At 44.8% G+C, this 1153433-nt stretch overlaps 2 protein-coding genes and 1 long non-coding RNA gene across 5 annotated transcripts; 1 reads left to right on the plus strand and 2 right to left on the minus strand.

Moving 5' to 3' along the window:
• Nucleotides 1-7719: 7719 nt before the first annotated feature.
• On the plus strand, nucleotides 7720-929715 carry LOC308577871. The gene is made up of 2 exons (XR_014003738.1): nucleotides 7720-7804; nucleotides 929010-929715. It is a non-coding gene; the product is annotated as an uncharacterized lncRNA (long non-coding RNA).
• LOC308577847 (high mobility group protein B3) lies at nucleotides 909595-934937 on the minus strand. 3 transcript variants are annotated; one of them, XM_081178246.1, is made up of 5 exons: nucleotides 934831-934937; nucleotides 930491-930649; nucleotides 926767-926906; nucleotides 925141-925315; nucleotides 909595-910667 (listed from the first exon to the last, which is right to left on the minus strand). In XM_081178246.1, the coding sequence occupies exons 2-5, from the start codon at nucleotides 930638-930640 to the stop codon at nucleotides 910641-910643; spliced, it is 492 nt and encodes a 163-aa protein (XP_081034372.1). In that variant the 5' UTR covers nucleotides 930641-930649; nucleotides 934831-934937; the 3' UTR covers nucleotides 909595-910640. The 3 variants fall into 3 exon arrangements, with proteins under 3 accessions (XP_081034372.1, XP_081034370.1, XP_081034371.1); XM_081178244.1 differs by lacking the exon at nucleotides 909595-910667 and adding an exon at nucleotides 914167-915306; XM_081178245.1 differs by lacking the exon at nucleotides 909595-910667 and adding an exon at nucleotides 914167-915306 and having other exon boundaries at nucleotides 930491-930645; nucleotides 934827-934928.
• Nucleotides 934938-1016323: 81386 nt separating this feature from the next.
• On the minus strand, nucleotides 1016324-1024855 carry LOC308578236 (zinc finger BED domain-containing protein 5-like). Its single transcript, XM_081178480.1, has 2 exons — nucleotides 1024748-1024855; nucleotides 1016324-1018450 (listed from the first exon to the last, which is right to left on the minus strand). Exon 2 carries the CDS (start codon nucleotides 1018201-1018203, stop codon nucleotides 1016392-1016394), a length of 1812 nt encoding a protein of 603 aa, XP_081034606.1. The 5' UTR covers nucleotides 1018204-1018450; nucleotides 1024748-1024855; the 3' UTR covers nucleotides 1016324-1016391.
• Nucleotides 1024856-1153433: the final 128578 nt, after the last annotated feature.

Raw genomic sequence — 1153433 nt, forward strand, 5'->3', positions numbered from 1 at the left:
AGTAACTTTTAAGTGCGCTTTTGGAATAAAACAGCTGCAGCAGTGACGCAGCAAGATTTAAAGCAGCATATATGACGCTGAAGGCTAATGCCAGAGTCATGATGGCCCTTCAGGATGCTTGTGGGATTCCTAAGCTCAACAAGAAAAACTATGCCGACTGGGTTCTGTATGCAGAGGCAATTCTGCGGAAAGAGGGTTTGTTTGAGGTGATTACAGACACCCCCCCAGTTCCAGTTACAGATGCATGGGAAGCTAAAGATTCCAAAGCAAGGGGAACTCTTACATTGATAGTATCCCCAGAAGAGCTCTGTCTATTGCGTGATAAGACCTCAGCCAGAGAAATTTGGGACGCTTTGAGAGAGGCTCACTTAAGGACAGAAGCTGGATCCACTATGTTTTACTTTAACAAGCTGCATAATATGGCTCTTGCTGAAGGTGGAGATGTGCGTTTACATCTGATGGAGATGCAAAATCTGAGACATGAGCTGCAACAGAGAGGACTCAACTTTCCAGAGGCTGTGTATTCTTTCATGATACTACAATCTTTGGGTTCAGGTTGGGAGTCTGTTGCAACCCAGATTGCTGTGCAGCCAACCGCTCAGCTGACAGTGGACTATGTTACTGCCGTGACTTTGAATGAAGCAGATCGCCGGGGTGCTAGCTGCATGGGCAAGGGGGAGTCTTCACAGACGTCGTCCCATAGTGCAGTGGAACCACCAGATGGCGCCAAAGCTTTGAGGGCAGTGAAATGCTACTCGTGTGGACGTCTAGGCCATATGAAGAGGGAATGCAGATATCCCAGGGCCAAGACAGAGCAGCGCAGCGAAAGCTCATCGCGTGGAAAAGGCCGAGGCAAAGGCAAAGGTCCGGTGTCTAGGACAACGCAGCACAAGGCTATGGTTTCACGCTTCACTCCAAAGGTTGCAGAGGTCCAGAAGACGTCTAGATCTTTCTTCGTTGTTGATTCAGCGGCAACCCACCACATGTGCAACGATAAGAGACTGTTTGTGTCTTTTACACCGCAGGAAGGTGCGATTCACCAGGCGGATGACCACACTATTCCGAGTAAAGGCTACGGAACTGTTGTTCTTCACAGTTTGGACTTATCGATACAGAATGTGCTTTACGTGCCAGACGCCAAACATAATCTGCTCAGCGTTGGACAGCTGAATGAGCGGAACATTGACGTGTCCTTCAAGAACAAGAAGTGCATCATCACAAAGAAAAATAATTATGTATTGCATGCTGAATATGTTGATCGTTTGTTTGTTTTGTATTATGATGATGTTGAAAAGGATGACACTTGTTGCATTGCAGGTTCTAACAAAAGTTTGCATGCAGAATGTATTCATGATTTTCACCGAAAATTTGGTCATTTGCATTTTGAGGCAGTATCTAAAATGCCTGCCTTGGTTGAAGGTATGACTATTAAACCCTGCAGGTACCACATGAAGTGCAAAGCATGCGCAGCAAACAAGGTGAAAATGGCTGCGAAAGGTAAGGTGTCTAGTAGGCAAGCTACAGAACCATACCAGGTTGTTCATGCTGATTTGGTTGGTCCACTAGCGCCCTCTTTGGGTGGCAATAGGTACTTCATGGTTCTCATTGATGCATTTTCTAGATATATTTTTGTGTATAATCTCAAGCAGAAATCAGAGGCTTTTCCTAGGTTCAAGGAATTCTGTGCTTGGTTGGAAAATGTGCATGGTAAGAAGATAAAGACTCTTTTCAGTGATCGCGGGGGAGAATTCACTTCTCAGCAATTTGAAGCTTTTCTGACTGAGAAAGGAATTCAACACGATTTGTCTAGTCCTCGCTCGCCATGGCAGAATGGACTTGCGGAACGGGCAAATCAGACATTGCTTCAAGGGTTAAAAACCTTGCTGCATGATGCCAATCTTCCAGAGAGTTATTGGGCCGAAGCTCTCTCGTGTTTTGTTTACAGTTACAATCGCAGGTTATCTTCAGCGATTGGTTGTACCCCCTATGAGAAGATGTTTGGCAAGAAGCCATACATCAAACACATGAGAATTTTTGGTTCTGACATGTGGGTTCACTCACCACAAAACTCCAAGTTAGACAAGCGTGGATTGCATGGTATCTTTCTAGGTTATCAGAAAGGGTCTTACAGAATAATGATGACTGACTCTAAGACAATTAAGCTCACAAGAAGTGTTGAGTACAATGCAAAGTGGGGGGAGAATGTGGGAATTTTCCAATGTTATCCTGATGACGGTGATGAGACTGAGGATAGTCAAAAGCAACCCACTGATGAAGGTTCTGAGTCTGAATCTGAAACTGAATCGGGTGATTCAGAGGATTTCAAGAGTGCAAAAGCCTCTATGCGACCCTCTGAAAGCTCTGATCAAGAATTGGAGGAAGCATTGTTCACAATAGGTCGTTTTTCTCCTAAGAAGGAAGAGGAGAGTGTTGAAGACCTAAGGCTAATTCGTAGGTCACAGAGAGCCACAAAAGGCAAACCTCCAAAGAGATTTGCTGATGAGTTTGCCACGATAGCAGTAACAGCTGTTAAAAGCTCCAAGAAGGTATTTGAACCTTCAAGTTTCCAAGAAATCCAGGGTTTGGATTCAAAGGAAGCTGAGCCATGGTTAAATGCCATGAAGGCTGAGCTTGATTCCTTAGAAAGGAACAAAACATGGGAGCTAGTTCCAGTAGTTCCAGGAATGAAACTGCTTGGAAGCAAATGGGTCTTCAAAGCGAAGACAGATCAAAATGGCAAGATAGTCAGACACAAAGCCAGATTGGTAGCCAGAGGTTTTGCACAGGTACCAGGTGAAGACTATCACGAGACCTACTCACCCACAGTGAGATATGAGAGCATTAGGCTTATGCTCAAGCTAGCTGCAGAGGAAAATCTACACATTAGTCACCATGATATTAATACAGCTTTTCTGTACGGATCTCTAGATGAATCACTTTATATGCTTCCACCTGATGGCGTACAGGTAAAACAGGGATTTGTTTGTGCTCTGAAGAAATCCCTTTATGGTCTCAAACAAAGTGCACGGTGTTGGCACACAAAACTCACTGAAGTATTGTTTTCTCTAGGTTTTCAGCAAGGGAAAGCTGATCCATGTGTATTTGTCAAAGAGGAGGGGCAAAAGAAACTGTACTGTTTGTTTTATGTTGATGATTTATTATTCTTTTGGAAAGATGTTGCAATGTACAATAACGCCCTAGCTCAACTGAAAGAGCACTTTGACATGAAAGATCTTGGTGAGGTAAACAACTACCTATCTCTGGAAATAGAGAAAGATCAAGATGGTAACATTCTTGTACACCAGTCACGGAAAATTGCTGATGTGTTAAGCAAACTAAACCTGATGGATGCATGCAGCACGTACTCCTCATCCTTCCGCTGGGCACGGGGCTCTGCTTTAAACCAACAGTTTATTGGCCCCAGCATTGTTTAACTTTTACATTAACTCACTGGTGACTCACATGGCCAATGATGCTTTCCACCCCCCCCCCCAAATTAGCAGGCCGATCCCTGAATGTTCTTCTGTATGCGGATGACGCCGCACTTCTTGCTAGATCCTCTATTGGACTGAGGAGAATGTTGCAAGCTCTACATGAATACTGTGATCAGCATGAGCTCCAACCCAACTATGCTAAGACCAAGATGACGGTCTTCTCTGCCCGACCGAGACTCCATCGATGGTCTATGAACGGGATCCCCTTAGAGCAGGTTAACTGCTTTAAATATCTGGGACAAGTAATACGGTCAAATAGGTCTTTTCTGGCCCATAGAGACTATATAACAACTAACGCATCTAAAGCAGCCATCCAGATTAGATCCTTATATGCCAAGAATCAGGCTCAATCAGTGAAGATAGCTTTGAGACTATTTCAAATTATGCTGTGTTTGAGCAACTCTCAGTTATTGCATGTAGCAAATGCCAGCACAGCGTTTGAGTGCTGGAATTTATTAAGGGCAATGCATGTCAGAGAAACTGCTGGAACTATAATTTCTCTGACCAGAAGGCTGTTCAGGACTGTTATGAAAGAAGGTGAGAGTTTGGCAACTCATCTTCAAACGCTGAAATCTCTGTTTCTTCAACTACAGCAGAGAGGTAAGCGTTATGATGAGACTGACCAAACCTACATTATCCTTTCAAGTTTTCCTGAAAGCTGGTTGCCTGTGATTAACAGCATGGAGAGTATGCGTCCCCGAGATCTGACCCTTGAGTATGTGGTTGGCAGATTGACCGAAGAAGCAGAAAGAAGGTCAGATAGACAGGCTGAACTCCAAGAAAGGAGGAGTTACAGCCGAGGGGGCCAGCAGCAGAATCTGCCAATGGAGCAACGCCAAGGTTTGGACTTGGCCATGGCGGTGAGGAGATGCTATAGATGCAACCAACCCGGGCATCTCCAACGTCAATGCAGGGCAACACTTCCAGGAGACGACATGGAGCAGAGACAGCAATCGACACAGAAACGTAAGCAGAAGGGGTTCTCTTCAGGGAAGAAGAACATGCGTTCTGCTCAGTTTGTGTCTGCATTTTCTCGAGAGGAGAGAAAGATACCTCGAGGAACATGGTTGCTGGACTCTGGCAGCAGCAGGATTATCTGCAATAGTCGGGAGGACTTTAGGACCCTGGAGAAGCCAGCTGATGGAAAAGACTCAATTTATCTTGCTGATGGTCGTAGAAGCAAGATTGATGGCCAGGGAACATGTTTCCTGCAGTGCTTGAACACTACTCTACCAGAGACTCTGTTTGTCAGCAGTTTGGACTATTGTTTACTGTCTGTAAGCTGTTTGATTAATGCAGGGTCTAGTGTTAAGTTCACACAGGATGGCTATCTGATAAATAATGGAACTCAGGTATGTGGCCATGCAAAGATGGAAAATGGGTTATATGTAATGCAGGACAAGCCTGTTAAAGCAGCCCAGGTGGTTCAGGATAATTTGCCAGTTCATAAGGGGTGTGTACATGAACTGCACAGAAAACTGGGTCACGCCAATTTCCGTGTGCTTTCAGAGATGCAAAAGGTGTGCAAGAACCTAAAAGTAAATAGCTGTAACTGTTTCCTAGATTGCAATGTATGTAAAATGGCCAAATCTAAGAGGAAGCCTGTGGCTTCTAAAAGCGACAGAGTATCTAAAGAGGTTTTAGAACTTGTCCATTGTGACGTAATAGGCCCTTTTCCACAGAAGACTGAAGGGGGCGCCAGATATGCTTTTCTGGTAATAGATGACAAATCACGTTTTAGTTGGTTGTTTTTGTTAAAGCAGAAATCTGAGTGTTTCCCCACATTCAGAGAATGGGTTGCCCAAGCTGAAAAGCTCTTTGCTCGCCCTGTTGTGCAGTTGCAAACAGATAGGGGCGGAGAATTTCTGAACAAACAATTTGGGATATGGTTGCAACGTAAGGGGATCACTCGCCGTTTGACTAACCCTTATAGCCCTGCTGAAAATGGTCTGTGTGAAAGACGTGGGGCTGTGATACAGTCAGTAAAGGACTGCCTGCTAGTGGATGCAGGATTGGGCCACAACCATAGGCTGTGGGGCGAGGCTTTTCTGACCGCAAACTTTTTGATTAATAGAACCTGGTCTAGCTCTATAAAAGATATACCATATCGTATGTTGTTTGGGAAAGAACCAGAGTGGACAATGCTCCATAATTGGGGTTCTTGGGCACATGTAAACATTCCCAAAGCTCAGCGCCAGAAAGGGGGTGCTAGAGCGCAGAAACTGCAGTTTGTGGGATATCAGTCCTATGGCAAAGGGTGGCGTTTCAATTTATGCCCAGGACGCGTGGTTCTGTCACGAAGCGCAGACTTCGCTGACCAGGACAGATGGACTGCGATCCATGCCAACCCTGACTGCCTACTGCCCCTGCAAGTAAGAGAAGAGGCTTCTTCTCAGCCATTGGCAACACAGGAGCAGGATGAGGAAGAGGCACAGATTTCCCCAAAAGATGTGGCAATAGATAATACTTCTCTAGAGGAAGAGGAAGAAGAGCCAGAGATAAGGGGGGAAGAAGAAGTAGTTGTGCCTAGACGCTCCCAGCGTTCAAACAAGGGTGTACCTCCTCAGCGTTTGACCCTAGGAGGAGTGAGAGTATGCAATGTGAGTTGTGTGGAACCACAAAGTTATAATGAAGTCTTAGACTTACCCCCTGGGGAACGTGCTTTGTGGGAACAAGCTATGAAAGAAGAAATGGACTCTTTTAAACGTAACAAAGTGTTTGAGGTCATAATGCCGCCACCTGGTGGCAGAGTGGTGTCATGCAAGTGGGTTTACAAAAGGAAAACCCTTGCATCTGGGGAACCACGTTTTCGAGCCAGATTTTCGAGCCAGCATCATTAGTAGCCAGAGGGTTCACTCAGATTAAAGGGGAGAGTTATGATGAAGTGTTTTCTCCCACGGTAAAGAGTGAAACTTTTCGTTTAATGCTTTCCATTGCTGCTGTAAGACAACTAGCAGTGCACCATTTTGATGTTGATGCTGCATATCTGCATGCAAATTTAGACCATGAAGTGTTAATGAGACAACCCCCTGGGTTTGAAGAGGGGAATGGTGCAGTCTGGCGTTTGAGAAAGGCTGTTTATGGTCTCAAACAAAGTGGAAGGTGTTGGAACCAGTGTTTAAATGAAGCCCTTGTAAAAATTGGTTTTAAAAGGAGTGTGGCTGATCCATGTCTGTACACCAAGGGGACAGGCAACAAATATCTAATGCTCTTAGTCTTTGTTGATGACTTGCTTGTGGTAGGGAGTTCCACAGCTGAGATCCAGAAGCTCACAAGTCAATTGGAAAAGAGGTTTAAGCTTAAAGCCTTAGGGCCTGTAAGCAATTACTTGGGAGTAGAAGTAAGGCAGGAAGCTGGTGGAAGCTTCCTATTGAGCCAGAAAGAGAAAATTCTTCATTTGATAGAGCAGTTTGGCATGAAAAACTGAAAGCCAGTTCAGACTCCCATGACACCAGATTTCCCAAAGACACTGTGTGATGATGAATTTGATCAGCCTGAGCTGTATCACTCAAAAAATAGGATCACTGTTGTATTTAAGCCAGTGGTCAAGGCCAGACATTGCATGTGCTACAAATGTTCTGAGCCAACGTGTATCTAAACCCAGTACTGCCGATTGGTGTGCTTTGAAAAGGCTTATCAGATATCTAAAGGGGACATTAAATGTATGTTTAAAGATATCTAGTACACAAGATGAAAAACTAGAAGTATTTGTTGATGCGGACTGGGGAAGCTGTGTAGCTACTAGAAAATCTACAAGTGGAATGGTTATGATGCTTGCCAATTCCATAATTGGATGGAGGTCAAAGAAACAAGGATTTGTTGCGACCTCATCCTGTGAGGCAGAATATGGGAGCCTGTCGCTAGCATGCAATGAAATCATGTGGTTTATACAGATACTGAAAGATCTAGATTGTAAAGTAGATTTGCCTATCCAAGTGTATGAAGATAGCCAATCGTGCATTGCATTAGCGGGCTCAGAAATAATGAAATCCGCATCAATACATATTGCTATCCGTCATGTGAATGTGAGAGATTGTGTACAGAATGGGGTAATCAAACTGGAGTATTGTCAATCACAAGATAATATTGCTGATTTGTTTACCAAGCCTTTGCCAGCAACATGTCATAATGAATTGATGACAAAACTGGGTTTGTGTATATAACGTATTGTATGTATGTATTGTTTCTGTTGGGGTTTTTCGCATTTAAGAAACAGAAGGGGTGTCACGGCTAAAATGGCCGCTGTTTCTTTAATGCGAATAAAGCTGGGTCAGCATGACTCAGCGGTCTGCACCAAGTTGTATATATAAGTGAGAAATGTTAGTTTGGGCTGTGGCTGGTGTTTGGGTTGGTTGGTGCTGGTGTGTATAGTTATTCAGTCGTGTTTTGCACAAGGACTTTTAAGAATAAAACTCTGCAAGGATATTCTCGTGGACTCTTTTGTGCCGACAAGGGTCCGAGGACCAGGCTGAGGAGACAAAGGGAGGTCAGAACCCTTTCCATCTTTTTTTGCTTTTTACAAACACTGACAAGTCCTCCCCCTTCTTTTGGTGGGCATCTCTTTAGGCTCCCGTAGGGATTTTTTGAAATTGGATTCTATCCAAACGCGATTCCTTAGAGCCATCCTTAGGATTCCCCCCTCGGTAGCGGGCGCGGTTATGAGATTATGGCTACAGGTTCACGTTGCCTAAAAATTCAGCATCCTTTACGCACGAGCAACCCCAATTCCCATTACAGCAATCCGTCAGTCCCTGACGTTGCTCGCACACCACGACAGGACAGGCAGCATCATGAGTCAAACCGGAGGAGCAGGCGCCGGAGAGGGAGCAGCGGCAGCGCCAAATCTGGAGGAGAGAAACCGAGATTTGGAAAAGCAGCTTGCTGTGTTAGAGGCGCGGCTAGATGAACGGAGGACTCAGGATGCCCGGGGAAGGCCCACCCCCATCGCAAAGAAGGTACCGGGACTGGTGCACAAGTTTGGGGGAACCCAAGAGACTATAATGCATTCAGGACGGAGGTACAGTACGCGCTGGAACTGCAGTATGATGACTTTGCTGATGATGAGGGGAGAGTTGCTTACGTTATCGGGCATCTTCAGGACGCTGCTAGGGAATGGATCCGGCCATTAATGGCGACGCAGAATGCTGCCCTAAAGGATCTTTGAAAAATTTTTGGCGCCATGGACGCCATGTTCGCAAGTGGAGTGGAGCAGAGTGTGACACGCAGGGAACTAATGGCGTGCAAACAAGGGGGGCAGACACTTAGAGAGTACTGGTCGCGTTTTGCGATGCTTATCCATAAACTCGGGTGGGAACTGAGCTCGGAACCAGTGCAAATGCTGTTTGAGGAAGGCTTATCCCCCTCAGTGAAAGACAAACTTTCCCGCACGCCCGCCCTCAGTCGATGGATCAGCTGACTAAGGCTGTGCTTGCGATTGGAGTACGGCAAGAAGCGCGCGCGCAAGAGAGACGGGAGTGGAGAGGAGCGTTGGCATGACAACCGCATTCCTGAAATACCGGAGGATGAGGAGATTTCACCCCTCCCATACCCAAGAATCTCCTGATGATCTCCTGATGGTCTCTGCTGACTCTCCAGAGAGGAGGAGGCGTGTCCTGCCTATCTACTTATTCTGCCCAGCAACATATTTGTATGTGTGAGTGAGAGACAGTCAGTCAGTGTATCGGAGAAAGTGAGAGTGTTAGAGATTCTAGAGATAAGATTGCTGCTAAGTGTAGCTGCAGACTCTCAGTGTAGCATTGATTTATGCTTAGAATATTCAGCTCTGTATATAGTTTTGTATTATAGTTGTAGTTACAGAATAAAAGGAAGATATTCTACAGAGCTGCTCTCCGAGTGGTTTATACTCTGCAAGACTCTGCAAAACTCTGCTGCGCAACGACTGTATTATTGAGACAGTGAATCTGGTGCTCTCAGCTCTGAGCTGTGAGTCCACAGCATTGCGACCTGTTCCTGTGGGAAGGAGGTCTCTGGCGGTGCTTCCCAGCTCGCCTAGCCCAGTCGGGGTTGAGGTACATGAGTCCAGTTGGCGCACTGGCTCTAGGGCGATGCTGACAAGAGCCACTTTCCCAGCCTGAGGAACCAATGGAGATTGGGGGCACGAGCGTGCGGGGTTTCAAACTCCAACGAAGGATGAAAGAAGGAGGGGAAAGAGGAAAAAACAGCCAAGAAGTGTTTCCTCTGCCTACAGCCAGGGCATTTTGCCAGGGTCTGCCCTCAAAGGAAGGCATGGCAAAGTATGGTGGGGGCTGCTGACTGTGAGGAGGAGGGCGCTAAGGAGCAGGGAAACCCCAACGCTTGGCTGCCGATCAGCGGGCACAGCAGCCAGGCAAGCAACCAGTAAAAGTGCCCAAGCCAGACCCACCCCCAAGCAGCCATAGCCATAGAGGTGGTGCTAGAACTCCCTAATGGGCACCCAATCAAGGTTAAGGCACTGCTGGACTCAGGTAGTTCCTGTATTTTTTTCAGCAAGGATTTCGCGCTGGAGCACCAGTTACCCCTCCTGCCGCTAGAGTGCCCCTTACAAGTAACGACCATTGATGGCAGGGAACTCCTGGGAGGGGAAGTGACGCACCAGACTCCCCCCATGAGAATGAGGGTCTCCAGACACACAGAAACCCTTGCCTTTCATGTAGCCAGACTGGCAGGACCACCAGTCATCCTGGGAATGAGCTGGTTGAAGAAGAAGAGGAGGAGTTTGGATTTCATATCCCGCCTTTCACTCCCCTTCAGGAGTCTCAAAGCGGCTAACATTCTCCTTTCCCTTCCTCCCCCACAACAAACACTCTGTGAGGTGAGTGGGGCTGAGAGACTTCACAGAAGTGTGACTGGCCCAAGGTCACCCAGCAGCTGCATGTGGAGGAGCGGAGACACGAACCCGGTTTCCCAGATTACGTGACTACCGCTCTTAACCACTACACCACACTGGCTCTACATGATCCAGTGGTGGCATGGCACCAGCGGACAGTGACCTTTGGGTCAGCTCACTGTTTGGAACACTGTCACGGTGGGGAAGTCCTGAGGGTAGCCATGGCCCAGGTAGCAGGAATGGCAGTGGGAGAAAAGGGAAAGGTACCGCCACAATACGCTGACCTGCAGGATGTTTTCAGCGAGAAGGAAGCGGATAAACTACCCCCCACCCCATAGGCCCTTCGACTGTCAAATCAACCTACTACCAGGAGCTCAGCTGCCAGTGGGTAAATTGTACGCCATGTCGGACAAGGAGATGCAGGAGTTGTGGGAGTTTATTGACAAGAACCTGAAAAGAGGCTTCATAAGGGAATCAAGGGCGGTGGGAGGCAGTCCGGTGTTCTTTGTGGACAAAAAGGACACTAAACAGCCCAGATTGGTCGTAGAATTCAGGTCCTTGAACCTTGTATCGGAACCCGTGACCTTCCCAATGCCCAGGATTGACGATATTTAAACCCGGGTGGGGAAGGGAAAGATCTTTACCAAGCTGGACCTTCAGGGGGCGTACAATTTGATTAGGATGAGGGAAGGGGCTGAATGGAAAACCACCATGTTCACCCCTCTGGGAGCCTTTGAGTACCTCGTTATGCCCTTTGGATTCCAATCAGGCTCCGCCTGTTTTCAATCTTTCATGCACCATGTGTTGGGATCCTTGCTATACAAGAATTCTGTGGCCTTTCTAGATGACGTGTTAATCTATTCGGACCACGAGGAGCAACACGTTCGGGACGTTCGGGAAGTGCTAAAGAGGCTACAGGAACACCAGTTGTGGGTCAAATTGGAGAAGTGCCAATTCCACGCACGAGAGGTCGAGTTCCTGGGATACAGGTTGTCGGACAAGGGCCTAGCTATGTACCCAAGCAAGGTGCAGGCGGTGCTGGAATGGAAGGCCCCCAAGACCCGGAAGGATGTGCAGAGGTTCCTGGGGTTTGCGAACTTCTATCGGAAGTTCATCAAGAACTTCGCCCACTTAACCGCACCCATCACCGATTGTCTCAGTAGCAAAAGGAAGTCCGTCTGGACAGAAGAGGCACAGCAATCTTTTGAAAGGCTAAAAAAGGCGTTTGCTTCGGAAGAGCAGCTCTTGCACGTGGATCTGCAAAAGCCAATGAGGTTGGAGACAGACGCGTCAGACAGAGCGGTAGGGGCGGTGCTTCTCCAGCCGGGAGACAAGTCCAGCTGGAGGCCGTGTGCATTCTTTTCGAGGAAGCTGAGCAAGTCTGAGCAAAACTACACGGTGTATGATCGAGAACTGCTGGCTATTTATGAAGCCTTTAGGCGCTGGAGACATTTGTTAATAGGGGCGCAGCACAAGATCCAGGTGTGCACGGACCATAAGAACCTAGAGTACTGGAGGACTGCACGAGTACTCAACCAACGACAGGTGCGGTGGGCTCAAGAATTCTCCAAGTTTTTCTTCGAGATTCGATAGGTGCCGGGAGAGGAAAACGTCAGAGCAGACGCCCTCTCCCGGAAGCCGGAGTATTTGGAAGGAGAAGGACCACCAGAAGCACGACATGTGATTCCCGAGAACCGATGGGTGTGGGGGGGAGTGTTAGTTGAGACACGAGAACTAGTAGGACTGACGAGGGACGACGAGTTCGCCCAAACGAAAATCCGGGAACTCAGAGGCACGGGGGAAAACCTCTTGGCAAATTGCCCTGCCGTCCAGCCAGCGCTTCCCCTGCGCAGCTCTGGTCGGAAGCTTGACGCTGACCCAGGCAGGGGGGCAGAGTGCACACAACGTGAAACTGTTGCAGTGCGTGTGTGTAAACATAAATCAGGCTGCACGCACGGTGTCTTCCTTATCTTCTAAAAGTCTTTATTCGTGTAGTAAAACAGCTCTTAAATCTCTCCGGGCTACAACGCACACATCTTGCGTCCTCTCTCCGCAAAAGCGAAACCAGAACTGAACTCGGGAAACATTCCCCTCAGTAAACTCAACCACGCCTCAGAATGTAAGACGTCACACAGAACCTCTTAAACCCTGTAGTTTCTGATTCTCTCCACACCCCCTCTCGCCTTACAATCTGAGAGGAGTTGTGGACACACATATTTACAGACCCTTGAGAGTTCAACACCTTCCCCATTGCCTTTCGCCCCTTCCTGGCGTCTTTGTCAGGCACCTGTTGAACCTCCTCACAAATCTCAGATTCGCACCCAGCCACACCAACCCAAACACTAGTGGCTTCATACCTTTCAGGTGGAATTCCCTTTGTTGCCCGAGATGAACGCCTGGGCACAAACTCAGGTGCTTCTTCTGACCCACTGGGATCAGCAAGTGCGTCTTCTTCATCAGACGACTCCCCCTCTGACTTGACCCATCTGTGAGCTTTCTCCATTATGCTAACAGGAGATGAAGGCTCACTTTTGGACATTCCTTTAACAACCCGTGGAGATGCCCAAACCTGTTCCGGACCTTGATCCTGGACCTGGTCCTCATTTTCAGGTTCAGCTTCTGGCTCTTCCTCGCTTTCCTCCCCCTCAGAATCGGACAGACATTCTGAGAGAATATCAGAACCAACCCTGGGCCGTGACCAACCTCCCTGCTCATAGAATTCAGCATGCTTGCTGACCAGCAGCTTGGTCTGATCACCCTCTGGGTATGCAAACTTCCACCCATTTGTTACAGGATCATACCCACAGAAGATCATTTCCTGGACCTTTGGACCACCCTGCTCTTGCAGAAACTTTGGTACCGACACCATAGCTTTCGAACCGAATGCACGGAGGAAATGCAGGTTCGGCTTCTCTCCGTAAAGCATAAAATGCGGTGTGTCACCTACCACTGAATTGTAGGACCTGTTCTTCGTGAAATTTACAAATTTAATTCCTTCCCCCCAAAAGCTTTGAGGCAAACCAGAGTCATTCAGTAGAATCTCTGTTGTTTGAACCAGAGCTTTGCTCCTAAGCTCTGCCACTCCCTTCTCCTGAGGAGAAATCAGCTTGTGACGTATCCCTTTCTGGCGAAAGAATTTCTGCAGAGCAGACCCAGTGACCTCTGACCCTCGGTCACTCTGGAACCCCTGCACCTTGGTGGAGAACCTTAGTTCCACCTCCGCAATCCAATCTTTGGTCAGTTGCGTTGCATCCTCTTTCCGTTTCAGAGGATAAAACCAGCCAACCTGGCTGAAATCATCCTGCAGCGTAAGCCCAAACCTGGCCCTGCCCAGACTCTGCTTTTGCATGGGACCAAAAAGATCTGTGTGCACAAGCTCAAAAGGCTTTGTGGCCACCCTCTCCACCCTGGGAAGACCACACCCTTTTACATTGGCTTTTCTGCAAGCCCTGCACTTTAGGGGTCTACCACATTCCCTTATTTCGCACCCTTTAGTGCACTCCGATAGCATCTGGATATCCTCACAGGAACCATGTGACATTTTCTTGTGCCACACGCAAGCACATGAAACATGAGCATGAACATTTGCAGACTTTACCTGTACTTTCTCAGCACACCCTTCACCCTCCAGAGGTGTTTCAAGAACAAAAAAGCCGTTGTGCCCTTTTGGAACACTGATCAAGACTTTCCCCCCTCTGGAAATTGTGCAGACATCCTTCTCAAAGCAAACCTTATACCCCTCCTGTAAGAGACAAGGTACAGATAAAATACAATGTTGTATTCCCGGCGCCACGTAGACTCGCAGCTGCGCCTGCAAAACAGAAACAGAAACATGTCCAACTTTAGACAATGGCTTTTGTAAATTGTCTGCAAAACACACTGTCTTCCCAGCCAGAACAGGTTTGCAGTTCCACATCTCAACACCAGGTGTCTCAGTTATCAGATGTCTGTTGACAGTACTGTCAATAATCCAACGCATCACGTTGCTCTCACTGCAGCTGTCCTTCAAAGCTGCCATCGCAACAAACGTCCCGCTGCCCCCGTCCTTGGGGCCTTTGCAGGTGTCCTCTACAACCGCCATGGATGCAGTTAGCTGATAAGCGCCGTCTTCCTCCTCTGAGCCACGTCCTCTCTGCGACTTCCCACGCCTGCCCCCTCTGCTGGACGGGTTGCCATGGAAACCCGGCTGATTCCCATGGGAAACGACCTTGGAGACATCCTGCCCTGTCTCCCTTGCTCTCTGTGGGCAGTTGCGACGCAGATGGTCAGGAGAATTGCAAACGTAGCAGCGACGAGTGGAAAAACACTGGGGTGAGCTCTCAGCTAGCAAAGCTTCCGGACCAGCTCTGCCCCCTCTGAAACGGCACTTCCCCTCGGAATACACAGTGGAAACTTTTCCAAACTGGCTTTTGGGCTTCTCTGCCCCCCCCGACACCTCCAACAGCACTCCGTGAGGCTGTAAAATCAGGGCTTCTGGCTGAGCACTCGGCGTCATCCCGCTCCTGGCCTCCTGCTGAGCTTTGACACAAACCCCTCAGCACTTTCCAGGCTTCACAGGTCGACTCAATGCCTTCCAAATGCGGCAATAGCTTAGCATGTACGCTTGATCTCAACATGCAGATCTCAGCTTTCATAGCTTTCTCTCTCTGCATTTTCTCCTCCAGAAAAGCAGACTGCAGCTTTTCTGCATCTCTGTCCACCAGTTGTGCAATTTCAGCAACAGCCGGTTTGGCTGGGGAAGGCTCTTTCTTGCTTATTTCCCACAGGCCAGTTGCCCAAAACCAGGCTCTCACACACCGGCACGTCTGGCAACAGCTTCAAAGCGTTTGCTGACCATCCATAACCTCTTGGCAAATTGCCCTGCCGTCCAGCCAGCGCTTCCCCTGCGCAGCTCTGCTCGGAAGCTTGACGCTGACCCAGGCAGGGGGGCAGAGTGCACACAGCGTGAAACTGTTGCAGTGCGTGTGTGTAAACATAAATCAGGCTGCACGCACGGTGTCTTCCTTATCTTCTAAAAGTCTTTATTCGTGTAGTAAAACAGCTCTTAAATCTCTCTGGGCTACAACGCACACATCTTGCGTCCTCTCTCCGCAAAAGCGAAACCAGAACTGAACTCGGGAAACATTCCCCTCAGTAAACTCAACCACGCCTCAGAATGTAAGACGTCACACAGAACCTCTTAACCCTGTAGGTTCTGATTCTCTCCACAAAACCATGGGGGGTTTGAGGAGAAAGATGGGGTACTATATTACAGGGGAGCACTATATGTACCAGGGGATGACTTGAGGAGAAGGGTACTCAAACAACTCCATGATAACCCGACGGCGGGGCATTTCGGTCAACACAAGACCATGTTGCTGGTCACCTGGCAGTTCTGGTGGCCAAGGGTGAGGGAAGATGTACGGGAGTACGTACGAGGGTGTGACTGCTGCCAGCGAGCAAAGGTGGAGAGGGCGGCGCCCACAGGAATACTGGAACCTTTACCCACACCAGGAAAACCATGGGAGGTGATGTCCATAGATTTTATGACAGATTTGCCCAAATCGAGAGGGAAAACAGCTGTCATGGTGGTTGTTGACCTGTTAACAAAAATGTGCCATTTTATCGCTTGCCGCATGCGGTGACGACAGAGGAAACTGCCAGGCTGTTTGTGGATCACATCTTCAGACTGCATGGCACCCCCTTGAGGGTTTTGTCCGACCAAGGGAAGCAATTTACTTCCCGGTTCTGGAGGAAGCTCATGAGCTTGTTGGAAGTCGAGGTGAGCTTCTCGACGGCCAGACACCCAGAGACCAACGGACAAGCGGAAAGAGCGAACAGTATACTCCAACAATATCTACGCTGCTATGTCAGCGAGAGGCAGAACGGCTGGGTGGATAAACTGGGGCTGGCAGAATTTGCGTACAATAACGCGGAACACGTGTCCACGGGGATGAGCCCGTTTGTCAGAGCTGCCCGAGGTCCCAGCTCACAAAGGACCAACGCCAGTACGTTGTTATATACAAAAGTCTTTATTGAAGTTCAGTTTGTCTTTCACATCAGCAGCGTGCAGCTCTACGTCTGAAACTCTAGACCGCCGAAGCTCCGTCTGAGTCTCCTCCCCCCAGACACCAGTTTAAGACCCTAGCCTTGCTCCACCTTTTCCTTTGCTCTTTCCTCCTCTGGGTCCGCCTGTCAGCTGGGGTTTCGCCCTTCCTAGACTCTTCTGACGCTGAGTCCCCTGAGTCTTCCCCCTGCCTCCGGCGGGCTTTAGGACCTGGTTCCCCATCCGGGTTTTCTGCTGTCCCGCACGCCTGTACATTCGAACTTGGCGCGCGCGCCCAGCTGGCAACCTTCCTCCTGACCGTTACACTGCTCCTGTCACTGCTTCCCCCTTCTGGGAGGCTAGCTGGACCTGACCTCCCCTCCGTTCCCCCACTCTCCGACAGAGGCGTGGTCAGTCCCGACTCATATTCTCTCCCTGCTGGAGGAGACGCTGCCCCTGACACCTGGGACTCTTCCCCCCCCACTACGCTCTGGTGGGGAAGCTGGTCCTGATCTCCAGCTGCTGCTTTGGGAGTCCCCGCTGGCCCCTTGTTTCTGGTGTGTCTCCCCTGGGACCCCCCTTGCCCTGACCATCGGCGCCTCCTTCTGGGAATCTTCTGATTCGCTGGAGAAGCTCATGGAATCTCTCGGGTCACTGTCGTACTGTCAGTGTTTGTAAAAAGCAAAAAAAAGAAGGAAAGGGTTCTGACCTCCCTTTTCTCTTCAGCCTGGTCCTCGGACCCTTGTCTGCATAAAAGAGTCCACGAGAATATCCTTGCAGAGTTTTATTCTTAAAAGTCTTTGTGCAAAACACGACTGAATAACTATACACACCAGCACCAACCAACCCAAAACACCAGCCACAGCCCAAACTAACATTTCTCACTTATATATACAACCTGCTGCAGGCTGCTGAGTCTTGCTGAACCAGCTTTATTCGCATTAAAGAAACAGCGGCCATTTTAGCCGTGACACCCCTTCTGTTTCTTAAATGCGAAAAACCCCAACAGAAACAATACATTACAACAATACATTATATACATAAACCCAGTTTTGTCATCAATTCATTATGACATGTTGCTGGCAAAGGCTTGGTAAACAAATCAGCAATATTATCTTGTGACTGACAATACTCCAGTTTGATTACCCCATTCTGTACACAATCTCTCACATTCGCATGACGGATAGCAATATGTTTTGATGCGGATTTCATTATTTCCGAGCCCGCTAATGCAATGCACGATTGGCTATCTTCATACACTTGGATAGGCAAATCTACTTTACAATCTAGATCTTTTAGTATCTGTATAAACCACATGATTTCATTGCATGCTAGCGACAGGCTCCCACATTCTGCCTCACAGGATGAGGTCGCAACAAATCCTTGTTTCTTTGACCTCCATCCAATTATGGAATTGGCAAACATCATAACCATTCCACTTGTAGATTTTCTGGTAGCTACACAGCTTCCCCAGTCCGCATCAACAAATACTTCTAGTTTTTCATCTTGTGTACTAGATATCTTTAAACATACATGTAATGTCCCCTTTAGATATCTGATAAGCCTTTTCAAAGCACACCAATCGGCAGTACTGGGTTTAGATACACGTTGGCTCAGAACATTTGTAGCACATGCAATGTCTGGCCTTGACCACTGGCTTAAATACAACAGGGATCCTATTTTTGAGAGATACAACTCAGGCTGATCAAATTCATCATCACACAGTGTCTTTGGGAAATCTGGTGTCATGGGAGTCTGAACTGGCTTGCAGTTTTCCATGCCAAACTGCTCTATTAAATGAAGAATTTTCTCTTTCTGGCTCAATAGGAAGCTTCCATCTGCTTCCTGCCTTACTTCTACTCCCAAGTAATTGCTCACAGGCCCTAAGGCTTTAAGCTTAAACCTCTTTTCTAGTTGACTTGTGAGCTTCTGGATCTCATCTGTGGAACTCCCTGCCACAAGCAAATCATCAACAAAGACTAAGAGCATTAGATATTTGTTGCCTGTCCCCTTGGTGTACAGACATGGATCAGCCACACTCCTTTTAAAACCAATTTTTACAAGGGCTTCATTTAAACACTGGTTCCAACACCTTCCACTTTGTTTGAGACCATAAACAGCCTTTCTCAAACGCCAGACTGCACCATTCCCCTCTTCAAACCCAGGGGGTTGTCTCATTAACACTTCATGGTCTAAATTTGCATGCAGATATGCAGCATCAACATCAAAATGGTGCACTGCTAGTTGTCTTACAGCAGCAATGGAAAGCATTAAACGAAAAGTTTCACTCTTTACTGTGGGAGAAAACACTTCATCATAACTCTCCCCTTTAATCTGAGTGAACCCTCTGGCTACTAATCTGGCTCGAAAACGTGGTTCCCCAGATGCAAGGGTTTTCCTTTTGTAAATCCACTTGCATGACACCACTCTGCCACCAGGTGGCGGCATTATGAATTCAAACACTTTGTTACGTTTAAAAGAGTCAATTTCTTCTTTCATAGCTTGTTCCCACAAAGCACGTTCCCCAGGGGGTAAGTCTAAGACTTCATTATAACTTTGTGGTTCCACACAACTCACATTGCATACTCTCACTCCTCCTAGGGTCAAACGCTGAGGAGGTACACCCTTGTTTGAACGCTGGGAGCGTCTAGGCACAACTACTTCTTCTTCCCCCCTTATCTCTGGCTCTTCTTCCTCTTCCTCTAGAGAAGTATTATCTATTGCCACATCTTTTGGGGAAATCTGTGCCTCCTCCTCATTCTGCTCCTGTGTTGCCAATGGCTGAGAAGGAGCCTCTTCTCTTACTTGCAGGGGCAGTAGGCAATCTGGGTTGGCATGGATCGCAGTCCATCTTTCCTGGTCAGCGAAGTCTGCACTTTGTGACAGAACCACGTGTCCTGGGCGTAAATTGAAACGCCACCCTTTGCCATAGGACTGGTATCCCACAAACCGCAGTTTCTGCGCTCTAGCATCCCCTTTCTGACGCTGAGCTTTGGGAATGTTTACATGTGCCCAAGAACCCCAATTATGGAGCATTGTCCACTCTGGTTCTTTCCCAAACAATACACGATATGGAATATCTTTTATAGAGCTAGACCAGGTTCTATTAATCAAAAAGTTCGCAGTCAGAAAAGCCTCGCCCCACAGCCTATGGTTGTGGCCCAATCCTGCATCCACTAGCAGGCAGTCCTTTACTGACTGTATCACAGCCCCACGTCTTTCACACAGACCATTTTCAGCAGGGCTATAAGGGTTAGTCAAACGGTGAGTGATCCCCTTACGTTGCAACCATATCCCAAATTGTTTGTTCAGAAATTCTCCGCCCCTATCTGTTTGCAACTGCACAACAGGGCGAGCAAAGAGCTTTTCAGCTTGGGCAACCCATTCTCTGAATGTGGGGAAACACTCAGATTTCTGCTTTAACAAAAACAACCAACTAAAACGTGATTTGTCATCTATTACCAGAAAAGCATATCTGGCGCCCCCTTCAGTCTTCTGTGGAAAAGGGCCTATCACGTCACAATGGACAAGTTCTAAAACCTCTTTAGATACTCTGTCGCTTTTAGAAGCCACAGGCTTCCTCTTAGATTTGGCCATTTTACATACATTGCAATCTAGGAAACAGTTACAGCTATTTACTTTTAGGTTCTTGCACACCTTTTGCATTTCTGAAAGCACACGGAAATTGGCGTGACCCAGTTTTCTATGCAGTTCATGTACACACCCCTTATGAACTGGCAAATTATCCTGAACCACCTGGGCTGCTTTAACAGGCTTGTCCTGCATTACATATAACCCATTTTCCATCTTTGCATGGCCACATACCTGAGTTCCATTCTTTATCAGACAGCCATCCTGCGTGAACTTAACACTAGACCCTGCATTAATCAAACAGCTTACAGACAGTAAACAATAGTCCAAACTGCTGACAAACAGAGTCTCTGGTAGAGTAGTGTTCAAGCACTGCAGGAAACATGTTCCCTGGCCATCAATCTTGCTTCTACGACCATCAGCAAGATAAATTGAGTCTTTTCCATCAGCTGGCTTCTCCAGGGTCCTAAAGTCCTCCCGACTATTGCAGATAATCCTGCTGCTGCCAGAGTCCAGCAACCATGTTCCCCGAGGTATCTTTCTCTCCTCCCGAGAAAATGCAGAAACAAACTGAGCAGAACACGTGTTCTTCTTCCCTGAAGAGAACCCCTTCTGCTTACGTTTCTGTGTCGATTGCTGTCTCTGCTCCATGTCGTCTCCTGGAAGTCTTGCCCTGCATTGACGTTGGAGATGCCCGGGTTGGTTGCATCTATAGCACCTCCTCACCGCCATGGCCAAGTCCAAACCTTGGCGTTGCTCCATTGGCAGATTCTGCTGCTGGCCCCCTCGGCTGTAACTCCTCTGTTCTTGGAGTTCAGCCTGTCTATCTGACCTTCTTTCTGCTTCTTCGGTCAATCTGCCAACCACATACTCAAGGGTCAGATCTCGGGGACGCATACTCTCCATGCTGTTAATCACAGGCAACCAGCTTTCAGGCAAACTTGAAAGGATAATGTAGGTTTGGTCAGTCTCATCATAACGCTTACCTCTCTGTTGTAGTTGAAGAAACAGAGATTTCAGCGTTTGAAGATGAGTTGCCAAACTCTCACCTTCCTTCATAACAGTCCTGAACAGCCTTCTGGTCAGAGAAATGATAGTTCCGGCAGTTTCTCTGACATGCATTGCCCTTAATAAATTCCAGCACTCAAACGCTGTGCTGGCATTTGCTACATGCAATAACCGAGAGTTGCTCAAACACAGCATAATTTGGGCACGGGCCCTTTCATCCAGCCGTTTTTTCTCAGCAGAGTCCTGTCTCAAAACCTCAGTTTCAACACAGTCCCATAGTCCATCTCTCCTTAACAACTGCTGCATTTTAATTGACCAACTCAGCCAGTTGCTTTTTGAGAGAAGTTCAAAAGGGATGCCTCCCCCAATATTTACAACTTGGGAAGACTGGAAATCTGCCATCTCTGCTGGTGCTTGCTGAGTCCCTTCTGTGGGGTCTCCAGCAATCTCTCCTGACTCTCTCTTTTGAGTCGAACTGGATGGTCCTGGCTGGCACTCACCAGCTTCTAGCTGCTGCCTCTGTTGACTCTCAGGTCCCGCCTGGCTCTGCAACTGGTGTAGCCGCTCTGTGAGTCACCTACTGTGGTCCTCTAGCAGTTCAAACTGTTCCAGTAGCCAACGCTGAGTGCTTTCCTGATCCTCAGATCCTAGCCGCTCCAGCGTCGCTGCAGACAGTTACAACTTACCACCAACTTCTCCAACGCACAGCCACTGTCTCCGTACACCACCAGGACTCACCAGCTCCTTGCTGAAATGTTGTTAGTCGTTTTGCACTCTGCACATGCTCAGAAACACTGGGCCCATAACCTGTCAGTGTTTGTAAAAAGCAAAAAAAAGAAGGAAAGGGTTCTGACCTCCCTTTTCTCTTCAGCCTGGTCCTCGGACCCTTGTCTGCATAAAAGAGTCCACGAGAATATCCTTGCAGAGTTTTATTCTTAAAAGTCTTTGTGCAAAACACGACTGAATAACTATACACACCAGCACCAACCAACCCAAAACACCAGCCACAGCCCAAAGTAACATTTCGCACTTATATATACAACCTGCTGCAGGCTGCTGAGTCATGCTGACCCAGCTTTATTTGCATTAAAGAAACAGCGGCCATTTTAGCCGTGACACATACTCCCCTACGCTGCCCTCAGATCCTTCCCCTTCGCTCTCCATCTCCTCTCTCCCCTGTACCTCTGCTCCTAAGCCCCTGACACCGTTCATGGCCAATTACGGGTGTCATCCCAGGGCTTTCCCAGGGGGTGGGGAGGAGAGGTGGAGTGTGCCAGCAGCGGAGCAGTTTGTGGAAGAAATGGAAGCCTTACACCAACAACTTAAAATGAACTTGGAAAGGGCCAAGGAAGTGTATAAGAGGCATGCAGACAAGCACCGCAGGGAAGGAGAAACCATACGGGTGGGGGACCGGGTGTGGTTGTCAACCCAGGGGTTACCTTTCAAGGGAGGGTGCAAGAAATTGCGGCCCAGGCGGCTGGGACCTTTTGAGGTAACGCAGCAGGTCAATCCAGTGGCCTTTCGGCTCAAGTTGCCGACCAGTATGAAACTACACCCGGTGTTCCATAGGTCCCTACTCTCTCTGTACAGGGAGGGGCTGGAATTTCCAGGGCGAGAGAGAGAGGTCCCCACTCACCCACGCATAGAGGAGAGGGAACTCAGCAGTCAAGCCACGGAAATACTTGATTCAAGATTGAGAGGAGGGGAAGTGGAGTATTTGGTGGCTTGGGAGGGGGAACCTGAGTCGGAAAACACGTGGGTTCCTGCGGAGACCATCAGGGATGAGGATCTCAGGGGGGAGTTTTACAGCAGGTTCCCAAGGAAGCCCAAACCGGTAGCGAGGTTCTGGGAGGAGCAATTTGGCACTACAGATGAGGAAGAAGAGTTTGTGGGGTTTCCGGCCTCCGACAAGGAGGAAGGAGAGGAATCTGAGGGTGAGGAATCGGACTGGGAGGGTGATCCGGTACGAAGAGATAGCAGCAGGTGGAGAGCTATGTTTGAATCTTCAGAGGATGGGGGTAGCTCCTTCAGGGGATTTCCCGCATCGCCGTCAGAGGGAAGGGAGGAATTTAGGCCAAAGGAACAGGACGGAGGTGAGGGGGGTTCTGGGGGGAGGTGGATGTCAGGGAACTGCCATCGGAGCCAAGAGTGGAGGTAAGGCTCCCCGACCATGCAGGAGAAGGGACCAGCAGAGGGAGAGAGAACACTCCCTTTGGGGAAGGTTATCAGCGTGACACCGGGTAGGAAGGGGACCAGGGAAGGACTTCGGAGAGAGGACTCCAAGACTCTTCCACAGAGACCAGCGGGGAAAGTCCAGGACCTCAGCTGGCTACGCCTACTCCGCGCAGGGAGGCTAGGCGGAGACTGGGCGTCAAGGAATTTTTATGTTTGAAGAAATTCAGGAAACGCCCACTGACGGATTCTTCCATCGACTGACACAGCCACGGAGGAAGGGCTGTCAAGCCAGGGAAAGGTTTAGCCAGGCAACGTTGCTTAGAACTTCAGCATCCTTTACGCACGAGGAACCCCAATTCCCATTACAATATCAATCTGTACTTACCCCTCCTTGTACATTCCTTTTCGTACCACTCTGGTACGGGCAGTCCGAAACCATGCCTGTGTAAACTCCGCGTTCCTTTTCCCAACCTTTAACCTGTCTATGATTAATGTCTTATATGCAATAATTAATGTCTTATATGGAACCCTTGCTTTATACTTATGTTAAACAATCAGCATCAAGCACACACGTGGCAAACGCTGTATAATATCCAATAAAAGGGAGTCTCCGAGGCTTGCTCGAGAGACGCCTCCCGTATGACACCTACCTACTCGTCTGTCGTTCATTTCAACCCAACAGGGTGTCATGACCTTCTAGATCTAAAATATCCCAATTTTTTAATAAATCCCAATCTTTCAACCAGAGAAGACATGAGGCTTCGTAATATAGCTTCAAATCCGGTAACCCGTAGCCACCTCTTTCTACAGTATCTATTAATATCTTGTGCTTTACTCTTGGTCTTTTACCCTTCCACAAAAATTTAGAAATTTCTTTTTGCCACTTGTTGATACTGCTGGTCTTTCCTGTAATTGGAATCGTTTGGAATAGAAAGAGTAGCTTCGGTAAAACTATCATTTTAATTACCGAAATGCGGCCCAGGAATGATAAATTTTACCTTGTCCATGTCTCCAACTGTCTTTTGATATCTTTCCAACAATTGGTATAATTATCTTCATATAAGTTAATATTCTTTGGTGTTATCCATAATCCTAAATACTTGATTTTGGAGTAGATTTTAATGTGTATGATTTGTTCTAATTCTGCTTTTTCATCTGGCGACATATTTTTAACTAATAGTTTTGTCTTGTTTAAATTCATTTTGAACCCCGCAACTTTACCGTAGCCATATATTATTTCCAACGCCTTTCTTAAACTCTGTTTTGGTTGCTCCGTAGTTATAATTAAATCGTCAGCAAATGCCCTCATTTTGTAACTTCTATTTCCCAGCATAATCGCTTTTATTTCTTTTTCTTCCCTAATTTGTTGACATAAAACTTCCAATGTTAATATGAAAATTAAGGGGGATAGTGGGCGACCTTGTCTGACCCCTTTACTGATTTCACACTCCTGTGATAAATTTCCATTGATTATGATTTTAGCTTTTTGTTTTGATTATATTGCTTCAATCCCTTTTATATACTGTATACCAAAATCCATATGGTGTAATAGAAATTTTATAAATTTCCAGGATACCCTGTCGAAAGCTTTTTCTGCATCTATAGCCATTAAGACTGCCTTCTTTTCTATTCTTAAGTCTAAATACGCTAATAAGTTTATAATGTTTCTAGTGTTGCTATAAATGTGCGTCCCGGGCAAAAAGCCAGCTTGGTCATTGTGTATCATCATCTGGAAGCCTTTTTTTGATCTTTCGGCTAAAATATTTGCATATAATTTATAATCGTTCTTTAGAAGTGCGATAGGCCTATAGTTGTTAATAAGTAGATTGTCCGTTCCCTGTTTTGGAATTAATGCAATAAGGCTGTCTTTCCAAGAATCCGGCATGGTTCCGTCTTATAAGATGTTGTTCATGATACTTCTTTTTTTTAAAAAAAATACATTTTTATTAAAGTTTTAAACAAACACAAAAGCACAAACAAACACAACACAAATAACAAGTATAGTTTCAAATCCTTATTTTCTTAACATCTTCCCCTGACTTCCCCACACCTCCCCTTCTTGTATTCCAATTCCAATAATTAGCTCAGCAAGTTCTTGTCCCCAACTTTTACCTTATTATTATTATACTTAATTCATCTTAATTAACCAATTTTAACTTATAAACCTCAATTTAAACATCAATACTCATTCTTTACACCCTTTTCTAAGGTCGACCCAAATTCCCTTCCACGAATTTCCCAATTTTTATATTAAGTGCAAAACAAAATAACAGAAAAACAGCATATAATTATACACCCTGAAATATCCTTGGGACATGAGTGGCCCAGCAGAGGAGATAACTACTAGAGCTAAAGCAAAACAGCAGCAACAGCAACAAAAGAAAAGAGGCTCAATATCAAGTTTAACACCGACAGGTGCAGCTGGGCAGGAAAAAGTGACGGCTGTCTCCATGGAGTCAATGACACAGGCGTTACTCAAGATAAATCAATCCCTGGAAGCTTTGACACAGCAGAGTACAGAAAATTCACAAAAATTAACAGAATTAACAGCAAGGCTGGATTTGAATACGAAAAGTGTGACATCCAATACAGAATCTATAAATAAACTGATTGAAGAAAACTCTGCAACACGTAAAATCGCAGAGGATGCCAGAAAGATTGCTGAGGAGACACAGGAAAAATCAGAACCGATCTCTAAAAAAGTGTATGAACATGATGCGGCCTTGTCTTTGATGGAATTACAGAGAAAGGAGAGAAATTTGAAATTAAGATTGATTCCTGAAAGTGAAGGAAACAGCCTTGTGGAGTTCCTTACACAAGAGTTTTCTGACTTTTGGCAGGAGGAATTGGAGGAAGAAGAATTCAAGATAACAACAGCATTTAGACTGGGCAGGAGACAGAACAGAAAGACTCCGAGGGATTGCCTGATTACTTTCAGAACCAAGGAAGAAAGAGACAAAATACTGAAATTACATTACCAAAAGGCCTTGGAAATTGGAAATTCTCATATACAGATTTTTAAGGACATCCCTAAATATATTTTGGAGGTGAGAACCTTCTACAAAGATCTGGTCTACCTGCTGAAAAGGAACAACATACTCTTCAGGTGGGAGTTTCCACAAGGACTGTCCTTTAACTACAAGGGAAAGAAGGTGAAAAAAAACCAATTCAAGACAAAGAGAAATTCTTGGAGAGAAACCACGAGGATCTGCAGAAGGGAACGATAGACCCAATCTCAGAGCAAAAAAGAGCAGTGGACATTCTGAATCTATCATTTGGACTTAAACCACCACCATCAGAGGAAGAGCAACAACTTGGAGCGGTAGGAGGAGTAAGTGACAAATAACAAGATGGCCCTGCAATTCCTTAGTTGGAATTGTAATGGGCTGAACATGCCCATGAAAAGACGCCAAGTTTTTCACATTTTGAAAAGAGAACAATTGGATTTGATCTGTTTACAAGAAACCCATGTGACCAGGGTACACAGAAAACTACTTATAAATAAAAGATTAGGACAAGAATTCATTTCATCGGACAAGGTTAAGAAAAGAGGAGTGGTGATTTATGTAAAAGAGAAATGGGCCCCAAAAATGATGTTTAAAGATGAACAAGGAAGATACCTGGCAGTTGAAATACAAGTGCAAGGAGAAAAATTGTTAATAGTTGGAATCTATGCACCAAATGAAGGGAAGGCGGAATTCTTCAAGAAGCTGCATGAAACTCTGATGGACTATTTGGACTATAATGTTGTAATTATGGGAGATATGAATGGTGTGGTTTCTACAAATATGGACAAGGCACAAAGACTGACAATCTCCAAGGAAGGGAGACTTCCGAAGACCTTCTTTGAAATGACTGAAAATATGGACTTAATAGATATTTGGAGAACAAGGAACCCTCTCTCGAGAGAGGGAACTTTTTTCTCTCAAGCAATGATGACCTGGACCAGAATCGACCAAATTTGGATTACTAGTGGGATGGCTCCAAAGATTAAGAAAATAGAAATCTGCCCAAAGACTTGCTCCGACCATAACGCCGTGAAGATGGAGATGAAACTTACAACAACTGGTCAATTCAGATGGAGGATGAATGTGTTGGAGGGGAATTTCAGCCGGTGGCAGAGGACAGATGGACTCCAGGAGACATAGGTGTAAAAACCCAAACAAAAATGAAAGCTTTATTACTAAGCAAATAAACACAAACTCTGGTGGATGTTATTCCTGCAGGCAAGTAACAAAACTCAGCTTCTTTTCCTTTATAGCAACGGTCACCTGCAGCCAATTAATCCCAGAAACTTCTTAAAGGTATACACACATGTTTCTGTGCCGAATGTCCTCTAACACCCCCTCTCGTTCAAACAGAAACAGAAACAAATAGTACAGTGTTTCCCAACCTTTTTTGGGCAAAGGCACACTTGTTTCATGAAAAAAATCTCGAGGCACACCACCATTACAGCCCCGTGACGTCAGCGCGCAGCGTCACGCTGGGAGGGACATGAATTGCTAGCAAATTACATAATCACCTCCTTGAGGGCTGGCTCATCTTCTCCGAAGGCAGAACCCCATTAATTAACAGCACAGACTCACACCATAGCCAAGACGAGGGGGAAAAACCTCAGTCATGCACAGTCATGCACATGTGGGGGCTAAATGAGGACGAAGACCGGGCAGAGAGCAGGGTTCAAATCACCCCACCTGACCAGGACAATCCCTGGGTGCTCCCTTGGGCCACTCGCCTGACCCACCTCGCAGGGCTGTTGTTGCGAGGATAACACGGGGAGAACCACGCGCGCCCCCGGGAGCTCCTTGGAGGAGAAAGCGGGCGATGAATGCAATGCACGAAATATATGAGAGGCGACCAGGTTTTGCAGGTGAGGGGCCCCCGCCAGCCTCCGCTTCCAACACCCGGCGCAACGACGCCGAAGTTTCTCCCCGGGCTCGGCTCGGGGAGCAGCGCTGCTCCCCCCGGCTCCCCTTCGCCCTCCCGGCTCTCTCTGCCGCCCACTGGGGACCCCCCTCACCTGCCAAGTCCGGAGCGCCGGTGGAAGTTGCATGCATGCATGCAGGGCGCCGCGTTGCCATTGCATTGTACTGCACTCCATGCAACGCCTGCACACATGCATTGCCTTGCACGCACGCCAAGGGGTCTCCCCGCGGTCCGATGCGTAACCTCCGGCACGGATGCAGCATTGCAAAAATAACCCCCCCCCCGACGCAGCCCTACCTGGGGGGCAGCCTCCGCCTCCGCCGCTCCGCCTCCGCGGGGATCCCCGGGCTCCATCCTGCCGCCCGATCTCCGCGGGGGCGCAGGCAGGCTGCGCGGGGTCCGCGCGGAAGAGCCCCTACCCGCCCGGCCGCCACCGCCGCGCTCATTCCATGGCCGGGAGAAGAGCGCTTCAAACAAAACGCCCGGCCCGCCAGGCCACGCTGGGAAACGTAGTTTGCGCACCCCGCGCGGGCGCGGAGCCCAAGGGCGAGGGGACTACGGATCCCGGCAGCCCCCGCGCTGGGGACGGAGGGGGAGAGGCCGGGTGCAGGGATGGAGGGACGGGTGGGCGAGCGAGTGAGTGAGTGGCAGCCGCCAAGCCTTGGCCGAGAGCCAGGAAGGGCCTCCCCGGAGGAGGAGGAGGGAGGCGCAGAGCGGGAGGGAGGGAGGGAACCCCAGGGGTCATCTAGTGAGGGCGGCCCAATCGAAAATTTGACTTAAAAAAAAAATCTTTCGAATTTTTTAATTTTTCCCACGGCACACCAGGCAACATCTCGCGGCACACTAGTGTGCCGCGGAACAGTGGTTGGGAAACACTGAAATAGTATTTTAAACAGAACAGAACAGAACATATTTACATATCACACACAGCAACTCCCAACTTTGCTACCAGTCGTGTATGTTTTTCAAAGGTTAACGCTTTTGTGAATACATCCGCCACATTTTGTGCACTTTCACAATACTTCAGCATTATCTGGTTCTGTTTTACATTTTCAGCTACATTTTGATATTTAATTTCCAAATGCTTTGATTTGTTTCTAAACTGGTCAGATCCAGACAAGGTTATTACGGCTTGATTATCTTCCATAACTTGAATAGGATAATTACACTGTACGTTTATATCCTTGAGGATCTGAACATAAAATTTAACTTCATTACATAATTCCGACAATGCACAGTATTCGGCCTCAGTTGATGATGTGGCCACTATACTTTGTTTTTTGGATTTCCAACCTATTAAAGAATCTCCAAATTGAAAAACCATTCCAGAAATTGATTTTTTATCAGGCAGGTTGGCCCAATCGCTGTCAACGTAACACTGCAGTTTTGTAGAACCTGAAGATGGTAATCTTAAACAATAATCAAGTGTTTGCTTTAGATACCGGAAAATGCGTTTTAAACCTTTCCAGGCATTTTCTGTAGGACAGCTTACTAGTCTGCTTAGTATTCCAACTGCATAACTCAAATCTGGTCTGCTCCACAATGAAATGTATAATAAACTTCCAATTATTGAATGGTACATTTCAGGATTTACAGGTTCTGTGCATTCTCCTTCATTTTTGAAAAAACCTATTTCCATTGGGGTTTTTACTCCCTTGCAGTTTTGCATATTGTTTCTTTCAAGTAACTCCATTATTTTGTCTTTTTGACTCAACAAAAAACTTCCATCGTTTGTTCTTTGAATTTCTAAACCGAGATAATTTTTTACTGGCCCCAAATCTCTTACTTTAAATACCTTTCTTAGTTGTTCTGCAAATTTTTCCACTTGCTTGTCACCTTTTGTAGAGTAAAGCAAATCATCAACATAACACAAACACAATTCTTGTTTATCACCCTTTCCTTTAGTGTACAAGCAGTTATCAGCTAAGCTTCTTTTAAAACCAAGATTTTTTAAAGCATTATCAAGACACTCGTTCCAATTTCTAGCTGACTGTTTGAGCCCATAAATTGCTTTGTTCAGCCTATATATAGAATTCTGTTCTCCTGCCTCAAAACCTGGCGCTTGATTCATAAAAATCTCTTCTTGCAGATTTGCGTTAAGATAAGCTGTTTCAATATCAAAATGGTTTACCTTAAACTCACGTTGTGCTGCAAGAGCTAGCAATAAACGTACACTTTCACTCCTTGCAGTAGGAGAAAAGGTTTCATCAAAGCTTTCACCTTTTCTTTGAGTAAAGCCTTGTGCTACCAGTCTGGCTTTGTACTTAACATCACCATCTGCCAAGTGTTTTATTTTATACACCCATCTACAGCCCACTGCCTTTTTTCCTTCTGGCAATGGCTCAATGGTAAAGACATTGTGTTCTGCTAAAGATTTCATTTCTGCTTTCATTGCATTTTTCCACCTTACTATTTCCTGGTGTGGTAACTTTAAAACTTCCTCATAATCACGAGGTTCCTTTTTCACATCAACAGTTTTAACCTTTTGTATAGTAAACCTTTCTGGAGGTACCCCCTTATTGCTTCTTTGTGACCTTCTAACTTGAACACTCTCCCCCTCTGAACTACCTTCCCCTTCTGATTCATCCTGCTCAGGAGAAATTGGTTCAGCTTTAGGAGATTGTGTACTGGGATCCTCATCCCCTGAATCCTCATCACTGTCACTTTCAGAACTTTCTTTAATTTGTGGCTTTTCTTCCTCAGATTTCACAAATTTATCTGTATCATCAGAAGATAACACAACTTCTGAATTTCCATGTAAACGAACCCAACCATCTTGCTCACAAAACTCTGCATGTCTTGATATTACAATTCTGCCACGCCCTAGTGCAAAACGATACCCCTTTGACCAAGTTTGATAGCCAACAAACCTAAGTTTCTTTGCCTTGGGCTCTCCTTTCCTTCTCTGTCCTTTTGGGATGTGAACCCAAGCCCAGCAACCAAAAGTTTTAACATGGTCCAAAAAGGGTTTTTTTCCATAAAGTAAAAAATGAGGGGTGTTGTTAATGGTAGAATGAAACAATCTGTTCTGTATGTAGTTAGCACACAGAATTCCTTCCCCCCAATACTTCCTGGATAGGCCAGAATCACATAGCATTGAATCTAGCATTGTTTGTAAAGATCTTATCTTGCGTTCTGCAACTGAATTTTCTTCAGGCGAAAAAGGACACGATTTACGGTGACTAATACCACGCTTTTTCAACCAAACTTGGAGGGCTTCAGACATGAACTCGCCTCCACGGTCACTTTGCAGCTGGGTAATTTTGTAGGGAAACTGCCTTTCTATATAGTTGACCCAATTCTTAATCAGTTGACCAGTTTCACTTTTATATTTTAACAGATATACCCAAGTATATCGGCTATAATCATCCACAAGAATCAAAAAAAACTTTGCTCCTCCTTCAGACTCTGCAAATGGCCCACAAAGGTCTGAATGTACTAAAGCAAATGGCCTCTTGCTTAATCTAGTACTTTCAGGATAAGACCCTCGCTTACTTTTAGACTCCTTGCAGGTATTGCAGTCTAGAAAAACTGAACATTTTTTTCATTTTAATTCCCTTGCTTAATTCTGGCATTTTCGCAATACTGCGGAAATTGGCATGCCCCAAACGACGATGCCACAGATGCTGACACTCATCATGCAAGGCTCTATTATAGGCTTTAACACATGCCCCAGACTCACTTACTAGCTGGTCTTTCAAAACAAACAAACCATTTTGTAGCGACGCTGTAACCACTTTTCCAGCTTTCTCTATTCTACAGCCTGAACCAGAAAAGGTTACTTTAAATCCCTGCTTAACAAGACTTGTAACTGAAAGCAAATTATTTTCTAAACTTGGTACACATAAAACATTGGTAAACTTGGTACTTAAACAGTTGATATTCACACTACCCTTTCCAGCTGACTCATGCACTGTTCCATCAGCTAGTACTACATTTACAGATTTACAAGGCTGCTTCTGCTTTTCTGCAAGGGTTTGTGCAGACTTGACAAAAATGTTTGTCGCTGCTGAGTCTAAAATCCAGTCTTGTCCAACGTCGTGACTGGTGCCTCGAACTGCTGCAGAAACATACTGGATTCGATTCTTCCTGTCTCCTCGCTTTCCAGCAAACGCAGGCCGCCTTTGTCTTGTATTTTCTCCCACAGACACAGTGCACTGTCGTACTAAATGCTTAGTTGACCCACAACGATAGCATCTTCTAACTGTGAACGCTGCTTCCTCTCTGCGGTCTACAACCTCTTTAGGATGCCGCTCCTCATCAGTTGCATATCTTTTACTGGACTGCCTCCCATTTCTGGAGTTACGGTGAGGGGTTGTGGCCTTCCTCTCATGGCGTCTTTCCTCCTCATCAAGCAAACGGCCAGTTAAGAAATGCATTGTTAATTGGCTTTCTGGGATTGCTTCCAGAGTCATCACTAAATTGTCCCATGACTCAGGAAGTGAAGACAGCACAATATAAACTTTTCTCTGTTCAGAAAAATGTTCCCCAAGTTCATTTAACTGTGAAAACAAATCACGCATTCTTTGAAGGTGTGTTGAAACACATTCACCCTCACTTAGTCTGGCTCGGTACAGAGCTCTCATTAGAGTAATTTTGCTGCCAGCAGTGTCTCTAATATGTATCGCTCTCAGTGCTTGCCAAATCTCACTTGCTGTTTCAAGGTCTCGCACATGAGATAACTGAGACTTCTCTAAACTCAAAATTAAATTGGCATAGGCTTTGTCCTCCAGCCTTTGGTCTGCTTCATCTACTTCTTCATCCTCCTCTTTTACAGGAGGGTTAACAATAACAGTCCAACATTGTTCTTTCTTTAAAAACGCCTGCATCTGTAAACTCCATGACATATAATTGGACTCTCCCAGTTTCTCTACTGGAAAATAGGAAGCTCCCCCTTGAGCTCCAGCTCCAAGTCCAGCCATGGCACCACCCAGCTTTCAGCTTTCCACTCAGTTCTTACTCACACGTGGCTTGAAGAAAAACATTCGGCTCCTGGTCCCAAACAGACACTCCCTGCCGATGCCTTCACACAGCCAGCTGCTTGAGAAACGCTGAGTTGCTTCCAGTCTCTGGGTTCTTTTCACGCTCTGTCTCTGCCCACTCAGGACTGGGGACTGGGCCCATAACCTGTTGGAGGGGAATTTCAGCCGGTGGCAGAGGACAGATGGACTCCTGGAGACATAGGTGTAAAAACCCAAACAAAAACGAAAGCTTTATTACTAAGCAAATAAACACAAACTCTGGTGGATGTTATTCCTGCAGGCAAGTAACAAAACTCAGCTTTTTTTCCTTTATAGCAACGGTCACCTGCAGCCAATTAATCCCAGAAACTTCTTAAAGGTATACACACATGTTTCTGTGCCGAATGTCCTCTAACAGAATGACACCTTGTTTCGAGATGAGGAGATCCACAGAAAGGCCCAAAAAACTTTAAAGGACTATTTTGAAATAAATTTAAAGGCCGATGTAGAAAAAAGAGTGACCTGGGACGCAAGCAAAGCTGTGATGCGAGGATTTCTGATTCAACAAAATTCAATAAAAAAGAGAAAGCAAAATGAGAAGAAGGAAAAGATCTTGGAAAAGATAAAAGAAGGAGAGAAAAAAATTAAGCTCAAAACCAAAGTCCCAGGAGATTTTGAGAGAGATTAAGTTATACCAAACACAATATATGGAATTGATGAATCAAGAGATTGAGTGGAAGATAAAGCAAATGAGACAAAAGACATTTGAATCGGCAGATAAATGTGGTAAACTTCTGGCTTGGCAATTGAAGAAAAGACAGAAACTAAATACAGTTACAAATCTAGAAGTGGATGGAAAGAATATATCCAAACCCAATGAGATTAGAAATTGTTTCCTGAGTTATTTTAAAAAGTTATATTCACAAGGATCACAGAATGAAGAGGACATAGATGAATTCCTTAAAAAATATGGATTACAAAAAATCTCTCATCAAAGTAAGGTGGATCTAAATCAGAGAATAACAGAACAAGAGATAGAGGGTGCCATTCAGAACATGCAATTGGGCAAATCTCCAGGACCAGATGGACTGACTTCCAGATACTATAAAGCTTTGAAGGAGTGGTTGGTTCAACCCTTAAAGGAAGTCTGTAATGAGATTTTAGAGGGGGAAAGGGCGCCAGAATTGTGGACAGAAGCTTATATTACACTCATACCAAAGACAGAGACTGAAAAGACTCAACTTAAGAACTACCGCCCAATATCATTACTTAATGTGGATTACAAAATTTTTGCAGACATTTTGGCAAAAAGATTGAAAAGAGTATTGATGGAGAAGATTCATAAGGACCAAGCAGGCTTTCTCCCTAAAAGGCATTTATCAGACAATGTGAGGAACATAATAGACATTTTGGAACTACTAGAGGTGAATATAAACACTAAAGCAGTTCTGATTTTTGTGGACGCGGAGAAAGCCTTTGACAATATCTCTTGGAGTTTTATGAAAAAGAATCTTCATGGGATGGGGGTAGGCCAAGGATTTGAGAATGGTATGGGTGCGATATACTCTGAACAAAAAGCTAAGTTGATTGTAAATAATGTGATAACTGAAGAATTTAAGATAGAAAAAGGGACACGACAGGGGTGCCCAATTTCCCCATTGCTTTTTATTTCAGTTCTGGAGGTGTTGCTAAATATGATTAGAGACGACCAGCAGGTTAAAGGTGTACAGGTCGGAGCCAAACATTACAAGTTAAGGGCCTTTGCAGATGACCTAGTTTTGACCTTACAAGAGCCAGACACTAGTACGAAAAGGGTGTTGGAGATAATTCAACAATTTGGCCAGGTAGCCGGATTTAAACTGAACAAACAAAAGACTAAAGTATTAGAAAAAAAATTAACAGTCATGGAGAAGGAGAAATTCCAGGACGAGACAGGTTTGACAGTGGTTAAGAAGGTGAAATACCTAGGGGTTCATTTGACATCTAAAAATTTGAACTTGTATAAAGATAATTATGTAAAATGTATGGGACTTGGAACTTAACGAGTTAAGTTGTTCCCATGATGCCACACCATTCTGACGTCAGTTTTCGAAGCTGGGAGGAGCTTGGGAGGAGTTTGTCAGTCTCACTCTATGCTGTGAGGGGAAAAGAGCAGCTTTGTAATGGCTGCCAGCAGTCCCGGTTTTTCCGGAGTTTTGTTTGAATAAACAGCTGTAAATAGACAAACCGGTGCTGTGTGTGTTTGTCTGGATGCTAAGCCAAACTACGTGACAATTTACACCGCTGTGTGAAACTCTGCTGAGACGTGACTGAGAGCTGTGCAAGAGGAAGTGTGCCGGGCGGCCATAAATCGCTAATTGGAGTCGCAAATCAATTAGCGGGGACCGCGGCTGACCAACAAAGTTCAAGAGGTTATGGGTAACCTTAATCATCGATCGTAAACCTGTCACGAGAGGCTGCCGGGAGCTTTGAAATCTGCGGTGTCGAGCAGAGAAGCACGGCAGGAGGCGGGAAGCAAGCAAGCAAGCAAGCAAGCTGAAAGACGCAGAATGTGCCTGTGTTGCTGAGAGCTGAAAGCAGCTAGTCATCGTTTCTCCAGGGACAGAAGCCAGAGGAGCTGGTGCTTTTGTAAGTACAGCTTGGGGCCCCTTTGGGAGAACGGGAGAACATGGCAGATGGCCAGGAGGTGATTCAAGCTCCGTTTGAACAGCTTGAGGAACTCACCGCCCAAGCGTGGAATACCTGGGCAAGATGGGTGAGAGCGTGGTTCATAGCCACGGAAGTTTGGGACATTTCCCAGAGGGAACCAGTGCAACTGGTGGACAGAGATGCAGGAAAGCTGAAGTCTGTTTCTCTGGAGGAGAAAATGCAGAGGGAGAAAGCTATGAGAGCTGAGGTCTGCATGTTGCGGGCAGGTGTGCATGCAAAGTTGCAACAGCACCTGGAAGGCGTTGAATCTGCGTGTGAGGCTTGGCGTGTGCTGAAACGTCTGTGTGAAGACTCAGCAGGGGGCCAAGGGCAGATGGAAGCTGGAAGCCTAGAGATGGCTGGAGCCCCTGTTCCTGATGATTTAGCCTCAAGGAGTGCTAGTGAGCAAGTCGGGGGGGCGGAAAGTTCCAAAGGCAAGTTTGAAAAGTTTTCCACTGTGCCTGCTGGAGTGACGTTCAAGGGGGGCGGATCTGGCAAGAAGTGCTTTTCCGGAAGAAGGAGGGCCAGGCCAGCTGAAAAAGGCCCCAGGCAGTGTTTTTCCACTGGAGTTCGTCAGTGCTATGTGTGTAATTCTACTGAACATCTGCGACGAAATTGCCCCCACCGGAGCAGAGAGGCAAGGCAGGATGTTTTCAAGGACACTTCTCATGGGAATCAGGCGGGTTTCCATGGCAACCGGTCTGGAAAAACAACCAGGCGTGGGACTGAGGCTGGTGGACGTGCCAGGTGCCAGGAAGAGACTTATCAGATCACGGCTAGTCTGGCGTTGGCTGAAGACAGCTGTGGGTCAGGCTCAGAGCTAAGTTTCGTTATTGACTCTGCAGCTAATTGCAATTTGATTCCAGAGACACCTGCTGTCCAGAGGTGGAATTGCACGGCAATTCCGGCTGGGAAGACTGTTCTGTTTGCAAATGGACAGAAAAAATATGTGACTAACGTTACAAATCTCTTTGTGTCTATTTTACAGGAAACGTTGGAGTGTTGTACCGTTCCTGGGATGCACCACTCTCTTTTATCTGTGCCTTATTTGTTAAAAAAGGGATTTAAGGTTTCTTTTCAGGATGATGTCTGCACAATCTCCAAAGGAGGGAGGATGCTTGCCAAGGTCAAAAAGGGGCAGAATGATCTTTTCATTCTTAAAACGTCTCTGGAGGGTGATGGGAAGGGTGAGAAAGCACAAGCACTGCGTGCTACAATTCCCAATCATGATTCATGTGTCCATGCTTGGCATGCTAGGACGGCTCATGGTTCTCTAGAAGAACTACAGGTGCTGCCAGAAGTTTCTAAAGGGTGTAAGATCTCAGAATGTGGACATGCTGTAAGTTGTGAAACTTGCAAACTGGCAAAGGTAAAAGGATGCAGTTATCCAAAAGTAGAGAGGATAACAACAAAACCTTTTGAACTGATTCACATAGATCTGTTGGGTCCTGTAAAGGAACCAAGTCTGGGAGGGTCAAGGTTTCTACTTACGATGCAGGAAGATTTTACGCAGAATACCTGGACTCACGGTCTCAAATCCAGGGATGATGCAGCACAGCTGATCAAACGTTGGATTGAGGAGGTGGAACAAAGGTTTTCCACCAGAGTGCAAGCTGTCACAAGTGACAGAGGAGCTCAGTTTACAGGTTCTGCTTTGCAGAAGTTCTTTCGCAAGAAAGGGATACGTCACACAGTGACTTCACCCAATCAGAGGGGAGTGTCAGAGCTCAAGTGTCAGGCTTTGGTTAAAACTGCACAGGTGTTGCTGTAGTGGTTAAGAGCGGTAGTCACGTAATCTGGGAAACCGGGTTCGCGTCTCCGCTCCTCCACATGCAGCTGCTGGGTGACCTTGGGCTAGTCACACTTCTGTGAAGTCTCTCAGCCCCACTCACCTCACAGAGTGTTTGTTGTGGGGGAGGAAGGGAAAGGAGAATGTTAGCCGCTTTGAGACTCCTGAAGGGGAGTGAAAGGCGGGATATCAAATCCAAACTCTTCTTCTTCTTCTTCTGAAAGATTCTGGGTTACCTCCAAGGTTTTGGCTGGAGGCAATCAAGTATGTAAGCTTCACCTGGAATCGTACCTACAATTCAATGGTAGGTGACACACCGTTTGGGTTGTTGCATGGCAGGAAACCCCAGATTCATTTTTTGCGTATGTTTGGGTCAGCTGCGTCTGTGCCAGTACCTGCTGCTTTGCAGGGGCCAGATGGATCCAGGTTCCGGAAAATGATCTTCTGCGGGTATGAGCCAGAAGCACGTGCATGGAGGTTCGCATTTCCATCAGGTGATCAGAGTAAGTTGCTGATCAGTAAACACGCTGAGTTCCATGAGCAGGATAACAAGTCTCAAACTGCTGTCATGCGTGATGTGCTCTCAGAATGTCTATCTGATTCTGAGGAGGAAAGGGAGGCAGAGGCTGATCCCGGTGATGAGGACCAGGTCCAAGATCAGGATTTAGAATCTGATGATGACGATCAGGTAACTGACCAAAGTCAGGAACAGGAGGAGGTATCGGTAGTTTCTCCACAAGATGTTAGGAGAACACCCAAAAGCGAGCCCAGTTCTCCTGTGAGTGTAATGGAGAGGATTCGAAAACGCTTTAAATCAGAGGGGGAATCCCGTGATGCTGAGGACACAGTTCCTGGTGGCAGTGAGTCAGAGGTAACATCTGAGTTTGTGCCCAGAAGGTCTAGTCGCACAACAAAGGGCATTCCACCTGAAAGATTCCAGGCAACAGGTGCGTGGGCAAAATTCGCACAGTGTGATTCTGGGAGTGTTGAAGGGGTTCAACAGGTGCCTGGGAAAGATGCCGGGAAGGGGCACAAGGCAAAGGGAAAGGTGTTGAGCTCAAAAAAGGTCTTGTCAGAATGTGTGGCAGAGGGGGTATGGGACTTGGAACTTAACGCGTTAAGTTGTTCCCATGATGCCACACCATTCTGACATCAGTTTTCGAAGCTGGGAGGAGCTTGGGAGGAGTTTGTCAGTCTCACTCTATGCTGTGAGGGGAAAAGAGCAGCTTTGTAATGGCTGCCAGCAGTCCCGGTTTTTCCGGAGTTTTGTTTGAATAAACAGCTGTAAATAGACAAACCGGTGCTGTGTGTGTTTGTCTGGATGCTAAGCCAAACTACGTGACAGTTTACACCGCTGTGTGAAACTCTGCTGAGACGTGACTGAGAGCTGCGCAAGAGGAAGTGTGCCGGGCGGCCATAAATCGCTAATTGGAGTCGCAAATCAATTAGCGGGGACCGCGGCTGACCAACAAAGTTCAAGAAATTCCAGGACGAGACAGGTTTGACAGTGGTTAAGAAGGTGAAATACCTAGGGGTTCATTTGACATCTAAAAATTTGAACTTGTATAAAGATAATTATGTAAAATGTTGGTCAGAAATCAAAAAAGATCTAGAAATATGGTCAAATTTGAAATTGTCAATGTTAGGCCGAATTGCAGTTATCAAGATGAATGTATTGCCTAGAATGTTATTTTTGTTTCAGACTTTGCAGATTTTGGACAAGATGGACTGTTTCAAGAGGTGGCAGAAAGACATTTCGAAATTTGTCTGGCAGGGCAAAAAGCCCAGAATAAAATTTAAAGTACTGACAGATGCAAAAGAAAGAGGGGGATTTGCCCTGCCGGACTTAAAATTGTACTACGAAGCAGAAGCGTTTTGCTGGCTGAAAGAGTGGATGCTCCTCGAAAATACAGATATCTTGGATTTAGAAGGTTTCAATAATTCATTTGGTTGGCATGCATATCTATGTGTCAGGGAACTGCCATCGGAGGAACAGGTGGGGAAGAGGCTCACGGAGGCTGGGAGGGACTCAACAGCTGAAGAAGGGACCAGCAGGGGGAGAGATGGGTCTCTGGAGGAAAGTCTCACGGAGGCTGAGAGAGACGCAGCAGCTAAAGCAGGAACTAGCAGGGAGAGAGGAGGATCTCTGAGGGAAAGCGAGCAAGAGGGAGGGCTCAGGGACACGTCCAGCGAGAACAGTGGGAAGGTGTCAGAAGCTCCCATAGGGAGACCCATTCCTCGCCGGAAGCTGTCACGCCGCAAGTCCCGAAGACGTGTTTCCGTTAAGGAGCTTTTATGCTGGAAGCGCTTCCGAAAACAACCACTGTCAGAATCTGCAAGTGACTAGAGCAGACATGTCTGAGGAGCTCTGTCACACACAGAGGTTTGTGGAGTTGCACAAACTCTGAGGGACTACGATTTTACGCACAAGCAGCTCATCATCCCATCACAGCATTCCGACAGTCTCTGTAAGCTGCCTGTGCAGGAGAAGGCATCATGAGCGACCCAGCCGGAACCGGAGAAGCAGGAGTTGGAGCGGGTCCAAGCTTGGAAGAAAGGTACCGAGCGTTGGAAATCCAACTGGTGCTGCAGACGGCGAGGCTTGAGGAGAGAAGGGCTCAGGATGCAGACAAGAAGGGGAGAGCCACCCAGTTCACCAGAAAGGTACCAGGATTGGTGCAGAAGTTTGGGGGGGACCCCAAGGACTACCATGCCTTTAGAACAGAGATGCAATATGCCCTCAATGTGCAGTTTGATGAATTCCCTGACGAGGAATCGCGAGTGGCTTTTGTGATTGGGCATCTTGAAAGGGGGGCGAGGGACTGGGTTAGACCCCTGATGGCAACGCATAATGACGTCCTAAAGGACACCATGAAGTTCTTTCGTGCAATGGATCTCATGTTTTCCAGCGATATTGAGGAGGGAGTGGTGCGCAGACAGCTAATGGCTTGCAAGCAGGGAAGCCGATCTGTCCGTGAGTACTGGACTGAGTTCACCATGCTGGTTCACAGATTGGGGTGGGACTTATCGGCGGCACCCATTCAAATACTATTTGAAGAAGGCCTTGCTTCGGCTGTGAAAGACGAACTTTCCCGGGGTCCTAGGGCGGATTCCATGGATCAGCTGACTAAATCTGCGCTGACCATAGGAGCGCGCCAGGAGGCGAGAGCTTTGGAGAGGCGGGAAGGGAAGGGGGAACGTTGGAAGGAGTTCCGCATTCCAGACATTCCAGAGACAACTTTCCCGCCGGCGGAGCCGATGGAAATCGGAACAGCGCGCGCGCGCAGTTTCAAAGCCCAGTGAGGGGGGAAAGAAGGAGGGAAAAGGCGCCCAGAAATGCTATCTCTGCCAACAGCCAGGTCACTTTGCCAGAGTCTGCCCCCAGAGGAAGGAATGGCAAGGGATGGTGGGAGCTGTTGAGGGAAGAGAGGAGGAAAAACCGGAGCAGGTAAAAGCCAACGCCTGGTTGCCAGCGTCGGGGCACAGCAGCCAGGCCAAAGAGCAGTGAAAGTGCCCATGCCAGAAGCTCCTCTACCTGCCCTAGTGATAGAAGTGTCGCTAGAGCTGCAAAATGGACACCCCCTAAAGATAAAGGCGCTGTTGGACTCAGGCAGCTCCTGCAATTTCATGAGCAAAGAGTTTGCAGCTGAACACCAGATACAGACTATCCCTTTAAGCAACCCCCTGCAGGTGACCACGATCGATGGCAGGGAGTTGTTGGGAGGAGAAGTCAGCTTGCAGACCGTCCCAATGATCATGAAGGTGGCAAGGCACACAGAACTGATAGCGTTTAATGTGGCCACCTTGGGAGGAGTTCCTATTATTTTGGGGATGAGCTGGCTAGCGTTACATGATCCGCTGGTGGGCTGGCATCAGAGAGTGGTTTCCTTTGGTTCAGCACATTGCTTAGAACACTGCAAAGGGGGAAAGGGTTCAGCAGGGGCCCAAGCCACCCTAGCAGGGACGGAAGTAATGGAGAAAGTGAAGGTACCACCACAATACGCAGATCTCAGCGACGTGTTCAGCGAGAAGGAAGCTGACCAACTACCCCCGCATAGACCCTTTGACTGTCAAATCAATTTACTCCCTGGGGCACAGCTTCCTGTAGGCAAGTTGTATGCCATGTCAGACAGAGAAATGCAGGAGCTAAGAGAGTTCATTGACAAGAACCTGAAGAGAGGCTTCATCAGAGAGTCCAGAGCAGTGGGAGGTAGCCCAGTGTTTTTTGTGGATAAAAAAAACACGGACAAGCCGAGACTTGTGTGTGACTTTAGGGGGTTAAACGCAGTGTCAGAACCCTTGGCTTTCCCTATGCCCAGGATTGACGACATTTTGACCAGGGTGCGGAAGGGAAAGATTTTTACAAAGCTGGACCTAAGGGGGGTGTACAACCTGATACGTATAAGAAAAGGGGATGAATGGAAAACCACCATGTTCACCCCTTTGGGGGCATTTGAATATCTCGTTATGCCATTTGGCTTACAAGCAGGCTCGGCGTGCTTCCAATCGTTTATGAACCACGTACTGGGGCCTTTGCTTTACAAGAATTGTGTGGCCTTCCTAGATGACGTGTTGGTGTATTCTGAGAATGAGGAGTAGCATGTGAGAGACGTCAGAGAAGTGTTGAGCAGGCTGCAAGCCAACCGGCTGTGGGTGAAACTGGAGAAGTGTCAGTTTCATACCAAGGAGGTGGAGTTCCTGGGGTACCGCCTGTCAGACAAGGGATTGGCCATGGATCCCGGCAAGGTCCAGGCAGTGCTGGAATGGAAAACACCCAAAACCAAGAAGGATGTGCAGAGGTTCCTAGGGTTTGGGAACTTTTATCGTAAGTTCATCCGAAACTTTGCACACCTGACGGCGCCCATTACGGACTGTCTCAGCAGTAAGAAGAAATTTGTTTGGACTGAGGAGGCGGAGCGAGCTTTTGAGGAACTGAAGAGGGCCTTCGCCTCTGAGGAACAACTTCTGCATGTGGATTTACAAAAAAAGATGAGAGTCGAAACAGACGCCTCAGACAGAGCCATAGGGGCGGTGCTTCTTCTGCAGCCAGGGAAGGAGGAGTCAGAGTGGAGACCATGTGCCTTTTTTTCGCGAAAGCTGAACAAATCCGAGAGGAACTACACGGTGTACGACCGAGAACTTCTTGCTATTCATGAGGCTTTCCGGAGATGGAGGCACCTGCTAATTGGCGCACAACATAAGGTGCAAGTGTGCACTGACCACAAGAACCTAGAGTATTGGAGAACGGCACGAGTGCTCAACCAACGGCAGTTGAGATGGGCCCAGGAGTTCTCCAAATTTAACTTTGAGATTTGTTACGTGCCAGGCCCAGAGAACATTAGGGCGGACGCTCTCTCACGCAAACCTGAATGTTTGGAGGGGGAGGGAGCACCCGAAGAAAGACATGTCATTCCAGAGGACCGCTGGGTGTGTGGGGCGGCATTGGTGGGGCAAAGGGAACTGGTAGAGGGAACGGTGAATGATGAATACGCCCAGGAGAAACTCAGGGGTCTCAGGAGGGAGGGAGATAAACCCGGGGGTTTTGAGGAGAGAAACGGGGCGTTGTATTACAAGGGAGCGTTATATATACCTGAAGGTGATTTGAGGGAGAAGGTACTCAAGCAGCTGCACGATAGCCCCACAGCAGGGCATTTTGGGCAACACAAAACCATGTGGCTGGTTACCAGGGAATTTTGGTGGCCCAAGGTCAGGGAAGATGTGCGGGAGTATGTAAGAGGGTGTGACCAATGCCAGCGAGCCAAGGGGGAGAGGCGGGCACCGGCAGGGTTATTAGAACCGCTACCCACACCTGAAAGACCATGGGAAGCAGTGGCAATAGATTTCATGACTGATCTGCCAAAGTCCAGAGGGAAAACAGCCATCATGGTTCTGGTAGACCTGTTAACCAAAATGGCCCACTTTATAGCCTGCTCACATGCTGTCACGGCAGAAGAAACCGCTAAATTGTTTGTAGAAAATGTGTTTAGGTTGCATGGCGCACCCTTGAGGGTGGTTTCAGACCGAGGGAAACAATTTACTTCCAGGTTCTGGAGGAAGCTCATGAGCTTACTGCATGTAGAGGTCAATTTTTCGACTGCCCGGCATCCTGAAACCAACGGGCAGGCGGAAAGAGCCAATGGCATCCTCCAGCAATATTTGAGGTGTTATGTCAATGACAGAGAGAATGATTGGGTGGAGAAGCTGGCGTTGGCGGAATTTGCCTACAACAATGCGGAGAACGTGTCCGCGGGGATGAGCCCCTTTTTGGCTAATTACGGGTGCCATCCCCGGGCTTTCCCAGGGGGGGAAGGGGAGAACTGGAGCGTTCCAGCTGCCGAACAGTTCGTAGAAGAAATGGAAGCAATCCATCGCCAGCTCCAACTTAACTTAGACAGGGCCAAGGAGGAATATAAGAGGCAGGCAGACAAAAACAGAAGAGAAGGTGAAACCATTAGGGTGGGGGACCAGGTGTGGCTGTCAACCCAAGGGTTACCATTCAAAGGGGGTTGTAAGAAGTTAAGACCCAAAAGATTGGGCCCATTTGAAGTCACGCAACAGGTCAACCCAGTGGCTTTCAGACTCCGGTTACCGAACCACATGAAGCTGCACCCAGTTTTCCACAGGTCGTTGCTGTCACCGTATAAAGGGGACAGAGAAGGGAGGGTCACTCGGGGACCAGCAATGGAGGAAAGGGAACACAGCTACCATGTAGCGGAGATCCTCGATTCCAGGTGGAAGGGAGATCAAGTAGAGTATTTGGTAATGTGGGAAGGGGAACCGGAGTCGGAAAACACCTGGGTCATGGCAGAGGATGTCAATGACGAGGTTTTAATAGAAACTTTTCATCAGAGGTTCCCACGTAAACCTCAGCCTGTGGCGAGGTTCCGGAGGGAATACTTTGCCACCACCGACGAAGAAGAAGAGTTGGAGGGGTTCACAGATACCGAGGAGGAGGAGGATTCAGCGAGCCGGAACGGCGACCGATGGAGGGAAGTGTTCGAGACGTCTGAAGATGAAGAGGATTCTTTTCGGGGTTTTACCTCCTCACCGCCCAGAGGAGAGGGAACGGGCGGGGGTGAAGGGGGTCCTGGAGGGGAGGTGGATGTCAGGGAACTGCCATCGGAGGAACAGGTGGGGAAGAGGCTCACGGAGGCTGGGAGGGACTCAACAGCTGAAGAAGGGACCAGCAGGGGGAGAGATGGGTCTCTGGAGGAAAGTCTCACGGAGGCTGAGAGAGACGCAGCAGCTAAAGCAGGAACTAGCAGGGAGAGAGGAGGATCTCTGAGGGAAAGCGAGCAAGAGGGAGGGCTCAGGGACACGTCCAGCGAGAACAGTGGGGAGGTGTCAGAAGCTCCCATAGGGAGACCCATTCCTCGCCGGAAGCTGTCACGCCGCGAGTCCCGAAGACGTGTTTCCGTTAAGGAGCTTTTATGCTGGAAGCGCTTCCGAAAACAACCACTGTCGGAATCTGCAAGTGACTAGAGCAGACATGTCTGAGGAGCTCTGTCACACACAGAGGTTTGTGGAGTTGCACAAACTCTGAGGGACTACGATTTTACGCACAAGCAGCTCATCATCCCATCACACTATGGTATGATAAAATCAAAGTGCATAGGGCCTTCAAAAATCATATTGTCAGAAAAGCATTATATAATGTCTGGATAAGATATAAAGACTTGTTGGAAAACAAAACCCCTAGATGGTTGTCACCCTTGGAGGCTAAGGCATTGAAAAAGCTCAATATGGAGGCCGAATGGCCAAAGTATTGGGAAATCTTGGAACAAGATGGAGATAAATTGAAGTTACAGAGTCATGAGAAATTGAAACCTAAAGTACGAGATTGGCTCCATTATTATCAAATAATGGAGGTCTACAAACAAGACAGGAAAATTGGCTTCCAGGTGGAGAAATCAAAATTAGAAACTGAATTGTTAGAACCCAATACTAAGAATTTGTCAAGAATGTATAATTTGCTGCTGAAATGGAATACACAAGATGAAACAGTTAAATCGGCTATGATTAAGTGGGCACAGGACATTGGTCATAACATTATGTTTGCTGACTGGGAATGGTTGTGGAACACCGGTATAAAATTTACGGCATGTAATGCCTTAAAGGAAAATATTATGAAAATGATCTACAGGTGGTACATGACCCCAGTCAAGCTAGCAAAAATCTACCATTTGCCTGACAATAAGTGTTGGAAGTGTAAAGAAACTGAAGGTACTTTTTATCACCTTTGGTGGACGTGCCTGAAGATTAAGGCTTTCTGGGAAATGATATATAATGAAATGAAAAAGGTACTTAAATGTACTTTCCCTAAGAAACCAGAGGCCTTTCTCTTGGGCATTGTCGGCCAATTGGTGTCAAAGAAAGATAGAATTTTCTTTATGTATGCTACGACAGCAGCAAGAATACTCATCGCAAAGTATTGGAAGACACAAGATCTACCCACTGTGGAAGAGTGGCAGATGAAAGTGATGGACTATATGACACTGGCTGAGATGACTGGCAGAATCCATGATCAGAGGAAAGAGACGGCGGAAGAGGACTGGAAGAAATTTAAAACTTACCTTAAGAACTATTATAAAATTGATGAATGCTAAAATGCCGAGGTGTTGAGAGAAAAAGGGATACAGTGACATAAGATTAAGTTAAAGAAAGGACTAAGAGGACACATATTTGATAAAAATTGCTTAGAAGCTGCTGAAATAATTTAGTAAATTGGGATGCAGAAAGGGGAGGTATGGGGGAGTCCGAGAAATGAGGGTTATGAAAAAAAGGTTATGAAATTATACATGTTTGTTTGTCTTTTTATTTGTTTGTATTGTTTAAAAAATGTTGTAAAACCAATAAAAAAATTATTAAAAAAAATGAAATATACTCAGAGTCGCAAAGTGATTTCATGCTCTTTATTCAGCTCATAGTGGTGAGGAGGAATGAATGAAAGTCCCCTCAAAGTATCTGCTTTATATACATTATTTACACAATGGGCTGCACATGATTGGTTAATTCTGGAATTCTACTGTAAGCCAATCAGGTTGTGGATTCACTTATATCTGGAGCATGATTGGGTGGTTCCTGCCAACCAATCATACTGCTGCATTGTTCTTCGACCAATCAGACTGCTGCATTCTGAATCCTATTGTTCTCGGACCAATCAGACTGCTGCAATTTGGATCCTATTGTTCTAGGACCAATCAGACTGCTGCAGTTTGGATCCTATTCAACTCAGTACATAACACCCCTCCCCTCTAAGTTCCAGTCCTGCCCGGGAGGTCGCATTCATAGTCCTCGAGTTACGCCGGCAGCCTACGTGTGCGTTGCGGCCTGTGGTGTTCCCTGGTCTGGGGTTCAGGTTCTGGCTCGTGTTCCAAGGATGCTGGCTGTGATGGGCCTGTTTGGTCTGGCGCAACCGGCTCGCTCAGTCGTGGTTCTGGTTCCGGTGTCCTTTCGGCCTTGCGGGTCCTCTCTGTATTTACTGATTCTGCCTCTCCTGCTGGCCCCTCCTGGTCTATGGGCCTCACTGCCCCTCTGTTCCCTTGGGACTCCTCTGACCTTTCCTCCTCCTGGTTTTCTCCTGGGAATCGTCGCCGTATCTGGTCGCAGTGGCGGCGCCAGCATTGCCCCCCATCCGTTAGCACCTCGTACGACACGGGGCCAGTGACCCTGGTGACTGTGGCGGGTACCCATGCTGGGCCTGCCCCAAAATTCTTTGCGTACACTGGGTCCTGGGCCTCGAAGGTCCGGGGGTTCCTGCCTTCCCCCACCACTACCTCATCCTGAGCTCTATCGGGGTGAAGGCGGTCCAATCTGATTGCAAGGCGCCGACCCATTAGTAGTTCAGCAGGGCTCCGGCCAGTCGTTGAGCTGGGGGTGCTGTGCTGTGCTAGGAGGAATGTGGCAAGCCGGTACTCCCAATCCCCTTGCGTCATGCGGCGAAGGGTGTCCTTGGTGGTCCGCACCATGCGTTCTGCTTGGCCATTGGTGGCAGGGTGGAAAGGCGCCGAACGGATGTGGCGGATGGCGTTCTGCGCTGTGAAGGTTTGGAACTCTCCTGACGTAAATGCAGTCCCGTTGTCTGAGATGAGAGTGTCAGGGAGCCCGTGGGTTGCAAACAGCCTGCGTAGTACCCGGATGGCTGCGGACGTGGAAGTGGACGGTACCAGTGCGACTTCCAGCCATTTGGTGTAGGAGTCCACCACTATGAAGAATGTTTTCCCCTGAAAGGGGCCAGCGAAGTTCACATGCAGGCGTGACCATGGTGCTCGGGCGGACTCCCAGGACTGGACTGGGGCCCTTGGGGGATCTGGGCGGGATTCTTGGCAGGCCTGGCAGTGTTTGACCCAGGCCTCTATCTCTCCGTCGATCCCTGGCCACCACACATAACTCCTGGCAAGGGCCTTCATTCTTACTGCCCCTGGGTGTGTCTCGTGTAGGGCTGTGAAGACCCTTTTGCGGAGGGGCTGGGGAACAACAACCCTGCTTCCCCATAACAGGCACCCCTTGTGGGCCGACAGTTCATGTTTGCGGGTTGTGTAGCCAGCGAATTCTGGCCCAGGGCTGCTGCTGGGCCATCCCCTCCACACCCAGTCCAGGACCCAGGAGATGACCCTATCTTTCTTGGAATGGTGTGCAACTTCTTGTGCCTGAATGGGGCGGTCAGGAAGCAGCTCCAGGCTCATAACCTCTTGTGCAGGTGCTGGGTCAGGGCCTGTTTCCGGTAGTGGTAGCCTGCTGAGGGCGTCCGCATGGCCCATTGCCTTCCCCGGGCGGTGAATCAGTGCATACTGGTAGCTGGCAAAGAAAATTGACCACCTGAGGACGCGAGGAGACAGCACTTGGGGGGTCTGCTTTTCAGGGGCAAACAAGCCAAGCAAAGGCTTGTGGTCAGTCACCACGGTGAAGGGCCGCCCGTACAAGAAATCATGGAATTTTTTTACTCCCTTCACGATTGCCAGACCCTCCTTGTCTATTTGCGAGTAGTTCTGCTCGGTTGCGTTGAGTGTCTGGGAAAAGTATGCCACCGGTACCTCTCTTCCATCCGGGAGTTGGTGTCCCAGGACAGCGCCAATGCCATAGGGTGAGGCGTCACATGCTAGCACCACCGGCAGCCTCTCGTCGAAGTGTGCCAAGACCGAGTTTGAGACAAGCAAGTCCTTGACTGCCTGGAATGCAGCCTCCTGGCGCTGGCCCCACACCCAAGGGGCCCGCTTGTCCAGGAGTCTGTGTAGGGGCTCTGCTACCGCCGCCTTGTGGGGAAGGAAGGAATGGTAAAAGTTCAATAGTCCCAAGGTGGCCTGAAGTTCAGTCTTGCTCTTGGGTGCTGGGGCATCACAGATGGCCCGTACCTTGTCCCCAGTCGGGTGGACCCCTTCTGCGTCCACCATAAATCCCAGAAAGTCCACCTGAGGCACTCCTAGTAGACATTTTTCCTGCTTCACCTTGAGACTCGCCGTCTGGAAACGGTGCAGAACGGTGCGAAGGCGGTCCTCAAACTCCTCTGGTGTGGGCCCGGCAATCAACACATCATCAAAGAAGGGTGTGACGCCAGGAATCCCTTTAAGGAGCGAGTCCATTAGATTCTGGAATATGCCTGGTGCCACACTGACACCGAATTGCATCCGCTTTACCCTGAACGCTCCTCTGTGCGTCACAACCGTCTGTGCCTCTGCTGTGGCCTCATCTACTGGCAGCTGTTGATATGCTTGGGCCAAGTCCAGCTTGCCAAAAATTTTCGACCCAGCCAGGGTGGCAAGGACATGGCTGACCACTGGCACTGAGTATGCATGGGCCGTGAGGGCCTTGTTTATGGTACATTTGTAGTCTGCGCAGATGTGGACCGAACCATTAGGCTTGACGGGTGTGACGATTGGGGTTTCCCAGGGGGCATTAGGCACCGGCTCCAGCACTCCTTGCTCCACGAGCCGGTCCAATTCCTCGTCTATACGGGGTTTCAGGGAGAACGGGACCCGGCGGGCCTTGAGCCTGACCGGTCGTACTGCGGGGTCAAGCTGTAGCGCAATGGGGGGGCTCCGTATACTGTCCCAATTTCCCATCGAAAACCCCTGGAAATTCCTTGCAGATGGAGTCCACGTCCACTTGTAAGGTAGTGTGGTTCACCCCGGTGATGGCTAGCCCCAGTGGTCCAAACCATGCCAATCCCAGTAAGCTAATGTAGGGGCCCTTGACCACGAGCAAGTCCAGTTGCCGTGTCCGCCCTCGGTATTGCACCCTGAAGGTCCCCACCCCCATTGTGGGGACCTTACATTTCTGGAAGTCCCGGAGGGTGAATGGGGCCTGTCGGAGCCCGCCGTTACAAATGGTGCTTTTTAAGCATAAAATAAAGACACAGAGGCCAGCAATATTTCCAAGGACGGAGGGCAGCTCAATTCAGACTTCTCCTCTCCCTCCAGTCCGTTTATTACTCTTTGTTCCTCTCCAGCCGCATGGCTGCATTCCAATGTCTCACGTTACCTACATCCGGTCCTGGCTTTAACCCACCCACAAACGATATAGGGTTACACTGCCCAGAGGGGGGGGGGAACATAACTCCTTATAAGGTCAATGCATTCCAATACATTGTAAAGCTCAGAGTGCTGGTCAGCCGAGGTCAGGGGGCACCCTGCAATATTACAAGCCTTTACCATGGCTATGACTCCCACATGCCCTCTTTCTTTATTTAATTAATCAGTACCAATACGGTTATATCGAGAGCGATAGACGACTCATGTGAGACCGGAAGCGGGCCGCGGACTGGAGAACCATGCAGTACATACAGAAATTAAAGAAGGAATACATTGTATACAGCAACACAAAATAATGCAAATACATTCATTTCATTCATTCATTTATTTATTTACGGCTATTAGCCCATAAAATATGTACAAACATAAAAAAAGCACAAAGGCTTAAAAACCGAAATATCTGACAACAGAAGGTGAACACTGTGATGCAAGGGTGGGTCATTGGGCAAAGCCAAATAACAGGATGTGGCCTGGAGAGCTCCAAGGGACGGTTCACAGAAAAAGGAAAACTGAAGACGAGATCCGACATGCACTCTCATCATAACTGTCCGATTAGATTTTGATGTTGTTGTTTTTTGGTGGTTTTTGCGTGTGAGATAACCGCATTCAGGAATCTCGCCACCTGCAGAGTAACAGAAGGATCTGTATCCTGCAAAAGCAGTGCGGCGTGTGACTCAACAGGCCTGCTAACCAAGCGCAGTAAAGCAGGGCCCAGGAATTTAGTCCTGGCTATGCTATGTAGGGGACAGTTGAACATTATATGTGGAAGAGATTCAACAGTTTTCCCATCACACACGCATAGCGGAGACACCAAACCCTTGGAAAATCTGTGGCTCAGCAGGTTCGATGGAAGGACATTGAACCTTGCACGAATAAATGCAAGTCGGTGTGGTACTGATGAAAGAGATGACATGTATGATGGAAGGTCAAGTGGTGGGGTTATTCCGTGATACCTGGGGGAGCAGACACCCCCACCTCTGGCAAGGTTGTGTTGATTTTCAATGTCTGCTAATCTTTGCTCAATGAGGCTTTTAGCTGAGCGTAAGTTCATCTTTAGGGAGTCCGCTGGGGAAATTCCGATGCTCAGAAGTTTGGCATGGATTTTTCCTACCCACGGATTAACAAATTCGTCCCGCCAGAGGCACTGAAAAAGGTAATGGTCGGGAAGCCTATGCCAGCTGGACAGCCAATAGCCAAAGACTCGCTTCCAGATGACAGTCTCCAATGTTGCAATCCTTAACTCCAGACGTATGGCTGCGTTGCTCACACACATGGGGAGTTTCAGGAGGCGACGGAGAAACTGATTCTGCAATGTCTCCAGCGATGTTAAATTGGACCCTGGGGCCCAGAGCGGGGCAGCATAACAGAGGGTGGAAACCACTTTTGCGTGGTATACCTTCAATGCAGAGGGGATGTGGGAGGCTCCGTCAGCCGCAAAAAATTGGAGTAGAGCATAAAGTATTGTTTTCCCTTTGTTTAGTAAATACTGTATCTGTGGCTTCCAGCTTAGGTTGTAGTGAAAAAAGACTCCCAGGTATTTAAATTTGAAAACCTGTTCTAATTGGACTCCATCTAACTTCCAGCTGTAAGTTTTCCGAGACCTGGTAAAGACCAGGACTTTAGATTTCCCATGATTAATTGTCAGATGGTTGAGTTTGCAATAAGCCGCAAAAATCTTTAGAGCTCTGCATAAACCGACTCTAGAGTAGGAAAAGATCGCTGCATCATCGGCGTATAGGAGCAAAGGGCAGCGAAAATCGGCTAGGCGGGGGGCATGAATGTTGGCTTGAGACTCATTCAGAAAGAGCTTCATATCGCTAATAAACAGGTTGAAGAGGAGTGGGGCCAAAATGCAGCCTTGGCGCACACCTCTATTTATTGGGACCTCGTTGGATAGGTTTCCCGCAGGTGTGAGTCTCACTCTAGCCGACGACCCGTGGTGTAATTGGGTTATAAGCCATAACAGTCTTCTATCTATGCCCCATCTCTCTAGTTTCTTCCATAGACAGTTTCTTGGGATACTGTCGAAGGCGGCCTTTAGGTCTATGAACGCGACACATAGGCGCCCCCGCCTCGGGGCAGAATATTTTCTGGCAAGATGATACATAATTACCATATGGTCAGAGGTCGAGTAATTGTTCCTAAAGCCCGCTTGCTCATGGCCAATCAGATTTGAGTCGTTTGCCCAATGAGACAGCTTAGACAGCAAAAATTTTGCATAGATTTTCCCGATGATAGACAAAAGGCTGATGTTCCGATAGTTCTCCGGGTCAGCAGGGGGACCCTTTTTATGGACTGGCACGATCACGGCCTCCTTCCATGACCTAGGGATAAGCCCCGTAGAATTAATTGCGTCAAAGACTTTGGCCAGAATTTCAGCCCACCACCTCGGTTGCGCAACAATAGCCTCAGCAGGGACTAGATCCGGCCCGGGGGCTTTGCCCGTTTTCAAATCTAATATCAAGTCCATTATCAGGTCTGGGTCGGTAGAGGGCCACAAAGGTAGGTGGTTGGCTCGGAATTCCGTGGATGAGTTGGATTCCTCTGCCAAGGAGAAATATTTACTCAAGAATTTTTCCCATGTGGGCGCAGGGATAATCGTCAGTGGGTACTTCCTTCCTCTTATGTTTATCAGAGCCCAAAATTCCTGTGGTCTGCGGGATCTAGAGGCCGCTATCAAGGCTCGCCAACGCTTTTGATGCCACTCGCGTTTGGCCAGCTTTAAAGTCTGTTTGTATGCTCTTTTGGCTTGTAAATAGGAGGATGGTAGAGCTTGGGCATTAGAGTTTTTGTATTCATTATAGATGGAACGAAGAAGGGATCTTGCTTGTTTGCAAGAGGTGTTAAACCAAGGGGCCCCAGCACTGCAATGCGCCACTTTCGCCTTTTGAGGAGGTGATGTAAAAAAAGTTGTAAGGTTTGTTGTAAGAAGGTTAAAAAGTTTCAAAACCGAATTGGAGTCTTGTAAATCAGTAGTTATTTGAGGTAGATAGGCAGTGATTTCCCTATGGAAAAAATCCTGGTATTTTTGGGCCACAGCCTCCGACCATTTGATCCCTCTTATTTGGACCGATGATGAGGTTTCCAGAAGGACTGAGTGTTTATAGTCCTTCTGGCGCCGGAACAATGACAAAGTGGTCACTACTGGGAGGTGATCACTGAAATGTTGATTTTCAACTTGGAAGGAAAGTACATTAATGGCCAAATTTGCGGAGATCAAGAAGTAATCGATAACACTGTTAGATGTTGGTCCCAGGTGAGTGAACTCCCCCGGTATATCGGGGGGGAAGGTGCCGTTCAAGAATACTAGATTCAAGCGAATGGCCATTTGGTAAAGGGTCACTCCTGCTTTGTTTACTCTGTTGTCCTTTGAAGTTCTAATTCTGGTGTGTTCCAAGTCAAAGTTGTCCAAACATGGGGGAGTCCACCATTTGGACTTGGTTAGTAGGTCCCAATTAGTGGCAATACGAGCATTGAAATCTCCCCCAATTAAGGAATACGAGTTAGGGCATTTGGTATGACATGACAATAGGTGATTTTCAAATGATTCCCATCTCCAATCAAGATCAGGTGCTGAGCCTTCGGGGGGGAGATAAACATTAGTAATTAGTAATGAGGACTTCCCTTCTGTGATCAGTCCAGATAGAGCAAAAGGCGGGGAAGCCCGTACCAGAGTGAATTTGGCACGAAGTTGGAGTGAGATCCCAATCAAAAGACCCCCTTTGGGGCGACCTCCTTTCAAGGAAGGGGAGGCCGGGAGTGTTAGAAGATCGAAGCCATCTATGATAATCTCTTCCTCATCCCACGTTTCTTGGAATAGAATGATATTAAATGAGTTTATGTACTTCCTGAATTCGGGGTCTGATTTTTTGGTTCTCCAACCAGCGATGTTCCAGCTAAGTATTGATAATGTCGGGTCCTTGTGCTGTCCCGGTAATTGTCACTTTGAGTTGTTTAATGGGTTCTTGGAGGTAGAACGAGGACCTATAAGAAAATCGGTAATTTTAGTTTGTGTGGATAAGGTCTTCTTCTGTGTCGATTGAATCCATGATTTGGTAACTTTAACAGGCAGGAAGGGTTTTGCCGGGGAGGAAGAATTAGGCAAAGTTGGTGAGGTTGGATGCTGTTCATTGAGGTGAGTAGTAGCAAGTCTTTGATGGGCTCTACTAATAGATCCGTCGGAGTTGTCAGTCTTAACCAGGGTAGCGCTAAGAGGTGTTCCAGCCTTCACTTGTAGTTGCTGCGCAGATGGGGAAGAATTATCACGCAGATGTATAGAAGGACGTGAACGTGGGGATGGTGCATGTGTAGTCATTTCCTGGTGATCTTCAGGCAGGGATGATTCTAGCTCAGGCATTGAGGCAAAGGAATCATCAACCTCCATATTTTGATTGGACATAAGGTCTGAAACGGGAGTATTGAGTTTATCAACTTCCTCCACGGTAGAATGGTGCTGTCGGTCAACAGGTGACTGCTGATTCAGATCAGTAGGGGGTAACAAGGTAACAGGTTGAGAGATTATCAAGGTATTTGATGGAGACGCCTTGTGGGACGTGGAGCACCTGCTCTCCTCTCTCATCGGCATAGAGGGGTCCCCTTGCGATAGGAGTCTTTGTTTGAGTAGATCCAATCTATCGAGAATAGCCTGCTGTTCTTCCGAAGGGAGTTTTCCATAAGAGGAGATAAGATTTCTCTCTTCAGGGATATTCCAATCTCCGCTTGCAATTGGATCACTCCTCAGCTTAGCTAGATGGTCACTTGCGGTCGCAGGTGGAACAGGGGGTACCCGGCTAGGTGTTTTTCCCTTTATTATAGGGACAGAGGAAGGAAACGGGCGTTCATTGCCGGTTAAAATGTTGGGAAAAAGAGGTTTAACACTCGTGTCCTTAAAGACTCTTGTTGTTACAATCTCCCAGGGTGCCAGCCGATCTTTTTGTCTTGCAAGAAGATGTGGGATCCTTGCAGACTGGAAGGAGAGCATAAATTTCCTTGGCCAGGGAGTGGCATTTAGGGGTACTACAGATAGAAGATCTATCCGGGAAAAAGGAATATTTAACAAATCACGTAGGTACCCTTTAGCCATCATCAGGTTATTCCACCTAAGCCTGGGGGCGTCACGGGAAAAAATGGATAAACATATTTTATTAGGTTGAAAAATCAAGGATTGCTTATTCCTTTGGGGCAGTGGTAGCCTGCATCTTGAGCCCTTAAGGAGAGATTTCTGGTCAAGTTGTCTCTTTAAGGTACTCACAAGCTGCACAGGAGATTGATGCAAATTAGATAGCTCAGTTGAGGAAGGTAGATGAGCTAGAAAGGCCCGTGTAAGTTTATTCAATGACGAAGAAATCCCCTCCAATTCCTTGAAGATGAAGCTTAAAGTCCTGATTACCAGTTGTATTTGATCAGGTACTAATTCATGGGCAGTTTGCCCTAATGCTTCCCGTTTCAGTGACGGAGGTGTAATTAAGGTATCAGGGAGGAGGGTTTCCCTATGGCTTCCACCCCCCGCTGGATCAGCTAGCTTTTCCAACTCTCCTTGATCATGCAGAGGCCAAAAGCGGTTGTATGTTTCAACCGCAGAAACAATTACTTGCTCTGTTTTGCTGTTATTGTTAGTAGATGGTGGGGGAGATTCAAGCTTTGACTGCTTTACTCTTGGAGATGAACAACTTTTCTCAGCAGATCTTGGTCGCTTGCCATGACCCATTTGTTACTGTCTCACTAACTACGAAGGTTCAAGGTAGAGGTAAACGGAGATAAAAGAGATAAAAGAGAACTTATCTTTATGGACGCAACTCCTCTGCTACTCCTCGTCCACTGCTCAACATAACCCAGTCTTCAAGGTGGCGTTACTAATCAGCAGCAGGCTTTCTCAGCAGGGGGTTTGAATATCCTTGTTGATACGTATATGGCCCCGACAGGCCAACCATAGAAGTAAAACGATTAAAAACTTCCAACAGAGGTAAAATAATTTAAAAGTCAAATAAAAACAGCTATAAAGACGGCTGTAAAAGGCTATAAAAGGCAATAAAAGATTTGTAATCCGGAGGGTTCACGAAGGAGAGGTTGTTACAGCCGCCATCTTCTTTGGCTCCTCCCACCCCCATTATAACTACTATAATGATCACTAAAATCAATAAATGTCGAAGCCAACTTCCATCCGGAAGCCAAGAATATAAGAATTCTGATTCCAAGCTGCATGGTAGGCTTCCTTTCTAGTTTATTAGCCATGCACTGGTGTCACTTCTATAGCACTGAGATTGGTCATTGTATGTTCCTGTAAGAGAACAAGAGCTATTAAAAGTGAAATTCAATGTATATTGACAGTTTGGATATATGCCCCATGATTCTTTCCCCTCCTTAATTTGAAAATAAATGGGGGGCAGGCTTATGGAGGGTCAAGTGTACTGGGGGCCAAAAAGATTGCTTAGGGGATATAATATTTGTAAATTGAAAAGATCCATTGACAGGCACGCCATGAAGCATTATGCCTGAATGACTCGCAAAAGGCGGTATGTGCATACATAACCAACATTTAGAAGCATGCAATAAACTGGTAAACTTAATCATATCTTGTACAAAAATATTATTCCTCCATATCTTATGATAATTTTCTCCCCTAAAAGTCTTATTCAATAATGCTGTTCTTATAATTCGAAAGTGGCTGAGCCGTGGATGCTGCCAGCCAGAGTAGGATTCAGACGACAGCTGCTTGCCAGTCGATAAGGTGGTTTCAACTGTATTGGGTCGTCTGCTTCTCTTCCTTGTATAACGGTGCAGCAAAGGATGGCAAGGCAAATGGTTAGGAAGGCGCATCCGCGGTTAAAGAGGCTCGCCATGGCCGCACACATCGAGCTGGAAACCACAAAGGCTTGTCCTCGATGTCCACTGCCGCGTACCCTCGTCCCCACGTGATCAGCGGGACAGGTCCATGCCACGCAGGATCAGGCAAGCGTCGGTACACCACCAAGGGGCGGGGGAGTGCCTCCTCCTTCCTAAAATGCAATTAAGTGGGGGTAATGGGTCCTAAGATGTGGATATAAAAGGATGGTTAAGTACAAAAAGAACTTGGTGAACAGCCAAAGGGATATCTGCTGTTGGTATGCTTCGGCCGCCAAGCTGTTTAAGCAATAGTGTTTTGAACGTCAGGTGTGCTCTTTCCACCTGCGGAGTTAAAGGGTATGCCATGAGTTAATTTCACATTCCACAACATACAAAATTCCGAAAATGTTTTAGAAATATATGCTGGACCATTATCAGTTTTGATACGCGCAGGTTTACCCATGACTGAGAAACAGCGGATAGTGTGCTGAATGACATGCCAAGCTGTTTCCCCCCTCATGGGCGTAGCCCATATGAGTCCAGAGTGGGTGTCCACCGTGAGGTGAACCTTGGAGAGTGGAGCCAACACAGGTGTGTGTGTGACATCCATCTGCCAAAAAGTCAATGCAGACGTGCCCCTAGGATTGACAGCATCAAAAGTAATGGCCAGCTGAGATTTAGGACAAGAAGCACATAGGGAAACTATATCCCTTGCTTGGGCCAAGGGAATAGAAATATGCTTTGCCAATGCTTTCGCAGGAAGGCGAAAGGTGTTATGACATAGTATAGGATCAGAAAAGAGAGAAAAGGCAGAAATGTTCTTCAATGCTGCAGAAAAATGTTGGTCAGAAATTAAAAAAGATCTAGAAATATGGTCAAATTTGAAATTGTCAATGTTAGGCCGAATTGCAGTGATTAAAATGAATGTATTGCCTAGAATGCTATTTCTCTTTCAGACCTTGCAGATTCTTGACAAAATGGAATGTTTCAAGAGGTGGCAGAAAGACATATCGAAATTTGTCTGGCAGGGCAAAAAGCCCAGAATTAAATTTAAAATACTGACGGATGCTAAGGAAAGAGGGGGTTTTGCCCTGCCGGACTTAAAATTGTACTATGAGGCAGCAGCTTTTTGCTGGCTGAAAGAATGGATGCTCCTCGAGAATACGGACATTTTGGATCTGGAAGGTTTTAACAACGTTTTTGGTTGGCATGCATACCTATGGTATGATAAAGTTAATAGTGCCTTTAAAAATCACATTGTTAGAAAAGCATTATTTAATGTTTGGATAAGATATAAAGATCTGTTGGAAAATAAAACCCCTAGATGGCTGTCACCAGTGGAGGCTAAAGCAGTGAAGAAACTCAATATGGAGGTCGGATGGCCGAAGTATTGGGAAATTTTAGAACAGGATGGAGATAAGTTTAAACTACAAAGTCATGAGAAATTGAAACATAAAGTACAAAATTGGTTTCAATATCGTCAAAGAATGGAGTTTTACAAACAGGACAGGAAAATTGGTTTCCAGGTGGAAAAATCAAAACTAGAAACCGAATTGCTAGAACCCAATACTAAGAACTTATCTAGAATGTATAACTTGTTGTTGAAATGGAGTACACAGGATGAAACAGTTAAATCGGCTATGATTAAGTGGGCACAGGATGTTGGACATAACATTATGTCAGCTGACTGGGAATGGTTATGGAACACCGGTATTAAATTTACGGCATGTAATGCCTTAAAGGAAAACATTATGAAAATGGTTTATAGGTGGTACATGACCCCAGTCAAGCTGGCAAAAATCTATCATTTGCCCGATAACAAATGTTGGAAATGTAAAGAGACTGAAGGTACCTTCTACCACCTTTGGTGGACATGCCCGAAGATTAAGGCCTTCTGGGAAATGATCTATAATGAAATGAAAAAGGTACTCAAATGTACTTTTCCTAAAAAACCAGAGGCCTTCCTCTTGGGCATGGTCGGCCAATTGGTGTCAAAGAAGGATAGAATTTTTTTTATGTACGCTACAACAGCAGCAAGAATACTCATTGCAAAGTATTGGAAGACACAAGATCTACCCACTCTGGAAGAATGGCAGATGAAAGTGATGGACTATATGACATTGGCCGAGATGACAGGCAGAATCCGTGACCAACGAAAAGAGACGGTGGAAGAAGAATGGAGGAAATTTAAAAATTATCTTAAGGACTACTATAAACTTAATGAATCCTAAAATGATTTGGTTTTTAGAAACAAAGGGGTACAGTGATATAAGGCCAGAATATAAAGAGGACTAAGATGACAGAGGTTGGAAAGTAACAATTGGGAGTTGCTATGAAATTTTGGACATTGGGATGCAGAAAGGGGGGGTATGGGGAAGTCCAAGAAAAGAGGTTTATGAGAATATGTTATGAAATTATACGTGTATGTTTGTCTTTTTAAGTGTTTGTTTGTTCTTTAAAATTTTTTTGTAAAACTAATAAAAATTTTATAAAAAAAAAAAAATGTTCTTCAATGCTGCATCTGCTCTTGCATTGCCCTCTGCTAAATACCCTGGACCTAAGGTTATATTATGAAGCTGCAGCTATCTGCTGGATGAAGGATTGGTTACTTTTAGATAACACTGATGTCCTAGATCTGGAAGGGTTCAATAATGCTTTTGGTTGGCATGCATATTTGTGGTACGACAAAGTAAAAGTTCATAAAGTGTTCAAAAACCATATTGTCAGGAAAGCAATATTTATTGTCTGGACAAAGTATAAAGACTTATTAGAAAATAAGACCCCAAGATGGTTATCACCAATGGAGGCTAAGGCCCGGAAAAGACTCAATATGGAGGCCGGTTGGCCGAAATATTGGGAAATAATAGAAAAAATCGGAGACAACTGGAGGTTGCAGAGTTTGGAGAAACTGAAGAATAAGGTGCGAGATTGGTTACATTACGCTCAAATTAAAGAGGTCTTTAATTTGGACAAAAAAATAGGATTCCAGGTGGAAAAATCGAAATTAGAAACAGAATTGTTAGAACCAAAGACCAAGGTACTTTCAAGAATGTATAACTTGCTGCTTAAATGGAACACTCAGGATGAGACAGTTAAATCAGCCATGATAAAATGGGCTCAGGATATTGGGTACAACATTATGTTTGAAGACTGGGAAAGGTTATGGACCACCGGTATGAAATTCACGGCATGTAATGCCCTGAAGGAAAATATTATGAAAATGATATATAGGTGGTACATGACCCCAGTCAAACTTGCAAAAATATATCACCTAGCTGATAACAAATGTTGGAAATGTAAGGTGGCTGAAGGGACATTCTTTCACCTCTGGTGGACCTGTCCAAGAGTGAAGGCCTTCTGGGAAATGATTTACAATGAGCTAAAAAAGGTATTTAAATATACCTTCACTAAGAAACCAGAGGCCTTCCTCTTGGGCATTGTCGGCCAGAAAGTGTTAAAGAAGGACAGAACTTTTTTTATGTATGCAACCACAGCAGCAAGAATACTTATTGCAAAATATTGGAAGACACAAGATTTGCCCACACTGGAAGAGTGGCAGACGCAACTGATGGACTATATGGAACTGGCCGAAATGACTGGCAGAATTCGAGATTTGGGAGAAGAAACAATGGAAGAGGATTGGAAAAAGTTTAAAGACTATTTACAAAAACAATATAAATTGTATGAATGTTAAGAAATTGCACGATTCAGAAAAGCATGGTTCCAGCAACTCGTCTGAAAGATTTAGAAAATTAAGTGATATGCAAGAAAAGGTCGAAACTTAAAATAATATTATGTTCAACTTAAGTTTCAACTAATTCAAAAAAAACTAATTCAAAAATTACTTTAAGATTAGAAGTATAATATTTGAGAGGTATAAAATAAGAATTGAAACAAGGTAATAATTTGCTGGTATTTTTATTATAGAGAATGCAGGGTAGGGAGATGCGAGGAAGTCCAGTTAGTTATATAAAAATATTATGAACAGTTGTGTTTTTCTTTTTTTTCCTTTCTTTTTTTTCTTTCTCTTTTCTATATTGTTTGTTGGTATGTTTGCTATGTGATTCTCCATTCTATGTTTGAAAATTGAATAAAATATTTTATAAAAAAAAAGAAAAGAAAAGAAAAGAAAAGAGAGAAAAGGTAGAAATGTCCTTCAATGCTGCATCTGCTCTTGCATTGCCCTCTGCTAAATACCCTGGGTGCGATGTGTGGGAGCGAAGATGTGCAACATAATAAGGGAACTCTCTATGCTGAAGTAAGGCCTGCAGGGTAAGAAACAAGGAAAACAAGTCAGAATCCAAGGAAGGAGTTATACAAGATATTGGTAAAATAACAAAAAGGCGATATACATACTGAGTATCCACAATAAGATTGAAAGGTTGAGTAGGAAAGGATTGAAAGGTAAGAATCACAGCTGCTAGCTCAGCTCACTGGGCAGAAGACTGTGAAGGGGTAAATAACATTTCCATTGTCCTCCCTCCTCCCACGTCACTACTCCCCTACTTCTTGTTCCATCCGTGAAAAGGGTCAATGCAGAGGGAGAGGTGTGAGAGACAAGGGGGTAGCCAAAACATAGGTGACCTGTGTCAGAAATGTCAAACGGTCATCCTTTGGAGGGTTAAAAATGATGACACCTATAAAATCTGCCAAAAGCAATTTGCACGGCAGCATTTGTGATCAATAAATGCTGCTGTTCAGTCTGTGAGAAAGGTAAATAAATTGAGTTAACATCATAACCGCTTAAAGTTATCGCTTGTGAACGTCCTTTGATAACAATGTCTGATGTGGATTCAAGTATGGAATAAATGTTTTTGGGTGGGGTGTGCGGTAGATGTAGCCATTCTATAATGCAGATAGTCTTCTTCTTGTTCCGCCTGAGCATATAAAATTCCTGTTGGCAACAATGGTGTAGCAAACACCGGCAGATGCAGCTCGTGTGCAGCACCTCTAGGTGGTGCATGCAGAAAGGTTTCGATGTTTCATCCACAAAATGTTGACAAAGTGTAGGGGAGTTCCGCATGCCTTGAGGCAGGACAATCCACTGATATCGCTTGTTGGGCTGCGAATTGTGATATACTGGCAATGTAAAACAAACCGTTCCCTGCCTGCTGGAGCCAGTGGGATGAAGATGGTTCAATGTGGCCGAAGGTCAATTGTTCAGAAATAAGCTGTTCAGAAACAAGATGGTGCCATTGCTGCGGATTTTCCTTTTGGTGGAGGCCACCGTTCTACCCACACTGAGGTATCTGTGATCCTGGTTTGCCACGCTGGAAACGTCGTATCGGTGGCTACAGGCTGGTTTTCACCGGAGGGTGAATGGGGCCTGTCGGAGCCCGCCGTTACAAATGGTGCTTTTTAAGCATAAAATAAAGACACAGAGGCCAGCAATATTTCCAAGGACGGAGGGCAGCTCAATTCAGACTTCTCCTCTCCCTCCAGTCCGTTTATTACTCTTTGTTCCTCTCCAGCCGCATGGCTGCATTCCAATGTCTCACGTTACCTACATCCGGTCCTGGCTTTAACCCACTCACAAACGATATAGGGTTACACTGCCCAGAGGGGGGGGGGGGGACATAACTCCTTATAAGGTCAATGCATTCCAATACATTGTAAAGCTCAGAGTGCTGTGTGTGGCAGTCAGCTCAGCGGGATCCCACCTTAGTCGCCAGTGAAATATACTCAGAGTCGCAAAGTGATTTCATGCTCTTTATTCAGCTCATAGTGCTGAGAAGGAATGAATAAAAGTCCCCTCAAAGTATCTGCTTTATATACATTATTTACACAATGGGCTGGACATGATTGGTTAATTCTGGAATTCTACTGTAAGCCAATCAGGTTGTGGATTCACTTATATCTGGAGCATGATTGGGTGGTTCCTGCCAACCAATCATACTGCTGCATTGTTCTTGGACCAATCAGACTGCTGCATTCTGAATCCTATTGTTCTAGGACCAATCAGACTGCTGCAATTTGGATCCTATTGTTCTAGGACCAATCAGACTGCTGCAGTTTGGATCCTATTCAACTCAGTACATAACACACCCTTTGGATTCTAAATCTCTCACCCCCCCCCTTTCCTGGTTTCGATCCCCCAAAAATGTCCATCAGTCCATCAACTATCAGCCTGGAAATCTCACGTCCGAGGCCCTCAAATCTCTCTCAGTCCCTCTCTGCCGGGTTTTTTGGTAGTCCTTTATATTAGACATCAGGTCTCGGAGAAGCTCTGTCCCTATAGGGTCTATGTTTCTTCCAACCAGACCTCCATGTTCAAAAGTGGAGCCCAAATCTTGTTTCTTGTTGCTTTTAAGTCCAAATGTCCCAAATGTCCCCAAAGCTCCAACTTTCGCCTTGATCAGATTTGTAATCCATAGGTCTTCAGATCTCCCCATAGGGAGATCCCTCCATTCTTCATTCTCTAATTCAAACCAAGCTCTCATAACCCAAATCTTGTTTTTCTTAGCATCTATCTTAGCAGGCCTCTGGCTCTCCTTTGTCGTCTGCAGCATTTCAGCTCCTCCTTCCCACTCCTCTGAAACAGCACATATCTCTTCTTGTTCAGCTGCATAGGTTTCTTGAGTCAAGTCCTTGACACATTCAACAAGTTTGTTTACTTTTAAATTCAAAGTTGTAGCATTTGTAGCCAAAGCTTCACTCTGACCTTGTAACTTTCCCAAGAGAAAAAACATTCTATCCAGCTCAGCCTGTATTTTTCAACCTGCAGCCATTGTAATGTCTCAGAACCCCCTCTAGAGGGATTCTAGTTACTTAATATTCCTTCCACCTCCAATCCAACATTCAAGTTAATTTGTTTCTATTCTTCTTTATTTTCAACAGTTTAAAGTCAAATTGTAACAAAAATAACCAGCAAAGATAGCAGAAACCAATATTTTTTTCGTTTTCCAACTTTGACAGCTAATTTGACAGCTGTCAAACTCTTTATGTCTCCTCAGCAGGCTCTCTCGCGGATCACTCCCGGGTCCCGGGGGGTTGCACTTCAGCTCTTAAAATCAGTTCTTATCCTCCAGCAAAGTTACTTATATTGCCAAGTCGTGGAATTAATAGCTTTTATCCCGTAAAGAGAAGGATGTTCCCTCAACCTTAGTTATCAATTCTTGCTTTAATTTATCTACAGGAAGGGGAGACGGACTTCCTTTTAGCACCTCCCCCGATCGTGCCAAATTCAGAAAAAACGATTTTTAGTTCCAATTTCTGTACTACTCACGGGTTGTTACTTTTAAAGTCCAAATGTTCAAAGAAAGAAGTCAGCGCTCTCCGGCCATGGCATGCGGCTTCGCTCCGTAGAAGAAGCGTTCTACTCTCAGCACCGCGCCACTCTCCGTCCCCCGCGCCGAAGCCTTTAAAAAGGCTTCTTCGCGGGTCAGGGGGGCGCAAATGATGCCCGACGAGTCCCCAAGTCCACAGGCTTCAGCGCCTGTGGTTTCTGAGGGTCCCCGCGTCGCCGCAGCGGCAAGACCCGTCTTCTACAGAGCAGATTCCCTCCGGAGCTCAGAGGGAATCCGCCATTAGCCTATCGCGCTAACCCGGAAGTCTCTGTTCATGAAACTTCTTAATGGGTCAGACAGTAAGTCCTCCATTTTTTTATAATATATTGCCGGTAGGCCGTCTGGCCCTGCTGGCTTTCCTATCTTTGCTTCCTTAATTGCTCTTTGAATTTCGTACGATGTAATAGGGGCATTCAACAGTTCTTTTTGTTCTTTAGTAAGTTTTGGAAGACAGTTCTGTTCTAAATGTTCTTTAACTTCTTCTGTTGTTTCATTTCCTTCCTTATAGATTTCTCTAAAGAATTCGAGAAATCGTTTCTCTATTTCTTTAGGGTTGTTTATTATTTTGCCTTTGCACTTAACTCTATTTATAAGCCTTTCTGCCTCTCTCTTCTTTAATTGCCATGCTAATAACCAGGCTCAGGTTCTGTTTCAGGCTGTGTCTCTGTTTCAGGCTCCGGCGCTGCATCAAACACTGTTGCAGACTCAGGCTCAGGCTTCTGCTCTTTATTAGGCTTTGTCTCAGTCTTTGGCTCTAGCACTTATTCTAGCTCTATTTCAGGCTCGGCCTGTGTCTCAGCCTTTGTCTCTGTTTCACGCTGTTTCTCTGTTTCAGGCTCCGACGCTGTTTCAAGCCCTGTATCTGCCTCGCCTCTGTTTCAGGCTCTGGCACTCTATCAAACACTGTTTCTGGCTCTGGCTCTGGCTCTCTTTCAGGCTCTGGTTCTGAATTAGGGTTTTGTTCTGGCTCTGGCTGTGTCTCTGGATCTGGCTGTGTCTCTGCTTCAGGCTCCTATGCTGTATCAAGCACTGTATCAGGCTCTGCCTCTCCCTCTGCCCCTGGCTACGTTTAAGCATCAGGCTCAGTTTCAGACACTGTCTCTGTTTCAGGATCCAGCACTCTATCAAGCACTATTTCAGACTCAGGCTGTGGATCTCGGCTGTGGCTCTAGGCTCCGTCTGTGGCTCTGTCTGTGGCTCTGGCTCTTTTTCAGGGTCTGGTTCTGAATGAAGATCAGGTTCTGACTCTGATTCAGGGTCTCATGATGGCTCTTCCTCTGCCTCTGACCCAGCTATGTTTCAGGGTCTGGCTCTCTTTCAGGCTCTGGTTCTGAATTAGGGTTTTGTTCTGGCTGTGGCTGTGGATCTGGCTCTGGCTCTGGCTCTGACTCCAGCTCCAGCTCCGGAAATGTATCAAGCACTGTTGCAGACTCAGGCTGTGGCTCTATGCTGTAGCTGCAGCTATGTTTTGTGCTCCGGCCCTGTATCAAGCCCTATTTCTGGCTCTGGCTCTGGCTCTGGCTTTCATTCAGCTCTGGCTCTGGCTCTGATTCATGTTCTCCCTCTGACTCTGATTCAGGGTTTCGCTCTGGCTCTGGCTCTGGCACTCTATCAAGGACTGTTTCAGACTCAGGCTGTGGCTGTGGCTCTGCCTCTGTTTCAGGCTCAGGCTCTGTTTGAGGCTGTGTCTCTGTTTCAGGCTCCGGCACTGTATCAAGTACTGTTGCAGACTCAGGCTGTGGCTCTAGGCTGTGGCTGTGGCTGTTGCTGTTGCTCTGGTTTGGGCGGTGGCTCTTTTTCAGGCTCTGGTTCTGAATGAGGGCTTGGTTATGGCACTGGTTCAGGGTCTCGCTCTGTCTCTGGCTGTGTCTCTGTTGCACCTCAAACGGTGGTTTGTTGTTGTTGTTGTTATTTTCTTTCTGGGGTGGGACAAATGTTTAGTTGGGGTGGGGATTATGCCTCTGTTCTCCATCATCTTTTTTAATTCATCGTATTTTCTCCCCCCGAAAAAAATATCTTAATCTTTTCACACGTCCACCACATGTGGCTCATGTCACCATTATTTCCTCCACATCTCCAACAAGCATTCGCCAATTTTTTATACATTCTTGATCATCTGGAAGGAGTGACGTACCACCTATGAGCCATTTTCATCATGTTCTCTCTTATATTATAGCTGACTGTAAATTTCAAATTTACATCCCATCAGTTTTTCCCATTTTTTGCATAATTGGTTGGCCCACATCTTGGGCCCACTTTATCATTGAAGCCTTAACCTCCTCATCCATTACTTCGTAGTCTAAATGAAGTCTATACATTTTTGTGATTATTTTAGTTTTACTATTCAGTAGTTCTCTTTCAAATCTTGAAGGGTCCTTTTCAAAACGTATCTGCTTATCCTGTCTGAACACTTCATTCACCTGGAAGTAATCTAGCCAAGTAGAAAAGTGATCTTTTATTTTCTCATAACTTATCAATATTAGTTGACCCTCCTCCCCCCCCTTAATATTGTGTTATACGTTATCCAGTTCTCTTTGATGTTGTTGCTTTTTTTTAACAGCGATTGCTTCTAGTGGAGAGTTCCATCTTGGGGTTTTCTGTTCTAAATATCTTTTGTATTTTCCCCATGCCTTATATATAGCATTTCTTATTATATGATTTGAAAAACTCCTATGCGTCTTTATTTTCCCATAATTAAGATAGCCATGTCACCCAAAATGGGTGTTGAAGGAAAGCATTGCTTCTGCACATAACTGTGGCATGATGGGAAGTCTTGCTTCTAAGCTTTGTTCTGCTCATGCTGCACAAACCGTGCTGATGCTAAGACATTCCCTCATCACCCTGGTACGTTCTGTTCACCTTGAGTTCACACCATATCAATCTGTACTTACCCCTCCTTGTACATTCCTTTTCGTACCAATCTGGTACGGGCAGTCCGAAACCATGCCTGTGTAAACTCCGCGTTCCTTTTCCCAACCTTTAACCTGTCTATGATTAATTTCTTATATGCAATAATTAATGCCTTATATGGAACCCTTGCTTTGTACTTATGTTAACCAATCAGCAACAAGCACACACGTGGCAAACGCTGTATAATATCCAATAAAAGGGAGTCTCCGAGGCTTGCTCGAGAGACGCCTCCCGTATGACACCTACCTACTCGTCTGTCGTTCATTTCAACCCAACATCTGGTGACCCTCGACGTGCCAGATCCCTTTACGCAGCCTCATACTTCACTTGACTGGAAAAGTCTCAGTGCGCTACACCGTGAGTATGGAGGGGAGCTTACAAAGTCCCAAAAAGAGCATGCTAAAGAACTGTTTCATTTAGTCAGACAGAGAGTAGAAGGTGTGCATATTTCCTTGAAAGAAATTGAACGATTGTCATGTCATATTGCTTGTGAGTGCCCCTGGTACCCAGAAATAGGGTCCTTGGGGATGGAGACTTGGCATTCATTGTCTGCTCACTTGGCAGAAGTGTGCGGATGCCGTCGCTAGATTAGGTACCCAGGCGTCTCCGTCGGCACCCGCACCAGACAATTCCCCACCAACTCCCCTGCCACCTGCCCTTTTAGCCGCAACAGACAATCTACCTCCTTACCCAAAGCTTTTGCCTCCATCGCAACTTTCTCTAACCCCCCTTCGCCTCAGCCCACATCCCCCCCATCCCCCCTACCCTCCCTCCTTTGCCTGCTCCTACAGGAGCTGTGCGTGCTGCACTTCTTCAAGCTAGACAGGAAGGAATTCTTTCCTTGGAGGAGGAGGCGGGGTGGGCCGGGGAACTGCCGTCTGCTTTCCCTATTTCTTATACTAACCCTGGCACTGCGCAACAACAAATTATGTATGAGACGCTTCCTTATTCTATTCTGAGAGAATTAAGGAAAGCCATTACATATTCCGGCCTAAAATCCACTTATGTGACAGGAATGCTGGAGGGAATAGCAACTGGTTATACAATGCTACCTCAAGATTGGAAAGATCTGATGCGCATGCTGTTATCCCCGGCTCGGTATGTAGTTTTTGAAAGTGAATTTAAGCATTGCGCAGTAGCCCTGGCTGATCCACAGCATTCAGCCAACCAACTCTTTGGTGCTGGTCCGTATGATAATATAACAGCCCAAGCGCAATTAACACCTTTACATTTTAGTCGCACCGCGACCTGTGTGCAACGCGCCTTTCGCAAAGTCCCTGTCTCAGGACAACCACTTAGCTCCTTTGTTAATATTAAGCAACAACATTTGGAGCCCTACCATCAATTTATAGATAAATTGAAAGAATCAGTCACTAGGCAGATTGATGATGCTACAGCTCAAAATGAATTGATGAAAAAATTGGCTTTCGAAAATGCAAGTACTGACTGCAAAAAGGCTTTGCAGTCGATCATACATCGCCCTAAATATGACCTGGCCGATATGATTCAAGCCCGTGCAGATGTTGGAAGCCAGAGTCATGCAATGTCCTTGCTTGCCGGTGCCATCCAGGCTGGCAACAAGCCCACTGGGAACTGCTTCAACTGCAAGCGCCCAGGTCATTTTGCTAAACAATGCAGAGCCCCTGGCGGGGGTGCAAACAGGAATGGTGATGCCAATAAGGCTCAGCCTTCCAAGAAATGCCCGAAGTGCGGTAAAGGCTATCATTGGGCAAATCAGTGCAGGAGTTCGGGAAACTCCTTAGGGGCCCCACTCCCGGGCCAGGACAAATAGGGAGCCCTCCGCCGTTAGTCTCCACTATTAAAACCATCTCAAAGGATACACGCTCTGATTTTACCATCGACTTAATTAATCAAGAAACCAAAGACACTGTTTTACCTGGTGAAATTGTGCTTATGCCCACCCAATTGGTGGGCCCACTACCTCCTAAAGTCGCAGGTTTAATTTTACCCAAATTTTCTGCAGTAAAAGAAGGAATCCAGGTTATTCCAGGAGTTCTGGATCCTGACTATGTGGGCACAATAATGGTTCAACTTTGGAGCCACATGCCCATGCAGTTAAAGAAGGGTGAGTCCTGGGCGCATTTGGTGGTGCTCCCTTCTCACCCTACTGTTTCTATTATTGATAGTAATTTGCACGAGCTCTCTCCTTTTTCTCCACAGCTGTTAGCTGTAATCCAGCGGATTGGTCATCAGAAACTTCTTCGTAAGTACAAGATAAATGGCAAGGTTCTGGAAGGCTTGATTGACACAGGCGCGGACATTTCTGTAATTTCCAGTAGTTGCTGGGACCCCACGTGGCCCCTTGAGTCTGCCTCTGCAGTTTGGGGTGTAGGTGGACTTCCCAAAGCGTACAGTGGCTGCCTGTTTCTCTGCCTGATAGCTCTGAAACCATTGCATATATCCAGCCCTGTGTGTTAAAAATCCATCTCAATATGTGGGGCAGAGACTTACTACAACAATTACAAGCTACCATTCAATTAAATGAGTAAGCTTGCACTCCCCCTCCACTGGAAATCAACCACCCCGGTATGGGTAGAACAATGGCCCATAACGGGGGGAAAGCTACTTGCTTTATTGCTCCTTTTCAGCGTTTTGTTTTTGCCTCTTTCTGCTTCCGCTCTTAATAGCGGTAACTCCACACCAACAAATGTGTGGGAATCTTTTGCAAAGACCCTCAATATTTCTTCCTTTTGCCTAACCCAACAGGTATCAATAGGTGAAATCCTTGGCTCCTGCCTTATCCCTGTTTGCCATGACCCTTTTGACATACAAAATGATACCTGGTTTTTCTCATCCCTACCCCAAAATGATTCTCTCCTCACCCTTGGTTATTCCGGTTACCACAACTGGGGTAACCGGAAGAACTAACTTAGTTGGTCTTTAAGGTGCTACTGGAAGGAATTTTTTTATTTTGACTATGGCAGACAAACACGGCTACCTATCTACTACTGGGGTAACCAAGTGCGCCGACGCCCACCTTTGGCCATTGATTTGTTGACCCCATACGTGGCTTCTTTTAATGTCACCTGTGCCCGTATGGTCAATTGCACAAAATCCAACTGTGTGGAAATGGGCAAGGATAATTTCCACTGCTTTAATTATGTCAATATTTCTTATGTATATAAATACAAAGACCTACCTGCTGGCTGGTTCTGGACGTGTCCTGGCTATACATTTAATTACATTCCAGCAAACATCAGCCATGGCACACCCTGCTGCTTAAGCCGTTTGTCCATCGTATTACCCAAAAAGCATCATTTGACCTGCTCTCGATATCGCCGCTCTATTGCATTGACTAACGATTGTGACGATTCAATTTCTCTTCCCAGTAGGTCTGAATATATCTCTTTAGCTGTTTCTCTCCTAGGAGTCCCTGGATTGGCTGTACGCAATAGTAGAAACATTAACTCTTTAGCTTGTTCTGCAGCAAAAGCCCTGAATTTTACTTCTCAAGCGCTTCATCTTCTAAATAAAGAGCAGAGTGAACTTCAGCATGGTCTTCTGCAGAACCGCACTGCTATCAATTATCTATTGATGCTTCATCATTATGGCTGTGAACAAGTGGACGACATGTGTTGTTTTAATATTACTGATAATTCCAAAGCCATCCAAAAGCAAATCTCTCATTTGCAAAATCTTACACACCACATTAAACAGGACGTTGGACTTTCTGGCCTGTGGGACTCATTCACCCAGTGGCTCACTGGCTGGTTGCCAAACCTGAATTGGCTTCGTAATCTCTTTCAATATGCCATTATTATAATATGTATATTGATTTTGCTATGTTGCTTCCTCCAATGCATTCCTGGACTCATAAGTCTTTTGTCTCGGTTTCTCTCTCCCCCTGAGCCACCCAATAAAATCATTGCTGCCTACTTTGCGAAATTGCAGCACCAGCAGTAAACATTAGGGGAGATGTGGCGAACTTATTTCGGGTATGCTCTGGCATACCACGTATCCCGAAGTATTTTTGTCTTATTCACCCAGAACACCTCACAAATAAGAAAAGAAAGGGGGAGATGAAGGAAAGCATTGCTTTTGCACATGACCATGGCATGATGGGAAGCATTGCTTCTGCACATAACTGTGGCATAATGTTGGAAGAAATTCAGGAAACGCCCACTGACGGATTCTGCCAGCGACTGACACAGCCACGGAGGAAGGGCTGTCCAGCCAGGGAAAGGTTTAGCCAGGCAATGTTGCCTAGAAATTCAGCATCCTTTACGCACGAGCAACCCCAATTCCCATTACAATATCAATCTGTACTTACCCCTCCTTGTACTGAGGCAAGGAAGAAAGGGCTACCCCTATGCTATACATATAACCAGTTATCAATAATCAATATATTCAATATATATTCATATATGCTTACACGAATCAAGGATTACAGTACTTATAATCCATTTTGAATCAAAGGGAAGCTGTGCTTTAGCTAACTGCAAACTGCTTGGAACAGCAAAGTTAGGAACCGACCTTTCCCCTACAAACATCCTTGTACCCTTACAGGGGAAGACGTGAATCAGAGATTCTGGTACAAATTCCCCTCAGACACAGGCTAAATTAATCTACAGAACAGGAAGAGCAAAACCACAAAAACTCCAAAACTCCCTGTCCTGTCATAACTGGGGGAAAGGTTAGACTGAGCTTCACTGGGAGCATCGGAAAGCAGAACTGGAACCCTGTGCTTGACCAGTGCTTGACCAGGAGCTGGAAGCGTGACAACAGCTTGCTGATTGGCTGATTTTTGCTGACAATATTGTGAGTCTCTCATGGTTGTCTCATGATCTATGATTTGCTGTGATTTGCTCAGGTATAAAGACCTCTGGATTTCTGTCAATCGGGGTCCCAGTTTCTTTTGGAAACAATTCCAAACTGGGTCCTTATTGCCTGGCAATAAACTTCACCTTCTTATTCTCCATTGCTGAGTCTGTTTGATCCTTATTTTTGCACCTAGCCAAAACCACTAACTTCACGTGCTACATTTGGTGCCGTGCTCGGATCATACAGGCCAGTAGGGTTTTTTTACCCAAAAAGAGCCGGCCCGGTTCTTGGCGGGAGAACGCTTCGACCTTTTGTTTCGCTCCAGGCGCCAATCGGACATCATTTCTGAAGGAGGGAGGCAATCGCCTTCGGCGCGGACTCCCAACAAGACGGAGGCAGCAAGGACCAATGGAGAATCTGAATGTGAGCCAACAGGAAAGGCGCACCACGAAATGAACTCACGGTGAGTTGAGATAAAAAATGAGTGCTTGATCACCACTCTGAGCGACCCACTAGTAACTTCCCGTTAAAGGGAAAAGAGATTCCGAAAAGGAAGGGGGGGGAGCTGGGTCTGCTAAAAGGGGAGGCTAAGGTTCTGCAGGAAAAGGTTGGGGAAAAGAAAAAGGGGGAAACGCTGTGTGTGACTCTGCCAAGTTGTTCGCCGCAGGCAAAGGGGGGTGAAAGGGCTGTGTTTGTGTGTGTGTGCTGGAATGAAAAAAGGTGTCCCGGGACTGTGGTTGAATGAGTAAGGTCTGTGGTTGAGAAAAAAAAAGGGAGTTGTGAATGAGCGCCGAAAGGCAAGGAAAGTGAAGGGGAAGTGTGTTGTGGTTTTTTCCTTGTCCTATTTTTGAAGCTGCCTAGCTGAAAGTGTTTTGCTTGGTGAAGAGGGAAAGCTTTGCAAAGAACTATGGGGGGGGGGAATGTTCAAAACCAGATCAAGCCTGTACACCCCTAGAATGTATGATAGAGAATTTCAAAAGAGTTTTTCCAGAAGAACCAGGAGAGGTCAGACCGAGTAAGGAGGTTTTAAAGAAATATTGCCAACAAATTTGGCCTTCACAAGTCAAAATTTGGCCACGGGAGGGCACCTTCAGTATTGAGTCATGTCAAGCAGTTATGGACTCAATAATGCAAAAACCGGATTTACTTAAGGAGCAGTATTATTATATTTCAAAATGGACTGCTATTTGTTTGAAAAATCCGGACTGGCTCAGGATAAAAAGAGGAAATGGTAACAGCTGTGAGATTTTCGCTGTAAGGCAGGAAGCCAGAAAACCCTTAACTTCTTCTGCAGCTGACAGGAAAATTTATGTTGGTCCTTCAGAGGAGGAGGGAATCCCTCCACCGCCATACAATTATAGCAGCAGAAATCAAGCGATACAGCCGCCTTCAGGGCCAGTATTGCCAAGTCAAAATGTAATGGCAGGACAAACCCAACAGATCCCTAAGCCCAGCCAATCTCAGCCAGCAATAGATAATTTCCCGCAAGCCACAAACGGTGCTTCACGGGCTGCCCCACCTTCTCAAGCGTCGCTGGATGTGCCTAGCCTTCCAGATTTGCCTTCCCAGCCAAAACAAACAGCAGCTTTAGATCAAAGCACGTTACCCTCCCCTCCCGAGGAAAAATACAACCAGGACATGTCAGCCTGGCAGACACAGACAGAGGGAGCGGAAGGAGGAACCAGCGCATTTCAAATGTCTGGAGCATGGGGAGAACAAATTAATTCATTGAAAACCCCAGAAAGCCATGACAGTTCAAAATTATGGAAACTGATGGAGGCTATTACAGATTCTGGACAGAAGTTGGTCCTAAAAATGAGAGAAACTGAATTGCCTAGTACATCTCAAAGCCCAGCCTCGCCTAGGTTTTCTAAAGGAGGCTATTACTTACGAAATAACAAAGGGGCACCAGCGCCTATGCTTCCCCTAAGGGCTGTCTTAGGGCCCCAAGAGCCACGGCCAGTGGATGCAAATGGTAGACCGACTGGTCCTTGGCCTGCCAGGGCAGTCACACTCCAATATGTCCCTTTTACAACAACAGATTTATTAAATTGGAAAACGCATACGGTACCCTTTTCAGAAAAACCTCAGGCCATGCTGGATTTAGTTGCTTCCATTATGGTAACCCATCTGCCTACATGGCAAGATTGCAGGCATCTTTTGATGACCCTTTTCACCTCTGAGGAAAGGAGAAGGATAGATACAACAGCAGACAACAATCTTAAGGCCCAGGTGCCAAATTCTGAAAACAATCCAGATGCTTGGGTCCATGCCAGATATCCACTTACAGATCCAGGGTGGGACCCAGAAAGGGATAAGGACGCCTTGGACAATTATCGGCAGGAAGTTATAAAGGCTATAAAGGGTGCTGCCAGGAAGCCTACAAATATTTCTAAGGTGGCTGAAGTTGTTCAACTTGGGGATGAATCTCCCTCTCATTATTTGGAACGCTTGATGGAGGCATATAGAATTTATACCCCCTTTGATCCAGAAGCCCCAGAAAGTAAGCAAATGGTAAATGCGGCATTTGTGGCTCAGAGTGCTACGGACATAAAGAGGAAATTACAAAAGTTAGACGCTTTTGAAACATTGCAAATGGATCAGCTCCTAGCAATCGCTCAAAAGGTTTTCTTGAACAGAGAAAGTGAGGTTAAGAAGGACAGAGTTCGGGAAATTAAGCAAAAGGCAGTGTTTTTGGCTGCAGCCATCAGCCAAGGCTCAGCATTTGATACAGGTGCCCAAGGGAGAGGCTCCAACAGGGCACGTGGAAGAGGAAGAGGAAGGGGACTGCCATTGGGAAGGAATCAGTGTGCAATTTGCAGAAAGGAAGGTCATTGGAAACAGGAATGCCCTGATGCAAGGGAAACAGAGGGAGAAGGTGGATTCAGGAAACGTGGATGTGGATGGGGATCGCAGCAGGGAAGGATGCAAGCAGGAAGATATGTGAGGAACAGAGGAAGTAGCAGAGATTTTGTTGGATTAGCGCAATTGGAGGAATATGAGAATGAAAATGCATAGGACAGACCGGGCTCAACTCTTTCTTTAGGCTTCCAAGAGCCCATGGTCTCGGTTAAACTGGGGAGCCGCTTAGTGAATTTTATGATTGACACTGGAACGCAATTTTCGGTGCTCACGAAGCCGTTAAAAGCAAAAAGCAACCAAGCAGTGACTATTGTGGGGGCCACAGGCAACAGGGTCCTTAAACCGTTTTTGCAACCTCAAGAATGCCAGATTGGGGGAAAAACCCTTACACATCAATTTCTGTATGTGCCTGAATGCCCAATCCCCTTGCTGGGACGTGATTTTCTATCAAAGGTTCAAGCCCAAATTACCTTCACACCAAAAGGGGCAGAAATGAAATTACCACAGGCTGCAGCAGGGATTGTCACAGTAGAGGTGCCAAGGGAACATGCATGGAAAATGATGGGGGCTTTATCAAGAACAGACTCCCAAAAGGACATTTCACAGATTCCTAAAAATCTGAGAGCCCCACCTGGAGTATGGGCAGAGGACAACCCACCAGGCATGGCAAAGAACATAGCCCCATTCATAATAAACCTAAAGCCAGGGGCAAAGCCAATAGCAACTCGACAATACCCTATCCCAAGACAAGCAGCAGAGGGAATGCAGATGCATATAGACAAGTTTTTGAAATATGGAGTTTTGGTAAAGTGCCAGTCCAGCTGGAATTCTCCTCTTTTTCCAGTGCGCAAGCCAAATTCAGATCAGTTTCGGCCAGTCCAAGATCTGAAAAGGATTAATAATTTAATTCAGACTCTGCATCCATGTTTGCCCAACCCTTACAATCTCCTAGGATTGATTCCATCAGAGGCAACTGTGTTTACTGTGTTGGACTTAAAAGATGCATTTTTCTGTTGCCGGATTGCCTCCCAGAGTCAGCCAATATTTGCATTTCAATGGGAGGATCCTTACAAGGGGACAAAAACTCAATTAACGTGGACAAGGTTGCCCCAGGGCTTCAAGAATTCGCCGACACTTTTTGGAACAGCCCTTGCCCAGGATTTGTCTAAATTCCCTTCAGTACCTGGGAAAACAATTCTTCTACAATTTCTGGATGACTTATTGATTGGGTGTGATACCTATGAGACTTGTAAAAAGGCCACAGCGGATTTGCTTTATCTCCTTTGGGAGGCAGGATACAAGGTGTCTCGGGAAAAGGCTCAAATTTGCCAAGAGACAGTGAAATATTTGGGTTTTCACATTTCTCACCAGCAAAGGGTGTTGGGATCCGAAAGGAAGGAAGCCATATGTGTTATTAGAGAACCCACAAGCCACAGGCAATTGCGAGGGTTTTGGGGGGCCGCAAGTTTTTGCCGAATTTGGATCCCTGATTTTAGCACTCTAGCAAAGCCTCTTTATGAAAGCACAAAAGGCAGAGAGAATGCTCATTTTGAATGGCATGCAGAGCAAAGGAAAGCTTTCAATATGTTAAAGTCTAAACTGATGCAGGCACCAGCCTTGGCCTTGCCAAACGCAAATAAGGCTTTTTATCTTTTCGTTCATGAGAAATCTGGAGTGGCAGCAGGGGTCTTGACTCAAGTATTGGGAAGTTGGAAAAGACCTGTAGCTTATTTGTCGGAACAACTGGACGCAGTAGCAAAAGGATGGCCACCTTGTATGAGATCAGTAGCTGCAACAGCCCTATTGCTCAAAAAGGCATTTAAATTCACCTTTGGACAGGAGATTTATGTGAATGTGCCTCATGCTGTGTTAACATTAATGGAATACAAAGGAAGTTATTGGCTTTCCAACGAGCGCATGGCAAAATACCAAGGGCTTTTGTGTGGTAACCCACAAGTACATTTGCAAGTTGTAAACACCTTGAACCCCACTTCTTTGTTACCTCTTCCTGAGTCAGTGGATCATGAACCTCATGATTGCATTCAAGTAATGGACTCAATTTACTCTAGCCGCCCAGATTTGCGGGACGAGCCTTTAAAAGACCCAGATGTAGAATATTTCACAGACGGAAGCAGCTTTGTAAAGGAGGGGCAAAGGAGAGCTGGATATTCTGTGGTTACTCTAACTGATGTCATTGAAGCACAGCCTCTGCCAATTTCATCCTCAGCGCAAAAGGCAGAACTTGTGGCTTTAACCAGAGCTCTTCAGCTAGCAGCTGGCTGTAGCGTAAACATCTACATAGACTCAAAGTTTGCTTTTTTAACTTTACATGCCCACGGAGCCTTGTGGAGAGAGAGGGGGCTCATTGGGGCAGAAGGGAAAGCGCTGAAATATGGGCCGGAACTGGAAGCGCTTTTGGAAGCTGTATGGGCTCCAAGGAAGGTTGCGGTCATACATTGCCGAGGCCACAGCAAGGGAACCACAAAAACAGCAAAGGGAAATCAATTTGCAGATCTGGCTGCAAAACGGGCTGCTTTATTGCCGCCGCCACCTGCCTCTATAACAGCATCTCTTCTTCCTACAGCAGTTGATATAGAGCAAATAAAGCCCATCTACATGGAGGCAGAACAGGAATGGGCCCAACAGGAAGGGGGATACAGAATGCCACCACAGGATGGATGGTTTATCCTTCCAGACCAGCGAGTATTTGTTCCAGAAGCCTTAGGCAGGGACATAGTGAAACAATATCATGAGTCCACTCACTATGGGGCCACAGCGTTGCGGGAAAGCCTGAATAGGCAATTTTACATAACCAGGATTTCCCAGCTGGCGGAAGCAGTATCACGTGCATGCCTTCTGTGTGCAAAAAACAACCCCAAGCAAGGCCCAGTACCTCCACCAGGAATACAGCAAACAGGCTTAATGCCAATGGAGAATTTAATAGTGGATTTTACAGAAATGCCAAAGGCAAAAGGGTTTAAGGCGCTTTTGGTTTTCACATGCACTCTCACAGGATGGCCTGAAGTTTATCCTGCTAGAACAGAAAAAGCCCAGGAGGTTGTAAAACGCCTCTTAACGGAAATCATTCCAAGGTTTGGTCTACCAAGGTGTATAGGCAGTGACAATGGTCCAGCGTTCATTGCATCAATAGTGGATGGTGTCTGCAAAGCCTTGCAAATACAATGGAAACTACATGCAGCCTACAGACCTCAAAGCTCAGGAAAAACAGAAAGGATGAATCGGACTCTAAAAACACAATTATCGAAATTGTGCCAGGAAACTCATTGTAAATGGGTAGACATGTTGCCTATAGCTTTGTTTAGGATCAGATGTTCACCAACAAAGAGACTGAAACTTTCTCCGTTTGAACTTTTGTATGGGAGACCACCTCCAATAGCCAGGGGAAAAACAGCAGACTTGACTCAGGTGGGGGGGCAAATAACAGCAGAACAAATCCAGGCTCTTTCTCGTATTTTTCTTGATTTAAACAGGTGGTGTCTCCAACGCATTCCCATCTGCCTATCCGATCCAGTTCATCCTTTTCGGCCAGGAGACCGAGTGTGGGTTCGAGACTGGAAAGGCGAACCGCTGACGGCTCGGTGGAGAGGTCCCTACACGGTTCTGCTGGCCACACCTACAGCGGTAAAAGTAGCGGAAGTAACGCCGTGGATTCATCATTCTCGTCTGAAGCGGTCTGAGGGTCATTGGAACTGTGAGCTGAACCCGTCTGACCCTCTGAAGTTGAAGCTCACCAGGAACCCCTGCACCTAGCCCCACCGGAAGCGGGCAGGAGCACGGGCAACGGGACTACAGGTCTGCTCTCACTGCACACCGGAAGCCAGTGAGTCTACGCACACCGGAAGAATTGGGAGCTGCACCAGCGTATGGGAGGACCCCTACCAGTTAAAATTTCAGTCAATCCCAGATTCCAGCCAGAATTTGCATATAAACCCTTAGTACAAATAACAATAACAAGGGTGAACATAAGGGGGGACATTCATGACAAGTGAGTGGATTGGGTAACTGCATACGGTTGTTACATCCCTTTCTTTCTTTGGGAATTCTACATACCAGATTGGGCACAAGCGGGTCCACAACAATAGTTCACATACAAGGGAGAGTACATGCCAGGGGAGCCAAGGAGAGCCATACGTAGCTTCTGCTACCCACCTCCCCAAGGAGCATTTCCCGGTGCTATACTGGTCACTGTAGCTGTTTTTCCTCCACCACCCACAGGTCCCTTCAAGGTAGCAGTTGCAGAGTGTATACAGTGTGAGTTGACCTCACCAGTTCGACCAGAACCTGGGGACCACTAATAAGTCCACTGGGTGCGGCCGAGCGGGAGGCTATATCTCACTAAAGGGTATGTTCTGGTACCTGCTACCTTATATAATCGTTGCAATTTCACTCCTTCTGGTCCTGATTATTGTGTTTTGTGTATATAAGAAGGATCACAGTGTTAACATCAACATAGAGCCGGAACTGATAAGGTTTAACCTTGAAGGCATACATGGGGAAAATGAAAATGAAGCTTCTGTTGATTTTGATGTGCTTGTGGCTCCAGAGAGGCCCAATGGTAGTAGGTAATGTCTTTATAAACCATGCTGAACACATGTTCCAGATATATGGGGAGAATGCTACCCTATATTATGAACACCCAAGGAAGGTAGCAGATATGTCCCTTATACCAGGATTAATCAAGGATCCTGATGTTGTTTTGGCAGGCCTGCTTTACAATCAGAGTGGTCTCTTTGCAGCCCCACCTACTGAAATGAATGACATCCCCTACAGATATATCAGATATACCAGAACCACAAAAGGTCTATGTTTTTGTTGTCATGCCACTGGAGTATGGAATTACAAATGGAAGTATTGGCCCCAAGTTAAGTACCACATTGACAAAGGATGGCTGGGAAATTATACCCAATGCTTGGATAAATTTTGGCTTTGGGGTTCCCACAATGCCTCCTACCAGGGCAATACTACCTCTTCGGATTTGTACCCATACTTTCCTCAATACTCGGTTAATTTCACTGGACAAGGGTCCATTTGTTCTGGTTGGATGATTAAAGATCCTAACCTCTGGTTTCTATATGATGGATTGGCGACAAATTTCCACCCAGGAAATTTCCAGTGTGTCGGTGTGGGGGCATTTACCTTTCCGGTTGCAGTGGAGATCAATCACAAGGTACCTCATCTTGCAAGCAGACAGAAAAGGGCGGCCCTGGGCGACCACTGTGAAGATGAAATTTATCTGACAAATTCTGTAGGGAGCGTTGGGGGTGGATTTATAGGATTCCTCTCAATGGGAATTTACCCAGGAATAGTTTCTGAGCAAAATAGAAAGGCACTGTTTGCTCTTACATGCAGGCTGGAGAAAACTATCAATGCCACCATTGATAGGGGAGGGACCGATTCAGAGGGGACTTCTACCGTCTAAGGTTAACAGACGTGGGGGCTGCACGCCTCGGTTGTGGAACTTACTATGAACTGCAATAAACATCCTTGTATATAAGAAGAACTTGGCGTTGGTCTTTTGTGAGCTGAGACCTGAGGCAGCCCTGACAGTAAGTCCCCTCCCAAAAGAACGCAATTATTTTTTTTTTTTGCGAAGCTCACGAAGTTTGGCGGCCATGAATATGGAGGAGCAAATAACAGCCCTGATCAACGCAGTCTCCGAGCTTTCCACTGCGGTAGTGGTCTCCCAGCAGAAGGGGGAAGAAGCAGAAAAGCGATGCCAGGATCTGCAAGCCAGGTGGGATCATGCATGCAAAGTGGGGTTCCCGGGGTCCAGATCAGAAGGAATAGGACTGGGCCGAAGGGGGGGCAGTTTAGTAGCCCACTTCGATGGGAACCTGAAGCAGTACCCCAGTTTTCGAGCGGACGTCCGTCGTATATGCGCTGCATTTGCTTCGCAAGGACTTTAAAGATGAGGAGGAAAAAGTGGGTTTCATTGTGTCCCACTTGCATGGGGAAGCGAGAGCTTGGTTGCGCAATTTGTGGCGCGAAGATGGTACTGCTCGCAGGGACTCTGATGAATTTATCAAAGCCATGGACGCTTGCTTCCAATCTACCGTGGATGTGGATGTGGCACGCAGGGAGATGCATGGATTACGGCAGGGCAAGGCTACAGTGCGTCAGTACCATTCTCGCTTTTTCGCATTGCTGAATGTGCTGGGGTGGGAGAAAGACTCCCTGGCAATAAGAGATTTGTTCTGGGAGGGGCTCTCTGGCTCTGTAAAAGATGAATTGGCTAGGGGGGACAGACCTCAAACCCTAGCAGGCGTCGTGCAGCGCGCACTCACAATAGGAGTGCGCCACGAAGAACGCCCTTGGCACAGTGAGGAGGGTCGCCAGGTACGCTCACCAGCTAGAGTGCCTCCTTTTACTCCCCGGGACCTGGGACGTACGCATCCCTCACCTCAGCTGAAAGAGGGGGAGGAACCGATGGAACTTGGTGGTGCAAAGGCTCAGGCAGCTGCCGGAGCCCCAGCGTCCGGAGCAGTCAAGGCGAAGCCTCCTAGATGGAGCAGGAAGTGTTACATTTGCGACAGTGCAAAGCACATGGCCAGAAAGTGTCCCCAGAGGCTCCAGAAGCACACTGCAGCCTTAGCAACAGTAACAGGAACAGCGCTCCACGAAGACCAGTTTCAGGGAAACGACAATGCCTGGCTGGAAGCAGAGATGCTGGGGTTCCACCAGGCGAATCAGTAGAGCAGTCCCCAGCGCTTTTGCATCCTACAGATCCTTTACCACCCAAGCCAGTGGTGCAGCTTACTGCAACACTCCGGCTACCCAATGGACGCACCCTGGAAGTCCCCATTACAATTGACTCTGGGAGCAACGCAGACTTTGTGGGGGTGCAGTTTGTCAAGCAGCATCGCATACAGCTTCTACCAGCCACGCTGCCCCTGAACGTCGTCACGGTAGAAGGCAGGAAGTTGCTGGGCGGGCAAGTGGTACAGCAGACGCCGCCCATGATGATGCAGATTGCGAGTCATCGCGAAGTCATCAGTTTTAACGTCACCCGCCTGTCAGACACGCCTATAGTGTTAGGCATGAGTTGGCTGGATAGGCACAGCCCGGCCATGGCGTGGTACCAGCGGCAGCTCACCTTTTGCTCGTCCTACTGCGCGCAGCATTGCATCCAGACCGGTCAGGAGGAGGAGGGCCAAGAGGAGGGGCAGCAGCTACATCTCAGCATGGCGCAAGCAGTACCCCTCAAGTACAAGGGGTTTTTGGAGGTCTTTTGCGAAAAGGAGGCTGACCAGTTGCCACCCCACCGGCCCTACGACTGCGCAATTGACCTCTTGCCAGGGACAACGCTGCCGACTGCGAAGCTGTATTCCATGTCCGAGGATGAGATGCAGGAGCTCAGGGAGTTCATTGATAACAACCTGCAGCGGGGATTCATCCGGGAATCCAAGGCAGTAGGGGGCAGTCCTGTGTTTTTCGTGAAGAAGAAAGACACGCCCCAAAAAAGGCTGATCGTAGACTATAGGTTCATAAACTCGAAGACAAAGCCCATGGCCTTTCCCATGCCCAGGATTGACGACCTGCTCGCGACGGTGAGGAAGGGGAGGATCTTCACCAAGTTGGATCTGCGCGGCGCATACAATCTCATATGCATGCGAGAGGGTGATGAGTGGAAGACAGCCATGTTCATGCCGTTGGGCACCTATGAATACAGAGTTATGCCGTTTGGTCTCCAAAATGGCTCCCACTGTTTCCAAGCATTCATGCACCACGTGCTAGCGGGACTCCTCTACAAGAAGTGCGTATGCTTCCTCGACGACATCCTGATCTTCTCGGAATCGCAGGAGGCTCACGAGAGTGACGTTAAGGAAGTCCTGCAGAGGCTACGGGAGCACAGGCTCTACGCCAAGCTGGAGAAGTGCCAATTCGACGTGACGGAGGTGGATTTCCTGGGCTATAGGCTGTCCGACAAGGGACTAGCCATGGACAGCGCCAAGGTCCGCGCGGTGTTGGACTGGAAGAGCCCGCGAAATCGGAAGGAGGTCCAGAGGTTCGTCGGCTTCGCCAACTTTTACCGCAAGTTCATCAGGGGTTTCGCCAAGGAGACGGCAGCCATCACGGACACCCTCAGCTCCAAGAAGAAGAAGTTCACCTGGACAGACCAGGCGGAGCAGTCCTTCAGGAGGCTCAAGAGCCTCTTCGCGTCCGAAGAACAGCTGCTTCACGTGAATCCCGGCAGGCCCATGAGGGTTGAGACTGACGCATCTGACAGAGCGGTGGGGGCCGTCCTCTTACAGAAAGACCCGCAGGGGAACTGGAGGCCCTGCGCTTTCTACTCCCGGAAGCTCAGCAAGTCGGAACAGAACTACACCATCTGGGACAGGGAGTTGTTGGCCATCCACGCAGCTTTCAAGGCATGGAGGCACTTCCTCATCGGAGCCAAGCACACCGTGCAGGTCCGCACGGACCACAAGAACCTAGAGTATTGGTGCACGGCGAAGCTCCAGAGCCAGAGGCACATACGCTGGGCGGAGTTCTTTGCGGATTTCGATTTCAGGATAGAGTACATCCCAGGCGACAACAATGTCATAGCAGATGCGCTCTCCAGGAAACCGCAGTATCTCGAGGAAGCGGCACCTGTGGCAGCCAATCACATTTTCGCACCGCAGGCGTGGGCGTGCGCTTCAGCCGCTGTGGACCTGGAGGCGGTGTGTCGCGCGCTGCAGACGGATCCGTTCGCACAGTCCAAGATGGAAGAGGTGCAAAGAGGCACGGCGAAGGACGACGAGTTCCAGATACGCGACGGCCTGCTAACCCGTAAAGGTGCTCTCTACGTTCCGGGGGACGATCTCTGCGCGAAGGTTCTGCAGCAGTTGCACGACGCACCCAGCGCGGGTCACTTCGGCAAGGAAAAGACGGTGGAATTAGTAGCCAGAGACTTTTGGTGGCCCCAGATGCGAGGAGAGGTCGCGGATTACGTCGCCAGGTGTGACACTTGCCAGAGGTCCAAGCCAGTGCACCAGAAGCCAGCGGGACTGCTGGAACCGTTGGAGACGTCACTACAACCGTGGGAGAGGGTGGCGCTGGACTTTGTTACTGATCTACCCAGTTCGCGAGGCAAGACGGCGGTGCTTGTGGTTGTAGACCTGTTCACCAAGATGGCGCATTTCATTCCTTGCGCGAAGGTGGCGACAGCGGAGCAGACCGCCAAGCTGTTCATAGACCACGTGTTCAGAGTGCACGGCTTGCCACGGTCCATCCTGTCCAACCGTGGTCGCCAGTTCATTTCCAGTTTCTGGCAGAAGCTCCTAGGTATCCTGAACGTCAAGATCAACTTAGCGTCGGCGAGACACCGGCAGACCAACGGCCAAGCGGAGAGGGTCAACGCCATCATGCAGCAGTACCTGCGATGTTATGCCAATCAGCAGCCTGCAACTTGGGTGGACTACTTACCGATGGCCGAGTTTGCCTAGAACAACACGAGGCACGCGTCCACGGGGGTGACACCGTTCTTCGCCAACAATGGGCGGCATCCCAGAACCTTTCTGGGATTGGAGACGACGGCGCAGGGAGAGACGCAGGGAGCTGAGCATTTGGCGGCAGAATTGCAGGAGGTCCACGAGGAACTCCGACGGCACTTAGAGCTAGCTAAACACGCCTACAAAGTGCAGGCAGACAGGCACAGGAGGGCAGGAGAAGACATACAGGTGGGGGACTGGGTATGGTTAGCAGCCCAGGCGGTGCCAGCTAAGTCATTAGCTAAGAAGAAGCTAGGACACAAACAGCTGGGGCCATACCAAGTTGAGGCCAAAATCAATCCCGTAGCTTATTGGTTGACCCTCCCAGAAGGTTCCAGAATGCACCCGGTCTTTCATAGGTCGGTGCTTACGCCCTACAAAGCCCCACACAGGTTTCAGGAGCCATGGACGGCACCAGACCCACGCAGGGAGTCACCGGGGGGGAGTCACCGAGGGCCGAGACACTCAACGAGGTCACAGAAATTCTGGACTCGAGATGGGGGGAGGAGGGAGTGGAATACCTCCTCGCCAGAGAAGGTACCCCGGCCAGTGCCAATAGTTGGGTGCCGGACTATGCTCTGGAGGAACCTCTTCTTAAGGACGAGTTCCATGCACTCTTCCCACACAGGCCCATGCCAGCGGAGTATTTCGACGACTGGCTTTTTACACCCACACTTTCAGGCAGCACTTTCCGGGGGTTCTCCTCCGCAGAGGAGACCACGCCAGAATCGAGCTCTCCAAGGGGATCGTGCTCGGGGGTGGACACGGATCGCTCTTACTGGTGGGACGACCAACCAGAGTGGCGCAGGAGATGGCTGAGAGGGCCTTGGCAAACAGCGTCGTCTGAAGTAACAGGGGGGGGGAGGACATGGATGTGTTGGGAGAGGACCTCGGTTTTGAGCACACATACACTGAACTGGAAGCAGAGGAGATCGACGTCGACGAACTGTATCCAAAATCTACCCCGGCAACTGCGGAGCTCCCGGAACCTGCACCCGAGCAGCGGGAGGGGGAAGGGGGGGCTTCGAGGGGGGGGATGGATGTCAGGGGTACAGGGACAGAGGCACAGGGAAGGCAGGAAATGGAGAGCGATGGAGAGGAATCCCAGGACAGCGAGGAAGAGGATAGCAATGACGCAAGGGATTCCATGAGTCTCTCCAGCGAATCAGAGGATTCCCAGAAGGGGGCCTCTGTGGTCAGGGCAAGGGGAGCCCCAGGGGGAAAGTGTCAGGAGCGGGGGGCCAGCAGGGGACCCCAAAGCGGCAGCTGGGAATCAGGGCCAGCCTCCCCACCAGAGCGCAGCGAAGGGGGGGAGGTTCCAGTGTGTCAGGGGAAACAGCTCCGGCAGCAGAGAAGGAGGAGGGGTCAGAGCAAGCCATTCTCCTGGAAGGGGAGGAGGGCAGTGATGGGAGTAGCATAACTGTCAAAACGAAGGTTAGAGGTTGGGCGCGCGCGCCAAGTTCAAATGAGGAGGCGCGCGGAAGAACAGGGAGCCCGGAGGAGGAGCCAGGTCCCAAAGCCCGCAGGAGGGGGGAAGAGCAGTCTGGAGATTCCGCGTCAGGAGAATCCAGGAGGGGCGGAACCCCGGCGGGCAGAAAGACCCTGCGGAAAAGGAAAGAGAGAAAAAGGTGGAGCAGCGTAAGCCTATTAAACTGGTGTAGGGGAGGGACCGATTCAGAGGGGACTTCTACCGTCTAAGGTTAACAGACGTGGGGGCTGCACACCTCGGTTGTGGAACTTACTATGAACTGCAATAAACATCCTTGTATATAAGAAGAACTTGGCGTTGGTCTTTTGTGAGCTGAGACCTGAGGCAGCCCTGACAAATATATTCAATATATATTCATATATGCTTACACGAATCAAGGATTACAGTACTTATAATCCATTTTGAATCAAAGGGAAGCTGTGCTTTAGCTAACTGCAAACTGCTTGGAACAGCAAAGTTAGGAACCGACCTTTCCCCTACAAAAATCCTTGTACCCTTACAGGGGAAGACGTGAATCAGAGATTCTGGTACAAATTCCCCTCAGACACAGGCTAAATTAATCTACAGAACAGGAAGAGCAAAACCACAAAAACTCCAAAACTCCCTGTCCTGTCATAACTGGGGGAAAGGTTAGACTGAGCGTCACTGGGAGCATCGGAAAGCAGAACTGGAACCCTGTGCTTGACCAGTGCTTGACCAGGAGCTGGAAGCGTGACAACAGCTTGCTGATGGGCTGATTTTTGCTGACAATATTGTGAGTCTCTCATGGTTGTCTCATGATCTATGATTTGCTGTGATTTGCTCAGGTATAAAGACCTCTGGATTTCTGTCAATCGGGGTCCCAGTTTCTTTTGGAAACAATTCCAAACTGGGTCCTTATTGCCTGGCAATAAACTTCACCTTCTTATTCTCCATTGCTGAGTCTGTTTGATCCTTATTTTTGCACCTAGCCAAAACCACTAACTTCACGTGCTACAGTACATTCCTTTTCGTACCACTCTGGTACGGGCAGTCCGAAACCATGCCTGTGTAAACTCCGCGTTCCTTTTCCCAACCTTTAACCTGACTATGATTAATGTCTTATATGTAATAATTAATGTCTTATATACAACCCTTGCTTTGTACTTATGTTAACCAATCAGCAACAAGCACACACATGGCAAACGCTGTATAATATCCAATAAAAGGGAGTCTCCGAGGCTTGCTCGAGAGACGCCTCCCGTATGACACCTACCTACTCGTCTGTCGTTCATTTCAACCCAACAGGGTGTCATGACCTTCTAGATCTAAAATATCCCAATTTTTTAATAAATCCCAATCTTTCAACCAGAGAAGACATGAGGCTTCGTAATATAGCTTCAAATCCGGTAACCCGTAGCCACCTCTTTCTACAGTATCTATTAATATCTTGTGCTTTACTCTTGGTCTTTTACCCTTCCACAAAAATTTATAAATTTCTTTTTGCCACTTGTTGATATTGCTGGTCTTTCCTGTAATTGGAATCGTTTGGAATAGAAAGAGTAGCTTCGGTAAAACTATCATTTTAATTACCGAAATGCGGCCCAGGAATGATAAATTTAACCTTGTCCATGTCTCCAACTGTCTTTTGATATCTTTCCAACAATGGGTATAATTATCTTCATATAAGTTAATATTCTTTGGTGTTATCCATAATCCTAAATACTTGATTTTGGGGTAGATTTTAATGTGTATTATTTGTTCTAATTCTGCTTTTTCATCTGGCGACATATTTTTAACTAATAGTTTTGTCTTGTTTAAATTCATTTTGAACCCCGCAACTTTACCGTAGCCATATATTATTTCCAACGCCTTTCTTAAACTCTGTTTTGGTTGCTCCGTAGTTATTATTAAATCGTCAGCAAATGCCCTCATTTTGTAACTTCTATTTCCCAGCATAATCCCTTTTATTTCTTTTTCTTCCCTAATTTGTTGACATAAAACTTCCAATGTTAATATGAAAATTAAGGGGGATAGTGGGCGACCTTGTCTGACCCCTTTACTGATTTCACACTCCTGTGATAAATTTCCATTGATTATGATTTTAGCTTTTTGTTTTGATTATATTGCTTCATTCCCTTTTATATACTGTATACCAAAATCCATATGGTGTAATAGACCTTTCATAAATTTCCAGGATACCCTGTCGAAAGCTTTTTCTGCATCTATAGCCATTAAGACTGCCTTCTTTTCTATTCTTAAGTCTAAATACGCTAATAAGTTTATAATGTTTCTAGTGTTGCTATAAATGTGCCTCCCGGGCAAAAAGCCAGCTTGGTCATTGTGTATCATCATCATCTGGAAGCCTTTTTTTGAACTTTCGGCTAAAATATTTGCATATAATTTATAATCGTTCTTTAGAAGTGTGATAGGCCTATAGTTGTTAATAAGTAGATTGTCCGTTCCCTGTTTTGGAATTAATGCAATAAGGTTGTCTTTCCAAGAATCCGGCATGGTTCCGTCTTTTAAGATGTTGTTCATGATACTTCTTAATGGGTCAGACAGTAAGTCCTCCATTTTTTTATAATATATTGCCGGTAGGCCGTCTGGCCCTGGTGCCTTTCCTATCTTTGCTTCCTTAATTGCTCTTTGAATTTCGTACGATGTAATAGGGGCATTCAACAGTTCTTTTTGTTCTTTAGTAAGTTTCGGAAGACAGTTCTGTTCTAAATGTTCTTTAACTTCTTCTGTTGTTTCATTTCCTTCCTTATAGATTTCTCTAAAGAATTCGAGAAATCGTTTCTCTATTTCTTTAGGGTTGTTTATTATTTTGCCTTTGCACTTAACTCTGTTTATATGCCTTTCTGCCTCTCTCTTCTTTAATCATCAGCATCAACCTTTTATTCGACCGTCAGTCAGAAAAAAAGTACATTTGTCAATACGCAGTTAAAAACTCCAGGAAATTTTTAGAACTTAGCCAACACTAAAATGGGCTAAACAGATAGCCCCATATCAATACAGTCAATTATAATCTTGCGACGCTTAAAAGCTAAAAAAAGAAATTTGGCCACCAAGGAAGGTATAGCTCTAGTGACGTTATTCAGCAAGTGTAAAACCTGGTTTTCTCCGGATAGGAAGCTAGATTGACATAGGAGTGGGTCTATAAAATTATGTCTAAGCTCTGTATAAGAAGGGCAAGTCAAGAGAATGTGTTCGGTGGACTCAACCACACCCATGGCGCAATGACAGGTTCTCTGGGCGTATGGTACTCCCCTGTACCTTCCCCACAATATCGCAGAGTCAAGGACATTTAATCTAGCCGCTGTAAGAAGTCTACGGTATTCCACATAGTGAATTTCTGCAAGGTATGGGGCTGGTATGGTCCGATAAATCTGGTCCCCTAGGAACATCCCTGGTTTTACCTGGCCTATGTCCTCTTGTCTGGCAATGTCACTCAGTCTCCGGGAGATCACAGCTCTAGCTTGATTGTACGTCATAGACTCAAAGTAAAGGTGAGACAATCCGCAGGATTGAACCTCGTTAGTGACCTCCCTTTCCCACGATGATTGGAAATCGTCCCTCAATATCAAGGGGGCAATACCCACTGGTTTAAAACAAAGCTTGAGCCATGGCCAGAGCTTCGTCTTCAAGGCCACATGCCGTAGAGCTTGCCAGCCGACTTCTAATCTCATAACCGCATCCGCTACCGAGGGGGGAATCCTAAGGATGGCTCTAAGGAATCGCGTTTGGATAGAATCCAATTTCAAAAAATCCCTACGGGAGCCTAAAGAGATGCCCACCAAAAGAAGGGGGAGGACTTGTCAGTGTTTGTAAAAAGCAAAAAAAGTTAGAAAGGGTTCTGACCTCCCTTTGTCTCCTCAGCCTGGTCCTCGGACCCTTGTTGGCACAAAAGAGTCCACGAGAATATCCTTGCAGAGTTTTATTCTTAAAAGTCCTTGTGCAAAACACGACTGAATAACTATACACACCAGCACCAACCAATCCAAACACCAGCCACAGCCCAAACTAACATTTCTCACTTATATATACAACTCGGTGCAGACCGCTGAGTCATGCTGACCCAGCTTTATTCGCATTAAAGAAACAGCGGCCATTTTAGCCGTGACACCCCTTCTGTTTCTTAAATGTGAAAAACCCCAACAGGAACAATACATACATACAATATGTTATATCCACAAACCCAGTTTTGTCATCAATTCATTATGACATGTTGCTGGCAAAGGCTTGGTAAACAAATCAGCAATATTATCTTGTGATTGACAATACTCCAGTTTGATTACCCCATTCTGTACACAATCTCTCACATTCACATGACGGATAGCAATATGTTTTGATGCGGATTTCATTCTTTCTGAGCCCGCTAATGCAATGCACGATTGGCTATCTTCATACACTTGGATAGGCAAATCTACTTTACAATCTAGATCTTTCAGTATCTGTATAAACCACATGATTTCATTGCATGCTAGCGACAGGCTCCCATATTCTGCCTCACAGGATGAGGTCGCAACAAATCCTTGTTTCTTTGACCTCCATCCAATTATGGAATTGGCAAACATCATAACCATTCCACTTGTAGATTTTCTAGTAGCTACACAGCTTCCCCAGTCCGCATCAACAAATACTTCTAGTTTTTCATCTTGTGTACTAGATATCTTTAAACATACTGTCAGCGCTGCCTCAGGTCCTAGCTCACAGAGGACCAACGCCAGTTGCTCTTTTTAAACAAAAGTCTTTATTGTGGTTCATTGTTGGTTTGACATCCGTGGCGCTCAGCGCTACGTCTGAGTCCTTAGACCGGCGAAGCTCCGTCTGACTCCTCCCCGCCCATACACCAGTTCAAGAGCCGAGCTTTGCTCCACCTTTCCCTCTCCTCCTTTTGCTCCTTTCTCCTCTGGGTCCTCCTGCCCTCTGGGGTTACCTCCTTCCTACTCTCTTCGGAGGCGGATTCTTCTGACTCCGCCCCACCCTTCCGGAGGGCTTTAGGACCTGGCTCCCAATCCGGGTTTTCTGCTGGCCCGCGCGCCTCCACATTTGAACTTGGCGCGCGCGCCCAGCCGCCTACTTTCCTCCTAACGGCTACACTGCTCCCCCCACTGCTTTCTCCTTCAGGGAGGCTGGCCGGACCTGCTCTTCCCTCCGCCCCTCCACCCTCTGACGGAGGCGTGGTCAGTCCAGCCTCACTCTCTCCTTCTGCAGGAGGCTCTTGTTTTAACCCTTGGTATTCTTCCCCCCCGCTACGCTCTGGTGGGGAAGCTACCCCTGATTTCCAGCTGCCGCTTGGAGACTCCCCACTGCCCCCCCTTGCCCTGCCTTTGGGGGCCCCTTTCTGGGAATCCTCTGATTCGCTGGAGTGACTCATGGAATCTCTCTGATCACTGGCATACCCTCCTGAACTCCCCTCAGATTGTTCCCCTTCACTCTCCATCTCCTCCTTCCCCTGTGGCTCAGTCCCTGAGCCCATGACACATACATTTAATGTCCCCTTTAGATATCTGATAAGCCTTTTCAAAGCACACCAATCGGCAGTACTGGGTTTAGATACACGTTGGCTCAGAACATTTGTAGCACATGCAATGTCTGGCCTTGACCACTGGCTTAAATACAACAGTGATCCTATTTTTTGAGTGATACAACTCAGGCTGATCAAATTCATCATCACACACTGTCTTTGGGAAATCTGGTGTCATGGGAGTCTGAACTGGCTTTCAGTTTTTCATGCCAAACTGCTCTATCAAATGAAGAATTTTCTCTTTCTGGCTCAATAGGAAGCTTCCACCAGCTTCCTGCCTTACTTCTACTCCCAAGTAATTGCTTACAGGCCCTAACGCTTTAAGCTTAAACCTCTTTTCCAATTGACTTGTGAGCTTCTGGATCTCATCTGTGGAACTCCCTACCACAAGCAAGTCATCAACAAAGACTAAGAGCATTAGATATTTGTTGCCTGTCCCCTTGGTGTACAGACATGGATCAGCCACACTCCTTTTAAAACCAATTTTTACAAGGGCTTCATTTAAACACTGGTTCCAACACCTTCCACATTGTTTGAGACCATAAACAGCCTTTCTCAAACGCCAGACTGCACCATTCCCCTCTTCAAACCCAGGGGGTTGTCTCATTAACACTTCATGGTCTAAATTTGCATGCAGATATGCAGCATCAACATCAAAATGGTGCACTGCTAGTTGTCTTACAGCAGCAATGGAAAGCATTAAACGAAAAGTTTCACTCTTTACCGTGGGAGAAAACACTTCATCATAACTCTCCCCTTTAATCTGAGTGAACCCTCTGGCTACTAATCTGGCTCGAAAACGTGGTTCCCCAGATGCAAGGGTTTTCCTTTTGTAAACCCACTTGCATGACACCACTCTGCCACCAGGTGGCGGCATTATGACCTCAAACACTTCGTTACGTTTAAAAGAGTCCATTTCTTCTTTCACAGCTTGTTCCCACAAAGCACGTTCCCCAGGGGGTAAGTCTAAGACTTCATGATAACTTTGTGGTTCCACACAACTCACATTGCATACTCTCACTCCTCCTAGGGTCAAACGCTGAGGAGGTACACCCTTGTTTGAACGCTGGGAGCGTCTAGGCACAACTACTTCTTCTTCCCCCCTTATCTCTGGCTCTTCTTCCTCTTCCTCTAGAGAAGTATTATCTATTGCCACATCTTTTGGGGAAATCTGTACCTCTTCCTCATCCTGCTCCTGTGTTGCCAATGGCTGAGAAGAAGCCTCTTCTCTTACTTGCAGGGGCAGTAGGCAGTCAGGGTTGGAATGGATCGCAGTCCATCTGTCCTGGTCAGCGAAGTCTGCACTTCGTGACAGAACCACGCGTCCTGGGCATAAATTGAAACGCCACCCTTTGCCATAGGACTGATATCCCACAAACCGCAGTTTCTGCGCTCTAGCGCCCCCTTTCTGGCGCTGAGCTTTGGGAATGTTTACATGTGCCCAAGAACCCCAATTATGGAGCATTGTCCACTCTGGTTCTTTCCCAAACAACATACGATATGGTATATCTGTTAGGATATTTCCGTTCCACCTTAAAAGGGAGCAGGCTTTGGGAGTCACAGAGTCTGCGCATGTCCTGTTCACAGGATGTTTATGTTCTGCTGTTGTTCCTTTCGATTTTGCCAGTTGGTCAGAGATGCTGACACAGAACGGTCATGTTTTCTTTTGTTCTGTTCAACGCTAAATAAAGTCTGTAAATTATGCTCTTCTGCGGTGCAAGCTTTCTGCTGTGTTTCTGCTGATAAACAGTGTACACAAGCCTGGAATGTGGGAATCTATTTCTAAGGCTTCGTGCCGCTAACTGCTGGATCTGCCTGTCTACGGGAGATCGATGGACGTCCGACAGCTGGCTTGGGCCATGATGGACTATATCTCCCTGGCAGTTTCCCAACAATATCTTTTATAGAGCTAGACCAGGTTCTATTAATCAAAAAGTTTGCGGTCAGAAAAGCCTCGCCCCACAGCCTATGGTTGTGGCCCAATCCTGCATCCACTAGCAGGCAGTCCTTTACTGACTGTATCACAGCCCCACGTCTTTCACACAGACCATTTTCAGCAGGGCTATAAGGGTTAGTCAAACGGTGAGTGATCCCCTTACGTCGCAACCATGTCCCAAATTGTTTGTTCAGAAATTCTCCGCCCCTATCTGTTTGCAACTGCACAACAGGGCGAGTAAAGAGCTTTTCAGCTTGGGTAACCCATTCTCTGAATGTGGGAAAACACTCAGATTTCTGCTTTAACAAAAACAACCAACTAAAACGTGATTTGTCATCTATTACCAGAAAAGCATATCTGGCGCCCCCTTCAGTCTTCTGTGGAAAAGGGCCTATCACGCCACAATGGACAAGTTCTAAAACCTCTTTAGATACTCTGTCGCTTTTAGAAGCCACAGGCTTCCTCTTAGATTTGGCCATTTTACATACATTGCAATCTAGGAAACAGTTACAGCTATTTACTTTTAGGTTCTTGCACACCTTTTGCATCTCTGAAAGCACACGGAAATTGGCGTGACCCAGTTTTCTGTGCAGTTCATGTACACACCCCTTATGAACTGGCAAATTATCCTGATCCACCTGGGCTGCTTTAACAGGCTTGTCCTGCATTACATATAACCCATTTTCCATCTTTGCATGGCCACATACCTGAGTTCCATTATTTATCAGACAGCCATCCTGCGTGAACTTAACACTAGACCCTGCATTAATCAAACAGCTTACAGACAGTAAACAAAAGTCCAAACTGCTGACAAACAGAGTCTCTGGTAGAGTAGTGTTCAAGCACTGCAGGAAACATGTTCCCTGGCCATCAATCTTGCTTCTACGACCATCAGCAAGATAAATTGAGTCTTTTCCATCAGCTGGCTTCTCCAGGGTCCTAAAGCCCTCCCGACTATTGCAGATAATCCTGCTGCTGCCAGAGTCCAGCAACCATGTTCCTCGAGGCATCTTTCTCTCCTCTCGAGAAAATGCAGACACAAACTGAGCAGAACACATGTTCTTCTTCCCTGAAGAGAACCCCTTCTGCTTACGTTTCTGTGTCGATTGCTGTCTCTGCTCCATGTCGTCTCCTGGAAGTCTTGCCCTGCATTGACGTTGGAGATGCCCGGGTTGGTTGCATCTATAGCATCTCCTCACCGCCATGGCCAAGTCCAAACCTTGGCGTTGCTCCATTGGCAGATTCTGCTGCTGGCCCCCTCGGCTGTAACTCCTCCGTTCTTGGAGTTCAGCCTGTCTATCTGACCTTCTTTCTGCTTCTTCGGTCAATCTGCCAACCACATACTCAAGGGTCAGATCTCGGGGACGCATACTCTCCATGCTGTTAATCACAGGCAACCAGCTTTCAGGAAAACTTGAAAGGATAATGTAGGTTTGGTCAGTCTCATCATAACGCTTACCTCTCTGTTGTAGTTGAAGAAACAGAGATTTCAGCGTTTGAAGATGAGTTGCCAAACTCTCACCTTCCTTCATAACAGTCCTGAACAGCCTTCTGGTCAGAGAAATGATAGTTCCAGCAGTGTCTCTGACATGCATTGCCCTTAATAAATTCCAGCACTCAAACGCTGTGCTGGCATTTGCTACATGCAATAACCGAGAGTTGCTCAAACACAGCATAATTTGGGCACGGGCCCTTTCATCTAGCCGTTTTTTCTCAGCAGAGTCAGTTCTCAAAACCTCAGTTTCAACACAGTCCCATAGTCCATCTCTCCTTAACAACTGCTGCATTTTAATTGACCAACTCAGCCAGTTGCTCTCTGAGAGAAGTTCAAAAGGGATGCCTCCCCCAATATTTACAACTTGGGAAGACTGGAAATCTGCCATCTCTGCTGGTGCTTGCTGAGCCCCTTTTGTGGGGTCTCCAGCAATCTCTCCTGACTCTCTCTTTAGAGTCCCACTGGATGGTCCTGGCTGGCACTCACCGGCTTCTAGCTGCTGCCTCTGTTGACCCTCAGGTCCCGCCTGGCTCTGCAACTGGTGTAGCCGCTCTGTGAGTCGCCTACTGTGGTCCTCTAGCAGTTCAAACTGTTCCAGTAGCCGACGCTGAGTGCTTTCCTGATCCTCAGATCCTAGCCGCTCCAGCGTCGCTGCAGACAGTTACAGCTTGCCACCAACTGCTCCAACGCACAGCCACTGTCTCCGTACACCACCAGGACTCACCAGCTCCTTGCTGAAATGCTGTTAGTCGTTTTGCACTCTGCACATGCTCAGAAACACTGGGCCCATAACCTGTCAGTGTTTGTAAAAAGCAAAAAAAAGATGGAAAGGGTTCTGACCTCCCTTTGTCTCCTCAGCCTGGTCCTCAGACCCTTGTCGGCACAAAAGAGTCCACGAGAATATCCTTGCAGAGTTTTATTCTTAAAAGTCCTTGTGCAAAACACGACTGAATACACACCAGCACCAACCAACCCAAACACCGGCCACAGCCCAAACTAACATTTCTAACTTATATATACAACTTGGTGCAGACCGCTGAGTCATGCTGACCCAGCTTTATTCGCATTAAAGAAACAGCGGCCATTTTAGCCGTGACAGGACTTTCATTTGAAAGAGTCTCAAAGCTATCTTCACTGATTGAGCCTGATTCTTGGCATATAAGGATCTAATCTGGATGGCTGCTTTAGATGCATTAGTTGTTATATAGTCTCTATGGGCCAGAAAAGACCTATTTGACCGTATTACTTGTCCCAGATATTTAAAGCAGTTAACCTGCTCTAAGGGGATCCCGTTCATCGACCATCGATGGAGTCTCGGTCGGGCAGAGAAGACCGTCATCTTGGTCTTAGCATAGTTGGGTTGGAGCTCATGCTGATCACAGTATTCATGTAGAGCTTGCAACATTCTCCTCAGTCCAATAGGGGATCTGGCAAGAAGTGCGGCGTCATCCGCATACAGAAGAACATTCAGAGATCGGCCTGCTAATTTGGGGGGGTGGAAAGCATCATTGGCCATGTGAGTCACCAGTGAGTTAATGTAAAAATTAAACAATGCTGGGGCCAATAGACAACCATGTCTTACCCCTCTATTGGTGGTAACAGGGTTGGAGACTAGGCCTTTATTGTCTAGCCTGATTCTCAGGAAGGTGTTTGTATGGAGGCTGATAATCAGATGAAGGAGACGATGATCGATCTTTGTAGCAGCCAGTTTTGTCCATAGCTGCTTTCTAGAGATTCGATCAAATGCCTGCTTAAGGTCACTAAAAGCCACATGAAGAACCTTTGGGGCTTTGCCGGCATACTTTTCCGCCAGGTGATTCAAGGTTAATATTTGGTCTGTAGTAGATCTTCCAGGGCGAAAACCCGCCTGTTCATCGGCAATGATATTGTCGTCCTCCATCCATTTCGATAGTTTGTTTAGCAGGTACCCCGAGTAAATCTTCCCAATGACATTTAGCAAGCTGATTGGCCTAAAGTTGCTCGAATCTGTACGTGGGCCTTTCTTATGTATTAATACAATCAACGCCGAGCTCCAGCTTGAGGGAAATTTTGCAGTTTTGTTTATATACGTGTAAAGTGCTGCTAAAAGTGGGATCCACCAATCTTTATTTGCTTTGATGGCATCAATGGATATAAGGTCATCACCGGGGGCTCTCTTCTTTAATTGCCATGCTAATAACCAGGCTCAGGTTATGTTTCAGGCTGTGTCTCTGTTTCAGGCTCCTGCACTTTATCAAACACTGTTGCAGACTCAGGCTCGGCCTGTGTCTCAGCCTTTGTCTCTGTTTCACGCTGTTTCTCTGTTTTAGGCTCCGGCGCTGTTTCAAGCCCTGTATCTGCCTCTGCCTCTGTTTCAGGCTTTGACACTCCATCAAGCACTGTTTCTGGCTGTGGCTCTCTTTCAGGCTCTGGTTCTGAATTAGGGTTTTGTTCTGGCTCTGGCTGTGTCTCTGGATCTGGCTGTGTCTCTGCTTCAGGCTCCTATGCTGTATCAAGCACTGTATCAGGCTCTGCCTCTCCCTCTGCCCCTGGCTACGTTTAAGCGTCAGGCTCAGTTTCAGACAGTGTCTCTGTTTCAGGATCCAGCACTCTATCAAGCACTATTTCAGAGGCTGAGGCTGAGGCTGAGGCTGAGGCTGAGGCTCTGACTCTGACTCTGACTCTGACTCTGACTCTGACTCTGACTCTGACTCAGGGTTTCGCTCTGGCTCTGGCTCTGGCACTCTATCAAGGACTGTTTCAGACTCAGGCTGTGGCTGTGGCTGTGGCTCTGCCTCTGTTTCAGGCTCAGGCTCTGTTTGAGCCTGTGTCTGTTTCAGGCTCCGGCACTGTATCAAGTACTGTTGCAGACTCAGGCTGTGGCTCTAGGCTGTGGCTGTGGCTGTTGCTCTGGTTTGGGCTGTGGCTCTTTTTAAGGCTCTGGTTCTGAATGAGGGCTTGGTTATGGCACTGCTTCAGGGTCTCGCTCTGTCTCTGGCTGTGTCTCTGTTGCACCTCAAACGGTGGTTTGTTGTTGTTGTTGTTGTTGTTGTTGTTGTTGTTGTTGTTGTTTTCTTTCTGGGGTGGGACAAATGTTTAGTTGGGGCGGGGATTATTTTAAGTTTAGCATAATTGTTTCTTGCTTTGTTTTTCTTTTACTATTTTTCTAGGTTATTGTATAGTTTGTATTTTGCATTTTAATTGGAAAGGGTCAGGGCTGCCTGGGAGGGGGCCTCAGCCAACAGAATGGCTGGGGCAAGTTCCCTACGGGGGGTGTTGATTGGAACACCCTATCTCTGTTATCGCGGGTGGGAGGAGCAGTTGCGCTAAGGCCAGACCACGTCTTTACCGAAGATCTGGTTCTGACTCTGATTCTGATTCTCTGATTCTGGCTCTCTATCAAGGGCTGTTTCAGACTCAGGCTGTGGCTGTGGCTGTTGCTCTGGTTCTGCCTCTGGCTCTTTCTCAGGCTCTGGTTCTGAATGAGGGCTTGGTTCTGGCACTGATTCAGGGTCTCGCTCTGGCTCTGGCACTCTATCAAGGACTGTTTCAGACTTAGGCTGTGGCTGTGGCTCTGTTTCCATTCTTAAAATGGAATGTACACAAAACAATAATCCTTTCTATATAAATTTTCCAATACATTCTGAAAACATAATAAATCCTTAATTGTTGTCCACCTCCATTTAGTTCCTTTATCACTCGAATGCTAGCACGGAGTCAAAACTATTATTGTATTTTTGAACATATCTTGTATAACCATCCCATTTTTCTGCAAATTTTTGCTTTGAGATTCCTCTGAGTTTGCTAGTCAATTGAGCCATCTCTACCAATTCCTGTAATTTGATTTGCCAATCTGTTATTTTTGGAGTCTCGTGATCTTTCCATCCCTTGGCCACAAGTATACGAGCTGCTGCGGTTGCATACAAGAATACCTCTCTTAGATTTTTTGGGATCTCTTTATCTAAAATACTTCATAGAAATGCCTCTGTTTTTTTCGTAAAAGTTATCTCCATCATCTTTTTTAATTCATCGTATATTCTCCCCCCCCAAAAAAAAAAATCCTAATCTTTTAACACGTCCACCACATGTGGCTCATGTCACCGTTATTTCCTCCACATCTCCAACAAGCATTCGCCAATTTTTTATACATTCTTGATCATCTGGAAGGAGTGAGGTACCACCTATGAGCCATTTTCATCATGTTCTCTCTTATATTATAGCTGGCTGTAAATTTCAAATTTACATTCCATCAGTTCCCCCCATCTTTTAGCATAATTGGACGGCCCACATCTTGGGCCCACTTTATCATTGAAGCCTTAACCTCCTCATCCATTACTTCGTAGTCTAAAAGAAGTCTATACATTTTTGCGATTATTTTGGTTTTACTATTCAGTAGTTCTCTTTCAAATCTTGAAGGCTCCTTTTCAAAACCTATCTGCTTATCCTGTCTGAACACTTTATTCACCTGGAAGTAATCTAGCCAAGTAGAAAAGTGATCTTTTAATTTCTCATCAATATTAGTTGACCCTCCTCCCCCCCCCTTTAATATTGTGTTATACGTTATCCAGTTCTCTTTGATGTTGTTGCTTTTTTTTTAACAGCGATTGCTTCTAGTGGAGAGTTCCATCTTGGGGTTTTCTGTTCCAAATATCTTTTGTATTTTCCCCATACCTTATATATAGCATTTCTTATTATATGATTTGAAAAACTCCTATGCGTCTTTATTTTCCCATAATTAAGATAGCCATGCCACCCAAAACGGGTGTCATGACCTTCTAGATCTAAAATATCCCAATTTTTTAATAAATACCAATCTTTCAACCAGAGAAGACATGAGGCTTCGTAATATAGCTTCAAATCCGGTAACCCGTAGCCACCTCTTTCTACAGTATCTATTAATATCTTGTGTTTTACTCTTGGTCTTTTACCCTTCCACAAAAATTTAGAAATTTCTTTTTGCAGCTTGTTCATACTGCTGGTCTTTCCTGTAATTGGAATCGTTTGGAATAGAAAGAGTAGCTTCGGTAAAACTATCATTTTAATTACCGAAATGCGGCCCAGGAATGATAAATTTAACCTTGTCCATGTCTCCAACTGTCTTTTGATATCTTTCCAACAATGGGTATAATTATCTTCATATAAGTTAATATTCTTTGGTGTTATCCATAATCCTAAATACTTGATTTTGGGGTAGATTTTAATGTGTATTATTTGTTCTTTTTTAAAAATATTTTATTCAGTTTTCAAACATAAAATAGAAAATCACATATCAATATAGAAGTAAAAGAAAGGAAAAAGAAAAAGAAAGAGAAAAACACAACTGTTCATAATATTGTATTGTATACCTAACTGCACTTCCTCACATCTCCCTATCCTGCATTCTCCATAATAAAAGTGCCAGCAAATTATTACCTTGTTTCGGCTCTTATTTTATACCTCTCAGATGTTATACTTCTAATCTTAAAGTAATTTTTAACAATTACTTATAACTTAAATTGAACATAACATTATTTTAAGTTTCGACCTTTTCTTACATATCACCTAACTTTCTAAATCTTTCAGACGAGTTGCTGGAACCATGTCTTCCTGAATCGTACAATTTCTTAACACTCATACAATTTGTATTGTTTTTGTAAATAGTCTTTAAACTTTTTCCAATCCTCTTCCATTGTTTCTTCTCCCAGATCTCGGATTCTGCCAGTCATTTCGGCCAGTTCCATATAGTCCATCAATTGCGCCTGCCACTCTTCCAGTGTGGGCAAGTCTTGTGTCTTCCAGTATTTTGCGAGAAGTATTCTTGCTGCTGTTGTTGCATACATTAAAAAAGTTCTATCCTTCTTTAACACTTTCTGGCCGACAATGCCCAAGAGGAAGGCCTCTGGTTTCTTAGTGAAGGTATATTTAAATACCTTTTTTAGCTCATTGTAGATCATTTCCCAGAAGGCCTTCACTCTTGGACAGGTCCACCAGAGGTGAAAGAATGTCCCTTCAGCCACCTTACATTTTCAACATTTGTTATCAGCTAGGTGATATATTTTTGCAAGTTTGACTGGAGTCATGTACCACCTATATATCATTTTCATAATATTTTCCTTCAAGGCATTACATGCCGTGAATTTCATACCGGTGGTCCATAACCTTTCCCAGTCTTCGAACATAATGTTGTACCCAATATCCTGAGCCCATTTTATCATGGCTGATTTGGTCAAGATTGAAACTTTCCTTGTTGGGACGAATTGCAGCTATAAAAATGAATGTATTGCCAAAGATGTTATTTTTGTTTCAAACCCTACAGATTGTGGACAGAGTGGAATGTTTTGGAAAGTGGCAGAAAGATATCTCGAAGTTTGTCTGGCAGGGCAAAAAGCCCAGAATAAAATTTAAAATTCTAACTGATGCAAAGGAAAGAGGGGGATTTGCCCTGCCAGATTTAAGGTTATATTATGAAGCTGCAACTTTCTGCTGGATGAAGGATTGGTTTCTCTTAGAAAACACTGATGTCCTAGATCTGGAAGGGTTCAATAATGCTTTTGGATGGCATGCATATTTGTGGTACGACAAGGTAAAAGTTCATAAAGTGTTCAAAAACCATATTGTCAAGAAAGCAATATTTATTGTCTGGACAAAGTATAAAGACTTATTAGAAAATAAGACCCCAAGATGGTTATCACCAATGGAGGCTAAGGCCCGGAAAAGACTCAATATGGAGGCCAGTTGGCCGAAATATTGGGAAATAATAGAAAAAATTGGAGACAATTGGAGGTTGCAGAGTTTGGAGAAATTGAAGAATAAGGTGCGAGATTGGTTACATTACGCTCAAGTCAAAGAGGTCTTTAATTTGGACAAAAAAATAGGATTCCAGGTGGAAAAATCGAAATTAGAAACAGAATTGTTAGAACCAAAGACAAAGGTACTTTCTAGAATGTATAATTTGCTGCTTAAATGGAACACCAACATTTTTCATAGTTATCTTCAAATAAGTTCAGATTTTTCGCAGTCAAGTTGACCCCTAGGTATTTCACTTTTTTAACCACATTTAAGTCTGTCTCTTTCTGAAACCTTTCTGATTCCAAAGGTGTCAAATTTTTCTCCAAAACCTTAGTTTTTTGCTTATTCAATTTGAATCCCGCCACCCGACCAAACTCCTCAATCAATTCCAAAACTCTTTTCGGGCTAGATTCCGGCTCCTGTAATTTTAAGACCAGGTCATCTGCAAAAGCTTTAAGTTTATACTGTTTCACTCCGACCTGTATTCCTTCCACCAACCGGTCCTCCCTGATCATGTTCAAGAGCACCTCCAGGACTGAAATAAATAACAAAGGGGATATAGGGCAACCTTGTCGTGTTCCTTTTTCAATTTTAAACTCTTCTGACACCACATTATTAACTATCAATTTAGCTTTTTGTTCTGAATAAATTGCCTCTATCCCATTTTCGAACCCCTGTCCCACTCCCATCCCTTCAAGATTTTTCTTCATAAACTTCCAAGATATATTGTCAAAGGCCTTCTCCGCATCTATAAAAATTAACACTGCTTTAGTGTTCATGTTTGTTTGCAAAAGCTCCAAAATGTCAATAATGTTCCTAGTATTGTCAGATAAATGTCTACCTGGGAGAAAGCCTGCCTGGTCCTTATGAATTACTTCATTCAAGACTTTTTTAAGTCTACCTGCCAAAATGTCTGCAAAAATTTTGTAATCCACATTTAGGAGTGAGATGGGACGGTAGTTCTTGAGTTGAGTCTTTTCAGTTTCCAATTTGGGAATCAATGTGATGAATGCTTCTTTCCACGATTCCGGTGCCTTCTTCCCCTCCATAATCTGATTGCAAACCTCCATTAATGGTTGTATCAAGAGGTCTTTCAATATCTTATAGTACTTGGAGGTAAGTCCATCCGGCCCTGGAGATTTGCCTAATTGCATATTCTGAATGGCACCTTCAATTTCTTGTTGTGTTATTTTATAATTCAGGATTGTTCTCTTTTCCTGGGATAACTTTGGTAGTCCATTAATTTTTAAGAATCGATCTATCTCAGTCTCTTTTTGCTGCCCTTGCGTGTAAAGTTGTTTGAAATATCTCTGGAAACATTTTCTAATTTCCTCGGGGTTCTGGATGTTTCTTCCATCAATCTCTAAATTTGTAACCGTATTCAGTTTTTGTCTCTTTTTCAACTGCCATGCTAGCAGTTTCCCACATTTGTTTGCTGATTCAAATGACCTTTGTTTCATTAATTTAATTTTCCACTCGACTTCTTGGTTTATCAATTTGGCATATTGTGCTTGGTGAAATTTAATTTCTCTCAGGATCTCCTGTGATTTTGGTTTTACTCTTAGTTTTTTCTCACCATCTCTTATCCTCTCCAAGATCTTATCCTTTTTCTCATTCCAAAGTCTTTTCTTTATCGTATTCTGTTGTATCAGAAACCCCCTCATAACAGCTTTGCTTGCATCCCAGATTACTCTTTTTTCCACTGTAGTATTCAAATTTATTTCAAAATAATCTTTTAAAGTCTTTTGGGCCTTCTTCACAATCTCCTGATCTCTTAACAAGGTGCCATTCATTTTCCATCTGAAGGAACCGATTGGAATTAATCTCATTTCCATTTTCATAGCGTTATGGTCGGAGCAGGTTTTAGGGCAGATTTCCACTTTTCTAGTCTTAGGTGCCAGTCCTCTAGTTGTCCATATTTGGTCGATTCTTGTCCATGTCAGATGGGCTTCAGAAAAGAATGTTCCTTCTTTTCCTAGGGGGTTCTTTGTCCTCCAAATGTCAATCAAATCCAAATTGTCAGTTAACTCAAAAAAAGTTTTAGGTAGTCTGCCGTCTTTCGTCAAATTTTGATTTTGTGACTTATCCATGTTTGTAGAGACCACCCCATTCATATCTCCCATCATAATGATGTTGGTATAATCCAGATAGTCCAGCATTGTCTCATGCAGCTTCTTATAAAATTCTGATTTCCCCTCATTCGGTGCATAAATTCCTAATATTAAAAACTTTTCTCCTTGAGTCTGTATCTCGATTGTCAAAATTCTTCCTTGCTCATCTTTGAATAAAATTTTTGGTGACAGGCTCTCCTTTGCATAAATCACCACTCCTCTTTTCTTGACTCTGTCCGATGAAATAAATTCTTGGCCTAGTCTTTTATTAATTAGCACTTTTCTATGGAGCCTAGTCACATGCGTTTCCTGCAAGCAGATAATGTCCAATTGTTCTTTTCTCAATACATGAAATATTCTTCTTCTTTTTTCCGGGGAATTCCCACCATTAATATTCCAACTGAGGAGCTGCAGAGACATCCTGGATCAGTCTGCTATTCCTTTGGTGGTGGCGTCTCTTTCTTTTGATCCTCTGGTCCCAACGGTGCAGGTACCGGTGCGGGTGCTGGTGCTGGAGGAGGTGGTGGCCAAGACCCAGGTCCTACTGCTCCTTTCTGAAGGTCCTCTCCGTGGTCGTTCAAAAACTTGCCTTGATCTTCTGCTGTTTTAATTTTAATTTTCTTTCCTTTAAAACTGAAAGATAGTCCTTGGGGAAATTCCCACCTGAAGGGAATTGAATTACTTTTCAGTAGTCTTGTTAATTCTGTATATGTAGATCTGAGGTCCAAAAGTTGCTTAGGAATATCCTTGTAAATTTCTGCTCTGGTACCTTGAATAACCAATGATTTTTCAAAATGAAGGCTTAATATTTTGTCTCTCTCTTGCTTGGATCTCAGAATAATCAAACAATCTCTGGATCTATCTTTCTTCACCAATCTTCCCAGTCTGAAAGCACTTACGATTTTAAAGTCCTTGTCTTCAATAGCCCAAAACATTAAAAATTCTGATGTCAGATAGCCTATTAAGTCCCCCTGTTCAAGTTCTGGGATAGCTCTCAATCTGAGATTGTTCTCCCTATTTCTCAGTTCAATCATAGACAGGTAGGCCTGCTGTTCACTTATCTGTTTGTGCAAAGGCTTTACCTCCACCTGTACTGCTTCAACCTTTCGGTTGGCTTCCGCGGCTTTTTGGTTCGCTTCCTCAGCTAATTTACAGTTTTCTGCAGTTATTTCCTGAAGATTCTCAATTACTTGTGTATGTTGAGCAACTTGTTCAGTCAGTTTACTGATACTGGCTGTAGCTTGGTCAATTTTAGCCGAATGCTCATCTGCTTTCTTATTTAAACTTTCCAATTGTCCCAAATTTTGTTCTAAAACAGCTGCAGATCCTCCTGTAGCCATATCTTCTAATGATGTCTGCTCAGTTTCCCCTTCATGTATCTCTAAAACAGCTGGGACAGATGATCTGCGTGGCTGAGAAGTTAAAGTTGTTTGCACTAGTTGTTTAGCTTTCGCTTTAGCCAATCTTGTTTTGCCCGTACCACTCATTCCAGTCCTGTCTACGTGCCAAGGTCAAACTGTGTAAAGTCCCATGGGAATCACAATTCCAGAGAGTAAACAACAAAGCAGTAGAGAATAAAAACAAAAAGTGGGTCTCAGACAGCTATAAGTCCAAAATCCTCTAGGGGGAGTGTAGCGATGCCTCAGAAAAGAAAATAAAGTTGTTCCGCCATTAAAGTCCAAACAGTTTTAAACCACAATGGAAGGATCCTTCAGCTCCCTTTTAGCATGCAGAGCTTTCCCAGAGTTGAAACAAAGTCTCTAAAGAGGTGCGAGAAACAGTTTTCCCATTTGTATCCAGTCTATAACGCTTCACTGTATCACTTTCAGTAGTTAAACAGTCTCAGCAATTTGACAGTTCTTTTTTAATCTGGCAGCCCGTGAATTTGGGCTTCTCCGTCATTTGTAATCCACAAAAAGAGGATGGAGAATCCAGTCCGTAACCAACAAAAATTAGAACAAAAGTTAACCCTCTTAATGTCTTAAAAACAAGTTCAGATGTTGCACAAAAACCCCAACTTCTAAAAGTCACTTTGAAAAGATTCCAGCTTGTCAAGTTCTTTGCTTTAATTCTTTAAGCACTGCAAGGAGACGGACTTCCTGGTTGCGTCCCCCGCTTTCACCAAATTTAATCACTTTAGGTCCCGAAATTCTTAAATTCCCCTTACTCACGGGTTTGTAGTTTTGAATCAAATGTTCCAGGAAAAAAGGTCGGTGCTCATCGGCAGCAGCTGCGCGGCTTCACTTCCGCAGAAAGAGCGATGAACTCACAGCACCGCGCCAGCCCTTCCACGTTCCGGAGCCCCTTACGGGGTTCCTTCTTCGTTTTGGGGGGGCGCTTTTGGTGCCCGCCGAGTCCCACGGCCACAGGCTCACTCTACCTGTGGTTTTTCTTTATGGGTCTCCGCTTCGCCGTAGCGGACGACCCTTTTCTGCGCAGCTCCCCTTCACAGCGCAAAGGGGACCGCCATTGCCGTTTCGCGCCACCTCCGGAAGTCTATTTGTTCTAATTCTGCTTTTTCATCTGGCGACATATTTTTAACTAATAGTTTTGTCTTGTTTAAATTCATTTTGAACCCCGCAACTTTACCGTAGCCATATATTATTTCCAACGCCTTTCTTAAACTCTGTTTTGGTTGCTCTGTAGTTATAATTAAATCGTCAGCAAATGCCCTCATTTTGTAACTTCTATTTCCCAGCATAATCCCTTTTTCCACCTTGGGCCTGGGGGTGGGCCCCATACTCCACCTCAGCATATAAGGCTCCAAGGAGGCCTCAGGACATTGCTGCTGTTGCTTTGCTGGTGAGTCTTGGGGAGGACCGCTCCCCCCTGATGCCCTTTTCCACCTTGGGCCTGGGGGCGGGCCCCATACTCCACCTCAGCATATAAGGCCCCAAGGAGGCCCGGGACATTGCTGCTGTTGCTTTGCCAGTGAGTCTCTGGGAGGACCGCCCCCCCTGAAGCCCATTCTTCACCTTGGGCCTGGGGGCGGGCCCCATACTCCACCACAGCATATAAGGCTCCAAGGAGGCCTTGGGACATTGCTGCTGCTGCTTTGCCGTGAGCTTGTGGGGAGGACCGCTCCCCCCTGAAGCCCTTTTCCACCTTGGGCCTGGGGGCGGGCCCCATACTCACCTCAGCAGCTTATGGGGCTCCAGGGAGGCCTCGAGTGTGTGGGGTGGGTGTTTAGTTGAGTGGGGGAATTTGTTTAATTTAATTATGTTGTGTTTGTAACTTTGTTTTTTGTTTTTATAGTTTTATTGTTCTGTTAGTTTGTTTTTTGTATAGGCTTTAATTTGATTTTAAGGGGAGGGGTCAGGGCTGCCTGGGAGTGGGTCCCAGCAAACAAAATGGCTGGGGCAGTTTCCACAGGGGGGGATGCACTCGGACAACCGATGTCAGTGATCATGGGTAGGAGGAGGAGTTACGCTAAGACCAGACCATGTCATTACCGAGGAAGCAGGCTTAGTTGTTGTCTGAGGACTATCCCTGCCTCCAGGTCTGGTCCTGACCGGAAGGATACTGGAATCAACAAGGGAAACCCACATGACCTGAAAGTGTTACTGTGCAATGCCAGGTCAATGATGAATAAAACCACTGCCATCCACGACCTGATTGAGGATGGAGGCTTTGACCTGGCATGTGTGACAGAGACCTGGTTGGATGAAGCAGATGGGCCTGTCCTTGCCGCTGCATGTCCACCAGGTTTTTCTTATGCACAGCAACCCAGGCCTTGTGGGCGGGGAGGGGGGGGTTGCAGTGATTTTTAGGAAGTCATTAGTTTGCACCGGGTGTCCTATTGGAAAGACCCAGTTCTCTGAGTGCATGTTCTGGAAGTTGGGCAATAGGGGCAGTACAGGATTCCTATTGGTGTACCGACCTCCTCGCTGCACCAAGGATTCCCTGCCCGAGCTGCTTCAGGTCGTGGCAGATGTCCTCGTGGAGACACCTAGTTTGGTTGTCCTAGGGGATTTTAACATCCATGCCAACACGACCTTACAAGGGGCCGCTCGGGACTTCGTGGAAAGCATGGCCTCCATGGGGCTGTCCCTGAATAAGTCTGGCCCAACTCATAGCCACGGGCATGCCTTAGACCTGGTGTTCACCTCTATGGATGTTGGTGATCTGATATTAAGTAAAAGCGAAACCAAAGAAGTGCCATGGTCAGATCACTTCCTGGTGCAACTGGACTTCTCCACGACCCTTCCCCTCTGCAGGGAGGTGGGACCGATTCGGATGGTCCGCCCCCACCACTTAATGGATCCAAATGGTTTCCAGAGAGCGGTAGTGGATGTTTTATCCCATGTTGATGGCCTTTCAGCTGATTCCCTGGTGGCCCGCTGGAATGTGGAGTTAACCAGGGCTATTGACTGTTTGGCTCCAAAGCGCCCTCTCCGATTGCATGGAGCCCGGACAGCCCCATGGTTTTCCACGGATCTGAGGGCAATGAAACTATCGTTGAGACGGCTAGAGCGCTGGTGGCGGATAACCCATTCTGAATCTGACCGGACACGGGTTGGAGCTCAATGTCGAAGCCTACCTAGTGGCGATAGCGACGGCGAAGAAGACTTTCTTCACCGCCTCTATTGCATCTGCGGAAAACAGCAGCAGGAGACTCTTTCAGGTGGTTCGCGATTTAGCGGAACCACCTGCTCCATCAGTGCCCAGTAGGGGCAACATGATCTCCTGCAATGACTTTGCAAAGTTTTTTGCAGATAAAGTCGCTCAGATTCGATAAGAGGTAGACTCCACCGTGGGAGCAGGGCCGGGGCGGGAGAGTGCTAGAGTCCTGTCTAGTCAAGTTGTGTGGGATCAATTCCAATCTGTTACCCCCGAGGATGTGGACAGGCTGCTTGGACGAGTGAAACCAACCACTTGTCTCCTTGATCCTTGCCCATCCTGGCTTATAAAAGCTAGCCGGGAAGGACTGGGTGATGGGCTTCGTGGGGTGGTGAATGCTTCCCTCCGTGAGGGAGCCTTCCCAGACTCGCTGAAAGAGGCGGTTATTAAACCGCTTCTTAAAAAACCATCTTTAGATGCGGCCACGATAGCCAACTATCGCCCAGTCTCAAATCTTCCATTCTTGGGCAAGGTGATTGAGCGAGTGGTTGCTGAACAACTCCAGGCACGCCTGGAAGAAGCGGACCATTTGGATCCCTTCCAGTCGGGATTCAGGCCTCATCATGGGACTGAAACTGCCTTGGTCGCACTGGTTGATGATCTCCGGCGGGCTAGGGACAAAGGTGACAGCTGTTTCCTAGTTCTGCTGGATCTCTCAGCGGTGTTTGATACCATCGACCATAACATCCTACTGGACCGTCTTGAGGGGCTGGGAGCTGGGGGCACTGTTATACAGTGGTTCCGCTCCTTCCTCCTGGGCCGTGTTCAGAAAGTGGTGATGGGGGATGAGTGTTCAGACCCCTGGGCCCTCACTTGTGGGGTGCCTCAGGGTTCTGTCCTCTCCCCCTTGCTTTTCAACATCTACATGAAGCCGCTGGGAGAGATCATCAGGGGATTTGGGCTGGGTGTTCATCAATATGCGGATGATACCCAGCTCTACCTCTCTTTCAAATCAGAACCAGTGAAGGCAGTGAAGGTCCTGTGTGAGTGCCTGGAGGCGGTTGGAGGTTGGATGGCGGCTAACAGATTGAGGTTGAATCCTGACAAGACAGAAGTATTGTTTTGGGGGGACAGGAGGCGGGCAGGTGTGGAGGATTCCCTGGTCCTGAATGGGGTAACTGTGCCCCTGAAGGACCAGGTGCGCAGCCTGGGAGTCATTTTGGACTCACAGCTGTCCATGGAGGCACAGGTCAAATCTGTATCCAGGGCAGCTGTTTACCAGCTCCATCTGGTATGCAGGCTGAGACCCTATCTCCCTTGCGGACTGCCTTGCCAGAGTGGTGCATGCTCTGGTTATCTCCTGCTTGGATTACTGCAATGCGCTCTACGTGGGGCTACCTTTGAAGGTGACCCGGAAACTACAACTCATCCAGAACGCGGCAGCTAGACTGGTGACTGGGAGCGGCCGCAGAGACCACATAACACCGGTCTTGAAAGACCTACATTGGCTCCCAGTATGTTTCCGAGCACAATTCAAAGTGTTGGTGCTGACCTTTAAAGCCCTAAACGGCCTTGGTCCAGTATATCTGAAGGAGCGTCTCCACCCCCATCGTTCTACCCGGACACTGAGGTCCAGCACCGAGGGCCTTCTGGCGGTTCCCTCACTGCGAGAAGCCAAGTTACAGGGAACCAGGCAGAGGGCCTTCTCGGTAGTGGCGCCCGCCCTGTGGAACTCCCTCCCACCAGATGTCAAAGAGAACAACAACTACCAGGCTTTTAGAAGACATCTGAAGGCAGCCCTGTTTCGGGAAGCTTTTAATGTTTGATGTATTATAGTATTTTAATATTCTTTTGGAAGCCGCCCAGAGTGGCTGGGGAAGCCCAGCCAGATGGGCGGGGTATAAATAATAAATTATTCTTATTCTTATTCTTATTCTTATTCTTATTCTTATTCTTATTCTTATTCTTATTCCCTAACTTGTTTACATAAAACTTCCAATGTTAATATGAAAATTAAGGGGGATAGTGGGCGACCTTGTCTGACCCCTTTACTGATTTCACACTCCTGTGATAAATTTCCATTGATTATGATTTTAGCTTTTTGTTTTGATTATATTGCTTCAATCCCTTTTATATACTTTATACCAAAATCCGTTATGGTGTAACAGACCTTTCATAAATTTCCAGGATACCCTGTCGAAAGCTTTTTCTGCATCTATAGCCATTAAGACTGCCTTCTTTTCTATTCTTAAGTCTAAATACGCTAATAAGTTTATAATGTTTCTAGTGTTGCTATAAATGTGCCTCCCGGGCAAAAAGCCAGCTTGGTCATTGTGTATCATCATCTGGAAGCCTTTTTTTGATCTTTCGGCTAAAATATTTGCATATAATTTATAATCGTTCTTTAGAAGTGCAATAGGCCTATAGTTGTTAATAAGTAGATTGTGCGTTCCCTGTTTTGGAATTAATGCAATAAGGCTGTCTTTCCAAGAATCCGGCATGGTTCCGTCTTTTAAGATGTTGTTCATGATACTTCTTAATGGGTCAGACAGTAAGTCCTCCATTTTTTTATAATATATTGCCGGTAGGCCGTCTGGCCCTGCTGGCTTTCCTATCTTTGCTTCCTTAATTGCTCTTTGAATTTCGTACGATGTAATAGGGACATTCAACAGTTCTTTTTGTTCTTTAGTAAGTTTCGGAAGACAGTTCTGTTCTTTAACTTCTTCTGTTGTTTCATTTCCTTCCTTATAGATTTCTCTAAAGAATTCGAGAAATCGTTTCTCTATTTCTTTAGGGTTGTTTATTATTTTCCCTTTGCACTTAACTCTATTTATAAGCCTTTCTGCCTCTCTCTTCTTTAATTGCCATGCTAATAACCAGGCTCAGGTTCTGTTTCAGGCTGTGTCTCTGTTTCAGGCTCCGGCGCTGTATCAAACACTGTTGCAGACTCAGGCTGTGGCACTATGGCTGTTGCTGTGGCTCTGGTTCTATTTCAGGCTCTGGCACTGTATCAAGTACTGTTTCAGGCTCAGGCTCAGGCTTCTGCTCTTTATTACGCTTTGTGTCAGTCTTTGGCTCTAGCACTTATTCTAGCTCTATTTCAGGCTCGGCCTGTGTCTCAGCCTTTGTCTCTGTTTCACGCTGTTTCTCTGTTTCAGGCTCCGACGCTGTTTCAAGCCCTGTATCTGCCTCTGCCTCTGTTTCATTCTCTGGCACTCTATCAAGCACTGTTTCTGGCTCTGGCTCTCTTTCAGGCTCTGGTTCTGAATTAGGGTTTTGTTCTGGCTCTGGCTGTGTCTCTGGATCTGGCTGTGACTCTGCTTCAGGCTCCTATGCTGTATCAAGCACTGTATCAGGCTCTGCCTCTCCCTCTGCCCCTGGCTACGTTTAAGCGTCAGGCTCAGTTTCAGACAGTGTCTCTGTTTCAGGATCCAGCACTCTATCAAGCACTATTTCAGACTCAGGCTGTGGATCTCGGCTGTGGCTCTAGGCTCCGTCTGTGGCTCTGTCTGTGGCTCTGGCTCTCTTTCAGGGTCTGGTTCTGAATGAAGATCTGGTTCTGACTCTGATTCAGGGTCTCATGATGGCTCTTCCTCTGCCTCTGACCCAGCTATGTTTCAGGGTCTGGCTCTCTTTCAGGCTCTGGTTCTGAATTAGGGTTTTGTTCTGGCTCTGGCTCTGGCTCTGGCTCTGGCTCTGGCTCTGGCTCTGGCTCTGGCTCTGGCTCTGGCTTTCTTTCAGCTCTGGCTCTGATTCATGGTCTCACTCTGACTCTGATTCAGGGTCTCGCTCTGGCTCTGGTTCTGGCACTCTATCAAAGACTGTTGCAGACTCAGGCTATGGCTGTGGCTGTTGCTCTGGTTTGGGCTGTGGCTCTTTTTCAGGCTCTGGTTCTGAATGAGGGCTTGGTTATGGCACTGCTTCAGGGTCTCGCTCTGTCTCTGGCTGTGTCTCTGTTGCACCTCAAACGGTGGTTTGTTGTTGTTGTTGTTGTTGTTGTTGTTGTTGTTGTTTTCTTTCTGGTGTGGGACAAATGTTTAGTTGGGGAGGGGATTATTTTAAGTTTAGCATAATTGTTTCTTGCTTTGTTTTTCTTTTACTATTTTTTTAGGTTATTGTATAGTTTGTATTTTGCATTTTAATTGGAAAGGGTCAGGGCTGCCTGGGAGGGGGCCTCAGCCAACAGAATGGCTGGGGCAAGTTCCCTACGGGGGTGTGTGTATTGGAACACCCAATCTCTGTTATCGCGGGTGGGAGGAGCAGTTGCGCTAAGACCAGACCATGACTTTACTGAAGATCTGGTTCTGACTCTGATTCTGATTCTCTGATTCTGGCTCTCTATCAAGGGCTGTTTCAGACTCAGGCTGTGGCTGTGCCTGTGGCTCTGGTTCTGGCTCTGGCTCTTTCTCAGGCTCTGGTTCTGAATGAGGGCTTGGTTCTGGCACTGATTTAGGGTATCGCTCTGGCTCTGGCACTCTATCAAGGACTGTTTCAGACTTAGGCTGTGGCTGTGGCTCTGGCTCTGTTTCCATTCTTACAATGGAATGTACACAAAACAATAATCCTTTCTATATAAATTTTCCAATACATTCTGAAAACATAATAAATCCTTAATTGTTGTCCACCTCCTTTTAGTTCCTTTATCACTCGAATGCTAGCATGGAGTCAAAACTATTATTGTATTTTTGAACATATCTTGTATAACCATCCCATTTTTCTGCAAATTTTTGCTTTGAGATTCCTCTGAGTTTGCTAGTCAATTGAGCCGTCTCCACCAATTCCTGTAATTTGATTTGCCAATCTGTTATTTTTGGAGCCTCGTGATCTTTCCATCCCTTGGCCACAAGTATACAAGCTGCTGTGGTTGCATACAAGAATACCTCTCTTAGATTTTTTTGGGATCTCTTTATCTAAAATACTTCACAGAAATGCCTCCGTTTTTTTCATAAAAGTTATCCCCATCATCTTTTTTAATTCATCGTATATTCCCCCCCCCAAAAAAAAATCTTAATCTTTTCATACGTCCACCACATGTGGCTCATGTCACTGTTATTTCCTCCACATCTCCAACAAGCATTCGCCAATTTTTTATCCATTCTTGATCATCTGGAAGGAGTGAGGTACCACCTATGAGCCATTTTCATCATGTTCTCTCTTATATTATAGCTGGCTGTAAATTTCAAATTTACATTCCACCAGTTTCCCCCATCTTTTAGCATAATTGGACGGCCCACATCTTGGGCCCACTTTATCATTGAATCCTTAACCTCCCCATCCATTACTTCGTAGTCTAAAAGAAGTCTATACATTTTTGCGATTATTTTGGTTTTACTATTCAGTAGTTCTCTTTCAAATCTTGAAGGCTCCTTTTCAAAACCTATCTGCTTATCCTGTCTGAACACTTCATTCAACTGGAAGTAATCTAGGCAAGTAGAAAAGTGATCTTTTATTTTTTCATAACTTATCAATATTAGTTGACCCTCCTCCTTCCCCCTTAATATTGTGTTATACGTTATCCAGTTCTCTTTGATGTTGTTGCTATTTTTAACAGCGATTGCTTCTAGTGGAGAGTTCCATCTTGGGGTTTTCTGTTCCAAATATCTTTTGTATTTTCCCCATACCTTATATATAGCATTTCTTATTATATGATTTGAAAAACTCCTATGCGTCTTTATTTTCCCATAATTAAGATAGCCATGCCACCCAAAACGGGTGTCATGACCTTCTAGATCTAAAATATCCCAATTTTTTAATAAATACCAATCTTTCAACCAGAGAAGACATGAGGCTTCGTAATATATCTTCAATTCCGGTAACCCGTAGCCACCTCTTTCTACAGTATCTATTAATATCTTATGCTTTACTCTTGGTCTTTTACCCTTCCACAAAAATTTAGAAATTTCTTTTTGCCACTTGTTGATACTGCTGGTCTTTCCTGTAATTGGAATCGTTTGGAATAGAAAGAGTAGCTTCGGTAAAACTATCATTTTAATTACCGAAATGCGGCCCAGGAATAATAAATTTAACCTTGTCCATGTCTCCAACTGTCTTTTGATATCTTTCCAACAATGGGTATAATTATCTTCATATAAGTTAATATTCTTTGGTGTTATCCATAATCCTAAATACTTGATTTTGGAGTAGATTTTAATGTGTATTATTTGTTCTAATTCTGCTTTTTCATCTGGCGACATATTTTTAACTAATAGTTTTGTCTTGTTTAAATTCATTTTGAACCCCGCAACTTTACCGTAGCCATATATTATTTCCAACGCCTTTCTTAAACTCTGTTTTGGTTGCTCCGTAGTTATAATTAAATCGTCAGCAAATGCCCTCATTTTGTAACTTCTATTTCCCAGCATAATCCCTTTTATTTCTTTTTCTTCCCTAATTTGTTGACATAAAACTTCCAATGTTAATATGAAAATTAAGGGGGATAGTGGGCGACCTTGTCTGACCCCTTTACTGATTTCACACTCCTGTGATAAATTTCCATTGATTATGATTTTAGCTTTTTGTTTTGATTATATTGCTTCAATCCCTTTTATATACTGTATACCAAAATCCATATGGTGTAATAGACCTTTCATAAATTTTCAGGATAACCTGTCAAAAGCTTTTTCTGCATCTATAGCCATTAAGACTGCCTTCTTTTCAGTCGGATTCTCAGTCGAAGTGAGAGGTAACTGGCCATTCTCCAGGCATCCGGCTTGAGATCCTGGTTGACCTTCGGACTTCCGGAGCCGGCGCGAACGGCAATGGCGGTCTCCTTCGTGCGGTGAAGGAGAAGCTCCCCAGAAACGGGTCGTCCGCTACGGCGAAGCGGAGACCCACACCGGAAAACCACAGGTAGAGTGAGCCTGTGGCTGTGGGACTCGGCGGGCACCAGAAGCGCCCCCCGAAACGAAGAAGGAACCCCGTAAGGGGCTCCGGAACGTGGAGGAGTGGCGCGGTGCTATGAGTCGATCGCTCTTTCTGAGGAAGTGAAGCCGCATAGCTGCTGCCGATGAGCACTGACCTTTTTTCCTGGAACATCCGATCTGAAAAGCTTTAACCCGTGAGTAAGAGGGATTGAAGGAATTTGAGACCAAATTAAATGTAAAATTCGGCCAAAGCGGGAGACGCAACCAGGAAGTCCGTCTCCCGGTTCTGCTTAAAGTTCCGAAGCAAAAGACTTTGATTTGCCTGAAGCCTTTGAAGTGGCGGAAAAAGTTTTCAATTCGTGCCTTGCTTGAGTTGCTTTAATAGAGACTAAGGGATTTAATTTCTTATGGTTCTGGACCTGCTCTACCTTCTCCCCGTGAGCTTAGAAATTTTACTGAGAAGCCAGGTGCTCGGACTGCCGGATTAATAGAACTGTCAGATTGTGTATTTTGTTGCTGCTATTTAGAACTGCTACATTTGAGCACTATTGGCTTGGATATATCGAAACATTGTTTCTGGCACTTTTTAGAGACATTGTTCCACTTTAAGGATTATCTCTGCTAGCTGCAAGAGAGCCGAGGGTCTTCTGGAAATATATGGCTGTTTGGACATTGCTAAAAAGTTTTGAAGTTTTTGTTATAACTTGCTTTAGGAGTAACAAATTTACCGCTTCCCTTGAGACACGACTGAACTCCCCCTAGAGGATTTGGGATTTACAACTATTTGGGACTTGTTTTTCTCCTTTTTTCTACTTTATTGTTTATTCTCTGGACTTGTGGATTCCCATGGGACTGTACACAGTTTGACCTTGGCACGTAGACAGGAGTGGAATGAGTGGCTTTGGGAAAACAAGATCGGCTAAAGCTAAAGCTAAACAATTAACGCAAACAACTTTGACTACACAGCTACGCAGATCATCTGCCCCTGCTATCTTGGGGGCACAAGAGGAAGAAACTGAGCAGACTTTGCTAGAAGGTATGGCTGCAGGAGGATCTGCCTCAGTATTAGAACAAATTTTGGGAAAATTGGAAAGTTTGGATAAAAAGGCAGATGAGCATTCGGCTAAAATTGAACAATTGGTCAGACCTCACCTAGAGTACTGTGTCCAGTTCTGGGCACCACAATTCAAGAAGGACACTGACAAACTGGAACGTGTCCAGAGGAGGGCAACCAAAATGGTCAAAGGCCTGGAAACGATGCCTTATGAGGAACGGCTAAGGGAGCTGGGCATGTTTAGCCTGGAGAAGAGGAGGTTAAGGGGTGATATGATAGCCATGTTCAAATATATAAAAGGATGTCACATAGAGGAGGGAGAAAGGTTGTTTTCTGCTGCTCCAGAGAAGCGGACACGGAGCAATGGTTCCAAACTACAAGAAAGAAGATTCCACCTAAGCATTGGGAAGAACTTCCTGACAGTAAGAGCTGTTCGACAGTGGAATTTGCTGCCAAGGAGTGTGGTGGAGTCTCCTTCTTTGGAGGTCTTTAAGCAGAGGCTTGACAACCATATGTCAGGAGTGCTCTGATGGTGTTTCCTGCTTGGCAGGGGGTTGGACTCGATGGTCCTTGTGGTCTCTTCCAACTCTATGATTCTATTCTATTCTATTCTAAGCTACAGCCAGTGTTAACAAATTGACTGAACAAGTTGCTCAGCATGCACAAGCAATTGGGAACCTTCAGGAAGCCACCACAGAAAATCGTAAATTAGCTGTGGATGCCAATCAAAAAGCTGAAGCAGTAAAAGAGGAGGTAAAACCACTATACAAACAGGTTGGCGAACGGCAGGCCTACCTGTCTATGATAGAATTACGTAGTAGGGAAAACAACCTGAGACTGAGGTCAATTCCTGAATTTGAACAAGGGGATTTAATTGACTTTCTAACAAAAGAATTTGCTAAGTTTTGGCCCTTGGAAGAAGATAAGTTTAAAATTGTGACTGCTTTTAGACTTGGAAGAGTAGCAAGGAAAGACAAACCTAGAGACTGTCTGATTACCTTGAGATCCAAGGAAGAAAGAGGTAAAATATTAAGCCTACATTACGAAAAGTCACTTGTAATCCAAGGCAGGAGGGCAGAAATTTACAAAGATATCCCAAAACAACTTTTGGATCTCAGATCTATATACACAGAGCTTGCTAAACTGCTGAGGAGCAACTCGATTCCTTTTAGGTGGGAATTTCCCCATTTCTTTTACATTTAAAGGGAAGAAAGTGAAAATAAAAACAGCCGAGGACAAAGAAAAGTTTCTGAACGACTACGGAGAAGACCTTCAGAAAGGGATTTTTGGAATTCCAGGGCCTGGGCCTTTGCCTGCACCTACACCCTTGCCTATACCCACACCTTTGGGGCCTGAAGACCAGAAGAAAGAAACGCCACCACCAAGCGAATAGCAGATTTGTCCAGGATGTCTCTGCAACTTCTCAGTTGGAACATTAATGGCGGTAATTCCCCGGAAAAAAGGAGAAGAATATTCCATGTATTAAAGAAAGAACAGTTGGACATTATTTGCTTGCAGGAAACGCATGTGACTAGGCTCCACAGAACAGTGTTAATTAACAAGAGATTAGGCCAAGAATTTATTTCATCGGACAGAGTTAAGAAAAGAGGAGTGGTGATTTATGCAAAGGAGAGCCTATCACCAAAATTTCTATTTAAAGATGAGCAAGGAAGAATTCTGGCAATAGAGATACAAACCCAAGGTGAAAAGTTTTTGATATTGGGAATTTACGCACCGAACGAGGGGAAATCAGAATTCTACAAGAAGCTGCATGAGACAATGCTGGACTATCTGGACTATAGCAACATCATTATGATGGGAGATATGAATGGGGTGGTTTCTACAAACATGGATAAGTCACAAAACCAAAGTTTGACAAAAAACGGCTGTCAGGGGTACAGGGACAGAGGCACAGGGAAGGCAGGAGATGGAGAGCGATGGGGAGGAATCCCAGGACAGCGAGGAAGAAGATGACGATGACGCAAGGGATTCCATGAGTTTCTCCAGCGAATCAGAGGATTCCCAGAAGGGGGCGCCAGTGGTCAGGGCAAGGGGAGCCCCAGGGGGAGAGTGTCAGGAGCGGGGGGTCAGCAGGGGACCCCAAAGCGGCAGCTGGGAATCAGGGCCGGCTTCCCCACCAGAGCGCAGCGAAGGGGGGGGGGAGGTTCCAGTGTGTCAGGGGAAACAGCTCCGGCAGCAGCGAAGGAGGAGGGCTCAGAGGAAACCATTCTCCCGGAAGGGGAGGAGGGCAGTGAGGGGAGTAGCATAACTGTCAAAAGGAAGGTTAGAGGTTGGGCGCGCGCGCCAAGTTCAAATGTAGAGGCGCGCGGAAGTACAGGAAGCCCGGGGGAGGAGCCAGGGCCCAAAGCACGCAGGAGGGGGGGAGAGCAGTCTGAGGATTCGGCGTCAGGAGAATCCCGAAGAAGCGGAACCCCAGCGGGCAGAAGGACCCTGCGGAAAAGGAAAGAGAGAAAGAGGTGGAGTAGCGTAAGCCTCTTAAACTGGTGTAGGGGAGGGACGGATTCAGAGGGGACTTCTACCGTCTAAGGTTAACAGACGTGGGGGCTGCACGCCTCGGTTGTGGAACTTACTATGAACTGCAATAAACATCCTTGTATATAAGAAGAACTTGGCGTTGGTCTTTTGTGAGCTGAGACCTGAGGCAGCTCTGACAACGGCAGACTACCAAAAACCTTTTTTGAGCTAACTGACAACATGGACTTGATTGATATTTGGAGGACAAAGAACCCCCTAGGAAGAGAAGGAACATTCTTTTCTGAAGCCCATCTGACATGGACAAGAATCGACCAAATATGGATAACTAGAGGACTGGCACCTAAGACTAGAAAAGTGGAAATCTGCCCAAAAACCTGCTCCGACCATAATGCAATGAAAATGGAAATGAGACTAATTCCAACCGGCTCCTTCAGATGGAAGATGAATGACACCTTGTTAAGAGACCAGGAGATTATTAAGAAGGCCCAAAAGACTTTAAGAGACTATTTTGAGATAAACTTGAAGACCACAGTGGAAAAAAGAGTAATCTGGGATGCAAGTAAAGCTATTATGAGGGGGTTTCTGATACAACAGAATACGATAAAGAAAAGAGCACAGAATGAGAAAAAGGATAAGATCTTGGAGAAAATAAGAGAAGGAGAGAAAAAGTTAAGATTGAAACCAAAGTCTCAGGAGATCCTGAGAGAAATTAAATTTCACCAAGCACAATACGCCAAACTGATAAATCAAGAGTGGAAAATTAAGTTAATGAAACAAAGGACATTTGAATCAGCAAATAAATGTGGGAAACTGCTAGCATGGCAGTTGAAAAAGAGGCAAAAATTGAACACGGTCACAAACCTAGAGATTGAAGGGAGAAATGTTCAGAACCCGGAGGAAATTAGAAAGTGCTTCCAGAGATACTTTAAACAACTTTATACGCAAGGGCCGGAAAAAGAGACTGAGATAGACCAATTTTTTTAAAAAAAATGGACTACCAAAACTATCTCAGGAAAAGAGAACAATTCTGAACTATAAAATAACACAACAAGAAATTGAAGGTGCCATCCAGAATATGCAACTAGGCAAATCTCCAGGGCCAGATGGACTTACCTCCAAGTATTATAAGACATTGAAAGACTATTTGACACAACCATTAATGGAGGTTTGCAATGAGATTTTGGAGGGGAAGAAGGCACCGGAATCGTGGAAAGAAGCTTTCATCACATTGATACCTAAAGTGGAAACTGAAAAGACTCAACTTAAGAACTACCGTCCCATCTCGCTCCTGAATGTGGATTACAAAATTTTTGCAGACATTTTGGCAAGTAGACTTAAAAAAGTGTTAAATGAAGTAATTCATAAAGACCAGGCAGGTTTTCTCCCAGGTAGACACCTGTTTGATAACACTAGGAATATTATTGACATTTTGGAACTTTTGCAAACGAACATTAATACAAAAGCAGTGTTAATCTTTATAGATGCGGCCTTTGACAACATCTCATGGAAGTTCATGAAGAAAAACCTTGAAGGGATGGGAGTGGGACGGGGGTTTGAAAATGGGATAGAGGCAATCTACTCAGAACAAAAAGCTAAATTGATAGTTAACAATGTGGTGACAGAAGTGTTTAAGATTGAAAAAGGAACACGACAAGGTTGCCCTATTTCCCCTCTGTTATTTATCTCGGTTCTGGAGGTGCTTTTGAATATGATTAGAGGGGACCGGTTGGTTGAAGGGATTCAGGTCGGAGCCAAACAGTACAAACTTAAAGCTTTTGCAGATGACCTGGTTTTAACACTAGAGGAGCCAGAATCTAGTACGAAAAGAGTTTTAGAATTGATTCATGAGTTTGGTCGGGTGGCGGGATTTAAACTAAACAAGCAAAAAACCAAGGTTTTGGGGAAAAAATTGACATCTTTGGAATCAGAAAGGTTTCAGAAAGAGACAGATTTAAATGTGGTTAAAAAGGTGAAATACCTAGGGGTTAATTTGACTGCCAAAAATTTGAATTTATTTAAAGACAATTATGAAAAATGTTGGTCAGAAATTAAAAAGGATTTAGAAATTTGGTCAAGATTGAAACTTTCCTTGTTGGGCTGAATTGCTGCTATAAAGATGAATGTGTTGCCAAAAATGTTATTTTTGTTTCAGACCCTACAGATTGTGGACAGAGTGGAATGTTTTGGAAAGTGGCAGAGAGACATCTCTAAGTTTGTCTGGCAGGGCAAAAAGCCCAGAATAAAATTTAAAATATTAACTGACGCAAAGGAAAGAGGGGGGTTTGCCCTGCCGGACTTAAGGTTATATTATGAAGCTGCAGCTTTCTGCTGGATGAAAGATTGGTTACTTATTGAGAACACTGATGTCCTGGATCTGGAAGGGTTCAATAATGCTTTTGGATAGCATGCTTATTTGTGGTACGACAAGGTAAAGGTTCATAAAGCTTTCAAGAACCATATTGTCAGGAAAGCGATATTTAATGTCTGGACAAAATACAAAGACTTATTAGAAAACAAGACCCCAAGGTGGTTGTCACCAATGGAAGCTAAGGCTCGGAAAAGACTCAATATGGAGGCCAGTTGGCCGAAATATTGGGAAATAATAGAAAAAGTTGGAGATACTTGGAGGCTGCAGAGTTTGGAGAAATTAAAGGATAAAGTGCGAGATTGGTTACACTATGCTCAGATTAAGGAGGTTTTTAATTTGGACAAAAAGATAGGATTCCAGGTGGAAAAATCGAAATTAGAAACAGAATTGCTAGAACCTAAGACTAAGGTACTTTCAAAAATGTATAACTTGCTGTTAAAATGGAATACTCAGGATGAAACAGTTAAATCAGCCATGATAAAATGGGCGCAGGACATTTGGTACAACATCATGTTTGCTGACTGGGAAAGGTTATGGACCACCGGTGTGAAGTTTACAGCTTGTAATGCCTTGAAAGAAAATATCATGAAAATGATATATAGGTGGTACATGACCCCAGTCAAGCTGGCAAAAATATACCATCTGCATGATAATAAATGTTGGAAATGTAAGGAGACTGATGGAACATTCTTTCACCTCTGGTGGACTTGTCCGAGAGTGAAGGCCTTCTGGGAAATGATCTATAATGAGTTAAAAAAGGTATTTAAGTATACCTTCCCTAAGAAACCAGAGGCCTTCCTTTTAGGCATTGTTGGCCAGAAGGTGTTAAAGAAGGACAGAACCTTTTTTTATGTACGCAACAACAGCAGCAAGAATACTCATCGCAAAATATTGGAAGACACAAGATTTGCCCACACTGGAAGAATGGCAGACGCAACTGATAGACTATATGGAGCTGGCCGAAATGACTGGCAGAATCCGAGACCTGGGAGAAGAGGCAGTGGAAGAGGACTGGAAAAAGTTCAAAGACTATTTACAAAAACATTACAAGCTATATGAATGTTAAGAAAATGCACGAAAGGAAATAACATGGCATCAGCAACTTAGTTGAAAGATATATGAGAATAAGTGGAAGTTAATGATAAAGATGAAACTTGAAGTAATGTTATGTCTAAACCAAGTAGTTAAGCACTTGATAAAAAAAATACTTAAAGTTTGAGGCATAATGTATGAGAACTAGAAAATAAGAATTGAAATAAGGTAATAAATTGCTGTCTATAACTTTATTACGGAGAACGCAGGAAAGGGAGATGTGAGGAAGTCCAGATAGTCATGAAAAAACAATGTATGAACGGTTATGCTCTTTTTTGTTCTATGTTTATGTTTCTGTTCACTTATGTTTTCTTTCCTTGTTACTTTTTGGTGAAGGTATTGTATATGTCTGGTGATTTTCTTTTGTTCAAAACTTGCAATAAAATATTTTATAAAAAAAAGAGATCCTAGTTGACCTTCCCGTCTGCGTCTCCCGGCAGGATACAGGCAAGGTCACTCTCGGCGATCCCACTCAGCGTGAGAGGGACACACCAACTCCTCCCTCCTCCCTCAGGGAGGGGAAAAGAGACAGACAGAAATCTATTTACATTGCTTTATTTCTGTCATTACAGCAGTACAGAGAAACAGGTCTGCACTCTCCAGTCTCCAACAGTAGAGTAATAAACTCCACCCCTGTACTTCCAGTACAGGTCAGATGACACTCTGAGCTAACACCCGGTGCTCAGTACAGTGAATAGACTGCCCCTTTGTTCCAATAGTAGAGTCCCAAACATCAACATCCTGTTTTGCATTCCAGACACTTGCAGCTCGCTGTCGCATTGCTGCTTTTTCCTGACATCCTCCCCCAAAAGTATCAATGTGCGTTGCGAGCAAAGCATTCTCCAGAGAAGAAAACAAACAGTTGTTATCAGAGCTAGCAGGGAAGAAGTTGAAGAAGGAGCAAAAAGGGTTTTCTCTTGTGTGTTTGTGTTTCTCTGTGGCTGATTAGCTGTTCTCCCTGTGCAAAGGTCAGAGGGGGCAGGGTTTCTGTTGAGGAAGGTGATTAGCTGTGGGAGGAGCTTATCAGAGCTAGCAGGGAAGCGGTTCAATCCATCTTTTAGATTTAGAGGAGCTAGTCTCAAACGTTTGTTGGGGGAGACCTAGGTTTTTTTGTGGGGGGAGTTATTTGTCCTTTCTTCACGCTTTTTATGATGGAGGACCGCTGTAGCCACCCCCAACGACACATTCTCAAGATGGAGGGGGAGGGAACAGCTGCAGTCCCCTGCGATTCCTGCGCAATGTTTGCCATCTTGCCAAAGGTTGCAGGCAGCTTTACCTGCAGCAATTGCATGTTGATTGCCCTCTTAAAAGACAAAGTCCAGCAACTGGAGGAACGTGTAGCTACGCTCCAAAGAATTAGAGAGCTGGAGCTCTTCTTGGAAGCAACAGACCACACCGTCTCCATCAAGGAGGAGACAGGGGACTCCCCTGAGAAGGAGGCTAGTTCACCAACACAGGAGCCAGATATATGGAGAAACGTGACTCAAAGAAGTAGGAGGCCCAGGGTTCGTTCTGATTGTTTAGAAATACACAATCGCTTTGAGGTCCTCTCCCCTAGCATGGAAGATGAAGAGCAGACTCCATTTGAGGATCTCTCCCTCATTTCAGTCGATCAGGTAAATGAAGACGAGCAGCAAAGTCAGTCCTCAGGGAATGTGCAGGCGACCTTGGAACAGACAGCTCATGGAAGAACCCCAACCAAACCTAAGAGGAGGCGTGTAGTGGTGATAGGGGATTCCCTACTGAGGGGAACAGAAGCAGTGATTTGTGGGCCTGACAAGATGTCTCGGGAAGTGTGCTGTCTCCCCGGGGCTAAGATCCAAGATGTAACTGAACGACTGCAAGGAATCATAAAACCCACTGACAAATACCCCTTCCTCTTGGTTCATGTGGGAACCAATGACACTGCAAGCAATAGCCTCCAGAAGATCAAGAGAGACTACGAGGCTCTCGGCAGGAAGTTGAAGCAACTAAATGCACAAATTGTCATCTCATCTCTCCTCCCAGTTGAACGACGTGGCCCAGGGAGAGAGGGAAAAATAGTGGAAGTGAACAGCTGGCTTCGCAGGTGGTGTAAGCAGGAACGGTTTGGATTCTTAGATCACGGACTGCAGTTTCTTGAAGATGGACTTCTGGCAAGTGATGGGCTGCACCTCACAACGGTTGGGAGAAATGTTTTTGCCAAAAATCTCAGAAACCTCATCAGGAGGGCTTTAAACTGACTAATGTGGGGGAGGGAGACAGTGCTCCTGAAGGTAGGAGCCTATCAATTGATGAAGATGATCATCCAAATGTCATATACCAAATGGAGCAAACAGCACGCAGACCTAGTGGTGGGAGGAAAAAATCCTTAAATAAGGGACACGGGGGAATGATTAATGGACTTCAATGTCTGTACACTAATGCGCAAAGCATGGGAAATAAACAAGATGAGCTTGAGCTCTTGGTACAGCAAACTAAATATGACATAATAGGCATCACTGAAACCTGGTGGGATAAGTCCCACGATTGGAATGTAACAATGGGGGGATACAATCTATTTCAGAGAAACAGACCAGACAAGAAAGGAGGAGGAGTGGCGTTATATGTCAGGGATGTGTATACCTGTGAAGAGATCCAAGATTTAGAACCTCAAAGCCAAAGTGAGAGCATTTGGGTCAAAATTAAGGGAGAGAAGAATAACAGGGACCTCATTGTGGGAGTTTACTATAGATCCCCAAGCCAAACGGAGGACATAGATGATGCCTTCCTGGAACAGATGGCCAAGCACGCAAAAGGAAGGGAGATAGTAGTAATGGGGGACTTCAATTACCCGGATATTTGTTGGATGTCAAGCTCAGCCAAGAGCATAAGGTCAAACAGATTCCTCACTGGCCTTGCAGACAACTTCATTGTCCAGAAAGTGGGAGAAGCAACAAGAGGAACAGCCATTTTAGATCTGGTCCTAACCAATGTTGATGATCTGGTTAGTGGGGTAGAAGTGGAAGGATCATTAGGCGCGAGTGATCATGCTCTTCTGAAGTTTACTATACAGCGGAAAGGAGCAGCCAAGCATACTAGGACTCAATTTCTTGACTTTAAGAAAGCCGACTTCATAAAACTTAGGGAAGTGCTGGGTGAGATCCCATGGACAGTAATACTAAAAGGAAAGGGAGTTCATGATGGCTGGGAGTTTGTTAAGAGGGAGATACTAAAAGCACAATGTCAGGCAATACCAATGAGACGGAAACATGGAAGGTGCCTAAAGAAGCCAGGGTGGCTATCTAAAGAACTTTTAACTGAGTTACGATTAAAAAAGGATGTGTACAAAAAATGGAAAAGGGGGGAAACCACCAAAGAGGAATTCAAACAAATAGCCAGCACGTGTAGACACAAAGTCAGAAAAGCTAAAGCACAGAATGAACTCAGGCTTGCTAGAGAGGTTAAAAGCAACAAAAAAGGCTTCTATGGGTATGTTCGTAGCAAAAGGAAGAACAAAGAAACAGTGGGGTCACTCAGAGGAGAAGATGGTGAAATGCAAACAGGGGACACAGAAAGGGCTGAACTCCTCAATGCCTTCTTTGCCTCAGTCTTCTCCGATAAGGAAAACAATGCCCGACCTGAAGAATTTGGAGCAAATGATTCAACAAAGGAAACACAGCCCAGAATAACTAAGGAGATAGTACAAGAATACTTGGCCAGTTTAGATGTCTTCAAGTCTCCAGGGCCAGATGAACTGCATCCAAGAGTATTAAAAGAACTGGCAGATGTGATCTCAGAACCACTGGCAGTCATCTTCGAGAAATCCTGGAGAACAGGCGAAGTCCCGGCAGACTGGAGGAGGGCAAATGTTGTCCCTATTTTCAAAAAGGGGAAAAGAGAGGACCCAAATAATTACCGCCCAGTCAGTCTGACATCAATACCAGGGAAGATTCTGGAGCAGATCATTAAGCAAACAGTCTGTGCGCACCTAGAAAGGAATGCTGTGATCACCAATAGTCAGCATGGATTTCTGAAAAATAAGTCATGTCAGACTAACCTGATCTCGTTTTTTGACAGAATTACAAGCCTGGTAGATGAAGGGAACGCAGTGGATGTAGCCTACCTTGATTTCAGCAAGGCATTTGACAAGGTGCCCCATGATATTCTTGTAAAGAAGCTGGTAAAATGCGGTCTTGACTATGCTACCACTCAGTGGATTTGTAACTGGCTGACTGACCGAACCCAAAGAGTGCTCATCAATGGTTCCTCTTCATCCTGGAGAAGAGTGACTAGTGGGGTGCCACAGGGTTCTGTCTTGGGCCCGGTCTTATTCAACATCTTTATCAACGACTTGGATGATGGACTCAAAGGCATCCTGATCAAATTTGCAGATGACACCAAACTGGGAGGGGTGGCTAACACCCCAGAGGACAGGATCACACTTCAAAACGACCTTGACAGATTAGAGAACTGGGCCAAAACAAACAAGATGAATTTTAACAGGGAGAAATGTAAAGTATTGCACTTGGGCAAAAAAAATGAGAGGCACAAATACAAGATGGGGGACACCTGGCTTGAGAGCAGTACATGTGAAAAGGATCTAGGAGTCTTGGTTGACCACAAACTTGACATGAGCCAACAGTGTGACGCGGCAGCTAAAAAAGCCAATGCAATTCTGGGCTGCATCAATAGGAGTATAGCATCTAGATCAAGGGAAGTAATAGTGCCACTGTATTCTGCTCTGGTCAGACCTCACCTGGAGTACTGTGTCCAGTTCTGGGCACCACAATTCAAGAAGGACACTGACAAACTGGAACGTGTCCAGAGGAGGGCAACCAAAATGGTCAAAGGCCTGGAAACGATGCCTTATGAGGAACGGCTAAGGGAGCTGGGCATGTTTAGCCTGGAGAAGAGGAGGTTAAGGGGTGATATGATAGCCATGTTCAAATATATAAAAGGATGTCACATAGAGGAGGGAGAAAGGTTGTTTTCTGCTGCTCCAGAGAAGCGGACACGGAGCAATGGATCCAAACTACAAGAAAGAAGATTCCACCTAAACATTAGGAAGAACTTCCTGACAGTAAGAGCTGTTCGACAGTGGAATTTGCTGCCAAGGAGTGTGGTGGAGTCTCCTACTTTGGAGGTCTTTAAGCAGAGGCTTGACAACCATATGTCAGGAGTGCTCTGATGGTGTTTCCTGCTTGGCAGGGGGTTGAACTCGATGGCCCTTGTGGTCTCTTCCAACTCTATGATTCTATGTTATACACATAACAATCCCCTGTTGTTCCAGTTCCACCCTTGGAACTCCCCGCCACTGGTTTCCCCAGTGTACCTCTCTGGTTGTCTGGTTTCCAAGGAATGAGTGAATCTGCATTACCTTGGCTAGCAACTCTCTGTTGTGTCTTTGTCTCTGACTTTGACACAGCTTCAACCTGTCTTGAGTTGTTAACAACAGCAACACATGCAACAGCTAAGTTAGCAAACTCTTTGGAATACCTCTTGGGTGGTACACCCTTTGTAGCTCTCTCAGACCTTCGTATGAGGTGCTGATCCTCTCTGCTCGCTGGTTCAGCCTCTGGACTCTTTGGAGAACCAGATCCAATAGTAAACAGTGGTTCTTCCTCCATCTGTGAAGGCCTATCCATTGTGTAAGACTTTCTCTCAATGACTGTGTCAACTGAGCTCTGTGAGCTATCACTGTCATCATCACCACTGTAATCAGTAAATTCATCATCATCATCTGAATTGTCCTCTGTGGGAAATGTGTGAACAATTACTCTCTCCTCTTCAGGAGCACTCTCTAGAAACTTTGTGAGAATCACCTGACCAGATTCAGACAAAATTACTCTGTAGAGACCCTTTTCATATCCCACAAAAATGCCTCTGGAATTCTTTACTCCACCTGGAGTTTCTGTTCTCACTTGAGACCCAAAAACCTTAAAATAGGCAACAGAAGGTTTTCTATGGAACAGCTTCTCAAAAGGAGAATTTCCCAACTCTTTTGAGACCTTTCTCAACCACGTGTGAACATAAGACATTAACGACTCTGCCCAATATTCATGTGGCAAATGTGAACTAAGCAATTGCGCATTCATCTCCTTTTGCAATTCTTTGTTCACCCGTACACAGACACCCCTGTTCCACACTTCCGCTGAAACAGCAACCTGGTGGTTAATCTCTTTCTCATCCAGGAACGTCTGAAAATCCTGTAAAAGAAAAATTGGCTTCTCATCTGTGAAGAGACAATCAATGTTAGCATCATGCACATTCTTAACCTTGTCGCAAAACTCCTTAAACCTTTCTAAGGCTTGTTTTGGATTCTCTAATGTATATACAGGATGCAGGCAAGGTCACTCTCGGCGATCCCACTCAGCGTGAGAGGGACACACCAACTCCTCCCTCAGGGAGGGGAAAAGAGACAGACAGAAATCTATTTACATTGCTTTATTTCAGTCGTTACAGCAGTACAGAGAAACAGGTCTGCACTCTCCAGTCTCCAACAGTAGAGTAATAAACTCCACCCCTGTACTTCCAGTACAGGTCAGATGACACTCTGAGCTAACATCCGGTGCTCAGTACAGTGAATAGACTGCCCCTTTGTTCCAATAGTACAGTCCCAAACATCAACATCCTGTTTTGCATTCCAGACACTTGCAGCTCGCTGTCGCATTGCTGCTTTTTCCTGACATTTTCTATTCTTAAGTCTAAATACGCTAATAAGTTTATAATGTTTCTAGTGTTGCTATAAATGTGCCTCCCGGGCAAAAAGCCAGCTTGGTCATTGTGTATCATCATCTGGAAGCCTTTTTTTGATCTTTCGGCTAAAATATTTGCATATAATTTATAATGGTTCTTTAGAAGTGCGATAACCTATAGTTGTTAATAAGTAGATTGTCCGTTCCCTGTTTTGGAATTAATGCAATAAGGCTGTCTTTCCAAGAATCCGGCATGGTTCCGTCTTTTAAGATGTTGTTCATGATACTTCTTCATGGGTTCTGAATTAGGGTTTTGTTCTGGCTCTGGCTGTGTCTCTGGCTCTGGCTCCGGCTCCGGTTCCGGCTCCAGCTCCAGCTCCGGCACTGTATCAAGTACTGTTGCAGACTCAGGCTGTGGCTCTAGGTTGTGGCTGCAGCTATGTTTTGCGCTCCGGCCCTGTATCAAGCCCTATTTCTGGCTCTGGCTCTGGCTCTGGCTCTGGCTCTGGCTCTGGCTCTGGCTCTGGCTCTGGCTTTCTTTCAGCTCTGGCTCTGGCTCTGCCTCTGCCTCTGATTCATGGTCTCACTCTGACTCTGATTCAGGGTCTCGCTCTGGCTCTGGTTCTGGCACTCTATCAAGGACTGTTTCAGACTCAGGCTGTGGCTGTGGGTCTGCCTCTGTTTCAGGCTCAGGCTCTGTTTGAGGCTGTGTCTCTGTTTCAGGCTCCGGCACTGTATCAAGTACTGTTGCAGACTCAGGCTGTGGCTCTAGGCTGTGGCTGTGGCTGTTGCTCTGGTTTGGGCTGTGGCTCTTTTTCAGGCTCTGGTTCTGAATGAGGGCTTGGTTATGGCACTGGTTCAGGGTCTCGCTCTGTCTCTGGCTGTGTCTCTGTTGCACCTCAAACGGTGGTTTGTTTTTGTTGTTGTTGTTGTTGTTGTTGTTGTTGTTGTTGTTGTTGTTGTTGTTATTTTCTTTCTGGGGTAGGACAAATGTTTAGTTGGGGCGGGGATTATTTTAAGTTTAGCATAATTGTTTCTTGCTTTGTATTTTGCTTTTTAAGGGGAAAGGGTCAGGGCTGCCTGGGGGGGGAGGCTCAGCCAACAGAATGGCTGGCGCAGGTTCCCTACGGGGGGATGTATTGGAACACCCAATCTCTGTTAGCGCGGGTGGGAGGAGCAGTTGCGCTAAGACCAGACCACGTCTTTACCGAAGATCTGGTTCTGACTCTGATTCTGATTCTCTGATTCTGGCTCTCTATCAAGGGCTGTTTCAGACTCAGGCTGTGGCTGTGGCTGTTGCTCTGGTTCTGGCTCTGGCTCTTTCTCAGGCTCTGGTTCTGAATGAGGGCTTGGTTCTGCAACTGATTCAGGGTCTCGCTCTGGCTCTGGCACTCTATCAAGGACTGTTTCATACGGCTCACATCTTGGGCCCACTTTATCATTGAAGCCTTAACCTCCTCATCCATTACTTCGTAGTCTAAAAGAAGTCTATACATTTTTGCGATTATTTTGGTTTTACTATTCAGTAGTTCTCTTTCAAATCTTGAAGGCTCCTTTTCAAAACCTATCTGCTTATCCTGTCTGAACACTTCATTCACCTGGAAGTAATCTAGCCAAGTAGAAAAGTGATCTTTTATTTTTTCATAACTTATCAATATTAGTTGAACCTCCTCCTCCCCCCTTAATATTGTGTTATACGTTATCCAGTTCTCTTTGATGTTGTTGCTTTTTTTAACAGCGATTGCTTCTAGTGGAGAGTTCCATCTTGGGGTTTTCTATTCCAAATATCTTTTGTATTTTCCCCATACCTTATATATAGCATTTCTTATTATATGATTTGAAAAACTCCTATGCGTCTTTATTTTCCCATAATTAAGATAGCCATGCCACCCAAAACGGGTGTTGAAGGAAAGCATTGCTTTTGCACATGACCATGGCATGATGGGAAGCATTGCTTCTGCACATAACTGTGGCATGATGGGAAGACTTGCTTCTAAGCTTTGTTCTGCTCATGCTGCACAAACCGTGCTGATGCTAAGACATTCCCTCATCACCCTGGTACGTTCTGTTCACCTTGAGTTCACACCATATCAATCTGTACTTACCCCTCCTTGTACATTCCTTTTCGTACCACTCTGGTACGGGCAGTCCGAAACCATGCCTGTGTAAACTCCGCGTTCCTTTTCCCAACCTTTAACCTGTCTATGATTAATGTCTTATATGCAAAAATTAATGTCTTATATGGAACCCTTGCTTTGTACTTATGTTAACCAATCAGCAACAAGCACACACGTGGCAAACGCTGTATAATATCCAATAAAAGGGAGTCTCCGAGGCTTGCTCGAGAGACACCTCCTGTATGACACCTACCTACTCGTCTGTCGTTCATTTCAACCCAACATCTGGTGACCCTCGACGTGCCAGATCCCTTTACGCAGCCTCATACTTCACTCGACTGGAAAAGTCTCAGCACGCTACACCGTGAGTATGTGGGGGGGAAGCTCCCAAAAAGAGCATGCTAAAGAACTGTTTCATTTAGTCAGACAGAGAGTAGCAGGTGTGCATATTTCCTTAAGAGAAATTGAACGATTGTTATGTCATATTGCTTGTGAGTGCCCCTGGTACCCAGAATTAGGGTCCTTGGGGATGGAGACTTGGCATTCATTGTCTGCTCACTTGGTAGAAGTGTGCGGATGCCGTCGCTAGATTAGGTCCTCAGGTGTCTCCGTCAGCACCCGCACCAGACAATTCCCCACCAACTGTCCTGTCACCTGCCCTTTTAGCCGCAACAGACATTCTACCTCCTTACCCAAAGCTTTTGCCTCCATCGCAACTTTCTCTAACCCCCCCTTCGCCTCAGCCCACATCCCCCCCACCTCCCTACCCTCCCTCCTTCGCCTGCTCCTACAGGAGCTGTGCGTGCTGCACTTTTTCAAGCTAGACAGGAAGGAATTCTTTCCTTGGAGGAGGAGGCGGGGTGGGCCGGGGAACTGCCGTCTGCTTTCCCTATTTCTTATACTAACCCTGGCACTGCGTAACAACAAATTATGTATGAGACGCTTCCTTATTCTATTCTGAGAGAATTAAGGAAAGCCATTACTGATTCCGCCTTAAAATCCACTTATGTGACAGGAATGCTGGAGGGAATAGCAACTGGTTATACAATGCTACCTCAAGATTGGAAAGATCTGATGTGCATGCTGTTATCCCCGGCTCAGTATGTAGTTTTTGAAAGTGAATTTAAGCATTGTGCAGTAGTCCTGGCTGATCCACAGCATTCAGCCAACCAACTCTTTGGTGCTGGTCCGTATGATGATATACCAGCCCAAGCGCAATTAACACCTTTACATTTTAGTCGCACCGCGACCTGTGTGCAACGTGCCTTTCGCAAAGTCCCTGTCTCAGGACAACCACTTAGCTCCTTTGTTAAGCAACAACATTCGGAGCCCTACCATCAATTTATAGATAGATTGAAAGAATCCGTCACTAGGCAGAGTGATGATGCTACAGCTCAAAATGAATTGATGAAAAAAATGGCTTTCGGAAATGCAAGTACTGACTGCAAAAAGGCTTTGCAGTCGATCATACATCGCCCTAAATATGACCTGGCCGATATGATTCAAGCCCGTGCAGATGTTGGAAGCCAGAGTCATGCAATGTCCTTGCTTGCCGGTGCCATCCAGGCTGGCAACAAGCCCACTGGGAACTGCTTCAACTGCAAGCGCCCAGGTCATTTTGCTAAACAATGCAGAGCCCCTGGCGGGGGTGCAAACAGGAATGGTGATGCCAATAAGGCTAAGCCTTCCAAGAAATGCCTGAAGTGCGGTAAATGCTATCATTGGGCAGGTTATTCCAGGAGTTCTGGATCCTGACTACGTGGGCACAATAATGGTTCAACTTTGGAGCCACATGCCCATGCAGTTAAAGAAGGGTGAGTCATGGGATCATTTGGTGGTGCTCCCTTCTCACCCTACTGTTTCTATTATTGATAGTAATTTGCATGAGCTCTCTCCTTTTTCTCCACAGCTGTTAGCTGTAATCCAGCGGATTGGTCATCAGAAACTTCTTCGTAAATACAAGATAAATGGCAAGGTTCTGGAAGGCTTGATTGACACAGGCGCAGACATTTCTGCAATTTCCAGTAGTTGCTGGGACCCCACGTGGCCCCTTGAGTCTGCCTCTGCAGTTTGGGGTGTAGGTGGACCTCAAACCTCTTCCCAAAGCGTACAGTGGCTGCCTGTTTCTCTGCCTGATAGCTCTGAAACCCTTGCATATATCCAGACCTGTGTGTTAAAAATCCATCTCAATCTGTGGGGCAGAGACTTACTACAACAATTACAAGCTACCATTCAATTAAATGAGTAAGCTTGCACTCCCCCTCCACTGGAAATCAACCACCCCGGTATGGGTGGAACAATGGCCCATAACGGGGGAAAAGCTACTTGCTTTAGTGCTCATTTTCAGCGTTTTGTTTTTGCCTCTTTCTGCTTCCGCTCTTAATAGTGGTAACTCCACACCAACAAATGTGTGGGAATCTTTTGCAAAGACCCTCAATATTTCTTCCTTTTGCCTAACCCAACTGGTATCAATACGTGAAATTCTTGGCTCCTGCCTTATCCCTGTTTGCCATGACCCTTTTGACATACAAAATGATACCTGGTTTTTCTCATCCCTACCCCAAAACGAGTCTCTCCGCACCCTTGGTTATTCCGGTTACCACAACTGGGGTAACCAAGTGCGCCGACGCCCACCTTTGGCCATTGATTTGTTGACCCCATACGTGGCTTCTTTTAATGTCACCTGTGCCCGTATGGTCAATTGCACAAAATCCAACTGTGTGGAAATGGGCAAGGATAATTTCCAGTGCTCTAATTATGTCAATATTTCTTATGTATATAAATGCAAAGAACTACCTGCTGGCTGGTTCTGGACGTGTCCTGGCTATACATTTAATTACATTCCAGCAAACATCAGCCATGGCACACCCTGCTGCTTAAGCCGTTTGTCCATTGTATTACCCAAAAAGCATCATTTGACCCGCTCTCGATATCGCCGCTCTATTGCATTGACTAACGATTGTGACGATTCAATTTCTCTTCCCAGTAGGTCTGAATATATCTCTTTAGCTGTTTCTCTCCTAGGAGTCCCTGGATTGGCTGTACGCAATAGTAGGAACATTAACTCTTTAGCTTGTTCTGCAGCAAAAGCCCTGAATTTTACTTCTCAGAGTGAACTCCAGCATGGTCTTCTGCAGAACTGTGCTGCTATCGATTATCTATTGCTGCTTCATCATTACGGCTGTGAACAAGTGGATGACATGTGTTGTTTTAATATTACTGATAATTCCAAAGCCATCCAAAAGCAAATCTCTCATTTGCAAAATCTTTTTTTTTAAAAAAATCTCTTTTTATTAAGTTTCATGTAGATATCCAGAAAAAAAGAAAACTAATCAACCATTACAAAAAATAAAAGAAAATAACCAACATCTAAACATAACATAAAAGTGTTACCCGTTACCATTACAGTTAAATCTTTTCACATTTATCTCATTATATCTTTAAAAGCTTAGATCATTCTTCTATGCCCTAGCGACTTCCATCCCTCCCGTTTTCAGGCTTCTTAATATACATAGTTTGTTTTCCCTGCAGCTAGTAAATGTTAATGATTTGCACATCGTTGGATTTATATCAAACCTGCTATAGTTTTTATGTTCCCATAATTCCCTTCAATATATATCATAAATTTGTTCCAATCGTCAATAAACTTTGTATTTTTTTGGTTTCTGATTTTTTGTGTCAATTTCGCAAGTTCAACAAATTCAAATAATTTTGTTTGCCAGTCTCTAATTGAAGGGGCATTTCGGTTTTTCCAATTTTGGGCGATTAATAATCTGGCGGCGGTTGTAGCGTACTGAAATAGTGTCTTATCTTCTTTTTTTAATTTCGTCCCCGATTATTCCTAGTAGGAATGCTTCTGGTCTTTTAGGGAATGTGTATTTAAATATTTTTTTAAACTCATTATAGATATCTTCCCAATATTTCTTCATTTCGTCGCATGCCCACCACATGTGGAAAAAATTACCCTCTTTAGTTTTACACTTCCAGCAGTTCTTATTTCCTGTTTTATACATTTTCCTTAGCTTTGCTGGTGTGATGTACCACCTATACATCATCTTTTCTAAATTTTCCCTGAGTGTTACACATGCCATAAATTTCATTCCACAAGTCCATATTTTCAGCCATTTATCATACTCTATATTATATCCCAGATCCATTGCCCACCTTGTCATTACCCCCTTTATTTCTTCATCTTTGGTATCCCACTCTAATAATATGTTATACATTTTGGATAATAATTTGGATTTTCCTTCACTTATCTCTATCTGGAACTTGGATTTCTTTTCGTTCATCCCTATTTTTTTATCCTCCATCCATACTGCATTTATTTGATGGAATTGCATCCAGCTAGTTAATTTATCTTTCAACTCCTCATAAGTTCTCAACTTCCAACCGCTTTCTGATCTTATTAGTAGGTCTTCATAAGTTAACCTTTCTCCCTCCATATTTTTTTTTTTTATTAATAGAATGTCCATTGTCGATAACCACCAGGGTGTTTTCCATTCTAGGAGTTTTTTATTCCTCTCCCACACCTCGTAAAGGGGCCCTCTTATAATATGATTTGAGAAACCTTTATGTACCTTTCCTTTATTTTGCCATAAATAGGCATGCCAGCCGAACCTGTTGTCGAAACCCTCTAGGTCCAACAAATCGGTATTTTTTAGATTAATCCAATCTTTAATCCAGCAAAGGCTAGCAGCCTCATAATATAGTTTTAAATCAGGTACCGAGAAGCCCCCTCTTTCTTTCCGGTCCGTAAGGATTTTAAAACTAATTCTTGGTCTTTTGCCCTGCCATATAAATTTCGAGAGGGTTCTTTGCCATTCCGTAAATATTTTAGAACCTCTAATCACTGTGATGTTTTGAAACAGGAACAGCATTTTTGGAAGTAAGTTCATTTTTATCGCCGCCATTCTTCCCCTCCACAAGAGCTTCACTCTGTTCCACATTTCTAGGTCTTTCTTAATCTCCTTCCATGTTGCAAAGTAATTATCCTGGATTAGGTTTATATTTTTTGTGGTTAACCAGATTCCCAGATATCTTATTTTTTTGCCACCTTAATTCCATGCTGCATCTCCAATCTTTCACTTTCCTCTTTTCTCATATTTTTGGTCAACATTTTTGTCTTTAATTTGTTCAGTTTAAATCCAGATAGTTTTCCGAATTCTTCTAACATCTCTAAAGCTACGCCAACGCTTTTCTGCGGGTTTTCCAGAGATAACATTAAATCATCCGCATACGCTTTGAGTTTAAATTCTTTTGTTCCTATTTTGATCCCTCGGATCTCTGATGTTACTCTTATTTTATTCGTGATTATCTCTAATGCCATGATAAATAACAGCGGGGATAAAGGACATCCCTGTCTTGTTCCTTTTTCAATTTTAAAGGAATTTGTTAGGTTATTATTTATAATCAATTTTGCAGATTGATTCGAATATATTGCTTTTATTCCGTCCATAAACTCGCCCCTTAGCCCTGCTTTCTCCATACTCTTCAGAAGGAACTTCCAAGAAACGTTGTCAAATGCCTTTTCAGCGTCTATAAAAATTAGCGCTGCGGGTATCTCACTCTTGCACTCCAAGTACTCAATGATGTTTATGGTATGCCTTACGTTATCTTTAAGAAATCTATTTGGAAGAAATCCTGCTTGATCCTTATGTATTATGTTTACCAAACATTTTTTGAGTCTACTTGCCATCACCTCCGCAAAGATTTTGTAGTCGTTATTTAAAAGTGATATTGGTCTATAATTTTTAATGTTCAACTTATCCGTATCAGGTTTAGGGATCATCGTGATGTAAGCCTCTTTCCATGTCTCTGGTATCCTTCCTCCTCTTAAGATGTTATTCATAATGTCGCATAGCACTGGCGTTAGTTGGCTTTCTAGTACTTTCTAGTATTTAGTTGACAGTCCATCTGGTCCTGGGGCTTTCCCTATTCTCATCTTCTTTATCGCATTTTGGATCTCTTCTACTTTTATGGGGTTATTTAATTGAGTTCTTTCTTCCTCTGTTATGGTCCTCCCGCTGTATTCTTCTAAATATTTTTCTATTTGGGTTATTTCTTCTTTTTCTTTTTTATACAGCCTCTCATAGAATTTGAGGAAATTCTCCTTAATTTTTTTTGGATCTTCTATCAAATGCTCATCTACTTTTATTTTATTTATCACGTTCTGTTTCTGTCTTTTTCGCAGTTGCCAGGCTAATAATTTACCCGTTTTATTAGCTGACTCAAAATATTTTTGTCTCATTATTTTTATTTTCCACTCAATTTCTTGGCTTGTTAACATTGAATATTGAGATTGCAGCATTTTTATTATTTGAATGTTTTGTTCATCTTTTGGATTTATTGTTAATTTTTTCTCACACTCTCTTAGCTGTGTTAGAATTTCCTCCTTCTTCTGTTCTCTTACCTTCCTCCTGTAACTGTTTTGTTGGATAAAAAACCCTCTTAGGACCGCCTTACTGGCGTCCCAGACTATGTCCATACCTGTTTCTGTATTAAGGTTCAGGTCAAAATAATCTTTTAAAGTAGTTTTAGCTTTTTCAATCACTTCATCATTTTCCAGTAAATATTCGTTTAATCTCCATCTGAACCCGCCTTGTGGTTTGCCTTTTAGTTCCAGAACTACCGAATTATGATCCGAGAGAGTTCTAGGTTGAATTTCACACTTTATGGTTCTCAATGAAAGCTCCCTCAAGACCCAAATTTGATCAATTCTACCCCAACTCTTATGTGGTTCTGAGAAAAAGGTGAATTGTTTCTCTAAAGCATGTTTGTATCTCCAAACGTCTATTATATCTAGGCATTCTTTCAAATTATTAAAGGATCCTGGCAGTTTCCCTTGAGTATTTTTTCCCCTTTCTGATTGCCTATCTAATTCTGGATTCAGTACTCCATTAAAGTCTCCTAGTAGTATCGTCTTGTTACATTCTAACCCTAATAAAATTTGTTCTAGTTTTTTAAAGAATTCCGATTTGTTCAGATTTGGGGCGTATATATTTATCACATTATATTTTTCCCCCTGGAAATTGATTTGTACTCCCAAAATCCTTCCTTCATCATCTTTACAAATCATTGGGGGGGGGTTCCCATTTTTCTTTCACATATATCACTACCCCTCTTTTCTTTTCCGCTATACAATTTGTAAATCCAGCCCCCAATTTTTTGTGTATCAAAATATGTTTGTGCTTTTTAGTTACGTGTGTCTCCTGTAGACAGATTAGATCTAAGTTCTTTCTTTTCAACACATTTACTATTTTATTCCTTTTAGTTTTTTCATTCAGACCATTCACATTCCACGACAAAACTTTCAAGTTCATTATACTGACTGTTTTCCCGTTTATCAACAGCTAATAATTTAAATTTGAGTGGTTTTGTTTTCTCCGTTCACTTCCTCTTCTTCTTCTCTTCCTCTTCCTCTTCATCTACTTCTCCTTCTCTAGCTATATCTTCTTTATTTTTTGTTAATTTATTTCTCTTTCTTTTCTCCTCCAAGTCTTCACTTTTCCCTTCTTGTCTCTCCTCTACTCTTCCTAAGTCTCTCTCATATCTACGCAGAAATTTCTTCACCTTTTGAATCTCTGCAATCCTGAATCTTTTATCTTTATAAAAAAAGGAGATCCCTTCCGGGAACTCCCACCTATATTGTATATTATTCTTTTTTAGGACACTTGCCAACTGTTTGTAACCTTCCCTTCTGCGCAGAAATCTAGTTGGTATCTCTTTAAAGATGATGATTGGTCTGCCATCAATAATTAATCTCTTTTGGTAGCTTGTTTTTAATATCATATTTTTCATCTCTATTGAATTAAAAATGACTAAACAATCTCCTAACACTTTTTTTGGTTTTGATTGTTTGTTCTTTGTTTTTATTCTAAACGCGTTTTCCATCGTATATGCCACCTCTTCTTCTTTCAGTTCTAACCACTTCGCTAATTCTTTGATCATTTTTTCTTTAATGTTTTCATTTATTTCTTCTCCTACTCCTCTAAATTTCAAATTTAACTGTTTTTGTTTCATTTCAATCAATGCCAAATTATCCAAAGTCTGATCTTGGGTTCTGTTAAGTTCTCCTATCTCTTTTTTTTTATTATTTGCATTGAATTTTTATTCATATTTAATAAAGGACAAACAAATATGTAAACAAGCAAGTTAACATAACAAACAAATTAACAATAACATAAATTATTATTCCCATTTCCCATTCTATGCAAACAAAAATTAAACATACAGAATCATACAAATAAAAAATGTTTTATACTCTGTCGGTTCTTTGACTTCCCTCCACCCTTTTGGTAAGTTTCTAATAAATTCCATGGTTACGTATTTATTTTTAATCTTAAGATTGTCGCTGATAGAGTTTTTCTCTCCCCGCCAGATCATCTTATAAATCTGTTCCAATATAATTCCAAAATTTACTCCAATTTTTCTTGAATTTCTGTTCATCTTGGTCTCGTAACCTGCCTGTTAGTCTATCCAGCTCGGCGTAATTTACCATTTTAATCTGCCAATCACTTATGCCAGGTACAACCTCCGACTTCCAATTTTGTGCCAGCAGAATTCTTGCAGCTGTGGTGGCGTAGAGGAATATTATTTTGTCCTCACTTTTTATTTCTTTGCCCATTATACCCAACAGAAAGGCCTCCGGTCTCTTGGGAAAGGTATATTTTAATATTTTTTTAAGCTCATTATAAATTAATTCCCAAAAGGCCTTCACCTTACTGCATAACCACCACATATGATAAAGGTCTCCCCCCACTTCACCACATTTCCAGCATGTCTTATTCTTTAATCTATACATTTTGGCCAATTTCGCCGGCGTAAGGTACCATCTGTATATCATCTTCCAGACATTCTCTCTCAATGCTGTACAAGCCGTAAACTTAATATTACTGTTCCACAATTCCAGCCACCTCTCAAAATCAATGTTATAGCCAAAATCAATTGCCCATTTAATCGTTGCTTCTTTCACCTCCTCATCTTTTGTGTACCATTCCAACAGCATATCATATATTTTAGATAATGTTTTGTTCTTTCCTTCTACTATCTCTATGTTAAATCTTGATTTTTTGTCATCAAAACCTATTTTCCTCTTATCCTCTTTTAACAGGTCATTCACCTGATGATATTGTATCCAACCAGTAAATAAATGTTTTGTCTCTTCATAAGGTTTAAGTTTGGGCCCTTGTTCTGTTTTTCTTACCAGATCTTCGTATGTGGCATTTTCCCCTTCCATATTAGTTTTCTTAATTGTTAATACCTCTATTGGTGAGATCCACCAGGGGGTCTTTCTTTCAAGGAGGTTTTTATTTCTCTCCCAAACCTGGTATAACGGTCCCCTAAAGATATGGTTTAGGAAGCCCCTATGGGCCTTCACCTTCTCATACCAGAGGTATGCATGCCACCCGTACCGGTTGTTGAAACCTTCCAGGTCCAGCAAATCTCTGTTCTCCAGTTTTATCCAATCCTTTAACCAAAGTAGACACGCTGCTTCATAGTAAATGCTCAGATCTGGGAGTGAAAAACCCCCTCTTTCCTTTTTGTCAATCAATATTTTCATTTTTATCCGTGGTCTTTTTCCCTGCCAGATGTATCTCGCCAGGGCTTTCTGCCATTCTTTACATTGTTTTAAACCTTTAAGTACTGGGATAGTTTGGAATAAGAACAGCATTCTAGGCAAGATGTTCATTTTAACCACAGCTATCCTCCCCAAAAAGGAAAGTTTCATCCTCCCCCAAATTTCCATATCTTTCTTTATATTCCTCCAGGTGACCTCATAGTTGTCCTTATATAAATTTAAGTTTTTGGCCGTAATCCACACTCCAAGATATTTCACTTTTTTAACTGCCATAATTTCCACCTTTCGTTCTAATTCTGTCGTCTCTTCCTTATTTAAATTTTTGACCAACATTTTAGTTTTAGTCTTATTTACTTTGAGTCCTGCCACACCCCCGAATTCCTCTATTTTTTGTAAGGCTTCTTTAACACTCTCCTTTGGATCTCCTAGAGTCAGTACGATGTCGTCCGCAAATGCTTTAATTTTAAATTCCCTTTTTCCCACCTTGATTCCTTTCACTTCTGTTGCCTCCCTCAGTCTCTCGTTGAGTATTTCCAATACTATTATAAATAATAGAGGGGATAGGGGGCAACCTTGTCTAGTTCCTTTATAGATGTTCAAATATTCTGTAGTGGTGTTATTTATTACCAATTTTGCTTTCTGCTCCTTATATATTGTTTCTATTCCTCTTCTAAAATTTTCCCCTATTCCCATCGTTTCTAGACTTTTCCTTAGGAAATCCCACGAGATATTGTCAAATGCCTTTTCGGCATCTATGAAAACCAGAGCGGCCTGTCTGTCTATTTTCATATCCAAATATTCAATAATATCTATCAGATTTCTTACATTATCCCGTAGTTGTCTCCCTGGAAGGAAGCCTGTTTGATCTTTATGTATTTTATTAATCAAGACCTTTTTTAATCTTTCCGCCATTATATCTGCGAATAATTTATAATCATTATTTAATAATGAAATTGGCCTGTAATTCTTCACTTCCAGATTGTCTACATCTTTTTTAGGAATCAATGTAATATATGCTTCCTTCCAGGTGTTTGGAAACTTTCCTTCCCTCAGTATGTTATTCATCACCTCACCCAGCACTGGGGATATTTTATAATATTTGGCCGAAAGGCCATCCAGCCCCGGCGCTTTCCCCGCTTTCATCTTTTTAATTGCCTTCTTTATCTCTTCTTGACTGATTTTCTGGTCTAATATCTCTTTTTCCTCTTTTGGGATTTGCTTTAGATGGTATTTTTGCAAGTATTGGTCTATTTCTTGTTCTGTTTCGTTTCCTCTTTTATATAAATCCTTGTAGAATTTTTGAAATATCCTTTTTATTTCCTTTGGTTCTTCCACAATTCTTTCTCCTTCTCTTATTTTACTAATCGTATTTTGTTTCTTCCTTTCTCTTATTTGCCAGGCCAAGTACTTCCCTATCTTATTTGCGGATTCAAAGCTCTTTTGAGTCAATAATTTAATTTTCCACTCTATCTCTTGGTTTATTATTGTGGAGAATTTGGCTTGTAAAATTTTTAAATTCTGTTTAGTAGTCTCATCGCTAGGGTTAATAGTTAATTTTCTTTCATTTTCCATAATCTGTAGTAAAGTGTCTTCTTTCTTTGTCTCTTTTTCTTTTCTTAATTGACTGTTTTTCTGAATCAAGAATCCCCTCATAACTGCCTTTCCTGCATCCCACACAGTCTCTATAGGGGTTTCTCCATTTAAATTCCACTTAAAATATTCTTCAATTGTTTCTATGGCCTTATTTACGATGTTCTGATCATTAAATAAGAATTCATTCATTCTCCATCTGCCTACTTTAACATCTTTGCCTTTTAATTCAATAGTAACCGCGTTGTGATCGGATATAACTCGTGGTTGAATTTCAGATTTAGTTAAATTCCGTACCAGTTCGTTCGAAATCCAAATACTGTCTATTCTCCCCCAGCTTTGATTTGGGTTTGAGAAAAAAGTGAATTGTTTCGTAGTGGGGTTCTTAAATCTCCATGCATCAAATAATCCCAAATTATTTACCATATCGAAAAAAGATCGGGGCAGTTTGCCATCTTTCATCTCCTGTCTTTTTGTTAGTTTATCTAAGTTTGGGGACACCACCCCATTAAAATCACCCATCAATATCATTTTTTGATCCATCCATTCCATCAGTATATTACCTAGTTCAAAAAAGAAAGCGGATTTTTTATCATTTGGTGCATATATTCCAGCCACAATTATTTTTTCCCCATGAAACACCATCTGAACTACAACCACTCTCCCTTGTTCGTCTTTGTACAGTAATTGTGGATTGAGTTTTTCCTTAATGTATAGTACTACCCCTCTTTTCTTGACCTTATCCGAGGTCACAAAATCCAATCCTAATCTCTTGTTACTTAATACCCTTTTATGTTTGTTTATTACATGCGTCTCTTGTAAGCAGATTAGATCCCAATTCTTTTTCAGTAATACATGCGTAATCTGATTCCTTTTATTTTTGTTGTTCAACCCATTCACATTCCAACTTAGTGCTTTTAGAGCCATCTGTTATGTTGTATTAACTGATTTCTCTAATCTAGATAGGAACTACTGTTCCTTGTCTTCCCTTTGTTCTTCCTCACTTTCTTCTACTAAACTCTCCTCTCTTTCCTCTTCCTCGCACCCTCCTCCCTCTTCGTCTCTCAACTGTTCCCCCCTTTCCTCCTCTCCCTCCAACTTTCCAAAATCCTTCTCATATCTCCTTACAAATTTCTGGAGTTCTGTAGTGGAAGACAATTTAAACCTTTTTTCCTTAAAGTAAAACGAAATGCCTTCCGGGAACTCCCATCTGTACAAGATCCCGTTTTTCTTCAATTGATTTGTCAGTTTTTTATATGGGTCTCTCCTTCGAAGAAATCTTGAAGGGATTTCTTTAAAGATAATGATTGGGTTTCCTTCAATAAATAGCCTTTTAATATGGTTCTGTTTCAATATTTCATTTCTTATCTCTAGCGAATTGAACATAACAATTACATCTCCTGGCAGTTTTTTCTTTTTAACTTTGATCGATTTTGACCTTATTCGAAAAATATTTACTAAATGGTAGCTTATCTCGACCTCTTTCTTGTCTAACCAGATTGCCAGTTCTTTTATCACTTTGGTTCTAATATTCTCATTTAGATTCTCTGGTATACCTCTGAGTTTCAGATTAAATTGATTTTGTCTCATCTGCGTCATAGCCATGTTATCCAACAACTCTTCCTGCACCTTTTCTATCTCTTTGACTTCCCCTCTAATCCTATCCACCTCTTTCTTATTGTCTTTCATATCTTTTTGCGCCCTTTTCACTGAATCCTCAAGAACCTTAGCTCTCACCGATAGGTCTTTAACCTTCCCTGTCAGTTCCCCCACCACTCCCTCCAGTTTCTTATCCAAAGTATTTTGCATTTCAAATAATTTCCTTTCAATATATTGTTCATTGTTTTTAAATTCTTTTCTTATTTCAGCCATCAAGCTGCTATAGTCTTTAATTTCTTTTGCCTCCTTGCCTTCTTCTTGTCTCGATGGTCTCCTTTCCGCTGGCGTTGCCACCCCTTTCTTTGAACCGTTTGTCATTTTAAAGTCTTGGTGTTATTTCCTCCTTTAGTCTCTGTCAGGTTGATGAGTTACCAAAGGTGTCGCAGGGGTAGGGAACCAAATATTAACACAGTCTCAAAGCACCTAAGTTTATACACACTTTTATGTCCTTGTATTCTTGGGGGTATATATATTGAGCGTCTGAAGCCACAAAATTTTTCCTATACAGAGGCGTGGAAGAACAGTCAAAAAATATTCTTTATATTCAAGCTGATTACTAACGTCTCTTATTCCCACTTTATCATATGTCCCTTTAAATCCAAATGAGTATGCAAATGAGTAGACACAGCCAGGTGTTGAATATCAGGAACCGAAACCAAATCACCTGTAATGACTTCCTCCAACACGACACAGAGTTGCCCAAACTTTATCCCAGCCACCTAGTCCACACTGCGAATTGGCAGGGCACACAGAGTTTCTTCTAAACAGAGGCGTGGAAGAGCAGCCGGGAAGTATTCTTTATATTCAGGGCTGGTTGCTGCCGTCTCTTGTTGCCACTTTGTCATATATCCCTTTAAGTCCATATGAATACACAGGCAAAGCAAAACCAGGTGTTGGATGTCAGAAACCAAGTCTCCTTTAATGACTTCCTCCAACACGACACAGAGTTGCCCAAACTTTATCCCAGCCGCCTAGTCCACACTGCGAATTAGCAGGGCATACAGTTCCGTCCTCCACTTCCCTCCTTCCCCTCTTCAGGCACCACACTCAAGGGGTCTGGAGGTGGAAAAACCCGTTTGCTCAAAACCCGTCAATTATAGCGTCTTCCAGATGAGCCAGAAACTCTTCTTTTCCTTCCTCTCTGATTCCTTAAAGAGCCCCACTGTAAAGGACTTTCGTTATACCTTGCCTCCAACTCTTTATACTTTGCACTTCTGTTTTGTACTTTGTAACCGAGGTTATTCTTTTCTCTCACTTAGCGGCTAGTTTTTAACTCTTACTTCCTCTCTCCCAGCCTTTCGTTATACTCCGTTTTCTATCTTACCGCCAGTGGTGGATTCCTCCTCCTTTCGCCATAATTTTCGTCTCCGCTGGGTTCTTATATCAAAGTTCCTTTTATTTTAGTTAAATTCTTCTTCAATATTTTCCTCTTATCTCCTCTGCATCCTCTGCAGGGTTTTTAAACTGTTTCCCAGCTTTTCCGCTGCTGTTGGAGATCCGCCGCTTTCCCTCGGAGCTTGAGGCTTCACAGCATGGAGTCTGGTGCTTCCCCTCACGCTGCGGCTCCAGCCCTGTTAAACGCCGGCAACAGGGCGAGCACAAGCAGCGTCGCTGGGTGCATTGTCCCCCAGGACAATCCTCCTGGGGTTTTGGGGTTCACGGAGCCTTCGTGACCCCTATTTAGACCCGTGCTGTTCGAGACTCCCCCGGAGGGTTGCCTCGCGCTCCTTTCCGTGGCCGCGGCGTCCCGGAAGTTCTCCTATCTCATCCTTTATCCTATCTGTCTCCCTTCTCTGTTCTTTCATTTCTTTTTGAATTTTTTTATTTGTTTCTTCTAAAGTCTTTGACCGGGCTGTCAAGTCTTTGATTTTGCTTGACAATTCTCCTACTGCTCCCTCTATTTTCTTATCTATCATCTCATGCATCTCTCCTAGTTTTTTCTCCATATGTATTTCACTCTGTTTGAACTCCTCTTTTATTTTTAGCCACAAAATGTCTAAATCCTTAATCTCTTCTTGTCGAGATGTTTTCCTTTCCGATGGTGTTCCTCCTATCTTTTTTCCATTTCCCCCCGACATTTTCTCCTCCTCTAATTGTTTAATTAAACCCCTTGTAATATTTGTTCTCTCCCCTAGAGGGTGCACAATCTAATCCCAGTCTAATTAATTATCAAACAATATATTCCCAGATAACAGTTAATTTCCAAAATTAAAGACCCAGTTGATAAACTTACAATCTATCGATTCCAAATCTAAATAGAGTCTAACATAACTTCACAGCTAATGCCAGTTATTCCAAATTATTGCATTAATAGACTTATTAAAGGCTTATTAGTTGTGTAACGATAAGGGCCCTATAGGAAGATCCATAATAATCTATCAGTTTTACAAGGATACCTTTGTAATGAGAAAAAAATTGAAAAAAAGAGGAAGAGGAAAAAATATAACAACAAACAGAGCACCAAACTGACATTAAAGGCAGCAGCTTCAATTTAACATATATCTAAATTTTGTTTTATCTAAAGGCTCCCTTTCCTTCTTTCTGTTTAACCTTCGGCCACTTATTCAACTTAGACCGACTCCACCATTTCACCAGGAGGATGCATCCATGTTTAAGGGTTGGTCTCAGTAACCAAATCTTTGTGGTCAAGGAAAGGAGCGGGGAACCTCGAGGCAGTTCGTAGAGGAAGAAAATATGAATAAACAGGAAAATAAGAAGTAAGCCCAATCCCTAATGTACAGTACGATATGCTCCACACAGTCAGGTCTCCCCAGGTAGTGAAAAAAGGGGGAGATAAATTATTTACTTGACTTCTAGCTTCTTTTTTCTTCAGCCACTTGCTGGCTTAATCCAATATTGGGCTATACTTATAAAAGAATCAGAGGTCTGAAAAACCAAGCATCAAATCCAATCCAACAAATAGGTAGAAATGAGTAGAGATGTGTCCTTCAATAGTCCATTCCAAATTTCCAAACCTTTAAGAGTCTGAGACATTCAAATTTAAGTCCAGTCATGCAAAAGGCAGAAGTAGGTATTCAAATAAAAATTAGTCTGTATCCCTGTATGTTCAGTTCATGAAGAGTTCCAAACAATTCAAGGATAAGGAGAAAGACAAAAAATCTAAGGTTTTTTTAAGAGGAGGAGGGAGTGGGTTAATGTCCAAGTTTATTTTGTTTTAAAGCCATTATTCTGTTTTCGTCCTTTCTTCCCTCTCCCTCTTTCCCCCTAATGTTTCAATATTGGCGTTTAAAAAGAATATTTGTTTCTTTGTAACCACTCTGTTCTCTTATTTTTAATGTCTTCCCCCAAAAGGAATACAAAGTTTCTAGAGGTCTGTTCAGTTATTAATTATTTTAGTTCCCTTTGCCTCGCTTAAAAAATAGCTGAGGACTTTCACTTTTCTGTTTTCTACAGCAGGTGAATAGCCGCTTCCTTTCTTCACTTCTACAACTAATTATCCTGCGCCATTTTCACTCTGAAAAACAGGTCGGGCTCCTCAATCAAATCTTTTCTCATCCAGAGCTCCCTTAGTGTTTAATCCAAAACTTTTTACACAGAATTACTCCAAAAACACAAAGAGTTCTGTTCTTAAAGTTACGGAGGTCTGTCGCTTTTCCAGTAGGAGCTAGAGGCATCGCTACACGGGGTCCGCAGAGCTTACCATTCGCGTTTCTCAGTCCTGTCGTTCTCGAGACTTAAAAAAAAAAACCCCGAAAAAACTTCGGAGCCATTCCAACGGTGCTGGATAGCTTATCCCTCAAGGGTACCCCCCTTGAGATTTTGGTGGTCGCAGTGCCTTTGCGACGCCCCCAAGCCCCCGTAAAGCTCGGAGAAGCTCTCAGCGGCTTCTCCACGCTCCCTGCTGCTTGCGATCCCAAACCGGAAGTCTCAAAAAACGAACATTCTTCATTTGCAAAATCTTACACACCACATTAAACAGGACGTTGGACTTTCTGGCCTGTGGGACTCATTCACCCAGTGGCTCACTGGCTGGTTGCCAAACCTGAATTGGCTTCGTAATCTCTTTCAATATGCCATTATTATAATATGTATATTGATTTTGCTATGTTGCTTCCTCCAATGCATTCCTGGACTCATAAGTCTTTTGTCTCGGTTTCTCTCTCCCCCTCAGCCACCCAATAAAATCATTGCTGCCTACTTTGCGAAATTGCAGCACCAGCAGTAAACATTAGGGGAGATGTGGCGAACTTATTTCGGGCATGCGCTGGCATACCACGTATCCCGAAGTATTTTTGTCTTATTCACCCAGAACACCTCACAAATAAGAAAAGAAAGGGGGAGATGAAGGAAAGCATTGCTTTTGCACATGATCATGGCATGATGGGAAGCATTGCTTCTGCACATAACTGTGGCATGATGGGAAGTCTTGCTTCTAAGCTTTGTTCTGCTCATGCTGCTCAAACCGTGCTGATGCTAAGACATTCCCTCATCACCCTGGTACGTTCTGTTCACCTTGAGTTCACACCATATCTGTCAGGGAACTGCCATCGGAGCCAAGAGTGGAGGTAAGGCTCCCCGACCATGCAGGAGAAGGGACCAGCAGAGGGAGAGAGAACACTCCCTTTGGGGAAGGTTATCAGCGTGACACCGGGGAGGAAGGGGACCAGGGAAGGACTTTGGAGAGAGGGCTCCAAGACTCTTCCACAGAGACCAGCGGGGAGAGTCCAGGACCTCCGCTGGCTACGCCTACTCTGCGCAGAAAGCTTCCGCGCAGGGAGGCTAGGCGGAGACTGGGCGTCAAGGAATTTTTATGTTGGAAGAAATTCAGGAAACGGCCACTGACGGATTCTGCCAGCGACTGACACAGCCACGGAGGAAGGGCTGTCCAGCCAGGGAAAGGTTTAGCCAGGCAACGTTGCCTAGAACTTCAGCATCCTTTACGCACGAGCAACCCCAATTCCCATTACAGCAATCAGTCAGTCCCTGACGTTGCTCGCGCACCACGACAGGACAGGCAGCATCATGAGTCAAAGCGGAGGAGCAGGCGCCGGAGAGGGAGCAGCGGCAGCGCCAAATCTGGAGGAGAGAAACCGAGATTTGGAAAAGCAGCTTGCTGTGTTAGAGGCGCGGCTAGATGAACAGAGGACTCAGGATGCCCGGGGAAGGCCCACCCCCATCGCAAAGAAGTTACCGGGACTAGTGCACAAGTTTGGGGGGAACCCAAGAGAGGGTTTTCTTGTGCGTGTGTGTTTCTTGTGGCTGATTAGCTGTTTTCCCTGTGTAAAGGTCAGAGGGGGCAGGGTTTCTGTTGAGGCAGGGGATTAGCTGTGGGAGGAGCTTATCAGAGTTTGTAGGGCAGCAGTTGAAGAAGGAGCAAAAAGGGTTTTCTTGTGCGTGTGTGTTTCTTGTGGCTGATTAGCTGTTTTCCCTGTGTAAAGGTCAGAGGGGGCAGGGTTTCTGTTGAGGCAGGGGATTAGCTGTGGGAGGAGCTTATCAGAGTTTGTAGGGCAGCAGTTGAAGAAGGAGCAAAAAGGGTTTTCTTGTGCGTGTGTGTTTCTTGTGGCTGATTAGCTGTTTTCCCTGTGTAAAGGTCAGAGGGGGCAGGGTTTCTGTTGAGGCAGGGGATTAGCTGTGGGAGGAGCTTATCAGAGTTTGTAGGGCAGCAGTTGAAGAAGGAGCAAAAAGGGTTTTCTTGTGCGTGTGTGTTTCTTGTGGCTGATTAGCTGTTTTCCCTGTGTAAAGGTCAGAGGGGGCAGGGTTTCTGTTGAGGCAGGGGATTAGCTGTGGGAGGAGCTTATCAGAGTTTGTAGGGCAGCGGCGCGCGCCTAGCGGCGCGCGCAGTTATATCCATCTTTTAGATTTAGGGGAGCTAGTCTCAAACGTTTGTTGGGGGAGACCTAGGGTTTTTTTTTTGTGGGCGAAGTTATTTGTCCTGTCTTCAAGCTTTTTATGATGGAGGACCTCTGTAGCCACCCCCAACAACACGATCTCAAGATGGAAGGGGAGGGAACAGCTGCAGTCGCCTGCGATTCCTGCGCAATGTTTGCCATCTTGCCAAAGGTTGCAGGCAGCTTCACCTGCAGCAATTGCATGCTGATTGCCCTTTTAAAAGACAAAGTCCAGCAACTGGAGGAACGTGTAGCTACGCTCCAAAGAATTAGAGAGCTGGAGCTCTTCTTGGAAGCAACAGAGCACACCGTCCCCACCAAGGAGGAGACAGGGGACTCCCCTGAGAAGGCGGCTAGTTCATCAACACAGGAGCCAGATATATGGAGAAACGTGACTCAAAGAAGTAGGAGGCCCAGGGTTCGTTCTGATTGTTTAGAAATACACAATCGCTTTGAGGTCCTCTCCCCTAGCATGGAAGATGAAGAGCAGACTCCATTTGAGGATCTCTCCCTCATTACAGTCGATCAGGTATATGAAGACGAGCAGCAAAGTTAGTCCTCAGGGAATGTGCAGGCGACCTTGGAACGGACAGCTCACGGAAGAACCCCGACCAAACCCAAGAGGAGGCGTGTAGTGGTGATAGGGGATTCCCTACTGAGGGGAACAGAAGCAGTGATCTGTGGGCCTGACAAGATGTCTCGGGAAGTGTGCTGTCTCCCCGGGGCTAAGATCCAAGATGTAACTGAACGACTGCAAGGAATCATAAAACCCACTGACAAATACCCCTTCCTCTTGGTTCATGTGGGAACCAATGACACTGCAAGCAATAGCCTCCAGAAGATCAAAAGAGACTACGAGGCTCTCGGCAGGAAATTGAAGCAACTAAATGCACAAATTGTCATCTCGTCTGTCCTCCCAGTTGAACGACGTGGCCCAGGGAGAGAGGGGAAAATAGTGGAAGTGAACAGCTGGCTTCGCAAATGGTGTAAACAGGAACGGTTTGGATTCTTAGATCACGGACTGCAGTTTCTTGAAGATGGACTTCTGGCAAGTGATGGGCTGCACCTCACAACGGTTGGGAGGAATGTTTTTGCCAAAAATCTCAGAAACCTCATCAGGAGGGCTTTAAACTGACTAATGTGGGGGAGGGAGACAGTGCTCCTGAAGGTAGGAGTCTATCAATTAATGAAGATGATCATCCAAATGTCATAGACCAAATGGAGCAAACAGCACGCGGACCTAGTGGTGGGAGGAAAAAATCCTTAAATAAGAGACACGGGGGAATGATTAATGGACTTCAATGTCTGTACACTAATGCGCAAAGCATGGGAAATAAACAAGATGAGCTTGAGCTCTTGGTACAGCAAACTAAATATGACATAATAGGCATCACTGAAACCTGGTGGGATAAGTCCCACGATTGGAATGTAATAATGGGGGGATACAATCTATTTCAGAGAAACAGACCAGACAAGAAAGGAGGAGGAGTGGCGTTATATGTCAGGGATGTGTATACCTGTGAAGAGATCCAAGTTTTAGAACCTCAAAGCCAATGTGAGAGCATTTGGGTCAAAATTAAGGGAGAGAAGAATAACAGAGACCTCATTGTGGGAGTTTACTATAGATCCCCAAGCCAAACGGAGGACATAGATGATGCCTTCCTGGAACAGATGGCCAAGCATGCAAAAGGAAGGGAGATAGTAGTAATGGGGGACTTCAATTACGCGGATATTTGTTGGACGTCAAACTCAGCCAAGAGCATAAGGTCAAACAGATTCCTCACTGGCCTTGCAGACAACTTCATTGTCCAGAAAGTGGGAGAAGCAACAAGAGGAACAGCCATTTTAGATCTGGTCCTAACCAATGTTGATGACCTGGTTAGTGGGGTAGAAGTGGAAGGATCATTAGGCGCGAGTGATCATGCTCTTCTGAAGTTTACTATACAGCGGAAAGGAGCAGCCAAGCATACTAGGACTCAATTTCTTGACTTTAAGAAAGCCGACTTCATAAAACTTAGGGAAGTGCTGGGTGAGATCCCATGGACAGTAATACTAAAAGAAAAGGGAGTTCATGATGGCTGGGAGTTTGTTAAGAGGGAGATAGTAAAAGCACAACGTCAGGCAATACCAATGAGACGGAAACATGGAAGGTGCCTAAAGAAGCCAGGGTGGCTATCTAAAGAACTTTTAACTGAATTAAGATTAAAAAAGGATGTGTACAAAAAATGGAAAAGGGGGGAAACCACCAAAGAGGAATTCAAACAAATAGCCAGCACGTGTAGACACAAAGTCAGAAAAGCTAAAGCACAGAATGAACTCAGGCTCGCTAGAGAGGTTAAAAGCAACAAAAAAGGCTTTTATGGGTATGTTCGTAGCAAAAGGAAGAACAAAGAAACAGTGGGGTCACTCAGAGGAGAAGATGGTGAAATGCAAACAGGGGACACAGAAAGGGCTGAACTCCTCAATGCCTTCTTTGCCTCAGTCTTCTCCGATAAAGAAAACAATGCCCGACCTGAAGAATTTGGAGCAAATGATTCAGCAAAGGAAACACAGCCCAGAATAACTAAGGAGACAGTACAAGAATATTTGGCTAGTTTAGATGTATTCAAGTCTCCAGGGCCAGATGAACTGCATCCAAGAGTATTAAAAGAACTGGCAGATGTGATCTCAGAACCACTGGCAGTCATCTTCGAGAAATCCTGGAGAACAGGCGAAGTCCCGGCAGACTGGAGGAGGGCAAATGTTGTCCCTATTTTCAAAAAGGGGAAAAGAGAGGACCCAAATAATTACCGCCCAGTCAGTCTGACATCAATAGCAGGGAAGATTCTGGAGCAGATCATTAAGCAAACAGTCTGTGAGCACCTAGAAAGGAATGCTGTGATCACCAATAGTCAGCATGGATTTCTGAAAAATAAGTCATGTCAGACTAACCTGATCTCGTTTTTTGACAGAATTACAAGCCTGGTAGATGAAGGGAACGCAGTGGATGTAGCCTACCTTGATTTCAGCAAGGCATTTGACAAGGTGCCCCATGATATTCTTGTAAAGAAGCTGGTAAAATGCGGTCTTGACTCTGCTACCACTCAGTGGATTTGTAACTGGCTGACTGACCGAACCCAAAGGGTGCTCATCAATGGTTCCTCTTCATCCTGGAGAAGAGTGACTAGTGGGGTGCCACAGGGTTCTGTCTTGGGCCCGGTCTTATTTAACATCTTTATCAACGACTTGGATGATGGACTCAAGGGCATCCTGATCAAATTTGCAGATGACACCAAACTGGGAGGGGTGGCTAACACACCAGAGGACAGGATCACACTTCAAAACGACCTTGACAGATTAGAGAACTGGGCAAAAACAAACAAAATGAATTTTAACAGGGAGAAATGTAAAGTATTGCACTTGGGCAAAAAAAATGAGAGGCACAAATACAAGATGGGGGACACCTGGCTTGAGAGCAGTACATGTGAAAAGGATCTAGGAGTCTTGGTTGACCACAAACTTGACATGAGCCAACAGTGTGACGCGGCAGCTAAAAAAGCCAATGCAATTCTGGGCTGCATCAATAGGAGTATAGCATCTAGATCAAGGGAAGTAATAGTGCCACTGTATTCTGCTCTGGTCAGACCACACCTGGAGTACTGTGTCCAGTTCTGGGCACCACAATTCAAGAAGGACACTGACAAACTGGAACGTGTCCAGAGGAGGGCAACCAAAATGGTCAAAGGCCTGGAAACGATGCCTTATGAGGAACGGCTAAGGGAGCTGGGCATGTTTAGCCTGGAGAAGAGGAGGTTAAGGGGTGATATGATAGCCATGTTCAAATATATAAAAGGATGTCACATAGAGGAGGGAGAAAGGTTGTTTTCTGCTGCTCCAGAGAAGCGGACACGGAGCAATGGATCCAAACTACAAGAAAGAAGATTCCACCTAAACATTAGGAAGAACTTCCTGACAGTAAGAGCTGTTCGACAGTGGAATTTGCTGCCAAGGAGTGTGGTGGAGTCTCCTACTTTGGAGGTCTTTAAGCAGAGGCTTGACAACCATATGTCAGGAGTGCTCTGATGGTGTTTCCTGCTTGGCAGGGGGTTGGACTCGATGGCCCTTGTGGTCTCTTCCAACTCTATGATTCTATGATTCTATGATTCTATGATTCATTCAGGACGGAGGTACAGTACACGCTGGAACTGCAGTATGATGACTTTGCTGATGATGAGGGGAGAGTTGCTTACGTTATCGGGCATCTTCAGGACGCTGCTAGGGAATGGATCCGGCCATTAATGGCGATGCAGAATGCTGCCCTAAAGGATCTTTGAAAAAATTTTGGCGCCATGGACGCCATGTTCGCAAGTGGAGTGGAGCAGAGTGTGACACGCAGGGACCTAATGGCGTGCAAACAAGGGGGCCAGACACTTAGAGAGTACTGGTCGCGTTTTGCGATGCTTATCCATAAACTGGGGTGGGAACTGAGCTCGGAACAAGTGCAAATGCTGTTTGAGGAAGGCTTATCCCCCTCAGTGAAAGACGAACTTTCCCGCGCGCCCCACCCTCAGTCGATGGATCAGCTGACTAAGGCTGTGCTTGCGATTGGAGTACGGCAAGAAGCGCGTGCGCAAGAGAGACGGGAGTGGAGAGGAGAGCGTTGGCATGACAACCGCATTCCTGAAATACCAGAGCCACTTTCCCAGGCTGAGGAACCAATGGAGATTGGGGGGGCACGAGCGCGGGGGGTTTCAAACTCCAACGAAGGACGAAAGAAGGAGGGGAAAGAGGGAAAAACAGCAGTGTTTCCTCTGCCTACAGCCAGGGCATTTTGCCAGGGTCTGCCCTCAAAGGAAGGCATGGCAAGGAATGGTGGGGGCTGCTGACTGTGAGGAGGAGGGCGCTAAGGAGCAGGGAAACGCCAACGCTTGGCTGCCGATCAGCGGGCACAGCAGCCAGGCAAGCAACCAGTAAAAGTGCCCAAGCCAGACCCCCCCAAGCAGCCATAGCCATAGAGGTGGTGCTAGAACTCCCTAATGGACACCCAATCAAGGGTAAGGCACTGCTGGACTCAGGCAGTTCCTGTAATTTTTTCAGCAAGGATTTCGCGCTGGAGCACCAGTTACACCTCCTGCCGCTAGAGTGCCCCTTACAAGTAACGACCATTGATGGCAGGGAACTCCTGGGAGGGGAAGTGACGCACCAGACTCCCCCCATGAGAATGAGGGTCTCCAGACACACAGAAACCCTTGCCTTTCATGTAGCCAGACTGGCAGGACCATCAGTCATCCTGGGAATGAGCTGGTTGGTGCTACATGATCCAGTGGTGGCATGGCACCAGCGGACAGTGACCTTTGGGTCAGCTCACTATTTGGAACACTGTCACGGTGGGGAAGTCCCGAGGGTAGCTGTGGCTCAGGAAGCAGGAATGGCAGTGGGAGAAAAGGGGAAGGTACCACCACAATACGCTGACCTGCAGGATGTTTTCAGCGAGAAGGAAGCGGATAAACTACCCCCCCCATAGGCCCTTCGACTGTCAAATCAACCTACTACCAGGAGCTCAGCTGCCAGTGGGTAAATTGTACGCCATGTCGGACAAGGAGATGCAGGAGTTGTGGGAGATTATTGACAAGAACCTGAAAAGAGGCTTCATAAGGGAATCAAGGGCGGTGAGAGGCAGTCCGGTGTTCTTTGTGGACAAAAAGGACACTAAACAGCCCAGATTGGTCGTAGATTTCAGGTCCTTGAACCTTGTATCGGAACCCGTGACCTTCCCAATGCCCAGGATTGACGATATTTTAACCCGGGTGAGGAAGGGAAAGATCTTTACCAAGCTGGACCTTCAGGGGGCGTACAATTTGATTAGGATGAGGGAAGGGGATGAATGGAAAACCACCATGTTCACCCCTCTGGGAGCCTTTGAGTACCTTGTTATGCCCTTTGGATTACAATCAGGCTCCGCCTGTTTTCAATCTTTCATGCACCATGTGTTGGGATCCTTGCTATACAAGAATTGTGTGGCCTTTCTAGATGACGTGTTAATCTATTCGAACAACGAGGAGCAACACGTTCGGGACGTTCAGGAAGTGCTAAAGAGGCTACAGGAACACCAGTTGTGGGTCAAATTGGAGAAGTGCCAATTCCACACGCGAGAGGTCGAGTTCCTGGGATACAGGTTGTCGGACAAGGGCCTAGCTATGGACCCAAGCAAGGTGCAGGCGGTGCTGGAATGGAAGGCCCCCAAGACCCGGAAGGACGTGCAGAGGTTCTGGGGTTTGCGAACTTCTATCGGAAGTTCATCAAGAAATTCACCCACTTAACCGAACCCATCACCGATTGTCTCAGTAGCAAAAGGAAGTTCGTCTGGACAGAAGAGGCACAGCAATCTTTCGAAAGGCTAAAAAAGGCGTTTGCTTCGGAAGAGCAGCTCTTGCACGTGGATCTGCAAAAGCCAATGAGGTTGGAGACAGACGCGTCAGACAGAGCGGTAGGGGCGGTGCTCTTCCAGCTGGAGGCCGTGCACATTCTTCTCGAGGAAGCTGAGCAAGTCTGAGCAAAACTACACGGTGTATGATCGAGAACTGCTGGCTATTTATGAAGCCTTTAGGCGCTGGAGACATTTGTTAATAGGGGCTCAGCACAAGATCCAGGTGTGCACGGACCATAAGAACCTAGAGTACTGGAGGACTGCACGAGTACTCAACCAACGACAGGTGCAGTAGGCTCAAGAATTCTCCAAGTTTTTCTTCGAGATTCGATACGTGCCGGGAGAGGAAAACGTCAGAGCAGACGCCCTCTCCCGGAAGCCGGAGTATCTGGAAGGAGAAGGACCACCAGAAGCACGACATGTGATTCCCGAGAACCGATGGGTGTGGGGGGGGGAGTGTTAGTTGACATACGAGAACTAGTAGGACTGACGAGGGACGACGAGTTCGCCCAGACGAAAATCCGGGAACTCAGTGGCACGGGGGGAAACCATGGGGGGTTTGAGGAGAAAGATGGGGTACTATATTACAGGGGAGCACTATATGTACCAGGGGATGACTTGAGGAGAAGGGTACTCAAACAACTCCATGATAACCCGACGGCGGCGCATTTCGGTCAACACAAGACCATGTTGCTGGTCACCAGGCAGTTCTGGTGGCCAAGGGTGAGGGAAGATGTACGGGAGTACGTACGAGGGTGTGACTGCTGCCAGCGAGCAAAGGGGGAGAGGGCGGCGCCCGCGGGACTACTGGAACCTTTACCCACACCGGGAAAACCATGGGAGGTGGTGTCCATAGATTTTATGACAGATATGCCCAAATCGAGAGGGGAAACAGCTGTCATGGTGGTTGTTGACCTGTTAACAAAAATGTGCCATTTTATCGCTTGCTCGCATGCGGTGACGGCAGAGGAAACTGCCAGGCTGTTTGTGGATCACATCTTCAGACTGCATGGCGCCCCCTTGAGGGTTTTGTCCGACCGAGGGAAGCAATTTACTTCCCGGTTCTGGAGGAAGCTCATGAGCTTACTGGAAGTCGAGGTGAGCTTCTCGACGGCCAGACAGCCAGAGACCAACGGACAAGTGGAAAGAGCGAACAGTATACTCCAACAATATCTACGCTGCTATGTCAGCGAGAGGCAGAACGACTGGGTGGATAAACTGGGGCTGGCAGAATTTGCGTACAATAACGCGGAACACGTGTCCACGGGGATGAGCCCGTTCATGGCCAATTACGGGTGTCATCCCAGGGCTTTCCCAGGGGGTGGGGAGGAGAGGTGGAGTGTGCCAGCAGCGGAGCAGTTTGTGGAAGAAATGGAAGCCTTACACCAACAACTTAAAATGAACTTGGAAAGGGCCAAGGAAGTGTATAAGAGGCATGCAGACAAGCACCGCAGGGAAGGAGAAACCATACGGGTGGGGGACCGGGTGTGGTTGTCAACCCAGGGGTTACCTTTCAAGGGAGGGTGCAAGAAATTGCGGCCCAGGCGGCTGGGACCTTTCGAGGTAACAAAGCAGGTCAATCCAGTGGCCTTTCGGCTCAAGTTGCCGACCAGTATGAAACTACACCCGGTGTTCCATAGGTCCCTACTCTCTCTGTACAGGGAGGGGCTGGAATTTCCGGGGCGAGAGAGAGAGGTCCCCACTCACCCACGCATAGAGGAGAGGGAACTCAGCAGTCAAGCCACGGAAATACTTGATTCAAGATTGAGAGGAGGGGTAGTGGAGTATTTGGTGGCTTGGGAGGGGGAACCTGAGTCGGAAAACACGTGGGTTCCTGCGGAGATCATCAGGGATGAGGATCTCAGGGGGGAGTTTCACAGCAGGTTCCCAAGGAAGCCCAAACCGGTAGCGAGGTTCTGGGAGGAGCAATTTGGCACTACAGATGAGGAAGAAGAGTTTGTGGGGTTTCCGGCCTCCGACAAGGAGGAAGGAGAGGAATCTGAGGGTGAGGAATCGGACTGGGAGGGTGATCCGGTACGAAGAGATAGCAGCAGGTGGAGAGCTATGTTTGAATCTTCAGAGGATGGGGGTAGCTCCTTCAGGGGATTTCCCGCATCGCCGTCAGAGGGAAGGGAGGAATTTAGGCCAAAGGAACGGGACGGAGGTGAGGGGGGTTCTGGGGGGAGGTGGAGGTGTCCAGCCAGGGAAAGGTTTAGCCAGGCAACATTGCCTAGAACTTCAGCATCCTTTACGCACGAGCAACCCCAATTCCCATTACAATATCAATCTGTACTTACCCCTCCTTGTACATTCCTTTTCGTACCACTCTGGTACAGGCAGTCCAAAACCATACCTGTGTAAACTCTGCGTTCCTTTTCCCAACCTTTAACCTGTCTATGATTAATGTCTTATATGCAATAATTAATGTCTTATATACAACCCTTGCTTTGTACTTATGTTAACGAAACAGCAAGAAGCACACACGTGGCAAACGCTGTATAATATCCAATAAAAGGGAGTCTCCGAGGCTTGCTCGAGAGACGCCTCCCGTATGACACCTCCCTACTCGTCTGTCGTTCATTTCACCCCAACAGGGTGTCATGACCTTCTAGATCTAAAATATCCCAATTTTTTAATAAATACCAATCTTTCAACCAGAGAAGACATGAGGCTTCATAATATAGCTTCAAATCCGGTAACCCGTATCCACCTCTTTCTACAATATCTATTAATATCTTGTGCTTTACTCTTGGTCTTTTACCCTTCCACAAAAATTTATAAATTTCTTTTTGCCACTTGTTGATACTGCTGGTCTTTCCTGTAATTGGAATCGTTTGGAATAGAAAGAGTAGCTTCGGTAAAACTATCATTTTAATTACCGAAATGCGGCCCAGGAATGATAAATTTAACCTTGTCCATGTCTCTAACTGTCTTTTGATATCTTTCCACCAATGGGTATAATTATCTTCATATAAGTTAATATTCTTTGGTGTTATCCATAATCCTAAATACTTGATTTTGGGGTAGATTTTAATGTGTATTATTTGTTCTAATTCTGCTTTTTCATCTGGCGACATATTTTTAACTAATAGTTTTGTCTTGTTTAAATTCATTTTGAACCCCGCAACTTTACCGTAGCCATATATTATTTCCAACGCCTTTCTTAAACTCTGTTTTGGTTACTCCGTAGTTATAATTAAATCATCAGCAAATGCCCTCATTTTGTAACTTCTATTTCCCAGCATAATCCCTTTTATTTCTTTTTCTTCCCTAATTTGTTTACATAAAACTTCCAATGTTAATATGAAAATTAAGGGGGATAGCGGGCGACCTTGTCTGACCCCTTTACTGATTTCACACTCCTGTGATAAATTTCCATTGATTATGATTTTAGCTTTTTGTTTTGATTATATTGCTTCAATCCCTTTTATATACTGTATACCAAAATCCGTTATGGTGTAATAGACCTTTCATAAATTTCCAGGATACCCTGTCGAAAGCTTTTTCTGCATCTATAGCCATTAAGACTGCCTTCTTTTCTATTCTTAAGTCTAAATACGCTAATAAGTTTATAATGTTTCTAGTGTTGCTATAAATGTGCCTCCCGGGCAAAAAGCCAGCTTGGTCATTGTGTATCATCATCATCTGGAAGCCTTTTTTTGATCTTTCGGCTAAAATATTTGTATATAATTTATAATCGTTCTTTAGAAGTGTGATAGGCCTATAGTTGTTAATAAGTAGATTGTCTGTTCCCTGTTTTGGAATTCATGCAATAAGGCTGTATTTCCCAGAATCCGGCATGGTTCCGTCTTTTAAGATGTTGTTCGTGATACTTCTTCTTTTTTTAAAAAAAATACATTTTTATTAAAGTTTTAAACAAACACAAAAACACAAACAAACACAACACAAATAACAAGTATAGTTTCAAATCCTTATTTTCTTAACATCTTTCCGTGACTTCCCCACACCTCACCTTCTTGTATTCCAATTCCAATAATTAGCTCAGTAAGTTCTTGTCCCCAACTTTTACCTTATTATTATTATACTTAATTCATCTTAATTAACCAATTTTAAGTTATAGACCTCAATTTAAACAACAATACTCATTCTTTACACCCTTTTCTAAGGTCGATCCAAATTCCCTTCCACGAATTTCCCAATTTTTATATTAATTGCAAAACAAAATAACAGAAAAACAACATATAATTATTCACCCTTTGGATTCTAAATCTCTCACCCCCCCCCTTTCCCGGTTTCAATCCCCAAAAAATGTCCATCAGTCCATGAACTATCAGCCTAGAGATCTCACGTCCGAGGCCCTCAAATCTCTCTCAGTCCCTCTCTGTCGGTTTTTTTGGTAGTCCTTTATATTAGACATCAGGTCTCGGAGAAGCTCTGTCCCTATAGGGTCTATGTTTCTTCCAACCAGACCTCCATGTTCAAAAGTGGAGCCCAAATCTTGTTTCTTGTTGCTTTTAAGTCCAAATGTCCCAAATGTCCCCAAAGCTCCAACTTTCGCCTTGATCAGATTTGTAATCCATAGGTCTTCAGATCTCCCCATAGGGAGATCCCTCCATTCTTCATTCTCTAATTCAAACCAAGCTCTCATAATCCAAATCTTGTTTTTCTTAGCATCTATCTTAGCAGGCCTCTGGCTCTCCTTTGTCGTCTGCGGCATTTCAGCTCCTCCTTCCCACTCCTCTGAAACAGCACATATCTCTTCTTGTTCAGCTGCATAGGTTTCTTGAGTCAAGTCCTTGACACATTCAACAAGTTTCTTTACTTTTAAATTCAAAGTTGTAGCATTTGTAGCCAAAGCTTCAATCTGACCTTGTAACTTTCCCAAGAGAAAAAACATTCTGTCCAGCTCAGCCTGTATTTTTCCACCTGCAGCCATTGTAATGTCTCAGAACCCCCTCTAGAGGGATTCTAGTTACTTAATATTCCTTCCACCTCCAATCCAACATTCAAGTTAATTTGTTTCTATTCTTCTTTATTTTCAACAGTTTAAAGTCAAATTGTAACAAAAATAACCAGCAAAGATAGCAGAAACCTTTTTTTTTCCTTTTCCAACTTTGACAGCTAATTTGACAGCTGTCAAACTCTTTATGTCTCCTCAGCAGGCTCTCTTGCGGATCACTCCCGGGTCCCGGGGGGTTGCACTTCAGCTCTTAAAATCAGTTCTTATCCTCCAGCAAAGTTACTTATATTGCCAAGTCGTGGAAATAATAGCTTTTATCCCGTAAAGAGAAGGATGTTCTCTCAACCTTAGTTATCAATTCTTGCTTTAATTTATCTACAGGAAGGGGAGACGGACTTCCTTTTAGCACCTCCCCCGATCGTACCAAATTCAGAAAAAACGATTTTTAGTTCCAATTTCTGTACTACTCACGGGTTGTTACTTTTAAAGTCCAAATGTTCAAAGAAAGAAGTCAGCGCTCTCCGGCCATGACATGCGGCTTCGCTCCGTATTGGAACACCCACTCTCTGTTATCGCAGGTGGGAGGAGCAGTTGCGCTAAGACCAGACCACGTCTTTACCGAAGATCTGGTTCTGACTCTGATTCCGATTCTGATTCTCTGGTTCTGGCTCTCTATCAAAGGCTGTTTCAGACTCAGGCTGTGGCTGTTGCTCTGGTTCCGGTTCTGGCTCTTTATCAGGCTCTGGTTCTGAATGAGGGCTTGGTTCTGGCACTGATTCAGGGTCTCGCTCTGGCTCTGGCACTCTATCAAGGACTGTTTCAGACTCAGGCTGTGGCTGTGGCTCTGGCTCTGTTTCCATTCTTACAATGGAATGTACACAAAACAATAATCCTTTCTATATAAACTTTCCAATACACTCTGAAAGCATAATAAATCCTTAATTGTTGTCCACCTCCTTTTAGTTCCTTTATCACTCGAATGCTAGCACGGAGTCAAAACTATTATTGTATTTTTGAACATATCTTGTATAACCATCGCATTTTTCTGCAAATTTTTGCTTTGAGATTCCTCTGAGTTTGTTAGTCAATTGAGCCGTCTCCACCAATTCCTGTAATTTGATTTGCCAATCTTTTATTTTTGTTTGTTTTTTTTAAAAAAAAATTATTGTATTTTCACAATGTACACAAACACAGACAATACACAACACAGACATACAAACACAAAGACAAACACATGTAATTTCAATTCCCTAATTTCTTAATCACTTTCCCTGACTTCCCCACACCTCCCCCTCCTGCATCCCAACTTCAATAGTTAACTCAGCAAGTTCTTATCTCTAACTTTTACCTTATTAATATTTTACTTAATTCTTCCTAATTAACCAAATTTGACTTGCAAACCTCAATTAAACCAAAATACACATCCTTTACATACTTTTCTAAGGTCGACCCAATTTCCCTTCCACAAATTTCCCAATTTTTATATTATTTACAAACCAAAATAACAGAAAACAACATATAATTATGCACCCTTTGGGTTCCAAAACTCTCCCCCCCCCCTTTCCTGGTTTCGATCCCCAAAGAATATCCATCAATGTATCAACTCTCAGCCCGGATCCCTCACGTCCGAGGCCCTCAAATCTCTTTCAGCCCCTCTCTGCCGGTTTTGTTGGTAGTCCTTTATCGTGAACATCGAATCTCGGAGAAGCTCTGTCCCGAAGGGGTCTACTTTTCTTCCAACCAGACCTCCGTATTCAAAAGTGGAGCCCAAATCATGTTTCTTGTTCCTTTTAAGTCCAAATGACCCAAATGTCCCAAAAGCTGCAACTTTCACCTTGATCAAATTTGTAATCCATAGGTCTTCCGATCTCCCCATAGGGAGATCTCTCCAATCCTCATTCTCAAGTTCAAACCACATTTTCATCATCCAGGTTTTGTTATCTTTGTAATCCATTTTTACAGGACTCTGGTTGTCCTTTTTCACCTGCAACATTTCAGCTCCTCCTTCCAACTCCTCTGAGTCTGCAAACATCTCTTCTTGTTCAGCTGCAAAATTTTCTTGAGTCAAGTCCTTGGCACCATCAACAAGATCGTTTACTTTAGAATTCAAGGTCATAACATCTGTAGCCAGAGCTTCACTCTGTTCTTGTAATTTTCCCACGAGAAGAACATTCTATCTAGCTCAGCCTGTATTTTTCCATCTGCAGCCATTGTAATGTCTCAGGACCCCCTCTAGAGGGGTTCTGGTTACTTAGTATTCTTTCTCCAACAGTCTAGTTACTTTGTTTTTATTTTTTCTTTATTTTCAACGACTTAAAGTCAAATGTATCAGAAATAACCAGCAGAAATAACAGAAGGCAAATTTTTCTAATTTTGACAGCTCGTTTGACAGCTGACAAACTCTTTATCTCTCCTCAACAGGCTCTCTCGCGGATCGCTCCCGGATCCCGGGGTGTTGCGCATTAGCTCCTTAAAATCAGTTCTTGTCCTCCAGCAAAATACTTATAATGCCAAATCATGGAATTAATAACTTTTTTTCTCGCAAAGAGAAAAGTGGTCTCTCGACCTTAGTTGTCCAATTCTTGCTTTAAGTTGCCTACAAGACGGGGGGGGGGACTTCCTTTTAACGCTCCCCCCGGTCGTGCCGAATATAAAAGAAAACTTTTTAAGTCCAATTTCCGTACTACTCACGGGTTGTTACTTTTGCAGTCCAATTGTTCAAAGGAAGAAGTCAGCGCTCTCCGGCCATGGCTCTGTAGAAGAAGCGGTCTACTCACAGCACCACGCCACTCTCCGTCACCCGCTCCGAAGCCTTTAAAAAGGCTTCTTCGTGGGTCGGGGAGGGCGCGAATGGTGCCCACCGAGTCACCAAGTCCACAGGCTTCCGCGCCTGTGGTTTCTGAGAGTCCCCGCGTCGCCGCCGTGGCATGACCCGTCTTCCACAAAGCCGATTCCCTCCGGAGCTCGGAGGCAATCCGCCATTAGCCAAGCGCACTAACCCGAAAGTCCACGAATCTGTTATTTTTGGAGCCTCGTGATCTTTCCATCCCTTGGCCACAAGTATACGAGCTGCTGCGGTTGCATACAAGAATACCTCTCTTAGATTTTTTGGGATCACTTTATCTAAAATACTTCATAGAAATGCCTCCGTTTTTTTCGTAAAAGTTATCCCCATCATTTTTTTTAATTCATCGTATATCCCCCCCAAAAAAAATCTTAATCTTTTCACACGTCCACCACATGTGTTTCATGTCACCGTTATTTCCTCCACATCTCCAACAAGCATTCGCCAAATTTTTATCCATTCTTGATCATCTGGAAGGAGTGAGGTACCACCTATGAGCCATTTTCATCATGTTCTCTCTTATATTATAGCTGGCTGCAAATTTCAAATTTACATTCCATCAGTTTCTCCCATCTTTTAGCATAATTGGACGGCCCACATCTTGGGCCCACTTTATTATTGAAGCCTTAACCTCCTCATCCATTACTTCGTAGTCTAAAAGAAGTCTATACATTTTTGTGATTATTTTGGTTTTACTATTCAGTAGTTCTCTTTCAAATCTTGAAGGCTCCTTTTCAAAACCTATCTGCTTATCCTGTCTGAACACTTTATTCACCTGGAAGTAATCTAGCCAAGTAGAAAAGTGATCTTTTATTTTCTCATAACTTATCAATATTAGTTGACCCTCCTCCTCCCCCCCTTAATATTGTGTTATACGTTATCCAGTTCTCTTTGATGTTGTTGCTTTTTTTAACAGCGATTGCTTCTAGTGGAGAGTTCCATCTTGGGGTTTTCTGTTCCAAATATCTTTTGTATTTTCCCCATACCTTATATATAGCATTTCTTATTATATGATTTGAAAAACTCCTATGCGTCTTTATTTTCCCATAATTAAGATAGCCATGCCACCCAAAACGGGTGTTGAAGGAAAGCATTGCTTTTGCCCATGACCATGGCATGATGGGAAGCATTGCTTCTGCACATAACTGTGGCATGATGGGAAGTCTTGCTTCTAAGCTTTGTTCTGCTCATGCTGCACAAACCGTGCTGATGCTAAGACATTCCCTCATCACCCTGGTACGTTCTGTTCACCTTGAGTTCACACCATATCAATCTGTACTTACCCCTCCTTGTACATTCCTTTTCGTACCACTCTGGTACGGGCAGTCCGAAACCATGCCTGTGTAAACTCCGCGTTCCTTTTCCCAACCTTTAACCTGTCTATGATTAATGTCCTAGGCAGAGATTATGGTCCAAACTTGCCCATCTGGGAATTGATCCGCACCTCCTCTCCCTAATTATTTCCCTTTATTCAAACACCACAGCCCGCGTCCGAAGCGGTCCCAACGGCTCCCTCACTACTCCATTTCCAACGGCCAAGGGCGTCCGACAAGGTTGTCTCTTGGCCCCTTTATTGTTTAATCTCTATCTTCACGATGCAATTTCCACTTTGAAGCTAGCATCTAAGTATCCTCCTCACTTAGCAGGCCACCCCGTTGCTTCCCTTTTCTATGCTGATGATGCCGTCATCTTATCCAGAACAGCTGCGGACCTAGCAAATGCAGTTAATGCATTTATCGCCTATTGTAAGGCGGAAGCTCTTAACATTAATTATAAAAAACCGAAAGTCCTCCACTTCACTCGTTCCCGCAAACTCAAGTTGGAGCCGCTTAAGATCACAGGTGGCTACTTAGAAAAGGTAAAAGCCTTTAAATATCTAGGCATAATATTCACTTATAATCTGTCCTGGACCACCCATCTACAATCTGCCTTTCTCGCTGCAACTACGACCTCTAACGCCATAGTCCGATTTTACCACCAGAAGGGCGGCAAACATCTTCCAGCAGCAATTCAAATATTTAATGCCAAAGTTGTCCCTAAATTATTATATGGATGCGAAGTATGGACTACAGCAATATCAGGTAACTTGGATCGCCCTCTTCATGTTTCTGAGATCTCTTTCCAGCGTCCCAAGATGTGTCTCAGGTGCAGCCCTATGACTCGAGTTCGCCCAGCCCTCAATTGTTAAAAGAGCATGGAGTCGAGCCATTTCCTACAGCTTCCACCTATTAGCATCGGATGCTCGAATTAGAGGTGGTTTTTCCAATCTGATCCTAAGAGACATTCATAATTCCCCTTGGAAAACTACAATTAACCTCAAATTCCGCTCTCTTCTCAATTTGAATTGTAAAACTATTCTTAACTTAGAGTGTATCAGCCCGGCGGCCCTACCTCTAATCAAAAAGAAACTACAGCAACTTGACTTCTCTAACACAGCCTCCTATGCAAGAGGACCGTGTTCAGGCCTAGCCCTAGCTATTCCACCCCCTGAAGGGATCCCTCTATACTGCTTCACAATTTCCTCGGAGGCTAAGCGTAGGGCCTTTACCTGTGCCCGTCTCAACTGTTTTCCTACAGCAGTTCTGTCGGGTCATTATTCCAGAGTTCCCAATCGCAAATAGAACATGCACCTGTAATGACACGACCCTGGAGACAATGGAACATGTAATGCTCTTCTGTCCCAACTGGACAGTTGAAAGATCTCGGTTTTTAACTCCCCTCGTGAATAAGCTTCATCTCCCAATCCAGCCTTGGATAGTGTCCCTCCTTTTGCAGGATTCTGATTGTTGGATTACCGAGATGACAGCTAACTTCCTGCTTAGTGTGATGAAGAGGAAAGCGGCACTAACTTCTTCCTTAACATCACAGCTGCAGTCGATACGCCGCACAACCGAACGAAGTTCCAAGTAGCCTTATTGCACAAGGACAATCGAGTTAGGACATATCTGAGGAGCTGAAGGACCCTTTAACGGTCCTCCTCCAGCCTCAGCAGTTTTTTTTCCCTTTCTTTAAGTAATCGCCCAGGATGATATCTACCTTTACCTCCCCACCCCCATTTTATGTTGTTATTTCAATGTATATCATGCTATGGCCACACGGCTAATGCAATAAAATGAAATGAAGAATGAATAATTAATGTCTTATATGGAACCCTTGCTTTGTACTTATGTTAACCAATCAGCAACAAGCACACACGTGGCAAACGCTGTATAATATCCAATAAAAGGGAGTCTCCGAGGCTTGCTCGAGAGACGCCTCCCGTATGACACCTACCTACTCATCTGTCGTTCATTTCAACCCAACATCTGGTGACCCTCGACGTGCCAGATCCCTTTACGCAGCCTCATACTTCACTCGACTGGAAAAGTCTCAGCGCGCTACACCGTGAGTATGTGGGGGGAGCTTACAAAGTCCCAAAAAGAGCATGCTAAAGAGCAGTTTCATTTAGTCAGACAGAGAGTAGCAGGTGTGCATATTTCCTTGAAAGAAATTGAACGATTGTTATGTCATATTGCTTGCGAGTGCCCCTGGTACCCAGAAATAGGGTCCTTGGGGATGGAGACTTGGCATTCATTGTCTGCTCACTTGGCAGAAGTGTGCGGATGCCGTCGCTAGATTAGGTCCCCAGGCGTCTCCGTCGGCACCCGCACCAGACAATTCCCCACCAACTGCCCTGCCACCTGCCCTTTTAGCCGCAACAGACAATCTACCTCCTTACCCAAAGCTTTTGCCTCCATCGCAACTTTCTGTGTGGTGTAGTGGTTAAGAGCGGTGGACTCGTAACCTGGGGAACCGGGTTCGTGTCTCCGCTCCTCCACATGCAGCTGCTGGGTGACCTTGGGCTAGTCACACTTTTCGGAAGTCTCTCAGCCTCACTCACCTCACAGAGTGTTTGTTGTGGAGGGGAAGGGAAAGGAGAATGTTAGCCGCTTTGAGACTCCTTCGGGTAGTGATAAAGCGGGATATCAAATCCAAACTCTTCTTCTCTAACCCCCCCTTCGCCTCAGCCCACATCCCCACGTCCCCCCTACCCTCCCTCCTTCGCCTGCTCCTACAGGAGCCGTGCGTGCTGCACTTTTTCAAGCTAGACAGGAAGGAATTCTTTCCTTGGAGGAGGAGGCGGGGTGGGCCGGGGAACTGCCGTCTGCTTTCCCTATTTCTTATACTAACCCTGGCACTGCACAACAACAAATTATGTATGAGACGCTTCCTTATTCTATTCTGAGAGAATTAAGGAAAGCCATTACTGATTCCGGCCTAAAATCCACTTATGTGACAGGAATGCTGGAGGGAATAGCAACTGGTTATACAATCCTACCTCAAGATTGGAAAGATCTGATGCGCATTGTCAGGGAACTGCCATCAGAGCATCAGGTGGTGGAGGGACTCAGGCAGGATGAAAGAGACTCAACTGCTGAAGCAGGGACCAGCAGGGGGAGGAGTGGGTCTCTGAGGGAATGCGAGCAGGAGGGAGGGCTCAGGGAGGCTTCCAGCGAGAACAGTGGAGAGGTATCGGAGTCTCCCATAGGGAGACCCATACCTCGCAGGAAACTGTCACGCCGTGAGTCCAGGAGACGCGTTTCCGTTAAGGAACTTCTTTGCTGGAAACGCTTCCGCAGACAGCCACTGTCGGACTCTACTAGTGACTAGAGCAGACATGTCTGAGGAGCTCCGTCACACACGGAGGTTTGTGGGGGCGCACAAACTCTGAGGGAGCACGTTTTCACGCACAAGCAGCTAATCAAACCCTCACAGCAGTCCGACAGTCTTTGTACGCTGCCTGTGCAAGAGAAGGCATCATGAGCGAACCAACCGGAACCGGAGGAGCAGGGGCTGGAGCTGGTCCAAGCTTGGAAGATAGATACCGAGCGTTGGAGGTTCAACTGGCCCTGCAGACGGCGAGGCTGGAGGAGAGAAGGGCTCAGGATGCAGACAAGAAGGGGAGAGCCACTCAATTCCCCAGAAAGGTACCAGGATTGGTGCAGAAATTTGGGGGGGACCCCAAGGACTACCATGCTTTTAGGACAGAGATGCAATATGCCCTTAATGTGCAGTTCGATGAGTTCCCTGATGAGGAATCGCGAGTTGCTTTTGTAATTGGGCATCTTGAGAAAGGGGCTAGAGACTGGGTGCGACCCCTAATGGCAACGCACAATGACATACTAAAGGACACAATGAAGTTCTTTCGTGCAATGGATATCATGTTTTCCAGCGATATTGAGGAAGGGGTGGTGCGCAGACAGCTAATGGCTTGTAAGCAGGGGAGTCGATCTGTCCGTGAATATTGGACTGAGTTTACCATGCTGATTCACAGACTGAGTTGGGATTTATCGGCGGCACCCGTTCAAATGCTATTTGAAGAAGGTCTTTCTTCGGGGGTGAAAGACGAGCTGGCACGGAGCCCCAGGGCGGAGTCTATGGATCAGCTGACCAAATCTGCGCTGACCATAGGAGCGCGGCAGGAGGCAAGAGCCTTGGAGAGGCGGGAAGGGAGAGGGGAACGTTGGAAGGAGTTCCGCATTCCAGACATTCCTGAGCCAGCTTTCCCGCCGGCAGAGCCGATGGAAATCGGAACAGCGCGCGCGCGCGCATTTTCAAAAACCAGCGAGGGAGCTAAGAAGGAGGGAAAGGGCCCCCGGAAATGCTATCTCTGCCAACAGCCAGGCCACTTTGCCAGAGTCTGCCCCCAGAGGAAGGAATGGCAAGGGATGGTGGGAGCTGTTGAGGGGGGAGAAGAAGGGGGAGCGGAGCAGGTAAAAGCCAACGCCTGGTTGCCACAATTGGGGCACTGCAACCAGGCCAAAGAGCAGTGAAAGTGCCCGTGCCAGAAGCTCCTCGACCTGCTCTAGTGATTGAAGTGTCGCTAGAGCTGCAGAATGGGCACCCCCTAAAAATAAAGGCGCTATTGGACTCAGGCAGCTCCTGCAATTTTATGAGCAAGGAGTTTGCTGCTGAACACCAGATACAGACCATCCCTTTAAGCAACCCCCTGCAGGTGACCACGATTGATGGCAGGGAGTTGTTGGGAGGAGGAGTCCGCTTGCAGACTGTCCCAATGATAATGAGGGTGGCAAGGCACACAGAACTGATAGCGTTTAATGTGGCCACCCTGGGAGGCGCTCCCATTATTTTGGGAATGAGCTGGCTAGCTCTACATGATCCGCTGGTTGGCTGGCATCAAAGAGTGGTGTCCTTTGGTTCAGCACATTGCCTAGAACACTGCAAAGGGGAGAAGGGTTCAGTAGGGGCCCAAGCCACCCTAGCAGGGACTGAAGTAATGGGGAAGGTGAAGGTACCACCACAGTATGCAGATCTCAGCGACGTGTTCAGCGAGAAGGAAGCTGACCAACTACCACCTCATAGACCCTTTGATTGTCAGATCAATTTACTCCCTGGAGCACAGCTTCCCGTGGGCAAGTTGTATGCCATGTCAGACAGGGAAATGCAGGAGTTGCGAGGGTTCATTGACAAGAACCTGAAGAGAGGCTTCATCAGAGAGTCCAAAGCAGCAGGGGGGAGCCCAGTGTTCTTTGTGGACAAAAAAAATGCAGACAAGCCGAGACTTGTATGTGATTTTAGGCGGCTGAATGCAGTGACTGAACCGGTGGCGTTCCCTATGCCCAGAATTGATGATATTTTGACCATGGTGAGGAAGGGAAAGATTTTCACAAAGCTGGATCTAAGGGGGGCGTACAACCTGATACGCATAAGGAAAGGGGATGAATGGAAAACCACCATGTTTACCCCTTTGGGGGCGTTTGAATACCTCGTTATGCCATTTGGATTACAAGCAGGCTCCGCGTGTTTTCAATCTTTTATGAACCACGTGCTGGGCCCTTTGCTCTACAAGAATTGCGTTGCCTTTCTAGATGATGTGTTGGTGTATTCTGAGAATGAGGAGCAACATGTGAGAGACGTCAGAGAAGTGTTGAGCAGACTGCAAGCCAACAGGCTGTGGGTCAAACTGGAGAAGTGTCGGTTCCATACCAAGGAGGTGGAATTCCTGGGGTACCGCCTGTCAGACAAGGGATTGGCCATGGATCCCGGCAAGGTACAGGCAGTGCTGGAATGGAAAACACCCAAAACCAAGAAGGATGTGCAGAGGTTCCTAGGGTTTGGAAACTTTTATCGTAAGTTCATCCGCAACTTCGCCCATCTGACGGCGCCCATCACTGACTGTCTCAGCAGTAAGAAGAAGTTTGTATGGACGGCGGAGGCGGGGCGAGCGTTTGAGGAACTGAAAAGGGCCTTCGCCTCTGAAGAACAACTTCTGCATGTGGATTTACGAAAGAAGCTAAGGGTTGAAACAGACGCATCTGACAGAGCCATAGGGGCGGTGCTTCTTCTGCAGCCGGGGAAGGAGGAGTCGGAGTGGCGTCCGTGTGCCTTCTTCTCGCGGAAGCTGAACAAATCCGAGAGGAACTACACGGTGTACGACCGAGAACTGCTTGCTATTCATGAGGCGTTCCGGAGATGGAGGCATCTGCTAGTTGGTGCACAACATAAAGTGCAAGTGTGCACGGACCATAAAAATCTAGAGTACTGGAGAACGGCGCGAGTGCTCAACCAAAGGCAGTTGAGATGGGCCCAAGAGTTCTCCAAATTTAACTTTGAGATTTGTTATGTGCCAGGCCCAGAGAATGTTAGGGCGGACGCTCTCTCACGCAAGCCTGAATATTTGGAGGGGGAGGGAGCACCCGAAGAAACCCATATCATTCCAGAGGACCGCTGGGTGTGTGGGGCGACTTTGGTGGGGCAAAGGGAATTGGTAGAGGGTACGGTGCAGGATGCATACGCCCAGGGGAAACTCAGGGATCTCAGAGGGGAGGAAGACAAACCCGGTGGTTTTGAGGAGAGAAATGGGGCATTGTATTATAAGGGAGCGTTATATATACCTGAAGGGGAATTGAGGGAGAAAGTACTCAAGCAGCTGCACGATAGCCCCACAGCAGGGCACTTTGGGCAACACAAAACCATGTGGCTGGTTACCAGGGAATTTTGGTGGCCCAAGGTCAGGGAAGATGTGCGGGAGTATGTGAGAGGGTGTGAACAATGCCAAAGAGCCAAGGGGGAGAGGCAGGCGCCGGCTGGTTTATTAGAACCACTGCCCACACCTGAGAGACCGTGGGAAGCAGTGGCAATAGATTTCATGACTGATCTGCCAAGGTCTAGAGGGAAAACAGCCATCATGGTTGTAGTAGACCTGTTAACTAAAATGGCCCACTTCATAGCCTGCTCACATGCGGTTACAGCAGAAGAAACCGCCAAATTGTTTGTAGAGAATGTGTTTAGGTTGCATGGCGCCCCCTTGAGGGTGGTTTCAGACCGAGGGAAACAATTTACTTCCAGGTTCTGGAGGAAGCTCATGAGCTTACTGCATGTAGAGGTTAATTTCTCGACGGCCCGTCATCCTGAAACCAACGGGCAGGCGGAAAGAGCAAATGGGGTTCTCCAACAATATTTGAGGTGTTATGTTAATGACAGAGAGAATGATTGGGTGGAGAAGCTGGCGTTGGCAGAATTTGCCTACAACAATGCAGAGAACGTGTCCACGGGGATGAGCCCCTTTTTGGCTAATCACGGGTGCCATCCCAGAGCCTTCCCAGGGGGGGAGGGGGAGAACTGGAGCGTTCCAGCTGCAGAACAGTTCGTGGAAGAAATGGAAGCGATCCATCGCCAGCTCCAACTCAACTTAAACAGGGCTAAGGAGGAATATAAGAGGCAAGCAGACAAAAACAGAAGGGAAGGTGAAAGCATCAGGGTGGGGGACCAGGTGTGGCTGTCAACCCAAGGGTTGCCATTCAAAGGAGGTTGTAAGAAATTAAGACCCAAAAGGCTGGGTCCGTTTGAAGTCATACAGCAGGTCAATCCAGTGGCTTTCAGGCTCCGGTTACCGAACCACATGAAGCTGCACCCAGTTTTTCACAGGTCGTTGCTGTCACCGTATAGAGGAGACAGTGAGGGGAGGGTCACTAGGGGACCAGCAATGGAGGAGAAGGAACACAGCTACCATGTAGCGGAGATCCTCGATTCCAGGTGGAAGGGAGATCAAGTAGAGTATTTGGTAATGTGGGAAGGGGAACCGGAGTCGGAAAACACCTGGGTTAGGGCAGAGGATGTCAATGACGAGGTTTTAATAGAGACTTTTCATCAGAGGTTCCCACGTAAACCTCAGCCTGTAGCGAGGTTCCGAAGGGAATACTTTGCCACCACCGACGAGGAAGAGGAGTTGGAGGGGTTCCCAGATTCTGAAGAGGAGGAGGATTCAGCTGGCCAGGACGACGATCGATGGAGAGAATTGTTCGAGACGTCAGAAGATGAGGAAGATTCGTTTCGGGGTTTTAGCCCTTCACCTCCCAGGGGGGAGGAATTGGGAGGGGGTGAGGGGGGCCCTGGAGGGGAGGTGGATGTCAGGGAACTGCCATCAGAGCATCAGGTGGTGGAGGGACTCAGGCAGGATGAAAGAGACTCAACTGCTGAAGCAGGGACCAGCAGGGGGAGGAGTGGGTCTCTGAGGGAATGCGAGCAGGAGGGAGGGCTCAGGGAGGCTTCCAGCGAGAACAGTGGAGAGGTATCGGAGTCTCCCATAGGGAGACCCATACCTCGCAGGAAACTGTCACGCCGTGAGTCCAGGAGACGCGTTTCCGTTAAGGAACTTCTTTGCTGGAAACGCTTCCGCAGACAGCCACTGTCGGACTCTACTAGTGACTAGAGCAGACATGTCTGAGGAGCTCCGTCACACACGGAGGTTTGTGGGGGCGCACAAACTCTGAGGGAGCACGTTTTCACGCACAAGCAGCTAATCAAACCCTCACACGCATGCTGTTATCCCCGGCTTGGTATGTAGTTTTTGAAAGTGAATTTAAGCATTGCACAGTAGCCCTGGCTGATCCACAGCATTCAGCCAACCAACTCTTTGGTGCTGGTCTGTATGGTAATATACCAGCCGAAGCGCAATTAACACCTTTACATTTTAGTCGCACCGCGACCTGTGTGCAACGTGCCTTTCACAAAGTCCCTGTCTCAGGACAACCACTTAGCTCCTTTGTTAAGCAACAACATTCGGAGCCCTACCATCAATTTATAGATAGATTGAAAGAATCAGTCACTAGGCAGATTGATGACACTACAGCTCAAAATGAATTGATGAAAAAAATGGCTTTCGAAATTGCAAGTACTGACTGCAAAAGGGCTTTGCAGTCGATCATACATCGCCCTAAATATGACCTGGCCGATATGATTCAAGCCCGTGCAGATGTTGGAAACCAGAGTCATGCGATGTCCTTGCTTGCTGGTGCCATCCAGGCTGGCAACAAGCCCACTGGGAACTGCTTGAACTGCAAGCGCCCAGGTCATTTTGCTAAACAATGCAGAGCCCCTGGCGGGGGTGCAAACAGGAATGGTGATGCCAATAAGGCTAAGCCTTCCAAGAAATGCCCGAAGTGCGGTAAAGGCTATCATTGCGCAAATCAGTGCAGGAGTTCGGGAAACTCCTTAGGGGCCCGGACAAATAGGGAGCACTCCGCCGTTAGGCTCCACTATTAAAACCATCTCAAAGGATACACGCTCTGATTTTACCATCAACTTAATTAATCAAGAAACCAAAGACACTGTTTTACCTGGTGAAATTGTGCTTATGCCCACCCAATTGGTGGGCCCACTACCTCCTAAAGTCGCAGGTTTAATTTTACCCAAAATTTCTGTGGCAAAAGAAGGAATCCAGGTTATTCCAGGAGTTCTGGATCCTGACTATGTGGGCACAATAATGGTTCAACTTTGGAGCCACATGCCCATGCAGTTAAAGAAGGGTGAGTCCTGGGCGCATTTGGTGGTGCTCCCTTCTCACCCTACTGTTTCTATTATTGATAGTAATTTGCACGAGCTCTCTCCTTTTTCCCCACAGCTGTTAGCTGTAATCCAGAGGATTGGTCATCAGAAACTTCTTCGTAAGTACAAGATAAATGGCAAGGTTCTGGAAGGCTTGACTGACACAGGCGCGAACATTTCTGTAATTTCCAGTAGTTGCTGGGACCTCACGTGGCCCCTTGAATCTGCCTCTGCAGTTTGGGGTGTAGGTGGACCTCAAACCTCTTCCCAAAGCGTACAGTGGCTGCCTATTTCTCTGCCTGATAGCTCTGAAACCATTGCATATATCCAGCCCTGTGTGTTAAAAATCCATCTCAATCTGTGGGGCAGAGACTTACTACAACAGTTACAAGCTACCATTCAATTAAATGAGTAAGCTTGCACTCCCCCTCCACTGGAAATCAACCACCCGGGTATGGATAGAACAATGGCCCATAACGGGGGGGAAGCTACTTGCTTTAGTGCTCATTTTCAGCGTTTTGTTTTTGCCTCTTTCTGCTTCCGCTCTTAATAGCGGTAACTCCACACCAACAAATGTGTGGGAATCTTTTGCAAAGACCCTCAATATTTCTTCCTTTTGCCTAACCCAACAGGTATCAATAGGTGAAATCCTTGGCTCCTGCCTTATCCCTGTTTGCCATGACCCTTTTGATATACAAAATGATACCTGGTTTTTCTCATCCCTACCCCAAAACGATTCTCTCCGCACCCTTGGTTATTCCGGTTACCACAACTGGGGTAACCAAGTGCGCCGACGCCCACCTTTGGCCATTGATTTGTTGACCCCATACGTGGCTTCTTTTAATGTCACCTGTGCCCGTATGGTCAATTGCACAAAATCCAACTGTGTGGAAATGGGCAAGGATAATTTCCACTGCTCTAATTATGTCAATATTTCTTATGTATATAAATACAAAGAACTACCTGCTATCTGGTTCTGGACGTGTCCTGGCTATACATTTAATTACATTCCAGCAAACATCAGCCATGGCACACCCTGCTGCTTAAGCCGTTTGTCCATAATATTATTGGCCTCTTGGCAAATAGCCCTGCTGTCCAGCCAGCGCTTCCCTTGCGCAGCTCTGCTCGGAAGCTGCAAGCTGACCCAGGCAGGGGGAGCAGAGTGCACACAGCGTGAAACTGTTGCTGTGCGTGTGTGTAAACATAAATCAGGCAGCACACACGGTGTCTTCCTTACCTTCTAAAAGTCTTTATTCATGTAGAAAAACATCTCTCCGGGCGACAACTCACCCATCTTGCGTCCACCCTCCGCAAAAGCGAAACCAGAACTGAACTCAGGAAACACTCCCCTCAGTAAACTCAACCACGCCTCAGAATGTAAGACGTCACACAGAACCTCTTAACACTTTAGGTTCTGATTCTCTCCACACGTATTACCCAAAAAGCATCATTTGACCCGTTCTCGATATCGCCGCTCTATTGCATTGACTAACGATTGTGACGATTCAATTTCTCTTCCCAGTAGGTCTGAATATATCTCTTTAGCTGTTTCTCTCCTAGGAGTCCCTGGATTGGCTGTACACAATAGTAGGAACATTAACTCTTTAGCTTGTTCTGCAGCAAAAGCCCTGAATTTTACTTCTCAAGTGCTTCATCTTCTAAATAAAGAGCAGAGTGAACTCCAGCATGGTCTTCTGCAGAACCGCGCTGCTATCGATTATCTATTGCTGCTTCATCATTACGGCTGTGAACAAGTGGACGACATGTGTTGCTTTAATATTACTGATAATTCCAAAGCCATCCAAAAGCAAATCTCTCATTTGCAAAATCTTACACACCACATTAAACAGGACGTTGGACTTTCTGGCCTGTGGGACTCATTCACCCAGTGGCTCACTGGCTGGTTGCCAAACCTGAATTGGCTTCGTAATCTCTTTCAATATGCCATTATTATAATATGTATATTGATTTTGCTATGTTGCTTCCTCCAATGCATTCCTGGACTCATAAGTCTTTTGTCTCGGTTTCTCTCTCCCCCTCAGCCACCCAATAAAATCATTGCTGCCTACTTTGCGAAATTGCAGCACCAGCAGTAAACATTAGGGGAGATGTGGCGAACTTATTTCGGGCATGCGCTGGCATACCACGTATCCCGAAGTATTTTTGTCTTATTCACCCAGAACACCTCACAAATAAGAAAAGAAAGGGGGAGATGAAGGAAAGCATTGCTTTTGCACATGATCATGGCATGATGGGAAGCATTGCTTCTGCACATAACTGTGGCATGATGGGAAGTCTTGTATCGGAACCCGTGACCTTCCCAATGCCCAGGATTGACGATATTTTAACCCGGGTGAGGAAGGGAAAGATCTTTACCAAGCTGGACCTTCAGGGGGCGTACAATTTGATTAGGATGAGGGAAGGGGATGAATGGAAAACCACCATGTTCACCCCTCTGGGAGCCTTTGAGTACCTCATTATGCCCTTTGGATTACAATCAGACTCTGCCTGTTTTCAATCTATCTTGCACCATGTGTTGGGATCCTTGCTATACAAGAATTGCGTGGCCTTTCTAGATGACGTGTTAATCTATTCGGACAATGAGGAGCAACACGTTTGGGACGTTCGGGAAGTGCTAAAGAGGCTACAGGAACACCAGTTGTGGGTCAAATTGGAGAAGTGCCAATTCCACGCACGAGAGGTCGAGTTCCTGGGATACAGGTTGTCGGACAAGGGCCTAGCTATGGACCCAAGCAAGGTGCAGGCGGTGCTGGAATGGAAGGCCCCCAAGACCCGGAAGAACGTGCAGAGGTTCCTGGGGTTTGCGAACTTCTATCGGAAGTTCATCAAGAACTTCGCCCACTTAACCGCACCCATCACCGATTGTCTCAGTAGCAAAAGGAAGTTCGTCTGGACAGAAGAGGCACAGCAATCTTTCGAAAGGCTAAAAAGGGCGTTTGCTTTGGAAGAGCAGCACAAGATCCAGGGGCGCAGCACAAGATCCAGGTGTGCACGGACCATAAGAACCTAGAGTACTGGAGGACTGCACGAGTACTCAACCAACGACAGGTGCGGTGGGCTCAAGAATTCTCCAAGTTTTTCTTCGAGATTCGATACGTGCCGGGAGAGGAAAAAGTCAGAGCAGACGCCCTCTCCCGGAAGCCGGAGTATCTGGAAGGAGAAGGACCTCCAGAAGCACGACATGTGATTCCCGAGAACCGATGGGTGTGGGGGGGGAGTGTTAGTTGAGACACGAGAACTAGTAGGACTGGCGAGGGGCGACGAGTTCGCCCAAACGAAAATCCGGGAACTCAGTGGCACGGGGGGAAACCATGAGGGGTTTGAGGAGAAAGATGGGGTACTATATTACAGGGGAGCACTATATGTACCAGGGGATGATTTGAGGAGAAGGGTACTCAAACAACTCCATGATAACCCGACGGCGGGGCATTTCGGTCAACACAAGACCATGTTGCTGGTCACCAGGCAGTTCTGGTGGCCAAGGGTGAGGGAAGATGTACGGGAGTACGTATGAGGGTGTGACTGCTGCCAGCGAGCAAAGGGGGAGAGGGCGGCGCCCGCGGGACTACTGGAACCTTTACCCACACCGGGAAAACCATGGGAGGTGGTGTCCATAGATTTTATGACAGATTTGCCCAAATCGAGAGGGAAAACAGCTGTCATGGTGGTTGTTGACCTGTTAACAAAAATGTGCCATTTTATCGCTTGCTCGCATGCGGTGACGGCAGAGGAAACTGCCAGGCTGTTTGTGGATCACATCTTCAGACTGCATGGCGCCCCCTTGAGGGTTTTGTCCGACCGAGGGAAGCAATTTACTTCCCGGTTCTGGAGGAAGTCGAGGTGAACATCCCGGTTCTTGCTGGAAGTCGAGGTGAGCTTCTCGACGGCCAGACACCCAGAGACCAACGGACAAGCGGAAAGAGCGAACAGTATACTCCAACAATATCTACGCTGCTATGTCAGCGAGAGGCAGAACGACTGGGTGGATAAACTGGGGCTGGCAGAATTTGCGTACAATAACGCGGAACACGTGTCCACGGGGATGAGCCCGTTCATGGCCAATTATGGGTGTCATCCCAGGGCTTTCCCAGGGGGTGGGGAGGAGAGGTGGAGTGTGCCAGCAGCGGAGCAGTTTGTGGAAGAAATGGAAGCCTTACACCAACAACTTAAAATGAACTTGGAAAGGGCCAAGGAAGTGTATAAGAGGCATGCAGACAAGCACCGCAGGGAAGGAGAAACCATACGGGTGGGGGACCGGGTGTGGTTGTCAACCCAGGGGTTACCTTTCAAGGGAGGGTGCAAGAAACTGCTGCCCAGGCGGCTGGGACCTTTCGAGGTAACCCAGCAGGTCAGTCCAGTGGCCTTTCGGCTCAAGTTGCCGACCAGTATGAAACTACACCCGGTGTTCCATAGGTCCCTACTCTCTCTGTACAGGGAGGGGCTGGAATTTCCGGGGCGAGAGAGAGAGGTCCCCACTCACCCACGCATAGAGGAGAGGGAACTCAGCAGTCAAGCCACGGAAATACTTGATTCAAGATTGAGAGGAGGGGTAGTGGAGTATTTGGTAGCTTGGGAGGGGGAACCTGAGTCGGAAAACACGTGGGTTCCAGCGGAGACCATCAGGGATGAGGATCTCAGGGGGGAGGCCAGACACTAGTACGAAAAGGGTTTTAGAACTAATTCAAGAATTTGGTCAAGTTGCAGGATTCAAGTTGAATAAACAAAAAACTAAAGTTTTGGAGAAAAATTTAACAGCTATGGAAAGGGAGAGGTTCCAGAATGAAACAGGGTTGACAGTGGTCAAGAAGGTGAAATACTTGGGGATTAATATGACATCTAAGAATGTGAATTTGTTTAAAGATAATTATGAGAAATGCTGGACAGAAGTTAAAAAGGATCTAGAAATATGGTCAAATTTGAAGCTTTCCTTGTTAGGCCGAATTACAGTTATTAAGATGAATGTATTGCCTAGAATGTTATTTTTATTTCAAGCATTGCAAATTCTTGACAAGATGGACTGTTTCAAGAGGTGGCAGAAAGACATTTCGAAATTTGTCTGGCAGGGCAAAAAACCCAGAATAAAGTTTAAAATTTTAACGGATGCAAAGGAAAGAGGGGGATTTGCCCCGCCGGACTTAAAACTGTACTATGAATCAGCAGCTTTTTGCTGGATGAAAGAGTGGCTGCTCCTCGAGAATACAGATACTTTGGACTTGGAAGGTTTTAATAATGTATTTGGATGGCATGCATATCTATGGTATGATAAGGTTAAAGCGCATAAAGCTTTTAAAAATCACATTGTTAGGAAAGCATTATATAATGTCTGGATCAGATACAAAGATTTGTTGGAAAATAAAACCCCAAGGTGGCTATCGCCAATGGAAGCTAAAGCCGTGAAAAAACTTAACATGGAGGCCAAATGGCCAAAATATTGGGAAATTTTGGAACAAGAGGGAGATAAACGGAAATTACAGAGTTATGAGAGATTGAAGTCTAAAGTACGAGACTGGCTCCATTACTATCAAATAATGGAGGTGTATAAACAGGACAGGAAAATTGGCTTCCAGGTGGAGAAATCAAAACTAGAAACAGAACTGTTAGAACCCAATGCTAAGAATCTGTCAAGAATGTATAATTTGTTGCTGAAATGGAATACACAAGATGAAACAGTTAAATCTGCTATGATTAAGTGGGCACAGGACATTGGTCATAACATTAAGTTTGCTGACTGGGAACAGTTGTGGACCACCGGTATTAAATTCACGGCATGTAATGCCTTAAAGGGAAATATTATGAAAATGATCTATAGGTGGTACATGACCCCAGTCAAGCTAGCAAAAATTTACCATTTGCCTGATAATAAGTGTTGGAAATGTAAAGAAACTGAAGGTACTTTTTATCACCTTTGGTGGACGTGCCCGAAGATTAAGGCTTTCTGGGAAATCATATATAATGAAATGAAAAAGGTACTTAAATGTACTTTCCCTAAGAAACCAGAGGCCTTTCTCTTGGGCATTGTCGGCCAATTGGTGCCAAAGAAAGACAGAACTTTTTTTATGTATGCTACAACAGTAGCAAGAATACTCATCGCAAAGTATTGGAAGACACAAGATCTACCCACTCTGGAAGAATGGCAGATGAAGGTGATAGACTACATGGGACTGGCTGAAATGACCGGCAGAATCCGTGACCAGGGGAAAGAGACGGCGGATGAAGACTGGAAGAAATTTAAAATTTATCTTAAGAAACATTGCAAAATTAATGAATGCTAAAATGTTGAGGTTTTAGAAAAAAGGGGATTACAGCTGTAAAAGATTAAGTATAAGAAAAGAATAAGGGAAAATTCGATAAAACCAAGGGGCAGGATTTGCTGAAACAAATTTGGAAATTGGGATGCAGAAAGGGGAGGTATGGGGAAGTCGGTGAAGTAAGGTTTAAGAAAAAAGGACTTGACTTCCGGAGGCGGCGCGAAACGGTAATGGCGGTCCTCTTTGCTCTGTGAAGGGGAGCTCCGCAGAAACGGGTCGTCCGCTCCGGCACAGCGGAGACCCATAAAGATAAACCACAGGCAGAGTGAGCCTGTGACCGTGGGACTCGGCGGGCACCAGAAGCGCCCCCCGAAACGAAGAAGGAACCCCGTAAGGGGCTCCGGAACGTGGAAGGGTGGCGCGGTGCTGTGAGTTGATCGCTCTTTCTGCGGAAGTGAAGCCGCGCGGCTGCTACCGATGAGCGCTGACCTTTTTTCCTGGAACAATTGATTTAAAACTACAAACCCGTAAGTAAGGGGAAATTAAGAAATCTTGGGACTAAAGAGACTGAATTTGGCTGAAAGCGGGAGATGCAACCAGGAAGTCCGTCTCCCGACCGTGTTTAAAGAACTAAAGTAAAGATTTTGACAAGCTGGAATCGCTTTTTTAAAAAAAGGTTTTAAAAGTGTGGCTTATTGTGCAACAACTGAATTTGCTTTCAAGAGACTTTTAAGAGATTAAGAGACAATTTCGTTTTACTTTTCTTGGTTACCCTCCCTTTTCTTTCTGGATTGTTTAAAAGAAGCCCAATTCACGGGCTGTCAGGCTAAAGGCAAAAAGAACTGTCAAACTGCTGAATCTGGCTAACTGTCGAAAGTGTTACATTGGAGCGTTACAATTTGGATACAAATGGGGAAGTTATTTCTCGCACCTCTTTGAGACTTTGTTTTAACTTTGGGAAGTTCTGCATCGCAAAAGGGAGCTGCAGGATCCTTTCAACGTGTTTTAAACTGCTGGGATTTTAATGGCGGAACAACTCTATTCTTTCCTTTGAGACATTGTTGCACTCCCCCTAGAGGACTGTGGATTTACAATTGTCTGGGATTTGCCTTCTGTTTTGATTTTCTGCTGCCTTGCTGTTTACTCTCTGGAACTGACTTTCCCATGGGACTGCACATAGCTTGACCTTGGCACGTAGACAGGATTGGAATGAGTGGCACGGGGAAAGCAAGATTGGCTAAAACGAAAGCTAAACAATTAGTACAAACAACTCTGACTTCTCAGCCACGCAGATCATCTGTCCCAGCTGTTTTAGGGATACAAGAAGGAGAAGCTGAGCAGACATCATTAGAGGATATGGCTACAGGAGGATCTTCTGCACTTTTAGAACAATTTTTGGGACAATTGGAAAGTTTAAATAAAAAGGCAGACGAGCATTTGACAAAAATTGACCAAGCCACAGCCAGCATTAATAAATTGACTGAACAAGTTGCTCAACATACACAAGCAATCGGGAATCTACAGGAAGCAACTCTAGAAAATCGCAAACTGGCTGAGGAAGCTAATCAAAAAGCTGTGGAAGCCAATCAGAAAGTTGAAGCAATACAGGTGGAAGTAAAACCTTTGCACAAACAAATTAACGAACAGCAGGCCTACCTGTCTATGATTGAATTAAGAAATAGGGAAAATAATCTCAGATTGAGAGCCATCCCGGAACTTGAACAGGGGGATTTGATTGGTTATTTGTCATCAGAATTTTCAAAGTTCTGGGCCATTGAAGAAGATAAGGACTTCAAAATCGTAAGTGCTTTTAGACTGGGAAGAGTGGTGAGGAAGGACAGATCCAGAGACTGTTTGATCATTTTGAGATCCAAGCAAGAGAGAGACAAAATATTAGGCCTTCATTTCGAAAAATCACTTGATATTCAAGGCAACAAGGCAGAAATCTACAAAGATATCCCGAAACAACTTTTGGACCTTAGATCTACATACACAGATTTAACAAGATTGTTGAGAAGCAACTCAATTCCCTTTAGGTGGGAATTTCCTCAAGGATTATCCTTTAACTTCAAAGGAAAGAAATTCAAAATTAAATCAGCAGAAGACCAACAAAAATTTCTAGACGACCACGGAGAGGACCTTCAGAAAGGAGCAGTAGGACCTGGGTCTTGGCCACCACCTCCGCCAGTACCAGCACCTGTACCCGCACCCTTGGGACCAGAGGATCAAAAGGAAAAGACACCACCACCAAAGGAATAGCGGATTGATCCAGGATGTCTCTGCAGCTTCTTAGTTGGAATATTAATGGCGGGAATTCCCCGGAAAAAAGGACAAGAATATTTCATATATTGAAGAAAGAACAATTGGACATTATTTGTTTGCAGGAAACCCATGTGACTAGGCTCCACAGAAAAGTGCTAATTAACAAAAGACTAGGCCAAGAATTTATATCATCGGACAGAGTCAAAAAAAGAGGAGTGGTGATTTATGCAAAGGAGAGCCTATCACCAAAGTTTTTATTTAAAGATGAACAAGGAAGAATTTTGGCAATTGAGATTCAGACTCAAGGAGAAAAGTTTTTGATACTAGGAATATATGCACCAAATGAGGGGAAATCAGAATTTTACAAGAAACTGCATGAGACTATGCTGGATTATCTGGACTATAGCAACATCATTATGATGGGAGATATGAATGGGGTGGTCTCTATAAATATGGATAAGTCACAAAATCAAAATTTGACAAAAGACGGCAGACTACCTAAAACTTTCTTTGAGCTAACTGACAACATGGACCTGATTGACATCTGGAGGACAAAGAACCCCCTAGGAAAAGAAGGAACATTCTTTTCTGAAGCCCATCTGACATGGACAAGAATCGACCAAATATGGATAACTAGAGGACTGGCACCTAAGACTAGAAAAGTGGAAATCTGCCCAAAAACCTGCTCCGACCATAACGCCATGAAAATGGAAATTAGACTAACCCCAATCGGTTCCTTCAGATGGAAAATGAATGACACCTTGTTAAGAGATCAGGAGGTTGTGAAGAAGGCCCAGAAGACATTACAAGACTATTTTGAAATAAATCTGAATACCACAGTGGAAAAAAGAGTAATCTGGGATGCAAGTAAAGCTGTTATGAGAGGGTTTTTTATACAACAGAACACGATAAAGAAAAGACTCTGGAATGAAAAAAAGGACAAGATTTTAGAGAAGATAAGAGATGGTGAGAAAAAATTAAGATCAAAACCCAAATCTCAGGAGATTCTGAGAGAAATCAAATTCCATCAAGCACAATATGCCAAATTGATAAATCAAGAAGTAGAGTGGAAAATTAAATTAATGAAACAAAGATCATTTGAATCAGCAAATAAGTGTGGGAAACTGCTAGCATGGCAGTTGAAAAAGAGACAAAAATTGAACACGGTTACAAACCTAGAGATTGAAGGGATAAATATTCAGAAACCTGAGGAAATTAGAAAGTGCTTCCAGAGATATTCAAACAACTTTACACGCAAGGGCCGCAGAAAGAGACTGAGATAGACCAATTTTAAAAAATAAATGGACTACCAAAATTATCCCAGGAAAAGAGAACAGCTCTGAACTATAAAATAACACAACAAGATATTGAAGGTGCCATTCAGAATATGCAACTAGGCAAATCTCCAGGACCAGATGGACTCACCTTATTATAAGACATTGAAAGATCTCTTGATTCAACCACTAATGGAGGTGTGTAATCAGATCATGGAGGGGAAGAAGGCACCGGAATCGTGGAAAGAAGCTTTCATCACATTGATACCTAAATTGGAAACTGAAAAGACTCAACTTAAGAACTACCGTCCCATCTCACTCCTAAATGTGGATCACAAAATTTTTGCAGACATTCTGGCAAGTAGACTTAAAAAAGTGTTAAATGAAGTAATTCATAAAGATCAGGCAGGCTTTCTCCCAGGCAGACATTTGTCTGATAATACTAGAAATATTATTGACATTTTGGAACTTCTGCAAAGTAATATCAATACAAAAGCAGTGTTAATTTTTATTGATGCGGAGAAGGCATTTGACAACATCTCTTGGAAGTTTATGAAGAAAAACCTTGAAGGGATGGGAGTGGGACGGGGGTTTGAAAATGGAATAGAGGCAATTTATTCAGAACAAAAAGCTAAATTGATAGTTAACAATGTGGTGACAGAAGAGTTCAAAATTGAAAAAGGAACACGACAAGGGTGCCCCATATCCCCTTTGTTATTTATATCAGTCCTGGAGGTGCTTTTGAATATGATTAGGGAGGACCGGTTGGTGCAAGGAATACAGGTCGGAGTGAAACAGTACAAACTTAAAGCTTTTGCAGATGACTTGGTTTTAACATTACAGGAGCCAGAATCTAGTACGAAAAGAGTTTTAGAATTGATTCATGAGTTTGGTCGGGTGGCGGGATTTAAACTGAACAAGCAAAAAACTAAGGTTTTGGAGAAAAATTTGACACCTTTGGAGTCAGAAAGGTTTCAGAAAGAGACTGAATTAAATGTGGTTAAAAAGGTGAAATACCTAGGGGTTAACTTGACTGCTAAAAACTTGAACTTATTTAAAGATAACTATGAAAAATGTTGGTCAGAAATCAAGAAGGATCTAGAAACTTGGTCAAGATTGAAACTTTCCTTGTTGGGTCGAATTGCAGCTATAAAGATGAATGTATTGCCAAAGATGTTGTTTTTATTTCAAACCCTACAGATTGTGGACAGAGTGGAATGTTTTGGAAAGTGGCAGAGAGATATTTCTAAGTTTGTCTGGCAGGGCAAAAAACCCAGAATAAAATTTAAAATTCTAACTGATGCAAAGGAAAGAGGGGGATTTGCCCTGCCGGACTTAAGGTTATATTACGAAGCTGCAGCTTTCTGCTGGATGAAAGATTGGTTACTCTTAGAAAACACTGATGTGATCTGGAAGGGTTTAATAATGCTTTTGGTTGGCATGCATATCTGTGGTACGACAAGGTAAAAGTTCATAAAGTTGCACTATTTTAGTGTTGTTAGCCGCCCTGAGCCCGGCTTCGGCTGGGGAGGGCGGGATATAAATAAAATTTATTATTATTATTATTATTATTATTATTATTATTATTATTATTATTATTATTAAGGGTTTAAAAACCATATTGTCAGGAAAGCAATATTTATTGTCTGGACAAAGTATAAAGACTTATTAGAAAATAAGACCCCAAGGTGGTTATCACCAATTGAGGCTAAGGCCCAGAAAAGACTCAATATGGAGGCCGGCTGGCCGAAATATTGGGAAATAATAGAAAAAATTGGAGACAATTGGAGGTTGCAGAGCTTGGAGAAATTAAAGAATAAGGTGCGAGATTGGTTACATTACGCTCAAATTAAAAAGGTTTTTAATCTAGACAGAAAGAAAGGATTCCAGGTGGAAAAATCGAAATTAGAAACAGAATTGTTAGAACCAAAGACCAAGGTACTTTCTAGAATGTATAACTTGCTGCTTGAATGGAATACTCAGGATGAGACAGTTAAATCAGCTATGATAAAATGGGCTCAGGACATTGGATATAACATCATGTTTGAGGACTGGGAAAGGTTATGGACCAGCGGAATGAAATTCACGGCATGTAATGCCCTGAAGGAAAATATTATGAAAATGATATATAGGTGGTACATGACCCCAATCAAGCTGGCCAAAATATATCACCTGTCTGATAATAAATGTTGGAAATGTAAGGAGGCTGAAGGGTCATTCTTTCACCTCTGGTGGACTTGTCCAAGAGTGAAGGTCTTCTGGGAAATGATCTACAATGAGTTAAAAAAGGTATTTAAATATACCTTTACTAAGAAACCAGAAGCCGTCCTCTTGGGCATTGTCGGCCAGAAAGTGTTAAAGAAGGACAGAACCTTTTTTATGTATGCGACTACAGCAGCAAGAATACTTATTGCAAAATATTGGAAGACACAAGATTTGCCCACACTGGAAGAGTGGCAGACGCAATTGATGGATTACATGGAACTGGCTGAAATGACTGGCAGAATCCGAGATTTGGGAGAAGAAACAACGGAAGAGGATTGGAAAAAGTTCAAGGACTATTTACAAAAACAGTATAAATTGTATGAATGCTAAGAAACTGCATGATTTAGAAAAATATGGTTCCAGTAACTTGATTGTGAGATATTGAAAATTAAGTGAGATGCAAGAAAGAATTGAAACTTAAAGTAATATTATGTTTATTTTAAGTTATAAGTAATTGACAAAATTTGCTTTAAGCTTAGAAAGATAACATTTGAGAAGTACAAAATAAGAAATCAAAGATGGTAACAATTTGCTGATACTTTTATTATAGAGAATGCAGGGTAAGGGAGATGTGAGGAAGTCCAGTTAGTTATATAAAAAAGGTTATGAATAGTTGTGTTTTTTCTTTTTTCTTTACTTTTCTTTTTCTATATTGTTTGTGGGTGTAATTGTATCTGTTTTCTTTTTTGGTTTGTTATTTTTTTGGGGAAGGGAATTTGTGTGTTTATTGTGTGCTTTTTATTTTATGTTTGAAAATTGAATAAAATATTTATTAAAAGAAAAAAGAAAAAAGGACTCGAAATTATACATGTTTGTTTATGTGTTTGTTTGTTTCTATTGTGTAATGTTTGTGTTTATAAAAATTGTGAAAAACCAATAAAAAATTTATTTAAAAAAAAAAGAGGATCTGAGGGGGGAGTTTCACAGCAGGTTCCCAAGGAAGCCCAAACCGGTAGCGAGGTTCTGGGAGGAGCAATTTGGCACTACAGATGAGGAAGAAGAGTTTGTGGGGTTTCCGGCGTCCGACGAGGAGGAAGGAGAGGAATCTGAGGGTGAGGAATCGGACTGGGAGGGTGATCCGGTACAAAGAGATAGCAGCAGGTGGAGAGCTATGTTTGAATCTTCAGAGGATGGGGGTAGCTCCTTCAGGGGATTACCCGCATCGCCGTCAGACGGAAGGGAGGAATTTAGGCCAAAGGAATGGGACGGAGGTGAGGGGGGTTCTGGGGGGAGGTGGATGTCAGGGAACTGCCATCGGAGCCAAGAGTGGAGGTAAGGCTCCCGACCATGCAGGAGAAGGGACCAGCAGAGGGAGAGAGAACACTCCCTTTGGGGAAGGTTATCAGCTTGACACCGGGGAGGAAGGGGACCAGGGAAGGACTTCGGAGAGAGGGCTCCAAGACTCTTCCACAGAGACCAGCGGGGAGAGTCCAGGACCTCCGCTGGCTACGCCTACTCTGCGCAGAAAGCTTCCGCGCAGGGAGGCTAGGCGGAGACTGGGCGTCAAGGAATTTTTATGTTGGAAGAAATTCAGGAAACGCCCACTGACGGATTCTGCCAGCGACTGACACAGCCACGGAGGAAGGGCTGTCCAGCCAGGGAAAGGTTTAGCCAGGCAACGTTGCCTAGAACTTCAGCATCCTCTACGCACGAGCAACCCCAATTCCCATTACAATATCAATCTGTACTTACCCCTCTTTGTACATTCCTTTTCGTACCACTCTGGTACGGGCAGTCCGAAACCATGCCTGTGTAAACTCCACGTTCCTTTTCCCAACCTTTAACCTGTCTATGATTAATGTCTTATATGCAATAATTAATGTCTTATATACAACCCTTGCTTTGTACTTATGTTAACCAATCAGCAACAAGCACACACGTGGCAAACGCTGTATAATATCCAATAAAAGGGAGTCTCCGAGGCTTGCTCGAGAGACGCCTCCCGTATGACACCTACCTACTCGTCTGTCGTTCATTTCAACCCAACAGGGTGTCATGACCTTCTAGATCTAAAATATCCCAATTTTTTAATAAATACCAATCTTTCAACCAGAGAAGACATGAGGCTTCGTAATATAGCTTCAATTGCGGTAACCCGTAGCCACCTCTTTCTTCTGTATCTATTAATATCTTGTGCTTTACTCTTGGTCTTTTACCCTTCCACAAAAATTTATAAATTTCTTTTTGCCACTTGTTGATATTGCTGGTCTTTCCTGTAATTGGAATCGTTTGGAATAGAAAGAGTAGCTTCGGTAAAACTATCATTTTAATTACCGAAATGCGGCCCAGGAATGATAAATTTAACCTTGTCCATGTCTCCAACTGTCTTTTGATATCTTTCCAACAATGGGTATAATTATCTTCATATAAGTTAATATTCTTTGGTGTTATCCATAATCCTAAATACTTGATTTTGGGGTAGATTTTAATGTGTATTATTTGTTCTAATTCTGCTTTTTCATCTGGCGACATATTTTTAACTAATAGTTTTGTCTTGTTTAAATTCATTTTGAACCCCGCAACTTTACCGTAGCCATATATTATTTCCAAAGCCTTTCTTAAACTCTGTTTTGGTTGCTCCGTAGTTATAATTAAATCGTCAGCAAATGTCCTCATTTTGTTACTTCTATTTCCCAGCATAATCCCTTTTATTTCTTTTTCTTCCCTAATTTGTTTACATAAAACTTCCAATGTTAATATGAACATTAAGGGGGATAGTGGGCGACCTTGTCTGACCCCTTTACTGATTTCACACTCCTGTGATTAATTTCCATTGATTATGATTTTAGCTTTTTGTTTTGATTATATTGCTTCAATCCCTTTTATATACTGTATACCAAAATCCATATGGTGTAATAGACCTTTCATAAATTTCCAGGATACCCTGTCAAAAGCTTTTTCTGCATCTATAGCCATTAAGACTGCCTTCTTTTCTATTCTTAAGTCTAATTACGCTAATAAGTTTATAATGTTTCTAGTGTTGCTATAAATGTGCCTCCCGGGCAAAAAGCCAGCTTGGTCATTGTGTATCATCATCTGGAAGCCTTTTTTTGATCTTTCGGCTAAAATATTTGCATATAATTTATAATCGTTCTTTAGAAGTGCGATAGGCCTATAGTTGTTAATAAGTAGATTTTCCGTTCCCTGTTTTGGAATTAATGCAATAAGGCTCTCTTTCCAAGAATCTGGCATGGTTCCGTCTTTTAAGATGTTGTTCATGATACTTCTTAATGGGTCAGACAGCAAGTCCTCCATTTTTTAATAATATATTGCCGGTAGGCCGTCTGGCCCTGGTGGCTTTCCTATCTTTGCTTCCTTAATTGCTCTTTGAATTTCGTACGATGTAATAGGGGCATTCAACAGTTCTTTTTGTTCTTTAGTAAGTTTCGGAAGACAGTTCTGTTCTAAATGTTTTTTAACTTCTTCTGTTGTTTCATTTCCTTCCTTATAGATTTCTCTAAAGAATGCGAGAAATCGTTTCTCTATTTCTTTAGGGTTGTTTATTATTTTGCCTTTGCACTTAACTCTATTTATAAGCCTTTCTGCCTCTCTCTTCTTTAATTGCCATGCTAATAACCAGGCTCAGGTTCTGTTTCAGGCTGTGTCTCTGTTTCTGGCTCCGGCGCTGTATCAAACACTGTTGCAGACTTAGGCTGTGGCACTATGGCTGTAGCTGTGGCTCTGGTTCTGTTTCAGGCTCCGGCACTGTTTCAAGCCCTGTATCTGCCTCTGCCTCTGTTTCAGGCTCTGGCACTCTATCAAGCACTGTTTCTGGCTCTGGCTCTGGCTCTCTTTCAGGCTCTGTTTCTGAATTAAGGTTTTGTTCTGGCTCTGGCTGTGTCTCTGGATCTGGCTGTGTCTCTGCTTCAGGCTCCTATGCTGTATCAAGCACTGTATCAGGCTCTGCCTCTCCCTCTGCCCCTGGCTACGTTTAAGCGTCATTCTCAGTTTCAGACAGTGTCTCTGTTTCAGGATCCAGCACTCTATCAAGCACTATTTCAGACTCAGGCTGTGGATCTCGGCTGTGGCTCTAGGCTCCGTCTGTGGCTCTGTCTGTGGCTCTGGCTCTCTTTCAGGGTCTGGTTCTGAATGAAGATCTGGTTCTGACTCTGATTCAGGGTCTCATGATGGCTCTTCCTCTGCCTCTGAGCCAGCCATGTTTCAGGGTCTGGCTTTCTTTCAGGCTCTGGTTCTGAATTAGGGTTTTGTTCTGGCTCTGGCTGTGCCTCTGGCTCTGGCTCTGACTCCAGCTCCAGCTCCGGCACTGTATCAAGTACTGTTGCAGACTCAGGCTGTGGCTCTAGGCTGTGGCTGCAGCTATGTTTTGCGCTCCGACCCTGTATCAAGCCCTATTTCTGGCTCTGGCTCTGGCTTTCATTCAGCTCTTGCTCTGGCTCTGGCTCTGATTCATGGTCTCACTCTGACTCTGATTCAGGGTCTCGCTCTGGCTCTGGCAATCTATCAAGGACTGTTTCAGACTCAGGCTGTGGCTCTGCCTCTTCTTCAGGCTCAGGCTCTGTTTGAGGCTGTGTCTCTGTTTCAGGCTCCGGCACTGTATCAAGTACTGTTGCAGACTCAGGCTGTGGCTCTAGGCTATGGCTGTGGCTGTTGCTCTGGTTTGGGCTGTGGCTCTTTTTCAGGCTCTGGTTCTGAATGAGGGCTTGGTTATGGCACTGATTCAGGGTCTCACTCTGTCTCTGGCTGTTTCTCTTTTGCACCTCAAACGGTGGTTTGTTGTTGTTATTGTTGTTGTTGTTGTTGTTGTTGTTGTTGTTGTTGTTGTTGCTTTCTGGGGTAGGACAAATGTTTAGTTGGGGCGGGGAATTTTAAGTTTAGCATAATTGTTTCTTGCTTTGTTTTTCTTTTACTATTTTTTTAGGTTATTGTATAGTTTGTATTTTGATTTTTAAGGGGAAAGGGTCAGGGCTGCCTGGGAGGGGGCCTCAGCCAACAGAATGGCTGGGGCAGTTTCCCTACGGGGGGATGTATTGGAACACCCAGTCTCTGTTATCGGGGGTGGGAGGAGCAGTTGCGCTAAGACCAGACCACGTCCTTACCGAAGATCTGGTTCTGGTTCTGACTCTGATTCTGATTTCTTTAGGGTTGTTTATTATTTTGCCTTTGCACTTAACTCTATTTATATGCCTTTCTGCCTCTCTCTTCTTTAATCATCATCATCAACCTTTTATTCGACCGTCAGTCAGAAAAAAAAGTACATTTGTCAATGTGCAGTTAAAAGCTCCAGGAAAATTTTAGAACTTAGCCAACACTAAAATGGGCTAAACAGATAGCCCCATATCAATACAGTCAATTATAATCTTGCGACGCTTAAAAGCTAAAAAAAGAAATTTGGCCGACTTCCAGTGGAGCGCGGAACCCGTTGCAGGCGAGGGTTTTTTCCGGTGGGAAAGCCCTAGATTTTTTGGCCGAAAAAGGAGGTTTTTAGGGCGAAAAAAACCTCTTGTTGAACCTCTGGAGGGTGTCTAGAGGTCCAGGTTCCCGGCGGTGCCTGAAAGCTGTCCGTCCGGCCACCAGGTAGCCTCCGAAAAAGAGGTGAAGAGTGCTGCGGAACGAGCAGCGGGCAATCGGGCAGCCATTGCAGAGGCTAACTAGCGAAGCCCCGAGCCTGCAGGGAATAGCGCTCCGCTCTCGAAATATAGAAATTCGGATTCATAACATCTAAACTTGTAAGAACTGGTGAGTAATAACAACAAGGAAGTCTCCGATTAAAAAAAGAGAAGAGCTCGAGTTCAGCGGTCGTCTGACATCATTAAAAAGGCGCAGGGCTGTATGCAGAGCCTAAAGCGAAAGTAATTTCCACTAGCGGTTACTGTTTCTATCTCCCCTGTAACTGTTACTGTTTGGAACTACGGTGAACTACGTTAAGAAGAAAGTAACCTTTTTTTCTTCACAAGAAAGAAGAGAGGGAGGATGTCAAGGGGGAGCAGAGGAGCTCCGTGATAAAAGAGAGATCTCAGCTGTAATTGAGGCAACAGAAAGATAGAGAGAACTATTTGGCAATATTCCTGTGAACATACTGTCACGTTAAGAAGAACCTCCGACGCCATATTAACCCTAGGTTAAGAAGGACCTCTGACGCCATATTAAGTGACTTTAAAAGACTTTAAAAGACATTTTGACAGAGAAGATAAAAATACTTTAGCGTCTTTTTGGGTGGTTTTTGGGGGTTCTCGTTTACTATTTTTTTCTGTTCTCTACCTTTGTTTCGAAAAGTGAACAGCTGAAGGTGGGCAGCTGGAAAAATCATTTAAGAATTTTTCTCCCAAACTCGGTAGGGTTTGAGTCCCCCCAGTGGTCTAAACTAGACATTACAATTCGATGCTGAAAACCTCTTTTGAGGTACCTTAGGACTTGTGAAATAACAGAGAAATAATTGTTTTTGAGAGACCTCTCCCTCTCCTAATGGACTGACTTTATCCGAACCGCTTAGCACCAATTTTTTTTGCAAGGGATAAATAAAATAAGCATAGACTATTACAGACTTATTGGAACTTGAAATTTGGAATATATCTGAAACCTTAATTTGATTTTTTCTATTATCTTTTGGACTACATTTGGAACTTCAAATTAGAGTGCAGCTTAATTATCGCCCTGGTAGGACTAGCCCGAATGGGGGCAAGAAGAATACGGACAGAGTCGACAGACAACTAACTCCCCTCAAATTTTAGTGGGGGACGTGACAATAGTCAACTATACGACTTGGAGGGCGAAGTGCTAAAAAAGTTGTAATTTGTAATTTTTTTTTCTTAGTCTGTATTTCCTGTTTCTGGTGGTTATTCCAAGAATATCTAAGTGTATTTGCAATTGTAATTGGTAAGGAACTACACAGTATTAATATTTGATACTTCGAAATCTAAGAAAATGTCGCACACACAGAAAAAAGGGGCAGAGGGGGGGGACTCCAACAGATAGGAGAGCCTCAAAGCAGGAAACAGACTTTAGAACAGAAATATTGAAGATGTTTGCAGAAATAAAACAAAGCGAAAAAAACTTGGAGACAAAATTAGAACAGGTAGATAAAAAAATTGGGAATATGGACAAAAAGATTGAGGAGACAGTCAGTGAATTAAAAGGACAGATTAAAGAGGTTTCAAAGAGAGTGGATGAGGGATTTAAGTAGACAAAACAGGAAATGAAAGAGATGAAGCGGGAAGAAGAGAAGATGAAAAATGAGATTGCAGATTTAAATAAAATACAGGAAGAAATAAAAGATTCTATTGCGATGAACGAACTGAAACAGAGAGAAGTGAATTTGAGACTGAGGCAAGTACCGGAAATACAAAATGAAAATATAAAAGGAAGATTGATAAAGGAAATGGCGCAGTGGATGGAGCTATCGGAGGAAGAAGTGGCAAAGACAATACAAAATGCATTCAGAATGAAAATTAAGTCAAGTAAGATAAAGAAATTCCCGGGGGATTGTTTAATTACTTTCAAAGATAGAGAGATGAGAAATTTGATTTTGCAAAGGAACAGAGAGAAGAGATTATATATTGATGGGAATTACATAATTATATTTAAAGACATCCCAATAAGGTTGCTGAAACGAAGAGAAGCATACAAACCACTGGTGCAATTGCTTAAGAAAAACAAGATTGATTTCAGATGGGAATTTCCGGAAGGAGTCTCGTTCTTTTACAAAGGGGTAAAAAGAAGATTGACAAGTCCTGAGGAAATAGGAAAATTTACAAGAAGATACAAAGAATTACAACTGGGAGAGGAAGAGACCAAAGGGGCAGAAGGAGGAATAAGATTAAGGGAGGAATTTGAATCAGGAGAAGAAGAAGAACAGACCGGGAAGGAAACAGAAGAAGAGGAAGAAGAAGAAGAAGAAGAAGAGACAGAAAGACTATAAGGTTAAAATTCAAATTTAAATAGTGGTAAGAAGAATGACGCTAAAATTATGGAATTGGAATATTAATGGGATGAACGATAAGAAAAAACGGAACAGAATTGAACATATCCTAAAAAAGAAGAATTTGGACATCATTTGCCTACAAGAAACGCACGTGGCCAAAAAAATAGGAAAATTCTGATTAACAAAAGGTTAGGGAATGAATTTATTTCCTCGGATAAGGAGAAAAAAAGAGGTGTTGCATTATATATCAAAAACAAAATTGAATCTCACCAATTATTTAAGGATGAAGAAGGGAGAATTATAGCGGCTCAAATTAGCTGGCAAGGTGAAAAACTGATAATTGTCGGGATTTACGCACCAAATGGGAATAAGACAGAATTTTTTAGACTATTGGAGGGGAAACTATTTGAATACATGGATCAAAAAATCATAATAATGGGAGACATGAACGGTGTGGTCTCAACAGAAATGGACAGATTAAGAAAAGTGAAGAATAAAGAAGGGAAGCTACCTAAGACATTTTTCACGATGACTAAGAATTGTAATTTAATCGATATTTGGAGACTCAGGCACCCATTGGAAAAGCAATTCACATACCACTCAGAACCGAATCAATCAATGTCAAGAATAGATCAAATATGGGTATCGAATGAGTTAACCCCAAGAATTCAAAAAATCGAAATACAGGCCAAAGTGATCTCAGACCACAATCCAATAGAAATGGAGTTAAAAGGCTTTGAAGAGCGAACTTTTAGGTGGAGGTTGAATGATAACTTATGGGATGATCAAAAGTTCGTCGAAAAAACACAAAAAAACCTATCTGAATACTTTATGGACAACATGGACAAAGGGACAAAAATGAGTGTGGTGTGGGACGCAAGTAAGGCAGTAATGAGGGGCCTTTTTATCCAGCAGAACGTGTTGAAAAAAAATAACAAAGAAAAAAAGACAAAAGAGATTTTAAGACAGATTATGAACAATGAACAAAAACTGATTAAAAAACCCAACAACAAGAAGATAAAGCAGGAAATAAAGACTCTCCAAACCCAATTTGCAATGTTGATAAACAAAGAGGTTGAATGGAATATTAAAAGGTTAAGACAGAAAAGTTTTGAGTTTGCTAATAAATCAGGAAAATGGCTCGCTTGGCAGGTTAAGAGGAGAAAAGAACAAAACACAATCAGTAAAATTGAGGTAAATGGAGAAGAAACAACAGATCCGAAAGAAATCAGGAAAGGATTCGTGGATTTTTATAAGCAATTATATAGGAATAAAGAAAGGAATAACAAGAAGAAAATAGAAAGATATTTAAAAGAAAAGATGGTGAGGAAGATCCCGACAGACCAAAAAGAACAGTTGAATGCCCCAATACATAAAGAAGAAGTAGAAGAAGCGATAAAAGAATTAAAAAGAGGAAAGGCACCGGGCCCGGATGGGTTTACATCTAGTTATTACAAAGAAATGAAAGACACATTGGCGACCCCGTTGATCGAAGTAATGAACAACATCTTAAAAGAAAGGGACATTCCAGAAACATGGAAAGAGGCATTTATTACAATAATTCCAAAACAAGATTCGGACCTAACCCAAATTAAGAACTACAGGCCTATCTCGCTACTAAACACAGACTATAAGATCTTTGCAGGAATTCTAGCTAAGAGATTAAAAAAGATATTAATAAAAATTATACATAATGACCAAGCGGGTTTCCTACCGGGCAGACAAATAAGAAACAACACAAGAAATATAGTAAATGTCATTGAATATCTGCCCGATAGATGTGATAAACCAGCAAGCTTAATATTCGTGGACGCGGAGAAAGCTTTCGATAATGTAATCTGGGAATTTATGATGAAAAATTTGGAGGTAATGGAGGTGGGCCAAGAATTCCTTAATGGTATAAAGGCAATTTATACAGAACAGAAGGCAAGACTGATAGTTAATAATGTCATTACTGAAGATATAAAAATATCTAAAGGAACAAGGCAGGGATGCCCGCTTTTGCCATTGTTATTTATAGTGGTCCTGGAAGTCCTATTAAATGCAATCAGACAAAATAAGCAAATTAAAGGGGTAACATTAGGTTTAAATGAGTATAAAGTCAAAGCCTTCGCAGATGATGTGGTTTTGACTGTGGAAGAACCTATAGAAAGTACAAAGGAGATTTTGAATGAGATGGAACAATTTGGAAAGATAGCAGGATTCAGATTGAATAAGAGAAAGACCAAAATGATTGTTAAAAACATGGACCAAGATAAGATTGAACTATTACAGCAACGAACGGAGATTGAGGTGGTAAAAAAGGTTAAATATTTGGGAATTTGGCTTTCTAGCAAGAATATTGACTTATACCAAAACAACTACATCCCAGTTTGGAAAGGAATAAAGAAAGATCTGGAGGTCTGGGCCAGAATGAAATTATCATTCTGGGGAAGAATATCTATGGTAAAAATGATGGTGCTTCCTAAGTTGTTATTTTTATTTCAAACTATACCCATAATAAAAGGTACAAAAATTTTCAAAGAATGGCAAAAGGCGATCTCAAGATATGTCTGGGAAGGGAAGAAGCCTAGAATTAAATTTAAGTTACTAACAGACACAAAAGAAAGAGGTGGCTTCGCCCTACCAGACATGAGACTGTATTACGAGGCAGCATGTTTGTGCTGGTTAAAAGAATGGGTAAAGTTGGAAAACAAGGAACTATTAGATCTGGAAGGGTTCAATAATAAATTCGGGTGGCACGCGTACCTATGGTGCGACAAAAAGAGGGTGCACAAGGGATTTGGTAATCACATTTTCAGAGGTTCACTAATAGAGGTTTGGGATAGATACAAAAACATACTGGAACCAAAAGTCCCGCACTGGTTATCCCCGCTAGAGATAATGTGTGTCAAGAAAATTAATATGAGAGGAAAGTGGGGAAAATATGGAGAAATGGTTACCAACGAAGGAGGGAAGTGGAAAGTAAAACCATATGACCAAGTTAAAGTGTTTACATATGATTGGCTGCACTATTTTCAGATAAATGAAATGTTTAAAAAAGAGTTGAAGGAAAGGGGTTATGAGGAAAAAGAATCAACTTTCCAAAAAGATGTAATAAATAATGAATACAAAAATCTGTCAAAAATGTATAAAATACTGTTGGAGTGGTATACGAAGGACGAGGAAGTGAAATCGGTGATGGTTCAGTGGGCAAGGGATTTTGGATACAATGTCCAACTTGAGGATTGGGAAAGGTTGTGGAGAGAGAATATAAAGTTTACGGCATGTACGTTATTGAAGGAAAATATGATGAAAATGCTCTACAGATGGTACATGACTCCCGTAAAATTGGCAAAGATATATAAGGTTGATAACAAATGCTGGAAGTGTAAACATAAAGAAGGGACATTCTTTCATCAGTGGTGGGAGTGTAAGAAAGTTAAAAGTTTTGGGGAAGAGATTTACAACGAAATGAAAAAGATGCTAAGATATACCTTTGTGAAAAAACCTGAAGCTTTTTTATTAGGTATTGTAGGAAAGGACATCAGAAGAAAGGACTGCAAACTTTTCCAGTATGCTGTAACGGCAGCCAGAATCGTATTGGCTCAGAAGTGGAAGCAGGAGGAAATTCCAACGGTAGAAGAGTGGAGAGTAAAACTGATAGAATATGCAGAACTGGATAAATTAACAGGGAAAATCAGATAAAGATCAAAAATTTATTGAGGACTGGGGGAAATTTGTGGGTTATCTGGAAAATAACTGTGGTGTAAATACAACGCTAGTGGGGTTTAAAGAGGCACTGTAAAGAATTACTAAGTATTGTTTATTAGAAATAATGGAGGAAGGGAGGAACAAATGGCAATATGAAAGAAGGAAATGTGTACCAAAGTTATTGCTACGAATGATTGTCAGTGACGTTGTAGGAAGTCTAAAATGGATATGATTTGTTGTATTATGGATAAAATGTATGACTAGTTGGATTAATCTTATAATAATAATAATAAAAAGAAATTTGGCCACCAAGGAAGGTATAGCTCTAGTGACGTTATTCAGCAAGTGTAAAACCTGGTTTTCTCCGGATAGGAAGCTAGATTGACATAGGAGTGGGTCTATAAATTTATGTCTAACCTCTGTATAAGAAGGGCAAGTCAAGAGAATGTTTTCGGTGGACTCAACCACACCCATGGCACAATGACAGGTTCTCTGGGCGTATGGTACTCCCCTGTACCTTCCCCACAATATTGCAGAGTCAAGGACATTTAATCTAGCCGCTGTAAGAAGTCTACGGTATTCCACATAGTGAATTTCTGCAAGGTAGGGGGCTGGTATGGTCCGATAAATCTGGTCCCCTAGGAACATCCCTGGTTTTACCTGGCCTATGTCCTCTTGTCTGGCAATGTCACTCAGTCTCCGGGAGATCACAGCTCTAGCTTGATTGTACGTCATAGACTCAAAGTAAAGGTGAGACAATCCGCAGGATTGAACCTCGTTAGTGACCGCCCTTTCCCACGATGATTGGAAATTGTCCCTCAATATCAAGGGGGCAATACCCACTGGTTTAAAACAAAGCTTGAGCCATAGCCAGAGCTTCGTCTTCAAGGCCACATGCCGTAGAGCTTGCCAGCCGACTTCTAATCTCATAACCGCGCCCGCTACCGAGGGGAGAATCCTAAGGATGGCTCTAAGGAATCGCGTTTGGATAGAATCCAATTTCAAAAAAATCCCTACGGGAGCCTAAAGAGATGCCCACCAAAAGGAGGGGGAGGACTTTCATTTGAAAGAGTCTCAAAGCTATCTTCACTGATTGAGCCTGATTCTTGGCATATAAGGATCTAATCTGGATGGCTGCTTTAGATGCGATAGTTGTTATATAGTCTCTATGGGCCAGAAAAGACCTATTTGACCGTATTACTTGTCCCAGATATTTAAAGCAGTTAACCTGCTCTAAGGGGATCCCGTTCATCGACCATCGATGGAGTCTCGGTCGGGCAGAGAAGACCATCATCTTGGTCTTAGCATAGTTGGGTTGGAGCTCATGCTGATCACAGTATTCATGTAGAGCTTGCAACATTCTCCTCAGTCCAATAGGGGATCTGGCAAGAACTGCGGCGTCATCCTCATACAGAAGAACATTCAAAGATCGGCCTGCTAATTTGGGGGGGTGGGTGGAAAGCATCATTGGCCATGTGAGTCACCAGTGAGTTAATGTAAAAATTAAACAATGCTGGGGCCAATAGACAACCCTGTCTTACCCCTCTATTGGTGGTAACAGGGTTGGAGACTAGGCCTTTATTGTCTAGCCTGATTCTCAGGAAGGTGTTTGTATGGAGGCTGATAATCAGATGAAGGAGACGACGATCGATCTTTGTAGCAGCCAGTTTTGTCCATAGCTGCTTTCTAGAGATTCGATCAAATGCCTGCTTAAGGTCAATAAAAGCCACATGAAGAACCTTTGGGGCTTTGCTGGCATACTTTTCCGCCAGGTGATTCAAGGTTAATATTTGGTCTGTAGTAGATCTTCCAGGGCGAAAACCCGCCTGTTCATCGGCAATGATATTGTCGTCCTCCATCCATTTCGATAGTTTGTTTAGCAGGTACCCCGAGTAAATCTTCCCAATGACATTTAGCAAGCTGATTGGACTAAAGTTGCTCGGCTCTGTACGTGCTCGGCTCTGTAAAGTGCTGCTAAAAGTGGGATCCACCAATCTTTATTTGCTTTGATGGCATCAATGGATATAAGGTCATCACCGGGGGCTCTCTTCTTTAATTGCCATGCTAATAACCAGGCTCAGGTTATGTTTCAGGCTGTGTCTCTGTTTCAGGCTCCTGCACTGTATCAAACACTGTTGCAGACTCAGGCTGTGGCACTATGGCTGTAGCTGTGGCTCTGGTTCTGTTTCAGGCTCTGGCACTGTATCAAGCACTGTTTCAGGCTCAGGCTCAGGCTTCTGCTCTTTATTAGGCTTTGTCTCAGTCTTTGGCTCTAGCACTTATTCTAGCTCTATTTCAGGCTCGGCCTGTGTCTCAGCCTTTGTCTCTGTTTCACGCTGTTTCTCTGTTTCAGGCTCCGACGCTGTTTCAAGCCCTGTATCTGCCTCTGCCTCTGTTTCAGGCTTTGACACTCTATCAAGCACTGTTTCTGGCTGTGGCTCTCTTTCAGGCTCTGGTTCTGAATTAGGGTTTTGTTCTGGCTCTGGCTGTGTCTCTGGATCTGGCTGTGTCTCTGCTTCAGGCTCCTATGCTGTATCAAGCACTGTATCAGGCTCTGCCTCTCCCTCTGCCCCTGGCTACGTTTAAGCGTCAGGCTCAGTTTCAGACAGTGTCTCTGTTTCAGGATCCAGCACTCTATGAAGCACTATTTCAGACTCAGGCTGTGGATCTCGGCTGTGGCTCTAGGCTCCGTCTGTGGCTCTGTCTGTGGCTCTGGCTCTCTTTCAGGGTCTGGTTCTGAATGAAGATCTGGTTCTGACTCTGATTCAGGGTCTCATGATGGCTCTTCCTCTGCCTCTGACCCAGCTATGTTTCAGGGTCTGGCTCTCTTTCAGGCTCTGGTTCTGAATTAGGGTTTTGTTCTGGCTCTGGCTGTGTCTCTGGCTCCAGCTCCAGCTCCGGCACTGTATCAAGTATTGTTGCAGACTCAGGCTGTGGCTCTAGGCTGTGGCTGCAGCTATTTTTTGCGCTCCGGCCCTGTATCAAGCCAAATTTCTGGCTCTGGCTCTGGCTTTCTTTCACCTCTGGCTCTGAATGAGGCCCTGGCTCTGGCTCTGATTCATGGTCTCACTCTGACTCTGATTCAGGGTCTCGCTCTGGCTCTGGCTCTGGCACTCTATCAAGGACTGTTTCAGTCTCAGGCTGTTGCTCTGCCTCTGTTTCAGGCTCAGGCTCTGTTTGAGGCTGTGTCTCTGTTTCAGGCTCCGGCACTGTATCAAGTACTGTTGCAGACTCAGGCTGTGGCTCTAGGCTGTGGCTGTTGCTCTGGTTTGGGCTGTGGCTCTTTTTCAGGCTCTGGTTCTGAATGAGGGCTTGGTTATGGCACTGATTCAGGGTCTCGCTCTGTCTCTGCCTGTGTCTCTGTTGCACCTCAAACGGTGGTTTGTTGTTGTTGTTGTTGTTTTCTTTCTGGGGTGGGACAAATGTTTAGTTGGGGCGGGATTATTTTAAGTTTAGCATAATTGTTTCTTGCTTTGTTTTTCTTTTACTATTTTTTTAGGTTATTGTATAGTTTGTATTTTGCTTTTTAAGTGGAAAGGGTCAGGGCTGCCTGGGAGGGGGCCTCAGCCAACAGAATGGCTGTGGCAAGTTCCCTACGGGGTGTGTGTGTATTGGAACACCCAATCTCTGTTATCGCGGGTGGGAGGAGCAGTTGCGCTAAGACCAGACCACGTCTTTACCGAAGATCTGGTTCTGACTTTGATTCTGATTCTCTGATTCTGGCTCTCTATCAAGGGCTGTTTCAGACTTAGGCTGTGGCTGTGGCTCTGGCTCTGTTTCCATTCTTACAATGGAATGTACACAAAACAATAATCCTTTCAATATAAATTTTCCAATACATTTTGAAAACATAATAAATCCTTAATTGTTGTCCACCTCCTTTTAGTTCCTTTATCACTCGAATGCTAGCACGGAGTCAAAACTATTATTGAATTTTTGAACATATCTTGTATAACCATCGCATTTTTCTGCAAATTTTTGCTTTGAGATTCCTCTGAGTTTGCTAGTCAATTGAGCCGTCTCCACCAATTCCTGTAATTTGATTTGCCAATCTGTTATTTTTGGAGCCTCGTGATCTTTCCATCCCTTGGCCACAAGTATACAAGCTGCTGCGGTTGCATACAAGAATACCTCTCTTAGATTTTTTGGGATCTCTTTATCTAAAATACTTCATAGAAATGCCTCTTTTTTTCATAAAAGTTATCTCCATCATCTTTTTTAATTCATCGTATATTCTCCCCCCCCAAAAAAAAAATCTTAATCTTTTCACACGTCCACCAGCGGAGGTCCTGGACTCTCACCGCTGGTCTCTGTGGAAGAGTCGCTCCGAAGTCCTTCCCTGGTCCCCTTCCTCCCCGGTGTCACGCTGATAACCTTCCCCAAAGGGAGTGTTCTCTCTCCCTCTGCTGGTCCCTTCTCCTGCATGGTCGGGGAGCCTTACCTCCACTCTTGGCTCCGATGGCAGTTCCCTGACAGATATGGTGTGAACTCAAGGTGAACAGAACGTACCAGGGTGATGAGGGAATGTCTTAGCATCAGCACGGTTTGAGCAGCATGAGCAGAACAAAGCTTAGAAGCAAGACTTCCCATCATGCCACAGTTATGTGCAGAAGCAATGCTTCCCATCATGCCATGGTCATGTGCAAAAGCAATGCTTTCCTTCATCTCCCCCTTTCTTTTCTTATTTGCGAGGTGTTCTGGGTGAATAAGACAAAAATACTTCGGGATACGTGGTATGCCAGCGCATGCCCGAAATAAGTTCGCCACATCTCCCCTAATGTTTACTGCTGGTGCTGCAATTTCGCAAAGTAGGCAGCAATGATTTTATTGGGTGGCTGAGGGGGAGAGAGAAACCGAGACAAAAGACTTATGAGTTCAGGAATGCATTGGAGGAAGCAACATAGCAAAATCAATATACATATTATAATAATGGCATATTGAAAGAGATTACGAAGCCAATTCAGGTTTGGCAACCAGCCAGTGAGCCACTGGGTGAATGAGTCCCACAGGCCAGAAAGTCCAACGTCCTGTTTAATGTGGTGTGTAAGATTTTGCAAATGAGAGATTTGCTTTTGGATGGCTTTGGAATTATCAGTAATATTAAAACAACACATGTCGTCCACTTGTTCACAGCCGTAATGATGAAGCATCAATAGATAATCAATAGCAGCGCGGTTCTGCAGAAGACCATGCTGGAGTTCACTCTGCTCTTTATTTAGAAGATGAAGCGCTTGAGAAGTAAAATTCAGGGCTTTTGCTGCAGAACAAGCTAAAGAGTTAATGTTCCTACTATTGTGTACAGCCAATCCAGGGACTCCTAGGAGAGAAACAGCTAAAGAGATATATTCAGACCTACTGGGAAGAGAAATTGAATCGTCACAATCGTTAGTCAATGCAATAGAGCGGCGATATCGAGAGCGGGTCAAATGATGCTTTTTGGGTAATACGATGGACAAACGGCTTAAGCAGCAGGGTGTGCCATGGCTGATGTTTGCTGGAATGCAATTAAATGTATAGCCATTCCATGTCCAGAACCAGCCAGCAGGTAGTTCTTTGTATTTATATACATAAGAAATATTGACATAATTAGAACAGTGGAAATTATCCTTGCCCATTTCCACACAGTTGGATTTTGTGCAATTGACCATACGGGCACAGGTGACATTAAAAGAAGCCACGTATGGGGTCAACAAATCAATGGCCAAAGGTGGGCGTCGGCACACTTGGTTACCCCAGTTGTGGTAACCGGAATAACCAAGGGTGCGGAGAGAATCGTTTTGGGGTAGGGATGGGAAAAACCAGGTATCATTTTGTATGTCAAAAGGGTCATGGCAAACAGGGATAAGGCAGGAGCCAAGGATTTCACCTATTGATACCTGTTGGGTTAGGCAAAAGGAAGAAATATTGAGGGTCTTTGCAAAAGAGATAAGATGGCGGTGCGTGTAGATGCTCCTCAACTCAGAATTTGGCTTTTTTGTCCTGCCAAAATAGACTTGTTTATAGTCGGCAGGACATGTTATCTATTCGGCTAAGGAGTGAGTGCTGCACAAATTGTGAGTGTCTCCACGTCTGCAAGGAAGATTTTTTGACTTCAAAGAACTGGGGAGTAAAGAGACACAGGAGAGACCGTAAACAGAAGAGAGGCTGCAGAGGAGGAAGGCGATTAAGGCAATTAAGGTTGAAGACACAACATTATAACTTACCGCTTCCCAGCATTTTCTATGTGAATGTGAGATCTTTGGTGAATAAGCTGGAGGAGTGGAAATTGTGGATAGCAACGGAGAAAACTGTGAGTGAATGCTGTCTTCTGCTGCTTACAGAAACTTGGCTGACACCAATTATTCCTGACTCAGCCATAGAACTAACAGGCTATACAGTTTTCCGCCATGATAGAACAGAGGACTCTGGTAAAAGAAGGGAGGGAGGTTTGTGTGCATACGTGAATAACAGCTGGTGCACAAACCACGCTGTGATAGCCAGTCATTGCTCCCCAACTGTGGAATTTATGACGCTTAAATGCAGACCTATATATCTCCCCCGAGAATTTACAGCAGTACTGATAACTATAGTATACATTGCACCTGATGCGAACATCAATGAGGCAATGGGTCTTCTGCATGATGCCATCAGCAGACAACAAGGCATGCGGGGATTTCAGCCAGGCAGATTTGAAAGTGGTCCTACCTAAATTCTATCAACACATAAAGTGTGCAACCAGGGGAGAAAGGACTCTGGACAGGCTGTATACAAATGTCAAACAGGCCTATAAGGCCGAACCACTGGCACATCTAGGCCAATCTGATCATGTGTCCCTGCTCCTGAGGTACTGCTCCAGCACCGGAGGTACTGCTCCAGCACCGCGTTCGCCCGTTCCGTCTGGCCATCAGTCTGTGGGTGGTAAGCAGATGAGAGACAGACCTCTGTTCCGAGGGCCTGGTGCAAAGCACGCCAAACCCGGGACGTGAACTGAACGCCACGGTCGGACACCACACGCTCAGGTAGGCCATGCAGGCGGAAGACATGCTGAAGGTACAGCTGAGCGGTTTCCTTAGCTGAGGGTACGGATGGGCAGGGGGCACAGTGCACCATCTTCGTGAAATGGTCGGAGAAAACTAGGAGGCAGGTACAGCCCCGAGACGGGGGTAGCTCCACTACAAAGTCCAGAGAAACTGTGTGCCAAGGACATGGTGGAACCGGCAACGGCTAAAGAAGGCCGGGGGGTCGCCCGGTAGGCCCCTTGGCCCGCCGGCAGACATCACATCCAGCGACGTAGCGAGCCACGTCAGCCTTCAGACGGGCCCACCAAAACTCACGGCTTAGCAGATGGGTGGTCCGATACCGCCCAAGTGCCCCGCTGCTGGAGCATCATGGGTCATCCGGAGAACCTCAGCCCGCAGCGGCCCTGGTGGGATGTACAGACGCCCGTGGTGCAGCAGAAGACCCTGATGCAAGACCAGCCCTGGATACTGAGGGCATGACCCTTCGGCCAGTTCTCGGAGTCGTTCCTGGGCCCAAGCGTCGACCCGCTGCTGTTCCCACACCCGAGCCTGCAGTGGCTCAACCTCCTGGGTGGCCAGGAATGCAGCTGGTGATAGGATCGTGGTGGGTACTGCGTGCTGTACCGTGTCTGCGTTGTCTTCAGGTTTCCGGGACAGGGCATCCGCCTTCTGGTTATGAGAGCTAGGGATGTAGTGGATCCGGAACTGGAACCGGGAAAAGAACAACGCCCACCGGAGCTGCCTTTGGTTAAGCTTGCGGGTGGTCTGGAGGTATTCCAGGTTCCGGTGGTCGGTTCTCACCTCCACCGGGTGTCGAGCCCCCTCAAGATGGTGGCGCCAAACCTCAAAGGCCACCTTGATGGCCAGTAGTTCCCGCTCCCACACGGTATAGTTACGCTCCGCTGGGAGGAGCTGGCGGGAATAGTAGGCGCAGGGTAAGAGTGGCACTTCCGGTCCGCACTGCTGAGACAAGACGGCACTGAGAGCCGTACTGGAGGCGTCAGTCTCTACCACAAAGGGTCGAGAAGGATCCGGATGTTGCAAGATTGGCGCTCTCTGGAAACAGGCCTTCAACCCTTGAAATGCCTCCTCTGCCTCTTTGTCCCAGGAAAACCGCGTCTTGGGGCGCAGTAGCCGGGTCAACGGGGTGGTGCGATGAGCATAATCCGCAATGAAGGTCCGGTAATAGTTGGCGAAGCCCAGGAAACGCTGTAGGTCCTTGCGGTTCCGAGGTGCCGCCCATTCTCGAACCGCTGCCACCTTCCCAGGATCCATCTGCACCCCACCTGGTGAGAGTCGGTGACCCAGGAAGTCCACTGACCGCTGATGGAACTCGCACTTGCTGAGCTTCGCATACAGACGGTGTTCGCGCAGGCGCTGCAGCACGGTCCGGACATGACCCTCGTGGCGCGCCGGGTCACGGGAGTAAACCAGAATGTCATCCAAGTACACCACCACGTACTTGTCTAGCAAGTCCTGGAACACGTGGTTGATGTACCGTTGGAACACAGCAGGCGCGTTGCACAAACCGAAGGGCATAAGTAGGTATTCGAACTGCCCGTACCGGGTCCCGAATGCTGTCTTCCACTCATCCCCGGCTCGGATCCGGATCAAATTGTAGGCACCCCGGAGGTCTAGCTTGGTGAACACCTGCGCCCCTTGCACCCGCTCCAGTAACTCCGAAATAAGGGGCAAGGGGTACCGGTCTGGGATGGTAATTTTATTCAGGGCCTGGTAATCATGGCAAAGGCGGAGCTCCCCACATTTCTTTTTAACAAAGAGCACTGGCGCAGCAGTGGGCGAGGTAGAAGGCCTAATGAACCCACGCTCCAGGTTCTTGCGCAAGAAGTCCTGCAAAGCCTCGCGCTCTGGCTCTGTTAAAGAGTATAAGCGACTCACCGGTAGGGGCGCTCCGGGTGGAGGTCTATGCCGCAGTCAAAGGACCGATGCGGCGGCAGCTGGTCTGCCCCCCGTTCCTCGAACACGTCGTGATAGTCCCGGTACTCAGCGGGGAGCGTTGCAACAGCCTCCTCAGTGGGCGCAGCTGCTAGCATCTCAGTCTCAGCAGAAGAACTTGGGTCTGGGAAGTGTACAGTCCGTTTGACCCAGTCAATCTGCACATTGTGAGCCTCCAGCCAGTCCATCCCAAGCACCAGGGGGAACCGGGGCATGGAGGCAATATCCAAAGTTCGCATCTCACGGTGCTGCTGGAGGCACACGACTAGGGGCTGGGTCTCCTGAGTAACGGCACCCAAACGCAGGAGCCGTCCGTCGATTGCCTCCACCTGTACCGGTTCTGGCTTGTTCCGAAGTGGCACCCGATGCTGGGCAGCAAAAGCAGCGTCCATATAGGAGCGGGTTGCCCCCGAATCCACTAGAGCATGGGTAAGAATCCAGGGTCCACCTGGAGGGTATAGACGTACCGGAACCATAAGGTGTTGTAGTTCAATTGGTGCGGCCCCATTCTGTGCTGTTTGGGACCCCAGGTAGTCAGGGCCATCAGCTACTGGGGTTGGCGGTTTCCCCTGTGGCTGGCGATTCTCAGGACAGGACCGGGCATAGTGTCCGCTTCCGCCACAATAGAGACATAGATTCCCCTCCCGACGCCGCGACTTCTCTGCGGGGGAGAGGCGTGGCCGCACTGCCCCAAGCTGCATAGGTTCCTCCAATGACTCAGCTGTGCCTGTGGGGCTGCTGGTAGAAACTGGTGCCGAGAACTGGAAGTGCCGGCGGCACCGAGCCTGACGACGGTCCTCTAACCGATCGTCTATCTGTAGACTCCGTTGAATGAGGGTGTCTAGCATGGTGGGGCGTTCCATAGTGGCCAGCTGGTCCAGTATCTCGTCTGAAAGCCCCTCGAGATACTGGTCCCGAAGAGCAGAGTCATTCCAGGTCAAGTCCTGTGCCAGCAGCCGGAATTCCGTGGTGTATGCGGCCACCGTGGACTTGCCCTGTTTCAACCGCCGAATCGCCCGGTTGGCTTGACTCCCCTTCTGGGGGTTGCCGAATGCGGCCTCCAACAGATTGCAAAACCCCACATAGTCCGCCAGCAAAGGGGAGTCCTGCCTGAGCAGCAGCAACGCCCACTTGGCCGTCTGGTCTTTTAACAAACTAATCAAAAAGTGCAACTTGGTGCGGTCGTCAGGGAAGTTCTGGGTGCGCCCCTGAATGTACAGCTTGGCCTGGGCAAGAAACATGGGAAAGCTGGCCGGGGCCCCATCAAATTTCTCAGGCAAAGCCACGGGGTACTTGCCAGGAGCCGGGGCGTCGGCCCCAGGAGCCGGGAGGGCGTCCAACCGCTGCTGAAGTGCCGGAACCGCGTTACTGAGCTGCTGCACGGTGTGCGTCAAGGCCTGGTTCTCCTGGGCTATTGCCAACAGTCTAGCCGCTTGGTCGGCCATGGCCTCTGACTCTTCCCGAACGCACCCCAACAAAGAGGGAGTGCGGGTGTGGCGGGAGCAAACTGTGCTGGTCCCGGGGGGGGGGGAAGGTTCTAATACCGTATCCGAAGTTCAGTCCAGAGTCACTAGCAGGGTAGACGATCACTAGATGAGACGCGAGGTCCGAAACACGGAGCCGGGCGGGGGAGCAGGAGCGCTGGTAGGGCAGCAGCAGGAAGCCAGGCGGGTAACAGGAACACTGGTAGAGCAGAAGCAGGGAGCCAGGCGGGGAACAGGAACACTGGTGGGTCAGCAGCAGGCAGCCGGGCGAGGAACAGGAATACCGGAGAGTCAGTAGCAGGAAGCCGGGCGAGGAACAGGCACACCGGGAGTGCAGATCTAGGTCTGGGTCAAGCAGGTACTCCACAACGACGCTGCTCCCGCAACCTGGGACCGGGCTGCCTGACCTTTATCTTCTTCTAAGGCCGGGGGCGGTCCCGGCCCCCAGGAGCCCTGCCTCTCCTGGCCTTAAGGCGAGCACTCCTCCTGGGAGAGACCAGTTCCCTTCGCCTCTCTGCCCTAAGCCTCTGCAGTTCAGGAGAGGCCGAAGGGTTACTGGGCCCCGGGGGAGGCTCACCTGTAGCCACTGAGTCCTCCAGCACCTCTGGGGCCAGAATGGTCTCACCTGGTGCCTGCCCCTGAGGATCCGGCACAGGTGCAGGCTCCTCAGCATCTAGGCCTTGCCCCAGTTCAGCCGGCCCTGGAGGCGGGGACTCCTGTGCCGGCTGGGATTCCTCCGGTTCACTCTCAGACTCGGAATCCCCGGCCATCACACACTGACAGGTTATGGGCCCAGTGTTTCTGAGCATGTGCAGAGTGCAAAACGACTAACAGCATTTCAGCAAGGAACTGGTGAGTCCTGGTGGTGTACGGAGACAGTGGCTGTGCGTTGGAGCAGTTGGTGGCAAGCTGTAACTGTCTGCAGCGGCGCTGGAGCGGCTAGGATCTGAGGATCAGGAAAGCACTCAGCGTCGGCTACTGGAACAGTTTGAACTGCTAGAGGACCACAGTAGGCGACTCACAGAGCGGCTACACCAGTTGCAGAGCCAGGCGGGACCTGAGGGTCAACAGAGGCAGCAGCTAGAAGCCGGTGAGTGCCAGCCAAGACCATCCAGTGGGACTCTAAAGAGAGAGTCAGGAGAGATTGCTGGAGACCCCACAAAAGGGGCTCAGCAAGCACCAGCAGAGATGGCAGATTTCCAGTCTTCCCAAGTTGTAAATATTGGGGGAGGCATCCCTTTTGAACTTCTCTCAGAGAGCAACTGGCTGAGTTGGTCAATTAAAATGCAGCAGTTGTTAAGGAGAGATGGACTATGGGACTGTGTTGAAACTGAGGTTTTGAGAACTGACTCTGCTGAGAAAAAACGGCTAGATGAAAGGGCCCGTGCCCAAATTATGCTGTGTTTGAGCAACTCTCAGTTATTGCATGTAGCAAATGCCAGCACAGCGTTTGAGTGCTGGAATTTATTAAGGGCAATGCATGTCAGAGAAACTGCTGGAACTATAATTTCTCTGACCAGAAGGCTGTTCAGGACTGTTATGAAAGAAGGTGAGAGTTTGGCAACTCATCTTCAAACGCTGAAATCTCTGTTTCTTCAACTACAGCAGAGAGGTAAGCATTATGATGAGACTGACCAAACCTACATTATCCTTTCAAGTTTTCCTGAAAGCTGGTTGCCTGTGATTAACAGCATGGAGAGTATGCGTCCCCGATATCTGACCCTTGAGTATGTGGTTGGCAGATTGACCGAAGAAGCAGAAAGAAGGTCAGATAGACAGGCTGAACTCCAAGAACGGAGGAGTTACAGCCGAGGGGGCCAGCAGCAGAATCTGCCAATGGAGCAACGCCAAGGTTTGGACTTGGCCATGGCGGTGAGGAGATGCTATAGATGCAACCAACCCGGGCATCTCCAACGTCAATGCAGGGCAAGACTTCCAGGAGACGACATGGAGCAGAGACAGCAATCGACACAGAAACGTAAGCAGAAGGGGTTCTCTTCAGGGAAGAAGAACATGCGTTCTGCTCAGTTTGTGTCTGCATTTTCTCGAGAGGAGAGAAAGATACCTCGAGGAACATGGTTGCTGGACTCTGGCAGCAGCAGGATTATCTGCAATAGTCGGGAGGGCTTTAGGACCCTGGAGAAGCCAGCTGATGGAAAAGACTCAATTTATCTTGCTGATGGTCGTAGAAGCAAGATTGATGGCCAGGGAACATGTTTCCTGCAGTGCTTGAACACTACTCTACCAGAGACTCTGTTTGTCAGCAGTTTGGACTTTTGTTTACTGTCTGTAAGCTGTTTGATTAATGCAGGGTCTAGTGTTAAGTTCACGCAGGATGGCTGTCTGATAAATAATGGAACTCAGGTATGTGGCCATGCAAAGATGGTTATATGTAATGCAGGACAAGCCTGTTAAAGCAGCCCAGGTGGTTCAGGATAATTTGCCAGTTCATAAGGGGTGTGTACATGAACTGCACAGAAAACTGGGTCACGCCAATTTCCGTGTGCTTTCAGAAATGCAAAAGGTGTGCAAGAACCTAAAAGTAAATAGCTGTAACTGTTTCCTAGATTGCAATGTATGTAAAATGGCCAAATCTAAGAGGAAGCCTGTGGCTTCTAAAAGCGACAGAGTATCTAAAGAGGTTTTAGAACTTGTCCATTGTGACGTGATAGGCCCTTTTCCACAGAAGACTGAAGGGGGCGCCAGATATGCTTTTCTGGTAATAGATGACAAATCAAGTTTTAGTTGGTTGTTTTTGTTAAAGCAGAAATCTGAGTGTTTCCCCACATTCAGAGAATGGGTTGCCCAAGCTGAAAAGCTCTTTGCTCGCCCTGTTGTGCAGTTGCAAACAGATAGGGGCGGAGAATTTCTGAACAAACAATTTGGGATATGGTTGCGACGTAAGGGGATCACTCACCGTTTGACTAACCCTTATAGCCCTGCTGAAAATGGTCTGTGTGAAAGACGTGGGGCTGTGATACAGTCAGTAAAGGACTGCCTGCTAGTGGATGCAGGATTGGGCCACAACCATAGGCTGTGGGGCGAGGCTTTTCTGACCGCAAACTTTTTGATTAATAGAACCTGGTCTAGCTCTATAAAAGATATACCATATCGTATGTTGTTTGGGAAAGAACCAGAGTGGACAATGCTCCATAATTGGGGTTCTTGGGCACATGTAAACATTCCCAAAGCTCAGCGCCAGAAAGGGGGCGCTAGAGCGCAGAAACTGCGGTTTGTGGGATTTCAGTCCTATGGCAAAGGGTGGCGTTTCAATTTATGCCCAGGACGCGTGGTTCTGTCGCGAAGCGCAGACTTCGCTGATCAGGACAGATGGACTGCGATCCATGCCAACCCTGACTGCCTACTGCCCCTGCAAGTAAGAGAAGAGGCTTCTTCTCAGCCATTGGCAACACAGGAGCAGGATGAGGAAGAGGTACAGATTTCCCCAAAAGATGTGGCAATAGATAATACTTCTCTAGAGGAAGAGGAAGAAGAGCCAGAGATAAGGGGGGAAGAAGAAGTAGTTGTGCCTAGACGCTCCCAGCGTTCAAACAAGGGTGTACCTCCTCAACGTTTGACCCTAGGAGGAGTGAGAGTATGCAATGTGAGTTGTGTGGAACCACAAAGTTATCATGAAGTCTTAGACTTACCCCCTGGGGAACGTGCTTTGTGGGAACAAGCTATGAAAGAAGAAATGGACTCTTTTAAATGTAACGAAGTGTTTGAGGTCATAATGCCGCCACCTGGTGGCAGAGTGGTGTCATGCAAGTGGGTGTACAAAAGGAAAACCCTTGCATCTGGGGAACCACGTTTTCGAGCCAGATTAGTAGCCAGAGGGTTCACTCAGATTAAAGGGGAGAGTTATGATGAAGTGTTTTCTCCCACGGTAAAGAGTGAAACTTTTCGTTTAATGCTTTCCATTGCTGCTGTAAGACAACTAGCAGTGCACCATTTTGATGTTGATACTGCATATCTGCATGCAAATTTAGACCATGAAGTGTTAATGAGACAACTCCCTGGGTTTGAAGAGGGGAATGGTGCAGTCTGGCGTTTGAGAAAGGCTGTTTATGGTCTCAAACAATGTGGAAGGTGTTGGAACCAGTGTTTAAATGAAGCCCTTGTAAAAATTGGTTTTAAAAGGAGTGTGGCTGATCCATGTCTGTACACCAAGGGGACAGGCAACAAATATCTAATGCTCTTAGTCTTTGTTGATGACTTGCTTGTGGCAGGGAGTTCCACAAATGAGATCCAGAAGCTCACAAGTCAATTGGAAAAGAGGTTTAAGCTTAAAGCCTTAGGGCCTGTAAGCAATTACTTGGGAGTAGAAGTAAGGCAGGAAGCTGGTGGAAGCTTCCTATTGAGCCAGAAAGAGAAAATTCTTCATTTGATAGAGCAGTTTGGCATGAAAACCTGAAAGCCAGTTCAGACTCCCATGACACCAGATTTCCCAAAGACAGTGTGTGATGATGAATTTGATCAGCCTGAGTTGTATCACTCAAAAAATAGGATCACTGTTGTATTTAAGCCAGTGGTCAAGGCCAGACATTGCATGTGCTACAAATGTTCTGAGCCAACGTGTATCTAAACCCAGTACTGCCGATTGGTGTGCTTTGAAAAGGCTTATCAGATATCTAAAGGGGACATTAAATGTATGTTTAAAGATATCTAGTACACAAGATGAAAAACTAGAAGTATTTGTTGATGCGGACTGGGGAAGCTGTGTAGCTACTAGAAAATCTACAAGTGGAATGGTTATGATGTTTGCCAATTCCATAATTGGATGGAGGTCAAAGAAACAAGGATTTGTTGCGACCTCATCCTGTGAGGCAGAATATGGGAGCCTGTCGCTAGCATGCAATGAAATCATGTGGTTTATACAGATACTGAAAGATCTAGATTGTAAAGTAGATTTGCCTATCCAAGTGTATGAAGATAGCCAATCGTGCATTGCATTAGCGGGCTCAGAAAGAATGAAATCCGCATCAAAACATATTGCTATCCGTCATGTGAATGTGAGAGATTGTGTACAGAATGGGGTAATCAAACTGGAGTATTGTCAATCACAAGATAATATTGCTGATTTGTTTACCAAGCCTTTGCCAGCAACATGTCATAATGAATTGATGACAAAACTGGGTTTGTGTATATAACGTATTGTATGTATGTATTGTTTCTGTTGGGGTTTTTCGCATTTAAGAAACAGAAGGGGTGTCACGGCTAAAATGGCCGCTGTTTCTTTAATGCAAATAAAGCTGGGTCAGCATGACTCAGCGGTCTGCACCAAGTTGTATATATAAGTGAGAAATGTTAGTTTGGGCTGTGGCTGGTGTTTGGGTTGGTTGGTGCTGGTGTGTATAGTTATTCAGTCGTGTTTTGCACAAGGACTTTTAAGAATAAAACTCTGCAAGGATATTCTCGTGGACTCTTTTGTGCCGACAAGGGTCCGAGGACCAGGCTGAGGAGACAAAGGGAGGTCAGAACCCTTTCTAATTTTTTTTGCTTTTTACAAACACTGACAAGTCCTCCCCCTTCTTTTGGTGGGCATCTCTTTAGGCTCCCGTAGGGATTTTTTGAAATTGGATTCTATCCAAACGCGATTCCTTAGAGCCATCCTTAGGACTCCCCCCTCGGTAGCGGGCGCGGTTATGAGATTAGAAGTCGGCTGGCAAGCTCTACGGCATGTGGCCTTGAAGACGAAGCTCTGGCTATGGCTCAAGCTTTGTTTTAAACCAGTGGGTATTGCCCCCTTGATATTGAGGGACGATTTCCAATCATCGTGGGAAAGGGAGGTCACTAACGAGGTTCAGTCCTGCGGATTGTCTCACCTTTACTTTGAGTCTATGACGTACAATCAAGCTAGAGCTGTGATCTCCCGGAGACTGAGTGACATTGCCAGACAAGAGGACATAGGCCAGGTAAAACCAGGGATGTTCCTAGGGGACCAGATTTATCGGACCATACCAGCCCCCTACCTTGCAGAAATTCACTATGTGGAATACCGTAGACTTCTTACAGCAGCTAGATTAAATGTCCTTGACTCTGCGATATTGTGGGGAAGGTACAGGGGAGTACCATACGCCCAGAGAACCTGTCATTGTGCCATGGGTGTGGTTGAGTCCACCGAACACATTCTCTTGACTTGCCCTTCTTATACAGAGTTTAGACATAATTTTATAGACCCACTTCTATGTAAATCTAGCTTCCTATCCGGAGAAAACCAGGTTTTACACTTGCTGAATAACGTCACTAGAGCTATACCTTCCTTGGTGGCCAAATTTCTTTTTTTAGCTTTTAAGCGTCGCAAGATTATAATTGACTGTATTGATATGGGGCTATCTGTTTAGCCCATTTTAGTGTTGGCTAAGTTCTAAAATTTTCCTGGAGCTTTTAACTGCGTATTGACAAATGTACTTTTTTTTCTGACTGACGGTCGAATAAAAGGTTGATGATGATGATTAAAGAAGAGAGAGGCAGAAAGGCATATAAATAGAGTTAAGTGCAAAGGCAAAATAATAAACAACCCTAAAGAAATAGAGAAACGATTTCTCGAATTCTTTAGAGAAATCTATAAGGAAGGAAATGAAACAACAGAAGAAGTTAAAGAACATTTAGAACAGAACTGTCTTCCGAAACTTACTAAAGAACAAAAAGAACTGTTGAATGCCCCTATTACATCGTACGAAATTCAAAGAGCAATTAAGGAAGCAAAGATAGGAAAGGCACCAGGGCCAGACGGCCTACCGGCAATATATTATAAAAAAATGGAGGACTTACTGTCTGACCCATTAAGAAGTATCATGAACAACATCTTAAAAGACGGAACCATGCCGGATTCTTGGAAAGACAGCCTTATTGCATTAATTCCAAAACAGGGAACGGACAATCTACTTATTAACAACTATAGGCCTATCGCACTTCTAAAGAACGATTATAAATTATATGCAAATATTTTAGCCGAAAGATCAAAAAAAGGCTTCCAGATGATGATACACAATGACCAAGCTGGCTTTTTGCCCGGGAGGCACATTTATAGCAACACTAGAAACATTATAAACTTATTAGCGTATTTAGACTTAAGAATAGAAAAGAAGGCAGTCTTAATGGCTATAGATGCAGAAAAAGCTTTCGACAGGGTATCCTGGAAATTTATGAAAGGTCTGTTACACCATAACGGATTTTGGTATAAAGTATATAAAAGGGATTGAAGCAATATAATCAAAACAAAAAGCTAAAATCATAATCAATGGAAATTTATCACAGGAGTGTGAAATCAGTAAAGGGGTCAGACAAGGTCGCCCACTATCCCCCTTAATTTTCATATTAACATTGGAAGCTTTATGTCAACAAATTAGGGAAGAAAAAGAAATAAAAGGGATTATGCTGGGAAATAGAAGTTACAAAATGAGGGCATTTCCTGACGATTTAATTATAACTACGGAGGAACCAAAACAGAGTTTAAGAAAGGCGTTGGAAATAATATATGGCTACGGTAAAGTTGGAAAATAATATATGGCTACGGTAAAGTTGCGGGGTTCAAAATGAATTTAAGCAAGACAAAACTATTAGTTAAAAATATGTCGCCAGATGAGAAAGCAGAATTAGAACAAATAATTCACATTAAAATCTACCCCAAAATCAAGTATTTAGAATTATGGATAACACCAAAGAATATTAACTTATATGAAGATAATTATACCAATTGTTGGAAAGATATCAAAAGACAGTTGGAGACATGGACAAGGTTAAATTTATCATTCCTGGGCCGCATTTCGGTAATTAAAATGATAGTTTTACCGAAGCTACTCTTTCTATTCCAAACGATTCCAATTACAGGAAAGACCAGCAGTATCAACAAGTGGCAAAAAGAAATTTCTAAATTTTTGTGGAAGGGTAAAAGACCAAGAGTAAAGCATAAGATATTAATAGATACTGTAGAAAGAGGTGGCTACGGGTTACCGGATTTGAAGCTATATTACGAAGCCTCATGTCTTTTCTGGTTGAAAGATTGGTATTTATTAAAAAATTGGGATATTTTAGATCTAGAAGGTCATGACACCCTGTTGGGTTGAAATGAACGACAGACGAGTAGGTAGGTGTCATACGGGAGGCGTCTCTCGAGCAAGCCTTGGAGACTCCCTTTTATTGGATATTATACAGCGTTTGCCACGTGTGTGCTTGTTGCTGATTGGTTAACATAAGTACAAAGCAAGGGTTGTATATAAGACATTAATTATTGCATATAAGACATTAATCATAGACAGGTTAAAGGTTGGGAAAAGGAACGCGGAGTTTACACAGGCATGGTTTCGGGCTGCCCGTACCAGAGTGGTACGAAAAGGAATGCACAAGGAGGGGTAAGTACAGATTGATATTGTAATGGGAATTGGGGTTGCTCGTGCGTAAAGGTTGCTGAAGTTCTAGGCAACGTTGCCTGGCTAAACCTTTCCCTTGCTGGACAGCCCTTCCTCCGTGGCTGTGTCAATCGCTGGCAGAATCCGTCAGTGGGCGTTTCCTGAATTTCTTCCAAGATAAAAATTCCCTGACGCCCAGACTCCGCCTAGCCTCCCTGCGCGGAAGCTTTCTGCGCAGAGTAGGCGTAGCCAGCGGAGGTCCTGGACTCTCCCCGCTGGTCTCTGTGGAAGAGTCTTGGAGCCCTCTCTCCGAAGTCCTTCCCTGGTCCCCTTCCTCCCCGGTGTCACACTGATAACCTTCCCCAAAGGGAGTGTTCTCTCTCCCTCTGCTGGTCCCTTCTCCTGCATGGTCGGGGAGCTTTACCTCCACTCTTGGCTCTGATGGCAGTTCCCTGACAGATATGGTGTGAACTCAAGGTGAACAGAACGTACCAGGGTGATGAGGGAATGTCTTAGCATCAGCACGGTTTGAGCAGCATGAGCAGAACAAAGCTTAGAAGCAAGACTTCCCATCATGCCACAGTTATGTGCAGAAGCAATGCTTCCCATCATGCCATGGTCATGTGCAAAAGCAATGCTTTCCTTCATCTCCCCCTTTCTTTTCTTATTTGCGAGGTGTTCTGGGTGAATAAGACAAAAATACTTCGGGATACGTGGTATGCCAGCGCATGCCCGAAATAAGTTCGCCACATCTCCCCTAATGTTTACTGCTGGTGCTGCAATTTCGCAAAGTAGGCAGCAATGTTTTTATTGGGTGGCTGAGGGGGAGAGAGAAACCGAGACAAAAGACTTATGAGTCCAGGAATGCATTGGAGGAAGCAACATAGCAAAATCAATATACATATTATAATAATGGCATATTGAAAGAGATTACGAAGCCAATTCAGGTTTGGCAACCAGCCAGTGAGTCCCACAGGCCAGAAAGTCCAAAATCCTGTTTAATGTGGTGTGTAAGATTTTGCAAATGAGAGATTTGCTTTTGGATGGCTTTGGAATTATCAGTAATATTAAAACAACACATGTCGTCCACTTGTTCACAGCCGTAATGATGAAGCGTCAATAGATAATCGATAGCAGCGCCGTTCTGCAGAAGACCATGCTGGAGTTCACTCTGCTCTTTATTTAGAAGATGAAGCGCTTGAGAAGTAAAATTCAGGGCTTTTGCTGCAGAACAAGCTAAAGAGTTAATGTTCCTACTATTGCGTACAGCCAATCCAGGGACTCCTAGGAGAGAAACAGCTAAAGAGATATATTCAGACCTACTGGGAAGAGAAATTGAATCGTCACAATCGTTAGTCAATGCAATAGAGCGGCGATATCGAGAGCGGGTCAAATGATGCTTTTTGGGTAATACGATGGACAAACGGCTTAAGCAGCAGGGTGTGCCATGGCTGATGTTTGCTGGAATGTAATTAAATGTATAGCCAGGAGACTTCCAGAACCAGCCAGCAGGTAGTTTTTTGTATTTATATACATAAGAAATATTGACATAATTAGAGCACTGGAAATTATCCTTGCCCATTTCCACACAGTTGGATTTTGTGCAATTGACCATACGGGCACAGGTGACATTAAAAGAAGCCACGTATGGGGTCAACAAATCAATGGCCAAAGGTGGGCGTCGGCGCACTTGGTTACCCCAGTTGTGGTAACCGGAATAACCAAGGGTGCGGAGAGAATCGTTTTGGGGTAGGGATGGGAAAAACCAGGTATCATTTTGTATATCAAAAGGGTCATGGCAAACAGGGATAAGGCAGGAGCCAAGGATTTCACCTATTGATACCTGTTGGGTTAGGCAAAAGGAAGAAATATTGAGGGTCTTTGCAAAAGATTCCCACACATTTGTTGGTGTGGAGTTACCGCTATTAAGAGCGGAAGCAGAAAGAGGCAAAAACAAAATGCTGAAAATGAGCACTAAAGCAAGTAGCTTTCCCCCCGTTATGGGCCATTGTTCTACCCATACCGGGGTGGTTGATTTCCAGTGGAGGGGGAGTGCAAGCTTACTCATTTAATTGAATGGTAGCTTGTAATTGTTGTAGTAAGTCTCTGCCCCACAGATTGAGATGGATTTTTAACACACAGGGCTGGATATATGCAATGGTTTCAGAGCTATCAGGCAGAGAAACAGGCAGCCACTGTACGCTTTGGGAAGAGGTTTGAGGTCCACCTACACCCCAAACTGCAGAGGCAGACTCAAGGGGCCACGTGGGGTCCCAGCAACTACTGGAAATTACAGAAATGTCCGTGCCTGTGTCAATCAAGCCTTCCAGAACCTTGCCATTTATCTTGTACTTACGAAGAAGTTTCTGGTGACCAATCTGCTGGATTACAGCTAACAGCTGTGGAGAAAAAGGAGAGAGCTCGTGCAAATTACTATCAATAATAGAAACAGTAGGGTGAGAAGGGAGCACCACCAAATGAGCCCAGGACTCACCCTTCTTTAACTGCATGGGCATGTGGCTCCAAAGTTGAACCATTATTGTGCCCACATAGTCAGGATCCAGAACTCCTGGAATAACCTGGATTCCTTCTTTTGCCACAGAAAATTTGGGTAAAATTAAACCTCCGAATTTAGGAGGTAGTGGGCCCGCCAATTGGGTGGGCATAAGCACAATTTCATCAGGTAAAAGAGTGTCTTTGGTTTCTTGATTAATTAAGTCGATGGTAAAATCAGAGCGTGTATCCTTTGAGATGGTTTTAATAGTGGAGCCTAACGGCGGAGGGCTCCCTATTTGTCCTGGCCCGGGAGTGGGGCCTTTAAGGAGTTTCCCGAACTCCTGCACTGATTTGCCCAATGATAGCATTTACCGCACTTCGGGCATTTCTTCAAAGGTTTAGCCTTATTGGCATCACCATTCCTGTTTGCACCCCCGCCAGGGGCTCTGCATTGTTTACCAAAATGACCTGGGCGCTTGCAGTTCAAGCAGTTCCCAGTGGGCTTGTTGCCAGCCTGGATGGCACCGGCAAGCAAGGACATCGCATGACTGGCTTCCAACATCTGCACGGGCTTGAATCATATCGGCCAGGTCATATTTAGGGCGATGTATGATCGACTGCAAAGCCTTTTTGCAGTCAGTACTTGCATTTTCGAAAGCCATTTTTTTCATCAATTCATTTTGAGCTGTAGCGTCATCAATCTGCCTAGTGACTGATTCTTTCAATCTATCTATAAATTGATGGTAGGGCTCCGAATGTTGTTGCTTAATATTAACAAAGGAGCTAAGTGGTTGTCCTGAGACAGGGACTTTGCGAAAGGCGCGTTGCACACTGGTCACGGTGCGACTAAAATGTAAAGGTATTAATTGAGCTTGGGCTGGTATATTACCATACGGACCAGCACCAAAGAGTTGGTTGGCTGAATGCTGTGGATCAGCCAGGGCTACTGCGCAATGCTTAAATTCACTTTCAAAAACTACATACCGAGCCGGGGATAACAGCATGCGCATCAGATCTTTCCAATCTTGAGGTAGCATTGTATAACCAGTTGCTATTCCCTCCAGCATTCCTGTCACATAAGTGGATTTTAAGGCGGAATCAGTAATGGCTTTCCTTAATTCTCTCAGAATAGAATAAGGAAGCGTCTCATACATAATTTGTTGTTGCGCAGTGCCAGGGTTAGTATAAGAAATAGGGAAAGCAGACGGCAGTTCCCCGGCCTACCCGCCTCCTCCTCCAAGGAAAGATTTCCTTCCTGTCTAGCTTGAAAAAGTGCAGCACGCACGGCTCCTGCAGGAGCAGGCGAAGGAGGGAGGGTAAGGGGGGATGGGGGGATGTGGGCTGAGGTGAAGGGGGGTTAGAGAAAGTTGTGATGGAGGCAAAAGCTTTGGGTAAGGAGGTAGATTGTCTGTTGCGGCTAAAAAGGGCAGGTGGCAGGGAAGTTGGTGGGGAATTGTCTGGTGCGGGTGCCGACGGAGACGCCTGGGGACCTAATCTAGCGACGGCATCCGCACACTTCTGCCAAGTGAGCAGACAATGAATGCCAAGTCTCCATCCCCAAGGACCCTATTTCTGGGTACCAGGGGCACTCGCAAGCAATATGACATAACAATCATTCAATTTCTTTCAAGGAAATATGCACACCTGCTACTCTCTGTCTGACTAAATCAGGGGTCTGCAACCTTTAAGACAAAAAGAGCCACCTGGACCCATTTCCGAAGGAAAAAAAACTGGGAGCCGCAAACATGCGCGCTGCTGCCCTCCGATCTGACAGTGGGCGGGAAGATGATGTCGGGAGGGTGCGTGACTAACGCACGCACTGCCCCCATGTGACGTCACAGCCAGTACGGTGCCCGCCACAGTGGGGAGTGTCGGGGCGCACAATGCGCCTCCTTCCCTCGCTAGTATCCGCCCCGGAGCCGCGGCAAAGGTGTAAAAGAGTCACATGCGGCTCCGGAGCCGCGGGTTGCAGACCCCTGGACTAAATGAAACTGCTCTTTAGCATGCTCTTTTTGGGACTTTGTAAGCTCCCCCCCCCCCCACATACTCACGGTGTAGCGCGCTGAGACTTTTCCAGTCGAGTGAAGTATGAGGCTGCGTAAAGGGATCTGGCACGTCGAGGGTCACCAGATGGTGGGTTGAAATGAACGACAGACGAGTAGGTAGGTGTCATACAGGAGGTGTCTCTCGAGCAAGCCTCGGAGACTCCCTTTTATTGGATATTATACAGCGTTTGCCACGTGTGTGCTTGTTGCTGATTGGTTAACATAAGTACAAAGCAAGGGTTCCATATAAGACATTAATTTTTGCATATAAGACATTAATCATAGACAGGTTAAAGGTTGGGAAAAGGAACGCGGAGTTTACACAGGCATGGTTTCGGACTGCCCGAACCAGATTGGTACGAAAAGGAATGTACAAGGAGGGGTAAGTACAGATTGATATGGTGTGAACTCAAGGTGAACAGAACGTACCAGGGTGATGAGGGAATGTCTTAGCATCAGCACGGTTTGTGCAGCATGAGCAGAACAAAGCTTAGAAGCAAGACTTCCCATCATGCCACAGTTATGTGCAGAAGCAATGCTTCCCATCATGCCATGGTCATGTGCAAAAGCAATGCTTTCCTTCAACACCCGTTTTGGGTGGCATGGCTATCTTAATTATGGGAAAATAAAGACGCATAGGAGTTTTTCAAATCATATAATAAGAAATGCTATATATAAGGTATGGGGAAAATACAAAAGATATTTGGAACAGAAAACCCCAAGATGGAACTCTCCACTAGAAGCAATCGCTGTTAAAAAAAGCAACAACATCAAAGAGAACTGGATAACGTATAACACAATATTAAGGGGGGAGGAGGAGGGTCAACTAATATTGATAAGTTATGAGAAAATAAAAGATCACTTTTCTACTTGGCTAGATTACTTCCAGGTGAATGAAGTGTTCAGACAGGATAAGCAGATAGGTTTTGAAAATGACCCTTCAAGATTTGAAAGAGAACTACTGAATAGTAAAACCAACATAATCGCAAAAATGTATAGACTTCTTTTAGACTATGAAGTAATGGATGAGGAGGTTAAGGCTTCAATGATAAAGTGGGCCCAAGATGTGGGCCGTCCAATTATGCTAAAAGATGGGGGAAACTGATGGAATGTATATTTGAAATTTACAGCCAGCTATAATATAAGAGAGAACATGATGAAAATGGCTCATAGGTGGTACCTCACTCCTTCCAGATGATCAAGAATGGATAAAAATTTGGCGAATGCTTGTTGGAGATGTGGAGGAAATAACGGTGACATTTAGATTTAGATTTAGATAAATTTATTGTCATTGTCCGTATATACACAGTATACACAACAACGAAAATCAAACACCCACCCAAAGACCGGGTTCACATTTACATTTGCACGTATCTCCGAACTCTCATCCTATTTAGACATAATCTATAAAACATAACATAATCCAGAATATAGCATGACCTATTAAAAACATAACATAACCTAAAACCTATCTCATTCCTTCCACTCCCTACTTACTAAACCTTGCAACTGGCCCTGAGATCATTATTTAGTGCAATCAGAGCTCTTGGATAGAAACTATTCAGAAGGCGTGTGGTTCGTGTTTTCATTGTCCTATATCTTCTGCCCGAAGGCAATAGTTCAAAGAAGTTGTGAGCAGGGTGCGTGGGATCTCTCAGAATATTATGTGACTTCTTCAAGATGCGAGACGTGAAGATCTCATCCAGGGTTGGTAGTCGGAGCCCAATAACGTTCTGGGCAATTTTAATTGTTCGCTGTAAAGCTTTTTTATCCGTTTCAGAGCTGCTCCCATACCACGATAATATACTATAGGTTAGGACACTCTCGATGGTACTATGATAATAGGACAGGAGTAGGTGCTGGGATAGATTCAGTCCCCTGAGCATTCTCAGGAAATACAACCTCCCCTGCACCTTCCTCACAACCATATTAACATTTGCAGTCCATGAGAGGTCCTCCGAGATATAATTTAAAACAGGTATTTAAAACTACCAACCCTCTCCACTTCCTCGCCATTTATGTGCAATGGTAACAATACACTTTTCTTTCTCCTAAAGTCAATTATGAGTTCTTTGGTTTTTTTGGTGTTAAGCATAAGATTATTTTCTTTACACCATTGAATTAACCCCTGTACTTCTTTCCTATAAGCAGTCTCATCGTTCTCACTGATGAGCCCCACCACTGTTGTATCATCCGCAAATTTGATGATTGTGTTGGACTTATACAGTGGGGTGCAATCAAATGTGTACAGAGAATAGAGAAATGGACTTAGCACGCATCCCTGAGGGGCTCCTGTGCTTAATACTAGAGTAGAAGAATAGTAAGGTCCCATTCTCACTGTCTGCGGCCTATCAGTCAGGAAATTCCTTACCCACAGACAGATCTTCTGATGTATACCCAAGTTGGTCATTTTAAGAAATAACCTGTCTGGCAGAATTGTATTGAAGGCAGAACTGTAGTCCACAAACAACAGCCTTGCGTAGGTTCCCTGTCGTTCTAGATGACTCAATACAGTATGGACGGCGATGGAAATAGCATCATCAGTAGATCTGATGATGTGGTGGACGTGTGAAAAAATTAAGATTTTTTTTTGGGGGGGATATACGATGAATTTAAAAAGATGATGGGGATAACTTTTACGAAAAAAACGGAGGCATTTCTATGAAGTATTTTAGATAAAGAGATCCCAAAAAATCTAAGAGAGGTATTCTTGTATGCAACCGCAGCAGCTCGTATACTTGTGGCCAAGGGATGGAAAGATCACGAGGCTCCAAAAATAACAGATTCGCGGACTTTCGGGTTAGTGCGCTTGGCTAATGGCGGATTGCCTCCGAGCTCCGGAGGGAATCGGCTTTGTGGAAGACGGGTCATGCCGCGGCGACGACGCGGGGACTCTCAGAAACCACAGGCGCGGAAGCCTGTGGACTTGGTGACTCGGTGGGCATCATTCGCGCCCTCCCCGACCCACGAAGAAGCCTTTTTAAAGGCTTCCGAGCGGGTGACGGAGAGTGGCGTGGTGCTGTGAGTAGACCGCTTCTTCTACGGAGTGAAGCCGCGAGCCATGGCCGGAGAGCGCTGACTTCTTCCTTTGAACAATTGGACTGCAAAAGTAACAACCCGTGAGTAGTACGGAAATTGGACTTAAAAAGTTTTCTTTTATATTCGGCACGACCGGGGGAAGCGTTAAAAGGAAGTCCCCCCCCCCCGTCTTGTAGGCAACTTAAAGCAAGAATTGGACAACTAAGGTCGAGAGACCACTTTTCTCTTTGCGAGAAAAAAAGTTATTAATTCCATGATTTGGCATTATAAGTATTTTGCTGGAGGACAAGAACTGATTTTTAGGAGCTAATGCGCAACACCCCGGGATCCGGGAGAGATACGCGAGAGAGCCTGTTGAGGAGAGATAAAGAGTTTGACAGCTGTCAAACGAGCTGTCAAAATTAGAAAAATTTGCCTTCTGTTATTTCTGCTGGTTATTTCTGATACATTTGACTTTAAGTCATTGAAAATAAAGAAAAAAATAAAAACAAAGTAACTAGACTGTTGGAGAAAGAATACTAAGTAACCAGAACCCCTCTAGAGGGGGTCCTGAGACATTACAATGGCTGCAGATGGAAAAATACAGGCTGAGCTAGATAGAATGTTCTTCTCGTGGGAAAATTACAAGAACAGAGTGAAGCTCTGGCTACAGATGTTATGACCTTGAATTCTAAAGTAAACAATCTTGTTGATGGTGCCAAGGACTTGACTCAAGAAAATTTTGCAGCTGAACAAGAAGAGATGTTTGCAGACTCAGAGGAGTTGGAAGGAGGAGCTGAAATGTTGCAGGTGAAAAAGGACAACCAGAGGCCTGTAAAAATGGATTACAAAGATAACAAAACCTGGATGATGAAAATTTGGTTTGAACTTGAGAATGAGGATTGGAGAGATCTCCCTATGGGGAGATCAGAAGACCTATGGATTACAAATTTGATCAAGGTGAAAGTTGCAGCTTTTGGGACATTTGGGTCATTTGGACTTTTTTTTTTTTGAATTCTTTTTATTATGTTTCCTTCATCATACACATACGAAAGAAAAAAAACCAAATACGATTAAAAAGAAAAAAGAAGACGAAAATATAACTACTCAGTTCACACAATAGTTGAGTGAATTAACAAAAAAAGGCACTAAAAAAGAAAAAAGAAAAGTGAAAAAGAAAAAGAAAAGTACAAAAAAATAAGACATATAACAGTTAACATACATCCACTTCCTTCCCTCCTGATTTCGGGTTTCTACTTTTAGTAATTTCATTTTTACTGCTGGTATTGGTTTTTAGTTTAAACATCGAAAGTTTTATATCAGACCTGCTATAGTTGGTAGGTTACTAAAATTACCTTCAATATAGGCCATGAACTTATTCCAATCTTCATTTAACTTTGTATTTTTTTGATTTCTGATTCTTTGCGTCATTCTTGCCAATTCAATAAAATTATATAATTTCAGTTGCCAGTCCCTCACCGTTGGTAGGTTTGTACTTTTCCAATTTTGAGCGATTAACATTCTGGCCGCTGCTGTTGAATATTGAAAAAAGGTTTTATCTTTTTCCGGTATTTCTTTTCCAACAATCCCTAATAAAAAGGCCTCTGGTTTTCTGGGGAATGTGTATCTGAATATTTTTTTTAACTCATTGTATATCTGATTCCAAAAATTTTTCGTTTCCTCACATGTCCACCACATATGTATAAAGTTACCTTCTTTTGTTTTGCATTTCCAGCAGGCCTTGTTTCCAGTCTTATACATCCTATTTAATTTTTCTGGTGTTAAATACCATCTGTATATCATCTTTTCTAAGTTTTCTCTAATTGCAGCGCTTGCTGTGAATTTTATTCCCTCATTCCATAATTTTGACCATTTCTCATATTCTATGTTATACCCCAAATCTATCGCCCACTTGACCATAACTTCTTTAATTTCTTCATCTTTTGTATCCCATTCCAATAAGATGTTGTACATTTTAGATAATAACTTAGATTTACTTTCTATTATTTCAATTTGAAATTTGGATTTCTTTTCGTTCATTCCTACTTTTTTATCTTCTGTCCATATTGCATTGATCTGATGGTACTGTAACCAACCCTTCAGCTTCTCCTTCAACTCCTCATACGGTCTTAATTTCCAGCTATCTTGAGATCTTACCAATAAGTCTTCATATGTCAATCTTTGCTCTTCCAGATTTATTTTTTTGATTGATAGGATATCTGTTGGGGACAGCCACCAGGGTGTTTTCCATTCTAGCATTTTTTTGTTTTTTTCCCAAACTTCGTACAGAGGACCTCTAATGATGTGGCTCGAAAATCCTTTATGTGCCTTTTCTTTATTTAACCAAAGGTAGGCGTGCCAGCCAAACCTGTTATCTGTTCCTTCGAGGTCCAATAAATCGGTGTTCTCCAAGGTTATCCAGTCTTTAACCCAACATAGACAGGCAGCTTCATAATACAATTTCAAGTTGGGTACTGCGAGCCCTCCTCTCTCCTTTCGGTCTGTAAGTAATTTAAATCTGATCCTTGGCCTTCTTCCCTGCCATATGAATCTTGAAAGAATTTTCTGCCAATCTTTAAATATTTTGGGCCCTCTAATAACAGGAATATTTTGAAAAAGGAACAGCATCTTGGGGAGTATGTTCATTTTTATTGCCTCCATCCTGCCCAACCACGAGAGGTTAGCTCTATTCCAAACATCCAGATCTTTTTTAACTTTGTTCCACGTCGCCGAATAGTTATCTTCAATTAAGTTTATATTTTTGGGTGTAAGCCAAATTCCTAAATATTTTATTTTTTTAGCCACTTTAATTCCGTATTGTCTCTCTAATTTTTCCTTCACATCGTTTCTCAGATTCTTTGTCAACATTTATGTTTTGGATTTATTTAGTTTGAAGCCAGATAATCTGCCGTATTCCTCTAGTGTTTCCAGCGCTTTGTCAATACTTCCTTGCGGCTCTTCTAAGGATAACATCAGGTCATCCGCGTAGGCTTTTAATTTGAACTCCTTTGATCCTATTTTAATCCCTTGTATCTCTGGCGTTGATCTTATTTTGTTCGCCAGGACTTCTAAGACCATGATAAATAAAAGCGGGGAGAGAGGGCATCCCTGCCTTGTTCCTTTCTCAATTTGGAATGTGTTTGTAAGATTATTGTTTATTACCAATTTGGCGAATTGGTTTGAATATATTGCCTGTATTCCTTTCAAAAATTCGCCCTCTATCCCTGCCTTTTCTATAGATTTTAATAGAAACAACCAAGAGACATTATCAAACGCCTTTTCCGCGTCTATAAAAATCAAGGCTGCTGGTATGTCATTATTGATCTCCAAATATTCAATTAGATTTATAATATGCCTCACATTGTCTTTCAGGAACCTATTTGGGAGGAAACCTGCTTGATCTTTGTGGATTAGGTTTGATAGGCACTTTTTCAATCTGTTTGCCATGATGTCAGCATATATTTTGTAGTCGTTATTTAATAAAGATATTGGCCTATAGTTCTTGATGCACATTTTGTCTGTATCTGGTTTTGGGACTACTGTTATGAAAGCTTCCCTCCAAGACTCAGGTATTTTCCCTCCTCCTAAAATGTTATTCATAGTATCACAAAGCACTGGTGACAGTTGGCTTCCCAAAACTTTGTAATATTTAGCCGAGAGGCCGTCCGGTCCTGGTGCTTTGCCCACTTTCATTTTTTTCATCGCGTTCTGAATCTCTTCTATGTTAATGGGTCTATTTAGTCGAAGTCTTTCTTCTTCTGTAATGATCTTCCCTTTACAGCTCTTTAGATATCTTTCTGTTTGGGCTGGATCTTCTTCTCCTTTCTTATATAATTCCTCATAGAATTTAAGAAAAAAATTTTGTATTCTTTTTGGGTCTACTATCAATTCTTCCTCTACCTTTATTTTGTTTATCACATTCTGTTTTTGTCTTTTTCTCAGTTGCCAAGCTAATAATTTTCCCGTTTTATTCGCTGATTCAAAATATCTTTGCCTCATTGACTTAATTTTCCATTCAATTTCTTGGCTCGTTAGCATTGAGTATTGTGTTTGTAATATTTTTATTGTTTGTATGCTTTGTTCATCTTTCGGGTGCTCTATTAATTTTTTCTCGTACTCCCTTAGCTGTCTGAGAATTTCTTCCTTCTTTTGCTGTCTTATTTTCTTCTTATGGTTATTTTGCTGAATAAAAAGGCCTCTTAAAACCGCCTTACTGTCATCCCATACCACTTCTATATTTGTTCCTGTGTTCAGATTCAGATCGAAATACTCTTTTAGAGTGGCTTTAGCTTTTTCGATAACCTCATCATTGTCTAATAGATATTCATTCAGCCTCCATCTAAAGCCTCCCTGCGTTGCGCCTTTTATTTCCAGTGTTATTGAATTATGGTCGGAGAGGGTTCTTGGTTGGATTTCACATTTTGTGGCTCTTAAAGTAAGTGCCCTCGAAGTCCAAATTTGATCTATTCTGCCCCAACTTTTATGTACCTCTGAGAAGAAGGTGAACTGCTTTTCTGTTGGGTGCTTATGTCTCCATATATCTATTAAGTCCATATTTTCTTCCAAATCTTGAAATGATTTCGGTAACTTTCCTTGGTTTCGTTTTCTCTTTTCCGTTTGTCTATCAATTTCTAATGTCGGCACTGCATTGAAGTCTCCCAATAATATCGTCTTGCTGCCTCCTAATTCTAATAACACTTGTTCTAATTTCTTGAAGAACTCTGACCTATTTGAATTTGGGGCATAAATATTTACCACGTTGATCTTTTCTCCCTGAAGCTGATTTGGACCCCCAGTATCCTTCCCTCTTCATCCTTGTAAATCATTTTCGGTTCCCATTTTTCATTGACATATACTACCACTCCTTTTTTTTTCTCTACCGTGGAGTTTATAAATTCCATTCCTAAGTTCTTATTTACTAAAACATGTTTGTGCTTTTTAGCTACATGAGTCTCTTGTATACAAATTACATCCAATTTTTTCTTTTTCAACACATTTACGATTTTATTCCTTTTAGTTTTTTTGTTCAAACCGTTTACATTCCATGTTAAAATTTTAAGGTTCATTATCACTTTTATCTACTGATAAGTCAGTGATTTACCGATTTAAGTTTTAACCGATTTAGATTCGGGTGGTTTTGTCCTCTGTTTCCTCTTCTTCCTCACCCGCCTCTTCCTCCTCCGCCTCTTCGCCCTCATCCCCCTCCCCCCTCCCTCCGCCCTCCCCCCACTCTCCAATCTCCCCCCCAAACCCGCCCCCCTCTTTCCTCCCTCTCTCCACCTCTCCCTCCATGTCTCTCCTCCATCCCCCCGAGGTCTTTTTCATATCTGCGTAAGAATTTACTGACTTCTTGATTTTCGGTTATCTTGAATCTTTTTCCTTTGCAAAAAAAGGAAATCCCTTCTGGGAATTCCCATCTATGTTGTATGCCATTCTTTTTTAAAGTGTTGACTATTTGTTTGTAGCCCTCTCTCTTGCGAAGGAGTCTGATTGGTATTTCTTTAAAAATGATGATTGGTTTTCCATCAATTACCAATTTCTTCTGATAGCTTTCTCTCAAGATCGTATTTCTCATTTCTATCGATTTAAAAATCACTAAGCAGTCTCCTGGGACCTTTATCAGTCTATTTTGTTTGGGTCTTATTTTTATTCTGAAAGCATTTTCTATCGTTTGCGCAACTTCTTCTTCTTTCAATGCTAACCACGTCGCCAGTTCTTTGATCATTTTTCCTTTAATATCTTCATCCCTTTCTTCCCCTATTCCTCTAAATTTTAAATTTAGCTGTTTTTGTTTCATCTCCATCAAGGCTAAGTTGTCTAAAACCTGGTCTTGGCTTTTGCTCAGTTCTCCAAAGTTCTCTTTAGTTTTTTCAGCTTCTTTTCTCTGGTCTTTCATCTCTCTTTGTATTTTTTTATTTGAGTCTTCTAAAGACTTTGTTTGGACCGTTAGTTCTTTTATCTTGTTTGACAGTTCCCCTACCACAACTTCAATCTTTTTATCGAAAGATTCCTGCATCTCTCCTAACTTTTTTTCCATGTGAGTTTCGTTCTGTCTAAATTCCTCTTTTATTTTCAACCATAATGCGACAAAGTCTCCAAGGTTTTCTTTTCAATTAGTTACTTTTCTACTGGTTAATTTTGCCCCGCGAAACTCCCGACAGGGACTTCCCCTTCTGCATTTCTACAGCGGGTGAATAAGAGTTACTTTGTTTCACTCTTCCGATTAAAGTCCCAGCGCCATCTTAGTTCCGAAATACAGGTCGGGCTCCTAAACTTAATCTATTAACATCCGTTGCACCTTGGGTTCTATTTTTCCAATTTTTCGATTCCAACATTTGTCAGTCGACACCAAGGGCGGCAGTTCTAAAAAATTATGGAGATTTGTCGCCACTTTTCAGCGGGAGCTCGAGGCATAGCCGCACGGGGTCCGCAGAGCTTACCGGAATGCGTCTCTCGGTCCCATCGCTCCTGAGTCTTCCCCAAAAATAGAAAAAACTCAAAAGAACTTCGGGCCTCTCCGACGCTGCTGGTAGCGCTTCCCTCAAGGGGGCCCCCCTTGAGATTTGGGGGTCGCAGTGCCTTTGCGTTGCCCCTCAAAAACCCTGTACAGTTCGGAGAAGCCGTTCATGTTGGACCATCGGCTGGGTGAGGACTGCAGGGCCTGCTCCCTTCTAGGGCCTTTTCCAACTGGCCCAGGGGGCGTGGCCCAGGCCCTTTCTCCCAGCTATAAAGGGACTCCTGCTGCAGGGAAGCCTCGGACCATCGGCTGGGTGAGGACTGCAGGGCCTGCTCCCTTCCAGGGCCTTCTCCAACTGGCCCAGGGGGCGTGGCCCAGGCCCTTTCTCCCGGCTATAAAGGGACTCCTGCTGCAGGGAAGCCTCGGACCATCGGCTGGGTGAGGACTGCAGGGCCTGCTCCCTTCCAGGGCCTTTTCCAACTGGCCCAGGGGGCGTGGCCCAGGCCCTTTCTCCCAGCTATAAAGGGACTCCTGCTGCAGGGAAGCCTCGGACCATCGGCTGGGTGAGGACTGCAGGGCCTGCTCCCTTCCAGGGCCTTCTCCAACTGGCCCAGGGGGCGTGGCCCAGGCCCTTTCTCCCGGCTATAAAGGGACTCCTGCTGCAGGGAAGCCTCGGACCATCGGCTGGGTGAGGACTGCAGGGCCTGCTCCCTTCCAGGGCCTTCTCCAACTGGCCCAGGGGGCGTGGCCCAGGCCCTTTCTCCCAGCTATAAAGGGACTCCTGCTGCAGGGAAGCCTCGGACCATCGGCTGGGTGAGGACTGCAGGGCCTGCTCCCTTCCAGGGCCTTCTCCAACTGGCCCAGGGGGCGTGGCCCAGGCTCTTTCTCCCGGCTATAAAGGGACTCCTGCTGCAGGGAAGCCTCGGACCATCGGCTGGGTGAGGACTGCAGGGCCTGCTCCCTTCCAGGGCCTTCTCCAACTGGCCCAGGGGGCGGGGCCCAGGCCCTTATTTGGAACAAACTTTTGGGGAAGCTGGGAAGTGCTCTGCAATTGCTTCCCTGTTCCAATGTGTTTTAAAATGTCCTCAAGCAGTCGGTGGCAATTTAAATTTGTATTTCTTTTTTTCCTTTTTTCTCTTGCTGGGGGTGGGTGGGTGTAATGGATATTTGGTTGGGGATTAATTTTAGTGTAATTGTTCTGTTTTTATTTTCTGTTGTTTTATTGGTTCTGTATAGTTTGTGTTTTGTTTTTAAGGGGCGGGATCAGGGCTGCCTGGGAGTGAGGCCCCAGCCAACACGATGGCTGGGACAAGTTCCACAGGGGGGGAAGCACTGGGACATCCGATCTCAGTGATCATGGGCAGGAGGCGGAGTTACGCTAAGACCAGACCATGTCATTACCGAGGAGGCAGGTTTAGTCGTTGTTTGAAGACTATCCCTGCCTCCGGGTCTGGCCTTGACCAGATGGATACTGGAATCAACAGGGGAAACCCACATAACCTGAAGGTGTTGCTGTGTAATGCCAGGTCAATGGTGAATAAAACCACTGCCATCCACGACCTGATTGTGGATGGAGGATTTGACCTGGCTTGTGTGACAGAGACCTGGTTGAATGAGACAGATGGGCCCGTCCTTGCTGCCGCTTGCCCACCAGGTTTCTCTTACGCACAGCAACCCAGGTCATGTGGGCGGGGAGGGGGGGTTGCAGTGATTTTTAGGAAGTCATTAGTCTGCACCAGGCGTCCTATTGGGAAGACCCAGTTCTCTGAGTGCATGTTCTGGAAGTTGGGCAATAGGGGCAGTACAGGATTCCTTTTGGTGTACCGACCTCCCCGCTGCACCAAGGATTCCCTGCCCGAGCTGCTTCAGGTCGTGGCGGATGTTCTCCTGGAGACACCTAGCCTGGTCGTCCTAGGGGATTTTAACATCCACGCCGACACGACCTTACAAGGGGCCGCTCGGGACTTCGTGGAAAGCATGGCCTCCATGGGGCTGTCCCTGAATAAGTTGGGCCCAACTCATAGTCATGGACATGCCTTAGACCTGGTATTCACCTCTAGCGACGTGGGTGATCTGACACTAAGTAAAAATGAAACCAAAGAAGTGCCATGGTCAGATCACTTCCTGGTGCAACTGGACTTCTCCGCGACCCTTCCCCTCTGCAGGGAGGTGGGACCAATTCGGATGGTCCGCCCCCGCCACTTAATGGATCCAAATGGTTTCCAGAGAGTGGTAGGGGATGCTTTATCCCATGTTGATGGCCTTTCAGCTGATTCCCTGGTGGCCCGCTGGAATGCGGAGTTAACCAGGGCTATCGACTGTCTGGCTCCGAAGCGCCCTCTCCGATTGCATGGAGCCCGGACAGCCCCGTGGTTTTCTTCGGAGCTGAGGGCGATGAAACAATCGCTGAGACGGCTAGAGCGTCGGTGGCAGAAAACTCACTCCGAATCTGACCGGACACAGGTTAGAGCTCAACGTCGAGCCTACCAAGTGGCGATAGCGACGGCGAAGAAGACTTTCTTCACCGCCTCTATTGCATCTGCAGAAAATAGTAGCAGGAGACTCTTTCAGGTGGTCCGCAATTTAACGGAACCACCTTTACCATCGGGGCCTTGTAAAGACCCCAGGATCTCCTGCAACGATTTTGCAAAGTTTTTTGCAGATAAAATCACTCATATTCGGAAGGAGCTAGACACCACCGTGGGAGCAGGGCTGGGGCGGGAGAGTGCTGGAGCCCTGTCTGGTCAAGTTGCATGGAATCAATTTCAATCCGTTACCCCCGAGGATGTGGACAGGCTGCTTGGACGAGTGAAACCAACCACCTGTCTCCTTGATCCTTGCCCATCCTGGCTTATAAAAGCTAGCCGGGAAGGGCTGGGCGATGGGCTCTGCGGGGTGGTGAATGCTTCCCTCTGTGAGGGAACATTCCCAGATCCGCTGAAAGAGGCGGTCATTAAACCGCTTCTTAAAAAACCATCTTTAGACCCGGCCAGTGTGGCCAACTATCGCCCAGTCTCAAATCTTCCATTCCTGGGCAAGGTGATTGAGCGAGTGGTTGCTGAACAACTCCAGGCACGCCTGGAGGATGCGGACCATTTGGATCCCTTCCAATCAGGGTTCAGGCCTCATCATGGGACTGAAACTGCCTTGGTCGCACTGGTTGATGATCTCCGGCGAGCTAGGGACAAAGGTGAGAGTTGTTTCCTAGTTCTGCTGGACCTCTCAGCGGCCTTTGATACAATCGACCATAACATCCTTCTGGACCGTCTAGAGGGGTTGGGAGCTGGGGGCACTGTTATACAGTGGTTTCGCTCCTTTCTCCTGGGCCGTGTTCAGAAAGTGGTGGTGGGGGATGAGTGTTCAGACCCTTGGGCCCTCACTTGTGGGGTGCCTCAGGGTTCCGTCCTCTCCCCCATGCTTTTTAACATCTATATGAAGCCGCTGGGAGAGATCATCAGGGGGTTTGGACTGGGTGTCCATCAATATGCAGATGATACCCAGCTCTACCTTTCTTTCAAATCAGAACCAGTGAAGGCGGTGAAGGTCCTGTGTGAGTGCCTGGAGGCGGTTGGAGGATGGATGGCGGCTAATGGATTGAAGTTGAATCCTGACAAGACAGAAGTACTGTTTTTGGGGGACAGGAGGCGGGCAGGTGTGGAGGACTCCCTGGTCCTGAATGGGGCAATTGTGCCCCTGAAGGACCAGGTGCGTAGCCTGGGAGTCATTTTGGACTCACAGCTGTCCATGGAGGCACAGGTCAATTCTGTATCCAGGGCAGCTGTCTACCAACTCCACCTGGTACGCAGGCTGAGACCCTACCTGCCCGCTGACTGTCTGGCCAGAGTGGTGCATGCTCTAGTTATCTCCCGCTTGGACTACTGCAATGCGCTCTACGTGGGGCTACCTTTGAAGGTGACTCGGAAACTACAGCTAATCCAGAATGCGGCAGCTAGACTGGTGACTGGGGGCGGCCGCCGAGACCACATAACACCGGTCTTGAAAGACCTACATTGGCTCCCAGTACGTTTCCGAGCACAATTCAAAGTGTTGGTGTTGACCTTTAAAGCCCTAAACGGCTTCGGCCCAGTATACCTGAAGGAGCGTCTCCACCCCCATCATTCTGCCCGGACACTGAGGTCCAGCGCCGAGGGCCTTCTGGCGGTTCCCTCATTGCGAGAAGCGAAGCTACAGGGAACCAGGCAGAGGGCCTTTTCGGTGGTGGCGCCCGCCCTGTGGAATGCCCTCCCATCGGATGTCAAGGTGATGGACAACTACCTGACATTCAGAAAACATCTTAAGGCGGCCCTATTCAGGGAAGCTTTTAATGTATGATATTTTAGTGTTTTTTGGTTTCTGTGGAAGCCGCCCAGAGTGGCTGGGGAGGCCCAGCCAGATGGGCGGGGTACAAATAATAAATTATTATTATTATTATTATTATTCAGCAACTTCTCCGCGCTCCCATACTGCTGGCGATCCAAACCGGAAGTCTCCAGAGTGAAGCTCTGGCTACAGATGTTATGACCTTGAATTCTAAAGTAAACGATCTTGTTGATGGTGCCAAGGACTTGACTCAAGAAAATTTTGCAGCTGAACAAGAAGAGATGTTTGCAGACTCAGAGGAGTTGGAAGGAGGAGCTAAAATGTTGCAGGTGAAAAAGGACAACCAGAGGCCTGTAAAAATGGATTACAAAGATAACAAAACCTGGATGATGAAAATTTGGTTTGAACTTGAGAATGAGGATTGGAGAGATCTCCCTATGGGGAGATCAGAAGACCTATGGATTACAAATTTGATCAAGGTGAAAGTTGCAGCTTTTGGGACATTTGGGTCATTTGGACTTAAAAGGAACAAGAAACATGATTTGGGCTCCACTTTTGAATACGGAGGTCTGGTTGGAAGAAAAGTAGACCCCTTCGGGACAGAGCTTCTCCGAGATTCGATGTTCACGATAAAGGACTACCAACAAAAGCGGCAGAGAGGGACTGAAAGAGTTTTGAGGGCCTCGGACATGAGGGATCCGGGCTGAGAGTTGATACATTGATGGATATTCTTTGGGGATCGAAACCAGGAAAGGGGGGGGGGAGAGTTTTGGAACCCAAAGGGTGCATAATTATATGTTGTTTTCTGCTATTTTGGTTTGTAAATAATATAAAAATTGGGAAATTTGTGGAAGGGAAATTGGGTCGACCTTAGAAAAGTATGTAAAGGATGTGTATTTTGGTTTAATTGAGGTTTACAAGTCAAATTTGGTTAATTAAGAAGAATTAAGTAAAATAATAAGGTAAAAGTTAGAGATAAGAACTTGCTGAGTTAACTATTGAAGTTGGGATGCAGGAGGGGGAGGTGTGGGGAAGTCAGGGAAAGTGGTTAAGAAATTAGGGAATTGAAATTACATGTGTTTGTCTTTGTGTTTGTATGTCTGTGTTGTGTATTGTCTGTGTTTGTGTACATTGTGAAAATACAATAATTTTTTTTTTAAAAAAAAACAAACAAAAATAACAGATTGGCAAATCAAATTACAGGAATTGGTGGAGACGGCTCAATTGACTAGCAAACTCAGAGGAATCTCAAAGCAAAAATTTGCAGAAAAATGGGATGGTTATACAAGATATGTTCAAAAATACAATAATAGTTTTGACTCCGTGCTAGCATTCGAGTGATAAAGGAACTAAAAGGAGGTGGACAACAATTAAGGATTTATTATGCTTTCAGAGTGTATTGGAAATTTTATATAGAAAGGATTATTGTTTTGTGTACATTCCATTGTAAGAATGGAAACAGGGCCAGAGCCACAGCCTAAGTCTGAAACAGTCCTTGATAGAGTGCCAGAGCCAGAGCGAGACCCTGAATCAGTGCCAGAACAAAGCCCTCATTCAGAGCCTGAGAAAGAGCCAGGACCAGAACCAGAGCAACAGCCACAGCCTGAGTCTGAAACAGCCCTTGATAGAGAGTCAGAACCAGATTTTCGGTAAAGACGTGGTCTGGTCTTAGCGCAACTGCTCCTCCCACCTGCGATAACAGAGACTGGGTGTTCCAATACATCCCCCCGTAGGGAACCTGCCCCAGCCATTCTGTTGGCTGAGGCCCCCTCCCAGGCAGCCCTGACCCTTTCCCCTTAAAAAGCAAAATGCAAACTATACAATGACCTAAAAAAATAGTAAAAGAAAAACAAAGCAGGAAACAATTATGCTAAACTTAAAATAATCCCCGCCCCAACTAAACATTTGTCCCACCCCAGAAAGAAAATAACAACAACAACAACAACAACAACAACAACAACAACAACAACAACAACAAACCACCGTTTGAGGTGCAACAGAGACACAGCCAGAGACAGAGCGAGACCCTGAAGCAGTGCCATAACCAAGCCCTCATTCATAACCAGAGCCTGAAAAAGAGCCACAGCCCTAACCAGAGCAACAGCCACAGCCTAGAGCCACAGCCTGAGTCTGAAACAGTCCTTGATAGAGTGCCAGAGCCAGAGCCAGAGTGAAACCCTGAATCAGAGTCAGAGGGAGAACATGAATCAGAGCCAGAGCCAGAGCTGAATTAAAGCCAGAGCCAGAGCCAGAGCCAGAAATAGGGCTTGATACAGCGCCGGAGCGCAAAACATAGCTGCAGCCACAGCCTAGAGCCACAGCCTGAGTCTGCAACAGTACTTGATACAGTGCCGGAGCTGGAGCCAGAGCCAGAGACACAGCCAGAGCCAGAACAAAACCCTAATTCAGAGCCAGAGCCTGAAACATAGCTGGGTCAGAGGCAGAGGAAGAGCCATCATGAGACCCTGAATCAGAGTCAGAACCAGATCTTCATTCAGAACCAGACCCTGAAAGAGAGCCAGAGCCACAAACAGAGCCACAGACGGAGCCTAGAGCCACAGCCGAGATCCACAGCCTGAGTCTGAAATAGTGCTTGATAGAGTGCTGGATCCTGAAACAGAGACACTGTCTGAAACTGAGCCTGACGCTTAAACGTAGCCAGGGGGAGAGGGAGAGGCAGAGCCTGATACAGTGCTTGATACAGCATAGGAGTTGAAGCAGAGACACAGCCAGATCCAGAGACACAGCCAGAGCCATGAACAAAACCCTAATTCAGAACCAGAGCCTGAAAGAGAGCCAGGGCCAGAAACAGTGCTTGATAGAGTGCCAGAGCCTGAAACAGAGGCAGAGGCAGATACACGGCTTGAAACAGTGCCAGAGCCTGAAACAGAAGCAGAGGCAGATACAGGGCTTGAAACAGCGCCGGAGCCTGAAACAGAGAAACAGCGTGAAACAGAGACAAAGGCTGAGACACAGGCCGAGCCTGACATAGAGCTAGAATAAGTGCTAGAGCCAAAGACTGAGACAAAGCCTAATAAAGAGCAGAAGCCTGAGCCTGAGCCTGAAACAGTGCTTGATACAGTGCCAGAGCCTGAAAAAGAACCAGAGCCACAGCTACAGCCATAGTGCCACAGCCTGAGTCTGCAACAGTGTTTGATACAGCGCCGGAGCCTGAAACAGAGACACAGCCTAAAACAGAACCTGAGCCTGGTTATTAGCATGGCAATTAAAGAAGAGAGAGGCAGAAAGGCTTATAAATAGAGTTAAGTGCAAAGGCAAAATAATAAACAACCCTAAAGAAATAGAGAAACGATTTCTCGAATTCTTTAGAGAAATCTATAAGGAAGGAAATGAAACAACAGAAGAAGTTAAAGAACATTTAGAGTAGAACTGTCTTCCGAAACTTACTAAAGAACAAAAAGAACTGTTGAATGCCCCTATTACATCGTACGAAATTCAAAGAGTGATTAAGGAAGCAAAGATAGGAAAGCCAGCAGGGCCAGACGGCCTACCGGCAATATATTATAAAAAAATGGAGGACTTACCGTATTTTTTGCCCCATAAGACGCACCGGCCCATAAGACGCACCTAGATTTTAGGGGGGGAAATGAAGGAAAAAATTTTTATTTCCCCCCCAGGTGCGCTGCGCTACACCAGGAGCTTGGGGCGTGCGGAGCTCAGCGCGCCCCAAGCTTCTGCGTGCCGGCAAGGTCTCCGCTAGCGTGGGAGAGCCGGCGCCTCTCCCAGGGCTAGCGGACCCCTGCGCTAATCCAGAAGCTTGGGGCGTGCTGAGGTCAGCGCGCCCCAAGCTTCTGCATGCCGGCAAGCAGTCCGCTGCCGCCCCAAGCCTTGCGCACCCGGCGGGACCTCCTGCCGGGTGCGGGAGGCTTGGGGCGGCAGCGGACTGCTTGCCGGCATGCAGAAGCTTGGGGCGCGCTGACCTCAGCACGCCCCAAGCTTCTAGGTGCGCGCAAGCAGTCCGCTGCCGCCCCAAGCCTCCCGCACCCGGCGGGACCTCCTGCCGGGTGCGGGAGGCTTGGGGCGGCAGCGGACTGCTTGCCGGCATGCAGAAGCTTGGGGCGCGCTGACCTCAGCACGCCCCAAGCTTCTAGGTGCGCGCAAGCAGTCCGCTGCCGCCCCAAGCCTTGCGCACCCGGCGGGACCTCCTGCCGGGTGCGGGAGGCTTGGGGCGGCAGCGGACTGCTTGCCGGCATGCAGAAGCTTGGGGCGCGCTGACCTCAGCACGCCCCAAGCTTCTAGGTGCGCGCAAGCAGTCCGCTGCCGCCCCAAGCCTTGCGCACCCTGCCTTCAGGGCGCCCGACGCTCCGAGAAGCAGGCTGCTATCCGCAGCCTAGACATCCCTGCGGGTCCTCCCACAGGGCTGCCTGGGCGGCGGAATTGTTCCCGAAGCGTCGGGCACTCTGCCTTCAGGGCGCCCGACGCTCCGAGAAGCAGGCTGCTATCCGCAGCCTAGGCAACCCTGCGGGACCTCCCACAGGGCTGCCTGGGCTGCGGAATGGTTCCCGAAGCGTCGGGCGCTCTGCCTTCAGGGCGCTCGACGCTGCGAGAAGCAGGCTGCTATCCGCAGCCTAGGCAGCCCTGTGGGACCTCCCACAGGGCTGCCTGGGCTGCGGAATGGTTCCCAAAGCGTCGGGCGCTCTGCCTTCAGGGCGCTCGACGCTGCGAGAAGCAGGCTGCTATCCGCAGCCTAGGCAGCCCTGTGGGACCTCCCACAGGGCTGCCTGGGCTGCGGAATGGTTCCCGAAGCGTCGGGCGCTCTGCCTTCAGGGCGCTCGACGCTGCGAGAAGCAGGCTGCTATCCGCAGCCTAGGCAGCCCTGTGGGACCTCCCACAGGGCTGCCTGGGCTGCGGAATGGTTCCCAAAGCGTCGGGCGCTCTGCCTTCAGGGCGCTCGACGCTGCGAGAAGCAGGCTGCTATCCGCAGCCTAGGCAGCCCTGTGGGACCTCCCACAGGGCTGCCTGGGCTGCGGAATGGTTCCCAAAGCGTCGGGCGCTCTGCCTTCAGGGCGCTCGACGCTGCGAGAAGCAGGCTGCTATCCGCAGCCTAGGCAGCCCTGTGGGACCTCCCACAGGGCTGCCTGGGCTGCGGAATGGTTCCCGAAGCGTCGGGCGCTCTGCCTTCAGGGCGCTCGACGCTGCGAGAAGCAGGCTGCTATCCGCAGCCTAGGCAGCCCTGTGGGACCTCCCACAGGGCTGCCTGGGCTGCGGAATGGTTCCCGAAGCGTCGGGCGCTCTGCCTTCAGGGCGCTCGACGCTGCGAGAAGCAGGCTGCTATCCGCAGCCTAGGCAGCCCTGTGGGACCTCCCACAGGGCTGCCTGGGCGGCGGAATGGTTCCCAAAGCGTCGGGCGCTCTGCCTTCAGGGCGCTCGACGCTGCGAGAAGCAGGCTGCTATCCGCAGCCTAGGCAACCCTGCGGGACCTCCCACAGGGCTGCCTGGGCGGCGGAATTGTTCCCGAAGCGTCGGGCGCTCTGCCTTAAGGGCGCCCGACGCTCCGAGAAGCAGGCTGCTATCCGCAGCCTAGGCAACCCTGTGGGACCTCCCACAGGGCTGCCTGGGCGGCGGATATCTTCCTGAAGCCTGGAGAGCGAGAGGGGTCGGTGCGCACCGACCCCTCTCGCTCTTCAAGCTTCAGCGAAAGCCTGCATTCGCCCCATAAGACGCACCCAGATTTTCCCTTCATTTTTGGAGGGGAAAAAGTGCGTCTTATGGGGCGAAAAATACGGTACTGTCTGACCCATTAAGAAGTATCATGAACAGAGACTTCTGTGTTAGCGCGAAAGGCTAATGGCGGATTCCCTCTGAGCTCCGGAGGGAATCTGCTCTGTAGAAGACGGGTCTTGCCGCCGCGGCGACTCAGGGACCTTCAGAGACCACAGGCGCTGAAGCCTGTGGACTTGGTGACTCGTCAGGCACCATTTGCGCCCCCCCCCGACCTGCAAAGAAGCCTTTTTAAAGGCTTTGGAGCGGGGGACGGAGAGTGGCGCGGTGCTGAGTAGACCGCTTCTTCTACGGAGCGAAGCCGCATGCCATGGCCGGAGAGCGCTGACTTCTTTCTTTGAACATTTGGACTTTAAAAGTAACAACCCGTGAGTAGTACAGAAATTGGAACTAAAAATCGTTTTTTCTGAATTTGGCACGATCGGGGGAGGTGCTAAAAGGAAGTCCATCTCCCCTTCCTGTAGATAAATTAAAGCAAGAATTGATAACTAAGGTTGAGAGAACATCCTTCTCTTTACGGGATAAAAGCTATTAATTCCACGACTTGGCAATATAAGTAACTTTGCTGGAGGATAAGAACTGATTTTAAGAGCTGAAGTGCAACCCCCCGGGACCCGGGAGTGATCCGCGAGAGAGCCTGCTGAGGAGACATAAAGAGTTTGACAGCTGTCAAATTAGCTGTCAAAGTTGGAAAACGAAAAAAAATATTGGTTTCTGCTATCTTTGCTGGTTATTTTTGTTACAATTTGACTTTAAACTGTTGAAAATAAAGAAGAATAGAAACAAATTAACTTGAATGTTGGATTGGAGGTGGAAGGAATATTAAGTAACTAGAATCCCTCTAGAGGGGGTTCTGAGACATTACAATGGCTGCAGGTGGAAAAATACAGGCTGAGCTGGATAGAATGTTTTTTCTCTTGGGAAAGTTACAAGGTCAGAGTGAAGCTTTGGCTACAAATGCTACAACTTTGAATTTAAAAGTAAACAAACTTGTTGAATGTGTCAAGGACTTGACTCAAGAAACCTATGCAGCTGAACAAGAAGAGATATGTGCTGTTTCAGAGGAGTGGGAAGGAGGAGCTGAAATGCCACAGACGACAAAGGAGAGCCAGAGGCCTGCTAAGATAGATGCTAAGAAAAACAAGATTTGGGTTATGAGAGCTTGGTTTGAATTAGAGAATGAAGAATGGAGGGATCTCCCTATGGGGAGATCTGAAGACCTATGGATTACAAATCTGATCAAGGCGAAAGTTGGAGCTTTGGGGACATTTGGGACATTTGGACTTAAAAGCAACAAGAAACAAGATTTGGGCTCCACTTTTGAACATGGAGGTCTGGTTGGAAGAAACATAGACCCTATAGGGACAGAGCTTCTCCGAGACCTGATGTGTAATATAAAGGACTACCAAAAAAACCGACAGAGAGGGACTGAGAGAGATTTGCGGGCCTCGGACGTGAGATCTCCAGGCTGATAGTTGATGGACTGATGGACATTTTTTGGGGATAGAAACCGGGAAAGGGGGGTGAGAGATTTAGAATCCAAAGGGTGTGTTATGTACTGAGTTGAATAGGATCCAAACTGCAGCAGCCTGATTGGTCCTAGAACAATACGATTCAGAATGCAGCAGTCTGATTGGTCCAAGAACAATGCAGCAGTATGATTGGTTGGCAGGAACCACCCAATCATGCTCCAGATATAAGTGAATCCACAACCTGATTGGCTTACAGTAGAATTCCAGAATTAACCAATCATGTGCAGCCCATTGTGTAAATAATGTATATAAAGCAGATACTTTGAGGGGACTTTCATTCATTCCTCCTCACCACTATGAGCTGAATAAAGAGCATGAAATCACTTTGCGACTCTGAGTATATTTCACTGGCGACGAAGGTGGGATCCCGCTGAGCTGACTGCCACACACAGCACCGCAGCACCGCCACCTGCCGCACCGCTGACTCGCACCGTGTATCCAGGCTTCAGCTCTGGGACACAAGGAACTCAGAATGGCAACCGACAGCAGCTTCTCGCCGTTCAAACCAGCATCTGGAGACTGGGAAGCGTATGCCTCCCGTTTCACCTTCCTTCTAGAAGCCAAAGGGGTCACCGATGAAGAAGACGCCAAGAAGAGGGCGATATTCTTCAGCATCTGCAGAGAGGAGACAATTGAAATCGCCCAGGCTCTCCTGGCACCTGAAGACGTCGCTACTGTTCCATACAAAACAATAATGGAACAGCTGAAGGGGCACTTTTTGCCACAGCCCTCAGTGGTGGCTCGTCGAAATGCCTTCTACGCAAAGCGGCAAGCCCCTGGGGAAACCATAACTGGGTTTGTGACCTCTCTCCGCCAAGCTGCCCGGTTTTGCAACTTCTCAGAGCTGGAGAACATGCTTCGTGACCGCCTCGTCGGTGGCCTGAAGGATGAGAAGCTGCAACGACGCCTCTACGCCAAGAAGGACCTAACGTTCCAGGTCGCTCTGGAGGAGGCCCTGGCAACGGAAGCTGCCAAGAGGTCGACGCAAGAGGCACTTCCGAGCCTGCCACCCCAACCGAGGGTCCACCATGAAGACCTCACCGACGACTCAGGATCTGACAGGGAGGAGGTGCACCGAGTACAGCAGCGCACTCAAGCAGCCCACATACCACAGCTGCCTCGACGAGAAGGAGGGAACTGCGCAAGCTGCGGGGAGTCATGAGAGGAGGACCTGCCGTTTCCGCAACGCAGAGTGCAGGCAGTGCAGAAAATTGGGACACATCGCCCGGGTGTGTCGAGCTCGGCCCACCCGACGCCAGGCATCAAATGACCAATCCAAGAGCCCCAGGTCCCGGGGCCCAACGCACCAAGGCAACTCTACGGAGCTCACGGACTTCCAGGTATACCAGTTGCCCCACCCCAACGTAGAGAAAATTAATGTAGAGGTACAGATAGAGCTTGACACGGGTTCAACTCTATCCATAATCTCGGCAAGGACCTTAAGGAAACTGTGTCCTACTGGGGGTCCCAAACTCAGGCCGCCCCATTCACCCTCCGGGACTTCCAGAAATGTAAGGTCCCCACAATGGGGGTGGGGACCTTCAGGGTGCAATACCGAGGGCGGACACGGCAACTGGACTTGCTCGTGGTCAAGGGCCCCTACATTAGCTTACTGGGATTGGCATGGTTTGGACCACTGGGGCTAGCTGTCACCAGGGTGAACCACACTAGCTTACAAGTGGACGTGGACGCCATATGCAAGGAATTTCCAGGGGTTTTCGATGGGAAATTGGGACAGTATATGGGCCCCCCCCATTGCTCTACAGCTTGACCCCGCAGTACGACCGGTCAGGCTCAAGGCCCGCCGGGTCCCGTTCTCCCTGAAACCCCGTATAGACGAGGAATTGGACCGGCTCGTGGAGCAAGGAGTGCTGGAGCCGGTGCCTAATGCCCCCTGGGAAACGCCAATCGTCACACCCGACAAGCCTAATGGTTCGGTCCGCATCTGCGCAGACTACAAATGTACCATAAACAAGGCCCTCACGGCCCACGCATACCCAGTGCCAGTGGTCAGCCATGTCCTTGCCACCCTGGCTGGGTCGAAAATTTTTGGCAAGCTGGACTTGGCCCAAGCATATCAACAGCTGCCAGTAGATGAGGCCACAGCAGAGGCACAGACGATTGTGACGCACAGAGGAGCGTTCAGGGTAAAGCGACTGCAATTCGGTGTCAGTGTGGCACCAGGCATATTCCAGAATCTAATGGACTCGCTCCTTAAAGGGATTCCTGGCGTCACCCCCTTCTTTGATGATGTGTTGATTGCCGGGCCCACACCAGAGGAGTTTGAGGACCGCCTCCGCACCGTTCTGCACCGTTTCCAGACGGCGGGTCTCAAGGTGAAGCAGGAAAAATGTCTACTAGGAGTGCCTCAGGTGGACTTTCTGGGATTTATGGTGGACGCAGAAGGGGTCCACCCGACTGGGGACAAGGTACGGGCCATCTGTGATGCCCCAGCGCCCAAGAGCAAGACTGAACTTCAGGCCTCCTTGGGACTATTGAACTTTTACCATTCCTTCCTTCCCCACAAGGCGGCGGTAGCAGAGCCCCTACACAGACTCCTGGACAAGCGGGCCCCTTGGGTGTGGGGCCAGCGCCAGGAGGCTGCATTCCAGGCAGTCAAGGACTTGCTTGTCTCAAACTCGGTCTTGGCACACTTCGACAAGAGGCTGCCGGTGGTGCCCTATGGCATTGGCGCTGTCCTGGGACACCAACTCCCGGATGGAAAAGAGGTACCAGTGGCATACTTTTCCCAGACACTCAACGCAACCGAGCGGAACTACTCGCAAATAGACAAGGAGGGTCTGGCAATCGTGAAGGGAGTAAAAAAATTCCATGATTTCTTGTACGGGCGGCCCTTCACCGTGGTGATTGACCACAAGCCGTTGCTTGGCTTGTTTGCCCCCGAAAAGCAGACCCCCCAAGTGCTGTCTCCTCGCGTCCTCAGGTGGTCAATTTTCCTTGCCAGCTACCAGTATGCACTGATTCACCGCCCGGGGAAGGCAATGGGCCATGCGGACACCCTCAGCAGGCTACCACTACCGGAAACAGGCCCTGACCCAGCACCTGCACAAGAGGTTATGAGCCTGGAGCTGCTTCCTGACCGCCCCATTCAGGCACAAGAAGTTGCACACCATTCCAAGAAAGATAGGGTCATCTCCCGGGTCCTGGACTGGGTGTGGAGGGGATGGCCCAGCAGTAGCCCTGGGCCAGAATTCGCTGGCTACACAACCCGCAAACATGAACTGTCGGCCCACAAGGGGTGCCTGTTATGGGGAAGCAGGGTCGTTGTTCCCCAGCCCCTCCGCAAAAGGGTCTTCACAGCCCTATACGAGACACACCCAGGGGTAGTAAGAAAGAAGGCCCTTGCCAGGAGTTATGTGTGGTGGCCAGGGATCGACGGAGAGATAGAGGCCTGGGTCAAACACTGCCAGGCCTGCCAAGAATCCCGCCCAGATCCCCCAAGGGCCCCAGTCCAGTCCTGGGAGTCCGCCCGAGCACCATGGTCACGCCTGCATGTGAACTTCGCTGGCCCCTTTCAGGGGAAAACATTCTTCATAGTGGTGGACTCCTACACCAAATGGCTGGAAGTCGCACTGGTACCGTCCACTTCCACGTCCGCAGCCATCCGGGTACTACGCAGGCTGTTTGCAACCCACGGGCTCCCTGACACTCTCATCTCAGACAACGGGACTGCATTTACGTCAGGAGAGTTCCAAACCTTCATAGCGCAGAACGCCATCCGCCACATCCGTTCGGCGCCTTTCCACCCTGCCACCAATGGCCAAGCAGAACGCATGGTGCGGACCACCAAGGACACCCTTTGCCGCATGACGCAAGGGGATTGGGAGTACCGCCTTGCCACATTCCTCCTAGCACAGCACAGCACCCCCAGCTCAACGACTGGCTGGAGCCCTGCTGAACTACTAATGGGTCGGCGCCTTGCAATCAGATTGGACCGTCTTCACCCCGATAGAGCTCAGGATGAGGTAGTGGTGGGGGAAGGCAGGAACCCCCGGACCTTCGAGGCCCAGGACCCAGTGTACGCAAAGAATTTTGGGGCAGGCCCAGCATGGGTACCCGCCACAGTCACCAGGGTCACTGGCCCCGTGTCGTATGAGGTGCTAACGGATGGGGGGCAATGCTGGCGCCACCACTGCGACCAGATACGGCGACGATTCCCAGGAGAAAACCAGGAGGAGGAAAGGTCAGAGGAGTCCCAAGGGAACAGAGGGGCAGTGAGGCCCATAGACCAGGAGGGGCCAGCAGGAGAGGCAGAATCAGTAAATACAGAGAGGACCCGCAAGGCCAAAAGGACACCGGAACCAGAACCACAACTGAGCGAGCCGGTTGCGCCAGACCAAACAGGCCCATCACAGCCAGCATCCTTGGAACACGAGCCAGAACCTGAACCCCAGACCAGGGAACACCACAGGCCGCAATGCACACGTAGGCTGCCGGCATACCTCGAGGACTATGAATGCGACCTCCCGGGCAGGACTGGAACTTAGAGGGGAGGGGTGTTATGTACTGAATTGAATAGGATCCAAACTGCAGCAGTCTGATTGAGGAGATTTCACCCCTCCCATACCCAAGAATCTCCTGACCATCTCCTGATGATTTCTGCTGACTCTTGGAAAGACAGCCTTATTGCATTAATTCCAAAACAGGGAACGGACAATCTACTTATTAACAACTATAGGCCTATCACACTTTTAAAGAACGATTATACATTATATGCAAATATTTTAGCCGAAAGATCAAAAAAAGGCTTCCAGATGATGATACACAATGACCAAGCTGGCTTTTTGCCCGGGAGGCACATTTATAGCAACACTAGAAACATTATAAACTTATTAGCGTATTTAGACTTAAGAATAGAAAAGAAGGCAGTCTTAATGGCTATAGATGCAGAAAAAGCTTTCGACAGGGTATCCTGGAAATTTATGAAAGGTCTGTTACACCATAACGGATTTTGGTATAAAGTATATAAAAGGGATTGAAGCAATATAATCAAAACAAAAAGCTAAAATCATAATCAATGGAAATTTATCACAGGAGTGTGAAATCAGTAAAGGGGTCAGACAAGGTCGCCCACTATCCCCCTTAATTTTCATATTAACATTGGAAGTTTTATGTAAACAAATTAGGGAAGAATAATAATAACAATTATTATTATTATTATTATTATTATTATTATTATTATTTATTATTATTTTTATTTATTTATTTATTTATTTATACCCCGCCCATCTGGCTGGGCTTCCCCAGCCACTCTGGGCGGCTTCCAAAAGAATATTAAAATACTATAATACATCAAACATTAAAAGCTTCCCGAAACAGGGCTGCCTTCAGATGTCTTCTAAAAGCCTGGTAGTTGCTGTTCTCTTTGACATCTGGTGGGAGGGCGTTCCACAGGGCGGGCGCCACTACCAAGAAAGCCCTCTGCCTGGTTCCCTGTAACTTGGCTTCTCGCAGTGAGGGAACCGCCAGAAGGCCCTCGGTGCTGGACCTCAGTGTCCGGGTAGAACGATGGGGGTGGAGACGCTCCTTCAGATATACTGGACCAAGGCCGTTTAGGGCTTTAAAGGTCAGCACCAACACTTTGAATTGTGCTCGGAAACGTACTGGGAGCCAATGTAGGTCTTTCAAGACCGGTGTTATGTGGTCTCTGCGGCCGCTCCCAGTCACCAGTCTAGCTGCCGCGTTCTGGATTAGTTGTAGTTTCCGGGTCACCTTCAAAGGTAGCCCCACGTAGAGCGCATTGCAGTAATCCAAGCGGGAGATAACCAGAGCATGCACCACTCTGGCAAGGCAGTCCGCAGGCAGATAGGGTCTCAGCCTGCGTACCAGATGGAGCTGGTAAACAGCTGCCCTGGATACAGATTTGACCTGTGCCTCCATGGACAGCTGTGAGTCCAAAATGACTCCCAGGCTGCGCACCTGGTCCTTCAGGGGCACAGTTACCCCATTCAGGACCAGGGAATCCTCCACACCTGCCCGCCTCCTGTCCCCCCAAAACAGTACTTCTGTCTTGTCAGGATTCAACCTCAATCTGTTAGCCGCCATCCAACCTCCAACCGCCTCCAGGCACTCACACAGGACGGACCTTCACTGCCTTCACTGGTTCTGATTTGAAAGAGAGGTAGAGCTGGGTATCATCCGCATACTGATGAACACCCAGCCCAAATCCCCTGATGATCTCTCCCAGCGGCTTCATGTAGATGTTGAAAACATGGGAGAGAGGACAGAACCCTGAGGCACCCCACAAGTGAGGGCCCAGGGGTCTGAACACTCATCCCCCACCACCACTTTCTGAACAAGGCCCAGGAGGAAGGAGCGGAACCACTGTATAACAGTGCCCCCAGCTCCCAGCCCCTCAAGACGGTCCAGTAGGATGTTATGGTCGATGGTATCAAATGCCGCTGAGAGATCCAGCAGAACTAGGAAACAGCTCTCACCTTTGTCCCTAGTCCGCCGGAGATCATCAACCAGTGCGACCAAGGCAGTTTCAGTCCCATGATGAGGCCTGAATCCCGACTGGAAGGGATCCAAATGGTCCGCTTCTTCCAGGCGTGCCTGGAGTTGTTCAGCAACCACTCGCTCAATCACCTTGCCCAAGAATGGAAGATTTGAGACTGGGCGATAGTTCGCTATCGTGGCCGCATCTAAAGATGGTTTTTTAAGAAGCGGTTTAATAACCGCCTCTTTCAGCGAGTCTGGGAAGGCTCCCTCACGGAGGGAAGCATTCACCACCCCACGAAGCCCATCGCCCAGTCCTTCCCGGCTAGCTTTTATAAGCCAGGATGGGCAAGGATCAAGGATACAAGTGGTTGGTTTCACTCGTCCAAGCAGCCTGTCCACATCCTCGGGGGTAACAGATTGGAATTGATCCCACACAACTTGACTAGACAGGACTCTAGCACTCTCCCGCCCCGGCCCTGCTCCCACGGTGGAGTCTTATCGAATCTGAGCGACTTTATCTGCAAAAAACTTTGCAAAGTCATTGCAGGAGATCATGTTGCCCCTACTGGGCCCTGATGGAGCAGGTGGTTCCGCTAAATTGCGAACCACCTGAAAGAGTCTCCTGCTGCTGTTTTCCTTAGATGCAATAGAGGCGGTGAAGAAAGTCTTCTTCGCCGTCGCTATCGCCACTTGGTAGGCTCGACATTGAGCTCTAACCCGTGTCCGGTCAGATTCAGAATGGGTTATCCGCCACCGGCGCTCTAGCCGTCTCAACGATTGTTTCATTGCCCTCAGATCCGTGGAAAACCACGGGGCTGTCCGGGCTCCATGCAATCGGAGAGGGCGCTTTGGAGCCAAACAGTCAATAGCCCTGGTTAACTCCACATTCCAGCGGGCCACCAGGGAATCAGCTGAAAGGCCATCAACATGGGATAAAACATCCCCTACTGCTCTCTGGAAACCATTTGGATCCATTAAGTGGCGGGGGCGGACCATCCGAATCGGTCCCACCTCCCTGCAGAGGGGAAGGGTCGCGGAGAAGTCCAGTTGCACCAGGAAGTGATCTGACCATGGCACTTCTTTGGTTTCGCTTTTACTTAATGTCAGATCACCAACATCCATAGAGGTGAACACCAGGTCTAAGGCATGCCCGTGGCTATGAGTTGGGCCAGACCTATTCAGGGACAGCCCCATGGAGGCCATGCTTTCCACGAAGTCCCGAGCGGCCCCTTGTAAGGTCGTGTCGGCATGGATGTTAAAATCCCCTAGGACAACCAAACTAGGTGTCTCCACGAGGACATCTGCCACGACCTGAAGCAGCTCGGGCAGGGAATCCTTGGTGCAGCGGGGAGGTCGGTACACCAATAGGAATCCTGTACTGCCCTTATTGCCCAACTTCCAGAACATGCACTCAGAGAACTGGGTCTTTCCAATAGGACACCCGGTGCAAACTAATGACTTCCTAAAAATCACTGCAATCCCCCCTCCCCGCCCACAAGGCCTGGGTTGCTGTGCATAAGAGAAACCTGGTGGACATGCAGCGGCAAGGACAGGCCCATCTGCTTCATCCAACCAGGTCTCTGTCACACATGCCAGGTCAAAGCCTCCATCCACAATCAGGTCGTGGATGGCAGTGGTTTTATTCATCATTGACCTGGCATTGCACAGCAACACTTTCAGGTCATGTGGGTTTCCCTTGTTGATTCCAGTATCCTTCCGGTCAGGACCAGACCTGGAGGCAGGGATAGTCCTCAGACAACGACTAAGCCTGCTTCCTCGGTAATGACATGGTCTGGTCTTAGCGTAACTCCTCCTCCTACCCATGATCACTGAGATCGGTTGTCCGAGTGCATCCCCCCCTGTGGAACCTGCCCCAGCCATTTTGTTTGCTGGGACCCACTCCCAGGCAGCCCTGACCCCTCCCCTTAAAATCAAATTAAAGCCTATACAAAAAACAAACTAACAGAACAATAAAACTATAAAAACAAAAAACAAAGTTACAAACACAACATAATTAAATTAAAAAAATTCCCCCACCCCACCGCACACACCCGAGGCCTCCCTGGAGCCCCATAAGCTGCGGAGGTGAGTATGGGGCCCGCCCCCAGGCCCAAGGTGGAAAAGGGCTTCAGGGGGGAGCGGTCCTCCCCATAAGCTCACGGCAAAGCGGCAGCAGCAATGTCCCGAGGCCTCCTTGGAGCCTTATATGCTGTGGTGGAGTATGGGGCCCGCCCCCAGGCCCAAGGTGGAGAATGGGCTTCCAGGGGGAGCGGTCCTCCTCAGAAAGTCACGGCAGAGCGGCAGCAGCAATTTCCCGGGCCACCTTGGAGCCTTATATGCTGTGGTGGAGTATGGGGCCCGCCCCCAGGCCCAAGGTGGAGAATGGGCTTCCAGGGGGAGCGGTCATCCTCACAAACTCACGGCAGAGCGGCAACAGCAATGTTCCGGGCCTCCTTGGAGCCTTATATGCTGAGGTGGAGTATGGGGCCCGCCCCCAGGCCCAAGGTGGAAAAAGGGCTTCAGGGGGGAGCGGTCCTCCCCAAGACTCACCAGCAAAGCAACAGCCGCAATGTCCCCGGGCCTCCTTGGAGCCTTATATGCTGAGGTGGAGTATGGGGCCCTCCCCCAGGTTCAAGGTGGAAAAAGGGATTATGCTGGGAAATAGAAGTTACAACATGAGGGCATTTGCTGACGATTTAATTATAACTACGGAGCAACCAAAACAGAGTTTAAGAAAGGCGTTGGAAATAATATATGACTACGGTAAAGTTGCGGGGTTCAAAAGGAATTTAAACAAGACAAAACTATTAGTTAAAAATATGTCGCCAGATGAAAAAGCAGAATTAGAACAATTAATACACATTAAAATCTACCCCAAAATCAAGTATTTAGGATTATGGATAACACCAAAGAATATTAACTTATATGAAGATAATTATACCCATTGTTGGAAAGATATCAAAAGACAGTTGGAGACATGGACAACGTTAAATTTATCATTCCTGGGCCGCATTTCGGTAATTAAAATGATAGTTTTACCGAAGCTACTCTTTCTATTCCAAATGATTCTAATTACAGGAAAGACCAGCAGTATCAACAAGTGGCAAAAAGAAATTTCTAAATTTTTGTGGAAGGGTAAAAGACCAAGAGTAAAGCATATATTACGAAGCCTCATGTCTTCTCTGGTTGAAAGATTGGTATTTATTTAAAAAATTGGGATATTTTAGATCTAGAAGGTCATGACACCCGTTTTGGGTGGCATGGCTATCTTAATTATGGGAAAATAAAGACGCATAGGAGTTTTTCAAATCATATAATAAGAAATGCCATATATAAGGTATGGGGAAAATACAAAAGATATTTGGAACAGAAAACCCCAAGATGGAACTCTCCACTAGAAGCAATCGCTGTTAAAAAAAGCAACAACATCAAAGAGAACTGGATAACGTATAACACAATATTAAGGGGGGGAGGGTCAACTAATATTGATAAGTTATGAGAAAATAAAAGATCACTTTTCTACTTGGCTAGATTACTTCCAGGTGAATGAAGTGTTTAGACAGGATAAGCAGATACGTTTTGAAAAGGAGCCTTCAAGATTTGAAAGAGAACTACTGAATAGTAAAACCAAAATAATCGCAAAAAGGTATAGACTTCTTTTAGACTACGAAGTAATGGATGAGGAGGTTAAGGCTTCAATGATAAAGTGGGCCCAAGATGTGGGCCGTCCAATTATGCTAAAAGATGGTGGAAACTGGTGGAATGTAAATTTGAAATTTACAGCCAGCTATAATATAAGAGAGAACATGATGAAAATGGCTCATAGGTGGTACCTCACTCCTTCCAGATGATCAAGAATGGATAAAAATTTGGCGAATGCTTGTTGGAGATGTGGAGGAAATAACGGTGACATGGGCCACATGTGGTGGACGTGTGAAAAGATTAAGTTTTTTGGGGGGGGGAGGGGAGAATATATGATGAATTATAAAAGATGATGGAGATAACTTTTACGAAAAAAACAGAGGCATTTCTATGAAGTATTTTAGATAAAGAGATCCCAAAAAATCTAAGAGAGGTATTCTTGTATGCAACCGCAGCAGCTCGTATACTTGTGGCCAAGGGATGGAAAGATCACGAGGCTACAAAAATAACAGATTGGCAAATCAAATTACAGGAATTGGTGGAGACGGCTCAATTGACTAGCAAACTCAGAGGAATCTCAAAGCAAAAATTTGCAGAAAAATGGGATGGTTATACAAGATATGTTCAAAAATACAATAATAGTTTTGACTCCATGCTAGCATTCGAGTGATAAAGGAACTAAAAGGAGCTGGACAACAATTAAGGATTTATTATGTTTTCAGAATGTACTGGAAAATTTATATAGAAAGGATTATTGTTTTGTGTACATTCCATTGTAAGAATGGAAACAGAGCCAGAGCCACAGCCACAGCCTAAGTCTGAAACAGTCCTTGATAGAGTGCCAGAGCCAGAGTCAGAGCGATACCCTGAATCAGTGACAGAACCAAGCCTTCATTCAGAACCAGAGCCTGAGAAACAGCCAGAACCAGAGCAACAGCCACAGCCTGAGTCTGAAACAGCCCTTGATAGAGAGCCAGAATCAGAGAATCAGAATCAGAGTCAGAACCAGATCTTCGGTAAAGACGTGGTCTGGTCTTAGCGCAACTGCTCCTCCCACCCGCGATAACAGAGATTGGGTGTTCCAATACACACACCCCCGTAGGGAACCTGCCCCAGCCATTCTGTTGGCTGAGGCCCCCTCCCAGGCAGCCCTGACCCTTTCCAATTAAAATGCAAAATACAAACTATACAATAACCTAGAAAAATAGTAAAAGAAAAACAAAGCAAGAAACAATTATGCTAAACTTAAAATAATCCCCGCCCCAACTAAACATTTGTCCCACCCCAGAAAGAAAACAACAACAACAACAACAACAACAACAACAACAACAACAAACAACCGTTTGAGGTGCAACAGAGACACAGCCAGAGACAGAGCGAGACCCTGAATCAGTGATGTTATTCAGCAAGTGTAAAACCTGGTTTTCTCCGGATAGGAAGCTAGATTGACATAGAAGTGGGTCTAAATTATGTCTAAGCGCTGTATAAGAAGGGCAAGTCAAGAGAATGTGTTCGGCGGACTCAACCACACCCATGGCACAATGACAGGTTCTCTGGGCATATGGTACTCCCCTGTACCTTCCCCACAATATTGCAGAGTCAAGGACATTTAATCTAGCCGCTGTAAGAAGTCTACGGTATTCCACATAGTGAATTTCTGCAAGGTAGGGGGCTGGTATGGTCCGATAAATCTGGTCCCCTAGGAACATCCCTGGTTTTACCTGGCCTATGTCCTCTTGTCTGGCAATGTCACTCAGTCTCCGGGAGATCACAGCTCTAGCTTGATTGTACGTCATAGACTCAAAGTAAAGGTGAGACAATCCGCAGGATTGAACCTCGTTAGTGACCTCCCTTTCCCACGATGATTGGAAATCGTCCCTCAATATCAAGGGGGCAATACCCACTGGTTTAAAACAAAGCTTGAGCCATAGCCAGAGCTTCGTCTTCAAGGCCACATGCCGTAGAGCTTGCCAGCCGACTTCTAATCTCATAACCGCACCCGCTACCGAGGGGGGAATCCTAAGGATGGCTCTAAGGAATCGCGTTTGGATAGAATCCAATTTCAAAAAATCCCTACGGGAGCCTAAAGAGATGCCCACCAAAAGAAGGGGGAGGACTTTCATTTGAAAGAGTCTCAAAGCTATCTTCACTGATTGAGCCTGATTCTTGGCATATAAGGATCTAATCTGGATGGCTGCTTTAGATGCGTTAGTTGTTATATAGTCTCTATGGGCCAGAAAAGACCTATTTGACCGTATTACTCGTCCCAGATATTTAAAGCAGTTAACCTGCTCTAAGGGGATCCCGTTCATCGACCATCGATGGAGTCTCGGTCGGGCAGAGAAGACCATCATCTTGGTCTTAGCATAGTTGGGTTGGAGCTCATGCTGATCACAGTATTCATGTAGAGCTTGCAACATTCTCCTCAGTCCAATAGGGGATCTGGCAAGAAGTGCGGCGTCATCCGCATACAGAAGAACATTCAGAGATCGGCCTGCTAATTTGGGGGGTGGGGGTGGAAAGCATCATTGGCCATGTGAGTCACCAGTGAGTTAATGTAAAAATTAAACAATGCTGGGGCCAATAGACAACCCTGTCTTACCCCTCTATTGGTGGTAACAGGGTTGGAGACTAGGCCTTTATTGTCTAGCCTGATTCTCAGGAAGGTGTTTGTATGGAGGCTGATAATCAGATGAAGGAGACGATGATTGATCTTTGTAGCAGCCAGTTTTGTCCATAGCTGCTTTCTAGAGATTCGATCAAATGCCTGCTTATGGTCACTAAAAGCCACATGAAGAACCTTTGGGGCTTTGCCGGCATACTTTTCCGCCAGGTGATTCAAGGTTAATATTTGGTCTGTAGTAGATCTTCCAGGGTGAAAACCCGCCTGTTCATCGGCAATGATATTGTCGTCCTCCATCCATTTCGATAGTTTGTTTAGCAGGTACCCCGAGTAAATCTTCCCAATGACATTTAGCAAGATGATTGGCCTAAAGTTGCTCGAATCTGTACGTGGGCCTTTCTTATGTATTAATACAATCAACGCCGAGCTCCAGCTTGAGGGAAAATTTGCTGTTTTGTTTATATACGTGTAAAGTGCTGCTAAAAGTGGGATCCACCAATCTTTATTTGCTTTGATGGCATCAATGGATATAAGGTCATCACCGGGGGCTCTCTTCTTTAATTGCCATGCTAATAACCAGGCTCAGGTTCTGTTTCAGGCTGTGTCTCTGTTTCAGGGTCCGGCGCTGTATCAAACATTGTTGCAGACTCAGGCTGTGGCACTATGGCTGTAGCTGTGGCTCTGGTTCTGTTTCAGGCTCTGGCACTGTATCAAGCACTGTTTCAGGCTCAGGCTCAGGCTTCTGCTCTTTATTAGGCTTTGTCTCAGTCTTTGGCTCTAGCACTTATTCTAGCTCTATTTCAGGCTCGGCCTGTGTCTCAGCCTTTGTCTCTGTTTCACGCTGTTTCTCTGTTTCAGGCTCCGACGCTGTTTCAAGCCCTGTATCTGCCTCTGCCTCTGTTTCAGGCTCTGGCATTCTATCAAGCACTGTTTCTGGCTCTGGCTCTCTTTCAGGCTCTGGTTCTGAATTAGGGTTTTGTTCTGGCTCTGGCTGTGTCTCTGGATCTGGCTGTGTCTCTGCTTCAGGCTCCTATGCTGTATCAAGCACTGTATCAGGCTCTGCCTCTCCCTCTGCCCCTGGCTACGTTTAAGCGTCAGGCTCAGTTTCAGACAGTGTCTCTGTTTCAGGATCCAGTACTCTATGAAGCACTATTTCAGACTCAGGCTGTGGATCTCGGCTGTGGCTCTAGGCTCCGTCTGTGGCTCTGTCTGTGGCTCTGGCTCTCTTTCAGGGTCTGGTTCTGAATGAAGATCTGGTTCTGACTCTGATTCAGGGTCTCATGATGGCTCTTCCTCTGCCTCTGACCCAGCTATGTTTCAGGGTCTGGCTCTCTTTCAGGCTCTGGTTCTGAATTAGGGTTTTGTTCTGGCTCTGGCTGTGTCTCTGGCTCTGGCTCCAGCTCCGGCACTGTATCAAGTACTGTTGCAGACTCAGGCTGTGTCTCTAGGCTGTGGCTGCAGCTATGTTTTGCGCTCCGGCCCTGTATCAAGCCCTATTTCTGGCTCTGTCTCTGGCTTTCATTCAGCTCTGGCTCTGGCTCTGGCTCTGGCTCTGGCTCTGGCTCTGGCTCTGATTCATGTTCTCCCTCTGACTCTGATTCAGGGTTTCGCTCTGGCTCTGGCACTCTATCAAGGACTGTTTCAGACTCAGGCTGTGGCTGTGGCTCTGCCTCTGTTTCAGGCTCAGGCTCTGTTTGAGGCTGTGTCTCTGTTTCAGGCTCAGGCACTGTATCAAGTACTGTTGCAGACTCAGGCTGTGGCTCTAGGCTGTGGCTGTGGCTGTTGTTCTGGTTTGGGCTGTGGCTCTTTTTCAGGCTCTGGTTCTGAATGAGGGCTTGGTTATTGCACTGATTCAGGGTCTCACTCTGTCTCTGGCTGTGTCTCTGTTGCACCTCAAACGGTGGTTTGTTGTTGTTGTTGTTGTTGTTTTTATTTTCTTTCTGGGGTGGGACAAATGTTTAGTTGGGGCGGGGATTATTTTAAGTTTAGCATAATTGTTTCTTGCTTTGTTTTTCTTTTACTATTTTTTTTAGGTTATTGTATAGTTTGTATTTTGCATTTTAAGTGGAAAGGGTCAGGGCTGCCTGGGAGGGGGCCTCAGCCAACAAAATTGCTGGGGCAAGTTCCCTACGGGGGTGTGTGTGTGTATTGGAACACCCAATCTCTGTTATCGTGGGTGGGAGGAGCAGTTGCGCTAAGACCAGACCACGTCTTTACCGAAGATCTGGTTCTGACTCTGATTCTGATTCTCTGATTCTGGCACTCTATCAAGGGCTGTTTCAGACTCAGGCTGTGGCTGTGGCTGTTGCTCTGGTTCTGGCTCTGGCTCTTTCTCAGGCTCTGGTTCTGAATGAGGGCTTGGTTCTGGCACTGATTCAGGGTCTCGCTCTGGCTCTGGCACTCTATCAAGGACTGTTTCAGACATAGGCTGTGGCTGTGGCTCTGGCTCTGTTTCCATTCTTACAATGGAATGTACACAAAAAAGGATACACGCTCTGATTTTACCATTGACTTAATTAATCAAGAAACCAAAGACACTGTTTTACCTGGTGAAATTGTGCTTATGCCCACCCAACTACCTCCTAAAGTCGCAGGTTTAATTTTACCCAAATTTTCTGCGGCAAAAGAAGGAATCCAGTTTATACCAGGAGTTCTGGATCCTGACTATGTGAGCACAATAATGGTTCAACTTTGGAGCCACATGGCCATGCAGTTAAAGAAGGGTCACCTGTGCCCGTATGGTCAATTGCACAAAATCCAACTGTGTGGAAATGGGCAAGGATAATTTCCACTGCTCTAATTATGTCAATATTTCTTATGTATATAAATACAAAGAACTACCTGCTGGCTGGTTCTGGACGTGTCCTGGCTATACATTTAATTACATTCCAGCAAACATCAGCCATGGCACACCCTGCTGCTTAAGCCGCTTGTCCATCGTATTACCCAAAAAGCATCATTTGACCCGCTCTCGATATCGCCGCTCTATTGCATTGACTAACGATTGTGACGATTCAATTTCTCTTCCCAGTAGGTCTGAATATATCTCTTTAGCTGTTTCTCTCCTAGGAGTCCCTGGATTGGCTGTACGCAATAGTAGGAACATTAACTCTTTAGCTTGTTCTGCAGCAAAAGCCCTGAATTTTACTTCTCAAGCGCTTCATCTTCTAAATAAAGAGCAGAGTGAACTCCAGCATGGTCTTCTGCAGAACCGCGCTGCTATCGATTATCTATTGACGCTTCATCATTACGGCTGTGAACAAGTGGATGACATGTGTTGTTTTAATATTACTGATAATTCCAAAGCCATCCAAAAGCAAATCTCTCATTTGCAAAATCTTACACACCACATTAAACAGGACGTTGGACTTTCTGGCCTGTGGGACTCATTCACCCAGTGGCTCACTGGCTGGTTGCCAAACCTGAATTGGCTTCGTAATCTCTTTCAATTTGCCATTATTATAATATGTATATTGATTTTGCTATGTTGCTTCCTCCAATGCATTCCTGGACTCATAAGTCTTTTGTCTCGGTTTCTCTCTCCCCCTCAGCCACCCAATAAAATCATTGCTGCCTACTTTGCGAAATTGCAGCACCAGCAGTAAACATTAGGGGAGATGTGGCGAACTTATTTCGGGCATGCGCTGGCATACCACGTATCCCGAAGTATTTTTGTCTTATTCACCCAGAACACCTCGCAAATAAGAAAAGAAAGGGGGAGATGAAGGAAAGCATTGCTTTTGCACATGACCATGGCATGATGGGAAGCATTGCTTCTGCACATAACTGTGGCATGATGGGAAGTCTTGCTTCTAAGCTTTGTTCTGCTCATGCTGCTCAAACCGTGCTGATGCTAAGACATTCCCTCATCACCCTGGTACGTTCTGTTCACCTTGAGTTCACACCATATCTGTCAGGGAACTGCCATCGGAGCCAAGAGTGGAGGTAAGGCTCCCCGACCATGCAGGAGAAGGGACCAGCAGAGGGAGAGAGAACACTCCCTTTGGGGAAGGTTATCAGAGTGACACCGGGGAGGAAGGGGACCAGGGAAGGACTTCAGAGAGAGGGCTCCAAGACTCTTCCACAGAGACCAGCGGGGAGAGTCCAGGACCTCCGCTGGCTATGCCTACGCTGCGCAGAAAGCTTCCGCACAGGGAGGCTAGGCGGAGACTGGGCGTCAAGGAATTTTTATGTTGGAAGAAATTCAGGAAACGGCCACTGACGGATTCTGCCAGCGACTGACACAGCCACGGAGGAAGGGCTGTCCAGCCAGGGAAAGGTTTAGCCAGGCAACGTTGCCTAGAACTTCAGCATCCTTTATGCACGAGCAACCCCAATTCCCATTACAGCAATCAGTCAGTCCCTGACATTGCTCGCGCACCACGACAGGACAGGCAGCATCATGAGTCAATCCGGAGGAGCAGGCGCCGGAGAGGGAGCAGTGGCAGCGCCAAATCTGGAGGAGAGAAACCGAGGTTTGGAAAAGCAGCTTGCTGTGTTAGAGGCGCGGCTAGATGAACGGAGGACTCAGGATGCCCGGGGAAGGCCCACCCCCATCACAAAGAAGGTACCGGGACTGGTGCACAAGTTTGGGGGGAACCCAAGAGACTATAATGCATTCAGGACGGAGGTACAGTACGCGCTGGAACTGCAGTATGATGACTTTGCTGATGATGAGGGGAGAGTTGCTTACGTTATCGGGCATCTTCAGGACGCTGCTAGGGAATGGATCCGGCCATTAATGGCGACGCAGAATGCTGCCCTAAAGGATCTTCGAGAAAAAAATTGGCGCCATGGACGCCATGTTCGCAAGTGGAGTGGAGCAGAGTGTGACACGCAGGGACCTAATGGCGTGCAAACAAGGGGGGCAGACACTTAGAGAGTACTGGTCGCGTTTTGCGATGCTTATCCATAAACTCGGGTGGGAACTGAGCTCGGAACCAGTGCAAATGCTGTTTGAGGAAGGCTTATCCCCCTCAGTGAAAGACGAACTTTCCCGCGCGCCCCGCCCTCAGTCGATGGATCAGCTGACTAAGGCTGTGCTTGCGATTGGAGTGCGGCAAGAAGCGCACACACAAGAGAGACGGGAGTGGAGAGGAGAGCGTTGGCATGACAACCGCATTCCTGAAATACCGGAGGATGAGGAGATTTCACCCCTCCCATGCCCAAGAATCTCCTGATGATCTCCTGATGGTCTCTGCTGACTCTCCAGAGAGGAGGAGGCATGTCCTGCCTATCTACTTATTCTGCCCAGCAACATATTTGTGTGTGTGAGTGAGAGACAGTCAGTCAGTGTATCGGAGAAAGTGAGAGTGTTAGAGATTCTAGAGATAAGATTGCTGCTAAGTGCAGCTGCAGACTCTCAGTGTAGCATTGATTTATGCTTAGAATATTCAGCTCTGTATATAGTTTTGTATCATAGTTGTAGTTACAGAATAAAAGGAAGATATTCTACAGAGCTGCTCTCCGAGTGGTTTATACTCTGCAAGACTCTGCAAAACTCTGCTGCGCAACGACTGTATTATTGAGACAGTGAATCCGGTGCTCTCAGCTCTGAGCTGTGAGTCCACAGCACTGCGACCTGTTCCTGTGAGAAGGAGGTCTCTGGCGGTGCTTCCCAGCTCGCCTAGCCCAGTCGGGGTTGAGGTACATGAGTCCAGTTGGCGCACTGGCTCTAGGGCGATGCTGACAAGAGCCACTTTCCCAGCCCGAGGAACCAATGGAGATTGGGGGGCACGAGCGTGCCGGGTTTCAAACTCCAACGAAGGACGAAAGAAGGAGGGGAAAGAGGAAAAAACAGCCAAGAAGTGTTTCCTCTGCCTACAGCCAGGGCATTTTGCCAGGGTCTGCCCTCAAAGGAAGGCATGGCAAAGAATGGTGGGGGCTGCTGACTGTGAGGAGGAGGGCGCTAAGGAGCAGGGAAACGCCAACGCTTGGCTGCCGATCAGCGGGCACAGCAGCCAGGCAAGCAACCAGTAAAAGTGCCCAAGCCAGACCCCCCCCCAAGCAGCCATAGCCATAGAGGTGGTGCTAGAACTCCCTAATGGGCACCCAATCAAGGTTAAGGCACTGCTGGACTCAGGCAGTTCCTGTAATTTTTTCAGCAAGGATTTCGCGCTGGAGCACCAGTTACACCTCCTGCCGCTAGAGTGCCCCTTACAAGTAACGACCATTGATGGCAGGGAACTCCTGGGAGGGGAAGTGACGCACCAGACTCCCCCCATGAGAATGAGGGTCTCCAGACACACAGAAACCCTTGCCTTTCATGTAGCCAGACTGGCAGGACCATCAGTCATCCTGGGAATGAGCTGGTTGGCGCTACATGATCCAGTGGTGGCATGGCACCAGCGGACAGTGACCTTTGGGTCAGCTCACTGTTTGGAACACTGTCACGGTGGGGAAGTCCCGAGGGTAGCCGTGGCCCAGGTAGCAGGAAGGGCAGTGGGAGAAAAGGGGAAGGTACCACCATACGCTGACCTGCAGGATGTTTTCAGCGAGAAGGAAGCGGATAAACTACCCCCCCCCCATAGGCCCTTCGACTGTCAAATCAACCTACTACCAGGAGCTCAGCTGCCAGTGGGTAAATTGTACGCCATGTCGGACAAGGAGATGCAGGAGTTGTGGGAGTTTATTGACAAGAACCTGAAAAGAGGCTTCATAAGGGAATCAAGGGCGGTGGGAGGCAGTCCGGTGTTCTTTGTGGACAAAAAGGACACTAAACAGCCCAGATTGGTCGTAGAATTCAGGTCCTTGAACCTTGTATCGGAACCCGTGACCTTCCCAATGCCCAGGATTGACGATATTTTAACCCGGGTGGGGAAGGGAAAGATCTTTACCAAGCTGGACCTTCAGGGGGCGTACAATTTGATTAGGATGAGGGAAGGGGCTGAATGGAAAACCACCATGTTCACCCCTCTGGGAGCCTTTGAGTACCTCGTTATGCCCTTCAGATTACAATCAGGCTCCGCCTGTTTTCAATCTTTCATGCACCATGTGTTGGGATCCTTGCTATACAAGAATTGCGTGGCCTTTCTAGATGACGTGTTAATCTATTCGGACAACGAGGAGTGTAGGAATGAAAAATCACGGGAGACGAGAGAGGCAGTTGTAACATGAGGTGTCTGTCAGGGCGGGCCCTGGGAGCCTATTTTATTGAATATTGCAAGCATTGCCACAGGTGTGCCTGTGGCTGATTGGTTGATACATACACACAGAAACTTGTGATTGGTTAACATAAGTACAAGGTGGTGATTACATGTGAGAGGTGGGATTTACATATGATCATTTATCACTGAAACATTAAAGGCTGCGAATCGGAGCTCGAACTAGACAGGCATGAAGCCTCCTAATTAAATTGTAACTAGAGATTAATATGGCACAAACAATTACTAATAACATGAAACAATATAACAATCAAGTTCTGTAGATGTGGTCAGCTAGGCATGAAGAGCAGGTACAGTTTGTTTTCCATGAGCTTAGGATGTCTGTTACTAATGATTGATCATAGCATGAAACAATGTAACAATCAAGTTCTGTAGATGTGGTCAGCTAGGCATGAAGAGCAGGTTCGTACAGTGTGTGCAAAAGCAGGGAAAAGCCTACAAGCAAGATTTCTAAAGCAAGAGAAAAGAGGAGCAAGGCTTCCCCATAATGGAGCAGTTTTGTGCAGAAAGAGACTAACAGTTATGTGCAGAAAGAAGACTTCCCTTTATCTCCCCCTTTCTTTTCTTGTTAGCAAGGCGTTTTGGGTAAATAAGGCAAAAATATTTCGGGATTAGTGGTGTGCCAGCGAATGCCCAAAATAAGTTCGCCAGGGTCGATGGGACAAGAATATTTCGGGATACGTGGTCTGCCAGCGCATGCCCAAAATAAATCCGTCCAGGATCGATGGGACAAGAATATTTTGGCATACGTGGTCTGCCAGCGTATGCCCAAAATAAATCCGTCCACATCTCACCATAGGTTTACTGTTGGTGTTGCCATTTCGCAAAGTAGGCAGCAAGGAGTTTATTAGGTGGTTGAGGGGGAGAGAGAAGCCGGGAGAAAAGACTTATGAGGCCAGGAATGCATTGGAGGAAGCAACATAACAAAATTAAGATGCATATAATGACAAGGGCATATTGAAAGAGATTACAAAGCCAAGTAAGATTAGGTAGCCAAGCAGTAAGCCACTGGGTGAAAGAATCCCAGAGGCCAGAAAAACCAACGTCCTGTTTAATGTGATGTGTAAGATTTTGCAAATGAGAGATCTGCTTTTGGATGGCTTTGGAATTATCAGTAATATTAAAACAGCACATGTTGTCCACTTGTTCACAGCCATAATGATGGAGCATCAGCAAATAATCTATAGCGGCCCTATTCTGTAAAAGCCCATGCTGGAGCTCACTTTGCTCTTTATTCAGAAGGTGTAGGGCTTGAGAAGTGTAATTCAGTGCTTTTGCTGCAGAACAAGCTAAAGAATTAATGTTTCTACTGTTGCGTACAGCCAATCCAGGGACTCCTAGGAGAGAAACAGCTAAAGAGATATATTCAGACCTACTGGGAAGAGAAATTGAATCGTCACAATCGTTAGTTAATTCAACAGAGCAGCGATTTCTAGTGCGAGACAAATGATGTTTTTTGGTTAATATGATAGACAAGCGGCTTATACAGCAAGGTGTGCCATGGCTAATGTTCGCAGGAATGTAATTAAATGTATAGCCTGGACACGACCAGAACCAGCCGTCAGGCAGCTCTGTGTATTTATATACATAGGAAATGTTTACATAATCAGAGCAATTAAAAGTATCTTTGCCCATGTTCACACAATTGGGTTTTGTGCAATTTACCATACGGGCACAAGTAACATTAAAGGAAGCCACGTATGGGGTCAATAAATCAATGGCCAAAGGTGGGCGTCGGCGTACTTGGTTACCCCAGTTATGGTAGCCGGAATAACCAAGGGTGTGGAGAGAATCATTTTCGGGTAGAGATGAATAAAACCAGGTATCCTTTTGCAGTTCTAAGGGGCATGGCAAACAGGGATAAGGCAGGAGCCAAGGATTTCCCCTATAGATACCTGTTGGGTTAGACAAAAGGAAGAAACATTGAGGGTCTTTGCAAAAGACTCCCACACATTCATCGGTGTGGAACCACCGTTCTTAGGAGCGGCAGCGGAAAGGGGCAATAACAAAATGCTGAGAACGATCACTACCATTGAATTAATGTTAAGGCAAGAAATAATGCACATAAGCAAATTCTCAGGTGTGGCTTCAAGCTGCTTTTCCTTTCTAAGCTGTTCAGCCTGAAATGAGAGCGACTTTATTTGGCCCCATGTCACAGGTCCATTACGATTTCCCCGCTTGCGAATCCTGGGGGGGCTGGACGTCACATCCTGGGCGATCTGTAGTTTGCGATCGAACTGTGGTATTGGATCCGGAAGGGTCTGTCGCCACGCCATGGTGCAGACGAATGCAGCGTGCAGGAACCCAGCGAGCACCCTGTGGAGTAGAAACTGCAGCGTAACCCTTTCCCCAGGTGATCAGTTTTACAGGTTCACTCCATTCGTTGGAGGGCAATATCTTATAGCGGACCAGTGGGTCTGGGAGTATCTCTGTTTGTTGAAAATGCTTCTGCAGGCGAGTATAAGATTGGTGATCCTGTATGGAGAGATTCAAATGGTTGAGAGTCCGGGGTCACCAGATGTAGGAATGAAAAATCACGGGAGACGAGAGAGGCAGGTGTAACATGAGGCGTCTGTCAGGGCGGGCCCTGGGAGCCTATTTTATTGAATATTGCAAGCATTGCCACAGGTGGGCCTGTGGCTGATTGGTTGATACATACACAGAGAAACTTGTGATTGGTTAACATAAGTACAAGGTGGGGATTACATGTGAGAGGTGGGATTTACATATGATCATTTATCACTGATACATTAAAGGCTGAGAATCGGAGCTAGAACTAGACAGGCACGAAGCCTCCTAATTAAATTGTAACTAGAGATTAATATGGCACAAACAATTACTAATAACATGAAACAATATAACAATCAAGTTCTGTAGATGTGGTCAGCTAGGCATGAAGAGCAGGTTCGTACAGTGTGTGCAAAAGCAGGGAAAAGCCTACAAGCAAGATTTCTAAAGCAAGAGAAAAGAGGAGCAAGGCTTCCCCATAATGGAGCAGTTTTGTGCAGAAAGAGACTAACAGTTATGTGCAGAAAGAAGACTTCCCTTTAGAGGAGCAACACGTTCGGGACGTTCGGGAAGTGCTAAAGAGGCTACAGGAACACCAGTTGTGGGTCAAATTGGAGAAGTGCCAATTCCACGCACGAGAGGTCGAGTTCCTGGGATACAGGTTGTCGGACAAGGGCCTAGCTATGGAACCAAGCAAGGTGCAGGCGGTGCTGGAATGGAAGGCCCCCAAGACCCGGAAGGATGTGCAGAGGTTCCTGGGGTTTGCGAACTTCTATCGGAAGTTCATCAAGAACTTCGCCCACTTAACCGAACCCATCACCGATTGTCTCAGTAGCAAAAGGAAGTTCGTCTGGACAGAAGAGGCACAGCAATCTTTCGAAAGGCTAAAAAAGGCGTTTGCTTCGGAAGAGCAGCTCTTGCACGTGGATCTGCAAAAGCCAATGAGGTTGGAGACAGACGCGTCAGACAGAGCGGTAGGGGCGGTGCTTCTCCAGCCGGGAGACAAGTCCAGCTGGAGGCCGTGCGCATTCTTTTCGAGGAAGCTGAGCAAGTCTGAGCAAAACTACACGGTGTATGATCGAGAACTGCTGGCTATTTATGAAGCCTTTAGGCGCTGGAGACATTTGTTAATAGGGGCGCAGCACAAGATCCAGGTGTGCACGGACCATAAGAACCTAGAGTACTGGAGGACTGCACGATTACTCAACCAACGACAGGTGCGGTGGGCTCAAGAATTCTCCAAGTTTTTCTTCGAGATTCGATACGTGCCGGGAGAGGAAAACGTCAGAGCAGACGCCCTCTCCTGGAAGCCGGAGTATCTGGAAGAAGAAGGACCACCAGAAGCACGACATGTGATTCCCGAGAACCGATGGGTGTGGGGGGGAGTGTTAGTTGAGACACGAGAACTAGTAGGACTGACGAGGGACGACGAGTTCGCCCAAACGAAAATCCGGGAACTCAGAGGCACGGGGGAAAACCATGGGGGGTTTGAGGAGAAAGATGGGGTACTATATTACAGGGGAGCACTATATGTACCAGGGGATGACTTGAGGAGAAGGGTACTCAAACAACTCCATGATAACCCGACGGCGGGGCATTTCGGTCAACACAAGACCATGTTGCTGGTCACCTGGCAGTTCTGGTGGCCAAGGGTGAGGGAAGATGTACGGGAGTACGTACGAGGGTGTGACTGCTGCCAGCGAGCAAAGGGGGAGAGGGCGGCGCCCACAGGAATACTGGAACCTTTACCCACACCGGGAAAACCATGGGAGGTGATGTCCATAGATTTTATGACAGATATGCCCAAATCGAGAGGGAAAACAGCTGTCATGGTGGTTGTTGACCTGTTAACAAAAATGTGCCATTTTACCGCTTGCTCACATGCGGTGACGGCAGAGGAAACTGCCAGGCTGTTTGTGGATCACATCTTCAGACTGCATGGCGCCCCCTTGAGGGTTTTGTCCGACCGAGGGAAGCAATTTACTTCCCGGTTCTGGAGGAAGCTCATGAGCTTGCTGGAAGTCGAGGTGAGCTTCTCGACGGCCAGACACCCAGAGACCAACGGACAAGCGGAAAGAGCGAACAGTATACTCCAACAATATCTACGCGGCTATGTCAGCGAGAGGCAGAACGACTGGGTGGATAAACTGGGGCTGGCAGAATTTGCGTACAATAACGCGGAACACGTGTCCACGGGGATGAGCCCGTTTGTCAGAGCTGCCCGAGGTCCCAGCTCACAAAGGACCAACGCCAGTACGTTGTTATATACAAAAGTCTTTATTGAAGTTCAGTTTGTCTTTCACATCAGCAGCGTGCAGCTCTACGTCTGAAACTCTAGACCGCCGAAGCTCCGTCTGAGTCTCCTCCCCCCAGACACCAGTTTAACACCCTAGCCTTGCTCCACCTCTTCCTTTGCTCTTTCCTCCTCTGGGTCCGCCTGTCAGCTGGGGTTTCGCCCTTCCTAGACTCTTCTGACGCTGAGTCCCCTGAGTCTTCCCCCTGCCTCCGGCAGGCTTTAGGACCTGGTTCCCCATCCGGGTTTTCTGCTGTCCCGCGCGCCTGTACATTCGAACTTGGCGCGCGCGCCCAGCCGGCAACCTTCCTCCTGACCGTTACACTGCTCCTGTCACTGCTTCCCCCTTCTGGGAGGCTAGCTGGACCTGACCTCCCCTCCGTTCCCCCACTCTCCGACAGAGGCGTGGTCAGTCCCGACTCATAGTCTCTCCCTGCTGGAGAAGACGCTGCCCCTGACACCTGGGACTCTTCCCCCCCACTACGCTCTGGTGGGGAAGCTGGTCCTGATCTCCAGCTGCTGCTTTGGGAGTCCCCGCTGGCCCCTTGTTTCTGGTGTGTCTCCCCTGGGACCCCCCTTGCCCTGACCATCGGCGCCTCCTTCTGGGAATCTTCTGATTCGCTGGAGAAGCTCATGGAATCTCTCGGGTCACTGTCGTACTCCCCTACGCTGCCCTCAGATCCTTCCCCTTCGCTCTCCATCTCCTCTCTCCCCTGTACCTCTGCTCCTGAGCCCCTGACACCGTTCATGGCCAATTACGGGTGTCATCCCAGGGCTTTCCCAGGGGGTGGGGAGGAGAGGTGGAGTGTGCCAGCAGCGGAGCAGTTTGTGGAAGAAATGGAAGCCTTACACCAACAACTTAAAATGAACTTGGAAAGGGCCAAGGAAGTGTATAAGAGGCATGCAGACAAGCACCACAGGGAAGGAGAAACCATACGGGTGGGGGACCGGGTGTGGTTGTCAACCCAGGGGTTACCTTTCAAGGGAGGGTGCAAGAAATTGCGGCCCAGGCGGCTGGGACCTTTCGAGGTAACCCAGCAGGTCAATCCAGTGGCCTTTCGGCTCAAGTTGCCGACCAGTAGGAAACTACACCCGGTGTTCCATAGGTCCCTACTCTCTCTGTACAGGGAGGGGCTGGAATTTCCGGGGCGAGAGAGAGAGGTCCCCACTCACCCACGCATAGAGGAGAGGGAACTCAGCAGTCAAGCCACGGAAATACTTGATTCAAGATTGAGAGGAGGGGAAGTGGAGTATTTGGTGGCTTGGGAGGGGGAACCTGAGTCGGAAAACACGTGGGTTCCTGCGGAGACCATCAGGGAGAGGATCTCAGGGGGGAGTTTTACAGCAGGTTCCCAAGGAAGCCCAAACCGGTAGCGAGCTTCTTGGAGGAGCAATTTGGCACTACAGATGAGGAAGAAGAGTTTGTGGGGTTTCCGGCCTCCGACAAGGAGGAAGGAGAGGAATCTGAGGGTGAGGAATCGGACTGGGAGGGTGATCCGGTACGAAGAGATAGCAGCTTGTGGACAGCTATGTTTGAATCTTCAGAGGATGGGGGTAGCTCCTTCAGGGGATTACCCGCATCGCCGTCAGACGGAAGGGAGGAATTTAGGCCAAAGGAATGGGACGGAGGTGAGGGGGGTTCTGGGGGGAGGTGGATGTCAGGGAACTGCCATCGGAGCCAAGAGTGGAGGTAAGGCTCCCCGACCATGCAGGAGAAGGGACCAGCAGAGGGAGAGAGAACACTCCCTTTGGGGAAGGTTATCAGCGTGACACCGGGGAGGAAGGGGACCAGGGAAGGACTTCGGAGAGAGGGCTCCAAGAGTCTTCCACAGAGACCAGCGGGGAAAGTCCAGGACCTCAGCTGGCTACGCCTACTCTGCGCAGAAAGCTTCCGCGCAGGGAGGCTAGGCGGAGACTGGGCGTCAAGGAATTTTTATGTTTGAAGAAATTCAGGAAACGCCCACTGACGGATTCTGCCATCGACTGACACAGCCACGGAGGAAGGGCTGTCCAGCCAGGGAAAGGTTTAGCCAGGCAACGTTGCCTAGAACTTCAGCATCCTTTACGCACGAGCAACCCCAATTCCCATTACAATATCAATCTGTACTTACCCCTCCTTGTACATTCCTTTTCATACCACTCTGGTACGGGCAGTCCGAAACCATGCCTGTGTAAACTCCGCGTTCCTTTTCCCAACCTTTAACCTGTCTATGATTAATGTCTTATATGCAATAATTAATGTCTTATATACAACCCTTGCTTTGTACTTATGTTAACCAATCAGCAACAAGCACACACGTGGCAAACGCTGTATAATATCCAATAAAAGGGAGTCTCCGAGGCTTGCTCGAGAGACGCCTCCCGTATGACACCTACCTACTCGTCTGTCGTTCATTTCAACCCAACAGGGTGTCATGACCTTCTAGATCTAAAATATCCCAATTTTTTAAATAAATACCAATCTTTCAACCAGAGAAGACATGAGGCTTCGTAATATAGCTTCAAATCCGGTAACCCGTAGCCACCTCTTTCTACAGTATCTATTAATATCTTGTGCTTTACTCTTGGTCTTTTACCCTTCCACAAAAATTTAGAAATTTCTTTTTGCCACTTGTTGATACTGCTGGTCTTAAACTCTGTTTTGGTTGCTCCGTAGTTATAATTAAATCGTCAGCAAATGCCCTCATTTTGTAACTTCTATTTCCCAGCAAAATCCCTTTTATTTCTTTTTCTTCCCTAATTTGTTTACATAAAACTTCCAATGTTAATATGAAAATTAAGGGGGATAGTGGGCGACCTTGTCTGACCCCTTTACTGATTTCACACTCCTGTGATAAATTTCCATTGATTATGATTTTAGCTTTTTGTTTTGATTATATTGCTTCAATCCCTTTTATATACTGTATACCAAAATCCATATGGTGTAATAGAAATTTCATAAATTTCCAGGATACCCTGTCGAAAGCTTTTTCTGCATCTATAGCCATTAAGACTGCCTTCTTTTCTATTCTTAAGTCTAAATACGCTAATAAGTTTATAATGTTTCTAGTGTTGCTATAAATGTGCCTCCCGGGCAAAAAGCCAGCTTGGTCATTGTGTATCATCATCTGGAAGCCATTTTTTGATCTTTCGGCTAAAATATTTGCATATAATTTATAATCGTTCTTTAGAAGTGCGATAGGCCTATAGTTGTTAATAAGTAGATTGTCCGTTCCCTGTTTTGGAATTAATGCAATAAGGCTGTCTTTCCAAGAATCCGGCATGGTTCCGTCTTTTAAGATGTTGTTCATGATACTTCTTCTTTTTTTTAAAAAAATACATTTTTATTAAAGTTTTAAACAAACACAAAAGCACATCTTCCCCTGACTTCCCCACACCTCCCCTTCTTGTATTCCAATTCCAATAATTAGCTCAGCAAGTTCTTGTCCCCAACTTTTACCTTATTATTATTATACTTAATTCATCTTAATTAACCAATTTTAACTTATAAACCTCAATTTAAACAACAATACTCATTCTTTACACCCTTTTCTAAGGTCGACCCAAATTCCCTTCCACGAATTTCCCAATTTTTATATTAAGTGCAAAACAAAATAACAGAAAAACAACATATAATTATACACCCTGAAATATACTCAGAGTCGCAAAGTGATTTCATGCTCTTTATTCAGCTCATAGTGGTGAGGAGGAATGAATGAAAGTCCCCTCAAAGTATCTGCTTTATATACATTATTTACACAATGGGCTGCACATGATTGGTTAATTCTGGAATTCTACTGTAAGCCAATCAGGTTGTGGATTCACTTATATCTGGAGCATGATTGGGTGGTTCCTGCCAACCAATCATACTGCTGCATTGTTCTTCGACCAATCAGACTGCTGCATTCTGAATCCTATTGTTCTAGGACCAATCAGACTGCTGCAATTTGGATCCTATTGTTCTAGGACCAATCAGACTGCTGCAGTTTGGATCCTATTCAACTCAGTACATAACACCCCTCCCCTCTAAGTTCCAGTCCTGCCCGGGAGGTCGCATTCCTAGTCCTCGAGTTACGGCAGCAGCCTACGTGTGCGTTGCGGCCTGTGGTGTTCCCTGGTCTGGGGTTCAGGTTCTGGCTCGTGTTCCAATGATGCTGGCTGTGATGGGCCTGTTTGGTCTGGCGCAACCGGCTCGCTCAGTTGTGGTTCTGGTTCCGGTGTCCTTTCGGCCTTGCGGGTCCTCTCTGTATTTACTGATTCTGCCTCTCCTGCTGGCCCCTCCTGGTCTATGGACCTCACTGCCCCTCTGTTCCCTTGGGACTCCTCTGACCTTTCCTCCTCCTGGTTTTCTCCTGGGAATCGTCGCCGTATCTGGTCACAGTGGCGGCGCCAGCATTGCCCCCCATCCGTTAGCACCTCCTATGGCAACGGAGAGGCCAAAGTTGCCATGAGTGCCAAGAAAAACAAACATGGAGTCCAGCACGCTTCCTGTTGCGCAGCTTGCAGACTGTTCGTGCCGATCCAAAAATCCTTCCTGCCTCTGCCTCTTGCCGATAGCAGAGCATACACAGCGGTGAGAAGCAATTGCAGCCAGTGTGGGTAATAAATTCAGAGCAGACACAAAGGCGTTCCTTATCTTGTTAGCCTTTAATCATGAAGTAAAACATCTCTTAAATCTCTCCGGGCGACAACGCACACATCTTGCGTCCTCTCTCCGCAAAAGCGAAACCAGACTGAAAAACTTAGCATCGAGCCACTCCCGTATGTGTTTCTAACCACGCCTCAGGAAAGAGACGTCACCAGAACTCCTTAACCCTGTGAGTTCTGAAACCAATAACACCCCCTCTCGTCACGAATCCTGAGGGAAACTGTGAACCCCTATTTACAGACCTCTTTGAGTTCAACTCACCTCCCATTGCCTTTTGCCTCCCACTGGCATCTATCCCAGGCAATTGTTGAATCCCTTCCACACTCCCAGAATCACACTGTGCGAAACCAACCCACGCACTGGTGACCTGAAACCTCTCAGGTGGAATCCCCTTTGTGGTCCGAGTTGACCGCCGGAGCACAACCTCGGGCGCTCCTCCTGACCCACTGGGGTCAGCAAGAGTGTCTCCCAGCACAGAAGACTCCCCCTCTGACTTGCTGCGTCTTCGGGCCTCCTGCACTTGGCTAACAGGAGATGAAGGCTCGCTCTTGGGTTCTCTCTTAACCTGTGGAGAAACCCACCCCTGTGCTTGACCATTATCAGTAACCTGGTCTTCAGCAACAGGCTCCGCCTCTGTTTCTCCTTCCTCCCTTTCCTCCCCCTCAGAATCAGACAGACATTCCGAGAGAACATCAGGACCACCCCTAGGCCGTGACCAACCACCCTGCTCAAAGAACTCAGCATGCTTGCTGACCAGCAGCTTGGTCTGATCACCCTCTGGGTATGCAAACTTCCACCCATTTGTTGCAGGATCATATCCACAGAAGATCATGTCCTGGCACCTAGGACCACCCTCCTTCCGTTGCGCTGTTGGTATCGGCACTGAAGCCCTGGAACCAAACGAACGGAAGAAATGCACCTGTGGCTTCCTCTTGTGCAACAGAAAATACGGTGTGTCACCTACAGTGTGATTGTAGGACCTGTTAAAAACAAAGCTGGCAAATTTCCAAGCCTCACTCCAAAAGCTCTGAGGCAGCCCAGAGTCACACAGTAAAACCCTGACAGCTTCAGCCAGTGCTTCACTCCTGTGCTCTGCCACGCCTCTCTCTTGAGGAGACTTTGCACCCGTCACCTGGTGACGAATTCCCTTTTCCTTGAAGAATTCCTTCAGAGCAGACCCAGTGAACTGTGACCCACGGTCGCTCCTGAACTCTTGCACCTTGGTGGAGAACCTTAGTTCCACCTCCGCAACCCAATCCTGGATGAGTTGCGCCGCCTCCCTCTGCGTCCTGAGAGAGAAACACCATAAATTCTGAGAAAAATCATCTGCCATCGTTAGCAGAAACCTGGCCCCACCCAGACTCTCACACTTCATTGGTCCTGTAAGGTCTGTGTGAACCAACTCAAAAGGTTTTGTGGTTACCCTCTTTACCCCGGGAAACCTGCACCTTTGAACCTTGCTGCATGCCCTGCACACTAGGGATCCCTCACATGGTGTGATTTTACAACCTTTGGTGCATCCGGGCAATCTCTTAACATCTTCCAAACAAGCATGAGACATTCTCTTGTGCCATATATGAACACATGAATCATGGCTGGGAACACTAGCACACTGCGCCTTTGCTTTTCCTGCATTCCCACCACCCTCCAGAGGAGTTTCCAGAACAAAGAGATTGTTCTTGCATGCCACGTTGACAAGTTGTCTCCCCCCTCTGAAAATGGAACAGGTATCATTTTCAAAACAAATTTTGTACCCCTGCTTCGCCAGAGCAGGTATCGATAACAGGCAACACTTCATCCCTGGTACAATGAAGCACTCCAGCTCCGCCTGCAAAACAGAAACATATACATTTGCAGCATTAGAAACTGTCATTTTTGTGCCATCAGCTAATGTAACAGTAGTTCCAGTTGAAACAGCCCTGCAATTCCGCAGCTCCCCAGCAGATGGCGTTATAAGGTGATGACTCGCTCCCGAATCAACAATCCACTTCACAGCTGTGTCCCTGCTGGTATTGTTTTTCAAAGTTGCCAGAGAAGCCGTGAGATGATATCAGTCTCCCTTCTCTGAGTCACGTCCTTCCTTCGCGTTCCCACGCTGGCCTCCTCTCCGAGACTGGTTCCCATGGGAAACGACCTTGGAGACATCCTGCCCGGCCTCTCTGCTCCTCTGCGGACAAGCCCGTTTCAGGTGGCTGTTAGATCCACAGACATAACATTGACGAGTGGAAAAAGCCTGAACACAGCTCTCATCTGGCTTGCCCCCCCCACCTCTGCAACCGGTGGAGCTGCCTGCGCCAGACCTGCCCTCTCGGACACGCCTCTCCTGTTCGTCCGAAAGACGCCCTGTCACGTACGATAGAGTCAAATCCTGTGGACTCATGGATTCCATAGACAGACACAAATTGTCATAGCTTTTGTCCAGAGAGCTGAGCAAAATATAAACCTTCAGCTCCTCTGAAAAGTTGACTTGCAACAGCCGCAACTCATTGAAAACAGAAAGCATCTCAGTAACATGCTGTCTGATGTTCCCACCGGGACGCAGCTTCATCTCAAACAAGCGTCTGGTGGTATGGATCTTTGCACCAGCCGTGGTTCTGTGGTGCACCCTCTCAAGGGCTTGGTAGGCCTCCTGGGCAGTATCAAGCCCTTCAACCAGAGGAAGTTGGGAACCCTCCAAACTGAGCACTATTGCCCCCAGGGCTTTCTGGTTCTTCCTCTGCGACGCGTGAGCAGCTGCTATGTCCGCCGCTGCTGCTCCTGCTGCAGGTGGTGGTAGAGGCGGCCCCTGGGTCGCCTCCCACAACCCCTTGGCTACCAGCCAGGCCTTTAGCTTCCGGCTCCATTCGGCCCAATTTTGTCCGTTTAATTTTTCGAAGGGAACTGAGAATGATTCACGATCGTCTGCCATCTCCTCCCCCGGGGGCTAAGCTTACTCACGTCTCGGCAGTAGCTTCCTCCGCCTCCCGGCTCAGGCAGACTGGTCCTCCTCCCAGCGAGCTCCTTCCAGTTTCAAAGAAACAGCTCCAGAGCTCCAGCTGGACCCAGCAACTTTTCAGCTAGCTTGCTGGCTTCCCCCACACGTGGGACGTTCCTGCAATGCTTCAAAGCGTTGGCAAGCACCCATAACCTATGGCAACGGAGAGGCCAAAGTTGCCATGAGTGCCAAGAAAAACAAACATGGAGTCCAGCACGCTTCCTGTTGCGCAGCTTGCAGACTGTTCGTGCCGATCCAAAAATCCTTCCTGCCTCTGCCTCTTGCCGATAGCAGAGCATACACAGCGGTGAGAAGCAATTGCAGCCAGTGTGGGTAATAAATTCAGAGCAGACACAAAGGCGTTCCTTATCTTGTTAGCCTTTAATCATGAAGTAAAACATCTCTTAAATCTCTCCGGGCGACAACGCACACATCTTGCGTCCTCTCTCCGCAAAAGCGAAACCAGACTGAAAAACTTAGCATCGAGCCACTCCCGTATGTGTTTCTAACCACGCCTCAGGAAAGAGACGTCACCAGAACTCCTTAACCCTGTGAGTTCTGAAACCAATAACACCTCGTACGACACAGGGCCAGTGACCCTGGTGACTGTGGCGGGTACCCATGCTGGGCCTGCCCCAAAATTCTTTGCGTACACTGGGTCCTGGGCCTCGAAGGTCCGGGGGTTCCTGCCTTTCCCCACCACTACCTCAACCTGAGCTCTATCGGGGTGAAGGCGGTCCAATCTGATTGCAAGGCGCCGACCCATTAGTAGTTCAGCAGGGCTCCGGCCAGTCATTGAGCTGGGGGTGCTGTGCTGTGCTAGGAGGAATGTGGCAAGGCGGTACTCCCAATCCCCTTGCGTCATGCGGCGAAGGGTGTCCTTGGTGGTCCGCACCATGCGTTCTGCTTGGCCATTGGTGGCAGGGTGGAAAGGCGCCGAACGGATGTGGCGGATGGCGTGGGGTTTCCCAGTGGGCATTAGGCACCGGCTCCAGCACTCCTTGCTCCACGAGCCGGTCCAATTTCTCGTCTATACGGGGTTTCAGGGAGAACGGGACCCGGCGGGCCTTGAGCCTGACCGGTCGTACTGCGGGGTCAAGCTGTAGAGCAATGGGGGGGCCCGTATACTGTCCCAATTTCCCATCGAAAACACCTGGAAATTCCTTGCAGATGGCATCCACGTCCACTTGTAAGGTAGTGTGGCTCACCCCGGTGATGGCTAGCCCCAGTGGTCCAAACCATGCCAATCCCAGTAAGCTAATGTAGGGGCCCTTGACCACGAGCAAGTCCAGTTGCCGTGTCCGCCCTCGGTATTGCACCCTGAAGGTCCCCACCCCCATTGTGGGGACCTTACGTTTCTGGAAGTCCCGGAGGGTGAATGGGGCCTGTCGGAGCCCGCCGTTACAAATGGTGCTTTTTAAGCATAAAATAAAGACACAGAGGCCAGCAATATTTCCAAGGACGGAGGGCAGCTCAATTCAGACTTCTCCTCTCCCTCTAGTCCGTTTATTACCCTTTTGTCCTCTCCAGCCGCATGGCTGCATTCCAATGTCTCACGTTACCTACATCCGGTCCTGGCTTTAACCCACTCACAAACGATATAGGGTTACACTGCCCAGAGGGGGGGGGGGAACATAACTCCTTATAAGGTCAATGCATTCCAATACATTGTAAAGCTCAGAGTGCTGGTCAGCCGAGGTCAGGGGGCACCCTGCAATATTACAAGCCTTTACCATGGCTATGACTCCCACATGCCCTCTTTCTTTATTTAATTAATCAGTACTAATACGGTTATATCGAGAGCGATAGACGACTCATGTGAGACCGGAAGCGGGCTGCGGACTGGAGAACCATGCAGTACATACAGAAATTAAAGAAGGAATACATTGTATACAGCAACACAAAATAATGCAAATAACTACTATAATGATCACTAAAATCAATAAATGTCGAAGCCAACTTCCATCCGGAAGCCAAGAATATAAGAATTCTGATTCCAAGCTGCATGGTAGGCTTCCTTTCTAGTTTATTAGCCATGCACTGGTGTCATTTCTATAGCACTGAGATTGGTCATTGTATGTTCCTGTAAGAGAACAAGAGCTATTAAAAGTGAAATTCAATGTATATTGACAGTTTGGATATATGCCCCATGATTCTTTCCCCTCCTTAATTTGAAAATAAATGGGGGGCAGGCTTATGGAGGGTCAAGTGTACTGGGGGCCAAAAAGATTGCTTAGGGGATATAATATTTGTAAATTGAAAAGATCCATTGACAGGCACGCCATGAAGCATTATGCCTGAATGACTCGCAAAAGGCGGTATGTGCATACATAACCAACATTTAGAAGCATGCAATAAACTGGTAAACTTAATCATATCTTGTACAAAAATATTATTCCTCCATATCTTATGATAATTTTCTCCCCTAAAAGTCTTATTCAATAATGCTGTTCTTATAGTTCGAAAGTGGCTGAGCCGTGGATGCTGCCAGCCAGAGTAGGATTCAGACGACAGCTGCTTGCCAGCCGATAAGGTGGTTTCAACTGTATTGGGTCGTCTGCTTCTCTTCCTTGTATAACGGTGCAGCAAAGGATGGCAAGGCAAATGGTTAGGAAGGCGCATCCGCGGTTAAAGAGGCTCGCCACGGAAACACATTGAGCTGGAAACCACAAAGGCTTGTCCTCGATGTCCACTGCCGCATACCCTCGTCCCCACGTGATCAGCGGGACAGGTCCATGCCACGCAGGATCAGGCAAGCGTCGGTACACCACCAAGGGGCGGGGGAGTGCCTCCTCCTTCCTAAAATGCAATTAAGCGGGGGTAATGGGTCCTAAGATGTGGATATAAAAGGATGGTTAAGTACAAAAAGAACTTGGTGAACAGCCGAAGGGATATCTGCTGTTGGTATGCTTCGGCCGCCAAGCTGTTTAAGCAATAGTGTTTTGAACGTCAGGTGTGCTCTTTCCACCTGCGGAGTTAAAGGGTATGCCATGAGTGAATTTCACATTCCACAACATACAAAATTCCGAAAATGTTTTAGAAATATATGCTGGACCATTATCAGTTTTGATACGCGCAGGTTTACCCATGACTGAGAAACAGCAGATAGTGTGCTGAATGACATGCCAAGCTGTTTCCCCCCTCATGGGCGTAGCCCATATGAGTCCAGAGTGGGTGTCCACCGTGAGGTGAACCTAGGAGAGTGGAGCCAACACAGGTGTGTGTGACATCCATCTGCCAACATGCCAATGCAGACGTGCCCCTAGGATTGACAGCATCAAAAGTAATGGCCAGCTGAGATTTAGGACAAGAAGCACATAGGGAAACTATATCCCTTGCTTGGGCCAAGGGAATAGAAAAATGCTTTGCCAATGCTTTCGCAGGAAGGCGAAAGGTGTTATGACATAGTATAGGATCAGAAAAGAGAAAAGGCAGAAATGTTCTTCAATGCTGCATCTGCTCTTGCATTGCTCTCTGCTAAATACCCTGGACCTAAGGTTATATTATGAAGCTGCAGCTTTCTGCTGGATGAAGGATTGGTTACTTTTAGATAACACTGATGTCCTAGATCTGGAAGGGTTCAATAATGCTTTTGGTTGGCATGCATATTTGTGGTACGACAAGGTAAAAGTTCATAAAGTGTTCAAAAACCATATTGTCAGGAAAGCAATATTTATTGTCTGGACAAAGTATAAAGACTTATTAGAAAATAAGACCCCAAGATGGTTATCACCAATGGAGGCTAAGGCCCGGAAAAGACTCAATATGGAGGCCGGTTGGCTGAAATATTGGGAAATAATAGAAAAAATCGGAGACAACTGGAGGTTGCAGAGTTTGGAGAAACTGAAGAATAAGGTGCGAGATTGGTTACATTACGCTCAAATTAAAGAGGTCTTTAATTTGGACAAAAAAATAGGATTCCAGGTGGAAAAATCGAAATTAGAAACAGAATTGTTAGAACCAAAGACCAAGGTACTTTCAAGAATGTATAACTTGCTGCTTAAATGGAACACTCAGGATGAGACAGTTAAATCAGCCATGATAAAATGGGCTCAGGATATTGGGTACAACATTATGTTTGAAGACTGGGAAAGGTTATGGACCACCGGTATGAAATTCACGGCATGTAATGCCCTGAAGGAAAATATTATGAAAATGATATATAGGTGGTACATGACCCCAGTCAAACTTGCAAAAATATATCACCTAGCTGATAACAAATGTTGGAAATGTAAGGTGGCTGAAGGGACATTCTTTCACCTCTGGTGGACCTGTCCAAGAGTGAAGGCCTTCTGGGAAATGATTTACAATGAGCTAAAAAAGGTATTTAAATATACCTTCACTAAGAAACCAGAGGCCTTCCTCTTGGGCATTGTCGGCCAGAAAGTGTTAAAGAAGGACAGAACTTTTTTTATGTATGCAACCACAGCAGCAAGAATACTTATCGCAAAGCACTGGAAGACACAAGATTTGCCCACACTGGAAGAGTGGCAGACGCAACTGATGGACTATATGGAACTGGCCGAAATGAGTGGCAGAATTCGAGATTTGGGAGAAGAAACAATGGAAGAGGATTGGAAAAAGTTTAAAGACTATTTACAAAAACAATATAAATTGTATGAATGTTAAGAAATTGCACGATTCAGAAAAGCATGGTTCCAGCAACTCGTCTGAAAGATTTAGAAAATTAAGTGATATGCAAGAAAAGGTCGAAACTTAAAATAATATTATGTTCAACTTAAGTTTCAACTAATTGTCAAAAATTACTTTAAGATTAGAAGTATAATATTTGAGAGGTATAAAATAAGAATTGAAACAAGGTAATAATTTGCTGGTATTTTTATTATAGAGAATGCAGGGTAGGGAGATGTGAGGAAGTCCAGTTAGTTATATAAAAATATTATGAACAGTTGTGTTTTTCTTTTTCCCCCTTTCTTTTTTTTCTTTCTCTTTTCTATATTGTTTGTTGGTATGTTTGCTATGTGATTCTCCATTCTATTTTTGAAAATTGAATAAAATATTTTATAAAAAAAAGAAAAGAAAAGAAAAGAGAGAAAAGGTAGAAATGTCCTTCAATGCTGCATCTGCTCTTGCATTGCCCTCTGCTAAATACCCTGGGTGCGATGTGTGGGAGCGAAGATGTGCAACATAATAAGGGAACTCTCTATGCTGAAGTAAGGCCTGCAGGGTAAGAAACAAGGAAAACAAGTCAGAATCCAAGGAAGGAGTTATACAAGATATTGGTAAAATAACAAAAAGGCGATATACATACTGAGTATCCACAATAAGATTGAAAGGTTGAGTAGGAAAGGATTGATAGGTAAGAATCACAGCTGCTAGCTCAGCTCACTGGGCAGAAGACTGTGAAGGGGTAAATAACATTTCCATTGTCCTCCCTCCTCCCACGTCACTACTCCCCTACTTCTTGTTCCATCCGTGAAAAGGGTCAATGCAGAGGGGAGAGGTGTGAGAGACAAGGGGGTAGCCAAAACATAGGTGACCTGTGTCAGAAATGTCAAACAGTCATCCTTTGGAGGGTTAAAAATGATGACACCTATAAAATCTGCCAAAGCAATTTGCACGGCAGCATTTGTGATCAATAAATGCTGCTGTTCAGTCTGTGAGAAAGGTATATAAATTGAGGTAACATCATAACCGCTTAAAGTTATCGCTTGTGAACGTCCTTTGATAACAATGTCTGATGTGGATTCAAGTATGGAATAAATGTTTTTTGGTGGGGTGTGCGGTAGATGTAGCCATTCTATAATGCAGATAGTCTTCTTCTTGTTCCGCCTGAGCATATAAAATTCCTGTTGGCAACAATGGTGTAGCAAACACCGGCAGATGCAGCTCGTGTGCAGCACCTCTAGGTGGCTCATGCGGAAAGGTTTCGATGTTTCATCCACAAAATGTTGACAAAGTGTAGGGGAGTTCCGCATGCCTTGAGGCAGGACAATTCACTGATATCGCTTGTTGGGCTGCGAATTGTGATATACTGGCAATGTAAAGCAAACTGTTCCCTGCCTGCTGGAGCCAGTGGGATGAAGATGGTTCAATGTGGCCGAAAGTCAATTGTTCAGAAATAAGCTGTTCAGAAACAAGATGGTGCCATTGCTGCGGATTTTTCTTTTGGTGGAGGCCACCGTTCTACCCACACTGAGTTATCGGTGATCCTGGTTTGCCATGCTGGAAACGTTGTATCGGTGGCTACAGGCTGGTTTTCAATTAGACGACTCACTGCTGTAATCCATAAGGGAAGAATATGATTCTCTTGCCTCTTGCCTGATTGAACTCCACCTTGATTGAATACTGGGTTCTGGGATTTTTCTCATTGCTTGTTTAGCAGCAAGAGCAGTATCCCTCAATAAGATCTGCAGCAGTGTGGCTTGTACTGAAGCCTGAGCGAAAAGGCCACGCCCCATCATGGCATCTATGACATCTGCGAGGGTAATATTTGGATTATTTCCCCTGATTTGTTGTAACAAGGCTGGAGCATGGCAGGCAGTTTCCCATTCGTGGGCAAACAAAACACCTGCTGATGGGGGTAACACTGTACGTGGCAAAAGCTTGATGTCATCTGGAACCAAAGGCTGGGCTAATGTGGCTTCCAAAAGAGCCTGTGTAAATGGGCCTTGAAATCCATTTGTCCTTACTGACAATTGAAGCTCTTTCAAGATTTTAAAGTCAAAAGGTTGGTGCTGGGCTTGAGTTCCTGCTGGAGCACCAGCAGGGGGCACAATAACAGAGAATGCCATAGTATCCTGAATTAAGGAACAGGCAAGGACTGCACATTGAAAAGAGGTAGCTGGGTCTGCCTCTGAAAGATTAGGACTATTGCCAGCCAGACCACGGTATTTTTGCAGGATTGGGTCCTCTGGTGAGGAACTGTAGTCTGGAGGTTTGGGGTCTGGAGCTGCTGGCAAAGCAAGTGCTGGTAAGGCAAGTATCGGAACAGAGGCTAACACAGCAGACTCTAACACAGCAGTCTGGATTAAGGAAGCTGGAGGTTGTGTTGGCAATGCAGCCAGGGAGATACTTTTTGGTGATAAAGAACCCATAGCATATTGAACCTTGCACCAAGCATTTAAAATCCGAGTACTGATGCTGGGGAGCTCATGAAAATGTTCACCAATCTTGTCCCAAAGTTTCAATTCCCAAGTTCCATTTGCAATTACACTCAAGTCCCAGGGAGAATGTTCATCAATGGCCAGAATGAGCTGTATCAAATCACCCTCCTGAACTTCCAATTTGTTGGAGGAGAGGAGAAATTTTAAGTCTTTTAAAAATTTCTGTTGGGGATTAGACAAAGAGCTGCCCATTTTTCAAAAATCAATATAATATAAGAGAAGGGATCGGACTCACCAGGGATCCTAAGATGCTTCAGCGCTGTGCAACCCTTGCCAGGCGTGGTAAGTCGATGATATCCACTGCTTGGATAGAAAAACCTCTCACGGTTTCTTTTAAAATCCTCTTAGTCTGCCTCAGACTGTTTGCTTCAAGTTTTGCCTCTTTTCTTTAAGTTACCTCTTCTTTTAAGTTAGCCTCACACGGGGCACCACTTGTCAGAGCCCGCCGTTACAAATGGTGCTTTTTAAGCATAAAATAAAGACACAGAGGCCAGCAATATTTCCAAGGACGGAGGGCAGCTCAATTCAGACTTCTCCTCTCCCTCCAGTCCGTTTATTACTCTTTGTTCCTCTCCAGCCGCATGGCTGCATTCCAATGTCTCACGTTACCTACATCCGGTCCTGGCTTTAACCCACCCACAAACGATATAGGGTTACACTGCCCAGAGGGGGGGGGGGGACATAACTCCTTATAAGGTCAATGCATTCCAATACATTGTAAAGCTCAGAGTGCTGTGTGTGGCAGTCAGCTCAGCGGGATCCCACCTTCGTCGCCAGTGAAATATACTCAGAGTCGCAAAGTGATTTCATGCTCTTTATTCAGCTCATAGTGGTGAGGAGGAATGAATGAAAGTCCCCTCAAAGTATCTGCTTTATATACATTATTTACACAATGGGCTGCACATGATTGGTTAATTCTGGAATTCTACTGTAAGCCAATCAGGTTGTGGATTCACTTATATCTGGAGCATGATTGGGTGGTTCCTGCCAACCAATCATACTGCTGCATTGTTCTTGGACCAATCAGACTGCTGCATTCTGAATCCTATTGTTCTAGGACCAATCAGACTGCTGCAATTTGGATCCTATTGTTCTAGGACCAATCAGACTGCTGCAGTTTGGATCCTATTCAACTCAGTACATAACACACCCTTTGGATTCTAAATCTCTCACCCCCCCTTTCCCGGTTTCGATCCCCAAAAAATGTCCATCAGTCCATCAACTATCAGCCTGGAGATCTCACGTCTGAGGCCCTCAAATCTCTCTCAGTCCCTCTCTGCCGGTTTTTTTGGTAGTCCTTGTTGGGAAACTGCCAGGGAGATAACGTCCATCATGGCCCCCAAGCCGGAGTTCGGACGTCCATCAATCTCCCGTAGTCACGCAGATCCAACAGTTAGGGGCACAAAGCCTTTGGAAATAGACAGGCTGCATTCCTAGGCTGGTGCACCCTCTTTCAGCAGAAAGCACAGTCAAAAGCTTGCACCGCAGAAGAGCAGAAGAGCATATTTACAGACTTTATTTAGAACATGAACAGAACAAAAGAAAACACGTCCATTCTCAGTCAGCGTCTCTGACCGTCTGAGAAAACGAAAGGAATCAGCAAACATAAACATCCTGTGAATAGGACATGCGCAGACTCTGTAACTTACAAAGCCTGCTCCCTCTTAAGGTGGAACGGAAAAATCCTAACATCCTCCCCCTTTCTGTGTAACCTGTTGTACCTGTGGTTCACTCAATTGCAACCTTTGTACATAAACCTTAAGTTGTTCTCTGTTAACAACCTTAGACAACAGATCAGCAGGAATTTCATTTCCTGCCATGTAGGACACTTGAATCAGTCCTTTCTGAATACACTCTCTTGCATGATGTAGCTTAATCTGCAAGTACTTGGTTCTCTGCTTGCAACTCTCCGAGTTCAGCAAAGCCAAACACGATCTATTGTCTTGATACACTTGTATAGGACATTTCACAGACACTCTGATGTCCTTAAACAGTTGCATCAACCATTCACAATCCATGAGTGAAAATGACAGAGCATTGAGTTCTGCTTCACAGGAACTTAGGCTCACTGTTGTTTGCTTCTTGCACAACCAGTCAAACAGGCAGTGGTTGTACATGTAGCATACTCCAGAAGTGCTTGTACCATCCGTGGTGTCATTTCCAAAACTTGCATCAGCAAAGATTTCAAGACCTCCAGTCTTCTGACTGGTGAACCTTAGCCTGTAGTGCATAGTCCCTTTCAAATAGCGGGCTATGCGCTTCAGAGCTTTCCAATCCTGAACCGTAGGATTGTTGGCATGTCTGCTAAGCAAATTACAGCTTACAGCTATGTCAGGTCTTGAACATCTGGCAATGAAATTCAGCTTGCCTAGAATGCATCTGTACAGCGTTGTGTCAGAAAACGCTTCAGCAGTACTGTCTACCTGGTAACCTGTCACCATCGGTGTGTCTGCTGGGTTTGCATCAACCAAATTCAACCTGGTTAACACATCAGCAATTTTCTGTGTTTGGTGTACCAGAAAATTACCTGCTTGGTCTCTCTCCACCTGCAGAGAAAGATAGTTGGATACCTCACCAAGATCCTTCATGTCAAAGTGCTCCTTCAGCTGAGCTAGGGTGCTTTGATAAAAAGCCTGATTCTTCCAAAACATCAGAAGATCATCAACAAAACATAAACAATACAGTTTGTTTTGTCCCTCCTCCTTGACAAACACACATGGATCAGCTTTGCCCTGGTGAAAACCTAGAGAAAGCAATGTCTCAGTGAGTTTTGTGTTCCAACACCTGGCACTCTGCTTGAGACCATATAAGGATTTCCGCAGTTTACAGACCATTCCCTTCTGTATCTCCATCCCATCAGGTGGAAGCATGAACAGCTCCTCCCCCAAAACCCCGTACAAAAAAGCTGTATTAATGTCGTGGTGGGAAACATGCAGTTTCTCCTCCGCAGCGACCTTGAGCATCAGCCGAATGCTCTCATATTTGACTGTGGGTGAGTAGGTCTCGTGGTAATCCTGTCCTGGTACCTGTGAAAAACCTCTGGCAACCAATCTGGCTTTGTGTCTGACTACCTTGCCATTCTGGTCTGTCTTGGCCTTGAAGACCCATTTGCTGCTAACCAGTCTCATTCCTGGGGCTATCGGTACCAGTTCCCAAGTTTGGTTCCTGTTCAAGGAATCAACTTCAGCCTTCATGGCATTAAGCCAAGGCTCAGCATCTTTAGAGGTTAACTCCTGAACCTCTTTGAAGCTTGAAGGTTCCCATACCTTCTCTGAGCTACTAAGAACAGCAGTTGCTGTCTTAGCAAACTCATCAGCATACCTCTTTGGAGGTCTGCCTTTGGTCGCCCTTTCAGATCTGCGTACTAGACGCAAGTCTTCTGGACTCATCTCCTCTTTCTTAGGAGAAAAATGACCAATGGTGAACAGTGGTTCTTCCAGTTCATTGTCAGACGCATCACATGGTCTGACCGAGGCCTTTGCGCTCTCGTAGTCTGCTGTGTCATCACTGTCACTGACATCAGCAGCAGCAGCAGCAGCGCCGCCCACTGAACTGGAATCTGAACTCTGATCATCATCATCATCATCATCATCATCATCCTCATCCTCATCCTCATCCTCATCAGCATCATCCTCAGCAGCTTCATCAGCTTTAGCTGCTTGCTTGACATCACTTTCATCCTCCTCTGGGTAACTCTGGAAAATTCCCACATTTTCCCCCCACTTAGGATTGTACTCAACACTCCTTGTGAACTTAATGGACTTAGAGTTAGTCATCCATACCCTGTATGGACCTTTTTCGTACCCCATGAACAAACCATGTGCCCCACGCTTCCCAAGCTTGTTGGTTTGTTGTGTGCGTATCCACATGTCAGAACCAAAGATTCTCATGTGCTTGATGTTGGGCTTCTTGCCAAACATCTTCTCATAGGGGGTACAACCAATGGGTGATGACAATCTGCGATTAAAAGAATAAACAAAATTCCCCAGAGCCTCCCCCCAAAACTTATCAGGGAGATTGGCATCATGCAACAAGGTTTTGATTCCTTGCAGCAATGTTTGATTTGCTCTCTCCGCAAGCCCATTCATCCATGGCGATCTGGGCGTTGACATGTCATGCTGGATTCCCTTCTCAGTCAGGAAAGCTTCAAACTGCTGAGAAGTAAACTCCCCGCCCCGATCGGTAAACAAAGAAGAATTACGTTTACCGTGCGCATTCTCCAACCAAGCACAGAATGACTTAAACTTCGGAAACGCTTGCGATTTCTGTTCAAGCAAATACACATGAATGTACCTGGAAAAAGAATCAATCAGAATCATGAAGTACCTTGCTCCTCCTAAAGAAGGCGCAAGTGGCCCAACCAGGTCCGCATGCACTAGCTGGTAGGGTTTGGAAGCCTGCCTGCTAGACTCCTTGCCTTTTGGAGCAACCTTCACCTTGTTCTCTGCACAAGATACACATTTCATGTGAAATTTACAGGGTTTGATGTTCAAACCCTCAACCACCTCTGGCATCTTGGCCAGTGCCTTCCAAGAGAGGTGACCAAACCTTCGATGCGCATCATGAATGCAACGTACATGAAGAACTTTGTTAGTTTGTGCAACACAACAAGAATCAACATTAGATACAACAGCAGTGTCATCATAAGTTATATGGAACAAACCATCCATAAACTTAGCATGCAAATAGTCCTCTTTGCCTTTACTGATGACACAGACGCTCCTCTTGAAGGAAATCTGAAAACCACGCCCAGTAAGCTGTGGGACACTCAACAAGTTGCTCGCCGCTCCTGGAACAAAAAGTACATTACTGATGGTAGTGTGCAGACTTGCAAGTTTCACAGTCCCTTCTCCAGCAATTTGCAACGTCCTTCCATCAGCCAGGTGGATCTCACCTTCCTGAGGCTTGAAGGAGATAAAGAGATGGCGGTCCTTCGAAATATGGCGGCTGGCACCTGAATCCACAATAAACCTGCCTTTGGCTGTTGGAGCAGTCTTTATCGCAAGCAAACCCTTGTTTTCCAGCGGTGTGGGCTTTTGCAGCTTGCCCCCCTGCTGCTCCTGGCCAGCAGACTTGCCTTTAGCCTTTGGTGAAGCTGTGCCAGCAAGCCAAACCTTGCTTTCCACTGGCGTGGGCTTTTGCAGCTTGCCCCCCTGCTTCTGGTCAGCAGACGCGCCTTTAGCCTTTGGTGAAGCTGTGCCAGCAAACAACGCTTTGTTTTTCCCTGGCGCGGGCTCTTCACCCTCCCTCTGCTCCTGGCCATCTGCAGACGCCTGCGTGTGTTTACCTTTGCCTTTCCGGCCTCTGCAAAGGCGATGGCCTTGGTTCTCACGAGAACCAGAGCTCTCAGCTGCCGACTCCTTGGCTCCCCATGGAGGCTGGAATGCTGCCTGGGACGACGTAACGGTCAGCTCCCCCTGCAGCTTGCAACCGGTGCCCTCAGCATCCCTGCATTCACTCGCATTCTGGGAAACAGCTAGGACCTCCAATGCAGTCAAACTCTGGGCTGGGATTATTGGCTTGTGAGCTTTCAACAAAGCATTCCACATTCCACGTGCAGTGGTGTTGCCAGCCAGCGTCTTAATTTCCTCAAGAGAGACGGATAAGACTATTACGTCAATGGCCTTCGAATTCTGGCCTTTCCATCTCTCTGTCAGAGGAACTGGGGGGGGGGGCTCAAATACGGTATGCCAGACCCCAAACTGACGCAGCAAACTCTCACACCATTTTGCCCAGGTTTCATAATTCTGCCCATCCAACTTAGGGCACACAGGGGCCTCAGAAGCTTCAAAAGCGTGGAAAAACTCCATTCCAGCTTTTTACTTTAGCCGTGAGTCTTTTTTTAACTTCAGAGACTCGTTATCTTGGCAGCCATTAATCACGAAGCCTCTTTGGCGCAGCTCCCAGGCCAATTAAGCCTTGCCGGAGATCAAAGGCTCCTTGCCGAGGTAAAACAGAAAAGCATCCCTTCCTTTCGCTTTTCCCCCAACATACCTCAAACGCAGTCTGTTGCAGCTTTTACTCTCCTGTAGGTGCTGTGAATCTGGGCCCGAAACCTTGTTGTTGGGAAACTGCCAGGGAGATAACGTCCATCATGGCCCCCAAGCCGGAGTTCGGACGTCCATCAATCTCCCGTAGTCACGCAGATCCAACAGTTAGGGGCACAAAGCCTTTGGAAATAGACAGGCTGCATTCCTAGGCTGGTGCACCCTCTTTCAGCAGAAAGCACAGTCAAAAGCTTGCACCGCAGAAGAGCAGAAGAGCATATTTACAGACTTTATTTAGAACATGAACAGAACAAAAGAAAACACGTCCATTCTCAGTCAGCGTCTCTGACCGTCTGAGAAAACGAAAGGAATCAGCAAACATAAACATCCTGTGAATAGGACATGCGCAGACTCTGTAACTTACAAAGCCTGCTCCCTCTTAAGGTGGAACGGAAAAATCCTAACAGTCCTTTATATTAGACATCAGGTCTCGGAGAAGCTCTGTCCCTATAGGGTCTATGTTTCTTCCAACCAGACCTCCATGTTCAAAAGTGGAGCCCAAATCTTGTTTCTTGTTGCTTTTAAGTCCAAATGTCCCAAATGTCCCCAAAGCTCCAACTTTCGCCTTGATCAGATTTGTAATCCATAGGTCTTCAGATCTCCCCATAGGGAGATCCCTCCATTCTTCATTCTCTAATTCAAACCAAGCTCTCATGATCCAAATCTTGTTTTTCTTAGCATCTATCTTAGCAGGCCTCTGGCTCTCCTTTGTCGTCTGCGGCATTTCAGCTCCTCCTTCCCACTCCTCTGAAACAGCACATATCTCTTCTTGTTCAGCTGCATAGGTTTCTTGAGTCAAGTCCTTGACACATTCAACAAGTTTGTTTACTTTTAAATTCAAAGTTGTAGCATTTGTAGCCAAAGCTTCACTCTGACCTTGTAACTTTCCCAAGAGAAAAAACATTCTATCCAGCTCAGCCTGTATTTTTCGACCTGCAGCCATTGTAATGTCTCAGAACCCCCTCTAGAGGGATTCTAGTTACTTAATATTCCTTCCACCTCCAATCCAACATTCAAGTTAATTTGTTTCTATTCTTCTTTATTTTCAACAGTTTAAAGTCAAATTGTAACAAAAATAACCAGCAAAGATAGCAGAAACCAATATTTTTTTCGTTTTCCAACTTTGACAGCTAATTTGACAGCTGTCAAACTCTTTATGTCTCCTCAGCAGGCTCTCTCGTGGATCACTCCCGGGTCCCTGGGGGTTGCACTTCAGCTCTTAAAATCAGTTCTTATCCTCCAGCAAAGTTACTTATATTGCCAAGTCGTGGAATTAATAGCTTTTATCCCGTAAAGAGAAGGATGTTCTCTCAACCTTAGTTATCAATTCTTGCTTTAATTTATCTACGGGAAGGGGAGACGGACTTCCTTTTAGCACCTCCCCCGATCGTGCCAAATTCAGAAAAAACGATTTTTAGTTCCAATTTCTGTACTACTCACGGGTTGTTACTTTTAAAGTCCAAATGTTCAAAGAAAGAAGTCAGCGCTCTCCGGCCATGGCATGCGGCTTCGCTCCGTAGAAGAAGCGGTCTACTCTCAGCACCGCGCCACTCTCTGTCCCCCGCTCCGAAGCCTTTAAAAAGGCTTCTTCGCGGGTCGGGGGGCGCAAATGATGCCCGACGAGTCCCCAAGTCCACAGGCTTCAGCGCCTGTGGTTTCTGAGGGTCCCCGCGTCGCCGCAGCGGCAAGACCCGTCTTCTACAGAGCAGATTCCCTCCGGAGCTCAGAGGGAATCCGCCATTAGCCTTTCACGCTAACCCGGAAGTCTCTGTTCATGATACTTCTTAATGGGTCAGACAGTAAGTCCTCCATTATTTTATAATATATTGCCGGTAGGCCGTCTGGCCCTGGTGCCTTTCCTATCTTTGCTTCCTTAATTGCTCTTTGAATTTCGTACGATGTAATAGGGGCATTCAACAGTTCTTTTTGTGTACTTTAGTAAGTTTTGGAAGACAGTTCTGTTCTAAATGTTCTTTAACTTCTTCTGTTGTTTCATTTCCTTCCTTATAGATTTCTCTAAAGAATTCGAGAAATCGTTTCTCTATTTCTTTAGGGTTGTTTATTATTTTGCCTTTGCACTTAACTCTATTTATAAGCCTTTCTGCCTCTCTCTTCTTTAATTGCCATGGTAATAACCAGGCTCAGGTTCTGTTTCAGGCTGTGTCTCTGTTTCAGGCTCCGGCGCTGTATCAAACACTGTTGCAGACTCAGGCTGTGGCACTATGGCTGTAGCTGTGGCTCTGGTTCTGTTTCAGGCTCTGACACTGTGTCAAGCACTGTTTCAGGCTCAGGCTTCTGCTCTTTATTAGGCTTTGTCTCAGTCTTTGGCTCTAGCACTTATTCTAGCTCTATTTCAGGCTCGGCCTGTGTCTCAGCCTTTGTCTCTGTTTCACGCTGTTTCTCTGTTTCAGGCTCCGACACTGTTTCAAGCCCTGTATCTGCCTCTGCCTCTGTTTCAGGCTCTGGCACTCTATCAAACACTGTTTCTGGCTCTGGCTCTCTTTCAGGCTCTGGTTCTGAATTAGGGTTTTGTTCTGGCTCTGGCTGTGTCTCTGGATTTGGCTGTGTCTCTGCTTCAGGCTCCTATGCTGTATCAAGCACTGTATCAGGCTCTGCCTCTCCGTCTGCCCCTGGCTACGTTTAAGCATCAGGCTCAGTTTCAGACACTGTCTCTGTTTCAGGATCCAGCACTCTATCAAGCACTATTTCAGACTCAGGCTGTGGATCTCGGCTGTGGCTCTAGGCTCCGTCTGTGGCTCTGTCTGTGGCTCTGGCTCTCTTTCAGGGTCTGGTTCTGAATGAAGATCTGGTTCTGACTCTGATTCAGGGTCTCATGATGGCTCTTCCTCTGCCTCTGACCCAGCTATGTTTCAGGGTCTGGCTCTCTTTCAGGCTCTGGTTGTGAATTAGGGTTTGTTCTGGCTCTGGCTGTGGCTCTGGCTCTGGCTCCAGCTATGTTTTGCGCTCCGGCCCTGTATCAAGCCCTATTTCTGGCTCTGGCTCTGGCTCTGGCTTTCATTCAGCTCTGGCTCTGGCTCTGGCTCTGATTCATGGTCTCCCTCTGACTCTGATTCAGGGTTTCGCTCTGGCTCTGGCTCTGGCACTCTATCAAGGACTGTTTCAGACTCAGGCTGTGGCTGTGGCTCTGCCTCTGTTTCAGGCTCAGGCTCTGTTTGAGGCTGTGTCTCTGTTTCAGGCTCCGGCACTGTATCAAGTACTGTTGCAGACTCAGGCTGTGGCTCTAGGCTGTGGCTGTGGCTGTGGCTGTTGCTCTGGTTTGGGCTGTGGCTCTTTTTCAGGCTCTGGTTCTGAATGAGGGCTTGGTTATGGCACTGCTTCAGGGTCTCGCTCTGTCTCTGGCTGTAGAATCATAGAATCATAGAATCATAGAATCATAGAATCATAGAGTTGGAAGAGACCACAAGGGCCATCGAGTCCAACCCCCTGCCAAGCAGGAAACACCATCAGAGCACTCCTGACATATGGTTGTCAAGCCTCTGCTTAAAGACCTCCAAAGTAGGAGACTCCACCACACTCCTTGGCAGCAAATTCCACTGTCGAACAGCTCTTACTGTCAGGAAGTTCTTCCGAATGTTTAGGTGGAATCTTCTTTCTTGTAGTTTGAATCCATTGCTCCGTGTCCGCTTCTCTTGAGCAGCAGAAAACAACCTTTCTCCATCCTCTATGTGACATCCTTTTATATATTTGAACATGGCTATCATATCACCCCTTAACCTCCTCTTCTCCAGGCTAAACATGCCCAGCTCCCTTAGCCGTTCCTCATAAGGCATCGTTTCCAGGCCTTTGACCATTTTGGTTGCCCTCCTCTGGACACGTTCCAGTTTGTCAGTGTCCTTCTTGAATTGTGGTGCCCAGAACTGGACACAGTACTCCAGGTGAGGTCTGACCAGAGCGGAATACAGTGGCACTATTACTTCCCTTGATCTAGATGCTATACTCCTATTGATGCAGCCCAGAATTGCATTGGCTTTTTTAGCTGCCGCGTCACACTGTTGGCTCATGTCAAGTTTGTGGTCAACCAAGACTCCTAGATCCTTTTCACATGTACTGCTCTCAAGCCAGGTGTCCCCCATCTTGTATTTGTGCCTCTCATTTTTTTTGCCCAAGTGCAATACTTTACATTTCTCCCTGTTAAAATTCATCTTGTTTGTTTTGGCCCAGTTCTCTAATCTGTCAAGGTCATTTTGAAGTGTGATCCTGTCCTCTGGGGTGTTAGCCACCCCTCCCAGTTTGGTGTCATCTGCAAATTTGATCAGGATGCCCTTGAGTCCATCATCCAAGTCGTTGATAAAGATGTTGAATAAGACCGGGCCCAAGACAGAACCCTGTGGCACCCCACTAGTCACTCTTCTCCAGGATGAAGAGGAACCATTGATGAGCACTCTTTGGGATCGGTCCTGGAGACTTGAATACATCTAAACTGGCCAAGTATTCTTGTACTATCTCCTTAGTTATTCTGGGCTGTGTTTCCTTTGCTGAATCATTTGCTCCAAATTCTTCAGGTCGGGCATTGTTTTCCTTATCGGAGAAGACTGAGGCAAAGAAGGCATTGAGAAGTTCAGCCCTTTCTGTGTCCCCTGTTTGCATTTCACCATCTTCTCCTCTGAGTGACCCCACTGTTTCTTTGTTCTTCCTTTTGCTACGAACATACCCATAGAATCCTTTTTTGTTGCATTTAGCCTCTCTAGCAAGCCTGAGTTCATTCTGTGCTTTAGCTTTTCTGACTTTGTGTCTACACGTGCTGGCTATTTGTTTGAATTCCTCTTTGGTGGTTTCCCCCCTTTTCCATTTTTTGTACACATCCTTTGTCTCTGTTGTCTCTGTTTTGTACACATCCTGTGTCTCTGTTGCACCTCAAACGGTGGTTTGTTGTTGTTGTTGTTGTTGTTGTTGTTGTTGTTGTTGTTGTTGTTATTGTTATTTTCTTTCTGGGGTGGGACAAATGTTTAGTTGGGGCGGGGATTATGCCTCTGTTCTCCATCATCTTTTTTAATTCATCGTATTTTCTCCCCCCGAAAAAAAAATCTTAATCTTTTCACACGTCCACCACATGTGGCTCATGTCACCGTTATTTCCTCCACATCTCCAACAAGCATTCGCCAATTTTTTATACATTCTTGATCATCTGGAAGGAGTGACGTACCACCTATGAGCCATTTTCATCATGTTCTCTCTTATATTATAGCTGACTGTAAATTTCAAATTTACATCCCATCAGTTTTTCCCATCTTTTAGCATAATTGGATGGCCCACATCTTGGGCCCACTTTATCATTGAAGCCTTAACCTCCTCATCCATTACTTTGTAGTCTAAAAGAAGTCTATACATTTTTGTGATTATTTTGGTTTTACTATTCAGTAGTTCTCTTCCAAATCTTGAAGGCTCCTTTTCAAAACATATCTGCTTATCCTGTCTGAACACTTCATTCACCTGGAAGTAATCTAGCCAAGTAGAAAAGTGATCTTTTATTTTTTCATAACTTATCAATATTAGTTGACCCTCCTCCTTCCCCCTTAATATTGTGTTATACGTTATCCAGTTCTCTTTGATGTTGTTGCTTTTTTTAACAGCGATTGCTTCTAGTGGAGAGTTCCATCTTGGGGTTTTCTGTTCTAAATATCTTTTGTATTTTCCCCATACCTTATATATAGCATTTCTTATTATATGATTTGAAAAACTCCTATGCGTCTTTATTTTCCCATAATTAAGATAGCCATGCCACCCAAAACGGGGGTTGAAGGAAAGCATTGCTTTTGCCCATGACCATGGCATGATGGGAAGCATTGCTTCTGCACATAACTGTGGCATGATGGGAAGTCTTGCTTCTAAGCTTTGTTCTGCTCATGCTGCACAAACCGTGCTGAGGCTAAGACATTCCATCATCACACTGGTATGTTCTGTTCACCTTGAGTTCACACCATATCAATCTGTACTTACCCCTCCTTGTACATTCCTTTTCGTACCAATCTGGTACGGGTAGTCCGAAACCATGCCTGTGTAAACTCCGCGTTCCTTTTCCCAACCTTTAACCTGTCTATGATTACTGTCTTATATGCAATAATTAATGTCTTATATGGAACCCTTGCTTTGTACTTATGTTAACCAATCAGCAACAAGCACACACGTGGCAAACGCTGTATAATATCCAATAAAAGGGAGTCTCCGAGGCTTGCTCGAGAGACGCCTCCCGTATGACACCTACCTACTCGTCTGTCGTTCATTTCAACCCAACAGGGTGTCATGACCTTCTAGATCTAAAATATCCCAATTTTTTAATAAATACCAATCTTTCAACCAGAGAAGACATGAGGCTTCGTAATATAGCTTCAAATCCGGTAACCCGTAGCCACCTCTTTCTACAGTATTGATTAATATCTTGTGCTTTACTCTTGGTCTTTTACCCTTCCACAAAAATTTAGAAATTTCTTTTTGCTACTTGTTGATACTGCTGGTCTTTCCTGTAATTGGAATCGTTTGGAATAGAAAGAGTAGCTTCGGTAAAACTATCATTTTAATTACCGAAATGCGGCCCAGGAATGATAAATTTAACCTTGTCCATGTCTCTAACTGTCTTTTGATATCTTTCCAACAATTGGTATAATTATCTTCATATAAGTTAATATTCTTTGGTGTTATCCATAATCCTAAATACTTGATTTTGGGGTAGATTTTAATGTGTATTATTTGTTCTAATTCTGCTTTTTCATCTGGCGACATATTTTTAACTAATAGTTTTGTCTTGTTTAAATTCATTTTGAACCCTGCAACTTTACCGTAGCCATATATTATTTCCAACGCCTTTCTTAAACTCTGTTTTGGTTGCTCCGTAGTTATAATTAAATCGTCAGCAAATGCCCTCATTTTGTAACTTCTATTTCCCAGCATAATCCCTTTTATTTCTTTTTCTTCCCTAATTTGTTTACATAAAACTTCCAATGTTAATATGAAAATTAAGGGGGATAGTGGGCGACCTTGTCTGACCCCTTTACTGATTTCACACTCCTGTGATAAATTTCCATTGATTATGATTTTAGCTTTTTGTTTTGATTATATTGCTTCAATCCCTTTTATATACTTTATACCAAAATCCGTTATGGTGTAACAGACCTTTCATAAATTTCCAGGATACCCTGTCGAAAGCTTTTTCTGAATCTATAGCCATTAAGACTGCCTTCTTTTCTATTCTTAAGTCTAAATACGCTAATAAGTTTATAATGTTTCTAGTGTTGCTATAAATGTGCCTCCCGGGCAAAAAGCCAGCTTGGTCATTGTGTATCATCATCTGGAAGCCTTTTTTTGATCTTTCAGCTAAAATATTTGCATATAATTTATAATCGTTCTTTAGAAGTGCGATAGGCCCATAGTTGTTAATAAGTAGATTGTCCGTTCCCTGTTTTGGAATTAATGCAATAAGGCTGTCTTTCCAAGAATGCGGAATGGTTCCGTCTTTTAAGATGTTGTTCATGATACTTCTTAATGGGTCAGACAGTAAGTCCTCCATTTTTTTATAATATATTGCCGGTAGGCCATCTGGCCCTGGTGCCTTTCCTATCTTTGCTTCCTTAATTGCTCTTTGAATTTCGTACGATGTAATAGGGGCATTCAACAGTTCTTTTTGTTCTTTAGTAAGTTTCGGAAGACAGTTCTGTTCTAAATGTTCTTTAACTTCTTCTGTTGTTTCATTTCCTTCCTTATAGATTTCTCTAAAGAATTCGAGAAATCGTTTCTCTATTTCTTTAGGGTTGTTTATTATTTTGCCTTTGCACTTAACTCTATTTATATGCCTTTCTGCCTCTCTCTTCTTTAATCATCATCATCAACCTTTTATTCGACCGTCAGTCAGAAAAAAAGTACATTTGTCAATACGCGAGACATCTCTAACACCCAATCTGATACTCTCTTAAGTCACTTGCCCATATGGCCAGATACTGACCCGGAGGAAATAGTAGATTTAATTGCTAAACTGAAAACTGATAAAGCGCCAGGGCCCGATCTGATCCCGGCGGAAGCTATTAAACAACACCCAATATGGTGGGCTAAAATTCTTGCAAAAATCTTTGATGCAATCAATGCCACGGGCCAGATACCTACATCATGGAAGGAGTCCATCATAATTCCTATATATAAAAAAGGACCACCAGAGGACCCAGGAAACTATCGTAATATCAGTTTATTATCAATCATCGGAAAAATCTACACTCGCTTCTTGCTAACCAGACTAACCCAATGGGCCGAAGATTCCAATCTGATAGGCCACGAACAGGCCGGGTTTAGACCAAATCGCGCTTCTATTGACCATGCTATAATTCTATATCATCTGGCGCGGAAGTATTCTTCCCCTACTCATGGTCTTCTATGTGCCGCTTTTATAGACCTGAAGGCGGCTTTTGACAGTATCTCTAGAGAGCTGTTATGGGAAAAACTGGCAAAGTGGGGCATAGAAAAAAGGCTGTTGTGGCTATTGATTAAATTACATGAAGGGACGGCCGCGAGGGTGAGGTTAACACCTGAGGGCGATCTCACAAACTCAGTTCTAATAAACAAGGTGGTACGACAAGGGTGTATCCTTGCCCCCTATCTTTTTAACCTTTATATTAGTGACATGAGGACGCCCCTAGCTGAGGCCCAAACCTCCATTCATGCACCCAGGCTTGCAGACTATCGCTGCCCCTTATTATACGCTGACGATGCGGTGATCCTCTCTTATTCTCGAATCGGTTTGAGGAGGGCCCTTAAGATTTTTGCATCATATTGCCAAACAAATTTACTTACTATTAACCATTCCAAATCTAAAGTCCTAATTTTTTCCAGGAGTCGGAAACTGTATAGATGGGAACTTGAGGGGAAGCCAATTGAACAAGTTTACAAATTTCAATATCTAGGAATTTATTTTCAGTATAATATGGGATGGAAAGCGCATATCACATATTTACAAAACAAGGTGAAAGCCCTTATCTACGCTCTACTACGCTTCTTCTTTACTGAGGGGGCTCTGCATGTTCCATCCGCCTTAAAAGTTTATAGTGCAAAAGTGGTTGCAACTATGGCCTATGCGGTCCCTTTATGGGGCGCCTTTGTAAACCTCTTGCCTCTGGTGACATTGCAAAATCTTTTTCTAAGACGCCTTTTGAAACTACCCTCCTGTGTAAGCAACTCTGCCATTCGCTTAGAACTTAAGACCCCCTCCCTTGAGATTCTGATGTGGAGACATGCCTTTAATTATTGGCTGTCCCTTTGGCATAAATTGCCAAACTACCATCTTATTCAGTGCCTTTGGAGAGATGAATTCACCAGCCCATGGGCAACAAAAATCCATTCCAAACTGTTGTCTTATGGAATCTCTCCTTCCGATATACTTAATTTAGATCTAATTACAGCTAAAAAGGTCATCAAACAAAGACTGGAGGAGGTAGATTTGCAACAAAATCTTACCACAGGTGGAGGTACATGTTCCCCGATATATCAGGGCATTACATCTATGTCCCAGATACCGCGATATCTGTCTACTTTATCGGTTGCGTCGCATAGATTCGCATTTGTTAGAGCCAGATTTAATGTGTTCCCCTCAAATGTGCTGAGCAATAGATTTTCTAACGGTAAAATCTCTGTTTTGTGCGCATGTGACAACAAATCGATAGAATCCCTTTATCATATCTTGTTTAATTGCCCATTATACAATGTTCCCCGATCAAGGATCCTGAGTTCAATCATTCTGGAAATGGCTGCTAAACCACCTGAATTACATCTAGCTTATCTACTCCAGGACATTGACTCTTATAGAACTTTACAGGTTGCTAGATTCCTGATCTCAGTTCTGTCATATAAAAGACTTCATGGAATGCTGCATGACTATTAAAAATTGAGTAAACTCTATGCACCATCTTTATCTTCAAGGCCATAACACGGTATATCTAGAGAGTATGCGTTGAAATATTTTAGTTGATATTTTAGATTGTAAAATGCTATTGATTTTATCTATTGATTTTTATCTATTGATTTGTTTTACCTTGTGGGCTTATAGCCGAATAAAGTATTATCTATCTATCTTGCGACGGTTAAAAGCTAAAAAAAGAAATTTGGCCACCAAGGAAGGTATAGCTCTAGTGACGTTATTCAGCAAGTGTAAAACCTGGTTTTCTCCGGATAGGAAGCTAGATTTACATAGAAGTGGGTCTATAAAATTATGTCTAAACTCTGTATAAGAAGGGCAAGTCAAGAGAATGTGTTCGGTGGACTCAACCACACCCATGGCACAATGACAGGTTCTCTGGGCGTATGGTACTCCCCTGTACCTTCCCCACAATATCGCAGAGTCAAGGACATTTAATCTAGCTGCTGTAAGAAGTCTACGGTATTCCACATAGTGAATTTCTGCAAGGTAGGGGGCTGGTATGGTCCGATAAATCTGGTCCCCTAGGAACATCCCTGGTTTTACCTGGCCTATGTCCTCTTGTCTGGCAATGTCACTCAGTCTCCGGGAGATCACAGCTCTAGCTTGATTGTACGTCATAGACTCAAAGTAAAGGTGAGACAATCCGCAGGATTGAACCTCGTTAGTGACCTCCCTTTCCCACGATGATTGGAAATCGTCCCTCAATATCAAGGGGGCAATACCCACTGGTTTAAAACAAAGCTTGAGCCATAGCCAGAGCTTCGTCTTCAAGGCCACATGCCGTAGAGCTTGCCAGCCGACTTCTAATCTCATAACCGCACCCGCTACCGAGGGGGGAATCCTAAGGATGGCTCTAAGGAATCGCGTTTGGATAGAATCCAATTTCAAAAAATCCCTACGGGAGCCTAAAGAGATGCCCACCAAAAGAAGGGGGAGGACTTGTCAGTGTTTGTAAAAAGCAAAAAAAGATGGAAAGGGTTCTGACCTCCCTTTGTCTCCTCAGCTTGGTCCTCGGACCCTTGTCGGCACAAAAGAGTCCATGAGAATATCCTTGCAGAGTTTTATTCTTAAAAGTCCTTGTGCAAAACACGACTGAATAACTATACACACCAGCACCAACCAACCCAAACACCAGCCACAGCCCAAACTAACATTTCTCACTTATATATACAACTTGGTGCAGACCGCTGAGTCATGCTGACCCAGCTTTATTCGCATTAAAGAAACAGCGGCCATTTTAGCCGTGACACCCCTTCTGTTTCTTAAATGCGAAAAACCCCAACAGAAACAATACATACATACAATACGTTATATACACAAACCCAGTTTTGTCATCAATTCATTATGACATGTTGCTGGCAAAGGCTTGGTAAACAAATCAGCAATATTATCTTGTGATTGACAATACTCCAGTTTGATTACCCCATTCTGTACACAATCTCTCACATTCACATGACGGATAGCAATATGTTTTGATGCGGATTTCATTCTTTCTGAGCCCGCTAATGCAATGCACGATTGGCTATCTTCATACACTTGGATAGGCAAATCTACTTTACAATCTAGATCTTTCAGTATCTGTATAAACCACATGATTTCATTGCATGCTAGCGACAGGCTCCCATATTCTGCCTCACAGGATGAGGTCGCAACAAATCCTTGTTTCTTTGACCTCCATCCAATTATGGAATTGGCAAACATCATAACCATTCCACTTGTAGATTTTCTAGTAGCTACACAGCTTCCCCAGTCCGCATCAACAAATACTTCTAGTTTTTCATCTTGTGTACTAGATATCTTTAAACATACATTTAATGTCCCCTTTAGATATCTGATAAGCCTTTTCAAAGCACACCAATCGAAGCGGAGACCCGTTAAGTAAAACCCCAGGTAGAGTGAGCCTGGGGTCGTGGGACTCGGCGGGCACCAACAGCGACCTCGGAAACGAAGAAGGGACCCTGTAAGGGGCTCCGGAACGTGGAGGGGGTAGCGGTGCTGTGAGTTCATCGCTCTTTCCGTGGAAGCGAAGCCGCGCGGCTGCTGCTGATGAGCGCTGACCTTTCTTCTCTTGATCATCCGGTTTGAAACAACATACTCGTGAGTAAGAAACCTGGGATTTTTGAGTCTAAATTTTTGAAATTCGGCTGAAAGCGGGAGACGTTAAAAGGAAGTCCGTCTTCCGACTCTGCTTAAAATAGCAAGCAAAGAGACTTCAGAGCTGAAGCGCTGAGAGGGGTTTTAAAAGAATTTGGAGTACACCCCGCAAATTTGGACTTGACTATTGAAAATTAAAGAAACAGTACTGTTATAAGTGGATATAGACAGTGATTTCTCTCTCTTCTCTCTGTGGATTACAAAACTTTGAAACCCAGCTCTAGGGCTGCCTGGATACAAAAGAATCTTCAGATTGCGGTTACTGTGTATAAAGCTTTAAAGTTACATTGGGGCTTGTGTGGAAGTTACAAATAAGAAACTGTTGCATGCACCATTGTTAAGAACTTCTACTTTCTGCATTTTAAAGTGAATTCTGAAGTTCTCTCCCGTGCTTTGGCTTTTATTTGGACTTTACAAAACTTTTTTTACTTGGGAACTTAATGGTGGAAACTTTTTACTTTTTTTTCCCTTACCTTCTGGGGAGCTCCCCCTACTGGATTGTGGAATTTCTAGTCTCTGAGAACTGCTGGTTTTTTTTGCAAATTTTATGTTTGGATTTTCACATCCTGGACTGCCTTTCCCATGGGATTTACAATTTGACCTTGAGACTTGGACAGCTGTGGAATGAGTGGTGCACCAAAAACAAGGGCTGCTAAAAAAGCAAAACAAACTGAACTGTTGCAATCAACTTTGCCTGTGCAGCCACGCAGATCTTCGGTCCCAATTGTGACAGGCCTGCAAGAGGGACAATCTAAACAGTCAGCTGCTGGGGATATGGCTGCAGGAGGGCTAGACCCAGTTTCTAAAGAAATATTGGACCAGCTATCAGCATTAAATAAGAAATTTGACCAAGTGACAGCCACAATAAATAAATTGACTGATCAAGTCTCTCAAAACACACAGGCAATTGGAAATATCCAATCAACAACAACAGAAAATCGAAAATTAGCTGAAGAAGCAAATTTCAAATCAGCGGAAAATAAAAAGAAAATAGAGGAATTAAGCGGGGAAGTAAGACCACTGAGCAGACAGATTAATGAACAGCAAGCCTATCTGTCCATGGCGGAATTGAAGAGCCGGGAAAGCAATCTCAGGTTCAGAAATATCCCAGAAATTGAGAAAGAAGATTTGATTAGCTTTTTGACGGCAGAAATATCAAAATTCTGGGGTTTGGCAGAAGAGAAGGATTTTAAAATTGTCACCGCTTTTAGACTGGGAAGAGTGGTTAAAAAGGACAAACCAAGAGATTGCTTGATCATCCTGAGATCTAAGCAAGAAAGGGATAACATACTCGGCCTACACTTCAAAAATTCATTGGTGATTCAAGGAAAGACAGCAGAAATCTTCAGAGATATACCGAAACAATTGTTGGACCTGAGAACTACATACAAAGACCTTGCAAGCTTACTGAGAAACAACACAATTCCTTATAGGTGGGAATTTCCTCAAGGACTATCTTTCAACTTGAAAGGGAAAAAAGTAAGAATCAGAACTGCAGAGGAGCAAGAAAAGTTCCTGAACGACCACGGGGAGGACCTTCGGAAAGGAGTAGCAGGAGCTTGGCCACCCCCTTCGTTTGGTTTGAATCCGGCTCCACCTCCAGACAAAGACGACAAGGGAGACACTCCCATTGGCTGACAAACTGATCCAGGATGTCTCTGCAGCTTCTTAGTTGGAACATTCATGGCGCAAATTCCCCTGAGAAAAGGAAAAGGATCTTCCATATATTGAGGAAAGAACAATTGGACATTATTTGCCTGCAAGAAACACATGTGACTAGGCTCCATAGGAGAGTGTTAATCAATAAAAGATTAGGCCAAGAATTTATCTCATCAGACAAGGTCAAGAAAAGAGGAGTAGTGATTTATGCAAAGGAGAACCTAGCACCGAAGTTTGTGTTTAAAGACGAACAAGGGAGAATTTTGGCGATTGAAATTCAACTACAAGGAGAAAAATTTTTGATAGTAGGAATATACGCACCAAATGAGGGGAAATCGGAATTTTACAAAAAGCTGCATGAGATAATGCTGGATCATATTGACTACACTAACATCATTTTGATGGGAGATATGAATGGGGTGGTCTCCACTTATATGGATAAGTCACAAAATCAAAATTTAACTAAAGATGGCAGACTACCTAAGACTTTCTTTGAATTAACAGACAGTATGGACTTAATTGACATTTGGAGGACAAAAAACCCATTAGGTAAAGAAGGGACATTCTTTTCTGAGGCCCATCTATCATGGACAAGAATCGACCAAATTTGGACATCTAGAGGACTGGCACCTAAGACTAAGAAAATAGAGATCTGCCCAAAAACTTGCTCCGACCATAATGCCCTGAAAATGGATTTGAGACTTACACCAGCTGGATCCTTCAGATGGAGAATGAATGACACTTTGTTTAGAGATCAGGAGATTGTGAAGAAGGCCCAAAAAACAGTGAAGGATTACTTTGAAATAAATTTGAACACTTCTGTGGAAAAGAAAACAATCTGGGACGCGAGTAAAGCAGTTATGAGAGGGTTCCTGATACAACAGAATACGATTAAGAAAAAACTCTGGAATGGTAAAAAGGACAAGATATTAGAGAAGATAAGAGATGGAGCGAAAAGATTGAGATTGAATCCAAAATCAAAAGAAGTCTTAAGAGAAATCAAATTCCATCAAGCACAATATGTGAAATTGATAAACCAAGAAGTTGAATGGAAAATTAAACAAATGAAACAAAGATCATTTGAATCGGCGAATAAATGTGGGAAGCTGCTGGCATGGCAGCTGAAAAAGAGACAAAAATTGAACTTTGTTACCAATCTGGAGGTTGAAGGAGAATGTATTCAGAAACCAGAAGAAATTAGAAAGTGTTTCCAGAGATATTTTAAAAAGTTGTTTACCCAAGGGCCCCAGGCAGAGATAGAGATAAATCAATTTATAAAGAAAAATGGATTGCAAAAATTATCTCAAGACAAACAAACAACCCTGAATTACAGAATAACACAGCAGGAAATTGAAAGTGCCATTCAGAACATGCAATTAGGCAAGTCCCCAGGCCCAGATGGACTCACCTCCAAGTACTATAAGACATTAAAAGACTATTTGATTCAGCCGTTATTGGAGGTGTGCAATCAAATTATGGAGGGGAAGGGGGCGCCAGAATCGTGGAAAGAAGCTTTCATCACTTTGATACCAAAAGTAGAATCTGAAAAGACCCAACTAAAGAACTACCGTCCCATCTCACTCCTGAATGTGGATTATAAAATCTTTGCTGACATTTTGGCAAGTAGATGTAAAAGAGTATTAAATGAAGTTATTCATAAAGACCAAGCAGGCTTTCTCCCTGGTAGACATTTGTCTGATAATACGAGGAACATTATTGATGTTTTGGAGTTGTTGCAGACAAATATGAATACGAAAGCAGTGCTGATTTTCATAGATGCAGAGAAGGCCTTTGACAATATATCTTGGAAATTTATGAAGAGAAATTTGGAAGAGATGGGAGTGGGAAGGGCGTTCCAAAATGGTATAGAAGCAATATATTCAGAGCAAAAGGCCAAATTGATTGTGAACAATGTGGTGACAGAAGAGTTCAAAATTGAAAAAGGGACACGACAGGGGTGCCCCCTATCACCTCTGTTATTTATCTCTGTCCTGGAGGTGTTGCTGAACTTGGTTAGGAAGGACCAGCAGGTAGAAGGAATACAGGTCGGAGAAAAACAATATAGACTGAAAGCTTTTGCAGATGATTTAGTTTTAACATTACAGGAGCCAGAGTCTAGTACAAAAAGAGTTTTAGAACTAATTCATGAGTTTGGTCGGGTGGCGGGATTTAAGTTGAATAAACAAAAAACTAAAGTTTTGGCAAAAAATTTGACACTTTCAGAAATAGAAGGGTTTCAGAAGGAGACTGAGTTGAATGTGGTCAAAAAAGTGAAATACCTAGGGGTTAATTTGTCTGGTAAAAACTTGGATTTATTTAAAGATAATTACATAAAATGTTGGTCAGAAATTAAAAAGGATTTAGAAATTTGGTCAAGACTAAAACTCTCCTTGTTGGGAAGGATATCAGCCGTAAAGATGAATGTATTGCCAAAGATGCTGTTCCTGTTTCAAACCCTGCAGATCGTGGACAGAGTGGAATGTTTTGGAAAATGGCAGAGGGATATCTCGAAGTTTGTCTGGCAGGGCAAAAAGCCCCGTATAAAATTTAAAATACTAACAGATGCAAAAGAAAGAGGGGGATTTGCCCTGCCGGACTTAAGGTTATACTATGAGGCTGCATCCTTCTGCTGGATGAAAGATTGGTTTTTACTAGAAAACACCGATGTCCTAGATCTGGAAGGGTTCAATAATGCTTTTGGTTGGCATGCATACTTGTGGTACGACAAGGTGAAGAGTCACAAATTGTTTTAAAACTATATTGTCAGGAAAGCTTTATTTATTGTCTGGACTAAATATAAAGACTTACTTGAAAACAAGACCCCGAGGTGGCTTTCACCAATGGAGGCAAAGGCCCCCAAAAGACTGAATATGGTGGTTGGCTGGGCAAAATACTGCGAGATAATAGAAAAATGCGGAGATAACTGGAGATTGTTGAGCTTAGAAAAAATAAAAAACAAGGTGCGAGATTGGTTACATTATGCCCAAATTCAAGAGGTTTTCAAAAAGGATAAAAAAAAATGGTTTCCAGGTGGAAAAATCAAAATTAGAAACAGAATTGCTTGAACCAAAGACGAGAGTGCTCTCGAGAATGTATAACTTACTGCTTAAATGGAACACACAAGATGAGGTAGTTAAATCAGCCACGATAAAATGGGCACAAGACATTGGGTACAACATTATGTTTGAAGACTGGGAAAGGTTATGGACCACCGGTATGAAATTCACGGCATGTAATGCCTTGAAAGAAAACATTATGAAAATGGTATACAGGTGGTACATGACCCCAGTCAAGTTAGCAAAGATGTATCATTTGTCTGATAATAAATGTTGGAAATGTAAAGAGGCTGAAGGAACGTTCTTTCACCTCTGGTGGACATGCCCGAGGGTGAAGGCCTTCTGGGAATTGGTATATAATTAGTTGAAAAAGGTATTTAGGTATACCTTTCACAAGAAACCAGAGGCCTTCCTCTTGGGCATTGTGGGCCAGAGAGTGCCAAAGAAGGACAGAACCTTTTTTTTATATGCAACAACAGCAGCAAGAATCCTTATAGCTAAACATTGGAAGACACAAGAATTACCCACGCTGGAAGAGTGGCATACGCAACTGATTGACTACATGGAATTAGCTGAAATGACTGGCAGAATCCGAGATCTGGGAGAAGAAACAATAGAAGAGGACTGGAAAAAAATTAAGGACTACTTACAAAAACATTATAAGTTATATGAATGTTGAAAATTTGCTAAGTTTTGGCGAAATTAGCTTCAGTGATCAAATTTGAGAATGGTGGAAATTAGGGTATAATTATGAAAGAATCAAAGTTTAGAGTAATGTCTTTACTTTAGGACCAATGATGGGGAAAAGTGAATTAACAACAAGTAATCTAAACTTAAATATAATTAGATGGAAAAAAAGAAAAACGCATGAAACAAGGTAACAATTTGCTGTCATTTTTATTGTAAAGAATGCAGGGGGTGGAGGATGTGGGGAAGTCCAGTGGATTATGAAAAAGTGTATGGAAAACATGAATATATTTCTTCTTTTTTATTTTCTTCCTTTTTCTTTCTGTAAAGCCGCTTTTGTTGAGACACTGACTATGTTATCGACCCTGGAAAAAAGCAATAAAATTTTTTTTTTTTAAAAAAAGCACACCAATCAGCAGTACTGGGTTTAGATACACGTTGGCTCAGAACATTTGTAGCACATGCAATGTCTGGCCTTGACCACTGGCTTAAATACAACAGTGATCCTATTTTTTGAGTGATACAACTCAGGCTGATCAAATTCATCATCACACACTGTCTTTGGGAAATCTGGTGTCATGGGAGTCTGAACTGGCTTTCAGTTTTTCATGCCAAACTGCTCTATCAAATGAAGAATTTTCTCTTTCTGGCTCAATAGGAAGCTTCCACCAGCTTCCTGCCTTACTTCTACTCCCAAGTAATTGCTTACAGGCCCTAAGGCTTTAAGCTTAAACCTCTTTTCCAATTGACTTGTGAGCTTCTGGATCTCATCTGTGGAACTCCCTGCCACAAGCAAGTCATCAACAAAGACTAAGAGCATTAGATATTTGTTGCCTGTCCCCTTGGTGTACAGACATGGATCAGCCACACTCCTTTTAGAACCAATTTTTACAAGGGCTTCATTTAAACACTGGTTCCAACACCTTCCACTTTGTTTGAGACCATAAACAGCCTTTCTCAAATGCCAGACTGCACCATTCCCCTCTTCAAACCCAGGGGGTTGTCTCATTAACACTTCATGGTCTAAATTTGCATGCAGATATGCAGCATCAACATCAAAATGGTGCACTGCTAGTTGTCTTACAGCAGCAATGGAAAGCATTAAACGAAAAGTTTCACTCTTTACCGTGGGAGAAAACACTTCATCATAACTCTCCCCTTTAATCTGAGTGAACCCTCTGGCTACTAATCTGGCTCGAAAACGTGGTTCCCCAGATGCAAGGGTTTTCCTTTTGTAAACCCACTTGCATGACACCACTCTGCCACCAGGTGGCGGCATTATGACCTCAAACACTTTGTTACGTTTAAAAGAGTCCATTTCTTCTTTCATAGCTTGTTCCCACAAAGCACGTTCCCCAGGGGGTAAGTCTAAGACTTCATTATAACTTTGTGGTTCCACACAACTCACATTGCATACTCTCACTCCTCCTAGGGTCAAACTTTGAGGAGGTACACCCTTGTTTGAACGCTGGGAGCGTCTAGGCACAACTACTTCTTCTTCCCCCCTTATCTCTGGCTCTTCTTCCTCTTCCTCTAGAGAAGTATTATCTATTGCCACATCTTTTGGGGAAATCTGTGCCTCTTCCTCATCCTGCTCCTGTGTTGCCAATGGCTGAGAAGAAGCCTCTTCTCTTACTTGCAGGGGCAGTAGGCAGTCAGGGTTGGCATGGATCGCAGTCCATCTGTCCTGGTCAGCGAAGTCTGCGCTTCGTGACAGAACCACGCGTCCTGGGCATAAATTGAAACGCCACCCTTTGCCATAGGACTGATATCCCACAAACCGCAGTTTCTGCGCTCTAGCGCCCCCTTTCTGGCGCTGAGCTTTGGGAATGTTTACATGTGCCCAAGAACCCCAATTATGGAGCACTATCCACTCTGGTTCTTTCCCAAACAACATACGATATGGTATATCTTTTATAGAGCTAGACCAGGTTCTATTAATCAAAAAGTTTGCGGTCAGAAAAGCCTCGCCCCACAGCCTATGGTTGTGGCCCAATCCTGCATCCACTAGCAGGCAGTCCTTTACTGACTGTATCACAGCCCCACGTCTTTCACACAGACCATTTTCAGCAGGGCTATAAGGGTTAGTCAAACGGTGAGTGATCCCCTTACGTCGCAACCATGTCCCAAATTGTTTGTTCAGAAATTCTCCGCCCCTATCTGTTTGCAACTGCACAACAGGGCGAGCAAAGAGCTTTTCAGCTTGGGCAACCCATTCTCTGAATGTGGGGAAACACTCAGATTTCTGCTTTAACAAAAACAACCAACTAAAACGTGATTTGTCATCTATTACCAGAAAAGCATATCTGGCGCCCCCTTCAGTCTTCTGTGGAAAAGGGCCTATCACGTCACAATGGACAAGTTCTAAAACCTCTTTAGATACTCTGTCGCTTTTAGAAGCCACAGGCTTCCTCTTAGATTTGGCCATTTTACATACATTGCAATCTAGGAAACAGTTACAGCTATTTACTTTTAGGTTCTTGCACACCTTTTGCATCTCTGAAAGCACACGGAAATTGGCGTGACCCAGTTTTCTGTGCAGTTCATGTACACACCCCTTATGAACTGGCAAATTATCCTGAACCACCTGGGCTGCTTTAACAGGCTTGTCCTGCATTACATATAACCCATTTTCCATCTTTGCATGGCCACATACCTGAGTTCCATTATTTATCAGGCAGCCATCCTGCGTGAACTTAACACTAGACCCTGCATTAATCAAACAGCTTACAGACAGTAAACAATAGTCCAAACTGCTGACAAACAGAGTCTCTGGTAGAGTAGTGTTCAAGCACTGCAGGAAACATGTTCCCTGGCCATCAATCTTGCTTCTACGACCATCAGCAAGATAAATTGAGTCTTTTCCATCAGCTGGCTTCTCCAGGGTCCTAAAGCCCTCCCGACTATTGCAGATAATCCTGCTGCTGCCAGAGTCCAGCAACCATGTTCCTCGAGGTATCTTTCTCTCCTCTCGAGAAAATGCAGACACAAACTGAGCAGAACGCATGTTCTTCTTCCCTGAAGAGAACCCCTTCTGCTTACGTTTCTGTGTCGATTGCTGTCTCTGCTCCATGTCGTCTCCTGGAAGTCTTGCCCTGCATTGACGTTGGAGATGCCCGGGTTGGTTGCATCTATAGCATCTCCTCACCGCCATGGCCAAGTCCAAACCTTGGCGTTGCTGAATGCTTTCCTGATCCTCAGATCCTAGCCGCTCCAGCGCCGCTGCAGACAGTTACAGCTTGCCACCAACTGCTCCAACGCACAGCCACTGTCTCCGTACACCACCAGGACTCACCAGTTCCTTGCTGAAATGCTGTTAGTCGTTTTGCACTCTGCACATGCTCAGAAACACTGGGCCCATAACCTGTCAGTGTGTGATGGCCGGGGATTCCTAGTCTGAGAGTGAACCGGAGGAATCCCAGCCGGCACAGGAGTCCCTGCCTCCCGGGCCGGCTGAACTGGGGCAAGGCCTAGATGCTGAGAAGCCTGCACCTGTGCCGGGTCCTCAGGGGCAGGCACCAGGTGAGACCATTCTGGCCCCAGAGGTGCTGGAGGACTCAGTGGCTACAGGTGAGCCTCCCCTGGGGCCCAGTAACCCTTCGGCCTCTCCTGAACTGCAGAGGCTTAGGGCAGAGAGGCGAAGGGAACTGGTCTCTCCCAGGAGGAGTGCTCGCCTTAAGGCCAGGAGAGGTGGGGCTCCTGGGGGCCGGGACTGCCCCCGGCCTTAGAAGAAGATAAAGGTCAGGCAGCCCGGTCCCAGGTTGCGGGAGCAACGTCATTGTGGAGTACCTGCTTGACCCAGACCTAGATCTGCACTCCCGGTGTGCCTGTTCCTCGCCCGGCTTCCTGCTCCTGACTCTCCGGTATTCCTGTTCCTCGCCCGGCTGCCCGCTGCTGACCCACCAGTGTTCCTGTTCCCCGCCTGGCTCCCTGCTTCTGCTCTACCAGTGTTCCTGTTACCCGCCTGGCTTCCTGCTGCTGCCCTACCAGCGTTCCTGCTCCCCCGCCCGGCTCCCTGTTTCGGACCTCGCGTCTCATCTAGTGATTGTCTACCTTGCTAGTGACTCTGGACTGAACTTCGGATACGGTATTAGAACCTTCCCCCCCCCCGGGACCAGCACAGTTTGCTCCCGCCACACTCGCACTCCCTCTTTGTTGGGGTGCGTTCGGGAAGAGTCAGAGGCCATGGCCGACCAAGCGGCTAGACTGTTGGCAATAGCCCAGGAGAACCAGGCCTTGACACACACCGTGCAGCAGCTCAGTAACGCGGTTCCGGCACTTCAGCAGCGGTTGGACGCCCTCCCGGCTCCTGGGGCCGACGCCCCGGCTCCTGGCAAGTACCCAGTGGCTTTGCCTGAGAAATTTGATGGGGCCCCGGCCAGCTTTCCCATGTTTCTTGCCCAGGCCAAGCTGTACATTCAGGGGCGCACCCGGAACTTCCCTGACGACCGCACCAAGGTGCACTTTTTGATTAGTTTGTTAAAAGACCAGGCGGCCAAGTGGGCGTTGCTGCTGCTCAGGCAGGACTCCCCTTTGCTGGCAGACTATGTGGGGTTTTGCAATCTGTTGGAGGCCGCGTTCGGCAACCCCCAGAAGGGGAGTCAAGCCAACCGGGCGATTCGGCGGTTGAAACAGGGCAAGTCCACGGTGGCCGCATACACCACGGAATTCCGGCTGCTGGCACAGGACTTGACCTGGAATGACTCTGCTCTTCGGGACCAGTATCTCAAGGGGCTTTCAGACTAGATACTGGACCAGCTGGCCACTATGGAACGCCCCACCACGCTAGACACCCTCATTCAACGGAGTCTACAGATAGACGATCGGTTAGAGGACCGTCGTCAGGATCGGGGCCGCCGGCACTTCCAGGTCTCGACACCAGTTTCTACCAGCAGCCCCACAGGCACAGCTGAGTCATTGGAGGAACCTATGCAGCTTGGGGCAGTGCGGCCACGCCTCTCCCCCGCAGAGAAGTCGCGGCGTCGGGAGGGGAATCTATGTCTCTATTGTGGCGGAAGCGGACACTATGCCCGGTCCTGTCCTGAGAATCGCCAGCCACAGGGGAAACCGCCAACCCCAGTAGCTGATGGCCCTGGCTACCTGGGGTCCCAAACAGCACAGAATGGGGCCGCACCAATTGAACTACAACACCTTATGGTTCCGGTACGTCTATACCCTCCAGGTGGACCCTGGATTCTTACCCATGCTCTAGTGGATTCGGGGGCAACCCGCTCCTATATGGACGCTGCTTTTGCTGCCCAGCATCGGGTGCCACTTCGGAACAAGCCAGAACCGGTACAGGTGGAGGCAATCGACGGACGGCTCCTGCGTTCGGGTGCCGTTACTCAGGAGACCCAGCCCCTGGTCGTGTGCCTCCAGCAGCACCGTGAGATGCGAACTTTGGATATTGCCTTCATGCCCCAGTTCCCCCTGGTGCTTGGGATGGACTGGCTGGAGGCTCACAATGTGCAGATTGACTGGGTCAAACGGACTGTACACTTCCCAGACCCAAGTTCTTCTGCTGAGACTGAGATGCTAGCAGCTGCGCCCACTGAGGAGGCTGCTGCAACGCTCCCCGCTGAGTACCGGGACTATCACAACGTGTTCGAGGAACGGGGGGCAGACCAGCTGCCGCCGCATCGGTCCTTTGACTGCGGCATAGACCTCCAGCCCGGAGCGCCCCTACCGGTGAGTCGCTTATACTCTTTAACAGAGCCAGAGCGCGATGCTTTGCAGGACTTCTTGCGCAAGAACCTGGAGCGTGGGTTCATTAGGCCTTCTACCTCGCCCACTGCTGCGCCAGTGCTCTTTGTTAAAAAGAAATGTGGGGAGCTCCGCCTTTGCCATGATTACCGGGCCCTGAATAAAATTACCATCCCAGACCGGTACCCCTTGCCCCTTATTTCGGAGTTACTGGAGCGGGTGCAAGGGGCGCAGGTGTTCACCAAGCTAGACCTCCGGGGTGCCTACAATTTGATTCGGATCCGAGCCGGGGATGAGTGGAAGACAGCATTCGGGACCCGGTACGGGCAGTTCGAATACCTACTTATGCCCTTCGGTTTGTGCAACGCGCCTGCTGTGTTCCAACGGTACATCAACCACGTGTTCTAGGACTTGCTAGACAAGTACGTGGTGGTGTACTTGGATGACATTCTGGTTTACTCCCGTGACCCGGCGCGCCACGAGGGTCATGTCCGGACCGTGCTGCAGCGCCTGCGCGAGCACCGTCTGTATGCGAAGCTCAGCAAGTGCGAGTTCCATCAGCGGTCAGTGGACTTCCTGGGTCACCGACTCTCACCAGGTGGGGTGCAGATGGATCCTGGGAAGGTGGCAGCGGTTCGAGAATGGGCGGCACCTCGGAACCGCAAGGACCTACAGCGTTTCCTGGGGTTCGCCAACTATTACCGGACCTTCATTGCAGATTATGCTCATCGCACCACCCCGTTGACCCGGCTACTGCGCCCCAAGACGCCGTTTTCCTGGGACAAAGAGGCAGAGGAGGCATTTCAAGGGTTGAAGGCCTGTTTCCAGAGAGCGCCAATCTTGCAACATCCGGATCCTTCTCGACCCTTTGTGGTAGAGACTGACGCCTCCAGTACGGCTCTCGGTGCCGTCTTGTCTCAGCAGTGCGGACCGGAAGCGCCACTCTTACCCTGCGCCTACTATTCGCTCCTCCCAGCGGAGCGTAACTATACCATGTGGGAGCGGGAACTACTGGCCATCAAGGTGGCCTTTGAGGTTTGGCGCCACCATCTTGAGGGGGCTCGACACCCGGTGGAGGTGAGAACCGACCACCGGAACCTGGAATACCTCCAGACCACCCACAAGCTGAACCAAAGGCAGCTCCGGTGGGCGTTGTTCTTTTCCCGGTTCCAGTTCCGGATCCGCTACATCCCTAGCTCCCAAAACCAGAAGGCGGATGCCCTGTCCCGGAAACCTGAAGACAATGCAGACACGGTACAGCACGCAGTACCCACCACGATCCTACCACCAGCTGCATTCCTGGCCACCCAGGAGGTTGAGCCACTGCAGGCTCGGGTGCGGGAACAGCAGCGGGTCGACGCTTGGGCCCAGGAACGACTCTGGGAACTGGCCGAAGGGTCATGCCCTCAGTATCCAGGGCTGGTCTTGCATCAGGGTCTTCTGCTGCACCACGGGCGTCTGTACATCCCACCAGGGCCGCTGCGGGCTGAGGTTCTCCGGATGACCCATGATGCTCCAGCAGCGGGGCACTTTGGGCGGTATCGGACCACCCATCTGGTAAGCCGTGAGTTTTGGTGGCCCCGTCTGAAGGCTGACGTGGCTCGCTACCTCGCTGGTTGTGATGTCTGCAGGCGGGCCAAGGGGCCTACCGGGCGACCCCCCGGCCTTCTTCAGCCGTTGCCGGTTCCACCACGTCCTTGGCACACAGTTTCTCTGGACTTTGTAGTGGAGCTACCCCCGTCTCGGGGCTGTACCTGCCTCCTAGTTTTCTCCGACCATTTCACGAAGATGGTGCACTGTGCCCCCTGCCCATCCGTACCCTCAGCTAAGGAAACCGCTCAGCTGTACCTTCAGCATGTCTTCCGCCTGCATGGCCTACCTGAGCGTGTGGTGTCCGACCGTGGCGTTCAGTTCACGTCCCGGGTTTGGCGTGCTTTGCACCAGGCCATCGGAACAGAAGGCTGTCTCTCATCTGCTTACCACCCACAGACTGATGGCCAGACGGAACGGGCGAACGCGGTGCTGGAGCAGTACCTCCGGTGCTGGAGCAGTACCTCAGGAGCAGGGACACATGATCAGATTGGCCTAGATGTGCCAGTGGTTCGGCCTTATAGGCCTGTTTGACATTTGTATACAGCCTGTCCAGAGTCCTTTCTCCCCTGGTTGCACACTTTATGTGTTGATAGAATTTAGGTAGGACCACTTTCAAATCTGCCTGGTTGAAATCCCCGCATACAAGAAATGCAGCCTCGGGATACTTGCCTTGTTGTCTGCTGATGGCATCATGCAGAAGACCCATTGCCTCATTGATGTTCGCATCAGGTGCAATGTATACTATAGTTATCAGTACTGCTGTAAATTCTCAGGGGAGATATATAGGTCTGCATTTAAGCATCATAAATTCCACAGTTGGGGAGCAATGACTGGCTATCACAGCGTGGTTTGTGCACCAGCTGTTATTCACGTATGCACACAAACCTCCCCCCCCTTCTTTTACCAGAGTCCTCTGTTCTATCATGGCGGAAAACTGTATAGCCTGTTAGTTCTATGGCTGAGTCAGGAATAATTGGTGTCAGCCAAGTTTCTGTAAGCAGCAGAAGACAGCATTCACTCACAGTTTTCTCCATTGCTATCCACAATTTCCACTCCTCCAGCTTATTCACCAAAGATCTCACATTCGCATAGAAAATGCTGGGAAGCGGTAAGTTATAATGTTGTGTCTTCAACCTTAATTGCGTTAATCGCCTTCCTCCTCTGCAGCCTCTCTTCTGTTTACGGTCTCTCCTGTGTCGCTTTACTCCCCAGTTCTTTGAAGTGAAAAAATCTTCCTTGCAGACGCGGAGACACTCACAATTTGTGCAGCACTCACTCCTTAGCCGAATAGATAACATGTCCTGCTGACTATAAAGAAGTCTATTTTGGCAGGACAAAAAAGCCAAATTCTGAGTTGAGGAGCAACCAGCCGCTGCATCTACACGCGCCGCCATCTTATCTCTTTTGCAAAGACCCTCAATATTTCTTCCTTTTGCCTAACCCAACAGGTATCAATAGGTGAAATCCTTGGCTCCTGCCTTATCCCTGTTTGCCATGACCCTTTTGACATACAAAATGATACCTGTTTTTTCCCATCCCTACCCCAAAACGATTCTCTCCGCACCCTTGGTTATTCCGGTTACCGCAACTGGGGTAACCAAGTGCGCCGACGCCCACCTTTGGCCATTGATTTGTTGACCCCATACGTGGCTTCTTTTAATGTCACCTGTGCCCGTATGGTCAATTGCACAAAATCCAACTGTGTGGAAATGGGCAAGGATAATTTCCACTGTTCTAATTATGTCAATATTTCTTATGTATATAAATACAAAGAACTACCTGCTGGCTGGTTCTGGATGGGTCCTGGCTATACATTTAATTACATTCCAGCAAACATCAGCCATGGCACACCCTGCTGCTTAAGCCGTTTGTCCATCGTATTACCCAAAAAGCATCATTTGACCCGCTCTCGATATCGTCGCTCTATTGCATTGACTAACGATTGTGACGATTCAATTTCTCTTCCCAGTAGGTCTGAATATATCTCTTTAGCTGTTTCTCTCCTAGGAGTCCCTGGATTGGCTGTACGCAATAGTAGGAACATTAACTCTTTAGCTTGTTCTGCAGCAAAAGCCCTGAATTTTACCTCTCAAGCGCTTCATCTTCTAAAAAAAGAGCAGAGTGAACTCCAGCATGGTCTTCTGCAGAACGGCGCTGCTATCGATTATCTATTGATGCTTCATCATTACGGCTGTGAACAAGTGGATGACATGTGTTGTTTTAATATTGCTGATAATTCCAAAGCCATCCAAAAGCAAATCTCTCATTTGCAAAATCTTACACACCACATTAAACAGGACGTTGGACTTTCTGGCCTGTGGGACTCATTCACCCAGTGGCTCACTGGCTGGTTGCCAAACCTGAATTGGCTTCGTAATCTCTTTCAATATGCCATTATTATAATATGTATATTGATTTTGCTGTGTTGCTTCCTCCAATGCATTCCTGGACTCATAAGTCTTTTGTCTCGGTTTCTCTCTCCCCCTCAGCCACCCAATAAAATCATTGCTGCCTACTTTGCGAAATTGCAGCACCAGCAGTAAACATTAGGGGAGATGTGGCGAACTTATTTCGGGCATGCGCTGGCATACCACGTATCCCGAAGTATTTTTGTCTTATTCACCCAGAACACCTCGCAAATAAGAAAAGAAAGGGGGAGATGAAGGAAAGCATTGCTTTTGCACATGACCATGGCATGATGGGAAGCATTGCTTCTGCACATAACTGTGGCATGATGGGAAGTCTGTTGGTTTCTGCTTCATTCACTGTGCAGCGAAGTGCTTGTCACAAGACAATGTTTACATTCCACAGTCAGAGTACTGTTGGGTTTTCCCACAGGAATGGGAAGCTGGATGTGACGTACACTGGTTTCCTGTTTTTCACCAGTTTCTCTCGGTGTTCTTCGTTCCGAGGAGAAGCACGGTTGCTTCTCTGCTCCCGCAGAGGCAAGATGCATGTTTGTAATTTCTCTACATTGAACTGAAAATAAAGCAACTTTAAGCATGTGGCATGTACTGCTCATCATTCCGTTGTGCACAGGACTCTGCAATTACAACATTTTTGGTTCCGGGCCCAGATAGACGTAAATCAAACTGAAGAATGGAGACTCCATCAGCCGAGTCGGAATGCCGGCAGAGGAACAGAGAAACGGATCGCGTTATCTGCTCTGCGCGTCAAGTTTGATTGATGAAGGTATGTGCTCATGCTCCGGGCAGCCTGCCAGTTTCTAGTTTATGGCTTTATGGCTGGACTTTGAACTTTTAAAGCCATTTTGCCGCGATACAGGCAAAGGCTGTAAGGCACAGGCTCACAGGCTTGGTGGCTGGGAAAGCGAAAGTACTTTTTACAAGTGCTTTTGGATGCAGCTGCTGTACTGTGACGCAGCTTGTTTAAAGCAGCAATGATGGCTAATGCAAAGCTGGTTGACGCTTTTGGGATTCCTAAGCTCAATAAGAAAAATTATACGGACTGGGTACTTTATGCAGAGGCTGTTCTGCGGAAAGAGGGTCTGTTTAATGTTATTACAGACAACCCCCCAGCTCCAATTACAGATCAATGGGCTGCTAAGGATTCCAAAGCAAGGGGAACGCTTACGTTGATAGTATCCCCAGAAGAGCTCTGTCTGTTGCGTGGAAAGACCACAGCCAGAGAAATTTGGGACACTTTAAGAGAGGCTCACTTGAGGACAGAAGCTGGTTCCTCAATGTACTATTATGCCAAGCTGCATGGCATGGCTCTTGCTGAAGGTGGAGATGTGCGTACACATCTGATGGAGATGCAAAATCTGAGACATGAGCTGCAACAGAGAGGACTCACCTTTCCAGAGGCTGTGTATTCCTTTATGATACTACATTCTTTGGGTCCAAGTTGGGAGTCCGTTGCCACTCAGATTGCTGTTCAGCCAACTGCTCAGCTCACAGTAGCCTGCCTATGTTACTGCCGTGATCCAGAATGAAGCAGATCGCCGGGGTGCTAGCTGCATGGATATGGGGGAGTCTTCACAGACGTCATCCCAGAGTGCAGTGGAACCACCAGAGGGCGCCAAAGCTTTGAAGGCAGTGAAATGCTACTCGTGTGGACGTCTAGGCCATATGAAGAGGGAATGCAGATATCCCAGGGCCAAGACAGAGCAGCGCAGCGGAAGCTCATCGCGTGGAAAAGGCCAAAGCAAAGGCAAAGGTCCGGTCTCCAGGACAACGCAGCACAAGGCAATGGTCTCACGCTTCACTCCAAAGATTGCAAAGGTCCAGAAGACGTCTAGATCTTTCTTCGTTGTTGATTCAGCAGCTACCCACCACATGTGCAACGATAAGCGACTGTTCGTGTCTTTTACACCGCAGGAAGGTGCGATTCACCAGGCGGATGACCACACGATCCCCAGTCAAGGCTACGGAACTGTTGTTCTTCACAGTTTGGACTTAGAGATACAGGATGTACTGTACGTTCCAGATGCCACACACAATCTTCTAAGTGTGATGCAGCTGAATGAACGGAACATTGACGTTTCCTTCAAGAACAAGAAATGCACCATCACAAAGAAAGACGATTATGTATTGCATGCTGAGAATGTTGATCGTTTGTTTGTTTTGTATTATGATGATGTTGTGCAGAATGAGACTTGTTGCATTGCAGGTTCTAACAAAAGTTTGCATGCAGGATGTATTCATGATTTTCACCGAAAATTTGGTCATTTGCATTTTGAGGCAGTATCTAAGATGCCTGCCTTAGTTGAAGGTATGACTATTAAACCCTGCAGGTACCACATGAAGTGCAAGGCATGCGCAGCAAACAAGGTGAAAATGGCTGCGAAAGGTAAGGTGTCTAGTAGGCAAGCTACAGAACCATACCAGATTGTTCATGCTGATTTAGTTGGTCCACTATCGCCCTCTTTGGGTGGCAATAGGTTCTTCATGGTTCTCATTGATGCATTTTCCAGGTATATTTATGTGTACAATCTCAAGCAGAAATCAGAGGCTTTTCCAAGGTTTAAGGAATTCTGTGCTTGGTTAGAAAATGTGCATGGTAAGAAGATAAAAACTCTTTTCACTGATCGCGGGGGAGAATTCACTTCTCAGCAGTTTGAAGCTTTTCTGACTGAGAAAGGAATTCAACACGATTTGTCCAGTCCTCGCTCGCCATGGCAGAATGGACTTTGCGAAAGGGCAAATCAGACATTGCTTCAAGGGTTAAAAACCTTGCTGCATGATGCCAATCTTCCAGAGAGTTATTGGGCTGAATCTCTCTCATGTTTTGTTTACAGTTACAATCGCAGGTTATCTTCAGCGATTGATAGTACCCCGTATGAGAAGATGTTTGGCAAGAAACCATACATCAAACACATGAAAATTTTTGGTTCTGATATGTGGGTTCATTCACCACAAAGCTCCAAGTTAGGCAAGCGTGGATTGCATGGTATCTTTCTAGGTTATCAGAAAGGTTCTTACAGAATAATGATGACTGACTCTAAGACAATTAAGCTCACAAGAAGTGTTGAGTACAATGCCAAGTGGGGGGAGAATGTGGGAATTTTCCAATGTTATCCTGATGACAGTGATGAGACTGAGGATAAGCAGCCGCAACAACCCACACCCACTGATGAAGGTTCTGATTCTGAGTCTGAAACTGAATCGGATAATTCAGAGGATTTCAAGAGTGCGAAAGCCTCTATGCGACCCTCTGAAAGCTCTGATCAGGAATTGGAAGAACCATTGTTCACAATAGGCCACTTTTCTCCTAAGAAGGAAGAGGAGAGTGTTGAAGACCAAAGGCTGATTCGCAGGTCACAAAGAGCCACAAAAGGCAGACCTCCAAAGAGATTTGCTGATGAATTTGCTAAAACAGCAGTAGCAGCTGTTAAAAGCTCCAAGAAGGTATTTGAACCTTCAAGTTTCAAAGAAATCCAGGATTTGGATTCTAAGGAAGCTGAGCCATGGTTAAATGCTATGAAGGCTGAGCTTGATTCCTTAGAAAGGAACAAAACTTGGGAGCTAGTTCCAGTAGTTCCAGGAATGAAACTGCTTGGAAGCAAATGGGTCTTCAAAGCGAAGACTGATCAGAATGGCAAGATAGTCAGACACAAAGCCAGATTGGTAGCCAGAGGTTTTGCACAAGTACCAGGTGAAGACTATCACGAGACCTACTCACCCACTGTGAGGTATGAGAGCATTAGGCTTATGCTCAAGCTAGCTGCAGAGGAGAATCTACACATTAGTCACCACGATGTAAATACAGCGTTTTTGTACGGATCTCTAGGTGAATCACTTTATATGCTTCCACCTGATGGCGTACAGGTAAAACAGGGATTTGTTTGTGCTCTAAAGAAGTCCCTTTATGGTCTCAAACAAAGTGCACGGTGTTGGCACACAAAACTCACTGAAGCATTGTTTTCTCTAGGTTTTCAGCAAGGGAAAGCTGATCCATGTGTGTTTGTCAAAGAGGAGGGGAAAAAGAAGCTGTATTGTTTGTTTTATGTTGATGATATTTTATTCTTTTGGAAAGATGTCACAATGTACAATAACGCCCTAGCTCAACTGAAAGAGCACTTTGACATGAAAGATCTTGGTGAGGTAAACAACTACCTATCTCTGGAAATAGAGAAAGATCAAAGTGGTAACATTCTAGTACACCAGTCACGGAAAATTGCTGATGTGTTAAGCAAACTGAACCTGATGGATGCTAACTCTGTAGACACACCGATGACAACAGGTTATCAGGTAGAAGACACTGAAGAAGCATTTTCTGACACTACACTGTACAGAAGTGTGCTAGGCAAGCTAAACTTCATTGCCAGATGTTCAAGACCTGACATTGCTGTTAGCTGTAATTTGCTAAGCAGACAAGTTAACAATCCTACTGTTAAGGATTGGAAAGCTCTGAAACGCATAGCACACTATTTGAAAGGCACTATGCATTACAGACTGAGATTTAACAATCAGAAGTCTGGTGGTCTTGAGATTTTTGCAGATGCAAGTTTTGGAAGTGACACTACAGACAGGAAAAGTACGTCTGGAGTTTGCTACATGTACAATCAGGGTCTATTTGATTGGTCATGCAAGAAGCAAACAACAATTAGCTTAAGTACTTGTGAAGCTGAATTGAATGCACTGTCTTATTCACTTAAGGATTGTGAATGGTTGTTACAATTGTGCAAAGACATGAAAATTCCTGTCAAATGTCCAATCCAGGTTTACCAGGACAACAAAGCATGTTTAGCTTTGCTGAATTCAGAAGGTTGTAAGCAAAGCCCGAAGCACTTGCAATTGAAGGTGCAACATGCTAGGGAACATATTCAGAAGGGACTCGTAATGGTGTCCTATATGCCAGGTAATGAAATTCCTGCTGATGTATTGTCCAAGATTGTATCAAGGGATCAACACTGTACCTATGTACAGAAGTTGGGTTTGTACTGATATTGTACGAACACGATGCCCAGTAATGTTCACAGAAAGGGGGAGGATGTTGGTTTCTGCTTCATTCACTGTGCAGCGAAGTGCTTGTCACAAGACAATGTTTACATTCCACAGTCAGAGCACTGTTGGGTTTTCCCACGGGAATGGGAAGCTGGATGTGACGTACACTGGTTTCCTGTTTTTCACCAGTTTCTCTCGGTGTTCTTCGTTCCGAGGAGAAGCACGGTTGCTTCTCTGCTCCCGCAGAGGCAAGATGCATGTTTGTAATTTCTCTACATTGAACTGAAAATAAAGCAACTTTAAGCATGTGGCACGTACTGCTCATCATTCCGTTGTGCACAGGACTCTGCTCATGCTGCTCAAACCGTGCTGATGCTAAGACATTCCCTCATCGCCCTGGTACATTCTGTTCACCTTGAGTTCACACCATATCTGTCAGGGAACTGCCTTCGGAGCCAAGAGTGGAGGTAAGGCTCCCCGACCATGCAGGAGAAGGGACCAGCACAGGGAGAGAGAACACTCCCTTTGGGGAAGGTTATCAGCGTGACACCGGGGAGGAAGGGGACCAGGGAAGGACTTCGGAGAGAGGACTCCAAGAATCTTCCACAGAGACCAGCGGTGAGAGTCCAGGACCTCCGCTGGTGGACGTGTGAAAAGATTAAGATTTTTTTTTGGGGGGGGAGAATATACGATGAATTAAAAAAGATGATGGAGATAACTTTTATGAAAAAAAATAGGCATTTCTATGAAGTATTTTAGTTAAAGAGATCCCAAAAAATCTAAGAGAGGTATTCTTGTATGCAACCGCAGCAGCTCGTATACTTGTGGCCCAGGGATGGAAAGATCACGAGGCTCCAAAAATAACAGATTGGCAAATCAAATTACAGGAATTGGTGGAGACGGTTCAATTGACTAGCAAACTCAGAGGAATCTCAAAGCAAAAATTTGCAGAAAAATGGAATGGTTATACAAGATATGTTCAAAAATTCAATAATAGTTTTGACTCCGTGCTAGCATTCAAGTGATAAAGGAACTAAAAGGAGGTGGACAACAATTAAGGATTTATTATGTTTTCAAAATGTATTGGAAAATTTATATTGAAAGGATTATTCTTTTGTGTACATTCCATTGTAAGAATGGAAACAGAGCCACAGCCACAGCCTAAGTCTGAAACAGCCCTTGATAGAGAGCCAGAATCAGAGAATCAGAATCAAAGTCAGAACCAGATCTGGTTCTGGTCTTAGCGCAACTGGTCTTAGCGTGGTCTGGTCTTAGCGCAACTGCTCCTCCCACCAGAGGAGATTGAGTGTTCCAATCCCCCCCCCGTAGGGAACTTGCCCCAGCCATTCTGTTGGCTGAGGCCCCCTCCCAGGCAGCCCTGACCCTTTCCACTTAAAAAGCAAAATACAAACTATACAATAACCTAAAAAAATAGTAAAAGAAAAACAAAGCAAGAAACAATTATGCTAAACTTAAAATAATCCCCGCCCCAACTAAACATTTGTCCCACCCCAGAAAGAAAATAACAACAACAACAAACCGCTGTTTAAGGTGCAACAGAGACACAGCCAGAGACAGAGCGAGACCCTGAATCAGTGCCATAACCAAGCCCTCATTCAGAACCAGAGCCTGAAAAAGAGCCACAGCCCAAACCAGAGCAACAGCCACAGCCACAGCCTAGAGCCACAGCCTGAGTCTGCAACAGTACTTGATACAGTGCCGGAGCCTGAAACAGAGACACAGCCTCAAACAGAGCCTGAGCCTGAAACAGAGGCAGAGCCACAGCCTGAGTCTGAAACAGTCCTTGATAGAGTGCCAGAGCCAGAGCGAGACCCTGAATCAGAGTCAGAGTGAGACCATGAATCAGAGCCAGAGCCAGAGCCTCATTCAGAGCCAGAGGTGAAAGAAAGCCAGAGCCAGAGCCAGAAATAGGGCTTGATACAGGGCCGGAGCGCAAAACATAGCTGCAGCCACAGCCTAGAGACACAGCCTGAGTCTGCAACAGTACTTGATACAGTGCCGGAGCTGGAGCTGGAGTCAGAGCCAGAGCCAGAGACACAGCCAGAGCCAGAAGAAAGCCCTAATTCAGAACCAGAGCCTGAAAGAGAGCCAGACCCTGAAACATAGCTGGGTCAGAGGCAGAGGAAGAGCCATCATGAGATCCTGAATCAGAGTCAGAACCAGATCTTCATTCAGAACCAGACCCTGAAAGAGAGCCAGAGCCACAGACAGAGCCACAGACGGAGCCTAGAGCCACAGCCGAGATCCACAGCCTGAGTCTGAAATAGTGCTTGATAGAGTGCTGGATCCTGAAACAGAGACACTGTCTGAAACTGAGCCTGACGCTTAAACGTAGCCAGGGGCAGAGGGAGAGGCAGAGCCTGATACAGTGCTTGATACAGCATAGGAGCCTGAAGCAGAGACACAGCCAGATCCAGAGACACAGCCAGAGCCAGAACAAAACCCTAATTCAGAACCAGAGCCTGAAAGAGAGCCACAGCCAGAAACAGTGCTTGATAGAGTGTCAAAGCCTGAAACAGAGGCAGAGGCAGATACAGGGCTTGAAACAGCGCCGGAGCCTAAAACAGAGAAACAGCGTGAAACAGAGACAAAGGCTGAGACACAGGCCGAGCCTGAGTCTGCAACAGTGTTTGATAAAGTGCAGGAGCCTGAAACAGAGACACAGCCTGAAACATAACCTGAGCCTGGTTATTAGCATGGCAATTAAAGAAGAGAGCCCCCGGTGATGACCTTATATCCATTGATGCCATCAAAGCAAATAAAGATTGGTGGATCCCACTTTTAGCAGCACTTTACACGTATATAAACAAAACTGCAAAATTTCCCTCAAGCTGGAGCTCGGCGTTGATTGTATTAATACATAAGAAAGGCCCATGTACAGAGCCGAGCAACTTTAGTCCAATCAGCTTGCTAAATGTCATTGGGAAGATTTACTCGGGGTACCTGCTAAACAAACTATCGAAATGGATGGAGGACAACAATATCATTGCCGATGAACAGGAAGATCTACTACAGACCAAATATTAACCTTGAATCACCTGGCGGAAAAGTATGCCGGCAAAGCCCCAAAGGTTCTTCATGTGGCTTTTATTGACCTTAAGCAGGCATTTGATCGAATCTCTAGAAAGCAGCTATGGACAAAACTGGCTGCTACAAAGATCGATCGTCGTCTCCTTCATCTGATTATCAGCCTCCATACAAACAGCTTCCTGAGAATCAGGCTAGACAATAAAGGCCTAGTCTCCAACCCTGTTACCACCAATAGAGGGGTAAGACAGGGTTGTCTATTGGCCCCAGCATTGTTTAATTTTTACATTAACTCATTGGTGACTCACATGGCCAATGATGCTTTCCACCCCCCCCCCCCCAAATTAGCAGGCCGATCTTTGAATGTTCTTCTGTATGAGGATGATGCCGCACTTCTTGCCAGATCCCCTATTGGACTGAGGAGAATGTTGCAAGCTCTACATGAATACTGTGATCAGCATGAGCTCCAACCCAACTATGCTAAGACCAAGATGATGGTCTTCTCTGCCCGACCGAGACTCCATCGATGGTCGATGAACGGGATCCCCTTAGAGCAGGTTAACTGCTTTAAATATCTGGGACAAGTAATACGGTCAAATAGGTCTTTTCTGGCCCATAGAGACTATATAACAACTAACGCATCTAAAGCAGCCATCCAGATTAGATCCTTATATGCCAAGAATCAGGCTCAATCAGTGAAGATAGCTTTGAGACTCTTTCAAATGAAAGTCCTCCCCCTCCTTTTGGTGGGCATCTCTTTAGGCTCCCTTAGGGATTTTTTTGAAATTGGATTCTATCCAAACGCGATTCCTTAGAGCCATCCTTAGGATTCTCCCCTCGGTAGCGGGCGCGGTTATGAGATTAGAAGTCGGCTGGCAAGCTCTACGGCATGTGGCCTTGAAGACGAAGCTCTGGCTATGGCTCAAGCTTTGTTTTAAACCAGTGGGTATTGCCCCCTTGATATTGAGGGGCGATTTCCAATCATCGTGGGAAAGGGCGGTCACTAACGAGGTTCAATCCTGCGGATTGTCTTACCTTTACTTTGAGTCTATGACGTACAATCAAGCTAGAGCTGTGATCTCCCGGAGACTGAGTGACATTGCCAGACAAGAGGACATAGGCCAGGTAAAACCAGGGATGTTCCTAGGGGACCAGATTTATCGGACCATACCAGCCCCCTACCTTGCAGAAATTCACTATGTGGAATACCGTAGACTTCTTACAGCGGCTAGATTAAATGTCCTTGACTCTGCAATATTGTGGGGAAGGTACAGGGGAGTACCATACGCCCAGAGAACCTGTCATTGTGCCATGGGTGTGGTTGAGTCCACCGAAAACATTCTCTTGACTTGCCCTTCTTATACAGAGGTTAGACATAAATTTATAGACCCACTCCTATGTCAATCTAGCTTCCTATCCGGAGAAAACCAGGTTTTACACTTGCTGAATAACGTCACTAGAGCTATACCTTCCTTGGTGGCCAAATTTCTTTTTTTATTATTATTATAAGATTAATCCAACTAGTCATACATTTTATCCATAATACAACAAATCATATCCATTTTAGACTTCCTACAACGTCACTGACAATCATTCGTAGCAATAACTTTGGTACACATTTCCTTCTTTCATATTGCCATTTGTTCCTCCCTTCCTCCATTATTTCTAATAAACAATACTTAGTAATTCTTTACAGTGCCTCTTTAAACCCCACTAGCGTTGTATTTACACCACAGTTATTTTCCAGATAACCCACAAATTTCCCCCAGTCCTCAATAAATTTTTGATCTTTATCTGATTTTCCCTGTTAATTTATCCAGTTCTGCATATTCTATCAGTTTTACTCTCCACTCTTCTACCGTTGGAATTTCCTCCTGCTTCCACTTCTGAGCCAATACGATTCTGGCTGCCGTTACAGCATACTGGAAAAGTTTGCAGTCCTTTCTTCTGATGTCCTTTCCTACAATACCTAATAAAAAAGCTTCAGGTTTTTTCACAAAGGTATATCTTAGCATCTTTTTCATTTCGTTGTAAATCTCTTCCCCAAAACTTTTAACTTTCTTACACTCCCACCACTGATGAAAGAATGTCCCTTCTTTATGTTTACACTTCCAGCATTTGTTATCAACCTTATATATCTTTGCCAATTTTACGGGAGTCATGTACCATCTGTAGAGCATTTTCATCATATTTTCCTTCAATAACGTACATGCCGTAAACTTTATATTCTCTCTCCACAACCTTTCCCAATCCTCAAGTTGGACATTGTATCCAAAATCCCTTGCCCACTGAACCATCACCGATTTCACTTCCTCGTCCTTCGTATACCACTCCAACAGTATTTTATACATTTTTGACAGATTTTTGTATTCATTATTTATTACATCTTTTTGGAAAGTTGATTCTTTTTCCTCATAACCCCTTTCCTTCAACTCTTTTTTAAACATTTCATTTATCTGAAAATAGTGCAGCCAATCATATGTAAACACTTTAACTTGGTCATATGGTTTTACTTTCCACTTCCCTCCTTCGTTGGTAACCATTTCTCCATATTTTCCCCACTTTCCTCTCATATTAATTTTCTTGACACACATTATCTCTAGCGGGGATAACCAGTGCGGGACTTTTGGTTCCAGTATGTTTTTGTATCTATCCCAAACCTCTATTAGTGAACCTCTGAAAATGTGATTACCAAATCCCTTGTGCACCCTCTTTTTGTCGCACCATAGGTACGCGTGCCACCCGAATTTATTATTGAACCCTTCCAGATCTAATAGTTCCTTGTTTTCCAACTTTACCCATTCTTTTAACCAGCACAAACATGCTGCCTCGTAATACAGTCTCATGTCTGGTAGGGCGAAGCCACCTCTTTCTTTTGTGTCTGTTAGTAACTTAAATTTAATTCTAGGCTTCTTCCCTTCCCAGACATATCTTGAGATCGCCTTTTGCCATTCTTTGAAAATTTTTGTACCTTTTATTATGGGTATAGTTTGAAATAAAAATAACAACTTAGGAAGCACCATCATTTTTACCATAGATATTCTTCCCCAGAATGATAATTTCATTCTGGCCCAGACCTCCAGATCTTTCTTTATTCCTTTCCAAACTGGGATGTAGTTGTTTTGGTATAAGTCAATATTCTTGCTAGAAAGCCAAATTCCCAAATATTTAACCTTTTTTACCACCTCAATCTCCGTTCGTTGCTGTAATAGTTCAATCTTATCTTGGTCCATGTTTTTAACAATCATTTTGGTCTTTCTCTTATTCAATCTGAATCCTGCTATCTTTCCAAATTGTTCCATCTCATTCAAAATCTCCTTTGTACTTTCTATAGGTTCTTCCACAGTCAAAACCACATCATCTGCGAAGGCTTTGACTTTATACTCATTTAAACCTAATGTTACCCCTTTAATTTGCTTATTTTGTCTGATTGCATTTAATAGGACTTCCAGGACCACTATAAATAACAATGGCAAAAGCGGGCATCCCTGCCTTGTTCCTTTAGATATTTTTATATCTTCAGTAATGACATTATTAACTATCAGTCTTGCCTTCTGTTCTGTATAAATTGCCTTTATACCATTAAGGAATTCTTGGCCCACCTCCATTACCTCCAAATTTTTCATCATAAATTCCCAGATTACATTATCGAAAGCTTTCTCCGCGTCCACGAATATTAAGCTTGCTGGTTTATCACATCTATCGGGCAGATATTCAATGACATTTACTATATTTCTTGTGTTGTTTCTTATTTGTCTGCCCGGTAGGAAACCCGCTTGGTCATTATGTATAATTTTTATTAATATCTTTTTTAATCTCTTAGCTAGAATTCCTGCAAAGATCTTATAGTCTGTGTTTAGTAGCGAGATAGGCCTGTAGTTCTTAATTTGGGTTAGGTCCGAATCTTGTTTTGGAATTATTGTAATAAATGCCTCTTTCCATGTTTCTGGAATGTCCCTTTCTTTTAAGATGTTGTTCATTACTTCGATCAACGGGGTCGCCAATGTGTCTTTCATTTCTTTGTAATAACTAGATGTAAACCCATCCGGGCCCGGTGCCTTTCCTCTTTTTAATTCTTTTATCGCTTCTTCTACTTCTTCTTTATGTATTGGGGCATTCAACTGTTCTTTTTGGTCTGTCGGGATCTTCCTCACCATCTTTTCTTTTAAATATCTTTCTATTTTCTTCTTGTTATTCCTTTCTTTATTCCTATATAATTGCTTATAAAAATCCACGAATCCTTTCCTGATTTCTTTCGGATCTGTTGTTTCTTCTCCATTTACCTCAATTTTACTGATTGTGTTTTGTTCTTTTCTCCTCTTAACCTGCCAAGCGAGCCATTTTCCTGATTTATTAGCAAACTCAAAACTTTTCTGTCTTAACCTTTTAATATTCCATTCAACCTCTTTGTTTATCAACATTGCAAATTGGGTTTGGAGAGTCTTTATTTCCTGCTTTATCTTCTTGTTGTTGGGTTTTTTAATCAGTTTTTGTTCATTGTTCATAATCTGTCTTAAAATCTCTTTTGTCTTTTTTTCTTTGTTATTTTTTTTCAACACGTTCTGCTGGATAAAAAGGCCCCTCATTACTGCCTTACTTGCGTCCCACACCACACTCATTTTTGTCCCTTTGTCCATGTTGTCCATAAAGTATTCAGATAGGTTTTTTTGTGTTTTTTCGAGGAACTTTTGATCATCCCATAAGTTATCATTCAACCTCCACCTAAAAGTTCGCTCTTCAAAGCCTTTTAACTCCATTTCTATTGGATTGTGGTCTGAGATCACTTTGGCCTGTATTTCGATTTTTTGAATTCTTGGGGTTAACTCATTCGATACCCATATTTGATCTATTCTTGACATTGATTGATTCGGTTCTGAGTGGTATGTGAATTGCTTTTCCAATGGGTGCCTGAGTCTCCAAATATCGATTAAATTACAATTCTTAGTCATCGTGAAAAATGTCTTAGGTAGCTTCCCTTCTTTATTCTTCACTTTTCTTAATCTGTCCATTTCTGTTGAGACCACACCGTTCATGTCTCCCATTATTATGATTTTTTGATCCATGTATTCAAATAGTTTCCCCTCCAATAGTCTAAAAAATTCTGTCTTATTCCCATTTGGTGCGTAAATCCCGACAATTATCAGTTTTTCACCTTGCCAGCTAATTTGAGCCGCTATAATTCTCCCTTCTTCATCCTTAAATAATTGGTGAGATTCAATTTTGTTTTTGATATATAATGCAACACCTCTTTTTTTCTCCTTATCCGAGGAAATAAATTCATTCCCTAACCTTTTGTTAATCAGAATTTTCCTATTTTTTTGGCCACGTGCGTTTCTTGTAGGCAAATGATGTCCAAATTCTTCTTTTTTAGGATATGTTCAATTCTGTTCCGTTTTTTCTTATCGTTCATCCCATTAATATTCCAATTCCATAATTTTAGCGTCATTCTTCTTACCACTATTTAAATTTGAATTTTAACCTTATAGTCTTTCTGTCTCTTCTTCTTCTTCTTCTTCTTCCTCTTCTTCTGTTTCCTTCCCGGTCTGTTCTTCTTCTTCTCCTGATTCAAATTCCTCCCTTAATCTTATTCCTCCTTCTGCCCCTTTGGTCTCTTCCTCTCCCAGTTGTAATTCTTTGTATCTTCTTGTAAATTTTCCTATTTCCTCAGGACTTGTCAATCTTCTTTTTACCCCTTTGTAAAAGAACGAGACTCCTTCTGGAAATTCCCATCTGAAATCAATCTTGTTTTTCTTAAGCAATTGCACCAGTGGTTTGTATGCTTCTCTTCGTTTCAGCAACCTTATTGGGATGTCTTTAAATATAATTATGTAATTCCCATCAATATATACTCTCTTCTCTCTGTTCCTTTGCAAAATCAAATTTCTCATCTCTCTATCTTTGAAAGTAATTAAACAATCCCCCGGGAATTTCTTTATCTTACTCGACTTAATTTTCATTCTGAATGCATTTTGTATTGTCTTTGCCACTTCTTCCTCCAATAGCTCCATCCACTGCGCAATTTCCTTTATCAATCTTCCTTTTATATTTTCATTTTGTATTTCCGGTACTTGCCTCAGTCTCAAATTCACTTCTCTCTGTTTCAGTTCGTTCATCTCAATAGAATCTTTTATTTCTTCCTGTATTTTATTTAAATCTGCAATCTCATTTTTCATCTTCTCTTCTTCCCACTTCATCTCTTTCATTTCCTGTTTTGTCTTCTTAAATCCCTCATCCACTCTCTTTGAAACCTCTTTAATCTGTCCTTTTAATTCACTGACTGTCTCCTCAATCTTTTTGTCCATATTCCCAATTTTTTTATCTACCTGTTCTAATTTTGTCTCCAAGTTTTTTTCGCTTTGTTTTATTTCTGCAAACATCTTCAATATTTCTGTTCTAAAGTCTGTTTCCTGCTTTGAGGCTCTCCTATCTGTTGGAGTCCCCCCCCCTCTGCCCCTTTTTTCTGTGTGTGCGACATTTTCTTAGATTTCGAAGTATCAAATATTAATACTGTGTAGTTCCTTACCAATTACAATTGCAAATACACTTAGATATTCTTGGAATAACCACCAGAAACAGGAAATACAGACTAAGGGGAAAAAAATTACAAATTACAACTTTTTTAGCACTTCGCCCTCCAAGTCGTATAGTTGACTATTGTCACGTCCCCCACTAAAATTTGAGGGGAGTTAGTTGTCTGTCGACTCTGTCCGTATTCTTCTTGCCCCCATTCGGGCTAGTCCTACCAGGGCGATAATTAAGCTGCACTCTAATTTGAAGTTCCAAATGTAGTCCAAAAGATAATAGAAAAAATAAATAGAAAAAATCAAATTAAGGTTTCAGATATATTCCAAATTTCAAGTTCCAATAAGTCTGTAATAGTCTATGCTTATTTTATTTATTCCTTGCAAAAAATTTTGGTGCTAAGCGGTTCAGATAAAGTCAGTCCATTAGGAGAGGGAGAGGTCTCTCAAAAACAATTATTTCTCTGTTATTTCACAAGTCCTAAGGTACCTCAAAAGAGGTTTTCAGCATCGAATTGTAATGTTTAGTTTAGACCACTGGGGGGACTCAAACCCTACCGAGTTTGGGAGAAAAATTCTTAAATGATTTTTCCAGCTGCCCACCTTCAGCTGTTCACTTTTCGAAACAAAGGTAGAGAATAGAAAAAAATAGTAAACGAGAACCCCCAAAAACCACCCAAAAAGACGCTAAAGTATTTTTATCTTCTCTGTCAAAATGTCTTTTAAAGTCTTTTAAAGTCACTTAATATGGCGTCAGAGGTCCTTCTTAACCTAGGGTTAATATGGCGTCGGAGGTTCTTCTTAACGTGACAGTATGTTCACAGGAATATTGCCAAATAGTTCTCTCTATCTTTCTGTTGCCTCAATTACAGCTGAGATCTCTCTTTTATCACGGAGCTCCTCTGCTCCCCCTTGATATCCTCCCTCTCTTCTTTCTTGTGAAGAAAAAAAGGTTACTTTCTTCTTAACGTAGTTCACCGTAGTTCCAAACAGTAACAGTTACAGGGGAGACAGAAACAGTAAGCGCTAGCGGCAACTTACTTTCGCTTTAGGCTCTGCATACAGCCCTGCGCCTTTTTAATGATGTCAGACGACCGCTGAACTCGAGCTCTTCTCTTTTTTTAATGGGAGACTTCCTTGTTGTTATTACTCACCAGTTCTTACAAGTTTAGATGTTATGAATCCGAATTTCTATATTTCGAGAGCGGAGCGCTATTCCCTGCAGGCTCGGGGCTTCGCTAGTTAGCCGCTGCAATGGCTGCCCGATTGCCCGCTGCTCGTTCCACCGCACTCTTCACCTCTTTTTCGGAGGCTACCTGGCGGCCGGCCGGACAGCTTTCAGGCACCGCCGGGAACCTGGACCTCTAGACACCCTCCAGAGGTTCGACAAGAGGTTTTTTTTCGCCCTAAAAACCTCCTTTTTCGGCCAAAAAAGCTAGGGCTTTCCCACCGGAAAAAAACCCTCGCCTGCAACGGGTTCCGCGCTCCACCGGAAGTCGGCCAAATTTCTTTTTTTAGCTTTTAAGCGTCGCAAGATTATAATTGACTGTATTGATATGGGGCTATCTGTTTAGCCCATTTTAGTGTTGGCTAAGTTCTAAAATTTTCCTGGAGCTTTTAACTGTGTATTGACAAATGTACTTTTTTTTCTGACTGACGGTCGAATAAAAGGTTGATGATGATGATTAAAGAAGAGAGAGGCAGAAAGGCATATAAATAGAGTTAAGTGCAAAGGCAAAATAATAAACAACCCTAAAGAAATCAGAATCAGAGTCAGAACCAAAACCAGATCTTCGGTAAAGACGTGGTCTGGTCTTAGCGCAACTGCTCCTCCCACCCGCGATAACAGAGACTGGGTGTTCCAATACATCCCCCCGTAGGGAAACTGCCCCAGCCATTCTGTTGGCTGAGGCCCCCTCCCAGGCAGCCCTGACCCTTTCCCCTTAAACATCAAAATACAAACTATACAATAACCTAAAAAAATAGTAAAAGAAAAAGAAAGCAAGAAACAATTATGCTAAACTTAAAATAATCCCCGCCCCAACTAAACATTTGTCCTACCCCAGAAAGAAAATAACAACAACAACAACAACAACCCACCGTTTGAGGTGCAAAAGAGAAACAGCCAGAGACAGAGTGAGACCCTGAATCAGTGCCATAACCAAGCCCTCATTCAGAACCAGAGCCTGAAAAAGAGCCACAGCCCAAACCAGAGCAACAGCCACAGCCATAGCCTAGAGCCACAGCCTGAGTCTGCAACAGTACTTGATACAGTGCCGGAGCCTGAAACAGAGACACAGCCTCAAGACTTCCGGTCGGCGCCAGCGCTAATGGCGGTCCTCTTTCCGAGCTCCGGAAAAGGACTGCCCTGCGAGTTCGGGTCTGCCCCGCTACGGCAAGCGGGGGACCCCTAAAATCACAGGCGCGGAAGCCTGTGAACAAGGAGATTCGGTGGGCACCAGAAGCGCCCCCCCTTTACCGCAGAAAGAGCCTTTTTAAAGACTCTGGAACGACATCGGGGGAGCGCGGTGCTGAGAATCGCTACCCAGCCCGCAGGGTGAAGCCGCGTCGCTATTAGTGGAGAGCGCCGATTCCTTCCTGTAAATTTTGGACAGAAAAAACCCGTGAGTAAAACGGAATCTTTATTTGGAATTATAATCTGGAAATTTGGCTGAAAACGGGGAGGTGAAAATTAAGGAAGTCTGCCTTCCCCCGACTGCATGAAAGTGAAAGCAACGGAACTGAAAAGCTGCATCCGTCAAAGACTTTGCTTTTGTTTAATTAAACCTGACATTTGGACTTTAGATCTCCCCTCTAGCTAGCAGGGCAGAGGGGAGGCAAGAGAGACATTAGCAACTGCATGATTTATTTAAAAGAAAAAATCCTCTGCTGTCTCAGGAAACTGAAACGGTCTGCCTAATAAGACAATAGGACACTGAACTGACTTTCCCCTGTGAAAGTTACATTGTGACACAAAGTTTTGGCATAGCCTGGCTACAGTATATCAGAGCAGGCTGAGACTGTATCTATTGGGAAATTGTGGCAACTTGCAGTTACAAGCCCCCTGCTATACTTGTTTTAATTTTTCCCTTTCTCCTTTCCTCACGTATTTGGATTTTCTCTTTGCCTTTGTATTCGGACATTTTGATTTGCTCCCCCTAGAGGGTAAAGTAAAGGCCGACACAGTTTAAGACAGTGGAACTTTCCATCGGGAAACAGCTCCCGTGAGAAACGACCTTGACATGAGTGGTTCACAAGAAGAGATAGTCACAAGAGCCAAGACCAAACAACAACAACAGCACCAGCAGCAGCAACAGCAACTAAAGAAAAGAGGCTCGATCACAGGCGTAACTTCTGCAGGACCTACAGGACCTACAGGAACAATAGGACAAGAAAAAGTGACAGCTGTCTCCATGGATGCTGTGACACAAGCCTTACTTAAGATAAACCAATCCCTGGAGTCTCTAACAAAACAGACTTCAGAAAATACACAAAAATTAACAGAAATATCAGCAAGATTAGACCAGAACACAGAATCTATAAATAAATTGGTTGAGGAAAACTCTGCTACACGTAAAATTGCTGAAGAAGCTAGAGCTATTGCTGGAGAGACTCAAGAGAACTTACAACCGATTGCCAAAAAGGTGCATGAGCATGACGCAACTCTGGCTCTGTGGGAATTACAAAGAAAAGAGAGAAATCTGAAATTGAGATTGATTCCAGAGAACGAAGCAGACAATCTCGTGGAGTTTTTAACACAAGAGTTTGCTGACTGTTGGGAAGATCTGGAGGAAGACGAATTTAGAAGAAGAAGAAGAAGAAGAGTTTGGATTTGATATCCCGCCTTTCACTCCCCTTCAGGAGTCTCAAAGCGGCTAACAATCTCCTTTCCCTTCCTCCCCCACAACAAACACTCTGTGAGGTGAGTGGGGCTGAGAGACTTCAAAGAAGTGTGACTGGCCCAAGGTCACCCAGCAGCTGCATGTGGAGGAGCGGAGACGCGAACCCGGTTACCCAGATTACGTGACTACCGCTCTTAACCACTACACCACACTGGCTCTCTAAAATTACAACAGCGTTCAGACTGGGTAAAAAACAGAACAGAAAGACCCCGAGAGATTGTTTGATTACACTTAGATCCAAGGAAGAAAGAGACAAAATATTAAGACTACATTTTGAAAAGGCCTTGCAAATTGGAAATTCAGCTGTACAGATTTTTAAAGACATCCCTAAACACATCCTGGATTTGAGAGCCTTTTATAAGGATTTGGTTTATCTGCTAAAGAAGAACACTATACTTTTCAGGTGGGAATTTCCACAGGGACTGTCCTTCGATTACAAGGGGAAGAAGGTGAAAATAAAGACTATACAAGATAAAGAGAAATTTTTGGAAAGAAATCGAGAGGACTTACAGAAGGGAACTGTGGACCCACTTGCAGAACAGAAGAGAGCATTAGACATTCTGAATCTTTCGTTTGGACACAAACCACCACCATCAGAGGAAGAGCAACAACTTGGAGCTGTCGGAGGAGTGTCAGAAAAATAACAAGATGGCCCTGCAATTCCTTAGTTGGAATTGTAATGGGCTCAATGTGCCCTTGAGGAGACGACAAGTTTTTCATATTTTGAATAGAGAACAACTGGATTTGATATGCCTACAAGAGACCCATATAACCAGAGCTCACAGGAGATTACTTATAAATAAAAGATTAGGACAAGAATTTATATCATCAGACAAAGTTAAAAAAAGAGGACTTGTCATATATGTAAAAGAGAAGTGGGCTCCAAAAATGATGTTTAAAGATGAACAAGGGAGATATTTGGCAGTTGAGATTCAAGTACAAGGAGAAAAATTTTTGATAGTTGGAATTTATGCACCAAATGATGGCAAAGCTGAATTCTTTAAGAAACTCCATGAGACCTTGACAGACTATCTGGATTATAATATGATAATTATGGGAGACATGAACGGTGTGGTCTCCACTAACATGGATAAGGCACAAAGACTGACAGTTACCAAGGAAGGAAGACTTCCTAAGACTTTTTTTGAGATGACGGAAAATATGGACTTAATAGACATATGGAGAACAAGAAACCCTCTTGAGAGAGAGGGAACCTTTTTCTCCCAAGCAATGATGACCTGGACCAGAATTGACCAAATTTGGATTACTAGTGGGATGGCTCCAAAGATTAAAAAGGTAGAAATCTGCCCAAAAACCTGCTCCGACCATAACGCCGTGAAGATGGAAATGAAACTTACAACAACTGGTCAATTCAGATGGAGAATGAATGACACCCTCTTTCGAGATAAGGAGATCCTCATGAAGGCCCAAAAAACTTTAAAGGACTACTTTGAAATAAACTTAAGGGCCGATGTGGAGAAAAGAGTGATCTGGGACGCAAGCAAAGCCGTGATGCGAGGCTTTCTGATTCAACAAAACTCAATAAAAAGGAAGAAACAGAATGAGAAGAAGGAAAAGATTTTGGAAAAGATAAAGGAAGGAGAGAGAAAATTAAGATCAAAACCAAAGTCCCAGGAGATTTTGAGAGAGATCAAGCTATATCAAACACAATACATGGAATTGATGAATCAACAGATTGAATGGAAGATAAAGCAAATGAAACAAAAGACATTTGAATCGGCAGATAAATGTGGTAAACTTCTGGCATGGCAACTGAAGAAAAGGCAGAAATTAAATACAGTTACAAGTCTAGAAGTGGATGGAAAGAACATATCTAAACCTAATGAAATTAGAAATTGCTTTTTAAGCTATTTTAAAAAACTCTATACTCAAGGACCGCAAAATGAAGAAGATATAGATAAATTCCTTGACAAATATGGATTACAAAAAATCTCTCACCAGAGTAAGTTGGATCTGAACCAGAGAATAACAGAACAAGAGATAGAGGCTGCCATTCAGAAAATGCAATTGGGCAAATCTCCAGGACCAGATGGACTATCTTCTAGATACTACAAATCTTTGAAGGAATGGTTGATTCAACCGTTAAAAGAAGTTTGTAATGAGATTTTAGTGGGGAAAAAGGCACCTGAATCGTGGAAAGAAGCGTATATTTCACTCATACCAAAGACAGAGACTGAAAAGACTCAACTTAAGAACTACCGCCCAATATCATTACTTAATGTGGATTACAAAATTTTTGCAGACATTTTGGCGAAAAGATTTAAAAGAGTGTTGATGGAGAAGATTCACAAGGACCAAGCAGGCTTTCTCCCAAAAAGACACCTATCAGACAATGTAAGGAATATAATAGACATTCTGGAAAAGCTAGAGGTGAATATAAATACCAAAGCAGTATTGATTTTTGTGGACGCGGAGAAAGCCTTTGACAATATTTCTTGGAATTTTATGATAAAGAATCTTCATGGGATGGGGGTAGGCCAAGGTTTTGAGAATGGCTTGGGTGCAATATACTCTGAACAAAAAGCTAAGTTGATTGTAAATAATGTATTAACTGAGGAACTTAAGATAGAAAAAGGAACACGACAGGGGTGCCCAATTTCCCCATTGCTTTTTATTTCCGTTCTGGAGGTTTTGCTGAATATGATTAGAAATGACCAGCAGGTCAAAGGTGTACAGGTCGGAGCTAAACATTACAAGTTAAGAGCATTTGCAGATGACTTAGTATTGACTTTGCAAGAGCCAAACACTAGTACGAATAAGGTGTTAGAAATAATCCAGCAGTTTGGCCAGGTAGCTGGATTTAAGCTGAATAAACAAAAAACTAAAGTTTTAGGAAAAAACTTAACAGATATGGAAAAGGAGAAATTCCAAGAGGAGACAGGGTTGACGGTGGTCAAGAAGGTGAAATACCTAGGGGTTTATTTGACATCTAAAAATGTGAATTTGTATAAGGATAATTATAAAAAAAGTTGGTCAGAAATCAAAAAAGATCTAGAAATATGGTCAAATTTGAAACTGTCAATGTTAGGCCGAATTGCAGTGATTAAAATGAATGTATTGCCTAGGATGTTATTCTTGTTTCAGACCTTGCAGATTGTTGACAAGATGGAATGTTTCAAGAGGTGGCAGAAAGATATTTCGAAATTTATCTGGCAGGGCAAAAAGCCCAGAATTAAATTTAAAATACTGACAGATGCTAAGGAAAGAGGGGGTTTTGCCCTGCCGGACTTAAAATTGTACTATGAGGCAGCAGCGTTTTGCTGGCTGAAAGAGTGGATGCTCCTCGAGAATACAGACATTTTGGATCTGGAAGGCTTCAATAACGCATTTGGTTGGCATGCATATCTATGGTATGATAAAATTAAGCTGCATAGTGCCTTTAAAAATCATATTGTCAGAAAAGCATTGTTTAATGTTTGGATAAGATACAAAGATCTGTTGGAAAACAAAACCCCTAGATGGGTGTCACCTGTGGAAGCTAAGGCAGTGAAGAAACTCAATATGGAGGTCGGATGGCCGAAGTATTGGGAAATTTTGGAACAGGAGGGAGATAAATTGAAATTACAAAGTCATGAGAAAATGAAACATAAGGTACAAAATTGGTTTCAATATCATCAAATAATGGAGTTTTTCAAACAGGATAGGAAAATTGGCTTCCAGGTGGAAAAATCAAAACTAGAGACTGAACTGCTAGAACCCAATACTAAGAATTTATCAAGAATGTATAACTTGCTGCTGAAATGGAATACACAGGATGAAACAGTTAAATCGGCTATGATTAAGTGGGCACAGGATATTGGTCATAACATTATGTCTGCTGACTGGGAATGGTTATGGAACACCGGTATTAAATTTACGGCATGTAATGCCTTAAAGGAAAACATTATGAAAATGGTTTATAGGTGGTACATGACCCCAGTCAAGCTGGCAAAAATTTATCATTTGCCCGATAACAAGTGTTGGAAATGTAAAGAGACTGAAGGTACCTTCTATCACCTTTGGTGGACATGCCCGAAGATTAAGGCTTTCTGGGCAATGATTTATAATGAAATGAAAAAGGTACTTAAATGTACATTTCCTAAAAAACCAGAGGCCTTTCTCTTGGGCATCGTCGGCCAATTGGTGTCAAAGAGGGACAGAACTTTATGTATGCTACAACAGCAGCAAGAATACTCATCGCAAAGTATTGGAAGACACAAGATTTACCTACTCTGGAAGAATGGCAGAGGAAAGTGATGGACTTTATGACACTGGCCGAGATGACAGGCAGAATCCGTGATCAAGGAAAAGAGACGGCGGAAGAAGATTGGAGAAAATTTAAAAGCTACCTTAAGGACTATTACAAACTTGAGGAATGTTAGAATGTTGTGGTTTTCAGGAATAAAGGGATACAGTGATATAAGGTCAGAATATAGAGAAGACTAAGATGACAGAGGTTGGAAAGGAACAATTGGGAGTTGCTATAAAATTATGGACATTGGGATGCAGAAAGGGGGGGTATGGGGGAGTCTCGGAAAAGGGGTCTATGATGAAATTATACGTGTTTGTATGTCTTTTTAAGTGTTTGTTCTTTAAAATTCTGTAAAACCAATAAAAATTTTATATAAAAAAAAGAGACACAGCCTCAAACAGAGCCTGAGCCTGAAGCAGAGGCAGAGCCACAGCCACAGCCTGAGTCTGAAACAGTCCTTGATAGAGTGCCAGAGCCAGAGCGAGACCCTGAATCAGAGTCAGAGTGAGACCATGAATCAGAGCCAGAGCCAGAGCCAGAGCTGAATGAAAGCCAGAGCCAGAGCCAGAAATAGGGCTTGATACAGGGCCGGAGCGCAAAACATTGCTGCAGCCACAGCCTAGAGCCACAGCCTGAGTCTGCAACAGTACTTGATACAGTGCCGGAGCTGGAGCTGGAGTCAGAGCCAGAGCCAGAGGCACAGCCAGAGCCAGAACAAAACCCTAATTCAGAACCAGAGCCTGAAAGAGAGCCAGACCCTGAAACATAGCTGGGTCAGAGGCAGAGGAAGAGCCATCATGAGACCCTGAATCAGAGTCAGAACCAGATCTTCATTCAGAACCAGACCCTGAAAGAGAGCCAGAGCCACAGACAGAGCCACAGACGGAGCCTAGAGCCACAGCCGAGATCCACAGCCTGAGTCTGAAATAGTGCTTCATAGAGTGCTGGATCCTGAAACAGAGACACTGTCTGAAACTGAGCCTGACGCTTAAACGTAGCCAGGGGCAGAGGGAGAGGCAGAGCCTGATACAGTGCTTGATACAGCATAGGAGCCTGAAGCAGAGACACAGCCAGATCCAGAGACACAGCCAGAGCCAGAACAAAACCCTAATTCAGAACCAGAGCCTGAAAGAGAGCCACAGCCAGAAACAGTGCTTGATAGAGTGCCAGAGCCTGAAACAGAGGCAGAGGCAGATACAGGGCTTGAAACAGCGCCGGAGCCTGAAACAGAACCAGAGCCACAGCTACAGCCAGAGACAAAGGCTGAGACACAGGCCGAGCCTGAAATAGAGCTAGAATAAGTGCTAGAGCCAAAGACTGACACAAAGCCTAATAAAGAGCAGAAGCCTGAGCCTGAGCCTGAAACAGTGCTTGATACAGCGCCGGACCCTAAAACAGAGACACAGCCTGAAACAGAACCTGAGCCTGGTTATTAGCATGGCAATTAAAGAAGAGAGAGGCAGAAAGGCTTATAAATAGAGTTAAGTGCAAAGGCAAAATAATAAACAACCCTAAAGAAATAGAGAAACGATTTCTCGAATTCTTTAGAGGAATCTATAAGGAAGGAAATGAAACAACAGAAGAAGTTAAAGAACATTTAGAACAGAACTGTCTTCCGAAACTTACTAAAGAACAAAAAGAACTGTTGAATGCCCCTATTACTGTTGGTTTCTGCTTTCCTTCACTGTGCAGCGAAAGGGCTTGTCACGAGACAGGTGTTTACATTCCACAGTCTGTACTGTTGGAGTTTCTCACGGGAAAGGGAGGCTGGATGTGACGTACACTGGTTTCCTGTTTTTCACTGTGTGATTCTCTCCGAGCTGTTGAGGAGAGAGGATGCATTTACTGCTCCGGCAGAGGCAAGATGTCTTTCTGTAATATACCAGCTTTGAACTGTAAATAAAGCAATATAGAGTATGCAGCACGTACTCCTCATCCTTCCGCTGGGCACGAGACTCTGCTTTAAATCAACACGTGGTTATGGGCTCCAGAAGTCGAATCGGAGTGCCGGCAAAGGATCGGAATGCAGAGGGACAGATCAGATCGGAATCTGCTCTGCGCGTAAAAGTGATTGATGAGGTATGTGCTACTGCTCCGGGCAGCCTGCCAGCTTCTAGTTAATGGCTTTATGGCTTTATGGCTGGTCTTTGAACTTTTAAAGCCGGTTTTGCCGGGAAAAGGCAAAAGGCTCCCAGGCACAAGTCACTATGCTGGGGAAATCGAAAGTAACTTTTAAGTGCGCTTTTGGAATAAAGCAGCTGCAGCAGTGACGCAGCAGGATTTAAAGCAGCATATATGACGCTGAAGGCTAATGCCAGAGTCATGATGGCCCTTCAGGATGCTTGTGGGATTCCTAAGCTCAACAAGAAAAACTATGCCGACTGGGTTCTGTATGCAGAGGCAATTCTGCGGAAAGAGGGTTTGTTTGAGGTGATTACAGACACCCCCCCCCCAGTTCCAGTTACAGATGCATGGGAAGCTAAAGATTCCAAAGCAAGGGGAACTCTTACATTGATAGTATCCCCAGAAGAGCTCTGTCTATTGCGTGATAAGACCTCAGCCAGAGAAATTTGGGACGCTTTGAGAGAGGCTCACTTAAGGACAGAAGCTGGATCTACTATGTTTTACTTTAACAAGCTGCATAATATGGCTCTTGCTGAAGGTGGAGATGTGCGTTTACATCTGATGGAGATGCAAAATCTGAGACATGAGCTGCAACAGAGAGGACTCAACTTTCCAGAGGCTGTGTATTCCTTCATGCTACTACAATCTTTGGGTTCAGGTTGGGAGTCTGTTGCAACCCAGATTGCTGTGCAGCCAACTGCTCAGCTGACAGTGGACTTTGTTACTGCCGTGATTCAAAATGAAGCAGATCGCCGGGGTGCTAGCTGCATGGGCAAGGGGGAGTCTTCACAGACGTCATCCCATAGTGCAGTGGAACCACCAGATGGCGCCAAAGTTTTGAAGGCAGTGAAATGCTACTCGTGTGGACGTCTAGGCCATATGAAGAGGGAATGCAGATATCCCAGGGCCAAGACAGAGCAGCAGAGCGAAAGCTCATCACGTGGAAAAGGCCGAGGCAAAGGCAAAGGTCCGGTGTCTAGGACAACGCAGCACAAGGCTATGGTTTCACGCTTCACTCCAAAGGTTGCAGAGGTCCAGAAGACGTCTAGATCTTTCTTCGTTGTTGATTCAGCGGCAACCCACCACATGTGCAACGATAAGAGACTGTTTGTGTCTTTTACACCGCAGGAAGGTGCGATTCACCAGGCGGATGACCACACTATTCCCAGTAAAGGCTACGGAACTGTTGTTCTTCACAGTTTGGACTTATCGATACAGAATGTGCTTTACGTGCCAGACGCCAAACATAATCTGCTCAGCGTTGGACAGCTGAATGAGCGGAACATTGACGTTTCCTTCAAGAACAAGAAGTGCATCATCACAAAGAAAAATGATTATGTATTGCATGCTGAATATGTTGATCGTTTGTTTGTTTTGTATTATGATGATGTCGAAAAGGATGACACTTGTTGCATTGCAGGTTCAAACAAAAGTTTGCATGCAGAATGTATTCATGATTTTCACCGAAAATTTGGTCATTTGCATTTTGAGGCAGTATCTAAAATGCCTGCCTTGGTTGAAGGTATGACTATTAAACCCTGCAGGTACCACATGAAGTGCAAAGCATGCGCAGCAAACAAGGTGAAAATGGCTGCGAAAGGTAAGGTGTCTAGTAGGCAAGCTACAGAACCATACCAGGTTGTTCATGCAGATTTGGTTGGACCACTAGCGCCCTCTTTGGGTGGCAATAGGTACTTCATGGTTCTCATTGATGCATTTTCTAGATATATTTTTGTGTACAATCTCAAGCAGAAATCAGAGGCTTTTCCTAGGTTCAAGGAATTCTGTGCTTGGTTGGAAAATGTGCATGGTAAGAAGATAAAGACTCTTTTCAGTGATCGCGGGGGAGAATTCACTTCTCAGCAGTTTGAAGCTTTTCTGACTGAGAAAGGAATTCAACACGATTTGTCTAGTCCTCGCTCGCCATGGCAGAATGGACTTGCGGAACGGGCAAATCAGACATTGCTTCAAGGGTTAAAAACCTTGCTGCATGATGCCAATCTTCCAGAGAGTTATTGGGCCGAAGCTCTCTCGTGTTTTGTTTACAGTTATAATCGCAGGTTATCTTCAGCGATTGGTTGTACCCCCTATGAGAAGATGTTTGGCAAGAAGCCATACATCAAACACATGAAGATTTTTGGTTCTGACATGTGGGTTCACTCACCACAAAACTCCAAGTTAGACAAGTGTGGATTTCATGGTATCTTTCTAGGTTATCAGAAAGGGTCATACAGAATAATGATGACTGACTCTAAGACAATTAAGCTCACGAGAAGTGTTGAGTACAATGCAAAGTGGGGGGAGAATGTGGGAATTTTCCAATGTTATCCTGATGACGGTGATGAGACTGAGGATAGTCAAAAGCAACCACAACAACCCACTGATGAAGGTTCTGAGTCTGAATCTGAAACTGAATCGGGTGATTCAGAGGATTTCAAGAGTGCGAAAGCCTCTATGCGACCCTCTGAAAGCTCTGATCAGGAATTGGAGGAACCATTGTTCACAATAGGTCGCTTTTCTCCTAAGAAGGAAGAGGAGAGTGTTGAAGACTTAAGGCTAATTCGTAGGTCACAAAGAGCCACAAAAGGCAGACCTCCAAAGAGATTTGCTGATGAGTTTGCTACGATAGCAGTAACAGCTGTTAAAAGCTCCAAGAAGGTATTTGAACCTTCAAGTTTCCAAGAAATCCAGGGTTTGGATTCAAAGGAAGCTGAGCCATGGTTAAATGCCATGAAGGCTGAGCTTGATTCCTTAGAAAGGAACAAAACATGGGAACTAGTTCCAGTATTTCCAGGAATGAAACTGCTTGGAAGCAAATGGGTCTTCAAAGCAAAGACAGATCAAAATGGCAAGATAGTCAGACACAAAGCCAGATTGGTAGCCAGAGGTTTTGCACAGGTACCAGGTGAAGACTATCACGAGACCTACTAACCCACAGTGAGATATGAGAGCATTAGGCTTATGCTCAAGCTAGCTGCAGAGGAAAATCTACACATTAGTCACCATGACATTAATACAGCTTTTCTGTACGGATCTCTGGATGAATCACTTTATATGCTTCCACCTGATGGCGTACAGGTAAAACAGGGATTTGTTTGTGCTCTGAAGAAATCCCTTTATGGTCTCTAACAAAGTGCACGGTGTTGGCACACAAAACTCACTGAAGTATTGTTTTCTCTAGGTTTTCAGCAAGGGAAAGCTGATCCATGTGTATTTGTCAAAGAGGAGGGGCAAAAGAAACTGTACTGTTTGTTTTATGTTGATGATTTATTATTCTTTTGGAAAGATGTCGCAATGTACAATAACACCCTAGCTCAACTGAAAGAGCACTTTGACATGAAAGATCTTGGTGAGGTAAACAACTACCTATCTCTGGAAATAGAGAGAAATCAAGATGGTAACATTCTAGTACACCAGTCACGGAAAATTGCTGATGTGTTAAGCAAACTAAACCTGATGGATGCTAACCCTGTAGACACACCGATGACAACAGGTTATCAGGTAGATGACACTGAAGAAGCATTTTCTGACACAACACTCTGCAGAAGTGTGCTAGGCAAGCTAAACTTCATTGCCAGATGTTCAAGAACAGACATTGCTGTTAGCTGTAATTTGCTAAGCAGACAAGTCAACAATCCTAGTGTCAAGGATTGGAAAGCTCTGAAACGCATAGCGCGGTATTTGAAAGGCACTATGCATTACAGACTGAGATTTAACAATCAGAAGTCTGGTGGTCTTGAGATATTTGCAGATGCAAGTTATGGAAGTGACACTACAGACAGGAAAAGTACGTCTGGAGTTTGCTACATGTACAATCAGGGTCTATTTGATTGGTCATGCAAGAAGCAAACAACAGTTAGCTTAAGTACTTGTGAAGCTGAACTGAATGCACTGTCATATTCACTTAAAGATTGTGAATGGTTAGTACAATTGTGCAAAGATATGAAAATTCCTGTCAAATGTCCAATCCAGGTTTACCAGGACAACAAAGCATGTTTGGCTTTGCTGAAGTCTGAAGGTTGTAAGCAAAGCACGAAGCACTTGCAATTAAAATTGCAGCATGCTAGGGAATGTATTCAGAAGGGACTCGTAATGGTGTCCTATATGCCAGGTAATGAAATTCCTGCTGATGTATTGTCCAAGATTGTATCAAGGGATCAACACTGTACCTATGTGCAGAAGTTGGGTTTGTACTGATAATGTACGAACACGCTGCCCAGTGATGTTCACAGAAAGGGGGAGGATGTTGGTTTCTGCTTTCCTTCACTGTGCAGCGAAAGGGCTTGTCACGAGACAGGTGTTTACATTCCACAGTCTGTACTGTTGGAGTTTCTCACGGGAAAGGGAGACTGGATGTGACGTACACTGGTTTCCTGTTTTTCACTGTGTGATTCTCTCCGAGCTGTTGAGGAGAGAGGATGCATTTACTGCTCCGGCAGAGGCAAGATGTCTTTCTGTAATATACCAGCTTTGAACTGTAAATAAAGCAATATAGAGTATGCAGCACGTACTCCTCATCCTTCCGCTGGGCACGAGACTCTGCTTTAAATCAACAATTACATCGTACGAAATTCAAAGAGCAATTAAGGAAGCAAAGATAGGAAAGCCACCAGGGCCAGACGGCCTACCGGCAATATATTATAAAAAAATGGAGGACTTGCTGTCTGACCCATTAAGAAGTATCATGAACAACACCTTAAAAGACGGAACCATGCCAAATTCTTGGAAAGACAGCCTTATTGCATTAATTCCAAAACAGGGAACAGAAAATCTACTTATTAACAACTATAGGCCTATCGCACTTCTAAAGAACGATTATAAATTATATGCAAATATTTTAGCCGAAAGATCAAAAAAAGGCTTCCAGATGATGATACACAATGACCAAGCTGGCTTTTTGCCCAGGAGGCACATTTATAGCAACACTAGAAACATTATAAACTTATTAGCGTAATTAGACTTAAGAATAGAAAAGAAGGCAGTCTTAATGGCTATAGATGCAGAAAACGCTTTCGACAGGGTATCCTGGAAATTTATGAAAGGTCTGTTACACCATAACGGATGTTGGTATAAAGTATATAAAAGGGATTGAAGCAATATAATCAAAACAAAAAGCTAAAATCATAATCAATGGAAATTTATCACAGGAGTGTGAAATCAGTAAAGGGGTCAGACAAGGTCGCCCACTATCCCCCTTAATGTTCATATTAACATTGGAAGTTTTATGTCAACAAATTAGGGAAGAAAAAGAAATAAAAGGGATTATGCTGGGAAATAGAAGTTACAAAATGAGGGCATTTGCTGACGATTTAATTATAACTACGGAGCAACCAAAACAGAGTTTAAGAAAGGCGTTGGAAATAATATATGGCTACGGTAAAGTTGCGGGGTTCAAAATGAATTTAAACAAGACAAAACTATTAGTTAAAAATATGTCGCCAGATGAAAAAGCAGAATTAGAACAAATAATACACATTAAAATCTACCCCAAAATCAAGTATTTAGGATTATGGATAACACCAAAGAATATTAACTTATATGAAGATAATTATACCCATTGTTGGAAAGATATCAAAAGACAGTTGGAGACATGGACAAGGTTAAATTTATCATTCCTGGGCCGCATTTCGGTAATTAAAATGATAGTTTTACCGAAGCTACTCTTTCTATTCCAAACGATTCCAATTACAGGAAAGACCAGCAGTATCAACAAGTGGCAAAAAGAAATTTGTAAATTTTTGTGGAAGGGTAAAAGACCAAGAGTAAAGCACAAGATATTAATAGATACTGTAGAAAGAGGTGGCTACGGGTTACCGGATTTGAAGCTATATTACGAAGCCTCATGTCTTCTCTGGTTGAAAGATTGGTATTTATTAAAAAATTGGGATATTTTAGATCTAGAAGGTCATGACACCCTGTTGGGTTGAAATGAACGACGGACGAGTAGGTAGGTGTCATACGGGAGGCGTCTCTCGAGCAAGCCTCGGAGACTCCCTTTTATTGGATATTATACAGCGTCTGCCACGTGTGTGCTTGTTGCTGATTGGTTAACATAAGTACAAAGCAAGGGTTGTATATAAGACATTAATTATTGCATATAAGACATTAATCATAGACAGGTTAAAGGTTGGGAAAAGGAATGCGGAGTTTACACAGGCATGGTTTCGGACTGCCCCTACCAGAGTGGTACGAAAAGGAATGTACAAAGAGGGGTAAGTACAGATTGATATTGTAATGGGAATTGGGGTTGCTCGTGCGTAGAGGATGCTGAAGTTCTAGGCAACGTTGCCTGGCTAAACCTTTCCCTGGCTGGACAGCCCTTCCTCCGTGGCTGTGTCAGTCGCTGGCAGAATCCGTCAGTGGGCGTTTCCTGAATTTCTTCCAACATAAACATTCCTTGACGCCCAGTCTCCGCCTAGCCTCCCTGCGCGGAAGTTTTCTGCGCAGAGTAGGCGTAGCCAGCGGAGGTCCTGGCCTCTCCCCGCTGGTCTCTGTGGAAGAGTCTTGGAGCCCTCTCTCCGAAGTCCTTCCCTGGTCCCCTTCCTCCCCGGTGTCATGCTGATAACCTTCCCCAAAGGGAGTGTTCTCTCTCCCTCTGCTGGTCCCTTCTCCTGCATGGTCGGGGAGCCTTACCTCCACTCTTGGCTCCGATGGCAGTTCCCTGACATCCACCTCCCCCCAGAACCCCCCTCACCTCCGTCCCATTCCTTTGGCCTAAATTCCTCCCTTCCCTCTGACGGCGATGCGGGAAATCCCCTGAAGGAGCTACCCCCATCCTCTGAAGATTCAAACATAGCTCTCCACCTGCTGCTATCTCTTTGTACCGGATCACCCTCCCAGTCCGATTCCTCACCCTCAGATTCCTCTCCTTCCTCCTCGTCGGACGCCGGAAACCCCACAAACTCTTCTTCCTCATCTGTAGTGCCAAATTGCTCCTCCCAGAACCTCGCTACCGGTTTGGGCTTCCTTGGGAACCTGCTGTGAAACTCCCCCCTGAGATCCTCTTTTTTTTAAAAATAAATTTTTTATTGGTTTTTCACAATTTTTATAAACACAAACATTACACAATACAAACAAACAAACACATAAACAAACATGTATAATTTCGAGTCCTTTTTTCTTTTTTTAAAAATAAATATTTTATTCAATTTTCAAACATAAAATAAAAAGCACACAATAAACACACAAATTCCCTTCCCCCAAAAAATAACAAACCAAAAAAGAAAACAGATACAATTACACCCACAAACAATATAGAAAAAGAAAAGTAAAGAAAAAAGAAAAAACACAACTATTCATAACCTTTTTTATATAACTAACTGGACTTCCTCACATCTCCCTTACCCTGCATTCTCTATAATAAAAGTATCAGCAAATTGTTACCATCTTTGATTTCTTATTTTGTACTTCTCAAATGTTATCTTTCTAAGCTTAAAGCAAATTTTGTCAATTACTTATAACTTAAAATAAACATAATATTACTTTAAGTTTCAATTCTTTCTTGCATCTCACTTAATTTTCAATATCTCACAATCAAGTTACTGGAACCATATTTTTCTAAATCGTGCAGTTTCTTAGCATTCATACAATTTATACTGTTTTTGTAAATAGTCCTTGAACTTTTTCCAATCCTCTTCCGTTGTTTCTTCTCCCAAATCTCGGATTCTGCCAGTCATTTCAGCCAGTTCCATGTAATCCATCAATTGCGTCTGCCACTCTTCCAGTGTGGGCAAATCTTGTGTCTTCCAATATTTTGCAGTAAGTATTCTTGCTGCTGTAGTCGCATACATAAAAAAGGTTCTGTCCTTCTTTAACACTTTCTGGCCGACAATGCCCAAGAGGAAGGCTTCTGGTTTCTTAGTAAAGGTATATTTAAATACCTTTTTTAACTCATTGTAGATCATTTCCCAGAAGACCTTCACTCTTGGACAAGTCCACCAGAGGTGAAAGAATGACCCTTCAGCCTCCTTACATTTCCAACATTTATTATCAGACAGGTGATATATTTTTGCAAGCTTGATTGGGGTCATGTACCACCTATATATCATTTTCATAATATTTTCCTTCAGGGCATTACATGCCGTGAATTTCATTCCGCTGGTCCATAACCTTTCCCAGTCCTCAAACATGATGTTATATCCAATGTCCTGAGCCCATTTTATCATAGCTGATTTAACTGTCTCATCCTGAGTATTCCATTCAAGCAGCAAGTTATACATTCTAGAAAGTACCTTGGTCTTTGGTTCTAACAATTCTGTTTCTAATTTCGATTTTTCCACCTGGAATCCTTTCTTTCTGTCTAGATTAAAAACCTCTTTAATTTGAGCGTAATGTAACCAATCTCGCACCTTATTCTTTAATTTCTCCAAGCTCTGCAACCTCCAATTGTCTCCAATTTTTTCTATTATTTCCCAATATTTCGGCCAGCCGGCCTCCATATTGATTCTTTTCTGGGCCTTAGCCTCAATTGGTGATAACCACCTTGGGGTCTTATTTTCTAATAAGTCTTTATACTTTGTCCAGACAATAAATATTGCTTTCCTGACAATATGGTTTTTAAACCCTTTATGAACTTTTACCTTGTCGTACCACAGATATGCATGCCAACCAAAAGCATTATTAAACCCTTCCAGATCTAGGACATCAGTGTTTTCTAAGAGTAACCAATCTTTCATCCAGCAGAAAGCTGCAGCTTCGTAATATAACCTTAAGTCCGGCAGGGCAAATCCCCCTCTTTCCTTTGCATCAGTTAGAATTTTAAATTTTATTCTGGGTTTTTTGCCCTGCCAGACAAACTTAGAAATATCTCTCTGCCACTTTCCAAAACATTCCACTCTGTCCACAATCTGTAGGGTTTGAAATAAAAACAACATCTTTGGCAATACATTCATCTTTATAGCTGCAATTCGACCCAACAAGGAAAGTTTCAATCTTGACCAAGTTTCTAGATCCTTCTTGATTTCTGACCAACATTTTTCATAGTTATCTTTAAATAAGTTCAAGTTTTTAGCAGTCAAGTTAACCCCTAGGTATTTCACCTTTTTAACCACATTTAATTCAGTCTCTTTCTGAAACCTTTCTGACTCCAAAGGTGTCAAATTTTTCTCCAAAACCTTAGTTTTTTGCTTGTTCAGTTTAAATCCCGCCACCCGACCAAACTCATGAATCAATTCTAAAACTCTTTTCGTACTAGATTCTGGCTCCTGTAATGTTAAAACCAAGTCATCTGCAAAAGCTTTAAGTTTGTACTGTTTCACTCCAACCTGTATTCCTTGCACCAACCGGTCCTCCCTAATCATATTCAAAAGCACCTCCAGGACTGATATAAATAACAAAGGGGATATGGGGCACCCTTGTCGTGTTCCTTTTTCAATTTTGAACTCTTCTGTCACCACATTGTTAACTATCAATTTAGCTTTTTGTTCTGAATAAATTGCCTCTATTCCATTTTCAAACCCCCGTCCCACTCCCATCCCTTCAAGGTTTTTCTTCATAAACTTCCAAGAGATGTTGTCAAATGCCTTCTCCGCATCAATAAAAATTAACACTGCTTTTGTATTAATGTTCGTTTGCAAAAGTTCCAAAATGTTAATAATATTTCTAGTATTATCAGACAAATGTCTGCCTGGGAGAAAGCCTGCCTGAATTACTTCATTTAACACTTTTTTAAGTCTACTTGCCAGAATGTCTGCAAAAATTTTGTAATCCACATTTAGGAGTGAGATGGGACGGTAGTTCTTAAGTTGAGTCTTTTCAGTTTCCAATTTAGGTATCAATGTGATGAAAGCTTCTTTCCACGATTCCGGTGCCTTCTTCCCCTCCATGATCTGATTACACACCTCCATTAGTGGTTGAATCAAGAGATCTTTCAATGTCTTATAATACTTGGAGGTGAGTCCATCTGGTCCTGGAGATTTGCCTAGTTGCATATTCTGAATGGCACCTTCAATTTCTTGTTGTGTTATTTTATAGTTCAGAGCTGTTCTCTTTTCCTGGGATAATTTTGGTAGTCCATTTATTTTTAAAAATTGGTCTATCTCAGTCTCTTTCTGCGGCCCTTGCGTGTAAAGTTGTTTGAAGTATCTCTGGAAGCACTTTCTAATTTCCTCAGGTTTCTGAATATTTCTCCCTTCAATCTCTAGGTTTGTAACCGTGTTCAGTTTTTGTCTCTTTTTCAACTGCCATGCTAGCAGTTTCCCACACTTATTTGCTGATTCAAATGATCTTTGTTTCATTAATTTAATTTTCCACTCTACTTCTTGATTTATCAATTTGGCATATTGTGCTTGATGGAATTTGATTTCTCTCAGAATCTCCTGAGATTTGGGTTTTGATCTTAATTTTTTCTCACCATCTCTTATCTTCTCTAAAATCTTGTCCTTTTTTTCATTCCAGAGTCTTTTCTTTATCGTGTTCTGTTGTATCAAAAACCCTCTCATAACAGCTTTACTTGCATCCCAGATTACTCTTTTTTCCACTGTGGTATTCAGATTTATTTCAAAATAGTCTTGTAATGTCTTCTGGGCCTTCTTCACAACCTCCTGATCTCTTAACAAGGTGTCATTCATTTTCCATCTGAAGGAACCGATTGGGGTTAGTCTAATTTCCATTTTCATGGCGTTATGGTCGGAGCAGGTTTTTGGGCAGATTTCCACTTTTCTAGTCTCAGGTGCCAGTCCTCTAGTTATCCATATTTGGTCGATTCTTGTCCATGTCAGATGGGCTTCAGAAAAGAATGTTCCTTCTTTTCCTAGGGGGTTCTTTGTCCTCCAGATGTCAATCAGGTCCATGTTGTCAGTTAGCTCAAAGAAAATTTTAGGTCGTCTGCCGTCTTTTGTCAAATTTTGATTTTGTGACTTATCCATATTTATAGAGACCACCCCATTCATATCTCCCATCATAATGATGTTGCTATAGTCCAGATAATCCAGCATAGTCTCATGCAGTTTCTTGTAAAATTCTGATTTCCCCTCATTCGGTGCATATATTCCTAGTATCAAAAACTTTTCTCCTTGAGTCTGAATCTCAATTGCCAAAATTCTTCCTTGTTCATCTTTAAATAAAAACTTTGGTGATAGGCTCTCCTTTGCATAAATCACCACTCCTCTTTTTTTGACTCTGTCCGATGATATAAATTCTTGGCCTAGTCTTTTGTTAATTAGCACTTTTCTGTGGAGCCTAGTCACATGGGTTTCCTGCAAACAAATAATGTCCAATTGTTCTTTCTTCAATATATGAAATATTCTTGTCCTTTTTTCCGGGGAATTCCCGCCATTAATATTCCAACTAAGAAGCTGCAGAGACATCCTGGATCAATCCGCTATTCCCTTGGTGGTGGTGTCTTTTCCTTTTGATCCTCTGGTCCCAAGGGTGCGGGTACAGGTGCTGGTACTGGCGGAGGTGGTGGCCAAGACCCAGGTCCTACTGCTCCTTTCTGAAGGTCCTCTCCGTGGCCGTCTAGAAATTTTTGTTGGTCTTCTGCTGATTTAATTTTGAATTTCTTTCCTTTGAAGTTAAAGGATAATCCTTGAGGAAATTCCCACCTAAAGGGAATTGAGTTGCTTCTCAACAATCTTGTTAAATCTGTGTATGTAGATCTAAGGTCCAAAAGTTGTTTCGGGATATCTTTGTAGATTTCTGCCTTGTTGCCTTGAATATCAAGTGATTTTTCGAAATGAAGGCCTAATATTTTGTCTCTCTCTTGCTTGGATCTCAAAATGATCAAACAGTCTCTGGATCTGTCCTTCCTCACCACTCTTCCCAGTCTAAAAGCACTTACGATTTTGAAGTCCTTATCTTCTTCAATGGCCCAGAACTTTGAAAATTCTGATGACAAATAACCAATCAAATCCCCCTGTTCAAGTTCCGGGATGGCTCTCAATCTGAGATTATTTTCCCTATTTCTTAATTCAATCATAGACAGGTAGGCCTGCTGTTCGTTAATTTGTTTGTGCAAAGGTTTTACTTCCACCTGTATTGCTTCAACTTTCTGATTGGCTTCCACAGCTTTTTGATTAGCTTCCTCAGCCAGTTTGCGATTTTCTAGAGTTGCTTCCTGTAGATTCCCGATTGCTTGTGTATGTTGAGCAACTTGTTCAGTCAATTTATTAATGCTGGCTGTGGCTTGGTCAATTTTTGTCGAATGCTCGTCTGCCTTTTTATTTAAACTTTCCAATTGTCCCAAAAATTGTTCTAAAAGTGCAGAAGATCCTCCTGTAGCCATATCCTCTAATGATGTCTGCTCAGCTTCTCCTTCTTGTATCCCTAAAACAGCTGGGACAGATGATCTGCGTGGCTGAGAAGTCAGAGTTGTTTGTACTAATTGTTTAGCTTTCGTTTTAGCCAATCTTGCTTTCCCCGTGCCACTCATTCCAATCCTGTCTACGTGCCAAGGTCAAGCTATGTGCAGTCCCATGGGAAAGTCAGTTCCAGAGAGTAAACAGCAAGGCAGCAGAAAATCAAAACAGAAGTCAAATCCCAGACAATTGTAAATCCACAGTCCTCTAGGGGGAGTGCAACAATGTCTCAAAGGAAAGAATAGAGTTGTTCCGCCATTAAAATCCCAGCAGTTTAAAACACGTTGAAAGGATCCTTCAGCTCCCTTTTGTGATGCAGAACTTCCCAAAGTTAAAACAAAGTCTCAAAGAGGTGCGAGAAATAACTTCCCCATTTGTATCCAAATTGTAACGCTCCAATGCAACACTTTCGACAGTTAGCCAGATTCAGCACTTTGACAGTTCTTTTTGCCTTTAGCCTGACAGCCCGTGAATTGGGCTTCTTTTAAACAATCCAGAAAGAAAAGGGAGGGTAACCAAGAAAAGTAAAACGAAATTGTCTCTTAATCTCTTAAAAGTCTCTTGAAAGCAAATTCAGTTGTTGCACAATAAGCCACACTTTTTAAACCTTTTTTTTTTTAAGCGATTCCAGCTTGTCAAAATCTTTACTTTAGTTCTTTAAGCACGGTCGGGAGACGGACTTCCTGGTTGCATCTCCCGCTTTCAGCCAAATTCAGTCTCTTTAGTCCCAAGATTTCTTAATTTCCCCTTACTTACGGGTTTGTAGTTTTAAATCAATTGTTCCAGGAAAAAAGGTCAGCGCTCATCGGTAGCAGCCGCGCGGCTTCACTTCTGCAGAAAGAGCGATCAACTCACAGCACCGCGCCACCCTTCCACGTTCCGGAGCCCCTTACGGGGTTCCTTCTTCGTTTCGGGGGGCGCTTCTGGTGCCCGCCGAGTCCCACGGTCACAGGCTCACTCTGCCTGTGGTTTATCTTTATGGGTCTTCGCTGTGCCGTAGCGGACGACCCGTTTATGCGGAGCTCCCCTTCACAGAGCGAAGAGGACCGCCATTACCGTTTCGCGCCGCCTCCGGAAGTCGAGTCCTTTTTTCTTAAACCTTACTTCACCGACTTCCCCATACCTCCCCTTTCTGCATCCCAATTTCCAAATTTGTTTCAGCAAATCCTGCCCCTTGGTTTTATCGAATTTTCCCTTATTCTTTTCTTATACTTAATCTTTTACAGCTGTAATCCCTTTTTTCTAAAACCTCAACATTTTAGCATTCATTAATTTTGCAATGTTTCTTAAGATAAATTTTAAATTTCTTCCAGTCTTCATCCGCCGTCTCTTTCCCCTGGTCACGGATTCTGCCGGTCATTTCAGCCAGTCCCATGTAGTCTATCACCTTCATCTGCCATTCTTCCAGAGTGGGTAGATCTTGTGTCTTCCAATACTTTGCGATGAGTATTCTTGCTGCTGTTGTAGCATACATAAAAAAAGTTCTGTCTTTCTTTGGCACCAAGTGGCCGACAATGCCCAAGAGAAAGGCCTCTGGTTTCTTAGGGAAAGTACATTTAAGTACCTTTTTCATTTCATTATATATCATTTCCCAGAAAGCCTTAATCTTCGGGCACGTCCACCAAAGGTGATAAAAAGTACCTTCAGTTTCTTTACATTTCCAACACTTATTATCAGGCAAATGGTAAATTTTTGCTAGCTTGACTGGGGTCATGTACCACCTATAGATCATTTTCATAATATTTTCCTTTAAGGCATTACATGCCGTGAATTTAATACCGGTGGTCCACAACTGTTCCCAGTCAGCAAACATAATGTTATGACCAATGTCCTGTGCCCACTTAATCATAGCAGATTAAACTGTTTCATCTTGTGTATTCCATTTCAGCAACAAATTATACATTCTTGACAGATTCTTAGCATTGGGTTCTAACAGTTCTGTTTCTAGTTTTGATTTCTCCACCTGGAAGCCAATTTTCCTGTCCTGTTTATACACCTCCATTATTTGATAGTAATGGAGCCAGTCTCGTACTTTAGACTTCAATCTCTCATAACTCTGTAATTTCCGTTTATCTCCCTCTTGTTCCAAAATTTCCCAATATTTTGGCCATTTGGCCTCCATGTTAATTTTGTTCACGGCTTTAGCTTCCATTGGCGATAGCCAGCTTGGGGTTTTATTTTCCAAAAAATCTTTGTATCTGATCCAGACATTATATAATGCTTTCCTAACAATGTGATTTTTAAAAGCTTTATGCGCTTTAACCTTATCATACCATAGATATGCATGCCATCCAAATACATTATTAAAACCTTCCAAGTCCAAAGTATCTGTATTCTCGAGGAGCAGCCACTCTTTCATCCAGCAAAAAGCTGCTGATTCATAGTACAGTTTTAAGTCTGGCAGGGCAAATCCCCCTCTTTCCTTTGCATCCGTTAAAATTTTAAACTTTATTCTGGGTTTTTTGCCCTGCCAGACAAATTTCGAAATGTCTTTCTGCCACCTCTTGAAACAGGCCATCTTGTCAAGAATTTGCAATGCTTGAAATAAAAATAACATTCTAGGCAATACATTCATCTTAATAACTGTAATTCGGCCTAACAAGGAAAGCTTCAAATTTGACCATATTTCTAGATCCTTTTTAACTTCTGTCCAGCATTTCTCATAATTATCTTTAAACAAATTCACATTCTTAGATGTCATATTAATCCCCAAGTATTTCACCTTCTTGACCACTGTCAACCCTGTTTCATTCTGGAACCTCTCCCTTTCCATAGCTGTTAAATTTTTCTCCAAAAAAGTTTTTTGTTTATTCAACTTGAATCCTGCAACTTGACCAAATTCTTGAATTAGTTCTAAAACCCTTTTCGTACTAGTGTCTGGCCTCCCCCCTGAGATCCTCATCCCTGATGGTCTCCGCTGGAACCCACGTGTTTTCCGACTCAGGTTCCCCCTCCCAAGCCACCAAATACTCCACTACCCCTCCTCTCAATCTTGAATCAAGTATTTCCGTGGCTTGACTGCTGAGTTCCCTCTCCTCTATGCGTGGGTGAGTGAGGACCTCTCTCTCTCGCCCCGGAAATTCCAGCCCCTCCCTGTACAGAGAGAGTAGGGACCTATGGAACACCGGGTGTAGTTTCATACTGGTCGGCAACTTGAGCCGAAAGGCCACTGGATTGACCTGCTGCGTTACCTCGAAAGGTCCCAGCCGCCTGGGCCGCAATTTCTTGCACCCTCCCTTGAAAGGTAACCCCTGGGTTGACAACCACACCCGGTCCCCCACCCATATGGTTTCTCCTTCCCTGCGGTGCTTGTCTGCATGCCTCTTATACACTTCCTTGGCCCTTTCCAAGTTCATTTTAAGTTGTTGGTGTAAGGCTTCCATTTCTTCCACAAACTGCTCCGCTGCTGGCACACTCCACCTCTCCTCCCCACCCCATGGGAAAGCCCTGGGATGACACCCGTAATTGGCCATGAACGGGCTCATCCCCGTGGACACGTGTTCCGCGTTATTGTACGCAAATTCTGCCAGCCCCAGTTTATCCACCCAGTCGTTCTGCCTCTCGCTGACATAGCAGCGTAGATATTGTTGGAGTATACTGTTCGCTCTTTCTGCTTGTCCGTTGGTCTCTGGGTGTCTGGCCGTCGAGAAGCTCACCTCGACTTCCAGCAAGAACCGGGAAGTTCACCTCGACTTCCTCCAGAACCGGGATGTAAATTGCTTCCCTCGGTCGGACAAAACCCTCAAGGGGGCGCCATGCAGTCTGAAGATGTGATCCACAAACAGCCTGGCAGTTTCCTCTGCCGTCACCGCATGCGAGCAAGCGATAAAATGGCACATTTTTGTTAACAGGTCTACAACCACCATGACAGCTGTTTTCCCTCTCGATTTGGGCAAATCTGTCATAAAATCTATGGACACCACCTCACATGGTTTTCCCGGTGTGGGTAAAGGTTCCAGTAGTCCCGCGGGCACCGCCCTCTCCCCCTTTGCTCGCTGGCAGCAGTCACACCCTCATACGTACTCCCGTACATCTTCCCTCACCCTTGGCCACCAGAACTGCCTGGTGACCAGCAACATGGTCTTGTGTTGACCGAAATGCCCCGCCGTCGGGTTATCATGGAGTTGTTTGAGTACCCTTCTCCTCAAGTCATCCCCTGGTACATATAGTGCTCCCCTGTAATATAGTACCCCATCTTTCTCCTCAAACCCCCCATGGTTTCCCCCCATGCCTCTGAGTTCCCGGATTTTCGTTTGGGCGAGCTCGTCGTCCCTCGTCAGTCCTACTAGTTCTCGTGTCTCAACTAACACTCCCCCCCACACCCATCGGTTCTCGGGAATCACATGTCGTGCTTCTGGTGGTCCTTCTCCTTCCAGATACTCCGGCTTCCGGGAGAGGGCGTCTGCTCTGACGTTTTCCTCTCCCGGCACGTATCGAATCTCGAAGAAAAACTTGGAGAATTCTTGAGCCCACCGCACCTGTCGTTGGTTGAGTACTCGTGCAGTCCTCCAGTACTCTAGGTTCTTATGATCCGTGCACACCTGGATCTTGTGCTGCGCCCCTGGATCTTGTGCTGCTCTTCCGAAGCAAACGCCTTTTTTAGCCTTTCGAAAGATTGCTGTGCCTCTTCTGTCCAGACGAACTTCCTTTTGCTACTGAGACAATCGGTGATGGGTGCGGTTAAGTGGGCGAAGTTCTTGATGAACTTCCGATAGAAGTTCGCAAACCCCAGGAACCTCTGCACGTCCTTCCGGGTCTTGGGGGCCTTCCATTCCAGCACCGCCTGCACCTTGCTTGGGTCCATAGCTAGGCCCTTGTCCGACAACCTGTATCCCAGGAACTCGACCTCTCGTGCGTGGAATTGGCACTTCTCCAATTTGACCCACAACTGGTGTTCCTGTAGCCTCTTTAGCACTTCCTGAACGTCCCGAACGTGTTGCTCCTCATTGTCCGAATAGATTAACACGTCATCTAGAAAGGCCACACAATTCTTGTATAGCAAGGATTCCAACACATGGTGCATGAAAGATTGAAAACAGGCAGAGCCTGATTGTAATCCAAAGGGCATAACGAGGTACTCAAAGGCTCCTAGAGGGGTGAACATGGTGGTTTTCCATTCATCCCCTTCCCTCATCCTAATCAAATTGTACGCCCCCTGAAGGTCCAGCTTGGTAAAGATCTTTCCCTTCCTCACCCGGGTTAAAATATCGTCAATCCTGGGCATTGGGAAGGTCACGGGTTCTGATACAAGGTTCAAGGATCTGAATTCTACGACCAATCTGGGCTGTTTAGTGTCCTTTTTGTCCGCAAAGAACACTGGACTGCCTCCCACCGTCCTTGATTCCCTTATGTTTTTTTTTTTTAAATAATATTTTTATTTGCTTTTTTTCCAAGGTCAGAATGCATCGTCAATGACACAACAGAAACGATTTTACAGAAAGAAAGAAAAAATTAAATACAAGAAAATTCACTTTTCCAAATCTTTTTTCATAATCAACTGGACTTCCCCACATCTTCCATCCCCTGTTTTCTTTGCAATAAAAAATAAACAGCAAATTGATACCTTGTTTCATGTGTTTTTGTACTTTCATCTAATTATATACTCTAAAATTTAAACTTTTCACAGTCATAACTTAATTTCCATCATTTTCCGATCTCAATACTGAAGCATGTTTTTCCCAAAACTTAGCAAATTCTCAACATTCATATAACTTATAATGTTTTTGTAGATAGTCCTTAAATTTTTTCCAATCCTCTTCCACTGCCTCTTCTCCCAGGTCTCGGATTCTGCCAGTCATTTCGGCTAGTTCCATGTAGTCCATCAGTTGCGTATGCCACTCTTCCAGCATGGGTAGCTCCTGTGCCTTCCAATATTTGGCTATAAGAATTCTTGCTGCTGTAGTTGCATATAAAAAGAAAGTTCTATCCTTCTTTGACACTCTCTGGCCTACAATGCCCAGGAGGAAGGCCTCTGGTTTCTTATGGAAGGTATACTTAAATACCTTTTTCAACTCGTTATAAATCATTTCCCCAAAAGCCTTCACCCTCGGGCATGTCCACCAGAGGTGAAAGAATGTTCCTTCAGCCTCCTTACATTTCCAACATTTATTATCAGACAGATGGTATATCTTTGCAAGTTTGACTGGGGTCAGGTACCACCTGTACATCATTTTCATAATGTTTTCTTTTAAGGCACTACATGCCGTAAATTTCATACCGGTGGTCCATAACCTTTCCCAGTCTTCAAACATAATGTTGTACCCAATGTCTTGTGCCCATTTTATCATGGCTGATTTAACTGTCTCATCTTGAGTGTTCCATTTAAGCAGCAAGTTATACATTCTTGAAAGCACTTTCGTCTTAGGTTCAAGTAGTTCTGACTCTAATTTTGATTTTTCCACCTGGAAACCAATTTTTTTATCCTTTTTAAAAATCTCTAGAATTTGGGCATAGTGAAACCAGTCTCGCACCTTTCCTTTCGATTTTTCAAAACTCTGCAACCTCCAAGTATCGCCAACTCTTTCTATTATCTCACAATATTTTACCCAGCCACTCTCCATGTTAATTAGTTTTCTGGTCTTAGCCTCCATCGGTGATAACCACCTCGGGGTCTTATTTTCAAGTAAGTCCTTATATTTAGTCCAGACAATGAATAAAGCTTTCCTGACAATATGGTTTTTGAACAATTTGTGAAACTTTACCTTGTCGTACCACAGATATGCATGCCACCCAAAAGCATTGTTAAACCCTTCCAGATCTAGGACATCAGTGTTTTCTAACAAAAACCAATCCTTCATCCAGCAGAAGGATGCAGCTTCATAATACAACCTTAAGTCCGGCAGGGCAAATCCCCCTCTTTCCTTTGCGTCTGTTAGTATTTTAAATTTTATTCGGGGCTTTTTGCCCTGCCAGACAAACTTCATAATATCCCTCTGCCACTTTCCAAAACACTCCACTCTGTCCACGATCTGGAGGGTTTGGAACAGAAACAACATTCTTGGCAATACATTCATCTTAACTGCTGCAATTCTTCCCAACAAGGAAAGTTTCAATCTTGACCAAGTTTCTAAGTCCTTTTTAATTTCAGACCAACATTTTTCATAATTATCTTTGAACAAATTCAAATTTTTCCCAGTCAAATTAACCCCCAGGTATTTCACTTTTGTAACCACATTTAATTCTGTTTCCTTCTGAAACCCATCTATTTCTGAAGGTGTCAAGTTTTTTGCCAAGACCTTAGTTTTTTGTTTGTTCAACTTGAATCCCGCCACCCGACCAAACTCAGAAATTAGTTCTAAAGCTCTTTTTGTACTAGGTTCTGGCTCCTGTAGTGTCAAAACCAAATCATCTGCGAAAACCTTCAGTTTATATTGTTTTCCTCCGACCTGTATTCCTTCCACCCGCTGGTCCTTCCTAATCAAGTTCAGCAACACCTCCAGGACAGAAATAAATAACAAGGGTGATAAGGGGCACCCCTGTCGTGTCCCTTTTTCAATTTTGAACTCCTCTGTCACCACATTGTTTACTATCAATTTAGCTTTTTGTTCTGAGTAGATTGCTTCAATACCATTTTGGAACGCCCTTCCCACTCCCATCCCTTCCAGGTTTTTCTTCATAAATTTCCAGGATATATTGTCAAAGGCCTTCTCAGCGTCTATGAAAATCAAAACTGCTTTCGTGCTCAAATTTGTCTGTAGTAACTCCAAAACATCAATAATATTCCTGGTGTTGTCAGACAAATGCCTACCAGGGAGAAAGCCTGCTTGGTCCTTATGAATTACTTCGTTTAAAACTTTTTTCAGTCTATTTGCCAAAATATCAGCAAAAATTTTGTAATCCATGTTTAGGAGTGAGATGGGACGGTAGTTCTTAAGTTGAGTCTTTTCAGATTCCAATTTTGGTATCAAAGTGATGAATGCCTCTTTCCACGATTCTGGTGCCCCCTTCCCTTCCATTATTTGGTTACATACCTCCATTAGTGGCTGGGTCAAATATTCCTTCAATGTCTTATAATATTTGGAGGTAAGTCCATCTGGGCCTGGGGATTTGCCTAATTGCATATTCTGAATGGCACTTTCAATTTCCTGTTGTGTTATTTTATAATTCAGGGCTGTTTGTTTATCTTGTGTTAGTTTTTGCAGGCCATGGCTTTTTAAAAATTTGTTTATCTCGGTCTCTACTTGGGGTCCTTGAGTAAACAATTTTTTGAAGTATCTCTGGAAACACTTTCTAATTTCTTCTGGTTTCTGAATACATTCTCCTTCAACCTCCAGATTGGTAACAAAGTTCAATTTTTGTCTCTTTTTCAGCTGCCATGCCAGCAGCTTCCCACATTTATTTGCCGATTCGAATGATCTTTGTTTCATCTGTTTAATTTTCCATTCAACTTCTTGATTTATCAATTTCGCGTATTGTGCTTGATGGAATTTTATTTCTCTTAGAACTTCTTTTGATTTTGGATTTAGTCTCAGCTTTTTCTCTCCGTCTCTTATCTTCTCCAAAATCTTGTCCTTTTTACCATTCCAGAGTTTTTTCTTGATGGTATTCTGTTGTATCAGGAACCCTCTCATAACAGCTTTACTCGCGTCCCAGATTATTTTCTTTTCCACCGAAGTATTCAAATTTATTTCAAAGTAGTCTTTCAACGTTTTTGGGGCCTTCTTTACAATCTCCTGATCTCTAAACAAAAAGTCATTCATTCTCCATCTGAAGGATCCAGCTGGTGTAAGTCTCAAGTCTATTTTCAGAGCGTTGTGGTCGGAGCAAGTTTTGGGGCAGATCTCTATTTTTTTAGTCTTAGGTGCCAGTCCTCTAGACATCCAAATTTGGTCGATTCTTGTCCAGGATAGGTGGGCCTCAGAAAAGAATGTTCCCTCTTTACCTAGAGGGTTCTTTGTCCTCCAAATATCAATCAAGTCCATATTGTCTGTAAGTTCGAAGAAAGTCTTTGGTAGTCTGCCATCTTTAGTCAAGTTTTGATTTTGTGACTTATCCATGTATGTGGAGACAACCCCATTCATATCTCCCATCAAAATGATGTTAGTATAGTCAATGTGGTCCAGCATTATCTCATGCAGCTTCTTATAAAATTCCGATTTCCCTTTGTTTGGTGCGTAAATTCCTACTATCAAAAATTTTTCTCCTTGTGATTGTATTTCAATCGCCAGAATTCTTCCTTGTTCATCTTTATACACAAACTTTGGTGCTAGGCTCTCCTTTGCATATATCACTACTCCTCTTTTTTTAACCTTGTCTGATGAAATAAATTCTTGGCCTAGTCTCTTATTGATTAACACTCTCCTGTGGAGCCTAGTCACATGTGTTTCTTGAAGACAAATGACGTCTAATTGTTCCTTCCTCAATATATGAAAAATCCTTTTCCTTTTTTCGGGAGAATTTGTGCCATGAATATTCCAACTAAAAAGCTGCAGAGACATCCTGGATCAATTTGTCAACCAATAGGGTTGTCTCCCTTGTCGTCTATGCCTGGAAGTGGATCTGGTTTTGCACCAGGCGTAGGAGGTGGCCAAGTACCTGCTATTCCTTTCCGAAGGTCCTCCCCGTGATCGTTTAGGAACTTTTCTTGCTCCTCTGCTGTTCTGATTCTTACCTTCTTCCCTTTCAAAGTAAAAGATAGTCCTTGAGGAAATTCCCACCTGTAGGGGATTGTGTTGTTTCTCAGTAAACTTGCCAGATCTTTGTATGTAGTTCTTAAATCCAACAACTGTTTTGGTATGTCTCTGAAGATTTCTGCTGTCTTTCCCTGAATCACCAATGAATTTTTAAAATGCAGGCCGAGTATATTATCTTTTTCTTGCTTGGATCTCAAAATGATCAAGCAATCTCTTGGTTTGTCCTTCTTGGCCACTCTTCCCAGTCTAAAAGCGGTGACAATTTTAAAGTCCTTCTCTTCTGCCAGACCCCAGAACTTGGATATTTCTGCTGTCAAAAAGCCAATCAGATCTTCTTTTTCTAGTTCTGGGATGTTTCTAAGCCTGAGATTACTTTCCCTGTTTTTCAGTTCCGCCATGGACAGGTACGCTTGCTGTTCAGTAACCTGTCTGCTCAGTGGTCTTACTTCCCCTCTTAATTCCTCTATCCTTTTTTTATTTTGGTCTGCTTTTGTATTTGCTTCCTCGGCTAACTTTCGATTTTCTGTTGTAATCTTTTCAATGTTGCCTACTGCCTGTGTATTTTGAGCGACTTGATCTGTCAGTCTATTAATTGTAGCTGTCACCTGGTCGAATTTAGCCGCTTGTTCCTCAAATTTAGCTGCTTGTTCATCAGCTTTCTTATTTAATGCTGCCAGCTGATCCAATATTTCTTTAGAAACAGGGTCTAGCCCTCCTGCAGCCATATCCCCAAAAGCTGGCTGTTTGGGTTGTCCTTCTTGCAGACCTGTCACAATTGGAACAGATGATCTACGTGGCTGCACAGGCAAAGTTGATTGCAAGAGTTCAGTTTGTTTTGCTTTCTTGGCAGCCCTTGTTTTTGCTGCACCACTCATTCCACAGCTGTCCAAGTGTCAAGGTCAAATTGTAAATCCCATGGGAAAAGCAATCCAAAAAGTAAACATCCAGACGTAAAAATTCCAAAACAACCAGCAGTTCTCAGAGACTAATAATTCCACAATCCAGCAGGGGGAGCTCCCCAGAAATTAGGGAGAAGGATAAAAAGTTTCCACCATTAAGTTCCCAAAGAAAAAGTTAGGTAAAATCCAAGACAAGGGGGGAGCCCTCTAAATTCACTTTTTAACTGCAGAGAGTAAAAGTTCTTTACAAAGGTGCATGCAACAGTTCCTTTCTTATAACTTACAAAGTAGCCCGATGTGACTTTATATTTTTATATACAGTTGCCGCAGTCTGATGTTACTTTGTATCCAGACAGCCCGAGAGCTGGGTGTCGTAACTTTGTAATCCACAAAAGGTAGAGAGGAAAATCACGGTTTCTGTCCGCTTATAATACAGTTTTAACTTTTCCTTAGCTTTTAAACAGTCAAATCTGAATTTGCAGGGTATATTCCAACTTCTTTTAAACTCCTTTCAGCGCTTCCGCTTTAGTAAGTCTTTGCTCAATACTTTAAACAGAGCCGGAAGACTGACTTCCTTTTTAGCGTCTCCCGCTTTCAGCCGAAATTCACAAATTTAGGTTCAAATAAAGTCTCGGATTTCTTACTCACGAGTATGTTGTTTCAAATCAGATGTTCAAAGAAGAAAGGTCAGCGCTCATCAGCAGCAGCCGCGCGGCTTCACTTCCGCGGAAAGAGCGATGGATTCACAGCACCGCTACCCCCTCCACGTTCCGGAGCCCCTTACGGGGTCCCTTCTGCGCTTCTGAGGTCGCTCCTGGTGCCCGCCGAACCCGACGGCCACGGGCTCACTCTACCCGTGGTTTTTCTGAGTGGGTCGTCGCTGTGCCGCAGCGCACGACCCTTTTCCGCGGAGCCCCTCTTCAGCAGCTGAAGAGGACCGCCATTGCCGTTTCGCGCCGCCTCCGGAAGTCCGTCCTTGATTCCCTTATGAAGCCTCTTTTCAGGTTCTTGTCAATAAACTCCCACAACTCCTGCATCTCCTTGTCCGACATGGCGTACAATTTACCCACTGGGAGCTGAGCTCCTGGTAGTAGGTTGATTTGACAGTCGAAGGGCCTATGGGGGGGGGTAGTTTATCCGCTTCCTTCTCGCTGAAAACATCCTGCAGGTCAGCGTATTGTGGTGGTACCTTCCCCTTTTCTCCCACTGCCATTCCTGCTACCTGGGCCACGGCTACCCTCGGGACTTCCCCACCGTGACAGTGTTCCAAACAGTGAGCTGATCCAAAGGTCACTGTCCGCTGGTGCCATGCCACCACTGGATCATGTAGCGCCAACCAGCTCATTCCCAGGATGACTGGTGGTCCTGCCAGTCTGGCTACATGAAAGGCAAGGGTTTCTGTGTGTCTGGAGACCCTCATTCTCATGGGGGGAGTCTGGTGCGTCACTTCCCCTCCCAGGAGTTCCCTGCCATCAATGGTCGTTACTTGTAAGGGGCACTCTAGCGGCAGGAGGTGTAACTGGTGCTCCAGCGCGAAATCCTTGCTGAAAAAATTACAGGAACTGCCTGAGTCCAGCAGTACCTTAACCTTGATTGGGTGCCCATTAGGGATTTCTAGCACCACCTCTATGGCTATGGCTGCTTGGGGGGGGGGGTCTGGCTTGGGCACTTTTACTGGTTGCTTGCCTGGCTGCTGTGCCCGTTGATTGGCAGCCAAGCGTTGGCGTTTCCCTGCTCCTTAGCGCCCTCCTCCTCACAGTCAGCAGCCCCCACCATTCCTTGCCATGCCTTCCTTTGAGGGCAGACCCTGGCAAAATGCCCTGGCTGTAGGCAGAGGAAACACTTCTTGGCTGTTTTCCCCTCTTCCCCCTCCTTCTTTCGTCCTTCGTTGGAGTTTGAAACCCCCCGCGCTCGTGCCCCCCCAATCTCCATTGGTTCCTCAGGCTGGGAAAGTGGCTCTGGTATTTCAGGAATGCTGTTGTCATGCCAACGCTCTCCTCTCCACTCCCGTCTCTCTTGCGCACGCGCTTCTTGCCGTACTCCAATCGCAAGCACAGCCTTAGTCAGCTGATCCATCAACTGAGGGCGGGGCGCGCAGGAAAGTTCGTCTTTCACTGAGGGGGATAAGCCTCCCTCAAACAGCATTTGCACTGGTTCCGAGCTCAGTTCCCACCCCAGTTTATGGATAAGTATCGCAAAACGCGACCAGTACTCTCTAACTGTCTGGCCCCCTTGTTTGCACGCCATTAGTTCCCTGCGTGTCACACTCTGCTCCACTCCACTTGCGAACATGGCGTCCATGGCGCCAAAATTTTTTCAAAGATCCTTTAGGGCAGCATTCTGCATCGCCATTAATGGCCGGATCCATTCCCTAGCAGCGTCCTGAAGATGCCCGATAACGTAAGCAACTCTCCCCTCATCATCAGCAAAGTCATCATACTGCAGTTCCAGCGTGTACTGTACCTCCGTCCTGAATGCATTATAGTCTCTTGGGTTCCCCCCAAACTTGTGCACTAGTCCCGGTACCTTCTTTGCGATGGGGGTGGGCCTTCCCCGGGCATCCTGAGTCCTCCGTTCATCTAGCCGCGCCTCTAACACAGCAAGCTGCTTTTCCAAATCTCGGTTTCTCTCCTCCAGATTTGGCGCTGCCGCTGCTCCCTCTCCGGCGCCTGCTCCTCCGGTTTGACTCATGATGCTGCCTGTCCTGTCGTGGTGCGCGAGCAACGTCAGGGACTGACTGATTGCTGTAATGGGAATTGGGGTTGCTCGTGCGTAAAGGATGCTGAAGTTCTAGGCAACGTTGCCTGGCTAAACCTTTCCCTGGCTGGACAGCCCTTCCTCCGTGGCTGTGTCAGTCGCTGGCAGAATCCATCAGTGGGCGTTTCCTGAATTTCTTCCAACATAAACATTCCTTGACGCCCAGTCTCCGCCTAGCCTCCCTGCGCGGAAGCTTTCTGCGCAGAGTAGGCGTAGCCAGCGGAGGTCCTGGACTCTCCCCGCTGATCTCTGTGGAAGAGTCTTGGAGCCCTCTCTCCGAAGTCCTTCCCTGGTCCCCTTCCTCCCCGGTGTCACGCTGATAACCTTCCCCAAAGGGAGTGTTCTCTCTCCCTCTGCTGGTCCCTTCTCCTGCATGGTCGGGGAGCCTTACCTCCACTCTTGGCTCCGATGGCAGTTCCCTGACAGATATGGTGTGAACTCAAGGTGAACAGAACGTACCAGGGTGATGAGGGAATGTCTTAGCATCAGCACGGTTTGAGCAGCATGAGCAGAACAAAGCTTAGAAGCAAGACTTCCCATCATGCCACAGTTATGTGCAGAAGCAATGCTTCCCATCATGCCATGGTCATGTGCAAAAGCAATGCTTTCCTTCATCTCCCCCTTTCTTTTCTTATTTGCGAGGTGTTCTGGGTGAATAAGACAAAAATACTTCGGGATACGTGGTATGCCAGCGCATGCCCGAAATAAGTTCGCCACATCTCCCCTAATGTTTACTGCTGGTGCTGCAATTTCGCAAAGTAGGCAGCAATGATTTTATTGGGTGGCTGAGGGGGAGAGAGAAACCGAGACAAAAGACTTATGAGTCCAGGAATGCATTGGAGGAAGCAAGATAGCAAAATCAATATACATATTATAATAATGGCATATTGAAAGAGATTACGAAGCCAATTCAGGTTTGGCAACCAGCCAGTGAGCCACTGGGTGAATGAGTCCCACAGGCCAGAAAGTCCAAAGTCCTGTTTAATGTGGTGTGTAAGATTTTGCAAATGAAGAATGTTCGTTTTTTGAGACTTCCGGTTTGGGATCGCAAGCAGCAGGGAGCGTGGAGAAGCCGCTGAGAGCTTCTCCGAGCTTTACGGGGGCTTGGGGGCGTCGCAAAGGCACTGCGACCACCAAAATCTCAAGGGGGGTACCCTTGAGGGATAAGCTATCCAGCAGCGTTGGAATGGCTCCGAAGTTTTTTCGGTTTTTTTTTAAAAGGCTCGAGAACGACGGGACTGAGAAACGTGAATGGTAAGCTCTGCGGACCCCGTGTAGCGATGCCTCTAGCTCCTACTGGAAAAGCGACAAACCTCCGTAACTTTAAGAACAGAACTCTTTGTGTTTTTGGAGTAATTCTGTGTAAAAAGTTTTGGATTAAACACTAAGGGAGCTCTGGATGAGAAAAGATTTGATTGAGGAGCCCGACCTGTTTTTCTTTTTTTTTTTTTTTCAAATTCTTTTTATTTTTATTCCATAAAGACAGACATACACATAAAATAAACAAAACACAAACATATACAGAAAAAAAGAAAGCAAAACAGTACACAAAATTCTTGTTTCCATAATTTTCTCATAACATATTTCTTTCTTTTGGGACTTCCTTCAGCCTGTCCGCAAATCATACAAAACAAATAAATAAAGTCGCACGTTTCATTTTTTATATTGTCGTTGTGTCCAATTTTGTTCTCTATTTTCCTTATACTATAACCTCAGTCTGTTACAGTACATCTCTAAACCCCTTTAGCGTTATTTGTCCATCACTAATGTTTTCCAGATAATTTGCATATTTACCCCAGTCTTTGATGAACACTTGGTCTTTTATATATCTAATTTTTCCCGTTAATTTATCTAGCTCTGCATATTCTGTTAGTTTGGATCTCCACTCCTCCACTGTTGGAGTTTCCTGCTGTTTCCATCTTTGAGCTATTAAGATCCTTGCTGCCGTGACCGCGTAGTATACCATTCTGCAATCCTCCTTTCTTATCTCTCGTTGTAATATTCCTAATAGAAAAGTTTCTGGTTCTTTTTTAAACGTGTACTTTAATATCTTTTTCAATTCTGTATATACCTTTTCCCAGAACTGTTTTATCCTTCCACACTCCCACCACATATGGTAGAAGGTGCCCTCTGCGTCCTTACATCTCCAACACTTGTTGTTCACCTTATACATTTTTGAAAGTTTTACAGGTGTCAAATGCCACCTATAAAACATCTTCATAACGTTTTCTTTTATTGCCGTACACGCTGTAAAGTTCAATCCATCTTTCCATAATCTTTCCCAGTCCTCATATTGTATACTATGGCCTACGTCTTTTGCCCAATGGATCATTACTGATTTCACTTCCTCGTCTCCCAGATTCCAATCTAACAGCATCCTATATGCTTTAGATATATTTTTCACTTTGTTGTTTATTATTTCCGTCTGGAATTTTGAGTCTTTGTCTACGTACCCTCTTTCTTTAATATCATTACTAAGCATCTGGTTAATTTGATGATGACTAAACCAATCGTACACACATTCTCTAATCATCTCGTAGGGTTTGATTCTCCATTTCCCATCCACTTTAGTTACTAGCTGGTTGTATGTTGCCCAGTTGCCTCCCATGTTAACCGTTTTTCTACTTATTATTTCGAGTGGTGCTAACCAGTGTGGTGTTTTCGGTTCCAATATATTTTTGTATCTTTCCCATACTTCAATTATCGGTCCTCTGAAGATATGACTGCTGAACCCCCTGTGTACTTTCATTTTATTCTTCCACAAGTAGGCATGCCAACCGAAACGGTTATCGAAACCCTCCAGGTCGAGTAACTCCGTGTTTTCTAAGTTGACCCAGTCTTTTAGCCAGCTTAAGCATGTTGCCTCGTAATATAACGTAAGATCTGGCAGGGCAAACCCCCCCCTTTCTTTTACATCTGTGAGTAGTTTAAATTGGATTCTGGGTTTTTTGCCCTGCCATATGAACCTCGAAACTACCCTCTGCCATTCTTTTAGAGTTTTACTCCCTTTTATTATGGGTATAGACTGAAATAGAAACATCAATCTTGGTAAGACGTTCATCTTGATCATATTTATTCTTCCCCATAATGATAGTTTTAACCGTCCCCACTTTTCTAGATCTTTCCTTATTTCCCTCCACATCGGTTCGTAGTTATTTTTGTATAGGTCCATGTTTTTGGATGTTATCCAGATGCCGAGGTATTTAACTTTCTTTACCATCCCTATCTGCCATTGCTGTTGAATTAATTCTATTGTCTTTGGGTCCGCATTCTTATATATCATTTTTGTTTTTATCTTGTTTAATTTGAACCCAGCCACCTTTCCAAATGATTCTATTTCTTTCATTATCTCTCCTATTGATGTTAGTGGATCTTCCGTCATCACCACTAAATCATCGGCGAAGGCCTTGGTTTTATATACATTCTGACCTAAAGACACACCTTTTATATTTCCATTTTTCCTTATAGAGTTTAGGAGGGTTTCTAGCACTGTTATAAATAGTAACGGGGAGAGTGGACATCCTTGTCTTGTACCCTTCCTTATCTTAATCTCTTCCGTTACTGTACCGTTTACAATCAGTTTGGCCTTCTGGTCCGTATATATTGCTTTCACCCCGTTATAAAAATCACAGCCTACACCCATATACTCTAGGTTTCTCAGCATAAAATTCCATATCATATTGTCAAACGCCTTTTCGGCGTCAATAAACATCATTGCAACTTGTTTGTCAATCCTAATAGATAAGAATTCTAGCATGTCAATAATATGTCTTATATTGTCTCTCATCTGCCGACCTGGCAGAAATCCTGCCTGGTCCTTATGAATAACATCTGCTAATACGTCTTTTAGCCTTCTTGCCAGGATTCCTGCATAGATCTTATAGTCTACATTCAACAATGAAATTGGTCTATAATTTCTGACTTGAGTTAAGTCCGAATCTTGTTTGGGTAGGAATGTGATAAACGCCTCTTTCCAGGTTTCCGGAATCTCCCCTTTCTTTAATATTATGTTCATTGTCTTTTTCAGAGGTTCGACCAGGACTGATTTCATTTCTTTGTAATAGCCGGCCGTAAACCCATCGGGACCTGGGGCTTTTCCCCTCTTTAAATCTCTAATTATCTCTTCTATTTCCTTATTTTCAATAGGTGTATTCAATCTTTGTTTTCCTTCCAATGGGATTTTCTGTCCTCCTTTATCTTTTAGAAATCTTTCTATCTTCCTTTGTCCTATCTTTTCTTGATCATTGTATAGGTTTCTATAGTAACTAATAAACTCGCTCCTTATTCCTTTTGGGTCAGTTCTTTCTTCCCCCTCTACTATTATTTTATTGATTATCCCTTGTTCTTTCCTTTTTTTAATTTGCCAGGCGAGCCATTTGCCTGGTTTGTTGGCATGTTCGAAGTTTCTTTGTTTGAGTCTTTTTATATTCCATTCTACCTCCCTGTTAATTATTGTGGCAAACTGGGATTGAAGGATTTTTATTCTTTCCTTTATTTTTAGACAGTTGGGTTTCTGAACTAATTTTCGTTCATTTGTCATTATTTGTCTTAGAATTTCCTCTTTATTTTTTTCTCTATTCCTATTTTTAATTGCATTCTGTTGAATAAAAAATCCTCTTATGACCGCCTTACCTGCGTCCCAAACTATATTTTCTTTTGTTCCTTTGCCCCAGTTGTCCTTAAAATACTCTGTCAATTTTTTCTTTGCCGTTTCCACCACCTCTTGATCATCCAACAAGTAATCTTTTAATCTCCATCTGTAAGATCTTTTCTCATAATTTTCCAATTCCATCTCTAGTGGGTTATGGTCTGAAATTACTTTTGGCTTTATTTCTATAGATTTAATTCTTGGACACAGTTCTTTTGAGATCCAAATCTGATCTAATCGAGAAAAGGATTGGTTGGGTTCTGAGTAGAAGGTGAATTGTTTTTCTAGCGGGTGTCTCAAACGCCAAATGTCCACTAACCCGCAGTTTTCCACCATAGAGAAGAAAGATTTTGGCAACTTCCCTTCTTTATTTGCTCTGTCTCTAAGTCTATCCATCTCAAGTGAGACCACTGCGTTCATATCCCCCATTAATATTATTTTTTGATCGGCATATTCCATTAGTTTTTCTTCTAGTTTCTTAAAGAATTCAGTTTTGCTGCCATTCGGGGCATATATCCCCACTAGCAATATTTTTTCCCCCTGCCAGTTGATGTTAACCACTATCATCCTCCCCTCCTCATCTTTAAACATTGTTTTAGCTTCTATCTTATTACTGATGTATAATACCACACCTCTTTTTTTTTTCCTGTCCAGAGCTTCATACTCATTTCCCAACCTTTTGTTGATTAGCACTTTTCTATGTTTTCTGGCCACATGTGTCTCCTGGAGACAGATAACATCCAGGTTTTTCCTTTTCAAACATTGTTCAATTTTATTTCTCTTTCTTTTGTCATTCATCCCGTTAACATTCCAATTCCAGATTTTTAACCCCATAGCCCCTGTATTCTCCTTTTGTTATTTTTTAAAGTTTTCTTGTCTATTGTATATTTTCTAGATCCTCTATTTCCTCTTCTTTTTCCTCTTCCTCCTCCGACCCACCCTCCTCCCCCTCCCCCTCCTCTAACACTCTTAGTTCTCCTGGTGAGGCTCTCTCCTCTTTTCCTATCTCTTGGACTTCCGCTTTAAGTTCCTTGTATTTCCTAAGGAATTTCCCGGTTTCTTCAGAGTTTATCAACTTATGTCTTTTACCTCTATATGTAAATGATATCCCTTCCGGGAATTCCCACCTAAACTCAACCTTATTTTTCCTCAATGTTTGCACCAAAGGTTTATAAGCATCTCTCTTTTTAAGCAGTCTTATTGGGACATCTTTAAAGATGATTATATAATTTCCATCTATATTCAATCTTTTTTCTCTGTTCCTTTGGAGGATCCTGTCCCTCATTACCTTGTTTTCAAATGTAATCAGACAATCGCCTGGAAACTTCTTTGCTTTTGTTGCGTTGACACGCATTCTGAATGCGTTTAAGATACTATTGGCCATTTCTTCTAAAGGCAGACCCATCCATTCTGCTAACTCCTTTGTCAATTTTTCTTTAATATTCTCATTCTGTATCTCTGGGACTGCTCTCAGCCTCAGGTTTACCTCCCTCTGCCTCAGTTCATTCATTGCTATGATGTCTTTTATCTCTTCCTGTGTCTTACATATTTCCATCACATCTGATTTAATCTTTTCCTTATCTCTTCTAACATCTCTTATCTCTACCTTTGTCTTTTTCAAACCTTCTTCTGTGAGCTGCGTTCTCCTAAATATTTCTTTTATTTGGCCCTTAATTTCATTCACAGTTTCCTCCATTTTTTTATCTAATTTCCCAATTCTGTTATCCACCGATTCTAGCTTATGTTCGACATTTACTTGACTTTGTTTAATCTCTGCAAACATCTTCAGAATATCTGTCTTAAAGTCTGTCTCCTGTTTGGAGCCTCTCCTCTCTCCTGGTGTGCCCCCATTCATTCCCTTCTTTCCTGTATGAGACATCTTGTATTTTATGTAGTCCCTCTCCCCACCGTCCCTTTCCACCCACGTTTATCCTTCTTAGTCCCTCCCACAGTTTCTTTGCGTTCACTTTCTTTCCTTATTTTTTTTTCCCCTTACATTCCCTTACATTCACTTCCTTTCCTTATTATGATTTATCTCTCATACCCTGTTTGCTTTTTCCAAGACACGATCGATAGCCCTTAGATCTATAAACGATAAACAATAGACTATAAGCTATTTTACAACAATCCCAGTTAGCTCCTAACAAGTCCTCGCAGTCCCGATCGTAGTTTTGTTTGTCAATCAATGTCTGTTTTTAGTACAAAGATAAATCCTTTAGGCATATGATGTTCCCAGCAACAAACTTCAGTTTCCAGGAGCAGATGCTTCTTCCCTTTTCCCATTCAACTAATCCATCTACTACTTAGTCCAGAAATTACGTGAACGTCAGGAAGCTTAACAAAAGAGAAGGAGGGTTAGGTAGGGAGAGATGAGAGCACGACAGGCATCTAATGGGGGGGGGGAGGGGGGAGGAGGGCCGGAGGGAGGAAGGAGGCAAGTTCAGACACAGCTCATATCCTCCATTTTGTCCTCAGAAGTTCTCCAAATTAACCCCCACTTCTGTCCCAAGTCCGCATCAACTCTTACCAAATCTTTAAATTGTCCTCAAAATTCGCGTTTCAAACTCCTGTTTCCATATGCAGTTCCCCAAAGGATATATAGCTCTCTGTAAAACACCGACACGTAGTACCGTCTTTTCCCCTTTTCTTCCGCTGCGCTCCCGTTTCAAATGGCGGTGAGGCTTCTCTTCCGGATTTCTCACTAACACCGATCCCACTTGTAGTGGAGCCCGAGGGGTACCCCCTCTCTTCTTTACAGCCTCCTGCTCACCAAGAAACAAGGACCTCCGCTCCCCTTTCGCCTGGACCCCTTCGGTTTCCTTTCCCCTCCGAATTTTTTTTTTTACCTCTTCTCCCTTTATAGCAGCATTATTTCCACGAGGGGGGGGAAACCCGAAGGAGAACCACGTTATCGCCCGGGCAGGTCACTCACTTTCTTTTTGTACTGCGTTCCCGCCGTGTCTTAGTTGATTTCGGCCATCAGCTGAACTCCATTCGTCTCTCTTTGTTGCTCCGAGGTTTCTTTGTTTCCCTTCTTAGCCACAAAGTTGCAAATATCGGAGTTCTTTTCTTTTTTGAAAACGAACCGCTCTTCCTGCAAGCGCAGGGCTTCGCTATCTGAAGGTAAGAAAATGGCTCCCCTAGACCCGTTGAATCTTTCCGCTACACTCTTCGCCTCTTACGAGGTTACCTGGTAGCCGGTTCGATCCTTTCTCCGGTCGTGCTGGGAACTAGACTCTTTGAACACCCTTCCAAAGAGTTTGAGGGGTCTCCGCGCCCTGGAGTCGCCCCAATCCTTCAGAATAGCTTGGGCTTCACCTCGCGGTGTAAACCCTTGCTTGCGCTGGGATCGCGGCTCACCGGAAGTTTTTCAGAGTGAAAATGGCGCAGGATAATTAGTTGTAGAAGTGAAGAAAGGAAGCGGCTATTCACCCGCTGTAGAAAACAGAAAAGTGAAAGTCCTCAGCTATTTTTTAAGCGAGGCAAAGGGAACTAAAATAATATTGAAACAACTGAACAGACCTCTAGAAACTTTGTATTCCTTTTGGGGGAAGACTTTAAAAATAAGAGAACAGAGTGGTTACAAAGAAACAAATATTCTTTTTAAACGCCAATATTGAAACATTAGGGGAAAAGAGGGAGAGGGAAGAAAGGACGAAAACAGAATAATGGCTTTAAAACAAAATAAACTTGGACAATAACCCACTCCCTCCTCCTCTTAAAAAACCTTAGATTTTTTGTCTTTCTCCTTATCCTTGAATTGTTTGGAACTCTTCATGAACTGAACATACAGGGATACAGACTAATTTTTATTTGAATACCTACTTCTGCCTTTTGCATGACTGGACTTAAATTTGAATATCTCAGACTCTTAAAGGTTTGGAAATTTGGAATGGACTATTGAAGGACACATCTCTACTCATTTCTACCTATTTGTTGGATTGGATTTGATGCTTGGTTTTTCAGACCTCTGATTCTTTTATAAGTATAGCCCAATATTGGATTAAGCCAGCAAGTGGCTGAAGAAAAAAGAAGCTAGAAGTCAAGTAAATAATTTATCTCCCCCTTTTTTCACTACCTGGGGAGACCTGACTGTGTGGAGCATATCGTACTGTACATTAGGGATTGGGCTTACTTCTTATTTTCCTGTTTATTCATATTTTCTTCCTCTACGAACTGCCTCGAGGTTCCCCGCTCCTTTCCTTGACCACAAAGATTTGGTTACTGAGACCAACCCTTAAACATGGATGCATCCTCCTGGTGAAATGGTGGAGTCGGTCTAAGTTGAATAAGTGGCCGAAGGTTAAACAGAAAGAAGGAAAGGGAGCCTTTAGATAAAGCAAAATTTAGATATATGTTAAATTGAAGCTGCTGCCTTTAATGTCAGTTTGGTGCTCTGTTTGTTGTTATATTTTTTCCTCTTCCTCTTTTTTTCAATTTTTTTTTCTCATTACAAAGGTATCCTTGTAAAACTGATAGATTATTATGGATCTTCCTATAGGGCCCTTATCGTTACACAACTAATAAGCCTTTAATAAGTCTATTATTGCAATAATTTGGAATAACTGGCATTAGCTGTGAAGTTATGTTAGACTCTATTTAGATTTGGAATCGATAGATTGTAAGTTTATCAACTGGATCTTTAATTTTGGAAATTAACTGTTATCTGGGAATATATTGTTTGATAATTAATTAGACTGGGATTAGATTGTGCGCCCTCTAGGGGAGAGAACAAATATTACAAGGGATTTAATTAAACAATTAGAGGAGGAGAAAATGTCGGGGGAAAATGGAAAAAAGATAGGAGGAACACCATCGGAAAGGAAAACATCTCGACAAGAAGAGATTAAGGATTTAGACATTTTGTGGCTAAAAATAAAAGAGGAGTTCAAACAGAGTGAAATACATATGGAGAAAAAACTAGGAGAGATGCATGAGATGATAGATAAGAAAATAGAGGGAGCAGTAGGAGAATTGTCAAGCAAAATCAAAGACTTGACAGCCCGGTCAAAGACTTTAGAAGAAACAAATAAAAAAATTCAAAAAGAAATGAAAGAACAGAGAAGGGAGACAGATAGGATAAAGGATGAGATAGGAGAACTTAACAGAACCCAAGATCAGACTTTGGATAATTTGGCATTGATTGAAATGAAACAAAAACAGTTAAATTTGAAATTTAGAGGAGTAGGAGAAGAAATAAATGAAAACATTAAAGAAAAAATGATCAAAGAATTAGCGAAGTGGTTAGAACTGAAAGAAGAAGAGGTGGCATATACGATGGAAAACGCGTTTAGAATAAAAACAAAGAACAAACAATCAAAACCAAAAAAAGTGTTAGGAGATTGTTTAGTCATTTTTAATTCAATAGAGATGAAAAATATGATATTAAAAACAAGCTACCAAAAGAGATTAATTATTGATGGCAGACCAATCATCATCTTTAAAGAGATACCAACTAGATTTCTGCGCAGAAGGGAAGGTTACAAACAGTTGGCAAGTGTCCTAAAAAAGAATAATATACAATATAGGTGGGAGTTCCCGGAAGGGATCTCCTTTTTTTATAAAGATAAAAGATTCAGGATTGCAGAGATTCAAAAGGTGAAGAAATTTCTGCGTAGATATGAGAGAGACTTAGGAAGAGTAGAGGAGAGACAAGAAGGGAAAAGTGAAGACTTGGAGGAGAAAAGAAAGAGAAATAAATTAACAAAAAATAAAGAAGATATAGCTAGAGAAGGAGAAGTAGATGAAGAGGAAGAGGAAGAGAAGAAGAAGAGGAAGTGAACGGAGAAAACAAAACCACTCGAATTTAAATTATTAGCTGTTGATAAACGGGAAAACAGTCAGTATAATGAACTTGAAAGTTTTGTCGTGGAATGTGAATGGTCTGAATGAAAAAACTAAAAGGAATAAAATAGTAAATGTGTTGAAAAGAAAGAACTTAGATCTAATCTGTCTACAGGAGACACACGTAACTAAAAAGCACAAACATATTTTGATACACAAAAAATTGGGGGCTGGATTTACAAATTGTATAGCGGAAAAGAAAAGAGGGGTAGTGATATATGTGAAAGAAAAATGGGAACCCCCCCCCAATGATTTGTAAAGATGATGAAGGAAGGATTTTGGGAGTACAAATCAATTTCCAGGGGGAAAAATATAATGTGATAAATATATACGCCCCAAATCTGAACAAATCGGAATTCTTTAAAAAACTAGAACAAATTTTATTAGGGTTAGAATGTAACAAGACGATACTACTAGGAGACTTTAATGGAGTACCGAATCCAGAATTAGATAGGCAATCAGAAAGGGGAAAAAATACTCAAGGGAAACTGCCAGGATCCTTTAATAATTTGAAAGAATGCCTAGATATAATAGACGTTTGGAGATACAAACATGCTTTAGAGAAACAATTCACCTTTTTCTCAGAACCACATAAGAGTTGGGGTAGAATTGATCAAATTTGGGTCTTGAGGGAGCTTTCATTGAGAACCATAAAGTGTGAAATTCAACCTAGAACTCTCTCGGATCATAATTCGGTAGTTCTGGAACTAAAAGGCAAACCACAAGGCGGGTTCAGATGGAGATTAAATGAATATTTACTGGAAAATGATGAAGTGATTGAAAAAGCTAAAACTACTTTAAAAGATTATTTTGACCTGAACCTTAATACAGAAACAGGTATGGACATAGTCTGGGACGCCAGTAAGGCGGTCCTAAGAGGGTTTTTTATCCAACAAAACAGTTACAGGAGGAAGGTAAGAGAACAGAAGAAGGAGGAAATTCTAACACAGCTAAGAGAGTGTGAGAAAAAATTAACAATAAATCCAAAAGATGAACAAAACATTCAAATAATAAAAATGCTGCAATCTCAATATTCAATGTTAACAAGCCAAGAAATTGAGTGGAAAATAAAAATAATGAGACAAAAATATTTTGAGTCAGCTAATAAAACGGGTAAATTATTAGCCTGGCAACTGCGAAAAAGACAGAAACAGAACGTGATAAATAAAATAAAAGTAGATGAGCATTTGATAGAAGATCCAAAAAAAATTAAGGAGAATTTCCTCAAATTCTATGAGAGGCTGTATAAAAAAGAAAAAGAAGAAATAACCCAAATAGAAAAATATTTAGAAGACTACAGCGGGAGGACCATAACAGAGGAAGAAAGAACTCAATTAAATAACCCCATAAAAGTAGAAGAGATCCAAAATGCGATAAAGAAGATGAGAATAGGGAAAGCCCCAGGACCAGATGGACTGTCAACTAAATACTAGAAAGTACTAGAAAGCCAACTAACGCCAGTGCTATGCGACATTATGAATAACATCTTAAGAGGAGGAAGGATACCAGAGACATGGAAAGAGGCTTACATCACGATGATCCCTAAACCTGATACGGATAAGTTGAACATTAAAAATTATAGACCAATATCACTTTTAAATAACGACTACAAAATCTTTGCGGAGGTGATGGCAAGTAGACTCAAAAAATGTTTGGTAAACATAATACATAAGGATCAAGCAGGATTTCTTCCAAATAGATTTCTTAAAGATAACGTAAGGCATACCATAAACATCATTGAGTACTTGGAGTGCAAGAGTGAGATACCCGCAGCGCTAATTTTTATAGACGCTGAAAAGGCATTTGACAACGTTTCTTGGAAGTTCCTTCTGAAGAGTATGGAGAAAGCAGGGCTAAGGGGCGAGTTTATGGACGGAATAAAAGCAATATATTCGAATCAATCTGCAAAATTGATTATAAATAATAACCTAACAAATTCCTTTAAAATTGAAAAAGGAACAAGACAGGGATGTCCTTTATCCCCGCTGTTATTTATCATGGCATTAGAGATAATCACGAATAAAATAAGAGTAACATCAGAGATCCAAGGGATCAAAATAGGAACAAAAGAATTTAAACTCAAAGCGTATGCGGATGATTTAATGTTATCTCTGGAAAACCCGCAGAAAAGCGTTGGCGTAGCTTTAGAGATGTTAGAAGAATTCGGAAAACTATCTGGATTTAAACTGAACAAATTAAAGACAAAAATGTTGACCAAAAATATGAGAAAAGAGGAAAGTGAAAGATTGGAGATGCAGCATGGAATTAAGGTGGCAAAAAAATAAGATATCTGGGAATCTGGTTAACCACAAAAAATATAAACCTAATCCAGGATAATTACTTTGCAACATGGAAGGAGATTAAGAAAGACCTAGAAATGTGGAACAGAGTGAAGCTCTCGTGGAGGGGAAGAATGGCGGCGATAAAAATGAACTTACTTCCAAAAATGCTGTTCCTGTTTCAAAACATCACAGTGATTAGAGGTTCTAAAATATTTACGGAATGGCAAAGAACCCTCTCGAAATTTATATGGCAGGGCAAAAGACCAAGAATTAGTTTTAAAATCCTTACGGACCGGAAAGAAAGAGGGGGCTTCTCGGTACCTGATTTAAAACTATATTATGAGGCTGCTAGCCTTTGCTGGATTAAAGATTGGATTAATCTAAAAAATACCGATTTGTTGGACCTAGAGGGTTTCGACAACAGGTTCGGCTGGCATGCCTATTTATGGCAAAATAAAGGAAAGGTACATAAAGGTTTCTCAAATCATATTATAAGAGGGCCCCTTTACGAGGTGTGGGAGAGGAATAAAAAACTCCTAGAATGGAAAACACCCTGGTGGTTATCGACAATGGACATTCTATTAATAAAAAAAAAAAATATGGAGGGAGAAAGGTTAACTTATGAAGACCTACTAATAAGATCAGAAAGCGGTTGGAAGTTGAGAACTTATGAGGAGTTGAAAGATAAATTAACTAGCTGGATGCAATTCCATCAAATAAATGCAGTATGGATGGAGGATAAAAAAATAGGGATGAACGAAAAGAAATCCAAGTTCCAGATAGAGATAAGTGAAGGAAAATCCAAATTATTATCCAAAATGTATAACATATTATTAGAGTGGGATACCAAAGATGAAGAAATAAAGGGGGTAATGACAAGGTGGGCAATGGATCTGGGATATAATATAGAGTATGATAAATGGCTGAAAATATGGACTTGTGGAATGAAATTTATGGCATGTGTAACACTCAGGGAAAATTTAGAAAAGATGATGTATAGGTGGTACATCACACCAGCAAAGCTAAGGAAAATGTATAAAACAGGAAATAAGAACTGCTGGAAGTGTAAAACTAAAGAGGGTAATTTTTTCCACATGTGGTGGGCATGCGACGAAATGAAGAAATATTGGGAAGATATCTATAATGAGTTTAAAAAAATATTTAAATACACATTCCCTAAAAGACCAGAAGCATTCCTACTAGGAATAATCGGGGACGAAATTAAAAAAAGAAGATAAGACACTATTTCAGTACGCTACAACTGCCGCCAGATTATTAATCGCCCAAAATTGGAAAAACCGAAATGCCCCTTCAATTAGAGACTGGCAAACAAAATTATTTGAATTTGTTGAACTTGCGAAATTGACACAAAAAATCACAAACCAAAAAAATACAAAGTTTATTGACGATTGGAACAAATTTATGATATATATCGAAGGGAATTATGGGAACATAAAAACTATAGCAGGTTTGATATAAATCCAACGATGTGCAAATCATTAACATTTACTAGCTGCAGGGAAAACAAACTATGTATATTAAGAAGCCTGAAAACGGGAGGGATGGAAGTCGCTAGGGCATAGAAGAATGATCTAAGCTTTTAAAGATATAATGAGATAAATGTGAAAAGATTTAACTGTAATGGTAACGGGTAACACTTTTATGTTATGTTTAGATGTTGGTTATTTTCTTTTATTTTTTGTAATGGTTGATTAGTTTTCTTTTTTTCTGGATATCTACATGAAACTTAATAAAAAGAGATTTTTTTAAAAAAAAAAGATTTTGCAAATGAGAGATTTGCTTTTGGATGGCTTTGGAATTATCAGCAATATTAAAACAACACATGTCATCCACTTGTTCACAGCCGTAATGATGAAGCAGCAATAGATAATCGATAGCAGCACAGTTCTGCAGAAGACCATGCTGGAGTTCACTCTGAGAAGTAAAATTCAGGGCTTTTGCTGCAGAACAAGCTAAAGAGTTAATGTTCCTACTATTGCGTACAGCCAATCCAGGGACTCCTAGGAGAGAAACAGCTAAAGAGATATATTCAGACCTACTAGGAAGAGAAATTGAATCGTCACAATCGTTAGTCAATGCAATAGAGCGGCGATATCGAGAGCGGGTCAAATGATGCTTTTTGGGTAATACGATGGACAAACGGCTTAAGCAGCAGGGTGTGCCATGGCTGATGTTTGCTGGAATGTAATTAAATGTATAGCCAGGACACGTCCAGAACCAGACAGCAGGTAGTTCTTTGCATTTATATACATAAGAAATATTGACATAATTAGAGCACTGGAAATTATCCTTGCCCATTTCCACACAGTTGGATTTTGTGCAATTGACCATACGGGCACAGGTGACATTAAAAGAAGCCACGTATGGGGTCAACAAATCAATGGCCAAAGGTGGGCGTCGGCGCACTTGGTTACCCCAGTTGTGGTAACCGGAATAACCAAGGGTGCGGAGAGAATCATTTTGGGGTAGGGATGAGAAAAACCAGGTATCATTTTGTATGTCAAAAGGGTCATGGCAAACAGGGATAAGGCAGGAGCCAAGAATTTCACGTATTGATACCAGTTGGGTTAGGCAAAAGGAAGAAATATTGAGGGTCTTTGCAAAAGATTCCCACACATTTGTTGGTGTGGAGTTACCACTATTAAGAGCGGAAGCAGAAAGAGGCAAAAACAAAACGCTGAAAATGAGCACTAAAGCAAGTAGCTTTTCCCCCGTTATGGGCCATTGTTCCACCCATACCGGGGTGGTTGATTTCCAGTGGAGGGGGAGTGCAAGCTTACTCATTTAATTGAATGGTAGCTTGTAATTGTTGTAGTAAGTCTCTGCCCCACAGATTGAGATGGATTTTTAACACACAGGTCTGGATATATGCAAGGGTTTCAGAGCTATCAGGCAGAGAAACAGGCAGCCACTGTACGCTTTGGGAAGAGGTTTGAGGTCCACCTACACCCCAAACTGCAGAGGCAGACTCAAGGGGCCACGTGGGGTCCCAGCAACTACTGGAAATTGCAGAAATGTCCGCGCCTGTGTCAATCAAGCCTTCCAGAACCTTGCCATTTATCTTGTACTTACGAAGAAGTTTCTGATGACCAATCCGCTGGATTACAGCTAACAGCTGTGGAGAAAAAGGAGAGAGCTCGTGCAAATTACTATCAATAATAGAAACAGTAGGGTGAGAAGGGAGCACCACCAAATGATCCCATGACTCACCCTTCTTTAACTGCATGGGCATGTGGCTCCAAAGTTGAACCATTATTGTGCCCACGTAGTCAGGATCCAGAACTCCTGGAATAACCTGCCCAATGATAGCATTTACCGCACTTCAGGCATTTCTTGGAAGGCTTAGCCTTATTGGCATCACCATTCCTGTTTGCACCCCCGCCAGGGGCTCTGCATTGTTTAGCAAAATGACCTGGGCGCTTGCAGTTGAAGCAGTTCCCAGTGGGCTTGTTGCCAGCCTGGATGGCACCGGCAAGCAAGGACATTGCATGACTCTGGCTTCCAACATCTGCACGGGCTTGAATCATATCGGCCAGGTCATATTTAGGGCGATGTATGATCGACTGCAAAGCCTTTTTGCAGTCAGTACTTGCATTTTCGAAAGCCATTTTTTTCATCAATTCATTTTGAGCTGTAGCATCATCATTCTGCCTAGTGACGGATTCTTTCAATCTATATATAAATTGATGGTAGGGCTCCGAATGTTGTTGCTTAACAAAGGAGCTAAGTGGTTGTCCTGAGACAGGGACTTTGCGAAAGGCGCGTTGCACACAGGTCACGGTGCGACTAAAATGTAAAGGTGTTAATTGCGCTTGGGCTGGTATATCATCATACGGACCAGCACCAAAGAGTTGGTTGGCTGAATGCTGTGGATCAGCCAGGACTACTGCACAATGCTTAAATTCACTTTCAAAAACTACATACTGAGCCGGGGATAACAGCATGCGCATCAGATCTTTCCAATCTTGAGGTAGCATTGTATAACCAGTTGCTATTCCCTCCAGCATTCCTGTCACATAAGTGGATTTTAAGGCGGAATCAGTAATGGCTTTCCTTAATTCTCTCAGAATAGAATAAGGAAGCGTCTCATACATAATTTGTTGTTGCGCAGTGCCAGGGTTAGTATAAGAAATAGGGAAAGCAGACGGCAGTTCCCCGGCCCACCCCGCCTCCTCCTCCAAGGAAAGAATTCCTTCCTGTCTAGCTTGAAAAAGTGCAGCACGCACAGCTCCTGTAGGAGCAGGCGAAGGAGGGAGGGTAGGGAGGTGGGGGGATGTGGGCTGAGGCGAAGGGGGGGTTAGAGAAAGTTGCGATGGAGGCAAAAGCTTTGGGTAAGGAGGTAGAATGTCTGTTGCGGCTAAAAGGGCAGGTGACAGGACAGTTGGTGGGGAATTGTCTGGTGCGGGTGCCGACGGAGACGCCTGAGGACCTAATCTAGCGACGGCATCCGCACACTTCTACCAAGTGAGCAGACAATGAATGCCAAGTCTCCATCCCCAAGGACCCTAATTCTGGGTACCAGGGGCACTCACAAGCAATATGACATAACAATCGTTCAATTTCTCTTAAGGAAATATGCACACCTGCTACTCTCTGTTTGACTAAATGAAACAGTTCTTTACCATGCTCTTTTTGGGAGCTTCCCCCCCACATACTCACGGTGTAGCGTGCTGAGACTTTTCCAGTCGAGTGAAGTATGAGGCTGCGTAAAGGGATCTGGCACGTCGAGGGTCACCAGATGTTGGGTTGAAATGAACGACAGACGAGTAGGTAGGTGTCATACAGGAGGTGTCTCTCGAGCAAGCCTCGGAGACTCCCTTTTATTGGATATTATACAGCGTTTGCCACGTGTGTGCTTGTTGCTGATTGGTTAACATAAGTACAAAGCAAGGGTTCCATATAAGACATTAATTTTTGCATATAAGACATTAATCATAGACAGGTTAAAGGTTGGGAAAAGGAACGCGGAGTTTACACAGGCATGGTTTCGGACTGCCCGTACCAGAGTGGTACGAAAAGGAATGTACAAGGAGGGGTAAGTACAGATTGATATGGTGTGAACTCAAGGTGAACAGAACGTACCAGGGTGATGAGGGAATGTCTTAGCATCAGCACGGTTTGTGCAGCATGAGCAGAACAAAGCTTAGAAGCAAGACTTCCCATCATGCCACAGTTATGTGCAGAAGCAATGCTTCCCATCATGCCATGGTCATGTGCAAAAGCAATGCTTTCCTTCAACACCCGTTTTGGGTGGCATGGCTATCTTAATTATGGGAAAATAAAGACGCATAGGAGTTTTTCAAATCATATAATAAGAAATGCTATATATAAGGTATGGGGAAAATACAAAAGATATTTGGAATAGAAAACCCCAAGATGGAACTCTCCACTAGAAGCAATCGCTGTTAAAAAAAGCAACAACATCAAAGAGAACTGGATAACGTATAACACAATATTAAGGGGGGAGGAGGAGGTTCAACTAATATTGATAAGTTATGAAAAAATAAAAGATCACTTTTCTACTTGGCTAGATTACTTCCAGGTGAATGAAGTGTTCAGACAGGATAAGCAGATAGGTTTTGAAAAGGAGCCTTCAAGATTTGAAAGAGAACTACTGAATAGTAAAACCAAAATAATCGCAAAAATGTATAGACTTCTTTTAGACTACGAAGTAATGGATGAGGAGGTTAAGGCTTCAATGATAAAGTGGGCCCAAGATGTGAGCCGTATGAAACAGTCCTTGATAGAGTGCCAGAGCCAGAGCGAGACCCTGAATCAGTGGCAGAACCAAGCCCTCATTCAGAACCAGAGCCTGAGAAAGAGCCAGAGCCAGAACCAGAGCAACAGCCACAGCCACAGCCTGAGTCTGAAACAGCCCTTGATAGAGAGCCAGAATCAGAGAATCAGAATCAGAGTCAGAACCAGATCTTCGGTAAAGACGTGGTCTGGTCTTAGCGCAACTGCTCCTCCCACCCGCGCTAACAGAGATTGGGTGTTCCAATACATCCCCCCGTAGGGAACCTGCCCCAGCCATTCTGTTGGCTGAGCCTCCCCCCCCCCAGGCAGCCCTGACCCTTTCCCCTTAAAAAGCAAAATACAAAGCAAGAAACAATTATGCTAAACTTAAAATAATCCCCGCCCCAACTAAACATTTGTCCTACCCCAGAAAGAAAATAACAACAACAACAACAACAACAACAACAACAACAACAACAACAACAACAAACCACCGTTTGAGGTGCAACAGAGACACAGCCAGAGACAGAGCGAGACCCTGAACCAGTGCCATAACCAAGCCCTCATTCAGAACCAGAGCCTGAAAAAGAGCCACAGCCCAAACCAGAGCAACAGCCACAGCCACAGCCTAGAGCCACAGCCTGAGTCTGCAACAGTACTTGATACAGTGCCGGAGCCTGAAACAGAGACACAGCCTCAAACAGAGCCTGAGCCTGAAACAGAGGCAGACCCACAGCCACAGCCTGAGTCTGAAACAGTCCTTGATAGAGTGCCAGAACCAGAGCCAGAGCGAGACCCTGAATCAGAGTCAGAGTGAGACCATGAATCAGAGGCAGAGGCAGAGGCAGAGCCAGAGCCAGAGCCAGAGCCAGAGCCAGAGCCAGAGCCAGAGCCAGAGCCAGAGCCAGAGCCAGAAATAGGGCTTGATACAGGGCCGGAGCGCAAAACATAGCTGCAGCCACAACCTAGAGCCACAGCCTGAGTCTGCAACAGTACTTGATACAGTGCCGGAGCTGGAGCTGGAGCCGGAGCCGGAGCCAGAGCCAGAGACACAGCCAGAGCCAGAACAAAACCCTAATTCAGAACCCATGAAGAAGTATCATGAACAACATCTTAAAAGACGGAACCATGCCGGATTCTTGGAAAGACAGCCTTATTGCATTAATTCCAAAACAGGGAACGGACAATCTACTTATTAACAACCATAGGTTATCGCACTTCTAAAGAACGATTATAAATTATATGCAAATATTTTAGCCGAAAGATCAAAAAAAGGCTTCCAGATGATGATACACAATGACCAAGCTGGCTTTTTGCCCGGGAGGCACATTTATAGCAACACTAGAAACATTATAAACTTATTAGCGTATTTAGACTTAAGAATAGAAAATGTCAGGAAAAAGCAGCAATGCGACAGCGAGCTGCAAGTGTCTGGAATGCAAAACAGGATGTTGATGTTTGGGACTGTACTATTGGAACAAAGGGGCAGTCTATTCACTGTACTGAGCACCGGATGTTAGCTCAGAGTGTCATCTGACCTGTACTGGAAGTACAGGGGTGGAGTTTATTACTCTACTGTTGGAGACTAGAGAGTGCAGACCTGTTTCTCTGTACTGCTGTAACGACTGAAATAAAGCAATGTAAATAGATTTCTGTCTGTCTCTTTTCCCCTCCCTGAGGGAGGAGTTGGTGTGTCCCTCTCACGCTGAGTGGGATCGCCGAGAGTGACCTTGCCTGCATCCTGTATATACATTAGAGAATCCAAAACAAGCCTTAGAAAGGTTTAAGGAGTTTTGCGACAAGGTTAAGAATGTGCATGATGCTAACATTGATTGTCTCTTCACAGATGAGAAGCCAATTTTTCTTTTACAGGATTTTCAGACGTTCCTGGATGAGAAAGAGATTAACCACCAGGTTGCTGTTTCAGCGGAAGTGTGGAACAGGGGTGTCTGTGTACGGGTGAACAAAGAATTGCAAAAGGAGATGAATGCGCAGTTGCTTAGTTCACATTTGCCACATGAATATTGGGCGGAGTCGTTAATGTCTTATGTTCACACGTGGTTGAGAAAGGTCTCAAAAGAGTTGGGAAATTCTCCTTTTGAGAAGCTGTTCCATAGAAAACCTTCTGTTGCCTATTTTAAGGTTTTTGGGTCTCAAGTGAGAACAGAAACTCCAGGTGGAGTAAAGAATGCCAGAGGCATTTTTGTGGGATATGAAAAGGGTCTCTACAGAGTAATTTTGTCTGAATCTGGTCAGGTGATTCTCACAAAGTTTCTAGAGAGTGCTCCTGAAGAGGAGAGAGTAATTGTTCACACATTTCCCACAGAGGACAATTCAGATGATGATGATGAATTTACTGATTACAGTGGTGATGATGACAGTGATAGCTCACAGAGCTCAGTTGACACAGTCATTGAGAGAAAGTCTTACACAATGGATAGGCCTTCACAGATGGAGGAAGAACCACTGTTTACTATTGGATCTGGTTCTCCAAAGAGTCCAGAGGCTGAACCAGTGAGCAGAGAGGATCAGCACCTCATACGAAGGTCTGAGAGAGCTACAAAGGGTGTACCACCCAAGAGGTATTTCAAAGAGTTTGCTAACTTAGCTGCTGCATGTGTTGCTGTTGTTAACAACTCAAGGCAGGTTGAAGCTGTGTCAAAGTCAGAGACAAAGACAAAGACACAACAGAGAGTTGCTAGCCAAGGTAATGCAGATGCACTCATTCCTTGGAAACCAGACAACCAGAGAGGTACACTGGGGAAACCAGTGGCGGGGAGTTCCAAGGGTGGAACTGGAACAACAGGGGATTGTTATGTGTATAACATAGAATCATAGAGTTGGAAGAGACCACAAGGGCCATCGAGTTCAACCCCCTGCCAAGCAGGAAACACCATCAGAGCACTCCTGACATATGGTTGTCAAGCCTCTGCTTAAAGACCTCCAAAGTAGGAGACTCCACCACACTCCTTGGCAGCAAATTCCACTGTCGAACAGCTCTTACTGTCAGGAAGTTCTTCCTAATGTTTAGGTGGAATCTTCTTTCTTGTAGTTTGGATCCATTGCTCCGTGTCCGCTTCTCTGGAGCAGCAGAAAACAACCTTTCTCCCTCCTCTATGTGACATCCTTTTATATATTTGAACATGGCTATCATATCACCCCTTAACCTCCTCTTCTCCAGGCTAAACATGCCCAGCTCCCTGAGCCGTTCCTCATAAGGCATCGTTTCCAGGCCTTTGACCATTTTGGTTGCCCTCCTCTGGACACGTTCCAGTTTGTCAGTGTCCTTCTTGAATTGTGGTGCCCAGAACTGGACACAGTACTCCAGGTGAGGTCTGACCAGAGCAGAATACAGTGGCACTATTACTTCCCTTGATCTAGATGCTATACTCCTATTGATGCAGCCCAGAATTGCATTGGCTTTTTTAGCTGCCGCGTCACACTGTTGGCTCATGTCAAGTTTGTGGTCAACCAAGACTCCTAGATCCTTTTCACATGTACTGCTCTCAAGCCAGGTGTCCCCCATCTTGTATTTGTGCCTCTCATTTCCCCCCCCCCAAGTGCAATACTTTACATTTCTCCCTGTTAAAATTCATCTTGTTTGTTTTGGCCCAGTTCTCTAATCTGTCAAGGTCGTTTTGAAGTGTGATCCTGTCCTCTGGGGTGTTAGCCACCCCTCCCAGTTTGGTGTCATCTGCAAATTTGATCAGGATGCCCTTGAGTCCATCATCCAAGTCGTTGATAAAGATGTTGAATAAGACCGGGCCCAAGACAGAACCCTGTGGCACCCCACTAGTCACTCTTCTCCAGGATGAAGAGGAACCATTGATGAGCACCCTTTGGGTTCGGTCAGTCAGCCAGTTACAAATCCACTGAGTGGTAGCAGAGTCAAGACCGCATTTTACCAGCTTCTTTACAAGAATATCATGGGGCACCTTGTCAAATGCCTTGCTGAAATCAAGGTAGGCTACATCCACTGCGTTCCCTTCATCTACCAGGCTTGTAATTCTGTCAAAAAATGAGATCAGGTTAGTCTGACATGACTTATTTTTGAGAAATCCATGCTGACTATTGGTGATCACAGCATTCCTTTCTAGGTGCGCACAGACTGTTTGCTTAATGATCTGCTCCAGAATCTTCCCTGGTATTGATGTCAGACTGACTGGGCGGTAATTATTTGGGTCCTCTCTTTTCCCCTTTTTGAAAATAGGGACAACATTTGCCCTCCTCCAGTCTGCCGGGACTTTGCCTGTTCTCCAGGAATTCTCAAAGATGACTGCCAGTGGTTCTGAGATCACATCTGCCAGTTCTTTTAATACTCTTGGATGCAGTTCATCTGGCCCTGGAGACTTGAAGACATCTAAACTGGCCAAGTATTCTTGTACTATCTCCTTAGTTATTCTGGGCTGTGTTTCCTTTGTTGAATCATTTGCTCCAAATTCTTCAGGTCGGGCATTGTTTTCCTTATCGGAGAAGACTGAGGCAAAGAAGGCATTGAGGAGTTCAGCCCTTTCTGTGTCCCCTGTTTGCATTTCACCATCTTCTCCTCTGAGTGACCCCACTGTTTCTTTGTTCTTCCTTTTGCTACGAACATACCCATAGAAGCCTTTTTTGTTGCTTTTAACCTCTGTAGCAAGCCTGAGTTCATTCTGTGCTTTAGCTTTTCTGACTTTGTGTCTACACGTGCTGGCTATTTGTTTGAATTCCTCTTTGGTGGTTTCCCCCCTTTTCCATTTTTTGTACACATCCTTTTTTAATCGTAACTCAGTTAAAAGTTCTTTAGATAGCCACCCTGGCTTCTTTAGGCACCTTCCATGTTTCCGTCTCATTGGTATTGCCTGACATTGTGCTTTTAGTATCTCCCTCTTAACAAACTCCCAGCCATCATGAACTCCCTTTCCTTTTAGTATTACTGTCCATGGGATCTCACCCAGCACTTCCCTAAGTTTTATGAAGTCGGCTTTCTTAAAGTCAAGAAATTGAGTCCTAGTATGCTTGGCTGCTCCTTTCCGCTGTATAGTAAACTTCAGAAGAGCATGATCACTCGCGCCTAATGATCCTTCCACTTCTACCCCACTAACCAGATCATCAACATTGGTTAGGACCAGATCTAAAATGGCTGTTCCTCTTGTTGCTTCTCCCACTTTCTGGACAATGAAGTTGTCTGCAAGGCCAGTGAGGAATCTGTTTGACCTTATGCTCTTGGCTGAGCTTGACATCCAACAAATATCCGGGTAATTGAAGTCCCCCATTACTACTATCTCCCTTCCTTTTGCGTGCTTGGCCATCTGTTCCAGGAAGGCATCATCTATGTCCTCCGTTTGGCTTGGGGATCTATAGTAAACTCCCACAATGAGGTCCCTGTTATTCTTCTCTCCCTTAATTTTGACCCAAATGCTCTCACTTTGGCTTTGAGGTTCTAAATCTTGGATCTCTTCACAGGTATACACATCCCTGACATATAACGCCACTCCTCCTCCTTTCTTGTCTGGTCTGTTTCTCTGAAATAGATTGTATCCCCCCATTGTTACATTCCAATCGTGGGACTTATCCCACCAGGTTTCAGTGATGCCTATTATGTCATATTTAGTTTGCTGTACCAAGAGCTCAAGCTCATCTTGTTTATTTCCCATGCTTTGCGCATTAGTGTACAGACATTGAAGTCCATTAATCATTCCCCCGTGTCCCTTATTTAAGGATTTTTTCCTCCCACCACTAGGTCTGCGTGCTGTTTGCTCCATTTGGTATATGACATTTGGATGATCATCTTCATCAATTGATAGGCTCCTACCTTCAGGAGCACTGTCTCCCTCCCCCACATTAGTCAGTTTAAAGCCCTCCTGATGAGGTTTCTGAGATTTTTGGCAAAAACATTTCTCCCAACCGTTGTGAGGTGCAGCCCATCACTTGCCAGAAGTCCATCTTCAAGAAACTGCAGTCCGTGATCTAAGAATCCAAACCGTTCCTGCTTACACCACCTGCGAAGCCAGCTGTTCACTTCCACTATTTTTCCCTCTCTCCCTGGGCCACGTCGTTCAACTGGGAGGAGAGATGAGATGACAATTTGTGCATTTAGTTGCTTCAACTTCCTGCCGAGAGCCTCGTAGTCTCTTTTGATCTTCTGGAGGCTATTGCTTGCAGTGTCATTGGTTCCCACATGAACCAAGACGAAGGGGTATTTGTCAGTGGGTTTTATGATTCCTTGCAGTCGTTCAGTTACATCTTGGATCTTAGCCCCGGGGAGACAGCACACTTCCCGAGACATCTTGTCAGGCCCACAAATCACTGCTTCTGTTCCCCTCAGTAGGGAATCCCCTATCACCACTACACGCCTCCTCTTAGGTTTGGTTGGGGTTCTTCCATGAGCTGTCTGTTCCAAGGTCGCCTGCACATTCCCTGAGGACTGACTTTGCTGCTCGTCTTCATTTACCTGATCGACTGAAATGAGGGAGAGATCCTCAAATGGAGTCTGCTCTTCATCTTCCATGCTAGGGGAGAGGACCTCAAAGCGATTGTGTATTTCTAAACAATCAGAACGAACCCTGGGCCTCCTACTTCTTTGAGTCACGTTTCTCCATATATCTGGCTCCTGTGTTGGTGAACTAGCCTCCTTCTCAGGGGAGTCCCCTGTCTCCTCCTTGATGGAGACGGTGTGGTCTGTTGCTTCCAAGAAGAGCTCCAGCTCTCTAATTCTTTGGAGCGTAGCTACACGTTCCTCCAGTTGCTGGACTTTGTCTTTTAAGAGGGCAATCAACGTGCAATTGCTGCAGGTAAAGCTGCCTGCAACCTTTGGCAAGATGGCAAACATTGCGCAGGAATCGCAGGCGACTGCAGCTGTTCCCTCCCCCTCCATCTTGAGAATGTGTCGTTGGGGGTGGCTACAGCGGTCCTCCATCATAAAAAGCGTGAAGAAAGGACAAATAACTCCCCCCACAAAAAAACCTAGGTCTCCCCCAACAAACGTTTGAGACTAGCTCCTCTAAATCTAAAAGATGGATTGAACCGCTTCCCTGCTAGCTCTGATAAGCTCCTCCCACAGCTAATCACCTTCCTCAACAGAAACCCTGCCCCCTCTGACCTTTGCACAGGGAGAACAGCTAATCAGCCACAGAGAAACACAAACACACAAGAGAAAACCCTTTTTGCTCCTTCTTCAACTTCTTCCCTGCTAGCTCTGATAACAACTGTTTGTTTTCTTCTCTGGAGAATGCTTTGCTCGCAACGCACATTGATACTTTTGGGGGAGGATGTCAGGAAAAAGCAGCAATGCGACAGCGAGCTGCAAGTGTCTGGAATGCAAAACAGGATGTTGATGTTTGGGACTCTACTATTGGAACAAAGGGGCAGTCTATTCACTGTACTGAGCACCGGGTGTTAGCTCAGAGTGTCATCTGACCTGTACTGGAAGTACAGGGGTGGAGTTTATTACTCTACTGTTGGAGACTGGAGAGTGCAGACCTGTTTCTCTGTACTGCTGTAATGACAGAAATAAAGCAATGTAAATAGATTTCTGTCTGTCTCTTTTCCCCTCCCTGAGGGAGGAGGGAGGAGTTGGTGTGTCCCTCTCACGCTGAGTGGGATCGCCGAGAGTGACCTTGCCTGTATCCTGCCGGGAGACGCAGACGGGAAGGTCAACTAGGATCTCTTTTTTTTATAAAATATTTTATTGCAAGTTTTGAACAAAAGAAAATCACCAGACATATACAATACCTTCACCAAAAAGTAACAAGGAAAGAAAACATAAGTGAACAGAAACATAAACATAGAACAAAAAAGAGCATAACCGTTCATACATTGTTTTTTCATGACTATCTGGACTTCCTCACATCTCCCTTTCCTGCGTTCTCCGTAATAAAGTTATAGACAGCAATTTATTACCTTATTTCAATTCTTATTTTCTAGTTCTCATACATTATGCCTCAAACTTTAAGTATTGTTTTTATCAAGTGCTTAACTACTTGGTTTAGACATAACATTACTTCAAGTTTCATCTTTATCATTAACTTCCACTTATTCTCATATATCTTTCAACTAAGTTGCTGATGCCATGGTATTTCCTTTCGTGCATTTTCTTAACATTCATATAGCTTGTAATGTTTTTGTAAATAGTCTTTGAACTTTTTCCAGTCCTCTTCCACTGCCTCTTCTCCCAGGTCTCGGATTCTGCCAGTCATTTCGGCCAGCTCCATATAGTCTATCAGTTGCGTCTGCCATTCTTCCAGTGTGGGCAAATCTTGTGTCTTCCAATATTTTGCGATGAGTATTCTTGCTGCTGTTGTTGCGTACATAAAAAAAGGTTCTGTCCTTCTTTAACACCTTCTGGCCAACAATGCCTAAAAGGAAGGCCTCTGGTTTCTTAGGGAAGGTATACTTAAATACCTTTTTTAACTCATTATAGATCATTTCCCAGAAGGCCTTCACTCTCGGACAAGTCCACCAGAGGTGAAAGAATGTTCCATCAGTCTCCTTACATTTCCAACATTTATTATCATGCAGATGGTATATTTTTGCCAGCTTGACTGGGGTCATGTACCACCTATATATCATTTTCATGATATTTTCTTTCAAGGCATTACAAGCTGTAAACTTCACACCGGTGGTCCATAACCTTTCCCAGTCAGCAAACATGATGTTGTACCCAATGTCCTGCGCCCATTTTATCATGGCTGATCTAACTGTTTCATCCTGAGTATTCCATTTTAACAGCAAGTTATACATTTTTGAAAGTACCTTAGTCTTAGGTTCTAGCAATTCTGTTTCTAATTTCGATTTTTCCACCTGGAATCCTATCTTTTTGTCCAAATTAAAAACCTCCTTAATCTGAGCATAGTGTAACCAATCTCGCACTTTATCCTTTAATTTCTCCAAACTCTGCAGCCTCCAAGTATCTCCAACTTTTTCTATTATTTCCCAATATTTCGGCCAACTGGCCTCCATATTGAGTCTTTTCCGAGCCTTAGCTTCCATTGGTGACAACCACCTTGGGGTCTTGTTTTCTAATAAGTCTTTGTATTTTGTCCAGACATTAAATATCGCTTTCCTGACAATATGGTTCTTGAAAGCTTTATGAACCTTTACCTTGTCGTACCACAAATAAGCATGCTATCCAAAAGCATTATTGAACCCTTCCAGATCCAGGACATCAGTGTTCTCAATAAGTAACCAATCTTTCATCCAGCAGAAAGCTGCAGCTTCATAATATAACCTTAAGTCCGGCAGGGCAAACCCCCCTCTTTCCTTTGCGTCAGTTAATATTTTAAATTTTATTCTGGGCTTTTTGCCCTGCCAGACAAACTTAGAGATGTCTCTCTGCCACTTTCCAAAACATTCCACTCTGTCCACAATCTGTAGGGTCTGAAACAAAAATAACATTTTTGTCAACACATTCATCTTTATAGCAGCAATTCAGCCCAACAAGGAAAGTTTCAATCTTGACCAAATTTCTAAATCCTTTTTAATTTCTGACCAACATTTTTCATAATTGTCTTTAAATAAATTCAAATTTTTGGCAGTCAAATTAACCCCTAGGTATTTCACCTTTTTAACCACATTTAAATCTGTCTCTTTCTGAAACCTTTCTGATTCCAAAGATGTCAATTTTTTCCCCAAAACCTTGGTTTTTTGCTTGTTTAGTTTAAATCCCGCCACCCGACCAAACTCATGAATCAATTCTAAAACTCTTTTCGTACTAGATTCTGGCTCCTGTAGTGTTAAAACCAGGTCATCTGCAAAAGCTTTAAGTTTGTACTGTTTGGCTCCGACCTGAATCCCTTCAACCAACCGGTCCCCTCTAATCATATTCAAAAGCACCTCCAGAACCGAGATAAATAACAGAGGGGAAATAGGGCAACCTTGTCGTGTTCCTTTTTCAATCTTAAACACTTCTGTCACCACATTGTTAACTATCAATTTAGCTTTTTGTTCTGAGTAGATTGCCTCTATCCCATTTTCAAACCCCCGTCCCACTCCCATCCCTTCAAGGTTTTTCTTCATGAACTTCCATGAGATGTTGTCAAAGGCCGCATCTATAAAGATTAACACTGCTTTTGTATTAATGTTCGTTTGCAAAAGTTCCAAAATGTCAATAATATTCCTAGTGTTATCAAACAGGTGTCTACCTGGGAGAAAACCTGCCTGGTCTTTATGAATTACTTCATTTAACACTTTTTTAAGTCTACTTGCCAAAATGTCTGCAAAAATTTTGTAATCCACATTCAGGAGCGAGATGGGACGGTAGTTCTTAAGTTGAGTCTTTTCAGTTTCCAATTTAGGTATCAATGTGATGAAAGTTTCTTTCCACGATTCCGGTGCCTTCTTCCCCTCCAAAATCTCATTGCAAACCTCCATTAATGGTTGTGTCAAATAGTCTTTCAATGTCTTATAATACTTGGAGGTAAGTCCATCTGGCCCTGGAGACTTGCCTAGCTGCATATTCTGGATGGCACCTTCAATTTCTTGTTGTGTTATTTTATAGTTCAGAATTGTTCTCTTTTCCTGAGATAGTTTTGGTAGTCCATTTTTTTTAAAAAAATTGGTCTATTTCAGTCTCTTTTTCCGGCCCTTGCGTATAAAGTTGTTTAAAGTATCTCTGGAAGCACTTTCTAATTTCCTCCGGGTTCTGAACATTTCTCCCTTCAATCTCTAGCTTTGTGACCGTGTTCAATTTTTGCCTCTTTTTCAACTGCCATGCTAGCAGTTTCCCACATTTATTTGCTGATTCAAATGTCTTTTGTTTCATTAACTTAATTTTCCACTCAACTTCTTGATTTATCAGTTTGGCGTATTGTGCTTGGTGAAATTTAATTTCTCTCAGGATCTCCTGAGACTTTGGTTTCAGTCTTAACTTTTTCTCTCCTTCTCTTATTTTCTCCAAGATCTTATCCTTTTTCTCATTCTGTGCTCTTTTCTTTATCGTATTCTGTTGTATCAGAAACCCCCTCATAATAGCTTTACTTGCATCCCAGATTACTCTTTTTTCCACTGTGGTCTTCAAGTTTATCTCAAAATAGTCTCTTAAAGTCTTTTGGGCCTTCTTAATAATCTCCTGGTCTCTTAACAAGGTGTCATTCATCTTCCATCTGAAGGAGCCGGTTGGAATTAGTCTCATTTCCATTTTCATTGCATTATGGTCGGAGCAGGTTTTTGGGCAGATTTCCACTTTTCTAGTCTTAGGTGCCAGTCCTCTAGTTATCCATATTTGGTCGATTCTTGTCCATGTCAGATGGGCTTCAGAAAAGAATGTTCCTTCTCTTCCTAGGGGGTTCTTTGTCCTCCAAATATCAATCAAGTCCATGTTGTCAGTTAGCTCAAAAAAGGTTTTTGGTAGTCTGCCGTTGTCAGAGCTGCCTCAGGTCTCAGCTCACAAAAGACCAACGCCAAGTTCTTCTTATATACAAGGATGTTTATTGCAGTTCATAGTAAGTTCCACAACCGAGGCGTGCAGCCCCCACGTCTGTTAACCAAAAAAGGAAGTGTGACCCCTAAATATAAACCAAATCCTGCACTGAAACAGCAAGCATTATCTCTGCAACCTAAGAAAATCTGCCTAAATATCGGGGTAAGGTCAGCAAGGTGGCTCACTCTGGATGGGGTTAAAAAGCATCTAAGCAATCTCCTAAACATAGAAATCACACAATGTGATCTCATTGCAGTATTACCTCTGAACCAGCACCTCAGGCAACAGAAAGTGATGCTTGCGTTTTACTCTCCAAGGATCCCTTCAGCTATCATCAGGCAGAAATCACTCTTGGCTAGGTATGATATCTTCCCAACAAGAGTTTTTATGGATAGCATGATCCATCCCCTTCTACTTGCCGGTTACGACACGGAGCGGACCCTGTCGGAGAGGTCGGGAGCACCCCGGGACATTGAGCCTCCTTTTCCGGAGGATATCCATACGTACCAAAACTGGACTTACCCCACGTCCCCACGAGCTCCAAAGGAACCCACTGGCGCAAGTAATTCTCTGACCCCACCGGAGGAAAGAGAGCTTTTAGCCACCTTTGGCGACCTTCCACCGAGGAATCAACAAGAAATAATTGATAGACTAGAAGTACTTAACCACCAGCTCATACATGTCCAGAAGAACGGAAAAGTCCTGCCCACTTTTCAGGATAACCTTGCCAGCTTTTCGGAGTCGTGTTTTAAGGAAGTAGGAAGTCTTCCATACCTCAGTCCAGTTCCTAAACCCATGCCTCCCCCACTTGTGGGCAAATCCCACCGACGCTTGGCAGACCCAGGTTCTGCCTCACAAGCTGGCCTCTCATCCCAACTCTTGATAAATTTTGACTCGCCCTCCAAGAGTCCCCCGCCGAAGAGTGTAACTCAGAGTCCTTTCCACCAAAACAATTCCTTACCATCCAATCCATCAATGCCGGAACTGGAGTCCTCATATTCCCCTGAGCGGCATAGACCCGACATACAAACAGTACCTGTACGTCAAGCATCCCCAGTACCTTCGCTAGCATCAGGTCAGGGGAGTGTTCCACTTACATCAAAAAATGACCCGGATTGGACTGAAGACCCGGCTGGACATATAAATCAAATGGTTTCATCGGCGACCTTTAGACCTCGCGGTGGGGCAGTCTCAGCAAATCCTGTGGAGTCTCCCACTGAAGTGTCCGCCCTTGGGCCAGCCAGCGGGAGACCCGTTCTGTCGCCCCAGTCTGAACACCTCACTACCAACTTCAAGATCAGGCACCTCCAGCAGGTGCCTGCCACGCAAAGTAAAATAACTGACTTTTTTGTGGGGTCTGCCCTGCCTCCAAAGGACTCACTTCTCTCCCTGAATTGACAACGAATTGAACACAACAGGAACTCCCCCCTATCAGTCCTCAGCTGGAACATCGCGGGCTGGAGGGGAAAAAAACATGAGCCAGAATTCTTGGAGTTTATTAACCTGTTTCATATCATCTTGTTCCAAGAATCGTGGGAAGTAGAGAAAATTGTCCTAAATGGCTTTGAGCTGCTAGAACTCCCTGCCTGCCCCTCCCTGAAAGGAGGCCGCCCTAAAGGGGGCCTAATAATAGGCATCTCCCTCAACCTACATGCTAAATTTACGCTAGTACAGGCCCTGCCTCCCTACGCCCTTACCGGGCTGATTGCGGGGGAAAAGATCTCGCTCCTAGTTACAAATGTTTACTTGCCACCTGGGGGTTCTTCCCTCGAACTGGGCTCTAAATGGGACTCGCTAGAAGAGCATTTGCTCTCATGCTATGTTAAGTTCCCTAACACCCCGGCCATAATAGGTGGCGATTTTAATGCCCGCACAGCAGCAAACTGGGACTCGCTGACCAAAGCCAAATGGTGGGTTACCCCAAACCTTGATAATTACGACCTGGAACATATCATGAGGAGAACTTCTAAAGACCACAGAGCAAATGAGGCTGGGGTACTCCTCTATCAAATGGCCATCCGTTTGAATTTGGTCCCCTTAAATGGCACATGCCTCCCTGATATTCCAGGGGATTTCACTCACCTGAGCGTTAAATCAAACAGCGTCCTCGATTACCTGTTGGTCTCTAGGGATCTACTTAAGTGTATTTCCACTTTTAAGATCGAGAATGTACAATTTAGTGATCATCTTCCCCTTGTAGCTAAGCTTTCCCTGAACTGGCAGTCGGAGGCTCATAGACATGCGACCCAGATGGTAACCAACGAATCTCTCCAAGTAAGAGGAATCAAATGGTCGGAGACCCAGGCTCAAAGGTACCAGGAATTCTTTCAAAAAGAAATCCTCGGGCCCCATTCCAACATAGGCTCTGCCTCAGACGAGCATAGCATAGTGCTGAAGCGCTTCCACCATCATACGACTGATCTTTCGTCCTTCTTTAGGTTACCACCCAAAAATTTAAATCGAAACGAGTATACTTACGGTGCCCCCTGGTATAATTCGCAGTGCAAACAAGCAAGACAGCGCCTCCGTGCTATATATAATGTATATAAGATCTCCGATGCATCTACTCTGCCAGCTAGTTATGCCCAAGCCAAGCAAGTCTACAAACGCACGCAGAAAACCGCCAAGCGTGAGTGGCAACATAATCGTTGGCAGGCTTTGATTACTGCGTCAAAACCACACAGATCCAGGGAATTCTGGTCTTTGATTAACAGAAGGGTGAGGAAATACCCAAGGGCAGTCATCTCTGCACCGACATGGGAATTGTTCCTGAAGAAATGCTTCTCACAGGCAGATGCTCCCTCCGACCATCTGATGCATCTGTTTACCCACCTACCTATCTGGCCTCCCACCGATCCTGACGAAATAGCCAAGCTAATAGCTCAGCTGAAACCGGGCAAAGCCCCAGGGCCCGACCTGATCCCTGCTGAAGCAATCAAACTACACCCAAAATGGTGGGCCGGCATCTTGGCCAAAACCTTCGATGCAATCAACGCTTCCGGTCTCATCCCCAAAATATGGAAGGAGGCCATTATAGTACCAATTCATAAAAAAGGTTCCCCAACGGAGCCGGAAAACTACCGTAACATCAGCCTCCTTTCGATCATAGGGAAAATTTATGCCAGCTTTTTGCTGACTAAATTATTGCGATGGGTAGATGAGACTAACCAGATTGGCCACGAACAAGCAGGGTTCAGAACTAAACGTTCTACAACAGATCATGCGATAATTCTTTATCATCTGGCACGGAAGTACTCCTCCCCTCCCCGGGGCTACCTCTGTGCTGCCTTCTTAGATCTAAAGGCAGCCTTTGACAGCGTTCCTAGAAATATTCTTTGGGAGAAACTTGCGAAACAGGGCATTGATAGAAGACTCTTATGGCTCATAAGTCAGCTCCACGAAGGTACCCTTGCCAGAGTGAGACTTACTCCTGCGGGCGACCTCACAAATTCGATACCAATAAACAAGGGAGTGCGCCAAGGATGTATATTGGCTCCCTGCCTATTCAACCTTTTCATCAGCGACATGCGAGCACCCCTAGTTAACTCATCTCCAAGTACACACGCGCCTAGACTAGCGGATTACCGCTGCCCACTCCTTTTATATGCGGACGACGCGGTAATTCTATCTTATACACGTGTTGGACTAACCAGAGCTCTGAAGATCTTTGCCACGTATTGCCAACTCAACCAATTAACCATCAACCATGCTAAGTCCAAGATTCTGATTTTCTCCAGAAGCCGGAGATTATACAAATGGAAGCTTGGTGGAGCAAAAATAGAGCAAGTCCTAAAATTTCAATATCTAGGAGTTATTTTTCAATACAACTTGGGATGGAAAGCTCAAATTCAACACCTACTTAACAAGGCCAAAACCCTGTCATATGCGCTCCTCCGATTTTTCTTTTCGGACGGAGCTCTGCATGTTCCCTCGGCCCTAAAGGTGTTCAAGGCAAAAGTGGTTGCAGTGCTTGCTTATGCTGCCCCGCTCTGGGCCGTGATGACAGACCTTGCTCCCCTTGAGACTCTGCAAAGCCAATTCCTTCGTCGGCTCCTAATGCTCCCCCTGTGTGTAAGCAACGCAGCCATGCGACTAGAATTGAAGATTGCATCCTTAGAAACTTGCCTGTGGAAGCAAGTCTTCAATTACTGGTTATCATTGTGGCATAGATTACCAAACCATTACCTTGTCCAATGCTTATGGCGAGATGAATTCTCCAGCCTTTGGACTAGTAAAATTCATGCCAAACTCCTGAGCTATGGAATCTCTCCCTCAGATTCCCTAAAACTAGACCAAATCACTGCTCAAAGACTGATCCGTCAAAGACTGGATGACATCGACTTACAGCAAAATTATATGCTGGGGGGAGGTGTCTGTTCGCCCCAGAACATTGGTATCACTTTAACTTATTGCGTTCCATCATACCTCTCCTCCCTTTCGACTGTTGCCCATAGACTGGCCTTCACCAAAGCGAGGTTCAACGTTTTCCCCTCCAATGTCCTGAGACATAGATTCTCAAAGGGCCAAGACCCCGCCACGTGCGAATGTGATAAGGTGACGCCGGAGTCGCTTCAGCACATTATGTTCACTTGCCCCTTGTTCAATGTGCCACGGGCAAATTTGTTGGGATCAATCATACAGAAACTAGAGGGTACCCCACCAAAATTCCACCTTGCCCAAATCTTGCAGGATAAGGATTCCCACACGACCCTGAAAGTGGCTAGGTTCCTGGTCGCTGTCCTCTCCCAAAAGCGACGCCAAGGAGCGCTACAAGCTAATTAAGGCGTAGCATGCCTTTCCATCTTATAGTATTTTATTGTTATAGTGGTGTTTTAGCGACTGTTTTTTTTTTTTCCCCCACGGCACAAGCTGTCACTTATGTGTTGTTTTTACCTGTATGGGCCTATGGCCGCAATAAATATTATCTAACCTTAGACGGTAGAAGTCCCCTCTGAATCCGTCCCTCCCCTACACCAGTTTAAGAGGCTTACGCTACTCCACCTCTTTCTCTCTTTCCTTTTCCGCAGGGTCCTTCTGCCCGCTGGGGTTCCGCTTCTTCGGGATTCTCCTGACGCCGAATCCTCAGACTGCTCTCCCCCCCCCTCCTGCGTGCTTTGGGCCCTGGCTCCTCCCCCGGGCTTCCTGTACTTCCGCGCGCCTCTACATCTGAACTTGGCGCGCGCCCCCAACCTCTAACCTTCCTTTTGACAGTTATGCTACTCCCCTCACTGCCCTCCTCCCCTTCCGGGAGAATGGCTTCCTCTGAGCCCTCCTCCTTCGCTGCTGCCGGAGCTGTTTCCCCTGACACACTGGAACCTCCCCCCCCCTTCGCTGCGCTCTGGTGGGGAAGCCGGCCCTGATTCCCAGCTGCCGCTTTGTGGTCCCCTGCTGGCCCCCCGCTCCTGACACTCTCCTTCTGGGGCTCCCCTTGCCCTGACCACTGGCGCCCCCTTCTGGGAATCCTCTGATTCGCTGGAGAGACTCATGGAATCCCTTGCATCATCGTCATCTTCTTCCTCGCTGTCCTGGGATTCCTCCCCATCGCTCTCCATCTCCTGCCTTCCCTGTGCCTCTGTCCCTGTACCCCTGACATCCATCCCCCCTTGAAGCCCCCCCTTCCCCCCTCCCGCTGCTCAGGTGCAGGTTCCGGGAGCTCCGCAGTTGCCGGGGTAGATGGTGGATACAGTTCGTCGGCGTCGATCTCCTCTGCTTCCAGTTCAGTGTACGTGTGCTCGAAACCAAGGTCCTCTCCCAACACATCCATGTCCTCCCCTCCCCCTGTTACTTCGGACGGTGCTGTTTGCCAGGGCCCTCTCAGCCATCTCCTGCGCCACTCCTCTTCCGGTTGGTCGTCCCACCAGTAAGAGCGATCCGTGTCCACCCCCGAGCACGATCCCCTTGGAGGGCTTGATTCTGGCGTGGTCTCCTCTGCAGAGGAGAACCCCCGAAAAGTGCTGCCTGAAAGTGTGGGCGTAAAAAGCCAGTCGTCGAAATACTCCGCTGGCATGGGCCTGTGTGGGAAGAGTGCATGGAACTCGTCCTTAAGAAGAGGTTCCTCCAGAGCATAGTCCGGCACCCAACTATTGTCACTGGCCGGGGTACCTTCTCTGGCGAGGAGGTATTCCACTCCCTCCTCCCCCCATCTCGAGTCCAGAATTTCCGTGACCTCGTTGAGTGTCGCGGCCCTCGGTGACTTCCCCCCCCTTGGTGACTCCCTGCGTGGGTCTGGCGCCGTCCCTGGCTCCTGAAACCTGTGTGGGGCTTTGTAGGGCGTAAGCACCGACCTATGAAAGACCGGGTGCATTCTGGAACCTTCTGGGAGGGTCAACCGAAAAGCTACGGGATTGATTTTGGCCTCAACTAGGTATGGCCCCAGCTGCTTGTGTCCTAGCTTCTTCTTAGCTAATGACTTAGCCGGCACCGCCTGGGCTGCTAACCATACCCAGTCCCCCACCTGTATGTCTTCTCCTGGCCTCCTGTTCCTGTCTGCCTGCACTTTGTATGCGTGTTTAGCTAGCTCTAAGTGCAGTCGGAGTTCCTCGTGGATCTCCTGCAATTCTGCCGCCAAATGCTCAGCTCCCTGCTTCTCTCCCTGCGCCGTCGTCTCCAATCCCGGAAAGGTTCTGGGATGCCGCCCATTGTTGGCGAAGAACGGTGTCACCCCCGTGGACGCGTGCTTCGTGTTGTTGTAGGCAAACTCGGCCATCGGTAAATAGTCCACCCAAGTTGCAGGCTGCTTATTGGCATAACAGCGCAGGCACTGCTGCATGATGGCGTTGACCCTCTCCGCTTGGCCGTTGGTCTGCAGGTGTCTCGCCGACGCTAAGTTGATCTTTACGTTCAGGATGCCCAGGAGCTTCTGCCAGAAACTGGAAACGAACTGGCGACCGCGGTCGGACAGGATGGACCGTGGCAAGCCATGCACTCTGAACACGTGGTCTATGAACAGCTTGGCGGTCTGCTCCGCTGTTGCCACCTTCGCGCAAGGAATGAAATGCGCCATCTTGGTGAACAGGTCTACAACCACAAGCACCGCCGTCTTGCCTCGCGAACTGGGCAGATCAGTAACAAAGTCCAGCGCCACCCTCTCCCACGGTTGTAGTGGCGTCTCCAACGGTTCCAACAGTCCCGCTGGCTTCTTGTGCACTGGCTTGGACCTCTGACAAGTGTCACACCTGGCGACGTAATCCGCGACCTCCCCTCACATCTGGGGCCACCAAAAGTCTCTAGCTACTAATTCCGCCGTATTCTCCTTGCCGAAGTGACCCGCGCTGGATGCGTCGTGCAACTGCTGCAGGACCTTCGCGCGGAGATCGTACCCCGGAACGTAGAGAGCCCCTTTACGGGTTAGCAGGCCGTCGCGTGTCTGGAACTCGCCGTCCTTCGCCAAGAAGTCAGCACTCTCCGTCGAATGGCATGCGGCTTCGCTCGGCAGGGAAAGCAGAGGACTCACAGCACCATGCCACTCCCCGGCACCCGTTCCGTAGCCTTTAAAAAGGCTCCTTCACGAGTCGGGAGGGCGCTAACGGTGCCAGCCAAGTCACCCATGTCCACGGGCTCCGTGCCCGTGGTTTTTAAGGGTCCCCGCTTTCACTGATGATATGATAGTGATGGTTAAAAATCCAACAGATAGGAAAAGTGGCGGGATTCAGGTTAAATAAAGAAAAAACGAAGGTAATGGTAAAAAAACATGGATATACAGGGGGAAAAGAACTTAGAAGAAAAAAGCGGATTTGGGGATTTGGGGATTTATTTAATGATGAGGAACATTAACCTGTTTGAAGATAATTATAATAAAACTTGGAAAGAAATAAAGAACCAATTAGAAATCTGGCAAAGGCTATCAATTTGGGGGGCAATTTCGATGATAAAAATGAATGTATTGCCAAAGTTATTGTTCTTATTCCAAATGATACTGATAATTTCTAAACTAGAGATTTTTGAAAAATGGAGAAAGGATATATCAAGATTTATATGGCATGGGAATAATAAAATTCAAATTACTAACAGATACTAAGGAGACGGGTGGTTTTGGGATTTGAAACTATATTATAATGCAGCTTCCTTAAAAGGTAAAGTTAAAGGGACCCCTGACCATTAGGTCCAGTCATGACCGACTCTGGGGTTGTGGCGCTCATCTCGCTTTATTGGCCGAAGGAGCCGGCGTACAGCTTCTGGGTCATGTGGCCAGCATGACTAAGCCGCTTCTGGCGAGCCAGAGCAGCGCACGGAAACACCGTTTACCTTCCCGCTGGATGGATTAAAGATTGGGTCATGCGAAGAAATACGGAGATTCTAGACTTGGAAGGATGGAACAACCGGTATGGTTGGCACGCCTACCTAGTCTATGATAAGGTGGCCGTAAATAAGGACTTCCAGAACCATATAATCAGGAAGTCATTATACAAGGTTTGGGCGAACTACTGATGGCTCTTAGAACCAAAGATACCCTGGTGGGTATCTCCCTTAGAAGTTGTAGCCGTGAAAAAGAAAAATAAGGAAAAGGGTTGGCTATTAGTTAAAGAGCATGGTGATGTAAGATTAAAACCCTATGAAGAAATTAATAATTACTGCAATAGTTGGCTAAATTTTTACCAAGCAGCGTACCATTTTAAAGAAGACAAAAAAAATTGGATTTGAACAGAAAACATCAAAATTACAAAGTGAACTCCTACAACCAAATAAGAGACTAATATCGAGAATGTATAGTTTGTTGGAAAAAAAGCCCCCGGGAAGGGTGCCAACTTCCCAAGACACCGGGGCTTCTCTCCGGTGGTCACTCTCTGGCTGGAAACCTCCCTCAGTCCAGAGAGACCGGTAATAAGCAACCCCTCCCTCCTGAGAGGAGCACACTCGCCTTCTTCTGGCATCCCATCACAGAAGAAAGAGACAGTCCGTAGTCTACTCACTACTTTATTAAGACTGTACACGCAGCTCTTACAGGCATGACTGCTCAGAAGTGAAACTAACTCTATGTAACTCTCTGGTTACAAGAGAACTGGCTGAGACTTCCTGTCCCACGCTCAGAGACATCACATGATGTCAACACAGTAGCTGCTCTTCGCAGCTGGTGAGATACTAAAATCCCAACATAGTTTACTCCTGGAATGGGAACTGAAAGATAAAATCATAAAAGAAACAATGATAAAATGGTCACGAGATCTAGGCCAGACAATTCACCTAGATAGATGGGAAAGGCTGCAGAGAACCAATATTAACTTTACGGCTTGCAATTTGATAAAAGAAAATATAATGAAGATGTTTTACTGTTGGTATCTCACTCCAGTAAAATTAGCAAGGATTTACAAAAAACCACTCAAATCTCTGCTGGAAATGTAAATCAGAGGTAGGGACGATGTACCACATGTGGTGGGGTGCAAGGTGGTCAAACAGTTTTGGACATCGGTACATGAAGAGCTTAAAAAGATATTCAAGAGTTCAATTTCTAAAAAGCAGGAAGCATATTTGCTGGGCTTAATAACTAGTGACATCCCCAAGGACAAAAGGAATGTATTTCTTTACGCAACAGCAGCCGCCAGATTATTAGTGGCAAAAAATTGGAAAACAGAAAAAAAAAAATATCAGAATGGAGAGCTAAAATCAGTGAATTTGGTGAGATGGCAAAATTAACAGCAACAATTAGGGGCTACTCAAATAAAAAAATCAACAAAGAGTGGGAGTGTGTAAAGGAAAATATAGAAAGATTAGGTTTTAGAGCTTAAATTTAATATGCAATAGGTAAACCACACAAGGAGACAAGACATTACTATAATATATATGGAATAATAAATATAAACTTTGGTTAACATAACGAGGAATAATATTGCGTAAAGAAGACCACACATGAGTGAAGGGAAGTAAAGGGTATGGGGGGAGGGAGGTATTGGGGCACATCTGGAAAAATATCAAGGCTATATACAGTATGTGACTTAAGAAGTTAAAATGGTGGAGTCTAAAGAAGGAGAATAATGAAGAGCAAAACAAGGGATTTTGTCAAGAATTTGGTACAATTGAAAACATGAGATATGCTCTGGACTGTATTTGGGTTATTATGATTGTAAAACCTTCTGATGTTAAGACTGTATAAAATTAATTGTTTGCAAATTTTAAAAATCCTAAAAAAGAAGGCTTGTGAAGTTGCCTTCCCTATTTTTACAGTTCCTAGGACTAGAGTAAAACATGTTATTAATTCATGCGTTTGGAGGATTCATATAGAGAAATACAACATCGCTCCCCCCCCCATGGCGTTTATCACAACAGAGCAGGCCTGCCCACAAGGCTAGGCAAAGCAGTGGCAGCAGAAGAGGCAGCACTCCTGTTGCCACCGGATATACACCTCTGCTTGGTTGGGAGGGGTAGAAGATGAACAAGCTGCCATTGGTTGAGAGAGTTGTCGGCTGCTAAACTGCTGGATGGGGTGTGTATAAGGGGTCACCTCACAGCCATGCAAGCCAACCGTTGATGACATCGGGGATTGGCTTGGAACTTCTGTACCATAAGGGTGGGTGGTTACAAGGAGTGCAGAGGAAAAGGGAGCTGAAAGGACTGCCACATCTAAGATGACTGTTGCTTCTCTACAGTGAGATCAGAGTGGAACTGTAAAAGCAGTCTAGGAACACAAGCTTAGGTGAAATACAACCAACACCCAGCCCCCCCCCAATCTCAAGGAAAAAAGGTGTGAGGTAGGAGAAGAATGTAACCCGAGAGGAGGGAATTGGGGGACTCCAGCAGAAAGCTGAACCCCCATTGCCTCAGGCAAACCCTTAGCTGGATGTTCTTCAGTCAGAGAGAAGTGAAGACAAAGAAGGGGCAACCAGGCATAGAATGAAGCAAAGTGAGCTGCTAAGCCTTTGATCAATTTTATTTGATTGACCAAGATTCAAATCCATAATAAAAGAAAAACCACCCCCCTTCCATCATCTGCATGGAGATATATATATATATATATATATATATATATATATATATATATATACTGTAACTTTATATTGTGGCAGAAAAAACTGGACCTTCCCCTTCAATGATGTCAGCATCACATGGGGTCAATGTCAGAAATACATCATCATTTGAGGAGGTGTCACACAAGGAGAGGTGTCACAATTGACACATCAACCCTAGGTGTTTGGCATATTTCCTGAAACCCATTTGAGGCAACAATAGAGAACTGGGTCCCATTATGCATATTTCTCTAGCTCAAGGATGGCAATTGCAAGGTCTTTAGCAGGCAATATTTGAGGGTTTTCCTGTTCAACATCAGCCTACATGACTGTAGGCTTTGGGGATTATGGCTGTCATGGGGTTCCCACAATGCAAGGCACTATATACTGTATGATTCACAATTTATAAACCATAATTCCATACACTCACATTTTTGCTAGGTTCTATAATAAAACAAAGAAAATAACACAGTTCCACAGGCTAAACAGTTCAAAGTAAAAATATCCTGTTGTTGACAATCTAGACTGCTCCCTGCTGTGAGTCTTGCTACATTGTATCCATCTTAACTGATCATTCTATAGCAGGGAGACAATGTGGTTTTGGCTGTTATAACAATGGAATGGCCACTAGGGATGCTGTGGTGCAATAGACATTTGACAGTTTATACCTTTAACTCTGTTTTTTTCTGAATTTCTTCAACGATTATGAGGATTCCTTGGGGTTATAGAAAGGTGGGAGGGGGACAAAGATGGGATCCATGCCTTTATTTTAGCTGGGCAACATGAACTTTGGGAGGGGAGAGGAAAAAAGAACAACAAAAAGAAGAAACTGGGATGAGTGTAATGGTGTTGGGGCATTTTTGTCACAGTCCTTTTTACATCGGGGTTCACACACTCTGTGTGACTGGGGTGGGCTGATTCTGGTAACAAGAACACTAATTATGTTCAAGGGAAAATACAACCAAAGAACCACACATTAAATGAAAAAATGAAGTGCGGGGAGCAGATTAACAATGAGAGGCTCATAGGCCTCTCAAGAATCTTCCTCACCTCCAAAGGAGCCAACTCCTAGGGGCTGAGGGGTCTTTACCCCCCCCCAATAAAATATATGAGGGAGCCAGGAGCCCCCAAGGTTGATGCGCATTGCCATTCAAATGGTGTGCATGCACTGCGTTGCACAATCAGTTATGTGGGGCAGGGCTTGTTAGGATTTTTATCTCACCAGCTGCGAGAAGCAGCACAATGGTTGTTCACATCATGTGAATGTCTGGGAGCATGAGACAGGAAGTCTCTGCTCATTCTCAGTAACTGGAGAAGTTACTTTCGCTTCTGGGTGAAGTGAGTGTCGAGTCGTTCTTATGTACTACTGCTCAGGGAGAGCAGACATGTCGGATGAAAGCTCCGTGTACAGACTGTAAATAAAGTAGTGTGTAGCTAATGACTGTTTCTTTTTTCTGCAATGGGATGCCAGAAGACGAGTGTGCTCCTCTCAGGAGGGAGGAGTCACTTATTACCGGTCTCTCTGGACTGAGGGCAATATACAGCCAGAGAGTGACCACCGGAGAGACGCCTCGGTGTCTTGGGAAGGTGGCGGCCTTCCCAGGCATTTTTTCCAACAAATGGTAGCAGAAGATGGCTGCTGATAGTTACGTTTGATGGTTGTCGGTGGCTTTGACAGATGGTGTCAGTTCATTGCATCTCTGCTGTTGCTTTGAGATGAAGCAAGACGCTTTGCTCGTTCGGGGGAGTCTTGGATCATCCAGGGAGAGCTGCATTCCTGCCAGACACAGACGGAAGATTTTGGATCCTTGCCGCTTGGAACTGTGAGTAACCAGTTTGATTTACTGAGGCTGTTAAACCTCAAAGAAGCAAGTCTTAATTGCCCAAAGACTGCTTGAAGATTTACAGCTTGCTGCCTAGAAGGAGCTGAGAGCTGTTAATTGGAGCCAAGATGGATTCCAAACACGGAGTTGGGTTAATGATGTGCCCTCCTCTTACAGATGGCAATTACACCAGCTGGGTCCTGAAAATGAAAGCTATGCTTGAGCGTCAGAGAATATTTGATGTTATTCAAACCGCCATTCCTGCAGTGCCTGGGAGGTTGTGGAATGATCGCGATACGCAAGCAAAAGCTGCAATAATTCTGTGTGTTTCAGATGAGCAATTGATCCATATTCAGGATCAGCCCCACGTGCGTGATATGTGGGAAGCATTACGTCGCATACATATGCGAGAGGCAGCCAGGACGGCTTTGCTACATTTTCAGCAGCTCACAAATTTGAGGTTGAAGGAAGGAGCGGATCTCCAAAAACACCTCACGAGGATGAAATTCCTGCATAATGAGTTAATGCAGAGGAATTTTCCATTGGCTGAGCCTGTGTTTTGTTTCATGTTGATCAACAGTCTGGATCAGAGATTTAGCACTGTTGCTTCACAGCTGGGCACATTGCCTGCAGCAGATCTTACTGTGCCACGGATTTGTGCCACTTTCTTGAATGAGAACGATTGATTGGCTGCGATTGCCACATTTCAGGGGGAGTGTGGAGCTTCGATAGCCACCCCCACAGTTGCTCAAGAAGAGCAGGCAGTTGCTCTAAACGTCATTCGGTGTCACAATTGTGGAATTGTTGGCCATCTACAGAGAAACTGTCAAAAGGGCAGAGTTTCTAAAGGAGCCAAGGGGAGCTCAGGGAAGCAAGGGGTTGATAGCAGAGAGCGTGCTAAGCCTCGATCAAAGCCTGGTATAGCTTTGATTTCGCCGGAGACTTCATCGTCGATCTGGAATGCTTTTGTCATCAATACAGGAGTGATCGTGTATCTTTCTGGACGGAAAGGGCTGTTTTCCACTTTTGAGGATCGGTGCTACACCGTGAAGCAAGAGGACGGTCATGAGTTGGAAGCCACTGGATTTGGAACAGTGTTTCTTGAGAGTCTTCAAGTCACCATTAACAATGTTTATTTTGTTCCAGGTTTGAAGTACAACCTGTTGAGTGTGTCACAATTGACTGAGCAGGGTTTGGAGATATCCTGCAACAAGAAGAGATGTGAAATCTCCAGAGATGGGACACCACTTCTTTATGCCAACAAAGAAGATGGGCTTTATTTGCTTTCTTTTGATAGTACTGATTGTAAAGGCTGTAATGGTGCTGGTATGTCTTGTGTTACAGGTACCACAGGCAAGAAGCCTGGCAAAGTCACCAGAGTTTTTCAGTGGGTGTATGCTGATGTAATTGGTCCTCTACCACTCTCTAGAGGCAAAGCCAAGTACTATCTAATAATGGTTGATTGTTTTTCTCAATATGTCTGGGTGTACATGTTGCAGAAACCGCAACAAACCTTAACAAAGTTCATAGAATTTTGTGATAAGGTGAAATTTGTTCATGATGCTAATATTGAAAGTCTTTTCACAGATGAAAAGCAAGTTTTTGTTTCACAGGATTTCAAAAATTTCCTAGGTAAACAGGAGATTGAGCACAAAATTGCTGTCTTTGAAGCTTCATGGAACAAGAGTGTATGTGTCAGGGTGAACACAGAGTTGCAACAAGGCATGAAAGCACAACTGCTAAGTGCAGATTTGCCCCAAAAGTTTTGGGCTGAAGAGCAATGGTATTCAAGTATACCTTTCTTAAGAAACCAGAGGCTTTTCTCCTGGACGTGGTTGGTCAATTGGTGTTAAAGAAAGACAGAACATTTTTTATGTACGCCACAACAGCAGCAAGAGTTCTCATAGCAAAGTATTGGAAGACACAAGAACTACCCACACTGGAAGAATGGCAGATGAAGGTGATCGACTACATGGGACTAGCTGAGATGACCGGCAGGATCCGAGACCAAGGGAAAGAGACGGTGGAGGAAGACTGGAAGAAATTTAAAGTCTATCTTAAGAACTATTATAAAATAAATGAATGCTAAAACGCCAAGGCTAGGAAATTAAGTGGTTACCGCTGTATTGATTTGGTAATGACAGGAGGGGTAAAAGGTCAATCAGTTAAATTTTGAAGCAAGGATTTGCTGAAAGAAATTTGATAATAGGGATGCAGAAAGGGAAGGTATGGGGAAGTCGGAGAAATAGGGTTTATGAAAAGAAGGTTTTGAAATTTTACATGTCTATGTGTTCGTTTGTCGTTGTATTGTGTTCTGTATGTGTTAACTATGTGTTAAAAAACCAATAAAAATTTTAAAAAAACAAACAAAAGTTTTGGGCTGAGTCGCTGAATGCTTTTTCTTACACATGGGTTAGAAAAGTTTCAGCAGGTATGGAAAGTTCTCCTTTTGAAAGACTGTTCCAGAGAAAACCTTCTGTCAAACACTTAAAGGTTTTCGGATCTCACGTGAGTGTAGAAACACCACATTCTTACTAGAAGTGTAGAATGCACTGGATGCCAGGAGAGAGAGGTTCTCCACAGTTTTCCCACTAGTATCAATACAGATGTGAATTCTGATATTGAGTGACAGTGAAAGCACCACTGAGGGTTCTAGTACAGATGACACAGTCATTGAGAGAGGTACTCAAGCAATGTCCAGGCCACAATCCAAGGCTGAACTGGAATTGTCAGAGCCACTATTTACTGTTGGATGTGGTTCTCCTAAAAGTCCCAAGGAAGAACTAGCCAGCAAGGACGATCTGCACCTCATTCACAGATCTAAGAGAGTCACAAAGGGCATACCACCCAAGAGGTACTCTCAGGATTTTGCTAACACAGCTGTTGCATGTATAGCTGTAGCTGGCAGCTCACACCAGGTACAAGGTTTGTCCACGATAGAGACAAAGCCACACCTGAAGGTTGCAAGATGCAATACGGTTTTCTCAAACCAAAGAAGAGCAGAAGCTCTAGTCCCATGGAAGACAGGTAACCAGAGTCAAAATAAAAAAAATTCCTTCCAGTAGCACCTTAAAGACCAACTAAGTTAGTTCTTGGTATGAGCTTTCGTGTGCATGCACACTTCTTCAGATACGTATCTGAAGAAGTGTGCATGCACACGAAAGCTCATACCAAGAACTAACTTAGTTGGTCTTTAAGGTGCTACTGGAAGGAATTTTTTTTATTTTGACTATGGCAGACCAACACGGCTACCTATCTGTAACAGGTAACCAGAGGTTTCAACTGTTGAAACCAGTTGCAGGTAGTTCTGTGGGAGTCATAGCCATGGTAAAGGCTTGTAATATTGTGCATGCACACGAAAGCTCATACCAAGAACTAACTTAGTTGGTCTTTAAGGTGCTACTGGAAGGAATTTTTTTTATTTTGACTATGGCAGACCAACACGGCTACCTATCTGTAACAGGTAACCAGAGGTTTCAACTGTTGAAACCAGTTGCAGGTAGTTCTGTGGGAGTCATAGCCATGGTAAAGGCTTGTAATATTGCAGGGTGCCCCCTGACCTCGGCTGACCAGCACTCTGAGATTTACAATGCATTGGAATGTATTGACTTAAACGGAGTTGTATTTCCTCTGGGCAGTGTAACCCTATATTGTTTGTGGGTGGGTTAAAGCCAGGACCGGATGCAGGTAACGTGAGACACTGGCAAACAGCCATGCGGCTGGAGAGGAAAAAGGAGTAATAAAAGGACTGGAGGAGAGGAGAAGTCTGAATTGAGCTGCCCTCCGTCCATGGAAATATTGCTGGCCTCTGTGTCTTTATTTTATGCTAAAAAGCACCATTTGTATAACGGCTGGCTCCGACAAGTGGTGCCCCGTGTGAGGCAAACTTAAAAGTGTGAGGCAACTTAAAGAAAAGAGGCAACTTAAAGCAAACAGTCTGTGGCAGACTAAGAGGATTTTAAAAGAAACCGTGAGAGGTTTTTCTATCCAAGCAGTGGATATCATCGGCTTACCACGCCCGGCAAGGGTTGCACAGCGCTGAAGCATCTTAGGATCCCTGGTGAGTCCGATCCCTTCTCTTATATTATATTGATTTTTGAAAAATGGGCAGCTCTTTGTCTAATCTCCAACAGAAGTTTTTAAAAGACTTAAAATTTCTCCTCTCCTCCAACAAATTGGAAGTTCCTGAGGGTGATTTGATACAGCTTATTCTGGCTATTGATGAACATTGTCCTTGGTTTCCTTTGAATGGAACATGTGAATTAAAACTTTGGGACAAGATTGGTGAACATTTTCATGGGCTCCCCAGCAGCAGTAGTGCTCGGATTTTAAATGCATGGTGCAAGGTTCATTATGCCATGGGCTCCTTATCACCAAAAAATATCTCCCTGGCTGCATTGCCAACACAACCTCTAGCTTCCTTAATCCAGCCTGCTGTGTTAGAGTCTGCTGTGTTAGAGTTTGTTCCAATCCTTGCCCTGCCAGCAGAAGCTCCAGACCCCAAACCTCCAGACTACAGTTCCTCACCAGAGGACCCAATCCTGCAAAAATACCGTGGTCTGGCTGGCTATAATCCTAATCTTTCAGAGGCAGACCCAGCTACCCCTTTTCAACGTGCAGTCCTTGCCTGTTCCTTAATTCAGGATACTATGGCATTCCCTGTTATTGTGCCCCCTGCTGGTGCTCCAGCAGGAACTCAAGCCCAGCACCAACCTTTTGACTTTAAAATCTTGAAAGAGCTCCAATTGTCAGTAAGGACAAATGGATTTCAAGCACTATTTACACAGGCTCTTTTGGAAGCCACATTAGCCCAGCCTTTGGTTCCAGATGACATCAAGCTTTTGGCACGTACAGTGTTACCCCCATCAGCTGGTGTTCTGTTTGCCCATGAATGGGAAACTGCCTGCCGTGCTCCAGCCTTGTTACAACAAATCAGGGGAAATAATCCAAATATTACCCTCGCAGATGTCACAGATGCCATGATGGGGCGTGATCTTTTCGCTCAGGCTTCAGTACAAGCCACACTGCTGCAGATCTTATTGAGGGATACTGCTCTTGCTGCTCAACAAGCAATGAGAAAAATCCCAGAACCCAGTATTCAGTCTAGATGGGGTTCAATCAGGCAAGAGAATCATATTCTTCCTTCATGGACAGACTGCTTACAGCAGTGAGTCGCCAAATTGAAAATCCTGAAGCCAAACAAATAATTATCAAACAATTGGCTTTTGAAAATGCCAAAGAGGTTGTGTTACAACTGATAATACACAATCCTGCCACAGACACAGCAGCCATGCTTCGCATTTGTCAGTCTGTTGGTACAGCCACCCACAAGGCCCATCTGCTGGCAACAGCGCTCAATGAAAACCAGCCTGTAGCCACCGATACAACGTTTCCAGCGTGGCAAACCAGGATCACCGATACCCCAGGGTGGATAGAACGGTGGCCTCCACCAAAAGAAAAATCCGCAGCAATGGCACCATCTTGTTTCTGAACAGCTTATTTCTGAACAATTGACTTTCGGCCACATTGAACCATCTTCATCCCACTGGCTCCAGCAGACAGGGAACAGTTTGCTTTTACATTGCCAGCATATCACAATTCGCAGCCCACCAGCGATATCAGTGGATTATCCTGCCTCAAGGCATGCGGAACTCCCCTACACTTTGTCAACATTTTGTGGGTGAAGCATTGAAACCTTTCCGCATGCGCCACCTAGAGGTGCTGCACACAAGCTGCATCCGGCAGTGTTTGCTACACCGTTATTGCCAACAGGAATTTTATATGCTCAGGCGGAACAAGAAGAAGACTATCTGCATTATAGAATGGCTACATCTGCCGCACACCCCATCAAGAAACATTTATTCCATAATTGAATCCACATCAGACATTGTTATCAAAGGACGTTCACGAGCAATAGCTTTAAGCGATTATGATGTTGCATCAATATATTTCCCTTCTCACAGACTGAACAGCAGCATTTATTCATAACTAATGCTGCCATGCAAATTGCTTTAGCTGATTTTATAGGTGTCATCATTTTTAACCCTCCAAAGGATGACCGTTTGACATTTCTGGCACAGGTCACCTATGTTTTGGCTACCCCCTTGTCTCTCACACCTCTCTCCTCTGCACTAACCCTCCTCACGGATGGAACGAAAAGTAGGGGGGTGGTGACATGGGAGGAGGGAGGAAAATGGAAATGTTTATTTACCCCTTCACAGTCTTCTGCTCAGCGAGCTGAGCTAGCAGCTGTGATTCTTGCCTTTCAATCCTTTCCTACTCAACCTTTCAATCTTATTGTGGATACTCAGTATGTATATCACCTTTTTGCTATTTTACCAATATCTTATATAACTCCTTCCTTGGATTCTGACTTGTTTTCCTTGTTTCTTGCCCTGCAGGCCTTACTTCAGCATAGAGAGTTCCCTTATTATGTTGCACATCTTCACTCCCACACATCGCACCCAGGGTATTTAGCAGAGGGCAATGCAAGAGCAGATGCGGCTTTGAGGGACATTTCTGCCTTTTCTCTCTTTTCTGATCCTATACTATAGCATGTCATTCAGCACACTATCCGCTGTTTCTCAGTCCTGGGTAAACCTGCGCGTATCAAAACTGATAATGGTCCAGCTTATATTTCTAAAACATTTTCGGAATTTTGTATGTTGTGGAATGTGAAATTAACTCATGGCATACCCTTTAACTCCACAGGTCAAAGTATAGTGGAAAGAGCACATCTGACGTTCAAAACACTATTGCTTAAACAGCTTGGCGGCCGAGGCATACCAACAGCAGATATCCCTTCGGCTGTCCACCAAGTTCTTTTTGTACTTAACCATCCTTTTATATCCACATCTTAGGACCCATAACCCCGCTGAATTGCATTTTAGGAAGGAGGAGGCACTCCCCCGCCCCTTGGTGGTGTACCGACGCTTGCCTGATCCCGTGTGGCATGGACGCAGTTAGGAGTAGCTCTATTTTGTGCCCCGCATTGATAATACAGACTTATCATTGTTTTTTAGCACTTTTAAAGCTTTTTTTTTTTAGCACTTCTAAAGCTTCTTTTCCTCTTTTACCGAGCTTAGTAGCATTTAATTATATTTTTCTTTTTAATCAAATGCCAAAGGCCTATTTTTATCTAAAAGAGTCCGGCAAGCCGCCCTACCTTCACAAAGACGGCAATTAACAGACGGGGAGGCCAGCTGCTTCTCTGGAAGGACGCCGAGCTTTTATCTACAAAAAAAGAAGGAAGGAACTGAAGCAGCTATAATCCCAAGAAACATAAGGCAAGTTCAACTCGACAATCACTCTAAGGGGACTTTTGCTTTTACCATTTTACCATATACCCACATATACCCACATATCCACTATGGTCCTCACTAGGAAAAAATACAAGGACCAAGGAATTTTGCTTAACTCTCCGCAGTGCCTGATGGAGCGCCGGGGGAGTCAAAGTAAAATTATTAACTATTTTCCTCAAAAAGATTCGAGTAAGAGAACTCAGAACGAGAGTATTCTAGATGTAGCCTTGCCTTTGCCACCCACAGTGCTGGATTGGTCAACACAGCTAAAGGACCTGCAAACAAACAACAAGAGGACAAACCATCCAATAAACCTGGCCCAAGAACTTGCCATAGCAGAGAATGCTACAAAGGCTAATACAGCCAACACTTCTGACGCTAATCCTCAGGTGTCACCGCTGGAATTTGGAAGTGACCTTTCAACCTATTGGCTGAAAGCCAACGACAACGGAACAGAAACGCGGGGTGATTATCTTCGGGAGCAGATACACCAGATTTCTACGGATCTCCTTAACGTCAAAAATTTCTTAGCGATAACAAACGGGCTCCTCCTGACTCTAGTGGACAATTTTAAACAACATGTGAGCGCTTCAGACCAGATTACAAATCCCCTAGTCAGCCCGGATCCATTACTGCCCCCCAAACCTCGGAGGAAAAAAGCTGAGCGCAAGACGAAGAAAAGCAAAAACATGAAAAACCTAAGGCGGCCTAAGACAACTCACCGTACTTGCAAAAAATATTGGCAGAAGCTTTTTAACCTGCTCCCATCTCTTTCCACAAGTGGAACAAACAAATCTAACTCGAGTGCCATCAATGAGACACGCAAAATAGATACATCCACAAAAGAATCTAAACCAAGCTCCGAAGAATTAACTCCGAGCTGGGACAAAGGACCTAATCCATCTACAGTCATACTGCCTCAGAGTCCTCTTATGGCCACCATAGAATCTGTAGGCAGAGGTGAGCTGGCGTCCCAAACCACTGAGGGGAACCACCCCTCCCAAGCTCGACAGATGCTGTGTCCCAAAAGAGAATGGAGTTTAGTCCTAACCCCCCAAAAGCTTGTCTTTGCTAATTACCCCAAACCGCCCAGATTTTATGCAGGGTCGGACCGTATAGACCATTTCTTGTCCATTATAAGTGGCATTTTACCGGGGGTAGTAAAAGCAACTGACATAGCCGCTATAGAGTATCTACATCAAGATGATTGCTCGGTTCGAGCACTGATTACTTTTTTAGATCATAATTTGGCCAGTTTTATGTTTAGAGCTAAAAACCTATTTAAAAAAGAAAGAATAGTCCTATTAAGAACATTTGAGAACAGAGCACCCTTAACCTCTCTGATGGGGACCAAGGGCATAGGAATGGAGGTTCACAAAAGAAAAAAAACTAACCATCAAAACCACCAATATAGAAAGCATAAGTTCCTGCAGGACCAGCTCCATCAAACAGTACCAAACGAAAAAAAGGAAGCCCCACATCCAACTGGTGCCTGGCCTCTCACGTGTGATAGTGAGGACTCCGCTTGGGAGGAAGAACTCCCGCTGATAAAGCGTTTCTGGTCACTGCATTCTCCAGCCCAAACTGAGATCTTGAAAAGACTTGATATACTTCGAAGTAGATTAGCAAAAAAGGATGACCAAGGTGAGACAATGAAGGACCCTTATGTGCAGCCCATATCTCCCAAATGTCTAGTGGATAAGAGGACAGTGGGAGGTACCTTTAAATGTATAGACGTGGATTTACAATCTGAGCCCCCTGTGATGTATAATAAAGTAAAACCAAATCAATGTGTGAAATCCCAAAGCTCCTGGCATAGCTACCTCAAACTGTCTCCGAATGAATTAGCCTCCCCCCCTAATCCAAAATCTAGCCCCAAACCACCAAGAAGAGAGGATCACTACACTCTCCCCAAGCAGTCATCCTCGAAAAGAGCCAACGGGTGTGTTTTTTTAGACACCAAAGAACTGCTGGACGTGGAGGTGACATAGATCCAGCTCCTCGAAGGGCCCGGGGCCTAAAAGTGCTATCGTGGAATATCGCGGGTTGGCACGCTAAGAAAAATAACCAACAATTTTTGTGCTACCTTAAGCAATTTGACATCATCTTCTTTCAGGAGACATGGCAGAATGATCCCATATTTCTCAATGGGTATAACTGCCACCACCTGCCTGCCTCTCCATCTCTAAAGGGCGGCAGATCTAGTGGCGGCCTAGCTTGCTTCATTTCCACGGAGCTGGTGCATTCTCTAACAGCCCTACCCAGCTGCAATTCCTTAGCAACAGCCGCTTTACTTAACCTCAAGAGAACTACTCTTCTGCTGGTCAATGTCTATATTCCCTCAGGCCAAAAAAACCCTGTTGCCAAGGCTTCATGGGCTGAATTAGAGGCGTTTTTAGAACCTCTTGAATCTACTTACCCATCTGCCCTGACTATTGTGTGTGGAGATTTCAACGCTCGTATAGGAACAGATGACAACAGTCTATACACTCATTTCAACCTATTTATGGACCCTGAAGAACAGACGGATATTGGTACGACACGACTGTCCAAAGATAGCAGAAGCAATTCTTCAGGTCTCTGCCTAGTGCAGGCCGCCAGACGGAGGGAACTGCTGATATTAAACGGCAACACAGAGGGGGATCGCCCCGGGGAATATACCCATTTTTCTAAGGCAGGGGGAAGCGTCATAGACTACATTCTAATCTCAAGATTTGCCTACAGCTTTGTGAGGAAGTTCCAAGTAGGCCACAATACTCTGAGTGACCACCTACCTCTAACTCTAGAGCTTGCAGGTCGGCCTTTTGACTATTCTATTGCCGAGCCACAATATATACCTTCTGTAAACTTGGGTATACTTGCTCCCAAAAGACTCAAATGGTCCCCAATATTGAATGAAAATCTAACCCTCCTCCTTCAGTCAGCAGAGTTAAAGCTTATTCGATCTGCTATTGTGACAGGCAATTCAGCAGACGCGATCATGGAACGCTTCAAATTACTTTTGGAAAGACTGAAATCCCACTTAACAACAGCGATACACAGCTCCGCCACAAAGAGGGCAAAGGACGGTGCTAGCTGGTTTGACCTGGAGTGCAGGCAAACAAGGAGACAAACGAGAACAGCCTACCAGAGATACAGGAAATTAGGGACTGCCACCCTACTTAATGCTTATATTTATGTGAGACGGTCCTACAAACAATTATTAAGGAGAAAGAAATTGGAAGCTGAACGAGCCGCATGGCAAAGCTTGGTTAAGGCATCGCACGAGAAAGATACTACTTGCTTTTGGCGAACCATATCTGGTCTACTGGACCAGGAGCGCACCAATTCCATCTGTACAGTGGAACCAATGGAGTGGTTGCGTCATTTTCAATCCTTGTTTCATGACCAGGAAGTCCAACATTATAAACTACGCATCCAATTGGAGGACCTACCTCATTGGCCACCAGTAACTGCAAAGGAAGTTGAGAACCTAATCGCACAATTAAAGAACAATAAGGCCCCAGGGAACGATTATATCCCTGCCGAACTTCTGAAGTCTAACATTGGCTGGTGGGCCCCCCTGTTGGCATCTCTATTTTCCTGGATTGACTCAACGGGTCTACTTCCAGATGGCTGGACAGAGGCAATAGTTATTCCAATCTATAAAAAAGGACCTATGCCAGACCCGGCGAGCTATAGACCAATCAGCCTTCTGCCCATACCCAGCAAATTATATGCCAAACATCTTTATATTAAGCTAACCAGCTGGCTGGAAACTGAAGCTATTTTAGCGGAAGAGCAGGCGGGTTTCAGGCAAGGCAGATCCACCATGGACCATTGCTTCACCCTAGCCTACCTAATAGACAAATATGCCAAAAAATCCCGTGGGGTGCTATACGCAGCCTTTATCGATCTAAAGGCTGCCTTCGATTCAATTCCACGTGTAAGACTCTGGGATAAATTGAGCGCATCAAGTATAGATAAAAGACTATTATTTTTGATCAGCTGTTTATATAAAGACACGGTGTTGCATGTAAGAACTTCGTTAAATGACCATCTTATAGGACCAGTTCCTGTCAGCAAGGGGGTCAAGCAAGGTTGCATCCTGGCCCCAGTTCTATTCAACTTTTACATCAATGATATGGTTAACTGTTTGTCATCTCCGGACTTCCATGCCCCCAAACTGGCTGACAAACCAATATCCGTGCTTTTGTATGCTGATGATGCGATACTCCTATCTCGAACAAGAATAGGCTTAAATAGGCTCATAGGTGAATTTTCAGCATACTGTAGGAGAGAGCAACTGGTAATAAACTATCAGAAAACCAAAATCATGGTTTTTGGAAGGAAATGCAGACAGTATAGCTGGAGGATGGATAACCAGACAATCGAACAGGTTAAAGCCTTTAAATATCTGGGTATCGTCTTCCAGTCGACCGGGTCCTGGGATGTCCATCAAAAATATGCCAAAGAAAAAGCAGCTCAAAGTATTAAGATGCTGTCGCGCTTCTTTTACACGAAGGGGGGCAGATATATTCCAGCAGCCTTTGAAGTCTTTCAGGCAAAACCTCTGGCACAGTTACTGTATGGGGCACAAATCTGGACGGGGAACCACTGCTCAAGTCTTGAAACTGTTCAGTCTAAATTCCTAAGGCAGATATTCGGTGTCCCCTCCTGTGTCCCAAACGCAGCTTTACGACTCGAGGCCTGCCTCCCATCTGTAGAAACTCAGACCTGGCAAAGAACACTCAACTATTGGCTTCGCCTTAATCTAAATCCACCCGGTCTACTGCCTCTAGTAATGCAAGACCCTCATAAAAGCATGTGGTTCAAAACTGTGCATCAAAAACTCCTTACATGCGGTCTGCATTCGCAATCCCTACTATCAATGGGCCTTATTAAAGCAAAGAGCCTAATAGGCCAGCGCCTGAAAGACATTGAACGGCAAAACAACCTGACTATCTTAAAGAAAATGTGTCCATGGTATACTTACTTTCCCCCTGCCCACTTTGATTTCCCAGCTTCATATTTGTCTAAATTAACCATCCCAAAATACAGACGTGCCTTTACATTGGCTAGATGGGATGTTCTTCCCTCTGCCGTACTCGAAGGTCGTTACCAAAAGACTCCATTTGAAAAACGACTCTGCCCATGTAGAGATGGTAACACGGAAACAGTGTCCCACGTCCTCCTATCCTGCCCCCTTTATAAAGACCTAAGGAATGAGATTATTACTCCACTCATTCTCCCTAACCCCGGCCGTCCACAAGACATTATACTGTTCTTTCTCTTATCTGATACGGACAGTCAGACAACAGAGAAGGTCGCAAGGTACATCGAGAGAGCTGTGAAATTGAGGGCCACCATCTGAGTGACAGACGTGCTCATCTGACGGACCCCCTTTTGTTTGTTTTTATCCCCTTTTTATGTCTATTTCATTTTATTTTTAATTCTTGTATAGCTGTGGCCTGTTGGCTTTGCTAATAAAGTTCTGATTTTCCTGCTGATCACGTGGGGACGAGGGTACGCGGCAGTGGACGTCGAGGACAAGCCTTTGTGGGTTCCAGCTCAATGCGTGCGGCCATGGCGAGCCTCTTTAACCGCGGATGTGCCTTCCTAACCATTTGCCTTGCCATCCTTTGCTGCACCGTTATACAAGGAGAAGCAGACGACCCAATACAGTTGAAACCACTATATTTCACCTCGTCGGCTGGCAAGCAGTCATCAGAATCCTACTCTGGCTAGCAGCATCCACGGCTCAGCCACTTTCGAACTAGAAGAACAGCGTTGTTGAATAAGACTTTTAGGGTAGAAAATTATCATAAGATATGGAGGGATAATATTTTTGTACAAGATATGATTATGTTTACCAGTTTATTGAATGCTTCTAAATGTTGGTTATGTATGCACATGCCACCCTTTTGCGAGTCATTCAGGCATAATGCTTCATGGTGTGCCTGTCAATGAATCTTTTCGATTTACTAATATTATATCCCCTAAGCAAACTTTTTGGCCCCCAGTACAATTAACCCTCCATGAGCCTGCCCCCATTTGTTTTCAAAATAAGGAGGGGAAAGAATCATGGGGCATATACATTGAAATTCACTTTTAATAGCTCTTGTTCTCTTACAGGAACATACAGTGACCAATCTCAGTGCTATAGAAGTGACACCAGTGCATGGCTAATAAACTAGAAAAGAAGCTACCATGCAGCTTGGAATCAGAATTCTTATATTCTTGGCTTCCGGATGGAAGTTGGCTTCGACATTTACTGATTTTAGTGATCATTATAGTAGTTATTTGCATTATTTTGTGTTGCTGTATCCAATGTATTCCTTCTTTAATTTCTGTATGTACTGCATGGTTCTCCAGTCCGCGGCCAGCTTCCGGTCTCACAAGAGTCGCCTATCGCTCTCGATATAACCGTATTGGTACTGATTAATTAAATAAAGAAAGAGGGCATGTGGGAGTCATAGCCATGGTAAAGGCTTGTAATATTGCAGGGTGCCCCCTGACCTCGGCTGACCAGCACTCTGAGATTTACAATGCATTGGAATGTATTGACTTAAACGGAGTTGTATTTCCTCTGGGCAGTGTAACCCTATATCGTTTGTGGGTGGGTTAAAGCCAGGACTGGATGCAGGTAACGTGAGACACTGGCAAACAGCCATGCGGCTGGAGAGGACAAAGGAGTAATAAAAGGACTGGAGGAGAGGAGAAGTCTGAATTGAGCTGCCCTCCGTCCATGGAAATATTGCTGGCCTCTGTGTCTTTATTTTATGCTAAAAAGCACCATTTGTATAACGGCTGGCTCCGACATAGTTCCAAAGGTGGAGCTGGTACAACAGGGGTTTACTGTGTGTATAACAACTGTTCGTTTATGTCTCTTGATGCTGCACTTGCTTTCGCAGCTTATGTTACCTAAAAATGGGGGAGTGATGTTAAGATTTTAATCTCACCAGCTGCGAGAAGCAGCACAATGGTTGTTGACATCATGTGAATGTCCTGGAGCGTGAGACAGGAAGTCTCTGCTCATTCTCAGTAACCGGAGAAGTTACTTTTGCTTCTGGGTGAAGTGAAAGCTTACCTGGGCCTCCCCAATATTTTATTCAAGTTGGCACCCCTCCCGGGTCTTTGCTGCAAAGGTACTATCACAACTGACTTATGTCTCCCAGATCTGCACCTTTCAAAACCTTGATCCCTTAGAAACCTTTCAAACCAAGTTTTATTGTTCCCTACTAGGGATCCAAAATCCAAAACACGATAATTCAAAAGCTTTTGCTTTCGTGTTGGAGGAGACTGTTGAGAGTCCCATGGACTGCAAGAAGATCAAACCTATCCATTCTGAAGGAAATCAGCCCTGAGTGCTCACTGGAAGGACTGATCGTGAAGCTGAGGCTCCAATACTTCAGCCACCTCATGAGAAGAGAAGACTCCCTGGAAAAGACCCTGATGTTGGGAAAGATGGAGGGTACAAGGAGAAGGGGACGATAGAGGACGAGATGGTTAGACAGTGTTCTTGAAGCTACCAGCATGAGTTTGACCAAACTGCAGGAGGCAGTGGAAGACAGGAGTGCCTTGCGTGCTCTGGTCCATGGGCTCACGAAGAGTCGGACACGACTAAATGACTAAACAACAACAACAACAAGGGATTTTGAGCAGGCAAGTGTCTAAACCCACTGTGAGTACCTGGAGAGCAGTAAAGCATGTTCTGAGGTATCTGAAGCATACTGCTGGAAGTGTTTTAATGTTAAGTTCAGCAGGTAATGAGATGCTTATGTGTTACTCAGACAGCGACTGGGCAAATTTACCTGATCGTAAATCAATTACTGGATTAGTGTTTTTGCTTGGTGGGTCCCTGATTGGATGGAAGTCCAGAAAACAAAGTATAGTCAGTGTGTCTTCCACCAAAGCTGAGTTTTCAGCTAAACGACTAAACAACAACAGGGGATCCCTTCTTGCGTGTCTAATATAGCTGTCCGCTTGGAGGTTAGTCAAATCCCTGTTAGCGCTCGGATTTGGATCCTGAAGATCCATTACTGGATAAAACTCATCTTCCTTCCTGTCAGGTTGGCACCCTTAACCCTACTGGATCCCTATCAATCAAAATGGAAAACTACATTATACGAAAAGCTAAAAGGCTTGGGGTTTTCGCCACAGGCACTGATAGCTGCAGGTTATGAGAAAGCCAGAGCAACAATTCGCCAACGAATCTGGGACGTAGAATTTCAGTGTCATGTGAGTGAGATGAATAAACACCCAGCAATCAAAGACAATGGGAAAGGTTTTACCCCAGCAATATATCTGTCAAAATTACAAATATCGAAATATAGATGGTCGTTCACCCTCGCTAGATTCAAAGTGCTGCCATCTGCCTTATTGCAGAGCAGATATGTGGGTAAACTAGATGCGGAGTGAGTCTGCCCCTGCCGCCTGATAGAGGTGGAAACTGTCTCTCATGTCTTGTTACGATGTCGTTTTTATGAGAATATACACTCGGTCTTTATCACCCCTGTTATACAGAAAATTCCAAGTGGGTCTGAACCTCAATGTTTAAAATCCCTCATAGAGGATAAGGATCCAGAGATCACGCTAAGGGTGGCCAAATTTTGCACAGCTGCCATAATCACATTTGTCCTAACACCCTTACACACGTTTTTGAACCGTATGTCCAAATGCTTGGTCAGGGCGTTGAATTGGCCTGACTCTGCCAGTTTCAGGCAAGCTTGATTGTCCTCCCACACTGTTATGGATAGGAAACCATCTCCACATATCTCCCGGATCAGACATGTGTAGAATTCCAGCTCTCTACACACTCCTGAAAGAGCGCTGAATTCTGCCTCAGTCGATGACAGAGCAATGATGCTTTGTCTCTTGGACCTTCAGCCAATTACAGAATCTCTGTATATTACAACCATTCCGGAGATAGACTTCCTGTCTGAAGTCTTGGCCCAATCTGCATCAACCCAGCACTGAATCTATGCATCTCCCTGAGCAGACAGTGTGAGGCTATACTCCTTGGTCTCTTGCAGAAACCTAAGGACCCTCTTTACGCCATTCCAGGCCACCACACTGGGTTTTGCAGCCTCTCTACTCAGGAGATTGACAGCAAAGGCTATATCTTTTTTTAAAAAATGATATTTATTAAAAGTTTAACAATTACAAAAAAGCGGAAAAAAGAGACAATAAAGAATTAAAATACATCAAAAAAATAAAAAACAGAAAAAAGGAATTTAACAATACAAGTCAATAAAAAGAAAAAAATTAAAAAAAACAAAACACACAATACATCAAAACCAAAAACAAAAGCAGACAAAAAATTTAAAAACCAAATCCAATATTCCCAAATCTTTATCTTTCATTAACTTGTTTCATCGACCTCCTCACGCCTCCCTTTTTTGTATTCTTGTTATTAATTATCTCAGCAAATCCTTTCCATCTTCCACTATATTCTGTCATTAAATTAACTTAATTTATTTTAACCTTATCTTACCATAAAAAGCCCTAAAGCTTAAAACTTAAAACTTATTTATACATAATTCCTTAAAGCATTTCTACTAAAGCCAAATAGTTTCATTCCAACATTTTTTCTAACACTCATTAATTTTACAAAAATTCTCTAAATGAATTTTTAAACTTTCTTCTAATCTTCATCCATCGTCTCTTCTTCCTGGTCTCGGGTTTTGTCAGTCCTTTCTATCCCTTCCATCTAGTCCATCAACCTGGTGACCTTCTATCCGAGGCTCTTAAGTCTTTTCCATGTCCCTTCTGCAGGTCTTCTTCATATTTATACCTGCACTTTACTTTGTCTTCTGCTGATCTTATTCTTAATTTCCTTCCTTTTTCACTAAGGGGTAGATCTCGGGGAGACTCCAACTTGACAGTATCTTTATCCCTTCTCGACAGGTCAGCCCATTCTCCATAGTCAGCACTGAAATCCAAAAGATATTTGAAGGCATATTTCAAAGTCCCTCCAAGGTTAAGGGCCCCCACAACTCCAAACTCCCCCTGGCCCAAAACCAAATCCCAAAAGTCAAAACATCCCTGCATAGGCGGATCTATCCAGCTTCCCATCTCCAAACCAAACAGTACTCCATCTCTCCAAATCTGACTTTCTCCAGGTTCAGTCGTCAGAGACAACAACTTATGTTCCTGCAAGGCCGCGACTCTCTCCATTTCTGTTACTTGAGGTTCAGCCACAATCTCCTCCTTTGTCTTCTGCACAACTTGCTCCATTTCTATTACTTGAGGTTCAGCAACAACCTCCTCCTTTGTCTCCTGCACAACTTGCCCTGTCAAAGCAAATTCCTGGATTGGTTCCTGCGTGGTTTCTATATAGGTATTCACTGTTTGTCCAAAATTGCTAACTGCAACAGTCATCAAATCCATCTTCTCATGTAGCTGTTCCAGTAAAGCACTTGTCTTGCAAAAAGCAAGCACTAAAACGTCTTCTGGGCACATTCTTATTCAAGGTCAAATGTCTGGTTCTCACAATCTTTAATCTCCACAGCTGTAGAATTCCCCAGATCGACTCCAGCAACAGTTTCACAAGCTCCCTCTAGAGGAAACAATTTCTGTTTGTATCCATCTTTTTAAAAGCAGATCCAGCAACAAAATTCCTTTCGTTTTTCAGATATTTTGTTCCTTTTAAGTGCAAAAGGAAACATTGGAATCAATATGTTTCTCTTTTTTAACTATCTGTCAAAAAATGTTTTCTTCACGGTCAATGAACTTCCCCAAAGCGTCTGTCTCTGACACCCCGTCCCCAGGTTCAAGACGGTGGAAATTTATCTTTCTTTACTCTCTCTCCTGCAGGTTTAAACAGTCTAAGATTTCCCCCCTCTTCTCCTGCTTCCAAGGGGGGTTTGGTAGTTTTAACTGATGAAAATTTAGTCCTTTACAAACAACTTTCCAGACTTTAGCTTGCAATGTCTTTGCTTCAATCTATTTACAAAAGCAGAAGGCGGACTTCCTGTTTAGACCTTCCCGCTTCGGTGCCAAATTAAGATGTTTCATAATCCAATTTTTCGTTCTACTCACGGGTAGTTGTTTAAAGTCGAATTGTCCACAGGAAAAAGTCAGCGCTCTCCGGCAACAACAATGCGGCTTCACTCCGTGAAAAGAGCAGTCGATTCGAAGCACCGCGCCACTCACCCCACGTCGCTCCGGATCCCCGAAACCGGGTTTCCCCGCGAGTAGGGGAGGCACTAAAGGTGCCGGCCGAATCCCACGTCCACAGGCTTCTCCTGCTTGTGGTTTTTAGTGGGTCTCCGCCTCGCCGTGGCAGTCCAGACCCTAGTTTCATGAAGCGGATTCCTCCAGGTCAGAGGAAATCCGCCATTGCCGGAGGCGCTAACCCGGACGTCCTGACAGCAAAGGCTATATCGGGTCTGCTCCATTGTGAGAGATATAGCAGACTCCCCAGAGCAGATTGAAACACCTCCCGGTTCTTGAACTCTGGGCTTTACCTCAGACTGGCTGTCTTTCAGAAAGCATGCTTCCATTGGTGTTCTGACACTTTTGCAGTCTGCCATCTTGAACTTTTGCAGTAATTGCTCTATCTTTCCTCTCTGATTTAGCAAAAAAGTGCCATCTTTGTCCCTGTGAATCTGCACCCCAAGATACAAGCTCACAGGACACAACTCCTTGAGTTTGAAGTGTTGCTTCAGCTTCCCTGCAAACACCTGCTCCTGTTTACCTGTCCTGGCAACAAATACAATGTCGTCAACAAAGATAGGAGCCAGTTCCTGTTGCTGGCCTGCCCCCTTAAGGTACTGGCAGCTGTCTGCTAGACTCTTCTGAAACCCTAGCTTCCCCAGAGCTTCGTTGAGACATAAATTCCAATTTCTAGCAGATTGTTTCTGTTAGAGGGGGATTTTCCACTGGTGGCAGATGACAGAAGCTATGACTCCATGAGACCGGTTGTCTCCCACAGAAGCGAGAAACCAGCAGTAATTATCTCAGGTTTATTGCTCAAACGCATAAATAACTCTGGAGCGCCTTTACTCCGTGTCTGAATCCAAGTTAGCAGTTGCTGAGTCTAAACTCCGCCCCTTCCTCTTCTTCCAACAGTGGAAAAACCCCTTCCGCTTCCGTTCTTTTCCCCTCCTCACTGACCTTTTCCTGCCTTCGAGTCTTTAGGCTAGCTATTCCCGGCCTCTCCCCTTCTGTCTCTGAGCTAAGATTGGTGTTTAGGGCTTTGCTATCTTCTGCTTGTCTGCTCTCTGAAACACTGCCACTGGGCTGCCCCTCCTCTCTCACATTCCAGTCCGAATTCCAGTGTCCTTATCTCCCTTGGCTTGCTTAGATTCCCAGCCTCTGTCAGCTCCGGAACGAAGCTGACACCCGTGTAAAACCAAATCAAATAAAGGTTTTATTTCAAAACAAAAAACAGCAAAGCTTGTGGGTGTTTTTCTTGCACGCAGAGTTCAAACTGCAGCTTTTCTCCTTTTGTAGTCATGGCCAGCTGTACCCAATTTTCTCAGAGCTTACAGAAACTGTTCTTAAAGGTACAAACATATTTACTGTTTCTATGCAGAATGTCTCCCAACAGTTTCAAGCCATAAATGGAATGGTGCAGTCTCCATACCAGACCTGGTTTGTCGCATGGTCTCATTTCTGGCCATAGGCGCATACACCTGGGAATAGTGTAGCCCCAGTCGCTGGCTGAAACCTCTTGCCACCAATCTGGCTTTATATTGTGGCTCTCCACCTGCAGTGGGTTTCAACCTGTAGACCCAGCGACAAGTCACTGCCAGGTCAGCTGGCAGAGTTGTGACCATGAAGACTCCTAGAGACTTCATGGTACTAAGCTCCTGTTCCATGACTTTCTGCCACTTGCTGGATTCTGCCTGAGGTAACTTCTGAACCTCAGCAAAGCTTTCTGGTTCGCACTGAGCAAAACCAGCCCACACATTCGTGACTGTGAAACGGTCAGGTGGTTTACCCTTTGTGGTCTGCTTGGACCGTCTTGGTCCCATGCCGGACTCCCCCTCTGACCCAGACGTGCTGGACTCTGCCTGTGAGTCCCTGATGTCTGGTGAACCACCAAGCGACTTATGCCTATGTTGCGCTCCTGGACTGTGCCTGTCAGTGGGACACAATGGAGACCTTCTGCGCCTGCGCCAGCTAGGCCAAGCCTGTGGAGATGAGGGCACACTTCTGGGTGTTGGGATACTGCCAGGGAGATGGAGGCATCAGGCAGGCCCCCAGTCGTCTCTGGACGATCACCGGTCTCCCATGGAACAGCATCAGTCAATTAGCGACACAAGCTTCAGATAAATCCCGTGCACACCCTTTCAGCAGAGTCTCCACAACGAAAGGATGCAGACAGAAGAGCATATTTACAGCTTTATTCAACGTAGATCAGAACAAAGGAAAAACATGACTGCTTGCCTCCGTGTCCAGGAAAACAGCCAGAACAAAAGCTATAGACAAAGCGGAAGTTCCCAGCAGAAGCTGGACATGAACAGGCATGTGACACACAACAGCCTGTTCCCTTAAGGTGGAACGGAACTATCCTAACATCCTCCCCCTTTCCGTGTAACCTGTAGTACCTGTGGTTCAACCCAATTGCGTGGCAATTCCCGCCCCCCATCAGTCAAAATAAATAAAGACACCGGACACCAGAATTTAAGGTTAATGGGCAACAAATGGCCACAACTTTATTGGTTACAGGTAAGAGGCATTGGTCCTATCAGACTATCCGGGATAAAACCGGTAGGGGTTAACACCAACAGGGGGAGCCCCTGAGATGCACATCCCTGGGCACTCCCCGAGGGGTCACCGTTCGGGAGCGCGCTTTAGGCCCTAGCCTCCATAGGTTTCGGCAACGCCCCCCGAATCCTTTATCGGAGCACCCCTAAATATTTGGGGGAGGTGATGGCGCTCCCCTGACTCATCAGCATACTAATACCCCTACCAATGCCTAACCGCCACACAAGCCCAAGCTCGCCGCCAATACCCTCAGACCTGCAACCAATCCCTAATCCCCATGAAGATTTCGGCAATATATCATTACCAGCATTGGAAAGATGCACGCCATCCTCGCGGTAGAGGGCCTCATTGTTAAACTGGATGCCGGGGTGGTCAATGACCCTCCCCCCCCCCCCCAGAGCTGCCACTCTACGTGCCACTGAGCGCTCCAGGATCTTCCTGGCTCTATTCACCGCCAGAGGGTTTCTGCAATCCCTCCAAATGCGCCTCTCAAGCAATGATGACCAGATGATTGTTAAATTCGGAAAGGAGGCCCGTAATTCCCCGAAATCATTGAAAATATGCCACATTAGGTCCACCCCCTTCCTGTAGGCTAGGTCGTTCTTCCCCAGTTGGATAACCACCGCCTTTGGGGGACCTTCCAGTGCGATTCTTGCTGTTAAAGCGGGGAGGAATTCCGCCCATCGCATTCCTCGGTGCGCGATCCAGGACACTCTGACATTGTTTGGGAGTTCAAGGCCGTCTCCCCTGCCCCTGGTGACAGCTCGGATTCTGGCCCAATGGACAATGCTGTGGCCGACGATCCACAGGCGTACTGCCCCGACACCTGAAAGCGAAAGAGTAAGAAAGCCGGGTCAGGGTGATGATGGGGAGGGGGATCGTTAAAATGGTTTCCAGATGTACCCTCTGTACGCGTTGGACTTCCAGCGACCCATATCCATTATCCTTTCTGCTGGCAAACCCAGGTGCACGGCCGTGGTGGCTGCAACAATGCGAAATGAGTGTGAGGCATACTCCTCAGATGGAAGCCCAATGGCAGTGATAGCCTTGCGCATAACCCTCGTGAATTGATGTTTTGACAGGCGGGACCCATTTGCATGTAAGAAAAAGGGGCCAGCGGTGTTTGGTCTTAAATACAGGTATCTTCTCGTGTCTTTTACCGGGCAAGGGCCAGACTTCTGGGCAGCTTGCAAGCGACTTAGGGCCCCTCTCCCAAGCTGATCGGTTTTCGAACTACGAATTTTTAAAATCACATCAGTGCGGGACAAGGTCACGTCCTCCAAGAGGAGCCCCCTGTTATTTAAATCTGGTTGGTCTTCACAGACCACCTCGCCAATGCGTAATGCACCAAAGAAAGTGAATGAGAAGGCTGCGGAAAATAATCTGGCTTCGTACTTCAACCAGCAGATGACCCTGAGCTTCTTGTGTATCTGAAAGAGTATGTCATATGTTATGGGCCTTCTGCTATCGGAGCTAGGGGGCTGCAGTCTGCGCCAGCCCTGCAGGTGCTTCTGCACAACGAAGTGCGCGCAAGGGTCAACTGAAAACATGGCTTTTCAGAAGAACGATATTGCTGCGGATTGAATAGTAAGAGTTTTAGGTGCACGTCCCAAGTCATGAAGGTGCACGAGGTATTTTAAGACCTTTGATTTGGCCGTGGGCTTGCCCAGCCTATATAGCCCCCTTTTCTGGCGAAATGCTGTGAAGTCTGACCATGCCTTTTTATAAGATCTTAGGGTTGAGGGAGCAACTGATGCCAATACTCCCTTTAGCACTTCTCGTTCCCAATGCTCCAGAGGTGCTCCGGAAACGGCTGAGGCTGTTGCTGCGCATCCGGCGCCAATGAGCGAAAGCCATCCATCTGGAAATGAGACAGAGCATCCGCAATGCTGTTACTGGCACCAGGAATTAATTTGGCCGAGACATACAAATTTAGCCGCAAGCAAAAAAGAACAAAGGACCGCAAGAGAGCAGCCACCCTGGGAGAACGCGAGGATTGTTTATTTAGGACTGACACCACTGCCTGGTTGTCAGTCCAAAAGCAGACCCTGTGATCTTTGAACTGCCTGGCCCATAAATGAATTGCTACTACAATGGGAAAAAATTCTAAAAATGTTAAGTCCTGCAGTATAGGTTTTCCCTGCCACGATGAAGGCCACCGCTGCACGCACCACTGACCTCTGAAGTAGATGCCGAATCCCAAGGAACCTGCTGCATCTGAATGCACCTGAAAATCAGCCTGCAGAGCCATGCTATCTTGCCAAAGAGAGATGCCGTTATAGTCATCTAAAAATTCCAGCCATACCCCGAGATCTGATTTTACTGCTTTTGGAAGACGCACCCTATGGTGTGGTGCCCGTAAGCCTGCTGATAATTTTGCCAGACACCCACAGAAGGGGCGGCCCGGGGAAACCACACGACAAGCAAAGTTAAGGTGACCTAGGAGGGATTGAATTTGTTTGAGAGTAACCTTCCTTAACTGCTTTAGCTGTGAAATGAGCTCTTTCAGAGCGGTAAGCTTGTCAGAAGGGAGGTGTGATATTTGAGCAATTGTGTCAAGCTCAATGCCTAAGTAGGTCATCGTTGTGACTGGGCCTTCCGTTTTTTCATTAGCCAAGCTCCTCCGCCAAGGACTTAAAAGCCTGTAACAGGGATGCACAGTCTTGTGCGTTACTTGTGACGAGAATAAAGTCATCCAAGTAATGCCCCACCCCCTCAGAACCGGTTTTAAATTTCAAAGCCCAATCCAAGAATGTACTGAAAGTCTCGAAGGCCGCACAGGCGATTGAGCATCCCATGGGCATGGCCTTAGCTATGAAGAAAGACCATTCAAATTTGAAACCCAGCCAGCGAAAATCCTGGGGGTGGACTGGAAGGAGGCGAAAAGCCGATTCAATGTCACACTTGGCCAAGAAGGCGCCCCTACCAAAACCCAGAACCAGCTTTACCGCTTGATCGAAATATGTATATTTTACTGAGCACATCTCCTGAGGGATTGTATCATTAACTGAGGCACCCTTTGGCTAAGAAAGGTTATGTATCAACCGGAATTCCCCAGGGGCCTTTTTGGGGACGATGCCTAGCGGCGAGATGTGAAGATTTTCTATGGGGGGTTCAGAAAATGGACCAGCTACCCTTACTGCCAAGATTTCCTTTTGTATCTTTTTTATTGCAATATCGGGCCTCTCCGTAACGGATTTTTGATTAGGGGGGTTTCCGGAATTTGGTGTAAATGAGACTGGGATTCTGAAGCCTTGGGAGAACCCTTCCCATAGGAGAAGGGTGGCCTGCCTGTTAGGGTATAAGTCTAAGAGAGTTTTTAAGGGTTGTAGTTTGATGGGGGAGTGAGCTAAGGCGAGGGACGGATTAGTAGCAGTTGCCCGCTGTGCCGTGGGGGGGACCAGGAGTGCCTGTTGGGCCGCCTCGATTACCCTGATGGAGGTGACCCCTGCTGCCCCGAAAGGGCTGCTGTTTATTCTTGTAGCAGGCTGTTGCTGGATGGCTGCCCAGACACTTTTCGCATTCATGTAGGTACTTACAAGAAGGGCGTTGGCAGGCTCCCCTATTAAAATCCCAACATTGTTTGCGACGCTTTGGGTCCACCTTACTGGATTTGGCAGGGTCCTGAGTTTTCTTTTTGATGTAGGGGCCCACATGCTCCATCCAGTATTTCTGGTCCCTCAGGTCCCAGCGGGTGAACGGTAACACCGAGGCATTTCTACGAAAGTCCTCATCATACATTAGAGGAGCTTCCTCCCCCGCCAGTTCACGGGCCCTTCTAACATGCGCCAGGTAAGAAGCAAGGTGCAACCCGCGTTTAGGATAACAACCTACCACTACACCCATGAATACCTGGAACCCGTTAAGCCAATTCTCAAAGGTGCGCTCCACCCAAGGTGACCTATGCCTTTTCTTCCCGTAATACCTCTTCATCTCCCCTTTTCCCTTCATTTGGGCTGGTGGTAGCAACGTAAACATATCTATGAAATCCCCATTTAGTATCTTATTCCTTTTTCTCTTTGAAAGGTGGTTACCGAGGATAAAGTCAGTAGACAAATTAGTTGAGAGTTTAACATCTTCCACTACAGCACCACCCTTCCATTCCAGGGTACCATTAAAGGTTTTTCAGTGCGAATTGGCCCTTCTCTCATGCATCCACAAGGGGGCCCCAGTTTCCTCTCCTTCTCCCCAGTAGCTCTCCATGGGAGCATCGCTATCACAATCTGAAGAAGAGGTACCTGTTTCATCCTCGGAGTCGGATGGCTCGCTCCTCTTGCTCTTCTTGGAAACGTGCTTCCTCTTAGCCTTTCTCTTCCCCCCCTTGGCACCGCTGTCCTGAGGGGCTGGGTCAGTGGATGCTGATGTAGTCTACTGCGGAGGTAGCTCCTCATCCGAGGAAGACCCAGATGCACCCTCTGACGGAATGGGCTGAGAAGGCGAGTCCTGAAACATACTAGGGACATCGATTATTTGCTGATTTGAATTAGAGCGGGTGGGCCGTGATGCTTTGGCGGCGGCCCCCGAACGACCGGATTTTTTAGTGCCGGGTTTGGATTGAGAACGTGTTATAGTCCAGCTAGCCGACCCCCCGCCAGGTTGCACCGTACTAGATGCAGACGCTGAGGGACCTGCCCAGACCTGCTCATTGGGGGGGGGGGGTCCTGGGATACAATCCTGGGAGGCCACCAGCACTGTGGAAGAGCTGGCAGCCAGAGGCCTGCATTGCGAATAAAAGGTTTGAATTGCTGCAAAGAATTGAGCTATAACTTCAGGGTTACAGGGCATGGTGGGAATTAGGGAACCATCAGATGTTCCAGAATTGTCCCTATTAGCCATGCTAACGATAATAAGATACCTCCAAGATTAAAAGTGCACAGTGAAAACTATGAGTTGCTCGCCCCTCAAGCCGCCCACTGGGAAATGGAGCACCTAATTTTAATATTATGTATGCATGTATGAATGTATGTGTATGTGTATGTGTATGTATATATATATGTGTGTGTGTGTGTGTGTGTGTGTGTGTATAATTTTATTTTATTTTTTAAAATTTATTTATTTATTTTATTATTATTGTTATTATTTATTTATTTATTATTCTTTAACTAATTATTATTTATTTTTCAATATGCATTTATTATCGTTTATTTGTTGATGCTATCATTGCTGCGATTACTATTATTGTTATAAGAGGCCTAGAGGATATACGCAAAATGATAATAAGCCTGCAAAATAAGACCCTTTAGTAAATGAGCGATATAATCCACTCAAGTCGTGTGCCTGAACTTGTTTATAGCACACTCACTGCCAGACAAGCCACTGATCACTGGTATGACCTATGAATTACTCACAGTGTTGAGCAATCTTGCAAAAGAAGGCTTCAAATAAATTGTTCAGAATTTTTAGTGAACCTATGAATTGTTTAAATTATTTTAGTAAGCCTATGAATTATTTACTTCCCCTAGACAAATTCCTGTAAATTAACCCTGCATGAATTATTAATATATCAGGCAGCACAATTAATTAAAGATGAAGGGTTATAAACTAAAGCACAAACAAGGCAGACTATTTTCCCCAAAGCTAACCCCTTTTCTAAGGCACCGATGCAAATACGCCTCTCTTGCTACACAGTAAGCCTCCCCTGCAGTTCAAAACTGCCAGAAACTGCTCAACAAAGTAACCTAGCCAGCGACCGTTACAAAGAATACAAGGCTAGCAGAGACACCATGTATCCCCAGCCGAGACACCATGTATCCCTGAAGGATAATGTAGCCTTTTAAGGTTGGGAAGCAATCACCGCTATTGCCAGCAAAGAGCTGCCTCTCCCAAAATGGCCGCTGTGGGGACCACGTGGTCCACTCAAAATGGCGACTGCTCACCACTGTAGCCAAGGCAACCGCAGCCGCCTCCGCCTACAAAAACACCCCAATTTTTTTCGAAATCAAATGCCGTGTGCTAGCCGCATGCAATGCTAATTGGGAGCCCCACGAGGCTCTTAGCCAGGTAATATAAAATACAGCACAATAATACAGACGAGCTAAAAAGAGTCAGCAAGAAGCAAACCCCCTGCAGCAATGAAACCTAACTGGCGCTCTATTTTTTTATTTTTTTAAGAATAATTTTTTATTAACCGACCAATCACATCAAATCAAACCAAATTACATAAATTCCAAATTACACAGCCAAATTTTAAATTTTTGTTGGGGGTACCCATATTTCAAGTTTCGAAGGGGATCCAATCAACTTCTTGCTTCTTACTGCTGTTTTAATGTCCACAAATCTAATCTTATGATGTTCACAGTATTATCCAGTCCTTTCTTATTGTTTTTCCACATCTCTTGTTGTTATTTTCATATATTTTTCCTTTCTCCTTGTGACCTCTGATAATCTCCGCAAGCTGGTTAGAACAGTTTGTAATCCTGCATGGATATTATTATTTTTATCCAGTAGCCATATCCAGACGTTTTCCATATAACATCACTTCCATACATCAAAACAGTCTTAGCGTCATTAATCTTCACCAATCTGCCTCCTTTCTCAAAACCTCTGAGGAGATTCACTAGGAATGCAGTCTGAAAACAAGTCCGTTCTTCCTCCCGGCTATAAATCCTTTGGCAAGATGGCGACTCCGAATTAATTGCTGCACCATTCCAAAAGCTCTTATTGCTTCTCGATCTCCATAAAGCATACTTTTGGTTAAAGTTTATCTCCACACAGACCTTAATCATCCTGCTTGGGTCAGTTCAACCGACGATTCTAATGAGGAGGGGTTCTTGTAAATCACATAGAAGGAAAGTAAAAAAGGTCCCCCCCCCATTCAGTCCCGTTGTTGTCAACATACCCAGCCTTTGGTGTATCTTCATCATAAAATATTCCTGTTTCTCCAACCCGTCGTCTTCTTTCGCAGAGGTCACTTAAATTAGCAGACTTCACGCCCCTTCTTCACTTGAAATATGTGCATTTGCTTCTTTTGTAATTAATTATTCCAAATTGCTGCAACTAGTGCATGATCAGAGACAGCGTCCAGGAGAGCCGAGGTCCACACGGGGGCATTCTGCCTAGGGCCCTCACCCCCTTCTTTCGAATTAGGGGGTGATTTATGGGCACAGCAGGCAAGGGCAGTGTTCCCCATTTCCTTGGGGCAACAAGGGAGGCTGCCTACTCCCATAACAGCCTCTTAATTACCCCGTGTGGGTCGGAGAGATGGTATTGTCGGCCATCTTCCAATGCACCCCCTAGTGGCCCCCCTAACCGGCGCTCTAAAGGGTAAAGCAGGTAATCTAAAATACAGTGCTATAAACAGGCGATCTAAAAAGAGTCATCAAGAGTGCCCTAGACGGCCGCGTACAGCAATGTAGATTAGAGTTGCTTCGGCCCGACCCCCAAAGCGCGCTGCTTAAGGCGCGATGATCAGGAGCGTGTTAGCCCCCTCGCCGCCAAGAGCCCGAAAGGATTCCCAAACCTCTGTGAGCGCTGGGGCAGCTCACGCCTTGAATCTGCTTCTGAGGTCCCCCGCCGATTAAAGCGAGGTCGCATCCGCAGCAGGGCGCCCGGTGAGGGATGGAACACAACGATCCGCAGAAGCTACTGCTTGCCGGCCGTATGTGCCCTGCTGACCACGTGGGTAGCGCAGCCAAAGAAGGTAGGCGGTGCGGCTAACAGCAATAGCCGGGGAGAAGGATCCCGGCGCTGAGGATAAAAGTTTCACTAGCGGACCGAACAGAAGAAAAAACGACGGCTGGAAGCGCTGCAACGCATCTCATAAGGCGGCTTTGGTGCTCCAGAAAAGAACGAGGACAAAAAACTTGAAAATAAAGCAACAATGGAAAAGCAAAACGCAGCACCGGCAAAATAGAGCAAGGAACAAAATCGGAGCTGAAATGGAGAGGAAAAGGGGCGTTCTCGGGCCGCGCTGTCCTTAAATGACCCCAGCTTGCTCCGCCCCTGCAGCCAGCCGATACGACGCGGCCCGAGGATTCCCTGATCACGCGGGGCTGCAGCCAGCCCCGGGCGGATGTTAGTGGGCGTGAGCCCGCAACCTCCCCCCTCCTGATGTCGGGAGTGGCTTTGCAACCTCTGTACAAAAACCTTAAGTTGTTCTCTGTTAACAACCTTAGACAACAGATCAGCAGGAATTTCATTTCCTGGCATGTAGGACACCTGAATGAGTACTTTCTGAATACACTCTCTTGCACAATGTAACTTAATCTGCAAGTACTTGGTTCTTTGCTTGCAACTCTCTGAGTTCAGTAAAGCCAAACAGGATCTATTGTCTTGATACACCTGTGTAGGACATTTCACAGAAACTCTGATGTCATGAAACAGTTGCATCAACCATTCACAATCCATGAGTGAAAATGACAGGGCATTGAGTTCTGCTTCACAGGAACTTAGGCTTACTGTCATCTACTTTTTGCACAGCCAGTCAAACAGACATACTCCAGAAGTGCTGGTACCATCCATGGTGTCACTCCCAAAACTAGCATCTGCAAAGATTTCAAGACCTCCAGTCTTCTGACTGGTGAACCTCAGCCTGTAGTGCAAAGTCCCTTTCAAATAGCGGGCTATGCACTTCAGAGCTTTCCAATTCTGAACAGTAGGATTGTTGGCATGTCTGCTAAGCAGGTTAGTGCTTACAGCTATGCCAGGTCTTGAACATCTAGCAATGAAATTCAGCTTGCCTAGAATGCATCTGTACAGTGTGGTGTCAGAAAATGCTTCAGCAATACTATCTACCTGGCAACCTGTCACGATTGGTGTGTCTACTGGGTTTGCATCAACCAAATTCAGCCTGGTTAATACATCAGCAATTTTCTAAGTTTGGTGTACCAGAAAATTACCTGCTCGGTCCCTCTCCATCTGCAGAGAAAGATAGTTGGATACCTCACCAAGATCCTTCATGTCAAAGTGCTCCTTCAGCTGAGCTAGGGAGCGTTGGTACAAAGCCTGAATCTTCCAAAACAGAAGAAGATCATCAACAAAACAAACAATAGAGTTTGTTTTGCCCCTCCTCCTTGACAAACACACATGGATCAGCTTTGCCTTGGTGAAAACCTAGAGAAAGCAATGTCTCAGTGAGTTTTGTATTCCAACACCTGGCACTCTGCTTGAGACCATATAAGGATTTCCGTAGTTTACAGACCATTCCCTTCTGTATCTGCACTCCATCAGGTGGAAGCATATATGTCAGAGCCGCTTCCAGGTCCCAGCTCACAGAGGACCACGCTAGTCGGCAGTACTGTACAAAAGTCTTTATTGAGTTACAGTTTCAATTTCCAATCCGCCGCGCAGCTCTACGTCTTAGAAGCTAGACCGGCGAAGCTCCGTCTGAGTCTCCGCCTCCTGTACACCAACTTAATACTCTAGCCTTACTCCACCTCTTCCGTCTTTCCTTCCTCCTCTGGGTCCCTCTACCCCCCGTGGCCTCTTCCTTCCTGGACTCTTCTGACGCTGACCCCCTGGACTCTTCTCCCTCCTTGCGGCGGGCTTTAGGACCCGGCTCCCTATCTGGGCTGCTTACTGTGCCGCCTTCCTGTGCATTTGAACTTGGCGCGCGCGCCCAGCCTTCAACCTTCCTCTTGACCGTTTCCTCGCTCCCCGATGGAGGTATGGCCAATCCTGACTCATGCCCTCCCGCTTGCAGCGAGCCGCCAGATCCCGATACCTGGGACCCCTCCCCCCTACTGCACTCTGGTGGGGAAGCTGGTCCCGATTTCCAACTGCTGCTCTCTGAGTCCCCTCTGGTCCCTTCTTCCTGGGGTGTCCCCCTAGGCGCCCCCCTTGCTCTGACCACTGGCGCCCCTTTCTGTGAATCTTCCGATTCACTGGAAAGACTCAGAGATCTCGGGCCGCTGTCATCGCTCATATTTCCTTTGGATTCCTCCCCCTCGCTCTCTGTTTCCTCCCTTTCCTGTGCCTCTGCTCCTGAACCCCTGACATCCATCCCCCCCTCAAAGCCCCCCCTTCCCCCCTCCCCTCCTTCAGGTGTGGGTGCTGGGTGCTCCGTTGTTATGGGGGTGAGTGCCGGATACAGTTCGTTTCCCGTGGCGTACATCCAACTGGATAAGTCCGGCTCTTCCTCCTTGCCCTCGCCGACGTCGATCTCCTCTGCTTCCATCTCTGTGCCGCCGTGCTCGAACCCAAGGTCCTCCCCGAACACGTCCATGTCCGTCTCTCCCTTGGTCTCTTCTGGGTACGTTGCTCGCCCGGGACCCTCCAGCCACTTCCTGCGCCACTGCTCCTCTGGTCGATCATCCCACCAATACGAGGGTTCTGAGGCAGATCCCGAGGGTGACCCCTCCGGGGAACGTGTGTCCAGTGCCGGTTCCTCGTCCGAGTCGAACCCTTGGAACGTGCTGGCTGAAAGCGTGGGTGTGAAAAGCCAGTCGTCGAAAAACTCAGCTGGCATGGGCCTGTGTGGGAAGAGGGCATGAAACTCGTCTTTGAGCAGAGGTTCCTCCAAAGCGTAGCCCGGCACCCAGCTGTTGGCACTGGCTGGGGTGCCCTCTCTGGCGAGAAGGTATTCTACTCCCTCTTCCCCCCATCTTGAGTCTAAAATCTCTGTGACCTCATTGATGGGCTCCCCCTCTGGCGACCCCCCCTGCGTGGTCCTTTCCCTGAGCGGGCTCGGTGCCGTCCCTGGCTCCTGAAATCTGTGAGGTGCCTTGTAGGGAGTGAGCACTGATCTATGGAAAACCGGATGCATCCTGGATCCCTCCGGAAGCGTCAGCCGGAAAGCCACCGGATTGACCTGTGCCTCGACTTGGTAGGGCCCTAGCTGCTTATGTCCGAGCTTCTTTTTCGCTAACGATCTGGCCGGCACTGCCTGGGCTGCCAACCAAACCCAGTCTCCCACCTGTATTTCTTCCCCAACCCTCCTGTGTCTGTCAGCCTGCAGTTTGTATGCGTGCTTAGCTAGCTCTAACTGCCTTCGAAGCTGTTCGTGGACCTCCTGCAACTCTGACGCGAAGGCGTCCGCTGCCTGTGGCTCCCCCTCCCCCACTCTCTCTAGTCCCGGGAAGGTTCTGGGATGCCTCCCATTGTTGGCGAAGAACGGCGTCACCCCCGTGGACACGTGCTTCGTGTTGTTGTAGGCGAACTCGGCGAGTGGCAGGTAGTCCACCCACGTTGCAGGCTGCTGATTTGCGTAACATCTCAGGTACTGCTGCATGATGGCATTGACCCGCTCCGCTTGTCCGTTGGTCTGCGGGTGTCTCGCCGACGCTAGGTTGATCTTGACGTTCAGGATGCCCATCAGCTTCTGCCAGAAGTTCGAGATGAACTGTCGCCCCCGGTCGGACAGTATAGACCGTGGCAGACCGTGAACCTTGAACACGTGATCTATGAACAGTTTGGCAGTCTGTTCCGCCGTGGCCACCTTCGCACACGGAATGAAATGTGCCATTTGGGTTAACAAGTCCACCACCACTAGCACTGCTGTCTTGCCCCTCGAGCTGGGCAGATCCGTGACAAAGTCCAGGGCCACCCTCTCCCATGGTTCGAGCGGAGTTTGCAGCGGTTCCAGCAGTCCCGCCGGCGGTTTATGCACTGGCTTAGCCCTCTGGCAGGTGTCGCACCTCGCGACGTAATCCGCGACTTCCCCCCGCATCTTGGGCCACCAGAAGTCTCTGGCGACTAATTCTATCGTCTTCTCTGTGCCAAAGTGCCCGGCGGTGGGTGCGTCGTGCAACTGCTGCAGTACCTTAGCGCGGAGTTCGTCTCCCAGCACGTAGAGGGCCCCTTTGCGGATGAGCAACCCTTCGCGTATCTGGAACTCGTCGCCCTTCGCCGTGCCCCTGTGCACCTCCTCCATCTTCGCTCGTGCGAAGGAGTCTTCCTGCAGCGCGCGACGTACAGCATCCAGGTCTACGGTTGCCGAAGCGCACGCCCACGCTTCTGGTGCGAAAATGTGCTTGGCCGCCGCTGGCGTCGCCTCCTTGAGGTATTGCGGCTTCCTGGACAGTGCATCCGCCATGACGTTGTTGTCACCTGGGACGTACTCTATCCTGAAGTCGAAGTCCGCAAAGAACTCCGCCCAACGTATGTGCCTCTGGTTCAGGAACCTCGCCGTGCGCCAGTACTCCAGATTCTTATGGTCCGTGCGGACCTGCACTGTGTGTTTGGCTCCGATCAGGAAGTGCCTCCACGCCTTGAATGCTGCATGAATGGCAAGCAACTCCCTGTCCCAGATGGTGTAGTTCTGCTCCGACTTGCTGAGCTTCCTAGAGTAGAAGGCGCACGGCCTCCAATCCCCATGCGGGTCTTGCTGCAACAGGACTGCTCCCACGGCCCTGTCTGAGGCGTCTGTTTCAACCCTCATCGGTTTGCCGGGATTTACATGCAGTAGCTGCTCTTCGGACGAGAAGAGACGCTTGAGTTTCCGAAAGGACTGCTCCGCCTGCTCCGTCCAGATGAACTTCTTCTTCTTGGAGCTGAGCGTGTCGGTAATGGCCGCCGTCTGCATCGCGAACCCCTTGATGAACTTGCGATAGAAGTTAGCAAAGCTGACAAACCGCTGGACCTCCTTCCGGCTGCGCGGGCTCTTCCAGTCCAACACTGCACAAACCTTGGCACTGTCCATGGCGAGCCCCTTGTCCGACAATTTGTAGCCCAGGAAATCCACCTCCGTCATGTCGAACTGGCACTTCTCCAGCTTGGCGTACAGTCTATGCTCCTGTAGCCTTTGCAGAACTTCCTTGACGTCTCTGTCGTGAACCTCCTGCGATTCTGAAAATATCAGGATGTCGTCCAGGAAGCAGACACACTTCTTGTAGAGGAGCCCCGCTAACACGTGATGCATGAAAGCTTGAAAACAGTGGGAGCCATTTTGTAATCCAAATGGCATAACTCTGTATTCGTAGGTGCCCAGGGGCGTGAACATGGCCGTCTTCCACTCGTCGCCCTCCCGTATGCGAATAAGGTTGTACGCCCCTCGCAGATCCAACTTGGTGAACACGCGTCCTTTGCGCACCGTCGCGAGGAGGTCGTCGATCTTGGGCATGGGGAAATCCGTGGGCTTGGTTTTCGAGTTCAAAATCCTATAGTCCACCACAAGTCTTTTTTGGGGTGTGTCCTTCTTCCTCACAAAGAATACGGGACTGCCCCCCACTGCCTTGGACTCCCGGATGAACCCGCGCTCCAAATTATGATCTATGAACTCCCTGAGTTCCTGTAGCTCATCTTCAGACATGGAATACAGTTTCCCTGTCGGCAGCGTCGCCCCTGGCAGGAGGTCAATCTTGCAGTCATAGGGCCTGTGGGGAGGCAGCTTGTCCGCCTCCTTCTCGCAGAAAACCTCCAAAAATTCTGCATACTTGTGGGGCACTGCTTGCAGCGTGCCTAATTGCAGCTGTGTGTCCTCTTCTTCCCCCTCCGGTCTGGGCAGGATGCAGTGTTCTGCACAGTAAGAGGAGCCGAAAGTTAGTTGCCGCTGGTACCAAGCCAACGTTGGACTGTGCCTGTCCAGCCAACTCATGCCCAATACTACAGGCGTGTCCGACAGTTGGGTGACATTAAAGCTGATGACTTCCCTGTGATTTCCAATTTGCATCACCATCGGTGGCGTTTGCTTCACCACCTGCCCCCCTAGCAATTCCCTGCCATCCACCGTGACAACCTTCAGGGGCAGCGTGGCTGGCAGTAGCGTTATATTGTGCTGCTCGATGAAATCCTGTCCTATAAAGTCCGCGTTGCTACCAGAGTCAATGGTAATTGGCACTTCCATTGTAAGTCCATTGGGTAGCTGGAGCGATGCGGTGAGCTGCACTACTGGTTTGGGCGGGAGGGGGTCTGTGGGCTGCAAAATCTCTGGGGACTGCTTCACTGACTCGTCTGGCTGGGCCCCAGTGCCTCTGTTTCCAGCCAGACTCCGTCGTTTCCCTGCTGTGGTTCTCTCTGCTGAGTTGCTTCTGTTACCGTCGCGGAGGCTGCAGTGTGCTTGTGGAGCCTCTGGGGACACTCTTTCGCCATGTGCTGAGGACTGTCACAGAGGTAGCACTTCCTGTTCCCTCTAGGAGGCTTCGCTTTGACTGCTCCCGGTGCTAGGGCTCTGGTTGCTGACTGAGCCCTGGCACCTCCAACCTCCATAGGTTCCCCTCCTTCTCCTGGCGGAGGCGTGGAGTGCGCACGCGCTGCATCCCTGGGAAAGAAGGAAGGCGCTCTTGCCGACTCGCGTCCTCCACGCCCTTCGTCTCTGCTCCATGGACATTCTTCTAGACGCACCCCAATCGTCAGCGCCCTCTGAACGATCTCCTGAGTGCTCCGGGGTCTCTCCCCCCTCGCAATTTCGTCTTTTACCGCACTGTTCAACCCTTCCCAGAAAAGGTCTCTGACTGGAGCTGAATCTTTGTCCCATTCCAGGGCACTGACCAGTGCAAAAAAGCGGGAATGATACTGCCTCACACTGGCCCTCCCTTGTTTCAGCCCATGTATCTCTTTTCTGGCGATATCAACGTCTATATTTGATAAAAAACACGAATCCATCGCTTTAATGAAGGCATCCGCACTTCGGAGCGCCGGATCCTGATCTCTCCACAGATTGCGCAGCCACGCTTTAGTGTCTCCATGCAAATGGGATAAAATAAACCCCACCTTCTCTTGCTCATCTCTAAAGTCTTTGTCCAGCAGTTGCAGCGCAAACTGCACATCTGCTCGGAAGTTGGGGGTACTGCTGTAAATTCCCATCGAAATGAGATACAAGGCTGCCTCCTCTTCTCCCCAGCCCAATTCCCTCCGATTTGGGTCCCGGTTGCCCCTGCTTTGTAAGCACTTCCAACCTGACTTGGAGATCCTTGTAGGCGGCAGCCGCTTCCTCCTCCCTCTTCCTGGATGCGAGTATCTCGGCGTTTAGTTGTGTCACTGCGTTTTGCAGGGCTGCTATCTGCTGTTCAGTATTCATCTCATCTGACTTTCGTGAGCTCGCGAAGCACCAATCTTCACCCCTCGCTGCGCCCACTCACGCTGCGAGGCTTTTGGTGCAAAAGGTGAGACGGAGCTTACTGTCAGAGCCGCTTCCAGGTCCCAGCTCACAGAGGACCACGCTAGCCGGCAGTACTGTACAAAAGTCTTTATTGAGTTACAGTTTCAATTTCCAATCCGCCGCGCAGCTCTACGTCTTAGAAGCTAGACCGACGAAGCTCCGTCTGAGTCTCCGCCTCCTGTACACCAACTTAATACTCTAGCCTTACTCCACCTCTTCCGTCTTTCCTTCCTCCTCTGGGTCCCTCTACCCCCCGTGGCCTCTTCCTTCCTGGACTCTTCTGACGCTGACCCCCCGGACTCTTCTCCCTCCTTGCGGCGGGCTTTAGGACCTGGCTCCCTATCCGGGCTGCTTACTGTGCCGCCTTCCTGTGCATTTGAACTTGGCGCGCGCGCCCAGCCTTCAACCTTCCTCTTGACCGTTTCCTCGCTCCCCGATGGAGGTGTGGCCAATCCTGACTCATGCCCTCCCGCTTGCGGCGAGCCGCCAGATCCCGATACCTGGGACCCCTCCCCCCTACTGCGCTCTGGTGGGGAAGCTGGTCCCGATTTCCAACTGCTGCTCTCTGAGTCCCCTCTGGTCCCTTCTTCCTGGGGTGTCCCCCTAGGCGCCCCCCTTGCTCTGACCACTGGCGCCCCTTTCTGTGAATCTTCCGATTCACTGGAAAGACTCAGAGATCTCGGGCCGCTGTCATCGCTCATATTTCCTTCGGATTCCTCCCCCTCGCTCTCTGTTTCCTCCCTTTCCTGTGCCTCTGCTCCTGAACCCCTGACAATATACAGATCCTCCCCCAAAACCCCGTACAAAAAAGCTGTGTTTACATCTTGATGAGAAACGTGCAGTTTCTCCTCTGCAGCAATCTTGAGCATTAACCTAATGCTGTCATACTTGACGGTGGGTGAGTAGGTCTCGTGGTAATCCTGTCCTGGTACCTGTGAAAAACCCCTGGTGACCAATCTGGCTTTGTGCCTAACAACCTTGCCAGTCTGGTTTGTCTTGGCCTTGAAGACCCATTTGCTGCCAACCAGTCTCATTCCTGGGACTACTGGGACTAGCTCCCAGGTTTGGTTCCTATCCAAGGAATCAACTTCAGCCTTCATGGCATTAAGCCATGGCTCAGCATCTTTACAGGTTAACTCCTGAACCTCTTTGAAGCATGAAGGTTCCCACAACTTCTCTGAGCTACTAAGAACAGCAGTTGCTGTCTTAGCAAACTCATCAGCAAATCTCTTTGGAGGTTTGCCTTTTGTGGCCCTTTCACAAGAGACCAGGGCCCTGCGGGACTTGACATCTTTCCGCAGGGCCTGCAAGACAGAGCTGTTCCACCAGGCCTTTGGCCAGGGCACAGCCTGACTCCCTCCCTCGGCAATCTTCGCGGAGCTCTGGCCCAATGGTTGCCAGTGGTCTGAATTAATTAATTTTATAATGAATGATTTTAGAATGTTGTTTATGCTATACTTTTATACTGTTTTATTGTTGTTAGCCGCCCTGAGCCCGGCTTCGGCTGGGGAGGGCGGGATATAAATAAAATTTATTATTATTATTATTATTTCAGATCTGTGTACTAGACGCAAGTCTTCTTCACTCATCTACTCTTTCTTAGGAGAAAAGTGGCCAATGGTGAACAGTGGTTCTTCCAGTTCAGTGTCAGACACATCAGATGGTCTGATTGAGGCCTTTGAGCTCTTGTAGTCTGCTATGTCATCACTGTCGCTGACAACAGCAGCAGCGCAGCCCACTGAGCTGGAATCCGAACTCTGATCATCATCATCATCTTCAGCTTCCTCTTCTACCTCATCAACATCTGCTTCTTCCACATCATCTTCATCCTCCCCCCACTTAGGATTGTACTCAACACTCTTTGTGAACCTAATGGACTTAGAGTCAGTCATGAATACCCTGTATGCACCTTTTTTTACCCCATGAACAAACCATGTGCCCTGCGCTTCCCAAGCTTGTTGCTCTGTGGGATGTGTACCCACATGTTAGAACCAAAGATTCTCATGTGCTTACCAAACATCTTCTCACCAAACATCTTCTCATAGGGAGTACAACCAATAGGTGATGACAGTCTCCTGTTATAGAAATAAAGGAAACACAATAAAGCTTCAGCCCAATATTTCTCAGGGAGATTGGCATCATGCAACAAGGTTTTTAGGCCTTGCAGCAAAGTTTGGCTTGCTCGCTCACAAATCTCCCATGGAGAGCTAGGAGTTGAGAGGCCGTGCTGGATTCCCTTCTCAGTCAGGAAAGCCTCAAACTGCTGAGAAGTGAATTCACCACCTCAATCAGAAAACAAACAGCCAATGCGTTTGTTGTGAGCATTCTCCAACCAAGCACAGAATGCCTTGAACTTAGGAAACGCTTCTGACTTCTGCTGGAGCACAAACACATGAATGTACCTGGAAAAAGACTCAATTAAAGCCATGAAGTACCTTGCTCCACCCAAAAAGGGTGGAAGTGGACCAACCAGGTCTGTGTGGACTAGCTGATAGGGTTTGGAAGCCTGTCTGCTAGACACCTTGCCTTTTGGAGCAACCTTCACTTTGTTTTCTGCACAAGATACACATTTCATGTGAAACTTACAGGGCTTGATGTTCAAACCCTGAACCATCCCAGGCATTTTGGCCAGTGCCTGCCAAGACATGTGACCAAATTTTTGGTGCGCCTTGTGAATACATCCTGCATGAAGAACTTTGTTAGTTTGTGCAACACAACTGTTAGAGGTTTCAGAACTCACAGGGTTAAGGAGTTCTGAGTGACGTCTCTTTCCTGAGGCGTGGTCACAAACACTTACAGGAGTGGTTTGACTCTGAGTGTTTCAGTCTGTCGCTATGCGAAGGGAAGAATGGGCGAGCTTTCGCCAGGTCTGATTTATACTGTTATTCTACATGATTAAAGGCTAAGAAGATAAGGAATGCCTTGTGTCTGTTCTGAATTATTACCCACACGCTGCAATTGCTTTCTAACCGCTGTGATCGCTCTGCTACCGGCCAAGGAGAGGCAGAAGGACTTTTGGATCGGCACGGATAGTTTGCAAGCTGCGCAAGGGAAGCGTGCCAGGCTCCATGTTTGGCCCCTCTTGGCAAACAAGATTCAACATTAGACACATCAACAGCATTGTCATCATAAATTATCAAGAACAAGCCATCTATAAACTTCGCATGCAAAATGTCCTCTATGCCCTTCCTGATAACACAGACACTCTTCTTGAAGGAAATCTCAAAGCCTTGCCCAGTCAGCTGTGGGACGCTGAGCAAATTGTCTGCAGAATCTGGAACAGAAAGTACTTCGCTGATGGTTGTGTGCAGACTTGCCAGTTTCACTGTCCCGACTCCTGCAATTCTCAACGTCTTTCCACCAGCCTGTTGGATCTCTCCATCTTGAGGCGTGAAGGAAACAAACAAGTGCCGATCCTTCGTAATGTGCCTCGTGGCTCCAGAATCCACAATAAATCTGCCTTTGGCCTTTGGAGAAGCAGTGCCAGCAAACAAAGCCTTGTTTTCCACCGGCCTGGGCTGCTGCTTGCCCCCCCTGCTCCTGGCCATCTGCAGGCTTTTGTCTCTGTTTACATCTCGCCTTCTGGCCTGTGCAAAGGCGACCTTGGTTCTCACAGGAAACAGCTCTCAGCTGCCGACTCCTTGGCTCCCCCTGGAGGCTGGAATGCTGTCTGGGATGACATCACAGTCAGCTCCCCCTGCAGATTGCAACCGGTGCCCTCGGCATCCCTGCAATCACTCTCAATCTGGGAAACAGCCAGGACCTCCGAGGCAGTCAAACTCTGTGCTGGAGACACTGCCAGATGGGCTACTTTCAAAGCATTTCACATCTGACTTGCTGTTGTGTTGCCAGCCAGTGTTACAAGTTCCTCCAGAGAGACGGACAAGACGATCACGTCTATGGCACTTGAATCATCGGCCCTCCATCTATCTGTCAGAGGAACTGGAGGGGCTTCAGAAACAGTGTGCCACACTCCAAACTGTCTCATCTGGCCCTCTCAGTACCTTGCCCAGGTCTGATAGTTGTGGCCATTAAGCTTTGGGCACAGAACCCCATCTTAGGCTTGTAAAAGCTCCATTTCAGCTCTTTACGTCTGCCGTGAGCCTTATTCCCTTCAAAGGCTCCTTAGCTTTAGCACATCTTAAATCGTAAAGCCGCCATAAAATTTTCCTGCACCTCTGCCACCCCCCCCCCCCCGGGGCTTGTGTTACTCACACAGCTGCCGCTATCTCCAGCTCCCAGCTCCGGAAAAATGGCTTATTTCACCAGCGAGTTTCTACTGTTCTGTTCCTTCAAGCATGGCACGAAAACAGGGCTCCAGCTGGACTTTCAAGCTGCCGACTGCAGCAGAGACACAGACCCCCAGTCCTGGTCATCAATCACCTCAGGACACTCAGCCATTAGCGTGTTACTACTCCCATAACCTGTTAAAGTTTGTGAGTCGTAAATCCTTTGACCCACGGAGTCTGCTGCAACGGCACTGCAATAAATCTGATTTATCGCCACTCCGACAAACTTCAATGGCGCCCACACGCTTCCACTCGCACACTGCCACTCTTCTCAGTTGTTGGACGTTTAGCAGAGTTCACACGCAGTGTAAAATGGCTTGTCTGTGTCAAAGTGGTGTCTTCAATAACTCAGCTTGACACCAGTGCTTCTATTCTAACACTCTTTATTTAGAAGCATTCAAAACAGAAAAGAAAACCTACAGAATCTAGCTGCATGCTTGCAGCTTTCTGTCTCTAACAAAAACGAAACTACCTTGCTCACATTCTCAGACAGACTGCTCTCCAGAGCTAGCTCAGCCCCCACAGAGCACAGATCAAAGGAAAATGCCCGGGTCATGTGGGCAGTGCACCCAGTTGATAAGAACGCTCCTGGAGTGTTAACTCTTAACTGTCCAGAACCACAACATCTGATGCACAAACCAAGGACCAGTTCTATAAGGAACTAGACCAGACTGTCGGGAAGGTCCCAAACTGCAAGCACCTATTTCTACTGGGCTATTTCAATGTCAGAGTTGGGGACAATCTTCACACATAGGACAATTGCATAGGTCACTTTGGTATTGGCAGCATGAATGAGAATGGACAAAGGCTGCTTGAGCTGTGCTCATATCACAGCCTCTGTATCACAAACATGTTCTTCTCTATCAAGGCAAAATACTGAATGTCCTGGAGACATCCAAAGTCAGGACACTCACACCAGCTGGACTTGATTGTCATCAGGCAGTCAGCACTGAACTGTGTACATATCACATGGAGCTACCACATTTCTGACTGACACGGATCACTCCCTGGTAGCAAGCAAGATCCATCTCCAGCCAAAGAAGGCCCATAGCACAAAGCATAAAGTGTGGCCTCAAATCAACACTGCCAGAACAGTCATACCTGAGCTTTGTGAACTCTTCTCTGATTAGTTGAAAGCCGCCCAGAGTGCCTGGGGCAACCCAGTCAGATGGGCAGCATATAAATAAATGATGATGATGATGATGTCGAACAAGCTCTACTGAATTGCCCCAGAGATAGCACAGAAACAAGGTGGAACCACATCAAAGAAGCAATCTACAACACAGCTATATCTTCCTTTGGCAAAAGAGAGCAGCAGATCCTCAACTGGTTTGAGGCTGGCATAAAGGACACGAAGCCTGTTATCACTGCAAAGCACGAGGCTTTCCTGAACTATAAATGTGCAGCCAACAAAAAGACACTTGCTACACTGAGAGAGGCAAGGAGTGATGCCCAGTGGATTGCCAGATGGTGTGCCACTGACTACTGGCTAAAGCTGTGCCAGAGCATCCAACTTGCTGCTCACACTGGCAACACACACAAAATATACAAAGGCATGAAGAAAGCCTTTGGACCAACAATTAAAAAAAACCTGCACCACTGAAAACCTTGTTGGGAGAGATTATCACTGGCCGCAGCAATCAGATGACGTGATGGGCAGTGCACTATCAAGAACTGCACTCATAGGAAAACTTGGTCTCTGACGCAGCAATCGACAATATTCAGACTATGCCTTGTCTTGAAAGAGCTGGATGTCCCTCCCTCCCTTGATGAACTGAAGAATGCCATTAAGGCATGTGGTAAAGCCCCAGGACAGGACAGAACTCCAACAGAAGTGCTGAAAGTCAGCTTCAATTCTTCCCTCATGACACACTTCCACAGCCTCCTGTTGCAGTGTTGGGAACAAGGATCCATGCCACAAGACATGTGTGACTCCAACATTGTGACCCTCTACAAGAACAAAGGTGACCACCAAGACTTCAACAACTACCATGGGATTTCCCTGCTGAGTACCGTAGGGAAAGTCTTTGTCCGTGTAGTTCTCAACAGATTACAGTCACTTGGGGCCTGTTCAACTTGGCACATCTCTGCACCAAGTCAAAAGTGCAGTGGATCCTTATCTGAGAAATGTTGTTTGCAGATGACACAGCCTTGACAGTATACTCTGAGGAAGCTCTACAGAGACTCGTCAACCATTTTGCCGACGCCTGCAGGGAGTTTGGCCTTACCACCAGCCTGACAAAGACCAACATATTGAGTCAGGAAGTCACTAGCACTCCACACATGAGCATTGGTGACCACACACTTCAGGTGGTAGAATATTTTTTCTGCCTGGGTTCTACCATAACCAGCAACCTCTCCATTGATGCTGAGCTGGACAAGTGTATTGGCAAAGCCTCGTACCTACGGGACCGCCTCTCCTGGTATGCCCCACAGATAAACTTACGGTCTTCAAATAAAAAGATCTTGAAGGTCCCAGGCCACAGAGAAGTTAGGCTGGCCTCAACTAGAGCCAGGGCTTTTTCGGCTGTGGCTCCGATCTGGTGGAACACTCTGTCACAAGAGACCAGGGCCCTGTGGGACTTGACATCTTTCCGCAGGGCCTGCAAGACAGAGCTGTTCCACCAGGCCTTTGGCCAGGGCACAGCCTGACTCCCTCCCTCGGCAATCTTCGCGGAGCTCTGGCCCAATGGTTGCCAGTGGCTTGAATTAATTAATTTTATAATGAATGATTTTAGAGTGCTGTTTATGCTGTACTTTTGTACTGTTTTATTGTTGTTAGCTGCCCTGAGCCCGGCTTCGGCTGGGGAGGGCGGGATATAAATAAAATATTATTATTATTATTATTATTATTATTATTATTATTATTATTATTATTATTATTATTATTATTATTATTATTATTATTGTGGCAATGGCTCACCTCTCCAAAAGGGTATGGGAGAATGTGATTCTAATGTCCAATACCAAGATGAAGGTCTACCAGGCCTGTGTGTTGAGCAAGCTGCTTTATGGAAGAGAGTCATGGGCAACTTAAAACCACCAGGAGCTAATTGGTGAACAGTTGGAGTGGCTGCACACAGCCCAGGTGTATACCAAGCTGGACTTAAGGGTATGCAACCTCATCCAGGTGCAGGAGAGGGGTGAATGGAAAGCCATTTTTGCAACCCACTATGGCAGCTACAAAACCTCATCATGCCATTTTGGCATCCAGGTGGGCACTGTCATGGGCCAGGAATCAGCTTCACCTGCTGAGCAGCAGCCTGAAGGAGCAGAAGGCAGAGTGACTCCACCTGCTGCTGATCAGCCTTCTTGCTCCTGATGTGGACCAGCTAGTTCCAGCTTTCTTAAGCAGGGTTTCCAGTCTCAGTCAGTTGTTGGGAACAAAATTTGTCGTTCCTGGCCAGACCTTATTGCTTCTTGCTTCTCATGACCTTGGACTCTTGGCTTTCCTGACCCCCGGACCGTCTGGCTATGTGAGCTGAGATACTCCTTTTTTTTAAAAAAAAAAAAAAAGATATTTATTAAGAATTTTAAAATTACAAGAAAAACAAAAAGAAAGAGAGAGAAAAAACAAAAGAAAAACAAACCACTATCAAGCAATACCAATTAATAAAAATAAAAATCAAAAAGTAACAACAAAACACGTAACACAAGACAATCAGAAAGCAAAAATAAACCACAAAAATTTAAAAACAAATCCAATATTCCAAAATCCTTAACTGTCATTACCTTATTTCATCGACCTCCTCACTCCTCCCTTTTTTGTATCCTAGTTGTTAATTATCACAGCAAATCCTTTCCATTTTTCATAATATTCTGTCATTAAATTACCTTAATCTATTTTAACCTTATCTTACTATAAAAGACCCTAAAACTGAAAACTTAGATTTTATTTATACCAGTTTCTCATAACCATAACATATTCTTACATACTTCTTTTAACATTTTTACTAAAGCCAAATGATTTCGTTCCAACATTTTTCTAACATTCATCAATTTTGTGGATCGAGGGCCCCGACCCCGCTAAGTGAAATAAATACACATGGACACGTGGTATAAGGTTAATGGGCAAGAAAAGGCCACAACTTTATTGATTACAGCAGTGAAAAGGTATTGGCTTAGGCATTGGATGACTATAGGTGGTGGGTTTATTCAACAGTAGGTGGAGCCTGTTGATGCTCATCCAACTATAGGCTCACCCCCTGATGTCACCGAGGGTCGTGCCATGGCCTCCCGCCAAGCAGGCATCGGACGGAATACACGACCGCCAGATTCCTTTAACGGAATAACCCACAGTAGATAGCATAGGCGATGGACACACCTAGCCCTTGACACAGCACAACACATGAATCCAATACCTAACCGCCACCCGAGCCGCAAAGGGGCTCGCCACCAATACCCTCACAGCTGCAACCAATCCCTAATGCTGCTAATGACACTGTCCAACCAAATATCATTCCCAATGTCTGTTAGATGAACTCCGTCGTTCCGGTACATGGCTTGGTCGCCGATCCGGATACGGTCATGATAAATGACTCGGCCATACATAAAGCGCACCCAACCGGCTACCGCCCGGTTCAGGAGTTTCCTGGTTTTTTCAATGGCCATACAGTTCTGCGCACCGCGCCAGACAATTCTTTTCAAGAAGGAGGACCAGAACACCATTGTTCCAGGGCACAAGGCCGCAATCGACTCCCAGTCTCTTTTTATGCACCACAACAAATCCCCACTTCTCCTATTGGCTAGGTCATTCTCTCCCAAGCGAATGATAAGGATGTCAGGAGGGCCAAACATGGCAACTCTGTCAATCAGCAATGGCATAAGCTCTTCCCACCGCATGCCGCGTCGCGACAACCAGGCAACTTGTATCCCAGGAGGCGAACCAAGATGATGGGTAAGGCCGCTGCTGACCGCCCGAACGCGGGCCCAATGAACAATACTGTGGCCGCAAATCCACACGGTGCCCCCGGAAACAGCTGAGAACGAAAGAAAGGAGAAAGCGGGTAAGTAGATTCAGTGTAGCGGAGCGCAAACTAACGTATATAACTCTTATAAGCATTGGATTTCCATCGGCCCAATTCTTTAATCTTGTCCGCAGGCAAGCCCAAGCACGCGGCAGTTGAGGCAGCACCGATCCTAAAGGAGTGGGCGGCATAAGCCCGGGAAGCTAAACCGCAAGCATCAATAGCTTTGCGGAGTACCCTGGTGAATTGGTGTCTCAGTAAGGGGGACTCGTCTTCGTGTAGCAGAAGCAGACCCTGACCAGGTGGTCTGAGGCGAAGATACTGCCTGGTGTCCTTTACCGGACAAGGGCCCTGCCCCCCGGATGCTGTGAGTTTTAGAAGGACACCCCTACCGGCCTGATCAATTTTGGATTGTCGTATCCGTACCAACATGCTCGCCTCAGACAGCTGTACATCTTCCATAAGGAGGCCCCGCATCACACCATCCGCACTACCTTTGACTACGACCTCGCCCACTCTTAGGGCGGCAAAAAAGGCGATGGCATATGCCGCAGAAAAGAGGCGGGCCTCAAACCGGGACCAACAAATTGACCGGAGTTTTTTGCGTATTTGAGAGAGCAACCCGTAAGAAATTGGCTTACGGCCCTGAACCCTAGGGGGTTGTAACCTGCCCCAGCCTTCGATAGCTCTACGGACCAGGAAGTCACTGCATGGATCGGAGGAGAACGTGGCCTTAGCAAAGAAGCTAATGGCGGCTACATGTATTTTTAATGTTTTAGGCGCGCACCCTAGGTCATCAAGGTGTGAAAGGTATTGCAAAACGTCATCGGTGGTGGGAGGCGCGCTAGCAGAAAGCCCCGAAGACCCAAACCTGAAGCCCAAGAAATCGCATCAGGCCTTCTTGTAAGACCTGAGGGTGGAGGGTACGACAGATGCTAATACTCCCTTAATCACTTTGCGTCTCCAACGTTCCACAGGTGCTCTGGAAAGGGTTCGGGCAACAGCTGTGCTCCAGGTACCTGAACCCCATGAAATCACACCAGACCTTCTTATATGATCTAAGCGTAGAGGGTGCGACAGACGCTAATACTGTTGCAGAACGTTTTCTGTGGAGGGTGTAACATTGGTGGAAAGGGAGGATACTTTGGACCTGAACCCCATGAAATCACACCAGACCTTCTTATATGATCTAAGCGTAGAGGGTGCGACAGATGCTAATACTCCCTTAATCACTTCACGTCTCCCAGGTTCCACAGGTGCTCCGGAACGGGTTCTGGCAGTGGCTGAGCCCTGGGAGCTAATGCTCAGAAGCGAGGCACTGGAGGACGAATGATTGGAGTAGGCACGACACCCTCTCGGAACGCGATGACTGTTTAGCCAGTATGTTGACCACTGCCTGGTTATCAGTTCTGAAGCACACCCGGTGATTCTGGAACTCCTCAGTCCAAATGTGAACAGCCACAACTAAGGGGGGGGGGACTCCAGAAAAGTGAGATCCCACGTGATAGCCTCGCCTTGCTCCTCTGCTGGCCATTGTTGAGCACACCAGCGTCCCCTAAAGAATAAACTGAAGCCCAAGGACCCCCAAAAGGGCCGCTTCCCTTTGTAACACGCTGTGGCTGGGTGAGCCCCCGCACATCTCTCACACTCGTGCGGGTACTTACAAGACTGCCTTTGGCATTGCCCTTTATTGAATTACCAGCACACCTTACGTTTTAAATCCTCTCTAAGGCCCAGCTTTCCAGTGCGATACACCTCTGATGGCTTCTTCTCGACATATGGGCTAACTGCCAGATGCTAATAGCGGCGGCCTCCCCAGAAAGGGCGTAAGCCATTCTGACTCATCATCACTGGCTGATGAGGTGCCTGATTCTGGAAGCTGGACCCTGGGCTGCTTATTCTGCAAAGAACTAGAAGAACTGGAAGCAACTGGGTTATTGATACGGGCCTGCAGCCTCCATGCAGGCGCCCTGGTGCAGTTCTCAAAGTCGGCGAGCAAGCCTGAGACCTAGTTTGCACAGCCGCCGTTCCTGTCTGAGGGCTTGGGCCTGCACCTGGGTAGTTTAAAGGCTGGGCACTGGTTTGCGAAACAAGGAAGTAAGAAACGCAAGGCAAATAGAACTAAAGAATATCTAAGAGAAAGTGCTGTTCGTAGTCAACAATGAATGATCTGAAGGCATTAAGGAACTGCGAAATGGGTTTGGGTTTATTATTATGACGGTTGACAGCTGCAGTGTGTGCTGGTACTGCACCCGTGCACTTCCACTTGGGTGCCATGAGCTGCTCTGTGCACTAGTAAAATGCGCCTACTATTTATTTTGTCACTTATTATTATTATTATTATTAATAATAATAATAATAATAATTTATATAATTTTTATTTATTTATTTATATTTTTAATATTAATTATTATTATTATTTTATTTTTTATTTTTTATTATTTATAATTATAATTATTTATTTATTGTTATTATTAATTATTATTTATTTATATTTCAAATTTATTTTATTTTATTACTTTATTTTATTATTGTTGTTATTTTTAATTAGTATTAATATCACCACTCAATTAATAACTTAACTGTAATTAAATGCTAGTATACAATTATTGTGCATCAATAAAGTTCCGAGCACTGTTGAGGGATTAATTATTAATCGATAGTATCTCAATTAATAGCCAATGGATTTATAGCTATGAGTAGGAATTACTATTATCAGTTGCTCTGCGTAACTGCTGACAAAATGAACAAGCTATACGTCACTTAACTGCACCGCTTGTATTTATTTATATTTATTAAATCACAACCCAGCAAGAGTTCAAGCAGCAGCGCTCAACTACATATTAGCAGCTGGCTCCAAGGAACAATACCATACACAGAGCAACCCCAACTGCAGTCAGACAGAATTAGAAGATAATTGCCTATAATAAGAGTTGCCCCTTTTAAATGATAGGCAAATCTAGGCACAAAGCATTGCCAAGTAATCAAACAGAATTGAAAATAACTGCTTACAAGGAGATGCTCAGAAGCTGCAGCCCAATTAAGAGAAAAGGAAATCAATAAGATTCCAGGCCCAAACCAGCGGCCCTCAGAAAAGGAGGGTGCTCTTAATATCTCACTGCTGGGGAAACTTTTTTGAAACAAAGGAAACTTTGCCAAACAAAGAAAAATAAATCTTTGCCCACAAGGTCGGCTCAATACCAGTTGATTGAAATAAGGGTACTTATACAGACAAAAGACTGCAATTGGTCAAACTGCTGGTTAGTTAAACTGACAATGCAACTAGAGCTGCTGAACTGGCAGGTGCTTAAAGACAATGCGTCACAAACTGCCGGCCACTCAGAGAGTTGAAAAACCTGTCTGGCAACTGTGATGACTCTGGCAAGAAGCAAAGGGAACTCCAAAGACGTATCTCCTGAAAGGGGGGGAGGACGGGGGGGGGGGAGGAGAAGGAAAGCGTGGGGGGGAGTTGGGAGGGAGGAGGGGTGGGAGGAGTAAAATGAACATGCCGGGCAAGGAAGTTTTTGAAGAAAAGGAAAATAGCTGTCCTTTACAGTGAGCCAAAAAGAAATGGAAATATAAACCGTGGGTTAACCTGGACTTTTCAGTAAGGTACTATAAGCCGAAATCTTTTGTTGTTGTTGTTGTTGTTGTTGTTGTTGTTGTTGTTGTTGTTGTTGTTGTTGTTGTTGTTGTTGTTGTGTAAAAGTGGTTTTCTTTAGGGAGCATGTACTGGCAAGTGAAGCCAATGACAAGAACCAGGCAAAGGCACACCTTCAAAGGTTTTAAACGTATAAACATGGAGTGCTGAGGAATGGTTCCCTGATCAGAAACCCTGAGTTGTCCACCCCAAGCCCTGCCTTATTTCTTCCCCCAAACATCAAGCGAAGGGGGGGGGGTGGCTTAGAGAAACCAAGAGGGGTGAGGTTTAAGTGCACAGTCTATTCCAAGCCCCGGCAGCCTTTAAAATGTTACAGGGGGCTCCCGATTTAAGTGCTACCAATGGAAGGGATGGCAGGGTAAATTAAACCCACACTAGAAGAGTAATAAATAAATAAACGGCAGGGACAATAAACAGCAGGCACAAACACACGCTGCAAGCACACACACACGACTTAAAATTAGAGAGGAACAGGAAAGGGAACCCTGAGGATCATCTAGTCCAACCCAAGCAATGCAGCAATATTCAGCTGTCCCAAACAGGGATTGAACTTGCAACCTAGGCCTTATCAGTGCCATGCTCTAACCAACTGAGCTATCCAGGCTCTCAAGGACAATGGAGGGGGGAAACGCACCAGCACCCTGGCCAACAAATTAAAATGTAAGGCAAACCCACTCAGTCACCCAGACCAGCCATGCAATTGGAGAGGTAAGGGCAATAGAGGGGAAAACGTACAAGCACCCTGGCCAAAAAATAAATAAAAACACACAGCCACCAAGGCAGAGGCAGGGTAAGGAAAGCGAGGATACAAGGAAGAAAGAAAGACGGAGCCACACTCACACTCAGACCTTGATGGGGGCACGTGCTGGGCAAGGGAACAAGTTGCAGCTTAAGAAAGGTAATTCGCACTCAGGCCGCACAAACAAATCAAGCACCAGGAGTGGGGGGGGGGAATAGAAGGTTAAATGTAGGAAAAGAGGACACAGCAAGGCAAACCTGGATGCCTGGGTTTTTTAAAGTTAAAAGGCAAGCCAGGAACCAGACAGCCTCCACACACACAGCCCCCGCCCCCGACTCTAAACCTCGTGGCTCTTCCCTGTGATAACTCCTAGCTGATGACTCACTGCAGGACAACGAGGACTGAGGGGGAGGAGAAGGTAAGGAGGGACAGGGGCTAAGGCCCCTGCCAGGGCGGAGTCCGGGCTCCCGCCCACAACCACTCCCCTCTCTTGCAGGGAGGAGAGTCTTTATAAAACAATCCTAATAAAAAATAAATAAATCTTTCTTCCAATCTTCATCCAGCGTCTCTTCCTCCTGGTCCTGGGTTTTGTCAGTCCTTTCTATCCCATCAATCTAGCTCATTAACCTGGCAATCTTATGTCCGAGGCCCTTAAGTCTCTTCCATGTCCCTTCCGCAGCTGTACTTTACTATGTCTCCTGCTCCTTTCACTCGTGGAAACTCCAACTTTACAGTGTTTTTGACCCTTCTCAACAAATCAGCCCCTTTTCCATAGTCCACAGTAAGCTCCATGTGGTATTTAAAAACATGTTTCAAAATCCCTCCAGAATTAAAAGCCCCCACAACCCCAAAGATCTCACGGCCCATTGCCAGACTTGGAAAGTCTTGGAAAGTCACAACATCCCCATTTCCAAACCAAACCAAACTCTATCTCTCCAAGCCTGGCTTTTTCCAAGTTCATTTGTCAAATCCAACCACTCATGTTCCTGCTGGGCCACAGCTCTCTCCATCTCTGGCACCCAAGGTCCAGCAACATCCTCTTCCCTCATCTGATCTGTCAGAGCACACTCCTGATTTGATTCCTGCGTGGGTTCTATATAGTTACCCACTATCTGTCCAAAATTTCTGATCGCAGCAGTCATCAAGTCCGTCTTCTCATGTAACTGTTCCAATAGAGCACTTGTTTTACAGAAAGCACGCACCAGAGCTTCTGAATACATTGTTATACAAGGTCAGAAGTCTGTTCCCACGATCGTAATCTGTTGCAGCTGCAGAGCTCCCCAATTTAGATTTAATAACAGTTTCACAGGCTCCCTCTAGGGGATGAACTTCTATAAGTAGATCTGGCAACAAAGTTTCTTTTTTCAGATATTTTGTCAATATTTGTTCCTTTAAAATGCGAAGGAGAACGATGGAATCACTATGTTTCTCTTCTTTTAACTATCTGTCAAAGACGTTTGTCTATGGTCAATGAACTTCCCAAAGAACGTCAGTCCTGACACCCCGCTCCCAGGTCTGAGACGGTGGAAAATTACCTTTCTTTACACTCTCTTCTGCAGGTTTAACCAGTCCGGAAAAAATCCCCCCTCTTCTCCTGCTTCCGAAGGGGGTTCAACAATTTTAAATGATGAAAGTTAATCCTTTACGAACGATTTTCTGATCTCTAGTTTGCCATGTCTTTGCTTTAATCTATCTACAAGAAACGGAAGGCTGACTTCCTGTTTAGACCTTCCCGTTTCAGTGCCAAATTGAGAAGAATTACTTAGTCCAATTTACCTTTCTACTCGCAGGTCATTATTTAAAGTCCAATTGTTCGAAATTGAGCTACTCACGGGTAATTGTTTTAAAAGCCAAATTGTCCCAGGAAAAAGGCAGCGCTCTCCGGCAACAGCTGTGCGGCTTCGCTCCACGGAAGAAGCAGTTGACTCTCAGCACCATGCCACTTGCCCCTCTTCGCTCCAGAGCCCGTAACTGGGTTCCTTTACGAGTTGGGGGGGGGGCGAAAGGTGCCCGCCGAGTCCCATGGTCACAGGCTTCATCCGCCTGTGATTTTTCAAAGGGTCCCCGCTTCGCCGTAGCGGAAAAGACCCGTTTTCCGTGGAGCCGGTCCCTCCGGATCAGAGTGAGTCCGCCATTACCGATGGTGCCACCCCGAAAGTCGAGCTGAGATACTCCTGACCTTAGGACTGGACTGAACCTTGCATATGGACTCTGCCTCCAGCAAGTACCCCTGCCCCCCGAGACTTGGCTGGTTGGCTAGCAGGGCAGTTCATAAAAAACTTTTTTTAAAAAATGCCTGCTCCAAAAGTCTTATCTTACTACACTAGGAATTATATAGCTATATCTGAAATTTCACGCATATCAGTTAATATCTTGACCCTGGCTCCACGAAAAAAGCTGTTTACTTGGCTGTTTTCCGATGTCGTGAAGGCTGAAATTTCAATTCAGTGGAGCAGGATCAAGATATTAACTAATATGCATGAAATTTCAGATATAGCTATATAATCCCTAGTGTAGTAAGATAAGACCTTTGGAGCAGGCATTTTTTTAAAAAGCTTTTTATAAACCACCCTATTGGCTAGCCCCTTCTGCCACTGAGCTCTGCCATGACTGGGCAGCATGGGACTACGACAGGCACCACCATGTTGCAAGTGTTCATCAACCATGTGCTCCAGGACTTTGTGGACCACTTTGTGGTAGTTTATCTGGTCAATAGCCTTATCTACTCAAATTACATGGAACAACATCAGAAACATGTGAGATTGGTGCTGCAGAGACTACAGAAGAACAAATTGTATGCTAAACTGGATAAATGTGCCTTCCATGTATCCATTGTGGACTTTCTGGGGTACTGGGTGTTTCCTGCAGGCGTGGATATGGACCTCTCCATAGTCAGTAGTTTTCTGAGCTGGTAGCTGCTCAGATGTAAAAAGGACTTGCAGTGGTTCCTGGGGTTTGCTAACTACTACAGGGCTTCATGAGTCTTAGCTACCAGTGCAGATTAAAACATGTAAAAATACAATACTAAAATCAGTTAAAATAATTTACAACCAAAATAATAGGGTGGGTTCTAAACCCATATATCAGGTGTCAAAAGCCAAAGAGGTGCATCTTCAGCATGAGATGAAAGCTATACAATGAAGGTCCCAGACACACTATTGTGGGGAGGGAATCCCACAGTTTTAAGGGCTGCCACAGAGAATGTATGAATTCTTGTAATTGATAAATTTGAAGTGAGGTGATATGACAGTTTTGTCTGTGTGGTTTCACTGATAATGGCTTTCACATATATATCCTGCTATCTGCCGCTCTTGTTATCAAAGGTTAAATGGTTAACTTTCACTAATAAACACACATACTCAATTATTGTTAGACATACTGTATTGTAAGACTGAGTCTTGCGTTGCAGTGGCCATATGAATTGTCCCTAAAAGAGACAAAACTGGTAGCTTTGTCTCAGACCCAACAATCAGCAGGTGAGGTCTTGTTGGTGGTGCCACTACCAGGGTCTGCCCAGTTGGCACTGACCCATGACAGGGCCTTATCAGTGGTGGTTCCTCACTTGTGGAAAGCCCTCCCTAGTGAGATGTGCCTACCATGAAACGTGGTGTCTGCACCGCAAAACACTGCAGGGGGCAATTTATAGGTGTTTGGCACAATTTTTGAGTGAATCAGACAACGTCAGGTTTTTGGCGAAACCGTGACCCTGCGGATTAGGGTGCTGTCAGGGACAGTGCTGAGGGCTGCACTGAGGAGAAATAGTGGGAGCCTGCCCCTCCCCCCGCTCCTGATCAGGATCCTGAATCTTCCCAGGAGCAGGGAAGTAGTATAGATTTGGAACAGTGGTTTGCAGAGGGACATAGTTCAGAAGGCATAATCTGGGAAGTACTGGGTGGGGAACAGCTAGGAGGAGGAGAACTGGGAGAGAGAGAGTTAACAGACTCATTGTCACTGTTTACAGCCCTATGTGCTCTAACACAAAATGATATTAAAAAAATATATTGCATTCTCAACCTCCAGTCAATTAGGACTAATAATAGTAACAATCGGATTAAACCAACCTCAACTTGCCTTCTTCCACATCTCCACTCATGCTTTCTTCAAAGCTATACCATTCCTATGCTCAGGTACAATTATCCACAATTTAAATGATGAACAGGACATCCAAAAAATGGGCAGAGTACAAAAAATACTGCCAACCACAGCTACATGCTTGACCATCGGAAACCTTGCCCTTACAGGAACCCCCTTTTAATCAGGTTTTTATTCAAAAGACACAATTATTGAAACTGTAAACAACTCCCACCTGAACGCCTGAGCCCTAATAATTACCCTCTTCGGAATATTAACCGCCACCTACACCATACGAATAACCTTCTACGTCCAACTAAACACACCACAAACAACAACTATCATAAACGAAGCTCCGCCAACCCTTACCAATCCCCTCATCCGTCTCACTATTGGAAGCCTTCTAACAGGTTTAATCCTTATAGCCACTATTATACCAACAAAACCAACCCCAACAACCAAAACAACCTCCTTAAAACTATCCGCCATAATTGTTGCCATCCTAGTAGTACTATTTACCCTACAAATCACAAAAAACCACTTGACTTACTACCACAAAATGAACAAAACACCACAAATTTTCCAACCAACTAAGATTTTTTAATCCAACCTTTCACTGCCTCATACCAACAACCTCCTTATTTATAGGACAAAATATGGCCTTTCACATTAATGATCTGCTTTGTTTAGAAAAGGACTTTGTTGTTTAGTTGTGTCTGACTCTTTGTGACCCCATGGACCAGAGCACGCCAGGCACTCCTGTCTTCCACTGCCTCCCACAGTTTGGTCAAACTCATGCTGGTAGCTTCGAGAACACTGTCCAACCATCTCGTCCTCTGTCTAGTTTCTTTAAATCTCCCTAACATTAAAGCCAACACCTTAGCACAAAAAGGCTTAATAAAACTTTACCTATCAATCTTTATCATTACAGCATGCTTCTTCACAGTAATGTGAACCTAACCACATGAAGACCCCCTCGCACCAACCCTCGAGTTAATTCTAACACAACAAACAACGTCAACAATCATGTATTGATATCAGGTACACAAACTGAGATTGACCAGGAGTGTGGAACACAATGCTAAGTGGGAAAATGTGGTAATTTTCCAGTTCTATCCTGACTCAAAGCAGGAGTCAGAACATGAATCAGAATCTGATTTTGATGAGAGTGATTTTGAAAGAGAGTTATTGAGCACCAGAGACACTCCTAGGCATTTTGATGTATCAGATAATGAAGAGAAACCCATATTCACGATAGGGTCATTGTCACCAAAGAAAGAGGTTTCTGCGCAAGGCAGAAGTGTGCAGGTCAAAGTGTTCAAACAAAGGGCAGCCACCCAAAAGTTTTAAGGATTAATTTGCCCAAACGGTGTTTGCTGGTAAAGCTGTTTTTGAACCAAAAAGTTTTTTGTTTTTTTAAAAAAGATATTTATTAAATTTTCACAAATTATAAAATCAAACACAGTACAAACAAACACACACAAAGACAAACAAATATAATTTCAAATCCTTATTCTCCTAAAACTTACTTCACTGACCTCCTCATACCTCCCCTTTCTGCATTCCAATTTCAAATATTTAGTTCAGCAAATCCTCACCCTTAGTTTAGTCTAATTGTAATCATTTCTTTTCCTTTAACCTGATCTTTACAGCTGTAATCTGCTTACTTCTATAACCGCAACATTTTAACACTCATTAATTTTACAATGTCTCTTAAGATAAATCTTAAATTTCTTCCAATCTTCTTCTGCCGTCTCTTTTCCCTGATCTCGGATTCTGCCAGTCATTTCAGCCAGTCCCATGTAGTCTATCACCTTCATCTGCCATTCTTCCAGAGTGGGTAGATCTTGTGTCTTCCAATGCTTTGCGATGAGTATTCTTGCTGCTGTTGTAGCATACATAAAAAAGTTCTATCTTTCTTTGGCACCAATTGGCCGACAATGCCCAAGAGAAAGGCTTCTGCTTTCTTAGGGAAAGTACATTTAAGTACCTTTTTTCATTTCATTATATATCATTTCCCAGAAAGCCTTAATCTTTGGGCACGTCCACCAAAGGTGAAAGAAAGTACCTTCAGTTTCTTTACATTTCCAACATTTATTATCAGACAAGTGGTAAATTTTTGCAAGCTTGACTGGGGTCATGTACCACCTATAAATCATTTTCATAATATTTTCCTTTAAGGCATTACATGCCGTAAATTTCATACCGGTGGTCCACAACTGTTCCCAGTCAGCAAACATGATGTTATGACCAATATCTTGTGCCCACTTTATCATAGCTGATTTCACTGTTTCATCTTGTGTATTCCATTTCAACAGCAAGTTGTACATTCTTGACAAGTTCTTAGTATTGGGTTCTAACAGTTCTGTTTCTAATTCTGATTTTTCCACCTGGAAGCCAATTTTCCTGTCCTGCTTGTAAACCTCCATTATTTGATAATAATGGAGCCAATCTCGCACCTTACCTTTTAATTTCTCAAAGCTCTGTAATTTCAGTTTATCTCCTTCCTGTTCCAAAATTCCCCAATATTTCGGCCATTTGGCCTCCATATTGAGTTTTTTCACAGCCTTTGCCTCCATTGGCGACAACCACCTTGGGGTTTTATTTTCCAACAAATCTTTATATTTAATCCAAACATTATATAATGCTTTCCTAACAATATGATTTTTAAAAGCTTTATGCGCTTTAACCTTGTCATACCATAGATATGCATGCCATCCAAATACATTGTTAAAACCTTCCAAATCCAAAATGTCTGTGTTCTCAAGAAGCAGCCAATCTTTCAGCCAGCAGAAAGCTGCTGATTCATAGTAAAGTTTAAAGTCCGGCAGGGCAAATCCCCCTCTTTCCTTTACATCAGTTAAAATCTTAAATTTTATTCTGGGTTTCTTGCCCTGCCAGACAAACTTCGAGATATCTTTCTGCCACCTCTTGAGACAATCCATCTTGTCCACAATTTGCAGTGTTTGAAACAAAAACAACATTCTAGGCAGTACATTCATCTTGATAACAGCAATTCGGCCTAGCAAGGAAAGCTTCAAATTTGACCATATTTCTAAATCTTTTTTTACTTCCGTCCAGCATTTCTCATAGTTATCTTTATATAAGTTCACATTCTTAGCTGTCATATTAATCCCCAAGTATTTCACTTTCTTAACCACCGTCAAACCTGTTACCTTCTGGAACCTCTCCCTTTCAGTAGCAGTTAAATTTTTCTCTAATACCTTAGTTTTTTGTTTGTTCAGTTCAAATCCTGTGACTTGACCAAACTCTTGAATTAGTTCTAAAACTCTTTTAGTAGTAGTGTCTGGCTCTTGTAAAGTAAGTACCAAGTCATCTGCAAATGCCCTTAATTTGTACTGTTTAACTCCGACCTGTACCCCTTTAACCAGCTGGTCCCTTCTGATCATGTTCAGCAAAACCTCCAGAACCGATATAAAAAGCAATGGGGAAATTGGGCACCCCTGTCGTGTCCCTTTTTCTATTTTAAATTCTTCCGTAACCACACTATTTACAATTAACTTAGCCTTTTGTTCAGAATATATTGCACCCATACCATTCTCAAATTCTTGACCTACCCCCATCCCATGTAGATTCTTCTTCATAAAACTCCAAGAAATATTGTCAAAGGCTTTCTCCGCATCCACAAATATCAGCACTGCTTTAGTGTTTATATTCACTTCTAGCTTTTCCAAAATGTCTATTATATTCCTCACATTATCTGACAAATGTCTTCCTGGGAGAAAGCCTGCTTGGTCCTTATGAATCTCTTCCATCAATACTTTTTTCAGTCTTTTGGCCAAAATGTCAGCAAAAATTTCGTAATCCACATTAAGCAACAATATAGGGCGGTAGTTCTTAAGCTGAGTCTTTTCAGTCTCTGTTTTGGGTATGAGTGTAATATAAGCTTCTTTCCACGATTCTGGTGCTTTTCCCCCCTCTAAAATTTCATTGCAGACTTCCTTCAAGGGTTGTAATAACCACTCCTTCAAAGCTTTATAGTATCTGGAAGTCAGTCCATCTGGCCCTGGAGATTTGCCCAATTGCATGTTTTGAATGGCACCTTCTATCTCTTGTTCAGTTATTTTCTGGTTCAAAACTATTTTACTTCGATGAGAATTTTTTTGTAATCCATATTTCTTAAGAAATTCGTCTATTTCCACTTCTTTCTGCGGCCCTTGCGAATATAGTTTTTTTAAAGTATCTCTGGAAGCAATTTATAATCTCATTTGGGTTGTAAATATTCTTTCCTTCGACTTCTAAATTTGTAACCGTGTTTAATTTTTGTCTTTTCTTCAATTGCCAAGCCAAAAGTTTGCCACATTTATCTGCTGATTCAAATGTCTTTTGTCTCATTTGTTTAATTTTCCATTCTATTTCTTGATTCATTAATTCCATATATTGTGTCTGGTATAGCTTAATTTCTCTCAGAATCTCTTGGGACTTTGGTTTAGATCTTAGTTTCTTTTCCTCTTCTTTTATCTTTTCCAAAATCTTGTCCTTTTTCTCATTTTGACTTTTCTTCTTTATTGTATCAAGAATCCTCGCATAACGGCTTTGCTTGCGTCCCAGATTACTTTTTTTTCAACATCAGTCTTTAAGTTTATTTCAAAATAGTCTCTCAAAGTTTTTTGGGCCTTTTTGTAAACCTCTTCATCTCTAAATAAGGTGTCATTCATACTCCATCTGAAGGAGCCGGCTGTTGTTAGCTTCATCTCCATCTTTACCGCATTATGGTCGGAGCACGTTTTTGGGCAGATTTCCACTTTCTTAATCTTCGGTGCCATTCCACTAGTAACCCATATTTGGTCAATTCTAGTCCATGTCATTTTAGCTTCAGAGAAGAAAGTTCCCTCTCTCTCGAGAGGGTTCTTTGTTCTCCAAATATCAATCAAGTCCATGTTTTCAGTCATTTCAAAGAAAGTCTTTGGTAATCTTCCATCTTTAGAAACTACCTGTCTTTGTGCCTTGTCCATATTTGTAGATACTACTCCATTCATGTCTCCCATCAAAATTAAATTATAATCCAAATAATCCAATAAAATCTCATGCAACTTCTTAAAAAATTCAGATTTCCCCTCATTTGGTGCATAAATTCCTACAATCATAAATTTTTCTCCTTGAACTTGAATTTCAATTGCCAAGAATCTTCCTTGTTCATCTTTAAACATCAATTTCGGTAGCAATTTTTCCTTTGCATAAATCACAACTCCTCTTTTCTTAACTTTGTCAGATGAGATGAATGTGGGAGTTGGATCTTAACTGGTTAAGTTGTTCCCATGATGCCTCACCATTCTGACGTCAGCTGTAGAAGCTGGGAGGAGTTTTGGGAGGAGTTTGTCAGTCCCACTATGTGAGCTGTGGGGAACAGACGCAGGGCAGTGATGGCTGCAACTAGCCCTGGAAATACCTGAGAAATGTTGGAAATAAAAGCTGTATAGAGACAAACGGGACTCTGTGTGTTTGTCTGGAAGCTGAATCCAGCAGGTGACAGTTTTACAACGCTGTGCGAAGCTCTGCTGAACCGTGACGGAAGAGCTGGAGTGGAAGCGTGCCGGGCAGCAATAAACCGCTAATCGAGGTTTGTAAATCAATTAGCGGGGGTCACGGCTGATAAAACAGCACAGGTTATGGGTCATCACCGCTTGTAAAACTGTCGGGAGCTTTGATCTGCGGTGTCGAGCAGGGGGCCGGCAGGAGGCGGAAGGACTTTTTGCCTGGTGTTGAAAGGCAAGGAGAGCTGCGAAGCAAACAAGCAGCTGCAAGACGCAGAGAAGTGCCTGTGTTGCTGTGGAGCCAAGGAGCTGAGAACAGCAGGGAATCGTTTCTCCACGCCAGGGGAGCTGGAAGTCTTGTGAGTACAGCTTGGGGGCGCCTTTGGAGAACGGGAGGCCGGAGTTTGAGGCAAGCAGGCAAGCAAGCTGAAGCCGCTGTGCAGAAAGGCTGCAGAGAGCTTGGAAATGTGCCTAACGTGTGGAGGCAAGCTGACGACGTTGCTGATGCCAGCGTATAGTTCTGCCTAAAGTTCAAAGTGGCAGGGGAGCTGATCTGCTAGACCGGGAGCTGAAGAGCGGCTGGTTGTTTACGTGAGTACGCTGGGCCCCGGGGGAAGTTGGCAGATGGCCAGGAAGTGATTCAAGCTACGTTTGAACAGCTTGAGGAACGGAAGAGGATGGCAGGCTGCCAGGTCTTGGAGGACTGTGGGAGGCTCACTTTACGAAGTTGGGCAACCTGGCTGCTGATCTAAAGTCTACTGTTCTGGGTGCCAGGAAGCCAGAGGCCGTTCAGCGCTCCAGGGTGTTTGTGAGGCTGGAGGCGGAAAGCAAGGGCCGGGAGATGGCTGCTACAGAACAGAAAGACAAGATGGCGCTGACCACCTCCGTGGAAGCCAGTGCACAGCTGGGAAAGGCTGTGGGACCCCAGAGGGGGGCAAAGGGACTATTGGCACTTGGAAATGTCCTGCTGTGTTTGCTGTGAAGCTTCAGCAGGAGGCCAGAGTCCTGGGGAAGGAATACAAAAGCCTAAAGATGGCTGAAGCCCCTGTTCCTGATGCTTTAGCCTCAAGGAGTGCTAGTGAGCAGGAAGGGGGGGGCGGAAAGTTCCAAAGGCAAGTTTGAAAACTTTTCCACTGAACCTGCTGGGATGAAGCGGCAGTTCAGGGGGGGGCGGATCTGGCAAGAGGTGCTTTTCCGGAAGAAGGAGGGCCAGGCCAGCTGGGAGAAGTCCCAGGCAGTGTTTTTCCACTGGAGTTCAACGTCTGCGTCGAGATTGCCCCCACCGGAGCAGAGAGACAAGACAGGATGTTGTCAAGGTCAAACTGCTGAATTCTCATGGGAACCAGTCGGGTTTCCATGGCAACTGGTTTGGAAAAACAACCAGGCGTGAGACTGAGACTGGTGAACGTGCCAGGTGCCAGCAAGAGACTCGTGGGACAAGGCCAGAGCAGAGTGTTGTTATTGGCTCTGCTGCTACTTGCAATTTGATTCCAGAGACATCTGCTGGGAAGCTGCGGAAATGCAGGGCTGTTTTGACAGGGATGACTGTTAGGTTCACAGACGGAACACAAAAATCAGTCTGTGGTGTGATGGCTAACGTGTTCTTTTCTTTCCAGGAGAAGCAAAAGTTCTACGTTGTGCCGGGACTGAAGTGTTGTCTTTTATATGTATCAGCTCTAAAGAAGCAGGGATACAATGCTCGTTTTGAAAATGACACCTGTTCCATTTTCAGAGGAGGGAGACAACGGGTCAACGTGCAGAGGGAGAACAATCTCTTTGTTCTGGAGACACCTCTGGAGGGTTGTGGGAATGCTGGTAAAGCACAGGTGCAGTGTGCTAAGGTTCCCAGTCATGTGCAAAAGTTGCACAGGTGCACAAAAGGGTGTAAAATCACACAATGTGGGAGGTCCCAAGGGTGCAGGGCATGCAAAGGTGCAAAGGTGCTTGGTTTTCCCGGGTTTGGGAGGGTAACCAAAGAGCCCTTTGGGCTGGTTCTCACAGATCTGTCAGGACCTAAGAGGTCTGAGAGTCTGGGTGAGGCTAGGTATGTGCTGTCGCTGACAGGTGACCACAGCCAGGTTGGCTGGTGTTTCTCTCTCAAATCAGAGGGGGAGGTGACGCAACTGATCCAGAATTGGGTTGCGGGGGTGGAACGAAGGTTCTCCACCAGGGTGCAAGGGTTCAAGAGCGACCAAGGGTCACAGTTTACTGGGTCTGCTCTGGAGAAGTTTTTCAAGGAAAAGGGAGTACGTCACCAGGTGACGGGTGCAAGGTCTCCTCAAGGGGAGGAGAGGGAGGCAGAGACTGATCCCGGTGACGGGGACCAGGTCCAGAATCAGGGTTCAGATCCCGGTGATGGGGACCAGGTCCAGGGTCAGGGGTCAGGGCAGGTTTGGGCATCTCCAAGGGTTGTGAAGGGAATGTCCAGGTGTGAGGCTTCATCTCCGGTAAACGTGATGGAGAAAGCTCACGGACGGGTTGTCAAGTCAGAGGGGGAAACGTCTGACGGAGAAGACACAACTGCTGGCCCTAATGGGTCAGTAGGGTATCAGGTCACAGGTGCGTGGAAAAGTGTCGCACAGTGTGATTCTGGGAGTGTTGAAGGGGTTCAACAGGTGCCTGGGAAAGATGCCGGGAAGGGGCACAAGGCAAAGGGGAAGGTGTTGAACTCAAAAGGGTCTTGTCAGAATGTGATGCAAGAGGGGGTGTGGGAGTTGGAACTTAACTGGTTAAGTTGTTCCCATGATGCCTCACCATTCTGACGTCAGCTGTAGAAGCTGGGAGGAGTTTTGGGAGGAGTTTGTCAGTCCCACTATGTGAGCTGTGGGGAACAGACGCAGGGCAGTGATGGCTGCAACTAGCCCTGGAAATACCTGAGAAATGTTGGAAATAAAAGCTGTATAGAGACAAACGGGACTCTGTGTGTTTGTCTGGAAGCTGAATCCAGCAGGTGACAGTTTTACAACGCTGTGCGAAGCTCTGCTGAACCGTGACGGAAGAGCTGGAGTGGAAGCGTGCCGGGCAGCAATAAACCGCTAATCGAGGTTTGTAAATCAATTAGCGGGGGTCACGGCTGATAAAACAGCACAGAATTCTTGTCCTAATCTTTTGTTAATAAGTAATTTTCTATGTAGTCTCATCACATGTGTTTCTTGTAAACAAATCAAGTCCAATTGTTCTTTTTTCAATATGTGAAACACATTTTTCCTCTTCCGGGGAAGGTTCAAACCGTTACAATTCCAACTTAGAAGTTGCAGAGCCATAATGAAGTTATTTACTTCCCCCCCCTACTGCTCCGAGTAGTTGTTCTTCGTCTGTCAGTAGTTTCAATCCAAATGATAAATTCGCTATATCTAGTATTTCTTTTGCTGATGGGATTGGTTCCACTCCAACCACTTCTTTCTGAAGATCTTCTTCGTTGTCTCTCAGAAACTTGTCTTTATCACTCACTGTTTTTATTCTTATTTTCCTTCCTTTATACTTGAAGGATAGGCCTTGAGGGAATTCCCACCTGAAGAGTATTTTGTTCCTTCTCAGTAAAACAACCAGGTCTTTGTAATAAGTTCTTACATCCAAAATATGCTTCGGTATGTCCTTGAAGATCTCCACAAAAGATTCTTCAATTTCCAGGGTTCTTTGGTAATGCAGATTCAGTATTTTATCTCTTTCCTCTTTTGATCTTAGAGTTATCAAACAGTCTCTTGGCTTCTTTCTATTTTGTCTTGTGCCGAGTCTAAATGCAGTCACTATCTTAAATTCTTCCTTCTCTAATTTCTGTTGCCAAAAGTTCAAGAATTCTTTCGTAAGAAAGTCCATCAAATTGTCCTTCTCACTTTCAGGTACCGCTCTAATTCTCAAATTTCTCTCTTTTCTTTGCAGTTCATGCATAGACAAAATCAGCTCGTGATCCTCTAATTTTTTATAGACTGGTGGTATCTTTTCCTGAGTAGCAATTGCAATTCCCTTAGCTTCCTCTGCAATCTTTCGAGTTGTGGCCAATTCTTCTAAAAGTTTTTCAATAGACTGGGAACATTCGGCTAGAAAAGCAACAACCCGTGAGTAGGGGAATTGAATGAATTTGGGACTAAATTGACTTAAAATTCGGCCAAAGCGGGAGACACAACCAGGAAGTCCGTCTCCCGGTTCTGTTTAAAAGATCCAAAGCAAGGATTTTGATCTGTCTGGTGCCTTTGAAGCGGTGCCTTAAATGAACTAATTCGTGCATTAACTGAACCGATTTTGTTTTGATACTAGTGGATTTAATTTTTCTATTTGTGGACTTTTTTTTTTTTTACCTCTTCCCTTGGATTTACAAATTTATCAAGGAACCTAGGCAGTCGGTCTGCCAGACTGTCAGAACTGTCAGATTGTGGACTTTGTTATACTGGATTGTTACATTTGATTGCTACCTGAACTGTTACATTGAAACACTGTTTCTGGCACTTTTTAGAGACATTGTTGTACTTTAAAGACTAACTCTGCTAACCATAAGAGATCTGAAGGTCTTTTGGAATTTTGAGGCTGTTTTGACATTGTTATAAATGCTCCGAGGCTTCGGAACAACTTGAAAAAACTTTTTATGAACAACAACTTTGTTTTTTCCCCCCTCAAGATACGTTTGAACTCCCCCTAGAGGATTTTGGATTTACAACTGTCTGGGACTTGTTTTTTTCCCCCCTCCTTCCCTTTTTTCTACTCTCTGGGCTTGTGGATTCCCATGGGAATTGTATACAGATTGACCTTGGCACGTAGACAGAAGTGGAATGAGCGGCACTGGGAGAACAAGATCAGCCAAAGCTAAAACTAAACAAACAACTTTAACCTCACAGCTGCGTAGATCATCTGTTCCTGCTATCTTGGTGGCACAAGAGGAAGAAACTGAGCAAACTAGGCCGGAAGATATGGCTGCAGGAGGATCTCCCTCAGTACTAGACAAATTTTTTGAAAAGTTGGAAGGTTTGAGTAAACAAGTGGCTGAGCAATCATCTAAAATTGACCAAAATACAGCCAGTGTTAACAAATTGACCCAACAAGTTGCTCTGAATGCACAATCAATTGGGAAACTATTTGAAGCCACCATATTATTAAGATGAATGTTTTGCCTAGAATGCTGTTTTTATTTCAGGCTTTGCAGATTTTGGACAAAATGGACTGTTTCAAGAAGTGGCAGAAAGACATATCTAAATTTGTCTGGCAGGGCAAAAAGTCCAGAATAAAATTTAAGATACTTACGGATGCAAAAGAAAGAGGGGGGTTTGCCCTGCCAGACTTAAAGTTGTACTATGAATCAGCAGCTTTTTGCTGGTTGAAAGATTGGCTACTTCTTGAGAACACAGACATTTTAGATTCAGAAGGGTTTAATAATGCTTTCGGATGGCATGCATATATATGGTATGACAAGGTAAAAGCTCATAAAGGTTTTAAGAATCACATTGTTAGGAAAAATAAAAAAAAATTCCTTCCAGTAGCACCTTAAAGACCAACTAAGTTAGTTCTTGGTATGAGCTTTCGTGTGCATGCACACTTCTTCAGATACATGTGTATCTGAAGAAGTGTGCATGCACACGAAAGCTCATACCAAGAACTAACTTAGTTGGTATTTAAGGTGCTACTGGAAGGAATTTTTTTTATTTTGACTATGGCAGACCAACACGGCTACCTATCTACTATTGTTAGGAAAGCTTTATATAATGTCTGGATTAGATATAAAGACTTGTTGGAAAACAAAACCCCAAGGTGGCTGTCGCCAATGGAAGCTAAAGGGGTGAAAAAACTTAATATGGATTCGAAATGGCCAAAATATGGGGAAATTCTAGAGCAAGAGGGGGACAAGGTGAAACTACAGAACTATGAGAAATTGAAGTCTAAAGTTCGAGATTGGCTCCATTATTATCAAATAATGGAGGTGTTTAAACAAGACAGGAAAATTGGCTTCCAGGTGGAAAGATCTAAATTGGAAACGGAATTGTTAGAATCCAATACTAAAACTTTGTCAAGAATGTATAATTTGTTGCTGAAGTGGAATACACAGGACGAGACGGTTAAATCAGCTATGATTAAATGGGCACAAGACTTTGGTTATAACATTATGTTTGCTGACTGGGAACAGTTATGGACCACCGGTATAAAGTTTACGGCATGTAATGCCTTAAGAGAGAATATTATGAAAATGATTTATAGGTGGTACATGACACCAGTCAAGCTAGCAAAGATCTACCATCTGCCTGATAATAAATGCTGGAAATGTAAGGAAACTGAAGGTACATTCTTTCACCTTTGGTGGACTTGCCCAAGGATTAAGGCCTTCTGGGAGATGATTTATAATGAAATGAAAAAGGTATTTAAGTATACCTTTCTTAAGAAACCAGAGGCTTTTCTCCTGGGCGTGGTTGGCCAATTGGTGTTAAAGAAAGACAGGACATTCTTTATGTACGCCACAACAGCAGCAAGAGTTCTTATAGCAAAGTATTGGAAGACACAAGAACTACCCACACTGGAAGAATGGCAGACGAAGGTGATTGACTACATGGGACTGGCTGAGATGACTGGCAGAATCCGAGACCAAGGAAAAGAGACGGTGGAGGAAGACTGGAAGAAATTTAAAGTTTATTTTAAGAACTATTATAAAACAAATGAATGCTAAAACGCCAAGGTTAGGAAATTAAGAGGTTACAGCTGTATTGATTTGGTAAAGACAAGAGGAGCAAAAGGTTTATTAGTTAAATTTTGAACTGAAGATTTGCTGGAAGAAATTTGAAAATAGGGATGCAGAAAGGGAAGGTATGGGGAAGTCGGAAAAACAGGGTTTAAGAAAAGAAGGTTTTGAAATTTTACATGTTTATTTGTTTGTCTGTCATTGTATCGTGTTTTGTTTGTATTAATTATGTGTTCAAAAATCAATAAAAATTATTTATATTAAAAAAAGAAGCCACCACAGAAAATCGTAAATTAGCTGAGGAAGCTAATCAGAAAGCTGAGGCTTTAAAGGAGGAGGTAAAACCTATGCGCAAGCAGATTGGTGATCAGCAGGTCTATCTGTCTATGTTAGAACTACGAAGCAGGGAAAACAACTTGAGATTGAGGTCAATCTTAGAACTTGAACAAGGGGACCTAATCGAGTACTTGACAAAAGAATTTACAAAATGTTGGCCTCTGGAAGAAGATAAGGACTTTAAAATTGTGAGTGCTTTCAGACTTGGAAAAGTAGCGAGGAAAGACAGGCCCAGAGACTGTTTGATTGCTTTGAGAACAAAGGAGGAAAGAGACAAGATCCTGAGCGCACATTTTCAAAAGTCACTGGAAATTCAAGATTTGAGAGTGGAAATTTATAAAGATATTCCGAAACAATTACTGGAACTCAGATCTAGCTACACAGAGTTGGTGAAACTGCTGAGGAGTAATTCAATCGTATTTAGGTGGGAATTTCCTCAAGGACTATCTTTTACATTCAGAGGGAAGAAAGTGAAAATCAAAACAGCCGAAGATAAAGAAAAGTTTCTGAGTGACTACGGAGAAGACCTTCAGAAAGGGATTGTGGGAGCCTCAGGGTCTGGGCAACTGCCTGTACCTACACCTTTGGGGCCTGAAGAACAGAAGAAAGAGATACCACCACCAAAGGGATAATAGATTTGTCCAGGATGTCTCTGCAGCTTTTAAGTTGGAATATTAATGGCTGCAATTCCCCGGAAAAAAGGAGGAGGATATTTCATCTATTAAAGAAAGAACAATTAGACATTATCTGCTTGCAAGAAACACATGTGACCAGGCTCCATAGAAAAGTGCTAATTAACAAAAGACTAGGCCAAGAATTTATTTCATCGGATCGAGTGAAGAAGAGAGGAGTGGTGATATATGCAAAGGAGAGCCTGTCACCAAAATTCCTTTTTAAAGATGAGCAAGGAAGAATTTTGGCAATTGAAATACAAACACAAGGGGAAAAGTTTTTGATATTGGGAATTTATGCACCGAATGAGGGGAAATCGGAATTCTACAAGAAGCTGCATGAGACAATGCTGGACTATCTGGACTATAGGAACATCATTATGATGGGCGACATGAATGGGGTGGTATCTACAAACATGGACAAAGCGCAAAACCAAAGTGTGACAAAAGAGGGCAGACTACCAAAAACCTTTTTTGAACTAACTGACAATATGGACTTGATTGACATATGGAGGACAAAGAACCCCCTGGGAAGAGAGGGGACATTCTTCTCTGAAGCCCAACTGACATGGACAAGAATCGACCAAATATGGATAACTAGAGGACTGGCACCTAAGATTAGAAAGGTGGAAATCTGCCCAAAAACCTGCTCCGACCATAATGCAGTAAAGATGGAAATGAGACTAATTCCAACCGGCTCCTTCAGATGGAAGATGAATGACACCTTGTTAAGAGATCAGGAGATTATTAAGAAGGCCCAAAAGACTTTGAGTGACTACTTTGAAATAAATTTGAGTACTACAGTGGAAAAAAGAGTAATCTGGGATGCAAGCAAAGCAGTTATGAGGGGGTTTCTGATACAACAGAATACGATAAAGAAAAGAGTGCAGAATGAGAAAAAAGACAAGATCCTGGAGAAAATAAAGGAATGTGAGAAAATGCCAAGATCGAAACCAAAGTCACAGGAGATTCTGAGAGAAATCAAACTTTATCAAGCACAATATTCTAAACTGATAAATCAGGAAGTTGAGTGGAAAATTAAGTTAATGAAACAAAGGACTTTTGAATCGGCAAACAAATGTGGAAAACTGCTAGCATGGCAGTTGAAAAAGAGACAAAAATTGAACACGGTTACTAACCTAGAGATTGAAGGGAGAAATATTCAGAACCCTGTGGAGATTAGAAAATGCTTCCAGAGATATTTCAAACAACTCTACACTCAAGGGCCGCAAAAAGAGACTGAGATAGACCAATTCTTAAGAAGCAATGGATTACCAAAATTATCTCAAGAAAACAGGACAATACTGAACTACAAAATAACACAACAAGAAATTGAAGGTGCCATTCAGAATATGCAACTGGGCAAGTCTCCAGGGTCAGATGGGCTTACCTCCAAGTACTATAAGACACTGAAAGATCATCTGATACAACCATTAAAGGAGGTTTGCAATGAGATTATGGAGGGGAAGAAGGCACTGGAATCGTGGAAAGAAGCTTTCATCACATTGATACCTAAATCGGAAACTGAAAAGACACAATTTAAGAACTACCGTCCCATCTCTCTTTTAAATGTGGATTACAAAATTTTTGCAGACATTTTAGCAAATAGACTAAAAAGAGTGTTAAATGAAGTGATTCACAAAGATCAGGCAGGCTTTCTCCCTGGTAGGCACTTGTCTGATAATACAAGGAATATAATTGACATTTTGGAACTTTTGCAAATGAACACTAATACAAAAGCAGTATTGATCTTTATTGATGCGGAGAAGGCCTTTGATAATATCTCATGGAAGTTTATGAAGAAAAACCTTGAAGGGATGGGAGTGGGACGGGGGTTTGAAAATGGTATAGATGCAATTTATTCAGAACAAAAAGCAAAATTGATAGTCAATAATGTGGTGACAGAAGAGTTTAGGATTGAGAAAGGAACATGACAAGGTTGCCCTATTTCCCCATTGTTATTTATTTCGGTCCTGGAGGTGCTCTTGAACATGATCAGAGGGGACCGGTTGGTTGAAGGAATCCAGGTCAGAGCCAAACAGTATAAACTTAAAGCTTTCGCAGATGACTTGGTCTGGACATTACAGGAGCCAGAATCTAGTACAAAAAGGGTGTTAGAACTGATTCAAGAATTTGGTCGGGTGGCGGGATTTAAATTAAACAAGCAGAAAACTAAGGTTTTGGGAAAAAAATTGACAACTTCAGAAACAGAAAGGTTTCAGAAAGAGACAGACTTAAATGTGGTTAAAAAGGTGAAATACCTAGGGGTAAATATGACAGCCAAAAATTTGAATCTATTTAAGGATAACTATGAAAAGTGCTGGTCAGAAATTAAAAAGGACCTAGAAAGTTGGTCAAGATTGAAGCTTTCCTTGTTGGGTCGAATTGCTGCTATAAAGATGAATGTATTGCCAAAAATGCTGTTTTTGTTTCAGACCTTACAGATTGTGGACAAGGTGGAGTGTTTCAGGAGGTGGCAGAGAGATATTTCTAAATTTGTCTGGCAGGGCAAAAAGCCCAGAATAAAATTTAAAATATTAACTGATGCTAAGGAAAGAGGGGGGTTTGCCCTGCCGGACTTAAAGTTCTATTATGAATCAGCAGCTTTCTGCTGGTTGAAAGATTGGCTACTTCTTGAGAACACTGATATCTTGGATTTGGAAGGGTTCAACAATGTATTTGGGTGGCATGCATATTTGTGGTACGACAAGGTAAAAGCTCATAGAGCTTTCAAGAACCATATTGTCAGGAAGGCAGTGTTTAATGTCTGGACAAAATACAAAGATTTACTAGAAAGTAAGACCCCAAGGTGGTTGTCACCAATGGAAGCTAAGGCTCAGAAAAGACTCAATATGGAGGCCAATTGGCCGAAATATTGGGAAATAATAGAAAAAGACGGAGACACTTGGAGATTGCAGAGTTTTGAGAAATTAAAGGACAAAGTGCGAGATTGGTTACATTATGCTCAGATCAGGGAGGCCTTTAATTTGGACAAAAAAACAGGCTTCCAGGTGGAAAAATCGAAATTAGAAACAGAACTGTTAGAACCCAAAACTAAGGTACTTTCAAAAATGTATAACTTGCTGTTAAAATGGAACACACAGGATGAAACGGTTAAATCAGCTATGATAAAATGGGCGCAAGATATTGGCTATAACATTATGTTTGCTGACTGGGAACGATTGTGGACCACCGGCGTAAAATTTACGGCATGTAATGCCCTGAAAGAAAATATTATGAAAATGATATATAGGTGGTACATGACCCCAGTCAAGCTTGCAAAAATATACCACTTGCCAGACAATAAGTGTTGGAAATGTAAAGAAACTGAAGGAACATTCTTTCACCTTTGGTGGACGTGTCCAAAGGTCAAGGCCTTCTGGGAAATGATCTATAATGAACTAAAAAAGGTATTTAAATTTACCTTCCTTAAGAAACCAGAGGCTTTCCTTTTGGGCATTGTCGGCCAAATGGTGCCAAAAAAGGACAGAACTTTCTTTATGTATGCGACAACTGCAGCAAGAATACTCATCGCAAAGTACTGGAAGACACAAGATCTACCCACTCTGGAAGAATGGCAGATGAAGGTGATAGACTACATGGGACTGGCTGAAATGACTGGCAGAATCTGAGACCTGGGAGAAGAGACAGTGCAAGAGGACTGGAAAATGTTTAATGACTATTTGCAAAAGTATTGTAAACTGTATGAATGTTAAGATGATGCAGGATAGAAAATAATTCGGCACTAGTAACTTAGTGGAAAGAAGTATGAAAATAAGCGAACCATAAGAACAAAGATGAAATTTTGATTAATATTATGTCAAACTTAAATATCTGAATATTTGATAATAAAGTTCAAAATTGGAGACATAATATTTGAAAGGAACAAAATAAGATTTGAGAGAAGGTGAAGCACTGCTGAATATAACTTTATAAATGGGAACGCAGGAAAGGGAGATGTGAGGAAGTCCAAAAGGAAGGTTATGGAAATTTGGTTTTTTGAAACTTAATTATGCTGTATTTCATTTGATTGGTATTTATTTTTCTTTCTATTTTGGTGATGGTGTTTTATGTGTTTGGTGATGCATTGTTTAAAACCTTTAATAAATATTTTATTTTAAAAAAGTTTTTCAATAGACTGTGTGTTTGAATTCACCTTCTTGCCCAATTCATTGATGCTTTTTGTATTCAAATCAATTTTTGCTGAAATCTCAGCCACTTGTTTATTAGTTTCTGCACCTTGTTTAATTGTTTCAGCCCCCTGTTTTGTCAAAAATTCCAAAGACTCATTTATCTTGCAAAGTGCTTGTGCCACTGCATCAGATGACATGGCTTTTGATTTTGTCTGCACAGCTGCAGCTGCTACTGTGCCTGATACTGAAGCCCTTCGCTGGTGTGAAGTTTCTGTCTTGTAGTGTTTGCCAGACCTAGTGGTTCTATCATCTGCCATAACACTCTCACACACAGCCAAGGTCGTTCTCACGCCTGTAGATTTGTTTTGAAAAGGAAATTTCCAGTGGCTTAGCTGCTAAAGTCTTAAATGTTACTGTTACAACGGATTCCTCTAGGGGGAGAAACTTCCAAATTCACTTTACAATTTTAGCAACAAAATGTCTCTTTTAAAAGTCCCCAATGTCTCAAAGAAGGCTACTGTCACAGTTCCCAAAGTTGTTCCAGGCTCAAAACAGTCCAGCAATTCTGTATCTTTCACAGAGTTAAATTAAATGTCAGTTCAAAGAGATTCCCTTTAACAAATTGACAGTCCTCTAATCGGCTTCCCTGTCAAGGCAGTCCGTTCCCAGGGTTTGAGAAAACAGATAAATTTTTCAAAGTTTCCTTTTCAGGCAGGTATATAAAGTACACCTTCTTCCCCCTCTGCTCCTGCATGCAAGAGGGGGGATGCTATTTTAATGTTAAGTTTGCTCGTTTTCAAAGATAGTCCTTCTCAAGTTACAGCTTTGCACTCTCTTTGCTTTGATCTTTCTGCAGACTTCCTTTTTATACCTTTCCCGTTTCCAGCCGAATTTCTTTAAAATTAGTTCCAAATCCAAATAAATCTTTGAGTCCTACTCACGGGTAGTTACTTTAGATCCAATTTTCAGGAAGGAATCAGCGCTCTCCGATAATGGCGACGCGGCTTCACTCCACGGACCGGGTGACGACTCTCAGCACCGCGCCACTCACCCGCTACCATTCCAGAGCCTTTAAAAAGGCTCCTTCTCGGTTTTTTTTGGGGGGTGCAAAGGTGCCCGCCGAGTCTCCTCGCTCACAGGCTTCCGTGCCTGTGATTTTTGGGGGTCCCCGCTTCGCCGTAGCGGTCAGACCCGAACTCGTGAAGCAGACTCCCTCCGGAGCTCGGAGGGAAATCCGCCATTAATCGCTGGCGCTGACCGGAAGTCTTGAACCAAAAAGTTTTAAGGAGGTTATTATTATTTATTTATTCAGGATTTATCCCCAGAGGAAGCTAAGCCATGGATTGCTGTTATGCAAACTGAACTAAATTCCTTAAACAAAAATAAAACATGGAAGTTAGTAAGAAGGCACCCATCCATGAAGCTGATAGATAGCAGGTGAATTTATAAAGTAAAAACACATCAAACTGGCCAGGTTGTGTGCCACAAAGCAAGGTTGGTAGCTTGTGGATTTGCTCAGGTCAAAGGGCAAAATTATCATGAGGTAATTGTGCCAACAATTCGATTTGAAAGTATTAGATTAATGTTCAAAGTTGCACCTCAAGAGAGCATGCAAATATCCTATCATGGTGTTACCACAGCATTTCTGTATGGTAATTTATTACAGGATATTTATATGTTGTCACCTGAAGGAGTTACAGTGGAATAAGGACTGGTGTGCAAACTGCAAAAGTCCTTGTATGAACTTAAACAGGCAGTAAAATGCTGGAATGCCAAATTAACAAGCACACTGACATCCATAGGTTTTGTGCAGGGTAAAGCAGACCAATTTATATTTGTTGAGGAGGAAGGACACCATAAAACTTTGCTTTGTGCTTTGTTTTGTAGATGGCTGGTTGATTTTCTGGTCTGACAAGTAAAAGTATATTGAATTTATTCAAAACCTACAAAACCATTTTGAATTGAAAAACCTTGGAAATGTAGTGTCAGGGACTGGGCAGAGGGGGAAGAATGGTGGAGACCGCTTCCCTATCCTCATCCTTCCAGGGAGGAGGAAGAGAAAAACAGCATAGATTTACAACAGTGGCTTGCAGGAGGTCACAGCTCAGAGGCAGATGAGGGGAAAAGCTGAGAAATAATGGGAGAGGGAGAGGAAGAGGAGGAAGAGGAGGAGGAGGAGGAGGCAGAGCCGGAGCAGCAGCTGGCTGACATGTTGTCACTAGAAAGCATTCCAGACCCTTCATCTCCCAGAACCCAGTGAGCCTTAAAAGTAGGAGAACAAAGAGCTCAAAGACCGAGGGCGCTTAGCGGCACCCGTAGAGGTGGTGATAATGATGACGAATAAAGGAGGGGGGTGGAGATTCACTTGGGACAACACCATTATCCAAGAGGCTGGGTTCTATAGCCTCTCTCTGTAAAGTTTGAAATAAAAAAGGACTGTAAGAAACTTTTCCTTGTCTTTATACTTTCCTAGGCAACCAGCTGGGAGCCAGCGACAGCATCCTGACAGAGTCAACTTTAATTGCCAGTTAAGTCATAAATCATGACAAACGGCACAGAAGCTGCGGGGGGAGGGGGGCAGCCTGCCAACACTGATAACTGAGATGAGCAATTTCAATGGCTTTTACAACAAAAATTAATGCAGAGAGGATATGTAGAACAATGAACAATGGCTGTCAACTATCAAAATGCAGAATGGGAGCAGAAACACAGAGACGGTCAGTAAGACACACCCCCCCCCCCGATTCTCCCATCAAAGTTCAATGGAGAAACCTCTGAGTTCCTTGGGTTTGAAGCAAATGTGGAAATGTTTTTAAAGGTGAGGCAAGAAAACTTTTTGTCAGACCAGGAACGTGTGTTTTTTGTAATTAATCTTCTGAAAGGAGCCGCCAGATGCTGGGTGCCTCTCCTATTAATTAATCAAGACCCTTGTTTGTTGAGATTGGATAGTTTTATGGCTCATCTCGAGTCCGTGTTCCAGGACCCATAGCGGAAACCTGCAAGTACACAAAAGCTAATGAAGTAATGGAGTACAGTACAGAGTTCAGTTTGTTGTCACAGGAACTAGCATGGAATCAGGATGCCTTGCTGGCTATTTACTGTGCAGGGCTGAGTGAAACCCTGCTGGATGAGTAGGCAAGAATGGACCCCCCCCCCCCAGTTTCCTAGAGGCGTTGATGCAAGCAGCCTTGAGAATTGACCAGCACTTGCAAGAGAGGAAGGAGGAGAAGAGAGCTGTTATCAGGCCGTAGGTGAGGCTTTTTGAAGATGCTACACTATTTCAAAGCATACTAGGCAAACCAAGTTTCAGAGCACAGGTGATTGAACATGTGGTCACTGAACAACTCCAGGGAAACCTGGAGGATGCACACCATTTGGATCCCTTTCTATGTATAATTTTCATTTATGACAAATAAACATTTGAAACAGAATAATCTTTACATATATTTTGTTGGCTTTTTCGCAGATTAGTTGGGCTGCAGAAGGTGTGCTGGGGAGACCACACATTCAAGAAACACAAAAGTAACTTTTGCTTGGTTTAATAACAAATAACAAAAACTCCTTTTACACTAAATTACATTATATCAATAAGTGTGACCCATCCACCACGGTACTGAGAGAGCTAGGTGCTGCTCTTTATATACTATACCTGTAGTGGTTGGGAGTTACTCGTGCGTAATCCTGCTCCGTTTGAGCATCGGATTGCCTGGTTAAACCCTCCAGACTACGCAGCCCATATTAGCGTGGCTGCCCTTAGTCACTTGTAGAATCTGTCTGTGGGCGTTACTTAAAGCGTTGCCAACATAAGAGTTGTTTGACGCCCAATCGTTTCCGCCTCTCACTGCGCGGGAGTCTCCTGCGCAGGGTGGGCGTGGGCAGCGGGGTGCTTGGGCTCTCCTCGCTAACTTCCAACGAAGAGTCCTGTAGCCCCTGCACCTCCCTGTCCCGTTGCTCTCCTGGATCCCTGGTGTTACACTCATTCTCTTCCCCTTCTTCCTGGCTAAGTCTCCCTCTAGTGCTTGGACCTTCCCCTGCAGAATCAGAGACCCCCTCCTTCTCCCGTGCCTCTGATGGCAGTTCCCTGACATCCACCTCCCTCCCAGGGCCCCCTTCACTCCCCCTCTGACCCGGGTGCTCTGTTGCGGCCTCTTCTCTGGTCGGCGAGCCAAGGAAACCCCTGAAAGAGCTCTCCTCCTCATCTGTGGGGGTGAACACCTCTTCCCACCTGCTAAGGTTCCCACCCAAGGAATGACTCTCCCAATCCGATTCTTCTTCGGATTCTGAAAACCCTTCGAAACTCTCTTCCTCCTCCGTGGTGCCGAACTGTTCTTCCCAGAATCGCTCTAAGGGCTTGGGTTTATCTGGGAACCGTCGGTGGAACACTTCCACCATATGCTCGTCGCCAACTGCCTCTGCCGGCACCCACGTGTTTTCCGACCAGGGCTCTCCTTCCCACGCCACCAAGTACTGCACCTGCCACCCTCGCCACCTTGAATCCACTATCTCTGCGGCTGAGCTCTGGTGTTCCCTCTCTTCTACCTGTGGTTGTGGCAAGACTTCTACCTCCCGCCCCTCGAATTCCCGCCCCTCTCTGTGTGGTGAGAGCAAGGATCTGTGGAACACGGGATGTATTTTCATGTTGTTGGGCAACCTGAGCTTGAACGCCACTGGGTTTATCTGTTGTATAACTTCAAACGGGCCCAGTCTTCTGGGCTGCAACTTCTTGCACCCTCCCTTAAAGGGTAACCCTTGAGTGGACAACCACACGCGATCCCCCACCCTAATGGTTTCCCCTTCCCTCCGGTGTTTATCTGCTTGCTTCTTGTAACTGGCTTTAGCCCTTTCTAGGTTCATCTTGAGCTGTTGATGTAATGCTTCCATTTCTTCCACAAACTGTTCAGCCACAGGCACACTCCAGCTCTGTTCCTCATTGCCCGGGAATGCCCTGGGATGACACCCATAATTGGCCAAGAAGGGGCTCATACCGGTGGACACATGTTCAGCATTATTGTACGCAAATTCTGCTAGCGCTAGTTTCTCTACCCAATCATTCTGCCTTTCGCTAACATAGCAGCGTAAGTATTGCTGGAGTACACTGTTGGCCCTTTCCTCTTGCCCATTGGTTTCTGGGTGTCTCGCTGTCGAGAAGCTGACCTCGACTTGCAGTAGGCTCATGAGCTTCCTCCAGAACCGGGAAGTAAATTGTTTTCCGCGGTCAGATAAAACCCTCAAGGGGGCGCCATGCAGCCTAAAAATGTGTTCTACAAACAACCGTGCCGTTTCTTCTGCCGTCACCGCATGGGAGCAGGCGATAAAGTGGCACATTTTGGTTAGCAAGTCTACTACTACCATCACTGCTGTTTTTCCCCTCGATTTGGCCAAATCCGTCATGAAATCAATTGACACCACCTCCCAGGGTTTGTTTGGCGTGGGTAAGGGTTCCAGCAAACCTGCTGGCATCGTGCGTTCCCCTTTGGCCCTCTGGCAGCAGTCACACCCTCTTACATATTCACGTACATCTTCCCTCACCCGTGGCCACCAAAATTGTCGGGTCACCAGCATCATGGTTTTGTGTTGCCCAAAATGTCCCGCTGTGGGGGTGTCATGTAGTTGTTTGAGTACCCTTCTTCTTAGAGCCTCCCCCGGTACGTACATCGCCCCCCTGTAGTACAACACCCCTTCCTTCTCTTCAAACCCCTCTGGTGCTCCCCTCCCCTCTTGGAGTTCCCTGATTTTGGTCCGGGCGAATTCATCGTCCCCAGTGAGTCCTGCCAGTTCTCTCGTGCCCACTAGAGTACCCCCCCACACCCATCGGTCCTCAGGAATGACGTGGCGGGTCTCCGGCGGCCCTTCTCCTTCGAAGTACTCTGATTTCTGCGAAAGAGCGTCTGCTCTCACGTTTTGCTCGCTGGGCACATACTGGATTTCGAAAGAAAACTTGGAAAACTCCTGCACCCAGCGAATCTGTCTCTGGTTGAGCACCCGTGCTGTCCGCCAATATTCCAAGTTCTTGTGATCTGTGCAGACCTGGATCTTATGCTGCGCCCCTATCAGCAAATGGCGTCACCGACGAAAGGCGGCGTAAATTGCTAGCAGCTCTCGGTCGTACACGGTGTAGTTTTGTTCCGACTTGCTCAGCTTCCTCGAGAAGAAGGCGCACGGTTTCCATTCTTGCTGGTTCCGTCCGGGCTGCAACAGAACCGCCCCGATGGCTCTGTCTGACGCGTCCGTCTCCACCCTCATTGGTTTCTCCAAATCAACATGTAGTAATTGTTCCTCCGACGTGAATGCCTTCTTCAATCTTTCAAAGGATTGCTGGGCTTCCTCCGTCCACACAAACTTTCTCTTACTACTGAGACAGTCCGTGATTGGGGCCGTCAAGTGTGCGAAGTTCTTGATGAACTTCCGGTAGAAATTGCCAAAACCTAGGAACCTCTGCACATCCTTTCGTGTCTTTGGGGTCTTCCACTCCAATACTGCTTGCACCTTGCTTGGGTCCATCGCTAAGCCTTTGTCAGATAGCATGTACCCCAGGAACTCCACCTCTTGGGCATGAAACTGACATTTCTCTAGCTTGACCCACAACTGGTGTTTCTGCAAACGTTGTAGCACTTCCCTGACATCTCTCACATGTTGCTCCTCATTTTCTGAATAAATCAAGACGTCGTCCAGGAATGCTACACAGTTCTTGTAAAGCAGAGACCCCAACACGTGGTGCATGAACGCTTGAAAACAGGCGGAGCCTGACTGTAATCCGAAAGGCATAACGAGATATTCAAAGGCCCCCAGGGGTGTGAACATGGTGGTCTTCCATTCATCCCCCTCTCTCATCCGGATTAAGTTGTAAGCCCCCCTCAGATCTAGCTTGGTAAAAATCTTTCCCTTCCTCACTCTTGTCAGAATGTCATCGATTCTGGGCATCGGGAAAGTCACAGGTTCTGACACCAAATTTACCCCCCTAAAGTCCACGACCCGTCTCGGTTTATCAGTGCCCTTTTTGTCCACAAAAAATACTGGACTGCCCCCCACTGCTTTTGACTCTCTTATAAACCCTCTCTTTAGGTTCTTGTCGATAAAGTCCCGTAACTCCTTCATCTCTCTGTCTGACATGGCATACAGCTTACCCACCGGCAGCTGCGCCCCAGGGAGCAAATTGATCGAACGGCCTGTGGGGTGGCAGTCTATCTGCCTCCTTTTCACTAAAAACCTCCTTCAGATCAGCGTATTGCAGTGGCACCTTCCCTTTACCCTCCACTACAGTGCTTGCCACTCGGGCTACGCTCATCCTTGGCGTTTCCCCTCCTAGGCAGTGCTGCAGGCAGTAGTCAGACCCAAAGCTGACGGTCCTCTGATGCCACGCCACCACCGGATCATGTTGCGCTAACCAGCTCATCCCTAATATTATCGGGGGACCTGCTAATGAGGCAACGTGGAAGGCGATTGTCTCTGAGTGCCTGGACACTCTCATTCTCATAAGTGGGGTCTGGTGCGTAACTCCCCCCCCCAATCAGTTCCCTCCCATCAATGGTGGTGACTTGCAGAGGTGCATCCAGAGGTAGCAGGTGAAGCTGATGCTCTAAGGCAAAGTCCCTGCTAAAAAAATTGCATGAGCTTCCTGAGTCCAGCATACCTTGAACCTTCACTGGGTGCCCATTTGGGAGTTCAAGCACCACCTCAATGGCAATTGCTGCCCTTGGAGAATCTGGTTTGGGCACATTTATTGGTTGTGCGCTCGGCTGCTGTGCCCGCTGATTGGCAGCCAAGCGTTTCCGTTTCCCTGCTCCGGAGCTTGGGGTTCCTCCTCCTCGCCCCCCACTGCCCCCACCATTCCTTGCCAGGCCTTTCTTTGTGGGCAGACTCTGGCAAAATGTCCTGGCTTTTGGCAAAGGAAACATTTCTTGGTCGTTTTTACATCCTTTCCCTCCTTTTTGCGACTCTCACTGGCGTTTGAAACTTCCTGGGTGCGCGCACCGCCTATTTCCATTGGCTCCGCCGGCGGGGAAGGCTGCCTAGGCATTCTAGGAATGCGGTAGTCATGACAACGCTGCTCTCTCCCTTCCCGCCTCTCCTGAGCCCGCGCTTCCTGTCTTACTCCAATCGCAAGGGCTGCCTTGGTCAGATGGTCCATAGACTGTGGGCGGGGTGCGCGCGAAAGCTCATCTTTGACCGTTGGTGACAACCCCTCCTCAAATAGCATTTGTATGGGTTCCGAGTCCAGCTGCCACCCCAGAAGATGAACAATCATTGCAAAACGTGACCAATAGTCTCTAACTGACCCTTCTTCCTGCTTACAGCTTAGCAGTTCCCGTTTGGTCACACTCTGTTGCACATCGCTACTGAACATAGCGTCCATCGCCTGAAAGAATTTCGATAGATCCTCCATGGCGTCATTCTGCGTCGCCATGAGTGGTCGAATCCACTCTCTCGCCCCGTCCTGCAAGTGCCCCACAATATAAGCAACTCTGGCTGCGTCATTTTCAAAATCATCTTTCTGCAGCTTCAAGGCATATTCTATTTCTGTCCTAAACGCCCCATACTCTTGAGGCTTTCCCCCAAACTTGTGCACCAGTCCCGGTACCTTTCTCGCTATGGGGGTGGGTTTCCCCTGAGCATCCAGCGACCGTCGTTCTTCCAGCCTCGCCGTCAGAATGGCTATGTGCTCTTCCAAATCGCGGTTTCTCTCCTCCAGCGATTGGCCTCCAGCCGCCCCTCCCGTGGCTCCAGCTCCTCCGGTCTTACTCATGATGCCCCCTTCTGCTTGTTGCGCACGAGCAACTTTCAGAGACAGACAGATTGCTGTAGTGGTTGGGAGTTACTCGTGCGTAATCCTGCTCCGTTTGAGCATCGGATTGCCTGGTTAAACCCTCCGGACTACGCAGCCCATATTAGCGTGGCTGCCCTTAGTCACTTGTAGAATCTGTCTGTAGGCGTTTCTTAAAGCGTTGCCAACATAAGAGTTGTTTGACGCCCAATCGTTTCCGCCTCTCACTGCGCGGGAGTCTCCTGCGCAGGGTGGGCGTGGGCAGCGGGGTGCTTGGGCTCTCCTCGCTAACTTCCAACGAAGAGTCCTGTAGCCCCTGCACCTCCCTGTCCCGTTGCTCTCCTGGATCCCTGGTGTTACACTCATTCTCTTCCCCTTCTTCCTGGCTAAGTCTCCCTCTAGTGCTTGGACCTTCCCCTGCAGAATCAGAGACCCCCTCCTTCTCCCGTGCCTCTGATGGCAGTTCCCTGACAATACCCAACAGCTTAATTAACATAACTTAACAGCACCTGCTATACTGCTTCACAGCTGTAAAACTAGGTCATGTTATTTGCTCTGGCCCTTAAAGACATACACATCTTGTGGAACAATAATGAAACCTAAGATTTAAAGAAACCATCCAACAAGTTTCTGTAGCCATTCTTCTTTTGACGGGACATCTACCTCCTTCCATCTTTGGGCAAATACCATTCTTGCAGTAGTGGTCGCATACATAAATAAAATTTTATATTGTTTAGGTAAGTCCAGTCTTATAATTCCTAAAAGAAAAGCTTCTGTTTTTTTGGTTTTTTTAAACAAAAGTTATCTTAAACATCTTTTTCAATTCATTATATTATTTCCCAGTAAACTTTAGCCTTACTGCAGGTCCACCATGTATGAAAAAAGGTACCTTCTTTCTGTTTACATTTCCAATACTTATTCAGTTTTGATTTGTACCTTTTAGCTAGTCTACTAGGTGTTAGATACCATCTATATAACATTTTCATACAATTTTCTCTTAAAGCGTAACATGCTATAAATTTTATATCGGTATTCCACAATTTCCCCATGCCTCCATTTCTATGTTATGTCCAGTGTCCATTGCCCAATGTATCATTGAAGTTTTCACTTGTTCATCTTTTGTATCCCGCTCTAATAACATCTTATACATTTTAAACATCACTTTAACATTGCAGTCTAGTAGGTCTCTCTCTACTTGCGATGTTTGTTCCCCAAACCTGTTTCTTATCTTTTATATATACTTCATTTACTTGATGACATTGTAACCATTTTAACAGTCCTGATAAGTCTTTAAACTCTTTTAATTTAAACTCTCCACCTTCCTCCCTTAACAGATTTCTATAAGTTACCCAGTTTTCCATCATATTTCTCTTCTTCACCCCATGGTGAAAGCCAAAGTGGTGTTTTCCTTTCTAATAGATTTTTATATTTATCCCATACTATGTACATTTTCCCCCTGAATATATGGTTTATAAATCCATTATGCATTTTCAACTTTTCATACTATAAATATGTGTCCCAACCAAATATATTATCATGACCTTCCAGGTCTAAAACATACGGATCCTTCAATAGCAACCATTCCGTTAACCAGCATAGACAAGAAGCTAATAATAATAATAATAATAATAATAATAATAATAAATTATTTATACCCCACCCATCTGGCTGGGTTTCCGGAACTTCCGGTCGGCGCCAGCGTTAATGGCGGTCCTCTTTCCGAGCTCCGGAGGAGGACTGCTCTGCGAGTTCGGGTCTGTCCCGCTACGGCAAGCGGGGGACCCCTAAAATCACAGGCGCTGAAGCCTGTGAACAAGGAGACTCAGTGGGCACCAGAAGCGCCCCCCCTTACTGCAGAAAGAGCCTTTTTAAAGGCTCTGGAACGGCATTGGGAGAGAGCGGTGCTGAGAGTCGCTACCCAGCCCACAGAGTGAAGCCGCGTCGCCATTGACGGAGAGCGCCGATTCCTTCCTGTAAATCCGGGACTGAAAAACCTGTGAGTAAGACTGAACGCTAATTTGGAACCTTTTAAAATTGAAAATCTGGCTGAAAACGGGGAAGGTAAAAATTAAGGAAGTCTGCCTTCCCCCGACTGCATGACAGCTAAAGCAACGGAATTTTAAAGCTGCATCCGTATGAAACATTCCTCTTGCAAGCAGGACAGAGGGGAGGGAAAAGGGACAATAAGAACTGCATGATTTATCTAAAAGGGAAAAACCTTCTGCTGCCTTAATACCCTGAAACGGACTGCCAAACAAGACAATAGAGCGCTGAACTGTCTTTAAATTCTTGGGAAAGTTACATGGTTGAAGTTTCCTTTGCTACAAAGTTTTTAGACCTTGTTGCTACAGTATATTGGAGCATGCTGAAATAGAATCCAGTGGAAAAAGTGCTGTAACATATATTTACAAGCCTCCTGATATACTTGTCTTTAACTTCTTTGTCTCCGTACTCGGACATTTTGCTTTGCTCCCCCTAGAGGGCCTAGGTAACGGTTGTAACAGCCTAGGACAGTGGAATTTTCCATCTGGGGACTGTTTCCGTGGGAACGACCTTGGAACATGAGTGGCCCAGCAGAAGAGATAACCACCAGAGCCAAAGCTAAGCAGCAACAACACCAGCAACAGCAACAAAAGAAAAGAGGCTCAATTACAGGCGTAACTCCTACAGGAACAACAGGACAAGAAAAAGTGACAGCTGCCTCCATGGAGTCAGTGACACAAGCGTTACTCAAGATAAATCAATCTTTGGAGACCTTGACAAAGCAGAGTACAGAAAATACACAGAAATTAACAGAACTAACAGCAAGATTGGATTTGAACACAGAATCTATAAACAGGCTGATTCAAGAAAATTCTGTAACACGTAAGATTGCAGAGGAAGCTAGAACTATTGCTGGAGAGACACAAGAGAACTTAGAACCGATTGCTAAAAAGGTTCATGAACATGATGCAACTCTGGCTTTGTGGGAATTACAGAGAAAGGAAAGAAATCTGAAACTGAGATTGATTCCCGAGAGCGAAGGAGACAATCTTGTGGAGTTTTTAACACAAGAGTTTGCTGATTTCTGGGAAGACTTGGAGGAGGAAGAATTTAAGATAACAACAGCATTTAGACTGGGCAGAAGACTCAACAGAAAGACCCCGAGGGATTGCTTGATTACCCTTAGATCTAAGGAAGAAAGAGATAAAATATTAAAATTACACTACCAAAAGGCCTTGCAAATTGAAAATTCATCTATACAGATTTTTAAAGACATCCCTAAATATATCTTGGAGTTGAGAACCTTCTATAAGGATCTGGTCTACCTGCTGAAGAAGAACATCATTCCTTTCAGGTGGGAGTTCCCACAAGGACTGTCCTTTGACTACAAGGCTAAGAAAGTGAAAATAAAGACAATACAAGATAAAGAGAGGTTCCTGGAAAGAAACCAAGAGGACCTACAGAAGGGAACTGTGGACCCAATCGCAGAACAAAGGAGAGCACTAGATATTTTGAACTTATCGTTTGGACTTAATCCACCACCATCAGAGGAAGAGCAACAACTGGGAGCAGTTGGAGGAACAACGGAAAAGTAACAAGATGGCCCTGCAATTCCTTAGTTGGAATTGTAATGGGCTCAATATGCCTTTGAAGAGACGCCAAGTTTTTCATATTTTGAAAAGAGAACAATTGGATTTGATATGTCTACAAGAAACCCATGTAACCAGAGCACACAGGAAACTACTCATAAATAAAAGATTAGGACAAGAATTCATTTCATCGGACAAAGTTAAGAAAAGAGGAGTTGTGATTTATGTAAAAGAGAAATGGGTTCCAAAAATGATGTTTAAAGATGAACAAGGAAGATATTTGGCAGTTGAAATACAAGTGCAAGGAGAAAAATTTCTAATAGTTGGAGTTTATGCACCAAATGAAGGCAAGGCGGAATTCTTCAAGAAGCTCCACGAAACTTTGATGGACTATTTGGATTACAATATGATAATTATGGGAGACATGAATGGTGTGGTTTCTACAAATATGGACAAAGCACAAAGACTGACAATTTCAAAGGAAGGGAGACTTCTGAAGACCTTCTTTGAAATGACCGAAAACATGGACTTAATAGATATATGGAGAACGAGGAACCCTCTTGAGAGAGAAGGAACATTCTTTTCTCAAGCAATGATGACCTGGACCAGAATTGATCAAATCTGGATCACTAGTGGGATGGCTCCAAAGATTAAGAAGATAGAAATCTGCCCAAAAACTTGCTCCGACCATAACGCCCTAAAGATGGAAATGAAACTTACAACAACTGGTCAATTTAGATGGAGGATGAATGACACCCTGTTTAGAGACAAGGAGATCCACATGAAGGCCCAAAAAACTTTAAAGGACTATTTTGAAATAAATCTAAAGGCCAATGTGGAAAAAAGAGTGATCTGGGACGCAAGTAAAGCTGTGATGCGAGGTTTTTTGATTCAACAAAACGCAATAAAAAAGGGAAAGCAGAATGAGAAGAAGGAAAAGATCCTGGAAAAGATAAAAGAAGGAGAGAAAAAATTAAGATCAAAACCAAAGTCCCAGGAGATTTTGAGAGAGATTAAGCTATACCAGACACAATATATGGAATTGATGAATCAAGAGATTGAGTGGAAGTTAAAGCAAATGAAACAAAAGACATTCGAATCGGCAGATAAATGTGGCAAACTTCTGGCATGGCAATTGAAGAAAAGGCAGAAACTAAATACAGTTACAAGCCTAGAAGTGGATGGAAAGAACATATCTAAACCCAATGAGATCAGAAACTATTTTCTGAGCTATTTTAAAAAACTTTATTCTCAAGGACCACAAAATGAAGAGGACATAGATAAATTCCTTAATAAATATGGATTACAAAAAATCTCTCATCAAAGCAAGGTAGATTTAAACCAGAGAATAACAGAACAAGAGATAGAGGGTGCCATTCAGGACATGCAATTGGGCAAATCTCCAGGACCAGATGGACTGACTTCCAGATATTACAAATCTTTGAAGGAGTGGTTGGTTCAACCGTTAAAGGAAGTCTGCAACGAGATCCTAGAGGGGAAAAAGGCACCAGAATCGTGGAAAGAAGCGTATATCTCACTCATACCAAAGACAGAGACTGAAAAGACTCAACTTAAGAACTACCGCCCAATATCATTACTTAATGTGGATTACAAAATCTTTGCAGACATTTTGGCGAAAAGATTTAAAAGAGTGCTGATGGAGAAGATTCATAGGGACCAAGCAGGCTTTCTCCCAAAGAGGCATTTATCAGACAATGTAAGGAATATAATAGACATTTTGGAACGGCTAGAGGTGAATATAAACACCAAAGCAGTGTTGATTTTTGTGGACACGGAGAAAGCCTTTGACAATATCTCTTGGAGCTTTATGAAAAAGAATCTTCATGGGATGGGGGTAGGCCAAGGTTTTGAGAATGGTATGGGTGCGATATATTCTGAACAAAAAGCTAAGCTGATTGTAAATAATGTGATAACAGAGGAACTTAAGATAAAAAAAGGAACACGACAGGGGTGCCCAATTTCCCCATTGCTTTTCATTTCTGTTCTGGAGGTGTTGCTGAATATGATTAGAAATGACCAGCAGGTTAAAGGTGTACAGGTCGGGGTTAAACATTACAAGTTAAAGGCCTTTGCAGATGACCTAGTATTGACTCTACAAGAGCCAGACACTAGTACGAAAAGGGTGTTGGAGATAATCCAACAATTTGGTCAGGTAGCCGGATTTAAACTGAACAAACAAAAAACTAAAGTATTAGGAAAAAACTTAACAGATACGGAGAAGGAGAAATTTCAAGAAGAGACAGGTTTGACAGTGGTTAAGAAGGTGAAATACCTAGGGGTTTATTTGACATCAAAAAATTTGAACTTGTATAAGGACAACTATGAAAAATGTTGGTCAGAAATTAAAAAAGACTTAGAAATATGGTCAAATTTGAAATTGTCAATGTTAGGCCGAATTGCAGTGATTAAGATGAATGTATTGCCTAGAATGTTGTTTTTGTTTCAAACTTTGCAGATTCTTGACAAGATGGACTGTTTCAAGAGGTGGCAGAAAGATATTGCGAAATTTGTCTGGCAGGGCAAAAAGCCCAGAATAAAATTTAAAGTACTTACAGATGCAAAAGAAAGAGGGGGATTTGCCCTGCCGGACTTAAAACTGTACTATGAAGCAGCAGCGTTTTGCTGGCTGAAAGAGTGGATGCTCCTCGAGAACACAGATATCTTGGATTTAGAAGGTTTCAATAATACATTTGGTTGGCATGCATATTTATGGTATGATAAAATCAAAGTGCATAGGGCCTTTAAGAATCACATTGTCAGAAAAGCGTTGTTTAATGTATGGATAAGATATAAAGACTTGTTGGAAAATAAAACCCCTAGATGGCTGTCACCTTTGGAAGCTAAGGCAGTGAAGAAACTCAATATGGAGGCCGGATGGCCAAAGTATTGGGAAATTTTGGAACAAGATGGAGATAAATTGAAATTACAGAGTCATGAGAAATTGAAACCAAAAGTACAAGATTGGCTCCATTATTATCAAATAATGGAGGTTTACAAACAAGATAGAAAAATTGGCTTCCAGGTGGAAAAATCAAAATTAGAGACTGAACTGTTAGAACCCAATACCAAGAATCTGTCAAGAATGTATAATTTGCTGCTGAAATGGAATACACAAGATGAAACAGTCAAATCGGCTATGATTAAGTGGGCACAGGACATTGGTCATAACATTATGTTTGCTGACTGGGAATGGTTGTGGAACACCGGTATAAAATTCACGGCATGTAATGCCTTAAAGGAAAACTTTATGAGAATGATTTACAGGTGGTACATGACCCCAGTCAAGCTAGCAAAAATTTACCATTTGCCTGATAATAAGTGTTGGAAGTGTAAAGAAACTGAAGGTACTTTCTATCACCTTTGGTGTACATGCCCGAAGATTAAGGCTTTCTGGGAAATGATATATAATGAAATGAAAAAGGTACTTAAATGTACTTTCCTTAAGAAACCAGAGGCCTTTCTCTTGGGCATAGTCGGCCAATTGGTGTCAAAGAAAGATAGAACTTTCTTTATGTATGCTACAACAGCAGCAAGAATACTCATCGCAAAGTATTGGAAGACACAAGATCTACCCACCCTGGAAGAATGGCAGATGAAAGTGATGGACTATATGACATTGGCTGAGATGACTGGCAGAATCCGTGATCAGGGGAAGGAGGCGGCGGAAGAAGAATGGAAGAAGTTTAAAATTTATCTTAAGGACTACTATAAACTGGATGAATGTTAGAATGTCGAGGTTTTGAAAAAGAAAGGGTTACAGCGATATAAGATTAGATTAAAGGAAAGATTAAGAGGACAGAGGCTTGACAGAACTATTTAGAACTTGCTGAAAAACTTTGGACATTGGGATGCAGAAAGGGGAGGTATGGGGGAGTCCGAGAAACAAGGTTTATGGAAAAAAGGGTACGAAACTATACATGTTTATATGTCTTTTTATATGTTTGTATTGTCTTAAAAATATTGTAAAACCATCTGGCTGGGTTTCCCCAGCCATTCTGGGCGGCTTCCAACAAAATACTAAATACAATTGTCTGTCAAACATTAAAAGCTTCCCTAAACAGGCCTGCCTTCAGATGTCTTCTAAAAGTCTGGTAGCTGTTTTTCTCTTTGACATCTGGTGGGAGGGTGTTCCACAGGGCGGGTGCCACTACCGAGAAGGCTCTCTGCCTGGTTCCCTGTGACTTGGCTTCTTGCAGTGAGGGAAACACCAAAAGGCCCTCGATGCTGGACCTCAGTGTCTGGGCAGAACAATGTGGGTGGAGACGCTCCTTCAGGTATACTGAACCAAGGCTGTTTACTGCTTTAAAGGTCAGCACCAACACTTTGAATTGTGCTCGGAAATGTACTGGGAGCCAATGTACGTTTTCAGAACCGGTGTTATATGGCCTCGGCAGCCACTCCCAGTCAGCATTCTAGCTGCCGCATTTTGGATTATTTGCAGTTTCCGGGTCACCTCCAAAGGTAGCCCCACACAGAGCACGTTGCAGTAGTCCAAGTGGGAGATAATTAGAGCATGCACCACTCTGGCGAGACAGGTAGGGTCTCAGCCTGCGTATCAGATGGAGCTGATAGACAGCCGCCCTGGACACAGATTGACCTGCGCCTCCATGGACAGCTGTGAGACCAAAATGACTCCCAGGCTGCGCACCTGGTCCTTCAGGGGCACAGTTACCCCATTCAGGACCAGGGAGTCCCCCACACCTGCCTGCCCCTTGTCCCCCCAAAACAGTACTTCTGTCTTGTCAGGATTCAACCTCAATCTGTTAGCCGCCATCCATCCTCCAACCACCCCCAGGCACTCACACAGGACCTTCACCGCCTTCACTGGTTCTGATTTAAAAGAGAGGTAGAGCTGGGTATCATCCACATACTGGTGAAACCCAGCCCAAAGCCCCTGATTATCTCTCCCAGCGGCTGCATGTAGATGTTTAAAAGCATGGGAGAGAGGACAGAACCCTGAGAGAACCCACAAGTGAGGGCCCAGGGGTCTGAACACTCATCCCCCCCCCCCACATTCTGAACACGGCCCAGGAGGAAGGAGCGGAACCACTGTATAACAGTCCCCCCAGCTCCCAGCCCCTCTAGACAGTCCAAAAGGATGTTATGGTCGATGGTATCAAAAACCACTGAGAGATCCAGCAGAACTAGGAAACAGTTTTCACCTTTGTCCCTTGCCTGCTGGAGAACATTGACCAGTGCAACCAAGGCAGTTTCGGTCCCATGATGAGGCCTGAATCCCGACTGGAAGGGATCAAAATGGTCTGCTTCTTCCAGCCGTGCCTGGAGTTGTTCAGAAACCACTTGCTCAATCACCTTGCCCAAGAATGTAAGATTTGAGACTGGGTGATAGTTGGCCATATTGGCCGCATCTAAACATGGTTTTTTTAAGAAGCTGTTTGATAACCGCCTCTTTCAGTGGGTCTGGGAAGGCTCCCTCACAGAGAGAAGCATTCACCACCCTGCAGAACCCATCGCCCAGCCCTTTCTGGCTCGCTTTTATAAGCCAGTATGGGCAAGGAACAAGGAGACTGGTGGTTGGTTTCACTCATTCAAGTAGCCTGTCCACATCCTTACAGGTAACAGATTAGAATGTTAGGATTTATGACTACGTGCTATTTGATGCAGCTTCCTACAGAAGCAATTAAGAAGTTAGCCAAAGGCCAAGAAGACTGAGCAGAGGGAGTTATTCTGCCTAGAGATATGGAGGCTTGGATGAAACTCTGCTGTTGGTTGAGGTCTCCAGATAGGCATGATGACTCATGACCTTCCTTGCTGGATAGTTGGTTGGTCAGTGTGTGTTCTGAGAGTCGTTTGGAGTTTGTTCAGTGAGAGAGTTAAGATCCGTGTCTTTATCCTGTATATAGTAACTTGTGAGTCTGCTGTAAATAATAAACACCTTTAAGTAACCAAGTTACCAGTAGCAGCGTCTTGCTCCTGTGGATATTTCACCCCTCCCATTTCAAGAATCTGCTGACAATGTTCCAGAAAGGAGAGGGCGGAATCTGTTCATTGCTTCTTCTGCTCCAGCCTGTAGGAGTCTGAGTGTTATCTGTATAGAGATAAGGTGACTGCTCAAGCAACTGTAACACTCATGCAGTCCAGCGTCTCCGATAGTCTTTAGTAGTTTATTTTTAGTTTTGCAGTAGCTGTAGAAGAATAAAGAAGTTATACTTCAGAGCCGTCGTTCGTGTGGTTTATACTCTGCTGTGCTCCGTTGACTTTTGGAACAGAGTTTGGTGCTGTAGCTGTAGAAGAATAAAGAAGTTATACTTCAGAGCCGTCGTTCGTCTGGTTTATACTCTGCTGTGCTCCGTTGACTTTTGGAACAGAGTTTGGTGCTCACAGCTCTAAGTTGTGAGTCCATTGCACTTAGACCTGCTCCCTGCAGTGGAAGGTCTCTGGAAGTGCTTTCCCAGCTTGCCTGGCCCAGTCGGGGCTGAAGAGGTTGAGCTCAGTTGTTGGCACCAGCTCAAAGGTGAAGCTGACAGTTCCTGCTTCATCCTTCCTTCCTACAACTGACTGCTTCTGGAAGTCTGCATATGCTCTGCTATATTCAACTGGGTCTGGCTAAGATCCTGCAACTGGTTAAGGTTGCAAAGCATCAACAGGTTATGGGCAGCAGGACAGTTGCAGAGTGTTTGTGAAGCTGTGGACCCTTGGGTCAACAGTCTCCCAGATTCCTAGCGAAGGAGTTGGTGAGGACTGGCCGGAGGTGATCAGCAGTAGTGTGTCGTGTGTGTGTTGATGCCAGAAGTTGACCAGCAAGACCTGTGTGTCCTGGACAACTGGAGCTGCTAAAGACAGATACCAGCTGGAGTGTAAAAGCTGGATTTTGTGGATAACTCTCATTGGGAGCTGTGAGTAGTTGGTTCCTGTTCCTGTTTGTTGTGGAACACTGCTCGGAAGAAATGGCTTATCCGTTGGCGTTGCCGTTTGAACAGCTGAACAACCACAACTATTTGCTATGGTCTCAGCGTATGCAGGCTACATTGCAGAGAGAGTTTCTCTGGGAGTCGGTGGACAGACCACCTTTGAAGCCTGATGCTGAAGAAAGAGAAAAAGACCAAAGGGCAAAAGCCACAATAGTCCTAAGACTGGATGAGTTGCAGCTGCTGCATGTGCATGGGCATGATTCTGCAAGGGCAGTGTGGTTAGCGCTGCGAAATCTTCACATTCGGGAGACAGCCAGTTCAAAGCTGTCAATCTGGAAGGCTCTCTACAAATCAGTACTTCAGCCGGGAGTTACAATGCAAGACGATCTCCATGATCTGCAGTTGAAGTTTGTGGCACTTCAAGAGAGGCTGTAATTTGCCTGAGGAGGAGAAAGTTTGCATAGTTTTAAGCTCTCTTCCTGATAGCTGGGACAATCTTGTTCTCACGCTGGAGGCTATGTGTGAACAAGACCTGACCTTGGATTATGTTACTGGTCAACTGCTGGAGGAATGGCAGAGGCGTGACGGGAAGCAGTTGTCAGCTCCGAGTACTTTGACAAGCGATCGGCTTGTGAGGAATGCAGGCAACATTCCAGAGGAGAAGCAGCCAAAACAACGTACACGAGCGACAGCCAGGGAGGAATCTGCATTTGCTGTACGGCGCTGTTACAAGTGCTGTTCTACTTGGCATCTGAGGAAGCAGTGTCCGGAGGAGGCTGTATTCGAGGGTCAAAGGCATCGGAAACAGCAGAGAAAGTCTGGAAAGAGGAGGCAGATGGTACAATTCGTGACGGCGGTGGTCGAGTGTCCTGAATGGCAAAACACCTAGATGATTGATTCAGGCAGTTCCCGGCACATTGTTGTTTCAGAGGCGTTTTTTGCCAAGAAGGTTTCTACACCAGAGCCAGGTCGCGTTGGCAGACAGCAGGAAATCTGATGTGGAGTCGGGTGGATCTGTTTTTGTATCCTGTCTACGCACACATCTGGACAATGTTTTGTGTGTTCCTTCTCTGAGGAGCAACCTGATGTCCGTCTCCTGTCTGGTGAAAGCTGGGTTTGTTGTGCATTTCAGGGACAGTTGCTGTGAGATCCAGAAAAACAGAGACACACTGGGGAGGGCTCTGGCAGAAAATGGTTTGTTTGTACTGAAAGACTGTGTACGGGAGTCTGTGCTAGCTAGCAGTGATACACAACCTGTATGCAAAACTGAGGCTTTTCACAAACAGTGTTTGCATTTATGGCACCATAGATTAGGTCACACTCACGGGCAAAGTGTAACCAAAATGCCAGATTTAAGTGATGGGTGTGAGTTACAGGGTTGGGACAAATATCTTGACTGTAATGTATGCAAGAAAGTCAAGAGCCACCGAGGGTCTTATCCCAGAAGTGAGAGGGTAAGTAAAAAACCTTTTCAGCTTGTGCATGCTGATGTGTGTGGTCCTTTCGCACTCAGTAGGGGTAATTCCCATTATGTGCTAACAATCATAGATGATGCCACAAGGTTTTGTTGGGTCTATCCTATGAAGCACAAAGGTGAAGTGTTTTCTAAATTTAAAGGCTGGGTGGCATATGTTGAAAGGCAGTTTTCTCACAAAGTTAAACAGCTGCAATCTGACCATGGAGGCGAATTTTTGTCTGGACCTTTTCAGTCATGGTTACAGACAAAGGGCATAGGTCACAGAAAAACTAACTCGCATAGTCCAGAGGACAATAGATTAGTAGAGAGAAAGAACAGGTCTCTGCAAGATATGATGTACTCAATGCTTGAGGATGCTGGTTTACCAAAAGGATATTGGGCTGAAGCTATTTTGACTACATGTTATGTGCAAAATTGACTGTTCCACGGTTCAATTGGTACAACACCCTATTTCAAGCTCAACAAAAAGCCCAAAGTTGATCATTTGCTCACTTTTGGTGTGAAGGCATGGGTTCATGTGCCTCGATCACAGCATAAAAAGGGTGATCACAAAGTGCAACAGCTTATTTTGGTTGGTTACCAAGATTTAGGCAAAGGTTACAGGTTTGCGGTTGGTAAAAATGGGCTGATTGTATCAAGGAATGCTACGTTCTGTGAGCATAACGGCTGGGAAAAGCTGCATACCAACTCTGAGGTTTGGTTTCAAATATCAAAGGGATCTTTGAGTGTTAAAAGAAAACCAGACACAGAAGAGACAGAAGATTCTGTTGAGGCTAATGGGAATGGCAGTCAGTTTTCGCCAGCTTCACAGGAGGAGTCTCACTCTCCTCAAGGGGGGGCGAGAATCTGAGGGGAATGACAGTGAAAGCGAAGCTGGTTTTAATCCCAGAAGGCTGCTGAACCTCAAAGCTACAAGGAGGTGCTAGCGTTACCAGAGGACCAAGTTTTGCTCTGGAAAAATGCTATGCGGGAGGAAATTAATTCTCTGTGTGAACATGGAGTGTTCATACCCACACCACCACCAAAAGGAGCTAAAGTAGTGGGGTGCAGATGGGTTTACAAGCTCAAACCTTTTAGCCACTGGTGATTTTAAGTACAAGGCATGCTTAGTGGCGCAGGGTTTTTCCCAAAGACCGGGGCTTGTTTTTGATGAAGTGTTCGCTCCTACAGCAAGAAGTGAAAGTCTGCGTCTGCTGCTGGCAATTGCAGCAAAACGCAAGCTAAAAGTAAATCACTTTGACATCCAGACAGTTTATTTACATGCTAGTGTGAGTGAGGAACTCTATTTAGCAGAACCCGCTGGTTTTGAGTCTGGGTCGAACAATGGGTACAAGCTGCACAAGGCACTGTATGGTTTACGGCAATCTTTTTTTTAAAAAAAAATTAATTGATTTTAACATATAAATTATAAAATGTACCACAAAACCTATCACTTATACAATCTTTTTAGACTTCCACCAGCACCTCTGATGATCCACCGTTTCAACCACTTCTTATGCATTTCTTAACTTTATATTGCCTTTACATCTCTTAACAAATCATCCTTCCCCTTCTCCAGTTTTGCAATACTTCCAATAATACTCCTCACAAAACTTCTTGCAAAGCTACAAACGTCGTCTGATCTTCACAAATACTTTTCAAGTAGTCCGTAAATTTACTCCAGTCTTCCATGCATTTATGGTCCCGCCAGTTTCGAATCCTTCCTGTTAGTTTATCTAGTTCTGCAGTCCATTAACTTCATTCTCCATTCTTCAATCGTCAGTAATTCTTCTTGCATCCATTTTTGGGCCAGTAATATTCTTGCTGCTGTTATTGCATATAAAAAGAGCTTACATTCCTTTCTATTTATATCACTCCCCACAATGCCCAGTAAAAATGCTTCTGGTTTCTTTATGAATGTATATTTCAACATTTTTTTCATCTCATTATATATCATCTCCCAGAAGCATTTCACCTTTTTACATTCCCACCACATGTGATAAAATGTTCCCTCTTTTTCTTTACATTTCCAACATTTGTTACTGACTTTATACATTTTCTCTAACTTGACAGGTGTTATATACCATCTATACATCATTTTCATCACATTTTCTTTTAGGGCATTGCATGCAGTAAATGGTTTACGGCAATCTGCAAGAAATTGGAACTAATGTTTCAACTTCGACATGGTCAATCACAAACTTTTGGACCACCGCCTTGCCGACATGGGGATTCAGGGTACAGTCCGACAATGGCTTCACTCCTTTGTCTCTGGTCGAGGACAGAGGGTGGCACTAGGGAGGGAGTTGTTGCTGTGGAACTCCTTGGTGTGTGGAGTCCCACAGGGCACAATCCTTTCCCCAATGCTTTTTAATATCTTTATGCGCCCCCTTGCTCGGATTGTCCAGAGCTTTGGGCTGGGTTGTCATCAATATGCTGATGACGCTGAGCTTTATCTATTGATGGACAGCTGCCTGACCAGATGCTTGGAAGCTGTGGCTGGATGGCTGTGTGGGAGCCGGTTGAAGTTGAGAAGGAGGCTAGTTCACCAACACAGGAGCCAGATATATGGAGAAACGTGACTCAAAGAAGTAGGAGGCCCAGGGTTCGCTCTGATTGTTTAGAAATACACAATCGCTTTGAGGTCCTCTCCCCTAGCATGGAAGACGAAGAGCAGACTCCATTTGAGGATCTCTCCCTCATTACAGTCGATCAGGTATATGAAGACGAGCAGCAAAGTCAGTCCTCAGGGAATGTGCAGGCGACCTTGGAACGGACAGCTCACAGAAGAACCCCGACCAAACCTAAGAGGAGGCGTGTAGTGGTGATAGGGGATTCCCTACTGAGGGGAACAGAAGCAGTGATCTGTGGGCCTGACAAGATGTCTCGGGAAGTGTGCTGTCTCCCCGGGGTTAAGATCCAAGATGTAACTGAACGACTGCAAGGAATCATAAAACCCACTGATGAATACCCCTTCGTCTTGGTTCATGTGGGAACCAATGACACTGCAAGCAATAGCCTCCAGAAGATCAAAAGAGACTACAAGGCTCTCGACAGGAAATTGAAGCAACTAAATGCACAAATTGTCATCTCATCTGTCCTCCCAGTTGAACGACGTGGCCCAGGGAGAGAGGGAAAAATAGTGGAAGTGAACAGCTGGCTTCGCAAATGGTGTAAACAGGAACAGTTTGGATTCTTAGATCACGGACCGCAGTTTCTTGAAGATGGACTTCTGGCAAGCGATGGGCTGCACCTCACAACGGTTGGGAGAAATGTTTTTGCCAAAAATCTCAGAAATCTCATCAGGAGGGCTTTAAACTGACTAATGAGGGGGAGGGAGACAGTGCTCCTGAAGGTAGGAGTCTATCAAATGATGAAGATGATCATCCAAATGTCATAGACCAAATGGAGCAAACAGCACGCAGACCTAGTGGTGGGAGGAAAAAATCCTTAAATAAGAGACACGGGGGAATGATTAATGGACTTCAATGTCTGTACACTAATGCGCAAAGCATGGGAAATAAACAAGATGAGCTTGAGCTCTTGGTACAGCAAACTAAATATGACATAATAGGCATCACTGAAACCTGGTGGGATAAGTCCCACGATTGGAATGTAATAATGGGGGGATACAATCTATTTCAGAGAAACAGACCAGACAAGAAAGGAGGAGGAGTGGCGTTATATGTCAGGGATGTGTATACCTGTGAAGAGATCCAAGATTTAGAACCTCAAAGCCAAAGTGAGAGCATTTGGGTCAAAATTAAGGGAGAGAAGAATAACAGAGATCTCATTGTGGGAGTTTACTATAGATCCCCAAGCCAAACGGAGGACATAGATGATGCCTTCCTGGAACAGATGGCCAAGCATGCAAAAGGAAGGGAGATAGTAGTAATGGGGGACTTCAATTACCCGGATATTTGTTGGATGTCAAACTCAGCCAAGAGCTTAAGGTCAAACAGATTCCTCACTGGCCTTGCAGACAACTTCATTGTCCAGAAAGTGGGAGAAGCAACAAGAGGAACATCCATTTTAGATCTGGTCCTAACCAATGTTGATGACCTGGTTAGTGGGGTAGAAGTGGAAGGATCATTAGGCGCGAGTGATCGTGCTCTTCTGAAGTTTACTATACAGCGGAAAGGAGCAGCCAAGCATTCTAGGACTCAATTTCTTGACTTTAAGAAAGCCGACTTCATAAAACTTAGGGAAGTGCTGGGTGAGATCCCATGGACAGTAATACTAAAAGGAAAGGGAGTTCATGATGGCTGGGAGTTTGTTAAGAGGGAGATAGTAAAAGCACAACGTCAGGCAATACCAATGAGACCGAAACATGGAAGGTGCTTAAAGAAGCCAGGGTGGCTATCTAAAGAACTTTTAACTGAGTTAAGATTAAAAAAGGATGTGTACAAAAAATGGAAAAGGGGGGAAACCACCAAAGAGGAATTCAAAAAAATAGCCAGCACGTGTAGACACAAAGTCAGAAAAGCTAAAGCACAGAATGAACTCAGGCTTGCTAGAGAGGTTAAAAGCAACAAAAAAGGCTTTTATGGGTATGTTCGTAGCAAAAGGAAGAACAAAGAAACAGTGGGGTCACTCAGAGGAGAAGATGGTGAAATGCAAACAGGGGACACAGAAAGGGCTGAACTCCTCAATGCCTTCTTTGCCTCAGTCTTCTCCGATAAAGAAAACAATGCCCGACCTGAAGAATTTGGAGCAAATGATTCAGCAGAGGAAACACAGCCCAGAATAACTAAGGAGATAGTACAAGAATACTTGGCTAGTTTAGATGTATTCAAGTCTCCAGGGCCAGATGAACTGCATCCAAGAGTATTAAAAGAACTGGCTAATGTGATCTCAGAACCACTGGCAGTCATCTTTGAGAATTCCTGGAGAACAGGCGAAGTCCCAGCAGACTGGAGGAGGGCAAATGTTGTCCCTATTTTCAAAAAGGGGAAAAGAGAGGACCCAAATAATTACCGCCCAGTCAGTCTGACATCAATACCAGGGAAGATTCTGGAGCAGATCATTAAGCAAACAGTCTGTGAGCACCTAGAAAGGAATGCTGTGATCACCAATAGTCAGCATGGATTTCTGAAAAATAAGTCATGCCAGACTAACCTGATCTCGTTTTTTGACAGAATTACAAGCCTGGTAGATGAAGGGAACGCAGTGGATGTAGCCTACCTTGATTTCAGCAAGGCATTTGACAAGGTGCCCCATGATATTCTTGTAAAGAAGCTGGTAAAATGCGGTCTTGACTCTGCTACCACTCAGTGGATTTGTAACTGGCTGACTGACCGAACCCAAAGGGTGCTCATCAATGGTTCCTCTTCATCCTGGAGAAGAGTGACTAGTGGGGTGCCACAGGGTTCTGTCTTGGGCCCGGTCTTATTCAACATCTTTATCAACGACTTGGATGATGGACTCAAGGGCATCCTGATCAAATTTGCAGATGACACCAAACTGGGAGGGGTGGCTAACACCCCAGAGGACAGGATCACACTTCAAAACGACCTTGACAAATTAGAGAACTGGGCCAAAACAAACAAGATGAATTTTAACAGGGAGAAATGTAAAGTATTGCACTTGGGGGGGGGGGAAATGAGAGGCACAAATACAAGATGGGGGACAACTGGCTTGAGAGCAGTACATGTGAAAAGGATCTAGGAGTCTTGGTTGACCACAAACTTGACATGAGCCAACAGTGTGACGCGGCAGCTAAAAAAGCCAATGCAATTCTGGGATGCATCAATAGGAGTATAGCATCTAGATCAAGGGAAGTAATAGTGCCACTGTATTCTGCTCTGGTCAGACCTCACCTGGAGTACTGTGTCCAGTTCTGGGCACCACAATTCAAGAAGGACACTGACAAACTGGAACGTGTCCAGAGGAGGGCAACCAAAATGGTCAAAGGCCTGGAAACGATGCCTTATGAGGAACGGCTAAGGGAGCTGGGCATGTTTAGCCTGGAGAAGAGGAGGTTAAGGGGTGATATGATAGCCATGTTCAAATATATAAAAGGATGTCACATAGAGGAGGGAGAAAAGTTGTTTTCTGCTGCTCCAGAGAAGCGGACACGGAGCAATGGATCCAAACTACAAGAAAGAAGATTCCACCTAAACATTAGGAAGAACTTCCTGACAGTAAGAGCTGTTCGACAGTGGAATTTGCTGCCAAGGAGTGTGGTGGAGTCTCCTTCTTTGGAGGTCTTTAAGCAGAGACTTGACAACCATATGTCAGGAGTGCTCTGATGGTGTTTCCTGCTTGGCAGGGGGTTGGACTCGATGGCCCTTGTGGTCTCTTCCAACTCTATGATTCTATGATTCTATGATTCTAAGTTAAATCCTTCGAAGACAGAGGTCCTCTGGCTGTGTCGGGATGACATGGGGTTGGGGGGCCAACTCCCATCTCTTGTGGGGGCTCAATTAGTGCCAGCGCCTTCTGTCAAGAGCTTGGGTATAACCTTCGACGCCTCCATTTCCATGGAGGCGCAGGTTGCAGCCACAGCAAAGGTGGCATTTTCCCATCTCCGTCGTATTAAGCAGTTGGTCCCTTACCTTTCTGGCCCTGATCTGGCCACAGTGATCCATGCGATGGTCACCTCCAGGCTTGATTATTGTAACTCGCTCTATGCGGGGCTGCCCTTGAACTGACCCAGAAACTCCAGGGGGTGCAGAATGCCGTGGCGAGGCTTCTTACGGGGTCCTTGCCATGGGATCACATTCATCCAGTGCTTTACCAACTGCACTGGCTCCCAGTGAAGTACAGGGTCAGGTTTAAGGTGCTGGTTTTGACCTTTAAAGCTCTATGTGGCCTAGGACCCACGTACCTATGGAACTGCCTCTCCTGGTATGCCCTGCGGAGGACCTTAAGGTCCACAAATGACAACATTTTGGAGGTCCCAAGTCACAAGATGGTTAGGTTGGTCTCAACTACGGCCAGGGCCTTTTCAGTACTGGCCCCGACTTGGTGGAACGCTCTGTCACAAGAGACTAGGGCTCTGCTGGACTTGACATCTTTCCGCAGGGCCTGCAAGACAGAGCTGCTCTGCCTGGCCTTTGGTTTGGACTCAGTCTGACCCTTATGTTTCCCTCCCCTTATGGTTTGACTTTTAAAATGAGGCTGCATTTTAAATTGCATTTTAACCTGTATTTTAAATTGTTGGGTTTTTTTTCGTTTCCCCCCCTATTATGTTTTTACTGAAATTTTATTGGTGTTAGCCGCCCTGAGCCTGGCTCTAGCCAGGGAGGGCGGGGTATAAATTATTATTATTATTATTATTATTATTATTATTATTATTATTATTATTAATTAAATGAGACTCTAGTATCTTTAGGTTTCCAACACAGTGTTGCGGACAATTGTTTGTACATGCGTGGTGTTAAATGACACCAAAGAAGGATGAAATGACACCAAAGAAGGATGAAATGACACCAAAGAAGGATGTTCTTCTCATTATGGGGGATTGGAATGCTAAAGTAGGGAATCAAGAGATAAAAGAAACAACTGGCAAGTTTGGCCTAGGAGATCAAAACAAAGCAGGGCAAAGGCTAATAGAGTTCTGCCAAGAGAACAAGCTGGTCATCACAAACACTCTTTTCCAACAACACAAGAGACGACTCTACACATGGACATCACCAGATGGGCAGCATCGAAATCAGATTGATTATATTCTCTGCAGCCAAAGATGGAGAAGCTCTATACAGTCAGCAAAAACAAGACCTGGAGCTGACTGTGGCTCAGATCATCAGCTTCTTATAGCAAAATTCAAGCTTATACTGAAGAAAGTAGGAAAAACCACTGAGCCGGTAAGATACAATCTAAATCAAATCCCTTATGAATACACAGTGGAGGTGAGGAAGAGGTTTAAGGATTTAGATTTGGTGGACAGAGTGCCTGAAGAACTATGGATGGAGGCTCGTAACATTATACAGGAGGCAGCAACAAAAACCATCCCAGTGAAAAGGAAATGCAAGAAAGCAAAGTGGCTGTCCAGTAAGGACCTAACAGAAGCAGAAGACATCAAGAATAGGTGGCAAGCATACACAGAGGAATTATACCAGAAAGAAATGGATGTCTCATACACCCCAGGTAGTGTGGTTGCTGACCTTGAGCCAGACATCCTGGAGAGTGAAGTCAAATGGGCCTTAGAAAGCACTGCTAATAACAAGGCCAGTGGAAGTGATGACATTCCAGCTGAACTATTTAAAAGTTTAGTTTTAGATGATGCTGTTACGGTGCTACACTCAATATGCCAGCAAGTTTGGAAAACTCAGCAGTGTCCAGAGGATTGGAGAAGACCAGTCTACATCCCAATCCCAAAGAAGGGCAGTGCCAAAGAATGCTCCAACTACCGCACAATTGCACTCATTTCACACGCTAGCAAGGTTATGCTTAAAATTCTACAAGGCAGGTGTCAGGGAACTGCCATCGGAAGGAAGGGAGGTGAAAGGGCTCACACAGGTTGGGAGAGACTCAGCAGCTGAAGAGGGAACCAGTAGGGGGAGAGGAGGTGAGCTGAGGGAAAGGCAGCTGGAGGGATGGCTCAGAGACACTTCCAGCGAAAACAGTGGGGAGGTTTCAGGACGTCCTGTAGGGACACCCACTCCTCGCCGGAAACTGTCATGCAGAGAGTCCAGAAGACGTGTTTCCGTTAAGGAGCTTTTATGTTGGAAGCGATTCCGAAAGCAACCACTGTCGGAATCTGCTAGCGACTGACGGAGCCATGTTTAAGGGGCTCCGTTACAGACAGAGGTTTGCAAACTTGACCAAACTCTGAGGGACTTGGATTTTACACACAAGCAGCTCATCGTCCCATCACAGCAGGCTTAAGCAGTATGTGGACCAAGAACTCCCAGAAGTGCAAGATGGATTTCGAAGGGACAGAAGAACCAGAGACCAAATTGCAAACATGTGCTGGATTATGGAGAAAGGTAGAGAGTTCCAGAAAGACATCTACTTCTGCTTCATTGACTATGCAAAAGCTTTTGACTGTGTCAACCACAGCAAACTATGGCAAGTTCTTAAAGAAATGGGATTGCCTGATCACCTCATCTGTCTCCTGAGAAATCTCTATGTGGGGGGGGGGGGAAGCTACAGTTAGAACTGGATATGGAACAACTGATTGGTTCAAAATTGGCAAAGGAGTATGACAAGGCTGTATATTGTCACCCTGCTTATTTAACTTATATGCAGAATTTATCATGCGAAAGGCTGGGCTGGATGAATCCCTGGCTGGAATTAAGATTGCCGGAAGAAATATCAACAACCTCAGATATGCAGATGACACAACCTTGATGGCGGAAAGTGAGGAGGAATTAAAGAACCTTTTAAGGAGTGTGAAAGAGGAGAGTGCAAAATATGGTCTGAAGCTGAACATCAAAAAAAGAAGATCATGGCCACTGGTCCTGGCAAATAGAAGGGGAAGAAATGGAGGCATTGTGAGATTTACTTTCATGGGCTCCATGATCACTGCAGATAGTGACAGCAGTCACGAAATTAAAAGACGCCTGCTTCTTGGGAGAAAAGCAATGTCAAACCTAGACAGCATCTTAAAAAGCAGAGACATCACCTTGCCAACAAAGGTCCGTATACTTAAAGCCATGGTTTTCCCAGTAGTGATGTATGGAAGTGAGAGCTGGACCATAAAGAAGGCTGATTGCCGAAGAATTGATGCTTTTGAATTATGGTGCTGGAGAAGACTCTTGAGAGTCCCATGAACTGCAAGAAGATCAAACCTATCCATTCTGAAGGAAATCAGCCCTGAGTGCTCACTGGAAAGACAGATCCTGAAGCTGAGGCTCCAATACTTTGGCCACATCATGAGAAGAGAAGACTCCCTGGAAAAGACTCTGATGTTGGGAAAGATTGAGGGCACAAGGAGAAGGGGACAACAGAGGACAAGATGGTTGGACAGTGTTCTCAAAGCTACCAGCATGAGTTTGACCAAACTGCGGGAGATAGTGGAAGACAGGAGTGCCTGGCATGCTCTGGTCCATGGGGTCATGAAGAGTCGGACACTCTTCGATGACTAAACGACTAAACAACAACAGCATACGGTATGCAGGACTACAAAGGGGCGAGTACTCCCAAGGAATTGGGTTTTGTTAAATATTTGCAAGCTGATGAAAGCTCAATGTTTGAGTGTCCTGATTTATATCAATCAGCTACTGGGAGTCTACTGTACATATCTCAGTGGAGTAGGCCTGATATCAGCTACGCAGTAGGAATATTGAGCAAGCAACTGTCTAAACCCACTGTGAGCACCTGGAAGGCAGTAAAAGGTGTTCTGAGGTTCCTGAAGCAAACTGCTGATAGTCAGCACTATCAGGTGACCTGAGGTCAGCAGGTGATGAAATGCTAAAGTGCTACTCAGATCTCGACTGGGCTAATTTACCTGACAGAAAATCAGTAACTGAGCTAGTGATTTTGTTTGGTGGATCACTAATTGGATGGAAGTCCAGAAAACAGAGTATAGTCAGCGTATCATCCACAGAGGCTGAATATGCTGCACTGAGTAAGCTCTGCAATGAGCTAGTCTTTTACAAGCAGTTACTGACAGATTTGGGCATACAATGCAATTCTCCAATTCAAGTGTATGTGGACAAACAAGCTTGTATAACGCTCAGTAAAACTGAACAGTTTAAGTCAAAGTCCAAACATGTTGAGGTAAAATACCAAAATGTTAGATGGAATGTACAGAGAAATGTCATTGCATATGAATATGTTCAGAGTGCCCCGAATGTCGCTGACATATTGATGAAACCGTTGTCATTTGTAAAAAGGAAGCAAATGTGTGAATGCTTGGGTTTGCAGAACAAAGCTGGTTGAAATACTTTGTATGTGTTCAGAAGTTAATTGCACTGTGTGAACTGTGAGGGGCTGTTGGGATTTTTGAATACGTGCTATTTGATGCAGCTTCCCACAGAAGCAATTAAGAAGTTGGCCGAAGGCCAAGAAGACTGAGCAGAGGGAGTTATTCTGCCTAGAGATATGGAGCCTTGGATACAACTCTGCTGTTGGTTGAGGTCTCCAGATAGGCATGATGACTCATGACCTACCTTGCCAGACAGTTGGTTGGTCAGTGTGTGTTCTGAGAGTCGTTTGGAGTTTGTTCAGTGAGAGAGTTTTTGTTTTTTTTAAAAAAATAATATTTATTACTTTTAAACCTTACAAAAAGGAGAAAAGAAAAGAAAAAAGAAGAAAAAAGAAGAAAAAGCAAAAGAAAAAACAATACAGTGGTGCCCTGCAAGACGAATGCCTTGCAAAACGAAAAACTCGCTAGACGAAAGGGTTTTTCGGTTTTTGCGTTGCTTCGCTAGACGAATTTCCCTATGGGCTTGCTTCGCAACACGAAAACGTCTTGCGAGTTTGTTCGCTTTTATCTTAAAGCTGCTTGAAGAGGCGCAGTTGCGACGGACCGTGCTTCGCAAGACGAAAAACATCGCAAGACGAAAAGACTCGCGGAACGAATTAATTTCGTCTTGCGAGGCACCACTGTACAGTACAATATATAAACAATACACAACACAACATTAACACATTAAACAAAACAAAAGCAAAAACAGTTCAAAAAACACACATCATACCATCTCAATATCCTCTCTTTCATTCCCTTGTTTCATCGACCTCCTCTCACCTCCCTTTTTGTTTTCCATTTCTATTAATTATTTCAGCAAATCCTTTCCATCTTTCTCTATTTTCTGTCATATGATTATCTTAACATATTTTAACCTTATTTTCCATTAATACTATAATACTTATTTATGCTTAATTCCTTAAAACATTTCTACTAAAGCCATATAATTCCCTTCCAACATTTTTCTAACACTCATTAATTTTACATTATTTCCATATATAGATTTTAAACTTTTTCCAATATTCTTCCACCGTCTCTTCTCCCTGGTCTCGTATTCTGCCAGTCATTTCCGTCAATTCCATATAGTCCATCAACCTGGTGATCTTCTGTCCGAGGCGCTTAACTCTTTTCCAAGTCCCTTCTGCAGGTCTTCTTCATATTTATACATGCACTTTACTTTGTCTTCTCCTGATCTTGTTCTTATTTTCCTTCCTTTGATGCTGAAAAGTAGATCTCGGGGAAATTCCCACCTAGCAATGTTTTTATTCCTTCTCGACAAGTCAGCCAAATCTCCATAGTTAACACTAAAATTCAAAAGATATTTCGAGTCGTATTTCAAAGTTCCTCCAAGTCTGGCAGTCCCCACAACTCCAGTCTCCTCCTTACCCAAGTCCAGGTCCCAAAGGTCAATAAATCCCTGCATGAAGGGATCTATCCAACTTTCCTTCTCCAGTCCAAGCGTGGCTCCAATCCTCAAAGTCTGACTTTCTCTAAATTCAGTCATAAAAGGCATCAACCTATAGTCATCAAATTGCATCTGTGAGGCTGGGGCTCTTTCCCTCGCCACTTGTGCTACTTTAGGTTCCACAACAACAACTTTCTCCCCCGCCTTCTCCTCAATTTGCCATGTCAAAGTAGGTCCCTGTATCGATTCCTGAATAGCTTCTGTATTAATATTTACCTTTTGTCCCAAATTAGTCACTTTTTGTTCCAAGTTATCAATTTTTATAATCTTTTTTTGAAATGATATTTATTAAAAGTTTAAGGATTACAGAAAAAAGAAAAAAGGAAAACAATAAAAAATTAACAGAATCAGAATCAGAACTTTATTAGCAAAGCCAACAGGCCACAGCTATACAAGAATTAAAAATAAAATGAAATAGACATAAAAAGGGGATAAAAACAAACAAAAGGGGGTCCGTCAGATGAGCACGTCTGTCACTCAGATGGTGGCCCTCAATTTCACAGCTCTCTCGATGTACCTTGCGACCTTCTCTGTTGTCTGACTGTCCGTATCAGATAAGAGAAAGAACAGTATAATGTCTTGTGGACGGCCGGGGTTAGGGAGAATGAGTGGAGTAATAATCTCATTCCTTAGGTCTTTATAAAGGGGGCAGGATAGGAGGACGTGGGACACTGTTTCCGTGTTACCATCTCTACATGGGCAGAGTCGTTTTTCAAATGGAGTCTTTTGGTAACGACCTTCGAGTACGGCAGAGGGAAGAACATCCCATCTAGCCAATGTAAAGGCACGTCTGTATTTTGGGATGGTTAATTTAGACAAATATGAAGCTGGGAAATCAAAGTGGGCAGGGGGAAAGTAAGTATACCATGGACACATTTTCTTTAAGATAGTCAGGTTGTTTTGCCGTTCAATGTCTTTCAGGCGCTGGCCTATTAGGCTCTTTGCTTTAATAAGGCCCATTGATAGTAGGGATTGCGAATGCAGACCGCATGTAAGGAGTTTTTGATGCACAGTTTTGAACCACATGCTTTTATGAGGGTCTTGCATTACTAGAGGCAGTAGACCGGGTGGATTTAGATTAAGGCGAAGCCAATAGTTGAGTGTTCTTTGCCAGGTCTGAGTTTCTACAGATGGGAGGCAGGCCTCGAGTCGTAAAGCTGCGTTTGGGACACAGGAGGGGACACCGAATATCTGCCTTAGGAATTTAGACTGAACAGTTTCAAGACTTGAGCAGTGGTTCCCCGTCCAGATTTGTGCCCCATACAGTAACTGTGCCAGAGGTTTTGCCTGAAAGACTTCAAAGGCTGCTGGAATATATCTGCCCCCCTTCGTGTAAAAGAAGCGCGACAGCATCTTAATACTTTGAGCTGCTTTTTCTTTGGCATATTTTTGATGGACATCCCAGGACCCGGTCGACTGGAAGACGATACCCAGATATTTAAAGGCTTTAACCTGTTCGATTGTCTGGTTATCCATCCTCCAGCTATACTGTCTGCATTTCCTTCCAAAAACCATGATTTTGGTTTTCTGATAGTTTATTACCAGTTGCTCTCTCCTACAGTATGCTGAAAATTCACCTATGAGCCTATTTAAGCCTATTCTTGTTCGAGATAGGAGTATCGCATCATCAGCATACAAAAGCACGGATATTGGTTTGTCAGCCAGTTTGGGGGCATGGAAGTCCGGAGATGACAAACAGTTAACCATATCATTGATGTAAAAGTTGAATAGAACTGGGGCCAGGATGCAACCTTGCTTGACCCCCTTGCTGACAGGAACTGGTCCTATAAGATGGCCATTTAACGAAGTTCTTACATGCAACACCGTGTCTTTATATAAACAGCTGATCAGAAATAATAGTCTTTTATCTATACTTGATGCGCTCAATTTGTCCCAGAGTCTTGCACGTGGAATTGAGTCGAAGGCAGCCTTTAGATCGATAAAGGCTGCGTATAGCACCCCACGGGATTTTTTGGCATATTTGTCAATTAGGTAGGCTAGGGTGAAGCAATGGTCCATGGTGGATCTGCCTTGCCTGAAACCCGCCTGCTCTTCCGCTAAAATAGCTTCAGTTTCCAGCCAGCTGGTTAGCTTAATATAAAGATGTTTGGCATATAGTTTGCTGGGTATGGGCAGAAGGCTGATTGGTCTATAGCTCGCCGGGTCTGGCATAGGTCCTTTTTTATAGATTGGAATAACTATTGCCTCTGTCCAGCCATCTGGAAGTAGACCCGTTGAGTCAATCCAGGAAAATAGAGATGCCAGCAGGGGGGCCCACCAGCCAATGTTAGACTTCAGAAGTTCGGCAGGGATATAATCGTTCCCTGGGGCCTTATTGTTCTTTAATTGTGCGATTAGGTTCTCAACTTCCTTTGCAGTTACTGGTGGCCAATGAGGTAGGTCCTCCAATTGGATGCGTAGTTTATAATGTTGGACTTCCTGGTCATGAAACAAGGATTGAAAATGACGCAACCACTCCATTGGTTCCACTGTACAGATGGAATTGGTGCGCTCCTGGTCCAGTAGACCAGATATGGTTCGCCAAAAGCAAGTAGTATCTTTCTCGTGCGATGCCTTAACCAAGCTTTGCCATGCGGCTCGTTCAGCTTCCAATTTCTTTCTCCTTAATAATTGTTTGTAGGACCGTCTCACATAAATATAAGCATTAAGTAGGGTGGCAGTCCCTAATTTCCTATATCTCTGGTAGGCTGTTCTCATTTGTCTCCTTGTTTGCCTGCACTCCAGGTCAAACCAGCTAGCACCGTCCTTTGCCCTCTTTGTGGCGGAGCTGTGTATCGCTGTTGTTAAGTGGGATTTCAGTCTTTCCAAAAGTAATTTGAAGCGTTCCATGATCGCGTCTACTGAATTGCCTGTCACAATAGCGGATCGAATAAGCTTTAACTCTGCTGACTGAAGGAGGAGGGTTAGATTTTCATTCAATATTGGGGACCATTTGAGTCTTTTGGGAGCAAGTATACCCAAGTTTACAGAAGGTATATATTGTGGCTCGGCAATAGAATAGTCAAAAGGCCGACCTGCAAGCTCTAGAGTTAGAGGTAGGTGGTCACTCAGAGTATTGTGGCCTACTTGGAACTTCCTCACAAAGCTGTAGGCAAATCTTGAGATTAGAATATAGTCTATGACGCTTCCCCCTGCCTTAGAAAAATGGGTATATTCCCCGGGGCGATCCCCCTCTGTGTTGCCGTTTAATACCAGCAGTTCCCTCCGTCTGGCAGCCTGCACTAAGCAGAGACCTGAAGAATTGCTTCTGCTATCTTTGGACAGTCGTGTCGCACCAATATCCATCTGTTCTTCAGGGTCCATAAATAGGTTGAAATGAGTGTATAGACTGTTGTCATCTGTTCCTATACGGTTTAACAATAACAAAAAAGGTGAAATACCTGGGTGTGAACTTGACTTCTAAAAATATAAATTTATTTAAAGACAATTATGAAAAATGTTGGACAGAGGTGAAAAAAGATCTAGAAATATGGTCAAGGTTGAGACTTTCCTTGTTAGGCCGAATTGCTGTTATCAAGATGAATGTATTGCCTAGAATGCTGTTTTTATTCCAGACACTCCAGATCTTGGATAAGATGGATTGCTTCAAGAGGTGGCAAAAAGACATATCAAAATTTGTCTGGCAGGGCAAAAAGCCCAGAATAAAGTTTAAGATTTTAACTGATGCAAAAGACAGAGGGGGTTTTGCCCTGCCGGACTTGAGACTCTACTATGAATCGGCAGCTTTTTGCTGGCTGAAACAATGGCTACTTCTTGAGAATACAGATATTTTGGATCTGGAAGGGTATGACAACAGATTTGGTTGGCATGCATATATATGGTATGACAAGGTAAAATCGCATAAAGGCTTTAAAAACCATATTGTGAGGAAAGCACTGTATAATGTTTGGATAAGATACAAGGATTTGCTGGAAAGTAAAACCCCTAGGTGGTTATCACCAATGGAGGCTAAAGAGATAAAAAAACTAAATATGGAATCCAAATGGCCAAAGTATTGTGAAATTTTAGAACAAGATGGTGAAAGAGTTAAATTGCAGAGTTTTGATAAATTAAAGTCTAAGGTACGAGACTGGTTGCATTACCATCAGATAAACGAGGTATTTAAACAAGACAGGAAAATAGGTTTCCAGATGGAGAGGTCGAAATTGGAAACAGAATTGTTAGAACCCAATACTAAGAATTTGTCGAGAATGTATAACTTGCTGCTGAGGTGGAATACACAAGATGAAATAGTAAAATCAGCCATGATTAAATGGGCACAAGACATAGGTCATGACATAATGTTTGATGACTGGGAACAGTTGTGGAATACAGGTATTAAGTTTACAGCTTGTAATGCATTAAGAGAGAATATAATGAAAATGATTTATAGGTGGTACATGACCCCAGTCAAACTTGCAAAAATTTATCATCTGCCCAGTAACAAATGTTGGAAATGTAATGAGACTGAAGGTACCTTCTATCACCTTTGGTGGACCTGCCCGAGGGTAAAGGCCTACTGGGAAATGATCTATAATGAAATTAAAAAGGTCCTTAAATGGACATTTTTGAAAAAGCCAGAGGCATTTCTCCTGGGCATGGTGGGCCAATTGGTGCCAAGGAAGGACAAAACATTTTTTATGTATGCTACCACAGCGGCAAGAATTCTTTTGGCAAAGTATTGGAAGACGCAGCAGCTACCCACTCTGGAAGAATGGCAAGCGAAGGTGATCGAGTACATGGGAATGGCAGAGATGACCAGCAGAATCCGTGACCAGGGGAGAGAGACGGTGGAAGAAGACTGGAAGAAATTCAAAAAATACCTTAAAGACTGTTGTAAAATTGATGATGGCTGAGATGTCATGGTTATAAGAAATAGAGCTTGCAGCGGTAAATCATAACTTTAAAGAATGCATAACGTAAATGACCGAATTAATTGAATGAAGGGTTGCTGAGAAAGGGTTAACATAAGGATGCAGAAAAAGGGAGGTATGGGGAAGTCCGGGAAAGAAGGTTTAGGAAAATAAGTTTAAGTAATTATACATGTTTATTTGTTTGTATGTCTTGTATGCTTTTGTTTTGTTTGTGTTTTATTATATGTTTGGAAAATTAATAAAAATCATTATAAAAAAATAATAAAAAAATGAAATGAGTGTATAGACTGTTGTCATCTGTTCCTATACGAGCGTTGAAATCTCCACACACAATAGTCAGGGCAGACGGGTAAGTAGATTCAAGAGGTTCTAAAAACGCCTCTAGTTCAGCCCATGAAGCCTTGGCAACAGGGTTTTTTTGGCCTGGGGGAATATAGACATTGACCAGCAGAAGAGTAGTTCTCTTGAGGTTAAGTAAAGCGGCTGTTGCTAAGGAATTGCAGCTGGGTAGGACTATTAGAGAATGCGCCAGCTCCGTGGAAATGAAGCAAGCTAGGCCGCCACTAGATCTGCCGCCCTTTAGAGATGGAGAGGCAGGCAGGTGGTGGCAGTTATACCCATTGAGAAATATGGGATCATTCTGCCATGTCTCCTGAAAGAAGATGATGTCAAATTGCTTAAGGTAGCACAAAAATTGTTGGTTATTTTTCTTGGCGTGCCAACCCGCGATATTCCAAGACAGCACTTTTAGGCCCCGGGCCCTTCGAAGAGCTGGATCTATGTCACCTCCACGTCCAGCAGTTCTGTGGTGTCTAAAAAAACACACCCGTTGGCTCTTTTCGAGGATGACTGCTTGGAGAGAGTGTAGTGATCCTCTCTTCTTGGTGGTTTGGGGCTAGGTTTTGGATTAGGGGGGGAGGCTAATTCATTCGGAGACAGTTTGAGGTAGCTATGCCAGGAGCTTTGAGATTTCACACATTGATTTGGTTTTACTTTATTATACATCACAGGGGGCTCAGATTGTAATTCCACGTCTACACATTTAAAGGTACCTCCCACTGTCCTCTTATCCACTAGACATTTGGGAGATATGGGCTGCACATAAGGGTCCTTCATTGTCTCACCTTGGTCATCCTTTTTTGCTAATCTGCTTCGAAGTATATCAAGTCTTTTCAAGATCTCAGTTTGGGCTGGAGAGAGCTGATCCTGCTGGAACTTATGCTTTCTATTTTGGTGGTTTTGATGGTTAGTTTTTTTCCTTTTGTGAACCTCCATTCCTATGCCCTTGGTCCCCATCAGAGAGGTTAAGGGTGCTCTGTTCTCAAATGTTCTTAATAGGACTATTCTTTCTTTTTTAAATAGGTTTTTAGCTCTAAACATAAAACTGGCCAAATTATGATCTAAAAAAGTAATCAGTGCTCGTACCGAGCAATCATCTTGATGTAGATACTCTATAGCGGCTATGTCAGTTGCTTTTACTAACCCCGGTAAAATGCCACTTATAATGGACAAGAAATGGTCTATACGGTCCGACCCTACATAAAATCTGGGCGGTTTGGGGTAATTAGCAAAGACAAGCTTTTGAGGGGTTAGGACTAAACTCCATTCTCTTTTGGGACACAACATCTGTCGAGCTTGGGAGGGGTGGTTCCCCTCAGTGGTTTGGAACGCCAGCTCACCTCTGCCTGCAGATTCTATGGTGGCCATAAGAGGACTCTGAGGCAGTATGACTGTAGATGGATTAGGTCCTTTGTCCCAGCTCGGAGTTAATTCTTCAGAGCTTGGTTTAGATTCTTTTGTGGATGTATCTATTTTGCGTGTCTCATTGATGTCACTCGAGTTAGATTTGTTTGTTCCACTTGTGGAGAGGGATGGGAGCAGGTTAAAAAGCTTCTGCCAATATTTTTTGCAAGTACAGTGAGTTGTCTTAGGCCGCCTTAGGTTTTTCATGTTTTTGCTTTTCTTCGTCTTGCGCTCAGCTTTTTTCCTCCAAGGTTTGGGGGACAGTAATGGATCCGGGCTGACTAGGGGATTTGTAATCTGGTCTGAAGCGCTCACATGTTGTTTAAAATTGTCCACTAGAGTCAGGAGGAGCCCGTTTGTTATCGCTAAGAAATTTTTGACGTTAAGGAGATCCGTAGAAATCTGGTGTATCTGCTCCCGAAGATAATCACCCCGCGTTTCTGTTCCGTTGTCGTTGGCTTTCAGCCAATAGGTTGAAAGGTCACTTCCAAGTTCCAGCGGTGACACCTGAGGATTAGCGTCAGAAGTATTGGCTGTATTAGCCTTTGTAGCATTCTCTGCTATGGCAAGTTCTTGGGCCAGGTTTATTGGATGGTTTGTCCTCTTGTTGTTTGTTTGCAGGTCCTTTAGCTGTGTTGACCAATCCAGCACTGTGGGTGGCAAAGGCAAGGCTACATCTAGAATACTCTCCTTCTGAGTTCTCTTACTCGAATCTTTTTGAGGAAAGTAGTTAATAATTTTACTTTGACTCCCTCGGCGCTCCATCGGGCACTGCGGAGAGTTAAGCAAAATTCCTTGGTCCTTGTATTTTTTCCTAGTGAGGACCATAGTGGATATGTGGGTATATGTGGATATATGGTGAAAGCAAAAGTCCCCTTAGAGTGATTGTCGAGTTAAACTTGCCTTATGTTTCTTGGGATTATAGCTGCTTCAGTTCCTTCCTTCTTTTTTTTTTTTGTAGATAAAAAGCTCGGCGTCCTTCCAGAGAAGCAGCTGGCCTCCCCGTCTGTTAATTGCCGTCTTTGTGAAGGTAGGGCGGCTTGCCGGACTCTTTTAGATAAAAATAGGCCTTTGGCATTTAATTAAAAGAAAAATATAATTAAATGCTACTAAGCTCGGTAAAAGAGGAAAAGAAGCTTTAGAAGTGCTAAAAAAAAGCTTTAGAAGTGCTAAAAAACAATGATAAGTCTGTATTATCAACGCGGGGCACAAAATAGAGCTACCCCTAACGGCGCCATTTTCCCTCCTCTAACAGAACATACATTACAATACATAAAAAGAAAAAAACATTAAAAAATACAATACAGCAATAAGAAACAAAGACACTAAAACACACATCCAATATTCCATATCTTTCCCTTTCATTTACTTGTTTCATCGACCTCCTCACACCTCCCTTTTTTGTATGCTAGTTCAATTCACTATTTCAGCAAATTATTTCCATCTTTCTCAATTTTTGTTCAATAATTTATCTTAACGGTCTAACCTTAATTTTTTTTCATTTTTGCCCATTATCAATCAGCTTTTACTTAATTCTTTATTACATTTCTGCTAAAACCATATAGCTACATTCCAGCATCCTTCTAACATTCATTAATTTTGCAGTGTTTTTGTAAATATACTTTAAATTTTTTCCAATCTTCTTCCACCAACTCTTCTCCCTGGTCTCGGATTCTGCCAGTCATTTCCGCCAGTTCCATGTAGTCCATCAGCTTCATCTGCCATTCTTCCCTGGTGGGTAGATCTTGTGTCTTCCAATACTTTGCGATAAGTATTATTGCTGCTGTTGTGGCGTACATAAAGAAAATCCTATCTTTCCTTGGCACCAACTGGCCGACCATGCCCAGGTGAAAGGCCTCTGGTTTCTTCAGGAAGGTATATTTAAATACCTTTTTCATTTCATTATAGATCATCTCCCAGAATGCCTTAATCTTTGGGCAAGTCCACCAAAGGTGAAAGAATGTACCTTCAGTTTCTTTACATTTCCAACATTTGTTATCGGGCAGATGATAGATTTTTGCAAGCTTGACTGGTGTTATGTACCACCTGTAGATCATTTTCATTAAATTCTCTTTTAAGGCATTACATGCCATAAACTTCATACCAGTGGTCCATAACTGTTCCCAGTCAGCCATCATAATATTATGTCCAACATTTATGCCCATTTAATCATAGCAGATTTCACCGTTTCATCTTGAGTATTCCATTTCAACAGCAAGTTATACATTCTTGACAAATTCTTAACTTTAGGGTCTAACAATTCTGTTTCCAATTTTGATTTTTCCACCTGGAAGCCTATTTTTTTCTCCAAGTTATATGCCTCCATTATTTGATAATAATGGAGCCAATCTCGTACTCTGTTTTTTAATTTTTCAAAGCTCTGCAGTTTTAATCTGTCACCCTCTTGTTCCAAAATTTCCCAATACTTCGGCCATTTGGCCTCCATACTGAGTTTTTTCTGAGCCTTTGCTTCCATTGGTGACAACCATCTTGGGGTTTTATTTTCTAACAAATCCTTATATCTTACCCAAACATTAAACAGTGCTTTTCTTACAATATGGTTTTTGAACGCTTTGTGTGCTTTAACCTTATCATACCACAAATATGCATGCCAACCAAATACATTATTAAAACCTTCCAAATCCAACACATCCGTGTTTTCAAGAAGCATCCATTCTCTCAGCCAACAAAATGCGGCTGATTCATAATAAAGTTTAAGGTCTGGCAGGGCAAATCTACCTCTTTCTTTAGCATCTGTTAATATCTTAAATTTTATACGAGGCTTCTTGCCCTGCCAGACAAATCTAGAGATATCTCTCTGCCACTTCTTGAAACAGTCCATTTTGTCCAAAATTTGCAGTGTTTGAAGCAAAAACAGCATTCTTGGCAATACGTTCATTTTTATCACAGCAATTCGGCCTAACAACGATAGCTTCAAATTTGACCATATTTCTAAATCCTTTTTCACTTCAGTCCAACATTTTTCATAGTTATCCTTAAATAAATTCGCATTCTTAGCAGTCATGTTAACCCCTAAATATTTCACTTTCTTAGCCAGTATCAATTTTTATAATCATCACATCCGTCTTCTTATGGAGCTGTTCCAGTGAGTCATTAATCTTACATAATGCAACCACTAAGGCTTCTTCTGTCAACATTCTTAACGGTCCAAGGTCAATCCCAGATTCTCACAGTCTTATCTTGCAGCTTGAAATTCCCCCAGCTCAGCTCATGTAACAATTTCAAAGGCTTCCTCTAGGGGGAAACAATTTCTATTTTTATCAATCCTTTTAAGTACAGTTCAAGCAATAAAGTTAGTTTAAATTTTCAGTTACTTTTACTCCTTTTTAAACGCAGAAGGAGACAATGGAAACAATGTATTTCTCTTCTTTAACTTACTGTCAACAAACTATCTATTCACAGTCAATGAGCATATCCAAAACTTCAGTCTTACTAGCAGCCCATTTCCAGGTTCAGAGCGGTGGTAATTTGACTTTCTTCACTCTCTCCTGCAGGCTTACGAGGTCTAAAATTTCCCCCCTCTTCTCCTGCTTCCAAGGGGGGTTTGATGATTTTAGCTGATGGAAGTTTAATCCTTTATCAAAAGCTTTCCAAGACTTTAGCTTGCAGCCTCTTTGCTTCAGTCTATTTACAAAATGGGAGGGCGGACTTCCTGTTTGAAACCCCCCTGTTTCGGTGCCAAATTAAGACGTTTAAAAATCCAATTTTCCGTTCTACTCACGGGTATTTGTTTTAAGATCAAACTGTCCACAGGAAAAAGTCAGCGCTCTCCGGCAACAGCAATGCGGCTTCACTCCGTGAAAGAAGCAGTCAATTCGAAGCACCGCGCCACTCACCCCACGTCGCTCCGGATCCCCGAAAACGGGTTTCCCCATGAGTAGGGGAGGCGCAAAAGGTGCCAGCCGAACCCCACGTTCACAGGCTTCTCCCGCCTGTGATTTTTTGTGGGTCCCCGCCTTCGCCGTGGCAGCCAGACCCTAATTTCCACGAAGCAAATTCCTCCCGATCAGAGGAATTCAGCCATTACCGGAGGCGCTAACCAGGAAGTCCTCTGTTCAGTGAGAGAGTTAAGATCTGTGTCTGTATCCTGTATATAGTAACTTGTGAGTCTGCTGTAAATAATAAACACCTATAAGTAACCAAGTTACTAGTAGCAGTGTCTTGTTCTTGCTTCATCCTTCCTGCCTGCAACTGATTGCTTCTGGAAGTCTGCGTATGCTCTGCTATATTCAACTGGGTCTGGCTAAGATCCTGCAACTGGTTAAGGTTGTGAAACATCAACATGGATTTGATCCCACACAACTTGACTGGACAGGACTCTAGCACTCTCCCGCGCCGGCCCTGCTCCCATGGTGGAGTCTACCTCTTCCCGAATCTGAGTGACTTTATCTGCAAAAAAACTTTGCAAAATCATTGCAGGTGATCATGTGGCCCATACTGGGCTCTGATGGAGCAGGTGGTTCCACTAAATTGCAAACCACCTGAAAGAGTTTCCTGCTGCTGTTTTCTGCAGATGCAATAGAGGCTGTGAAGAAGGTGGTCTTTACTGTCGCTATCGCCACTTGGTAGGCTCGACATTGAGCTCTAACCTGTGACCGGTCAGATTCAGAATGAGTTATCGGCCACCAGCGCTCTAGCTGTCTCAGTGATTGTTTCATTGCCCTCAGCTCCGGGGAAAACCACGGGGCTGTCCAGGCTCCATGCAATTGGAGAGGGCACTTCAGAGCCAAACAGTCAATAGCCCTGGTTAACTCCACATTCCAGCGGGCCACCAGCTTCGTAATATACTGCAATCTCATACCCGGTGGGGGGAAACCTCCTCTCTCTTTTGCATCAGTATTTTATACTTTATTCTCAAGTTTTTTTCCCTTGCCAGATATATCTGGAAATATTTTTTTGCCATTTATAGAAGCATTCTGTCTTGACAATCACTGGTATTGATTGGAATAAAAATAACATCCCTTAATATGAGAGTAATTATCCTCCCACCCCCACCCCCAGGGCCGGAGGGGCAGCTGCACCCACAGATCGTCCAACACCTGTCCGTCTGGCAGGAAGAGGGGGCAGGGGGCGCTGGGTGCAATTCACCGTGCATTTTTTGGGATTCTCCAAAGCTGTCACCATGAACAGAGGACACCTGCTTTTTAAGATGAAATTTGGATTTAATTAACAGGCATGCTCTAAACTAAAGGAGATAAAGGAGATAAAGTATTCTGCTAACTGATAAAGCCACTGGGTGCCAAGGATTCGACCTGGAGAAGAAGGATTATCTTCATAATTGGACTGGTATGTCTGAACAGATATTCTTTTTGATATATTTTGCATCTGCTGTTTTATTCGGCAAACCCCCCTTGAAAGACTGACTGCCTGATTGTTTGAAATACACAAGTGGGAATGAAAGAATATTTTGCTATTATTATGGTTATAGTTTAACTACAAAACTGACTGTGTGAAAATTTAACTACGATTTCCGCAAAGACTCTTAATAGAATGATAAAGGAATTGATGAAAGGAGGAATGGTGTATTTGCTGAAGTAGTAGCTCATTAGCAGCTGGAATGAGATCAAACAAGAGAAGTTCAAACTTATGCCCGGCGCAAATGGTGGAGGGGCAGTCTTTCTTTGTCTTGGCTGTGACACAGCGAAAATTGTCTTTGTGTGTAGAAAACGAAAGTAAGGGTCGCAAAAGAGAAATGATGGAATACAACTGGAAGATAAAGGAAACAAAGAAGAAAACAACTGATTTCACACAGAACTATATTGGACTAATCCGCTTGCAAAACGAATTCGGAAGCTGTTAAAAATAAATGACGGATCAACATCGGGAATGTTTTATGGGAACTATCTGGACTATTTAAGGAATGCAGTACAATGTGAGATCATCCTTCCTCAAACTTCAGGGCATGGGAAGTCATCCAAAGATATAACATTGGCATAAAATTTGGTCTTTTTGATTGTATTATAATTAGTAATATTTTTAATGTGGTTTTTATTGGATTGTTTAAATGGAAATTTAATAAATATTCTTTTGAAAAAGCAATAAAAATAACATCCTTGGTAATACATTTATTTTAATGACCGATACTCTACCCAACAACTAAAGTTTCATTCTACTCCATATTTGCAAACACCATCTATTATATTTTTAACTGAAACAGTTCTTCCAGGATAATGAACTGTTTCAATGATAATTCTTCATCAGCTGGCAATAATATAAAATGAAATCCATTACATTCAAATACAATGCAGAGATTGAAATTACAGGCCTGCATATAAACAACCAATAATAAACACATATCAAATTAATTGTCCCCAACGGTACATCAAATGGCCATGGATCAGCAATCACTTAAAAGTGTAGTAAGAGGTCCTTTGGCTGGGTCGGGACGATATGGGGTTGGGGGGCCAACTCCCTTCTGTTGCGGGGGTGCAATTAGTGCCAGTGCCTTCTGTCAAGAGTTTGGGTGTAAACTTTGATGCCTCCCTTTCAATGAGGTGCAGGTTACAGCTACAACAAAGCTGGCATTTTTTCATCTCTGCCGAGCTAAGCAGTTGGTCCTTTATCTCTCTCACCCTGACCTCGCCACTGTGATCCATGCAACAGTCACCTCCAGGCTTGATTATTGTAACTCACTCTACGTGGGGCTGCCCTTGAAACTGACCCAGAAACTCCAGCGGGTGCAGAATGCTGCAGGAGCACATTCATCTGGTGCTATACCAGCTGCACTGGCTCCCAGTGGAGTATAGGATCAGGTTTAAGGTGCTAATTTTAACCTTTAAAGCCCTATATGGCCTAAGACCCTCATACCTACGGGACTGCCTCTCCTGGTATGCCCCATGGAGGACCTTAAGGTCTGCAAATAATAACACCCTTAAGATCCCAGGCCCCAAGGAGATTAGACTGGCCTCGACCAGAACAAGGGCCTTTTTAGCCTGATGGAATGCTCTCTCATAAGAGACCAGGATGCTGTGTTATTTGACATCTTTCTGCAGGGCCTGCAAGACGGAGCTGTTCCGCCAGGCCTTTGGTCTGATTCTTTTCTTTCTGTATAAAAACAAAAATTAAAGAGGCCTCCTAGCCCTCTCACAAGTCCTTATAAGACAAGTGGTAACAGTTGGCCCTGGAGAATATTAACTACTCTCATTTTTACCTGTGGACTGCCATCTGTCCAGATTTTAATTTGCTCTGAACTAATTTTAAGATGTATTTTAATTAACTGATTGCCTGTTTTTATGTTCTTATGCTCTTTGTATACTGTGTTAGTTTTATGATGTTAGCTGCCCTGATACTATTAAGCTGATACTGTTGGCAGAACCCTAGTAGCATTATAAAGGCTACCCACAGGTGCAACGAATCACATAAAATTTCAGTAAATTTAAAGATACAGTATCCAAAACCTACCAAAGAGAATACAGACAGTAGCCATCTAAATCAGTATTCAACCCCCCCCCCCCGGGTGCAGGGATTTAAATAGGTAAATCAGTCTGGTTTCTTGTTGGTGCAGTAATTTGACTCGATCTCTCCTCATCCCAAATTTTCTCTGATTAACCCATAGGACCGTGCAAAGCATAGCTGTCAAAGTTTCCCTTTTTTAAAGGGAAATTCCCTTATTCTGAATAGGATTCCTCGCAAGAAAAGGGAAAAGTTGACAGCTATGGTGTAAAGTAGGTCTGTATCTGCATGTTTTACAAAGTGCTCAACTAGAGGTGCCTCCATGCAGGATTGATGTTCTCCTATATGGACACCAACAGTCCATGTGGTCGATCCAATGTAAAGCAGATTGCAAGGGCATCTTATTAGGTATACCACATCTTTGGTCTGACATGTACTGAAATGATGGATGGTAAATCTAAAGTTAGTATGAGCATCACAGATCTCTTTCGTCTGTAACAGAAAAAGGCAAGATACAGATCTACCACATTTATGATGACCCATCAGGCTGGAACTAGTGGGAGAACATGTCAATGTAAGGCCAGAGTGGACCAATATGTCTTCAAGTGACTGAGTTTTTCCAAGGCTGATAAGTGGAAAATCAGAGTAGCCTTGGACATTCCACAAGATGTGCCAGTGTTTTCTTATGATCCTTATGATCCTATCTGAATGCGTGGAAAATTACAAGGATCCCATAATCCATGTATTGGATGATGTTCGTAGTGTTGGGGGAGGGGAGTGACGAGCAATCCTTAGCTAAGGATCTTTGTTTTGCCAAATCAATCACTCACTTTGAATATCCTCTGGAAAGTAAAGAATTGGACAGGGCATCAGCTCTACTTAAAAAAATATTCTGTAATGAGGAATTCCTCTTTATTCTCAATAGTTGACCATACGGTAAGTTATCCTTAAGATGCCTCGATGGAAGGAGGAATAATGCAATAAATAATTACAATCAGTGGGTTTCCTGAAAGGTTTCACAAGTGAGTATCTGTCAGATGGCAGTGGTGGTTGCTCGTGAGTAACCAGGCAGGACTCCGACCTGTCTTTTACAGGTTTTATTTGGTGCAAAACTATTTACAGTGCAGAACCACAAGTTCATGTCTGCCTCAATTGCTAGCAGAATCCGGGAGTGGTACCTTCCGGGTTCTCCCCCAACATAAGAACTTAGTCATCCCAAGCCGTTTCCTTTCTTCTTTGCGACGGACGAGGCGTGTTTCCCTCCTGGCCGGCCTGGCAAGGGGCAGTGCTGGGGCTCCTAGCAGCATCCTCTAACCCTTTCCCCTCCTTTACCCTGGAGGTGTGGCTTTTCCCACCCTCAGACTGACAAGGTGTGGTGCTGGGGCTCTCAGCAGCATCCTCTGGTCCCTTTCCCTCTTCCCCACTGGAAGTGTGGCTTTCCCCACTGCAGGAAGAGGAACTGCTTCGCAAGATTTTCGGAGGTTCCCTGTATCCCAACGGCCCCTCTACCTCCCTTCCCTGTTCCAATGGCAGTCCCCTGACATCCACCACCCCTCCAAAAACCCCTCCCCGTTGGTGGGGTCCATAGCTGCTTCCCACTCACTGGTGTTAGCAGGAGAGGGGGGGAACCCGATGAAAGAATAATCTTCCTCCTCTGTGGAGTCAAAAACTGCTTCCCATTCCCCTGACTTTCCCAGCTCTGGCAGGAAGCCCCAGGAAGTTTCCTCCTCATCAGAGACCTCAGAAACTTCGTCCCAGATTCCCTCCTCCTCCCCTGAGGGTGTGAATCCTTCAAAGTCTGCCTCGTCCGCTGTAGGTCCAAACACTTCCCCAAATAACCTCTTCTGGGGTTTTGGCTTGTGCGGGAAGAGAGCGTGGAACTCCTCTACAAGATACTCCTCAGTCACACGCTCCGCTGGAATCCATGTGTTCTCTGAACTGGGAGCCTCCTCCCAGGCAACCAGGTGCTCTAGTTGATGCCCCTTCCACCCGGAGTCAAGTATCTCCGTCACTTCATTACAGAGTTCCCTTTCTTCTACACTTGGCGGGGCGGCACCCCCTGTGTTAGTTTCTGTTTGCCACTGTGCAGTGCTTTGGAGTCACAAGACTCTGTTTACATTCCAGAGACATTCCAGGCTGCTGGAAGTCTCAACGAAGACAGGAGACGGATGTGACATTACTGGTTTCCTGTTCCTTTGTGTTTCAGTTGCTCTCTGCCTTTCACAGAGAGAGGATGTATTTCTTTTCTGTCTGCGTAGTAAGAAATAAAGCATAGCAATGTAGCCATAAATCTCATCACTTCTGCTGCTTTGATTTTCTGTTGAATGGGAATGTGCATGGTGCCTCATCAAAGGCTCAGGTCGTTAATCACATCAGAGGGAGATTCCGGAAGATGAGCTTTATCAGCTCTGTCGCAGCGGAGATTCCTACACCCTGTTCCCTCCCTGGGAAGCTGTGCCCCTCCCTGTAAGGTGAAAGCAGAGACCTGTGAAACACCAGATGTATCCTCACGTTATCTGGCAATTTCAGCCTGAACGCTACTGGGTTGACCTGATGTGTCACCTCAAAGGGACCCACTCTCCTGGGCTGCAGTTTCTTGTACCCCCCCCGGGGCAGCCCCTGAGATGACAACCACACCTTGTCCCTAACCCGGATGACTTCTCCTGGCCTTCTATGCTTGTCTGCCTCTCTCTTGTACGCCTCCTTGGCTCTGTCCAGATTTACCTTAAGCTGCTGGTGTATGGCCTCCATCTCTTCTGCAAACTGTTCTGCGGCCGACACATTCCATTCCTCCTCCCTCCGCACTGGAAAGGCCCTGGGGTGACACCCATAATTGGCAAGAAAGGGACTCATCCCTGTGGACACGTGTTCAGCATTATTGTACACAAACTCTGCCAGTGCTAATTTTCCCACCCAATCATTCTGCCTCTGATTGACATAACAGCACAAGTACTGCTGCAAAATGGCATTAGCTCTCTCGGCCTGCCCGTTGGTTTCTGGGTGTCTTGCTGTCAAGAAGCTCACCTCTACCGGGACTTCCGGAGGCGGCGCGAAACAAGCAATGGCGGTCCTCTTCAGTCTCTGAAGAGGCGCTCCGCAGGAAAGGATCGTTCGCTACGGCACAGCGACGATCCACTAAGAAAAACCACGAGCAGAGTGAGCTCGTGGCCGTGGGACTCGGCGGGCACCTGGAGCGACCCCCAAAACGAAGAAGGGACCCCGTAAGGGGCTCCGGAAGCGCGGAGGGGAAGCGGTGCTGAGGGTTCATCGCTCTTTCTGCGGGAGCGAAGCCGCGCGGCTGTTGCTGATGAGCGCCGACCTTTCTTCCTCTAATATTGGATTTTAAATCTTCTACCCGTGAGTAAGAATTACTCTATTTGGAGCTACAAATTATGAATTTGGCTGAAAGCGGGAGACGAAAAAAAGGAAGTCCGTCTCCCGGCAAGGCTTAAAGATCAAAGGCAAAGGAACTGACAAGCTGGAAGCAGCGAAAAGGGATTATAAAATCGGAAGTATCATGCGCCCAGCAGAACTAGCAATTGAAAGGAAAGGCAAGTTTACTTTTTTCTTTATGTTACTGTGTTGATGTGAACTGGGAACCTTTTCCCTTTGCGGACTTTAAAAATTTTAAAACCCAGCCTCGGGCTGGCAGAAGGGAAAAGAACTGTCTTTTGCGGATACAGTGTACAAAGCTGAAACAGATACATAGAGGCATTATCGGAAGATACAACTAAGTAACTGTTTCTTGCACCTTTGGATGTGATTTATGTGGCAACTTTGGAAAGGCTCTGCAAGTGGAAAAAGCTTTAAGGACTATTGTTAAATTACGCAGTTGCAGGAACTTTAATGGCGACTAAACTTTTCTCCTTCTTTGATGAACTGTAACAATACTCCCTCTAGTGGAGCTTGGGATTTACAAACTCCTGGGAACGAACTTTGTTTTGTCTCTCTGCTGTTTTGTTATCTACATTGAGGACTGTCTTTCCCATGGAACATTTGACAACCTGACCTTGATTCATAGACAGGTGTGGAATGAGTGGCCCTCCGAAAACAAGATCTGCAAAAGCGAAAGCAGGGAAAGGACAACTTGTGCAAACAACTCTGACTTCTCAGTCTCGCAGATCATCTGTCCCTGCTGTATTAAAGGGAGTAGAACTCCCAACAACAGCTCTATTAAAGGAAGCTGAACAGCCAACAACAGAGGATATGGCTGCTGGGGGATCGGATACCCTTCTAAATGAAATGCTACAACAATTTGCAATTTTAAATAAGAAGGTTGATGACCAAACAGCAAAAATTGACTTAGCCACATCCTCTATTACCAAACTATCTGAACAAGTGGCACAACATTCACAAGCAACTGGGAATTTAAAAGACGCCACCTCTGAGAATCGGAAATTGGCTGAGGCAGCAAATGAAAAAGCTGAGCAAGCGAATCAGAAAGTGGATGAACTGAAAGGAGAGGTAAGGCCACTACACAAGCACATCAGTGACCAGCAGGCCTACCTGTCTATGGTCGAATTGAGAAACCGGGAAAATAATTTAAGATTACGCTCTATCCCAGAGCTTGAGAAAGAGGATTTGACCGGCTATTTGACAGCAGAATTCTCTAAGTTCTGGGGTATAGTGGAAGACAAAGACTTTAAAATAACAACCGCGTTTAGACTGGGAAGAGCAGCAAAGAAGGACAGGCCCAGAGACTGTCTGATTATTCTGAGGACTAAACAGGAGAGAGACAAAATACTTGACCTTCATTTTAATAAATCACTTGAGATCCAGGACAGAAGAGCGGAGATTTACAAGGATATACCAAAACAATTACTGGATCTCAGAGCTATATATACCGACCTAGCAAGACTTTTGAGAGGCAACGGGATACCCTACAGGTGGGAGTTTCCACAAGGTCTATCATTCAACTACAAGGGAAAGAAAGTTAGAATCAAAACAAAAGAGGACAACCAGAAGTTCCTGCACGATCACGGAGAGGATTTGCAGAAGGGAATAGCAGTTCCTTGGCCTCCATCACAGCCTGGAATAGCACCAATACCTACACCCTCGGATTTGGAAGAAAAGAAGGACACCCCAGAATAGAAGCACCAGATTGATTCAGGATGTCTCTGCAGCTGTACAGCTGGAACATTAATGGAGCAAATTCCCCGGAGAAAAGGAAAAGGATCTTTCATATTTTGAAAAAAGAACATTTGGACATAATTTGCCTGCAGGAAACACATGTGACTAGACTCCATAGGAAAGTGTTAATTAGTAAAAGACTAGGCCAAGAATTTATCTCATCAGACAGAGTTAAAAAGAGAGGCGTGGTGATCTACGCAAAGGAGAACTTGTCACCGAAATTTTTGTTTAAAGATGAACAAGGAAGAATCCTGGCAATTGAAATACAAACTCAAGGAGAAAAAGTTTTGATATTAGGAGTCTACGCACCAAATGAGGGGAAATCGGAATTTTACAAAAAGGTGCATGAGACTTTGCTGGACTATCTGGACTATTCGAACATCATTATGATGGGAGATATGAATGGGGTGGTCTCTACCTTTATGGATAAGTCACAAAATCAAAATCTAACTAAGGATGGCAGACTACCGAAAACCTTTTTTGAACTGACAGACAATATGGACTTGATTGATATTTGGCGGACAAGACACCCCCTAGGTAAAGAAGGAACTTTCTTTTCTGAGGCCCACCTGTCATGGACAAGAATCGACCAAATTTGGACATCTAGAGGGCTGGCACCAAAGACAACAAGAGTGGAAATCTGCCCAAAGACTTGCTCCGACCACAATGCCCTGAAAATGGAAGTGAGATTTACTCCAGCCGGCTTCTTTAGATGGAAAATGAATGACAGCCTGTTTAGAGATCAAGAGTTGGTAAAGAAGGCCCAAAAAACTTTAAAGGACTATTTTGAAATTAATTTGAACACTTCGGTGGAAAAAAGAACGATCTGGGACGCAAGTAAAGCTGTAATGAGAGGGTTTCTGATACAACAAAATACGATTAAGAAAAAACTCTGGAATGGAAAAAAGGACAAAATATTAGAGAAGATAAGAGATGGAGAGAAAAGATTGAGATCTAAACCAAAATCAAAAGAGATTCTGCGAGAAATTAAATTCCACCAGTCACAATATATGAAATTGATAAATCAAGAAGTGGAATGGAAAATTAAACAAATGAGACAAAGATCTTTTGAGTCAGCGAATAAATGTGGGAAACTGCTGGCATGGCAGTTGAAAAAAAGACAGAAACTGAACTATGTTACCAATCTAGAGGTGGAAGGGAAAAATATTCAGAAACCAGGCGAAATTAGAAAGTGTTTCCAGAAGTACTTTAAAAAGCTGTATACACAAGGGCCTGAGGAAGCGTCTGAGATGGATCAGTTTTTGAAACTTAATGGTTTACCTGAATTATCTCAGGAGAAGAGATCAATCTTGAACTGTAAAATAACACAACAGGAAATTGAGGATGCCATTCAGAATATGCAGTTAGGCAAGTCTCCAGGCCCAGATGGACTTACCTCCAAGTATTATAGGACGTTGAAAGACTATTTGATACAACCACTAATGGAGGTGTGTAACCAGATTATGGGGGGAGGAAGGGCACCGGAAACGTGGAAAGAAGCCTTCATCACATTGATACCCAAAGTGGAAACTGAAAAGACTCAACTTAGAAACTACCGTCCCATCTCACTCCTAAATGTGGATTACAAAATATTTGCAGACGTTTTGGCAAGTAGATTTTTTTTTTTTTAATATTTTTTATTGCTTTTTTCCAGGGTCAATAACATAGACAGTGTCTCAATAAAAGCGGCTTTACAGAAAGAAAAAAGAAGAAAATAAAAAAGAAGAAATATATTCATATTTTCCATACACTTTTTCATAATCCACTGGACTTCCCCACATCTTCCACCCCCTGCATTCTTTACAATAAAAATGACAGCAAATTGTTACCTTGTTTCATGCGTTTTTCTTTTTTTTTTCCATCTGATTATATTTAAATTTAGAATACTTGTTGTTAATTCACTTTTCCCCATCATCGGTCCTAAAGTAAAGACATTACTCTAAACTTTGATTCTTTCATAATTATACCCTAATTTCCACCATTCTCAAATTTGATCACTGAAGCTAATTTCGCCAAAACTTAGCAAATTTTCAACATTCATATAACTTATAATGTTTTTGTAAGTAGTCCTTAAATTTTTTCCAGTCCTCTTCTATTGTTTCTTCTCCCAGATCTCGGATTCTGCCAGTCATTTCAGCTAATTCCATGTAGTCAATCAGTTGCGTATGCCACTCTTCCAGCGTGGGTAGTTCTTGTGTCTTCCAATGTTTAGCTATAAGGATTCTTGCTGCTGTTGTTGCATATAAAAAGAAGGTTCTGTCCTTCTTTGGCACTCTCTGGCCCACAATGCCCAAGAGGAAGGCCTCTGGTTTCTTGTGAAAGGTATACCTAAATACCTTTTTCAACTCATTATATACCAATTCCCAGAAGGCCTTCACCCTCGGGCATGTCCACCAGAGGTGAAAGAACGTTCCTTCAGCCTCTTTACATTTCCAACATTTATTATCAGACAAATGATACATCTTTGCTAACTTGACTGGGGTCATGTACCACCTGTATACCATTTTCATAATGTTTTCTTTCAAGGCATTACATGCCGTGAATTTCATGCCGGTGGTCCATAACCTTTCCCAGTCTTCAAACATAATGTTGTACCCAATGTCTTGTGCCCATTTTATCATGGCTGATTTAACTACCTCGTCTTGTGTATTCCATTTAAGCAGTAAGTTATACATTCTCGAGAGCACTCTCGTCTTTGGTTCAAGTAATTCTGTTTCTAATTTTGATTTTTCCACCTGGAAACCAGTTTTTTTATCCTTTTTGAAAACCTCTTGAATTTGGGCATAATGTAACCAATCTCGCACCTTGTTTTTTATTTTTTCTAAACTCAACAATCTCCAGTTGTCTCCGCATTTTTCTATTATCTCGCAGTATTTTGCCCAGCCGACCTCCATATTCAGTCTTTTTGGGGCTTTTGCCTCCATTGGTCTTGTTTTCAAGTAAGTCTTTATATTTAGTCCAGACAATAAATAAAGCTTTCCTGACAATATGGTTTTTAAACAATTTGTGACTCTTCACCTTGTCGTACCACAAGTATGCATGCCAACCAAAAGCATTATTGAACCCTTCCAGATCTAGGACATCAGTGTTTTCTAGTAAAAACCAATCTTTCATCCAGCAGAAGGATGCAGCCTCATAGTATAACCTTAAGTCCGGCAGGGCAAATCCCCCTCTTTCTTTTGCATCTGTTAGTATTTTAAATTTTATACGGGGCTTTTTGCCCTGCCAGACAAACTTCTAGATATCCCTCTGCCATTTTCCAAAACATTCCACTCTGTCCACGATCTGTAGGGTTTGAAACAGGAACAACATCTTTGGCAATACATTCATCTTTACGGCTGCTATCCTTCCCAACAAGGAGAGTTTTAGTCTTGACCAAATTTCTAAATCCTTTTTAATTTCTGACCAACATTTTATGTAATTATCTTTAAATAAATCCAAGTTTTTACCAGACAAATTAACCCCTAGGTATTTCACTTTTTTAACCACATTCAACTCAGTCTCCTTCTGGAACCCTTCTATTTCTGAAGATGTCAAATTTTTTGCCACAACCTTAGTTTTTTGTTTATTCAACTTAAATCCCGCCACCTTGGCAAGTAGATTTTAAAAGGTTTTGAATGAAGTAATTCACAAGGACCAAGCAGGCTTTCTCCCTGGTAGGCATTTGTTTGACAACACTAGGAATATTATAGATATTCTGGAACTTTTGCAAACAAACATTAACACTAAAGCAGTGTTAATCTTTATTGATGCAGAGAAGGCCTTTGACAACATTTCTTGGAGGTTTATGAAGAAAAACTTGGAAGGGATGGGAGTGGGACGGGGGTTTGAAAATGGCTTAGAAGCAATTTATTCAGAACAAAAAGCCAAGTTGATAGTGAACAATGTGGTGACAGAGGAGTTTCATATTGAAAAAGGAACACGCAAGGGGTGCCCCCTATCCCCTCTATTATTTATATCAGTCCTGGAGGTGCTGCTGAATATGATTAGGAGGGACCGGCAAATACAAGGGATACGGGTCGGAGTGAAACAATATAAACTGAAAGCATTTGCAGATGATTTAGTTTTGACATTACAGGAGCCAGAATCTAGTACAAAAAGAGTTTTAGAACTGATTCAAGAATTTGGTCGGGTGGCAGGATTTAAACTGAATAAACAAAAAACTAAGGTTTTGGGGAAAAACTTGACACCTTTAGAAACAGAGGGGTTTCAGAGGTAAACAGAGCTAACTGTGGTTAAAAAAGTGAAATACCTGACGTCTAAAAATTTGAATCTGTTTAAAGATAACTATGAAAAATGTTGGTTGGAAGTTAAGAAAGATCTAGAAACTTGGTCAAGATTGAAGCTTTCTTTGCTGGGCCGAATTGCAGCTGTAAAAATGAACGTTTTGTTGGGAAACTGCCAGGGAGATAACGTCCATCTGAGCCCCCAAGCCGGAGTTCTGGACGTCCATCGGCCTCCCGTAGTCACACAGATCCAACAGTTAGCGGCACGAAGCCTCTGGAAATTCCTAGCCACATTCCAGGCTTGTGCACAATGTTTATCAGCAGAAACACAGCCAAAAGCTTGCACCGCAGAAGAGTATATTTAGCATATTTACAGACTTTATTAGCGTTTAACAGAACAAAAGAAAACGTGACCGTTCTGTGTCAGCATCTCTGGCCGACTGAAATCGAAAGGAAAACAGCAAGCATAAACATCCTGTCAACAGGACATGCGCAGACTCTGTTACTCCCCAAAGCCTGCTCCCTTTTAAGGTGGAACGGAAATATCCTAACACGTTTTGCCAAAGATGTTGTTTTTATTCCAAGCCTTGCAGATCGTGGACAGAGTGGAATGTTTTGGAAAGTGGCAGAAGGACATTTCAAAGTTTGTTTGGCAGGGCAAAAAGCCCCGAATTAAGTTTAAAATACTAACTGATGCAAAAGAAAGAGGGGGGTTTGCCCTGCCAGACTTAAGGTTATACTACGAAGCTGCAGCCTTCTGCTGGATGAAAGATTGGATTTTATTAGAGAACACAGATGTCCTAGATCTGGAAGGTTTTAATAACTCGTTAGGATGGCATGCGTATTTGTGGTACGGCAAGGTAAAAACATATGGAATGTTCAAAAGCCATATTGTCAGGAAATCAATTTTTATGGTCTGGATGAAATACAAAGACTTACTTGAAAGTAAGACCCCGAGGTGGCTATCACCAATAGAGGCCAAGGCTCGGAAAAAACCCAATATGGAGGCCGGCTGGCCGAAATATCGGGAAATAATAGAAAACATTGGAGACAACTGGAGGTTGCAGAGCTATGAAAAACTAAAGGATAAGGTGCAAGATTGGTTTCATTATGCCCAAATTAATGAGGTTGTTAAGTTGGACAAAAAAATAGGATTCCAGGTGGAAAAATCGAAACTTGAGACAGAGTTGTTAGAACCAAAGACCAAGGTTTTATCGAGAATGTATAACTTGCTGCTTAAATGGAATACTCAGGATGAGACAGTTAAATCAGCCATGATAAAGTGGGCTCAAGACATTGGGTACAACATTATGTCTGAAGACTGGGAGAAGTTATGTACTACTGGTATTAAATTTACGGCATGTAATGCCCTGAAAGAAAACATTATGAAAATGATATACAGGTGGTACATGACCCCAGTCAAGCTTGCTAAGATATACCATTTGTCTGACAATAAATGTTGGAAGTGTAAGGAGGCTGAAGGGACATTCTTTCACCTTTGGTGGACTTGTCCAAGAGTGAAGGCCTTCTGGGAAATGATCTACAACGAGTTAAAAAAGGTGTTTAAGTACACCTTTCCCAAGAAACCGGAGGCCTTCCTCTTGGGCATTGTGGGCCAAATGGTGTTAAAGAAGGATAGAACGTTTTTTATGTATGCAACTACAGCAGCAAGAATTCTCATTGCTAAACACTGGAAGACTCAAGATTTGCCCACACTGGAAGAATGGCAAACGCAACTGATGGACTACATGGAACTGGCCGAGATGACTGCCAGGATCCGAGATCTGGGAGAAGAAGCAATGGAGGAGGACTGGAAAAATTTTAAGGACTATTTGCAAAAATTTTATAAGTTATATGAACTATAGGAGTTCGTATGATTCGGAAGGATAGCCCCAGCAACGAGAGTGGAATATATATGAAATTAGATAGTAATAAGGAAAGAACCAATGTTTAAATGTTTTTAAAAAAGCATATGTGTTTATTGAGTAATTTGGACAATAAGTAATTTAAACTTAAAATGCATTTGAAAGTACAAAAGAAATACACAAAATAAGGTTATAATTTGCTGTCAAATTTATTGTCGAGAATGCACTGCGCGGGAGACGTGGGGAAGTCCGTAGGTGGATTGAAATAAGCTTTGGAAATAATCTGTCTTTTTTCTTTCTTTCTCTTTCTTGTTTTCTTTGTTGTTCTGAGCTGTTTGTTTCTATCTGGAAAAAATGTAATAAAAAATATTTTTTTTAAAAAAAAGAAGCTCACCTCTACCTGCAACAAACTCATGAGCTTGCACCAGAAACACGAGGTGAACTGCCTTCCACGATCGGATTTTACCCGCAAAGGGACCCCATGCAGTCGAAAGACGTGATCTACGAACAGCTTGGTGGTTTCCTCGGCTGTCACTGCATGAGAACATGCCACAAAGTGACACATTTTTGACAGCAGATCTACCACCACCATGACCGCCATCTTACCTCATGACATGGGCAGGTCCATCATGAAGTCTATGGACACCACCTCCCAGGGTCTCCCCGGTGTCGGTAAGGGTTCTAGCAACCCCGCCGGTGCCGCCCTTTCCCTCTTGGCTCTCTGACACCTGTCGCACCCTTGGACATATTCCTGTACATCCTCCCTTACCTTGAGCCACCAGAACTGCCTCAAGACTAACAACATAGTCTTATGTTGCCCAAATTGCCAAGCTGTAGGGTTTTCATAGGGCTGTTTGAGGACTCTGGCCCTCAAGGGCTCTCCTGGTACATATAGTGCCCCTTTGTAGAACAACAGCCCTCCTTTCTCCTCAAAGCCCCCATCTGCTCCCAGACCTTCCTTGAGCTCCCTAATTTTAGTTTGAGCAAACTCATTGTGTCTGGTGAGTCCAACCAGTTCTGCCTCCCCTGCCAGTGCTCCCCCACAAGTCCATTTGTCCTTGTGATGGCCTGGGATTCGGACTCGGATGCTGAACCTGAGGGATCTCAGCCTGCACAGGATTCCCCGCCTCCAGACCCAGCTGAGCCGGGGCTTGGGCATGAGCCTGAAAGGTCCTCACCTGTGCTGGATCCTCAGGTGCAGGCACCAGCTGAATCTGCTCTGGCTCCTGAGGTGATGGAGGACCCATTGCCTGCAGGTGCTCCACTCCCAGCCCCGTCAGAGGAAGCTGAGGTTGCCTCTGGGTCTGGTAACCCTCCAGCCTCTCCTGAGCTGCAGAGGCTCAGGGCAGAGAGGTGGAGGGAACTAAGTTCCCGCAGGAGGAGTGCTCGCCTCCAGGCCAGGAGAGGTGAGTCACCAGAGGATCGGGGCTGCGCTATGCCTCGGGGCAGATAAAAGCCAGCCAGCCCCAGACCCAAGTTGTGGGAGCAACATTGTTGGTTGCTACTTCCTGCCTGAACCCTGTCCTGCTTTCCTGCCAGAGCTCCTGTCCCGCCCTGGCTCCCTGCTTGCATGCCTGTTCCTGACTTCACCCGACTCCCTGCCCTGCACTGCACCCAGCTTCAGCTACTATGGACTGCCTCCACGTTGCACCTTTGACCATGGACCGGACTTGGACCTCGCCTCTCGGGTAACCCACGGGACCAGCACAGTCCTCCTGGAACATTTGTCTGGCCACGGGGGGCCCTTCCTCTTCCATGTACTCAGGCTTCCGGGATTGTGCATCCACCCTCACATTCTGCCCCCCGGGACGTATTGGTTCTTAAAGTTAAAACTAACAAAAAACTCCTCCCAACAGATCTGCCTCTGACAGAGCACGCGCACTGTCCACCAATATTCCGGGTTCTTGTGGTCTGTCTGCACCTGCATCTGCTGCTGTGCCCCAATCAGAAAGTGTTTCCACTGCTTAAAAGCTGCATAAACAGCCAAGAATTCTTTGTCATAAATGATGTAATTTTGCTCCGATTTGCTCAGCTTCCGTGAGAAAAAGGCACATCCTCCTCTACACCTTCTTGCAACAGGACTGCGCCGATGGCCCGATCTGAAGCGTCCGTCTCCACCCTCAAAGGTTTGCCAGGATCCACGTGCAAGAGCTGCTCCTCTGACGCAAAGACCTTCTTTAAGCTTTCAAAAGCCTGCTGCGCTTCCTTTGTCCACAAAAACCTTTTCTTCCCACTGAGACAATCAGATGTGTAAAGTTCTTGAAGCCCAGGAGCCTCTGCACATCCTTCTTCGTCTTGGGGCTTTTCCAGTCTAACACTCCCTTCACCTTCTCCCAATCCATGGCCAGTCCCCTATCTGACAACCGGTACCCAAGGAACTCCACTTCCCGAGCATGGAACTGGCATTTCTCCAGCTTAACCCATAACTGATGCTCTGTTAGCTTCTCCAACACTTGCCGAACGTCCTTCACGTGCTGTTCCTCATTCTCAAAAAAGACCAAGATGTCATCCAAAAAGCAAATGCAGTTCCGGTACAGTAGGGAGCCCAGCACGTGGTGCATGAAGGCCTGGAAACACGGGCTGCCACCTTGTAGTCCGAAGGGCATAATGAGATATTCAAATGCCCCATGGGGGGTAAACATGGTCATCGTCCATTCGTCTCCCTCCCGCACCCTGATCAGGTTGCACGCTCCTCGGAGGTTGGTAATAATTCTGCCCTGCCTGACTCTTGCCAAAACATTGTCAATTCTGGGCATGGGGAAGGTCAGGGGTTCCGTCAGGCTGTTCATGATCCTAAATTCCACCACTAGGCAGCGCTCCTTTGTCCCCCTTTTGTCCACAAAGAACACAGGACTACCTCCTACCGCCTTGGATTCCCTGATGAAACCCCTTCTCAAGTTCTTATCAATAAACTCCTTCAAATCTTGTATTTCTTGGTTGGACATTGAGTACAGCTTACCCACCAGCAGCTTGGCCCCTGGGACCAAATTGCTGTGACAATCATATGGTCAGTGGGGTGGTAACTTGTTAGCCTCCCGCTCGCTGAAGACTTCCTCAAAATCCGCATATTGCTGCGGAATCCTCTTCCTCTCCCCCAGACGCACCGTGGTGACCTTGGCCATACTCTCCCGTGGCTCCTCCTCTCCCAGACAGTGTGCCGACCCAAAGGTGAGGGATCGCTGGTGCCACAACACCACTGGGTCATGGAGAGCCAACCAACTCATTCCCAGAATAATGGGAGGTCCTGCCAAGGTGGCCACATGAAAGGCAATGGTTTCAGCGTGTTTGGAGACCCTCATTCTCATGGGGGGTGTCTGGTGAGTGACCCCCCCCCCAGCAACTCTCTCCCATCAATGGTGGTGACTTTCAAGGGAAAGTCTAGTGGTAACAGGTACAACTGGTGCTCCAAGGCAAAGTCTCTGCTGAAAAAATTCGCACTGGCCCCAGAATCGATTAAAGCCTGCACTTCCATCGGGTGGCCATTAGGGAGCTCCAGCACCACCTTGACTGCAATGCCCGCCTTGGGGTGAGGCACAGCCTTGGCAAAATGGCCCAGACGTTGGCAGAGGAAGCACTTTTGGGCTGACTTCCAATCCCTTCCCTCCTTTTTCCTTGGGACCTCAGCGTTTGAAATTTCCTGCGCGCATGCTCCATCAATTTCCATTGGCTCTGCTTGCAGCAGTCTCTGTGAAGTCCACGCTGGCGTTTCAGGAATGTGGTTGCCATAGAAACACTCCCCTCTGGCCTCCCGCCTTTCCTGTGTGTGTGCCTCTTGTCAAACCCCAATGGCTAATGCTGCTTTGGTCAGCTCATCCATCGATCATGGCCGAGGACCTCTGGAGAGCTCATCTTTCATATCTGAACCTAAGCCCGCCTTAAAAAGCACTTGCATGGGTTTGGACGACAAATCCCAGCCCAGCTTGTGCACCAGCATTGCGAAACGCGACCAATAGCTATGGACAGTCAGGGACCCTTGCTTGAGTGTCAGTAGCTCCTGCTGCATGACATCCCCCTGAATTCCGGTGGTAAACATTGCGTCCATTGCCTGATAAAATTTTGCCAAGTCCTGGAGGGCATCGTTTCCCGCTGCTATCAGGGGCCTCACCCATTCCCGGGCAGTGCCTTCTAAGTGTCCAACTACAAATGCCACCCTCTCTTCATCATTTGCAAACTCCCTCTTTTGCAAGTCCAGGGCGTATTTAATTTCAGTGTCAAATGCCAGGTATTCTTGGGGGTTCCCTCCAAACTTGCTCATGAGTGATGGTACTTTCCTCCCCACTTGAGTGGCTCTGACCTGCTGGTCCTGCTCTCTGCGCTCCTCAAGCCTCGCTGCGAGCTCGGCGACGCGTGCCTCCAGCTCCATGTTCCTCTGTACCAGGGCTGCTACGTTCCGCGCCTCCTCTCCCACAGCGCCTCCCCCTGCAGCTCCCTTTTTCTGGTGACTCATCGTGTTTCTCTTTGGTGCTAGGAGGGCTAGGAGGCCTCTTTAATTTTTGTTTTTATACAGAAAGAAAAGAATCAGACCAAAGGCCTGGCGGAACAGCTCCGTCTTGCAGGCCCTGCAGAAAGATGTCAAATAACACAGCATCCTGGTCTCTTATGAGAGAGCATTCCATCAGGCTAAAAAGGCCCTTGTTCTGGTCGAGGCCAGTCTAATCTCCTTGGGGCCTGGGATCTTAAGGGTGTTATTATTTGCAGACCTTAAGGTCCTCCATGGGGCATACCAGGAGGTGAGCTTGCATGATTTTCTGGCAGAACGGTTGTTTTTTAGCAGACATCCCTGCAGCGGGATTTATAATTTGAAATGTTACAGTTGTTTCCCCCCTTTTTTATTTGCCATATGAACTATATTCCCTCCAGCTTGGTTACACATATTTATTTCCCTTCTTTTGGGACTCTTTGATCAGCTGGGGAAGAGTTTTCAGACTGCTACATTGTTTCTTTTCTTCTTCTATATTTTTTAGCGAGCTAAGCCAACATTTTAAACTACTCTGCTACATTTTGTAGCAAAAGAGAGTATCATTCCATCATTATTATTATTATTATTATTATTATTATTATTATTATTATTTCTACTGAGCCTGCAAACTGTCTGAAGAGAGGGGTCTGAAGAGCCACTTTTTATTTCATTTCATTTTTTACTTTTTACTTTCTTTAATTTTTTTATTAGTTTTCCACAATTTTTATAAACACAAACAATACACAATACAAACAAACAAACATATAAACAAACACGTATAATTTCAAATCCTTATTTCTTAAACCTTACTTCATCGACTTCCCCATACCTCCCCTTTCTGCATCCCAATTTCGAATTTAATTTCAGCAAATTCTCCCCTTAAGTTTATCTAATTTTCCCTTGTTCTTTTCTTTTACTTAACCTTTTACAGCTATAATCCCCTTTTTTCCATACCCTCAACATTTTAGCATTCCTTGATTTTACAATATTTCTTAAGATGAATTTTAAATTTCTTCCAATCTTCTTCCACCGTCTCTTTCCCTTGGTTTCGGATTCTGCCAGTCATTTCAGCTAGTCCCATATAGTCTATCACCTTCGTCTGCCATTCTTCCAGAGTGGGTAGATCCTGTGTCTTCCAATACTTTGCGATGAGAATTCTTGCTGCTGTAGTAGCATACATAAAAAAATCCTGTCTTTCTTTGGCACCAATTGGCCAACAATGCCCAAGTGAAAGGCTTCTGGTTTCTTGGGAAAAGTACATTTAAGTACCTTTTTCATTTCATTATATATCATTTCCCAGAAGGCCTTAATCTTTGGGCACGTCCACCTAAGGTAAAAGAAAGTACCTTCAGTTTCTTTGCATTTCCAACACTTATTATCAGGCAAATGGTAGATTTTTGCTAGCTTGACTGGGGTCATGTACCACCTGTAAATCATTTTCATAATATTCTCTCTTAAGGCATTACATGCCGTGAATTTTATACCGGTGGTCCACAACTGTTCCCAGTCAGCAAATATTATTATGACCAATGGCTTGTGCCCATTTAATCATGGCTGATTTAACTGTTTCATCTTGTGTATTCCATTTCAGCAACAAGTTATACATTCTTGACAAATTCTTAGTATTGGGTTCTAACAGTTCTGTTTCTAGTTTTGATTTCTCCACCTGGAAGCCAATTTTCCTGTCCTGTTTGTAAACCTCCATTATTTGGTAATAATGGAGCCAATCTCGTACTTTAGGCTTCAATTTCTCATAACTCTGTAATTTCAGTTTATCACCCTCTTGTTCCAAAATTTCCCAGTATTTTGGCCATTTTGCCTCCATATTAAGCTTTTTCACGGCTTTAGCTTCCATTGGAGACAACCACCTTGGGGTTTTATTTTCCAACAAATCTTTATATCTAATCCAAACATTATATAATGCTTTCCTAACAATATGATTTTTAAAGGCTTTATGAGCTTTCACCTTGTCATACCATATATATGCATGCCATCCAAAAATATTGTTAAACCCTTCCAAGTCTAAAATATCTGTATTCTCAAGAAGGTGCCAGTCTTTCAACCAGCAGAAAGCTGCTGATTCATAGTAGAGTTTGAAGTCCTTCAGGGCAAATCCCCCTCTTTCCTTTGCATCAGTTAAAATCTTGAATTTTATTCTGGGTTTTTTGCCCTGCCAGACAAACTTCAAAATATCTTTCTGCCACCTCTTGAAACAATCCATCTTGTCCATAATTTGCAATGTTTAATGGCATCGGAGAATGCCGCCTTAAAGGACTTAAGGAAATTTTTTAGTGCGATGGACCACATGTTTTCAAGTGATGTGGAGCAAAGCGTGACACGCAAAGAGCTGATGACGTGCAAACAAGGGAACCAATCAGTGAGAGAGTATTGGTCACGATTTGCAATGCTAATCCACAAACTCGGGTGGGAACTGGGTTCCGAACCAGTACAAATGCTATTTGAGGAGGGCTTATCCTCTTGGGTAAAAGATGAACTTTCCCGCTCGCCCCGCCTGCAATCGATGGACCAACTGACTAAAATGGCGCTTGCTGTGGGAGTACGCCAAGAGGCACGCGCTCTGGAACGGCGGGAAGGGAGAGCGGAGCGTTGGCATGACAATCGCATTCCAGACATGCCTGAGCCACCGGCACCACCCACGCCGCCCGCGGAACCAATGGAAATTGGAGGAGTGCGCGCGCACGGGGTTTCAAACTCCGGCGCGGTTTGCAAGAAAGAGGGGGAAACGACCAGGAAGTGTTTTCTCTGCCTACAGCCGGGACATTTTGCCAGAGTCTGCCCTCAGAGAAAGGCGTGGCAAGGAATGGTGGGGGCCGCTGGGGGAGAGCAGGAGCAGGGAAACGGCAAGGCTTGGCTGCAGGAGAGCGGGCACAGCAGCCAGGCGAGCAACCAGTGAAGGTGCCCAAACCAGACCCCCCCCCCCCCGGGCAGCCATAGCCATAGAGGTGGTGCTAGAGCTCCCAAACGGACACCCTATTAAGGTGAAAGCATTGCTGGATTCTGGCAGCTCTTGCAATTTCTTTAGCAGGGTTTTTGCACTAGAACACCAACTCCAGGTGGTGCCTCTCGAACACCCCCTGCAAGTAACAACCATTGATGGGAGAGAACTCTTGGGGGGGGGAAGTGACCCACCAGACCCCTCCCATGAAAATGAGGGTCTCCAGACACACTGAGACAATTGCCTTTCACGTTGCCACATTAGCAGGGCCACCAATCATACTGGGAATGAGCTGGCTAACCCTGCACGATCCCGTAGTGGGGTGGCACCAGCGAACAGTCACCTTTGGGTCAGCTCACTGCGTAGAGCACTGCCACGAAGGGGAAACCCCGAGGATGGCAGTAGCCAGGGTGGCAGGGATGGCAGTGGGAGAAAAGGTGAAAGTACCACCTCAGTATGCAGACCTGGAAGAAGTCTTCAGCGAGAAAGAGGCGGATAGACTACCCCCTCACTGGCCCTTTGACTGTCAGATCAACCTACTCCCAGGGGCTCAGTTACCAGTGGGTAAGCTGTACGCCATGTCAGACAGGGAGATGCAGGAGTTGCGGAAGTTCATCGACAAGAATCTGAACAGGGGCTTTATACGTGAATCAAGGGCGGTGGGGGGTAGTCCAGTGTTCTTTGTGGACAAAAGAGACTCCAAGGAACCCCACTTAATTGTAGATTATAGGTCCGTCAACCGGGTGTCGGAACCAGTGACCTTCCCAATGCCCAGGATTGATGACATTTTGGCCAGGGTAAGGAAAGGGAAGGTTTTTACCAAGTTGGACCTTCGAGGGGCGTACAATTTGATAAGGATGAGGGAGGGGGATGAATGGAAAACCACGATGTTCACCCCTCTGGGGGCCTTTGAGCATCTCGTTATGCCCTTCGGATTACAATCAGGATCCAGCACATTTCAAGCATTCATGCACCACGTGCTGGGGTCCCTGCTGTACAAGAATTGCGTGGCCTTCCTGGACGACGTGCTTATCTACTCAGAGAATGAGGAGCAGCATGTGAAAGATGTCAGGGAAGTGCTGAAAAGGCTGCAGGAGCATCAGCTGTGGGTCAAACTGGAGAAATGCCAATTCCATGCCAGAGAGGTGGAGTTCCTGGGCTACAGGTTGTCAGACAAAGGTCTGGCAATGGACCCAGGAAAGGTGCAGGCAGTACTGGAATGGAAGGCTCCTAAGACCCGGAAGGACGTGCAGAGGTTCCTGGGGTTTGGCAACTTCTATAGAAAGTTCATCAAGAACTTCGCCCACCTGACGGCACCCATAACTGATTGTCTCAGCAGCAAGAAGAAGTTCGAATGGACAGCAGCAGCTCAGGAGTCTTTTGAAAAGCTAAAGAGGGTGTTTGCTTCGGAGGAGCAACTCTTACATGTGGATCTGCAAAAGCCTATGAGGGTGGAGACAGACGCGTCAGACAGAGCTATTGGAGCCGTGCTGCTCCAGCCAGGAGATCGATCAGAGTGGAAGCCGTGTGCCTTTTTTTCTAGGAAGCTGAACAAATCGGAGCAGAATTACACAGTGTATGACCGGGAATTACTGGCAATTCATGAAGCCTTTCGACGTTGGAGACATTTCCTGATAGGCGCGAAGCACAAGATCCAGGTGTGCACGGACCACAAAAACCTGGAATATTGGAGGACTGCTCGAGTTCTCAACCAAAGACAGGTGCGATGGGCACAGGAGTTTTCCAAGTTCTTCTTTGAATTTCAGTATGTGCCCGGAAAAGAAAACGTCAGGGCAGACGCCCTCTCCCGTAAACCAGAGTACGTGGAGGGAGAGGGAGAGCCAGAAGCACGACATGTGATACCCGAGGACCGATGGGTGTGGGGGGGGAGTGTTGATAGGGAGACAAGAACTAACCGGGTTGACGAGGAACGACGAGTACGCACAGACTAAAATCAGGGAGATACGAGACGCAGAAGAAAATCAGGGGGGTTTTGAGGAAAAGGAGGGGGCGCTATACTATAAGGGAGCATTGTACATACCAGAAGGGGACTTGAGGAGAAAAGTACTCAAACAACTCCATGATAACCCCACGGCGGGACATTTTGGTCAACACAAGACCATGTTACTAGTCACCAGGCAGTTCTGGTGGCCAAGAGTGAGGGAAGATGTTCGAGAATACGTACGGGGGTGCGAGCGCTGCCAGAGGGCTAAAGGGGAGAGGGCACCTTACCCATCCCGGAAAGGCCATGGGAGGTGGTATCCATAGATTTTATGACCGATTTACCCAAGTCCAGGGGGAAAACAGCAGTCATGGTGGTAGTGGACTTGATGACCAAAATGTGCCATTTTATTGCTTGCTCGCATGCAGTGACAGCAGAGGAGACAGCTAGACTGTTTATAGATCACGTTTTCAGGTTGCATGGCGCACCCTTGAGGGTTTTGTCCGACAGAGGCAGACAATTTACTTCCAGGTTCTGGAAGAAGCTCATGGGTCTGCTGGACATCGAAGTGAGCTTCTCGACGGCCAGACACCCGGAGACCAACGGACAAGCAGAAAGAGCTAATAGCGTACTTCAGCAGTACCTTCGGTGCTACGTCAACGAAAGGGGAAACGATTGGGTGGAAAAGCTAGCGCTGGCCGAATTTGCATACAACAACACTGAACATGTGTCCACGGGGATGAGTCCCTTCATGGCCAATTACGGGTGTCACCCCAGGGCCTTCCCAGGGGAGGGGGAGGGGAGGTGGAGTGTGCCGGCGGCCGAACAATTTGTGGAAGAAATGGAAGCTTTACACCAACAACTTAAGGTTAACCTGGAGAGGGCTAAAGAAGTATACAAGAGGCAGGCAGACAAGCACCAAAGAGAAGGGGAGTCTATAAGGGTGGGAGATCAGGTGTGGTTGTCAACCAAAGGGTTACCGTTCAAAGGGGGGTGTAGGAAATTACAACCGAGACGACTGGGACCTTTTGAAGTAATGCAGCAGGTAAACCCGGTAACCTTTAGGCTGAGATTGCCCACCAACATGAAGCTACACCCGGTGTTCCACAGGTCCTTGCTCTCACCGTACAGGGAGGGGTGGGAATGGCAGGGAGGAGAAAGAGAAAACCCCAGGCAACCACAGGTGGAGGAAAGGGAATTCAGTGGGCAGGCAGCAGAAATCCTCGATTCAAGGTGGAGAGGGAGAAGGGTGGAATATTTGGTGGCCTGGGAAGGGGAACCAGAGTCGGAAAACGCTTGGGTTCCTGCTGAAGAGATCGGGGATGAGTATCTGCAGGAGGAGTTTCATAGCAGGTTCCCAAGGAAGCCCAAACCCCCTGGTAGGTTCTGGAGAGAGCAATTTGGCACCACGGAGGATGAAGAAGAGTTTGAGGGGTGGCCAGCCTCAGAAGAGGAGGGAGGAGGGGAAGCCGAGGAAGAGGAATCCGACTGGGGAGATTGGGCAGCGGAAGGAGATAGCAACAGATGGAGAGCGGTGTTTGAATCCTCTGAGAAGAAGAAGAAGAAGAAGAGTTTGGATTTGATATCCCGCCTTTCACTCCCTTTAAGGAGTCTCAAAGCGGCTAACATTCTCCTTTCCCTTCCTCCCCCACAACAAACACTCTGTGAGGTGAGTGGGGCTGAGAGACTTCAAGGAAGTGTGACTGGCCCAAGGTCACCCAGCAGCTGCATGTGGAGGAGCGGTGACGCGAACCCGGTTCCCCAGATTAGGAGTCTACCGCTCTTAACCACTACACCACACTACACCACACTGAGGAAGGGGAGAGCTCCTTCCAGGGGTTTCCCGCGTCACCGTCCGAGGAACGGAGGGGAGAGGGGGAGGGCCCTGGGAGGGAGTGGATGTCAGGGAACTGCCATCAGAGGGAAGAGGAGAGGAAAGTCGCTCCAGTGATGCAGGGGAGGGAACTAGCAAGGAGAGAGAGAGGGTTCCCACAGGGGAAAGAAATCCAGGGGACACCAGGGAGAAAGGGGAAGCCGGGAGCAAGGCGGAGGGGAGGCTCAGAGACTCTTCCAGTGAAATCAGCGGAGAGAGCACAGGACCTCCGCTTGGCACGCCCACGCTGCGCAGAAGGCTTCCACACAGGGAATCTAGGCGGAGACTTGGAGTCAAACAACTCCTATGTTGGCGCAAATTTAGGTCCCGCCCACTGACGGATTCTGCCAGTGACTAAGACAGTCGCGTTTCAAAGGCTGTCAACCGGGGAAAGTTTTAGCCACACGGCTAGCTTGGAGCAGTTTGCAGTTTACGCACAAGCAACCCCAATTCCCATTACAGTGACGTACACTGGTTTCCTGTTTTTCTCTCGGTGTTCTTTGTTCCGAGGAGAAGGACGGTTGCTTCTCTGCTCCCGCAGAGGCAAGATGCATGTTTGTAATCTCTCAACATTGAAGTGAAAATAAAGCAAAGTTAAGCATGTGGCACGTACTGCTCATCTTTCCGCTGTGTACAGGACTCTGCAAATACAACATTTTTGGTTCCGGGCCCAGAAAAACGCAGTCAACCTGAAGGATGGACTCCAGAAGCCGAGTTGGAATGCCGGCAGAGGGACAGAAAAACGGATCGGCGTTATCTGCTCTGCGCATCGAGTTGATTGATGAGAGGTATGTGCTCATGCTCCGGGCAGCCTGCCAGCTTCTAGATGATGGCTTTATGGCTGGACTTTGAACTTTTAAAGCCGTTTTGCCGCGGTACAGGCAAAGGCTCTAAGGCACAAGCGCACAGGCTTGGGAGGCTTGAAAACCGAAAGTATCTTTGAAAGTGCTTTTGGAATGAGGTTTGAAGCAGCAGTGACGCAGCTTGATTAACCGCCGCGGAGATGGCAAATGCAAAGCTGGCTGATGCTTTTGGGATTCCTAAGCTCAATAAGAAAAACTATGCGGACTGGGTTCTCTATGCAGAGGCTATTCTGCGGAAAGAGGGTCTGTACAAAGTTATTACAGACAACCCCCCAGCTCCAATTACAGACGAATGGAAAGCTAAGGATTCCAAAGCGATGGGAACTCTTACATTGATAGTATCCCCAGAAGAGCTCTGTCTGTTACGTAATAAGACCACAGCCAGATAAATTTGGGACACTTTAAGAAAGGCTCACTTGTGGACAGAAGCTGGTTCCTCAATGTACTACTATGCCAAGCTGCATGGTATGGCTCTTGCTGAAGGTGCAGATGTGCGTACACATCTGATGGAGATGCAGAATCTGAGACATGAGCTGCAACAGAGAGGACTCACCTTTCCAGAGGGTGTGTATTCCTTCATGATACTACATTCTTTGGGTCCAAGTTGGGAGTCCGTTGCCACTCAGATTGCTCTACAGCCAACTGCTCAGCTCACAGTAGCCTATGTTACTGCCGTGATTCTGAATGAAGCAGACCGCCGGGGTGCTAGCTGCATGGGTAAGGGGGAGTCTTCACAGACGTCATCCCAGAGTGCAGTGGAACCACCAGATGGCGCCAAAGCTTTGAAGGCAGTGAAATGCTACTCGTGCGGACGTCTAGGCCATATGAAGAGGGAATGCAGATATCCCAGGGCCAAGACAGAGCAGCGCAGCGGAGGCTCATCGCATGGAAAAGGCCAAAGCAAAGGCAAAGGTCCAGTGTCCAGGACAACGCAGCACAAGGCAATGGTCTCACACTTCACTCCAAAGGTCGCAAAGGTCCAGAAGACGTCTAGATCTTTCTTCGTTGTTGATCCAGCAGCTACCCACCACATGTGCAACGATAAGCGACTGTTCGTGTCTTTTACACCGCAGGAAGGTGCGATTCACCAGGTGGATGACCACACGATCCCCAGTCAAGGCTAGGGAACTGTTGTACTTCACAGTTTGTTTGTTTTTTAAAAAATATTTTTTATTCCTTTTTTTCAGGTACAAATATGAAGTCAGATATAAAAAAGATAACAGAGAAAGAAAAAGAAAAGTAAAAGAAATCCATCTTTCCACAACATTTTTTCGTAACCAACCGGACTTCCCCACGTCTCCCTCACCCTGCATTCTTTACAATAAAAATATCAGCAAATTATTACCTTGTTTCATGCGTTCTTTGTACTTTCAAATAATTATGTTTTGGGTTTAAAATACTTATTATCAATTTACTTTTCCCCTAAAAAAGATATAATGTTATTTTAAACTTTAGTCCTTTCATAATTGTAACTTAGTTTCTCATATCCCCAAATCTTATTGCTGAAGCTAGATTTTCCAAATCATGCAAATTCTTAGCATTCATATAACTTATAATATTTTTGTAAATAGTCCTTGAATTTTTTCCAGTCCTCCTCCATTGTTTCTTCTCCCAAATCTCGGATTCTGCCAGTCATTTCAGCCAGTTCCATATAGTCCATCAGTTGCGTCTGCCACTCTTCCAGTGTGGGTAAATCTTGTGTCTTCCAATATTTTGCGATGAGAATTCTTGCTGCTGTAGTTGCATACATAAAGAAAGTTCTGTCCTTCTTTAACACTTTCTGGCCGACAATGCCCAAGAGGAAGGCCTCTGGTTTCTTGGGAAAGGTATACTTAAATACCTTTTTTAACTCATTATAAATCATTTCCCAGAAGGCCTTCACTTTTGGACAAGTCCACCAGAGGTGAAAGAATGTACCTTCAGCCTCCTTACATTTCCAACATTTATTGTCAGACAGGTGGTATATCTTTGCAAGCTTGACTGGGGTCATGTACCACCTATATATCATTTTCATAATACAGTGGTGCCTCGCAAGACGAAATTAATTGGTTCCGCAAGTTTTTTCTTCTTGCGAGTTTTTCGTCTTGCGAAGCACGGTTTCCCATAGGAATGCATTGAAAATCAATTAATGCGTTCCTAGGGAAACCGCTTGCCAGGCTGGCGGTGCGGAGAAGGGCTTTTCTCCGCACCGCAAGCCTTCAGGACAGGTACGGAAACAGAGGGGAAGGCGCACAGCGCTTTCCCTCTGTTCCCGGGGCTTGTGTGGGAGGAGGGTTTTTCCTCCCCGCCGCCAACATTCAGAATAGCATTCTGAAATACCTAGGGGTTAGACAAATTAACCCCTAGGTATTTCACTTTTTTAACCACATTTAACTCTGTCTCCTTCTGAAACCCATCTATTTCTAAAGGTGTCAGATTTTTCCCCAGAACCTTGGTTTTTTGCTTGTTCAACTTAAATCCCGCCACCCGACTCATGAATCAATTCTAAAGCTCTTTTTGTACTAGATTCTGGCTCCTGTAATGTTAAAACCAAATCATCTGCAAAAGCTTTCAGTTTATATTGTTTCACTCCGACCTGTATTCCTTGCACCAACCGGTCCTCCCTGATCATATTCAAAAGTACCTCCAGGACTGAAATGAATAACAGAGGGGATAGGGGGCACCCCTGTCGTGTCCCTTTTTCAATTTTGAACTCTTCTGTCACCACATTGTTCACTATCAGTTTAGCTTTTTGCTCTGAATAAATTGCTTCTATACTATTATAAAACCCCCGTCCCACTCCCATCCCTTCCAAATTTTTCTTCATGAACTTCCAAGAAATGTTGTCAAAGGCCTTCTCTGCATCTATAAAGATTAAAGCTGCTTTCGTGTTGATATTAGTCTGCAAAAGCTCCAAAATGTCAATAATATTCCTAGTGTTATCAAACAGATGTCTACCTGGGAGAAAGCCTGCCTGGTCTTTATGAATTACTTCGTTTAGCACTTTTAAAAATCTATTTGCCAAAATATCTGCAAAAATTTTGTAATCCACATTAAGGAATGAGATGGGACGGTATTTCTTAAGTTGAGTCTTTTCAGATTCCAGTTTAGGTATCAATGTGATGAAAGCTTCTTTCCACGATTCCGGTGCCTTTTTCCCCTCCATAATCTGGTTACATACCTCCATTAGTGGTTGTGTCAAAAAGTCTTTTAAAATCTTATAATACTTGGAGGTAAGTCCATCTGGGCCTGGAGATTTACCTAATTGCCTATTCTGAATGGCACCCTCAATTTCCTGTTGTGTTATTCTGTAATTCAGGATTGTTCTCTTCTCCTGAGATAGTTTTGGTAATCCATTAACTTTTAAAAATTGGTCTATCTCAGTCTCTTCCTGAGGCCCTTGCGTAAAAAGTTTTTTGAAGTATCTCTGGAAACACTTTCTAATTTCTTCTGGTTTCTGAATATTTCTCCCTTCAACCTCCAGATTGGTAACAAAGTTCAATTTTTGCCTCTTTTTCAACTGCCATGCTAGCAGTTTTCCACATTTGTTCGCCGATTCAAATGATCTTTGTTTCATTTGTTTGATTTTCCATTCAACTTCTTGATTTATCAATTTCGCATATTGTGCTTGATGGAATTTAATTTCTCTTAGAACTTCTTTTGATTTTGGTTTTAGTCTCAGTTTTCTCTCTCCATCTCTTATCTTCTCTAGTATCTTATCCTTTTTTCCATTCCAGAGTTTTTTCTTAATCGTATTCTGTTGTATCAGAAATCCTCTCATAACTGCTTTACTTGCGTCCCAGATTGTTCTCTTTTCCACCGAGGTGTTCAAATTTATTTCAAAGTAGTCTTTTAAAGTTTTTTGGGCCTTCTTCACAATCTCCTGATCTCTTAGTAGGGTGTCATTCATTTTCCATCTGAAGGAACCGGTTGGAGTAAGTCTCAATTCCACTTTCAGAGCGTTATGGTCGGAGCAAGTTTTTGGGCAGATTTCCACTTTTTTAGTCTTAGGTGCCAGCCCTCTAGTTGTCCATATTTGGTCGATTCTTGTCCATGACAGGTGGGCCTCAGAGAAGAATGTTCCTTCTTTGCCTAGGGGGTTCTTTGTCCTCCAATCAATCTTTGTCCTATCAATCAAGTCCATACTGTCAGTTAGTTCAAAAAAAGTTTTAGGTAGTCTGCCATCCTTAGTTAAATTTTGGCTTTGTGACTTGTCCATGTAAGTAGAGACCACCCCATTCATATCTCCCATCATAATGATGTTGGTATAGTCCAGATAGTCCAGCATTATCTCATGCAGCTTCTTGTAAAATTCTGATTTCCCCTCATTTGGTGCATAGATTCCTACTATCAAAAATTTTTCTCCTTGTGTTTGTATCTCAATTGCCAAAATTCTTCCTTGCTCATCTTTAAACAGAAATTTCGGTGACAGGTTCTCCTTTGCATAGATCACTACGCCTCTTTTCTTGACTTTGTCTGATGAAATAAATTCTTGGCCTAGTCTTTTGTTAATTAACACTTTCCTATGGAGCCTCGTCACATGCGTTTCCTGCAAGCAAATAATGTCCAATTGTTCTTTTTTCAATATATGAAAGATCCTTCTTCTTTTCTCCGGGGAATTTCCGCCATTAATGTTCCAGCTAAGTAGCTGCAGAGACATCCTGGATCAATCTATAAGTCCTATAGGGATTTGTCTTCCTTTTCGTCCAGACCCAGAGATGGCACAAGTGTTAATTCAGACGAAGGTGGTGGCCAAGCTCCTGCTACTCCCTTCCGAAGGTCCTCCCCGTAGTCGTTCAAGAACTTTTGTTGGTCCTCTGCTGTTCTAATTTTAACTTTCTTTCCTTTGAAGTTAAAGGATAATCCTTGGGGGAACTCCCACCTGTAGGGAATTGTGTTGTTTCTCAGCAGTCCTGCTAGATCTGTATATGTAGCTCTTAAATCCAAAAGTTGTTTCGGTATGTCTCTGTAGATTTCTGCTTTTTTACCTTGAATCACCAGTGATTTTTTTAAAATGTAGGCCTAATATTTTGTCTCTTTCTTGCCTAGATCTCAAAATGATCAGGCAATCTCTAGATCTATCCTTCCTCACCACTCTTCCCAGTCTAAAAGCGGTGACAATTTTAAAGTCCTTATCTTCTTCTATGCCCCAGAACTTTGATAATTCTGATGTCAAAAAACCAATCAAATCTTCTTGTTCAAGTTCTGGTATTGCTCTTAATCTAAGATTATTTTCCCGATTTTTCAATTCCACCATAGACAGATAGGCCTGCTGTTCATTGATTTGCCTGCACAATGGTCTTACTTCCCTTCTTACTACCTCGGCCTTCTTATTAGCTTGATCTGCTTTTTGATTTGCTTCTTGAGCCAGTTTACGATTTTCTGCAGTTGTTGTTTGGAGATTCCCAATTACTTGTGTATTTTGGGAGACTTGCTCAGTCAGTTTATTGATGGTGGTTGTAACTTGATCAAATTTTGTATTTAAAGCTGCCAGCTGATCCAGAATTTGTTTGGAAATTGGGTCAATCCCTCCTGAAGCCATATCCTCTGGAGCTGGCTCTTGAGCTGGCTGAACAACTTCTCCTTCTTGCAGTGTTAAAACAGTAGGAACAGATGATCTACGTGGCTGTACAGTCAACGTAGTTTGTAGCAGTTGCTGTACAGATTGTTTTGCTTTCGTCTTGGCCGCCCTAGCTTTCCCTGTGCCACTCATTCCACAGCTGTCTGTGCGTCAAGGTCAAATTGTAAATCCCATGGGAAAGCAGTCCAAAATATAAACAATCACCCAGAAGATAGTCCAAATAATATGCAGTTCCCAGAGACTTATTAATCCCAAATCCACTAGATGGAGCTCCCCTGTAATTCAGAGGAAGGAAGAAACTTTTTCCGCCATTAAGCAGCGATCCAAAAAAGAAAGAATTAAAGAGGCACCTTCAATGTCCCTTTAAACTTGCAGAGCTTTCCCCAAGTAAAACAAAGTTTCAATAATGGTGCAAGTAGCAATTTCTTATTTGTATCCAACAAGGCTCAACAGTAGCACCTCCACCTTTAGCTACAGTTTCCGCAACTTGACAGTTTTTTTATCCTGGCAGCCCCGCGATTTGGTTTTTCAACTTTTATAATCCACTAAGTAGAGGAGAGGTTCCAATTCAAATCAGTTCCATCTACACAAAGCTGGTCCTTTTCCCTTCTAAATGAACAGGTTCAAACTTTGCACGATTATAACAACTTCTTTTTGATCCTTTTCAAAGCGCTTCCCGCTTATTAAAGTCTTTGCTTTGATCTTAAGCAGAATCAGAAGGCGGACTTCCTGTTTTTGTCTCCCGTTTTCAGCCGAATTTAAAGATTTTAGTCCCAAAAAATTCTTATAATCCTTACTCACGAGTTTGGAGTTTTAAAGCCTGATGTTCCAGGAAGAAAGGACAGCGCTCATCAGCAGCAGCCGCGCGGCTTCGCTTCCGCAGAAAGAGCGATGAACTCACAGCACCGCTCCCCCTTCCACGTTCCGGAGCCCCTTACGGGGTTCCTTCACCGTTTCTGGGGTCGCTCCTGGTGCCCGCCGAGTCCCATGGCCATGGGCTCACTCTGCCCGTGGTTTTTCTTGATGGGTCGTCGCTGTGCCGCAGCGCACGACCCTTTTCCGCGGAGCCCCTCTTCAGAGACCGAAGAGGACCGCCATTGCTGTTTCGCGCCGCCTCCGGAAGTCCTTCACAGTTTGGATTTATCGATACAAGATGTGCTTTACGTACCAGATGCCACACACAATCTACTCAGTGTTATGCAGCTGAATGAACGGAACATTGACGTTTCCTTCAAGAACAAGAAATGCACCATCACAAAGAAAAATGATTATGTATTGCATGCTGAATGTGTTGATCGTTTGTTTGTATTATGATGATGTTGTGCAGAATGAAACTTGTTGCATTGCAGGTTCTAACAAAAGTTTGCATGCAGGATGTATTCACGATTTTCACAGGAAATTTGGTCATTTGCATTTTGAGGCAGTATCTAAAATGCCTGCCTTGGTTGAAGGTATGACTATTACACCCTGCAGGTACCACATGAAGTGCAAGGCATGCGCAGCAAACAAGGTGAAAATGGCTGCGAAAGGTAAGGTGTCTAGTAGGCAAGCTACAGAACCATACCAGGTTGTTCATGCTGATTTAGTTGGTCCACTATCACCCTCTTTGGGTGGAAATAGGTACTTCATGGTTCTCATTGATGCATTTTCCAGGTATATTTATGTGTACAATCTCAAGCAGAAATCAGAGGCTTTTCCAAGGTTTAAGGAATTCTGTGCTTGGTTGGAAAATGTGCATGGTAAGAAGATAAAGACTCTTTTCACTGATCGCGGGGGAGAATTCACTTCTCAGCAGTTTGAAGCTTTTCTGACTGAGAAAGGAATTCAACACGATTTGTCCAGTCCTCGCTCGCCATGGCAGAATGGGCTTTGCAAAAGGGCAAATCAGACTTTGCTTCAAGGGTTAAAAACCTTGCTGCATGATGCCAATCTTCCAGAGAGTTATTGGGCCGAATCTCTCTCGTGTTTTTTTTACAGTTACAATCGCAGGTTATCTTCAGCGATTGGTTGTACCCCCTATGAGAAGATGTTTGGCAAGAAACCGTACATCAAACACATGAGAATTTTTGGTTCTGACATGTGGGTTCACACACCACAAAGCTCCAAGTTAGGCAAGCGTGGATTGCATGGTATCTTTCTAGGTTATCAGAAAGGTTCTTACAGAATAATGATGACTGACTCTAAGACAATTAAGCTCACAAGAAGTGTTGAGTACAATGCCAAGTGGGGGGAGAATGTGGGAATTTTCCAATGTTATCCTGATGACAGTGATGAGACTGAGGATAAGCAACAGCAAAAGCAGCCGCAACAACCCACTCCCACTGATGAAGGTTCTGATTCTGAGTCTGAAACTGAATCGGATGATTCAGAGGATTTCAAGAGTGCGAAAGCCTCTATGCGACCCTCTGAAAGCTCTGATCAAGAATTGGAAGAACCATTGTTCACAATAGGCCACTTTTCTCCTAAGAAGGAAGAGGAAAGTGTTGAGGACTTAAGACTAATTCGCAGGTCACAAAGAGCCACAAAAGGCAGACCTCCAAAGAGATTTGCTGATGAATTTGCTAAAACAGCAGTAGCAGCTGTTAAAAGCTCCAAGGAGGTGTTTGAACCTTCAAGTTTCCAAGAAATCCAGGATTTGGATTCAAAGGAAGCTGAGCCATGGTTAAATGCCATGAAGGCTGCACTTGATTCCTTAGAAAGGAACAAAACATGGGAGCTAGTTCCAGTAGTTCCAGGAATGAAACTGCTTGGAAGCAAGTGGGTCTTCAAAGCGAAGACTGATCAGAATGGCAAGATAGTCAGACACAAAGCCAGATTGGTAGCCAGAGGTTTTGCACAGGTACCAGGTGAAGACTATCACGAGACCTACTCACCCGCCGTGAGATATGAGAGCATTAGGCTTATGCTCAAGCTGGCTGCAGAGGAGAATCTACACGTTAGTCACCACGATGTAAATACAGCGTTTTTGTACGGATCTCTAGGTGAATCACTTTATATGCTTCCACCTGATGGCGTGCAGGTAAAACAGGGATTTGTTTGTGCTCTGAAGAAGTCCCTTTATGGTCTCAAACAAAGTGCACGGTGTTGGCACGCAAAACTCACTGAAACATTGTTTTCTCTAGGTTTTCAGCAAGGGAAAGCTGATCCATGTGTATTTGTCAAAGAGGAGGGGCAAAAGAAGCTATATTGTTTGTTTTATGTTGATGATGTTTTATTCTTTTGGAAAGATGTCACAGTGTACAATAACGCCCTAGCTCAACTGAAAGAGCACTTTGACATGAAAGATCTTGGTGAGGTAAACAACTACTTATCTCTTGAAATAGAGAGAGATCAAAGTGGTAACATTCTAGTACACCAATCACGGAAAATTGCTGATGTGTTAAGCAAACTGAACCTGGTGGATGCTAACCCTGTAGACACACCGATGACAACAGGTTATCAGGTAGAAGACACTGAAGAAGCGTTTTCTGGCACTACACTGTACAGAAGTGTGCAAAGCAAGCTAAACTTCATTGCCAGATGTTCAAGGCCTGACATTACTGTTAGCTGTAATTTGCTAAGCAGACAAGTTAACAATCCCACTGTTAAGAATTGGAAAGCTCTGAAACGCATAGCACGCTATTTGAAAGGCACTATGCTGGGCAAAGAAGGAACCTTCTTTTCTGAGGCCCATCTGTCATGGACACGAATTGACCAAATTTGGATATCTAGAGGGCTGGCACCGAAAACAAGAAAAGTGGAAATCTGCCCAAAAACCTGCTCCGACCATAATGCCTTGAAAATGGAATTGAGACTTATCCCAACTGGATCCTTCAGATGGAGGATGAATGACACCTTGTTAAGAGATCAAGAGATTGTTAAGAAGGCCCAAAAAACGCTAAAGGACTATTTTGAAATAAATTTGAACACTACGGTGGAGAAAAGAACAATCTGGGACGCAAGTAAAGCTGTAATGAGAGGGTTTCTGATACAACAGAACACAATAAAGAGAAATTTCTGGAACGGAAAAAAGGAAAAAATCTTAGAGAAAATAAGTGAAGGAGAGAAAAAGCTGAGAACTAAACCAAAGTCAAAAGAGGTGCTAAGAGAGATCAAATTCCATCAAGCACAATATTCGAAATTGATCAATCAAGAGATTGAATGGAAAATTAAACAAATGAAGCAGAGATCGTTTGAATCAGCAAATAAATGTGGAAAGTTGTTAGCTTGGCAGTTGAAAAAAAGACAAAAGTTAAATACGGTCACAAACTTGGAGATTCAAGGAAAAATAGTTCAGAAACCAGAAGAAATAAGAAAGTGCTTCCACAGATACTTTAAAGATCTTTATGCACAGGGGCCTCAGAAAGAATCGGAAATAGACCAATTTTTGAGGACAAATGGACTATCTAAAATAAGTCAAGACAAAAGATCAATTCTCAACAGCAAAATAACTCAACAGGAAATTGAAGGTGCCATTCAAAATATGCAACTTGGCAAATCTCCAGGCCCGGATGGACTCACCTCCAAATATTATAAGACTTTGAAGGACTTTTTGATACAACCGTTGTTGGAGGTTTGTAACCAAATTATGGAGGGGAGGAGGGCACCGGAAACGTGGAAAGAAGCATTCATCACATTGATACCTAAGTCAGAAAGGGAAAAGACTCAGCTTAAGAACTACCGTCCCATCTCACTCCTGAATGTGGATTACAAAATATTTGCAGACATTTTAGCGAATAGACTTAAAAAAGTATTAAATGAAGTAATTCACAAGGACCAAGCAGGCTTTCTCCCTGGTAGACATATGTCTGACAACACTAGGAACATTATTGATATATTGGAGCTGCTGCGAATCAGGAACACAAGGGCGGCCTTAATCTTTATTGATGCGGAGAAAGCATTTGACAACATTTCTTGGATGTTTATGAAGAAAAACTTGAAAGGGATGGGAGTGGGACAGGGGTTTGAAAATGGATTAGAAGCAATCTATTCAGAACAAAAAGCCAAACTGATAGTGAACAATGTGGTGTCGGAGGAACTCCAAATTGAAAAAGGGACACGACAGGGGTGCCCTCTATCCCCTCTGTTATTTATTTCTGTTCTGGAGGTATTGCTGAACATGATCAGGGAGGACCAGTTGGTGCAGGGTATAGTGGTCGGAGCGAAACAATACAAATTGAAAGCTTTTGCAGATGACCTAGTCTTGACAGTACAGGAGCCAGAATCTAGTACAAAAAGAGTTCTTGAACTTATCTTGGAGTTTGGTCGGGTGGCGGGATTCAAGCTAAACAAACAAAAAACTAAGGTTTTGGTCAAAAATTTGACACCTACAGAGATAGAGGGGTACCAGAAAGATACAGAGCTAAGTGTGGTTAAAAAAGTGAAATACCTGGGGGTATCTTTGTCCACCAAAAATCTAAACCTATTCAAAGATAACTATGAAAAATGTTGGTTGGAAATTAAAAAAGATTTGGATATTTGGTCAAGATTGAAACTTACCTTGTCAGGCCGAATCGCAGCTATAAAGATGTGTGTTTTGCCAAAAATGTTATTTTTATTTCAAACCCTTCAGGTTGTGGACAGAATGGAATGTTTTGGAAAATGGCAGAAGGATATCTCTAGGTTTGTCTGGCAGGGCAAAAAGCCCCGAATAAAATTTAAAATACTAACTGACTCAAAAGAAAGAGGGGGGTTTGCCCTGCCGGATTTAAGGTTATACTACGAAGCTGCAGCCTTCTGCTGGTTGAAGGACTGGTTTTTGTTGGAAAACACCGATGTCCTAGATCTGGAAGGGTTTGACAATGCTTATGGTTGGCATGCATACTTGTGGTATGACAAGGCGAAGGTTCACAAACTGTTCAAAAACCATATTGTCAGAAAATCAATTTTTGCCGTCTGGATGAAGTACAAGGACTTATTAGAAAGTAAGACCCCGAGGTGGTTATCACCAGTGGAAGCCAAGATTCCTAAAAAAAGGCCCAATATGGAGGCCTACTGGCCAAAATATTGGGAATTAATTGAAAGAGTCGGAGACAATTGGAAGCTCCAAAGCCAGGACAAATTAAAAAGTAAGGTGCGAGATTGGTTACATTACGCTCAAATTCAAGAGGTATTTAAAATGGATAAAAAAGTGGGTTTCCAGACGGAGAAATCGAAACTGGAGACGGAGTTACTAGAACCAAAGACTAAGGTACTTTCGAGAATGTATGACTTGCTGCTTAAATGGAACACACAGGATGAGACAGTTAAATCTGCTATGATAAAATGGGCACAGGATGTAGGACATAACATTATGTCTGAGGACTGGGAAAGGTTATGGAACACCGGTATGAAATTCACGGCATGTAGTGCCTTGAAAGAGAACATTATGAAAATGGTATACCGGTGGTACATGACCCCAGTCAAGTTGGCTAAAATATATCACCTGTCTGATAATAAGTGTTGGAAATGTAAGGAGGCAGAAGGGACATTCTTTCACCTCTGGTGGACCTGCCCGAAAGTAAAGGCCTTCTGGGAAACGATATATAATGAGTTGAAAAAGGTATTTAAATATACCTTTCCCAAGAAACCAGAGGCCTTTCTCCTGGGCATGGTGGACCGGAAGGTGCCAAAGAAGGACAGAACTTTGTTTATGTATGCAACCACAGCAGCAAGGATTCTTATTGCAAAGTTCTGGAAGACACCAGATTTACCCACACTGGAGGACTGGCAGACGCAGCTGATGGACTACATGGAGTTGGCAGAAATGACTGGCAGAATCCGAGATCTGAGCGAAGAAACAATGGAGGAGGACTGGAAAAAATTTAAGGACTATTTGCAAAAATACTATAAGTTATTTGAATGTTAAGATTGTGCACGACTAAGAAACGTTATGCTTCTGCAATTTATTTAAGTAAATGATAAAGTAAGTAATGACGAAAAAACGAGATAAATCAGAAACAAAAATATTATGTTTATTAAAAGTGTCAAAATTAAATTACAAACTTCTGAAATTGGCAACATAATAAATGCAAAGGTACAATAAGATATGAAACAAGATAACAAATTGCTGAACTGGTTAGAATAATGAATGCAATGTTGAGAGGATGTGAGGAGGTCCAAAAGAAAGTGAGTTGTTGAAGGACGTTGTGAAAGATATTTAACTTTTTCTTCTTTTTTTATTTTTCTTCATATATAAAAAATGTTTCTTGCATGTTGCTATGTAAACTAATTTGTTAACCTATGGAAAGAAACGCAATAAAAAATTTAAAAAAAAATGAAAGGCACTATGCATTACAGACTGAGATTTAACAATCAGAAGTCTGGTGGTCTTGAGATTTTTGCAGGTGCAAGTTTTGGAAGTGACACTACAGACAGGAAAAGTACGTCTGGAGTTTGCTACATGTACAATCAGGGTCTATTTGATTGGTCATGCAAGAAGCAAACAACAATTAGCTTAAGTACTTGTGAAGCTGAACTGAATGCACTGTCTCTTTCACTTAAGGATTGTGAATGGTTGTTACAATTGTGCAAAGACATGAAAATTCCTGTCAAATGTCCAATCCAGGTTTACCAGGACAACAAAGCATGTTTGGCTTTGCTGAATTCGGAAGGTTGTAAGCAAAGCACGAAGCACTTGCAATTGAAGTTGCAACATGCTAGGGAACATATTCAGAAGGGACTCGTAAAGGTGTCCTATATGCCAGGTAATGAAATTCCTGCTGATGTATTGTCCAAGATTGTGTCAAGGGATCAACACTGTACCTATGTACAGAAATTGGGTTTGTACTGATACTGTACGAACACGCTGCCCAGTGATGTTCACAGAAAGGGGGAGGATGTTGGTTTCTGCTTTCTTCACTGTGCAGCGAAGTGCTTGTCACGGGACAATGTTTTGCATTCCACAGTCAGAGTACTGTTGGGTTTCCCACGGGAATGGGAGACTGGATGTGACGTACACTGGTTCCCTGTTTTTCTCTCGGTGTTCTTTGTTCCGAGGAGAAGGACGGTTGCTTCTCTGCTCCCGCAGAGGCAAGATGCATGTTTGTAATCTCTCAACATTGAAGTGAAAATAAAGCAAAGTTAAGCATGTGGCACGTACTGATCATCCTTCCGCTGTGTACAGGACTCTGCAAATACAACAGTAACAACCAATCCTTCAAGGCTTTATAGTATCTGGAAGTCAACCCATCTGGTCCTGGAGATTTGCCCAGTTGCATATTTTGAATGGCACTTTCTATCTCTTGATCAGTTATTTTCTGATTCAAATCTGTTTTACTTTGCTGAGAATTTTTTTGTAATCCATATTTCTTAAGCAAATCATCTATATCCCCTTCATTCTCCGGCCCTTGTGAGTATAATTTTTTGAAATAGCTCTGGAAGCAGTTTTTAATCTCATTTGACTTATAAATGTTCTTCCCTTCAACCTCAAGGCTTGTAACCGTATTTAATTTTTGTCTTTTCTTCAATTGCCAAGCCAGAAGTTTACCGCATTTATCTGCAGATTCAAATGTCCTTTGTCTCATTTGTTTAATCTTCCATTCTATTTCTTGATTCATCAATTCCATGTATTGCGTCTGGTATAACTTAATTTCTCTTAAAATCTCCTGGGACCTTGGTTTGGACCTCAAATTCTTTTCTCCTTCTTTTATCTTTTCCAAAATCTTATTCTTCTTCTCATTTTGATTTTTCTTCTTTATTGAGTTTTGTTGTATTAAGAATCCTCGCATCACAGCTTTACTTGCGTCCCAGATTACTCTTTTTTCCACATCCGTTTTTAAATTTATTTTGAAATAGTCTCTCAGAGTTTTTTAGGACTTTTTGCAAACCTCTTCGTCTCTAAATAAGGTGTCATTCATCCTCCATCTGAAGGAGCCAGCTGTTGTTAACTTCATCTCCATCTTTACGGCATTGTGGTCGGAGCAAGTCTTTGGGCCGATTTCCACTTTCTTTATCTTTGGAGCCATCCCACTAGTAACCCATATTTGGTCAATTCTAGTCCATGTCAACATAGCTTCAGAAAAGAAAGTTCCCTCTCTCTCGAGAGGGTTCTTTGTTCTCCAGATATCAATCAAGTCCATATTTTCAGTCATTTCAAAGAAAGTCTTTGGTAGTCTCCCATCTTTAGAAACTACCTGTCTTTGTGCTTTGTCCATATTTGTAGATACTACTCCATTCATGTCTCCCATCAAAATTAAATTATAATCCAAATAGTCCAGTAAGATCTCATGCAACTTCTTAAAAAATTCCGACTTCCCTTCATTTGGTGCATAGATTCCTAATATCAAAAATTTTTCTCCTTGGAAATTTTTTACTTTTTCCTACCCTCCTACGTATATGTGTTAAGCCAGCAAGTGGCAGAAGAGTTTGTTTTTGCCCCTTGATTCTGCTACTTAAAACCTTTAATTTTAAAACTTTAAGAGATCACCCTAATTTGGATTCATTAGTGTAAAGGGGAAAAGTTTGCCCTTCGCAATAAATCCCTCGGCTTGATGGTAGTGGTATTTACATCTTTATTGTACAAATATTTACGAAGTACAGAGCATCTCTTCACGCATCCAAATCATCGGCAAGAGATCCCAGGAGTGGGGGCTTACGGCTCTGCCTCCAGCAAAGCAATCTGGGTAATCTCATACGTCTGCATTGTTCCCTACGCTTTAACCCCCTCCTTTCCTGAGCAGCTAAAAGTGGTGTGACCTCTCCCTCTGTGGCAGAGCTGGAGTGGTGCTAGGCTCCCCTTGCTCTCCCACACCTTCCAGTGCTTCCTCTTCTGCCGACCCCTCTCACTCCTCCTCATCCAACTCAGGAGCCGTCTCAGCTGGCTCCATGACAATTAGGCTGGTTGTAATAGACTAGAGTCCTCTTCTCCCTCCCCCATTTGTTTTTATTACTGTGGCTCTTTGACTGTGAGAATCTTTGACTGTTAGTTGGAGTGCCCTTCAGTATTGTTTACTAGAAGTATTGGAACAAAGGAAATGAAAGTAAAGAAGGGTACTTGTTTTGAGAAGGAGGAAAAAGGCAGAGGGCTAGACAAAACAGGAATTATATACAAGGGAGGGAAAAGAGAAAATTAAGACCGTCATAGACGCCACTTACAGGAGAGAAATAAAATTACAAGTTTGAGAAAAATAAAAACTAGAGGCAGGAATTAAAATTACAACCAGGGAATAAAACCTACAATGAACGAACCAAAGAAGGGAAGAGGAGCAAAGGCGACTCCAGGGGATCTCAGGAGGGGCTCAAAACAAGAATCTGAGAATAAAAGTGAAATCTTAAAAATGTTTGCAGAACTAAAACGTGACATTAAACAAAGTGAAATAAATATTGAATCTGAATTAACGGTAATAGATTTAAAAAAATGGATCAAACATCAGAACAACTGAAGGGCCAGATGAGAGAAGCTTGGAGGAAGGTGCAAAAAAAAAAAAAAAAAGGATTTGAGGGAGATGAGAAAAGAAGAAGAGAAAATGAAAGGAGAGGTATCAGACTTAAACAAAGCACAGGAGGAATTATGGGATGCCATCGCAATTAATGTCATGAAACAGAGAGAATCAAATCTGCATTTTAGATCAATGCTAGAGACCCCGGGAGAGGACATTAAAAGTAAGGTAAATTAATTTATGAAATTGCACAATGGTTAAACATGCAACAAGAAGAAATAGCTAATGTAATACAAAGTGTATTAAGAATCAAAACAAAATCAATTGAAGCCAAAAAAATTCCAGGAGATTGTTTGATTATTTTCAATGACAAAGAAATGAGAAATATAATTTTACAAAAGAACAGAGAGAAAAGACTTTGCATAGATGGTGTCTTCACAGTGATTTTTAAAGACATTCCCATGAGGCTCCTGAAAAACGCCAACTTTACAAGATGTTAACTGATACTCTCCAGAAGAACGAAATTAATTTCAAATGGGAATTTCCAGAGGGGTCTCCTTTTATTACAAAGAGATAAAAAATTAAATTCTAAAGCATTCAGGAGACCGACAAATTCTGGAGAAAGCATGCAAAGTGTCAGGAATGTGTGTGGTTGTTCACGAAGTAAACAGCCAGGACTCCCACCTGCCTTTTACAGGTTTTACTGAGTGCAAAAACTATGTACAGTGCAGAAGTCCAAAATCCATGTCTGCCTCAATCACTAGCAGATTCCGAGAGTGGTTTCTTCCGGTTACCCCTCCAGCACAAAAGCTGGGGCAACCCTCCTCTCCTCTTTTCCTTACGTTTAATCCCCTGGCAAAAACTATGCGACAGAAGCTGCACGTCCCTCTCTGCATGCCTGGGAGCGGTGCTGTGGCTCATCTCAGCCTGTGAGAGCCATTGCTTCACACACACACTTCTCTCTTCATCCGTTTCCCCTGAGCCCTCACCTTCCTCGGTCTCTGAGGAGGTGCTGCTGCTCAGCAAAGGGGGAGGCTGCCTGTACGTTCCTGCTTCCCTCCCCTCTCTTGATGGCAGTCCCCTGACATCTAACCCCCTCAAAAAACCCCTCCCCGTTGGTGGGCTTGAGGGCTACCTCTCCTTCACTGGCCTCACGAGAAGGAGGGAATCTGAGGAAAGCGTTGTCGTCCTCTTCTGTGTCCTCGAAAACCGCCTCCAACCCCCCCCCCATAACTCTGTCCGCTTTGGAGAGTCCTCGGGGTGTTCTTCCTCATCAGAGCTCTCAGCGATCCCATCAGCTGCCCCTTCATCCCTCTCTGAGGGTGAGAACCCCTCAAAATCCCCCTCATCCTCTGTTGGACCAAATACTTCCCTGAAAAACCTCCCGGAGGTTTGGGCTTGTCTGTCTGGGAATAGCGCATGGAACTCCTCCACTAGAAACTCCTCTGTAACACATCCCTCCAGAATCCAAGCATTTTCACAGCTGGATGCCCCCTCCCAGGCAACTAGATATTCTAGTTGATGCCCGTTCCACCTGGAGTCCAGTATCTCTGTCACCTCGTTGCATTTTTCCCTCTCTACCACATTTGGCGTGATGGGCACTGCCTGCCCCCTCCCCGGGCAGCAGACCCCTCCCTGTAAAGCGACAGCAGTGACCTGTGGAAGTCTGGGTGGATCCTCATGTTGTCCGGCAGCTTCAACTTAAACGCCACTGGATTGACCTGCTGGATGACCTCAAAGGGGCCCACTCTCCTAGGCTGCCGTTTCTTGCACCTCCCTCTCCAGGGCAGCCACTGAGTTGACAATCACACCTTATCCCCCACCTGAATGGCCTCCATCTCTTTCGCAAATTGTTCTGTGGCCGGCACACTCCACGTCTCCTCCCCCTGCCCTGGAAAAGCCCTGGGGTGACACCTGTAATTGGCAAGAAAGGGACTCATCCCTGTGGACACGTGATCAGCGTTGTTGTATGTGAACTCTGCCAGTGCTAACCTCTCCACCCAATCATTCTGCCTCTGATTGACATAACAGTGCAAGTAGTGCTGCAAAATGGCATTTGCTCTCTCGGCTTGTCCGTTGGTTTCGGGGTGCCTTGCTGTCGAGAAGCTCACCACCACCTGCAATAAACTCATGAGCTTGCGCCAAAAACACAAGGTGAACTGCCTCCCTCGGTCAGAAATTACCCTTGAAGGAACTCCATGCAGTCGAAAAACACGATCCACGAACAACTTGGCGGTCTCCTCCGCTGTCACTGCATGGGAACATGCCACAAAGTGGCACATCTTGGTCAGTAGATCCACCACCACCATGACCGCCGTCTTAACTCTGGATATGGGCAGGTCCGTTATGAAGTCTATGGACACCACCTCCCATAGCCTCCCGGGTGTGGGCAGAGGTTCTAGTAACCCTGCCGGAGCCACCCTCTCACCCTTAGCCCTCTGACACGTGTCACAACCTCACACATATTCCCACACACCGTCCCTTACTTTGGGCCACCAAAAGTCCCTCGTAACCAACAGCATGGTCTTGTGTTGTCCAAAATGCCCCGCAGTAAAAATGCCCCACAGCAAAATGCCCTGGCCATTGGCAGAGAAAACACTTCTTGGTTGTTTTCCAGTCCCTTCCCTCTTTTTTCCTCGGCTGTTCAGCATTTGAATCTTCCCACGCGTGGGCTGCTTCTATCTCTGACTGCTGCCGTCTCTGAGAAACCCTGGCTGGCATCTCAGGAATGCGGTTTCCATGGAAACACTCCCCCCTGTTATCCCTCCTTTCCAGGGCACGGGCTTCCTGATGCACACCGATGGCTAAGGCAGTCTTAGTTAACTCATCCATAGCTTTGGATCTGGGCCCCCTTGAAAGCTCATCCTTCACGTCTGAATTTAATCCTGCTCTAAAAAGAGCCTGCATGGGTTCAGAGGCTAAGTCCCAGCCCAGTTTGTGCACAAGCATCGCAAATTGCGACCAGTAACTGCGGACAATCAAACCACCTTGTTTCAGGGTCAGTAGTTCCTGTTGGGTAACATCACCCTGGATTTCACTGGTAAACATGGCATCAAGCGCCTCATAAAACTTCCCCAAGTCCCAGAGGGCATCATTCTCGGCAGCAATGAGGGGTATCACCCATTCTCTAGCAGTCCCCTCTAAGTGACTGGTCACAAAGGCGACCCTCTCCCCATCACTGGCAAATTCTCTCCTCTGCAAATCCAGGGCATACTTAATCTCAGTTTTAAAAGCCAAATATTCCTGGGGGTTCCCACTAAACTTGCTCACCAAGGAAGGCACCTCTCTCTCCACCAGAATGGTTCTGGCTTCCTGGTCCTGTGCTCTGCTCTCATCCAGCCTGATATTGAGCTCCGTCACGCACCCTTCCAGCTCTGCATTCCTCTGCCTTAAGGCTGAGAACTGGCGCTTCGCTTCCTCATCCATCATGCTGCTGTCTTCTCCCTAGCAAGCAACCTCAAAGACTCTTGGAATGCTGTCAGGAATGTGTATGGTTGCTCACAAAGTAAACAGCCAGGACTCCGACCTGCCTTTTACAGGTTTTTTTGAGTGCAAAAACTATGTACAGTGCAGAAGTCCAAAATCCATGTCTGCCTCAATCACTAGCAGATTCCAAGAGTGGTTTCTTCCGGTTACCCCTCCAGCACAAAAGCCGGGGCAACCCCCCTCTCCTCTTTTCCTTACATTTAATCCCCTGGCGAAAACTATGCGATGGAAGCTGCACGTCACTCTCCCCTTCTGCATGCCTGGGAGCGGTGCTGTGGCTCATCTCAGCCTGTGAGAGCCATTGCTTCACCACCACCCCCCACTTTTCTCTTCATCCGTTCCCCCCTGAGCCCTCACCTTCCCCGGTCTCTGAGGAGGTGCTGCTGCTCAGCAAAGGGGGAGGCTGCCTGTACGTTCCTGCCTCCCTCCCCTCTCTTGATGGCAGTCCCCTGACACAAAGGAACTGAATAAAGAAGAAGCTGCTGTGTGTAACCAGATCATGGAGGGGAGGAGGGCACCGGAAACGTGGAAAGAAGCATTCATCACATTGATACCCAAATCAGAAAGGGAAAAGACCCAGCTTAAGAACTACCGTCCCATCTCACTCCTGAATGTGGATTACAAAATATTTGCAGACATTTTAGCGAATAGACTTAAAAATGTACTAAATGAAGTAATTCACAAGGACCAAGCCGGCTTTCTCCCTGGTAGACACATGTCTGACAATACTAGGAACATTATTGATATATTGGAGCTGTTGCGAATCAGAAACACAAGGGCAGCTTTAATCTTTATTGATGCGGAGAAAGCATTTGACAACATTTCTTGGATGTTTATGAAGAAAAACTTGAAAGGGATGGGAGTGGGACGGGGGTTTGAAAATGGATTAGAAGCAATCTATTCAGAGCAAAAAGCCAAGCTGATAGTGAACAATGTGGTATCGGAGGAACTCCAAATTGAAAAAGGGACACGACAGGGGTGCCCTCTATCCCCTCTGTTATTTATTTCTGTTCTGGAGGTATTGCTGAATATGATCAGGGAGGACCAGTTGGTGCAGGGTATAGTGGTCGGAGCGAAACAATACAAACTGAAAGCTTTTGCAGATGACTTAGTCTTGACAGTACAGGAGCCAGAATCTAGCACAAAAAGAGTTCTTGAACTTATCTTGGAGTTTGGTCGGGTGGCGGGATTCAAGCTAAACAAACAAAAAACTAAGGTTTTGGTCAAAAATCTGACACCTACAGAGATAGAGGGGTACCAGAAAGAGACAGAGCTAAGTGTGGTTAAAAAAGTGAAATACCTGGGGGTATCCTTGTCCACCAAAAACTTAAACCTATTCAAAGATAATTATGAAAAATGTTGGTTGGAAATTAAAAAAGACTTGGACATTTGGTCAAGATTGAAACTTACCTTGTCAGGCCGAATCGCAGCTATAAAGATGTGTGTTTTGCCAAAAATGTTATTCTTATTTCAAACCCTTCAGGTCGTGGACAGAATGGAATGTTTTGGAAAATGGCAGAAGGACATCTCTAAGTTTGTCTGGCAGGGCAAAAAGCCCCGAATAAAATTCAAAATACTAACTGACTCAAAAGAAAGAGGGGGGTTTGCCCTGCCGGATTTAAGGTTGTACTACGAAGCTGCAGCCTTCTGCTGGCTGAAGGATTGGTTTCTGTTGGAAAACACCGATGTCCTAGATCTGGAAGGGTTTGACAACGTTTATGGTTGGCATGCATACTTGTGGTATGACAAGGCGAAGGTTCACAAACTGTTTAAAAACCATATTGTTAGAAAATCAATTTTTGCTGTCTGGATGAAGTATAAGGACTTATTAGAAAGTAAGACCCCGAGGTGGTTATCACCAGTGGAAGCCAAGATTTCTAAAAAAAAGGCCCAATATGGAGGCCTATTGGCCAAAATATTGGGAATTAATTGAAAGAGTTGGAGACAACTGGAAGCTCCAAAGCCAGGACAAACTAAAAAGTAAGGTGCGAGATTGGTTACATTATGCTCAAATTCAAGAGGTATTTAAAATGGATAAAAAAGTGGGTTTCCAGATGGAGAAATCGAAACTGGAGACGGAGTTACTAGAACCAAAGACTAAGGTACTTTCGAGGATGTATGACTTGCTGCTTAAATGGAACACACAGGATGAGACAGTTAAATCTGCTATGATAAAATGGGCACAGGATGTAGGACACAACATTATGTCTGAGGACTGGGAAAGGTTATGGAACACCGGTATGAAATTCACGGCATGTAGTGCCTTGAAAGAGAACATTATGAAAATGGTATACCGGTGGTACATGACCCCAGTCAAGTTGGCTAAAATATATCATCTTTCTGATAATAAGTGTTGGAAATGCAAGGAGGCAGAAGGGACATTCTTTCACCTCTGGTGGACCTGCCCGAAAGTAAAGGCCTTCTGGGAAATGATACATAATGAGTTGAAAAAGGTATTTAAATATACCTTTTCCAAGAAACCAGAGGCCTTTCTCCTGGGCATGGTGGACCGGAAGGTGCCAAAGAAGGATAGAACCTTGTTTATGTATGCAACCACAGCAGCAAGGATCCTTATTGCAAAGTTCTGGAAGACACCAGATTTACCCACACTGGAGGACTGGCAGACGCAGTTGATGGACTACATAGAGTTGGCAGAAATGACTGGCAGAATTCGAGATCTGAGCGAAGAAACAATGGAGGAGGACTGGAAAAAATTTAAGGACTATTTGCAAAAATACTATAAGTTGTTTGAATGTTAAGATTGTGCACGATTAAGAAACGTTATGCTTCTGCAATTTATCTAAGTAAATGATAAAGTAAGTAATGATGAAAAAACGAGATAAATTAGAAACAAAATATTATGTTTATTAAAAGTGTTGAAACCAAATTACAAACTTCCGAAATTGGTAACATAATAAATTTAAAGGTACAATAAGATGTGAAACAAGATAACAAATTGCTGAACTGGTTAGAATAATGAATGCAATGTTGAGAGGATGTGAGGAGGTCCAAAAGAAAGTGAATTGTTGATATTTAACTTCTGTTTTCTTTTTCTTATTTTTCTTCATATATAAAAAAAAATGTTTCTTGCATGTTGCTATGTAAACTAATCTGTTAACCTATGGAAAGAAACGCAATAAAAATTTTTATTAAAAAAAGAAGAAGAAGCTGCTGTGATCCCAGGACAAGGAGGAGAAGAAGAAGAAGAGGAGGAGGAGGAGGAGGAGGAGGAGGAGGAGGAGGAGGAGGAGGAAGAAGAAGAAGAAGAAGAAGAAGAAGAAGAAGAAGAAGAAGAAGAAGAAGAAGAAGAGGTTTAAAGACTTTTATAACAAAACACTAACAAGAAACAAAAATGGCGTTGAAGCTATGGACATGGAATGTTAATGGACTAAATAATAAAATTAAAAGGCATAAAATTGAGCATATTTTGTCAAAGAAAAATTTGGATATTATTTGTCTACAAGAAACTCTCATGGCAAGAAAACATAGAAGGATTTTAATCAACAAGAAATTGGGAAATGAATTTATTGGACAAAGGTAAAAAGAGAGGCATGGTATTGTACATCAAAAATAAATATGAAGCACAGCAGACCTTCAAGGATAAGGAAGGAAGGAATATTGCAGTTCAGGTTACAACGCAAGGCAAGAAAACAATAATAGTTGGGATCTACGCACCAAATGGCAGCAAAACAGAATTCTACAAACTTTTGGAAGAGAAACTATTTGACTTTATGGATCAAAAGATTATCATAATGGTGGACTTAAATGGGGTAGTTTCCCTATAAATGGACAGATCAAGAAGGAAAATGGACTCTAAAGAGGGGAAGCGACCCAAGATTTTATTCCCCTTAGTAGAAAGTTGTAATTTGGTGGATATATGTAGATTAAGACACCCAATAGATAAACAATTCATTTTCTTCTCAGAACCCAACCAATCAGCCGCATAATCGACTACTTTGGATTTCCAGTGAATTAGCAACAAGAACTACCAAAATTGAAATACAACCAAAAACACTTTCAGGTCACAACCCAATTTTATGGGAGATGAAGGGATTGAATGAATCGACTTTTCGTTGGAGACTGAATGAAAATTTATTAGATGATCAGGAACTAAATGAGAAGGCAGATAAAGTCTTAAAAGATTATTTTGAAATTAATCTGAATCGAGAATCAAAGGTTACCACAGTCTGGGACGCAAGCAAAGCTGTTATGAGGGGTTTCTTCATACAGCAAAATAGTATCAGGAAAAAAACTGAGAAGAAAAAAGTAGATTTACTGAATTAAACAATGGAAGGCGAGAAAATACTAATCAGAAAGCCTGGAGAAGAAAAAGTTAAACAGAATATCAAGATATTGCAAACTCAATTCTCTATGATAATAAACCAGGGGGTAAAGTGGAAGATAAAAATGATGAAACAGAAGAATTTTGAGTTTGCAAACAAACCAGGCAAATTGTCAACATGAGGGGGAAAAAGACAGTCCCAAAATGCAATTAATAGGATTAAAATCAAAGATAAAACAGGAAAATAAATAAATAAATAAATAAATAAATAAATAAATAAATAAATAAATAAATAAATGAATGAATGAATGTAATAATATATTTATACCCTGCCCATCTGGCTTGGTTTCCACAGCCACTCTGGGCATCTTCCAATAAACTATTACAACACAGTAGTCTGTTAAACATTAAAAGCTTCCCTAAACAGGGCTGCCTTCAGACGTCTTCTAAAAGTCTGGTAGTTGTTTTTCTCTTTGACATCTGGTGGAAGGGCATTCCACAGGATGGATGCCACTGCCGAGAAGGCCCTCTGCCTGGTTCCCTGTAACTTGGCTTCTCACAGTGAGGGAACTGCCAGAAGGCCCTCAGCGCTGGACCTCAGTGTCCGGGCAGAACAATGTGGGTGGAGACGTTCCTTCAGGTATACTGGACCAAGGCCGTATAGGGCTTTAAAGGTCAGCACCAACACTTTGAATTGTGCTCGGAAACGTACTGGGAGCCAATGTAGATCTTTCAAGACTGGTGTTATGTAGTCTTGGCAGCTGCCCCCAGTCACCAGTCTAGCTGCTGCATTCTGGATTAGTTGTAGTTTCTGGGTCACCTTCAAAGGTAACCCCACATAGAGTGCACTGCAGTAGTCCAAACGAGAGATAACTAGAGCATGCACGACTCTGGCGACACAGTCTGCGGGCAGATAGGGTCTTAGCCTGCGTACCAGATGGAGCTGGTAAACAGCTGCCCTGGACACAGAATTGACCTGTGCCTCCATGGACAGCTGTGAGTCCAAAATGACTCCCAGGCTGCGCACCTGGTCCTTCAGTGGCACAGTTACCCCATTCACCCTGGGCCAGGTGGTGAGAGGCAGGGACAGGACCTGCAGGCACTCACAGCAGGGGAGTCCTCCTGGGCAGCAACAGCAGCAGCGGCAACCGTCCTTATGAGATAAAGAAAACTAAAGGAAGTTGTAATCCTTTAATGCCAATTGTGTATCCATAAACTTGTTTTCCCATACATTCCTGTTCTCTCTCTGTCTCTCTTTCAAAGTTTAATCAGTTTCCTTGCAGTTTGGTAAACACACCAGAAAGTCTTTACCAAGAATAGAAATATCGCAACCAGTACTCGATTTCACAGTCTCAGTTCATATCTTGTACTGGTATGCTCATTAGCAGGTACTTGTTTATTCCTTTCCTTTACTCATGCAGATTTTTGCCATGCAGTCTACTACCTGCGCCGCCCCCCCTTTTTTACCCCTCTTAGGCAGAACCAAATTGTCCCCCCAAAAAGAGAACAAAATTCTTTTAGTCCATACCTTTAATCAAATTGGTTTGGATTCTTTTAATTTCAGAAAGGTTGTTGCTGACAGGCAGGATTTGTCAGTACGCCTTTCAACCGATGTCAGCGACTGGGCTCAATAACTGGTTCTGCCCCGACTGGGCTAGGCGACTGGAGCACTTTCAGAGACCTTCCAATCCTGGAAAGCAGGTCCCAGTGCACTGGACCCACAACTGTGCATTGTGAGCACCAGACTCAGCAGAGTAAAAATAATGCGGAAGCTAGCTGTGAAGCATAACTCTTTTTATTTTTAATAGCTACTACAAAGTAACGAACTACTGGCTTGCATGAGTGTTACATCTCCCACTCAGCCATCTAGTCACTACATAGATAAGACTCTCTCCACACACAGAGTCAGGCAGTCAGGCAGGAGCAGAAGAGTAGAAGAGCAGTTTCCGCCTCCTCCTTTCTCAAATCATCAGATCAGGAGATTCTGTCAATGGGAGGGGTGAAAATATCAACAGGATTCTGGGGGTTTTTTCGCTGTGGGACTGTGTTTGAGCCAAGAGTCCCTTGCTCGATCTAACCGCCCCCCATCAACCTCCCTCCGGAGCTCTGGGAAAGGCTTTAAGAGAGCTTTATGGGCTCTACTGGACCCCTTTGAAGCTCAAAATTTCCCTTCAAGTGTTTCTTAGGAGCACACGTAGCCTCTGTGTTCCTCCTTTCCCCACAGCAAGTGAATCGCTCTTCAAGAGTAGTTCTCGCGCCCCCCCCCCATTGCTTCGTGGCAGAACCTGGAAATCTCCCATGTTGATCCCTTCCAATCAGGAGTCAGGCCTCTTCATGGGACTGAAGCTGCCTTGGTCATGCTGGTTGATGATCTCCAGCAGGCTAGGGACAGAGGTGAAAGCTGTTTCCTGGTCCTGCTGGATCTCTCAGTGGCCTTTGATACCATTGACAATGACATCCTTCTGGACCGTCTTGAGAAGTTGGGAGCACTGTTATGCAGTGGTTCTGATCCTTCCTCCTGGGCCGTGTTCAGAAAGTGATGGGGGGGATGAATGTTCAGACCCCTGTGCTCTCACTTATGGGGTGCCTCAGGGTTTGGTCCTCTCCCCCATGGTTTTCAACATCTACATGTAGCCACTGGGAGAGATCATTAGAGGCTTGGGCTGGGTGTTCATCAGTATGCAGATGATACCCAGCTCTACCTCTCTTTCAAATCAGAACCAGTGAAGGCGGTGAAGATCCTGTGTGAGTGTCTGGAGGCTGTTGGAGGATGGATGGCAGCTAACAGATTGAGGTTGAATCCTGACAAGACAGAAGTACTATTTTGGGGGGACAGGAGGTGGGCAGGTATGGAGGACTCCCTGGTCCCTTCCCCTCCTTCCCTGGTTTCTTTTGTTTTCCACCTTTCCTGCATATTTTAATTTTCCAAAAGCTACTCTTATTACTCTCTTGTAATGATGTCGTGATGTTGGGAAATCTTAGTGTGTTAGAACTTTGGTTTGTAGCAGGAACCCCCCCACCCCAATCATTCTGTTTGTACAAACTTCACACACACTCACACTCACACACTACATATGCCACATTTCTCTTATGAATTCATAGAAAATCAACCATACACCGGATTTGCACTGTTCCATTTTATTTTAATATCAAAGGGGGGTGCTTGGTTTCTGGTCAGCCATAATCTCTTCAGCATACCAGCACATCCACAGGAGCCCTGCCCAGTTGCTATGTCAACCCTGATAATCCCAGACAGAAGACAATCAAAAAATCACAAAGAACAGTGGATTCACCACAGGCTGAAACAAAGGACAATGATCAGATCTTCCCTCTGGGGGCAGGAAACTGCAAACTCCCCATTGTCACCTGGAAAGTACTCATGGGGAGGGGGAAAGGAGGAACCAGCCAGGTGACAGGACACTCAGGTTACCACCACAACTCCTCCCTCATCACCTCCTTCCTGAAATGTATGCATGATGTCAACCCCTTCTGTAATGTATGCATGATGCCAACCCCTCCTTTCTGTAATGTATGCATGATGTTTCTGGGGGTGGGCTTGACCTAGAGGAGGGGAAATTCAAAAGTTTTTATAAGGTCTTGCAGCCCATTGTTCTGGGTCTTTCCTCTCTCCTGCAAGTGAGGGGAACACCCTGATGCATCAGTTCAATAAAGGCCAAGCCTACAGGCTGCTGTTTTGCTCCAAGTTATCCTGGTTGGTGTCTTTGTTTTGTCCAAGAGAGCCCTCAGATTTTTCCTATAACAGTTGGCGACCGCGACTCAGGGACACTTGGTTCTCCTGTAAAGGTGAGAGGGGAGATAGAAGGGATCGGGCGCCACTGGGCAACCTTAGCCCAGGGATCCTTCTTCCTCTCCCTGCCTCCTCTTTGCGGGCGGTAATCAATCGTCACCAAAAGCTCAACCAGGGGAGCAAAGGCGAGGTCAAGCCGGCTAAAAAGAAAAGGATCCTGAGATTCGCGGGGGACATCTTCGAACGTGAGTATGGTTTGAAGTAAATACATTGGGAGGGGGGTGGAAAAGTAACGACCCCACGACAGCCAGACTTTCCTTCTTTCATTTCTGGCGTAGCCCCTCGGAGTCGGCCGGGTGCGCTCTAACTTTACCCTTTTCTAACCCGATTCTCCCCTTCGGAAAGTGGCCAGGGAGATCGCGGAACTTTACTGTGTGGCGCATACCTCTCGGAGTCGTCTGGGTACGCCAAAACCTTTCTCTTTCTCTCCCCTCAATTTCTTACACGGTGTGTGGCCGGGGAAATTGTGGTACCTTTTGCTGTTTTCCGATGTTCCCCCCCCGGGGTCGTCCAGGAACATCTTAATCTCTCTATCTCTTTTCTCCCCCGTTTTCCGTCTTGGAATTGAGTCCGGGAAAGCGTGGCTCTTTTACTGTTTCTCTGACATCCCTCTCTCGGAGTCGTCCAAAGGAGTCTTTCAAGTATTCTCTTACTCTCCACCTACCCTAACTATGCAAATGAACCTTCCCCTCCTGCCTGGCGACCTTTGTTAGGGATGACCTGGGTATGCGAGGACGCAAGGTCGTTTGCTCCCCTTTCAAAACTCTGTTTTCTCGGACCCCCAATCTGGCACTGCACAGCGCAGGCGTCCAGTAGGGAGCCCAAACTTAGTCTCAAAGGCTAGGCAGGAGGCTGTTGTGGAAGGTAGAGGGGAGGTTCACAATTGGGGCCCCACACTAGGATTAGTCTTGAAAACAGTACTGTGGTTTAGGTTTCCGGGCAGCGACCCGTGGTTTAGGTTTCCGGGCAGTGACCCGTGGTTTAGGTTTCCGGGCAGCGACCCGTGGTTTAGGTTTCCGGGCAGCGACCCGTGGTTTAGGTTTCCGGGCAGCGACCCGTGGTTTAGGTTTCCGGGCAGCGACCCGTGGTTTAGGTTTCCGGGCAGCGACCCGTGGTTTAGGTTTCCGGGCAGCGACCCGTGGTTTAGGTTTCCGGGCAGCGACCCGTGGTTTAGGTTTCCGGGCAGCGACCCGTGGTTTAGGTTTCCGGGCAGCGACCCGTGGTTTAGGTTTCCGGGCAGCGACCCGTGGTTTAGGTTTCCGGGCAGCGACCCGTGGTTTAGGTTTCCGTTCAGGCTTGAGGTTTTTAGCAAATAGCTCGTGGTTAAGAAACAAGTAGGGATTGCGCTAAGTCAAGGATATCCCAAATAATGAAAGAATCTTTCTTCTACCCCTTTCTTTCCCATTGCCCCTCCTCCCTTGTGTGTGTGTTTCCACTCTTTCTGTCTTTAGCGTACTTCGTTAACGAAACCCCCCCCCCCAATAATAACATATGAGAGAATGGGAGCTCACTAAACACCCTAGCTGGACTCCTCCTGGCAACAAAGCTTCCATGAAGCCTTTTTGCCCCAGAGAGGATTCTAATATGCCCCTCCAGCTTGTCATCTCCAATTAGAGAAAAAATAGAAATAAAATAAAGGGGCAAAAATGGTCAAGTTTGTGTTGTTAAACTGTAGCCTAGAGCTGGAACGTGGAACTGTAAACTTAATGGTGCACAGAAGGCAGTAGATATAATAACAGCCCATGTTCTAAAATGCACATAGTTTTAAATTGCAAGCTTGCTTCAAAAATCTTAAATCTAAGGAAGCCATGTTGCGCCTTATCAATCTTAAAACAAAACAAAATGGAGAATGGAGTGTGCAAATGTTTGTTATTTGAGAGAGGCTCTAAAAGAGAGTTTCCCTCCCAAGTGGTGAAATCCTGTATACGTGCTACTTGTGTTCTGAAAGGGGGATTACCCCACCTCTTTCTTCTAGTTTTAAGTGAGGAGGGTGATTCTAAGTCTAATGGCAAATGATGTTTGTTGTAACTTTTGAGTTTGTGAGAAGGAGAAGTTAACCTAATGTTTCTGCTGCAAAAGCCTAGTTGAGCACAACTGCTCTCTCAAGCTAAAATGCAGTGTATGTATTTCATTAAGCGTATGCCTATAAAAGTATGGTGTTCATTCTAAGAAAAAATATTTGAGTCCAGTTTTAACTCTGATTTGGTTGGACAGAAGAGTTATTGTAAGGCTCCTGATACCAGTCTCTATAAGACTTCATGGCCTCTTTTGTTAGAAAATGCCCCCCCTCCCCCTTGTTTCACTCTGCCTCTTTCAGTTGGTTTCTCCCTTCTTTCTTCTGTGCTAGGTAAATTTACTCCCGAGTAAGCTTCCCTTAAAGGAAACTGCAAAGAGGGGAGGGGGCAACACTTGTGTATTCCCTTTAAAAAAAAAATAATCAAATCTAGGGCTGCTTTAACTGTGCTTTATAAGAGATCCTCTCAGGAGTATAGATGTTTCCTTTCCCAGCTGTAAATCTGTACTTAAATGTGTATGCCTCTTTGGTAGTACAAATCTTGCTGCGAAATCTTGCTGTGAACCCTATATTTTGGAGGGTTGGACTAGATGACCCCAGGGTCCCTTTCAACTCTCCCAATTTGTGGCTGTGTGGAAGACCATGTGTCTGCAAGCATTGGAGGGTAATTCTTAAATTCTGGTGTGGTAATGGAGTTGAAATTCAGCCTAGCTTTGCTCTTTAGTTTTAAAAGGTGAGAGGTGAAGCCCAACTGGTAATATCAAGCATTTGAGTGATTACAGTGTTTGCAAATGGTAAAGCTGAAATGGCTGAGAATGTTAAAAAATAAAAATAAAAATAAAAACCCTATGAATTCTAACCCTGGTCATTTTTACTCATAAATAAGAGAGCGGTTGATTGTTCCGCGAATGGCCAGAGGGATATTAGCCCTTTCCTGTACATAAAGGAAGCAGTCTCAGTTTGCTTGGGCTGAAATTGCTAGCTTTGGTGAATACTTAAATTGCTGAGTTTCTCTTTTTGGTTTGAAATCAAACCCTGTTTTCAAAATCTACTCCTTACCCTTCCCTTCCCTTATTCAAATGGTAATTTAGCCAAAGGATGCAACATTTTCAATAGTATAAAAGGTTTGCTGAGACATGAACTCTGCACATGCACAGAGGCTAGATCAGCTAAAGAAGAGAGAGAGAGGAAGGGGGGAACTGTAAGGGGGGAGAGGAGGTTTCTTCCAAATGTAAAAGAAAACTCGGAACCATTGAGGAACCATTGAGGGAAATCACCCTTAATCTGTCTTTGCTCCAGGGGCTACTTAAGACAAAAGGCTAAAAAAAAACAAAACAAAACAAAACAAAACAAAACAAAGCAACAACTAGCCCATCAAAAGTCAAGAGCTTTCCAAGTTCCAAATCTTAACATGCCAAATTCTTTTCACAGGTAAATATCAAAGCATTCCCCCCTCAATGGGAATTTTAGGAACAGCATTTCCTGACAGGCTTCTCACATGAAATAATTTTCCCTTTTAACAGGATATGTGAACCCCGATAACAAAGTGTTTGTCCCTTTTTCCTCCCACAGCAACTTTCTTTCTGTTCTGTGAAACAAGTCTGAATCCCTGACTTCCATCTCTTTATGGCTTTGACACTTTTTTTAAAGTTACAAATAATCTGTTTTCATTTATTTAATCTGTTTCTCCATGATGTCTATGAAGTTAATCGAAGCACAACCAAACATTGTTTGGTGAATGGTATTTGTTTACCTTTTTGCCTGAGCATTTCTTATTAATTCTGTCATTTTGGCTAGTGCAAGGTACCTGCACAACTTTAAATTGCCATTCATTTTTCTTGGTATTAACTCATTTCCCGTATTAACATTACAGTTGATGTTGTCACATCAAGAAACACTATTTTATTTTCATTTGGGATGTTAGAATGCCAAAACAGATTACTTCAGGTTACTTATTAATTGTGTGTTTTAGCATTTATTTATTTGGTTCCTCATAGGTCATTTTGTGTGTGTGTGTTTTACTTTGGGGACATGTTCATCACATGTTGAAAGTCAGTTTCATGAAGTTCTTTTATCAAATAGCACATGGTGAATTTAAAGTTTTTTCCCCATGGTTATCCCATTTTTTTCAGTCTAGTAGTAATCTGCGTGGTTTTGATAATATATTTAATAATAATTCTTTTCTAAATCTGTTGTCTTTGTGTCAAGTTTGTTTTCATCTGACTGGTAATCTAATTTTTTGCTTTCTTTTGTATTTTTTTAACCTTTGTATTTTTTACAGTTCCAGTTCTCTTTCTCTCCAAGTGAAGGAAAGCAAACGAACTTGGCAGATAATAACAGTAGTTATAGGAAAATGTAATAATAATATTGGAATGAATGAAACGCTTAATTCGCTAAGATTTTTATTATTTGCAGCTTCCAACAGAAACCGAAGGACATCCTTTTTGCCTTTTGCCCCCTCCCTTTTCTAACTGTCTTTAAGCCCCAAAACCCTGCCCCTTACAGGATATCACCTATACAGATGTGCAATGATGAAAAGCAGCAACAACCCCTCAACTCAGTTCTTCCGTCATCACAAGACACCAGAGTTTTCAAGTGCCCACAGCTATCTCTTTCAAAGGATATAGACTGCAAGGGGGGTGGAGTTGACTTGCAAGGACATCTTTTCACTTGAACCTCAAGCCTCTGTACTCCAGGATTCAAAAGATACATGCGTAAAAGATCACAATTGTGTCAAGATATGCAACTGATATTTAATTAGTTTGTGTTGTATTAAGTGTTATTATGTAGGAACGTTGAAATGTGTCTGACAGTGTGTTATTTCCACAAGGGGGGGTATTTTTGTGTGTAATTTTATGTTTAATGTCTTATTGCTTGCACACCAATTCTCATGCATTTTATACTTTCTGATAGCTCACACTATTGTGTAGTCCAATGTTTAGATAACCACATTTCATTGTCCCACCTGGCACTCTGCCGACTTTCCCTACCCATTTTAAAATGTGCTAAAACTCGCTTTACCAAAGAGAAGCTGATAAGATACATGAAGGTGCATATGCTTTGGTTTAGCAGGAATGATCCCTTATAGAGTTAAATTGTCTTATTTGGACAAAGTGCCCTTTTAAGAACGGTTTTCCTTTAACAGACTGGTTTGAAAGGTTGAGAACCATGGGCACATAAATTCAAATTGGACTCAGTTTGAATTGGGCAAGTGTATCCAGGCTGCAATTAGCTCTCTGATCCTTAAAGTGCAAGTGAGCAACTCCCATGACTGCAAGACCAGAGCCTGTAATAATAATCAGAAATCCCATGGATTTTGGCCAAGGCAAAGACATTTCTCTCAGGACGTGTCCGAAACCTGTGCCAGCTGTGGTGGGTACCAGGCTACATGATAAATATGAAAGCCCTAAGTGGATTCACCAGGGATTGCCACTACTGCGACACCATGCCGATGTGAGACCACAGAAGAGCTACCTTGACACCTGAGAACACACAAATGGCGGGGGGGAAGCAAACTGCACTTTTCAGTCATTAGTGGACCTTCCTGCCTAAATGTAAAGCATAGATCACTATTGAGAAAATATTTCTTCCAAGGTGCTAGAATACCACAAGTAACTGAGCAACAAATTATTAATTTACGTGATATCCTATGTCTAACTATGTGCACTGTTACACCATTATATTTCTATGCAAATATCCTTAAAGTAGCATGATATCCAAGTCCCTTTCAGGTTCACATGGACACACACATCTGGGACGGAGAATACCAGGTTATTATTTACCACCTTAAATTGTGCGGAGAAAAGGATTGCAAAGTAGCCACCTTTGCAATCTTATCTCCGAAGGGGGGAACTGTAGCAGGAACCCCCCCACCCCAATCATTCTGTTTGTACAAACTTCACACACACTCACACTCACACACTACATATGCCACATTTCTCTTATGAATTCATAGAAAATCAACCATACACCGGATTTGCACTGTTCCATTTTATTTTAATATCAAAGGGGGGTGCTTGGTTTCTGGTCAGCCATAATCTCTTCAGCATACCAGCACATCCACAGGAGCCCTGCCCAGTTGCTATGTCAACCCTGATAATCCCAGACAGAAGACAATCAAAAAATCACAAAGAACAGTGGATTCACCACAGGCTGAAACAAAGGACAATGATCAGATCTTCCCTCTGGGGGCAGGAAACTGCAAACTCCCCATTGTCACCTGGAAAGTACTCATGGGGAGGGGGAAAGGAGGAACCAGCCAGGTGACAGGACACTCAGGTTACCACCACAACTCCTCCCTCATCACCTCCTTCCTGAAATGTATGCATGATGTCAACCCCTTCTGTAATGTATGCATGATGCCAACCCCTCCTTTCTGTAATGTATGCATGATGTTTCTGGGGGTGGGCTTGACCTAGAGGAGGGGAAATTCAAAAGTTTTTATAAGGTCTTGCAGCCCATTGTTCTGGGTCTTTCCTCTCTCCTGCAAGTGAGGGGAACACCCTGATGCATCAGTTCAATAAAGGCCAAGCCTACAGGCTGCTGTTTTGCTCCAAGTTATCCTGGTTGGTGTCTTTGTTTTGTCCAAGAGAGCCCTCAGATTTTTCCTATAACAGTTCATGCAGGAGAAGAGCATTGTGGGAGAGCCAAAACCTGTGGAATGCTGGGAATGTGTATCTGGTTCTTTAATTGCAGACCCCTGTCTTCAGAAGTATGAAGTAAATTACCTCCTCCCTATGCAGGAAGAGAGATGTTATCTGATTTGTAGTCCTGACACCTGGGGAGTCACAGATGTGGATTGGTATGAAAATGCTATCAAGTAACCTGTGGCCTAGAAGAGTCTGGTGTGTTTCTGGGAATGAAGGGGGAGGCTTTGATCTTCAAGGTCTCTGTGAATAAACAAAGTTCATCTGTCGAGTCTCCTAACAAGCCAGAGTTATTGATCCCCCATGCAACCATTGGCGAATTGCTAATTAATCTACAGAATTGATTGGCCCCTGGGTTTTGTTTCCACATGGGTTTCTAATGGATAAAACTTGGGGGATTGAGATGTAAAATTACAGACCATCTTGCCAGGCAAACACCTTACCATGCAACACCTTTGGTATGCAGAGTGTCCTTCTCTGGTGCCTGAGGGCGCTGCACCAGCAAAGAAACATCTTTGAATTGCTATGCCTTGTATTTCTGTTTCTTCTGTAACTATGTTTTAGCTAGTTTATATTATGCAATGTTTTTATTTTCTTGTTTGGAACTTTTAAGAAATGTGCAAGCCTTTAATTTCTGAATGACCCTTTTTTCAATAAATTTGGAAAAGGACTTTTGCCTTTCTTGTATTTTGTGCCTTTTGCCTGGGAAGCTGAACCAGTGCCTGACCACTCAGACGCCTACCCGTTTACCTGTTGGATTTCTGTCTGTGTCACAGTAAAGTGACATAGAGTGGGGCAGCCCAGTAAATACTAGAGGAGAGTCTTCCTCCTTGGATTCCTCTCGGGTAGGTGGCGGCAGCATACTACTGTTTTGGCCTGTGTTTCGCAACCCCTTCGTGTGCCTACTCCTCTCCCTGCCAGGTCTTGCTGGAGCTTGGAGGACTGGTCGGGGTGTGTGTGTGTGGATAGCATCTGCGAACACTACACTCCTGCTTTCTCTTACACTGCTGTATTCAAAACCTACTAATCTGTTCACATGTTTATACTGATTTTTAATGCTCTACAATCATTTTCCAATCCTTTTTGTATTCTTGATCATCTTGTTCTCTTATCTGAGATCTGCGAAGATTTTCACAAAGTTGGACTTAAGGGGGGCTTATAACTTGATATGTGTGAGAGAAGTAGATGAGTGGAAGACAGTGTTTTGCACTAGGTATGGTAGTGTCAGAGACATGGTGCCCCAGAGCGACAATGGGGAGGAAGAAGGGGACAGCAAACTAGAGATCTACAGCAGGGGTCAGCAACCTTTTCCAGCTGTGGGCCGGTCCACGTCCCTCAGACCATGTGGTGGGCTGGACTATATTTTTTTGGGGGAAATGAACGAATTCCTATGCCCCACAAATAACCCAGAGATGAATTTTAAATAAAAGCACACATTCTACTCATGTAAAAACACCAGGCAGGCCCCACAAATACCTAGCAGGCCCCACAAATACCGCAGAGATGCATTTTAAATAAAAGGACACATTCTACTCATGTAAAAACACACTGATTCCCAGACTGTCCACTGGCCGGATTTAGAAGGCGATTGGGCCAGATCCAGCCCCCAGGCCTTAGGTTGCCTACCCCTGATCTACAGAGACAGGGATCTTCAGAGAGGCAGCAAGGTAGCTCTCCTTCCTTCACAGTAGTTGAAATCCAGCCCCCCTCAATCCCCCTCAGCTTCTCATGTCAGAGAAGAGACAGTTTCTCAGGGCAGCAAGCCAGGGCTGGCATGGAGCCCAGACACTGATAAGGAGTATCGCGTAGCAACTGAGAGGGAGGGAGATTCATCAGAGAAAGAGGCAGTATATCAATATGAATCTGCTCATGCTCATAGATTGTTGTTATTGTTGTTTAGTCGTTTAGTCGTGTGCGACTCTTCGTGACCCCATGGACCAGAGCACGCCAGGCACTCCTGTCTTCCACTGCCTCCTGCAGTTTGGTCAAACTCATGCTGGTAGCTTCGAGAACACTGTCCAACCATCTCATCCTCTGCCGTCCCCTTCTCCTTGTGCCCTCCATCTTTCCCAACATCAGGGTCTTTTCCAGTGAGTCTTGTTTTCTCATGAGGTGGCCAAAGTATTGGAGCCTCAGCTTCAGAATCTGTCCTTCCAGTGAGCACTCAGGGCTGATTTCCTTCAGAATGGAGAGGTTTGATCATCTTGCAGTCTATGGGACTCTCAAGAGTCTCCTCCAGCACCAGAATTTAAAAACATAAATTCTTTGGTGATCAGCCTTCTTTATGGTCCAGCTCTCACTTCCATACATCACTACTGGGAAAACCATAGTTTTAACTATACGGACCTTTGTTGGCAAGGTGATATCTCTGCTTTTTAAGATGCTGTCTAGGTTTGACATTGCTTTTCTCCCAAGAAGCAGGCGTCTTTTAATTTCGTGACTGCTGTCACCATCTGCAGTGATCATGGTGGCCATGATCTTTGTTTTTTTGATGTTGAGCTTCAGGATGTTTCACCCCTCCCATTGCAAGAATCTGCTGACAATGTTTCAGAAAGGAGGGGGTGGATTTTGCTCATTGCTTCTTCCGCTCCAGCCTGACTTCAAAGGGAGTCTGAGTATTATCTGTATATAGATAAGGTGACTGCTCAAGCAGCTGTAACACTCATGCTGTCCAGCGTCTCTGATTAGTCTTTAGTTAGTTTTGTACAGTAGTTGTAGAGAATAAAAGAAGTTATACTTCAGAGCTGTCGTTCGTGTGGTTCATGCTCTGCTGTGCTCCGCTGACTTTTGGAACTGAGTTTGGTGCTTACAGCTCTGAGTTGTGAGTCCACAGCACTTAGACCTGCTCCTTGCAGTGGAAGGTCCCTGGGAGTGCTTTTCCAGCTCGCCTGGCCCAGTCGGGGCTGAAGAGGTTGAGCCCAGTCATCGGCACTGGCTCAAAGGCGAAGCTGACAGAGCTTCAGACCATATTTTGCACTCTCCTCTTTCACCCTCCTTAAAAGGTTCTTTAATTCAGTGTTTCCCAACCGGTGTTCCGCGGCACACTAGTGTGCCGCGAGATGTTGCCTGGTGTGCCGCGAGATGTTGCCTGGAGGGAGGCGGGCGAGTCCAAAAAAGGTTGGGAAACACTGACTTAAGTTTCTCTTTCAAAAAGGAAACGTGGGTTAAAGCGGCGCCGCCGCCCCCCACTCACTTTCCTGCTCTGGCTTCCCTAACAGTTTTCCGAGTTGCGTCACTGGATCCAGCCCCCTTTTCCACAGGTGACACGGGGCTGGAGGGAGGGAAAGAGGGCTTTACGTCGCGCACAAAGGCAGCCTCCTAGAAGCGCTCTGGGCCGGCGCCGTTTCGCCGAAGGCGCCTGAGGACCCGCACCCTCAGCTCCTTCAGAAAGGACTGGAGCGGAATAGCCCTTTCTCTTCTTCCCCAACCCTTGTCGTTGGAGGAGTCCCTCAGTCCCTCGCTTTGCTGCCTCCTCCCCCCCCCCAAAGCTTGGAGGTTCCCCGGCAAGGGGGAGGGAAAAAATTGAAACTTACACTTTCGTGCGTCCCTCCCGGTGTGGCGCTGCGAGCTGACGTCACGGGGCTGTAATGGTGGTGTGCCTCGAGATTTTTTTTCATCAAACAAGTGTGCCTTTGCCCAAAAAAGGTTGGGAAACACTGCTTTAATTCCTCCTCGCTTTCTGCCATCAAGGTTGTGTCATCTGCATATCTGAGGTTGTTTATATTTCTTCCGGCAATCTTAATTCTGGTTTGGGATTAATCCAGCCCAGCCTTTCGCATGATAAATTCTGCATATAAGTTAAATAAGCAGGGTGACAATATACAGCCTTGTCGTACTCCTTTCCCAATTTTGAACCAATCAGTTGTTCCATATCCAGTTCTAACTGTAGCTTTCCCCCCACAGAGATTTCTCAGGAGACAGATGAGGTGATCAGGCACTCCCATTTCTTTAAGAACTTGCCATAGTTTGCTGTGGTCGACACAGTCAAAGGCTTTTGCATAGTCAATGAAGCAGAAGTAGATGTCTTTCTGGAACTCTCTACCTTTCTCCATAATCCAACACATGTTTGCAATTTGGTCTCTGGTTCTTCTGTCCCTTTGAAATCCAGCTTGCACTTCTGGGAGTTCTCGGTCCACATACTGCTTAAGCCTGCCTTGTAGAATTTCAAGCATAACCTTGCTAGCGTGTGAAATGAGTGCAATTGTGCGGTAGTTGGAGCATTCTTTGGCACTGCCCTTCTTTGGGATTGGGATGTAGACTGGTCTTCTCCAATCCTCTGGACACTGCTGAGTTTTCCAAACTTGCTGGCATATTGAATGTAGCACCTTAACAGCATCATCTAAAACTAAAATGTTAAATAGTTCAGCTGGAATGTCATCACTTCCACTGGCCTTGTTATTAGCAGTGCTTTCTAAGGCCCATTTGACTTCACTCTCCAGGATGTCTGGCTCAAGGTCAGCAACCACACTACCTGGGGTGTATGAGACATCCATATTTTTTCTGGTATAATTCCTCTGTGTATTCTTGCCACCTCTTCTTGATGTCTTTTGCTTCTGTTAGGTCCTTACCACATTTGTCCTTTATTATGGTAATCTTTGTATGAAATGTTCCTTTCATATCTCCAATTTTCTTGAACAGATTTCTGGTTTTTCCCATTCTATTATTTTCCTCTATTTCTTTGCATTGCTTGTTTAAGAAGGCCTTCTTATCTCTCCTTGCTATTTTTTTGGAAATCTGCATTCAATTTCCTGTATCTTTCACCATCTCCCTCGCATTTTGCTTGCCTTCTCTCCCCCGCTATTTGTAAGGCCTTGTTGGACAGCCACTTTGCTTTCTTGCATTTCCTTTTCATTCGGATGGTTTTTGTTGCTGCCTCCTGTATAATGTTACGAGCCTCCATCCATAGTTCTTCAGGCACTGTGTCCACCAAATCTAAATCCTTAAACCTCTTCCTCACCTCCACTGTGTATTCATAAGGGATTTGATTTAGATTGTATCTTACCGGCCCAGTGCTTTTTCCTACTTTCTTCAGTTTAAGCTTGAATTTTGCTATAAGAAGCTGATGATCTGAGCCACAGTCAGCTCCAGGTCTTGTTTTTGCTGACTGTATAGAGCTTCTCCATCTTTGGCTGCAGAGAATATAATCAATCTGATTTCGATGCTGCCCATCTGGTGATGTCCATGTGTAGAGTCGTCTCTTGTGTTGTTGGAAAAGAGTGTTTGTGATGACCAGCTTGTTCTCTTGGCAGAACTCTATTAGCCTTCGCCCTGCTTCGTTTTGATCTCCTAGGCCAGGGGTCTGCAACCTTTAAGACAAAAAGAGCCACTTGGACCCGTTTTCGAAGGAAAAAAAACCTGGGAGCCACAAAACCATTGCGACATTTAAAACAAATATATATCCGGAGCCGCGATCTGACAGCGGGCGGGAAGGTGACGTCAGGATGGTGCGTGACTAACCCATGCAACGTCACAGCCAGTACAGCGCCTGCCACAGTGGGGAGTGTCGGGGCGCACAATGCGCCTCCTCCCCTCGCTAGTATCCGCCCCGGAGCCGCGGCAAAGGTGTAAAAGAGCCACATGCAGCTCCGGAGCCGCGGGTTGCAGACCCCTGTCCTAGGCCAAACTTGACAGTTCTTCCTTTTATCTCTTGACTCCCTATTTAAGCATTCCAATCCCCTATAATGAGAAGAACATCTTTCTTTGGTGTCATTTCTATAAGGTGTTGTAAGTCTTCATGGAATTGGTCAATTTCAGTTTCTTCAGCACCAGTAGTTGGTGCATGTAATGGATTTAGGGGTTGCTCGTGCGTAAGTTGCCGCCACTGCTGGCGAGGTTACCTGGTTAAACCCTTTCTGACTAAACAGCCTCCAGCATCGTGACTGTCTCAGTCGCTGGCAGAATCCGTCAGTGGGCGTTTCTTGAACCTTTTCCAGCATAAAAGTTGTTTGACGCCAAGTCTCCTCCTACTCTCCCTGCGCGGAAGTCTTCTGCGCAGGGAGGGTGTGGGCAGCGGAGTACCCGTACTCTCTCTGCTGGTCTCCGGCGAGGAGTCTTGGAGCCTCCTCTCCGATCCCCCCATCTGCCCCCCTTCTCCACTGGTGTTACGCTGATTTCCTTCCCCAGCAGATGGACTGCCTCTCTCCCTACTGGGACCCTCTCCTGCATCCCTCTGGAGCCTTCCCTCCGCCTCTAGCTCCGATGGCAGTTCCCTGACAGTGCATAAACTTGGATTACCGTGATGTTAAAAGGTCTGCCTTGTATTCATATCGAGATCATTCTATCATTTTTGAGATTGCATCCCAGTACAGCTTTTGCCACTCTTTTGTTGACTATGAGGGCCACTCCATTTCTTTTACAGGATTCTTGGTCACAGTGATAGATATGATGGTCATCCGAACTGAATTCGCCCATTCCTGTCCATTTTAGTTCACTGATGCCCAGGATGCCAATATTTATTCTTGACATCTCATTTTTGACCACATCCAACTTACCAAGGTTCATGGTTCTTACATTCCAGGTTCCTATGCAATATTTTTCTTTACAGCATTGGACTTTCCTTTCGCTTCCAGGCATATCCGCAACTGAGCATCCTTTCGGCTTTGGCTCAGCCGCTTCATCAGCTCTGAATCTACTTGTACTTGTCCTCCGCTCTTCCTCAGTAGCATGTTGGATGTCTTCCGACCTGAGGGGCTCATCTTCCAGCGTCATAACTTTTATATGCCTGTTGTCTTCGTCCATGGAGTTTTCTTGGCAGGGATACTGGAGTGGCTTGCCGGTTCCTGCTCCAGGTGGATCACGTTTGGTCAAAACTCTCCACTATGACCTGTCCATCTTAGGTGGCCCTGCACGGCATAGTTCATAGCTTCTCTGAGTTATTCAAGCCCCTTCGGTGCGGCAAGGCAGTGATCCATGAAGGGGGCTCATAGGTTAGTGAGGGTTAAATAGAGGTGTCAATCAAAGAGGAGAAAGGGGGGCTCCTGGAGGATATCCTGTTGGAAGAGAGGGCATAGTTCAGATGCCTCAATGTCTTGAAGGGAGCCAGTTGCTGTGAACACTTTTTAGAGTAATTACTGTACATAAGAAACTGTTGAAAAACTGAAAGCATCTGCTTGTTGCCTAATCAAGCCGAGAGTAAATCGGACCATGACAGCTTGAGGCTTCTATACTCTTCGCATCAGACGGCCGGGAGAAGTGGTGAGATGTCCAAAGAGCAGAGAATGGCTGGAGGCACAGCTGGAGGGACAGGGGAGACCGGCACTGAAGCCGATCCCTTCCAGGTACTATGGCAGCAAAACATGGAACTCAAATCACAGCTGGACCACCTAGCAGGTGCTTTCATTGAGCAGAGCAAGCAGTTAGCAGAACAAAGGGATAGGAGAACATCCAAGTCTCTTGTTGGCCCTCCCCCAAAGTTTTCTGGAAAGACCTTGGATGATTTGTCTTTCCGAACGGGGTTTCTTTGGTTTATGAAGATTAGGGTGGGAGTTTCGAGATGACCAAGAGAGAATGGAGTTCTCATTAACCTTCTGAATGGAGGAGCCTGACATTGGGTTACACCTTTGAAGATAAGCGAGGATGGAGCCCTGTCGATTTTGGATGCTTTTGTGAAACTGATGGACAGTGTGTTCCAGGACCCTATGCAGGAGGTCATTATTTCCCAGAAGTTGCTGAATCTGAAGCAAGCGAACAGATCGGTGGTAGATTAACTGATTTTAACCTGTGCATCCAGCAGCTGGGATAGAAGGGGAAGCCCCTTGCTGCCATGTACAGGGCAGGACTGAATGAGCACATACTGGATGAACTGTCTAGGATGCCCCCCCCCAACCTTCCTTGGAATCGTTGGTGCAGGCCTCTCTGCAGCTCGGTATGCATGAGCAGGAGAGGAAACGGGACAGGAGGGGGCAGGGGAGGCTGAAATTCCAGAGGGCCTACATTCCTGACATGCCGGAGCAGAGGGTTGGCAGTGTGCCTGGAGAAGAGCAAACGCAGGTGCCAATGCAATTGGGCTCCGTGGGCGGGGGGGGGGGACTCCCCGAGTCTTCCTATGCCAAGAGGGAGAGAAGGAGGAGGGAAAGACTGTGTTTTGTCTGCGGCAAGGCCACACACCTGGCAAGACAATGCCCCAACCAAAAAGCTATGGGGTCTCTGTCAGGAGCGAGTGTGGAGGAAAGGCTGGACCCAAAGTGGGAGCAGGCGGGAAACGGAAAGTCACAGTCCGTCAGGGAAGCCCAGGGCTGGGGGCAAAGGCAGTAGAGGGGCCTCCAGCTGGACCTGTGATTCTTGAACTTATTATGCTCGCAATACTACAGTTCCCAGATGGGCGCAGGCTGCAAGTGAGAGCCCTTGTAGATTCAAGGGCTTCGACAGACTTTATAGATCTGGACTTTGTAGAGGGACAGGGCATGGAAAAGCGGAGGCTGGGGAAACCGCTTGAGGTCCAAACCATAGATGGCAGGCCCCTAGAGTTGGGACAGGTTGTCGAGTCGACCAGGCCACTAGTGATGGAGTTACCAGGTCATAGGGAGACAGTAGCCTTCCACATCACTAAGTTGGCTACCTACCCTTTGGTATTGGGAATGACATGGTTGTCCAGACATGATCCTGTGATAGTATGGGGGCACTGCTCCATAACTTTTGCTTCAGTTTATTGCCACTTACACTGCTTAGGTACTGAGACCCCAGTGACAGCAGTGGCCCAGGGGGATGGAAGCCTTGGGGCCCCTCACGGGAGAGGAAGAGCAATTCCTCCTCAATATAAGGCCTACAGAGATGTGTTTTGCGAGAAGGAAGCATACAGGCTACCACCACCCCCCAAACCTTATGACTGTAAAATAGACTTGTTGTCCGGGGCGTAGATGCCTACCAGTCATCTCTACTCCGTATCAGAAACAGAGTTAGCCGTTCTGAAGGAATTTATTGAGAAGAATTTAATAAGGGGGTTCATCTGGCCGTTGAAGGCACCCAGGGGCTCCCCTGTGATGTTTGTTAAGGAGAAGGGAACTTCGGAGCGTCAGCTCTGCATGGGCTTTCGCAGGATTAACCAGATTAAGGTGCCAAATTGTTATTGGACTTTTTATTGGACTGTTGAAATGGAAAATTTAATAAATATTTTTTAAAAAGAAGCCTGTCTTATGGACGGCAGAGGCACAGCGTGCGTTTGAACAGCTCAAGGCGATGTTCGCTTTTGAGGAGTATCTAGCTCATGCAGACCCACGCCAGCTGATAGTTATGGAAACCAATGCCTCCGTTAGAGTGTTGGGAGATGTGCTGCTGCAAGAGGATTGAAACGGTGACTTGAGACCATGTGCCTTCCACCTCCGGAAGTTGATTCCCTCGGAACAGAACGACACCATATGGGAGAAATAATTACTTTTGTTATCAAAGATTCTTTTGAAGTATGGAGACATTTCCTAGAGGGAGTGCAGCACAAAGTGGAAGTACGCACAGACCACAGAAACTTAGAGTATTGGCAGACTGTGAGATGCCTTAAGCAACGAAAAACAAACGCAGCAATGGTTCTCCCCTACTTGAATTTATTTTTTATATATATATAAAAATTATATATATATATGTGTGTGTGTGTGTGTGTGTGTGTGTGTGTGTGTGTGTGTGTGTGTGTCAGGGAACTGACATCGGAGCAGAGGGGAGAGGCGAGGCTCCCGGACTCTGCAGGAGAGGGGACGAGTAAGGGAAGAGAGAGAACGTCATCTGGGGAAGAATGTCCAGGTGACACCAGGAAGAAGGGAGAGGCAGAGAGCAGCTCGGAGGTGAGGCTCCAAGACTCTTCCAGTGAAGTCAGTGAGGAGGGTGGAGGACCACCACTCGGCACGCCCACTCTGCGCAGAAGGCTTCCGCGCAGAGAGGCGAGGCGAAGGTTGTCTGTTAAGGAATTCTTATGCTGGAGGAAATTTAGGAGACACCCACTCACGGATTCTGCTAGCGCCTGAGCAGCAGCGCAAAGGGCTGCTCAGTCAGGGAAAGACACAACCACACCTAAGCAGTTTGGAACGGCTGGAGATTTACACACAAGCAACCCCATTTCCCGTGACAGCAATCCGTGAGTCCTTTACGTTGCTTGTGTGCAAGAGGACCGGGGTACAGTCTTGAGTCAAACTGGAGGAGCCGGCGCAGGAGAGGGGGCCAAAGGCGGACAGAGTCTGGAGGAGAGAAACTGAGACTTGGAGCAGCAACTGGCTCTACTAGCGGCGCGGCTGGATGAAAGGAGGACACATGACGCCCAGGGGAAGATTACCCCCACCGCAAGAAAGGTACCGGGACTTGTGCAGACGTTTGGGGGCAACCCCAGAGATTATAACGCTTTTAAGACTGAAGTGCAGTATGCGCTGGATCTGCAGCACGATGACTTTGCCGACGATGGGGGAAGAGACGCTTTTGTGGTGGGGCACCTGCAGGGGAGGGCCAGAGATTGGGTCCGACCCTTAATGGCGGCGGAGAACGCGGCTTTGAAGGACCTGAGAAAGTTTTTTAGCGCGATGGATCACATGTTCGCGAGCGATGTTGAAGAGAGTGTGACTCGTAAAGAACTGATGGGGTGCAAACAAGGAAACCAGTCAGTGAGAGAATACTGGTCGAGATTTGCTATGCTGATCCATAAACTTGGGTGGGATCTAAGTTCTCAACCAGTACAAATGTTATTTGAGGAGGGCTTATCCTCTTGGGTGAGAGACGAACTTTCCCGCTCACCCCGCCCGGAATCGATGGACCAGCTGACCAAGTTGGCGCTCGCTGTAGGAGTCAGGCAAGAGACGCGCGCACTGGAAAGGCGGGAAGGGAGAGCAGAGCGTTGGCATGAGAACCGCATTCCAGACATGCCAGCGTCTACTGTGCCACCCGAGGAGCCAATGGAGATTGGAGGAGCACGCGCGGGGGGGTTTTCAAACTCCAGCAAGGTGCGTAAGAAGGAGGGGAAAACCAGTAAGAGGTGTTTCCTATGCCAGCAGCCGGGACATTTTGTCAGAGTATGCCCTCAGAAGAAGACGTGGCAAGGAATGGTGGGGGCAGTGGGGAGTGAGGAGAAAAAGAAAGAGGCGCCGGGAAATGGCCGTGCTTGGCTGCAGGAAGGAGGGCACAGCAGCCAGGCGAGCAACCAGTAGAAGTGCCCAAACCAGACCCTCCCCGAGCAGCCATCGCCATAGAGGTGGTGCTAGAACTCCCAAACGGACACCCCATCAAAGTGGATTCAGGCAGCTCTTGCAACTTCTTTAGCAAGGATTTTGCGCTAGAACACCAGCTACATGTGGTGTCTCTAGAACATCCCCTGCAAGTAACCACTATTGATGGGAGAGAACTTTTGGGAGGGGAAGTGACCCACCAGACCCCGCCCATGAAAATGACAGTTTCCAGACACACTGAGACAATTGCCTTTCACGTAGCCACCTTACCAGGACCACCTATCATACTGGGAATGAGTTGGCTGGCACTGCACGACCCAGTAGTAGGGTGGCATCAGCGGACAGTCACCTTTGGGTCGGCCCACTGCGTAGAGCACTGCCATGGAGGGGAAGGCCTGAGGATGGCAGTAGCCAGGGGGGCAGGGATGGCAGTAGGGGAAAAAGGGAAGATACCACCTCAGTATGCGGACTTGGAAGAAGTCTTCAGCGAGGAGGAGGCGGATCGGCTACCCCCCCCCCACAGGCCCTTTGACTGCCAGATCAACTTGCTCCCAGACGCTCAGCTGCCAGTGGGCAAGCCGTACGCCATGTCAGATACGGAGATGCAGGAATTGCGGAAGTTTATTGACAAGAACCTGAAGCGAGGGTTCATAAGGGAATCGAGGGCGGTGGGGGGTAGTCCAGTGTTCTTTGTGGACAAGCGAGACTCCCATGAGCCCAGGCTCTTAGTGGACTACCGTGGATTGAACAGGGTGTCGGAACCCGTGACCTTCCCAATGCCCAGAATTGATGACATTTTGGCCAGGGTAAGGAAGGGGAAGATTTTTACCAAGCTGGACCTTAGGGGGGCGTACAACTTGATAAGGATGAGGGAGGGGGATGAATGGAAAACCACCATGTTCACCCCTCTGGGAGCCTTTGAGTACTTAGTTATGCCCTTCGGACTCCAATCAGGCTCATCCACATTTCAAAGTTTCATGCACCATGTGTTGGGGTCATTACTCTACAAGAATTGTGTAGCCTTCCTGGACGATGTCCTAATCTACTCAGAGAACGAGGAGCAGCATGTAAAAGACGTCAGGGAAGTGCTGAAGAGACTGCAGGAGCACCAGCTGTGGGTCAAATTGGAGAAGTGCCAATTCCACGCTCGAGAGGTGGAGTTCCTTGGCTATCAGTTGTCAGACAAGGGCTTGGCCATGGACCCGGGGAAGGTGCAGGCCGTGCTAGAATGGAAGCCTCCCAAGAACAGGAAGGACGTGCAGAGGTTCTTGGGGTTTGCAAATTTCTACAGGAAGTTCATCAAGAACTTCGCCCATCTAACGGCACCCATAACGGATTGTCTCAGCAGTAAGAAGAAGTTCGAATGGGCAGAAGAGGCCCAGCGTTCCTTTGAAAAGCTTAAGAGGGCTTTCGCGTCGGAAGAGCAGCTCCTACATGTGGATCTGCGGAAGCCGATGAGGCTAGAGACGGACGCGTCAGACAGAGCTGTGGGGGGCATATTGCTCCAGCAGGAAAATGGGGAACAGTGGAAGCCGTGTGCCTTCTTTTCCAGGAAGCTGAACAAGTCAGAGCAAAACTATACAGTGTACGATCGGGAACTACTGGCAATTCACGAGGCCTTTCGACGATGGAGACATTTTCTCATAGGTGCACAGCACAAAGTCCAGGTGTGTACTGACCACAAGAACTTGGAATATTGGAGAACGGCAAGAGTGCTCAACCAACGACAGGTGCGGTGGGCTCAGGAGTTTTCCAAGTTTAATTTTGAGATTAGGTACGTGCCTGGGAAGGAAAATGTCAGAGCAGACGCCCTCTCCCGCAACCCCGAATACGAGGAAGGGGAGGGAGGGCCAGAAGCACGTTATGTCATACCCGAGGACAGATGGGTGTGTGGGGGAGTGTTCGTAGGGAGGCAAGAGCTGGCCGGTCTGACGAGGGATGATCAGTATGCACAAACCAAGATCAGGGAAATTGGTAGTACTGGGGAATCTCAGGGGGGATTTGAAGTAAAGGACGGGGCATTGTACTATAAGGGTGCATTGTACATACCTGAGGGGGATTTGAGGAGCAGAATACTCAAACAACTGCATGACAACCCCACAGCAGGACATTTTGGCCAACATAAGACAATGCTACTGGTCACCAGGCAGTTTTGGTGGCCGCGGGTGAGGGAAGAGGTGAAGGAATATGTACGCGGGGTGCCAGTGCTGCCAGAGAGCGAAGGGGGAGAGGACAGCACCTGTGGGGTTACTCGAGCCCTTACCCACACCAGAGAGACCATGGGAGGTGGTATCAATTGATTTTATGACGGATTTACCCAAAGCCAGGGGGAAAACGGCAGTAATGGTGGAAGTTGACTTGATGACCAAAATGTGCCATTTTATTGCGTGCTCGCATGCGGTGACTGCAGAAGAAACAGCAAAGCTGTTTGTAGAGCATGTTTTCAGGTTGCATGGCGCCCCCTTGAGGATTTTATCCGACAGAGGCCGGCAATTCACGTCCAGATTCTGGAGGAAGCTCATGAGCCTGCTGGACGTCGAGGTTAGTTTCTCAACGGCCAGACATCCAGAAACCAATGGACAAGCAGAGAGAGCTAACAGCATACTTCAACAATATCTACGCTGCTACGTCAACGAGAGGGAGAATGATTGGGTGGACAAATTAGCGCTGGCTGAGTTTGCATACAATAACGCAGAACATGTGTCCACAGGGATGAGTCCGTTTATGGCGAATTATGGGTGTCACCCCAGGGCTTTCCCCGGGAAAGGGGAGGGAAGTTGGAGTGTTCCCGCAGCTGAAAAATTTGTGGAAGAAATGGAGGCTTTACACCAACAGCTTAAGTTAAACCTGGAAAGGGCCAAGGAAGAGTACAAGAGGCAGGCAGACAAGCACCGCAGAGAGGGAGAAACCATAAGAGTGGGGGACCAGGTGTGATTGTCTACCAAAGGGTTACCGTTCAAAGGAGGGTGCAAGAAGCTACGGCCAAAGAGACTGGGACCGTTCGAAGTAGCCCAGCAAGTTAATCCGTTGGCCTTTAGGCTCAAATTGTCATCTCACATGAAACTGCACCCCCGTGTTCCACAGGTCCTTACTCTCACCGTTCAGGGAGGGGAGGGAATTTCTGGGTCAGCAAAGTGAAACACCCTTGCATCCACAGATGGAGGAAAGGGAATTCAGTGGCCATGCAGCTGAAATTCTCGATTCCAGGTGGAGAGGGGGACGAGTGGAATATTTGGTGGCGTGGGAGGGGGAGCCAGAAGCGGAAAACGCATGGGTCCCAGCAGAAGAGATTAGGGATGAGTATCTGCAGGAGGAGTTTCATAGCAGGTATCCGAGAAAGCCCAAACCACCAGAGAGGTTCTGGGGGGAGCAATTTGGCACCACCGATGAAGAGGAAGAGTTTGAGGGTTTTCCCGCCTCCGAAGAGGAGGAAGGGGAAGTGTCCGAAGAAGAATCCGACTGGGGAGATTGGGGAGAGAGAAGAGACAGCAGCAAATGGAGAGGGATGTTTGAATCATTCAGATGGAGGGGAGAGTTCCTTCCGGGGGTTTCCTGTATCACCGTCCAAGGAAAGGGCGGGGGGGTTGGAGGGCCCTGGGAGGGAGGTGGATGTCAGGGAACTGACATCGGAGCAGAGGGGAGAGGCGAGGCTCCCGGACTCTGCAGGAGAGGGGACGAGTAAGGGAAGAGAGAGAACGTAATCTGGGGAAGGAAGTCCAGGTGACACCAGGAAGAAGGGAGAGGCAGAAAGCAGCTCGGAGGTGAGGCTCCGAGACTCTTCCAGTGAAGTCAGTGAGGAGGGTGGAGGACCACCACTCGGCACGCCAACTCTGCGCAGAAGGCTTCCGCGCAGAGAGGCGAGGCGAAGGTTGTCCGTTAAGGAATTCTTATGCTGGAGGAAATTTAGGAGACACCCACTCACGGATTCTGCTAGCGCCTGAGCAGCAGCGCAAAGGGCTGCTCAGTCAGGGAAAGACACAACCACACCTAAGCAGTTTGGAACGGCTGGAGATTTACACACAAGCAACCCCATTTTTTTTTTAAAAGATATTTATTGCAATTTTTAAACAACAAACAAACCACCGAACATAAAGATGTTGGCTTTTTGCAGTATGGTAGCGCTGCAGAGAGCTTGCTGGGGAGACCATGCATTAAAAAGGGACTCAAAAATAACTTAAAGAAGGTTTTAATAAGAAAAAGAAAAACTCCATTTACACTAAATACATCAACAAACCAAACCAGACCCAACCACCAACCCATCCCCCAGGGGAATGGGAGAGCTAGGTGCTGCTCCTTATATACTCTACCCAATTGCTGACACAGTTTAATCAGTACAACTCAGCAGCACCTGCTATGTTTCACAGCTGTAAAGCTGGGTCTCGTTAGTTTGCTCTGGCCCTTGCTCTGGCCCCTTAAAGACACACACATCGAGTGGAACAATGATGAACCTTTACATGTAAAGAAACCATTCAACATTTCCCCTGCGGTTCATCATTGTGGAACAAAAACATAAAGCATACTTTGTACAGGTCTTTCGTGTGTAACCTTTGGAAGTGCTTTTGTAAAAATGTCTGCAATTTGATTGTTACCTGGAACATATTTAAATACAACCATTTCATCCTCAATTAGTTTCTTTACAAACTGTAAACGTAATCTTAAGACTCTAGTGTGCTGTGTATTGGTTTCTGAACACAGAATAGCAAGTCCACTTTGGGAATCAAGGTAAACTTTTACTGGTAGTGTTACTTGTATCTGTAGGTCTGCAAATACTTGCAGATACCATTCTACATCACAAGTGGCCTGAACGCATGCACATAATTCACTCTCTGTTGTGGAGAGAAATAATGGTTTGTGTCTGGGACTTCCATTCAAATGGACAACCGTTGTAACAAAACACCATACCAGACACACCCCTGCAATTATTTTGTTCTACTGCATGAGATGCATCGCAGAAAATTTCAAAACCTTTGTCAATACATATTGTAAACTGCAACCTATAATGTTTGGTATGTTTAAGGTACATCACCACTCTCTTAAGAGCAGAGAAACATTGCGTAGTGGGCTTTTCCACAAATTGATGCATCTTTTAACAAAAGTTTAACTGTTTCATATTTTACACTTGGTGAATAGCACAAATCATAATCTTCACCTGGAATTTGTTGAAAGCCCCTAGCAACTAATCTAGCCTTGTACCTTACAACTTCATTTTTGTCATTCTTTTTAACTCTATAAACCCATTTTGAATCAATAACTCTCATATCTGGGGTTTGTGGTACAAGAGACCAAGTGTTATGCTCTTTTAAAGAAGCCATTTCAGAGTTCATAGCTTTATACCAATTTACAGCTTGGTGTTTAGGTAAATTCATACACAGTATTAAAATGTTCATCTGCAAATCGTTGTGGCTTCTGCCTCTTTCTATCTGAACGTCTCAGTCCGGAAGGAGAGTCAGACTCCTCAGACTTAATGGGACTAAATGAACTACTAGTTTCAGGTTGTAAATCATCATTGTCAGACTGAAGAGGTGCCTGTAGGCTAAGCTCACGGTCAGAAAACTCAAGAGAATCTAACCTCCCCTCGGGTGCCTGTGACTTTAAATCCTCAAACAAATTATCCGATCCAACAGGCTTTTTGTCTTTCCCCATTAATTCAGAAGCACCATTTCCTCCTGCTGCTGCTCCTGCTTCCTCTTCTTCCTCAGTATCATTTATACCATCAGTATCTTGGAAAACAGCAACTCCATTCCAATTTACAGTTTGTATCATGCTTCTGGTAATATGAAATTTGCCAGTTGCTGGTATGTAAATTCTGTACGCCCCCTGCTGGTAGCCCATTAATTTTCCCTGAACACTACACTCACCCAATTTCTGCTTAGTGGGATAATGCATTATTACACCTGAACCCCAAATACGTAGGTATTTCAGATTAGGGCATTTTTTAAACAACTTCTCATAGGGGGTGACATCTAAACCAGAATGATAACTGCGATTTCTAACATAGCAAAACGCGTTAAGCGCTTCAGCCCAAAAATCTTTGGGCAGATTAGCATCATGTAGATAAGTTTTAACCCCTGCCTGCAGGTCACGCTGCACAACTTCAACAAGCCCATTTTGCCAGGGACTTCGGGGGCAAGATAACTCATGAGTAGTCCCCTGCGCTTCCAGGAATTTCTCAAAATCCTCAGAAACAAATTCCCCGCCCCGGTCAGAAAACAGGTTCTTAATAGGTTTGTTAAAGTGCGTTTTTACCCAGTTGCAAAATACCTTGTACTTCTCAAATGCTTGGGACTTCTCAGCTATTGCATAAGTCCAACAATATCTACTATACTGGTCTATCAGGGTAAGCCAGTACTTCGAACCTCCTAATGATGGTGGGAGTGGCCCAACTAAATCACAATGTACACGCTCAAATGGCTCAGTTACTTTCCTATCTGAGCACCTACCCTTGCGTGCAACCTTAATCTTATTCTTGCAACAGGATAGACACTGCATAAAGAATTTACATGGTTTTAAGTTGAGGCCATTAACAATATTCTTTGTCTTAATTACATCAGCAAAATTCAGGTGTCCCAGAATTCTGTGCGCCTCGTGGACACACCCAGAATGTGGCCTTACATTCCTCAACCCCTGGCTTGACTGTGCTGCTCTGCAATTTATAGGCGATTGGGAGTAGGTGCGAAAATACAGTCTATATAAACCATCAGATTCCTGGGCATACAATAAACGTTTGTTCCCATCGAAAAACTCACACATTGACTTTAAGAAACGCACAGTTATGCCTTGATGAGCAAAGCACCTTACTGATAATAAATTGTCCACTGACGGGCAGTAAATGCAGTTTGCTATTGTAATGTTTAAAGAGTCAAGTTTAACAGTACCCCTGCCAAGCGACTGCAAGACTTGTGAATTAGCTAAATGTACATTACCAATTTCCTCTTCGAAAGAAATAAACAAGCTTCGATCGTTGCAAATGTGCCGAGATGCTCCTGAGTCGATAACAAAAGACTTCCACTTGGCATCTTTAATTCTTTTACGATCTGTTGTCCGAGCATGAAAAGCTTGCGGCTCGTTTCTGTCTTTACGGTACGATGCCGGCTGCTGGGCTGACGACCGTGATTGACGACCAGAAACAGGCTTGGGAGTACTTTGCTTTCTTTTGCATCTGCAGTCCCTTGCAAAATATCCTTGCTTACTGCAGAACCAACAATGCTTTGCAGCTTTAAATGCAGTTGTATCACCACAGGTTTGCATATGGTGTTCCTCATTCTTTCTGGAAACAGGAGTGCTTATGGCACAAGCCTCCCTTCTATCCAACTCGCCCATTAATCTTGCCGTTACCCCTTCCACGGTTAATTGTGCTGGTGGAACGGCAGATATCTGGCTAGCTATACCATCAAAGTCCTCATTAAGGGAACATAGAATGATAAAAATATACTGAATATCAGGTATCTCCATGTCCCTTCGAATTAACTCGCCGCGTATTGCCTCCAGACGTCTCAAGTGTGCTGCCAAATCACCACCAGGCTGCAACTTCGTCTGGTACAACTGCTTGAAAAACGTCAATGCAGACGCTGACTCTTTTCTAACATGCACTGCTGCAAGACTGTCCCACATTTCTTTGGCAGTTTTCTTATTTCTTATATAGACTACTTGCTGGTCGCTGACTGCCAAATTAATTATCGCCCTGGCTTTTGCATCTCCTTTCGACCAAGCATTAGTTACAGGGTCAGGAGGGTCATCAGTTACATAGGTCCATACTTCTCTAGAGGTCAAAAGCGCCTCCACCTGAAAAGACCATAAACTATAGTTCTCATCTGTTAGCTGTGGGAAGACCAGAGCCTTCTCAGCTTCAGGAACCCGGTCAACCATTCTGGAACTCTTCCAGACCCACAAAAACTACGCTAACAGGAGAAGGAGTTTTCAAACCTTTCTCAGAGTCCAAAAATATGCAGTCATCCACTCAGCAGCTGGGCCCATAACCAAAGATGTTGGCTTTTTGCAGTATGGTAGCGCTGCAGAGAGCTTGCTGGGGAGACCATGTGTCAGAGCTGCTTGAAGATCCTAGCTCACAGAGGATCACGCTAGCCAGCGATCATTAAGTAAAAGTCTTTATTGAATTGCAGTTTCCATTCTCACGCTGCTGCGCGCAACTCTACGTCTAGTAGCTAGATCGGCGAAGCTCCGTCTGAGTCTCCGCCCCTTGTGCACCAACTTAATATCCTAGCCCTGCTCCACCTTTTCCGCCTGACTGTCCTCCTCTGGGTCCCTCTACCCCCCGGGGTTTCTTCCTTCCTGGATTCTTCTGATGCTGACCCGGACCCTCCTGCCTCCTTGCGCCGGGCTTTAGGACCTGGTTCCCTTTCCGGGCTGCTTACTGCGCCGCCTTCCTCTGCATTTGAACTTGGCGCGCGCGCCCAACCTTCCACTTTCCTCTTAACCGTTTCTTCGCTCCCCGATGGAGGTGTGGCCACTCCTGACTCATGCCCTCCCTCCTGTGGTGAGCTGCCAGCGCTTGCCCCCTGGCTCCCTTCTTCTTCCCTGCTCCCTGGCGGTGACGCTGGTCCCGATTTCCAACTGCTCTCCCCTGAGTCCCCTCTGGCTCTATCTTCCTGGGGTGCCCCCCTAGACTCCCCCCTTGCCCTGGCCACTGGTGCTCCTTTCTGTGAATCCTCTGATTCACTGGAAAGACTAGGAGATCTCGGGTCGTCGTCATCACTCATCTTTTCTTCTGCCTCCTCCCCTTCGCTCTCTGTTTCCTCCCTTGGCCTTGCCTCTGCTCCTAAATCCCTGACATCCATCCCTCCCTCGAAGCCCCCCATTCCCCCCTCCCCTCCTTCCGGTGCTGGAGCTGGGTGCTGCTGTTGCAAAGGGACGAACGTCGGATATCGTTCGCTTCCCGTGGCGGGCCTCCATCTGAAGTCTCGCGGGTCTCCCTCCCTGCTCCCGTCGACGACGGTCACCTCCGCTTCCATCTCTGTGCCGCCGTGCTCGAAACCAGGGTCGTCCCCGAAAACGTCCATGTCCGTTTCTCCCTCACTTCCTCCTGGCGGCGTTGCTCGTCCTGGGCCTTCCAGCCACCTTCTGCGGAACTGCTCCTCTGGTCTATCGTCCCACCAATACGAGGGTTCTGATGCAGATCCCGAGGGTGACCCCTCCGGGGAACGGACGTCTTGTGTCGGGTCCTCTTCCGAGTCGAACCCCCGGAAAGTGCTGGCCGAAAGCGTGGGCGTGAAAAGCCAGTCGTCGAAAAAGTCTGCTGGCATAGGTCTATGTGGGAAGAGGGCATGAAACTCGTCTTTGAGTAGAGGTTCGTCCAAGGCGTAGCCCGGCACCCAGCTGTTCGCACTGGCCGGGGTGCCCTCCTTGGCGAGAAAGTATTCTACCCCCTCTTCCCCCCATCTGGAGTCCAAAATCTCCGTGACTTCGTTGATGCGCTCCTTCTGTGCCACTCCCGCGTGCCCTGTTCTGTCTCTGACCGGACTCGGCGCCGTTCCGGGTTCCTGGAACCTGTGCGGTGCCTTGTAGGGAGTGAGCACCGATCTGTGGAACACCGGATGCATTCTGGAACCCTCCGGAAGTGCCAGTCTGAAAGCTACCGGGTTGACCTGCTCTTCGACTTGGTAGGGCCCCAGTTGTTTATGCCCTAGTTTCTTCTTGGCCAACGACCTGGCCGGCACTGCGTGGGCTGCTAACCAGACCCAGTCTCCCACGTGGAGCTCTTCGCCAACCCTTCTGTGTCTGTCCGCTTGTACCTTGTATGCGTGTTTGGCCAGCTCCAGGTGGCGCCTCAGCTGATCGTGGACTTCCTGCAGCTCCGACGCGAACGCATCTGCCGTCTGCGGCTCCCCCTCCCCCATTCTTTCCAGTCCCGGGAAGGTTCTGGGGTGCCTCCCGTTGTTGGCGAAGAACGGCGTGACCCCCGTGGACACGTGCTTCGTGTTGTTGTAGGCGAACTCGGCAAGCGGCAGGTAATCCACCCACGTCGCAGGCTGTTGATTCGCATAGCATCTCAGGTACTGCTGCATGATGGCATTGACCCGCTCCGCTTGCCCGTTGGTCTGCGGGTGTCTCGCCGACGCCAGGTTGATCTTGACGTTCAGGAAGCCCATCAGCTTCTGCCAGAAATTCGAGATGAACTGCCGCCCGCGGTCGGACAGAATAGACCGTGGCAGACCGTGAACCTTGAACACGTGGTCTATGAACAGTTTGGCGGTTTGCTCCGCCGTGGCCACCTTAGCACACGGAATGAAATGGGCCATCTTGGAAAACAGGTCCACCACCACCAGCACTGCCGTCTTGCCGCTCGAGCTGGGCAGATCTGTGACAAAGTCCAGAGCCACCCTTTCCCAAGGTTCGACCGGAGTTTGCAGCGGTTCCAACAGTCCGGCCGGCGGTCTGTGCACTGGTTTGGCCCTCTGGCAGGTGTCACACCTTGCCACGTAGTCTGCGACCTCCCCTCTCATTCCAGGCCACCAGAAATCCCTGGCTACTAATTCCACCGTCTTCTCCTTGCCAAAGTGCCCGGCCGTGGGCGCGTCGTGCAGCTGCTGCAGCACCTTGGCGCGAAGGTCGTCTCCCGGCACGTAGATGGCCCCTTTACGGATGAGCAATCCATCTCGTAGCTGGAAACCGTCGGCCACAGCCTTGCCCCTTTGCACCTCTGCCATCTTTGCTTGCGCGAAGGAGTCATCCTGCAACGCTCGTTGCACCGCCTCCAGGTCCACGGTGGCCGCGGCGCACGCCCATACTGTTGGTGCGAAGATGTGCATGGCTGCCGCTGGCGTTGCGTCCTCCAGATACTGTGGCTTACGGGAGAGGGCGTCCGCCATGATGTTAGTGTCCCCCGGGACATACTCTATGCGGAAGTCGAAGTTCGCAAAAAACTCAGCCCAGCGTATCTGCCTCTGGTTTAGGAACTGTGCCGTGCGCCAGTGCTCCAGATTCTTGTGGTCCGTGCAAACCTGCACCGTGTGCTTGGCGCCGATCAGGAAGTGCCGCCACGCTTTGAACGCTGCATGAATGGCCAGCAACTCCCTGTCCCAGATGGTGTAGTTCTGCTCGGACTTGCTGAGCTTCCTGGAGTAAAACGCTCCCGGTCGCCACACCCCCTGCTGGTCCTTTTGCAGCAGGACCGCCCCCACGGCTCTGTCCGAGGCGTCTGTCTCCACCCTCATCGGCCTGCTGGGGTCGACGTGAAGCAGCTGCTCTTCCGACGCGAAGAGACGCTTGAGTGCCTGAAAGGACTGCTCCGCCTCCTCCGTCCAAACGAACTTCTTTTTCTTGGAGCTAAGCGTGTCTGTGATGGCCGCTGTCTGCATAGCGAAGCCCTTGATAAACTTGCGATAGAAGTTCGCAAAGCCGACAAACCTTTGGACCTCTTTCCGGTTGCGTGGGCTCTTCCAGTCCAATACCGCTCGAACCTTGGCGCTGTCCATGGCGAGCCCCTTGTCAGACAACTTGTAGCCCAGAAAATCCACCTCCGTCACGTCGAATTGGCACTTCTCCAGCTTGGCGTAGAGCCTATGTTGCTTTAGTCTGGTCAGCACTTCCTTGACGTGCCTGTCATGCTCCTGCTGCGATTCCGAAAAGATCAGGATGTCATCTAAGAAACAGACGCACGTCTTGTAGAGAAGTCCCGCCAACACGTGATGCATGAAAGCTTGAAAAACGTGGGAGCCATTTTGCAGTCCAAAAGGCATAACTCTGTATTCGTAGGTACCCAGTGGCGTGAACATGGCCGTCTTCCACTCATCCCCCTCCCGCATGCGAATGAGGTTGTACGCCCCTCGCAGGTCTAATTTGGTGAACACTTTTCCCTTCCGCACCTTCGCCAGGAGGTCGTCGATTCGGGGCATGGGGAAGTCCGACGGCTTGGTCACACTGTTTAAAATGCGATAGTCCACGACCAGTCTTTTTTGGGGCGTGTCTCGCTTTTTAACAAAGAATACAGGACTGCCCCCCGCTGCCTTGGACTCTCGGATGAAACCGCGCTCCAAATTATGATCGATGAACTCTTTGAGTTCCTGCAGCTCGTCCTCCGACATGGAATACAGTTTCCCTTTAGGCAGCGCCGCCCCCGGCAGCAGGTCAATTTTGCAGTCATATGGTCTGTGAGGGGGTAGCCTGTCCGCCTCCTTCTCGCAGAAAACTTCCAAAAATTCTGCGTACTTGTGGGGAATCGCTTGCAGCGTGCCTAGCAGCAGCTGTGACTCCTCTTCCTCTCCTTCCTGCCGGTGCATGATGCAGTGTTCAGCACAAAAGGAAGAGCCGAAGACCAGCTGCCTCTGGTACCAAGCCAGCGTTGGGCTGTGCTTGTCCAGCCAACTCATTCCCAATACAATGGGCGTATCCGATAGTTGAGTGACATTGAAACTGATGATTTCTTTGTGATTCCCAAGTCGCATCGCCATTGGCGGCGTCTGCTTCACCACTTGCCCCCCTAGCAACTCCCTGCCATCCACCGTGACAACCTGCAGGGGCAGCGTGGCCGGCAGCAACTGTATAGCGTGCTTGTCGACAAAGTCCTGCCCTATAAAGTCCGCGTTGCTGCCCGAGTCCACTGTGATGGGCACGTCCATGGTGATTCCATTGGGCAGCTGGAGAGATGCGGTGAGCCTCACCACTGGTTTGGGCGGGAGGGGGTTCACGGGCTGTAAAATCTCTGGGGACTGCGGCACTAACACGTCTGGCTGGGCCCCAGGGCCTCTTCCTCCAGCCAGACTGCTTCGTTTCCCTGCTGTGTTCCTCCTTGCTGCGTTGCTGCAGTTACCATTGCTGAGGCTGCAGTGAGCTTGTGGGGCCTCTGGGGACACTCTTTCGCCATATGCCCTGGCTCCTCACAGACGTAACACTTCCTGTTCCCTCTAGGAGGCTTCGCTTTCACTGCTGCCGGTGCTAGGGCTCTGGTTGCTGACTGAGCCCTTGCACCTCCAACCTCCATAGGTTCGGCTCCTCCTCCTGGCGGAGGCGTGGATTGCGCACGCGCTGCTTCTCTGGGAAGGAAGGAGGGGCCCCTGGCTGGTTCGCGCCCTCCACGCCCTTCGTCCCTGCTCCACGGGCGTTCTTCCAGCCTCACCCCCACTGCCAGTGCCCTCTGAACGACCTCCTGGGTGGTTCGGGGTCTCTCCCCCCTCGCGATCTCATCTTTAATCGAGCTGTGCAACCCCTCCCAAAAGAGGTCTCTTACAGGGGCCGAATCTCTGTCCCATTCCAGGGCACTGACCAAGGCGAAAAAGCGGGCATGGTACTGCCTGACGCTGGCCCTCCCTTGTCTTAGCCCATGCACCTCCTTCCGGGCAAGATCCACGTCAATGCTTGATAAAAAACACCCATCCATCGCTTTAATAAAGGCATCTGCATTCTGGAGCGCCGGATCCTTATCTCTCCATAAATTGCGTAGCCATGCTTTAGCATCCCCATGCAAATGAGACATGATGAATCCCACTCTCTCTTGCTCATCTCTAAAGTCTTTATGCAGCAGTTGCAGTGCGCACAGTACGTCTGCTCTAAAGTTGGGATACTGTTGCAGGTTCCCATCGAAGTGAGAGACCAGCCCGCCTGTGCGTCTCGCCAACCCAATTCCCTCCTGCCGGGGTGTCTGCTTTGTCAGCACATCTAACCTGACCTGGAGATCCCTGCAGGCGGCAGCTGCCTCCTCCTCTCTCTTCCTGGATGCGAGAGCCTCGGCATTCAGTTGTGCCACTGCTTTTCTGAGTTCCTCTATCTGCTGCTCAGCCGTCATGTTGTCTGCCGTTCGTGAGCTCGCTAGTGGGCACCTGCTTCTCTCCCCTCCTCGAGGTTGTAGATGCCCACAATTGAGTGAGACGGAGCTTACTGTCAGAGCTGCTTGAAGATCCTAGCTCACAGAGGATCACGCTAGCCAGCGATCATTAAGTAAAAGTCTTTATTGAATTGCAGTTTCCATTCTCACGCTGCTGCGCGCAACTCTACGTCTAGTAGCTAGATCGGCGAAGCTCCGTCTGAGTCTCCGCCCCTTGTGCACCAACTTAATATCCTAGCCCTGCTCCACCTTTTCCGCCTGACTGTCCTCCTCTGGGTCCCTCTACCCCCCGGGGTTTCTTCCTTCCTGGATTCTTCTGATGCTGACCCGGACCCTCCTGCCTCCTTGCGCCGGGCTTTAGGACCTGGTTCCCTTTCCGGGCTGCTTACTGCGCCGCCTTCCTCTGCATTTGAACTTGGCGCGCGCGCCCAACCTTCCACTTTCCTCTTAACCGTTTCTTCGCTCCCCGATGGAGGTGTGGCCACTCCTGACTCATGCCCTCCCTCCTGTGGTGAGCTGCCAGCGCTTGCCCCCTGGCTCCCTTCTTCTTCCCTGCTCCCTGGCGGTGACGCTGGTCCCGATTTCCAACTGCTCTCCCCTGAGTCCCCTCTGGCTCTATCTTCCTGGGGTGCCCCCCTAGACTCCCCCCTTGCCCTGGCCACTGGTGCTCCTTTCTGTGAATCCTCTGATTCACTGGAAAGACTAGGAGATCTCGGGTCGTCGTCATCACTCATCTTTTCTTCTGCCTCCTCCCCTTCGCTCTCTGTTTCCTCCCTTGGCCTTGCCTCTGCTCCTAAATCCCTGACACCATGCATTAAAAAGGGACTCAAAAATAACTTAAAGAAGGTTTTAATAAGAAAAAGAAAAACTCCATTTACACTAAATACATCAACAAACCAAACCAGACCCAACCACCAACCCATTCCCCAGGGGAATGGGAGAGCTAGGTGCTGCTCCTTATATACTCTACCCAATTGCTGACACAGTTTAATCAGTACAACTCAGCAGCACCTGCTATGTTTCACAGCTGTAAAGCTGGGTCTCGTTAGTTTGCTCTGGCCCTTGCTCCGCCCCCTTAAAGACACACACATCGGGTGGAACAATGATGAACCTTTACATGTAAAGAAACCATTCAACAATAAAATGCCATCACCATACAACAGACAGAAAAAGTCAAAGCAAAATTAAGAAATAAACAAAGAATAAAAAAAGAAAACGAATAAAATATAGTTATTCATGAATCATATTTTCATAGTCTTTGGACTTCCTCACATCGCCCTTCCCTGCGTTCTCAGTCATATACTTATAAACAGCAATTTATTACCTTGTTTCAGTTCTTATTTTGTAAATCTCAAATATTATGTTCCACATTTTAAATAATTTTATCATAAATTGAACTGCTCAGCTTGAGCATAATATTACTTCACATTTCATCATTTTCTTAAACATCACTTATTCTCATATATCTTACAACTAAATTGCTGATGCTGTGTTGTTTTCAATCGTGCACTCTCTTAACATTCATACAGCTTATAGTGTTTTTGTAAATAGTCTTTAAATTTTTTTCAATCCTCTTCCACCGTCTCTTCTCCCAGGTCTCGAATTCTGCCAGTCATTTCAGCCAGCTCCATGTAGTCTATCAGTTGCGTCTGCCATTCTTCCAGAGTGGGCAAATCCTGTGTCTTCCAATGTTTTGCGATGAGTATTCTTGCTGCTGTTGTTGCATACATAAAGAAAGTTCTATCCTTCTTTAACACCCCTTGGCCGACAATGCCCAAAAGGAAGGCCTCTGGTTTCTTAAGGAAGGTATACTTAAATACCTTTTTTAACTCATTGTAAATCATTTCCCAGAAAGCCTTAACCCTTGGGCATGTCCACCAGAGGTGAAAGAATGTTCCTTCAGTTCCTTTACATTTCCAACATTTATTATCGGGCAAATGATATATTTTTGCCAGCTTGACTGGGGTCATGTACCACCTGTATATCATTTTCATAATGTTTTCTTTCAAGGCATTGCATGCCGTGAACCTCACTCCGGTGGTCCATAACTTTTCCCAGTCAGCAAACATAATATTGTGCCCAATGTCCTGTGCCCATTTTATCATAGCTGATTTAACAGTTTCATCCTGCGTATTCCATTTCAACAGCAAGTTATACATTTTTGAAAGTACCTTGGTCTTAGGTTCTAACAGTTCTGTTTCTAATTTCGATTTTTCCACCTGGAAACCTATTTTTTTTATCCAAATTAAAGACCTCCCTAATCTGAGCATAATGTAACCAATCTCTCACTTTGTCCTTTAATTTCTCAAAACTCTGCAATCTCCAAGTGTCTCCTTTTTCTAGTATTGCCCAATATTTTGGCCATTTGGCCTCCATATTGAGTCTTTGGGTCTGAAACAAAAACAGCATTTTTGGCAATACATTCATCTTTATCGCAGCAATTCGGCCCAACAAGGAAAGTTTCAGTCTTGACCAACTTTACAAGTCCTTTTTAATTTCTGTCCAACACTTTTCATAGTTATCCTTGAATAAATTCAGGTTTTTGGCAGTCATATTAACCCCTAGGTATTTCACCTTGTTAACCACTTTTAGATCTGTCTCTTTCTGAAACCTTTCTGATTCCACAGTTGTCAATTTCCCCCAAAAAACCTTAGTCTTTTTTCTTGTTTAATTTAAATCCCGCCACCCGACCAAACTCATGAATCAATTCTAGAACCCTTTTCGTACTAGATTCTGGCTCCTGTAATGTCAAAACTAGGTCATCTGCAAAAGTTTTAAGCTTATACTGTTTGGCTCCGACCTGAATCCCTTCAACCAGCCCGTCCCCTCTGATCATAGACACCCACTCACGGATTCTGCTAGCGCCTGAGCAGCAGCGCAAAGGGCTGCTCAGTCAGGGAAAGACACAACCACACCTAAGCAGTTTGGAACGGCTGGAGATTTACACACAAGCAACCCCATTTCCCGTGGCTATATATATATATATATATATATATATATATATATATATATATGCTTTCGTAGATTTTCACGGGTACAGGAATGTAGGTTTTGGTGTCTTCGGGTGTCTTCCCGTGTAAGAGTTGGGGTGTCTAGGCGACGTTTCGACGAGGTCTCACTCGTCATCTTCAGGCTGGTGCTTTCGGCTTCTTGTTACTAGAACAGAGCAGGATCTCAGTGTTTGAGTTCCTATAAATACTGTTGAGGGGTGTGGTTTATAGCCTCCAACGTTCTGGGCAGATAGGAAGTTCCTAGGTTAATGTGCCTTTTCTTCTTTTGTTCATTAATTACTTGAGGGATATCTTGAGTGATTACTTGAGTGATATTCTGAGTACCACTTAGGAGGGTCATTAGGTGTGGATTAGTTGCTAAAGCTTTCGTGTCTTGACCTCTTGACCTTGTGAAGAGTTTTTCTGAGAAGATGGCTGTACTGCACTTAGTTGTGCTCTGGCTTGGCTTCGTGTATAGGGGCGAGCTGTGGTTTTGTGCCCTGTGCCAGCCAGATCTGTGTAGGGATTGCAGGGGGGTGCAGCATCCGGAGGTGCCACTATGGTTTGGCTACTGGATGGTGTCTGTAATTTATCTGTGGAGAGGGTCTGGGTTTGGGTCTGGTGTGGTTGATTGGAGATGGCGTTCTGTGTGCCTCTGGTTCTGGTGTCGGTTTTTGTGGGGAGGGCTAATTTCCAGATGTCTGGCAGGCGGGACGTGTCGTCACGCTTGTTCATGTTGTGAGGGTGTTTCTCTATCTCGATGGCTTCCATGATTATTCTCTTGTGGTGATGTTCCATGTTAAAGAGCAATTTGGAATCTGCAAAATTAATTTCGTGTCCTGTTTCTTTCATGTGTTGGTAAAGAGAGGAAGTTTTTTCTTCTTTTTTGACGGCATTCTTGTGTTCTGCGATACGTGCATTTATTCGTCTGTTTGTTTGTCCAATGTACGTGGCTGGGCAGACTTTGCAGGGTATTTCATAGACCCCTTGGTTTTCTAACTGGATTTTATCTTTTGGGTTTCTGAGGATATTGGCTATTTTTTGGTTGGTGCAAAAGGCTGTTTTGATATTGTGTTTATGGAGGATTTTGCTAATTTTATCTGTAGTGCCCTTGATATAAGGAAGGAGGGCCATGCCATTGTTTTCTTCTGTGTCTTGGTTTTTGGGGGGTGTTTCTTTTTGGATTAGCTTCGTAACCCTGTTTTGCTGGTATCCGTTGGCGATTAACACATTTGAGAGATTCTGTAACTCAGTTGTCAAGTGGTCTTTGTCAGCCAGACGTTTGGTTCTGGAGATGAGAGTCTTGGCTACGGAGTTTATTTGTGCAGGGTGGTGGTGTGATTGTGCATGTAAGTAGCGGTTGGTGTGTGTTAATCGCCAACGGATACCAGCAAAACAGGGTTACGAAGCTAATCCAAAAAGAAACACCCCCCAAAAACCAAGACACAGAAGAAAACAATGGCATGGCCCTCCTTCCTTATATCAAGGGCACTACAGATAAAATTAGCAAAATCCTCCATAAACACAATATCAAAACAGCCTTTTGCACCAACCAAAAAATAGCCAATATCCTCAGAAACCCAAAAGATAAAATCCAGTTAGAAAACCAAGGGGTCTATGAAATACCCTGCAAAGTCTGCCCAGCCACGTACATTGGACAAACAAACAGACGAATAAATGCACGTATCGCAGAACACAAGAATGCCGTCAAAAAAGAAGAAAAAACTTCCTCTCTTTACCAACACATGAAAGAAACAGGACACGAAATTAATTTTGCAGATTCCAAATTGCTCTTTAACATGGAACATCACCACAAGAGAATAATCATGGAAGCCATCGAGATAGAGAAACACCCTCACAACATGAACAAGCGTGACGACACGTCCCGCCTGCCAGACATCTGGAAATTAGCCCTCCCCACAAAAACCGACACCAGAACCAGAGGCACACAGAACGCCATCTCCAATCAACCACACCAGACCCAAACCCAGACCCTCTCCACAGATAAATTACAGACACCATCCAGTAGCCAAACCATAGTGGCACCTCCGGATGCTGCACCCCCCTGCAATCCCTACACAGATCTGGCTGGCACAGGGCACAAAACCACAGCTCGCCCCTATACACGAAGCCAAGCCAGAGCACAACTAAGTGCAGTACAGCCATCTTCTCAGAAAAACTCTTCACAAGGTCAAGAGGTCAAGACACGAAAGCTTTAGCAACTAATCCACACCTAATGACCCTCCTAAGTGGTACTCAGAATATCACTCAAGTAATCACTCAAGATATCCCTCAAGTAATTAATGAACAAAAGAAGAAAAGGCACATTAACCTAGGAACTTCCTATCTGCCCAGAACGTTGGAGGCTATAAACCACACCCCTCAACAGTATTTATAGGAACTCAAACACTGAGATCCTGCTCTGTTCTAGTAACAAGAAGCCGAAAGCACCAGCCTGAAGATGACGAGTGAGACCTCGTCGAAACGTCGCCTAGACACCCCAACTCTTACACGGGAAGACACCCGAAGACACCAAAACCTACATATATATATATATATATATATGATTTTTATATTATTATTATTATTATTTTAAATAAACATCTTTATTGAAAGTTCAAAAAGTGCATAATTATATGTGAACTAAACATAGTGAGACGTAAATAAAAGAGAGAAAAAGAAAAAGAGAAACAGAACCCATGTAGAAGGGAAAATAAAGGGGGGAGGGGGAAAAACCAAACCTGTATACTCTACAAGGTTGTTATTGTACTTCACCAGATCTTAACTTATTACAGTATTTGTAAGAATGAATTCCAAATATCATCGAATTTATCCATGGCAAGTCTGCATTTATATGCAAATTGTTCGTATGTTGCGAGTTTGTATAAGTCTTCAATCGAATTGTAGAAGGGAGTCAAATTTTTATTTTTCCAATTCATCAGTATCAGTCTTTTCGCTGTGGTAAGGGCACAGAGAGTACATTCGTATTGTCGTTTTGTAAGGTTCCATGTGTTGGGTATATAATTCAAGAGGATATTTTGCTCTGTAAATGTACAGATCTGTTGATAGTTTCAGTTACCTTAGGCCAAAGATCTTTGAATATAGGACAATGAAAAAACATATGTTTTAGAGAAGCATTATCCCTATTGCATCTCCAACAGTTAGATACATTAGACAGACCTTTTTTTAAACAACTGTATAGTGGTACCTCTGGTTACGAACTTACCGTATTTTTCGCTCTATAACACGCACCAGACCATAACACGCACGTAGTTTTTAGAGGAGGAAAACAAGAAAAAAAAATTATAAACGAAATAGTGGATATATGATTTTTGTGGTTAATGCTGTGGCCACAGACATGTGATCTGACAATGAGTTTGGAGTAGCCCAATGCAAAAATCCTGAGGATCCATGTGGATCCATGCTTTGTAATCACGGAGGAGGGAAGGAAGGGGAACCATGGATCCTCTGCTCACGACTGCAGCAGATCCCCCCCGCCACCCGCAGGCATTCGCTCCATAACACACACAGACATTTCCCCTTACTTTCTAGGAGGAAAAAAGTGAGTGTTATGGTGCAAAAAATACGGTAATTCATTCTGGAGGTCCGTTCTTAACCTGAAAACATTCTTAACCTGAGGTACCACTTTAGCTAATGGGACCTCCTGCTGCTGCCACGCCACCGCTGCGCGATTTCTGTTCTCATCCTGGGGCAAAGTTCTTAACCCAAGGTACTACTTCCGGGTTAGCAGAGTCTGTAACCCGAAGTGTTTGCAACCCAAGGTGTTTGTCACCCGAGGTACCACTGTAATGGGGTCCAGTATATTCTAAATATCATTTTTTGATGTATGAGCCTCAATTTAAGGTCCAGAGGCACCCTTGTTACAGCATTTAAAACAGTTTCCCGCTGTGTGGTTGAAATTGAGGTCTCCAATTCTTTATTCCAATCTTCCCTCAGTATCTGTATATCAGGGGTAGGCAACCTATGGCCCATTGGCCAGATGCGGCCCAATCGCCTTCTCAATCTGGCCTGTGGACGGTCCAGGAATCAGCATGTTTTTACATGAGTAGAATGTGTCCTTTTATTTAAAATGCATCTCTGGGTTATTTGTGGGGCATAGGAATTTGCTCATCCCCCCCAAAAAAAAAAAAATTATAGTCCAGCCCACCACATGGTCTGAGGGACAGTGGACCAGCCCACAGCTGAAAAAGGTTGCTGACCCCTGCTGTATATAAAATTTGTTTGCGGGTTGAGAGCCAAGATGGCGTCGTTAGTGGTAGCTCAATTTTGTGCTCCGCGTTGATATATAGATTTATTAGTATTTTTCAGCTCTTTTAAAGTTTTCTTTTTTTTTTTCTTCTCCTCTCTTTTAACCGAGCTTTAGCAGTTTTAAATAATCACTCTTTTTTATTAACTGCCAAAGGCCTATTTTTATCCAAAGGAGGCCCAGCAAGCCGCCCTATCTTCACGAAGCTGGTAATTAGCAGACGGGGGAGGCCAACTACTCCTTCGGAAGGACGCCGAGCTTTTTATCTATAAAAAAAAAAAGGGAAGGAATTGAAGCTGCTATAACCTCAAGAAACACAAGGCAAGTTCAACCCGATAATTATTACAAGGGACTTTTGTTTTCTTTTTTCTGCTTCGCTATACTGCCTAGCTACTTTATTGGTTACGTCGTGAGGCTGTTGAATGAGGGAGAAAGACCTAGTTGAACTTTAACGAAACAAGGCACAGTATGGAAGCTTAAGACCAGTAATATTTTCTAACATTTTTAAATGACTGATACCTCACAAGTTCCGATGTAAATTGCTGGAGAACTAAACAGGTTGGAGAGGTTGGAGAGGTTCAGGAGGCAACTTCCATAAATTTCCATAAATCGGCACCTCTGCTACTGTTTACTCCAGCTTAGAACAAAAGATAAGCCGCCGGTAAGCAAGCACCCCCTACTATACATCCATATATACCCATATACTCACTATGGTCCTCACCAGGAAAAATTACAAGGACCAAGGAATTCTGCCTAATTCACCACAGAGGCCGATGGAACGACGAAGGAGACAAAGTAAAATTACCAGCTACTTTCCCCAAAAAGACTCGAGCAAGAGAACTCAGAATGAGAGTATCCTAGATGTAGCTATGCCTTTGCCACTCACAGTGTTGGATTGGTCAACACAGCTAAAGGACTTGCAAACAAACAACAAGAGGACAAACCATCCAACAAACCTGGCCCAAGAACTTGCCATAGCAGAGAATGCTACAAAGGCTAACACAGCCAACACACCCGATGCCAATCCTCATTTGTCACCGCTGGAACTTGGAGGTAATCTTTCAACCCACTGGGTGAAAGCCAATGACTGTGGAATAGAAATGTGGGGTGATCATCTTCAGGAGCAGATATACCAGATCTCTAAGGATCTCCTTAACGTTAAAAAATTTTTAGCGATAACAAACGGGCTGCTCCTGACCCTAGTGGATAACTTCAAACAACATGTGAGCGCTTCAGACCAGAATACAAATCCCCTAGCCAGCCCGGATCCACCACTCCCCAGCAAACCCCGGAGGAAAAAAGCTGAGCCTAAGATGAAGAAAACCAAAAACATGAAAAACCTAAGGCGGCTTAAGACAACTCACCGTACTTGTAAAAAATATTGGCAGAAGCTCTTTAATCTTCTTCCATCCCTTTCTACAAGTGGAAAAAACAAATCCAAGTCGAGTGCCATCAAAGAGACACGTAAAGTAGATACACCCATAAAAGAATCTAAATTAAGTTCTGAAGAATCAACACCGAGCTGGGACAAAGGAACTGATCCGTCTGCAGTCATATCGCCCCAGAGTCCTCTCATGGCCAGCACAGAATCAGCAGACAGAGGTGAGCAGGCGATCCAAACTATTGAGGGGAACCACTCCTCCCAAGTTCGACAGATGTTGTGTCCCAAAAGAGAATGGAGTTTAGTCCTAATCCCACAAAAGCTTGTCTTTGCTAATTACCCTAAACCACCTAGATTTTATGCAGGGTTGGACCGTATAGACCACTTTTTGTTTATTATAAGTGGCATTTTACCGGGGGCAGTAAAAGCAACTGACATAGCCGCTATAGAGTATCTACATCAAGATGATTGCTCGGTACGAGCATTGATTACTTTTTTAGATCACAATCTGGCCAGTTTCATTTTTAGAGCTAAAAACCTATTCAAAAAAGAAAGAATAGTTCTGTTAAGAATATTTGAAAATAGAGCACCTGCAACCTCTCTGATAGGGCCCAAGAGCATAGGAGTGGAAGTTCACAAAAGGGAAAAAACCAACCACCAAAACCATCGAAATAGAAAGCATAAGCTCCAGCAGGATCATCCCCACCAAACAGCACCAAATGAAAAAAAGGAAGCCTCACATCCAACTGGCGTCGGGCCTCCCACGTGGGATAGTGAGGACTCCGTTTGGGAGGAAGAACTCTCGCTGATAAAGCGATTCTGGTCACTGCACTCTCCAGCTCAAACAGAGATCCTGAAAAGACTTGATTTACTTCGAAGCAGACTAGAAAAAAAGGATGATCAAGGTGAGACAATGAAGGACCCTTATGTGCAGCCCATATCTCCCAAATGTCTGGTGGATAAGAAGACAGTGGGAGGCACCTTTAAATGTGTAGACGTGGAATTACAATCAGAGCCCCCTGTGATGTACAATAAAGTAAGACCAAAGCAAGGTGTGAAACCTCAAAGCTCCTGGCACAGCTATCTTAAACTGTCTCCGAATGAATTAGCTTCCCCCCCAACTCCAAAATCTAGCCCCAAATCACCAAGAAAAGAGGATCACTACACTCTCTCCAAGCAGCCAGCCTCGAAAAGAACCAACGGGTGTGTTTTTTTAGACACCAAAGAATTGCTGGACATGGTGGTGACATAGATCCAGCTCCCCGAAGGGCCCGGGGCCTAAAAGTGCTGTCTTGGAATATCGCGGGCTGGCACGCCAAGAAAAATAATCAACAATTTTTGTGTTACCTTAAGCAATTTGACATCATCTTCTTTCAGGAGACATGGCAGAATGACCCTATATTTCTTAATGGGTATAACTGCCACTACCTGCCTGCCTCTCCATCTCAAAGGGGCGGCAGATCTAGTGGTGGCCTAGCTTGCTTCATTTCCACGGAGCTAGCGCACTCTCTAACAGCCCTACCCAGCTGCAATTCCTTAGCAACAGCCGCTCTACTTAGCTTCAAGAGAACTATTCTCTTGTTGGTCAATGTCTATATTCCCCCAGGCCAAAAAAAACCCGTTGTTAAGGCTACATGGGCGGAGCTAGAGGCGTTCTTAGAGCCTCTCGAATCTACTTACCCGTCTGCCCTGACTATTGTGTGTGGAGACTTCAACGCTCGTATAGGAACAGATGACAACAGTCTATACACTCATTTCAACCAATTTATGGACCCTGAAGAACAGATGGATATTGGCGCGACACGTCTGTCCAAAGATAGTAGAAGTAATTTCCCAGGTCTCTGCTTAGTGCAGGCTGCTAGACGGAGGGAACTGCTGATATTAAACGGCAATATAGAGGGGGACCGCCCCGGGGAATATACCCATTTCTCCAAGGCTGGGGGAAGTGTTATAGATTATATCTTAATCTCAAGATTTGCTCACAGCTTTATAAGGAAGTTTCAAGTGGGCCATAATACTCTGAGTGATCACCTACCTCTAATTTTAGAGCTTGCAGGTGGGCCTTTTGACTATTCTATTGCCGAGCCACAATATATACCTTCTGTAAATTTGGATATACCTGCCCCCAAAAGACTCAAATGGTCCCCAATATTGAATGAAAACCTAACCCTCCTTCTTCAGTCAGTGGAGTTAAAGCTTATTCGCTCCGCTATTGTATCAGGAAATTCAGCAGCTGCGATTATGGAACGCTTTAAATTACTCTTGGAAAGATTGAAACCTCATTTAACAACAGCGATACATAGCTCCGCTACAAAGAGGGCAAAGGACGGAGCTAGCTGGTTTGACCTGGAGTGCAGGCAAACAAGGAGACAAATGAGAACAGCCTACCGGAGATACAGGAAATCAGGGACTGCCCTCCTACTTAATGCTTATATTTATCTTAGACGGTCGTACAAACAATTATTAAGGAGAAAGAAACTGGAAGCTGAAAGAGCCGCATGGCACAGGTTGGTTAAGGCATCGCACGAGAAAGATACTACTTGCTTTTGGCGAACCATATCTGGTCTACTGGACCAGAAGCGTACTAATTCCATCTGTACAGTGGAACCAATGGAGTGGTTGCGCCATTTTCAATCTTTGTTCTATGACCAGGAAGCCCAACATTACAAACTATGCATTCAACTGGAGGACCTTCCTCATTGGCCAGCAGTAACTGCGAAGGAAGTTGAGAATTTAATCGCACAATTAAAGAACAACAAGGCCCCAGGGAATGATTACATCCCTGCCGAACTTCTGAAGTCCAACATTGGCTGGTGGGCCCCCCTGCTGGCGTCTTTATTTTCTTGGATCGACTCAACGGGTTTACTCCCAGATGGTTGGACTGAGGCAATAATTATCCCAATCTATAAAAAAGGACCCATGACAGATCCGGCGAGTTATAGACCAATCAGCCTTCTGCCTATACCCAGCAAACTATATGCCAAACATCTTTATACCAAGCTAACTAGCTGGCTGGAAACCGAAGCTATTCTAGCGGAAGAGCAAGCGGGTTTCAGGCAAGGCAGATCCACCATAGACCATTGCTTCACCCTAGCCTATTTAATTGACAAATATGCCAAAAAATCCCGTGGGGTGTTATATGCAGCCTTTATCGATCTAAAGGCTGCTTTCGATTCAATTCCACGTGTAAGACTCTGGGACAAATTGAGCACCTCTAGCATAGACAAAAGACTATTATTTCTGATCAGCTGTTTATACAAAGACACGGTGCTGCATGTAAGAACTTCGTTAAATGGCCATCTTATAGGACCAGTTCCTGTCAGTAAGGGGGTCAAGCAAGGTTGCATCCTGGCCCCAGTTCTATTCAACATCTACATCAATGATATGGTTAACTGTTTGTCATCTCCGGACTTCCACGCCCCCAAACTGGCTGACAAAGCAATATCAGTGCTTTTGTACGCTGACGATGCGATACTCCTATCTCGAACAAGAATAGGTTTAAATAGGCTCATAGGTGAATTCTCAGCATACTGTAGAAGAGAGCAACTTGCAATAAACTATCAGAAAACCAAAATCATGGTTTTTGCAAGGAAACACAGACAGTACAGCTGGAGGATGGATAACCAGACAATTGAACAAGTCAAAGCCTTCAAATATCTGGGTATCGTTTTCCAGTCGACCGGGTCCTGGGATGTCCATCAAAAATGTGCCAAAGAAAAAGCTGCTCAAAGCATCAAGATGCTGTCCCGCTTCTTCTATACGAAAGGGGGCAGATACATCCCAGCAGCCCTTGAAGTTTTTCAAGCAAAACCTCTGGCGCAGTTACTGTACGGGGCGCAAATCTGGACGGGGATCCATTGCTCCAGTCTCGAAACTGTCCAGTCCAAATTTCTAAGGCAGATACTCGGTGTCCCCTCCTGTGTTCCAAACGCAGCATTACGACTCGAGGCCTGCCTTCCATCTGTGGAAACTCGGACCTGGCAGAGAACATTTAATTATTGGCTTCGTCTTAATCTGAATCCTCCTGGTCTACTGCCGCTAGTAATGCAAGACCCTCACAAAAGCAAGTGGTTTAAAACTGTGCAGCAAAAACTCCTTACATGCGGTCTGCACTCACAGTCCCTACTATCAATGGGCCTCATTAAAGCAAAGAGTCTAATAGGCCAGCGCCTGAAAGACATTGAACGACAAAACAACCTGACTATCTTAAAGAAACTGTGCCCATGGTATACCTATTTTCCCCCTTCTCATTTTGATTCTCCAGCTTCATATTTGTCTAAACTAACCATCCCAAAATACAGACGTGCCTTTACATTGGCTAGATGGGATGTTCTTCCCTCTGCTGTACTCGAAGGTCGTTACCAAAAGACTCCATTTGAAAAACGACTCTGTCCATGTGGAGATGGTAACACGGAAACAGTGTCCCACGTCCTTCTTACTTGCCCCCTTTATAAAGACCTAAGGAATGAGATTATTACTCCACTCATTCTCTCCTACCCCGGCCGTTCACCAGACATTACACTGTATTTTCTATTATCTGATACGGATAGTCAGATAACAGAGAAGGTCGCGAGGTACATCGAGAGAGCTGCGAAATTGAGGGCCACCATCTGAGTGACAGACCTGTTCACCCGACGGACCTCCTTTGCCTGTTCTTTTCTTCCTTTTATCCCTATTCTCACTTTTAACTCTTGTACAGCTGTGGCCTGTTGGCTTTGCTAATAAAGTTTTGAATTTGAATTTGTTTGCTAGCAACAAAGATTTATATATGCTGATGGCCGTTTTTTTGGTTGCATAAGAATTAATCAACTGCTTCAATATCTCTGGGGTCTTCGAGGCTGTAAAAGCTGCTGGTCCGTTGGTGGTGGTTAGCAAGTGTTTTCTCTGGAGATATTGCCATTGAGCATTTGTAGGGAATCTGTATTTGTCTCTTAAGATGGAATATGTATAAAATTCATCCTCATAGAATCATAGAGTTGGAATAGACCACAAGGGCCATCGAGTCCAACCCCCTGCCAAGCAGGAAACACCATCAGAGCACTCCTGACATATGGTTGTCAAGCCTCTGCTTAAAGACCTCCAAAGAAGGAGACTCCACCACACTCCTTGGCAGCAAATTCCACTGTCGAACAGCTCTTACTGTCAGGAAGTTCTTCCTAATGTTTAGGTGGAATCTTCTTTCTTGTATCTTCTTTCTTTCTTTCTCTTCATTTATCAGCTGGTCTAAGGTTAATATACCCAAATTCATCCACCTCGACCATTTGTTTCCCGATTTTTAAAGACTGGTTTCCCCACAAAGTCATTTTGTCATGGGAGAAAAGGTCAAATATGTATATATTTTTTTGACAAGTGGTGCCATATCGTTCAAACTGATATTGTTTCAATAGCATCTTGGGTATTTAGACCCAAGTGCTGCCCATCTTTCTAAAGGTGGTACATAGCAATATTCCAAAGCAGCCTAATTTGGACAGCTGTTTTCAGTTATGGGTCTCCAGAATTGTGTACCTGACAGTAAATATGCTTGGTGTTACAATTCTAAGTCTGGGATCCCAAATCCCCCTTCTTTTATCAGTATTTGCATAGAACTAGACTGTGCTCTGGACACCTCATGAAATTCATCTGCTATAACAGCACTTCCGGATCAGCATGCTCTGTATCAGGTCGAAGTCTGTGCTCTTGCTATCTCAAGACAGACGAGCTGCACAAGGAGAGTTTATGGGGAGCAACAGAAGGCGAAGTTGCCCCAATGCCCAAGTGGAGTTCTTGGGGGCACAAAAGCTCTAGGAGGCGCGAAAAGGGGTTTCCCCACTTTAAAACTAAAAGGGGAGAACCTCAACGCTCTGAGCAGAGAACACTCTCATGTGCAAACGCCTATATTCCTGAATGAACAGTGCTGGTCTTCTCTACAAAAATAAGGAAGTAAAGAAGACCGACTGCACCCCAGGGAAAAACAAAGAAACAAGAGAAAGGAAAAGGGGCAAGTAGGAACTTCAAATTATATAACAACAGGAATAATGTGAGGTACGAGAAAGGGGGTCTACCTCTTTGCGGTGGTAAAACTTAAACTAGACTGCAGAAGCAACTCAAAAAGAACATTGAACTACACTCCAAGGAAAATGAAATAGAAATAAGCCCAACCGAACCAGGAAAGTAAACGTGACACAGAAAAGGGGTAAGCAAATAAAGCCACCTCCAGAACCAGCTGAGCTCTAAGGAACAAAAACACGAAGGGACGGAGGAGAAGGAGATAAAAGACACATGGGGAAAGAAAGGATTAAGAGGAGTGAAATACATACCAGGGAAGCTTTGAGAGGAGGTGGAGAGGAGGCAGGAGAGCAGGAACTGAGAGAGAGCAGAACATTTTGTTGGAAAAAAAGTGAAGGAGAGGCCATGGAGTAAATTGGTGGGGGCTGCGGCAAGCCGATGAGTCAGCTAAACGGCAGATGACTATAATGGAAGTAAAGGCATTGGATGTTCCAGAGAGAGACAACAAAGAGGAGATGTATACCCATGGAAGGAAACCTAAAGAAAACCTAGAAGGAGGAATGAATTGGGCTCCACTGCCACTCAGTGGACAAAAGTAGAACTACACCATCAAAATTATATTGGAAGAGGAAGTAGCCTGCAACAATAAGCAAGAAAAGAAAGTAAAGGATATATAGATTCTGGAAGAAAGACAAAGAGTGAATAAGATCTAACCAAAAACACTCAGGGAATTCTCAAAAGGAAAATTTAATTTTAAACAATTGGAAAAAAATATTAAAACAACAGAAGTCAAACTCAAAGAAAACTGAAACCAAAGAATATACAATAAAAGGGGGAAAAAAATAAAGACAAAAGTTAAAAGAAAATGGGCTCAAAGAAGATCCAGACAACAATTGGCCTAACCTCAGCAGCAACAGCTAGCTCTTAAGCAAGAAGAGCATCAATGATCGAAGGAGATACAAGTATGAACATCAAGGAATTAATTTTATCAATGTAAAAAGACTTGTGCGACAACAGAAAATTGCTAGATGACAACATAAGAGCACTTGATGACAAAGTTGAGGCAATGGGCAACAAAACTGAAAAGAATTCTACCTGAATATTGGATTTAACACATCAAGTAAATGAGTTGATGACAAAGTACAAAGACTTAGATAAAACAACAGAAGAAATTAAAGTCAAAGTATCTAAACAAGAACAAGTCGTGAAAAAAACTTGGAATGAACAAAAAGAGACAAAGATAAACCAAGACAAAATCAAAAAAGAAATTACAGATTTGAAGAGGATACAGGAGGAAACATGGGATGCGGTTGCCACACTTGAAATGAGACAAAAGGAAATGATTTTGAGATTCAGAGGCATAGCGAAACATCAAGACGAAATTGACAAAGGAACTAGCATCATGGCGTGGAGTCCAGGAGGATGAACTGACTATGGAAATAGACAAAATGTTCAGAATAAAATCTAACAAGTCAAAAAATGAAAAATGGCCAGGCTACTGCCTGGTCTTCTTAAACTCAAGACTTCTCAGAGACAAAAGATTACAGAAGAGTAGAAATGCTAGATTACGAATCGAAGATAGAAATATCTAAATTCTGAAAGAAATTTCTACTTGATTGTTAAGAAAAAGAGACAATTATAAAATACTTGTGGCAGCCTTGAGAAAAAACAGAATTGCATACAGGTGGGAAATCCCTGAGGGGATTACTTTTACATATAAAGAAAGGAGGAAAATCTTCAGAACTGTGGGAGAAGCAGGAATATTTTGGAGAAAGTACTGGAAAGACTTGGGAGGTAAAAGTGTTCAGGAGTTAGAGAAGGAGGGTTCAGAGGAGTGAAGGGCAATAAGAAGTGACAAGAAAGTTCAGGAGTATTAGAAAGAAAGAGCTATCACAAAAGCATTTTTTTATTGGTGCAGTGATTTATCTGTAATAAAAGTATATGGAATTAAATTGTTTATCATTGGAACGTGAATGGGTTAAATAATACACTTAAAAGAATCTAAATAGAACAAATATTAAAGAAAAAAGGGATATTGAATTATTGAAGTGGAAATAACCTATAAGAAAGAAAAATTAATTATTATAGGGATTTATGCGCCTAATGACAAAAAAGCTAAGTTTTACCAAAAAAACCCAACAAAACCTAGAGGGAAATATGTGAGATTATAGCAATGACAGCATATTACTTATGGGAGACTTGAATGGGGTGCCCTCAACAGAAATAGACAGAACAACAAGGGTTAATTTATTAAATGAAGGAAAATTGCCGCTCTCCTTCTTTCAAATGGTTAAAAACTTTAATGTCAGGGCTGAGTCAGAGTGCCTAGAGCCCCCAAACATTGAAGAGAGCATTTGACAAGAGCCAGAAGAAGCAGAGAAAAGTGTAGCTAGAGAGGAGAGGGGAAGCAGGACCCAGCAGAGAAGGGCTGGAGTCGGTGCAGGCAGAGAAGCAGGAAGAAGTGGGAGATGAGCAAGCAGTCTCACAGGCACCGCAGGGGTTAAGCTCTGAGTCGGAGGGAGGAGGGAGTTTTACGTTGGCTCGTGCCAGGCGTGAGGAAAAGAGGCAGAGCCAAAGAAGTGTCGTAAAGTTCCCGCACTTTAGATGCTGGAAAAGGAGTTGTAAATCATTGGGGGTATCTGATCTCTTGGACTCAGACTGATGGTAATGAACTTGTAATGACTTTTGTAAATACTTGTAAATAAAGACCTTAAAACTTCACCTCGTGGAAGTGGTGATTGCGGTGAAGAGAGAAGTGTACCACCCTGACAGCATACCCTCAATCCTCTCTCTTCATGCCAGAAAGAAGCGGAGAGTAGCTGTGCATGAGCAAGGAGCTGCAGGGGGTGCCGGCCAGCCCAGAGTGGTGGAACTCATGCTCAATGACCTGTGGCAGCACAATCTCCAGCTAAAATCTCAGGTTGACAGCTTGGTAGCAGCGTTAAGTGAACAATGTGAGATGCTTCAGGCAGAAAGGGCGGAGAAGGCAAGTAAACTGGTTGCGGCACACCCTAGTAGATTTACGGGCAGAAGCTCAGACTATATGTCATTTAAGACTGAGATTTTGTATCTCTTGGACTTGAAAGCTGCTAAATTTAAATTGGACCAGGAAAAGGTGGCTTATATCATAAGTTACCTGGATGGAAGGGCTAAGGACTGCATGGTTCCCTTGATGGCGAGCTGTTATCAAGTCCTTAGTAGAAATAATGGACTCTATCTTTTTGAATCCAGCCCATGAAATAGCGACCTCCCAGCAGTTGCTTTGTTTGAAACAGGGGACCAACACTGTTGGGGATTATTAGGCTTCCTTCCTTCTGTGGCAGCTCTGTTCCGAGAGGGATTGAATAGTGATATCTTGGATCAGCTTGCTAAGATGTGTCAGCTTCGCCTTTGAGCTGGTGCCAACGACTGGGCTCAACCTCTTCAGCCCCGACTGGGCCAGACAAGCTGGGAAAGCACTTCCAGAGACCTTCCAATGCAGGGAGCAGGTCTAAGTGCAATGGACTCACAACTTAGAGCTGTGAGCACCAAACTCAGTTCCAAAAGTCAGCGGAGCACAGCAGAGTATAAACCACACGAACGATGGCTCTGAAGTATAACTTCTTTTATTCTCTACAGCTACTGTACAAAACTAACTAAAGACTAATCAGAGACGCTGGACTGCATGAGTGTTACAGTTGCTTGAGCAGTAACCTTATCTCTATACAGATGTGGCAGCTCCTTTTGAAGTCAGGCTGGAGCTGAAGAAGCGATGAGCAAATTCCTCCCCCTCCTTACTGAAACATTGTCAGCAGATTCTTGCAATGGGAGGGGTGAAAAATCCACAAGATGCCAGAACTGGAGTCTTTTGATGCCCTGACCAAAGTGTGTCTTCAACTGGGGTTGAGGCAAAAGAGGAGGGCAGAGGAGAGGAAAGAACAAGGTAGGCAGTGTTGGCGCAAAAGTCGCATTCCAGACATTACTGAGCGTAAGGCTGGTGGTGGGCCCAGAAGGGAGGAGGAGAAGCCCATGGAAATTGGAGCTGTGTTGACCAAATCTGGCTCAGCAGCTGCATCCGTGCGAGGAGATGAGAGGCGTTGGAAGGAAACAAGACGTTGCTCCGTGTGTGGGAAACCAGGACATACCGAGAGACAATGTCAGAGCCACAAGGGTTGGGAGTCCTTGTCGGGAGCTGAAATGGGAGCTGACTCTGACCCCAAAAATCAGCTGACGGGGGTTTCGGTTGAGTTGCGAGCCCAGCACAAGCAGGAATTTTCCAGGAGGGAAATTTCGAGCTTTCGAGAGGAAAAAGGGGGTGCTACAGGGCGCCGTAGCCCCCCCAACCCCTCTGGAGGGAAATCAGAGGGTCAGGTTCCCAGCGAAGCCAAATTGCAGACCACCCGGCCGTCAGGTAGCTCTGTAAAAGGAGTGAGGAGTACGACGGAGTGAGGAAGCTGGCAGCGGGAAGCCATTATCTCTCCTCCGAAAGTGCAGCCCCAGGCTTGCAGGGTGAGCGACCGATTCTCAAACAGCAAGAAATTCGATCTTAAAATGGATACAAATTGGCTTTAAAAATGAAGAAAAGATTTGGATAAGATGAAGTAAAAGCGGAGTTAAGCTTCATCTGAAATTGAACTTAGACGCAAGAATATCGGCGGAACTGTGGAGAGTGGATTGTGAGTACCGCAAGCGGCTTTTGAATCTTTCTGATGCTAAACAACTTGCTAGGGAGTTAAATTGAAACGATAAAACTAAGGATGACTTCCGGTTTACACGCGGACATAGTAGGAGCGAGGAAAATTGCTCTGCGGTTTTCCGAGCAGCGCGGGGGTTTGAGGGGTGGCGCAAGGGCACTGCGTACCCCCAAACCTAAAGGGGAAAAGCCTTGAGGGACAGGGCACCCAGCGACGTTAAAGCGGCTCCCCTGCTTTTTCAGGTTTTTTTTTTTAAGAGGCTTGAGAGCGGACGGAGCTGCGGACGTGACAGGGAAGCACCACCACCCCCGTGTCTGTGATGTCTCTAAGCTTCTACTGAAAAGCGGTAAATCTCCAAAGTCAACAAACAGAATTCTCAGTATGTATAGAGGGCTTTAAGCTTAAAAGCTGTAAGAAAACACTGAGAGATTTCTGGATGTCGAAGGATTGATCTAAGGAGTCCTTTCCTGTATCAGCGAAAAAAATGGCGCAGAGATAGAAAGTAGCAAGGAAAAGCAAAGACGCCAACAATCCTGCTGAGTGAGTACGAAGGGAAAAACTTTTCGCAACTTTGTGAGGAGGCAGAGGGCTAATCTGGAACAAAGAGTTGTGAAAAGAGATGAATTGGAACTTTGTTTTTTCTTTTTGGTCTTGAAACAAAGAAATACTGAGGCTTTTCTTTTTCTTTGGAAGGGGTGACGATTAGTAATACAAATTAAAGCCTCTTAAAGGAAGCCTAATAGACAAGCAGAAATAAGAACTGGGAGCCAATAGTAGAGACTTATAAACAGAGTCTTAAAAACATTAATATCATTAACACCATCGTTTTTTACTTCATGGGACTTTCAGACTGTTAATGATTGCAAGTACATGGACAGTCCTCCCAGTTTAATTACATTATTTCTGTACACACTCCCTCTTCTTTAGACTATCTTTGGATAAAGAAAAAATAAAAAAACAGAGTGGAAAGTGGAAATAAATTTTCCTCCTTCTTGGACCTCTCCTTCTCTCTTTATATTAAATTTAATATTGGATTTGAAGCGCATCAAGCTTGAGTGCTTTACTTGTGGACCTTTGGAATTACAGTGACTCAGGAGTTGGGGGCCATTTTCTTCTTTTTGTTTTTGCTGCCTTCCTCCTAAACTGCATGTTACAATTTGGACCATAATATTAGAACACCTTAGTAAGAAGAGACCTTTTGGATTACAAATATTTTATCTTTGGACCTTCAAAAACTTTTAAATTGATCTGCCCCAACGTGGATTAGGCCTACAAGTGGCTGAAGAGCATTCAAGTCAAATGGGATTAGGCCAGCAAGTGGCTGAAAATTGAACTGACGTAATTGAATTAATATCTCAAATATAAGAAAACAGGGGGGGGGGATAACTTAATGTACTGAACTGCATTAATTAAACTGAGTGTACAAATTGGTTTGAACATGTATCAAATTGCATTAATTGGACTGAGCATACCAATTGGACTGAACATTTTGAAATTGATTTACTGGACCCACTGGAATAATTGATCTGATTGTTTGATAATTGATCTGATTGTTTCCAAATTGTGGTAACGAAAATGTTTTATTGGTAGTATTTTGTTTAAAAATAAGAATTGGCCAATTTGAGAAAATAATTAAGGAGGCTAAATTAATATTCAGAGTGTTGCGGAAAGTGGTTGAAGAGGGGACATCTAGTGGAGTATTTGATAATAGACGGTTTGCCAGTTAGAAATTAAAGGAATCATAGAATCATAGAATCATAGAATTGGAAGAGACCACAAGGGCCATCGAGTCCAACCCCCTGCCAAGCAGGAAACACCATCAGAGCACTCCTGACATATGGTTGTCAAGCCTCTGCTTAAAGACCTCCAAAGAAGGAGACTCCACCACACTCCTTGGCAGCAAATTCCACTGTCAAACAGCTCTTACTGTCAGGAAGTTCTTCCTAATGTTTAGGTGGAATCTTCTTTCTTGTAGATTGGATCCATTGCTCCGTGTCCGCTTCTCTGGAGCAGCAGAAAACAACCTTTCTCCCTCCTCTATGTGACATCCTTTTATATATTTGAACATGGCTATCATATCACCCCTTAACCTCCTCTTCTCCAGGCTAAACATGCCCAGCTCCCTTAGCCGTTCCTCATAAGGCATCGTTTCCAGGCCTTTGACCATTTTGGTTGCCCTCCTCTGGACACATTCCAGTTTGTCAGTGTCCTTCTTGAACTGTGGTGCCCAGAACTGGACACAGTACTCCAGGTGAGGTCTGACCAGAGCAGAATACAGTGGCACTATTACTTCCCTTGATCTAGATGCTATACTCCTATTGATACAGCCCAGAATTGCATTGGCTTTTTTAGCTGCCGCGTCACACTGTTGGCTCATGTCAAGTTTATGGTCAACCAAGACTCCTAGATCCTTTTCACATGTACTGCTCTCAAGCCAGGTGTCACCCATCTTGTATTTGTGCCTCTCATTTTTTTGCCCAAGTGCAATACTTTACATTTCTCCCTGTTAAAATTCATCTTGTTTGTTTTGGCCCAGATCTCTAATCTGTCAAGGTCGTTTTGAAGTGTGATCCTGTCCTCTGGGGTGTTAGCCACCCCTCCCAGTTTGGTGTCATCTGCAAATTTGATCAGGATGCCCTTGAGTCCATCATCCAAGTCGTTGATAAAGATGTTGAATAAGACCGGGCCCAAGACAGAACCCTGTGGCACCCCACTAGTCACTCTTCTCCAGGATGAAGAGGAACCATTGATGAGCACTCTTTGGGTTCGGTCAGTCAGCCAGTTACAAATCCACTGAGTGGTAGCATAGTCAAGACCGCATTTTACCAGCTTCTTTACAAGAATATCATGGGGCACCTTGTCAAATGCTTTGCTGAAATCAAGGTAGGCTACATCCACTGCATTCCCTTCATCTACCAGGCTTGTAATTCTGTCAAAAAACGAGATCAGGTTAGTCTGACATGACTTATTTTTCAGAAATCCATGCTGACTATTGGTGATCACAGCATTCCTTTCTAGGTGCTCACAGACTGTTTGCTTAATGATCTGCTCCAGAATCTTCCCTGGTATTGATGTCAGACTGACTGGGCGATAATTATTTGGGTCCTCTCTTTTCCCCTTTTTGAAAATAGGGACAACATTTGCCCTCCTCCAGTCTGCCGGAACTTTGCCTGTTCTCCAGGAATTCTCAAAGATGACTGCCAGTGGTTCTGAGATCACATCTGCCAGTTCTTTTAATACTCTTGGATGCAGTTCATCTGGAGACGGCACTGAAACTCTTTACATTTAGAAATTATTGGAAGGGAATTGTGTGCCCCCTAGTGGTAAAACTATTTATTACTATTTATTGCTAAAAAAACATAAACATATTTTGAAAAATAAAAGATTAGGGGAGGAGTTTATTAATTCTGATGTATGTAAAAAAAGAGGGGTTGTTCTTTACATCAAAGAAAAATGGGAACCTAAATTAATCTGTAAAGATGAGGACGGGAGAATATTGGGAGTACAAATTAACTTTCAGTGTGAAAAACGGAACGAGGTTACTATTTATGCCCCTAATATTAATAAGGCGGAGTTTTATAGAAAATTGGAAGAGAGATTGATTGAGTTAGAAGACCAGAAAACAATTGTATTAGGAGACTTTAATGGAGTGGTAAAGACAGAATTGGATAGGTCATCAAAGAAAAAGAAAGGTAAAGACTCTCCTCCTTGATAGGGAGGGGAGGGGTTGTGGCCGGGGCCCGAGCTCTGGCTAGCAGGGGGCGTGGCTGGCGCTCACGCCCCCTCGGTGGCCATCCAACCAGGGGCCACGGGGGGGGGGGGCGTGTTCAGCAGCATTTTGCTGCAGCGCCAGCCTTCCCCGGCCCTCTTTCTTCCTTCCCTCGTCGTGAGTCAAGATCGGAGACAGCTGCTGCTGGAAGCCAGGGAAGTATTTGCTGCTTCTCTTGTTTGGTTTTTTGCGGTTTTCAGTCGCGTCCCTGTTAGTTTTTCCCTGGACTCTGCAGCGGCAATTGGACCCACCAGTGGAGCATCGCGGCTTGCGTTCTTTAATTCTCCGAGGTCATATCGGGTTCTTTTTCCCCTGCTCGCTACAGCCCACGTGGGCGCAACCCCCATAGCCGCCGCTGGCCGCTCTCAGCCGCCTAACAGCTGACGGGCGCATCGTTCTTTAGGGGAGCTTTTCTTCTTCCTTTTCCAGCCTTCCGCGTTGCTTCTTTCCGCCAGAGTCGAACTGCAGGGAGCTTAGAGAGCTGCTGGAAGGCTCCGTGTTCCGGGGGGGGGGGGCAGGTTTTAAAAGGCGCCGAAAGCAAATAAAACGCCCTAAAAACTCTTCAGTTTCCCCCTTATTAGCTGGTGTGAGCTTGCTCTTTGTTCCTTGGCCGCTTACTGTGGGGTGTGTGGCCGCGCGTGGGCAGCCTATTGTAGATTGAACGGCGGAACGTTCTTTAATAGTCCGACCAGTGCTTCCTCCCGGTGTGAGTGAGTGAGTGCCTGCCGGTGTTTCGTCCCCCCCCTTCTGATCTTGGTTTATACGGAGTGTTCGCTGCTTTGTGTGTGTTTTCCGCGGTCCCCCCCCCAACCATCCGACTTTCCTTGGCCATTTCATTGTGTAGTGAATTTCCCGGTGGGCAGTGGTCTGGCGAGGGACTCCCGTTTATTGCTGCCGCAGTTTAAGTTCTGCAGGTAGGCGCCTGCTTCTGCACACAGCCACATTTCGAGGAACGCTTGCCTTACCCAGCTGACCCATCCCCTGTTGCTGTTGGTGTGCGTGTGTGTGCATCTGTGCGTGCCCAAGTCTGCCTGGCTGTTCGGAGCGCCGCTCTTGTCTGCATTGGTTATTGTGAAAACATCTGAGGGGGTGTGGGGTCTACCTTCGTTTCAGCTAACTTTATTTAGGGGAGGAGTTTATTAATTCTGATGTATGTAAAAAAAGAGGGGTTGTTCTTTACATCAAAGAAAAATGGGAACCTAAATTAATCTGTAAAGATGAGGACGGGAGAATATTGGGAGTACAAATTAACTTTCAATGTGAAAAACGGAACGAGGTTACTATTTATGCCCCTAATATTAATAAGGCGGAGTTTTATAGAAAATTGGAAGAGAGATTGATTGAGTTAGAAGACCAGAAAACAATTGTATTAGGAGACTTTAATGGAGTGGTAAAGACGGAATTGGATAGGTCATCAAAGAAAAAGAAAGGTAACCAAGGGAAACTACCAAAATCTTGGTTTAATTTGGTGGAGAATATGGACTTAATAGATGTTTGGAGAGAGAAAAATCCAAATACAAAGCAATTCTCTTTTTTTTTCCGGAACCACATCAGAGCTGGGCAAGGATAGATCAGATTTGGGTTTCAAGATATTTATCCCCAAGAATCTCAAAATGTGAAATACAGCCAAGAACATTGTCGGATCATAACCCCATAGGTTTAGAAATAAAAGGCAAAGTACCAAACGCATATAGATGGAGGATGAATGAAAATCTCTTTGAAAATCTTGAAGTAATTGAAAAAGCAAAGGATACCCTGAAAGATTACTTTAAATGGAATCTAAACAAAGATATTCATATTGACAGTTTGGGACGCAAGCAAAGCTGTCATGAGGGGCCATCTAATACAGCAAAACAGCTATAGAAGAAAATTAAGAAAAAAGAAGAAAGAATGTTTATAGACGATGAAAAAGCGTTTGATAACGTTTCATGGCAGTTTCTGTTGAAGAGCATGGAGAAAATGGGGATAGAGGGCACCTTTATGAAAGGCATAAAAGCAATTTATTTTAAAAGCAATTTATTCAAACCAAACAGCTAAACTGATTGTTAACAATAACTTAACAGATACATTTAATATTACGAAAGGAACAAGACAAGGATGCCCTCTTTCCCCTTTATTATTTATAATGGTATTAGCGGTTAGAACAAACAAGGTGAGATCTATGCCAGAGATACGGGGAATTAAAATTGGCACTAAGGAATACAAGTTGAAAGCTTACGCGGATGACTTGGTGTTATCATTAGAAGAACCACTAACAAGCGTTGGTAATGTTTTGGAACAATTAGAAGAATTCGGCAAAGTATCAGGATTCCAATTAAATAAAATAAAGACTAAAATGCTGGTGAAAAATATGGATAGGAATATGAAGGAGAATTTAGAACAGGAATTTGGAATCAAGGTTGTAAAAAAAGTAAAATACTTAGGTATTTGATTAACATCAAAAAATATTAATTTAATCAGTGATAATTATACACCCACGTGGAAAGAAATTAAAAAGGATCTGGATATATGGAACAGATTAAAACTTTCGTGGTCCGGAAGGATGGCGGCAATCAAGATGACTATTCTCCCAAAAATGCTGTTCTTATTTCAAACTATTCCAGTAATTAGGGGATCTTCGATTTTTAAGGAATGGCAAAAAATCCTTTCAAAATTTATATGGCAGGCAAAGAGGCCGAGAATTAAGTACCAACTACTAACGGATTGGAGAGAAAGAGGTGGATTCTCCGTGCCAAATCTAAGATTATATTATGAGGCATCCTGCCTGTGTTGGCTTAAAGAATGGATTACTTTAGAGAATTTGAACTTGTTGGATTTAGAAGGCTTTAATAACAGATATGGCTGGCATGCTTACTTGTGGCTCAACAAAGGAAAGGTTCACAAAGAATTTTCTAATCATATTTTTAGAGGAGCACTGTATGAAGTCTGGGGAAAAAATAAGAAACTTTTAGAAAAGAACACTCCCTGGTGGTTATCTCCGACAGATATCTTAACAATAAAAAAACTGAACATGGAAGGGAAAAGGCTAACTTATGAAGACATATTGGTCAAAACAGAAAAAGGTTGGAAGATCAAAACATGTGACGAACTGAAAAATACACTGAAAGGTTGGCTACAATACCATCAGATAAATGCACTTTGGAATGAAGACAAAAAGATGGGGATGAATGAGAAAAAAACTAGATATCAGATATCCGCGACCCTTCCCCTCTGCAGGGAGGTGGGACCGATTTGGATGGTCCGCCCCCGCCACTTAATGGATCCAAATGGTTTCCAGAGAGCGGTAGGGGATGCTTTATCACATGTTGATGGCCTTTCAGCTGATTCCCTGGTGGCCCGCTGGAATGTGGAGTTAACCAGGGCTATTGACTGTTTGGCTCCGAAGCGCCCTCTCCGATTGCATGGAGCCCGGACAGCCCCGTGGTTTTCCACGGATCTGAGGGCAATGAAACAATCGTTGAGACGGCTAGAGCGCCGGTGGCGGATGACCCATTCTGAAGCTGACCGGACACAGGTTAGAGCTCAATGTCGAGCCTACCAAGTGGGGGTAGCGACGGCGAAGAAGGCTTTTTTCACCGCCTCTATTGCATCTGCAGAAAACAGCAGCAGGAGACTTTTTCAGGTGGTCCGCAATTTAGCGGAACCACCTGCTACATCGGGGCCCAGTACGGGCCACATGATCTCCTGCAATGATTTTGCAAAGTTTTTTGCAGATAAAGTCGCTCAAATTCGGGAAGAGGTAGACGCCACCATGGGAGCAGGGCCGGGGCGGGAGGGTGTTAGAGTCCTGTCTAGTCAAATTGCGTGGGATCAATTCCAATCTGTTACCTCCGAGGATGTGGACAGGCTGCTTGGACGAGTGAAACCAACCACCTGTCTCCTTGATCCTTGCCCATCCTGGCTTATAAAAGCTAGCCGGGAAGGGCTGGGCGATGGGCTTCGTGGGGTGGTGAATGCTTGCCTCCGTGAGGGAGCCTTCCCAGACCTGCTGAAAGAGGTGGTTATTAAACCACTTCTTAAAAAACCATCTTTAGATGCGGCCACGATGGCCAACTATCGCCCAGTCTCAAATCTTCCATTCTTGGGCAAGGTGATTGAGCGAGTGGTTGCTGAACAACTCCAGGCACGCCTGGAAGAAGCGGACCATTTGGATCCCTTCCAGTCGGGATTCAGGCCTCATCACGGGACTGAAACTGCCTTGGTCGCACTGGTTGATGATCTCCGGCGGGCTAGGGACAAAGGTGAGAGCTGTTTCCTAGTTCTGCTGGATCTCTCAGCGGCGTTTGATACCATCGACCATAACATCCTTCTGGACCGTCTTGAGGGGCTGGGAGCTGGGGGTACGGTCATACAGTGGTTCCGCTCCTTCCTCCTGGGCCGTGTTCAGAAAGTGGTGGTGGGGGGTGAGTGTTCAGACCCCTGGGCTCTCACTTGTGGGGTGCCTCAGGGTTCTGTCCTCTCCCCCATGCTTTTCAACATCTACATGCAGCCGCTGGGAGAGATCATCAGGAGGTTTGGGCTGGGTGTTCATCAGTATGCGGATGATACCCAGCTCTACCTCTCTTTCAAATCAGAACCAGTGAAGGCAGTGACGGTCCTGTGTGAGTGTCTGGAGGCGGTTGGAGGATGGATGGCGGCAAACAGATTGAGATTGAATCCTGACAAGACAGAAGTACTGTTTCTAGGGGACAGGAGGCGGGCAGGTGTGGAGGATTCCCTGGTCCTGAATGGGGTAACTGTGCCCCTGAAGGACCAGGTGCGCAGCCTGGGAGTCATTTTGGACTCACAGCTGTCAATGGAGGCACAGGTTAAATCCGTGTCCAGGGCAGCTGTTTACCAGCTCCATCTGGTACATAGGCTGAGACCGTATCTGCCCGCGGATACATATAACACCGGTCTTGAAAGACCTACATTGGCTCCCAGTACGTTTCTGAGCACAATTCAAAGTGTTGGTGCTGACCTTTAAAGCCCTAAACGGCCTCGGTCCAGTATACCTGAAGGAGCGTCTCCACCTCCATTGTTCTACCCGGACACTGAGGTCCAGCACCGAGGGCCTTCTGGCGGTTCCCTCACTGCGAGAAGCCAAGTTACAGGGAACCAGGCAGAGGGCCTTCTCGGTAGTGGCGCCCTCCCTGTGGAACGCCCTCCCACCAGATGTCAAAGAGAACAACAACTACCAGACTTTTAGAAGACATCTGAAGGCAGCCCTGTTTAGGGAAGCTTTTAATGTTTGATGTATCACAGTATTTTAATATTCGTTTGGAAGCCGCCCAGAGTGGCTGGGGAAACCCAGCCAGATGGGCGGGGTATAAATAATAAATTATTATTATTATTATTATTATTATTATTATTATTATTATTATTATTATTATTATAGAAATTGTAGAAGGGAAAACCAAACTTTTAGCTAAGATGTATAATTTTTTGTTAGAATGGGACACAAAAGAGGAATTAGTAAAGGAGGTAATGACAAAATGGGCAATGGACTTTGGATATAATATAGAATATGGTAAGTGGGTGAGGTTATGGAATAGAGGAATGAAATTTACGGTATGTGTCACATAGGGAAAATTTGGAGAAAATGATGTACCGATGGTACATCACACCGGTAAAATTGGATAAAATGTATAAAAGTGGAAACAAAGTATGTTGGAGATGTAAGCAGAAGGAGGGGGACTTTTACCATATGTGGTGGGTGTGCAACAAAATGGAAAAAAATTTGGGAGCTTATATACAATGAATTAAAAAAAAAAATTAGATATATATTTTTTTAAAAAAAACAGAGGCATTCCTCTTAGGAATAAAAAGAAGATCAGAGTTTGTTCCAGTATACGACGACGGTAGCCAGGATATTGATAGCTCAAAAATGGAAATCAGCAGAGACTCCCACGATTATGGATTGGCAAGTAAAATTATTTGAATATGCAGAATTAGCTAGAATGACATATAAAATTAGACACCAAAAAGAAACAAAGTTTATTGAAGAATGGAGTAAATTCATGACATATATTGAAAGTAACTGTAACAAATTAAAAACTACAATAGGTTTAACATAAACCTTGCGACGTGTAAATAATAGATATAGAAACTGCAGGAGAAGAAGTATAACAAGAAAACTGTAACAGGATAGGAAGGAGGTCGAGGCGTGATCCAACGCAGTGTAAATAAGAGGATGGTACTCAACAATGATTGCTAAGAGTGTTTATTTTCATTTTTGTTTGTCTGTTTCCTTTTGTTTTCTGTTTTTTTTTTTTTTGTTCTATGTGTAGCTGAAAATTTCAATTAAAAAAAAAGAAACAATAAAACTAAGGACAAAAGAGGAAGCAGAGGGTTACTATCTTGCAAATTTTGAAGGGTCTTTGAAGGAACGGCTGGAGTTTAAGGAAGGATTGGAAAGGCTCCCCTTTTAGTTTCGCTTTTTTAAAAAACTGTGCAACGAAAATATAACTTTTGGGTCTCCATTTTTTGCTTTACTTTTAAAGAAAAAAAAACCTTTTTAGCAGCAATCAAGGGAAGACTGGACGATCTGTCAAAATATATTCTGGCTGTTTTATATTGTTTTATGGTCTTACCAGAATAGGTACTATTTGAAAGCTGCTGAGAATTTAAGTTATAGAACTGCAAGACTACCCCCCCCTCCGGTTCAAAGCTCTTTGTGGAGGCGAAGGAAGTGTTTTACAGCACTGCTTCTTTGTTGCGGTCAATGTAGCAGTGAATGAACTGAAAGGACAGTTAAAGGAAGTTACTAAGAGAACACAAACTTTAGAAGATGGGATGAAAAGGACAAAGTTGGAGATGAAAGAAGTGAGAAAAGAGGAGGAAAAAATTAAAACTGGGATGTCAGAAATTAACAAAGCACAGGAGGAGGTATGGGATGCAATTGCCATGAACGAACTCAGGCAAAGACTCTCCTCCCTGAAAGAGAGGGGTGGGGTTGTGGTCGGGAGCCCGAGCTCCGCCTAGCAGGGGGCGTGGCCCCCTGCCTTTAGCTCACCTGGCCGGCGCTCACGCCCCCTCGGTGGGCCACCCAACCAGGTCCCGCTGAGGGGGCGTGTTCAGCAGCTTTTTGCTGCAGCGACGGCCTTTCCCCGGCCTCATTCTTCGTCGTCGCCTCTTCGGGAAGTCACCCACCCTCCACTCCCTCTTAGTCAGGGCTTAGGTTTTTGGCCTTGCTATGGACCTTAGGTTGGTCGCCCCGGTTGCCTGGGGGGCCTGGTAGGAGTTTTTCCACCTGGCACTAGGCTATTTGGTTTTTTCGCCTACCTCGTAGCAATCGTCACAACTTTTGCGGTATTGGTGGGTAGGTTAGGCATTGGAATAATGTGTTGTGGTGTGTTGAAGTGCTAGGTGTGGCCATCGCCTATGCCTTCAATTTTTTAGGGGTATTCCGTTAAAGGAATCTGGGGGTCGTGTATTCCGTCCGATGCCTGCTTGGCGGGAGGCCTTGGCACGACCCTCGGTGACAACAGGGGTGAGCCTAGAGTCGGATTAGCATCGACAGGCTCCACCTACTGGTGAATAACCCATCGTCCAATGCCTAAGCCAATACCTTTTCCCATTGCTGTAACCAATAAAGTTGTGGCCTTTTCTTGCCCATTAACCATATATCACGTGTCCTGTGTCTTTATTTCACCACACGGGGGTCGGGTCCTCGAACCACAACGAGAAGTTAATTTAAGACTAAGATCTGTGCCGGAGACGCAAGGTGAAAATATTAAAGAGAAACTAATAGCAGAGATAGCACAATGGTTAGAGCTTCAGACAGAAGAGGTGACAAAAACAGTGCAAAACGCATTCCGAATGAAAGTAAGAACAACTAAGGCAAGGAAATTTCCAGGTGATTGTATAATTACATTCAAAGACAGAGAAATGAGAAATATGATACTACAAAAGAACAGAGAGAAGAGATTGAATATTGAAGGAAATTACATAATTATCTTTAAAGACATCCCAATTAGGCTTTTGAAACGGAGAGACCCATATAAACCAATGGTGCAAATTCTTAAGAGAAATAAGATAGAATTCAAATGGGAATTTCCGGAAGGGATTTCCTTCTTTTACAAAAGTAAGAAACATAGACACACGAGCCCAGAGGAAACAAATAAATTTCTGAGAAGATATAAGGAGTTAAGAGCAGATGAAGAAGAAGCAAGAGGTGCAGAAGCAGTAGCAGAGGCCACAGGTGGCACGGAACTGGAGGAGGGAGAAGAAGAAGACAGGAGAAAGACGAAAGAAGAAGAAGAAGAAGAAGAAGAAGAAGAAGAAGAAGAAGAAGAAGAAGAAGAAGAAGAACAAAGATTATAAAATTTGTACATAAATTAAAATTTTAATAAGAAGTTAAAATGGCGTTAAAATTATGGACTTGGAATATTAATGGGATTAACGAGGGGGGAACGGAATAAAATTGAACAATATTTAAAAAGGAATAATTTGAACATTATATGTTTACAAGAAACTCATGTGGCAAGAAGACATAGAAAAGTGTTGATTAATAAAAGATTAGGAAATGAATTCATATCCTCGGACAAAAATAAAAAGAGAGGGGTGGTATTATATATTAAAAATAAAATTGAAGCTCTGCAGATTTTCAAAGATGAAGAAGGAAAAATCATTGCAGTCCAGATCAAATGGCAAGGCGAAAAACTAAAACAAGGGAAGTAATAGTGCCACTGTATTCTGCTCTGGTCAGACCTCACCTGGAGTACTGTGTCCAGTTCTGGGCACCACAATTCAAGAAGGACACTGACAAACTGGAACGTGTCCAGAGGAGGGCAACCAAAATGGTCAAAGGCCTGGAAACGATGCCTTATGAGGAACGGCTAAGGGAGCTGGGCATGTTTAGCCTGGAGAAGAGGAGGTTAAGGGGTGATATGATAGCCATGTTCAAATATATAAAAGGATGTCACATAGAGGAGGGAGAAAGGTTGTTTTCTGCTGCTCCGGAGAAGCGGACACGGAGCAATGGATCCAAACTACAAGAAAGAAGATTCCACCTAAACATTAGGAAGAACTTCCTGACAGTAAGAGCTGTTCGACAGTGGAATTTGCTGCCAAGGAGTGTGGTGGAGTCTCCTTCTTTGGAGGTCTTTAAGCAGAGGCTTGACAACCATATGTCGGGAGTGCTCTGATGGTGTTTCCTGCTTGGCGGGGGGTTGGACTCGATGGCCCTTGTGGTCTCTTCCAACTCTATGATTCTATGATTCTATGATTCTATGATTCTAGTCGGGATCTATGCACCCAATGGTAATAAGACTGATTTTTACAAAAATCTAGAAGAAAAATTGTTTGAATATATGGAGCAAAAGATTATAATACAGTGGTGCCCCGCAAGACGAAATTAATTCGTTCCGCAAGTTTTGTCGTCTAGTGAATTTTTCGTCTTGCGAATCACGAAATCCCATAGGAATGCATTGAAAATCAATTAATGTGTTCCTATGGTCAAAAAAAGTCCAAACAATGCCAAATTTGGTACAACAACAGTTTATTAACTGCTCTTTAAAGTCACACATACTGTAAAGAGCAGTTCAAAAACTGAAGGGAAAATAAATTAACTTTATAAACATGACAGAAAAACATTTAAAAATCAACAAAGTGTACAGTACATTTTCTAAGACTCTGGGGGACCACTCGAAGAAGGCTCCTCTTCCACTCTTTGCTTCTTGCTCAAGAACCTGTCCATAGTCTGCTGCTTCATCCGCCTTTTCAGCACCTCCCTGAAAGGCGACATGACCCTCATATCAAAAATGTTCCCAACGTCATGTGCCACGTGCTTCTCAGGGTGGTGCTGCTCTGCAAAAGTCTGCACCTCCTTCCACTTCAGGCAAATGTCCCTCAGTTTTTCGGAGGACAGCCGTTCCTCAGTTGCTTCCTCCTCTTCCAGTGAGGCCTGCTCCTGCGCAGCCTCTGCCTGCAGTTCGACCAGCTCCACGGTGGTCAGCTCGTCGTCGTGCTCCTCCAGCAGCTCGCAGACGTCCTCCTCCGTGACCTCCAGGCCCATGGTCCTCCCCAAGGCAACAATTTCCTGCACCACTGTTGACTCTGGTGCATCAGAGTCACTTGGTGCCACACAGTCCGGCCACAGGCTGCGCCAAGCGCAATTCAAATTTCTCTGGCTGATCCCGTTCCAGGCCGTGATGATCATCTTCAAGCAGGTGACGATGTCGAAGTGGTCCTTCCAGAATTCCCGCAGGGTGATGGTGGTGCAGTCAGTCACCTCGAAGCATCGCCTGAAAAGCTCCTTGGTGTAGAGTTTTTTGAAATTGGCGATGACCTGCTGATCCATTGGCTGGAGCAGTGGCGTGGTGTTAGGCGGCAGGAACATGATGTTGATGAAGCTGAACTCCTCCAACAAGTCCACCTCAAGGCCTTTAGGATGGGCAGGAGCATTGTCCATCAGAAGCAAAGCCTTCAGCGGCAGGTCGTTGTCCAGCAGGTACTGCTTGACAGCAGGGCCAAAAGCAAGATTGACCCAGTCCACAAACAGCACACGTGTGACCCAAGCCTTGTTGTTGGATCGCCACATGACACTCAGCCGCTCCTTGTCGATCTTATGTCTCTTGAAGGCCCGTGGGTTCTCCGAGTGGTACGCCAGCAGGGGCTTGATCTTCAGGTCGCCGCTTGCGTTGGCACAGAAGAGCAGGGTCAGATGGTCCTTCATGGGCTTGTGGCCAGGCAACTTGGCCTCCTCCTGTGTGATGAAAGTCCTTTTGGGCATCCTCTTCCAAAACAGCCCGGTCTCGTGGCAGTTGAAGACCTGCTGTGGAACATAGCCCTCCGTCTTCACAACCTCCAGGAACTCCGCTGCAAAGTCTTCAGCCGCAGGAACATCAGAACTAGCAGCCTCTCCATGCCTGACCACGCTGTGGATGCCAGATCTTGTCTTGAACCGTTCAAACCAACCTCTGCTTGCCTTGAAGACTTCTGGCTCGCCTGAGGTTCCTGGCTGTTCCCGGATGAGGTCAGCGTGCAAGGCCTTGGCCTTCTCACAAATGACGGCCTCAGACACTGTGTCCCCTGCACGCTGCTTCTCTTCTATCCAGATGAGCAGCAACTTCTCGACCTCCTCCAAAACAGCTGGGCGGTTCTTCACGATCCTGGTGACTCCCTTGGCTGCATCAGTCGCCAGGATCTTCTCCCTCATCTTCAGGATGGTCCCGATGGTTGATGGATTCCTCCCGTACTCCCTGGCGATGTCCGTCACACGCATTCCGCCGTCGTGCTTCCGGATGATCTCCTTCTTCATTTCCAGCGTCACCTTCTCCTTCTTCCTCTCGCCGGCCACCGCAGCAGCAGTCTTCTTGGGTCCCATGGCAGCACAGCTCTTACCTTCGTAAACTCAGAAAAAGAAAAAAAAATCAGTGATGTGCTTCAAATCCAAAAAATTCAAAAGCACCCAGCCACCCACCACACAGAAATTAAAACCCAGAACCAAGTCCTTGAATCCCAAAAACCCCAACCCAAAATCCAAAATCCAAAACCCCCCCAAAAAGTTTTAAAAGTTTAAATTACCAAATGGATGCAAGAGAAGTTCTGGAAAAGCTTCAACGATCAATCACCGAAGTCTTCAGAAACCTCAAATGGCTGCAAAATAAGTTTTGGAAAAGCTTCAAAAATCACCAATGCCTTCAAAAACCTCAACTGTTCCCACAGACACCCACCCACCCACCACACAGAAATTGCAAACCCCTCCCCAACTGCTCCCCCAGCCCCTCCCCAACTGCTGCAAACCCCTCCCCAACTGTTCCCCCACCCAGACAAAAAAAAATTTCAAAAAATAACAACATGGCTCAATGGTCCCAGATTCCTGCAGAAACCTCTCCAACTGTTCCCCCAACCAGCCATCACACAGAAATTCAAACTCAGGAAAAAAAATTTTGAAAAAAAACCACCTGGCCCAATGGTCACAGAAAATCATAAAAATTCCCAAAAAAGCCCCACAAGCTCCCAGATTCCTGCAAAAACCTCTCCAACTGTTCCCCCAGCCAGCCAGCACTCAGAAATTCAAACTCAGGAAAAAATTTCTGAAAAAAACAACCTGGCCCAATGGTCACAGAAAATCATAAAAATTCCCAAAAAAGCCCCACAAGCTCCCAGATTATTGCAACCCCCCCCCCCACAACACCAAGTCCTTGAATCCCAAACACCCCAACCCAAAATCCAAAACCCCCAAAAAAGTTTTAAAAGTTTAACTTACCAAATGGATGCAAGAGAAGTTCTGGAAAAGTTTTGGGAAAGCTTCAAAAGTGAGCAAAGTCTGAGAAAAGGCTACAAAACCACGTGCTAACAGTTGCTCCTCGAAGTCAAGTCGCAACTGCAGCTGTTCAAGCTAAGCACCCTTTGTTTTAACGGTTTTAAGAAAAAGGAAACAAAGTCGCGAGACGTTTTCGTCTTGCGAAGCAAGCCCATAGGGAAATTCGTCTTGCGAGGCAACTCGAAAACGGAAAAACCTTTCGTCTAGCGAGTTTTTTGTCTTGCAAGGCATTCGTCTTGCGAGGTACCACTGTAATGGGAGACATGAATGGAGTGGTGTCAATGGAAATGGATAGGCTGAGAGCAACAGGGACAAGTAAGGATGGAAAATTACCTAAGACTTTTTTCTCGATGACAAAGAATTGTAATTTGATAGACATCTGGAGGCTTAGACATCCGTTAGGCATTTCGAAATTTGTCTGGCAGGGCAAAAAATCCAGAATAAAATTTAAGATTTTAACGGATGCAAAGGAAAGAGGGGGATTTGCCCTGCCGGACTTAAAACTTTACTATGAATCAGCAGCTTTTTGCTGGATGAAAGAATGGATGCTCCTCGAGAATACAGATATCTTGGACTTGGAAGGTTTTAATAATGTATTTGGATGGCATGCATATTTATGGTATGACAAGGTTAAAGCGCATAAAGCTTTTAAAAATCACATTGTTAGGAAAGCATTATACAACATCTGGACTAGATATAAAGATTTGTTGGAAATTAAAACCCCAAGGTGGCTGTCGCCAATGGAGGCTAAAGCTGTGAAAAACCTCAATATGGAGTCTAAATGGCCAAAATATTGGGAAATTTTGGAACAAGAGGGTGATAAATTGAAATTACAGAGTCATGAGAAATTGAAGACCAAAGTACGAGATTGGCTCCATTATTACCAAATAATGGAGGTTTATAAACAAGACAGGAAAATTGGCTTCCAGGTGGAGAAATCAAAATTAGAAACAGAATTGTTAGAACCCAATGCTAAGAATTTGTCTAGAATGTATAACTTGTTGCTGAAATGAAATACACAAGATGAAACAGTTAAGTCAGCTATAATTAAGTGGGCACAGGACATTGGTCATAACATTATGTTTGCTGACTGGGAACAGTTGTGGACCACCGGCTTGAAATTTACGGCATGTAATGCCTTAAAGGAAAATATTATGAAAATGATTTATAGGTGGTACATGACCCCAGTCAAGCTAGCAAAAATCTACCATTTGCCTGACAATAAGTGCTGGAAATGTAAAGAAGCTGAAGGTACTTTCTACCACCTTTGGTGGACGTGCCCGAAGATTAAGGCTTTCTGGGAAATGATATATAATGAAATGAAAAAGGTACTTAAATGTACCTTCCTTAAGAAACCAGAGGCCTTTCTCTTGGGCATTGTCGGTCAATTGGTGTCAAAGAAAGATAGAACCTTTTTTATGTATGCCACCACAGCAGCAAGAGTACTTATCGCAAAGCATTGGAAGACTCAAGATCTACCCACTCTGGAAGAATGGCAGATGAAGGTGATAGACTATATGGGACTGGCTGAAATGACTGGCAGAATCCGTGACCAGGGGAAAGAGACGGCGGATGAAGATTGGAAGAAATTCAAAGCTTATCTTAAGAAATATTGTAAAATCGATGAGGGCTAAAATGTCGAGATTTCAGGAAAAAACGGGGTTTACAGCTGTAAAAGATTAAGTAAAAGAAAAGAATAATGGGAAAATTTGATAAAACCAAGTTTTAGGATTTGGTGAAATAATTTTGGAAATTGGGATGTAGAAGGGGGAGGTATGGGGAAGTCGGTGAAGTAAGGTTTAAGAACAAGGGATATGAAATTATACATGTTCGTTTGTGTGTTTGTTTGTTTGTATTTTGTATTGTTTGTGTTTATAAAAGCTGTGAAAAACCAATAAAAATTTTATATATATAAAAAAATAGACATCCGTTAGGAAAAGAGTTCACATTCCATTCTGAATCAAATCAGTCAATGTCAAGAATAGATCAAGTATGGGTCTCTAATGAATTGACTCCAAGAATATTAGATATAGAAATTCAACCAAGAGTAATTTCAGACCATAGTGCAATAAAATTTGAAATAAAATGATATGAGGAAAAAACTTTTAGATGGAGAATTCAGGATTACCTTCTTGATGATCAAAAAATTATCGACAGAGCACAAAAACATTTGATGGACTATTTTGTTAATAACTGCAATAAGGGTACGAAAATGAATACAGTATGGGACGCCAGCAAAGCTGTGATGAGAGGATTTTTTATCCAGCAGAATTCACTGAAAAATAAAAGTAGAAAGAAAGGGATAAAGGAAATTTTAAAGCAAATAATGGACAATGGGCAAAAATTAAAAAAACCTAACAATTTGAAAATAAGACAGAATATAAAAGTGTTGCAAACACAATTTGCAATGATAATAAATAAAGAGGTGGAATGGAATATAAAAAGGATGAGACAAAGAAACTTTGAATCTGCTAATAAATCAGGAAAATGGCTGGCAATAAATCAGGAAAATGGCTGGCGGATTAAGAAAAGGAAGGAACAGAATACCGTTAACAAAATCATCATTGAAGGTTCAGAAATAGAAGATCCGAAAGGGATTAGAAAGGGATTCTTGGATTTTTACAGACATTTATATAAAAGCAAAGAGAAGAATAATATGAGGAAAATAGAAAGATTCTTAAAAGAAAAAGAGGTGCAGAAGATCCCGACAGACAAAAAAAAAGACTGAATGCCCCAATAGAAAGTGAAGAGATAAAAGAGGCAATACAGTGGTGCCTCGCAAGACGAAATTAATTCGTTCCGCGAGTTTTTTCGTCTAGCGAATTTTTCGTCTTGCGAAGCACGGTGTCGGAAAAGTTTTGGAAAAGCTTCAAAAATCACCCAAAACCTCAAAAAAGGCTACCACACCGTGCTCTATGAGTTGCTCCTCGAAGTCAAGTCGCAACTGTATTAACGGTGTTAAGAAGAAGAGTTTGGATTTGATATCCCGCCTTTCACTCCCCTTCAGGAGTCTCAAAGCGGCTAACAATCTCCTTTCCCTTCCTCCCCCACAACAAACACTCTGTGAGGTGAGTGGGGCTGAGAGACTTCAAAGAAGTGTGACTGGCCCAAGGTCACCCAGCAGCTGCATGTGGAGGAGCGGAGACGCGAACCCGGTTCCCCAGATTACGTGACTACCGCTCTTAACCACTACACCACACTGGCTCTTAAGAAAAAGGAAACAAACTTGCAAGACGTTTCCGTCTTGTGAAGCAAGCCCATAGGGAAATTCGTCTTGCGAAGCAGCTCAAAAACCGCAAAACCCTTTCGTCTAGCGAGTTTTTCGTCTTGCGAGGCATTCGTCTTGCGGGGCACCACTGTAAAAGAATTGAAAAAAGGGAAGGCTCCAGGACCAGATGGATTTACGGCAAATTACTATAAGGAAATGAGACACATCCTACTTGCACCACTAAAAGAAATTATGAACAATATTTTGAAAGGAAAAGAAATTCCGGAAACCTGGAAGGAAGCCTTCATCACATTTATCCCAAAGCAAGACTTAGATTTAACACAAGTCAAAAACTATAGGCCTATTTCATTGCTAAATACAGAAGACTATGTAATAAATTTCGAAAATGGTTGTATAAATTTGTATTTGAAAATGAATAAAAATATTTTTTAAAAAAAATCAGCTGACAGGAAATGAGCACCCCTGGCTGTTTGTGGAGGCCAGGCAGATGCACCCATCCCGGGAATCACAGTGAAGGTGAAACTACAACTCCCAAATGGTCGCAGGCTAGAAGTATATGCCCTGGTGAACTCAGGAGCTTCAGATTTCCTTGACATAGACCTGGTGCAGGAGCATAGGTTAGTCTTGCTATCCTTATCTGTCCCACTGCGTGTGAAGACGATCAATGGCAGGCCGCTGTTGGCAGGGGAAGTGGCCTATGAGACACCACCAATGAGAGTGGAAGTAGCACACCATGCAGAGACGATGGCCTTCCACGTGACTAAACTGTTGGGGCATCTGGTGGTTCTGGGCATGAGCTGGCTCACGAAACATGACCCAGTAATTGCTTGGGGTCAGTGATCCCTAGTTTTTTGTTCCGCTTATTGTCGGAAGCACTGCTTGGGGGTGGGGGAGGTGGTCCAAGTGAGAGTCAGGGGGCGGCAGTAGAGGGGAGACTCGCTGGGGCCGAGAGTTTAATACCCTCGCAGTATGCAGCCTATAAAGATTTTTTTGTGAAAAAGAGGCTGACAAGCTGCCCCCCCCCAGATCTTATGATTGCAAGATAGATCTGGTTCCAGGGGCCAAACTATCCCCTGGGAAGTTATACTCCATGTCGGAAGCAGAGTCCCAGGCCTTGAAAGAGTTCCTCCCAAAAAAATTGTGCCTTGAGGAACACGTAAAACACATTACAGAAGTGTTAAGAAGGCTGAACACATAGGTTGTATGCGACGTTAGAAAAGTGGAGGTAGCCCAGTGTTTTTTGTGGATAAAAAACACACGGACAAGCCGAGACTGGTGTGTGACTTCAGGGGGTTAAATGCAGTGTCAGAACCCGTGGCTTTCCCTATGCCCAGGATTGACGACATTTTGACCAGGGTGCGGAAGGGAAAGATTTTTACAAAGCTGGACCTAAGGGGGGCGTACAACCTGATACGTATAAGGAAAGGGGATGAATGGAAAACCACCATGTTCACCCCTTTGGGAGCATTTGAATATCTCGTGATGCCATTTGGCTTACAAGCAGGCTCGGCGTGCTTCCAATCATTTATGAACCACGTACTGGGGCCTTTGCTTTACAAGAATTGCGTGGCCTTCCTAGATGACGTGTTGGTGTATTCTGAGAATGAGGAGCAGCATGTGAGAGACGTCAGAGAAGTGTTGAGCAGGCTGCAAGCCAACAGGCTGTGGGTGAAACTGGAGAAGTGTCAGTTTCATACCAAGGAGGTGGAATTCCTGGGGTACCGCCTGTCAGACAAGGGATTGGCCATGGATCCCGGCAAGGTCCAGGCAGTGCTGGAATGGAAAACACCCAAAACCAAGAAGGATGTGCAGAGGTTCCTAGGGTTTGGGAACTTTTATCGTAAGTTCATCCGAAACTTTGCACACCTGACGGCGCCCATTACGGACTGTCTCAGCAGTAAGAAGAAATTTGTTTGGACTGAGGAGGCAGAGCGAGCGTTTGAGGAACTGAAAAGGGCCTTCGCCTCTGAAGGACAACTTCTGCATGTGGATTTACAAAAGAAGCTGAGAGTCGAAACAGACGCATCAGACAGAGCCATAGGGGCGGTGCTTCTTCTGCAGCCGGGGAAGGAGGAGTCAGAGTGGAGACCGTGTGCCTTTTTTTCGCGAAAGCTGAACAAATCCGAGAGGAACTACACGGTGTACGACCGAGAACTTCTGGCTATTCATGAGGCTTTCCGGAGATGGGGGCACCTGCTGATTGGTGCACAACATAAGGTGCAAGTGTGCACTGACCATAAGAACCTAGAGTATTGGAGAACGGCGCGAGTGCTCAACCAACGGCAGTTGAGATGGGCCCAGGAGTTCTCCAAATTTAACTTTGAGATTTGTTACGTGCCAGGCCCAGAGAACGTTAGGGCGGACGCTCTCTCACGCAAACCTGAATATTTGGAGGGGGAGGGAGCGCCCGAAGAAAGACATGTCATTCCAGAGGACCGCTGGGTGTGTGGGGCGGCATTGGTGGGGCAAAGGGAACTGGTAGAGGGAACGGTGCATGATGAATACGCCCAGGACAAACTCAGGGGTCTCAGGAGGGAGGGAGACAAACCCGGGGGTTTTGAGGAGAGAAACGGGGCGTTGTATTACAAGGGAGCGTTATATATACCTGAAGGTGATTTGAGGGAGAAGGTACTCAAGCAACTGCACGATAGCCCCACAGCAGGGCATTTTGGGCAACACAAAACCATGTGGCTGGTTACCAGGGAATTTTGGTGGCCCAAGGTCAGGGAAGATGTGCGGGAGTATGTGAGAGGGTGTGACCAATGCCAGCGAGCCAAGGGGGAGAGGCGGGCACCGGCAGGGTTATTAGAACCGCTACCCACACCTGAAAGACCATGGGAAGCAGTCGCAATAGATTTCATGACTGATCTGCCAAGGTCCAGAGGGAAAACAGCCATCATGGTTGTGGTAGACCTGTTAACCAAAATGGCCCACTTTATAGCCTGCTCACATGCTGTCACGGCAGAAGAAACCGCTAAATTGTTTGTAGAAAATGTGTTTAGGTTGCATGGCGCCCCCTTGAGGGTGGTTTCAGACCGAGGGAAACAATTTACTTCCAGGTTCTGGAGGAAGCTCATGAGCTTACTGCATGTAGAGGTCAATTTTTCGACTGCCCGGCATCCTGAAACCAACGGGCAGCCGGAAAGAGCCAATGGCATCCTCCAGCAATATTTGAGGTGTTATGTGAACGACAGAGAGAATGATTGGGTGGAGAAGCTGGCGTTGGCAGAATTTGCCTACAACAATGCGGAGAACGTGTCCACGGGAATGAGCCCCTTTTTGGCTAACTACGGGTGTCATCCCCGAGCTTTCCCAGGGGGGGAAGGGGAGAACTGGAGCGTTCCAGCTGCCGAACAGTTCGTAGAAGAAATGGAAGCGATCCATCGTCAGCTCCAACTTAACTTAGACAGGGCCAAGGAGGAATATAATGTTGGTTTCTGCTCTCTTCACTGTGCAGCGAAGTGCTTGTCACAAGACAATGTTTACATTCCACAGTCAGAGTACTGTTGGGTTTTCCCACGGGAAAGGGAAGCTGGATGTGACGTACACTGGTTTCCTGTTTTTCACTGTCTCTCTCGGTGTTCGTTATTCCGAGGAGGAGGACGGGTTGCTTCTCTGCTCCCGCAGAGGCAAGATGCATGTTTGTAATTTCTCAACAATGAACTGAAAATAAAGCAACTTTAAGCATGTGGCACGTACTGTTCGTCATTCCGTTGTGCACAGGACTCTGCAATAACAACATTTTGGTTCCGGGCCCAGAAAGACGTAAATCAAGCTGAGGAATGCCGGCGGAGGTACAGAGGAACGGATCGCGTTATCTGCTCTGCGCATCAAGTTTGATTGATGAAGGTATGTGCTCATGCTCCGGGAAGCCTGCCAGTTTATAATTTATGGCTTTAATGGCTGGACTTTGAACTTTTAAAGCCGTTTTGCCGCGATAAAGGCTTTAAGGCACAAGCTCACAGGCTTGGATGGCTGGGGAAAACGAAAGTACCTTTTAAAAGTGCTTTTGGAAGAAGCTGCAGTACTGTGACGCAGCTCGATTAAAGCAGCAATGATGGCTGATGCAAAGCTGGTTGAAGCTTTTGGGATTCCTAAGCTCAATAAGAAAAATTACACAGAGTGGGTGCAGTATGCAGAGGCAATTCTGCGGAAAGAAGGTCTGTTTAATGTTATTACAGACAACCCCCCAGCTCCAATTACAGCTGATTGGACTGCTAAGGATTCCAAAGCACGGGGAACGCTTACGTTGATAGTATCCCCAGAAGAGCTCTGTCTGTTGCGTGGCAAGACCACAGCCAGAGAAATTTGGGACTCTTTAAGAGAGGCTCACTTGAGGACAGAAGCTGGTTCCTCAATGTACTACTATGCCAAGCTGCATGGTATGGCTCTTGCTGAAGGTGGAGATGTGCGTAAACATCTGATGGAGATGCAGAATCTGAGACATGAGTTGCAGCAGAGAGGACTCAACTTTCCAGAGGCTGTGTATTCCTTCATGATACTACATTCTTTGGGACCAAGTTGGGAGTCCGTTGCCACTCAGATTGCTGTTCAACCAACTGCTCAGCTCACAGTAGCCTATGTTACTGCCGTGATCCAGAATGAAGCAGATCGCCGGGGTGCTAGCTGCATGGGTAAGGGGGAGTCTTCACAGACGTCATCCCAGAATGCAGTGGAACCACCAGAGGGCGCCAAAGCTTTGAAGGCAGTGAAATGCTACTCGTGTGGACGTCTAGGCCATATGAAGAGGGAATGCAAATATCCCAGGGCCAAGACAGAGCAGCGCAGCGGAAGCTCATCGCGTGGAAAAGGCCAAAGCAAAGGCAAAGGTCCGGTGTCCAGGACAACGCAGCACAAGGCAATGGTCTCACGCTTCACTCCAAAGGTTGCAAAGGTCCAGAAGACGTCTAGATCTTTCTTCGTTGTTGATTCAGCAGCTACCCACCACATGTGCAACGATAAGAGACTGTTCGTGTCTTTTACACCGCAGGAAGGTGCGATTCACCAGGCGGATGACCACACGATCCCCAGTCAAGGCTACGGAACTGTTGTTCTTCACAGTTTGGACTTATCGATACAGGATGTACTTTACGTTCCAGATGCCACACACAATCTTCTAAGTGTGATGCAGCTGAATGAACGGAACATTGACGTTTCCTTCAAGAACAAGAAATGCACCATCACAAAGAAAGACGATTATGTATTGCATGCTGAATGTGTTGATCGTTTGTTTGTTTTGTATTATGATGATGTTGTGCAGAATGATACTTGTTGCATTGCAGGTTCTAACAAAAGTTTGCATGCAGGATGTATTCATGATTTTCACAGGAAATTTGGTCATTTGCACTTTGAGGCAGTATCTAAGATGCCTACCTTGGTTGAAGGTATGACTATTAAACCCTGCAGGTACCACATGAAGTGCAAGGCATGCGCAGCAAACAAGGTGAAAATGGCTGCGAAAGGTAAGGTGTCTAGTAGGCAAGCTACAGAACCATACCAGGTTGTTCATGCTGATTTAGTAGGTCCACTATCGCCCTCTTTGGGTGGCAATAGGTTCTTCATGGTTCTCATTGATGCATTTTCCAGGTATATTTACGTGTACAATCTCAAGCAGAAATCAGAGGCTTTTCCTAGGTTCAAGGAATTCTGTGCTTGGTTGGAAAATGTGCATGGTAAGAAGATAAAGATTCTTTTCACAGATCGCGGGGGAGAATTCACTTCTCAGCAGTTTGAAGCTTTTCTGACTGAGAAAGGAATTCAACACGATTTGTCCAGTCCTCGCTCGCCATGGCAGAATGGACTTTGCGAAAGGGCAAATCAAACATTGCTTCAAGGGTTAAAAACCTTGCTGCATGATGCAAATCTTCCAGAGAGTTATTGGGCCGAAGCTCTCTCGTGTTTTATTTACAGTTACAATCGCAGGTTATCTTCAGCGATTGGTTGTACCCCGTATGAGAAGATGTTTGGCAAGAAACCATACATCAAACACATGAGAATTTTTGGTTCTGATATGTGGATTCATTCACCACAAAGCTCCAAATTAGGCAAACGTGGTTTGCATGGTATCTTTCTAGGTTATCAGAAAGGTTCTTACAGAATAATGATGACTGACTCTAAGACAATTAAGCTCACAAGAAGTGTTGAGTACAATGCCAAGTGGGGGGAGAATGTGGGAATTTTTCAATGTTATCCTGATGACAGTGATGAGACTGAGGATAAGCAACAACAACCCACACCCACTGATGAAGGTTCTGATTCTGAGTCTGAAACTGAATCGGATACTTCAGAGGATTTCAAGAGTGCGAAAGCCTCTATGCGACCCTCTGAAAGCTCTGATCAGGAATTGGAAGAACCATTGTTCACAATAGGTCATTTTTCTCCCAAGAAGGAAGAGGAGAGTGTTGAAGACCAAAGGCTAATTCGCAGGTCACAAAGAGCCACTAAAGGCAGACCTCCAAAGAGATTTGCTGATGAATTTGCTAAAACAGCAGTAGCAGCTGTTAAAAGCTCCAAGAAGGTATTTGAACCTTCAAGTTTCCAAGAAATCCAGGATATGGATTCTAAGGAAGCTGAGCCATGGTTAAATGCTATGAAGGCTGAGCTTGATTCCTTAGAAAGGAACAAAACTTGGGAGCTAGTTCCAGTAGTTCCAGGAATGAAACTGCTTGGAAGCAAATGGGTCTTCAAAGCAAAGACAGATCAAAATGGCAAGATAGTCAGACACAAAGCCAGATTGGTAGCCAGAGGTTTTGCACAGGTACCAGGTGAAGACTATCACGAGACCTACTCACCCACGGTGAGATATGAGAGCATTAGGCTTATGCTCAAGCTAGCTGCAGAGGAAAATCTACACATTAGTCACCACGATGTAAATACAGCATTTTTGTACGGATCTCTAGGTGAATCACTTTATATGCTTCCACCTGATGGCGTACAGGTAAAACAGGGATTTGTTTGTGCTCTGAAAAAGTCCCTTTATGGTCTCAAACAAAGTGCACGGTGTTGGCACACTAAACTCACTGAAGCATTGTTTTCTCTAGGTTTTCAGCAAGGGAAATCTGATCCATGTGTGTTTGTCAAAGAGGAAGGGCAAAAGAAGCTGTATTGTTTGTTTTATGTTGATGATATTTTATTCTTTTGGAAAGATGTCACAATGTACAATAGCGCCCTAGCTCAACTGAAAGAGCACTTTGACATGAAAGATCTTGGTGAGGTAAACAATTACCTATCTCTGGAAATAGAGAAAGATCAAAGTGGTAACATTCTAGTACACCAGTCACGGAAAATTGCTGATGTGTTAAGCAAACTAAACCTGATGGATGCTAACCCTGTAGACACACCGATGACAACAGGTTATCAGGTAGAAGACACTGAAGAAGCATTTTCTGACACTACACTGTACAGAAGTGTGCTAGGTAAGCTAAACTTCATTGCCAGATGTTCAAGACCTGACATTGCTGTTAGCTGTAATTTGCTAAGCAGACAAGTCAACAATCCTACTGTTAAGGATTGGAAAGCTCTGAAACGCATAGCACGCTATTTGAAAGGCACTATGCATTACAGACTGAGATTTAACAATCAGAAGTCTGGTGGTCTTGAAATTTTTGCAGATGCAAGTTTTGGAAGTGACACTGCAGACAGGAAAAGTACGTCTGGAGTTTGCTACATGTACAATCAGGGTCTATTTGATTGGTCATGCAAGAAGCAAACAACAATTAGCTTAAGTACTTGTGAAGCTGAACTGAATGCACTGTCTTATTCACTTAAGGATTGTGAATGGTTGTTACAATTGTGCAAAGACATGAAAATTCCTGTCAAATGTCCAATCCAGGTTTACCAGGACAACAAAGCATGTTTGGCTTTGCTGAATTCGGAAGGTTGTAAGCAAAGCACGAAGCACTTGCAGTTGAAGGTGCAACATGCTAGGGAACATATTCAGAAGGGACTCGTAACGGTGTCCTATATGCCAGGTAATGAAATTCCTGCTGATGTATTGTCCAAGATTGTATCAAGGGATCAACACTGTACCTATGTACAGAAGTTGGGTTTGTACTGATATTGTACGAACACGCTGCCCAGTGATGTTCACGGAAAGGGGGAGGATGTTGGTTTCTGCTCTCTTCACTGTGCAGCGAAGTGCTTGTCACAAGACAATGTTTACATTCCACAGTCAGAGTACTGTTGGGTTTTCCCACGGGAAAGGGAAGCTGGATGTGACGTACACTGGTTTCCTGTTTTTCACTGTCTCTCTCGGTGTTCGTTATTCCGAGGAGGAGGACGGGTTGCTTCTCTGCTCCCGCAGAGGCAAGATGCATGTTTGTAATTTCTCAACAATGAACTGAAAATAAAGCAACTTTAAGCATGTGGCACGTACTGTTCGTCATTCCGTTGTGCACAGGACTCTGCAATAACAACATATAAGAGGCAGGCAGACAAAAACAGAAGAGAAGGTGAAACCATTAGGGTGGGGGACCAGGTGTGGCTGTCTACCCAAGGGTTACCATTCAAAGGGGGTTGTAAGAAGTTAAGACCCAAAAGACTGGGCCCATTTGAAGTCACGCAACAGGTCAACCCAGTGGCTTTCAGACTCCGGTTACCGAACCACATGAAGCTGCATCCAGTTTTCCACAGGTCGTTGCTGTCACCGTATAAAGGGGACAGAGAAGGGAGGGTCACTTGGGGACCAGCAATGGAGGAAAGGGAACACAGCTACCATGTAGCGGAGATTCTCGATTCCCGGTGGAAGGGGGATCAAGTAGAGTATTTGGTAACGTGGGAAGGGGAACCGGAGTCGGAAAACACCTGGGTCATGGCAGAGGATGTTAATGACGAGGTTTTAATAGAAACGTTTCATCAGAGGTTCCCACGTAAACCTCAGCCAGTGGCGAGGTTCCGGAGGGAATACTTTGCCACCACCGACGAAGAAGAAGAGTTGGAGGGGTTCACAGATTCCGAGGAGGAGGAGGATTCAGCGAGCCGGAACGGCGACCGATGGAGGGAAATGTTCGAGACGTCTGAAGATGAAGAGGATTCTTTTCGGGGTTTTACCTCCTCACCGCCCAGAGGAGAGGGAATGGGCGGGGGTGAAGGGGGTCCTGGAGGGGAGGTGGATGTCAGGGAACTGCCATCGGAGGAACAGGTGGGGAGAGGGCTCCTGGAGGCTGGGAGGGACTCAGCAGCGAAAGCAGGGACCAGCAGGGGGAGAGATGGGTCTCTGGAGGAAGGTCTCATGAATGCGGAGAGAGACGCAGCAGCTAAAGCAGGAACTAGCAGGGAAGGGGAAGGATCTCTGAGGGAAAGCGAGCAAGAGGGAGGGCTCCGGGACACGTCCAGCGAGAACAGTGGGGAGGTGTCAGAAGCTCCCATAGGGAGACCCTTTCCTCGGCGGAAGCTGTCACGTCGTGAGTCCAGAAGACGTGTTTCCGTTAAGGAGCTCCTATGCTGGAAGCGCTTCCGAAAACAACCACTGTCGGAATCTGCAAGTGACTAGGGCAGACATGTCTGAGGAGCTCTGTCACACACAGAGGTTTGTGGAGTTGCACAAACTCTGAGGGACCACGATTTTACGCACAAGCAGCTAATCATCCCATCACAATAACTATGAGAAATGTTGGTCAGAAGTTAAAAAGGATTTAGAAATATGGTCAAATCTGAAGATTTCCTTGTTAGGCCGAATCGCAGTTATAAAGATGAATGTATTGCCTAGAATGTTATTTTTGTTTCAAACATTGCAAATTCTTGACAAGATGGACTGTTTCAAGAGGTGGCAGAAGGACATTTCGAAATTTGTCTGGCAGGGCAAAAAGCCCAGAATAAAATTTAAGATTTTAACGGATGCAAAGGAAAGAGGGGGATTTGCCCTGCCGGACTTAAAATTGTAATATGAATCAGCAGCGTTCTGCTGGATGAAAGAGTGGGTGCTCCTCGAGAATACAGATATCTTGGACTTAGAAGGTTTTAACAACGTATTTGGATGGCATGCATATTTATGGTATGACAAGGTTAAAGTGCACAAAGTCTTTAAAAATCACATTGTTAGAAAAGCATTATATAATGTCTGGATCAGATATAAAGATTTGATGGAAAATAAAACTCCTAGATGGCTGTCGCCATTGGAGGCTAAAGCCGTGAAAAAACTCAATATGGAGGCCAAATGGCCAAAGTATTGGGAAATTTTGGAACAAGAGGGTGATAAATTGAAACTACAGAGTCATGAGAAATTGAAGACCAAAGTACGAGACTGGCTCCATTATTATCAAATAATGGAGGTTTACAAACAAGACAGGAAAATTGGCTTCCAGGTGGAGAAATCAAAATTAGAAACAGAACTGTTAGAGCCCAATGCTAAGAACTTGTCTAGAATGTACAACTTGCTGTTGAAATGGAATACACAAGATGAAACAGTGAAATCAGCCATGATAAAGTGGGCACAAGATATTGGTCATAACATCATGTTTGCTGACTGGGAGCAGTTGTGGACCACCAGTATGAAATTTACGGCATGTAATGCCTTAAAGGAAAATATTATGAAAATGATTTATAGGTGGTACATGACCCCAGTCAAGCTAGCAAAAATCTACCATTTGCCTGATAATAAATGTTGGAAATGTAAAGAAACTGAAGGTACCTTTTACCACCTTTGGTGGACGTGCCCAAAGATTAAGGCTTTCTGGGAAATGATATATAATGAAATGAAAAAGGTACTCAAATGTACCTTCCCTAAGAAACCAGAGGCCTTTCTCTTGGGTATTGTCGGCCAGTTGGTGCCAAAGAAAGATAGAATTTTCTTTATGTATGCTACTACAGCAGCAAGAATACTCATCGCAAAGCATTGGAAGACCCAAGATCTACCCACCCTGGAAGAATGGCAGACGAAGGTGATAGAATATATGGGACTGGCTGAAATGACTTGCAGAATCTGTGATCAGGGGAAAGAGACGGCGGAAGAAGATTGGAAAAAATTTAAAGTCTACCTTAAGAAATATTACAAAATTAATGAGTGTTAAAATGTCTAGATCTGAGGGGGAAAAAGAGGTGTATAGCTGAAAAAGATTAAGTAAAAGAAAATAATAAGGGATAAATTTGGTGTAATTAAGTGTTAGGATTTGCTGGAAAAAAAACTGGAATTGGAATGCAGAAAGGGGAGGTTTGGGGAAGTCGGTGAAGTAAGGTTGATGAAAGAAAGGATATGAAATTATACATGTTTGTTTGTTTCTTTATTTGTTTGTATGTGTTTAAAAAATTCTTGTAAAACCAATTAAAAAATTTATTTAAAAAAAGAACCACTGAACTCCCAGTTAGTAGGCCATTAATTATCACTCCCTTGAGAGAGCTTGACCAATCAGGGAGCTGTCTCCATGCCTCTGTTATCTCCAGGCAGACTTACTCCTTCAGATTGCCTTCTGGCTGTCTGCCAAGCCTCAATTGACTCTGTGAGTAGCTGCACGTACACAGTTTCCCAACATAAACTGCGTGACAAGGACAATCATTACTTCTAGGAAGAATGGGAACATTTCACAAATTATTTTAAAAGTCAACAAAATGATTTGGACTCCTTGGCAGGTTTTGAATAAACATCCACAAATTTATTTGTTGAATATATGATAGATAAGGCAATGATATGTACAATTTAAAATATGCAGAGGATAATATGTGTAAAGAAACCAGAGAGAGGAGCTGAGGGAAATCCTTGGGGGGGAGAGGGAGGGAGGGGATAAAAAGGGGGGGAAATGTAAATGGATATATTGATTGATAAGCTGGTTGTTATATATATATATATATATATATATATATATATATATATATATATATATATATATTTGCTTTCGTAGATTTTCACGGGTACAGGAATGCAGGTTTTGGTGTCTTCGGGTGTCTTCCCGTGTAAGAGTTGGGGTGTCTAGGCGACGTTTCGACGAGGTCTCACTCGTCATCTTCAGGCTGGTGCTTTCGGCTTCTTGTTACTGGAACAGAGCAGGATCTCAGTGTTTGAGTTCCTATAAATACTGTTGAGGGGGTGTGGTGTATAGCCTCCAACGTTCTGGGCAGAGAGGAAGTTCCCAGGTTAGTGTGTCTTTTCTTTTTTTGTTCATTAATTACTTGAGGGATATCTTGAGTGATTTCTTGAGTGATATTCTGAGTACCACTTAGGAGGGTCGTTAGGTGTGGATTAGTTGCTAAAGCTTTCGTGTCTTGACCTCTTGAGCTAGTGAAGAGTTTTTTCTGAGAAGATGGCTGTACTGCACTTAGTTGTGCTCTGGCTTGGCTTCGTGTATAGGGGCGAGCTGTGGTTTTGTGCCCTGTGCCAGCCAGATCTGTGTAGGGATTGCTATCTGGAAAATAGCCCTCCCCACAAAAACCGACACCAGAACCAGAGGCACACAGAACGCCATCTCCAATCAACCACACCAGACCCAAACCCAGACCCTCTCCACAGATAAATTACAGACACCATCCAGTAGCCAAACCATAGTGGCACCTCCGGATGCTGCACCCCCCTGCAATCCCTACACAGATCTGGCTGGCACAGGGCACAAAACCACAGCTCGCCCCTATACACGAAGCCAAGCCAGAGCACAACTAAGTGCAGTACAGCCATCTTCTCAGAAAAAACTCTTCACTAGCTCAAGAGGTCAAGACACGAAAGCTTTAGCAACTAATCCACACCTAACGACCCTCCTAAGTGGTACTCAGAATATCACTCAAGAAATCACTCAAGATATCCCTCAAGTAATTAATGAACAAAAAAAGAAAAGACACACTAACCTGGGAACTTCCTCTCTGCCCAGAACGTTGGAGGCTATACACCACACCCCCTCAACAGTATTTATAGGAACTCAAACACTGAGATCCTGCTCTGTTCCAGTAACAAGAAGCCGAAAGCACCAGCCTGAAGATGACGAGTGAGACCTCGTCGAAACGTCGCCTAGACACCCCAACTCTTACACGGGAAGACACCCGAAGACACCAAAACCTGCATATATATATATATATATACACACACACACACACACACACACACACACACACACAATAAACATTCCAAACAAAATTAAAATAGTATTCCTCTATGCAGTTACAGCAGCAAGAGTCTTAATAGCGAAATATTGGAAGAACAAACTAACACCATGAGTGTCAGGGAAGAGTCGGGACGCTCGGAATTGCCTGACATGATAGAGAGCGTTTGGCAGGAGCCAGCAGCAGCAGAGGAAGGGGTGTCTAGTGAGGAGGGGAGAGCAGGGCCCAGCACAGAGGCGTTAGAGACTGAAAATGCAGGGGACCAGGGAGAAGTGGCCAGTGAGTCAGTAGTCATGCAGGCACCTCAAGGGTTAAGTTCCGATTCAGAAGGAGGGGGGAGTTTTACGTTGGCTCGAGTCAGGCGGGAAGAAAAGAAACAGAGTCAGCGAAAGGTCGTGAAATTCCCACACTTTGCATGTTGGCGCTGCCGTCACCGTAAATCATTGGCAGTATCTGCATGTTCGGGATCAGACTAATGGTGATGAGCTCGTAATGATTTCTATAAACACTTGTAAATAAAGACCATAAAAACTTCAATGGGTGTGAAGTGGTGATTGGCGTGAAGAGAGGAACATTCCACCCTGACAGCATACCGCCAATTCTCTCTCTCTTCACACCGGGAAGCAGCAGAGAGTAAGATCATGCAAGATCAAGGAGCGGCCGGGGCCCCCCCGCAACCTGGAGCAGTGGAACTCATGCTCAATGATCTGTGGCAGCATAATCTCCAGTTTAAATCGCAAATTGACGGTCTGACAGCAAACTGACGGTCTGACAGCGGCGTTGAATGAGCAACGCATGATCCTTCAGACAGAACGTGCAGAGAGGGCAAGTCAACCGGTAGCAGCACACCCCTGTAGATTTATGGGCAGAAGCTTTCACTATATGGCCTTTAAGACTGAGATTTTATTTCTCTTGAACCTAAAAGCTGCTGAGTTTAAATTGGAGCAGGAGAAAGTTGCTTATGCCATACGCTACTTGGATGGAAGAGCTAAGGATTGTGTGGTGCCTGTGATGGCTAGTCAACATCAGGCCTTATCAAACCTTAAGGCTTTTATGCAGATATTGGATTCTATTTTCTTGGATCCAGTGGAGGAATTATCCACTGCCCAACAATTGCTGCGTTTGAAACAGGGGAACAATACTGTGTGCTCTTATTGGGCATCGTTCAGCTTGTTGGTGTAGAAACTGAAGTGGGATTTGAACTCACCACCAGTGGTGGTGATTTTTCACAAGGGGCTGAATGGTGATATCCTAGATCAACTTGCCAAAATGCCAGAGCCGGAATATTTTGATGCCTTAATCAAAGTCTGCCTCCAGTTGGGGTTGAGGCAGGAGAAGAAGGCAGAAGAGAGAAAAGAACAGGGTCGACAGCGTCGGCGCAAAAATTGCATTCCAGAGCGTAAAGCTGAAAGTACACCCAGAAGGGAGGAGGAGGAGCCCATGGAGATCGGAGCTGCACGTACCAAGTCTGGGTCAGCAACCGCATCAGTGAGAGGAGATGAGAGGCATTGGAGGGAGGTGAGACGCTGCTTCATGTGCAGCAAATAGGGGCACATAGCTAGCTAATGCCAGAGCCGTAAAGGCCTGGGAATCCTTGTCAGGTGCAGAAATGGGGGCTGACATGAGCCCCAGCAGGGAAACGAGCACCCCCGGCTGGAATTGGGGGCCAACAGCCAGGTGGAGAAACAATAAAATGGCCTCAGGCAGATGCACCTGTTCCAGGAATCACTCCCAAACGGTTGTTGACTGGAAGTCCATGCATTGGTGGACTCTGAAGACATGGACCTGGTGCAGGAGCACAGATTAGCCTTACTACCTTTGTTGTTCCAATTAAGTGTGAAGACGATTGATGGCAGGTCGCTGCTGGAAGGAGAGGTGCTGGATAAGGGTGGAAGTGGCACACCATTCCAAGACAATGGCCTTCCATGTGACTAAACTATAGGGACACCCGGTGGTTCTGGGCATGAGTTGGCTCACAAAACATGACCCAGCACTTGGGTGGGGTCAGTGTTCCTTGGCGTTTGGTTCTTCTTATTGTCTGAAGCACTGTTTAGGGAAGGGGGAGGTGGTCCAAATGGAAGCCAGGGGGTGGCAGTAGAGGGAAAACTCACTGGGGATGAGAGGTTAATACCCCCAGAATATGTAGCCTATAAAGATGTTTTTTGTGAAAAGGAGGATGACAAGTTGCCCCCTCATAGGGATTATGATTGCAAGATAGATCTAATCCCCGGGGCCAAACTACCCCCTGGAAAGCTATACTTCATGTAGGAGGCAGAGTCCCAGGCCTTGAAGGAGTTCTTCCACAAAAATCTGAAGAGGGGGTTCATTAGGTAATCCACTGCCTCAGGAGGTTCCCCAGTTTTCTTCATAAAGAAAAGGGACTCTGAAGACCAGAGACTTATTTGTGACTATAAAATTTTGAACAGCCAGATCAAACCAAGGGGGTACCCTCTGCCACACATAGGGGATTATTGGAGAGGGTGTGGTCAGCAATTTTTTTTACCAAGCTTGACCTGGGGGGGGGGGGCTATAATTTAATAAGGATTCGAGCTGGGGGTGAGTGGAAAACCACGTTTTTTACCCGTTTTGGAACTTTTGAGTACCGTATTTTTCGCTCTATAGGACGCATTTTCCCCCTCCAAAAATTAAGGGGAAATGTGTGTGCGTCCTATAGAGTGAATGCAGGCTGCGCGGCTAAGCCCAAAGCCAGAACAGGGAGATGGAGCGCTATTCTAGCTTGGGGTTAGTTGCGCAAAGCCTCCACGAAGGCTACAAAGGCTGTCCCCGAAACCTCAAGCCTTTGGAGCGCAGCGCTTCAGGTGGCTATCTCTGAAGCCTTTGCAGCACAGCGGTACCTCACGCTGCGCTCCGAAGGCTTCAGGGATCTTTGAGGCTGGCGGTGGGGGAAAGCAGCGCTTCCCCCCACCGCCAGCCCCACAAGCTCGGGGGGCAGCGGCACGGCTGCACGCAGCCGTTGCACTGTTCCCCGACCTGCTCTTTGCGGCTGGTGGTAGGGGAAAGCAGCGCTTCCCCCCGCCAGCCCCAAAGAGCAGGTCAAAAGGAACCTGAAGCCTCTGGAGCCCAGGGGGAACTCCCGCCATGCTTCAAAGGCTTTGGGTTGCCTTCACTGAAGCCTGGAGAGAGAGGGGGGTCAGTGCGCACTGACCCCTCTCGCTCTCCAGGCTTACAAGGTAGCCGCCTGAAGCCTCCAGAGCACAGCGGGAACTCCCGCTGCGCTCCGTTGGCTTCGGGTGAACGCACCTTGACCGCACAGAACACACCTTGTTTTAGAGGGGGAGAACAAGCAAACAAAATTTTCCCTGTTCTCCCCCTCCTATGGTCTGGTGCGTCCTATAGAGCAGAAAATACGGTACTTGGTGATGTCTTTTGGTTTGCAGTCGAGGACTGCGACCATCCAGGCCTTTATCAACCACGTTCTGGGAGGGGCCCTTGATAGATACTGTCTGGCACATATGGATGATGTTTTAATTTACTCTGAGAGTCATGAGGAACACATAAAACATGTAACAGAAGTGTTAAAAAGGCTGAGGGCACACCGGTTGTATGCGAAATTAGAAAAGTGCCAGTTCCATGTCAAGGAAGTAGAGTTTTGGGGCTATTGCATTTCACCATGAGGGGTACACATGTGGTGGAATGGCAACAGCCCAAAACAAAGAAGGATGTTGGGGGGCCACCAGGGGGCGCATTGGAAGATGGCCGACAATAACATCTCTCCGACCCACACAAGGTAATTAAGAGGCTGTGATGGGAGTATGCAGCCTCCCTTGCCCCCCCCCAGGGAATGGGGGGGACTGCCTTGCCAGCTGTGTCCATAATTCACCCTCGGATTCGAAAGAAGGGGGTGAGAACACTTGGCACGAAGCCCTCGGGTGAGGTCGGCTCTCCCTGACGCTGTCTCTAATCGCGCACTGGTTCGCATTAGCTCGAAATATATACTTGGAAATATATAATTGGAAAGAAGCTAATGCACATACATCAAGTGAAGATCGGGAGTAAAGACTGCTGATTAATGGGATCTCTGCGAGCGGAGCGACGGGCTGGACAAATAAATCAAGTGAAGAATCATCATTAAAAGACTGGTATGTTGGAGTGAAACGAAAAGGGGGGGAGGAAAAAACTTTTCTTATTTTGTCTTATGTGAGTACCAATAACCCTCCCCTGCTTAGAGAAGAATCGTTGCTAATTACTAATCACAAGCAGGAGTTAAGAACTGTGTGGAAATGAATTACTGATCAAAGAGAGGACTGGTGGAAACATCGGGGAATGGAAAGAAAGTTTTATGACGCAGTTACAAATGGACTTTCGTTAAGACAGGCTTGCCCATAGGAGGACAAGGGGAGGAGGACCAGGGTCATCGGAATGTGAATGTATGGTTATCGGAATGTGATCTTGACCTGGCAGGTCCCCCTGAGATAATAGATTGGCAAGCCTGTGGAAATCAACGGACAGACTGTGGGAATGTTTTTTACGGAGGTGTGGAAATGGCGTCTGTCCTTTATGTGATATGACTCTTGGAGAGTGTAAAACCCACACAGAATATGTTTGTTTGCAACCCGCTTGTGAAGATTATCAGAGATCACAAAGAAAGGAATATATGATAATAACAAGAAGATGGGGAAAACAACAAAGAGACTATCTGGACGGAACTGGATAGAACTGTTCAATTAAAGCAGCAGCAGCAAGAGTGAAGTTTGGATCCCTTTCGGAGCTTGAAGTATGGGTACCCCCAACAAAAATCTGGCTGTATAATTTGGAACTAATGTGATTTGGAATTAATGTGATTTGATTGGCCTGTTAATAAAAACAAAAACAAAGGAGGACGTGCAGAGATTTCTGGGATTTGCGAACTATTATTGTAAGTTTGTACCAAATTATTCAAAAATCACGACACCGCTCACAGATTGTTTAAGAGGTTAGAGGCCTTTCCAATGGACCAAGGAGGCTCAGGAAGCTTTTGAAAGGCTGAAAACAATGTTTGCTTCAGAAAAATATCTGATGCGTGTAGATCCACACAGACCAATGAGAGATGCCTCAGACAGCGCAATAGGTGCTGTTTTGCCGCAGGCAAGGAGATTGGAGGCCTTCCACTCTAGGAAACTAACCTAGTCTGAGCAAAACTACACGATCTGGGACAAAGAACTTCTTGCTATACATTTTGCTTTTAAGGTTTGGAAACACTTTCTAGAGGGGGCGCAGCACCTAGTGGTCAGATCACAAGAATTTGGAGTACTGGAGAACTGTGAGACAGTTGAAACAGAGGCAAATCAGGTGGGCAGAGTTTTTTGCTGGGTTTAATTTTAGGATTGGGTACATGCCAGGGCATCAGAATGCCCGGGCAGATGCATTGTCCCAAAAGCCTGAATACATGGAGGAAAAGGCATCCCCAGTGGTGAGGAATATCTTGAGAGCAGAACAATGGGAATATGCAGTTACCATAGTGAGTGACAGGGAGTTCCTGGAACAGACTGCTACTGGTGAGTTTGCACCGAAGATGTGAACCAAGGACGGGGAAAGGAAGAGGGCTTTGAGGGAAAAGGTGGGTTGTTGTATCACAAGGGGGCACTGTATGTGCCAGAGGGAGAGTTAAGAGCTAAGGTTCTCAGGCAACACCACGACAATTCCACAGCTGGGCATTTTGGTCAAATCAAGTCACCAGACAATTCTGGTGGCCAAAGGTGTGGGAGGACGTGAAGGGGTATGTCAGGGTGTGTGAGCCATGCCAAAGAGCGAAGGGGCTAAGGGAAGCAGCGGCAGGGCTACTGCAGCCTTTGGCCATGCCCAAAAGGCCTTGGGAGGCAGTGTCTATGGATTTCATAACAGATCTACAAGTTTCGGAGGGACTAACAGTGATCTGGGTGGTGGTGGACTTACTGATGGAGATGGCCCATTTTGTACCATGTGCAAAGGTGCCGTCAGTTCAGGCGACCGCAAGGATATTCATAGACCATGAATTCAAGTTGCATGGCATGCCTTTAAGGGTTATTTCAGATTGGGGGGGTCCAATTTACCTCACACTTTTGGAAGAAGTTAATGCAGCTGTTAGATGTGGAGATAGGTTTCACCTCAGCCAGACACCCCCAAACAACCCGGGAGTCGGAGCGGACCAATGCCACATTGCAGCAATATTTAAGATGCTACACCAATTATCAACAAGATGATTGGGTAGGGAAGTTGAGTTTGGCAGAATTAGTCTATAACAATGCAGTACATGCATTGACAGGGCAAGCACCCTTTGTTGCAAATTATGGGGTACATTCCCAGGCCTTTCCAGGGCAAGAGGAGTCACTGTCAGTGCCAGCGGCTGAGCAGTTAGCATCTCTTGCAGACATCCCATTTCTTCTACTGAGAGAAGATTTAGAGACAGCGAAGGCAACGTATAAACAATCATCAGATGCACATAGACAAGTAGGTAAGGAAATTAAGGTAGGGGGAGAAGGTCTGGTTGTCCTCAAAAGGTTTGCCACTCAAGGGGAGGTGCAAGAAGTTGGAGCCTAGAAGGTTAGGACCTTTTGAAGTAACGGAACAGATTAATCCAGTGACTTTCAGACTTAAATTGCTGGAAACTATGAAGATACATCCGGTATTTCATAGATCCTTGTTGTCAGAGTTTGTGCCAGCCCATAGGTATCAAGGAGTTAAGGTGGAACCTCCCCCTCCGGTATTAGTGGACGATCAGGAGGAGTACGAGCTGGAGGAGATTTTGGATTCTAGGTGGTGCCATAGAAAGTTGCAGTATCTAGTTGCGTGGAGAGGGTTTGATTCTTCCAAAAACTCTTGGGAGCCAGTAGAGAACATTCACACCCCAGAGTTGCAGAGGGAATTTCACAAGAGATATCCTCACAAGCTGAAGCCAAGAGATTGGCCAGAAGAAGAAATCAACAGTGAGAGTGAAGTAGAGGAAGATCAGTTTGGAGGATGGAGCCCTCCCGCAGACAGTATCAGTGAAGGGGAGTGGGAGGGCCTTAGAGACGGGGGTGATGTCAGGGAAGAGTCGGGACGCTCGGAATTGCCTGACATGATAGAGAGTGTTTGGCAGGAGCCAGCAGCAGCAGAGGAAAGGGTGTCTAGTGAGGAGGGGGGAGCAGGGCCCAGCACAGAGGCGTTAGAGACTGAAAACGCAGGGGATCAGGGAGAAGTGGCCAGTGAGTCGGCAGTCATGCAGGCACCTCAAGGGTTAAGTTCCCATTCAATACTTGTAAATACTGTAAATACTTGTAAATAAAGACCATAAAAACTTCAATGGGTGTGAAGTGGTGATTGCCGTGAAGAGAGGAACGTTCCACCCTGACGATGAGTGATTTTGTGAGCAGAATACCCTGGTACCGGTTTGAATTAATTAATTACTGCTTTTTGTTTGATAGATAGTTTTAGTTATGTGCAAACACAGATCGAGAGCACATGGCGTAAATTCCATAATTTCCTTTATTCCCTACAAATTAAGTACCCCGGATCACCATTTTACCTAATGGGGGATATGAATGCCAGAATAGGCTCAAATGATGATAGCCTGGAAATAAAATTCCCAATATTAAGAGATCTAAAGGAAAATAGCGCCCTCTTTCTAAACCCACCCCCACATAGACATTCGAAAGATTGCCAAATCAACTATGCTGGATTCTGCCTGGCTTTTTTACAAATAAGTCTTGACCTCATCATTGCTAATGGGGCATTCCCCGGGAACAGAGAAGGCGAGTACACATTCATAAATACAAATGGAGCCAGCACAGTAGACTACTGTCTCACTAACAGGGAGGCCTTCAAATCAATTAAAAAATCCAACATAGATAACACTGGTCAACAACAAATTTGTTCTCTGCGTTTTTTCAGTTGATTTAGGACGAATCTGATGCGCTGAATCCAAAAATCACATTGGTTTTGCTCAATCAGGTCAAGTTTTTGAGCTATGGCCACATGTCGTTTTTTTACGTTTTTGTTCACATGTACGCTTGTGTGGAGCATTTTAGAAGAAGTTGGGGGGCGTAAAATGCCATGTCGAATCAATGTTTTGATTGGAAATGATTATTTTAATGACAAGAAGTATTCAGGTCCGATAGTTCTGGGTGATTATGTTGAAAAGGGATCAGTTTGAAGTCATAAAACCTCGAAATCTTCCATAAATTGGTGCGGCTGGGATCAACAGAAAGAACCGGAGCAGCCTGAAGTATCCTGATCTTCAATCAGCACGTCGTCCTGTAGCTCATTGTGATGAAATTCCAGTGCCTATCTTCGGAGAACTTCCTGACATTAGTGACAGAGATGCCTCCAGTGTTGAAGGACATGAAGAAGAAGAAGAAGTGGTACTTGAAGATGATGCTCCACATACATTTTCCCAAAAGGAGCTGAATGATCTAGTTCGCGACCTCAGCTTGTCAAAGGACTCTGCCAAACTGTTGGCATCCAGATTGAAGGGAAAAAACCTCCTCTCTGACAGTGCTCGCATCAGCTTCTTCCGCAACAGGCATCAAGAGTACCTCTGTTTTTTCTCGGAAGAGAAGGACTTGGTGTACTGTGCAGATATTGCACAGCTTCTGCTCAAGCTTGGAGTGCCACAGTACGAACCCAAAGATTGGAGACTGTTCATTGACAGCAGCAAGCAATCACTGAAATGTGTTCTGCTACACAACGGCAACCAGTTTGCCTCTATACCCCTGGCTCACTCAAGTACACTGAAGGAGAACTATGAAGCGGTGAAGTATGTGCTGGAGAAAATTGGTTATGATCAGCATAAGTGGTTTATTTGTGTTGACCTGAAGATGGTGAACTTTTTGTTGGGACAACAGTCTGGCTTCACCAAGTACCCATGTTTTCTGTGCATGTGGGATAGTAGGGACCGTGCTCAGCATTACACGAAGAAGGACTAGCCTGTGTGGGAGGAATTGGTGCCTTGCAAAGAAAGGAACGTCATCAATGACCCTCTGGTGGACAGAGACAGAATACTCTTCCCACCGCTGCACATCAAGCTTGGCTTAATCAAGCAGTTCACCAAGGCTCTGGACAAGGATGGTGACTGCTTCACTTACTTGTGCCAGGCTTTTCCAGGATTGACCATGGAGAAGTTGAAAGCTGGCATCTTTGATGGTCCTCAGATTCGTCAGCTCATCAGAGATCCAGAGTTCGAAAACTCAATGAATGAAGTGGAACTGGAAGTGTGGAAGGCGTTTGTTCTGGTAGTGAAGAACTTTCTTGGCAACAATAAGGCCAGAAACTACGCAGAACTTGTCAACAACATGCTGACTGCTTTCAGAAACCTGGAGCGTCAAGATGCTGACTGCTTTCAGAAACATGAGCGTCAAGATGCACTACCTATTTTCACATACGGACCGGTTTCCTGAGAACCTGGATTCAATGAGACAGAATCTTAATACTATTACTGTTGGGAATCAAGCCTTTATCAGGAGAAACTGGCCACTCTCCAGGCACCCGGCTTGATCTCCTGATGACCTCCCTGTTTGCATTCCCCGGCAAGGTCCAGGCAGAGGTCGCGATAGGTGATCCTTCTCAGCGTGAGAAGAACACACCACTCTTTCCTGCCCCCCCCCCAGGCAGGGGAAAAAGATAGACAGAAACGTATTTACATGCCTTTATTTCTGTCTTTGCAGCGTTACAGAAATCATGACTGCTCTCTTCAAGCTCCAACAGCCGAGAGACAAACTCCTCCTGTACTTCCTGTACAGCTCATATTACACTCTGAGCTAATTCCGGTGCTTCGCACTGTGAATAGACTGTCCCTCTGTTTCCCACGGAACAGTCCCAACATTCCCATTATGTTTTGCTTTCAAGCTAGCAGCTCGTGCCCGCATTGCTTCTATATCGTAACAATTACTAATTTGGAAGTGGAAGGAAAAAACATCCAGAATCCATTGGAAATTAGAAAAAGCTTCCAGAGGTATTTTAAACAACTATATACACAAGTGCCCCAGAAAGAGTTTGACATAGACCAGTTTTTGAAAACAAATGGACTGCAAAAAATCTCTCGAGAAAATAAGACAATGTTGAACTATAAAATCACGGAACAGGAGGTAGAAGGTGCCATTCAGAATATGCAGTTGGGAAAATCTCCAGGGCCGGATGGCTTAACCTCAAAATACTACAGAACTTTGAAGGACTGGATAATTCAACCACTAAAGGAGGTTTGCAATGAAATTTTGGAGGGGGGAAAAGCGCCAGAGTCGTGGAAAGAAGCATTTATTACACTTATACCGAAAATTGAGTCTGAAAAGACACAACTTAAGAACTACAGACCCATATCCTTGCTAAATGTGGATTACAAAATATTTGCTGACATTTTGCCTAAGAGGTTAAAAAAAGTACTAAAGGAAGAGATACATAAGGACCAAGCTGGCTTTCTCACAGGCAGACATTTGTCTGATAATACGAGGAATATAATTAACATTTTGGAGAAGTTGCAAGAGGACATTAATACTAAAGCAGTTTTAATTTTTGTGGATGCCTAGAAAGCCTTTGACAATATTTCTTGGAGTTTTATGAAGAAAAATCTCCAGGGGATGGGGGTCGGTCAAGGATTTGAAAATGGTATAAGTGCAATTTATTCAGAACAAAAGGCTAAATTAATAGTTAACAACGTGGTGACAGAGGAATTTAAGATAGAGAAAGGGACACGACAAGGCTGCCCAATTTCCCCATTACTTTTTATTTCGGTCCTGGAGGTTCTGCTAAATATGATTAGAAGGGACCATCTGATTAAAGGTATAATGGTCGGAGCTAAACAATAGAAATTGAAAGCTTTTGCAGATGACCTAGAATTGACATTACAGGAGCCAGAATCTAGCACTAAAAGAGTATTCAAAAGGCGGAGATCACAAAGCTAGTCACACTCAGATTCTTTTTCACAAAGGGCGGCAAATATGTTCCAGCAGCCTTAAGGGTTTTCAACGCAAAACCTGTTTCCCAACTCCTGTACACTGCAGATGTCTGGCATATTGGGGACCTGCCAAAGCTAGATGGCTTTCAGGCAAAATTTCTACGATCTCTGCTGCAGGTACCCAACTGTGTCCCCAACTCCATACTTCTGTTAGAAGCTGGTGAATGCCCAATTTCAACTAAAGTGTGGTGGGCTGCCCTAAAACATTGGCTCAGGATTTCAGCGTTTGATCTAGGGAAGGGTTTGTACCAACACCTGACCAATGAGGAATTTGTCAGCAAATGGCAGAAAACCATGGCTAAAAAATCCACCTCTATTCGTCTGTCTCCCCCCCAACTGTATTACCTGGGTTATGAAGGCACCCAAAAGATGTTAAAGCAAAGATTATGGGATAATGCACACAGTGACTTGTGATCTCGATCACACGCAGTCTGTAGTCCACTGGCAGTAGGAGTACAATATGGGTATGTCTTTAAGTTAACATCTTACATTAAAAACCTGACAGTACCAAATTATCGAAGGCTTTTCACCAAAGCCAGACTAAACGTCTTTCCTTCTGCAGTGTTGGATGGCAGGTTGAGAGGAGTTCCCTACCAGGACAGACTTTGCTCGTGTGCTCAAGACATCAACTCCATAAAACATATTTTGTTGCACTGTGCAAAATATGAGCAAGCCAGGGCTGAACTGATACTACCCTTGCTGGTACCTTTCCCGGGAAAATCAGAGGCTCACTATGTCCGGAAAACTGGACAAATGCTAGAACATTAGCAGTGGCAAAGTTTTTATCGGTGGTTGCAGGAACAAATGATCCCTATATTCTGAACAAAATGCTTGTTTAACCTGGAGGTAGGCTGTATGAATTGTGTATTGCTTTGTAACGATTTGTTGGGTCTCTGGACCGTAATAAAGATTGTTGTTGTTGTTAATTTTTCAGTTTTATTATTATGCATTTTTTGTTTTCTTTCTTTTTTCTCTCTCATTTCCTTTCCTTTATATAACATACATCTATTCTAGATTTCCCAACAATTTGATTATGCATACCATAATAACTATCTTAAGTCTAGAAATACCTAATGTAAAATCAGTTTGTCGTGGAAACAATCTGCATGCAAAATTTTGTTAGTATTCATAATACAAAAAGTCTCATTTTGCATTACATCAACAGTATCATCATAAGACAACAAGAACAAGCCATTAACACATCCATGTAAAATGTCTTTTCCGTTCTTCCTGATGGTGCATCTCTCTTTACTGAAGGAAACAGTAAAGTCTTGCGCTGTGAGCTGGGAAACACTCAGCAAGTTGTCCGCCGAACCTGGAACATAGAGAGTGTTGCTAATCGAAGCATCCAAACTGTGAAGCGCGACTGTCCCCACGCCTTCACTCTGCATCAATTGGCCATCCTCCTGGTGCATAGTTCCCTTCTGTGGTGTAAACAAATGTGACAAACAAATGTCTGTCTCTGCAGATGTGGTGCGTGGCCCCTGAGTCCACAACAAAAGTGCCTCAGGCCCTTGGGGTGGAACAGTGTGTCACCAAAGCCTTGTGTTGTGTTGCTTTGGGCTTGCTAGTAGCCTTGCCCTTCCCTCTGTTGCTCCTCAAGCTTTTGCTGTGTTTCTATCTGGCTTTTGGACTTTTACAGTCCCTCGTGTAATGTTCCATTCGGCCACAAGAAAAACACATAACAGCTTTCAAAGCTCTAGCGCCATCTGGTGCCTGCACCATTGACTGGGGTGGCATGACAGTCAACTCCCCCTGAACATTACATCCGGAATCCAGCGTTCAGCCTAGTTTTAGCACCGCTGACACATGTGCAGTTAACATCAAAGCTACTGTCCAGAGAATCCAAAATCAGAAATGAAAACAAGGATTCTGGAATTGTATTTTTTTTTTAAGTAATATTTATTAGAGTTTCAAAAGATACAAAAAAACAAAAAGAAAAAAGAAAACACAAAAGAATTCAACCTTTAGAGTCTCATTTTCAATAACTTCTTTCCACGACTTCCCCTCACCTCCCCTTCTTGTATTCCAAATCCAAATATTTATCCAACAAGTTCTTATCTCTAATTTCTTAACCTTAATTTGTTATTATGTTTATTTATATTAAATTTTAACCCTTAATTCATTATTATATTTAGTTCAATTTGTATATCAACTTTTAATTTATATACCTTAATCATTTATAAAAAACTTTTTCTAAGGTTGACCCTATTTCCCTTCCACGAATTCCCCATTCTTATAGTGATAACAACATAAAATTTAGCACAGAATAAAAAAGATCAGGCCCCCTTTGGATTTCCAAACCCCACCCTTCTCTCCCCGGTTTCAATCCCAAACCATAGTCCATTAGTCCATCTATTTAGCCTGGTGACCTCACGTCCGAGGCTCTTGAATCTCTCTCAGTCCCTTTCTGCCGGCTTCTTTGAGAGTCCCTTACGTTTAACACCCAATCTCGAAGAGGCATTCTCTCTATAATGTCCATGTTCCTTCCAGCCAGGCCTCCTTGTTTAAAGGTGGAGCTCAAGTTCTGTTTCTTAAGTCCAAATACCCCAAAAGCTCCAGCTTCCACCTTGATCAGATTTATAACCATCTTGGCAGGCCTCCGGCTCTCATTTACCTTCTGTGTCATTTCGGCCGCCCCTACTTTCTGCTCCTCCTGTTCAGCAAATATCTCTTGAGCACCTAGAAAGGAATGCTGTGATCACCAATAGTCAGCATGGATTTCTGAAAAAGAAGTCATGTCAGACTAACCTGATCTCGTTTTTTGACAGAATTACAAGCCTGGTAGATGAAGGGAACGCAGTGGATATAGCCTACCTTGATTTCAGCAAGGCATTTGACAAGGTGCCCCATGATATTCTTGTAAAGAAGCTGGTAAAGTGCGGTCTTGACTATGCTACCACTCAGTGGATTTGTAACTGGCTGACTGACCGAACCCAAAGGGTGCTCATCAATGGTTCCTCTTCATCCTGGAGAAGAGTGACTAGTGGGGTGCCACAGGGTTCTGTCTTGGGCCCGGTCTTATTCAACATCTTTATCAACGACTTGGATGATGGACTCAAGGGCATCCTGATCAAATTTGCAGATGACACCAGACTGGGAGGGGTGGCTAACACCCCAGAGGACAGGATCACACTTCAAAACGACCTTGACAGATTAGAGATCTGGGCCAAAACAAACAAGATGAATTTTAACAGGGAGAAATGTAAAGTATTGCACTTGGGCAAAAAAATGAGAGGCACAAATACAAGATGGGTGACACCTGGCTTGAGAGCAGTACATGTGAAAAGGATCTAGGAGTCTTGGTTGACCACAAACTTGACATGAGCCAACAGTGTGACGCGGCAGCTAAAAAAGCCAATGCAATTTTGGGCCTCATCAATAGGAGTATAGCATCTAGATCAAGGGAAGTAATAGTGCCACTGTATTCTGCTCTGGTCAGACCTCACCTGGAGTACTGTGTCCAGTTCTGGGCACCACAATTCAAGAAGGGCACTGACAAACTGGAACGTGTCCAGAGGAGGGCAACCAAAATGGTCAAAGGCCTGGAAACGATGCCTTATGAGGAACGGCTAAGGGAGCTGGGCATGTTTAGCCTGGAGAAGAGGAGGTTAAGGGGTGATATGATAGCCATGTTCAAATATATAAAAGGATGTCACATAGAGGAGGGAGAAAGGTTGTTTTCTGCTGCTCCAGAGAAGCGGACACGGAGCAATGGATCCAAACTACAAGAAAGAAGATTCTACCTAAACATTAGGAAGAACTTCCTGACAGTAAGAGCTGTTCGACAGTGGAATTTGCTGCCAAGGAGTGTGGTGGAGTCTCCTACTTTGGAGGTCTTTAAGCAGAGGCTTGACAACCATATGTTAGGAGTGCTCTGATGGTGTTTTCTGCTTGGCAGGGGGTTGGACTCGATGGCCCTTGTGGTCTCTTCCAACTCTATGATTCTATGATTCTATGATTCTTCCTCCTCTTCAGTCTCTGGTTTCTTTTCTTGTCCAGCTGCCTGTGTTTTAAACATCAAGTCCTTTTCCAACTCTGTAGATATATTTTCTGTTGACTTCGGTTTTGTGGGACTTGTAGACAAAACATGGCCTTGCTCGTACATATTTCGCAGCTTTCCCATGAGAAAAACGATCTCATCCAGATCAGCCAGTATTTTCCGACCTATATACATTCTTGTAGTGTCCGTGAATCCCCTCTAGAGGGATTCTGGTTACTTAGTATTCCTTTCACTTCCAGTCCAAAAGTCAAATTAATTTGTATCAATCTTTCTTTATTTTCAATACCTTGTAATGATATAACCTGCTAAACCAAAACTTTCAGTTTTTTCCGACTTTGACAGCTAATTTGACAGCTGTCAAAATCTTCTGTAACTCCTCAGCAGGCTCCTTTCGCGGGTTACTCCCGGTCTCGGGAAGAGTGGCACTTAATCAAAAAGAAATAAACTCTTATCCTCCAGCACAGTAAGTTAAACTTTTAAATCCGTGGAATTAATAGCTTTTATCCAATCAGGGGAAAAAACAACTCTTCGCTCAACCTTAGTTGGCAAATCCTTGCTTTAAAATGTTTACAATGGGGGGGAGGCGGACTTCCTCTTTGCACCTCCCCCGCTCATGCCAAATCCACAAAAAAAGAATAATTTTAGTCCAATTTCCAGATTACTCAGGGGTTGTTGTTCTTGATTTTAAGTCCAATTTTTTAAAGGAAGAAGTCAGCGCTCTCCGATGAATGGCATGTGGCTTCGCTCAGCAGGGGAAGCAGTAGACTCACAGCACCGCGCCGCTCCCCGTCCCCCTTTCCGTAGCCTTTAAAAAGGCTACTTCGCAGGTCGGGAGGGCACTAACGGTGCCCGCCGAGTCACCATGTCCACGGGCATCCGCGCCCGTGGTTTTTAAGGGTCCCCGCGTCGCCGGTGCGGCAAAACCCGGCCCCTGTCGAGCAGACTCCCTCTGGAGCTCGGAGGGAATCCGCCATTCGGCGATGGCGCCAACCCGGAAGTGATTCAAGGATTCTGGAATTGTAATCCCTCTTTGCACAAGCTTCTGCCTGAGAGACTGCATTTGCATCAAATGATTTCTTACATTGCCTCCTGGCTTCAACGCCATTTTGTGCAGCTTCTTAAAGTGGAGCAGAGCTGAGCCAGCCGCCACTCTTAAGTGGGTGTCTTTCAAAGCGTTCCAAATTGCTTTAGCTGTACCCTTATCACGCGAAAGAACCAGCTCCTCAGAAGAGACAGCAAGCATTAAAGTGCCTCTTGCCCTGGAATCTGCTGCAGCTCAGATCACTGGATCTGGCACTGGGTCTTCAATCGCATACCAGAGTGCTTCTTTTCTTAAAAGAGCCTCTGCGTACACAGCCCACATCTGATAATTCCCCTTTGTTAGTCTGGGGCATGGGGAGAACCCCATTGCTTCCTTCTGTAATGGGTCCATCCCTGAGTTTAACTCCAACCAGGAACTAACAATTACAGTCCTTATCAGGCAGCTACTAAATCAAGCAGTCTGCCGTTTCTGACGGCCTTTATGGCCTGGCAAAGACATCAAAGTCCTCTCGCAGCTTTGACCCACGTACCTCACAAATCAACCTGGAGCGCAGCTGCTTCCAACAGCTGTCCGTCTCCGGTACCGAAAGCCTTGGCTCTGCGCCTGTAAAGCCACTTCCGAGATTAGGAGGAGGTGGGGTTGCGGGCTTCACACCCCTTCCCCACCCTCACGGAGGCTGGCTCCAGCCCACGCGATAACAGAGGGAATCCTCGGCTGCGTCATACCCTGGGCCAGCCAATTGGCTGGCTCCGGGGGCATGGCCTTGGCTACTTAGGTCTGTCGCAGCCGAGGCTCCCCCTCTTTCCCTCACTGCAGCTGACCCGTTTTTTTCGCTATCTCTTGCTCCATAATCTGCTTGCTTTGTTCTTTGGGTTCCTTGCACATGGAGCGGGGGAGCAATTTCTTGGTTATTTGCTGGGTTTTGCTGTGCTGCTTTTTTCTGTTCTTGTTTTTTCTTCATATTAGGTTACGGTTAGAGAGTGGAGTGCCGGGCTCCGGCTCCATTTGCTGGCGGCGCGCTTTACTCCTATTGGTTCCATCGGCCCCCTTCTTTTGCCCTTTCCTCCTCCCGCTGCATCGGATCACCACGCTTCACTCGGATTCCCTCAGTCGGATTACTGTTCGGGTCCTGCGGCATTGCGTTGCTTCACTGCCCCGTTCGGGAGCAGCTCCTTAAAGTCTACCCAGCGCGAGCCTATTGTGCCTCCCGGAAGCATCGCAGCCGGGATTTCTTTTCCACTGCTGCCGCTACCGCTTGGATTTCTTCACCTTGCTGCCACAGCTTCTGTTTCCCAGTCACCGTGAGGATGTCTGAGACGCGGTTTGCTTCAGCAGCCACTTGAGGTTGGAGCTATTTGGGGCGACCAGGGTCCTTATCGGGGCTGCATGCTGAGGAGCGCTTAGGCTTAAAAATTTGTGCTGGGGTGCTATTTGTGGTGGCCAGTGTCCTCACTTTGGGGCTCGCTCACAAGCTACCCTGTTTAATCTCAGCGATCGCTGGGGATCCTGCGTGGGGGGGAGCAGCCCGTTAACAAGGGGAAAAGTTTCTCGGATGCAGTATCTGCCCACAAAGGAGTTATTCCTGTTAAAGGGGGGGTCTTATAATTTCTTTGGAAATTTTCCCCATGGATTTGATATCGGTGGGTTGCGTAGCCTAGGAGGCGGTCCCAATTCTTGCTTGCTTCTCTGTTGCCACGGAAACAGCGCGCGTCACCGCCATTTTAATAGGACCATGTGGTCACACGGCGGCCGCCATTTCAGGAGAGGCGTTGGGTTGCTGGGGCCAACATTGCATTAGCGCATAAGGCTACTTGTGCCGGCAGCGGGTACTTTGTTTCAGTCCAATTCCTCGTGCATAAGGGTGGGCGGATAGCTCTCTAAATTTAGGCACAGCCAGAGCCGCCCTGAGCCTGTGCTGCTACTTTGCTCGATACAATCTTTCCTTGCACTGCACGCAGTGCGGGTGCATTGCTTAATAGTTACATGTTACTGAGTTATAATTCTTAAAGTGCTGGGTGGTATTATTGAGGATAGACATTTGTCCAAGTTCTTAAACTGCTGAAATTAATTGTACAATTATTACAGTTTTTATATGAAAAGTGCTGAGTGCTGGTCTGTAAAGTGCTGACTGTGTGTAAGATTAATTGGTGCAATTAGCAAACGCTGTGCTTATCATCTGAGCTCTGCTTTTAAAAGCCTTAATTCATAAAGGCAATTAAGGGACTTGCATGCGCTGCGCTGCTGTTTGGCAATTGAGGACTGCCTCATTAAGCTGCTACTCGCAGAGGCAATTAAGAGGCTTCTTAGTTAAACATTATTGGATATTTCCTCAATTTTACATGCAGGCTGATAGTGCCAATGCAATTCTGGGCCTCATCAATAGGAGTATAGCATCTAGATCAAGGGAAGTAATAGTGCCACTGTATTCTGCTCTGGTCAGACCTCACCTGGAGTACTGTGTCCAGTTCTGGGCACCACAATTCAAGAAGGACACTGACAAACTGGAACGTGTCCAGAGGAGGGCAACCAAAATGGTCAAAGTCCTGGAAACGATGCCTTATGAGGAACGGCTAAGGGAGCTGGGCATGTTTAGCCTGGAGAAGAGGAGGTTAAGGGGTGATATGATAGCCATGTTCAAATATATAAAAGGATGTCACATAGAGGAGGGAGAAAGGTTGTTTTCTGCTGCTCCAGAGAAGCGGACACGGAGCAATGGATCCAAACTACAAGAAAGAAGATTCCACCTAAACATTAGGAAGAACTTCCTGACAGTAAGAGCTGTTCGACAGTGGAATTTGCTGCCAAGGAGTGTGGTGGAGTCTCCTACTTTGGAGGTCTTTAAGCAGAGGCTTGACAACCATATGTCAGGAGTGCTCTGATGGTGTTTCCTGCTTGGCAGGGGGTTGGACTCGATGGCCCTTGTGGTCTCTTCCAACTCTATGATTCTATGATTCTATGATTCTATGATTCTATGACTTCTGGTACATCACACTGAATATAGTCATCAGGTTTATAGGTAGGGTTTATTACGGAATTACTGTATTTGGCCGTGGTAATCATTGTATGCTCATTGCAAAGTTATCATACAACTTAATCCATTCCAGTTATTAGTATTCATTGCTCATATTCACTGCATATAACGTGGTTAGATCTTAGGATACCCTTTGTCCACATTCGGGTTCCTGCTGACGGTGTAGATAATACTGAACTGTGTGGAGCTGGTCTAGCCATATTTGGCAGTCAGTTTAAGCAATACTGAACGAAACATAGGGGTCTAGTGACACGTGCTTTATACAAATAAATACATAGATTACATAACCAAAACAAAACAGTAATAATAAGAATAAAACAAATAAATAATAATAAATAAATAAATAATAACAAATAAAATAGTAATAATAGTAATAATACTAATAGTAATAATAATAATAATAATAACAAATAACAAATAACAAATAACAAATAACAAATAACAAATAACAAATAACAAATAACAAATAACAAATAACAAATAACAAATAACAAATAACAAATAACAAATAACAAATAACAAATAACAAATAACATAAAATAATATTAAATAATTGGGATTTGGATTAGCTGGGTCACGGTTGCATATTAATTCTTGCCAGACCGGGTCACCCAGCTAGGCGCTGGTACGCTCCTTTCAGCATGCCTTCTAAGGGAAACCAACAGGCATCCGCCCGCAAAGGGAACAGGGAAGCCACTCAAAACGGTTCATTAATGCCCGTCATGCCGTGCAACTCAGAAGCATTTGCTCAGTTTTTCGCAGCTTTTGAGACCTTTTATAGGCAGTGTCGCCCGGGTGCCAGAGCACTCCCAGTGCCACTGCAAGCATCCCAGGATTACATTCCTGACACCCTTCCCAGTAATCAGGAGTGCCCGAGTACCTCTGCCTCTGGTCCGGGCATAGCCCCACCGGGACCCGCCTCTGCTTCACGCCCTATAACTAGCTCTCAGTCTTCTCGCTCCCTCGGATCTAAATCAGGCTCCTCTGGTGGCAGGGCGCCCCCCGGGAGATCCAGCAATACTAAGTCTCATCAGGACATAGGTGTACCCAGTTACTTTCAGGAACAACCGGAGCAGCCCACGACAGTGGAAGGGGACTCCGGATCATCTTACGAGGAGGAACAACAGGGAAGCCAAGACACCTCCCTAGCTGCTGCCCAGACTGCGCCTGACGCTGAGCAGCAGGGCGGAAAGAGGAAGTCCAAGAGGAAACACACTACAAAGAAGGGCAAGAAGAGCAGGAAGTCGTACTCTGAGGATGAGTCAGGTACCTCTTCTTCTGATTCGGATAGCGACGCCCCCATGGAGGATTACTGGGGCTTGGGCGAGGATATTTCTGGGCTTCCTTTGTGGGTGCATGAAAAGAGGGCTAATTCCCACCGTAAGTCCTTCAACGGGTCTCTGGGATGGAAAGGGGGATCATTGGTGGAACACGTAAAAACATCCACCGACGTGTCCACCAACTTTATATTAGGAAATCATTTATCCCAAAAGAAAAGGACTAAAATGGGGACTACATTGACATATTTACTCTCCCCCCCCCGACTAAAATGACAGGTAAAGGGGAGAAAAAACGTATTTATGGGAAGTGAAGATACAGGACCCCCCCCCCCCGGGCGGAACGCACTTTTGAAAATTGGTTAGATGGCTACCAGGTCTTTATGGGGGTAGTTTCTGTGGCTTATCCCAAACGCCTGATGCATCTCATAGCGCACATGGCACATGTGAGAAGAGCCTTTGCATTGGCGGGGGAGATGAAGATGATGAAGATTTCCGTAGAAACGCATCACTTTTGCCATCCACTTGCTGGGACCTGAGGGACCAGAATTATTGGATGGAGCACGTAGGTCCCTATGTTGAAAAGAAATCTCAGGATTCTGCAACAATGGGGAAGGCGGAGCCTAAACGGCGTCGGCAATGCTGGGACTTCAACAGGGGGGTCTGTTCCCGACCATTGTGTAAGTATGCCCATGAATGCGAGAGGTGCCTCGGTAATCACCCGGGCTCCGCCTGCCTTAAAGGAAAACAGCCCTTTCGGGGCGGCAGGGGGTACTCACACCAAGGCCCAAGGGGTACCTCCGGACACCAACAGGGGACTGCCGGGAACCGCCAGTAATGTGTCCCTTGGGCTAGCTGTCTCACCTATCAAATTACACCCATTAAAAGCCCTGCTAGATATATATCCCAATAAAACAGCAGCCAGATACCCTTGGGAGGGGTTTTCCTCAGGCTTCAGAATCCCTGTCTCTTTTCCACCCAACCTGGGCAATCCTCCCAATCAAAAATCTGTTAGGGAAATGCCGGAGATAGCCAGAAAGAAAATTCAAAATGAAATTGCAGCTGGGAGGGTGGCTGGTCCCTTCAGCCAGCCCCCTATTGAAGGGTTACACATTTCCCCCCGGGGCATTGTTCCTAAAAAAGCCCCTGGGGAGTTCCGCATGATCCATAATCTCTCCTACCCAAGGGGTGTTTCCGTCAATGACGCCATACCTCAGGAGCTCTGCTCAGTGAAATATGCTTCATTTGACCAAGCTGTTAAACTGATTCGTAAATTCGGAAAGGGGGCACTGCTTGCAAAATGCAACATAGGATCAGCCTTTCACCTCCCAGTGCACCCTGAGGATTTTTGTTGGTTAGGCTTTAGATTTGAGGGGTCTTACTTCATCGACAAAGCTATACCTATGGGCTGTTCGGTGGCTTGTGCAGCCTTCAAATCATTCAGTAAATTCCTAGATTGGGCTCTTCAATTTAAAACAGGTTCCATCGGGGTCTCACATTAACTTGATGACTTTATTCTCGTTGCAGCTACAGAACCCCAGTGCACCAATTTGCTGAGGTCATTTATCTCCTTAGCTGAGGAACTCGGAGTCCCGTTTGCGGCAGACAAAACCGAGGGCCCCGCTACCAAAATGGTGTACCTAGGCATCGAATTAGACACTATTGCACAGTCTTCTAGGTTGCCAAAAGAAAAATTAGTCACCCTTAGGGAGTTGATCCAACAGCTTCTTCCATTAAAAAAGGTTACCTGTGAGGAGCCTACTGTGGGGAGGGGGGAGAGTCTGCGTCATATCCGAGAGTCTCAACCCTTTGCCTTTTTCTACTTTCGCTTTTGAAGAGAGCGGACTTTTTTTCACAATGTCCGCTGTGATAGATAATGGATAGTTTTCTGCTGTAAATAAACTGCTTTTAGCTGCTAAGATCCTGTCTGGGTTTTATTTAAGCACACTGAAGAAAGCACTGGAGTTTGCAGATTTCTCTTACCGCTGCTGAACTCTGTTTTGCTCAGAGCATTGGAATGCGGAGCTTGGAGAATGCCGAGGCCTGGCAGCAGAGCTGCGCAGAGGGACTGCGCCGGGCTCCAAGATTTATCTGAGCAAAAAAACAACTTAAGAGGTTATGGGTGACGACAGATATGCAATTAGAGGAAGCCTGCTTTGAAGTGCTGTGTGCTTAAAAAGGCTGGAAAAGCTGGAAAGCTGCTGTTTTGGCTCCCGGAAGAAAAGACCTGCTTTGAGGCTCTGCCTGGGAGAAAAGCAGGGAGTCTAGCTGCAAGCTGTGTGCTGCAAGCTGTGTGCTGCAAGCTGTGTGCTGGTGTGCTGCAAGCTGTGTGCTGTAAACTGTGTGCTGCTAAGAGTCGCTGGAGGCCTCTTCTCGAAGCCGGCTGGTAGTTTTATTGCTTTATAGTCTTGATAGTTTTATTGCTTTATAGTTCAGCACTCAGCCACACTTCCCCCTGCGAGCCTCTGCAGGTCGTAAAGCAATTAGCAATTAGCAAAGTTGCACAGCGGTCGTGTGTCGAAAGAGCAGTAAATGAGTCCCAAACGTTTCTTCTGTCCTAATATCTCTTTATTGGCTCAAAAAGCGTATTTACAAACTCCAACTTCCATCTGAGTTAAGCTGCATCTTCTCTCTCTGCTTGCAGCGACGCAACAGACTGCTTTCGATTCCCACTCAGTACACAGCATTCCAAGCTGCTTTCGTCATGTCCTGGCTTACTTCCCTTGTAAGCCCCACCTCTCAGGCTTGAGGCATAGAAGGTTAACCCTTCACTACACCCAACACCCCCTCTTGTCTCGTGCCTGAGGGGAGAATCGACCCTTGGTTGTCCCAAACCCAGACCTTCGCAAAACTCCCCATGTCTTTGGAAGGAGAGTGGCTTTGTGAACCCATCAGCTAGGTTCTTGGCAGAGGGACAATACTTCAACGCAACTAGTCCCTCCTGAACACTCTGGCACACATTCCGAAAGTGAATGTCTAGGTGTTTAGTTCTAGCCTTGAACTGACCTGACTCTGCCAAACGCAGGCATGGTTGATTGTCCTCGAAAACACGTAAAGGACTATCCGGAGGGAACTGGATAGAACTGATTAATTAATGCAGTAAAATAAGTGATGTCTGGACTTATCCGGAATTTTGGACTCGTGCGGAGCTATATATTTGGTTACCCCAAAAAAATTTAAAATTTCGCTGTATAATTTGGAACCAATGTGATTTGAACAATGTGATGTGATTGGCCTGTTAATAATTTTTTTTTAAAAAAAAAGAAAACACGTATCGGTTGACAATCCACTTCACAGAGTTCCTGCACTAAGCAAGCATAGAACTATACTTCTCTGCACACCTCTGAAAGAGCACTGAACTCAGCCTCAGTGGATGAGAGCACTATAAGACTTTGCTTCTTGGACCTCCATCCAACTACTGAGTTCCCAAACTTCACCACTAGGCCAGACACAGACTTGCGATCCTCAAGATTAGCCCAATCCGAGTCCACAAAGCAAGTCAGTTTGACTTCTCCTTGTGCTGGCAACCTAAGACAAAAGTCTTTGGTTTCCTGCAAATACCTCAGAACTCTCTTGATGCCATTCCAGGCTTGCACACTAGGGTTTGAAGCTTCCCTGCTGAGCAGATTGACAGCAAACGCTATATCAGGTCTGCTCCACTGGGATAAGTACAACAAACTCCCTAGGGCTGACTGAAACACTTCAGTATTTTCGAACGCAGCGCGTTCTACTTGCTGGCTGTCCTTCACAAAACTAGTCTCCATAGGACTTCTCACTCCTGCACAATCACTCATCCTGAATTTCTGAAGCAATTGCTCAATTTTGCCTTTCTGGCTGAGCAAGAAGCTTCCATCCTGTGCACGCTCAACACTGACACCTAGATAGGTTTTGACAGTACCAAGCTGTTTAAGCTTGAACCGTTTACCTAGCTCTTTGGCAAACTTCTCTGCCTGTTCATCTGTCTCGGAGAAGTATAACAAATCATCAACCCAAATCTGCAAATACTCTTGTGTTGCCCCGGATCCTCTCAAATAAAAGCAACTATCAGCAACACTTCTTCTGAAACCTAGCTCTTCTAAGGCTTCATTCAGGCACATGTTCCAGTTTCTAGCAGTTTGACGTAATCCATAGATGGATTTGTGCAATTTCCACACAACATCCTGCCTCAAGTTCTCAAACCCCGGAGGAGGAATCATGTACAGCTCCTCCTGGAGATCTGAGTTTAGGTAGGCAACATCCACATCAAAGTGGTTTACCTTTCAGCCTCTCTGTGCTGCACAAGCTAAAAGCGTTCTCAGAGTCTCCGCCCGTGACGTTGGCGAATACACCTCCGTGAAGTGTATTCCCTTTTTCTGAGTGAATCCTCGAGCAACTAATCTGGCTTTATACTGTGGCTCTCCAGTGTCAGTGGGTTTCAAGCGGTAAACCCACCTGCAACTCACAGCCTGCTTTCCCGGTGGCAACTCTGTGAGTGAGAACACACCTAGATCTTCCATGGACTTCATCTCTTTGTCCATTGCCCTGTGCCATTTGCCTGCTTCTTCTTCAGGTAAACTCTGAATATCCTCGAAGGATTCAGGTTCACACCTGGCTGAACCTACCCAGACGCCTGAAGCGTCGTACCGATCAGGAGGCCTCCTTGTCCTCGCTGATCTCCTCAGTGTGAATCCTGGTGACCCTGCTGCTTCACTGGGTCCAGCTAAATCATCCTCAACTTCAGTGTCTTCCCCCTCTGACCTGCTGCGCCTCTTGGGCCTTACAGCCGGTCCAGCAGGTGAGGAAGGCTCACTTTTTGGCTCAGACTTGACACTTGCCTGAGGAGGTGTTCTAGGTTCCCCCCTCTGAGGGATCCTGAGCTGTCCCTGCCTTGGACTCTGTCCATGTGGTGGACCCTGTTGCTCTGGACCGTTGCGCCCAGCAACAAGTTCCTCTTCCTCCTCAACGTCTGAGTCATAGAACGGCTGTGGAATCACGTCTGGATTAGCGTGCAGACGTTTCCACTCGGCTTGCTCACAGAACTCAGCGCTATTGCTGATAACCAACCTAGTCTGGTTTCCACTTGGGTACACAAATCGCCAGGCCTTTGAGCCAGGCTCATACCCTACAAAGATCATTCTTTTAGCTCTTGGCTCACCTTTCTTGCATAGAGCCTTTGGAATAAGCACCCAGGCCTCACAACCAAACACACGAAGGTAGTGTACCTTAGGCTTCTTTCCATGCAGCAAAAAATACGGTATGTTTCCTACACTAGAGTTGTACACTCTATTTTGCGTATGAACCACAAATCTCCAGGCTTCAGACCAATATTTCTGGGGTAGCCCTGCGTCCCACAGGATCGCAGACACAGCTTCCTCCACCGTCCTGTTCTTTCTCTCTGCGACCCCATTCTGTTGCGGAGAGTAAGGAGAGGTCAATCTGTGGCTAATCCCCTTCTCCCTAAAGAAATCCTGTAAAGCAGAACCAGTGAATTCAGAACCTCTGTCACTTTGAAAGCCACGAACTTTGGTGGAAAAGGTTACCTCAACTGCGGTGATCCAAACCCTGATCATTTTAGCCACCTCCCCTTTCTTTCTCAGAGAGAAGGTCCTAGCAGACCTCGAAACATCATCAACCAGAAGCAGAGAATACTTTGATCCCCCCAGTGACTCAACTGACATGGGTCCACACAAATCTGCATGAATTAATTCAAAGGGTTGTGTGGTCTGTCTCTCTGACTTTGGATAGGAGCATGTCACAATTTTCGCCTGTTTACATGCATTGCAATCTAAAAATTTGTCACAAGTATTAAATTTGCACCCTTGTGTCAGTTCTGGTGCTTTCTGAAGATACCCCCAATTCAGATGGGCGAAGCGTCTGTGCCAAATATGCGAACAACCATGGTGGGGCGCTACATTCACACATTGCCCCTTCGCATCTTCGGTCTCATCCTCTCCTGTAGAAAAAGGCACATTTACAACAAACAAATTGCCTTTAGACTGCACTGTGTACACGTGTTTCCCATCCTTGGAAAATTCACATTTGGTACCTGTACACTTAACAAACAGTTAGTTAAACCGGGCACTGCATAAGCTTTGACTTCATGCTTAAGAAAAGGACAGAAGAAAAAGCCTGTCTCTGTTAGTCTTTTTCTGCTTCCATCCGCGATCGTTACAAATCTTTCAGTTTTTACTGTCCTGCAATTTCTTAAAAGATCAGGAGATGGCACCAGCGTATTTGTGGCTCCTGAGTCGATGACGACAGTAAGAAAGTCTTGCTGTTGACATTCCTGGGTCGCCAAGGCAACAATCTCCTCGCTACCCCCCTCCTTGGGGCTTCTGCAGATGTCCTCTCTGGTTGTCACGGCAACAGACTCCCCCCGGCAGGGAGACTTGCCCACGACCTTCACAGCTTCCGTAGATGCAACTCTCTCAGTTGCCTTGGAGACTAGACTGCTCCCGGCGTTCTCACACAGCTTCTCCTGATAGCCGCCTGCTATCAGCAAACTTCCCAGCTGCGCGACCTTGAAACCTCTAGCTGAATTCAGCTTTGCGCAGCTTGACTCCAGCTCACTTCGTAAACAACTCTTGACAGCTTTTGGAGAAAGAGGCGTCTCTGAGCTTTCACTGCTCACTGCCCCCCTGCTCACGGGGCCTCTGGGACATTTGCCTGCACCCCCTCTGATGGGTATAGGGCTCCCAACTCTTGGCCTCTCCTCACACAGACACGTTGCAGCATCCATACAGCTCCCAGGCTAAGCAAAAGCACCAGCAGCATTGCCAGCAACAACAACAGCAACAGTCCCTTCGCCCCCCCCTGTGGGGGCTCCCAGCTCCTCCCAGCTGTGCATTGGCTCTCAAGTATGTGGCCGGCGCCATATTGCCTCTCCATTTCGGATGCAGCCACGTCTCGGCCCTTGCTTCCCACCCCAGCTTCACAGGCTTTTCGGAGTGCTTCCCAAGCGGCCCTTGGCTGTTTTGCACCCAGGACAACTGGCACCAGATGAGCAGCCACATTTTCAGCCAAAAAAGCCAGCACACGCTTCTCAACTTCACTTTCCTCTGCAGCCTTTTCAGCTGCAGCCTTTTCCGTTGCAAAGCTCCACTGTAGCCAATTTTGGCTATTCTGTTTCTGACATGGCAGTTTAAACTCAAAGCCATGTTCTTGGGGCTGTGCCATGCCTCCCTTCCCTTCTGTTGGCCTTTTGCAAAAGTACTCACTCTGCAGCCAAACCGGTCACTCCGGACGACGTGGCTCTCAGCTCCCTCTCTGTCAGCTTCCTCCGATCTGCCCTTTGAAGTCTTGGCAGTCGATCAAACTGACGTTCAGCAAATAAAGCTTCAAAGCCCTTTCTCACACGCTTCGCATTGACCGTCCATAACCTCTTGATAGTTTTATTGCTTTATAGTTTGGCGCCCAGCCACACTTCCCCCTGCGAGCCTCTGCAGGTCGTAAAGCAATTAGCAATTAGCAAAGTTGCACAGCGGTCGTGTGTCGAAAGAGCAGTAAATGAGTCCCAAACATTTCTTCTGTCCTGATATCTCTTTATTGGCTCAAAAAGCGTATTTACAAACTCCAACTTCCATCTGAGTTAAGCTGCATCTTCTCTCTCTGCTTGCAGCGACGCAACAGACTGCTTTCGATTCCCACTCAGTACACAGCATTCCAAGCTGCTTTCGTCATGTCCTGGCTTACTTCCCTTGTAAGCCCCACCTCTCAACCTTCACTACACCCAACAACGCGTGAGTACTTCAAAGCCCCAATGGGAGCACCGGGGGAGGAGATGGCTGAGCTCCAGGACTTTTATAATGTCCCGTTTGAAAAGCTCACAAGCCAGACCTGGGAGATCTGGTCTAGAAGAGTGAAGGGGTGGTTTGTGGCCACAGGGCTCTGGAGTCCAGTCCAGAAGGAGCCGGCCCCACCCATGCAAGTTGCTGCTGAAGATGGCGCAGCAGACCTGGAGGCTGCTCTGCTGGAAGATAGAGAGCAGAGAAAGCAAAGAGAGCTCTGCATGTTGAAAGCAAGTGTGGACGCTTTGCTGTTGCCCCACCTGGAGGGCGTTGAGTCAGCTCAGGCTGCCTGGCAGGTGCTGAGGAGTCTGTGTGAAAGCTCAGCAGGAGCCAAGGGCCGGGAGAAAGCCGAGGGCTGTGGGAAAGCCGAGAGCCCGGTGGTGGCTGCTGGCCATGTTCCTGAAATTACAGCTGGGAGTAGCTGCTTTGTCTCTGAGGGGCTGCGTGATGTAGAGGCCCACAACCAGAGTGCTGGGGTGCGTGCAGGCCCAGGCTGTGCACCCAAAGGTGGGGGTGCAGGGAACAAAGGAATGGCTGAAGAGGGAACTGTGAGAGCTGTTGCTACACATTGCCGCTGTTATCGCTGTGGCTCCGCCTCCCATCTTGTGAGAGAATGTCCAGTGGAGGCACAGGAACAGCCGAAGGACATCTCCTGTAGCAACCAGATAAAGGGCTCTTCTTCAAAGCGTGGGAAAGGCAAGCCGAAGGCAGCTGGCAGAGACACTGAACATAAACATGTAGCAGCCTCTATGGCAGCAGTCAAGAGTTGTAAACAGGACGCTGTGCTGGCTTTTGTAATAGACAGTGGGGCCTTCCATCATCTCGCGCCATCTGCTGAATTCCTGGAGAACTGCACCTCTGTAACTTCTGGAAGGACTGTCTGTTTAGCAGATGGAACGAAGCATGCTCTCACGCGGACTGGCTCACTGTTTTGTTCTTTCTTACAGGATTCGATCCAGGCGTTTGTTGTTCCAGGACTGTGTCCTGCGCGTTGCTGTCTGTCAGTGCCCTTCTTGCTGAGAAGTACAGAGTGTGTTTTGAGGACGATATGTGTTATATTTCTAAGAATGGACAGCACCTAGTCAGTGTTGAATGTAAAGACAGGCTGTTTGTGATAGATGCTTCTTTTGCAGGTCCAAATGACACGGAGGTGGCTCAAGCACAGTGTGCCAACGTTCCAGTCCATGATGCGTGTGCCCACCTCTGGCACAGACACATGGCTCACGTGTCGTGGGGGTCAGTGAAGAAGATCCCAGAATGCACTGAAGGGTGCAAAATGAAATCATGTGCTAAGTTTCTAGATTGCAGAGCATGCAAATCCGCAAAGGTGAAAACGTGCACATACCCAAGGTCTGAGAGGGTGACCACTAGGGCTTTTCAGTTAATTCATGCAGATTTGTGTGGTCCGATGTCTGTGACCAGTATGGGTGGAGCCAAATATGCACTGGTTCTGATTGATGACCACACGCGCAACTCCTGGCTGTTCACCCTCCAACATAAAAGTGAAGCTGCGCCACTAATCAAAGACTGGATTGCGGCTGTGGAACTGCAGTTTTCCACACGGGTGCAAAACTTTCAGAGCGATCGCGGTGAGGAGTTCACTGGGTCTGCACTGCAAAGTTTCTTCCGCAAGAAGGGGATTCAACACAGATTGACCTCTCCACACAGTCCTCAACAGAACGGGATTGCGGAAAGGCAAAACAGGACGCTAGGGGAGATGTCCGCAACGCTTTTGTTTGATGCCGGGCTCCCACAGCACTTTTGGGGGGAGTCTTGGCGAACGGCCAACTTTATTCTGAACAGGTCGTTCAATTCAGTGGTAGGAGACACACCCTACTTCCTGCTGCACGAAAAGAAGCCGAAAGTGCACTATTTCCGTGTTTTTGGCTGTGAGGCTTGAGTCCTCATACCAAAGGCCAAACGCAAGAAAGGTAAACCCAGGTCCCCAAAGATGATTTTCTGTGGGTATGAGCCAGGGACCAAGGGGTGGAGGTTTGCTTATCCGTCGAGGATTCAGTCCAGGATTCTGCTCAGCAACAGTGCTGAATTCTGTGAGCAGAGTGGCTAGGCAAGGATACATGGGAACCCTGACATCCTGTCAGAGTCTGCTTGACTCTGCTGATGAAGAAGAGGAAGTGGTTGCACCTGCTACTGAGGCCCAGAGTCCAGACCCAGTGCAGGCAGAGTGGAGAACTTCTCCCAAGGCTGTGAAGATCGAGCAACGCAGTGCTCCATCTTCTCCCACAGGTTTGGCTGAGAAGTCCAGAAGGCGCAGTAAGTCAGAGGTGGAACTCTGATGCCAAGGACGTTCTGGCTGGCCCTAGTGAGTCAGAGGGGGTTCCTGAAGTAGTGTTGCGCCGATCAGCTCGGACAACAAAGGGGAAACCTCCTGAAAGGTTTGCCGTCACTAGCGTGTGGGTCGGAATGGCACAGTGTGAACCCGAGAGTTTTGAGGATGTTCAGAAACTGCCTCAGGAAGAAGCCAGGAAATGGCATGAGGCGATGCAGAAGGAGATGACCTCAATGGAGTCTCACGAAGTTGCCAGTGGGCAAACAGGCCGTGGGTAGCCGCTGGGTTTACCGTCTTAAACCCACAGCGACTGGAGAACCACAGTATAAGGCCAGATTAGTAGCGAGAGGATTCACGCAGCGAAGGGGGTTGCATTATACAGAAATTTATGCTCCCACCTGTAGGAGTGAATCTCTACGTTTGCTCTTGGCCGTTGCTGCACAAAGAGGTTTGCTGGTGCACCACTTTGATGTGGACCTTGCCCACTTGAACTCAGACCTCCAGGAGGATCTGTACATGCTTCCTCCTCCAGGGTTTGGGGGCAATGCGCAAGGTACTGTATGGAAACTTCACAAGTCAATTTACAGCCTGAAGCAATCGGCCAGGAATTGGAACTTGTGCCTGAATGAAGCTTTGGAGAAGCTAGGTTTCAGGAAGAGTCTTGCTGACAGTTGCCTGTTCCTTAAAGGATCAGGAGACTCACAGGAAATTGTGTTATTTTACGTTGATGACATCATCCATATTGGAAAGGCAGACAAACAGGTGCAGAAGTTTGCCAAAGAGCTTGGGAAGTGTTTTCAGCTCAAGAACCTGGGTGCAGTAAAGACCTACCTGGGAGTCCAGATAGCAAGAACTGAGGATGGTAGCTTCTTGCTCAGTCAGAAAGGCAAAATTGAGCAGTTGCTTGAGAAGTTCAGGATGTCCAATTGTGCAGGAGTTCGGACCCCCATGGAGATGAACTTCGTGAAAGATAGCCAGCAAGCGGAAAGTGCTGAGTTGGAGAATGCTGAGCTCTTTCAGTCAGCTCTGGGTAGTCTGTTGTATCTGTCCCAATGGAGCAGACCAGACATTGCCTTTGCTACCAATCTGCTAAGTAGGGAAGCATCAAAGCCCAGTGTGAGTGCTTGGCACGGTATCAAGCGGGTACTGCACTACCTGCAGCATACCAAAGACTTCTGTCTTAAGCTGCCAGCTGAAGGTGAGGCGAAGCTCACATGCTATGCGGACAGTGACTGGGCAAATTCCCAGGACCGCAAGTCTGTGTCTGGATTGGTGGTAAAGTTTGGGAAGTCACTGGTTGGGTGGAAGTCCCGGAAGCAAAGTCTCATTGCGCTGTCATCTACTGAGGCTGAATTCAGTGCACTGTCAGATTTGTGCCGGGAACTGGAGTTCTATAGATGCTTGGTGCAAGAGATCTATGGGGATTGTAGCTTGCCCATCCCGGTTTGGGAAGACAATCAACCCTGTTTGAAATTGGCTGAATCTGCGCAATTTAAGGCCAGAACCAAGCATCTGGACATACGTTTCCAAAATGTGTGTCAGAGTGTTCAGTCAGATTTGATCCGGCTGAAGTATTGTGCTAGTCACGATAACTTGGCCGATGGATTTACCAAACCTTTAAGCTTCCAGAGTCATGGGGAGTTTTATGGTGGTTTGGAGTTGGGGTAAGTTCTGTACTTACTTTCCCCACAGTAGCGCAGGGCGAGAGGGGGTGTGAGGAGAACCTGAGCTTACAGGGTTAAACAGCTCAGAGTGTATGCCCTGTCTACTGTGGGGAGGGGGAAGATTCTGCATCATATCCGAGAGTCTCAAACCTTTGTCTTTTTCTACTTTCGCTTTTGAAGAGAGCGGACGTTTTTTTCACGATGTCCGCTGTGATAGATAATGAATAGTTTTCTGCTGTAAATAAACTGCTTTTAGCTGCTAAGATCCTTCCTGTCTGGATTTTATTTAAGCACACTCTTAGGTCACCTAAACTTCGCCTGTCGGGTAGTATCTCCGGGGCGCCCCTTTTGTGCCCGCCTAGCTAGATTATCGGCAGGCCTGTGCGCTCCTCAACATAGGGTTTGCCTTTCCAAGGCGGTTAAATCCGACTTGGAGGTTTGGCTCCATTTCCTTGACAATTACAACGGCATCTCTCTGTGGCAAGACACCCTGTTGCTCCATGCTGATTTTCAGGTTCAGTCCGATGCGGCAGGTTCGCTGGGATTTGGGGTTTATTTCAAGGGCCAGTGGTGCGCTCAACGCTGGCCCCCCGGTTGGCAGGGAAAACCCATTACACGTGACCTCACCTTTTTAGAATTCTTCCCCATAGTAGTAGCAGTTCATTTATGGGGGGAGGTATTTAGTAACCACAGGGTCTGCTTTTGGACCGACAATCAGGCGGTAGTATCGGTCCTATCAACACAATCTTCACGCTCCCAAAGGGTTGGAAGCCTCCTACGTTCCTTTGTCCTTCTATGTTTAAAGCAGAACATCTATTTTTCTGCCAAGTTCATGCCGGGCGTTAATAATGACATCGCGGGTGCTCTGTCTCGTTTCCAGATGGATCGCTTCCGCTCGTTAGCACCAGAGGCGCAACAATTGCTGCAGCCTTTCCTGAAGCACCTTTGGAGCCTTGGGAACATGAAGTTATGAAGGGAGTATTAGCCGCATTGGCGCCATCCACTCTGAGATCATATAAAAAGGCGTGGGCGGACTTTCTAAAGTTCCATAGCAGTGCAGGCAATGCTAACACCACTTCCCCCCTCAAAAGCAGAAGTCCTAAAATACTTAGTACACCTAAAAAACTTAGGCAGAGCGGCAAAGACCTTAAATATTCAGTCGGCCGCTATATCCTTCTTTTCTAAGGCAGCTTACTCCACAGACCCGTGCAGACTTCATTGTGCGCAAGGCGCTGGAAGGGTGGCGTAGGCTACAGCCCCCTAGTAATGACAAAAGAAAGCCCATCACATTTGGCATCCTAAGCCAAATTCACAGAAAATTGAGAACCATATGTTGGTCAAAATTCGAAGCCCGGCTATTCTCAGCAGCCTATTCCATTGCATTTTTTGGAGCGCTCCGGATAGGGGAGGTGGTATGCGAAGGGGGCCAGTATAATGCACAACGGGGTATATTGTTTAACGATCTGACCCTTTCGCGCTCAGACTTGATTTTGCAACTGCGCAGCTCTAAGACTGACCAGCAAGGGAAAGGGGCCCTCATTAGATTACTGTCAGCAAAGAAGACTGGGCCCTGCCCAGTAAAGGATACCAGGCGTTTCCTTTACTTGAGACCTAACTTGCCCGGTCCCCTATTAACGGGTGATGCGGTTGGCAATCGCGGCTTGCGGCATCAATGCAGCAGAGTTTGCAGCTCCTAATTCCTTTAGGATTGGGGCGGCTACCACTGCTGTACACCTGGGCCTCTCGGCAGAAAGAATTAAGGACATGGGGCGCTGGAAATTTGATGGTCCATTATGATTTCCCCACTTGCGAGTCCTGGGGGGGCCGGGCGCCACATCCTGGGCGATCTGGCGTTGACTGTCGAACTGCGGTATTGGATTCTGCAGGGCCTGTTGCCATGCCATGGTAGAGGCGGACGCAGCGTGCGGGAACCCAGCGAGCACCCTGTGGAGTAGAAACTGCAGCATAACCCTTTCCCCAGGTAATCAGTTTTACAGGTTCACTCCATTCGTTGGAGGGTAATATCTTATAATGGACCAGCGGGGCTGGAAGTATCTCTTTTTGCTGAAAATGCTTTTGGAGGCGAGTATAAGATTGATGATCCTGTATGGAAACATTCAAATGACTGAGTGTAAAAAGAACACTAGCCAACCAGCCTTCCTTTTCAGAGAGTGAGGCTGGAACTCCGGCCTTCTTTTCCTGTCGAATCAAGGCAGTTTTTAAGGTGCGATTGGCACGTTCAACAATCGCTTGGCCTTGAGAATTGTAGGGGATGCCAAATAAGTGGTGAATATTCCAAGTTTCACAGAACTGGGCAAAGGTTTTTGTGCAGTATGCTGGGGCATTGTCAGTTTTTAAAGAATGAGGTTTGCCCATGACTGACATGGTACAAACAAGATGATTGCAAACATGTTTAACCTGTTCTCCCCTTTGAGGGGTGGCCCAAATAAAGCCAGAGAACGTATCAATGCAAACATGTATGAACTTCCAAGGTGAAAAAGGGGTGAAATGGGTTACATCCATTTGCCACAACTGGTTGGCCTCCAGCCCACGGGGATTAACACCAGGGCTGGGGTGGCCAATCTGATTAGAGCATTGAGGGTATTGCTGGATAATTGCATGTGCCGCTTCCAACGGAATTTGGAACTGGCGGCTAAGGGCTTTTGCATTCTGATGATGGAAAGCATGACTTTCAATGGGGGAGACAGGCAAAGCCCTAAGCAAAGAATCTGCTTTTGCATTGCCATCAGTGATAAAGCCTGGAAAGGGTTGGTGAGAGCGAATGTGCACCACAAATAGTGGGTGGGAGCGATCAGAGAGAAGCAATTGTAAGGACAGGAAAAGGCTCAATAAATTGTCATCCAATAAGGGACTTACATAGCTGCCCTGTAAACGAGTTATGACATTTGCAACATAAAGACTGTCGACTACCAAATTAATTGGCTGTGAGGAGAAATGATGCAGAGCTTTAACAGCAGCTGCTAACTCAGAACGCTGAGCAGACTTTTGTGGGAGAGTGTAGAGGCTGTGCCATTCCTCATTTTGTTGCCAAGCAACCACCCCCCTGGAGGGGGCTCCGTCAGTAAAAACAGTAGGGGCATCCAAAGGGACAGGAGATAATATGGAAGAGAAAGATAGGGAAAATTGTCTACTCATTTGCAGGCGAGGATCGGCGGGGACATGGCAATCCAGCAGGCCGAAAAAATCAGCTAAAGCGCATTGCAAATCCATGCTAGTGGAAAGAACAGTTTCCCATTGCTCCAAAGGCATGGGCACAATAAATTTGTGACAATCGGTGCCAAAAAGGCTTTTGCATCGACGGCGTCCCTTGCTGATGAGCTGAGCAAGAAGTTCCACTAAGGGAGTCACCGTGTTTTTTGGCGTATGATGTAAATACAGCCATTCTATAATATGAACTTTTGATGGGCCTGACTGAATAAGGGCCGCAAAAGGTTGGACAGAATCTGTCATTATGACTACATCAGGCAAAACATTAAGAATTGCTCGATCAACCCAGTGGAGACGCATATTTTCCTTTAACTGGGCAACAGTCTTCTGTTGAGAGGCGGTCAAGGTAATTTGCTCACCAGGAGATTAATGGCCTTTTAAGGCTGAAAAAAGCGGCCGTAAAACTTCAAGAGGGATTTTAAAATATGGGCTTATCCAATTGATATTGCCCAGCAATTGTTGCAGCTGGACATATTTCATGGTTTTTGGAACATGAAGCTCAGGGACTATAGGAATAGAATAGCTAGCTATCATTTTGTGTCCCAAATAATGAAAAGGAGAAGATTCCTGTACCTTTTCTGGAGCAATTTTCAAACCATAAAGTGACAAACAGGCTACCATATCATGTTTCCATTGAGGGGGAAGGTGGGGGCCAGTAATTAATATATCATCCATGTAATGCCAAATTAAGAGGTGTGGATACTGCAGACGGAAAGGCTGAAGGGCTTGATTCACATAATATTGGAACATGGTAGGGGAATTCAACATTCCTTGCGGTAGGACTTTCCATTGATACCGTTCCGTGGGCTGGCTGTTATTTAACACAGAAATAGTGAAAGCAAAGAATTTACGATCCTTCTCCTGTAAGGGGATGGAGAAGAAGCAATCTTGCAAATCTATAATAGCCAATTGATAAGAATGTGGGATCACATTTGGATTAGGCAGACCACACTGCAAAGGCCCCATGGGTTCAAGGATGTCATTAATCTTCCTTAAATCCTGGAGAAATCTCCATTTCCCACTCTTCTTTTTTATGACGAAGATGGGGGTATTATAGGGGCTAATTGAGGACTCGATATGGTCTGCCCATAATTGTTGATTCACCAATTCTTTTAAAGCAAGTAGCTTTCCCCCCCATTATGGGCCATTGTTCTACCCATACCGGAGTGGTTGACTTCCAGTTGAGGGGGAGTGCAAGCTTACTCATCAAATTGAATGGTAGCCTGTAATTGTTGTAGTAAGTCTCTGCCCCACAGATTGAGGTGGATTTTCAGCACACAGGGCTGGATGTATGCAATGGTTTCAGAGCTATCAGGCAGAGAAACAGGCAGCCACTGTACGCTTTTGGAAGATGTTTGAGGTCCACCTACACCCCAAACTGCAGAGGCAGACTTAAGGGGCCATGTGGGGTCCCAGCAACTACTGGAAATTACAGAAATGTCTGCGCCCGTGTCAATCAAGCCTTCCAGAACTTTGCCATTGATTTTATACTTACGAAGAAGCTTCTGTTCACCAGTCCTCTGGATTACAGCTAACAGCTGTGGAGGGAAAGGAGAGAGCTCGTGCAAATTACTATCCATAATAGAAGCAGTAGGGTGAGAAGGGAGCACCACCAAATGCGCCCAGGACTCACCCTTTTTTAACTGCATGGGCATATGGCTCCAAAGTTGAACCATTATTGTGCCCACATAGTCAGGATCTAGGACTCCTGGAATAACCAGGATTCCTTCTTTGGCCGCAGAGAATTTGGGTAAAATTAAGCCTGCGACCTTAGGTGGTAATGGGCCCACCAATTGGGTGGGCATAAGCACAATTTCACCAGGTAAAACCGTGTCTTTGGTTTCTTCATTGATTAAGTCGATGGTAAAATCAGAGCGTGTATCCTTTGAGAAAGTTTCAATAGTGGAGGCTAATGGCGGAAGGCTCTCTCTTTGTCCTGGCCCGAGAGTTGGGCCCCCATGGAGTTTCCCGAACTCCTGCACTGATTTGCCCAATGATAGCCTTTTCCGCATTTCGGGCATTTTTTGGAAGGCTTAGCTTTATTGGCATCACCATTCCTGTTTGCTCCCCCGCCAGGGGCTCTACATTGTTTAGCAAAATGACCTGGACATTTGCAATTGAAGCAATTGCCCGTAGGCTTATTGCTAGCCTGGATTGCGCCGGCAAGCAAAGACATCGCATGGCTCTGGCTGCCAACATCTGCACAGGCTTGAATCATATCAGCCAGGTCATATTTAGGGTGATGTATGATTGACTGCAAAGCTTTCTTGCAATCAGTGTTGGCATTTTCAATGTTGGACTATATGGACTACAACAACATCATTATGATGGGTGATATGAATGGGGTGGTATCTACGAACATGGACAAAGCGCAAAACCAAAGTATGACAAAAGAGGGCAGACTGCCAAAAACCTTTTTTGAACTAACTGACAATATGGACTTGGTTGACATCTGGAGGACAAAGAACCCCTTGGGAAGAGAGGGGACATTCTTCTCTGAAGCCAAAATGACATGGACAAAAATCGACCAAATATGGATAACTAGAGGACTGGCACCTAAGACTAGAAAGGTGGAAATCTGCCCAAAAACCTGCTCCGACCATAATGCAGTAAAGATGGAAATGAGACTAACTCCAACCGGCTCCTTTAGATGGAAGATGAATGACACCTTACTAAGAGATCAGGAGATTGTTAAGAAGGCCCAAAAGACTTTGAGTGATTATTCTGAAATAAATTTGAAAACTACAGTGGAAAAAAGAGTAATCTGGGATGCAAGTAAAGGGGTCATGAGGGGGTTTCTGATACAACAGAATACGATAAAGAAAAGAGCTCAGAATGAGAAAAAAGACAAGATTTTGGAGAAAATAAAAGAAGGAGAGAAAAAGTTAAGACTGAAACCAAAGTCACAGGAGATTCTGAGAGAAATTGAACTCTATCAAGCACAATATTCAAAACTGATAAATCAGGAAGTTGAATGGAAAATCAAACAAATGAAACAAAGGACTTTTGAATCAGCAAATAAATGTGGAAAACTGCTAGCATGGCAGTTGAAAAAGAGACAAAAATTGAATACGGTTACCAACCTAGAGATTGAAGGGAGAAATATTCAGAACCCTGTGGAGATCAGAAAATGTTTCCAGAGATACTTCAAACAACTCTATACCCAAGGGCCACAAAAAGAAACTGAGATAGACCAATTTTTAAGAAACAACGGATTTCCAAAACTATCTCAAGAAAATAAGACAACATTGAACTATAAAATAACAGAACAAGAGATTGAAGGTGCCATTCAGAATATGCAATTGGGCAAATCTCCAGGGCCGGATGGGCTTACCTCCAAGTATTATAAGACCTTGAAAGACCATCTGATTCAACCACTGAAGGAGGTTTGCAATGAGATTATGGAGGGGAAGAAGGCACCGGAATTGTGGAAAGAAGCTTTCATCACACTGATACCTAAATCTGAAACTGAAAAGACACAACTTAAGAACTACCGTCCCATCTCCCTTCTAAATGTGGATTACAAAATTTTTGCAGATATTTTAGCAAATAGATTAAAAAGAGTGTTAAATGAAGTGATTCACAAAGACCAGGCAGGCTTTCTCCCAGGTAGACATTTGTCTGATAATACAAGGAACATTATTGACATTTTGGAACTTTTGCAAATGAACACTAATACAAAAGCAGTATTGATCTTTATTGATGTGGAGAAGGCCTTTGACAATATCTCATGGAATTTTATGAAGAAAAATCTTAAAGGGATGGGAGTGGGACGGGGGTTTGAAAATGGTATAGATCCAATTTATTCAGAGCAAAAGGCAAAATTGATAGTCAATAACGTGGTGACAGAAGAGTTTAAGATTGAGAAAGGAACACGACAGGGTTGCCCTATTTCCCCACTACTATTTATTTCGGTCCTGGAGGTGCTCCTGAACATGATCAGAGGGGACCGGTTGGTTGAAGGAATCCAGGTCGGAGCCAAACAGTATAAACTTAAGGCTTTTGCAGATGACTTGGTTTTGACATTACAGGAGCCAGAATCTAGTACGAAAAGGGTGTTAGATTTGATTCAAGACTTTGGTCGGGTGGCGGGATTTAAACTAAACAAGCAAAAAACTAAGGTTTTGGGGGGAAAATTGACAACTTTGGAAAAAGAAAGGTTTCAGAAGGAGACAGATTTAAATGTGGTTAAAAAGGTGAAATATTTAGGGGTTAATATGACGGCTAAAAATCTGAATTTATTTAAAGATAATTATGAAAAATGTTGGTCAGAAATCAAAAAGGACTTAGAAATTTGGTCAAAATTGAAGCTTTCCTTGTTGGGTCGAATCACTGCTATAAAGATGAATGTATTGCCAAAAATGTTGTTTTTGTTTCAGACCTTGCAGATTGTGGACAAGATGGAATGTTTCAAGAGGTGGCAGAGAGATATCTCCAGGTTTGTCTGGCAGGGCAAAAAGCCCAGAATAAAATTTAAAGTATTAACTGATGCTAAAGAAAGAGGGGGGTTTGCCCTGCCAGACATGAAACTGTATTATGAATCAGCAGCTTTCTGCTGGTTGAAAGATTGGCTACTTCTAGAGAACACTGATATTTTGGATTTGGAAGGGTTCAACAATGTGTTTGGGTGGCATGCATATTTGTGGTACTCACAAAGCTTTCAAGAACCATATTGTCAGGAAGGCAGTGTTTAATGTCTGGACAAGATATAAAGATTTACTAGAAAGTAAGACCCCCAAGGTGGTTGTCACCAATGGAAGCTAAGGCCCAGAAAAGACTCAATATGGAGGCCAACTGGCCAAAATATTGGGAGATAGTAGAAAAAGATGGAGATACATGGAGATTGCAGAGCTTTGAGAAATTGAAGGATAAAGTGTGGGATTGGTTACATTATGGTCAGATTAGGGAGGTTTTTAATAAGGACAAAAAAACAGGCTTCCAGATGGAAAAATCGAAACTAGAAACAGAACTGTTAGAACCAAAAACTAAGGTACTTTCAAGAATGTATAACTTGCTGTTAAAATGGAACACTCAGGATGAAACGGTCAAATCAGCTATGATAAAATGGGCGCAATACATTGGCTACAACATTATGTTCGCTGACTGGGAACAGTTATGGACCACCGGTGTGAAATTCACGGCATGTAATGCCCTGAATAAAATATTATGAAAATGATTTACAGGTGGTACATGACCCCAGTCAAGCTTGCAAAAATATATCATTTGCCAGACAATAAGTGTTGGAAATGCAAAGAAACTGAAGGAACATTCTTTCACCTTTGGTGGACATGCCCAAAGGTTAAGGCCTTCTGGGAAATGATCTATAATGAACTAAAAAAGGTATTTAAATATACCTTCCTCAAGAAACCAGAGGCCTTCCTTTTGGGCATTGTCGGCCAGAGGGTGCTAAAGAAGGACAGAATTTTCTTTATGTATGCGACAACAGCTGCAAGAATACTCATCGCAAAGTACTGGAAGACAGAAGATTTGCCCACTCTGGAAGAATGGCAGATGCAACTGATTGACTACATGGAACTGGCAGAAATGACTGGCAGAATCCGAGACCTGGGAGAAGAGACAGTGGAAGAGGACTGGAAGAAGTTTAAAGACTATTTGCAAAAGTATTGTCAATTGTATGAATGCTAGAATGATGCAGGATATAAAGACAACATGGCATTAGTAACTTAGCGGAAAGGAGTATGAAAATAATTGAACTATAAGAACAAAGGTGAAATTTGAATAATATTATGTCAAGCTTAAATATCTAAACATTTGATAACAAAGGGTAAAATTGGAGACATAATAGTTGAAATGTACAATTTAAAATAAGCCTTGAGAGAAGGTGAAGTATTGCTGAACATGATCTTTTAAACGGGAACACAGGAAAGGGAGATGTGAGGGAGTCAGAAAAGAGGGTTATGAAACTTGGTTTATGGAATTTTACTATGTTATATGTCTTTTATATGATTTTTTTTGTTTTGTTTTGTATGTACTTTCTCATTTTGGTGATGGTGTTTTTTATTGTTTTCGGATTGTGTAGGTGTATGGTGTTATATTGTTTAAAACCTTTAATAAATATTTTATTTTAAAAAAAAAGAATCATATCAGCCAGGTCATATTTAGGGCAATGTATGATTGACTGCAAAGCCTTTTTGCAATCGGTGTTTGCATTTTCAAAAGCCAATTTTTTCATCAATTCATTTTGAGCTATAAATTGATGGTAGGGCTCCGAATGCTGTTGCTTAATATTAACAAAGGAGCTCAGCGGTTGCCCTGAGACAGGGACTTTCCGAAAGGCGCGTTGTACACAGGTTGTGGTGCAACTGAAATGTAAAGGTGTCAGCGTCGCCTGGGCTGTTATATTATCATACGGACCAGTGCCGTAAAGTTGATTGGCTGAATGCTGTGGATCAGCCAGGGCTGATGCGCTATGTTTAAATTCACTTTCAAAAAACACATACTGAGCCGGGGATAAAAGCATGCGCATCAGATCTTTCCAGTCTTGAGGTAGCATTGTATAACCATTTGCTATTCACTCCAGCATCCCTATCACATAAGAGGATTTCAGGCCAGAATCAGTAATGGCTTTCCTTAATTCTCTCATTACAGAATAAGGAAGCGTCTCGTACAATACCTGCTGTTGAGCAGTTCCTGGGTTTGTATAGGTGATAGGGAAAGCAGATGGCATTTCACCAGCCCATTCAGACTCTTCCTCTAAGGACAGGAGCCCTTTCTGCCTAGCCAAATAAAGCACGGCGCGCACAGCTCCTGTAGAAGAGCACGCAGGGGCTATGGCAGGCGAAGGAGGGATGGGGGGAGGATGTGGGCTGAGGCGGTTGAGGCGTAGGGAGGGGTTGACAGGGTTGCGAAGGAGACAAAAGCTTTGGGTAAGGTGGGGGATTGTCTGCAGCGGCTAGAAGGGCAGGGGCCGAAGGAGATGCCTGAGGTCCTAATTTAGCAACGGCATCTGCACATTTCTGCCAAGTGAGCAGACAATGAATCGGAGCCCTCGGTTCTGCAAAGAGGGTTTTTATTGAATATTACAGCAATTGCCACATATGTTCTTATTGCTGATTGGTTAACACAAGTACAAAGCAAAAGTTACATATAAGCATTAATCACCAATAGATTAAAGGCTGGGAAAGGGAGCACAGAACTAGACAGGCATGAAAACCTCCTAATTAAATTATAACTAGTGATTGATATAGCAAGACTTAAACAATTACATTCCGATAGATGTGGTCAACTATACATTAAGAACAGGTCAGAGTATAATGTTTTCATAAACTCAATGTGAACTGAACATTCTGGGATGATGAGGGAATGTCTTAGTATTAGAACGGTTTGTGCAGCATGTGCAGAAGAAAAGCTTAGAAGCAAAACTTCCCATCATGCCACAGTCATGTGCAGAAGCAAGGCTTCCCATCATGCCACAGTCATGTGCAGAAGCAAAGCTTCCCTTCACTTACAAAACCTATGTTAGAAGGAATCAATGACTGCTCTCTCCATTCCTGATCATTTCTTGTCATTTCATTCCCCTTCTAGGAAACACGAGAATTTGAATATGGATCGTGGGCCACAGTATCGTTCATTGGGCTGCAAAGCGGGCTGTCGTGGCGGGCTTAGGGCCAGGGCTGAGTTTACCGCCTAACATAGATGTGGCATGGATGGCTAGGAGAGGGATGCGCTGGGCCGAGTTCATGCCGATCGGCAAAAAGAGAGCTGCGATTGAAGGCCCCCCAGACGCCTTAGTGATACAGCTTGGGGAAAATGACTTAGCTTACCGTAAAACCATAGATTTACAATGGAATATTTTTGGAGTCTTTGAGGAGCTACTTACCTCTTACCCCAGTATTAGCATTCTGTGGTCATCCTTGCTAGAAAGGTGCACGTGGAGAGATTGTCGCTCCCCTGTTGCTGTGAACAGAGCCCGAAAGATCTTGCAGCGTACTGTGGCACGTAGAGTGGCAGCTCTGGGGGGATGAGTCATCGACCATCCTGATATCCAGTATGCCAAGGTGGCCCTCTACAGAGATGATGGCGTGCATCTTTCAGATGCGGGAAACGATGTTTGGTTGAGTGATATCATATTAGGGATTAGGGATTGGTTACAGGTTTGAGGGTATTGGCGGCGAGCTTGGGCTCGAGTGGCAGTTAGGCATCGGTGGGGGTACTGATTTATTGTTATGCAGATGAAGGGGGAAGGAGCGCCATCACCTTCCCCCAAACAAAGGGTAGTCCGGTAAAGGATTCCAGGGGGGCGTGGCCTTGTCCTAAGCCTAAGGAGGTGTGGGCCCACGGCACGCCCCCACACGGTGACGCCCGGGGGAGGTCCTAGTTGACGTGCCTCAGCAGGACTCCTCCCACTGGTGGTTAACCTTTACCGGCCTTCAAGCCGGTTAGTTGTTAGGACCATTGCCTAAGCCAATACCGCTCAATTCCTGTAATCAATAAAGTTGTGGCCTAATTTGACCCATTAACCTGAATTCTTGTGTCCTGTGTCTTTATTTCATTGGGGGGAGGCGGGAACTCTCCACGCAACCATAATGTCAGGGTAATTGCCAGCAGGCAGGGTGGATGACCCGGCAAATGACATTATACATGCCAGCCTGTTCCTCTCATCTGCGTACCCCTCCTGGGATCCATCAATCTTCTTCCCCGACGAGATTCCGTGACTCATGTCCAGAGACACTGAGCACACATTAGCAGACTAACAACATCAGCAGAAGCCAGGCTCTGGGGTGTGAGTACTAAGCTACTTTATTTCTATACAAAATCAGGACAAAGGAAAATATGGCTCCTCTCCTCGGAGAGAAGAGTGAACACAAAACAATACAGAACGGAACAGTGTAAAACAAAACTTCTGCTCCTCGTGTCTTCCAACAATCAGTGCTGGAATGTAAAACACAGACATGTGATATCTGCACAGTGGGGGAATGGAATCCCAACATTCCCGCCTGATGAACTGCTTCTTTCTCTTTTCATGGTATTTTGCAGTTCTCAAGAGTGTTGGCAGGGCTCCGGCTCACCCTCCGTTATTCTCATATCACCTGGCATTCCTAAGGGTGGGGGAGTTGGCACAAGGCTATGCTCATCTTGTCTGGTAGTTAACCCTCTCTCTTCCTGGCTACTTCCTTCACTGGGAGCTGGCTGGGATGGCTCATTCGTGACAGGTAGGCTCAATAATGAGCCCTTACCAGTGTTCAGTTGCATTAATTCGGATCTTTCCTCCACTTGTGTTCAAACTGCCTTCGAGCTTGTTTCCTTGCCCTAAGCTCTGGAGTATATCAGGGGGCCAATCAGGCTCCACGAAGTGAGAGTGGGTGCTCTGGGGCGATAGTGTAAATAGCCCGAGCCATTTGGGTGTCCCAGAGGTCAGACAGGGCTTCTACAGGAGCACCAGTCATATCAGCTGGAACCCCCACCCCCAGAGCCGTTTGGAATCCCACTGGCTCCATCAGCCTCTGAGGATGGACCTTCCTAATAGGTCCCCCACCTCTGTGGAGGGGGAAAGATGCTGACATCCTGAATCTCAACAGGAAGTGATCTGACCACGACAAGGGATTGATGTCAATGTCATAGAATCATAGAATCATAGAGTTGGAAGAGACCACAAGGGCCATCGAGTCCAACCCCCTGCCAAGCAGGAAACACCATCAGAGCACTCCTGACATATGGTTGTCAAGCCTCTGCTTAAAGACCTCCAAAGGAGACTCCACCACACTCCTTGGCAGCAAATTCCACTGTCGAACAGCTCTTACTGTCAGGAAGTTCTTCCTAATGTTTAGGTGGAATCTTCTTTCTTGTAGTTTGGATCCATTGCTCCATGTCCGCTTCTCTGGAGCAGCAGAAAACAACCTTTCTCCCTCCTCTATGTGACATCCTTTTATATATTTGAACATGGCTATCATATCACCCCTTAACCTCCTCTTCTCCAGGCTAAACATGTCCAGCTCCCTTAGCCGTTCCTCATAAGGCATCGTTTCCAGGCCTTTGACCATTTTGGTTGCCCTCCTCTGGACACGTTCCAGTTTGTCAGTGTCCTTCTTGAATTGTGGTGCCCAGAACTGGACACAGTACTCTAGGTGAGGTCTGACCAGAGCAGAATACAGTGGCACTATTACTTCCCTTGATCTAGATGCTATACTCCTATTGATGAGGCCCAGAATTGCATTGGCTTTTTTAGCTGCCGCATCACACTGTTGGCTCATGTCAAGTTTATGGTCAACCAAGACTCCTAGATCCTTTTCACATGTACTGCTCTCAAGCCAGGTGTCACCCATCTTGTATTTGTGCCTCTCATTTTTTTGCCCAAGTGCAATACTTTACATTTCTCCCTGTTAAAATTCATCTTGTTTGTTTTGGCCCAGTTCTCTAGTCTGTCAAGGTCGTTTTGAAGTGTGATCCTGTCCTCTGGGGTGTTAGCCACCCCTCCCAGTTTGGTGTCATCTGCAAATTTGATCAGGATGCCCTTGAGTCCATCATCCAAGTCGTTGATAAAGATGTTGAATAAGACCGGGCCCAAGACAGAACCCTGTGGCACCCCACTAGTCACTCTTCTCCAGGATGAAGAGGAACCATTGATGAGAACCCTTTGGGTTCAGTCAGTCAGCCAGTTACAAATCCACTGAGTGGTAGCATAGTCAAGACCGCATTTTACCAGCTTCTTTACAAGAATATCATGGGGCACCTTGTCAAATGCTTTGCTGAAATCAAGGTAGGCTACATCCACTGCATTCCCTTCATCTACCAGGCTTGTAATTCTGTCAAAAAACGAGATCAGGTTAGTCTGACATGACTTATTTTTCAGAAATCCATGCTGACTATTGGTGATCACAGCATTCCTTTCTAGGTGCTCACAGACTGTTTGCTTAATGATCTGCTCCAGAATCTTCCCTGGTATTGATGTCAGACTGACTGGGCGATAATTATTTGGGTCCTCTCTTTTCCCCTTTTTGAAAATAGGGACAACATTTGCCCTCCTCCAGTCTGCCGGAACTTTGCCTGTTCTCCAGGAATTCTCAAAGATGACTGCCAGTGGTTCTGAGATCACATCTGCCAGTTCTTTTAATACTCTTGGATGCAGTTCATCTGGCCCTGGAGACTTGAATACATCTAAACTAGCCAAGTATTCTTGTACTATCTCCTTGGTTATTCTGGGCTGTGTTTCCTCTGCTGAATCATTTGCTCCAAATTCTTCAGTTCGGGCATTGTTTTCTTTATCGGAGAAGACTGAGGCAAAGAAGGCATTGAGGAGTTCAGCCCTTTCTGTGTCCCCTGTTTGCATTTCACCATCTTCTCCTCTGAGTGACCCCACTGTTTCTTTGTTCTTCCTTTTGCTACGAACATACCCATAAAAGTCTTTTTTGTTGCTTTTAACCTCTCTAGCCAGCCTGAGTTCATTCTGTGCTTTAGCTTTTCTGACTTTGTGTCTACACGTGCTGGCTATTTGTTTGAATTCCTCTTTGGTGGTTTCCCCCCTTTTCCATTTTTTGTACACATCCTTTTTTAATCTTAACTCAGTTAAAAGTTCTTTAGATAGCCACCCTGGCTTCTTTAAGCACCTTCCATGTTTCCGTCTCATTGGTATTGCCTGACGTTGTGCTTTTACTATCTCCCTCTTAACAAACTCCCAGCCATCATGAACTCCCTTTCCTTTTAGTATTACTGTCCATGGGATCTCACCCAGCAGTTCCCTAAGTTTTATGAAGTCGGCTTTCTTAAAGTCAAGAAATTGAGTCCTAGTATGCTTGGCTGCTCCTTTCCGCTGTACAGTAAACTTCAGAAGAGCATGATCACTCGCGCCTAATGATCCTTCCACTTCTACCTCACTAACCAGGTCATCAACATTGGTTAGGACCAGATCTAAAATGGCTGTTCCTCTTGTTGCTTCTCCCACTTTCTGGACAATGAAGTTGTCTGCAAGGCCAGTGAGGGATCTGTTTGACCTTATGCTCTTGGCTGAGTTTGACATCCAACAAATATCCGGGTAATTGAAGTCCCCCATTAGTACTATCTCCCTTCCTTTTGCATGCTTGGCCATCTGTTCCAGGAAGGCATCATCTATGTCCTCCGTTTGGCTTGGGGATCTATAGTAAACTCCCACAATGAGATCTCTGTTATTCTTCTCTCCCTTAATTTTGACCCAAATGCTCTCACTTTGGCTTTGAGGTTCTAAATCTTGGATCTCTTCACAGGTATACACATCCCTGACATATAACGCTACTCCTCCTCCTTTCTTGTCTGGTCTGTTTCTCTGAAATAGATTGTATCCCCCCATTATTACATTCCAATCGTGGGACTTATTCCACCAGGTTTCAGTGATGCCTATTACGTCATATTTAGTTTGCTGTACCAAGAGCTCAAGCTCATCTTGTTTATTTCCCATGCTTTGCGCATTAGTGTACAGACATTGAAGTCCATTAATCATTCCCCCGTGTCTCTTATTTAAGGATTTTTTCCTCCCACCACTAGGTCTGCGTGCTGTTTGCTCCATTTGGTCTATGACATTTGGATGATCATCTTCATCAATTGAAAATAATAATAATAATAATAATTTATTATTTGTACCCCGCCCGTCTGGCTGGGCCTCCCCAGCCACTCTGGGCGGCTTCCACAGAAACCAAAAAACACTAAAATATCATACATTAAAAGCTTCCCTGAATAGGGCCGCCTTAAGATGTTTTCTGAATGTCAGGTAGTTGTCCATCACCTTGACATCCGATGGGAGGGCATTCCACAGGGCGGGCGCCACCACCGAAAAGGCCCTCTGCCTGGTTCCCTGTAGCTTCGCTTCTCGCAATGAGGGAACCGCCAGAAGGCCCTCGGCGCTGGACCTCAGTGTCCGGGCAGAACGATGGGGGTGGAGACGCTCCTTCAGGTATACTGGGCCGAAGCCGTTTAGGGCTTTAAAGGTCAACACCAACACTTTGAATTGTGCTCGGAAACGTACTGGGAGCCAATGTAGGTCTTTCAAGACCGGTGTTATGTGGTCTCGGCGGCCGCCCCCAGTCACCAGTCTAGCTGCCGCATTCTGGATTAGCTGTAGTTTCCGAGTCACCTTCAAAGGTAGCCCCACGTAGAGCGCATTGCAGTAGTCCAAGCGGGAGATAACTAGAGCATGCACCACTCTGGCCAGACAGTCAGCGGGCAGGTAGGGTCTCAGCCTGCGTACCAGGTGGAGTTGGTAGACAGCTGCCCTGGATACAGAATTGACCTGTGCCTCCATGGACAGCTGTGAGTCCAAAATGACTCCCAGGCTACGCACCTGGTCCTTCAGGGGCACAGTTACCCCATTCAGGACCAGGGAGTCCTCCACACCTGCCCGCCTCCTGTCCCCCCAAAACAGTACTTCTGTCTTGTCAGGATTCAACTTCAATCCGCCATCCATCCTCCAACCGCCTCCAGGCACTCACACAGGACCTTCACCGCCTTCACTGGTTCTGATTTGAAAGAAAGGTAGAGCTGGGTATCATCTGCATATTGATGGACACCCAGACTCCTACCTTCAGGAGCACTGTCTCCCTCCCCCACATTAGTCAGTTTAAAGCCCTCCTGATGAGGTTTCTGAGATTTTTGGCAAAAACATTTCTCCCAACCGTTGTGAGGTGCAGCCCATCGCTTGCCAGAAGTCCATCTTCAAGAAACTGCAGTCCGTGATCTAAGAATCCAAACCGTTCCTGTTTACACCATCTGCGAAGCCAGCTGTTCACTTCCACTATTTTTCCCTCTCTCCCTGGGCAACGTCGTTCAACTGGGAGGAGAGATGAGATGACAATTTGTGCATTTAGTTGCTTCAATTTCCTGCCCAGAGCCTCGTAGTCTCTTTTGATCTTCTGGAGGCTATTGCTTGCAGTGTCATTGGTTCCCACATGAACCAAGAGGAAGGGGTATTCGTCAGTGGGTTTTATGATTCCTTGCAGTCGTTCAGTTACATCTTGGATCTTAGCCCCGCGGAGACAGCACACTTCCCGAGACATCTTGTCAGGCCCACAGATCACTGCTTCTGTTCCCCTCAGTAGGGAATCCCCTATCACCACTACACGCCTCCTCTTAGGTTTGGCCGGGGTTCTTCCGTGAGCTGTCCGTTCCAAGGTCGCCTGCACATTCCCTGAGGACTGACTTTGCTGCTCGTCTTCATATACCTGATCGACTGTAATGAGGGAGATATCCTCAAATGGAGTCTGCTCTTCGTCTTCCATGCTAGGGGAGAGGACCTCAAAGCGATTGTGTATTTCTAAACAATCAGAGCGAACCCTGGGCCTCCTACTTCTTTGAGTCACGTTTCTCCATATATCTGGCTCCTGTGTTGGTGAACTAGCCTCCTTCTCAGGGGAGTCCCCTGTCTCCTCCTTGGTGGAGACGGTGTGCTCTGTTGCTTCCAAGAAGAGCTCCAGCTCTCTAATTCTTTGGAGTGTAGCTACACGTTCCTCCAGTTGCTGGACTTTGTCTCTTAAGAGGGCAATCAACATGCAATTGCTGCAGGTAAAGCTGCCTGCAACCTTTGGCAAGATGGCAAACATTGCGCAGGAACTGCATGCGACTGCAGCTGCTCCCTCCCCCTCCATCCTTCAAATCACCCTCTTCCTTCCCAGTCAATAAAACAAGGTCCAGAGTGTGGCCTGCCATGTGTGTCGGGCCAGTGACATGTTGGGACAGCCCCAACTCCCCCTCCCCAACTCTTGAGTCTGGCCTGATGCTGCACTGAGTACCCTGGTGGGCACAGCTGGATGAGACCAACTCCACCCTGTTCACCCACCCAGGTTTCAGTGATACATGCCAGATCAGCCTCCTCATCCATAATCAAATCATGGATGAGGGAGATTTTATTCTGGGCTGACCTGGCATTCAACAGCAGCATTCTCAGACCTGAGGGCTGGCTGATATGACAACCACAATTCCCCAGGTTGGAGGAGGGGCTGGCACACGGCACAGTCACTAGCTGCCTGTGCCATGTGCTCCTAACCTGGTCTACCCCTCCTCCCACACCATACCTGAGGATATTTCACCCCTCCCATTGCAAGAATCTGCTGATGTTTCAGAAAGGAGGGGGCGGATTTTGCTCATTACTTATTCCGCTCCAGCCTGACTTCAAGGGGGGGAGTCTGAGTGTTATCTGTGTATAGATAAGGTCACTGCTCATGCAGCTGTAACACTCAGTGCAGTCCGGCGTCTCCATTTAGTCTGTAGTTAGTTTGTATAGTAGCTGTAGAGAATAAAAGAAGTTATTCTACAGAAGCTGTCGTTCGTGTGGTTCATGCTCTGCTGTGCTCCGCCGACTACTGGAAGTGAGTTTGGTGCTCACAGCTCTGAGTTGTGAGTCCATAGCACTTAGACCTGCTTCCTGCGTGGAAGGTCTCTGGAAGTGCTTTCCAGCTCGCCTGGCCCAGTCGGGGCTGAAGAGGTTGAGTCCAGCTGGTGGCACTGGCTCAAGGGCGAAGCTGACATCGGTTATGGGCCCAGTCACCAGTGGCTTCTGACGCTGATGCCGGACGGCAGAACAGAAGTTGCATGTTGGATTTATTTGCAATACCTAGAAGCAGAGTTTCTGGAGCTGTTTTCCGTGCTGCTGCTGCTTGATTTATGGAGGTATGTTGCTGGCTGCCAAGAAAAGAAGATAGCATCCCTGTTTGCCTGTTAATTGTGCTCTGAGTGGAAGAGAGAGTGGCTGAAGGAGTCCAAGGCTTTATCTGAGGAGATTTCACCCCTCCCATATCCAAGAATCTGCTGATGAGTCTGGTGACTCTCCAGAGAGGAGGGGCGGTGTTCTGCTCTCTACTTATTCTGCTCCAGCCTCACATAAATTTGTCAGTCAGTCAGTGTGTCGGGGAGAGAGAGAGACTGAGTGTTAGAGATTGTGTGTATAGATAAGGTTGCTGCTAAGAGCAGCTGCAGACACTCAGTGCAGTTCAGTTTTTTAGTTTAGACCTCATTTAGCTCTGTATATAGTTGTATATTATGGTTGTAGATAGAATAAAGAAGATATTCTACAGAGCTGCTCTCTGAGTCGTTTATGCTCTGCTATACTCTGCTATACTCTGCTGTGCGACGACTGCCTTCTTGTGGGAGTGAATCCGGTTCTCACAACACTAAGCTGTGAGTCCACAGCACTTTGACCTGTTCCTGTGCAGAAGGTGGTCTCTGGAAGTGCTACCCAGCTCGCCTAGCCCAGTCGGGGTTGAAGTGGATGAGTCCAGTTAGTGGCACTGGCTCAAGGGCGATGCTGACATTATCTGTGTTGCACGTAGGGAAGTGTCTTGCTTTAATTAATAGCAGACATGGCCTGTGCACATTCTGGCCAGATGGCTCTGTCCTCTCCTTTCCTCACGCCCGAGACCTATCCAATGTGGCAGGTCAAAATGAAAGCGCTTTTACAGAGGGAAAAGCTATTCCACACCATAGAAGATGACCCTCCCCAGGAGGATGCAGATGAATGGCCTCAGTGGCATGCTGCAGACATGAGAGCCCGGGGGACAATTGTTTTGAGTGTTTCAGACCACTTGTTGGTAAACTTAGAGGGTCAAGAGACTGCACGAGCTGTTTGGCATAAACTTAGAGATATGCATTTGAGGCAAAATGCTGGTTCCAGTGTAATTTTCTTCAAGAAGCTGTGCAGGCTGCAATTGGAGAAAGATGGTGATTTGCTCAGCCACCTGTCTCAATTAAAACGCCTCAGACAGGACCTTGTTCAGCGAGACCTGAATATTTCAGAGGCTGTGTTTGCAATGTTAATGATAAATAGCCTAGACGAGTCTTTTGACGGAGTAGCTGCCCAGATTTCTACCATGCCTTCTGACCAGCTAACAGAAGATTATGTGTCTAGCGTGCTCTTGAATGAGTGGGATTGCAGACAGGCTGTTAGAGAAAGCCGGGACAATGCTGTTGAAAATGTGCCTAAGTCTCCGGCAGGGGAAAGTGAAAGTAGGGCTAAAGCTTTAAAATTGTGGCGTTGCTTTTCATGTGGATCTCAAGGCCATATGAGTTTCCAGTGCAAGAAAACTTCAAAGAAGAAGGGAAACTTCAAAGGCAGAGGGGGAGGAGGACGAAATCCCCAAGCACTGGCTACATCAAAGACTTTGATCTCACACTGTTCCAATCAACGTGGGCAGAGTTTTTTTGTCGTCGACTCTGGTTGTACCAGCCACGTGGCCAAAGATAAGAATCTCTTTGTTCATCTTGAGAAGCAAGAGAAAGCAATTCATCAGGCAGATGGGACTGTTCTCAGGAGTTTGGCTCAAGGAACTGTGTTTTTAAAGAGCCTTAATGCAACAATTAAGAATGTCCTGTATGCTCCTCATCTTCAGGACAATCTTTTAAGTGTTTCTCAGCTTGATTATCAAGGGTTCAAGGTGGTTTTTGCTGGATCTCGTGAAATTTGTCGAGATGGCAAGCTCTTTCTGTATGCCAATTGTGTTAATGGTTTATATCAATTGCCTTTTATTACAGGTACTGTTGAAGCAACTGAGAAAACATGTTGTAATATTTCTGTAGATAAGAATGAGAAGCTGCATGATCAATGTATTCATGATTACCACCGTCTTTATGGTCATTTGCATTTTCAGGCAGTGGCTAAAATGCCAAGTATGGTTGAGGGCATGAAACTGAAAAAATGTCCTTACCATATGAAATGTGTTTCTTGCGCTGAAAATAAGGCTAAGCAAGCTCTCAAATGTGCAAAATATGGGAGAGAAGCCAAGAAACCATATGAAGTCATACATGCTGACTTGGTGGGACCTCTAGCACTCTCTAGAGGCAACTCACGTTTTTTCATGGTGCTGATAGATTCCTATTCAAGATATGTTTGGGTCTATGTGTTGCAGAAGAAATCTGAAGCTTTCACTAAATTTCGACAATTTTGTGCATAGCTCAGGAATGTACACAATGAGAACATACATTGTTTGTTCACTGACAGTGGTGGAGAATTTTGTTCAGAAGAATTTGAGAGTTTTCTTACTGAACAGGGCATAGAGCACATGACTGCCATGCCCAGTTCTCCCTGGCAAAATGGTTTGTGTGAACGAGTGAACCAAACCTTGCAATAAGGTATAAGAACTCTGTTGCACGATTCGAGCCTACCCAATCCCTTTTGGGCCGAAGCTCTTTCCTGTTTTCCTTATGTGTACAATCGTAGATATCAGTCCGCTATTGATTGCACCCTGTACGAAATGCTTCACAAAAGGAAGCCATACGTAAAACATTTCAATTTTTTTGGTTCGGAGGTTTGGGCGCACACTTTGCAGGATAACAAACTGAGCAAACATGATGAACACGGTATTTTTCTGGGATATGAAAAGGGTTCCTATCGTGTATTAATCACTGACACGAAAGCAATCAGGTTGACCAGAAGCATGGATTATAATCCAAAATGGGACAGAGTTGGCATTTTTCAATGTCATCCCATTTCTGATGATGATGGTGCAAAAGCAGTTAAGAAAGAGGCAGATTCTGTTGAATGAATACAGACAGTGGGGCCTATGGATTTCGCTAAACGTCTCTCCCCAAAAGCTGAAAAAAAGAGGGGTTCTGGCTCAATTTCCCCCTGTTCTTTATTATGTTAGGGAATGCTCAGCACACACATGCAGGTGCACTGAACGCTCAAGGCATTTCCTGAAATGAAAAGGTCAGTCCTCCATTGTGTGGAGCTTCTTTTATTGATCTCAACTTTTCCACAACAAGAATCTGTAAGGCTGCAAGCACGCTAACAAGGGAGTAAGTCCTATTGAGCTTACTGGAACAGCCTTCTGAGTAGACATTTACAGAATTGTGCTACAAGTCCAGCTTGGTATGAGTGGAGCAGAAAACCGGTGACATTTTCTTCCTGTCTCCAGCATCAAATAGATAATACTTTTAATATTGGCAGTGTGCCAGATGGAGTACCTGGAAAGGGAGGCAGAATCACAGATATGCTACTTTGACCTATCCTTTGTCCCAGTTTCCCAATACACACATTTGCTATTTCACCCCAACAGTCTTCCTGCATGGATTCACACACACACACACACACACACACACACAAACTTCTTATCAAGTAGTTACAAAAATATTAAACTGGAGTGTGCCTGAATTTGCGTCAGTGTAACCATGTTTGATAATAATAACTTTCTGCACATTTATGTAATTCATACAAATTATAATGCACTTTTACATTCAGTTGGGCCATTGTTCACAACATTCTGTTTTACTTAGCATTTTGGTTTGAAAACCCAAGTTCCACTTTCTCTGCACTTCCTGCAAGATTGTATAGTTGAAGGAAAGAGCCTCTAATAGAGCTTTTGCTTTGCTTTTGAAGCTGTAGACATTATTAACACACAAATATTGGGTCGGATCTACCCACTAGTCCTCTTATTTTTTCCCCTCTTCTTCTAGGGAACCATTAGGGCGCTGTGGGTTAATTCTTTAAAAACTGCTTTTACTTATGAAAACCTCAACCAAGAATCTTAGTGTGGATCACTCCACTCCTCCATGTAGGACTGTGACTAAAGTGTGTTGTGGTTCGAGGACCCGATCCCCCCAAAGTGGAATGAACACACAAGGACAAGTGAAAAGGTATTGGCTTAGGCATTGGATTACGTCAGCTGACTCCACCCCCTCAGAGAGGGGTGAGTCTGAAACAAGGGGGGGTTATTCACCAGTAGGTGGAGCCTGTTGATGCTAATCCAACTATAGGCTCTCCCCTGATGTCACCGAGGGTCGTGCCATGGCCTCCCGCCAAGCAGGCATCGGACAGAATACATGACCGCCAGATTTCTTTAACGGAATACCCAAAAATTGAAGGCATAGGCGATGGCCACACCTAGCCCTTCGACACCACAACACATTATTCCAATGCCTAACCGCCACCCGAGCCCAAAAAGGCTCGCCGCCAATACCCTCACCGCTGTAACCAATCCCTAATGCTGCTGCTGATGCTATCTAACCAAATGTCATTCCCCAGGTCTGAGAGATGAACCCCGTCATTCCAATACAAGGCCCAGTCGCCAATCCGGATACTATCATGAGAAATGACTCGGCCATTCATAAAGCGCACCCAATGGGATATTGCCCGATTTAAGAGTTTCCTGGTTTTTTCAATGGCCATACAGTTCTGCGCACCGCGCCAAACAAGTCTCTTCAGGAAGGAGGACCAGAACACCGTTGTTCCGGGACACAAGGCAGCAATCGCATCCAAATCTCTCTTTATGTTCCACGACAAGTCCGCACTTCTTCTGTTAACAAGGTCATTCTCCCCTAATTGAATGAGAAGGATGTTGGGAGGGCCGAACGTGGCTACTTTCTCCCTCAGCAATGGCATAAGCTCTTCCCAAAGTATGCCTCGTCTCGAAAACCAGGAAACTCAAACTCCAGGTGGCAAACCAAGATTAGGAGTGAGGCCGCAGCTGACTGCCCGTACGCGGGCCCAATGAACTATACTGTGGCTGCAAATCCACACTTCTCCTGAAAACAGCTAAGAATGAAAGGAAAGAGAAAACGGGTAAGTAGGGGTAATGTAGCAGAGTGCATTCTAGCGAATATAACCTTTATAAGCATCGGATTTCCACCGGCCCATCTCCTTAATCCTATCCGCAGGCAGACCCAAGTGCGCAGCTGTTGTGGCGGCGCCAATCCTGAATGAGTCTGCAGCATAATCCTGGGAAGATAAACCACAAGTATCAATAGCTTTGCGGAGTACCCTTGTAAATTGGTGTCTCAATAAAGGTGACCCATCTTCGTGAACCAGAAGCGGACTCGGGCCGGGCGGTCTGAGGTAGAGGTGTCCTTGACCGGGCATGGGCCCTGCTGCGCTGATGCTGTAAGTTTAACAAGAACACCCCTACCGGCCTGATCAGTTTTGGACTGACGTATCCACACAGTCATGCTAGTTTCAGACAACTGCACGTCCTCCATAAGGAGGCCATGAATTGAGCCGTTTGCACTAACCTCGACTACAACTTCGCCACCTCTCAGGTTGAAAAATTTAGAACATATGGAGGTGGGGAAAGAGTTTTTCAATGGGGTAAAGGCAATCTATACAGAACAGAGAGCAAAACTGATAGTTAACAATGTTATTACTGAAGATATAAAAATATCTAAAGGAACAAGACAAGGTTGCCCACTTTCGCCATTGTTATTTATAACGGTTCTGGAAGTCTTTTTAAATGCAATTAGACAAAACAAGCAAATAAAAGGGGTGACAGTAGGTCAAAATGAGTATAAAGTTAAAGCCTTTGCCGATGATCTGGTAATGACTATGGAAGAACCAATAGAAAGTGTAAAAGAGGTATTGGATGAGATGGAACAATTTGGAAAGGTGGCTGGATTTAGAATGAAAAAGAGAAAGACCAAAATGATTGTAAAAAATATGGAACAAACTAAGATTGAAATAATGCAGCAACAAACAGAGATAGAGGTGGTTGAAAAGGTAAAATATTTAGGAATTTGGTTATCATCTAAGAATATTGATTTGTATCAAAACAACTATATTCCGGTTTGGAAGGGAATAAAGAAGGATCTGGAGGTGTGGGGTAGAATGAAATTATCCTTTTGGGGAAGAATATCCACGGTAAAGATGAGCGTGCTGCCAAAGATGTTATTTTTGTTTCAGACTATACCCATTATAAAGGGGATAGGAATTTTCAAAGAATGGCAAAGAGTGATTTCAAGGTATATCTGGCAGGGGAAGAAGCCAAGAATAAAATTTAAGTTATTGACGGATGTAAAAGAAAGAGGTGGCTTCGCCCTGCCAGATATGAAACTATATTATGAAGCAGCTTGCCTATGGTGGTTAAAAGAATGGATAAAATTAGAAAATAAGGAATTATTAGATCTCGAAGGTTTTGATAACAGATTTGGTTGGCACGCGTACTTATGGTGTGATAAGAAGAAAGTTCATAAAGGCTTTGGAAACCACATCTTCAAGAGTTCTTTAATAGAAGTATGGGAGAGATATAAAAATATATTGGAACCAAAAGTCCCACACTGGTTGTCTCCGTTGGAGGTAATGAGCGTTAAGAAAATTAACATGAGAGGTAAATGGAGTACATATGGTGAATTGGTAATTAAAGAAGGCGGAAAATGGAAACTGAAACCATTTGAACAAGTTAAAGATCATGTATATGATTGGTTGCATTATTTCCAAGTAAATGAAATGTTCAAAAAAGATTTGAAAGAAAAGGGGTATGTAGAAAAAGAATCTAATTTTCAAATAGATATAATAAACAATGAATATAAAACTCTGTCAAAAATGTATAAGATATTGTTGGAATGGCACACGAAAGATGAAGAGGTTAAATCGGTAATGATACAATGAGCAAAAGATTTTGGGTATAATATTCAATTTGATGAATGGGGAAAATTGTGGAAAGAGAATATAAAACTTACTGCATGTATGACATTGAAAGAAAATGTTATGAAAATGTTTTACAGATGGTACATCACACCTGTAAAGTTAGCAAAGATGTATAAGATGTGTAACAAATGTTGGAAATGTAAAGAAAAAGAAGGGACGTTTTTTCATGTGTGGTGGGAATGTAAGTGAAAAGCTTTTGGGAAATGATATACAATGAAATGAAAAAAAATTTAAGATATACCTTTGTGAAAAAACCGGAGGCTTTTCTTTTAGGGATTGTAGGAAAGGATATAAGAAGAAAAGACTATAAACTCTTCCAATATGCAGTAACGGCAGCCAGAATCTTGTTGGCCCAGAAATGGAAGCAAGAGGAAATACCGTCGATAGAAGAATGGAGACTGAAATTCACAGACTATGTGGAACTGGATAAATTAACTGGGAAAATCAGATACACCAAAGACCCAAAGTTCATCGAAGACTGGGGAAAGTTTGTAGATTATCTGAAAAATATATGTGGAGTGAACACAACGCTAGTGGGATTTCAAGAGGCACTGTAAAAATAGAGAAGTATTGTTAATATGAAATAGTGGGAGAAGGGAAGTATAATGGCAATACGAAAGAAGGGAATGTGTAACTAAAGTTATAAACATGAATGATTGTCAGAGACACTGAAGGAAGTTCAAAAAAGAGACAATTGGTTGTATTTTGGATAAAAATGTATAACTGTATGCAAAATCAATAAAAAATTATTATTAAAAAAAAGAGCCTAGACATGCATTTGGGGATATGCAAGAGATGCCTACATGCCCTCAAATCAAATCAAAGGACCAACTGGAAGGAAAGGAAAAGGAAGCTGAGACTTAAAATGGCTTGGGCATGACTCATTTGTCTGGGAGACTTCAAGCTGACATCTCCGAGATGTAGATTTCAATTCCGCCGTTGAAAAATTTGCGCTAATTAAAAGCAGGCGAATTTAAATTAATCTGTATATACAGATTGATATCTTGCACTTCTATTAAAGAATTACAATTAGAGGTACAGGATTGAGGAAGTTGGCTCCATCTAGCCCAGTCTTGGATCATCTCCAGGGTATGGTTCCATTTTGATGTTTAGTTTTTGTTCTTGATATTTTTTGTCGTTTACGATGGTTGTGAGACGACATATAATAGCATGGCCCATGCTAGGTTACTACATTTGTAGATTTGTATTCATAGACCTGCTGAAAATATGGAGAATGTGTAATGCATGTTCACACTCAATAAAGTGTTTGAAAATAAACTTGTATTTAGATGCATTTTACTTTAATTACATCAGTATTTTCATAACAAACAATACATGTGCTTAGGGGGTAAGGGTTTCTTTAATCTAGTGGAAGAGACTCGAGTGCTAAAATCCACGGGTTAGGGGGCGCAAATTACTTGCCTTGCCCCAGGTGCTGACAACCCACACTACGCCACTGACACTAGGAACCGCACCTTACAAGGACCACACTTCGCTTCGTCAGTGGCTCTGAGCCCCAACGTCTCATCCACTCAAAACATTCACTGGAGTGTCCCTATACACATACACATACTAACATACAAACCCCCATACACACACAAACCCCATGCACCTCCCCAATCCCCTTTACCCACAAACTTCCCAAAACCGGTGGCACTTTTACTGCTCCTACTGGGCGGGGCGGATCAGACCCCTGACTCCCACAAAACAAGCTGTGGAGCCTAACTTTCCCCTGGGTACCCTTCTCCCGTGCAGTGGCTGTCTCTTTCTTCCATCTCTGCTGCGTCTCCACTCAGGTACGGGGTGGGGGGCTCCCCCTAGAAATGGTAGGGTGCGCGCTTGGAGCCACCGACGCCGACCAAGCTGCTTGCTTTGCAGTGACGTCCCGGTCCTTCGTCCTTGTCCTCGGAGAACGCAGATTCCCGGCCAATGCACCAAGAAATGTAGCCTTATTGGAGTTCACCGATTGGGTCTGCGTTGCTCCGGGACAGGAGGAAGGAATTCAAATGACACCAAAGTTGGTTCAAAGAAAGAGTTTATTCTGCTCTCCGGATAGCAGAAGGCACTTGCATGGTGAGTCCACAGCAAGTCCAAAGAAATGAGAAGTTTCATGCAGTATATATATCCTCCAGGCACCCTTTCCCTCCTCCCCTAGGAACCCAACCACGTCGGCCTATGTACGTAGGTTGATATCACATATGTTCCTGCTCTGGTATTCTCAACCATAAAAGGATCTTCCTTCCTTTACTTCTGACCATAAAAGGATCTTCCTTCTTACTCTTATCTGGGAGGAAAGAGGTCACCATCTCTGGGAACACGCTTCTGGCATTTTTCCTGGACATCGGTCTGCGCGTATTTATTTATTTTTAAAGTAATATTTATTAAAGTTTCATAAACAATCAAAAACTTCAAAATTTAAACATAAAATACAAAAACCAAGAAAAACTGCAAAAATGAGAAAATACAAAACAAAACACATAGAAATACACAATAAAGAACAGTTAACAGAATAGAAAAAGAAGAAGAAAAAACACCAAAAAACAAAACAGAAAAAAGATTTGTATTTTCATATCTTATACTTCATTCACTAGTTTCTTGACCTCCTCACACCTCCCTTTCTGTATTCCAGTTCAGATATTTGGTTCAGCAAATCCTTACCCTCTATCATTTATCCTTACTCAACATCTTAACCTATAGTAAATATATATTTTCCACCATTATCAATCCATATTCACATGTTCTTGTTAATCTTTTAACCAACACCGCTTGTTTTCAATCCAACATCCCTTTAACATTCATTAATTTTACAGTATTTCTGTAGATAGTGTTTAAATTTTTTCCATTCTTCTTCCACCGCCTCTTCTCCCTGGTCTCGGATTCTGCCAGTCATTTCTGCCAATTCCATGTACTCTATCACCTTCATCTGCCATTCTTCCAGGGTGGGTAAATCTTGTGTCTTCCAATACTTTGCGATGAGTATTCTTGCTGCTGTTGTAGCATACATAAAGAAAGTTCTATCCTTCTTTGGCACCAATTGGCCGACCATGCCCAAGAGAAAGGCCTCTGGTTTCTTCAGGAAGGTATATTTAAATACCTTTTTCAGTTCATTATATATCATTTCCCAGAAAGCCTTAATCCTTGGGCACGTCCACCAAAGGTGAAAGAATGTACCTTCAGTTTCTTTACATTTCCAACATTTATTATCGGGCAAATGATAGATTTTTGCAAGCTTGACTGGTGTCATGTACCACCTGTAAATCATTTTCATAATATTCTATTTTAGGGCATTACATGCCGTAAATTTCATACCTGTGGTCCACAACTGTTCCCAGTCAGCAAACATAATATTATGTCCAACGTCTTGTGCCCATTTAATCATAGCAGATTTCACCGTTTCATCCTGCGTGTTCCATTTCAACAGCAAGTTATACATCTTTGACAAAATCTTAGTTTTGGGTTCTAACAATTCTGTTACCAACTTTGATTTTTCCACCTGGAAGCCAATTTTTTTATCCAAATTATATACCTCTCTTATTTGGTAATAATGAAGCCAATCTCGCACTCTATCTTTTAGTTTCTCAAAACTCTGCAATTTCAATTTATCTCCTTCTTGCTCCAAAATTTCCCAATATTTCGGCCATTTGGCCTCCATATTGAGCTTCTTCTGAGCCTTCGCCTTCATTGGTGACAACCACCTTGGGGTTTTGTTTTCAAGTAAGTCTTTATATCTTGTCCAGACATTAAACAGTGCTTTCCTGACAATATGATTTTTAAATGCTTTATGCACATTGCCGTACCACAAGTATGCATGCCACCCAAAAACATTATTAAAACCTTCCAGATCCAAAATGTCAGTGTTCTCAAGAAGTAGCCAATCCTTCAACCAGCAGAAAGCTGCTGATTCGTAATAAAGTTTAAGGTCTGGCAGGGCCAACCCCCCTCTTTCTTTTTTTTCATAATGCATTTTTATTCATTATTCAGATTACACACACAAAAAAAACAAACGATACACAATATACAAATAAGAATATCAATAAACTTATCAGCATACAAATAAATATACATTTACATATCTTATTTTTTTCCTTCCTCAAATTATTCAAAAAATCCTAAAAGAAAAATCGTAATGTTTCTTTTTTTATATAATATTTTTATTTGCTTTTTTCTAGGTTCCAGAATTCAAATACATCATCAATAACACAACAAAAGCATTTTTACAGAAAGAAAAGAAAAGAGTTAGAAAGAAAATATTCATCCTTCCGAAACAGTTTTTCATGATCCACTGGACTTCCCCACATCTTCCATACTCTGCATTCTTTACAATAAAAATAACAGCAAATTGTAACCTTGTTTCATGCGTTTTTTTGTATTTTCCTCTAAGTTACATTTAAGGTTTAGAGTACTTATAATTAAATCACCTCTTATTTTACCATCAATCCTAAAAAGGTTTTACTCTAAAACTTTGGTCTTTTCATAGTTATAACCTAATTTCCACCATTTTTCAAAAAAAAATTTGCTAAAGCAAATTCTTCCAAAACTCAGCAAATTCTCAACATTCATATAACTTATAGTGTTTTTGTAAATAGTCCTTAAATTTTTTCCAGTCCTCTTCTATTGTTTCTTCTCCCAAGTCTCGGATTCTGCCAGTCATTTCAGCCAGCTCCATGTAGTCCATCAGTTGCGTATGCCACTCTTCCAGTGTGGGTAGCTCCTGTGACTTCCAATGTTTGGCAATAAGAATTCTTGCTGCTGTTGTTGCATATAGAAAAAAAGTTCTATCCTTCTTTATCACCCTCTGGCCGACTATGCCCAAGAGGAAGGCCTCCGGTTTCTTGTGGAAGGTATACTTAAATACCTTTTTTAACTCGTTGTAGATTATTTCCCAGAAGGCCTTCACCCTTGGGCATGTCCACCAGAGGTGAAAGAATGTTCCTTCAGCCTCCTTACATTTCCAACATCTATTTTCAGATAAATGATATATCTTTGCAAGCTTGACTGGGGTCATGTACCACCTGTATATCATCTTCATAATGTTTTCTTTCAAAGCATTACATGCTGTAAATTTTATACCGGTGGTCCATAACCTTTCCCAGTCTTCAAACATAATGTTGTGCCCAATGTCTTGAGCCCATTTTATCATGGCTGATTTAACAGTCTCATCCTGTGTATTCCATTTAAGCAGCAAGTTGTACATTCTAGAAAGCACTTTAGTCTTTGGTTCAAGTAATTCTGTCTCTAATTTCGATTTTTCCACCTGGAAACCAATTTTTTTATCCTTTTTGAAAATCTCTTGAATTTGGGCATAGTGTAACCAGTCTCGCACCTTGTTTTTTAATTTGTCTAAACTCTGCAACCTCCAACTATCTCCAGTTTTTTCTATTATCTCGCAATACTTTGCCCAACCAACCTCCATATTAAGTCTTTTGCGGGCCTTTGCCTCCATTGGTGAGAGCCACCTTGGTGTTTTATTTTCAAGCAAATCCTTATATTTAGTCCAGACCATAAATAAAGCTCTCCTGACAATATGGTTTTTAAACAGTCTGTGCAACTTTACCTTGTCGTACCACAAATATGCATGCCATCCAAAAGCATTGTTAAACCCTTCCAGATCTAGGACATCAGTGTTTTCTAATAAAAACCAATCTTTCATCCAGCAGAAAGATGCAGCTTCATAGTATAACCTTAGATCCGGCAGGGCAAATCCCCCTCTTTCTTTTGCATCTGTTAATATTTTAAATTTTATCCTGGGCTTTTTGCCCTGCCAGACAAACTTTGTGACATCCTTCTGCCACTTTCCAAAACATTCCGCTCTGTCCACAATCTGTAGGGTTTGAAACAGAAACAACATCCTTGGCAATACATTCATCTTTACGGCTGCTATTCTTCCCAACAAGGAAAGTTTTAGTCTTGACCAAGTTTCTAAATCCTTTTTAATTTCTGACCAACATTTTTCATAATTGTCTTTAAATAAATTCAAATTTCTACCAGTCAGGTTAACCCCCAGGTATTTCACCTTTTTAACCACATTTAGCTCCGTTTCCTTCTGAAACCCATCTATTTCTGAAGGTGTCAAGTTTTTCCCCAAAACCTTGGTTTTTTGTTTATTCAGCTTAAATCCCGCAACCCGACCAAACTCATTAATTAATTCTAAAGCTCTTTTTGTACTAGATTCTGGCTCCTGTAGTGTTAAAACTAGATCATCTGCAAAGGCTTTCAGTTTATATTGTTTCTCTCCGACCTGTATTCCTTCCACCAACTGGTCCTTCCTAATCAAGTTCAACAGCACCTCCAGGACTGAAATAAATAAGAGAGGGGATAAGGGGCATCCCTGACGTGTCCCTTTTTCAATTTTAAACTCTTCTGTCACCACGTTGTTCACTATCAATTTAGCCTTTTGTTCTGAATATATTGCTTCTATGCCATTTTGGAACGCCCGTCCCACTCCCATTCCTTCCAAGTTTTTCTTCATAAATTTCCAAGAAATGTTATCAAAGGCCTTCTCTGCATCTATAAAAATTAACACTGCTTTCGTGTTCATATTTGTCTGCAACAGTTCCAAAATATCAATAATATTCCTGGTATTATCAGACAAATGTCTACCCGGGAGAAAGCCTGCCTGATCTTTATGTATTACCTCATTTAAGACTTTTTTAAATCTACTTGCCATGATATCAGCAAAAATCTTATAATCCACATTTAGGAGTGAGATGGGACGGTAGTTCTTAAGCTGAGACTTTTCAGATTCCAGTTTCGGTATCAAAGTGATGAAGGCTTCTTTCCACAATTCTGGTGCCCCCTTCCCCTCCATAATCTGATTGCAAACCTCCATTAGTGGTTGAATCAGGTAGTCCTTCAATGTCTTATAATACTTGGAGGTAAGTCCATCTGGGCCTGGGGATTTACCTAATTGCATCTTCTGGATGGCACTCTCAATTTCCTGCTGTGTTATCCTATGATTCAGTGTTGTTTGTTTCTCTTGGGATAATTTTTGTAGTCCATTTGTTCTTAAAAATTGGTCTATCTCAGAGTCTGTCTGGGGCCCTTGAGTAAATAATTTTTTGAAATATCTCTGGAAACACTTTCTAATTTCATCCGGTTTCTGAATGCTTTCTCCTTCAACCTCCAGATTGGTAACAAAGTTCAATTTTTGTCTCTTTTTCAACTGCCATGCTAGTAGTTTTCCACATTTGTTTGCTGATTCGAATGATCTTTGCCTCATTTGTTTAATTTTCCACTCCACTTCTTGGTTTATCAATTTCGCATATTGTGCTTGGTGAAATTTGATTTCTCTTAGCACTTCTTTTGACTTTGGGTTAAGTCTGAGCCTCTTTTCGCCATCTTTTATCTTCTCTAATATCTTCTCTTTTTTACCATTCCAGAGTTTTTTCTTGATCGCGTTCTGTTGAATCAGAAACCCTCTCATCACAGCTTTGCTTGCGTCCCAGATTGTTCTCTTTTCCACCGAAGTGTTCAAATTTATCTCGAAGTAGTACCTCAACGTTTTTTGGGCCTTCTTCACAATCTCCTGGTCCCTAAACAAGGTGTCATTCATTCTCCATTTGAAGGATCCAGCTGGCATAAGTCTCAGTTCCATCTTCAAGGCATTATGGTCGGAGCAGGTTTTGGGGCAGATTTCTATTTTTTTAGTCTTAGGTGCCAGTCCTCTAGATATCCAAATTTGGTCGATTCTTGTCCATGATAGGTGGGCCTCAGAAAAGAATGTTCCTTCTTTGCCTAAGGGGTTCTTTATCCTCCATATGTCGGTCAAGTCCATATTGTCAGTTAGTTCAAAAAAAGTTTTAGGTAGTCTGCCGTCTTTAGTTAAGTTTTGGTTATGTGATTTGTCCATGTAGGTGGAGACCACCCCATTCATGTCTCCCATCACGATGATGTTAGTGTAGTCAATATGGTCCAGCATTACCTCATGCAGCTTTTTGTAAAATTCCGATTTCCCTTCGTTTGGTGCATATATTCCTACTATCAAAAATTTTTCTCCTTGTGTTTGTATTTCAACAGCCAAAATTCTTCCTTGTTCATCTTTAAACAAAAACTTTGGTGATAGGCTCTCCTTTGCATAAATCACTACCCCTCTTTTCTTGACCTTATCAGATGAAATAAATTCTTGGCCTAATCTTTTATTAATTAAAACTCTCCTGTGGAGCCTAGTCACATGTGTTTCTTGCAAACAGATAATGTCCAATTGTTCTTTTCTAAGTATGTGAAAAATCCTTTTTCTTTTCTCGGGGGAATTTGCGCCATGAATGTTCCAACTAAGTAGCTGAAGAGGCATCTTGAATCAATTTGTCAACCAGTAGGGATGGGTCTCCTTTATCGTCTAAATCTGGAGGTGGAACGGGTGCTGGGCCAGACGGAGGTGGTGGCCAAACTCCTGCTACTCCTTTCCGAAGGTCCTCCCCGTGGTCGTTCAGGAACTTTTCTTGGTCTTCTGCTGTTCTAATTCTTACTTTCTTCCCTTTGAAATTGAAGAAAGTCCTTGAGGGAATTCCCACCTATAGGGAATTGTGTTGTTTCTCAATAATCCAGCAAGGTCTTTATATGTGGTTCTTAAGTCCAGTAATTGTTTTGGTATGTCTCTGTAAATTTCTGCTGTCTTCCCCTGGATCACCAGTGAATTTTTAAAATGTAGGCCGAGTATATTATCTTTTTCTTGCCTAGATCTCAAAATGATCAGGCAGTCTCTCGGTTTGTCCTTCTTCGCCACTCTTCCCAATCTGAAAGCGGTGACAATTTTAAAGTCCTTGTCTTCTGCTAAATCCCAGGTCCTTGATATTTCTGCTGTCAAAAAACCTATCAAATCTTCTTTTTCGAGTTCTGGTATATTTCTCAGCCTAAGGTTACTTTCCCGATTTCTCAATTCCTGCATGGACAAAAAAGCTTGCTGTTCATTAATCTGTCTACTCAGTGGCCTTACTTCCCCTCTTACTTCTTCAATTTTCTTGTTGGCTAACTCTGCTTTTAATTTTGCTTCTTCGGCCAATTTACTATTTTCTGACGTTGTTGCTTGAATACTCCCTATTGCCTGTGTGTTCTGGGATACTTGGTCAGTCAATTTATTAATAGTATCTGCCACTTGTTTCAATTGAGTCGCATGATCATCAGCTTTCTTGTTTAATGCTGCCAGTTGGTCCAATATTTCTTTGGAAACTGGGTCTAGCCCTCCTGAGGCCATAACACCAGAGGCTGGCTGGCTGGCTAAAGCTGGCTGGCTAGCTTCTCCCTCTTGCAGGCCTGTAACAGTTGGAACAGATGATCTGCGTAGCTGCGCAGTCAAAGTTGTTTGCAGCAGTTCAGTTTGTTTTGCTTTTTTGGCAGCCCTTGTTTTTGCAGCGCCACTCATTCCACAGCTGTCCATGTGTCAAGGTCAAATTGTAAATCCCATGGGAAAAGCAACCCGAGGCATAAACATCCAAGCAGAAGATTTGCAAAACAACCAGAAATTCTCAGAGACTGAGTATTCCACAGTCCTGTAGGGGGAGCTCCCCATAAGTTAAACAAAGAAGTAAAAAGTTTCCACCATTAAGTTCCCAAAGACAGTTAAAAAGGAAAAAAGGAGTAAAACTTTCAAAATTCACTATTAAACTTGCAGAGGATTATCCAAGTCCAAATGATAGTTCTTAACAATGGTGCATGCAACTGTTCCTTATTTGTATCTCCCAACAAAGCCCCGTAGTAACTTTTTAACTTTAGATACAGTTACCGCAACTTGATGGTTCTTTTGTATCCAGGCAGCCCGGGAGCCGGGTTCTCAAAAATTTGTAATCCAATAAAAGGAGGGAAAGTCACAGTCAAAGTTCAGTCAATTTACACAAATATGATTTTTACTTCATTAGCAATCAAGTCCGAATTTGCAGAATAACATCCACCTTCTTTAAAAGCCCTTTTTAACACTTCAGCTTTTAGAGGTCTTTGCTTGAGTCTTTAAGCAGAGCCGGAAGACGGACTTCCTTTTTAACGTCTCCCGCTTTCAGCCAAATTTCTCAAATTTAAATCCAGTAATCCTGATAATCTTACTCACGGGTGTGTTGTTTAAAGTCGAATTTTCAGAGAAGAAAGGTCAGCGCTCATCAGCAGCAGCCGCGCGGCTTCACATCCGCGGAAAGAGCGATGAACTCACAGCACCGCTACCCCCTCCACGTTCCGGAGCCCCTTACGGGGTCCCTTCTTCGTTTCCGAGGTCGCTCTTAGTGCCCGCCGAGTCCCACGACCACAGGCTCACTCTACCTGTGGTTTTTCTTAACGGGTCTCCGCTTTGCCGCAGCGGACGACCCTTTTCCGCGGAGCCCCTCTTCACAGCGTAAACAGGACCGCCATTGCCGTTTCGCGCCGCCTCCGGAAGTCTCAGAAAAATCGTAATGTTTCGAGCTCTACCGAGCCCTCGACTCCCCTCCACTCTTTTGGTAAGAATCAAATCAATTCCGCAATCACGCATTTTGCTTTAACCTTAAAAATTTATCATTCACTGTTAGGTTTGTTTCAGCCCCGCCAGTTTCCTCTACACATTAATTCCAATATAGTTCCAATATTTATTCCAATTTTCCTGAAATTTCTGTTCATCCTGGTCTCATATTCTAAGTGTTAGTTTAGCAAGTTCAGCATAGTTTGCCATTTTGACCTGCCAATCATTTATACTAGGTATGATTTACGTTTTCCAGTTTTGTGCCAACATAATTCTTGCGGCTGTGGTGGCATAAAGAAATATGGTCTTGTCTTCTTTTTTAATTTCTTTACCTATCATTCCTAGCAGGAAGGCTTCGGGTCTTTTGGGGAAAGTGTATTTAAATATTTTTTTAATCTCGTTGTAGATTAATTCCCAGAATCCCTTCACTTTATTACATGACCACCACATGTGATAGAAATCGCCTTCCGCTTCACCACATTTCCAGCATCTCTTATTCTTTAACCTATACATTTTTGCGAGTTTCACCAGTGTGTGGTACCACCTATATATCATTTTCCAGATTTTTTCCCTCAGTGTCATACACGCCGTGAACTTTATACTACTATTTCACAATTCCTCCCACCATTCAAAGTCAATATTGTGGCCAATGTCTATAGCCCATTTGATCATTGCCTCCTTCACCTCCTCGTACTTTGTGTGCCATTCTAGCAATATGTCATATATCCTGGACAGTGTTTTGTTTTTACCTTCCACTACCTCCACATGAAATTTAGATTTTTGATCTTCAAACCCCGTTTTCCTTTTGTCCTGTTTTAGAAGCTCATTCACCTGGTGATATTGCAACCAGCCACTAAATAGATTTTTAGTCTCCTCATACGGTCTAAGTTTAATTCCTTGCTCTGTTTTATTTGTCAGTTCTTCATAGGTGGCATTCTTTTCTTCCATATTGGTCTTCCTAATCCTTATCACCTCTATTGGTGAGATCCACCAGGGAGTTTTCCTTTCCAGGAGATTTTTGTTTCTCTCCCATACCTGATAGATTGGTCCCCTAAAAATATGGTTTAAAAAGCCCCTGTGAACCTTCACCTTTTCGTACCACAGGTACGAATGCCATCCGTACCTGTTATCGAAGCCCTCCAAATCTAACATATCTCTATTTTCCAGTCTTATCCAATCTTTTAACCATAGTAGTGACGCCGCCTCATAGTATATGCTCAAATCCGGTAGGGAAAAACCTCCTCTTTCCTTTTTATCTACCATTATTTTCATTTTTATCCGCGGTCTTTTTCCCTGCCAGATATATCTCGCCAGCGTTCTCTGCCATTCCTTACATTGTTTTAGACCTTTAAAAACAGGTATAGTTTGAAATAAAAACAACATTCTGGGCAAAACATTCATTTTAACTACCGCTATCCTCCCCAAAAAGGACAGTTTCATCCTCCTCCAAATTTCCAGATCTTTCTTTATGTTCTTCCATGTGGCCTCGTAATTATCTTTATACAGATTCAGGTTTTTTGTCGTAATCCACACTCCTAGGTATTTTATTTTCTTAGCTATCATAATTCCCGCCCTTTGTTCTAAATCTATCAAATCTTCCTTAGTTAGGTTTTTAACCAACATTTTAGTTTTATTTTTGTTTACCTTAAGTCCTGACACCGCACCAAACTCTTCAAATTTTTGTAAGGCTTCTTTTACACTGTTTTTTGGGTCTTCTAGAGTTAGTACAATGTCGTCCGCGAAAGCTTTGATTTTATATTCTCTCTTTCCCACCTTAATTCCTTTAACCTCTATTGCTTCTCTCAATCTTTTATTGAGTATTTCTAATACTGTTATAAACAGTAGCGGAGACAGGGGACAGCCTTGTCTAGTCCCTTTATATATATTGAAAGACTCTGTTGTAGTATTGTTTATTACCAGTTTTGCCTTTTGTTCATGGTAAATTGCTTCTATACCTCTTCTAAATTTTTCTCCCATTCCCATAAATTCCAAGCTTTTCTTCAGGAAGCTCCACGAAATATTGTCGAATGCCTTTTCGGCATCTATAAATACCAGAGCCGCCTGTTTATCTATCTTAGTATCCAAATAGTCAATGATATTGATCACATTTCTTACGTTATCCCTTAATTGTCTCCCTGGGAGGAAGCCCGTTTGATCCTTATTAATTCTATTATTTAAAACTTTTTTTAATCTTTCTGCCAATATGTCCGCGAACAATTTATAATCATTGTTTAATAATGAGATTGGTCTATAATTTTTCACTTCCAAAGCATCAACATCTTTTTTATGGATCAGTGTAATGAATGCTTCCTTCCAGGTATTCGGGATCCTTCCCTCTTTTATTATATTATTCATTACTTCACATAACATTGGTGATACTTGATCACTTAATACTTTATTATATTTAGCCGGGAGGCCATCTGGCCCCGGCGCTTTCCCAGGCTTCATCTTTTTTATAGCCTCCTTTATCTCCTCTTGTGTTGTCATTTGATCCAACAACTCTTTTTCTTCTTTTGAGATCTGTTGCAGATGGTGGTCTTGTAGAAAGCTATTTATTTCAAGGTCTGTTTCCTTTCCTCTTTTATATAAATCCTTATAATACTTTTGAAATATCTTTTTAATTTCTTTTGGTTCTTCTACCATCCTTTCTCCTTCCCTTATCTTACATATCACGTTTTGTATTCTTCTTTCTCTTATTTGCCATGCCAAGTATTTCCCTATCTTATTTGCCGATTCAAAATTTTTTTGTTTCATCATTTTAATTTTCCATTCAATCTCTTGGGTGATTATTGTAGAAAGTTTAGCTTGTAACATCTTTATGTTTTGTTTTGGCGTCTCCACCTCTGGATTGATGGTTAATTTTCTTTCATTTTCTATGATCTGTGTTAAAATCTGTTATTTCTTTTTCTCTTTTTCTTTCCTTAAGTGGCTATTTTTCTGGATCAAAAACCCCCTCATAACTGCCTTTCCTGCATCCCACACCATCTCTATGGCAGTTTCTCCATTTAAATTCCACTTGAGGTATTCTTCAAATGTTTCTTTAGCTTTTGTTACGATTTTTTGGTCATTAAATAAGAATTCATTCATTCTCCATCTCCCTGTTCTGACATTCTTTTCTCTTAACTCTATAGAAACCTCGTTATGATCAGCTATTGTTCGTGGGAGAATTTCCGCCTTAGTTAGATTCTGTATCATTTCCTTCGATACCCAAACAGTATCTATTCTTCCCCAACTCTGGTTTGGATTTGAGAAAAAAGTGTATTATTTAGTGGTGGGGTTTTTAAATCTCCATGCATCAATTAATCCCAAATTATTAACCAAGTCAAAAAAGGAGCGAGGTAGTTTACCTTCCTTCGTCTTTTGCTTTTTAATTGATTTATCTAGATCTGGTGATACCACCCCGTTAAAATCACCCATCAATATCATTCTTTGATCCATCCACTCCATCAATTTGTTACCTAATTCAGAGAAGAAGACTGACTTATTATCATTTGGCGCATATATTCCAACCACAATTATTTTTTCTCCTTGAAATACCATCTGTACTACAATCACTCTCCCTTGATCATCTTTATACAGTAGTTTTGGATCAAATTTTTCCTTTATATATATTACCACGCCTCTTTTCTTAACCTTATCCGATGTCACAAAGTCCAATCCTAGTCTCTTATTACTTAAAATTCTCTTATGCTTACTTGTTACATGAGTCTCTTGTAGGCAGACTATGTCACAGTTCTTTTTCAATAATATATGTGCAATCTGGTTCCTTTTATTTTTATTGTTCAGTCCATTTACATTCCAGCTTAGTGTTTTTAAAACCATCTGTTATAAAGTGTTAGTGGATTTGTCAAAACTATACGAGGAACTACTGTTCTTTGTCTTCTTTCTCTGCTTCTTCCCTTTCTTCCCTTGTCTCCCCTTCTTCCTCCTCCCTTTCTTCTTCTTCGCTCCTCTCTTCCTCGTCCTCCTCCCCCTGTTGGTCTCCAGGCTCCTCCTCCCGCCCCGTCATCTTTCCCAAATCTTTTTCGTATCTCCTTGCAAATTTCTGAAGTTCTGAGGGAGTCGCCAATTTAAATCTTTTTTCCTTAAAGTAGAATGAAATACCTTCTGGGTATTCCCATCTATACAGGATCCCGTTTTTCTTCAACTGGTTAGTTAATTTTTTATAAGAGTCTCTCCTTCGGAGAAATCTCGAGGGAATCTCTTTAAATATAAATAATAATCAAATTTCCTTCAATATATAACCTTTTATTATAATTCTGTTTCAAAATTTCATTTCTTATCTCTAATGAGTTGAACATGGCTAGTACATCTCCTGGCAGTTTTTTCGCTTTGGCTTTAGCCGATTTTGTTCTTATCCTAAATATGTTTACAAGAGAGTGATTTATCTCTTCTTCTTCCCTGCCTAGCCAAATTGCTAGTTCTTTGACCATTTTAGATCTTATATTCTCATTTAAACTCTCTGGAATTCCCCTAAACTTCAGATTTGATTGATTTTGCCTCATCTGTGTCATAGCCATGTTGTCCATCAACTCTTCCTGTATCCTTCCTATCTCCTTAACTTCTACTCTAATCCTATCTACCTCCTTCTTACTCTCTTTCGAATCTTTTTGCACCCTTTTCACGGTGTCTTCCAGTACCTTAGCTCTTACCGAAAGTTCTTTAACTTTCCCAGTCAATTCACCCACCACCCCCTCCAATTTTTTATCCAAGGTATCTTGCACTTCTAATAGCTTTCTCTCCATATATTGTTCATTATTTTTAAATTCTTTTCTTATTTCAGCCATCAAACTATCATAATCCTTAATTTCTTTCCCTTCTTCTTGTCTCGATGGTCTCCTTTCGGTTGGTGTCCCCACCCTCTTTCTTTTGCATCAGTTAATATTTTAAATTTTATTCTGGGCTTTTTGCCCTGCCAGACAAATCTAGAGATATCTCTCTGCCACCTCTTGAAACAATCCATCTTGTCTAAAATTTGTAATGATTGGAACAAAAATAACATTCTTGGCAATACATTCATCTTTATAACCGCAATTCGGCCCAACAAGGAAAGCTTCAAATTTGACCATATTTCTAAATCTTTTTTAACCTCCGTCCAACATTTTTCATAATTGTCTTTAAGCAAGTTCCCATTTTTAGGTGTCATGTTAATCCCCAAATATTTAACCTTCTTGACCACTGTTAAACCTGTCTCAATCTGAAACTTCTCTTTCAAAATCATTGTTAAATTTTTCTCAAGGGCTTAATTTTTGACTTAGTCAGCTTAAATCCTGCCACATAACCAAATTCCTGAAACAGTTCTAATACCCTTTTAGTACTAGACTCTGGCTCCTGTAATGTCAGTACTAGATCAACTGCAAAGGCTTTCAATTTGTATTGTTTAGCTCCGACCGTTATGCCTTTAATCAAGCGGTCCCTTCTAATCATATTTAACAAAACCTCCAGGACCGAAATAAAAAGTAACGGGGAAATTGGGCAGCCTTGTCGTGTCCCTTTCTCTATCTTGAATTCCTCTGTCACCACGTTATTCACTATTAGCTTAGCTTTTTGTTCTGAGTAAATTGCACTTATACCATTTTCGAACTCTTGACCAATCCCCATCTCCTGAAGATTTTTCTTCATAAAACTCCAAGAAATATTGTCAAAGGCTTTCTCAGCATCCACAAAAATTAAAACTCCTTTAGTATTAATGTCTTCCTGCAATTTCTCCAAAATATTAATTATATTCCTCGTATTGTCAGACAAATGTCTACCTGGGAGAAAGCCAGCTTGGTCTTTATGAATCACTTCCCCTAAAACTTTTTTTAGCCTTTTAGCCAAAATATCAGCAAATATTTTATAATCCACATTTAGCAGTGGTATGGGTCTGTAGTTCTTAAGTCCTGTCTTTTCAGACTCAATTTTCGGTATAAGTGTAATAAATGCTTCTTTCCACGACTCTGGCGCCCTTTTCCCCTCCAAAATTTCATTGCAAACCTCCTTTAATGGTTGAATTACCCAATCTTTCAAAGTTCTATAGTATTTTGAGGTTAATCCATCTGGCCCTGGAGATTTTCCCAACTGCATACTCTGGATGGCACCTTCTACCTCCTGTTCCGTAATTTTGTGGTTCAACATTATCTTATTTTCTTGAGAGATTTTTTGTAGTCCATTTGTTTTCAAAAGCTGGTCTATATCAAACTCTTTCTGGGGTCCTTGTGTATATAATTGTTTGAAGTACCTCTGGAAACATTTTCTAATTTCCACTGGATTCTGAATATTTCCCCCCCTGCGCGTATTTTGTGGTCAGCACATAAGATAAGGTACTGACGTGTTTTCTCTGTTCCCCTAGAGAGCCAGGGTCATCCCTTGCCATGACTGATAAAGGAGAGAGCTTGTTTGTGCAGCTGTGTCCTTGTTATGCTTTTTGCTCAACAGCTCAAGTTTTATGCATTTTAGAGTGCTCTCTTTTGAAAGAACAAAAGGGGGGTTGAGTCAGTTTTAAACTTACTGCACAGAAACCCATTCCTTCACTATCATGAGACGTATTCAACAACAGTAAAGTTTGAGAGTGTTAGGCTGTTGATGAAAATTGCTGCTGAGGGAGGTATGACCATTGCCCATCATGATGTCAATACTGCATTTTTGTATGGAGTTCTTACTGAAAATATCTATATGTCACCGGCAGAAGTTGTGCAGATAAAACCGGGAATGGTTTGTAAGCTAAAAAAATCCCTGTATGGTTTAAAACAGAGTGCACAATGCTGGCACACCAAGCTGACTGAAGTGCTGTTCTCCTTAGGTTTTGAGCAAGGAAAGGCTGATTCTTGTGTTTTTGTAAAAGAGTCCAATCAGCACAAGCTCTACTGCATTTGCTTTGTAGACGACATACTATTTTTGTGGAAGAATGAAAATATCTACAAAAGCACTCTAGCAAAGCTACAGAAGCATTTTGATATGAAAGATCTCGGAGAAGTCAGCAATTATCTCTCGCTAGAGGTAGAGAGGAATACACAGGGTGATGTTTTGCTGCATCAGTCATGTAAAATCACTGACGTCATTGAGAAGTTGAACCTGAGTGATGCCAATGCTGTAGGCACCCCCATGGTCTTAGGTTATCAACATGATGCTGATGCCGATGCTTTTCCTGATACAACACTTTTCAGAAGTGTATTGGGCAAACTCAGCTTTATAGCAAGATGTTCAAGGCTAGATATTGCTGTGAGTGTAAATTTGATCAGCAGGCATGCAAATCAACCCACAGTTCAAGATTGGAAAGCGCTGAAACGAATAGCGAGGTATTTAAAAGGAACTGTGGATTACAGATTGAGACTTACTAGTCAAAAATCTGGAGGTCTTGAGATCTATGCCGACGCCAGTTTTGGCAGTGACACAATTGATGGCAAAAGCACATCAGGTGTGTGCTATCTGTACAATCAATGTCTTATTGATTGGTCTTGCAGAAAGCAGGCAACAGTAAACTTGAGTTCTTGCGAGGCAGAACTTAACGCTTTAACTCTTTCCCTGATTAACAGAGTGGTTACAGCAACTGTTTGATGATATAAAAGCGAAGGTCACTTTTCCTTTTCAAGTTTATCAGAACAATAGAGCGTGTATATCATTGCTCCACTCAGAAGGATGTAAGCAGAGGATGAAGTATCTGCAAATCAAGCTTCATCGAGCTAGGGAATATATCCAAAACGGTATTGTAAAAGTGTCTTATATGCCGGGGAAAGAGATACCTGCAGATGTTTTAACCAAGGTTGTTAACAAGGAACAACTTTTGGCGTATGTGTTAGGATATTTCCGTTCCACCTTAAAAGGGAGCAGGATGTTTGTGTCACAGCCTGCGTATTTCCTGTTCACAGGGTGTTTATGTTGCTATTGCTTTCGTTTCTCTGTCTGTCGGAGACACTGACGCAGAACAGTCATGTCTTTCTTTGTTCTGATCAACGCTGAATAAAATCTTGTAAACAATGCTCTCCTGCGTGCAACTTTTGGCTGTGCATTATCTGCTGATAGAGCGCGCATGAGCTCTAGAAGAAACTCATGTCACCAATTGCTGAATCTGCATGACTACGGGAGATCGATGGACGTCCGGCACACGGCTTGGGGCCATGATGGACTTTATCTTCCTGGCAGTATCCCAACAGTATGTACATAAATTGCGGTTATCTTAGATTCTGCAATGGTTGGCATGAAAAGAGGGAGGATGAGGATATTTCACCCCTCCCATTGCAAGAATCTGCTGATGTTTCGGAAAGGAGGGGGCGGATATTGCTCATTGCTTATTCCGCTCCAGCCTGACTTCAAGGGGGGGGGAGTCTGAGTGTTATCTGTGTATAGATAAGGTTGCTGCTCGTGCAGCTGTAACACTCAGTGCAGTCCAGCGTCTCCATTTAGTCTGTAGTTAGTTTGTATAGTAGCTGTAGAGAATAAAAAAGCTGTTGTTCGTGTGGTTCATGCCCTGCTGTGCTCCGCTGACTACTGGAAGTGAGTTTGGTGCTCACAGCTCTGAGTTGTGAGTCCATAGTGAAGGGAAGCTTTGCCTCTGCACGTGACTGTGGCATGATGGGAAGTCTTGCTTCTAAGCTTTTCTTCTGCACATGCTGCACAAACCGTTCCAATACTAAGACATTCCCTCATCACCCTAGAATGTTCAGTTCATATTGAGTTCGTGAAAACATTATACTCTGACCTGTTCTTAATGCATAGTTGACCACATCTACGGAACGCGATTGTTATGTTCTTTTATGTCATGATCAATCATTAGTAATAGTTTAAGTCTTGATAATCAATCACTAGTTATAATTTAATTAGGAGGTTTCATGCCTGTCTAGTTCTGTGCTCCCTTTCCCAACCTTTAATCTATTGGTGATTAATGTAATATGTAACCTTTGCTTTGTACTTGTGTTAACCAATCAGCAATAAGCACATATGTGGCAAATGCTGTAAGATTCAATAAAAGGGACTCTCCGAGACTTGCTCAGGAGATGCCTCCCAGATGACACCTGCTACTTGTCTGTCGCTTATTTCAACCCAACATCTGGTGACCCCGACGTGATTGCCAGATCCCTTACGCAGCCAGCCCCTGTACTTCACTCAACTGGAAAAGTCTCAGCGCGCTATTTCGTGAGTATTGGGGGGGGGGGGGACTGACAAGGTTCCAAAAGGAGCATACCAAGGAATTGCTCCATCTCGTTAGACAGCGGGTGGCGGGTGCTCATATTTCTTTAAAATAAATTGAAAGATTGTTGTCAGAGCTGCTTCAAGATCCTAGCTCACAGAGGATCACGCTAGCCAGCGGTCATTAAGTAAAAGTCTTTATTGAATTACAGTTTCCATTCTCACGCTGCTGTCTGCAACTCTACGTCTACTAGCTAGATCGGCGAGGCTCCGTCTGAGTCTCCGCCCCGTGCGCACCAACTTAATATCCTAGCCTTGCTCCACCTTTTCCTCCTGACTGTCCTCCTCTGGGTCCCTCTACCCCCCGGGGCTTCTTCCTTCCGGGATTCTTCTGACGCTGACCCGGACCCTTCTGCCTCCTTGCGCCGGGCTTTAGGACCTGGTTCCCTTTCGGGGCTGCTCACTGCGCCGCCTTCCTCTGCATTTGAACTTGGCGCGCGCGCCCAACCTTCCACTTTCCTCTTAACCGTTTCTTCGCTCCCCGATGGAGGTGTGGCCACTCCTGACTCCTGCCCTCCCTCCTGTGGTGAGCTGCCAGCGCTTCCCCCCTGGCTCCTTTCCTCTTCCCTACTTCCTGGCGGTGACGCTGGTCCCGATTTCCAGCTGCTCCCCCCTGAGTCTCCTCTGGCTCTATCTTCCTGGGGTGCCTCTCTAGATTCCCCCCTTGCCCTGGCCACTGGTGCTCCTTTCTGTGAATCCTCTGATTCACTGGAAAGACTGGGAGATCTCGGGTCGTCGTCATCACTCATCCTTTCCTCTGTCTCCTCCCCTTCGCTCTCTGTTTCCTCCCTTGCCCGTGCCTCTGCACCTAAACCCCTGACATCCATCCCCCCCTCGAAGCCCCCCAGTCCCCCCTCCCCTCCTTCCGGTGCTGGAGCTGGGGGCTGCTGTTGCAAAGGGACGAACGTCGGATATCGGTCGCTTCCCGTGGCAGGCCTCCATCGGAACTCTTCCGGGTCTTCCTCCCTGCTCTCGTTGACGACAGTCACCTCCTCTTCCATCTCTGTGCCGCCGTGCTCGAAACCAGGGTCGTCCCCGAAAATGTCCATGTCCGTCTCTCCCGCACTTCCTCCAGGCGGCGTTGCTCGACCGGAACAGTCCAGCCACTTCCTGCGGAACTGCTCCTCCGGCCTATCGTCCCACCAATACGAGGGTTCTGAGACAGATCCCGAGGGTGACCCCTCCGGGGAACGGACGTCTCGTGTCGGTTCCTCGTCCGAGTCGAACCCCCTGAACGTGCTGTCCGAAAACGTGGGCGTGAAAAGCCAGTCGTCGAAAAAGTCCGCTGGCATAGGTCTATGTGGGAAGAGGGCATGAAACTCGTCTTTGAGCAGAGGTTCGTCTAAAGCGTAGCCCGGCACCCAGCTGTTCGCACTGGCCGGGGTGCCCTCCCTGGCGAGAAAGTATTCTACTCCCTCTTCCCCCCATCTGGAGTCCAAAATCTCCGTGACTTCGTTGATGCGCTCCTCCTGTGCCACTCCCGCGTGCCCCGTTCCTTCTCTGAGCGGACTCGGCGCCGTTCCGGGTTCCTGGAACCTGTGCGGTGCCTTGTAGGGAGTGAGCACCGATCTGTGGAACACCGGATGCATTCTGGAACCCTCCGGAAGCGCCAGCCTGAAAGCCACCGGGTTGACCTGCTCTTCGACTTGGTAGGGCCCCAGTTGTTTATGCCCTAGTTTCTTCTTGGCCAACGACCTGGCCGGCACTGCGTGGGCTGCTAACCAGACCCAGTCTCCCACGTGGAGCTCTTCGCCAACCCTTCTGTGTTTGTCCGCTTGTACCTTGTATGCGTGTTTAGCCAGCTCCAGGTGGCGCCGCAGCTGATCGTGGACTTCCTGCAGCTCCGACGCGAACGCATCTGCTGACTGCGGCTCCCCTTCTCCCCTGCATTCCAGTCCCGGGAAGGTTCTAGGGTGCCGCCCGTTGTTGGCGAAGAACGGCGTGACGCCCGTGGATACGTGCTTCGTGTTGTTGTAGGCAAACTCTGCAAGCGGCAGGTAATCCACCCACGTCGCAGGCTGTTGGTTCGCATAACATCTCAGGTACTGCTGCATGATGGCATTGGCTCGCTCCGCTTGCCCGTTGGTCTGCGGGTGTCTCGCCGACGCCAGATTGATCTTGACGTTTAGGAAGCCCATCAGCTTCTGCCAGAAGTTCGAGATGAACTGCCGCCCGCGGTCGGACAGAATAGACCGTGGCAGACCGTGAACCTTGAACACGTGGTCTATGAACAGTTTGGCGGTTTGCTCTGCCGTGGCCACCTTAGCACACGGAATGAAATGCGCCATCTTGGAGAACAGGTCCACCACCACCAACACTGCCGTCTTGCCCCTTGAGCTGGGCAGATCCGTGACAAAGTCCAGAGCCACCCTTTCCCAAGGTTCGACCGGAGTTTGCAGCGGCTCCAACAGTCCAGCCGGCGGTTTGTGCACCGTCTTTGCCCTCTGGCAAGTGTCACACCTCGCCACGTAGTCTGCGACCTCCCCTCTCATTCCAGGCCACCAGAAATCCCTGGCTACTAATTCCACCGTCTTCTCCTTGCCAAAGTGCCCGGCCGTGGGTGCGTCGTGCAGCTGCTGTAGCACCTTGGCTCGAAGTTCGTCACCCGGCACGTAGATGGCCCCTTTACGGATGAGCAATCCATCTCGTAGCTGGAAACCGTCGGCCGCTGCCTTGCCCCCTCGCACCTCTGCCATCTTCGTTTGTGCGAAGGAGTCCCCCTGCAACGCTCGCCGCACCGCCTCTAGGTCCACGGTCGCCGCGGCGCACGCCCACACTGTCGGTGCAAAGATGTGCATGGCGGCCGCTGGTGTTGCGTCCTCCAGATACTGTGGCTTGCGGGAGAGAGCGTCTGCCATGATGTTGGTGTCCCCCGGGACATACTCTATTCGGAAGTCGAAGTCCGCAAAGAACTCAGCCCAACGTATCTGCCTCTGGTTCAGGAACTGTGCCGTGCGCCAGTGTTCCAGATTCTTGTGGTCCGTGCAAACCTGCACCGTGTGCTTGGCGCCGATCAGAAAGTGCCTCCACGCCTTGAACGCTGCATGAATGGCCAGCAACTCCCTGTCCCATATGGTGTAGTTCTGCTCGGACTTGCTGAGCTTCCTGGAGTAAAACGCTCCCGGCCGCCACACGCCCTGCTGGTCCTTCTGCAGCAGGACCGCCCCCACTGCTCTGTCCGAAGCGTCTGTCTCCACCCTCATCGGCATGCTGGGGTTGACATGAAGCAGCTGCTCTTCCGACGCGAAGAGACGCTTGAGGGCCTGAAAGGACTGCTCCGCCTGCTCTGTCCAGATGAACTTCTTCTTCTTGGAGCTAAGGGTGTCAGTGATGGCCGCCGTCTGCATCGCGAAGCCCTTGATAAACTTGCGATAGAAGTTCGCAAAGCCGACAAACCGTTGGACCTCCTTCCGGTTGCGTGGGCTCTTCCAATCCAGCACTGCTCGAACCTTGGCGCTGTCCATGGCGAGCCCCTTGTCAGACAGCTTGTAGCCCAGAAAATCCACCTCCGGCACGTCAAATTGGCACTTCTCCAGCTTGGCGTAGAGCCTGTGTTGCTTTAGCCTGCCCAGCACTTCCTTGACGTGCTTGTCATGTTCTTGCTGCGACTCCGAAAAGATCAGGATGTCATCCAAGAAACAGACGCACGTCTTGTAGAGAAGTCCCGCCAACACGTGATGCATAAATGCTTGAAAAACGTGAGCGCCATTTTGCAGTCCAAAAGGCATAACTCTGTATTCGTAGGTACCCAGTGGCGTGAACATGGCTGTCTTCCACTCATCACCCTCCCGCATGCGAATGAGGTTGTACGCCCCCCGCAGGTCCAACTTGGTGAACACCTTTCCCTTCCGTACCTTCGCCAGGAGGTCGTCGATGCGGGGCATGGGGAAGTCCGACGGCTTGGTCACACTGTTCAAAATCCTGTAATCCACTACGAGTCTTTTTTGGGGCGTGTCTCGCTTCTTAACAAAGAATACAGGACTGCCCCCCGCTGCCTTAGACTCTCGGATGAAACCGCGCTCCAAATTATGATCGATGAAGTCTTTGAGTTCCTGCAGTTCGTCCTCAGACATGGAATACAGCTTCCCTTTAGGCAGCGCCGCCCCCGGCAGCAGGTCAATTTTGCAGTCATATGGTCTGTGAGGGGGTAGCCTGTCCGCCTCCTTCTCGCAGAAAACTTCCAGAAATTCTGCGTACTTGTGGGGAATCGCTTGCAGCGTGCCTAGCAGCAGCTGTGACTCCTCTTCCTCTCCTTCCTGCCTGGGTACGATGCAGTGTTCAGCACAAAAGGAAGAGCCGAAAACCAGCTGCCTCTGGAACCAAGCCATCGTTGGGCTGTGCTTGTCCAGCCAACTCATGCCCAATACAATGGGCGTGTCAGACAGTTGAGTGACGTTGAAGCTGATGACTTCCCTGTGATTTCCAAGTCGCATCACCATTGGTGGCGTCTGCTTCACCACTTGCCCCCCTAGCAGCTCCCTGCCATCCACAGTGACAACCTGCAGGGGCAGTGTGGCCGGCAGCAACTGCACAGCGTGCCTGTCGACAAATTCCTGCCCTATAAAGTCCGCGTTGCTGCCGGAGTCGATGGTGATTGGCACGTCCATGGTGATGCCAGTGGGTAGCTGGAGAGATGCTGTGAGCCTCACTACTGGTTTGGGCGGGAGGGGGTTCACTGGCTGTAAAATCTCTGGGGACTGCGTCACTAACACGTCTGGCTGGGCCCCAGTGCCTCTTCCTCCAGCCAGACATCGTCGTTTCCCTGCTGTGGTCCTCCCTGCTGCGTTGCTGCAGTCACCATTGCTGAGGCTGCAGTAAGCTTGTGGGGCCTCTGGGGACACTCTTTCGCCATATGCCCTGGCTGCTCACAGACGTAACACTTCCTGGTCCCTCTAGGAGGCTTCGCCTTCACTGCTGCCGGTGCTAGGGCTCTGGTTGCTGACTGAGCCCTTGCACCTCCAACCTCCATAGGTTCGGCTCCTCCTCCTGGCGGAGGCGTGGATTGCGTCCGTGCTGCTTCTCTGGGAAAGAAGGAGGGGCCCCCGGCTGGTTCGCGCCCTCCACGTCCTTCGTCCTTGCTCCACGGACGTCCTTCCAGCCTCACCCCCACAGCCAGTGCCCTCTGAACGACCTCCTGGGTGGTTCGGGGTCTCTCCCCCCTCGCTATCTCATCTTTAATCGAGTTGTGCAGTCCCTCCCAAAAGAGGTCTCTTACAGGAGCCGAATCTCTGTCCCATTCCAGGGCGCTGACCAAGGCGAAAAAGCGGGCATGATACTGTCTGACGCTGGCCCTCCCTTGTCTCAGCCCATGCACCTCCTTCCGTGCAAGATCAATGTCAATACTTGATAAGAAACACCCATCCATCGCTTTAATAAAGGCATCCGCATTCTGGAGCGCCGGATCGTTATCTCTCCATAAATTGCGCAACCATGCTTTCGCCTCCCCATGCAGATGGGACATGATGAACCCCACTCTCTCCTGTTCATCTCTAAAGTCTTTATGCAACAGTTGCAGTGCGCACAGTACGTCGGCTCTAAAGTTGGGATACTGTTGCAGGTTCCCATCGAAGTGAGAGAGCAGTCCGCCTGTCCGTCTCGCCAACCCAATTCCCTCCTGCCGGGGTGTTTGCTTTGCCAGTACGTCTAACCTGACCTGGAGATCCCTGCAGGCGGCAGCTGCCTCGTCCTCTCTCTTCCTGGATGCGAGAACCTCGGCGTTCAGTTGTGCCACTGCTTTTCTGAGGTCCTCTATCTGCTGCTCAGCCGTCATGTCTCCTGCCGTTCGTGAGCTCGCTAGTGGGCGCCTGTTTCTCTCCCCTCCTCGAGGCTGCAGATGCCCACAATGTGGGGACGGAGCCTACTGTCAGAGCTGCTTCAAGATCCTAGCTCACAGAGGATCACGCTAGCCAGCGGTCATTAAGTAAAAGTCTTTATTGAATTACAGTTTCCATTCTCACGCTGCTGTCTGCAACTCTACGTCTACTAGCTAGATCGGCGAGGCTCCGTCTGAGTCTCCGCCCCGTGCGCACCAACTTAATATCCTAGCCTTGCTCCACCTTTTCCTCCTGACTGTCCTCCTCTGGGTCCCTCTACCCCCCGGGGCTTCTTCCTTCCGGGATTCTTCTGACGCTGACCCGGACCCTTCTGCCTCCTTGCGCCGGGCTTTAGGACCTGGTTCCCTTTCGGGGCTGCTCACTGCGCCGCCTTCCTCTGCATTTGAACTTGGCGCGCGCGCCCAACCTTCCACTTTCCTCTTAACCGTTTCTTCGCTCCCCGATGGAGGTGTGGCCACTCCTGACTCCTGCCCTCCCTCCTGTGGTGAGCTGCCAGCGCTTCCCCCCTGGCTCCTTTCCTCTTCCCTACTTCCTGGCGGTGACGCTGGTCCCGATTTCCAGCTGCTCCCCCCTGAGTCTCCTCTGGCTCTATCTTCCTGGGGTGCCTCTCTAGATTCCCCCCTTGCCCTGGCCACTGGTGCTCCTTTCTGTGAATCCTCTGATTCACTGGAAAGACTGGGAGATCTCGGGTCGTCGTCATCACTCATCCTTTCCTCTGTCTCCTCCCCTTCGCTCTCTGTTTCCTCCCTTGCCCGTGCCTCTGCACCTAAACCCCTGACAATTGTTATGTGAGTTTGCTTGCCAGTGCCCCTGGTATCCTGAAACAGGTTCTTTGGGGATAGAGACTTGGCAAAAGATCGGAAAAACCCTCTTTGCAGAACCGAGGGCTCCGATTCATTGTCTGCTCACTTGGCAGAAATGTGCAGATGCCGTTGCTAAATTAGGACCTCAGGCACCTCCTTCGGCCCCTGCCCTTCTAGCCATTGCAGACAATCCCCCACCTTACCCAAAGCTTTTGTCTCCTTCGCAACCCTGTCAACCCCTCCCTACGCCTCAACCGCCTCAGCCCACATCCTCCCCCCCATCCCTCCTTCACCTGCCACAGCCCCTGCGTGCTCTACAGGAGCTGTGCATGCTGCGCTTTCTCTGGCTAGGCAGAAAGGGTTCCTGTCCTTAGAGGAAGAGTCTGAATGGGCTGGTGAAATGCCATCTGCTTTCCCTATCACCTATACAAACCCAGGAACTGCTCAACAGCAGGTATTGTACGAGACGCTTCCTTATTCTGTAATGAGAGAATTAAGGAAAGCCATTACTGATTCTGGTCTAAAATCCTCTTATGTGACAGGGATGCTGGAGGGAATAGCAAATGGTTATATAATGCTACCTCAAGACTGGAAAGATCTGATGCGCATGCTTTTATCCCCGGCTCAGTATGTAGTTTTTGAAAGTGAATTTAAACATAGCGCATCAGCCCTGGCTGATCCACAGCATTCAGCCAATCAACTTTATGGCGCTGGTCAGTATGAGAATATAACAGCCCAGGCGACGCTGACACCTTTACATTTCAGTCGCACCGCGACCTGTGTACAATGCGCCTTTTGGAAAGTCCCTGTCTCAGGGCAACCGCTGAGCTCCTTTGTTAATATTAAGCAACAGCATTCGGAGCCCTACCATCAGTTTATAGATAGATTGAAAGAATCAGTCACTAGGCAGATTGATAACACTACAGCTCAAAATGAATTGATGAAAAAATTGGCTTTTGAAAATGCCAACACTGATTGCAAGAAAGCACTGCAGTCAATCATACATCGCCCTAAATATGACCTGGCCGATATGATTCAAGCTTGTGCAGATGTTGGCAGCCAGAGCCATGCGATGTCTTTGCTTGCCGGTGCAATCCAGGCTAGCAATAAGCCTATGGGTAATTGCTTCAATTGCAAACGCCCAGGCCATTTTGCTAAACAATGCAGAGCCCCTGGCGGGGGGTGCAAACAGGAATGGTGATGCCAATAAGGCTAAACCAGGGGTCTGCAACCTTTAAGACAAAAAGAGCCACTTGGACCCGTTTCCGAAGGAAAAAAAACCTGGGAGCCGCAAAACTCGTCATTATAAACATAACTTTTTTTTAATTATTTCTTTGTTTGACCCCTCAGAATTACTCCTCCTCATAGAAATGAACGCTAAATTAACAAGTTGCCTTTTTGTTTGTGTGTGTTCTTCACTCCCCTTCAAAACAGTGACCAGCGTACATGCCCCCTTTCAATGCAGTGCCCAGCGTACATGCCCCTTACAATGTAGCGGGCGGGCGGGCGGGAAGGTGACGTCGGGACTGTGCGTGACTAATGCACGCACCGCCCCCATGCAATGTCACAGCCAGTACAGCGCCTGCCACAGTGGGGAGTGTCGGGGCGCACAATGCTCCCCTCGCTAGTATCCGCCCCGGAGCCGCGGCAAAGGTGTAAAAGAGCCATATGCGGCTCCGGAGCCGCGGGTTGCAGACCCCTGGGCTAAACCTTCCAAAAAATGCCTGAAATGCGGGAAAGGCTATCATTGGGCTAATCAATGCAGGAGTCCGGGAAACTCCATGGCGGCCCCACGCTCGGGCAAGGACAAATAGAGAGCTTTCCGCCTTTAGTTTCCGCTGCTGAAAAAATTTCTAAAAATGCACCCTCTGAATTTGCTATTGATTTGATCAATCAAGAGACCAAAGACACTGTTTTACCTGGTGAAATTGTGCTTATGCCCACCCAGTTGGTGGGCCCTCTACCGCCAAATGTCGCAGGCTTAATTTTACCCAAATTTTCGGTGGCCAAAGAAGGAATCCAGGTTATTCCAGGAGTTCTGGATCCTGACTATGTGGGCACAATAATGGTTCAACTTTGGAGCCATATGCCCATGCACTTAAAGAAGGGTGAGTCCTGGGCGCATTTGGTGGTGCTTCCTTCTCACCATACTGCTTCTATTATGGATAGTAATTTGCACGAGCTCTCTCCTTTTCCCCCACAGCTGTTAGCTGTAATCCAGCGGATTGGTCATCAGAAACTTCTTCGTAAGTACAAAATAAATGGCAAGGTTCTGGAAGGCTTGATTGACACGGGTGCAGACATTTCTGTAATTTCCAGTAGTTGCTGGGACCCCACGTGGCCCCTTGAGTCTGCCTTTGCAGTTTGGGGTGTAGGTGGACCTCAAAACTCTTCCAAAAGTGTACAGTGGCTGCCTGTTTCTCTGCCTGATAGCTCTGAAACCATTGCATATATCCAGCCCTGTATGCTGAAAATCCACCTCAATCTGTGGGGCAGAGACTTACTACAACAATTACAGGCTACCATTCAATTTGATGAGTAAGCTGGCACTCCCCCTCAACTGGAAGTCAACCACTCCGGTATGGGTAGAACAATGGCCCATAATGGGGGGAAGGCTACTTGCTTTAAAAGAATTGGTGAATCAACAATTATGTGTTGGGAAAAAGCACCAATGCAAAAGCCAGCTCCAGATGGCTGGAATACAAAACAGGATGTTGTGGTTTGCAACTGTACTGTTGGAGAAAAGGAGGAGTCTATTCTCTGTACTGAGCACCGGATGTTAGCTCAGAGTGTCATGTGACCTGTACTGGAAGTACAGGGGTGGAGCGTTGTGACTCTTCTGATGGAGTCTGAAGGGTGCAGTCACGTTTTCTATGTACTGCTGAATGACAGGAATAAAACATGTAAATAGGACTCCTGTCTGTCTCATTTCCCCTCCCTGGGGAGAATGCAGGGAGGGAGAGAAACAGAGTAGCAGAGGGTGTGTTCTTCTCACGTCTGACTGATGAGGAGACTCGCCGGTTTACGACCTAGCCTGCCGGGAGACGCAGACGGAAGGTCACAAGTATCTAGCTCTTTTGCCCGGGGGAGGCCAGTTTACCTCTGACTGTGAGCTGAGATACTAACATTATGGGCAGACCATGTCGAGTCCTCAATTAGCCCCTATAATACCCCCATCTTCGTCATAAAAAAGAAGAGTGGGAAATGGAGATTTCTCCAGGATTTAAGGAAAATTAATGAAATCCTTGAACCCATGGGGCCTTTGCAGTGTGGTCTGCCTAATCCAAATGTGATCCCACATTCTTATCAATTGGCTATTATAGATTTGCAAGATTGCTTCTTCTCCATCCCCTTACAGGAGAAGGATCGTAAATTCTTTGCTTTCACTATTCCTGTGTTAAATAACAGCCAGCCCACGGAACGGTATCAATGGAAAGTCCTACCGCAAGGAATGTTGAATTCCCCTACCAAAAAAATGAAATATGTCCAGCTGCAGCAATTGCTGGGCAATATCAATTGGATAAGACCATATTTTAAAATCCCTCTTGAAGTTTTACGGCCGCTTTTTTCAGCCTTAAAAGGCCATCAATCTCCTGGTGAGCAAATCACCTTGACCTCCTCTCAACAGAAGACTGTTGCCCAGTTAAAGGAAATTATGCGTCTCCACTGGGTTGATGGAGCAATTCTTAATGTCTTGCCCGATGTAGTCATAATGACAGATTCTGTCCAACCTTTTGCGGCCCTTATTCAGTTAGGCCCATCGAAAGTTCATATAATTGAATGGCCGTATTTACATCATACGCCGAAGAATACGGTGACTCCTTTAGTGGATCTCCTTGCTCAGCTCATCAGCAAGGGACGCCGTCGATGCAAAAGCCTTTTCGGCACCGATTGTCGCCAAATTATTATGCCCATGCCCCTGGAGCAATGGGAGACTGTTCTTTCCACTAGCATGGATTTGCAGTGCGCTTTAGCTGATTTTGTCGGCCTGCTGGATTGCCATATCCCAGCCGACCCTCGCCTGCAAATGAGTAGACAATTTCCCCTATCTTTCTCTTCCATATTATCTCCTGTCCCTTTGGATGCCCCTACTGTTTTTACTGACGGAGCCCCCTCCAGGGGGGTGGTTGCTTGGCAACAAAATGAGGAATGGCACAGCCTCTACACTCTCCCACAAAAGTCTGCTCAGCGTTCTGAGTTAGCCGCTGCTGTTAAAGCTCTGCACCATTTCTCCTCACAGCCATTGCCACATATGTGGCAAATGCTGTAAGATTCAATAAAAGGGACTCTCCGAGACTTCCTCGGGAGATGCCTCCCAGATGACACCTGCTACTCGTCTGTCGCTTATTTCAACCCAACACCATAGCACTTAGACCTGCTTCCTGCGTGGAAGGTCTCTGGAAGTGCTTTCCAGCTCGCCTGGCCCAGTCGGGGCTGAAGAGGTTGAGTCCAGTCGGTGGCACTGGCTCAAAGGCGAAGCTGACAATACCTCCCCCTACCCAGAACCACTGTAATTGGGTCTCCCCCTGCTCTCCCATGCTCCTCTCCTCTCAGGCACATGTTTTGAAAATACAAGAAAAACAAAAACAGGAAAAAATAATCCAAATGGAAAAAGAAAAATCATTTTCGGATCTTTTGCCCTGTCCATTGTGGTGATTTTTTACCCATGTGGTAGGCTGTAATAAGTATCCTGGAACCTTCCTTGTGGATTATAAAGGATTTTATTTAAGTGGTTTTGGCTTTACCCCCCTCCCAATTGGTGGATTACAGTGGAAACCTTTTGGATTTTTAACAACAACAACAACAACAACAATTTATTATTTATACCCCGCCCATCTGGCTAGGTTTCTCCAGTCACTCTGGGTGGCTCCCAACAGAACATTAAAAACACACTAAAAAGCTATAGCTCCATCTGGTGGACAAAAAAAGGAGCTGTGACATAGAAGGGAATTAACCTGGTGGATAAATTGGGAACTGCAGTTGTAAATAATAATGATAATAATTAAAAAATAAAATAAAGAAAAGAAGAAGATGGCAACACAAAATAAAACAACAGCACAAACACCTGGGCAAGGAAGAAAGGCTTCATTACCAGGAGGAGAACAGAAATTGGATCTTGTGGAAGTGATGATGAAAATGTGGAAGGATTTGCAGAGTCATACAAAGATGGTAGGACAGCTATCAAGGCACTACTAAAACAACAGGTTTGGGGGGAAACTGTTCAAGCATTACAGGACGAGGTCAAGAAAAATAAAGAAGAGAGCCTGGTTCTGAGCACCTTCCAGGAAATGTCTCCAGGCTGTAAAGGCTTCCTTAATGGCCAGCAACTCCTTTTCCCAGATAGTATAGTTCCGCTCCAAGGGATTCAACTTCCTTGAGTGGAAGGCAGAAGGTCGAAGGACCCCTGTCTTGTTGGGGTGGCCTCTAGTGCACATTTCCCCCCTGGGCCCCAGCCTGCTCTTTTTGCTCTAGCTGCCGGGGAGGTAGGCTTGGGGGTTGGGCCTGGGCTAGGCCACATGATTCTTCATGGCCACCCTGGCCCTCCTGGTACTCCTACTTTTTTCCCTTGGTGTCAGCGGTGGCAGCAGTGGCGGTAAGCTGGTGCTCGGCTGAGGGGGCTCCTTTTTGCTCTTTCTTTCCCGTTTAGCTCTGTAGGCCTCCGGGCCTCAAAGCTCCACTGGGCCGTCGGTTGGATGCTCCCAGTCCCAGTGTGGTCAGTGCTGTGGGGGGCTGGGCACTCCCCGCAGCCTCCCTGGTTGTTGCGTTGGGCACCCCTGCTTCCGCCCCCCGGTGGTGGCGATGCTGGCGTCTCAGGGACCAGCCAGGCAGCACAGTTGGTGCTGGCGGTCCTCAAGAACTCCATGTGGCCGTGGCACTCACCATCTTGTCACACCAGAAGTCCTTCCCTGACTTCATCTTCTGGGAGATGGAGAGCATGGAATGCTTTCTAATGACAATGTGTCAGCTGCGTGTTGTACTGGCTCTCCCATGATTTCCCAGCTTTTCCCCTCATCTGCCTCTGAGCTGTGACATCCCTCAAACCCCTGTTGTAAATCTATACTGTCTTCCTTTTCCTCCTACCTGGAAGGGTCAGGATGGGGAGGTGGTCTTCACCATTCTGCCTCTGCCCAGTCCCTGACAGGTGGGGGGGATCAGGTGGGGCTCTCCACTCATGACATAACGCAGAGGGGTCGGTGTAAGAAGTTGGATCCTCAGTGAGGTGGGCCTTTTGAGATAGAGGAGCAAATCAATCCAGTGGCCTTCCACCTGCCAACCTCCATTAAAATTCACCAGGTTTTCCATAGATCACTCCAGTCTCCAGTAGTGCCAGCTCACCCCTACCAGCCAACTAGACAGGCACTGCCTCTTGTAATCATGGATGGAGAGGAAGAGTACAAAGTAGATCAGATCCTAGACTCGAGAAGGAGGTGGGGAAAGCGACAGTACCTCATCTCCTGGAAGGGTTATGAACCAGAAGAAAGATCGTGGGAGTATGCAGAACATGTCCATGCCCCAGAATTGCAGAGAGTCTTCCATGCCTGACACTCAGATCAGCCAAAACCACCAGGTTGGGAGGAAGAGGTTGACTCTGGAGTGGGGGGTGTGATGTCAGGGACTGGCGAAAAAAATGCAAAGAGAGGTATAAATAAGGGAGAAGAGGGCTGGAACTTCAGCTTCTGCAACTGACTTGCTTATCTGATGGATGTGCCCTGTGTTGACTTCTTGGTTACTGAGCAATAAAGTTAATTACTGCAAGCACTGTACCTGGTTCCGTTTACAGCATCGGTCAAAAGACGGGAGGGCTTTTATGGCAGCCTGACACAGAGCCATTACGATGCCCACCCATGCCAGAGCCTGAACAAGATCCCGGGTCTCCCACATGCCAGAGCCAGAACCAGAGCCTGGGGTGCCCACAGCAAGGCCAGACTCTGCTCGAAAGCCCTGGACTCCCACACAAGAGGGGAGTCGCTGTGTCCTTCAATCGCACGGTTGCAAAAATGGAATACAAGAGTTTTTTGCTGCCAGGTTTAGTACAGCGCTTGATGTCATGACAGAACTATGGTGTCTCCCCCTAAAAAAAGCTCAACAACTCTTTAGCCCCCCCCCCATCACTGCTAGTTTTTTTTATTCCAGGAGTAGATCGCAATCTCTTGGGAATTGGACGTCCCTGGTATAAGAGAGCAACCCTGAAGCCATTTTAACTCTTAATTACACTGGTCAACAACAAATTTGTTGTCTGCGTTTTTTTCAGTTGATTTAGGACGAATCTGATGCACTGAATCCAAAAATCACATTGGTTTTGCTCAATCAGGTCAAGTTTTTGCGCTATGGCCACATGTCATTTTTTTACGTTTTTGTTCACATGTACGCTTGTGTGGAGCATTTTAGAAGAAGTTGGGGGGCGTAAAATGCCATGTCGAATCAATGTTTTGATTGGAAATGATTATTTTAATGACAAGAAGTATTCAGGTCCGATAGTTCTGGGTGATTATGTTGAAAAGGGATCAGTTTGAAGTCATAAAACCTCGAAATCTTCCATAAATTGGTGCGGCTGGGATCAACAGAAAGAACCGGAGCAGCCTGAAGTATCCTGATCTTCAGTCAGCACGTCGTCCTGTAGCTCATTGTGATGAAATTCCAGTGCCTATCTTCGGAGAACTTCCTGACATTAGTGACGGAGATGCCTCCAGTGTTGGAGGACATGAAGAAGAAGAAGTGGTTCTTGAAGATGATGCTCCACATCCATTTTCCCAAAAGGAGTTGAATGATCTAGTTCGCGACCTCAGCTTGTCAAAGGACTCTGCCAAACTGTTGGCATCCAGATTGAAGGGAAAAAACCTCCTCTCTGACAGTGCTCGCATCAGCTTCTTCCGCAACAGACATCAAGAGTGCCTCCATTTTTTCAGATAGAGTTGGGTGTCATCAGCATGCTGATGATAGCCCAGCTTGTCCGGAGTTTTGGGTTTGGCTGCCATCAATATCCTTTTTTTAAAAAAAATAATATTTATTACTTTTTCAACAATTTAAACACTACACAAAAAAGAAAAGAACAATAAAAAAGAACAATACAATACAATACACAAACACTACACAACACTAACACATTAAACTGACAAAACAAAACAAAAACAATTTTAAAACACATCAAACAATTTCAATATCTTATCTTTCATTCACTTATTTCAATGACCTCCTCACACCTCCCTTTTTGTATTCCACTTCTGTTAATTGTTTCAGCAATTCCTTTCCATCTTCCTCTGTTTTCTATCCTATAATTATCTTAACACATTCTAACCTTATTTTTTCCTTTAATATTCTATTAATCTATTTATACTTAATTCCTTATAACATTTCTACTAAAGCCATATAACTTCATCCCAACATTCTTCTAACATTCATTAATTTTACAGTATTTCTATAAATAGTCTTTAAACTTTTCCCAGTCTTCTTCCACCGACTCTTCTCCCTGGTCTCGGATTTCTTCCAGTCATTTCCGCCAGTTCCATATAGTCCATCAACTTCATCTGCCATTCTTCCCGGGTGGGTAAATCTTGTGTCTCCCAATATTTCACGATGAGTATTCTTGCTGCTGTTGTTGCATACGTAAAAAAAGTTCTATCCTTCTTTAACACCAATTGGCCGACCATGCCCAGGAGAAAGGCCTCTGGTTTCTTCAAAAGGGTATATTTAAATACCTTTTTCATTTCGTTATAAATCATCTCCCAGAGTGTCTTAATCCTTGGGCATGTCCACTAAAGGCGAACTCTAATCCTCAGATTCGTCTGTTTTTCTTTAAGTTCAGTCATAGCAAGCGTCAACTTATGTTCATCAAATTGCCTCTGTAGGGCTGGGACTCTCTTTCTCTCCAGTTGTGTTACTTTACATTCAGCAGCAACGGCTTTCTCCCTGGCTTCCTCCGCAGTTTGCCGTATCAAAGTAGATTCCTGTGTCAATTTCTGGGTGGTTTCTGTATTGGTATTATTTATACTTTCTGTATTTAAGTTTATTTTAGTAGTTGAAACATCCACTTTCGCATTTATCGCGTCTATTTTCTTGTTAAGCTGTTCCAGTGAATCATTTATCTTATATAATGCAGCCACTAAGGCCTCTTCTGTCGACATTCCTCTTGGTTTTGAGTGTACTGGTGCAAAGGCAGCAGAAGAAGAAGCAGGGGGGCCTGATGATGAACCTCTCCTGGGTTGTTGCCAAGTCCTCCCAGACCTTAATGTTTTGTCAGCAGTTGACTGGTCTGTTTTTCCCTTTCCATTTGCCATAGCACTTAAAAGATTCAAGGTCAGTCCCAGAGTCTCACAGTTTTTTATCTTGCAACTGGAAATTCCCCTAGCACAGCTCTTGTAAAGCAACCAGTTTCAAAGGCTTCCACTAGGGGGAAACAGTTTCTATTTGTAATAGTCAATAATGTCCTCTTTTTAAACACAATTCAAACAATCCAAAGTTAGTTTCAATTTTCAGTTACTTTTACTCCTTTTTAAAAGCAGCCGGAGACAGTAGAAACAATGAATTTCTCTTATTTAGCTAGCTGTCAATGAACGTTCTAAACGCTGTCAATGAACATTCCAAAAGACGCCAGTCCTGCTAGCAGCCCGTTTCCAGGGTCAGAGTGGCGGTATTTTAGCTCTCTTCGCTCTCTCCCACAGGCATACTCAGTCCGCAACTCCCCCCCCCCTCTTCTCCTGCCTCCAAGGGGGGGTTTAATGTTCTTTGCCAATGGAAATTTAGTCTTTTACAAAAGGCTTTCCAGGACTCCAGCTTGCAGCCTCATTGCCTCAGTCTATTTACAAAAGGGGAAGGCGGACTTCCTGTATTGAACCTCCCCGTTACGATACCAAATTAAACGTTTAAAAATCCAATTCTCCCGCTTCAGCTCTACTCACGGGTAATTACTTTAAAGTCAAATTGTCCACAGGAAAAGGTCAGCGCTCTCCGGCAACACCTATACGGCTTCGCTCCGTGGGAGAAGCAGACGATTCGAAGCACCGCCCCGCTCACCCCACATCGCTCCGGACCCCCGAAACCGGGTTTCCCCGCGAGTAGGGGAGGCGCAAAAGGTGCCAGCCGAATCCCACGCTCACAGGCTTCTCCCGCCTGTGATTTTTTACAGGTCTCCGCCTTCGCCGTGGCGGTCAGACCCAGATTCCCACGGGGCAAATTCCTCCCGATCAGAGGGATTCCGCCATTACCAGAGGCACCTCCCCGGAAGTCTGCTGCCATCAGTATGCTGATGACACCCAACTCTATCTGTTGATGGATGGGCATCCTGACTCGGCCCCAGACACACTGATCAGATGTTTGGAAGCTGTGGTTGGATGGTTATGTGGGAGCCGGTTGAAGTTAAAGTTAATGGCTTGGGATGATATGGGATTGGGGGGGGGGGCAACTCCCATCTCTTGCGGGGGCGCAATTAGTGCCAGCACTGTCCGTTAAGAGTTTGGGTGTAATCTTTGACACCTCTCTTTCTATGGAGGTGCAGATTGCAGCTATAATAAAGGTGGCATTTTTTTCATCTCCGCCAAGCTAAGCAGTTGGCTCCTTACCTCTCTCGCCCTGACCTAGCCACTGTGATCCACGCAACGGTCACCTCCAGACTGGATTATTGTAACTCACTCTACGTGGGGCTGCCCTTGAGACTGACCCAGAAACTCCAGCGGGTGCAGAATGCCGCGGCGAGACTCTTTACGGGGTCTTTGCGAGATCACATTCACCCGGTGCTATACCAGCTGCACTGGTTCCTGGTGGAGTACAGTATCAGGTTTAAGGTGCTGGTTTTAACCTTTAAAGCCCTATACGGCCTAGGACCCTCGTACCTACGGGACCGCCTCTCCTGGTATGTCCCACAGAGGAACTTACGATCTTCAAACAAAAACATCTTGGAGGTCCCAGGCAACAGAGAGGTTAGGCTGGCCTCAACCAGAGCCAGGGCTTTTTCCGCTGTGGCTCCGATCTGGTGGAACGCTCTGCCACAAGAGACTAGGGCCCTGCGGGACTTGACATCTTTCCGCAGGGCCTGAAAGACAGAGCTGTTCCACCAAGCCTTTGGCCAGGGCACAGCCTGACTCCCTCCTTTGGCAATCTTCACAGAACTCTAGCCCAGTGGTTGCCATCAATTTGATTTGATTTAATTTTTTAATGAAATGATTTTAGAACGTTGTATTATTTTATTGTTGTTAGCCGCCCTGAGCCAGGCTTCAGCTGGGGAGGGCGGGATATAAATAAAGATGTATTATTTCTTCTTCTTCTTCTTCTTCTTCTTCTTCTTCTTCTTCTTCTTCTTCTTCTTCATTATTATTATTATTATTATTATTATTATTATCATTAACCCCAAATAGAAGGAAATTATCTTGGAAAAAACACTCCCGATGGTTCTTGTCTTAAGGGCAAAAAAATCTTGTCTTAAGGGCATATTTTGTGTATGACTGGGGTAGGCCTGTGACCTGGATTCAAGAACTAAGGTATTTACTATCTCAAAAGAATGGGCACACTGGCCATCAGTGACCAATTTTGTCAGATAGGAGACAAGCCACATTCTCAAATTTCTGTTGTAAACCACCTTTTTCTGTGACATGTGTATGATGTTTTGGGGTGGTCTTTGGCTAACGGGCTGGGCAATTTCTAAAGTCTTTAAAAGTTATTACACACCTTTGTTCTGGGTCCTCCTCACTTCTCTTTTGCAACTGAAAAATAAAATCTTCCTTGCTTTCACTGGATCCTGCCTCCACTCAATTCTCTCTGACCTATAATGGGCAACTGCCCATGCGGCCCCTCCCATGCTATACCCCTGCCCACAGTTTGCCTGGTGGGACTCACACAAAGCAGTGTTTCTGAGCAGCAGTCTCTCCATGTGGAGACTATTGGCACTTTTCAAACCCACGTAAAAACCAAACTTGGAATTAACTATAACAAGCTTCTTTCTGATAGATGGAATAATTTGCCATTTGAGGTGCATGCTTCTAGACTAATGCTACCAAACCATTGCCTTTCCACCCTTAACTATGGGCAAAGCACTTTTTCTGCAGGTACATCCATCCACTGGTGGAGGAAGAGGGGTTCAGGGGAAACGCAACGTCCCCAGCAGTGCAATCCCAGTGGAGTGCCATCACGGCTGCCCCCTGCCCGTGCTGGGCACCACGCCCCCGCAGGTGGCATGCCACGCCCTTGCGGGCAGCACACCACACCCCCCAGGATGCACGCCACACCCCGGGGACACACACCACTCTCCTGCGGGCAGCTCGCCACACCCCAGGATGTGGCCCACACCCCTGGGACATGCGCCAGCCCCCCCGTCTGCTCTCTGCCCCCCCCCTGGTGCTGGAGCATGAAGCTCCGCCACTGCATCCATCCCACTGTGCCCCATGCATAATAAGGGGCCTGGTATTGCCATGCAGATGAGGAAGGAACAATCCACCCAAGCACGGTCTTTTACAACTTATTTTAAAATCATTTAACTTTTTAAAAATTCACTGAAGAGTGTGTGTGTGGTTTTTTTTCTTTTAAAAAAGATGGTATTATAGAATTTTGGGCACTGTGGTTTGTTAAGTTTCTCCAGGAGCTGAAACTATGTAAACTACAGGGCCCAGAATTTTTTGAGTGAGCAGAAGTGTTTCCAAGGTGCAGAGCAGGGGATCCACTGCCTCTACAAAACCTTCCTGTGATGCTGATGCCGACATCACAATTCTCCTTCTGACGTCTCTGATGATGCAGCCCGTTGGAGCCTCTTTGTACGGCAGGCAGAGGAAAGAACCGATGTTTTTTGCTTGGTGGCTCTACTGCTGGGAAGGAAGCTGAGGCGCACATGCGTGCGTGGCTGGGTAGGAAGCGGTGAGACAAAGAGGGGGAACTTGCAGTTGCACAACAGAAGGAAGGGTGGCTGTCCGTTCAGTAGGTGACACTTCTGCTCGGGCAGGGGCAATGCATAGCCCCCTTGAACACCTGCTCATGTGCAGAGTGCAGCGCGGCTTCCTCGCTGCAAGATCCGCGCAGTGCTTCCAAATCTCCTTTGGGATCGCTTGGGAGAGAAAGGAATTCCCGAGGGACACCCCCCCCCCGCCTTTGGGGACCCAATTCTGAATCTGCTTTGCGTTTCTAATCCTCACCTCAGGCAGCATCTCTGGCTGTGATGAGTTGAAAAGGGCAACGAGCACCTGTGGGGAAATGACGAAATTATTCTTCAGCCTACAGGCCTAGCTCCTCTTGTTCCTCTCAGTCAATGGAGGGCAGGTTTCAGTGTTGTGGGAGAAAGTAAAGTGGAACACTTCTGCACACCAAGTCCTACTCTTAGTGATGCAGCAATCAAAAGCTAAGGCATTGAGCAACTGACCTCTTCCTATTTGAATGGCCCCACTCTGGATTGTTTCACTTTATTGTGCTGCAAGGTAGGAGACTGGCTTTTATATAGATTGAGGGGGAAGCTGCATGATGCTTCAATGAGGAATATGTGAGGGGCAAAAATGAGGCGCAGCACACATGGTTGTGAAGAGTTAGGGTTTCATTTAATTTAATTTTATTTGAATTTTTTTATTTATTAAAGTTATTATGTTACATCGGTAAACATTATCATATTACATCACAAGGCTTATTATACTATAATTTTCAACATGTATACAAAGTTTATATACTAAAAGAAAAAAAGGGCAAAAAAATATTCCAAAATCATATATATACCAACACTTTGGACTTCCTGTCTATCCCCTTGTATATTCCTTTTTTACAAATGAAAGTACTCTTATTATTGTATATTTCTTTACATTTTATCTAATGCATTCCTCCATCAATATATACCCTTGGTCTTATTTCTCAACTCAGTCTCTCTCCGACGTCAATCGAATGCTAGCATAGATAGCAAACCTTTACTGTATTTTTGAACATATATCTTATATCTATCCCACTTTTCCATATTTTTTTGTTCTGAATTGCCTCTCAGGCTATTTGTCAACTGCTCCATTTCAGCAAATTTTTGTAGCTTGTTATGCCAATCCGTTATTGTCTGGACGACTTCTTCCTTCCACCCCTTTGCCACCAAAGTCCGAGCTACAGCCAATGCATCTAAAAATACCTCCCTAAAGGCATTTGGAATGTCCCTGCAAACAATACTTAACAGAAATGCCTCTGGTCTTTTTGGAAAGCTTATTCCAAACATTTTTTTTAACTCGTCATAAATTAAGCCCCCAAACACATTGATCTTCCTACACGGCCACCACATATGATACATGTCGCCATTACTCCCGTCACACCTCCAACAAATATTTATGAAGATAATTACTGTATTTTTCGCTCCATAAGGCACACCTGATGATAAGGCGCACCTAGTTTCTAGAGAGGGAATTCAAGAAAAAAAATTATTTAAAGAGAGCGCTGAGCAGAGCCTGTATGCATCCCAGGCTCTGCTCAGCGCTCCCTTTCACAAGGCACGTGGAGTGTGTGTGTGGCTCTTGGGGGCTTTTCCCCAAGGAGGGAGAAGGGCAGCCCGTCAGTAAGCAATACAGATGTACTAGATATAGAAGGGCATGACATCTGATATGGGTGGCATGTGTACTTAAATTATGATAAAGATAGAGTACATAAGAGTCTTACAAATCACATAGTAAGAAACGCTCTGTTTACAGTCTGGGGAAAAAATAGAAGACCCTTAGACCCAAAGACCCAAAGATGGATATCGCCAGTTGAAGCAAACGCGGTAAAAAAGAAGAACATGAAAGGAGATTGGTTAACATATAATGCATTACTGTTAGAAGAGGATGGCCAAATTAAATTTAGAAAGGATGAGGAGATAAAAGACCAGCTTTCTGGTTGGTTGGTTGGAATATCATCAAATATACGAAATATTTAAACAAGATAAAAAGATTGGATTTGATAAAGAGCCCTCTAAACTTGAAATAGAATTAATAGACAATAAATTTAGGGTAATTTCGAGAATGTATCGACTCTTCCTTGACTGGGAAGTCAAGAAGGAGGAGGTTAAGGCAACAATGATTAGATGGGCACAGGATATTGGCCGCCCCATAATGATGACCGAATGGGAAAATCTTTGGAGAATAAATATGAAATTTACGGCGTGTTATAACTTCAAGGAAAATATGTTAAAGATGTTAGGATATTTCCGTTCTACCTTAAAAGGGAGCAGGATGTTTGTGTCACAGCCTGCGTATTTCCTGTTCACAGGATGTTTATATTTGCTGTTGCTTTCGTTTCTCAGAGATTTGCAAGCAAAGGACCAAGTACTTGCAGATTAAGCTACATTGTGCAAGGGAGTGTATTCAGAAAGGACTCATTCAGGTGTCCTACATGGCAGGAAATGAAATTCCTGCTGATCTGTTGTCTAAGGTTGTTAACAGAGAACAACTTAAGGTTTATGTACAGAAGTTGCAATTGGGTTGAACCACAGGTACTACAGGTTACATGGAAAGGGGGAGGATGTTAGGATGTTTCCGCTCCACCTTAAAAGGGAGCAGGATGTTTGTGTCACAGCCTGCGTATTTCCTGTTCACAGGATGTTTATGTTTGCTGTTGCTTTCATTTCTCTGTCTGTCGGAGACACTCACGCAGAACAGTCATGTCTTTCTTTGTTCTGATCAACGCTGAATAAAATCTTGTAAACAATGCTCTCCTGAGTGCAACTTCTGGCTGTGCATTATCTGCTGATAAGAGCGTGCACGAGCCCTGGAATGTGGCAAGGAAACTCGTGTCGCTAATCGCTCATACTGCGTGACTACGGGAGATCGATGGACGTCCGGCAGACGGCTTGGGGCCATGATGGACTTTATCTCCCTGGCGGTATCCCAACAACAGGTTTCGGGCCCAGATTCACGGCACTTACAGGAGAGTAAGACTGCGACAGACTGCGTTGAGAGGTATGTGGAGGAAAAGCGAATGTACGGCTTTTCTGCTTGCCGTGGCAAGAGCCTTTGAACTCCAGCAGATTATTGGATCTGGGAGCCACGCCAAAGGCTTCGTGATTAATGGGCTGCCGAGATAAGACGTCTCTGAAGTTAAAAAGGCTCACGGCTATAAGGAAAAGCTGCAATGGAGTTTTTCCAAGCTTCTGAGGCTACTGAGTGCCCAAAGTTAAATGGGCACAATTATAAAACCTGGGCAGAATGGTGTGAGAGTTTGCTGTGTCAGTTTGGAGTGTGGCATACTGTGTCTGTAGCCCCTCCAGTTCCTCTGACAGAAAGATGGAAAGCCGAAAATTTGAAGGTGATTGACATAATAGTCTTGTCCGTCTCTCTGGAGGAGATTAAAACGTTAGCTGGCCACGTGACTGCACGTAAGATGTGGGATGCTTTGAAGTTAGCCCACCAGCCAGTCATCCCAGCCCAGAGTTTGACTGCATCGGAGGTCCTGGCTGTTTCCCAGAATGTGAGTGAATGCAGGGATGCTGAGGGCACCGGTTGCAAGCTGCAGGGGGAGCTGACCGTCACGTCATCCCAGGCAGCATTCCAGCCTCCAGGGGGAGCCAAGGAGTCGGCAGCTGAGAGTTCTGTTTCTCATGGGAACCAAGGTCATCGCCTTTGCAGAGGCCGGAAGGGCAAAGATAAACAGAGGCAGACGCCTGCAGATGGCCAGAAGCAGAGGGAGGGTGATGAGCCCACGCCAGTGGAAAACAAGGTTTTGTTTGCTGGCACAGCTTCACCAAAGGCTGAAGGCACTGCAGATGGCCAGAAGCAGAGGGAGGGTGAAGAGCCCACACCAGTGGAAAACAAGGTTTTGTTTGCTGGCACAGCTTCACCAAAGGCTAAAGGCACGTCTGTTGGCCAGGAGCAGGGGGGCAAGCTGCAAAAGCCCACACCGGTGGAAAACAAGGGTTTGCTTGCTGTAAAGACTGCTCCAAAAGCCAAAGGCAGGTTTGTTGTGGATTCAGGCGCCAGCCACCATGTAACGAAAGACCGCCACCTGTTTATCTCCTTCAAACCTCAAGAAGGTGAGATCCACCTGGCTGACAGAAAGACGTTGCAAATCGCAGGAGAAGGGACTGTGAGACTGGCAAGTCTGCGCACAACCATCAAAGATGTACTTTATGTTCCGGGAGCTGCAAGCAACTTGCTCAGTGTCCCACAGCTTACTGGGCGTGGTTTTGGGATTTCCTTCAAGAGGAGTGTCTGTGTCATCAGAAAAGGCAAAGAGTACATTTTGCATGCAAAGTTTATGGATGGTTTGTTCAGTATAGCTTATGACGACAGTGCTGTTGCTGTGTCTAATGTTGATTCCTGTTGTGTTGCACAAACTAACAAAGTTCTTCATGCAGGATGTATTCACGATGCACACAGAAGGTTTTGTCACCTCTCTTGGAAGGCACTGGCCAAGATGCCAGGGATGGTTGAGGGTTTGACCATCAAACCCTGTAAGTTTCACATGAAATGTGTATCTTGTGCAGAGAACAAGGTGAAGGTTGCTCCAAAAGGCAAGGAGTCTAGCAGGCAGGCTTCCAAACCCTACCAGCTAGTGCATGCAGACCTGGTAGGTCCACTTGCGCCCTCTCTGGGAGGAGCAAGGTACTTCATGGTTCTAATTGATTCTTTTTCCAGGTACATTCATGTGTTTATGCTCGAGCAGAAATCACAAGCGTTTCCGAAGTTCAAGGCATTCTGTGTTTGGTTGGAGAATGTTCATGGTAAACGTATTGGCTGTATGTTTACTGATCGGGGCGGGGAGTTCACTTCTCAGCAGTTTGAAGCTTTCCTGACTGAGAAGGGAATCCAACATGACTTGTCAACGCCTAGATCGCCATGGATGAATGGGCTTGCGGAGCGAGCAAATCAAACATTGCTGCAAGGAATGAAAACCTTGTTGCATGATGCCAATCTCCCTGATAAGTTTTGGGGGGAGGCTCTGGCGAATTTTGTTTACACTTTTAATCGCAGATTGTCATCACCTATTGGTTGTACCCCCTATGAGAAGATGTTTGGCAAGAAACCCAACATCAAGCACATGAGAATCTTTGGTTCTGACATGTGGGTACACACCCCACAAAGCAACAAGCTTGGGAAGCGTGGGGCACATGGTTTGTTCATGGGGTACGAAAAAGGTCATAGGGGGTATGGATGACTGACTCTAAGTCCATTAAGTTCACAAGGAGTGTTGAGTACAATCCTAAGTGGGGGGGGGGGGGGAATGTGGGAATTTTCCAGAGTTACCCAGAGGAGGATGAAGGTGATGTCAAGGAAGCAGCTAAAGCTGAGGATGCTGCTGAGGATGATGATGATGATGATCAGAGTTCGGATTCCAGTTCAGTGGGCGGCGCTGCTGCTGGTGTCAGTGACAGTGATGACACAGCAGACTACAAGAGCGCAAAGGCCTCAGTCAGACCATCTGATGCGTCTGACAATGAACTGGAAGAACCACTGTTCACCATTGGTCATTTTTCTCCTAAGAAAGAGGAGATGAGTTCAGAAGACTTGCGTCTAGTACGCAGATCTGAGAGAGCCACGAAGGGCAGACCTCCAAAGAGATATGCTGATGAGTTTACTAAGACAGCAACTGCTGTTCTTAGTAGCTCAGAGAAGGTGTGGGAACCTTCAAGCTTCCAAGAGGTTCAGGAGTTAACCTCTAAAGATGTTGAGCCTTGGCTTAATGCCATGAAGGCTGAAGTTGATTCCTTGAACAGGAACCAAACTTGGGAACTGGTACCAGTAGTCCCAGGGATGAGACTGGTTGGCAGCAAATGGGTCTTCAAGGCCAAGACAGACCAGAATGGCAAGGTAGTCAGACACAAAGCCAGATTGGTTGCCAGAGGTTTTTCACAGGTACCAGGACAGGATTACCATGAGACCTACTCACCCACAGTCAAATATGAGAGCATTCGGCTGATGCTCAAGATTGCTGCGGAGGAGAAACTGCATGTTTCCCACCATGACATTAATACAGCTTTTTTGTACGGGATTTTGGGGGAAGAGCTGTATATGCTTCCACGTGATGGAATGCAGATACAGAAGGGAATGGTCTGTAAACTGCAGAAATCCTTATATGGTCTCAAGCAGAGTGCCAGGTGTTGGAACATGAAACTCACTGAGACGTTGCTTTCTCTAGGTTTTCACCAGGGCAAAGCTGATCCATGTGTGTTTGTCAAGGAGGAGGGGCAAAACAAACTGTATTGTTTATGTTTTGTTGATGATCTTCTGATGTTTTGGAAGAATCAGGCTTTCTACCAAAGCACCCTTGCTCAGCTGAAGGAGCACTTTGACATGAAGGATCTTGGTGAGGCAGTGGCGTAGCGTGGGGGGTGCCAAGGGTGCCGGCCGCACCGGGCGCAACATCTGGGGGGGCGCGAGTCCAGAGGGAAGGGACAAGTTCCTTCCTCCGCCGGGCTCCCTGCAGCCACCGCCAGCCTTGCGCCCTAGCGCGCGCGCCCCGCCGCTGCTGCGGCTGCGCTCCACTCACTGCTTGCAGGAGGAGCAGCCGCTGCAGCAGCGCCGACGCCGCCACCGACGCCTGGCCGGCACGGGCAGCCTCCGCACCCCGACGCGCCGCCGGGCCTCGTCGCGCCCTGCGCTGCGTGCCCGGGTGTCAAGTCGCAGCCCGAGCTATTCTGGGGCTCCCTTGTGACTCAGCAGCAGCGCCGGTGCAAAGGGGAAGCGCCGCGCCAGAAACTGGGAGCGGGGCGAGGGGAGAAGGCAGGTGATCTCCACGGGCTTAGCCAGACGGGCTGCGCAACGCCCCCGCTCGGTCCCACCAGCCCAGCCCTGTGGGCCCTGGCACGATCAACCTGGGCCGGCGGTGGTGGCCTACCTGGCAGGGTTGTTTTGACAAGGAAGGCACGAGAAACCTGTCTGCAAAGGGGGAAGGGCCGCGGGAGCTGGTGGCAAGCCCCAGCTGGCGGGGAGGGTCAGCGGCATGTGAGGCGCGCGCCCGGGCGCGGGAGGAACAGGCCGGAGGTGGGAGCGCTCTCCGCGCCTCAACTTGGAAGCAAACCTTCCGCCCTTCTGCCAGGCAGCAGCTCCCCACGACTGAGGCCGTAAGCGGGACACGCCCCCGGGGGGCAGCAACTGGTCTCCCAGAGGCCCCCTGCCTCTGGTCCTCTGCCAACATGTCTAGCCCCTTTTTAAAGAATGCTTTAGCTGAGATTCCTGCATTGCAGGGGGTCGGACTAGATGACCCTCAGGGTTCCTTCCAACTCTCCACCTCTAGGATCTATAAAGCCGCCTAAAACGAGGGATCACCACAATCTGTAGCTGCAAAGCTGTAGCTTGAACGGCCTTTTGCTCCCAGCCTCCCACCCATTCTGCCCCTTACCCCTTCTAAAAACGTTGTAACCTTTCTGCAAGCACAACTTTCATAATCCCCCTTTGGTTTTGCCAATTTGAAAGTAGGCAGGGAGAGACAGGGGTTGGTTTTTTTGCTTGTTTGTTTTTAAGGTGACAGTATAAAAGAGAGTGGTCAGTTCTTGTTATGTTTCCAAAATAAAGGTTTGTTTGTGAAGAATCATTTTTAACTGACAAACAACGTATTTTAAAGGGAAAAAACCTATTCCCTACATTGCATCATCATACTGAATAAACTGCCAGATGGGTGGGGTATAAATAATAATAATAAATAATAAAATAATAAAATAATAATAATAATAATAATAATAATAATAATAATAATAATAATAACAACAATAACAATAACAATAACAATAACAATAACAATAACAATAACAATAACAATAACAATAATAATAATAATAATAATAATAATAATAATCTCTATGTGTGTGGGAGTTTCAAAAGTGTCAAGGATAAACAAAGTATTTTATAAAGGGTCTCATTACCTTCCTCTCCTGGGGGGAGGGGGAGAGGTCTGGAGGCTGCAGTGTCCACCCCTCCCTTTGCCCCTGGATTGCAAACCAGCCATCTATCATGTTTCCTGGGCCACTTCCTGTGGGGCACTTGCCCCTTCTCCCTACAGCCCCATCACTCTTGCTCCTTGGGGTGCTCAGGCTGGAGAATACAACTCTTAACCTTGGTCCTGGGTTTGAGTCCCCTGTTGGGCAAAAGATGGGGTTGGACTAAATGAGCCCTGTGGTCCCTTTCCAACTCTGCAAGGATGATTAGCTCCTTCGGCCTACACTTCTCAACTGAGCGGCCTAATAGAACCATAGAAAAGAGACCCCCCAGGGCACATGGAGCCAGTGGCGTAGCGTGGGGGGTGCAGGGGGGGCCGGCCGCACCGGGGGCAACATCTGGGGGTTACGGTTAGGGGGCGCAAATCCACGGGTTAGGGGGCGCAAATTACTTGCCTTGCCCCGGGTGCTGACAACCCACGCTACGCCACTGTGGTGAGGTATCCAACTATCTTTCTCTGCAGGTGGAGAGGGACCAAGCAGGTAATTTTCTGGTACACCAAACACAGAAAATTGCTGATGTATTAACCAGGTTGAATTTGGTTGATGCAAACCCAGCAGACACACCGATGGTGACAGGTTACCAGGTAGACAGTACTGCTGAAGCGTTTTCTGACACAACGCTGTACAGATGCATTCTAGGCAAGTTGAATTTCATTGCTAGATGCTCAAGACCTGACATAGCTGTAAGCACTAACCTGCTTAGCAGAAATGCCAACAATCCCACTGTTCAGGATTGGAAAGCTCTGAAGCGCATAGCCCGCTATTTGAAAGGGACTATGCACTACAGGCTGAGGTTCACCAGTCAGAAGTCTTGAAATCTTTGCAGATGCAAGTTTTGGAAGTGACACCACGGATGGTACAAGCACTTCTGGAGTATGCTACATGTACAACCACTGCCTGTTTGACTGGTTGTGCAAGAAGCAGACGACAGTGAGCCTAAGTTCCTGTGAAGCAAAACTCAAATGCTCTGTCATTTTCACTCATGGATTGTGAATGGTTGGTGCAACTGTTTAAGGACATCAGAGTGTCTGTGAAATGTCCTGTACAAGTGTATCAAGACAATAGATCGTGTTTGGCTTTGCTGAACTCAGAGATTTGCAAGCAAAGGACCAAGTACTTGCAGATTAAGCTACATTGTGCAAGGGAGTGTATTCAGAAAGGACTCATTCAGGTGTCCTACATGGCAGGAAATGAAATTCCTGCTGATCTGTTGTCTAAGGTTGTTAACAGAGAACAACTTAAGGTTTATGTACAGAAGTTGCAATTGGGTTGAACCACAGGTACTACAGGTTACATGGAAAGGGGGAGGATGTTAGGATGTTTCCGCTCCACCTTAAAAGGGAGCAGGATGTTTGTGTCACAGCCTGCGTATTTCCTGTTCACAGGATGTTTATGTTTGCTGTTGCTTTCGTTTCTCTGTCTGTCGGAGACACTCACGCAGAACAGTCATGTCTTTCTTTGTTCTGATCAACCCTGAATAAAATCTTGTAAACAATGCTCTCCTGAGTGCGACTTCTGGCTGTGCATTATCTGCTGATAAGAGCGTGCACGAGCCCTGGAATGTGGCAAGGAAACTCGTGTCGCTAATCGCTCATACTGCGTGACTACGGGAGATCGATGGACGTCCGGCAGACGGCTTGGGGCCATGATGGACTTTATCTCCCTGGCAGTATCCCAACAAAAGATGCAGCACAGATGGTACCTCACTGTTAGGATATAGTTCCATTCCACCTTAAAAGGGAACAGGCATGACTGTTGTGTGTCACATGCCTGTTTACTTCCAGCACAGATCTGCTGGGAACTTCCGTTTGTATATGGCTTTTGCTTCCTGCTGTTTTGCTGGAGATGAAGTGAAGCAGACATATTTTCCTTTGTTCCTGAACTATGCTGAATAAAATGCCTGTACATACTGCTTACACATGTCTCTGTCCGCCTCTTCTGCTGCAAAGAGTTCTTATCTCTGCTGGTTTGCGTGCTTAAGCTTCTAAAAGTATCTGAGGCTTGAATTGCAGTTTTGATGCTGTTCCGAGAACCAGAGTATCACCCGGCTGCTGGCTGGTGGTTAGAGCCAGCTGGGGGCCTGCCAATTGCCCCTGACTCCCAGCAGCATCCCAACAACAGGGTTATGGGTCCAGATCCACGGCGCTTACAGGAGAGTAAGGCTGCTGATGGCTGCTGTGAGATCTTGGCAGAGACAGAGGTATGTGAAGCAAATCGTCCCGGCTGAGGCTAGAGGGCCTTTGATGTCCGTGCCAAGAAGCAATTAGGCCGAGGAGAGAAGCAGGCCTCGTAATTTATGAGCTGTTAGAGATAAGGCTGATTGTGAAGAGAATCCAACTCCAAGGCTTGAGTTGAAAGCAGGAATGGATCTTTTACAAGCCTTAGATGGGACCTCGTGTCCAAAGCTTAATGGCCACAGTTACCAGACCTGGGCAAGGTACTGTGAGGGTCAATTGAGAAAGTTTGGAGTGTGGCACACTGTCTATGAAGCCCCTCCAGCTCCTCTGACAGATAGACGACGGGCCGATGATTTAAGGGCCATAGATGGGATTGTCTTGTCCGTCTCTCTGGAGGAACTTGTAACGCTGGCTAGCAACACTACAGCAAGTCAGATGTGGAATGCTTTGAAAGTTGCCCATCTGGCAGCGTTTCCAGCACAGAGTGTGACTGCGTCAAAGGTCCTGGCTATTTCCCAGATTGAGTGTGATCGCAGGGATGCTGAGGGCGCCGGTTGCAATCTGCAGGGGGAGCTGACTGTGACGTCATCCCAGACAGCATTGCAGCCACCAGGGGGAGCCAAGGAGTCGGCAGCTGTGAGCTCTGTTTCCTGTGGAAATCAAGGTCACCTTCACAGAGGTCCAAAGGCAAAAGGTAAACAGAGACAAAAGCCTGCAGATGGCCAAAAGCAGGGGGGCAAGCAGCCCAAGCCGGTGGAAAACAAGGCTTTGTTTGCTGGTACTGCTTCTCCAAAGGCCAAAGGCAGATTTGTTGTCGATTCAGGAGCGTTGAACCACATAGCAAAGGATCGGCACTTGTTTATTTCCTTCACACTTCAGGATGGGGAAATCCAACAGGCTGATGGTAAGATGTTGAGAGTTGCAGCAGTCGGGACGGTGAAACTGGCAAGTTTGCACACCACCATTAGCACAGTACTTTTTGTTCCAGATTCTGCAGACAATTTACTCAGCATCCCACAGCTGACTGAGCAAGACTTTGAGATTTCCTTCTTTCTTTCTTTCTTTTTTAAAAAAATGCTTTTTACTGAGATTTAAGAACACCAACACCAACCAACAAAAACATCAAATCTTATTACATATATCCTACTTTATGCTCCATAGAGCCGTTGACTTCTGTCCTTCCCTTCCGCAAGTTTTCTTATTCCAATCTATAATTCACAGTTTCATTGGTTACAAATTACACCTTGACATAAGATTTAATTCAATCCTGCCAACGTTTTCATGTTTCTACAATTCTCACTTATTTAAACCATAAATTTACTCCATTCTTTTTGGTACTTCATCTCCCCCTGATTGCGAATTCTGTGTGTCAATTTTGCCATTTCAGCGTATTCAACCAACTTTATCTGCCATTCCCTTACAGTTGGAATCTCCTGTGACTTCCACTTTTGGGCTATCAGAACTCTGGCTGCTGTTGTTGCATACAGATATAATCTTTGGTCTGTCTTCTTAATATCTTCTCCCACCAAACCTAGCAAGAATTCTTCCGGCTTTTTTTGGAAAACTATATTTAAACATCTTTTTTAACTCATTATAGATCAAATCCCAAAACTCCTTTATTTTGTTACATGACCACCACATGTGGTAAAATCGGCGTCCTTTTCCTTGCATTTCCAGCACGTTTTGCTACTTGTCCTATACATTTTTTGCCAGTCTGGTGGGAGTGAGATACCAACGATAAACCATTTTCATTACATTCTCTTTTAAAGCAGAGCATGCGGTGAATTTTAGGTTCTTGTTCCAAAGTTTAGCCCATGCATCATAGTCTATGTTATGTCCCAAGTCAATAGCCCATTTTGTCATGGCCTCTTTTATGAATTCATCTTTTGTGTTCCATTCTAATGAAAGATTGTACATTTTCGAGAGTGGTTTGAGCTTACTTTCTATAATATCTGTTTGGAATTTCGATTTCTTATCTTCAAATCCTAATTTTTTATCATCTTTAAGAACATCATTGACTTGATGGTATTGCAACCATCCTGCCAATTTTTCTGCAATACAATTATAGGGCTTCAATTTCCTTTTTTTATAATATTTTATTAGGTTTTGACAGTAGAAAGGTTTAACAAACACAAAAGGCAAATGCAAAACAAATACAAAATACAAAAACACAAGAATACAAAATACAAAAATACAAACATTAAACACAAAAAAGAAAAAACACATATAGAAGAAAAACAAAATTTCTCTCTTTCTTAATCTCTCCACTTTAAATTGACTTATTTTCCTGACTTCCTCACGTCTCCCATTATTGTATCCCTTTTAAATTTAGTTCAGCAAATTCCTGATCTATTAATTTATCTATTATTAGTCCCCTTATACTTTTTACCTTGTTGCTAGAGCCCCTTCAATTCATTTCAATGTCATCAACATTCAAAAATTTTACAATGTTTCTGCAAATAAATTTTTAATTTCCTCCAATCTTCTTCCACCAACTCTTCTCCCTGGTCTCGGATTCTGCCAGTCATTTCCGCCATCTCCATATAGTCTATTAGTTGCATCTGCCATTCTTCCAAGGTGGGTAGATCTTGTGTCTTCCAATGCTTTGCAATGAGAATTCTTGCTGCTGCTGTAGCGTACATAAAGAAAATTCTATCCTTCTTTAACACCAATTGGCCAACAATGCCCAGGAGGAAGGCCTCTGGTTTCTTAAGGAAAGTATATTTAAATACCTTTTTCAGTTCATTATATATCATTTCCCAGAAAGCCTTAATCCTTGGGCACATCCACCAAAGGTGAAAGAATGAACCTTCAATTTCTTTGCATTTCCAACATTTGTTATCGGGCAAGTGATATATTTTTGAAAGCTTGACTGGGGTCATGTACCACCTATACATCATTTTCATAATATTCTCTCTTAAGGCATTACATGCCATAAATTTAATTCCGGTGGTCCACAACTTCTCCCAGTCAGCAAACATGATGTTATGTCCTATATCTTGTGCCCATTTGATCATTGCAGATTTTACCGTTTCTTCCTCAGTATTCCATTTCAACAGCAAATTGTACATTCTTGAAAGTATCTTAGCATTGGGTTCTAACAATTCTGTTTCTAACTTTGATTTTTCCACCTGAAAACCAATCTTTTTATCCAGATTGTAAGCTTCTCTTATTTGAAAGTAATGTAACCAGCCTCGCACCTTCTCTTTAAGTTTATCATAACTCTGCAATTTCAATTTGTCACCTTCCTGTTCTAAAATTTCTCAATATTTTGGCCATTTAGCCTCCATGTTGAGTTTTTTCAAAGCTTTTGCTTCCATAGGTGATAGCCACCTTGGAGTTTTGCTCTCCAAAAAGTCTTTGTACCTTATCCAGACATTAAATAAAGCTTTCCTGACAATATGGTTTTTAAATGCCTTATGTGCTTTTACCTTGCCGTACCATAAGTATGCATGCCACCCGAATATATTATCATGCCCTTCAAGGTCCAAAACGTCTGTGTTCTCAAGAAGTAGCCATTCCTTCAGCCAGCAGAAAGCTGCTGACTCATAATAAAGTTTAAAGTCTGGCAGGGCAAACCCCCCTCTGTCTTTAGCATCAGTAAGAATCTTAAATTTTATTCTGGGCTTTTTGCCCTGCCAGACAAATCTGGTTATATCTCTTTGCCACCTCTTGAAACAGTCCATCTTATCAATGATTTGCAATGATTGGAATAAAAATAACATTCTCGGCAATACATTCATCTTAATAACAGCAATACGACCCAGCAAGGAAAGCTTCAAATTCGTCCAGATTTCTAGATCTTTTTTCACCTCTGACCAGCATTTATCATAGTTGTCTTTAAATAAGTTCACATTCTTAGATGTCATGTTAACCCCCAAGTATTTTACCTTCTTTACTAATGTTAAATCTGTCTCTTTCTGAAACCTCTCTTTCTCTATCGGCGTCAAATTTTTCTCCAAAACCTTAGTTTTCAATTTATTCAGTTTAAAACCTGCCACTTGACCAAAATCCTGAATCACTTCCAGAGCCCTCTTAGTACTAGATATCGGCTCCTGTAATGTCAAAACGAGGTCATCTGCAAAAGCTTTAAGCTTGTATTGTTTAACTCCGACCTGGACACCTTGAATCAATTGGTCCCTTCTAATCATATTTAGCAAAACCTCCAGGACCGAAATGAAAAGCAGTGGGGAAATTGGGCACCCTTGTCGTGTCCCTTTCTCAATTTTAAACTCTTCTGTAACCACATTATTTACTATCAATTTAGCTTTTTGCTCAGAATATATCGCCCCTATACCATTCTCAAAGTTTTGTCCCACCCCCATCCCCTGAAGATTTTTCTTCATAAAACCCCAGGAAATATTGTCAAAGGCCTTCTCCGCATCTATAAAGATCAAAACTGCCTTTGTATTAATGTTCACCTGCAACTTTTCCAAAATGTTAATTATATTCCTCATATTATCCGATAGATGTCTTCCAGGGAGAAAGCCAGCCTGGTCTTTATGAATCACCTCTGCCAAAACTTTTTTCAATCTTCTAGCCAATATATCTGCAAAAAATTTGTAATCCACATTGAGTAGGGATATGGGGCGGTAATTCTTGAGTTGTGTCTTTTCAGACTCAATCTTCGGTATAAGTGTGATATAAGCTTCTTTCCACGTCTCTGGTGCCTTTCCCCCCTCCATAATTTCATTACAAACCTCCTTTAATGGTTGAATTAAATAGTCTTTCAAAGTTCTGTAGTACTTGGAGGTCAGTCCATCAGGCCCTGGAGATTTGCCCAGTTGCATATTCTGAATGGCGCCTTCCACCTCTTGTTCAGTTATTTTGTAGTTCAATAGTATTTTATTTTCTTGAGAAATTTTTTGTAATCCATTAATCTTCAAAAATTGGTCAATTTTCGACTCGAGCTGCGGCCCTTGTGTGTAAAGTTGTTTAAAATATCTCTGGAAGCAAATCCTGATCTCCTGTGGATTTTGAATATTCTTTCCATCCCCTTCAAGATTGGTAACCGTATTTAATTTTTGTCTCTTCTTCAACTGCCATGCTAGCAACTTTCCACATTTGTTAGCTGATTCGAAGGTCTTTTGTCTCATCTGTTTAACTTTCCATTCAATGTCCTGATTTATCATTTTCATATATTGTACTTGATAAAACTTAATTTCTCTCAGGATCTCTTGTGATTTTGGTTTAGCTCTAAGTTTTTTCTCTCCTCTTATTTTTTCCAAAATCTTCTCTTTTTTCTCATTTTGAGTTCTCCTTTTTATTGCATTTTGCTGAATCAAGAACCCTCTCATCACGGCTTTACTTGCGCCCCAGATTGTTCTTTTTTCCACAATGGTCTTCAAGTTTATCTCAAAATAGTCTTTTATAGTTTTTTGGGCCTTCTTGATAATTTCTGGATCTCTGAGCAAGGCGTCATTCATCCTCCATCTGAAGGAACCAGTCGATGTTGGTTTCATTTCCATCTTCACAGGGTTATGGTCGGAGCAAGTTTTTGGACAAATTTCCACTTTTCGAATCTTGGGAGCCATTCCTCTAGTTATCCAGATTTGGTCAATCCTTGTCCAAGTCTTTTGGGCTTCAGAGTAAAAAGTCCCCTCTCTACCTAGGGGGTTCTTGGTTCTCCAAATGTCAATTAAGTCCATATTGTCTGTCATTTCAAAAAAGGTCTTCGGTAGTCTTCCGTCTTTTGTCACCACTTGTCTTTCTGACTTATCCATATTTGTCGATACCACTCCATTCATATCTCCCAGCATAATGATGTTAAAGTCCATAAAGTCCAACAGTGTCTCATGCAGTGTGATGGCCTGGGATTCCGATTCGGAGGATGAAACAGAGGAATCCCAGCCTGCACAGGAGTCCCCGCCTCCAGGGCCGGCTGAACTGGGGCAAGGCCTAGATGCTGAAGAGCCTGCACCTGTGGCAGGGCATCAGGAGCTGGCCCCAGGTGAAGTCCTTCTGGCCCCAGAGGGGCTTGATGACTCAGTGGCCACAGGTGAGCCTCCTCCAGGGCCCAGTAACCCTTCGGCCTCTCCTGATCTGCAGAGGCTTAGGGCAGAGAGGCGAAGGGAACTGGTTGCCCCCAGGAGGAGTGCTCGCCTTAAGGCCAGAGGAGGCGGGGCTCCTGGGGGTCGGGACCGCCCCTGGCCTTAGAAGAGGATAAAAGCCCAGTCAGCCCGGCCCCAGGTTGCGGGAGCAACGTCGTTGTTGGCTTCGTACCTTCCTGTGTTCTTGATCCCTGCTCGGCCTCCTGTTCCTGACTATCCGGTACTCCTGTTCCCTGCTCGGCCTCCTGTTCCCGACCATCCGGTGTTCCTGTTACCTGCTCAGCCTTCTGTTCCAGTGTTCCTGTTCCCCGCCCGGCTTTCTGCATCGGACCTCGCCCCTCTTCGTGTGGACTCTGCTACACTCACGGTACCTTACCCCCGGGACCAGCACATGCAGTTTCTTGTAAAATTCTGATTTCCCCTCATTTGGTGCGTATATCCCTACTATCAAGAATTTCTCACCTTGATATTGTATTTCAATAGCCACAAATCTTCCTTGGTCATCCTTAAAAACAAATTTGGGTACTAAACTTTCTTTTGCATAAATCACCACTCCTCTCTTTTTGACTTTGTCTGATGAAATAAATTCTTGTCCTAATCTTTTGTTAATTAAAACTTTCCTATGTGTTCTGATCACATGGGTTTCTTGTAAACATATCAAGTCCAATTTTTCCTTCAATTTCCAACCTTTCTCTGATTTCATCAGAATCTCCTCGTATGTGGCCCCTCTCCCTTCCATGTTCAGTTTTTTTACCGTTAACATATCGATTGGTGACACGCACCACGGTATTTTCCTTTCCAACAAGTTCTGATTTCTGTCCCAAACTTCAAAAAGAGCACCCCTTATCACATGGTTTGTAAACCCTCTATGCACTTTTGCTTTACCATACCAGAGGTAGGAGTGCCGCCCATATCTATTGTTATGACCCTCCAAATCTAACAAGTCTGGATTTTCCAGGGTTATCCAATCCTTTATCCAGCATAAACAAGCTGCTTCATAATAGAGTTTCAAGTCAGGTACTGAGAACCCCCCTCTTTCCTTCCTTTCCGTCAATATTTTAAATTTAATTCTTGATCTTCTCCCTTGCCATATGAAGTGCGAGAGAGTCTTTTGCCATTCTTTGAATTGTCTTAAACCTCTAATTATTGGTATTGTTTGGAACAAAAATAACATTTTCGGTAATAAATTCATTTTAATCGCTGACATTCTTCCACTCATTGACAGCTTTAATCTATCCCATATTTCTAAATCTCTTTTAATCTCCTTCCACACTGGTTGATAATTATCATTAACTAGATTTATAATCTTTGCTGTCATCCAAATTCCCAAATATTTTACTTTTTTGACCACCTTAATTTCACTTTCTTGTTCCAACCTTTCTACCTCGCTCTTTTCCAAATTTTTGCCCAACATTTTCATCTTTGTCTTATTCAGTTTAAATCCTGCCAATTGTCCAAATTTTCCCATTTCTTCCAATGCTATTTTAACACTTTCTTTGGGGTTCTTCTAGGGTTAATACCAGATCATCCGCGTAGGCCTTAAGTTTAAATTCCTTGGCACCTATTGTGACCCCTTTTATCTCTGATGTTCCTCTCAGGCAATTTACTAATACTTCTAACACTATAATAAACAGTAGCGGAGACAATGGGCACCCTTGTCTGGTACCCTTTGTGATATCAAATGAATCTGTCAGGGTGTTATTCACAATTAATTTCGCTTTCTGCTCTGAGTAAATTGCCTCAATTTCTCTTAGGAAGGTGCCACAGATCCCCATCTTCTCCATGCTCTTCTTCATAAATGACCAAGATACGTTATCAAATGCTTCTTCAGCATCGATGAACATTAGAACGGCTGGTTTAGCTTTTCTTACCTCCAGGTATTCCAATATATTAATAATATGTCTCACATTATCTTTAAATTGCCTGCCTGGTAGGAAACCTCCTTGGTCTTTATGAATTAATTCATTTAGTATTATCTTCAATCTGTTGGCCATAATATCCGCAAAAAGTTTATAATCATTGTTTAACAATGATATTGGTCTGAAGTTTTTAACACTCAGATGGTCTGTGTCTTGTTTGGGGATCAACGTTATATATGCCTCCTTCCAGGAGTTCGGTATTTTTCCATTTCCTTGTAAAATAGCATTCATTACTTCCCCTAGAACTGGTATCAGCTGTTCGCTAAGTGATTTGTAATACTTAGTGGTGAGCCCATCCGGTCCTGGGGCTTTACCTTGTTTCATCTTCTTTACTGACCTTTGGATTTCCTGGTATGTTGTTGGGGCATTTAGTTGTTCTCTTTCTTTTGGTGAGATCTGTTTTCCTTTGTGTTTTGCCAAGTATCTTTCTATTTTTTATATATATCTTCTTTTTCTTTCCTGTAAAGCTCCTTATAAAATCCTTGAAAGGCTCTTTTTATTTCTTTTGGGTCTTCCGTCAGCTGTTCCCCTATCCTGATTTTGATGATTATATTTTGACTTTGACACTTTCTTAGCTGCCATGCTTCCCAGTTTTGTTTGCTGATTCAAAGTATTTCTGTCTCATTAGTTTTAATTTCCATTCCACTTCTTGGTTCACCAGCATGGAATACTGAATTTGTAACATTTTAATAATCTGTTTAGTTTGTTCATCTTTTGGTTTTGTTGCCAATTTTTTCTCATTTTCTATGAGTTGGATCAAAATTTCCTCTTTTTACCTTTCTCATTCTTTCTTTTTGTAGCTGTTTTGCTGAATTAGGAAGCCTCTCATGACCGCTTTACTCGCATCCCACACAGTATCCATACTAGTCTCTCTATGTAAGTTCCAATCAAAATATTCCTTTATTGTCTCTTTCTCTTTCTCTACTATTTTTGGGTTCTCGAACAATGTATCATTCATCCTCCATCTAAAAGAGGATTGTTCTTTACCTTTTAGTTCCAAATAGATTGAGTTGTGATCAGATAGAGTTTGTGGGGTAATCTCAATTTTGTTTACTCTAGAGACCAGTTCTTTAGATACCCAAACATAATCTATCCGGATCAAACTTTGGTGGGGATCCGAGAAAAAAGTGAACTGTTTTGTAATTGGGTACTTCCATCTCCAAATATCTATTAAACCAAAATTTTCAACCAATTCAAAGAAGGTCTTAGGGAGTTTACCCTCATTTATACTTTTTTCCTTTGGCATTCTGTCCATTTCCGGCATTACCACACCATTACAGTCTCCCATCAGAATTATCTTCTGATCCATAAATTCCATCAATCTTTCCTCTAATCTTTTAAAAAATTCTGCTTTATTTCCATTAGGAGCATATATTCCCACAAAAATTATCTTCTCACCTTGCAATGTTATTTGTACCACAATCACTCTCCCCTCCTCATCTTTAGAGATCAATTTTGGGTCTAATATCACCTTTATATATAGCACCACCCCTCTTTTTTTGTTAACATAGGAAGTTACAAACTCCCTACCCAGTCTTTTATTAATCAAAATGTGTCTATGTTTTTTAGCAACGTGAGTTTCCTGTAAACAGATTACATCAGCATTCTTTTTTTTCAAAACATGTTCAACTTTATTTCGTTTAGATTTTTCGTTAAACCCATGAATATTCCAAGTTATCAATTTCAACGTCATCCTTAATAATTTTGTTACAAAGAGAGAAAGTTAAATTCAGGTGGTTTTGTTAGCGTCCTTTTCTTCTTCCTCCTCTTCCTCTTCTTCTGCTTCTCCTTCCTCTCCCTCTCCTTCTTCTTCCTCTTCTTCTTTGTTTCTTTCTTTCTTTTTCTTTTTGTTTTCATCTTCGACGTAGAGGTCTGCACCGGTGGGTCTGGGCCCAGCAAGGCTTCCTTCCATCTTACCTAATTCTTTCTCATATCTTCTGGAGAATTTCTTTACCTCTTGTAGGTCTGTTAATCTAAATCTTTTATCATTGTAATAAAAAAAGATTCCTTCAGGGAACTCCCACCTATGTTTGATTCAATTTTTCTTCAGTAAAGTCACCAATTGTTTGTACCCATCTCTTTTTCGTAGAAATCTAATAGGAACCTCTTTAAATATGATAATTGGTCTCCATCGATTAATAACTTGTCATTGTAACTCATTTTCAGAATTGCATTTCTCATCTCTAATGAATTAAAAAATCATCAGACAATCTCCAGGTAGTTTTTTGGTTTTGGCTTTTAACGATCTCGCCTTAATTCTAAACACATTCTCAATTGTATACTCAATTTCTTCTTCCTTCATATCCATCCGCCTTACCAATTCTTTAATCATTTTTGTTTTGATATCTTCATTTGCTTCTTCTACTATCCCTCTAAATTTTAATTTTTTCTGTTTCTGCCTCATCTCCATCAGAGCCATGTTGTCCCAGATCTGTTCTTGTACTTTACTAACCTCTACCAGTTCCTCTTTAATTCCATCTGTCTCTTGTCTATTTTCCTTAACTTCCTTCTGAGATCGTTTCGCTAGCTCTTCTGTTGTTTTAAATCTAACGGTTAAATCTTTGATTTTACTTGACAATTCCCCCACCACTCCCTCTATTTTCTTATCCAGGGTTTCTTGCACTTCTGCCAATTTTTTCTCCATGTGTTGTTCGTTTTGTTTAAATTCTTCCTTTATTTTTAGCCAAAGGATATCCAAATCCTTAATTTCTTCCTGTTTTGACTGTCTTTGGTCACCTGGAGTTCCTCCAAAATTTTCCCATTTTCCCCTGACATTTTTAAACAAATAACTCAGTGTTATATACTTTCACCACTAGGGGGAGCAGTTACACCAGAAAGCTAGAAATCATATTTGTCACCAATTATAGTTTAAAGGGGACGACAGAGGACGAGATGGTTGGACAATGTTCTCGAAGCTACAAACATGAGTCTGACCAAACTGCGGGAGGCAGTGGAAGACAGGAGTGCCTGACGTGCTCTGGTCCATGGGGCCACGAAGAGTCGGACACGACTAAACAACTAAACAACAACAACAATAGTTTAAACAATGACCCCTAGGGGTCCTTCTTTCCCTTCTCTTCACAGTGATTTTCAGTTCTAATCTTAACCACACATTTTGAAATTCACCCCTTTAAACATATATCAACTGTATATAAAATATTATATATATATTATATATAAAAATATTATAAATATTATAGTTTGTTGTGGGGGAGGAAGGGAAAGGAGAATGTTAGCCGCTTTGAGACTCCTTAAAGGGAGTGAAAGGCGGGATATCAAATCCAAACTCTTCTTCTTCTTCTATTTCAAAGGAAAGATAAAGGAGAGAAACAGGAAATGGCACACATCAAACATATAGAGACGTTGTCCCAAATGGTATCACAATTTAAATGCCCCCTTCTAAACTTTCATCATTTATCAACTCAGTCCTAAATGTTTAATCCAGCATAGATTGACTATCTGGTAATAACTCAGATACTGTTTCAATTTGAGGGTCCTCTTCTGTCCTCTTTTCTTCCGCCTCTTGTGAGCTCAATCCAACATATAAGTCCAAATATAAATCCATACAAATCCATATAAATCCAAATATAACTATAATCCAATCAGGGAAGCAGGACGTTAATTTCCTAGCCACTTGGTGGCTTAATCCTCACAGGGTATTTAGATATAAAATAATTTCCTCAGTTAATCTTCCTTCCTTCGTGAGGGGATATGAGAATAGTCACAATTTATTTTCAAGCTTCTTCTGTGTCCATTTAGTTAAAGGAAAGTAGGAAAACATAGGTATTCCTGCAGCACTTTAAATCTCTAGCTGCTCTGCCCCACTTTCCTTTGTCAATCCCTTCCGATGTTGCCAACTTCTCCCCTTTACTTTATACAAGGGTTTATACAAAGTATCTAAATCTCTGGGCAGAGGTTCAACACGCGACTGTTTCTCCAGCCAAGCCACCAAGTCTTCGCAAAAAAAGAGAGGAGAAACAAAGTTCCTTTTAAGCTCTTATCCCTCTTCCAGTATTGTAAAATGATACTTGCCTCAGTGCACTACCTCTGAGGACTTTCAGCTTACACTTACTCAGCAGGAAACTTTCACTTCCGTCTTGTTCTCATGTCTTTGTTCTCTGCGCCATTTTAACACCGCGGCCAGGACAGACTCCCTTTTTACATCCCTCAGCTGACCGAATTTCTTGAATTCCTTCCAATAGTCAGTGTTTAAATGTATCCTGTTCCTTGGAATTCAATTTTCTCATGGAAGTTTAGCACTTTCCATCAGAAGCCTGAGACTGCACAGTTCAAGGTCCGAGGTGCTCCCCCTTCGTGCTCGCAGCTCTACCCCATCCCCGGATTCTTACTTGAAACCCGAGAAGCGGGAGAGCACATCTGGGCGCCGCTGGGTGCTCTGTCCCCCAAGGTATCCCCCTTGAGGTTTTGAGGTCCGTAGAGCCCTTACGGACCTCTAAACACCCCCGCCCCGCGCTGCTCGGAATTCCCGGAGCGGTCATTGTGCACTTCTGCTTGATGTCCGTGCTAAACCGGAAGTCAAGACTTTGAGATTTCCTTCAAGAAGGGCGTCTGCATCATCAAGAAGGGCAAAGAGGACATTTTGCATGTGAAGCTTGTAGATGGCTTGTTCTTGATAATTTATAATGACAAAGCTGTTGATGTGTCTAAGGTTGAATCTTCTTGTGTTGCACAAACTAACAAAGTTCTTCATGCAGGATGTATGTTGAATGGTCACTTTAAAATGTGAAGGTTCATTATTGTTTCACAAGTTGTGTATGTCTTTAAGGGCCAGGGCAAATAACGAGACCCAGTCTTACAGCTGTGAAACATAGCAGGTGCTGCTAGGTTGTGTTAATCAAGCTGTGTCAGCAATTGGGTATAGTATATAAGGAGCAGCACCTAGCTCTCCCATTACCCTGGGGGATGGGTTTAGTGTATTTAGTGTATAAGGAGTTTTTGTTTTTGTTATTAAAACCTTGTTTAAGTTATTTTTGAGTCCCTTTTTAATGCATGGTCTCTCCAGCAAGCTCTCTGCAGCGCTACTAAACTGCAAAAAGCCAACAGTGTTCACGAACAGCACCAAAATTTTTGTCACATGTCATGGCAGGTACTGGCCAAGATGCCTGGGGTGGTTCAGGGTATGTCCATCAAACCCTGTAAGTTTCACATGAAATGTGTCTCTTGTGCAGAAAACAAGGTGAAGGTTGCTCCCAAAGGCAAGGTGTCTGGCAGACAGGCTTCCAAACCCTATCAGCTAGTCCATGCAGACCTGGTTGGTCCACTTGCACCCTTTTGGGTGGAGCAAGGTACTTCATGGTTTTAATTGATTCTTTTTCCAGGTACATTCAAGTGTGTGCTCAAGCAGAAGTCAGAAGCACTTCCTAGGTTCAAGGCATTCTGTGCTTGGTTGGAAAATGCGCACATTGAACATATTGGTTGTTTATTTTCTGATTGAGGCGGTGAATTCACTTCTCAGCAGTTTGAAGCTTTACTGACTGAGAAGGGAATCCAGCACGACCTCTCAAGCCCCAGATCTCCATGGGAGAATGTGAGGCATCTGATCAAGGCCTGTATTTTAAAATGAGCTTAAAGATATATTTGCAAATGTTTGTATGTTTCATGCCAGGCATAAAGCAGCTGGCTAAGTACTTTGGCAGTTGTTTATCTTCCTGCTCTCCTGGAAAGGGCACCCCTGATTTATAGCAGTACTCAAAGTTGTAAAAGGGAATTACAGGCTGGGAGCAAAGGTTACACTGACCATACATATTACAGAATACAATCAAGATGCAAAAACACTAATTAAGAGTTGGTAAATAGTAAGATTTATTGTTTAACAGAAAATAATACCATGTGCCTCCCATTAGACTCGAGCCATATTTTCCTAAGGTTAAAGGGCAAGAGCTAATGGGGAAAGCAGCTGGCTGGGAAAGGGGGTTGTAAATTGAAGAGGATGCTTTTGAAGCTGTTTTACTGAGTTCCTTTTTACTTTGAAAAGACCTTTTCTTAGAGAAAAATCTAACTGGGATGGAGAGAGATAAGTTACAGAAGGAGACAGGATTAACATTGCTTAAGAAAGTGAAATATTGGGGGGTTAATATGACTGTTAAAATGTGAATTTATTTAAGGATAATTATGAAAAATGTTGGACTGAAGTAAAAAAGGACTTAGAAATATGGTCAAACTTGAAGTTATCATTGTTAGGCCGAATTGCTGTGATAAAAATGAACGTATTGCCAAGGTTGTTGTTTTTGTTCCAAACATTGCAAATTTTGGACAAAATGGACTGTTTCAAGAAGTGGCAGAGAAATATCTCTAGATTTGTCTGGCAGGGCAAGAAGCCTCAGATAAAATTTAAGATATTAACAGATGCTAAAGAAAGAGGTGGATTTGCCCTGCCAGATCTTAAACTTTATTATGAATCAGCCGCATTTTGTTGGCTGAGAGAATGGATGCTTCTTGAAAACACGGATGTGTTGGATTTGGAAGGTTTCAACAATGTATTTGGTTGGCATGCATACTTGTGGTATGATAAGGTTAAAGCACACAAAGCATTCAAAAACCATATTGTCAGAAAAGCACTGTTTAATGTCTGGATAAGATATAAGGACTTGTTAGAAAATAAAACCCCAAGATGGTTGTCACCAATGGAAGCAAAGGCTCAGAAAAAAACTCAATATGGAGGCCAAATGGCCGAAGTATTGGGAAATTTTGGAACAAGAGGGAGACAGATTAAAACTGCAGAGCTTTGAAAAATTAAAAAACAGAGTGCGAGATTGGCTCCATTATTATCAAATAATGGAGGCATATAATTTGGACAAAAAAATAGGCTTCCAGGTGGAAAAATCAAAATTGGAAACAGAATTGTTAGACTCTAAAGTTAAGAATTTGTCAAGAATGTATAACTTGCTGTTGAAATGGAATACTCAAGATGAAACGGTGAAATCTGCTATGATTAAATGGGCACAAGATGTTGGACACAATATTATGATGGCTGACTGGGAACAGTTATGGACCACTGGTATGAAGTTTACGGCATGTAATGCCTTAAAAGAGAATTTAATGAAAATGATCTACAGGTGGTACATAACACCAGTCAAGCTTGCAAAAATCTATCATCTGCCCGATAACAAATGTTGGAAATGTAAGGAGACTGAAGGTACTTTCTTTCACCTTTGGTGGACATGCCCAAAGATTAAGGCATTCTGGGAGATGATCTATACTGAAATGAAAAAGGTATTTAAATATACCTTCCTGAAGAAACCAGAGGCCTTTCTCCTGGGCATGGTCGGCCAATTGGTGCCAAGGAAAGATAGAACTTTTTTATGTATGCCACAACAGCAGCAAGAATACTTATCGCAAAGTATTGGAAGACACAAGATCTACCCACCAGGGAAGAATGGCAGATGAAGCTGATGGACTACATCGAATTGGCAGAAATGACTGGCAGAATCCGAGACCAGGGAGAAGAGATGTGGAAGAAGATTGGAAAAAATTTAAAGTATATTTACAGAAATATTGCAAAATTAATGAATGTTAGAAGGATGCTGGAATGAAGCTATATGGCTTTAGCAGAAATGTAATAAAGAATTAAGTAAAAACTGATTGATAATGGGCCAAGATGGAAAAATTCAAGGTTAGACCGTTAAGATAAATTATAGAACAAAAATTGAGAAAGATGGAAAGTATTTGCTGAAATAGCTAATTGAACTAGAATACAAAAAAGGGAGGTGTGAGGAGGTCGATGAAACAAGTAAATGAAAGGTAAAGATATGGAATATTGGGTGTGTGTTTTAATGTTTTTGTTTCTTTTTGTGGTCTTGTTGTATTGTTGTTCTATATTTTTCTTTTTATGTATTGTAAGGTATGTTTTGTTAAATTTTCTATTGTTTTCTTTTTTTCCTTTTTTCTGTAATCTTTAAACTTTAATAAATATCATTTAAAAAAGAAAAGAAAAGGCCTTTTCTTCTAAAAAGCTATCTATGTTATGTATGAAATTTGTTGGCTTAATGTAATTATGCAAAGGATTTAGGAAGTAAGAAATGTTAGATTCTTATGTTAGATTCTTATTTCATTGATGGTGTGTGAGAATGTGAACCCAAGATCTCTGTTTAGATAGAATTTAAAACCATGAGCCATCTGTTTTAGCGTGCAGGGGCAAAAGGGGAAAAGGTGATCTGGTAATTAAGGTGCCTTGTCGAGGCAAATGTAAGATATATGGCTACTTGTCTGCCATTTATGGATAGAAGGAAATATAGCTCTTTGTCTCCCATAAAAGGTAATAGGAAGTGGGTGTATCTTTTATTATTGGTTCTAGCAAACAGCCAATAGGAATTTCAACCAGGCTGATTGGACAGAGGCAGCCAAAGGAGGAGCAAGGGGGCTTGGCTGAGGAAATATAAGTGCTGGCCATCAGGGCTGGAGGGGGCAGAGCTTTTGGTAACCATATACCACTGTGCCTATCATTTATTTGTCTGACAAATAAATTATTATTTTAATTTCTCTATTGCTGCGTTGAATATTTCATTCCAGCTAAGCGTTAACCACAAGCAGGGTGCTACAAATGAACTTTGTGAGCGAGCAAACCAAACTTTGTTGCAAAGCTTAAAAACCTTGTTGCATGATGCCAATCTCCCTGAGCAATATTTGGCGGAGTCATTGAATAATTTTGTTTAAACGTATAATAGGAGACTGTCATCACCTACTGGTTGAACTCCCTATGAGAAGATGTTTGGTAAGAAACTTTACATCAAGCACATGAGACTCTTTGGTTGTGACATGTGGGTACATACCCCACAGAGCAGCAAGCTTGGGAAGCGTGGAGCACATGGTTTGTTCATGGGGTATGAAAAAGGAGCATACAGGGTATTCATGACTGACTCTAAAACCATTAGGTTCTAAGCTTCTTCTTCTTCTTTGTATGCATATTGAAACAAAAAACAAGTGAATATGCATGAACACCCAAAAAACACGAAACGAAGTGAAATGAGCCCAATCAAAGCTTTTTTGGCTTCTTTCTATGCATTTACAACCCCCAAAAAACATGCTTTTCACTTTTTTGGTTTATTTCACTTCGTTTTGGGTTTTTTGAGTGAATATGCATGCACACCCCAAATGCACGAAAGGAAGTGAAATAAGCCTGAAAAAAAGCTTATTTGTCTTCTTTCTATTTATAGTGACATAAAAAATAAGTGTTTTGCTTTCTTTGGGCTTATTTCACTTTCTTTGAGGGAATAAGCATGCACACCCAAAAAACACGAAACGAAGTGAAATGAGCCCAATCAAAGCTTATTTGTCATCTTTCTACGCATTATGACACAAAAAACAAATGTTTTGCGTTCTTTGGGTTTATTTCACTTATTTTTGCCCGGGGGGGGCAGTTTGTGAATATGTAGGCACACCCAAAAAACATGCAACCCAGTGAAATAAGCCTGAAATAAGCTTATTCGTCTTATTTCTATGCATATTGACACAAAAAACAAGTGTTTTGCTTTGAGTGAATATGCATGCACACCCAAAATAACAAAAACGAAGTGAAATAAGCCTAAACAAAGCTTATTCGGCTTCTTTCTATGCATTTTCACCCGCAAAATACATGCTTTTTTTCTCTCGGTTCATTTCACATTGTTTTCCGCTTTTATTGTGAATATACATGCACACCCCAAATGCACAAAATGAAGTTAAATAAACCCAAACAAAGCTTATTCGCCGTCTTTCTATGCATATTGACATAAAACACAAGTGTTTTGCTTTCTTTGTGTGAATATGCATGCACACCCAAAATAACGAAACGTAGTGAAATAAGCCCAAGCAAAGCTTATTCATATTCGTTCTATACATATTCACCCCCAAAACACATGCTATTCTTTTTTTTTTGTTTATTTCACTTTGTTTTGCGTTTTTTGTGTGAATATGTAGGCACACCTAAAAAACAGGTAAAACAGTGAAATAAGCCTGAAATAAGCTTGTTCGTCTTCTTTCTATGCATATTGACACACACAAAAATGTTTTGCTTTCTTGGGGCTTATTTCATTTACTTTTGCTTTTTTTGTGAATATGTATGGATGTTAGGATATTTCCGTTCCTCCTTAAAGGGAGTAGGCTTTGTAGGCAACAGAGTCTGCGCATGTCCTGTTGACAGGATGTTTATGCTTGCTGTTTTCCTTTCGTTTTTGGCAGTCGGCTCAGACACGCTGACAGAATGGACGTGTTTTCTTTTGTTCTGTTAAACGCTAAATAAAGTCTGTAAATTATGCTCTTCTGTGATGCAAGCTTTTGGCTGTGTTTCTGCTGAAAGAGGGTGCACCAGCCTAGGAATGCAGCCTGGCTAGGAATTTCTAAGGCTTCGTGTCCCTAACTGTTGGATCTGCGTGACTACGGGAGACCGATGGAATCTCCGAACTCCGGCTTGGGGGCCATGATGGACGTTATCTCCCTGGCAGTTTCCCAACAACAAGGTTTCGGGCCCAGATTCACGGCACCTACAGGAGAGTAAAGCTGCAACAGACTGCGTTTGAGAGGTATGAAGGGGGGAAAAGCAAGACGGACGCTTTTTCTGTTTTACCTCGGCAAAGAGCCTTTGATCTCCGGCAAGGCTAGATTGGCCTGGGAGCTGAGCCAAAAAGGCTTCGTGATTAATGGCTGCCAAGATAACGAGTCTCTAAGTTAAAATAGACTCACGGCTAAAGTAAAAGCTGGAATGGAATTTTTCCAAGCTTCTGGAGATGCTCAGTGCCCTAAGTTGGATGGGCAGAATTATGACACCTGGGCAAAATGGTGTGAATCTTTGCTGCGTCAGTTTCGGGTGTGGCATACCGTGAGTGAAGCCCCCCCAGTTCCTCTGACAGAGAAATGGAAAGGCCAAAATTCGAAAGCGATTGATGTAATAGTCCTATCCGTATCTCTTGAGGAAATTAAGACGCTGGCTGGCAACACCACTGCACGTGGAATGTGGTCTGCTTTAAAAAAAGCTCACAAGCCAATAATCCCAGCCCAGAGTTTGACTGCATCGGAGGTCCTAGCTGTTTCCCAGAATGCGAAGGAATGCAGGGATGCTGAGGGCACCGGTTGCAAGCTGCAGGGGGAGCTGACCGTCACGTCATCCCAGGCAGCATTCCAGCCTCCAGGGGGAGCCAAGGAGTCGGCAGCTGAGAGCTCTGTTTCTCATGGGAACCAAGGCCATCGCCTTTGCAGAGGCCGGAAAGGCAAAGGTAAACAGTGCCACAGGCAGACATCTGCAGATGGCCAGGAGCAGAGGGAGGGTGAAGAGCCCGCGCCAAACAAAGTGTTGCTTGCTGGCACAGCTTCACCAAAGGCTAAAGGCACGTCTGCTGACCAGAAGCAGGGGGGCAAGCTGCAAAAGCCCACGCCAGTGGAAAGCAAGGTTTTGCTTGCTGGCACAGCTTCACCAAAGGCTAAAGGCAAGTCTGCTGGCCAGGAGCAGCAGGGGGGCAAGCTGCAAAACAGGGGTTTGCTTGCTGTAAGGACTGCTCCAACAGCCAAAGGCAGATTTATTGTGGATTCAGGTGCCACCCGCCACGTTTCCAAGGACAGGCATCTCTTTATCTCCTTCAAGCCTCAGGAAGGTGAGATCCACCTGGCTGATGGAAGGACGTTGAAAATTGCAGGAGAAGGGACTGTGAAACTTGCAAGTCTGCACACTACCATCAGTAATGTACTTTATGTTCCAGGAGCGGCGAGCAACTTGTTGAGCGTCCCACAGCTTACTGGGCGTGGTTTTCAGATTTCCTTCAAGAGGAGCGTCTGTGTCATCAGTAAAGGACTATTTGCATGCAAAGTTTATGGATGGTTTATTCCATATAACTTATGATGACATTGCTGTTGTCTCTAATGCTGATTCTTGTTGTGTTGCACAAACTAACAAAGTTCTTCATGCAGGTTGCATTCATGATGCGCATCGAAGGTTTTGTCACCTCTCTTGGAAGGCACTGGCCAAGATGCCAGAGGTGGTTGAGGGTTTGAACATCAAACCCTGTAAATTTCACATGAAATGTGTATCTTGTGCAGAGAACAAGGTGAAGGTTGCTCCAAAAGGCAAGGAGTCTAGCAGGCAGGCTTCCAAACCCTACCAGCTAGTGCATGCGGACCTGGTTGGTCCACTTGCGCCCTCTATAGGAGGAGCAAGGTACTTCATGATTCTAATTGATTCTTTTTCCAGGTACATTCATGTGTATTTGCTCGAACAGAAATTGCAAGCGTTTCCGAAGTTTAAGGAATTCTGTGCTTGGTTGCAGAATGTGCACGGTAAACGCATTTCTTCTTTATTTACTGATCGGGGCGGGGAGTTCACTTCTCAGCAGTTTGAAGCTTTCCTGACTGAGAAGGGAATCCAGCATGACATGTCAACGCCCAGATCGCCATGGATGAATGGTCTTGCCGAGAGAGCAAATCAAACATTGCTGCAAGGGATAAAAACCTTGTTGCATGATGCCAATCTCCCTGATAAGTTTTGGGGGGAAGCTTTGGGGAATTTGGTTTACAGTTATAATCGCAGATTGTCATCACCCATTGGTTGTACCCCCTATGAGAAGATGTTTGGCAAGAAACCCAACACCAAACACATGAAAATATTTGGTTCGGACATGTGGGTACGCACACAACAAACCAACAAGCTTGGGAAGCGTGGGGCACATGGTTTGTTCATGGGGTATGAAAAGGGTGCATACAGGGTATGGATGACTGACTCTAAGTCCATTAAGTTCACAAGGAGTGTTGAGTACAATCCTAAGTGGGGGGAAAATGTGGGAATTTTCCAGAGTTACCCAGAGGAGGATGAAGGTGATGTCAAGCAAGCAGCTAAAGCTGATGATGCTGCTGATGAGGATGAGGATGAGGATGATGATGATGATCAGAGTTCGGATTCCAGTTCAGTGGGCGGCGCTGCTGCTGATGTCAGTGACAGTGATGACACAGCAGACTACCAGAGCGCAAAAGCCTCAGTCAGACCATCTGATGCGTCTGACAATGAACTGGAAGAACCACTGTTCACCATTGGTCATTTTTCTCCTAAGAAAGAGGAGATGAGTCCAGAAGACTTGCGTCTAGTACGCAGATCTGAAAGGGCGACCAAGGGCAGACCTCCAAAGAGGTATGCTGATGAGTTTGCTAAGACGGCAACTGCTGTTCTTAGTAGCTCAGAGAAGGTATGGGAACCTTCAAGCTTCAAAGAGGTTCAGGAGTTAACCTCTAAAGATGCTGAGCCTTGGCTTAATGCCATTAAGGCTGAAGTTGATTCCTTGAACAGGAACCAAACTTGGGAATTGGTACCGGTAGTCCCAGGAATGAGACTGGTTGGCAGCAAATGGGTCTTCAAGGCCAAGACAGACCAGAATGGCAAGGTAGTCAGACACAAAGCCAGATTGGTTGCCAGAGGTTTTTCACAGGTACCAGGACAGGATTACCACGAGACCTACTCACCCACAGTCAACTATGAGAGCATTCGGCTGATGCTCAAGGTCGCTGCGGAGGAGAAACTGCATGTTTCCCACCATGACATTAATACAGCTTTTTTGTACGGGATTTTGGGGGAGGAGCTGTACATGCTTCCACCTGATGGGATGGAGATACAGAAGGGAATGGTCTGTAAACTGCGGAAATCCTTATATGGTCTCAAGCAGAGTGCCCGGTGTTGGAACACAAAACTCACTGAGACATTGCTTTCTCTAGGTTTTCACCAGGGCAAAGCTGATCCATGTGTGTTTGTCAAGGAGGAGGGGCAAAACAAACTGTATTGTTTATGTTTTGTTGATGATCTTCTGATGTTTTGGAAGAATCAGGCTTTTTACCAAAGCACCCTAGCTCAGCTGAAGGAGCACTTTGACATGAAGGATCTTGGTGAGGTATCCAACTATCTTTCTCTGCAGGTGGAGAAGGACCAAGCAGGTAATTTTCTGGTACACCAAACACAGAAAATTGCTGATGTGTTAACCAGGTTGAATTTGGTTGATGCAAACCCAGCAGACACACCGATGGTGACAGGTTACCAGGTAGACAGTACTGCTGAAGCGTTTTCTGACACAACGCTGTACAGATGCATTCTAGGCAAGATGAATTTCATTGCCAGATGTTCAAGACCTGACATAGCTGTAAGCTGTAATCTGCTTAGCAGACATGCCAACAATCCTACGGTTCAGGATTGGAAAGCTCTGAAGCGCATAGCCCGCTATTTGAAAGGGACTATGCACTACAGGCTGAGGTTCACCAGTCAGAAGACTGGAGGTCTTGAAATCTTTGCAGATGCAAGTTTTGGAAGTGACACCACGGATGGTACAAGCACTTCTGGAGTATGCTACATGTACAACCACTGCCTGTTTGACTGGTTGTGCAAGAAGCAGACAACAGTGAGCCTAAGTTCCTGTGAAGCAGAACTCAATGCTCTGTCATTTTCACTCATGGATTGTGAATGGTTGATGCAACTGTTTAAGGACATCAGGGTGTCTGTGAAATGTCCTATACAAGTGTATCAAGACAATAGATCGTGTTTGGCTTTGCTGAACTCCGAGAGTTGCAAGCAGAGAACCAAGTACTTGCAGATTAAGCTACATCGTGCAAGGGAGTGTATTCAGAAAGGACTGATTCGGGTGTCCTACATGGCAGGAAATGAAATTCCTGCTGATCTGTTGTCTAAGGTTGTTAACAAAGAACAACTTAAGGTTTATGTACAAAAGTTGCAATTGGGTGAACCACAGGTACAACAGGTTACACGGAAAGGGGGAGGATGTTAGGATATTTCCGTTCCTCCTTAAAGGGAGCAGGCTTTGTAGGCAACAGAGTCTGCGCATGTCCTGTTGACAGGATGTTTATGCTTGCTGTTTTCCTTTCGTTTTTGGCAGTCGGCTCAGACACGCTGACAGAATGGACGTGTTTTCTTTTGTTCTGTTAAACGCTAAATAAAGTCTGTAAATTATGCTCTTCTGTGATGCAAGCTTTTGGCTGTGTTTCTGCTGAAAGAGGGTGCACCAGCCTAGGAATGCAGCCTGGCTAGGAATTTCTAAGGCTTCGTGTCCCTAACTGTTGGATCTGCGTGACTACGGGAGACCGATGGAATCTCCGAACTCCGGCTTGGGGGCCATGATGGACGTTATCTCCCTGGCAGTTTCCCAACAGTATGGACACCCAAAAAACACAAAACGAAGTGAAATAAGCCCAAACAAAGCTTATTCACCGTCTTTCTATGCATATTGACACAAAAAACAAGTGTTTTGCTTTCTTTGTGTGAATATGTATGCACTCTGCAAAAACACGCAACGCAGTGAAAGAAGCCTAAACAAAGCTTATTCGTATTCTTTCTATGCATTTCTGTCGGGATCTCCGCTCCACCAAGCTGATATTGCTCATCTTCCTCCGTCCAAGTCCTTTGGAATCGCCTCCGACATGATGAACGACCTGAGCCTTTGATGAGGCTCCAGGCACATTCCCCATTACGCAGAGTTTCCAAAACAGCACACAGAAGTGATGAGATTTATGGCCACATCGCTATGCTTTATTTCTTACTACGCAGACAGCAAAGAAAAATACGCCCTCTCTCTGTGAAAGCAGAGAGCAACTGAAAACAAACAAAGGAACAAGAAACCAGTAATGTCACATCCGTCTCCCGTCTCCCGTGAGACTTCCAACAGTATGGAATGTTTGGAATGTAAACAGAGTCTTGTGACTCTAAGCAGCTGCACAGTGGCACAAACAGAAACTAACATTCTCTCCCTTTCTGTGAACACCACTGGGCAGTGTGTCATGTACAATCTCAGTACAAACTCAATTTCTGTACATAGGTACAGTGTTGATCCTTCAGAACAACCTTGGACAATAAATCAGCAGGAATTTCATTACCTGGCATGTAGGACACTGTTACGAGTCCTTTCTGAACACATTCTCTAGCATGTTGCAGCTTCAATTGCAAGTGCTTCGTGCTTTGCTTACAACCTTCAGAAGTCAGCAATATTTTTTTTTATTAAGAAAAAATACACAATTAACATTATGTTACAAGTATTACAAGTACAAACATATAAAAAAAAGAGAAAAAAAGTTCCATCAAAAAGAGATCCATCAAGATAAAAAAGAGTTCCATCAAAAAAAACTAAAAATGAAAAAAGAAGAAAAAAGGCAAGGGTGAAAAAAAAGAAAAAAAAGGAAAAAAAAAGAAGAAAAAGTAAAACGGTAAGACCAAAGACGCAGATACAGTTAACAGAACTTCCGTCCAACTCGGTCTTGGAGTTACCAATTCTTATATTATTTCTGCAGTATTAATAAAGCAAGTATACATCGATGATTTCAGCTATCGTCTACTGATAAGTTATTTATTCCCTGGGTATTTTCAAAATAAATTAAAAATTTATTCCATTCGTCTTTAAGTTTACTTGAGTTGTATTGTCTTATTTTTTGTGTTAATCTCGCTAGTTCAATATATTGGTATAGCCTCAATTGCCACTCTCCTATAGCAGGTAAGTCAGAGGTTTTCCATTTTTGTGCTATTTGGATCCTCGCCGCAGCCATGGCATATTGAAAAAAAGTTTGGTCTATTTTCTTTATTTCTTTACCCATCAATCCTAAAAGAAACAGCTCGGGGGTTTTTGGGATGTTATACTTCAAAAATTTTTTCATTTCATCATGAATTTGCGTCCAAAATTCTTTTATTACATCACAGGTCCACCAAATGTGGAAGAAGGTCCCGACCTTATCTCTGCATCTCCAGCAGGTGTTGTCAACAGTTTTATACATTTTTCCTAACTTTGCTGGGGTCAAGTACCAGCGATAAACCATTTTCTCTAGATTTTCCCGCAGAGCTACACAAGCTGTAAATTTTACACCTTTCGTCCAGAGTATTTGCCATTTGTTATAATCTATGTTATGACCAATGTCTTTCTCCCATTTTACCATAACCCCTTTCACCCGATCTTCCTTAGTGTCCCATTCCAATAGTTGTTTATACATTTTTGAGAGGAGTTTATTATTACTTTCCAAGATTTCAACCTGAAACCTCGATTTTTTTTCATTCATGCCCAATCTCTTATGCTCACCCCATAAGGCGTAAATCTGGTGAAAGTGGAACCATTCTTTTATTTTATCTTTCAGTACCTCATAAGGCTTCACCCTCCATCCTGTTTCTGTCTTTTCTAGAATATCCTCATACGTGCATTTTTCATCTGCCATATTTATTTTTTTTATTTTAATAATATTAGTTGGGGAGAGCCACCACGGGATACCTTTCTCAATCATTCTTTTATACCTCTTCCACACTTCCAATAATGGGCCTCTGATTATATGGTTAGAAAATCCTCTGTGGACCTCCCCTTTATCTTGCCATAGGTAGGCGTGCCACCCGAATCTTATATTAAAACCCTCCAAATCTAAGAGGTCTGTATTTTTGAGGGTGGCCCACTCCTTTATCCAGCAGATACAGGCTGCTTCATAGTATAACCTAATATTTGGGACCGCAAATCCGCACCTTTCTCTCGAGTCTGTTAGATATTTCAGCTTTACTCTGGCCTTCTTCCCCTGCCAGATGAACTTGGTCAGGGTTCTTTGCCAGATCTTAAAGAGGGAGGTGCCTTTAATTATCGGAATATTTTGAAAGAGGAATAGTAATTTCGGGAGGATGCACATCTTAATGGCTGCCATCCTCCCTGTCCATGAGAGTTTTAATCTGTGCCAGGTATCTAAATCCTTTTTAATGTCCTGCCACACCTTACTGTAATTGTCCTCAACCAAGTTTATATTTTTAGGTGAGAGCCAAATTCCCAGATATTTTACTTTATTCACAGCTTTAATGCCAATCTTTTCTTCCAATTGAATTTTCTCCTGTTCAGTCATGTTCTTTGTTAGGACTTTTGTTTTCTTCCTATTTAATCTGAAACCGGACAGCCTACCAAAATCCTCCAGAAGTTCAACCACTCTGCTAGCACTATCCACTGGGTTCTCCACAGACAGAACCAGGTCATCAGCGTAGGCTTTAAGCTTAAATTCTTTGTTCCCAATTTTTATCCCCCTCACATTCACTGCCTCCCTTATTCTATTTGCAATAACTTCTAAGACCATTATAAATAACAGGGGGGACAGAGGGCAGCCCTGCCTTGTACCCTTCTTAATCTTAAATGGTTTCGTCAAATTATCATTTATAATCAGCCTGGCCTGTTGTTCTGAGTATATTGCCCTGATACCTTTCAGATAAGGACCTTCAATGCCTGCCTTTCCCAAGCATTGTATTAAGAATTCCCATGAGACATTATCGAAGGCCTTTTCGGCATCTATAAAGATTAGTGCAGCCGGGACATCTATTCTCATATCTAGGTATTCAATGATGTTTAATATGTGGCGGACATTTTCTTTCTGGTGTCTGTTTTGGAGAAAGCCCACTTGGTCTTTGTGTATATACTTCGTTAAGAGCTTCTTAAGTCTACAGGCCATAATGTCCGCAAAGATCTTATAATCGCTGTTAAGCAAGGAGATTGGCCTGTAGTTTTTTATATCTGTTTTTTCTTTTTCTGTTTTTGGGATCAAAGTTATATAAGCCTCCTTCCACGAGGCCGGGATCTTCCCCCCCTGAAAGATGTTATTAATCACGTCTTTTAGGACCGGGGCTAGATGTTCTTCTAATGTTTTATAATATTTCGCGGACAGACCGTCCGGCCCGGGGGCTTTCCCGGTCTTCATTCTGTTAATGGCCTCCTTGATCTCATTTTCTGTGATCTCCTTATTCAGTTCTATTTTATCCTCTTCTAATATGTATTTCTTTTCGTTTTGTTCCAGATAATTCTTAATCTCTACACTATTTTCCCCTCCTTTTTCGTATAGCTTTTCAAAGAATTGGGTAAACTTATTTTCTATTTCCTCTGGGTCTTCTATAATATTATCCTCCAGTATTATTTTATTTATCATGTTTTGTTTCTTTCTTTTTCTTAACTGCCAAGCGAGTAACTTCCCCATTTTATTTGCCGACTCAAAATACCTTTGCTTTATGAATTTAATTTTCCACTCTATCTCTTGATTTAGTATTGCTGAGTATTGAGATTGTAACACCTTAGAGGCTCGGTTAGCAGCTTCATCTGTTGGGTTTTTAATTAATTTTTTCTCGTAAATTCTCAATTGAGAGAGGATCTCCTCTTTCTTACGCTCCCTTACCTTTCTCCTGTAATTATTTTGTTGTATTAAGAGACCCCTCAGGACCGCCTTACTGGCGTCCCAGACTACATCTATAGGGGTTTCTTTGTTCAAGTTTAAGTTTAAGTATTCTTTTAGGGTGCCTTTAATTCTTTCCCTCACCTCTTCTCTGTCAAATAAGTTCTCGCACATCCTCCATCTGTATTGCCCCTTCACTTCATTTTTTATTTCCATATCTAAAGGACAATGATCTGATAATGTCCTAGGGTGAATCTCACATTTCTTAACTCTCATAGAGAGTGCTCTTGTCAACCAGATCTGATCTATTCTACCCCAGCTCTGATGGGGTTCGGAGTAATGAGTAAACTGTTTAGAGGTGGGGTTTTGGTGTCTCCAAATATCAATTAGGTCTAGGTTTTCTTCCATATCCCTAAATGATTTCGGTAGTTTTCCCCTATTCAGTTTTCCCTTCTCTGTACTCCTATCCAAATCCGACGCTGGGACGCCATTCATATCCCCAAGTAAGATTAATTTGCAGTTGTCCAATTCTAATAACATGCTTTCAAGTTTCTCAAAAAACTCCCCTCTGTTTGTGTTCGGAGCGTATATCGTTACAACATTAATTCCCCCCCCCCCCCGGAAATTTAGTTGAATTCCTAAAATTCTTCCTTCCTCGTCCTTGCAGATCAAAGTCGGTTCCCATTTTTCTTTAACATATATCACTACTCCTCTTTTTTTTCCAACATCAGAGTTAATAAAATCTACCCCTAGTTTTTTATTCACCAGGATATGTTTGTGTTTTTTAGCAATATGAGTTTCCTGAAAGCAAATTACATCGTACCTCTTATTTTTCAAGACTTTCTCAATTTTATTCCTTTTAACTTTCTCGTTCAGCCCATTCACATTCCAGGATAAAAATTTCAATGAGTGTGTAATGATTTACCTTTTGTCTGCTTCTAAACCTTTAACCGTATTCAGCAACTATAATCTCTCTCCCTTGTTTCCTGAGAGCTCCCCCTCTTCTACAGTCTCCGCTCCCACTGCGGCCTCCTCCTCCTCTTCATCTGATTCCCCCACCTCCCCCTCTGCGCTCCTCTCCTCCTCGTATATGTTTCTTATCTCTCCATCCTCTTTTTCCAACCTGTTCCTTAGTCTATTCTCTATCTTTCCCAGATCTTTCTCATATCTTCTCAAAAACTTATCCGCCTCCTGTGTGTCCAACAATCTAATTTTTTTCTCTTTATAGAAGAAGCTGATCCCCTCCGGGAACTCCCAGCGAAATGGGATCTCATTTCTCTTCAGAGCTGCTACCACTTGTTTGTATCCTTCTCTTTTACGAAGTAGCCTGACCGGTATTTCTTTATAAATGATGATAGGCCTTCCATCGATTCTTAGTCTGTTATTGTAGCTCTTTCTCAAAATTAAATTTTTCATTTCCAAAGAATTAAAGATCACCAAGCAATCCCCCAAGAACTTACTCGCTTTCAAATGATTAGGCCTATTCATTCTATAAACATTATCCACAGTAGCTGCCACCTCTTCTTCTTTTAATTTTAACCAATTAGAGAGTTCTTTTATCATTTTCCCTCTAATGTCTTCGTTTTTCCCCTCTGCTACTCCCCTGAATTTAAGATGGAGCTGTTTTGACCGCATATCCGCCATGGCTAGGTTGTCCCAAATCCTATCTTGAGAGATGCTTAGCTCTCCCAATTCTTCCTTTACCTTCACTGTCTCCTTTTTTTGTTCCCTCATCTCTTTCTGCAGCTTTCTGTTAGATTCCTCAATCATTTTGGACTTTACTGAGAGATCTTGAATTTTGGCTGAGAGTTCACCCACTGCTCCCTCTATCTTTTGATCGATCATCTCCTGAACCTCTCCTAGTTTATTTTCCATATATAATACATTTTGCTTAAACTCCTCCTTTATTTTGGCCCACAGATTATCTAAATCTTTGATTTCCTCCTGCCGCGACATCTTTCTTTCTCCCGGGGTCCCTCCCCCTTTCTTCAGCTCTTTCCCATCCCTACCCATCATCCCCAAATCTCACGCCCCCTTCCCCCTTCCCTTACACTCCCCCCCTGCCGTTACTTCCTACCCTTTTTAAACCCCCCCCGTTAATAACCGTCGTCAGCAGGAATTGTCAATATTAACCCCACGAAGTGAGCTCAAAAAAATAAGAGTAAAACCAAGTAAAGGTAAACCCAAGAGGAGCCCCGTGCCCAGGCGGAGTTGAATACTCCCCTCGAAGTTTGGTAATGTCCAGGCAGATTTTTCAGGCAACCTGGGGCAGAAATCCTGTAGTCAATCCACTAGACGAGGTTGGGAAGACAACCCCCTACACCTCCTAGCATTCTCGTTCTTTACCCCTGATCGATCCACCTAGTTTGTCCGTAGGCGGGGAGTAAAGGATCCAGTCTTAAAGGTATCTAGTCCAGGTTAGTCCACTTTCATCCCTTGTAGCCCAGTTCTCGATTGTAGTCGACTTCCAGGTTATAATCGTGGTTCAGGTTTCAAGAACCCCCCAATAGAGATCCGGGTCAAATAAAATACACCAACCTCTTTAAGCCGCAAGGAGACAAGTCAGTCTTAAAGGTATCTAATCCGGGTTAGTCCACTTTGTCCCTTGTAGCCAGGTTCCAGGTTATAAAATACACCAGCCTCTTTGAGCCGCGATGTTGATTAAATCAGCACACCACCTCTTCTATCTTAAGTCTTCCTATTCAGCTCCAGCCCACAAAACGTTTTCTCCCGTCGCGGGGGAGGGGCGGCAAACACAGTGGGAGGAAAGAGGAGGCAAAGCAGGCAAAGTGTAGCCACAGACACAAAGTCTTTAAAGTCTTTAAAGTCCTTTCGTTTTATGCCTTGTGCCTGCTATCTCCTTCGATGTTGCCTTTAACCCCCAACCGAGGCTATCGTAACGCCCTCCGGGACTTACTTGTAAAATTGTGGTCTGCAAACGCCACTGACCACTCGCTCCTGCGCCACAGCGTAAAAAAAAAAGAAGAAAAAGAAAACAACCCCACAAAACAAACTATAACACTCACCAGGGCCAATTAGTCCTAAATATCCAAATCTGGCAGTTCTTAAGTCCTCACAGCATATTACTCTCACTCAGACAGACTCTCAAAACCTTCTTCAAATCATCAACTTTCCGTCTGCACCGTCTTATTTCCTCCACCGAACGAACTCCCATACACAGTCCAAAGTTCACCAGGAATCGCCCAGCTCCAAAACTGGCTTTACGCCTTGCTCATTAAAAGGGAAAAACCCGCTAAGAAAACGCTGGGGGTTCCATTCCTTTTTTAAGGAGACCCGTCGCTTGAACTCAGCTGAAGCTCGAGGCGTTGCCCTGCAGAGTCGTTGCCTCCCCCATTCGCGCTTACGGTCCTTCGTCTCTCCTCGCACAAACTCGGGAGAACGGTGCGACCGCTGTCTCGCTGCTGGGTGCCTATCCCCCAAGGGTGCCCCCCTTAGGGTTTTCGGGGTGCGCTGTGCCCTAGCGTCTCCCCCAAGCCTCTGCAGAGCCCGAAAAACCAAGAACAGGTTTTCCGCGCTTCCTCGCTGGTCGCGACCGGAAGGGTTTCAGAACTTACAGGGTTAAAGAGTTCTGAATGACGTCTCACATTCTTGAGGCGTGGTTACAGACACATTCAGGAGTGTTTTTACTCTGAGTGTTTCAGTCTGTGTTTGCTCGGACGCAAGGCGAGAGAGAAAATGTGTGCTCTCTCACCAGAAGATTTATGAGCTGTTTTACAGCACGAATAAAGACCTGGAGATAAGCAAGACAGGCTGTGTCAAGTCTGAAATTATTACCCACACACTGCATTCGCTTCATGCCGCTGCGATCACTCTGCTAACCAGCCAAGGAGAGGCAGAAGGGCTTTTGGATCGGCACGGACAGTTAGCAAGCTGTGCAAGGGAAGCGTGCCAGGCTCAATTTTGGCTCTCTTGGCCCTCTTGGCCGGCATAAGCAAAGCCAAACATGCTTTGTGTTCCTAATAAACCTGGATTGGACACTTTACAGGTATTCTCATGTCTTTACACAATTGTAAAAACCACTCACAATCCACAAGTGAAAGAGACAGTGCATTCAGTTCAGCTTCACAAGAACTTAAGCTTACTGTTGTTTGCTTCTTGCACGACCAATCAAATAGACCCTGGTTGTACATGTAGCAAACTCCAGACGTGCTTTTCCTGTCTGTGGTGTCACTTCCAAAACTTGCATCAGCAAAGACTTCTGGAGGCGGCGCGAAACAGGCAATGGCGGTCCTCTTCAGTCTCTGAAGAGGGGCTCCGCAGAAAAGGATCGTTCGCTACGGCACAGCGACGATCCACTAAGAAAAACCACGGGCAGAGTGAGCTCGTGTCCGTGGGACTCAGCGGGCACCTGGAGCGACCCCCAAAACGAAGAAGGGACCCCGTAAGGGGTTCCGGAAGCGCGGAGGGGAAGCGGTGCTGTGAGTACATCGCTCTTTCTGCGGGAGCGAAGCCGCGCGGCTGCTGCTGATGAGCGCCGACCTTTCTTCCTTAAACATTGGACTCTAAATCACTTACTCGTGAGTAAGAAGTATCTATTTCGGAACTACCAATTTTAAATTTGGCTGAAAGCGGGGGACGAGAAAAAGGAAGTCCGTCTCCCGGCAGTGTTTAGAGATCAAAGCAAAGGAACTGACAAGCTGGAAGCAACAGAAAGGGATTATAAAATGGGAAGCATGCGCTTGGTGGAACTGGAAACTGGAAACTGAAAGGAAAGGCAAGCTTTTTTTCTTTTCTATCTTATTGTGTTGATGCAATTTGGGAACCTTCTCCTTTGGTGGACTTTAAAAATTTCAAAGAACCCAGTCCCAGGCTGGCAGGGAAAAAGGGTTGTTTTTTGCGGACACAATTTATAAAGTTGAAATAGATACATAGAGGCATTACTAGAAGACACAATTAAGCAACTGTATCTTGCACCTCCAGACGGGACCTCTGTGGCAATTTTGAAAGGGCTCTGCAAGTGGAAAAAGTTTGGGACTATTGTTACTTTGTTTAGTTGCAGGAACTTTAATGGCGACTAAAACTTTCTTCCTTTCCTTTTGAACTGTAACAACTCTCCCTCTAGTGGAGCTTTGGATTTACAAACTCCTGGGAACTAACTTTGTTTTGACTCTCTGCTGTTTTGTTATCTACTCTGAGGAATGTCTTTCCCATGGAATATTTGACAGTTTGACCTTGACTCATAGACAGCTGTGGTATGAGTGGCCATCCGAAAACAAGATCTGCAGCGAAAGCAGGGAAAGGCCAACTTGTCCAAACAACTTTGACATCTCAGTCTCGCAGATCTTCAGTCCCTGCTGTTTTACAGGGAGCTGTACCCTCAACAACAGCTCCACTAAAGGAAGCTGAACAGCCAACAACTGAGGATATGGCTGCAGGGGGATCTGGTACCCTTCTAGATGAAATGTTACAGCAATTTGCAATTTTAAATAAGAAGGTTGACGACCAAACAGCAAAAATTGACTTAGCCACATCCTCAATCACAAAACTATCTGAACAAGTGGCTCAACACTCACAAGCAATTGGGGATTTAAAAGACGCTACTTCTGAGAATCGGAAACTGGCCGAGGCTGCAAATGAGAAATCTGATCAAGCAATTCAGAAAGTGGACGAACTGAAAGGAGAGGTAAGGCCACTACACAAGCACGTCAGTGACCAGCAGGCCTACCTGTCTATGCTGGAATTGAGAAATCGAGAAAATAATTTAAGATTACGCTCTATCCCAGAGCTTGAGAAAGAGGACCTGACTGGCTATTTGACAACAGAATTTTCTAAATTCTGGGGTATAAAGGAGGACGAAGATTTTAAAATAACAACTGCGTTTAGATTGGTAAGAATTGCCAGGAGGGACAGGCCCAGAGATTGTTTGATCATCTTAAGGACCAAACAGGAGAGAGACAAAATACTTGACCTCCACTTTAATAAATCACTTGAGATCCAGGACAGAAGAGCGGAAATTTACAAAGATATCCCTAAACAATTATTGGATCTCAGAGCTAACTACACTGATCTAGCTAGACTCTTGAGAAGCAACAGGATACCTTACAGGTGGGAGTTTCCACAAGGCTTATCATTTAACTACAAAGGAAAGAAGGTTAAAATTAAAACGAAAGAGGACAGCCAGAAGTTCCTACACGACCACGGTGAGGACCTCCAGAAGGGATCAGCTGTTTCTTGGCCTCCACCAGAATCTGGAAAAGAACCAACACCCTCGGACTTGGACAAAAAAGAAGACACCCCATAAAGAGCAACAACAGATTGATACAGGATGTCTCTGCAGCTGTATAGTTGGAACATTAATGGCGCAAATTCCCTGGAAAAACGCAAAAGGATTTTTCATATTTTGAAAAAGGAACATCTGGATATAATTTGCTTGCAAGAAACACATGTGACTAGGCTCCATAGGAAAGTACTTATCAATAAAAGACTAGGCCAAGAATTTATTTCATCAGATAAAGTAAAAAAGAGAGGCGTGGTGATCTACGCAAAGGAGAACCTAGCACCGAAATTCTTGTTTAAAGATGAACAGGGAAGAATCCTGGCAATTGAAATACAAACTCAAGGAGAAAAAGTTTTGATATTAGGAATTTACGCACCAAATGAGTGGAAATCAGAATTTTATAAGAAGCTACATGAGACATTATTGGACTATCTGGACTATTCGAACATCATTATGATGGGAGATATGAATGGGGTGGTCTCCACCTTGATGGATAAGTCACAAAATCAAAATTTAACCAAAGATGGCAGACTACCGAAAACCTTTTTTGAACTGGCAGACAATATGGATTTGATTGATATTTGGCGGACAAGGAACCCCCTAGGTAGAGAGGGAACTTTCTTTTCTGAGGCCCACTTGTCATGGACTAGAATCGACCAAATTTGGACAACTAGAGGGCTGGCACCAAAGACTATAAGAATGGAAATCTGCCCTAAGACTTGCTCCGACCACAACGCCCTGAAAATGGAAGTGAGACTTACTCCAGCCGGCTCCTTCAGATGGAAAATGAATGACACCCTGTTTAGAGATCAAGAGATTGTAAAGAAGGCCCAAAAAACTTTAAAGGACTATTTTGAAATCAACTTGAACACTTCAGTTGAAAAAAGAACAATCTGGGACGCGAGTAAAGCTGTAATGAGGGGGTTTCTGATACAACAAAACACGATTAAGAAAAAACTTTGGAATGGGAAAAAAGATAAAATATTAGACAAGATAAGAGACGGAGAGAAAAGATTGAGATCTAAACCAAAATCTAAAGAGATTTTGCGAGAAATTAAATTCCATCAGGCACAATATTTGAAATTGATAAATCAAGAAGTGGAATGGAAAATTAAACAAATGAGACAAAAATCATTTGAGTCAGCAAATAAATGTGGGAAACTGCTGGCATGGCAGTTGAAAAAAAGACAGAAACTTAATTATGTCACCAATCTAGAGGTGGAAGGGAAAAATATCCAGAAACCAGGGGAAATTAGAAAGTGTTTCCAGAAATACTTTAAAAAGTTGTATACACAAGGGCCTGAGGAAGTGTCTGAGATGGAACGATTTTTGAAACTCAACGGCTTACCAGAATTATCTCAGGAGAAGAGATCAATCTTGAACTGTAAAATAACACAACAGGAAATTGAGGATGCCATTCAGAATATGCAGCTGGGCAAATCTCCAGGCCCAGATTGGCTTACCTCCAAGTACTATAAGATACTAAAAGACTTCTTGATTCAACCACTAATGGAGGTTTGCAATCAGATTATGGGGGGAGGAAGGGCACCGGAAACGTGGAAAGAAGCCTTCATCACATTGATACCTAAAGTGGAAACTGAAAAGACACAACTTAGGAACTACCGTCCCATCTCACTCCTAAATGTGGATTACAAAATATTTGCAGACATTTTGGCAAGTAGATTGAAAAAGGTTTTAAATGAAGTAATTCATAAGGACCAAGCAGGCTTTCTCCCTGGTAGGCATTTGTTTGACAATACTAGGAATATTATAGATATTCTGGAACTTTTGCAAACAAATATTAACACTAAAGCAGTGTTAATTTTTATTGACGCAGAGAAGGCCTTTGACAATATTTCTTGGAAATTTATGAAGAAAAATTTGGAAGGGATGGGAGTGGGACGGGGGTTTGAAAATGGTATAGAAGCAATTTATTCAGAACAAAAAGCTAAGTTGATAGTGAACAATGTGGTGACAGAGGAGTTCCATATTGAAAAAGGAACACGCCAGGGGTGCCCCCTATCCCCCCTATTATTTATATCAGTCCTGGAGGTCCTGCTGAACATGATTAGGAGGGACCGGCAAATACAGGGGATTACGGTCGGAGTGAAACAATATAAACTGAAAGCATTTGCAGATGACTTAGTTTTAACACTACAGGAGCCAGAATCTAGTACAAAAAGAGTTTTGGAACTGATACAAGAATTTGGTCGGGTGGCAGGATTTAAGTTGAACAAACAAAAAACTAAAGTTTTGGGGGAAAACTTGACGCCTTTAGAAACAGAGGGGTTTCAGAAGGAAACAGAGTTAACTGTGGTTAAGAAAGTGAAATACCTGGGGGTAAACTTGACGCCTAAAAATTTGAATTTGTTTAAAGACAATTATGAGAAATGTTGGTCAGAAGTTAAGAAAGATTTAGAAACTTGGTCGAGATTGAAGCTTTCCTTGCTGGGCCGAATTGCTGCTGTAAAGATGAATGTTTTGCCAAAAATGTTGTTTTTATTTCAAACCTTGCAGGTCGTGGACAGAGTGGAATGTTTTGGAAAGTGGCAGAGGGACATCTCAAAGTTTGTCTGGCAGGGCAAAAAGCCCCGAATAAAGTTTAAAATACTAACTGATGCAAAAGAAAGAGGGGGGTTTGCCCTGCCAGACTTAAGGTTATACTACGAAGCGGCAGCCTTCTGCTGGTTGAAAGACTGGATCTTATTAGAGAACACAGATGTCCTAGACCTGGAAGGTTTTAACAACTCGTTAGGATGGCATGCGTATTTGTGGTACGGCAAGGCAAAAACACATGGAATGTTTAAAAACCATATTGTCAGGAAAGCAATTTTTATGGTCTGGATGAAATACAAAGACTTACTCGAAAGTAAGACTCCGAGGTAGTTATCACCAATAGAGGCCAAGGCACGTAAAAAACCCAATATGGAGGCCGGCTGGCCGAAATATTGGGAAATAATAGAAAATGTTGGAGATAATTGGAGGTTGCAGAGCTATGAAAAATTAAAGGATAAGGTGCAAGATTGGTTTCATTATGCCCAAATTAATGAGGTTGTTAAGTTGGACAAAAAAACAGGATTCCAGGTGGAAAAATCGAAACTTGAGACAGAGTTGTTAGAACCAAAGACCAAGGTATTATCGAGAATGTATAACTTGCTGCTTAAATGGAATACACAGGACGAGACAGTTAAATCAGCCATGATAAAGTGGGCTCAAGACATTGGGTACAATATCATGTTTGAAGACTGGGAAAGGTTATGGACCACCGGTATGAAATTTACGGCATGTAATGCCTTGAAAGAAAACATTATGAAAATGATATACAGGTGGTACATGACCCCAGTCAAGCTTGCTAAGATATACCATTTGTCTGATAACAAATGTTGGAAGTGCAAGGAGGCTGAAGGAACATTCTTTCACCTTTGGTGGACCTGTCCAAGAGTGAAGGCCTTCTGGGAAATGATTTATAACGAGTTAAAAAAGGTGTTCAAGTACACCTTTCCTAAGAAACCGGAGGCCTTCCTCTTGGGCATTATGGGCCAAAAGGTGTTAAAGAAGGATAGAACGTTTTTTATGTATGCTACCACAGCAGCAAGAATACTTATCGCCAAATATTGGAAGACTCAAGATTTGCCCACACTGGAAGAGTGGCAAACGCAACTGATTGACTACATGGAGTTGGCCGAGATGACTGCCAGAATCCGAGATTTGGGAGAAGAAGCAATGGAGGAGGATTGGAAAAAATTCAAGGACTATTTGCAAAAATTTTATAAGTTATATGAACTTTAAAATGCCGCATGACTTGAAATGTTAGCTCCAGCAATGAGAGTGGCATATATATGAAATTGGATAATATTATTGAAAGAATCAAAGTTTAAATGGTTAAAAATGATAATATGTTTTGTTCTTAGAGTAAATGGATAATAAGGGATTTAAACTTAAATTGCAATGGAAAGTACAAAAGAAACACATGAAACAAGGTTATAATTTGCTGATAAATTTATTGTTAAGAACGCATTGTGCGGGAGATGTGGGGAAGTTCGATAGAAAGTTGAAACAAGTTGTTGAAAGGTTATGGTTTTCTTCTTGTTCTTTTTTTGTCTTTTCTTTTTCTTTTTCTTACTTTGTCTGTGATTGGAAAAAATGCAATAAAAACTATTTTTAAAAAAAACAAAACTTGCATCAGCAAATATCTCAAGGGTGCCAGACTTCTGATTGTTAAATCTCAGTCTGTAATGCATAGTGCCTTTCAAATAGTGTGCTATGCGTTTCAGAGCTTTCCAATCCTTAACAGTAGGATTGTTGACGTGTCTGCTTAGCAAATTTGTGCTAACTGCAATGTCCGGTCTTGAACATCTGGCAATGAAGTTTAGTTTGCCTAGCACACTTCTGTACAGTGTAGTGTCAGAAAATGCTTCTTCAGTATCATCTACTTCATAACCTGTTGTCACTGGTGTGTCTACAGGGTTAGCATCCATCAGGTTCAGTTTGGTTAACACAAAAGCAATTTTCTGTGACTGGTGTACTAAAATATTACCATGTTGGTCTCTCTCTATTTCCAGAAATAGGTAGTTGGTTACCTCACCAAGATCTTTCATGTCAAAGTGCTCCTTCAGTTGAGCTAGGGCGCTATTGTACATCTTTGACATCCTTCCAAAAGAAAAGAATATCATCAACATAAAAGAAGCAATACAGCTTCTTTTGTCCTTCCTCTTTGACAAATACACATGAATCAGCTTTATTTTGCTGAAAACCTAGAGAAAACAACAGTTCAGTGAGTTTAGAGTGCCAGCAACGTGCACTTTGCTTGAGACTATATAGGGATTTCTTCAGATAACAAACAAATCCCTGTTTTACCTGTATGCCATCAGGTGGAAGCATATAAAGTGATTCACCTAAGGTTCCGTGCAAAAATGCTGTATTCACATCATGATTAGAAACGTGTAGATTCTCTTCTGCAGCAAGTTTGAGCATAAACCTAATGCTCTTATATCTCACGGTGGGTGAGTAGGTCTCATGATAGTCTTCTCCTGGTACCTGTGAAAAACCTCTGGCTACCAATCTGACTTTGTGTCTGACTACCTTGCCATTTTGGTCTGTCTGTGCTTTGAATATTATTATTATTATTATTATTATTATTATTATTATTATTATTATTATTATTTATTTATTTATACCCCAGCCATCTGGCTGAGTTTCCCCAGCCACTCTGGGCGGCTCCCAATCAGTGTTAAAAACAGTACAGCGTTACATATTAAAAACTTCCCTGAACAGGGCTGCCTTAAGATGTCTTCTGAATGTCAGGTAATTATTTATCTCTTTGACATCTGATGGGAGGGCGTTCCATAGGGCAGGCGCCACTACCGAGAAGGCCCTCTGTCTGGTTCCCTGTAGCCTCACTTCTCACAATGAGGGAACCGCCAGAAGGCCCTCGGCGCTGGATCTGAACGATGGGGGTGGAGACACTCCTTCAGGTATACAGGACCGAGGCCATTTAGGGCTTTAAAGGTCAGCACCAACACTTTGAATCGTGCTCGGAAACGTACTGGGAGCCAATGCAGATCTCTCAGAACCGGTGTTATGTGGTCCCGGCGGCCACCCCCAGTCACCAGTCTAGCTGCCGCATTCTGGATTAATTGCAGTTTCCGGGTCACCTTCAAAGGTAGCCCCACATAGAGCGCATTGCAGTAGTCCAAGCGTGAGATAACTAGAGCATGCACCACTCTGGCGAGACAGTTCGCGGGCAGGTAGGGTCTTAGCCTGCGTACCAGGTGGAGCTGGTAGACAGCTGCCCTGGACACAGAGTTAACCTGTGCCTCCATGGACAGCTGTGAGTCCAAAATGACTCCCAGGCTGCGCACCTGGTCCTTCAGGGGCACAGTTACCCCATTCAAGACCAGGGAATCCCCCACACCAACCCGCTCCCTGTCCCCCAAAAACAGTACTTCTGTCTTGTCAGGATTCAACCTCAATCTGTTAGCCGCCACCCATTTGCTGTCAAGAAGTTTCATCCCTGGAACTGTTGGAACTAGCTCCCATGTTTTGTTCCTCTCTAAGGAATCAAGCTTAGCCTTCATGGCAGTTAACCATGGCTCAGCATCCTTCGAGTCCAAAGCCTGGATCTCTTGGAAACTTGAAGGTTCAAATACCTTCTTGGAGCTATTCGCAGCAGTTACAGCTTTAGCTGCTTTAGCAAATTCATCAGCAAATCTCTTTGGAGGTCTACCTTTTGTGGCTCTTTCAGACCTGTGAATCAGAAGTAAGTCTTCAACGCTCTCCTCTTCTTTCTTAGGAGAAAAGTGGCCTATAGTGAACAGTGGTTCCTCCAATTCTAGATCAGGACCTTCAGAGGGTCGCAGAGAGGCCTTAGCACTCTTGAAATCCTCTGAACCATCTGTTTCAGTTTCAGTTTCAGAATCAGAATCTTCATCAGTGGGTGTGGGGTTTTGCTGCTGTTTATCCTCAGTCTCTTCACTGTCATCAGGATAACATTGGAAAATTCCCACATTCTCCCCCCACTTGGCATTGTACTCAACACTTTTAGTGAGCCTAACTGTATTAGTGTCAGTCATCATTACTCTGTAAGAACCTTTCTGATATCCTAGAAAGACACTATGCAAACCACGTTTGCCTAACTTGGAGCTTTGTGGTGTGTGAACCCACATGTCAGAACCAAAAATTCTCATGTGCTTGATGAATGGTTTATTGCCAAACATCCTTTCATAGGGGGTACAACCAATCGGAGATGAAAATTAGCGATTATAAGTGTAAACAAAACAGCCGAGCGCGTCTGCCCAATAACTCTCTGGGAGATTGGCATCATGCAGCAAGGTTTTCAAGCCTTGAAGCAATGTTTGGCTTGCCCTTTCACAAAGTCCATTCTTCCAAGGAGACCGTGGACTTGAAAGGTCATGTTGAATTCCTTTCTCAGTCAGAAAAGCTTCAAACAATAGCATATGCAATCCCAATATGGGGGTCCTTTGTTAATCTAACCCAATTGGAGGTAATCCAAAACCAACTGCTAAGAAGGTTGCTAAAACTACCCAGGTGTGTAGGCAATACAGCTAGACGACTCAAACTAAATGTGACATCTCTAGAAACCACACTATGGAAATACATCCTCTGTTATTGGTTGGCATTATGGCATAAACTCCCAAATCTCCACCTGATACAGTGTCTCTGGAGAGATGACTTCCCTAGCCCTTGGGCAAAAATAATACATGGGAAACTTGTGTCCTTAGGACTATCCCCATCTGAACTACTAAAATTGGATTTAATTTCTGCCAAGAGAATTATAACTCACAGATTAGAGGAGATCGATTTACAATTTAATATTGCGTCAGGTGGTGGCACCTGTTCGCCGATAAACCTTGGCTTAACACCACTAACAAAACTCCCATCTTATTTAACTACCTTATCTGTGGTGATGCACAGGTATGCCTTTATAAAGGCTAGATTCAATGTTTTCCCATCAAATGTGCTGGGTAACAGACTCTCCAACGGACAGATCTCACTCCTCTGTGACTGTAAAAGTGGATCTATAGAATCGTTATATCATATAATCTTCTGTTGTCCATTACATTTGGCTTCACGGTCTAAGTTTCTGGCCCCATATTTATCGAGAATTGCTGACAGACCTCAGGAAGCCCAAATAATATACTTATTAAACGACGAAGACTCAAGTAGATCCCTTGCAGTCGCTAGATACCTGATTAATGTCTTATTTCATAAGAGGAGAAATGGATCACTGTATGACTCTGACAGCTTAGCCAAACTTAAGAACCATCAATAAGTGCCAGAACTAAGACGCATATCCCCGAGGGATTTGAATTACGGTTGACATAGAGGGAGCTTATTGTATATAGTGTTTACTTAATTGAAGTAAAATTGGTTTTATATGGGTGTTTTAACTTGGAACTGTTTAAATTGTTTGTTTATGGATAAATCTTGATGTATTGTTTTAGATATGGGCCAATGGCCGTAATAAATCAAATCAATCAATCAAAGAGGGTGCTAGTGGACCAACGAGATCAGCATGCACTACCTGATATGGTTCTGTAGCTTGTCTACTAGACACCTTACCTTTTGCAGCCATTTTAACCTTATTTGCTGCGCGTGCCTTACACTTCATGTGGTACCTGCAGGGTTTAATAGTCATACCTTCAACTAAGGCAGGCATTTTGGAAACTGCCTCAAAGATTAAATGACCAAGTTTCCTGTGATAATCATGAATACACCCTGCATGCAAAACCTTGTTAGTATCTGCAATACAACAAGTTTCATCCTGCACAACATCAACAGAATCATCATAATGCAATACAAATAAATGATCAATATAATCAGCATGCAATACAAAGTCATATTTCTTGGTGATGGTGCACTTCCTCTTTTTGAAGGAAACGTCTATGTCCTGTTCAGTCAGCTGCGAGACGCTCAATAGGTTGTGTGCAGCATCTGGAACAAAAAGAATGTTGTGTATCGAAGCATCCAAGCTGTGAAGAACAACTGTTCCATATCCTTGACTGGAGATCGTGTCGTCATCTGCTTGGTGAATCGCACCTTCCTGCGGAGTAAAGGACACAAACAGGTGTTTGTCTTTGCAGATGTGCTGGGTCGCTCCCGAGTCCATGATGAAGAAAGATCTAGACGTCTTCTGTGTTATGATATGAGTACTACGCAGCTGCGAACAAGCAGTTTGATGTATACATCACATGATGGGTCTAAGCGTGGGACAGGATGTTCCAGGCGATTCTCAGGGTTATGTACTCTGTGTAACATGAGACCTTCCTGTTGTTCGTGTCCGGGAAGTCTGAGTCAGTTGCTCGGAGGATTCTGAGTGAGAAGACATGCTTTTGTACAGTGTAAAGTCAGGAATAAAGTAGAAATGAAATCGACTACTTTCTGACTGTTTCTCTTTCTCCTGCTGCTATGCAAGGGGGAAGGGGGTGTGCACCTTTCATGAGGGAGGTGTCGTCTATTCTCGATCTCCCTGGTCTGCCAGGATGCCAGCCAGGGTAGATCACCGACAACAGGCCCCGACAAGCCTGGGAAGAGGAGCCAGCTTTTCTCGAGGGGGCCAGTTTCCAACTGGTAGCACCGCGGATGGTTGTGGCAACCTTTGGAGTGTAGTGTGAGACCATGGCCTTGTGTTGCATTGTCCTGGACTTCTGACCTTTGCCTTTTCCACACGTTGAGCTTTCGCTGCGCTGCTCTGTTGCCTTGGAATGTTTGCACTCCCTCTTCATGTGGCCTAGACGTCCACACGAGTAGCATTTCACTGCCTTCAAAGCTTTGGCGCCATCTAGTGGTTCCACTGCATTCTGGGATGACGTCTGTAAGGATTCCCCCTTGGTGATGCAGCTAGCACTACGCCGATCCGCTTCATTCAACACCACAGCAGTAACATGTGCTACCATCAGCTGAGCAGTAGGCAAAACAGCAAGTTGGCTGTCAATCACTTCCCAACTTGAACCCAAAGAATGTAGAATCATGAAGGAATACACAGCCTCTGGAAAGGTGATTCCATGCTGTTGCAACTCATGCCTTAGATTCTGCATTTCCATGAGGTGAGCACGTACATCTGCTCCATCAGCAAGTGCCATATCATGCAACCTGGCATAAAAGAACAAAGAAGCTCCCGCCTCTGTTCTTAAATATGACTGTTGCAGACTGCCCCACACCTCTTTGGCTGAGGCTTCATCGTGCAAAAGACATAGCACTTCAGGGGACACAATAAGTGTCAGAGTGCCCCTTGCTTTGGAATCCTTAGCCTCCCATTTTTTGGTAACTGGAGCTGGGGGGGGCGTCTGATATCACATTAAACAGACCCTCTTTTCTTAGCAGAGCTTCTGCATACTGCACCCAGTCCTGATAATTCCCTTTTGAGAGCTTTGAAATTGTCATCGCATTTCAAAGAGCCTCCTGTAATTTTGGATTAGCCATCTTGTGTCTTTAAAGCAGACTCTGTCTGAATATGGCCAAGTCGCAGAGACAGTTACTAAAGATGGCAGACTACCAAAAACCTTTTTTGAAATGACTGGCAATATGGACTTGATTGACATATGGAGAATAAAGAACCCCTTGGGTAGAGAGGGGACTTTCTTCTCTGAAGCCAAACTGACATGGACAATAATTGACCAAATCTGGATAACTAGAGGACTGGCACCTAAGACTCGAAAAGTGGAAATTTGCCCTAAAACCTGCTCCGACCATAATGCTGTGAAAATGGAGATGAAGCTAACACCTGCCGGTTCCTTCAGATGGAGGATGAATGACACCTTGTTTAGAGATCAAGAAGTTACCAAGAAGGCCCCAAAAACCTTGAGAGACTATTTTGAGATAAATATGAACACTACCATTGAAAAAAGAGTAATCTGGGATGCAAGTAAAGCAGTTATGAGGGGGTTTCTTATTCAACAGAATGCAATAAAGAAGAGAACTCAAAATGAGAAAAAAAGATAAAATTTTGGGAAAAATAAAAGAGGCTGAGAAGAAACTGAGAGCGAAACCAAAGTCACAAGAGTTTCTGAGAGAAATAAAATTATACCAAGTTCAATATATGAAGATGATGAATCAGGAAATAGAATGGAAAATTAAACAGATGAGACAAAGGACATTCGAATCGGCTAATAAATGTGGAAAACTGTTAGCTTGGCAAATGAAAAAGAGACAAAAACTCAACACCATTACCAACCTGGAAGTGGAAGGAAAGAACATCCAAAATCCAGAGTTTAAAGCAGACTCTGTCTGTTTACAAGCAAGCTGCATTCCAAAAGCACACTACTTGAGGCTTTTGCTGTCTCCTGTGCTTCTGCCGCAGCCGATCAGTGCTTTGGCTATACAGTCCAGAAGAATTTCATGGTCTATGGTATCAAAAGCTGCTGAGAGATCCAGCAGAACTCGGAAACAGCTCTCACCTTTGTCCCTAGCCCGCCAGAGATGATCAACCAGTGCGACCAAGGCAGTTTCAGTCCCATGATGAGGCCTGAATCCCAACTGGAAGGGATCCAAATGGTCCGCATCCTCCAGGTGTGCCTGGAGTTGTTCAGCAACCACTTGCCCAAGAATGGAAGGTTTGAGACTGGGCGATAGTTGGCCATATTGGCTAGGTCCAAAGATGTTTTTTAAAGAAGCAGTTTAATAACTACCTCTTTCAGTGGGTCTGGAAAAGATGGGCAAGGATCAAGGAGACAGGTGGTCGGTTTCACTTGTCCAAGCAGCCTGTCCACACCCTCAGAGGTAACAGGCTGGAATTGATCCCATGCAACAAGACCAGACAGGACTCTACACTCTCCCGCCCCGGTCCTGCTGCCACGGTGAAGTCTACCTCTTTCCGAATCTGATCAATTTTATCTGCAAAAAACTGCAAAATCATTGCAGGAGATCTTGGGGTCCTTACCAGGCCTCAATGGCAAAGGTGGTTCCATTAGATTGCAAACGACCTGAAAGAGTCTCCTGCTGCTGTTTCCTTCAGATGCAATAGAGGCGGTGAAGAAGGTCCTCTTCGCTGTCGCTATCACCACTTAGTAGGCTTGACGTTGAACTCTAACCAGTGTCTGGTCCAATTCAGAATTTTTCCGCCAGTGGCGCTCAAGCTGTCTCAGCGATTGTTTCATTGCCCTCAGCTCTGGGAGAAACCATGGGGCCATCCGGGCTCCATGCAATCAGAGAGGGTGCTTTGGAGCCAGGCAGTCGATAGCCGTGGTTAACTCCACATTCCAGCAGGCCACCAGGGAATCAGCTGAAAGGCCATCAACATGGGATAAAACATCCACTACCACTCTCTGGAAACCATTTGGATCCATTAAATGGTGGGGGTGGACCATCCGAATCGGTCCCACCTCCCAGCAGAGGGGAAGGGTTGTGGAGAAGTCCAGTTGCACCCACTGGCAGAGGAAGAGGGGAGCGGGGGTAGCCCACTGCCCCTGGCAGTGCGATCCCAGGTGGGGTGCCATTGCAGCTCCCCCCGCCTGCACTGGGTGCCACGCCCCCACGGGCGGTGCACCACGCCCCCAGGACACATGTTGCGCCCCTGCAGACGGTGTGCCATGCCCCCGGGATGCGCACCACGCCCCTGGGACATGTGCCACCTACGCCCACACCTGCTCTCCTCCCCCTGGTGCTGGAGCATGAAGCTCTGCCACTGGTTGCACCAGGAAGTGATCCAACCATGGCAATTCGGGAAGGCTGCCACCTTCCCAAGACACCGGGGCGTCTCTCCGGTGGTCACTCTCTGGCTGTAAATCTTCCTCAGTCCAGAGAGACCGATGATAAGCGACCCCTCCCTCCTGAGAGGAGCACGTTTGTCCTCTGGCATCTCAAAGTTTCCCCATCAATGCCAACACAGATGTAGATTCTGACACTGAGAGTGACACTGAAAGCATCACTGAGAGTTCTAGTACAGATGACACAGTCATTGAGAGAGGTACATAAGCAATGTCCAGGCCATCATCTGAGGCTGAACTGGAATTGCCAGAGCCTCTGTTTACTGTTGGTCGTGGTTCTCCCAAAAGTCCCAAGGAAGAACCAGCCAGCAAGGAGGATCTGCACCTGATACGTAGATCTGAGAGAGTCACAAAGGGACTACCACCCAAGAGGTACTCTTAGGAGTTTGCTAACACAGCTGTTGCATGTATAGCTGTGGCTAGCAGCTCAAACCAGGTTTCAGACACTGAGGTCTTGAGCGAGGTACAAGGTTTGTCCACAGGAGAGACAAAGCCACACCTGAAGGTTGCAAGAGTCAACACTATTTCCTCAGACCAAGGTGGAGCAAAAGCTCTAATCCCATGGAAGACAGGTAACCAGAGGTTTAAACTGGTCAATCCAGTTGCAGGTAGTTCCAAAAGTGGAACTGGTACAACAGGGGTATACTATGTGTATGACAACTGTTTGTTTATGTCTCTTGATGCTGCACTAGCTTTTGCAGCTAGGGTTACCTAAAAATGGGGGAGTGATGTTAGGATTTTTATCTCCCCGTGCTGCTCCAGCAAGTAGCACTATGTTGTTTATATCATGTGAGTATCTGAGAGTGTGAGACAGGAAGTCTCAGTACTGTTGGAGTACTGTGAGAAGTTACTTTCACTTCTGTGTGAGATGCTGTTCTGTACTGGTGCTGAGAGAGCACAGACATGCTGATGGATTCTCTGTATATAAGACTGTAAATAAAGTAGTTTTAGAGCTACTGATTGTCTTTTTCTTCTGCACTGATCACTGAGATTGGGTGTCCCAGTGCATCCCTCCCTGTGGAACTTGCCCCAGCCATTCTATTGGCTGGAGCCCACTTCCAGGCAGCCCTGACCCTCCTTTCCCTTAACCCTAACCCAAATAATAGCTCTAGTCCTAGCTCCAGCCCAAGCCCTAGCTTTCGCCCTAACCCTAACAACGCTAATTATAACTGTAAACCTGACCTTAACTCTCTCCCTCACCCTCACACTCGCCCATTGCTAACCTGAACCACAAACCTAACCCTAACTCTAACTCTAACCCTAATCATAGCTCTAGCCCAAGCCCTAGCCTTCACCCTAACCCTAACAACCCTAACTCTGACCGTAAACCTCACATTAACTCTCTCCCTCACCCTCACGCTAGCTCATTCCTAACCCAAACCACAAACCTATCCCTAACCCTAACCCTAACCCTCACTCCCTAACCCCTAAACCCAACCCTAAACCCAAAGTGCCTTGTAGCCTCTCTTAGCATAAACATTAACATCAAGCTTTAACATCAAGCATTAACATCAAGCAATACAGCACATCACATACAGAAATATCAGTGGGGCCAATTTTTTTAACAAGGAATGAAAGAGGGGGAGAGTGTAAAGCAGGCAGATGATCAATAAAGTTCATATTACAAAGAAAAGGTAGCTCACAGTGAAGGGTAACTGCTTAGCCATGATACAATAAACTTGGAGGCATGCTTCTATGGACTTAGGCAGAAAACATATTGATGCTACATTAAGGAATAAAGCAGAGGTCATACAGGCAAGGGACTGTTAGGTTTCTATTCGTCTCACTGTGCACTTATGGATTGTGAATGGTTGTTGCAATTGTGTAAAGACATGAAAAGTCATGTAGAGTGTCCTATACAGGTTTATCAGGACAACAAGGCATGCTTGTCTTTGCTAACTTCTGAGACTTGTAAGCAAAGCACAAAGCACTTGCAGTTGAAATTACGACGTGCAAGAGAATGTGTTCAAAGAAGACTCGTAGTGGTGTCCTACATGCCAGGAACTGAGATTCCTGCTGATTTGTTATCCAAGGTTGTTCCCAGGGAACGACACAGTGCATATGTACAGAAACTGTGGTTGTACTAACATACTGCCCAGTGATACATAGAAAGGGGGAGGAAGCTGGGTTTCTATTCCTCTCACTGTAGAGGTATTGTGTAGGATTGGTTCATCACATGTCTGTGTTATGCATTCCAGCACTGACTGTTGGAATCACGGGAGCAGTTGTTTACTGTACTCTGTTTCCGTTTGTTTTTGTTTTCACTTCTGACTTCTCTGAGGAAGACCAGAGAGAAGACATGTTTTATTTTGTTCTGCCTTATGCTTAATAAAGTAGCTTAGTGCTTACAACCCCAGCCTAGCTCTGACTGTGTTTTATCTCTGCTGGACTCTGGATGTGTGCTCAGTAGTGTCTTCATGGCATGAGTCACTACAAATCATTGGGGAAGGCTGTCGGAACTCCCTAGAGCTGCACGCTGATGGGAGGGACAGGCTGGAAACGTTCCTGTCATTTGCCTGGGGGTCATCCATGCCCCCGGCCGACCCGACAGGGACCCCAAGGATCATCCAGTCCAACCCACTACAAGGCAGGAATATGCAGATGTCCTTTACGGGGATCAACCCTGCAACCTTTGTGTCCACAGCAACACAACATGATTGGATTTAACTGCTAGATGTTGCACTTTTAAATAGCATTTTAGGTATAGTATTTTAGGTATAGCATTTGGGTATAGTAGAAGGATGCACACCTCTACTGCAGCTGCAAGTTATGCCATGATGCAGACCGTGTAATCACCTTTTACTGACTGGGAACAGAGTAAGTGCTGCTTATAGCCACCCCAGGATCATTTCAACAGTCAGGAGCAGGTCTGAAGCCTTCGGGGTGATTGTACGTATGCAATTAAGAGGAAGAACAGCAGCAGGAGCAATATAAATTTATTATTTATACCCCACCCATCTGACTACATTTCCTAAGTCAATCTGGGCAGCTTTCAGGAAAAGGTAAAAACATGAGCGTACTCTTGAATGTAGAAAGTGCTTTTTATAGCACCTCTTAACAGTGCAAACTGCTGCAAGTGTCCAAAACACATATATTTGTAAATATTAATTATTCAATTGACATTTGGTTGTTTTTTTAAATGATATTTATTAGAAGTTTAAGAGTTACAGAAAGAAAAAGAAAGAAAAACAACAAGAAATTACAATACATTAAGAGAAAAAAACAATATAACAATACAGCATAAAAAGAAAACACACAATAAGATTAAAACACACATCCAATGTTCCATATCTTTATCTTTCATTTACTTGTTTCATCGACCTCCTCACATCTCCCTTCTCTGTGTTCCCATTTCAAAATCTTATTCAGCAATACTTCACTGTAGAAATGAAAAATCACGGGAGACGAGAGAGGCAGGTGTAACATGAGGCGTCTGTCAGGGCGGACCCTGAGAGCCTATTTTATTGAATATTGCAAGCATTGCCACAGGTGGGCCTGTGGTTGATTGGTTGATACATACACACAGAAACTTGTGATTGGTTAACATAAGTACTAAGGCGGGAATTACATCTGAAAGGTGGGGATTACATGTGATCATTTATCATTGATGGAGAGAAGGCTGAGGATCGGAGTTGGAACTAGACAGGCATGAAGCCTCCTAATTGAATTGTAACTAGGGATTAATTGGCACAAACAGTATAACAATCGGGTTCTGTATATGCGGTCAGCTAGGCATGGAGAGCAGGTACAGTTTGTTTTCCATGAGCTTGGGATGTCTGTTACTTAATGATTGATCATAGCATGAGGCAATGTAATAATCAAGTTCTGTGAATGTGGTCAGCTAGGCGTGAAGAGCAGGTTCGTACAATGTGTGCAAAAGCAGGGAAAAGCCTACAAGCAGAACTTCTCAGAAAGCATGAGAAAAGAGGAGCAAGGCTTCCCCAAAATGGAGCAGTTTTGTGCAGAAAGAGACTTAACAGTTATGTGCAGAAAGAAGACTTCCCTTTACTTCACCTTCTCTCAAAACTTATTATTATACGTTCCAAGCCACACTTAGTCTTGTGACATTAGGGCTCCCAGCATCCGTGTGTTCACAAATGTGAATGGAGGGTGCCAAACTGGGCTCTTGCCCTGGCTGAAATAAAGCCTAGCTTTGCCCCTGTTTATTTTTAAGAGCTGACACACACCCTAAAACACTATTGAATAAGACATTACTAAATGCTACTGCAATTTATGCCATGAAACACACCTTTTGCTGACTAGGAATAGAGGAAGTGCTGCTTTCAGCCTCCCCGTGATCATTTCAACAGTCAGGAGCAGACCTGAAACCTTCAGGGTGGTTGTACATATCCTAACATTTATACCTCCAGCAAAGGGTTTAAAAAATGAGCCTACTCTAAGTGAAGGCTCACAAATGTCAAGTGTGTTTTTCTTTAGATCACCTCTCTAAATATCTTCACATTGCAAACTGCTGTAAGTGTCCAAAACTGGTTTATAAATTTTAATTACTTAAATGGCTTTTGGTGCTGGCCACTATAAGCAAGGGCCAATCCCCATTTATTCTTGTGGTGTTCAATTCAGATTATCTGTTTAAAAATTGGTAATAGCAAGATGTCACTGGTACGAATTGTCTATCAGTTCATGCCTTTAAAAAAAATAAACATAAAGTGATGGAGGGTTGCCATTAAAGCTTGGGGTGCCAAACTGGGTCTTTGGTTGCTCCATTAGACAAAGTAGCCAACTCGTTGCCTTTTTTACTGTACATTCAATTATTTGCTTTAAAATCAATTATCTGGCTATCTGATTTTTAAATTTTTTTGTAAATAATTTTTATTCATTTTCCAATAAAAAAACATTCATATTAATAACAAATCAAACCAAATGTTGCCACATTAAAACAACAACAACAATACATCCCATTATAAAGTCCAAATTAAATAATTTTCAAGGGGGACTTCCCATGAATTTCAAGAGATAATGTCCTTCATTTATTTTCTGCTTTCTTCTTTGTTGTTTCCCAATTTTCTGATCTTGATGTTAACCATCCTCATCTCTCAGTCAATCAGTCTCTGGTATGTGACACTCCATCTTGTTTTGTTTGACAATTCCATATTTCTATTATCACGTAGGGGGCAAATTTTATTCCATGTTGTTCTCAGTCTTATTATGTTGAAACACAGTCCTCTTTCAATAGCCCCTCCTTTCTCTGCTGTTTCTTGCTCTGAAAGGCTCTGGGCTTCCATTCAAGGTTGAAATTAATGGTACCGTGTTGTCTTTGATCTCTTATAATAAGCTGATGTTTCAAGTTCTATACTGTGGGATGTACTTAACAGTCAGTAAGTTATATAAAGATTGTTCCCGGTTTCTCCAATAAAACCACATCCACTCTCCCGGGCCCTGGGAGAGCTGGCAGGCATCCAGAATTCACCGTCTCTCTCTTTTCAAACCGTATATGAAAATATTATGTGCAAGCAAATGTATCTTTTGTAAATTACATCCCTTTTGTAGTTCAGAAATAAAAGGTATCTCCAGCCTCCCTCAGATAAAGGAGGCTCCTTCTTTTTCTCTTTCTTACTGCGTCACAACTACTACTAGCGCCATCTTTCCTCCTCAGCCCGAGCCACTTTCATATCTGATCTTATTCTGCCAATTTTGATTAGGGCTCTCCGCCGAGGACTGTGCTACCATACATCCAATTAATTTTACATCGCCTGCGTTTCCTTTAGGTAATTATTATTAATATTTTTTGTGAGGTTCACCAAATCATGAAATAGCTGATATAACGAATACAAAAGTACGGCAGCCGCTCACCTCATTAATCAAAACACCAAGATGGAAGTCTTTTTGAAGTCCAAATCTTGACCTCCAGGGACTGTGTAGTTTAGCATATTTTTCTTCTATCTCTTTCTGTCCAGAACACACCTGTTTTTTGTCCAAATCTTTTTAATTTTTAGAAAACAGGTATCCCCTGCTCGAGAGGTTGACTCCAGAGAGTTCCCAGATTGTTTCTTCCAGTTTGTCTGCGAAGGGGAATGGCGGCGCAGTGCAAGTCGTCCATTTAAAAGACGACTGCTACCAGGGTTTGTGAGTGGTGGGGGTGAGTGTCGGGGTTAGACACCTCCCCAAAAAAGCCCCATGGGTAGTGGGGTGTCGAAGGGACCAGCCAGGCTTGTAGAGGCTCACCGCGATTGCTGGAGCCCCGCAACTGCATCAGCAGCGAGTGGGGCAGTGATAAAAGTGGCTTGAGCCAGCCCGTGGCTCCAGCACAGCTCAGAAACCTGAAACCACGAATCGCCACCTGAAGCAGCAGACTTTCAAAGGAAAAAAGGTATTGCCAACAACAATGGACTTTTTAAAAGAAAAATAATTTGATTTAATTTAGATTTTGCAAAGACGGAATCTAAAAAGGAAGCCAACTTCCATCTTTTGAAGGAAAGATTTTGCAGTACAGACTTGTGAATGGGAGAAAAACTTTGGAGATACATCAGTCTTTAGATACTTTTTAAACTGCACTTTGCTACTTATATAAGTAGCTACTTTGCTAGTTATTAACAGCCCATCTTTGGATGCAAGAAGAAACTGTTTGCTCTTTGATTTCTTAAAAGGAAGATACAGGAAGCGATTGGCGTACTCTCAGTTTTTATGAATGGGGATGCAGATTTTATGAATGAAAGTATGGAAAGGCTTGGAAAAATTGTAAAAAGAGGACTTCCGGTCAGCCGCAAAGCCTAGTGCAAGCGGGGTTCAGCTCCTGTGAGAGAATCTGGCTTTTTGGGGGGAGAGGGGTATTGCAAGGGCGCCGCAACCCCCAAAAAACCTCAGGAGGAGGGGGGCCACTAGGGGGCGCATTGGAACAAGGGAGGCTGTTATGGGAGTAGGCAGCCTCCCTTGTTGCCCCAAGGAAATGGGGGACACTGCCCTTGCCTGCTGTGCCCATAAATCACCCCCTAATTTGAAAGAGGGCCCTAGGCAGAATGCCCCCGTGTTGACCTCGGCTCTCCTGGACGCTGTCTCTGATCGCGCACTAGCTGCAGTAATTTGGAATAATTAATTATAAAAGAAGCAAATGCACATATTTCAAGTGAAGAAGGGGAGTGAAGTCTGCTAATTTAAGTGACCTCTGCGAAAGAAGATGACGGGCTGGAGAAACAGGAATATTTTACGATGAAGATACACCAAAGGCTGGGTATGTTGACAACGGGACTGAATGGGGGGGGGGACCTTTTTTACTTTCCTTCTATGTGATTTACAAGAACCCCTCCTCATTAGAATCGTCGGTTGAACTGACCCAAGCAGGATGATTAAGGTCTGTGTGGAGAGAAACTTTAACCAAAAGTATGCTTTATGGAGATCGAGAAGCAATAAGAGCTTTTGGAATGGCGCAGTAATTAATTCGGAGTCGCCATCTTGCCAAAGGATTTATAGCCGGGAGGAAGAACGGACTTGTTTTCAGACTGCATTCCTGGTGAATCTCCTCAGAGGTTTTGAGAAAGGAGGCAGATTGGTGAAGCTTAATGACGCTAAGACTGTTTTGATGTATGGAAGTGATGTTATATGGAAAACGTCTGGATATGGCTACTGGATAAAAAATAATATCCACGCAGGATTACAAAATGTTCTAACCAGCTTGTGGAGACTATCAGAGGTCACAAAGAGAAAGGAAAAATATATGAAAATAACAACATGAGATGTGGAAAAACAATAAGAAAGGACTGGATAGTACTGTGAACATCATAAGGTTAGATTTGTGGACATTAAAACAGCAGTAAGAAGCAAGAAGCTGATTGGATCCCCTTCGGAACTTGAAATATGGGTACCCCCAACCAAAATTTTAAATTCGGCTGTGTAATTTGGAATTTATGTAATTTGGTTTGATTTGATGTGATTGGTCGGTTAATAAAAAATTATTCTTAAAACACAAAAACCTCAGGAGGAAGATTCTGGAGGCAGGTTCCCAGCAAAGCCGAGAAGCGGTCTCTCTGCCGTCGGGAAAGCTTCTTTTAGGAGTGAGAACGGCAAGATCGAGACACCATTTTCTACCCCCGAAAAGCGCAGCCTCAAGCTTACCCAGCACAGCGATGAAGTCTAAAATAGTTACAAATCTGGATCTAATTGGTGGAAAAGAAATTCTAATTTAAAGAAATAACGATTCGGAAGCAGCGGGGTGGTAAAAAGGAGGTCAGCCCCGACTGGGATCTATTTTATATGCAAGAAGTACCTATGGAACAACAAAACAGTGAGTTGTCCTACAGTGGGTTTTTTTTTTTAATATAAGCACATTACTTAATTTAAGACTGTATATAAAATAAAGAAGAGGGTTTAAACCCCTATTAGAGTGTGATTTTGCCCCTTTTTTGAGAATCTCTGGGACTGCAGGAAGAGAATCTTCCAGGAAACTTTTACTTTCACTTTAGAAGAACTGTGTAGTCATTTTAAGAAGCCTTGTGGTGGAGTCCTTTTTTTCTCCTTTTTTTTTGCCAAAAAGCAGTGTGACAGGTTGTTGCTAAGCCTAGACTGGATGAGATATAATTTTTATGTATTTTAGTACTTACTTTTTTAAAAAAATAATCTTTATTTCCTGGAGCAGAGCTGAGCAGAGAGCAGATATTGTTTGTCCATTCCCCCCCCCCTCCTGTTTCTGGCATAGTTGAAGAATGGACTGTGGGACTAGAAGGATGTTAAATCGTCATGCTACCTTATTTTAGTGCCAGACTGTGTTCTTTGTGATTTTGTTTTTGCTTTTTTTGTAACCTGCTGGCTCTGCTGGTCTTGCGAAGTGGATTAAGTGGTTTAATTTTTCTTTTATCTTTTTCTGATTATTTTTATTTTTTGAATTTTTGAATCCCCCCCCTTTATTTTTATTTTCCCCCCCCTTTCCTCTCTCTTTCCTTGGAACAGTGGATATATATGGTTTTTGTTTCGTTGGAGCTTTGGTTGGACGGGATTGGCCAGGCAAGTGGCAAAAGAAATATTTTTAAAATTTGGTTTTTCCTTTTGTCTCGCTCACCTCTTTCTTTTTGTCTGTTTTTTGGATCTCCTTATTAGTTTTTCCACTCTGGTTCTGTATTGGATTGGCCAAACAAGTGGCAGAAATCGGGATTGGAAATTTTTAGTTTAAAGGAATTTGGTGTTTTATAAGACTGTCATATATTTATTATATTGGATTGGCCAACCAAGAAGCAGAAGGTTTATCAATTGAAAATTTAAGGGTGATATCTAGTGGTGAGACAAGGAATAGTAAAAGGACAGAGTGAAAACAATGAAGAAAACACAGGAAAAAGTAGGGGAAGGCGGGACATCAGTGGAAAGAAGAGGATCAAAGCAGGAAACTAAGTTTAAGGGAGACATTTTAAAAATGTTTGCAGAAATAAAAAAGGATATTAAACAAAGTGAAAATAATTTGGAGACAAGATTAGATTTGATGGATAAAAAAATATGATATGACAGTTAGTGAACTGAAGGGACAGATGAAGGAAATAACAAAAAGAACGCAAAACCTGGAAGAAGGAATGAAACAAACAAAACAAGAAGTGAGAGATAGGAAGAAAGAGTTAAAGGCGGCGCGAAACAGGAGGCGGCGCGAAACAGCAATGGCGGTCCTCTTCAGGCTCTGAAGAGGGGCTCCGCGGAAGAGGGTCGTGCGCTGCGGCACAGCAGCGACCCATCAAGAAAAACCACGGGCAGAGCGAGCCCGTGGCCGTGGGACTCGGCGGGCACCAGAAGCCCCCCCAGAAACGGAGAAGGAAACCTGTAAGGGGCTCCGGAACGTGGAAGGGGGAGCGGTGCTGTGAGTTCATCGCTCTTTCCGCGGAAGCGAAGCCGCGCGGCTGCTGCTGATGAGCGCTGACCTTTCTTCTTGAAACTTCAGACTTCAAACTACATACTCGTGAGTAAGGATTAAATTTTCGGGACTAAAAGTTTTAAAATTCGGCTGAAAACGGGAGACGCAAAACAGGAAGTCCGTCTTCCGACCGTGCTTAAAAGATCAAAGCAAAGATTTTGACAAGCGGGAAGCGCTTTAAAAGGGATTATAAAAGTTGGGACTATCGTGTATTAACTGAACTGGCTTCTAAGAGGGAGAAAAAGGATTTTGTTTTAAACATAGTGGACTTTAAATGGGACTTTCCTCTCTTTTGTGGACTATAAAGGATTAAGAAACCAAAGCCCTGGACTGCCAGGATATAAGAGAACTGTCAAATTGCGGAAACTGTATCTAAAACTGAAAGTGTCACATTGGAGCATTATTGGCAGGATACAAACAGGGAAACTGTTTCTTGCACCTCTTTTTGAGACTTTGTTCTAACTTGGGAAGAGCTCTACACGTTAAAAAAGAGACTGAAGGACCCTTTGTAAATTTTTTTTTGGGGGGACTGCAGAGACTTTAAATGTTCTTTCTTTCTTTTGAATTACATTGGTACTCCCCCTAGTGGACTTTGGATTTATAATTGTCTGGGAACTACATTTTATTTTGACTTTCTGCTGCCTTGTTGTTTATATTTTGGAACTGTTTTTCCCATGGGACAGCATACAATTTGACCTTGACACATAGACAGGTGTGGAATGAGTGGCTCAGGGAAAACAAGATCTGCAAAATCGAAAGCAAAACAATCAGTTCAACTTGTTCAAACAACCTTGACTAACCCAATCACGCAGATCATCGGTCCCAGCTGTTCTGGGAGTACAAGAAGGGGAATATGAGCAGCCAGCATCAGAGGATATGGCTACAGGAGGATCTGAAACTGTTTTAAAACAAATTTTGGAACAATTGGCAATCTTAAACCAAAAGGTGGATGATCAATCGACAAAAATTGACCAAGCTACAACCTCTATTAGCAAACTGACTGACCAAGTTGCTCAACATACACAAGCAATTGGGAATCTCAAGGAAACAACTGTAGAAAATCGCAAATTGGCTGAGGAAGCCAACCAAAAAGCAGAACAAGCTAATCAGAAGGTCGAGGCAATAAAAGGGGAGGTAAGGCCGTTACATAAGCAGATCAGTGAACAGCAGGCCTACCTGTCTATGGTGGAGTTGAGGAATCGGGAAAATAATCTGAGATTGAGAGCTATCCCAGAACTTGAACAAGGAGATCTGATCGGCTATTTGACAACAGAACTTTCAAAGTTCGGGGGCATAGAAGAAGAAAAGGACTTTAAAATTGTTACCGCTTTTAGACTGGGAAGATTGGTAAGGAAGGACAGATCCAGAGACTGTTTGATTATCTTGAGATCCAGGCAAGAAAGAGACAAAATATTAGGCCTACATTTTGAAAAATCATTGGAAATTCAAGGCAACAGAGCAGAAATCTACAGAGACATACCGAAACAACTTTTGGATCTTAGAGCCACATACACAGAACTAGCAAGACTACTGAGAGGCTACTCAATTTCCTATAGGTGGGAGTTTCCCCAAGGATTATCCTTTAACTTCAAAGGAAAGAAAGTTAAAATTAGAACTGCAGAAGACCAACAAAAGTTTTTGAACGACCATGGAGAGGACCTTCAGAAGGGAGCAGCAGCAGCTTGGCCACCACCTCAGCCTGTACCTGGATCAACATCTGTACCCTCGGGATCAGAGGAAAAAGAAGAGACGCCATTATAAGACCAACAGATTGACCTAGGATGTCTCTGCAGCTGCTTAGTTGGAACATTAATGGCGGAAATTCCCCGGAAAAAAGAAGAAGAATATTTCATATATTGAAAAAAGAACAATTGGACATTATTTGTTTGCAGGAAACTCATGTGACTAGGCTCCATAGGAAGGTGTTAATTAATAAAAGATTAGGCCAAGAATTTATTTCATCGGACAGAGTTAAGAAAAGAGGAGTGGTGATTTATGCAAAGGAGAGCCTGTCACTGAAATTTCTATATAAAGATGAGCAAGGAAGAATTTTGGCAATTGAAATACAGACACAAGGAGAAAAATTTTTGATATTAGGAATTTATGCACCAAATGAGGGGAAATCAGAATTTTATAAGAAGCTGCATGAGATAATGCTGGACTATCTGGACTATACCAACATCATCATGATGGGAGACATGAATGGGGTGGTCTCTACAGAAAATGGATAAGTCACAAAACCAAAATTTAACAAAAGATGGCAGACTACCCAAAACTTTTTTTGAACTAACTGACAGTATGGATTTGATTGACATTTGGAGGACAAAGAACCCCCTAGGTAAAGAAGGAACATTCTTTTCTGAGGCCCATCTGTCATGGACAAGAATCGACCAAATATGGATAACTAGAGGGCTGGCACCTAAGACTAGAAAAGTGGAAATCTGCCCAAAAACTTGCTCCGACCATAATGCTATGAAAGTGGAATTGAGACTTACTCCAATCGGTTCTTTCAGATGGAAAATGAATGACACCCTACTAAGAGATCAGGAGATTGTGAAGAAGGCCCAAAAAAACTTTAAAAGATTATTTTGAAATAAATTTGAACACTTCGGTGGAAAAGAGAACAATCTGGGACGCAAGCGAAGCAGTTATGAGAGGATTTCTGATACAACAGAATACGATTAAGAAAAAACTCTGGAATGGAAAAAAGGACAAGATCTTAGAGAAGATAAGAGACGGAGAGAAAAAATTGAGACTAAAACCAAAGTCAAAGGAGGTTTTGAGAGAAATTAAATTCCATCAAGCACAATATGCGAAATTGATAAATCAAGAAGTTGAATGGAAAATTAAACAAATGAAACAAAGATCATTTGAATCAGCGAATAAGTGTGGAAAACTGCTAGCATGGCAGTTGAAAAAGAGACAAAAATTGAACTTTGTTACCAATCTGGAGGTCGAAGGGAGAAACATTCAGAAACCAGAAGAAATTAGAAAGTGTTTCCAGAGATATTTCAAAAAACTCTACACACAAGGGCCGCAGGAAGAGACTGAGATAGACCAATTTTAAAAAATTAATGGATTACCAAAACTATCACAGGAAAAGATAACAATCCTGAACTACAGAATAACACAACAAGAAATTGAGGGTGCCATTCAGAATAGGCAACTAGGTAAATCTCCAGGCCCAGATGGACTTACCTCCAAGTATTACAAGATACTGAAAGACTTTTTGATACAACCACTAATGGAGGTATGTAATCAGATCATGGAGGGGAAGAAGGCACCGGAATCGTGGAAAGAAGCTTTCATCACATTGATACCTAAACAGGAATCTGAAAAGACTCAACTTAAGAACTACCGTCCCATCTCACTAAATGAAGTAATTCATAAAGACCAGGTAGGCTTTCTCCCAGGTAGACATTTGTTTGATAACACTAGGAACATTATTGACATTTTGGAGCTTTTGCAAACCAATATCAACACGAAAGCAGTTTTAATATTTATTGATGCGGAGAAGGCCTTTGACAACATTTCTTGGAAGTTTATGAAGAAAAACTTGGAAGGGATGGGAGTGGGACGGGGGTTTCAAAATAGTATAGAGGCAATTTATTCAGAGCAAAAAGCTAAACTGATAGTGAACAATGTGGTACATAAGAGTTTAAAATTGAAAAAGGAACACGACAAGGGTGCCCCTTATCCCCTCTGTTATTTATCTCAGTCCTGGAGGTACTTTTGAACATGATTAGGGAGGACCGATTGGTGCAAGGAATACAGGTCGGAGTGAAACAATATAAACTGAAAGCTTTTGCAGATGACATGGTTTCAACATTACAGGAGCCAGAATCTAGTACAAAAAGAGTTTTAGAATTGATTCATGAGTTTGGTCGGGTGGCGGGATTTAAGTTGAATAAGCAAAAAACCAAGGTTTTGGGGGAAAACTTGACATCTTTAGAAACAGATGGGTTTCAGAAGGAGACAGAGTTAAATATGGTTAAAAAAGTGAAATACCTGGGGATTAATTTGTCTGCTAAAAATTTGAATTTATTTAAAGACAATTATGAAAAATGTTGGTCAGAAATTAAAAAGGATTTAGAAATTTGGTCATGATTGAAACTTTCCTTGTTGGGTCGAATTGCAGCTATAAAAATGAATGTATTGCCGAAGATGTTGTTTTTGTTTCAAACCCTACAGATTGTGGACAGAGTGGAATGTTTTGGAAAATGGCAGAAAGATATTTCTAAGTTTGTCTGGCAGGGCAAAAAGCCCAGAATAAAATTTAAACTTCTAACTGATGCTAAGGAAAGAGGGGGATTTGCCATGCCGGACTTAAGGTTATACTACGAAGCTGCAGCTTTCTGCTGGATGAAGGATTGGTTTCTTTTAGAAAACACTGATGTCCTAGATCTGGAAGGGTTCAATAATGCTTTTGGATGGCATGCATATCTGTGGTATGACAAGGTAAAGGTTCACAAAATGTTTAAAAACCATATTGTCAGAAAAGCAATATTTATTGTCTGGACTAAATATAAAGACTTATTAGAAAACAAGACCCCGAGATGGTTATCACCAATGGAGGCCAAGGCCCGAAAAAGACTCAATATGGAGGCCGGCTGGCCGAAATATTGGGAGATAATAGAAAAAATTGGAGACAATTGGAGGTTGCAGAGCTTGGACAAATTAAAGAATAAGGTGCGAGATTGGTTACATTATGCTCAAATTCAAGAGGTTTTCAAAATGGATAAAAAAATAGGATTCCAGGTGGAAAAATCGAAGTTAGAGACAGAATTGCTTGAACCAAAGACTAAGGTACTTTCGAGAATGTATAACTTGCTGCTTAAATGGAATACTCAGGATGAGACAGTCAAATCAGCCATGATAAAATGGGCACAGGATATTGGGTATAACATTATGTTTGAAGACTGGGAAAGGTTATGGACCACCGGAATGAAATTCACGGCATGTAATGCCTTGAAGGAAAACATTATGAAAATGATATATAGGTGGTACATGACCCCAGTCAAGCTTGCAAAAATATACCACCTGTCTGATAACAAATGTTGGAAATGTAAGGAGGCTGAAGGGACATTCTTTCACCTCTGGTGGACATGTCCAAAAGTGAAGGCCTTCTGGGAAATGATTTATAATGAGTTAAAAAAGGTATTTAAGTCTACCTTTCCCAAGAAACCAGAGGCCTTCCTCTTGGGCATTGTTGGCCAGAAAGTGTTAAAGAAGGATAGAACTTTTTTTATGTATGCAACTACAGCAGCAAGAATACTCATCGCAAAATATTGGAAGACACAAGATTTACCCACACTGGAAGAGTGGCAGACGCAATTGATGGACTACATGGAACTGGCTGAAATGACTGGCAGAATCCGAGACTTGGGAGAAGAAACAATGGAAGAGGACTGGAAAAAATTTAAGGACTATCTACAAAAACATTATAAGTTATATGAATGTTAAAAATTTGCATGATTTGGAAAATCTAGCTTCAGCAACAGGATTTGGATATAGGAATCTAAGTTATAAGTATGAAAGGGTTAAAGTTTAAAGTAATACTCTATCTATTTTAAGGTTTGAGTAAATTGATAATAAGTATTTTAAACTCAAAATATAAAATTTGAAAAGTACAAAGGAATGCATGAAACAAGGTAATAATTTGCTGATATTTTTATTGTAAAGAATGCAGGGTGAGGGAGATGTGGGGAAGTCCGGTCAGTTATGAAAAAATGCTTTGGAACATTGGTTTTCTTTTTTCTTTTTTCTGTATTTTTCTGTATTCTGCTATTTCTTTCTTATATCTGACTTCATATCTTTGTACCTGAAAAATGTAATAAAAATATTTTAAAAAAAGAAAGAGTTAAGGGAGGTCTCAGAAATTAATAAAACACAGGAAGAACTGTGGGATGCAATTGCTATGAATGAATTGAGGCAAAGAGAACTTAATTTGAGGTTTAGATCTATACCTGAGGTACAAGGAGAGAACACCTTGGAGAAATTAATAGCAGAGATTGCACAATGGCTAAGCATGGAAGTGGAAGATGTCAGAAAGACAATACAGAATGCTTTTAGAATTAAAACAAGGACTGTCAAAGCAAAGAAATTTCCAGGTGATTGTTTGATCATATTTAAAGATAGGGAGATGAGAAACCTGATTTTGCAGAAAAACAGAAAAAAAGGCTTTGCATTGATGGATCGTTTACAATCCTCTTTAAGGACGTCCCACTTCGACTGTTGAAAAAATGTGACCAATACAAATCTCTGACACAGATACTAAGAAAAAATGAAATTGAAATTAAGTTGGAATTTCCAGAAGGGATCTCCTTTTACTATAAGGAGAAAAAGTTTAAATTTACAAATGTTGATGAAACGCATAAATTGTTGAGAAGATACAAAGAGTTGCGAAAAGTAGATGAAGTAGCAGAAGTGGGAGCAGCAGGACCGGCAGGACTGGAAGAAGAAGACAAAGATAGTATTGGAGGAGGAGGAGGAGGAGGAGGAGGAGGTGAAGTTTAAGACTTTTACTCTTTTATTTTTAAGGAGAACACAAAATGGCACTGAAAATATGGACATGGAATGTTAATGGCGTTAATGACAAAAAGAAAAGAAATAAAATTGGACATTTCCTTAAAAAAGAATTTGGACATTATTTGTTTACAAGAAACTCATGTGGCTAGGAAACATAGAAGAGTATTGATTAATAAAAAATTGGGAAATGAATTTATTTCATCAGACAGAAGCAGGAAAAGAGGAGTGGTTTTGTATATAAAAAATAAATTTGAAGCTCAGCAAATCTTCAAGGATGAAGAAGGTAGAGTAATAGCGGTACAAGTCACATGGCAGGGCGAAAAACTGATGATGTCGGAGTGTATGCACCAAATGGAAGTAAGACTGAATTTTACAAGGATTTAGAAGAAAAACTATTTGAATTTGTGGATCAGAAAATTATAATAATGGGAGACATGAACGGAGTGGTATCGATGGAAATGGATAGGCTGAGGACAAGAGGAAAATCGAAAGAAGGGAAATTACCTAATACATTTTTTTTCTATGATTGAGAACTGTAATTTAGTGGATGTTTGGCGACTAAGACACCAATTAGAAAAACAATTTACTTATTTCTCAGAACCAAATCAATCAATGTCAAGAATAAACTATGTTTGGATAACCAGCGAATTAACACCAAGAGTGACAAAAATAGAAATACAACCAAAAATACTTTTGGATCAGGACTTCCGGAGGCGGTGCGAACGGCAATAGCGGTCTCCTTCCCGCTGTGAAGGGGAAGCTCCGCAGAAAAGGGTCGTCCGCTACGGCGAAGTGGAGACCCAAGTTGGAAACCCACAGGCAGCGATAGCCTGTGGCCGTGGGACTCGGCGGGCACCATCAGCGCCCCCCGAAACGTTGAAGGGACCTCGTAAGGGGCTCCAGAGCGTGGAAGGGCTGGCGCAGTGCTGTGAGTTGATCGCTCTTTCTGTGGAGTGAAGCCGCAAAGCTGCTGTCGGTGAGTGCTGACCTCTTTTCCTGGGAACATTCGGCTTAAAAAAAGCAACAACCCGTGAGTAGGGGGAACGCTTGAATTTGGGACTAAATTGCTGAAATTCGGCTATTGCGGGAGACGCAACCAGGAAGTCCGTCTCCCGGCGCTGTTTAACAGATCCAAAGCAAAGAGTCGGATCTTCCTAATGCCTTTGAAGTTATGTTCTTAAAAAGGAACTAACCCGTGCATCAAGTAACCTGATCTTGTTTTGACAACATTTGACTTTACCTTTATACCTTTTCACATTTGGATGTTATTTTACCTCTTCCTTTGTGGATTTACAAATCTGTTTTCAAGAAACCCCGGCAGTCGGGCTGCCAGACAGTTAAAGCTGTCAGTTTATGGACTTGGCTATGTGGATTGCTACATTGGATTGTTGCCTGTGCTGCTGAACTGATACACTGTTTCATGGAATCTGGCACTTTTTTGGGACATTGTAAGCAACTCAAGGATTAACTCTGCTAGGATTTAAAGATCTGAAGGACTCCTGGAATTTTGAAGCTGTTGGACATTGTTATAATTGTTTAAGGGATATTGGCTAGCTTGACAAAACTTATATGAATAACAACTTTGTTTTTTCCCTTAAGACCTATTGAGACTCCCTCTAGAGGAATTGTGGATTACAACTTCTGGGGAACTGTTTTTCCTTCTTTTCTCTGTTTATTTTTTGGCTTGTGGATTCCCATGGGAATAGCTCACTGACTGACCTTGGCACGTAGACAGAATTGGGATGAGTGGAACTGGGAGAACAAGATCAGCTAAGACCAAGACATAACAACAAACTACTGTAATCTCACATCTGCGTAGAGCATCGGTTCCCACTGTACTGCCACAAGAAGAAGAACCAGAGCAGGCCGGGACAGAAGGAATGGCTGCAGGAGGGGACTCAGTACTTGATAAAATCTTTGAAAAATTGGAAGGCCTGAGCAGGCAAGTATCTGAACAATCATCTAAAATTGATAAAAACACAGCTAGTGTTGACAACTTGACTAAACAAGTGGCCTTAAATGCACAATCAATTGGGAAGTTGTTTGAAGCTACTACAGAAAATCGCAAAATAGCTGAGGAGGCTAAACAGAAAGCAGAAGCCGTACAAGAGGAGGTTAAACCTATGCGCAAGCAGATAGGTGAACAGCAGGCCTATCTGTCTATGATTGAATTACGAAGCAAGGAAAACAATTTGAGATTGAGGTCAGTTTCTGAGCTTGAAAAAGGGGATTTAATTGACTATTTGACAAAGGAATTTACAAAATTCTGGCCTTTGGAAGAAGAAAAAGACTTTAAAATTGTGAGTGCTTTTAGACTGGGAAAAGTTGTGAAAAAGGGCAAGCCTAGAGACTGTTTGATTTCTTTGAGAACGAAGGAGGAAAGAGATAAGATATTGAGTTCACACTTTCAAAAATCCCTTGAAATTCAAGATCTGAGAGTGGAAATCTATAAAGATATCCCGAAACATCTATTGGAGCTCAGATCCTGCTACGCAGATCTTGTCAAACTGTTGAGAAGTAACTCAATTGTCTTTAGGTGGGAGTTTCCCCAAGGACTATATTTTAACTTTAGAGGGAAGAAAGTGAAAATCAGAACAGCTGAAGACAGGGAAAATTTTTTGAGTGACTACGGTGAAGACCTTCAGAAAGGGATCGCAGAATCGGGAGCCTTGGGTTCCGGACTACCAGGATTGTTACCAGGATTGTTACCTCCACCTTTGGGGCCTAAAGACCAGGAGAAAGAGACACCACCACAAAAGGGAGAATAGAGACGTTCAGGATGTCTCTGCAGCTTTTAAGTTGGAATATTAATGGCTGTAATTCCCCAGAAAAAAGGAAGAGGATCTTTCATTTATTAAAAAAGGAACAATTAGATATTATCTGCCTGCAGGAAACACGTGATTAGGCTCCACAGAAAAGTGTTAGTTAATAAGAGACTAGGCCAAGAATTTATCTCATCGGATCGAGTGAAGAAAAGAGGAGTTGTGATCTACGCAAAGGAGAGCCTGTCACCAAAATTTCTTTTTAAAGATGAGCAAGGAAGAATTTTGGCAATTGAAGTACAAATACAAGGGGGGAAATTTTTAATTTTGGGAATTTATGCTCCGAATGAGGGGAAATCGGAATTTTACAAGAAGCTGCACGAGACAATGCTGGACTACATGGACTATAACAACATCATTATGATGGGAGATATGAATGGGGTGGTGTCTACGAACATGCATAAAGCACAGAACCAAAGTTTGACAAAAGAAGGCAGACTACCAAAAACTTTTTTTGAACTAACTGACAATATGGACTTGATAGACATCTGGAGGACAAAGAACCCCCTGGAAAGAGAGGGGACATTCTTCTCTGAAGCCAAAATGACATGGACAAGAATCGACCAAATTTGGATAACTAGAGGACTGGCACCTAAGACTAGAAAGGTGGAAATCTGCCCAAAAACTTGCTCTGACCATAACGCAGTAAAGATGGAAATGAGACTAACTACAACCGGCTCCTTTAGATGGAAGATGAATGACACCTTATTTAGAGATCAGGAGATTGTTAAAAAGGCCCATAAGACTCTGAGTGATTATTTTGAAATAAATTTGAAAATAAATAATTTATTTTGAAATAAATTTGAAATAAATTTGAAAAGAGTAATCTGGGATGCAAGTAAGGCGGTTATGAGGGGGTTTCTGATACAACAGAATGCGATAAAGAAAAGAGCTCAGAATGGAAAAAAAAGATAAGATTTTGGAGAAAATAAAAGAAGGTGAGAAAAAGTTAAGATTGAAACCAAAGTCACATGAGATTCTGAAAGAAATTAAACTTTATCAAGCACAGTATTCAAAATTGATAAATCAGGAAGTTGAATGGAAAATCAAACAAATGAAACAAAGGACTTTTGAATCAGCAAATAAATGTGGAAAACTGCTAGCTTGGCAGTTGAAAAAGAGACAAAAACTGAATACGGTTACTAATTTAGAAGTTGAAGGGAGAAACATCCAGAACCCTGTGGAGATTAGAAAATGCTTCCAGAGATACTTTAAACAACTTTACACCCAAGGGCCGCAAAAAGAGACTGAGATAGACCAATTTTTAAGAAATAATGGACTACCAAAATTATCTCAAGAGAATAGGACAGCATTGAACTACAAAATAACAGAACAAGAAATTGAAGGTGCCATTCAGAATATGCAATTGGGCAAATCTCCAGGGCCGGATGGGCTTACCTCTAAGTACTATAAGACTCTGAAAGACTATTTGATTCAACCATTAAAGGAGGTTTGCAATGAGATCATGGAGGGGGAAAAGGCACCGGAGCCGTGGAAAGAAGCTTTCATCACGTTGATACCTAAATCTGAAACTGAAAAGACACAACTTAAGAACTACCGTCCCATTTCCCTGTTGAATGTGGATTACAAAATTTTTGCAGATATCTTGGCAAATAGATTAAAAAGAGTGTTAAATGAAGTGATTCATAAGGACCAGGCAGGCTTTCTTCCAGGTAGACATTTGTCTGACAATACAAGGAACATTATCGATATTTTGGAACTTTTGCAAATGAACACCAATACAAAAGCAGTATTGATCTTTATTGATGCAGAGAAGGCCTTTGACAATATCTCATGGAAATTTATGAAGGGAAATCTTAGAGGGATGGGAGTGGGACGGGGGTTTGAAAACGGTATAGAAGCAATTTATTCAGAACAAAAGGCAAAACTGATAGGTAACAATGTGGTGACAGAAGAGTTTAAGATTGAAAAAGGAACACGACAGGGTTGCCCTATCTCCCCATTGTTATTTATTTCGGTCCTGGGGGTGCTCTTGAACATGATTAGAGGGGACCGGTTGGTTGAAGGAATTCAGGTCGGAGCTAAACAGTATAAACTAAAAGCTTTTGCAGATGACCTAGTTTTGACACTACAGGAGCTGGAATCTAGTACGAAAAGGGTATTGGAACTGATTCAAGAATTTGGTCGGGTGGCGGGATTTAAATTAAATAAGCAGAAAACTAAGGTTTTGGAAAAAAACTTGACAAATGCAGAGAAAGAAAGGTTTCAGAAGGAGACAGACTTAAATGTGGTTAAGAAGGTGAAATATCTAGGGGTCAATATGACAGCTAAAAATTTGAACCTATTTAAAGATAACTATGAAAAATGTTGGGCAGAAATCAAAAAGGATTTAGAAATCTGGTCAAGACTGAAGCTTTCCTTGTTGGGTCGAATTGCTGCTATAAAGATGAATGTATTGCCAAAAATGTTGTTTTCGTTTCAGACCTTGCAGATTGTGGACAAGATGGGGTGTTTCAAGAAGTGGCAAAGAGATATCTCCAGGTTTGTCTGGCAGGGCAAAAAGCCCAGAATAAAATTTAAAATATTAACAGATGCGAAGGAAAGAGGGGGGTTTGCCCTGCCAGACATGAAATTGTATTATGAATCAGCAGCTTTCTGCTGGTTGAAAGAGTGGCTACTTCTGGAGAACACTGACGTTTTGGATTTGGAAGGGTTCAACAATGTATTTGGATGGCATGCATATCTTTGGTACGACAAGGTCAAAGCCCATAAAGCTTTCAAGAACCATATTGTCAGGAGGGCAGTGTTCAATGTCTGGATAAGATATAAAGATTTGTTAGAAAATAAGACCCCAAGGTGGTTGTCACCAATGGAGGCTAAGGCCAAACTGGCCAAAATATTGGGAAATAGTAGAAAACGATGGAGACACATGGAGATTTCAGAGTTTCGAGAAAGTAAAGGATAAAGTTGCGAGACTGGTTACATTATGCCCAGATCAGGGAGGCTTTTAATTTGGACAAAAAAACAGGCTTCCAGGTGGAAAAATCAAAATTGGAAACAGAACTGTTAGAACCAAAAACTAAAGTACTTTCAAAAATGTATAACTTGCTGTTAAAATGGAATACTCAGGATGAAGCGGTTAAATCAGCTATGATAAAATGGGCACAAGACATTGGTTACAATATTATGTTTGCTGATTGGGAAAGGTTATGGACCACCGGTGTGAAGTTCACGGCATGTAATGCCTTGAAAGAAAATATTATGAAAATGATATACAGGTGGTACATGACCCCAGTCAAGCTTGCAAAAATATATCACTTGCCAGACAATAAATGTTGGAAATGTAAGGAAACTGAAGGAACATTCTTTCACCTCTGGTGGACCTGCCCAAGGGTTAAGGCTTTCTGGGAAATGATCTATAATGAGTTAAAAAAGGTATTTAAATATACCTTCCCTAAGAAACCAGAGGCCTTCCTTCTGGGCATTGTCGGCCAATTGGTGTTAAAGAAGGACCGAACTTTCTTTATGTATGCGACAACAGCAGCAAGAATACTCATCACAAAGCACTGGAAGACTCAAGATTTGCCCACTCTGGAAGAATGGCAGATGTAACTGATAGACTATATGGAATTGGCAGAAATGACTGGCAGAATCCGAGACCTGGGAGAAGAGGCAGTGGAGGAGGACTGGAAAAAAATTAAGGACTATTTGCAAAAGCATTGTAAACTCTATGAATGTTAAAATGATGCAGGATATAAAAACAATATGGCATTAGTAAACTAGTGGAAAGGAATATGAAAATAATTGAATTATAAGAACAAAGATGGAATTTGAATAATATTATATCAAGTTTAAATATTTAAATATTTGATAACAAGAGGCAAAATTGGAGACATAATTGTTGAAATATACAACTTAAAACAACTTTTGAGAGAAGGTGAAGTATTGCGGAATATGATTTTGTAATTAGGAACACAGAAAAGGGAGACGTGAGGGAGTCTTGAAAGAGGGTTATGGAAATGACATTTAAGAAAGTGAACTATTTTCTTTTTTGTGCTTTTTTATGTATTTTTTTACTTGTATTTTTGTATGTTTTCTATGCTTCCTTTTTGTTTTTTCTTTCTGATTTAAGTTTGTTGCACTGTTTGAATGGCTTAAAATCTTTAATAAATATTTTATTTTTTAAAAGAATACTTTTGGATCACAATGCAAAAAAATGTGTGATAAAAGAAATAGAGGGAAAAACCTTTCGATGGAGGTTAAATGAAAACTTACTGGATGACCAAAAAATAAAGGAGAAAGCACAGAAGATGCTGACGGAATACTTTGTGAATAACAATAATAAAGGAACAAAAACGAGTGTGGTTTGGTGTCAGGGAACTGCAGGCAGCGAGGGAGGAAAGAATGAGAGGATACAGAGAACGTGTTCAGTTTCTGTTAATTGATTCTCATGGGAACTTACAGATTCTGGCTTCACACAATTAACTCAAGGCAGTGTCAATTTACTCTTGGCAGAAAGCCAAGGTCTGCTTGACCTAGAAACTACTTACTCTGATTGGTTAACGACCAACACTCAACTCTGTTATCTAGGAATGCTAGCACAATTTGGTGTTAGGTGTGTTAGGAGTAGGAGTAGAAGTGCTGTGTATGGTTGTCAGGGGCTCAGGGACAGAGGCACAGGGGAGAGAGGAGATGAAGAGCGAAGGGGAGGGATCTGAGGGCAGCATAGGGGAGTATGACAGTGACCCGAGAGATTCCATGAGCTTCTCCAGCGAATCAGAAGATTCCCAGAAGGAGGCGCCGATGGTCAGGGCGAGGGGGGTCCCAGGGGGGACACACCAGAAACAGGGGGCCAGCGGGGACTCCCAAAGCAGCAGCTGGAGGTCAGGACCAGCTTCCCCACCAGAGCAGAGTGGGGGGGAAGAGGCTCAGGTGTCAGGTCCAGCTAGCCCCCCCCCCCCGAAGGGGGAAGCAGTGACAGGAGTAGTGAAGCGGTAAGGAGGAAGGTTACCGGCTGGGCGCGCGCGCCAAGTTCAAATGTACAGGCGCGCGGGAAAGCAGAAAGCCCGGATCGGGAACCAGGTCCTAAAGCCCACCGGAGGCAGGGGGAAGACTCAGGAGATTCAGCGTCAGAAGAATCTAGGAAGGGAGAAACCCCAGCTGACAGGCGGGCCCAGCGGAGGAAAGAACAAAGGAAGAGGTGGAGCAAGGCTAGGGTCTTAAACTGGTGTATGGGGGCGGAGACTCAGACGGAGCTTCAGCGGTCTAGAGTTTCAGACGTAGAGCTGCACGCTGCTGATGTGAAAGACAAACTGAACTTCAATAAAGACTTTTGTATATAACAACGAAGTGGCGTTGGTCCTTGGTGAGCTGGGACCTAGGGCAGTTCTGACAATGGTTATGAGAGAGAGAGAGAAAGGATTTATTTTGCTTTGTTTTGTATGCAGAAACTCTGCTGGTTTTATTTTTTCCTTTTAATAAATCCTGTAAATAGTTATTCTGAGTCTAGCTGACTAGTCATTTCCACCTCGACTAGCTTCTTCGCTGTGCAGGAAAACTCTGCTATGTTTGGGCTAAAGCCATTAGAGCTATGCCTGACACTTCAAAGTTCCATGAGGTTATGGGCATTGTGCTGCCAGCCTGAGTTGTGGTGGTGTCAGTATCAACGGTGTTGGTTCCAGTAGTCCCAGAAGTTGTTGTTCCTGTTGGTGCAGCAGATGGACACTGGCTGGTTCCTGACTGTTGTGAGCTGGTGACGCAGTGGACACAAGGACAACAGCTGCAGCGTGTGAGTGCTGGGTGCTGTGGTTCCTGTTTTCTCTCTCGGTGGTCGTGAGTAGCTGGTTCCGGGTTCCAGGGACATCGCTCTCAAGATGGCCTCACAACCAGTTCAGATGGCTTTTGAGCGTCTGAATGACTCCAATTACTTGCTGTGGCCGGAACGCATGCAGGCAGTGCTGCAGAGGGATCGTCTCTGGCAAGTGGTGAGTAAGTTTCCTACGAAGCCTGATGATGAAGACCTCGATAAAGACCAAAGAGCAAGGGCCACAATTGTCTTGGGGCTGGAAGATTCCCAGTTGCCGTATGTGAGGGGAATCAAGACAGCTAGAGGTGTGTGGCAAGCACTTAAAGAACTCCATGTGCGTGAGACAGCGGTATCCAAGCTGTTCATTCGCAAGGCATTGTACAAGGCAATGTTACAGCCTGGGGTTACAATGCAGGAACACCTACACAGTTTACAGTTAAAGTTTGCTGCGCTACAGGAAAGAGACTGTGCGTTAGACCAGCAGGAGAAGGTGGCTATTATTTTGAGTTCTCTCCCGGAAAACTGGGATAATTTAGTTTTGTCTCTAGAAGGCATACAGGAGCATGATTTATCAGTCAGTTACGTTACTGGGCGTTTGAAGAATGGCAGAAGAGGCAAGAAAGGTCGTTGGCTGCAGAGACTTCTACTGGCGGGCGGTTTGGAAGGAGTTCTCATGCCGTGCCAGAGGTGAAGCAAAAGCAGCGTACTGGTGAGGAGTCAGCGTTTGCTTTTAGGCGTTGTTTCCGATGTGGGTCTTCAGCACATCTAAAACGACAATGTCTGGAGTTGGTCAAGTCTCAGTTGCCGGTGCAGGAGCAGAGACGAGATCAGCAGCAGCATAAAAAGAAATTCTTCAAACAAAAACAGTCAGCTCAGCTGGTGACCGCCGAGGTCAAGATTGCTGATGAGAAACTCACCTCCAAATATTATAAGACTTTGAAGGACTTCTTGATACAACCGTTGTTGGAGGTTTGTAACCAGATCATGGAGGGGAGGAGGGCACCGGAAACGTGGAAAGAAGCATTCATCACATTGATACCCAAATCAGAAAGGGAAAAGACCCAGCTTAAGAACTACCGTCCCATCTCACTCCTGAATGTGGATTACAAAATATTTGCAGACATTTTAGCGAATAGACTTAAAAATGTACTAAATGAAGTAATTCACAAGGACCAAGCCGGCTTTCTCCCTGGTAGACACATGTCTGATAACACTAGGAACATTATTGATATATTGGAGCTGTTGCGAATTAGAAACACAAGGGCAGCTTTAATCTTTATTGATGCGGAGAAAGCATTTGACAACATTTCTTGGATGTTTATGAAGAAAAACTTGAAAGGGATGGGAGTGGGACGGGGGTTTGAAAATGGATTAGAAGCAATCTATTCAGAGCAAAAAGCCAAACTGATAGTGAACAATGTGGTATCGGAGGAACTCCAAATTGAAAAAGGGACACGACAGGGGTGCCCTCTATCCCCTCTGTTATTTATTTCTGTTCTGGAGGTATTGCTGAATATGATCAGGGAGGACCAGTTGGTGCAGGGTATAGTGGTCGGAGCAAAACAATACAAACTGAAAGCTTTTGCAGATGACTTAGTCTTGACAGTACAGGAGCCAGAATCTAGCACAAAAAGAGTTCTTGAACTTATCTTGGAGTTTGGTCGGGTGGCGGGATTCAAGCTAAACAAACAAAAAACTAAGGTTTTGGTCAAAAATCTGACACCTACAGAGATAGAGGGGTACCAGAAAGAGACAGAGCTAAGTGTGGTTAAAAAAGTGAAATACCTGGGGGTATCCTTGTCCACCAAAAACTTAAACCTATTTAAAGATAATTATGAAAAATGTTGGTTGGAAATTAAAAAAGACTTGGATATTTGGTCAAGATTGAAACTTACCTTGTCAGGCCGAATCGCAGCTATAAAGATGTGTGTTTTGCCAAAAATGTTATTCTTATTTCAAACCCTTCAGGTCGTGGACAGAATGGAATGTTTTGGAAAATGGCAGAAGGACATTTCTAAGTTTGTCTGGCAGGGCAAAAAGCCCCGAATAAAATTCAAAATACTAACCGACTCAAAAGAAAGAGGGGGGTTTGCCCTGCCGGATTTAAGGTTGTACTACGAGGCTGCAGCCTTCTGCTGGTTGAAGGATTGGTTTCTGTTGGAAAACACCGATGTCCTAGATCTGGAAGGGTTTGACAACGTTTATGGTTGGCATGCATACTTGTGGTATGACAAGGCGAAGGTTCACAAACTGTTTAAAAACCATATTGTCAGAAAATCAATTTTTGCCGTCTGGATGAAGTATAAGGACTTATTAGAAAGTAAGACCCCGAGGTGGTTATCACCAGTGGAAGCCAAGATTTCTAAAAAAAGGCCCAATATGGAGGCCTATTGGCCAAAATATTGGGAATTAATTGAAAGAGTTGGAGACAACTGGAAGCTCCAAAGCCAGGACAAACTAAAAAGTAAGGTGCGAGATTGGTTACATTATGCTCAAATTCAAGAGGTATTTAAAATGGATAAAAAAGTGGGTTTCCAGATGGAGAAATCGAAACTGGAGACGGAGTTACTAGAACCAAAGACTAAGGTACTTTCGAGGATGTATGACTTGCTGCTTAAATGGAACACACAGGATGAGACAGTTAAATCTGCTATGATAAAATGGGCACAGGATGTAGGACACAACATTATGTCTGAGGACTGGGAAAGGTTATGGAACACCGGTATGAAATTCACGGCATGTAGTGCCTTGAAAGAGAACATTATGAAAATGGTATACCGGTGGTACATGACCCCAGTCAAGTTGGCTAAAATATATCATCTTTCTGATAATAAGTGTTGGAAATGCAAGGAGGCAGAAGGGACATTCTTTCACCTCTGGTGGACCTGCCCGAAAGTAAAGGCCTTCTGGGAAATGATACATAATGAGTTGAAAAAGGTATTTAAATATACCTTTTCCAAGAAACCAGAGGCCTTTCTCCTGGGCATGGTGGACCGGAAGGTGCCAAAGAAGGATAGAACCTTGTTTATGTATGCAACCACAGCAGCAAGGATCCTTATTGCAAAGTTCTGGAAGACACCAGATTTACCCACGCTGGAGGACTGGCAGACGCAGTTGATGGACTACATGGAGTTGGCAGAAATGACTGGCAGAATTCGAGATCTGAGCGAAGAAACAATAGAGGAGGACTGGAAAAAATTTAAGGACTATTTGCAAAAATACCATAAGTTGTTTGAATGTTAAGATTGTGCACGATTAAGAAATGTTATGCTTCTGCAATTTATCTAAGTAAATGATAAAGTAAGTAATGATGAAAAAACGAGATAAATTAGAAACAAAATATTATGTTTATTAAAAGTGTTGAAACCAAATTACAAACTTCCGAAATTGGTAACATAATAAATTTAAAGGTACAATAAGATGTGAAACAAGATAACAAATTGCTGAACTGGCTAGAATAATGAATGCAATGTTGAGAGGATGTGAGGAGGTCCAAAAGAAAGTGAATTGTTGATATTTAACCTCTGTTTTCTTTTTCTTATTTTTCTTCATATATAAAAAAAATGTTTCTTGCATGTTGCTATGTAAATTAATCTGTTAACCTATGGAAAGAAACGCAATAAAAAATCTTATAAAAAAAAAAAAAGATTGCTGATGAGAAACAAGCTGTCTGGGTGGTCGATTCGGGAGCGTCTCGGCACATCGTAAATTCAGATGAATTGTTTGTTTCCAAGAACTCAGCACAGCGCAGCCAGGTGGCTCTAGCAGACGGAAGTACTTCCGAAGTGATTTCGGGGGGTGCAGTTTTTGTTCCTTGTCTTCGTGAATGCCTGCAAAATGTACTTTGTGTGCCTTCATTAAGGAGCAATCTGATGTCTGTAGATTGTTTGCTGAAAGCTGGGTTTAAAGTGTATTTTGAAGGAGACAGTTGCATTATTAAGAAGGCTGGTGAGATTTTAGGCACTGCTAAGTCAGAGGGAGGCTTGTTTTGGCTTAAAGCAGGATCTCAAGTTGCAGCAGTAGTCAGTAAATTTCAGCCTGCAGTGAATAACAAAGCTATACATGACAACTGTGTGCACTTATTGCATAGGAAAATGGGGCATGCTTGCTGGAAAAGTGTACTAAAAATGTCTGAATTGGCTGATGGGGGTGATTTAAAGAGTTGTAACAAGTACCTTGATTGTAATGTTTGTAAAAAGGTTAAAACCCACAGAGTCTCTTACCCCAGAAGTGACAGAGTTAGTGAGTCACTGCTACAGCTGGTTCACATGGACGTAATTGGTCCATTTGCTGTAAGCAGGGGTGGAGCGCGCTTTTCATTAACAATTGTGGATGATGCCACGCGTTACTCTTGGGTTTTTCCCATGAAGAATAAGGGTGACGTGTTCACTAAGTTTAAAGGCTGGGTGGCATCTGTGGAAAGATTTCTGTCCATTAAACTCAGAAGGATTCAGACGGACAGAGGTGGTGAATTTATGTCAAATGCCTTTAGAGATTGGTTACAAAAGCGTGGCATTGGGCATAGGAAAACGAACGCTTTTCCCCCAGATGAGAATGGTGTTGCAGAGCGAAAAAACAGATCTTTACAAGATATGATGTTTGTCATGCTTGATGATGCTGATTTGCCCATGTCTTATTGGGGGGAGAGCATGCTCACCGCGTGTTATCTCCAAAATAGGCTCTTTCATCAAACAATAGGTACAACTCCGTACTTTAAATTGTTTCAGAAAAAAACCTAAAATTGACCATTTGCATGTGTTTGGATCAAAAGCCTGGGTATTAATTCCGAAACAAATGAGAAAGAAGGGAGATCCTAAGACCAAACAGTTAGTGTTTGTGGGTTACCAGGAGCTGGGAAAAGGTTTCCGCTTTGCTGAAGGGACAAATGGCATTGTGATCTCCAGGAATGCCAGTTTTTGTGAACATAGTGGCTGGGAGAGACTACATGCCAATACTGAGGTTTGGTTTGAACCTTCCCAGGAGCTTCATGACTCTGAAGGTAAACATAGAGAATCAGAGTCTGAGGGGGAGGAAAGTTCAGATAAGAGCTCTCAAGAAAGTGGAATTAGCCAGAGACCAGTTGCTAAGCAACAAAAGAGAGGTCATAGTTCTGAGGAGGAAAGTGGGTCAGAAGAAAAATTTTCTCCCAGAAGATCTAAAAGACAAAATAAAGGAGTGCCTCCGGTGCGTTTTTCTCCAGATACTGCAAATGTGTTTAGTGTAATTGCAGAACCCAAGAGTTTTCAGGAGGTGTTAAAGTTACCAAAAGAGGAGGCAGAGCTCTGGAAACAGGCAATGGAGGAAGAGATGTCCTCTCTGAATGAGCATAAGGTCTTTACACCAATAGCAGCGCCTGAGGGGGCAAAGATTGTAGGCTGCAGGTGGGTGTACAAACTTAAACCTCTGGTGACAGGAAAGTACAAATACAAAGCTCGTTTAGTGGCTCAAGGATATTCTCAGAGGCCTGGAAAAGATTATGACGATTTTCCCCCCCCTACTGCTAAGGGGGACAGTGTAAAGCTGATTTTAACGCTTGGAGCAAAGAGAAAACTCCTGTTAAACCATTTTGATATCCATACTGCATATTGTGCAACGAGGTGATTTATTTCAAGCATTTGTTAGCAGATTTAAATGTAAATTGTGGAGAACCAGTACGAATTTACATTGATAATCAAGCTTGTATAGCCTTAAGTAAAACAGAGGGTTTCAAATCACGTTCCAAATATATCTCTGTAAAATACCAAAATATACGTTGCTGTGTACAAGATAATATAATCACATGTAATTATGTATCAAGTGAAGAAAATGTAGCAAATGTATTAACTAAACCATTGGCAAAGATAAAGAACAAGCAAATGTGCAAGGGTTTAGGTTTGCTGGAAAAATAATCTCCTACATAGGTGTTATTTGATGTTAATTGTCCAGCAGAATCTGTGAGGGGGTGTTCAGTTTCTGTTAATTGATTCTCATGGGAACTTACAGATTCTGGCTTCACACAATTAACTCAAGGCAGTGTCAATTTACTCTTGGCAGAAAGCCAAGGTCTGCTTGACCTAGAAACTACTTACTCTGATTGGTTAACGACCAACACTCAACTCTGTTATCTAGGAATGCTAGCACAGTTTGGTGTTAGGTGTGTTAGGAGTAGGAGTAGAAGTGCTGTGTATGGTTATGAGAGAGAGAGAAAGAGAGAGAGAGAGAGAGAGAGAGAGAGAGAGAGAGAGAGAGAGAGAGAGAGAGAGAGAGAGAGAGAGAAAGGATTTATTTTGCTTTGTTTTGTATGCAGAAACTCTGCTGGTTTTATTTTTTCCTTTTAATAAATCCTGTAAATAGTTATTCTGAGTCTAGCTGACTAGTCATTTCCACCTCGACTAGCTTCTTCGCTGTGCAGGAAAACTCTGCTATGTTTGGGCTAAAGCCATTAGAGCTATGCCTGACACTTCAAAGTTCCATGAGAACGATCTCCACTGATTAGTACTGGGTCATCCTCAGAAGACAGAGAAGAGGATAGTGAGTCTGGGGAGGAAGGGGTGCTTCCGAGAGAGGGGGATCCACGTCACAGGGAAAAACGGAAGGGGCTGAGCCGTTGACTGTGTTGGTCTCGAGGGAGAGGGAAAAGAGAAACCAGTCAGAGCAACGCGTCATGAGAGACGGATCACTTTGTTTATTCTGCATGTAATCTTGTCAGAAGGAAATAAAGAAAGGAATTTATGGTTGGCTGCCGGGAGTGTTTTCTCTGCTGAATGCAGCAACGTGTGCAGCTGGCTAGCTGACAGTTTGCTCTGACTCTCACACCCAGTTAATGAGCACTCGAGAGGAGAGGAGAGGAGAGGAGAGGCAAGGAGAAGAGCAGGATGGAAGCTCGCCTTGCACAGCTGGAAAAGGAGAGGACTGATTTATTGGCTACATCACAGGAATTAAGAATTCGTTTGCAAGAAGCCAGGGCCAGATCTGACGGAGCTTCTGGAGGGGGCTTACTGAACTGGTCTTTGACGCTGGTAAGCAAATTTAATGGAGACCCCAGACTGTACATGGGCTTCAAACTGGACATGCAGTATGCTCTTGAACTACAAGGAGCTGCTTTTGCTGGGGGTGCTGACAAGGTGGGGTACCTTATAGGCCATTTGACGGGGGCAGCGCGAGATTGGGTACGCCCACTGCTTGCTAGCCATAATGCTGCGCTCAGCGATCTCAAACAATTCTGGGAAGCAATGGACGTTATGTTTTCATTTGGATCTGAGGAGGATGTGACCCAGCAGCAGCTATTGGATCTCCGGCAGGGGAACTCAACTGTGAGGGATTACTGGTCCCAATTTGCGATGCTGGTGCACAAGCTTGATTGGAGCTTAAACTCAAAGCCTGTGCAAGCTCTATTTAAGGCTGGACTTAATTCTCAGGTGAAAGAGGGGCTTGCCAGGGGCCCCCGCCACCAGGACTTGGATTCCCTCGTTAAGGCTGCTCTGGCGGTGGGCAGCAGGCAGGAGCTAAGGCAGCTAGAGAAGGCTGAGAGCAAAGGCCGGCGTTCCCATGGTGATCGCATTCCTGGCATACCAAGTGAGAGAGAGCAAGGTCAATCTCGCTCAGAGCCGATGGAAATTGACTCTGCCTGCGCGCGGGAAGATTCAAAGGCTCAACGGCCAACTCACAAGGCGGCAAAAGACGGGCAGGCTGCCAAGAAATGTTTTATCTGCCAGAAAACAGGGCACTTTGCCAGAGTGTGTCCTAAACGTCGCAACTGGCAGGGAATGGTGGGGGCTTCCTTCCAGATGGGAGAGGGGGGAGTCCAAAAGCAGGGAAATGCCAGTGCCTGGCTGGGAATGGAGCGGGGCAGCAGCCAGACAGGAATGGAACAGAACCAGAGCCCCGACCAGGGCATCCCCAACCAGGCATAATTGTGAGGGTATTGCTGGACCTCCCCAATGGACATGCTATGGAGGTCCATGCCCTGTTGGACTCAGGAGCGAGTGCCAATTTCTTCAACAGGGACTTCGCTGCACAGCACCAATTGCATTTACTACCTTTGGACTTTCCGCTACAAGTGACCACCATTGATGGGCGGGAACTTTTGGGAGGGGAAGTGACCCATCAGACCCCCCCCCATGAGAATGAGGATTTCAACGCATTCCGAAACGATTGCTTTCCATGTGGCCACGCTGGCGGGCCCACCCATCATTTTGGGCATGAGTTGGTTGGCCCTCCACGATCCGGTGGTCTCCTGGCATCAACGTAATCTGACGTTTGGATCGGTGCATTGCTTGGAGAACTGTTTGGGAGTAAAGGAGCCGCGAGTTGGTAGTGCCAGAGTGGCGGCTATGTGTGCGGGAGAGAAAGGCGGCATTCCTCCAGAATATATGGACTTGGCAGAGGTTTTCAGCAAAAGAGAGGCAGACATGCTGCCGCCGCACAGGCCTTACGATTGTCAGATCAACTTGGTCCCGGGGGCCAAGTTACCGGCAGGAAAACTGTACTCTATGTCCGATCAGGAGATGGAGGACTTAAGAGCCTTTATAGACAAGAACTTAAGGAGAGGTTTCATTAGGGAGTCTAGGGCAGTAGGCGGAAGCCCCGTGTTCTTTGTGGACAAAAAGGCCACGCGAGAGAAACGTCTCGTCGTAGACCTCAGGTGAATCAATGCCCAGACGGTCCCCATGGCCTTCCCAATGCCAAGAATTGATGACGTATTGGCGAGGGTGCAAAAAGGGAAAATTTTCACCAAACTGGATTTGAGAGGAGCCTACAATCTCATCAGGGTGCGAGAGGGGGACGAGTGGAAGACAACCGTGTTCACACCACTAGGGGCATTCGAATATCTCGTTATGCCCTTCGGTTTACAGTGTGGTAGTCCGTGCTTCCAAGCTTTTCATGCACCATGTGTTGGGACCTTTGCTCTACAAAAACTGTGCTGCATTTTTGGATGACATACTTATTTACTCTCCAGACGAAGAACAGCACGTTAAGGACGTGCGGGAAGTTCTAGCTAGGCTCAAGGAGCATCACCTATGGGTGAAACTGGAGAAGTGTCAGTTTCACACGAGAGAGGTCGAGTTCCTGGGCTATAGGCTGTCGGACAGGGGTCTGGCAATGGACCCGGAGAAGGTCAAGGCGGTGGTGGAGTGGAAAAGCCCCAAAACGAGGAAGGATGTTCAGCGGTTCCTGGGCTTCAGTAACTTCTACCGGAAGTTCATCAAGGACTTCGCACGGCTGGCGACCCCCATAACGGATTGCCTCAGTGGCAATAAGAGGTTTGAGTGGACGGATGGGGCGCAGAGGGCCTTTGAGAGTCTAAAGAGGGTCTTCGCCTCCGAGGAACAACTGCTGCATGTCAACCCTGAACTACCACTGCGGGTGGAGACAGATGCGTCTGATCGAGCGATTGGAGCGGTTCTCATGCAGCAAAATGGGGAGGGGGAGTGGCGTCCGTGTGCCTTTTTTCCCCGGAAGCTCAATAAATCGGAAGTAAACTATAGTATCTATGATAAGGAATTGCTTGCTATTGTGTCTGCGTTCAAGCAATGGCGACATTTTTTGATTGCAGCGAAGCATCAGATACAGGTGTGCACGGATCACAAGAATTTGGAGTACTGGCAGACGGCAAGAGTGATGTGCCAGAGGCAAATACGCTGGGCACAGTTCTTTGCCAACTTTAACTTCAGGATTCAGTACATACCGGGTGAGCAGAACTTGAGGGCGGACGCTTTATCCCGTAAACCAGAATATTTGGCAGAGGAAGGACCGCCGATAGCCCGCTTCATGTTCCCCGAGCAGAGGTGGGCTTGCAGGGCGATATTGGTGAAGGACGACGAACTGCTACGTTTGATGTGGGACGATGCTTTTGCCAGAGGAAAGTTGGATGAACTTGGCAAGGGAGAGGGGCTGAGGGAGGTTTCGAGGAAAAAGGGGGGTACTGTTTTATCGGGGGGCTTTGTATGTACCAGGGGAACCTCTCCGGGCCCGAATCCTCCGACAACTTCATGACAACTCGACGGCAGGACACTTTGGGCAACATAAGACCATGTTGTTGGTCACCAGGGAATTTTGGTGGCCCAAGGTGCGGGAAGATGTGAAGGAATATGTGCGAGGGTGTGAGACCTGTCAGAGAGCCAAAGGGGAGAGGGCAGCTCCGGCAGGGTTATTGGAGGCTCTGCCAACACCAGGGAGGTCATGGGAGGTGGTATCAGTAGACTTCATCACTGACCTGCCCCGGTCCAGGGGGAAAACGGCGGCGGTGGTGGTGGTGGATCTACTCACCAAAATGTGCCATTTTGTGGCGTGTTCTCATGCGGTAACTGCGGAGGAGACAGCCAAATTGTTTGTAGGGGACTTCCGGGGTGGCGCCACCGGCAATGGCGGACTCCCTCTGAACTGGAGGGACTGGCTCCGCGGTAAACAGGGCCTTCTCCGCTAAGGCGAAGCGGGGACCCTTTTAAAATCACAGGCGAATTAAGCCTGTGACCGTGGGACTCGGCGGGCACCTCTAGCGCCCCCCAATCCGCTAAGGAATCCACTAACGGGCTCCGAAGTGAGGAGGGGGAAGCGGCGCGGTGCTGTGAGTCAATCGCTATTTCCGTGGAGCGAAGCCGCATAGCTGTTGCCAGAGAGCGCTGCCTTTTTCCTGGGACAATTTGGACTCTAAAATAAGCACCTGTGAGTACCTAGAGTTTGAACAATTGGATATCAAACAAAGATTTGTGAGTAGGACAGAATCGGACTTTAAAAAATTTAACTTAAATTTGGTACGGAACGGAAAGGGCTAAACAGGAAGTCACCCTTCCGTTCTTTTGTAAACAGAACAAAGCAAAGGCAATTTAAACTAGAGCTTAGAAAATCGTCTTTAAAAGATTGGATTTCAACATTTTAAATTGTGAAACTTTTTTGGGGGGGACTGTTTGAAGTGATTTTAAAGGGAAGTAATTTTCCTCCGTCCTGACCCTGGAGCGGGGTGTCAGGACTGACGTGGAAGTTCATTGACCAAAGACAACTGCTTTTTGACAGATAGTTAAAAGAAGAGAAATTTTGCGATTCCACTGATCCCTTTCACATTTTAAAGGAATATATATGGACAAAGTATCTCAAAAAAGGAAATTCTGTAGCAAGAATAAACATAAGTCTTCCCCCTAGGGGAAGCTTGTGAAATTGTAACTAACTCCAGGGAACCGACAGCTGTTACAGAATAACCGTGGGAACAAGTACGTGACCTTGTAGGACAATGCATTCAGAAGCCTTGTTGTGTGCTTTTTACAAAACAAATGCTCTACTGGAAGAATTACATGAAAAGGTGAACTGGATGGTGACTTCGACTAGAAATCTTCAACACGCAGTGGAACATTTTGACCAGACAGTGGGAAAACATGTGGAGCCCACTCAGGATTTAAACCAGGAGTGTGTTTTGACAGAACAGGAGGTTGTGGCATTAAATCAGGAGTGTGTTTTGACAGAACAGACCCAACAGGAGTATGATCCTTTGGATTGGACAAATGAATTTGGAAAAAGCCAGATCTGGAAAGGAAAAGCTTGGTGTGGTTTGGAAATGGGGGGGCTGGATTGACCCCCCTATGTTGGGATGTCTGGACTTTTTAAACATGGTAATGGGCTGCGAAATGTTTGGGACTACGGGGGCTCTCAATTTCAGAGGGCCCTTGAAACATGCTTTTAAATTCTACATGGAATGCAACGACGAATGCGGAAAAGGGTCTGATCTGTCGAGAAGGGTTAAAAACATTGTCAAGTTGGAGCTACCACGAGCAAGAGACATTGTCAAGCTGGAGTTACCACGAGCAGGAGATAAGGGAAATTACAGGTACAAATATGAAGAAGAGCCACGGAAGGGCCATGGAAGTGACTTGAGGGCCTCGGACAGCCTCGGACATAAGCCTACCAGGTTAATGGGCTAGTCTGATGAGAATAAGGACTGACAAAACCCGGAACCAGGAGGAAGGGACGTTGGGAAAAAATTGGATTTGTTTGTACCTTTCTTTTTTTCCTTATTACTAGAATGTTTTATAAAGTTGATGAATGATAGAAAAAATGTTGGAAGAAATTACCTGGCTTTAGCAAAGATGCTTAAAGAATTATGAAAGAATATTATGATTATAAGAAGCTGGTAAGGTTAAGACTTAAGTTTAAAATTTTAAGGTTTATTCTATTATAGAAAGATAAGATCAAAATAGTCTAGGGTAATGTAATGACAGAATTTTATGAAACATGGAATGGAAAGGATTTGCTGGGATAACTAATAACTAGGATACAAAGGAAGGGAGGAGGAGGAAGTCTAAGAAAGAAGGCTATGACAGTTAAGGGTCTGAAAACAATGACTTTGTTTTTAAATGTTTTTAAAGGTTAGGGTTTTTTGTATTTTTGTCACTTTTTTGTTTTCTTTTTATTGAATTTTTTCTTCTTTTTTACACGGTGGGAAGGGGTTTGCTTTTTTCTTTTTCTTTTTACTCTGTTAATTATTTTTACTCTTTGTATTCCCTTTTGATTCTACTTTGTTTTTCTTTTTGTAATATATCGAAAACTTTAATAAATATTTTATTTAAAAAAAGAGACAGCCAAATTGTTTGTGGAGCACGTGTTTAAGTTGCATGGGGTCCCTTCAAGGGTCATTTCGGACAGGGGGACACAATTTACCTCAAGGTTCTGGCGCAAACTCATGGGTTTGTTGCAAGTTGAGGTGAGTTTCACCACCGCCAGACATCCCGAAAGCAATGGGCAGGCGGAAAGGGACAATGCAGTATTACAGCAGTACCTGTGTAGTTATGTGGGGGAGAGGCAGAACGATTGGGTGGACAAATTAGCGCTGGCAGAGTTTGCATACAACAACTCCGAGAATGTGTCCACCGGGATGACTCCGGTTTTTGCTAATCATGGGTGCCATCCTAGGGCTTTCTCTGGGAGGGGGGAGGAGTCGTGGAGTGTGCCAGCCGCTGAACAGTTTGCGGAGGAAATGGAGGCAATTCAACAACAACTGAAGTTGAACTTGGAAAGGGCCAAGGAGGTATACAAGAGGCAAGCAGACAAGCATCGGAGGGAAGGGGAAACCCTTCGAGTTGGGGATAAGGTGTGGTTATCGACGCAAGGTTTGCCTTGGAAAGGGGGTTGTAAGAAACTCAAACCCAGGAGGGTGGGTCCCTTTGAAATCATACAGCAAGTCAACCCGGTGGCCTTTAGGTTGAGGCTGCCAGAGAGCATGAAAATTCATCCCGTGTTCCACCGGTAGCTATTGTCGGCTTACCGGCCAGGAAGAAGGGAAGGGGAGGTGCCACCGGCCGAAGTCGAGGAAAGGGAGCGGGGACACCAGATAGAGGAAATACTGGACTCGCGTTGGAAGGGTAATCAGCTGGAGTATCTTGTAGCTTTGGAGGGGGCTCCCAGTTCGGACAACACATGGGTGCTGTCAGATTGGGTCACTGAGGAGGATTTAGTGGAGGACTTCCACGAGCTATTTCCCCATAAGCCACAACCCACAGGGAGGTTCGCTGAGAGGGCGTTTGGGCCGACGGACGATGAAGAGGATTTTGAAGGGTTCTCAGCCTCGGACCAAGAGGAAACACAGTGGGGGGGGAGGAGTGAGTGAAGAGCGTCCGGGTCCATCAGGTGTTAGAGGTTGGGGTAACGTTTTTGATGATACCGAAGAGGAGGAGGAGATTTTCCTAGGATTTACTTCCGAGAAGCACGAGGAAGATACATCGGGTGAGGCTCCTTCTCAGGAAAGGGAGGTGAGGGGGGCCTTTGAGGAGGGGGTGGATGTCAGGGAACTGCAGGCAGCGAGGGAAGAAAGAATTAGAGGATACAGAGAACGATCTCCACTGATTAGTACTGGGTCATCCTCAGAAGACAGAGAAGAGGATAGTGAGTCTGGGGAGAAAGGGGTGCTTCCGAGAGAGGGGGATCCACGTCACAGGGAAAAACTGAAGGGGCTGAGCCGTTGGCTGTGTTGGTCTCAAGGGAGAGGGAAAAGAGAAACCAGTCAGAGCAACGCGTCATGAGAGACGGATCGCTTTGTTTATTCTGCATGTAATCTTGTCAGAAGGAAATAAAGAAAGGAATTTATGGCTGGCTGCCGGGAGTGTTTTCTCTGCTGAATGCAGCAACACGTGCAGCTGCCTAGCTGACATTTGGGATGCTAGCAAAGCAGTTATGCGAGGCTTCTTCATACAGCAAAATAGTATTAGAAATAAATTTCGAGAAAAAGGAAAGAAAGAAATATTAAAACAAATAACGGAAAATGAGAAGAAGCTAGTTAAAAATCCAAACAACGTGAAAATAAATCAGAATATTAAAATATTACAAAGCCAGTTTGCAATGATAATAAATCAAGAAGTTGAGTGGAATATTAAAAGAATGAGACAGAAAAACTTTGAATATGCTAATAAATCTGGAAAATGGTTGGCATGGCAAATTTAAAAAAGGAAGGAACAGAGTATAATTAATAAGATCACAGTGGAAGGAAAAGAAATAGATAATCCGAAAAAAATTAGGAAAGAATTCTTGAAATTTTATAGACAATTATATAAAACAGCTGGGAAAAATGATGGAAAGGAGATAGAGGATTTCTTGAGACAGAAAAGGGTGCAACAAATTCCAACAGAAAAGAAAGACCGATTGAATGACCTAATTGAAATAGAGGAAATTAAGGCTGCTATAAAAGAATTGAAAAGTGGAAAGACACCAGGACCGGATGGATTTACAGCAAAATATTACAAAGAAATGATACACACCCTACTTGTACCGTTGAAAGAAGTGATGAATAATATATTAAGAAAAGAAGAATTACCAGAAACATGGAAAGATGCATATATTACATTGATACAAAAACAAAATTCGGATTTAATGCAAGTAAAGAATTACAGACCGATTTCGCTGTTAAATAATTATTATAAGTTATTTGCAAGTATATTGGCAAATAGATTGAAAAAGATATTGAATGAGATAATTCATAAGGACCAAGAAGGTTTTTTACCTGGCAGACAGATGAAAGACAACATAAGAAATATAGTTAATATAATTGAACATCTGACTGCCAGAAATGAAAAGCAAGCGACGTTAAGCTTTGTCGATGTGGACAAATGACATGTAGGCTGCCTGATGCCTTTGTCTCCCTGGCAGTATCCCAACAGTAAATGGAAGATAAAACCATATGAGGAAGTTAAAGAATATGTAAATGATTGGCTACACTATCACCAGGTTAATGAAATGTTAAAACAGGACTTTAAAGAGAAAAGATTTGATGAAAATAAATCAAAGTTTGAAGCTGAGATATTAAGTAATAAATATAAAATTTTGTATAAAATGTATAAATTGCTCCTTGAATGGCATTTGAAGGATGAGGAGGTAAAGTCGGTTATGATTCATTGGGCTAAAGATATTGAATATAATATACAGCTGAACGATTGGGGACAATCATGGAAGGAAGGTTTAAAATTTACTGCATGCAATGCTTTAAAAGAAAATGTGACGAAAATGATGTATAGATGGTATATTACACCCATTGGCTTAAATGTATAAGGTAAGCAATAAATCTTGGAAATGTAAAGGGAAAAAAGGAACATTTTATCATGTGTGGTGGGATGTAAAAAGGTGAAAAACTTCTGGGAAATGATATATAATGAGATGAAAAAAATGTTGAATTATACATTTATTAAGAAACCAGAAGCATTTTTACTGGGCATTGTAGGAGATGATATAAATAGAAAGGATTATAAGCTGTTTTTATATGCAGTGACGGCAGCAAGAATATTATTGGCACAAAAATGGAAGCAAGAAGATTACTGATGAAAGAAGATTGGAGGATGAAATTGATGGACTATGCAGAACTAGACAAACTAACAGGAAGAATTCGAAACCAGCGGGACCAGAGATTCACAGAAGATTGGTGTAAATGTATGGACTATTTGAAAAGTAATTGTGATCACCAGATTACATTTGTAGGTTTGCAAGAAGTTTTGTGAGGTGAATAATTTGAATTATTGCATAATTGGATAAAAAGGAAGATGTTAGTTAAGATAATTAAAAGCAATATAAATTTAAGAAATGCAGAAGAAATGATAAAAATGGGGGATCATCAGAGGGGCTGATGGAAGTCCAAAAAGATTGTATAAGATGTGAAATTTTGTGGTACGTATGACAATTAATATTTTCAAAAATTAATAAAAATTATTATATAAAAAAGGGAAAATGGTAAAAAAATCTTTAAAAATCTAAAAAGGACCCTGGATCTTGGCAGGAGGACACTTTTCCATAACTGGGAGGTAATCCCAGGGAGGGGAAGTGCTTGGTAAGAGCTGGAGTAGGAGAAAGGGGGGGGAGACACCTTTTTAAAGAACAGGGCCTGTATTGGAATAAAAACTGAATAAAAACTGAGAAAAGCAGTACATATTGGATTACAAATACAATTTGGATTACAAATTTAACTTGGATCATAAATACATCTGGAAAATTTTGGACTTACAGTGGAAATATTTTGGATTACAAGACACATTGTGGATTATAATACAATTAGAGGCTTGGCAAGTGCTAAATCATCATCAAGGTGACAACGTAACAGCGAGTTTGAACAGTGGTAACCATTAGACTTTTGTTGTGGCCTGCTTTTTATTTTTTGTGTGTAGATTGTATATAAAGGTGATTTTTCCCTCCTCCCCCCCCCCTACTTTTTGGACATTTTGTATACTGTGGAACTTATATAATTGTATACTGTGGAACTTATATAATTCTCTTTAAATGTGAACGTGTTGTTATAGTTTTGTTTAAAAGGGTGTGGAAATACGATTGGTGGGAGAGCTTTTATACATAAGGCAAGAGTGAGAAAGAAACAGGAAGGCTGAAGTGTCCTTGAGACAGAAGTGTTTGGGAACAGTTTGTTTGCGAACTGACATGGCAGAGAAATCTAAACAAGAGCCAGTAAAACAGAGAGTATCAGAAAGAAAGAGAGGCTCAGCACAGGAAGATATAGAAAAAACTCCAAAAACAGAAATGGCTGAACTTATGGCCTTACACTTTGCAGAATTTAGGAAAGGGTTGGAGCAGACTATGAATAAACAATTTATGGAAGTAAGATCAGATATAGAGAACACTAAGGAAGTATTGTCACAGAAATTTGACAAACTGGATGAAAAAGTAAATGCTTTGGAGGTAAAGGCAGTAAAACAAGAAAAAACAGTGGAATCGACAGAGGGACTAAAGGAAGATCAAGTGGCTTTAGTTCGTGCTGTGCAATGCCCAGCTTCCCAGCCCCCACATCTTCTTGTGAGAGGCTGATAATGGATGATCTGCAGGTGACTAAGTCCCTCCCTACCTGCAAACAGTAATCATACTTTTCTCTCTATAACACACAGATTTTTTCTCCTAAAAAGTAAGGGGAACTGTCTGTGCGTGTTATTGAGCGAATGTGTGGTCCCTGGGGTCGACTGGCCAGGGGCAAAAATCAGGCAAAAATCCGATCGTGCGAGAGAGTAAGCTGTTGCTTTCCTGCATTCTGCCTCAGGGTCTTACTGCCCACCCTCTTCTGTTTCGGTTGCTGTTTGCTCAAACGGAACAAAGAGCAGGCAAAACCCCTCCCCTCCAGGCAAGCAGAGGGGAAAGGAAAGGATCGGCCCTTCCTTCTAATTCCTCTCCGTGCTCCGGTGCTGCTGCGTCCAGGGAAGCATTTTAGGGACTCGCAGGCAGCCGGAAAACATGCAGATGGGAGAGGGAGGGAGGGAGGGAGGGAGGGAGGGAGAGAGAGAGAGAGAGGGCTGGCTTGGGTGGGTGGGTGGGTGGGTGGGGGGAAACTTTTGCCTTCCTTTCCTCCCTCCCGTTAAACCCCTCTCCTGCATTCTTAGCCAGCTGCTTCTCTGCACACCCCTCTCGTGCTCCTTGTCCCTTCTGTGTTTTTCCTTCCCTCCCCACTTAAAACGTGGTTACAAAGCAGGATCTTTGCATTGGGTCACCCCAAATTCACCATCAAATCACATAGCATGTCCATGGCTACAGCCTGCACCAAAAAAATCACGCACCCACTGTTGCCTGGGGCCACAATGGTGCAAAAACGTGGTTACAAAGCACAGATCCACAGGGATTCTCAGGATTTTTGCATTGGGTCACCCCAAATTCACCATCAGATCACATGTCTGTGGCCACAGCATGAGGCACAAAAATGATACATCCACTGTTTCATTCAGAATTTTCCCCCCCCTTGTTTTCCTCCTCTAAAAACGATGTGCATGTTATGGTCAGGTGCGTGTTATAGAGCGAAAAATACGGAACCCCCATATTAACCCTGGATTTCAGGCACTGCTGGGGGTCTGATCTCATGGGAGGCAGCCATTTCCCTCGGCAGGAAAAAGGAAGTCTCTGATTTTTAAATTTTTATTTTTTAAAAATTTATGCCTTTTCCAAAATGTATGAGATATTATATCATAAGATGTAAGGTGTATATGCACCACTTTGGGGTGCTTTTTAATTGTTTCCTAACCGCATATATAGTGTGGATAAATCAATATGTGAAGGAATTGGGATCTGGTTACAAAACTGCTAACAAAGGCAGTCTAAAGGGAAAAGCAGTGGAGATCTAAAGCCCTGATGTGAACTTGCAGCCACGTACTCCAGAACTGCTTCACTCTCATGTGCAAAGCAGGGAAAAGGAAAAGGAGATAAACCTCACCAACATGGGCATACCCAGGAGGTGCTGCCCCACCCATTGAATAAATAAAAATACTTTATGGTTAAGGGTTAGGAGGAATGCGAGCCAGTCCCACTTGGGTGGGTGTGATATATCACTAGTGGGGTTGTTTTAAAATGTTCTTAAAATGTTATGTGTTAATTTGTGTTTGGTATTTCTATTTTTATTTCCTTTTAGCTTTACCCTGCTGCTGACTTTTTCCCGGCCTCCTTCTCCTTCCCCTTTTCGGAGCAGGAATTCAGCAAAGCCCATATAGACCTAAGAAATATCAGTGCAGCCAATTTTTTTCACAAGAGCTGAAATAGGCATAACATATGTCAAACTCAAATAGCTGTGAAAGAAATAATACAGTGGCAAAGGAGCCTCCCTTCCCTGTGAGCTATTACACAACTAACTTTGAAGGAATGTTTTTTTCTGCTTATTCTTTCTGAAGCACTTTCCAAAGCATCATACAATGTAAGGGACCCCAAGGGTCATCCAGTCCAACCCGCTGCAAGGCAGGAATATGCAAGTGTCCCTTACGGGGATCAACCTGTTGGTTTCTGTGTGTTGCCACTGTGCAATGCTTGGAGTCACAAGACTCTGTTTACATTCCAGAGACATTCATTCCAGGCTGTTGGAAGTCTCACGGAAGACGGGAGACGGATGTGATGTTACTGTTTCCTGTTCCTTTGTTTGTTTCAATTTCTCTCTGCTTTCACAGAGAGAGCATGTATATTTCTTTTCTATCCGCATAGTTAAAATAAAGCACAGCAATGTAGCTCATAAATCTCGTCACTTCTGCTGCTTTGATACTCTGTGTAATGGGAACGTGCTTGGAGCCTCATCAAAGGCTCAGGTCGTTAATCACTGTCAGAGGTGATTCTGAAGGACTCGACTGGAGGAGTAGCTCGGTCACAGCAGAGGCTCCGACACAACCTTGGTGTTCACAGCACCACCAGGTGATTGTATTTTAATTGTTAGATGTGGCACTCTTAAAAGGCACTTTTATTTATTTATTTATTTATTGGTTTTAATTCATTTTATAACACCATACAGACAAAGGGACATACACAACACATTCACATACATTGGTAACATAACACATAACATTTACTGACTTCCCTTCATCTCGGTTTCGGAATGTATTATAGAAATTTTTCTATCTGCAGTTTCTTTTCCTAAAGAGAAATTTTTTCATCACAAGTGTTATATCACGTCTACTGTGATATTTAAGTTTTTTTAACCTCTGTTTCCATGTACGCCATGAATTTATTCCAATCTTTATTAAACTTTATATCTTTTTGATTTCTTATTTTCTGTGTCATTTTTGCCAATTCTAAATAGTCAAGTAGTTTAGATTGCCATTCATTTATAGTTGGGATTCTTGTTGTCTTCCAATTCTGCGCTATTAGAGTTCTGGCAGCCACAGTCGCATACTGAAAGAGTGTTTGGTCTTCCTTTTTTATTTCCCCTCCAATTATCCCCAGCAGAAAGGCTTCAGGTTTTTTTATAAAGGTATATTTAAGGATTTTTTTTAGTTCGTTGTAAATTGATTCCCAAATTTTTTTAATAGGCTCGCACAACCACCACATATGATAGAACTCGCCCTCCTTGTTTTTGCATTTCCAACATAATTTATCACCAGTTTTATATATTTTTCCCAATTTTACGGGAGTTACATACCACCTGTACATCATTTTGTATATATTTTCTCTGAGAGTTGTGCATGCCGAGAATCTCATGCCTTTATTCCATAGTGCCTGCCATTTAACAAACTCTATATTATACCCAAAGTCCATTGCCCATCTCACCATCGCCTCTTTTACTTCTTCATCTTTAGTATCCCATTCAAGCAACAGGCTATACATTTTCGATAGGAGTTTTGTTTTACTTTCTAATATTTCAATCTGGAATCTAGATTTTTTCTCACTTATCCCATTTTTTTTATCCTCAGTCCAGATGGAGTTAATTTGATAGAATTGAATCCAACCTGTCAATTTGTTCTTTATTTCTTCATATGGCCTAATCCTCCAACCAGTCTCTGTTTTTACTAATAAATCTTCATAGGTCCATCTTTCTCCTTCGATATTTATTTATTTTTATTGTCAGGATATCGATTGGCGAAAGCCACCAAGGGGTATTCTGCTCCAGTGATTTTTTATTTCTCTCCCACACCTCCAGCAGTGGCCCTCTGAAGATATGGTTAGAAAATCCTTTATGGATTTTTCCTTTGTTACACCATAAGTAAGCGTGCCAACCGAATCTTAAATTGAATCCTTCCAAATCCAACAGGTCTCTATTTTTTAAAATAATCCAGTCCTTGACCCAACAGAGGCATGCGGCTTCATAATACAGCTTTAGATTTGGGACTGCGAATCCTCCTCTATCTCTTGAATCCGTGAGTAATTTAAATCTAATTCTTGGTCTTTTCTCTTGCCAGATAAATTTAGAGAGTGTTTTCTGCCAGTCCTTGAATGTTGATGTTCCCCTGATTTTTGGTATATTCTGAAATAAGAATAGTAATTTGGGTAATAGACTCATTTTTATTGCTGCCATTCTCCCCGACCAGGATAGCCCTATTCTGTTCCAGGTATCTAAGTCCTTCCTTATTTCTCTCCATGCAGTGGTATAATTATCTTCCACCAAATTAATGTTCTTTGTCGTTAACCAGATTCCGAGGTATTTTACTTTTTTTGTTACTTTGATTCCAGTCTGGGATTCGAGGTGGTTTTTTACCTTCTCTTCTACATTTTTAATCAAAATTTTGGTTTTAGTTTTATTTAATTTGAAACCGGATAATTTTCCAAATTCTTCTAACAGATCTAACACCCTACTGACACTCTCTTCTGGCTCCTCCACAGACAACATAAGATCATCAGCATAAGCTTTCAGTTTGTATTCTTTCACTCCTATTTTTATTCCACGTATCCCTGGGGTTTTTCTTATCTTGTTTGTAATTATCTCTAACATCATGATAAACAAAAGAGGTGACAGAGGGCATCCCTGCCTAGTGCCTTTTGAAATTTCAAAAGATTCTGTTAAGCTATTATTAATAATTAATTTAGCACTTTGTTGTGAGTAAATTGCTTTTATTCCTTCCAGGAATGTGCCCTCTATCCCTGTCCATTCCAGACATTTTATAAGAAAGCACCAGGATACGTTATCGAATGCCTTTTCGGCGTCAATAAACAATAAAGCTGCCGGAATTTCATTTTGACATTCTAAGTATTCAATGATGTTTATTGTATGTCTTATGTTGTCTTTTATTTGCCTATTGGGTAAAAAACCAGCCTGGTCGGTGTGAATGAGGTTAATTAAACATTTTTTAAGTCGAGTCGCCATTATGTCTGCGTAGATCTTGTAGTCATTATTTAATAATGAGATCGGTCTGTAATTCTTGATGTTCAGCCTATCCGAGTCAGGTTTCGGGATCAACGTGATGTATGCCTCTCTCCATGATGCTGGTGTTCTTCCTTCTCTTAAAATCTCATTCATTACTTCACTTAACACTGGTGTAATAAGTTCTTCTAGGACTTTATAGTACTTAGCCGACAGTCCATCTGGGCCTGGGGCTTTCCCCAGTTTCATCCTCTTTATCGCCTCTTGAATTTCCTCTGTTTTTATGGGTTTATTTAAAAAATTTCTTTGCTCTTCTGATATACTGTTGATTCTGTTTTCTTCTAAATATTTTTGGATTTCTGTTTCATCTTCTTCTTCTCTTTTATATAAATTTTGGTAGAATTTAAGGAAGTTCTTTTTTATTTCATTGGGGTCTTCCAAGATTTGTTCTTCTACTTTTATTTTATTAATGAGATTTTGTTTTCTTCTTTTTCTCAACTGCCACGCCAGAAGTTTTCCAGTTTTATTTGCAGATTCAAATTCCTCTTTGATCTTTAAGCAAAATGAATTACATATGGAAAGCAAATTAAGAGAAATACAGGAACAGATAGACAAGGCACTTTTAAGGGTATTTAGGTATAGTAGTAAGGGATGCGGGTGGCACTGTGGGTTAAACCACAGAGCCTAGGACTTGCCAATCAGAAGGTCGGTGGTTCGAATCCCCATGACGGGGTGAGCTCCCGTTGCTCGGTCCCTGCTCCTGCCAACCTAGCAGTTCAAAAGCACATCAAAGTGCAAGTAGATAATGTTGGGTGTAGTGAAGGGTTAACCTTCTGTGTCTCGTGTTTGAGGGGACGGGCTTACAGAGGAAGTAAGCCAGGACGTTACGTCAGCTGTTATGCTGTGAAAGAGTGCTTTCGTTTGTTAGTTGGATTGCGGCTCTCAGCCGAGAAAGATGTCCGAATTCTCTGGTGGAGTTTTTGACTGTTTGGCATGTAAATAAAGAGCTTCTAGATTAGAAGAAACGTCTGGACTGATTTACTGCCCTTTCTCACACGGACGCTGTGCATTCTGCTTAATTGCTTTCTCCCGTGATTACGCTGAAAACCAGAAGCTGGCAGACGCTGGAAAAACAGAGGCTCACAGCGGGAGCGTAGCTGGACAATAAAGCAATAAATCTTCCGAACAGGTTATGGATCAACGCCAAAAGTGTGAGAAAGGACTTGAAAGGCTTTAAAAGACTGGGCGTCAGCTTGATCGACTACCAAAGAGAGCAGAGGGCAGATCAGAGGAGGCTGACGGAGAGAGGGAGCTTCGATGCCAAGACTTTCCAGGACGCCCAGTTTGGCTGCGGAGTGAGTATTACACGCTACTCTTGCAAAAAGCCACAGAAGGGGAAGGGAAAGCATGGCAAAGCCCCAGGGACATGGCTTTGAGTTTAATATGCCGTGTCAGAAACTGAATAGCCATAACTGGCTAGAATGGAGTTTTACAATGGAATTCCTGCTGGTGGGAGAGCAGTTATGGGACTTAGTCCAGCCCCCACAGCCTGCAGCTGGGATAGCAAAGGCAGAGAAGGCTGCAGTTCAAGATGAATTGGAGCAACATGTGCTCGGAATTTTGGCTGAAAGTGTGGAAGCTTATCTTGTGCCAGTTGTACAGGGTGCCAGACAGCCAAAGGTCGCTTGGGAATCCCTCCGGAAAGCTTGTGAAGCTGGGGTGGGAAGCAAGGGCTGAGACGTGGCTGCACCAAAGAGGGAGAGCCAAGATGGTGCCGGCCAAATTCTTGGAAGCTCATCTGGGAGGAGCTTCAAGCCCCCACGGGGGGGGGCGAAGGGACTGTTGCTGGTGATGCTGCTGGTGCTTTTACTGTGCCTGCGAGCAGTTTGGATGCTGCAATGTGTCTGTGTGAGGAGCCAGGAGAGAGGCTAAGAGTCGGGAGCCCCGTACCCAGCAGAGGGGGTGCAAACAAAGGCCCCGTGAGCAGTGGGGGGGGCAGTGAGCAGTGAAAGCTCAGAGAAGCCTCTTCCTCCAAAAGCTGCCAAGTGTTGTTTACGTCGTGAGCTGGAGCTTAGCCATGGGAAGTTGAGTGCAGCTAGAGGCTTCAAGGTCAGCCACCTGCAGCAAACACTGATAAGTGCTTCGGAGCTGTGTGAGAACGCCGAGACAAGTCCAGTCTCCAAGGCAACTGAGAGAGTTGCATCTACGGAAGCTGTGAAGGTTGTGGGCAAGTCTCCCTGCCGGGGGGAGTCTGTTGCCGTGACAACCAGAGAGGACGTCTGCAGAGGCCCCAAGGAGGGGGGTAGCAAGGGGAGTGTTGCTATGGCAATGCTCCAGGAATGTCAACAACCAGACGTTCTTACTATTGTGGTGGACAGTGGAGCTACAAACACTCTCGTGCCATCTGCTGGTCTTTTGAGGTACTGCAGGACAGTAAAAACTGCCAAATACGCCACTCTCGCTGACGGAAGTAGAAGAAGGCTGACACAGTCAGGACATTTTTACTGTTCCTTTCTTAAACATGAGGTCAAAGCTTATGCGGTGCCCGGCTTAGCCAATTGTTTGTTAAGTGTGCATGATTTACTTGCTGATGGTTTTCGTGTGTCTTTTGCAGGTACCCAATGTGAGTTTTCCAAGGATGGGAAGCACTTGTACACAGTGCAGTCCAAAGGCAATTTGTTTGTTGTAGATGTGCCTATTTCTACAGAAGAAGATGACACCGAAGATGCAAAGGGGCAATGTGTGAATGTAGCGCCCCACGATGGTTGTCCACATATCTGGCACAGGTGATTCGCCCATCTGAATTGGGGATTTGTCCAGAAGGCACCTGAACTGACACAGGGGTGCAAATTTAAGGCTTGTGACAGATACTTGGATTGTAATGCTTGTAAGCAAGCCAAGGTTGTGAAATGCTCCTATCCAAAGTCAGAGAGACAGACCACTCAACCCTTTGAGTTAATTCATGCAGATTTGTGTGGCCCCATGTCAGTTGAGTCATGGGGGGGGTCAAAGTTCTCTCTGCTTCTGGTTGATGATTTTTCGATGTCTGCTTGGACCTTTGTTTTACGCTCTAAAGGGGAGGCAGCTAAGTTGATCAGGGATTGGATCACCACATTTGAGGTAACCTTCTCCACCAAAGTGTGTGGCTTTCAAAGTGACAGGGGCTCGGAATTCACTGGTTGTGCTTTGCAGGATTTCTTTAGGGAGAAGGGGATTAGCCACCGATTGACCGCTCCTTACTCTCCGCAACAAAATGGGATAGCAGAGAGGAAGAACAGGACGATACAGGAAGCAGTATCGTCTGTTATGTGGGATGCAGGGCTACCCCAGAAGTTCTGGATGGAAGCCTGGCGCTTTGTAGTGCATATGCAGAACAGAGTGTACAACTCAAGTGTAGGAAACACACCTTATTTCTTGCTGCATGGAAAGAAACCCAAGGTGCACTACCTTCGTGTGTTTGGTTGCGAGGCCTGGGTTCTTATTCCAAAGGCTCTACGTAAGAAAGGTGAGCCAAGATCCAAAAGAATGATCTTTGTGGGGTATGAGCCTGGCTCCAAGGCCTGGCGGTTTGCGTACCCAAGTGGAAACCAGTCAAGATTGGTGATCAGCAATAGCACTGAGTTTGAGATTTGAGAGGAGCCTACCATCTCATCAGGGTGCGAGAGGGGGACGAGTGGAAGACAACCATGTTCACACCACTAGGGGCATTTGAATATCTTGTTATGCCCTTTGGTTTACAGTGTGGTAGTCTGTGCTTCCAAGCCTTCATGCACCACGTGTTGGGACCTTTGCTCTACAAAAACTGTGCTGCATTTTTGGATGACATACTTATTTACTCTCCAGACGAAGAACAGCACGTTAAGGACGCGCGGGAAGTTCTAGCTAGGCTCAAGGAGCATCGCCTATGGGTGAAACTGGAGAAGTGTCAGTTTCACACGAGAGAGGTCGAGTTCCTGGGCTATAGGCTGTCGGACAGGGGTCTGGCAATGGACCCGGAGAAGGTCAAAGCGGTGGTGGAGTGGAAAAGCCCCAAAACGAGGAAGGATGTTCAGCGGTTCCTGGGCTTCAGTAACTTCTACCGGAAGTTCATCAAGGACTTTGCACGGCTGGCGACCCCCATAACGGATTGCCTCAGTGGCAATAAGAGGTTTGAGTGGACGGATGGGGCGCAGAGGGCCTTTGAGAGTCTAAAGAGGGTCTTCGCCTCTGAGGAACAACTGCTGCATGTCAACCCTGAACTACCACTGCGGGTGGAGACAGATGCGTCTGATCGAGCGATTGGAGCGGTTCTCATGCAACAAGATGGGGAGGGGGAGTGGCGTCCGTGTGCCTTTTCCCCCCGGAAGCTCAATAAATCGGAAGTGAACTATAGTATCTATGATAAGGAATTGCTTGCTATTGTGTCTGCGTTCAAGCAATGGCGACATTTTTTGATTGCAGCGAAGCATCAGATACAGGTGTGCACGGATCACAAGAATTTCGAGTACTGGCGGACGGCAAGAGTGATGTGCCAGAGGCAAATACGCTGGGCACAGTTCTTTGCCAACTTCAACTTCAAGATTCAGTACGTACCGGGTGAGCAGAACGTGAGGGCGGACGCTTTATCCCGTAAACCCGAGTATTTGGCAGAGGAAGGACCGCTGACAGCCCGGTTCATGTTCCCCGAGCAGAGGTGGGCTTGCGGGGCAACATTGGTGAAGGACGACGAACTACTACGCTTGATGCGGGATGATGCTTTTGCCAGAGGAAAGTAGGATGAACTTGGCAAGGGAGAGGAGCTGAGGGAGGTTTCAAGGAAAAAGGGGGGCTACTGTTATATCGAGGGGCTGCATCGTGAGTGTTGGAGAAGGCCTCTCCCTCCTCAGGCTAATTCCATCCGGCCTAGGGGGCGGGGCCCAGGCTCACCTTCGCCACAGCTTTAAGAGGCCTCATTGGGGTCTGGGACATCACTGTTGCTGCATCGTGAGTGTTGGAGAAGGCCTCTCCCTCCTCAGGCTAATTCCATCCGGCCTAGGGGGCGGGGCCCAGGCTCACCTTCGCCACAGCTTTAAGAGGCCTCATTGGGGTCTGGGACATCACTGCTGCTGCATCGTGAGTGTTGGAGAAGGCCTCTCCCTCCTCAGGCTAATTCCATCCGGCCTAGGGGGCGGGGCCCAGACTCACCTTCGCCACAGCTTTAAGAGCCTCATTGAGGCCTGGGACATCGCTGCTGCTGCATCGTGAGTGTTGGAGAAGGCCTCTCCCTCCTCAGGCTAATTCCATCCGGCCTAGGGGGCGGGGCCCAGGCTCACCTCCGTAATAGCTTTAAGGACACTGGTGCTGCAGCAGCAGTGTATAGCAGTGTATAGGAGTATAGCATCTAGATCAAGGGAAGTAATAGTGCCACTGTATTCTGCTCTGGTCAGACCACACCTGGAGTATTGTGTCCAGTTCTGGGCACCACAATTCAAGAAGGACACTGACAAACTGGAACGTGTCCAGAGGAGGGCAACCAAAATGGTCAAAGGCCTGGAAACGATGCCTTATGAGGAACGGCTAAGGGAGCTGGGCATGTTTAGCCTGGAGAAGAGGAGGTTAAGGGGTGATATGATAGCCATGTTCAAATATATAAAAGGATGTCACATAGAGGAGGGAGAAAGGTTGTTTTCTGCTGCTCCAGAGAAGCGGACACGGAGCAATGGATCCAAACTACAAGAAAGAAGATTCCACCTAAACATTAGGAAGAACTTCCTGACAGTAAGAGCTGTTCGACAGTGGAATTTGCTGCCAAGGAGTGTGGTGGAGTCTCCTACTTTGGAGGTCTTTAAGCAGAGGCTTGACAACCATATGTCAGGAGTGCTCTGATGGTGTTTCCTGCTTGGCAGGGGGTTGGACTCGATGGCCCTTGTGGTCTCTTCCAACTCTATGATTCTATGATTCTATGATTCTATGAAATGTTAAAGATGTTCATATATATTTTAAGGTGTTTTAAAGCTGTTTTTATTGTTTACTTTGTTGTACCACCGTGAATGGTGGTTTTTTATCTATGTATTTTTGTTTGTTCCATCTTGTTTTGTTTTGGGGGTTGGACATTGAGTGGGGTGGGGATTGGTTTTGTTTGGGCATAATTGTTTTTGGTTGTTTTTTTTTCTATTTTGTAAATGGAGGTTAGTATGAGGCTTGGGATTGCTACCGTGGAGGGGCGAGGGAGGTATGGCGGTGGGGGCAGATGTTATAGGCGAAGGGGATCGAGATACGGATATGCTCGTACCCCTTCCAATCTGCGCCCCATCCCGAGAGACGAGGGTAGGGTGAGCAAGGATTACTCACCTCCTTCACTGGTGTTGTGCAATGCCAGGTCTATAGGCAACAAAACCACTACCCTGCGAGATTTCTTTACCTCGCAGTGGGTCGACCTGGCTTGTGTGACGGAGACCTGGGTGCGTGAAGGGGCAACTGTTACCTTATGAGAGATGGCGCCCCCGGGTTTCTCCGTCCTCCACCAGTCACGGACTGTGGGCCGGGGGGGAGGGGTGGCAGTATTAATCCGGGAAGATTGTTCTTTCAGGGCTCTACCATCGCCATCGATCCCCGGCATTGAATGTGTTGGCCTAGTGTGGGGCTCCGAGGAGAGCTTGGCTGTCTGGCTGGTGTACCGGCCACCTAGCGCACCAGCAGCCACCCTGTCAGGCCTGCTGTAGGCGGTGGCCGGCTGGGCCTTGGAGTTCCCTAACCTATTGGTATTGGGAGACTTCAACTTCCACGCTGATGCCACTCCCTCCTCACAGGCTCTGGACCTGGTGTCTTCCATGGCGACACTAGGGCTCTCCCAGTTTGTTTCGGGCCCCACACATCAAGCAGGCCACACGCTGGATTTGATCTTTGGCGCCGGTATAGATGTGATCATGTCTCCTTCGATGAAGGTGCCATGGTCTGAAAAGCCAGGATTGACTCTGAAAGCCAGGATTGACTTTCCACCCCCACCCTGCTTAGGTGGCGAGCCGATTTGGGCTCGCCCGCAGAGGCTGATGGACCCTGATAGATTCCGTCAAGCCTTGCGGGACCTTGCTCCCCCTGGGGATTCATTGACTGAGCTTGTTGAGGGCTGCAATACCCAGTTCCTGGCAGCCAACGATGAGATCGCACCTAAGCGCCCTCTGCGACCCCGCAGAAACCGGGCTCCCTGAGCTTCGAAAAATGAAGCGGGACCTCAGACGGCTAGAGCGAGTATGGCGGGGTGCCCGTGACGGAGCCTCAAGAACATCTTATAGGGTTTTTATGAAAACCTATGAGATGGCAGTGAAGGCCGCTAAGAAGTCTTACTTCTCAGCCTCCATTGCATCCGCTAGCTCTCGCCCGGAGCAATTATTTAGTATAATTCGGTCTTTAACGTCCCTTGAAGGACAGCCAAATTTAAATAACAATCTGACACACAGCTGTGAGGCATTTGCGAGCTCTTTGCGGAGAAGGTCCTGTTGCTCCGCAATGACCTCCCTGCCAATTTGGATACAATAAAGGAACTGGAGGCCCCTCGACTGTCCTCGAGTCCAGTATTGGACCACTTTGACCGGATATCTCCAGCCGATGTGGACAGATTCCTCCAAGCTGGAAAGCCCACCACCTGTCCTCTTGACCCGTGCCCGTCATGGCTGATTAGAGCGTGTCCAGACAAGGTGCGGCCCCCCCTGGGGGATATCATCAATTTGTCCCTTGGCACCGGGATATTCCCAGGGGAACTGAAGGAGGCGGTGGTGCGTCCGCTCTTAAAGAAAACATCATTAGATCCCTCAGATCTATCCAATTACCGCCCGGTCTCGAATCTTCCATTCCTGGGTAAGGTGATTGAGAGAGCGGTTGCTGAACAGCTTGGTAGGTTTCTGGATGAAACGTCTGCTTTGGATCCATTCCAGTCCGGCTTCCGCGCTGGTCATGAGACCGAGACGGCTCTGGTCGCCCTAACAGATGATCTCCGCAGGCAGCTGGATCAAGGCGGGTCGGGGCTGCTGATTCTTCTAGATCTGTCAGCAGCCTTTGACATGGTCGATCACGCCTTGCCGACGTGGGGATCCAGGGCACAGTCCTTCAATGGCTGTGCTCATTTCTCTCTGGTCGGGAACAGAGGGTGGCGCTTGGTGGGGAATTGTCATCGCGCCACTCCTTGGTGTGTGGAGTGCCTCAGGGTGCGATTCTCTCCCCGATGCTTTTTAACATCTTTATGCGCCCCATCGCCCAGCTTGTCCGGAGTTTTGGGCTGGGTTGCCATCAGTATGCTGATGACACCCAACTCTATCTGTTGATGGATGGCCATCCAGACTTGGCCCCAGACACACTGACCAGATGTCTGGAAGCTGTGGCTGGATGGTTACGTGGGAGCCGGTTGAAGTTAAATCCTTCGAAGACAGAGGTCCTCTGGCTGGGGCGGGACGATATGGGATCGAGGGGGCAACTCCCATCTCTTGCAGGGGTGCAATTAGTGCCAGCACCGTCCATTAAGAGTTTGGGTGTACTCTTCGATACCTCCCTCTCTATGGAGGCGCAGATTACAGCTATAACAAAGGCGGCATTTTTTCATCTCCGCCAAGCTAAGCAGTTGGCCCCTTATCTCTCTCGCCCTGACCTAGCCACTGTGATCCATGCGACGGTCACCTCCAGACTGGATTATTGTAACTTGCTCTACGTGGGGCTGCCCTTGAGACTGACCCAGAAACTCCAGCGGGTGCAGAATGCTGCGGCGAGACTCCTTATGAGGTCTTCGCTGCGAGATCACATTCATCCAGTACTATACCAGCTGCACTGGCTCCCGGTGGAGTACAGGATCAGGTTTAAGGTGCTGGTTTTAACCATGCGACGGTCACCTCCAGACTGGATTATTGTAACTTGCTCTACGTGGGGCTGCCCTTGAGACTGACCCAGAAACTCCAGCGGGTGCAGAATGCTGCGGCGAGACTCCTTATGGGGTCTTCGCTGCGAGATCACATTCATCCAGTACTATACCAGCTGCACTGGTTCCCGGTGGAGTACAGGATCAGGTTTAAGGTGCTGGTTTTAACCTTTAAAGCCCTATACGGCCTAGGACCCTCGTACCTACGGGACCGCCTCTCGTGGTATGCCCCACAGAGAAACCTACGGTCTGCAAATAATAACATCCTCAAGGTCCCAGGCCTCAGAGAGGTTAGGCTGGCCTCAACTAGAGCCAGGGCCTTCTCGACTGCGGCTCCAATCTGGTGGAATGCTCTGTCACAAGAGACTAGGGCCCTGCGGGACCTGACATCCTTCCGCAGGGCCTGCAAGACAGAGTTGTTCCGCCAGGCCTTTGGTCAGGGCGCAGCCTGACTCCCTCCTCTGGCAACCTGCACAGAATTTTGCTTAAATGGTTGCCATCAATTTGATTTAATTATTTTTTATAATGAAATATTTTTAGATTGTGTGACTATTTGACTGTTTGATTATTTGATTGTTGTTAGCCGCCCTGAGCCCGGCTTCGGCTGGGGAGGGCGGGATATAAATAAAATTTATTATTATTATTATTATTGTATGTACCAGGGGAAGCTCTCCGGGCCCAAATCCTCCGACAACTGCATGACAGCTCGACGGCAGGACACTTTGGGCAACATAAGACCATGTTGTTGGTCACCAGGGAATTTTGTTGGCCTAAGGTGCGGGAAGATGTGAAGGAATATGTGTGAGGGTGTGAGACCTGTCAGAGAGCCAAAGGGGAGAGGGCAGCTCCAGCAGGGTTATTGGAGCCTCTGCCAACACCAGGGAGGCCATGGGAGGTGGTATCAGTAGACTTCATCACTGACCTGCCCCGGTCCAGGGGGAAAACGGCGGCGGTGGTGGATCTACTCACCAAAATGTGCCATTTTGTGGCGTGTTCTCATGCGGTAACTGCGGAGGAGACAGCCAAATTGTTTGTGGAGCACGTGTTTAAGTTGCATGGCGTCCCTTCAAGGGTCATTTCGGATAGGGGGACACAATTTACCTCAAGGTTCTGGCGCAAACTCATGAGTTTGTCGCAAGTGGAGGTAAGTTTCACCACCGCCAGACATCCCGAAAGCAATGGGCAGGCGGAAAGGGTCAATGCAGTATTACAGCAGTACCTGCGTTGTTATGTGGGGGAGAGGCAGAACGATTGGGTGGACAAATTAGTGCTGGCGGAGTTTGCATACAACTCCGAGAATATGCCCACAGGGATGACTCCGTTTTTTTGCAAATCACGGGTGCCATCCTAGGGCTTTCCCTGGGAGGGGGGAGGAATCGTGGAGTGTGTCAGCCACTGAACAGTTCGTGGAGGAAATGGAAGCAATTCAACAACAACTGAAGTTGAAGTTGGAAAGGGCCAAGGAGGTATAAAAGAGGCAAGCAGACAAGTATCGGAGGGAAGGGGAAACCCTCCGGGTGGGTAATAAGGTGTGGTTATCAACGCAAGGCTTGCCTTGGAAAGGGGGTTGTAAGAAACTCAAACCCAGGAGGGTGGGTCCCTTTGAAATCATACAGCAAGTCAACCCGGTGGCCTTTAGGTTGAGGCTGCCAGAGAGCATGAAAATTCATCCCGTGTTCCACCGGTCGCTATTGTCGGCTTACCGGCCGGGCAGAACGGAAGGGGAGGTGCTATGGGAGTCGGAACTTAAGAGGTTAAGTTGTTCCCATGATGCCTCAGCATTCTGACGTCAGATTTGGAAGCTGGGAGGAGCTTTCCTGTCTGTTCCCTCTCGGTCGTTGAGAGAGAGAGACGCAGTTTGTAATGGCTGCGAGGAGTCCTGGAATTTTCTGAGAAAATGATGAAATAAAGAGCTGTAAATGGACATTACTGTGCTCTGTGTGTTTGTTGGAAGCAAGTGACAGTTTGCTGCTGTGCTTTACTCTGCTGGGCGTGCATGGAAGAAGCAGATTGCACCGCTGAGAGGGAAGCGTGCCGGACCGCTGTAAAGAGCTAATTGGAGTATAAATCAATTAGCACGTCAAGGACTAACCAAAACATCTACAGGTTATGGGTGGTTGCCAAAGCTTTGAAGCATTGCAGGAACGTCCCACGAGTGGGGGATGCCAGCAGGAAAGTTGCTGGGTCCAGCCGGAGCTGTCTTTGAGGCTGGAAGGAGCTGGCTGGGAGGAGAGCCGATCTGCCGGAGGAAGCTGATGCTGTCGTGAGTACGCTTACCCCGGGGGAGAAGGAGATGGCTCAGTCCCAGGAACATGGCTTTGAGCTTAAGCTGCCATGTGAGAAGTTAACCACTAAGACGTGGCTGGAGTGGAGTTATTTAGCAGAGTTGTCCCTAGTTGGAGCCAATCTCTGGGAATTGGTCACACCGATGTCTACGTCAGCTGGGGCTGTTGCAAGCCAACGTGAAGCTGAGGAGCGTGTGGTGGCGTTTTTGGCTGAGAATGTAAGTGCTGATTTAAGGCCTATAGTTCTGGATGCAAGGAAACCTGCGGTCGCTTGGCTAGCTCTACAGGACGTGTGCAACGCTGGGGGCGGAAGCAAGGGCCGGGAGATGGCTGCATCAGAACAGAGGAGGCCAGAGGGCACTAATCACCTTCGTGGAAGCCGGTGCACAGCTGGGAAAGGCTGTGGGACCCCTGAGGGGGGCAAAGAGACTATTACTACTGCTGCTGTTGCTGCCAGTTTCGCAGAGTCTGAAAGCTGTGCAGGTGATGCAACGTGTCTGCGTGAGGAGCTTGGAGAGAGGCAAGCTGCTGGGGGCCCTTTACCGACCACTGGGGGTGCAGGAAAGCGTCCTGGGAGCCCTGTGAGCAGTGGGGGGGCAGTGAGCAGTAAAGGCACAGAAAAGCCTCTTTTTCCAAAGGCTGCCAAGAGTTGTTTGCGTCGTAAGTCGAAGCCTGGGAAACAGGACACTGCTAGATGCGTCAAGGTCAGCCATCTGCTGCAGAGGGAGATAACGGCTGCAGAGTTGTCTGGGAGCTCTGAGATAAGTCCAGTCTTCAGAGCAACGCAGGATGTTGCGGCTTCGGACGCTGCCAAGGACAAGGACAGAGGCTGCAGCGGGACGTGTGTTGCTGCCATGGCAACTTTGAAAAACAATACCAGCAGGGACACAGCTGTGAAGTGGGTGTTGGATTCGGGAGCCAGTCATCACCTGATAACGCCATCTGCTGGGGAGCTGCGGAATTGCAGGGCTGTTTCAAGTGGAATGACTGTTACATTAGCTGATGGGACACAAAAATCAGTGTGTAATGCTGGAATTGTATATATTCCTTTTTTGCAGGCGCAGCTGGAGGTCTACGTTGTGCCGGGGATGCAGTGTTGCCTGTTATCGATACCTGCTTTGGCGAAGCAGGGGTACAAAATTTGTTTTGAAAATAACACCTGTTCTATTTCCAGAGGGGGGAAGCTGCTTGTCGACGTGGAGGGCAAGGAAAATCTCTTTGTTCTGGAGACACCTCTGGAGGGTGGTGGGAATGCAGGAAAAGCAAAGGCGAAGTGTGCTAGTGTTCCCAGCCATGATTCATGCAGCAAGGTTCAAAGGGGCAGGTTTCCCGGAGTAAAGAGGGTAACCACAAAACCTTTTGAGTTGGTTCACACAGACCTTACAGGGCCAATGAAGTGTGAGAGTCTGGGTGGGGCCAGGTTTCTGCTAACGATGGCAGATGAATTTTCTCAGAATTTATGGTGTTTTTCTCTCAGGTCACAGAGGGAGGCAGCGCAACTGATCCAGGATTGGGTTGCGGAGGTGGAACTGAGGTTCTCCACCAAGGTGCAAGAGTTCAGGAGCGACCGTGGGTCACAGTTCACTGGGTCTGCTCTGAAGGAGTTCTTCAAGGAAAAGGGAATTCGTCACCAGGTGACGGGTGCAAAGTCTCCTCAAGAGAGAGGCTTGGCAGAGCACAGGAGTGAAGCACTGGCTGGAGTTGTCAGGGTTTTGCTGTGTGACTCTGGGCTGCCTCAGAGCTTTTGGAGTGAGGCTTGGAAATTTGCCAGCTTTGTTTTTAACAGGTCCTACAATTCAGTGGTAGGTGACACACCGTTTGGTTTGTTGCATGGCAGGAAACCCCAGATTCATTTTCTGCGCAAGTTTGGGTCGGAAGCATCTGTGCCAGTGCCTAAAGTTTTGCAGGGGCCAGATGGATCCAAGTTCCGGAAAATGATCTTCTGTGGGTATGAGCCAGCAGCGCGTGCATGGAGGTTTGCGTTCCCATCAGGTGATCAGAGTAAACTGCTGATCAGCAAACACGCTGAGTTCTACGAACAGGATGAAAGGTCAAAGACTCCTGTCAAGCGTGATGTTCTATCAGAATGTCTTTCTGATTCAGAACAGGAAGATTCTGAGGGGGAGGAAGGAGAGGCTGAGTCTGCTGATGACGATCAGGTCACTGACCAAGGTCTGGAGCAGGGTGGGGCATCTCCACAAGGTGTTAAAAGAGAGGCCAAGAGTGAGCCAACGTCTCCAGTGAGTGTGATGGAGAGGATTCGAAAACGCTTTAAGTCAGAGGGGGAATCCAGAGATGCTGAGGAAACACCTGCTAGTGATGGTGAGCCAGGGGAAGCATCTGGGTTTGTGCCCAGGCGATCCAGTCGCACAACGAAGGGTGTTCCACCGGAGAGATTTCAGGCCACAGGTGCATGGGTAAGTTTCGCACAGTGTGAACCTGAGAGTTACGTGGATGTTCCACAGGTATTGTCAGAATGTGTGGCAGAGGGGGTATGGGAGTCGGAACTTAAGAGGTTAAGTTGTTCCCATGATGCCTCAGCATTCTGACGTCAGATTTGGAAGCTGGGAGGAGCTTTCCTGTCTGTTCCCTCTCGGTCGTTGAGAGAGAGAGACGCAGTTTGTAATGGCTGCGAGGAGTCCTGGAATTTTCTGAGAAAATGATGAAATAAAGAGCTGTAAATGGACATTACTGTGCTCTGTGTGTTTGTTGGAAGCAAGTGACAGTTTGCTGCTGTGCTTTACTCTGCTGGGCGTGCATGGAAGAAGCAGATTGCACCGCTGAGAGGGAAGCGTGCCGGACCGCTGTAAAGAGCTAATTGGAGTATAAATCAATTAGCACGTCAAGGACTAACCAAAACATCTACAGGTGCCACCGCCAGAAGTCGAGGAAAGGGAGGGGGGACACCGGATAGATGAAATATTGGATTTGCGTTGGCAGGGTAATCAGCTGGAGTACCTTGTAGCTTGGGAGGGGGCTCCCAGTTCGGATAACACATGGGTGCCGTCAGATTGGGTCACGGAGGAGGGTTTAGTGGAGGACTTCCATGAGCTATTTCCACATAAGCCACAACCCGCAGGGAGGTTCGCTGAGAGGGCGTTTGGGCCGACGGACGATGAAGAGGATTTTGAAGGGTTCTGAGCCTCAGACCAAGAGGAAACACAGGGGGGGGGAGGAGTGAGTGAAGAGCGTCCTGGTCCATCAGGTGTTAGAGGTTGGGGTAACGTTTTTGATGATACCGAAGAGGAGGAGGAGGAGATTTTCCTAGGATTTTACCCCAAGAAGCATGAGGAAAATGCATCGGGGAAGGCTTCTTCTCAGGAAAGGGAGGTGAGGGGGCCTTTGAGGAGGGGGTGGATGTCAGGGAACTGCAGGCAGCAAGGGAAGAAAGAATTAGAGGATACAGGGAACGATCCCCACTGAACAGTACTGAGTCCTCCTCAGAAGACAGAGAAGAGGATAGTTAGTCTGGGGAGGAAGGGGTGCTTCCGAGAGAGGGGGATCCATGTCACAGGGGAAAACGGAAGGGGCTGAGCTGTTGGCTCTGTTGGTCTCGAGGGAGAGAGAAAAGAGAAAGTAGTTAGAGCAACGCGTCATGAGAGATGAGTCGCTTTGTTTATTCGGCATGTAATCTTGTCTGAAGAAAAAAAAGAAAGGAATTTATGGCTGGCTGCTGGGAGTGTTTTTCTGCTAAGTGCAGCAACGCGTGCAGCTGCCTAGCTGACATCTGCATATGCTCTGCTGGGTCTCGCTAAGGTCCTGCAACAGGTCAAAGTTGCGAAACACCAATATTATATTCATTACAATACATATTATCTCATAAGGAAGTTATAATATTAAGAAAAAAGAAAACAAGAAAACAAAGAATTCCCCAGCTCTGCGCCGCCCCCCCCCCCCCGATTTTCCTCATCTTCCCCTTCTGGTTTGTTACATTGATTGCTGTATTCTGCATGTATACATACTATTCCTTGTTGTTACATTGTCATCCTCCATTTTTTAAATCAATAAAATTGTGAAAGTTTATTCAAATACTGCCAATGAGTCCATTTCTTTTTGTTGTTTCTGCAAATAATTTGTAAAAGGTTCCCATTCCTTTTTGAAGTCACTATTGTCTCTTTCATGTAATTTGTTTGTTAACTTTGCTAATTCTGCGTAGTTCATCAGTTTTTCTTGCCATTTTTCTTTCGTTGGTATTTCTCCAGATTTCCAATTCTGAGCTATTAGGATTCTTGCCGCAGTTGTCGCATACATGAATAATTTACATTTCCCTTTCGGTAGATCTTGACCTAAAATTCCTATTAAAAAGGCTTCTGGGTTTTTTTTACAATTGTCATTTTAAACATTTCATTATATATCATTTCCCTTTTTTAAATAATTCTGCATTCCCAGCACATATGATAAAAAGTACCCTCCTTTTCTTTACATCTCCAACATTTATTTGATTCTGTTTTATACATTTTTGCCATTTTAACTGGTGCTATATTGCATCTATACATCATCTTCATGTAATTCTCTTTCAACAATATGCAATCTGTGAATTTCAGATTCACTTTCCAAAGTTTTTCCCAATCTTCAAATTGCATATTATGCCCAACATCTTGTGCCTATTTAATCATTACCGATTTGACTTCTTCATCCTTAGTTTCCCATTCTAATAATAAATTATACGCTTTTTTAATAATTTGGAATTTTCCTCTATGATTTCTTTTTGAAATCTGCAAATTGTATAACTAAATCCTTTCTTATTGTCTTCCTTGAAAATCTCATTTAATTGTCTGTGATGAAGCGAGGTTTGGACGTATTCCTTTAAGTCTTCATATTCTTTTAATTTTAGCTTCCCTTCTTGTTCTATTAATAAATCTCTATATGTCGGCCAAATTCCCCTCTTGTTTATCAATTTAAGTGATGATGCTTCTATGGGTGATAGCCACCATGGTGTTTTGGATTCTAATAAATCTTTATATTTTTCCCATACCTTCATTAATGATTTCCTTATTATATGATTATAAAATCCTTTGTGTACTTTACCTTTCCCATACCACAAACATGCATGCCAGCCAAATCTATTATCATGCTCCTCCAATTCTGTTGTCTCTTTTTCTAATTTGATCCAGTCCTGAATCCAAGAAAGACATGCTGCTTCATAATAGAGTTTAAAGTCCGGAAGAGAGAGGCCTCCTCTTTATTTTGTATCTGTAAGTATTTTATGTTTAATCCTTGGCCTCCCCCCCCCCCGCCCCAATAAATTTTGAGATGTCTTTTTGCCATTTTTTGAAACAAATGCTGCTACTTATTATTGGTATTGTTTGAAAGAAGAACAACATTTTTGGCAATGCATTCCTTTTAATTGCTGCAATTCTTCCTAACAGGGATAGGTTCATTCTACTCCAGATTTCTAAATTTCTTTTTATCTCATTCCAATTTTTTTCATAATTAATTTTGTAAATATTAAGATTTTTGGATGTTAGCCGTATTCCTAAATATTTCACTTTTTGTGGATTTCTATATCTATAGATTGAGATAATTCTTTCTTTTCTAATTCTTTTAAGTTTTTAAGTAATAATTTGGTCTTATTTTTGTTTAATTTAAATCCTGCCACCTGCCCAAATTCTTGAATTTTTTCTATTACTTTAGGAAGAGACTTTTTTGTTCTTCTACTGTGATTACTAAATCATCTGCAAATGCTTTCAGTTTGAATTCATTTTTACTTGTTTTTATTCCCACGATTTCTTTATCAGCGCTAATATTTCTTAATAATACCTCCAGGACCAGAATGAACAAGAGCGATGATAGCGGACAACCTAGTTTTGTTCCTTTCTGTATTTTACATTGATTGGTTATCACCTGGTTTACAATTAATTTAGCATTTTGTTCTGAATAGATAGCTTGGACCCCCCTTATAAATTGTCCTCCAAAATTCGCTTCCTCTAGAGATTTTTTTTAAGAAGTCCCATGAGACATTATCAAATGCTTTTTTCCGCATCTATAAACATCAAGGCAGTTTGTTTTTCATTTCTTACTTCAAGGTATTCTATTATGTTTAAAATATTCTTAATGTTGTCTTTCATTTGTCTGCCTCATAAAAATCCTGCTTGGTCTTGATGGATATATTCTTCGAGGATTTTTTTCATTCTGTTAGCTAAAATATGTGCAAATAATTTGTAATCATTATTTAATAATGAAATAGGTCTGTATTTTTTTACTGAGGTTAAATCCGCATCTTGTTTTGGAATTAATGTTATATATGCTTCTTTCCATGACTCTCGGATTTTGCACCACTCTAAAATCTCATTCATCATATCTTTTTTGGGGGGGGGGGGTCACCAGCTGTTCACTTTATTTTTTGTAGTATTTTGCTGTTAGCCCATCTGGTCCTGGTGATTTACCTGTTTTTGCTTCATTTATCGCTTCTAAAACTTCTTGTACTGTTATTTGATCATTTAATAATCTGAGTTTTTCATCTTTTATCTTTGGTAGGCTGCTATTTTTTATATATTCATCTATCATTCTCTTATTCTCACATCCTTTCTTGTACAGGTTTGTAAAATATTTTACAAAGGCTTCTCTTATTTCCTTGGTTTATCTACTAATTTCCCATTTAATTTAATTTAATTTAATTTATGTAATTTTTTTATTCACTTCTCTTCATTTGCCATGCCAACAGCTTTCCCGGCTTGTTGGCATGTTCAAAATGTTTCTGTTTCATTCTCTAAATTTTCCACCCTATTTCATCATTAGTTGTAATGGTTGGGTCTCTCCCACAGAAGCGAGACAACTCCGGCTGCAATTAAATCAGGTTTATTGCTCAAAACACACAAATCACTCTGGAGCTCAGTCATTCAGTGTCTGCTTCCAAATTAGCTGTTGCCGAGTCTGAGTTCCGCCCCTTCCTCTTCTCACATTTAAAGCCCCCCTTTGCTTCCTTTCCTGTTCATGCCTCTCATTAATTCTTGCTCGCCTGCGCATCATGGGATGGGCTATTTCTGGTGGCCCTCCCTCTGATTCCGAGCCTAAACTGTCAGTCTGTGTCTTCCCCCTTGAACTCCCCCCTTCCTTCTCCATGTTCTCAGAGCTCAGGCTTCTACTGCAACTAGGCTGCTCCTCCCTCGTTCCACATTCCTGCCTAATTACCTCCCCCTGTCTCTCCACACTCTTCCCCTCTGTCAGCAATGGGACGCAGCTGTAGTAATCATTGAATATTGTGTTTGTAATAATTTGATTGCTTGTTTAACTGATTCTTTATTTGGTTTTTTAACTAACTCTTTTTCTTTCTCTTTTCATTTTTCATTTTTTCTCTAATCTTTCTTTTAGTTGAATTTTGTTGGACAAACAGTCCCCACATTACTGCTTTACTGGCATCCCACACTACTTGCTGCTTAACTTCAGTATTAAGGTTCAAATCAAAATAGTTTCCTAAAACTGTCAGGACGGCACGTTCCTCTCTTCACAAACAATCACCTCCGGAGACTTCTGGCACTTTAATGGTCTTTATTTACAATGGTCATCAAGAGTTCATTATCATTCATCAGAGTCATGCAGTTCAGATACCAGTAGAGGCCTCCGCTTACACCACCAACACCTCATAAAATGCGGGAAATTGTAGCCCTGCCTATCAAGTTTTCTCTTGTCCATGCGCCTCGCAAGAGCAGTCATAAATCTCTTGCCAGTTTCTGATCCAGAACTTAACCCTTGCTGTCCCAGTGGAGCTGATGGCTCGCTTGCTGCCTCTTCCTGTCCCTCTATACACTGCCCTTCCTTTGCTAGCTCCTCCAGCTCCCTCCCCCTCAGGCACAGCGTCCTCTTCTTCTACCCTGAAGTTCTCTCCCACATCCAGGGAACTCGAACGTACTGACTCAGCCCTGACATCACCCCCCTCTCTAAGCCCCTCCCCCTCCCCTTCACTAGCACTGTCTTCGGAGGGGCCAAAACCTACAAACTCTTCCTCCTCTTTGTCAGTTTCACTAAATACTGTATTTCCCTTACCAGCCAATCCTGGGGTTTTGGTTTATGGGGATTTCGCTTGTGAAATTCCCTCTGCAAATCTGGCGCATGGATGTTTTCTACTGGTTCCCAAGAATTCTCAGAGTCAAAACCTTTCCAAGCAACTAAGTACTGCACCCCCCCGTGCCTCCTGGAATCTAGGATCCTGTCAGGGAACTGCCATCAGTGCCGGAGGGAGAGAGCAAAATCCAGAGGGATTCCAGAGAGCGTCCCGGAATTGGGAGAGGCAGCCCATCTTCTGGGGAAGAGAATCAGCATAGCACCAGTGGAGAAGGGGGGCAGATGGGGGAAGCGACGAGGCGATCCCATGACTCCTTTCCGGGGACCAGCGGGGAGAGTAGGGGTCCTCCGCTGCCTACGCCCTCCTTGCGCTGAAGGCTTTCGCGCAGAGAGAGTAGGAGGAGACTAGGCGTCAAAGAGCTTCTTTGCTGGAAGAAGTTTAAGAAACGCCCACTAACGGATTCTGCCAGCGATTGAGACAGCCACGGGTGAGTGGCTGTCCGGACAGAAAAGGTTCACTCAGGCAATCCAGCCAGGTGTTTGCACCGACTTACGCACGAGCAACCCCTAGAACCACTACAGCAATCCGTCAGTCCCTGACGTTGCTTGTGTGCAGCACCGGAGAGGCAGCACGATGAGCCAAACAGAGCCGGCCGGAGGGGCAGAGCAAGAAGCCCTGGTGCGAGGTCTGGTCGAGAGGAACCGAGACCTGGAGGCGCATGTCGCTACCCTGTCTGCGCGGCTGGAGGAGAGACGGGCTCAGGATGCACAGGTTAGAGCCACCCCGATAGGGAGGAAGGTCCTGGGGCTGGTACACAAGTTTGGGGGAACGCCTCAAGACCACAATGCCTTCCGGACGGAAATTCAGTACGCTTTGGAATTGCAGAAAAACGACTTTGCAGATGGCGGGGAGAGGGTGGCTTACATTATTGGACATCTGCAGGATGGGGCGCGCGAATGGATCAGGCCCTTGATGGCATCGGGGAATGACGCTTTGAAGGATCTTAAGAAATTCTACCTCGCGATGGACGCGATGTTCTCCAGTGAGATTGAGCAAAGCGTGACACGGAGGGAGCTGATGGGGTGCAAGCAAGGGAGCCTGACCGTCAGAAACTACTGGTCGTGTTTTGCGATGTTAGCAAGGCATGATGGGGGCTGCAGGCCACGACGATAAGGGGGAGGAAGAGTAGGTACAGGAAAACGACAACACCTGACTGCCAACCAGCAGGGGCAGCAGCCAGGCCAGCAACCAATAGAAGTGCCCCAGCCTGACCCCCCCAAGGCAGCTATAGCCATAGAGGTGGTGCTAGAACTCCCAAACGGGCACCCCGTCAAAGTGAACGGACTGCTAGATTCTGGCAGCTCGTGTAATTTCTTCAGCAGAGACTTCGCTCTGGAGCACCAACTCCACCTGTTGCCACTAGATTTTCCCTTGCAGGTGCCCACCATCGATGGCAGGGAACTCCTGGGAGGGGAAGTGACACACCAGACACCGCCAATGCGAATGAGGGTCTCCAGACACACGGAGACCATTGCCTTTCACGTGGCCACGCTGGCAGGACCCCCGATAATGCAGGGTATGAGCTGGCTGGCAATACATGACCCAGTGGTGTCATGGCATCAGCGGTCGGTCACCTTTGGGTCAGCTTACTGCTTAGAACACTGTGTGGGAGGGAAGGAACCCAGAATGACTGTCGCCAGGGTGGCTGGGGTGGCCCTGGAGCAAAAGAGGGAGGTGCCAACACAACATGCTGATTTGAAGGAGGTCTTCAGCGAGAGGGAGGCAGACAGACTGCCCCCCCCAGGCCATTTGACTGCCAAATCAACCTGCTTCCAGGGGCTCAGTTACCGGTGGGTAAGCTGTATGCCATGTCCAACCGGGAGATGCAGGGGTTGCGGCAGTTTATTGACAGAAGAGAGGTTTCATAAGGAAATCAAAGGCAGTGGGAGGCAGTCCAGTGTTCTTTGTGGACAAAAAAGAGACTAATCAGCCCAGATTAGTCATGGATTACAGGGCCCTAAACCTGGTGTCAGAACCCGTGACTTTCCCAATGCCCAGGATTGACGATATTTTGACATGTGTGAGTCAGGGGAAGATTTTTACCAAGCTGGACCTCAGGGGAGCATACAATCTGATTAGGATAAGGGAGGGGGACGAATGGAAAACAACCATGTTCACCCCCCTGGGGGCTTTTGAGTACTTAGTCATGCCATTTGGATTACAATCGGGGTCCGTCTGCTTTCAAGCCTTCATGCACCATGTGTTGGGTCCCCTGCTGTACAAGAATTGCGTGGCCTTTCTGTTGTTGTTTTTTATAAGATATTTATTAAGAAAATTTGGATATAAGAAAAAAATGAATAATAAACCATTAAAAACACACATTAATTTTCAATGACATAACTTCCATACCCTTATTTCCTCCGACCTCCTCATACTTCCCTTCTTTGTATTCCAGTTCAATTTGTTAGTTCAGCAAATCCTTACCATTAAACTTTTACCCATTTATAATCCTTTTTTCATGCCTCCTAAAGCATTACAGCTGGAAACCACTTAGTTTCTATCCAACATCTTTCTAACATTCATTCATTTTACAATATTTCTTTAAATAGTCCTTAAATTTCTTCCAGTCTTCTTTCACCGACTCTTCTCCCTGGTCTTGGATTCTGCCAGTCATCTCAGCCAGTTCCATATAGTCAATCACCTTCATCTGCCATTCTTCCAGAGTGGGTAGATCTTGTGTCTTCCAATACTTAGCGATTAGTATTCTTGCTGCTGTTGTGGCATACATAAAAAAAGTTCTGTCCTTCTTTTGCACCAATTGGCCGACAATGCCCAGGAGAAAGGCCTCTGGTTTCTTCAGGAAGGTATATTTAAATACCTTTTTCAATTCATTATATATCATTTCCCAGAAAGCCTTAATCCTAGGGCACGTCCACCAAAGGTGAAGAAGAAGAAGAAGAAGAGTTTGGAAAGAAAGAGCTGGGGAAAGAATGTACCTTCAGTTTCCTTACATTTCCAACATTTATTATCGGGCAAGTGATAGATTTTTGCTAGCTTGACTGGGGTCATGTACCACCTGTATATCATTTTCATAATATTCTCTCTTAAGGCATTACATTCCGTAAACTTCATACCTGTGGTCCATAACTGTTCCCAGTCAGCAAACATATTATGTCCAACATTTCGATTTAGATTTAGATAAATTTATTGTCATTGTCCGTATATACACAGTATACACAACAACGAAAATCAAACACCCACCCCAAGACCGGGTTCACATATACATTTGCACGTATCTCCGAACTCTCATCCTATTTAGACATAATCTATAAAACATAACATAATCCAGAATATAGCATGACCTATTAAAAACATAACATAACCTAAAACCTATCTCATTCCTTCCAATCCCTACTTACTAAACCTTGCAACTGGCCCTGAGATCATTATTTAGTGCAATCAGAGCTCTTGGATAGAAACTATTCAGAAGGCGTGTGGTTCGTGTTTTCATTGTCCTATATCTTCTGCCCGAAGGCAATAGTTCAAAGAAGTTGTGAGCAGGGTGCGTGGGATCTCTCAGAATATTATGTGACTTCTTCAAGATGCGAGACGTGAAGATCTCATCCAGGGTTGGTAGTCGGAGCCCAATAACGTTCTGGGCAATTTTAATTGTTCGCTGTAAAGCTTTTTTATCCGTTTCAGAGCTGCTCCCATACCACGATAATATACTATAGGTTAGGACACTCTCGATGGTACTATGATAATAGGACAGGAGTAGGTGCTGGGATAGATTCAGTCCCCTGAGCATTCTCAGGAAATACAACCTCCCCTGCACCTTCCTCACAACCATATTAACATTTGCAGTCCATGAGAGGTCCTCCGAGATATAAATGCCCAGGTATTTAAAACTACCAACCCTCTCCACTTCCTCGCCATTTATGTGCAATGGTAACAATACACTTTTCTTTCTCCTAAAGTCAATTATGAGTTCTTTGGTTTTTTTGGTGTTAAGCATAAGATTATTTTCTTTACACCATTGAATTAACCCCTGTACTTCTTTCCTATAAGCAGTCTCATCGTTCTCACTGATGAGCCCCACCACTGTTGTATCATCCGCAAATTTGATGATTGTGTTGGACTTATACAGTGGGGTGCAATCAAATGTGTACAGAGAATAGAGAAAGGGACTTAGCACGCATCCCTGAGGGGCTCCTGTGCTTAATACTAGAGTAGAAGAATAGTAAGGTCCCATTCTCACTGTCTGCGACCTATCAGTCAGGAAATTCCTTACCCACAGACAGATCTTCTGATGTATACCCAAGTTGGTCATTTTAAGAAATAACCTGTCTGGCAGAATTGTATTGAAGGCAGAACTGTAGTCCACAAACAACAGCCTTGCGTAGGTTCCCTGTCGTTCTAGATGACTCAATACAGTATGGACGGCGATGGAAATCCTGAGTATTCCATTTCAACAGCAAGTTATACATTCTTGACAGTTTCTTAGTTTTGGGATCTAACAGTTCTGTTTCTAATTTTGACTTTTCCACCTGGAAGCCAATTTTCTTGTCCAAATTGTATACCTCCATAAGAATTGCGTAGCCTTTCTGGATGACATCTTAATCTATTCGGACAATGAAAAGCAACACGTCAGAGACGTCAGGGAGGTGCTACAGAGATTGAAGAAGCATCAGTTGTGGGTCAAGCTGGAAAAATGCCAATTCCACGCCAGGGAGGTCGAGTTCCTGGGGTACAGGTTGTCAGACAAAGGACTAGCCATGGATCCGGGCAAGGTGAAGGCAGTGCTGGAATGGAAAGCCCCCCAAAACAGAAAGGATGTGCAGAGGTTCCTAGGCTTCAGCAACTTCTACAGGAAGTTTATAAAGAACTTCGCTCACTTGACAGCGCCCATAACGGATTGTCTTAGCAGCAAAAAGAAGTTCGCGTGGACAAAGGAAGCGCAGCAATCCTTTGAAAAACTGAAGAAGGCGTTCGCCTCGGAAGAGCAGCTCCTGCACGTGGATCCGGAGAAGCCCATGAGACTGGAGATGGACACGTCCGACCGCGCAATCGGAGCGGTCCTTTTGCAGCCCGGGGCCAAGCAGAACTGGAGACCGTGTGCCTTTTTCTGTAGGAAGCTGAGCAAGTCGGAGCAAAACTACACAGTGTATGACCGAGAACTGCTTGCGATCTATACGGCATTTCGGCAATGGAGACATCTATTGATAGGGGCGCGGCACAAGATCCAGGTCTGAACTGACCACAAGAACTTGGAATACTGGCGGACCGCGTGAGTGCTCAACCAGAGACAGATCAGATGGTCTCAGGAGTTCGCCAAGTTTTCCTTCGAGATCCGATACGTGCTGGGAGAGGAAAACGTAAGGGCAGATGCTCTCTCCCGGAAACCGGAGTACATGGAAGGAGAGGGGCCACCAGAGACCAGGCACGTGTTCCCCGAGGACCAGTGGGTGTGTGTGGGAGTGTTGGTTGGGAAACGAGAACTGGCAGGGCTCACCAGAGATCTGTCATAAAATCAATGGACACCACCTCCCAGGGCCTTTCCGGTGTAGGTAAGGGTTCCAGTAGCCCCGTGGGGGCAGCCCTTTCCCGCTTTGCCCCCTGGCATCGGTCGCACCCTCGTACATATTCTCTTACGTCTTCCCTCACCTTTGGCCACCAGAACTGCCTGGTGACAAGTAGCATGGTCTTGTGCTGTCCAAAGTGCCCAGCTGTTGGGTTGTCATGGAGTTGTCCAAGTCGATCTACTGACTAAAATGTGCCATTTCGTAGCTTGCTCACATGCAGCAACGGCAGAGGAGACAGCCAGGCTGTTTGTGGATCACATTTTTAGACTGCATGGGGCTCCATTGAGGGTAATCTTAGATCGCAGGAAACAATTTACTTCCCGGTTCTGGCGGAGACTCATGAGCTTGCTACAGGTTGAGGTGAGCTTCTCGACGGCGAGGCATCCAGAAACCAACGGACAAGCAGAAAGAGCGAACAGTATACTCCAGCAGTATCTACACTGCTATGTCAGCAAGAGACAGAACGATTGGGTAGAGAAATTAGCTTTGGCTGAATTTGCGTACAATAACGCTGAACACGTGTCCACGGGAATGAGCCCTTTCATGGCCAATTACGGGTGTCACCCCAGGGCCTTCCCGGGGAGGGGGGAGGAAGGATGGAGTGTACCTGCGGCTGAGCAATTTGTGGAGGAAATGGAGGCCTTACACCAGCAACTCAGGCTGAACTTGGAGCGGGCCAAGGAAGTCTACAAGAGGCAGGCAGGCAGGCACCGTCGGGAGGGGGAGGCCATACGGGTGGGGGACAGGGTGTGGTTGTCGTCCCAAGGGTTGCCCCTAAAGGGAGGGTGCAAGAAGTTGCAGCCTAGGCGGCTGGGGCCGTTTGAGGTAATACAGCAGGTTAACCCCGTGGCATTTAAACTCAAGTTGCCTGACAGCATGAAGATACATCCGGTGTTCCATAGGTCCCTACTTTCACCTTACAGGGAGGGGCGGGAATTCCCGGGACAGGAGGGAGGGGTTACCACCCACCCGCGGGTAGAGGAGAGGGAACACTGTAACGAAGCCACGGAAATACTCAATTCAAGGTGGCGAGGTCGCCAGGTAGAGTACTTGGTAGCCTGGGAGGGGAAACCTAGGTCTGAAAACACTTGGGTCCCAGCTGAATCAATCACTGACGGGTACCTGGTGGAAGAATTCCACGGTTTGTTCCCGGAGAAGCCCAAACCATTAGCTAGATTCTGGGAGGAAGAATTTGGACCCACAGACGACGAAGGGGACTTTGTGGGTTTCCCTGCCTCCGAAGAGGAGGGAGGGGAGGTGTCCGAGGGAGAAGGATCAGACTGGGAGGTTCAACCAGCGGGGAGAAGTCCGAGCGGATGGGAGGCTGGTTTTGAATCCTCAGAAGATGATGACAGTTCCTTCAGGAGATTCCCCGCATCGTCGACCGAGGAGAGAGAGGAGGTTGTACCGGAAAATCGTGCCAGGGGTGGGGTGGGGATCCTGAGGAGGAGGTGGATGTCAGGGAACTGCCATCAGTGCAGGAGGGAGAGAGCAAAATCCAGAGGGATTCCAGAGAGCGTCCCGGGATTGGGAGAGGCAGCCCATCTTCTGGGGAAGAGAATCAGCGTAGCACCAGTGGAGAAGGGGGGCAGATGGGGGAAGCGACGAGGCGGTCCCATGACTCCTTGCCGGGGACCAGCGGGGAGAGTAGGGGTCCTCCGCTGCCTATGCCCTCCTTGCGCAGAAGGCTTTCGCGCAGAGAGAGTAGGAGGAGACTAGGCGTCAAATAGCTTCTTTGCTGGAAGAAGTTTAAGAAACGTCCACTGACGGATTCTGCCAGCGATTGAGACAGCCACGGGTGAGTGGCTGTCCGGACAGAAAAGGTTCACTCAGGCAATCCAGCCAGGTGTTTGCACCGGCTTACGCACGAGCAACCCCTAGAACCACTACAGATCCCTTCCACCTTGAATTCCTCCTGGTCTTCCACTATTACCGGAGGGGGCGGTGCTTCCTTTGCTCTCTGATATCTATGAGCCAGCACAAACACTGACAACAGAGACCTATGAAAACCAGGATGTATCCTCATGGTCTCTGGCAACCTGAGTCTGAAAGTTATGGGATTAATCTGCGCCGTTATTTCAAAAGGTCCCAACCTTCTCGGTTCTAGCTTCCTGCACCTCCCTTTGAGTGGTAGGCCCTTTGAAGACAACCAAACCTTACTCCCTATTCTAATTGCCTCCCCCACTTGTCTATGCCTGCCTGCAGCTTTTTTATAGGCTGCTTTCGATACTTCTAAGTCTTCTTTGAATATCTCATGCAAACACCTCAATTCCTCTACCATTTGGCTCAGCTGCCAGCACCAATAACTCTTCTTCTTGCCCCAGAAATGTTCTGGGGTGCAAACCATAGTTTGCCACGAAAGGTGCCCACGAAAGGTGGATGCGTGTACCATGAACTCTGCCAAACTTAACCTTTTTGCCCAATCATCTTGCTGGTAGCCTGTGTAACACCTCAGATACTGCTTTAAGGTGCCTTTTGTTCGCTTCGCCTCCCCATTGGTTTGAGGGTGTCTAGCGGAGGTGAGGCTTACTTCCACATCTAACAATTGCATTAACCTTCTCCAAAATTGCGAAGTAAACTATGTTCCTCTATCGGATATTACCCTCGAATGCCTCCCATTTCCACTTGTCTCCCTCTCTGATCCTTATTAGGTTATATGCCCCACGGAGGTCGAGCTTAGTGAAGATTTTCGCCGACCTTACTCTCTCCAGAAGGTCATCTATATGGGGCAAGGGGTATGCCCTCGGTTTTGTTTGGGAATTGAGCAGTCTGTAATCACAAACCAGGCGATGGTCCTCACTTCCTTTCTTCTTTACAAAGAAAACTGGGGAACCTCCCAAGGCAGTTGATTCCCTGATGAAACCCCTCTCCAAATTCTTTTGAAGGAACTCTTTTAGGGCTTGGGACTCTGCCTCTGACATGGAGTATATTTTACCAGGGGGTAATTGAGCTCTGGGGGTCAGGTCTACCTGGCAATCATAAGACCTGTGAGGGGGTAGCTTGTCAGCCTTTTTCTCACAAAAGACATCTTTATAAGCTGCATACTGTGGGGGTATTAAACTCTCATAACCCGTGAGCCTCCCCTCCACTGCTACCCCCCACTGCTACCCCCATCATTTGCACTGGTGTCGCCTCTCCCTTCCCAAGCAATGCTTCATACAATAGGAAGAGCCAAGGACCAAGGACCTTTGCCCCCAAGCAATCACCGGGTCATGTTTGGTGAGCCAGCTCACGCCCAGCACCACGGAGAGCCCAGCCATTTTAGTCACGTGGAAGGCCCTTGTCTGGGAGTGATGCGCCACCTCCACTCTCATCAGTGGTGTCTTGTAGGCCACTTCTCCTGCCAACAGTGGTCTGCTGTTGATCGTCTTCGCACCCAATGGGACACACAGGGCAGTAGGGCTAGCCTGTGCTCCCGCACCAAGTCTATGTCTGTAAAATCGGCTGAAGCTCTCGAGTCCAGCAGGGAGTCAACTTCCAACCAATGGCCGTTTGGGAGTTGTAGTTTCACCTTCACCGTGATTCCTGTGTCAGAGGGGGATTTTCCACTGGTGGCAGATGACAGAAGACTGTGACACCATGAGACCGGTGTAAAACCAAATTAAATAAAGACTTTATTTCAAAACAACAAACAGAAATGCTTGTGGGTGTTTTTCCCGCAGGCAAGGTTCAAACTGCAGCTTTTCTCCTTTTGTAGCCATGGCCAGCTGCAACCAATTAGCCCAGAGCTCACAAAAACTGTTCTTAAAGGTACAAACATGTTTCTGTGCAGAATGTCTCCCAACATCCTGGCACTGGTGCGTATGCTTGAGATCCCTTTACTGCTTCTCCACCCGGCTGCTGGCCCTCACTTCCAGCCGGGGGGGCTTGTTTCCCTGCTGCATTTCGTTTGGTTCCGCTTCTCCTCCCATGTCTGCACCCGGCAGTGACTCCCAGCCCTTAAGACTTTGACACTGCCATGCAATATGACCCGGTTTCCCACAGATGAAGCAGCGCCTCATTTCTCTCCAACGCCTCTTGGTTCCTTTCCCGGGGGCAGCTGTGGAACCAGGGAGGGCCTTCGCTGCACCTATTTCCATCGGCACCCCTTCTTCTCTGCTAGGTGCACCGCCAGCTCTACGCTCAGGAATGTCTGGAATGCTGTTTTCGCACCAACGCTGCCTGTCCTGTTCCTTATGCTCCCCTGCTCTCTGTTCTTGTCTTAAACCCAACAGAAGACAGACTTTAATCAGGGCGTCAAAGGATTCGGGCTCCGGCATCTTGGCCAACTGGTCTAGTATTTCACTGTTCAGTCCTTCCCTAAACAGGGCTGCCACTGGCGCAGAGTTCAGATCCCATTTCAGCCGCTGCACCAGTAAGCTGAACAAAGACCAGTAACCCCCCCCCCCAGTGTCCTTCCCTTGTTTCAGGCGCAGCAACTGTTGGGCCGTGGCCACTTCATGTGCAGGATCCAGAAAGATCGAGTCCAAAACCTGCATGAAGGACTTGAGATTTCCCAGTGCCGCATCACGCCTCGCCATAAGGGGCACCACGCAATCTTTTGCCCTCCCATCCAAAAAACTTATGATATACACAATTCTCTCCCGGTCTGATTTAAATTCCATGGTTCTCAGTTCCAGGAGATATAAAAAGACAAATATTCTGAGCTATTGCCCGTGAATCTGCACGGGTGGGCTACTACTGGCTTACTTGCCTTCTCCGTCCACTCCGCTTGAAAAAACACCCATTGTTCTGTCAAGGCTGCTGTCAGGACATCCACCTGGCTCTTTAGCTGGAGGTTCTGTTGCCATAAATCTTGGAGTGTGAGCTGGACCACCACAGGTGGTTCGCCTCCACTGACTGCTCCTTGATTTTGCATGCTTCCTCCTGCTTTTCCTCACCATGAAGAGAGAGAGGTCTACTGTCAGGGTGGTGCGTTCCTCTCTTCACAAACAATCACCTCCAGAGACTTCTGGCACTTTAATGGTCTTTATTTACAATATTTACAATGGTCATCAAGAGTTCATTGTCATTCATCAGAGTCACTCAGTTCAGAGGCCTCGACTTACGCCGCCAACTGTTAAAACTCTGAAGCCTGTGAGCACTTTCTGAAGTCCTTTCGCATGAAACTAGGACCAGTCTCTTCACCTCTGAACTTCTTCAATGATACACAACTTAGCAGAGTAGTGCAGCTTTTCCTAGGCAACAATCGAGACTGCTCAGTCAGGACGACAATCAGGAACAAAGCTGACAACTAGTAACTTGATTTTGTAGTTTATTATATACGGCAGTAAACTCACAAGCTATATACAATTTACTATATACAGACACGAACTTCATCACTCTCCAAGCTCTCCAGATTACTCCTAACTAGCCAAACAATGTCATAGGTCATGCTGCCTATATGAGAGACCTCAGCCAATCACGAGCTGTTACTAGGTCCTCTTATCTCCAGGCAAATTTCTCCCATGCGCTGTCTCCCTAGCCTGTAGTCAAAACACTAATTGCTCACTTTCCAAGCTGCACGTAGACTATGAACTCCAACACCAACACCTCATAAAATGTGGGAATTTATTGCCCCGCCTTTCAAGTTTCCACTTGTCCACTCGCCTCGCGAGAGCAGTCGTAAATCTCTCGCCAATCTCTGATCCAGAACTTAACCTGTGCTGTCCCTGTGGAGCTGCTGGCTCACTTGCTGCCTCTTCCTGTCCCTCTACACCTAAAGACACTGCCCTTCCTTTGCTAGCTCCTCCCACTCAGGCACACCGTCCTCTTCTTCTACCCTGAAGTTCTCTCCCACATCCGGGGAACTCAAATGTACTGATAAGCCCTGACAAAAACTTTTTTGCTTTTTCCAAAAAGATTTTATGATCAAGTAAATCTTCATTTAGCTTCCATCGAAAGGAGGATTGATTTTCTTTTTGGATTTCCATCGTTAAAGAATTGTGATCTGAAAAAGTTCTAGGATTTATCTCTATTTTTTTAACCTTTGGTTCCATTTCTTTTGAAATCCAAACCGCATCTAATCTCACACTACTTTCATGTACATGGGAGAAAACTGTGTGTGTGACTGTTTGTCAAACAAATGTTTCAGTCTCCAAATATCTACCAATTTTAGTGTTTCAACCATTTGAAAAAAAGGTTTTGGCAATCTTCCTTCTTTGGTTTCTAATTGTTCTATCCATTTCTAGTGATGGTACCCCATTTAAGTCTCCCATTAGTATTAATTTTTCATCTGCAAATTCCAACAACTCCATTTCTAACTTTTGAAAAAAATCTGCCTTATTTTCATTTGGTGCATAGAGGCCTATCAATATTATTTTCTCTCCCTGTACCTTAATCTGTATTATTAAAGTTCTTCCCTTTTCGTCCTTTTGAATCAATTTGGGCTCAAGTGCAGGTTTAATGTAGAAGAACACCCCTCGTCTTTTTGGCATTATCTGTTGATATGAAATCCATTCCCAATTTTTTGTTAGTCAAGACTCTTTTATGTTTTTTTGCAATATGTGTTTCCTGAAGGTACATTATGTCTAGTTTTTGTTTGAGAATTACATGTTCAATTCTATTTCTTTTTCCTTTATTGTTAAGTCCATTAACATTCCAATGTAGTACTTTGAGATTTGCCATTGTCACGCTTACTTAAAATTCCTTTTTCTACACCTACTGCTCCTTCTATTGACATCTTTTCCAATTCTTCCCAAACTGCTTTTTGTTTTGTTAAGGGGTTTATCCATTCTTTTGCCCCCTGTCCAAAGTCAAAGTCTCTCCAGTTCTTTTCCCAAAATTATTGGGCCTGACTCTCTGTTGTTAACCTAATTTTTCTCTTTTTATGTGTAAATGAAATCCTCTCCGGGAATTTCCATTTGTATCTTATGTCGGCTTTTTTGAGAGCTGTTGTCAAAAATTTGTATTTTTGTCTCCTTATTCTCAGTTTGAAGGGGATTTCTCAGAATACGTCTACTCTGTTTCCTTCAACCTGGAGACCTTCTTCATAATCCTTCACTCTTTTTGTAACAAAAGTCACCAAACAGTCTACAGGCTGTCGTCTTTCTTTCAAAAGACTTTCTTTCTTTTTTTAAAAAAAAAAAAATATTATAAGATACAAACGTATTGCGAATATACAAGCATACATTTCATACAATCCTTAAATATATACAAATATACCTACATTCAGTCCCACAGATAATTCCTTTTCCCATCACCATCCACCCCCCCACCCCTCACCCCACCTTTGTGTTAGACTTCCAGTCTACTCAATTGCAATTTCTTTCCACTTCTATTACTTTCTTTCACACACCTTTAACCTAATTTCATGCTTCTTTTTCTATTACACATTGTTATCCATCTTATTTAGTATTTCAGTATTTAAAATGGAACCTGTTTATTCTAATAGGAGTTCTGATTTTTCAGTATGGTTTTGTAAGTATCCTTTAAACACCTTCCATCCCTGTCTATCTTCTCTTTTGAGATCCTTCCAATTTCTCCCATTGTTTTGGATATATTGTAGTACTCCAATAATTTGGCAAGCCACTCTATTTTTGTTGGTATAATACCACTTTTCCAATTTTTCGCAATCAATAGCCTTGCGGCTACTGTTGCGTACAAATATGTCTTGTCTTCTTCCTTTAGACTTCCTGGTACTATTCCCAATAGAAAACCTTCTGGTGTTTTCCTAAATGAATATCTAAACATTTTTTTCATTTAGTTATATATTGTTTCCCAAAATTGTTTGATGTTTAAACAATTCCACCATATATGTATCATAGTACCTTTTCCAGTGTTGCATCACCAGCAGATATCGCTACAATTTTTATTCATTTTTGCTATTCTTTCCGGTGTTAAATGCCATCTATGTTGTATTTTAAGGTAATTTTCTTTCAATATATAACACATAGTGAATTTCATATCTTCTTTCCACAATTTTTCCCATTGTTCAAACATAATATTTTCCCCAATATCTTGCGCCCATTTAAATCATGGATGCTTTAACCAATTCATCCTTTGTTTCCCACTCTAAAATCAGATTATACAATTTAGATATATTTTTTTATTTTTCTTGTATTAAGTATTTATCGAATTTTGATATTTCTTTTTCAAATCCTAACTTTTTGTCTTTCGCTAATCTATACTTAATTTGAATATATTGGAACCAGTCACTTAATATGAGCTTTAATTTCTGTATCCTTTAATTCCAATTCTCCGTTTTCTTCCTTTAATACAATTTTATAGGTAGCCCAATTTTCTTTCATATTTAATTTTTTCACTGCCACAATTTCTGCTGGCGATACCCACCAAGGCGTTTTCGGTTCTAGGAGTCTTTTCTATTTCTCCCATATTTTATATATAGACTTTCTGACTATATGCCCTAGGAAGCCTTTGTGTACTTTTACTTTCTCATCTATTAAATAGGCATGCCATCCAAATCTCGTCTCTACCCCCTCTAAATCCAATACATCCGAGTCATCTAATTTGATCCATTATTTTAGCCAGGTCAGACCCACCGCATCATGATATAACTCCATGTCAGGGAGGCCAAATCCCCCCCTCTCCCTCTCGTCTATCATTATTTTGTGTTTTATTCTTGGTTTTTTCCCTGACCACATGAATTTGGCCAAATCTCTTTTCCAATTATTAAAACATTTATCTCCTCCTAGTATTGGGATACTTTGAAATAAAAACATCACCCGGGGGGCCACCAGGGGGCGCATTGGAAGATGGCCGACAAGAACATCTCTCCGACCCACACGAGGTAATTAAGAGGCTGTGATGGGAGTATGTAGCCTCCCTTGCCCCCCCAAGGGAATGGGGGGGGACTGCCTTGCCAGCTGTGTCCATAATTCACCCCTGGATTCGAAGGAAGGGGGTGACCGGGCACTTGGCACGAAGCCCTCGCGTGAGGCCGGCTCTCCCTGACGCTATCTCTAATCGTGCACTAGTTAGCATTAGCTCGAAATATATAATTGGAAAGAAGCTAATGCACATACATCAAGTGAAGATCGGGAGTAAAGACTGCTGAATAATGGGATCTCTGTGAGTGGAGCGACAGGCTGGACAATAAATCAAGTTTAGAATCAACATTAGAAGATCGGTATGTCGGACTGAACTGGAAAGGGGGGGAGGAAAAAACTTTTCTTTTCTTTGTCTTATGTGAGTATTTAATAACCCTCCCCTCCAGAGAGAAGAATCAATGCAAATTATTAATCACAAGCAGGAGAATAAGAACTATGTGGAAAGCAATTACTGATTAAAGACAGGACTCGTGGAAACATGGAGGAATGGAAAGAAAGCTTTATGACGCAGTTACAAATAAGACAGGCTTGTGCATAGATGGACGAGGGGGAGGAGGACCAGGGTCATCGGAATGTGTAGGTATGGTGATCGGAATGTGATCTTGACCTGGCAGAGCCCTTTGAGATATAGATTGGGAAGCCTGTGGAAATCAACGGACAGACTGTGAATGTTTTCTACGGAGGTGTGGAAATGGCATCTGTCCTTTATGAAATATAATTCTTGGAGAGTGTAAAATCCACACAGGAATGTTTGTTTTTCAACCCGCTTGTGAAGATTATCAGAGATCACAAAGAAAGGAATATATGATAATGTCAGGGGTTCAGGAGCAGAGGCAAGGGCAAGGGAGGAAACAGAGAGCGAGGGGGAGGAGGCAGAAGAAAAGATGAGTGATGACGACGACCCGAGATCTCCGAGTCTTTCCAGTGAATCGGAAGATTCACAGAAAGGAGCACCAGTGGCCAGGGCAAGGGGGGAGCCTAGGGGGACACCCCAGCAAGATAGAGCCAGAGGGGACTCAGAGGAGAGCAGTTGGAAATCGGGACCAGCGTCACCGCCAGAGAGCAGGGAAGAGGAAGGGAGCCAGGGATTAAGCGCTGGCAGCTCACAACAGGGGGGAGGGCATGAGTCAGGAGTGGCCACACCTCCATCGGGGAGCGAAGAAACGGTCAGACGGAAAGTGGAAGGTTGGGCGCGCGCGCCAAGTTCAAATGCACAGGAAAGTGACGCAGTAGGCAGCCCTGAAAGAGAGCCAGGTCCTAAAGCCCGGCGCAAGGAGACAGGAGGGTCCGGGGGGTCGGCGTCAGAAGAATCCAGGAAGGAAGAGACCCCGGGGGGCAGAGGGACCCAGAGGAGAACAGTCAGGCGGAAAAGGTGGAGCAGGGCTAGGATATTAAGTTGGTGCACAAAGGGCGGAGACTCAGACGGAGCTTCGCCGATCTAGCCACTAGACGTAGAGTTGCACGCAGTAGCTTGAGAATGGAAACTGTAACTCAATAAAGACTTTTACTTAATGATCGCTGGCTAGCGTGATCCTCTGTGAGCTAGGATCTGGAAGCAGCTCTGACAGATAATAACAAGAAGATGAGAAAATAACAAAGAGACTATCTGGACAGAACTGTTTAATTAAAGCAGCAGCAAGAGTGATGTTTGGACCCCTTTCGGAGCTTGAAGTATGGGTACCCACAACAAAAATTTTTAAAAAATTGGCTGTATAATTTGGAACTAATGTGATTTGGAATTGATGTGATATGATTGGCCTGTTAATAAAAATTATATTAAAAAAAAGAAATAAAAACATCATCCTTGGTAATATGTTCATCTTTATTACCGATATTTTCCCTAGTAAGGAAATATTTAATTTCCCCCATACTTGCAAATCCTTTTTTATTTCATTCCATGTTTTCTCATAGCTCTCATTACTTAAATCTATAGCATTTGTTGTTAGATTTATTCCAAGATACCTTATTTTCTTTTTAATTTCCAATCCTGTAATTTCTTGTAATTTCACTTTATCTTATTCTTCCATATTTTTCACTAATAGTTTTGTTTTCCCATAGTTTAATTTGAATCCTGCTAATCTGCCATATTCGTTTATACATTCCAATATTCTAGGTGTGCATTGTAAGGGATTTTCTTAACTTATAACTTTTTTCACCAACTACTATTCCTCTTATTTGGTTGTCCTGGCTTATTTTCTTTAACAGAACCTCTAATACTATTATAAACAACATTGGGGATAGGGGGCATCCTTGTCTTGTACCTTTAAAGATATTGATTTCTTCTCCAAACTCTCCATTAATAATAATTTTTGCTTTCTGTTGGTTATATATTGCGTTTATACCTTTTTGGAATTTTTCACCTAGACACAATTCTTTTAATAGTTTTTTTCATAAATTCCCATGAGATTTTATCGAAAGCCTTCTCTGCATCAATTGAAATCAGGACTACTTGTTTATCTCTCCTTACTTGTAAATATTCCATTATGTCTATTATATTTCTAATATTATCCTTTATTTGTCTTCCTTCCACAAATCCAGCCTGATTTTTATGTACTATTTTTCCTATTCTATTATTTTTTTCAACCTGTTAGCCAATAATCCTGCATAAATTTTATAATCTGAATTTAACAAAATGGGTCTATAATTTGAGACAGATTCCAAGTCTGTACCTTGTTTTGGCAGGAGCGTTATATATGCTTGAGTCCAAGAGTCTGGAATATTCCCCTTCTCTACCGCTTCCTCTATTACTTCTTTTAGTGGGTCAATTAATTCATTTAACATTTCTTTATAATATTCTGCTGGTATGCCGTCTGGACCTGGGGATTTCCCTATTTTTAATTTTTGAATTGATTCCTTAATTTCTACGGTTGATATTGGTTCATTTAATAATTTATGGTCTTCTTCTGCTATATCTATTAATTTATTTTTCTTTATATATTCCTCTATTTCTTCTATTGACACTTCATCTTTTTGATATTTTTTTAATAATATTTTTCAAATTCTTTTTTAATTTCTGTAATATCCCCTATTGTCCTCTCTTCTAAGGTACCCCTGCCTGTACGGGCCAGTCGTGTCTGACTCTACGGTTGTGCGCTCATCTCACTTAAGAGGCCGGGAGCCAGCGCTGTTCGCAGACACTTCCAGGTCACGTGGCCAGCGTGACAAAGCTGCTCTGGCGAGCCAGCACCAGTGCAGCACACGGAAACGCCGTTTACCTTTCCGCTATAAAGTGGTACTTATTTATCTACTTGCACTTAGGGGTGCTTTCGAACTGCTAGGTGGGCAGGAGCTGGGACTGAAAGACGGGAGCTCACCCCGCCGCGGGGATTCGAACCGCCGACCATACGATCGGCAAGTCCTAGGCACTGAGGTTTTACCCACAGCGCCACCTGCGTCCGTCCTCTCTTCTACTTTTAGCTTATTTATTAATTTTTCATTTCTTTGTTTCCTTACTTGCCAGGCAAGGACCTTGCCTGGTTTATTTGCCCATTCAAAATTTTTATATTTCCAAAATTTGATTTGTTGTTCCACCTCCTGTTCTATTATTTTTTTGCATTCTACTCTCCATAATTTAATTTCTTGATTTAATCTCTCTTTATTTTTGCTTGCATAGGCCAATTTTTCCTTCCTTTTAATTTCTTCTAAAAGCTCCCTTTTCTTTTTTTCTTTATTCTTATATGCTATTGAGTTTTGTTGTATGAAATATCCCCTAACAACTGCCTTCCCAGCATCCCTTTCCTCCAATTGTTTTCAAAATATTCCTTCATCAACTTTCTGGCTCCTTGTATTACTTTTTGGTTTTTTAATAGGAAAACATTCATTCTCCACCTTTTTTTCCCCTTTCTTCTCTTTTCCTTTAAGAGTTAATGATACTGGATTGTGATCTGTGAGTGTTTTTGGTAATATTTTGGCATTCTCTGCTTTAATTGTCATATCCTTAGTAATCCATATACTGTCAATTTGACTATACGAATTTTTTGGTTCTGAGAAATATGTGAACTCCTTTTCGACAGGATATTTATATCTCCATATATCCACTAAATCAAACATCCTTACCATTTCCACAAAGCTTTTTGGCAGCTTCCCTTCATTTCCCCCTCTCTTCTTCTGCGATCTGTCCAATTCTGGTTCCATTACTCCATTTAAATCTCCTAACATAATAATTCTCATATCTATATATTCCATTAATAACGATCTTACTTTAACATAGAATTCTGATTTTCTTTTATTTGATCCATAGATTCCCGCTGCCACAATTGGTTCCCCCTCTAGTGATCTTTTGACTATTACAATCCTCCCCTCTTTATCTTCATATAACAATTCTGGTTCGTATTTGCTTTTAACATACATTACAACCCCCCTCTTTTTTCTTACATCAGATGCGATGAATTCTTTCCCTAACTTTGGTTTTACCAATAATCTTTTATGCTTAGTATTGATGTGGGTTTCTTGTAAACAAGCAAGGTCCCACTTCTGCCTCTCTAGGATACGTTCTATTTTCTGCCTTTCCCTCCTATTGTTTAAACCATTTACGTTCCAAGATAACAATTTAAATTTCATTCTTTGTTAGTTAAAAAAATTATAAAGTTAGTAGAAAGTGTTTAAGTTATCTGTGGTGGTAAAGGAGAAGAGTTTTGTACTAGTTATTGGTCTGATTATTTACCACTGGTGTAGTTCTTTATCCTTCCACCCTTTGCTGAGCTCTTTCTTCTTCCACCTCATCTGATAGCTCTCCCTTTTTTCCTTCCTCATTTCTTACTTCGCTTTTCCCTCCTCCTAATTCTCCTCAATACTTCCTCCAAAACATATCTGCTTCCTCAAATGTCTCAATTCGTCTTCTTTTTCCTTTGAAATTGAAGGAAATCCCCACTGGGTATTCCCATCTGGAGGATATTGATTTGGCCTTTAGTGCTTGTGTTAGAAATTGGAATTGCTGTCTCTTTTTTATCAACCTGGGTGGGACTTCCCGTAAAATTATTATTTCTTTTCCATCTATGGTTAACTTGTTCTTACTCTTTGCTTGGAGGATCTTATCTTTCATCCAATTCGATGTGAATACAATGATGCAGTCTGCCGGCCATTTGTTCATTTTTGCTTTTCTTGAGTTCACACTGAAGATTTTCTCTGTCTGTTCTATTATGTCTTTTTCCTGTAAATGTAGCCACTTTGCTAAAGTTTCAATCATCTTCTTCCAAATATCCTCCCTCTCCTCTTCTGGAATATTTCTGAATCTCAAGGTCTTCTCTTTAATCTGCATCTGTATCATTGCTAGTGCATCCCCAGTAGCTTCCTGGATTGCTTTTTGTTGCTCCATCTCCTTTTTCGATTTGTCCTTTTCTTTTCTTTGTTCCCTTTGTTCTTTGCTAATTTTATTCACCATCTCTTTCATTTGTTGATTTGTATTCTTTATTTCTTGTAATTTCTTATCTGTCTCCTTCATTCCTTCTAAGACTTCTGTTAATTTTTTCTTTATTTCTTCATTTTCTTTCATTTTTTCCCATTGTTTCCTAATTTTTCTAATTTCCCGTCAATTGTATTGATTTTTTCCTCCAACTCTCTTCTCATTCCTCCAATGTCCAACTTCAAACTTATAAGCTCCCTCAAATCCATTTCTTCAAAGCCTGAGTTTCTTCTTAATTGTTGCTGTTGACTTCCAGTTCCAGTCGTCTGTTTTTTAATTGCATGAGACATTTTGCATTCTCTTTTTCAACCACCAGGTGTCCTTCTGTTGCTTCAATTTTCCATTATTGTTGCTTTTCCTACTTTGTCCACTGGGTGTCACTGTGTTCTTATTTACTCAGCTTGCCAGCTTCTGTCCTCCTTTAACCCTCTCTTTCACTATTTTGTCTTTGTCACTTCCTCCTTCACGGTGATTACTCAGCGTCTTCAGACCCTCGTCGCCATCTTATCTGTTAAATTCCCCTCCTTTTCCCCACAGCGTTCCTTATTCCTTTGTCTTTGTCTTTCCTTCAAGGACCTTCAGTTTCAAAGCGACTACTTTACTCCACCCAGCTCCAACAACAGGCAGCCTGCACCGCTTTGCACTTTGTAGTAAGTCCGTTTCAGATAGTATGCTTTTCAAATGGTTTAATTGCAGTGTGAGTGATTTCTTTACACTCTCTTTAATTTTTTTTTCTGTCTTCCATTTACTTTTGTGGTAGCATTACTTCCCCTCTGCTATTTTTACTCTTTATTTTGTTTTGGGTTTACTCACTCCGTGAGGGGTTTTCCGCCCCTGAGTCCCCCCCCCCCCTTGTCTTATTTCCTTTTAGGTTTTATTGCTGCTGCTACCACTTTACGTTTATTTTAATATAGAAATAGTGATTTTACCATCTTGTCACTGCTTCAGTGATGTGAGGCTTTTCACCGGTCTGTTTGATGTTCTTCTCTGTGCCTGGATTCCCCCCCCCCACCTCAGCCTTTTTTTTTCTTTTGGCGGGGGGTGCCGGGACTCCAAAAAGACACTGCCAAAGTTCCTTTGGCTTGAGCTTCCTTCCAAGCCTTTTCAGGGGTCGTTTAGCCAAACGTTGCCCCTCACAGTACCGGTGTACTTGCTTACTGCGATCAGAGCTCACACTGTTGCAGCTGTGGTAAAAGCGGAAGTCTCTCGAAAGTCTTTCGCCGTCTCACCGTATTTGAATTTTGTTTAAGTTGTAACATCAAAATTTGGTACTCTAGGTCATTCTGTCTATTAGAGATACCTCCAATAGCCCCCATAGCAGCTCCCTGATCTTCTTTTAATTGTTCCACTTCCTCAACTGTTTTTTCAAATTTTCCTGTTTTTGATTCCAAATTTTTTATTCTTTCATCTAATTTTTCAATTTTCTGGGAGAGTATATTCATACTATTCTCAATATCAGTTTTTACTTGCTGGGACAACCCATGCAGGGTCTGTGCCATCTCCTTCCGGAATTCTGCAAATTGAAGTGAAAGAAGTTCAGCAAAATCAGCCTTACCCATTTTTTCTGAAGAGGTTTCCTCTTGAACAGAAGCCCCCCCTTTCGCTTCACCCACAGCCACAGCTTTTCTTGTTGCCACTGACATTTCTGGTTTATTTTTATCCATGTCTGTTCTCAAAACAAATGCTTCAGTTTAACTGTACTCAAGGTCACAGTTGCAAATTCACTGATTAGCTCAGCAACGGAAAATTCCACTCCTAGGCCAACCAGTTGTACATTTCTATACATAATCACCCCCTCCCTCACAGAACCTACACTTAAAACAATACACTATGAAAAACGAATCCCCAAAAATAAAAAAATTAATACATATCAACATAAAACCTCAAGAGACTTATACTTTACTGAAGGAATTATGAGCAAGAGTAAAGGCAAAAAATAATAAACCATAGGAAGATGCTAAAAATACTTAAGAGTACGAAATATACTTGTGATTGCTCAAAGTCATCAAAATTATTGAAAGCTGTTAACCTTGTTAATGGCTTCTTCTCCTGTATGGCTGGTGTAGATAATATGATGAGAAGGTCCCTCCTATTCCAAATCTCTAAACAAATTATAATCCAGTCTTTTCCCTCCTTCAGTTTTACTGCATTTGCTTTATTTTGTAAATCCAAAATTTCCACAGATGTAGTTGTAATCCAAATATTGCTTTTCCCCAATGAGTAGCAAATATCAATATTCCAATTAATATACCCTGGTCTTCAGTAATTGTATAAGATTAAAAGCCAATCTAACTCCAGCTATTCCAGGCACTCTGCTTCCTCTGGGTTAACCCCCAAAGTTAGCTGAGTGTTCTCCTGCCAAGCTTCAGTTCCAATTGTGAAGTTCCAGAGTCCTTTAACTCAGCAGAATTCCACTATATGCCAAAATATATTTCACTGCTGTTTGCTTTCTATTTTTGCTTTCTCAACCTTTCTGTTAACAGAGCTGTTTGGTTCCAATGCACAAACAGAGAAAAATAGTTCAAGTTCAAATATATTCATCCAATTCCAACAGGAGGGAGAAACAGTAATATTCCTAAAATGCAGTTAAGATGTTAAAGTCACTCCAAAGGCTGCGAAAAAAAGAAAGCTCCTCTCTCATTCACAAATTGCAGCTTGCAGAGCCTGTCATTCAGAAAATGGAAGTTGACTTCCTGTTTCACTCCTTTTTTGCCAAATTAAACTTTTAAAGTCCAAATTCTTCTCAGCTGAATTTTGGCAACTGATTATCTTAATTGGAAGATCTGTTGCTTACCAGTGGCGGCTTGTGGCTACAGCTGATGGGTGTGTTGGAGCCGTGAGCAGACTCAAGCCGCTTTTCCTCCCCCCCCCCACTCGCTGCCGAGGCAGCCACGGGCTGCAGAGAGGTCGCAGCGAGTTCTCCCACTCTGATGGTCCCCTCAAGACCCCACTCTTCCATGAGTTTTTTTAGGGGGGTATCTGGCCCTGATACTCTCCTCTGTAGCCCGAACAGCTTGAACCGGTTGTCTTTTTACTCAGACAACACAGAACAAACTGCCATTCTGCTCCCGCAACAGACCGGAAGTCCCAATGGAAGTCGTGTCAGACATTCGGGTTTCAAAGAACGTTCACAAACTGTAACACTCATTTCCGGGTCGGTGGCATTCAGGAGCCAAAACATTCGAGAACTAAGCTGGAAGCATTTGCTGGTTACCCCTAGTTCCAAGAACATTCATGGTGACAGTATGCTTTATTTCCTCTACTATGAGTGTGAAAACATTACCCCTGCATCTTTCCATGGGACCAGCAGGAAAACATACTTCACTGCATTCTTCTTCTGTCTTTACATCTCCTTGGGGATAAAACCTTCCAATTATTTGCAGAAGTATGTTTGCTTAACTCACAATCTGTTAGTAGGCTTTTATCCTTGCCCTCTCCCTCAGCTTCATTCACAGCAACCACGATGATGTGTCTCAGCAGAGACTTCACTTTTTTATATATATTATATGCTTGCACAACCTGAGCCATACCCCTCAAGTAGAAGTAGCGAGTTAGATGATGCTGACCTCAAAGATAAGGTCATTTTGCCATCAGATTAATCATGTGTGCTACATCATTCCTGATGTAGCAATAGGGCAAATTTGGCAATCAATCCCCGATTTTCATTCAAAATCTTAGCACACTCATTCAGGTAGCCTGACAGGGATGGAAACTGTGTGAATGCCTGGATACATGAGAGCTGGGGACATGTCTACAACAACCTCCTTAGGCTATTGTGGCATCTGCATAAAGGTGAACAGCACTTGCTGACAGGTTTTCAGTTGCAATTTTTTTTTAACAGCTCTCTCTCTCTTGAAACACTGGGCAACTTTCTTTTTTGCAGTTCAATCTTTATTGGTTTATAATCGACACAGACACACAAGGAAAACTTAAAAAAAAAACACAAAACACAGCACATAACTCAAAAATAAAAAAAGAAAATAGAACAATACAATGCGAAAATACAAAAATATTTCAGCCATCAACTTCTTACCTCCTTGGGTGTGGGTTCTTTGTTTCCTTATTACTTGCCTGTTTTCAATAAACTTAGCCTCTATTAAATCTTATTTGTGTTATTTTTACCTTATGTAATTCCAAGAGTTATTCAAGGCATTCTAAAGTTTTTATGTGGGTACAATGTTCTTTTAAATATTGCCTATAAATTTCCAATTCCTTTTTAAACTTTTGGGTTGCTCAATCCCTGGTCTTTTCTGTCATATTTGCTAGTTCCATTATTCAAGCAGTTTTACTTGCCACTCCTCTTCTTCTTTTTTGTTAAATAATTTTTATCCAATTTATACAATGTTATATCAATACCAGATTACCCCACACATTTCTCATTAACATTAAAAAAATAACCAAAAAGAAAACATTTTTACACCCCCCCCCAAATCCCCAGACTTCCCTCCACCCCCTCTTCTGGTTCTTTAAATAAACCAAATCATCTTACATTCCAGATCCCTTTACCCAATTTTCCAACTACTAAACAATTAAACTTGTGATATACTGCACAGATATTCTAAACATTCGAACCGCTTTCTGTTGGTTTCTGCTCTCTTCACTGTGCAGCGAAGTGCTTGTCACAAGACAATGTTTACATTCCACAGTCAGAGCACTGTTGGGTTTTCCCACGGGAATGGGAGGCTGGATGTGACGTACACTGGTTTCCCTGTTTTTCTCTGCTCTCTCGGTGTTCTTCGTTCCGAGGAGGACGGTTGCTTCTCTGCTCCCGCAGAGGCAAGATGCATGTTTGTAATTTCTCAACATTGAACTGAAAATAAAGCAACATTAAGCATGTGGCACGTACTGTTCATCATTCCGTTGTGCACAGGACTCTGCAATTACAACATTTTTGGTTCCGGGCCCAGAAATACGTAAATCAAACTGAGGAATGGAGACTCCAGAAGCCGAGTCGGAATGCCGGCAGAGGAACAGAGAAACGGATCGCGTTATCTGCTCTGCGCGTCAAGTTTGATTGATGGAGGTATGTGCTCATGCTCCGGGAAGCCTGCCAGTTTCTAGTTTATGGCTTTATGGCTGGACTTTGTACTTTTAAAGCCGTTTTGCCGCGATACAGGCAAAGTCACAGGCTCATAGGCTTGGTGGCTGGGAAAGCGAAAGTGCTTTTCATAAGTGCTTTTGGAAGCAGCTGTACTGTGACACAGCTTGATTAAAGCAGCAATGATGGCTGAAGAAAAGCTGGTTGATGCTTTTGGGATTCCTAAGCTCAATAAGAAAAATTACACGGACTGGGTACTTTATGCAGAGGCTGTTCTGCGGAAAGAAGGTCTGTTTAATGTTATTACAGACAACCCCCCAGCTCCAATTACAGATCAATGGGCTGCTAAGGATTCCAAAGCACGGGGAACGCTTACGTTGATAGTATCCCCAGAAGAGCTCTGTCTGTTGCATGGAAAGACCACAGCCAGACAAATTTGGGACACTTTAAGAGAGGCTCACTTGAGGACAGAAGCTGGTTCCTCAATGTACTATTATGCCAAGCTGCATGGCATGACTCTTGCTGAAGGTGGAGATGTGCGTACACACCTGATGGAGTTGCAGAATCTGAGACACGAGCTGCAACAGAGAGGACTCAACTTTCCAGAGGCTGTGTATTCCTTCATGATACTACATTCTTTGGGTCCAAGTTGGGAGTCCGTTGCCACTCGGATTGCTGTTCAACCAACTGCTCAGCTCACAGTAGCATATGTTACTGCCGTGATCCAGAATGAAGCAGATCGCCGGGGTGCTAGCTGCATGGGTATGGGGGAGTCTTCACAGACGTCATCCCAGAGTGCAGTGGAACCACCAGAGGGCGCCAAAGCTTTGAAGGCAGTGAAATGCTACTCGTGTGGACGTCTAGGCCATATGAAGAGGGAATGCAGATATCCCAGGGCCAAGACAGCAGCGCAGCGGAAGCTCATCGCGTGGAAAAGGCCAAAGCAAAGGCAAAGGTCCAGTGTCCAGGACAACGCAGCACAAGGCAATGGTCTCACGTTTCACTCCAAACGTCGCAAAGGTCCAGAAGACGTCTAGATCTTTCTTCGTTGTTGATTCAGCAGCTACCCACCACATGTGCAACGATAAGAGACTGTTCGTGTCTTTTACACCGCAGGAAGGTGCGATTCACCAGGCGGATGACCACACGATCCCCAGTCAAGGCTACAGAACTGTTGTTCTTCACAGTTTGGACTTAGAAATACAAGATGTACTGTACGTTCCGGATGCCACACACAATCTTCTAAGTGTGATGCAGCTGAATGAACGGAACATTGACGTTTCCTTCAAGAACAAGAAATGCACCATCACAAAGAAAGACGATTATGTATTGCATGCTGAATGTGTTGATCGTTTGTTTTGTATTATGATGATGTTGTGCAGAATGATACTTGTTGCATTGCAGGTTCTAACAAAAGTTTGCATGCAGGATGTATTCATGATTTTCACAGGAAATTTGGTCATTTGCATTTTGAGGCAGTATCTAAAATGCCTGCCTTGGTTGAAGGTATGACTATTAAACCCTGCAGGTACCACATGAAGTGCAAGGCATGCGCAGCAAACAAGGTGAAAATGGCTGCGAAAGGTAAGGTGTCTAGTAGGCAAGCTACAGAACCATACCAGGTTGTTCATGCTGATTTAGTTGGTCCACTATCGCCCTCTTTGGGTGGCAACAGGTTCTTCATGGTTCTCATTGATGCATTTTCCAGGTATATTTATGTGTACAATCTCAGGCAGAAATCAGAGGCTTTTCCAAGGTTTAAGGAATTCTGTGCTTGGTTGGATAATGTGCATGGTAAGAAGATAAAAACTCTTTTCACTGATCGCGGGGGAGAATTCACTTCTCAGCAGTTTGAAGCTTTTCTGACTGAGAAAGGAATTCAACACGATTTGTCCAGTCCTCGCTCGCCATGGCAGAATGGACTTTGCGAAAGGGCAAATCAGACATTGCTTCAAGGGTTAAAAACCTTGCTGCATGATGCCAATCTTCCAGAGAGTTATTGGGCCGAATCTCTCTCATGTTTTGTTTACAGTTACAATCGCAGGTTATATTCAGCGATTGGTTGTACCCCCTATGAGAAGATGTTTGGCAAGAAACCATACATCAAACACATGAAAATTTTTGGTTCTGATATGTGGGTTCATTCACCACAAAGCTCCAAGTTAGGCAAGCGTGGATTGCATGGTATCTTTCTAGGTTATCAGAAAGGTTCTTACAGAATAATGATTCTATGATTCTATGACAATTAAACTCACAAGAAGTGTTGAGTACAATGCCAAGTGGGGGGAGAATGTGGGAATTTTCTAATGTTATCCTGATGACAGTGATGAGACTGAGGATAAGCAACAACAACCCACACCCACTGATGAAGGTTCTGATTCTGAGTCTGAAACTGAATCGGATAATTCAGAGGATTTCAAGAGTGCGAAAGCCTCTATGCGACCCTCTGAAAGCTCTGATCAGGAATTGGAAGAACCATTGTTCACAATAGGCCACTTTTCTCCTAAGAAGGAAGAGGAAAGTGTTGAAGACCAAAGGCTGATTCGCAGGTCACAAAGAGCCACAAAAGGCAGACCTCCAAAGAGATTTGCTGATGAATTTGCTAAGACAGCAGTAGCAGCTGTTAAAAGCTCCAAGAAGGTATTTGAACCTTCAAGTTTCCGAGAAATCCAGGATTTGGATTCTAAGGAAGCTGAGCCATGGTTAAACGCTATGAAGGCTGAGCTTGATTCCTTAGAAAGGAACAAAACTTGGGAGCTAGTTCCAGTAGTTCCAGGAATGAAACTGCTTGGAAGCAAATGGGTCTTCAAAGCGAAGACAGATCAAAATGGCAAGATAGTCAGACACAAAGCCAGATTGGTAGCCAGAGGTTTTGCACAGGTACCAGGTGAAGACTATCACGAGACCTACTCACCCACTGTGAGGTATGAGAGCATAAGGCTTATGCTCAAGCTAGCTGCAGAGGAGAATCTACACGTTAGTCACCACGATGTAAATACAGCATTTTTGTACGGATCTCTAGGTCAGTGTTTCCCAACCACTGTTCCGTGGCACACTAGTGTGCCGCGAGATGTTGCCTGGTGTGCCGCGGGAAAAATTAAAAAATTCGAAAGATATTTTTTTTTCCAAGTCAAATTTTCGATTGGGGCGCCGTCACTAGATGACCCCTGGGGTTCCCTCCCTCCCTCCCACTCTGCGCCTCCCTCCTCCTCCTCCGGGGAGGCCCTTCCTGGCTCTCGGCCAAGGCTTGGCGGCTGCCACTCACTCACTCGCTCGCCCACCTGTCCCTCCATCCCTGCACCCGGCCTCTCCCCCTCCGTCCCCAGTGCGGGGGCTGCCGGGATCCGTAGTCCCCTCGCCCTTGGGCTCCGCGCCCGCGCGGGGTGCGCGAACTACGTTTCCCAGCGTGGCCTGGCAGGCCGGGCATTTTGTTTGAAGCGCTCTTCTCCCGGCCATGGAATGAGCGCAGCGGCGGCGGCCGGGCGGGCAGGGGCTCTTCCGCGCAGACCACGCGCAGCCTGCCTGCGCCCCCGCGGAGATCGGGCGGCAGGATGGAGCCCGGGGATCCCCGCGGAGGCGGAGCGGCAGAGGCGGAGGCTGCCCCCCAGGTAGGGCTGCGTCGGGGGGGGTTTATTTTTGCAATGCTGCATCCGCGCCGGAGGGGACGCATCGGACCGCGGGGAGACCCCTTGGCGGGCGTGCAAGGCAATGCATGCGTGCAGGCGTTGCATGGAGTGCAGTGCAATTCAATGGCAATGCGGCGCCCTGCATGCATGCATGCAACTTCCACCGGCGCTCCGGACTTGGCAGGTGAGGGGGGTCCCCAGTGGGCGGCAGAGAGAGCCGGGAGGGCGAAGGGGAGCCGGGGGGGAGCAGCGCTGCTCCCCGAGCCGAGCCCGGGGGGAAACTTCGGCGTCGTTGCGCCGGGTGTTGGAAGCGGAGGCTGGCGGGGGCCCCTCACCTGCAAAACCTGGTCGCCTCTCATATATTTCGTGCATTGCATTCATCGCCCGCTTTCTCCTCCAAGGAGCTCCCGGGGGCGCGCGTGGTTCTCCCCTTGTTATCCTCGCAACAACCACCCTGCGAGGTGGGTCAGGCGAGTGGCCCAAGGGAGCACCCAGGGATTGTCCTGGCCAGGTGGGGTGATTTGAACCCTGCTCTCTGCCCGGTCTTCGTCCTCATTTAGCCCCCACATGTGCATGACTGTGCATGACTGAGGTTTTCCCCCCTCGTCTTGGCTATGGTGTGAGTCTGTCCTGTTAATTAATGGGGTTCTGCCTTCGGAGCCCTCAAGGAGGTGATTATGTAATTTGCTAGCAATTCATGTCCCTCCCGGCGTGACGCTGCGCACTGACGTCACGGGGCTGTAATGGTGGTGTGCCTCGAGATTTTTTTCATGAAACAAGTGTGCCTTTGCCCAAAAAAGGTTGGGAAACACTGCTCTAGGTGAATCACTTTATATGCTTCCACCTGATGGCGTACAGGTAAAACAGGGATTTGTTTGTGCTCTGAAGAAGTCCCTTTATGGTCTCAAACAAAGTGCACGGTGTTGGCACACAAAACTCACTGAAGCATTGTTTTCTCTAGGTTTTCAACAAGGGAAAGCTGATCCATGTGTATTTGTCAAAGAGGAGGGGCAAAAGAAGCTGTATTGTTTATTTTATGTTGATGATATTTTATTCTTTTGGAAAGATGTCACAATGTACAATAACGCCCTAGCTCGACTGAAAGAGCACTTTGACATGAAAGATCTTGGTGAGGTAAACAACTACCTATCTCTGGAAATAGAGAAAGATCAAAGTGGTAACATTCTAGTACACCAGTCAAGGAAAATTGCTGATGTGTTAAGCAAACTAAACCTGATGGATGCTAACCCTGTAGATACACCGATGACAACAGGTTATCAGGTAGAAGACACTGAAGAAGCATTTTCTGACACTACACTGTACAGAAGTGTGCTAGGCAAGCTAAACTTCATTGCCAGATGTTCAAGACCTGACATTGCTGTTAGCTGTAATTTGCTAAGCAGACAAGTAAACAATCCTACTATTAAGGATTGGAAAGCTCTGAAACGCATAGCACGCTATTTGAAAGGCACTATGCATTACAGACTGAGATTTAACAATCAGAAGTCTGGTGGTCTTGAGATTTTTGCAGATGCAAGTTTTGGAAGTGACACTACAGACAGGAAAAGTAAGTCTGGAGTTTGCTACATGTACAATCAGGGTCTATTTGATTGGTCATGCAAGAAGCAAACAACAATTAGCTTAAGTACTTGTGAAGCTGAACTGAATGCACTGTCTTATTCACTTAAGGATTGTGAATGGTTGTTACAATTGTGCAAAGACATGAAAATTCCTGTCAAATGTCCAATCCAGGTTTACCAGGACAACAAAGCATGTTTGGCTTTGCTGAATTCGGAAGGTTGTAAGCAAAGCACGAAGCACTTGCAATTGAAGTTGCAACATGCTAGGGAACATATTCAGAAGGGACTCGTAACGGTGTCCTATATGCCAGGTAATGAAATTCCTGCTGATGTATTGTCCAAGATTGTATCAAGGGATCAACACTGTACCTATGTACAGAAGTTGGGTTTGTACTGATATTGTACGAACACGCTGCCCAGTGATGTTCACAGAAAGGGGGAGGATGTTGGTTTCTGCTCTCTTCACTGTGCAGCGAAGTGCTTGTCACAAGACAATGTTTACATTCCACAGTCAGAGCACTGTTGGGTTTTCCCACAGGAATGGGAGGCTGGATGTGACGTACACTGGTTTTCCTGTTTTTCTCTGCTCTCTCAGTGTTCTTCGTTCCGAGGAGAAGGACGGTTGCTTCTCTGCTCCCGCAGAGGCAAGATGCATGTTTGTAATTTCTCAACATTGAACTGAAAATAAAGCAACATTAAGCATGTGGCACGTACTGCTCATCATTCCGTTGTGCACAGGACTCTGCAATTACAACACTTTCTACATTACACATCTATGCTTACGGACGATTTCTGCTTTTAAAATTATCCTTATTGTTACTTTTTGCAAGCGTTTAATCCATGTCTGATGATGTCCCGATTTATTTACAACCATTGCCCCCTTAATAAAAACCATTTCCCAGACTGTTACCCATTCTTTTTTCTTACTTTGGCATATTTAAATCTCCTCTGGAAGAGGCTTCCCATTAGGACAATTCCCAATTTCAGCCCTCCTTCCTTCCAAATTTCTCTGTCTCCACGGTTGTGATTTCACCAAAATTTCTCTATTTCCTGTCTGTACTCATATTTAAAGCTCCTCAAGAATGTCAAGGATTAACAAGCAGCTCTCTTCACACAGAAGGCTGGACACTCTTGACAGTTTTATAGTCTTAGTTTTATTATTATTTACACAAGAACTCCACCACACTCGTAATCAATCCTCACTGGAGCTAGATGTTGGCACGATTAGCCTCTTTTTACGACCCCAGCATAAAGAGCTCCACCCTTTTCCTGCTTTGCGACATGCGTCATGTTTTTCCCTTATTCTCCCTAAACAATCTGCACGAGGGGACTCATAAACAGTATCATTGCTAGAACTTAACTCCTGCCCTTCTTCTGCTTGCTTGCTTTCACTGACAGTGTTTCTCTCTCCCCCCCCCCCTTCCTCCCCCTCGCTTTCATTTTCTCTCTCTGCAGCTGTCTCTCCCTCCTGCTCAGAATTTTCATCTTGGCTCATGTCAGGGAAGGCAGGAGGCTCCCTGACAAAGAAGCTGCTACCAGTTAGGACAATTTCCAATTTCAGCTCTTCTTGTCTTAACATTGGTGATTTTACCAATACTTCCTCAAATGTTTTCTGTGTATGCTGCCCTTCAAATCCCCCTGCTCTTTCCTTTCGGTTTTTCTTCATAACAATTAGCCTTTCCACCTTTACAAACTTTCCCTCCTGTCTTTGCCCAAGAGTCTCCCCTGTGTCTATTCTCATTTCTGGTTCTTCCGCTGTGTTGTTATATTGATCCAATCTGGTACTGATGGTCTCAGATATCTTAGCCATAGTTTCCATAAATTCTCTTCTCCATTGGTACAAGAATGCCATAATTTCAGCATCTGAGTTCATCTCTGGCTGCCCTGCCCATCCTTCCAATGTTTTCAAAGCAGCCAGATTCCTCTATCAGACCTGATTAAGTCCAAGGCTATTCAGTAGAGTTTCCCAGTAAACACCAGGGAGATCCAGTACTTTTCCAGAGGAAGCATATTAAAACCACTTGTCCACTTTTCCAAAATGTCTCAGAGTGGGGTACAAAGTCACTTGCAAACTGTTCCTTAAAGTCTCAGTTGTGTTTGTGGAGCCAACTTCAAGCTTCTTCCTTCTTTTATTCCTCCCAGCAGGATATCTTATAATCCTCAGCAGAGCTCTTCATATATTTAATCAAAGTCTCTTCTGCCAAGTTCCTCAACACAGTACAAAAATAAATTCCCAATTTTATAATCCAATAGTGATAATATGCAATTATGAATAGATTTCAGTTGCTAAGAACTTTCCTTTCCACAACCATAAGCGAAAGGTTTGAGAAAGTGGTGTTAGGGCTCCCTGATGCTCCCAGAAGTCTGGCACTACCTTCCCTTTTCTGTCTCTCAATACAGCATCATAGCCACTTTTAAAATCTCCTGATACTGACAATAAGTGAAGGATGGGTTTTGGTGGCTCATCAACAGGCACTTGTCCATAAGTTTTTAGTAAAATAAGTTATCCTACTTGCAACTTTTCTCCATGCAATGTAATTTACCCAGAAAGTGAAGGGTGGACCTCCTGTTTTAACCCTTTGTGTATCGCCAAATTCAGTCTAATTAAATCCAATCTGATTATATTTATTTCTTCAAGCAAAACTGTAGAAGATGCAGAATTCTTCTTACCCTTTTATTTCAGCTTGAATATTTTTAGTTGTGAATCTCCTGCTGACAGCAGGCAGCTCGAGAGTCACGGTACAGCTGAGAGCGCTCTCAACCGCTCCCCCCCCCCCGCTTGCCCTTCAGCAGCGGTTTTTTCGGGGGGCGGGAGATTGGCACTCCGCTGGACCACTTGACACTCCACACACCTTTGCGGAGCTTGGGGGGCGCCTTGGCGTGCTCCCCTCTAACCTCTGTGGGGCTCAGGTCTGCCCGGAGATCAGACTCCTCTTTTGATGGAATTTTATCTCCTTTCCAACCCTTGGTAATCAGCATCCTTACTGACGTTGTTGCATACAAAAAGATCCTCCTTTTCTCTCTTGAGATGTCTGATGCCATAATGCCTAAGAGGAAGGCTTCAGGTTTTTTGATAAACGTTATTTTGAACAGTTTTTTAAAATTCATTATATAAGTTGCCAAAAGCTCTTAATTTTTTTTGCAAGCCCAGTGCATGTGGTACATTGTTCCCTCTAACTCTCTACACCTCCAGCATAAATTTGAGTTGGTTTTCTATATTTTAGCTAGTTTGCTGGGGGTGATGTACCACCTGTATAGCATCTTCATAAAGGTTTCTTTTTTATTGTAAAACAAGCCATAAATTTTCCCATTCCACCATCTGTATGTTATATCCAAAATCCATCGCCCACTTAACCATAACCGATTTTACCTCTTCTTTTTTTATTTCCCAGTTTAGTAATAGTCTGTACATTTTGGAATGCAATTTGTCTCTATTTTTTAATAGACCTCTCTCTAATTCCGATATTTCCGTAGCAAAACCAATTAAAGATGTCGTTCAATTGGTGGTATTGTAACCAGTCTGAGATGATGTCTTATATCCTCAAACTTTCTCAGTTTTAATTGATTTTGTCCTCCTCTAACAGTTCCTTATATGTTGCCCAATTCTTATTTATTTATTTTTTCTTTACTGAGAAGGCTTCAAGTGGGGATAACCACCAGGGGGTTTTCTGTTCTAATAAATTCCTATATTTATCCCATACGCCATACAATGCTTTTCTTATCACATGATTAAAAAACCCCTTGTGGACCTTCACTTTCCTGTAACACAAATAAGCATGCCACCCATATAGGTTATCAAATCCCTCAAGAGTTAATAAATCAGTATTCTGTAAATTCATCCAGTCTTTCAACCAGCAGAGACAAGCCACTTCATAGTACAATTTTAAATTCGGTAATGCAACCCCCCCTCTAATGTCAATCAGCAATTTATGTTTTATTCTAAGTTTTTTTCCTTGCCAGATAAATCTCAATAAGTCCTTTTGCCAATCCTTAAATTTCCCTGCTCCTCCTACCACTGGAATTGATTGGAAAAGATGTAACATCTTGGGTAGTACCATCATTTTTATTACGGATATCCTCCCCCATAGTGAGAGGTTCAACCTATTCTATATCTCTAGATCTTTTTAAATCTCTAACCAGAGCATGCCAGGTTCTGTCTTCCACTGCCTCCCGCAGTTTGGTCAAACTCTTTAAACAGGTTTATATTTTTCATTGTGAGCCAAATTCTGAGGTATTTTACTTTTTTGGTAATTGAGGTTTTTTGCAGCTCCTCTTTAACTTGTTCTGACATGTTCTTCACTAACATCTTAGTTTTAGTTTTGTTAAGTTTAAATCCTGCCACCTGACAAAATTCTGCAATTCTTCTTAACACCATGGGTAGGCTTTCCATTGGATTTTCTGTTGTAATTACTAAGTCGTCTGCAAATGCCTTCAATTTAAATGATTTGTTTCCCACTATGATTCCTTTGATCTCACTGTCCTTTCTTATTTTGCTCACCAAAACTTCTAATATCAGGATGAACTGTAGTGTGGACAATGGACATCCCTGCCTTGTACCCTTTGTTATCCTAAAATTTTCTATTAGTCCGTTGTTTATAATTAGTTTGGCTCTTTGATTCTGATATATCACATTTATTCCTCTATTGAAGGTTTCACCTAGATCCATTTTCCCCATCATTTTTAAGGAAATCCCAAGATATATTATCGAATGCTTTCTCCGCATCAACAAACATTAATATTGCTTGCTTATCACTTCTCATTTCCAAATATTCCAGAATATCAATTCTCATTCTTATATTGTTCTTCTTTTGTCTGCCTGGTAAAAACCCCCACTAGGTCTTCCATTTATTATGTCCTTTAATACCCTTTTTAATCTGGTTGCTAGAATGTCTGCAAATAATTTGTAACCATTGTTCAGGAGCGATATTAGTCTATAATTTTGTACCGACTTTGGGTCTAGACCTTGTTTAGTTATTAGAGTTATGAATGCTTTTTGCCAAGTTTCTGGTAGCTTCCCTTTACTTAGAACAGCTTTCTTTTCAGATTGGGTGGATGATTATCATTATCCTGGAATCCCAATTTGATGTATTACTTGCTGTGCTTTTTGGGGCGTGCTGTAAAACATGGGATTTGCAATGCAAAACGATGCAAAACAATTGCAAACAGCTGAAAGTCTATAATTTTTGATAATAAACCTGATTTGCAATGGGGGTTGAATAATTTTGATTGTAACTGTAATATTCTTCCTACCAGTAACTGAACTGCTGGTGGTCAAGGAGTGGGAGTACACAAGTCTGAAGCAGTTTCAACACAGGACAAAAAAGAGGCACATTTTAATATTTACAAAGCATAGAATTTGGGCTATAAAGGTACCCAACACAGCTAAAAAGAAACACCTGCTCCTTCTTAGTTACCTATCTTTCCAAACAGTGGTATACACACATTTAAGGTCACAAGTGTCCCAGTTTCAAAGGAGTAAGACTCAATCTTGCACAACATCTTTAACTCAAGTAGTCCTTTCCTAGACCATCATGCTCCTTTCTTGGGGAAGTGGAAAAGTAAAGCTTTACTAAAGTTTTAAAATGGTTCACTGGCTGGATTGACGCTGAAAGAACTTTCTGTTTTGTTTTTGTTTTTTTGTTTTTGTTTTTTTGCTGCTGCAGGGAACCTTGTTAAAAGCAGAAAGATTTAGAATATTGTCAATAAGTTTTAAAAATGTAATACTATTTATTTTTGCTTCAAAAACATTTCAGCATTCTAAACATACAAAAAACCCCAACATAACATTTTTTGAAATTTTTTGTTTATCTTTTTAAATACAGGGTGTTTTTGAACTTCAATTTTCTGTGCCCTCTCTTCACATTTTAAGCTGAAAACGAAGAGATCTTCAGTTTCCATTTAAAAATTACCCCACTTAATTAAAAAAGGAAAGAAAAGTATCCATACAATTTCTCATGCCAGCTGAAATTCCCCCTCCCCTTCTGCAACTAAGAATGGCAGCAGAATGCTAGTTTCACTATATACAGAAATAAAACTTTAGGCTAAATGGATGCCCACTGTACTGTAAATAGATCTAATTTTGCAGAGTGTGCTTTGAGATACGACCCCTCTGTCCCTCTGTGGAAGAGTGTTACAACCTTCAGGGAGTTACTGCCCATCCCCCTCTGAGGCATCACCACTGAAAGCATGAACCACAAGAATCTGTCTAGTTTTTACAAACTATAGATATGTACAGTTTTATAACCCAGGATTTTCTAACCAATAACCGTATAGTTAAACACCACCTTACAAATTAAAAAATAAGATGCTTGAGAAACATTTATAAATGCTTTGTTACACCAACAGGAAAAGTGCACAGAGTTGAGGAGAACACAAGAGTGTCTTGCTTCCACCTTTTTGTTTTAAAAATGCTTGGAAATATGTATAACTTTGTTACAATTTCAGAGTGCCTATGGACACTTAATATAAACCATGGTTTGCTTATATTTCGTTTTTCTTTCCTGGATTTTCCTACAGCAACTTTATTTAATTTAAGCTCCCACCGCTGGTGTGGTCAAAATCTAAATTATGTTATTAAACCTAATAAAAAGGGCAAATAAGACACCCTCTTAAATAAGAAGTGCCTGTTTATTTTCTCTTTTCCAAATGGTGTTTCCCCTACTCTATGGTATTCACATGGAGACAAGTATTATACAGTTTCTCATTCCTCCTCCTCCTCCTCGTCTTCCTCCTCCTCGTCTTCGTCATCCTCCTCCTCCTCTACTTTTTTCCGAGCTGCAACAGCCGCTTTGGCCACTGCACTCTTTGCACCATCAAACTTGCCTTTAGACTTGTAGTCTGCGACATCCTGCAAGAGCAAGAGGATGAGTTTCACTGGCCTTTGTGTTATCAACCTATTTGCCTTGTTGGGGGGGGGGGCTTTCAAAATAGCCTATTTCACATGAAATAAGCTAAAGGCACTATTTCACTTATCACTATTGAACACCTTGGGGGAGGTGGGGAGATACGCAGGATTAGACTGATTTTTTTTTTTTTTAAAGCCAGTAAGGAGGGTTATTTTATTACATTGCCACTTCCTCAGTTGGAAACTGGTGGTGGTTGTTAGCAAACTGCAACTATTAACACTTGGCAAAACAATGACTTAGATACATAGAACTGTAGGTGTGATGTTACTTGAACAATGGGCCTCCAGTCTCTTGCACCCCGCAAAATTCCACTTCCCATGGAGCTGTACATAATGCAACACAGGAGGGAAGACCCACCTGCACAGCATGAGAAACCCCCTCCCATTCACACAAGCGGCTCTATGCATTAAGCAAGTGATATCATACTCATTCTGTGCTTTTTAAAAGTAAAAATTCAGTGCCAAAGTAGCCAAAACTCTGTTCCCCCCAAAAGTAGGAGTAGCCCCTCTTGGATGTAGTTGAACTAAGAACTCCCCATCAGCCCTGAAAATGGACTGTGCTAGTTAGGGCTGATGGGAGTTGGGATCCAGCAACATCTGCTGCAAGTTCCATGGGACCTGCCTCTTTCCACCACGCCTAGGGTGGGACCCTGACAGACTACAAAGCACTGGGGTTGCCCAGCAGAGAACACTGTTTACACTGGTAAACTGCTTGTAATTGTTTTAATAATTTTAATGATTTTCAACTAGTTTTGTAAGGGCTCTTTGTGGGATGTGCCTGGGAGGAGAGGAGCAGGGGAAGGTGGCAATTACAGTGGTTCAGGGGTAGGGGGAGGTATGGTGTGGGAAGAGGGGCATGTCGTGTAAGGGGCACGCGGCCCATGCAGTTCGTGATTTTTTTTCCCCATTTGGATTCCCCCCCCCTTGTTTTTGTTTTTCTTATATTTTCAAAACATGTGCCTGAGAGGAGAGGAGAGGAGCGTGGGAGAGCAGGGGGAGGCCCAGTTACAGTGGTTCTGGGTAGGGGGAGGTATGGTGTGGGAGGAGGGGTAGACCAGGTTAGGAGCACATGGCACAGGCAGCTAGTGACTGTGCCGTGTGCCAGCCCCTCCTCCAACCTGGGGAATTGTGGTTGATTATGGATTTGTGGTTGATTATGGATGATTTGATTATGGATGAGGAGGCTGATCTGGCATGTATCACTGAAACCTGGGTGGGTGAACAGGGTGGAGTTGGTCTCATCCAGCTGTGCCCACCTGGGTACTCAGTGCAGCATCAGGCCAGACTCGAGAGTCGGGGAGGGGGAGTTGCTGTGGTCTATAGAGATTCATTCTCTCTCTCCAGGCTCTCTGTTGAGTCTGTGTGTGTGTGTGTGTGTGTAATCTAGAGTGTGTTCCTGGCATTGGGCAATCAGGACAGATTAGGGATTCTGCTGGTTTATTGCCCACCTTGTTGCCCAGCAGTCCTCCTGCCTGAGCTGACAGAGCTGGTCTCAGAGGTGGTGTTGAGGATTCCCAGACTGCTGGTGTTGGGGGACTTCAACATCCATGCCAAGGCAATTGGCTTTAGGGTGGCTCAGGACTTCTTGGCTGCCAAGACAACTATGGGGCTCTCCCAACATGTCACCGTCCCAATGCATGTGGCAGGCCACACTCTGGACCTTGCTTTCTCAACTGGGTGGGAAGAGGGTGATTTGAAAGTGGGGGACATTGACATTTGTCCCCTTTCATGGTCAGATCTCCTGTTGAGATTTAGGCTGTCATCACCATTTCCCCTCCACAGAGCCTATTAGGAATGTCCGCCCTCAGAGGCTGATAGATCCAGTGGGATTCCAAATAGCTCAGGTCATTGACACGATCACCCCTGAGTATCCTCTCCCACTTTGTGGAGCCCCTTTGGCCCCCTGTAAGCCCCCATAGCTTAGAGCGAGGAAACAAGCTGGGAGACGGCTTGAATGCAAGTGGAGGAAAGATCTGAATGAATGCAACCAAACACTGGTAAGGGCTCATTATCAAGCCTACCTAGTGGCAGGGAAGGCAGCAAGCAAGGCATACTTTGCTGCCTCCATTGCATTCTCATTATGCCATCCGGCAGAGCTATTCCGGGTAGTATGGGGCCTTTTACAGGCTGGCCCAAAGGAGGTGGTGGAACCAATGGTAGCTTGCTGTGACTTGTTTGCAAAGCATTTGGAGGATAAAATCATTTGCATCCGCAAAGATCTTGACTCTGTTGTTATAGCAGAGGAATCTCATGGGGTGTCCAGAGCACAGTCTAGTCCTGTTGTTTTGGTTGAATTTCTAATCATAAATAATAATAATAATTTATTTATACCCCGCCCATGTGGCTGGGTTTCCCCAGCTACTCTGGGCAGCTTCCAACTGAATATTAAAAACAATACAGCATCAGACATTAAAAACCTCCCTAAACAGTTGTCTTTTAAAAGTAAAATAGTTGTTTATTACCTTGACATCTGATGGGAGGGCGTCCACAAGGCAGGAACCACTACCGAGAAGGCCCTCTGCCTGGTTCCCTGTAACCTCAGTTCTTGCAGTGAGGGAACTGCCAGAAGGCCCTCGGTGCTGGACCTCAGTGTCCGGGCTGGATGATGGGGGTGGAGACACTCCTTCAGGTATACAGGACCGAGGCCATTTAGGGCTTTAAAGGTCAGCGCCAACACTTTGAATTGTGCTCGGAAACGTACTGGGAGCCAATGAAGATCTTTCAGGACCGTTGTTATATGGTCTTGGCGGCCACTCCCAGTCACCAGTCTAGCTGCTGCATTCTGGATTAACTACAGTTTCCGAGTCACCTTCAAAGGTAGCCCCACGTAGAACACATTGCAGTAGTCCAAGCGGGAGATAACTAAAGCATGCACCACTCTAGCAAGACAGTCTGCGGGCAGGTAGGGTCTCAACCTGCGTACCAGATGGAGCTGGTAAACAGCTGCCCTGGACACAGAATTAACCTGCGCCACCATGGACAGCTGTGAGTCCAAAATGACTCCCAGGCTGTGCACCTGGTCCTTCAGGGGCCCAGTTACCCCATTCAGGATCAGTGCGTCCTCCACACCAGCCCGCCCCCCCCATCCACCAAGAACAGTACTTCTGTCTTGTCAGGATTCATCCTCAATCTGTTAGCTGCCATCCATCCTCCAAGCGCCTCCAGACACTCTCACAGGACCTTCACCGCCCTCACTGGTTCTGATTTAAAAGAGAGGTAGAGCTGATGATCTCTCCCAGCGGCTGCATGTAGATGTGAAAAAGCATGGGGGAGAGGGCGGAACCCTGAGGCACCCCACAAGTGAGAGCCCAGGGGTCTGAACACTCATCCCCCACACCACTTTCTGGACACGGCCCAGGAGAAAGGAGCAGAACCACTGTATAACAGTGCCCCCAGCTCCCAGCCCCTCAAGACGGTCCAGAAGGATGTTATGGTCGATGGTCTCAAAAGCCGCTGAGAGATCCAGCAGAAATAGGAAACAGATCTCACCTTTGTCCCTAGTCCGCCGGAGATCATCAACCAGTGCGACCAAGGCAGTTTCAGTCCCGTGGTGAGGTCTAAAGATGTTTTTTTAAGAAGCGGTTTAATGACCGCCTCTTTCAGTGGGCCTGGGAAGGCTCCCTCACAGAAGGAAGCATTCACCACTCCACAGAGCCCATCGCCCAGCCCTTCCCAGCTTACTTTTATCAGCCAGGATGGACAAGGATCAAGGAGACAGGTGGTTGGTTTCATTCGTCCACATCCTCGGGGGTAACAGATTGAAATTGATCCCATATAATACCAGAAAGAAATGGATGTCTCGTATATCCCAGGTAGTGTGGTTGCCGACCTTGAGCCAGACATCCTGGAGAGTGAAGTCAAATGGGCTTTAGAAAGCACTGCTAATAACAAGGCCAGTGGAAGTGATGATATTCCAGCTGAACTATTTAAAATTTTAAAAGATGAGGCTGTTAAGGTGCTACACTCAATATGCCAGCAAATTTGGAAAACTCAGCAGTGGCCAGAGGATTGGAGAAAATCAGTCTACATCCCAATCCCAAAGAAAGGCAGTGCCAAAGAATGCTCCAACTACCGCACAATTGCACTCATTTCACACGCTAGCAAGGTTATGCTTAAAATTCTACAAGGCAGGCTTAAGCAGTATGTGGACCGAGAACTCCCAGAAGTGCAAGCTGGATTTCAAAGGGGCAGAGGAACCAGAGACCAAATTGCAAACATGCGCTGGATTATGGAGAAAGCTAGAGATTTCCAGAAAGACATCTACTTCTGCTTCATTGACTATGCAAAAGCCTTTGACTGTGTCGACCACAGAAAACTATGGCAAGTTCTTAAAGAAATGGGAGTGCCTGATCACCTCATCTGTCTCCTGAGAAATCTCTATGTGGGACAAGAAGCTACAGTTAGAACAGGATATGGAACAACTGATTGGTTCAAAATTGGGAAAGGAGTACGGCAAGGCTGTATATTGTCTCCCTGCTTATTTAACTTATATGCAGAATTCAGCATGCGAAAGGCTGGGCTGGATGAATCCCAAGACGGAATTAAGATCGCCGGAAGAAATATCAACAACCTTAGATATGCAGATGACACAACCTTGATGGCAGAAAGTGAGGAGGAATTAAAGATATTAATTAAAAATATGGTCTGAAGCTTAACATCAAAAAAACAAAGATCATGGTCACTGGGCCCATCACCTCCTGGCAAATAGAAAGGGAAGAAATGGAGGCAGTGAGAGATTTTACTTTCTTGGGCTCCATGATCACTGCAGATGGTGACAGCAGCCACGAAATTAAAAGGCGCCTGATCCTTGGGAGAAAGGTGATGGCAAACCTAGACAACATCTTAAAAAGCAGAGATATCACCTTGCCAACAAAGGTCCGTATTGTAAAAGCCATGGTTTTCCCATGAGTGTTGTATGGAAGCGAGAGCTGGACCATAAAGAAGGCTGATCCCCGAAGAATTGATGCTTTTGAATTATGGTGCTGGAGGAGACTCTTGAGAGTCCCATGGACTGCAAGAAGATCAAACGTATCTGTTCTTAAGGAAATCAGCCCTGAGTGCTCACTGGAAGGACAGATCGTGAAGCTGAGGCTCCAATACTTTGGCCACCTCATGAGAAGAGAAGACTCCCTTGAAAAGACCCTGATGTTGGGAAAGATTGAGGGCACAAGGAGAAGGGGACGACAGAGGACGAGATGGTTAGACAGTGTTCTCGAAGCTACAAACATGAGCCTGACCAAACTGCGGGAGGCAGCGGAAGACAGGAGTGCCTGGCGTGCTCTGGTCCATGGGGTCACAAAGAGTCGGACACGACTAAACAACAACAACAACAATATGACTAGACAGGACTCTAGCACTCTCCCGCCCTGGCCCTGCTCCCACAGTGGAGTCTACCTCCTTCCGAATCTGAGCAACTTTATCTGCAAAAAACTTTGCAAAAGCATTGCATGAGATCTTGGGGTCCCTACCCGGCCCCGATAATGAAGGTGGTTCTGATAGATTGCGAACCACCTGAATGAGTCTCCTCCTGCTGTTTTCTGCAGATGCAATAGAGGCAGCAAAGAAGGTCCTCTTCGCTGTCGCCATCGCCACTTGGTAGGCTTGACGTTGAGCTCTAACCTGTGTTCGGTCCAATTCAGAGTGAGTTTTCCACCACCAGCGTTCTAGCCATCTCAGCGATTGCTTCATCACCATCAGCTCCAGGGAAAACCATGGGGCTGTCCGGGCTCCATGCAATCGGAGAGGATGCTTCGGAGCCATGGTATTGGTAACCCTCGAGGATGTGGACAAGGTGCTTTGATAGGTCAGGGCAACCACTTGTGCTCCAAACCCTTGCCCCTCTTGCTGATATAAACCAGCAGGGAGGGAACAGCTGGCTGGGCCAGGGAGGTAATCAATGCCTCTTTGCGAGATGGGGTGGTCCCTGCCTGTTTGAAGGAGGCAGTGGTAAAACCACTCCTTAAGAAACCTTCCATGGACTTAGAAAATCTAACTAACTACCAGCCAGTTGCTAATCTCCTTTTCCTGAGCAAGGTTCTGGAGCAGGTGGTTGTGTACCAGATCCAGGCACTGTTGGAAGACACTGGTTTTGTAGATCCATTTCAACCAGGGTTTAGGCCCAGAAACTGCTTGGATCACCCTTTATGATGAGCTGTGTCATGAGAGAGACGGGGAAAGGTGCCCCTGTTAATTCTCCTTGACCTATTGATGGCTTTCAATATTATCAACCATGGTATCCTTCTGGAGAGGCTGTCCGAGTTAGGGGTGGGTGGTACTGCTATGCAGTGGTTCCAGTCCTGCTCGGATAGTCATTCCCAGGGGGTGTTGCTTGGGGAGTGCTTTTCAGTCCTGTGGAGCCTTCAATGTGGGGTTCTGCAGGGCTCGATCCAATCCCCTATGCTGTTCAACATCTACATGAAACCACTGGGTGGGGTTATTCAGAGGTTTGGAGTACATTGTCAGCTGTATGCTGATGATACTCTGCCCTACTTCTCCTTTACATCTGCAGGTGAGGCAGTAGAAGTGCTGGACCGTGGTCTTGCCTTGATAATGGACTGGATGAGAACCAACAAACTGAAACTCAATCCAGGTAAGACTGAGGCACTGTTGGTGGGTGGTTCCCTAGACCAGATGTGTGTGGGGGGGATCGCCTGCTCTTGATGAGGTTTCACTTCCTCTGAAGGAGCAGGTTCGTAGCTTGGGGGTACTCCTGGATGCTTCGCTGTCACTTGAGGCTCAGGTGGTCTCAGTGGCATGGAGTGCCTTCCATCAGCTTCAGCTGGTGGCCCAGCTATGACCCTATCAGGACAGGGATAGCCCAAGTACTGTTGTCTATGCTGTTAACCTTGAGGTTAATTTCTGCAATGCGTTATATGTAGGGCTGCCTCTGAAGACTGTTCGGAAACTCCAGCTAGTGCAGAATTCAGTGGCCAGGTTGCTCACCAGGGCAAAACGGTTTGAGCATATTACACCAATCCTGACCCGATTGCACTGGCTACCAATTAGTCTCTGGGCCCAATTCAAAGTGCTGGTTTTGACCTATGAAGCCTTAAACAGCTCAGGACCCCAGTACCTTAAGGACCGCCTCTTTCCATATGAACCTACCCAGACCCTGAGGTCATCTTCTGATGCCCTCCTTAGTGTGCATCCTCCTCAAGAGGTCCGGAGGGTGGCAACACGAGAGCGGGGCCTTCTCTGCTCTGGCTCCCCGTCTCTGGAATGCTCTCCTCAGGGAGTTTTGCTTGGTGCCTTCATTATACGGCAGGCAAAATCGTTCCTCTTTAACTAGGTCTTTGGCTGATTCACACCCAATGCCCTTTTAAAATGTGTTTGGGGGTGGTGTTATTGGGTTGTTTTTGTGTGTGTGTGTGTGTGTGTGTGTGTGTGTGTGTGTGTGTGTGTGTTTTATATTGTGATCTTATCCTGTAAACCACCCTGAGACCTGCAGGTATAGGGTGGTTTAATAAATGATAAATGATAATAATAATAATAATCATCATCATCATCATCTGGGTGGCCACAGGTTTCTCATTCCTACCATACAGGCTTACACAAGCTAAGGAAAGTTGCATGCTCTCCAGCCCTAATAGCTAGGAAAAAGAGCAAAGGGGTCCTGGAACTCTCAACCCCATAACATCTTCACCCTTTGCCCCTTTGCTTACAGAAGGCACCGCCAACTTTCAAACTTGAGTTTAGCATAAGCACCACAGAAACAATTTCCTGTGGAGCTTAGTTCCTGGTATGGTTCCCAACCCACTTCAACATGCTGGTGCTAACTGGGTTGCTTTAAGACCGTCACTTTACCCATATGGCCTTGCCTATACACTGAGATCTGCTTTGGCGGTCTTGCTTTGACAGGCAAGGTACACACAAGAGGTGGCCCCTTCCAATTAACCTATGCTTGTTTATACACTTGTGTGATTTCAAACACCTCTCCTGTAGTAATTTTTACACCTAACTGATGTGCCTAAATAATCTTATATCATTCCTCCTATACATGGACGTATGCTACTTTTAAAGGTTTGTCCCTAAAAAGCCCTTTATAGTTTTTTGGGAAATGAGATTAGTTTGTGAGATCAGAACTCTGTATTATCAGTTCCACCCCATCCCCCCAATCTATACCAGCAGAACTGGTTTCAAATTATTTGTACCCTGCTCAGTAGTCTCCCACTGAATTGGCTTTCCAAGTGCAATTCAAGATGGTGTTATTACCCATAGGGCTCTCTCACGTGAATCTGCCCATCCTCCAAGTTTGGGTTTTACATATCTCTTGCATGCACCATTGGCTTCTGAAGTAAGGCATCCCATATGTGGAATTCCCTGCCACAAGAGGCAAGGTTATCTTTCTCATTTATTTGTGTTTGTCCAGCAATTGAAAACATTCCTTTTAAAAACAAACTTTTGATTATGTGCTGATGCTTAAATGTATTGATTTACAACAAATGCTAGTACTTGTATCTTTTACTGCTATTTTTAGTTTTGATAATTTGCATTTTAAAGGTGGAAGCACTGCAATCTGTATGCTTGCTTTTATATTTGTAAGCTGCTATGAGCAACTCCTTTGTTGCTGGAGTATATTTTTTAAAAAATTAAAATATTATGCCATAGGATACAGCCCAGCTACCTCTCTAGAATTTCTTTATATTTCAGGACAGACAAAAGGAAGCACTTCTTCACACTGCATAGTTAAACTAGGGAATTCACTCCACAAGAGGCAGTGATACCAGCCAAGATGGATGGATTTAAAAGAGTCTTATCCTTCATGATTTTGTCTAATCCTATGTATATCTACAAGCTATGGTGGCTATGTTCTACTTCCACTGCAGGAGGCAGTGGAGACCAGCTATTGGGAATCATAGGTGGAGAGAGGTCTGTTGCGCTCAGGTTCTGCTTGTGGGCTTCTTATTTGTATCTGGTTGGACCACAGGATGCTGGACTAGATGCACATTGGGCCTGATCCAACAGGGCTTTTCTTACATTCTTAGTTCAAATTATGAGCTTTTTATGCCTTTTAGCAGAGCCCATCACTGCTAATTTGCAATGGCTGATGCCAGAGGAGAGAGAGAGAAAAAGAAGTTGCATCTTTACAACATAAAAACACATAAATTAATACAATATTTCTGCTTGGGCTGGCTTCTGAGACAGGGACAAGTTTGGAAATGGCAGGAAAGCTTTACATATTTCAGTACTGAGAGTGTTACAGTATTTTGTTTCAGTTATCTGCTCTGAAACTCTGGGATGAGGTGGGATAATACACTTCCGATCTAGCAAAAGGAAGGTATGCCAAGGTTTCCTCCAGTGACAAAGACAGCAAGATAAACATGCCATATCTTGTCAGTGTTAATAGTTAAAAGGCCTTGGAGTCAGCTGAAATCCCTTTAAGTAAATAGTTAAGCACAGTTTCCTGATAAACATGCACTCACCGATGTTACTGGAATTTGTTTCCAGTGAAGGAACTATCAGTAGGCTTGGAATGCCCTCTTAGCTGGGAAGTATTCCACTGATTTGGGAACACCACATGTGTTAGCACAGTTTACATTTAAAGCAGGCTTCACCAACCTGGTGCACCCTCCAAATGCTGTCAGAACTCCCAACTCCCATCAGCCAGCTGCGCTAGCTAGTGCTGATGGGAACTGGTAGTCCAACAAAAGATCTGGAAAGTGCACCAGGTTAAAAAAAGTCTGCTTTAAAGTGTCTGTCATGAGACTGATGTTTCATTTTTGGAGCAAATGTAAGCAAGAATTTGCAGCATATGGACAGAAGTCACCTGAGCCTTACCTTCTCATACTTCTCCTTCAGTTTCGCAGCCTTGTTGTTGTAAGGCTGTTTCTCCCCATCACTGAGGTTGTTCCACATTTCACCCAATTTCTTTGCCACGTCTCCAATGGAGATGCCAGGATTAGTGGATTTGATATTGGGACGGAATTCTGAACAGAACAGGAAGAATCCAGACCTTGTGAAGGATGGGAGGGAGAAGACAAACTGCAGTTGAGAGCTGGCATGGTGGCCAGGGGTTTATTACCTATACTACAAGCAAACTAGTTTTTAAACAGTAGCTTCCTCTCCCCAATAAACAATAGTTATTTGGTTCAGATGCCACACTACAGTTTAGTGTTACATGCACAAGTCTTGGACTTGAATGCTCTCCTGGCGTGGCCGCCAGACCATTGGAAGCGCCAAACCACAGTTTATCTGGGCTCAGACATAACAAGACACTGCAGTTAGAAGCAAAAGCTTTCAAGATTTCAACTATCTCCTCCTTGCATGCCATACCAGCAGAGGAGTGGGGAGTTAATGAGAATGAGGCTTGTACAAATAGTACTAAAACAGCTTTCTCCAGCCTGGTGCACTCCAAATGTTGCTGGACTACAACTCCCATCATTCCTGACTACCAGTCACACGGGGTGGGGCTGATAGGAGTTACAGCCCAGCAACCTTTGGTTGGCACCAAGTTGGGGAAGGCTGCCAGCTAAACCATTTTAACATTGCATTCAAATGAGCTCAGTGTGAAGGTAGCACTAGGGATTCAAATTTTTCCAGTGTTACAGATCCAAGGACTCTCGGTGGGGGATAGAGTGGCAGAAAACCACAACAGTTTGACTGATGTGAAACCAGTTAGAAAATATAACCTAGGCATGAGCTAGTAATTCCCCAATTTAAATTCAACTCAAAACTCATTGGGGGACCTTGGCAAGCCACTAGCCCTCAGCATCAGCACCCCCACCTCCAAGCTGTCTTATGAAGATACTTTCAGTTCAACTTCTGGCTCATCTTCCAGGACAGTTGTAAGCATTAATGTTATGTGAAACACCAAACACGCCAGAGTGCTATTAGATAAATAACAGAATTAGGAGATCAGGGTCATTAAGTGAAGACAAATTTCAAGCTTCTTTCTCCCACCTCCAGGATACTCACAGAAGTGGCAAATGGTGCCACTCTCAATCAACTACTCAGTGCCAAGATTTAGGTGATCAGGTATTAGTAGCCTTCAAAGGCATTAACTTTTTTTTATTAACAGTTGTACTGCTATCTTGAAAATAATCAAGTCTTTCCAACAGTTTGTTAATAGGTTAACTCTCACCCAATGCAGCAGACTGAGACTCTGAAGAGGTTTGTTTAAAAGTGCTTTCTTCAGTTGTTTAGCATGCAGAAGGTCCCGGGTTCAATTCTTAGCATCTCTAAGTAGGTCTGGGAAAAACACCTGCCTGAAACCTGGAGAGCCACTATCAGTGAGAGTACAATACTAACCTAGATGGGGCAATGGTCTGATTTGGTTTAAGGCAACTTCTCACTGTCAGATCTACTTCTTTCTTACTTACTTTGTTTAAATGCAGGCTTGCAATGTTCCACCTAACAAATATGCGAATAAGTTTATGTACACAATTATGTAGGGAAGTTACTTACGGTGGCCGTTTGGGGGCATTGGGATCCTTCTTCTTCTTACCACCCTTTGCTGGTCCATAATCCTTCATTTCTCTCTCATACCGTACTTTATCAGCTTTAGCCATTTCATCAAATTTACCCTTCTCTTTGTTTGACATGGTCTGAAAGGCAAACAGTTACTCATGCACCTTCCCAAAAAGAGTACACAAGCCACAAACTAAGGCAGGAGGAAAGGACCATAGCCTAAGAGGTAGAAAAAAATGTTTTGCAGGCAAAAGGTCCCAAATAAAATTCTTTTTGAGGAGACAGACTTCTACCAGAGACCTTGTGGAGATGCTGCCTGCCCAAGTAGGCAACACCAGACCTATGTTCCAAAAATACAGCTGAGTTGCTCTCAACCATCTGAAATAGAACCAAGCACTCCCTGCCAAAGCCCAAGTTTGTAAGGCCATTGGTTCACCCTTGCATGCTTTAGTTCCAAGGGAAACAGACTCAAAATTAAGACCAGATACAGTGGCTTGTATCTTCCGTCTTCTGTATGTTACTCCCAAGCTTCCCAGATAAAGATAAAAGCAAATTTTAAGAGCATATTCTTGACTATAGCTATACCTGCACACAGTGTTAGAAACTGAGATAGAAAAGCTAGGAGCCAAATGGCCCCTGGAACATGGGTTATAGGCACAAAAACAGAATGGCTAGTTGCCATTCCCCCCCCCCCCCAATACAGCAGCACCTTCTATTTATTTTTTCAAACACATGAGCTGATTCACAATTCATATCAGTGATACATTGTTAATATCACACTTTAATAGCAATTCTTTATTGGAAACCACAAACATAGGTCAACTCCTGCAATAACAGCAAAAACCATAAGTCATTTGAATAATTAATATGTTCAAATACCAGTCTCTCTCTGTGTGTATATGTGATGTGTTATGTAAAGTACTGCACTAGATTTGAACTAACATGCTTTGGGTGGGGAGGAGAGGCAAAGCAGCACATGGAAGGCAGCAGCCACTGATCTAACAGCAATCTCATAATCTCATAGAAACTTACGAGCTCGAAGGGACCCAAGGGTCATCTAGTCCAACCCCCTGCAATGCAGGAATATCAGCTAAAGCATCTATGCTAGATGGTCATTCAACCTCTGCTTAAAAACCTCCAAGGAAGGGGTGGGCAGGGAAGGCAAGGCATACTTGACAGAGATGTTGTAAGGATTAAAAGAATACATACTTGTAGTATCTGAACACTTGAACACAATGCAAAAACTTATTACTGTTACTATATTTAATTTTTAATTGTTGTTTTAACTCTTAACTGTTGCATTGTTTGAATGTACTTGCTTTACTCTATTTTTTATACGTGGATGCTTATTTTAATGTTTCAATGAAATTATTTTATTGTGCACATTTATTACATGCATATATATTATTTCGTAATTGGTTTTATACTTCTAAGCTACATAGAGACCAATTTTGACAATTAAGCAGCATATAAATTATTACTATTATTACTGAACTTGAAAGAAATTTGAGAGAGAAAATGAAACAAATGTGCAACTACTAGATTATTTGGAGAGGGACTGTGAGAAGAGGAGGAAGGGGGAGTAGAAATATAGTTCTATGAGCAGTTCCTCCTAAATAATGGGGTTGGGGGAACAGATGATGTCTCAAATCTCTCCAAAGCAGCCTTCCAGCCTTACTTAAACATGAAAGGAATTTGCCAGCCTCTCTCTCCCTCCAACTCCCAAAGCAAAGCTCATTTTGCTTTAAAAAACACACACCCATACACACCCCTTCTCTTCTGACAAAAGGGGGGGTGGCAAAGTGGGGTGGGGGAGTCAACTGCCTGGAGAAGAAGGAAGAAGCAGAGAGAAACCAATCCACCCCTTCTCCGAAAACGGTGCCCCTTTAAAAGAGGAGCAAAGGACTGCTGGCTTAAACACAAGCAGCTCTGGATTGGAGGTGTGGGGGTGGGTTGAAAAACCAGCTGCTTCAGCCTGAGGAACCAGGGCGGAGGAGGGGCTGTGTTTTTGCTATGACAGACCACTTGCTTTTCAGCTTATGCAAATGGTACCACAATGGAGTAAGATTTATTCTTCCTGCAGAGTGTCTTAAGCTCAACAACCTGATCACAGGTTTTCAGCTTTTGTGCTCCCTCTTAGGGACATTGCCCTCACTGAAGACTTTAGTCACAATGGTTGTGACAGGAAATCTAAACTTGGTCACAAGGTGGGACTATTGAGTCTCAAAAAGCGCCTACAGTGGTGCCCCACAAGACGAATGCCTGGCAAGACGGAAAACTCGCTAGACGAAAGGGTTTTCCATTTTTTGAGCTGCTTCGCAAGACGAATTTCCCTATGGGCTTGCTTCGCAAGACGAAAAACGAAAACGTCTTGCAAGTTTGTTTCCTTTTTCTTAACACCGTTAATACAGTTGCGACTTGACTTCGAGGAGCAACTCATAGAACGCGGTGTGGTAGCCTTTTTTGAGGTTTTTGAAACTTTGGTGATTTTTGAAGCTTTTCCAAAACTTCTTTTAAACTTTTAAAACTTTTTTTGGGGGGGTTGGATTTTGGGTTGGAGTGTTTGGAATTCAAGGACTTGGTGTTGGGGAGGGGTTTGCAAGAATCTGGAAGCTTGTGTGTTTTTTTCTGCATTTTTATGATTTTCTGTGACCATTGGGCCACTCTGCTGTTTTTTTAAAAAAAATCTGGATTTGAATTTCTGTGTGGTGGGTGGCTGGGGGAACAGTTGAGGAGGGGGTTCTTCAGCAAGAAGCAAAGAGTGGAAGAGGAACCTTCTTCGAGTTGTCCCCCAGAGTCTTAGAAAATGTACTGTACACTTTGTTGATTTTTAAATGTTTTTCTGTCATGTTTAGAAACTTAATTTATTGTTCCTTCAGTTTTTGAAATGCTCTTTACAGTATGTGTGACTTTAAAGAGCACTTAATAAACTCTTGTTGTACCAAATTTGGCTTTGTTTGGACTTTTTTTGACCATAGGAACGCAATTGAATTTCAATGCATTCCTATGGGATTTCGTGCTTCGCAAGATGAAAAATTCGCTAGACGAAAAAACTCACGGAACGAATTAATTTCGTCTTGCGAGGCACCACTGTATTCTGTTTGAACCCTGCCTGTGCAAATACGGCTGTTCTAGACAAAGCAGCATGGGTAGGCAACATGATGCCCACCAAATGTTTAGGACTCCAATTCCCATCATCTTCAGCTGCCATGTTGGCTACTCAGAGATCCTGCATCCTCTACTTTAGGTGTGGGGAACCTGTGTCCCTCCAGAGGTTGTTGGACTCAAACTCCCATCGGCTCCAATCAGCATGGCCAAGGTCCATAGAGGGTCATGGCTTCCCTGAAGTAGATGATGCAGAATTCATCTTCCTAAGAACTTTCATTTAAAAAAAAAAAAGCAAGAGTTTGTAGTCCCTATGATTCCAACAAATGCTTTAAAGTGTGCTGGCAATGCCCAGTGAATTCTCAGATGCTAAAAGGGACACAAGCTGGGTTTTAGACTCCTTCATTGCTCTGTAACTCCTTGACTTGGGCTATTCAGTAATTTGAGATAATGGCAATAAGCTTAAATGGCAGAGGGGGACAGTAATTAACATAATTAAGGACAGTTGATTTTGTTTTAAAGTTGAAAGTGTGTTCATGCAGTGAACACATAGCTTTCTCTCACTAGGCCATTGTCTTTATAGCAAGTGTGAGGAATTGGGTCTGGGAGACAATACCTTCCACCTCTCTGAGCACTTCTTTGAGAACTCTGCAAAGTTGACAGGAACTTCTGGATTCTTCTTCTTGTGTTCTTCACGGCAGGTCTGAACAAAGAAGGCATAAGCAGACATCTTCCCCTTTGGCTTTTTCGGGTCACCTTTAGCCATTTTTACTCTCTGGAAAGGTATTTTAAAAGATCACCACTTACCATTCCAACAAGCAATTTATGCTGTGTGCACTAGGCAACCAAACTTATAGTCAGGCTACCCTTTGGTTGGTTAAAAATGACATAGTGTAAGACTGACTTTCGCATACATCTTAATATCTTATCAGCCAAAACCAGATAATTTCTGTCCACTGGGAAGTTGGGTTTTTTTTCTTGAGCTGACATGGACATTGTGCAAGTTCTCTACTGCCACAGCCAGTGGCAAAGAAAGGAGAACCAGCACCCAGGGTGACAAACCTCCCACCAGCGCATGCGCGTGCACCGTACATACTGCGTATGAGCGTGCGCCGCTACGTAACGTGCATGCGCCATACGCACCCCGGCGGGATCCTCTGCTCACGGCTGCAGTGACGGCGGAGGGATTGTTTGGCGGTATCCTGCCGCCGCCCATATGCCGCGTATATGCGTGGTATGTAAGCGGCGCAGATACCGCTGCCATCCATACAGCACTCGAGCGCTGCTGTGCATGCAAGGTACGTATGGCACACGTGCATGTGCCACTGGGCGGTTTGCCAACAGCACTGCTCGAGTGCTATACGAACGGCGGTGGAGGGTGCAGCCACGAGTGGAGGATACTCCGCACGTGGTGGCGGTGGCACGATGGCGGTGGCTAGCACCACCGTGCCCAAAGGGGTGTGAGCCCCCTGTGTGGTGCCTTTTTGTCACCCCCACTCAGAGACAGCACCCGGGGTGCATCGCCCCCGCCCCCTTCCTCCGCCACTGTCCACAGCATTATTGCATAGTTTTTCACTTGACTGAGCTTATTTGCTTACATTTGATGGTCAAGGGCTGTAGCTCAGTGCTAGAGCATCTGTTGTACATGCAGAAGGTCCCAGAGTCAGTCCCCAGTGGCATCTCCAGGTATGGCTGGGGAGAGACTTCCTCTCTGAAACCCCGAAGAGCCTGTGCCAGTCAGTGTAGACTATACTGAGCTAGATGGACCAATGGGTTTGACTCAGTAAAAAGCAGTTTTCCATGTTCCAATGTCAAGCACATGTTTGAACCAGCCCATAATACTAGAGGGAGGTTTTCAACCTTTTTGAGTTCAAGGCTCCCTTGACCAACTACATTCTTTCTGCTGCTCCCCTGTGGTGAAACATACTCTGGGCCTCAGAATCCCAGTTATGTTACCCCTTTCCTGCACAGCTGGCAGCCCCTCACCCCCTTTCAATCACCCTCCCTTGTGGAGTGTTCCCTCAGCCTCCTCTCCTCTCCCCTCTTTGAAAGTCCTCCAGGCAGCAGCTGCCATCTCCCCAGTCTCTGAGCACCTCCCCCCCAACCCAAAGAGAGGTGCCTCTTCATGATGCCCCACAGGGGCCTGGGAAGAGGATGCTCCCAGCCTTGATGGTCCGGCAGAAACTGGCCAAGGGTGAACATGTGGCCAGTGCCTTACCTTGGGAGGCAGCAGTGGCAACAGCGGGCACCGCCAAGCCTGCATGGTGAAAAGGCTCCCTTTCCACACCAGACACTCAGCTCCTAGGCAGGCATTGCACACAGCAAGCAAAAGAAAGGCCAGTGTGGCACCTGCCTGCCCGGTCTCCCACTTGTCCGTCCATTTCCAGCAGCAAGGGCTGGTGGACTGGCTGGCTGGACTCCCTCACCCACTTACTTCCTTACTCTGAGGCCACCTCAGCTCCTGGCAACCAGAGGCACCATTCGCCTTGTAGGCTGCTGCAACAAACAGTCGTGCAAGCCTTTGGGAGGCAGAGACACAAGATGGCATCAGAGGTAAGGAAACTATGATTCAAGGCACCCCAGAGTGCCACGGCACATTGGTTGAAAACTGTACTAGAGCATTAAAGGGTTAACTAATACACATAGTTGTGACTTGTAGTCTTTGGCTAGCCTTCAATAGGAAAACTCTCCTACTTCTTCAAGACTTAAAAAATGCATTTCATGTCAGATGATCTGTCATGCATCTCATATGGACACCTTTTACTTCAGCATTATAAAACCAGGTCTCTGAAATTAAACTTATTTAAACCAAAGAGTTTATTGAATAAAAGCATGACTTATAAGACTGATGTTACTCCACCAAGGGATCTATAGTTTTGATGTCAGAGTGGTCACTATTTATTAATTTTAATGCCCAGAACAGCTGCTAACTTTTCAGATATGAAAGCATCTTTCCCACCTCATCTCCTGAAAAAGCATGTATTTATGAGGTTAAAAGCAGGGGTGGGAAATTTGCTCATTATGGTTTTTTTTAATGTCTTTAAATGAACATTGGTAATAAATATCTTTAAAAGTTTAAATTAATTTTGTTATTGATTTCTTCCTCTCCAGGAAAAAAAGATCAACACCCACTTTTCTTAAAAATCACACCTAAACCTCACATTTCCCTTTCTTCTAATCAATAATCCTATTTCAATAGGATTCAATAGGCGTGACGGGGTGTGGGTGGCAGGGATCTTCCTTCTTTTTCACCTTACTACATTGGAGCAATTTGTTTTTTAAAAGCCCTTTTATTGCCTTCACAAATACAGCTGGGATATGCCCGGGGTCGCTATATATTTGCTGGAGTGACTCCGAGAAGCTGAGTGAAAAGGCGGGGTGGGGGAGAACTGACGGGTCACTAAAGACACCAATAATTCATCTTCCATTTTGTGTAATGCTTACTCATGAAAGAAAGTGCCCCGCAAATAAGCCCTTCGGCTCGCCTTTGGCCATAAGGGTCAAAGTTGGCTGGAGCTGGGGCAAGCTGTGGGGTTCTTGCCCTTGCTATATAGTTTTGATGCTTTGCTAAGGCATATGGAGAGAAGGGTTTCCCCCTCGCCCATAGCCAGCCAGCTCCATACGCTAAAATGGCTTCTCTACAAGGCACCGAGACTGGTATCCCTAACAAAGCCACCGGCACCCGTCTGCTCGGATGAAAACTGCAGGAAAGGAAGTCGAAGCACCCGGGCTCCCGAAAACCAACCAGCCCCGTAGAAAAAGCTGTCCTCTTTCCTATGAGGCGGGGTCCGGGAAATGGGGGGGGGGCAGCTTTTGAAGCAGCCTCCCACCCCCATTTCCCTGTTCAGCTCAATAGTCTGTAACAAAGACTGCCTGTCATGAAGCCATTACAAACCCTGGCTAACGCTCAGCCGCGCCGAAAAAGGAAAACTGCAAGAAAGCCGAATCCGGCCCCCAACCACCCCACCACGGGCGTGAAGTGATAGAAAGGAGGGGTGGGGGTCTCTGCACCCCCCCCCCATTTCCCCCCGCGTCGCTCCTGTTTCCCGCCTCTCTGTTGCCTTTACGTTTTTCTTCCTTTAGTCGTACCACTAAAACGCCAGCCATATTAACGCACACAAGACCTCAGCTCAAGCATATGGCAAAGCGCGGGGGGCTGGGACGGTTCAGGGCTTAGCGGCGGTCACAAGGGGACAAGGGACACATTTATGTAGAGGGTAAATAAAAATATTGAGGAAACGAAAGGCTTGGGGCGGATCAGAAGGCGAGAAGACATGGTGGGGAAGAAAGAGGGAGGCGAGGGAGAAGAGAGGCGGGGTGTTTATGTCCTGGATGCGCAGAGATTATCCTTTTCAGATTCTAAAGCGGCAGCCATTACTAACGCAGAATAAACACCAGGCACCAGAACAGTCCGCTGTCCCCAAGAAGGCGAGACAAGGTGAGAGGCAACACACGTGGAGAAGCGGAGACGGGGCTGACATGACAGTTAAGCGGGAGGTCCCCCGCCCATGCGGGAAAGTTAATGTACCAGCCATATTCTACTGTAGCAGCAGAAAACCCATGTGTGTGTACTTACTAATTTTCCCTGCAGAATAAGAGACACCCCTAAATGGTAATGACTGTATGTGTGTGTTTTTAAGCGCCTATCTGGGCGTCGTCGCCCACGCACCCCTAATCAGAAATATAAAAATAAGCCTAGCTCCATTTACACCAGGATCCGGGACAAGTCTCGATTTCCGACGCCTACTTAAGAGGAAGGTTTGGGAAAGCCAAGTTAAAGTTGATCGGAATACATATATACAGACAAAAATTAAAAACCGAGAAACTTCTTTAAGCAAAAAGATTCCCCCCCCAAAAAAAGAACAATTAAAACTGTTTTTCTTTAAGGGGGGGCATTTAAAAGGGCGAGCAGAGCAGCCGCCCCAAAAACAGTTGCAAAGTGCTCCAGAAACCTACCTGTTTTGTTCGCTTTAACCTAGGCGATAAGCAAGGAAAACTGAGCAAGGCGCACGCAGAGGACTCAGCGCTAGTAGCTGCGGCCCAGCCTCGCGTTGGCTGCCTACGAGAGCGGCCTGATTGGCTGTAGGGCTCTGCCGTTTAAAACAACCTCCTCGCCCTGCCACTGGCCTAAAGACTTATGAATATTAAGCATAGCCCCACGCCTATTTGGTTAGAAGTGGTTAAGTCATTCATTCACAATAACACCCTCTAGCAAAAAAAGGCACACAAACGCACAAACCGGAAGGAAGGAAGGAAGGAAGGAAGGAAGGAAGGAAGGAAGGAAGGAAGGAAGGAAGGAAGGAAGGAAGGAAGGAAGGAAGGAAGGAAGGAAGGAAGGAAGGAAGGAAGGAAGGAAGGAAGGAAGGAAGGAAGGAAGGAAGGAAGGAAGGAAGGAAGGAGGGAAGGAGGGAGGGAGGGAGGGAGGGAGGGAGGGAGGGAGGGAGGAAGGATCCGAGATACTGTGGATCTGTATCTTGATTGCAGTAAGCAGGACACCCACCTGTCACCATCCTCTGTCTGCCTCTGTCTAGCAGATTCATAATGACATGTCTCAACAATAGATGTTTTAAATTACTTTCTTTTGACCCCAAGTGCTCAGAAAAATCTGTCAAAATCTTCAGTAATTTGAAAACTACGATATTAGATTTTAAAAATTAACACTTTCATGCGGTTAACGAAAATATTTTACAAAACTACAAAGAACACACCTTTTCCATATTATTTTAAAAGAATCTAAACTAAAACAAGATTCCTTGGATTTGCTGAAAACCTTTTCAGCACTTCCTTATCAAATTCCTCCTTTTTCCAATTCTGTTTTTCTGTGCACACGCAATAAGCATAGCCTATTGAGATGCTCACCTGTCATCTCAACCTTAATCAGGTATTTACTCTTTGCAAGGCATGGGGATAGCCAGGATTCATGTTGGGGGTAGCAGGATCACTGTTGGGGATGGGCAGAACCCCCTCCCCAACACGATTGGTCAGTTAGTTAAGTATGTTTACTTACTTGATTTATTTATTTACTTGAGGCATGAGCATATTCCCCCTCCCCCAACTTGGATATGCCCATGCCTCAAGGTACTGAATGACCGTTCTACGGTACAAGTGATGCGTGGCTGAGCAAGAGAGATGAGCAGAGCCTTTCTTGTGGTAGGTTAAAAGATTTCTGCCTCTTTTACTAGGTCTGTTATGTTCAGCTCTTTTAACTGCTCTTTGCTGAGTTTCTTCTCCTTCCACATGCTGTGCCATAGTTCAGCTTTGGAGTCAAAGTCTTGCAACTTATAAAAACTTGAGAACTGCTTGACTTTCATCTTGAAGTATTGAATGGTCATCTCCAACATGATAATAGGGTATAAGTGAAAAAGTGAAAAAGCAGGCAAATGCTCTTCTGAGAAATGTTGCTCCAATGAAGAGTCCAAGTAAAGAATTACTAGGGAACTATTCCAGTACTCTAAAGGGCTGGACACCGGAGTGCTAGAATGCACAACATCATCATCCAAGTGACCTCAGCAAGCATTGGATGAGGTAACTGTTAGGTGGATTTGTAGCTGGCTGACTGACAGAACCCAAAGAGTGCTCACTTATGGTTCCTTGTCATCCTGGGGAAAAGTGACAAGTGGGGTTGCACAGGGCCCATTGTTTTTCATCATCTTTATAAACGATTTGGATGAAAGAATTGAGGAGATGCTCATAAAATTTGCAGATGACAGGGAGGAGCAGCTAATGCCGCAGAAAACAGAATCAGGATTCAAAATGACCTTAAACCAATTGGGAGAACTGGGCAGAAACTAGCAAAATGAATTTCAATAGGGACAAATGTAAGGTTCTGCACTTCGGCAGGAAAAATCAGCTCCACAGATAATGTATAAGATGGAGGACACCTGGTCAGCGGCAGAGCATGTTCCAACGGTGCCCGGGGCAGGCACGGGTGCCCACACCCGACACCCCTGGAGCGCTCTGGGAGGGCAGAATGAGAAGGATGCAACAGCCATGAGTCCTTCAATCCCAGGCTTTGATCAAAGGGTGGGGTCGGAGGGCACTTTGCAAGGAGTGTTTCCATGGTGGGGCACGGAGGGTGAATGGAGCCTGCTGTGCCAGGCCAGACCTTGAAACCAAAGTGACACCAGCTGCTGGAGCTACACCGCCATGTGCCCTTGGGGGTCCTTATCATGCCATCCTCACCAAGCAGCTTTGCAAGGCCAGCTTCACAAAGCCACGCAGGGTTGGCTCAGGGAGGGTGGTGTGAGCAGCTCTTCCCCCCACGCACCTGGGGCAATCACCCCAGCTGCACCCCCCCTCCCACTGCGACCCTGCACCTGGCTTGCCAGTAGCATATGTGAAAAGGATCTAGGGGTCTTACTAGACCACAAGCTTAACATGAATAAACAGTGTGATGCAGTAGAAAATGTGACCTACTCATCATGCAGCCTTTCTGGTCTCCCCAATTGCATCCAAACCTATTGGTTTTGGGTGGGGTTTTTTGGCATCTATGCGAACTCCCATCTTCTCCTCTTACATTTTTTCTAAATGTGTTTTCATAGAATCATAGAACTGTAGAGTTGGAAGGGACTCCAAGGGACATCTAGTCCAACCCCCTGCAATGTAATTGATAAAATGTTGGATTGAAGTTGAAAATGCAAATATAGATTGTGATGGTACTGAAGTTTTAATGTAACTGAAAAGAATTCTTCTAGATATTGAGAAGAAACAAACATTTACACACACATCAATGTAGACATACATACAAGCATCAGATGCACATATCAATACACACATACACTTTTTAATTATTTTTTAATTATTCAGTTATTGAGAAAAGTATTTTCAGCAGTTAAAGTTGGAATCACTAGAACCTACAAGTATTCAAGAAGTACAATGTGTAGGCAGTAGTGAAAACAGAATAGACTTGGAAATGTGGAAGCTTTATGTCTGCAGATTCCATATTTTAAAAAGCTGTGGAGACATCATTTAGAAATTACAACATACTATAAACTTGAGTCTCCGGGAAGATAGTGTGGGATGTGAAACACAAGAGCAGTCAGGTACAACATTCCTAGAATGAACATGTTTAGACATGGGGAGGGATGTTTGTCCAGCCAGCAGGTAACTTCCTGTTTCCCTCTGGGCTGGGACAAACTTCCTCTACATGTGACTAGAGGTGGGTGTGGCCTCACCTGTGCAGGTAATGACAAAAGCACAGGGCAGGGCAGCCATCTCTCTTTCACCACATGCATCGAAGAAGCAACATCTACTGAGTGAAAGATGCACTCTTGGCTCCCAGCCAAGAGAGGACAAAGGGACTGTCTTCTTATGAGATAGATTTCAAATGTACAGTGGTGCCTCGCAAGACGAAAAGAATCCGTTCTGTGATTCTCTTCGTCTAGCGGTTTTTTCATCTTGCAAAGCAAGCCCATTGACGGATTAGCGGATTAGCGCTATTAGCGGCTTTTAGCGGCTTATCTGCTGATCGGATCAGCTGATAAGTGGCTTAGCGGCTTAGGAAAGGGGGGGAGGGAAAAAACCAGCAGGAACTCGCAAGACATTGTCGTCTTGCGAAGCAAGCCCATAGGAAATTCGTTTTGCGAAGCACCTCCAAAACGGAAAACTCTTTCGTCTAGTGAGTTTTCCGTCTTGCGAGGCATTCGTCTTGCGGGGCACCACTGTATGTTACTTCATTAAGCTTAAGTCTGCCTTCTGGGATCTGATTGTGAACAGAATGTGAGTAAACTCTTTTTATACTTTTGTGAAAGACTGTGTCGTCTCTTCTATTTTATGAGGGAATAAGGGGAAATTACCAGAATAGTTATTATAGAGGCTTTAGCGAGCCTGAGCAAATGCTGCTGTTGCAAACTTAAAATAAAGGGGAATGTATTACTCTGCTGAAATTGGGGAACTTGTTAACACAAGATGGATAAGGATATAATCAGACAATATATCCTCTCCTGCATCCCTGAACATTCCCACAGATAGCATGTTTAATGGGAACATCCATTGACAATATTTCATGGCTCAGTTGCCAAAGCATTTCTGTTTTCTAGCTTCATAAAGATACAAAAAGCTTAGTACCAAACTTGTATGTTTCTATACACTGTAAATCAGAAGACGACAAATGATTTGTTTTTACTGCATAATGACTTCTTGTTCCCTAGGTTGTCCTATTCCTACCACAGGTCAGCATGTCTCTGACAATATGCCACATCATGCCCCACATAGGAGCCAACTTCTAGGGGCCAAGGGGGCTTTAGCCCCCCCCATAAAATATTTGAGGGGGCAGGGGCCCCCAAAATTGATGGACATATCCATTCAAATGGTTTGTGTGCACTGTGTCATGTGATTGATTATGCAGGCCTTGGCTTCCCTGGGCCCGCCCAATATTTTATTCAAGTTGGCACCCCTGGTGCCCCATGGCATTCACAATGGTTGATTGACTACCCCAGCAGCCCACAGTACCTTTAAGAACATAAGTCATGTCATTCAGTTTTACCTGGATTGGCATCTACCCAATTTGCACATCTGCTGTTTCCTTTCACACTTGGGATATTGTTATATACTGAGCTGAATCCTAGAACAATAGGATCCAGAATGCAGCAGTCTGATTGGTCTGCAGGAGCCACCCAATCCAACTCTAGGTGGAAGTGAATCAGTGACCTGATTGGCCTACAGGAGCAGCCCGGAATTAGCCAATCACATGGGGCCCACTGTGTAAATAATGTATATATAGCTAGATGTTTTCCCCTTCATGGATCACTGCTTTGCCGTGGCGAAGGGGCTTGAGTAACTCGGAGAAGCTATGAACTATGCCGTGCAGGGCCACCCAAGACGGACAGGTCATAGTGGAGAGTTTTGACCAAACGTGATCCACCTGGAGCAGGAACCGGCAAGCCACTCCAGTATCCCTGCCAAGAAAACTCCATGGACAAAGACAACAGGCATATAAAAGTTATGATGCTGGAAAATGAGCCCCTCAGGTCGGAAGGCGTCCAACATGCTACTGAGGAAGAGCGGAGGACAAGTACAAGTAGATTCAGAGCTGATGAAGCGGCTGGGCCAAAGCTGAAAGGTCGCTCAGTTGTGGATATGCCTGGAAGCGAAAGGAAAGTCCAATGCTGTAAAGAAAAATATTGCATAGGAACCTGGAATGTAAGAACCATGAACCTTGGTAAGTTGGATGTGGTCAAAAATGAGATGTCAAGAATAAATATTGACATCCTGGGCATCAGTGAACTAAAATGGACAGGAATGGGTGAATTTAGTTCGGCTGTCCATCATATCTACTACTGTGGGCAAGAATCCCGTAAAAGAAATGGAGTGGCCCTCATAGTCAACAAAAGAGTAGCGAAAGCTGTACTGGGGTGCAATCTCAAAAATGATAGAATGATCTTGATACGAATCCAAGGCAAACCTTTTAACATCACAGTAATCCAAGTTACTTCCAGTTCAGCACGGACATCAAAGAGAAGTGCGGAATGACCGCTCTGGTAATTCCGAGCAGCATGGTTTTTTTTTTTTTTTTTTTGAGGTTTGTAAGGGCTCTACAGACCTCAAAACCTCAAGGGGGATACCTTGGGGGGCGGAGCACCCAGCAGTGCCAAAACTTGCTCTCCTGCTTCTCGGGTTTTTAGTAAGAATCTGAGGACGGGATAGAGCTGCAGGCACAAAGGGGAAGCACCTAACTCATGCTGTGCAGTCTCAGGCTTCTGATGAGAAGTGCTAAACTTCCACGAGGAACTTGAATTCCAAGAAACAAGATATATTTGAAATCTGACTACTGGAAGAAGTTCAAAGATTTTGGTCAGCTGAGGGACCTAAGAAGGGAGTCCGTCCCGGCCACGGTGTTAAGATGGCGCAGAGAACAAAGACATGAGAACAAGACGGAAGTGAAAGTTCTGTGGCTATTGGATGGAGTCCGGCACGCTTCCCTGCGCCTCTCAGCACTCCCGTGGGCAGCTCACCGTCAGCTTCGTGTAGCAGAGTCTTCGCAGCGGTAGAAAACTGTTGCAATGTGTGTGTAATAAATCAGACTGCACGCACGCTTTCTTGCTTATCTCCAACAGTCTTTAATCGTGTAGAAAAACATCTTAAATCATCTTAAAACATCCCGGCGACAAAGCGCACATCTTTCGCCTCTCGGTCAAAACCGAAAGAGAGATCACAAACAGAGAACGTTCCCGTATGTGAACATAGCCACGCCTCATGATGTGAGACGTCACTCAGAACTGTTAACCCTGTAAGTTCTGATTCTCTTCACACCCCCTCTCGTCTCGCATCCTGAGGGAAACTGTGAACATACATCTACAGACCTCTTTGAGTTCAACTCCCTTCCCATTGCCTCTTGCCCCTTTCTGGCATCTGTCTCAGGCAACTGTTGAACCTCCTCAAAACTCCCAGGTTCGCACTGCGCGAAACCAACCCACGCGCTAGTGACCTGAAACCTCTTAGGTGGCACCCCCTTAGTTGTGCGTGCGGATCGCTGAGCACAGTCTCAGGTGCTCCTCCTGACCCACTGGGGCCAGCAAGTGTGTCCTCTACATCAGAAGACTCCCCCTCTGACTTACTGCGTCTTCGGGCCTTCTGGACTTTGCTAACAGGAGACGAAGGCTCACTCTTGGGCTCTCTTTTAACAACCTGCGGAGAAACCCAACCCTGTTCAGAGACCTGGTCCTCAGCAACAGGTTCAGCCTCTGGCTCTCCCTCCTCCTCAGAATCAGACAGACATTCTGAGAGAACGTCAGGATCCTCATTGAGTCTTGACCAACCATTCTGCTCACAGAACTCAGCATGCTTGCTGATCAGAAGCTTGGTCTGATCACCTTCTGGATATGCAAACCTCCACCCCTTTGTCGCAGGCTCATATCCACAGAAGATCATTTTCTGGAACTTTGGATCACCCTCCTTCCGTTGAGCCTTTGGCACACGCACCCAGGCTACACAACCAAACACACGGAAGAAATGCACCTGCGGCTTTTTCCGGTGCAACAGGAAAAACGGTGTGTCACCTATAACCGAGTTATAGGACCTATTCATCGTAAAGTTGACAGCCCTCCAAGCTTCACTCCAAAAGCTATGAGGCAACCCGGAGTCACACAGTAGAACCTCTGTAGCTTGAGCCAGAGCTTTACTCCTGTGCTCCGCCACGCCACTCTCCTGAGGAGAAGTAGCACCCGTCACCTTGTGACGTATTCCCTTCTGGCTGAAAAACCTCTGCAGAGTAGACCCAGTAAACTCTGCACCTCGGTCGCTTTTGAACCCCTCAACTTTGGTTGAGAACCGTAGTTCCACCTCCGCAACCCAATCTTTAATCAGTTGCGCTGCCTCGCTTTTCGTCCTCAGCGAGAAAGACCAGCCATTCTGGCTAAAATCATCTGTCAGCGTCAGCACAAACCTGGCCCCACCCAGACTCGGACTTTCCATGGGCCCAAAAAGGTCTGTGTGCACAAGCTCAAAAGGTTTTGTGGTTACCCTCTCTATTCTGGGATAACTGCACCTTTGTACCTTTGCCCTTTTGCATGCCTTACAAGCTAGGGATCTACCACATGCTTTCAGTTTGCAACCTTTCGTGCAACTGGGCAACTTCTGGACATCTTCCAAACTGCTGTGCGACATTCTCCTGTGCCACAAGTGAACACAAGAATCATGACTGGGAACACTAGCACACTTCGCCTGTGCTGTCTCGGCGTCCCCCTTACCCTCCAGAGGTGTCTCCAGAACAAAGAGGTTGTTCTGACTTGCAACACTGAACAGTTGTCTCCCACCCCTGGAAATGGAACAGACATCATTTTCAAAGCAAACCTTATAACCCTCCTTTACAAGAGCAGGTACAGATAAAAGACAACAATGCATCTCTGGCACAACGTAGACTTCCAGCTCTGCCTGTAAAAAAGAAACAAAAACATTTGCCACGTTAGACACAGGCCTCTGTGACCCATCAGCAAAGACAACAGTTTTCCCAGCTGAAACAGCTCTGCAGTTCCGCATCTCGACACTAGGTGGCATTGTTATCAGGTGATGGCTGGCTCCAGAGTCGATCACCCAGCGCATCACTCTGCCCTCACTGGAGTTGTCCCGCAGCGTTGCCATGGCAACAAACTTCTCGCTGCCCCCGTCCTTGGCAGCTTCCGTAGATGCAACTCTCTCAGTTGCCATGGAGACTGGACTTGTCCCAGTGTTCCCACACAGCTCTGAAGCTCTTATCTCCCTTTGCTGCAGGTGGCCGACCTTGAAGCCTCTAGCTCTTTTCAGCTTCCCAGGCTCTGACTCACGGCGTAAACAACTCTTGGCAGCTTTTGGAGAAAGAGGCACCTCTGAGCTTTTACTGCTCACTGCCCCCCCCCCACTTCTCACGGGGCTCCCAGGATGCTTTCCTGCACCCCCTCTGATGGGTAAAGGGCTCCCAGCACTTGGCCTCTTTTCAGGCTTCTCACACAGACACGTTGCAGCATCCACACAGCTCTCAGACTCTGCAACAGCAACAGCAGCAGTCCCTTCGCCCCCCTCAGGGGCCTCCCAGCTCCTCCCAGCTGTGTATCGGCTCTCAAGAAGGTGGCCGGCGCCATCTTGCCTCTCCTGTTCGGATGCAGCCACATCCTGGCCCTTGCTTCCGACTCCAGCTTCACAAGCTTCTTGGAGTGCTAGCCAAGTGGCCTCTGGCCTCCTTGCACCCAGAACAACAGGCACCAGATGAGCATCCACATTCTCTGCCAAAAAAGCAAGCACACGCTTCTCAGCTGCACTTTGCTCTGCAACTGTCCCAGCTGCCTTCGGTGTCGGCTGGACAACTTCCCACAGCCTTTCTCCGACTAACAGCAACTCTGCTTGGAAACTCCACTCCAGCCAAGTTTGGCTAGTCAGCTTCTGACATGGCAACTTAAGCTCAAAGCCATGTTCCTGGGGCTGAGCCATTTCCTCCCTTCTGTTGGCTTTTCCAAAAGTACTCACTCTGCAGCCAAACTGGGCACTCCGGACGACATGGCTCCTCAGCTCCCACTCCACCAGCCTCTTCCGATCTGCCTCAAACGCTAGGCAGGACTCTAGCTGGCTTTCACACACACCTGCACAACCTGGCAACAGTTTCAAAACTTGGCTGACGTCCCATAACCTGTGGCTATTGGATGGAGTCCGGCACGCTTCCCTGCGCTTCTCAGCACTCCCGTGGGCAGCTCACCGTCAGCTTCGTGTAGCAGAGTCTTCGCAGCGGTAGAAAACTGTTGCAATGTGTGTGTAATAAATCAGACTGCACGCATGCTTTCTTGCTTATCTCCAACAGTCTTTAATCGTGTAGAAAAACATCTTAAATCATCTTAAAACATCCCGGCGACAAAGCGCACATCTTTCGCCTCTCGGTCAAAACCGAAGGAGAGAGATCACACACAGAGAACGTTCCCGTATGTGAACATAGCCACGCCTCATGATGTGAGACGTCACTCAGAACTGTTAACCCTGTAAGTTCTGATTCTCTTCACAAGTTCCCTGCTGAGTAATTGCAAACTGAAAGTCCTCAGAGGCAGTGTTCTGAGGCAAGTATCATTTTACAACGCTGGAAGAGAGATAAGAGTTCAAAAGGAACTTTGTTTTTCCTCCTCTTTTGCAAAAACTTGGTGACTTGGCTGGAGAAAGAACGTTTTAATCCTCAGCCCAGAGATTTAGATACTTTGTATAAGTCATTATATAATGCAAAGGGGAAGAAGTTGGCAACATCCATACCTATGTTTTTCCACAGCCCTTTGATTAAATAGATATAGAAGAGGCTTGAAAATAAATTGTGACTGTTCTCATATCCCCATTGGAGTACGAAGGGAGAAAGAAAGATTAACTGGGGAAAATCTTCCTATATTTAAACACTCTGTGAGGATTAAGCCTTCAAGTGGCTAGAAAATTAACATTCTGGCCCCCTGATTGGATTACAGTTATATTTGGATTTATATGGATTTATAGGGACTTGTATGGATTTTTATTTGGACTCATATGTTGGATTGAGCCCACAAGAGGTGGAAGAAAAGAAGAGGACAGAAGAGGATCCTTAAATTGAAACAGTATCTGAGTTATTACCAGATGGTCAATCCATGCTGGAATAAACATTTAGGACTGAGTTGATAAATGATGAAAGTGTAGAAGGGGGCATTTAAATTGTGATATTATTTGGGACAATGTCTATATATTTTTGATGTGTGTCATTTCCTGTTTTTCTCCTTTTCCTTTTCTTTGAAAGAATATTTGATATACAGTTTGAAAAAAATATTGGATATACAGTTGATATATGTTTAAAGGGGTGAATTTTGAAGTTTGTGGTTAAGATAAGAACAATAAGTCACTGTGAAGAGAAGGGAAAGAAGGACTCCTAGGGGCTATTGTTTAAACTATAATTGGTGACAAATACATTTTTTAGCTCTTTGGTGTAACCACTCCCCCTAGTGGTGAAAGTATACAGTATGAAAAATATTTGATATACAGTTGATATATGTTAAAAGGAGTGAATTTTGAAGTGTGTGGTTAGACAAGAACTAAAAATCACTGTGAAGAGAAGGGAAAGAAGGACTCCTAGGGGCCATTGTTTAAACTATAAGTGGTGACAAATACAATTTCTAGCTCTCTGTTGTAACTGCTCCCCATAGTGGTGAAGGTATATAGCTTGAAAAAAATTCTGATATATAGCTGATATATGTTTAAAGGGGTGAATTTTGAAATGTGTGGTTAAGACAAGAACTAAAAGTCACTGGGAAGAGAAGGGGAAGAAGGACGCCTACGGGCCATTGTTTAAACTATAATTTCTACCTCTCTGGTGTAACTGCTCCCCCTAGTGGCGAAAGTATATAACATTGAGTTATCTGTTTAAAAATGTCAGGGGGAAATGGGGAAAAATTGTAGGAACCCCAGGTGACCGAAGACAGTCAAAACAGGACGAAATTAAGGATTTGGATATACTTTGGCTAAAAATAAAGGAAGAATTTATTTTTATTTTATTTTTTTAAAGTAATATTTATTGAAATTTTACAAACAATTAAAAGTTTCAAAATTTACACATAAAAAATAAGAACAAAGAATAACCCTAATAAAAGAAAAAAGAACTACAAAGATACAAAAACAAAACACATGAAAAATGCAAAATAGAAAGCAGTTAACAAGAAGAAAAAGAAAAAAATCAATATTTTCATATCTTATACTTCATTTACTAGTTTCCTGACCTCCTCACACCTCCCTTTTTGTATTCCAGTTCAGATATTTAATTCAGCAAGTCCTTACCCTCTATCATTTGTCCTTGCTCAGCATCTTAACCTATTATAAATATATATTTTCCACCATTATCAATCCATATTTACATATTCTTATTAATCTTTTTACCAATGCCGCTTGTTTTCAATCCTACATCCCTTTAACATTCATTAATTTTACAGTATTTCTGCAAGTAGTCTTTAAATTTTTTCCATTCTTCTTCCACCGCCTCTTCTCCCTGATCTCGGATTCTGCCAGTCATTTCTGCCAATTCCATGTAATCCATCACCTTCATCTGCCATTCTTCCAGGGTGGGTAGATCTTGTGTCTTCCAATACTTTGCGATGAGTATTCTTGCTGCTGTTGTGGCGTACATAAAGAAAGTTCTGTCTTTCTTTGACACCAATTGGCCGGCCATGCCCAGGAGAAAGGCCTCTGGTTTCTTAGGAAAGGTATATTTAAATATCTTTTTCATTTCATTACATATCATTTCCCAGAAAGCCTTAATAATAATAATAATAATAATAATAATAATAATAATAATAATAATAATTTTTATTTATATCCCGCCCTCCCCAGCCGAAGCCGGGCTCAGGGCGGCTAACAACAATCAAATAATCAAACAGTCAAATAGTCACACAATCTAAAAATATTTCATTATAAAAAATAATTAAAACAAATTGATGGCAACCAATTAAGCAAAATTCTGTGCAGGTTGCCAGAGGAGGGAGTCAGGCTGCACCCTGACCAAAGGCCTGGTGGAACAACTCTGTCTTGCAGGCCCTGCGGAAAGATGTCAGGTCCTGCAGGGCCCTAGTCTCTTGTGACAGAGCATTCCACCGGATTGGAGCCGCAGCTGAGAAGGCCCTGGCTCTAGTTGAGGCCAGCCTAACCTCTCTGAGGCCTGGGACCTTGAGGATGTTATTATTTGCAGACCGTAGGTTTCTCTGTGGGGCATACCAGGAGAGGCGGTCCCGTAGGTACGAGGGTCCTAGGCCGTATAGGGCTTTAAAGGTTAAAACCAGCACCTTAAACCTGATCCTGTACTCCACTGGGAGCCAGTGCAGCTGGTATAGTACTGGATGAATGTGATCTCGCAGCGAAGACCCCATAAGGAGTCTCGCCGCGGCATTCTGCACCCGCTGGAGTTTCTGGGTCAGTCTCAAGGGCAGCCCCACATAGAGCAAGTTACAATAATCCAGTCTGGAGGTGACCGTCACATGGATCACAGTGGCTAGTTCAGGGCGAGAGAGATAAGGGGCCAACTGCTTAGCTTGGCGGAGATGAAAAAATGCCGCCTTTGTTATAGCTGTAATCTGCGCCTCCATAGAGAGGGAGGTATCGAAGATTACACCCAAACTCTTAATGGACGGTGCTGGCACTAATTGCACCCCCGCAAGAGATGGGAGTTGCCCCCTCGATCCCATATCGTCCTGCCCCAGCCAGAGGACCTCTGTCTTCGAAGGATTTAACTTCAACCGGCTCCCACGTAACCATCCAGCCACAGCTTCCAGACTTCTGGTCAGTGTGTCTGGGGCCGAGTCAGGATGGCCATCCATCAACAGATAGAGTTGGGTGTCATCAGCATACTGATGGCAACCCAGCCCAAAACTCCGGACAAGCTGGGCGAGGGGGCGCATAAAGATGTTAAAAAGCATCGGGGAGAGAATCGCACCCTGAGGCACTCCACACACCAAGGAGTGGCGCGATGACAATTCCCCCCCAAGCGCCACCCTCTGTCCCCGACCAGAGAGAAACGAGCACAGCCATTGAAGGACTGTGCCCTGGATCCCCACGTCGGCAAGGCAGTGGTCCAGGAGTTCGTGATCGACCATGTCAAAGGCTGCTGACAGATGTAGAAGAATCAGCAGCCCCGACCCGCCTCGATCCAGCTGCCTACGGAGATCATCTGTTAGGGCGACCAGAGCCGTCTCGGTCCCATGACCAGCGCGGAAGCCGGACTGGAATGGATCCAAAGCAGATGTTTCATCCAGAAACCTACCAAGCTGTTCAGCAACCGCTCTCTCAGTCACCTTACCCAGGAATGGAAGATTCGAGACCGGGCGGTAATTGGATAGATCTGAGGGATCTAATGATGTTTTCTTTAAGAGCGGATGCATCACCGCCTCCTTCAGTTCCCCTGGGAATATCCCGGTGCCAAGGGACAAATTGATGATATCCCCCAGGGGGGCCCGCACCTCGTCTGGACACGCTCTAATCAGCCATGACGGGCACGGGTCAAGAGGACAGGTGGTGGGCTTTCCAGCTTGGAGGAATCTGTCCACATCGGCTGGAGATATCCGGTCAAAGTGGTCCAATACTGGACTCGAGGACAGTCGAGGGGCCTCCAGTTCCTTTATTGTATCCAAATTGGCAGGGAGGTCATGGCGGAGCAACAGGACCTTCTCCGCAAAAAAGCTCGCAAATGCCTCACAGCTGTGTGTCAGATTGTTATTTAAATTTGGCTGTCCTTCAAGGGACGTTAAAGACCGAATTATACTAAATAATTGCGCCGGGCGAGAGCTAGCAGATGCAATGGAGGCCGAGAAGTAAGACTTCTTAGCGGCCTTCACTGCCATCTCATAGGTTTTCATAAAAACCCTATAAGATGTTCTTGAGGCTCCGTCACGGGCACCCCGCCATACTCGCTCTAGCCGTCTGAGGTCCCGCTTCATTTTCCAAAGCTCCTCGGTAAACCAGGGAGCCCGGTTTCTGCGGGGTCGCAGAGGGCGCTTAGGTGCGATCTCATTGATGGCTGCCAGGAGCTGGGTATTCCAGCCCTCAACAAGCTCAGTCAATGAGTCGCCAAGGGGAGCAAGGTCCTGCAAGGCTTGACGGAATCTATCAGGGTCCATCAGCCTCTGCGGGCGAGCCCAAATCGGCTCGCCACCTAAGCAGGGTGGGGGTGGAAAGTCAATCCTGGCTTTCAGAGCGTAGTGATCAGACCATGGCACCTTCATCGAAGGAGACATGATCACATCTATACCGGCGCCAAAGATCAAATCCAGCGTGTGGCCTGCTTGATGTGTGGGGCCCGAAACAAACTGGGAGAGCCCTAGTGTCGCCATGGAAGACACCAGGTCCAGAGCCTGTGAGGAGGGAGTGGCATCAGCGTGGAAGTTGAAGTCTCCCAATACCAATAGGTTAGGGAACTCCAAGGCCCAGCTGGCCACCGCCTCCAGCAGGCCTGACAGGGTGGCTGCTGGTGCGCTAGGTGGCCGGTACACCAGCCAGACAGCCAAGCTCTCCTCGGAGCCCCACTCTAGGCCAACACATTCAATGCCGGGGATCGATGGCGATGGTAGAGCCCTGAAAGAACAATCTTCCCGGATTAATACTGCCACCCCTCCCCCCCGGCCCACAGTCCGTGACTGGTGGAGGACGGAGAAACCCGGGGGCGCCATCCCTCGTAAGGTAACAGTTACCCCTTCGCGCACCCAGGTCTCCGTCACACAAGCCAGGTCGACCCCCTGCGAGGTAAAGAAATCTTGCAGGGTAGCGGTTTTGTTGCCTATAGACCTGGCATTGCACAACACCAGTGAAGGAGGTGAGTAATCCTTGCTCACCCTACCCTCGTCTCTCGGGATGGGGCGCAGATTGGAAGGGGTACGAGCATATCCGTATCTCGATCCCCTTCGCCTATAACATCTGCCCCCACCGCCATACCTCCCTCGCCCCTCCACAGTAGCAATCCCAAGCCTCATACTAACCTCCATTTACAAATTAGAAAACAAAACAACCAAAAACAAGTATGCCCAAACAAAACCAATCCCCACCCCACTCAATGTCCAACCCCAAAAACAAAACAAGACGGAACAAACAAAAATACATAGATAAAAACCACCATTCACGGTGGTACAACAAAGTAAACAATAAAAACACCTTTAAAACACCTTAAAATATATATAAACATCTTCAACATTTGCTGCAGCAGCACCAGTGTCCTTAAAGCTATTACGGAGGTGAGCCTGGGCCCCGCCCCCTAGGCCAGATGGAATTAGCCTGAGGAGGGAGAGGCCTTCTCCGACACTCACGATGCAGCAGGGCACGTCCACCAAAGGTGAAAGAAGGTACCTTCAATCTCTTTACATTTCAACATTTGTTATCAGGCAAGTGGTAGATTTTTGCAAGCTTGACTGGGGTCATGTACCACCTATAAATCATTTTCATAATATTTTCTTTTAAGGCATTACATGCCGTAAATTTCATACCGGTGGTCCACAACTGTTCCCAGTCAGCAAACATAATATTATGTCCAACATCTTGTGCCCATTTAATCATAGCAGATTTCACCGTTTCATCCTGAGTATTCCATTTCAACAGCAAGTTATACATCTTTGACAAAATCTTAGTTTTGGGTTCTAACAGTTCTGTTTCCAACTTTGATTTTTCCACCTGGAAGCCAATTTTTTTATCCAAATTCTATGCCTCTCTTATTTGGTAATAATGAAGCCAATCTCGCACTCTTTTAGTTTCTCAAAACTCTGCAATTTCAATTTGTCTCCTTCTTGCTCCAAAATCTCCCAATATTTTGGCCATTTGACCTCCATATTGGGCCTTTTCTGAGCCTTTGCCTCCATTGGTGACAACCACCTTGGGGTTTTATTTTCAAGTAATTCCTTATACCTTGTCCAAACATTAAACAGTGCTCTCCTGACAATATGGTTTTTAAATGCTTTATGCGCTTTAACCTTGCCGTACCACAAGTATGCATGCCACCCAAAAACGTTATTAAAACTTTCTAGATCCAAAATGTCAGTGTTCTCAAGAAGCAGCCAATCTTTCAACCAGCAGAAAGCTGCTGATTCATAGTAGAGTTTAAGGTCTGGCAGGGCAAACCCCCCTCTTTCTTTTGCATCAGTTAATATTTTACATTTTATTCTGGGCTTCTTGCCCTGCCAGACAAATCTAGAGATGTCTCTCTGCCACTTCTTGAAACAATCCATCTTATCTAAAATTTGTAATGATTGGAACAAAAATAACATTCTTGGCAATACATTCATCTTTATAACAGCAATTCAACCCAACAAGGAAAGCTTCAGATTTGACCATATTTCTAAATCCTTTTTAACCTCCGTCCAACATTTTTCATAATTGTCTTTAAACAAGTTCCCATTTTTAGCTGTCATGTTAATCCCCAAGTATTTGACCTTCTTAACCACTGTTAAACCTTTCTCATTCTGAAACCTCTCTTTCTCAATCATTGTTAATTTTTTCTCAAGGACTTTAGATTTAACTTATTCAACTTAAATCCTGCCACATGACCAAATTCATGGATCAGTTCTAATAGTCTTTTAGTACTAGATTCTGGCTCCTGTAGTGTCAAAACTAGGTCATCTTCAAAGGCTTTCAGTTTGTATTGTTTAGCTCTGACCATTATGCCTTTAATCAAACGGTCCCTTCTAATCATATTTAACAGAACCTCCAGGACCGAAATAAAAAGTAATGGGGAAATTGGGCAGCCTTGTCGTGTCCCTTTCTCTATCTTAAATTCCTCTGTCACCACATTATTAACTATTAATTTAGCTTTTTGTTCTGAATAAATTGCACTTATACCATTTTCAAACTCTTGTCCAACCCCCATCCCCTGAAGATTTTTCTTCATAAAACTCCAAGAAATATTGTCAAAGGCTTTCTCGAATCTTTAACAAAGCAGGGATATGGGTCTGTAGTTCTTAAGTTCTGTCTTTTCAGACTCAGTTTTCGGTGTAAGTGTAATAAATGCTTCTTTCCACGACTCTGGCGATTTCCCCCCCTCCAAAATTTCATTGCAGACCTTCTTTAGTGGTTGAATTATCCAGTCTTTCAAAGTTCTATAGTATTTTGAGGTTAAACCATCCGGCCCTGGAGATTTTCCCAACTGCATATTCTGAATGGCACCTTCTACGTCCTGTTCCGTAATTTTGTGATTCAACATTATCTTATTTTCTTGAGAGATTTTTTGCAATCCATTTGTTTTCAAAAACTGGTCTATATCAAACTCTTTCTGGGGTCCTTGTGTATATAATTGTTTAAAATACCTCTGGAAGCATTTTCTAATTTCCGCTGGATTCTGAATGTTTTTCCCTTCCACTTCCAAGTTGGTAATAGTGTTGAGTTTTTGTCTTTTCTTCATCTGCCAAGCTAACAATTTCCCACATTTATTTGCCGATTCAAAAGTCCTTTGTTTCATTTGTTTAATTTTCCATTCGATTTCCTGATTTATCATCTTCATATATTGCACTTGATGTAACTTTATTTCTCTCAAAATCTCTTGTGAATTGGGTTTCACTCTCAGTTTCTTCTCACCCTCTTTTTATTTTTTCCATTTTTTTTCTTTTTTCTCATTTTGGGCTCTCTTCTTTAATGAATTCTGTTGGATCAGAAACCCCCTCATAACTGCTTTACTTGCATCCCAGACTACTCTTTTTTCCACATTAGTTTTCAAATTTATCTCAAAATAGTCTCTCAGAGTTTTTTGGGCCTTCTTAATCACCTCTTGATCTCTAAACAAGGTGTCATTCATCCTCCATCTGAAGGAACCAGTTGGTGTTAGTTTCATCTCCATTTTCACGGCGTTATGGTCGGAGCACGTTTTAGGGCAGATCTCAACTTTCCTAATCTTCGGTGCCAGTCCTCTAGTAATCCAGATTTGGTCAATTCTTGTCCATGTCTTTTGGGCTTCAGAAAAGAAGGTTCCCTCTCTTCCTAATTCTCCAAATGTCAGTCAAATCCATATTGTCAGTCAATTCAAAAAAGGTTTTTGGTAGTCTACCATCTTTATTAACTACTTGCCTCTGCGACTTGTCCATGTTTGTGGATACCACTCCATTCATATCTCCCATCAAAATAATGTTATAGTCCATATAGTCCAACAAAGTCTCATGCAGCTTTTTATAAAATTCAGATTTCCCCTCATTCGGTGCATAAACTCCAATTATCAAAAAATTTCCTCCTTGTGTTTGAATTTCAATTGCAATAAATCTTCCTTGGTCATCTTTAAAAATAAATTTCGGTGATAGGCTCTCTTTTGCATAAATAACTACTCCTCGCTTTTTAACCTTGTCTGATGAAATAAATTCTTGACCCAGTCTCTTATTAATCAATATTTTCCTATGTAGCCTTATCACATGTGTTTCCTGTAGGCAAATCAGGTCCAATTGCTCCTTTTTCAATAAATGAAAAACTTTCTTCCTTTTCTCCGGGGAATTAAGTCCATGAATATTCCAACTTAATAGTTGCAGAGACATGATGTATTTAAATTATTTCCCTCCAACTGCTCCCAGTAGCTCCTCTTGTTCTGACGGTGGTATCACGTTCTGTAGTTTGTCCAATCCCAAAGGTGGTAATACTTTGTCTAGTATTCCTAGTCGTAAGGCTCCTGGCTCTCCTTCCACTCCTTTTTGCAGGTCTTCTTCGTGGTCTCTCAGAATTTTTTCTTTCTCCTCCACTGATCTTATTTTAAACTTTTTACCTTTAAAGGTAAAAGATAGGCCTTGAGGGAATTCCCACCTAAATATGGTTCTATTTCCTTTCAGCAAGGTCACCAGGTCTGTATAGTTGGACCTAAGGTCCAAAAGTTGTTTTGGGATGTCCTTAAATATCTCCACTCTTGAGTCCTGAATTATCAAGGTATTCTGGTAATGCAGGTTCAATATTTTGTCTCTCTCCTCTTTTGATCGAAGGGTGATCAAATTGAGGAGGTTTCACCCCTCCCATACCCAAGAATCTCCTGATGATCTCCTGATGGTCTCTGCTGACTCTCCAGAGAGGAGGAGGCGTGTCCTGCCTATCTACTTATTCTGCCCAGCAACATATCATTGTGTCAGTTACAGGTAGGTAGCCGTGTTGGTCTGCCATAGTCAAAATAGAAAAATTCCTTCCAGTAGCACCTTAAAGACCAACTAAGTTAGTTCTTGGTATGAGCTTTCGTGTGCATGCACACTTCTTCAGATACACTGTGTGTAGCATTGTATTTATGCTTAGAATATTCAGCTCTGTATATAGTTTTGTATCATAGTTGTAGTTACAGAATAAAAGGAAGATATTCTACAGAGCTGCTCTCCGAGTGGTTTATACTCTGCAAGACTGCAAAACTCTGCTGCGCAACGACTGTATTATTGAGACAGTGAATCCGGTGCTCTCAGCTCAGAGCTGTGAGTCCACAGCACTGTGACCTGTTCCTGTGAGAAGGAGGTCTCTGGCGGTGCTTCCCAGCTTGCCTAGCCCAGTCGGGGTTGAGGTGCAGTCCAGTTGGTGCACTGGCTCTCCAGGGCGATGCTGACACAAACAGTCTCTCACCCTGTTCCTTCTCCCTTCTCTTCCAAGTCTGAAAGCCTTTAGTATCTTAAAGTCTTGCTTATCATCCAATTTCCAAAATCCTGCAAATTCCTGTGTCAAAAAGTCACTTAGATTATCTTTCTCGAGTTCAGGTACTGCCCTGACCCTCAAATTGGTCTGCTTCTCCTTCAATTCAATCATAGACAAAAGTGCCTGGTGGGCCCCAAGCTGCGACTGATGGTCCCCAAGCTGTTTACTTATCGGAATTATCTTTTCTTCTACTGCCACTGCTTTTTCTTTTGCTTCCTGAGCTGTCTTTTGATTTAATGCTGATTCCTGCAGCAGCTTTTCAATTGATTCTGTATTCGAATTCACCTTCTGGCTCAAATTGTTAATACTTGTAGTGTTTTGGTCAATTTTATTTGTTGCTTCTGTAACTTGTTTACTTAATTTATCCAGAGTTTCATAAATCTTACTTAGAACTGAAGTGAATCCCTCTTCTGATATCATCCCTTCCCCTTGTGGTGCAGGAGTGCCGGATACAGATGCTCTACGTTGCTGCGTTATTGCACTGGTCTGTTGGTGTCTAACCTTGCCAGATCTTGTTGTCTTTTCTTCCATAGCAATTTATCTACAAGTCAAGGTCACTCCCACAGACAGACTTGTTTTGCAGTGGAGCTTTCACAGGCTAGTTGTAAATGGAAAATTCCCCAACCAGCTGTAACAGTTTCAATAATCCTCTAGGGGGACAGAGTAGCAGTCAATAATAATGCAACAAAATGTCTTGCCAAAAGCCCCCTTCAGTCCCCTTCAGCAGAATAAGTAACAGTTTCACATCCAGAATATCTCACTTGCTGAGTTAACTATAAGATACATTGTCCATAAAGAGTGCGACTCACAATACAACAGTTCTATTTAATCTTGGCAGTCCGTTCTCAGGATTGGAGTGGTGATCTTATATCTCTTTACACTTCTCTTCTTTCTCCTTTCAATTTTTAAATAAGCAGAAAATACTTTTCCCTACTTCCCTCCCTCTCCTTCAGTTCAGGGAGGGAATGCCTTTAGCTTGATGTTTGGATTTTGAGTCTTTTAAACACACCTCACCCGGTCTTAGCTTAAACAGTCTTTGCTTTGATCTTTATACAGAACGGAAGGTGGACTTCCTGTTTACACCTTTCCGTTTCAGTGCCAAATTTAGCCTTATTTTTTCTTTAGTTTCCAGTCTTTAATCTTGACCTACTCACAGATTGTTGTTTAGTAGCCGAATTATCACAGGAAAAAAGGTCAGCGCTCTCCGGCAACAGCTGCGTGGCTTCACTCCACGGAAGTAGCGATTGACTCTCAGCACCGCACCATCCCCCGTTCCGCTCCAGAGCCCCTCGCGGGATTTCCTTGCTGTTTGGGGGGGCGCTTTAGGTGCCCGCCGACTCCCACGGACACAGGCTTCGTCCGCCTGTGATTTTCGATAGGGTCCCCGCTTCGCCGCAGCGGTAAGACCCGATTTCCGTGGAGCTTCTCCCTCTAAACTAGAGGGAATCCGCCATTACCGATGGCGCCGCCTCCGGAAGTCCAAAAGAAAGGAAGAATTTAAACAAAATGAACAATACATGGAGAAAAAATTGGCAGAAGTGCAAGAAACCCTGGATAAGAAAATAGAGGGAGTGGTGGGGGAATTGTCAAGTAAAATCAAAGATTTGATGGTTAGATCTAAAACAACAGAAGAATTAGCTAAACGAACTCAGAAAGAAGTCAAGGAAAATAGAAAAGAGACAGATAGAATAAAAGAGGATCTGGTTGAGGTCAGCAAAATGCAAGAACAGATCTGGGACAATATGGCTCTGATGGAGATGAGGCAGAAACAGAAAAACTTAAAATTTAGAGGGATTATTGAAGAGCCAAATGAGGACATTAAAACAAAAATGATTGAGGAGTTGGCAAGGTGGGTGGACATGAAGGAAGAAGAAATTGAGTTCACAATAGGGAATGTTTTCAGAATTAAGGTGAGATATGTAAAGGCCAAAACCAAAAAATTACCTGGAGACTGTTTAATGATCTTTAATTCATTAGAGATGCAAAATGCAATTTTGAAGATGAGCTATAACAACAGGTTATTAATTGATGGCAGACCAATTATCATTTTTAAAGAGGTTCCTATTAGACTCCTACGAAAAAGAGATGGATATAAACAATTGGTGACTTTATTGAAGAGAAACGGAATCCAACATAGATGGGAGTTTCCTGAAGGAATCTCTTTTTGCTATAAGGATAAAAGGTTCAGATTAACAGATCTGCAAGAGGTAAAGAAATTCTCCAGAAGATATGAGAAAGAATTAGGCAAGATAGAAGGAAACCTTGTCGGGTCCAGAGCCACTGGAGCAGACCTCTATGGGAAAGACGAAAACAAACAGAAGAAAAAGAAAGAACGAAATAAAGAAGAAGAAGGAGAGGGAGAAGAAGGGGAAGCTGAAGGAGGAGGAGGAGAAGAAGAAGAAGAGGAGGAGGAAGAACGGGAGGACGAACAGGTCACTAGCAAAACCACCCAAATTTAACTTTCTCTATCTGTAACAAATAAGAGAAAGAGATGACGCTGAAATTGATTACTTGGAACATTTGTGGACTTAATGAAAAATCTAAACGAAATAAAGTTGAACATTTTTTTAAAAAAAGAATGTTGATGTAATCTGTTTACAGGAAACACATGTTGCAAAAAAAAATAGACATATTTTGATTAACAAAAGATTGGGAAAAGAGTTTGTAACTTCTGATGTTTTTTAAAAAAGAGGGGTGGTGCTATATATTAAGGAGAGGTTAGATCCCAAATTGATTTCCAAAGATGAGGAGGGGAGAGTGATTGTGGTGCAAATTACAGTACAGGGTGAGAAGATAATTCTTGTGGGAATATATGCCCCTAATGGAAATAAAGCTGGATTTTTTGGAAGATTAGAGGAAAGACTGATGGAGTTTATGGATCAGAAGATGATTTTGATGGGGGGTTGTAATGGAGTGGTAAGGCCAGAAATGGACAGAATTTCAAAAAGAAAAAATATAAATGAGGGTAAGCTCCCCAAGACTTTTTTTGAATTGGTTGAGAATTTTGGTCTAATAGATATTTGGAGGTGGAAATACCCAACCACAAAACAGTTCACTTTTTTTCCGGAGCCACATCAAAGTTTGAGCCGAATAGATTATATCTGAGTTTCTAAAGAATTGATTTCCAGAGATTACCCCGCGAACTCTATCGGATCATAATTCAATTTACATGGAATTAAAAGGGAAAGAACTATCCTCATTTAGATGGAGGATGAATGACACTTTACTTGAGAACTCAAAAACAGTAGAGAAAGCGAAAGAGACAATAAAGGAGTATTTTAAATGGAATTTACATAAAGAAACTGACTTAGATATTGTGTGGGACGCGAGTAAGGCTGTCATGAGAGGCTTCCTAATTCAGCAAAATAGTCTTTAAAAAAAGAAAGGGAAAAGAAAAAAAGAGGAAATTCTGGTTCAACTCATGGAAAACGAGAAAAAAATGACAATAAAACCAAAAGATGAACAAATTAAACAGACTATTAAAATGCTACAAATTCAGTATTCTATGTTAGTTAATCAAGAAGTGGAATGGAAAGTAAAATTAATGAGACAAAAAATTTTTGAATCAGCAAACAAAACTGGGAAGTTATTGGCATGGCAGCTGAGAAAACGTCAAAGTCAAAATTTAATCAATAAAATCAGGATAGGGGAACAGTTGACTGAAGACCCAAAAGAAATAAGAAGAGCCTTTCAAGGATATTACAAGGAACTCTATAGGAAAGAAAAAGAAGATATAAAAAGGATAGAAAGTTATTTGGAAACTCATAAAGGAAAACAGAGATCTTAAGAGGAAAGAGAACAATTAAACCCCCCAATAACAAATCAAGAAATCCAAAAGTCAATAAAAAAGATGAAACAAGGTAAAGCTCCAGGACCGGATGGGTTAACCTCTAAGTATTATAAATCACTTGATGAGCAGCTAATACCGGTTCTGGGGGAAGTAATGAATGCTATTTTAGAAGGGAAAGGAAAAATCCCAAACTCCTGGAAGGAGGCCTACATAACGCTGATCCCCAAACAAGACACGGATCATCAGAGTGTTAAAAATTTTAGGCCGATATCATTGCTAAACAATGATTATAAACTTTTCACAGACATCTTGGCCAACAGACTGAAGATAATACTAAAAGCTTTAATTCATAAAGATCAGAGGTTTCTTGCCAGGTAGGCAATTGAAAGATAACGTGAGACATATTATCAATACACTGGAATACCGAGAAGTAAGAAATGATAAGCCAGCCGTACTGATGTTCATTGATGCTGAAAAAGCATTTGATAATGTATCCTGGTCATTTATGAAGAAGTGTATAGGAAGGATGGGGATTTGCAGTACCTTTTTAAACGGAATTGAGCCAATTTACTCAGAGCAGAAAGCGAAATTAATCGTGAACAACATCTTAACAGACTCATTTGATATCACAAAGGGCACCAGACAAGGGTGCCCATTATCTCCATTGTTGTTTATTATAGTATTAGAAGTATTATTAAATTGCCTGAGAGGAAAAACAGAGATAAAAGGAGTCAAAATAGGTGCCAAGGAGTTCAAACTTAAGGCCTACGCGGATGATTTGGTAAAAACCCTTGAAGAACCTCAAGAAAGTGTTAAAATAGCACTGGAAGAAATGGGAAAATTTGGGCAATTGGCTGGGTTTAAACTGAAGATAAAGGCGAAAATGCTAGGGAAAAAGTGAGATAGAAAGGTTGCAACAAGAAAGTGAAATCAAGGTGGTCAAAAAGTCAAGTATCTGGGAATTTGGATGTCGTCAAAGAATATAAATCTTTTTAATGACAATTATCAACTAGTCTGGAAGGAGATTAAAAGAGAATTAGAAATATGGGACAGATTAAAGCTATCAATGACGGGAAGAATGTCTGTGATTAAAATGAATTTACTACCGAAAATGTTGTTTTTGTTCTAGACAATTCCAATAATAAGAGGTTTAAGACAATTCAAAGAGTGGCAAAAAACCCTCTTGCGTTTTATATGGCAAGGGAAAAGACCAAGAATTAAATTTAAAATATTAACAGATAAGAAGGAAAGATGGGGGTTTGCAGTACCTGATCTGAAACTCTATTATGAAGCGGCATGTTTATGTTGGGCAAAGGATTGGATAATTCAGGAGAACCTAGACTTGTTAGCTTTGGAGGGGGTTCAACAATAGATTTGGATGGCACTCTTATCTTTGATGTGGTAAGGCAAAAGTGCATAAGGGGTTTACAAATCATGTGATAAGAGGTCCCTTATTTGAAGTCTGGGAAAGAAACAAGAATTTGTTGGAAAGGAAAACACCGTGGTGGCTGTCACCAATTGATATATTAACAGTTAAAAAACTGAACATACTAGGGAGAGGGGCCACATATGAGGAAATTTTGATGAAGGCCGAAAAAGGTTGGAAATTAAAGCCCTATGAGTGCATTGCTGAAAAATTGACAGGATGGTTGCAATACCATCAAGTCAATGATGTCTTTAAAGAGGATAAAAAAATAGGATTTGAGGACAAAAAATCAAAATTTCAAACAGATATTTTAGAGAGTAAATCCAAGCTATTATCAAAGATGTACAATCTCTTACTAGAATGGAACACAAAAGATGAATTTATAAAAGAGGCTATGATAAAATGGGCTATATGAGAGCCAGTGTGGTGTAGTGGTTAAGAGCGGTAGACTCGTAATCTGGTGAACCGGGTTCACTTCCCCGCTCCTCCACATGCAGCTGCTGGGTGAGCTTGGGCTAGTCACACTTCTTTGAAGTCTCTCAGCCTCACTCACCTCACAGAGTGTTTGTTGTGGGGGAGGAAGGGAAAGGAGAATGTTAGCCGCTTTGAGACTCCTTTGGGTAGTGATAAAGCGGGATATCAAATCCAAACTCTTCTTCTTCTTCTTCTTCTTCTTCTTCTTCTTCTTCTTATTGATTTAGGACATAACATAGAATATGATGTATGGGCCAAACTCTGGAATGAGAGCATAAAATTCACTGCTTGTTCTGCCTTAAAAGAAAATGTTATGAAGATGGTTTATCGTTGGTATCTCACTCCCACCAAATTGGCAAAAATGTATAGAACAAGTAGTAAAACCTGCTGGAAGTGCAAGGAAAAAGATGGCGATTTCTATCATATGTGGTGGTCTTGCAATAAAATAAAAGAGTTTTGGGATGTGGTTTACAACGAGTTAAAAAAGATGTTTAAGTACAGTTTTCCCAAAAAGCCGGAAGAATTTTTGCTAGGTTTGGTGGGAGAAGGAATTAAAAAGATAGATCAAAGATTATATTTATATGCAACAACTGCAGCCAGAGTTCTGATAGCTCTAAAGTGGAAGCAACAGGAGATGCCGACGATAAGAGAATGGCAGATAAAGTTGGTTGAGTATGCTGAGATGGCTAAATTGACACACAGAATTCACAATCAGGAGGAGACAAAGTACCAAAAAGAATGGAGTAAATTTATGGTTTATATAAGTGAGAATTGTACAAATATGAAAATGTTGGCAGGATTGAAATAAATCTCATGTCATGGTATAATTTATAATTAAAGAATCTGTAAATTATAGAATGGAATAGGAAAACTGGTGGAAGGGAAGGACAGAAGCTAATGGATCTATGAAACACAAAGTAGGATACATGTAACAAGATGTGATGTTTTGGTGTTGGGTGATGGGGGTTGATTGGTGATTGTAAATTTCAATAAAAATCATTTAAAAAAGGGGGGGGGGAGAAATTGACCAATTCTATGAAGACTTACAACACCTTCTAGAAATGACACCAAAGAAGGATGTTTTTCTCATTATAGGGGATTGGAATGCTAAAGTAGGGAGTCAAGAGATAAAAGGAACAAAGCAGGGCAAAGGCTAATAGAGTTCTGCCAAGAGAACAAGCTGGTCATCACAAACACTCTTTTCCAACAACACAAGAGACGACTCTACACATGGACATCACCAGATGGGCAGCATCGAAATCAGATTGGTTATATTCTCTGCAGCCAAAGATGGAGAAGCTCTATACAGTCAGCAAAAACAAGACCTGGAGATGACTGTGGCTCAGATCATCAGCTTCTTATAGCAAAATTCAAGAAAGTAGGAAAAACCACTGGGCCGGTAAGATACAATCTAAATCAAATCCCTTATGAATACACTGTGGAAGTAAGGAACAGGTTTAAGGATTTACCATATTTTTCGCTCCATTGGACGCAGTTTTTCCCCTCCAAAAATTGAGGGGAAATGTGTGCGCGTCCTATGGAGCGAATGCAGGCTTGTTCCGGCAAGGAGAGGCTGCACAGGGCTATGGTTTCTTTAGCTCCACGCAGCCTCTCCTGGCAGGGAGAGATTGCACGGGGCTAAAGAGGAAGCCAGCAGGATCCATCCCGCTCGCTGCCTTGGCTTGTTCCATAGCTGCGCGCAACCCCTCCGGCAGGGAGAGGCTGCACGGGGCTATGGCTTCTTTAGCCCTGCGCAGCCTCTCCTGGCAGGGAGAGACTGCGCGGAGCTAAAGAGGAAGCCAAAGCAGCCAGAGGGATCCATCCCACTGGCTGCCTTGGCTTGTGCCATAGCCGCGCGCAACCCCTCTGGCAGGGAGAGGTTGTGCGCAGCCTGTACGCTGCTCTTTGGGGCTGGGGGGAAAAAAGATTTTTTAATTGATTTCCCCATCTAAAAACTAGGTGCGCCCTATGGTCCGGTGCACCCTATGGTGCGAAAAATACGGTAGATTTGGTGGGCAGAGTGCCTGAAGAACTATGGGTGGAGGCTCGTAACATTATACAGAAGGCAGCAACAAAAACCATCCCAATGAAAAGGAAATGCAAGAAAGCAAAGTGGCTGTCCAGCGAGGCCTTACAAATAGCGAGGGAGAGAAGGCAAGCAAAATGCGAGGGAGATGGTGAAAGATACAGGAAATTTAATGCAGATTTCCAAAAAATAGCAAGGAGAGACAAGAAGGCCTTTTTAAATGAGCAATGCAAATAAATAGAGGAAAACAATAGAATGGAAAAAACCAGAGATCTGTTCAAGAAAATTGGAGATATGAAAGGAACATTTCGTACAAAGATTACCATAATAAAGGACAAAAGTGGTAAGGACCTAACAGAAGCAGAAGACATCAAGAAGAGGTGGCAAGAATACACAGAGGAATTATACCAGAAAGATATGAATGTCTCGTACACCCCAGGTAGTGTGGTTGCTGACCTTGAGCCAGACATCCTGGAGAGTGAAGTCAAATGGGCCTTAGAAAGCACTGCTAATAACAAGGCCAGTGGAAGTGATGACATTCCATCTGAACTATTTAAAATTTTAGTTTTAGATGATGCTGTTGAGGTGCTACACTCAATATGCCAGCAAATTTGGAAAACTCAGCAGTGGCCAGAGGATTGAAGTAGATCAGTCTACATCCCAATCCCAAAGAAGGGCAGTGCCAAAGAATGCTCCAACTACCACACAATTGCACTCATTTCACACACTAGCACACACACGAGCTGATTATAGAGAAAGATAGAGAGTGCCAGAAAGACATCTACTTCTGGTTCATTGACTATGCAAAAGCCTTTGACTGTGTTGACCACAGCAAACTATGGCAAGTTCTTAAAGAAATGGGAGTGCCTGATCACCTCATCTGTCTCCTGAGAAATCTCTTTGTGGGACAAGAAGCTACAGTTAGAACTGGATATGGAACAACTGATTGGTTCAAAATTGGGAAAGGAGTACTACAAGGCTGCATATTGTCTTCCTGCTTATTTAACTTATATGCAGAATTCATCATGCGAAAGGCTGGGCTGGATGAATCCCAAGACGGAATTAAGATTGCCGGAAGAAATATCAACAACCTCAGATATGCAGATGACACAACCTTGATGGCAGAAAGTGAGGAGGAATTAAAGAACCTTTTAATGAGGGTGAAAGAGGAGAGCGCAAAATATGGTCTGAAGCTCAACATCAAAAAAACAAAGATCATGGCCACTGGTCCCATCACCTCCTCGCAAATAGAAGGGGAAGAAATGGAGGCAGTGAGAGGTTTTACTTTCTTGGGCTCCATGATCACTGCAGATGGTGACAGCAGTCACAAAATTAAAAGACGCCTGCTTCTTGGGAGAAAAGCAATGAGAAACCTAGACAGCATCTTAAAAAGCAGAGACATCACCTTGCCAACAAAGGTCCGTATAGTTAAAGCCATGGTTTTCCCATTAGTGATGTATAGAAGTGAGAGCTGGACCATCTGGAAGGCTGATCGCTGAAGAATTTATGTTTTTGAATTATGGTGCTGGAGGAGACTCCTGAGAGTCCCATGGACTGCAAGAAGATCAAACCTATCCATTCTGAAGGAAATCAGCCCTGAGTGCTCACTGGAAGGACAGATCATGAAGCTGAGGCCACCTCATGAGAAGAGAAGACTACCTGGAAAAGACCCTGATGTTGGGAAAAATTGAGGGCACAAGGAGAAGGGGACGACAGAAGACGAGATGGTTGGACAGTGTTCTCGAAGCTACGAAAATGAGTTTGACCAAACTGCGGGAGGCAGTGGAAGACAGGAGTGTCTGGCGTGCTCTGGTCCATGAGGTCATGAAGAGTCGGACGCGACTAAACGACTAAACAACAACAGGTAGACGTTTTGGGGAAAGTTTCATTCATTGCTACTATGAGCTGAATAAAGAGCATGAAATTCACACTCGACTCCGAGTATATTTCACTGGCGATGAAGGTGGGATTCCGCTGAAGTAACTGCCATGCACAGCACCACAGCACTGCCACCTGCCGCACCGCTGCATTGCACCGTGCATCCAGGCTTCAGTTCCAGGACCCAAGGAACTCAGAATGGCAACCGGCAGAAGCTTCTCGCCGTTCAACCCAGCATTAGGAGACTGGGAGGGGTACGCCACCTGTTTCAACTTCCTCCTAGAAACTAAAGAGGTCACCAATGATGCCAAGAAGAGGGCGACATTCTTCAGCGTTTGCGAAGAGGAGACGTTTGAAATCGCCCAGGGTCTCCTTGCGCCTGAAATCGTTGCTACCGTTTCTTACAAAACAATAATGGAAAGGCTGAAGGGGCACTTCTCGCTGCAGCCCTCAGTGGTAGCTTGCTTAAATGCCTTCTACGCAAAGCGGCAACCCCCCGGGGAAACCATAACCGGGTTTGTGACCTCCCTCTGCCAAGCCACCTGCCTATGCAACTTCTCAGAGCTGGAGAACATGCTTCGTGACTGCCTCGTCGGTGACCCAAGAGCCCCAGGTCCCGAGGCCCAACGCACCAAGGCAACTCGATGGAGATCACGGACTGCCAGGTATACCAGTTGCCCCATTCCAACACAGAGAAAATTTACGTAGAGGTACAGGACGCAGGTGGCGCTGTGGGTAAAAGCCTCAGCGCCTAGGGCTTGCCGATCGAAAGGTCGGCGGTTCGAATCCCTGCGGCGGGGTGCGCTCCCGTCGTTCGGTCCCAGCGCCTGCCAACCTAGCAGTTCGAAAGCACCCCCGGGTGCAAGTAGATAAATAGGGACCGCTTACAAGCGGGAAGGTAAACGGCGTTTCCGTGTGCGGCTCTGGTTCGCCAGAGCAGCGATGTCACGCTGGCCACGTGACCCGGAAGTGTCTTCGGACAGCGCTGGCCCCCGGCCTCTTGAGTGAGATGGGCGCACAACCCTAGAGTCTGGCAAGACTGGCCCGTATGGGCAGGGGTACCTTTACCTTTACCTTTACCTTACAGATAGATGGGGCCCCGTGCCGAATGGAGTTTGACACGGGTTCAACTCTATCCATAACCTTGGCATGGACCTTAAGGGAGCTGTGCCCTAACGGGGGTCCCAAACTCAAGCCAGCCCCATTCACCCTCCGGGACTTTCAGAAACGTAAGGTCCCCACAATGAGGGGGGACCTTCAGGGTGCAATATTTACAGTAGCTATTAGAAAATAAAGAAGTTATGCTTCACAGCTTTCTTCCATGTTGTTTATACTCTGCAGTGGTTGGTGCTCACAACAGACAGTTGTGGGTCCAGTGCACTTAGACCTGCTTTCCAGAAGTGGAAGGTCTCTGGAAGTTCTCCAGGTCGCCAATCCCAGTCAGGGCAGAACCAGATGTTGAGCCCAGTTGTTGGCATCAGCTCAAAGGCCAACCAAGAAGCCAAAGGTACATTTCTTCCGTGTGTTTGGGTGTGAGGTGTGGGTTCTTGTGTCAAAGCCCCAATGCAGGAAGGGTGGCCCCAGGTCCCGGAAAATGATCTTTTGTGGGTATGAGCCAGGGACAAAGGGGTAGAGATTTGCCTATCCAGGGGGCAATCAGTCAAGGGTTCTAGTCAGCAGGAGTGCTGAGTTCTGTGAGCAAAACAGGTGGACACACATCCATGGGAATCCTGACGTTCTCTCAGAGAGTTTGGTTGACTCTGCTGAGGAGGGAGAGTTAGCAACTGAACCTGCTCAGGATCAGGTCCCTGACCAGGAGCAGGAAAGGGCCTCTCCGAAGGCTGTGAAGCAAGAGCCTAGGAGTGCACCCACATCTCCCAAAGCCAGTCCAGTTAAGTTTAGAAGATGCAGTAAATCAGAGGGGGAGTCTTCTGATGACAAGGACACACTAGCTGGACCCAGTACTTCTGGGTCAGAGGGGGCATCTGACTGTTGGGATACTGCCAGGGAGACAAAAGCCATCATGCCCCCATGCCGTCTCCGGACGATCCATCAATCTCCCGTAGATACAGGGACACGAGCCTCAGAAATAACATGCCACATTCCAAGGCTGGTGCACGTTCTTTCAGCAGAGTTTGCACAGCGAAAGATGCACTCAGGAGAGCATTATTTACAACTTTATTCAGCGTTGGTCAGAACAAAGAAAACATGACTGCCTGCTTTGATGTCTCCAGCACGGAGAGAGAAAACAACAGCTATAGACAAAACAGAAACATCCTGTGAACAGGAAATACGCAGGCTGTGACACAACAACCTGCTCCCTTCTTAAGGTGGAATGGAAATATCCTAACATCCTCCCCCTTTCCGTGTAACGTGTAGTACTTGTGGTTCAACCCAATTGCAACCTCTGTAAATAAACCTTAAGTTGTTCTCTGTTAACAACCTTAGACAACAGATCAGCAGGAATTTCATTTCCTGGCATGTAGGACACCTGAATGAGTCCTTTCTGAATACACTCTCTAGCACGATGTAGCTTAATCTGCAAGTACTTGGTTCTTTGCTTGCAGCTCTCAGTTCAGCAAAGCCAAACAGGATCTATTGTCTTGATACACTTGTATAGGACATTTCACAGAAACTCTGATGTCCTTAAACAGTTGCATCAACCATTCACAATCCATGAGTGAAAATGACAGAGCATTGAGTTCTGCTGCACAGGAACCTAGGCTTACTGTCGTCTGCTTCCTGCACAGCCAGTCAAACAGACAGTGGTTGTACATGTAGCATACTCCAGAAGTGCTTGTACCATCCATGGTGTCACTTCCAAAACTTGCATCTGCAAAGATTTCAAGACCTCCAGTCTTCTGACTGGTGAACCTCAGCCTGTAGTGCAAAGTCCCTTTCAAATAGTGGGCTATACGCTTCAGAGCTTTCCAATCCTGAACAGTAGGATTGTTGGCATGTCTGCTAAGCAGGTTAGTGCTTACAGCTATATCAGGTCTTGAACATCTAGCAATGAAATTCAGCTTGCCTAGAATGCATCTGTACAGCGTTGTGTCAGAAAACGCTTCAGCAGTACTATCTACCTGGTAACCTGTCACCATTGGTGTGTCTGCTGGGTTTGCATCAACCAAATTCAACCTGGTTAATACATCAGCAATTTTCTGTGTTTGGTGTACCAGAAAATTACCTGCTTGGTCCCTCTCCACCTGCAGAGAAAGATAGTTGGATACCTCACCAAGATCCTTCATGTCAAAGTGCTCCTTCAGCTGAGCTAGGGTGCTTTGGTACAAAGCCTGATTCTTCCAAAACATCAGAAGATCATCAACAAAACATAAACAATACAGTTTGTTTTGCCCCTCCTCCTTGACAAACACACATGGATCAGCTTTGCCCTGGTGAAAACCTAGAGAAAGCAATGTCTCAGTGAGTTTTGTGTTCCAACACCTGGCACTCTGCTTGAGACCATATAAGTGTCCCATTAAACTTTAATTAGTTTAATGCTTATCAAATGTCCAGTGCGCTTCCGATGCAACAATGTCCCATTACAGCAGAGCATTTCGCACAGCGGCTCAAGAAGGGCTGGAGAGTCAGCATCTTTTCAGTAAAGGAATCTTGGAGCAAGCGGTTTGGAACTCAAATAAAAGGTTTATTTACACAAAACAAAAAACCCTGGTGAAGTATCACACATTTCAGCAAACACGCCCCAAAAGAAAAAGGAAGGGGGAAGGGGGGGCAAACACACGAGTGAGTTGACTATTTATACAAACTCACATTCCTGGAAGCCTAACTACCTCCAGCTGCTCAGTGATTAGATCGTCCTGATTAGAGCTTCTTAACCCTTTAATACCAACACCCCCTCTCGCTCGTAACACTGAGCTGTACCAACCTTAATTCAAATTTAAACCTGAACAGAAACATTTATGAGATTGCGGACTCAAAGCTTTTGTACTACCGTCTGCGAGATTTTCTTGGCTTGGACAATACTTTAGTTCAATTAAACTTTGGCATACATTTTGATAACGGATATCCAAATGTTTTGTGTGTGCCTTGAAATGACCTGATTTAGCTAGTTTAATACAAGGTTGATTGTCTTCCCACACTCTGATAGGTAGGGAACATTCTCCAAACAATTCTTGTATCAGTTGCTTATAAAATTCCAGTTCTCTACATACATCTGATAATGCATTGAACTCAGATTCAGTTGAACTTAAGTGATTGTTTTCTTGATCTCCAACCAATTAGTGCATTTCCAAATTTTATCGCCATTCCTGACACTGATTTTCTATCTGGTCCAGCATCAGCCCAACTGCTGTCAGCCCAACATTCAAGTTGTGTGCTGCCCTCTGCTGATAGTTTTAAGCGAAACCTTTTGGTAGTTTGGAGATACCTTAAAACTCTTTTTACTCCTTGCCAAGCATGCATTGATGGTTTTTCAGCTTGTCTACACAGCATGTTGACAGCGTATGTTATATCGGGCCGAGTCCACTGTGCAATGTGGAGTAGACTGCCTATCGCTGACTGGTAAACCCCGGGATTACAGAACTCTGCCTGTTGCTCAGTTTGAGCATCCTTTGTGTAACTTAACTCCATTGGGGTTTTAACACCAGCACAGTTGTCCATTTTAAACCTTTCCAGCAAGTGCTGGATCTTAGCTTCTTGGCTGAGCCAATAGTTCCCATCTTCATCTTGCTGAATTTTAACTCCTAGATAAACAGATACATTGCCTAGTGATTTTATCTGAAACCTTTCTCCAAGCTTTGTGGCAAATTGTTGTGCAAGTTTATCGTCCTTTCCACTGTATAATAAATCGTCAACAAATATCAAGACTGCTTCTTGTTCACATCCCGAGCCTTTTAGATAAAGACACGCATCTGCTGCGCTCTTTCTGAACCCCATGCTCTCTAGAGCATCGTTTAAGCAGGAATTCCAATTACGGGCGGACTGTTTCAACCCATAAATGGATTTGTGTAGGCGCCAGACCTGGTTTGGCTTGTCTCCTTCAAAACCTGGTGGTGGCGTCATATAGACTTCCTCCTGTAAGTCTGCATTTAAATAAGCCACATTGACATCAAAATGAAACAGCTTATTTCCCTTCTTAGCTGAAGAGGCTAAAAGCATTCTTAATGACTCCGATCTTGAAGTAGGGGCATAGATTTGAGAATAATGAACTCCTTTGCGCTGTGAAAACCCTTTTGCAACTAGTCGGGCTTTATATTGCAACTCCTCAGTAGTTGTGGGCTTTAAACGATATACCCATCGACAACCTACAGCTTGTTGGCCTTTTGGAAGCTCTGTACTTGTAAACACACCGAGAGACTTCATTGAAGCCATCTCTTTTTCCATTGCTTCCTGCCACTTTGCGGCTTCTGAGCTTGGAAGCTGTTGTACCTCTACATAGCTATCTGGCTCACACTGTGCCATATTTACGTATACACTTGTCACCTTAAACCGCTCTGGCGGCTTGCCCTTTGTGGCACATTTTGACCTGCGCAATTGCTCCTCTTGTGCCCCCTCTGACCGTTGGCTGTCAGAATCTGTCTCAGACTTTATGTCTGGACGTGCCTCTAGGGATAAAGACCTCCGTTTAGATACCTCCCTTGGGCTTGGTGTTGCAGGCGACCTGCTTCGCTTTTGCTGTCTGCTAGGCCTAATGACTGGCGATGTTGGAACACTTTTAGATTCTGGCTTTTCTACCTTAGGAGAAGAACCTTGTGCCTGGTCAGAATCTGCATCTGAACCATGTGCACCATCCCCTTCTGGCTCATCACCCTCTGGACTTTCTTTCTCAGCATAAATGCCTAAATCATCTCTCAAAATGTCAGGGTTAGCATGTAAGTGAGTCCATCCGGATTGCTCACAAAATTCAGCGCTCCTACTGAGGACCACTCTTGTAGTATCCCCATCTGGGTTCACGAACCTCCAAGATTTGGCATGTGGTTCGTACCCACAAAAGATGAGTTTCCTAGCCCTTGGACTTCCCTTTTTCCTTAACGCTTTTGGGATAAGTACATAGGCTTGAGATCCAAACACCCGAAAGTAATTAACTTTGGGCTTCTTCCCATATAAAGCAAAATATGGCGTAGTATCAATTACCGAATTATATACTCGGTTCAGAACATGAGTAGCCGTCTGCCAGGCTTCTGCCCAGTAACTTTGAGGAAGTTTAGCATCAAACAACATAGAGTTTGCCAACTCTTGCAGAACCCTGTTTTTACGTTCAGCCACGCCTCCCTCTTGGGGGAATAAGGTGTAGACAGACGATGCTTAATTCCCTTTTTCTTGAAGAAATTCTGCAACACAGACCCGGTAAATTCTGACCCTCTGTCTGTTTGAAAAGCAAGTACTCTAGTACCGAATTCAAGTTCTACTGCATGAACCCAATTTTTAACTGTTTCTGCAGTATCTGCTTTTGTTTTGAGAGGAAAAAACCATGTAACCTTTGTTTTGTCATCTGAGAGACACAGTGCATACCTCGAACCTCCCATGCTAGCAACAGGCATTGGGCCACATAGGTCCATATGCACAAGTTGGAATACTTTGTCAGATTTCCTATTTGAACTGGGATAGCTGCATCTATGAACCTTCGCCCTTTTGCATGCAGTACAATCCAAATACTTAGCACATTTGTTCAATTTGCACCCTTCTGATAATTCAGGTTGTCTTTTAACATACTGAAAATTAATATGTCCCAAACGGCGATGCCATAAATGAACACAAGAATTATGGGTAGGCGAGTTCACACAACCAGCATGAACCTGTTCAACTTCATCTGGACTTGTCTCAAAATAATATAACCCATTTCTGCATTCCACCTGCAAAAGAGATATGTTATTCTTTGAAATAGTGCAAACCCCATTTTCAAACACAGTTTTAAACCCATTTCTATCAAGTTCTGACACAGACAAAATACACCCCTTCATTCCCTTTAGCACGTAGGCATCAATTTCTGTTTGCAAACACTTCAAAAGCACTGTGCCTACAGTCTCTAAGGAACGTTTAGTTGAATCTGCCATTGTCACAACTTTAAGGGTTTGCAAATGTCTGCAATTCCGCAAACGGACACTAGATGGCGCCACGAGGTGGTGAGATGCACCACTGTCGATCAGCCAGCGTAGATTGCTGCCTTGGCCACGCCCTTGCATCAACGCCATTGCTGAAGCCATGTGCTGTGTGCTGTGGGAGTAGCCACGACCTCCTCTTCTTCGACGTCCCCTGGAACTCCTTGTCTGGTAACTAGGGGCAATGGCCTTGGTGCTGTCTTGACCAGGTTCACGTGTACAATTCCTGATTAAATGGGAAGAGGAACCACAGCGAAAACAGTGTCTAGCTGCGAAAGCATTTACTGTGTTCTCAAACTCAGCATCCCCACTCTTAGGCACAGCATAACTCCCCTTTGAAGACAAACCTCTTTCTCTTTGCCTTTTATCCTGTTCATCAGCAAGTCGAGAAGAAATGTATTCAAGGGTTAATTCAGACGAAGGCATAGCTTCCAAAGTTAAAGCTAGAGTCTCATAGCTTTTATCAAGAGAAGACAACAAAATGTATGACTGCTGCTCCATAGAGAAAGGAATGCCCAGCTGTCTTAGTTGATTAAAGGCAGACACCATTTTGGCAATATGTTCTTTCACACACGCTCCCGGTTGGAGACGTAAATCAAACAAACATCTTGTAGCATGGATCTTGGCCCCCGCAGTGTTTCTGGAATTTAACCGCTGCAGAACCGTCCAGACCTCATGCGTGTTCTTTAACTCAGAAACATAAGGCATTTGCTCTGGTCCCACTGCCAAAACTAGTAGACCTTGGGCTTTCCTGTCGCATTTCTGAGAAGCTGCCGCTGCTGCTTTGTCTTCTGCAGACGCGTCTGCAGCTGCCTGTAAAGGCGGTGCTTCAGTACAACTCCACAACTCTTTTGCTTGCAACCAAACCCTTACTCTAGCCTTCCAATCTTGCCAATTTTTCCCACTGAGTCGCGTAAAGGGGACAGTAAAACTTTCCTGGGACTCTGCCATCCTCCCAGGGGCTTAGGAACGATACTCACAGACCTGTAGACCGTCTCCCAGCTGCTGAGGTGGCTCCTCGAGGAATAAGGCGTCTTCCAGCGAGTACAAACTGCGCAGTGCCTCTTTAAAACTTTTCCTAGGCACGTTGCAGGACTCAAGCTGCTTTGAAGGCTTTCGTTGTCGGCAACTGCTTCTGTCTTCGCTCCAGTCCTTGCATAAATCACTCTTAACTGCACTCCTTATCTCCTTCTTGACGTACAAACAGCCATAACCTGTCCCATTAAACTTTAATTAGTTTAATGCTTATCAAATGTCCAGTGCGCTTCCGATGCAACAATGTCCCATTACAGCAGAGCATTTCGCACAGCGGCTCAAGAAGGGCTGGAGAGTCAGCATCTTTTCAGTAAAGGAATCTTGGAGCAAGCGGTTTGGAACTCAAATAAAAGGTTTATTTACACAAAACAAAAAACCCTGGTGAAGTATCACACATTTCAGCAAACACGCCCCAAAAGAAAAAGGAAGGGGGAAGGGGGGGGGGGCAAACACACGAGTGAGTTGACTATTTATACAAACTCACATTCCTGGAAGCCTAACTACCTCCAGCTGCTCAGTGATTAGAGCGTCCTGATTAGAGCTTCTTAACCCTTTAATACCAACAATAAGGATTTCCGAAGTTTACAGACCATTCCCTTCTGTATCTGCATTCAATCAGGTGGAAGCATAAACAGCTCCTCCCCCAAAACCCCATACAAAAAAGCTGTATTAATGTCATGATGGGAAACATGCAGTTTCTCCTCTGCAGCAATCTTGAGCATCAGCCGAATGCTCTCATACTTGACGGTGGGTGAGTAGGTCTCATGGTAATCCTGTCCTGGTACCTGTGAAAAACCTCTGGCAACCAATCTGGCTTTGTGTCTGACAACCTTGCCATTCTGGTCTGTCTTGGCCTTGAAGACCCATTTGCTGCCAACCAGTCTCATTCCTGGGACTACCGGTACCAGCTCCCAAGTTTGGTTCCTATTCAAGGAATCAACTTCAGCCTTCATGGCATTAAGCCAAGGCTCAGCATCTTTAGAGATTAACTCCTGAACCTCTTTGAAGCTTGAAGGTTCCCACACCTTCTCTGAGCTACTAAGAACAGCAGTTGCCGTCTTAGCAAACTCATCAGCAAATCTCTTTGGAGGCTTGCCTTTGGTGGCCCTTTCAGATCTGTGTACTATACGCAAGTCTTCTTCACTCATCTCCTCCTTCTTAGGAGAAAAGTGACCAATGGTGAACAGTGGTTCTTCCAGTTCGTTGTCAGACGCATCAGATGGTCTGACTGAGGCCTTTGCGCTCTTGTAGTCTGCTGAGTCATCACTGTCGCTGACACCAGCAGCAGCACTGCCCACTGAGCTGGAATCCGAACTCTGATCATCAACATCATCATCATCCTCAGCTTCCTCTTTTACCTCAACATTATCTGCTTTTTTCACATCATCTGGAAAATTCCCACATTTCCCCCCCACTTAGGATTGTACTCAATACTCCTTGTGAACTTAATGGACTTAGAGTCAGTCATCCATACCCTGTATGAACCTTTTTCGTACCCCATGAACAAACCATGTGCCCCACGCTTCCCAAGCTTGTTGCTCTGTGGGGTGTTTACCCACATGTCAGAACCAAAGATTCTCATGTGCTTGACGTAAGGTTTCTTACCAAACATCTTCTCATAGGGAGTACAACCAATAGGTGATGACAGTCTCCTGTTATAGGAATAAACGAACGCGGACAAAGCCTCCCCCCAAAACTTCTCAGGGAGATTGGCATCATGCAACAAGGTTTTTAGGCCTTGAAGCAAAGTTTGGTTTGCTCGCTCAGCAAGTCCATTCATCCATGGCGATCTAGGCGTTGAGAGGTCATGCTGGATTCCCTTCTCAGTCAGGAAAGCTTCAAACTGCTGAGAAGTGAACTCCCCGCCCCGATCAGTAAAGAGACAGCCAATACGTTTACTGTGAACATTCTCCAACCAAGCACAGAATGCCTTGAACCTAGGAAACACTTGTGATTTCTGCTCGAGCATAAACACATGAATGTACCTGGAAAAAGAATCAATTAGAACCATGAAGTACCTTGCTCCACCCAAAGAGGGTGCAAGTGGACCAACCAGGTCTGCGTGGACTAGCTGGTAGGGTTTGGAAGCCTGCCTGCTAGACTCCTTGCCTTTTGGAGCAACCTTCACCTTGTTCTCTGCACAAGATACACATTTCATGTGAAACTTACAAGGCTTGATGTTCAAACCCTGCACCAACTCAGGCATCTTGGCCAGTGCCTGCCAAGACATGTGTCCAAATCTTCTGTGCGCCTTGTGAATACATCCTGCATGAAGAACTTTGTTAGTTTGTGCAACACAACAAGAATCAACATTAGACACAGCAACAGCATTGTCATCATAAGTTATACAGAATAAGCCACCCATAAACTTGCATGCAAAATGTCCTCTTTGCCTTTCCTGATGACACAGACGCTCCTCTTGAAGGAAATCTCAAAGCCACGCCCAGTCAGCTATGGGACACTGAGCAAATTGTCTGCAGCACCTGGAACATAAAGTACATCTTTGATGGTTGTGTGCAGACCTGCCAGTTTCACAGTCCCCTCTCCTGCAATTCGCAACGTCTTTCCATCAGCCTGGTGGATCTCTCCATCTTGAGGCGTGAAGGAGATAAACAGACGCTTGTTGTTGGCAGTGTGCCTTGATGCGCCAGAATCCACAACAAATCTGGCTTTGGCCTTTGGAGCAGCTTTTCCAGCAAGCAAAACCTTGTCTTCCACTGGCTTGGGCTGCTGCTTACCCCCCTGCTCCTGGCCTTCAAATTTGCCTTTGGCCTTCAGTGAAGCAGTGCCAGCTAACAAAGCCTTGTTTTCCACCGGCGTGGGCTTTCCACCCCCCCTTCTGCTTCGGGCCATCTGCAGGCTTCTGTCTCTGTTTACTTCTGGCCTTCCGGTATCTGTGAGGATGACCTTGGTTCTCACAGGACACACAGCTCTCAGCTGCCGACTCCTTGGCCCCCCCCTGGAGTCTGGAATGCTGCCTGAGATGACATCACAGTCAGCTCCCCCTGCAGCTTGCAACCGGTGCCCTCGGCATCCCTGCAATCACTCTCATTCTGGGAAACAGCCAGGACCTCCGATGCAGTCAAACTCTGGGCTGGGATGACCGGCAGATGGGCTACTTTCAAAGCATTCCACATCTGACGTGCTGTCGTGTTGCCAGCCAGTGTAGATACTCCAGAGAGACGGATAAGACTATTACGTCTATGGCCCTTGAATCTTGGGCCCTCCATCTATCTGTCAGAGGAACTGGAGGGGCTTCACACACAGTATGCCACACTCCAAACTGTCGCAGCGAGCTCTCACAGCAACTTGCCTAGGTCTCATAATTGTGGGCATTCAACTTTGGGCACTCAGTGCCTTCAGAGGTCTCTGGAAGTGCTCCAGTTCGCCAATCCCAGTCAGGGCAGAACCAGATGTTGAGCCCAGTTGTTGGCATCAGCTCAAAGGCCAACCAAGAAGCCAAAGTACATTTCTTCCGTGTGTTTGGTTGCGAAGCTTGGGTGCTTGTGCCAAAAGCTCAAAGCAAGAAAGGTGACCCGAGGTCCCGGGAAATGATCTTTTGTGGGTACGAGCCTGGGACAAAAGGGTGGAGGTTTGCCTATCCAGAAGGCGATCAGTCCAGGATTCTAGTCAGCAGAAGTGCTGAGTTCTGTGAGCAGAGTGGGTGGTCAAGGATCCATGCAAATCCTGACGTTCTCTCAGAGAGTCTGTCTGATTCTGCTGAGGAGGGAGAGTTAGAAGCTGAACCTGTAGATGAGGATCAGGTCTCTGACCAGGGTCAAGAACAGGGAGGGGCATCTCCACAAGTTGTTAAAAGAGAGCCCAAAAGTGAGTCTTCGTCTCCTGTTAGTCAAGTGCAGAAGGCCGGAAGACGCAGTAAGTCAGAGGGGGAGTCTTCTGATAACAAGGACACACTTGCTGGCCCCAGTGGGTCAGAGGGAGCACCTGAGACAGTGCTCAGACATTCCACACGCACTACAAAGGGGGTACCACCTGAGAGGTTTGAGGTCACCAGCGTGTGGGTTGGTTTAGCGCAGTGCGAACCAGACAGTTCTGAGGAGGTTCAACAGTTGCCTGAAACAGAAGCCAGGAAGTGGCAAGAGGCAATGGGAAAGGAGTTGAACTCAATGAGTGTGTGTGTTTCTTTGTGGCTGATTAGTTGATTAGCTGCCCTCCCTGTGCAAAGGTCAGAGGGGGCAGGGTTTCTGTTGAGTCAGGTGATTAGCTGTGGGAGGAGCTTATCAGAGCTTGCAGGGCAGCAGCTGAAGGAGGAGCAAAAGGGTTTTCTTGTGTGTGTGTTTCTTTGTGGCTGATTAGCTGCTCTCCCTGTGCAAAGGTCAGAGGGGGCAGGGTTGCTGTTGAGGCAGGTGATTAGCTGTGGGAGGAGCTTATCAGAGTTTGCAGGGTAGCGCCGTGCGCCACGAGGCACGCACAGTTTGATCCATCTTTTAGATTTAGGGGAGCTAGTCTCAAACGTTTGTTGGGGGAGACCTAGGGTTTTTTTGGGGGGGTTATTTGTCCTGTCTTCACGCTTTTTATGATGGAGGACCACTGTAGCCACCCGCAACGACACGTTTTCAAGATGGAGGGTGAGGGAACAGCTGCAGTCGCCTGCAGTTCCTGCGCAATGTTTGCCATCTTGCCAAAGGTTGCAGGCAGCTTTACCTGCAGCAATTGTATGTTGATTGCCCTCTTAGAAGACAAAGTCCAGCAACTGGAGGAACGTGTAGCTACGCTCCAAAGAATTAGAGAGCTGGAGCTCTTCTTGGAAACAACAGAGAACACCGTCTCCACCAAGGAGGAGACAGGGGACACCCCTGAGAAGGAGGCTAGTTCACCAACACAGGTGCCAGATATATGGAGAAACGTGATTCAAAGAAGTAGGAGGCCCAGGGTTCGCTCTGATTGTTTAGAAATAAATAATCGCTTTGAAGTCCTCTCCCCTAGCATGGAAGACGAAGAACAGACTCCATTTGAGGATCTCTCCCTCATTACAGTCGATCAGGTATATGAAGATGAGCAGCAAAGTCAGTCCTCAGGGAATGTGCAGGTGACCTTGGAACGGACAGCTCACAGAAGAACCCCGACCAAACCTAAGAGGAGGTGTAGTGGTGATAGGGGATTCCCTACTGAGGGGAACAGAAGCAGTGATCTGTGGGCCTGACAAGATGTCTCAGGAGGTGTGCTGTCTCCCCGGGGCTAAGATCCAAGATGTAACTGAACGACTGCAAGGAATCATAAAACCCACTGACAAATACCCCTTCCTCTTGGTTCATTGGTGGGAACCAATGACACTGCAAGCAATAGCCTCCAGAAGATCAAAAGAGACTACGAGGCTCTGGGCAGGAAATTGAAGCAATTAAATGCACAAATTGTCATCTCATCTGTCCTCCCAGTTGAACAACGTGACCCAGGGAGAAAGAGAAAAATAGTGGAAGTGAACAGCTGGCTTTGCAAATGGTGTAAACAGGAACGGTTTGGATTCTTAGATCACGGACTGCAGTTTCTTGAAGATGGACTTCTGGCAAGCAATGGGCTGCACCTCACAATGGCTGGGAGGAATGTTTTTGCCAAAAATCTCAGAAACCTCATCAGGAGGGCTTTAAACTGACTAATGTGGGGGAGGGAGACAGTGCTCCTGAAGGTAGGAGTCTATCAATTGATGAAGATGATCATCCAAATGTCATAGACCAAATGGCGCAAACAGCACGCAGACCTAGTGGTGGGAGGAAAAAATCCTTAAATAAGAGACACGGGGGAATGATTAATGGACTTCAATGTCTGTACACTAATGCGCAAAGCATGGGAAATAAACAAGATGAGCTTGAGCTCTTGGTACAGCAAACTAAATATGACATAATAGGCATCACTGAAACGTGGTGGGATAAGTCCCACGATTGGAATGTAATAATGGAGGGATACAATCTCTTTCAGAGAAACAGACCAGACAAGAAAGGAGGAGGAGTGGCGTTATGTGTCAGGGATGTGTATACCTGTGAAGAGATCCAAGATTTAGAACCTCAAAGCCAAAGTGAGAGCATTTGGGTCAAAATTAAGGGAGAGAAGAATAACAGAGACCTCATTGTGGGAGTTTACTATAGATCCCCAAGCCAAACGGAGGACATAGATGATGCCTTCCTGGAACAGATGGCCAAGCATGCAAAAGGAAGGGAGATAGTACTAATGGGGGACTTCAATTACCCGGATATTTGTTGGATGTCAAACTCAGCCAAGAGCATAAGGTCAAACAGATTCCTCACTGGCCTTGCAGACAACTTCATTGTCCAGAAAGTGGGAGAAGCAACAAGAGGAACAGCCATTTTAGATCTGATCCTAACCAATGTTGATGACCTGGTTAGTGGGGTAGAAGTGGAAGGATCATTAGGCGCGAGTGATCATGCTCTTCTGAAGTTTACTATACAGCGGAAAGGAGCAGCCAAGAATACTAGGACTCAATTTCTTGACTTTAAGAAAGCCGACTTCATAAAACTTAGGGAAGTGCTGGGTGAGATCCCATGGACAGTAATACTAAAAGGAAAGGGAGTTCATGATGGCTGGGAGTTTGTTAAGAGGGAGATAGTAAAAGCACAACTTCAGGCAATACCAATGAGACAGAAACTTGGAAGGTGCCTAAAGAAGCCAGGGTGGCTATCTAAAGAACTTTTAACTGAGTTAAGATTAAAAAAGGATGTGTACAAAAAATGGAAAAGGGGGGAAACCACCAAAGAGGAATTCAAACAAATAGCCAGCACATGTAGACACAAAGTCAGAAAAGCTAAAGCACAGAATGAACTCAGGCTTGCTAGAGAGGTTAAAAGCAACAAAAAAGGCTTTTATGGGTATTTTCGTAGCAAAAGGAAGAACAAAGAAACAGTGGGGTCACTCAGAGGAGAAGATGGTGAAATGCAAACAGGGGACACAGAAAGGGCTGAACTCCTCAATGCCTTCTTTGCCTCAGTCTTCTCCGATAAAGAAAACAATGCCCGACCTGAAGAATTTGGAGCAAATGATTCAGCAGAGGAAACACAGCCCAGAATAACTAAGGAGATAGTACGAGAATACTTGGCTAGTTTAGATGTATTCAAGTCTCCAGGGCCAGATGAACTGCATCCAAGAGTATTAAAAGAACTGGCAGATGTGATCTCAGAACCACTGGCAGTCATCTTTGAGAATTCCTGGAGAACAGGCAAAGTCCCGGCAGACTGGAGGAGGGCAAATGTTGTCCCTGTTTTCAAAAAGGGGAAAAGAGAGGACCCAAATAATTATCGCCCAGTCAGTCTGACATCAATACCAGGGAAGATTCTGGAGCAGATCATTAAGCAAACAGTCTGTGAGCACCTAGAAAGGAATGCTGTGATCACCAATTACGTCTATGATTCTAGGTCCTTAGGTGTGTTCTCCACAACGAAGCTGCCAGAGGGCAAGCAGGCCGTGAGCTGTCGTTGGGTTTACAGGATTAAGCCCACAGCGTCTGGAGAACCACAGTATAAGGCGAGGCTTGTAGCCAGAGGGTTCACGCAGAGAAGGGGGCTGCATTACACCGAAGTGTATGCTCCTACTTCCCGGAGTGAAACTCTGCGCGTGCTTTTAGCAGTAGCTGCTCAAAGAGGGCACCAAGTGCACCACTTTGATGTGGATGTGGCTTAATTGAACTCGGATCTGAAGGAGGATCTGTACATGTTACCTCCTCCAGGGTTTGAGGGCAATGAGGCAGGTGTTGTGTGGACGCTACACAAGTCAATTTATGGTTTGAAACAGTCAGCCAGAAATTGGAATATGTGCCTGAATGAAGCTTTGGAAAGTTTGGGTTTCCAGAAGAGTCTTGCAGACAGTTGCCTGTACCTGCAGGGGTCAGGAGAGACACAGGAGGCGATTCTGGTGTTCGTAGATGATATTCTGTACGTGGCACAGACAGGTAGACAAGTGCAAGGTTTTGCCAAAGAGCTTGGTAAGAAGTTTAAGCTCAAAAACCTTGGTCCCGTTCAGGTTTATCTAGGCGTTAGGATAGACAGGTCTGAGAACGGGAGTTTCTTGCTCAGTCAGAAAGGCAAGATTGAGCAGTTGCTTGAGAAGTTCCGGATGTCTAACTGTGCAGGGGTCAGAATGCCCATGGAGACCAACTTCGTGAAGGACAGTCAGCTTGGGGAGTGTTCTGAGTTCCAAAACCCTGAGGTGTTTCAGTCAGCGCTAGGGAGTCTGTTGTATCTCTCTCAGTGGAGCAGACCAGACATAGCGTTTGCTGTGAATCTGCTCAGCAGGGAGGCTACAAAGCCCAGTGTGAACTCCTGGCAAGGCATCAAGAGAGTGTTGAGGTATTTGCAGGTTACCAAAGATTTTTGCCTCACGTTGTCAGCTGAAGGTGACGCACGGCTTATGTGCTGGGGTGACAGCAATTGGGCATCTCTTGGGGACAGGAAGTCTGTGTCTGGGCTGGTGGTAAAGTTCGGGGAATCCCTGGTTGGGTGGAAGTCCCGGAAGCAAAGTCTTATTGCACTTTCTTCCACTGAAGCTGAGTTCAGTGCGTTGTCGGATTTGTGCAGGGAGTTGGACTTCTACCGGTGCTTGATCCAAGAGATCTGTGGGGATTGTTGCTTGCCCATAACTGTTTGGGGAGACAATCAACCTTGTCTTAGGTTGGCAGAATCTGGACAACACAAGTCCAGAACCAAGCATTTGGACATACGTTTCCAGAATGTATGTCAGAGTGTCCAAGCAGGTTGGATACGGCTCAAGTATTGTTCGAGCTGGGAGAACCTAGCTGATGGGTTTACTAAAGCCTTGACCTTCCAGCGACATGGGGAGTTCTGTGAAGGGTTGTGTTTGGGGTGAGTTATACTCACAGTTTCCCTCAGGATGCGAGACGAGAGGGGGTGTGAGGAGAATCAGAACTTACAGAGTTAAACAGTTCTGTGTGACGTCTCACATTCTGAGGCGTGGTTATGTTCACATACGGGAATCTTTCTTTGTGTGTGAGTTACTTTCGTTTTTGGCTGAGAGACGAAAGAATGCCTGCTCTCTCGCCCGGACTGATTTATGATGTTTTTCTACTCATTAAAGACTGTTAGAGATTAGCAAGAAGTCTCCGTACAGTCTGATTTATTATCCACACACAAGGCAACACTTTCTGCCGCTGCGGAACTTTGCTAAGAGCTGTGAAGAGACCTCAAGTTTTTCCTATCGGCACAGGCGTCCATTGGCACAGGGGAAGTGTGCCGGGCGCCATCATATCTCAGCAACATATGACAAAGACAGGGAAACAGGTGCAAGGTTTTGCCAAAGAGCTTGGGAAGCATTTTAAGCTCAAGAACCTAGGACAGGTAAAGGTGTACCTAGGCGTCCAGGTGGATAGAACTGAGGACGGCAGTTTCTTGCACAGTCAGAAAGGCAAGATTGAGCAGTTGCTTGAGAAGTTCAGAATGGCTGAGTGTGCAGGAGTTAGAACACCCATGGAAACGAGCTTCTTGAAAGACAGTCAGCTCGGGGAACTTTCTGAGTTCAAGAACCCTGAGGCTTTTCAGTCAGCTCTAGGGATTTTGTTGTATCTTTCCCAATGGAGCAGACCAGACATAGCATTTGCTATAAACCTGCTCAGCAGAGAGGCTACACAGCCAAGTGTGAGTGCCTGGAATGGTATCAGGAAAGTGCTAAGGTATTTACAGGATACCAAAGATTTCTGCTTCAAACTGTCAGCTAAGGGTGAAGCACAGCTCACATGCTGGACTGACAGTGATTGGGCAAATCTTGAGGACAGGAAATCAGTGTCTGGGTTGGTAGTGAAGTTTGGAGAATCTCTAGTTGGGAGGAAGTCCTGAAAGCAAAGTCTCATTGCGCTTTCCTGAATTTAGTGTGTTGTCAGAGCTTTGTAGGGAACTGGAGTTCTACAAGTGTTTGGTCCAAGACATCTGTGGAGAGTGATGCTTGCCCATCACCGTTTGGGAAGACAATCAACCCTGTTTGAAGTTGGCAGAGTCTGGACAGTTCAAGTCCAGAACCAAACATTTGGACATACAGTTCCAGAATGTATGTCAGAGTGTCCAGACAGGCTTAGCGAAGTTGAAGTACTGTCCAAGTCAGAAGATCCTAGCAGATGGGTTCACGAAAACCATAAAGGTTAGGAATTTTTGTTACGGAAAAGCAGCAATGCGAGAGCGAGCTGCAGGTGGCTGGAAAGCAAAACAGGATGTGAATGTTTGGGACTGTACCGGGGAAACAAAGGGGCAGACTATTCACTGTACTGAGCACCGGATGTTAGCTCAGAGTGTCATTTGACCTGCACTGGAAGTACAGGGGTGGAGTTTATCTTTCTACTGTTGGAGTTTGATGAGAGCAGACGCGTTTCTCTGTACTGCTGCAAAGACAGAAATAAAGACATGTAAATACATTTCTGTCTGTCTCTTTCCCCTCCCTGGGGGAGGCAGGGAGGAGGGAAGAGTGGTGTGTTCTTCTCACGCTTGAGGAGGATCGCCGATAGTGACGTAGCCTGTATCCTGCCGGGAGACGCAGACGGGGAGGTCAACAAGGAGCTCAAGCCGAGTGCCTGGAGAGTGGCCAGTTTCCTCTGATAAGGCTTGAAGAATCCAACAATTTTAGGTGCAGATATACCGAAATATTTGAGAAGACCGTTCATGTATGCAACTACAGCTGCAAGGATGCTGCTCATCCAGCAATGGAAAGAGGATAAGATACCGAAAGGAATTAAAGCACACCCTACTTGTACCATTGAAAAAAGTGATGAATAATATATTAAACAATGGAGAAATACTAGAAACATGGAAAGAAGCATATATATTACATTAATACCAAAACCAGATTCTGACTTACTACAAGTGAAAAATTATAGGCCAATGTCGATGTTGAATAATGATTATAAGCTATTTGCTAGTATCTTAGCAAACAGACTGGGAAAAGTAATGAATGAGATAATACATGAAGATCAAGCAGGTTTTCTTCCTGGTCACCAGATGAAAGATAACATAAGGAATATTGTGAACATAACTGAATATCTGACGGCCAGGAATGATAAACAAGCAATGTTAATGTTTGTAGATGCGGAAAAGGCCTTTGTTAATATATCTTGGGAATTTATGATAAAGAATATTGAATTAATGGGCATTGGGCAAATGTTTATAAAAGGTATAAAAGCTATATATTCTGCTCAAAAAGCAAAATTGATAGTAAATAACATAATAACTGAACATATTGAAATTACGAAAGGTACAAGACCAATATTATTCATATCGATACTGGAAGTCTTTCTAAGGACAATAAGACAAAATGAGAAAATAAAAGGAACTTCAGTTGGCCGGAAAGAAAATAATAATAATAATAATAATAATAATAATAATAATAATAATAATAATAATAATAATAATAATAATAATAATAATAATTTATTTATATCCCGCCCTCCCCAGCCGAAGCCGGACTCAGGGCGGCAAAGTGAAAGCCTTTGCAGACGACTTGGTACTAACTATAGAAGAACCATTAAATAATGCCAAAGACGTTATTAAAGAAATAGAACAATTTGGACAAGTAGCAGGTTTTAAATTAAACAAAAGCAAGACTAAAATATTAGTTAAAATATGAAACAAGACTTGGTTGATATGTTGCAGCAGGAAATTGATATAGAAGTAGTCAAAAAAGTTAAGTATTTAGGAATTTGGTTAACCACAATGAACATAGATTTATTTCAAAACAACTATACACCGGTGTGGAATGGAATTAAGAGAGACATAGAAATATGGGGAAGAATGAAATTATCATTTTGGGGAAGGATTTCAACTATAAAAATGAATGTGCTACCAAAGATGTTATTTTTGTTTTAATCAATTCCTATAATCAAGGGGGCAGTAATTTTTAAAGAATGGCAAAAAGCAATTTCAAGATAACTTCCGGTTGGCTCGCCCGATTATGGCGGACAGGAGTTCTTTCGTGGAAAGAGCACCGGCGCTTTGAAGACAGGGGAGAGCCGCTAGAGTGCAGCAGCACCCCGAAAAACCCTCAGATTGAGTGTTCTGAGGACCTAGAGTTCCTGCGGGTGCCGGGAATGACTCCCCCGCTCCCCGGTAAGCTCTAAAAAGAGCCCTGCGTGCGAGCGGGGTTGGAGACGGTGGCACTGGGGAATCAACTCGTTTCCTTCAAAGCGCGAAGCTCTGAGCCCGGTGATCGTGAGCAGCCAATTCCTCCAAAAAAAAATTGGACTTAACCCTTCTGAAAATCTTGATTAAAGTAACTCAAATTGGATTTAAAAATTGGGAAGGAAAGGGATTTAAAAACGGAGGTTGATCCCTTCCGCTGAAGCAAAAGTGAAAGCAGCTAACGTTACCAAAAGCCGCAACTTCAACTTTATTATTTTAGAAACTTTCAAGTGTAACAATTACCCCCTCTCTAGCAGGGGGAAGGGGGGAAAAGACAAAAAGTAATTTCCCTGCAGAAGAACTTGGGAATTGTTTGAACTGTTATATCTTCTTTGTGGAAGCAGACCTCCCGGGAGAGGGAAGGCTAGACTCCATTGTAACGTAACAAAGGAATCAGATACTTTCAACTTTCGTTTTCTGCTTTGGGGAATACAAAGTAATCACAGCTGCCAGAACTCAAAAAATATCTGGAACTGTATCTCTATCCTCTGGTTACTAAGTTAAAGGCTTGAAATAAATTTTTTGGGTCTTGGTTGGAGTAAATAAAAAGGTTTGTACAGATTGAAAGATTGTGGGGAGGAAAGACTCTTATTTTGGAGTGGGGGCTATTGAAAGCTGGGAACTCAGTCTGTTTACCTCACTATCTCCCCCTTGTGACTGCAGTTGACTCAGGGGGAACTTCCGGGACGCCGCGGCCACGGAAAAGGAGCGCGAGATAACTCCTCCGGGGGAGTCTCGAACAGCATGGAGATTTAGAGGGGGTCATGAAGGCTACGTGAACTCCGAAACCACAGGAGGGAATCCTGGGGGACAAGCACCCTGCGACGCTGTCTGTGCTCGCCTGTGTTGCCGGCGTTTAACAAGGCTGGAGCTGCAGCGTAAAGGGGAGGCAACAACTCCATGCTGTGAAGCCTCAAGCTCCGAGGGAAAGCGGCGGACCTCCAACAACAGCGGAGAAGCTGGGAAGGAGTTATAAAAACACTGTGGAAAAAGCAGTGGAGGTTAAAGAAAATATTGGAGAACATCAATTAGGGTAAGATTAATGGAATGTTTTGATAAGAACCCAGCGGAGAAGGAATAAGTTGGTGAAAAAGGAGGAGGAATCCATCTCTGGCGATAAGGTGATAAGAGAGTATAGCAAGACGCTGGGAGAGAGGAGGAAACAAAAAGAAGAAAACAAACCGTCAAGTGAGTGTGGTGTGGTGGAAAGACCTCAGACACAAAGTATAAAGTCGGAGGCAAGGTAACAGTTACAGCGGAATTATTAAACGGCTTAGAGAGAGGGGGGAAAAGACTTTTCTGTTTCATCGGGAAGGAGAGCGCTACAGCCAGCACGCATTTTAGTGGAAGCTTCTCTGTTTCTAAATGGCAGGACTGGGGAGAATTGGGACTCAAACGGAGTAGGGGAGATAGGTGCCTTAGTTGCACTTTGTGTTCAAAGAGAGGAACTGTGAGACTGTGTTTAAAGTGCCTAAACCTTGTTTAAAGACTGTGAGACTGTGAAAAGATTGCCATACGGTGCAAGCTAAAAGGGGCCCACTTTCGTTAATTTAATTGGATACGCTCTTGATCTTCAGAGACGGCTGTGACTCTCTTGTCTCTCCTTGGGATTTAAAGAGACATACACCCCGGGATGCAAAGTTAAAGACTACGTCTTTGCAGGACCCTACCCATGAGAATCATCTGAATTTGGAGACGTTTTGGTGGTCCAGGTGCTTACCATATTTAATCATAAGACTTTGAGGACTCAAACACCTGTTTTGACTTAGGTCCAGTCAAAATAGTACTATTATTACGCTCTTGGTCTTCAGAGACGGCTGTGACTCTCTTGTCTCTTTTTGTATTAACCTTAGAAGACCCAAAAAACAGCGTAAAAGAAGCTTTACAAAAAATTGACGAATTTGGAGCCGTGGCAGGACTTAAGGTAAATAAAAACAAAACCAAAATGTTAGTTAAAAATTTAACAAAGGAAGAAGTGATAGATCTAGAAAGAATGACCAAAATTGCGGTAGCTAAGAAAGTGAAATATCTTGGGATCTGGGTTACAGCTAAGAACATAAATTTATACAAGGATAATTACGATGCCACCTGGAGGAGTATAAAGAAAGACATGGAAATTTGGGGGAGGATGAAACTCTCCTTTTTGGGGAGGATAGCTGTTGTTAAAATGAACATTCTGCCCAGAATGTTATTTTTATTCCAAACCATCCCCATACTTAAAGGCCTAAAACAATGTAAAGAGTGGCAGAGAGCCTTGGCAAAGTATATTTGGCAGGGGAAAAGGCCACGGATAAAAATGAAAATTTTGATAGACAAAAAAGAAAGAGGGGTTTTTTCTCTCCCGGACCTAAGCTTATACTATGAAGCGGCTTGTATATATTGGGTAAAAGATTGGATAAAACTGGAGAATAGAGAGCTACTGGACCTGGAAGGCTTTAATAATTGGTACGGATGGCATTCGTACCTTTGGTATGGGAAAGTGAAAGTTCACAAGAGTTTCTTAGACCATATTTTTAGGGGACCATTATATCAAGCATGGGAAAGGAACAAAAACCTCCTTGAAAGAAAGACCCCATGGTGGATTTCACCAATAGAGGCCTTAACGATCAAGAAAATAAATATGGAGGAGATAAACGCCACCTATGAAGAAATGTTAAGAAAAACTGACCAAGGGCCCAAACTTAGACCTTATGAAGAAATAAAAAAATTATTCACTGGTTGGCTGCAATACCACCAGGTGAATGATTTGTTAAAAGAGGATAAGAGGAAGGCGGGTTTTGATGATAAAAAAATCAAAATTTAATATAGAAGTAATAGAAGGCAAAAATAAAACCCTGTCCAGAATTTATGATATATTACTAGAGTGGTACACAAAAGACGAGGAGGTGAAGGAGGCAATGATTAAATGGGCAATTGACTTTGGTTATAATATTGATTTTGAAAGGTGGATAGAAGTTTGGAATTGTAACATAAAGTTCACAGCATGTATGGCACTGAGAGAAAATATCTGGAAGATGCTATATAGATGGTACCACACCCCTGTGAAATTGGCCAAAATGTATAGATTAAAGGATAAGAGATGCTGGAAATGTGGCGAGGTGGAGGGTGACCTATATCATTTATGGTGGACATGTAAAAAGGTGAAAGGCTTTTGGGAATTAATTTATAATGAACTTAAAAAAATATTTAAGTATACCTTTCCCAAGAGGCCTGAAGCCTTCCTGTTGGGAATGATGGATAAAGAAATTAAAAAGGAAGATAGGACGATATTCCTCTACGCCACCACAGCAGCGAGAATTATGTTGGCACAATATTGGAAAGTGGAAACCATCCCCAACATAAAGGACTGGCAGATTAGAATGGTAAACTATGCTGAGCTTGACAAACTAACAGGTAAAATAAGAGATCAGGATGAACAGAAATTTCTGAAAAATTGGAGTAAATTTTGGAAATATATTGGAATAAATGCTTAAAGTGAACTGACGGGGTTAGAACAATATGACCAGCGAGTGAATTTAAGACTATAGATTGAAAATCAAATACGTAATGGAAGGAGATATTTGATACTTATCAAAAGGACGGAGGGAAGTTCAGATTGTGTGTTTTTCTTTTTTCGGATGTGTGGTTTTTCTTTTTTCTTTGTAATTTTTTCTCTGTATTTTCATATATGTCTGTTTTTTGTGTATAACTTCAATAAAAATGCATTTAAAAAAAAAAAAGAAAGAAAGCTGGGAACTCAGTCTGTTTACCTCACTATCTCCCCCTTGTGACTGCAGTTGACCTGGGGGGGGGGGGAGAGAGAAAGAATGGATGGGGGAGACAAGACACAGAAGCCAGAGAGACCAGAGAGAGCAAAAATTAAACCAAGAAGAGACTCTAGAACACCAACATTTGAAGAATCTGTAATGCATCTTCTTCAGGAAATTAAAACAGAAGTAAGAGGGAACCAAACAACTATTCAAGGTATGAGGAACGACTTTGTTGAACTGAAGCAGGACCTGAAGACAGTGAAGTCAGATATTACTTCACTTGAGGCAAGAATTACACAATTGGAAATGGTAAGGGTCAGGGACTTAGAAACTGTACAGCAGGAAGCGCAAAATTCGATTGCGTTTCTTCAATTGAAGGAGAAGGAGGTTCATTTGAGATTGAGAGGGGTAGTCCAGAAGGAGCAGGACAACCTGAGGGGGTGGCTTATTGAAGAATTTTCAACTTACTGGGAGATCTCAAAAGAAGAATTAAATTTGTGGATCGATAAAGCATACAAATTTGGCCCTAAAAAAGGATTCTAAAATCACACATGTTTGTATGGTGATTTTTAAAACAAAAGAACAAAGAGACATTATATGAGGACACCATTATAAAAAAAGTTTAAAAATAGAGGGAAGAGCAGTGATTTTGTTCAAGGAAGTCCCAATACATTTTTTATCTTTGAGAAACAACTACACAGATTTGGCAACTGCTCTAAGGAAGAAAAATATTTTCTTCAGGTGGGAATTCCCAGAGGGTCTCTCCTTCAAATTCCAAGGGAGTAAAGAAAAAATCAGAACTGTAGGAGAGAAAGAGAGATTTCTGGAGAAAAACGCAAAAGAACTTGGTTTGGAAAGTTCCCCTCCTTTGGGTGCTGGGGCCGAAGGCTTCTAAAAAACTAAGATGTCTTTAAAAATTTACTCCTGGAATGTTAATGGTTTAAACTCTCCGAAAAAAAGAGGCCAAGTCTTTCATACTTTGGCGAGACATAATTTGGATATAATTTGCCTGCAAGAAACATATGTTACAAGACTGCATAGAAAAATTTTACAGAATAAAAAACTTGGTCAGGACTTTATTTCATCAGACAAGGTTAAAAAAAGAGGAGTGGTTTTTTATGTCAAAGAAAAATGGAACCCCAAGTTGTTGTTTAAGGATGAGGAAGGGAGATACATTGCCGTGGAAATTACAACACAAGGCGATAAATATCTTTTATTGGGAATTTATGCACCAAATGATGGAAAAGTGGAATTTTTTAGAAATCTGGATTTAAAGCTTAATGACTACCTGGATTACAAAATAATATTAATGGGAGATTTGAATGGAATAGTCTCTACACTTATGGATAAATCACAAGAGCAGAAAGCACAAAATGCAGGCAGACTCCCCAAAATTTTTTTTGATATGGCAGACAAATATGATCTGTCAGATATATGGAGACTACGAAATCCTATATAGAAAGATTCATTTTTTTCCAAATTTGTCCCAAACATTTTCAAGAATCAGTTACCAATGGATTACCATGGATTTAGCTCCAAGGGTAACAAAAATTCAAATATGTCCTAGAACATGCTCTGATCATAACACAGTGTTATTGGAAATGAAATTGTATCTGCAGGGTTCCTTCAGATGGAGGATGAATGATGGGTTGTTGAGGAATGAACATGTGGTGGGAAAGGCCCAAAAGACTCTAAAAGACTATTTTGAACTAAATATAAATACAGAGGTAGAAACAAGAGTCATTTGGGATGCTAGTAAAGCTGTGATGAGAGGATTCCTCATACAACAGAATGCTATAAAGAAAAAGATACAAAATGAAAAAAGGAAACAATTTTATCTCAAATTAAAGCGAAAGAAAAGAGTTTAAGATCAAAGCCGAAAAGAGAAGGCTTCCGGAGGTGGCGCGAAACAGCAATGTGAAGAGGAGCTCCGCAGGAAAGGGTCGTCAGCTGCGGCAAAGCGGCGACCCACTAAGAAAAACCACAGGCAGAGTGAGCCTGTGGCCGTGGGACTCGGTGGGCACCTGAAGCCCCCCCAGAAACGAAGAAGGAACCCCGTAAGGGGCTCCGGAACGTGGAAGGGGGAGCGGTGCTGTGAATTCATCGCTCTTTCTGTGGAAGCGAAGCCGCGCGGCTGCTGCTGATGAGCGCTGACCTTTCTTCTTGGAACATCAGATTCTAAACTACAAACCCGTGAGTAGGGACTTTAAAATTTTCGGGACTAAAGTCATTAAATTCGGCTGAAAACGGGAGACGCAACCAGGAAGTCCGTCTCCCGATCGTGCTTAAGAGATCAAAGCAAAAATTCTGACAAGTGGGAAGCGCTTTAAAAAGGACTGTAAAAAGTGTGGATTATCGTGTAACAACTGAACTTGTCTTTAAGAAACCAAAAGAGATAATTTTGTTTTAATTTTATTGGACTTTGATTGGAATTTTCCTCTCCCTTGTGGATTTATAAATGATTAAGAAACCTAAAGCCTTGGACTGCCAGGCTAAAAAAGAACTGTCAAATTGCTGAAACTGTATTCAATATTGAAAGTGCTACATGTGAGCGTTACAGTTTGGATACAAACAGGGAAACTGTTTCTTGCACCTTTTTTGAGACTTTGTTTTAACTTGGGGAAGAGCTCTACATGCTAAAAGGAAGTTGAAGGTTCCTTTTTAATTTGTTTCGGACTGCGGGGACTTTAATGGCGGAAAAATCCCTTTCTTTCTTCTGAAGCACAGTTGTACTCCCCCTAGAGGACTTTGGATTTACAATTATCTGGGAACTGTACATTGTTTTGATTCTTTGCTGCCTTGTTGTTTATTCTCTGGAACTGTCTTTCCCACGGGACTGTAAACAACTTGACCTTGGCACGTAGACAGGATTGGAATGAGTGGCACTGGGAAAGTAAGACTGGCTAAAACGGAAGCAAAGCAATTGGTTCAAACAACTTTGACTTCTCAGCCACGCAGATCATCTGTCCCAGCTGTTTTAGGGACACAAGAAGGGGAAGTTGAGCAGGTACCACCAGAGGATATGGCTGTTAGTATCTCAGCTTACAGTCAGAGGTAACTGGCCTCCCCCAGGCAATTAAGCTGGATACTTGATGACCTCTCCGCTGCGTCTCCCGGCAGGCTAGGTCATAACTCCGGCGATTCTCCTCATCAATCAGACGTGAAGAACACACCCTCCGCTACTTTGTTTCTCTCCCTCCCTGCATTGTCCCCAGGGAGGGGAAATGAGACAGACAGGAGTCCTTTTACATGTTTTATTCCTGTCACTCAGCAATACATAGAAATGCGACTGTTCCCTTCAGACTCCATCAGAAGAGACACAACTCCTCCCCTGTACTTCCAGCACAGGTCATATGACACACTGAGCTAACATCCGGTGCTCAGTACATAGAATAGGCTCCACCTTTTCTGCAGCAGTACAGCAGCAAACCACAACATCCTGTTTTGCATTCCAGCAATCTGGAGCTGGCTTTTGCCTTGGTGCTTTTTCCCAACATCCTCCCCCAAAAGCATCAATTGGCAAAACGTGATCCAGAGAAGAAAACAAACAGTTGTTATACATATAACAGTCCCCTGTTGTTTCAGTTCCACCCTTGGAACTCCCCACCACTGGTTTCACCAGTGTACCTCTCTGGTTGTCTGGCTCCCAAGGAATGAGTGCTTCTGCATTACCTTGGCTTGCTACTCTCTGTTGTGTCTTTGTCTCTGACTTAGACACTGCTCTAACCTGCTTTGAGTTGTTAACAATAGCAACACATGCAACAGCTAAGTTAGCAAACTCTTTTGAGTACCTCTTTGGTGGTACACCCTTTGTAACTCTCTCAGACCTGCGTATGAGGTTCTGATCCTCTCTGCTCACTGGTTCAACCTCTGGACTTTGTTGAGAACCAGTAGCAATGGCTAACTGTGGTTCTTCCTTCACCTGTGAAGGTCTATCCATTGTGTGAGATTTTCTCTCAATGACTGTTACAACTGAACTCTCTGAGCTATCAGTGTCATTGTCAGTACCACTGTAATCTGTGACATCAGAAAAATCATCATCATCATCTGAATTGCCACCTGTGGGAAATGTTTGTATTACAACCCGCTCTTGTTCAGGAGCACTCTCTAGGAACTTTGTGAGAATCACCTGACCAGATTCAGACAAAATTACTCTGTAGAGACCCTTTTCATATCCCACAAAAATGCCTTTGGCATTCTTTGCTCCACCTGGAGCTTCTGTTCTCACATGAGACCCGAAAACCTTAAAATAGGCAACAGAAGGTTTTCTATTGAACAGCTTCTCAAAAGGAGAACATCCCAACTCTGTTGAGACTTTTCTCAACCACACGTGAAGATAGGACGCTAGAGATTCGGCCCAATATTCATGTGACAAATGTGAACTCAGCAATTGCGCATTCATCCCCTTTTGCAATTCTTTGTTCACTCTCACACAGACCCCTCTGTTCCACGCTTCAGTCGAAACAGCAATTTTGTGGTCTATTCCTTTTCCATCCAGGAACTTCTGAAACTTCTGTAACAGAAAAACTTGCTTCTCATCTGTGAAAAGACAATCAATGTTAGCATCATGCATATTCTTAACCTTGTCACAAAACTCCTGAAACTTTTCTAAAGTTTCTTGCGGTTTCTCCATCATATAAACCCAAGAATAATTAGTAAAACAATCCACACACAAAAAGTAATATTTTGCATTGCCCCTAGATGGTTCTAGAGGACCAATCACATCAGCATACACCCGCTGAAACGCTCTGTCGACCTTCTTAGTCACCTTCCGGGCGCTCTTGGTCACACCTGCAAGAGAGATTTCGTTAGAAACAGAAGAATTACATTTCATGTAATCACTTTGATCAAAAGTCAACAAATACAGTCCATCTTTCTCTTTGGCAGTAAGAAACAGTTCTCCATCTTTGTAGATCTTGCAGCTTTTAGCATCATAGGATAGTTTCAGTCCTTTCTTTGCAATCTGCGACACACTCAGCAGATTAAATTTCAGTTCTGGAACCAGGTAAACATCATTTATAGTCAAGTTCAGACTCTCAAGATACATAGTCCCAATTCCGGTCGCTTCCAACTCCTGACCGTTGGCCTGTTTCACAGTGAAGCTTTGCTTCTTCAACATCGAAAACAGTTGTCTGTGCGGGCATAAATGTTTTGTACATCCAGTGTCGATTATAAAGGCGTTCCCAACATCTGGCGTGGTTCCTTTCGCCATCATAGCCTTTGCAGGTTTCACCTGGCACTTGGTATGGCTTTTGCCTGACGCCTCAGGCTTCATAGAGCTGTTCTTTGCTCCTCTTGACTGGTGCGGCTTTCTACAGTTTCGCTGTAGATGCCCAGTCTGTCCACAATTGTAGCATCGGACAGCACTCAATGCTACACCATGCTCTGCAGTAGCACCAGCAGCGGGAAGATTCGAACTCTGTTCTTCCCTCCCCCTGTCCTTCACTTCCAGTGCAGCAAGTCTGTCGTGTTCGTTCAGGACCACGGCACACACTCTCTCTGCGGTCAGGTCTCGAGCCAGTAGGGAACCAAGCTGACTGGCAACAACCTTGTAGGTTCTACTAAGGCTGTTTATCATCATGAAGCAAAACACTTCCTCCTGAAGACGGAAATTGTGTTCTACCCTCTTTTGACGCAGAAACTTCATCTCTGTCAGGTGCGCTTGAACATCTCCATCAGGCGCAAGTCTCAGATTGGTCAGTTTCTCAAAATACAGCAACGCTGAAGAACCAGCATCTCTCTGATGCGTTGTACGCAGCGTATCCCAAACCTCTTGCGCATTTTCTAAATGCTGGATATGCACAAGCTGCTGATCTGAGACACACAGAATTATAGCAGTCCTGGCCCTCACGTTCCGTGATTCCCAACCTCCGGTTGGTGCTGCAGGGATGGGGTTTTCAATTACATCAAAAAGCCTCTGATTCTGCAGCAGGGCCTTCATCTTTACAGACCAAGATGAATAATTGTCATTGGTTAAGGGAGGTGGGCAAGGCAGCGCTCCCCCTTTCTTGGCATCCATCTTGAAGCCAAGCCTCCAGCTCACACTCACAAGCAAGCTGTAAAATCCAACAGTTGTTTTCTGCCTTCTGTAGCAGGCAAACTGCAAGTTGTTTACGCTCTTTGGCACCTGGCAGCTAAACGCTGGCTGCTATGGAAAGTCCCTTTCCAAGAGCACGTAAACTTGTAGCCAAAACACTCCATGGCTTGGTTTCGCTTTCCCAGGCTCACAATGCAGCTGCATAGCCAGTAACTTTCCATGCTCGTTACTTAGCAACAGTGCATAGAGGACTTCTTATCTTAAAACCACAAGAATTTGTGGAATGCAGGCTTCAGCTTCCAAGCTGCAGGCCTTTCTCCCGGAGCTGTATTTTTCCAACGCAGCTCCCATGAACCAGGGAATTAATCAACCTGCGTTCACACTTTTAGCCCGAAAAGCAGCAGCATACCTTGATCTCCGTTGCTTGGAAAACACTTTCCTCTGGGGCTGTTCAGCCTCTGGCTTCTGTCAGACGCTTGCCTTCTCCCTTGGAGCAGAGGAGGACAATCCACCAGCCTCTCATGCAGATGTCCGATGAATCGTAACCATCCGAAGGCTGCCATATGTTAGTATCTCAGCTTACAGTCAGAGGTAACTGGCCTCCCCCAGGCAATTAAGCTGGATACTTGATGACCTCTCCGCTGTGTCTCCCGGCAGGCTAGGTCATAACTCCGGCGATTCTCCTCATCAATCAGACGTGAAGAACACACCCTCTGCTACTTTGTTTCTCTCCCTCCCTGCATTGTCCCCAGGGAGGGGAAATGAGACAGACAGGACTCCTTTTACATGTTTTATTCCTGTCACTCAGCAATACATAGAAATGCGACTGTTCCCTTCAGACTCCATCAGAAGAGACACAACTCCTCCCCTGTACTTCCAGCACAGGTCATATGACACTCTGAGCTAACATCCAGTGCTCAGTACATAGAATAGGCTCCACCTTTTCTGCAGCAGTACAGCAGCAAACCACAACATCCTGTTTTGCATTCCAGCAATCTGGAGCTGGCTTTTGCCTTGGTGCTTTTTCCCAACAATGGCTGCAGGAGGATCTGAAACCGTCTTAAATCAAATTTTGGAACAACTGGCAATTTTAAATAAAAAGGCGGATGACCATTCGTCCAAAATTGACCAAGCCACAGCCACGATTAGCAAATTGACTGATCAAGTTGCTCAACATACACAGGCAATTGGAAATCTCCAGGACGCAACTACAGAAAATCGCAAATTGGCTGAGGAAGCTATTCAAAAAGCTGGGGAAGCCAATCAGAAGGCTAAGGCAATAAAAGTGGAGGTGAAGCCTTTGCATAAAAAGGTCATTGAACAGCAGGCCTACCTGACTATGGTTGAACTGAGAAATAGGGAAAACAATCTCAGGTTAAGAGCTATCCCAGAACTGGAACAGGGAGATTTGATTGGATTTTTGACATCAGAATTTTCAAAGTTCTGGGGTATAGAAGAAGATAAGGATTTTAAAATTGTAAGTGCTTTCAGATTGGGAAGAGTGGTGAGGAAGGACAGATCCAGAGACTGTTTGATTATCTTGAGATCCAAGCAAGAGAGAGACAAAATATTAGGCCTTCACTTTGGAAAATCACTTGATATTCAAGGCAACAAAGCAGAAATCTACAGGGAGATTCCGAAACAACTTTTGGACCTTAGAGCTACGTATACAGAACTAGCAAGATTATTGAGAGGCAACTCAATTCCTTACAGGTGGGAGTTCCCTCAAGGATTATCTTTCAACTTCAAAGGAAAGAAAGTTAAAATTAGAACAGCAGAAGATCAACAAAAGTTCTTGAACGACCACGAAGAGGACCTTCAGAAGGGAGCAGCAGGATCTTGGCCACCACCTCCGCCTGCACCTGTACCGACACCCGCACCCTCGGGACTAGAGGATCAAAAGAAAGAGACGCCACCACAGGACTAACAGATTGACCCAGGATGTCTCTGCAGCTTCTTAGTTGGAACATTAATGGCGGGAATTCCCCGGAAAAAAGAAGAAGAATCTTTCATATATTGAAAAAAGAACAATTGGACATTATTTGCTTGCAGGAAACACATGTGACCAGGCTCCACAGGAAAGTATTAATCAATAAAAGATTAGGCCAAGAACTTATCTCATCCGACAGAGTCAAGAAGAGAGGAGTGGTGATCTATGCAAAGGAGAGCCTGTCACCAAAATTTTTATTTAAAGATGAGCAAGGAAGAATTTTGGCAATCGAAATACAGACGCAAGGAGAAAAATTTTTAATATTAGGAATCTATGCGCCGAATGAGGGGAAATCAGAATTTTATAGGAAGCTGCATGAGACAATGCTGGACTATCTAGACTATACCAACATCATTATGATGGGAGATATGAATGGGGTGGTCTCTACAAATATGGATAAGTCACAAAATCAAAATCTAACAAAAGACGGCAGACTACCTAAAACTTTCTTCAAACTAACTGACAATATGGACTTGATTGATATATGGAGGACAAAGAACCCCTTAGGTAAAGAAGGAACTTTCTTTTCTGAAGCCCATCTGTCATGGACAAGAATCAACCAAATATGGATAACTAGAGGGCTGGCACCTAAGACTAGAAAAGTGGAAATCTGCCCAAAAACCTGCTCCGACCATAATGCTATGAAAGTGGAAATGAGACTTACTCCAATCGGCTCCTTCAGATGGAAAATGAATGACACCCTACTAAGAGATCAGGAGATTGTAAAGAAGGCCCAAAAAACTCTAAAAGATTATTTTGAAATAAATTTGAACACTACAGTGGAAAAAAGAACAATCTGGGACGCACGTAAAGCAGTCATGAGAGGGTTTTTGATACAACAGAACACAATAAAGAAAAGACTTTGGAATGGAAAAAAGGACAAGATTCTAGAGAAGATAAGAGATGGTGAGAAAAAACTGAGATCAAAACCAAAATCACAGGAGGTTCTGAGGGAAATTAAATTTTATCAAGCACAATATGCTAAATTGATAAATCAAGAAGTTGAGTGGAAAATTAAACAGATGAAACAAAGATAATTTGAATCAGCGAACAAGTGTGGGAAACTGCTAGCATGGCAGTTGAAAAAGAGACAAAAATTGAATACGGTTACCAACTTAGAAATTGAAGGGAGAAATATCCAGAAACCCGAGGAAATTAGAAAGTGTTTCCAGAGATATTTTAAAAAACTTTATACGCAAGGGCCGCAGGAAGAGACCGAGATAGATCAATTCTTAAAAATTAATGGATTACCAAAACTATCCCAGGAAAAGAGAACATTCCTGAATTATAAAATAACACAACAAGAAATTGAGGGTGCCATTCAGAATATGCAACTAGGCAAATCTCCAGGACCAGATGGACTTACCTCCAAGTATTATAAGATATTGAAATAATTTTTGATACAACCATTATTGGAGGTTTGTAATCAGATTATGGAGGGGAAGAAGGCGCCGGAATCGTGGAAAGAAGCTTTCATCACATTGATACCCAAATTGGAATCTGAAAAGACTCAACTTAAGAACTACCGTCCCATCTCACTCCTAAATGTGGATTACAAAATTTTTGCAGATATTTTGGCAAGTAGACTTAAAAAAGTGCTAAATGAAGTAATTCATAAAGACCAGGCAGGCTTTCTCCCAGGTAGACATTTGTTTGATAACACTAGGAATATTATTGACATTTTGGAACTTTTGCAAACTAATATCAATACAAAAGCAGTGTTAATCTTTATTGATGCGGAGAAGGCCTTTGACAACATCTCTTGGAAGTTTATGAAGAAAAATTTGGAAGGGATGGGAGTGGGACGGGGGTTTGAAAATGGTATAGAGGCAATTTATTCAGAGCAAAAAGCTAAATTGATAGTTAACAATGTGGTGACAGAAGAGTTTAAAATTGAAAAAGGAACACGACAAGGGTGCCCCCTATCCCCTCTTTTATTTATTTCAGTCCTGGAGGTGCTTTTGAACATGATTAGGGAGGACCGGTTGGTGCAGGTCGGAGTGAAACAATATAAACTGAAAGCCTTTGCAGATGACTTGGTTTTAACATTACAGGAGCCAGAATCTAGTACGAAAAGAGTTTTAGAACTGATTTATGAGTTTGGTCGGGTGGCGGGATTTAAGCTGAACAAGCAAAAAACTAAGGTTTTAGAAAAAAAATTGACACCTTTAGAAGCAGAGAGGTTTCAGAAAGAGACAGAGTTAAATGTGGTTAAAAAAGTGAAATACCTAGGGGTTAATTTGTCTGCTAAAAATTTGAACTTATTTAAAGACAGTTATGAAAAATGTTGGTCAGAAATCAAAAAGGATTTAGAAACTTGGTCAAGATTGAAACTTTCCTTGTTGGGTCGAATTGCAGCTATAAAAATGAATGTATTGCCAAAGATGTTTTTGTTTCAAACCCTACAGATTGTGGACAGAGTGGAATGTTTTGGAAAGTGGCAGAAATATATCTCTAAGTTTGTCTGGCAGGGCAAAAAGCCCAGAATAAAATTTAAAATTCTAACTGATGCAAAGGAAAGAGGGGGATTTGCCCTGCTGGACCTAAGGTTATATTACGAAGCTGCAGCTTTCTGCTGGATGAAGGATTGGTTACTTTTAGAGAACACTGATGTCCTAGATCTGGAAGGGTTTAATAATGCTTTTGGATGGCATGCATACTTGTGGTATGACAAGGTAAAGGTTCACAAAGGGTTCAAAAACCATATTGTCAGAAAAGCAGTATTTATTGTCTGGACAAAATACAAAGACTTATTAGAAAATAAGACCCCAAGATGGTTATCACCAATGGAGGCTAAGGCCCGAAAAAGACTCAATATGGAGGCCGGTTGGCCGAAATATTGGGAAATAATAGAAAAAATTGGAGACAATTGGAGGTTGCAGAGCTTGGAGAAACTAAAGAATAAGGTGAAAGATTGGTTGCATTACGCTCAAATCCAAGAGGTTTTTAAATTGGACAAAAAGATAGGATTCCAGGTGGAAAAATCGAAGCTAGAGACAGAATTGTTAGAACCAAAGACTAAGGTGCTTTCAAGAATGTATAACTTGCTGCTTAAATGGAACACTCAGGATGAGACAGTTAAATCAGCCATGATAAAATGGGCTCAGGATATTGGGTACAACATCATGTTTGAGGACTGGGAAAGGTTATGGACCACCGGAATGAAATTCACGGCATGTAATGCCCTGAAGGAGAATATTATGAAAATGATATATAGGTGGTACATGACCCCAGTTAAGCTTGCAAAAATATATCACCTGTCTGATAATAAATGTTGGAAATGTAAGGAGGCTGAAGGGACATTCTTTCACCTCTGGTGGACTTGTCCAAAAGTGAAGGCCTTCTGGGAAATGATCTATAATGAGTTAAAAAAGGTATTTAAATATACCTTTACCAAGAAACCGGAGGCCTTCCTTCTGGGCATTGTCGGCCAGAAAGTGTTAAAGAAGGACAGAATCTTCTTCATGTATGCGACTACAGCAGCAAGAATACTCATCGCAAAATACTGGAAGACACAAGATTTGCCCACACTGGAAGAATGGCAGACGCAATTGATGGACTATATGGAACTGGCTGAAATGACTGGCAGAATCCGAGATTTGGGAGAAGAAACAATGGAAGAGGACTGGAAAAAATTCAAGGACTATTTACAAAAACATTATAAGTTGTATGAATGTTAAGAATGTGCACGATTTGAGAAACTCTAGCTTCAGCAACTAGATTTTGTGAAATAGGAAATTAAGTCATAAGCAAGAAAAGGTTGAAATTTAAAGTAATTGTCAGGGCTGCCTCAGGTCCCAGCTCACAAAGGACCAACGCCAGTCTCTCTTTATATACAGAAACGTTTATTGCAGTTCATTTTCCGTTTCACAGCCGAGGCGCGCACCCCCACGTCCGTAACGCTAGACCGCTGAAGTCCCCTCTGAATCAGTCCCTCCCCTGCACCAGTTTAAGATGCTTGCTTTGCTCCACCTCCTCCTGTCTTTCCTTTTCCGCAGGGTCTTTCTGCCCGCTGGAGTTTCGCCCCTCCTGGATTCCTCTGACGCTGAATCCCCAGATGGCTCTCCCTCCCTCCTGTGGGCTTTGGGACCTGGCTCCTCCCCCGGGCTCTCCGTTTCCCCGCGCGCTTGCACATTTGAACTTGGCGCGTGCGCCCAGCTTCCAACCTTTCTCCTGATCGTTACATCACTCCTCTCACTGCTCCCCTCCCCTTCCGGGAGGATAGCTTGTTCTGACCTCCCCTCCGTTCCTGCCGACGGAGCTGCTTCCCCTGACACACTGGAACTTCCCCCCCCTTCGCTACGCTCTGGAGGGGAAGCCGGTCCCGATTTCCAGCTGCTGCTTCGGGATTCCCTATTTGCTCCTTCCCCCTGATGAGTCCCCCCTGGGGCTCCTCTTGTCTTGGCTACAGGCGCCCCCTCCTGGGAATCCCCCGATTCGCTGGAAAGGCTCATGGAATCCCTCGGGCCACCGTCCTCCTCTTCCTCGCTGTCCTCGGACTCTTCCCAATAGTCCTCCCTCTCCTGCCTCCCATGTGCCTCTGCCCCTGAACCCCTGACATCCATCCCCCTCGAAGCCCCCCCTTCCCCCCTCCCGCTGCTCGGGTGCTGGTTCCGGGCGCTCCATTGCCGTGGGGGGTAATACTGGAAACAGTTCATCTCCCTCGGTCTGCCGCCCCCCAACTGGATCCGGCCAGTCCTTGACGACCTCGTCTACGTTGATCTCCTCTGCTTCCAGTTCAGTGTATGCGTGCTCGAACCCAGGGTCCTCCCCCAACACGTTCATGTCCGTCTCTCCCTCCGTCACCTCGGGCGACGCTGCTTGCCAAGGCCCCTTCAGCCACCTCCTGCTCCACCCCACTTCTGGCTGATTGTCCCACCAGTAAGAGCGGTCTGTGTCCACCCCCGAGCACGATCCTCTCGGAGGGCTCGATTCCGGCATCGTCTCCTCTGCGGAGGAGAACCCCTGCAACGTGCTGGCGGAAAGTGTGGGCGTAAAAAGCCAGTCGTCGAAATAATCCGCTGGCATGGGTCTGTGTGGGAAGAGTGCATGGAACTCGTCTTTGAGAAGCGGTTCCTCCAGAGCATAATCCGGCACCCAACTGTTGGCGCTGGCCGGGGTACCTTCCCTGGCGAGGAGATATTTTACTCCCTCCTCCCCCCACCTCGAGTCCAGAATCTCCGTGACCTCGTTGAATGTCGTGGCCCTCGGTGACTTCCCCCCCTCTGGTGACTTTCTGCGTGGGTCTGGAGCTGTCCCTGGCTCCTGAAACCTGTGTGGGGCCTTGTAGGGTGTGAGCACCGAACTATGAAAGACCGGGTGCATTCTGGAACCTTCTGGGAGGGTCAACCGAAAAGCTACAGGATTGATCCTGGCCTCAACTTGATATGGCCCTAGCTGTTTGTGTCCTTTCTTCTTCTCAGCTAACGACTTGGCCGGCACCGCCTGGGCCGCTAACCATACCCAGTCCCCCACCTGGATGTCTTCCCCTGCCCTCCTGTGCCTGTCTGCCTGCACTTTGTAGGCGTGTTTAGCTAGCTCCAAGTGCCGTCGGAGTTCCTCGTGGACCTCCTGCAATTCTGCTGCTAAGTGCTCAGCTCCCTGCGGCTCCCCCTGCGCCGTCGTCTACAACCCCGGGAAGGTTCTGGGATGCCGCCCATTGTTGGCGAAGAACGGTGTCACCCCCGTTGACGCGTGCTTCGTGTTGTTGTAGGCAAACTCGGCCAGCGGTAGGTAGTCCACCCAAGTCGCAGGCTGTTGATTGGCGTAACATGGCAGGTACTGCTGCATGATGGGCGTTGACCCTCTCCACTTGGCCGTTGGTCTGCGGATGCCTCGCCGACGCTAAGTTGATCTTGACGTTCAGGATACCCAGGAGCTTCTGCCAGAAACTGGAAATGAATTGGCGACCCCGGTCGGACAGGATGGACCGTGGCAAGCCGTGATCCCTGAACACGTGGTCTATGAACAGCTTGGCGGTCTGTTCCGCTGTGGCCACCTTCGCGCAGGGAATGAAATGCGCCATCTTGGTGAACAGGTCTACAACCACAAGTACCGCCGTCTTGCCTCGCGAACTGGGTAAATCAGTAACAAAGTCCAGCGCCACCCTCTCCCACGGCTGTAATGGCGTCTCCAGCGGTTCCAGTAGTCCCGCTGGCTTCTTGTGCACTGGTTTGGATCTCTGGCAAGTGTCACACCTGGCGACTTAATCCGCGACTTCTCCTCGCATCTGGGGCCACCGAAAGTCCCTGGCTACTAAGTCCGCCGTCTTCTCCTTGCCGAAGTGACCCGCGCTGGGTGCGTCGTGCAACTGCTGCAAGACCTTCGCGCGGAGATCGTCCCCCGGCACGTAGAGAGCACCTTTGCGGGTTAGCAGGCAGGCCGTCGCGTATCTGGAAATCGTCGTCCTTCGCTGTGCCCCTCCGCAGTTCCTCCATCTTGGACTGTGCGAACGGATCCGTCTGCAATGCGCGACGCACCGCGTCCAGGTCCACGGCGGCTGAAGCGCATGCCCATGCCTGCGGTGCGAAAATGTGCTTGGCCGCCACTGGTGCCGCTTCCTCGAGATACTGGGGTTTCCTGGAGAGCGCATCTGCTATGACATTGTTGTCTCCCGGGATGTACTCTATCCTGAAGTCGAAATCCGCAAAGAACTCCGCCCAGCGTATGTGCCTCTGGCTCTGGAGCTTCGCCGTGCGCCAATACTCTAGGTTCTTGTGGTCCGTGCAGACCTGCACGGTGTGTTTGGCTCCGATGAGGAAGTGCCTCCACGCCTTGAAAGCCGCATGAATGGCCAACAACTCCCTGTCCCAGATGGTGTAGTTCTGTTCCGACTTGCTGAGCTTCCTGGAATAGAATGCGCAGGGCCTCCAGTTCCCTTGCGGATCTTCCTGCAAGAGGACGGCCCCCCACCGCTCTGTCTGATGCGTCAGTCTCAACCCTCATGGGCCTGCTGGGATTCACGTGTAGCAGCTGTTCTTCAGACGCGAAGAGGCTCTTAAGTCTCCGAAAGGACTGCTCCGCCTGGTCCGTCCAAATGAACTTTTTCTTCTTGGAACTGAGGGTGTCCGTGATAGCCGCCGTCTCTTTCGCGAAACCTTTGATGAACTTGCGGTAAAAGTTGGCAAAGCCAATGAACCTCTGGACTTCCTTCCGATTGCGTGGGCTCTTCCAGTCCAACACCGCGCGGACCTTGGCGCTGTCCATGGCGAGTCCCTTGTCGGACAGCCTGTAGCCCAGAAAATCCACCTCCATCACGTCGAACTGGCACTTCTCCAGTTTGGCGTAGAGTCTGTGCTCCTTTAGCCTCTGCAGGACCTCCTTTACGTCACTCTCGTGAGCCTCCGGCGATTCCGAGAAAATCAGGATGTCGTCGAGGAAGCATACGCACTTCTTGTAAAGGAGTCCCGCTAGCACGTGATGCATGAATGCTTGGAAACAGTGGGAGCCATTTTGGAGGCCAAACAGCATAACTTTGTATTCATAGGTGCCCAACGGCGTAAACATGGCCGTCTTCCATTCATCACCCTCCCTCATGCGTATGAGATTGTACGCGTCGCGCAGATCCAGCTTGGTGAAGATCCTCCCCTTTCGCACCGTCGCGAGCAAGTCGTCAATCTTAGGCATGGGAAATGCCTTGGGCTTTGTCATCGAGTTTATGGCCCTAAAGTCTACGATGAGCCTTTTTTGGGGCGTGTCCTTCTTCTTCACGAAAAACACAGGACTGCCCCCCACTGCCTTGGATTCTTGGATGAATCCCCGCTTTAAATTGTGCTCTATGAACTCCCTGAGTTCCTGCATCTCGTCCTCGGACATGGAATACAGCTTCGCAGTCGGCAGCGTCGCTCCTGGCAAGAGGTCAATTGCACAATCGTAGGGCCGGTGGGGGGGCAACTGGTCAGCTTCCTTTTCGCAGAAGACCTCCAAAAACCCCTTGTACTTGTGAGGCACCGCCTGCACCATGCCTAGGTGCAGCTGCTGCCCTTCCTCCTGGCCCTCCTCTTCCTGGCCGGTCTGGATGCAGTGCTGCGCGCAGTAGGATGAGCTAGATAGATAGATAGATAATACTTTATTCGGCTATAAGCCCACAAGGTAAAACAAATCAATAGATAAAAATCAATAGATAAAATCAATAGCATTTTACAATCTAAAATATCAACTAAAATATTTCAACGCATAATCTCTAGATGTACCGTGTTATGGCCTTGAAGATAAAGATGGTGCATAGAGTTTACTCAATTTTTAATAGTCATGCAGCATTCCATGAAGTCTTTTATATGACAGAACTGAGATCAGGAATCTAGCAACCTGTAAAGTTCTATAAGAGTCAATGTCCTGGAGTAGATAAGCTAGATGTAATTCAGGTGGTTTAGCAGCCATTTCCAGAATGATTGAACTCAGGATCCTTGATCGGGGAACATTGTATAATGGGCAATTAAACAAGATATGATAAAGGGATTCTATCGATTTGTTGTCACATGCGCACAAAACAGAGATTTTACCGTTAGAAAATCTATTGCTCAGCACATTTGGGGGGGACACATTAAATCTGGCTCTAACAAATGCGAATCTATGCGACGCAACCGATAAAGTAGACAGATATCGCGGTATCTGGGACATAGATGTAATGCCCTGATATATCGGGGAACATGTACCTCCACCTGTGGTAAGATTTTGTTGCAAATCTACCTCCTCCAGTCTTTGTTTGACGACCTTTTTAGCTGTAATTAGATCTAAATTAAGTATATCGGAAGGAGAGATTCCATAAGACAACAGTTTGGAATGGATTTTTGTTGCCCATGGGCTGGTGAATTCATCTCTCCAAAGGCACTGAATAAGATGGTAGTTTGGCAATTTATGCCAAAGGGACAGCCAATAATTAAAGGCATGTCTCCACATCAGAATCTCAAGGGAGGGGGTCTTAAGTTCTAAGCGAATGGCAGAGTTGCTTACACAGGAGGGTAGTTTCAAAAGGCGTCTTAGAAAAAGATTTTGCAATGTCACCAGAGGCAAGAGGTTTACAAAGGCGCCCCATAAAGGGACCGCATAGGCCATAGTTGCAACCACTTTTGCACTATAAACTTTTAAGGCGGATGGAACATGCATAGCCCCCTCAGTAAAGAAGAAGCGTAGTAGAGCGTAGATAAGGGCTTTCACCTTGTTTTGTAAATATGTGATATGCGCTTTCCATCCCATATTATACTGGAAATAAATTCCTAGATATTGAAATTTGTAAACTTGTTCAATTGGCTTCCCCTCAAGTTCCCATCTATACAGTTTACGACTCCTGGAAAAAATTAGGACTTTAGATTTGGAATGGTTAATAGTAAGTAAATTTGTTTGGCAATATGATGCAAAAATCTTAAGGGCCCTCCTCAAACCGATTCGAGAATAAGAGAGGATCACCGCATCGTCAGCGTACAATAATAAGGGGCAGCGATAGTCTGCAAGCCTGGGTGCATGAATGGAGGTTTGGGCCTCAGCTAGGGGCGTCCTCATGTCACTAATATAAAGGTTAAAAAGATAGGGGGCAAGGATACACCCTTGTCGTACCCCCTTGTTTATTGGAACTGAGTTTGTGAGATCGCCCTCAGGTGTTAACCTCACCCTCGCGGCCGTCCCTTCATGTAATTTAATCAATAGCCACAACAGCCTTTTTTCTATGCCCCACTTTGCCAGTTTTTCCCATAACAGCTCTCTAGAGATACTGTCAAAAGCCGCCTTCAGGTCTATAAAAGTGGCATATAAAAGACCATGCGGGGGGGAAGAATACTTCCGCGCCAAATGATATAGAATTATAGCATGGTCAATAGAAGCGCGATTTGGTCTAAACCCGGCCTGTTCATGGCCTATCAGATTGGAATCTTCGGCCCATTGGGTTAGTCTGGTTAGCAAGAAGCGAGTGTAGATTTTTCCGATGATTGATAATAAACTGATATTACGATAGTTTCCTGGGTCCTCTGGTGGTCCTTTTTTATATATAGGAATTATGATGGACTCCTTCCATGATGTAGGTATCTGGCCCGTGGCATTGATTGCATCAAAGATTTTTGCAAGAATTTTAGCCCACCATATTGGGTGTTGTTTAATAGCTTCCGCCGGGATCAGATCGGGCCCTGGGGCTTTATCAGTTTTCAGTTTAGCAATTAAATCTACTATTTCCTCCGGGTCAGTATCTGGCCATATGGGCAAGTGACTTGAGAGAGTATCAGATTGGGTGTTAGAGATGTCTGTCTGGGAGAAATATTTTCTTAGAAATTGTTCCCATGTCGGGGCTGGGATAACCGTCAATGGGTATTTCCTCGATCTTTTGTTGATTAAATTCCAAAAACCGCGAGAGCTGCGAAGCTTAGAAGCAACAATCAGCGCTTGCCAACGTCTTAGCTGCCACTCGTGCTTGGCTGACTTCTGTGCCTGTTTGTAAGCAATTTTGGCCTGCAAGTACTCTGGGGGGAGAGTTTCAGCTCCAGAGGCTTTATATCTGTTGTAGATACAACAGAGAGAGAGTCTAGCTTGCTTACATTTGGCATCAAACCAAGGTGCACCGAACCTGGGTTGATCTCGGTTAGCCAGGTGAGCCGGCATCGTAAAGAAGCTAGTTAAATCTGCAGAGAAGTGGAAGAACCACTCCAGTATCCTATTTGGTTCAGACAGCTCCACCAATGAAACAATAAGGGATTCGGAGGTATTCCTCTGGAAGAATTCTGCATATTTTTGGGCCTGTTTCATGGACCATTTAATGCCTCTTACTTGAGCTGTGGCATTTAAACCTACATGAATTGGGTGTGTTCCGCTAACCGGGTGCCAGTCAAGCGTTAGCTTGGCCGCTAGAGGTAGGTGATCACTGGATTGTACATTATCTACTTTGAGATAAAAGAAGTTTGAAAATAGGTCTTCTGAGACTAGAAGATAATCTAGGACACTATTTGATGTTGTGCCCAAATGAGTGAATTCACCTGGCACGTCCGGAGGGCAGTTGCCATTTAGAATGTTCAAATTCATACGAATGGCCAATTGATAAAGAAGGACTCCCGCCTCATTCACTCTGTTGTCCTTAGATCTTCTTGATGTGAAAGATGTGAAAGAGATTAAATCAGATTTTGGGTAGGGGGGAGATACCCACCACTTGGCCTTAATTATCCCATTCCAGTTGGCAGCTGTACGTGCATTGAAGTCACCACCCATTATCGATGGAATATTAGGGTACTTAACATAGCATGCCAATAAATGATCTTCCAGAGAATCCCATCTATAATGAAGGTCTGATATCAGACCACCCGGAGGAAGATAAACATTGGTGATTAATAGTGAGAATTTTTCACTTGAAATCAGACCAGTAAAAGCAAAAGGAGGAAAGGTATGAACTAGCGAGAGTTTAGCTCTCATTTTAAGCGATATGGCGATTGCAAGACCGCCTCTGGACCGGCCACCTTTCTGGGAGGGGGTAGCTGGAAGTGATATCAGTTCAAAGCCATTTATATCTATTTTATCTTCTTCCCATGTTTCTTGCAACAGGATTATCTGGAAAGAGTTTATATAGGGCATAAATTCGGGATCTAATCTTTTCCTTTTCCAGCCAGCAATGTTCCAACTTAGGACTGCTAGCTGGGGACTTCTGTGTTGTTCTTTTAACAGTCAAGACAGAGGGGGGACAGACTCTCTGAAGGAGGCAGAAGATGTAACAAAAAAGTCAGTTATTTTACTTTGGGAAGGTGGTAACTGTGAGGCGCCCTGCAACTTAAAGTTTTTAACAATTTGGTTCGACTGTTGGCACACCGTGGATGATCCACTGAAAGTAGATCTCTGAACAGGAACCTGGTGAGTAGAGATACTATTTGGCGTTTTTAGCTGTCGAGCCCAACTAGGCTCTGCCAAGTCCGCTGGAGCCGTCCTCTTTGGGGATCTAACCAATACACTTGTGATCATTTGATTTATATGTCCTGCTGGGTCTTCAGTCCACTCTGTGTTGACTCTCGGCACTGTAGTGTCTTCCTCATGTAATTTTTGGATTTTTGGTGGAGACGCCTGACTTGGATTGGCCACTACCGTCACAGGTCGTGGATGGTCTTCGATGTATGTTGATTCCAAGTCCGGCATGGAGGGGTGCAGGGGCGACGATTTATCCGAGGGAGTGTTATGCTGAGATTCATTCTTTGATCGGTTAATCTCAGAGGGAACAGTTAAGTCTATTAAAAGCAGGGATGTGTTACCAGCGTGAAGGGGAGGAGAAGAGTCTGCCTCCCGCCGTGAGACCTTCCCATCCAATGCCGATGGCACCTTGCATGCTGGATATTGGGGGCTTGTTGTTTCCACCTCCATGGGGCATGGCACCGCTAAGTTAGAGTGGGTATTCTTCCTAGGAACTCCGTTGCAGGCGATACTTAGGAGCTGAAGTTTAAGTGAGTCCAGCCTATTTATAATTTCTTGTTGTTCCCGCGCTGGTAACTCTCCAAAGGAGGCAATAAGCTCTCTTTCCTCCTGGGGTGTCAACGAGTTACTGGCACAATCATAGTGTTTAGTTGAAGAAGTGGGAGTACTATGGGACTGGCCCAGACATGAGGTGTACAGCTCAGCCCTCTTTTGTGGTTCAGGATGGGAAGGTTGTACCGTCTCCTTGATTGATCCCTCCAATAGGAGGGGTCTAATTATGGCGTCCATGAAAACTCTCGTTGGAAAAATGCCAAGACTATTCAAAAACAATTTTTGCTGAATAATGAGAGAGGGGATTTTTGCAGAGTGGAAAGCCAGCATTATTCTCTGGTATCTGTTCTGGTGGATTAAAGGAAGCACAGCACAAAGATCTATTTGTGATGTCTCGAGTTTTAGAAGCCATCTGAGGTGCTCTTTAGTCCCATGTAGCGTTGCCCAACTTGGGTCCCTTTCCCGGATGGTTAGGGAAATCTTCCTTGGATGTAGAATCAGGGATTGGCGATTCAGTGAGGGGTTGATATTGTATTTATAGTTCTTCATACGACCAGTGTTTGGAGGGGCTTTCTGCCGGCACAATGGAACATCTACTGCCCCATCTTGGGCTGACTGAACCAGCTGGTCATCCAGTTTTTGCTGCAGGCTATGCAGCTGAGAGGATAGGCCGTCAATTTTCTTAAATATACAGTTTAGAGTTCTAATTACTAGATGGAGTTGCTCACCTCCTGAGCAGTCTGTAGAATCGGCTACCAACACCTCCTTCGGATAGGGATCCTCCCCATTTGTATTATCATTAGCGTTTCCAATTTGTGGCGTCTCAGGAGCCTCATCTTTTGATGTTGTTTCAAGGGCAATTAGGGGGTCGAAATGATTTTGAGTTACTATTGAGTAGGTACATTCCTCGGTGCCTCTCCCTCCTTTAAGTGAACCCTTCCTTGATTGCTTAGGCCTCGGAGAAGATAACGCTTCGTCCGAGTCTCTTGGGTGTTTTCCATGACCCATAAATCAATTTTGCAGGGGACCCGTCGTGGGCACTGTACTGGGGAGCACCTTAAATCCTTTAGTCTTCCACACAAGAATACTGCCTTCCACTTATCTCTCCCAGGTTAGGGAGGCGGCGACAGCAGTGGCGGTAATAAAGGAGATAATGAAACAGCCCGCACGGCCAGCAGTTCGTTAAAACTCTCGGATAAAACTCTCGGATAAAAAGCCAGCACAGCCAGCAGATCATTAAAACTCTCGGATAAAAAACAGGGGAAGATAAAAACCACTTAAAACCACTTAAAACTTTGATAAGGGTAAGCGAACTTACTTGGTGACTACCTTCGTCGCCATCTTGGAATCCTCAACCAGTAGGATGAGCTAAAGGTGAGTTGTCGCTGGTACCACGCTAATGCTGGGCTGTGTCTATCCAGCCAACTCATGCCCAACACTATAGGCGTGTCTGACAGACGGGTGACATTGAAACTGATGACCTCTCGGTGATTTCCAATCTGCATCACCATGGGTGGTGTTTGTTGTACCACCTGCCCACCCAGCAGCTTCCTGCCATCGACTGTGACGACGTTCAAGGGCAGCGTGGCTGGTAGAAGCGCTATGCGATGCTGCTTGATGAACTGCACCCCCACGAAGTCTGCGTTGCTACCGGAGTCAATTGTAATAGGGACTTCCAGGGTGAGTCCATTAGGTAACTGGAGAGTTGCAGTGAGCTGCACCACTGGCTTGGGTGGCAGGGGGTCTGTAGGCTGCAAAATCGCTGGGGACTGCTTTACTGACTTGCCTGGCTGAGCCCCAGCATCTCTGCTTCCAGCCAGGCATTGTCGTTTCCCTGAAACTGCTCTCCGTTGTGAGCTGCCTCTGTTACTGTTGCTAAGGCTGCAGTGTGCTTCTGGAGCCTCTGGGGACACTCTTTGGCCATGTGTTGCGCACTGTCACAGATGTAGCACTTCCTGCTCCCTCTAGGAGGCTTAGTCTTGAGTGCTCCAGGCGCTGGGGCTCCGGCTGCTGTCTGAGCCTTGGCACCACCAAGCTCCATTGGTTCCTCCCCCTCCCTCAGCGGAGGCGAGGGATGCGTACGTCCCAGGTCCCTGGGAAGAAAAGGAGACGCTCTAGCCGGTGCGCGCACCTGGCGACCCTCATCACTGTGCCAAGGGCGTTCTTCGTGGCGCACTCCTATCGTGAGCGCTCTCTGCACGACGTCTGGGAGGGTTTGAGGTCTGTCCCCCCTTGCCAACTCATCCTTTACGGAGCCATTGAGTCCCTCCCAGAACAAATCTCTCACTGCCACGGAGTCCTTTTCCCAGCCCAGCACATTCAGCAATGCAAAAAAGCGGGAATGGTACTGTCGTACTGTAGCCTTGCCTTGCCTCAATCCATGCATCTCGCGCCTTGCCACATCAATGTCCACGGTAGATTGGAAACAAGCGTCCATGGCCGCGATAAATGCGTTAGAATCCCTGCGGGCAGGACCATCTTCGCGCCATAAATTGCGTAGCCAGGCTTTAGCTTCCCCATGCAAGTGGGATACAATGAAGCCTACTCTCTCCTCCTCATCTCTAAAATCCTTCCGAAGCAAATGCAGCGCATATACGACGTCAGCTCTGAAACTGGGATAATGCTTCAGGTTCCCATCGAAGTGGGCTACTAAACTGCCCCTCCGCCGGCCGAGTCCAATTCCCTCTGACCTGGGCCCCGGGAACCCTTCTTTGCATGCACGCTCCCACCTGGCTTGCAGATGCTGGCACCACGCTTCTGCTTCCTCTCCTGTCTTTTTGGAGATCAGTACTGCCGTGGAAAGCTCCGCTACTGCGTTTCGCAGGTCTGTTAGTTGCTCCTCCGCAGTCATCTCTGCCAACCTTCGTGAGCTTGCAAAAAAAATTTTTTGCGTATTGAGAGGGGACTTACTGTCAGGGCTGCCTTAGGTCCCAGCTCACAAAGGACCAACGCCAGTCTCTCTTTATATACAGAAACGTTTATTGCAGTTCATTTTCTGTTTCACAGCCGAGGCGCGCACCCCCACGTCCGTAACGCTAGACCGCTGAAGTCCCCTCTGAATCAGTCCCTCCCCTGCACCAGTTTAAGATGCTTGCTTTGCTCCACCTCCTCCTGTCTTTCCTTTTCCGCAGGGTCTTTCTGCCCGCTGGAGTTTCGCCCCTCCTGGATTCCTCTGACGCTGAATCCCCAGATGGCTCTCCCTCCCTCCTGCGGGCTTTGGGACCTGGCTCCTCCCCCGGGCTCTCCGTTTCCCCGCGCGCTTGCACATTTGAACCTGGCGCGCGCGCCCAGCTTCCAACCTTTCTCCTGATCGTTACATCACTCCTCTCACTGCTCCCCTCCCCTTCCGGGAGGATAGCTTGTTCTGACCTCCCCTCTGTTCCTGCCGACGGAGCTGCTTCCCCTGACACACTGGAACTCCCCCCCCCTCGCTACGCTCTGGAGGGGAAGCCGGTCCCGATTTCCAGCTGCTGCTTCGGGATTCCCTATTTGCTCCTTCCCCCTGATGAGTCCCCCCTGGGGCTCCTCTTGTCTTGGCTACAGGCGCCCCCTCCTGGGAATCCCCCGATTCGCTGGAAAGGCTCATGGAATCCCTCGGGCCACCGTCCTCCTCTTCCTCGCTGTCCTCGGACTCTTCCCAATAGTCCTCCCTCTCCTGCCTCCCATGTGCCTCTGCCCCTGAACCCCTGACAGTAATACTATGTTTAATTGAAGGTATAAGTAATTGACAAAAGGTACTTTAAACCCAGAAATACAACATTTGAAAGGTACATGTGATGGGATGATGAGCTGCTCGTGCGTAAAATCCAAGTCCCTCAGAGTTTGGTCAAGTCCGCAAACCTCTGTCTGTAACGGAGCCCCTTAAGCATGGCTCCTTCAGTCGCTGGCAGATTCCGACAGTGGTTGCTTTCGGAATCTCTTCCAACATAAAAGCTCCTTAACGGAAACACGTCTTCTGGACTCTCTGCGTGACAGTTTCCGGCGTGGAGTGGGTGTCCCTACAGGAGGTCCTGAAACCTCCCCACTGTTTTCGCTGGAAGTGTCTCTGAGCCATCCCTCCTGCTCACTTTCCCTCGGATCACCTCCTCTCCCCCTGCTGGTTCCCTCTTCAGCTGCTGAGTCTCTCCCAACCTGTGTGAGCCCTTCCACCTCCTGTCCTTCCGATGGCAGTTCCCTGACATCCACCTCCCCTCCAGGGCCCCCTTCACCCCCTCCCGCCCCCTCCTCTATGGGCGGTGAGGAGGCAAAACCCCGGAAAGAACCTCCTTCATCTTCCGACGTCTCGAACATTTCTCTCCACCAGTTGCGGTTCCTGGTCTCTAAGTACTCCTCCTCATCGGAGTCCATTCCCCCTTCCCCCTCCGAGTCCGGGAATCCTTCCAACTCCTCCTCCTCGTCGGTGGTGCCAAAGTATTCCCTCCGGAACCTAGCCACAGGCTGAGGTTTCCTTGGGAACCTTTGATGGAACGTTTCTATTAAGACCTCGTCATTGACATCCTCTGCCATTACCCAAGTGTTTTCTGACTCCGATTCCCCGTCCCACGCTACCAAATACTCCACCTGATCACCCTTCCACCTGGAGTCAATGATTTCTGCCACATGGCTGCTGCATTCCCTTTCTTCTATGACTGGTCCCCGTGTGGACATCCCTTCTCGTCCCCCCTCATACGGTGACAGTAACGACCTGTGGAATACTGGGTGCAGTTTCATGTGGTTCGGTAACCGGAGCCTGAAAGCCACTGGGTTGACTTGTTGAATGACCTCACAAAGGGACCCAATCTTCTGGGTCTTAATTTCTTACAACCCCCTTTGAACGGCAACCCTTGGGTTGACAGCCACACCTGATCTCCCACCCTTATGGTTTCACCTTCCCTTCGGTTCTTGTCTGCCTGCCTCTTGTATTCTTCCTTGGCCCTTTCTAAGTTGAGTTGGAGCTGACGATGGATTGCTTCATTTTCTTCTACAAAATGCTCAGCTGCCGGGACGCTCCATCTCTCCCCTCCTCCCCCTGGAAATGCCCTGGGATGACACCCATAATTAGCCAAAAAGGGGCTCATCCCTGTGGACACATTCTCTGCATTGTTGTAGGCAAATTCCGCCAGCGCCAACTTCTCTACCCAATCATTCTCTCTGTCATTGACATAACACCTCAGGTATTGCTGGAGGATACCGTTTGCTCTTTCCGCCTGCCCGTTGGTTTCAGGGTGCCGGGCAGTCGAGAAATTGACCTCTACTTGCAGTAAGCTCATGAGCTTCTTCCAGAACCTGGACGTAAATTGTTTCCCTCTGTCTGAGACCACCCTCAAGGGGACTCCATGCAACCTAAAAATGTGCTCTACAAACAATTTCGCTGCCTCTTCCGCCGTGACTGCATGCGAGCAGGCTACAAAGTGGCACATCTTTGTTAGTAGGTCTACTACGACCATGATGGCTGTTTCCCCCTTGGACTTCGGCAGATCAGTCATAAAATCTATCGACACTGCCTCCCATGGTCGTTCTGGTGCGGGTAACGGTTCTAATAGCCCCGCTGGCGCCCGCCTCTCCCCTTTGGCTTGCTGGCATTGCTCACACCTTCTTACATACTCCCGTACATCTTCCCTCACCTTGGGCCACCAAAATTCCCTGGTGACCAACCACATGGTTTTGTGTTGCCCAAAATGCCCCGCCGTGGGGCTGTCGTGCAACTGCTTGAGTACCCTCCCCCTCAATTCTCCTTCGGGTATATACAGTGCCCCTTTGTAATACAATGCCCCGTTTATTTCCTCGAAACCCCCTGGTTTCTCTCCCTCCCTCCTAAGACCTCTGAGCTTATCCTGGGCGTATTCATCATTCTCCGTTTCCTCTACCAGTTCTCTTTGCCCCACCAATGCCGCCCCACACACCCAGCGGTCCTCTGGGATGACATGTCTCTCTTCGGGTGCTCCCTCCCCCTCCAAATATTCAGGTTTACGTGAGAGAGCGTCCGCCCTAACGTTTTCTGGACCTGGCACGTAACAAATTTCAAAGTGGAATTTGGAGAACTCCTGGGCCCATCTCACTTGCCGTTGGTTGAGCACTCGTGCCGTTCTCCAATACTCTAGGTTCTTGTGGTCAGTGCACACTTGCACCTTATGTTGTGCGCCAATTAATAAATGCCTCCATCTTCGGAACGCTTCGTGAATGGCGAGTAGTTCTCGGTCATACACCGTGTAGTTCCTCTCCGATTTGTTCAGCTTTCGCGAGAAAAAGGCGCACGGTCTCCATTCCGACTTCTCCTTCCCAGGCTGCAGAAGCACCGCCCCCACCGCCCGGTCCGATGCGTCCGTTTCTACTCTCATCAGTTTTTGTAAATCCACATGCAGGAGCTGTTCTTCAGAGGCGAACGCTCTTTTCAGTTCCTCAAAAGCTCGCTCCGCCTCCGCCGTCCAAACAAATTTCTTCTTACTGCTGAGACAGTCAGTAATGGGAGCCGTCAAGTGGGCAAAGTTTCTGATGAACTTCCGATAGAAGTTTCCAAATCCTAGAAATCTTTGCACATCCTTCTTCGTTTTCGGTGTTTTCCATTCCAGTACCGCTTGGACCTTGCCAGGATTCATAGCCAATCCCTTGTCCGACAAGCGGTACCCCAGGAATTCCACCTCCTTGGTATGAAACTGACACTTCTCCAGCTTCACCCACAGCTGATTAGCTTGCAGTCTGCCCAACACTTCCCTGACGTCTTTCACATGCTGCTCCTCATTCTCTGAATACTAACACGTCGTCTAAGAAGGCCACACAATTCTTGTAAAGCAAAGGCCCCAGGACGTGGTTCATAAACGATTGAAAGCACGCTGAGCCTGCTTGTAGGCCGAAGGGCATAACGAGGTATTCAAATGCCCCTAAAAGGGTGAACATGGTGGTTTTCCATTCATCCCCCTTCCTTATTCGTATCAGGTTGTACGCCCCCCTCAGGTCCAGTTTAGTAAAAATCTTTCCCTTCCTGACCCTTGTCAAAATGTCATCAATTCTGGGCATAGGGAAAGTCACTGGTTCTGACACTGCATTTAAGGCCCGGAAGTCCACTACCAGCCTCGGTTTGTCCGTGTTTTTTTTATCCACAAAAAACCCAGGTGGCGAGATTCCTGAACGCGGTTATCTCACACACAAAAACAACCAAAAAACAACAACAACACCAAAACTAATCGGACAGTTACGATGAGAGTGCATGTCGGACCTCGTCTTCAGTTTTTCTTTTTCTGTGATCCGTCCCTTGGAGCTCTCTGGGCCCCAAGCTGTTATTTGGCTCTGCTCATTGACCCACCCTAGTACCGTGATGTTCACCCTTTGGTGTCGAATATATCGGTCCTTATGCCTCTGTGCTTTTATGTTTGTACATATTTTATGGGCTAATAGCCGTAAATAAATAAATAATAATAATAAACTGGGCTGCCACCCACCGCTCTGGACTCTCTGATGAAACCTCTCTTCAGGTTCTTGTCAATGAACTCCCTTAACTCCTGCATCTCCCTGTCTGACATGGCGTACAGCTTCCTACAGGGAGCTGCGCCCCAGGGAGTAAATTGATTTGACAGTCAAAGGGTCTATGCGGGGGTAGTTTGTCTGCTTCCCTCTCGCTGAAGACGTTGCCCAGGTCGGCGTATTGTCGGGGCACCTTCCCCTTCTCCGTTACTTCCGTCCCTGCTAGAGTGGCTTTGGCCCCTCCTTGAGCCTCCCCCTCTTTGCAGTGTTCTAGACCAGTGTTTCCCAACCTTTTTTGGGCAAAGGCACACTTGTTTCATGAAAAAAATCTCGAGGCACACCACCATTAGAAAATGTTTTAAAAATTAACTCTGTGCCTATATTGACTATATATAAAGTAACTCTCTTTAATAGGAATCAAATAAACACAAAGAAAGTATTTTATAATTACTTTATTATGAAATAGTAAGTAAACAGAAATATGAAAAATTATAAAATACTTTATTCAGTGCGCAACCTGGGCCTGTTTGGCTGAACACAAAGCTGATATTCTGGCTGGAATCGAAGAAAGACACACACGTAGCTCTTCGTCAACAGCTCTCAGTCTCTCTCTGTATTTAGTTTTTATAGCAATCATGCTTGAAAAGCTCAACTCACAGAGATATGTAGTGGAAAATGGGAGCAATGTCAAAATAGCTTTGTTTGCCAGAAGGGGGAACTCCTTGGCAGTTTCCAACCAAAAACTGTCCAAAGGTAGATCAGCAAATCTTAGCTTGAAACCACGATTTTGTCTCAGTTCAGTTAGTTCCTCCTGCGCCTGTAAAGTCATGTCCTTTCCACCAACTGATGCTGAGCTATAAGGGTCCCTAACCCAGTCAAGGCATTCAGTGGAGACTGAAGAGAAATAAAATGACAACTTCCCCTCGAGAGTTTTTAAATGTTTAACTATTATCTCACACAGTGCAGCAGTGTGAACACCTTGCCATTGCTTGGTGAGTGTGAACATTTCAAGATTGCCACTTTCCACGTGTTGATGCCAGAGTTGCACCTTTGAACGGAATCCATTTATTTTATCTGTACTTGTAAGCAGGTTTTCATTTCGGCCTTGCATTCGTGTGTTCAGTTCATTCAGATGATGAAATATATCTGCCAGGTATGCCAGCCTTGCACACCACTCATCACTTGCAAGCAGTTTTGCGTAATCTGTCCTCTCATTTGTCAGAAACACTTTAAGTTCCTCCCGCAGCTCATACACACGAACCAAGACCTTGCCACGCGACAACCACCGGACCTCCGTATGAAACAGCAAGGTTTTATGCTTCGCTCCCATCTCCTCACACAAAGCTGCAAATATGCGACTTTTCACGGGTCGTGACTTTACAAAGTTTACCATGCGCACAACATCATCCAACACATGAACTAGGTCTGCTGGTAAAGTCTTGGCTACGAGGGCCTCACGGTGCAAAAAACAATGCGTAACAATCACATCTGGATTTCTTTCCTTCACTCTGCTTACAAAGCCTTTGGTGTGCCCGACCATGGCTGCAGCTCCATCGGTGCAGACACTTGTGCAGTTTTCCCACTTAAGTCCTCCTTGTTCAAGGTATTCTGATGTGACCCGAAAAATTTCTTCTCCTGTTGCTTTTTCTGGCAATGCCTTGCAGAAAAAGAAGTTTTCTCTAATTGCATCACCATCAACAAAACGCACATTGGCCAAGAGTTGAGCATGTCCACTGATATCAGTAGACTCGTCAAGTTGTAATGCAAATTTCTCACTGATATGGATCTTTTCCAAAACCACACTTTCAATGTCTGCAGACATGTCATTAATACGTCTGGAAATTGTGTTGTTTGAGAGAGGGACTTTGGCTATTTCCTTAGCTGCTTCAGGTCCGAGCATCTCCTCTACAATAGCTTTGCAGGCGGGAAGTATTAATGTCTCTGCCACAGTGTGCGACTTTTTTGACTTGGCTATAAGTTCAGCAACGTGATAGCAAGCTTTAAGAGCTCTTTCATTTACCTTTGAGGTTTGTCTCATGAAAGTTGCCTGTTTCTCTGTGTTTTCACGCAGGCGAACAAAATAGTCCGCATTCTTGTTTTGAAGCGAAGGGTGTTTCGTTTGGAGATGGCGTTTAAGTTTGCTTGGGACCATAGCACTGTTAGCTAGCTTTTCACCACACACCACGCACAGTGGAGTTGGTTGGTTTGCATCTCCGGTGAAAGTAAATCCAAATGAAATATAGCTTTCGCTATATTGCCTTGTGCCAGAGAATTTGCTTGAGCTAACCATCTTTGCTTTCTTTTCATGCCCACTCATACTTGGGCTCTCATCTGGCTCCAAATTTTGTTCAGAGTCCAGTTATTTTCTTTTCAAAAACTTTTCCATCACTGCAGTATCCGGCCTCTCTGCAGTGCCGACTCCCGCTGAGTCCTGGTCTCTGTGCTCGGGCGGGAAGGAAGTCGGAAGATGATGTCCTACTGTGATAGGTCCAGGCTGGAGTCCGGACCAATCACAGCCAGGCAAAAACATGCATACTGTGTGAGCTCAATGCAGCGGCTCATTTCTGCAAAGGAAAAAAAATGGGTTTAGATGGGGGGGGGGAGAGGTGGGGTAGTCGTTATACAGAACAGTTTTTACTGCCTGTATTACGGGCACGAATTATACATGGGAATGGCGGGAAGAGTGACGGCAGCACACGCAAAAGCGGAAGTGAAATATACTCAGAGTCGCAAAGTGATTTCATGCTCTTTATTCAGCTCATAGTGGTGAGGAGGAATGAATGAATGTCCCCTCACAGTATCTGCTTTATATACATTATTTACACAATGGGCTGCACATGATTGGCTAATTCCGGAATTCTACTGTAAGCCAATCAGGTTGTGGATTCACTTCTATCTGGAGCAGGATTGGGTGGTTCCTGCCAACCAATCATACTGCTGCATTGTTCTAGGACCAATCAGACTGCTGCATTCTGAATCCTATTGTTCTAGGACTAATCAGACTGCTGCAATTTGGATCCTATTGTTCTAGGACCAATCAGACTGCTTCAGTTTGGATCCTATTCAACTCAGTACATAACACCCCTCCCCTCTAAGTTCCAGTCCTGCCCGGGAGGTCGCATTCATAGTCCTCAAGGTATGCCGGCGGCCTACGTGTGCGTTGCGGCCTGGGGTGTTCCCTGGTCCGGGCTCCAGGTTCTGGCTCGTGTTCCAAGGATGCTGGCTGTGATGGGGTTGTTTGGTCTGGTGCAACCGGCTCGCTCAGTCGTGGTTCTGGTTCTGGTGTCCTTTCGGCCTCACGGGTCCTCTCTGTATTTACTGATTCTGCCTCTCCTGCTGGCCCCTCCTGCTCTATGGGCCTCACTGCCCCGCTAGTCCCTTGGGACTCCTCTGACCTGTCCTCCTCCTGGGTTTCTCCCGGGAATCGTCGCCGTATCTGGTCGCAGTGGCGGCGCCAGCATTGCCCCCCATCCGTTAGCACCTCGTACGACACTGGGCCAGTGACCCTGGTGACTGTGGCGGGTACCCATGCTGGGCCTGCCCCAAAATTCTTTGCATACACTGGGTCCTGGGCCTCGAAGGTCCGGGGGTTCCTGCCTTCCCCCACCACTACCTCATCCTGAGCTCTATCGGGGTGAAGGCGGTCCAATCTGATTGCAAGGCGCCGACCCATTAGTAGTTCAGCGGGGCTCCGGCCCGTCGTTGAGCTGGGGGTGCTGTGCTGTGCTAGAAGGAATGTGGCAAGGCGGTACTCCCAGTCCCCTTGCGTCATGCGGCGAAGGGTGTCCTTGGTGGTCCGCACCATGCGTTCTGCTTGGCCATTGGTGGCAGGGTGGAACGGCGCCGAACGGATGTGGCGGATGGCGTTCTGTGCTGTGAAGGTTTGGAATTCTCCTGACGTAAATGCAGTCCCGTTGTCTGAGACGAGAGTGTCAGGGAGCCCGTGGGTTGCAAACAGCCTGCGCAGTACTCGGATGGCTGCGGACATGGAAGTGGATGGTACCAGTGCGACTTCCAGCCATTTGGTGTAGGAGTCCACCACTATGAAGAATGTTTTCCCCTGAAAGGGGCCAGCGAAATCCACATGCAGGCGTGACCATGGTGCTCGGGCGGACTCCCAGAACTGGACTGGGGCCCTTGGGGGATCTGGGCGGGATTCTTGGCAGGCCTGGCAGTGTTTGACCCAGGCCTCTATCTCGCCATCGATCCCCGGCCACCACACATAACTCCTGGCAAGGGCCTTCATTCTTACTACCCCTGGATGTGTCTCGTGTAGGGCTGTGAGGACCCTTTTGCGGAGGGGCTGGGGAACAACGACTCTGCTTCCCCATAACAGGCACCCCTTGTGGGCCGACAGTTCATGTTTGCGGGTTGTGTAGCCGGCGAATTCTGGCCCGGGGCTGCTGCTGGGCCATCCCCTCCACACCCAGTCCAGGACCCGGGAGATGACCCTATCTTTCTTGGAATGGTGTGCAACTTCTTGTGCCTGAATGGGGCGGTCGGGAAGCAGCTCCAGGCTCATAACCTCTTGTGCAGGTGCTGGGTCAGGGCCTGTTTCTGGTAGTGGTAGCCTGCTGAGGGCGTCCGCATGGCCCATCGCCTTCCCAGGTCGGTGAATCAGTGCATACTGGTAGCTGGCAAGGAAAATTGACCACCTGAGGACGCGAGGAGACAGCACTTGGGGGGTCTGCTTTTCGGGGGCAAACAAGCCAAGCAACGGCTTGTGGTCAGTCACCACGGTGAAGGGCCGCCCATACAAGAAATCATGGAATTTTTTTACTCCCTTCACAATTGCCAGACCCTCCTTGTCAATTTGCGAGTAGTTCCGCTCGGTTGCGCTGAGTGTCTGGGAAAAGTACGCCACCGGTACCTCTCTTCCATCTGGGAGTTGGTGCCCCAGGACAGCGCCAATGCCATAGGGTGAGGCGTCGCATGCTAGCACCACCGGCAGCCTCTCGTCGAAGTGTGCCAAGACCGAGTTTGAAACAAGCAAGTCCTTGACTGCCTGGAATGCGGCCTCCTGGCGCTGGCCCCACACCCAAGGGGCCCGCTTGTCCAGGAGTCTGTGTAGGGGCTCCGCTACCGCCGCCTTGTGGGGAAGGAAGGAATGGTAAAAGTTCAATAGTCCCAAGAAGGCCTGAAGTTCAGTCTTGCTCTTGGGCGCTGGGGCATCACAAATGGCCCGTACCTTGTCCCCAGTTGGGTGGACCCCTTCTGCGTCCACCATAAATCCCAGAAAGTCCACCTGAGGCACTCCTAGTATACATTTTTCCCGCTTCACCTTGAGACCCGCCGTCTGGAAACGGTGCAGAACGGTGCGGAGGCGGTCCTCAAACTCCTCTGGTGTGGGCCCGGCAATCAACACATCATCGAAGAAGGGGGTGACACCAGGAATCCCTTTAAGGAGAGAGTCCATTAGATTCTGGAATATGCCTGGTGCCACGCTGACCCCGAATTGCAGCCGCTTTACCCTGAACGCTCCTCTGTGCGTCACAATCGTCTGTGCCTCTGCTGTGGCCTCATCTACTGGCAGCTGTTGATATGCTTGGGCCAAGTCCAGCTTGCCAAAAATTTTCGACCCAGCCAGGGTGGCAAGGACATGGCTGACCACTGGCACTGGGTATGCGTGGGCCGTGAGGGCCTTGTTTATGGTACATTTGTAGTCTGCACAGATGCGGACCGAACCATTAGCCTTGACGGGTGTGACGATTGGAGTTTCCCAGGGGGCATTAGGCACCGGCTCCAGCACTCCTTGCTCCACGAGTCGGTCCAATTCCTCGTCTATGCGGGGTTTCAAGGCGAACGGGACCCGGCGGGCCTTGAGCCTGACCGGTCGTACTGCGGGGTCAAGCTGTAGCGCAATGGGGGGGCCCGTATACTGTCCCAATTTCCCGTCGAAAACCCCTGGAAATTCCTTGCATATGGCGTCCACGTCCACTTGTAAGCTAGTGTGGTTCACCCCAGTGACAGCTAGCCCCAGTGGTCCAAACCATGCCAATCCCAGTAAGCTAATGTAGGGGCCCTTGACCACAAGCAAGTCCAGTTGCCGCGTCCGCCCTCGGTATTGCACCCTGAAGGTCCCCACCCCCATTGTGGGGACCTTACGTTTCTGGAAGTCCCGTAGGGTGAATGGGGCCGGCCTGAGTTTGGGACCCCCAGTAGGACACAGTTTCCTTAAGGTCTTTGCCGAGATTATGGATAGAGTTGAACCCGTGTCAAGCTCCATGCGGCATGCGGCCCCCTCTATCTGTACCTCTACATAAATTTTCTCTACGTTGGGGTGGGGCAACTGGTATACCTGGCAGTCCGTGAGCTCTGTCGAGTTGCCTTGGTGCGTTGGGCCCCGGGACCTGGGGCTCTTGGGTTGGTCATCTGATGCCTGGTGTCGGGTGGGCCGAGCCTGACACACCTGGGCGATGTGTCCCGATTTTCTGCACTGCCTGCACTCTGCGTTGCGGAAACGGCAGGTCCTCCTCTCGTGACTCTCCCCGCAGCTTGCGCAGTTTCCTCCTTCTCGTCGAGGCAGCTGTGGTCTGTGCGCTGCTTGAGTGCGCTGGTGTACTCGGTGCACCTCCTCCCTGTCGGATCCTGAGTCGTCGGTGAGGTCTTCATGGTGGACCCTCGGTTGGGATGGCAGGCTCGGCCGTGCCTCTTGCGTCGACCTCTCGGCAGCTTCTGTTGCCAGGGCCTCCTCCAGAGCGACCTGGAACGTTAGGTCCTTCTTAGCGTAGAGGCGTCGTTGCAGCTTCTCATCCTTCAGGCCACCGACGAGGCGGTCACGAAGCATGTTCTCCAGCTCTGAGAAGTTGCAGAACCGGGCGGCTTGGCGGAGAGAGGTCACAAACCCAGTTATGGTTTCCCCACAGGCTTGTCGCTTTGCGTAGAAGGCATTTCGACGAGCCACCACTGAGGGCTGCAGCGAAAAGTGCCCCTTCAGCTGTTCCATTATTGTTTTGTATGGAACAGTAGCGACGTCTTCAGGCGCAAGGAGAGCCCGGGCGATTTCAAACGTCTCCTCTCTGCAGACGCTGAAGAATATCGCCCTCTTCTTGGCGTCTTCTTCGTCGGTGACCCCTTTGGCTTCTAGGAGGAAGGTGAAACAGGAGGCATACGCTTCCCAGTCTCCAGATGCTGGGTTGAATGGCGAGAAGCTGCTGTTGGCTGCCATTCTGAGTTCCTTGTGTCCCGGAGCTGAAGCCTGGATACACGGTGCGAGGCAGCGGTGCGGCAGGTGGTGGTGCTGCGGTGCGGTGTGTGGCGGTCAGCTCAGCGGGATCCCACCTTCGTCGCCAGTGAAATATACTCAGAGTCGCAAAGTGATTTCATGCTCTTTATTCAGCTCATAGTGGTGAGGAGGAATGAATGAATGTCCCCTCACAGTATCTGCTTTATATACATTATTTACACAATGGGCTGCACATGATTGGCTAATTCCAGAATTCTACTGTAAGCCAATCAGGTTGTGGATTCACTTCTATCTGGAGCAGGATTGGGTGGTTCCTGCCAACCAATCATACTGCTGCATTGTTCTAGGACCAATCAGACTGCTGCATTCTGAATCCTATTGTTCTAGGACTAATCAGACTGCTGCAATTTGGATCCTATTGTTCTAGGACCAATCAGACTGCTTCAGTTTGGATCCTATTCAACTCAGTACATAACAGGAAGCCACGAGGTCCCCGAGGGCCTAGTGTGCCGCGGAACAGCGGTTGAAAAACACTGGATTAGAGAGGGCAAGAGCAAGGCAATTTCCATTGAGCTTCATGGCTAAGCAAGGAATTGAACTTCCAACATGGATGTCTTCCCCAGTTTACAGAAAACCTAAAAAGGTTGAAAAAACACTAACAGCGGTTGAAAAACACTGTAATAAGGCCACTGTCACTTAATGGCTGTATACGCTGTTAAGTTTGTGAGAAACAGTTTTTGCTATCAAGCCTGCTTGGACATACCCCTAAACCATCTTTCCCCAACCTGGTGCCTGCTACCAGACACCAGAAGACTGCTATAAACAATTACAAGCTGCTGGGAACAAGTGCTTGAAAAGGGCATTCTGTTTTCCCCAGGCAAATTCTGGGTTCCTTTTTCTAAAGGGCATGAAGCCCTTTTTAGAAAAGTATGTAAACAACATTGGCAGATATTTTAATAAAATCTGGGTCCAGAATCGGGCTTTTAGCCTGAAGTAACTCCAGCTAAGTACTGCATTCCAGTTGAGCAGTAGGAGAAAGCTAATGCTCTTTCTTTTTAAAACAACACTTCTCCTACATTTTATAACAGGATCAATTATGCCTCTAGGTCAGTAAGTGCCAGCAAACAACAGGGAACTGTAGCATGCATCAGAAATGGGTAATTACATTTCTGCCTAGTAACAAATGAAGGCATATTCTACATATGTAGCTGAAATAGTCGAAAAAATTCTGAGTTGTAAGAATGGGCTTGTATCATGCCAGATGGGGAAAGGTCACTTTTTACTTATGTAAAAATAAAAATAAAAATAGTAACAGCATAGAAGGTAATGGTTAGGCTAGCATCCCTCTTCCAAATATGCTAGGTTTTTATTTGCAGGGACTGTTCTACATGGGAAAGCATTCAGCACTGTCATTCTCCCATCTGCCATCTGAATTGGTACTATTCTGGGTCAACTTACTCTGCTGCATGTGTAGATGAGGCCTTATTAACATTTAAGCTGAGAAAAGTATGACGTTTCAGTAGACAGTCTGCAAAATGGCACCAAGTGTGGGGGAGGGGGCAGAACAGATTTCAGATACAGGATATTAAGCATACACGTACTTCAGATTGAACTGGTTGCTTGCTTTGCAAGTTTTCATTTCCGAAATGACTGCCTTGGCAAGCGCAATACCTACCAGGCTCAACGCCGGTCTCGCGCTGCCGCTTCCCGCGCTCTCAAGGACCCGGGAGGAGGAAGGCGTGAAGGCAATCCCGAAGGCGCGAAAACCTCGCGCATGCGCAGGCCTTCCGCCTGCGACAGCCCAGTAGGCCGGCCGAAGCGAGCGGTGATGGGATGTGGGAGGGAGCTCGCTCGCCGCCCCGCGTGTGCCTATGTGGGGCATGTTACAGCCCCGTGATGTCAGCGCCACGCAGGCAGCCAGGCAGGCAGACGGCGAGAGCCCCGCGCTGGGCGGCCTCTCCTCGCCGCCGCCGCCCCGCCTCTCGCCGCCCGACTCGCCCTCCTCCCTCCCACAGCACACCAGGCAACGTCTCGCGGCACACTAGTGTGCCGCGGAACACCGGTTGGGAAACACTGCACTAGTGTGCCGCGGAACAGTGGTTGAAAAACACTGCCCTAGACAACTGAGCAGGGAAGCCCAATAAAGGAAAAAGTAATAAGATCAGCGTGACCCAAAAAACAAACAAACAAATAAATGGGCAGGTGGAGATAACTGATGCGACTTTCCAGAAATGTCTTCGCTGCTACAGCAGTTATCAACAAGATAATTGGGCTGACTTGCTGCCATTGGTGGAATTCACTTTTTGCTTTAATCATCATCATCAATCTTTATTACGGTCCAGAGACCCAACAAAACATTACAAATTAATACAGAGTTCATACAGCCTACCTCCAGGTTAATCAAGCACTTTGTTTGGAATATAGGGCTCGTTTGTTCTTGCAACCACCGATAAAAACTTTGCCACTGCCAACGTTCTAGCTTTTGTCTGGTCTTCCAGTAGGAACCTGACATAGTGAACCTCTGACTTTCCCGGGAAAGGCACCAGCAAGGGTAGTATCAGTTCAGCCCTGGCCTGCTCATACTTCGCACAATGTAACAAAATATGATCTATGGAATCGATGTCTTGAGCACACGAGCAAAGTCTGTCCTGGTAGGGAACTCCTCTCAACCTACCATCCAGCACTGCAGAGGGGAAGACATTCAGTCTGGCTTTGGTGAAAAGCCTTCGATAGTTAGGTACTGTTAGGTTTTTGATGTAAGATGTTAACTGAAAGACATACCCATATTGAACTCCTGCTGCCAGCGGACTACAGACTGCGTGTGACCGAGATCGCAAGTCACTGTGTGCATTGTCCCATAATCTTTGCTTTAAAACCTTTTGGGCACCTTAATAGCCCAGGTAATACAGTTGGGGGGGAGACAGACCAATAGATGTGGCTTTTTAGCCATGGTTTTCTGCCATTTGCTGACAAATTCCTCATTGGTCAAATGTTGGTACAGACCCTTCCCTAGATTAAACACTGAAATCCTGGGCCAATGTTTTAGGGCAGCCCACCACACTCTAGCTGAAATTGGGTTTTGCTTTAATAATATTTTATTAATTTTCCAAATGTGAAAAGAAAAAAGAGAAGAGAAGAGAAGAAATAACACCATCATCAACAATACATATCCATAACCAAACACGAAGAGGAGGAAAAAAGAAAAAAGAAAAGAAAGGAAAAAAGGAAAAAAGTTGCTTTCCCCCATTTCCTTCCCTGGTTCCATTATTTATCATCATACCACATGTCCATTTTAAATAAAAAATCACTGATATTACTTATTGTCCATTCATAATGTCCTTACAAGTATTTCTAAAATCCTGCTGATGTATTAACCTGTGTACATTGCTTCTGTATATATGCAATAAAGTCCTTACAGTCTTCTTTAAATTTGTTGTCATCTCTTCCTCTTAGTTTCAACGTCAGTTTTGCCATTTCAGCATATTTCATTAGTTTAACTTGCCAATCTTCTTTAGCTGGGACACCTTCTTCTTTCCAATGTTGTGCTAACAATATTTGTGCGGCTGTAGTTGCATACATAAATAAGTATTTTTGTGGTCCTGGTATGATGAATATATTGCCAAAAATGTTGTTTTTGTTCAAATCAATTCTGGTGATAAGTAATATGGCATGTTTAAAAGAATGGCAAAAGGATATCTCAAAATTTATATGGCAGGGGAAGAAGCTGAGAATAAAATATAAATTATTAACAGATACTAAAGCAAGAGGAGGCTTCTCACTGCCGGACCTAAAACTCTATTATGAAGCCTCATGTATTTGTTGAATTTGAGAATGGATTAAATTAAAAAATAAAGACTTACTAGATCTGGAAGCAGATAGGTAGCCGTGTTGGTCTGCCATAGTCAAAATAAAAATAAAAATTAAAAAAAATCTCCCATTCCCACCACCCTTCTGAGTAATACCCCTCCCCACCTTCTCACTATATAGAAGGATCTGGCAACTTCTGTTTCAGTGTATCTGAAGAAGTGTGCATGCATACGAAAGCTCATACCAAGAACTAACTTAGTTGGTCTTTAAGGTGCTACTGGAAGGAATTTTTTTATTTAGATCTGGAAGGACATGGTAATAGATTCGATTCACATGCCTATCTATGGTATGAAAAAGCTAGAATACATCAAAGCTTCCAAAATCATATAATAAGGAAAGTGATATTTAAAGTTTGGGAAAAGTATAAAGGATTATTGGAACAAAAAACACCATGTGGCTCTCCCCTATAGAGGCAATATCAAGAAAAAAATTAAATATGGACACTGATTGGATTACATAGAGTTATTAATTGACTCAAAACCAATTAAAATTGAAATAATTTAACGAAATTAGAGAGAAAGTAACAGATTGGCTGCAATATTTCCAGCTAAATGAAACATTTAAAAATGATAAAAAGAAAGGATTTCAGTATGAAATCTCAACATTTTAGAGAGAAATGATAGAAAATGATAGGAAATTAATATAAAAAATGTACAATCTGTTGCTAGAATGGGAAACGAAAGATGAAGAGGTTAAAGCAGCCATGATTAAATGGGCACAAGATGTGGGACACAATATACAAATAGAGGATTGGGAAAGATTATGGAGGACTGAGATAAAATTTACTGCAAGTGTGGGTGTCAGGGAACTGCCATCGGCTCAGGGGCGAGAGGGGAAAAACCGGATGGATTACAGAGAGCCCCCAAAGATCGTGGGAAGCAGCACCTCCTCAGCGGAGGAGAGTAACCACGCCTCCAGTGGAGAGGAGCTGCAGGGCTCGGGGGAGGTGAGACGGTGCCAGGACATCTTGCCTGAGCAAAGCAGGGAGGAGAGAGGTCCTCCGTTACCCACGCCTTCCTTGCGCAGTAGGCTTCCGCGCAGAGAGGGGAAGCACAGACTGGGCGTCAAGAAACTACTCTGCTGGGAAAGGTTTAAGGACCGCCCACTCTCAGATTCTGCCAGTGAATGAGTGAGCCACGGAATAGTGGCGCTCTACATGGTGAAGGTTTTTTTGGTACCAATAACAAGGCTTTACAGCCGACCAGGGAGGCATTTGCCTGATTGCTCTCGAGCAACCCCCTGGTCCCCTTACAGTGGCGATTAAAGAAAACAATATGAAAATGATGTACAGAGGGTATCTAACTCCAATAAAACTAGCCAAAATGTACAAAAATAAAGAAAATAAGTGTTGGAAATGCAAATCAGCATTTTTTTCATACGTGGTGGGATTGCAAAATTGTTAAGAAATACAGTGGTACCTCAGGTTAAGTACTTAATTCGTTCCGGAGGTCTGTACTTAACCTGAAACTGTTCTTAACCTGAAGCACCACTTTAGCTAATGGGGCCTCCTGCTGCTGCCGCGCCGCCGGAGCACGATTTCTGTTCTCATCCTGAAGCAAAGTTCTTAACCTGAGGCATTATTTCTGGGTTAGCGGCATCTGTAACCTGAAGCGTATGTAACCTGAGGTACCACTGTATTGGGAAATGATCTATAACGAAATGAAGAAGATGTTTAAAATAACTTTTGTTAAAAAGCCAGAAGGCATTACAGGACTGGATATACCAGCACCACAAAAAGAATTATTAAGTATGCTACTACGGTTGCACGAATACTGCTAGCACAGTACTGGAAAAAATAAGGTGTCCCAGCTAAAGAAGATTGGCAAGTTAAATTAATGCAATATGCTGGAATGGTAAAATTGACACTGAAACCAAGAGGAAAGGAATTCACTTATAATAATGCCATTCATACATCAACACAACAAACACCTTTCTTTGCTACCTATGTTAGGCATCCGCAAGCTTTCCCAACACCCAAAGCCCCTATACTGTACCAGTGCCTGCAGCAAGGGACATGGCGGAAGAGATGCATGTCATGCAGCAGTCATTAAAGGAGAGACTGGGCAATGCAAAAGAGCGATACAAGAAAGGGGCGGATGCAATATGGCAGCCAGGGCCAGTTATCCTAGTGTGGGTAAGCACATGAGACTTGCCTTTGAAGGGACAGTGCAAAAAATTGACACCCTGTCGTATCAGTCCTTTTCCAGTAATGGCTCAGGTGAACCCCACCGCTTTTCACCTAAAGCTGCCACCCTCAATGAAAATCCACCCTGTTTTCCACCTGTCAGTGTTGTCAATCGCTGAGCCTCCACATCCCTACAACTGCCCACAGCAAACTCCCCCTCCGGTGATAGTAGACAGTGAGGAGGAGTTTGAAGTGGAGCAGCTCCTTGACGCCAAATGGCGTCGAGGTAAGTTCTGTTACCTGGTTCATTGGAAGGGGCATGGACTGGAGGAGAGATCCTGGGAGTCTACAGAAAATGTACATGCTCCCCACTTGCAGTGCCAGTTTCATGCCCAACAGGCCCAGAGCTGGTGGAGGGGAGACGGGTGTGGATTTTGAGGAGGAGGGGTGATGTCATGGACTGGCAGGACTTCAGGGAGGAGGAGGAGGATCTTGGTGAGGGGTATAGCTGGGAGTGGGTCACACAGGAGCAAGCTGGCGGTGGGGAAGAAGAGGTTGGTGTAGGTAGTACTCATGGTGAGGTAATGGAGATCAATCACCCCCCCGTCACGTAGGCACAAACAGCCATGCTGATAATGGCACATAAGCCAAAGGTCACTCAGGCAGTAATAGTTAGAAGTAAACAAGTTAGAAAAGCTTTTTCAGCAGAATTAACCAATAGCATGCTAAAGTGCAGGCACAGCACTGCAACAAAATGTATCCAATGAGCTTCTGCCAGCAACAGCTTGCTTGCCTTCTAAATAAGGTAATGAAAGGGCTCTTGGGAATATGATTGGCTGAAATTGCAATGCTTTGTGTGTAAACTCTATAAAGGATCCCCGGGGGCAATGCCCGGGGTCCAGTCTTTGGGAGTGATTCTACTGGAACCATTTCAGTGTGCAGTGAAATAAAAGACTTTGGACTCTCTCCTCACCCAGTCTCATGTGTATGTCTACTGGTGGTATGCGAGGCTAGCAGGCATGCCTGTAACATTTCTTGGCGCCCAACGTGGGGCTTGAGAAGTCTTGAACTCTCTTGGACCAGAGAACTCTGGTCAGCCGAGGGCCAGCATCACGGACATCTCAGGGTGCACCAGTGATTTTCTGGAGAGGACTCCTTGGGCGAGGGTGGGCGGTGAAGCAAAACTGTGTCCAACGGAACCCTGGTGAGGAGAGACCCCAAGAGGGATCAGCCGGCTGGTGGGAAAACATTGGAACAGGTAGGAAATACTTCTGTTTTGATAAAGGGAGTACGGACCTTCTTGGTAGAGATTAGAGGCCTGATCACCCCCTAAAGGGAGTCTCAAAGACTGCAGTGGGCAGGTGGCAACCCAGGCATCCCTTAGGCAGGAATTATATCACTGGGAGGTTTTGGGCACCTGTCTCTCACCTAAATAGTCATAAGGACTGAGAGCCTCTGTGGAAACACAGAAAGACACGGGTGACAGGCATTATGGGTGGGACTTCTTCCAAAGGGCAGAAGAGTCCTCTAGAGTGTATGATGCATAATTTCTCAAAGTTTAAAGGTGATTGTGGTGTCAGAATGAACCCTGAAAATTTGAGGGTCCTATGTAAACTGGATTGACCTAGCCAAGTGGCTGCATGGCCACCAGGTTTACAGGAGTGTTACAGGGACCCTTGGTCATCTTGAACATTTCCCATATATAGACAGCATCATTAAAAACTTCCGGGTTAGCGCCATCGGCGAATGGCGGAGTTCCTCCGACCGGAGGAACTGGCTCTGTGGAAGCTGGGTCTTCCCGCTGCGGCGAAGGTGGGGACCCGCTAGAAATCCCAGGCGGAGGAAGCCTGGGAACGTGGGGTTTGGCAGGGCACCAGGAGCGCCCCCCTACTCACGGGGAACCCCATTTCGGGGTTCTGGAGTGAAGTGGGGTGAGCGGCGCGGTGCTGCGAACTGATTGCTACTTTCACGGAGTGAAGCCGCATAGCCATTGCCAGAGAGCGCTGACTTTTTCCTGTGGACAATTGGATTTAAAACAAGTACCCGTGAGTAGAAACAGAAAATTGGATCAAGAAATATCTTAATTTGGCACCGAAGCGGGAAGGTTCAAAACAGGACGTCCGCCTTCCGCTTTTTGTACATAGACTGAAGCAAAAACCTTGTAAGCTAAAGCCTGGAAAGTTGTTAAAAAAGTCTAAATTTCCTTCATTTATAACTACTGAAACCCCCTTGGAAGCCCGACTGGGATAGGCGAGTTGGGTAGCACTTCCAGAGACCACCTTCTGCACAGGAACAGGTCAAAGTGCTGTGGACTTCCGGAGGCGGCACGAAACAGCAATGGCGGTCCTCCTCAGCTGCTGAAGAGGGGCTCCGCGGAAAAGGGTCGTGCGCTGCGGCACAGCGACGACCCATCCAGAAAAACCACGAGTAGAGTGAGCCCGTGGCCGTGGGACTCGGCAGGCACCAAGAGCGACCTCGGAAACGCAGAAGGGACCCCGTAAGGGGCTCCGGAACGTGGAGGGGGTAGCGGTGCTGTGAGTTCATCGCTCTTTCCGCGGAAGTGAAACCGCGCGGCTGCTGCTGATGAGCGCTGACCTTTCTTCTTTGAACATTCGATTTGAAACATCATACCCGTGAGTAAGAAACCTGAGATCTTTGAGCCTAAATTTCTGAAATTCGGCTAAAAGCGGGAGACGTTAAAAAGGAAGTCCGTCTTCCGACTCTGCTTAAAGTATCAAGCAAAAACTATCAAAGCTGAAGCGCTGACGGGGATTTTAAAAAAGAAGTTGGAGTATACCCTGCAAATTTGGACTTGAGTATTCAAAAGTTAAAACTGTATTTTTACAAGTGGATATAGATCGGGATTTTTCTCCCTTCTTCCTGTGGATTATAAAGTTTTGAAACCCAGCTCCCGGGCTGCCTGGATACAAAAGAACCATCAGACTGCGGTAACTGTGTATAAAGTTATAAAGTTGCATTGGGGCTTCTCCGTAAGTTACAAATAAGGAACTGTTGCATGCACCATTGTTAAGAACTTTCATTTTCTGCAGTTTAAAGTGAACTTTGAAGGTTCTCTCCTCCGTTTTGGTTGTTATTTCGTTTTATTTAACTTTGCATTTGGGAACTTAATGGTGGAAACTTTCTATCCTTCTTTTTCAACTGCTGGGGAGCTCCCCCTACTGGATTGTGGAATTTCTAGTCTCTGAGAACTGCTGGTTGTTTTGAAAATTTTATGTTTGGATGTTTACATCCTGGACTGCTTTTCCCATGGGATTTATAATTTGACCTTGACACTTGGACAGCTGTGGAATGAGTGGTGCACCAAAAACAAGGGCTGCCAAAAAAGCAAAACAAACTGAACTGTTGCAATCAACTTTGCCTGTGCAGCCACGCAGATCTTCGGTCCCAATTGTGACAGGCCTGCAAGAAGGACAACCTAAACAGCCAGCTTCTGGGGATATGGCTGCAGGAGGGCTAGACCCAGTTTCTAAAGAAATATTGGACCAGCTGGCAGCATTAAATAAGAAATTTGACCAAGTGACAGCTACAATTAATAAACTGACTGACCAAGTTTCTCAAAACACACAGGCAATAGGAAATATCCAAATAACAACAACAGAAAATCGAAAATTAGCTGAAGAAGCAAATTTTAAAGCAGAACAAAATAAAAAGAAAATAGAGGAAATAAGAGGGGAAGTAAGACCACTGAGCAGACAGATCAATGAACAGCAAGCTTATCTGTCCATGGCGGAATTGAAAAATCGGGAAAGCAATCTCAGGCTTAGAAATATCCCAGAAATTGAGAAAGAAGATTTGATTGGTTTTCTGACTGCAGAAATATCAAAATTCTGGGGTTTGGCAGAAGAGAAGGATTTTAAAATTGTCACCGCCTTTAGACTGGGAAGAGTGGCCAAAAAGGACAAACCAAGAGACTGCTTGATCATCTTGAGATCTAAGCAAGAAAAAGATAACATACTCGGCCTACACTTTAAAAATTCATTGGTGATTCAAGGAAAGACAGCAGAAATCTTCAGAGATATACCGAAACAATTGTTGGATTTAAGAACTACATACAAAGACCTCGCAAGTCTATTGAGAAACAACACAATTCCCTACAGGTGGGAATTTCCTCAAGGACTATCTTTCAACTTGAAAGGGAAAAAAGTAAGAATCAGAACAGCAGAGGAGCAAGAAAAGTTCCTGAACGACCACGGGGAGGACCTTCGGAAAGGAGTAGCAGGAGCCTGGCCACCCTGGTTGAAATCCGGTTCCACCTCCAGACATAGACGACAAGGGAGACATCCCTATTGGTTGACAAATTGATTCAGGATGTCTCTGCAGCTCCTTAGTTGGAACATTCATGGCGCGAATTCCCCTGAGAAAAGAAAAAGGATTTTCCATATATTGAGGAAAGAACAATTGGACACTATTTGCCTGCAAGAAACACATGTGACTAGGCTCCATAGGAGAGTGTTAATCAACAAAAGATTAGGCCAAGAATTTATTTCATCAGACAAGGTTAAGAAAAGAGGAGTAGTGATTTATGCAAAGGAGAACCTAGCACCGAAGTTTGTGTTCAAAGATGAACAAGGGAGAATTTTGGCGATTGAAAGACAACTACAAGGAGAAAAAATTTTGATAGTAGGAATATACGCACCAAATGAGGGGAAATCGGAATTTTACAAAAAGCTGCATGAGATAATGCTGGATCATATTGACTATACTAACATCATTTTGATGGGAGATATGAATGGGGTGGTCTCCACCCACATGGATAAGTCACAAAATCAAAACTTGACTAAAGATGGCAGACTACCTAAGACTTTCTTTGAACTAACAGACAATATGGACTTGATTGACATTTGGAGGATAAAAAACCCGCTAGGTAAAGAAGGAACATTCTTTTCTGAGGCCCACCTATCATGGACAAGAATCGACCAAATCTGGATAACTAGAGGACTGGCACCTAAGACAAAAAAAATAGAGATCTGCCCCAAAACCTGCTCCGACCATAACGCTTTGAAAATGGATTTGAGACTTACACCAGCTGGCTCCTTCAGATGGAGAATGAATGACACCTTGTTTAGGGATCAGGAGATTGTGAAGAAGGCCCAAAAAACGTTGAAGGATTATTTTGAAATAAACTTGAACACTTCAGTGGAAAAGAAAACAATCTGGGACGCAAGTAAAGCAGTTATGAGAGGGTTTCTGATACAACAGAATACGATTAAGAAAAAACTCTGGAATGGAAAAAAGGACAAGATACTAGAGAAGATAAGAGATGGAGAGAAAAAGTTGAGACTTAATCCAAAATCAAAAGAAGTTTTAAGAGAAATCAAATTCCATCAAGCACAATATGCGAAATTGATAAATCAAGAAGTTGAATGGAAAATTAAACAAATGAAACAAAGATCATTTGAATCGGCGAATAAATGTGGGAAGCTGCTGGCATGGCAGCTGAAAAAGAGACAAAAATTGAACTTTGTTACTAATCTGGAGGTTGAAGGAGAATGTATCCAGAAACCAGATGAAATTAGAAAGTGTTTCCAGAGATACTTCAAAAAACTGTTTACCCAAGGACCTCAAGCAGAGATGGAGATAAACCAATTTATAAAGAGTAATGGATTGCAAAAATTATCTCAAGATAAACAAACAACCCTGAATTACAGAATAACACAGCAGGAAATTGAAAGTGCCATTCAGAACATGCAATTGGGCAAATCCCCAGGCCCAGATGGACTTACCTCCAAGTATTATAAGACATTAAAGGACTATTTGATTCAGCCGCTAATGGAGGTGTGTAATCAAATTATGGAGGGGAAGGGGGCACCAGAATCGTGGAAAGAAGCCTTCATCACTTTGATACCAAAATTGGAATCTGAAAAGACTCAACTTAAGAACTATCGTCCCATCTCACTCCTAAATGTGGATTACAAAATTTTTGCTGATATTCTGGCAAGCAGATTTAAAAAAGTTTTAAATGAAGTAATTCATAAAGACCAAGCAGGCTTTCTCCCTGGCAGGCATTTGTCTGACAACACTAGGAATATTATTGATGTTTTGGAGTTATTGCAGACAAATATGAATACGAAAGCAGTCTTAATTTTTATAGACGCAGAGAAGGCCTTTGACAATATATCTTGGAAATTTATGAAGAAAAACTTGGAAGGGATGGGAGTGGGAAGGGCGTTCCAAAATGGCATAGAAGCAATCTATTCAGAGCAAAAGGCCAAATTGATAGTGAACAATGTGGTGACAGAGGAATTCAAAATTGAAAAAGGGACACGACAGGGGTGCCCCCTATCACCTGTGCTATTTATCTCTGTCCTGGAGGTGCTGCTTAATTTGATTAGGAAGGATCAACTGGTGGAAGGAATACAGGTCGGAGGAAAACAGTATAAACTGAAAGCCTTTGCAGACGACTTGGTTTTAACACTACAGGAGCCAGAACCTAGTACAAAAAGAGCTTTAGAATTGATCCATGAGTTTGGTCGGGTGGCGGGATTTAAGTTGAACAAACAAAAAACTAAGGTTTTGGCAAAAAAATTGACATTTTCAGAAATAGATGGGTTCCAGAAAGAAACGGAGTTAAATGTGGTTAAGAAAGTGAAGTACCTGGGGGTTAACCTGACCGGAAAAAACTTGAATTTATTTAAAGATAATTATGAAAAATGTTGGTCAGAAATCAAAAAGGATTTGGAAGTTTGGTCAAGACTAAAACTTTCCTTGTTGGGAAGAATCGCTGCGGTAAAGATGAATGTATTGCCAAAGATGTTGTTTTTGTTTCAAACCCTGCAGATCGTGGACAGAGTGGAATGTTTTGGAAAGTGGCAGAGGGATATCACGAAGTTTGTCTGGCAGGGCAAAAAGCCCCGGATAAAACTTAAAATACTAACAGATGCAAAAGAAAGAGGGGGATTTGCCCTGCCGGACTTAAGGTTATACTATGAAGCTGCATCCCTCTGCTGGTTGAAGGATTGGTTTTTACTAGAAAACACTGATGTCCTAGATCTGGAAGGGTTTAACAATGCTTTTGGGTGGCATGCTTATTTGTGGTACGACAAGGTAAAGTTGCATAAATTGTTCAAAAGCCATATTGTCAGAAAAGCTTTATTTAATGTCTGGATGAAATACAAAGACTTATTTGAAAATAAGACCCCGAGGTGGTTATCACCAATGGAGGCTAAGGCCCCAAAAAGACTTAATATGGAGGGTGGCTGGGCAAAATATTGTGAGATAATAGAAAGAGTTGGAGACAATTGGAGGTTGCAGAGCTTAGAAAAACTAAAATACAAGGTGCGAGACTGGCTACACTATGCCCAAATTCAAGAGATTTTTAAAAAGGACAAAAAAATTGGTTTCCAGGTGGAAAAATCGAAATTAGAGACAGAATTACTTGAACCAAAGACGAAAGTGCTTTCAAGAATGTATAACTTGCTGCTTAAATGGAACACTCAAGATGAGATAGTTAAATCAGCCATGATAAAATGGGCTCAAGACATTGGGTACAACATTATGTTTGAAGACTGGGAAAGGTTATGGACCACCGGTATGAAATTCACGGCATGTAGTGCCTTGAAAGAAAACATTATGAAAATGATTTACAGGTGGTACATGACCCCAGTCAAACTTGCAAAGATATATCATCTGTCTGATAATAAATGTTGGAAATGTAAGGAGGCTGAAGGAACATTCTTTCACCTCTGGTGGACGTGCCCGAGGGTGAAGGCCTTTTGGGAAATGATTTACAATGAGTTGAAAAAGGTATTTAAGTATACCTTTCACAAGAAACCAGAGGCCTTCCTCCTGGGCATTGTGGGCCAGAGAGTGTCAAAGAAGGACAGAACTTTCTTTTTGTATGCAACTACAGCAGCAAGAATTCTTATAGCCAAATACTGGAAAGCACAGGAGCTACCCACGCTGGAAGAGTGGCATACGCAACTGATGGACTACATGGAATTGGCCGAAATGACTGGCAGAATCCGAGACCTGGGAGAAGAGGCGGTGGAAGAGGACTGGAAAAAATTTAAGGACTATTTACAAAAACATTATAAGTTATATGAATGTTGAGAATTTGCTAAGTTTTGGAAAAATTTAGCTTCAGCAATTAAATTTGAAAATGGTGGAAACTAAGTTATAACCATGAAAGGACTAAAGTTTAGAGTAATTTTTTTAGGATTGATGATGAGAAAAAGTGACTCAACAACATACGCTAAACCTAAAATATAATTAGATGAAAGTACAAAAACGTATGAAACAAGGTAACAATTTGCTGTTATTTTTATTGTAAAGAATGCAGGGTGTGGAGGATGTGGGGAAGTCCAGTAGATTACGAAAAATTGCCTTGGAAATATGAATATTTTCTTTTCTAATCTTTTTCTTTCTTTCTGTAAAATCGCTTTTGGTGAATTTCTGACGATGTATTGGATCCTGGAAAAAAGCAATAAAAAATATTATTAAAAAAAAGGAAGCAGGAGAAAAGGGGGGGGGCTTTGTTTAACGCCTGCAGGAGAGGGAGTGAAGAAAGATAAGTTTCCACCGTCTCTAACCTGGGAACGGGGTGTCAGAGACAGAAATTGTTGGAGAGGTTTATTGACTGTGAATGGAATACTTTGACAGATAGCTAAAGAAGAGAAATAAACTGATTCCAATGTTGCCTTTTGCATTCTAAAGAAACAAAATATCTGAAAAATGAAAGCAATTTTCCTTTGTTGGACTTGCTTTAAAAAGATGGATACAAATAGAAATTGTCTCCTCTAGAGGGAGCTTGCTAAATTGTTGCTGCAGTCTACTTGAGGACACTACAGCTGTGAGATTAAGATCGTGGGACCAGTCCTTTTGACCTTGACTAAATATGAGCTGGGAGGAAGTTTTGGTGCTTGCTTTATGCAAGACTAGTGCTTTGTTGGAACAGATGCATGAGAAGGTGGATTTGATGAATGAGAAAATGGATTTGATGACTGTTGTGGTCAATAACTGTGGACAAACAGGGAATATTGATACAGAAACCATTCAGGGACCAAATCAGGAACCTGTATTGATTGGGCAAGTGCAGAAGATAATGGAGGAGGTTGCGGCTGCACCTCAAATAATACAAATGGAGAGACCCGAGGCCCTACAGGAACATAAGCCGCTGTTTTTGAAGATTGAAGTTGGAGTGGGCCAGGGGGAGTCTGGAGCTGAGGAGGTTCTTAATTTTGGAGAGACTTTGAAATATGCTTTTAAATGTTTTTTGGATTACATTGATGACTGTGGGGAGTGGGATTGTGGGGAATGGGCTGGTCTGATGAAGGGAGACAGAGATAATTTTGGGTTGGAATCTCCCAGAGACCTACTCCTCAATGAGAAAGGAAAGAAATTAAGAAAGAGACCAACAAAAGACAAGGAAAAGTGCAGGTATAAACAAGAAGAAGAAGATCTGCAGAAGGGACATGGAAGAGACTTAAGGGCCTCGGACATAAGACTACCAGGTTGATGGACTAGATGGAATGGGCAGTAAGGACTGACATGACCCGAGACCAGGAAGAAGAGACGTTGGATGAAGATTGGAAGAAAATTTATCATCATCATCATCAAACCTTTATTGCATTAGCATACAGCCATAGCAAAATAGGACAATACAAAAATGCTAGAGACAAACAACCAAGCAAAATACAAGGCGATATTGCTGGCGTAATGACATTTAAATTACCCTAAGACAATAATGCAAAGATTTAGTTGCCAGCGCCAACAATCTAATAAGCGGATATATATAAAAAGTAATAAAAGAATTAAAACAGGTCCAGGCCTAGGACACACTACCCTGTCAGAGTAGCCCTGAGTTTCAGAGCCTGCACTATGAAGATTGCCACCCCACGTGAAATTTGGGGATTTGCGTCCACGAGAAGCGATTTCAAACAGTCTTCCTTAGACGTAATGGTGGACGGGATCAAGAGGAGGAGCTTAGATCTTATTGGCTCGTAAATAGGGCAGTAGAAAAAGAAATGTATGAAGTCCTCTACTTCATTCATTGTGCATGGACATAGACGCTGAGTAATAGGGGTCTTAGAGTAAATCCCCTGGAGGAAGGCCGTGGGTATAGAATGGAAACGGGCCATAGTAAACGCTCTTCTCAAATTGGGCTCCGTCAGTTCTATCAAGTAGTTGGCAAGTGATCTTACCACTTTCACTTTAGGGAGCCACATGGAGAGGCGGGCTGTGGTGGACTGTGCCCGGTCCATGGCCTCATCTCTTGTAAGAATCCAAGCCCGGATTTTATGTTGGTCCCAAGATGACAGCGTGTCAAGATCTGGGAGGGAGTAGCGTGCAATAATAGTCTCCATGGCCTTGGACCATTTGTTGCTATGAGAACAAGTTAAAAAGGCTTGCCTGGCTAGTAGGGAACCTGGGGCATTGATTAATTTACAATAAAAACTAATAATTCTAATGTGGGCTCTCGCAACAATGGAGGGGAGGCCCAGTTCTGTTCTCAACTGTGCAGCAACCGAGCCCTTGGGGAGACCCAGTGTCTTTCGTGCAAAAGAGTTTTGCAGAATCTCCAGCCATTGTAGTGTTTTTAAATTCCACCCCCAGATTTCAACCCCATACAGTAACATCGGGAGGACTTTACTGATAAATGCTTTTCTGATTGGTGGAACCAACTGGCCGCCTTTTGCATAGAAGAATTTCTCCAAGGCTTTGGTGGTTCTACGGGCAGCCAGGATGGTCGTATTTAGGTGAGGTGACCAGCTAAGCCCATGCTGAAAAGTGATTCCCAAATACTTGAATGCTGAACAATATTCAATATAGTGGCCCTCAAAATTCCAGAATGCCTTCCGAGTTTTCGTACCAAAAGTAAGAATTTTAGTTTTGGCGAAATTGATTTTGAGGGAGTTGGTATCACAATATGTCATGAGCCCTCTGAGCATGTTGTTTAAGCCCTGCTTGGTTAATGACAATATCACCATGTCGTCCGCATAGAGTAATATGGGGATCTTGAGCTGTTGTAAGGAGGGGGCAGATTGATTTAGAGCCTTCATAGTTGTAACGATGTCGTTGATATAGAAATTGAAAAGAAAAGGGGCCAAGAGGCAGCCCTGTTTGACCCCTTTATTCAGAGGGAAGGAATCAGAAAGAGCTCCCAGAGGGCCGAATTTTACTCTGGCCGATATGTCATTATGAATTTCCATAAGGAGGAGGAGTCTCTTATCTATGTTGGTGTAACTAAGCTTCAGCCATAACCTATCTCTGGGAATGGAGTCAAAAGAGGAGGTCAGGTCCACAAAAGCCGCGTGTAGTTTGCAGTTGAACCTGTTTAGGTATTTATCAATCAGGGTAAATAGAACAAGACATTGGCCAGATGTGCTGTGACCTTTACGGAAGCCAGCCTGTTCCGGGTGGAATAGCTTTGTTTCTTCTGCCCACTCGATTAATTTCTCTAGCAAGAATCTAGAGTAAACCTTGTATGGTATGTCCAGCAGGCTGATAGGTCGATAGTTACGCGGATCTTGTGGGTCCCCCTTTTTATGTATTGGGATGACTATGCTCTGTTTCCAGTTAGGTGGAATCTTAAGAGTAGCATTAATAGTGGTAAAGAGAGATGCTAAGATAGGGGCCCACCACGTCTGGTTCGATAAAAATATCTCAGGAGGTATCATATCCTCCCCCGGGGATTTATCCCCTGATAGCATGCTAATTAGTTGTATACATCTCTCAGGGGAGACTGGCACCCAGGTGGGCAAGGGAGATGCTGGGAGAGTGGAGACTACGTTTACGTCGGGTTCTGGGGCGGAATACAGCTGAGCAAAGTGAGAGTGCCAGCTGGCTGCTGTGATGTTATTAACAATGAATGAGGGGGGTCTTAAACCTGCATTAATTAAATTCCAGAATTTCTTGTCATCACGGGTTTTAATGACCACTGACAGTGCCGTCCAGCGTTCTTTCGCAAAGAGCAATTTCTTATGTTGGAGCAGCTTCTTGTAGTATGAACGGAATTGAGCTAACTCCCTGATTTTGCTCTGGGTGCTGTCTGATTTCATATCAGACTGCAGAGATCTAAGCCTACTTCTGCACTGTTTGCATTCTTGGTCGAACCAAGTTTGATTCTTCCAGGTTTGAATCGCACGGGAAGGTTTCGTAAGTGAAGGGAGCAAGTAGGCTAGAATTTGCTGGAAACTTGAGAAATGATTCACATTCATTGTTAACAGCTGAGCTTCCAGGGCTAGGATCTCAGGGGAATTTAGAAGGACTTTTATTTCTTGTTCCAAATAGATATCCCACTTCTTACGTCCGGGGGCTAAGATCAGTGAATCCTGGCGGTAGGGTGAGCTGGGAAGCCCCAGCTGTGAGTGGTGGAAGGAGATGGCGATTGGAAGGTGGTCACTTTCGGTTCTGTTGAACACATTGAAACAATATGCCTTATCATTAAATGCCGAGGAGGACCAGATGTAATCTATAACGCTTGCCCCTCTAGATCCTAGAAAAGTATAGTATCCCCCGGACCAGTCTTTGGGTGTGCCATGCAAGCTGTACAGCCCGCAGTTTATGGTAAGCTCCAGCAGTATAATGCCAGCCCTATTAATGATCTTGTCATGTGAATTCCACGTAGGAAACCACTCCTCTTCTATGTATAATTGCGACTTATCGGTAAATGAGCTTATATCTGCTCCGATTCTGGCATTAAAGTCCCCCATTATAAGAATCTCTGACTTTGGAAATTCAGCCACAGATTTATCAAGGATAAATCTTAAATCCTCCCAAAGCTGATTTGAATGAGAAGAGGAGTAGGTAGATGGATTGTACAAGTTTACACATATGAAGTCCCCAGCCAAGCTGTTAGTGATGTGCAGAGTTTGAATGCAATTACTCTCTAACCAAAAGAGAGGAGAGGTATTAAGTTGAAGCTCCTGCGAAACAAATGTTACCAGGCCTCCACTAGGGTGCCCATACAAATGTGTTTTGGTCGCAGGAATCACAAAGGCATCATAGCCCAGTAGGGATGGGGGGGGGGGTTGAAGAGTCTAAGCACTAGGTCTCTTGTATACCCATGATCTGGAATTTCGCTAAAAACTCTTTCATGTCCCCGCCATCCTGTTTGGACGTCCATCCCGCCACATTCCAGGATAACACATTAAAACAGTTTGAGGAGGGACTGTGTGCTAGTCAGTTACTCTGGTTGCTGGTGGGAAAGACATTGCCAGGGGTCTGAGACAGCGCCAGGCGTGATACTGCCAATGGTATCGAAGGGGTGGTGATTTGATTGATGTGGCCAGCAGGGTCTTCAATAAAACCTGAGCTGTCTCTTTGCGCAGTGGCTTCCTTAACGTTTATATATTGACTTGAAGAGGTTGTGGATAAATGAGGTTCTACCACAAGAGGTTGGCTGGCAAAGGACGAGGATATACAGTCATCTGCCTGGACCGCACTGAATGAGGACTCCAGGTCAGGCATAGAAGAATAGGACATTGACAGATTGCCAGGATGAGGGGTGTTTGGCGCATTGCTCATTAAGGCGGAGGACGAGGTAGTTGATTGCAGATCTATTAGTAGAGGTGAAGGGGGTCTGCGTTGCGACGGTGTATGAGGAGCTTCCGCCAGGCAGACTGTCATATCATCCGTTATTGGAGTCCCAGTGTTTGGCAGGGGTTTCTGGGGTGTTAGCCCCTTCACGACTGCGTTCCTTTGATTTAATAGGTTGCTATGACCAGGTTTTGAGGAGATTTTCTCTTGAAGTACATGTGTAAGTTGCTGCTTGAGTGTATCGAGCCTGTTTATAACGTCCTGCTGTTCTGCTAATGGCAACTCGCCATAGGATGAAATAAGGTCCCTCTCCTCTGGGGCAGCCATATGACTGGGCCCGCTTTGGTCATGCTTCTCTGTTGCTGGAGTAGATAAACCAGGCAGCTTGGGCTGAGAGGGAGGGTGAGGTTCCCGGGTGGACAGCTTGAGTTTCAAGACTATGTCGCGCCTGTCTGGCGAGCGGATACCTTTTTGTACGATACTACGGAGAAGAGGTTTAATCCTGGTGTCATTAAAGACTCTCGTTGGGAAGATGCCCCAGGTGGCCAAAAACGCTTTACGCCTAACCAGTATGGAGGGAATTTTTGGTGACTGAAAGGAGAGCAGTACTTTTTGGAGCCGATGGTGGTAGTTTAAAAGTTTCACTGAACTGAGGTCTATTAGCAGAGGCCAAATCTGAAGGAGTTGCCTTAGATGAACTTTGACACCTCTCGGATTATTCCACCTTGGGGACCTGAGGTCACTACTGCGTATAGTTAAACATATTTTGTTTGGTTGTAAAATCAGAGATTGAGAGTCCAATTGAGTTTTTAAGAGGTGACCATCAGTACCACTTTCATGTCTAATAGGGGAGGTACACCTCTGTCCCTTTAAATCCCTCGGAGGCAGGGTGTAGTTGTGCTGCAGCTCTAGCAAATGGGCCTCAAGCTTTTGGTGGAGATTATCCACCTGCATGGAGATTCCATTTATGCTCTTAAAGATGCAGCGCAGGGTCCTGGTTATTAATTGGAAATGTTCGGGTCCCATGCCATCGCCCTGGGCCAGCTCGGACTCCCCCTTCGAGGTGACTCTCACTTCTTTGTCATTATCATTATCATTAGCATTATTCGTTGCCTTCGAGTTCACCCCCTCCACTTCTATGTCGGCTGCGAGGTCAATTAAAGGATTAAAACGATTGTGAGTTTCGACCGTGTAGCTAACTTCCTCGTTATTTCTGCTACAGTTAAGAAAGAAAGAGTCAATCTTGGACTGTTTGGGCCTCGGGGGAGGCATTGCCTCATCCCGGTCCCTTGGCCGCTTGCCATGGCCCATAGTGGAGATTAGGAGAAATATTCACAATAATTGGAAGTATCTTAATGCACCTTGGAGAGTATTGTAAGAAGCAAGGGAGTGGTGAGCGAAGAAAAAAGTAAGGTAAAGTTCGTTGCTTACTTACAATTCTCAGTCATTTGTCCGAGTCGGAACTAGAGTCTTCAGGAGACACATACCACTCTATTGTTCTCCTACCTAGCCACTGAAGATTCCAATCGAATTTGCATACAATAACGCGGAACATGTGTCCCAAATTTATAAAGAAAAAAAATTATTTAGGGAATTAGCCTAAAATTAATGAATATTAGGGAAAATGTTGGAATGAAACTATATGGCTCTAGTAGAAATGATATCAGGAGTTATGTATAATTGAGTATTAAGTTTCAAGCTCTAAGGTATTTTATGGTAAGATAAGGTTAAATAAATTAAGGTAATTTGAATAACAGAATATGGGGGAAAGATGGAAAGGATTTGTTGAGTTAATTAATAGGTTAAATTGTTAAGATAAATTATTTAATAAAAATTGAGAAAGATGGAAGGAATTTGCTGAAACAACTAATTAAACTAGAACACAAAAAGGGAGGTGTGAGGAGGTCAATGAAACAAGCAAATGGAAGTTAAAGATATGTATTATGGGATTTGTGTCTTTTTTCTTTTTTATCTTTTTGCTGTATTGTTGTATTGGTTTTTATGTTTTGCTTTTTTTCTTCTTTTCTATGTATTGCAGTGTTGTTTTTTATTTTATTTTTCTGTAACTCTGAAACTATTAATAAATATTATATATATATATATATATATATACCGTATTTTTTGCACCATAACACTCACTTTTTTCCTCCTAGAAAGTAAGGGGAAATGTCTGTGCGTGTTATGGAGGAAATGCCTACGGGTGGCATGCCTATGGATTTTCCTCCTCTAAAAACTACGTGCGTGTTATGGTCGGGTGCGTGTTATAGAGCGAAAAATACGGTATATATATATATATATATATATATATATATATAGAGAGAGAGAGAGAGAGAGAGAGAGAGAGAGAGAGAGAGAGAGAGAGACAGCATCATTGACCATATTTCATGTATGGGAAACAAAATAGCTTTGACCATATAATTGCAGAAGTGTTTTACAAAATAAAATGAAAAAGGGCTCTGAGACGTATTTTGTTTTTATCAAATAATCATTAAAACTTAATTTTTTAATTATTTCAGATGACATTGTAACATAAGAGTGTACAATTTTAACTATTCTCACAAATGTGTGAGTTATTTCAGGCTCAAAGAGACCTTAAACCTGTCCCCCACTCGCTGGATCATCACCTTGTTGTTGTGAGTGGGCTTGCATGTTCCTATGACCCTTGTGAGTGAAGCCGTCGGGAATCTCGTACTCCCAGCAGGGTCACCTCACCCAAGGTCAAAGGGAAGGAGCTAGACAAAGAATGCTCCAAGAAGTCCTCAACGGCAGAACAGACGGATGATAACAAGCGGTACGTTACAACGACTGTGAAGGCAGATGAAGGCTGCAGCAGATAGGAATCTACCAGTTTGTTGTGACTACCTCATGCCATCAGAACAGAGCCCTACTACGAAGACTGTGCATTGGTCAGTGTGCACTGATCCACACACATAAAACAAATTCATACACAGGCATCTTCCAAAAACCGAACCCAAACCCCCAAAGCCCCATGGTGATCAGCAAATGGTAATGGGGGCAGGATCGTGAAATCTAGAAGCCCCTAGTCATGAACCAGCAAATGGGCGGTGGATACAGATTCAGTCATTCTGACTCAAGGAAAGAGGCAGTTGAGCAGGTTAGCAGCTGTATCCATGACTGAGCAGCCCTTTTTAGGATCCACTCTGCTCACCCCAAAAACGGGGAGGGGCTAGAAAAGGTTCCCTAAACATAGTCTGCCTCCCCTTTTCCCTGACTGGATTACCACACCCAGTGGGGTCACCACCTAGCGGTCGTAAAAGACAATTGAACTTTGGAACATGGAATATATGGACTTTGTCAGATAACACAGAAAGTGAGCATCCTGAACGCAGAACTGCCATCATTGCAAGAGAGCTGCAACGTTTTAACATCAATATTGCAGCGCTTCAAGAGATTCAAAGAGAAGGCAAGGGACAAGTGAAGGAAGAAAAAGGAGGCTACACTTTCTTCTAGAAAGGTCTATCTGAACAAGAACATTGAATACATGGGGTAGGCTTCGTTATCAAAAAGGATCTTGTGAAGCTCCTGTCAGAAGTCGCTACCGGCATTAATGAGTGACTCTCAACCTTTCAAATAAAGCTCACCAAAAAACAACAGGCTACTATTATAAGTGCTTATGCACCAACACTGGATGCAGATGAAGACAATAAAGAAATTTTTTACTTTCAGCTGGATACCATCCTATCAGAGACGCCGAAGGAAGATAAAATTATCCTGCTGGGTGATTTTAATGCAAGAGTTGGGCGAGATTTCAATCTGTGGCCTGGGAGTATTGGGAAAGAAGGAATTGGCAACAGCAACCACAAAGGAATCTTACTTTTGACGATATGTGCAGTGCACAACCTTGTTATTACCAACACACTCTTTCGACAAAAAAATAAATTTAAAACTTAATGGAGGCATCCTTGGTCAAACCATTGGCACCTCTAAGACTATGTTATTGTTGTGCTAAAGATCGATGTGATGTGCTCCTTACCAGAGCTATGATGAGCGCCGACGACTGCTCGACAAATCACCAACTAATACACTCCACGATGGCTATCAAGATTATACCTCAACGCAAGCTTCAAGGAAAGAAACCAAGGCGCAAAATGAACACTCAAGCCCTTCAAGATCCCATTAAGCGGGATTGCTTCCAAATGACTCTTAAGGACCATCTGCTTTCAGAATTCCCTGATAACATCAAGGAACACTGGACCAAGCTAAAAACATCCATTATTGCAGACTGTGAACAAACTATTGGATACCAAACCAAGAAACACCAGGACTGGTTTGATGAGAATGACAGTGAGATTGAACGCATGACTGACAAGAAAAGGAAGGCCTTTCAGATCTGGCAAAGAGATAGAAACTGTGCCACGAAGAAAAAAACCTATGCCAACGCTAAGGCTGAGGTTCAAAGAAGAACCAGAGAACTAAAAAACACCTGGTGGATAAAAAAAGCTCAAGAGATCCAGCAATTAGCCGACACTCATGATTCAGAGTTTCTTTAAAGCCACAAAGACCGTCTATGGGGCAATAAATCATGGCATATGCCCCCTACGCTCAGCAGACAGTATCACACTTCTAAAAGATAAGGAAGCTATTGCACTGTGCTGGAAAGAACATTAACAACATCTCCTTAACCGCAACTCTTCCGTAGCTGCTGAGGTCCTCTCACAAATTCCACAAAAACCAGTTAGAGATGAGCTTGCAGTATCTCCAAATCTGGAAGAGTTGTGTACAGCTATTAACCAAATGAAAAACAACAAAGCCAGTGAACCTGATGGGATACCTGCCGAAAACTTCAAAGTGGGCGGAATTGAACTTACACAACAAAAACAGCTCATCGAAAAAATCTGGGAAAGAGAAGAGATCCCAGCAGACTTTAGGGATGCCAAAAATTATCAATCTCTTTAAAAAAGGTGACAGAACTGATTGCAGAAACTATCAAGGCATCTCTCTATTAGCTGCAGCTGGAAAAATTCTTGCAAGGATCTTAGCAAACTGTGTCTCAACAATATCCGAGGTGACCCTTCCTGAATCCCAAAATGGTTTTCAGCCTTCTAGGGGGACAATGGATATGTTTTTCACTGCTCGACAGCTTCAAGAAAAATGCAGAGAGCAAAACCAACCCCTGTATATGGCGTTTATTGACCTGACTAAGGCTTTTGACACTGTAAATCGTAATGCCCTGTGGACTGTCCTTCTGAAAATTGGCTGCCCAGATAAATTTGTAAACATCATTCAGCTCCTCCATGATAACATGACAGCAACAGTCACAGATAACAATGGCTCTCAGAGTAAACCATTCACAGTGGGATCAGGTGTTAAACAGTGTTGTGTTATTGCCCCAACTCTATTCATTATTTTCATTGCCATGATCCCCACCAGAGTAGAAATCATATATCAAACAGATGGAAAGCTCTTCAATCTGAGCAGGCTGAAAGCAAAAAGTAAGGTTACCGTAACTTCCGTCATAGAGTTTCAGTATGCTGATGACAACGTAGTGTGCGAACGCTCAGAGGATGACCTCCAAACCATCCTAAATAACTTTGCAGAAGCTTACGAAAAGCTTGGCCTATCACTCAACATCCAAAAAAACCAAAGTGCTGCACCAACAAGTAAAAAACAACACCTCTGCAGCATCACAAATCCAACTCAGTGGTGTAACGTTCAAAAATGTCAACCAATTCTCCTACCTAGGCAGTTATCTTTCCACAAGGGCCAACATTGATGCCGAAATCCAGCATCGCCTGAGCTCTGTGAGTGCGGCTTTCTCCCAGTTGAAGTGCAGAGTGTTTGAGGACTGGGACATTCACAGGGAAACTAAAATGCTTGCTTACAAAGCATGCTTGTTTACTACCAACCTTACTGTATGCTTGTGAAACATGGACCACTTATAAACGCCATCTCCAACTCCTTGAAAGATTCCATCAATGGTGTCTCCAAAAAATTTTACACATCACTTTGGAAGACAGGTGAACTAATATCAGTGTACTGGAAGAAGCAAAGATCACCAATGTTGAAGCAATAATTCCTCAACATCAACTTCGTTGGACTGTTCATGTTGTACGGATGCCTAATGTTTGTCTTCCAAAGCAACTATTCTATTCCAAACTTTAAAATGGAAAGTGTAATGCTGGTGGTCAACAAAAGAGGTTTAAAGACTGTCTCAAGGCAAATCTTTAAAAATGTAGTATAAACACTGACAACTGGGAAACACTGGCCCGTGAATGCTCCAGTTGGAGAACAGCCTTTACCAAAGGTGTCATGGGCTTTGAAGACACTCGAACTCAGGACACAAGGGAGAAACGTGTTAAGGGGAAGGCACACTTGGCAAATCCACACCGTGATCAACTCCCGCCCAGAAACCAATGTCCCCACTGTGGAAAGACATGTGGATCCATAATTGGCCTCTACAGTCACTTACAGACTCATTGTTAAAACCATGTTTATGGAAGACAATCTTACTTGGCTACGAGTGATTGCCAAAGAAGAAAAAAAACCTGTCCAAAAAAAATGTTTTGAAATTTTGTAAAAAAATTACTTCAAAATCAATTTCTTTTATAACCACAAAAAACACACTCCTTATTTTTACAACCTAACAAGTACATGGTTAGCCCATTCTACAACAAAAGTATGATACACGTGTTAGTTGTGGTTTGCGCACTATGGCTTATTGAACTTACTAGGAATAAAATGACAAAAATTCACTTTGAATGGTCGGTGACCATTTTCTGTGGCACTTAATACCATTTTTATACCTTATTTTGAAAGAGACCACAATTAGCTTTATTTTGATACCAAAATAAGCCAATCGGTTGAAAAATAAGTGAAACAGGAGGTTTTTTCTAAACTGACGCAGAAATTGCATTAGCCTAAATCGATCAAAAATTGAAATTTTCAAAAAATTCTCCTGCACCCAATTTTGAACCAAAAAATCTTTAAAAATTAATTTGAGGTTATACACATTAAAAAAGAAGAAAATCTGAATCGTGACAGCACATGGCACCAGGTGATTTGGCATGGAATGGCCCCCTATATGAGAGCACCAGAGGAGAAGAACGGGACCCGGACCAGAGGACAGCTTTCAGCCAGCTCAAAAGGAAGCTACTGTCAGCCCCAGCTTTAGGTTTGCCCAGTCCAGAAAAACCTTTTCAGCTATATGTACATGAGCAAAGTGGGATGGCAGCAGGAGTACTGCTGGCATGCAAGGGGGAAGGGAGTGTGCATCTCTCAAGAGGGAGGTGTCGCTCATTGAAGATCTCCCTGGTCTGACCGAAGACCAGCCATGGAGGATCACTGGTAACAGGCCCCAGTGCCTGGGAAGAGGAGTCAGCCTTTCCCGAGGGGGCCAGTTTCCAACAAGTGGCAGCGGAGGATGGTTTCGATCCATCGACCTCTGACAGTTCCTGATGGATTGCTGCCTGTTGAACGTGGATTGAAGGATTCTCCGGTTCCTCGAAGTTCAGCTGTTTTCCTGCTATTTGTTTTTTGGATTAAAACACAGCGAAAGTAAAGTTCCTGCATTCTGGGGGAGAGCCGGTAACCACCAAGGAACTGTGAGTACTCTGTGCTGATTTATGGGCTCGTTAAGCATCAAAGGCAGAGGACGCAAGCCGGAGTTGAGCAGTTAAGGCTCAAAGGCTGTTGGAATTTACAGCTTGCTTGCTGCCAAGGATTTACAGCTAGTGGTTGATAGCTGTTAATTGGGCTCAAGATGGATGCCAAACCGGGGACAGGGCTGCCCTACCCTCCGCCGTTATCAGATGGCAATTATTCTTCCTGGTCTCTGAAACTGCAAGCCCTGCTCGAGAGACAGAGAATATTTGGAGTAATTCGAAATCCCATTCCTGCTGCACCAACAAGGGCCTGGAATGACTCTAACATGCAGGCAAGGTCTGCAATCGTCTTGTATGTAAGGGACGATCAACTGGTGCATATTTCAGGTTTGGAATACGCAAGGGACATGTGGCTTGCTTTATGATGTATTCATTTGCGTGAGGCAGCTGGGACTGTGCTGCTGCATTTTGAGAAGCTCACAAACTTGAGACTGAAGCCTGATGGGGATATTCAAGCGCATCTGACACAGATGCAATATCTTCGCCAGCAGATGGCGCAGAGGAATTTTCCACTTGATGAGTCAATTTTTTGTTTTACATGGGGCTATCTGTTTAGCCCATTTTAGTGTTGGCTAAGCTCAAAAATCTTCTTGGATGTTTTAACTGTGCATTGACAATTGTACTTTTTTCTGACTGACGGTCGAATAAAAGGTTGATGATGATGATGATTTTTTGTTTTATGATCATAAACAGCTTGGATCAGAGATTCAAGATGGTTGTGAGTCAGCTGGGATCGCTACCTGCTGCAGATCTGACGGTGCAACACATTTGTGCTGTTTTGCTTAATGAGAATGACAGACTGGCTGCAATGGCTGTTGCTGATGGGGTGAGTGAAGCTGCATCTGCCAGTACTTCACCCACTGTTGTTGCTCAAGAGGAGCAGGCTGTAGCCCTAAACGTCATTTGATGCTACAATTGTGGTCAGGCTGGGCATGTACAGAAGAACTGTAAAAAGAGCTGTGTTTCAAAAGGAGCCAAGGGGAGCTCAGGAAAGCCAGAGGCTACAAGCAAGGGTCGTGCCAAGTCACAGGCGAGACCAGCCAAGGCATTGATGTCGCCAAAGGCTTCATCATCGGTTGAGAATGCGCTTGTAATAGACGCTGGAGCCACAGAGCACCTGACAGGACGGCAGAGTTTATTCTCTACATTTCAGGATCAACGCTTCACTGTGAAACAGGCCAATGGTCAGGAGATGGAAGCAACTGGATTCGGGACTGTATTTCTGGAGAGTCTGAATTTGACTATAAACAACGTTTACTTTGTCCCAGGTTTAAAATTCAACTTGCTGAGTGTATCTCAGATGACAAAGAAAGGATTGGTGATATCCTATGATGAGAAGAGATGCAAGATCTTCAAGGACGGAAAGCTGTATCTTTCTGCCAAAGAGAAAGATGGCTTGTATCTGTTGTGTTTTGATTACAATGATTGTAATGCTTGTGAAACTAAGATGTCTTCTTTTACAGGTTCTACCACAGGTTCCAAGGAGAAGAAATCCACGAAGGTTACCAAGATATTTCAGCGGGTGTATGCTGACTTAATTGGTCCTCTACTGCCCTCTAGAGGCAAAGCAAAGTTCTATCTTGTAATTGTTGATCATTTTTCTCAGTATGTGTGGATTCACGTGCTGCAGACACCACAGGAAACCTTAGCAAAGTTCAGAGAGTTTTGTGATAAGGTTAAATTTGTTCATGATGCTAATGTTGAAAGTCTTTTCACAGATGAAAAGCCAATTTTTGTTTCACAGGATTTTCAAGATTTATTTCCTTGAGAAACGTGAGATAGAGCATAAGATTGCTGTCTCTGAAGCTTCATGGAACAAGAGTGTGTGTGTGAAGGTGAACACAGAATTGCAGAAAGGCATGAAAGCCCAACCGCTAAGTTCACATTTGCCCCAAGAGTTCTGGGCCGAATCGCTGAACGCATATTCTTACACGTGGGTAAGACAGGTTTCAGCAGGTATGGAAACTTCTCCATTTGAGAGGCTGTTCCACAGAAAATCTTCAGTTAAACACTTTAGGGTCTTTGGGTCTCATGTGCGTGTGGATACACCACAGGGAATTAAGGGTGCCAAGAGCATTTTTGTGGGTTATGAAAAGGGTTTCTACAGAGTAGTATTGCCTCAATCTGATCAAGTGATTCTCACAAAGTTTGTAGAGAGCACTGCAAGACAGGAGAGAGAGGTTCTCCACACATTTCCCACTGATGTCAATACAGATGAGTATTCTGATACTGAGAGTGACACAGAGAGCTTGGAGAGTTCTGCTGACACAGTCATTGAGAAGGGTTCATACACAATGTGTTACGATATAGAAGCAATGCAGCTGCAAGCTGCTAGCTTGAAAACATCCATGATGGAATGTTGGGACTGTTCTGTGGGAAACAGAGGGACAGTCAGTTCACAGTGCGAAGCACCGGAATTAGCTCAGAGTGTAATATGAGCTCTTCCTCTTGTTCCTGTACAGGAAGTACAGGATGTGTTTGTCACTCGACTGCTAGAGCTTGAAGAGAGCAGTCATGTTTTTTGTAACGCTGCAAAGACAGAAATAAAGGCATGTAAATACGTTTCTGTCTATCTCTTTCCGCTGCCGGGGGGGCAGGAAAGAGGGGCGGTGTTCTTCTCACGCTGAGAAGAATCGCCTATCGCGACCTAGCCTGAATCTTGCTGGGGAATGCAGACAGGGAGGTCAACAGGAGATCAAGCTGGGTGCCTGGAAAGTTGCCAGTTACTACTGATATAGGCTTGAATTCCGACACAATGTACAAGTTTTGAGGAGGTTGAGCAATTACCCCAGAAGGAGGCCAGTAGGTGGCGTGAGGCCATGCAAAAGGAGTTGAATTCTATGAAAGAACTGGGTGTGTTTTCCATCACCAAACTGCCAGAAGGTACCAAGGCAGTAAGTTGTACAGGATAAAGACAACAGCGATGGGGAAACCAGAGTACAAAGCAAGGCTTGTAGCTCGAGGTTTTACGCAAAGAAAGGGGTTACATTATTCCGAAGTCTATGCACCCACTTCAAGGAGTGAAACCCTATGGGCACTATTAGCAGTTGCTGCTCAGAAAGGGTTCAAAGTGAATCAATTTGATGTCTCTACAGCTTATCTTCATTCAGACTTGGCTGAAGAGCTCTATATGGAGCTACTGCCAGGATTGAAAGTTGGTAAATCAAATCAGGTATGGAAACTACATAAATCTATTTATGGACTCAAGCAATCTGCTCATAATTGGAATGAGTGTTTGAATGACGTTTTGGTAGGCATTGGTTTTAGCAGGAGCAAGGCTGACAATTGCTTATATTTCAGAAGTTCAGGAGATGCTCAGGAATCTTTGCTTGTTTATGTAGATGACCTGATTTATACTTCAAAGACACAAGAACAAGTAAAAAAACTAGCCAAAGAGTTAAATGCACACTTCAAAGTTAAGTATCTTGGTGATGTGAAGGTCTATCTTGGTGTTCAGATAGATAGGACCAAAAATGGCAGTTTTCTACTGAATCAAAAAGGCAAGATATTGCAAATGTTGAAAAAGTTTAACATGACGGAGTGTGCAGGTGTTAGAACACCAATGGAAATGGGTTTTGTAAAAGGCAATGAGTTCAAGGATAGTGCTGAATTCAAGCGTGCTGAAATCTTTCAGTCAGCGCTGGGAAGCTTACTTCATCTTTCGCAATGGAGTAGACCAGATATTGCTTACGCTGTTAACTTACTCAGCAGAGAAGTTTCGAAACCTAGTGTAAATGCATGGAAAGGAATTCAAAGAGTGTTAAGATATTTACAATACACCAAAGATTTTTGCCTTGAATTATCTTCGGAAGGACAAGCACAGATTACTTGTTGGGCAGATAGTGATTGGGCAAATTTAAAGGATAGAAAATCAGTGCCTGGCTGTGTAATAAAATTTGGTAACTTTCTGATTGGGTGGAGATCCAAGAAACAGAACCTGATTACTTTGTCGTCAACAGAAGCTGAGTTCTGTGCCTTATCTGAGATATGTAGAGATCTAGAATTTTACAAATGCTTGGCACAAGAGATGTATGAAAAGGCCATCACTCCAATCACTGTATGGGGTGATAATCAACCGTGTCTTAAGTTAGCACAAAATGGGCAGTTTAAAGGTCGTACAAAACATTTGGATATCCGCTTTCAAAATGTTTGTCAAACGGTAAAAGCAGGAATTGTTAAATTAAATTACTGTCCCAGTCATGAAAATCAAGCTGATGGTTTTACAAAACCGCTTGGGTTTCAGCGGCATGAAAACTTTTGTGAAGAAATGGGTCTGAAGTAATTTTGTTTTTTGTATTGCCAGCGAGAGGGGGTGTTAGGGTGTGAAACCTAAGACACTGGCAAGTTAGCAATGTCATGTAACTTTAAATAGTCAAGCTCGTTAAGTTGCTCAGTATATAAAGAGTGTTTGTTTCTCTGCATGGTGTGGGGCGTGAAGCAAAAATGTCTGAAAGCTCCGGAGGTGTTTCTGTTATCTTTCTGTAATAAACCTGTCTTTGGAAAGACAGGCTTCCCTGTGTCATTATTTCTTTGCCGCTGAGACTTTGAAGCTTGTACTGCAACAAGAATCTCTGCACTGGACTTAATTAATGCTCTGCAAAGAGAGCCGTTGCTGATGGTGCAGCGGAAGCGTTTACTGGACCAGTACACAGACTCTCTTAGGTTATGGCTCCTTCTACGTTTCTACAGCTGTATTGTGTGCAGAGAAAGTGAAAGCAGCTTTCGGAGGAGAGAAGACCGGCTTGGTCGTAAATCCAGCTCTTAAAGGAACTGAGAGGCTGCAGAAAATTGAGAGAGCTGCGTAAGTGAAGATTTACAGCTTCATTAGCTGCAAAAGGCTAGCTTGACCTCCCGTTGTGTTTGTGTTTTGTTAATAAAAACAGAGGACGGTGGTAGGTTGCTAGTGAAGAGACGAAAAAAAAGTTTAAAAGGCTTCAGAGGAGGCTGGAGGCGTCTGAAAAGTGAGTAAAACAATTCCCAAGGGGAAAGAGAAGAAAGGGCACACAGAGGGAGTAGCAGCAGACCCCAAGAATGGCAGTGGAAAATTTCCAGGTTCCCTTTACAAAGTTGAACTCTGCTAATTACGTACAGTGGTCTAAGAGGGCTCAAGTCTGGTTGGAAGCCAAAGAAGTGTGGGCTGACTATGTCCAGAGGCGAAAGCCGTTTGTGGCTGTTGCAGCAGATGCCACAGCAGAGCAAAAGGCTGCTGCACATGCTCAGAACAGGGAACATGATAAAATGGACACTAAAGCTAGATGCATGTTGATGGTATCGATAGACGATTCCCAATTACCTCATGTGGAAAATTTAAGGTCTGCATTTGAAATTTGGGAAGCTCTTAGGCGAATTCACCATAGAGCCACGCCCGGAGAGAATGTGAACATTATACGTGCTTTGTATGAGTTGAATCTCTGCACAAGAATCTCTGCACTGGACTTAATTAATGCTCTGCAAAGAGAGCCGTTGCTGATGGCGCAGCGGAAGCGTTTACTGGACCAGTACACAGACTCTCTTAGTTTACACTGGTGGAACCAGTGGCAGGTAGTTCCAAAGGTGGAACTGAAACAACAGGGGATTGTTATGTGTATAACAACTGTTTGTTTACTTCTCTAGATGCTGCTTTTGTTTTTGCAGCTCACTTCGACTCATATGGGGGAGGATGTTGTAATATGAGTGCTCAGCACCTGCGAAGTAGCAGCTCATTGTTTACATCACATGAATTGTCTGATGTTTCTGAGCGTGGGACCGGATGTTCAATGCTTTTCTCAGGGTTGTGTTCTCAGTGTAACTTGAGACCTTCCTGCTGTTCTTGCAAAGGAGGAGTTAGTGAGATGTTTGGAGGTTTCTGAGAGAGCAGACATGCTTTGTGCAAGCTCTTATGCAATGTACAGTCCAGGAATAAAGTAGAATAAATAGACTACTTTTCTGACTGTTTTCTTCTCCCTGCTGGCATGCAAGGGGGAAGGGAATGTGCATCTCTCAAGAGGGAGGTGTCACTCATTGAAGATCTCCCTGGTCTGACCGAAGACCAGCCAGGGAAGATCACCGGTAGCAGGCCCCAGTGCCTGGGAAGAGGAGTCAGCCTTTCCCGAGGGGGCCAGTTTCCAACAGTACTTACCCAAACATTGGGGAGCTGGAAGAGACCAGTAGCTTATCTTTCAAGACAACTGGAGAATATTGACAAAGGATGGCCTCCATGCCTTTCAGGAGTGTCAGCTACAGCTCTTCTGATAAAAGAAGCAGATAAACTAACCTTTGGACAGGAAATTGATGTCAATGTACCACACGCTGTGCTGACCCTGGCAGAATATAAAGGAAGATAAAGGTAAAGGGACCCCTGACCATTAGGTCCAGTCATGGAAGACTCTGGGGTTGCAGCACTCATCTCACTTTATTGGCCGAGGGAGCCAGAGTACAGCTTCTGGGTCATGTGGCCAGCATGACTAAGCCACTTCTGGCGAACCAGAGCAGCACACGGAAACACTGTTTACCTTCCCGCCAGAGCAGTACCTATTTATCTACTTGCACGTTGATGTGCTTTCGAACTGCTAGGTTGGCAGGAGCAGGGACCAAGCAATGGGAGCTCACCCCGTCACGGGGACTCGAACCGCCGACCTTCTGATTGGCAAGCCCTAGTCTCTGTGATTTAACCCACAACACCACCTGCATCCCTTATAAAGGAAGTTATTGGTTCACAAATGAGTGGATGGCAAAATAACAATAACAATAACAATAACAATTTATTATTTATACCCCGCCCATCTGGCTGGGCTTCCCCAGCCACTCTGGGTGGCTCCCAACAGAATATTAAACAGAATAAAACATCAAACATTAAAAACTTCCCTAAAAAGGGCGGCCTTCAAGACTTCCGGAGGCGGCGCGAACGGCAATGGCGGTCTCCTTCGCGCTGTGAAGGGGAAGCTCCGCAGAAACGGGTCGTCCGCTACGGCGAAGCGGAGACCCAAGTCGGAAACCCACAGGCAGCGAAAGCCTGTGGTCGTGGGACTCGGCGGGTACCAGAAGCGCCCCCCGAAACGAAGAAGGGACCTCGTAAGGGGCTCCGGAACATGGAAGGGCTGGCGCGGTGCTGTGAGTCGATCGCTCTTTCTGTGGAGTGAAGCCGCATAGCTGCTGTCGGTGAGCGCTGACCTTTTTTCCTGGGAACATTTGACCAGAAAAGCAACAACCCGTGAGTAAGAGGGACTGAATGATTTTGGGACTAAATTAACTTAAAATTCGGCCAAAGCGGGAGACGCAACCAGGAAGTCCGTCTCCCGGCTCTGCTTTAAGATTTTAAGCAAAGACTTTGATCTGTCTGGTGCCTTTGAAGCGGTGCCTAAAGGAACTAATCCGTGCATCACTTGAACTGACTTTGCTGATATCAGTGGATTTAACTCTTCTAGTTGTGGACTTTGTTTTTACCTCTTCCTTTGGATTTACAAATTTATTAAGGAACCCAGGCAGTCGGACTGCCAGACTGTTAGAACTGTCAGATTGTGGACTTTGTTATTCTGGACTGTTACATTTGAGTGCTACCTGAACTGTTACATTGAAATACTGTTTCTGGCACTTTTTGAGACATTGTTCTACTTTAAAGGCTAACTCTGCTAACTATAAGACACCTGAAGGTCCTTTGGAATTTTGAGGCTGTTTTGACATTGTTTTAAATGTTTTGAAGCTTTGAAACAACTTGAGAAAAAAAACTTTTTATGAACAACAAATTTGCTGTTTCCCTCAAGATACGTTTGAACTCCCCCTAGAGGATTTTGGATTTACAACCATCTGGGACTTGTTTTCTCTTCTCTCCTCCCTTTTTGTTTACTCTCTGGGCTTGTGGATTCCCATGGGAATCGTATACAGTTTGACCTTGGCACGTAGACAGAAGTGGAATGAGCGGCACTGGGAAAACAAGATCAGCTAAAGCTAAACAAACGACTTTAACCTCACAACTGCACAGATCATCTGTTCCTGCTATTTTGGTGACACAAGAGGAAGAAACTGAGCAGACCAGGCCGGAAGGTATGGCTGCAGGAGGATCTCCCTCAGTATTGGACAAAATTTTTGAAAAGTTGGAAGGTTTGAGTAAACAAGTGGCTGAGCAATCATCTAAAATTGACCAAAACGCAGCCAGTGTAAACAAACTGACCCAACAAGTTGCTCTGAACGCACAATCAATAGGGAAATTATTTGAAGCCACCACAGAAAATCGTAAATTGGCTGAGGAAGCTAATCAGAAAGTTTAAGTCTTAAAGGAGGAGGTAAAACCTATGCGCAAGCAGATTGGTGACCAGCAGGCCTATCTGTCTATGATAGAACTACGAAGCAGGGAAAACAACTTGAGATTGAGGTCAATCTTAGAACTTGAACAAGGGGACTTAATCGAGTACTTGACAAAAGAATTTACAAAATTTTGGCCTTTGGAAGAAGACAAGGACTTTAAAATTGTGAGTGCTTTCAGACTTGGAAAAGTAGCGAGGAAAGACAGGCCCAGAGACTGTTTGATTGCTTTGAGAACAAAGGAGGAAAGAGATAAGATACTGAGTGCACATTTCCAAAAGTCACTTGAAATTCAAGATTTGAGAGTGGAAATTTACAAAGACATCCCAAAACAATTACTGGAACTCAGATCCAGCTACACAGAGTTGGTGAAACTGCTGAGGAGCAATTCAATCGTCTTTAGGTGGGAATTTCCTCAAGGATTATCTTTTACATTCAGAGGGAAGAAAGTGAAAATCAAAACAGCCGAGGATAAAGAAAAGTTTTTGAGTGACTACGGAGAAGACCTTCAGAAAGGGATTGTGGGAGCTCCAGGGTCTGGGCCATTGCCTGTACCTACACCTTTGGATCCTGAAGAACAGAAGAAAGACACACCACCATCAAAGGGATAACAGATTTGTCCAGGATGTCTCTGCAGCTCTTAAGCTGGAATATTAATGGCTGCAATTCCCCGGAAAAAAGGAGAAGGATATTCCATTTATTAAAGAAAGAACAATTGGACATTATTTGCTTACAGGAAACACATGTGACTAGGCTCCATAGAAAAGTGCTAATCAACAAGAGACTAGGCCAAGAATTTATTTCATCGGATCGAGTGAAGAAGAGAGGAGTGGTGATATACGCAAAGGAGAGCCTGTCACCAAAATTCCTTTTTAAAGATGAGCAAGGAAGAATTTTGGCAATTGAAATACAAACACAAGGGGAAAAGTTTTTGATATTGGGAATTTATGCACCAAATGAGGGGAAATCGGAATTTTACAAGAAGCTGCATGAGACAATGCTGGACTATCTGGACTATAGCAACATCATTATGATGGGTGACATGAATGGGGTGGTGTCTACACAAACATGGACAAAGCGCAAAGCCAAAGTGTGACAAAAGAGGGCAGACTACCAAAAACCTTCTTTGAACTAACTGACAATGTGGACTTGATTGACATTTGGAGGACAAAGAACCCCCTGGGAAGAGAGGGGACATTCTTTTCTGAAGCCCAACTGACATGGACAAGAATCGACCAAATATGGATAACTTAGAGGACTGGCACCTAAGACTAGAAAAGTGGGAATCTGCCCTAAAACCTGCTCCGACCATAACGCAGTGAAGATGGAAATGAGACTAACTCCAACCGGCTCCTTCAGATGGAAGATGAATGACACCTTGCTAAGAGACCAGGAGATTATTAAGAAGGCCCAAAAGACCTTAAGAGACTATTTTGAAATAAATTTGAACACTACAGTGGAAAAAAGAGTAATCTGGGATGCAAGCAAAGCGGTTATGAGGGGGTTTCTGATACAACAGAATACGATAAAGAAAAGAGCGCAGAATGAGAAAAAAGATAAGATCTTGGAGAAAATAAAGGAAGGTGAGAAAAAGCTAAGATCGAAACCAAAGTCACAGGCGATTCTGAGAGAAATCAAACTTTATGAAGCACAATATTCTAAATTGATAAATCAGGAAGTTGAGTGGAAAATTAAATTAACGAAACAAAAGACTTTCGAATCGGCAAACAAATGTGGGAAACTGCTAGCCTGGCAGTTGAAAAAGAGACAAAAATTGAACAGTCACTAATTTAGAGATTGAAGGGAGAAATATCCAGAACCCTGTGGAGATTAGGAAATGCTTCCAGAGATATTTCAAACAACTTTACACCCAAGGGCCGCAGAAAGAGACTGAGATAGATCAATTTCTAAGAAGCAATGGACTACCAAAATTATCTCAAGAAAATAGGACAATACTGAATTACAAAATAACACAACAAGAAATTGAAGGTGCCATTCAGAATATGCAATTGGGCAAATCTCCAGGGCCAGATGGGCTTACCTCCAAGTACTATAAGATATTGAAAGATCATTTGACACAACCATTAATGGAGGTTTGCAATGAGATTATGGAGGGGAAGAAGGCACCGGAATCGTGGAAAGAAGCTTTCATCACACTGATACCCAAATCGGAAACTGAAAAGACACAACTTAAAAACTACCGTCCCATCTCTCTCCTAAATGTGGATTACAAAATTTTTGCAGACATTTTAGCAAATAGATTAAAAAGAGTGTTAAATGAAGTGATTCACAAAGATCAGGCAGGCTTTCTCCCTGGTAGGCATTTGTTTGACAACACAAGGAATATAATTGATATTTTGGAACTTTTGCAAATGAACACTAATACAAAAGCAGTATTGATCTTTATAGATGCGGAGAAGGCCTTTGATAACATCTCATGGAAATTTATGAAGAAAAACCTTGAAGGGATGGGAGTGGGACGGGGGTTTGAAAATGGTATAGATGCAATTTATTCAGAACAAAAAGCTAAATTGATAGTTAATAATGTGGTGACAGAAGAGTTTAGGATTGAGAAAGGAACACGACAAGGTTGCCCTATTTCCCCATTGTTATTTATTTCGGTCCTGGAGGTGCTCTTGAACATGATCAGAGGGGACCGGTTGGTTGAAGGAATACAGGTCGGAGCCAAACAGTATAAACTTAAAGCTTTCGCAGATGACTTGGTCTTGACATTACAGGAGCCAGAATCTAGTACGAAAAGGATGTTAGAACTGATTCAAGAGTTTGGTCGGGTGGCGGGATTTAAATTAAACAAGCAGAAAACTAAGGTTTTTGAAAAAAACTTGACAACTTCAGAAATAGAAAGGTTTCAGAAAGAGACAGACCTAAATGTGGTTAAAAAGGTGAACTACCTAGGGGTAAATATGACAGCTAAAAATCTGAATTTATTTAAGGATAATTATGAAAAGTGTTGGTCAGAAATTAAAAAGGACCTAGAAAGTTGGTCAAGATTGAAGCTTTCCTTGTTGGGTCGAATTGCTGCTATAAAGATGAATGTATTGCCAAAAATGCTGTTTCTGTTTCAGACCTTACAGATTATGGATAAGGTGGAGTGTTTCAGGAGGTGGCAGAGAGATATTTCTAAATTTGCCTGGCAGGGCAAAAAGCCCAGAATAAAATTTAAAATATTAACCGATGCTAAGGAAAGAGGGGGGTTTGCCCTGCCAGACTTAAAGTTGTATTATGAATCAGCAGCTTTCTGCTGGTTGAAAGATTGGCTACTTCTTGAGAACACTGATATCTTGGATTTGGAAGGGTTCAACAATGTATTTGGATGGCATGCATATTTGTGGTACGACAAGGTAAAGGCTCACAGAGCTTTCAAGAACCATATTGTCAGGAAGGCAGTGTTTAATGTTTGGATAAAATATAAAGATTTATTAGAAAATAAGACCCCAAGGAGGCTGTCACCAATGGAAGCTAAGGCTCAGAAAAGACTCAATATGGAGGCCAAATGGCCGAAATATTGGGAAATACTAGAAAAAGATGGAGACACTTGGAGATTGCAGAGTTTTGAGAAACTAAAAGATAAAGTGCGAGATTGGCTACACTATGCTCAGATCAGGGAGGCTTTCAATTTGGACAAAAAAACAGGTTTCCAGGTGGAAAAATCGAAATTAGAAACAGAACTGTTAGAACCTAAAACTAAGGTACTTTCAAGAATGTATAACTTGCTGTTAAAATGGAACACACAGGATGAAACGGTTAAATCAGCTATGATAAAATGGGCGCAGGACATTGGCTACAACATTATGTTTGCTGACTGGGAACGATTGTGGACCACTGGTGTTAAATTTACGGCATGTAATGCCTTGAAAGAAAATATTATGAAAATGATATACAGGTGGTACATGACCCCAGTCAAGCTTGCAAAAATATACCATTTGCCAGACAATAAGTGTTGGAAATGTAAAGAAACTGAAGGAACATTCTTTCACCTTTGGTGGACGTGCCCAAGGGTCAAGGCCTTCTGGGAAATGATCTATAATGAACTAAAAAGGGTATTCAAATATACCTTCCTTAAGAAACCAGAGGCTTTCCTTTTGGGCATTGTCGGCCAAATGGTGCCAAAAAAGGACAGAACTTTCTTTTTGTATGCGACAACTGCAGCAAGAATACTCATCGCAAAGCACTGGAAGACACAAGATTTGCCCACACTGGAAGAATGGCAGACACAACTGATAGACTACATGGAATTGGCAGAAATGACTGGCAGAATCCGGGACCTGGGAGAAGAGAGAGTGGAAGAGGACTGGAAAAAGTTTAAGGACTACTTGCAAAAGCATTGTAAATTGTATGAATGTTAAGATGATGCAGGATAGAAAATAATCTGGCATTAGGAACTTAGTGGAAAGATGTTTGAAAACAAGCGAACCATGAGAACAAGATTGAAATTCTGTTAATATTATGTCAAACTTAAATATCTAAATATTTGATAATTAAGTTTAAAACCGGAGGCATAATATTTGAAAATTACAAAATAAGGCTTGAAAGAAGTGAAGAATTGCTGAACATAACTCTATAAATGGGAACGCAGGAAAGGGAGATGTGAGGAAGTCCGAAAGAAAGGTTATGGAATTTTGGTTTTATTGAAATTTAATTATGTTATTTGTTTTGTGTTTAATTTTCTTTTTCTATGTTGGTGATGGTGTTTTATGTGTTTGGTGATGTATTGTTTAAAACCTTTAATAAATATTATTAAAAAAAATGGGCGGCCTTCAGACAGTGGAGATGGCATGGGGGAGAACCTCAGTGCAAACGGGCAGAACCACTCTCCGATGCTAGCGCCTCAAAACCCAGCAAGTCAGCACTGAACTCTCCATTAATTTAAAACTGTGAGGGGTTCACTCCCCACAACGCATGTAGTATCTGTCAGATTGCTTCACAAGGGGTCCCTAAAAGACTTGAGTAGCACACCAAAGTTTCAGCGACCAGTAAAATAAACTCAATCGACCTCCCGTACTACCCTGAAAGCTACAGCCTCAAACAAAAACCTTTTAATTAAGGCATAAATTTCTGGGTTAAGTAATGCCTTACTTTAGGAGACTTCAAGCCAGGAGACTGCCGGGCTTTGTGTGGAGGAGTGAATGAGTCAGCATAGTGAGGCATAGTGAGGTGCCGCCATAGCGGAAGTGCCAGCAAACACAACCAGGGAAAGACGCCAAAGAGCAAGTTTGCAAAACAAACTAGCAGAACAAAGGAAGTGAAGAGGAGGAGAGAGAAACACAGTGACTACTAGTGGCCAGTCAAGAAAGGACTTACAACTGGGACTTCCGATTTACACGCAGACACAGTAGGAGTGAGGAAAATCGCTTTGCGGTTTTCTGAGCAGTGTGGGGGTTTAGGGGCGACGCAAGGGCACTGCGCTCCCCCAAACCTCAAGGGGAGAAGCCTTGAGGGACAGGGCACCCAGCGACGTTGAAGCAGCACCCCTGCTTTTTCGGGTTTTTTATCAAGAAGCTCGAGAGCGGACGGAGCTGCGGACGTGACAGGGAAGCACCACCACCCCCGCATTTACGATGTCTTTTTGCCTCTACTGGAAAGCGGTAAATCTCCAAAGTTAACAAATAGATTTCTCAGTGTTCGGAGAGAACGTTAATCTTAATATCTGGGGGGAAACACTGAGAGATCTTTGGATGTTAAGGGATTGATTTACGGAGTCCTTTTCTGCACCGGCGAAAAAATGGCGCAGAGAAAGGAAGTAGCAAGGGAAAGTAAAGACGTTAGGAGGAGACTGGGCGTCAAAGAGCTTCTTTGCTGGAAGAAGTTTAAGAAACGCCCACTGGCGGATTCTGCCAGCGATTGAGACAGCCACGGGTGTGTGGCTGCTCGGACAGGAAAGGTTCACTCAGGCAACCCAGCCAGGTGTTGGGACAAGCTTATGCACGAGCAACCCCTAGAACCATTACAGCAATCCGTCAGTCCCTGACGTTGTGCGCAGCCCCGGAGAGGCAGCAAGATGAGCCAAACAGAGCCGGCCGGAGGGACAGAGCAAGAAGCCCTGGTGCGAGGTCTGGTCGAGAGGAACCAAGACCTGGAGGCGCATGTAGCTACCCTGACGGCGCGGCTGGAGGAGAGACGGGCTCAGGATGCACAGGTCAGAGCCACCCCGATTGGGAGGAAGGTTCAGGGGCTGGTACACAAGTTTGGTGGAAAGCCCCAAGACTACAATGCCTTCCGAATGGAAGTTCAGTACGCTTTGGAATTGCAGAAAAATGACTTTGCTGATGACAGGGAGAGGATGGCTTACATTGTGGGACATCTGCAGGATGGGGCGCATGAATGGATCAGGCCCCTAATGGCAACGCAGAATGATGCATTGAAAGATCTTAAAAAATTCTACCAGGGGATGGACGCGATGTTCTCCAGTGAGGTGGAGCAAAACGTGACGAGACAGGAGCTGATGGGGTGCAAGCAGGGGAGCCTGTCCGTCAGAAACTACTGGTCGCGTTTCACGATGTTAGTCCACAAGCTCGGGTGGGATCTGGACTCTGAACCAATGCAAATGATCTTTGAAGCAGGTTTGTCCCCTGAAGTGAAAGACGAGTTGTCCTGAGCTCCCCGCCCGCGGTCGATGGATGAACTCACAAAGACTGTGCTTGCGATCGGTGTACACCAGGAAGCGCGGGCTCAAGAGAAGCGGGAAATAAGGGCGGAACGTTTACATGACAACCGCATTCCAGAGATGCCGAGGGAGCCTTCCCAGGTGGCGGAGCCGATGGAAATTGATGGAGTGTGCGTGTGCGAAGTTTCAAACGCTGGTGAAGGTCGGAAAAGGGAGGGGAAGGAGTGGAAAACTACCAAGAAGTGTTTCCTCTGTCAGCGACCGGGACATTTTGCAAAGGTCTGCCCTCAACAAAAGGCCTAGCAAGGCATGATGGGGGCTGCAGACCACGACGAGAAGGGGGAGGAGGGGCAGGTGCAGGGAAACGACAACGCCTGGCTGCCAACCAGCAGGGGCAGCAGCCAGGCCAGCAAGCAATAGAAGTGCCCCAGCCTGACCCCCCCAAGGCAGCTATAGCCATAGAGGTGGTGCTAGAACTCCCAAATGGGCACTCTGTCAAAGTGAACGGACTGCTAGATTCTGGCAGCTCGTGTAATTTCTTCAGCAGAGACTTCGCTCTGGAGCACCAACTCCACCTGTTGCCACTAGATTTTCCCTTGCAGGTGACCACCATCGATGGCAGGGAACTCCTGGGAGGGGAAGTGACACACCAGACACCGCCAATGCGAATGAGGGTCTCCAGGCACATGGAAACCATTGCCTTTCACGTGGCCACGCTGGCAGGACCCCCAATAATACTGGGAATGAGCTGGCTGGCAATGCATGACCCAGTGGTGTCATGGCATCAGCGGTCGGTCACCTTTGGGTCAGCTTACTGCTTAGAACACTGTGTGGGAGGGAAGGAACCCAGAATGACTGTCGCCAGGGTGGCTAGGGTGGCCCTGGAGGAAAAAGGGCAGGTGCCACCACAATATGCTGATTTGAAGGAGGTCTTCAGCGAGAGGGAGGCAGACAGACCGCCCCCCCCACAGGCCATTTGACTGCCAAATCAACCTGCTTTCAGGGGCTCAGTTACCGGTGGGTAAGCTGTATGCCATGTCCGACCGGGAGCTGCAGGAGCTGCGGCAGTTTATTGACAAGAACCTTAAGAGAGGTTTCATAAGGGAATCTAAGGCGGTGGGGGGCAGTCCAGTGTTCTTTGTGGACAAAAAAGAGACTATTCAGCCCAGATTAGTCGTGGATTACTGGGCCCTAAACCTGGTATCAGAACCTGTGACTTTCCCAATGCCCAGGATTGACAATATTTTGACATGTGTGAGGCAGGGGGAGATTTTTACCAAGCTGGACCTCAGGGGAGCCTACAATCTGATTAGGATAAGGGAGGGGGACGAATGGAAAACGACCATGTTCCCCCCGGGGGGCTTTTGAGTACTTAATCATGCCATTTGGATTACAATCGGGCTCTGCCTGCTTTCAAGCCTTCATGCATCATGTGTTGGGGCCCCTGCTGTACAAGAATTGTGTAGCCTTTTTGGACGACGTCTTAATCTATTCGGACAATGAAAAGCAACACGTCAGAGACGTCAGGGAGGTGCTACAGAGATTGAAGAAGCATCAGTTGTGGGTCAAGCTGGAAAAATGCCAATTCCACGCCAGGGAGGTCGAGTTCCTTGGGTACAGGCTGTCAGACAAAGGACTAGCCATGGATCCGGGCAAGGTGAAGGCAGTGCTGTAATGGAAAGCCCCCCAAAACAGAAAGGATGTGCAAAGTTTCCTAGTCTTCAGCAACTTCTACAGGAAGTTCTTAAAGAACTTTGCTCACTTGACAGCGCCCATAACGGATTGTCTTAGTAGCAAAAAGAACTTCGCGTGGACAGAGGGTGCGCACCAAACTTTGAAAAACTGAAGAGGGCGTTCACCTCGGAAGAGCAGCTCCTGCACGTGGATCCGGAGAAGCCTATGAGACTGGAGACGGATGTGTCTGACCTTGTGCGGTCCTTTTGCAGCCCGCGGCCAAGCAGAACTGGAGGCCGTGTGCCTTTTTCTCTAGGAAGCTGAGCAAGTCAGAGCAAAACTACACAGTGTATGACCGAGAACTGCTTGCGATCTATGCGGCATTTCGGCAATGGAGACATCTGTTGATAGATCCAGGTCCGAACTGACCACAAGAACTTGTAATACTGGCGGACAGCACGAGTGCTCAACCAGAGACAGATCTGGTGGTCCCAGGAGTTCGCCAAGTTTTCCTTCGAGATCCGATACATGCCGGGAGAGGAAAACGTAAGGGCAGACGCTCTCTCCCGGAAACCGGAGTATATGGAAGGAGAGGGGCCACCAGAGACCAGGCACGTGTTCCCCGAGGACCGGTGTGTGTGTGGGGGGGGGGTGTAATGGGAACTGGGGTTGCTTGTGCGTAAACTGCAAACTGCTCCAAGCTAGCCGTGTAGCTAAAACTTTCCCCGGTTGACAGCCTTTGAAACGCGACTGTCTTAGTCACTGGCAGAATCCGTCAGTGGGCGGGACCTAAATTTCTTCCAACATAAAAGTTGCTTGACTCCAAGTCTCCTCCTAGATTCTCTGCGTGGAAGCCTTCTGCGCAGCGTGGGCGTGCCAAGCGGAGGTCCTGTGCTCTCTCCGCTGATTTCACTGGAAGAGTCTCTGAGCCTTCCCTCCGCCTTGCTCCCGGCTTCCCCTTTCTCCCTGGTGTCCCCTGGATTTCTTTCCCCCGTGGGAACCCTCTCTCTCTCCTTCCTAGTTCCCTCCCCTGCATCACTGGAGCGACTTTCCTCTCCTCTTCCCTCTGATGGCAGTTCCCTGACATCCACCTCCCTCCCAGGGCCCTCCCCCTCTCCCCTCCGTTCCTCGGACGGTGACGCGGGAAACCCCTGGAAGGAGCTCTCCCCTTCCTCAGAGGATTCAAACACCGCTCTCCATCTGTTGCTATCTCCTTCCGCTGCCCAATCTCCCCAGTCGGATTCCTCTTCTGAGGCTTCCCCTCCTTCCTCCTCTTCTGAGGCTGGCCACCCCTCAAACTCTTCTTCATCCTCCGTGGTGCCAAATTGCTCTCTCCAGAACCTACCAAGGGGTTTGGGCTTCCTTGGGAACCTGCTATGAAACTCCTCCTGCAGATACTCATCCCTGATCTCTTCCGCAGGAACCCAAGCGTTTTCCGACTCTGGTTCCCCTTCCCAGGCCACCAAATATTCCACCCTTCTCCCTCTCCACCTTGAATCGAGGATTTCTGCTGCCTGCCCACTGAATTCCCTTTCCTCCACCTGTGGATGCCTGGGGATTTCTCTTTCTCCTCCCTGCCATTCCCACCCCTCCCTGTACGGTGAGAGCAAGGACCTGTGGAACACCGGGTGTAGCTTCATGTTGGTGGGCAATCTCAGCCTAAAGGTTACCGGGTTTACCTGCTGCGTTACTTCAAAAGGTCCCAGTCGTCTTACCCTTTGAACGGTAACCCTTTGGTTGACAACCACACCTGATCTCCCACCCTTATAGTCTCCCCTTCTCTTCGGTGCTTGTCTGCCTGCCTCTTGTATACTTCTTTAGCCCTCTCCAGGTTAACCTTAAGTTGTTGGTGTAAAGCTTCCATTTCTTCCACAAATTGTTCGGCCGCCGGCACACTCCACCTCCCCTCCCCCTCCCCTGGGAAGGCCCTGGGGTGACACCTGTAATTGGCCATGAAGGGACTCATCCCCGTGGACACATGTTCAGCGTTATTGTATGCAAATTCGGCCAGCGTTAGCTTTTCCACCCAATCATTTCCCCTTTCGTTGACGTAGCACCAAAGGTACTGCTGAAGTACGCTATTAGCTCTTTCTGCTTGTCCGTTGGTCTCCGGGTGTCTGGCCGTCGAGAAGCTCATTTCGATGTCCAGCAGACCCATGAGCTTCTTCCAGAACCTGGAAGTAAATTGTCTGCCTCTGTCGGACAAAACCCTCAAGGGTGCGCCATGCAACCTGAAAACGTGATCTATAAACAGTCTAGCTGTCTCCTCTGCTGTCACTGCATGCGAGCAAGCAATAAAATGGCACATTTTGGTCATCAAGTCCACTACCACCATGACTGCTGTTTTCCCCCTGGACTTGGGTAAATCGGTCATAAAATCTATGGCTACCACCTCCCATGGCCTTTCCAGGATGGGTAAGGTGCCCTCTCCCCTTTAGCCCTCTGGCAGTGCTCGCACCCCCGTACGTATTCTCGAACATCTTCCCTCACTCTTGGCCACCAGAACTGCCTGGTGACTAGTAAAATGGTCTTGTGTTGACCAAAATGTCCCGCCGTGGGGTTATCATGGAGTTGTTTGAGTACTTTTCTCCTCAAGTCCCCTTCTGGTATGTACAATGCTCCCTTATAGTATAGTGCCCCCTCCTTTTCCTCAAAACCCCCCTGATTTTCTTCTGCGTCTCGTATCTCCCTGATTTTAGTCTGTGCGTACTCGTCATTCCTCATCAACCCGGTTAGTTCTTGTCTACCTATCAACACTCCCCCACACACCCATCGGTCCTCGGGTATCACATGTCGTGCTTCTGGCTCTCCCTCTCCCTCCACGTACTCTGGTTTACGGGAGAGGGCGTCTGCCCTGACGTTTTCTTTTCCGGGCACATACTGAATTTCAAAGAAGAACTTGGAAAACTCCTGTGCCCATCGCACCTGTCTTTGGTTGAGAACTCGAGCAGTCCTCCAATATTCCAGGTTTTTGTGGTCCGTGCACACCTGGATCTTGTGCTTCGCGCCTATCAGGAAATGTCTCCAACGCCGAAAGGCTTCATGAATTGCCAGTAATTCCCGGTCATACACTGTGTAATTCTGCTCCGACTTGTTCAGCTTCCTAGAAAAAAAGGCACACGGCTTCCACTCTGATCGATCTCCTGGCTGGAGCAGCACGGCTCCAATAGCTCTGTCTGACGCGTCTGTCTCCACCCTCATAGGCTTTTGCAGATCCACATGTAAGAGTTGCTCCTCCGAAGCAAACACCCTCTTTAGCTTTTCAAAAGACTCCTGCGCTGCTGCTGTCCATTCGAACTTCTTCTTGCTGCTGAGACAATCAGTTATGGGTGCCGTCAGGTGGGCGAAGTTCTTGATGAACTTTCTATAGAAGTTGCCAAACCCCAGGAACCTCTGCACGTCCTTCCGGGTCTTAGGAGCCTTCCATTCCAGTACTGCCTGCAACTTGCCTAGGTCCATTGCCAGACCTTTGTCTGACAACCTGTAGCTCAGGAACTCCACCTCTCTGGCATGGAATTGGCATTTCTCCAGTTTGACCCACAGCTGATGCTCCTGCAGCCTTTTCAGCACTTCCCTGACATCTTTCACATGCTGCTCCTCGTTCTTTGAGTAGATAAGCACGTCGTCCAGGAAGGCCACGCAATTCTTCTACAGCAGGGACCCCAGCACGTGGTGCATGAATGCTTGAAATGTGCTGGATCCCGATTGTAATCCGAAGGGCATAACGAGATACTCAAAGGCCCCCAGAGGGGTGAACATCGTGGTTTTCCATTCATCCCCCTCCCTCATCCTTATCAAATTGTACGCCCCTCGAAGGTCCAACTTGGTAAAAACCTTCCCTTTCCTTACCCTGGCCAAAATGTCATCAATCCTGGGCATTGGGAAGGTCACTGGTTCCGACACCCGGTTGACGGACCTATAATCTACGATTAAGCGGGGTTCCTTGGAGTCTCTTTTGTCCACAAAGAACACTGGACTGCCCCCCACCACCCTTGATTCACGTATAAAGCCCCTCTTCAGATTCTTGTTGATGAACTTCCGCAACTCCTGCATTTCCCTGTCTGACATGGCGTACAGCTTACCCACGGGTAACTGAGCCCCTGGGAGTAGGTTGATCTGACAGTCAAAGGGCCGGTGAGGGGGTAGTCTATCCGCCTCTTTCTCGCTGAAGACTTCTTCCAGGTCTGCATACTGAGGTGGTACTTTCACCTTTTCTCCCACTGCCATCCCTGCCACCCTGGCTACTGCCATCCTCGGGGTTTCCCCTTCGTGGCAGTGCTCTACGCAGTGAGCTGACCCAAAGGTGACTGTTCGCTGGTGCCACCCCACTACGGGATCGTGCAGGGCTAGCCAGCTCATTCCCAGTATGATTGGTGGCCCTGCTAATGTGGCAACGTGAAAGGCAATTGTCTCAGTGTGTCTGGAGACCCTCATTTTCATGGGAGGGGTCTGGTGGGTCACTCCCCCCCCCCAGAGTTCTCTCCCATCAATGGTTGTTACTTGCAGGGGGTGTTCGAGTGGCACCACCTGGAGTTGGTGTTCTAGAGCAAACTCCCTGCTAAAGAAATTGCAAGAGCTGCCGGAATCCAGCAATGCCTTCACCTTAATAGGGTGTCCGTTTGGGAGCTCTAGCACCACCTCTATGGCTATGGCTGCCCGGGGGGGGGGGTCTGGTTTGGGCACCTTCACTGGTTGCTCGCCTGGCTGCTGTGCCCGCTCTCCTGCAGCCAAGCCTTGCCGTTTCCCTGCTCCTGCTCTCCCCCAGCGGCCCCCACCATTCCTTGCCACGCCTTTCTCTGAGGGCAGACTCTGGCAAAATGTCCCGGCTGTAGGCAGAGAAAACACTTCCTGGTCGTTTCCCCCTCTTTCTTGCGAACCTCGCCGGAGTTTGAAACCCCGCGCGCGTGCACTCCTCCAATTTCCATTGGTTCCGCGGGCGGCGCGGGCAGTGCCAGTGGCTCAGGCATGTCTGGAATGCGATTGTCATGCCAACGCTCCGCTCTCCCTTCCCGCCGTTCCAGAGCGCGCGCCTCTTGGCGTACTCCCACAGCAAGCGCCATTTTAGTCAGTTGGTCCATCGATTGCGGGCGGGGCGAGCGGGAAAGTTCATCTTTTACCCAAGAGGATAAGCCCTCCTCAAATAGCATTTGTACTGGTTCGGAACACAGTTCCCACCCGAGTTTGTGGATTAGCATTGCAAATCGTGACCAGTACTCTCTCACTGATTGGTTCCCTTGTTTGCACGTCATCAGCTCTTTGCGTGTCACGCTTTGCTCCACATCACTTGAAAACATGTGGTCCATCGCGCTAAAAAATTTCCTCAAGTCCTTTAAGGCGGCATTCTCCGATGCCATTAAGGGCCTAATCCATTCTCTGGCCCCCCCTTCCAGGTGCCCTATCACAAAAGCGACCCTTCCCCCATCATCTTCAAAGTCCCCATATTGCAAGTCCAGCGCATATTGCACTTCTGTCTTAAATGCATTATAGTCTCTGGGGTTGCCTGAAAACTTCTGTACAAGTCCGGGTACCTTCCTTGCGATGGGGGTGGGCTTTCCCCTAGCATCCTGAGTCCTCCTTTCATCCAGCCGCGCCGCTAGTATAGCCAGTTGCTGCTCCAACTCTCTGTTTCTCTCTTCGAGCGTTGGTTCCTTCCTGGCCCCTTCTCCGGCACCTGCCCCTCCAGTTTGACTCATGACGCTGCCTCTGCTGCTCTCCGCACAAGCAACGAAGGACTGATGGATTGCTGTAATGGGAATTGGGGTTGCTTGTGCGTAAACTGCAAACTGCTCCAAGCTAGCCGTGTAGCTAAAACTTTCCCCGGTTGACAGCCTTTGAAACGCGACTGTCTTAGTCACTGGCAGAATCCGTCAGTGGGCGGGACCTAAATTTCTTCCAACATAAAAGTTGCTTGACTCCAAGTCTCCTCCTAGATTCTCTGCGTGGAAGCCTTCTGCGCAGCGTGGGCGTGCCAAGCGGAGGTCCGGTGCTCTCTCCGCTGATTTCACTGGAAGAGTCTCTGAGCCTCCCCTCCGCCTTGCTCCCGGCTTCCCCTTTCTCCCTGGTGTCCCCTGGATTTCTTTCCCCTGTGGGAACCCTCTCTCTCTCCTTGCTAGTTCCCTCCCCTGCATCACTGGAGCGACTTTCCTCTCCTCTTCCCTCTGATGGCAGTTCCCTGACGGGGGGGGGGGGGGGGGGTTGGTCGGCAAACGAGAACTGCCAGAGCTCACCAGAGACGATGAGTTTGCTCTGACAAAAATCAGGAAACTCAGGGACGGAAAGGAAGTCAATGGAGGGTTTGAGGAAAAGGAAGGGCTACTGTACTATAAGGGGCGCTGTATGTACTGGGGGAGACTTTGAGGGGGAAGGTACTCAAACAACTCCATGACAACCCAACAGCTGGGCACTTTGGACAGCACAAGACCATGCTACTTGTCACCAGGCAGTTCTGGTGGCCAAAGGTGAGGGAAGACGTACGAGAATATGTACGAGGGTGCGACCGATGCCAGAGGGCTAAGGGGGAAAGGGCTGCCCCCGCGGGGTTACTGGAACCCTTACCCACACCAGGAAGGCCCTGGGAGGTGGTGTCCATTGATTTTATGACAGATCTGCCCAAGTCAAGGGGAAAGACAGCGGTCATGGTAGTAGTCGATCTACTGACTAAAATGTGCCATTTCGTAGCTTGCTCACATGCAGCAACGGCAGAGGAGACCACCAGGCTGTTTGTGGATCACATTTTCAGACTGCATGGGGCTCCACTGAGGGTAATCTCGGTTCGTGGGAAACAATTTACTTCCCGGTTCTCGTGGAAACTCATGAGCTTGCTACAGGTTGAGGTGAGCTTTTCGACGGCGAGGCACCCGGAAACCAACGGACAAGCCGAAAGAGCGAACGGCATACTCCAGCAATACCTACGAGACAGAACTATTGGGTAGAGAAATTAGCTTTGGCTGAATTTGCGTACAATAAGGCTGAACACGTGTCCACGGGAATGAGCCCTTTCATGGCCAATTACGGGTGTCACCGCAGGGCATTCCCGGGGCGGGGGGAGGAAGGATGGAGTGTACCTGTGGCTGAGCAATTTGTGGAGGAAATGGAGGCCTTACACCAGCAACTCAGGCTGAACTTGGAGCGGGCCAAGGAAGTCTACAAAAGGCAGGCAGACAGGCACCGTTGGGAGGGGGAGGCCATACGGGTGGGGGACAGGGTGTGGTTGTCATCCCAAGGGTTGCCCCTAAAGGGAGGGTGCAAGAAGTTGCAACCTAGGCGGCTGGGGCCATTTGAGGTAATACAGCAGGTTAACCCCGTGGCATTTAAACTCAAGTTGCCTGACAGCATGAAGATCCATCCAGTGTTCCATAGGTCCCTACTTTCACATTACAGGGAGGGGCGGGAATTCCCGGGACGGGAGGGAGATAGAGGAGAGGGAACACTGTAACGAAGCTACGGAAATACTTGATTCGAGGTGGCGAGGTCGCCAGGTAGAGTACTTGGTAGCCTGGGAGGGGGAACCTACGTCGGAAAACGTAGGGACGTGGGTCCCTGCTGAATCAATCACTGACGGGTATCTGGTGGAAGAATTCCACAGTTTGTTCCCGGATAAGCCCAAACCATTAGCGAGATTCTGGGAGGCGGAATTTGGACCCACAGACGACGAAGGGGATTTTGTGGGTTTTTCTGCCTCCGAAGAGGAGGGAGAGGAGGTGTCCGAGGGAGAAGAATCAGACTGGGAGGTTCAACCAGCGGGAAGAGATCCGAGCAGATGGGAGGCTGGTTTTGAATCCTCAGAAGATGATGACAGCTCTTTCAGGGGATTCCCCGCATTGTCTGCCGAGGAGAGGGAGGAGGTTGTGCCAGAAAATCGCGCCCAGGGTGTGAGGGGTCCTGAGGAGGGGGTGGATGTCAGGGAACTGCCATCAGTGTCCGAGGGAGAGAGCAAGCTCCAAAGGGATCCCAGAGAGCGTCCCGGGAGTGGGAGAGGCAGCCCATCTTCTGGGGAAGGGAATCAGCGTAGCTCCAGTGGAGAAGGGGGGCAGATGGGGGAATCAGCGAGGCGGTCCCATGACTCCTTGCCGGGGACCAGCAGGGAGAGGAAGAATCCTCCGCTGCCTACGCCCTCCTTGCGCAGAAGGCTTCCACGCACGGAGAGTAGGAGGAGACTGGGCGTCAAAGAGCTTCTTTGCTGGAAGAAGTTTAAGAAACGCCCACTGACGGATTCTGCCAACGATTGAGACAGCCACGGGTGTGTGGCTGCTCGGACAGGAAAGGTTCACTCAGGCAACCCAGCCAGGTGTTGGGACAAGCTTACGCACAGGCAACCCCTAGAACCATTACAACACTTTTTTACTTTTTTCTTTTTCTTTTTTTTTGTTCTTCTCTTGTAACATATTACTGCCTGCTCCCTGAACTCTATGTCTTGATTTGGATTACAATACTCCATGTCCTGATTTGGATTACAACACCATAACTCCTTAATAAAAAGACAGAACAAAAGAAACCTCTTGGACTATAAATACGTATTTTTGGACTACTAAAAACTTTTAAATAGATCGGTTCAATCTGGATTAGGCCTACAAGTGGCTGAAAAGTGTTTAAATTAAATGGGATTAGGCCGCCAAGTGGCTGAAAATTGAAAATTGAAAGACACATCTGCACTAATTAGACTAAGTGGGTTAATCGGACAGAAGGAGTACTAAACTGTATTAATTGGACTGAGTTTACTAATTTGGACTGAACTCTTTTAAATTAAGGTATTGGTCCCTTTGGAATAACTGTTTATAGGGTTTTTGGAAACACGTTAACAAAAGTGGTCTATTGGTAATATTAGATCTAAAAACAAGAATTAGCCAATAGGAGACTATAATACAGATAAGGAGCTCAAGGAAGAAGGGGTTTAAATCAAAATATAGAGAATTGGGGAAAGTGGTTGAAAAGGGACACCTAGTGGCATTTTTGCAATAGACAGCTGGTTGGTTGGATATTAGAGGAAACAGTGTTGAAGCTCTTTGTATTTAGAAATCATTAGAGGTGGACTGTAGGCCCCCTAGGGGTAAAACTATAAACTGCACCAGGAATTTTCGTAATAGTTTGGAAAATACTGTATACTGTAATAATCTAAGAAAGTGGGCTCAAAATTTCAGGGAAAAACGGCATGAAAGTAGGGGGAACGCCGGCAGAAAGGAGAGCATCACGACAAGAAGAAATCAAAGATCTGGATGCTCTGTGGTGGAAGATAAAAGAAGAATTCAAGCAAAGTGATCAGCTCCTAGAAAAGAAGTTAGGGGAGGTGCAGGAAAGGTTAGATAAGAAAATAGAGGGGGCAGTCGGCGAACTTTCAACTAAAATAAAGGATCTGACAATTAGATCCAAAACAATAGAGGAATCGACTAAGAGAATCCAAAAGGAAGTGAAAGAGAATAAAAGAGAGACAGACAAAATCAAAGAGGAACTAGGAGATTTGAGTAAAAGTCAAGATCAAGTTTGGGACAGTCTAGCCATGCTGGAAATGAGACAGAGGCAATTAAACCTAAAATTCAGTGGCGTAGGTGAAGAGACAAACGAAAATATCAAGGTTAAAATGATTAAAGAGTTAGCTAAATGGCTTGGTATGAAGGAAGAAGAGGTTGAATTCACTGTGGAAAATGCGTTTAGAATAAAAGTTAAGTCCCTGCAAGCCAAAACAAAGAGGTTACCGGGAGACTGCTTAGTGATATTCAACTCCTTAGAAATGAGGAATGTGATACTGAAGACAAGCTACCAAAAAAAAGCTGACAATTGATGGCAGACTGATCATCGTATTCAAAGAAATACCTACTAGATTCTTACGAAAAAGAGAGGGATATAAACAGCTGGTGAGTGTCCTGAAAAGAAACGGTATACAGTATAGGTGGGAGTTCTCGGAAGGGATCTCCTTCTATTATAAAACAAAAGATTTAGGCTGACAGATATACAAGAAGTGAGGAAATTCTCAAGGAGATATGAGAAGGACCTTGGAAGGATGGAGGATAAAATCAGGGAAAGGGAGTCTGAAGTGGAGGAGAGAAAGAGGAGGAGGGACAGAGAGGAGGAGATAGAAGGAAGAGGAAAAGAGGAGGATGTTGAGGAAATAGAAGAAGAATCAGAGGGAGAAGAAGAGGAGGAGGAGGACTTAGAAGACAAGACTACTCGAATTTAATTTTTAGTCTTTTTTCAATTGTAGTTTTTTGACAGTTAACTCTAATTAGATAATAATGACATTAAAATTAATAACATGGAATGTGAATGGTTTGAATGAAAAATCTAAGAGGGATAAAATTGAAAATGTGCTGAAGAAAAAAAATCTGGATGTAATTTGCTTGCAAGAGACCCATATTGCTAAAAAACATAAGCATATTCTGAAAAATAAAAGACTAGGGGAGGAGTTTATTAGTTCTGATGAGTGCAAAAAAAGAGGGGTTGTCCTTTATGTTAAAGAAAAATGGGAACCCAAATTAATCTGTAAAGATGAGGAGGGGAGGATATTGGGAGTACAAATTAATGTTCAAGGTGAAAAATTGAATGTGGTCTCTATCTATGCCCCTAACACTAATAAGGCGGAATTCTATAGAAAACTGGAAGAGAGACTGATTGAATTAGATGGTCAAAAAACAATTGTACTAGGCGACTTTAATGGAGTGGTTAAAACGGAATTGGATAGGTCATCAAAGAAAAAGAAAGGCAACCAAGGGAAAATGCCAAAAACTTGGTTCAATTTGGTGGAAAACATGGATTTAATAGATGTTTGGAGGGAAAAGAATCCGAGTACAAAACAATTCTCCTTTTTTTCGGAACCCCATCAGAGCTGGGCAAGGATAGATCAGATCTGGGTCTCAAGATGTATAATACCAAGAATTTCAAAATGTGAAATACAGCCAAGAACTCTGTCGGATCATAACTCCATTAGTTTAGAAATAAAGGGTAAAATACAGAGCGTTTACAGATGGAGGATGAATGACTATCTCTTTGAGATCCCCGAGGTAACTGAAAAGGCAAAGGCCACTCTGGAAGATTGCCTTAAATGGAATTTAAATAAAGATACCAACATTGACATAGTTTGGGATGCAAGCAAAGCTGTCATGAGGGGTCATTTAATACATCAAAATAGCTTTAGAAAAAAATTAAGAGAGAAAAAGAAAGAAATAAGATATCTTAAATCATATAAGAATATGTGAAAAAAGTTTAATGATAAAACCTAAAGATGAACAAAACAAACAAGCTATCAAGATGCTACAAACCCAATATTCAATATTGGTTAATCAAGAGGTAGAATGGAGAATAAAATCCATGAAGCAGAGATTTTTCAAATCAGCCAACAAAACAGGGAAACTCTTGGCATGGCAGCTGCGGAAAAGACAAAAACAAAGTGTAATAAATAATATCAAAGTTGAAGGACGGCAAATAGAAAATCCGGAGGAAATTATGAGAACATTTCTTAAATATTATGAAAACCTATATAAAAAAGAAAATGAAGATCCAGACAAAATAAGAAAGTATTTTGAAGATTCTAAAGGGAAATGCATAGGTGAAGATGAAAAAATACAGCTGACTTCCAGTTGAGCGTGACCCAGTCGCAAGCGGGGATTTTTCCAAGCGGAGAATCCCGGGTTTTTCGGAGGATTTAGGGGTGCCACAGGGCGGAGTGGCCCCCAGAAGTAGTACCTGGAGGGTGTCCAGATACTCTGGTTCCCGCAGAAGCCGAAACGCAGACCACCCGGCCGCCAGGTAACTCCCGGTGGGAGCGAAGAGTGCGGCGGGGGGGGGGGGGAGAAGCAGGCTGAAGGGAAGCCATAGCTACCTCCGGAAAAGGAAGCCCCGAGCTTGCTGAAGAAGCGCTTAATTCTCGAACGCAAGAAATTTGGACCCAAAATTGATTTAAAAAGCGGATTGTAACATCAGGAAGGATTCGGATACGAAAGAAATAAATACGGAGGTCAGCCGTCATCTGCAATCAGCTCAGACGCATCATACAAGCAAAGCTGGAGAAGGGGAAGTGAGTTGCCGCTAGCAGCTATTGTTTCTTTCCCCCCTTTTAACTGGCAAAGAAATAACTTTTTAAGAGGATACGGAGCAACTTAAGAAGAAACAAAGTTAAAAGGGGGGGCAGAGGGACTAAAATTGGAATTTGAAGGTCCTCTTTGTAACTGTGAGAGAAAAGAGAAGGAAAAAACGTTTCCAGTTTCACTTTTTTAAAAAACTGCGCAGCGGAAGAAGAGCTTCCTACTCCATTGTTCCTCTTTACGGACGGAGACAATTGTGAAAAGGACCTTTTTTCTCTTTATTTTGTGCATTTCTGCATATTCTCTTTGGGGGGGGGTTATTATTTAGGTGGATTTATTTTATATTTTCATTGGCCATTATTACCATTTGGGGTTTTTTTATTTTTAGAAAAACCTCTAAGTAAAGTTTTACTTGTAGACTTCTCTCTTAACGTTTTGGAGCCTGGGCCCCCTGTGGACAGAAGAGAAATTACAACTTGTTTTTGTCACCTGTTTTTCTTGTTCTCTTTGGTTTTGTGTATTTTTTGCCCCTCCAGAAGGGGTTGGGCTTTTCTGGTTTTTCTTTCTTTTCCTCATTATTGGGCTTTTTGTGAAGTATCTACTTGGATCTTTCTTCTTCATCTGGATATAAGTGTGGTTTAACTTTAAGAAGGATTACATTACCCTTTATTTGGATAAAAATATTTGGAGATTTTCTTTTATTTTTTTGGCACAATTAAAAGACTAAAGTGGGTTACAAAATTAAATTGGATTACAAATTTTAAATTGGATTACAATTCGAATTACAACCTGATTATAAAGGATCAGAAAGGAATAGCCTAATTGGTGGCAGAAGATTTTTAACTTTGGATTTTTTGAGAAGAATAAACTTTTTTGGTGGCACAGCTGGAACAAAATTGGATTACAAATGGGATTATAAATGGACTACTAAAATTTCTAAAGGGAATAGCCTAATTGGTGGCAAGAAGAACATATTCATTTGGTTTGTGTTTTAAGTTCTTATTCTTCCTAAGTTTAAGGATCCGATTGGGCTGAAGATAATTGGACATTAAAAGTGAAGATTTGAAATTGGAATTAATAAAGGACTAAATTACAAATTTAATAATATATAAAATACCAAAATTGAATTTAATTGGATATATTTGTGCCTTGGGTTAGGTTTATACAAGGTTGTTTATCAAGTGGTGGTGGGAATTTATTTTCATAAATGTAATTTGGATTACTACGTGAGAAGTGTTTAAAGTAGATTTGTGGAAATGTCTCACCAACCGAAGAAAGGAGGTGAGGGGGGAACACCAGCAGATAGAAGAGGATCAAAGCAAGAATCAGACTTCAAGGGAGAAATTCTAAAAATGTTTGCAGAAATCAGGCAAAGTGAAAAGAACTTAGAAGAAAGATTAGAACAAGTGGATACGAGAATTGGAAAAATGGATAAAAAAATTGCTGAGACAGTAAATGAGCTGAAAGGGCAAACCAAAGAGGTATCTAAAAGAACACAATCCCTGGAGGAAGGGATGAAAAAGACAAGAATTGAAATGAAGGAAGTGAAGTGTGAAGAAGAGAAAATCAAAGTGGGGCTATCAGAAATCAATAAGTCACAGGAGGAGATATGGGATGCAATTGCCATGAACGAACTGAGGCAGAGGAAAGTGAACCTCAGGCTGAGAGCTGTGCCTGAGGTTCAAAGAGAGAATATTAGAGAGAAATTAATAACAGAGATAGCACAATGGTTGGAGCTGCAAAATGAAGAAGTTGCGAGAACAGTGCAGAATGCATTTAGAATGAGAGTAAGAACAACAAAATCAAGGAAAGTTCCAGGAGATTGCCTAATTACCTTTAAAGACAGAGAAATGAGAAATTTGATACTCCAAAAAAACAGAGAAAAAAAGACTAAATATTGATGGGAACTTTATAATCATCTTTAAAGACATCCCAATAAGATTGTTGAAACGAAGAGACCCATACAAACCACTGGTCCAAATTCTTAAGAAGAACAAGATTGAATTTAAATGGGAATTCCCAGAAGGGATTTCCTTTTTTCATAAAAGTAAGAAGCACAGATGTACTAGCCCAGAGGAAACAGGCAAATTTCAGAGAAGATACAAGGAATTAACAGCAGAAGAGGAAGAAGTAAAAGGAGCAGCCGGAGGAGTAGGTCCCTTAGGAGGGAAGCATTTGGAAGAGAAGGAGGAGGAGAACGGGGAAAAGACGGAAGAGGAACAACAACAAGAAGAAGAACAAGAAGTTGATAGATTATAAAAAATAATAACTTAAATTAATTTTAATCAGGAGGTCATTATGGCGCTGAAATTATGGAATTGGAACATTAATGGAATGAATGATAGGAAAAAAACGAAATAAAGTTGAACAATATTTAAAAAGGAAAAATTTGGACATTATTTGTCTGCAAGAGACACACGTGGCAAGAAAACATAGAAAAAATTTGATTAATAAAAGATTAGGAAATGAATTCATATCTTCCGATAAAGGGAAAAAGAGAGGGGTTGTATTATATGTAAGAAATAAAATTGAAGCCCAGCAAATTTTTAAGGATGAAGAAGGAAGAATTATTGCTGTCCAGATCAAATGGCAAGGCGAAAAACTAATAATTGTTGGGATCTATGCACCTAATGGAAATAAGACTGATTTTTATAAAAATTTAGAAGAAAGACTGTTTGAATATATGGATCAAAAATTATAGTAATGGGAGACATGAACGGAGTAGTTTCAGTGGAAATGGACAGATTAAGAGATAAAGAAGTTAGCAAAGAAGGAAAACTACCTAAGACTTTCTTTTCGATGATGAAGAACTGTAATTTAATTGATATTTGGAGACTCAGACATCCATTAGAGAAACGGTTTACATTTTACTCGGAACCAAATCAGTCAATGTCAAGAATAGATCAAATTTGGGTCTCAAATGAACTAACTCCAAGAATTCTACAAATTGAAATCCAATTTGTAATTTCAGATCATAGTCCAATAAAATTGGAGATTAAAGGTTACGAAGAAAGATCATTCAGATGAAGAATTAATGATTACCTCTTAGACGATCAAAAAATCCTACAGGATGCACAAAAGAAGTTGATGGGATATTTTATGGACAATTGTAATAAAGGCACGAAGATGAGTACAGTTTGGGATGCAAGTAAGACGGTAATGAAAGGATTCTTCATTCAACAGAACGCAATTAAAAATAAGTATAGAGAGAAAGGAAAGAAAGAAATCTTAAAACAAATAATGGACAATGAACAAAAATTAATCAAGAAGTTGCAACCTAGGCGGCTGGGGCCATTTGAGGTAATACAGCAGGTTAACCCCGTGGCATTTAAACTCAAGTTGCCTGACAGCATGAAGATCCATCCAGTGTTCCATAGGTCCCTACTTTCACATTACAGGGAGGGGCGGGAATTCCCGGGACGGGAGGGAGATAGAGGAGAGGGAACACTGTAACGAAGCTACGGAAATACTTGATTCGAGGTGGCGAGGTCGCCAGGTAGAGTACTTGGTAGCCTGGGAGGGGGAACCTACGTCGGAAAACGTAGGGACGTGGGTCCCTGCTGAATCAATCACTGACGGGTATCTGGTGGAAGAATTCCACAGTTTGTTCCCGGATAAGCCCAAACCATTAGCGAGATTCTGGGAGGCGGAATTTGGACCCACAGACGACGAAGGGGATTTTGTGGGTTTTTCTGCCTCCGAAGAGGAGGGAGAGGAGGTGTCCGAGGGAGAAGAATCAGACTGGGAGGTTCAACCAGCGGGAAGAGATCCGAGCAGATGGGAGGCTGGTTTTGAATCCTCAGAAGATGATGACAGCTCTTTCAGGGGATTCCCCGCATTGTCTGCCGAGGAGAGGGAGGAGGTTGTGCCAGAAAATCGCGCCCAGGGTGTGAGGGGTCCTGAGGAGGGGGTGGATGTCAGGGAACTGCCATCAGTGTCCGAGGGAGAGAGCAAGCTCCAAAGGGATCCCAGAGAGCGTCCCGGGAGTGGGAGAGGCAGCCCATCTTCTGGGGAAGGGAATCAGCGTAGCTCCAGTGGAGAAGGGGGGCAGATGGGGGAATCAGCGAGGCGGTCCCATGACTCCTTGCCGGGGACCAGCAGGGAGAGGAAGAATCCTCCGCTGCCTACGCCCTCCTTGCGCAGAAGGCTTCCACGCACGGAGAGTAGGAGGAGACTGGGCGTCAAAGAGCTTCTTTGCTGGAAGAAGTTTAAGAAACGCCCACTGACGGATTCTGCCAACGATTGAGACAGCCACGGGTGTGTGGCTGCTCGGACAGGAAAGGTTCACTCAGGCAACCCAGCCAGGTGTTGGGACAAGCTTACGCACAGGCAACCCCTAGAACCATTACAACACTTTTTTACTTTTTTCTTTTTCTTTTTTTTTGTTCTTCTCTTGTAACATATTACTGCCTGCTCCCTGAACTCTATGTCTTGATTTGGATTACAATACTCCATGTCCTGATTTGGATTACAACACCATAACTCCTTAATAAAAAGACAGAACAAAAGAAACCTCTTGGACTATAAATACGTATTTTTGGACTACTAAAAACTTTTAAATAGATCGGTTCAATCTGGATTAGGCCTACAAGTGGCTGAAAAGTGTTTAAATTAAATGGGATTAGGCCGCCAAGTGGCTGAAAATTGAAAATTGAAAGACACATCTGCACTAATTAGACTAAGTGGGTTAATCGGACAGAAGGAGTACTAAACTGTATTAATTGGACTGAGTTTACTAATTTGGACTGAACTCTTTTAAATTAAGGTATTGGTCCCTTTGGAATAACTGTTTATAGGGTTTTTGGAAACACGTTAACAAAAGTGGTCTATTGGTAATATTAGATCTAAAAACAAGAATTAGCCAATAGGAGACTATAATACAGATAAGGAGCTCAAGGAAGAAGGGGTTTAAATCAAAATATAGAGAATTGGGGAAAGTGGTTGAAAAGGGACACCTAGTGGCATTTTTGCAATAGACAGCTGGTTGGTTGGATATTAGAGGAAACAGTGTTGAAGCTCTTTGTATTTAGAAATCATTAGAGGTGGACTGTAGGCCCCCTAGGGGTAAAACTATAAACTGCACCAGGAATTTTCGTAATAGTTTGGAAAATACTGTATACTGTAATAATCTAAGAAAGTGGGCTCAAAATTTCAGGGAAAAACGGCATGAAAGTAGGGGGAACGCCGGCAGAAAGGAGAGCATCACGACAAGAAGAAATCAAAGATCTGGATGCTCTGTGGTGGAAGATAAAAGAAGAATTCAAGCAAAGTGATCAGCTCCTAGAAAAGAAGTTAGGGGAGGTGCAGGAAAGGTTAGATAAGAAAATAGAGGGGGCAGTCGGCGAACTTTCAACTAAAATAAAGGATCTGACAATTAGATCCAAAACAATAGAGGAATCGACTAAGAGAATCCAAAAGGAAGTGAAAGAGAATAAAAGAGAGACAGACAAAATCAAAGAGGAACTAGGAGATTTGAGTAAAAGTCAAGATCAAGTTTGGGACAGTCTAGCCATGCTGGAAATGAGACAGAGGCAATTAAACCTAAAATTCAGTGGCGTAGGTGAAGAGACAAACGAAAATATCAAGGTTAAAATGATTAAAGAGTTAGCTAAATGGCTTGGTATGAAGGAAGAAGAGGTTGAATTCACTGTGGAAAATGCGTTTAGAATAAAAGTTAAGTCCCTGCAAGCCAAAACAAAGAGGTTACCGGGAGACTGCTTAGTGATATTCAACTCCTTAGAAATGAGGAATGTGATACTGAAGACAAGCTACCAAAAAAAAGCTGACAATTGATGGCAGACTGATCATCGTATTCAAAGAAATACCTACTAGATTCTTACGAAAAAGAGAGGGATATAAACAGCTGGTGAGTGTCCTGAAAAGAAACGGTATACAGTATAGGTGGGAGTTCTCGGAAGGGATCTCCTTCTATTATAAAACAAAAGATTTAGGCTGACAGATATACAAGAAGTGAGGAAATTCTCAAGGAGATATGAGAAGGACCTTGGAAGGATGGAGGATAAAATCAGGGAAAGGGAGTCTGAAGTGGAGGAGAGAAAGAGGAGGAGGGACAGAGAGGAGGAGATAGAAGGAAGAGGAAAAGAGGAGGATGTTGAGGAAATAGAAGAAGAATCAGAGGGAGAAGAAGAGGAGGAGGAGGACTTAGAAGACAAGACTACTCGAATTTAATTTTTAGTCTTTTTTCAATTGTAGTTTTTTGACAGTTAACTCTAATTAGATAATAATGACATTAAAATTAATAACATGGAATGTGAATGGTTTGAATGAAAAATCTAAGAGGGATAAAATTGAAAATGTGCTGAAGAAAAAAAATCTGGATGTAATTTGCTTGCAAGAGACCCATATTGCTAAAAAACATAAGCATATTCTGAAAAATAAAAGACTAGGGGAGGAGTTTATTAGTTCTGATGAGTGCAAAAAAAGAGGGGTTGTCCTTTATGTTAAAGAAAAATGGGAACCCAAATTAATCTGTAAAGATGAGGAGGGGAGGATATTGGGAGTACAAATTAATGTTCAAGGTGAAAAATTGAATGTGGTCTCTATCTATGCCCCTAACACTAATAAGGCGGAATTCTATAGAAAACTGGAAGAGAGACTGATTGAATTAGATGGTCAAAAAACAATTGTACTAGGCGACTTTAATGGAGTGGTTAAAACGGAATTGGATAGGTCATCAAAGAAAAAGAAAGGCAACCAAGGGAAAATGCCAAAAACTTGGTTCAATTTGGTGGAAAACATGGATTTAATAGATGTTTGGAGGGAAAAGAATCCGAGTACAAAACAATTCTCCTTTTTTTCGGAACCCCATCAGAGCTGGGCAAGGATAGATCAGATCTGGGTCTCAAGATGTATAATACCAAGAATTTCAAAATGTGAAATACAGCCAAGAACTCTGTCGGATCATAACTCCATTAGTTTAGAAATAAAGGGTAAAATACAGAGCGTTTACAGATGGAGGATGAATGACTATCTCTTTGAGATCCCCGAGGTAACTGAAAAGGCAAAGGCCACTCTGGAAGATTGCCTTAAATGGAATTTAAATAAAGATACCAACATTGACATAGTTTGGGATGCAAGCAAAGCTGTCATGAGGGGTCATTTAATACATCAAAATAGCTTTAGAAAAAAATTAAGAGAGAAAAAGAAAGAAATAAGATATCTTAAATCATATAAGAATATGTGAAAAAAGTTTAATGATAAAACCTAAAGATGAACAAAACAAACAAGCTATCAAGATGCTACAAACCCAATATTCAATATTGGTTAATCAAGAGGTAGAATGGAGAATAAAATCCATGAAGCAGAGATTTTTCAAATCAGCCAACAAAACAGGGAAACTCTTGGCATGGCAGCTGCGGAAAAGACAAAAACAAAGTGTAATAAATAATATCAAAGTTGAAGGACGGCAAATAGAAAATCCGGAGGAAATTATGAGAACATTTCTTAAATATTATGAAAACCTATATAAAAAAGAAAATGAAGATCCAGACAAAATAAGAAAGTATTTTGAAGATTCTAAAGGGAAATGCATAGGTGAAGATGAAAAAATACAGCTGACTTCCAGTTGAGCGTGACCCAGTCGCAAGCGGGGATTTTTCCAAGCGGAGAATCCCGGGTTTTTCGGAGGATTTAGGGGTGCCACAGGGCGGAGTGGCCCCCAGAAGTAGTACCTGGAGGGTGTCCAGATACTCTGGTTCCCGCAGAAGCCGAAACGCAGACCACCCGGCCGCCAGGTAACTCCCGGTGGGAGCGAAGAGTGCGGCGGGGGGGGGGGGGGAGAAGCAGGCTGAAGGGAAGCCATAGCTACCTCCGGAAAAGGAAGCCCCGAGCTTGCTGAAGAAGCGCTTAATTCTCGAACGCAAGAAATTTGGACCCAAAATTGATTTAAAAAGCGGATTGTAACATCAGGAAGGATTCGGATACGAAAGAAATAAATACGGAGGTCAGCCGTCATCTGCAATCAGCTCAGACGCATCATACAAGCAAAGCTGGAGAAGGGGAAGTGAGTTGCCGCTAGCAGCTATTGTTTCTTTCCCCCCTTTTAACTGGCAAAGAAATAACTTTTTAAGAGGATACGGAGCAACTTAAGAAGAAACAAAGTTAAAAGGGGGGGCAGAGGGACTAAAATTGGAATTTGAAGGTCCTCTTTGTAACTGTGAGAGAAAAGAGAAGGAAAAAACGTTTCCAGTTTCACTTTTTTAAAAAACTGCGCAGCGGAAGAAGAGCTTCCTACTCCATTGTTCCTCTTTACGGACGGAGACAATTGTGAAAAGGACCTTTTTTCTCTTTATTTTGTGCATTTCTGCATATTCTCTTTGGGGGGGGGTTATTATTTAGGTGGATTTATTTTATATTTTCATTGGCCATTATTACCATTTGGGGTTTTTTTATTTTTAGAAAAACCTCTAAGTAAAGTTTTACTTGTAGACTTCTCTCTTAACGTTTTGGAGCCTGGGCCCCCTGTGGACAGAAGAGAAATTACAACTTGTTTTTGTCACCTGTTTTTCTTGTTCTCTTTGGTTTTGTGTATTTTTTGCCCCTCCAGAAGGGGTTGGGCTTTTCTGGTTTTTCTTTCTTTTCCTCATTATTGGGCTTTTTGTGAAGTATCTACTTGGATCTTTCTTCTTCATCTGGATATAAGTGTGGTTTAACTTTAAGAAGGATTACATTACCCTTTATTTGGATAAAAATATTTGGAGATTTTCTTTTATTTTTTTGGCACAATTAAAAGACTAAAGTGGGTTACAAAATTAAATTGGATTACAAATTTTAAATTGGATTACAATTCGAATTACAACCTGATTATAAAGGATCAGAAAGGAATAGCCTAATTGGTGGCAGAAGATTTTTAACTTTGGATTTTTTGAGAAGAATAAACTTTTTTGGTGGCACAGCTGGAACAAAATTGGATTACAAATGGGATTATAAATGGACTACTAAAATTTCTAAAGGGAATAGCCTAATTGGTGGCAAGAAGAACATATTCATTTGGTTTGTGTTTTAAGTTCTTATTCTTCCTAAGTTTAAGGATCCGATTGGGCTGAAGATAATTGGACATTAAAAGTGAAGATTTGAAATTGGAATTAATAAAGGACTAAATTACAAATTTAATAATATATAAAATACCAAAATTGAATTTAATTGGATATATTTGTGCCTTGGGTTAGGTTTATACAAGGTTGTTTATCAAGTGGTGGTGGGAATTTATTTTCATAAATGTAATTTGGATTACTACGTGAGAAGTGTTTAAAGTAGATTTGTGGAAATGTCTCACCAACCGAAGAAAGGAGGTGAGGGGGGAACACCAGCAGATAGAAGAGGATCAAAGCAAGAATCAGACTTCAAGGGAGAAATTCTAAAAATGTTTGCAGAAATCAGGCAAAGTGAAAAGAACTTAGAAGAAAGATTAGAACAAGTGGATACGAGAATTGGAAAAATGGATAAAAAAATTGCTGAGACAGTAAATGAGCTGAAAGGGCAAACCAAAGAGGTATCTAAAAGAACACAATCCCTGGAGGAAGGGATGAAAAAGACAAGAATTGAAATGAAGGAAGTGAAGTGTGAAGAAGAGAAAATCAAAGTGGGGCTATCAGAAATCAATAAGTCACAGGAGGAGATATGGGATGCAATTGCCATGAACGAACTGAGGCAGAGGAAAGTGAACCTCAGGCTGAGAGCTGTGCCTGAGGTTCAAAGAGAGAATATTAGAGAGAAATTAATAACAGAGATAGCACAATGGTTGGAGCTGCAAAATGAAGAAGTTGCGAGAACAGTGCAGAATGCATTTAGAATGAGAGTAAGAACAACAAAATCAAGGAAAGTTCCAGGAGATTGCCTAATTACCTTTAAAGACAGAGAAATGAGAAATTTGATACTCCAAAAAAACAGAGAAAAAAAGACTAAATATTGATGGGAACTTTATAATCATCTTTAAAGACATCCCAATAAGATTGTTGAAACGAAGAGACCCATACAAACCACTGGTCCAAATTCTTAAGAAGAACAAGATTGAATTTAAATGGGAATTCCCAGAAGGGATTTCCTTTTTTCATAAAAGTAAGAAGCACAGATGTACTAGCCCAGAGGAAACAGGCAAATTTCAGAGAAGATACAAGGAATTAACAGCAGAAGAGGAAGAAGTAAAAGGAGCAGCCGGAGGAGTAGGTCCCTTAGGAGGGAAGCATTTGGAAGAGAAGGAGGAGGAGAACGGGGAAAAGACGGAAGAGGAACAACAACAAGAAGAAGAACAAGAAGTTGATAGATTATAAAAAATAATAACTTAAATTAATTTTAATCAGGAGGTCATTATGGCGCTGAAATTATGGAATTGGAACATTAATGGAATGAATGATAGGAAAAAAACGAAATAAAGTTGAACAATATTTAAAAAGGAAAAATTTGGACATTATTTGTCTGCAAGAGACACACGTGGCAAGAAAACATAGAAAAAATTTGATTAATAAAAGATTAGGAAATGAATTCATATCTTCCGATAAAGGGAAAAAGAGAGGGGTTGTATTATATGTAAGAAATAAAATTGAAGCCCAGCAAATTTTTAAGGATGAAGAAGGAAGAATTATTGCTGTCCAGATCAAATGGCAAGGCGAAAAACTAATAATTGTTGGGATCTATGCACCTAATGGAAATAAGACTGATTTTTATAAAAATTTAGAAGAAAGACTGTTTGAATATATGGATCAAAAATTATAGTAATGGGAGACATGAACGGAGTAGTTTCAGTGGAAATGGACAGATTAAGAGATAAAGAAGTTAGCAAAGAAGGAAAACTACCTAAGACTTTCTTTTCGATGATGAAGAACTGTAATTTAATTGATATTTGGAGACTCAGACATCCATTAGAGAAACGGTTTACATTTTACTCGGAACCAAATCAGTCAATGTCAAGAATAGATCAAATTTGGGTCTCAAATGAACTAACTCCAAGAATTCTACAAATTGAAATCCAATTTGTAATTTCAGATCATAGTCCAATAAAATTGGAGATTAAAGGTTACGAAGAAAGATCATTCAGATGAAGAATTAATGATTACCTCTTAGACGATCAAAAAATCCTACAGGATGCACAAAAGAAGTTGATGGAATATTTTATGGACAATTGTAATAAAGGCACGAAGATGAGTACAGTTTGGGATGCAAGTAAGACGGTAATGAAAGGATTCTTCATTCAACAGAACGCAATTAAAAATAAGTATAGAGAGAAAGGAAAGAAAGAAATCTTAAAACAAATAATGGACAATGAACAAAAATTAATCAAGAAGTTGCAACCTAGGCGGCTGGGGCCATTTGAGGTAATACAGCAGAGCGTAGAGTGCGGCGGCAAGGGGGGGGGAGAAGCCGGCTGAAGGGAAGCCATAGCTACCTCCGGAAAAGGAAGCCCCGAGCTTGCTGAAGAAGCGCTTAATTCTCGAACGCAAGAAATTTGGACCCAAAATTGATTTAAAAAGCGGATTGTAACATCAGGAAGGATTCGGATACGAAAGAAATAAATACGGAGGTCAGCCGTCATCTGCAATCAGCTCAGACGCATCATACAAGCAAAGCTGGAGAAGGGGAAGTGAGTTGCCGCTAGCAGCTATTGTTTCTTTCCCCCCTTTTAACTGGCAAAGAAATAACTTTTTAAGAGGATACGGAGCAACTTAAGAAGAAACAAAGTTAAAAGGGGGGGCAGAGGGACTAAAATTGGAATTTGAAGGTCCTCTTTGTAACTGTGAGAGAAAAGAGAAGGAAAAAACGTTTCCAGTTTCACTTTTTTAAAAAACTGCGCAGCGGAAGAAGAGCTTCCTACTCCATTGTTCCTCTTTACGGACGGAGACAATTGTGAAAAGGACCTTTTTTCTCTTTATTTTGTGCATTTCTGCATATTCTCTTGGGGGGGGTTATTATTTAGGTGGATTTATTTTATATTTTCATTGGCCATTATTACCATTTGGGGTTTTTTTATTTTTAGAAAAACCTCTAAGTAAAGTTTTACTTGTAGACTTCTCTCTTAACGTTTTGGAGCCTGGGCCCCCTGTGGACAGAAGAGAAATTACAACTTGTTTTTGTCACCTGTTTTTCTTGTTCTCTTTGGTTTTGTGTATTTTTTGCCCCTCCAGAAGGGGTTGGGCTTTTCTGGTTTTTCTTTCTTTTCCTCATTATTGGGCTTTTTGTGAAGTATCTACTTGGATCTTTCTTCTTCATCTGGATATAAGTGTGGTTTAACTTTAAGAAGGATTACATTACCCTTTATTTGGATAAAAATATTTGGAGATTTTCTTTTATTTTTTTGGCACAATTAAAAGACTAAAGTGGGTTACAAAATTAAATTGGATTACAAATTTTAAATTGGATTACAATTCGAATTACAACCTGATTATAAAGGATCAGAAAGGAATAGCCTAATTGGTGGCAGAAGATTTTTAACTTTGGATTTTTTGAGAAGAATAAACTTTTTTGGTGGCACAGCTGGAACAAAATTGGATTACAAATGGGATTATAAATGGACTACTAAAATTTCTAAAGGGAATAGCCTAATTGGTGGCAAGAAGAACATATTCATTTGGTTTGTGTTTTAAGTTCTTATTCTTCCTAAGTTTAAGGATCCGATTGGGCTGAAGATAATTGGACATTAAAAGTGAAGATTTGAAATTGGAATTAATAAAGGACTAAATTACAAATTTAATAATATATAAAATACCAAAATTGAATTTAATTGGATATATTTGTGCCTTGGGTTAGGTTTATACAAGGTTGTTTATCAAGTGGTGGTGGGAATTTATTTTCATAAATGTAATTTGGATTACTACGTGAGAAGTGTTTAAAGTAGATTTGTGGAAATGTCTCACCAACCGAAGAAAGGAGGTGAGGGGGGAACACCAGCAGATAGAAGAGGATCAAAGCAAGAATCAGACTTCAAGGGAGAAATTCTAAAAATGTTTGCAGAAATCAGGCAAAGTGAAAAGAACTTAGAAGAAAGATTAGAACAAGTGGATACGAGAATTGGAAAAATGGATAAAAAAATTGCTGAGACAGTAAATGAGCTGAAAGGGCAAACCAAAGAGGTATCTAAAAGAACACAATCCCTGGAGGAAGGGATGAAAAAGACAAGAATTGAAATGAAGGAAGTGAAGTGTGAAGAAGAGAAAATCAAAGTGGGGCTATCAGAAATCAATAAGTCACAGGAGGAGATATGGGATGCAATTGCCATGAACGAACTGAGGCAGAGGAAAGTGAACCTCAGGCTGAGAGCTGTGCCTGAGGTTCAAAGAGAGAATATTAGAGAGAAATTAATAACAGAGATAGCACAATGGTTGGAGCTGCAAAATGAAGAAGTTGCGAGAACAGTGCAGAATGCATTTAGAATGAGAGTAAGAACAACAAAATCAAGGAAAGTTCCAGGAGATTGCCTAATTACCTTTAAAGACAGAGAAATGAGAAATTTGATACTCCAAAAAAACAGAGAAAAAAAGACTAAATATTGATGGGAACTTTATAATCATCTTTAAAGACATCCCAATAAGATTGTTGAAACGAAGAGACCCATACAAACCACTGGTCCAAATTCTTAAGAAGAACAAGATTGAATTTAAATGGGAATTCCCAGAAGGGATTTCCTTTTTTCATAAAAGTAAGAAGCACAGATGTACTAGCCCAGAGGAAACAGGCAAATTTCAGAGAAGATACAAGGAATTAACAGCAGAAGAGGAAGAAGTAAAAGGAGCAGCCGGAGGAGTAGGTCCCTTAGGAGGGAAGCATTTGGAAGAGAAGGAGGAGGAGAACGGGGAAAAGACGGAAGAGGAACAACAACAAGAAGAAGAACAAGAAGTTGATAGATTATAAAAAATAATAACTTAAATTAATTTTAATCAGGAGGTCATTATGGCGCTGAAATTATGGAATTGGAACATTAATGGAATGAATGATAGGAAAAAAACGAAATAAAGTTGAACAATATTTAAAAAGGAAAAATTTGGACATTATTTGTCTGCAAGAGACACACGTGGCAAGAAAACATAGAAAAAATTTGATTAATAAAAGATTAGGAAATGAATTCATATCTTCCGATAAAGGGAAAAAGAGAGGGGTTGTATTATATGTAAGAAATAAAATTGAAGCCCAGCAAATTTTTAAGGATGAAGAAGGAAGAATTATTGCTGTCCAGATCAAATGGCAAGGCGAAAAACTAATAATTGTTGGGATCTATGCACCTAATGGAAATAAGACTGATTTTTATAAAAATTTAGAAGAAAGACTGTTTGAATATATGGATCAAAAATTATAGTAATGGGAGACATGAACGGAGTAGTTTCAGTGGAAATGGACAGATTAAGAGATAAAGAAGTTAGCAAAGAAGGAAAACTACCTAAGACTTTCTTTTCGATGATGAAGAACTGTAATTTAATTGATATTTGGAGACTCAGACATCCATTAGAGAAACGGTTTACATTTTACTCGGAACCAAATCAGTCAATGTCAAGAATAGATCAAATTTGGGTCTCAAATGAACTAACTCCAAGAATTCTACAAATTGAAATCCAATTTGTAATTTCAGATCATAGTCCAATAAAATTGGAGATTAAAGGTTACGAAGAAAGATCATTCAGATGAAGAATTAATGATTACCTCTTAGACGATCAAAAAATCCTACAGGATGCACAAAAGAAGTTGATGGGATATTTTATGGACAATTGTAATAAAGGCACGAAGATGAGTACAGTTTGGGATGCAAGTAAGACGGTAATGAAAGGATTCTTCATTCAACAGAACGCAATTAAAAATAAGTATAGAGAGAAAGGAAAGAAAGAAATCTTAAAACAAATAATGGACAATGAACAAAAATTAATCAAGAAGTTGCAACCTAGGCGGCTGGGGCCATTTGAGGTAATACAGCAGGTTAACCCCGTGGCATTTAAACTCAAGTTGCCTGACAGCATGAAGATCCATCCAGTGTTCCATAGGTCCCTACTTTCACATTACAGGGAGGGGCGGGAATTCCCGGGACGGGAGGGAGATAGAGGAGAGGGAACACTGTAACGAAGCTACGGAAATACTTGATTCGAGGTGGCGAGGTCGCCAGGTAGAGTACTTGGTAGCCTGGGAGGGGGAACCTACGTCGGAAAACGTAGGGACGTGGGTCCCTGCTGAATCAATCACTGACGGGTATCTGGTGGAAGAATTCCACAGTTTGTTCCCGGATAAGCCCAAACCATTAGCGAGATTCTGGGAGGCGGAATTTGGACCCACAGACGACGAAGGGGATTTTGTGGGTTTTTCTGCCTCCGAAGAGGAGGGAGAGGAGGTGTCCGAGGGAGAAGAATCAGACTGGGAGGTTCAACCAGCGGGAAGAGATCCGAGCAGATGGGAGGCTGGTTTTGAATCCTCAGAAGATGATGACAGCTCTTTCAGGGGATTCCCCGCATTGTCTGCCGAGGAGAGGGAGGAGGTTGTGCCAGAAAATCGCGCCCAGGGTGTGAGGGGTCCTGAGGAGGGGGTGGATGTCAGGGAACTGCCATCAGTGTCCGAGGGAGAGAGCAAGCTCCAAAGGGATCCCAGAGAGCGTCCCGGGAGTGGGAGAGGCAGCCCATCTTCTGGGGAAGGGAATCAGCGTAGCTCCAGTGGAGAAGGGGGGCAGATGGGGGAATCAGCGAGGCGGTCCCATGACTCCTTGCCGGGGACCAGCAGGGAGAGGAAGAATCCTCCGCTGCCTACGCCCTCCTTGCGCAGAAGGCTTCCACGCACGGAGAGTAGGAGGAGACTGGGCGTCAAAGAGCTTCTTTGCTGGAAGAAGTTTAAGAAACGCCCACTGACGGATTCTGCCAACGATTGAGACAGCCACGGGTGTGTGGCTGCTCGGACAGGAAAGGTTCACTCAGGCAACCCAGCCAGGTGTTGGGACAAGCTTACGCACAGGCAACCCCTAGAACCATTACAACACTTTTTTACTTTTTTCTTTTTCTTTTTTTTTGTTCTTCTCTTGTAACATATTACTGCCTGCTCCCTGAACTCTATGTCTTGATTTGGATTACAATACTCCATGTCCTGATTTGGATTACAACACCATAACTCCTTAATAAAAAGACAGAACAAAAGAAACCTCTTGGACTATAAATACGTATTTTTGGACTACTAAAAACTTTTAAATAGATCGGTTCAATCTGGATTAGGCCTACAAGTGGCTGAAAAGTGTTTAAATTAAATGGGATTAGGCCGCCAAGTGGCTGAAAATTGAAAATTGAAAGACACATCTGCACTAATTAGACTAAGTGGGTTAATCGGACAGAAGGAGTACTAAACTGTATTAATTGGACTGAGTTTACTAATTTGGACTGAACTCTTTTAAATTAAGGTATTGGTCCCTTTGGAATAACTGTTTATAGGGTTTTTGGAAACACGTTAACAAAAGTGGTCTATTGGTAATATTAGATCTAAAAACAAGAATTAGCCAATAGGAGACTATAATACAGATAAGGAGCTCAAGGAAGAAGGGGTTTAAATCAAAATATAGAGAATTGGGGAAAGTGGTTGAAAAGGGACACCTAGTGGCATTTTTGCAATAGACAGCTGGTTGGTTGGATATTAGAGGAAACAGTGTTGAAGCTCTTTGTATTTAGAAATCATTAGAGGTGGACTGTAGGCCCCCTAGGGGTAAAACTATAAACTGCACCAGGAATTTTGGTAATAGTTTGGAAAATACTGTATACTGTAATAATCTAAGAAAGTGGGCTCAAAATTTCAGGGAAAAACGGCATGAAAGTAGGGGGAACGCCGGCAGAAAGGAGAGCATCACGACAAGAAGAAATCAAAGATCTGGATGCTCTGTGGTGGAAGATAAAAGAAGAATTCAAGCAAAGTGATCAGCTCCTAGAAAAGAAGTTAGGGGAGGTGCAGGAAAGGTTAGATAAGAAAATAGAGGGGGCAGTCGGCGAACTTTCAACTAAAATAAAGGATCTGACAATTAGATCCAAAACAATAGAGGAATCGACTAAGAGAATCCAAAAGGAAGTGAAAGAGAATAAAAGAGAGACAGACAAAATCAAAGAGGAACTAGGAGATTTGAGTAAAAGTCAAGATCAAGTTTGGGACAGTCTAGCCATGCTGGAAATGAGACAGAGGCAATTAAACCTAAAATTCAGTGGCGTAGGTGAAGAGACAAACGAAAATATCAAGGTTAAAATGATTAAAGAGTTAGCTAAATGGCTTGGTATGAAGGAAGAAGAGGTTGAATTCACTGTGGAAAATGCGTTTAGAATAAAAGTTAAGTCCCTGCAAGCCAAAACAAAGAGGTTACCGGGAGACTGCTTAGTGATATTCAACTCCTTAGAAATGAGGAATGTGATACTGAAGACAAGCTACCAAAAAAAAGCTGACAATTGATGGCAGACTGATCATCGTATTCAAAGAAATACCTACTAGATTCTTACGAAAAAGAGAGGGATATAAACAGCTGGTGAGTGTCCTGAAAAGAAACGGTATACAGTATAGGTGGGAGTTCTCGGAAGGGATCTCCTTCTATTATAAAACAAAAGATTTAGGCTGACAGATATACAAGAAGTGAGGAAATTCTCAAGGAGATATGAGAAGGACCTTGGAAGGATGGAGGATAAAATCAGGGAAAGGGAGTCTGAAGTGGAGGAGAGAAAGAGGAGGAGGGACAGAGAGGAGGAGATAGAAGGAAGAGGAAAAGAGGAGGATGTTGAGGAAATAGAAGAAGAATCAGAGGGAGAAGAAGAGGAGGAGGAGGACTTAGAAGACAAGACTACTCGAATTTAATTTTTAGTCTTTTTTCAATTGTAGTTTTTTGACAGTTAACTCTAATTAGATAATAATGACATTAAAATTAATAACATGGAATGTGAATGGTTTGAATGAAAAATCTAAGAGGGATAAAATTGAAAATGTGCTGAAGAAAAAAAATCTGGATGTAATTTGCTTGCAAGAGACCCATATTGCTAAAAAACATAAGCATATTCTGAAAAATAAAAGACTAGGGGAGGAGTTTATTAGTTCTGATGAGTGCAAAAAAAGAGGGGTTGTCCTTTATGTTAAAGAAAAATGGGAACCCAAATTAATCTGTAAAGATGAGGAGGGGAGGATATTGGGAGTACAAATTAATGTTCAAGGTGAAAAATTGAATGTGGTCTCTATCTATGCCCCTAACACTAATAAGGCGGAATTCTATAGAAAACTGGAAGAGAGACTGATTGAATTAGATGGTCAAAAAACAATTGTACTAGGCGACTTTAATGGAGTGGTTAAAACGGAATTGGATAGGTCATCAAAGAAAAAGAAAGGCAACCAAGGGAAAATGCCAAAAACTTGGTTCAATTTGGTGGAAAACATGGATTTAATAGATGTTTGGAGGGAAAAGAATCCGAGTACAAAACAATTCTCCTTTTTTTCGGAACCCCATCAGAGCTGGGCAAGGATAGATCAGATCTGGGTCTCAAGATGTATAATACCAAGAATTTCAAAATGTGAAATACAGCCAAGAACTCTGTCGGATCATAACTCCATTAGTTTAGAAATAAAGGGTAAAATACAGAGCGTTTACAGATGGAGGATGAATGACTATCTCTTTGAGATCCCCGAGGTAACTGAAAAGGCAAAGGCCACTCTGGAAGATTGCCTTAAATGGAATTTAAATAAAGATACCAACATTGACATAGTTTGGGATGCAAGCAAAGCTGTCATGAGGGGTCATTTAATACATCAAAATAGCTTTAGAAAAAAATTAAGAGAGAAAAAGAAAGAAATAAGATATCTTAAATCATATAAGAATATGTGAAAAAAGTTTAATGATAAAACCTAAAGATGAACAAAACAAACAAGCTATCAAGATGCTACAAACCCAATATTCAATATTGGTTAATCAAGAGGTAGAATGGAGAATAAAATCCATGAAGCAGAGATTTTTCAAATCAGCCAACAAAACAGGGAAACTCTTGGCATGGCAGCTGCGGAAAAGACAAAAACAAAGTGTAATAAATAATATCAAAGTTGAAGGACGGCAAATAGAAAATCCGGAGGAAATTATGAGAACATTTCTTAAATATTATGAAAACCTATATAAAAAAGAAAATGAAGATCCAGACAAAATAAGAAAGTATTTTGAAGATTCTAAAGGGAAATGCATAGGTGAAGATGAAAAAATACAGCTGACTTCCAGTTGAGCGTGACCCAGTCGCAAGCGGGGATTTTTCCAAGCGGAGAATCCCGGGTTTTTCGGAGGATTTAGGGGTGCCACAGGGCGGAGTGGCCCCCAGAAGTAGTACCTGGAGGGTGTCCAGATACTCTGGTTCCCGCAGAAGCCGAAACGCAGACCACCCGGCCGCCAGGTAACTCCCGGTGGGAGCGAAGAGTGCGGCGGGGGGGGGGGGGAGAAGCAGGCTGAAGGGAAGCCATAGCTACCTCCGGAAAAGGAAGCCCCGAGCTTGCTGAAGAAGCGCTTAATTCTCGAACGCAAGAAATTTGGACCCAAAATTGATTTAAAAAGCGGATTGTAACATCAGGAAGGATTCGGATACGAAAGAAATAAATACGGAGGTCAGCCGTCATCTGCAATCAGCTCAGACGCATCATACAAGCAAAGCTGGAGAAGGGGAAGTGAGTTGCCGCTAGCAGCTATTGTTTCTTTCCCCCCTTTTAACTGGCAAAGAAATAACTTTTTAAGAGGATACGGAGCAACTTAAGAAGAAACAAAGTTAAAAGGGGGGGCAGAGGGACTAAAATTGGAATTTGAAGGTCCTCTTTGTAACTGTGAGAGAAAAGAGAAGGAAAAAACGTTTCCAGTTTCACTTTTTTAAAAAACTGCGCAGCGGAAGAAGAGCTTCCTACTCCATTGTTCCTCTTTACGGACGGAGACAATTGTGAAAAGGACCTTTTTTCTCTTTATTTTGTGCATTTCTGCATATTCTCTTTGGGGGGGGGTTATTATTTAGGTGGATTTATTTTATATTTTCATTGGCCATTATTACCATTTGGGGTTTTTTTATTTTTAGAAAAACCTCTAAGTAAAGTTTTACTTGTAGACTTCTCTCTTAACGTTTTGGAGCCTGGGCCCCCTGTGGACAGAAGAGAAATTACAACTTGTTTTTGTCACCTGTTTTTCTTGTTCTCTTTGGTTTTGTGTATTTTTTGCCCCTCCAGAAGGGGTTGGGCTTTTCTGGTTTTTCTTTCTTTTCCTCATTATTGGGCTTTTTGTGAAGTATCTACTTGGATCTTTCTTCTTCATCTGGATATAAGTGTGGTTTAACTTTAAGAAGGATTACATTACCCTTTATTTGGATAAAAATATTTGGAGATTTTCTTTTATTTTTTTGGCACAATTAAAAGACTAAAGTGGGTTACAAAATTAAATTGGATTACAAATTTTAAATTGGATTACAATTCGAATTACAACCTGATTATAAAGGATCAGAAAGGAATAGCCTAATTGGTGGCAGAAGATTTTTAACTTTGGATTTTTTGAGAAGAATAAACTTTTTTGGTGGCACAGCTGGAACAAAATTGGATTACAAATGGGATTATAAATGGACTACTAAAATTTCTAAAGGGAATAGCCTAATTGGTGGCAAGAAGAACATATTCATTTGGTTTGTGTTTTAAGTTCTTATTCTTCCTAAGTTTAAGGATCCGATTGGGCTGAAGATAATTGGACATTAAAAGTGAAGATTTGAAATTGGAATTAATAAAGGACTAAATTACAAATTTAATAATATATAAAATACCAAAATTGAATTTAATTGGATATATTTGTGCCTTGGGTTAGGTTTATACAAGGTTGTTTATCAAGTGGTGGTGGGAATTTATTTTCATAAATGTAATTTGGATTACTACGTGAGAAGTGTTTAAAGTAGATTTGTGGAAATGTCTCACCAACCGAAGAAAGGAGGTGAGGGGGGAACACCAGCAGATAGAAGAGGATCAAAGCAAGAATCAGACTTCAAGGGAGAAATTCTAAAAATGTTTGCAGAAATCAGGCAAAGTGAAAAGAACTTAGAAGAAAGATTAGAACAAGTGGATACGAGAATTGGAAAAATGGATAAAAAAATTGCTGAGACAGTAAATGAGCTGAAAGGGCAAACCAAAGAGGTATCTAAAAGAACACAATCCCTGGAGGAAGGGATGAAAAAGACAAGAATTGAAATGAAGGAAGTGAAGTGTGAAGAAGAGAAAATCAAAGTGGGGCTATCAGAAATCAATAAGTCACAGGAGGAGATATGGGATGCAATTGCCATGAACGAACTGAGGCAGAGGAAAGTGAACCTCAGGCTGAGAGCTGTGCCTGAGGTTCAAAGAGAGAATATTAGAGAGAAATTAATAACAGAGATAGCACAATGGTTGGAGCTGCAAAATGAAGAAGTTGCGAGAACAGTGCAGAATGCATTTAGAATGAGAGTAAGAACAACAAAATCAAGGAAAGTTCCAGGAGATTGCCTAATTACCTTTAAAGACAGAGAAATGAGAAATTTGATACTCCAAAAAAACAGAGAAAAAAAGACTAAATATTGATGGGAACTTTATAATCATCTTTAAAGACATCCCAATAAGATTGTTGAAACGAAGAGACCCATACAAACCACTGGTCCAAATTCTTAAGAAGAACAAGATTGAATTTAAATGGGAATTCCCAGAAGGGATTTCCTTTTTTCATAAAAGTAAGAAGCACAGATGTACTAGCCCAGAGGAAACAGGCAAATTTCAGAGAAGATACAAGGAATTAACAGCAGAAGAGGAAGAAGTAAAAGGAGCAGCCGGAGGAGTAGGTCCCTTAGGAGGGAAGCATTTGGAAGAGAAGGAGGAGGAGAACGGGGAAAAGACGGAAGAGGAACAACAACAAGAAGAAGAACAAGAAGTTGATAGATTATAAAAAATAATAACTTAAATTAATTTTAATCAGGAGGTCATTATGGCGCTGAAATTATGGAATTGGAACATTAATGGAATGAATGATAGGAAAAAAACGAAATAAAGTTGAACAATATTTAAAAAGGAAAAATTTGGACATTATTTGTCTGCAAGAGACACACGTGGCAAGAAAACATAGAAAAAATTTGATTAATAAAAGATTAGGAAATGAATTCATATCTTCCGATAAAGGGAAAAAGAGAGGGGTTGTATTATATGTAAGAAATAAAATTGAAGCCCAGCAAATTTTTAAGGATGAAGAAGGAAGAATTATTGCTGTCCAGATCAAATGGCAAGGCGAAAAACTAATAATTGTTGGGATCTATGCACCTAATGGAAATAAGACTGATTTTTATAAAAATTTAGAAGAAAGACTGTTTGAATATATGGATCAAAAATTATAGTAATGGGAGACATGAACGGAGTAGTTTCAGTGGAAATGGACAGATTAAGAGATAAAGAAGTTAGCAAAGAAGGAAAACTACCTAAGACTTTCTTTTCGATGATGAAGAACTGTAATTTAATTGATATTTGGAGACTCAGACATCCATTAGAGAAACGGTTTACATTTTACTCGGAACCAAATCAGTCAATGTCAAGAATAGATCAAATTTGGGTCTCAAATGAACTAACTCCAAGAATTCTACAAATTGAAATCCAATTTGTAATTTCAGATCATAGTCCAATAAAATTGGAGATTAAAGGTTACGAAGAAAGATCATTCAGATGAAGAATTAATGATTACCTCTTAGACGATCAAAAAATCCTACAGGATGCACAAAAGAAGTTGATGGAATATTTTATGGACAATTGTAATAAAGGCACGAAGATGAGTACAGTTTGGGATGCAAGTAAGACGGTAATGAAAGGATTCTTCATTCAACAGAACGCAATTAAAAATAAGTATAGAGAGAAAGGAAAGAAAGAAATCTTAAAACAAATAATGGACAATGAACAAAAATTAATCAAGAAACCTAATAACTAAAAAATAAAACAAAATATTAAAGTTTTGCAAACGCAATTTGCAATGATAATAAATAAAGAGGTGGAATGGAACATTAAAAAGTTAAGACAAAGAAATTTCGAGTTTGCTAATAAGTCAGGCAAATGGCTTGCGTGGCAAATTAAGAAAAGAAAGGAACAAAATACAATCAGTAAAATTATGGTGGATGGAGAAGAGATAGAAAACCTGAAAGACATCAGAAAAGGATTCTTGGACTTTTATAGCCATCTGTACAGAAATAGAGAGAAGAATAATATGAGGAAAATAGAAAGATATCTAAAAGGAAAAAGGTGCAAAAGATCCCAACAGAAAAGAAAGACAGACTGAACGCCCCAATTGAGAGTGAGGAAATAACAGAGGTTATAAAAGAATTTTAAAAAGGAAAGGCTCCTGGACCAGATGGATTTACGTCAAGATATTATAAAGAATTGAGGCATACCCTGACGGCGCCACTGAAAGAAGTTATGAATAATATTTTGAAGGAAAAAGATATTCCGAAAACTTGGAAAGAAGCCTTTATTTCACTTATCCCTAAGCAAGATTCCGACTTAACACAAGTAAAGAACTATAGGCCGATTTCATTGCTGAACACAGATTATAAAATTTTCTCAGGAATATTAGCAAAAAGAATGAAAACGGTTTTGCAAGAAATTATTCATGAAGATCAAGCAGGTTTTCTTCCAGGCAGACAGATGAAAGATAATGTTAGAAATATAATTAATACTCTGGAGTATCTGACTGCTAGGAATGAGAAACAAGCTATATTGATGTTCGTGGATGCGGAAAAGGCCTTTGATAATATATCATGGGAATTCATGCTAAAAAATTTAGAGTATATGGAAGTGGGGAAAGATTTTTATAACGGAATAAGGGCGATTTATACAGAACAGAGAGCAAAATTGATTGTGAATAATGTAATTACGGAAGAAGTAAAGCTATTGAAAGGTACAAGGCAGGGATGTCCTCTCTCGCCATTGTTATTTATAACGGTCCTGGAAGTCCTTCTGAGTTCAATTAGACAAAATGAATTAATAAAAGGGGTGACAGTAGGTCAGAATGAATATAAAGTTAAAGCCTTTGCAGACGATCTGGTAATAACGATAGGAGATCCGTTAAAAAGTTTAAATGAAGTGCTGGAGGAGATTGAGCAATTTGGTAAAGTGGCTGGGTTTATATTAAACAAGAAAAAAACTAAAGTAATTGTAAAAAATATGGATCACAGTGTAACAGAAACAATGCAACAAAAAACAGGGATTGAAATGGCGAAGAAAGTAAAATATTTGGGAATATGGTTAACATCTAAAAATATTGACTTACAGTGGTGCCTCGCAAGATGAAAATAATCCGTTCCGCGAGTCTCTTCGTCTAGCGGTTTTTTCGTCTTGCCTATTAGCATCTTAGCGGATTAGCGCTATTAGCGGTTTAGCAGATTAGCGGCTATTAAAGGTTTAGCGGCTAAAAGGCTGTTAGCAGCTTAGCGGCTTAGAAAAAGGGGGGGAGCGGAAAAAAATCGGAACACTCGCAAGACGTTTTCGTCTTGCGAAGCAAGCCCATAGGTCTACCGGGTTTTCCGTCTTTCGAGGCATTCGTCTTGCGGGGCACCACTGTATTTCAAAATAATTATATACCGGTGTGGAATGGAATTAAAAAAGATCTGGAGGTGTGGGGAAGGATGAAACTCTCTTTTGGGGGCAGAATTTCAACGATTAAAATGAGTGTACTTCCAAAGATGTTATTTTTATTTCAAATGATTCCAATAATTAAAGGGACAACGATTTTCAAAGACTGGCAAAGAGTAATTTCAAGATATATCTGGCAGGGTAAAAAGCCAAGAATACAATTTAAGTTATTAACAGATGCGAAGGAAAGAGGAGGCTTTGCCCTGCCAGACTTGAAATTATATTACGAAACGTCTTGTCTCTGTTGGTTAAAGGAATGGATAAAATTAAAAACAACAAATTGTTAGATTTAGAAGGATTTGATAACAGATTTGGATGGCACGTATATTTATGGTTGGAGAATAAGAAAAGTCATAAAGGTTTTGAGAACCATATCTTCCGGAGATCTTTAATAGAAATATGGGATAGGTATAAAAACCTACGGTGAGCTCCCATTGCTCGGTCCCAGCTGCTGCCAACCTAGCAGTTCGAAAGCACATCAAAGTGCAAGTAGATAAATAGGTACCACTCCAGCAGGAAGGTAAACGGCGTTTCCATGTGCTGCTCTGGTTTGCCAGAAGCGGCTTAGTCATGCTGGCTCCCTCCTGGCTCTGGTTTCCCTTACCAGCCCCCTCCCCCCTATTGTTGCCAGTTGTGCCTTTAATTTTATAGTTTTATCCTTCCCTGTGCTCCGGCTCCCTCCTGGCTCTGATTTCCCTTACCAGCCCCCTCCTCCCTATTGTTGCCGGTTGTGCCTTTAATTTTATAGTTTTATCCTTCCCTGTGCTTCGGCTCCCTCCTGGCTCTGATTTCCCTTACCAGCCCCCTCCTCCCTATTGTGCCGGTTGTGCCTTTATTTTATAGTTTTTATCCTTCCCTGTGCTTCAGCTCCCTCCTGGTTCTGATTTCCCTTACCAGCCCCCTCCTCCATATTGTGCCGGTTGTGCCTTTAATTTTATAGTTTTTATTCTTCCCTGTGCTTCGTGTTCCTTCCCTCATCCTCCCCCCTGCTTGGTTTAAAAGGGTGCATTTTATCTCAGTGTCTGCCTGGTGATTCATTCTGTTGTTGCCATAGAAACGCAATTGCTGTTGCCCCATAAAAGGAAAGCTATTGTTGCCTGCTGGCTCTTTGGGTTGCCTTAGAAACGCCATTGTTGTGCCGGCCGGCAGGACTATTCAGGGCTAATGAGCGATAATTAGGGGCATTGTTTTCCTGAGGCAGATTCTCTGCTGCTTCTTCCCCCAGCTTATCTTTTGTCCTTAGCAGCTAAAGGATTGCTGAGCTTTTGTTGCCTCTCGTATAGTGAAGCCACCTTATTTTACCCTGGTTTCTTTAATGGAAGTTTAAGCTCCTGTTTCCCTGAAGTTCACTATTATAGTGGGAGTGGCTTCACTTTTATAGGGGAGCGGCTTCTCTTGTTAGCTGCTGCTCAATAAACTTCATTGTTTAGCTGCTGACCAGTTTATTTAATTGTGGTGCTGCTAGGGCACCATAGCTCCCGGGTGACTGAGGCTGGGAACATTGCTGCTGATACTGGGTTATCTCCTGATACTGGTATACCTTATTAAGGATTGTTCAACATCTGATTCTCAGATAAAGGCGGTATATATCTGATTTTATTGCACAGTGATATTACAGTTATCTTCATATTCAGTCATATAATATTTATTCGATCTACAATAATAATAACAAATTTTAAATTAAATTAGGAATATATTTATATTCTGAATAGCATCAATTAATTCGATCATCAATAAAACCTGTTGATTATATTCAAATTTTTGAGCATTTTAGCAATTGCGTTTTGAACTATAGAGACAAATAATTAAGAATACGGATTCTTATTAATTAATTAATTAACTAATTAACAATAATAATAATAGTATAATAAATATATAATAATAAATTAGAATAATATTAAATAATAATAAACTTAGCAATAAATAAATAAATTCAATAATAATAATAACAAATTAATAATTAAATAATAATAATAAAAAATAAATAATTAAATTTAAAAAATTAAAATTAATTAATTAGTTAGATTTTACATTTCATTTTACGAAGCGCACCTCATGGCACCCAAAAGAAAGCGCGCATCTGAGGCAGCACGTAATGCAGCTGCGACCACATCCCGAGGGCAACAGGGTAGGAGTAATAATCAAAAGCCCATTTCACATTTCCTCAATGCATTTAGGTCATTTATAGATGACTACGAGCAACGCTTTCCCGACGAGAACACCAGCCCCCCACCATCTCCGGATGTTATTCCTGATACGCAGGTTGTTCCGGAAAGTCTGAGATCTTCCCAATGGGATGAACTACCGGGCACCTCGGCTGCTCTCTTCAGTGATGCTGCATTGACTAGGGCGGGTTCGAATCTTAGGTCAGAACCGGTTCGGACTAGGTCCCAGTCCCAGTCTACTGCATCCGCCTCTCGTGGGCGGGGGGGGGGGAGGCGACAACCAAGTCTGCCCGCACTAATAATGTTGTTGCTCCTAGTTCTGCCAATCGTTCACAGGATAAGAGGCCCAGGGTGCAGGTGCTGGAATCAGCTTCGTCATCTGCTGCTGCAGAGTTGGAGGAGGGCCCCAGTGCAGCGTCAGAGGAAAAGCCTTCGGGGAAGAGGCGTGAGAAGAGGAAACACATTTGCAGGAGAAGCAGGTTGAGGAAGAATGACACGGACGACGAGACAGGTACTTCTTTCGAGTATGACAGCGATGCGTCCCTGGGTTCCTACTGGGGAAAAGGAGAGGAAGTGTCCGGTCTTCCAGACTGGGCACTCTCAAGGAGGGCCAATGGCCACCGGAAAAAGTTCGGGGGAACCCAGGAGTGGAAGGATGGGGCTCTCGTAAAGGACGCCACCACTTCCACCTATTCAACGTCAGATGTTATCCCAGGTGGTCATCTATCCCCTAAATTACGTGCGAAAATCTTAAATGGAGAGTTTGTTGATATGTTCAAGCTAGTTCCTCCTGCAGAGGAGTTGGGTAGGGGCGAAAAGAGGCCGTCCCATGGGAAGAGAAAGAGCAAGTACCCTTCCGTGCCTAGGACATTTGAAAATTGGCTTGATGGTTTCCAGGCCTTTATGGGGACGGTTGTAGCTGCTTATCCAAAGTGAGCAGTTCACCTTGTTGCTTACCTTTCGCATATCCATACGGCTTGCGCCCTCTCAGGGCAAGCCGCTGCCATAAGCTATGACAAGAAGTTTCGAAGGAAGGCTTCGAGGATCCCGTTAGCACGCTGGGATCAGATCGAGAACGGTATCTGGTCAGTAGCAGTTGGGCCATATGTAGAGAAAAAACCGGTTGACCCATATCGACCGGCCAGGACCGACCAAAGAAGGGATTTCAAGCGCAGGGTATGCTGGGAGTACAATAAAGGGTTATGCCAAAGGCCATCTTGTAAATACCCACATGAATGCGACAGATGCGCCGGGGCTCACCCTGTAACATCTTGCTTTAAGGGGGGAAGCAGCCCTTTCGTGGAGGCCGGGGGTTCCATCATTCCAGTCCCAGGGGAGCCCCCGTGGCAGGGAACAGAAGATAGGGTAGTTCTGGAATTGGCGTTTTCCCCCATCAAGCTCGCTCCCCTCTGCAACCTTCTGTCTTCTTACCCGGATAAAAATGCAGCTTCCTACCTCCGGGAAGGATTTTCCAGTGGGTTTAGAATCCCTATCGCAGGTTCTTTGATAGCAAAAGATTCCCCCAATCAAAAGTCAGTTAGGGAGAGACCGGAAGTTGCTGAGAGAAAGATAGCCAAGGAAGTGAGCGCAGGCAGAGTAGCAGGCCCGTTTGACAGACCCCCCATCTCAAATTTACACGTATCGCCATTGGGCATCGTCCCCAAGAAAACCCCTGGGGAATTTAGGCTCATTCACAATCTTTCTTACCCGAAAGGCGGCTCGGTTAATGATGCCATCCTGCAAGAGTTATGCACGGTAAAATACGCCTCCTTTGACCAGGCAGTTAAATTAATCCAGAGTTTTGGCCGTGGGGCACTTTTAGCAAAGTGCGATATTGAATCGGCCTTCCGCCTGTTGCCAGTGCACCCTAGTGATTTTTGGTTGCTGGGCTTCAAATTTCAAGGAAAATACTACGTTGACAGTGTTGATTTAAAGCAGAGTCTCGTGCCCAGCGGAAGGATGAGGAGTACGTGCTGCATACTCTATATTGCTTTATTTACAGTTCAAAGCTGGTATATTACAGAAAGACATCTTGCCTCTGCCGGAGCAGTAAATGCATCCTCTCTCCTCAACAGCTCGGAGAGAATCACACAGTGAAAAACAGGAAACCAGTGTACGTCACATCCAGCCTCCCTTTCCCGTGAGAAACTCCAACAGTACAGACTGTGGAATGTAAACACCTGTCTCGTGACAAGCCCTTTCGCTGCACAGTGAAGGAAAGCAGAAACCAACATCCTCCCCCTTTCTGTGAACATCACTGGGCAGCGTGTTCGTACATTATCAGTACAAACCCAATTTCTGCACATAGGTACAGTGTTGATCCCTTGATACAATCTTGGACAATACATCAGCAGGAATTTCATTACCTGGCATATAGGACACCGTTACGAGTCCCTTCTGAATACATTCCCTAGCATGCTGCAATTTTAATTGCAAGTGCTTCGTGCTTTGCTTACAACCTTCAGACTTCAGCAAAGCCAAACATGCTTTGTTGTCCTGGTAAACCTGGATTGGACATTTGACAGGAATTTTCATATCTTTGCACAATTGTACTAACCATTCACAATCCTTAAGTGAATAAGACAGTGCATTCAGTTCAGCTTCACAAGTACTTAAGCTAACTGTTGTTTGCTTCTTGCATGACCAATCAAACAGACCCTGATTGTACATGTAGCAAACTCCAGACGTACTTTTCCTGTCTGTAGTGTCACTTCCAAAACTTGCATCTGCAAATATCTCAAGACCACCAGACTTCTGATTGTTAAATCTCAGTCTGTAATGCATAGTGCCTTTCAAATACCGCGCTATGCGTTTCAGAGCTTTCCAATCCTTGACACTAGGATTGTTGACTTGTCTGCTTAGCAAATTACAGCTAACAGCAATGTCTGGTCTTGAACATCTGGCAATGAAGTTTAGCTTGCCTAGCACACTTCTGTAGAGTGTTGTGTCAGAAAATGCTTCTTCAGTGTCATCTACCTGATAACCTGTTGTCATCGGTGTGTCTACAGGGTTAGCATCCATCAGGTTTAGTTTGCTTAACACATCAGCAATTTTCCGTGACTGGTGTACTAGAATGTTACCATCTTGATTTCTCTCTATTTCCAGAGATAGGTAGTTGTTTACCTCACCAAGATCTTTCATGTCAAAGTGCTCTTTCAGTTGAGCTAGGGCGTTATTGTACATTGCGACATCTTTCCAAAAGAATAATAAATCATCAACATAAAACAAACAGTACAGTTTCTTTTGCCCCTCCTCTTTGACAAATACACATGGATCAGCTTTCCCTTGCTGAAAACCTAGAGAAAACAATACTTCAGTGAGTTTTGTGTGCCAACACCGTGCACTTTGTTTGAGACCATAAAGGGATTTCTTCAGAGCACAAACAAATCCCTGTTTTACCTGTACGCCATCAGGTGGAAGCATATAAAGTGATTCATCCAGAGATCCGTACAGAAAAGCTGTATTAATATCATGGTGACTAATGTGTAGATTTTCCTCTGCAGCTAGCTTGAGCATAAGCCTAATGCTCTCATATCTCACTGTGGGTGAGTAGGTCTCGTGATAGTCTTCACCTGGTACCTGTGCAAAACCTCTGGCTACCAATCTGGCTTTGTGTCTGACTATCTTGCCATTTTGATCTGTCTTCGCTTTGAAGACCCATTTGCTTCCAAGCAGTTTCATTCCTGGAACTACTGGAACTAGTTCCCATGTTTTGTTCCTTTCTAAGGAATCAAGCTCAGCCTTCATGGCATTTAACCATGGCTCAGCTTCCTTTGAATCCAAACCCTGGATTTCTTGGAAACTTGAAGGTTCAAATACCTTCTTGGAGCTTTTAACAGCTGTTACTGCTATCGTAGCAAACTCATCAGCAAATCTTTTTGGAGGTTTGCCTTTTGTGGCTCTTTGTGACCTACGAATTAGCCTTAAGTCTTCAACACTCTCCTCTTCCTTCTTAGGAGAAAAGCGACCTATTGTGAACAATGGTTCCTCCAATTCCTGATCAGAGCTTTCAGAGGGTCTCATAGAGGCTTTCGCACTCTTGAAATCCTCTGAATCACCTGATTCAGTTTCAGATTCAGACTCAGAACCTTCATCAGTGGGTTGTTGTGGTTGCTTTTGACTATCCTCAGTCTCATCACCGTCATCAGGATAACATTGGAAAATTCCCACATTCTCCCCCCACTTTGCATTGTACTCAACACTTCTCGTGAGCTTAATTGTCTTAGAGTCAGTCATCATTATTCTGTATGACCCTTTCTGATAACCTAGAAAGATACCATGCAATCCACGCTTGTCTAACTTGGAGTTTTGTGGTGAGTGAACCCACATGTCAGAACCAAAAATCTTCATGTGTTTGATGTATGGCTTCTTGCCAAACATCTTCTCATAGGGGGTACAACCAATCGCTGAAGATAACCTGCGATTATAACTGTAAACAAAACACGAGAGAGCTTCGGCCCAATAACTCTCTGGAAGATTGGCATCATGCAGCAAGGTTTTTAACCCTTGAAGCAATGTCTGATTTGCCCGTTCCGCAAGTCCATTCTGCCATGGCGAGCGAGGACTAGACAAATCGTGTTGAATTCCTTTCTCAGTCAGAAAAGCTTCAAACTGCTGAGAAGTGAATTCTCCCCCGCGATCACTGAAAAGAGTCTTTATCTTCTTACCATGCACATTTTCCAACCAAGCACAGAATTCCTTGAACCTAGGAAAAGCCTCTGATTTCTGCTTGAGATTGTACACAAAAATATATCTAGAAAATGCATCAATGAGAACCATGAAGTACCTATTGCCACCCAAAGAGGGCGCTAGTGGTCCAACCAAATCTGCATGAACAACCTGGTATGGTTCTGTAGCTTGCCTACTAGACACCTTACCTTTCGCAGCCATTTTCACCTTGTTTGCTGCGCATGCTTTGCACTTCATGTGGTACCTGCAGGGTTTAATAGTCATACCTTCAACCAAGGCAGGCATTTTAGATACTGCCTCAAAATGCAAATGACCAAATTTTCGGTGAAAATCATGAATACATTCTGCATGCAAACTTTTGTTAGAACCTGCAATGCAACAAGTGTCATCCTTTTCGACATCATCATAATACAAAACAAACAAACGATCAACATATTCAGCATGCAATACATAATCATTTTTCTTTGTGATGATGCACTTCTTGTTCTTGAAGGAAACGTCAATGTTCCGCTCATTCAGCTGTCCAACGCTGAGCAGATTATGTTTGGCGTCTGGCACGTAAAGCACATTCTGTATCGATAAGTCCAAACTGTGAAGAACAACAGTTCCGTAGCCTTTACTGGGAATAGTGTGGTCATCCGCCTGGTGAATCGCACCTTCCTGCGGTGTAAAAGACACAAACAGTCTCTTATCGTTGCACATGTGGTGGGTTGCCGCTGAATCAACAACGAAGAAAGATCTAGACGTCTTCTGGACCTCTGCAACCTTTGGAGTGAAGCGTGAAACCATAGCCTTGTGTGGCGTTGTCCTAGACACCGGACCTTTGCCTTTGCCTCGGCCTTTTCCACGTGATGAGCTTTCGCTGCGCTGCTCTGTCTTGGCCCTGGGATATCTGCATTCCCTCTTCATATGGCCTAGACGTCCACACGAGTAGCATTTCACTGCCTTCAAAGCTTTGGCGCCATCTGGTGGTTCCACTGCACTATGGGATGACGTCTGTGAAGACTCCCCCTTGCCCATGCAGCTAGCACCCCGGCGATCTGCTTCATTTTGAATCACGGCAGTAACAAAGTCCACTGTCAGCTGAGCAGTTGGCTGCACAGCAATCTGGGTTGCAACAGACTCCCAACCTGAACCCAAAGATTGTAGTAGCATGAGGGAATACACAGCCTCTGGAAAGTTGAGTCCTCTCTGTTGCAGCTCATGTCTCAGATTTTGCATCTCCATCAGATGTAAACGCACATCTCCACCTTCAGCAAGAGCCATATTATGCAGCTTGTTAAAGTAAAACATAGTAGATCCAGCTTCTGTCCTTAAGTGAGCCTCTCTCAAAGCGTCCCAAATTTCTCTGGCTGAGGTCTTATCACGCAATAGACAGAGCTCTTCCGGGGATACTATCAATGTAAGAGTTCCCCTTGCTTTGGAATCTTTAGCTTCCCATGCATCTGTAACTGGAACTGGGGGGGTGTCTGTAATCACCTCAAACAAACCCTCTTTCCGCAGAATTGCCTCTGCATACAGAACCCAGTCAGCATAGTTTTTCTTGTTGAGCTTAGGAATCCCACAAGCATCCTGAAGGGCCATCATGACTCTGGCATTAGCCTTCAGCGTCATATATGCTGCTTTAAATCTTGCTGCGTCACTGCTGCAGCTGCTTTATTCCAAAAGCGCACTTAAAAGTTACTTTCGATTTCCCCAGCATAGTGACTTGTGCCTGGGAGCCTTTTGCCTGTTCCCGGCAAAACGGCTTTAAAAGTTCAAAGACCAGCCATAAAGCCATAAATCCATTAACTAGAAGCTGGCAGGCTGCCCGGAGCAGTAGCACATACCTCATCAATCACTTTTACGCGCAGAGCAGATTCCGATCCGATCTGTCCCTCTGCATTCCGATTCTTTGCCGGCACTTCGATTCGACTTCTGGAGCCCATAACCACGTGTTGATTTAAAGCAGAGTCTCGTGCCCAGCGGAAGGATGAGGAGTACGTGCTGCATACTCTATATTGCTTTATTTACAGTTCAAAGCTGGTATATTACAGAAAGACATCTTGCCTCTGCCGGAGCAGTAAATGCATCCTCTCTCCTCAACAGCTCGGAGAGAATCACACAGTGAAAAACAGGAAACCAGTGTACGTCACATCCAGCCTCCCTTTCCCGTGAGAAACTCCAACAGTACAGACTGTGGAATGTAAACACCTGTCTCGTGACAAGCCCTTTCGCTGCACAGTGAAGGAAAGCAGAAACCAACAGACAGGGCCATGCCAATGGGCTGCGCAGTGGCCTGTTCGGCATTTGAAACTTTCAGCACATTCTTAGACTGGGCCCTGCGTTTCAGGACCAATTCCACTGGGGTCACGCACTATCTGGATGATTTTCTTTTCGTGGGGAGGTCCAACACGAGGGAATGCGCCTCCTTGCTTGAGGCCTTCTCAGCCCTGGCCCAGGATCTGGGTGTTCCCCTTGCAGCTGAAAAAACCGAGGGACCGGCCACGCACCTCACGTACCTGGGCATCGAGTTGGACACAATGGCCCAGTCATCCCGACTGCCTAAGGAAAAAAATGGCGCCATTAAGGAAATAATCCGAGACACTCTTACGCTAAGGAAGATCACCCTTAGACAAATTCAATCCCTATTAGGTCACTTTAACTTCGCTTGCAGGGTAGTTTCCCCCGGACGCCCCTTCTGTGCCCGTTTAGCCAGGCTGTCAGTTGGTCTCAGACACCCTCACCATAGAGTCCGTCTCTCCAAGTCAGTTAAAGCCGACCTGGAGGTGTGGACGTCATTTTTAGAAAACTACAATGGGGTATCTCTATGGCAGGATGTTTAAAATTTGTCATCTGACTTCCAGGTCCAACCAGACGCGGCTGGGTCTCTAGGCTTTGGCTTGTACTTCAGGGGACGTTGGTGCGCGCAACGATGGCCAACGGCATGGCAGGGTCGGGCCATCACGCGGGATCTCACCTTTCTTGAGTTCTTTCCGATAGTGGTGGCCGTTCACATCTGGACGGAGGAGTTTCGGAATCGCCGCGTATGCTTCAGGACCGACAACCTGGCAGTGGTGAACATACTAGCCAGGCAGTCATCGCGGTCTGAGAGGGTCTCCTCCCTTCTGTGGGCGTTCGTTCTCCGGTGCCTTGAGTACAACATAATTTTCTCAGCCAGATTCATACCAGGAGTCAATAATGATATAGCTGATGCCTTGTCTCGCTTTCAGATATTGCGCTTCCGGTCGCTAGCACCTGGAGCACAACTGTTGCCCGAACCATTTTTGGAGCACCTGTGGAACGTTGGAGACGCAAAGTGATACAGGGAGTATTAGCGTCCGTCATGCCCTCCACTCTCAGGTCTTACAAGAAGGCCTGATGCGATTTCCTGGGTTTCAGGTCTGGGTTATCTGGGCTGTCGCATAATGTGCCATCCACCACTGATGATGCCCTGCAGTACCTTTCCCATCTTGATGATTTGGGACGTGCTCCCAAGACCTTAAAGATACATGTAGCCGCCATCAGCTTCTTTTCAAAAGCCACATTTTCCTATGACCCGTGTAGTGATTTCCTGATCCGTAGAGCTATTGAGGGTTGGGGCAGGTTACAACCTCCCAGGGCCGAGGGCCGTAAGCCAATTTCTTATGGGTTGCTATCTCAGATACGCATAAAACTCAGGTCAATTTGCTGGACCAAGTTTGAGGCCCGTCTCTTTTCTGCAGCGTACGCGATCGCCTTCTTTGGTGCGCTGAGAGTTGGCGAAGTGGTGGTTGAAGTTAGGGCACGCGGTTCAACACGTGGCCTCCTCAGGGAGGATGTGCAGTTGTCCGAAACTTCTGTGACGGTGCGGATACGTCAGTCCAAAACTGATCAGGCCGGTAGGGGTGTCCTAGTTAAGCTTGCAGCGTCGGCGCAGCAGGGCCCATGCCCGGTAAAGGACACTAGGCGGTACCTCTACCTCAGACCACCCGGACCAGGTCCGCTTCTGGTTCACGAAGACGGGTCACCCTTATTGAGACACCAATTCACCAGGGTACTCCGCAAGGCTATCGAAGCTTGTGGTTTGTCCTCCCAGGAGTATGCTGCGCACTCATTTAGGATTGGCGCTGCAACAACAGCCGCCCACTTGGGGCTGCCTGCGGATAGGATTAAAGAAATGGGCCGGTGGAAATCAAACGCTTATAAGAGTTATATTCGCTAGAACCTACTCTGCTACTTTACCCTACTTACCTGCGCTTTCTGTCCTTCTATCCTCAGCTGCGCTCAGGAGAAGTGTGTGGATTTGCGGCCACAGTATAGTCCATTGGGCCCGTGTACGGGCGGTCAGCCGCGGCCTCGCGCCTAATCTTGGTTTTCCACCTGGAGTTCGAGTTTCCTGGTATTTGAGAAGAGGCATGCGTTGGGAGGAGCTTATGCCTTTGCTGTGGGAGAAAGTAGCCACATTTGGCTCTCCCGACATCCTCGTCATTCAATTGGGGGAGAACGACCTTGTTATCAGAAGGAGCGCGGACTTGTTGTCAGACATAAAAAGAGACTTGAATGCATTTGCTGCCTTATGTCCGAGAACGACGGTGTTCTGGTCCTCCCTCCTGAAGAGAATATTTTGGCGCGGTGCGCAGAGCTGTATGGCCATAGAAAAAACCAGAAAACTCGTAAATCGGGCAGTAACCCGTTGGGTGCGCTTCATGTATGGCCGTGTCATTTATCATGACCGTATCCGGATCAGCAACCAAGCCTTATACCGGAATGACGGGGTGCATCTATCAGATCTGGGGAATGATATTTGGTTAGATAGTGTCAGCAATAGCATCTGGGATTGGTTGCAGCCGTGAGGGTATTGGCGGCGAGCCTTTAGGCTCGGGTGGCGGTTAGGCATTGGAATAATGTGTTGTTGTGTGTCAAAGGGCTAGGTGTGGCCATCGCCTATGCCTTCAATTTTGGGGTATTCCGTTAAAGGAATCTGGCGGTCATGTGTTCTGTCCGATGCCTGCTTGGCGGGAGGCCATAGCACGACCCTCGGTGACATCAGGGGGGAGCCTATAGTTGGATTAGCATCAACAGGCTCCACCTACTGGTGAATAAACCCACTTGTTTTAGAGATCCAATGCCTAAGCCAATACCTTTTCACTGCTGTAATCAATAAAGTTGTGGCCTTTCCATGCCCATTAACCTTATATCATGTGTCCTTGTGTATTCATTTCGCATCGCGGGGGTCGGGTCCTCGAACCACAACCAAAAGTTCCACACTGGTTGTCTCCATTAGAGGTTATGAGTGTAAAGAAAATTAATATGAGAGGGAATTGGATTACATATGGAGAATTAATAATCAAAGAAGGAGGAAAATGGAAAATGAAGCCATATGAACAAGTAAAAGAATATGTGTTTGATTGGTTGCATTATTTTCAGGTAAATGAAATGTTCAAAAAGGATTTTAAAGAGAGTGGATATGCAGAAAAGGAATCGAAATTTCAAATAGAGATAATAAATAATGATTATAAGATATTGTCAAAAGTGTATAAAATGTTGTTGGAATGGCATACGATGGATGAGGAAGTAAAGTCGGTTATGATACACTGGGCCAGAGATTTTGGATATAATATACAATTGGATGACTGGGAAAAAGTATGGAATGAAAATATAAAATTTACAGCATGTACTGCGTTAAAGGAGAATATCATGAAAATGGTATATAGATGGTATATCACACCGGTTAAGTTAGCAAAAATGTTTAAAACATGTAATAAGTGTTGGAAATGTAAAGAAAAAGAAGGTTTATTTTATCATATGTGGTGGGAATGTAAGAAGGTGAAGGGTTTCTGGGAGATGATATATAATGAGTTGAAAAAGATGTTGAAATATACATTTGTAAAGAAACCAGAAGCCTTTATGTTAGGAATAACAGGAAGTGAGATAAATAGAAGGGACTATAAACTTTTTCAATATGCAGTAACGGCAGCGAGAATATTAATGGCCCAGAAATGGAAACAGGAGGAACTACCGACCCTTGAAGAGTGGAGAATGAAACTTATGGACTATGCAGAATTGGACAAACTAACTGGGAAGATTAGATATCAACGGGATCACAAGTTCATCGAGGACTGGGGGAAATTGACAGAATATCTGAAAAGTATATGTGATGAACAAACAACGCTAGTGGGATTTAAAGAAGTTTTGTGAAAGTTAGAGGAGTATTGTTAAAAAGGAACAGGATAGTAAGGGTATACTAAAAGGCCATATTAAATTTAGAGAATGCACAAAGTTTGTAAAAAATATGGATGATTTGCAGAGAAGCTGATGGAAGTCTAAAAAGTTGAAATTTGTGAAAATTCTTTGATATGGTGAATTTGTATAATGGAAAATTTAATAAAAAATATTATATAAAAAAAGAAAAAATACAGCTGAACAAACCAATTATGAAAGAAGAAGTAAAAGAGGCAATAAATAAGATGAAGCTGGGCAAAGCCCCAGGCCCAGATGGGTTATCGGCCAAATATTATAAAACACTGGGGGATCAACTAACCCCGGTGCTATGTGAGGTGATGAACAGAATTTTGCAAGGAGGGAACTTACCAGACACGTGGAAGGATGCACATATAACCTTGATTCCCAAGCCTGACACGGACAGTTTGAACATAAAAAATTACAGACCTATCTCATTGCTGAACAATGATTATAAAATCTTTGCGGGAATAATGGCAAATAGACTTAAAAATTGCTTAAAAGATGTTATACATAAAGACCAAGCCGGATTCCTTCCAAATAGACAGCTAAAGGATAATGTCAAACATATTATAAATATCATAGAATATCTGGAAGTCAAAAATGAAATACCGGTGGCCTTATTGTTTAGATGCTGAAAAAGTGTTCAATAACATTTCATGGCAGTTTTTGTTAAAGTCTATGGAGGAAATGGGAATAGAGGGCAACTTCATAAAAGGTATAAAGGCGATCTATTCTAACCAAACAGCTAAATTAATTGTTAACAACAATTTGACAGACACATTCAATATTATGAAAGGAACAAGACAAGGCTGCCCTCTCTCCCCTTTACTATTCATAATGGTTTTAGAGGTCATAGCGAATAAGGTGAGATCTACGCCAGAGATACGGGGGATTAAATTTGGAACAAAGGAATATAAATTGAAAGCTTATGCGGATGACCTAGTGTTATCGTTAGAAGAACCACAAATAAGCGTCGGTAAAGTTTTGGAACAATTAGATGAATTCGGCAAAGTATCTGGTTTCAAACTAAATAAAACAAAGACTAAAATGTTGGACTTCCGGGTTGACGCGATCTGGAAATGGCGGATTCCCTCCGAGCTCCGGAGGGAATCGGCTCCACTGAGGACGGGTCTTTGCCGCGCCGGCGACGCGGGGACCCTTAAAAGCCGCAGGCGCGGAAGCCTGCGGACTGAAGACTCGGCGGGTGCCTTAAGCGCCCCCCCTGATTCGCGAAGAGCCTTTTTAAAGGCTGCGGAGGGGATACGGGGGTGGCGTGGCACTGAGAGTCGACCGCTACCTCGGTGGAGCGAAGCCGCGAGCCATGACCAGTGAGCGCTGACTTTCTTCCTTGAAAATTTGGACTGAAAGAATTACCCGTGAGTAAGACGGATTTGGACTTTAAAAATTTTACCTTGAATTGGAGACGACCGGGGGGTGTGCTAAAAGGAAGTCCGCACCCCCCCCTTGCAGACGATCTAAGCAACGACATAAGAGCTAAGCTGGAGAGCCTACCCTTGGCGGGGTGAGTTAAAAAGGACATTAACTTTCAAGATTTAGTTAAAGCAAATCTTGTGCTGGAGAGTGGAGTTTTGGAGACCCTTTTTATGTTTTGAACAACCCCCCCTCCCGGGCTCGGGAACGTCCTGCCTTTGTGCCTGTGTAAGAGCTGCGGAGTTTGACAGCTGTCAAAGCTGCCAAACGGGCAGTTTAAAGCGGAAAAATCATTACCTAAGATCCCTCTGGATTAAAACGAGTTATAATTGAGACAAAATTGTTGGAAACAAAGTAATAACAACAAGCTAAAGGACTCTTGGAGAAAAGACTAATAAGTAACCAGATTCCCCCTAGGGGGAATTCTGTGAAACTACAATGGATACAATGGCTGTGGATGGAAAGTTACTAGTGGAAATCGAAAGGATGTTTCAATTGGTGGGAATCCTACAAGAGCAGAGCTTAGCCATGAATAAACAACTTATCACTATGACCTTGGGAACAGGCAACTCTGCTGTTTGTATTGAGGATCTGAATGAGAAAGAATCCACAGCTGAATGGGAAACAATGTCTACAGAGGTGGAAGAGATTAAACAAGAAAAAGAGAAAGTAACCTTGGGAAGTAACAACCAAAAGCTGACATCTGTGCAACACAAGCAAGGAGACTCTGGGAACATATCTACCACAAGTCTGCGAAAGACGCAGAGGAAGAAGGAGGAGGCCCTGGGACAATATGGAATACAGGAACTTAGAATAAAGAAATATGTTTGGGGCCTCTGTTTGGACTCTGAGTTTGAAGATACAGGCTTTGTGGAAATTCTTCAGCAGTTGCTTTCAAATCTCCTTGTGGGAAGAGAATATGCTTTGATGGTGAAAGACCTTTTTCCAGATTCGACGACTGACATAATGGACTACCAACAAGACCGGCGAAGAGGGACTGAAAGAGATTTGAAAGCCTTGGACGTGAGGAACCCAGGCTGAGAATCTTGACTTTGGACTTTTATTGGGAAGGGACAAAAACCGGGGATGGGAGGGAGGGAAGAAGAGATTCTTAAAAACTCTCAAGACTTTTAGGTTTGGTTAATATGACTTTTAATTAAGATAAAATCAAAAATCGATGGAAGAGAACTTGGGTCCAACTTAGGAAAATCAATTTTTTTTTATTAGAGAAAAGGTAATAAAATGAATAGGATGATTAAGAGGAGAAATACCAACTTGCTGATATAATCTTGGGAATTGGGATGCACGAGGGGGGGTGGGGGGAAGTCAGGGAACAAGGTTATGAAACGAGGATCTGCTGAATCTATACATGTTTGTGTTATGTTTGTGTTTGTATTGTCTTTATAAAAGCGGAAAACCCAATAAAAATTTTATAAAAATAAAAATAAAAATAAAATGTTGGTGAAAAATATAGATAGGAATACAAAAGAGAACATAGAACAGGAATGTGGAATTAAGGTCACAAAAAAAGTCAAGTATTTAGGTATCTGGCTAACTTCAAAAAATATCAATCTAATTAGCGATAATTATACACCTATGTGGAAAGAGATTAAAAAAGATCTAGATATATGGAATAGGTTAAAACTTTCATGGTCTGGAAGGATGGCGGCAATCAAGATGAATATCCTCCCGAAAATGCTGTTCTTATTTCAAACTATCCCGGTAATTAGGGGATCTTCGATCTTTAAGGAATGGCAAAAAAGTCTTTCAAAATTTATATGGCAGGCAAAAAGGCCAAGAATTAAGTTTCAAATACTAACAGATAGGAGAGAAAGAGGGGGCTTTGCCGTGCCAAACCTAAGATTATATTATGAGGCTTCCAGCCTGTGTTGGCTTAAAGAATGGATTACTCTGGAGAATTTGAATTTGTTAGACAGGCTTTAACAATAGATATGGTTGGCATGCTTACTTGTGGCTCAACAAAGGGAAGGTCCATAAAGGATTTCCCAATCATATTTTCAGAGGAGCATTACTTGAAATTTGGGGGAAAAACAAGAAACCTTTAGAAAAGAACACTCCTTGGTGGTTATCCCCGGCAGATATCTTAACAATAAAAAAGTGAACATGGAAGAGAAAAGGCTAACATATGAAGACATATTGATTAAAGCGGAAAAAGGTTGGAAGATTAAATCATATGATGAACTGAAAGACAGATTAACAGGTTGGTTGCAATACCATCAGATAAATGCACTTTGGAATGAGGACAAAAAATTGGGGATGAATGAGAAAAAAATCTAGATACCAGACAGAAGTATTAGAAGGGAAAACTAAACTTTTAGCCAAGATGTATAATTTGTTGTTAGAATGGGACACAAAAGTAGTAAAGAAGGTAATGATAAAATGGGCCATGGACGTTGGACATAATATAGAGTACGACAAGTGGGAGAGGTTATGGAATAGAGGAGTGAAATTTACAGTGTGTGTCACACTAAGGGAAAATTTAGAGAAAATGATGTATCGTTGGTACATGACACCGGTAAAATTGGATAAAATGTATAAAAGTGGAAATGGGGGGCAGATGTTACAGGCGAAGGGGATCGAGATATGGATACGCTCGTACCCCTTCCAATCTGCGCCCCATCCCGAGGGACGAGGGTAGGGTGAGCAAGGATTACTCACCTCCGTCACTGGTGCTGTGCAATGCCAGGTCTATAGGCAATAAAACCGCCACCCTGCGAGATTTCTTTATCTCGCAGGGGGTCGACCTGGCTTGTGTGACGGAGACCTGGGTGCGCGAAGGGGCAACAGTTACCTTACGAGAGATGGCGCCCCCGGGTTTCTCTGTCCTCCACCAGTCGCGGACTGTGGGCCGGGGGGGAGGGGTGGCATTCTTAATCCGGGAAAATTGTCCTTTCAGGGCTCTACCATCGCCATCGATCCCCGGCATCGAATGTGTTGGCCTAGTGTGGGGCTCCGAGGAGAGCTTGGCTGTCTGGCTGGTGTACCGGCCACCTAGCGCACCAGCAGCCACCCTGTCAGGCCTATTGGAGGCGGTGGCCGGCTGGGCCTTGGAGTTCCCTAACCTATTGGTATTGGGGGACTTCAACATCCATGCTGATGCCACTCCCTCCTCACAGGCTCTGGACCTGGTGTCTTCCATGGCGACACTAGGGCTCTCCCAGTTTGTTTCGGGCCCCACACATCAAGCAGGCCACACGCTGGATTTGATCTTTGGCGTCGGTATAGATGTGATCATGTCTCCTCCGATGAAGGTGCCATGGTCTGATCACTACGCTCTGAAAGCCAGGATTGACTTTCCACCCCCACCCTGCTTAGGTGGCGAGCTAATTTGGGCTCGCCCGCAGAGGCTGATGGACCCTGAGAAATTCCGCCAAGCCTTGCGGGACCTTGCTCCCCCTGGCGACTCATTGACTGAGCTTGTTGAGGGCTGGAATGCCCAGCTCCTGGCAGCCATCGATGAGATCGCACCTAAGCGCCCTCTGCGACCCCGCAGAAACCGGGCTCCCTGGTTTACCGAGGAGCTCCGGAAAATGAAGCGGGACCTCAGACGGCTAGAGCGAGTATGGCGGGGTGCCCGTGACGGAGCCTCAAGAACATCTTATAGGGCTTTTATGAAAACCTACGAGATGGCGGTGAAGGCTGCTAAGAAGTCATACTTCTCGGCCTCCATTGCATCCGCTAGCTCTCGCCCAGCGCAATTATTTAGTATAATCAGGTCTTTAACGTCCCTTGAGGGACAGCCAAATTTAAATAACAAATTGACACACGGCTGTGAGGCATTTGCGAGCTTTTTTGCGGAGAAGGTCTTGTCGCTCCGCCATGACCTCCCTGCCAATTTGGATACAATAAAGGAACTGGAGGCCCCTCGACTGTCCTCGGGTCCAGTATTGGACCACTTCGACCAGATATCCCCAGCTGATGTGGACAGACTCCTCCGAGCTGGAAAGCCCACCACCTGTCCTCTCGACCCGTGCCCGTCTTGGCTGATTAGAGCGTGTCCAGACGAGGTGCGGGCCCTCCTGGGGGATATCATCAATTTGTCCCTTGGCACGGGGACATTCCCAGGGGAACTGAAGGAGGCAGTGGTGCGCCCGCTCTTAAAGAAAACATCATTAGATCCTTTAGATCTATCCAATTACCGCCCGGTTTCGAATCTTCCGTTCCTGGGTAAGGTGATTGAGAGAGCGGTTGCTGAACAGCTTGGTGGGTTTCTGGATGAAACATCGGCTCTGGATCCATTCCAGTCCGGCTTCCGCGCTGGTCATGGGACCGAGACGGCTCTGGTCGCCCTAACAGATGACCTTCGTAGACAGCTGGATCGAGGCGGGTCGGGGCTGCTGATTCTTCTAGATCTATCAGCAGCTTTCGACATGGTCGATCACGAACTTCTGGACCACCGCCTTGCCGACGTGGGGATCCAGGGCACAGTCCTTCAATGGCTGCGCTCGTTTCTCTCTGGTCGGGGACAGAGGGTGGCGCTTGGGGGGGAATTGTCATCGCGCCACTCCTTGGTGTGTGGAGTACCTCAGGGTGCGATACTCTCCCCGATGCTTTTCAACATCTTTATGCGCCCCCTCGCCCAGCTTGTTCGGAGTTTTGGGCTGGGTTGTCATCAGTATGCCGATGACACCCAACTCTATCTGTTGATGGATGGCCATCCTGACTCGGCCCCAGACACACTGACCAGATGTTTGGAAGCTGTGGCTGGATGGTTACGTGGGAGCCGGTTGAAGCTAAATCCTTCGAAGACAGAGGTCCTGTGGCTGGGACGGGGCGATATGGGATTGGAGGGGCAACTCCCATCTCTTGCGGGGGCGCAATTAGTGCCAGCACCGTCCGTTAAGAGTTTGGGTGTAATCTTCGACACCTCCCTTTCCATGGAGGCGCAGATTGCAGCTATAACAAAGGCGGCATTTTTCCATCTCCGCCAAGCTAAGCAGTTGGCTCCTTACCTCTCTCGCCCTGACCTAGCCACTGTGATCCACGCGACGGTCACCTCCAGACTGGATTATTGTAACTCGCTCTACGTGGGGCTGCCCTTGAGACTGACCCAGAAACTCCAGCGGGTGCAGAATGCTGCAGCGAGACTCCTTACGGGGTCTTCGCTGCGAGATCACATTCACCCGGTGCTATACCAGCTGCACTGGCTCCCGGTGGAGTACAGGATCAGGTTTAAGGTGCTGGTTTTAACCTTTAAAGCCCTATATGGCCTAGGACCCTCGTACCTACGGGACCGCCTCTCCTGGTATGCCCCACAGAGAAACCTACGGTCTTCAAATAAAAACCTCTTGAAGGTCCCAGGCCACAGAGAAGTTAGGCTGGCCTCAACTAGAGCCAGGGCTTTTTCGGCTGTGGCTCCGATCTGGTGGAACACTCTGTCACAAGAGACCAGGGCCCTGCGGGACTTGACATCCTTCCGCAGGGCCTGCAAGACAGAGCTGTTCCACCAGGCCTTTGGCCAGGGCACAGCCTGACTCCCTCCCTCGGCAATCTTCGCAGAGCTCTGGCCCATTTTTATAATGAATGATTTTAGAATGTTGTTTATGTTGTACTTTTGTACTGTTTTATTGTTGTTAGCCGCCCTGAGCCCGGCTTCGGCTGGGGAGGGCGGGATATAAATAAAATTTTTTATTATTATTATTATTATTATTATTATTATTATTATTATTATTATTATTATTATTATAAAATAAAGTGTGCTGGAGATGTAAGCAGAAGGAGGGGGATTTTTACCACATGTGGTGGGCGTGTGACAAAATTTTGGGAGCTCATATATAATGAATTATTAAAAAAAATCTTTAGGTACACCTTCTTAAAAAAACCAGAGGCATTCCTCTTAGGAATAATTGGGGATGAAGTCCCAGCAGACTGGAGGAGGGCAAATGTTGTCCCTATTTTCAAAAAGAGGGAAAGAGAGGACCCAAATAATTATCACCCAGTCAGTCTGACATCAATACCAGGGAAGATTCTGGAGCAGATCATTAAGCAAACAGTCTGTGAGCACCTAGAAAGGAGTGCTGTGATCACCAATAGTCAGCATGGATTTCTGAAAAATAAGTCATGTCAGACTAACCTGATCTCGTTTTTTGACAGAATTACAAGCCTGGTAGATGAAGGGAACGCAGTGGATGTAGCCTACCTTGATTTCAGCAAGGCATTTGACAAGGTGCCCCATGATATTCTTGTAAAGAAGCTGGTAAAATGCGGTCTTGACTATGCTACCACTCAGTGGATTTGTAACTGGCTGACTGACCGAACCCAAAGGGTGCTCATCAATGGTTCCTCTTCATCCTGGAGAAGAGTGACTAGTGGGGTGCCACAGGGTTCTGTCTTGGGCCCGGTCTTATTCAACATCTTTATCAACGATTTGGATGATGGACTCAAGGGCATCCTGATCAAATTTGCAGATGACACCAAACTGGGAGGGGTGGCTAACACCCCAGAGGACAGGATCACACTTCAAAACGACCTTGACAGATTAGAGAACTGGGCAAAAACAAACAAGATGAACTTTAACAGGGAGAAATGTAAAGTATTGCACTTGGGCAAAAAAAATGAAAGGCACATATACAAGATGGGTGACACCTGGCTTGAGAGCAATACATGTGAAAAGGATCTAGGAGTCTTGGTTGACCACAAACTTGACATGAGCCAACAGTGTGACGCGGCAGCTAAAAAAGCCAATGCAATTCTGGGCTGCATCAATAGGAGTATAGCATCTAGATCAAGGGAAGTAATAGTGCCACTGTATTCTGCTCTGGTCAGACCTCACCTGGAGTACTGTGTCCAGTTCTGGGCACCACAGTTCAAGAAGGACACTGACAAACTGGAACGTGTCCAGAGGAGGGCAACCAAAATGGTCAAAGGCCTGGAAACGATGCCTTATGAGGAATGGCTAAGGGAGCTCGGCATGTTTAGCCTGGAGAAGAGGAGGTTAAGGGGTGATATGATAGCCATGTTTAAATATATAAAAGGATGTCATATAGAGGAGGGAGAAAGGTTGCTTTCTGCTGCTCCAGAGAAGCGGACACGGAGCAATGGATCCAAATTACAAGAAAGAAGATTCCACCTAAACATTAGGAAGAACTTCCTGACAGTAAGAGCTGTTCGACAGTGGAATTTGCTGCCAAGGAGTGTGGTGGAGTCTCCTTCTTTGGAAGTCTTTAAGCAGAGGCTTGACAACCATATGTCAGGAGTGCTCTGATGGTGTTTCCTGCTTGGCAGGGGGTTGGACTCGATGGCCCTTGTGGTCTATTCCAACTCTATGATTCTATGATTCTAAATTAAAAGAAAAGACCAGAATTTATTTCAGTACGCGACAACGGCAGCTAGGATATTGATAGCTCAAAAATGGAAATCAGTCGAGATTCCCACGATCACGGATTGGCAAACAAAATTATTTGAATATGCAGAATTAGCAAGAATGACAAACAAAATCAGATATCAAAAAGAAACAAAGTTTATTGAAGAATGGAGTAAATTTGTGACGTATATTGAAAGTAATTGTAGCATATTAAAAACTACAGTAGGACTAACATAAACCTTGTTATGCGTAAATTTCAGACATAGAAACTGCAGGAGAAGAAAAAATGTAAGAAAACCGTAGCAGGATAGGAGGGAGGTCAAGATGCGTGTTAACACAATGTAAATAAGTGGACGATACTTAACATTGATTGATAAGAGTGATTCTTATTACTTTTTTTGTTTGTCTTTTTTCTTTCTTCTTTTTCTTTTGCTATATGCCTTTTGTTTTCTGTGGAAAATTTCAATAAAAAGCAAATAAAAAAAAGGACTTACAACTAATTACAGAACAACTGGGCTGCAGCGCCACCTATGGGACAACCTTAAAATTGCAACAATAAAAATTAAATGAAAAGAGTGGAATAAGCAATGATTGGGACTTATAGAGGGCAACTTTTAAACCTCTATTTAAAAAAATTGTAAAAAGCCAGAAGAAAGCTATACACATCCAAAAGTGAATGGAAATATAAAATATTAAGCAAAAGGGAATTCCCTCTACAGAATAGAAGCACCAAGGGAGACAATAACAGAGGAGTGGAAGGGAAGATATTCTAATGGGATCAAGGAAGATACAGACAACGATCAGCTTAACATCATCCTCAAATCAATCAAGGAGAACATCAGTAGCAGGAAGTGAAAATAATATGGACACGAAAGAATTACTAGTGGCAATGGAAAGAATGGAGAAATAATTAAAAATTTGGAAGCAAAATAATTTCGAATTTGCTAATAAACCCGGCAAATATTTGGCTTGGAAATTAAAGAAAACGAAAAATGAAAAATTGATAAATAGGCTAAAAATAGGAGAAAAAATTATAGATGATCCAAAGACAAAGAGCTTGTGAATGCTCTTTGCAAGAAGTACCTCTGCTCACTCAGAGCAGCGTTTCCAGCAAGCTCCCCAACTTGCGCCTGCAACAAGAGGTTCTGCTGTCAGACCGCCTCCATCGATAACCCTCCTCCGTTTCCCCCAGCTGCTCCCTTCAGCTGTTTGGACGTACCTTTTTTGGCTTTTGATGGGTCTTACATGGCTCAGCTTCCCTCTGCCTTGCAAAGAGAACGGTGACTCCCAGAATGCTGTGATGGCTTGTGAATGCTCTTCGCAAGAAGTACCTCTGCTCACTCCTATATATATATATATATATATATATATATATATATATATATATATATATAATCAGTCTTTATTTTACATATGTACAGGCAGTGCAGTACAATCATGCATCTGAATCCTCCGGCTCAGATTCTGGGAGTGGCTTACGCCGGCTTCTTCCCCAACAGAAAAAGCGGGGAAGTTTCACGTGATGCCTCTCCCCCCCTCCTGTTTAACTCTCTCCTTTCCCTGGCAGACGGAATAGGCATTGTCTCACTGTCTGTGCCAGAACTTCCTGTGCGGTGCTGAGGCTCTGGTTCAACATCTGCGAGCTGTCCCGCCTCCTGGCTTTCCCCTCTTTCCTCAATCACCACTTCCCTTTTTTTTTTTTTTACAAAAGATATTTATTAAAGTTTTTAAAATATAACAATGAAAAAAATAAAAAATAAAAAGAAACAAAATACAAAATACAACATAAAAACAGTTAAAAAACAAATAATTTTCCATAACATATCTTCCTTACGCTTATTTCCCCAGACCTCCTCATACCTCCCTTCTTTGTATTCCACTTCAATTTGTTAGTTCAGCAAATCCTTACCATTAAGCTTTTACCCAACAACAACAACAAATCCGTTTATTGTGAGGACCATGCCTGTACACAAACATCAACACAACAATAGTTAAAAATATTAAAATTCATTACATACTATGCCGACAAAACCTTCATCCCACAAAATAGAAAGAGAGGGAACACAAGCAACGAGTTAAACAGACGATGAAGGGGTCTTTACATTGTCATCCATAAATCTTTCCCTGGCTTTCATGGCCTTCATCACAAAAACCGCTACCACATGGGTAATACGTGGGTTTGCATCAACTAACAAAAATTTTACTCTATCTTCAGGATTGGTTATAGAGTTGGGTATAATTTGCAGCAATGCGTCTCTAAAGCCCGAGTAGATGGGGCAATAGAGGAGGTAATGTGTAAGATCCTCTTTAATTTTCATAAGGCAAGGGCATGAACGTTGTTCTACTGGGGTTTTTGTGAATCTACCGGTCAGATATGCAGTTGGCAATGTTTGAAACCGTGCCATAGTGAAAGCTCTCCGAAGGGTGGGATCAGTGATCTCCACCAAGTAGTTGGCACAGATTTTGACTGCTTTTACTCGGGGAAACCAGTAGGAAAACCCAGAGTTTTTTATCTTTGTGGAGTCCAAAAAGGCGTCTTTTTCAAAGATCCATTCCCGAACTTTATCAGGGCTCCACAATTTGAGGGTATTAAACTCAGGTAGATTGTATCTGGATAGGATATCTAGTAGGTTTTTACGCCAAGTAGTATTATTTTGTAATGATACAAAGGCTTGTTTAGCCAATAAGGTGTTCGGGGCATCTATGAGGTTGGTGAAAAAACGCAGGAATCTTAAGTGGGCCCTGGCAGACACAGAAGGTAATCCTACTTCCACTCTTAGGAGAGCTGCCGGAGTACTCTGAGGGAGGCCTAAAATTCTTCTGAGGTAAAAATTGTGGAAGATTTCAAGCCGTTCTAACAGCTTCTGATTCCATCCCCAGAGTTCTACTCCATATAGCATCTGGGGAATCACTTTTCCAACAAAATAAGCTTTTACCCATTTATAAACCTTTTTTTTCGTATCTCCTAAAGCATTACAGCTGGAAACCCCTTAGTTTCTATCCAACATCCTTCTAACATTCATTAATTTTACAATATTTCTGTAAATAGTCTTTAAATTTCTTCCAGTCTTCTTTCACCAACTCTTCTCCCTGGTCTCGGATTCTGCCAGTCATTTCTGCCAATTCCATGTAGTCGATCACCTTCATCTGCCATTCTTCCAGAGTGGGTAAATCTTGTGTCTTCCAATACTTTGCAATGAGTATTCTTGCTGCTGTTGTAGCATACATAAAAAAAGTTCTGTCCTTCTTTGGCACCAGCTGGCCGACAATGCCCAGGAGAAAGGCCTCTGGTTTCTTCAGGAAGGTATATTTAAATACCTTTTTCATTTCATTATATATCTGTCAGGGGTTCAGAGACAGAGGCACAGGTGAGGGAGGAGACGGAGAGCGACGAGGAAGAATCCCAGGACAGTGAGGAAGAGGATGACAATGACTTGAGATCTTCCATGAGTCTCTCAAGTGAATCGGAGGATTCTCAGGAGGGGGCGCCCCTAGTCAGGACAAGGGGGGTCACAGGGGGGACCTGCCAGGAGCAGGGAAGCAGCAGGGAAACCCCGAGTGGGAGTGGGAGATCGGGGCCGGCTTCCCAGCAGGAACGAAGGGAAGAGAGGGGAGTTCCCAGTGTGACACACAGAGCGGAGCAGGAAAGAGACAGGGGAAGGAGATCGGGGCAGGACGTCCTGCCGGAAGAGGCGGAGAGTAGTACAGGGAGTAGTGTAAGTGTCAAAAGGAAGGTCAGGGGTAGCGAACGCGCGCCAAGTTCAAATGTGGAGGCGCGCAGAAATGGGGAAAGCCCGGAGGAGGAGCCTAGCCCCAAAGCACGAAGGAGGGGGGAACAGGCATCTGAGGAATCCGCTTCAGGAGAGAGCAGGAGGGAAGGAACCCAGGGGGGCAGAAAGACCCTGCGGAAAAGGAAAGACAGGAAGAGGTGGTCTAGCACAAGCCTCTTAAGTTGGTGTAGAGGCGGGACCGACTCAGAGGGGACTTCAAATGTCTGACGTTAGAGACGCGGGGCTGCGCGCCTCGGTTGTGGAACCAATAATGAACTGCAATAAACATCCTTGTATATAAGAAGAGCTTGGCGTTGGTCTTTTGTGAGCTGAGACCTGAGGCAGCCTTTGACAGTAAGTCCCCTCCAAAAATACGCAAATTTTTTTTTTTTTTTTTTGCAAAGCTCACGAAGTTTGGCAGCCATGAGTATGGAGCAGCAGATAGCTGAGCTACGCAACGCAGTCTCCCAGCTTACCACTGAGGTAGTGGTCTCCCAGAAGAAGGGGGAAGAGGCGGAAAAGCGGTGCCAAGATCTGCAAGCCAGGTGGGATCATGCATGCCAAGTGGGGTTCCCGGGGACCAAAGCTGCTGGAGTAGCACTGGGCAGAAGAGGGGGCAACAGACGTAGAATATGTGTTGCATTTGCTTCGCGACGACTTTAAAGATGAGGAGGAGAAGGTGGGTTTCATTGTGTCCCACTTGCATGGGGAAGCGAGGGCTTGGCTGCGCAATCTGTGGCGCGAGGATTGCCCTGCTTGAAGGGACTCTGATGAATTTATCAAATGCATGGACGCTTGCTTCCAGTCTAGCGTGGATGTGGATGTGGCACGCCAGCAGATCCATGGTTTAAGGCAAGGCAAGGCTTCAGTACGTCAGTACCATGCTCGCTTTTTCGCCTTGCTGAATGTGCTGCGATGGGAGAAAGATTCTCTGGCTGTCAGAGACTTATTTTGGGAGGGGCTCTCTGGCCCTGTGAAAGACGAACTGGCAAGGGGGGACAGACCTAAAACCCTGGCAGACGTGGTGCAGCGAGCGCTTGCCATTGGAGTGCGCCAGGAAGAACGCCCTTGGCGCAATGAAGGGGGTAGCCAGCTTCACGCACCGTTTAGAGTGCCTCCTTTGTTTCCCAGAGATCCAGGACGTCCGCGTCTCTCACCTCAGCTGCAGGCAGGGGAGGAGCCTATGGAACTGGGGAGTGCAAAGGCTCAGTCAGTGGCCGGAGCCCCAGCGTCCGGAACAGTCAAGAAGAAGCCTCCTAGAGGGAACAGGAAGTGTTACATCTGTGACAGTGCAACGCACATGGCGAAAGAGTGTCCCCAGAGGCTCCGGCAGCACACTGCAGCTTTGGCAACAGTAACTGCAGCAGCACAGCATGAAGAGCAGTTTCAGGGAAACGACAATGCCTGGCTGGAATCAGCAATGTTGGGGCACAGCCAGGCGAGTCAGTAGAGCAGTCCCCAGCGCTTTTGCAGCCTACAGACCCCCTGCCACCCAAACCTGTAGTGCAGCTCACTGCAACTCTCCAGCTACCTAATGGACGCACCCTGGAGGTCCCTATCACAATTGACAGTGGGAGCAACGCAGACTTCGTGGGGGTGCAGTTCGTCAAGCAGCATCGCATAGAGCTTCTGCCAGCCACGCTGCCATTGAACGTCGTCACAGTGGATGGCAGGAAGCTGCTGGGGGGGCAAGTGGTACAACAGACGCCGCCCATGGTGATGCAGATTGGCAATCACCGAGAAGTCATCAGTTTCAACATCACCCGCCTGTCAGACACGCCTATAGTGTTAGGCATGAGTTGGCTGGATAGGCACAGCCCGACCATGCCGTGGTACCAGCGGCAGCTCACCTTCGGCTCGTCCTATTGCGCGCAGCATTGCATCCAGACCGGTCAAGAGGAGGAGGGCCAAGAGGAGGGGCAGCAGCTACGTCTCAGCATGGCGCAAGCAGTACCCCTCAAGTACAAGGGGTTTTTGGAGGTTTTCTGCGAAAAGGAGGCTGACCAGTTGCCACCTCACCGGCCCTACGATTGCGCTATTGACCTCTTGCCAGGGACAACGCTGCCGCCTGTGAAGCTGTATTCCATGTCCGAGGAGGAGCTGCAGGAGCTCAGGGAGTTCATAGATCACAACCTGCAGCGGGGATTCATCCGAGAATCGAAGGCTGTAGGGGGCAGTCCTGTGTTTTTTGTGAAGAAGAAGGACACGCCCCAAAAGAGGCTGATCGTAGACTTCAGATTCATAAACTCGAAGACAAAGCCCGCGGCCTTTCCCATGCCCAAGATTGACGACCTGCTCGCGACGGTGTGGAAAGGGAAGATCTTCACCAAGTTGGATCTCCGCGGAGCTTACAATCTCATACGCGTGCGAGAGGGTGATGAGTGGAAGACGGCCATGTTCACGCCGTTGGGCACCTACGAATACAGAGTTATGCCGTTTGGTCTCCAAAATGGCTCCCACTTTTTCCAAGCTTTTATGCATCACGTGCTAGCGGGACTCCTCTACAAGAAGTGCGTATGTTTCCTCGACGACATTCTGATCTTCTCAGAATCGCCGGAGGCTCACGAGAGCGACGTGAAGGAGGTCCTGCAGAGGCTACGGGAGCACAGGCTCTACGCCAAGCTGGAGAAGTGCCAATTCGACGTGACGGAGGTGGATTTTCTGGGCTATAGGCTGTCCAACAGGGGACTAGCCATGGACAGCGCCAAGGTCCGCGCGGTGTTGGACTGGAAGAGCCCGCAAAATCGGAAAGAGGTCCAGAGGTTCGTCGGCTTCGCCAACTTTTACCGCAAGTTCATCAGGGGTTTCGCCAGGGAGACGGCAGCTATCACGGACACTCTCAGCTCCAAGAAGAAGAAGTTCACCTGGACGGACCAAGCGGAGCAGTCCTTCAGGAGACTTAAGAGTCTTTTCGCGTCCGAAGAACAGCTGCTACACGTGAATCCTGGCAGGCCCATGAGGGTTGAGACTGACGCATCTGACAGAGCGGTGGGGGCCGTCCTCTTACAGGAAGACCCGCAGGGGAACTGGAGGCCCTGTGCTTTCTACTCCCGGAAGCTCAGCAAGTCGGAACAGAACTACACCATCTGGGACAGGGAGTTGCTGGCCATCCACGCAGCTTTCAAGGCGTGGAGGCACTTTCTCATCGGAGCCAAGCACACCGTGCAGGTCCGCACGGACCACAAGAACCTAGAGTACTGGCGCACGGCGAAGCTACAGAGCCAGAGGCACATACGCTGGGCGGAGTTCTTTGCGGATTTCGATTTCAGGATAGAGTACATCCCAGGCGACAACAATGTCATAGCAGATGCGCTCTCCAGGAAACCGCAGTATCTCGAGGCAGCGGCACCGGTGGCAGCCAAGCACATTTTTGCACCGCAGGCGTGGGCGTGCGCTTCAGCCGCCGTGGACCTGGAGGCGGTGCGTCGCGCGTTGCAGGCGGATCCGTTCGCACAGTCCAAGATGGAAGAGGTGCGGAGGGGCACAGCGAAGGACGACGAGTTCCAGATACGCGACGGCCTGCTGACCCGTAAAGGTGCTCTCTACGTTCTGGGAGACTATCTCCGCGCGAAGGTTCTGCAGCAGTTGCACGACGCACCCAGCGCTGGCCACTTCGGCAAGGAAAAGACGACGGAATTAGTGGCCAGAGACTTTTGGTGGCCCCAGATGCGAGGGGAGGTCGCGGAGTACGTCACCAGGTGTGACACGTGCCAAAGGTCCAAGCCAGTGCACCAGAAGCCAGCGGGACTGCTGGAACCGCTGGAAACGCCACTGCAACCGTGGGAGAGGGTGGCGCTGGACTTTGTCACTGATCTGCCCAGTTCGCGAGGCAAGACGGCGGTGCTTGTGGTTGTAGACCTGTTCACCAAGATGGCGCATTTCATTCCTTGCGCGAAGGTGGCGACAGCGGAGCAGACAGCCAAACTGTTCATCGACCACGTGTTCAAGGTGCATGGGTTGCCACGGTCAATTCTGTCCGACAGGGGGCGCCAGTTTGTGTCCAGCTTCTGGCAGAAGCTCCTAGGGATCCTGCACGTCAAAATCAACCTGTCGTCGGCGAGACATCCGCAGACCAACGGCCAAGCAGAGAGGGTCAACGCGATCATGCAGCAGTACCTGAGATGTTACGCCAATCAGCGACCCGCGGCTTGGGTGGATTACCTGCCGATGGCTGAGTTTGCTTACAACAACACGAAGCACGCGTCGACGGGGGTGACGCCGTTCTTCGCTAACAATGGAAGGCATCCCAGAACCTTCCCGGGGCTCGTAACGACGGGGGAGGGGCGCCACAGGAAGCCGACCATTTCGCAGCAGAATTGCAAGAGGTGCACGACGAGCTACGGAGACATTTAGAGCTAGCTAAACAAGCCTATAAGGTGCAGGCGGACAAACACAGGAGGGAGGGGGAAGACATCCAGGTGGGAGACTGGGTATGGTTAGCGGCCCAAGCGGTGCCGGCCAAGTCGTTAGCTAAAAAGAAGCTAGGACACAGGCAACTAGGGCCGTACCAAGTTGAGGCCAGGATCAATCCCGTAGCGTTTCGATTGGCCCTCCCCGAGGGTTCCAGAATGCACCCGGTCTTTCATAGGTCGGTGCTCACCCCCTACAAGGCCCCACACAGATTTCAGGAGTCAGGGACGGCACCAGAACCAAGCAGGGAGTCGCCCAAGAGGGGGAGGTCACCTAAGGACGAACCAGTCAACGAGGTCACAGAGATTCTGGACTCGAGATGGGGGGAAGAGGGAGTAGAATATTTTCTCGCCAGGGAGGGCGCCCCGGCCAGCACCAACAGTTGGGTGCCGGACTACGCTTTGGACGAACCCCTCCTCAAGGACGAGTTCCATGCCCTTTTCCCACACAGGCCCATGCCAGCACAGTTTTTCGACGATTGGCTTTTTACGCCCACACTTTCCGCCAGCACCTTCCGAGGGTTCTCCTCCGCAGAGGAGACGACGCCAGAGTCGAGCCCTCCAAGGGGATCGTGTTCGGGGGTGGACACCGACCCTTCTTACTGGTGGGACGACCAACCAGAAGAGGACTGGCGCACAAGGTGGCGGGAGGGTCCTTGGCAAGCAGACCCCACCCAGGCAACAGGGGGAGGGGAGGACGTGAACATGTTGGGAGAGGACAATGGGTTCGAGTACACAAACAATGAACTGGAAGCAGAGGAGATCGACGTCGACGACCTGTGTCCGGCAGCGACCTCCGCAACGACGGAGCCCCCGGAACCTGCGCCCGAGCAGCGGGAGGGGGGAAGGGGGGGCTTCGAGGGGGGGATGGATGTCAGGGGTTCAGAGACAGAGGCACAGGTGAGGGAGGAGACGGAGAGCGACGAGGAAGAATCCCAGGACAGTGAGGAAGAGGATGACAATGACTTGAGATCTTCCATGAGTCTCTCAAGTGAATCGGAGGATTCTCAGGAGGGGGCGCCCCTAGTCAGGACAAGGGGGGTCACAGGGGGGACCTGCCAGGAGCAGGGAAGCAGCAGGGAAACCCCGAGTGGGAGTGGGAGATCGGGGCCGGCTTCCCAGCAGGAACGAAGGGGAGAGAGGGGAGTTCCCAGTGTGACACACGGAGCGGAGCAGGAAAGAGACAGGGGAAGGAGATCGGGGCAGGACGTCCTGCCGGAAGAGGCGGAGAGTAGTACAGGGAGTAGTGTAAGTGTCAAAAGGAAGGTCAGGGGTAGCGAACGCGCGCCAAGTTCAAATGTGGAGGCGCGCGGAAATGGAGAAAGCCCGGAGGAGGAGCCTAGCCCCAAAGCACGAAGGAGGGGGGAACAGGCATCTGAGGAATCCGCTTCAGGAGAGAGCAGGAGGGAAGGAACCCAGGGGGGCAGAAAGACCCTGCGGAAAAGGAAAGACAGGAAGAGGTGGTCTAGCACAAGCCTCTTAAGTTGGTGTAGAGGCGGGACCGACTCAGAGGGGACTTCAAATGTCTGACGTTAGAGACGCGGGGCTGCGCGCCTCGGTTGTGGAACCAATAATGAACTGCAATAAACATCCTTGCATATAAGAAGAGCTTGGCGTTGGTCTTTTGTGAGCTGAGACCTGAGGCAGCCTCTGACAATATCATTTCCCAGAAAGCCTTAATCTTTGGGCACGTCCACCAAAGGTGAAAGAATGTACCTTCCGTTTCTTTACATTTCCAATATTTGTTATCGGGCAAATGATAGATTTTTGCAAGCTTGACTGGGGTCATGTACCACCTGTATATCATTTTCATAATATTTTCTCTTAAGGCATTACATGCCGTAAACTTCATACCTGTGGTCCATAACTGTTCCCAGTCAGCCATCATAATATTATGTCCAACATCTTGTGCCCATTTAATCATAGCAGATTTCACCGTTTCACCCTGAGTATTCCATTTCAACAGCAAGTTATACATTCTTTACAGATTCTTAGTTTTGGGTTCTAACAGTTCTGTTTCTAATTTTGATTTTTCCACCAGGAAGCCGATTTTCTTATCCAAATTATATGCCTCCATTATCTGATAATAATGAAGCCAATCTCTCACTTTGTTTTTTAATTTTTCGAAACTCTGCAATTTCAATTTGTCTCCTTCTTGTTCCAAAATTTCCCAATATGTCGGCCACTTGGCCTCCATATTGAGCCTTTTCTGAGCTTTTGCTTCCATTGGTGACAACCACCTTGGGGTTTTATTTTCCAATAAGTCTTTATATCTTACCCAGACATTAAACAATGCTTTCCTGACAATATGGTTTTTAAATGCTTTATGTGCTTTGACCTTATCATACCATAAATATGCATGCCATCCAAATACATTGTTAAAACCTTCTAAGTCTAAAATGTCTGTGTTTTCAAGAAGTAGCCATTCTTTCAACCAGCAAAAGGCTGCTGATTCATAGTAAAGTTTAAGGTCTGGCAGGGCAAATCCACCCCTTTCCTTTGCATCTGTTAATATCTTCAATTTTATTCTGGGCTTCTTGCCCTGCCAGACAAATCTAGAGATATCTCTCTGCCACTTCTTGAAGCAATCCATTTTGTCCACAATTTGCAATGTTTGAAACAGAAACAACATTCTTGGCAATACATTCATCTTTATCACAGCAATACGACCCAGCAGTGAAAGCTTCAAGTTTGACCAGATTTCTAAATCTTTTTTCACTTTGACCCAGCATTTTTCATAGTTGTCTTTAAATAAGTTCCCATTTTTGGCTGTCATGTTAATCCCCAAATATTTCACTTTCTTTACCACAGTCAATCGTGTCTCATTCTGAAACCTATCTCTTTCAATCGCTGTTAAATTTTTCTCTAAAACCTTAGTTTTTAACTTGTTCAATTTAAAACCTGCCACTTGACTAAATTCTTGAATCAGTTCTAAAACTCTTTTAGTACTAGATTCTGGCTCCTGTAGCGTCAATACTAAATCATCTGCAAATGCTCTCAGTTTGTACTGTTTGGCTCCGACCTGTATACCTTTAACCAACCGGTCCCTTCTAATCATATTTAGCAGAACCTCCAGGACCGATATAAAAAGCAATGGGGAGATTGGGCACCCCTGTCGTGTCCCTTTTTCTATCTTAAATTCTTCCATCACCACATTATTTACAATTAATTTAGCGCCTACAATTAATTTAGCGCCTATTGCACCTATACCATTTTCAAAACCTTGGCCTACCCCCATCCCATGTAGATTTTTCTTCATAAAACTCCAAGAGATGTTGTCAAAAGCTTTCTCCGCATCCACAAATATCAAAACTGCTTTAGTGTTTATATTCACTTCTAGTTTTTCCAAAATATCAATTATATTCCTCAAATTATCAGACAAGTGTCTTCCCGGGAGAAAGCCCACTTGGTCTTTATGAATCTCTTCCATCAAGACTTTTTTCAATCTCTTGGCCAAAATATCTGCAAAAATTTTGTAATCCACATTAAGTAACGATATAGGGCGGTAGTTCTTCAACTGAGTCTTTTCAGTCTCTGTTTTCGGTATAAGTGTAATATACGCATCTTTCCACGACTCTGGTGCCCTTTTCCCTTCCAGTATTTCATTGCAGACTTCCTTCAAAGGTTGCAATAACCCCTCTTTCAAAGATCTATAGTATCTAGAAGTCAGCCCATCCGGTCCTGGAGATTTGCCCAATTGCATGTTTTGAATGGCACCTTCTACTTCCTATTCAGATATTTTGTAGTTCAACATTAATTTACTTTCTTGGGAGATTTTTTGCAATCCATTTGTCTTTAAAAATTGGTCTATGTCCGATTCTTTCTGTGGCCCTTGTGTATATAATTTTTTTAAGTACCTCTGGAAACAGTTTCTAAACTCAATTGGATTGTGTATACTCTTCCCTTCCACTTCTAAAGTTTGTAATAGTGTTTAATTTTTGCCAGCAGTTTCCCACATTTGTTGGCTGATTCAAATGTTTTTTGTCTCATTTGTTTAATTTTCCATTCTATTTCCTGATTCATCATTTCCATATACAGTGGTGCCTCGCAAGACAAAATTAATTCGTTCCGCAAGTCTCTTCGTCTTGCGAGTTTTTCGTCTTGCGATGTACGGTTTCCCATAGGAATGCATTGAAAATCAATTAATGCATTCCTAGGGAAACCGCCTTCAGACCAGGTCCGGGGACAGTCTGTCCCCGGACCTCTTCTGAAGGCTGGGGGGGGGGAACAAGGGCTTTTCTTCCCACCCCCAGCATTTTAAAAAACCCCGGGACAGCGGAGGACTTCTCCGCTGTCCGGGCAATCTTAAAATGCTGGCGGGCGGCATTTTAAAATCGCCCCGGGACAGCGGAGGACTTCTCCGCTGTCCGGGGCGATTTAAAAGCCCCTGGGAAGGCAGGCAGGGGGGACAAAGACTTTTGCCCCCCGCCAGCCTTCAGAAGGTGTTCCCGCCCCCCCCCGCCCCGCTTCGGAGCACCGTTCCGAAGCCGGGCGGTGGGGGAAGGTGTTACCGCCCCCCGCCCCGCTTCGGAGCACCGTTCCAAAGCGGGGCGGCGGGGGAAGGTGTTCCCGCCCCCCCGCCCCGCTTCGGAGCACCGTTCCGAAGCCGGGCGGTGGGGGAAGGTGTTCCCGCCCCCCCGCCCCGCTTCGGAGCACCGGGAGAAGTGGGGCGGCGGGGGAAGGTGTTCCCGCCCCCCCCGCCCCCCCGCCCCGCTTCGGAGCACCGGGAGAAGCGATCTCCCCGCAGCCCCTTGCTTCAAAAGAGGTCCGGGGGCAGCGGGAAGCGCTTCCCGCTGTCCCCGGACCTGGGGCTGCGGGGAGAAGATCGCTTCTCCCCGCCGCCCCTTGCTTCAGAAGAGAAGACCCGCTGTCCCCGGGGCAAGCTTCGTTTTGCGAAGCAAGCCCATAGGGAAATTCGTCTTGCGAGGCAACTCGAAAACGAAAAAACCTTTCGTTTTGCGAGTTTTTCGTCTCGCGAGGCGTTCGTCTTGCGGGGTACCACTGTATTGTACTTGATATAATTTTATTTCTCTCAAAATCTCCTGGGACTTTGGTTTTGCTCTCAGTTTCTTCTCACTTTCTGTTATTTTCTCCAAAATTTTATCTTTCTTCTCATTTTGACTTCTCTTCTTTATTGCATTCTGTTGTATCAGGAACCCTCTCATAACAGCTTTACTTGCGTCCCAGATTACTCTTTTTTCTACATTGGTGTTCATATTTATTTCAAAATAGTCTCTCAAAGTTTTTTGGGCCTTTTTATACACTTCTTCATCTCTGAATAAGGTGTCATTCATCCTCCATCTGAAGGATCCGGTTGATATTTGTTTCATCTCCATCCTTACAGCATTATGGTCGGAGCAGGTTTTTGGGCAGATTTCTACTTTCTTAATCTTTGGTGCCATTCCTCTAGTTATCCATATTTGGTCAATTCTAGTCCATGTCATCTTGGCTTCAGAAAAGAAGGTCCCCTCTCTTCCCAAGGGGTTCTTTACTCTCCAAATGTCCACTAAGTCCATGTTATCTGTCATCTCAAAAAATGTTTTTGGTAATCTACCATCCTTGGTGACTACCTGTCTTTATGCCTTGTCCATATTTGTAGCTACTACTCCATTCATATCCCCCATCAAAATCAAATTATAGTCCAAATAGTCCAGTAAAGTCTCATGCAACTTTTTATAGAATTCAGATTTCCCCTCGTTCGGTGCATAAATTCCTACAATCAAGAATTTCTCTCCTTGTACTTGAATTTCAATTGCCAAAAATCTTCTTTGCTCGTCTTTAAAGATGAATTTCGGTAATAGTCTCTCCTTTGCATAAATCACAACTCCTCTTTTTTTTTTTTTACTTTGTCAGATGAGATAAACTCCTGTCCCAATTTTTTATTAATCAATAACTTCCTGTGTACCCTTGTTATATGTGTTTCTTGTAAACAAATCAGGTCCAATTGTTCTTTTTTTAATAAATGAAACACACTTTTTCTCTTTCGAGGAGAGTTCAAACCATTACAATTCCAGCTTAACAGTTGCAGAGCCATGATGGGGCTACTTCACTTTACCTCCAACTGCTCCGAGTGTCTGTTCTTGTTCTGTAGGCGGTGTCACTTCCTCTGGGCCGTGCAATCCAAAGGACAAGTTTGCTATATCTAATAGGCATTTTGGCTCTTCTCCAGATTCCACTTCTTTTTGTAGGTCTTCCTCGTGATCTTTCAAGAACCGGTCTTTTTCATCAACTGATTTTAATTTTATCTTTCTTCCTCAAGGACAGGCCTTGAGGAAATTCCCACCTGAAAAGGATTCTATTTCTTTTCAACAGGGCCACTAGATCTGCGTAGTTAAACCTTAAGTCCAGAAGATGTTTTGGAATATCCTTGAATATCACCACGCTTGAATCGTCAATTTCCAAAGTCTTTTGGTAATGCAGATTCAGAATTTTATCTCTTCTTTTGTTCAAAAGGTAATCAAACAGTCCCTCACCTTATTCTTGCTTTGTCTTCTTCCAAGTCTAAATGCATTCACTATCTTAAATTCTTCCTTCCCCAAATCCTGTTGCCAAAAGTCTATGAATTCCTGTGTAAGAAAGTCAACCAGATTATCTTTCTCCCATTCTGGTACAGCCCTAATTCTTAAACTTCTTTGTCTGTCTTTCAATTCAATCATAGACAATGTCAAATCATGGTCCTCCAATTTCTTATATACTGGTGGAATCTTTTCTTGAGTAGCAGTTGCAATATCTTTTGCTTCCTCGGCTATCTTTCGAGTCGAAGCAGATTCCTGTAATAATTTTTCAATAGTCTCTGTGTTGGTATTCACCTTCTGTCCCAGAATATTAATACTTGTTGTATTCAAATCAATTTTACTTGATGCTTCCGCTACTTGTTTATTTGTCTCTGCTATCTGTTTATTTGTCTCAGCTACCTGTTTAGCTAGACTTTCCAAAGATTCATTAATTTTTCCAAGAGCCTGTGCCAGAACGTCTTCGGACGACATAACTTTTGGTTTAGCCTGTGGGAGTACAGCCCCTAATGTTCCAGATGCTCCAGATGTTGAGCCCCTTCGCTGCTGCGTAGTGTCTGTCCGGTATTGTCTGCCAGACCTAGTGTTTTTTTTCCTCTATCTTCCCTTTCCCATCTGCCATAACAGTCTCAAAGAATTCAAGGTCGCTCCCAGAGTTGAAAGTTTGTTTTGGAGTGGAATTTTCCTCTGAGCCAGTTGTTATTGTAACAATATCCAGCTTCCTCTAGAGGGACACAGTAACAGCCAGTACTTTCAACTTTTAAGAACAAAAATGGTCTTTATAAGTCCCCCAATTCACTTAAAAACAACAGTCTCAATGGACTTTAACAGTTACTTTCAAGCCAGGAGAAGTCCAGAAACATGTATCTCTTTTGCAAAGTTAAGTGTCAAAAATAGGCTTTCCACTGTGTGGCTTTCCTTATCTAAAGGCAGTCCGTTCCCAGGTTTTAAACTGTAAATTTTAGCTTCATTTTCCCCTTCTTTTTTGCAGGTAAATTCAACTCAGTCTTTCCCCCCTCCTCTCCTACAATCCGGAGGGGAGACCACTTTCCAAATGTTAAGATTTAGCTCTTTTTTCAAGCGACCTTTGATGTTTCCGCTTTATGGTTACCAGACGTTCCCATTTCCCGGGGGCAGTCCCCGGATTTACAAATCTGCCCCCAGACAAAATCCGTCACCAGAATGTCCCTGGATTTCATTTAATGTCCCCGGATTTATATTTTAAGTGTTGTAGTGTGGCATGGCCACCTGAAGAAAAACGTATTGCTGTGCCTCATTTTTGCTGTGCCTCATTTTACCTTTTAGTGCCTAATGCTAAAAGTGCCTTATTCTGAGGATCAAATGCTGTCTCTCTCTCTCTCTGCCTTATTGCTGTATTAGCAGAAACATTTATTATTTTATTAATATTTTTAGCTGTGCTTGCAGAATATAGGGGAAGGGGAAGGTGTCCATCATAGTCACAAGACAAGGCACTAACACAAGATGTTCTGGAATACAGGATGTCCAAGTTGGGTGCTTTCCATATAGGACACAGGATGTCTGATAAGGAAGGGGTTTTTGCTTTGCTGGCCAAAGAGGGTTTTTTTGCTTTGCTTGCTGATAACTATATATGAGTCATTGCTAATATAAAGAGCAAATATATGGAAAGAATAAGTAATCTTTATAAGGACATAGGAGGGTATAGGAAGGGTGATGTCCAAGCTTATTGGTTCAATTTTGCTGCATTACATGAATATGTAATGTCTGAAAAAGTTATATAACCCCATGAAACTGGGCCCAGAGGAAGGTCGTGCGACAGAGGAGACCACAGAAGAGAAGATATTACTTCTTAATTATTATTATTATTTAAATACCTTTTTTCCTTTTTTTAAAAAAAAAATGTGTTCCTGGATTCTTTGAAAAAATTTGGTAACCTTACTGTAATGGTTCTAGGGGTTGCTCGTGTGTAAGCCGCTGCTTATATCCCAGGCTAGATGCAAACACCTGGCTGGGTTGCCAAAGTGAACCTTTTCTGTCCAGACAGCCACTCACCCATGGCTGACTCAATCGCTGGCAGAATCCATCAGTGGGCGTTTCTTAAACTTCTTCCAGCAAAGAAGCTCTTTGACGCTGTCAGGGAACTGACATCAGAGCGAGAGGCGAAGGGGAGGCTCTCTGATGATGCGGAAGAAGGACCCAGCAACAGGGGGAGAAACAGCCCAGTAGAGGAGGAAGCAATTCAGCGCAACACCAGGGATAGAGGGGGGCTGATGGGGGAATCGGAGAGAGGGCTCCAGGATTCTTCACTGGACATCAGTGAGGAGAGCCCAGGTCCTCCGCTGCCCACACCCTCCCTGCGCAGGAGGCTCCCGCGCAGTGAGAGAAGGCGGAGACTGGGCGTCAAACAACTTTTATGCTGGAAGAGGTTCAAGAAACGCCCACTGACGGATTCTGCCAGCGATTGAGGCAGCCACTATGAGAAGGGGCTGCGCAGTCAGAAAGGTTTAACAAGGCAAATTAGCCTAGAGAGGCACCAGTTTACACACGAGTAACTCATACCCACTACAGACGCCTAGTCTCCTTCTACTCTCTCTGTGCGAAAGCCTTCTGCACAAGGAGGGCGTGGGCAACGGAGGACCCCTACTCTCCCCGCTGGTCCCAGGCAAGGAGTCATGGGACCGCCTCGCCGCTTCCCCCATCTGCCCCCCTTCTCCACTGGTGCTACGCTGATTTTCTTCCCCAGAAGATGGGCTGCTTCTCCCGATCTCTGGACGCTCTCTGGAATCCCTCTGGCTTTTGCTCTCTCCCTCTGGCACTGATGGCAGTTCTCTGACACTTACTATATGAGAGGCTTTGGAATACAACAAATGGGGAGGATTAGGAAGGGTAAAAAGATTAATATCATGGAAATAAATAAACAGATTAGAGAAAATGAAAGAGAGTTGGTAAAAAACCCTAAAAATGAGAAAATACTCCAAAACATAAAAATTTTACAACCCCATATATCCAATTTAATAAATAAAGAGGTGGAAAACAAAATCAAATGGACTAAACAAAGATATTTTGAATCGGCCAATAAACCTGGCAAGATGCTGGCCTGGTTAACAAAGACAAGTGGAAAGAATTATAAATAAAGTAACAGACCAGGGAAAAGAAATTATCGACCTGGACCAAATTAAAGATAAATTTATGAATTATTACAAAAAACTATATGAATTAGAATGCAAAGATGAGAATAAAGTTAAAAAATATCTGATAGAAAACAAGTTGCTGGAGATTGAGGAGGCTGAACGTAGCCTACTAAATTCAAATATAGAAACAGATGAAAATAAAGAAGTGATAAGGAAAATGAAAGTTGGAAAATCACCAGATGGGATTTCGATAATATATTATAAAAAATTAGAAGAAATAGTTATCCCTAAGCTTAAAAAAATCATGAATGAGATATTGGAGAAAGGGAAAACCCCAGAATCCTGGCACAAAGCACTAATAATACTCTTACCAAAACAAGGTACGGATCTGAAACTTAAGAATTATAGACCAATTTCACTACTAAGCATGGATTATAAAATGTTTACAGGTATCCTGGCTAACAGGCTGAAAAATTTCTTAAATAGTGACTGCAGCAAGGATACTTCTGGCCCAAAGATGGAAACAGGAAGAAATTCCAACAGTGGAAGAATGGAGAAGGAAATTGACCGAATATGCAGAATTGGACAAATTGACTGGGAAGATTCGATACCAGAAAGACCAAAAGTTTATCGAGGACTGGGGGAAATTTACAGAATATCTGAAAAACATATGTGATGCACAGACAACGCTTGTTGGTTTTGAAGAGACTCTGTGAAATAGTAAGAAATACTGCAAAAAAGAGAGTAAGAGGAAAAGGAGTGGGGAAAGGCAATATCATGTTTAGAAATGCGTCAATAAATAGAAATTTTTCGAAAGATTGACAGAGAAACTGAGGGAAGTCAAAAATTCAAGCATGAGTGTAAAATAATTTGTTGACTGTATAAAATTTGTTTGGAAAATGAATAAAAATTATTATTTTTTAAAAAAAATAATTCTTAAATAGGGTAATAGGAAATGACCAAGCCGGCTTTTTGCCAGGGAGGCAAATAAGAAATAATACAAGGATAATTATTGACTTACTGGAATATACAGAAATGAAACCAAGCAAAAAGGTAGCAATGCTACTGGCAGATGCAGAGAAGGCTTTTGACAGCATGTTGTGGAACTCCTTAATTAAAACTTTTGAGAGCTTGAGAATAGGAAACAGCATCATGAATGTAATTAAGGCAATTTATGACAACCAGAAAGCCAAAATAATTATAAATGATGAAATCACTGAAGAATTTAATATAGAAAGAGGGACTAGACAAGGTTGTCCCTTGTCCCCACTCTTATTTATCACAACGTTGGAGTCTCTCTTAATAGCAATAAGGAAAGACCAGGAAATAAGGGGCATCAATTTAGGTAGCCGATATTACAAGGCGAAGGCATTTGCTGATGATGTGATTATTACTACTGAAAACCCAATTGAAGGCATACAAAAAGCACTAGTGAAAATGAATGAATTTGGCAAGGTCTCGGGATTTAAACTGAATAAAGATAAATCTTATTAACAAAAAATATGGGAGAGAAGGAAGAAGAAGAGGAGGAGTTTGGATTTGATATCCCGCTTTATCACTACCCAAAGGAGTCTCAACGCGGCTAACATTCTCCTTTCCCTTCCTCCCCCACAACAAACACTCTGTGAGGTGAGTGGGGCTGAGAGACTTCAGAGAAGTGTGACTGGCCCAAGGTCACCCAGCAGCTGCATGTGGAGGAGCGGAGACGCGAACCCGGTTCCCCAGATTACAAGTCCACCGCTCTTAACCACTACACCACACTGGAACAAGAGGACCTAGAAAGAATAATGGGTCTAAAGACCACAAACAAAGTAAACTATCTGGGGGTGTGGATTACAAATAAGAACACTGATTTATTTAAAGACAATTATATTAAAAAATGGAATGAAATTAAAGGAAATTTAGAAAATTGGAGTAAATTGAAGGTGTCATTATGGGGCAGAATATCAATGATTAAAATGACAGTACTTCCCAAAATCATCTTTCTCTTTCAGACAATTCCAATAATTATTGGGACATAAAGTTTAAAGATTGGCAGAGGGACCTGGCCAATTTTATTTGGCAGGGCAAAAAAGCAAGAATGAAATTTAAATTGTTACGGAACCCAGAGAAAGAGGAGGGTTTGCGGTCCCGAACCTCAGAATGTACTTTGAGGCAGCATGCTGGACTTGGTTGAAAGACTGGATATTGCTTAGGAATGCTAAAGTCTTGGATTTAGAGGGCTGGGACAAGGTTTTTGGGTGGCATGGCTACTTATGCCACGATAAAATAAAAGCACATAAAAGCTTCACAAATCACCTAGTGAGGAAGGCCTTATTCGAAGTTTGGGAGAGGAATAAATCCAAAGTTATAACAAAACCCCCGGTGGATATCACCTATAGAGTCAACTGCCATTCATAAGAATTGTTGTTGTTTAGTCGTTTAGTCGTGTCCGACTCTTCGTGACCCCATGGACCAGAGCACGCCAGGCACTTCTGTCCTCCACTGCCTCCCGCAGTTTGATCAAACTCATGTTGGTAGCTCATTCTCTGTCGTCCCCTTCTCCTTGTGCCCTCCATCTTTCCCAACATCAGGGTCTTTTCCAGGGAGTCTTCTCTTCTCCTGAGGTGGCCAAAGTATTGGAGCCTCAGCTTCACGATCTGTCCTTCCAGTGAGCGCTCAGGGCTGATTTCCTTCAGAATGGAGAGGTTTGATCTTCTTGCAGTCCATGGGACTCTCAAGAGTCTCCTCCAGCACCATAATTCAAAAGCATCAATTCTTCGGCGATCAGCCTTCTTTATGGTCCAGCTCTCACTTCCATACATCACTACTGGGAAAACCATGGCTTTTACTATATGGACCTTTGTTGGCAAGGTGATGTCTCTGCTTTTTAAGATGTTGTCTAGGTTTGCCATCGCCTTTCTCCCAAGGATCAGGCGTCTTTTAATTTTGTGACTGCTGTCACCATCTGCACTGATCATGGAGCCCAAGAAGGTAAAAACTCTCACTGCCTCCATTTCTTCCCCTTCTGTTTGCCAGGAGGTGATGGGCCCAGTGGCCATGATCTTCGTTTTTTTGATGTTGAGCTTCATTTTTTTTTTTTATAATAATTTTTATTACGTTTTTTTACAACAGAAAAAAGAAAGAACATAGAAAATAGAAAGAAAAAAGAACAGAAAATTCAAACCATTTCAACAACTTATTTCAAATTTCCATCGGACTTCCCCACATCTCCCGCCCGGTGCATTCTTAACAATAAAAATTATCAGCAAGTTATACCCTTGTTTCTTGTGTTTCTTTGTACTTTCAATTGCAATTTTAAGTTTAAATCCCTTATTTTCCATTTACTCTAAAAATATAGCATATTATCGTTTTTACCCATTTAAACTTTGATTCTTTCATGAATATTATCCAATTTCTTATATAATCCACTCTCATTGCTGGGGCTGACCTTCCAAATCATACGGCACCTCACAGTTCATATAACTTATAATACTTTTGCAAATAGTCCTTAATTTTTTTCCAGTCCTCTTCCATTGCTTCTTCTCCCAAATCTCGGATCCTGGCAGTCATCTCAGCTAGTTCCATGTAGTTCATCAATTGCGTCTGCCAGTCCTCCAGTGTGGGCAAATCTTGAGTCTTCCAATATTTGGCGATAAGGATCCTTGCTGCTGTGGTGGCATACATGAAAAAAGTTCTATCCTTCTTTAACACCTTCTGGCCGACAATGCCCAGGAGGAATGCCTCTGGTTTCTTAGGAAAGGTGTATTTAAACACCTTTTTTAACTCGTTGTAAATCATTTCCCAGAAGGCCTTCACTCCTGGGCAAGTCCACCAGAGATGAAAGAATGTCCCTTCAGCCTCCTTACATTTCCAACATTTATTATCGGACAAATGGTAAATCTTAGCAAGCTTGACTGGGGTCATGTACCATCTGTATACCATTTTCATAATGTTTTCTTTCAAGGCATTACATGCCGTAAACTTCATACCGGTGGTCCATAACCTTTCCCAGTCCTCAGACATGATGTTGTAACCAATGTCCTGAGCCCATTTTATCATGGCTGATTTAACTGTCTCATCCTGAGTGTTCCATTTAAGTAGCAAGTTATACATTCTCGATAATAGCTTGGTCTTTGGTTCTAACAATTCTGTCTCAAGTTTCGATTTTTCCACCTGGAATCCTGTTTTTTTATCTAGCTTAAAAACCTCATTAATTTGGGCATAATGAAGCCAGTCTTGCACTTTACCCTTTAATTTTTCAAAGCTCTGCAACCTCCAGTTGTCTCCAATGTTTTCTATTATTTCCCAATATTTCGGCCAACCGGCCTCCATATTAGGTTTTTTCCGAGCCTTGGCCTCTATTGGTGATACCCACCTCGGAGTTTTGCTTTCTAACAAGTCTTTGTATTTTTTCCAGACCATAAATATTGCTTTTCTGACAATATGGTTTTTAAACATTCCATATGTTTTTGCCTTGTCATACCACAAATACGCATGCCAACCTAGCGAATTATTGAAGCCTTCCAGATCTAGGACATCAGTGTTTTCTAACAAAATCCAATCTTTCAACCAGCAGAAGGCCGCAGCTTCATAATATAACCTTAAGTCTGGCAGGGCAAACCCCCCTCTCTCCTTTGCATCAGTTAATATTTTAAACTTTATTCGGGGCTTTTTGCCCTGCCAAACAAATTTAGAAATATCCCTCTGCCACTTTCCAAAACATTCCACTCTGTCCACAATCTGCAAGGCTTGAAACAAAAACAACATTTTTGGCAAAACGTTCATTTTTATAGCTGCAATTCGGCCTAACAAGGATAATTTCAATCTTGACCAAATTTCTAGATCTTTTTTAACTTCTGACCAACATTTCTCATAATTATCTTTGAATAAATTCAAGTTCTTGGAAGAGAGATTGACCCCCAGGTATTTCACTTTTTTAACAATATTTAGTTCTGTTTCCTTCTGAAACCCCTCTGTTTCAATGGTTGTCAAGTTTTTCCCTAACACCTTAGTTTTTTGTTTGTTCAACTTAAAGCCCGCCACCCGACCAAATTTCTGGATCAATTCCAAAACTCTTTTTGTACTAGATTCTGGCTCCTGTAATGTTAAAACCAAGTCATCTGCAAATGCTTTCAGTTTATATTGTTTCACTCCGACCCGTATTCCTTGTACCTGCCGATCCTTCCTTATCATATTCAGCAGGACCTCCAGGACTGAAATAAACAATAAAGGGGAAAGGGGGCACCCCTGACGTGTTCCTTTTTCAATCTGAAGTTCTTCTGTCACCACATTGTTCACTATCAACTTAGCTTTTTGTTCAGAATAGATTGCTTCTATTCCGTTCTCAAACCCCCTTCCCACTCCCATCCCTTCCAAGTTTTTCTTCATAAATTTCCAAGAAATATTGTCAAAGGCCTTCTCCGCATCAATAAAAATTAACACTGCTTTAGTGTTAATATTTGTTTGTAAAAGTTCCAGAATGTCGATAATATTCCTAGTGTTATCAAACAAATGTCTACCTGGGAGAAAACCTGCTTGGTCCTTATGAATTACTTCATTTAATACTTTTTTAAATCTGTTTGCCAAAATATCTGCAAATATTTTGTAATCCACGTTTAGGAGTGAGATGGGACGGTAGTTCTTAAGTTGAGTCTTTTCAGTTTCCACTTTGGGTATCAATGTGATGAATGCTTCTTTCCACGTTTCTGGTGCCCTCCCTCCCCCCATAATCTGGTTACAAACCTCCAGTAATGGTTGTACCAAGTAGTCCTTTAACATCCTGTAATACTTGGAGGTAAGTCCATCAGGGCCTGGAGATTTGCCTAGCTGCATATTCTGGATGGCAACCTCAATTTCCTGTTGTGTTATTTTACAATTCAAGATTGATCTCTTCTCTTGAGATAGTTCTGGTAGGCCATTGTCTTTCAAGAATTGTTCTATCTCAGTCAGTTCCTCGGGCCCTTGGGTGTACAGTTTTTTAAAATATTTCTGGAAGCACTTTCTAATTTCTCCCGGTTTCTGAATACTTTTTCCTTCAACTTCTAAATTGGTAACATAATTTAGTTTTTGTCTCTTTTTCAACTGCCAAGCTAGCAGTTTCCCACATTTATTCGCAGATTCGAAAGATCTTTGTTTCATTTGTTTGATTTTCCATTCCACTTCTTGGTTAATCAATTTCGTATATTGTAACTGATGGAATTTAATTTCTCTTAGAGTCTCTTTTGATTTTGGATTCAATCTTAATTTTTTCTCTCCATCTCTTATCTTCTCTAATATCTTGTCCTTTTTCCCATTCCAGAATTTTTTCTTGATCGTGTTTTGTTGTATCAGAAACCCTCTCATAACAGCTTTACTTGCGTCCCAGATTATTCTTTTTTCCACCGAGGTGTTGAGGTTAATTTCAAAGTAGTCCTTTAAAGCTTTTTGGGCCTTCTTTACAATCTCTTGATCTCTTAGCAGGTTGTCATTCATTTTCCATCTGAAGGAGTCGGCAGTGGTAAATCTCATTTCCATTTTCAGAGCGTTGTGGTCGGAGCAGGTCTTTGGGCAGATTTCTACTCTTGTGGTCTTAGGTGCCAGCCCTCTAGTTGTCCAAATTTGGTCAATTCTTGTCCATGACAGGTGAGCCTCAGAGAAGAAAGTTCCTTCTTTACCTAGGGGGTTTCTCGTCCTCCATAGGTCAATCAAATCCATATTGTCAGTTAGTTCGAAAAAAGTTTTTGGTAGTCTTCCATCTTTAGTCAGATTCTGGTTCTGTGACTTGTCCATATAGGTAGAGACCACCCCATTCATGTCTCCCATCATGATGATGTTAGAATAATCCAGATAGTCCAGTAATGTCTCATGAAGCTTCTTGTAAAATTCTGATTTCCCCTCATTTGGTGCGTAGATTCCTAAGATCAAAACTTTTTCTCCTTGGATTTGTATTTCAATTGCCAGGATTCTTCCTTGTTCATCTTTAAACAGAAATTTTGGTGATAAGTTCTCTTTTGCATAGATCACCACTCCTCTTTTTAACTCTGTCTGATGAGATAAATTCTTGGCCTAATCTTTTGTTTATTAACACTTTCCTGTGAAGCCTAGTCACATGAGTTTCTTGCAGACAGATTATATCCAAATGTTCCTTCTTCAAAATATGAAAAATCCTTTTGCGTTTTTCCGGGGAATTTGCACCATTAATATTCCAACTATACAGCTGCAGAGACATCCTGTAACAATCTGTTGTTGCTCTTTATGGGGCGTCTTCTTTCTTGTCCAAATCCGAGGGTGCTGGCTCTTTTCCAGAGTCAGGTGGTGGCCAAGGAGCAGCTACTCCTTTCTGCAGGTCTTCTCCGTGGTCGTGTAGAAACTTCTGGCTGTCCTCTTTCGTCCTGATTTTAATCTTCTTTCCTGTGTAGTTGAATGATAGGCCTTGTGGAAACTCCCACCTGTAAGGTATTCCGTTGCTTCTCAGAAGTCCAGCTAGATCAGTATAGTTAGATCTGAGATCTAGTAGTTGTTTAGGAATATCCTTGTAGATTTGTGCTCTTCTGTCCTGGATCTCAAGTGCTTTATTAAAATGTAGGTCAAGTAGTTTGTCTCTCTCCTGCTTGGTCCTTAAGATGATCAAACAATCTCTAGGCCTGTCTTTCTTGACAACTCTTCCCAATCTGAATGCAGTTGTTATTTTAAAGTCTGTATCTTCCTCTATACCCCAGAATTTAGAGAATTCTGCTGTCAAAAAGCCGGTCAAATCCTCTTTCTCAATCTCTGGGATAGAGCGTAATCTTAAATTATTTTCCCTGTTTCTCAGTTCCACCTTAGACAGGTAGGCCTGCTGGTCAGTGATGTGTTTATGTAGCGGCCTTACCTCTCCTTTCAATTCATCCACTTTCTGAATTGCTTGACTTGCTTTTTCGTTTGCAGCCTCGGTCAATTTCCGGTTCTCAGATGTTGCGTCTTTTAAATTCCCAATTTCTTGTGAATGCTTAGCCACTTGTTCAGATAGTTTAGTAATTGAGGATGTGGCTAAGTCGATTTTTGCTGTTTGGTCATCAACCTTCTTATTCAAAATTGCAAATTGTTGTAGCATTTGATCTAGAAGTGTGTCAGATCCCCCTGCTGCCATATCCTCAGTCGTTGGCTGGTCAGCTGCCTTAGATGGGGCTGTTGTTGGAGGTGCAACTCCCTGTAGAACAGCAGGGACCGAAGATCTGTGAGACTGGGAAGTCAAAGTTGTTTGTACAAATTGGCCTTTCCCTGCTTTCGACGCAGCTCTTGTTTTTGGAGGGCCGCTCATTCCCCACCTGTCTTTGGATTCAAGGTCAAACTGTCAAATGTTCCATGGGAAAGACAGGCCTCAAAGTAAATAACCAAACCACAGAGAGTCAAAACAAAGTTAGTTCTCAGGAATTTGTAAGTCCCAAAGTCCACTAGAGGGAGTATTGTTGCAGTTCAGGAAAGAAGGAATAAAGTTTTAGCCGCCATTAAAGTTCCTGCAACTGAATAAGTTAACAATAGTCTTTAAAAAACTTTTTTCCCTGGCAGAGCCCTTTCAATGTTACCACAATATTGTATCCAAAAGTGCAAGATACAGTTGTTTAATTGTATCTTTCCAATGGTGCCTCTATGTGTCCATTTCAACTTTGTAAAAGTATCCGCAAAGCGACCCTTTTCCCCCTGCCAGCCCGGGACTGGGTTTTTTTTCCTTAAAGTTTTTAGAATCCACAAAAGGAGAGGATCTCCAAGTTAAATCAAAAAGAAAAAAGAGAGCTTGCCTTTCCCTTCAGTTGCTAACTCCACCAGACGCATGAAACATCTCGTTTTAAAGTCTCTTTCTATTGCTTCCAGCTTGTCTGATCCTTTGCCTTTGATCATAAGCACTACCGGGAGACGGACTTCCTTTTTCTCGTCTCCCGCTTTCAGCCAAATTTCTAATTTACAGTTCCAAATTAATACTCTTCTTACTCACGAGTAGATGATTTAGGATCCAATGCTTAAGGAAGAAAGGTCGGCGCTCATCGACAACAGCCGCGCGGCTTCGCTCCCGCAGAAAGAGCGATGTACTCTCAGCACCGCTTCCCCTCCGCGCTTCCGGAGCCCCTTACGGGGTCCCTTCTTCGTTTTGGGGGTCGCTCCAGGTGCCCGCCGAGTCCCACGGCCACGAGCTCACTCTGCTCGTGGTTTATCTTGATGGATCGTCGCTGTGCCGTAGCGAACGATCCTTTCCTGCGGAGCCCCTCTTCAGAGACTGAAGAGGACTGCCATTGCTCGTTTCGCGCCGCCTCCGGAAGTCTTTTTTTGATGTTGAGCTTCAGACCATATTTTGCGCTCTCCTCTTTCACCCTCATTAAAAGGTTCTTTAATTCCTCTTCACTTTCTGCCATCAAGGTTGTGTCATCTGCATATCTGAGGTTGTTGATATTTCTTCCGGCAATCTTAATTCCGGTTTGGGATTCATCCAGCCCAGCCTTTCGCATGATGAATTCTGCATATAAGTTAAATAAGCAGGGAGACAATATACAGCCTTGCCGTACTCCTTTCCCAATTTGGAACCAATCAGTTGTTCCATATCCCGTTCTAACTGTAGCTTCTTGTCCCACATAGAGATTTCTCAGGAGACAGATGAGGTGATCAGGCACTCCCATTTCTTTAAGAACTTGCCATAGTTTGCTGTGGTCAACACAGTCAAATGCTTTTGCATAGTCAATGAAGCAGAAGTAGATGTCTTTCTGGAACTCTCTAGCTTTCTCCATAATCCAGCGCATGTTTGCAATTTGGTCTCTGGTTCCTCTGCCTCTTCTAAATCCAGCTTGCACTTCTGGGAGTTCTCGGTCCACATACTGCTTGAGCCTTCCTTGTAGAATTTTAAGCATAACCTTGCTAGCGTGTGAAATGAGTGCAATTGTGCGGTAGTTGGAGCATTCTTTGGCACTGCCTTTCTTTGGGATTGGGATGTAGACTGATCTTCTCCAATCCTCTGGCCACTGTTGAGTTTTCCAAACTTGCTGGCATATTGAGTGTAGCACCTTAACAGCATCATCTTTTAAAATTTTAAACAGTTCAGCTGGAATACCATCACTTCCACTGGCCTTGTTATTTGCAGTGCTTTCTAAGGCCCATTTGACTTCACTCTCCAGGATGTCTGGCTCAAGGTCAGCAACCACACTACCTGGGGTGTACGAGACATCCATATCTTTCTGGTATAATTCCTCTGTGTATTCTTGCCACCTCTTCTTGATGTCTTCTGCTTCAGTTAGGTCTTTACCACTTTTGTCCTTTATTATGGTAATCTTTGTACGAAATGTTCCTTTCATATTTCCGATTTTCTTGAACAGCTCTCTGGTTGAGCCAGTGTGGTGTAGTGGTTAAGAGCGGTAGTCATGTAATCTGGGTAACCGGGTTCGCGTCTCCGCTCCTCCACATGCAGCTGCTGGGTGACCTTGGGCCAGTCACACTTCTGTGAAGTCTCTCAGCCCC

This window comes from Podarcis bocagei (genome assembly GCF_964188305.1).
Source record: "Podarcis bocagei genome assembly, chromosome: W".
Lineage (NCBI taxonomy): Eukaryota > Metazoa > Chordata > Lepidosauria > Squamata > Lacertidae > Podarcis > Podarcis bocagei.

What these genes read in the sequence shown, in the direction of transcription:
- LOC308577847 (XM_081178244.1), bottom strand. Translation starts at nt 930,640, where the DNA reads ATGGCTAAAGGTGACCCGAAAAAGCCAAAGGGGAAGATGTCTGCTTAT. An exon ending in AATGCCCCCAAACGGCCACC is followed by an intron (nt 925,316 to 926,766) that starts GTAAGTAACTTC and finishes ATCCTTCACAAG; the next exon opens with GTCTGGATTCTTCCTGTTCT. An exon ending in TGAAGGAGAAGTATGAGAAG is followed by an intron (nt 915,307 to 925,140) that starts GTAAGGCTCAGG and finishes TTGCTCTTGCAG; the next exon opens with GATGTCGCAGACTACAAGTC.
- LOC308578236 (XM_081178480.1), bottom strand. Translation starts at nt 1,018,203, where the DNA reads ATGAGTGGGCATGAAAAGAAAGCAAAGATGGTTAGCTCAAGCAAATTC.